The sequence below is a fragment of the Rana temporaria genome, chromosome 7 (assembly GCF_905171775.1).
Source record: "Rana temporaria chromosome 7, aRanTem1.1, whole genome shotgun sequence".
NCBI classification, from domain to species: domain Eukaryota; kingdom Metazoa; phylum Chordata; class Amphibia; order Anura; family Ranidae; genus Rana; species Rana temporaria.
Window position 1 is genome coordinate 29393554 of NC_053495.1, and position 1145592 is coordinate 30539145.

Below are 1145592 nucleotides of genomic sequence, written 5' to 3' on the forward strand. Positions count from 1 at the left end.
TCAATCTTTTGTTGGGGGAAATTCCGACAGCAAAAGTCTGATAAAGCATACACACGGTCAGAATTTCGGACCAAAAGCTCACATCAGGCTTTTCTTGTTGGAATTTCCGATTGTGTGTACGCGGCATTATAGCTTGTTTTCTGTATTAGCCTGGTCTCCATGCTAACATACTGCAATGAAGGACCATTGCTCTTTGTTTAGAACAGTTATCTCTATAGAGGTCTGACACATCCTCTACTGAATCAAACTTATAGCTCAGTAATCAGCAAAGCTAATGCTTCCTGCTGCTTGGAGAGCAAGAATCCTTCTCAAGAGCATGTTGGGTATTGGCTTTTCAAAACAAATGCAACAGCAAGACTTTACAGACCTTTTACTTAATGCAACTGGTATGTATTAAATTAAAAGTTCAACTGGGCTTTAAAGATATGTCTGTATGGGAAAGGGGGGGGGGGGGAGATATTATAATAGTAACCTTTTGTGTCAGACTTTTACTTCCAATGAACTTGGATGATTGTCATCTGACTAAGACATTTTACGAATGTTTGGCAAACATCAGAAAGCGTTTTCCACACATATTATATAGTAAATAGAATATGTTCTGGTTGGGTTTCCTGAAGACGTCCGTGTATAGGTGAAATGTTTTGAGGCAGAACTTCATCAGCCATCACATCACTTCAAAGTATGTCACATCCCTCTGGAATGCAGGCTGGTTCCGGTCAATTGGAACAGAGGCAGTGGTGGGTGTTATTGCTGGATACACTGAGGCCTCGTACACACAATAGGTTAACCAGAGGACAACGGTCTGACGGACCGTTTTCATCGGTCAAAACCGATTGTGTGTGGGCCCCATAGGTTATTTAAACTTCGATTAAAAAAAAGAAAACTTGCTTTAAAATTTAACCGATTGATTGCTAACCGATAGGTCAAAACCGATCGTTAGTATGCAAAACCATTGGTTAAAAACCGGCGCATGCTCAGAATCAAGTCAACGCATGCTTGGAAGCATTGAACTTAGTTTTTTTCAGCACGTCGTTGTGTTTTATGTCACCGCATTCTGACACGATCGGTTATTTAACCTATGGTGTGTAGGTGTGACGGACCATCAGTCAGCTTCATCGGTTAACCTAAGACAACGGTCCTTCAGACCGTTGTCCTCTGGTTAACCTATCGTGTGTACGAGGCCTTAGTGTCAGCAGGCACTAAAATATGTACGCGCATTTAGTTTATTTTTGCTGATTTTATCAATAATAAAAAGTGGTGTGCAATAATTTTTGTGTTGCGTCTCTTACTGGTGCGGTCAGCTGGGATTGGCTTCTGGTGGACTGGAGGAGTGGAGGAGTCTGTTCATTTTGCTGGCGCTTTTTTGACCCATTAAAATAAGAGGGTCAAAAGCTTTTGGTGATTCTACATTGTTGTCTTATCAATTATAGTGACATTTTGGTTGAACCATGGACACCAGCTCTGTATATGGAACTTTTTTTATTGAAGAACTTTGAGCACTTAAATAATTTGGTGGTTACTAAGGGTGTCTATGATCACTATTTGGCACTATTGCTGCTTATTTAATTATACCCCTGATATATACACGCATTATTTTTTTATGCTTACTTTTTTTTAATGCATCAACTTATGGTTTATGTATTAGCGCTATTCAGACTATTTAAAAGGGACTTACTTCTACTAGAAGTGAACATTTCTGGTTGAATATTGCAGGGAGCAATATAGGTAAGAGGCTCACATACAACCAGAAATAGTTCCAAAAGAGACATGGGTAGACAGTAGGAGGCAATGCCTCCTAAAATCAGTGCAGTCCCTTCACAACATTGTCAACAGTTTTCAATTTTGCAACTAGTGAGTGGCCATAAAATGTTACAATAGGGAAATACATAACAGATTCAATTATAAAACTTTCCAAAAAGAAGGTTTTCAAGGTCAATGTGGTGACTACATGAGAATTGGATCTGGTGCTGGTAATATAATCTATGGGATGCTCCAGGTAATGGCAGAACAGCGGAGTAGGGGAAGAACCCACAACGAATTATGTACTTTGGAGAGCAGTGAAGAAATGAGTAGAAAGGTATTAGTTGTAAGTAAATAAGTTGTAAAAGTGTAACACAGGAACCAAGAAATATACAATATAAATAGGGTGAGGGGCAAGGAGCTCAAGGGAGGTCAGACACTGGAAGAATGTAGGAAGGCTGTGCGCACTTAGTGACCAGGGTATTCTTTGTGGTGCGGTTCTATATTGTAAGAGAGGTTAAGTCAAAGCTAGGGGGGGATAATTTTCCATCAATGAAGTCCAGGTCTGTATGGGTTTACAGTATCTATGGTGCCTTATTGCAGTGCTTTTTGAGTTTTAAAGATCAGATTTTGTTAGACTCTGTGCTTGAACTCTTGGAAGGACAAGCATTTTATGTTATTCTATAGTAAATGTGATCACCCATGAAAAATACTAAAGTCCGTGTCTGCAGGGGACTCTGATTCCAACATGCCAAACATGGAAATTCTAAGATGGTTTGGTCTTGGCAAGCCATGTAAATTGAAATGTTTTTTATATTTTCACAGACATCTTCTTTTCTGGTTCTGTGTGCTGACAAGAGGCTTTAACACAACATTGATTTTTTAGCAAATTCTACTGTAATTTTGCTAGCATAGCTTAGGATGTCAGTGATCTGCAGTCTTATTCATACAACGCAAAGAAAAATCAACTTTACCGACAGACGAAATTGCAGCTGCAGAACAGATGGACGGAATCTCCTGAGTGACAATTTAAGGGTGTCCCATGTGTAATGTCTGTATGCCGCGATAATGTGCAAAAGAAATGAAAAATACTTTAATATTTCCCTCTGCTCTAAATATGATTTATTACGTTAGAGGACATGAAAGTGGCACTTCGATGATGGGAGAGAGGCTTCGATCCTCTGGAATGAAGTCTATTGGGAGATATCCATTATATTACCAGAAGTACCAGAGACCACTTTAGGGTACATACTGATGTTTACATTAACACTTGAAGATTTACAAAATAATATTTTGACAGTTTAAATCCCTGTGCTGAAACTGGAGAACTCTCGGTGGTATGGTGGTTCAGCAAACCTTTGCCAAGCTCTAGTACTTGATTTATCTGTTCTGAAAAAATATTTCATTGGTGGAGTTTAATAGTCCATCAATATCTTGGAAGATATGGCCACTTAAAATAAATACATTTCCAGTTATATAAATACATATAGGTAGGTCAATAACTTTGTTTAACCTGTGATTATAACCCCCGGTTCTTGAAAGCATCACCAAGACGTGCAACACAAACTTTTCGACGATAATGAAAGTGTTGTCACCTCAATGGTTCTCCATAAATGGTCATGCAGCTGAGAGCTTAATTTCAGGCCAGATACCAATAAACAACCATACTTAAAATGTTTTGATAGTGAAACTTTATTAAGACATCAGTGAACAGTGACAAGAGTTGTGTGAAAAATTTGGATCAATAATGGTTTGACGTCTAACTATTTCAATGTTCTTGAAGGGTTCTGACAATGTGGTATTTATCTGAATGAAAATAAGAACCCCCCATTTATTGCTGCAAGCATTCTCCTACCCAGATGGTCCACATATCTTGTAAGATGTGTGTAATTGTCTTCATAGATGAAAAACTAAATACACTACTAGTATTTTGGAATAAAGCTGACATTTCATATAATTTTTATGGTTTAACCTGTCTCTGTTCTTATCTATTGTGTGGTCATGAGCTGTGAGTAAAGACCTAAATGATAAATTAGTAAGTAAAATTTCTTAATGAATAAAGTCGAGTGATGCAGCATGACCTACTGATGTGACATATTACCACATGGGAGGTTCTAGTGAATGTTGTCAGATGTGCCCAGCTGGAAGATGTTTTGGATGAAAACATAGAGCATATTAGGAGGAGCCTATTTCCCAGCTTCTGAGAAAGCTTTGAAATCTCCCTTGAAGATCTTGAGTCAGTGCTTAGGCAAAAGGCGACCTACTCAGCCTGGGACTTTTCTTAAAACCTCCAACATTATAGGAAAAATGAGTAGGATTATGGTACTTAAGTACATTTGCATAATTTATCAACAATTCAGCCATTTTTGTTTTTAAGCAGAATTACAGCCAAAGCATATTTTTTTTTAATCTCAATCTGGTTTTTAATGCTTTATGTATTCCAGTTGGGTGGAGGTTTTAAGAGGTGACATTTTCCATGGTCTGCTAGTGTTGATCTCTCTATTAGTACATGACATTAAAATCTTGTTTTGGGGAAAGGATATTTAAAGCAGTAAAGGAATTATAAAAAGCAGAATGAGAAGACTATAGGTTAACCAGAAAGTGATTTTCACTTGCATATTTAAATTCAATTGTTGATCACAGTGATAAATATTGTAAAACATAATGACATTTCAGAGAAAAGTCTTCCCTTAATAAAATCTAATCCCATTTATAGTTCTTTCATGGCTTAGGAATAGCCATTTCATTCAAAGTCAACATTATGGAATTGTAGGGCAAATAACAAATGTAAACAGAGAAATGCAATGCCAAAATGTAATAAAGAAATACACTCTCACAGAATGCCACTTTTCATCAATTTTCTCTGTAGTGGGCATCACGCGTTATTCCTGTTAGCAAATTTTAGCCCTGTCTCGAAAATAATAGTTTTGGCCGTCCAGCTTATAATGCTTTTATGCAGCCTTCAAAACAATGTCACGAAGCAATCAAAATCTTATTTTGTGTTACTGCCATAGACTTAATCTTCTTAAGTGTTTCTTTATTCTCCAATATTTGCCGTGTGCATGTATTAATGGTAATCTTTTGATCTGCATATTAGCTACTGCCCGCAACTAATTTGTTTTTCTTGTTGTGTTTGACTCACACTACATATGTATTATGGATGGATAGATAGATCAATATTTTATATACATATATATATATTATATAGTCAGATTCCTTCAACCGAGACAGATATGGAACCACGTAAAGACACCACAAGACTCTTGTGAGCACACTACCACAACCAATTAGGGAAGACAAGACACTATATCCAATAGAAAAAATATGCAGCATGGACAAGCCCCTGATACACGGTATATCAAAGGTATACGGGATACTAACAGAACTCGAGACCCAAGAAGCATTGCCCTTTTTGGAAAAATGGGAAAGCGACATTGGTAAAAAAATTGATAAAACACAAATGATAGGTGCAGTATATAACCATGCCGCGGACATCACCACCATAGAAGCAAATTATAAATGTATGGTGCGATGGCACATGACCCCATCAAGAATGAATAAGATCCACCCTAGAAATTCAGAGTTATGTTGGAGAAACTGTAAACAAAAAGGAACAACACTACATATATGGTGGGACTGCCCGAGAATGCAGGAATATTGGAAAGAAATCTTGAAATATATCGCAGAAATAACAGGAGAGACGATTCTATGTAGCCCGCTGACCTGTTTGTTTCACGGAACTGAAAAAACAAAAAAACAATATGGAACAACTCTGGTCCCAGTGTTGTTAAACGCAGCTAAGGCTCTGATCCCCAAAAATTGGTTACACCCAAAGAGGCCATCAATTAAAGAGTGGATAGAAAGGGTGGAATATATAGAAGAGATGGAGTATCTTGCCTGCAGAGAGTTAGGAGAAGAGGACAGAAACAGGATGGTTTGGGAAAAGTGGAAAGTGTTCAAATCCACAGAAAAGTTCGTCCAGGGAACGACAGAAGCAGAAAGATGAAAAACCATAAAAGAAGATTGCATGGCACACAGATCCGGGGGGGGGGGGGGAAATGGGGGGAGGAAAAGGGGGGGGGGGGGAAAAAAGGGGAAGAAAAAAAAAAAAAAAAGGGGGGAATAATAACGATATGCTAATGTAGTTAGATTCGTCAAGCGGGAAAACACCAACTTAACAGTTTAAAAATGTTAAATCAGTAATATCAAAAAAAAAAAACAACACAAAAAAAAAAAAAATATAAACAAAAACCCACGAATGATGCGAAGCCGCAAGAGAGATGCTAAGGGCGGGCGAACCGTGAGCTAGCCTCTCGGCCATATGTGAGCAGAGTCTGACGTGAAGGAAAAAAAAAAAAAAAAAGGAAAAAAAAAAAAAAAAAAAAAAAAAAAAAAAAAAAGACACCACAAGACTCATAACACAGACCTGAGGTGTACCCTGGTCAGCTGGTCAGTACGCCAGAAAAAGGGGCATACCAAAGGTAAGTAATGATTGTAAATGAGGGATGCGCCAGAAGGTGTCCTGAAAAGGGAAATAGGTGGGAAGGTATAGCGCACTGGAACTGACAAGCAGTAAAGGTGAGTGGGCTGCTTATCTACCCCTGGACTTCTCCCATAAATTCAGGCCATCGTACTGGCCTTCATATATATATATGTGTCTACGCGTAAAGGGGCTGCTGAGAATGTACCCAGGTCTCCCACAATCGTGCCAATCACAAGCACAGTTCAATGCAACGACAATTAAGATTCACTTTAGAGACTGTATTTTTAGTGATAAGTTACTTTAACAGAAGTGGGGTTTAGGGTCACAGGATACTCCAAATGGTTAATAGCAATCAATGGGAGGGCAAACTTCCTAGTAGAAAGCATCCACATCTAGATCCTCTGTGAGGGAGATTAAAAATCCTTCTCCAGACCAGGGCCTCAGGAGAGCACACTCAAGCACAAATTCCATTACAGTGGATCAACACCAGCAGATGACATGGCCCCTAAAACATTACTGCCTGTGAAAACTTCACAATGGACCCCATGCTACTTGGATTCTGTGCCCCTGCACTCTTCCTCCAGACTCTGGGACCTTGATTTCCAAATGAAATGCTAAATTTTCCACAGTACATGATAATTTGTGAAGCTATGTCATCTGCTGGTGTTGGTCCACTGTGTTTTATCATGTCCAAAGTCAGTGCAGCCCTCTATCAGGAAATTCTAGAGCACTTCAGGCTTCCCTCTGCTGACCAACATTATGGAGAGGCTGATTTCGTTTTCCAGCAGGACTTGGCACCTCTCCACAATGCAAATTGTATCAATACCTGGTTTAATGATCATGGTATCACTGTGTTTGATAGCCCAGCAAACTCGCCTGACCTAACCCCCATAAAGAATCTGTGGAGTATTATCAAAAGGAAGAAATGAGACACCAGACCCAACAATGCAGATGAGCTGAAGCCCATTATCAAAGCAACCTGGGTTTCCATAACACCTCAGCAGTGCCACAGGCTGATCGCCTCCAGGCCATGTCGCACTGATGCAGTAATTCATGCAAAACGAGCCCAAACCAAGTATTAAGTGCATACTATACTGTACATGGACATACTTTTCAGTCAACCAACATTTCTGTATTAAAAATCCTTTTTCTTTTGGTCTTATGTAATATTCAAATTTTCCGAGATACTGAATTTTGGGTTTTCAGTAGCTGTAAGCCATAATCATCAAAATGAAAAGAAAGACATGTTTAAAAATATATCACTCTGTGTGTAAAGCAGTTTCCCTTTTTAAATAGAATTACTGAAATAAATCAACTTTTTGATGATACTCAATTTTTTTTCTAGATGCACCTGTATATATACTGTATATAACAACATGTTTTGTATTGAAAGCGGAAGTGTCAAAGCCTCACTTTCGTCATTCACTACATGCGCTGCTAGTAATACGGAGTCATGTCAGAGCTTACTGAGTTTTAAAGGGGGCAAATTGTAGGTTCTTACTTATCTGGTGCCTCTGTGACTGAAGCTGTCAATTTTGCGGTGTCTCGAGGTACAGTATCAAAGGTTATAATCGCATATATAGTTTCAGGGAAAACATTGTCTGATAAGCATAAACTAACATGGTCAACTGATCAAGAGAGACAAAATGACATTGCGAAGGATTGTGACCTGGATTTTTGCATGAAGGTTGGTATCAGATTCCATTATCCACCATCCGAGACTTATATTTGTCAATTCCCAGGAGAATTTAGGCCGTGTTGGATGCAAAAGGTGATTCAACACCATATTAGGTAACAATTTTGTTATTTCCATAGTGTTGTCCAACCTCTGTATCTATCTATCTATCTATCTATCTATCTATCTATCTATCTATCTATCTATCTATCTATCTATCTATCTATCTATCTATCTATCTATCTATCTATCTATCTATCTATCTGAGTTTGCACTTTTACCTTTCAGCCTTACATTATCTTTATGGGTATCCTGAAAACTCCCCAGGTTTTCCATGGTTTTCTGTTAGCCCACCTAACTAATTTGTTGGGATAGTTATAAAGCATATATTCAGATTGTACATTTCAATTTGTCATTTTTATTTTTTGCAAACATTTTTACAAATCCGGATAGAATGAGATTTTGGTGCCATTCTATTGGACGGTACCCTTCTGACCATGCGCAGCACCACCTCCCTATCCTTGTAATTCAAACGTCTGGCTAGGATCCATCGTGGGAGGTTACCAGGCTCGAGGGGTCGCTGGGGTACCCTGTGGGCCCTTTCCACAGTGTAGATAGGGAAGAAGGCCTCTTTGGGGAAAACCTCCTGCAGCCATCCTTCAACAAATGTCACGGGGTCCCGGCGCGCTACTGTTTCGCGGAGGCCCACTATGTGCACAGTATTGTGTCTCAGGCGGTTGTCGATGTCGTCTGTTTTGTTAAGGGCTTGGAATGCATTTTGAGTGGTCATTCTAACATCCCTGTGAAGGTGGGGCAATTGGTCCTCCACGTCGCTCACCCTTCCCTCCACTGCTGTGGTTCTCTCCCTGATCTTTTGGATGTCCTGCCATATGAGAGACACCATTTCCCTCAGCCCTCCAAACTTCTCCTTTAGGTCCTCCACAGAGGCAGTGCACTTGTGTAGGGGAGTCAAGCAGATCAGACAGGGGATCATTCTGAATGTCTAATGGCACTGTGTCATCCAGCATTCTCGTGTCCTGCTATCAGGCTCAGGGGAGCATACAGGCTGTTGTGAGGCAGGCAGGGGGGAGTCAGAAGGCCCAGCTAGCTTTTGGGCATAGTACAGCATGTCCCTGGGCTGCTCTTTGGACTTCAGGGACTTGATTAACTTACTCCCCTGCTCAGAGGTCTTCTCTAGGCCACACTGTGCTTTGGGAGGCTGAGACCGCCCAGTGCCATCTTGGCCAGCTTGGGGCTCCACGGCCGCAGCTTCTCCACGGTTCGCCTGGGTCATCATCGGCTCGGTTCGGGTATGCAGCAGTACCGGACGACTCAGGGTGGCAGCAGGCAGCACTACCGGGTGGAATCGGGCAGAATCATGTGTGAGGACAGGGTAGCAAGCAGGATCATTAGCGGGAGCTCCCTGCAGCAGGTCTGCTCACATGCCTTGTCAGGCCACACCCCCATTTTTACATGTTTAATATCATATATACTCATTCTTTAAACCATTGTGAAACCATGCTGTATTAAAAGACCCAGGTCTTTAGCTTTAAAGGAAATTTTGTTACCTTCTAAACCTGCTAAAAGAGATTGTCTTAAACCTTACAGGATTAGTGTATATTTTCAGCTACTTTAGGTTCCTAGAAAAAAAAAATGTGTTGCATTTAATTGATGGTAAATACAATTGTGTGCATTTTTTTTTACCTGTTACATACTGATTACAGCATATTCTTATCTTTTTATTTTATAATAACATTTGGGTAAATACAATTGTTGCAGGTACTTTAGGATTGATTTACTAAACTTGGAGAGTGCAAAATCTGGTGCATGATAGCCAATCAGCTTCTAACTATAGCTTGTTAAACTTCCAATAAAACCTGGAAGCTGATTGGTTTCTATGCAGAGCTGCACCAGATTTTGTACAGTTTTAGTAAGTCAGTCTCTTTCTGTCCACATGCATGTACTCCATTGAGGCTGCATGGGATTTCCCAGGGTGGAATTTTCTTGATGTAAACAACATTGAATTATACCTACATAATATATGCTGAAACAGGCACCTGTAGTCTCCATCATAGGCTCATGTGACAAGGTGACATTGGGAGACAGGAACAGAGTGTTGTCATACTATATCAAGAAATGTCAGAACAAGAATTCTTCATGACAGGATCAATAGGTATTATTTTAATAAAACAACATACCAGAAAAAGAAGGACTTTGAAGGTTGCCATTAGCCCAGATAAAGAATGTGAGTACTCAAGGGAATTTATAAAAAAATACAAAAGTTTATTCACAATACAATTTTAATAACATTGGTTTAAAAAAACACTAGTTGTATATGTGACCTGGTATTCCCAATGAAAGTGGAGTATAATTGACCCAAGGAGATCCAGCCTGTATAAGATATGAATATATATTAAGACAAACAAATAGTAACAACAATTTTCATAGCTGTAATAGGCTGGATCATAGAAAGTGCTGATCTTGATCTCTAACCTCCATATGTGTTTCGCCAACCATTGGCTTCTTCAGGAGAACATACCAACAGAGGCACAAAAATGCTTAGTCCAATTGGTCAGGTCCAGGTCAACCCGACGGATGGGGAGGGCAGCACACCAGGGAAAATACAGCTGATAGGGAAGTCTATAGCTTGAAAAAAATAATTGGAATTGGATGATCCAGATAAGTTTGTTAAATAAGGACATTTTTATTCATGTTGTGAGGAAACTTAGATGATCTAGTATGACCTATTTAGCATGTCCTGGTGTGAGTTTCCATGGCCCCCCATCAAAAAAAAAAGAAAAAAAGACGGGTGCAAGAGAGCCTGACAAATTGTATTTTAATAAAATCTGAAGAATTAAAAATACTGAAAAGGGTTTTTGAAAAGACATTAAAATGTTAGGGCCAGATTCACAAAAGAGATACGACGGCGTATCTCCTGATACGCCATCGTATCCCTGTGATCCGCCCGTCCTAACTATGCGGCTGATTCATAGAATCAGTTAGGCATAGATAGCCCTAAGATCCGACAGGTGTAATTGACTTACACCGTCGGATCTTAGGATGCAATTCTAGGCCGGCCGCTAGGTGGCGAGGCCATTGCGGTCGGCATAGAATATGCAAATGACTAGTTACGGCGATTCACAAACGTCCGCGATGCCCGTCGATCTAAATTTACGTTGTTTCCGTCGAGATACGCGTCGTAAAATTAGGGCTACTTCCTAGGTGTTCTAAGCAATGTTAAGTATGGCCATCGTTCCTGCGTCGAAATTTTAAATTTCACGTCGTTTGCGTAAGTCATCCGTGAATGGCGCTGGACGCCATTTACGTTAACGCCGAAACCAATGACGTCCTTGCGACGTCATTTAGCGCAATGCACGTCGGGTAATTTACCCGACGGAGCATGCGCAGTACGCTCGGCGCGGGAACGCGCCTAATTTAAATGGTGCCCGTCCCATTTGAATTAGGCGGGCTTGCGCTGAGAGGATTTACGTTACACTGCCGCAAGTTTACAGGTAAGAGCTTTGTGAATCAGGCACTTACGCTGTAAACCTAACGTAAATGGGATACGTTACGCCGCCAAGGAGTAACGTAATTGTACCTGAATCTGGCCCCTAGTGCTCATGTTTATTTCACATGGTTGATGCAGTTTTAAATTTGTCTTCGTACTGACTAGTCGGTAAGTACAGTATGTTGAAAATGTTTGTATTATATTCCTCAGTAGACTGTCCTGCGTAAGTATTTTTTGCTGGATAAAAATTGATCTAAGTGGTTGCTAATGCCATTTGTACAGTACTTTAACAAAAGCTGTAGATTTAAAAAATATTGAAAATGACATTAACATGTTAAGGTTGGCATGAGATTTTAGAGATTGAGTTTACATATACTTTTAATGTTCTTCTTTAATATTCTTCTCCCTCCCTGCCACAAATTGTCCTATATTTTCCCTTTAAATTCCCGTGATACAGGCTATTGCTGTGCCATAAAAGTGCATTTTGACCCACTTGTTGGTAATCACAGCCTTATGCCGCGTACACACGATCGATTCATCTGATGAAAACAGTCCGATGGACCGTTTTCATTGGACGAAAACCGAACGTGTGTGGGCCCCATTGTTTTTTTTCCCATCGGTGAAAAAACTTAGAACCTGTTTTAAAATTATCTGATGGTTAAAAAAACGATAGAAAAAAAAGGTCGTCTGTGGGGAAATCCATCGGTCAAAAATCCACGCATGCTCAGAATCAAGTCGACGCATGCATTGAACTTAATTTTTCTCTGCACGTCGTTGTGTTTTACGTCACCGCGTTCTGACACAAAAGTTTTTTTAACTGATTGTGTGTAGGCAAGACTGATGAAAGTCAGCTTCATCGGATATCTGAAAAAAAATCCATCGGTCCGTTTTCATCGGAAGAACCGATCGTGTGTACAGGGCTTTAGAGTATTTTTGGAGGTTTGCCATTATTTATAAGTTGTTTTGCCAAGCATACATAGTAATCAGTTTCAAGTTAATCAGATAACTGACAAAATGTCTCGTTAACATCGCTTTTATTTTGAATTGCCAGGTCACACTGCCTGCTTGGAGATGGTTGAAGTGGATTCCCAGGGACTCTTGGAAAAATTCACAGATACTCTTTGACGGGCAGTGCTTTTTTTAGTGCTTCTTTCTAGCACAACTGAGCTTTCTTTGTAGCCTTGAATCATGTTGGCTCTTAGTACCAGTTAATCATACCAATTAATGCAATCGCCACATACGCCAGGCTATGTCTAATTAAACGAAACAAAAGGATCTTGCAAATACATCAACACTTGGCCAAGCCTGTTGCCATGATTCAAATCTGGGTCTCGTGAATTTAAGTGTTTCGAAATAAAAACACTAAAAATAATAAGTTGTTATGAAAACCTTCCTCAGCAAAATAATTTGGTTTCACCAGGTATAATGTGTAGATTACATCAGAAGTATTGGAGGAGTACTATGTCTGATATATAAGACTTTGGGCTCAACATGAATACACGGTCAGCTATTCATCCACCAGAATACAAGACCTCATGTTGAATGCATTTATAGAGGCTCGTTTAAAGTGTATGTCAAGGTATCTGTGTACAGGGTGATTGCCGCTTTATTCTTTGGGGGGGAGGGGGGAGCAGCAAGATCACTTTAATGATAGCAGCAAGAGGGTTTGGGGTGGATTTACAAAAAGAGATTAGACGGTGCACTTTGTAAAAGTGCAGTTGCTCCAGAGTTTAGTAAATGAGCAGATGCTCTGCTGACTTCCATCATCCAATAATGTGCAAGCAAAAATGCTGTTTCTGCACTTTGGGAACTGCACAGTCTATTCACCTTTAGTAAATCAACCTTAGCATTCAAACTACTACCAAATTAACTATCTACTTATGAGTTAATGACTTCTGCTAAAGTCTGTTAAACTTCTGTTAAAATTAAAATCCCTTTCAGTTTTTGAAGGAGGAAGTGAAAATAGATTTTTATAAAAAGTACAACTACTTCACTAAAGTGGAACTAAACCCTCCTGTCCTTTTTAGCCAGGGAGGCTTTCATTTTAGCTTCTGTTTGATCTGTATGGTGCTGCACATGTGATCAGTTATGACACCATGGGGGAGATTTACTAAAAGTGGTGCACTCAGAATCTGGTGCAGCTGTGCATGATAGCCAATCAGCTTCGAACTTCAGCTTGTTTAATTAAGCTTTGACAATAAAACTTGGAAGCTGAATGGTTACTATGCAGAACTGCACCAGATTTTGCATGCCCTCTTTTTAGTAAATCCACTCCCTATGATCCTAATATGTATGGAGGAAAGCAAACAAGTGAACACCTGAAAAGATAGATGCATAGCTATCGTAAAACAGTGCCATCTGCTGAGCAGGAGATAACTTGAATTTACTATGTCTCACCTTTCTCCTGAGTATGTCTAATGTCTTTATAAGGTAGATTTAGGTTCAACACGGTTCTCACCTTTTCCAATGTCGGTTTTGGCTCCTGCTGAGATGTCTCTGCACTCAGTAACAGGTTTAGTTTGTTTGTCAGTCTGTAGGTGCCACTTTTAAGCAGTCTGTCATCAGTCTCACAGTCAGTATGTATGTATCAAAGTTGTTGGCATCAATTTGTCTGTCAGAGTTAGTTTATCAATGTAAGACAGTCCCTGGCAATGGCAGAAATATTGTCAAATAACTAGAACAATGACAAAGAAGCATGGTCCCTGCTGAATGACTTTGACACTGTTCTGAGTTGGTCAGTATGATGCTGTAGAAGCCTGTCAGTGTCACTCTATTTATGAGATGATATTTATGAAATGTCAGCATCTATCTATCTACTTTCGATCTTTTGAGATCCATTATATTGTAGACAGTTAATGCCCTAGCCCAGCCTTTCTTAACCTGTTTACCTAGAGGAACCCTTGATGTAATGTAATAATTATCAGGTCTCAGGGAACCCCTGTAAAAAAATATTTTATCCACAACACATGAAACATGCATGATCAGTCAGATATAGACATAATTAAAAAAAAGAATAAGGAAAGTGACATACCTAGTGCATAAAACAAGGCTCTTATAGCAAAAATTGTAATTCCTTTTTTTTTATTTGTGGCTAGTGGGACACATGTACATTGGTGGTCAGTGGAAACGTTTTCCCAAACATTAATGGTTAGTAGGGATGAGCTTAAGGTTTGGTCTGTTCAGAGGGAACTTTGACTGTTTGGGCCTTCCCCCAAACACCAGAAGTTTTGCTTTTTCCGTTGGAGTTAAATGTCTATAGCTTCTGTTTATGACAGTTTCACTTTTTTCAGGGGTTGTTGAGAAAGCAGCGGGTGCCAGCACCTGCCATGTCCTTAGTAACCAGCTCTGTTATTTAAAGTGTTATTAAACCCACAACAGTAAAATCAGTCTGTATATGCAGTAAAGCATGTTTGTTATACTTACTGTGGAACCTAAGGGGTTAATCCTCTGCATTGTGTTTCAGCATTGGGTTTCTAAGCATACACACGAACGTGTTTCTCATCGTAAACCAGCCAGACAAGAAACATGACAAGGAAATTGAGACCCCCGATGAGAAAAAAGAGAGCATGTTCTCTTTTTTTCTAGTCGAGATCCACAACAGTTTTCTCGACGAAAAACATACACACAACCGTTTTTCTCTGCAAAAATGCTCTGCCAACATTTTTCTTGATGGATTTTGCAGAGGAAAACGGTGTACGAGGCCAGATTAGTGATTAATGGGAGAAGGACACCAGTACACAGGTAAAATAATGCCCTGCTACATTGGTGATCAGTATAGTTCCAACTTAAGTCAATGTACAATGTACAAAGAAAGCCCCATTAGACTGAGGCTCCGTGGGAAGAATGTCCAGTTACATTAGGGGCATAGTAGGTATAGTAGGGGTCACCGGTAAGAATAACCAATAACATTGAGGACAGTGGGAAGAATGCCTTGTTATATTGGGGGTGAATGGGAATAATGTCTAATTTATAGAAATGTAGGAAGACAATTGCTGTCAGTGAATACTCATGAATGAATGAATGAAAAACGTATAAAGCGTGGCGCATGCGAACTGAATCACTTCTGGGCGCTAGTTGTTCGTGTCTCATGACATCAAAAGAGCAGAGTTTTGATCTGTCTTCTGAAAGTCAGGTGGTTTTCCTCCAACCGAATGCTGGTTGGTAAAGCGTTCCATAGTCTAGGACCCTGAAAAGCAAACCTTCTTTCTCCTTTGGACTTGTATTTGGTTTTTGGTACCCTGACCAGATTTTGGTCGGTGGATCGCAGAACGCGATTCAAATTGTGAGGTTCTATCTTGTCGAAAAGATATTGCGGAGCCTTCCCATGGATGCACTTATGTGTCAGGCAGAGTGCTTTAAATGCAATTCTGTCTTTTACTGGCAGCCAGTGAAGGGTTCTCAACGAAGGTGAGATTGATTCCCATTTTTTTTTCCCAGTCACCAGTCTGGCGGCCGTATTCTGAACGACTTGCAGACGGGAGATTTGGTACTTTGGGAGTCCGAGGTACAGGGCGTTAGCATAGTCCAGTCTGGAATTCACGATTGTTCCCACCATGACTGCTACGTCTTCTTTGGGGATAAATGGAATAAGTCTGCGTAGTAGGCGCAACAGATGGTGCGCTCCGCTGACTACTGACCCTATTTGTGCGTCCATTGTCATGAAGGTGTCGAAGATGACCCCGAGACTTTTGACTTTGGAGCTAGGGGTGATGATTTGGCCCAGAGTGGGCGGGGGTGTCCAGGTTGTTGCCAGTTGACTCTTTCGGCTGGCGTGAAACATAAGGAGTTCTGTTTACAAGAACAAGAAAAGGGGCTCCATGGGTCCCACACTGCAGTCTCTTCAAATTGACATTGGTGTAAAAACGATACAGGCATGGTCAGGAAGGGGATAAATCTGCCATTGCTGGGACGTTTTTAATTATTATCTGCAACTGTCTCTATCTGGCATAACTATGCTTTCTGAATCATGTCTCAATGTGAATTCTGGGTGCCTACTTAAAATGGACCTGTAGTGTTCCCATTCAGGACAGAATTGTTGTATAGGCAGCTACATCTGCTGCTGATACTTACCCTAAGGGTGGCAACCACCCTGTTTGCTCACTGGAGCAACAAGAAAAGCCTAATGCTTTAGACCCCATGTTATGCAGGGGTGGGGGGATCTCTGCAAGCAAATTAAAAGCAACAGATGTGGTTATGTAAATCTCTTTGTTTAATAGTAACATGCAGCTTTGCAATTTTAGGTCCATTTGTTTATTAATTAATTCATCACTCTCAATATGCTAGGATCATAGATAGGTATATACTCTTGGGCCTAAATACACAGGCTCCACATTTATATTTACCATTCACAGGCCCATGTTTGCTTCTGATACATTATCATTATCATCTTATCTGAAGTTGAATTTAATCATCATAACCCCCCTAAGGAGATTTCATCAGATATCTATATAAAAAGTGTAAGTTGATATTAGAATAGATATTCCATGTTGAATGGTAATCAATAACATTCAGTGTACTTGGTTCAGGACAAAGAAAGGTTCTTTACAAAAGAATGTAACTTTATTTTACACATAGAACTCTCCAAAGAAAGGTAAAATATTTAGATTGTGTGTAATAATAAAGGAAATCAGTGCTTCAAATCATAAAAAAAAGAGTAAACAATTGCATTCACATTGTAAAGGGCCTAGACCTGGCACCAATGATGATCCCCATAACTAAGCTTTGGGGCAGAGTGAAACGTGTTGGAGGCATGGCCTGGCAGGAGCCCAGGCTGAGGTTGTCTCTCTTTTACCACCATAGAACTCCAGGGATCTTTCTTCTCTTCCACCCAGAATGATTAGCTCAGATGGTGCTGTAGGGAGAGGGCCACTGCTCTGTAAACTCAAAAAGACTCCTGACGATACATGGGGTTAAGTAGACACCTGATGCACGATTTTTAAACCCCTCTGCTGGGTTAACTAGCCTCCCTTTATCTGATAGTGAATGACTATCAGGTGTTAGTTAAGTCTCCCTATTTTTTCTTTTTACACATTACGGGTTAGGATTGCGACTGGCTTTGCTTTCACTATTTACGATACTCATGACCCTTCTTGTGATACCTCTTTGGCTATACTATTTGGCTAAACTGTCTTTGGGTTTGTTCACACGTGTTGTGTTGTGGAATTATCTACTACTCTGCTAGCAGGAAGAGCATTTGTTTGGGCTGTATTGTAATCACAAAAGTAACGACTGTTGATTGTCTATATATTCTGTTTTATTCTTTTAATAAAAACAAAGTGAAAGAAGAAGCCACCTGATTGATGCAAAGAAGGGGCAGAGTTTTGATCTGATAATTGAGGTGCTCATGGACCCTTTTCTTTTAAAGAAGTTAATACCTTGGTAAGAAAGCCATTTAGAGGGGCACTGGAGCACAAGGGTGGTGGCTTTACAGTTCATTTGAAATACTTGGATTTGTAGACTTCACGTGACTAACAGTGCCTTGAAAAAGTATTCATACCTCTTGAAATGTTCCACATTTTGTCTTATTACAACCAAAAACATGAATGTATTTTCTTGAGATTTTATGTGATAGACCAACACAAAGTGGTGCATAATTGTGAAGTAGAAGGAAAATAATAAATTGTTTACACAGTTTTTATAAATTAATATGTGAAAAGTGTGGCGTGCATTTGTATTCAGCCCCCCTAAATCAATACCTTGTAGAACAACCCCCTTTCACTGCAATTACAGCTTCCAGTCTTTTTGGTGATGTCTCTATCAGCTTTGCACATCTAGAGAGTGAAAGTTTTGCCCATTCTTCTTTGCAAAATAACTCAAGCTCTGTCAGTTTGAATGGAGAGTGTCTGTGAACAGCAACTTTCAAGTCTTGCAACAGATTCTCAATTGGGTTTAGGTCTGGACTTTGACTGGCCCATTCTAACACATTACTATGCTTTGATCTAAATAATTCCATTGTAGCCCTGGTTGTATGTTTAGGGTCGTTGTCCTGCTGGAAGGTGAACCTCCACCCCAGTCTCAAGTCTTTTGCAGACTCTAACAGGATTTATTCTAAGATTGCCCTGTATTTGGCTGTAAACAGCAAAAGGGACTTCGTATGTTTTTTTTTCAAAAATTACTTTTTTCTTGCCACTTTCCATAAAGGCCAGTTTGTGGAGAGCACAACTAATAGTTGTCCTGATGGACAGATTCTCCCACCTGAGCTGTGGATCTCTGCAGCTCCTCCAGAGTTACCATGGGCCTCTTGGCTGCTTCTCTGATTAATGCTCTTCTTGCCCGGCCTGTCAGTTTAGGTGGATGGCCATGTCTTGGTAGGTTTGAAGTTGTGCCATACACTTTCCATTTTCGGATGATGGATTGAACAGAGCTCCGTGGGATGTTCGAAGCTTGGGATATTTTTTTTATAACCTAACCCTGCTTTAAACTTCTCCACAACTTTATCCCCGACCTGTCTGGTGTGTTGCTTGATACTGTTTGTTCACTAAGGTTCTCTAACAAACCTTTGAGTGCTTCATAGAACAGCTGTATTTATACTGAGATTAAATTACACACAGGTGGACTCTATTTACTAATAAGGTGAATTCTGAAGGCAATTAGTTCCACTAGATTTTAGTTAGGGGTATCAGAGTAAAGGGGGCTGAATACAAATGCACGCCATAATTTACATATTTCACATATTTATTTATAAAACATTTTGAAAACCATTTATCATTTTTTTTCCACTTCAAGATTATGTGCCACTTTGTGTTGATCTATCATGTGAATGGGGGCTTGGGATGCTCTGCAAGGTATGCACACGTGTACGTAGGTGCCTGATTTCAACAGATGCTGCTGATTTAGCTTTCTACAGCCAAATTGAAGTCACAGAATTTATTTATGCAGTCAGACAGACATTACAGTTGATTTAATGGAGTATCTGCTGTTACATTTTCTTTGCAAAGTGAATTACAGCACATAAAGTGAACCTGTGTTCATGGTGAATACCAAATCATGTGCTAGGGAAATTTAAGAAACAGGATTTTTGCTAGCACACAATTGGTTGACTTGATAAAAAAAACACATCTTTATCCTATTTAATAAGCTCAACCAATGTTCACCTGGCAAAGTGAATATTACCAATTCATTAAGTAATGAACCCCGTTGTACTTGCAGTTTCCATGTTTATCTTCTTACCTTCAATATCCAGTAACATGGCTGTGTAGTCTAATAGGCACCAGAAAAGATCTAGCTAATAGAAATACGTGCTCTGTATTCCAATGCTAGCACTACAGTGCATCTCCCCCAATACTACACTCAAAAGTCCGTGTGACAAAAAATATTAATGCAAAATGAGAGATGTCCCTTGTGTCTTCTTCCTTATTTGTGCTTATTGTGTGTCTCCTCCTTAGTGCTTATCACACCACCAAGTGTGTAAAACAGACCCCCTAAATTAGTAAGTGGGTCCATTAGCGCTCTCTTTGGTAAATGGGAATTCCTCTTTCTCCACCTCCTTCTCTCCCACAGACCAGTTAGGGGTGTCAAACTCAATTTCATCGTGGGCCACATCAGCATTATGGTTTCCCTCAAAGGGCTGGTTGTATCTGTAAGACTAGATGTCCGGAGCAAGCCCCCCACCACCAGACATCAAGAGCCCCCCATCCTCTCTTACATCACAATGCACACCCCTTACCTTGTTCTGCTGTGAGGAAGTAGCTGGGGTGGAGCTGGGAAACAGAAAGTGCAGGGTCTAGAGGAGGACCTGAGGATGCCAGGAGTCAGCTGCAGAAATGTGCTGAATGCGGAGCCTGGGGAGGTGGAGACGAGGTGGTGCTTCGGCTGCACAGAAATGTGCAGGATCTATAGAAGGAGTCATGTCCTTCTCTCTGCTGACGGCTGAAATGGGGGGGGGCTGAGATGAGCCTCTCCGCAGCTGCAGGGAGAAGCGCAGGATCTGTAGGGGGGAGTCATGTCCTCCTCTCTGCCGACTGTTGAGATGGGGGGCGGGCAGAGACAAGCTTCTCTGTGGCTGCAGGGAGAAGCGCGGGATCTGGCATAGAAGATTTTAAAGGGATTGTAAAGGTTCGTTTTTTTCACCTTAATGCATAGGATGCATTAAGGTGAAAAAAACGAACCTTTACAACCCCTTTAAAATCTTCAAAAGGTTAAGATATCCCTGCTTTAATGCTTACTGAAAGCAATACAGCCAAGGTAAAAAGAGCCTTGTTTTAATAAAAAAATGAGAAAAATTGTGTAACTGATCATCATTTGTTACACTTCTACTTTATTTTGTTTTTATATGCAGTTATAAACCATCGGAAAAAGGCACTGATATTAGGAACATTTCACAAATACCATCTTTAGCTTCAATCTTTCAAACCCTCCCCAAGAAAAAAACATCACTCTTAGGACATCTGAATAGTTATTTATTGAGAAGCCACAGTCCTTACACTTTTACAACTGTAGGCTCTTGTAAGGCAAAAGCAAGATGGATCCACTATTTTACACAGATAAAAAGCTTCTTGAGGGACCCTGTTGACATGCAGTTACTGGTCAAAATGCAATGTACATGGCAGATATAAAAACAATTGTGAAACACAAAATAATGTAAATTAAGGTTACAATCTACGGAAATAAGTATTGTATAGTCTTATAAACACAGTTTATAGTCTAAGTCTGTTATTAAAGTTGTCTTTTTTTTGTGTTTTTTTACATACACTTTTATTAAAACCTAAACAAAATGTAACATTTAAAGTGAAGACATAAACATAAAACTGTTTTATATATTTTTTTTCAACAGTAGCTTGTTCAGTTTTCGGATGTCTCATATCTACGACAAGTAGAACAGTTGTAGTTTTTTTTTGGAATACTAATCCGCTGATATGTAACCTCTAGTTAACTAACAGGATGTTCAAGTAAAAGAGTATAACTTAGATTTCGGGATGAGCTGAATTCGGTATTGAATGGATTGCCATAGTTAAACCTCGTTGGGTGTAGCCTCTTCTTTGAAAACAAAGCCTTTAGATTTTGTTTTGTTTATGATGAGCAGGTGGCATCCACGCAACAAAAATGACATAACTACTCACTCATAGGCACAACAATTTTACCATCAACATATATACATTACAGGAATGAAGCATTGGATATTTTTGCTGAGAACAGGGACATATTTAGCATGTTTCCTATATAGATCAATTAACAGTATTAAACAATGGTGCTCTATATTGCTCATGAACCTATAGATTTGAAGATAGGAAACCTATGAACCAAATGTAGTGCGTTCAGGTATTCTTTTTTTTAAATTACACAGCTAGAATGACAATCGTATTGGTAGAGTTTTTATGGGCAGTTGGAGCAGACAGAAAATTCCCTAATGTGGCTAACAGACATGCACTGGGGACCTGGGGTGGCTACATCCCATTGAGCCTCTATTTTCATATATTTAATCATCCTCTTCATCTTCTTCGTCACTGTCCTTCATTGTAATTCCTTGAAGCCCGCCTCCTTCGCTAACGGAAGCCGTTGCTTCCTCCACTGTTAACCGATTCCTAATGGTATCATACGTCTTGCTGTTTAATGTGGAGTCCAAGACACCTTGCAATCGGAAATCGCGATATGTTTTCTAAACAGCATACAAAAATAGATTAAAAAAATTATTCTGAGATACAACAAAATAACAAAATACTTAGAATGGATATATATGTTCTTGCAGTATTAAATTGACATTGACATAAAGATCATTGGATTACTTACTTCCTAGCTCGTTTTAAAGCACAATTAGAAGCTAATGATATTGGCTGGGGCTAAATTAGGTGAAAATTAACATGATACATTGATAGTATAGGAGATGTTTTAAAATCCTCTCTTCACACCAATTTCCCTGTAACTGTAAATTTTATTTGCAGCTTTCCACATGGCACCACTATAACCTATTTACGTTCCCGACAGGCATAACTTATTACTGACTTGTTTAATTAGGTGACAATTCTGTGACATTAACCCTTGAAAGCCTTAAAATACTGGCATCAACTGCTTTTGTTAGTTGAGAATTCCAAGGAATTCAAACCTTTACAGGAAAGAAAAAAAGTCACTTCATACATGGTATGTCAAGACCTTCATGCTAAGCACATTTTCAGTACTCTTAGCTATAGGTGGATGACTTTTTTGAGCCAAAAAGATAAAGATTGTATTATTTCTTTATATTTACTAGAAAATTATTACAGAGTCTTAAAGCTATATTATATTTTTGAAAAAGATTACAAAAATATTTGTTACCTCATAATAAAAGATAATGAATTTATTACTTTAATAAAAATAATGAATACCTTTGAAGATGGCAAAGTCATTACATAAATAGGTGTGTTTGTCGCTATGTCACTTCAGTAACTGACTTTCTAAATAAGTTCTAAACTATGTGCTGGAAACATTATATAAGCTGGCTCCCAGGAGCTTTAAAAACATGGGTTACACTGGCATTTACATGATTAAGCTGAAAAAGGATTTGTATATTGAGTTCAACCAAAAAATAAATACATTTATTTAATTAAAAACCTGCATCCTCAGAATCCTAAACATGTAGTTGATCCAGTGAAAGGCAAACAAAACCCTTATAAAATATGGTCCAATCTTCTCCAGTGGGGTTTAAAAATTCCTTCCTGATACCATGGAATCGGATTTGCCCTGGATCAAGAATCTAAAATGTTATTACCTAGACAAAAAATAAATTCCAACTAGCAACTGTAGCTGAGAGCATTCCCCCCCCCCCCCATTCACACCTTTACAATTGGCCGGTGTAGTTGTCTAATATAAAGATGGACTGGTATTGAGGCAAAGAAAAAGGGTGGGGAAACATACAGACTCTGGACCATAGGAGCTTGATGAAACTTGCATACCAGAATGGCCCAGCTGTCAGAAAGATCAGCCAGTCTGTAAAGCTGTGACCTAGCTTGAACATCTGCACATGCATGTGTTCATGGTTGTGTAAGTAAAATGGGGTTGTGGCTGTGTGCCTTTGCACAGGCACATGCATTTTAGTGAGCACGTGCAGGGCACGCATGCATGCATATTGCTCACAGTGGTGCCAAGCCATAAGCCCCATACACACTATCAGTTTTCCTGCAGGTTTTTCTCTTCAGGTTTACCAAAACCATCTAATATGAAGTCAAACCTCAAGAGTTTCAATTTGTATGCAACCAGGCAGGCCCTTGCACTACATGGTTTTGGTAAACCTTAAGAGAAAAACCTGCAGGAAAAATGATAGTGTGTATGGCGCTTAAGTGTTGAACGGTCTTCAGCAGTACTTCTGTGGCCTCTTATCTTGCATTCTGACTATCCTGATTCCTTTTACTGCCCTTTTCCTTGACCAGTCTGCAACTTCTTCTCCGGGCAACTGTTCCTATATTGATCTTTATTGACTACAATTATTGCTGAACTCACTAGTACTTTGTTGTTAGCAAGTTACTCACTAGGCCAATCTCTGACTCTGTCTCTGCCCAATGATATGGCACTGCACTGCCTGCCTATTGCCGACCTTGGCTTGTTTTTGACCCTGTCTCAACAGTGAAAAACATCTCCTCCATGTCTCTATATCCAGGAGTGTTTGGACTGAAGCAGTATGGTAGTCTGCCCTTGTGTTCTCATGCACTCCTTCCAGGTACATGAAACCAACCTTTGGGGCTCCCTGAACAAAAGCGGCACCAATGTTTGGAGGTGTTGGCTACAGCATGCCATTGGCCCTGTATTAGCTTTTATTTTACCACAAATAAAGCATGTCTTAATAAAACCTGAAGTCTGTCATTGCTGACCTCTTGGTGACAATTGTAATTGTAATAAAGTCAATGTAATAAATAAAATACTTAATTGTTGCTATTTTCTGTAACACCTCTATGAAATGTGTTTGTGTGAACATAATTGATTGTTTAAAATCATTTTTGGTTTGAATGCAAATTTTAGAAAATAAACAGTTATTCTGTATGGTGGATACAAGTGTCTGTCAAAGTATATACAAGTACTAAACCCATGTAAGCAACAGAGATGGCCCAAAGTGAAGTCAAAAGAGACTGGTAAGCTCATACCCTCTCTTCAAACAGTTATAATTCAGTGAAGTATTAAGGTAAGAATTTACTAATGAAAGTTTGCATTTCCCAAATTGCTCCTTAGCCAACAACAAAGGGGGTGTTCATTTGCCACACAGGGTCTTGAAATTTTACTACTTTCACAGGTATGGCTCTCCCATGTTTGTTGCCGCTACATAGGCTTTAAGAATTTGCATATGAAGAGTGAATACAGATTTAGTAAAGGAGTAGAGAATGCTCACTTTGCAAAGTAAAAATTCACTTAGCTAAGTGAATGAGGTGAAGATGCACAGACATAAATTATCCAATTATGTACAAACAAAAATCATCTTGTTTTTTTAATTATTCTTGCACATGATTAAGTATTCTTTGCAAAGTGAATTTATCTTCTGCTTTGCCCCATTCACTAAGCTAAATGAAAATTCACTTTGAAAAGTCAATATATTCTGCTCTTTTAGTAAATCAACCCCAATGACCGAGCAGAATTGTCCTTTCAAAGAGAATTGTCCTTTTAAATAGAATTTGTCACAAAACAATATACCTCTAAGAAGCCTCTAATGAAAGCATCCCTTCTCTAGTCCCATAAAAGAGTAGTAAGAGCAAACAAGCACTTAAACTTCAGGAGTGAAGAAAAGCCAGTCAGAGACATAGAATTCTTTGTTCTATTTACAAGCTTTCAGAAATAATACCAAGCCCAAAGTTTTGTGTTTTATCTGTAAGCTTGTAAGTAAAAAAGCTGAAACAAAACTGTCCCCAAAGGATTATCCTTACTTCTAAAGCCATATATGAATTGAAATTTGGCGGGTTCAGGAGGGACTGGCCAAATTTCCATCCATGTAGTATATGGGGACAAAGGTTAGAATTGGTAACTGGACTTCTGTATAACTGCCCTGTATACATGCCATTTTCCTATTAGACTTTTGAATTATTACTATATGCCTAGATTTCTGTTTACAATTGAAAAACTCAGCTCTTCTTCCTTATTTTTTGCACTTCTCCAAATCCCAGGTGGTATTCCATTTTTTTAGTTCTAGCTCAGAAGAACCTCGTCATCTTATGCAGCCCAGAAGCAGGAAAATCAAAGACAAGAAGCACCCACCAATAGTTGTGAGCAATATTTTTAGATATGAATTAAAACATAGAATGTAAATACATTTGAGAAGTCAGACTTCAACAGCTAATTTAGGAATGAAATCTCAAAATGCTTTGACTTGTTTCTTTTCGAACAAACAATGATGATGAAATATTTGGACTCTCGACCATTGGTGTGGTGTTTCTACTCTACTCTAAATAATTAAAAACTTGAATGAGAATTAGCCCTCAAGGACAGAAGAAATATAGAACTGACAAAAATTAAATAACAACTGCTACAGTAAAAACCCAATAAAACACCCCTACAAAATAATAATTAGTCTGCACCCAACGTATTCATTAATTTGGTATTATTCAGTAACCTAAAGTGGAAAAATAGTTATTCTATATTTTAAAACAAAAACTAAGTTCCAAAAATCCTTAACTTCATTATGAAGAAATAATTTATAGTTTCTAAATGGTTATGCATAAATGTCATAGTTGATAGGATAAACTAAACTTAAAGCAGTCAACCTTTCAAAGGAAAACAAAGTAAGCTGCTGGGCAAAAAATGGTTAAATTGCCTTTCTTTAAATGGTAACAATTTCAGTTGTTAAATGGAGCTTATGTATATGTGACACTTGTCACTACCTATCTAGGTGTTAGTTGTTGTCAGCATATCACCCCCATATGCATGCATCTTTAGACACCTATGGAAGCTGCAAGACACGTGGTTGATGTTTTGCCAAATAAGCAAACGTAAGTCTCCTGACATCTGGATAAGTAACTAGATAAAGGTGTGTATCCTTATTCAAGCCTTTAACTGTTTAGCATTTCCATTGCACAGAGTTACAAGGGTGACCTGCGTTAGCACACAGTGGGGCATTCTTTAGCTTGATGAAAATATCTATATTTTATTCAGTGTTCTAATGATTTACGGTAGTTTTAAATATTTAATAAGCTATTTCTGGTCAAACAAAATCTTATTGAAGTAAGGGGCCTCTATTTTATTTTAACCACTTCAATTCAGGGCACTTATACCCCCTTCCTGCCCAGGCCAATTTTCAGCTTTCAGCGATGTTGCACTTTGAATTTGAAAAACTAAATTTTTATCATTGTGTTCGCACAAATGGAGCCTTCTCTTGGTGGTATTTCATCCCCAATCGTTTTTTTATTTTTTGCTAAATAAATAAAGGCCAACAATTTTCAAAATGAAAAACGTTATTCTTTGTTTCTGTTAAAAACATTTAGCAAATAAATAATCTTTCTTCATGTATATAAGCCAGAATGTACTCTGCTACATTTCTTTGATGAAAATAACCAATCAGTGTATATTATTTAGTCTGTAGGAATGTTATAGAGTCCACAAATTATGGTATACATCTAAAAAATGTATCAATCCTGATGTACCGATGGCCTATCTCATTTTTTGATGCCCAAAAATGCCAGGGCAGGGCAGTAGAAATCTCCCCCAAAAGACCCCTTTTTTGGAAAGTAGACAGCCCAGTAGACAGTCCAATGTATTTAGTAAGAGGCTTGGTGAGTTTTCTGAAGTTGTAAGTTTTTTGAAAATTATGAAATTAAAACTTTTTTTAACATACTGTCACCAGTGCAGTACAGCATCATCATACAACTGGCGTGGTGGTGATCAGGGACACTGATTGATGACAGTTTATTTTTGTAAACATTTTTATCATATATTTTTTTTGTCCGATTTTTTTATTACACTTTGACAAGAGCAATATAATGTTACCACAATAACACTGTACTACTCTGGGGAAGTAATCAGTATTTTTTTTTATTTTTTTTTACACATTATGTTTGCATATAGAAGTCCATTATGTAAGCATTTTACTGAATTAAATCAATTCATTTGGTTTCTTTTGTTGTGATTAGCTGTGATTTGTAAGAGCTAATCACATGGTACAGATGGGCTGTGATTGGCCCAGTCTTTACCATGTAATCACACTTACCAATCACAGCTAGCAACACAATTGTATACAATGGATGGCTTAAAACGAAGCCATCCATTGTTTACAACTGTCAAGTGAACTGCTGTGTTTGATTACAGAAGTCACATGATACTGGCAGTGGGCCGGTGCAGTGATCAGTTAGCGGCTGTGTCCGGTGGATGCAGCAGGCGTCAGATCGTGCCACCGCACGGCACGTGCGATCCGCTGAGGACGTCCGCCCATGTCAATATGCCATAGGCTGGGCTGGAATTGGTTAATCTCTAGCATTCTTGTCGAAGTCTTTTTAGTTTCTTTCCAATTTCCTCAATATAACCAGAAGGGTTATCCTGCTTCACCCAAAAAGAAAAAAACACTGCTCGATACACCCATTGTGACCAGAAATAAGACCATCAGCTTCTACTCGGTCACCTAATGAGGATCTTCAATTTCCCCACCAACATTGATTATTTTTAATCCTCATGCTGCTAGCATTAGTAAATAGATAGGAGATCATATCTTACTTGCTTGTTTTAAACTTTTTTTTTTATATTTCTTCAGTTCCTTCCTGGTATCTTGCCTAGGCAAATTATGTCATACATCCCAGGAGTCTTCAGGAGGGGAGGAGAGGAGAGGAGGAGGGGTTTTCTCAGCTAAGCACATCCTCCTGCATGCATGGTTGAGCTAAGGGCAGATGGATTCTAGGAAGTAAATGCTACATGAATCACTTGTCCTTACTCAAGATGCTACAGGGGTTGTTTTTCAAAGTGATTTCTCACTTTTCTCACTAACTCTAATAAAACATAGAGACATGGATGGATGGGGGAATAATTAAAATGAATTAAATAGTGTTTTTGTTTTGTTGTGTGCTCAGATGCAGTGAAAATCTGTTTAGCACTGTGCTATACACTATAAACTGCCTAACACAAATCATCAAATTAATAGATAGGACTTTAAACTTCATCTCCCTTCAATGAGTAGACACAAATATACAGATGTGCCAGTACATGTCATTTTTAGTGAAATATTTTAGGTTCCTTTTGATGACTTCAATTGGATCTTCACTGCATCTGAGCACCACAAACCACAAATCATATTTAATACATTTTTAAAATTCAAATAAAACTCCCCCATCCATCCATGTCTCAATGCTTTATTTTGTTGAGAAATCACTTTGAAAAACAATCCCCTAGCATTTCTGCCCATATAAGGGCAAATGATTTATGTAGAATTGATGGCTTACCTTTGCTGAACAGGAGGTCTGTTTTCTGATCTACTGCCAGCAGTCTCCTAGATCTGAGTACATTTTGTGCTGTGTTGTGAATAATTTTCTCAAGTGAGACAGGTTGCTCATTCAGTTCAATACAGAGAAAGTCAGCAGCTGGTTTAGGCTGCTAAACCAGCTGCTGACAAGATTTGCGCAGATCCTCACAGCTGTGGAAATACCACCCAAGTTCCAGTTAATTATCAATCCTATATATTGTCTTTTACCTTGATGAAGGGGGTGTTTTTGGACCCCTGAACCCTGAAACATGTTGGCTACCCTTTTGATTATTTGTCTGAACTTTATTGAATAAAAATGTATCTAGACTATTGAACATGGTGTGGCCCTTCAATTCATATTTATACTCTAATATATTACAAACCAAAGCAACTGTGTGATCCTCTGTGGTGTAGTAACCAGATAACCTACAACATCATTAAAATACTGTTGGATAGCAACACCAATAGGATAACCTCATGTCAAAGCCTAATTTATTCTAAAAGGTTGAACTTGGGTTTTGTGGCCTAAAACAGCAAATAATATTTTCCTGTCGGATAATGACTAATTCTCACCAAGAAGAGACTCTTGTCTCCGGTAAACCCTGTGGGCAGCAAGAGGGCTAAGCAGTGAGGAGATTGTCTCCAACTGACAACAATCTGCCACAAATACTTGACAGTAACTGTGAAGGAAAAATGTGGGTTCTCTTGACCTTGGAAGCCATATCTCAATCCTAGTGCCAAGAAGGTTTGGATTTAGGACAAAGTCATAAGACTTGGCATAATCACCTTGAGGGGTAGTCCAGTGTTTCCTTTGTTCTCTAAGCATGGCCTTCTTTCAGAGATGACTGGGTATTCAAAAATATTAAACAACCAACAACTTTTTTTTTTTTGTTTGGTAGCGTTGCAACAGGACTTAGAGCTCTTTCACACAGGCTGTCTGATCAGGTCTATTGAAAAATAGAAAAATGGAGCAAAGGGATGCCCCAGGAAAACCCTTGGAGAATCAACCACGGTGTATCCCAAATAATAATAAACGTTATTACTGTATCAAAAAAGGTGCGTTTAAAAATCCATTAAATGTCAAAAATTACAGATAAAGAATACATCCCCATCATACCTGACAATAAAAATACATACTTACAAACAAGACATGACAAAGTTGTCACACTAAGGCGCCAGACCAAAGGGCCCCACTCATACACATCCCCATATACGCCCAGCTCAAGAGAAGCTAAATGGAGCTGCTATATAGATAGTATGGTAATATTTCCCCAGGATTGGACTACTACAAAGAGGATTTATTGGGTAAAATTATTTGGCTAAATGTCCATAAGGAACTAATTGCTGTTGCTAGTGTGCATTAGAGAAAATTTCCAAGTAGGTACATTTATAGGTAGATACTGAGTGTTGCCTGTGCTAAACAAATATTAGTATCCAAACAGAGATGCTGCAAATGTCAAAAAATACTTTTCATGAGGGTACTGAATGTAATAACCTTGTATAAACACAAGACATATGTTGAAAGTCCCTTGTTTTCTCCCATGCGTTATAAATTCTGCTGGGGCATGCACTGTTCGTGGAAACGCATCATGTAATCACTACAAGTATGGAGGAAGAGTAAAGAAGGAGAGAAGTAATATATTCAATTGGTAGCCCGAAGGCTCTCACTACTCCACAGTAAGTACTTGGGTCTCCGTAATGTCCCAACTTTTTGATTCCTCCGGTAGTGGTGATGCTGCTGACAGATTAATCAAATCAGATTGTCCGTCTGTGTGAAGCCTTTGATTAAGTCTCGGCTGGGTATAGAGATGTCTGGTCAGCTGTTTGAGTTTGTTTGGCTACGGTGGCTCAAAAGGCTCAACGGTCTCTACAGGGCATGCTTATCCAGATAGAACGACAGGAGATGGAAGTGCAGAAGTGTCACGCACATTTAGCTGGAGTGCATAGTGTATTGTGGGGCTGGTCAGAAGCTCCCTGCGTCAATGCATTTCGCACACGTGACCATGCGCTTCTTCAGGACCTGTTTGTATGTATGTTTTTTTATTGTCGGGTATGATGGGGATGTATTCCTTATCTGTAATTTTTGAAATGTAATGGATTTTTGAACGCACCTTTTTTGATACAGTAATACAATAAGTTTGTTATTATTTGGGGTACACAGTGGTTGATTCGCTAAGGGTTTTCCAGGGGCATCCCTTTGCTCCATTTTTCTATTTTTCAATAGTCCCCCTTTTTGCTCTGGAGGCATCCCATCTAAAATATATCAGTAACCTCCTAGCAAATTGGATTCATATTTGTTTTTTATTTCTTACCTGTCTGATCGGGTCCACCTGTCAGTTTTTCAGGTAGACCTGATTGGACCCTCCAGTCGCCACCATCCGATCCTGTTCACCAAAAACAGGATGGTGGTCTTATTTTCCATCCGTCTGGCAAGACTGATCAGATGGAAACAGACAAGCAGTCTGTTTCCATCCAATTTCCTCATAGAGTTCAGCGGGACTGTGTCATCCATCTGCTCAGCAGGGACCAGCGGAGCAATCACCGCTGAGAAAATTGATTTTATTAAGCGGAGATGCACGTGAGAAAGGGGCCTTATACACTAAACTGTGTATTCCCCCTAATGTGTTCCACATTCCACATATCGAGTTTGCACATGCTACTTAAACTCTATAACGGGTTATACTAAATTGAGTTCAAAAGGTTAGAGTAAATAATGCACTGGTGTACATAAACCTTTTTAAGGAACCCCTGTATTATAATTATTGTTTCTCAAGGTCATTCCAGTTATCTTCTGCCAATATTAGAATGGGCAGCCTTGACTTTGAATGACACTTTTGGCACACATGCGCTCAGACACTTAGGGCCAGATTCACAAAAGAGATACGACGGCGTATCTCCTGATACGCCGTCGTATCTCTGTTTCTATCTATGCGACTGATTCATAGAATCAGTTACGCATAGATATCCATAAGATCCGACAGGTGTAATTGTTTTACACTGTCGGATCTTAGGATGCAGTACCGCGGCCGCCGCTGGGGGGAGTTTGCATCGTAAACCAGCGTCGGGTATGCAAATTAGGAGTTACGGCGATCCACGATGGATTTTCGCGTTCGCTACGTCGCCGCTAGTCTAGTTTCCCGTCGCAAAGTTAGTCGTCGTTTTAGGTGCCCTAACTTTACACAGCAATCGTATTGCTGTATAAAGTATGGCCGTCGTTCCCGCGTCGAAATTTAAAAATGAACGTCGTTTGCGTAAGCCGTCCGGGAATACTTAATTACGATACGCGCGTCGCCGTTTGAAAAAATGACGTCACTGCGCGCAAAGCACAACGGGAATTGCGAAACGGAGCATGCGCAGTAGGTCCGGCGCAGGAGCGTGCCTAATTTAAATGGCACACGCCCATTTGAATTGGCCCGCCTTGTGCCGGACGTCTTTACGATACACCGCCGCAAGTTTCCAGGTAAGTGCTTTGTGGATCGGGCACTAAAACTGGAAACTTGCGGCGGTGTATCGTAAACGGGTTACGTTACACCGGCGCTATTGTACGTGAATCTGGCCCTAAATACCTATTATGGAAAATGATATTGCACATGGGCCAAATTGGACATGCATGTACAGTACTTCTCACAGTATACTATCCATTATTGGTTTTCAACATCCAGTCTATAAATCCACCTATCTGTGCATCGCAAAAGTTACTGCACTCGAGATAGGGAAGTGTAAATTAGCCTACTCTGCTCACGTAAGGAAAACTTTAGACTTGGTGTAAAAGCGTATTATTATTGTCTACTTAAGGCATTTAATTGAACCGAGTCTTTTTGAAATAAAAAGGTTATACTCGTACACCATAAAAACATATTTACTTCCGGCAAATGTGAAAGATTTTAATATAAAAATGAATAGCCATCTTTATCAAACTTAATGTATACTAACCTTACAGCCTTAAATACATAGCAAAGTCTGCATATTTGGAAACCAGTTTAGTAAAAGGTTGGGTACTTTAACCCGGTTCAGTAAGCCTTAATCTGCATCTTATAATGTCATTGTAATGTTACAATGTATAGGTGGATTCCACACTACATGCTTGTTGCACAGGTTTACATAAACTTATTGAAGATGCCAGCTTTCACTTAGAAGCAACAAATATGTATGCATTCAAATATTTTTTAGGATATATAAATATACTGCACAGCAAACAAAATTGCCTTTAACAATATCAAATACCTTACTTAAAAATAAATATAGATTGCAGGCTCTTTCTTAAACTAACATTACAGAAGATTGTGAATTCTACTAACAATTTGTAATTAAAAAGTAATAAAAACAATAGTAAAATCCTAAATTGAGTAAAATGCTAAAACAGGTGACATTTATGCAGCTCAGAAAGATACTACACTTCTTTTTGTAGAATCCACTACATTAGATGAATAATAAAGGCCCATGGGAAAAAGCTAATTTTAACTAAGGACTTATGTTTCATCAAGTAAAAAAAAATGTAATCTCATGCGATCTAAGTTTACCAAACAAGGTGTCTTTATTATTAATAAATACTGTATATTTCAAAACCCTTGCATAAGAAGATATTTCAATGACTGCTTCAAATTGGCTACTCACTTCCAAGCTAAAAAGGGTCCATGCATTTATTTAAAAAAAGTAAAAAAATATATAGAATTATAATTGCCTTGAAAAGTCTGCTTTAAATTAAGCATAAACACAATGCTGCATGTTTTTTTATTTGTTTCAAGATAAAAATATTTTGTACATGTTAAGTTCTTAAAATAGGTCTGAGAGTAAAAAAAACACACAAAAAACAACAAAAAAAACAACAATGAATTATATTAAATTAACCTAAGCTCCCCTCAATCTTATTTCATGGTAAGCCACTGTGATTTCACACTGAAATAATTATCATTAGTCCAAGACACACATACACAGGAATAAAAATATACTTTCCGGGTATGTGATCTCACCTTAGTGATCTCTTATTGTTCAGTATAAACACCCATTGTAAGAGAAACTACTTCAGTTAATTATGAGAACAATATCAATTTGCATTTTGTTTAATGATCCCAGAATACATTAAAACACGCTGCGAAGATATATTTGCATCACTAAAAGATACGGAAGCATTTTAGATGTGATTGAAGACTGCATCACCAACTATTTAAAACTGCAATAAAATGAAATGCAAAACTTAAAAACTAGCTGATGGAATTTAAATATTTTCATGCAATATATTAGGACATCTCCCATATTTATTTCTGCAATGTATTTTTTAAATCAAATATTAAATTAATGAACATGAAAACATTTGAATTTACAAAATTTTAACCTTTTTTTTTACCATGACATTTGTTTATCCTTGTTAACACCCATGCCTTTGATGCTAACCATCACCTTTATATTAACAATTTAAAGGTCTCCAAATAATAGACATTTGGAAATTAATAAGAAAGCTATTAATACGGAAGCAGGGTTCCATTAAAAATCCAGTATTTTTTCTAAACCTGTAATATTTTAAACTTGAGTACATTTAGAAAAATCAGAGGTGCCAAAAAATACACATACCTTGACCATCCTAATGAGGGTTTTCAGCTGATAAATATGAAGCTGTAGATCCATACGGTCAGTAAGCCAGGTGCAAACAACATTCATTGAACTGGTGTACCATTGCTGAAAAACAGATAAAAATTCTCCAGACACGCAGTAAGAGAAGCAGCAAGAGCTTGATATTATAAGTAAAAAGGACAACTGTATCTACAATTCTTAGATGGATTTATTAATTAAATATATATATATATATATATATATATATATATATATATATATATATATATATATATATATATATATATATATATATATATATATATATATATATATATATTAAAATTAAGTAATAGAAGATAAAATAATATAGTAATAAAAAATAAAAAGATATTCTTTATAGAAAAAAAAATCAGTGATTGTCCAAGGAAAAAATATTCAGTCATTAAAAATGTCATGTGCCATTTGAATTAAGTCCACTTACCTCATTTAAAAAATAATGACATTAAAATACAATTGTCTAATCAGAAGCCACCAGTCTTTAGTATATCCTAAAAATATATATATGTTGAAATTTAGAAGCTATGTGTTTTCTTATTTTGGTGTGCAAGGTAAAATCTGTGATAGAATAAGTGTGGTTTGCATATCTAATGTGTTATCAATTTGCTTTAAATGACAAGAATATTAACAGAACACATACACATACAAATGAGCTTTGATCAAGCTGTCGAAATATTTTTTTTTCCCCTCTAAGAGGGTTAATTTTGCTTCTTGCCTGTGAAAACTGCTTGAAGCTGTGTCATTGCAGACTGCCACCCCTGCAGAGCAAGATGTCTCCAGAGCAATACACTTCTAAAATACTGCTTACAGATTCATATTTTCTTTCCACTTAGCAACATTCACAACAGCCATATAGTTCATCATTATGCATACGTTCATATCTATTACACATTGATAACATACCTCCATTATTTTGGCTGATATAAAAATTCTACCCTTGCTGATAAACACACTGAAGAAAAAGCCCAAGTGAACATACAATGAATTAATTTCCATTGTGATTATTATTTAGCTAAATGTTGTAGGTTTAATACACAGCTACATGACGAACTAGATCTTCAGATCATGAGCTAAAAAAAATTGGAACATAACAGCTAAAGTTAAAGGTAACTTTGGGATTTTATTCCTTAAGGAGCCCATAAGATATTAGTCGTCTAATCAAGACATTCTTGGGCAGATTGGATGGGGATCTCATGTTTATGTATACAAGCCTGTCTATCAAGTTGTCAATCTCAAAGTGAAATAACTAATGGACAGGTTAAAGAGCCTTGTACAGCTGCCCAGGACCAGCAATGTCCTTTCTATGCCTTACCCACCTTTCTCGATTTGTTGGCAGCTGTCAAAAATATATGGACAGCTGTAGAAGTGTAGACAAAATAATTTTTTTCAATACAGAAAAAATAACATAAACAACTGAAAAATAATTTTTATGGTAGTTATTCATGAAATAATTCATTTTTCAGTTCATGTCCCTACCATATTCCTATTGATGAGGGAAAGATAAGTGTACAAGTTCAGGAAGCATTTTTTTTTCACTCTAAAAAATGTTCAAACCTGAGAGTCATTAAATCATGCTTGTGCACCCTACAAAGCCTATGGGTATTTTTAAGCTACACATGATCACTGTAAGTTCTTATAATTATGGATTCTTTAATTAGACATACTCTACAAGATATAAATAGTCAGATACTCTGACTTTTAGGGCTTATAAAGCATTTCCTTAAAAAGGAACTCCAGGCAGTTGCTAAGAAGCTAAGGACACTTGCCAATTCTTCAATGGGCTTCGGGTGCAGGCACCGGTATCTCAAGTAAGGGAAACAGGCAGTGAAGCCTTGCAGCTTCACAGCTGGTTTCCTACTGCCCTACTGTTCTGTAGTCTTCTGGGAGCAGCGATTTGTCCCAGAAGACTGTGGGGGAAGGAGGGGGGGGCGAACCTCCGGCTCAGATCACCGTGGCACATCTGACTGGAAGTGGGAGTGGGTACCTGTTAAAATCAGGTATCCGCTCCCCCCTCCCACCCAAAAAGTCCCAAATAGTGGAGGGGGGATGCAAATGGAACTTCCCTTTCTAGGTGAAGTTCCGTTTAAGTGCCAAGTGACTAATTAGACTTTAATGTTAAAAGTCCTTTTCAATCCATTCAAATCTAAAGTTTACATTAAAATAATGCCTGATAATGCAGTAAGGAAAGTCCTTGTTTAGCCACTATCTGTTATGAAGTGACAACGCCCTGTCCCGTTTTTCCAACTGTTCTCCTGTGATGTCACACTGTGCATTAATTTCCCGAGAAGATGAAAAGCAGCCATACTGATGGCCACTGTGCAAGCATGTTCACAATCATTAATCTTGTCTCGAGTTAACACATTCAGTTGCTGCTGGAGCGAGTGCATGTAGACAAGAAGTGTCAGCAGTACTGACATGCAAAAAAAATAAAAAAAAAAGACTGAAAAAAGTACACAACATTTGTTTGGGACGCACAGTGCTTTAACAAATTAAATGCCATCCCATTTAGGGATTTAGGGTGTACAGCTTATTTAGGATGCATAGTATTATTCAGCTTATGGTTGAGGTCATGTTTAAGGTTCTGCAAACAATTATTCCAGAAATATCCAAATTCATCAAGATGTCTATCATCCAAGCAGACACCTTTGTTGCCAATATCATTCATTATCATTTTACAGCTACTTTAGGATGCAGAGCATTCTGTATTTTATTGAAGAGGTCATGTTTAAGGTTCTGAAGACAATTATTCCATAAATATATGACCATTTAGGCATTAAGTCATGTCTATCCTCTAAGCAGATACCCAAATTGCCAATCTTGCCTTCGGGAAAGAGTAGAGAATGCCAGGGAAAATTACTTCTGAAAAAGCAGATTTTGTACTGGGAAAGATGAACAGTCCCCACAGAAATACATTGTGTTCAGCTCCTGATCATCCACCAATGACTAAAATATTGGTTCTGACAAGGCTAACACTTTAAAGTAGAACTTTATTCTCTCCATCAACATAACCAATTTTTAATCCATATTTTACTAAACTTTGCAAATAGATAGGAGCCTATATTTTGTTGCTGATGTAAAGTTTTTGTTGACATTTTAGAAGTTACTTCCACCTTCCAAATGATGTCACCCAGTCCATCCTGCAGACTTCTGGGATATCATATCCCAGGAGTCTTTACGAACATTTTTTTCTCACAAGGCAACTTAACATACTGAAGGAGGTGCTTTTTCAGTTTCAGTATGCCCCCCAGCCTGCACATCTGACCCTTGGCAAAGATATCGTCCAGCCAGTGCAAATTGGAACACCCAGCAGCCACAGGTAGATCACCAAGCACCGGTTAGTATATCAGCCGGCAGGGTAAACTGGATCATCCGTCTGTCTGCAGCCATCACAGTAATAGTGACTGGTGGATTCAAGGAAAAGAATGCTAGAAGAATCATAGGCCCTTATTCAATTTTTCCATGGTGAAAAACTCTGGGGGTGTGTTAACAAAAGTAATTTCTGTACATTATAAAGCATTCAGTGATGAATGGATTGTTGAGTTGAATTTGCATATAAAAAAAATATTAAATGGTGTTTTTAGTTTGTGCTTTTCAGATAGAGTTTAGTTTTGCTTTAAGTTTAGCATGTTTGAGAATAAGAAGTCTGCAAGGTTTCTCTGAGATCAGTTCACTTAAGCCGATGACAGGATCCTTCTATCAAATTGAAGTGTCCCCCTTCAGGGCTGAGTTAGTAAGGTGTAAGGGAGGGAATAAGGCCTTACCACATAATTTTTTTCTTACCAAGTAGTAACTATGAAAAGGGTCATAATATAATCTGACATTTGTTATGTAGTAGTGAAGTATTTAGCCATTAGTCAAAGTGATCCTCTGTCAATGCTTCTAGACTGGAGCAGGTGTTTAACTACAAGCATAAATCCTCCATTTATATCTTTGGTAATTGCTTCTGGCATCCATTAACAAATTATGTTGATCACAGTAAGACTGTGATAATATAAATTTTATTCTCTTAACATTCTTAATATGCATTCCTCCCCACTGCTAACTTTGGCCACACCATAAGATGGTGTGAAACATCTTCAATTCTTACTATTCTTAATATTAAATAGATATAAAACTATGTGCACATTACATAGCCATTATATGAAGTTGGTGCCCTGATCTTAGCTCAGCATTCGTTGTTTGTTATCCATTCCAATTTACTCAAGAAAAGCCAAACCGGGGTATTGAATTTTACAAAACAATTTTTAACTTCAATTCAGATCTACAGTCTTGGGACTTCGTAGGATTGTCAACACACGTCATGAAAGCAAATGCTTTTTTATATTTGAAAAAAACATTACAAAAACCCTATAATTAGAATATTTCTTACTGAATAAAAAACATCTATACATCTAGATCCTTGAATATAACACATTCATTAAAATGGCATGTGTCATACTTAGTCAAAGTCAAAGTACTCTACTCCTGAAATTCCCTTTAATGTCGAACTTTAAGTACATGTGTACTATACAAGTAATGTGTAAGTGTAACACTTACAGGCATTTATTATCTCTCATAGAGATCACAGTAATCACCACCCCCCTCTAATTAATCACCAGAATTTTTTTTAAAAGCCCAAAATATTTTGCAAAGTCCATGATCATGTGACACCAAGGGTCTCAACCATCTTACTTCCTTATTGGAGATTGGGAAGGTCTTTTTTAGGTGCCCACTTCGCTGCTTGTGGGACATGGACATTTTCTAATGGCTGTACAGCAGTGTGGTCATCTAAGATTCCAGCAGACAGTGGAACAGATGACATCACAATGAGAGGGCCAGTTGGTGCAGGCACAGACTGACACACTGGATCATCGGACTTCACAACCAAATTAGGTACTGGCAAGGGATACAGAGGACAAACTGGTTGAGCAAAAGTCTGCTTTAGACGTAAGTCCATGAATGGCTGGGGGTTATTGCCCCAGAAGTGGGCTTTAAGCATCATTCTAATGGGCCCATTTATGGAGTAAAGTAGTAAATGTTATAATTTACTCATTATCTGACAATGTTTATTCACTAAACAGTTTTTTGCGCTATTTATATTCAACCTCGGTTCACATTCAAATAAATGTAATTTACAGACATCCATTGCTGCTCATACCCGAAGTGATTTGTAGTTTGGTATTTATGTTTGGTGCTAAAATATTTTCACCAGTTATAATCAGGATTTGCCTAGTTCAGATAATCTAATGTACATTTTCCACCCTTTTCCAAACTACATGTTACTTCCATTGGTTAGTATTTATTGGCCTTCATACAACACTTGTGAAGTTCACATTTGTCAAATTTATTAGAATGTTCCTGACGTAAATCAAGGGGGTTGATTTACTAAAGGCAAATAGACTGTGCGCTTTGCAAGTGAAGTTGCGCCAGTGCTTAGTACATGAGGTGAAGTTTCACATGCACGGAAAAAATAAAAATGTTTTGCAGAGCTTTCCTTCATTTGCTGAGTTCTAGCGCAACTACATTTGCAAGGTGAACATTCTATTTGCTTTTAGTAAATCAACCCCAATAAACGTGCAGTGGAACTAGAGAGAGCCATGCAGAAAAGTGTTTCCTGAAGATGATGACATTTTCTAAAGAGACACCTATGTTTTCTTTTAGGCAAGGTTGTATTTAAAATTCTATATGTTCTATAAACTTAAGCAAAAAATGTACAATACCTGTCACCGAGAATGTGTTTCCAGCACGACGGCATCGCGCTGATTCTCGGCGACATGGTGCCGACATCTCTCTGGAATAGAAAAAGCACATTCCAGCGAGCGCGTCATAGAAGCGACGGTGATCCGACTTGGATTCCCGCCAATTCCAGCCACGGCGTTTGGTATGAATCATGAGGGGGAAACGCCAAATTTAAATAAAAAAACGGCATGGGCCCCCCCCCAAGGGGCATACCAGGCCCTTAGGTCTGGTATGGATTGTAAGGAGAACCCCCTATGCTGAAAAAACGGCGTGGGGGCCCCACAATCCATACCAGACCCGTATTCATGCACGCCATGCCCTCAACATGGGGGGGTACAAAGTACTCTGTCCCCATGTTAATAAAGACAGGGCCTCTTCCTGACAACCCTGGCCGTTGGTTGTCAGGGTCTGCGGGCGGGGGGCTTATCGGAATCTGGGAGCCCCCTTTAATAAGGGGGCCCCCAGATACTGGCCCCCCACCCTAAGTGAATGAATATGGGGTACATCGTACCCCTACCCATTCACCTGGAGGAAAAGTGTAAAAGAAAATAAACACACAACACAGGGTTTTAAAATAATTTATTAGTCAGCTCCGAGGGGTCTTCTCCGCTCTCCGGGGGGTCTTCTCCACTCTCCGGGGGGTCTTCTTCGGCGCTCCCCGGGTTCTTCTCGGGCACATGATGGGACTGTGACGCCATAAGAGGCATATATAAATCGGTGCGAGCCGCGCACCCGACATTACAGCGGGAAGAAGCGTTGCGTCAATATCAGAAGAAAGGAAGAAGGCAGAAGACGGCAAAGAAGAGCGTGCTGCACCGCCGCTAGTAATAGAGCTAAAAAGAAGATAGCGGCGGCCAGCCCCGAAGAAGGCACCAGAGAGCGAGCAGGAGAAGAACCGGGGAGCGCCGAGATGACAGCGGAGATGATGGAAGAAGACCCCCAGGAGAGTGGAGAAGACCCCCCGGAGAGCGGAGAAGACCCCCCGGAGCTGACTAATAAATTATTTTAAAACCCTGTGTAGTGTGTTTATTTTCTTTTACACTTTTCCTCCAGGTGAATGGGTAGGGGTAGTTTTGCAGCAGCTGGAGGGTCGCCAGTTTTAGACCCCTGATTTACATACTAAAAAAAAAAAAAAATTCACCCAGAATTTAAGGAGAACTTAAATTGCAAAAACTATGACACGGATAACTTCAACGTTTCCCCATACATCTGTTATCTAATATAGAATTAGGAACTACTACATTTTTTTCTGCATTTTTACAAACCATTTTTACAAACCATAATAAGCAGGGGGAAAACATACTAGAAGAGACCTGGGGAAATTAAAGCCAAAATAGTGCAGTAAAATGCAAGGTCTTTTTATTAGATCCATGCCCTCTTCCCTGTAAAAATCGCTAATAGCACTTCAAAAATGTACCTGTAAAGAATAAAGTTAAATTACTTCATACTTACCTTACCCCTTTCTTCCTCATTGCAGGCTGTGACATCACTAGCATTTGGGTAAGATATCTGGGCAATCTTGTACAAATTTAAAAAGCAAGATCAACTCAAGGTGCTGGACATGATTAAAGGCTTTCATCATCTGTTGGTTGATAGTAGCTTTTGTTTGTTTAACTTCAGCTGCTCAAGAACACAAAGTGGGGGGACAACTCCACCGAGTGGGTGCCACCTGACGTGAGAGCAAAAATAGGTGGAACACCACATTATCATATCAACTGTCCATTTGGATTTATACTTAACTATGAATTAAAGGTAGGTAGACAAGCAGTAGCCAATGACCAGATAATCCAACTTCTTCAGAGCTTGGGGTAGGTATCTAGAGCTCCATCATAGACTATGGGGACAGATCTCCATAGAAGAGATAAGCACAGTGGCACAAAGGCTAATTACCAGTCGCATATATACCTTTCAAGAGATTTGCCCAGATCTTGTCAGAAGGAACAAATTGGGGGATGTACTAAAACTGCAGTGTGCAAAATCTGGTACAGCTCTGCAGAGAAACCAATCAGCTTCCATTTTTTTTTCAAGAAAGCTTAATTGAACATACTAAAGTTGGAAACTGACTGACTATTTTGACAGATGTTGCACTCTCCAGTTCTAGGACTGGTTCACACTATTGCGAGTGGTTGCAGGAGTGGAAAAAGCAGTGATTCCCTCACACACAGTCAAAACACGATGCTTTTTAAAAATGTGCAGGGCTGCCATTCATTCTCAATGGCGCCCTCATGCATCTCAAACCACAGCATGTTTTTGGGTGCGGGAACCACAGGGAAATCGCATGGTGCAAAAGCGGCTGCTGCATTTCTAAAATTATGCATGAACTTTTTTTTGTGGGGAAACAAAAGCACGGGAGCCCATTGAAATGAATGGGCTGCCGTGCCCGTGCAAACACGGGCCACAAACCCATAATAGTGTGAACCAGGCCTTAGTAAATCAACCCCCATGTCTCTTTCACCACATCACTCAGGCAGAAGAAGGGGGTAAGGTCAGTATATAATAATTTTTTTTTTGTTACAGCTACATTTGTGAAGTACTATGAGACAATGGGGTTGATTTACTAAAGGCAAATAGACACGTTGCAAGTGCAGTTGCTCCAGAGCTTAGTAAATGAGCAGAAACTCTGACTTCCATCATCCAATCATGTGCAAGCAAAAATGCTGTTGTTTTAGTTTCCTTGCACATGATTGGGTATTATTTGCAAAGTAAAGCTTTACCTAATTTACTAAGCTTTGGAGCAACTGCCCTTTCCAAAGTGCAATCTATTTGCCTTTAGTAAATCAACCCCTATGCTTTCCACTGAGACTGGACATTAAAACTAGCATTTTGCTGCAAGACCTGCTTTAAAATGTAATGTTTCAAAGAAGGAAATGAATGGGACTACATAATTGAAATCTCTAAATAAATTAAGGGTACGAATAAGGTTCAGTAAGTCAGTATGTTCAATATAAAGTCAAACTCAAAAACATGGGGATCTGAAACTAGCATAAGTTCTCGAGGAATATTAGAGAGTATTATTTTACTAAAACAAAGTGGATGCTTACTTGAGATAATCATAAGTCTATTCTCAGTCCAAAAGAATAAAAGTAAAAAAAAATAACAAAAACCAAAAGTTCATATTTGATGGACCACTTGCTTTCATCTGGCATCACTCTTTCACGTTTCTAACACTGGCTAATGCAGGTTTCCCACCATAATGTAAGAGGTTAAATAACTACAGATTAACAAAAAAAAAAAGTACATCTACTGAATTGTTCCGTTTTCAGGTCGCTACCGGATATTCATTACCAGCAGGAGAAGAGCGTGCTATGATACATAACACACATAACATACTTGTCTCTGAATATATAAATTACAAATATTGATATGAATAAATCTTCGAGTAGCATGCTGACTGTGGCACATTTTTGTATTATCCGCACTGAGAACCTTTACTCCTAAGGAGGTGGTGTCATTACACATACCCACATAACATCTGCAAAACCCCCTTCACTTCATTTTGTTAGGTCTCAATCGAAACATGACCTCCTTGCTCTTTGCCATGAACCCGCGGTTCACACTCGTATTTTGCAGGAAGCAGCAGCTTACCCCAGGGGTGCTGCAAACAAAATCGTGCAAACCAGATGCAGCGTTGAGGCTTAATGCACCTGAAGCAGTTGTATTTTTTTTTTCATTCAGGAGCTTATATACTTGTAGATTAAGGTCCCTTCAGCTTTTCTAAAGGGGTGGACAAAACCAGGAATGCTCATAGGGCTGGGTTATCAGCAGGGAAGCAGAGGGATTACAAGAAACCTAGGACTCTGCCTCTTTCTGCCTTTGCTGGTAGTTTTTTTTTCTTTTTTTTTGTATGTGAACAAGTGCTACACAACAGATTGAAGCTTGTATAAAGGCCTGAGACTGTGCAAGAGCGTCCTGCTGAGCCTCAGCTGTGCTTGCAATTAGCAATAAGCATGAAATCATTATTGTTGTAGGAGCTGATGGCAATCTGAAGTGACAAGTTTTACAAGGGAAGTTCTGATGGGGATGTCTGAGGAAGTATTTTTCTTATTATTCTAAAACCTCCTACACAACGGCGGGGTCCGTGTTAATATTTTTTTTTCTAAACAAAAGGATGCATTTTTTTTTTTTGGTTTAACGATGCGATGTTTGTTTACTTTTAGACTGTTAAATCTCCTACTTTATTTATTAGTGAAAATACACATTGGCCTCAAATTAGCAAACAGCGCCTTGTTAAGGGCAGGAGATTAAGCCTTGAAAATGGCTCAGCAGGTGACTGCAGGGTGGATCTAGGGGTTGAGAAGTCTTTAAAACTGACGACAAGACATTTTATACTTCTGACAAAAGGACAAAGTAATCCTACCTGCTTGCTTTAACCACTCTTGTTTGTCTATTATTATGTGCTTTAATGCTCATGAGAACACAACTATTGGTGACACTACTCAATTTCCATAGTAACTCACACGAGTGACCTCTGCTAGCAGCCCTGGCTTCACTGCTCCAGCCAATCCAAGCATTTCAAATCTATTTAAAACTGAGACAGATAATAGCAGGGAAAACTTCTCATGGCCAAACTCTTTGTAGCTGAGAAATATGGGGTTGTTTTCAAATATTTAAGGGATAAGCTGTAACTTTTTTTTCTTTCTGCCAAAAAATTTAAATTAAAAAAAAGTTATTTTTACAGCCTGACTTCATAAATATGAGAATTTTACTTTGTTTTTGCAAGTTTGTGCTGCACCTATGAAAAGCATCTACACAATCACTTCCAAAAACTTGGATCACAGTGGCAACAACTGCCTAATAAGTAACTATTAAACAATAAAATAAATAAAAATTATATATATATATATATATATATATATTTATACACACTGCATATATAAATATACATAAACTATATATATATATATATATATATATATATATATATATAAATATATTTTTTTTCTTTTGTAAGACCCTTCATTCTCTGTTTTATTGACCATAAAACTACTACAAAATGTTAGACACTTATAGATGATAATTTACTATATATATAGATAGATATCTATATCTATCTATCTATCTATCTATCTATCTATCTATCTATCTATCTATCTATCTATCTATCTATATATATATATATATATATATACACACACACACTGTATATATAAATATATTTAATGGTTTTTATTGAAGGTTTTGTCATAACAAAATGCCAGAAGACAATGGCACATAACAGTACATAGCTTAAGTTATAACAGAGATCTGTAGGTATTCGTCTATAAACAAGGCAAACATATCCTATCCTCTCAGCCCGACTCTAGTGTCCGTGGTTGAGCTGTCGGCCTCGTGTCTGCCCGTAAGGCAGCCAGGTTTGTATACTACCGCTGCGCGGGTCCCGTGACACTCATCTCCCCGGGCGCCCCTCTCGGGTTCACACTGCGCCCTGGGAGCCAAGGCCCCGGAATCCCACGCCGCCCCATATAGTAGCGAACGGCCTATGTGATTCAAGGCATCTGCCTGCAACTGCGCAGGCAGTCAAACTGGGTAGCTAACACTTAATGACTAAATGCGCCGCTAGCTGAACCGCACACCAAGAGAGGTGCGGAAGTAGGGAGAGAGAGAGCAAGACACGTGGGATGAAGATGAAAGGTGAAAAAAAGGAAGAGGAAAGAGAAGAAAGACAGAGGAAGAGGGACAGAGAGATGTCTTTATGTGTGGAGTGGAGTGCTCCCACCCCCAGGCTGTATCCCTGGTAAAAGGGACACCCCGCAGTATGTCGCCCAAGGCTCCCACACAGACCTGAATTTCTCCGATTGGTCCGCACATTTCGCTACTATCTGCTCCTGTGACATTATCCAGGAGACTTTTCTCTTAAATGCCAGGAAGGAGACTGTGGGCTTCTTCCATGCCTTAGCTATGGTCATTTTGGCCCCCAACAGTATAAAAAATGCTAGGCTCTGGGATAGTTTAGGTAGACCAGGGATACACTGGTTCAACAGTGCAACATTAGGCTGCGGTGAAATCACTGTTCCCAGCAGGGCTCCGGTGGCACGGAAAACCTTTTTCCAGAAGGCTCTAATGCGAGGGCAGGACCACCACGTGTGAAGCATGGAGCCCCTCAATTCACAGCCCCTAAAACATTGTGGAGAGGTTCCTGGGAACATTCTTGCCAGCCTGGAGGGGACGTAATACCACCGCACCAAGAGTTTTAGGCTTGCCTCTATGAGGCCCACATTCATAATACCTTTGTACGCCCTTGTGGAGGCGCGATACCATACCGCAGTGCTCCAAGCATTGTTCAAGTCCTCCTCCCAGGCCCGTGCATACGATGGTTTCTCCGTCTTAGACATCAATGCTATGTAAATCAGGGATATTCCACCCCTCTGATCCATTGTGTTTGTACACCAGTGCTCATAGGGGGTTATGGAGGGGGGGACCGACTTCTCCGTCCACATAGAGTGGAGAAAATGGGAGATTTGTGTAAACCGAAAGAGCTCGCTGTCGGGCATATCTAGTTTTTTCCTACAGTGTGGTAGGGAAAGCGGTCCCGCTGGGGAGAGATAGTGTCCTATCCTGTATAAGCCTTTGTCTGTCCACCACCGGAATGCCCTAATATCCAACCCTGGTGGGAAGTCGGGATTATGAAACAAATGTCTCAGTGGTTTCAGGGGGGAAATCAGGGAGTGAAGGGAGTAGAGTCTGGAGCAGAGGGCAACCGAGTGGGACAGTGTTGGGGCTAGAATGGCTGGTCTGCGTCTGGGGTCGCCCCCTAAAATGAAATCAATGGTGTGTAATGGGATGGCTTGTCGTTCCATGGCTATCCAGTCGGGTTTTGGTCCGTTCGAGAATACTGCCGATATTTGTGCCAGTTGGGCTGCCCTATAGTACTCCCAAAGGTTGGGAAGCCCAATTCCCCCCTCCGTCCGAAGCCGATAGAGTATGCCCGAGGGACATCTATACCCCTTTTTCCCCCAGACGAATCGGACAATCTCTGATTGAAATTTGCTAAGGAACTGTTTCTTCACCGGGATTGGTAGGGCCCGGAAAAGGTACAGAAGACGTGGGAGCAGGGTCATTTTGACCGCGTTCACTCTGCCCAGCCATGACAGCCCACCTTTAGCCCAACGCGTGATATCCCCTTTACATCGGAGGATCATAGGGGGGTAGTTGGCCTTGAAAAGGTTGTTGATGTCGGGCGTCAATTTGATACCCAAATATGGGATGTGTGTGGAGGTCCAGGTGAAGGTAAAATTACTAGAAATCTGTTTGAGTAGATCGGGGGGGACAGAGATATTCATCGCTAGGGATTTCCCCAGATTCACTTGCAGACCCGAGATCTCACTGAAAACCCGTAGTGTTTTAAGAATGATTGGCGTGGACAGCAGGGGCGATGTGACGAAGAGTAGGAGGTCGTCCGCGTATAGGGCGCATTTGTGTTCCCTTGTACCACATGTAACCCCCTTGACGTCCGGGTTTGCTCTCAGGGCTACTGCCAGAGTCTCTATGGCCACCGCAAAAAGAAGCGGGGAGAGCGGACACCCCTGTCTGGTTCCCCTGCCTATGGCGAATGTCTCCGAGTATCTGCCCATGAGGCGTACCTGTGCAGAGGGGCGTGAGTAAAGTGACTGTATGAGGCTAAGGAAGCTAGGGCCAAAACCCCATCTACCCAGCATTCCGTTTAAGTATTCCCAGTCTATGGAGTCGAAGGCCTTGTGGAGGTCTATGGACAGCAGGAAACCCTTTTGGGGTGCCCCTCCGTCCCATTGTGATTTAAGTAGGGAGATTACATCAATGGCGCGTCTGATCTGATCCGTTCCCTGTCTCCCAGGGATGAAGCCCACCTGATCCTTGTGTATATAAGATGCTATGAAACTCGATAGTCTGTTTGCTAAGATTTTTGTCATAATTTTAATGTCGTTATTAATCAAAGATATGGGGCGGTAATTACACACTTCGCTAGGGTCCTTGTCTGGTTTCGGTATGACCGAAATGTAAGCCGAGTTTAAATCAGCTCCCAGCCGGGCTCCATCCCTGAGAGAGTTGAACAGTCGCGTCAAGTGGGGTGCCAAACATGTGCCGAATTTCCTATAGTACCCCGTGGAGAAGCCATCCGGCCCCGGGGAGGAGCCTAACTTCAGGGACTTAATGGTCGCTAATACTTCCTCCTGCGTGAACGGGGAATCCAAAAGGTCCCTATGCTCCTCCGTAAGAGAAGGCAGGGGTAGTTCCGCCAGAAGCTCTTTCCCTGCCGGGCTAAGGGGAGAACCGGCCGGTTTATAAAGGTCCGAGTAGAACCGTAGGAAGCTGTCCATAATTTTGGTCGGGTTCTGTGTCAAGTCACCCGTGGCCGTTTTGATTTTAGGGAAGGCTAATGATCGCTGTTTGGGGCTCAATTTAGTGGCCAGCCGGGAGCCCGTCCTGTCAGTTTGGGAATAAAATTTCGCCCCGGTCCACCGCAGGTGTTGTTCGGCCGCCGTCGTTAGGGAGAGGTTAAGTAGGGCCCGTGCCTTGTCCAGTCGGGAGAGCAGTTCAGTCGTGGGGTGGCGTTTGTGGTTCTTTTTTAACGTGCGGAATTCCTCCTCAAGTTTAAGCGTGTCCGCCCTATGTTCCGCTCTAAGCTTCGCTGCTAGCTGAATCAATTTCCCCCTGACCACCGTCTTGTGCGCCGCCCAGACCGTGGACGCAGAAACCTCCCCTGTCGCGTTAATAAGAAAGTATTCTTTGATGTCCCCCTCCAGCAAGGAGCACTGAATTGGGTCGCTCAACAGCGATTCCCTCAGGCGCCATCGAGGTGGGTTCCTAGCTCCTGTGGGCCTCTGGGTTGTCACCGTCACCATAGAGTGGTCTGAAAGGGGGGAGTCTACTATCCGGGCGTTACGTATCAGTGGTATAGTCGTGGCGTGGGTAAAAATGTGGTCAATCCTGGCGTAAGAGTTGTGTGGTGCCGAAAAGTGCGTGTAGTCCTTTGTCCGTGGGTTGGCTTCCCGCCAGACGTCTATCAACCCTGCTGAGTGAAGGAGTTTAGCTATTTTAGAGCTCTGTTTGGAAGGGCGTTTAGGTTTGGGTTTCCCGTCCACAGATTTATCTAGTGAGAAGTCAAAAGCTGTGTTAGAGTCCCCTCCCATGAAGACTGTGCCCTTAAGGTGCGGTTGTAGCTTCCGAAGCAAGGAGTCAAAAAAGGATTTTTGGCCCTTATTTGGGGTATAATACGACACGAATGTATAAAGTTCCCCATCTATGTGTCCTGATACCAGGAGATAGCGACCCAGCGGATCGACAATCGATTCCACCAGGGAGAGGTTGATGTGTCTAGCGAAACAGATGGCTACCCCTTTTGTTTTGTTGTCCGCTGATGAAAGAAAAAATTGGGGGTAACGCTGATGTAGGAACGTGGGTTTGTAAGAAGATGGGAAGTGGGTCTCCTGAATCATAAGGATATCTGCGTGCATAGAGTGGTAGAGTTGGAGGAGCTTCCTGCGTTTAACGGGTGAATTTAGTCCCTGCGCATTATGGGAGATGAGTTTGAGGGTAGGTGGGGGGGGTTGTGTGTCAGTCATGGATCAGAGGTGCAGAAACTATACCAGCCACACGCAGCCTACCTTGAGCCCGCAGCGAGAGCTTCCAGTTGAGAACGGACCATCGGTGCACACTGGTCTTGAGACCCGGGACGAAGGACCGGAACCTGCCGTGGGACCTAAGAGCACTCCAGGGATTATGAAAGGGAAGGAGAGAAGAAAGAGGTGAAATGGAGAGGAAAGAGAGAAGAGACAATATTATGCATGTATGTCTGCATCGATGCATACCTGCAAAAATCAGTGTTAAACAGTGCATAACTTGAACCTGGGGGTCCCCGACCCCTCCCCACCCCGGGGTGAAGTGGGCACGCCCGCCTCTACCCCTGCCCTATTAGGGAACTGAAGCTTCCCTAATGCCGGAAAACCGGATATGGATTCGATTGCACCCATGGCGCTCTCGATCCAACGGAGGTGCACTGGGTCCACCACGGCCCCACCACCACTAACCGATAACTGAGGGCTAACCAGGCGCCCGTGATGCCCAATAACTAAGCGCCCCCCCTGCGCGGGGGTGTTCCCCCGGGAGCTAGGATGCCCATCCAAAGCGCAAACCGGTACATATACTGTGAGGGATGCTACCTCCCCGGGGTTGGCACCCCCCCCCCCCACCAAGTGATCCTATGTTAACGTAATGCCAATATTGTAACCGTTGAGTAGCATGTCTATACCTGCTATGAACTCTATTCCCTGTGTAACTTTGCAAAAATGCATCCCCCAGGAGCCCTGTGGCTCCGAACCAATCCCCCTCCTCCCCCGAGTCCAGGTTAACCCCCCCAGTTCCGGTGGAGGGGGAAGTAACACTCCCAAAAACTTAGCAAGAGAACTAATAAAAGAAAAAAAAAAAACATAAACATTGTGTAAAACTTATACGGTGTTAGGTCCCTGCACCCCGGGTACCTCCCCCCTCCGAGCTGTCCCTTGGGGAAAAAACAAGGAAACCGCGGAGGGTCCCCAAGTCCCCTTTAAGAAGGGGAGACCCTCTCGAGTCAGGGTCCCTAAATGACAAAGAGGGACATCAGAGCCCGATCCTCAGGTACGGAAGTTCTCCTTGGAACGCTTGTGGGTCTGTTTCATCCAGGTCTGCTGCAGCGGGCTGCCAGGCGAAGGCCTTTTCGTTGAAGCCGAGGGTCCTCTGTTGTTCTGTGAGCTCGGGGGTTCCAGGGCGATCAGTCCAAGTTGAACCAGCAGGTGCTCCCCCTCCGCGAAAGTTGAAAAGCCATAGCTTTTATTTCTGTAGGTGAAGTTTACCCGGATCGGGAAAGACCATCTGTATGTGACCTCCTTTTCCATAAGGACCTGCAGCAACGGTTTCAGAGCTCGCCGCTTTTGTACTGTATAGGGGGACAGGTCTGCAAAGATTTGAATCTTGTGACCGTTCAACATGAGATTGTCCGAACGCCTTGCCCTTTTCATCACCTCCTCTTTAACCGCATAAAAGTGTGGTTTCACAATGATGTCTCTGGGTAATCCATCCGATCGGGGGGCTTGCAATGCTCTGTGAGCTCTATCCAGCTCCAGACGGTGCTCAGCAATGTCAGGGATGAGGTTTTTAATGAGGGTTTTCACTGCGACCTGTACCTCCTTATCGGTTTCGGGGAGCCCCCTCACCCTAAAATTATAGCGTCTCGAACGGTTCTCGAGGTCGTCTATTTTTGCAAATGCTGTTTCCAATTGCTCCTGCACGTCTTGTAATCTGGCAGAGTTCTGATTAATCCTTGCTACTGCCTGATCAGCTTTCTGCTCAATAGTGTCCATCCTCATCCCCAACTGCAGTAAATCAGCATGAATGGATGATGTGATTTGTGCTGCGTTTACAGCTAGGCTTTTGGATAGCATTAGGGAGAAGGCAGACATCATAGAAGGAAAGTCTGTGGGGATGGGGGCCTCCTCCTGTACCTCATATACTGAGAGCAGCATCCCTGTATGGGGGTCCATCATGGGGGTAGTGGGGAATCCAGCTCCCACTCTCTCCAGCAGTGACTCGGTGGATGCTGGGGATGCAGCTGCTGCCAGGGGGGGGAATTCTGTCCCCGGGGACTGCGGGGGGTGCAGATCCTGGTCCGCTATGGAGTCCTCCTGCAGCGCCGTTTCAGGCAGGCCTCGTGTCGCCGCCATCTTGGCATAACTGAGGGGGCCCGGAGACGCCGCCATCTGACCTGTCAGATCCCTCCGGACGGACGGCGCGGACATCTGCGGGCTCAGGGGAGCTTCCCCTACACGGTGATCCCGGTGGTACGGCTGCGGGGGCGCTCAGACTGCTCCGGTGGGACTCGTTAGGCCGTGGTGGAGCGGAGCTCTAGATGACGGCGGCCATCTTGGGAGCTGCCGCGCATGCGCCTCTGTATATATAAATATACATAAACTATATATCTATATCTATAGTAAATTATCATCTATAAGTGTCTAAAATGTTGTAGTACTTTTATGGTCAATAAAACAGAGAATGAAAGATCTTACAAAAGAAAAAAATATTCAGATTAAACTGATGGAGTAGTATTTTATTTATATTTCAGTATTAAATTATGTATACATATACATATATGGAAGATCTAAATGTGGTACTAAACCCAGGACCCTGCATTCACTATATCTTGTCTCCCACAGTACACATAACATAGAAACACAATTATTTTTTGTAAATATAAACTGCTAAATGCCTTTTCTCATCAGCAGTATATAGCAGTCTTATGACTTCTATCAGTGTCCGGCCGAGCACTGGTTAAAGCTTGTAGGTAAAGTCTTCATTCTCCCCTGACTGTCCTATGAGGCTGCAGGACCCCTTACCCTCTGTCTGGACAATGCTGATTGGCCCTGTGCTGATCACATGCACCCTCTCAAGAAAAAAAAACTCTCTAGTAATACACACCAAACTGAGCATGTGCAGAATGCCCCCAAGGCTCTGTTCTATCACGAGATGGGTTGGGGACTGTGAAAGAAGGGGACGATCAGAAGAGACAGAATCAAACAGCCTTTTTACACAATGCAGAGAATTAACCACTTTGGTTCCATAGTGAGCATTAGCATTATTTCTGTATAAACACTCTACAAAGTGTATAGAGTTTGCAAACTCTGAATGGTATAGGGTTCCACTTTCAAGTTGTGGTAATGTCTGTTTCAGAAATGCATGATAACATATACACCATGCATTTTGAAAGGCACCCACACAAACTAAGGCAATACACCTGTACTGCATGTTGCCGCAACATATGAAAGCCATCTATACTTAACCTGCCTGGCGGTGTTCCCGAGTCTGACTCAGGGTTAGATTTTCCTGCTGCGAGCGGTAACCCCGAGTCAGATCCACAGGCAAAGTTACTTACCTTGTCCCTGGATCCAGCGATGCCACCGCGCTGTGTGAGCGAGCGGGACCTCGCTCAATTCACACAGTGCCTCCGTGTGACGCCGATCTCCGTTCCCTGCGACGTTACGACGCACGGGGACGGACAACGGCGCCAAATTCAAAAAAGTAAACAAACACATTACATACAGTATACTGTAATCTTATAGATTACAGTACTGTATGTACAAAAAACACACCCCCCTTGTCCCTAGTGGTCTGTCCTGTGTCATGCATGTCATTTTATATAATAAAAACATTTCTTTCTCCCTGCAAACTGTAGATTGTCCATAGCAACCAAAAGTGTCCCTTTATGTCAAAAATAGTTTTAGATCAGCTAAAAAACAGCGATAATAAATTATAATCACTTGCAGAATTGTGCGATAGCGATTTGTGGGGAAATTCGTCATAAAAAAAAAAATAATGACAGCAACAATTCTGCAACTGAGCAAATTTCAGTGATTTTGATTTGATTACATTATTGAATAATTTTTATTATAATTATATTATTATTTGTTATAATTATTTATTATATTATAATTTATAATTTTGTTTTTAAAAAAATGTCATACCCGGGATGCCTATTAGAAGCTTGTTTGGTCAGATTTAAGTGAGTTATTTCTAAAAATTACAGACCTACAATATAAAACGCCAAATTTCCTTGCAAATAATGGTACCGCTTTCAGCATGTTTTTTCTGAAAGAATCATACCGCCAGGGAGGTTAAACAATACAATCAACTCCAAAAAATGTGGTCAAAGTGGACTGCCTAATAAATAACCATTAAAAATAAAAATATTTGCAGCTAGATTCAGGCCAGACATGTGACTCCTGGCTGTTCTGATACTCCAATCCAGGGCTACAGCAGGAGGGGCTGAGTGCCACCTTATGTCAGAGGGAGATCTCGGCCCCTCCCACTGTAGCCCTGGATCGGAGTGTTAGAGCAGCAAGGAGTCACGTGACCAGCCTGAACGTCACTGTAAAAAAGGTATTTAGAGGCTTTGTTTATAACAAAAAACACTTATACAGTGCATTATCCCTGGATAAAATAGAGGGGCTGCCAGTGAAAGGGGTTTTAAAGGTAACAACTACTTTAAGACTTTAGAACCACTTTAAAGAGTTTCTATGGGCTTAGTCACATTTCCACATTGCAGTAACGCCTGTGTTCCTGCAATGTGCGATAACGTGTACTGTTCATTTTGAATAGCACCCAAACACACTAAAGCGTGCCACAATGCATGGCAACACACATTGGCACAGTGGTGCATTGTGTTAGAAAAAAATGGTCATGTGCATTTTGTTTAGGCAGCCCATTTATTATGAATGGGCTGCCATAACGCAACACGTTAATGTGCGTTAACATTACACATAAACATGTCGCAAAGATCTAAATTGGCCCTAATGACAAAATGTACCGGTAATTTGGAATATAAAAGGGTTACAATCTTTGTGAGATTTAATTTTTTTTAATAGTTGTATAATACATTTAATGGAAAGCAAATGAATATAAATTACATGTAGACACAGTAATCAGTAACAGAACAAGGAAGGGTTTACAAATATACCGATAGAAAATGTATAACAGTGACTAGATGTAGAATATCACAGTACATTTCTGTAATGTTAATCCTTTATTACTGGAATGCAGATTCTACACAATGTCATAAAGGCTTCCTTTTGTATAGATGTGTTTGTAAATCCTTCCTTGTCCTTCCATTTAAAAACTCCATTACTTATTACAGCGTCCACACGCCATCCTATTTATTTTCTTTCAATATAAACTATTGAACAACAATAATAAAAAAAAAAAACTCAAAGAGTCTGCAATTCTTCCACAAAATGTTTTCTTTAGGCCCCATTTACTTCTTTGCTGTAAGTTAACAATAATGCATTTGGTTCCTAGAGCCAAAATTTTGTATGGAAAAAAGGGTGTGAAAGGGTTATAACCTATGAGTTTTTTTTTTTAAATGGTTGTTTAATAGCTTTATTAAAAGCAAATGAATACAATAGTATGAAGACACAGTAATTAGTAACAGAATTTTCACAGTTTGTTGATAAATGGAAGAACAAGGAAGGATTTACTACTATAATCATACAAAAGTCAAAGGGGTAGATTCACGTAGAATGGCGTATTTTTGTGCGGGCGTAACGTATCCTATTTACGTTACGCCTCCGCAACTTTTACAGGCAAGTGCCGTATTCTCTAAAGAAAGTTGCAGCAGCGTAGCGTAAATAGGCCGGCGTAAGCCCGCCTAATTCAAATTGTGAAGAGGTGGGCGTGTGTTATGTAAATTAACCATGACCCGACGTGATTGACGTTTTTCACGAACGGCGCATGCGCCATCCGTGGAATTTCCCAGTGTGCATTGCTCCAAAGTACGCCGCAAGGACGTATTGGTTTCGACGTGAACGTAAATGACGTCCAGCCCCATTCACGGACGACTTACGCAAACAACGTAAATTTTTCAAATTTCGACACGGGAACGACGTCCATACTTAACATTGGTATGCCGCATGTACGCCACCATATAGCAGGGGAAAAGCCTAACGTAAGCGGCGTATCTGTACTGCGTAGGCCGGGCATACGTTCGTGAATTTGCGTATCTAGCTGATTTACAAATTTCTAGGCGTAAATCAGAGTACACGCCCCTAGCGGCCAGCGTAAATATGCAGTTAAGATCCGACGGCGTAAGAGACTTACGCCGGTCGGATCTAATAGAAATCTATGCATAACTGATTCTATGAATCAGGCGCATAGATACGACGGAGCAGACTCAGAGATACGACGGCGTATCTGGAGATACGCCGTCGTATTTCCTTTGTGAATCTGGGCCAAAATGTATAACAGTTAGTAGAAGAGGAATTTCACTGTGTTTTTCTGCAATGTTAATCCGTCCTTACTGGAGTGTAGAATGGGTGAAGCTGTGGATATAGTGATTTTGAGCCATTGCAGTAATGGATGTTATGTGTTCTTTTTCTGAAGATGGTGGAAGCAGGTATAATGAAAAACGCAGATAAAAACCTACATAGGCCTATTCATGGTTCATGGATATATCTTCAAGAAAAGGTGAGTGTGGAGAAGTAGCTTAAAGCATAAATAGATTGAAACATTTCTTATAGAGATGTTTGACGATCAGCATTCGTTAAAACTGAATTCCAGGTATTGGTATTTTTCTCTAGTTACATTGGTCCAGCTTGGATTAATGTAAGTATGCATATTCCACACCTGGCCTATCCCTGTGGAAGCAGAGAATCACTGTAGTGACCGCCACTACTACAGTGATCTTCGCAGACTGCTGGATCCCATGTCCAGCATGGTTGCCATTCAAAGAATGTCTGGTATTTTTCATCCAATCAGAGAAGGCTTTGCATCCAATAGTGAAAATGCAAAGCATTCTGTGAATCCCACCCATACTCAGTAAGTGACTCCCTGTGGTTACTACGCAGCAGGGCAGATGCTCAGCACGGGACCTGTAAGATATTAAGGATTACTTTAGTAACAGAGGTTACTACAGGGATATTGGTTAGCAAGGTAAAATTATTAGGATTTTATTAAAAATGTGTACACAAAATTGTATGTGTGCTTATTTTGATAGGGAGGGACTTAAAGATTCCAAAATAACAAACAGGGGGAAAGGATATTCTATTCCCTCTATCTGGGATACCACTTCCAGAAATTGGTAGCCTATTATAGTTCCTAGTATTTAGCAGTGCAACACTCTTTTCTGTTATATATAGCCTGCTATATTGCAAATGTCAGGAGAAATTATATATATATATATATATCATGTTTCCCTGCAAATAAGCCCAGGTCTTATATTCATTTTTAGCAACCAAAAACACAGTAGGGCTTATTTTCGGGGTAAGGCTTGCCATGCAATGTGCTATCTTCTCCCCCCCCCCTCTCCCTCCCTGCCTGTAAGGAATCCCCAGTGTGAACATAGAAAGGTGGTTGCAATGCAAAAGGCGTGTGCCCCTGCAATACAACTGTGCAATATAAGCCCTACCCATATTTTTGGGGTAGGGCTTATATTGAAGCCCCACCGAAAATCACAGTAGGTCTTATTATCGGGGTAGGTCTTTTTTTTGGGGAAACACTGTATATATATATATATATATATATATATATACATACACACATACACACACACACTGAGATCCCCCAACTGCAGACAACTCAAGAGGAATTCTTAACACTCTGTAGTATAGGATCTTTAGAAGAGGATCCAGAAACGTATGTCCTCACACATCCAGTTTTAGGTGTAAATGTTAGTCATATGTAAGTTCAGTAGTATACAGGGGAAGTAGTGTTTTCTCAAATCTTAAGAAACCCCCTGCGTGCCAAATTTACTGCACCAAAAATCATCAGTTATCATAATTATGGGTTCAGTGGTTTTAAGGGAAATAACTTATAATCTGCCTACACACTGTCCGTACTCCATCAATGAATCTGGACTGCGCAAAAGGCCACTTTAATACAATCAACAAATGGAGTCACTCAGCCCACCCCAATAAAAGCCATGAGTGCACCATAATTACACAGTGCTCCCAAAAACACCCAATATGTTTCACCCCAAAAAGAGCTTTGTTAGGGGCGCTAAATAGAATAAATAAAAAATAAGTAAAGCAACAAAAATACATGCAACAGTGCAGCCTATCACCACATGGCCAAACTTGTTAGCAATTAGATTACACAAGGAAGACTAAATTTCACAGCACAGTTCTTTGCTCCTTGCATATCACAGCTCTCTCCTTTTCAGGGCATGTTTTATCACTGTTTTTGCTGGCCCAACTACTCTGCCTCTTGCCTTACTTCCCTACATAACCTTTTATGTAGCTGCTGGGGGAGCAGTGAAGGGGAATATTACAGAACAGGGCCACTGGTTGGGCACCCCTGCTATAGAGTGTCACTTGAGTGACAATTTCGAGTCTGCTGGGGTTGCTGACATCACATTCAACATGGCAGTGCCCAGCATCAATCTCAGGTCTTTTGGACGTCTACACAAGAGAGGCTTTTGCAGGTATATAACACGCAAATATCTGTTTTTTTGCATGCAAAGATTGTTAAGGAAAGGAATGCTATGGTGATGGGGTTTGTTTAAGGCAACTCCCAGTTATAATCAGTAAAATACTTCTATGCATGTGACAATGCCTAGTTACCCTCTGTTCTTCTAGCCTCATTGGAGCCTAATATGAGTTTTACATCATCAGAGGAATATTCCATCCACTTCAATAATAAATTATTAAACAGGTTCTCTCCTTACTTAAACAAAAAGTGGGAAACCCCTTCAGTTGTGGAGCAATGCCTTGTGCTGGGTCTTTGGAACACCTGAATTATTTTGTTTGGGAAAGTGCAAGTAAAGACTTTATCCATAGTAGATTTTCTCATTCTCTACTTCTCGTTTCCTAGGATCCTAAAGTGCTTTACAGAACTCAGACAGTACACAAATAACAGCAGGCACTCAGCAATACAAAGTCTTCTTTGCATTCTAGAAACAGTTCATTGGTTCACCACTATACTTTCCATATCACTCACTTACATCCTAAAGCCTGGTACACAAAAAAAAGCGCCGTCATTCGGCCCATGTGTATGCCACCCTGCCTTTTGGCCAGCTTCTGTCAGAGGAGCATACTGGAAAAACTGCAGCCGACCGTCTCCAAATTAGCACAGAGTGTTGATTGGATTGTTCTGGCCAGAGGGCCGTACCCTTGTCAGAACATCTCAGCAGGGGAGATCGCTATACTAACTTTGCATAGTTAGTACAGCGGCTCCGACTTAGGCCTTACAGACTTTAAGCTCTTGTAAACATGACAGTTGTGTTCCTATTATCTGTATGTGTATCTTATTGTTATACCTTAATATTTACGCACTTGTTGCAAGTGTTCCAATGGCAATTCTTTCTGGACAAAAATTATTTTATTAGGAATTATGTCTAAATATTTTTACCTTTAAATGATATCACCAATAAATTGGGTGTATCAGCATTTCAACATCTATGTTATTTATAAAGATTTGTTTTTTTCTAAACCAAATGAGAAGATGTCAAATGCAGTAAGGGCCAGTGTTGACCCATACAAATCAATAGGAATGCAAAAGCAGCTTGAGAAACATTGATGCAGCTTAGAGGAGGTCAAATACAGGTCAGAAGGAGGTCAAATCTAGGTCTAATGGACTTGAGAATGAACTGTGAATGAGCTCCGAAGCATCTAAAGCTGCATTTACCCATCAATACTAGCTCTACATAGCTACTTATTTTGATAGCCAAAACTTTTTAGTTCCATGTTATTTTTGAATGGCCCACATATCTGTTCTAACAGCATATTTTCCTATATAGTAAATGTTAAAATTTAAGGTTCGTTTTATCTCCCTGCGGTGCCTCCTTTATAGCCATTGGATACTGTCCTGAACTGATGACATATAAGAGTTGACAGTAACTGCTGCTACTGAGAAAAGTTGTACCGCTTGTCCACTCCTCTCCGTCATTCATACTGCTTACATTACTTCTCTCACACAATACACCACATAATGTGAATGGGCAGTGGAGGTCCTGTCATTCAACTGCTCCTCCTTCATTCAGAGAATGTAATTTATTGTGTGATAGTATTAAGAGCAATATGAATTTTAAAGAGATCAGAAGAGGGCATTTAAGTGTTGCAACTTTCCTCAGTAGCAGCACTGAACAGCTTTTCAGGTTGGTATCTAGTTGCTATAAAGGAGGCATTGCAAGGATGATTTTACCAAAAGCAGCTGCCTGCAAGTGGTGGGATACGTACTATTACACATAAATAATATGTTGGTGCTGTGTTCCAAAATAAACTTCAGCTTTGAAGCCTATCTGGAAAGCACAAGTGTTAAAATGATTGTTTGGTTTGTCTTGGGATACTTGGCCTTGTATATTGCAAACTTTTATGAAAGCTTATCATTCTCGTTCACCAGCTTTCCCATGTTCTCTAAATCTACATTAACAATATAATATTTATATGATAGAAAAGAAAGGTTTCCGGGACTTTAAATGAGGCTAGAACCAAACTGCCTCCATCCCTATTATCATTTGTTAAAAAGGGGGAGATTGGGTAGTGGGACTTTAAATGAAGCACACGGCAGTAAAATATAAAAATATGAAGTCAAGCGACTGGGAAAATCATGTTTATTTATATTTTTTTAACTCATATAACATTTTATGGACATAAAACCTCTAAACATTAGCCTTGGAGTCATTTAGGTACAAAATGCTTCATTTAAAGTCCCGCTACCCGTTCTCCCCCTTTTTAACAAATTATATTTATATGGTTTGGTCAAGGTGGTCAGCTTAGCAGTCGAGAAAGTCAGATCTCTGACAGTTTTATTGTAATAACAAATTTGTAAGATCTACAAACTTAGCTCTCAAAAGTATGTTGATGTCTTCTAAGACAAAATGGAGAAACCTTAACATTTCTGATAAGTTGTTATTACTGTCTTTGAGCACATTAAGGAGACTTTCCCTCACTCCTTAACGCAAAAAAAAAAGAAAGAAAAAAAAAGTGTTGTTGTCCCTATATAAGAGATTTTTCCCAACAGAGACACAAATAACAATGAAAAAACTGACAGGTGCTTTCTAACATTTACCTGTTCTATCAGAAACAAAATAAAAGTTTTACTGGATTTGATATTTTAAAGGTGAATCTTAGAGACAAATAATCTTTACCCCTGCAGCAAGTTCCCCTCCCTAGTGCTGATTTTGATTAGGGAAGAATGAATAAGATCATATACCAACTTTATTCTTTACTTCTTCTCTTCATATGACTGGTCCATTGAAGCAACATTTCTTTGGTGACCCAACTCGATACATTGTGTGGGAAGACACCAGAGGCCTGCCGACAACCTGGGAGCATAGGACAGCAAGGGAAAGTTCTGGCTTCTGGGGAACTGAGATTTTTTTTTATACATTACCTTTCCCATCCTCTCAAATAACAGTACACCCTTGAGGAGAGGGACCCACTGCAACAGTAAGGACCTTTCATCCCAGTGGCTTAGCCTTAAATTCCTCAGTCTCCTCCTACAGCAACATTGCTATAGAAGCTGACCAGGTGGGAAGAAGATGCAACAGAGGGAGCACATTTTCTTACAGTATAAACCAATGCAAGAGTGCTTTAGGAGTGATTTTCCTATTAGTTTATTGCGTACTATGAAATTGACATATTTCATAAAAAATGTTTTTAAAAATTCTTAAGTCAATAATAAGAGATCATGAACGAATGGTATTCCCTATTTTCTTGAACAGATGTGGCTCCATGATGCTATAGGGACTGGGTGACATACTCTGACTGAGGGAAGACAATTTGTTGTATACAAAGTACAGCTAGAACTCCACAGTGTTTATGAGTGGAGGGGCACTTGTGCAGAGACTGGCTCATAACAAAGGTCTTATGCAGAATGTTATGAGAACTCTGCAAATTAGCATTGCCTGGATTCATTCCTATGTAATTAAATCCCATTTAATACCTACTTTTCGCTGAACGAGTCTGCAACACATTGCACTCAGCATCCCCTTCGCATTGAACCATTTAAAAAACTGATGGCAATTTAATTGCCTGTTGCACTACATGGGAAACTGTGGCTCAAAGAGACTTCTAGATGTTTGTTTCTCGAGATGGAATCAGAGGCTGCACTTCTAAAGAAAAGATTAAGTTCGCCAATTTAGGAAGGTCGGTCTGTAAGCAGCAGGATTGTGATACAGGTTCTCTGTTTGCTAACAGGAGCCACTATTCTTTTATGAATGGGAATAAATAGAAAATATTGGGGACCATTCTGAAAGCTCAACTAGGTTGAATAATGAAGGGGAATGGTTGGAAATGACTAATATCAAACATAAACACGTAAATGTGCTCATAGTGGGGAAGTTAAGTTTAAACATCATTTAAATAAGATAAATAAAAAATGTAAATGGCCTTTGGTTTTCAAAGGTTATGCTGATCTCCTATTATAACTGTGTTAAGAGTTGACCTTTACCCAAGACCCTTTTCAGCCATGTTCACTAAGAAGCATAAGAGGATGGTTTATAGCAAATAGAAAGAAAAAAATAAATAAAGCACTTTAAAGTGCCATGAACATTAAAAAAAAATAAAAAAATAACAAAGTACTTAAGCCATGCCATGAACATTCATACATTTATATACTCTTAACAATCAATAAATGTGTTCTGAAACAAGCCCACAATGACCTCTATCGCTGCAAACATTGCTGAGAAATTCATTCTCACATGTTTGCAGCAGAAACTGAGCAGAAAATTGTCCAAGTTGTACTGATAGCAGCTCAACTTATGCTGCGCCCCTTCCAAATAGTGACTCAGCAGCTCAGCCTACCCATCTCTTTTAACAGCCTTACAGGATTCTGATCTCTTACATACATGTAACAATGGTGATTTGGGGTGGGGAAATAGGATGAACTGAGCTGTTGAGAGATGGACTTGAGCAATTTCAGTGCTTTTGCAGTGAAATTTGAGGATGTATTTCCCCACAATGTCTGCAGTGTTGCCAGGCTGGCCAAGGCACTGTCCCACAGCTATCATTATTTAAAATTTGTCACTACTCTCCATACAGGTTTGCATTAAATTCTTTATAGATAGTATGTGTATGGTTGTATGGTTTTAAAAAAACGTGAGATACTGTGCTATTCAGTAAAAAAAAAAAAAAAAAAACATATACTATAAATACCAATGTTCAAAAACATTTTAAAACTGTATGTCCTATGTATAACAGAATGGTAATTTAATTAAGGAATTAATTTACCCAGGGACTAGGACTTTTAAGGTGACTTAATTCTGCATATACTGTGCATGGATTAAACAGAGCCACTTTAACTGGAGTGGGGAACAGATAGAACAGCTGCCCGAATGAAATTTTGAAGACTGAAATGAAGCAGGTGTATTATTACAGGTGTATTATTAAGTTGAGTGCAGTTTCTAACATAAAGAAAATCCCCACAGGGATGGAGAAAGCATAATTCTGCACTGTGCTGAAATGGAGGTGCTCCTCGTAGGCTGGTTTCTGGAGGTAAACAGGAAAAGCTTTTGTCTATCTGTCCTTGTGGCTAACCCTACCCACCCCTACTCTGTGTTCATATCTGTCCCTTGTATACTCCCTAGAGTCTGCCTGCTCCTCTGTTCCTACTGTTTCCTCTAGGGTCTACCCTACTTGCCCATTTACCCTTATATGTCTTCTACTGTCCTTACTTGTGTCTGTTTATCCTTACAGTATCTCTGCTCCTATCTTCCTTTGTCTGCCTTTCTCTTGCTTTGTCCTTGCCTAATTTTATTTGTCCCTATCACTGTCTGTATATACATTTTGTGTTCTGTGTTTTGTGTTTCATCTACCTGTGCCTATCCCAAAGTATGTCCTTTGCTAAATCTTTCTGAATCAGTCTACATCACTTTTGTCTTTACCAGTGTGCATACCCTGCCTTTTTCTTCACATGGGTCTTTCTGCACATATTTCTGCCACTTCAATTCAACCTGGGTCTTTCTTTATCTATTTATATTACTACTCTATCTCACCCTGCATTTTTATCTGTACAATATCTGTGTTCATCTGCCCCATTCTGTATTTCCAAATATTTCTCTTGTTCTGTTCTAACTCACGTCTGCCCCTAGCATTTGCTAAATTATATTTATATAAATTATATTTAAAGAGTTGTGCTCTTTAGACAAAATTTCAGTGCTCGATTGCACTCATGCTCAAGGTGCCCAACATAGATGTGCACCCATTTGTTTGACCACCTATTCCTAGTGTGGTCCACTGCGCTCTGTGGGGTAATCCCGTGGATAATCACTGGCACTTGCAGGACACCACAATCTCTAATCCTCAGGCAGTGTCTCAGAAAGAGGAATAACAGAGTGAGGGCTCATAGCGTAAAAAAACTGTTACTGTTTATTTAAAATTAGAGGGTGAAATTAAACTCACATGCAGATGTTCCTGATTATACCTGGCACCTGGCGTGTACAGCTGGTGATTATCTAGGGGATTACCCCACAAAGTGCAGTAGACCACACTAGAGATAGGTGGTCAAACAATTGTGGTGAGTGTATATCTATGTGGGGCACCTTGTGCACGAGTGGAATAGAGCACTGGAATTTTGTCTAAAGAGCACAGCACTGGTAAGAAAGATCATTAAGGGATCTGTTATACTTGTTTGACAAATGTTTTGTAGCTACGGACTGGTTTACGCTGCACTGTTAAGTTTGCAATATTGTTGATATTAGCAATCTGTTTGTTGGTTTGTGTATTCATATGACACAAACGCACTGAAGCACTGTGGTTTTCTTTATATTTAAAGAGACACTGTAATTAGTTGTGCCATTCTCATGTGAACCTGCAACTAGTAATGGAGCAGGGATGGGACTGAAGTCAGTGGAGGAGCTAATGGTAAGTATCATACATTTTGTAAAGCAGTTATACCATTAGCTCTGTGTAACTAATTACAGTGTCTCTTTAAACAACTCTTTTTCATTAGTGATACATTTTGCTATTGGCATTCACATAGTTCAGTGTGTTGAAGATAAAATACACCTTTAGGATACGCGGTCCCTCCAACTGATAGAGAGACACTCAGGTATGTCATTTAATACTATGTTATATCAATTTTGTCTATTATACTTTGCAATGCTACTATTGTCATTTATTCTTATCGAAAATGAATAAAAAGAAGATAAAATACACCAAATTAAATTATTTTAAATAGAAAAAAAAAGCTACTAAAATACCCAGTGAGGTTTTATTTTAGCATGTCAGTATTAAACATACTTGAAAAGTTTTTAAACATGATAAAAAGCATTGGCTGTGTATTAATCCACCAGTCTAGTGATACAGAATAATTGCTTAATTAAATTAGAGTTACGGCTTATGTGATCTTATTGATGTTTTACAGCTCACAAAACAATTTGATTTTTGACTTAAAAGTAAGAAGTGTGTACAAAAAAGACCCACTCCTATCTATGCCTTTACAGTGCCTAAAAACAGCTTCAAGTAACATCAACACAACACTATATATATATATATATATATATATATATATATATATATATATATATATATATATATATATATATATATATATATGTAATCCAAGATTTGATGGAGACCTGTTGCTCTGACAAATCTCTTAACATTCAATAGACTGAGCAGTTATTTAACAATGAGTTAATATTGTGAGTGTTGATCAGCTAGACTTACAATTAATTCATGAAAAAAACAACTCTTTTATCTGTCAGAGTTAAAAAAAAGAAATTAAACACTTGTAGGTTCATTCAAAAGACTGAATAACATTGAATAAGCCGTCTAATACTTGAGATTCTCGGTGGGAGCTTGAATAGAGCAAACCTGTGAGGATGAATGGACGGCCTTTTGGGACCAATTTGTCTCCTTGCATTGCCTATTCTTCCCTTTCTGTTGACAGATGTACTAAGGCGGAACTAGACTGTGAGGCTTATCTACATGCATCCACAGCAGCTGTCACTTTTTGTCAAGCAAGTTAATCAGGCAAATGCCACCATATCTTTTTTCTACAAGGAACAACATGTTATGGGCTGCGCTCTCCATTCAAACAGATGACATTCTAACATGCACAAGGCCGAAATGTTTATTTCTTTCTTAAACGGCGCAAGGCAACACATCGGGTTTTTTTTCTCTCCACCAAAACCGCTAATTATGTCAATATATTTAAAAACATGCAATACTGTACAGAGCTGTCCTCTTTTAATTAGAGAATTTGGATACAGAAAGCAAACAAAACTAGTGATTTTCCATCAACGCCAAATTGACACAGCCCGTTGGAGCCCAAGTGCCATCAGCTGGGAGTGAAACTCAACAAACATCCATTGATATAATATGTTTATGTGCCAGTTTAATGTTTTGTACTCTCAGCCTGGCCATATACATATTATGACAGGCTGGTTATGTGCACAAGGTATGAGTCCTATTTTTTTTTTTAAGGAGGAGTGGGAATGTGCATATTTATGTTGTGTTGCCAAGTTTACATGGCTTGTTAATACCATGAGTATATACTTCCAGAGAGTAATCCCAGAGAGATCATAGCAATTAATCAAAAAGCCAAATCCAGAATATTGACTTTTCCCAATGTATACTGGGAAGGATGTGCCTGCAAGAGTTGTATAGTGGCCAAAAATAGAAAGATTGTTGCCAGTCTATATTGATTGTACTGGATCACAATCATCTAGTCTTTCTGGGTAAACAAATTATTGTGTTTGCGTAACTGGCAACAAATGTCCTATAGGTTTCTATGTTATTCAACAGGGGAAGATCATCTCTATTGGGCTTCTTGCAACCAGGACACCATTTTGAGCAGAACTCATGTTCTTTCTGTGCAATGTAAATCATTAAATGACCAACACCCAAAGTAGTCAATCTAAAGCTGGCCATATAATGATCAAAATTCTGTCAATTCAATAGGAACCAGATGAGTTTTGATCAGTGTGTGGCAGAAGTTGATCGTTTTAGTGACTCAGGCTGCAGCCCCTAATCAGTGTATTCTGACAGCAGTGGGATCCACTTTGAAAATACAATGACTTGGTGAGGAAAATTCCTTTATGGAAGAGGAATCTGTTTGTTTTCTTGTGTTCACTGTATGGCCAGATTTAGATTGGAAGGGGGTGTGGCTTTTCAACCCCTCAGTTTGCTGTAACGCTGTTAAGTGTTAAACAATCAGTACACATTCAAAAACTGTGCCCTATACCTCTCCCAATAATGTCTTTGTACTGTGAGAAATATAAACAAAGCCTTGGATAATATAACTGTGCTTAGGAAATTGAGGTACAATGGTAGAAAGAACTTTATATTAAAGTGTGCTTTGACTGCCACAGACATGTACCACAGCCTATCTATATGTTTGTTCATTCACCTACAGTAACATCAAGAAATGGGATGATTAAATAAAAACATGGAATGTCAGTTTATTCATAAACACACTGGCCCGGATTCAGAAAGAAGTTACACTGGCGTATCTATTGATACGCCGCGTAACTTCTAGGATGCGCCGGCGTATCTTTTTTCTGTATTCAGAAAACAAGATACACCGGAATTTTGCTAAGATCCGACTGGCGTAAGCCTCTTACGCCGTCGTATCTTAGTTGCATATTTACGCTGGACGCTAGGTGGCGCTTCCGTATATTTACGCATAGAATATGTAAATTAGGTAGATACGCCGATTCAGAAACGTACGTCCGCCTGGCGCATTTTTTTACGTCGTCTACGTAAGGCTTTTTCCGGCGTAAAGTTACCCCTCATAAAGCAGGGGTAAGTCATGTTAGGTATGGTCGTTTGCGTAAGTCGTTCGCGAATAGGGCTGTACGTAAGTTACGTTCACCTCGAAAGCATTGACAGTTTGCGGCGTAATTTGGAGCATGCACACTTGGAAACGTTCACGGACGGCACATGCGCCGTTCGTAAGAAACGTCAATTACATGGGGTCACAAGTAATTTAAATAAAACACGCCCACATCATCCACATTTGAATTAGGCGGGCTTACGCCCGCCCATATACACTACGCCGCCGTAACTTAGGGCGCAAGTTCTTTCTGAATACGGAACTTGCGCCCTAAGTTACGGCGGTGTAGTGTATCTGAGATACGCTACGCCCGCCGAAAGGTACGCAAATGTATCTGAATCCAGGCCACTAACTTTTTCACTGGCTAACTTGCCAATGCTGCTACAGACAAAAGTACAGCATACAGGAGGCACTTTGGAAAAGGGAGGGGTTAGCATGACATTTCCAAAATTGGTAAATTTTTTGGGGGGCGATTTAAATTAACATGATGTTTAAGGCTAATTTTTTTTCGTTAAATAAAAAACAAGTTATACTTACTTGCTCTGTGCAACAATATTGCACAGAGAGGCCCCTTACCTCTGTTTTGGCAGTCCCCTGCCAGTGCTGCCTGCCCCTCCTTCTTGCATGTGCCCCCTCAGAAATTCATGTACTAAGGGGGCATCTGTATGCATGCTCTCCTGAGCCGGGCTGTGCGCGTCGATAGACACACACACACATACCCTCCTGTTTCTCAGCCATACCCTCCTGTTCTCTTCTCACAGGATTTGACTGATGGCAGCAAGAGCCTATGGCTCCTGCTGTTCTTAGTGTCTCCTGTGACGCCAGGAAGAGGGTGCAGCAGTGCTGCAGATGGGATTTTCATGGATTGGTGGAGGAGTCAAGTAAGTGTTTAGAGAGGAGGGGCATAACAAGTAGTGAGATGCAGGGAATGCATTAAGGTAAAAAAAAAAATCTGACTTTAGAACCACTTTAAGTTTGATATTTTTGGGCAGAGCAATTTTCGATGTAAACAAAATGTGGATCCCTAAAAAAGCTTATTAGAGGCACATTTTAAAATCTAAATACGTACTAAAAAATAAACAAGTTACATTGCCCTCAACCTAATTTTTAAACTCCTAAATGTAACAATTAAACCCAACTTAGATCCCAATCTTATCCTAACCCCTGACTTACGCTAAACCAGAGGTTGTCAAACTTTTTTAGCCTTGAAATAAAAATATACCTTGTTCCTCCCTGGAAATCTACCTTCTTGAAGCAAACAAACAGAAAGATGCAGTCACAAATTTGTTCTCTTTTAAGTATCTATATTTCTACGCTCATTTATGTTTAGGGGAAAGATGGAAGGAGTTTTACTTACCGGATCCTCCGCTCCTCTCCCCAAAAGACTTGTCCCTGCAGCTCCTGCACCCCAGCACTCTATCAGTCTTGAGTCTTGATGTCATCAAGCCCGGTGCAGCATCCACAGTCTGGACATGAGGAAATCAGGAACAGTCCACCACTGAATTGTGGAGGAGCACCATTTGCCGACGGAGTGGAAGTTCAGGTAAGTATAAAGGTTTCTCCTCTCCCCTAGACAAAACAAGGTCTTTTTTTTCTGCCCGAAGTTGGGCTTTGAGACCTATTGACGGACTTGACCACTGATCATTCATAACTTGCATTTTGTGTTTATTGGAAACTTTAGTAATCATTACGACAATGACATAAATCAAACAAATGGTGTAGTATACGGTGTATATGGTGTAGTGCTTTTACATAAACACTTTACCTATTTACATATACCACCGTGCTTATTAGAGTGTGCCACATTCGATAATAATAAATGTGAAGCATATGCTTCAGTGTAATTTTCCCTGCTTGTTTAATGCTGTGTGTGTGTGTTAGAGGGATGGTGATTCCAGGTGTGACTCACTCCTCTGCTTACAGGCTGATTGAAATGTTAATGACCCTTCCTCAGCCAGTCCTATTTCAAAGGGTAATTGATCTAGTGTGTTGTGTGAAGGAGACCTGTGTTTACTGTTTACTATGATTAGAAGGTGCTCATGTTAATTATTCTGATTGCTTCATTGTGGTAATTATCTCTTCTATATGCGGGGCCAGGCTGTCTAGATAACGTATTCTGTACAACTAGTAATTACCTTCACTGATGTCATTATCTAAAGAAATGTGTCTTCAGGGTCGACTCCGAAGTGTCTGCCTATAATCTGTATGGGAGCCCCCACTGTGTGAGGGGGCGGAGATTGTCATTGTAACAGTTTTGTAAATTACATATAAGCTGTGTGTTGTACCATTAAAGTCTGTCTTGTTCTAGCAGTAAGCGTGACCCATGTGTGGCTTATTGGGCGATTCCAGCAATATCCCTCCTCGTGGAATATTGGGGTGATTTGCTTTTATGGGAAGAAGGGAATGCTTGACGGGGATATCATTCTAATACCGTCACAATAAATATTTGGAAGAAGGTGAATAATAGGTGTTAATAGATAGTAATTGACTACATTGATAAACAATTAAACATTTCTTGAAATACATAGTTTAAAAAAAACATATATAAGAAAACAGCTAAACTGTTAAGTAGTGTCTTTCTCTTGTATGTGGCTCAGTGGAAAGGAAAAAAGTAGTGAAAGCCAGAGTTGGGACATAGTATCTTAAAGGGGAAGCGCCCGAGAAATAGGCGGAGTGTTTTGAAACTTATTTTAACCCACAAATGAGATGTCCAACCTGGAAAAGATTGATAGAGGTCACACATAACATACAAATAGCCCAATTAAAGAGGACGCAAGCCTGATTAGCCCTGACATTTTTATGAAAGTCATAAGTCCCATGTGAGAGCACATCGGGTGGAAGAGGAGGCAGTGTGGAAAAGTGGTGTTATGCACTATTTGGTGAAAAAAAAAGAAGCACAGCAAGTTCTTTTCAGAGAGGCTTTATTATTCTTGAATATGGGACACTCTAATATGCATGGTGGTGTATGTAAATAGATACAGTGTTTATGTAAAAGTGTTACACCATATGTTTGATTTATGTTACATTTGAGACACATGAGAATGTTGGTTGGTGGGAGTAGCTGACAATTTGTTTGGTCACAAGTTACAGTATATACACATATAGGGCCAGATCCACGTACCTCAGCGCATCTTTCCGTCCGGCGTAGCGTATCTCTGATACACTACGTCGCCGTAACTTACAGCGTATTTTCTGTACCCTCAAAGAATTTGCGCCGTAACTTATGGCGGCGTAGTGTAACTGTGTCGGCGTAAGGGCGCAAAATGGAAATGGATGAGATGGTGGCGTGTTTTATGTAAATACGTCTTGTCCCAACGTAAATGGCGTTTTTTTTGAACGGCGCACGGGGGAACGACGTCCATACTTAACATAGGATACTGTCAGGGAACTCCTGTAAGACGCTTTGCACATAGACGTGCGCAAGCGCATAGCCTTTGCCATAGAATGGCTCACAGGCTCGCACATGCGCGCCAGAGCTCGCAATTGCGGGCACGCATGCGCACAGATACGGGCACGTGCGCACACGTACGAGCCTAATTCAGTTTGGCGCCAGACAGCCTATTTAAAGGGAGTCTGGGCTCTTATGCCTTGCTGACTGATCTTCAGCTGTGTTCCTGAACCTTGCTCTGATCCTGTGTGTTTTCCTAGTATTTGACCCGGCTTGCTCTTGACCTTGGCTCTGTGTCCTGTTCCTGTACTTATGTCCATCCCTGACCCGGCTCCGTTCCTGACTCTTGCTCTGTCTATGATTTGGTACCTCTCTGCCCGCTTGCTGACGAACCTGGCTATCCCTGAGACCTCGCTCCTGTCTATGTTCCTGGTTGCTGTTAACCCTCAGTTACCTGCCTGGCTGTTACCTGTTCCTGCTAAGCTCATTACAGTCTGTTCCAGGCTGCTGAACCCTGCCAAGCTGTTCCCTAGGGACCCCCGGCTCCAGGCACTCGTGTCCCTCTTGTCCTTCGTCTTCCTCTGTTTCACCTTCAGCGGAGCCAGGACAGGAGATATAAGAGAGGTCGACCTCATCAAATCAGTCTCCCATCCGATCCCTGACAGATACGCCTCATATAGCAGGGGTAACTTTACGCCGGAAAAAGCCTTACGGAAACGACGTAAAAAAATGCGCCGGCTGGACGTACGTTTGTGGATTGGCGTATCTAGCTAATTTGCATACTCAACGCGGAAATCGACGGAAGCCCACCTAGCGGCCAGCGTAAATATGCACCTTAGATCCGACGGCGTACTAAGACGTACGCCAGTCGGATCTAGCCCAGCTTCAGGCGTATCTTGTTTTGTGGATACAAAACAAAGATACGCCGGAGCAAACTAGAAGTTACGCGGCGTATCAATAGATACGCCGTCGTAACTTCTTTGTGAATCTGGCCCATAATCTCTACAAATTTAAAGTGGATGTAAACCCAATTTTTTTTTTGATGTCACAATGTAGAGCATACAATTTCCTATCATCTGTGCCCAGTCTTGCCACAAATAGTTAATCCAGCTCTGAGCAATCCTCTTTTCTTTTTTCAGTAAAAAAAACGGACAAACAGGAGAAAACTTTTGTCCGTTCCTCCCCCTTGCTGTGAATGACAGGTTATTTACATATCTCATGCACTAGCCTGAGACAGACATTATTTTTTAATTGCCCACCCCCACTCCTTTTCTGAAGTCATGTGGTTACTTTTCTGGATTTTGATTGGATGTTAGTGATCATAGCATACGTTTAGTGTAAGGAATACATGGGACAAAATGCATGTTGACAAGGGGCGTGTAGAGGAGGGTGGGGAGTCTACTGACATCACGACTCCACCCACCAAGCTCCAGACAACAGATCCACCCACAGAATCTGCAGTTTTTCAGTTCTTATAACAGACAGAGGGGAGACATTTGACAGGTAAGGATACATGCAGGAGGCATTTATATCCTTATAGATCAGCACTATGACAGTAGTTTAGAAAGGTTGAGAGTGGCTTTACATCCACTTTAACTCTGTTTCACAACAGATGAAAAGTGTACAAATAATTTATCTTCTCTTTTTTTTTTGTTTCCACCACCACATTATTTTTATTTATTGCCCTTCAATTTCACTCGAGGCTACTACTGCCCACCTGGATCATTCTACTCCCGCCCAGGGGGGAGATATTGTTTACTTTGGGAAGCCTAAACTTAACCTAGCCGTTGAATTTAAACCTAATGCCGCATACACATGACCGCTTTTCATGTCATGGAAAAAAACAACGTTTTTCTTGTGATTCTTGTCAAGCCTGCCTTGCATACACACGATCGTGAAAAAAAATGCTTGAGCAAAGCGCGGTGACGTACAACACGTACAACGGCACTATAAAGGGTAAGTTCCATTCGTATGGTGCCACCCTTTGGGCTGCTTTTGCTGATTTCGTGTTAGTAAAAGTTTAGTGAGAGACGATTTGCGCTTTTCAGTCTGTTACAGCGTGACAAATGTGCTATCTCCATTACAAAACGCTAGTTTTACCAGAACGAGTGCTCCCGTCTCATAACTTGCTTCTGAGCATGCACGTTGTTTTTCCTGTCGTTAAAGCCTACACACGACTGTTTTTCACGATGTGAAAAACGATGACGTGAAAGACGAAAAGAGAAAAAATAGAGCATGTTCTACATTTTTAATGCCCATTTTTCATGTAGAAAAAAATGCTCTGGAGCCTACACACGATCGTTTTTAATGACCAATTTAAAAAATGCCATTTTTCTCGTCATGAAAAACGGTCGTGTGTACACGGCATAAGTCTTAATCCTTAAGATGAACCTGCCACAAAATCTAACCTTGACAATAAACTCGAGCTAATCTCTAAACTCAATCCTTACGACCAATTCATATATCTGTGTTGTGGTAAAATCCATAACCTGTGCACTGATGCATACTATTACGGCAGTGGTCAAAGCACCCACAATTCAGCACCATGCTACATTTAGAAAAAGTGGTCAGATTAATTTTTTTGTGTGTTGTGGTGTTTTGCCAGCCATCCAAAACCTTAAGGCATGAGAAAACATAGTATTAACATGCATGCATTAAAGCAATTAAAGCAATGCAGAGAGCAAATGGGCCCTTAAAGTCAACTTAAATGCAGAAGCCCTAAAATAATCTTGACAACCAGAATTATAATAAAACTGCTATTACTATGTTCCAAAATGAAAAGGAAGGTTTGTAATTTATAGAGCAAGCACAGTATTTGCCTCCCTCCCCACAGAATCCTGTTTGTGACTACAGTACAGTACAGGTGCACTTTAATTTAGTCAGTAAACTGACATGTTTTATGCTCTCTTTTGCCTCTTTGAAAGCTTAGCCATTCCTCACGCCAGTTCCTGCTGAAGTTTCCATCACTCCCCGCTTGCAGTTAATCTTTTTGCTGTTTAATACCAGCGAGCAGGATGTCAGGCAGATCAGTTTCGTAAAACTGAGGTGACCTTAGCATTTTCAGAGCAATCACTGTGGCTTCTCGGAATGATTAAGAAACAATCTTCTCAGAGAAGGATACAAAACAAATTAACTGTCTTCAGCAAATATCTCTCACTGAATGCAAAGCTGCCTACAAAACTCCACAGAAATCCTCTAAAGAGCTAAAACTGGGAATATTAAACATTTTGCTATTAGAAGAGTTAAATATGAAATACTGTGCAAATCTCCAGGTTTTAATAGAAAATGCACAGCCTAGATAAGGGCTCATGTTAATGTATGCCAATGACATAACAATGAATGAAAGAAGAATGATCCATGATTTTTTTCCAGAACCAAAAAGGTCATTGGAATACATACCTAGTTTAGGAATACATATTGGTTTAAATCAGTGGTTCTCAACCTCAGTCCTCAATTACCCCCAACAGGCCATGTTTTGGAAAAAACTAAAAACTGCGCTAATTACAAATGTAAATAAAATAAAATAAAAATACAAGGCAGCAGCTTGCGTGCGATACACAAAGCCAGAAGTAGAAAGAGAGATAAAGCTGCGCCAAAAAACAAAAACATAAAAAACAAATAATATTGTCCACTTAGGCTCAAATATATGTATATAAAAGTCCCAATATACACTTGGTGTGCATAAACGTAATCGATCCTGAGGACAACACCACCGTGATATCTTAAATGTTTCCACACTGAAGTGAAGACCCACCACCAAGTTTTAAAGCCGCTTACCAGAGGGCAAGCTTGATTTGCAATCGGCTATAGCCCAGCCGCGGCCTTTACTTTAGTGGACTCACAGGGATACAGATTCCAGCGCAATCACAGGCTCATCCAGATAACATGGGTAGAGAAAGGGTGCACCATAGCGTAATTCCGTAAAACGTATCTTATTTTAAGAGATTAAAAAGTACTTACAAAATGCAGGTAAAAACTTTGCAACATAGAAAACAGGTGGCGGCCGGCAACAAGCGGAGCCCTTCCTCCTTAGCTTGGTGACATCACTGCGCGTCCTCCCAGACGTGTTTCATCATTAGTCAGACGTTTTCAATGGGATAGGGCGCGGCAGTGACTCACCTCATATTTATACCCAAGCCTCGTTGTAAAATCCAGATCAATAGCAGTGCAGGCGTCATTTTTGCTAAGGGAAAAGCTGCCAGCACCCTATGCTGAAATAAACAATGCATTGTGCACTCGCAGTCAAATAAACAAAACTTTATTACAACACCTCCATAGCTCAGGCAATCACTCCCCCTCGTGGTGGCCCATTGTTCAAACCAAGACGTGCTTAGCCTGATCAGTTGCAACAATTTTAAGGTCGCAACCATACCCTGGGGTGTCGGATTATTGAAAAATAGATAATAATAGTAGTAACTTATTAAAAATTATTAAAAATGAACACCCTCCCACCCACCTAAAATGCCGGGGGAAGAGAAACGGTAATTGATACCAATCAAAACAAACCTATTAAACAAAACGTAACCTTATTGTGGAAACCAGATCCCTAGTACAGGACGATTATTTCCCAATCTCTTGCGGAATCGGTCAAAATGTCTGTAGATGTATAAACCCCATTCACAGGGTTAAACCCCACTCCCTATTTAGGGATATAGTGCATATTTATGCAACTTATAAAAACAAAAAACCCAAAAAACGTATACGTGTATACCCTCCGTCTCCGGGGCAAAAAACACTAATTTCTATGTGATATTATGCATAAGTGCATATCTTACTAGAAACTTAAATTAACGCAAGAGACCTTTCTTATTACAAAGAGAATAGTCCCTAACCATTATGTTTTGGAAGTTTCCCTTAGATAAAATAGCTGTCCGAAATTCCCAGACATTGACTCTGAATTAAAGCACCTGTGCAGGATAAAGGAAAACCTGCAAACATGGCCTGTTGGGGGTACTTGAGGACTGAGGTTGAGAACCACTGGTTTAAATCACTTAAACAAAGTAGTCAAGATGAATCACTGCCCAAAAGTTTTGGTCATGTAATCACCTCCTTCTCTCCTGGAAAAGAAAGGGTTGCTTTTCTTTTAAGTTACCTTCTTCTAGATGGTGGGTTCCCTGTCTTTCTCATGTGACATCATCAAAAGGGCTGCCAAAGTCTTTGATGTCTGAAGCCAAAATACATCATTCTGCCCTGCATCAGGTGCAGAGAGTCCTCTTGGCTTACGCATATGATGCTGACTTGCATGAGGTTGTGAGAGGGTTATCAGCAGGGTCAACATCGATGACCCTATTCCTCAAAGTATGTAGAGATGCAGCAATGTACAATTGCCAGAGGGTTAGAGTGCTCCAGAGTATTCCCTGCAGTATTGTCACCCTTCTGGAGCCAAACTGGAGGGACAGTAGAATCACATTTTTTTTTAGATGAAAGAAACGGAATTTGGGAAGTCATATTTTGCACTTATATGTATTAGTTTTCTAGGAATCCATTGTTCAGTTAATGGTATAATTGTATTTAGAATGTGTATCTTTTTCTTAGCCGTCTCACATGATTCTGTTAAGTTGTTATAACAGCGTTTATGTCTTCATAGCAACAAGGAGACAATCTGGCATGTAGCCAAGATTTATTGGAAGATTATAAAAGGTTATTTCTTTAATTCCCTCTCTTTGTTTTCTCTCTTCTCTTCCATCTCAAAAAAGTTTTAAAAATATAACACTTGATCCCACCAGAGGATATGCGCACATATCCATAGTTTTGTATGCTTATGGCTTGGCTATTGTAATAACTGAGAGACTCCAAAGCAAATACCAACTTTCTGAAATTGGTATTTGTGTAGGACTGGATATGCCCCTTACTGTCCACATGTGACAGTGTTTAGATGCGACAATTTGAATCTAAGGGAGGCAGGTAGAAGTGTACAATTCAGTTTATACCCAGAGGAAACATTTTTGTACAGGGCTCACAGGGTGGACGGAAGTGCTGAAAATGTTAGAAGACTCTCAGTGTCATCTTTATTTACATGTTACTCTTGGGGAAGTGTTGAGTGCTCCTCCTCTTCTTCATGTGTCCCCCTAGCAAGCCGTTTGCTATGGAAGCACACAGTGCCCGCTCGCTCATGAGCTGTGTGTCTATGGAACCGTGCTCCATAGACACACACAGCAGGGCTTAACCCAGTCCTCAATTCTTCCTCACTGCATTTGATTGACTGCAGCAGGAGCTGCATGAAGAGGAAGAGAGGGGAGAAGAGGTACAGCCATGCACAGCACTGGATCTATTCTCCCCTCTCTTCCCCTTCACACAGGGAAGGGGGAAAACAGAGAAATATAAAATGTTTTTACCTAAGGTAAAAGATGTTTTTAGCTTTAGTATCACTTTACCTTATTTATTTTCTAGTTTGTCTAAAACTACACCAATGTTATTCTCAATTCGCTTTTGAAAACCAGTTGAACATTTTTCTAGCGTGCTACCCTGTAGATCAGGTAAAGACGTCACCGCAAAGCAAGAAGTTGTAAAACTGAGCCAGTTTCACACCCCAGAATCTTTGATACAGTACCTTGAAAAAGTTACACACACCTTGAAATTTTCCAAATTTTGTCATGTTACAACCAAAAGCATTAATGTATTTTATTGGGATTTTATGTGATAGACCAACACAAAGCGGTACATAATTGTGAAATGGAAGGAAAATCATAAATGTTTTTTATTATTTTTTTTACAAATAAAAATCTGACAAGTGTGGCGTGCATTTGTATCCAGCCCCCTTTACTCTGATAACCCTAACTAAAATTTAGTGGAACCAATTGCTTTCAGAAGTCAACTAGTTAGTAAATAGACTCCACCTGTTATTAAAGCTCAGTATAAGTACAGCTGTTCTTTAAAGACCTCAGAGGTTTGTTAGAGAACCTTAGTGAACAAACTGCATCAAGAACACACCAGACAGATTAGGGACAAAGTTGTGGAGAAGTTTAAAGCACGGTTAGGTTATAAAAAAAATCACAAGCTTTGAACATCTCACGGTGCATTGTTCAATCCATCATCCAAAAATGGAAAGAGTATGGCACAACTGCAAACCTACCAAGACATGGCCGTCCACCTAAACTGACAGGCCGGGCAAGGAGAGCATTAATCAGAGAAGCAGCCAAGATGCCCATGGTAACTCTGGAGGAGCTGCAGAAATCCACAGCTCAGGTGGGAGAATCTGTCCACAGGACAACTATTAGTCGTGTACTCCACAAATCTGACCTTTATGGAAGAGTGACAAGAAGAAAGCCATTGTTGAAAGAAAGCCATAAGAAGTCCAGTTTTCAGTTTGGAGAAGCCTTGTGGGGGACCCAGTAAACATGTGGAATTAGGTGCTTTGGTCAGATGAGACCAAAACTTAACTTTTTGGTCTAAAAGCAAAACACTATGTGTGGCGGAAAACTAACACTGCACATCACCCTGGACACACCATCCCCACTGTGAAACATGATGGTGGCAGCATCATGTTGCAGGGATTATTTTTTTCAGCAGGAGCAGAGAAGCTGGTCAGAGTTGATGGAAAGATGGGTTGGAGCCAAATATAGGGCACTCTCAGAAGAAAACCTGTTAGAGTCTGTAAAAGACTTGAGACTGGGGTGGAGGTTCACCTCCCAGCAGGAAAAAAACAATAAACATAAAGCCAGAGCTACAATGGAATGGTTTTGATCAAAGCATATTCATGTGTTAGAATTGCCCAGTCAAAATCCAGACCTAAATCCAATTGAGATTCTGTGGCAAGACTTGAAAATTGCTGTTTACAGACACTATCCATCCAATCTGACAGAGCTTGAGGTATTTTGCAAAGAATGGGCAAAAATATCACTCTCTAGATGTGCAAAGCTGGTAGAGACATCCCCAAAAAGACTTGCAACTGTAATTGCAGCAAAATGTGGCTCTACAAAGTATTGACTCAGAGGCGCTGGGCTGAATTCAAATGCATATCACACATTTCAGATATCTATTTGTAACACATTTTGAAAAACACTTATCATTTCCCTTCCACTTCACAATTATGTGCCACTTTGTGTTGGCCTTTCACTAAAATCCCAATAAAATATATTTACGTTTTTGGTTGTAACATGACAACATTTGGAAATTCTTAAGGGGTATGAATACTTTTTCAAGGCACTGTATGCATTCCTTTTTTATTTTTTTTATTTCATTAAATGAACATCTGAAATTCCAGATACCTATAAACAAAGGAAACATGATGACTTTTTGATTAAAAGACTTGGGACAGACAAATGGTATATGAGCAACCCTTCAAAAGCAAAGCACCAGTTGCTATACTTCAGCTCATCTTCATCCGGCCCATATCACTACATGATTAAGTTCTTACTAGACTTTGCAGTAAGCACAACCAGTTTGATCTGATAACTGCCAAGGACAAGCCAAATGCTTAGAGGCAATCTATAACTGTTTAATCCCTACCAGACAGATTAAGGGTATAATTGACCTATATAATCCTTGTATCAACTCCAGTCAAATGTTTTTTCTGTCTGATTTGCCTTCACGAGGACTCTGAAAGAAAGCTATCAGATGCATGGCATTATTATTGGAATAGTGTTTTTCATTAAACTTGGAGATGGCTTTTTAATCACTGATCTTGGGGACTGCTAGACTTAAGCAGATGAGCCGTCACTAAGCACATCTGTTGTAATCCTTATATTTTCCTTGGGCTGAATCTTGGAGACAAAATAATATATATATATATATATATATATTTTTATTAAACAGCATCTTCTTAGTTCATATATCAGTTATATTAATACTGTAAATCAATTTTCTTCAAAACCAAGTTGCAAAAGCTGAAAAACATAGTTAAAATGAACAATGCTTTGGCAGCCAGAAGTGGGTCAAGATAAACCATGGAGATTGTATTCTACACTAGAAAATCTAGCTTCTTGCAAATCACCCTCCTCGGTTTTTGGGTAGATTAAGGTTAAGTAAGGCCAATATTTTGCATGGCACTCTGTCATGATAGAAATACAAGGCCTGCAATTCCTGACCTCCATCTGAAAATACTAGATAAAAGGTTGCTATCCTGACCCACTGCCTTTAATGCTTTCCAAGGCTCTGACCCAGAAAAATTATGTAGTTAAGGATAGTCAGAGAAATCCCTTATCTGTATATTTCTTCTGAAACAGCTTTCAAAGTGTTGTGACAAGGGGGTCAGGATGATAGCCAAAGGAGAGCCCAGTTATTGCAACTTTCACATATAGGTTTTCTTTAAAAGCGTACTTGTCAAATGGTTTAGTGGAGATGGATACACTGAGGCTCACAGATTTCCATGCCCCTGTTCTAGAACATCTGTAAACATGACTGATAATTATGCAATCAGGTTCACCTCCTCATTTCATAACTCTTCACACAAAATGTTTAAAGATAAACTCCAAGTAAATGTAAAAGACACAAATTAATGCAGCTTTGTATATACTGTATTTTTCGGACCATAAGACGCACCTAGGTTTTAGAGGAGGAAAATGGGAAAAAAAATATTCTGACCCAAATGGTGTACTGAATGGTGCACACTTTGTATATCATAAGCATCTGATAAAATATGTGCATTGTTTTGTATAGCGTCTAATAAAACATGTGGATTGGTTTGTTTAATGTGCATTACTTGGTGTACCGTGCATTGCTTTGTATGCTTTATTTTGATTTTTTTAGGTGACAGGAGCAGTGCAGCGGCGAGTGTTGTTAATGTACCTCTATTTACCAGTATTTACAGTAATGTATTCAGGGGATAGCGTGTTAAAGAAAGGCCGTGCAGGCGCAGTGTGAAGTAAGACGACAATCTGAAAATATGACAGAACACAGGCCGAGTGCTCGGAGCAACACGTAGTGACGTGTGTGGGCGTGCCTTCGCGCACTGGAGCTGCTGCAAAGCTTCCTGGGCTAATTCTACAAGGGCAGCCCCCGTCCCTGCTGTGTGATATGTGCAGGAGTGCTGCTGGGAAAAAGATGGACCAGTCTGACCCCCCCCCCCCGTGAGCTCAAGCTGATGGCGCCAGCTGCCTGCCCTATGCGGACGTGCTCTCTGACCACTGGCCCGGTATGTTAAATGGCGGAGATGGGGGGTGGCCTTTGAGTATTTGGACCATAAGACACAGAGACATAAGACACAGCGTCTTATGGTCCGAAAAATACGGTATATATACATATATATATATGTCTTTAAAATATTTTTTCCAGTGTGTGTGTGCCTATATACAATTAGAACGCTGTTGTAAACAAAATGGGTGTGTTAGATGGCGAATCATATGAATTTACTAAGTTTACTTTCAAAGCAACAAATTCAAGAAGTCTTTTACCTTGTAAATATGTTTTTTTAACCTGTGAGACATTGTCAGTAAACTAAAAGAATTAAGATATGTAAATATTCAGCTATAGTTAAAAAATAGTGTTTTTTGTCTCTGAAGGTTTTTAAAAAAGGGCCACTCATATAAGCAGCCAGTTTCGTGACCCAGATCATGTTAATCAAACCCTTGAACATAAAATAATTTATGGTAGCGGATTAAATGAACATCTTGAAGATCAACTTGTATTATTTTCAGCACCTGGGCAAATCTTGAATAAAAAATGAAACAAAGTACTGTAACCCCTAATGTAAAAGAAAAAAACTAAACTTAATAAAAACAAATTAATATTCCATTTCTTCTCAGCAAAAGACAAAGGTCACAGAAATTTTCCAGAGTGCTGTTAAGAACGATATGAAATAATAGTACTGGGTGAACAATATGATCATGCTAAATATGAGTTGTGGCAAAACAAAATGGGGAAAAAAAATAACACTTTAGATGATTTAAAAAAAATTACCTCAAAAATTCTCAGGCACATGACAGAACAATTATCATCCAGCCTTTTCTAAAAGGGGAAAACAAAAGGGGTAAATAAAAGGGTAACGTAAAACAAAAAATTTGGGAAAGATTAAAAAAAAAAAATAATCACTGAAAAAAAAAAACAAGGATACAACAAAACATTCTGATATGGGAGGTGCTTAAAAAGGAAGGAAACAAAAACATAAAATATGAGGACTATAAACCTACTGTTATCTACTGTTACTAAAGCTATTATTGCACTTTTGTTAGCTATTAATACAGAACACTTACTATCCTGGAAATGTATATTTATATTTATCCAAATAAACATAATTACTTGGCATTAGGCAGTCATCTTAATTCAATGAGATTAGGAAGGCCGGAATAAAATAAGGCAACAAAATATTTGTAATCACATTTTGTACATTCAACTTAATGACTAATCTTTACAAAACCTCTCAATTTTGAAATTGTCTGAATAAGACCCTGTGGGAGTTTGGTTGTTTATGTGCTGGGGTATACTGTACAAACTGTAAGCCAATAATAAAGCTTATTTACATTATAGGCAGTACTATCATTCAAGCACACACTATTTTTTACAATATAGTATGCTTCTAGTATATTGAGAAATCCATTTTTAAAACTAATTATTATGATTATGATATTAAAATTACATTATTGTAACTCTCAAATGAGATCCAACAAGCATGGAAAACTTGTGGATGGCCAGTAAATTCACTCTCTAATGGGTACTGAAAATATACATATGGAGTGCTCTATATTTTAACACTGTTTCAAGTGCACAATACAGTCTTTGCCTTCACTAATCACTAGAGACAACACAAAGGGGTGCAAAAAAAAAAAGTGGGGATAAAAGGGGTGAGGCTAGAAAAGGCAGTGTAGCCATCAAAAGAACAACCCACAGACAATTTAGACATGATAACGTTGTCCAGATTTTGCACAACATTTTTTTTCCCCCTGTGAGTTAAGTCCTACTTTGATGCCTACTGGATGTGTATAATAAGTTTAGTTCTCAGGCTTCTAGAGTTGTAAATCTCAATGGGCACGCATGCATAGAGCGAGGACTACCACTCCATGTGCTGTATGCATGTAGCAGGCATTCTCAGTGGATGTGGGTCATGCTAGTAGATGTACACAGGAAGATTATTTGACTCCAAATCATGCCACTTGACATAATGTGAAAAAACTGTTGACATGAGAGATAAGTTCCATTTCAATTAGAAGGATGTCAGCGAGAGAGTGAAAAAAATTATAAAGGAAACAATAATTTAAGGGGGGAAGGGATACGCAAGAAGGGAAACCAAAGATCACGCAGAAAAGAGTTTTGAAAAAGTTGGCAGCACAGCGTGAAAGCAAGTAAAAAAGCAGAGTAAGCACACAGTGCATGGCATGAACATAATGGATGCACATGACAAATCTGATAAATAGTCCACAGTTAGAGACACATGCTATGCACAGGACCCAGTTAAAAACAGACAGGTTTTGTGGTCCTGGCCTTGGCCGCACATTGTCACAAACAGGAATACAGCATGTGTTATACACTGAAGGTGACAGAAACATTAACACAAATTTTCTGACTTCTAACGTTCTACCTAATGAGACATGTCCCATATGGGACTGTTTCTACCACTCTCACCACCAAAGGCAGCAAGGGTAATTCACCCTTGATCAAGCTAAACTTGCACAACCTTCTCTTTCACTTCCTGTTACAAATTACAAGAAGGAGTTTCTTTCTCCAAACTGTAAAGGCAGAAAGTGAGGCAGGGCCAATGGGGGAAAAAGCATGGAGGCAGAAATGTGTTCAGTAGTGAAAGGCCAGGACTTTATCCTGGCCTCTTTAGAAAGGAGCTGGATAACAGTTTGTACTACACCAAAGTATACATACTCCTATGGACACCAAGAGGCTGATTTACTAACAGAGGCTGAGAATCTTCACACCATAAATTGTGTGAATATTCACACCAATGTTCCCTTGATACATAGATTATAACATAGAAGTAAGCAAACTTTGAGTCTTTAAAATTTAACTGTCCCTAATGTACTAAACCTTTTTGCTCTGGGCACAAAAACAGCTATTCTGATTAAACTCTTATTGGGACTGGATGTGCAATTTTCTGCTGATTGCATGGCTAAAAAGGTTGAATTAAATGGCCAAAGACCCAGATTGCAACATGCATTTTAAACTCAAAAATGTTAACAAACTAGTATAAGTTTCTGTACTGCAATCTAATTTAAGCACAAATAAAAAATAAAAAAATGAGAATTTTTTGTGGAAAAGTGAAATTAGCATTTCTTTATAATGAACCATGCAGGTCAATTGTGTTAAGAAGCTCAATTTTAACATAGTTTTTTTTTCATGATACTGTTGTATTGACCTGTATTGTTTTAAGATTATATACTGTATTTACATTTTAATATTTTTGTCTAAAAATATTTTATCTAAATAAAGTCTTAGGGTTTAACCTAATAACTGTTTTTGAATCATAAATCAGCTGGGCAAGAAAGGTCCCCCCACTTACTCCCTCCAATGCCAAATTGCTACCAAAAACTGAAGAGAAAAAAAGTTAATAAATATACCTTTCCACCAGCTTCTGTACCGAAGGAGTGACATCATGCTGCTCCTGATTCTGGGGAATGCTGAGTAGACCAAATCTCTAATACAATGCAGAAGTGCGTGTTATCGTGAGATCTGAGCTTTTCAGAATTCCCCAGGACCTTGTCCGAAGAAGCATGATGTCACCCTTGCTTAGGTTCTGTGGGTGGAAGCTTAGGGAAGGGCAAGTATATATAAGACAATTTTTTTAACTTTTTTTTTGCAGCATTTGGCATACAAGGAAGCACAGTAGAAAGGTGGACCATGCATTTTTGGTGCAAATTTTACACTATTCTGAATGAAAACTTGAAGTCAATATCAAAAGTAAAAAAAATATATACTTTTAATGTAAAAAGTCTGCTAATCTGCTTTACATCTCAGAACGATAAAGATATAATTCCGTAAGTGGAACAAAGCATCTGATATGGGCAAATTCCAATTACTATTATGCTACTGTTAAATTATTTTATAATACAATAATATCTAATATAGTTAGCAATTTTTGAAACATCCTTTTTGACAAACAATCTGAGGTAGGTAAAGGATTTAACTTAGGTGTATGGTAAACTCACAGCTGTCATGCTGTAGTAAGCATAGAAAACATAGAAAAGAAAACACAAAGGAGTTGTAGATATTACATACACAACATACAGTAAGCTGCTTCTTGTTTTCACAAATGTCCAATCAGAGATTAGTATCAGACGCAGACCAAGACAAAAGTACAAAAGTAGAGATTTAAAGCAGAAAAGAGCAAATCAGAGGGGAAAGAAAGGTTTGTGAGAAGATTACTTTTTTTTTTTTCAAAATGTGACTTATCCCCCTGCCTTTTATTTTGTCACATTTTGGGGCATCTCCATCTTGCTGACCAAGGAGGAGAAGGCATTTACTTACATCAAATAACCTTTCTATATATATCTCCTCATTGACCTTGTCACGAAGGACATCCTGAGAGTGACGCACAAATGTAACATAGGCATCGGCGACGTCCATTCCAGGTTTCTGTGGAGTAAAAACAAAACACAATTAGAGGAGGTCCATAATTATTGCTCTCATTATTTCAATGAATATTTAGTTTATCATTATTGACAAGGCAGCAGTATAACAAAGTGACCATGTTGTCAGACCATTTTTCTTCCTATAAGATAGTATGTGCATTTAAATTATTTTCATGTTATTGACCTGTACAATCCTGTCCTTTGTAGACATCCTGAGAATGCTGCTGGATGCCACCATCTTGAATGTGATGTCAGCAGCCCCAGCTGATTCAGTGCTGGCACTCCTTTGCAGCTATGTAAATGTTTATGCAGGAAGTGAACCAGACAAAAAAAATAGATGCTCCTAGAAGAGGAAAGAACTATGACAAGGCAAGAGGGGGGAAGAACTGTGGCTATGCTAGGGAATCTATTCTTCTTGAAGTGATTGCATTTTCTAGCAATTTCCAAAAGGCACATCGCCAAGTTAATTAAAAAAAGTATTTATGGTAAGAATACAAAATGCAGTTATAGTGCTCAAGGCCACTTGGGAAACGTACATTCTAGAGTTGTTTGGGTCTGCCCTGGGACCTGCTCACAGTCAAGGACAAATATTTAAATGTACCAGTTTATACAGACTTTAAAGTCAGACATTTTTTCACCATGCCTCAATCTGTTACTAGCCATTATTATACAAGCAAACTTAATGTTATATATATATTTTTTTATTATTTACCGTATATGTAAAAAGTGGTACATTTATTTGATGGGGTACCCCTTTATAAATCTGCACCAAATAAATATATTGCATAGAATAGTCCCTAGGGCACATCTTTAGCCATCTGAACTGATCCGAAAAACGTTAGTATTAGCCTGTAATACACCTTCATTACTAGGCCATTTAAATTTTTAAGTGATGTGATTGACAAGTACTCAGCCATGCAACACTGTACCCAAATATAATATTTTTGAAACAGATTTGGTTGTATTTAATAACATCTGTGTTTTTACAATATAAAAATGGCAGGTCAGTACAAAAATCCTAAATGATCCCTTTGTGGAAGGGGTCCTGCATAGTCCAAAAACATTGCACTCTTTTGCTGTGATAGGATCACTTTAAATAAAATGTTTGGATATTAGATCCAGGTGTAATGGTAATATGTACTTTGATCTATGATGGTACCAGTTTCCAGCTGATAGTTTCTGCAGCACCTACCCACTTCTTAGCCTACTGCAGGAACCTGTGAGATGGGAATATTTTATGTTGCATTTTGGAAAGTAGACACCCAAGGAAATCTCATTTTTTGACACCATTTTTGGAAATGAAAAAACATGTTTGTATTGAAGACGCTAAAATATGGATTGTGGTAATGGTGCACTAAATATAATACATCTACATGTCATACATGGAAGGAGGAGGAGATGAAGGGGTTAATGTACAGGTTACATAGAGTGGAAGGATGCAGATGAAGGGGTTACTGTACACATGTGCAAGAAAAGGGAGGTGCTTGGGGTTATACAAAAGGGGAGGGTGTAAAAGGGTTAAAAGCAATGTCACAACCTTGAGATCTGCTGGCCTAAAACTAATAGTTAGCCTATTCATTAGGTTAATTTTTCTCCCCTTCCTCTGTTGTAAGAGGGGGTCTCTCCAATATAAACACCACACTGTTTACATGTGCTGTCTCTGTGACTGGTTATCACAGTGATCACACAGAATAGAACAGCTCAGATAAGCTCTGTATACTGTATCTGTGGTGGCTCAGTTCACAGACAATAATGGGTGTACTGATTCCCCAAGATTCCCCGGCACTGCAGAAATAAATAAGCATCTACCACTTAAAATGTATGGCAGAACATAAGTGGTTAAATTATTTATTTATTTTTGCCTGCCTGATTTCTTGACTGATTATGTGTTACCTATGCGTGAAATATTTGAAATTGTTGTTTTTAAACCTAACCTTCAATTAAATTGTGATGCACAAATTCTGTAATAGCTTTCTATGTGTTACATTTTTTGTCTTTTTTAATTCCTATGGTTATGTTGTGCATTGTTTTTTATTTGGCTTTTCCTACTCATTCCTAAAATAGTAATGGGGTATTAGTTACCCAAAAAGTTCAACATTCCTATTCAAGGTAAATTTTAAGATCTTTGGTAAGACCTTTAAGACATTATTCATAACAAGGCATAAAGTAGACCCAACATACTATGCCTCTTTTGGATTAAGACTCAACAATATGGGGAAGGAAATATTAGCATATTATTTGTAATGGAACAAGATGGTTTGATCAATATTCCATAGCTTAAACAATGAGATTTTTACTCTGGCTACTTACCATATGGAGTCTGGCAACCACATAGAACAGAGGGATTTTCATTAGAGCCAGTTGACTAATGTTTAATAAACCCTCTAATCAAATTTCTTGATTAACATGGTAACTTGGGCAAGCTGTTGTCTATATAGGAGTACATGTTTCTTTTGTACTGGATTTCATCATTTCCTGACTTACCCTAAGTAGGGTAGGCTGTTTCTGGAACACTGCATTGGAGTGCAATACAGTATTACTATTTATGCTGCTTGCTGTTGTGTGACAAAAGCAGCAAGTTGCAAAGTCAGCAGCCTTACTTATTTATTTAGACACAATTTTGATTTGGGTAGACAACATTTGTCAGGTAGGAGATCATATACATCCTATACTGTATTCATATACAGCAGTGGTCTCTAAACTGCAGCCTGGGGGCCAGATATGTCCCTTTGTTTGCCTTTATCTGACCCTTAAAAAAGAGGTCCAGCCCCCCATGAAAAATTCAAAGTAACATTGTAACATTAGGACATTACCTGTCCTGGAATCCAGCGAAGTCCGCACCCCAGCTGATGTTTCCATTGGCTCTCAGACTGCTGCTGCAATTGCCTGTAAGAGAAACTGGCAGTGAAACCTTGCGGCTTCACAGCTGGTTCCCTACTGCGCAATGCGTGAAGCACGCTGCACTTTGTGAATGATCCGTCATCAGGGGAAGGGGGGCCGAACTTCCGGGAAGGCTTGTCACAGCCAGGTCTCCCAGTAGTGGGGACGGGTACCTGTCAAAACCAGGTAACTGTTCCCTCCTCTCCCAAAAGGTGCCAAATGTGGCATGGGAGTGTGGAGGAAGCAGATGAACGGGGCTTCCCCTTTAGGGTGGCGCTCCGCTAAAGGCACTATTCTCCCAACTGACACGAATGATGGAACACCATTTCCCCTACTCACACCATTCATGGGGCACTATTCTTCTCATTGATATCACTAATGGGGGGCTATTCCTCCCATTGAAACCAATGATGGGGCACTGATGCCTGGGCATTTTCTACTCCCAAGGGCCCCCTAAAGCCTGAAGGTCAGTAAACTGGCCCTTTGCTTAGAAATTGTGGAGACCCCAGTATATAATGCATATTTTATACATGATCTACTACCCATATAAATAGGCTTGATTTTGTACCTTGATCTTTGGTACAACTATGCATATATTGCTCGAACAACTATAAGTGTTTGTACATTACTATACGGAGAAATATAGTTATTGTAAGACTGTAATTATAGCGGCTGCTCTTTATATCCATTCTTTGTAACTGGGTATTTTATTGATTTATATCAAAACCAGAATGTGTAAGCCCTGGTGGAACTAAAGCAGATGCATGGGTTGCTTGAACTTTGGCCTGCAAGGTTTTACATAACTCTTTTTGACAAAGGATATGATGTCCTTTGTGCAATGCACATTATTGGAGACATTATTGAAAAACATTTTAAAAACAGAGCATAATCTCTATACACTGCCTAGGGGAGTGATTTGACTGATAAAACTAGCAGTGCTTGCTTATGCTTTCAGCTCTAGAACCTCAACATCCTTGAGGCACATCTAGGATGGAAACCCATGCAGCAAATATATTACCTATATTACATGAAAGTAAAAAAAAAATATTCTTAACCTTTTGCTACCCATGTAACACAATACGGCAGCAAAAGGAGTGGGCTTTAATGCCCATATGCCAGACATATGCATCTATGGATGGCCAAAGTCTTTGCACAGTAAGTTTTTTTTAAAAGCCAGCAGCTACAAATACAGCAGCTACTGACTATAAAAAAATGGACACTTACCTGTCCAGGTCGCCTGCGACGTCGGCAGCCGAAGCCGAGCGGTAGCTCGACTCTCGGCTTCCCCCGCCGCCATCCTCAGTGAGGGAATCGGGTAGTGAATCACTGCGGCTTCACTGCCCGGTTTCCTACTGCGTATGCGCGAGTCGTGCTGCGCCATTATCACCGGTCTCCGTTGTGTTTCCCAAATGGATGATGGATGACGTGGATGGGCTGGACTCTATACCAGGAAGTGGTGCAAATACCTGTTTTATACAGGTATCTGCACCGCCTGAAAGGTGTCAAATATGACACCGGAGGGGGGAGGGTTCCGAAAAGCGGAGGTTAGCTTTTAGGTGAACCTTCGCTTTAAAGACAGGACTTGGTCTCTAGTCATGATCAGGAGCTGGCGGGATGGGCTACCAATCATGTGACATTTGTGACAGCCAATCAAATTGGTCACATGATCTGCAAGTTTATCCCACCCCGGGGGATTAAAGTCACATTTAAGGGGATGCCGGGGCTGGGCAGGAAGGGGTTAAAGTATCAAATACAAAAAAAGATTCTGCATCTGAACTATAAGGACCCTTAAAGGTGTATATATTCTTTTTGTTGTACTACCATACAGTGGTTGAAAATTCCATAAACTGCATCCTTTACAACTCGTTATGGAGATAGGAATTCTCTGTATGTAAGATTCCATGCTTTCTAGTGTGGACCATTTTGTCAGTTAGGAAACTGGCTATAGGTATATGGTGGAAGGAGAGAAGACTGGGGTAAATATTCACATCAATTATCCAAACATATAAAAAGCATCTGCACATGAGTTGGCATTTCAAGTGAACAAGACATGACTGGAATGTTGAAGTGAATGTTCATCCAATTTTTGCGTGAAGATTCTCAACTGCCTTAGTAAATAAGCCTCATCATCTCCAAATATACTGCATCACTCCCTAAATGTCTACATGTGAAATAAACAGTACAGAACAATGTGTTCACTGTAGGAGTACATGATTCTTTTTTATAATTTTTTGCACCAAAGCACGGGCCTCTCATGCTATTTTGCTAGCACCAAGCTACAGACTGCAAATTGCTCATCGTATATGTCATGAACAACAGCTAGCAACTCAGAGTCCGTGAAGAAAAAACTCTAGTTAAAAGGACTGCTTTTCAGTAGAAACTCATTAAAATTTCCTGACATTACTCATTATATAAACTGCGGTAAATACCTTTTCATTCCTGAGATAAAGTATGTTTGCAAACAAATAATAGATCTCTTCAGAACTGTTTTTTTTACCTTTGATCTCAAGCCATCACATTTCTGTAATATGAGTTTGTCAGACCCTGTAAATTGAAGTTAGTTAACACTCTAGTGTAATTTCCAGGGTGAAAATTAAGAGCGTTTGGGGAGCAATAGGACTGTAATTTAACTTTTTTTTTTAACACAAAGCAAACAATTATCAGGCGAAAGAGGGCAACGTGTGGCCCCTGAGAATGTGGCAACATCTCCTAAAACTTGCTGAAGCATTGACAAGGTATTAATTAAAAACAACAAAAACAAAACAATGCTATTATTATAGCAATGTAATAATTGATGTAATATTTGTAACAATTTGTAAACATTTAGGGAGAAATATATATCTATATCTCTCTATCTCTCTATCTATCTATCTATCTATCTATCTATCTATCTATCTATCTATCTATCTATCTATCTATTTATCATATATTTATTTAGTGCTCATTGCAATATTAAAAGAAAAAGAAAAGAGAAGCTCACTGTGATTGTTTACTGCTAACAAGTCTAAGAACTTCAAAATAAAGCCATAACGGCTGAATTTAATAGGCCAGAACGTCTCACGGCAGCAGCCACACCACGATTTATAAATAAAGCTTTGTGTGCCTTTAGAGTTATTGTCTATAATAGTTTCCACCTCAGTTCCCCAGTATTATCCAACTGTTATGTTATACACCTACAAGTGATTTTTTTTTTCAAGTTAAAAGGCAGCTTCATGGCAGTAATTATTTTGGAACAAACAAGGGTAATTGACAGTTCCCTTTAATAGATAGTCTTTCCCCTTTTTATGTCAGGTTCTCAGAATTTCTAAGATTTCAAAAACCAAATTCTGCAAAACAATAGACTGGTAAATTACAGTGTTTTATATCAGCTTTGCTAATTAAGGAAAATACCTTCGAAATTCAATCTAGGTGACTGTGATTCAGTCTGTCATATATCCTATTCTATTAACTCATTGATACCCAAAGATCTAAACTTTGTGGCTCAACTGTAGTGTGGCAGTTCTGTTAACCAGCAAAAACAAAAACAAAAAAAGTAAAGTCTTTAGAAAATAATAATGATTAAACTGCTGCAAAATGTAAAATCAATTATGAAACAATTTAGAAAATTATTATTTTGGGGTTTATGGAGAATACACAATTTATGCAGCAATGCACAACTCTGTAAACACAGTTAGACCGTAGTAGTACTTCACTGGGTTTACCATTACATTGCATATATATATATATATATAATTAAAATTCATGTGCTTTTTCTGATCATTTGTTGGGTCTTTTTTGTAATTCATGGAACTGTAAAAACGACTGAGCATATAAACTGTAAAACATTTTAAGATTCTTCATAAATGTATTAGTTAAAAGTTAATTCCTAAGCTGGCGGTGTAAAAACAAAACAAAAAAACAAGCTGATTTTTAAATCATACAAAATATACATAACTTATCATGCACCTAAACTGATTCTATCATACACAGCAATGTTAAAATTCAGCTGTAATACTATTTTTGAATAAGTAGCAAATAAAAACTCTAAATTATATTAGTTGTCAATTGACATGAAAGTAATGATTAAATACTAAAATTCTGTTTGTGAGACTAGGAAACATTACTGTACTTTATTTCGTTTTTAAATGATTGCTTACAAATGTTTAATAATTAAACAGGTATGACATGCATTCACGTAACCATTATTAATAATGTACATTGAATAGACATTTTTCTACAATATTTAACATATTAGTAATTACGGTAAATGTCACTCCTGTACATTGAGGTTACAGGATTCACTATCAGTTACTTACAATAATTACTGAGCATCGCTGCACTTACAAAATAGGTCTGCTGATAAAACTAGCAAGCATGTTTAAATAACCTATTATCTATAGCCATACATATGTTTTATGCACATGCAAATGCTGTGGCAATTGTATTGACCAAAAGAGTATTTTTTTTTAAGGCTTTGCAAAATAATTGTCATACTCTAACATGCTCTAGATAGGAGGATTTAGCAGGATCTTTAGACAAGTACCTAATTGTTCAAGCTAGAAGTCATTCCAGGAGTACAGCAGTTTAAATAATGAATTTTCTTTAAGTGTTGTACTTTTCTGAAAGCTAACCATGAAATTTAAATCTTACAGTCAATATTCATGTGCTTAACCTCAATTTAAATGCAAATTTCTCACCAAGTTTAAGTGTCTTATTTATAAACTGTGAGAGCCTATTTCATTAATAAGCCATGTAGCACTAATACTGGTATAAGAATTTACGGATCTAATGTCATTTTTTTTGTAAAACATTTTTTTTTCAATTATTTAATTCATATACCTAACTGCACTGTTCTCCTATAACAGAAATCTCTTAAAATGTTACATATAGACTGAACGTGTCACACATTTCTTCACGGTTATCCAATATGTATTCTAAGAACAGCAATGAAAAACCATACTAGAAAAAAACATATAGCTGAAGTACGAAAATACTGAATTCTACAGCATGTAACACATAACTTGAAACGGAAAAAAAAAAAAAAAAATTGTGAAATAAATCGAAGGCCCTCCATGGCAGAAAGTATCATCACATGTAAAATATTAACATTAAATTTTACTTACTGGAACATCCACATACTTGGAAGCTGCTTTGACCTTAAAGGAATAAAGACATTTAAGTTTTTTTTTTAAATCCATCTCTAAAAATCTGAGCAAGAGATGCACTAACAAGGCAATATGAATGTACACCTTTTGCAACAAAAAGTTACATATATAAATAGAAAAATAAATAAATTCATAACAATAAAAGTCTGCCTTCAACAAATTCATAGTTTTGCTTCTGAAGGTGAGACCTTCTAAAGGGATGGCTGAATATATGGCTTCCAATGAGTTGCTTTCTATTGATGAAGTTCAAAAACAAATTAGCTATTGTTTCAGTAAACTGTATGAGAGAAACTGTATTTTGTTACACACCATTATCCAAGAATAAATGCTCTACCGTGAAAAATACCTACATTTTCTACAACTAAAATATACAATGTACAGATTTGGACAAAGACATTTGCTGTACATTGCATATTAGGCAAAAGACATTGGAGTCAGTACTTTGTAGATTTTAATTCATTTTTAACTTACTTTGATATAATTTGTTTCAAAGCTTTAAATAAAAAGATAGGCAACACAATATTACTATGCCATGCGCAAGATAGCAACAGAAAAACATATTGACCAGATTAACTTACAGTAAATGATAAAAATGAAGAAAATAAGGTTCCTTCATCATATCTGGAAAGTTTGGACAGTACTCCTTCTAAAATAGTCACAAACTAATGGGGACAAAAAAATACATGTGTTAACTTGATTACAATTACAGCCATAGTATCCAACAACTGGTTATGCAACATTATGGTTAAATGATAAGCAAAATTGCTATGCAGCACTAGAGTCCTGGGTTCCCTAGCCACCAATGGCAAAAACTGCATGGATTTTATTTTTACCACCTGTGTGTATGGATGTACTTTATGTACTCTGATTATTTTCACAATCCAAGAACATTCTGATGGCTTAATTGGGCCTAGTGTGTTAGGTGAAGGAGTCACAGCATACACCTAAATATCCTTAGTGTTCCTTATATCAATAGATTATTCTATATTATTAAATATTTACTAACACTGATGTTTTACTGTGTGTCAAGACAGACAGATAGAATTCAACATTACATGAAAACGAGGCCCAAATATAATTAAATATTCAAATTGTGTATTTAGGTAATTTTTGTTGTTGCATCCGTTATTCAACATTTATCAGAACTTTTAATGGCTACTAGAATATTGTAAAGTGGCCTATTAGTACAGTATACTAAAGCCATAATCTAATATATAACTGTTGTTGTATAAATTATGAGAATCAGTAGAAAAGGTTGCAAACTTTTAATTATAATGGGTATAATGTAACTGAAGCATGTTCCTCCTTATAGGAAGCAAAGGGGGGCACAAGTGCATATACTGTTAATGGTAGTATGACCCTCAATAGCTACATACAGAGACTGAATCATAATATTACTTATAATGTCTGGAATTTGTGCATTGCTAATCTGAAGTATACAGGTTTTGTAGTATTCAACATTTTGGGAAAAAACTTCCCTCCTGAAATGAAAATTCAAAGCCCACTGCAACTTTCTGATCTCCTAGTGGGCTGTACTAAAAAATAAATAAAAAAAAAGCTTACCGCTGTACCTTAAACAGAGTACAGCAAGGTGTAGTAGACATTTTCCTAATTGTCTTATCAAGTTTATGCATCATATTACCTCTACACAAGATAAAACAGATACATAATAAAACATAATATATAGTCACAGAATACAAAAATGAAACTCCCTGTATAGGTATTTTAAGACAAAAAGACATATATTGCCCTTTTGTGGTATAACATTTTTGATTCAGATTAAAGATTGTTGCTGATTTACTAAAGGAGTTGCAAATCTTCAGTCAGTACATTTAGAGAATATTCACTTCAGTTATCTAATCATGTGACAAGCAAATTTATGTTTAGTTAATTAATCTGCCCGTGATTGGATATTCAAAGTGAACATAAATTTGCTTATCACATGACTGGATAAATAATGTGAAGATTTACTCAAGTTTCCCAACTCTTTTAGTAAATCTTTTAGTAAAACCATTTTTGTCTTTGTAGTACACCCGTTAAAATGATATGTATATATAACCTATATACAGCAGCCCAATTATATGCAATTAAATAATATATTTTTTTCTCAAAAACACGTTTTTTTTTTCTTTTCTACTGCTAGGCCAATAGGAAGTACACAAAATTATTCAGTGGCGCATACATAAATGTTTAACACAGTTTGTAGTACCTGAAATAAAACTTACCTTTGCAACTAAAAGTGTTATCATTTCTTTAACTGTTTCTTCAATTAGCTCATCAATTTTTGAATGGTACTGGTGCTAAAAAGGGAGACAGTAAAAAGGCAAAATATTAAAACACTGAATAAACAATGACACCGGAATAATCAGTCTTTTTTGGGTCTACAAATTCCTATCTTACTTTTTAATTTTAAAAGTATCAGCTGTGAAAATAAACTGTTAATTAACCAGACTATCCTTTTTTGTAAACCTCATACATAGTAACATTGAATAATAACTTATTCAAAGAAAAAAAAGGAAAAACATGTTATGAATTTTTATAAGTCAAGTTTTTTTGCATAACATTTTTTCCTTTTATGCTGTGCACTAAAAAAATTACAATATTTAAAGGAAGAAGTAATTAAAATATATCTGAACATTCATTTTCACTTGTTTGCATTAATGTCTGTTTAAAATGCTAATTAAGTCAAAACAAAGCGGATGTTGACAGAAGGGATGAAAAAAACTAAAATAAATGCTAATTATACATTAGGGAGCGAGGGGGTGACATTTCAGTTGAAAATGTTAGACACACTTACCCACTGTTTAGCAAACTTTCGGATGGATGGGAACAGAAATAATGAGAAAGGTGCAGGAGACATGAAACAGAAATCAATGAAGGTAAAACAAAAATGATTGAAGAAATGAAAACATAACGGGAGGGGAAATAAATAGAAATGCAGATTTGGGTGAGGACATTTTTGAGGCCATAAATCCAGAGAGGATTTTTTTTTCATCTGGCCCTCAAAAAAGTATTGGCTTCAGACATGCTATCTGGATTGGGGAATCTATTTTTTTTTTAAACTTCCTTAAAGCTAATTGGACATTTCAAAATTTCACATGTTTCTATTAAGTGGTATAAAAATTTCAGTTGTTTATCATTTTCACAATCCTATGATTTGATTATCATACTAGAAGGAAATATTTTGTACAGTTGAGTGTGTGCGTAAATTAACAAGGCAACAGAAATGCCTAGAAAACTTTTGGTCATGTTTTTACCACAGACACAAAGGGTGTGGTTTACTAAAGGTAGATAGGTAATTTACTTTGCAGGGGAATTTTCAATTAGCTTAGTGTATGTGGTGAAAATTCACTTTGAAAATATATGCAAAAATATACAAGGATAGTTAAAACAGTATTTTTGCTTGCACGTGATTGGATGGTGGAAGTCAGCAGAAGTTCACAACTGATTACTTAACTGATGCCTTGTACACACAGTCAGACTTTTGGCCGTGCAAAAGTCCGCGGTGAGTCCGTCCGAAAGAAAGAGAGCAGGTTCTCTATCTAAGGCCTGTCGGACTTCCGACAAAAAAGACAGATGGAGGCTACACACAGCCGGACTTTCGAAGAAAAAAAGCCCGTCTGACTTTTTTTCTCGGAAAGTCCGGCCATGTGTACAAGGCATAAGGGAAAACTTTTTTACAAAGTAAAAAAATTCCTTTGCAAATTGAGCAGCATATTTGCGTTTAGTAAATGAACCACTAAATATCTGTTTGAATTGTGTGCGGCTTACATTAGCAGAATGTCATAATAAACAATAGTATCATTGTCAAAAAGTTGGCCTGTTGTTTTCAGTTGTTTTTAAAATATATATAAAGCAAACATCTTTATTTTTTGATTTTGGATTTTGGTTGTGGTTGGGATCCATGTCAACTTTTTGTCATCTGTGACTCACTGGGGAGATTGCCCTTAAAGAGAAACTTCAGTTTTAAAAAAATATAATATATGTTGACTTTTAATTAAAAAACACTTATCAGCTCAAAAATTCAGCACTGCTCTCAGCCAGGTTGGTTCTTCACCAGTCTTTGGGTCCCCAGCACCGCCATGTTAACTGTTGAAGCCAGCTGTGACTCCCTCCGGCTTTATAGCCAATTACCCACTGTACATGTGAGAGCCACACTGTACTCTGTGAATGGTTCCGCAGCCTCCTGAAAACTGTAACATATCCCAGGAGATTGCGGGCAGTGAGAGGGTTAGAGCAAATGTCTGCTTGGATCACCTAGGCCAGTGATGTCAAACCTTGGCACACCAGATGTTTTGAAACTACATTTTCCATGATGCTCAAGCATTCTGCAGTGTAGTTGAGCATCATGGGAAATGTAGTTCCAAAACAATGGGGTGCCACGGTTCACCATTACTGACCTAGGAGATCCGAGAGAAAGTGGGAACGGGTACCTGTCATAACTACGGTAGGTACCCACTCCCAGAAAAAAAGTTACCATTAATGGCAGAGGAGGGGGGAAGGAGGAGGAAGAGAGAAGCATTGTGTAGTAAGTGAAGTTCCATTTTAATTTCTTTCCCTACAGACAGAACAGGAAGTGAGGGAAAAAATTCTTAGAGAGTTGTCGGCAGAACACCAGAGCAGAACATGTCCCCATTGGAAGATTTTACCTATATTTCTGATCCTGCTGACATCTTAGAATTGTGAGTTTGACCTCATTTACAACCCTAGTGGCAACTATGAAAGAGAAAGTGAATTCAAGGAAGGAGACAGGCAGTAATAAACTCTGACAAGGTTCTGATATCCAAAATTAAAAAAATGGCTTTATATACAATTTAAGTTTTTGACAAAATTAAGTTCCAGCTATGTTTGTAGCACAGTGCCACATATGAGTTTAATGATATACTGTAGGGCTGCAATTGATCCCAAACGATAATGGATTAATCCGTATTACAATCAAAACTGATAGCAGGAAATAAAGCTGTGAATTAAACTTACCATCATTTCTCAAACACAGGTATCTGCTGCTGTAAAGTTCAACTCCTGGCAATATGCATCTATTACTTAAGAGTTGTTCAGCATATTGAATTCGTTTACCCTATGGAAATCTATGGGAATGTTCTGCTGAACAAAGTGGGACAAAATGCCACTGAAACAAGCTGGGGGCCTAATCTTACAGTATGAGATCACTGGATGGTAAGGCAAGTGTAATTCACAGATTTATACTTATGAATCCAGAAAAAAAAATAATATGCCACTGTGATTTGGGCATACCCATCTAAAATAACTATCAACATTTATATTTTAGTTTATTTTGGTTTAAAAGATAAAACATTTGGACCAAAACTGTCTGATTGGTGTATATTAGGCCTCCGTAATAATATGTAAAAATAATGAGGTTTAGCACTTTGCCACCTATTAGTGATCTATTTGTCCTACATACAAAAAGGCCCATGGGCCCCCTTTATTAAGAATAGTCAATAATTTGCCTGGCATGAACAAAGTGACAGTGTCTTATAAATGTTTTGACCGTCATTGAAAATGTTAGAATATGACTGAATGCATATGATTAGCTATATAAATATATCTGCATTTGCCTTTAACCACTTGAGATCCGCGGTATGGTCGAAAGACGTCCACAGCGCGGCTCTCAAGTGCCGGGTGGACGTCCATAGATGTCCTGCTGTTGTTGTTCCCTGTGCGCGCCGCTGGGGGCCCGGCGCATCGCTCGGGAGCCGATGCGAGTGCCTGTCGGCCGCGATGTCCGCCAGACACTCGCGATCGTCGGGAACACAGCCGGTAACACAGCAGGACGTGGAGCTCTCTGTGTAAACACAGAGCTCCACGTGCTGTCAGGGAGAGCGGAGACCGATCTGTGTCCCTTTACATAGGGACACAGCATCGGTCACCTCCCCCAGTCACCCCCCTCCCCCCACACAGTAAGAACACTATGTAGGGAATACATTTAACCCCTTCCTCACCCCCTAGTGTTAAACCCTTCACTGCCAGTCACATTTATACAGTAATTAGTGCATTTTTATAGCACTGATCGCTGTATAAATGTGAATGGTTCCAAAATTGTGTCAAAAGTGTCCGATACGTTCATCGCAATATCGCAGCCCTGACAAAAAAATTGCAAATCGCCGCCATTACTAGTAAAAAAAAACAAAAAAAAAACATAAATCTATCCCCCATTTCGTAGGCACTATAACTTTTGCGCAAACCAGTCGCTTATTGCGATTTTTTTTTTTTTTACAAAAATACGTCGAAAAATACGTATCGGCCTTAACTGAGAAAAAAAATATTTTTTTAAAAAAAAAATTGGTAAAAAGTAAAAAAAATATATATATTTTTTTAAATTGTCGCTCTTTTTTTGTTTATAGCACAAAAAATAAAAACCGCAGAGGTGATCAAATACCACCAAAATAAAGCTCTATTTGTGGGGAAAAAAGGACGTCAATTTTGTTCGGGAGCCACGTCGCACGATCGCGCAATTGTCAGTTAAAGCGACGCAGTGCCGGAAGCTGAAATTTCGCCTGGGAACGAAGGGGGTTTATGTGCCCAGTAAGCAAGTGGTTAAACTATTGGTATCTTCTAATGTTTTGCGAAGAGACAGGTCCACAATTTATTCAACACACAAATGGACTGCTTCCAAATGAATAGATAGGTGCTAAAATGCAAAGCTCGTCCAGCTTATTCTGTATCACTTTGAGTCTGGAAACATTATAACGCTCTAGGAAATATACATTTTATCTATGCATTTCCTCCTAATGCATGCAAGTAAGGGAAATGTTAATGCAACCTTCCTTTAAGAAAGTGGCAAGCAATGCTAGTATTTTTTTTGCTTGATGGTTGACACACACACACAAGTCTGGTTTCCATACAACATTTATGTCTTGGTCTGCTAACAACTTTGGGCCAAGATCTGATTTTCACAGGCCGGACATGTAATACATTTGCCAGATGGCAACTCAAGCATTTTATTGACTCATACTTCATTAACTATTGCGATATAGAGATTGCAAGAGAAACGGAATACAGATTCATATAATAGAGAGAGATAAAACAAAATAATTCTGTACGGGTGGCAAGTGGCTGACCGACACAAGGCATTAATTAACTAGTAATGCATAATTCTCACTTCCTATGATATGTACATATGAAAAGTTTATTTTTATTTTCCATCAAACAACCTGTCATGGATAATTGTGGTGTAAAAAATGGCAATAATATATTCATGAAAAACACAATAATTAGGAAATTCAGATTTGAAATAATTATAATAATGCAAACAACAGGTGGTATTACAGTGTGTTTGTTACTGGCTGCTTGGACGCCATATGAACCAAGGCAAAAAGAGACATTTAGAGGGAGTTTAATTTCGACAAAGAACAGAGTCGCAAAATAGATCCTACAGAGAATTCCAAAGCTCCAGGCAGATATCTCAGAACTGTCTACAGTTCACTACCGTCTAAAACCGCAGGTCTAACAGTGAGCTCGGCTGTTAACTTATAGTTGATAAATTATGGGTTTTAGCAAAATGATAATGACTAGATTTGTGCAAAATAATACAGTGTGAAATGTATTGACAGGCATATCATGCAGATGATTTTCAATTAAAACCTTTCTCCAAGAATTTGTTTGCGTGCTATAAAAAAAAAATGCAGCAGACATTTATTTCTGTCTCAAAGGCAAACTGACTTGGCTAGAATTTTAACGTGGTAAGAGGAAATGAATTGATCTTTGCTTGTTTGTGTAATTATGTATCTGTTATTATTGTTATGACCAGAAACGCAAAATGTTCCATCTACACAACAGAGCACAAACAGAAAGCATCAATGGATTTCTTCGGACGGAAAGCGTTTGTGATAAGAGCTTGAATCCAACTCAACTGCTTTAAATTGATCTAAAAAGGACAATGATGATTAAAATAAATTAAGCAATGAATTATTGTTTTTCATTGGTGTATTTAAATTGAATTATTGTAGAACAGTTGAGTATTTCAGTGTATCTACAGTTTTAGAAATAGCCTTCATTTAACTAATTATATACTGTATATTAGCCAAAGCTTTTCTTAAATTGAAATGTAATAAGTAAATATTGTAAAAAAATTATTGTGGAATGCCTATAGGTATTAATTTCCAATTTTTTGGAAGTTTTATGCTGTATGAAAGAAAAAAAAACATAGCATTCTAATGTGAATTAACCTATGAATTATGGGCACAAATGGCAATATGCTACTCTAAGCAGAATACGTCATCAGATAATTCTGAGTTTTGATCTTGTGCTGTAAAGATTGGTCATAAAACAAAAGTCATGTTTTGTATACCAATTCTGCACCAGTTAGCTTATAAAGGAGAGTTTTGCCTTTCAAATGTGGCAAGAGTGTTGATTAGTGTAAAGCAATCAGAAACAATTTTCTTGAATTATTTAATAAATCTATCTCTCTACTCCTCACCTCATTCCTTCAGTCGCCTCGAGCATCACTAATTTACTAACAGACATCTCAGTATGAATGTCACACCACTTCCTAAAAATAAATTTTTCTAAATCTGAGCTCATAACATTTCTTCCCTCAATACCCTCCACCCTGTCTTTTCTGTCAAGGTCAATAATACAACAGTATCTAGGTATAAGCCTGTACTCTGACCTCTCCTTTCAGCCCCAAATCAAATCAGTGTCTAAATCTTGCCGTCTTTACCTCCATTACATTTCCAGTTACTTCTTAACCAATAACACCACCTTACTCTCTCTTGCTTCAACTATTGAAACTCCCTCTCCATTGGCCTACTTCTAAAACTTCTCAACCTCAGAGACACCAGTAATTTTATCCAAAACCCTCCATGATGATGGTCATGATCATTGGGTGGATCATGATTGACATTTTATAGATACCACTAAACCTTTCCTACTCTATAAATAGCAAACAAAAAAAGTCTTAACATAAGAAGCTACAGAGCTGTCCATTACAACTGAAGAAAATTAAAATAGCAAACAATTGTAGTTGTAGCCCAGAGCAACCAACTGAATTGTTGTTTAATGTTCCCCCAGAAAAAAAACAACTGTAAAACTGAATGGTTACTATTAGCTACAACTCCAGTTCTCTGCTTATTCTAATTTTTTGATTGTTAATTTTTAAAATGTTAAGTCCCAGGAGCAGTGACTTGCCATATGAATGCACATACCAATCAGAATGGATACAAATATGTAACAAGCTATTTCAAACTGGGTTTTAATGGAGAGTGATCACTGGGACAATACTGAGCCTGCCAGACAGCAGAAGGAAACAGACATCAGCAGCATATACACTGAGATATGCACTCCTGTGCACTTTCACTTGCCCCTCTATTGAAAGTTGCAAGGCTCCTTCCAGCCAGCTCTGGCTGCAGCTCTGTAATAGTAGAACCTATTGTTCCTTGCTTGAACTGTGAGGGACTCATGGCTCCCAGAGCTGGCCAGATGGACTCCTGCATCTCCATTACCATTCCAGGAGCCAGAACTCCCCACAACCCAATCTGCTCCAACAGCTAATGCCTAGCTGTCAGAGTGAGACAGGAAACCAAGGCACATAAGGGGAAAGGCTGTGGCCTGGTACTGGGCCATGACCTGATGGTTAAGGACCACTATTTGAAATATCATATCCTCTATTCACTTAATATTGCTGCTGCCAAACTCATCCACCGTACCAACTACTCAGTGTCCGCAAACTTTCTCTGTAATCCCTCCACCGACTTCCATTTGCCCTATGAATGAAATTCAAAAACCTAATAACAACTTAAACCATCAACAACTCTACCCCAAGCTGCTTTGCCAACCTAGTTTTGAAATTGCAGCCAAACCATCCTGCTTGCTCCTCCAAGGACCTCTTGCTCTTTCCTTTCCACTCATCTCTTTCCATGCTTGGCCCTTAGGAATTTTCCAAAGCATCTCACATGCTCTGAAAGCCTGTGGCTACTCTGGCTATCTCTTAATCTGTCCATCTCTGAAAACTCATCTCTTAAGGGAAGCCTATCTTGTCCCTACCTAGCAACTGAACTTTTACTCCTCCTAACCTTTTTACCTTCAATTGTATCATAACTATACTCCCTTTCATAAAAGTACTGTCCACTATCAGGAAAAAGAGATGCATGGTTACATGACAAAACTTTGTAACCTTGTAGAAAAGGTAAGAACGATCATTTCTGAAACTAAGCAAAAGCAGTTATTCTGCTTGCATAGTTATAACTGTATTAGAAAGTGTCTGGAACATGATACATTCATAACAGAATTCCCAAAGTTCAGCGAATTTTGGGACATAGTTGAATATACAGTTAAAGTTTGAACGAGTGTGCCTCTTTGGGGGAATCCGATGGCATGTCTGCTCCCTGATACACCTTTATCTAATAAAAGATACAGCAATTCCCTGTTGAAAAATCTCCTAAAGTCTACAAAGGCTTTTATACCAGCACTTGGGAAGAGCACAGTCCCCCCAAATTAATCTTGCTGTCTGGCTAGAATCACAGAAATTCAAGAACCTTACAATGTTAATGAAGGAACAGAGTGAGGAATAGTGGAAGATTTGGACCCCTTATTTTTTCTATAAAGATCAGTCCTTTCCAGCTTCACATGGGTAATTTTCTGCCCCTACCTCTTTGTCTTGCCACTTGGAACCTCTGGTTGTTGGTCAGGCAAAGAGGGTCATCCGACTTCCTTTCCCTTTCTATGCCCAGGTACCTCTCCCTCCCCCCTTGATCCTCGATTCTCTTTTCTGTTACCCCCTCCCCCACCTTTGCACCCTTCCCTGTCTTTTCATTCTTTAAAGGCATCTGCCTCTACTCCTGTAAAAGCTTAAGACAATTCAGGGAACTGCTAGCAGTATACTGCATAAAATGGCTTCATAAATCCTGATTTTTACATCTGGTGTAATTGTGATGTACACATGTGATATGTTCACATCTTTCACTATGTTGAATACCACTGTATGCACACATTCTTGATTCTGTAATCTCTTGGAGACATGGCAATGTTTCCTCCCCATATAAAAAAAGAAAAAAAAATGGCTGGCTTTTATAAATTTTGAAGATAGATTACTCCATAGTGTCTACAGTGGAGCCAGAAAGGTCAGTAATGACTTATTGCAAAGCTATTTCACTACTTGTTATAAATATATGCAAAGTGTAATGTCTATAGTCTAGCCACATATTTACTTTAAGGTGTTAATTTACTGAAGAAAGGACATTACGTTTCTGCCTCATTCAGCTGGCAGGTCATGAAAATGTACCATTCCCTTGCTGGATCATTAGAAAACAATCCCTAAATTGGATGCTCGATATGTGCATCTTTAAAATATGTATACTTACACCAAGTAGAGCTTAATAATTTAAAGTAACTTAGTTACTAAAAGTTTTCTATTTTTCATTGAGCAACCAGACATTCCAATCATAAGATATAATAAGATGCAAATTATATTCCCACAAATGCAAAATAAATTTCCCGTCTTGTAGGTGGTATTAAACAATCTGTTGTCATCATTTAAATTACAGTACGCTAACAAAAGTAATTTTGTAAGAGTTATATTCACATGTTTTAATTCATACGAATAAAACAAATGCTTATGCACTTGATAACTATGATAATTTTACAAAATGTGTCTTTAGTCTAGCTGTGTAAACACAGAAGCCTTCTTAATAGAGTGGAACTTTTTTTTTTTACAGTAAAAACAGAGTGAAACTTTACTCTTTTACTCAACACTAACTGTTTTTGAACCTTATGCTGCTAGCATTAGTGAATATATAGGAAAATATATCATACTTGCTTGTTTAAACCCTTTTTCACATTTCTTCAGCTACATCCAGTTTTCCATGCCTAGGCAAATGATGTCAAACATCAAAGGAGTCTTCATGGGGGAGGAGGGGTTATCTCAGCTAAGCACACCCTCCTGCCTGCCTGCACCAAGGGCAGATGAATTCTAGGAAGTAAATGCTAAATGAATCATCTGCCCTTACTCAAGATGGCCACAGCCATAAATGCTAGGCGGTGTTTTTTCAAAATGATTTTTTAGCAAAATAAAGCATGGAGACATGGATGGATGTGTGTTTGCTTTAAATAATTGAAATAAATAATAATAATAATAATAATAATAAATACAAATGAATTAAATAGTCTTTCTGGTTTGTGGTGCTTAGATGCAGTGTAGTTCCACTTTAAAGTGATACAATTATAAAAGGGGACTAGTTATGGAAAACTAAACTAATGGAGAAGCGCTGACAAGTTTTAGTGGCTGTCATGAATGAAGTATGGAGGCTGACCTCTCCCTCTTGAAGTGTCAATAGCCTGATTCACATGCTGATGAATAAAAAATTATACTGGCTCACATCATCTCCTCTGCTAAAGTATTATTAAACACATATCTTGGCCAAACATTAGGAGTAGCTTACCTGTTTCAGTCTAAAGGGCCTTAGTCACATCTTCAGGTGCATTCAGATTGGCAGTTTAACCGTGACTGGTTCAACCACTTGGTCTGATTTTTTTCTGCAGTGTGAGTGCTCTGAACTGTGCCTGGGTATGGTTAAGCATACCGTGCCTTGAACCATGACACATAGTTCTGGGCATGGTTCACTTGTGGTCCAGAATAGTTTGCTTCTGTGTCAATGCAAACCGTCAGCTCACCCCCCCACAGCAGGGGTCGACAATATCCGGGTGCCAGGTCGCAATTGCGACAAGAAATTGCGCCCTGGCGCCCGCCGGTAATTGAGGCCGTGGCTTTGTGGCCTACAAGGCGGGGGAGGTGGGGGCGCACGAAGGCGCACGAAGGCACAGGATCCTGTGTCTCCGTTGCGCCCCCGCCGCGCGATCGCGGCAGGCCCGAGACGGCTTGTAATTTAGGCTGCGGCTTTGCATCCTTGTGAAGGCCCAAGGTTGCTTCTGTGACCTGGCACCATCTGGTGGTGGACGTTGGCATCACAAAAAAGACTGCTTGTATTGGATGACACTTTGGGTGTGCAATGCATTTACAGAATAGCTGTTAGGATACTTGGATTGTATTATATAGTATTGGCTCACAGACTTTAGTAGTTTACAGCACTAGAATACAGCAAAAAAAAATTGTCATGACAAATTTTTTAAACAAACAGTTTAAAAAATAGTTTTTGAGTAAAGAAAATAATTAACAACGCACAAATGCTGAAAAAAAATAAAACAAAAAAAGAAACAATTAAAATCTCCATAGGTGACGTTTAAAAAATTCTACAGGTTGCATGTTTGAGTTACAGAGGAGGTGACGTTTAAAAAAATCTACAGGTTGCATGTTTGAGTTACAGAGGAGGTCTAGGGCTAGAATTATTGCTCTCGCTCTAACGATCGCAGCGATATCTCACATGTGTGGTTTGAACACTGTTTACATATGTGGGCGCTACTCACTTATGCGTTCACTTCTGCACGCAAGCTCGGCGGGACGGGCGCGTTTTCTGGCTCCTAACTTTTTTAGCTGGCTCCTAGATTCCAAGCAAATTTGTTAAACCCTGCCCCACAGTTATTACCTTTTGTTTCACTTGATCCTCCCCTCTAGATTGTAAGCTCTAATGAGCAGGGCCCTCTGATTTCTCCTGTATTGAATTGTATTGTAACTGCACTGTCTGCCCTGATATTGTAAAGCACTGCGCAAACTGTTGGCGCTATATAAATCCTGTATAATAATAATAATATTTCCCTTAAAGTGGAACTAAACTCTCCTATCCTTTTCAGCCAATGGGGCCTATATTTGATCTGTAACTGTCATGGTGCTACACATGTGATTAGTTTTGACTCCAGCCATCTGATAGCTTGACAGTTTGGTTGAAAGCAAATGTGACAGTTATATTACTGGCATGACGGGAATGTAACTTTTTTTAAAACCATAAAATTGATGAGTTTAGTTCCGCTTTAGGGTTTGAATGGCTATTCGCTCTGCACCTGTAATATGAGAATTACCAGTAATCAACTTATTTTTCAGCTGCACTTTCTACTGTGTGCTGGAATGTACCAATTACTATGCTTCTTGACTCAACATGACAAAAAAACTGTCACATTAGGTAACAGACTTTGAAGGCAGCTGACCAAAGCACAGAGCCCACATTTTACCCCTTTTACTATCACTGATATAACTGCATGTAAGCACACTCATGGGCACAATAGCAATTGTGGTTATAGTTTTTAGGAAGAGTACAGGCTATGTTGTAGTAACGAAGTTGGTTCTACAGTATATTTTTCTGTGCCAAAAGACACTGAAAAAAGACACATCAGGGACTGAAAAAAGACACATCAGGGACTGAAAAAAGACACATCAGGATAGTAAGTGGGGAGAGATGTAATTTCATGGCTAGGAAAGCTGGATTAGATAGAGGACACTGTTTCCTTATTTAGCCTGAGTGCCCTGATTGCAGAGGAGGCACTAGGGGCCCAAAATACCCCTGAAGTTTCCATAAGGAGTACCTATCATTTAAAAAAGTTATATCAATAAAGTTAAAAGGAGAAGTATGGCCAAAGCTTTTTTTGCCATACTTCTATGGATCAGTTTGTTCTGCACTCTAACCAGTTTTCAGCTGACAGCAGGGTAAATCCACTGTGGGCTGACGCCACTCAGCCAGTCCAGGCTCAGGAAAGTTCCTAGATGTCTCTGGGCCAGCACTTGTCTCAGCCTCTCAGCGATCCACAGAGAGTCTGAGCCAGCCCCTTTCTCCTCCTCTACAGCCCATTCAATGAGTGCTGGAGGGGAGAGCAGAGAGCCGCTGACTGACAGTCCTGGCTCTCTGTTCAGTGCAGAGGGGAGAACTGAGCGATCAGCTGTGTTTGATTGCTCAGTTCTCACTGCAGAGCCGGCAGGGATGAACTTCTTTTTTAAAGTATAACTAAGTATAACTAAAGGCAGATTTTTTTTCTAGTTTGGGATAGAGTGGAGAGAGAATAAAACACCTGTCAGCTTTTATTGCTGTCTGTGCTCTCGTTAGGGAGATGAACCCTCTCCATTTGTGTTTACTATTATCATTAAAAAAGAAAGAAAATCCCAAATTTTGGGTTGTTCCAAGAAAAGTATTAGTGGGGAAATCTTCCAATGGAACACAAGTTCTAGTAACCTGGGGGTCCCAAGAGATTCCCTTAATTTTCAGGGATTTCCTCTAACTTCCTGTTTTGGCTATGGGACAAGAAGTGGAAGTAAATCTCCACAATGGCACACAAATGCAAAAAAAAAAAACCTTACCGGGGTTATAACCCTACCTTAATTTATTCAAAATGAATAGCTTTTGCCTGTAGTTCTTTTGTAAGTGAAAAAAAAGTAAAACAGTGCAAAAAAAACAAGAAAAGTAAAAATATTTTTTAAAGCCCCTGCCCCTTCACATATGAGTATGTGTGTACGCCCCATGTGTGTACATGAACAACAATTGTGCAATACATCTTGGGTGTCACCACGCACAACTCAATGAGATACAAAATGTATTTCTGGGTAAATCTAAGTTAATGACTATTGAAAGCTTTTAGCCCCCGTTCAAACCAGTGCGACTTGTCATGCGATTTGACAGGTCAAAATGACAAGTCGCACCCTATTATCAATCCTCCCCTCAAAGGTTAATCGTGGGGATAACAAACATGGCTCGTTCTAAACAAATGGAAGAGGGAAAAGGAGAAGTTTTCCAAAGGTTGTTTGTACGTTCAGGAGTTTAAGGAGGGAGTTTCAAGGAGGCAGTTATCCGATGAAGCTGACTGATGCCTACACACCATCAGTTAAAAAAACGATCGTGTCAGAACGCGGTCACGTAAACCACGTACGACGACACAATAAAGGGGAAGTTCAAATCCAATGGCGCCACCCTTGGGGCTGCTTTAGCTGATTTTGTGTTAGTAAAAGACGATTTGCGCTTTTCTGTCTGTTACAGCGTGATGAATGTGCTATCTCCATAATGAACGCTAGTTTTACCAGAACGAGCGCTCCCGTCCCCTAATTTAGTCTGAGCATGCGTGGATTTTTAACCGATGGACGTGACCACAGACGATCGTTTTTTTCCTATCAGTTAGTTACCCATCAGATAATTTTAAAACAAGTTCCTAGTTTTTTAACCGATGGATAAAAAACCGATGGGGCCACACATGGGGCCAACCGATGGGGCCAACCATCTGACCGTTTTCATCAGACAAACCGATCGCGTGTACGCGGCATAAGAGACAATTTCAAGAAAAATGGATTACAGGGTCATTAAGTAGTGGAAGCGTTTGGATTAATTTTGGAGAATAAGAATATTGTTTAGTGTCACTTTAATTAAAACTCACAATGCGATGCAAATATATGGTTTGGTTTAGATTCAAGGTTTTCCCTAATGTCTCAGTGGGTCAGAACATCAGATTTATTTAAAAAAAAAAATGGAAACATAAAGTTGCTTCAAAACATAGTTCAGTGTGAGACAATAACTTATGCACTGCTATATTCCATGTGTTTCATGTGTCTATCAATTCAGCTTTTCTTTAAAAATACCATACCACAGCAACTGTCACTTTCCATAGCACTTATGCTACATTACCTCAGAGCTGCTTCTCATAACACATTCATTAGGCTTATTCCCTGTTAATTTGAGTGACAATTTCTTGAAGTATGTGTACTCTTTGTAGACTGCTGCAATAGAATGGACATATGGGCGACATTGTATTCAAATATTTTAGAATGTGCTGTCCAGTTAAAGGATATGTAAACCCAAGAAGAAAAATAAATATATTACAGCTTACCAGTCCAGAGATGGGGTAACTGCATTTTTTTCTAGGCTAAGTACATCTTCTTCAAGTACAGAAAATATCTGCTGATCTTACCAGAATTTCTGTCCTTGTAAATTCTTTGCACTGAATTGATATCTCAATAATTTATGCTTTCCGAGCTACCATCTTCTTTGCAGTACTCTCATATGATGGAGATGAGGAGAGGAGGGGATGTATGTAGTCAAGTCAGAGGAGCAACAGGGGTAACAATGCTGCACCTCCAAAGATACAGTGACGTGAAGGTTGTCACTCTACAACAGGAAGTGAGTTAGAGTCCTTAACCACTTCCCTACCGCTTCATAGTCATGTGACGGCGGCAGGAACCCTTTGTCACTCCAGGGGTGCCATCATATGATGTCTTTGGCTTCCCGAGCCTCTAGGGGTGTGCACCCGCCGTGTCACTCGGGAGCCGATGCGCATGCCCGTCGGCCGCAATGTCTGCCAGGCAATCATGCCTGTCACACAGCAGGACTGTGGATCTGTGTGTGTAAACATGTGTGTTCCCAGTACAGAAGAACACCGATCGGTCTCCTCCCCTTGTGAGTCCCCTCTCCCAACAGTTAGAATCACTTCCTAGGATACACATTTAACACCTTGATCGCCCCCTAGTGTTAACCCCTTCCCTGCTAGTCACATTTATACAGTAATCAGTGCATTTTTATAGCTCTGATCGCTGTGTAAATGTGAATGGTCCCAAAATAGTGTCAAAAGTGTCCGATGTGTACGCCACAATGTCACAGTCATGATAAAAATCGCAGATCGCCGCCATTACTAGTAAAAAAAAATTAACAATAAAAATGCCATAAATGTATTCCCTATTTTGTAGGCGCTATAACTTTTGCGCAAACCAATCAATACATGCTTATTGCGTTTTTTTTTTACCAAGAATATGTAGAAGAAGACATATCGGCCTAAAGTGAGAACATTTTTTTTATATTTTTTAGGGATTTTTATTATAGTAAAAAGTAAAAAATATTGCTGAAAATGGAAAGAGTATGGCACAACTGAAAACCTATCAAGACATAACCGTCCACCTAAACTGAGAGCCTGGGCAAGGATAGCAATAATCAGAGAAGCAGCAAAAAGGCCCATGGTAACTCTGGAGGAGCTGCAGAGATCCACAGCTCAGGTGGGAGAACCAGTCCACAGGACAACTATTAGTTGTGCTCTCCACAAACTGGCCTTTAAGGAAGAGTGGCAAGAAGAGAGCCTTTGTTGAAAGAAAGCCATAAGAAGTCCTGTTTGCAGTTTGTGAGAAACCATGTGGGGGACACAGCAAACATGTGGAAGAAGATGCTCCAGTCAGATGAGACCCAAATTTAACTTTTTGGCCTAAAAGCAAAACGCAATGTCTGGCGAAAAACTAATATTGCACATCACCCTGAACACACCATCCCCACCGTGAAACACGGTGGTGGCAGAATCATGTTGTGGGGATGCACACAGCTATCACAAAAAAAAAAACTGTACAATATTTAATTGAACCATGTGCTGAGAACTGTACATGCAGGTATTCTTGTATAGACAATATTATATAAGAATTCAAAAGAGGAAGCTATGGCAGCCTCAGTGGAAGTGCATGCATTAGCTGGGGATGGACTGAGGACAGACACTGATATAGACAAGCTGAATGAACCTTTTAAAGCTTAATTCTACCAAAAATACAGATATGGGAGCTGTCTTCCAAAAAAATTGCAATTCTGTCCAACCAGTTCTGAGATTTACCTAGATGTACCAAACACAGCCAAGATGATGACCCAGCCAAGATTTTTTTCTAACATCCTAGAGAATAAAATGGCGGTTGTTGCAATACTTTCTGCCACACCGTATTTGCGCAGCGGTCTGACAAGCACACTTTTCTGGGAAAAAATACACTTTTTTAAATTTAAAAATAAGACAACAGTAATTTGTTATTGTGTGAAAGATAATGTTACGGTGAGTAAATTGATACCCAACAAGTGACGCTTCAAAATTGTGCCTGCTTGTGGAATGGCGACAAACTTTTACCCTTAAAAATCTCTATAGGAGATGTTTAAACATTTTTACAGGTAACCAGTTTTAAATTACAGAGGAGGTCTAGGGCTAAAATGATTGCTCTTGCCCGATTGCAGCGATATCTCACATGTGTGGTTTGAACACCGTTTTCATATGTGGGCGCTACTCACGTATGCGTTCGCTTCTGCGTGCGAGCTCGTTGGGACGGGGCGCTTTATAATTTTTTTTTCTTATTTATTTTACTTTTTATTTTGACAAAAAACAATTGGGTCACTTTTATTCCTATTACAAGGAATGTAAACATCCCTTATAATAGAAAAAAAGCATGACAGGACCTCTTAAATATGAAATCTGGGGTCAAAAAGACCTCAGATCTAATTTACACAAAAATGCAATAAAATGCAAAAAAAAAAAAAAAATCACTTAAAAAAGATATATAAAAAAATCTTCTTTAACAGCTGTGGCGGAAAGGTATTTAGCGTCAAAGTACCAGCATACGCGTACGGCGATTTGCATGAAGTGGTTATCTGTAGGGAATACTTAGGAGTCCATGTATTACAATGGTTCTTAGTACTTACTATGTGCAATTATAACATCATGATATAAAAATCACCCACTTGATTTGTAAGGTCCCTTGTACATTCTTGTGCACCGTGTTGTTGCATTAGGCAGCCCATTCAGTGCACTTTCATGCCAGCTGTGTCCACTGTGAAGCATGGCAAATAAGCATGCCGCCTTTTTATTATTTATTTACTTTTTATAGGGCAGTGCATTCATTTGAATAGGCTGTTCAATACATCACAACATACCAAGAATAGCGGATGTAGCATATTTGGCACTGCATCACATAGCATGTGGATTAGTGTGTACACTATTGCAATGCTCATCAACTAAAAGGGGTGAACAGGCCCTAAATGTCTGTATAATCAAGTTTCCATTGGTTTCCAGAGACCCATAATAATCTACCACCGTCTGCTGGTACGATTTTAAGAAAATTTAAATTATAGTATCTAGCAGTATTTAAAAAAATGATCTTCACAGTGTTCTTACAACTATTTATTTCCTAAATCCTTAAAATAGAAAAATGATCAATTGGTGTACTCATAACAAATCTTTTTTTATTTTTTTATTTATCCAAAGTGAGACAAGGGAGATCCAATGTCAGTCAGGACAAGTACAACAATTGTTCTGGAAAAAATATACTACCCCTAATGACAGAATTCATTTTAACTCATTTCTCACCATAAATCCCACTGGCACCTGCTACAATAAAAACGTTAGCCAGACTGGAGGAAGGAATTAGAAAGCCAGGAATGTGATATTGTGTGTATTGTACATAATTACAGCCCTTTAGAAAGTGTCATATTACTATACAAATGGATCACACAGCCGTAAACACTAACAATTTACTGTACAGCAGCGTCAGTGTATAGCAATAATACCGTCTCCAAAAGTCACAAGGTATGACATGTCTGTGAGCCACGTAGAAGCCAGACAATCGGGCTTCAGTAATCTAGGAAACTCATTGTCTGTGGAGTCATGGGGATGTAAAGGAGAGACGTTGAGACGCAACTTGTGAAAGACAGAAACAAATGAAATGGACGAAAGTGTGATACATGGGGTGATAATTAAAGATCAATAAGACTAGAAAACCAGGAATCCACAACCTTTCCTTGCCTCAAACAGACAAAAGAAATATTGTCTAATTATGCTATTAAAGGCCAACCACTTTGTTTGACAGGCCTACATTTTTCTATTTGTTAGTACTCCAGTAAATAATGTATTCCTTTTTATAGCAATAACTAACTCAAAATCACTGTTACATTCATTAAAATGCAAGGTCTGCTCATCTGATGGACTCCTACTGCCTTATATAAAAAAAAGCACAGTTTAAAAAAAAAATAAGTTACAGTCACTCACCTTACACACTAGTAAGTTAGGATGATATCACTGAGCCTGAGCCCTGGTTCACACTGGGCTGCGGGAGTGAAGCCGTGCAAGTTCAGCTGAACTCGCACGATTTCACTCCCGCTGGCAGTCCCAATTTCGGCCGCGATTTAAGAGACATCTGTGCAGGTTTCTTGTTGGATCCAGAGTCTCACACTTTCAGAAATAATAACCTAACAGAGGCTCCCCTCTTTACCACTTTGGTTTTGTTGCTGTCTGTGTCATTCTTGGATAGATGTTCACTCCCCTCAAGTAAAGGTTGATCTATCCAGCAAGTGCACTGACAGAAACAGAACCTCAACAGAGATTCTAACCCTTCCCTAATCTTTCCAACCTGAGAAAAAAATTGGTCTAGATTTCCATCAATAATGTAGATAAACAGTAAACTTATCAAACTCTTGGGTTAATACTGAGAGTATATATGCAGTAGATAGGTATACATTCTAATCCCAATACATTCATTATGTCAGAATTAGCATTTCTGTGAAAAACACACATTTTTGGTTAAGGTAACTTTAGAAAATAAAGATTAGTACATAATATTTAAGTACAAAGTCAAATTTTACCTCTTGTCCCATTTCCATACTACAAAGTTTTGTTGATTGCGCTTTTGCATCAACCATAACATTAAACATGGTACAGATAGACTGCGGCACCCGGAAGTCTGTCGATCGGCTGGTTTTCTGTAACTTCACCTCAAATGCAATTCTAGTCCTGTTCAAAAATGAAAAAGATGACAATATTAAAACACTGCCAGAAAACACATTGTAACAAGTTCTACTTTCTATTACATTTACATATTTTCTGCATGTGAGTGGTCAGGTGAAACAATCACAGCAGCACATGTTCTGTATCCATTCCAAATCCATTCTTAAGCCTTGTACACACGGTCGGACATCGGACAAACTTTCCCATTGATTTTTGTCCGAAGTGATTTGTCCGGTCACACCCATAGCATACACACGCTCGGACTTTTCTGCAAACTTTTCTAAAACTTTCCCAACACCACGTGGTTTTTCTGCTCTTTATCGCCACCCTTTGGTTAATTTCTGCTATTGTTGGTTGATTTTAACATTGGTTCTGGGCATGCGTGTTTGTACTTCGGACAAAAGTCAGATGGCTTGCTGTACACACGGTCGGACTAGGAACCATCGGACATTTGTTGTCGTAAAGTTTGTCCGTTTGCAGACCGAACTTTTTGTCCGATGAAACCCGAAAAAGTTAATCCTTTGGAGCGTACACACGATCGGACAAATGTGAAAACTTGTTGATTTTGAAGTTTGTTGGCCGAAAGTCCGACCGTGTGTACGGGCCTTTAGGCCTTATGCAAACACCCCTTCATATTATCCTATGTGTGCATGCATACATACAGTAGGAGTTTTAATTTGTTCAGAGGTAGGGGTGCTTAGAGTCAGAAAAAAACCCTCCAAAAACTCTAAATGCATGTACACACGTTTAAACATGCTAAAACATTAGCGCTTGAGAATTTTTTTATTTCAATGGCCAGAATAATTTAATATTCTGGACAATTAAATGAATTCACACCCTGGTGCTTGGTGCACCTAAACGTTTACAAAAACTCAAGTTATGCCGCATACACACGATCGGATTTTCCGTCGGAAAAACATTGGATGGTTTTTCTGACGGAATTCCGCTCAAGCTTGGCTTGCATACACACAGTCACACAAAAGTTCTCTAAACTTTTGACCGTCAAGAACGCGATGACGTACAACACTACGGGCAGCCGAGAAAATGAAGTTCAATGCTTTCGAGCGTCGAATTGTTTCCGAGCATATGTCGGAATTTTGCGCGTTGGAATTTCTACAGACAATTGGTCACCGAATCCTGGGCTGTTCCTGAAGTCCACTCCTCTCTCCCATCCTTTTTGCTGCCACCCAGCAGAGCTGTGCCTGGAGCCGGTGGCTGTTTCTAGAGGCCGCGGCCACCCACTTAGCCTCTTCACAACCACCCATTCAGTTCATGGCAAGGCTGGGGGACAAAGACTGACTGGTGAGGAATGTGAAGTGGGAGGGGCTGGAGGAGACCCTATCTCTTGATTTCAGCATAGGTGTCACTGCTACGAGACGCCACAAAGTCGAAGACACAGTTAGTAACACTACCGGTGATTATAGTTGCCATTAAATATCCCCACTACAGTTCTCAGATCAGCAGATGACCTTGATCAAGAGCATCTAAGTTGGCTGATCAGAACTCCCCCTACACTGCCACTGATCCCCCCCACCAGCAATGCTACTCATCCCATTCGCCCCCCCCCCCCACCAAGGAGTAAGAGAAGGAATACAAATAGAGAATACATGGAAAACATGGAAGGTAGAGAAAAAGAGCGGAAGGAACAAAGAAAAAGGGACAGAAAAAATAAGAGAGAGAACAAGAAAGACGGCTAGAAAGAGGAATAGAGGAAAAAAACCAAGAAAGTAGGATAGAGAGAGAGATAAAAGGGAAAGAAAAGAGAACAAAGAGAAAGAGTGGTACATCCTAAAATGTACCATAAGGGGTTTCCATAGAGTGGAAGGGACTCAGGGAGCACTAAATGTCCATGGGTTAGGGGCGCAAATTACTTGTCTTGCCTTGGGTGCCGACAACCCACGCTACAAAAATAATTTTACTGTTAGGGATCCCCACAACTTGGGAAATTTTATCAAGGGCTCACGGCACTAGAAAGGTTGAGAACCACTGCACTAGAGGAAAATAGTAAACAGGAACAACTGATAATGGAAGTTTTGGCAGTGTTTTGCACTGGAGTCTCCGTCTCATCAATAAAGCTGAACTTCAGAAGTCACTACAAAAATGACCTTTTTTAATCTGGGACTGGACATGGCTGTGGCATACGTTTTGTTAGATTTGCTCTCTGGTGGCCTATAATTCTTAATCTTCTGCTGTTTATACCACCCATGCCTAGAGCCAACAGCTTAGAAGTTACTTGCCCCTCTGCCTCCCAGGATGCAAAACTGTCCCAAGAAATCCATGCATACATTCAAATTGTTGAATTGACAAATCATGATATCACAGTGTGGGGGGGGGGGGGGGGGGGGTTACTAAAACGGGTGCACACAAAATCTGGTGCAGCTGTGCATAGTAACCAATTAGCCTCTAAGTTTTATTGGTAACGCTTAACTGAACAAGCTGAAGTTAGAAGCTGATTGGTTACTATGCACAGCTGCACCAGATTATGTGTGCACCAGTTATAGTAAATCAACCCCAGTGAGATGATGTATGCACAAGCCAGTAGAGTAAGTTTGGCAGGGCATGTGCTCATTACCATTACAAAGAATTGATTTACTTTATTACATTATGTCTCACCCAGCAGAAAGAAATTAGTAAAACTGCACCTATAACTTACAGTGCCTGGAAAAAGTATTAATAACCCTTGAAATGTTCCACATTTTGTCATGTTACAACCAAAAATGTAAATGTATTTTATTAGTATTGTATGTGGTAGACTGACACAAAGTGGCACACAATTGTGACGTGGAAAGAAATTCTAAATGGTTTTAATTTTTTTTTACAAATAAATATCTGAAAAGTGTTGCGTGCATTTGTATTCAACCCCCCCCCCCTCCTAGGTCAATGCTTTGTAGAACCTCCTTTTGTTGCAATTACAGCTACAAGTGTTTTGGATAGGTCTCTACAAACACATTTGCACATCTAGAGCAGTCATGGCAAACCTTGGCACCCCAGGTGTTTTGGAACTACATTTCCCATGATGCTCTTGCACTCTGCAGTGTAGTTGAGCATCATGGGTAATATAGTTCCAAAACATCTGGAGTGCCAAGGTTCACCATCACTGATCTAGAGAGTGAAATTGTTGCCCATTCTTCTTTTCAAAATAGCCCAAGCTCTGTCAGATTGGATGGAGAGCGTCTGTGAACAGCAATTTTCAAGTCTTGCCACAGATTCTCAATTGGATTTAGGTCTGGACTTTGACTGGGCCATTTTAACACATAAATATGGTTAGATCTAAACCATTCCATTGTAGCTCTGGCTGTATGTTTAAGGTCATTTTCCTGCTGAAAGGTGAACCTTTGCCCCAGTATCAAGTCTTTTGCAGACTCTAACAGGTTTTCTTCAAAGATTACCCTGTATTTGTCTTCATCCATCTTTTAATCAACTCTGACCAGCTTTCCTTTACCTGCTGAAGAAAAGCATCCCCACAACATGATGGTACCACCACCATGTTTCACGGTGGGGATGGTGTGTTTAGGGTGATGTGCAGTGTTCGTTTTCCACCCCACATAGCATTTTGCGTTTAGGCCAAAAAGTTAGATTTTGCTCTCATCTGACCAGAGAACCTTCTTCAACCTGTTTGCTGCGTCCCCCATATGGCTTCTCGCAAACTGGACTTCTTTTTGCTTTCTTTCAACAATAGCTTTCTTCTTGCCACTCTTCCATAAATGTCAGATTTGTGGAGAGCATGACTAATAGTTGTCCTGTGGACAGATTCTCCCACCTGAACCGTGGATCTCTGCAGCTCCTCCAGAGTTACCATGGACCTCTTGGCTGCTTCTCTAATTAATGTTCTCCTTGCCCGGCCTGTCAGTTTAGGTGGATGGCCATGTCTTGGTAGGTTTGCCATACTCTTTACATTTTTGGATTATGGATTAAACAGTGCTCTGTGAGCTGTTCAAAGCTTGGGATATTTTTTATATCCTAACCCTGCTTTAAAATGTATACCTGACCTGTATGGTGTGTTCCTTGGCCTTCATGATGCTGTTTGTTCACTTACGTTCTCTAAACAAGTTTTATTACATTTTTATTATTTTTTTTTTTACTACTAATGGTGGCGATCAGCGATTTTTTTCGTGACCGCGACATTATGGCGGACACATCGGACAATTTTGACACATTTTTGGAACAATTGTCATTTTCACAGCAAAAAATGCTATAAAAATGCATTGTTTACTGTGAAAATGACAATTGCAGTTTGGGAGTTAACCATTAGGGGGCGCTGAAGGGGTTAAGTGTGACCTCATATGTGTTTCTAACTGTAGGGGGGTGGGACTGGACAAGTGACATCATTGATCGTGTTTCCCTATATCAGGGAACACACGATCAATGACAGCGCCAGAGTGAAGAACAGGGAAGCTGTGTTTACACACAGCTCTCCTCGTTCTTCAGCTCCGGGGACCGATCGCGGGACTTCAGCGGCGATCGGGTCCTCAGGTCCCGCGCTCACGGAGCTTCGGTCCCGCGACCCACGGCTGGGCACTTAAAGCGGGAGTTCCCCCAAAAACTCAATATTTAACATTAGATTGATGCTCGTTTTGTGAAGGGGAATCGGGTGTGTTTTTTTAAATCGAAGCAGTACTTACCGTTTTAGAGATAGATCTTCCCCGCCGCTTCCGGGTATGGGCTGCGGGACTGGGCGTTCCTATTTGATTGACAGGCTTCCGACGGTCGCATACAGCGCGTCCCGATTTTCCGAAAGTAGCCGAACGTCGGTGCGCAGGCGCCGTATAGAGCCGCATCGACGTTCGGCTTCTTTCGGCTACTCGTGACGCGATGTATGCGACCGTTGGAAGCCTGTCGGAAGCCTGTCAATCAAATAGGAACGCCCAGTCTCGAAGACCATACCCGGAAGCGGCGGAGAAGATCGCTCTCTAAAACGGTAAGTACTGCTTCGATTTAAAAAAAAAACACCCGATTCCCCTTCACAAAACGAGCGTCAATCTAATGTTAGAAAGTGTTTTTCGGGTGAACTCCCGCTTTAAAGAGGAGGTACAGGTACGTGCTTGTGCCCAGCCGTGCCATTCTGCCGACGTATATGTGCAGGAGGCAGTCCTTAAGTGGTTAAAATGTGCCCTATGATATGAAAAGTAAAAAATAAATAAAAGTCACACTTACAACAAGATTTTTTTTTTCTCAGCAGAAATATGTTGCCCCTAGGCATGTCAGAATGGAAGGCAGCCAAACAGAGGGCACATTAAATATACAACAGAGGAGAGGAAGCACTTTGCTGTAACAGTGTCAAAGAGAAAACCAACTCCTATTTTTGAAAACTATGTACAAACACATAGAAATATAAAACAGGTGTGTAGGAGTTCCATGCCTTGTCATCCGGGAGAATTGTTTCCTTTGAAAAATAAGCTATATACTAAAAAAGGAAAATGATACTATAAATCACACTCTTATATAAACAGCAACAGGATCTCTTGAATCACTAAGTACTCTTTAACCACTTCCCGACCGCCGCATGTAGATATAGGTCGGCAGAATGGCACGGACAGGCACATCAACGTACCTGTACGTGCCTGCCTAGACGTGGGTCGGGGGTCCGATCGGGACCCCCCCGCTACACGCGGCGGTCGGGTTCCCTCGGGGAGCGATCCGGGACGACGGCGCGGCTATTTGTTAATAGCCGCTCCGTCGCGAACGCTCCCCGGAGCTGAAGAACGGGGAGAGCCGTATGTAAACACGGCTTCCCCGTGCTTCACTATGGCGCTGCATCGATCGAGTGATCCCTTTTATAGGGGAGACTCGATCGATGACGTCATTCCTACAGCCACACTCCCCTACAGTTGTAAACACACACTAAGTGTACCCTAACTCCTACAGCGCCCCCTGTGGTTAACTCCCAAACTGCAACTGTCATTTTCACAATAAAGAATGCAATTTAAATGCATTTTTTGCTGTGAAAATGACAATGGTCCCAAAAATGTGTCAAAATTGTCCGAAGTGTCCGCCATAATGTCGCAGTCACGAAAAAAATCGCTGATCGCCGCCATTAGTAGTAAAAAAACATTTTTTTATAAAAATGCAATAAAACTATCCCCTATTTTGTAAACGCTATAAATTTTGCGCAAACCAATCGATAAACGCTTATTGCGATTTTTTAAATAGGTAGAAGAATACGTATCGGCCTAAACTGAGGAAACATTTTTTTTTATATATGTTTTTGGGGGATATTTATTATAGCAAAAAGTAAAAAATATTGCATTTTTTTCAAAATTGTCGCTCTATTTTTGTTTACAGCGCAAAAAATAAAAACCGCAGAGGTGATCAAATACCACCAAAAGAAAGCTCTATTTGTGGGGAAAAAAGGACGCCAATTTTGTTTGGGAGCCACGTCGCAGGACCGCGCAATTGTCTGTTAAAGCGACGCAGTCCCGAACTGTAAAAACACCTTGGGTCTTTAGGCAGCATATTGGTCCGGGGCTTAATTGGTTAAAATGTCCCAAATACAGTAATAATTCAAAAATCAAGATGAAAATGTCAACAGTAACATTTTAAAGGATTAATCTATTTTTTTAATACACTAAAAAAATGGTATATATTGCAAAGACATATTTTCAATGTTCAGCACTTTTAATGTCTAATGAATACTTAGCTTGAAAGTTCCCTTCTGTTTAAAACAACTAAGATTATGTGGATTTACGGGAGTCAATGTCCTAACACCTTACTGGGAAATACTTGGGTAAGCAACATCCACAGAATGCTGGGAGTGTCGGTGTCTCAGTGTGTGCCTCCAGTCTGCTGACAGAGGTGCTACCTAGAAAGTGCTTTACTAATTCTGGGCACACACAAGCCTTGAGAGCAGCTGGTGGTTTTTGCTTCCTGTGGTGCTCTAATTGCCTCAATGAAGGCTCCATCTGCTCCCTGCGACTTCAAAGGAAAGTCAGGGTGCAAATGGAATCGATCAAGTGCAAACTGGGCTTTAAGCTTCAGCATGCAGAGAGGATAGGTGTGCCTGAGACTAAAGCCGCTGTAGGGAAGAGGAGGGGGGGGGGGTTCCCTCTATGAATATAAAGAAGGAGAAGTATAGGACCCAGATCTGACAGATTTCAGTGTCCTTGTATGCAAGAGAACAATATGTTCACAGCACTGACAACCACATCACAGAAGGGATCAATGAAACTCTATATCCCTTGTATGGTAATACACTGTATTATCCTTGTAGACTTTTAGATCAGAACTGCAATTAACATGATTTTTTTTTTTGTAAGTTGCAGCAGTAGCTAAAGTAAGTGCATTGACCACCACATATGGATAACTAAACCTATACAGTACCTCACAACTTTTGAAATTGTCAAACAGGAATAATTCTTTAACCACTTAACGACCGCCGCATGTACATATACGTCCACAGAATGGCACGTACAGGCAGATGAGCGTACCCGTACGGCCCTGCCTAGACGTGGCTTGGGGGTCCGATCGGGACCCCCCCGGTACATGCGGCGGTCGGAAATCGTCTGGGAGCGATCCGGGATGAGGGGGCGGCTATTACTTTCTAGCCACCCCCTCGCGATCGCTCCCCGGAGCTGAAGAACGTGGGAGAGCCGTATGTAAACACGGCTTCCCCGTTCTTCACTGTGGCGCTGACATCGATCGTGTCATCCCTTTTATAGGGGGACACAATCGATGACGTCACACCTACAGCCACACCCCCCTACAGTTGTAAACACACTTCAGGGAACACATAACCCCATCAGCGCCCCCTGTGCTTAACTCCCAAACTGCAACTGTCATTTTCACAATAGACAATGCAATTTAAATGCATTTTTTGCTGTGAAAATGACAATGGTCCCAAAAATGTGTCAAAATTGTCCGAAGTGTCCGCCATAATGTCGCAGTCATGAAAAAAATCGCTGATCGCCGCCATTAGTAGTAAAAAAATAATAATGAATAAAAATGCAATAAAACTATCCCCTATTTTGTAAACGCTATAAATTTTGCGCAAAACAACCGATAAACGCTTATTGTGATTTTTTTTACCAAAAATATGTAGAAGAATACGTATCGGCCTAAACTGAGGAAAAAAATGTTTTTTTATATATTTTTTGGGGATATTTATTATAGAAAAAAAGTAAAAAATATTGCATTTTTTTCAAAACTGTCGCTCTATTTTTGTTTATAGCGCAAAAAATAAAAACCGCAGAGGTGATCAAATACCACCAAAAGAAAGCTCTATTTGTGGGAAAAAAAGGGACGTCAATTTTGTTTGGGAGCCATGTCGCACGACCGCGCAATTGTCTGTTAAAGCGACGCAGTGCCGAATCGCAAAACTTGGCCTGGGCCTTTAGCTGCATTTTGGTCAGGGGCTTAAGTGGTTAAAGTGCAAAATTTAGCGCATGTGTCCCCCATCACAGATTCTCCCCACAGCCCTAACCACCCTCCCAGCCAAATCTCTGTACAACCCCCCCCCCCACACACACACACACAGCACAGACTCCCCCTTCCAGACCCTTCTCAGTACAGTGTAAAGGGGCAGAGCCGTTGTGGTACACAAGACAGGGTCAGAATGTAGGACAGTCCCGGATAATCTGGGACTGTTGGGAGGTATGTTAAACCCTACAACAAAAATGTGATATATTGCAACTTATCAGTCTTTAGATTGGATAGATGTGGTGGCTGCATTTGTTTTGTTTTTTTCATTTTCAACAAGTACAGAAAATACATGTAGATCTTGCCAGAAATGCAGTATCCTTGTATCCCTGTCACTTCCTGTAAGCTGGACTAAAATAAAATAAAAAGCTAGATTTTTTTTTCTGTAAACGACTTATCTTCCCACCTCCAATGAAATAAAGATGAACAAAGGCAGACCTGTTTGTAGTCCACTCTAAAGCCTCGTACACATGATCGTACTTCCATCTGACTTTTCCATGGATTTTTCTTCGAAGGGGCGTTGGCCGTAAACTTATTATGCATTCACCAAACCACGTGTGTTTTTTTCAGCTCTTTCCCGCCACCCTTTGGGCAACTTCTGCTATTGTTGTCTGATGTTTAGCATTGGTTCGGAGCATGCTCATTTGAACTTTGGATTTTAGTCCGATGGACTTGTGTACACACGGATCGGATTATCCTCCATCAGACATTTGTTGTCGGAAAGTTTGAGAGCATTCACAGTGAACATTTGTCCATTGAAAAACTGAAAACAATTGCCCGATGGAGCATACACACAGTCGGATTGTCCGATAAAACACAATCGGTGGAGCGTTGTTGTCATAAAGTCTGATCGTGTGTATGGGCATTTAGTGACAATTATGGCTCCCTCTTTAGATACAGTAGTGGAGTGAGCTTAGCCTCCCAGGGAAAGAGTCATTTACAGAATTACTTCAAAATAACTGGAATAAACAGGAAAAAAAGCAAATGCAGCCACCATATCTAAGGACTGGTAAGCTGCAATATATTATATTTTTTTCTTTTTTTTTTATCTTATAATTTGACAACCTTGATGAGCACCCTCATATACACTTGAAGGGGGAAGAAGGTTGTGGGCCTAGCCAGGTTGGTTAGATAGCGTTGCTCAAAACTGCAGTGTTTTACACAATCATTTTTAACCTCTTCCTGCCAAGTCCCAGCATGCCTGTAACAGGATCTTTACACCCTGGAAGTGGGAAGGTCAGGCTGGTCACAAGATTACTGTGATTGGGTATCACAGTGGTCACATGATCAGGAGCCGGTCCAGCCATGTCCAGATCATTAGTAGAGACCAAAATATGTCTTTGTGCTGGGAACATATGGCGAGCGCACTTTTAGCACAGAATGTTCTGCCACCTATGGACGCATACGTGTGTTGTGTAGTCCACCCTCTTTGCTACTGCACATATGCGTTACCTAGAAAGCAAGAGGTTAGGATGTCTACGTATTATACAATCTTTAGATCTACCATGAACTATGTAGTGAAGGTCCTGCTTATGTTGGAATGTATTGAATGGACTGTTCAGGTTCATCCTCATTACATCAGTACATAGTTCTGGTACATTGAAAAAAGACTTACAGAGATTGCACAATCGAATTGTACAGTGTATGTCCAGATTACTACACACTAAGCAACATATTTTACAGGAAAGTGGAAGGAAGACAACGCAAATGGAGGTTGATAGATCAAGGTCTATCTGGCTGTTTCTTTGACTTCAGAGGGGCTTTAAAGGCTAATGCCGCGTACACACCATCACTTTATGTGATGAAAAAAACGTCATTTTATGTGAAGTAAAAAACAACGTTTTTGAAACTTCAATTTTCAAAAACGATGTTGCCTACACACCATCGTTTTTTTCACAATGCTCTAGCAAAGCGAGGTTACGTTCACCACATTTTTCCATTGAAGCTCGCTTCATAACTAGCTTCTGAGCATGCGCGGGTGTAAAAACGTTGTTTTAAACATTGTTTTTTGCTACACACGGTCAATTTCTGTGAAGTAAAAAACGACGTTTTGAAAAATGGCACATAAAATTGAAGCATGCTTCAATTTTTTTTTGTCGTTTTTCACAAAACATAAAACAACGTTTTCCCCCATTTAAAGTGACGTTTTTAAAAACGTCATTTTTTTTCATCACATAAAGTGATGGTGTGTACGCGGCATGAGTTCAGCTTTGCTCATCTTTTTAATTTTTTTTCTAAATTACAGCTCCTCTATGTACCAGTATAGCATTAATGATCTCATTAGAACACACCCTGCATCATCTACCCTCAGCTGGACAATTCTTTCCTGTGTCATGACCTAAAATCTTTCAGGAAGTAAGGCAGAAGTAATGGAGCAGGGTTTTTAAACATCCATGAAGAGAGTGAGGTATGCGTGTGTAAATAAATGGAAAGATGTTTTATTTTTGCAAAAGAAGTACATTATTGCTATATTGGTACATATGGGAGCTGGAATTTAGAAAGAAAAGGTGACAAATGTGAACTTAGCATTTAACCCTTTTGCCGCTAGGTCCGTACATTGTATGGACCTGACAACAGGGGGTATTACACACAATCAGTATTGTGTGTGAAACTGACAGGAAGACCCCTGCCTGTAAGGTGAGAGCATTCGTGCGGCAGCGCTGCAGCCGATTGCTCTCACACACCCCCGGTACAGGCGCCACCTCTGGCAGCTGCGCCCCGCCATGCTTACCGGGCTCTGCTTGCTCCATCGGCAGGCCCGGGAGCTCCATGTCTGCTCTCCTTCCCTTCTTCTTGTGACCCGAAAAGCAAAGTCTCTGACATCACTTCCGGGTCAAGCTCTCGGTGTCCCCGGCTAGCTCAGCCAGAAAATAATAATTTAGTGGATGGCAGGGGAGACATGCAGGGTCTTTTAGACATCTCAATAAAGAGAACCTGTCACCAAAAAAAACATCACAGGAGCTGCGGTGGCTCAACACGATTGGCACTGCGCTGACAAGCCATTCACCTCTGCAGCTAGGGGTTCGGATCCCGGTCTCGGCTACATGTGAATTGAGTTTGGTGGTCTCAGCCCGGCTCCCGGTGGGTGTGCTATGCGAGGTAAGCCTGCGCTTAGTACGCCCACCCCCCTCCCACAAAAACCACCACACTTACACGCACTCGAAATTGGGTTAACATGCACGCACTTTGACCACGCGGTCTCTAAAAAAGAGAGGCGAAGGACTAACAGGGCTGGTTGAGCGGGCTAGATCCTCTCACTCCCTTATAGGGAGTCCCTCTGCCCCGTTGGGCTTCAAAGCGGAGCAGGTAGGGCGGGCTGTGTGGGAGAACCCCCTCACACACCCGCCATTGCCACCCGGGGCATGGAGAAAGGTGGCAGATTGCCTCTGGGGGAGGCCTGCCTACTTCCAAATCCTGCAGTCCGGCTCCTCTCTCGAGTACACGCACAAAATACACTTTAAAAAAAAAACAAAAAAACATTTGCAATAAAAAAAAAAAACATCACATAGGGGACTTTTTTAAAATTGGAACTGTCGCTATTTTATTCTCTAGGGTAACTGCTTTAAAAGTGTATATAATGTTTGTGGGTTTTGTGTAATCTTCAGGCCTAAAATGATTTAAAAAAATGTGTAGAAATAGTGCAAAAACGTCCCTGGCAGCAAAAGGGTTAAAGCAAGAAACAACATAATGTTTTGGATATCAGTTTAGAAGATCCTCTATCTTACATGTAGGTTATATTTATATTGATTAGAAACAATAAACCAGAGTTTTACTATTGACAGGTTTTCATCAATACACAATTTAAGTTTAGCACTACTGAGTACATATGGAACCTATACTATGTGTGGCTAGTCTGCAGAAGGGAAAAATAATAGTTTTATAATTATAGTATACCAATACCATGAAGTAAAAAGTACCACTTTTTTTTACTTTTTAAATAATTATACTAATTTTGTCTGTTTCATCCAAGGCTATTAATTACAGCAAGAAGATCACAGACACCATCTGTATACTAAGGTGTAAATTTCCCAACTGTCTGTGATCCATTCACAAATGCTTCTTTACTCTGGCTTACGAAAACAAAATAAGCATTATGTGACATCCTTGTGAACGCTTTTCTCTTACTAATGTTCTCATAACAGGAGTTTCATACATTGGAGTATAGTATAAGGAAAGCTGGACCACGATAGACTAACCAATTTAAAGACACGATGAAGCAGATTTTTTTATTTTTTTATTCTTTATTTAAAGTGATACTAAAGTCTCAGTTTTTTTCTTTAAAAATAACAAACTTATACTTACCTTCTCTGTGCAGTGGTTTTGCACAGAGCAGCCCAGATCCTCCTCTTCTCGGGTCCCTCTTCTGTACTCCTGGCCCCTCTCTCCTTCTGAGTGCCCCCACACCAATCAGCTTGGTATGGGGGCACCTGAGCCAAGCCGCTGCTCTGTGTGTCCATTCAGACCTCACTGAATTTGATTGAAAGCATCTCGGACAATGAGAAGGGGGAGTCCCGAGCAGCCGAGACTCTCCTGCAACATCACTGAATCAAGGTGGGCTCAGGTAAGTGTTTGGGGGGCTGAGTGGGTGCTGCTGCACACAGAAGGTTTTTCATCATAATGCATAGAATGCATTAAGATTAAAAAAAAAAACCTTCTGACTTTACAACCACTTTAAAGAGGAAGTAAACTGCTGCCTCTTTTTTTTCTGTTGTCTGACCAGCAAAGTAAATTCATAATGTGCTAGTATGCATTGCATACTAGCACATTTTGTGACACTTACCTGCAAACGAAGCAAACGGCTGTGTGACTGGCTGGAGCCACGTGACATCGGTCATGGCACAGGGCTTTGAAGAAACAGCATGGGTGCCCGTTCCTTCAGAGCGCAGGTGCTGATGACGTCATCGGCTGCATATACAGTATATATTTCCTAAATGGTGCACGTTTAGGATATATTTACAGTACCTATAGGTAAGCCTTATTATAGGCTTACCTACTGTATAGTGTACAGGATGCCAGGGTTGGGTCCTGGACGGGCGCTATGTTGCACCAATATTTGGAGTGTGGTCCCTTTAAGGCAATAGTATAGTGTTTAGGAGGTCACCCAGAGGGGGTGAGGAATTCCGGGCAATAAAAGTTGATCCAGAGAGGACGGGCCTACAGTCCTCTCTGTCCTTGTTAGAGTGTCATTTGGGGCCCGGAATTTCGGAGGCTCTAAAGTGACGCTCGGAGGGAAAGAGCCTCCTCTCCTGACCACTGGCAGTCAAGCACACAGGGGGTTAAGAACTTCCAGGAAAACAGCTTAAAAGACAGAAAGTGCTGATAGAGGGTGTGGAGGAGTATGTGAGGGCACCTGTCTGAAGAAGCTGTGTACCTCTGAGAAGCTGATAAAGGGTCAGCAAGGACTGGAAGTTCTGGGGGGTGAAGACCTGCCTAAAACCGTATGCGCCTTTGCTTTAATTCATTGCTGTGCTGAAGAAAAACAGACTTTTTGTGTTTATGCTGGAGACAAGCAGACTTTTACTTTAATATTTTTCCCTGTGTGCTGAATAAAGCTGAATAAAGCGTTGTTTTTGGTTTGGTCACAAATAAAAACCCTTTTTGGTTCAACGGTTTACGCACTTAATCCCGTAGAGCTAAACAACCCCCAAAGTTCACAATAGGTACAAACAATCAATGGAAGTTTACTTCCACTTTAATGAAAGACAAGGGATTACAAACTGTGTATTTGTTGTGATCACAGTAGTAAGGTAGCTCAGACTAAACTGAGGACTCAGTACATATTAAGAGTCCAAGGAGACTTCCCTAATATTGTAAAGGATAACTCGGCAGCAGCAGGTAGACCGATATTAATCAAGGGTTTTTATATTATGTACACTAGAGGACAAACAAAAAGCGAGAGAAGAAGAAAGAAGAAAAAAAGTGGGGTGTTGCACCATGAAGGGGAGGAACCCGAAATGAGTTATTGAATCGATAGTTGCAGAGGGTATAATTAATATGCGTTCTCCCCAGCAAAGAAAACAAGGTGCTTCATTAACAGGAGTTGGAATTTATTCAATAGTTTCTTTGGGGTGAAATAGCACGTGGGAACCTTTAGTAACCAATCACAGATTACCCGTTACTAGACTAAATACATAAACTGTTGAAAGGTAATATCTAAGGCCTCGTACACACGATAGGTTAACCGATGAAGCTGATTGATGATTCGTCACGCCTACACACCATAGGTTAAATAACCGATTGTGTCAGAAAGCGGTGACGTAAAACACAACGACGTGCTGAAAAAAACGTTCAATGCTTCCAAGCATGCGTCGACTTGATTCTGAGCATGCGCGGGTTTTTAGCCGATGGTTTTGCATACTAACGATCGGTTTTGACCTATCGGTTAGCAATCCATCGGTTAAATTTTAAAGCAAGTTTGCTTTTTTTAACCGAAGGTTTAATAACCTATTGGGCCCACACACGATCGGTTTTGACCGATGAAAACGGTCCATCAGACCGTTGTCCTCTGGTTAAAGGGTCACTAAAGGAAATTTTTTTTTTTGCTGAAATGACTGTTTACAGGGTATAGAGACATAAAAGTTAACTGATTCCTTTTAAAAATGATGAAAAATACATTAAATTATATCATATAATGTGCCTCTAGTTTCACTTTCGCTTTTAAACTGATTTCATGTTTATGTGAAGTAAAGAGACACACAGAACAAAAACAAACAAATCCAGGGCAGTGTTTTGTTTTTAAAATGAATCTGAGTTTCGACCACAGTTAGAAGCTCCCATGAGAAATTTACTATGGAGCCAGAGAACCAGGAAGTGAGGATTTCAGCAAAGGATTACAGCTGCTTCAAAGCAAAAACGGACAATGAGGACATGAAATCAAGACTGCTATAAGGTAAAGCAAGCTATTTAGCCCAACAAAATTTTTTTGTTTAGTGATCCTTTAACCTATCGTGTGTACGAGGCCTAACAGGTTGTTGAACTTTAAAGGGACCCTTTAGCTACAGTAGAAGAAAAAAAAAGGTAGGAACAGCCTAAGATTTTTATATTTACCTTTCCAAAAGGTCATGAACTTTATTTTCTGAACAGCTATGGGCACTGCTTGTATCTAACACTTCTAGGGTGCTGTCATTTCTACAGGCAGGCATTAGGTGGACAGAAAAGTAACAGCGCTTGGCTGGAAGAATAACAGTGCCTATTGAGGTACTGGAGATATGACAAACCCAGAAGCATTGTACCTCAAGACTGCAAAAACTTGACTGCCACTCAGAAAGGCAAATTGTAACCCTTTTGTTGCTGACACACTATGTCATGCGTCAACAGCAGTACCAGCATGGACAACAATTGCTCAGACAACTGTCGGCATTCTTATAGAAGTGATTCACTTTACAGCTGCCTATTCACTTTAACATATTCAGTAACATTGCTCAAACAAGAATTTCCTAGGATCTAGGGACACCAGACCTCATAGTGGAGAAAAGGATGTAAGAAACATTATATATTTTGTAGCTGAACATTTATTGTAAAGATATATAGGTTGATTAACTAAAGGACTGGAGACTGTTCACAATGTGAGATAAGAAAGTTTCCTACAGCCCAATTCCAGTAAACTTAAAAATGATCTCTTAAAATGGGGTTCTACACACACTTCAAGGGTTTATGTTCATTTATCTCTTGAGGACATAAAAAAGAAAATCTACTTACTCTATCTACTAGACCAGTCACTGGGGCATCCTTTCCCACATGCTCTGGTGGTCTAAGGTCCTGACGTCATCAAGACCAATGCACGGTCCATAGCCTTGCCTTGGATATGATGACATTCAGTCCACCACTGAAGTGCCATCTGCCAGGGGAGCGGAGGATCAGGTAAGTTAAAATGCTTCTTCTCTCTGCTTTAAAAAACAAACAGTAAACCCTTGCAGCGTGGGTGCAGCCCCACTGCAAAGGATATTTTTTTAATTTCCTGGAGTTCGGCTTAAACTTTGTAAATAGGATTAAGCTGGCTTTTTTTTTCTACTTTCCTTTGTACGTAATTTGGCATTTAAATTGAACTAAGGATACTCTTTTTTACTAAAACAATTTTTTAAGTATATGGTATGGCCTCCAGTACTGTAGTGAATCAACTTCAATCAGTGGTGTGCCTGCCTTTGGGGGGGGGGGGGGTCACATTGCCTTCATGATGGTCTCCACCTGGGTGCTAGTTCTGTAGTGTTGGAATTCCTTGGTCAGGTTGAAAGTACTATGGAAAGACTTTAGTCATTCATACAGTGTTGTGTTAATATCAACTTTACTGTTATTATAGTGCTCTGAATCTCTAATGCTTCTGAGGAAGTGGAAATAAGAAATCTGGGAAACGTATTGAGCTTCAGCACAATCTATCACCACTGCAATAAAAAGAGATGAAGTATATGAGGTTACCCATTGTGTATTGATTTAAGTGTACCCTTAGTAGGGGATAAAGCTTGGATCAGGATCAGGGCCTGCATGTTTTGATTTTAATGTGTTTTTGTCTTGGGTTTTGTATAAATAAAGTTTATTTATGATCTCAAAAGTCTTACCACCATCTGTGCAAATCCAATCAGTCCAATAAGTTTAATGCATCAGTTTATAAATAGAAAACTGTGTGAGAAGTGTTTATACCGAATACAATAAATTCCAACTGACAGTGAAAAAAATAATATTTACTCCACCCCTGCACATATGTAAATAGCTATTTATGTTATTGACTATAAATTCAGGCATATCATAATATGTATGTAAGTGTCAAGATCATGTTAAATGATTTCTTATATTTGGCAACATATTTACAATTGGGCATTTCTTTTCCACTGGCCAGTGATCAATACAGCACATTCTGTGCCAACAGCAAGGACAGCCCCTACATTGCTGTGAAATCTTTTTGACCACTAGATTATAATGCACTGACAACAACTCTGTTGCCAAAAAAGATAACAAAAAAGCCAACCCGTAAAAGAATGAGAATAATACCTACAAGTCTCAACTCTGATGACTCTAATCTTCACTTTATTGCACAACTACATCAGCAGAAAAGTCTTCAGCATCTGAAACTTTGGGTGTGCTGGATGATTACCTCTCCTGCTGAGCGCTGTGGTTCCACCTGCTTGCTACGACATCACTAGTGTGCCCTTTCAGATCTGTACTAACATAACAGCTGGTTGGTGGAGCTGCAGTGCATAGTGGGGGAAGCAGGCATCTGACACACCCAGAAGTGTCCGATGTTAAATATTTTTTTGTTTGGTATAGCTCTGCAAGGCAGTGAAGTCTAGAGTCACTGGTGGTTTCCTCTTTTTTGGTGTGACCTTTTTTTCCAGCTTCTTTAAGCATCCAAGTCACTTTATTATTTTAAAAAGCTGCTTAGATACTACACTACAGCTCAAATCACCCCTCTAGCATTCATACAAACAATCTGTAAACTCTCGACCCACCTTAATATAGTGGAAGGTACACTAATCCCAATCTTTAACCTTCAGTGGATATTTAGTCAAAACAGATCCAAAATGAGACATTCTACTATACTACAATGCCTAAGGCAATTAATGAGAATCTGTTGCATATTAAAATTCCACGGAAAACTATACAGAAAGTAGTGAGCTAAATATAGACCAGAGTTACGCAAATGTAAAGGGAAGTGAATTGAAACTTTATTAGCTTTGAACATTTTATTATGTGAAGAACCTCTTTCCACTGCACATGATTGGATGTTTAAAATGAACATCACCACTCCTCTTCCCACTTCAGTCATTTCATTCACCACATATGAACTCATTTAAACTCACTTCGCACTTTATTAAATTTAGTCCAATCTATCCTAATTTATAAAGCTCAGAAGATGAAAATAAAATCTGTAAATTAAGTTTCCTGTATGACATTATGATCAATTTAAAATGTCATTGTGTCTTAATGATGGCAGCTTGAAACATTAAAATGATGAGGTCATAGTATATCTGTTTAAAGTAAAATGCTTTATATTTTTCTTTAACAACATTTTAAATTTTCAAGATGAATTGTATAAACAATTATTAACGACTTAATAATTATCACCACTACTCCTGATGTATACTTGTATTATTATCGTTAGTTATTAATAACTGCATTGAAATTTGATTGGAAAAAAGCTTCATTTTATTTTATATGTCTGTAGAAAGAAAACATGCAAATAAATATCATTCTTAATCATTATTTGTTGTACTATCTTGGTTTTAACATTTTATTTCAAAATAAAAATGTAACAATTACAATTTAAGCTTCTGCTGCTACAAAACTGCCCAACATGATTAAATTCAATTAGGTTCCAAGTGGCTAGATTGCCGTCTTGTTCTTAGATGCCAATAATAATCATGTAAGTCTTCAGATATTCTTAACAAATCAAATTCATAATATGCCCCAAGAAACAAATGGAAATTTGTGACGGCGGAAAAAAAGCCCGTAGTCTATGCATACTTTTGCATATTTACAATAAATTAGATAATTGTCTTTTAAAAAGATCTATGATAATGTGGCAAATTCTGTATTTTAATATTCTCTGCCCAAATAAATTATCATAAAATGTGACAGCACCAAGCAGATCACTTACTTAATGACAGAAAGTACAACATTTTTGTGTTGTTTGTGTACCATAAATATAATTATAAACTCTCAAGGTCTATTTTTCTGTACTGGAAACTGCCTGTTAGCTATTAAAGGGGCCGTGCCTTTCCCTTAGCCACTTAGTGATAAATGATGGATTAAATATTTCTGCTTTGGGCCATTCAAAATATGGGAACACTAATTACTAAACATTATCTGTAAAAAAAGCATTCAGTGCTGTAGGGGGGTGGATTAAACAAATAAATAGCAATCTATCTTAAGAGGTCAAAAAAGGCATGATCAGAAACTTTAGAAAAGAAAACAAACACATGAAATTGGCAGTTTACTGTTGGCCTTTTTACGACACTGGTAGTTTGTGCCATTTGAATGCTTAGTGCATTTTAATATCATCATGAATAATAACCACATTGACAATATTTATAAGAAAAATATCTCCACAAATATGGCTTTATGGTGACTTTTTAGCTGGGATTGTAGCTTTCTATGCACAACCAGTTTTTGTTCCAAACTCACCATTATAATCCTTGGAACCTGACAAGGTTGACTTTATTTTAGTCTACAAACTTTCAGACGGAAAAAATTCCATTTGGAAATTCCGATCATCTGTAGCAATTCCGACGTGCAAAATTCCGACGCATGATTGGAAACAATTTGACGCATTCTTGCTCGGAAGCATTGAACTTAATTTTCTCGGCTCATCGTAGTGCTGTACGTCACCGCGTTCTTGACGGTCCAAAGTTCAGAGAACTTTTGTGTGACCATGTGTATGCAAGCCAAGCTTGAATGGAATTTCGTCGGAAAACCCATCCAAGGTTTTTCCGACGGATCATGTGTACGTGGCATTAGAGTTCCTTGCTGCTGTGATTAAAATTAATCTTTGAATCCGAGGCCACAAATTCGAATACACACCACATGATCATGTTATAAGCTGAAAATATCCTTCTGAAAGTTACTTCTCCCCACATCACCCTGCCCAACTTATTTAGTATTGGTGACCATCTTGGAACTCCTGGTCAATAAGGCCAAGTCAAAAGCGCTAAGTATATTCCTCAATCTCCAACTCCTTCAAGCAAAATATAATTTCACTTGGTCTACAACACTGCCTTATTGAACTATTCATATCACTCCTTCTTTTGACTCACTATAAAAAAACAAACTACCCTTACCTCTCCAGGAAACTCAACCTCTTGGCATTCTATACACGTATCATGGTTTGGCAGAATACATATTTTCCAAATTTCTCACCTTCCAAAACTGCTTATTATTTTAGGGTCCTACCAATTCCCAAACACACAGACAAAATCTGGAATGCCATAGCAAAATGTTCAACCAACATTTTGGCTTAAGGAAATGCATATAAAGTGCTTTTTCAGAGAAGATTCTTGACTACATAGACAAATATGCCCCCAGCACATCACAATTATGTTTTTGGGGTTGTAGGGAATACAGCAAGCTCTACCACATATGTTTCCAGTGTCCAAAGGCACAAATACTCTGGATATGGGTAAATAACATAATCAGCTTCATTTGAATCAAAAATTGTCCCACAATCCTTGGGTAAGCGTTAATAAATAGACCAACCTCTGCCTTTACAAGCACAAATTAAAACTAGTAACTTTAATATTTTTAGCCACCAGGAAAACTATCACTAAAGACTGGAAGCAGTCAACCCCCCCCCCCCCCATACAAAACACTGGTTTGGCCTCATCTTGAATATGCAGTTTAGTTTTGGTCACCAATTCTTAGAAAACATTTTGTTAAATCAAAAAAGGCCAACAATGTTAAAAGGGAGATGCAGGACCTCAGACATGAAGACTTATTACATAGAATACAGTTGTTAACTCTGGGAATACGATTACAATGTACACATATATGTGGCTCCAGTAACCATAATAAACTGTTTACACTAAGGTCCCCAAAGAAGACACACAGCCATGTTTTGAGGTAAGAAGAAAGAAAGTTTAACCTTATGCCGCGTACACACGATCAGTTTTCTCGTCTGGAAAACTGTCATGTTTTCTCTTGGATGAGAAAATCGTCCGTGTGTAGGCTCTCCAGCAGTTTTCCCATCAAGAAAACCGCTGAGAATCACAACGGGAAAATTTAGAACATGTTCTAAATTTTCTCTTTGCGAATCGCAACGTTTTTTCTCTCGCCAGTTTTCCCATAGGGAAACACTGCTAGGGAGCCTACACATGGCCGGTTTTCTCGACCAAGAGAAAACCTGTTGGGAAAACCGGCCACGTGTACACGGATAAAAGGGACCAAGCCGGTGCTCAGTTTTCCAGTCGAGTTTCTCTGCGGTGTTTTCACTGCTGAGAAACCCGATCGTTTGTACGCGGCATTAGACTGTGAAATTGCTATTACAGCAGTAAAAATGCTGAACTCGCTCCCCCAGGAGGTGGTACTAGTTAAGAGTGTTGACAACTTAAAAAAATGTAGATGGCTTCCTCAGGAAGCAGAATATAGAGGGAAATGGGAATTGTTAGAGAATAAAAATCACACATAGGCCCCATACACACCATAGAATCTATCCGCAGATAAATCCCATCAAATGGGTTTCTGCGGATAGATTCTATGGTGTGTACACTCCGTCGGATATTTATCCGAGGATAAATCTCCCCTGGGATGGATTTCCAGCAGATGGATATTTGCTGACATGCTCAACAAATCCATCTGCTGGAATCCATTCCAACGGATGGATCCGCTCGTCTGTACAGACTTACCGGATCCATCCGTCCAAAGGGATTCCCCGCACGCGTCGTAATGATTTGACGCATGCGTGGAATTCCTTATATGACAGCGTCGAGCCCGTCGCCGCGTCATAATAGCGGCGACGGCGCGACACGTCATCGCCAGAGGATTTCAGCGCGGATTTCAATGCGATGGTGTGTACACGCCATCGCATAGAAATCTTCTGAAATCCTCGAGAGGATTTATCCGCGGATACGGTCCGCTGGACCGTATCTGCGGATAAATCCTCTCGTGTGTATGGGGCCTTACACACACACACACACGTGTTGAACTGAATGAACCAGTGTTTTTTCAACCTTATACACTATGTAATTATGTAACTTTTATCTTCAGCAGAAAATAATGAGCACTATGACACACATAGGGCCATTCTGAGCAATAAACATTCTAAATTCCTTAAAACATGGTCTCCATACCGTGCACTGACAGAGTATAGAATCAGGTACCCAAGCCATGTTCCACATTCTGCCTTTCCATACCCTCCACTTTTGTCCATCTCACCTGTCCTTCTATCTTAGTCTGATCCACTGTCTGTCTACCCCCTTATTCTTCTTTTTGGCACAGGGCTGTTGGTAACAATTATCATTTCTTGCATAATCTCCACCATGCTCAGCCCATTCTCAAGCAGTGATGCACTGGTCAACATTACTTGGAATTTCACATAGGATCATATTCCTGACCACAAACTGGCATTGCTCTCCACTTAAAACACTGCCACTGCTAGCTGCAAATGTGCCCTTAATTGCTTGTATCTTTGTCACTGTTACTGTTCATTCACCTTCAGTGGAGTTGCCTTTTTCCTCAGCCGACCACAATGCCTAGCACTTTAGGATTTGGTGGAGCATGTGACTTCTTACCCTCGGGCAGTGTTGGATCTAGTGGCCAAACACTAGGCCAAAGCACTGCATAACCAGGAGAGTGATGTCACTTCTACCTGGCTAGCAGACACCCATACTTCTATACAAATCTGGCTGGGGAGGTAGAAGGAGCAATGATATCACTGGTCAACTGAGTTTAATCTACTTAAATGTAGCCTTCCTTGGTGCAATGCAGGCAAGACATAGATGGCAGGAGGGGCTGGCAGGGTGATGTACATATTTTGCTGAAATCGTCATAGCACACTTCATTAGTACTTCTTTTAAGATCCCCAACACCTGATACAAGCAGTGGACTGGTGGCTCTTAGGATTCAAGCAAATATTACAATTTCTTAAAGGATAGATGTCAGTCTGGAGAAGTAGACATTCTTAAGGCCCATACAAACGATCAGACTTTTTGACAACAAAGGACCGACGGACGTGTTTTAACAGACAATCTGACCGTCTGTATACTCCATCGGACAATTGTCGCAATTTCCAAAGACAAAAGTTTGCTGTGCATCCTCTCAAACTTTCTGACAAGAAATGTGTTACGTCGGATCATCCAATCGTGTGTATACAAGTCCATCGGACTAAAATCCAAAATACAAACACATGCCCAGAACCAATGCTAAACATTAGACAACAATAGCAGAAGTTGCCCATGCAGTTGCCCATGAATGCTCTCAAACTTTCTGACAACAAATGTCCGATGGAGGATAATCCGATCGTGTGTACACAAGTCCATTGGACTAAAATCCAAAGTTCAAATGAGCATGCTCAGAACCAATGCTAAACATCAGACAACAGTAGCAGAAGTTACCCAAAGGGTGGCGGTAAAGAGCTGAAAAAACACGTTATTTGGTGAATGTTGGCTGAAAATGTTCTGCGGTCTGTATGCATACCAAGTTCACGACCAACGCCCCTTCGGTCAAAAATTCACAGAAAAGTCAGATGGAAGTCCGATCGTGTGTATGAGGCTTTAGATGAGGCTGCATTTAAGTAATGCTCACATATGACTCCATGACTGAAAAAAAATGTAAATTTAATTTAAATGGAAGAGGCTCAGGAGAAAACGGCTAAAACATGCAGGAGATCCTCCAGCCAGGAAATGAGGTAGGCATTTTAGTTGGTTTGCTGCAGCTTCTAATCCACACCATGAAAAGCTCACAGTGTACAGTGAAATCAGAGTAAGCTATTTCAGCACAGGAGAGGAACATGTACAACTGTGCAAAGTAAACCTGGAGTTCAGCTTTAATAATTAAAAGCCTGTATCAGTAGTAAATGTAATAAGTAGTAATTTTTTTTCTGCTTTTGAAGAATCTAGATTTTAATGTGTAGATTGCACATGTTAATTAACAAGAAAGAGTTTCTTATTTTTTGTGGTTATATAGTGCCATAAGAATAAACATACTAACCCAAACTGAGGTAGGAACAACAGATTGTACATGTTGCCCTGTGATGGAATGGACTAATAATAGTACAACTGCATCTGGGGAAGTCTGATTAACAACACAATTTTTTGGATGATTTCCAGTTTCTCGCAGAACAAAAATCATACAATACTTAAGGAAAAATGCATTTTTAAGGTGCCAGACAGTTACAATATACCACATAATACATTTAAATCCGCAGCAATTTTATTAAATATATTTCAACACTTTAAAACAATTGTCATAAAAAAGGTTTGAATATAGATCACATGCGATCCAGGTATACAGTACAGTGGTTTCAGCTCAACATGTTTCAACAAGAGATGGCTTCTTCAGGAGACTTTTGAATTACTGTTCAAAGTACTTGTACAGTAATTCAAGAGCCTCCTGAAGAATCCATATCTTGGTGAAACATGTTGAGCAGAAAATGCTGCACTGTATACCTAGATTGCATGTGATCTATATTCAAACATTTTTTATGACACATTTTTTAAATTGTTGAAATATATTTATATAAATTGGTATGGATTTAAAAGTATGATGTAGTATATTGTATCTGTCTGGCACCTTAAAAATCTCTTTGCATTTTTCCATAAGTACAGGATGTGGTGCCTGTGCTCTCCAGACCTTTTAAAAAATCAACCAATATTGCACAGTGCTACCAGAATACAAGTACACTGAGGATGGTTTGGGGACCTTATTGTTTTGTTCTGAATATTCAAATATATACACACTAAGGCCGGGTACAGACGAGCAAACATGTACGATGAAACCGGTCCGTCGGACCGTTTTCACCGTACATGTCTGCCCGGGGATTTCTGTATGGTGGCTGTACTCACCATCATACAGAAATCTGCGCGTAAACAATACACAGGGCGTGTCCGCGCCGTCGCCGCGACGATGACGCGGCAACGTGGGTGGCCCTGACAGTTCAATGCTTCCACGCATGCGTCAAAGTCATTCAACGCATGCGAGGGATGGCGGGCGCTCGGACATGTACGGTAGGTCTGTACAGACGACCGAACATGTCCGAGCGGGCAGGATTTCAGCGGGCTGTTTTAAAACAAGTCCAGAAATATTTGCCCGCTGGAAAAAGGCCCGGCGGGCAAATGTTTGCTGGAATCCTGCCCGCTCGTGCCTACACACGACCGAACATGTCTGCTGAAACTGGTCCGCGGACCAGTTTCAGCAGACATGTTCAGTCGTGTGTACAGCCCATAAGAAGGTTAAAGATCAGTGTTTTTGTCTAGAAAATTGGAAACATTTTGCTACCATGTTAGTATTAAAATATACAAAAATGAATGCAATCAAAGGTATACAGAGACTCAAAGGCTCAGAGGGTTTTAGTTATGAAAAGTGTGCCAACAAATCATTCAGTCTACATTACATTTTCAACTCTGCACTATGGAATAGACAGTTGGTAGCAATTTTTCATTTTTTATTGTCAAAAATAAACTTTTCAGATTAGCCCACACTTCATGCAAACACCCAGAAAAAGTATTCTTACCTTTTGACACATGACTCAATCATGTCACTTGCCATCAGTTTAAGGCGCTGTTCCAAGTGCTTCCCAAACTCTTCCTCAGGCCAGTGGAGGTCACGAATAAACGTTTGTAGGGCATCAAGTTTCCAAAATAAGTCTTCTGATGTGGCTGATCCATTACTGATAGGGTAACAGGAGAAAACATTATTAGATGGATGATTAACACACAGCCCGATGTGGAGAGAATTTTCTGTGGAGTCTGTCCTGTTATCCTTTACTATGGCACTTAAATTAACTACCATCTCCAACATCGGGGCTGCAATTTTTTTTGTTTCTACTTCTATTCTAAATTTTGTTTGGAGCAAAACACAACAAAATTAGACAAAACTGGATAGTTTGTAAGCAATTCTCGTCCTTAATTAATAATCACATCACTGTATGTAGTTATTAAAATTAAGGATACAAACTGGGGAAGACAATCCTTGATTGTTGACCACCACGTTAAAGTAAGCAGTTGTCAACAATCAGGGTTCCATGCATGTCTGTAAGAATACTGTTAAAAAGGATTCAAACTAGGTAAAAGGTTGTGCTAACTAGTGGTGAGCGAGGTCATCATTTTAATTGCAAAAAAAAAAAAACACCTTAACTTCTAAGATGAAAAAATAAAATAAAAACATGTATAAAGACATTTTGACTTTGGAATTGCAATAAACCAATTATTAATATTGTTATTATTATTATTATTATGGTGTTTTGTAGTTACCTCCTAAGCATACTATTAATAAATACAATGATTTTATGAAAATGTTTTAGCATATGCAGAAACTCATGTTCATTAGCCTATTTCCAACATTTTTTTTCTCTGCAATTATACTTTCAAAGTGAATTCCCTCCTCGCAAACCACTAGCGCTAACACAGCAATTTATCAGATGTTATACACACCATGCAGTACCACTTGTACTGACATCCTCTATAGAAACAGATTAAAGTAGGCGTTTCTATTATGACAGATGCCAGCTGCATTGAGTTAATGCTGCAGAGCAATACATAGCTAAATGCACATGTAGCTATTGCAGGGCGGAAAAATAAAATCATACTCCCAACATGCCAAGGATCTTGAGGTCCTGCTTCAACAAAAGTTATGATTTAGGAATAAGTCATATTACTACTCAAAGAGGTATCTGATAAATGGAAAAAATAAATTGTGCCTTGACAGTGAAGGTAATTTAGGAAAACAGGCGCGTCAAAAGATATTCAACCAGGTAGTTTGGCTCTATGATGGTAAATATTTTGCTATGTAGGTGTCTCAGTTCTACAAGTGCATCCTGCGAACAGTTCTCTTCCAAATGAACGCTTGGAAAAATGTATATTTTTGAAATCTAAATTGAGTTTTGGAACGATAAAGGTTTATGTTTTAAATCACAGAATACACACAAATGTAATAATTGGTGTCTATTGCTACAACATTTTGACACCCATCTGCCTTCAGAATTATTTCAAATTTCTTGTCGTTTTTTCCTCTTCTTTATGTTTTTCTAATGTCACAATTGAAATGATTCCCATGCCTAATTTGGATTTCATTGATTTATTAAAGCCATCATATGCTCAGTTTACTGGTTTATATCTTTTCCAAAAAAACAGTGTCACACACCATGCACAGAGAGGGGAAAAAGCCTCAGTTACCGATACCTAATCTACCTTTCTCCAATATAGTAATCATAGCATGAACATGACATTTATTTCTTTGTCTTGTAATAATCACAATAGAATAAATTAAATATATAGAGATTTTGCCACAAGATGGGATGTGTAGCTGATGCCATGTGCCAATCTGTTTAATAAACATTCATGTGATGCTAGTTAGTTTACAATTATTAGAATAATAATTTTATCACCATCATTAATTGTTTATTATAGTTTAAATCTAGTGATATCATTTTAGCATTAAGATAAAGGCCAAAAATAAAGGACATTTTAAAATGTAAATGAATGCACTAATGTTGGCATTTGTAGTTATTATGTTTATTTTCTTTTTTTATTAGGGAGGGGGCAGATTATGTTCTAAAATTATCATTGCAGGGATTTTTTTCTAGAAATTAGCATTAACTCAGAAAATGTGAATTATTTTTTAACAGCCAATTAGATTAAGTTGGGTCATTTTTAAAGGAATAATTTTTTTTTTAAATAAAGGTAAAAGCTTATTAAAGGTATAGAGGGTTACAAATATTTTTCAGGTCTATCAAAGCATCAAACAATGAATATTGTGCAACAGGGCCAGAGAACCTCATCTCAGGGTTCAGTAAAGTAAAAAAAAAAAAAAAAATATTAACAAATAACACACCATGAAGCAACAAATTGTTGGAGTGACATAGAAAAAATTAAAAATGTACTCAAAATCTCATCATTGAACTAGATAAGAGTTTTCCTTCAGTGTATGCAAATCATTGTAAGGCAAAAGTACAATTGTAACGAGGCTCTAGGCCAGCAAGCTCAATCGACTATTTGAACCATACAATAATTGAGCCTACATTTGCAATAATCTATCTAGGATGAGCTGCGGAGGGGCTAATCCAGGAACATTGAGCCAACACTGCCATATGGACAGAAATGTCTTAGATTAATTTATATGTAGATAAGTGGTTTGTCCCTAATAAGAATGTTATTTACCTGCTCAAACCATTGTGTATGGCTTGGAAGGAGAGAGGAGAGCCAGAAATGTGCTATAAGTTTCCTTGCTAAATATAAGAGACGGGTAAGATCTACAGTATGTAAGTAGACGGGAGTGTAATGTTCAGCCTCCAATGCCCCCAGGAGGCAAATTAGTGGATTCATAGGGAGTTGTACATCATATGTCTGAATAATAACCGTAATGACCTCTCCCTAATAGCAAACAAGTTTTCAGATAATATGAATAAAATACCCAGTATGGGCTTTGCATTTAGGACAACTAGGGGAGTCCCTTCTTTCCCAGGTAAACAACTGTTTTGGTGTATGCAGTTGAGGATGAATAACTGAAGCAACTTCTGTACAGCTGACACCGACACCAATGCCGCCTCCCAGCTCTCTATCTATGGGACCTATATCAGCCTCCCATTTCCCCCAACATGGCAGTGAAGCCTGATACGGTTTTAAAGGAATAATTTTATGCTGGCCCAAAAAAAGGGTATTTGTTTCAGACAAGTGTCTGCAGAGTACTAATAGCAAAACTTTGGTCATGCTGCATAGCCAGGCACATTACCTCACCTTTCTCTAGTACTGATAAACAATAAAGCTTGGTATGCTAACTGCCTCCAGCCTGATGATTGGAGCATGAAGGCGCAGCAGGACATTGGCAGGGTCATCCCTCTGCTCTCCCCTCCTGTAAAGAAGTTCCTGTGTTTGACTGACAGCACTCAGCAATGCAACAGAGCTCTAACCGATACATTTGTCTGTCCATCCCTGTCTTAAGCTAAGTTCTGGAGTACAGGGAATTATGGGATGGGATTTGTGGCTGCCAATCTGAAAGTGGCATATTACATTTTCTATGTTTTTCATTCTGCAATGGTTGATTTGCGTCAATCCAGTTTGTTTTTAATGAAATACGCAAATCACATTGTATAATACTATGCTTTATAATTGGAATGTGGTTATGAGGTCTCCTGTCTCAAAAATAATTTGTAGATCTCAAGAATCTCAAAAATTTTATCTAGTTCATATACCTCTCCCAAAAAGCATAGTGAAGTGCCTATGAAAGATTTTAGGTACTTATACCAACAGTATGCTAGTACTGTTAAGTACAAAACTAGATTAAAATTTGCATTTTTTATTTATTTGGCGTTAAGTTTAAAAAAATACTAGAAATTCAATTACATGTGGTGTAAAGGAAGTTTTTTTGGACCAGCAAAAAATAAAGGGGTTGATTTACTAAAGGAAAATTGACTGTGCGCTTTGGAAAGTGCATTTAAACATTTAAACACTGCAAGTGCAGTTACTCTAGAGCGTAGTAAATGAGGTACAGCTTCACTTTGCAAAGAATGCCCAATCACCTGCAAGAAAAATTAAAGAAAAAAACAGCATTTTTTCTTGCACATGATTTGATGATGGAAGCCAGCAGAGCTTCTGCTCATTTACTATGCTCTGGCGCAACTGCACTTGCAGAGCGATTGGAGTGATTATCTTTAGTAGGTAGACTTTAGTTTAGTCTTTATTAGTTTGCACACAAAAATAGATTAAAAATATAGGGCCAGATTCGCATAGCCCGGGCGCAGCATAACGTAACTGGTTTAAGTTACACCGCCGCAATTTTTCCAAGTTAGTGCCCGATCCACAAAGCACTTACCTGGAAATTTGCGGCGGTGTATCGTAAACCCGTCCGGCGCAAGTCGTGCCCAATCGAATGGGGCAAATCTCATTTAAATTAGGCGCGCTCCCGCGCCGGACGTACTGCGCATGCTCCCGTCACAAATTTCCCGACGTGCTTTGCGCGAAGTTACGTCGCGCTGACGTTTTGTGAATCACGACGGGTAAAAAAGACTTGCGCCGGGAAAAAAAAAATATTAAAGAAAAATGTAAAAGCGACGCGGGAAAGACAGGTATACTTTTACATGGTGTACTAAGTTTACACTTTGTAAAAGCAGCCCTATCTTTGCGACGGCAAACTAACACTTGCGGCGACGTAACGACGGGAACATTTTTTGTGGATCGGCATAACTGCTAATTCGTATTCCCTGATGCTGGTTTACGACGCGAAATCCCCCCAGCGGCGGCCGCGGTACTGCATCCTAAGATCCAACAGTGTAAAACTATTACACCTGTCGGATCTTAGGGATATCTATGCGTAACTGATTCTATGAATCAGTCACATAGATAGAAACAGGGATACGACGGCGTATCAGCAGATACGCCGTCGTATCCCTTTTGTGAATCTGGCCCATAGTACCTTCCTCCTAAAAGAGCCACGGGCTCTTTATTCAGTCAAGCTCTTAGAAAATTACTCTGTAAAGCATTCTTTTGTAAGCTCTACTAAACAGGGCAATGTTCTGTCTATCTTATTTTTGGCTTTAATGTTCTGTAAAGTTTGTGGACACAATAAAAATTGCACAGTGCTAATACTTATATTTTTTGTTTACTGTTTTACCTGCAAAAGAATTTATAATTTTGTTCAGCCAGTCAGTGAAGACTCTGCAATGTCTTCACTGGTTCAGCTTACTACATTACCATTTTGTTATTTGGACAAAAATACTGGAATTGTAATGATTCATTGCCCAGTGTATCGGGCAGAGATGGAGAGGTGACAGAGGAACCTGCATTGTTGAACCAGGAAATACGTATCACCTTCCTGGCAAATGTATTAAATCAAGTGGCCAGTAAACAGAAATATATATCCTTTAGCAGACAAAACAGTTGACATGTACTGATCAGTAACAACTTTATGACCACCAAGCCTAATTTTGTGTAGGTCCCTCTTTTGCCACCAAAAAAAACCTAACACCCCTGACCTGTCGCAGCATTGACGCCACTAGACCTCTAAAGGTATCCTGTGGTATCTGGCACCAAGCCATCAGTAGCAGATCCTTTAAGTCCTGTAAGTAGTGAGGTGGGGCCTCTATGGATCAGACTTGTTTTTCCAGCACATCCCACAGATGCTACCTTGAACCCATTGTGTTCCTCAAATCATTCTTGAACAATATTTGCAGCGTAGCAGTGCTCATTATCCTGCTGAAAGAGGTCACTGCCATCAGGAATCAATTTTTCCATGAAGGGGTGTACTTGCCCAGAAATAATGTTTAGGTGGGTGATATGTGTCAAGTACCATCCACACGAGTGGCAGGGCCAAAGTTTCCCAGTAGAACATTGTCCAAAGCATCACATAGTTCATCCTGGTGCCATCTCTTTCGCAGGTAAGTGACACACATGCACTCGACCATCGAAACACAATGTAAAAGAAAACATGATTCATCAGACCAGGCCATCTTCTTACATTGCTTCGTTCTGATGTTCACATGCCAATTGTAGGCACTTTAGGCTGTAGACAAGCCAGCATGGGCATCATGACCAGTCTGCAGCTAAGCAGACCGATACACAACAAACTGTTTTGCCCTTTTTTTCTGCTTTCCACATATCAATTTCATGGACAACATGTTTACTTGCTGCCTAAAATATCCCACCGATTTTCAGATGCCATTGTAATGAGATAATCAATGGTATTAACTTTACCTGTCAGTGAGCTTAATGTTATGACTGATTGGTGTATAAACGATGTATTATTCTGGACCAGTCAGCATTTAGTAATCTCCCTATAAGTTTACCAGGGCCAAATAATATCACTTACTTGATGTCCAATGTCAAACACTGAAGTGTCTATAATATACATTACTAACTTCCCCAAGAATTAATATTTATAACTAATTCTACAGCCCAGAATACAGTCCTTCTCTAAAGGTGGCACCACACATGCTGGGATGCCATTTTGAATGGCCACAAACCCAGCTAGTACACCCCGCTGCATGTGCATGGCAGTGCACAACAATGCACAGATGGATGGAAACCATCTGTGCATTGTGTTGGAGTTAAAAAAACTCAGTTTTTTGCATGTTCTGTGTTGGCAGCCCAATCAAAATGAATGGTGTGACTTCACTCAACACATGTCAACATGCGAAATACTACATGTTAAAATGTATGTAGTAATGTACTGCAATGCACCAGAGCAGTATTAATGGGGTCTCATTTTTAAACTACTTTTAGCCTTAAGCTGTTCAAAATAGGTGGTCGTACAGGCGTTATAAGACTATACACAAGGCAAACTCTTAATATAGTACGTTCAACATAGGGGTCCTATAAACGTGAAATGATGGCCTGGCAACTCTAAGATGTATTTTTTTAATAGAGAAGTGGCAGAGTGAGAAGCAGGAGTCTGGTACCAGGTTATTAGAGGGGAGCAGGGATTGGTACATGTTTCCCAACCCGTTCATTTAGTAGTTCCTCTACACAGTGGATGGCAAAGTGAAATGACCAAAATGTCACCAAATTACATCATCATGCTTGAGATACCACAACCCCACATCTATGGGTACCTAAGGACAACATTGGCTTTACTGGTTGATCCTGAACCTTGATTGTGTCTTACGTGTATCTGTATCAGATCATTATAGAAGCATGAGTTGATGGTACTTTTACACAATTATTTTCATAAGAGAAATGCAAGCACTCCTAGGCTCCTTCTAAAAATATTAGGTGCTTGGATGTTGCGCTGACCATCTTCCTTTAACACCATTTGATTACTGACCCAGAAAAAGCATGCAGATCATGAAAATCAGAAATGTTGAAAGTCCTTATCTGTATGTTTGTTTTGGGTGAGTGGCTTTAAATAACACCAGAGGATCTCCAGGAAAAAAAGTTGCATTTTTAGAACTCAAGATCAGTAATGGCATTTTCCGCTTATCTGTCATGAAAGGTCTACCAATAAAGTGACTCTTTAATAAAAAAACTATAGGGCTTCCGTTGCTTTGGTGTGTCTGGCTTTAATATTTTTCAGTCACAGAACCAGCATGCTGTAAATGAATGATAGAATAAATTTGTCTCTATACTACTTCCAGGTTAGAGACTCAGAAAGCACCGAAGCCAAAACAACACCACGACTGCCTAAAAATGGACATTCTCAAAAGAGTGGTCAACAATAGCAGCCCCAATAATTTTCTAATGACAAAGTCACTTTATGGCCTTATATTTTACAAAAGTCTGCAAATAATTTAAAAGAACATATTTAATTTTTGATTATGATAAACACTTAACAGATGGTGAAAGTTTACAATAAAGTCTTCTAAATCTTTTCCATCTACATACACAGACATATGTTAAGATTTTGATGGGTAATGCAACACTTTTAGATATGTACATCATTAAACAATATTACTTTTTTCTTTTTTTATATAGCATGTGATTTTATGCTGGGACATGAATGGGCAAACCCATTTATACGGTGCATATCTATCATTTTTTATATGAAATTACATTTTTTTAAATATATCATTTGAATTTTAAGTTTTCATTTTGTTAAAATGTATTTTTCAATTAAGGATGTTATGTGCTTAATTGTATTAACTATATAATTTTAGTTTGTTTAAATACCATTATTTGTATTGCTATTAACATTTTGAATTGAATCTTTATGATTTAAAAATTGTGTTAAAGATGTGAAGAGTTAAAAAAAAAATTGCTACAATTGAAGTCTTGTTAGAAATAATTAATACACATTCATGCTAAGACTGCTGAACATATAAATGAGGTCTAATGTGAAGTGAATACACACTCAGAATCATAAATTGCAGCCATCCATGACGGTGCAGAAAAGCTAGGCATTTGTGGGAGGTTAACTGGTAGGGCTACAGGTACTTTAGGGAGATTCACATTTGGAAGATTCACATTGGGCAGATTACTTGTTAAACTCCTGTGGAAGAAACAGACAGAAAGAAAAAGATACTATAACATGACAATGCGGATGTAGCAAAAGCACAGAGACACTCAGAAAGAACTCAGAAAGAAACACAAAAGAAAGATCAAGTGTGTGAAAAGATAACAAAAAAATTAGAATGCGACAGTTCAAAAAGAAGCATGAAGAATGGAATAATATCTGCTTTCTAGAATAAACAAACACATACAATGCACAATTCACAAAAAAAAAGCCACAAAATGCCACAATTACAAAGTTTAATATGCATCGCAAAAACAAGCTGCAAACCTCATCTGTAAGTAATGAAATAAAATGATCTCAGTGTGACCACACGGGTGATTTTAGCAAACATCAATTACAAAAAGTGTGGTGGAAAAGTATGAATAAGACATGCTTAATATTTTTGAATGTATACTAAAGAAAATGTTCATAGAGAAGTCTGTATAGCTGATTTTACTACTGTTTACCATTATCGTGGCTGAAAAAAAAAATGTTCATACATTTTTCATAATTTACAATTAGTGAAGGCAGCCATTTTGTGTGCTGAACCTTTTTTTAAAAAAAATTATCACTTAAATTTAAACGAGTGGATGCCTGAAAATTTATTAAAATTAACTGAAAATTCAATATAGAAGCTTATATGGGAACCTGCCCCACCTAAACAAAAAACAATTAATATAGACTAAAATAAATAAAATATTAGAAGAAGATAGGAAAAAAACTCTCACTTCAGACCTCAACTTTTTTGCTACTTTCCGAAAGTGTCAGTGACATTGCTGTGTCTCCCTGCTGCTCACTGGAAAATCCAAGTTAAATCTGCCCCAGGAGGCAGCAGTAAGGCACAGTGATGTCACCACTGCCTTTAGGAAGCGTCCTAAAGCGTGGTGACATTCTCTTCTAATAATTTTTTTAAGCCTTTTATAGGTGTTCTTTATTGGTGGGGACACTCCCTGAGATAAGTGGACCTTGAAGTTGCATACAGGGTCTCCACAGGTTGACTATTACTCAATAGATCACCCATAAAAGACGCATAGACATACTTATTTTTTTATTTTTTTTGTAACCCATGCATTTAAAAGCCACCAATACTCTGAACTGCAAGTATTCTACACTTCTGAGTGTGTAAAATACTTGCTCCCCCACCAGCCACAGTAGTACTTCCCGACAGCACATATGTCACTAAAGCATGGAACCATGGTAGGCTGCCGGGGAAAGAAAGTATTCATCAGATGGTGGAATACTTGCATTGGCTAAGTAGTGAAGATGCAGATGGTTTTTAATACATGGACTGCCAAAAACTAAGTATATTAATCCTTCTTTCACAGGTGAGCTATTGAGTAAAAGTGTCCCTGTGTGGAGACAGGATAATTTAAGGCACAATAGCGACATAATTGAAACATGTGACATGATAAATGGTAATACCCACAAAATGGCTCTCTCCATAATGCTTATAGTAAACTCCTGTTAAGAAAGATGTTCAAACTGACATAAAAAAAATCACATTAGTACAGCTGAGTTTAGATTCCTGCCCCGCTACAACCCTCCCCCGCAAAAGGAAAAAACACTACTAACATACAGTATGTGATAAGTATGTGTTATATGTTACAGTCCCTGTACCTGGGAATGTGTGTTTTCATTTGGCATTTTAGAAGACCTGTTTTCAGTCAATGATTACACCCAGGGGGTGATTTAACGAAAGAGAAACTCAAAATCGTTCCTTTAAATGTACTAGGGAGCTGTTCCTGATCACTAGCTGATCTCACTGTACTCTCCTGTCAGAACAGGGGTCTGCTTTGTTTACATAGGCAGATCCCCATTCTGCCTCTCTGAGGAGAGATCGTGGGTGGCGGGCAGACATCGCAGCCGCTGGACACGCGCATTCGAGTACATTGTTTAGAGCAATAAGGCCACCCTGCTGCAGTATATATGCGGTGGGCGGTCCTTAAGTGGTTAAACACTTAAAAAACGGAAAAACAGCTGCGGCTAACTAACCCATCTAACCCAGTGTCTGAAGTTGTCCCCAGAGACACACCGATTCTGCCCCACTCCTTTTCTGAGTTGAGTGATACCCAGCATTATTCAACCTACTTCCTGTGATCCGAGGGTGTCAGTGGGCTTGCCCCTACCTTTGGTCCCCAGAAGAATTCTGCAGGGAGTGGTGCCTTGTAATGACATGTTGCTCCTCTGTCTGGTTTGTATACAGATATATTTAGGGGTTGCAGGTGCTCCTATACAGAGGAGTGGATAAAATGGGGGGAAGGGGTGACTGGCAAGTCCTGAATTAGAATGGTTATGCTTGGAAAGAATGTGAGAATACTTATTGTTTTTTCAGATCATTTAACATAACACTAGTCACATATTTTAATGCCCCAATAAATAGCCAAGATGTGACTAGAAGAACTCTATATGGCCAGCTTTATAATCCTCCATGTAACAACTTTTAAAATGCACAAATACTTTCTTTGATGTCAATAGTTACTCCTTTGTCTTTAAAAAAATGTTTTTAGAGGGGACACATACGAGTGTGGTTTAAAACAAATAAGCGAACTTGTCATTAGGAGACGCATAAGCTCATGAATACATCCCATATGTCCCCTCATTGTTTGGAGGCTCAAGACATGTTGTAATAAATATGCTTTATGATCTCCAGAATTTCTAAAACACAACACAGAAAGAGTTGGATTTCCCCTCTATTGCCTTATTAAGTGTTTGCTAAACAAATTAATAAAAAAATCCATAAGTACATTTCTAACATTCACTGAAATAAATTCAGAAAAAAAATAAAAATAGAAAATGTTTAAAGAAATAGCTAAATCTATCTATCTATCTATCTATCTATCTATCTATCTATCTATCTATCTATCTATCTATCTATCTATCTATCTATCTATCTATCTATCATTATATTTATAAACGTATAAAAAGCCAACAATCCTATATTATTATGTAATTAAAAGACAATTCAAATAATAATAAATCATTTAGGTTTAAGTTCACATCATGTAGGGTATCAGGCATTATAGTAGATATTTAAACCAGACTTCCCAGGTTTCACAATGGCCATTTCAAGAGGGTCTAAATCTACCTACAAACATAACAAGATCTTTACCTGAACCAGATAAAGTTTGGATTGGCAAATGACAATTCATCTAGAAGTAGTCTATGGCTTCTGCAGGCAACCCTTGGTTGAATGACTTTTCAGAAAAAAAAATCTATTGTATAGATTTTTCTAGTTAATTGTTATTGTCCCTCTTTAGGTAACAAGTGGTGGTTAGATCTTGATTTTGAATATGCCCCTTTTGCCTGATATATTTCTATTTATTTTGTCAACAACGTTGGAGTGGGGATGAGGGAGTACAGCTAGGAACTGGCTAGTGATGCTCCAGGTAGATAGAAGAAACATTAGTGTTTATTGGACTTTGTCTTAAGACTATCACAGAATATCTTCATGGGTAGGTCAAAATTTCCTTGCTAAAGGTTACATTTCTAAGGGATGTGTATCCTGGTCCTGTTATATTTCCCCAAGCGTTCTATCCTGGGGATAACATTGTCACTAGGACATGTAGTAAGGTAAAATCACCCACATGGGACCACAGATAAATCTCCCTTTTTACTTTATACAAAACTAGAAAAAATAAGTCTGGTTTAGATGTACATTTTACTTGGTTGTCTGGGCTTATATTTTTGGCAAACATTGGCAACTATTGCTTTTGCATAATCAATAACTGTACTAAATTTCTGCAAGCATTAATAATGTATTGTCATGTACAAAAGATTCAATATTGCTAAATTACTGCATCAGTGAAGACCAATGTATGAAGAAAATGTCAAGAGCAACCCATAAAGTTAAGGCTAACCTCCTTTCAAAACTCTTTTTGTCAGGGATAGAACAGGGAATGATTAGAACCTCAGTGAGGTTTTTATTGCAGCCTGTGTCCTCTTAGTGACAGAACATCTGAAGTGAATGAAGACATAGCAAGTTTATACAATGGGGACAGAGAAAGCAACAAAAGACATTTTGGTTAGAAGCTTGGTCAGGGTTTTTAATGCTGATTGTTCTTTATTTTATTGGGGGTCACCATTCCCCTCACTTCATCTCCTGGAGTCAATGGGTTGTCAATAGCACTCACAGTGAGGGAAAATCTATCCAGGAGAGTCACAGACATCAATAAATCTAATAGGGCTTCTTAACCTTTCCTGCACTTTATTCTGCTATGTGTTAATAGGTGGAAAACTGTTTAACCCAATGAGATAACTGATATGGCTAAAAAGAGGTTAGCCTTAAAGAGGAAGTAAACCCTTCCATTTAAAAAAAAACCCTGCAAGAGAAAGGCATAATGAGCTTGTATGCACAGCATACTAGCTCATTATGTGTCACTTACCTGCGATCGAAGTCCCCAAAGTCCTCCTCCGTCCCGTCCACCGCCGCCATCAAGTCCCCTTGTCGCTGCTTCCTGTTATCGCCGCTCCAGCGCTGTGATTGGTCGGAGCGGCGATGACGTCACTCCCATGCATGCGTGCGGGACCGGCAGGTCCCCGCGCATGCGCGGAAATATGGCATTAACCCCGTTAATGCCATTAAGAAAAACGGCACGCTCAGTGCGCCTGCACCGTTGTCTACGGTGCGAATGCGTCGTAGACATCGGCGCTCGTCTCAATTGTAAATATCTCTTAAACCATACAGGTTTAGGAGATATTTCTTGCACCTACAGATAAGCCTTAATCTAGGCTTACCTGTAGGTACAAGGTGTGTGGTTGGGTTTACAACCACTTTAACTTTATGGGTTCCTTCTGACATTTTCCCTAAAAATTGGTCTTCACTGATGCAGTAATTTTGCAGTATTGCATTTTTTGTAATGTACATGCAAGTTGAAAAAATACTAGTAGGCTAACTAACATTGGCTAAAGTAAACGGGATATTAATTACTATATCTTTATTAAAATTATTTGGAGCTCCTTTCGGGAGAAGAGAACATATGGTGTGATTTAAAGCAGTCAACCCTGTCCTCAGGGCCCGCTAACAGGCCAGGTTTTATGTATTACCTTGGGGAGATGCAGACTAGAATACTGCAATCACTGAGCAGCAAATGGTATCACCTGTGATGTATTTAAATTATCTTGCAAACCTGACCTTTTAGTGGGCCCTGAGGACAGGAGTTGATGATCACTGATTTAAAGGGTTAATTTACTAAACCCAGAGAGTGCAAAATCTGGTGCAGCTGTGCAAAGAAACCAATCAGGTTCAAAGTTTTGAACAAGCTGAAGTTGGAAGCTGATTGGCTATCATGCACAGCTGCACCAGATTTTGCACCAGTTTTCGTAAATCAACCTCACTGTGTGGTACTTCATGTCTATGCTATATATATATATAAATAATGGTATTTGGGGGTGTAGAATAGAGGACAGTGTAAAACCTTCTCATTAAAGTAGGTTTTGTTTACCACATTTAAAAGTTTATAGGTCTGAACATACCTGTAGCTCACCCTGAAATTTAGTTTGCCAATTCTTAAAGTGTACATCTGGGCAAAATAATAATAAAGAGAAACATGCACCAGACATCTCTGTAATGCATGTGCATTTCTGCATGTCTGGTCTCTTTAAAAATGCTGCAAATACCAAAGTATCTGCCATTGCCAATTTATCCTAAAATCCTGTTTGGGCTGACAACCCTGCCACTGCTGCACTGAGAGTGGTATTAGCCCTGCTCTCCCCCTCCGCATAACATGATGGTGGGGTGTATTCTACACTACAATGGGGGAAAACTCAGGCAAGGCTGACTCACCACTTTCAATGCAACAGTGAGGAGTGAGGAGCACACTGAATATCTGCCAAGAAAAAAGGGTATTTTTGCACTTGCAGTATTTTTATTGGGACAAAACATTAGGAAATATGCATATACAGTATTTCAGGGATATATTGAATACGTTTTTTTTTTTTTTTCTTCGAACCTAACCTTGAAAGAAACTGAAGTCCTGGCATGATAGGAACTGGTTTTTCATTCTGCGACACCTGACTTCTTTTAAAATGAACTGCCACTGAGAGTTGACTACAACAATGGTCAAATGAAGACTGACATATTTACATTCTAAGCACCTAAGAAATTGCTTGTATACCATATAATTTTCAGTAATCAAGAAGAACAAACTAACGTGTAGCTCTTATCATGATCAAGTTTTAAAAAAAACTCATACTTTATCATTCATTTCAGATGTTATCCCCAATAGATTTACATAAAAATACAGATTATGCCAAACAACCCCTAATTTTTTAGCATTGATTTTGATTAGCACATTAAAACGTGGCACAAAAATGCTGGCAGACGATTTAGGTCTGGTGAGAATATAGAATGAATATTTCCATTTGAGTAAGAACCTCCATCCATCTGCTACAAAACTCCGATTGTATCAAAGGGTTCCTTACTTTACTGGCTCCCACGATTCACGCTCAAAGCCCCTGTGAATTGATTGTGCAATTGAGGATTCCATGAGGTCGACATATCTGACAACAAGTGGAGCAAACAGGTCTTGGAGATGTTTGTGGAATTTTCCATTGCATAAATTATCTAGAATTATAAGCATATCAGAATGCTGTTAATTGAAAAGCATGCTTAATTCACAAAACAGTACAGAATATGGGCACTGCAAAGAAACGGATTTAGCAAGTTTTGTTTTTTTTTTAAACATAAAATTACATTCTGGCACATTGTAAATTAGAAAATACATACAACAAATTCAATCTTCTTTTGCAAAAGCAAACCTGTATTTTGATTCAATGCCAACAGAGGGACTGAATATTTAGAGGGTATACTTTTGCTGAGAAAAAAAATATGCATTACCGAGATTTTAACTAACTTGAAACTAAACTTCTGGCAGATATAAAATACACAAAGTAGTGCAGCTTTGTATAAATAATGAAAAGCTTTTTTTTTAATGCCACTAATGTACTAAGAACTTGAATTGATACTAGCCTCTCACAATCTTCTATACAGCAGCGCTTGGACTGGGAGAGGAAAAAGCAGTCTGGGAGCCAATCAGTTATGCTGTGTGCAAGTGTGCTGACAACAAACACGTGGATAGGAGGAGAGCAGAATGAACAAAGTAATGACCTTATTGGTCTGCTGCTGTTCATTCACTGTCTAGTAGGCAGGCTGAGGGTGGACAGAGGATACTAGTTCATCCCCTATGCAGTTCATAACTTGAACAGAGAAAGTGATATCATCCCCCTTGCTGTAGGTATTGCAGAACTGAATTGATAGAAACCTTTAGCAGGCAAATAGCTCCCATATATGTTTTTCATGTGTGTATCTCATTGCCAAGAGTTCAGTATCATTTGCAGAATTGCAATTCCTGGTGAAGCAGACAGATTAATTCCAAACGCTTTCACCTTCTGGGTGCTACGTGGGGGGGGGGGGGGGGGGATTCTCTCAGTGTCTTCCTAAGGGAACATACCTGGGAGGAGACTAAACTAATTGCATTTCACATTGGTGTCATACCGGTAGTTAATCACATCTGGCTACAGAATAAAACAGAATGGCCATTTTTAAAGTAGACCTATAGGCAAAACTTTTTTTTTTCATTTTGGATAGAGTAAGGGAGGGTTACAACCCCTGACAGTTTTTTATGCCATCTGTGTCCCATTGGAGAGATTTACCTTCACTTCCTGTCCCATAGCCAAAACAGGAAGTGAAAGGAAATCCACTCTAATTACTGTTCTAGTGTAAACAGGACAAATAGAGATGGTGAATCTCCCTAACAGGGGCAGAGGTAGCAACAGGTGTTCTTATTCATCTCCACTCTGTCCAAAACTAATTAAAAAAACATTTTTGCCTTTAGTTATACTTTAATTTACAAAATAAACAAATGATGTAACAATACACATTATTGTACATTATTTAATTTATTTTAAAATGTTGTATGCTCATACAGTTCAAGGTGATCTAAAGCAAAGTAGCCATAATCAAACATTTACACTAAATGATGATACAAGACTTGTTATATTTGTAGTACAACATTTACATTTGTTTTTGTTTATATTACACTATGCAGTACGGTGGCCAACCTGTATTACACACTAATGCTTTGGAGTGTCTAAGGTCCTATAGAAGAAAAACCCACAGCAACATAAGAAATGATTCCTTTCTCCTTTCAGTTGTTTTATCACAAAGTTTATGTAAGATGAATTGCAAGGTTGTTTTCTATTATTGTGGTTGTGACATATGTGTGGCATATGTGTAGCGGCAAAGAGGGTGGGCTTTAACACTCACATTCCGCCCATATGCATCCATGCACAGTCAAGGTTTCTGTATTGAGAGTGCACTTCCAGCACAGTGACTGGTTCTAGTAATGATCTAGTGGGACCACCAGCAGGAATGAGCTGGTGGGGCCAATTATATGAAAACCAATCAGAGTACTCACATGGTCAGGCAATCCTTCCCAACCCAGAAAAACACATTTCTAAAAAGTTATAAACTGATTTGCATGTTAATGAGTGAAATAAGTATTTGCAAAACATGACTTGGTGGCAAAATTCTTGTTCAGACATTTCTTGTAGTTGGCCACCAGGTTTGCACACATTTCAGGAGGGATTTAGTCCCACTCCTCTTTGCAGATCCTCCCCCAGTCTTTCAAGGCTGACGTTTGGTAACTCAACCCTTTAGCTGCCTCCACATATTGGGATTAAGGTCTGTAAACTGGCTAGGCCACTCCAAGACCTTAATGTGCTTCTTCTAGAGCCTTTCCTTTGTTGCCTTGGCTGTGTGTTTTGGGTCATTGTCATGCTGGAATACCCATCCACGACCTGTTTTCAATGCCCTGGCTGAGGGAGGGAGGTTCTGCCCCAAGATTTGAAGGTACATGGCCCCGTCCATTATCCCTTTGATGTGGTGGAATTGTCCTGTCCCCCAGAAAAACACCCCAAAGGATAATGATTCCACCTCCATGTTTGACGGTGGGAATGGTTTTCTTGTGGTTATAGGCAGTATTCCTCCTCCTCCTCCAAATACGGCATCATGAGTTGATGCCAAAGAGCTTGACTTTGGTCTCATCTGACCACAACACTTTCACTCAGTTCTCCTCTGAATCATTCTATCATGTTCATTAGCAAACCTCACACTGGCCTGTACATGTGCTTTCTTGAGCAGGTGGACCTTGTGGGTGCTGCAGGATTTCAGTCCTTTATGGTGTAGTGTGTTAACATTTGTTTTCTTGGTGACTATGGTCCCAGCTGCTATGAGATCATTGACAAGATTCTTCTGTGTAGTTCTGGGCTGATTCCTCACCGTTCTCATAATCATTGAGATCTTGAGGTCATGGAGCCCCAGACTGAAAGAGATTGACAGTTATTTTGTGTTTCTTCCATTTGCGAATAATTGCACCAACTGTTGTTACCTTCTCATCAAGCTGCTTGGTGATGGTCTTGTAGCCCATTCCAGCCTTGTGTTGGTCTACAATCTTGTCCCTGACATCCTTGGACAGCTCTTTCGTCTTGGCCATGGTGGAGAGATGGGAATTTCATTGATTGATTGCTTCTGTGGACGGCTATCTTTTATACAGGTAACAAGCTGAGAATAGGCGCACTCCCTTTAAAGCGGTGGTTCACCCTAAAAACCAAGTTTCTACCATCAAATCCAGCATAGTAGCGTGAGCTACAGTATGCCTTTATTTTATTTTTTTGCGCCGTACTCAGTTTACTGCCGTAGTGAAGTTTGGTAATGGGCGTCCCTATGCAGAGGATAGATGATTGACGGCCGGCTTTGGCACGTCACGCTTCCCGAAAATAGCCGAAATAGGACTTGGCTCTTCACGGCGCCTGCGCAGTCAGCTCCGATGTCTGTGCGCAGGCGCCGTATAGCGCCGAGTCCTACTCCGGCTATTTTCGGTAAGCGTGACGCACCATAGCCGGCCGTCAATCATCTTCCCTCTGCATAGGAACGCCCATTCCCCGCGGGGAGTCTGAAACTTCACTACGGCAGTAAACTGAGTACGGCGCCAAAAAATAAAATAAAGGCGTACTGTAGATCACGCTAGTATGCTTGATGGCATGCTAGAAATTTTTTTTTTTTAGGGTGAACCCCCACTTTAATCTCAGCGTCTTACCTGTATAGAAGACACCTGGGAGCCAGAAATCTTGCTGATTGATATGGGATCAAATACTTAATTCACTCATTAAAATGCTAATCAATTTAGAACTTTTTTGAAATGTGTTTCCTGGCTATTTTTGTTATTCTGTCTCTCACTGTTAAAATAAACCTACCAGATTTATAATTTCTTTGTCAGTGGGAAAATGTACACAATCAGCAGGGGATCAAATACTTTTCTACCTCACTGTACCATGGGGTTTGGTGAAAAATATAGAATTACTTTTTGCTTTGACTTTGGAGACATTAATGAACATGAGGGTCAGCAGGAGGAACCAGCACTAGGAGTGACAATCGTGGAAGAGTAAATTTTTAGGGGATCATCTCTACTGAACACAGTGGTGTACAGCAGGAATAATTCCAGGAAAGTTAAAATGTATAGTCTTTATTGGTTGTATTTTAATTAGTAGATTACATAAATAAAGGGCAGTGGGTGAGCAGAGGCACCATTATACATGTGCTTAAATATATTAAACATTAATAAACTCAGCTTTTTTATATTCCATTTTATTAAATGTGCAGTATGGGCTTTCTTATCTTTAGGGTGCACTAGAGGATGATCCAAACCCAATTACTAAATTCTTATTAAAACATGTTAATATAATTTAAACATGTGTTATCTAAGCTTATTAAATCTTCAGATTTCATTTAAAGATCATTTTCTATAAAGGTCTTTGTTCAGGAACTGCATGTTATGGGATGAAAACTGAAACTGTCTCCCAATTGCGCCCTCCTTCTCAATCTGTTACAGGCACCCCCGGTAAGGCTGGATTCACACCTATGCATTTTTAGTGCTTTTTGCATTTTGCAGATTTGCACTACATAACGTGTTCCATAGGAAACCATGTTAAATGGACTGTAGTGCAAATTTGCAAAATGCAAAAAGCACTAAAAATGCATAGGTGTGAATCCAGCCTTATGCCCCGCACACACGATTGGAATTTCCGATGGCCTAGAATCCGATGGAATTTTTAGTCGGAATTACGTTCATGCTGTCTTGCATACACATTGTCAGACCAAATTCTGACCATCCAAAACTTGGTGACGTAAAACACTACGACAAGCCAAGAAAAATGAAGCTCAATGCTTCCGAGCATGCGTCGACTTGATTCTTAACATGCGTGGGTTTTTTCTCTGTCGGAGTTGCACACAGACGATAGAAAAAAGTGAAATCGTACTGTTTTCATCGAAAATTTCGATTCTGTGTACGCGGCATAAGACTACAAGTAGCTGAGTTGGCACAGGCATAGTCCGTTTGCTAATATCAGTAAACCGATATGAGGCATGATTTGCAGTCACAGCTGGAGCGAGTGCAAGTAGACAGAAAGTAGGCAAAGAGGGGAAAAAAAGGGCTGGAGGAAATCAGCAGCACTAAGATGGGAAGAAGGGTAAAAACAGTGGGCCAGATCCACAAAGGAGTTACGCTGGCGTATCTATTGATACGCCGCGTAACTTCTAGTTTGCTCCGGCGTGTCTTTGTTTTGTATCCACAAAACAAGATACGCCTGAAGCTGGGCTAGATCCGACTGGCGTAGGTCTTAGTATGCCGTCAGATCTAAGGTGCATATTTACGCTGGCCGCTAGGTGGCGTTTCCGTCGATTTCCGCGTTGAGTATGCAAATTAGCTAGATACGGCGATCCACGAACGTACGTCCGGCTGGCGATTTTTTTTACGTTGTTTCTGTAAGGCTTTTTTCAGCGTATAGTTACCCCTGCTATATGAGGCGTATCCTATGTTAAGTATGGACGTTGTTATACCCGCGTCGAATTTTGAAAATTTTACGTTGTTTGCGTAAGTCGTTCGCGAATAGGGCTTTGCGTAGAATGACGTTCACGTCGTAAGCATTGGCTTGTTTCGGGTTAATTTCGAGCATGAGCACTGGGATACCCCGACGGACGGCGCATGCGCCGTTCACAAAAAATGTCATTTACGTCGGGTCAAGTAAAATTAACATAAAACACGCCCACATCTTTAACATTTAAATTCCGCGCCCTTACGCCGGCAGATTTACGCTACGCCGCCGTAACTTTAGAGGCAAGTGCTTTGTGAATACAGCACTTACCTCTCAAAGTTGCGGCGGCGCAGCGTTAATACGATACGCTATGTCGGAATAAAATTACGATCCGCTACGTGGATCTGACCCAGTGAGTTTAGATCTTCATTAAAAAATGCATTGACTTTGCACTGGTTACGTCTGAACTACTTTCTTTGGCATTTTAAATGATTGGAGGCTCTCCATTTAGTCTTAGGATTTACCAGCAATGGTGTGACAATACTTTCTTAATCGCAGAAACCATAGTTAGGACTGTCCCTTGGCTTGATCTACTAGCAGGGCATTTCATTCTTTTAAGGTGGATTTTTGAGTATTTATCTGTGACGATAACACAATTACATGCTATCATTTTGTAATGATTTATTTCTTACCTAGAAAAACTATTTACATAATAAGCAATAAAAGTGAAATGTTAAGTAAATCAGGGTACCGAAAACCCCCCCAAAACTAAAGCCACAGATGTGTTTTACTGTTAAATCGTTTTTTTTTCCTTTCCAGTATGTAATACAAGGCATAATTTAACAAATCATTTAAATTAGACATATTTCAGGGGAAAAAAGCAATGGTTTTGAAAATTGGCTTCTGATACTTTCAAGACAGCAGGCAAAAGGCAGCAAATTATCTTTAGATTAGCAGATGGCTTACTTCTTAGTGCAGCAAATACTACCCTTTCCTTTCAGTCTAGCAGATGGAGTTGCTTAGGAGAGAGGAGGATTCTTTATATCGAATCCAATAATTTGAGGTCGCTGTTAGAGGCCATCGCACACACACGCATAATTGGACAGTTTACAGTTTTCTCTATTTACTGCACAGTTGAAAAAAACGATTCAGACTAGTGATATTAACATGTATTTAGAAACTTGAAATGCACTCAAACCAAATTATCTGTAACCTTACTGGCTAAAATGTGAAAAAAAAAACAGCAGCTAACAAAACATGTTCTCTATTTATCTTGATCTCTCTTTTATTTAATTAAATTGTAATGTACAATTGTAGAACAGTAATAGATTTGATAAATAATATTAATGGCTTGTATAGCCTCATAAATAACCGTATGACCAAATTTTGGTAATTTTCATGGTAATTATAAATAGTTGTATGCAACTGTATATAACTATATATGATATTTTGGCTTAAACATATAATTCTACTGTTTTTGCAGTTTCCATGCAGCAATAAGTAATATTCAACCTGTGCACAGTAAATAAAGTCTAAACAAGTACAAAGAATAGCATGTTGCCCTACCACGTGTATAAGTGAGACCTTTTGCATACTTAGGGTTAGCCTATCTCAAACTGATATTTTAGCTATGCTAAGAGGGTTGAATATTACATTACATTTATTACATTTCTTTCAGGGACTAAAATGATGAAATCTTTGTTTTTGACATTTCTGGATCCTTCTACTGCAGCCAAGGACTTTAAAGTATTTGTGAACAGATCACTGCAGCACAGATCTGCTTTTATAATGAAACCGAGGGGAACCGGCAGGATCACCAGGTACAGTGGGTATAGAAAATAATTACCCCCCTTTAAAATAACCAAATTGTGTTGCTTTGCAGCCTGAAGTGAAGACAGACACAGTTTTTGCTTTATCCAGCTGTATTTACTAGTGCAACTAACATCCAAGTGAAGATATAACACCAACATGTCAGGTCAGACAAAATAAAAAAACAGAATCACTGAGTTGGAAAAAGGATCACCCCTCTTATATCAGTATTTTGTTGGACAACATTTTGCTTTAATTACAGCCTTTAGTCTGTTGGGATATGTCTCTACTAACTTTTTCAATATTTGCGGAACTGCTGAACTTCAGTTAAATTTGATGGTGACTGTTTGTGGATTACAAGTTTCTAGTCATTCCACAGATTTTCAATGGGGTTTAAGTCTGGGTTCGGACTAGACCTTGCCAGGACATTCACTGTCATGTTGAAAGGTAAACTCATTGACAACTTTCTGGCAGAGGGCAGCAGATTTTCCCCATAATTTGATGGTATTTTGCCCCATCAATTTTTCTTCTATCCTGACAAGTGCTCCAGTACCTGCTGCAGAGAAACACCCCCATAATAGGATATAACTCCATGCTTTACTGCAGGAATGGTGTTATTTGGATGGTAAGCTAATTGGATTTCCGCCAGACATATCGTTTGGTTTTAGAGACCAAAAAATTAAATTTTTGTCTCATCTGACCACCTTAAACTCACTTTGAAGATTCTGAGGCCATGTGGAAAATGGTGTTAATTACACGGCCTCAACACCAAATTATATGTCTGGTGGAAATCCAATACAGCTCACCATCCAAACAACACCATTCCTACAGTAAAGCTTGGAGGTGGTAATATCCTGTTATGGGGGTGCTTCTCTGCATCAGGGACTGGAGCACTTGTCAGGATGGAAAAAAAAATGGATGATGCAAAATACAGTCAAATTCATGAAGCAAAAGGTGGTTCAACAAAATACTGACATAACTCCAAACTCCGAAACTTGTATTTATTTTTCTGACAAGTTGGTGTTATATTTTTCACTTGGATGTTATAAGTTGCACAAACTAGTAAATGCAGCAGGATAAAATTAAAATGGTGTCTGACTTAATTTCAGGCTGCAAAGCAACAAAATGTGATTATTTTAATGGGGGATGATTTTTTTCTATACCCACTGAATATAGCAACAAATAAGTCAATACATTTTTAATTTTGGGGTAGCATACGCTTTAATCTCCAAGCTGTATCCCAAGTAATTTTAAATGTAAATGTAGGCAAACTGCTAAATGCTTGACAAAATATTTGTAATGCCAGTTTTCTAGTAAATATACCAATTTTAGAAACTATACAATAAACTTTTCAGATTTTTTTCCTGAACAAAATCTCACTGATAAAGTCAGCTTTTCTTCTTTAGTCTGCGAGATCCATTATACAGAATATCAGAATGGTGCAATAAATAACTAAAAGGGCTTACAGTTCTGCCACTTTCTTTCCTATCCTATATGCAACTATTAAGCATGAGCTCCAGCGTGTTCGCATGGTACACGTGCAGAGTCTGCCAGGAAGTCGGCACCGCGCTGCGCTAATCACAGCCAGGGAGACATTTCCCGATCTCTGCAGCCGGGCATCGGGACAATGTCTCCCGACTTCCTGGCGGACTCTGCACGTGTACCATGCGAACACACTGGAGCTCATCCTTAGCAGCTATGCAGAGGGTTACAATAGACCAGTGCAAAGATAGCTTAAGGAACTATTTAATACATTTAGGTGTTTTACTGTACACATAATCTGATTAATAAATAAGATGAATTTATATATACAAACACTTACATTTTAAATAAATTAAATCCTCAGTGGGGAGAGTAGAAATGTCTTATAAATAGATTTATTAAGAGGTAGAACATTTTGCTGGGTGATTCAACTAGAATTAGCTGCTGAAGCTTATTTAAATTATATTATCTCCACATGCTTATTCAGTACATTTTAACCTTTTTTGAGTCTGTCACCTTCTCCACTCCAGGCTTTTTATAATAAACACTGATGAAGGGGGGGGGTGGTTCCCTTTTAGCCCCTGAAACATTGGCTGGTTTTCTGTCTAATATACATTGTCCTAATGAAATAATGAATTTGGGCCCTGAACATTTGGTGCAGCACTCTGTTATTCTCCAGCGGAGTGATTCAATTCGGCAGCATCAATCCAGAACTAAAATATCAGTTTTGAAAATAAAGATCCATTCACCTTTGCAAATTTTTTTCTTCTAAATTCAGCTCCCCTATGCGCCAATATAGCATTCATGTTATTTTTTTTAAAATATCAAAGCTTTCCATTAAATTCACTTGCTTTTCTTGTTCTAATACGTGCTTCCAGACATTTTTATTTGTGATGTCTTTCTCCCTGATCAGACTTTAGGTCATGACACAGGAAACAGTTTACCAGCTGATCTCATTAGCACACACCCTGCATCATCCACCCACCCATTCCCAGGTGCATGTTTTTTAAATGAAATGCAATCAATCAGTGATCACACTTGTCACTTTATACACAATCAGATTACATAGTGTATGGCTATCTTTATACAAATACATATGAGGGAGTGTACAGAAACACTCAGCTGTCAAGCCCCATTCACAACTCTGTATACCAGAAACTTGCATTCCCACATGCGTTTTTTTTTAGCGAGGGAGGGAGGCACGTTGGAGCATTTTCACTCATCCCACATAGGGCAGCCCATGACCTGTGTCATGACCTAAAGGCTGATCAGGAATGGAAACATCTGGAAACATGGATTAGGACAAGAAAAGTAAGTGAATGTAGATTTAATGGAAAGCTTTGATATTTTTGAAAAAATATATATATGAATGCTATATTGGTGCATAGGGGAGCTGGAATTTAGAAGAAAAAAAGTGTACAAAGGTAAACTTACCCTTCAATAATAAAACAGTTGTGATTCAGAATCTGTGAATACTAAACTCTAAACATTTTTTAAAAGCATATGAATTTAATTCAAATCAATGATAAATTCAAGAAAAAAAAACATCACAACATCACCTAGCAAGGAAGAGTTAAAAAATAGAAATAATAGGGTACATACAGTCAGCGCGAAGGAAATCGTTTATAAGCTGGAACAAAGGAAAGCTGTCCCAGGTGTCTGGCGGCTGCACCTCCAACGCTGCATCCATGTCCACCGCAAAGAGCGAGAGGAATGTCTCTGCATGTTCTACCATAAGGTCTGACCACCAAGCAAATGCCTTTAGATTTGGTAGAGGGAAAGTGAAGAAGAAAATCAGTGAAACTAAACAAACTTTAAGTAGTTTTTTTTTCTACCCAGGGCTCTCACAATGCAAAATAATCTGAATTCATAAGAAAATGTCATTGTAAAGAGGACAGTAAGGGAAAACCAGGCTATGGCAGAAAAGTAAAAAAAAAAGAAGAAAAGAAAACCTCTTCCCTTTACAATGACACTAGGGTTGCCTGAGGTCATGCTCAGAGTTCAAGGTTCAATCATATCATTCTGTAGTCTAGAAATTTAGGAGTTTAACTTGAGTTTCTTCACTGAATTGCCTTTTTATCCTTTTCTTTCCCTCCACAAATTCTGAAGATGACTAGTAGTCCCTGATTGCATTACATATTTGGAAACCCATTAAAATATTTGGACTAGCTAGTTGAAAACCGTCATTTTAAGATAACATCAGAGATATTTTTGTTTACATTTCAAATGCAAAAACTGAACATTTCATTTTGTAGAAATGAACATACTCCAGTGAAGTAACTCAATACCATGCTCATGGGAAGTTCAACTAAAAAAATATAGGTTGTTTGTACCAGAGTGCCATTCACATCATACAGTGCAGAGATGTGAATGTGTTGGAGACGCATGCGTGTTTTGTCATTGTAACTGAGTATGGCATGCAGAATGAGTGATAGGTCTTCTTGATTCATAATCATTTGTCTGGCAGCCAGACTTTGTAAAGGTGTTAAGGAATAGCATATCCTTGAAATTCTGATAGGACCAGAAAATTATTCAGCACAGCACTTCATCTTTGGCTTCACACTACTGTAGCAGGCCCGAGCCATAACTTGTGTAACTTGATAGCCAAAGTCAAAAAAAGAAGAAAAGCAGAGAAAAAAAAAACTAAACTTTTTAGCAGGGTGAAGTCTGTCTATAAGACATCTTTAAAAATGTTTGATATACATTTAATATAAACATTTATGTTTTTACCTGAATAATGGCAAGAAAAAATGGTTAAAAATTATAACCTATATGTAGCTTGTGATTACTTACCTTATAAAAAATATCTACTATTGTCTATCTATTCATTAATTATATCATAGAGTATGTCACAGAAGTTGCAGTAGTCAAAGGCAAATATACTACCCACTGGTCTAATGTCACCTAAAGTGGACCTGAACTTAACGAGTGAAGTCTTTTTCTTTGAACATCCATAAATGCTAAATAGTACCCTGAAAAACATTTGTTTTGAATTTCTTCTTCTTCAAAAAAAAAGCACTGCACATCTTGTGTGTGAGCACTCCTGTGCCTTGAGCTATATCTATAATGTGAGATCCTCTAAGCACTGCTGCCTCTAACTGCTGCTCTTCGGAGATTTAAAGTGTGATTTGGTAATGTTGGTACTGTGCCGTTCACAGTTCTCCTTTCTAGAGAGAAAGACTTTGTTTTTCTGCTGTTATTTGAATACTACCACACCAGTCATCAGATCACCAAGGGGACAGAACAAACACGAGGAAGCAAAGCCCTGTTCCACTACCAAGATGACCACCTACACACAGAGACACTGTGTTAAACAAGGCATGGTAAGTAATTCAAAGGAAAATATTAAGCTATAGAGAGTCTATAGGCTATATCGGTGACTAGTTCTGTGCCTACTACCTGCTTTTTTGGACACATCTTCCATATTTCAGGTCCACTTTAGGTGGCTATACCAATATGTGTCTGAAATTCTCCAATATGTTCCCCTGCCTCCAGCATTTACCGACAAACTATGTCGCCAAAAGTATTAGGTCGTCTGCCTTTACACGCACATGAACTTTAATGGCATCCCAGTCTTAGTCCGTAGGGTTCAATATAGAGTTGACCCACCCTTTGCAGCTATAACAGCTTCAACTCTTCTGGGAAGGCTGTCTACAAGGTTTAGGAGTGTGTCTATGGGAATGTTTGACCATTCTTTCAGAAGTGCATTTGTGGGGTCAGGCACTGATGTTGGACAAGAAGGCCTGGCTTGCAGTCTCAGCTGTAATTCATCCCAAAGGTATTCTATTGGGTTGAAGTCGGGTCTCTGTGCAGGCCAGTCAAGTTCCTCCATCCCAAACTCTCAATACTTTTGGCAATAAAGTGTATATTCTTTTCAGCTTAAAGACACAAATAGGGCTGTGTATTTCTCCCTTAGGTGTCAATTATAGGGGGAGAGGCATATGGAAAAGGTACTGGACAGCTCTTACCCTGGAGGAAAGAAGATACATTATAGCAGTTAAACTATCAAGGTGCCCCGTTTTTATGGTAAAGAGGCTTAAAATATTGATAAGAGAAAAACCTAAGGGAAGCCAAAAGCAACCCTTGAATTAGAGCCAATGAAATAGTGTTGTGAATCTGCTATTCTCTATAAAATGTGTACTCATACATTTCTTAATTTCTATGCACCCATTTTACATCCAAAGTTTTATATCATATCTAATATCTAGAAAATTAGCTATTTTATTCTACATACAGTACATTTTTAAAGTGTATCTAAAGCCGCAATTGGGTCAGGGAAAAAATATTTTTCCGCTGGGTCAGGAATAAAGGAAAAACCTCTCAATGGGGACATATGTTCCATGACAAGAGAGGATCTCCATTACTTTGGAGAGATCTACACTTACTTCCGGTTGTGTCTTGAAACAGGAAGCAAAACAAAAGGAAAGTAACATAGAAAGTAAAAAAAAAAATGTAATTGGTCTTACCCATACCCTATTCTGTAAAAAAAAAAGAGAAGACTTTGGCTTCATACATACTTTCATTTTTAAAACTATCTATGCTGTACCTGTTAGAACATATCTATCCATTTTGAATAAAATATTATAAGTAAATGGTTCACAGTTCACAAACATGCTTTCTCATTTTAAGGCATTGAATTCAAACTGGTGGCCCTTCAGCATAACTACAAGTCCCATCATGCCTCTGCCTGTGGGAGTCATACTTGTAACTCTCATGCCTCGTACACACAATCCCGACGGGAAAACTGCCATGTTTGCTTTTGGACGGGAAAACTGGCCGTGTATGCTCCATAACAGTTTTCCCGACAGGAAAACTGCAAGCAAAAAACTTGTTCTCTTTTATCCCACCGCGATTCTCTGTGTTTTTTTGCTCGGCAGTTTTCCTGTGGGAAACACTGCAGTGGAGCATACACACAGCCGGTTTTCCCGACCAAAGCTGTCATGGTAGTTTTCCTGTCTGGAAAACCGGCCGTGTGTAGAGGGGAAAAGCAACTGAGCAGGTTCTCATTTTTTCCCTCGGTTTTCACGGTGGACTTTTAACCGCCGGGAGAGCCGATCCTGTGTACGAGGCCTCAGCTTTGCAATGCCTCATGGGATTTGTAGTTCTGCAACAGCTGGAGAGCCGCCAGTTTGACACCTGTGTTTTAAGGCCTATGTCTAAAGCAGCAAACAGAATAAAAGAAAAGCTGTACTTTATCAGCCATGGGAAACCATTGTGTTTAGGCCTATCAATAGCTAGAAATATCAGTGACAGCTTGGCAAATAAAGATTGTGAAATTCTTATAATGCACATGCATTCTGGACTGGTGCTATGGTGCTTTAGCAATTAGCAAGCTTGATTGTTATGCTAAAGCTAATCATATAGCAATTCCTAACTAAGGATGTATTTTACATCAGTTTCCTTTTTTTTATTTATTTATACTTAGAATTAAAAAGTAAAGACAAAAAATATATTATTTTTATATTTAGTATTGATAAGCAGCAGGCAGAGCTCTAGACACATTTACCAGGCTAACACTAACTGCTCTGATTTAAAAAAAAATCCTTGTTTATAGAGCTGAATAACTGAAACTCAAACTGCAAACATAGTTGAGTAGGTCACCTCAGGTGACTCAATGAGAAGTGACTCATCTCTTCCCCTCCCTGCTCTGCTCAGCTTCATATAGTGTTAAAGAAATTGTAGTTCACTTTTTAAAGAACAATGCTACTGCTGTTTTGTCTATTTAAAACCCAAAATACCCCAACAATTTCTTCTGGTCACCCGGTTTTAAAAATGTATTTTATAAAGTAAATATTTCATATACAAGATTAAAAAGACAAAATATAAGTTTTGACCTAACTAATTAAAAAAACAAATGGCCCAAAGCCATTGTAGTTTTATATTCCATATTTAATAGCTTGTTCTGTTCTAGCTTATGTTCTAGAAAGCTAAGCTCTATAGCTGGAGTTTATGGCATGTTTAAATCCTTGTCAGGGCAGCCATAGGGGGGGGCGACGACAGACTGCTGAATATATGGAAATGTCTCTGCTGGATTGAGTCATCTCTTTGCTGGATTAGGGTGTCTCTTTTCTGAATATATGGGTTTGTCTCTTTTCTGAATATATGAGGATGTCTCTTTGCTGGATTGGAATGTCTCTTTGCTGAATATATGGGAATGTCTCCACTGGATTGGGATTGCCTCTTTGCTTTATAGGGATGTCACTGTTGAATTGGGATGTCTCTTTGCTGAATATACTGCATTTGTTTTTTGTTTTGGAGTTTTTTATTTTCTTATATCTGCTAGGTGAGGATAGATTTGGGGGGGGGGGGCATTGAAAAGGTTAGTGTTAGTGTAGGGTCCTGCTTAAAAGAGTCTACCTTGTTGTGGTGGCAGGCTTCATATTTTTTGCCAAAATATAATTCCTGACTGTTAAATCTTAAAAGCACTGAGGCCCCGTACACACGACCAGTTTCCTCGGCAGAATTCAGCTTCCGACCGAGTTTCTGGCTGAATTCTGCCGAGAAACCCGGCCGTGTGTACACTTTCGGCCGAGGAAGCCGACGAGAAGCTCGGCGAGGAAATAGAGAACATGTTCTCTATTTCCTCGTTGTTCTATGGGAGCTCTCGGCCCGCCGAGCTCCTCGGCGGCTTCAGGGCTGAACTGGCCGAGGAACTCGATGTGTTTGGCACGTCGAGTTCCTCGGCCGTGTGTACGGGGCCTGAGTCTTGGAATACACTTTTAATTTTCATATATGAAGTTTTGTTAAGTGTTAAAAAAAATTGGGTGCACTGAAAGACTTGGTGGGATGGCCAGTGGGCAGATTGGGGGAAACGGACAGGGGGAGGACCCTGGGGAATGTTAGTGGTCAGGCCCAGGCCTAAAGCTGTGTAAGGGCCCCCAAAATGTCTAATGGCTACCCTGGTTCTTGCCATGCTGTTGGTAGCAAAGAAGCAACCAGTTAGCATGCCCAACAATGCAATCCTCTAAAGAAACACACATGGCACAAGGCATTTAGAATTCTATTTGCCATAAGGGTACGTGTGGGCCAGTGTCTTAGACAGCAGGATGACAGCACAACACCAAAGCCCTCCAATTTACAATTTACTATTTTTTGGCCCCTTTGGATAGTTGTTGGAAAGCCCAGCAGAATAACTGAAAAAGGGGACTGCTCATAATGACACAGCTCTATAGCATCACATAACATTGTATACAACATGTAAAAATAACTTTAAATCCACCCCATTAACTCTTTTTTATCTTCATTTATAAAATTCTTGACAATGAAATAGCACAGAATATCTCCAAAACAAATATTTGAAAAAATTACTCTGATGTTTAAGTTAGTACTCTTCTTAACAAGAATTAAAATCCATGGGCATTTCAATGTCATGCCCAATTGAATAACTGCATTCTGTTTACATTCACAGACAGTGATACATTTACCTAATGAGAGAATAGGGGTGGTCACATGCTCTCCTATACCTTGAAGGTCTACTCCATTACATTGACAGAGCTAGAGCTTCGATGGAGAAGAGAGACAGCGAGGGAGTGCAGTTTGATAAGTATACCTTGCTGCGGGTCTGGGCTATGACAAGGTACTGTCCCTTTTTTTAAGTAAATTCCAAAATTCTAATAAATCCTTCCCTGTACAGCAATGTGCTGGTGATGGGACCAGAAACAGGTACTGATATAGGTACAAAGGCACTATATTCCAGCAATGCTAGATCTGAAAGTGACTGTAGAGGATTTTTTTTCTATGGTATACTTATCTGCTCTGTGCAATGGAACGGCACACAGCGGCCATCCAACCTTATCTTCTCAGGTCCCCTGGTGGTGCTCCTGGCTCCTCCTCTTCTTGGTGTGCCATATTAGGAGGCCACTTCCTATAGTGGCACACCTGTGGGTTCGGCCCTGTTCCCCCCCCTCATCACAGGATATGACTGACAGTAGCAGTAGCCAGTGGCAGCAAAGCCTGTGGGAGTGGGGAGAGAGGACAGAGCCGAAGCAGATGGGCACAGCGCTGGATTGAGTAAGGTATAAGGGCGGGTGAGATGCCGATACCTAAACATTTTTTAACCTAATGCAAGCATTAAGGTAAAAAATGTTTATGCTTTAGTACCACTTTAAATCTTGTGCAGCTCCATTATCCTGTTGGTGTATCAGACTACACCGTTTATTGAATGAGCTTTGCAGAATACCCAATTCAGCACAATGTAGCAAAGAGGTATTGTTATCAAAGCATCCTATATCCCTGCTTCTGTTTTTCATCCCCCTTCTAACACTGTTCTTGTGAGTATGCCTGCAATAAAATCAATACAAGTTAACATTATTAAAAAGCATAAAGCCCTTTAAAAAAAGCTGAGCACAGAGAAAGATGTGGGTTGCCATTGCAAATACTAATTGCCTGGCAGGCTGTCGTTTGAATATATTCAAAGACATTAAACTTGAACAAGTCAAGTCAAAACTTCTGATCTGCTAAAAAAAATTCTAGATCAGCGACTCATGGGTGTTGGTTTACTACAATGAGTTGGGATTGTAAATTTCATAGAATTGAGTAAGTAATGTGTAATTTCAATTACTTTCAATGCCCAATTATATACAAGGAAAAAAAAAAGGATATCTGATTGCACATGATTGGATGATGAAAGTAAACAAATTAATATTCCCTTTTCTAAGTAGACAGTCATTTCCACTTTAGTAAATCAACCACAATATATTAATTTTGTAATAATCAGTGTGGCAGCCAGGTGATTGGAACTTTCACTTGAAAATTCCCAAGGAGGTCAACAATGACAGCCTATATTTGCTCTTTGCAAAGGATGCCTTACACTGTAAACTATAGCTGTAAGTACATAAATAACAAAAAAAACTACAACTCTGTAATTGTAAGTGTACAGCTGGTCCTGAATTTATATAGAAATGATTCATGTATTCTTGGTAAGAGGTAATGATTGGTAAAATCTGAACTATACATTTTTACAGCTAAGTATAAGTTTTTATTTCTAGAGTTAAAAATAATGGCACTTCAGGCAATTTATTTCCCTTTCAGATTGCTGAATTTTTTCTTATTTTTGTAAGCTAAAAACATTTCTGAATAAAAAGCGAATTTGCCACTAATGAACAGAATGACATTTCCATTCTCGGGAAATATACTCTGTTTGGTAACATGATTAATTTAGTCCTAATATGTTTTACATTTACTTTTCAGCTATGTCACACATTTGTCATAATATGGCATTGCAAGCACATTGAGCAATATTTGAAAATGATTCTTAATAATCACTTAGTTGCTTTCCTGCGCACATGATTAAACCGAGCATTGAGATTACCCACTGTTAAACATTTTTCTCTATACGCAGACATTTTTTAGCATGATATGCTCACTTAATTATGAAACTCTACCTGAAAGGTCAACATAAATGCTCTTTCTGCCCCCCCCCCCTGAAAAAATCCACAATGTAATTAAGTACAAAGTAGTTTAAAATACCGAAGGGCTTAAACTGTAAGGAGATACATAAAAAAATGGCAATAACACATAAATCCGGAAAGAAAAATTAATGTATACAACAATCCATATTGTCAAATAAACATGTTTTTAGATAATCCATATGTTTTTATCATCTAAAAATATGAATATACTAGTTTCAATATAATACATGTTTTAAGTGTTTCATATTGATAATAGCTTTATTTCCAAAATATTTATGGACAGCAACATACAAATAATACCAGAGTGATTAATTTTGTTTTTATCTCTGGACAAAAGAAGTTGCTTTGCTAAAGATGTAAATTATTATGCTGGTTTTACTTTAAACACTTCATCAATTGCAAGAGTTTTATTTTCAAACTCTTCTACAAATGGTTAGAGATTTGAAGCAAAACATTATCATCAGGCCAAAAGAATAATAAAAAAAAATAAGTAAATCAACATTAAATTAGTAATGAAAAAAAAACCACTGTAGTCAAAGTGCACCTTATGAAAATTAATTTCAAAACCATTTCGTAGCCTTTTTATTGCAAGCTTGGCCCAACACATTTGTCTTCTTTGTTGCATTATGCATACAAACTAACATGGGTGAAACAGAAGGATTAGGAGGGATTAAGGAAGGTTGGGATGTGCTAGGAAACAGCTGCAATGCTTGTATAATACATCCATTGCTGCATGCACAGACTGGATTACCACTGCACACTTAAGTTGTGTGGGGCAACTAAGTTCCACAGGCAGTCTAAATTATTTGGCTGCTATACTACTTAAATTACAACTACAAAGGAAGCAAAAAAGGATAAAATCCTATCAGAAACATGAAGGACATGCACAAGATATGAGAGCAGGTGACTCAATTTGCTGAGTTTAACCACATACCTCTTTCCCCTGCCAGGACCATCCAAGATAGAAAGAACAGTGGAAAAATAGGGAGGAAATTTAAATATGCAGATCAAGCATTAGTTGGGTCTTTTTGGACTTTTAGAACTGTGAATTGGCTGATGGCAGTGAATCGTGATTGAAAAAACACTGGTTGGCTTCTAACATTATAAATGCTATCCAATTGACCAAAAAATGTCATAACAATTTAACAAAAAAATAATTATATTGAATACATAATGTGTAAATACTTTTATCATTTAAAAAACTGAACTTAAAATTTATGACACATAACTGATTAAAAAAATTGGCAAGTGGTGGTGATATATATATATATATATATATATATATATATATATATATATATATATATATATATATATATATATATATATATATATAGGTTTCAAGGAAATAAAAAAGTGCAGAAAAAAATTATTTTGGATTGCATTTTTCAGTAAAAGTGCTGATCAGTCATCACTGTGACTATACCAAAGTAGAACATGTATTAACATCAAAATGTATATTCGACTTGGCTACCACTATGGTATATAGTTATCATTATAATTAATACAAACTAGCAGAAGCCCTGAACAGTTCCCATACAGCTGCCTAGAAAACTTTTTGTGCACTTCTGTTTTTTTTTTTTTTTTTACCTTCAAGGTGGAAAACAAGTAAAACATTTGAGTTATTTTTAAATTCTAGTACTTTTAATTGTATATATACAAACATCCTGTTGAACACTTTCTCCCCACTGCTAATAATAAAAAAAAAATGGCAAGTCTAAATATTCTAGAGGCTGCTCTAGAACATACACGTGGAACAAATTCTAGAACAATTCAATTCTCACCTCTGCATGGTGTTCTTCATTTTGCTGGAGAACTTCGATGACCAATTCTGCAAGTCGTATTGTGTCTTCAAGTTTTTTGGCAGGAGTTACTAACCGACCTACATTTTCTGAAGTAGAAGAAGATGAATTAGAACATGCCTGGATGGGTTCAATGTAGGTAGAATTTCCAATGGTTAGTTAAAATCCAGGATATTCCAAAACTGTATAAATCCATGCATGTTTTGTTAAAAAAAAAAGCTCAATAATTAATATTTAAAAAAATAAATAAAAAATCACAGTCTTTTGTTGAGATACAAAAACAATGCTCCAGCTTTAAATGTAAAATATACTCTGAATGGTTAATAATAATTTGTCAGCATAAATTTATTTAATGAACAATTATTGCTTCAGTTATAGCTGTTCATAGTTTCTGTGATTTCACTAACCTGTACTATATTTGTTTTGGATCTAAAACCTAACTAAGTAAACATGGCAACTTTTAAGATAGTGATAAAAGTAATGTCCATTGTATTATCAGAGCACAAAGAGAACTATGAAAGACTATAATTTTTCTGGTGAGTGATGAAGGTTATTGCGTAGTTTATTTCACACTGGTACCCATTTTGCTCACAAGAAATTTACAAAAATGTATGTTTGGTACATGCTTTACTCAAAACAAAACTATGCAAAAATTAATAACTTAGCTACTGTACCTTGCACAATGTAAGGAACAGTTAGGAAAAGAGACAATAACATTTTTGCTATAACATAAATATTGCATTGGTCTGGACCCTGGTCAAGTAACCATGGTCCAAGCAGAAAGGGAAGATTTTAAGTGGCTGACATTAGAAGCTTTGTCAGTGGGAGGTGCAGACCCCTAATATTAGTCCCTCAAGATCTGCTCATGTATGCTCTGCAATAGAAAATTGGGGGACTCAAAAGAATCATAAATACCTTGACACAGGTCATGTGACCAAGATGGTGGGCCAATGCAGAATATCACAGAAAAAAAGAAAGCCTCTTTCATGTTTCAGTAACTTTTTTTTTCTATACTTAATAATTGGCCTTTATTGTTTCATTTTTAATGCACACTTGCAATTCAATTTTAAAAATATTCATGGCAACCTATGTTAATATCCATGTATATATTTTTCCTAATACGCCGTATTCAGGTCACCTATGGAAATTACAGTATATTTCCATGTTACTAATTGTGTTTCTTTTTTCTCTTCTGCAAATTTCTACATATTTTTATGATGAAACCTTTAATAAAAAATATATTAAACAAAAAAGGATGTAGAAGATGTGTATTACTTGACAAACTTTATGCCAGTTAAAACTATTCATATACTTGATTGTTTTGACTATTTATCTGGACCTGATGTTTAGTGTATGTATATCTTTTTGATTGTCCATTTTTTTTTATTTCTATTGTTTTAACAATTCTTTGTATATCACAGAGCCCAGAAGTTATAACTGAATCTAAAATAAATGATTGACATTAGAAATGTTGGGTTAACAGCTGGAGCACTGACACATAAAAAAATAAACAGTATATTGATAAAATAAAAAAACTGTTTAGACATTATTTAAAACTCATAAATATTAACATCATGCAGAATGTTATGTAACAACAATGTTATTTTGTGCTGACATTCATATTGGAAAATGTTGCTGGTGCCGGACAGATCTACACAGGAATGGACATATCGAGAAGAAGTGCTTGAAGGCCGATGTTCAAACTACACTATATTAACTCCTAGAGTGCCGGGAGTAGCCAGCAATGCATTGATGTGTACTGCAATGCATTGTGGGTCCTTACAGCACTGAAGGGTTAGGGGAGGAGGGGAAAGAGACTAGGCTAAACAAATCAAATGAAAAAAGCCGATACAGTACTTGGTATTGGTTTAGGCATGCCTTTCAGCCTTTGATTTAACATGTTAGCTTGGGTTTGAATGGATGGAGGCACAGGTGATGGCTTTGGTTTAGGCCGATGAACTGGGCATGCATGACAGAGAAAAGAGTCAAAAGTAAGGCAGCGTGAGTATATACACAAATATGACAGGACTTAGCATTTTAAACAAAAAGACAACGAAGATGACAAAAATAATGAAACATTGGATTTTGTGATCTCTAGTTGCTGAACATACCAAATTACTATATTGGAACAAACTACAGCTAGTAATACCCAAACAAAACAAGAACATACAGAAGGACATTCATGAAACAAGTGCAAAGGTATCACAGACAGCAGCCAATCAGAATCTAGGGTTTGTTATATTCCATAAAAACGGAGAAGGTGAAAGGTAAAAGATGTTACAAATCAAAAGCCGTCACATTTTAACTTGCATTTTCTAATGCGCAATGGACAAAATTGGGTTGCTTAGCCATAACTCCTCCACTTTTCAGTTCCTCCACTTTTATAGAAATGTTTCTAATCGTAAAATACCTAAGATTTCCAGTCCTTGCCTTTACATTGGAAGTGTTTTCACTAGATGTACTCATTAATTTGGGTATGCAGGAATAAGGATAGCATTGTAAATGTAATTTAAAAAAAGCTGCCTACCATGCTATGACAAGAGCTAAAAACTAGATATAAACTATTTACTTAGAGCCTGTGAATATTAAAGAACAACTCTTGGCAAAATGTAAAGTTAATCAGTGAAATGTTAATGCTATGCAGAAAACAATGCCAATTTCATAACGTTCACTGAGTTTATTCTTATTCTGAATTTTATATAGTCTTGCATAATCATCCAATATTATATATACATAGCTTCTTTTTTTCACTGTCTATGAGAATAAAAGTGAGAATAAAAGTGAGAACTTTTGGAGCAGGGATAAAGGGGGAACTCTTTCAATGATGAAAGGTGCTCCTATGGCAACTGTCTAAAATAGAGTTTTTGGACAGAGTTTCTATTAATTCCATTTGTGGCCCAAATGAGACACAGACAGCAGAAAGACCCAATAGGGCTTTTAAACTTTCCATTCTCCAAAATAAATTGGCTAAAGATAAACTTTAGGAAAGCTACTGGCATTTGTTTCTAAGTAGGGAAAGCTTAAAATTACATGATTGCTGTGTAACCTCCTTGCCGTGCACCAAGCTATGTGTGAGGCTTGAGTAGGTTCAGAGAAAAGACAGCACATGAACATAAGATACACTAAAGCCTTGTACACATGGGCTAAACATCGGGCAGCATCGATCGGTTCAATAGAAACCACCCGAAATTCGCCCAAATGTGTACTGGAATCGGTTCCAACAGAAGACAGCCATTCGGATGGCTTCTGTCGAAAGGGCATGGCCAAAAAAAAGGTCTGCTGTATTAAAATCGGATAGTTAGTACAGCAGCTAAGCTGTCTGTTATTTTTTTTATTCAGCCCTGAATTAAAAAAGAAGGAATGCAATCCAGGAAGCCAAGAATCTTGACTTTGCTTCATTTTTTTCTTTCCCCGTTGCTATCCCCTACAATCCAGCATTGGACTATCAACAAGCAACTGACAGGAGTTCTGATGGGTTGTGAGATAACAGGGAAGAGAAGGGTGAGCCACAGCTTTCAGTTATAGGATTCCTGGAAGAGTTTGCCTGGGTGTGGGGCTCTCCAGATGCACAGTAAATGTTGTATTTACAATTTAGGTACTAACAGGGAACCTGCTACTTTATTATTGCTTTTGCTGATGCAGGTTCACTCTAAAGCCAACTTGCTTTTACTGTAGTGCGCCTACAATATAGAAAGACAAAAATAAAAGTAATCTAAAGAAAATTTCAACTGATTGCATACTTTGAAGAATGCCCTAGAGCCGTGGAAACTCATAAGCAACCCTCACTTTCTGATATTGTGACTGATGCCACCCTCTCCCACACCTCACTACTGGTTTGTTACTATTGGGGGGGGGGGTCCAACCTCCCTGACCAATGGTGAAAAGTATGGCCAACAAGTTCAGTAGCTATTTGCTTAATTCAGGACATAGGTTTAGGCACCTTCAGTTGGTGGCATTACTTTTGCCTGCAGGCAATGTGTTTTAAAGAAAAATAGGTTCAGTTTATATGCTAGGGGAATGTGGCTGCTACTAGTTTCATGGCATGCATACACACTTTTTCCTGTTCCTTATCTAAAAAAAACAAAAAGAAAAATTCTGATTGGCTGCTCCAGGTTATTGCAATGTGTCTGTGTTTTTACTTTTGAACCTGTTCTTGTAAATGTCCATCTACATGACCTCTAATGGCATGACACTCAAACTAGACAAGAAGATATAGTTATCAATTGGCATGACACTATATCTTTATAAAAATTATATTGTGAATTATGACAATTGTGCCATTCACAATAAACCAATACGTCGCAGACAAACAAGAATTCAGATGGAGTCGTTTACTAAGACATCTGGGACAAAGTCATCAGTAGCAATAGATCTGAAGGACAGAGCAGCGGGTTCACTTAGCACAAGGACTTGGCTGCAGGGGCATTTCTGCTAGCCAGCTTCTGGTTGCTAAACTAGAAACCCTCTTAATGTGACTGTGCTTTCAGAATTCTCACACAACTCCCACGCCAGGCTTGGCACACGTCACTGAGTTGGGTTTGTGATGTTTCTGTTCATTATCTTGCTGACAAAGCCAGTAACCAATTCGTTGCGATTAGCAGTACATGTTAATGTACTGAACTGAAGAAGAACTCTACACTGGATAAAAATCACCACCAATTTGTTTATAATACTTACATTAATTTACGTGCCCCAGTGGTTTTGTTATGTGGAGTGCGAGCTGCAGCAATGTCGGAATGGATGCTGCAAATACAGTGTGCAGAGAAGCAGGCATACAAAAAACAAGGCACCATACCACAAGCCTGGGGGCCTCTAGTGAAATTTAAAGTGTATACTCTATTTTTATGTTTTAGATACAATTATTATTTTATGCAGTCTATGTCCCAATTGGGGAGGTTTCCTTTCCAGTTCTGCCTGAGATGCAACAGAAAGTGAGAGGAAATCTCTAAGTAAGAAAAACTCATCTCTTAGACAGCTATCACCTGAACAGGTTTCCTTATAAGAGGATTTATGTTTGCTCTGGTAACAACTTTACAATGTTGGATCACCTATTCACTTTCTGTCCCAGTGACAATGGTCCCCAGGACAAATAAACAAGGTAAATATACCTAGAAGGGACAAAGACTGCAATGAAAATTTGACATGGATACTAATCCTTTCCTGCGCTACTTAATATACACAAAAAAGTTTTAGTTACATACACCTAAATTTACTTAGTCTGCCAATAATTAGACAACTCTATACATGCCTATGGAAATTATTCTCTAGTGGTCTCCACTGGTCTGAACTTCCTACGTTGCAGCTGTTGTAAATTCTGAAATCTTTAGGCTGGTTCAATGAAAATTCTCGTAGATGCCTGCTCTCTAAATGATGGTAGAACTCTATATTACACCTGTCAACCATGTTAATTTTCATAAAACATGCTTAGTGTTTCACTGTTGCCTATCCTAATTATTGGCTACAATGTTAGATTTCAGTTCCAGCCCCTAGATTATCATGATCATCAATCTTTGTGGCTACAGTGATTTAAAAATTGTATACATAGAACATTATCACTCAAAATAAATATAGTTGATTTTACTGAAATAGTTTAATTCGCTGAATTTAACAAATGTTGCATTTGTTTTCCTCTAGGACAGACAAGGATTTTTTGACAGCAGACTGGAATAAATATATACTTAAAAGTGTTAATTAACTGGAAATGTGGAAAGAGGAAGAAACAAAAATAATTTTTTTTTACCCTAAATCTGCCTAACAGATATATATAATTTAAAAAAGACTATTAGTTCTTTTGATAGCAAATTTATACCGGTAAGTCACATAACTCGATATAACAATTATTTCAAGGAAAAAATAAATATTTTTCAGAAAGGAATTGCTTTAGCTAGGGATTGTGATCAGAGAGGTATAATCTGCATACAAAAATAATTCTTGTTAGTGGCAAAAAACCCAGTCAAGTTTGACCAAATCCTTGGTCCAGTTCCTTTGGTATGTCAAACACGTTTTTTCATTTATTGTTACATACAGGGCCAGAATTAAAAGACCAATGCAGTTTATTGTTGAAAATAAGATGCAATGCATCCCCTAAAAAAAAACGGGGGAAACCTTTAGTTGCTATACATAAAACCTTCATGCTAGCTAGCTGTAGACAGCTAGCACAAAATTCACACCAGCTCTGCCCTTCCAACATATCTTGAAGGGACAGTCACATAAGTAGGGAAGGAGGAGGGGAGGTAAAGTTTGCAACAGGATGGTTCGTAGTAAGAAATGGCCACCTTTGCATAGACCCCATTCCACCTTTATCATTATACAGGTGCCTACAGCTAATGCAAAGTCTTTTAAAATCCTTTGCAGGGCTTGTTTTTGGATCACATTGGTCTACTACAGCCTTGATTTTTAGCATTGAATTATAGCTAAAGCCAAAACATATTTATTTTATTTTTGGACAAAGTGGGGAATAGATAACACCCCCTTTATTTTGCCAAATTAGTTTTCAATGTATATTATGTATCCATGCACACCAGCGTTTTTCAAAAGCTCAAAAAAAGTTAGAAAAATAAAATAAAAAATGCTGATAATAGCATTTTGTGCTAGCTTCTAGTAGCATTTAGTAGCTGTTTGTAACATTTAGAAGCAAATAGGAGCATTTAGAAGAATTCAGATTTTTTTCTGCTAAAAAAATGCTCCAAAAAACTCAAAACAAAATATTTTTTTCTGCTTCTAGACGCTGAAGCTCAAAAAATCTTAATAGCCTAAAGTAGTGTGCATGAACTGATAGGATAGCATTATTTAGCTTCTAGAAGCAGAAAAATGCTAATCACAGCTTTTAGGAGCTTAAAAAAGCACTAGTGTGCTTTCAAATAAATTAATTGAGTAAACCTTTACAATTTTTTTTTTTTTACTTTTTATATAATTGGAAAGTAAATTCTTCTTTACCTCCTCTATCTATCTATCTATCTATCTATCTATCTATCTATCTATCTATCTATCTATCTATCTATCTATCTATTGAAAAGTATAATTTTCCTTTTTTTATTTCTATCCTATACATAATAGACAATAAAACTATTGATTTGGGTAACGTGTTGTCACACCAAGTGAATTTTATGAGCACGTGGAGTAAATATTTTTTTTACCACAAAGCTACATCTTATTTTTCAAGACTTTCCATATTGCCGTACAAATTACACGCTAAAACTACAGCAGTTGCTAACGTGACCCGTTAAATTGTCTTATATCCCTTTGTCTAATTTAAACATGTATAACATCTGTCACTATTCAAAATGTGTGCTTTCTAATTGTTTCCTGCTTCTTTAATTATTTTCAATGTGAAATACTAGTGGTTCTCATATTGTGGCTTGAATCAAACAGCATCGAAGCATGCCAGCTTCACCAAATATGTTCTCTGCTCTCCCAAATGTTAGAACGCAGCGATCAGTGTGACCCATCTGTCATACAGTTTGTAATATCAGCAAAGCAAAAAGATTTAGAGATGAAAATAGTATTCTTCGTAGAATGTGAACACAAAACAAGCACCCTGATCTGTCAGTCTGAGGGGTGTATGTAATCTTGGTGACTAGCGCAAATACACTTAATGGGGATGTCTGTTTGTTTGTACTTACATCCACAGTATAGGCACAAATTATTGTGACTGTAAGCTCTTATGGGCAGATATTGCCATGTTAAACCTTTTTATTACACTATATATATTTATTTCTTTTTGATTTCTTGTAATGTGTGAAATATGCTAAAGCCATATAAAAAAAGAGGCCAAAGCCACATAAAAAAGAGGCCAAAGCCACATAAAAAAGAAACTAAGATTTTTGAACAATAATAGCAACAATATTAAAGCAACTCTTTTTTCATTGAAAACCGCGCCACTTGCAAAAGAAGAGCCTTGGAGGGGTCCCCTCATTCATTCCTCTCCTTCTTGCAGAGGAATTGCCTGCTTACATCTAATGCACTATTGCCAACGCACACGTTCCTGTAGAAAAGGCTGTGCATATATGTGGGCACTGAAGCGACCACCGGCTGGAACCATGTCAAGTCAGAGCAAAAGAATGTCACCAGCACACCAAGAATCTCCGAAATGGGTCCTAAGCTTAAATCAGTGATCACATCTTTACAGCAGATTGCAAAGTTTCAGAGCCACACAGGACCCCTTCATCAGGCATGTGACCGATTGTCACATGCCTGATGAAGGGGTCCTGCGTGGCTCCGGAATATTGCAATCTGCTGTAACGATGTGATCGCTGATTAAAGCTTAGGACCCATTTCAGAGATTCTTGGTGTGCTGGTGACATTCTTTTGCTCAGCCTGCTAACATCTGACACGTGTCTGAAAGTGTTCCTCGTAGCATGTTGTAGTTCCTCCTGTCAGTCCCTACACCTTACTACAGGACACAATGACACAGTGTTAAAAGAAGGAACCAAAACTTGAAGCAGGGAAAAAAAGCCCCCCGCACTACAAGAAATGTGAAATGAGAGAAATGTCTACTGACATTTTTGTAAAGAAGCAACAGAGTAATTTCAAAATAAATTTTCAGCCAACACTTTTAGACTAAAGTGGAAAAAGTATAAAACTCCTTCTCAGGGCTGCATTAAGGAGCAGCCCATACATACTTGACCTGATTTCCCATATCCACACACTCGAGCCGCATGCAGGAATCACTTCCACTGGGCTATTGTATTCTGATAGCGGGAAGACTTCCCTATACTGATCAGTCCTACTGACTATAGCCAGCGGCACTGATAGATCGGGAAAAACCCAACAGGTTGTACAGAAGTTGATCGGTGGATTGAAATTCGTCCAATTCCTGCTGAACTGGCTGAATTGTGATCCTTGTATGGCCGGCTTTCATATCACAATCACAAAGGACACAGACAGCAATAATAAGCTGACAAAGGCTATAGCCTAAAACTGTGAGAGTGACCAGCTGGTCACTCTCCATTCTAGCTGTCACTGATAGCTATGGCAGCTACAGTCCCCTCTAATGTTTGGGAACCAATCAGAGAGGTACAAAATCATGTAATCTGTATGTCATCTATGACACATACAGGCTGAAAGTTATGTTTACAAAATAAGCCTTGAGCCTACAGATGACACTACAGATGCCACTGCAGCCTGTTCATTTGTATAATACTGTAAACGTTAGATACAACTACAGCATAATTTTTTTAAATCTTTTTTTTTTTTTTTTTTACATTTATGTGCTTTTGTCAGCAGGGTTTTATTTAATCTCTTCAAGTCGACCACACACATATATGCGGACGCTTGCGGTGGGCCTTAACGCTAAGTGGCCACATATATGCAGCTCTGTTAAAACAACTTACCCTGCTGAGAGCGTGCTCAGAGCAAAGTAGCCAACGGGTACCGGTAACCTCCTGATGCATATGAGCAATCGGGAGCTTTCCGATCATGTGACAGCCAATAGCAGCGGTCACATGATCAGAAACCCTGCTCCACCTGAAACCTAAGGCATCTGAACCTTCTTAAAGGGCTCGGGGGCACTGGCATAAAGGGGTTAAACACTGTACCAAATAAAAGCCTTATATGTCCATATATATATATATATATATATATATATATATATATATATAGGATTTAAGTGGGTATGCATTTTGGTCGTACTTATTATCAGGTTAGCCAGTGCTGCTAAATTTGGACTGGGCATCTAAGCATCAATGGCCTATGGTCTCAAAAAGGTTAAAGAAGGCTTACAGGGGCCAGTTGGCATTAATTACAAACTGCATGTTTACTGCGCCTTTTTGCAAGTGCATATGCATAGATATGCATTTTTTACAAGCATTTGCTATGCATTTTTTCTAAGCTTGCATTTCCTTTAAAGTTGTTTCCAACTTCCTTATTTTTTGGGCTTTTATGTGCACTTCACTGTGTTGGAATGCATTTGTGCATATTTATGTGCAATTGCAGTTCAACAAAATGCAGCTAGCTGTAATATTTTTTTAACTGCACTGCACTAGTGTGAATTAGGCCCATAGGATATCCTGAATATTGGATACATTGCAGTTGGAGTGCTGGTGCTAGAGACTCCACCAGCCCAACTGCAATATATACAGTTGGAGTGCAGTCAAAAAATGCATCCCACTGCAATCTGGTGTAAATAGGCCCTTAGGGGGTAATCCACAAAGATCCGGCGTAACTTAATTTTTTCCATTTACGTTACACTGCCTTAAAATTTCTACCTAAGTGCCCGATCCACAAAGCACTTACCTAGAAATTTTTGGCTGTGTAACTTAAATTCTGCCGGCGCAAGGCGTTCCTATTTTCATGGGGGCGATTCCCATTTAAATTAGGCACGCTCCCGCGCCGGCCGAACTGCGCATGCCCGTGACGTCATTTTCCCGACGTGCATAGTGCGAAATTACGTTACGCCAAGCTTTGTGGATTGCGACGGGTCAATAAAGTTGCGTCGAAAAAAAAAAAAGATACGGCGCGAAAAAAAAAAATCAAAACAAAAAAAAATCGCGTCGCTGGACAGAAGGGTCTTCTTTTACAAGGTGTAAACAGTTTACACTTTGTAAAAGCAGCCCTAATTTTGCGTTTGCAAACTAAAACTTACGGAGAAAAAACGAAGCTGAAAAGCTTTGTGGATCTCCGTAAGTGCTAATTTGCATACCCGAGGCGGCATTTCGACACGAAATGCCCCCAGCGGCGGCTGCGGTACTGCATCCTAAGATCCGGCAGTGTAAGTCCCTTACACATGCCGGATCTTCTGCCTAACTATGGAAAACTGATTCTGTGGATCAGTTCCATAGTTAGAAACAGGGATACGACGACGTAACAGCAGTTACGCCGGCGTATCCCTTTTGAGGATCTGGCCCATAGTCTGCAAATATTGTTAGTGAAAGTTTTTTTTTTTACTTTTGGATATGGCATAATACACAGGTTGAATTTTTTTTTCTCTTTCATTGTATTTTTTTTTTAAATCATAAACATTTTTGTAGAGTTAAAAATATATATTTGTTCTTCTTTATAATAAAGATTGTTTAAAAAAAAACAAAAAAAAAACATTACTTCCCCCACCAGTAACTTCCTACTCCTGAAATGTGTACACCAATAAATGTTATTTAACTATTTTAGGTAACCAAGCTTTCACACTATCTATTTTAATGGTCCTTTTTAATGAATGTTTGTTTTTTCAGTAGAAAATCAAACTGATAAACTCCTGAGCAAATAAACCGGCACTTGCTAGGCTAAAGGTTTTGCTTACTTATCATTGTTAAAGAATTTGCATGTTCAGTTAAGTGGCCTAATTAAAAAACTGTAAGAAAATAATCCTTCTAAATAAATTAATACATTATGGTTGATTATTGCGATGAAAATTAAATTATAAAAAAAGATCTAGAAACAACATTTTTGTTTGTTGTGCAAACTTAGTGTTTTCCAACATCTCAGAAACACTTTATATTAATCAGCTCACACCTATGCCCGTTCTTTTCCACTTGCAATGCTAGAATCACCTAGTTTGCTGAAAACATGCTTGACATGGCATATCAACTTAGCAGATACATTTTCGTATGGATAGAAGCACCGATAACGACTGAAATATTAGTTTGCTAGAAAATCTTCTTCTCTTTCCAAGTCAAAGCTCATGCGCATTTGTTTTTCAATTATATTTCTCGCACGATTCTCCCATCATTATTAGAAATTTGTTTTTCAAAAAATTTCCAACATGCCCGATCACTCAAACTTGACCATTGCTTTGGCCCACTAATGGTTCCGAAATTCAAACAAAAATTGGTAGTTATGATTTTCAAAAGAAAATTATTTCGGAATTCGATTCCATGTATGGCCGGCTTAACCATACCCAATGTGTGTGCAAAATCTGGGTCTATGAGAAGGTGGAGCTTTTTACAAGGGTGGGGATTAACACAGGCAGTGGTTGTGGCATCTTAGTGATGTCTGGGGTGAATCCGTAAGTATAAATATATGGACGTATATGGTGAGCTCACTACCTTAGCCAGATTTTTTTGCAATCATAGCAAAGTCAATTGAAAGCCTTTTCCCAACCGAGATACTCAAAAAAGCATTATATGGTCTCTGTCCAGCCCTTGGGTTTGTTTTATGATTGCTGTAGATCTAATAGTTACACCAACTAAAGTCATCAACAAAAGTGAAATTGGTATAGTGCATAGATTAATATTCTGTCCTATCTGCTTTAAAATATCGGTATTATACAAAAGTGGTTTGAATATTTAAATCAGTGGTTCTTAACTCCCAGTAAAGTTACACAATAGAAGAATGCAGATGAATGGGCAATTTACTACAGTTACCCAATCACGCCTTGAATCCAAAAAAAAAAAAATCTATATTACAAACATTAGTAATATTCTCAAGATTTTATTTTGACACAACCCTATGTTGTATTTCAAATTTTACCTGTACTCTGCATTCTTAAAAGAAAAAAGGATACCTATTGGAAGGTTGGTCATTAGTACCCTACTTCAAACTATCTTTTAAAAAGAGAACCACTTGTTTAAATAATAAAACACCTTTATAAAATGACCAGAAAAAGCACATCACATATTTGTGATAAAGGAATTGATATTCTATTGCACTATGTAGGATGAGAGTTAGAGAGTTTTATATGCTTCTCTGTAAGTTATCATTTGAAACAAGCGCAAGTCATTCCTACATGAGTTTCAGTAATGCAACCTGACAGACTACCTCTACAATATTGCGAATAGCAGCCCGTGAACTGAAGTAGATAATGACAAAGCAGTACAGAGCAATTGAGCACTGACAAATTCACTCTGGAATATGTTAGGCCGTCTTGAATTAGTGGCACTTATTTCAAGGGACAACTCAACTGAAACAAGAGAAACCTACAAAAGCCCTTAAAAACAAGCATATCCGCTTTTGACATCACTATATTAGGAATTCTACGAGCCATGCAGTAAGCCATATTTAAAAATATTCTAGAGAAAATAAAATAAATGCAAAATGCCTACAGAAGAAAAAAAAAGTGAAATTTTCCAGGTTACTCTGGGATGGCCATTTGGTTGGATTAAAACAGGCAAAACGTTTTTGGAGAAAAATGCAAATCTCCAACTGTGAAGAATTCTTGGTGTGTATTTTCACAGTTAAAAGATGTTTTGTGCTGCAAAGGGCAGGACTGTTAAATAGTTGGAGCCATGTATAACATGTCATTATCTTACAAACATAGAGGACGCAAAACACAAGGAGTTTTTTTTCTGACTGTGCTGTTAGTACACATGTACAGAAAACACAAACAGTTTAAAAGGCTTTAACACAAATATGAGAAGGGAGGTGGAGAGTAATTTTTTTTTCCCCAATATTTTTATTTTAAATAGTCAGATACTAAATTGGCTCTGTTATTGACAGAAAGGATTTTCAGTGGGGTTTTTTTTTGTTTTGTTTTTGAGACAGCACAAATTAACTCCTTAAGTGGCAGTGTGATTCCTGTACAGACCGCAGGATCACATGACTTAAGGAGCTATAAAAAGAAAACAAAGGAAAAAAAATTAAAAAACAGAAAATATTACAATCCTATTATTTTGTAAGGCATATACAGTTGTTCACCTGCATCCTTTTGATTCTCTATTTGTAAGAGAAAGCGAGGAGGAAAGAAGAGAAAGAACATAATATGCACAATTAATGAGCAAGTGGACCAATCCGTTACCCCCATTCACTTCTGGTATATGACATTTGATCAAAAAAAATAAGAAAAAAAGTGCTATACACCCAAAATAATTAACATAGATATTTCATTATCAAACAGGAAGTGGAGGCTGCTCCCGATTAGAGGTAAAAAATAAATAAAAAATCTGTGAATTTTATACAAAGCTTTTAGACATGAATTATATTTTTCAATAAGAGATTAATCAAGTGTTCTTTTTGAGTCCGCTGCAAAATTGATAATAAAAAAATTAAATGGGTTAAGACAACTGGTGAGTATTGTACGTTCCTCAACTGTTAAGGTATCATTTCGTACACATGGTCGTTACAAACGCAACCTCTAGCTCTATCACATGTCCCCTGATGTAGAGGTACCCTTGAAAACTGGTTGCAAGCATTTTAACAAATTGGCGATACACAGAAGCAAAAGTAAAAATGCATTCAGGTCACAGACATAAACTTACAGACAGGTGCCAGTTTAAACAGACAAATGACTTAGTTGTTTTAACCTCTTTTAGGCTGATAAAAAGTGACTGGACTTTCACACTGGGTTTCACAGACAGAAGCAACAGACAGGGAGAATGCTCATAGACTTAAAGCAAGGAAAGTGATTTGGTTTGGATCTGAAGGTTTTCGAGGTAATGGCAACAGAGTGGAGACAGCATGGAGAGGAGGTGGTGGTAAGTACTCACGAATGGTTAAATCCATCACTTGGGAGGCCAAGCAGAAGACAGGGTGTTCATACATTTCTCTCTTTTTCCCTATAAAAGAGGATTTGGGCATGCAAGAGGCTTAGGTCAGAGAGGTAAAGAGGTCAAAGGTTAGAGGAAAATGTTACATCAGGTTAAAAGGAGAAAAGATTTAAAGTATTTTGGGACACACTGAGAAGGGTGTTTTGTTTTTTTAATTCGAATTTTGCTGGATTAACCATTCAGCATGCCCATATGTCACAGATTGGGACTGTGATTTTGTACAGTTTATTTGCGCTTTTTAGGGATTTTTGTACTCTTTGCAAGACTCAAATGATCCAAACATAAAAGGAAAGAAAACTGACAAAATTTGGCTTAAGATACTAAGCATTCAAGCCTTAAGTATCCAAGGCACGTAAACGTTTTCCTCACAAGCATAGTCTCTGAAAATGTACCACTACCACCTGAATGTGTTACTTTTATTTATATTGGTAATTTTTTTTTTTCAATTACTCCATTGTTGGGAGTTGAGATTTTGAACTTGAATAGAAATGGGCGGTAGCCTTTGAGGTAGAAGTAAAATAACCTTACTATGCCTGTGAGAGAAAACCAGACTCATGCAACTGGTGGATGTTGGGTTGTTAAGAGTTAACAATCCCAGCATGCTCTTTTATTGGCATAGCAACCACTTTCAGAAAGGCAGAGGGAAAATGGCTGTGCCAATAACGAGTAAGGAGGGAAAGAAGCGGAGAGCAGGTAGTGTGGGATGAGGAACTTCTCTAAACAGAGAGCTGGAAAAGAGAAGGATTGTTGCTTCAAAGTATTCCCAGACCTAAAAGTCACAGTGCAGAAAAAAAGGGCAAAGTATTCACACAACTGAGAAAAACTGCGGCACAAAAGAAGAGCTATAGTGTTCTACGTTGGAAATGAATGCATTTTTACTTACAGATTTTTTTTTTAAAGATTTGTTTTGCATTGACTTATCTGAAACAAGAGAGCATATCTTACCAACGAGTTAGCACTTACTAAAGAAAGAACAGCTCTGACAAAGCAAAGTTTGTGATGGAGGAAAGTTATCCCGGAAACATACTCCTCCCACGTCCAATCAGCCATGGTTTTATATTTTATATAACAAGGGAATTGACGTCTTTGTTTTGCCAACCAAAGAGCCTTTAATTCATCATCCAAATCCACAACAACAACAAAACCTGCATACTTTTATTTGTATCAGTCATCTCTAAGACAAGATCTATTCAAGAGAAAAATCTCTTTAGTGCCCAATTCTTAAGTGTTTCTCACTGGGCAAAGTTTAATAACTTCTCTTTCAGCCATTCCCTCAGCATTGTCAGGTGGGCAAAGTTAAGACCCACTTGACCTACAAAGGACTTGGACAAAGAAATCCTTTCAATGTATAAAGGATTGCAAAAACCAACAACACATTTTACCAAACAATTTATAAGCTATAAATATTTGTTAAAATGTACATTTGCAGAGCTATGCCACAAAGCTAAATAAAGCACTTTATTTTTTAGATCTACAAATTTACAAAGTTCAAAACAAACAAAACAATTTATAGCAACATATGTTCACTGCAAACCAATACTTTTTGGTTGACCAAACAGCAAAACACTAAAATCTTCAAATTTCCAAAAAAGCAAAGTACAGAAATACACATTGACAGGCGGTATTCCAAGACAAAACATAGACAAATATTAAAACCAAAGTACAATGTTTCAATTGCCAACATTTTAAAAAACATGTATTAAAAAGACCTTGCACATGAATCAACCAGTAATCTTTCTGTGCTTTCCAAGTAAACGTTTGAATCAATCAATGAACCAAGTACACCAGTGAGCTTCCTGCAAAGTTATAAAATAAGTCTCTTACCTTCAATTTTGGCATATTCTGATAGTCTTGTGTAGTTGACTAAAGCAGCTTGCTCCAGGCATTTCCGGATAACATTTTTCACATCCTCTTGAGGAACTGGAGTAACTATATCTTTCATTAAAACCTTAATAACAGGAGATCAGTAGAACAGGAGGTGAAACGTACAGGTCTTTTTAAAGGCAAAAGGACAAACTTCTAGTAATTTTAGGAGTTAAAAAAAAAAAAATTTGCTTTTAGAATGTAAGTCACTATAGTTAGGAACAATAGAAGCTGCGTTAGCTCAACTAAGTATTATCCTTGTTTATTTTTCCCTCCTAATAAACAATTACCATGTGCTCCAAACACTTTCATGGTCATCAGAGTGGTTGATCAAAGGGTATGACCATAATAAGTTTATTGGTGCAAGAGGGGGAAGTATTACACCTCTGTAAGGAGAAATGACTGCTTACCCTCTCCAACAAGGATAAAGTTGCTTTTAATGCTCCTTCTGGTCGGCCAAATGGAAAGCAATACCTACAAATAAAGGAATATACAAATGTCCTCTGTGTAAATCCTATTCCCGGGGAGTGAGCTAATTAAGTTACATGTTTTTTTTTTTCACTTCTTAAGAAATGCTTTACCTAAAATGTGTGATTTGATTTTCCAGCAACAAGCGAAGTCTTTCCTTGATTTCTTCAAATCGCTCTTTTTCTTCAACTGTAACCGTTCCGATGCCATCAGGCCTGGAGGACAAGAGGAGGAAATGAGTGACTTGGTTGGTTCACCTACTGACACAAGAAGCAGCATACAGTGCACAGTCAGAGTGGATGAGACTGTGCAGTAAACCTGTCTGTGTGAGTCATGCTACATGACAGAGCATCAAAATGTATAGGAATATATATTCGGACAATTAAAAGAGAAAAACTATGTTTATTACTATACTACAAAATGAATCCTACAAATTTCACTATATGGTACTTAGATCATGAGCAGTAAATTGTTACAACACCTATCATGATTAGTATTTAATCATTATTAATAATATTACTACTAATCTAATTGCATGCATGACTTGCTGTACAGCTTCTAATGCTTGCTGTATAGTCATTGCTGCCTATACAAAAAAAAGCCAGCATCCTGCTATTCAGAAACCTTGATCCAACATAACCACTCATGGGCATCGTTCCCACCAAATAGTACGCAGCCACAGCCCTGATGAAGGGGGTGTCAATTCCAACGGAACACGTTGTCTTGATATACATGTTACTCATTTTTAATAAAGATCTATGGGCCATATTTTAGAAGTAACATTTATCTGGACACTGGGCGCTGATTTCTTTTTTTCTGAGTCTACAATCTGTAAACTGAGGGAAGAGAGATCTTACTAACAAGTGCAAACGTAAAGGAGGTAGTTAACTTAAAGTGTAAGTCAAGCCAAAACATTTTTAGTTTTAGTTTTTTGTCGAATGTGGAAGGGTTACTTTTGCCTGATTTCTAATAGCACATACATCAGGTCTCCATAAAGTATGGCTTCACCTGATTCTGTAGAAAAAAAATAGGTGAGAAGATATCATCCACTGGGTATTCCTGTCCTGGTGAGAACTGTTTAGGATGGGCTATCTCCTTGCTTTGATGATTTTGCCTCTAAAGCCTAGTACACACAGGCCGAATGTCGGGCAGCATCAACTGGTTCAATAGACATTCGGCCCGTGTGTACTGCAGCGGGTCTGACAGAAGCCGGCTTCTGTCAAATGGGCACGACCAAAAGAGGTCTGCCGACCAGCCCGGATCAACGCTCTTAACCAATGTCTGAGAGTGCTGACCAGAGTGTTCTGGGGAGGGGGGCACCCCCTTTCAGAACTAAATAGAGCAGCAGGGGAGATCGCTCTACTAACATTGCATAGTTAATACAGCATCTCCGACCTGCGCTGTCAGTTTTTCCATTCAGCACGCTGGGTTGAATGAAAAAAAAAGCTAGTAGTGGGTACAAGGCTTTACTTTCAGATGTGTCTCTAGGGTTCCCGCTGCTGTCTCAGCCAATATGGATGGAGAGTCCCCATCCAGCCAAGGTCACTGTGAACATCGCTGGATCGAAGGGGGCTCAGGTAAGGTCTGGGGGGGGGGAGCAGCACACAGATGTTTTTACCTTCATGTATAGAATGCATTAAGGTAAAAAACATTCAGCCTTTAGAACCACTTTAATGTGGCCACACACAGATTGATATGATCATACAATGGATTATTCAGTATAAAATGATTATTTAGTACAGGGGTGCCAAACCAGTGGCCCGCGGAGCCCTCTGATGTGGCCCGCGACCTTCTGCTCTGGAATGGAATGGAATACTGTTATTAAAGGTCAGTTTATTACTAAAATCAGTGTATATATGGGCATATCTGTTCTGCAGGGGTTACTGGGCAGCTTTCAAACTAATCCGCAGATGCAGAGTAGCGCACCTGCGGGTTACCTGCACTGAGCCATAGACTTCTGCTATTACCTGCAAGTTTGGTGAGCTTTCTGAAAGTGCACCAAACCTGCAGAATATAAAGAAGTCTATTGCAAAGTGCAGAAAAGCCAAAGGCACACTGCGTTGCACCCGTGGTGTGGGTAAACCGCAGCACATCAGTGTGAAAGCAGCCATGGGCCCCTTTCACACAGTCAGTCTGACTCAATTGGACCCTCAATTCACTATCAAGGAATGGCAGATGTAAACCGACTTGTGTCCTACCTCCAATCTGATCCGATCTGCATATGCAGAGCGGACATGGATCTGCCACTTGCCCCCTCCGCTGATTGTGGCCCACGACCAGTTACCAAGTTACTTAAGTGGCCCTCGTGCTTCAAAAGGTTGGGCACCCCTGATTTAGTATATAATGAGCTTTTTTTTTATTTTAGTCAGCCAAGATGATCCGCTGTGGTAGAATATAATTGATCACATCTAATTAATCAAACAAATATCTTCTTGTGTCAGGAGAACCTATTGTAATTCAGATTGATTGAGTGATATTTTTTAATAGATTGTTCACATTTATAGCTGATAGATTGTATTTTTGATCTATATAATCAATAGATCACAGAGTGGGAAACAATGTGGTATGTGTTACAATGTTTGAAACTTTAATCATTGATGAGTTTTTTGTTTGCTTTCACTTATGTGTAAATTGATCATAAATCACATGTATGACCACCAGTTTTGGCTTCACATACACTTTATACCACGTGTACTGTCCAAAACGTTTTAATTAAAAAAGGCCATAATCAGCAGCCCACTGACACTCTTATGTAAATACTCATAGCCAGATTCAAGTAGGGCGCCGCATCTTTAAGGCAGCGTAGCGTATCGTATTTACGCTACGCCGCCTTAAGTCAGAGAGGCAAGTACCGTATTCACAAAGTACTTGCCTCCTAACTTACGGCGGCGTAGCGTAAATGGGGCCGGCGTAAGCGCGCCTAATTCAAATGAGGGGGTGTGTTTTATGCTAATGGAGGGTGACCTGACGTGATTGAGTTTTTTTACGAACGGCGCATGCGCCATCCGTGTACATATCCCAGTGTGCATTGCTTCAAAGTACGCCGCAAGGACGTATTGGTTTCGACGTGAATGTAAATTACGTCCAGCCCTATTCACGGACGACTTACGCAAACGACGTAAAATTTTCAAATTTCGACGCGGGAACGACAGCCATACTTAACATTGACTAGGCCAGCTATTTGATGGAATAACTTTACGCCGGAAAACGCCTTACGTAAACGGCGTATCTTTACTGCGACAGACGCACGTACGTTCGTGAATCGGCGTATCTAGGCATTTACATATTCTACGCTGAACTCAACGGAAGCGCCACCTAGCGGCCAGCCTAAATATTGCACCCTAAGATACGACAGCGCAGGCTGTCGTATCTTAGCTAGGTTTAAGTGTATCTCAGTTTGAGAATGCACTTAAACTTACAACGGCGCAGATTCAGAGTTACGTCGGCGTAAATCTTTCTGAATCTAGCTATAACTTTCTAAAAGACTGTGTTTGCATAGGTTTAGAAAGCCCCCCAACACATGATAGTGCATACATCTTTGGTAAGGACTTGGCTAATGATATTGCAGAGTTCCAGATGAGCTGTGAGTATTATGGCTGTGAGGACAATCTTGTGCTTTATGGTAGGAAAACTGCAGCTGAAATATTTGTTTTTCCACTTTAATCTCAGGTGCTTTTTTAAAACGGCACAGGAAGAGCAGCTGTGTCCCAGCACTGTTTTAAATGGCACCTAGACATGCGATGCTCTTGGATCCAAGAAGCTTCTTTGCAGCTGGAGTCCAGAACTAAACCGGGGAGCCAAAATGATTAGCTCCTGGGCTTTGAATCTTGCTAAATAGTGCTCCATAGGAGAACTTGTAGCAGAGTGCTGTAAACACAATGCAGATTGTATTTACATTGGAAAGATGTGATGTCACTAGTAGAGAAAAAAAAGTTACAAATCACAAAAAAATGACGTATAATAATATATAAAGAAAAAGACCAAATATTTTTTTCTATTTGTTTCTGTCAGTAACTCTTGTAAATAAGTAATTGTTTTTCTTCACTGATGGGCACTGACGAGGTGGCACTTCTGGGCACTGATGAGGAGGCACTTATGGGCACTGATTAGATGGCACTGATGAGGAGGCTCTAATATGCCGCACTTATGGGCACTGATAGGTGGCACTGGTGGGCAGCACTGATGGGTGGCAATGGTGGGCACTGATAAGCAGCACTGGCGGGCACAGATAGGTGGCACTGGTGGGCACATATAGGCAGCACTGATGGGCATTGATGGGTGGCATTGATGGGCAACAGTGATGGGCATTGATGAGCAGCACTGATAGCCAGCACCGACTGGCATCACTAATGGCCATTGATTGCTGGCACTTGTAAGCACTGATTTCTGGCATTTGTGGGCACTGATTTTTGGCACTTAAGGGCACTGATTGCTGGCACTCCAAACTTCTAATCAGTGTTTCCGCTTCACAGAAACATAGGATCCAAGACTTCTGTACTTACAGAATGACAGTCTGCCTTGTTTTTCTTAGACAGGCTGTCATTCTGTCAGAGTAACGATCAGCAGGTCCTGGCGGACATCAGGTCTGTGGGTCCTGCTGCGTAAAAATGCAGTGGGAGGGACCCGCCGACGGCGAGTGCTTGCACCCAAAGCCCGGAAGTGCAGAATCATATATATATATATATATATATATATATATATATATATATGTGTGTGATTCTTCAGAGCGGCCGCCCTGTGACAGTAAATCTGGGGCTGTCGTGAAGCAGTTAAAGTATCTGCTACCAATGGCTTGGTGCCAGATACCCCAGTAAACCTTCATTTTTTTTTTTTAAATGCATTTAAGTGTAAATGTGAGATGTGATATCTCACATTAAAGAGGTCCTGTCATGCTTTTTTTCTATTATAAGGAATGTTTAGATTCCTTGTAATAGGAATAAAAAGTGACCCAATATATTTTTAAAAGACAGTGTAAAAATAGAAAATAAGAAAATAAATAAGAAAAACAAAAATGTAAAAATTGGGCTAACTTTACTGTTGTCTTATTTTTTATTTAAAAAAGTGTATTTTTTCCCAAAAAAATGTGCTTGCAAGACTGCTGCTCAAATACGGTGTGACATAAAGTATTGCAACGGCCGCCATTTTATTCTCAAGGGTGTCTGAAAAAAATATATAATGTTTGGGGTGTTCTAAGTAAATTTCTAGCAAAAAAAATGATTTTAAATTATAAACAACAAGTTTGAAAAATAGGCCTTAAGTGGTTAAAACAGTGCTCTATGCAATGTGTATAGATGAATCCATACATCTAAGAATGAAATAGAATGAAGAAACTGTGAGCTGCTAAACGAAAGGCGTATAAGGTAACAGAGTACAAGTATACACTTCCTCTTGCTTTTATCCCCAGGCGGCTACATAATATAGATAGCCCTCGAATATTTACACCGCACCATAATCCATATGAATGGGACAAGGGACAAGTCTAATCCATTCACTAAAGAAATCAGCAGCCCAGACAACCATCGTTATTACTCGCTATTGTTGTCGCGCAAAGAGCGCGGATCCAATGATTACCTACGTCGTTCTATGTCAGCACAGTCTGCTTCTGGTAATATAAGTCTTGTGAAAACTGCACAAATGTTCGAAGTCGAGGCCTCCTCCAGTGAAGGGACTAAGCTTTGCAAATCCTCAGCACTAGTCTAGTTTAGTTACACAAAAGACTTGGCAAAGGATTACAAACCTTTAATGAACCTCCTGTCAGGGGTTAATTGGTTAGCTTTACTTCCCTTTCTTAAACAAATCAAAAGACCTTAAATTCCAAAAATTGCAATCTGTACTGTAATGTTTGAACGGCCTCTTAACAAGAGAGGCCTTTCACAAGAGAATATGGTTTCTTTGTACCTTCCACCGATCTTGCTACTGATAATGTGTGACATTTGCGGCAGGCACTTGGGAATACCAAAATATTCACATTTCAAAAAGAAACCACTAATACGCTTCAGCTACAAATCCGTCTTATAATATACAGGAATAATATGGATAACTCATAAAAAAAAAAAAAACTCCCAAGTTTAGAAAACAACAGTCGTACAGACAAAGCTACTCTATAAGGAACTTTCTTAATAGTGGGAAAAAAAGTTTTAAAGGACGCCTAAACTCAGGAAAAAAAGTCTGAGGCCTCGTACACACGATCGAGTTTCTCGGCAAAAAACAGCAAGAAACTTGCTGGGAGATATTTTTTTGCCGAAGAAACCGGTCGTGTGTACATTTTCGTCGAGGAAACTGTCAAGAAACTCGACGAGCCAAAAAGAGAGCAATTTCTCTATTTCCTCGCACGGGAGTCTCAAATTGGCTCGTCGAGTTCCTGGTCGGGCTGGTTTCCGACGAGAAACTCGAGCGTGTGTATGCTAAGAAACCCGCGCTTGCTCAGAATAACATATGAGACGGGAGTAAAAGTAGCATTTGTAATGGAGATAACACATTTTTCAAGCTGTAACAGACTGAAAAGTGCAAATAGTCTCTTAACAAACTTTTACTTAACACGCAAACACATGAGATTAGCAAAAGCAGCCCCAAGAGTTTAGCCAGTGGAATCGAACTTCCCCTGCCGTTGTATGTGTTGTAGGTCACCGCGTTTGAGAACGAGGAGATTTGGTCTTGACAGTGTGTACGCAAAGCAAGCTTGTCGAGTTCCTCGGCAAGCCTAACAAGGAACTCGACGAGGAAAACGATATGTTTCGTCCGTCGAGTTCCTCGGTCGTGTGTACGAGGCCTCACATATTGCAGTCTACCAGTCCTTATATATGGTGATTGCATTCGTTTTCAATAACTAATGCCGCATAGACACGATTGGAATTTACGACAAGAATTGTTCGATGTGAGCTTTCGGTCAGAAATTGGCCCCATCGGACATTTTCTGTCGGCATTTCCGACAAAGAAAATTCAGGAGCTGGTTCTCAAATTTTTCGACTGCAAAAGTTTCAATTGTCTGTATGCAATTCCGACTTACAAAAATCCTAGGCATGCTCGGAATCATTGAACTTAATTTTTCTCGGCTCGTCGTGGTGTTGTACGTGACGTTCAGAATTTCCGACAATATTTGTGTGACCGTGTGTATGCAACACAAGTTTGAGCCAAAACATTTTGTTGTCAGAAATTACGATCGTGTGTACGCGGCATAAGTGCAGAAAAAAAATACGATTGATCCTGCAAGAAACCCAGTGCTCATGTAACTTCCCGTGTACTGAACTGAAATAACAAACAATGTTGTTATTAGCTTTCCCTGCTTTTTTTCTGTGAACTATGAAACGACATATCATGATGAGGAGTGTTCTGTAGTCCATATGAAGTGGGGGTGTTCTGTAGTCCAAGTCAGAAGAACAGCCTGGAGTAGTGGTGATGTTTTTTTTTTATAGATAAACTGTTACTGACAGGACTGGTAAGCTAAAATAAATTACATTTACTGGTTTGGGGTTTAGATATGCTTTAATCACTTCAATATGGGGCACTCACCCCCACCCCCCCTTCCTGTTCAGGCCAATTTTCAGCTTTTAGCGCTGTTGCATTTTGAATGACAATTGTGCAGTTTTTGCCACAAATAGAGATTGTTTTGGTAGTATCACCACTGGGATTTTCTTTTTATGCGTTACAAATAAAAAAATATCGAAACTTTTGAAGAAAAAAAAGAGTTTTCCTTAATTTCTGTCATATAACTTTGTAAATAAGTAAGTTTTCTCCTTCAATGATGGGCACTGATGAAGCGGCACTGATGATGAGGCACTTATACACAGCACTGATGGGCACTGATAGGTGGCATTGATAAGCAGAACTGATAGGTGGCACTGATATACAGCACTGGCAGGTGGCACTGATGTGCACTCATAGGCAGCACTAATGGGCACTCATAGGTGGCACTGATGGGCGCTGATAGGTGGCACTGGTGGGCACTGATAGGCAGCACTGGTGGGCACTGATAGGCAGCACTGGTGGGCATAGATTCATGGCACTGATAGATGCTATGATAGGCAGCACTGAATATGAGGTACTGACAGGGAATCACTGATGGGCACAGATTGACATTTAATGGGAATTAGCCTTCCTGTGGGCTCTAGTGGGCATCCTTGGTGGTCTCTAGTTGGAATCCCTAGTGGGATCTAGTGTGCACCCTCGATAGGTCTGAACTGATGATCAATGCGCTGATTATCATCTCAGACCCTCCCTGTCAGGAGAACAGCCAATTGGCTATCCTCTTCCTAGTTACCATGTGATCAGCTGTGATTGGACACAGCTGATCACATGGTAAAGAGTCTACATCAGTCTCTTTACAGGAATAGGAGATGTGGTGTGTCAGACTGACACACTGCACCACCGATTGCGGCTCACTCGGCTTATCCTGTTGGATGACATATGTCGCCCAGTCATGATAATACAACCACTTTCTGGCCGTCATTCTGCTATATGACAGGCGGGAAGTGGTTAAAATTATATTAACCACTAACCTCCCAAGCTCATTCTTGCAATTCTCTCCTACATGAAAAAATCATGATTTTATGCTGAAATACTACTTAGAACTCTCAAACATTATATATTTATATATATATATATATATATATATATATATATATATATATATATATATATTTTTTTAAGCAGAGACCCCTCCCTTCTCTAAGCCGACAGGGAGACTGTAGAATGCGCTTTCCATTGCTAACTCTTTCCTGTGGAAAGTTCAGGGAAACCTATGCACTTATGCAATCCAAAGTGAAAATAATCTGCTCAGAGATACTTTAAAACATAACTTCAGGCAACAAATACCTATATATATATATATATAACTGCACTCCTGTGACCCATATTCAGCCGACAGCAGACTAAGGTCGGCTGCCCGGATAGCAAGCAATTGTGCTGGAAGTTTGAAAGCTTGAAAATGACTTGCTAAGCTATTTATTGCTAGACTTGCCAATAGAATTAAACCTTGCAACAAGCACATCCCTGCCTCAACACCTGGTACCTAGAAATACTGAGGGAAATTTACAAATGGGGTTGAGAAGTATTTTTTAAGTATTGTAGAGACCCACCAATAAAGTATGGGCCAGTTCTGGATAAAGTGGAGAGGTATTAGAACACCTGTCAGGTTTTCATTGGTGTCTGTGCCCCTGTCAGGGAGATGCACCCTCCTAAATTGTCCTGTTTCCTATTATCACTTAAAGTGAAAGAAAATCCCAAATGTTGAGATGTCCCCAGAACAGGAATGTATTTCATGCACAGGGTCTGGGGAGCGCTGCTGCCGACTCGCAGTTCGGCTAGTTTCGGAAACTCATGACACTCCTTATCCGCCGGGGGGGGTGGGGGGGTTTTGACAGGAACGTCAATCATCTGGGCGAAGTCCCAGATGACATTGCGCCACTGCATAGGAACGCCTACTTCCGCGGGAGCGAGTACCCAGAAGACAGGTGAAAAATAGCGATAATACCGTATGTACACCCCCCCAAAAATCAAACAAACAGCATACTGTACATGTTTGAGGTATACAGAATGTAATATTATATACTTGTTTTTTGAGGTGAACCTCCGCTTTAAGGGAAATATCTGTTATCCGAAACTGTTAACCTTGAAATACCATGTAATCTTGATGTATTTTTAATTTGTTCATTAAATTTTTTTTTCCGCAGCAATCCCATCTCCATTTTATATATATATATATATATATATATATATATATATATATATATATATATAATTATTTTACAGCGCACCTGTCATTGCTGCAGGAATTATGTTTGCACCCATTTAAAATTATCTCTATAAATATCATGTATACATTATCGTCATATATGTCTATCTATCCACAGGTCAGCTCCTGCCACACTTAAAAGTTGGAAGTCTCATGGATGTCTCGAAGGGCCTGCCAAGCAAGAGCCATCAAGAGTACAAGGACTTCCTGTCTCAAACAGCTGTGGATTAGATCACATCTGACATGACAAGCATCTCTTGGATCTACCTTTCAAATTTTTGGCAAACCATTTTCTCACTGTCTTTCACAAAGTTGACATTTTCGGCAGCACTATAGGAAAGATGTCATGTTGCCTGCTTTTCAAGTTGTTGTCACAGTGCATAGCACCAGTTCTGTCATCTTTACTCGCCTCACAATCTCCCATCTTGAGCCGTGTCACAAATAATAATGCTTTCAGTGGTTTTGTCAAATTTCAGATACTATCAGCCGGCTACATATCTATCGAGTCTCTAGTTATGATCATGTTTAGCTGCTCAACTGCATTTCCTTAATATGAATTCTTTACACACGTAATCATCACTTATTAATTCCAGAATTTGATTTAAAAAAAGATACCACTTCGGGGTTTAAAAAAATAAATACAATGAATTAATAAACTATGTTTGTTTATTTATTTTTTTTAGTATATCTTCACATTACTTAATTAAGAAACCCACAAACAGTTCAAAACGATAAAAACAAGTGCTTGTAGAATAATAAAACAGAGCAATTCCTTGCTATTATTCTAACCACTCAGTTTTAATATGTAGGGCAAACACTAATAAATTCATAATAAATAAAATTGATTTACCAAGGCAGAAATCCTAATGCCGCATACACACAACATAAAAAAACAAAGTTTTTTTTTTAAAACGATCGTGTGTGGGCTTCAGAGCATTTTTCAGGTTCTGAAAAACTGGCAATTTTTTTTTCGAACATGCTCTATTTTTTTAACGTTGTCGTTTTTCGGGTTGTAAAAAATGGTCGTGTGTGGGCTTTAACGACGTGAAAAATCCGTGCATGCTCAGAAGCAAGTTATGAGACGGGAGCGCTCGTTCTGGTAAAACTAGCGTTTGTAATGGAGTAAGCACATTCATCACATTGTAACAGACAGAAAAGCGCAAATCGTCTTTTACTAACACAAAATCAGCTAAAGCAGCCCCAAGGGTGGCGTCATCCGCATGGAACTTCCCCTTTATAGTGCCGTCGTATGTGCTTTTACGTCACCGCGCTTTGCTAGAGCATTTTTTTTACGATCGTGTGTAGGCAAGGCCGTTTTAATGATCAAGTTGAAAAAAAACGTCGTTTTTTCTAGAGCCTGAAAAACTTTGTTTTTTACAACCCGTAAAATGATTGTGTGTACGCGGCATACGGCTGGCCCAGTAAATCTATGATTGAAATGCAGAGCGAGATGTGATACTAAATTAAATATATTGGAGTTGATTTACTAAGGGGTACAGAATGAACACTTAACAAAATGAATGTGTACTTAGCTTAGTAAATAAAGTGAAGCTGGGTTAGTTCAATCATTAAAAAAATGTGACTGGCAAATGCCAGTAAATGCCAAAATTCAGGCTGGCAAGTGTGCCTATATTGAATGAGGATAACTAAGTGATTTACCCGCAGGAGTCAAATTCAAGAACCAGGATGTAGATGGACTTCAATCAGATAAGGTTTTATTGTGCACAGAAATAACGCGCGGGGAGTCAGGTGGTAGATATTTAGCTGTGCCAATTTAAATGCTCACATTGTCTTCATTTTTATTTTATTTTTTATTGGAAATTCTGTTCAGTTTGTCTAGTGATCCAGACAGTGCAAGGAGTTCCTGGACCTCTCAGCAGACTAGACATCAGCTAAGATGGAATAAAAATAAAAATAAATGGTCCAGGACTTAAAATAAATGATGATGAAATAGCAACTGCACACAAATGAGACCATCCATGTTCCTGCCTTTGTAAGCATATTTCAAACAGTGCTGTACAAAGTAACTGAGTTCTGATTGGCTTAGAGCAGTGGTCATTAACCCTGTCCTCAGGGCCCACTAACAGGCCCACTAACAGGCCAGGTTTGCAAGATAACTAAAATACATCACAGGTGATATCATTTGCTGCTCAGTAAAATGCAGTATTCTAGTCTGCATCTCCCCAAGGTAATACATAAAATCTGACCCGTTAGTGGGCCCTGAGGACAGGGTTGATGACCACAGAGTGCTGTTTTTCCTTTTTTTGCTTTAAGCAGTGCTGTGCAGGGGAAGAGCCTGATGTCAACACAGACTGAGGGGTAGATCCTCGTAGAATTGCATGGGCGCAGCGTATGGGAGATACGCTACGCCGCTGTAACTTACTTTGTGAAGCTTCGAATCCACAAAGAATTTGCGTGCGTAAGTTACGGCGGCCTAGTCTATCTCTCGCGGCGTAATGGCGCGCAATTCAAATGCGGCGAGTAGGGGGCGTGTTTCATTTAAATGAAGCGTGTCCCCACGCCGAACGAACTGCGCATGCGCCGTCCTTAAATTTCCCGCCGTGCATTGCGCTAAATGACATCGCAAGGACGTCATTGTTTTGACGTGGACGTAAATTACGTCCAGCCCGATTCACGGACCACTTACGCAAACGAAAAAAAATATGTAAAATTATACACGGGAACGACGGCCATACTTAACATTGCGTACACCACCAGATAGCAGCTTTAACTATACGCCGAAAAAAGCCGACTGGAGACGACGTAAAAGAATGCGACGGCCGCTCGTACGTTCGTTGGGACACGTACGTTAATTTGCATACTCGACGCGGAAAACGACGGGAACGCCACCCAGCGGACGCCGAAGAATTGTATCTAAGATCCGAAGGCGTAAGAAGACGTACGCCTGTCGGATCTAACCCAGATGCCGTTGTATCTTGTTTTGAGGATTCAACGTGGAAAATTTGAAAGTACGCCGGCGTATCAGTAGATACGCCGGCGTACTCTCTTTGTCGATCTGCCCCTGAGTACTTATGTCAGTTCTATGTATAATATATTTAATAATATTATAATGTACCCAACTGGATTATATAGAGCAGTGGTCTCCAAACTGCGGCCCGAGGGCCGTATGTGGCCCTTTGCTTGCCTTTGTCGGGCCCTTAAGGCACTATTCCCCCTACTGACACCAATGATAGGGCCATATTTCTCCAACTGATAACAATGATGGGGCACAATTACTCCCACTGACACCAATGATGGGGAACTATTCCCCCCACTGACACCAATGATAGATCCCTATTCCTCCCACTGACACCAATGATGGGGAACTATTCCCCCCACTGACACCAATGATAGATCCCTATTCCTCCCACTGACACCAATGATGGTGCACTATTCCTTCCACTGACACCAATGATGGTGCACTAGTTCTCCCACTGATACCAATGATGGGACATTATTCCCCCTACTGACCACATATCTTAAATCACACCAAACACCAAGCCTGAGACATTGTGGACTCCCATCGACACTGGGGCTTTTTTTTTACTCTCATTGGCCACAGTCCGGCCCTTCTAAAGTCTGAAAGGCAGGAAACTGGCCCTTTGTTTATGAAGTTTGGAGACCACTGATATAGAGTTTTAATTTCTGCTTGGAAGACAACTTTTAAAGACAATCATAACATGACAATAAAACTATACACTTATGATATAAAATACTGATGATACAAAATAAAGAAAATCTATACTATTGCAAATTTTGCATTGGACCATTTTCTATAAACAAACCTTGACTCAACAGTCACTGTTATAATGTAAAGGTGAAGCTCCATTTGTTCGCACTCTCCCTCCCTCTACTGCCACATTTGGCACTTTTTTGGGGGGAGCGGGTACCTGGTTTTGACAGCTACCTGCTCCCACACTCGCCTTTGCCGATCTATGAAATTTATAGCCCCTTCTTCTTTCTCCCACTGCCTTCTGGGACACACACAGGTCCCAGAAGACGGCAGGACCATTCAGAAAGTGTAGCGCAACTCACACATGAGCAGTACAAAATCCATCTGTGAAGCCGGAAAGGCTTAACTGCCGATTTCCCTTACTTACAATGCTGACGCCTGTACCCAAAGCGGATTGACGAATCGGCTTGGGGTGCCAACATCGCGGGATCCCTGGACAGGTAAGTGTCCTTATATTAAAAGTCAGCAGCTACAGTATTTTTAGCTAAAGACTTAAAAAAAATTACAGACCGGAGCTCCTCTTTAACGCAAGGGATAGTCTGGTGAAAAAAAAACAAGTCTTATTACATTATGAAAAATTGTTCTTGTGTCAGGCTTACATTAACATTAGTTTTCAATGAAGATTTTCTCTAGTTTATTGTAAATGGGCTATAGTATTACAAACTACATTTTCAGACAGAGATGTTTAATCTATAAGCCACACCCTACAACACTGTTTTTACTGTTCCTTTTCCCCTTAAGGCTCTTCATGCTGTTCAAGCAAATATATCAACATCACACCGTTTTCCAATGAAATGTAGAAAAATAGCATGAAATAAATAGAAATGGAGGTGCATAGTATGCTCGTTGTCTGTGATTTTATATGATACAATTGGAGCATACATACAGGGGCGGACTGACCATTCGAGCACTCGGGCACTGCCCGAGGGCCCCATGCCACTAGGGGGCCCCATCAGGGTGTATGTGTATACTTTGTGTGTATATTGTGTGTGTATACTGTGTGTCTATACTGTGTGTCTGTGTGTGTATACTTTGTGTCTGTGTGTATACTGTGTATGTATACTGTATGTGTGTGTGTATACTGTGTATGTATACTGTATGTGTGTGTGTATACTGTGTTGCCCCATAATCTATTGCCTGGGGGCCCCATAATCTCCTATTGCCCGGGGGCCCCATGAGGTGTCAGTCCGCCCCTGCATACATACAGTATCTCACAAAAGTGAGTACACCCCTCACATTTTTGTAAATATTTTATTATATCTTTTCATGTGACAGCACTAAAGAAATTACACTTTGCTACAATGTGAAGTAGTGATTGTACAGCTTGTATAACAGTATCAATTTTCTGTCCCCTCAAAATAACTCATCACACAGCCATTAATGTCTTAACCGCTGGTAACAAAAGTGAGAACACCCCTAAGTGAAAATGTCCAAATTGGGCCCTATTCTCTCCCCGGTGTCATGTGACAGGTCTCAGGTTTGAATGGGGAGCAGTTGTGTTAAATTTGGTGTTATCGCTCTCACTCTCTCATACTGGTCACTGGAAGTTCAACATGGCACCTCATGGCAAAGAACTCTCTGAGGATCTGAAAAAAGGAATTTCTGCTCTACATAAAGATGGCTTAAGCTATGGGAAGATTGCCAAGACCCTGAAACTGAGCTGCAGCATGGTGGCCAAGACCATACAGCAGTTTAACAGGATAGGAAGTTGAGTGCACATGCTCAGCGTCATATCCAGAGGTTGTCTTTGGGAAATAGACGAATGAGTGCTGCCAGCATTGCTGCAGAGGTTGAAGAGGTGGGGGGGTAAGCCTGTCAGTGCTCAGACCACATGCCGCACACTGCACCAAATTGGTCTGCATGGCTGTCATCCCAGAAGGAAGCCTCTTCTACAGATGATGCACAAGAAAGCCCTCAAACAGTTTACTGAAGACAAGCAGACTAAGGACATGGATTACTAGAACCATGTCATGTGGTCTGATGAGACCAAGATAAACTTATTTGGTTCAGATGGTGTCAAGTGTGTGTGGTGGCAACCAGGTGAGGAGTACAAAGACAAGTGTGTCTTGCCTACAGTCAAGAATGGTGGTTGGAGTGTCATGGTCTGGGGCAGCATGAGTGCTGTCGGCACTGGGGAGCTACAGTTCATTGAAGAACCATGAATGCCAACATGTACTGTGACATACTGAAGCAGAGCATGATCCCTTCTTTCAGAGACTGGGACGCAGGGCAGTATTCCAACATGATAATGATCCCAAACACACCTCCAAGATGACCACTGCCTTGCTAAAGAAGCTGAGGGTAAAGGTGATGAACTGTGGGGCATTTTCAAACAGAAGGTGGAGGAGCGCAAGATCTCTAACATCCACCAGCTCTGTGATGTCGTCATGAAGGAGTGGAAAAGGACTCCAGTGGCAACCTGTGAAGCTCTGGAGAACTCTATGCCTAAGAGGGTTAAGGCCGTGCTGGAAAATAATGGTGGTCACACAAACTATTGCCATTTGGGCTCAATTTGGACATTTTCACTTAGGGGTGTACTCAATTTTGTTGCCAGCAGTTTAGACATTAATAGCTGTGTGTTGAGTTATTTTGAGGGGAAAGCAAATTTACACTGTTATACAAGTTGTACACTCACTACTTTACATTGTAGTAACGTGTAATTTCTTCAGTGTTGTCACATGAAAAGATATAATAAAATATTTACAAAAATGTGAGGGGTGTACTCACTTTTGTGAGATACTGTATCTTACACTATATGGCATCTTGTCGTCTATGTGTTTTTACCAGTTCCACTGTTGTAAGTATCCAATTTTTATTTAATTTATTTGCTCAGGTTATTTTTTTGCGGTAATACACTAGGTGCATGTGCCTTCCTGTCTACTTTTTTTTTGAAGGCACTTACAGAACTAGATGTAGGTATTGAGTAGGACCATGGTCAGGCTGTGGCCACTTATTTAATTAACCTTTCCTTTACAGCCTGAGTGTATCTAGCTGAAAGCTGTGCATACACTAGTAGTATTTAACCACTTAAGCCCCGGACCAATATGCTGCTAAATGCCCAGAGGCGTTTTTACAATTCGGCACTGCGTCGCTTTAACAGACAATTGCGCGGTCGTGCGACGTGGCTCCCAAAAAAATTTCCCACAAATAGAGCTTTTTTTTATGGTATTTGATTGCCTCTGCGATTTTTATTTTTTGCGATATAAACAAAAATAGAGCGACATTTTTGAAAAAAAATCAATATTTTTTAATTTGTTATAAGAAAAATTGAATAAACTAAATTTTAGTCAAACATTTAGGCCAAAATTTATTTAGCCACATGTCTTTAGTAAAAAAAAATCCCAATAAAAAAAAAATTAGCTTCCTAGCGGCAACAGTGACACTAATACAGCGATCAGAAAAATGATCGCTTAGTGACACTGGCAATAGGGAGTGAAAGGGTTAACTAGGGCGGTGATCAAGGGGTTAAAACTTTATTAGGGGGGGGTACGGGGCTACCCTGGACCTAACACTAACTGCCTGTCACACTAACTGTCACACTGACACTAAATGCAGTGATCAGTACATATATGATCACTGCATTCAGTGACAGTGTGACAGGGGGGTGGGGAGGGTGATCGGAAGGGGTTAAGTGTGCCTATGTTTACTGGTGTCAGTGTAATGTTAGTGCGACTTACTGTGTGAGTCTTCTCTCATCTCGGCGGTTTGAAAATCCCACCAAGATGAGAGCTGCATCACTTCCTCTGCCTATGTTTACATTTTACAGGCAGAGGAAGTGACACGGCAGAGGCTCGCGGGATTGGCTGGAAGCGATCACGAGGGGGCAGACAGAAATGAACAGCCTCCCCCTCGAGTCGGATCGCTCCCGCAGGTAAGCCGCCTGCCGCACACAGCGGAGGGGGTCCCGATCGGACCCCCGACCCGCTAGAAGGCAAGGACGTATATATATACGCCCTTCTGCCTGTACGTGCCATTCTGTGGACGTAAATAGTCGTGCGGCGGGCGTTAAGCGGTTAATAGTATTTTAAAAATGTTTGCCTTTAGCATTAGATTTTTACAGTGAATGGACATTCTCAAAGGAAATTAGAAATTTGTTGGAGAGATTTTTTCCATTCTGTTCCTTTAAATTTTCTTGTTGCTACTGTTGAAAACAAACGTCGATTTGACCCCAATAATGTTTGGAAAATTGAAGGAACGTTCTTAAAAATAAAAAAAAATTCACAAATGAAAAGTGAAACCTTGCCTGCAATGTGTAGCTGCTCTTTTTTTTTTGTTCCAGTGCCTATTGAGTTAGCCCCTGTGTATTGACAAAGCAGATGTCAAGATAACATCTATTAGCTTGATCACCTAGATACACTATTTGATTTAACATTCCACAAAGGTCACAGCAAGGCCAAGGGTCAGCCAGGACACGGCCCTTTTCTTCGCAAGTGCTGATCGAAGATGCAGTGCCAAGGCTGTGCACAGAACAGCACCCTGGACAGCAGCAATCCAGCCGCCTGCCTATGATGACATGTCATGCTGTCAGTCCTCTCCTTCAGGCTGTCCCACAACATCTGAATCGCATCCTCTCCGCACTTTCTCACTGACTGCAAGCTACTTATGTCTAACCGCCTGACCTTCCATATACACGATCCAAACAGACAACCCACCTCAACTCCACCATCAATGTCTCTTTCAAATAAGAGAGATTGATAGCCATGTGGATTTCTCGTTGTGCTTGACCTTCATTACCGGAGTGGCAGATTCTGACTGACAGCCAGCCTCATTTCACGGAAAACTAAACTACTAGTTCTTTTATGGCCATGTAAAAGTGAATCAGCATCTAGTGTTAAAAACAGAATGAAAAGACAGCCATGCATATGGAAATGAAGTCTTGTGAGTAAATTGGCCAACTTTAAGCTGCCTGGAACCATCAGTTTTCAGGACTATCAAACGAATGCACCGGAAACATTGTTTAGGCAGATTAAAAATAAACAGAAGTCCACATGAAATTTAAATCTGATTGCATGCATGGAATTATATATTAGTTGTGTGATTAAAGTACAGAGTAGTGTACACTATTTACATGGTATAAATCTGTTATCTGTCATTTCAGGCTGAGAACAGTCTGAGGAGACACAGATTAAGCAGTCTAGAAGTGACACATTCACTACTTATAGAAGTTGTAAAGGCTTTTTTTTCCCCTTTTTTGTAAAATAACAAACAGGTATATACTTACCCACTCTGTGCAATAGGAGGAGTAGGTAACTATATACCTGTTTGTTATTTTACAGAAGAGGAGGTTTTAGGTTGCTCTGTGCAATAGTATTGCGCAGAGCAACCTAAAACCTCCTCTTCTGGCGTTCTCTACTGCCGATCTTGGCTTCTCCTTTTTCTATGTGCACCACCATAGCAAGCTGCCTCCTATGGTGAAATATCTGCAGGCTCCCTCCTGAACCGGGCTGCATGTGTCCCCCACTCCCTCCTTACAGGTTTTGATTGACTCTGTGTTCTGTGGGTAGAGAGAGACCAGCAGACAGGCACAGCACTGGATCAAGAGAGGACTTAGGTAAGTAAGGGGGGTGAGGTGGCGATACAATCACTGGAACATTGCTTTACCTTAAAGCGGAGTTCCACCCTAAAGTGGAACTTCCGCCCCTCTGATTCCCCCCCTCCGGTGCCACAATTGGCACCTTTCTGGGGGGGGGACAGGATACCTGTTTTGACAGGTATCCTTTCCCACTTCCGGGAGTCCAGGCCGCAGGTAGGGATGTCACTGCGGGGCTCCCTCCCCCGGCCACCTGGCCAATAGGAGAGAGGAGCAGGGCCTTGTGCATGCGCAGTAATGTTCCTGGCGTGAAGCTGAAAGGCTACACTGCTGCGTTCCCTTACCTGCAATGGCGGCGGCAGCACCCGATTCCATCAGCTGCGGTGCCAACATCCAGGGACTCCAGGACAGGTAAGTGTCCTATTATTAAAAGCCAGCAGCTGCAGTATGTGTAGCAACTGGCTTTTAGTTATTTTCTTTTGGCCGGAACACCGCTTTTAATGCAGGGAATAAAATAAGGGTGTCCAACCCGCATGTGGGCCAAGATTGTTGAGCAAGTGGCCTTGGGAAAGTTTGTCGGAATGCCGTGCTAGTATAGTACAGCAGCCACGGTACACGACACAGACAAGCTAGGCCCATTCCTGTCTGAAGGGATGGCGTGGATGCCGTGTCTGCAAAAGCAGCCGCGGCAACAGCCACTGCTCTATGAAGTGTTATTGTAGGAGTCACCAGATGTGAGGACCCTTGGTGTGGGTGGTGAGCTTATGTCACACATTTTGCCAAAAAGACAGACTAATCACAAACTATTTTTTGTAATTTATTATGGTGATGTTAGTAATGCAAGGGTTACCTGGGTGTGGTCTGGGACTGAGCACAGGAAAAGCATAGAAACATAATTTTTTTTGTAACTGGTTATATAAAGTCCATTGAATAGTAAACTCTATGATTAGTGATGGAGAAGTGGGCGATAAAATGTGGGGAAAGGGATTCACTTATTATCTAGATTAGGAACTTTGGGTAGGAAAGGATTAAGTGTTGGGATGTAGTACTGCCTATTCTAGGGTAGCTCACTGTATTGTGACTGTGGGGGAACAGCATTGTCACCTTAGGAGATGAAGTGCGTTAGGACTACATAACATCTCCCTCTCCCCTCATCTCCATAACATGGGGTGGGGGATTCTGTAGAGTGAATTGGGAACAATGCTAACTGATAACAGGGCAGCATGTGCAGAAAACACAGGGAGTGCTCATTAGATTTCTGGCAGAATCAACAGTTTTTTTTTATTTTTTTGCACATAATAAACATTTTAACAAAATGCTTTCAATAGTATATTTAACAGGCCAAAAGGGAGCAAATAAAAGATGTTAATTCTTATGCCGCGTACACACAACCGTTATTCATGTCATGGAAAAAAACAAAGTTTTTCTCGACATGATTCCTCTCAAGCCTGCCTTGCATACACACGATCATGAAAAAAAAATGCTTGAGCAAAGCGCGGTGCCGTACAACACGTACGACAACACGTACGACCGCACTATAAAGTGGAAGTTTCACTCGAATGGCGCCACCCTTGGGGCTGCTTTTGCTGATTTTGTGTTACCGCGTGTTAGTAAACGTTTGGTGAGAGACGATTCGCGCTTCTCAGTCTTCGTGTTTTTCAGTGTGTTACAGCGTGACGAATGTGCTATCTCCATTACGAACGCTACTTTTACCAGAACGAGCGCTCCTTTCTCATAACTTGCTTCTTTTTTTTTTTATCATTGTTTTTTTTATTAGTTTTTTCCAGCATTACGCACAAATAAATACACATTGTTTAAAATGACAAACATAACATTATACAAACACACATACACGGTCTCAGTATAACCCCTTAGTAAAATTTAACTTAGGTTTATATTGACTGTTGTTATTGTAATAACATATCCCTTTATCTCCTTCATATCATCCTCAGTCCTATTCCTTCCGTCTTCTCCATCTAAATTAGACCCAATGTCGGGAAATAGTAGGCTAAAGAGAAACATGGAAAAACAAGGGAGGGGTGGGGCAGGGTCAAAGAAAAATAATGTACAGAGAGAGGAAGGAAAGGGAGGGACAGAGAGATACCGGGGCGAGAAACCCTATCCCCCTCTTCAAAGAAAAAAAATATATATATATCTAAATAGGTGTCTTACTTTGGGATGCCTATATATGTATTTATATGAGGGATTCAATTGAAAATTAAAAATAAAAAAAGGGGGGAAGGGGGTAAACCCCTGGATAGATTAATGACATTAGTGAACACTTTTATGTGTAGTGGAGGAGAGGAAATAAAAAATAAATAAAAAAAGAAGATAAAAGGGTGGGCCCCAAAAGAGTGATATCTAAATAAGTGAATATTACTTTGGGAAAGCTTAACCGCCCAATCCTATATGAGTATAAAAAAAAAAAAGGAAGTTTCAGTAAAAGTGAAGGGGGGGGGGGAGGCAAAAGGGGAATAGTGGGAAGACATACACTCCACCAAAATGTAGTGCCTATTAGGTGTTTATTACTTTAAGAAGGTCTTCCCATACACGCCTATATATATGTTGAAAAAAAAAAAAGGGTATTATCTAAATAAGCGTGTTTTACTTTCGGAGGGCTTTCCGTCCATACCTATATACGGTATATATATATATATATATATATATATATATACACACACACATGTACACAAACACAGACATATACATATATATAATGAACATCCATTGTGCAAGTGAAGGGAAAGGAAGAAAATATAAGGAAATTGAGGGGAACATATGCCCCTCCGGGGGAAAAAGAGAAAAAAATAAAAAGGGGGTGGAGAAACCTAACAGAGTGGAGATACAAAGGGGAACATGCCCACCCTACCTCTCCCCTCCCTACCATAACTTGCTTCTGAGCATGCGTGTTTTTCCCCCCCTCGTTAAACCGTATACACGGCATGAAAAACCACAAGAAAAAATAGAGCAGGTTCTACATTTTTAATGCCCATTTTTCTCATAGAGAAAAATGTTCTGGAGCATACACACGATCGTTTTTCACGAACAATTAAAAAAAATTAAATTTTTCTCATCCTGAAAAACGGTCGTGTGTACGCGGCATTAGGGTTTACATACACCTTAATTCTTAAGGCCAGTAACCCATAGCAGTCAATCAAAACCATCTTACTAATAATTATTAAACCATCGTATGCATAATTACATGTATACTGTACATAATTAATGCAAAGTGTTCTTTGAATGGACGGGGTGGAAATTGTGATATCAGAGCCTCGTCTTTCCACCTCATCCAATCAAAGAACACCTAATTGAGAAAATACAAACCAAACGTTCTCTAAATGGCACCCGCCCTGAGAAATCAACCTCCTCTATTCAGTAAGTAAAAGGCCCACAGGACCCAGAAGCTAGCAGAGATCTGTGTAGCAGTGGTGAATACTACAGTGATTTCCAGCTACCAGGGGGAACAGCCATGGTATTTACATACACTATATTACCCAAATTATTGGGACGCCTGCCTTTACATGCACATGAACTTTAATGGCATCCCAGTCTTAGTCCGTAGGGTTCAATATTGAGTTGGCCCATTTTTTTCAGTTATAACAGCTTCAACTCTTCTATGAAGGCTGTCCACAAGGTTTAGGAGTGTGTCTATGGAAATGCACAAAGAGTCCTGACCTCAACCCAATAGAACACCTTTGGGATGAATTAGAGCAAAGACTGTGAGCCAGGTCTTCTCGTCCAACATCAGTGCCTGACCTCACAAATGCACATCTGGAAGAATGGTCAAACATTCCCATAGACACACTCCTTAACTTTGTGGACAGCCTTCCCAGAAGAGTTGAAGCTGTTATAGCTACAAAGGGTGGGCCAACTCAATATTTAACCCTACGGACTAAGACTGGGATGCCATTAAAGTTCATGTGTGTGTAAAGGCAGATGTTCCAATACTTTTGGCAATATAGTGTAGTTACACTGGTCCGAGCAAAATTCATTCTAATAGATTTCGTATTCATGAGTTACCATTTAGGAATCAAGAACTTTTTATGGAATAAGGTCTTATAAATACAATATGAGGTATGAGGGGGCATCTACAACTAGTAACAAAGACAGGAAGCACATCAAGATATCAAGGATGATAGTTTTAAACTACTGGGTGGATTTGGGGATCACAGTTTTCCACTATAAACCTTACCTTTTAGGTTCAGGATTCGGCTGAGATTTGGAATCTTTTCGTTTTTTAGAATCCCTTTTAGAATCTCTCTTAATCTCTGGTTCAATCCCAGAAGGGCTAGGCACTTTGCCTCCCTCACTCTCAGCATTTTGCTGTGAGCCACCAAGTAATTCTGCCATTAGTGGGCTGTGGTGAATGAGTTGTGTGGAGTATACATGCAATGGAAAAGCGCCAGCACATATAAAGTTAATAAAATGAGAGAGATTAGAAAAGCATGCAAGTAGAACATAACAAGAAAGCATAAAGAAAAATAATGACAAATAAAAGAATAATCAGGGCAAAGAAAAGAAAATCATAATTTAGCAACACAAGACATAAATAAAAAGAAACATGAAGCAGTGGTAGAAAAGAATATTATCACCATGCAAGACCGTAAAGGAAAATGAAACTCTAGATAAAAAAATCTGCATTCGTTTTCTTTTTTCAATAAGAAAATTTTCAGCAAATATAGAAACTAGCTATTGATATTGCCAAACATGTCAGGTCCTTGTCCTGTGAGCTACACCAAAGAATGTCTGTCTTCCTAGTTATCTCCTGTAATCTGGCCCATGGAGATGAAGAAGTATGGACACGTTTGTAGTTCATATCAGGAGAGCAGCCAAGGCTGACAGCCATGGCTTTCAGTAATATAAGTGGAGGACTGACTTAGCAACCTATGACCAGGAAGAGTGCCAGAGGGAGGCTAATCACCCCAGTACCGTTTTTAAGAGCGGACTTGGCTTTCTTGTAATACCGATATGGCTAATCAGCCGCTCGGCTGTAATTACAAGCAGTGGGAGGGGACACCCCGCCCTTCGGGCCTCCTTCTGCGGCTTGCCCAGGCTCTCCCATCCCACCGGGCCACCAGCCGGAACATCCGCTGGAGACCGGAACAAAGCTGGAATCCGACTTTGATCAGGTTTCGGATCTAGTAACTTAGAAGCAATATCAAGACAGTATGACAGTAAAATGACAGTATTCAAAACAGCCAAACTGGACGTTTTGAATGCTTTTAAGTGCAAAGGAGGGATTTGGGATCTTATAGACCCCAGATCCCTTCATAAAGAGTACCTGTGACTGTCTATGACTGTCACATGGGATGTTTACATTCCTTGTGACAGCAATAAAAGTGATCAAAAATAAAACATTTAAAGGGACAGTGTAAAAATAAATAAAAAACATTTAAAGCACCTCATCGCTCCGTTCTAGCGCACAGAAGCGCATTAATAAACCGCAAATGTAAACAGTGTTCAAACCACACATCTGGTTAGAGAGAGAGTAATGATTCTAGCACAAGACCTCCTCTGTAACTCTAAACAGGTAAACGAAAACAGGTGTATAGGTGCTGCCACCTTCCTACATAAAAGCTCCGCCCGGTGCTCAGACCTTGAGGCTGCTGACACCTCCAACATACCAGAATAAGGAAAGGGATGGTCGTCACTCAGGACGACATCCAAAATGGTATTTCTTTATTAAATACATGTACAAAGCTGTAAAACAACCTACGCGTTTCGGACGTTAGTCCTTAGTCATGAGCCACAAAGGACTAACGTCTGAAACGCGTAGACTATTTTACAGCTTTGTACATGTATTTAATAAAGAAATACCATTTTGGATGTCAGTCTGAGTGCGGACCATCCCTTTCCTAACTCTAAACAGGTAATCTTTAGAAGTTTTTAAAACGTTGTCTATGGAGATTTTAAAGTACCATAGTTTGTCAACGTTCCACGAGTGTGCATAATTTTAAAGCATGTCATATTAGATATCTATTTACTCAGCGTAACATCATCTTTCACATTATACAAACAAATTGGGCTAACTTCACTATTTTGTATTTATTTTTTAATTCAAGAAAGTGTATTTCTTTAAAAAAAAAATGTGTTTGAAAGACCAATGCGCAAATACAGCGTGACATAAAATATTGCAACGATTGCCATTTTATTCTCTAGGGTTTCTGCTAAAAACAATTTTATATATATATATATATATATATATATATATATATATATATATATATATATATATATATATATATATATAAAATGTTTGGGGGTTCTGAGTAATTTTCTAGCAAAAAATATTGATTTTAACTTGTAAGCAACAGGTGTCAGAAAAAGGCTTACGCAATGTTCTTATGATGGATAGACTTTGTGGAAACAGTGGGATTGATTTACTAAAGACAAAAGACGGTGCAAGAACAGTTGTTCCAGAGCTTAGTAAATGAGCAGAAGCTCTGCTGACTTCGATCATCCAATCATGTGCAAGCAAAAATGTGGTTTTGTTCATTTTCCTTGCATGTGATTGGGTATTCCTTGCAAAGTGAAGCTTTACCTCATTTACTAAGCTCTGGAGCAACTGCTTACAGAGTGCAACTGCACAGTCTATTTGCCTTTAGTGTGTTCTGGGGAATGATCTTGATTTTTTTTTTGTTAAAGGTCCCTCAAATGCATCAACAGCATAGTGCTACACATGGACAGCAATGTCATCTTTCTAATACCTTTGAGGTGTAGATGAGTAATATTACAACCATCTATTACACACTAATGGGAACTTTGGACAGAGAAGGATCCCTGCTGTTCAAGCAGTTGGGCAAAAGAAGGATTATGTTTAAAATGAAAAACAAAAAGAAAACCCAGTGGAAGTGAACAACTCCTTAGGCTTTTCCACTAGATTACTTTCATTTACCGGTTTGCAATGTGCCTCCAGCCATTTTGAAGGGTATGCACGCAAGAGTGGTTTGCAAAGACATACAAATTTAAAAAGTGATCTAATGAAAAAGCACAAGATTATTATTATTATTATTTTTTTTAATAAAGAGCAATGAAAGAGCCTTTTTTTTTTTAATGAAGAGCAATGAAAGAGCCTTTTTTTTTTTAATGAAGAGCAATGAAGGAGCACGAGATTATTATATTATTTTTTAAATGAAGAGCAATGAAAGAGAACAAGATTTTTATTGTTTTTATTTCTTTTTTAAATTAAGAGCTGCAGAAATTTCTATTTAGAAATGAACTATTTTACCTGTTTTCTTTACAATGGAAAGGCAACTAATGTGCCGGCCTAAAAAGTGAAATATACTGTAAAAAGTCAAAAACTTTTTATAGTTTTGAATCAAGAGTGGAAGGGTTAAAAAAAAACTGTCTGTGTCCCGCTGGGGGGATTCACCCTCTTTATTTGTCTATTGATGGGACAGCTTGGACCACTGGTCTTTACAATCTGAACATGCAATTGTGAAGGGCACAACAGCAAACGCAGGTAAGTAAAAGGCTGGTTTAACTATAATTCATTATTTTTTTAGTCTGTGAATAGGTGGGAGAGGTTTTTTAGTTGTCCAAAAATACATTTCACTTAACCATTTGACCTCCGGAAGATTTACACACTTCATGACCAGGACATTTTTTGCGATACGGCACTGCATTACTTTTACTGACAATTGCGCGGTCATACCCAATGACAATGTACCCAAATATAATGTATGTCTTTTTCCTCCCCCCACAAAAAGAGCCTTCCTTTGGTGATATTTGATCACCTCTGCACTTTTTATTTTTTGGGCTATAGACAAAAAAAGACTGACAATTTTGAAAAAAAAGCAACAATATTTTTTACCAATATCCAATAATTTTTTTTTTTAAATATCGAATTTCTTTATAAATTTAGGTCAATATGTATTATGGTACCTGGTAAACAAACAAAAAGCATATATTGATTGGTTTGCGTGAAATATAGCATCTAAAAACCCTGGGATACTTTTATTTATCTATTTTTTATACAGTTTTTTACTAGTAATGGCGGCAATCAGCAACTTTTAGCGGGACTGCTATATTGTGGACAAATCAGACACCTGCCTAACTGACACTTTTTTGGGGACCAGTGACACTGAAGCCTCGTACACACGACCGAGGAACTCGACGGGCGAAACACATCATTTTCCTCGTTGCGTTCCTTGTTAGGCTGTCAAGGAACTCGACAAGGCAAGTTTCTCCATTTCCGTCGAGGAAATAGAGAACTTGCTCTCTTTTTGGCTCGTCGAGTTTCTCGACAGTTTCCTCAACGAAAATGTACACACGTCCGGTTTCCTCGGCAAATAAATATCTCCAAGCAAGTTTCTTGCTGGTTTTTGCAGAGAAACTCGGTCGTGTGTACGAGGCCTGACAGTCATGGCTGAAATTGTTGGCACCCCAGAAATTTTTCCAGAAAATCAAGTATTTATCACAGAAAAGTATTGTAGTAACACATGTTTTGCTATGTTTATTCCCTTTGTGTGTATTGGAACAAAACAAAAAAAGGGAAGAAAAAAATCAAATTGGACATAACGTCACACAAAACTCCAAAAATGGGCTGGTCAAAATTCTTGGCACCCTTAACTTAATATTTGGTTGCACACCCTTTGGAAAAAATAACTGAAATCAGTCGCTTCCTATAACCATCAATAAGATTCTTACACCTCTCACCCGGAATTTTGGACCACTCTTTGCAAACTGCTCCAGGTCTCTCTTATTGGAAGGGCGCCTTTTTCCAACAGCAATTTTAAGATCTCTCCACAGGTGTTCAATGGGATTTAGATCTGGACTCATTGCTGGCCACTTTAGAACTCTCCGGCGCTTTGTTGCCATTTCTGGGTGCTTTTTGACGTATGTTTGGGGTCATTGTCCTGCTGGAAGACCCAAGATCTTGGACGCTAACCCAGCTTTCTGACACTGGGCTCTACAGTGCGACCCAAAATCCTTTGGTAATCCTCAGATTTCATGATACCTTGCACACATTCAAGGCACCCGGTGCCAGAGGCAGCAAAACAACGCAAAATATAATTGAACCTCCACCATATTTCACTGTAGGTACTGTGTTCTTTTCTTTGTAGGCCACATTCTGTTTTCGGTAAACAGTAGAATGATGTGCTTTACCAAAAAGCTCTATCTTGGTCTTATCTGTCCACAAGATGTTTTCCCAGATGGATTTTGGCTTACTCAAGTACATTTTGGCAAACTGTAGTCTTGCTTTTTTATGTCTCTGTGTCAGCAGTGGGGTCCTCCTGGGTCTCCTGCCATAGCGTTTCATTTCATTTAAATGTTGACGGATAGTTGGCGCTGACACTGATGCTCCCTGAGCCTGCAGGACAGCTTGAATTTCTTTGGAACTTGTTTGGGGCTGCTTATCCACCATCCGGACTATCCTGCGTTGCAACCTTTCATACATTTTTCTCTTCCGTCCACACACAGAGAGTTTAGCTACAGTGCCATGGGTTGCAAACTTCTTAATAATGTTGCGCACTCTGGACAAAGGCAAATCCAGATCTCTGGAGATGGACTTGTAACCTTGAGATTGTTGATATTTTTCCACAATTTTGGTTCTCAAGTCCTCAGACAGATCTCTTCTCCTCTTTCTGTTGTCCATGCTTAGTGTGGCACACACAGACACACAATGCAAATACTAAGTGAACTTCTCTCCTTTTTATCTGCTTTCAGGCGTGATTTTTATATTGCCCACACCTGTTACTTGCCCCAGGTGAGTTTAAAGGAGCATCACATGCTTGAAAAAATCTTATTTATCAACAAGTTTAAAAGGGTGCCAAGAATTTTGACCAGCCCATTTTTGGAGGTTTGTGTGACATTATGTCCAATTTTCTTTTTTTCCTCCCTTTTTCTGTTTTGTTCCAATACACACAAATGGACTAAACAGGTGTATAGAAAAACATGTGTTACTGCAATACTTTTTTGTGAGAAATACTTGATTTTCTGGAAACATTTCTGGGGTGCCACCAATTTGGCCATGACTGTATACAGTGATCAGAGCTAAAAATATGCAAACTATAGGATATTTTTTTTAAAAAAAAACTTTTTTTACTACTAATGGCGGCGAGCAGCGACCTATAGTAAGACTGCGATATTGTGGCAGACATTCAGACACTAACTGACACTTTTTGGGGACCAGTGGCACTAATACAGTAATCAAGCGTGCTAAAAAATATGAACTATCACTGTACTAATGACACTGGCTGGGAAGGGAATAACATTGAGGCGATCAAAAGGTTAACCATGTGCCTAGCTGGTGTTTTTCTACAGTGCGGGATGTGGTTTTTTTAGGGGAAGACAGGATCTATGCCTTCCCTACTGACAGAATGGCAACCTGCCTTGTTTACATAGACAGACCACTGTTCTGCCTCTCTGCTGGATCATTGGTGGACATCGAGTCTGCTGTACCCTCCGATCGTCTTCCACTGTGTGTGATCATAGTGGGAAAAATCGAGCAGCTATGGGCACTCCCTACCCGGAAGAGCCAGATCACGTATATATACGTGATCCGGCGCAGTGGTGCCGCCCTGTAGCAGTAAAAAAGAGAAGTATGTTTTATTTATTTTTTATTCATACTTACCTAGGTGGATGCAGCATCGGTCTGATGCTCCATCTGTGCCCCAGCTCCTCTAACACTGAGAACCGAGTGATCAAACACTGCTGATCGCTCAGTTCTCACAGCTCCCCAAACAGAGAGCTGTTGACTTTCAGTCACATCTCTCTGCTCTGTCCCCTCCTCGCTCACGGGAGGGGGGCGTGAACGGCTCGCTGAGAGGCTGAACTGGGTGTCGGTCCAGAAATCTGGGTGGATCCCAACTCTATGGTTGTGATGATGCTGTGCCTGGACTGACTTTGTGACATCAGCAGAGAGTGGACTTCAGCACCACTCTTTGCTGAAAACGGGTCACAGGAGTGCAAAATGAACTGCACGCCTGTGATCCATAGGAGAAGTACAGCCAAACAAGCTTTGGCTGTACTTCTCCTTTAAGTGGTTAAATACATTTCAATCAAAGCCCATATCTGGGCAAACACAAAAACCCTTCCCTAATGTACAGAAAGTCCATTATGAAAAAGTGTGTATTTTTAGTGTATCTCTCACAGTAAGGATTTTATCATAAAAATCTGCCAGGCTTATTTTAGCTGGCCATTTTAAATACAAAATAGCGCTTAATGGAATTTTACTGGTAAGGCCTCATGTACACTGCTGCTGGTAAATGGACGTTTAGGAGCAGTTGGGCATTTTTTCCATGCGGCTAAATGGAAGATTTTAGATGCCAGTTACTAGCTGTCATGTTAAATTGTTCAGGAGAGGTTAACTGCTTGCCGACCGCTCGCCATCGATTGATGCCACTCCTGCTCGAATCGCCGTAGCTTTATGGCGGGCGCTTTAAGGAGTATAGGGCGCGCACGGTGTAATGTAGGAGCTTGTGCGCGTGTCCCAATGGCCGCCGTCTACTCGCGATTGCTCCTGAGAAGGAGAGAACGGAGATCTGTCAATGTAAGCAGACAGATCTTCGTTCTGTCAGGAGTGAGGAGAACGATCTGTTGTCCCTAATGCTTAGGAACAACGATCGCTCTCCTCACCCAGGCAGTCCCATCCCCCGCAGTTAGAATCACCACCTAGGTAACACAATTAACCCCTTGATGGTCCCCTAGTGTTAACCCCTTCCCTGACAATGACATTTACACAGTAATCCGTGGCTATTTATAGCACTGATCGCTGTATAAATGTCAATGGTCCCAAAATAGTGTCAAAAGTGTCCGATGTGTCCACCGTAATGTCGCAGTCCTGATAAAAATTGCAGATAGCTGCCATTACTAGTAAAAAATCAATAATAGTAATAATAATAAAGATGGCATTCATTTGTATATCATGCCCCTCTGCAGTGAAGAGATGATGTGCTGTAACCTCTAGCAACCAATCAGTGAGAAGTATTACTGTACAGTAATCTCTAACAACTAATCAACAAGAAGAAATCATGTGCTGTAACCTCTAGCAACTAATCAGTGAGCCGTAATGTGTGCTGTAACCTCTAGCAACCAGTCAGTAAGTGGTAATGATATGCAACCAATCGCAATCACTGCCTGATCTGATACAGTAAACTGATTTTAAGTCTAGCTGATATCTATTGTATGTCTCAGAGCAGGTGTAGAGCAAAATTGTATGGGGGGCCCCAAGACAATTTTTGCCCAGGGTCCAATCAACATTAAAGACAGCCCTGATCCCCAATTTTGTAGACGCTACAACTTTTTGCGCAAACCAATCAATATATGCTTATTGCAATTTTTTTTTACCAAAAATATGTAGAAGAATAGATGTTGGCCTAAACTGAGGAAGAAATTAGTTTTTTTATATATTTTTGGGGGATATTTATTATAGAAAAAAGTAAAAAATATTGCTTTTTTTTTAAATGGTAATTTTTTTTGTTTATAGCGATACAAATAAAAACCACAGAGGTGATCAAATACCACCAAAAGAAAGCTCTATTTGTGGGGAAAAAAGGATGTCTATTTTGTTTAGGAACAACGTTGCGCAATTGTCAGTTAAAACGACGCAGTGTCGTATTGCAAAAAAAGGCCCAGTCAGTAAGGGGGTAAATTCTTCCAGGGCTGAAATAGTTAAACAAAGTCCCATGTACTTGAAGCGTAAATTAATACAAGGTAGAAAGTGATTGCATATTCATGTTTGTTATGGGGGGGGGAATAAGATAATTATTCTGTTGCACCAAGTCCTAAAGCCTGACCGCCATCCAAAATCCATTGCCAGCTTAGACCAGGCTAAAGAAATTGCAACTATGTTTGTAGAAGGGTTCTCTTTGTGTTGTGTATTCCAAGTAAGAGGTTCAGCCTGAGTCCTATTGTAGTAACTGAGATGAGGTCTATTTATTGGCTAAGCCCCCAGGCACCAGACATTGGAAGTTCATTGTGCCTGTTAATTAAAGAAAGTAATTTACTTACCTTAAGGGCAAGGAAAGTCTACGTGTGTACATTATGTGAACTGTGTTATTGCTTCAACAACCTTACAAATCTCTAGTTGTGTGCCATAGGGCTCAGTGACTTTACTGCTACTTAACCCCTTGCAGGAGTTAAAGGGCTTTTGTTAAGCTAGCAGGGAGTACACAGCAGAGCTGTTGGTTTGTTTTATTATAACTTATAACTTTCAGTTATAGTACAGTATGTATAGTATATTATAATATAAACAGTGAGAACAACTCTGAACCCATTCCGGAGCATTTAAAGAGGCCCTGTCACCAACATTTTTTATTGATTTACGGAATGCTTCTGAGCTTGTTTGAAAACCGAAGAGTCAATTCCCTAGCAGAGCCCCCTTCCCCCTTGGACATTTTAGCCCTTTCCTCCTCTGGGAGTGTCTAATTATTGTGTGCTGGCCCAGCTACACCGCCCTTATCTCCACCTTGCTACCTAATCTTTATGGGCCAGATTCATAGCCGAGATACGACGGAGTATAGAATCAGTTACGCATAGATATCCCTAAGATCCGACAGGTGTAATTGTTATACACTGTCGGATCTTAGGATGCAGTACCGCGGCCTCCGCTGGAGGGAGTTTGCGTCGTAAACCAGCGTCGGGTATGCAAATTAGGAGTTACGGCGATCCATGACGGTTTTTCGTGTTCGCTACGTCGCCGCTAGTCTAGTTTCCCGTCGCAAAGTTAGTCGTCGTTTTGGGTGCCTTAACTTTACACAGCACACGTATGTGCTGTATAAAGTATGGCCGTCATTCCCACGTCGAAATTTAAAAATTCACGTCGTTTGCATAAGACGTCTGGGAATACGGAAGTACGCTACGCACGTCGCCGTTCGAAAAAATGACGTCACTTCTCGCAAAGCATGGCGGGAATTTCAAAACGGAGCATGCGCAGTAGGTCCGGCGCGGGAGCGCGCCTAATTTAAATGGCACACGCCCATTTAAAGTACGCGGGCTTACGCCGAAGGCCGCCGGCGTAGGTTTTCATTGCAAGTACTCTGTGAAACAGGCACTTGCGATGAAAACTTGCGGCGGTGTAACGTATCTACGATACGTTACGCCGCCGCACTTCTACCTGAATCTGGCCCTATGTATCTGCCCGAGAAGGAGCAAGCGGAATACTACAAAGCATCACTTGAGTGACACCTCTGAATTTGCTGGGGCTGTGGCCAGGGCTGTTGCTGGGGCTGTTGCTGGGGCTGTTGGCCTCACATCCAAGATGGCAGCATGCAGCAGCAGTCTCAGGGTTTTTGGAAGTCCACACAAGGAAGGCTTTTACAGGTAAAAATATGAATAAAATACATTAAATGCTCATATAATCTTACGAGAAGAGTGTTGTAGAAATTAATGATCTGATGACAGGGTCTCTTTTAAGTATTAAAACAAACATACTAACATGCCATTCTAAAGAAACTGTAATCCGCTTGATACATTTCAGGGAATGACTAATGAAGTATAATTTTTGAGTTACTGTGTTTTTCTCAGTTTTCTTTGGGGGAAGACATAGGCCTCGTACACACGACCGAGAATCTCGTCGTAAAAGAATTGTTGTTTTCCTCAACGAGGTTCTTGTCAAGCTTTCCTTGCATACACACTGTCAAGACAAAATCTCGGTGTTGTCAAACGCGGTGACGTACAACACGTACGCATGGGAAAATGCAAAACGTGGTAAAAATCGTGCCACGATTTTTTGTGCGTTTTGTGGCCAGCGATCAAAACGTTCCTATTTTGAACATAATTCTTCCACGTTCAGGAGAGGGAGGTTAAAGGACGTTGAAACTCCCCTAACTGCAGCAGCTCCTAAACTCAGGTAAAAGGCTATGTGTACATGGGCACATAGGGCCAGATTCACAAAAGAGATACGACGGTGTATCTCCTGATACGCCGTTGTATCTCTGTTTTAGGGCCGTTCTAACTATGCGACTGATTCATAGAATCAGTTACGCATAGCTAGCCCTAAGATCCGACAGGTGTAATTGAATTACACCATCGGATCCTAGGATGCAATACTTCGGCCGCCGCTGGGGGGAGTTTGCGTCGTAAACCAGCGTTGGGTATGCAAATTAGCAGTTACGGCGATCCACAAAGGTTTTTCCCGTCGTTACGTCGGCGCAAGTCTTAGTTTCCCGTCGCAAAGTTAGGGGTACTTTAACATGGTGTAAAATTACTCCACCATGTCAAAGTATGCCCATCTTTCCCGCGTCACTTTTGATTTTTTTTGTTTTCCCGGCGTAAGTACGTTACGCACGCCGCGATTCTCAACACAGCGCGTCGTAATTTTGCGCAAAGCACGTCGGGAAATTTGCTAACGCAGCATGCGCAGTACGTCTGGCGGGGGAGCGCGCCTAATTTAAATGGTACCCGCCCCATTTGAATTGGGCCGCCTTGCGCCGGACGTGTTTATGATACAAGTTTACAGGTAAGTGCTTTGTGGATCGGGCACTTAGACTGAAAACTTGCGGCGGTGTAACATAAACAGGTTACGTTACGCTGCGCCGCAGGTACGAGAATCTGGCCCATAGACTTTTGTGGAGTTGAGTTTAGGAGCTTCAGCAAAAACACACCAAAAGCTCCTAAACTCAAGTTTAGGGCCATTATCTGTGGTTAACTATAAAGTGATGACCTGTAGGTACTTTTAAAGTGTTGCCTCTGGAAAATTTAGGGTACCAAACTTCATAGTTTTGTGGGTGCATACAATTTTAAAGCTTGGCATGTTGGGTATCTATTAGCTGGGCACAACCTTGTTTATATTTTACCAAAAATAGTGAGGTAATATGTTGTATTTGGACAAAAAGTTTGTCTATTTCTTTACAAAAAATTGGGCATAAAAACGGTTGCGCAAATATTGGGGGTTTTAACTGATCTTTCGGCCTAAAATTTGTTTTTAAACGTGTGCAAAAAAAAATGAAAAAACAGCACTGGCAGTGAAAGGGTTAATGTATTTAATCTAAATATTTTGTATTCTCATCCATGTATCCAATGTTAGAGACGACATGGATCAGTTGTAATATATAAAATCTTCTATAATCAAGCAGCATAATAAACTGGACTAATAATTTCTGTAGCCCTGAAGAAAGAAGTTTAAAATGCCAACATTTGTCAAAAATATCAATCTAAACAAAATGAATATTTAATTTACCTATTGCCATGTACATGTGATGCACAGAAGGCGAAGCTATAATGGAGTAAAGTTGGGTCAACCATGGCTCCATTTTCTGCTCTCTCCAGTAAATCACTTAGATAACAAAGGTGTCGATGGCAGCCTCTTACTCCATAGCGCGCGCAGTATTCATCGAGGACAAACACCTGACCAGGACTGAACCAACCCTAAAACAAGACAGATTAACAAAATTATTACTGATAGGCAAACATAAAACATTTCTTGTGAATTAACCAAAATGTTTCATAATGACATCCAAAAACAAAGCAAGATGAATGCTGAACAGTGACCCCCAACAGCAACAAATCATAATCATTGATTCCTTTCTTACTGCACATTTAATACATAAATTCCCTTGTACTATTGATCTCTGCCATGAACATTGTTTATTGGCTATCCCCACATCCCAGCAATCATGGGTACTGCCTACCAGTGTATATAAAGATACAACTTCTCTTGTTGTTGTCCATCACTGCCATTTTCTCATATTCATTTTGCGAGTGCGGTGAAAACAGTTGTGAAAATGTGATTTCCAAAACGTGCTTCAAAGTAAACAATGGTGACTGTAGTGAGAATAACTTCTTGTGATCAGTAAGATCAGTGACCCACAGGGAAAGAAGATCCTCCACCAGAGACTAAGGATGGCCTCTCACCTCAGCTATTCGACCTGTGGCTAGGTCAAATAGCATGTAATAATCCTCCAAGGTACAGATGGATTCAGCAACCAATCAACCAGCTATGAGTTTCTCCAGACACAACCAGCAAAGGGGCTCAGCAATCCATGGACCGGTAAGTATTAAATGACAAAAGAGAAGGGATAGTGCTCTCTGTATGCAACAAGTTTATTAAAACAGAACAGATAAAACCACTCACATTTGCTGACACTCTCAGCCGAGTGTGTAGCGAACAGCGTGTCTCAGAGCTCAGGGCATCCGAAAAAAACAGCCGGCGTGTAGGTCAAGATGTGAGGCAGACGAACGCGGGTGACGTCCCCGCCCCACGCTGAAGAAGTCCCGCCTACTTGGGACGTAACGCGTACGAGGGGGAGGAGTCACGTCGACGTCACCCGCGTTCGGCCCTGTCCCCTCTCTCTCCTGATTGGCTAACTGATTTTTTTGCCAGCAGCGGGAGCCAATGGCGCCACTGCTGTGTCTTAGCCAATCAGGAGGGAGAGTCTCGAATGGCCGAGACACTCGGGGACATAAATGAGGCTACGGTAAATATTAGGGAGGGCGAAAGGGGCTGCTGCACACAGAAGGCTTTTTATCCTAATGCATAGAATGCATTAGGATAAAAAAATAACCTTATGACTTTACAACCACTTTAAAGTAGAATGAAAGGCAAAACATTTTTGCCATTTCAGTTAAAACTCACGTCAAGTTTGTTTTGCCACCGGTGTCTCATTAGGGAGATTTCCCTTCACTTCCTGTTTTACAGCAAACACAGGAAGTGAGAGGAAATCTCTTCAAATTGAGGGAATCCCTGGTTCTCAGTAGGGTCACCCAAACTAGTGTCCCCATTGGAACATTTTCCCTTATTTTCCACTCTGGTGAAAAACTGTTATGTTCTTTCATTTTCACTTTTGATAACGGTTGACAGGACAAAATAAAGAGGGAAAATCTCCCTAACTGGGGCACAGACAGCAATAAAAACCTGAAAGGTGTTCTAATCCCTCCTATTAAACAAAAAAACTTGCCTCTAGATATACTTTAAAGCAAATCTGTGCATTGCCAATATATTGTTTTGCCCCATGTGAATCACAATGTAACGTTACAATGGAAGAAAAAACATCTTAAAAACTCAGAGATAAACTGTGCATTTGGGTTAGACTTTGCACGTTTGTGTGGTATCTTTGCCTTCTAAACACTTTGAGGATTATATTTTAGGGTAAACATCTGGCGTAATGATAAATCTTCTAGCAAATGAAAACCACTAGAAAAACAGTTACAATATGTTGAGATAAGCATTATAAACAAGATAAAAAGATTAAATTCAATGGCCCCTTCTTGAAAATGAAATAAACAAACAAACATTTTGGTCTTAAAATGGAGAAAATATTGTTATCTTTAGTGGCTAAGAACCTTTGAAAAAAAGGCCCACTGTGATGATAGCATTTGGTTGTCTGCATCATCAATGCATTGGCTCAGGTATGCTTTACTAAATCAGAACTAATGGGGTGGATTTCCTATAGAAGAAGAAACCATTTACTTATCAAAGTTATTGTTCATTAACCTTACTAAATACTCTGGGCCAGATTCAGAAAGAATAGCCTATCTTTAGGCGAGCGTAGCGTATCTCAGATACACTACGCCGCTGTAATTTAGAGCGGCAGGTCCCGTATTCAGAAAGAACTTGCGCTCTAAGTTACAGCGGCGTAGTGTAAATGGGCCGGCGTAAGCCCACCTAATTCAAACTAGGCTGGTAGTGGGCGTGTTGTATGTAAATGATTCGTGACCCCACGTAAATGACGGCGCATGCTCAGTATCACGTTGAATTTTCTCTGTAAATTACGCCCGCTCAATGCTTAGTCGACGTGAACCTACGCCCCGCCCCATTCACGGACAACTTACGTAAAACGTGTAAAATTCTACGCTGTTCCGACGTCCATACTTAACATTGGCTGCGCCTCATATAGCAGGGGTAACTTTACGTCGGTCAGACGCCTAACGTAAACGACGTATATTGATACGCCGGGCGCAACTACGTTCGTGAATCGGCGTATCTTACTCATTTCCATATTTTTTAATGGGAACGCCATGTTTTCAGGCGTATCTAGCTTTGTGAATCGGCGTAAAGATGCGACGGCCCACATTTGAAATTACGGCGGCGTATCTGGAGATACGCCACCGTATCTCCTTTCTGAATCTGGCCCTCTGTGTTCACTTTCAATACGTGATCTTGTGCAAGGAAAAAATAAATAAAAATTCTTGCACATATGATTGAAAATACTGAAAAACATAAACAAAGTCCCAATATGTTGGGATGAGCAATAAAATGAAAAGTTTGGATGTAAGTGCCACAACTTAAAAATGAAAAAAAAAAGTGGTTCCTTTAAAGGAGAAAGGATTGTTATTCTTCAGTGGTTAAGAACCTATCATAAAAAAGTGCCCACTGTGAGAATACAATGTGGTTGTTATGCGATCAATACGTGACACACATAAACGTTAATGTTCATTAAAGTGAATGTAAATTGAGCTTCGTAAATAAGTTGCAATAACTTTGAATAAGTGGAAACTAAATAACGGAAACTAAAAAAACAACAAAGGAAAAACAGAACTTTTTACTAACATTTTGCTTTCACTTGATTTGCCTGTCAGTATATGACTTGACAGATGGCTGCTATGGGAATTCTGGACATTGGCACTCTGCAACAGAGCTTGATTTAATTATATCATTATAGATTTCCATTACAAACTGCAGTTATGGTCTTAACTTACGTTTAACCTATCCATAATTGATAGCTATTGCTCTTAGTATTGATTACAAATGGTCAGTACGCAAAGTATATACCACCAGAGGCAAATTAAAGGGTAGAGTTAAAAAGGTGTCTTGAATAATAGCCATGCTTACATACCCACCCAACATTGAGCTCTCACTATAATCTCTAGTTATTGTGTGGACAAATCCCCTTAAGAAGGATTTAGTATTTTTCCAAATCCTTCATAGTAAAATGTAGGTTTGTATTTAATTATTCAATAACAGGTCAGGACCTTGGTAAACAGACTGGCATCTTGGGAATTAAAACTGTTTTTACGGGAAAGCTTAAAGAAATGACCACCGAGTGTATTTGTAAAAATAAGGAATTCTGTACAGTGAAATGTTTTATGGAGGAGCATTTTTGATTGCTCTCGTTTAAAGTGTAACTAAACCCTAAACCAAATCTTTATTAAGTTTCAGCTTACAAGTCCTTAGATGTGGTGACTTCATTAGTTTCATATTTTAGTCTTTTTGTCTCGAGTGGCCAAGGCTTACTCTCTTGAGGGTGTTATCACCCTATGTTGCTCTCCTAATTTAGAGTAGAAACACCTACCCCTCTCCTCAACTCCATTACATACAGTGAGGGTAAAAAGTAGTTGATCCCCTGCTGATTTTGTATGTTTTCCCACTGACAAAGAAATGATCAGTCTATAATTTTAATGGTAGGTTTATTTTAACGGCAAGACAGAACAACAACAAAAATATCCAGGAAAACGCATAATAAAAAAGTTATAAATTGATTTGCATTTTCATGAGTGAAATAAGTATTTGATCCCCTATCAATCAGCAAGATTTCTGGCTCCCGTGTGTCTTCTATACTGCTAACGAGCTGAGATTAGGAGCACTCTTTTAAAGGGAGTGCTCCTAATCTCAGCTTGTTACCTATATAAAAGACACCTGTCCACAGAAGCAATCAATCAGATTCCAATATCTCCACCATGGCCAAGACCAATTAGCTGTCCAAGGATGTTAGAGACAAGATTGTAGACCTACACAAGGCTGGAATGGGCTACAAGACCATCGGCAAGCAGCTTGGTGAGAGGGTGACAACAGGAAGAAACACAAAATAACTGTCAATCTCCCTCGGCCAGGGGCTCCATACAAGATCTCACCTTGTGGAGTTTCAATGATCGTGAGAACAGTGAGGAATCATCCCAGAACTACAGGGGAGAATCTTGTCAATGTTCTCTAGACAGTGGGGACCATAGTCACCAAGAAAACAATTGAATGATTTAGAGGAGAAGTGGGTGTAAGTGTTGTGGTCAGATGAGACCAAAATCAAGCTCTTTGGCATCAACTCAACTCACCGTGTTTGGAGGAGGAAGAATGCTGCATTTGACCTTAAGAACACCATCCCCACCATTAAACACGGAGGTGGAAACATCATGCTTTGGGGTTTTTTTCTGCTAAGGGCACAGGACAACTTCACTGCATCAAAGGATGAGGGATGGGGCCATGTACCATCAAATCTTGGGTGATAACCTCCTTCCCACTGCCAAGTCATTGAAAATGGGTCGTGGATGGGTATTCCAACATGACAGGTCTAGCCATTCTCCAGACCTTAATCCCATAGAAAATATGGGAAGGGAGCTAAAGGTTCGAGTGACCAAAAATTCAGCCTCGAAACCTTAATGCTTTGGAGAGGATCTGCAAAGAGGAGTGGGACGAAATCCCTCCTGAGATGTGTGCAAACTTGGTGGCCAACTACAAGAAACATCTGACCTCTGTGATTGCCAACAAGGGTTTTGCCACCAAGCACTAAGTCATGTTTTGCGAAGGGATCAAATACCACTCATTAAAATGCTAATTAACATAACTTATTTGACATGCGTTTTTCTGGATTTTGTTGTTGTTATTCTGTCTCTCACTGTTAAAATAAACCTACTATTAAAATTATAGACTGATCATTTCTTTGTCAGTGGGCAAACAAAGTTACAAGGTTTTGAATTTCTATCAGAATCAACAACCTACAAAGCCATCCCCAAATATGCCCCCAGCTACATCACTAACCTTGTCACAAAATACCAACCACATTTGTTATCTTTGTTCTTCCCAAGCTCTCTAGCTCCCTCATAACCACATGCCATGCTCTCCATAAGAACTTCTTCAAAGCCTGTCCCGTCCTCTGGAACTCCTTACCCCAATCTGTCTGACTGTCTCCTAGTCTATCCACCTTTAGGCGATCCATGAAAAGCCATCTCTTTAGAGAAGCCTATACTGCCTCAACCTAAAAACTAACCAAATCAGGCTGTCTCATTCCTGGATTGCATTGTAACTGTACTGTGTGCCTTCATTTTGTAAAATGAGCAAACTGTTGGTGATTTATGAATCCTGCATAATAATCATAATCGATGCATATTCTTCTGAACTTGCAAAAAAATTTACTTAGACTGAAAAAAAAAAAAAATGGATCCATCATACCTAAGGACTGTTAAGCAGCAATATATCACATTTTGTTTTGAGTTTAGATACACCTAAGTTATACTAAAATGATTCTTATTCTCATTCTCAGAAATGTGGGATACGGTCATCATATCAACAGACAGTAATTCATTATCAAATGTGAAATCCCTTCTGCAGTGCACTAAAAATGTGTTTTTGCCTATGTCCTGGTTGCAGAGCTCCCCAATATGGCAGACAGTAATACAAACCTTATAGACACACTAACCCTCGCCTGCTCTATCGAAAAGAAAACTGGACTTTTGTTACTTTTGAGTTCATTGACAGACACCGCTCTTCTTAATCTTGACCATAGGGTTTATAGTGCCACCTTAAGGAGTGGGACACTAGACAGAAATAGAACTCAACACTCCCTATGGGAAGTCCTAGCTGGTATAAACCCCATCCATCCTACAGTATAGGCAGCTCAGTCATTCACAAAGAAGTAAAATCTGTCCAATTTTACTCCCCTAATCTTAAAACATACTGGCATATCAATGGGTAAATACTAATACTAAGTGGCTAATACTAAAGCCTCGTACACACGACCGAGGAACTCGACGGGCGAAACACATCGTTTTCCTCGTCGAGTTCCTTGTCAGGCTGTCGAGGAACTCGACAAGGCAAGTTTCTCCATTCCCGTCGAGGAAATAGAGAACTTGCTCTCTTTTTGGCTCGTCGAGTTTCTTGACAGTTTCCTCGATGAAAATGTACACACGACCGGTTTCCTCGGCAAAAAAATATCTCCCAGCAAGTTTCTTGCTGGTTTTTGCCGAGAAACTGCCGGTCGTGTGTACAAGGCTTAATACTAAGTACTACGGAATGTATTGATGCTATATAAACACTAAAACACACAGTCAGAGGGGCTCATAATCCTCAGTATGGGGGTTAGGTTCTAGAATTTTTACCAAAATGTCATAGGAAGTATGTATCCAGACAAAACCAGGTCTTATGCCGCGTACACACAATCATTTTTCAGCATGAAATAAAAACGTTGTTTTTCAGCATATCCAAAAAACAACGTTTTCCCAACTTCATCATTAAAACGACGTTGCCTACACACCATCATTTTAAAAAAATGATCTAGCAAAGCGCGGTGACGTACAACACGTACAACGGCACTATAAAGGGAAAGTTCCATTCGCCTTTGGGCTGCTTTAGCTGATTCCGTGTTAGTAAAAGACGTTTCGCGCTTTTCTGTCTGTTACAGCGTGATGAATGTGCTTACTCCATTATGAACGGTAGTTTTACCAGAACGAGCGCACCTGTCTCATAACTTGCTTCTGAGCATGCGCAGGTTTTTTTACGTCATTTTAGCCCACACACAATCATTTTTTTACAACCCGAAAAACAAAATCGTTTAAAACGATGTTAAAAAATGCAGCATGTTCGAATTTTTTTTGTCGTTTTTCAGAACCTGAAAAATGATGTGAAGCCCACACACGATCATTTCAAATGACGTTTTTGAAAAACGTTTTTTTTCATGCCGAAAAATGATCGTGTGTACGCGCCATAACTTATTGCCAATGGTATATGCTTTAACTATGAATGCTTTAAGATGAGTCTGGCCTGTGAAATGGTCCCAATTTTGACTGTTCAAAAAGGCAGAAACAATAGGATTAATTTACTCAAGGAGCAGAGACTGTTCATTTCTGAGTGCTGAATGTTCAGAAAGCCACAGACTGATTTGATGAAGCTCACACAGAACTCAGGGCTTCTTCCACAGTGCCATATGACAGAGCTGGGTAAATCAGGAGGAATCACGTGGGAGAAGCTGAGCAAGTGACATGCTCACCTATACCCAGAATGTTAGGTATTTCACCTGGTGGCCAAATAGTGGAAGGAGAAGAAACAAGTATATGCTGTTGGTTGGGGGTGGGAGTTAAGTGACCTTCACAGGCAAAGAAAAAAACTGAACCTTATTTACTAAGCATAACAAAATGTATTTCAATTATATTTACAAAAAACATACATTGCTACAAAATACTCAAGCGACAGCTTACCAAGCAGGAATATGAGTCACTAAGTCTGTGGTCCAGTGTAAGTCGCTGAAGCATCTCAAACAGGGTGGCGTGGTCAAAGTTGCACGGGTTTGAGGAGATAAATTCATCCATGCCATGTTTTTGGGCTCTGTCAGCATCTGTTTGTTTCCATGTGTGGAAAAAAATAAAGTTTAGAAAAACAGAAACAATTTCTCTCTCTTGTTTTTTTTTAATCCAATGAGACCTGATAAAAAAAAAATACAAATATATCTACGTATAAAGTACAAAAACATGTGTCTCTAGCTCTTTTAACTAGATTATCTAACATGAAATCATTAGCATCATATAAGGAAACACGTTATTATTTATTTATGAACTTTTTAGGTAAATATGGTAATTATTATTCCTTTTTAATTTACAGTAGAGCACAGAACTATATACTCTTTTTAAGTAAGTTATATTAAAACATTTTTATTTGTTTTAGTTAGAGCAAAGGATTGGAGCCTATGTCAGGTTTTTATTGCTTTCTGTGTACCTGTTGGAGAGATTTATCTTAATTTCCTGTTGGGAACAGGAAGACAGACAAACAAGAAACACATTTTTGGATGCATCAAAGGGTTAGTACTTGCTGCTTAAGCTTTTCTGTCTCATTAACAACCGCTCCCTTAATTTCTTCTATGGGTGTCACACGGACAGAAAGAGGGGGAGACATCATTTACACAATAGGCTCACAGACAGGAGGAAAAAAACTCACAATATTTGAACCCCTGCCCCCACCCAAACTTTATCCAAAATCAAAAAAATGTGGGCTTTACAATGGCTTTAAGTGGATCACAAATGTGATGTTCAGTGCTGAACATATGCCAGGATGGTGAAAGATTTACCAATCTGTTACTTTGTCATTAAAACAACAGCAAAGATATATTCTGGTTGGAGACTGCAGCTTCCATCTTAACTGCTGGACTATCATTCCCTCTCTGCCATTTCCATTTCAAATGGAAACAAGACAGTAATAGTCCCCACATAATAGCATTAAAAATAGGGAGAAAGTAATTTTGAAAACATACCTTTGTGCATAAATTCTAATAATTTTCAGAAGTGTGCAAACTACTAATGAATAGGAATGGATTTGGGTGTGTTCAGATCCTCCTTCCAACCAACCTGAGCAATCCCACCAGGAAGCCATCACTGCACATCGCCAATCATGAGCAGCCTAGTCAGGGCGCGTGTATGTGCCGATACAGGTCGGGAAATGCCTTACTTCCTATGATTGGCAATGGGCAGTGACGGCTTCCTGGCGGGATTGCTCAGGTGGGTTCGTACTAGGATCGAAACACACCTGAGCCCATCCCTAGTGGTGAAAATAGTCTGCAAAGACTTTGGTTTAGATTATTTTGGTCACCCTTTGTTCTCCAGCTGTTCTTTGATTAACATGATTAAGTTTATTAAATTTATATTTCTTTCTCTCTATAGAATGCATTATTATATTGTATGAATCACACTGCTCTGAAGAAGCCAAAGATTTGGCGAAACATGTCGGGAAATTGTGCTACATTCATCCTTTAAAGGGTCACTAAAGGAAAAAATTTTTTTAGCTGAAATGACTGTTTACAGGGTATAGAGACATAATAGTTAACTGATTCCTTTTAAAAACGATTAAAAATAGATAAAAATCAATTATATAATGTACCTCCTAGTTTCAGTTTCGTATCTAGCTTAGTTTTTGCATGTTATTTGATGCCTTTGTGCTGGACAGACCCATAGAGCAGTATTGGTTTGGAAAACGAAACTAGAATCTCCCAGTACTGTGTTGATCAGGAAACAGACAACCAGGAAGTGTCCAGAACAGAGCAGAATTACAGCAACATCAGAGCAAAAACGAACAATGAGGACATGAAACCAGGACTGCAGTAAGGTAAAGGAAGCTATTTAGCTAAAAAAAATATTTCCTTTAGTGACCCTTTAATGTTTATTCCTTATCATGTTTTGTTATCTATCTTGATTGATTGCAATTAATAAATTATTGTCTTCTTTTAATATTGTCTCTATATTGTTCTGTATTTTGCTTGGCACCGATATAATCCCCTCAAACTTTCCCTACTTTGCAATTACTGTCCGGGAGGAGGTGCCGTATTCAATCGAGGACACACCAAACACTTCCACCAAAGACCCTTTGTAAGGCTGGGTTCACACTACGGTTTTCCCGTCCGTCAGCCGCATACGATTTCAGTATTGAAAATGTACGGGCACGGACGGGAAAACGTAGAGATAGAGAATGCATTTCAAATCGTATGCACTCGGATGCATCCGGGTGCGTACGATTTGCTGGCAAAACGTTTTTTAAACGTACGCAAAACCGTGTTCAACCACGGTTTTGCGGTCGTTTTTAAAACAGTATGGCAACCGCATACGTTTTCCTTTAACATTAATGTTAATGGAAAACGCACATATGTGCGGTGCCATACGTTCCCGTCCGTTTCAGCCGCATACGTTTTTTCATATAAATCGTATGCGGCTGACGGACGGGAAAACCGTAGTGTGAACCCAGCCTAATAAAGATTTTCAAATAAAGTATATCTAAAGCCAACACTTTTTTTTGTTTAAAGTCCCATACACACTATAGCCCCATACACACTATCAGTTTTCCTGCAGGTTTTCTCTTCAGGTTTACCAAAACCATCTAATATGAGGTCCAACCTCAAGAGTTTCAATTTATATGCAATCAGGCAGGCCCTTGCACTACATGGTTTTGGTAAACCTGAAGAGAAAAACCTGCAGGAAAACTGATAGTGTGTATGGGGCTTATCAGTTTTCCTGCAGGTTTTTCTCTTCAGGTTTACCAAAACCATCTAATATGAGGACAAACCTTAAGAGTTTCAATTTGTATGCAATCAGGTAGGCCCTTGCACTACATGGTTTTGGTAAACCTGAAGAGAAAAACCTGCAGGAAAACTGATAGTGTGTATGGGGCTTATCAGTTTTCCTGCAGGTTTTTCTCTTCAGGTTTACCAAAACCATCTAATATGAGGACAAACCTTGAGGCCCCGTACACACGACCAGTTTCCTCGGCAGAATTCAGCTTCCGACCGAGTTTCTGGCTGAATTCTGCCGAGAAACCCGGCCGTGTGTACACTTTCGGCCGAGGAAGCCGACGAGGACCTCGGCGAGGAAATAGAGAACATGTTCTCTATTTCCTCGTTGTTCTATGGGAGAACTCGGCCCGCCGAGGTCCTCGGCGGCTCCAGGACTGAACTGGCCGAGGAAATCGATGTGTTTGGCACGTCGAGTTCCTCGGCCGTGTGTACGGGGCCTAAGAGTTTCAATTTGTATGCAATCAGGTAGGCCCTTGCACTACATGGTTTTGGTAAACCTGAAGAGAAAACCTGCAGGAAAACTGATAGTGTGTATGGGGCTTCAGATATGATTAATGCTCCTGTCAAGTTTTTTTTCTTCAATTCATCTTTGAAGGCACAACAGGAAATGAAAAAAGATCTCTTCAAAGAAGGGGAAGTCCTCTCTTGGCCAGCTGGCACTGGAACAAGGGTCCTCAGTGAAGATTTCCAGTCTGTTCCTGTTCCAGTCATAAGTCAAACTGTAAAATTTTCGCCCACTTTCAATCCCAGTGACAATCTTAATCAGGACAAATGAAGAGGGTGAATCTCCCCAACAAGGACACATGCAGCAAAAAAAAACCCTGTTCTAACCCTTCAACGCTATCCACTAAAAAAAAGCCCTGCACTATGATGACATGATATAAACGATTTCATGATTAATTCATTCTAATCACACCGTTCTCAATAACCCTTGATATCACTGATGTTTACTGCCTAATTGGAAATCTTCTATTATTTGTCATCAATCATAGCCTGGTCGTCTTAGAATGATAACCTTGTTAGAAATGTGTTTTCCATTTTGTTCTACAATAAATTTAAATGTAACATAAGCAACACAAATATTCAGTATACACTGGTTCCAAAAATAATATGCTTGCTTTCTTATGAAAGATACACATCTATGATCAGAAATTTAAAAAATGGGTCAAGTTTTTTTGGCTAAATAGTTGAGCCAATTCTGAAAATAATTCAAGGAGTACCCATTTAAAAGTGTATTCCTGATTATTTTTTTTGATGTATACAAATGCATATTAAGCAATAATTTTGCTTATATATATTAAGTGCATTTTAAATGTTGCTCCTTTTAAACTAATGTTACAATTACATTAACATTTGTATTAAATTAAGAATGTTGTTGTTCAACTATCTGCCTAACAATAAAAAACACTAAAAAGAATATTTAAATGGGACATTCACCAAACATTCACTGCAGGTAAATCTTCCTGCTTTAAATTACAATTATTTAACTGCACTGAATGTTTGATGAATGTCACATTCACTGCTTTTTTATGCCTTGTAAATATATCAAAAAAATATTTTTTCTTGGATAAAGTATGGAAAGTTAAAAACCCTGTCAGGTTCCTCTTGTCCTTTGTGTCCCATTGGGAAGATTTTCCCCCACTTTCTGTTATAAAGACAGAACAGAAAATTAGAAGAAATCTTACCCAACTGAGCAACATTCCCAAATGTTATCTTACACAGATGTCACTGGAACAAGTGTTCCCATTAGGAAGATTTCCCCTTTAAAGGATACTTTGCATGACCTCTTTATTCTGTTCTGGTGACCACTAAAAATGTTGGACTGTTCTTCAATTTCATTCCAGGTGACAGCAGTTACCAGGAGGAACAAAGAGAACAAGACCCCTTTCACACCAGCGTGGCTTTGAAATTGCTCTGCTTCAGCAAGATTTCAAATCCGCACATCAGTGCAATTTGCACAGCCAATTTCTTTTAACAAAAGTCTATGCAAGTTGCAATGAAATCAGTAAAACTTAGTAGTGCAGGAACCTTTCTCATAATCCCTGTGACACGAGTCGCGGCGATATGAACGGTTCCATTGCTGGCAATGGGGTGTGACTTTTCATGCGATTTGGAAATGTCAATAAAGTGGCTGTCAACAACTGGTAAAAAACAGTTTTGGCTTTAGATACACATTTACAAATAATATAAAGATGCTGGTTTTGTAAAAGTGAAACAATGCCATTAAAACAAAGTGCATGTAAATTTAGATTTATTGAAGCTGTTGTTATTTTTTACCAATTTTGTAAACATTTATTTTATTGATGATTCACCAAAAAAAGGTTTATTTATTTAAGATCAGTGATTAAGCACCTGTGCACTACTTGCATCCTCTAGCGGTCTCCAAACTATGCCCTGTGGGCCGAATGCGGCCCTTTACTTGCATTTATCTGGCCCTCGGGGCACCATTCCTCCCACTGACACCAATAAGGGGGAACCATTCCTTCCACTGACACCAATGGTGGGGAACCAGTGCTTCTACTGACACCAACAGTGGGGAACCATTCCTCTTACTGACACCAACAGAGGAGAACCATTCCTCTCACTGGCACCAACAATATGGCATTTTTTCCTCCCACTGACACCAGTGATGGGGCACTATTCCTCCCACTGACACCAGTAATGGGATACTATTCCTCCCACCGACACCAGCATTGGGGCACTATTCCTCCCACTAATATCAATCATGGGGCACTATTCCTCCTTCTATTGACTACAGGCACTATATAATTGTTTTTACTCCCACTGACGCTGGAGCATTTTCTGCTTCCACTGGCCACTCCGGCCCCCTTAAAGTTTAAAGGACAGGAAACTGGCTCTTTATTTAGAAAGTTTGGAGACTCTTGCTCTAGGACATTGTAATACAAAATATATCCTTATAAAAAAACGTAAACGTAAAAAAAGTTTTGGATAGCGTTGGGAAGGTTTAGAGTCTTTGTCAAGTTGTATTGCTATCTGTGTCCCCCACTGTGCAAATTCACCTTTCTAAAGCTGGATACACACTGCATTTTTCTTTTCTTTTCCTTTTTCCTTTAGAACCATATAATATGGGGTCAAACCTAAACACTTTCAATTTGTATGAAATCAGGCAGGCCCTTGTACTACATAGTTGAAGGTAAATCTAAAGGAAATCAAACAACAAAAGTTGTAAAGTGTGTGTCCAGCTTTAGTGTCATGGCGATCCACAACACTGAGACAGAAAGGAAGTGGAAATCCTACATTTTAGAATTGTCATGAGTGCATGAGGTAGGGGGAAATCTTTCAGTGGGAACCAATGTTCTGTTGTCAACTATCTTATGCCGCATATACGATCGGTTTTCAGGTCAGAAAAAGTAAGATGTGAGCTTTTGGACGGGAACTCCGACCGTGTGTATGCTTCATCCGACTTTTTCTGTCGGAATTTTCGCCAGCAAAAGTTTGAGAGCTGGTTCTCTATTTTCCAGATAGAAAAAATTCCTATCGGAAAAACTGTTTGTCTGTAAGGATTTCCGATGCGCAAAAAAACACGCATGCTCAGAATCAAGCAGAAGAACCCAACTGCCTATTGAACTTCATTGATCTCGGTTCGTCGTACGTGTTGTAAGTCACTGCATTCTTGACGGGCGGAATTTGGTGTGACTGTGTATGCAAGACAAGCTTGAGGGCAATTCCGTCGGAAAAACCATCCAAGGTTTTTCCGACGGGCAAACCGATCGTGTGTACGCGGCATAAGATGTGAATTCAACTTACTTTAGGGGGATTTCCTCTCACTTCCCTTTTGCGTTTCTAAGACAGGGTGTAAAGAAAAGTTGCCCCAGAATGACACAGACATCACAAAAGAGCATGATAGGGTTTCAACATTCTGTACTTCATCCATAAAAAAAAATAATGACTGCATACACTTTTAAAACAGAATACAAATGAAGATCACCTATTAACTAGCTAAGATGTTGTAATAAAACTGGAATTCAAGGGGTTGATTTACTAAAACTGGAGATTGCACAATCTGGTGCGGCTGTGCATGGTAACCAATCAGCTTCTGAACTTCAGCTTGTTCAATTACACTTTGATAATATAACCTGGAAGCTGATTGGTTTCTATGCAGAGCTGCACCATATTTTGTACCTCCCGTTTTAGTAGATCAGCCCCATGTGTTTGAAATAACTCAAATGTCTTTGCTGACCTCGTTAGCTTATATGACTAAGGAGGAAAATAGGTCTATTACGGTACATAATATTCATGAAAAATTACAAATAATTTCTGTGGTTTAAAAAAAGTTATTGCTATCCCGTAAACATAAACTTATATTTATTTATTTAGTAGACTTTATTGGTGAATGCAATGAAGCATGAAGAGAGAACACTGAAATAAAGGGAAGCTATACTATTGAAAATTCCTGGTTAACTTTGTGAACAGACATAAAAAAGACTCCTATTCACCACTGAGAAACCCTCAATCCCCCACTGTGCCTGCTGTTAGAATTGTATAGCTTGAGTACCTAATCTTTTAATATATTTGAATTTAAAATGCAGTGCTCACATAAAACAAGTGCATATATCAGCAACAATGCCTTACTAAAAATCCATAATACTCATTAAAATAAGCCAAAATCAAAACCTTTGCATAAGATTAAATGAAGATACAGCCACTGCAATTTTACAATTTAAAAAAGGCTCAGTAAAAAGTGTTTTAGTGAACTGTGAGTTTACAAAAAAATTCAAGTCTTAGTTTGCAACTGTGCAAAAGCAAAATCTTACCAAAACTTTTAATGAGAAGAATTAAAAAATAAGAATTTTGAGAAAAAAATGGTGGTTGGTTTATTTCTTTAAAAAATATATTTAAAACCAAAAATATTTTCTGTTTTCAAGAAAATACAAAATGGTAACCGCCCCCCCAGCTAGAGGTGCTACACCAATCAATGTACACAAAGCTGGTAAGCATATATATAGCTCAAGGGTTCTAATCATGGCCCCAACGCCAAACAAGTACAAGACTATATGCTCTTCAGCATTGGGTGGGGGTGCAGTTGTTTTAAGGGATGACCGAAAATATTAGGATCTCTCATACTAAACACTAGCCGGAGAGGCGCAGGACTCATTTTGGATCCAGTTATCATTAATAATTGTAAATAAGAAAAATTCGAAATACCATTAACTAAAGACATCAAGAGGTTTTGCTCCACAAACAAATTCTCAAGATAATTTACTGATGAGATTTGTACTGTATCGTATTGGATTTTTTAATACATTGATTAGTGGAATTTTGTGGAAAACCACAAACAGTTTATTCTAGAAAAAATATTCACATTGGGTAGATCTGGCGTAAAAAAAAATAACTTTTTACATTTCACTGGGGCGTGGGTTGCAGTTAATTGAGTAGGGGAGGGGTGATTACCTAAACATAAATTACCTCAAGGCCTACATCCTTTCCTAGGTCACTGTGAATGCAGAAGAACCTGATACCTATCCGGTCCTCATCATTTTTGACACCCTTTTTAAAGCATAGACACAATGCTCAAGGACAAATGACATGGTATTAGCCCAGTGAGGGACCTACACAGTCACAGCCTTCCAGCTACAGGGAGACCAGCACATACACTTTGTGCTTTGAGATGGCATCTCAGTGGTAGAAAAACATTTAAATCAGGGGTCTTCTTCACTCTCCCCGGTTCTTCTCCTGCTCTCCAGTGCCTTCTTCGGGGCTGGCCGTGACGACACCACCCAGAGCATGCTGGGGCTGTGACGTCATAAGAGGCCTATATAAATCATCGCGCACCGCACACCTGGCATTACAGCGGGAGGGAGCGTTGTGGCAACATCGGAAGAAAAAGGCAGAAGGCAGAAGGCGACGAGGAAGACCGGAGCGGGCTGGCAGCTGCTAGTAAAAGAGCTGCAAGAAGATCGCAGCGGCCAGCCTCGAAGAAGGCACCGGAGAGCGGGAGAAGAACCGGGGAGAGCGGATAAGATCCCCGAAGGCAGAAGACCCCCGGAGCTGGCTAATAAATTATTTTAAAAACCTATGTTGTGTTTTTATTTTATTGACACTTTTCCTCCCGGTGAATGGGTAGGGGTACGATGTACCCCATACTCATTCACGTAGGGTGGGGGGGCCGGGATCTGGGGGCCCCCTTATTAAAGGGGTTCCCAGATTCTGATAAGCCCCCCGCCCGCAGACCCCGACAACCAACGGCCAGGGTTGTCGGGAAGAGACCCTTGTCCCCATCAACATGGGGACAAGGTGCTTTGGGGTGGGGGATGCAGTGCAAGCACCCACCCCCCCATGTTGAGGGCATGTGGCCTGGTACGGCTCAGGAGGGGGGGCGCTCACTCGTCCCCACCCCCATTCCTGAACGGCCGGGCAGCATGCTCGGATAAGGGTCTGGTATGGATTTTGGGGGAACCCCGCACCATTTTTTCGGCGTAGGTGTTCCCCTTAAAAATCCATACCAGACTGAAGGGTATCATCCTGGGGGGAAACCTCACGCAATATTTTTTTAATTTGCGCGGTGCTCTCCTTCAAGATTCTCTGCACACCAGTCGCCCCGCAAGTAGGATCATCTTGATCCGACTTCTGGTGCGACCTCTATTCAAATCAATGGGCTCCCATAGGGAACCATTGATTTTGAATAGAAACAGAAAAACGCGGTTGAAAACTAGCGTGGCAAAACGTGCCTGGAATTCAATGCAAAACGCGGAAAAAATTGCGTTTAAAACACAGCTTTTTTCTGGCGTCTGTACTAGCTTTACAGCCCGTTTTTTAAAACATCCATGGAAATGAAGCCTTAAGGTTATTTTTTTTATAGGAGTAGAGATTGTTTACTTTGCAAAGTAAATGTTTACTTTATAAGGTGATTATTCACTCAAGCCGGCCATAGATGGAGCGATTTTCTTTCCTGCAACCACGGTCACGGTTCCCCCATCAACACAGTCAGTGTAAAATGGGGGAATCCCTTCCACTGTGTTCTCTAGGTGGGGCAGGGGAGGGGGGAGCGGTCCCCGCTGAGTGAACACAGTACTTACTGCTAGCGGCTATAATGTAAAATCTGACAAGCTGGATGTTTCCACTTGAGTACATTTAGCCAGTCCATACATGGTTAAAATCTCAGCCGGTCCCTGCTGAAGTGGCCCTGATTTGAACCTTCCATGGCTGGCTTTAGTGTATTAAGGTGAATTACTGCCCAACTAGATCATTCCAATGTGTGCAAGTAAAACCGTTTCCTTAAGTCAAACACATCCATATCCCAAGCTACAGGATATACTGCTAATTTTGTCTAGGGGGAATTACTTCCCCCTAGACAAATACATTACAGAAAATTACAGAAAAATATGTATCTTATTCCTTGGTCTTTTGGCAGTTGGTGCTCCGATCTTCCCCTCTACCGGTGGCTCCTGCACTGTATGAGATACCCTTGTCAATGGGGCAGCAACATGACCTGAGAAAGGGAGCGGCTTCAGGGGACAGGGCCCACTGGATAGAAATCACAATGGATCATAGATTAAGGTGGCACTCTCTATTAGAGACCCCCTAGACTAAATTTTAATTATATACTATATAAATGGAAGGGGCCTGTCAATATTTATTTTGTGGACCACCAAAAGTTTCACTTTAAAATCCCTTGCACATGACTTCACTAAGATAAAGTAAATATTCACTTTACTTTGATAAGTCCATGATCCTCTAGTAAATTAGCTCTTCGGGTTGTCTTGTGATGGTCAATTGCAGTGTTAGTTTTGGAGTCAAATTTGAATTAGTTTTAGTCACAGTCTTTTGACTAAAATTACATTTTACTTTAATTCATATTTTAGTCATCTGAATTTTTTTAGTTTTAGTCATATTTTAGTAGACTAAAATAGTGTTAATTTAGTAGACGAGTAAGAGAATGTTTATATTAAAATGCTACACATGCTGTTAACACGAATGTCATTCTTTCTCAAAATTATATAAAAATATCTTAAGGGGGAAATAGTATTGGGCAGAAAAGAGCATCATTATTTATTTTTTTAGTTACTTGTTTATTTCTCATATAAAACAGCTGAAAAAATATACAATTAAGAAAAAATCTAACACACTGGCCTAATATATCAAATACATTGAATTGAAAATAAAATAAAAACAGGGAAACAAAGGATCTACACACAAAGACACCAAATAAGTTTGCCAACCTGAATATTAGGTGAGGTCATGTGATGTTTGCTTTTAATATTTCCTTCAAAGTAACTATAAATTCATTTAAAGAAAATCTAAACCCCAAAACTTATATATTTCAGTTTACCAGTTCTTAAATAGGGTGTCTGAATTAATTTCCTTTTTTCATGGCTTTTTTCTTTTATTTTCACCTGCGTTCCTGCCAGTAACACACTTTCTTTCCTAGGGTGACAAGACTCACCCACCACACTGTATCTATAGAGGAACCGCTTTGTCACCCTAGACCAGTGATGGCAAACCTTGGCACCCCAGATGTTTTGGAACTACATTTCCCATGATGCTCATGCACTAGTTGAGCATCATGAGAAATGTAGTTCCAAATCATTTGGGTTGCCAATGTTTGCCATCATTGGCTCTGATTTAGAGTACAGATCAGAGTCTCTGATTTAGAGTACACATGCTTTTCCCCCTTCTCAAGTCAATGACATGGGGTGGGGGAAGTGATAACTCGGAAGTTTAGTGGGCAGAATCAAAAGGCTTAGTAGGCAGGATCTTTGTTTGCAGAAAATGTACTTAGCTTAAAAACACAAAAAATGAATTCAGCCACCACAACTAGGGACTGTCTGGTAGGCTGCAATATATACATTTTTTTCTCTTGGGTTTAAATATGCTTTAATTCATTTATTGAGAACATCATTACTAGTTTCTGATAATACATATCTTTCATTAGAAATATTACAATATATTTTTTGGTTCAAAAAACTAAATGTGCAATAAAGGAATAATCCTTTAGTAAGAAATACTTAAGGGTCTAAACCTGGGTTTCTGCTTATACAATAAATGTTAACTCTGAAACTATTATGTTTTAAATACATTTTAACAAAATGTTCATACAAATATAACATCCAAAGCTATGTTTGAGAATGAGAAACATTTGCGCTAGAAGCACTCATAGATATGAGGTAACCGTTGCCTGATCAAAACATTTCAGCTGAATAAGGATTTGATGCTCACATCTATAGCCACCAGCAAACTGTCACAGATATCTGTGGCTAACTGATTAGAATAAGCTGCCATTCAGCCATGTTGGATATTATTTAGCTGAATTTTTGATTTTTCTATTTCAAAATTCTATCAATGGAAGGCTCACATCAGGTTTCGTAATTTAATTGTAGATCATGCTTAAGGGGGAATGTACTAAAGGGCACGTTTTATGCCATATTAGCAAACGTGATTGCTTGAAACACCAAAAGGCGTTAAAGAAAACTTTGTTACCACTTAAAGTGAATCTCCAGCCTCTCCACCCTATTTTGTTTGAGCCCAGATACTCAACTACCAAGCAGATCCAGCAGTGTCCTGCAGAATCCTCTCAGAATTCTGCCCCCACTTACTCCCTTGCCGCCCATCTTTTTATGCTATGTCATCGAGAGGCCTGCCGGCTTTTACGGGTTCAGCCGCCGGGCCTCTCAATGATGTAATCTTGGGCCCAACCCCTCCCTCTTTCTCAATGAAGGACTATGGCAGGGGGCATAGTAGGCATGATGCACGTCATTTGTCTAGGCAAGTGCTGTGCATGGAGGACAGGCCCTAGGTTTTTTTTTCACAAAACAAGGTAAAAAAGTGCACTTTTTATGAAGAGGATGGGAGTAGGGGCAGAGAGGAGGCAACTTGTATGTGAGGGTGAAGATCGGCTTTAAGTTAATGCCCAACTTCAGTGAAAACTTTTTTTGATTCTGTAATAGAATGCTTGGGAGCCATACTCTCAGATTTTTATTTCCATCTCACTGGGAAATGTACCCCTCTTTCCTGTCCCTGTGACATTCAGACAAGAAATGGGGGCCAGCACAGAAACCTCAGACTATAGAGAAAACATTGTCAGAAATTCAATTCTGCCTCACTGTACTAAAAAAATGATTTTGTTCTATTCAATGTTCCTGCAAAAAAAATAAAAAAATCCCTTGCTGTCCTGGCTGGAACTGAGGAAAATCTGACCAAAGGTTATATAAACCACATTAAAATCTGAAAGACATCCCAAAGCTGCCCTACACCTTTTTATTAGAATTGTCTATTTAAATTCCTCTTTGATTAGGTCTTCAAAGCAATCCCACTGTAACCAAAATGTCAAAACAAATATATATTTCACTTTAGCTGAAATCGAATAAAGAGTACAACTTCGAGACCTTAAAATAAAATTGATATCATTTTGGAGGTCAAGTATTCTGCATTACAACTTCAACATGTTCAAATATATATCACCTTAGCACACACACGTGCACATACACGCGTTTTTCACAATTTTTTATTTGTTTTCAATGTGGTGAAAAGCTAAGCCTAGTTACATGTAATATAATGCAATAATAATAATGGATTCTACACCTAATAATTTAATGGTCCCGTTTATATTTTGCTAACTTCAATAAATGTATCTTAATCAAACAAATCCTGGTAGAGTTTTTGTTGATCCATCAAAGAATAGTTTTTATACAGTCTGATGAAGTACTAGAACTAAACCCTAAAATAGCTAACAATTAATCTATATTATGAAGTATTGCAGGAAACTGCAAAGTAACACAAGTGATATGGGTTAACCTGTATATATCATACAAGATATTTCATGAGCGACCAGTAATTCATAAACACAGTTCATAAGAACATATGTAAAAAAATTGCATGCTTTCTTGTGACTTGCGCACACTTTTGTTCATGCTATTAATGTGGAATGTTAAAATTAGGTTTCATGCGTTTTGGCGCTTGAAGGCAAGCCAGTTAGAGGATGGGTTATAGCAGGCCTACCAAATGCCGAAAAGCTTGAAACATCAATAGTGGATGTAGCAGATACGAGTTGATCATACAATAAAACATAGCAGTGAACTGAATGGAGTGTTAAAAAAATTATGTCAAGCAGAACAAACAATCGTCAAGATCTCACAAGATAGCGAATGGTGCAAGTACTGAGATTTCAATCCAAGAAGTCCATTCATTCGTTCTCTCATTCATCCTTTCCCTTTTAACTTGTGTAGATATTTGTAGATATTTTTAATAAAAAAAATAGCAAACTCCAGCATGGTATCATATTGCAGCATTGCTTGCTGGAGTCCTATTCAGACACTCAAAAAAAGAATATTGTTTCTGCTTGAAGAAGTGGAGATTAAATTCTGCCTGCTATCCAAGGGGAATGTAAGCAAAATAAAGGAGAGAAAGAAAGAAGGAAGGAAAAGGAGTATTGTATTCATGGTCAGGAGGGAAGACATCACCTGCTCCTTCTCATATTGCATTCAAAATACTCCAAATACATATTTGCCAACTCTCATGGCCAGTAGATTGTATGCCTTCTTAAGTATTTCAAAAGAAAAACTAATATTAAAACAAAAATGTAAAATAAATAGGTAGTTATAGTTGAATAAACTAAATGCCAACAGAGGAACAACAGAACTATGACAGAAAACAAAGACAAAATGCATTTTTTTTCAATTCTCTCTTTAAAGGCACCTTTACCTCAATTTTGTTGCTGTAATTTGGACAGCATAGCAGCTATTATTTTTTATATAGGCAACAATGTCTGAATATATCATTGTTAATGTCAAATCTGAAAATAATTATTAATGTAGCTGTCTTTCTTTGAACTGTAATCTGTTGGGATCCATATAAATAAACAACACAGTTCTAAAAATAAACTGTTATTTGGATCTCTTAAGTGAAAAATACAGCCAATTTCATTTGCGAAGATTACAATATTTAATTGTTTATGTTCAATACAAAAATTCCTGATATGAATTGAAATTAGAGTGCCTTCAAATTTTCTAAATATAACAATAATACTATAAAAGGTTACATGCAAAATTAAAACACATAAACTAAAAATTGGCCCACTGTATTCTCAAAATCAGACAATGTAATGTATTAATATGCTAGATCAGTGTTACAGTTTCTCTTTTTCTTTTTCTTTTTTTTTGAAGCAGCAATATAATATAAAAAGTTGGAATAAAATTTTTGGAAAACTGAGATCTATGACTCTTTGGAAAAAATTACAGAAATTGGTATCCTGTCGACAACATGGTTTTGGCAATCTCAATATACCTAAACAAATCTTTAAATGACTGAGAAGTTGATTTACAAACTATTCTAAAGCATAACCGGGATGGAGAAAATTTTTATTATTGAAAAATGTTACACTTTATATACCATGAAGATTATTACGCCTTGTATGCACAAAAGACAAATTCAGTTTTAGGCACGCTAACATAAAAATCAATTATTATTTCTTAGGGAATTATATTTATTTTTTCACAATATATTTATTGTATTGTATTTATAATGCTAGTGTTTTCACATTACTTTTATTTCAGGCTACTTGCAGGCTTAGAGGGTGATCAATTAAAGATCATCAGGCTCGGTGCAGTATAGAGTAACCATTCACAGGTGCCCAACATTGCCAGTAAAGCAGAGCATGCAAAAGTAGTGCTGTGTGAGATCAAGCATGTTCCAGCTCAAATTTGGAAAACACATGAAAAGGTCAAATAATTTTCTTGATATACAAGTGGTCTTGGATAAGAAGATATTCTTAATGTCTCTTCCCATCTCACATACTAAAAGTGAACCTTGTGTACCACCAGGCACCCCAAGTAGAGTTTTTTCTCAGGTTAATGTTAGGTGAACAATTTTCCTGCGGTAAGGTTGACTTTCTAGGTGTGTCCGCTTGGCAGATGTCTATGTACCCATCTTCCTCTAAAAACTATTATTTGTTGGAAAAATTATTCATGCACTTTAGACCAACATACTATGTCTATGGTCATTATGGAAATTAAAGGCTCATCCAAAATGAATGTCTTATCAAAAAATGTTAAAATATACCTAACAAGCAGCAAATAGGCTATGGCAATCCCTAGCTGCAGGCACTGCGGAGCAAGTAATCCTCAAGGTTTACAGCATAAAGCTCAATGTGTACAGCATACTTTCAGTTTTATTTCAGCAGCTCTGTCCAGCGGTGAGTTGGAAGCCTGCCAGCATTAATCTCTAATGTAAAGACACAGAAAGTGTGCACAGGGTGAGGGGAGAGCAGAGTGCATGACATGAAAAGCTTAAAGTGCCCCCCACTTCATTAAAAGTCATGTCAGCATGTAGCTCTGTATGTTGATATTAAATCATCTTACACTGGTTAGTTAAAGCAGTGTTAAACCCAAAAGCAAACACTTACTAAACCGCCCCTGCCATTGAAATCAATGGGCAGCGCTGCCAAAGCGCCTGTAAAGCACTTCAGTGTCGCTTTTTGGGTGCTTTTAACCCTTTCATCAGCCACTAGGGGGGGGTAAAAGTTCCTCGCTAGTGGCCGGTAGCTGCTAAAACTAGCGCCACTTTACCACTAACATGCTACTGCCCCAGTGTAAAAGTAGCTTGACTTACATTATAATTGGTTAAATGTTCTGTCTTCTAACACTCATCGCCTGCGAGCGAATCGCTACTTTGTTCTATTAGGACATCTGTCAGTGACCAAGGAGAGACTCAGTTTTGTTTTACCTACTCCCTGGAACTATGTACCCTTTCACTCTGGAAAATCAAGTATATTTAAAAAAAAAGAAATAAGAAAATTATCAGCTTATACTTATTCATGTAAAGTCTTTATCATGAAAGAAAAAAAAAACATGTTATCTGTAACTGATTATAAAGAGCTGGAGTTCAGCCTCAATTTGTTAGTGCACTGTATTTAAATCTGCAATTACATCTAATGTACACACGATCGGATTTCCGATTAAATAAAATCAGATGGAATTTTCCATCGGAATTCCGATGAAGCCTTGCCTACACACTATCAGACTAAATTCTGACCGTCCTAAACGCGGTGACGTAAAACACTACGACGAGCCGAGAAAAATGAAGTTCAATGCTTCCGAGCATGCGTCGACTTGATATTGAGCATGAAAGAAAGAAAGTTACCGCTCCAGGTGGATTGTGTTAGGATGATCAGTGTAGTCTCCGGAGATCAAGGGTGCTGGCAATGCACAAGGCTACAAATAGAAAAAGAAAATATGGACAGCCGCACTCCAAAAAACCTTGATGGTTGTCTTTATTTAAAAAAGGAAAAATGCACTGCAAGTCACAGCACACTACACAGGAGTAAAACATCTGACGCGTTTTGCACTATAAATTAGTGCTTAATCATAGCAGCTATGATTAAGCACCAATTTATAGTGCGAAACGCCTCAGTGGTTTTACGACGGTGTAGTGTGCGGTGACTTGTAGTGCATTTTTACTTTTTAAAATAAAGACAACCATCAAGGTTTTTTGGAGTGTGGCTGTCCATATTTTCTTTTTCTATTTGTAGCCTTGTGCATTGCCAGCACCCTTGATCTCCAGTGCAGACGATCAGAATTTCCTATCGGTTTTTTTCCCATTGGAAAAATTTAAAACAAGTTCTATTTCTTTACACCGATGGAAAAAAGTGTGATGGTGCCCACACACAATTGTTTTTTCCGATGAAAAAAGTCCATCGAGCATTTTTTCGAGTTTGCTTTTACCAACAATTATTGGTTTTCTCCTTCCTAATTTCTTGATGTCGTGGCGATTTAACCTTGGCACCCACGTAGATTTTTAGAGAATGCTATATCACCAGTGCCTTCCCCTTTAGATGATGTAGTTTGTTACATGTTCCAAGAGTCAGACCCAGAGTTCCAGGAAATAAAGGGAGATCGATTTATGTGCTCTAAGGCCTGGTTCACACCTATGCATTTTTTAGTGCATTTTCAGTTTTGCAGAAACACACTACAGTCCATTTAACATGGTTTCCTACATGTCACGTTTACATTTGCGCATTTTATGGAAAGGGCCAGAGACTTTTTTCTGGTTCCATTGACTTCAATGGATCAAAAATGGTGTATTGAAAAATGCAAACTGCAACATGCATAGGTGTGAACCAGGCCTTAGTAAAAATGGGCATTGTAAGAACAATGGGGGGGGGGATAAGGTATGCAAAGAATAAAAAGCCTTCAATTATCTACATACTGTATATGAGTGCCTGTTTTTACACTGCCATTACTAAAATATTTGTTGTGGTTGTTAAGAATGAAGTTTGTTTTTAACTGCTATTACTAAATATTTGTTGTGGTTGTTAAGATTGAAGTTTGTTTTTAACTGCTTCTCTTTTGAACTTTGAGGAAGAATTGCTCCACAGTGCTTGTAACTATACAGGTCAGTCAGAGGACAGTGGTCAATGAGGGCTTGATTTAGCATTTGTGAAAAAAATACAAATAATTAAATGTCCATAGCTTTCTAATGTCCATAGCCTGGCCACAATTCTACTTTAAGGCCTCTATTATACAGGTGCCTGTACAGCTGTTTGTTTATGATGCTGGAGTGTCAGGAGCTGTATGCAGGCAGCATATGTAACCCCATGGGGATGCAGTAACTGTACAGATAGTGAAGCCTGTCCTAAGTTAACAGATGTGCAGGAGCAATGAGCACCCCCGAACACAGACAGTGTGCATTGGCAGCTGTGTCCTGGTAGAGCTGCATAGGCTGCATGCACACAGCTCCAGCCACATCAATAAATGCCAGTTTTACACAGTGCCCATGCTATTGAGACCTGATAGCTATACCTGTACCCAAATGTTAATATAGGAGAACAGGGTTTTATTTTGCTTTGTACACTTGAAAAACATGATCATAGTTGGTCAAGACTGATGGAAGGGTTTTAGGAGTTAGAAAAGATTCCTGTGAGGTCAAACTTTTATGTTAATAAATCATAAACTGTGTAGCTAAATAATATTTCTTATCAGTAATTTTTACATTTTTATTGTTCATTTGTTTAACCAAAATATAGGGTTAGTATGCCTTTAATGTTTTCCAACTTGCTGCTGCACATTACAGGGGTTTGGGTCAACTCATCCATGCAACATACTAAAACAACCGATGAGTATTACAAAACAAAATAATCAAATGCAAATGCCTGGAGCTGTGCAAGATGATCTGTCTGCAAGCATTACACAATCCATGTGATGTACATTTGTGAATAAAATAATAAAAACTGCAAAATGAGGTCTTAACTGATAATAGGTCTTGAAGAACGCAAAATACAAAAGTAAAAAAAATATATATAAAAACCAAACAAATCTGGATTAAGCAGCATCATATGATGCTGAAGTACAAGCCAATGAGAGAAGGCAATTATGCAAACATCACATGCATTTAAAATTCAGTATGGAAACTTACAATTCAAACCTAAATTTAGGAAAACATGAATAGTTTTGACTACAACTCTAAACATGAGATAGATTTAAAAGAGAAAAAAAAGCACATTGCATATGTCAGATAATCTGGTCAGATTATCTGAACTGTGCCATCTATAGGGAGCACTTACCCTTCGGTCCAGCTAGAAGTTAGCAGGGTAAGAAGAAACAAACCAGAACAACATAAAGACTTAGGAAAGCAGACAGGGGCCCCAGTTTAGCAAGCTAAAATGTAACTGTCCCCTACACGCCAAGGAGGCAGTCACTTTAAGAGCTGATTGAATATTCAATCAATTCTCCAGGAACTAATGGTATCACCGAAACCTTCAACATTCAGTGCCTTGAGCTCTGGTGATGTCATGTGCTCCTTGAGAAGAGATAGGCTGAAGTACTTAAAGCTGCAATGATGACACCTACTTCTGGCAACTGAGAAGCCAAAGTGTCCAAATCTGCAGCGGTCACTAGTCTCTAAGAAACATTATTTTAGATATTCAGCAGGCCCACAAAATGACTGCCTCCGCTGCATGCAGATGAAAGAAACACTTTAAATACTAGGCAAAGAATGAAAAAGAAAACTGTCAGAAGTTTTTTTTTTTTTTTGTAATTTTTTTTTCTGTTTTTAAACAACATGAAAATATGTCTATGGTAAAAATGATTTATCTTGTGATAGAAGTGCCTGATCAATAAATATATGTAAAAAAAATGGCAGTAAAATTCAAAAGGTTCAAACATAAATGCAGAAAAAAATCAACTTATTGAGCATTTTTTGATTTAACAAAAATAGAAATTGGATTTTTTAATGATATTTCTGGGTAGGTGTTTGATTGAATGTTCTACTGCGACAGACAAGACAGACAAAAGGTGCTTGTGGATAGGTGGTCACTTTTATATAGCTTATGCAATTCAATAGTTTGGTGTGTTTTCTCAATGACAGACCGTATCATTACAATATATGTATATATATATATATATATATATATATATATATATATATATATATATATATATATATATGTTTTTTTTTTTTACTCGGTACTGGGAAAGATAAAACACAAGACATAGAATAGAAACAAACGAAAAAAAAAACATAGGGAAGGCACTGGACCTTTTCCCAGTTAGCCAAATAAAAGTGATTGTGGAGTCACACAAATGAATGAATAGCAGGATCTGATTTCAAGTTTTTTAACGCAAATAATGGAATCCATCCTTAGTTTCAGAGCTGTGTTACCTCCAAAAATAAATTTCTTTGTTTGAACTCAAAGTTAGAATTTTCTAACTGATTTGAAAAAGTGTAATTTTGCATGAAAAACTATCAAAACGTTTTTATTTTTTTGTTTTGTTTTTAAAAAGCCGACACAGACAGCTCTGAAAGGAAGAGTGAACGGTTTAGTCTTCTGCAATATAACACATGTTGAAATGCTTAGGAACTGGATTCTAGGTGGAGTAAGCTCATCTACGGTTCTACATTAGTCTGAACACAAAATTACAATTCTAAATATATTAAACAGCAAAAGGACAGGGAAAATTAAGTACCACTAATTTAACAGACAGGAACAACAACACTGCCTTACCTTTTTGGAAAAAAAGAAAGAATTAAAGCTTTTAAAATGCAATACTGGATTATGTACATGGAGCCAGAGGTACCGGTATATACCATTTGTAAAAACACTGACACTTAATAAAAACCTTAAAATAACTCATCTCTAACAATAAACTTCTCTTCAAAGGTCCCATTTGGTCTCCTAAATATATAATTGAAAGTGTTTTGTTTAAAATTTGCAAAAAAACACCTGTTGATATTTTCAGAAATCTTGACAGCTGATAAATTCTTGTGCTCTCTGCCCGTGCTGCATTCTTATCATTTTAAATTGTTCCAGTTATCTCTGAAGATTATACAACCCCATCCAACCATGTTATAAGGGAAGAGAGTACACAAGATTACATAGTTGGAAAGGTGGAATAAGGACACCAGTCCATCCAGTTCAACCTGAGAGATTGAAAATGGTTGGACTGAGGTTTCTTTAGTCCTGTTGTCCTTCAATATATTATTATTATTATTATTATTATTATTTTGCTTTAGGTATCCCTTGAGGGTAGGACAAGGCGCTGAAGGTTTTACAGAAGCTATAATTAAATTGTAGATGCCTTTTATTGTTTAACCATCTGCCGACCGCCAACTGCAGATGTACTGGGGCAGGTCAGCTCTATTGCGCGAAATGACGTACCTGTATGTCGTTTCGTGCAACAGCCACTGGGAAGCGCACGTCGCCGGAGGCATGATCGCAGGCTGATTGGAAGCAGGGGATGCCAATCAGTGGGTCCGGTGGACCTGATGCCTGCCAGCCACCCAGGATCATTCCCGGGAGAGGCAGAACAAGGCAGATTGCCGTTCTGACAGGGGAGAAGATGGAGATCTTGTGTTCCTGCTAAGGAGGAACACCAATCTCTGTCGCCACCAAGTCAAAGAAACCCCCACACAGTTAGCAATCACTCCTAGGGACACATTTAACCCTTTGATCACCCCTGATGTTAACCCATGTTCATGCCAATGTCATTACAATGACAGTGCAAATTTTTAGCACTGACCACTGTATTAGTGTCACTGGACCCCAAAAAAGTCAGTTAGGTATCAGATTTGTCCGACGCAATAAAATTATGGTTTTAGGATAATTCACTAGGTTGGTGCGCCCTTTCTTTCTTTTTCTTGTGGTTTTTAGAATACCAGACTACCCGAGTCTTTAGGGGGCAGCAAGACGTGGCTTATCCTTGTTGAACCAAGATGGAGATTTTGTATATTCTTCGTGAGCAGGCTCACTCCCACGCGCAGGGTAATTTGAGTTTGTGACTATTAGCTTCTCAAACTGTAGACACTTAAAAACCCCTTCAGTTGGGTTGATTTAATAAGGTAGTTGAGACTGTCCACTTAGCTTAGCAAATATTGTAAAGCCATGTACATTTTAAATACCCATCACGAGTAAGGGAAAAAAAAACATTTGTGCATTAATATTATTGGATGAGCAATGTTAACACAGCTTTATCCTATTCAGATAGTTTAGTGAGCTTTTAATTTGCAAAGATAACATCGTCTACTCTAGACAGATAGGTAGATTCAGGAAGAATGCCGCAACTTTGCGGCGGCGTAGCTTAAGGAATTTAAGCTACGCCGCCGTAAGTTAGCTAGGCAAGTACATGATTCACAATGTACTTGCCTGCTAAGTTACGACGGCGTAGCCTAAATCGGCGGGCGTAAGGGCGCCTAATTCAAATGTGTTGGAGGGGGGCGTGTTTTATGTTAATGAGGCTTGACCTCACGTTTTTACGTTTTTTTTTAACTGCGCATGCGCCGGGCGCCTACATTTCCCAGTGTGCATTGCGGCTAACTACGCCACACGGGCCTATTGATTTCGACGTGGACGTAAACAACGTAAATCCCGATTTGCGGACGACTTACGCAATCGACGTAAAAAATTCGAATCTCGCGGCGGGAACGACGGCCATACTTAACATTGGCTGCGCCATCTAGGTCCTAGCTCTAACTTTATGCGGCCTATCTCTTACGTAAACGGCGTAAAAGTACTGCGGCCGGGCGTACGTTCGTGAATCGGCGTATCTCCTAATTTGCATAATCTACGCCGACCGCAATGGAAGCGCCACCTAGCGGCCATCCGAAATATTGCAATCTAAGATAGGACGGCGCAAGCCGTCGTATCTTAGATATGTTTAAGCGTATCTCTGTTTGAGCATACGCTTAAACATAGGTCGGCGTAGATTCTGAGTTAGGTCAACTTATCTACTGATAAGTCGGCCTAACTCTTACTGAATCTACCTAAACTTGTCTAATTTAACCGCAATATCTCTAGGATTAGAAGTACTTATTATAATGAAAAAGAGCCAAAATGCCATGGGGATATGGGTGACTAACAGCAAATAAGGGTGACTATAGCAATAGGTTATGCCCCTTTCCCCATTCTTTGGAGGTCCTTCTTGTGTTTTTATATGCATATATTTTTTCAGATGTTATCAAGTCAGTCAATTGCAGGGTTCTTCTCAGATCTGGGATTTTCATTCTGGTGGTGGGCAGTCCTCAATGATGCAAAAAAGTGACTGCTACATTCATTGTAGGTGAGGCAAGTTTTCTAGAGAAGCTGATCTATGAGGCCCTGCAATCACAGGATTTCGTCAGTCTTCTAGGTTGGGTAACATTAAAGAATATGTTACCCCAACATTTCAAAGGTAAGTGTGTATTGCTGAAAAGTGACCCTTTTACTTTGAGTTAAATGACCCTTTTACTTTGCTTAACATGGGAGTTATTTTAGGTGGAAGTGTTCTGGACAATTATTAAAAAAAAGTGCACATAACTAGCTATTAAGTAACTTTACTGGTAACATCTTCCTGAATAAAGATTTGCTTTAGGTTAAAATCCCTTTGACCAAGTCTAAATAAATATTACGTGATCTACACTTTTTAACACAAATACAACAATGAAGGCTGGGTGTTTGTATAAAAAAAAAAAAAAAAAAGAAGAAGCACTGTCACCTAGCGTGCCTAATTGGAAGTAAGGTCATAGGAGCAGCTAGTGTTCAGAAGTAAGGGCGTGAGAAGGAGAAGTCTATAGGCTGGTGTGTGGGCCTGCACATCACAGAGCTACGTTAACTCTCTGCCAGACAAATGTCACTAAGCTAGTACCATTATCAGTACTAAACCTGCACCAAACCAGTAATGCTGACCAACAAGAATAGAATCGAAAGCTTCTAATTAAATAGAAATAAGCTATGAAAAACACGAGAAAATTCAAACGGACATTATAAATAGTTTTGTTAATCAATAAATTATAAGTATTTATAATATATATAATATTTTTCAAGCTCTAAATTAAGTCACCTTTGTAGTGTTTGTAAATGTCTTTAAAACATTGCAAGGGTATCCACTGCACTAATAATTTATTCTGGTCAACCCCCCCTCCGCTGTTTGCCTGTCAGTTCGTCCGCTTACCCCATCATGACGGGTGGCAGGCAGCGTGGTGCAGCGGCTCGGCTCTGAGTGTCCTCTCCTCCATGGCGGCTTCCAGCTCCTCCCCTCCTCCTCCCAGGCATCTAATAAGATCCCCTGTCCTTCCAGCCAATCAGGTGATCGGTATCAAAACCCATTTCCTGATTGGCTGGGAGGAGGATCAGTGTTACAATAGCGAATATTGATGGTTGTTGTGACACACCTGGATGGGCTAGGAGCGCACTTTCTGTGACCAGAGCACATCCTATATTGAAGCCTATTAGAGCCTCCGGCTCTAGATGATGCTTCACAAAAACAGCCCCTCCGCATTGGAATAGGAGAGGCAACGAAGGACAGGAGGGTTGTTGCCCTTAATGGACAGGCCACACCTGCTAGCACTTAGGTTTGTTTACACACGTTTAGGCACGTCACACTTTTTTTTTCTGCCAAAACTCTGCTGCTCTTGGATACAATGGCTGTGGGATTGTTTTCTGCATCTAAATGCTCCATGCCTCTAAATGTCTCTAAACGCCTATGTGTGCATAAAAACATAGGCTAAAATGCAGGGGAGTTCAGAGGCAGGGGGGAAAAAATGCCAAATGACTCTAGAAGCAGCAGAAAAAAAACTGTGTAACAATGACCCTGTTGATCTTGTCAGAGCTGTCTAAAGTGCAGTAGCTCCAGAGCTGAGTAAATGAGTAGAAGCTCTGCTGACTTCCAGCATCTAAACATGTGCAAGCAAAAATTCATTTTTTTTATTTTTTTTCCTTGCACGTGATTGGGTTTTCTATGCAAAGTGAAGCTTTACCTCATTTACTTAGCTATGGAGCAATTGCACTTGCAGAGTGCAACTGCATTTTGCAAAATGCACAGTCAATTTGCCTTTAGTAAATCAACCCCTTTGTGTTATCTCAAATATACCTTTCAGTTCTCCCAGGTTTTTTTAATCGAAAGATTACAAAGTCAATTAGTGGCTAAGCTTTGGAGATGGAGACAGTGGGAGGAGTTGAGTAGTTAAAAAAAAAACTGGGCAGGGTTGACTCCACTAGGTTAAAAAAAAAAAAAGAAGTGTGTTGTCAGCCGACAACAGAACTTAGAAGCTAAGTGCATTTCTGTTAGACCGACAGGTATTTTTCTCTACCTGCAGGGTTCTAAAGGGATAAATATGCATCTATTGTAGAAATGTGATGCATTTTTTTGTGCTAACATATGCTTAGAACATATGACATAAGATTGTGCACGCCCGCCCTTTTTCGAAACCTTTGGCAGTCTCACACTTTCTCCCCCTCCCCCAAATGGATGCCTTCTTAACAAGTAACACATTCAGACATTTCTGCTTATTTAGAGGTAAACAGAGGTGCGTTTTTATGCTTTACCTGCAAAAAAAAGCAAGAGTTTAAAGCAGTGTGTGTGTGGTAAACTCCACTGTCAGGGGTGCCAGCGTGAAAACGTCTACTTAACATGTCTTCATATTTGAGAACGACTGACTTTTGAACTTGATAACAATGTGCTGTGATAAGGGAGAGACAAACCACCTGGGCTTCACACTTCCTTCCCTCGCTCCTGCGGCACCGTGGCAGTAATCTACTGTGAGAATAACACAGCCCGGCAGTCTACAGCATGGAACTATCAATGCAGCACGTCATTAGAACAATAAAAAAATGTATATGAAATTAGTTTTAATGAAGAGCTTATGGGACCACCTCTGATTATCGTGTAAATCCAGTATTGCACTTTCAGATGAACAACATAGTACACTTTCACATATCATTTTACTTTTGCTAGTGTTGAAATGAATTAAAATCACATTTTCATATGTTTTTGCCTGGGAAAATAACCCAAATTATAGTTATAAATTCATAATTTTACTTATGCTCGTGGGGGGCTGTGTAGAACAGAAGCCTCATAAATGTACACGTAGGCATCAGAAAATGGTGCCAGGCACACTTCCTGATGTCTGATGTACAAAGACAAACAGCTCAATTTACAAAGGCATTAAAATGAATATGAACTGCAGAGTCTGGAACAGTTAACTCCGTTCAGTCCTACCACCAAGGAAGGCACTGAATTCTGTTACTGAAACAGATTTTGCATCCAATGCCTTTGTGTACATAGCCTAGCTCCTTTGATTTTGAATAACATGATCTTAAAACCTATATGGAGGTCAGTTATGCATTGCACATCAATATGTACTCACAATTAAAAACCCCAAACTTATGTTACCATTTTAATTTGATAAATATGTTGCCTATGTAGGCCTATTGCTTAAAACTTGTCTTGCTAAGGTACCTTAAAAAAAAAAAAAAAGAGAAATCACCTGAAAATGATTAAAACATGTATTTCCTAGCCATGGATATGTATCCATGGCTAGGAAATTATTTTTTTAATCATTTTCAGGTGATTTCTTTTTTTTTAAGCCAACACCTTCATAGCCATAAATTACCATTAGCACTTATGCCTGCAGCTGTGATCCTTATTACAACCCCATCAAACAGCCCTGCATGTCTGATAATAATGCAAACATGCACACCTACATTGATCTACAATATACAGTGCTTGGCAGCTGAGCCACTGATCACTATACTCATGTGCTGCAACATAGGTGACAGAAGGGGTGAGCCTAATGGTATGCAAATACAGATTTCCAGAAAAGTGGGTATAGTTCTTATACACTATATTACCAAAATTATTGGCCCTTCTGGCCAGATTTGATACACTGGGAATCCTGGCAGCTGCTTGCAGTCAGCCAACTTGTGCTTTCCAGGGACACCCAGGTTTCTCAGCAATAACTTGTCACCTGGTTGTAAGTCCTACACTCTGAGGTCAAAATGTATTTTGTTTCTCTGTCCTCTGGCATCTGAGGCAGCTTGGGCCTTGTCATAGGTGGTCTTCAGACTTTTTCATAAGCGGTCCACATACCCTCTGTGGGAGGTTGGAGTTCGGGTCTAAGGACGTGCCAAAGGTCAAGTCTACTGGCAGCCGTGCCTCCCGTCCGAACATCAGAAAATAGGGAGAGTATCTTGTGGCATCATTTGCGGTGCTGTTATAAGCATGCACAATAGTGACTATATGCTTGCTTCAGTGCTGTTTTTGTTCTGAAGTTCTGAAGTCAGAGTCCCAAGCATATCTAGGAGGGTTCGGTTGAACCTCTCTGGCTGAGGATCCCCTTGAGGATGGTACGGGGTGGTTCTGAACCTCTGAGGCCGCGCACACACGATTGGTCAAAACCGATGAAACCGGACTGAAGGACCGTTTCATCGGTCCAAACCGATCATGTGTGGGCCCCATCGGTCAGTTATCCTTCGGTCAAAAAAAAAGAGAACTTGCTTTAAAATTGAACCGATGGACGCCTAACCGATAGGTCAAAACCGATCGTTAGTATGCAAAAGCATCGGTTAAAAACCCACTCATGCTCAGAATCAAGTCGACGCATGCTTGGAAGCATTGAACTTCGGACCTTCGGACCGTTCTCATCGGATGGACTGATCGTGTGTACGCGGCCTTAATGTCCAACAGGTTTTAAAGTTTCTTGAAGAGGCTGCTCTTGAAGTCTCTCCCTTGATCCGAGTGGATGCATTGGGGCAGGCTATAGTCTACAAAGAACTTCTACACTAAGATCTTGGCCACCGTGGACGCCTGTTCATCCTTTGTGGGAAATGCCTGGGCATACCGAGTGAAGTGGTCAGTCACTACTATCTGCCCACTCAGATCAGGGTCCAAGCACAGAAAGTCAATGCACACCAGCTCCATGGGTCCTTGACTGTGAAGATGGCCCATTGGGGCAGCTTGGTGAGGCAAAGTCTTTCTTTGGATACATCTAATGAAGGAGTGGCAATAGCCCTCAACTTCAGCTCGCATGCAGGGCCAGTAGAGCAGGTCCCTCACCAGGTGAAAAGTCCTTTCAGGCCCTAGGTGGCCATGGTTGTAGTGTAGGGCAGTTAATACTGTCTCCCTATTTTTTTCGGTAAATAACTGCCATTTTTCTTCAGGATCATCAGAGGGGTTCTTTAGTAGACCACCTCCTGGTGCAGTTGCAACCGATCCCATTCGGGGGCCTTCTTGGCAAAGCATCTGTGTCTTTGTTCCTGACCCCCCATCCATACTTCAGACAATGATGTCATCTAGATACACCAACACCTCTATCAGGTTCATATTACCCACTGCCTTCCCCATAAGAACCCCAAAAAACTGTCCCAGCCCCTCTGACACACCTAGCAAACAGTGTACTTGCAAACACAAACATAGTGAACAGGAAGTTTGTTTACTGGGAGACTTTCCACAATCAAACAAACAGTGATCTGGTTACTCAGTAGTCAAAAATGGCAAAGTGTGATCTTTAATGGTGTAAAACAAAACCAAATGCAGACTTCAAAATAACAGTCAAACAACTTAAATAGATCTAGAGTGGCCTATGCACTCCGGCATAAAAGGGAACAGATCTGGCTTAACAACGGTCAGTCTGTTTCCCTCAAATCCTGAAATCAGAGACCCAGGCAATGAATGTGAGGCAATAGGCCACAGAATGGAAATTATTACCTTAACAATTAACGTGAGAGTTCCCCTTTAAAGGGTAGTCACTGGAACCACTGAATTACTGATACCGAAGAAGTAATAGAAAGGGTCCTCACAATGGAGATATCCAGGATCCAGGATTTTCGGCTAGCCTGGCGTTGGTGTACTGTTGAGTGGGACAAACCAAGTATACGTGAAAGTATCCTGGTAATGCAAAGTGGAATGTAGGATGCTAGCAGTATCCTGGTAGGCAAAGTGGAACATAGTGACTGTTAAAAGGTGTAAGTGTTCCTACAAATGTGGGCACTGTTAAGGCAATGCTGCCTGACTACAGTGTCTTTAATATGGGCAACGCCCACTCACCCGTCCTGAGACTAAAGTGACAGGTTCCCCAAAAGGCACGACTAGCCACCATGTAACCAGATCGGCCCACGTCCTTAGGAACGCCTAGAGATGCAACCGGGATCCCTCTCGGATGGGATGTTTGTCACCATCCGACTCCTGGAACTGTGGCAGGATCAGCACACTAACCTCTGGAGCTGTGGCAGGATCAACATACCGACCTCTGTAACTGTGACTGGATAGATCCCTCTCTGTGTTTTTTTCTCTGCCTCATGGAGCACGCCTAAGCCTTTCAAAATGGAGTCCTTAGCCAGCTGTTCGCTTTTGCAGAGCCCTCTGGGATTTGTAGTCCCACCCCTTTAAGAGTCAGGTTGCTTTGTGCTGGGACTTCATGTCCCATGATTCTCTGCTGCTGCCTCTCATTGGCTCCCTCTCCCTGCCAATGGGGTCACAGGGGAGAGAGCAGAGCAGGCAGATGTCTGTGAGTGTGAGAGAGGGGGGAATTCCACCGCAGATGCACCGCAGTTTTCTGTCTTTCTTCTTGTGTGTGTTCCATTCGGCAGTGGCCATCTTGGCAAGGTACCCACTACACACACATATATATATATATATATATATATATATATATATATATAGTATGTTGATAGTATATATAATATCTTTGTTTTAATAAACATTTAATAAATCACAAAGGAATCCCAGAGCTGTATGGGTTAGTTAGAGACAGCATAGCAGAACTGCCTGCTTTGAGGCATAATTTGTCTATCTGAAACTTTGGACTGAGCTGTCTGATATGGGAAGAGTCACTGACAAGTCACTTGCAATAAGCTATGTAAACAGCTGGCTTCTTCCATGAAAGGAGCAAACTGAGAGCCTTTGGGACATTAAAAAGGGCATATAACTCAACCTTATGGCTCAAAACCAGAAAGCAAAATAATATGCTGCATTGCTTTCTATTTAGTTATTGTGTAAAAAAATATGGTTTGTTCTGACAGTTTTTGTTTTAACTGACTTACCTCTATAAAAAAAAAAGCAATGCATTACTGACCTCCAGGGTATATATCATTTCTGCTTCAATTTTTTTTATCTCATCAGAGTTTTTGATCAATGTCAACATGTCTCCAGTGAGATATAATAGGAGCATGCTATATACTTAAGTTAAATATATATGGAGCTCACAGGAATACCACAGTTCCTAGGCCTGTAGAATTACTTACAGAACTGAGATATAGGTGCATCGAGCTGTGGTACATTTCCTCCTTTTGCGTTAAGTTTTTGAACCTGAGTCGGCGGCACAGGTTTGTGTGACTGGCCAGTGGCTCGGTACATTGCTTGGACCCACAAAATTCTGTCTTGCTCATCATCACTTGCAAAGATCACTGTATCACCTTCCTTCACTGCATTGAAGAATGAGCGGCCTCCTTCCAAGCCTGTCAAAATATTTGTTAGGTTATTAAAGGGTTTTATACTTTACAAGGCAGATTGGTTTTATAAATCACATGCGTTACTAAAGTATGACAATTCAGTTTTTGAAACATGCTGGACAGCTTTTATTATTTTATGATCCAGCATCTGTTTTTGGATTACAGGGTCTGCAAATCTACTGTGACCATTAGAAGGGGTTCCCACTCTCCTTGTTGCATTTGGTTTATACTACCGGTCAAAAGTTTTAAAACACTTTTAATTTTTAACAGTTCACGTCCAATGAATAACCTGACATAGTACAAAGGTAAACAGAATGTGTTAATATACCCTCTCTTAGCCCCCATTCACACCTAGGCGTTTTGTCGCCTGTAGTGTGACGCCGCAGCAGCCCCGAGACGCTGGAGGGATGAAAACACATTGCCCTCTATGGAGATGGTTCACATCTCCACGCCGAACGCCGTACGCCTGCCGCCTGAAAAAAAGTCCCGGACCTTTTTTTCAGTCGGCTTTCGGCGTTCGGCATAGGAGATGTGAACCATCTCCATAGAGGGGGTGAGGCTGCATTCACAATCGTGGCGTTTTGTCGCCACAAATCGCGGTACAAAACGCTGCAATTTGTCGCCGCAATTCGCGGGACAAAACGCAGCGATTTTTTACGCCTAGGTGTGAATGCAGCCTTAGAGTCAACAGCTTGACAGGCAGCTCACAAGACACAGCTTAACACTGATCAAAGTAAGCAAGTCTCAGTTTCAAACTGTGAAGAGAAGCCTTCGGGCTGCAGGTTTGACAGGTCGAGTGGCTGTAAGAAAGTCATTGCTAAGATGACAAAATCAGAAAAAGAGGCTTGCCTGGGCCATGAAGCACCACCAGTGGACTACTGAAGAATGGAAGAAGGTCTTATGAAACGCTGAATTAAAATTTGAGATCTTCAGTTCATCACTCAGGGTTTTTGTACGCCACAGAAAAGGTGAAAGGATGGTTCCTCAATGTGAGACGTCAACTGTCAAACATGAAGGAGGAAGTATGATGGTCTGGGGTTGCTTTTGCTGGATCCAGGGTTGGCGACTACCTACCACAGCATTTTGCAGTGCTGTGCAAAACCCACTACACTAGTTGGTCAGGGGTTCCTCCTTTAGCAAGATAATGACCCAAAACTTACCTCCAGGCTCTGTCAGAACTACCTTAGAAGAAAAGATAAAGACGGTAGGCTTCAAATAATGGAATGGCCAGCACGGTCTGCAGACTTAAATCCAATTTACCATATTTATCGGTGTATAACACGCACATGCATATAACACGCACCCTAACTTTAAGAGGGAAGTTTCAGGAAAAAATGTTCCACAGCCCCCTGCGTATAACACGCAGGCACAGTTTACCCTCTATTTTTAGTGTAAAAAAGTGAGTGTTATACGCCAATAAATACAGTAGTTGGTTTGGGATGATCTGGACTGAAGGGTGAAAGCAAAGCAACCAACAAATGCAAAACATTTGTGGGAACTTCTGCAACAGTGTTGGGAAGAACTTTCTGAACAATATTTGATTTTCATTGTAGAAAGTATGCCACAAGTGTGTTTAGCTGTTATATCTAAATAAAGGTGACTATTTTGATGAGTCAAAAATGTAGGTTACATTATGTTTAAGAAAACGATTCCATGATTTATTTTTTATGTACAATTGTTTATTTGTTCTATGCTTTATTTTCAGAGTACATTGAGACAATAAAGGGTAAAAGATTCTATAGAAACTGGAAAAATTTAGGTGTTCTAAAACTTTTGACCAGTAGTATATGTTATACTATCTAGATTGCAACAGGAAACAGAATATACTGCAAAAAAAAGCATTTGTTCAAGTCATTAGCCTACCCCCTGAACGTGACAACTTATTTTAACCCCATTGTTAAATAAGAAAAAAAGCAGTAACTTTATTACTTTTTAGGCAAATTGTGTAGTGACTAAAGTTGAACTCCCACTTCTACTTATTTTAGCACTAAATGTAATGAAATTGGCTTAGGATCTCGGACGGGTTATTACTGTTTTCTGTGTCTTCATTGGGCAGATTTCTTCTTATTTCCTGTCCCACATACACATCAGCTGCTGCTGCGAACACAGCGATCATTCAGCGACTCTGATTCTGATATCACAAACCCACCATATGGGATTTTCTCTGCTCACCATCTACAAACAATAGCAGTTTTTTCTTTTCCCACAAAACGCATTGGCTTAACCATGTTCTGAACTTTCATTAAACGATCACAAAATATACTCTCCATGCATTTTATTGAATATTGGGCACTCCCTCCTCTCCTAACCCCACATACACAACAGGAAGTAAGCAAAAACCTCCCCAAATTCATAACAAATTCAACCTTTAACCATTGTCATTGAAAAAATTGAAATATGTCATAAACAATAAACATTCCCTATAAAATAACGTGTCACTCATTTACTTACCTGGCTGTGGATCTGTGTAATCCACTGTGTAGCCATCAAGTTGTAGAAGTTCCTGTGGTTCTGCTTTTTTCTCTCTGTAACTGCACATAGCGAATGTGTACTGGCTAACCTGAAAATCACAGAGACACATAAACATGATATATACATACATACACATAGTACAAATACAGACACGTCTATTAATTTTAATCAGTCCCACTCCCCTTCATCATTCAGTTTTATTAGGAACATTTTTCAAATCCAAGAAAAGTCTTCAAAAGTCTCTACAAAGTTTGTTACCATTTTGTAGTGTTGACAATAGACTAAGTACAGGATTCACACAGCATTAAAGAGATGGCATATTAAAGCTGTATTTATTTACACATTACTGTGTGTGTGTGTTTTCATGCTTTTTTGTGTGCTTTATTAATGTACTTTGACACACATTTGTAAAGTGCATTGACATGTGCTGCCATTGTGATCAATATACCCTTTACCAGGCATTGATGCATCAAAAAGTGTCTCAAACAACACATGGCACAAAGAACTGGGACCATTTAAGACAATGGCTAACCTGGGAACATGCATTAAAGTGTGTAGAATGCTTGCGCAAAGGGCTTAGGTACATGGACCTCCCTGCTTTCCATTCTGAAAAGTCAGGCAGGGGGGGCTTTTTCCTGAAGAAGCAGATCCACCTGTTAGTAGAAAACTAGACTAGAAGATATTTACAGCCAATATTTTATACTAAAGCATAATTAAAATGCAATTCCAATTTGGAAAGAGTCGATTTCCTTTTACTTCCAGTCCCACAGCTAAAACAGGAATTGAGAGAGAACATCCCTCTAAAGTGAGTTTATCCCTGGTTGTCACCAGAACTAGTGTCCTCATTGGAAGATATCTCCACTATTCCTGTTTTGGGGACAAGATGAAGAGGTGATACCGCTCTGAAAAAGCTGCTGATCCCTTGAGTGGCTCCCGCCCTACTGTGGCCGAGAAATGCTGGCTCTGCAAAAATGCATGGGATTGGAAAGAAATCCTGGACTGACGCACTCCGTTAAACAACGTCTTTATTGGATAAAATCAAATCAAAACATGATCCAAAAATAGTGCAGTCACACTAGGACAAAAAAATGGCTAACATGTTTCACATCGTGAGATGCTTACTCATAGCTGTTTTGGGGACAACCCAAAAGTTGGAATTTTCTTTTACTTTCTTTTTTGGTGATAATAGTAAATAAAAGCAATAGAGAGGGCGAATCTCCCTAACGGGGACACAGACAACAACAACAACAAAAACATGATAGATGTTCTAATCTTCAATCTGTCCAATACTAAAAGACGATTTGCCTTTAGTTATACAACTACTTTAACCTTACTAAAAAATAAAAAAAATAAAAAAGCAAAAAAAAAATGTTTTTGTTTTTTTTTATAAATACAGTTTTAGTCCTAACCAAAAAAATTAAATAAAATATAGTACAACCAGTGCACATTTTATATAAATGGTAAGTGTAGATGCATACAGCACTAAGCAGAGCACTTGTCCAATTAGGATGAGTTTTAAAAGATGACAAAGACAGAAGAAAGGTTATTTTAAACAAAGTACAACGTTTTAATGGTAGGAACCCAAGCAAACAGAAATCATCTTTCGGTGATCTAATTTCAATGAACCAGAATCTGATTTTCTCTTGGAGATTACTGCACTCAGCATATCAATACACATTTGTGCCCAGTTCTAATATAAAATTGGCTCCTGTATGGCAGTCTAAATAAATACCAAATCCAATTACTGTGTTGCTTGGAATGCACCCTTCCAAATGTGCCAAATCCTCCTTCATTTTATTTGTCTCATATGCTCCCCCTCTCAGACACTGCAGCTCACGGTGGGAGGGTTTCGGCAACAGAGACAGTCCTGTTAAACCATAAAGCAGTGGGCGGGCTTAGGTGTGGCCAGGTGCTGATTGACAAACTACAAACTTGTAAATCACAATGCCAAAGCTGATAGCCCCGCCTTTGCAACATTTTTTTTTAACCTACTATAGTGCAGGCAGGCACAGCCTATCTCAGAGTGGACTTCGTACAGATGCAACTATAAAAGTGGTGCAGCACATATGTTTATGGAAGACCATTGTTGCACTTAAAGCAATATTAATACCTTGTTTTTTTTTAAATAACAAACATGTTATACGTACTTTCTCTGTGCAATGGTTTTGCACAGAGCAGCCCCAATCTCCCTCTTCTCGGGTCCCACGCTGGTGCTCCTGGCTCCTCCCTTCTGCAGGGTGCCCCCAGAACAAACAGCTTGCTGTGGGGGCACCCAAGCTGGCGCACTCCCGAGCAGCGTCTCTGTGTGTCCATTCACACACAGGACCGTGGTTCGGCCCTGTCCCCTCTGTCCCCTGATTGGCTCACTGGCTTTGATTGACAGCAGCAGGAGCCAATGGCTCCACCTGCTGCCAAAATCCAATCAGGAGTGTGATTTCAGAAGCTTTTTTTACCTGCATGCAAAGAATGCATGCAGGTAAAAAAAAAAAAAAACGTGTGCCTTTACAACCACTTTAAATCAAGCCAATGTAAAACCGATACTCAAAATTTGAAAGAATTGAAGAATAGTTGTCGATGATAAACCGTGGCCAGTTTACAGGGCGGAGGGCAAAACCAGACAGGATCAGCCAGGCATTTTAGGTGATAGAAAGGGACAAATTACACAGCAAAATCACAGTGCTGTTATGCATGTTGTGCATGTTATGCTGACACACCGCAACACCAATCTCAGTAAAGAGCCTCTGACGGAGGTTTTTTACCATGTGATCAGCCATGTCCAATCTCCGCTGATCACAGTGTAAACAGGAAGAGCTGTTTATTGGCTTTCCCTTACTCGTGTGTAGAGGAGAGTCGACTGGCCGCTCTCCAGCCGGCAGAGGATGTGCTGATTGTTTATCAGTGCAGCCCCCCCCCGGATGCCCACCCAGGACCACCAGGGATGCCGCCAGGACCACCAGGGATGCCCACAAAGGATGCCCACCAGGTATGCCACCCTGGACCACCAGGGATATGCCAACCAGTGCCCAGGCAGATGCTAATCAGTGCCCATCATCAATGCCTGCCAGTGATAGTGGCATCAGTGATGTCTATCAGTGCCATCTATCAGTGCCACCCCTCAGTGCCCATCAGTGCCACCCATAAGTGCCCATAAGTGCAGTCATTCGGTGTCCATCAGTGTCGCCTTTCAATGCCCATCAGTGCTGCATATCGGTGCCACCCATCAATGCCCATCAGTGGTGCATATCAGTGCCCATCAGTACTATCAGTGCCGCCTCATTGGAGCCACCTCATCGGTGGCTGTCAGTGCAGCCTCATTAGTGCCCTTCAGTGAAAACGTACTTATTTAAAAATCTGTCTTTTTTTTATTCGTTTAGCAAAAATAAAATAAAAAAACCAGAGGTGATCAAATACAACCAAAAGAAAGCTTTATTTGTGGGAACAAAATGATAAAAATGTCATATGGGTACAGTGTAGCATGACCGCGCTATTGTCATTTAAATAGTGACAGAGCTGAAAGCTGAAAATTGGCCTGGGCATGAAGGGAGTAAGTGTCTGGTATTGAAGTGGTTAAAGGAACAGGATCCCTTTTATCTTATTTTAGGGTAACATACGCTTTATTGTTTAGTGTCTGCAAAAGTAACTGAAGGGAAATAACCACAATGGGACACAGACAATTAGAACAATTTAAACTGATTGGGGGATGGGGGGGGGGATATCCAAAACAATAAAAAGATAAATGTGCCCATGAATCTTTAATTACCCTCTATCCAGAAATGTGCAGGTTTCAGAATCTGTTCCACCAACAAACACAGATCTGTCATAGCAAACTTTCAAAGTCAACTTTTTACTATCTGTGTCTTGGAACCCCATCAAGACAATTTTTTTCCTTAATGGCAGTCGGAATTAAATTGAAGTGATGAAAAATACTGTGTTATTTTACTATGCAAAAAACAGGTGCTGCTCTGCAAGTATAAATAAAACTGGTATATTTTTTATTTTATTTTGGTCGCATACAGGCTTCTTTCAAAGTGCATGCTCTCTCACCCTAACAGATGCAAGTTTCTTATGTGTTAATACGAATCAGAGTATCTCGCATTGCACAAAAACATATTTTTTATTCATACATGCAAAGTAACACATGGTTTTGCAAAGTAAAGTACCACTGATTTATATTAACACTTAGGGTGCTTGCATCTCTAAATGTAAAAAAAAAGTTCCATAGGAAATAAAGCTTATACAATAGAACCAAACTAACCAGCAGACATAATCAAAGGTCCATGTGATAAATCTAAACTTCAAGGGCCAGATTCACAGAGGTTAGCGGATCTTTAGATCCGCGTAACCTATGTGATTTAAGATCCGCCGCCGCAAGTTTTTGAGGCAAGTGGGTAATTCACAAAGCACTTACCTTAAAACTTGCGGTGGCGTAACGTAAATCCCCCGGCGGAATTCAAATTCCACGGCTAGGGGGAGTGTAGTATTTAAATCAGGCGCGTCCCCGCGCCGATTTAACTGCACATGTGCCGTCTGCGAATTTTCCCGGCGTGCATTGCTCTCAATGACGTCGCTAGGACTTCATTGGTTTCGGCGTGAGCGTAACTTGCGTCCAGCGCTTTTGTGAATCGACTTACGCAAATGACGTAAAATTTCAAAATTCGACGCGGGAACGACGGCCATACTTAACATTGGCTGTGCCTCATAGACCCAGGGGTAACTATACGCCGGAAAAAGCCGAACGCAAACGACGTAAAAAAAAAGCGCCGGGCTGTCGTTCGTTTCGGAATCGGCGTAACTGCTCATTAGCATAATTGTCGCGTAAAAGATAGGGAAGCGCCACCTAGCGGCCGGCCTGGAATTGCAGCCTAAGATCCGACGGTGTAACACAGTTACACCTGTCGGATCTTAGGGATATCTATGCGTAACTGATTCTATGAATCAGTCGCATAGATACGACCGGCACAACTCAGAGATACGACGGTGTATCAGGAGATACACCGTCATATCTCTATGTGAATCTGGCCCCAAGTATTTTAAAGTAGACACATCATAAAGGAATACAAGGACTGACTCTCTGCATGTTCTTCTAATTATTGATCCAAATAAAATAAAAAAGGTGCAGATCAGGAGTTGTGACTTGATTTTATTTGTTTGGAGCTTGAACTGGGTCAGCGACTCTAAAAGACTTTAAAAGTACTGAAGACACAGACAGTTAGCATTCTGAGAAATTGGGAATTTTATGCACTTTTTTTTCCTAAAATTTACCTAAACTTAAAAATAAAGACTTGTTATGTTATAGGCATCATTCAGAAATTAGATTTATCTAAGCAGCACAATGAAAAATGTTGTCTTGAATTTGCCCTAAATCAGGCATGTCCAAAGTCCGGCCCGCGGGCCAATCACGGCCCGTGTTCCGGTTTTCAGCGACCGTCTGGTTATTTGGACATATATATCTTTTGTGGTCCCCGACGGTCTCCCAGCGCCTGGGCCACAATAGATGTATATGTGGGCTGCCTTGGATGGACAGGGAGGAGACGGGACGAGTGCCTTACACACACAGGAGAATTTCCTGTTTACGGGTGGCCTCTGTAATAGGAAGTCCAGTTTCCAGCGCTGCCATTGGACGACTGTTTTGTCCATCAAATGAGGTGGGATTTTCTATTAAAGAGGCCGCCGTGTAAACAGGAGATTGCATTCCTGGCAATGGTGGGTGCATTCCTGGGAATGGTGGGCACATTCATTCCTGGCAATGGTGGGTGCTGCATTCATGGCAATGGTGGGTGCTGTATTCATGGCAATGGTGGGTCTGCAGATGAGCACTTGTGAGGCTGCAGATGGGCACTGACCCTTATTTTGCTTCACAGTTCTTTATTTAAAATTATAATTTTTTTCCTAAAACTTCGCTCTTAAAGTGAAGGTGCGTGTTATACGCCAATAAATACGGTATATCCAAATAACACACCCAAGCTCATCTCTTCACCACACACAGCCACAAGGGCAAGATCATTCTTGTTGGGCAGTGTATAAGTGCTCGAACAAACAAACTTAGACCGAATTTTAATGGTTCAAAGAATGTCAGGCAAAATGGTCGACCCTCACGCATGTTCACTTCATCAAATCTAGCTCTCTTTGAAAAAAGTTTGGACACCCCTGCCCTAAATAATGTGCTTCCTGTGCCTAGGCACTTCTGTTCTGAGGCAATAAAGCTGTATAATATTTCTGCAGTGTAAGATCATCTAAGGCACTGCTGCCTCTGATTGCTAGTCTCAAATGGTTGTTACTCATCAGGGGGGCAGCTCTGATGTAAGGGAGCAAAGCTACACCTCTACACAGTGTGGAATACACCATGATATGTCAGTAAAGATCAGTGGGGAAAAAAATCAGCTGCATCAGACCTACAGGAAATACTAAAGACTTCTGGACATAGCTTCCCATTCAGGGAAAAGTAACAACTGAAATAACAACCTCCATAAGACCCTTTCACACCAGCGGACCAATCGGGTCACCCTGTCTATTTCTTTAAGGCAGACCCGATCAGACCACCCATTGTACTCTATAGGGCGGTGGATGTCCACTGACACCCGCTGGGCATCCATACCCGCCGGGCATCCAAAACAGACATATGGCGATACGTTCACCACCGTCTTGTGGATCGGATCGGACACAGACACAGCCTGCTTTCCTCTACGGGAGGTCAGATGGAAACATACTGCATATATATATATATATATATATATATATTTTTTTTTTATATATATGTATGTACATAGATAGATAGATAGATAGATAGATAGATAGACAGACAGACAGACAGATAGATAGATAGATAGATAGATAGATAGATAGATAGATAGATAGAGATATCTATCTATCTACGGTATCTATCTATATATCTATAAACCTAGCAAAAAAAATTCTCATATAAACCATAACATGTTAATGCAATTTCAAAATACATTTTCAATATTTTGAAATCTGCAGCTTTCTTTCACATAATTCCTGGTAATCCTACCATGAAGGTTCTTGTTCAGGCACTTCATGCTATAGGGTGACAACATATTGTGATTCTGCAGTGTCACATTCAAAGTAACGAACATATTCGCCAGCACAACATGGATCGTAGATTACGTCCAAAAATTTAATGCAAAACAAACATCACAATAGTGCAAGTTTTGAGGTCACACAGGACCTCTTCGTCAGGCGAGACTACAAGTGTCTGTTTGAACATCCATTACCTAGGCACACGCACTGTTGTAAACGACAAAAGCAAAGAAAGAAAGGCGCACCAGCCTAGTGTGTTACCGTTGACAGGTTTAATCAAATAAAATGATAGTAGAAAACTACTTACAAGAAGACTGACATGGAAAGCTTTATCAGCAACGTTAAAATGGATACCCCTCGAACCACACTCCAAAAATAGGGGGGGGGGGGTGTAGAGGTGTGTCACAAGTTTTTTCTTGTTTTGTACATGCACTGTTGTCACCATAAGGAAACCAAACCTAAAAAATTTCATTGTGGCATTGCTAGAATGCATGTAGATTGAAAGTAGATTCAAAGAGGCTGCAAGGAATCAGCAGCACTGAGAGGCAACAAAAGATAAAAAAAAAGATGAAAACAGTATTTTATTAAAAATAAAGGTGATTGTTTGTAATGCGCAGTACTTTAGCAAAATAAAAGTAATTCTGTTAGGGTTTGCATCTCCTTAAATGTAGAACAAGGCAGCAGCTATTTTCTAAACATCAATATATGTTTTTTGCTTCGCCATGTTAAGACAAGAATGCTCATCATTCATAGGAGACAAGCACAAGAATGACACCCTGTCACAAACAATGCCAGTTTAACTACTAGGTACCAGTCATATCAAGGCAAATCTGGCTGATCTCCGTCGCTGTTGTCATGGGTGCTGTAAATGGCAGCTTTCACTCCTGTGTGCTGCCATTGGCCTGACACGTTACATTTCATGTCAGGGAGATGACGGCTGCCCTGTCGGCTCCGGGGTGGTTGCGTCAGGCTCAGGAATGGCCTGCAGGAAGGCGGCAGGCCGCATCAAACCACGGCTTGAATTTAGCATTTTAAAATCTGGAAGGAGACTGTTAGAAAGCAAAGGATTCTCCAGGCTGCAGGCTAGGAACTTACAGGGAAATTTACTGTCAAATGATTTCAAATGACTTTGTTAAGGTTGTGTCACATCCCAGGATCTGTACTGGGCCTTATTGGTTTGGACATTTTTTTGACCTCTGGAAGAAACTTTGCTGTTTGGGTATTTGTGGAAAATACTAAGGCCAATGTGTCTTATGAGGTCTTTTTGGAAATGAAATGCAAATTTGTATCTTAAGAGAAATTAAGGATATTGCCTGAGACATAATGGACAGGATAACACCAGTGTCTGGTAATTAATGAACGCCGTTATTTAAACGCGATGTGGATATAACTTACTATAGATAGCAGGGACTTTGTTGAGCTGGTGGAATGCTCCCCCTAGTGTTATAAGTAGTGTTTAGGAGGCAGCCACTGAGTGCAGAGTACAGATCCAGCTGGGATGCACCACATAGCTCCCAAAGTTGCAAGCTGTTCTTAATTTTCTAGGATAATCCCTAAAATCCCAACTCTGGTCCTGTGTGCTGTAAAATGGAAGAGGGTCCAGATCCTGGTGGGGGATGGAGAATTAGAGAGACTTACACCCACTAGGAGAAGGATGCTCTGCCTGACACAGTTGCCAGAGTCTGAATAACCTGTGTCCTGCCAAAGCTGGAGCTGAATTCCACATATAGACTCAGCTAACATTGGGCTTTGCTTAAACAGGTATGCTGGGGCAGCCACAGACCTGTGGTTTAGGAACTAGGAATGTTAGGGAATGTTTTCTCATGATCCTGGACTGTCAATTGTCGTGGTCAATCGTGTTAAATTATTCCTCGGGTGGAATATTTGAGACTTTGCCTGGTCTGGCATTGCTAGGGGGGTGGGGTGTAGGTGACCAGCATGTGTATTCTGCAGTTTGGGTCGGTGGGCACATTGGGATATGAAGACATCAATATAGGGAGTTCATACAGTGTGAAGATATGGTGGTTGCCAAGGGTGATGGGGGATTCTCTGGCGGCCTTCCGTAAGGTGTGTGCATGTGGCAGGTGAGGTGGCCTCTTTCAGAGAGGGAGATGTTGTTGGCACTCCTTTGGCCATGGTCCGTCTCCATTGGTGGGAAGGGTGGGTCTGCACCATAGGGCCCACTTCATGTACACAGATATGGAAGAGAAAGTTAAGCAAAGTGCGGGCATGGAGTCCACGCTAGGTGCAAGGCGGGACCCCATACCATTACTAGGAGTGAGGTAGCAGTGATACGCTGGGCAGATGAAGAAGACAAGGATTCTGTGCGTCTATTCTAAATGCACAAGTGACTGTGTCAGCTAATCACAATAGTAAACACTGAATGAATAGTTTTCATTCAGAAAAAAATTTGCACTGTCCTGATTTTTTCCGGCCTTAAGAATCTAGACAGTTCATCAGTACATCAGGCTTGATTAATTTTCAGATATATACCATAGTTTGTGAACCCTACAACTTTACTACAGACTAAATATACAATCAGTTGGGTCATTATGTTACAACAAGGACAAAGTATTTTTTTCCCCCAAAATTTTTGGTCTTTTTTCATATATTTAGCAAAAAATAAAAAACCCAGCAGTGATTAAATACCACCAAAAGAAAGCTTTATTTTGTGAAAAACAGGCTAAAAATGTCATACGAGTACAGTGTTGCATAACCGCACAATTACCATTCAAGGCACTGAAAGCTGAAAATTGGCATGGACAGGAAGGAGGTAAAATTGTGAAGTATTGAAGGGAAACTATAATGGTTCTGGGTAATTTTTTATTTTTGATGTTATTTTTTTATTTATTTTTTATGTTTTAGAGTAGATGTTAACCCTAACTGATTATTTGCTAAAGCAATGTATATACTTGTTTTACCTTATTAATCACTTAATACAGCTGTTAGCTTGAAGTGATATTAAACTCTATTTAAAGTGGTTGTAAACCTAGTTACACCACTTATACCTACAGGTAAGCCTATAATAATGCTTACTTCTAGGTACTGGAAAAATCTCCTAAACCTGCATTGTTTAGGAGATATTTACCATATACGCTTGCACCAAAGTCATTGGTGCATACGCACTGAACAAAGGGCACGATGGTGCCGTTTCTAAGGGGCTCGTGCCGTGACCGGCGGCTCCCACACGCTAGACCATGCCTGCGTAATGGGTGTTTAAATAACTAGTAAAAATGTAAATAAATAGATTGTCTCCATTGGAATCCTATGTAAAAGGGTGAGACAGTCGAAAAATTAAAAGACAAGGGACAGAGCAGAGTAACCCTATAACGGGAAGTAAATGAAAAAATGATCCGCACTCCAGTCGCTGCTCTTTGACAAGCCACAGTAGACAAACGCAAATAGGATCGGTTAACGGGAAGTGCCTGAACTAGAACCTTCATGGCAGAATTACCAGCTCTTGCCAAGGACGACATCAGATGTGAGGAAATGCTTGTGATGTCATCACGCATCTCGATTCCAGGAAGCGGCCCGTTTGAGTCCCTGGACCAGCTTTTCTTTGTTAATACTTATGCATTTTAACACTGTGAGTAATTAGTGCATTTTTATTAAAAAACATATTGCGGTTTTACACTAGGTGGCTCTTTTGGCTCTCTCTTTGCTTCATACTCGAGCACTACAAGTTGAAAGATGAGGCTTACATGAGGGTATAATCAGACTCAGAGAAGGTGTGCATTATCCCAGATGGGGACCATATGGATACATAAGCAAATTTTTACTCTTTTCTCTGGTAGAAAGAGCCCGTTTACTTTGGTGAATACATGTATTGAATATAAAATGGTGGATCAGTGTGGTGTTACTATTTCTAAAAAGCTATCTGATGAAGGGTGGATTAAGATTTATCACCTTGGGACTGTCATCTGTTTCTGCACATGCCTATTTTGACTTATGTATGATTTATGTTAATTGTTAATTATTGCAGGATTAGTGCTGCACTTTTGTTCCAATAGATACATTATATATATATATATATATATATATATATACCGTATTTATTGGGGTATAGCGCGCTCCCGCGTATAGCGCGCACCCCTAAAGTTGCCCGAAATTCCTGTGGAAAAAAGATTTTTTGTACTTACAGTTTTGGTGTCTTGCGCGGCGTCCATCGGCGGCCTCGTCGGGTGCGGCTTCGGGTGTCCTCTTCGTCGGGTCTGGCATCTTCTGCGGTTTTGGGTGTCCTCTTCATCGGGTCCGGCGTCCTTCTGCGACTTCGGGTGTCCTCTTTGTCGGGTCCGGCGTCCTTCTGCGGCGTCCTCCCCGCTCGTTTCCCGCGCCAAATTTGAATACAGAGCGCAGTACACTCGTGTATGGTGGGGCAGGCTCGGCTACTCTCGCGCTGACGTCCTGTACGTCCAGGACGTCAGCGCGAGAGGAGCCGAGACTGGCCGACTATACACGAGTGTACTGCGCTCGGTATATGTCGGCGCAGTATTCAAACTCGGCGCGGGAAAGCGGGTATCGGCGTACATCGCGCACCCACGATTTTGCCCTGATTTTCAGGGCAAAAAAGTGAGCGGTATACGCCGATAAATACAGTATATATTTATTTATATACATACATACATACATACACTATATTACCAAAAGTATTGGGACACCTGCCTTTACAAGCACATGACATTTAATGCTGTCCCAGTCTTAGTCCATAGGGTTCAATATTAAAGCGGTAGTTCACCCCCCCCCCCCGACACATTTTACCATCGAGACAGGCATTGTAGCGCGAGCTACAGTATGCCTGTCCCGATTTTTTTAACCCCGTACTCACCTTGTAGTCGTCCATCGTAGATTCCGGCTCCCGCGGGGAATGGGCGTGCCTATGGAGAGGGAGGATGATTGACGGCCGGCCCTGGCACGTCACTCTCCCCGAAGACAGCCGGAGTAGGTCTCGGCTCTTCACGGCGCCTGCGCACAGGCTATGCGCACGCGTCGTGAAGACCAAGCCTATTTCGGCTATTTCCGGAGAAGCGTGACGCGCCAGAGCCGGCCGTCAATCATCCTCCGTCTCCATAGGCACGCCCATTCCCCGGAATCTTCGATGGACGACTACAAGGTGAGTACGGCGGTAAAAAATTCGGGACAGGCATACTGTAGCTCGCGCTACAATGCCTGATTTTAAGGTAAAATAAAAAAAAAATATTTTTTTCCCGTCGATAGGGTGAACCCCCGCTTTAAGTTGACCAACTCTTTGCAGCTATAACAGCTTCAACTCTTCTGGGAAGAATGTGCACAATGTTTAGGAGAGTGTCTATGGGAATGTCAGTACCTGAGAGGTATGGTAAGACACGTCTACTGCCCATCAAATCACCAGATCACCCTTCCTTTGTCCAGTTTAGTGGTATGCTGAACAGACCACACTGGCACAAACAATTAGACTTATGCTAGTTGCAAAATGCAACTGAAATTGTAACATAAAGTACAAATATATATACATGCGGCTGTCACCCATTATGTTTATTCCCTTGCTTATTTCATAGATCTCTACAATCGTTGTCAGCATCTCTTCAGACGTTGGTATAGCCTGTCAAATGGTCCTTAGTGATTCTTAAACAGTGCAGAATTTTCCAGGGATCTTGCCCAGTCTTGTATTTGCACTGTTTTGTAATAATACTTGATATTCCAGTCTTTTGTTTTCCTCATTTGATGTTGCACCTTCACACATGTCAGCTCAGGGTGATGAACTGTTGTCAGGAGATATATCAACAGAGCCAGTAACACTTGTCACTTTCTGATGATGAAGTTCCACTCTTCTGCTGAGGGAGGGTGTGCGGTGCATCTACTTTGTGCCTTTTCTGCTGAAAGGCAGGTATGTGTGAGATTGTTTCATTCTCATACTGGCATTGAAGCACCGTATTTCGCGTGGCCCCAATCTTCTCAGTATTGTGCAGTCTTTGTGGGAGCAGCCATGTCTTTGTTGGAGTCTTTGAGATACCTCCAGGTCCAATTACCTTGGCCTCCTCATTTCTATTTGGCACCAATAAAACACCAAATTCTACAGCTTCTCAATCGCTAAAGCTGATTTTGATTATTCCTATTTAAAGTTATATGTTGAGCAAACCTCTCTAAATGTATAATTTCTTAACATTTGTACAGTATCTTCAACTTTATGGTATAGCAGGTATTTGCTGTCAGTGTGGGGTACTTCCTTGCTGCACTCCACTATATAGCCTCTTTCTGGGCTCCACTTACTGTGCCCTACCTCTTGATGGACATCCCCTTTCTGCATCTTCTACTCTCGATGGCTATCCTATTAGTGCCTACCCATTTTACCACTACTCCCTTTAATGCCCCCTATACACTTATGGACCACAATGAACTCACAATAAGGCAAGCATTATGGGCAGAGCTGTGCAGAGAAGGTGCAAAGAAAATGATCCTTCCTTATGCACCCCAAAAGCTTGGTAAGGTCACAAAAGATCACATGACCAGGCACAGAGGATGTTCATGGAAGCACCATTGTGCACTGTACCATTTATCAATGTACCCTTCTTGTACATTTCTACCAGTGATAATGTTCTCAGAGCAGCTTTCAAATCAGCACACTCAGTCCTTGTATAAGTTCAGAGCGCAACACTATAGGGGCCGCTGCATTGTAGGAAATGGCCTGCCCTCCCTATGGCAGGGTCTTGGTCCCAATTGTGACTACTGAGTCTCTGCCCTCTATGGTAGTCAATACTACTGAAGATGTACGTGAGGAATAACTGGTGCTGTTTGAGTTTTTATATACAGTGGTTTTCATCTGCACTGTTCCATTTACTGTTTCGATTTTTTGTGGACCAATTCCATAAGTGCCTGCATCATCAACAGTGCTTGTGCTTCCCCGCTATCCTCACTTCTGGTTGTGGTACAAGGGGCTAGTCCATATCTATTGCTTCAAGATAGCCATAGACTGTCAACAAAGAGTCCTTTACCTCCATCTATTAGTGTGGTGTTAGTACAGTATTCGAGCCAATGTGGGCTGGGCTATACTCTACTCTTTTGATACCGAGGTACTGCAGCATGCTGTTGTTTTCTCACCTTCAGCACAATCTTAATGCTTGTCCACAAGTTGAAGCTCAGACTCTTCTGTCTTAACTTTTACACCTTTGCACTGTGCATTGAAAAAAGTCCTGCATGCTATAATTTTGAACCCTCCGTTAAAATGCATGTTCTATAAAGTTCAATGGTAATGCGTCTAAAACACAACGTACCAAAAACGCACTGCACAGATGAGACCTGGCCATCAAGTACCCCCAACATGTCATATTTTGGAAATTTCCCTTAGATAAAATAGCCATCATAAATATTCAGCCATTTACACTGATTTAAAGCACCTCTGCAAGGTGAAAGAAATTCTAAAAACATGACCTGTTGGGGGTGTTTGAGGATTTAGGTTGGGCCTAAGATTTCTTCCCTATTGACACAAACTAATCTTAGAGTATCTGCCATGATTTCAAATCCCTGGCTCTTTCCTAATTCTATTTTCCACTTGGTCCCATTACAATCAAAAAGAACTGTACGAGAGATCTCCCCTTCTGCTGGCTTCTGGTAACAAATTTTCATCACTAGTTGGTGTCCCTTCTCCAAGTAGGCTTTTCAAGAAAAAAACATCATTAATTGTTGTATATTCTCCTGGAAGCAGTAACATGCCCCCCTAAGATTCACCCTTGTGATATTTCATAGCTAGATTTGCAAGAAGAAGCTGGCATATTTTATAAAGCCTAGAGACACATTTTCAAAAGCGTCACCCAATGATAATATGTCATATAAGTGGCGGAACTACCGGGGGGCCGCAAAGGTCGCACTTGTGACAGAAAACAAAGGTGTAAGGAAGAGAGCACACTTATGTAAAGAGGGGGGACACTTATGTAAGGGGGGCACATTGATGTAAGAAGGGAGGCACACTGATGTAATATAGGGGGCACACTGATATAAGGAGGGGGGCACACTGATATAAGGAGGGACACAGGCACATTGATGTAAGGGGGGTACACTTATCTAGGAATGGCCTTGTTTACATATGCAGATCGCTGTTCTAAATCTCCTGTGAATGATCGTAGTCCGTGACCGGACCCGCTGATATGCTCCCGCTGCCCCCAGAGCCGATCACACGAATCACAGACAGGAACGTGATTTTGCACTTAAGAAGCATAACTAGAACCCACTGATCACAGGGCACATCCTTAGATAAGTGTACCCCCTTACATTAATGTGCCTGTGCTCCTCCTTACATTTTGCCAGAGAGGAAAATGGAGATCTTGTGTTTCTGCTAAGGGATCTCTGTTTTCCTTTTCAAAGCACATCCCCCACAGTTAGAAAGCACTCATAGGGAATACATTTAACCCGTTGATTGCCCCTTCCCTGCCAGTGTCATTTATACAGTGACAGTGCGTTTTTTTTTTAGCGCTGATCACTGTATTGGTTGTCACTGGTCCCAAAAAGTGTCACTTAGTGTCAGATGTGTCCGCTGCAATGTCACAGTCCTGCTGATCGCTGCCATTACTAGTAAAAAATATAAAAATAAAAAAAGTCCCTAAATCTATCCCATAGTTTGTAGATGATTTAACTTTTGCGCAAACCAATCAATTTACGCTTATTGGGATTTTTTTTACCAAAAATATGTAGCAGAATACCTATTGGCCTAAATTAATAAAGATTTTTTTATTGGATATGTTTAATAGCAGAAAGTAAAAAATATAGTTGTTTTTTTTTTTTATTATCTGTCTTTTTTTGTTTATAGCACAAAAAATAAAAAGCACAAAGGTGATCAAATACTACCAAAAGAAAGCTCTATTTGTGGGGGGAAAAAGGACATTGATTTTATTTGACTGCACAACTGTCAGTTAAAGAGGAAATAAACCCTGATGGGTTTTACTTCCTCTTCATTTCCCTGCAAAGGTCAAGCATAATGGGCTACTATGCATCTCATTGTAGCCCATTATGTGTCACTTACCTGAAACCGAAGCCTGCAATGTCGCTGCTGTCTCCACTGGCTGGAAACATCCATTTTCACCCCTCTTGAATGAATGAATGAATGAAAAACTTATATAGCGCGGCACATGCGAACTGAATCGCCTCTGGGCGCTGGTTGTTTGTGTCTCATGCCATCAGAAAAGCAGGGTTTTGATCTGCCTTCTGAAAGACAGGTGGTTTTGCTCCAACCGAATGCTGGTTGGTAAAGCATTCCAAAGCCTGGGGCCCTGGAAAGCAAACCTTCTTTCTCCTTTGGACTTGTATTTGGTTTTTGGAACCTTGACCAGATTTTGGTCGGTGGATCGCAGAATGCGGTTGCAATTGTGCGGTTTGATCTTGTCGCATAGATATCTTGGAGCCTCTTCCTTCCGGGGCCGCGAATTCCGGCTCTGTGACTGGTCAGAGTCGCTTGACATCACTCCCGCGCATGCACGCGGGAGCCGGCAGTCACAGAATGACCCCATTAGAACGTGCCCTTCCTAAAGTGCGCATGTGTCGAAGACATTGGTGCACGGCTTTATTGTAAATATCTTCTAAACCGTGGAGGTTTAGGAGATCTTTCCAGCACCTACAGGTAAAAGTGGTTGTACAGAGTTTACAACCACTTTAAAATAATGCAGTGCTGTATCACAAAAAATGGCCTGGTCAGCAAGGGGGTAAAACCTTCTGGAGCTGAAGTGGTTAAATTTGCAAAAAGCCCTCATACAGCAGCCCAGAGGTGTTACTGCATAATAGAGAAACAAAAAGGTTAGAGCAGAAGATAGACGATAAGCAGGCACTGTTTGCTGACATATATCTAAATCTATACTATATACAGTATATACACCAGGAAACACATATTTGTTCTAAAACAGACGTGCAAATATGTAAACGTTGCCTTTTTACTTTTTTTTCTGGCAATTGAGTGTCTACAATGCAATTTTTTTTATATTTTGTGGCTCCTGTAATTTTGAAATGCACATTTTAAATTCAATTTAAAAGCCTTTTTTGAAGAAGGACTTTAATAGAAAGGTGCTTTTTAGTATAAGTACAGGATTATGGAAAGAAGGGTTCCAATGTATGACAAATATAATAAACTTGGCTAAACATCAGACAGATCAGCTTCCGCTTAGAAGGGACAACTTCAAAATCAGTGTGTTGCTGCTGTCACCTGCTGGACAAATGCTTTACTACAAAACAATTGGAATTTATAGGAATGTGGTGGCATGCACTATGTGTACATTACAGTCCATTCTGCGCTCAGATGTAACATTAATGACATGTATTTAGGATTAAATGTGCTCATTTTTCCATGTGTTCCTTTATACCTTGATCCTAAAACATGGAGCAATATATAAAGGAACACATGTGTAGGCAGGTTGCCTACTGTGTTCATTCTAACCAGACTACTGTGGCTGTCCAGGTTTAGGGGGAAGGGGTTGATTCTGCTTTCAGGGCTGTCTTTTCCATTGGGCACGCTGGGAAGTTGCCTGGGGGCCCCCCTTGCCTGGGGGGCCCCCATCGGCTGCCCAGCAACCCCAGTAAAAAAAATGGTGGAGAACAGCGGGTCAGAACTGTAGAACTGTATCGTGTCTACAGTCTCTGAGGAAGAGTCTGAATAGGAGTCAAGAGTGGGAGCGCCTCCGGGATGGGGGTCACGGAAGAAGTCAGACATGAGGAGACAGTAGGATAAAACCAGAGCAGCCAAGCTGGAGCTAAAAGGTAGTCTCTGGTCACCAGAGTCCCCCTCCACATCAGAGTTCCCCCTTACATCATGATCTGCAGCGTTCCCCTTTACATAAGAGTTCCCTTTCACTGTAAGGGGGAATCCTGCAGACTCTGATGTAAGAGGAAACTCTGAGAAGGCTGGGTTATAGTAACCTAACCTTCATGTCAATGAAGAAATTAGTAAAACTGTAATTTTAGGTACTTTTTTTTGCAGTGCCAGTAAAATAAATGTGGTTTTGCCAGTAAATTACATATTTTTGTCAGTAAATTCTCGTGCACGATTGTGTAGACAGGGCCCCAGTGCACTGTATTGCCCGGGGGCCTATAATTCTCTTAAGATGCCACTGTTTGCTTTGCATTCCCTGCTCATGTTTGTTGGCCTTTTTGGGGTCCAGCCTCCTTTCCTGTGACATATACATACCTCCCAACTGTCCCTGATTTTGAGGGACTGTCCCTGATTTGGAGCAATGTCCCTCTGTCCCTCATTTGTCCCTCGTTTTGGTCTGATCTATACAGATGTATATAAAATGCACTTTTTATCTATCAAAAAGTGTTTCCCAGTGCTAAACCTTTCATCCAATTTCTAAATTGCTGCATTTGTAAATTCCAAAAGCCAATATAAAGAAATAGTAGTGGTAAAAAAAGCACTTGTGGGTTTAACCAATCTTATTTTTTTGTACAATTCTCCTTTAAGGCGGCGTGGCAAGGGGTGTGTCCTATGCCTGCATACTTGCTGATAGGTGTCCCTCATTCCCCTCTCAGAAAGTTGGGAGGTATGCATATATAAGGCAGAGGTTCAGGTCTCAAGAGACCTTGCAGGATTTGCCTAAAGTTTTAGTTTCTGCCTTATATATGCATACCTCCCAACTTTCTGAGATGGGAATGAGGGACACCTATCAGCTCAAAAATCAATCAAAAAAATCAATCAATTGCAAGGCCTTCTTGTCCAACATCAGTGCCTGACCTCACAAATGCACTTCTGGAAGAATGGTCAAACATTCCCATAGACACACTCCTAAACCTTGTGGACAGCCTTCCCAGAAGAGTTAAAGCCGTTATAGCTGCAAAGGGTGAACCAACTCAATATTGAACCCTACAGACTAAGACTGGGATGCCATTAAAGTTCATGTGCGTGCAAAGACAGGTGTCCCAATACTTTTGACAATCTAGTGTATCTACAGTAGCAAGCCAACTGCACAAGATGGAAGCCAGGGTGAGTATATCAAATCAGTCTGTAAGTTGCAGCCTCTGAGTCAGTCTGAATCGCAATCGTCATGAGTGAATATTTAAATAAATCCATTTGTCTCTGGGCTTATAGAATGCTGCACTGTCACATCTAAGAGAACACTTTTTAAGAGTTGTAACATCAAATAAATGTCCGTTTTCAACACATCTCATACATTTTTGTATTTTAATGTGCGATGGTGGTCACGTGACCTCGGCGTGGACAGAAGCAGAGTGCTATGAGGGCCCCTCTAAGAAAGGCCATTACATTACAGATGTATGGATACGCTGGCAGACGGCCGCCAGTGGCAAGTGTCAATGATAGAACTCAGGTGTCTCAAAGTGACCCCCACACCCACAGAAGCGCATAAAAAAAACAAACAGTTATATTTTTGGCACTAGAAAGCTGACAGCCTCAGCAACAGTGGGCTCTAGGCCCTGCCTGTCATAACAAGGCCTCCTTGTGACAGCGATATGTCAGAAATACTGGCAGATTGAATGATTTATGTTAGCGAGGTCACTGATACAAAAAGAGAAGCGTTATTTTTACTTCATCTGATGTATCTACAGCTGCACAGTTGTGTGGTGGCAGGCATTTCATTCTGATAGAGAACACTCGATTCTGCTCTTTTTTACAGCCTTTTCTATACAACCACTGGGGGGATACAGACTGCCAATAGCCTGTGCACAGGAGAATAGTCGGGGCCTTCTTTTCTACATGCCTGACTTGAAGCCTGACACGTTTACATGCCCTCTCGCTGAGGGGCTAGCCGATGTTTACATCTCACATACGGTGCAGCCAGCTATTGTGTCATATTTTCAATGTCTGTGAATAGCAGAGAACTTTGAGTGGGCCACAAAAAAACGGGCCAGATTCACGTAGAATCGCGGCGGCGTAACGTATCGTAGATACGTTACACCGCCGCAAGTTTTCATCGCAAGTGCCTGATTCACAAAGCACTTGCGATGAAAACTACGCCGGCGGCCTCCGGCGCAAGGCGGGCCAATTCAAAGGGGCGTGTGCCATTTAAATTAGGCGCGCTCCCGCGCCGGACCTACTGCGCATGCTCCGTTTCGCAATTCTCGTTGTGCTTTGCGCGCCCTGACGTCATTTTTTCGAACGGCGACGCGCGTAGCGTACTTCCGTATTCCCGGACGTGTTACGCAAACGACGTTAAATTTTAAATTTCGACGCGGGAACGACGGCCATACTTTAGACAGCAATTGGATTGCTGACTAAAGTTAGGGCACCCAAAACGACGACTAAATTTGCGACGGGAAACTAGACTAGCGGCGACGTAGCGAACACGAAAATCCGTTGTGGATCGCCGTAACTCCTAATTTGCATACCCGACGCTGGTTTACGACGCGAACTCCCCCCAGCGGCGGCCGCGGTACTGCATCCCAAGATCCGACAGTGTAAAACAATTACACCTGTCGGATCTTATGGATATCTATGCGTAACTGATTCTATGAATCAGTCGCATAGATAGAAACAGAGATACGACGGCGTATCAGGAGATACGCCGTCATATCCCCTTTGTGAATCTGGCCCAACATTTCTTACAAAATTTGTCTAATAAGAAAAAAAGTAAATCTGCTTTTCAAAATACCAGTTTCCTGGCTGTCATGCTGATCTAACCTGCTTATCTGACCTAATGCTGCACCTATTTATCGAACCATGCTGATCTAATGCAGTGTTAATTTCGTCGACTAAAACATTTTAGTCGACTAACTTAATACCATTTTTTTTTTAACAGAGAAAACTTAATACCATTTTAGTCGACTAAAATATGACTAAAACGAAAACAATTGAGATGACTAAAATACAACTAAAATGGCATTTTAGTCAAACGACTAAAATGGGACTAAAACGAAAATGCCATTTTAGTCAATAGACTAAAACTAAATCGAAATTTGATGTCCAAATTAATACTGGCCTGTAGAGCATGTTCATACCTCAATAACATAAATAATAACATATTTGATTTTTCGCTCCAGCAGTAAATAGTGGGCTGAATTCAGAAAGATATATGCATCTTTCTGCGGTCGTAACGCATCTCCGATATGTTACACCGCTGTAACTTTGGGCGCAAGTTCCGTATGCAGAAAGAACTTGCACCCTTAGTTACGGCGGCGTAACGTATGTGTTGCGGCGTAAGCCAGCCTAATTCAAATAGGGAAGTTGGGGGCGTGTTGTATTTAAATTTTACTTGACCCCGCGTTTTTGATGTTTTTTTCTAACGGCGCATGCGCCATCCGTAAAATATCCCAGTGTGCATTGCGCCAAAGTACGCCACAAGGACGTATTGGATTCGACGTGAACGTAAATGACGTCCAGCCCTATTCGCGAACGACTTACGCAAACAATGTAAAAAATTCAAAACTCGGCGCGGGAACGACGGCCATACTTAACATTAGCTACGCCTCATATAGCAGGGGTAACTATACGCTGAAAAAAGCCTAACGTCAACGACGTAAAAAAATGCGCCAGCGGGACGTACGTTTCTGAATCGGCGTAAATACCAAATTAGCATATTCCTTGCATAACTATACGGAAGCACCACCTAGTGGCCAGCGTGATTATGCAGCCTAAGACACTTACACCTGTCGGATCTTAGGGATATCTATGCGTAACTGATTCTATGAATCAGGCGCATAGATACGACGGCCCGCACTCAGAGATACGACGACGTATCAGGAGATACGCCGTCGTATCTCCTATCTGAATCCAGCCCAATGAGTTTGGAAATTGTAGAGAAATGCTTAAATAATGCATTACAATTTAACTATACCTATTAGATTTTAGATGACTAAAATTATTTTAGTTGAATAAAATGTACTGGAGATTTGGTCGACTAAATACGACTAAAACTAAAAACAATTGCAGAAGACTAAAATGGGACTAAAACTAAAATGCCATTTTAGTCTTAAGACTAAAACCAAATCGAAATTTGCTGCCAAAATTAACACTGATCTAATGGCTTCAATGATTTCTGATTTACTGACTCAAAAACGCTATGCATAATTCTGAGCAATAAGGCATTTTTGTTTTTTATTCCATTTTTATTGGAAGAAGTTCAAACGAACGTAACGCGTAAGGGGAAGGAGCCACGTATGATGACGTCCCCGCTACTATCCTTCGTAACCAGACAACACACGCTTGTGTTATATAGATAGGAGAGACTGCCGCTCCAGGTGAGCACACCTACGGCAATCAATGTCCACTCAAGAACCAACGGGTGCTGGCAATGCACGGAGCATGCAAAGAGAGAGAACGTATATGGACAGCCGCATTCCAATAAGTCTGAAAAAGACGTGCCCTTTATTGGGTAAAAAGAAATGCACTACAAAAAAAACAGCATACAGTGGGAAATAAACAGCTGACGTGTTTCACATTGAACTTCAATGCTTAGTCATAGCTTTCCATCTCAGCTCTTGAATTGTTCGGCCGGCCTGCATCTCTCATCGCTCTATTTCAGACTCATAGCTAAATTGTAAGCATGGGTGGATATTTTCCATACTTTTGTTTTTTTCTCCCCCTTCCCTGCTCTCCTACATTACCGATTATTAATGTGTACAACTTATTTATTTTACCTATATATCAAGCATCTGCTCCTGAAGAGTGGGGGTCATCCACGAAATGCGTCAAGCTACGTTGATGCCACCATCATGTTTACAGTCAGGATCATTCCGTCAATTTTATTCTGTTTTATTGCAATATGTTGTAACAATCATGCACTTTTAAATATGTATTGTGTGATACATGGGTTACAGATTTTGTACTCTCCAGTTTTAGTTAATCAACCCCATGAGAAACGAGTTACAAAGTGTTTTCTTAGCCATTTCCAACTCATCCAACACAGTGCTCTTGTTTGAAGATTTCTGTGTCTGAACTAATGGAATAAGCATTGATATTCCTCTATAGGTTAGAATTACTTTATCTATTTTGTGATTACAGTCCTTGAGCAGTTTAATGGTATGTAGTTGACACATATGGTATAGGTAACTTTTAATCTTTTTTTTTTTTTTGCATTGATAAGATATCCTTACGCCAAAGATAATTTTTTTCATGTATGTGACATATATCAGTCACACATTATAATAACACATACATTTCAGTAGCTGTAAAAGTATTTTAAAATATTTAAAATGCGTATATTACCTGGACCAAGACAAAAAAGCGTTTTTTCCATCTTTTCCACACATTTTTCCCAATTGCCCATAAATACCTAGGGAACAATTGAGAGATAACACATTAACAAGTGCAAATTAATTGCTGGAAGGTGTCTGATGATTACCTGTAATAAGACCAACAGAGAATTTTTACAGAGCTTATCAGGAATGAGAAAAAGTCATTAGCCGTTTCCAGGTTTTGTAAAACACAAAACAATAATAATAAAGAGCTAAAGCTGTTACGGCATTGGCGCAACCTAAAAGGCTACAATACCCACTGAATCGGGAACATTTATCAAGGTGGGTTTTATGTCTTCACGCCACCGTTTGAGCCCCTTTGCCACTTTAATGACTTAAAGAGGACCTGTAGGAGACCCAAATAAAATTGTAATACTGGTAAGCCGAAAATCCTTTATTCACAGCAAATTTAAATATTGACGTCAGTTGCTGGGTACAGCTAACTTATACATATTGCAGTATCTATACTTTTTAATATATCTATTTTGTTTATAATCTTCAATTTTGGTTTGTCTGGAAATAGTTTGATTGATTTAATAATATCATTTCCTATGAAGGACATGAGGACAGAGTCTCATCTGTTTAGATACATGATGCCCATTGCTCCTCGAGAGATGCCTACAGACTGGTCCATTTCATGTCTGATAAATGATCCCACAGAACAGCAAAGAATGAACTCAGTGCTGAGCTCAGGGATGACTTTTCTGCAGGCTCTACAGTAACTAAAATGGGAACACTGTACAAACTGAGCTGGACACATTTTATATCAAGCAAACCACAGTATGACATCATATCTGACATTATTGAGTGTTGTAATATTAACACCTGAGAGTTTTAAAAAGCTTAGAGCAATGTAAGTGTGCATCTCCCATACCTGACTGATCTCTATAGTAGTCGCCACTACTAGTGTCTTCTGGGTCTGGGATTGCTTGCTTGGCACTTCCACCATTCAGAAAAAGCTTTGTTTTTTAATGAATACTAGGGGCCAGATTCAGCAACGAGATATGAGAGCGTATCTCCAGATACACCGTCGCATCTCTGAGTGTGCGGCGTCGAATCTATGCGCCTGATTTTTAGAATCAGTTACGCATAGATTTCCCTAAGATCCGACTGGTGTAAGTATCTTACGCCGTCGTATCTTAGTTGCATATTTACGCTGGCCGCTAGGTGGCGCTTCCGTAGATTTACGCATTGAATATGTAAATTAAGTAGATACGCCGATTCAGAAACATACGCATGCCCGGCGCATTTTTATACGTCGTTTACGTAAGGCTTTTTCCGCCGTAAAGTTACCCCTGCTATATGAGGCGTGGCCAATGTTAAGTATGGACGTGGGGCCAGCGTCAAATTTTCCGTCGATTACGTCGTTTGCGTAAGTCGTTCGCGAATAGGGCTGTGCGTAAGTTACATTCACGTCGAAAGCATTGACTATTTTCGGCGTAATTTGGAGCATGCGCACTGGGATACGTTCACGGACGGCGCAAGCGCTGTTCGCAAAAAGCGTCATTTACGTGGGGTCACGATGATTTTACATAAAACACGCCCACATCTTACACATTTGAATTAGGCGGGCTTACGCCGGCCAATTTACGCTACACCGCCGCAACTTACGGAGCAAGTGCTTTGTGAATACTGCACTTGCCTGTCAAAGTTGCGGAGGCATAGCGTAAATAGGATACGCTACGCACGCACAGAGTTACGCGCTCCCTACCTGAATCTAGCCCCATGTGTTCTCCAACTGGATGAGGTGGAGATCATGGCTTCATTGCCTGTCGTTCCAACGCATTCAATCAGAAAACCTCATGTATTCAATGAAAAAAAGGCCTTTTCTTAAAGTGGTTGTAACCCTCATGGGCCGTACACACGACCGAACATGTCTGCTGAAACTGGTCCGCGGACCAGTTTCAGCAGACATGTTCAGTCGTGTGTAGGCCCCAGCGGGCAGGATTCCAGCAAACATTTGCCCGCCGGGCCTTTTTCCAGCGGGAAAATATTTCTGGACTTGTTTTAAAACAGCCCGCTGAAATCCTGCCCGCTCGGACATGTTCGGTCGTCTGTACAGACCTACCGTACATGACTTCGACGCATGCGTGGAAGCATTGAACTGGCAGGGCCGCCCACGTCGCCGCGTCATCGTCGCGGCGACGGCGCGGACACGCCCCGCGTATTGTTTACGCGCGGATTTCTGTATGATGGTGTGTACAGCCACCATACAGAAATCCCCGGGCAGACATGTACGGTGAAAACGGTCCGACGGACCGGTTTCATTGTACATGTTTGCTCGTCTGTACCCGGCCTTAAAGGGGTTGTAAATCTTCCTGTTTTTTCACCTTAATGCATGCTATGCAATAAGGTGAAAAAACATATGACTATTACTGGCCCCCCAGCTCCCCCTCCCATTTTACTTACCTGAGCCCTGGAAAGTTCTGCGTTGAAAACGTGCTGGATCTTTGCCCGGGGGTTCCTGGCTCTTCATTGGATAGATTGATAGTAGCGCAGCCTTTGGCTCCCGCTGCTGTCAATCAAATCCAATGACGCGGGCGCGCACGGGGGGAGGGGGTGATTCCTGCATTCAGCAGCTATGGACGCCAAATGCAGGACTCGGGAGCACACCCGCAAGGTAACCCCCTTGGGAGAGTGCTTCCCAGAGGGGGTTATCTGATGTGGACGGAGCCAAGAGAGCCACCAGGGGACCCCAGAAAAAGGCGTTCAGGCCACTATGTGCAAAACGAGCTGCACAGTGGAGGTAAGTATGACATGTTTGTTATTTAAAAAAAAATAAAAACTAACTCATAGTGTCACTTTAAAAAAATGTAATAAAATCCTGTTCCTTTAAGGCATTGGTTTGGATACGGCATTTGTTATTTCGGATAATTCATAACTTTGGATAAATTCATATTCGTTACGTTCGCTAACAGACAAATTTGAAAGGAAATTCTATTACCTATAATTTAATAGTTAGTAATAGTTAAGTTATTATTAGTTATCGTTTCAGATTTTCTAATTTTCGGGTTTTCGAATTTTCTAATTTCCATATTTCTGACTTTTTTCATTTCTGAATGTTCGGAATTACGAATTTTCGAATATTTGAATTTATGAATATTCAGAAAAATTCGTTAAAAGGGTTATCATTTGGATATTTCCAAATTAACGAATTTGTTGAAATTTGTTAAAAAACTAATTTGGAACAAAACAAATTGCACGTCTACTTTTTTTTAAGGCCAAAATTAGAAACAAAATATCTGATGAGCACCTTGAGAACTAATACTACATCCATTCAACCAGATACTGATGCATTCATTTATGAAAAAACTTGGTTTATGTTGCCGTCTTTTACTTTTATACAAACAAATTAAGTTTTATTATTATATTATCTATATCAATGATCATTAACTTGTGGTCTGCCCGTCTTTTTCTGCCCATCAGCGATCCTTGTTGTTAGTGTCTTTAATGTGTGGCCCAAGACAATTCCTCTTCTTCCAATGTGGCTGAGGAAGGTGAAAAGGTTGGACAACCCTGTTCTAGACCCAAAATGTCATACACAGGAAGAAACACAAAGAGCAGTGTTTTAAAGGGGTTGTAAAGGTAAAAAATGTTTTCCCTAAATAGCTTCCTTTACCTTAGTGCAGTCCTCCTTCACTTACCTCATCCTTAGATTTTGCTTTTAAATGTCTTTATTTCTTCTGAGAAATCCTCACTTCCTGTTGTTCTATCTGTAACTACACACAGTAATACAAGGCTTTCTCCCTGGTGTGGAGAAAGCCTCTTGAGGAGGGAGGAGGCGAGCAGGCAAGTCAGGACACTCTCTACTTTGCAGATAGAGAAAGGAGCTGTGTGTTAGTGGGCGTCCTGACACTCCTGCTCGCCCCCTCCCCCCTCAAGAGGCTTTCTCCACACCAGGGAGAAAGCCTCACATTACGATGTGTAGTTACAGACAGAAGAACAGGAAGTGAGGATTTCTCAGAAGAAATAAGGACATTTAAAAGCAAAATCGAAGGATGAGGTAAGTGAAGGAGGACTGCACTAACGTAAAGGAAGCTATTTAGGGAATTTTTTTTTTACCTTTACAACCCCTTTAAATATGAGTAATAATACCAAAACATGAATACAGTAGTAGTTGGTATTATTTATAAGAGCAGAATGAATAATTCTACAAGTAAAGCAAAAATAATTTTTATGGTCTACTACTGTCTGCATGGAATCAACAACTACAGAGCAGATAATATAGAATCAAGGTAAATGGATGCCTGTAAAGTAGATGAAAAGACACAAGAGACATGATTTATTGAGTAAATTCTCACAATTTGTTGAGTACTTACCCACAATGTTTCATGTTTTGAGGTTTATCCATTCGGACTGCTAACTTTATTTTAAGATCATGATCAGGGCAGTTTTTGGACACTGACATTTTGTGCAACTCTGATTGTTTGGGACTGTTGGGTGTTGGGTGTAAAACGACCTAAAATATACACAGAAACAGAAAAAAACAACAGTCAGACAATAAAGAGCGGGTGAGTCTACAGGAATGAGAAAAACAAAAAAGAAGCAATGCATGCCCTTCATGGATGGCACTGAGGTTTAGACTTCAATTAACAATAAGGGCGCTGCCTGCATACAACTCATAAATGACCAGGGTAATATAGATAGCTGGTCTCCCTTCTGCTCGGACCATCATTCCCCTCTTACAGTAACCACACAACAACAAGTTGGAGTTAAAAGTTATAGCAGCATTATTAAAGGGGTTGTAAAGGCATGAAGATTTTTTATCTTAATGCATTCTATGCATTAAGATAAAAAAGCCTTCTGTGTGCAGCAACCCCCCTCAGTCCCCGTAAAACTTACCTAAGGTTCCTCTCTGTCCAGCGATGGCCACGAATTTCTCATCCTCCCGTGATTCTCCTTCCTGATTGGCTGAGACACAGTAGTGGCACTACTGGCTCCCGCTGCTGTCAATCAAAGTCAGCTAGCCAATCAGGGGAGAGAGGAGGCACGGCAGGGTCGGGGTTCCGTGTCTGAATGGACACAGGGAGCTGTCACTCGGGTACCCCCATAGCAAGCTGCTTGCTGTGGGGACACAGAACAGGAGGGAGGAGCCAGGATCACAGAAGAGGGACCCGAGAAGAGGAGGATGCTGGATGCTCTGTGCAAATCCACTGCAACAGAGGAGGTAAGTATAAAATATTTTTTATTTTTATAGGAAAAAAGTAGCCCTTACAATCACTTTAACAAACTGTAAAGGCCTCCAGCTGCAACAACCACTGACTCGGAGACAACAAATGCAGACACAACCATATCAGCTACTGGAAGATGTTCCTTTGGATGGGTTCCTATACTGTACATTTGTGCCCCATACTAATCTTCAAGGACCTTGTACCCCGCTAGTCACCATGACTCTGCCACACTAACCACAAAATAGCTCACGAGGAACAATGAGACAAGCTAGCAGGAACAAAGGATGGGAAATTTTACCCAACTCAGCTCCCTTTTGACTGAGGATATCCTGGGACCCCCTGACTGACCACCCCTCGCAGCTCCACCCATTCCTATTTGGTCCACTAATCGAGTTATGCTGCGTACACAAAACCGTTTTTCATGATGAGAAAAATTAATTTGTTTTTAATTGGTCATTAAAAACGATCGTGTGTATGCTCCAGAGCATTTTTCTCGACGTGAAAAATGGGCATTAAAAATATAGAACATGCTCTAATTTTTCTCGTTGTTTTTCTTGTCGTGAAAAACCGTAGTGTGTAGGCTTTAACGACGGTAAAAAAAACCTGCATGCTCAGGAGCAAGTTGAGACGGGAGCACTCGTTCTGGTAAAACTAGCGTTCGTAATGGAGATAGCACATTCGTCACGCTGTAACAGACTGAAAAGCACGAAGACTGAAAAGCGTGAATCATCTCTCACCAAACTTTTACTAACATGAAATCAGCAATAGCAGCCCAAAGGGTGGCGCCATCCGAATGGAACTTCCCCTTTATAGTGCCGTCGTACGTGTTGTACATCACCGCGCTTTTCTCGAGCATTTTTTTTTTTCACGATCTTGTGTATGCAAGGCAGGCTTGACAAGAATCACGTCGAGAAAAACTTTGTTTTTTCCATGACATTAAAAACGGTCGTGTGTACGTGGCATAAGTCTTTACAACAATTTTTTCTTTAAAACTCAAGAAATACCCCTCCTAGACCCAAGTCCCTTTAACCCCTGTCACGTCCTCCGTCCATGTCTTTTCTTTTTCTTACTCCAGGCCTAACCTTTTCTGCATGACTGTGTGAATGTAATACAAGACCTTCACCTTCCTTTTATAACTCTAAAAGCTACAGGTAAGGTTATCTGGCTTCTGACAAATTGGTCCTAGTTGGTTCTCATGTGTTGGGATTTTGCCCACATTCTTGCAGCCAGTATACAGTAAATAATAATGTGGGTGATGCTGTTTACAATGGTTTTGGATTAAGAAACCAAAAACACATTCTACCACTGATGAGTTGCCCATATTTCCGTGGGAAGCTGATAGAAGGAGGAGCTAGGGCATGTCAAGGGTATGTCTTTTGGCTAAATATCTTATTGCTAAAATGTATAACTATTTCCTATCTTAGACATTTGGGTGTAACATTGTTACGTTGATATATTCCTTACCCGTCCAAGTTCCTTATCCTCCAGTGCCAGCACTCCAGTGCTCTCTGTAAAAAGCTTGACCTTGACAGCAGGCAGCGCATGTGTGGTGCTAAAGTCCCCTTGTGTCCCCCAGCTGCAAAACAACAAATAAACAATAGTCAACTTGCAACTTTATGCTATGCAAATCAGACAATGGGTTAAATAAAAAACGACAATATAGCACAAAAATGTGCTACAACTCAGTGACAAGAAATGTGTTAATTGTCTCTCTAGTTAATGTGAGACAGATGTCTGGGATGGTAGTTTGCTTCTAAGATCTTGTAGGTGCAAGATGTTGCAGATCAGCAGTAGCACAACTCTTATTCTTTATTAACCAATTTCTAGTTACTAGTATTTATGGTGGTATTCAAAGCTTCCTTTACAGTGGCTGAAAACACTGAATATAATTTAGGCTGGGGGGGTCTTAGTGACTAATCCTTCTATAATGTGGGAGAAAGGGTGGTAAGTCACATGCTCCCACCCATCATGGGCAAAGCACAGGTTCTCTTTAAACTTTAGGTGCCCTCTAACAATTTCCAGAGGTGGAATTAAAGCAGGATTCCTTAATAAAATCTATTATGGAAACCCTTCTCCCTTAAACTATTGTTAAAAAATCTATAACAAAGGCTTTTCATTGTAGAAGAGACATACTGGGGGTATTCATACAAATAGTTGTTGGAATTCCCTTGCACCTCCACACCAATATTGTTGGTGTTGAAAACAAATTCATGTATTTGTTGGAAACAGGTACATAAATCTATCTTAGAAGGTGGCGGCACTGAAACTGGAGTGTGCATACCAAACACTCTGGGCCAGATTCAGAAAAGAGATACGACGGCGTATCTCCTGATACGCCGTTGTATCTCTGAGTGCGGTCGGACGTATCTATGCGCCTGATTCAGAGAATCAGTTACGCATAGATATCCCTAAGATCCGACAGGTGTAAGTGTCTTATCTTAGGCTGCAATTTCAGGCTGCCCGCTAGGTGGCGCTTCCGTATGTTTACGTGAGGAATATGCTAATTAGGTAGATACGGCGATTCAGAAACGTACGTCCCGCCGGCGCATTTTTTTACGTCGTTTACGTTCGGCTTTTTTTGGCGTATAGTTACCCCTGCTATATGAGGCGTAGCTAATGTTAAGTATGGCCGTCGTTCCCGCGCCGAGTTTTGAAATTTTTACGTTGTTTGCGTAAGTCATTCGCGAATACGGCTTTACGTAATTTACGTTCACGTCGATTACAATACGTCCTTGCGGCGTACTTTGGCGCAAAGCACACTGGGATATTTTACGGACGGCGCATGTGCCGTTCACAAAAAACTTAAAAAACGCGGGGTCAAGGCAAATTTGAATACAACACGCCCCCAACATCCCCATTTGAATTACGCGGCCTTACGCCGCAACACATACGTTACGCCGCCGTAAATAAGGGCGCAAGTTCTTTCTGAATACAGAACTTGCGCCCAAATATACAGCGGCGTAACGTATCATTGTCTTTAATGCAGCTTAGCATTACTGAGCTCCTTACCCTGGCAGTACAGACAGGCACATGGCCAAGGAGTTTTGTAATGTAGTGGGTGTTCTTGGTATTCTTTATATATATATACAGCATATATATATATATATATATATATATATATACACACACACATACATATACAGTTGAACCTCGGATTACGAGCATAATCCGTTCCAGGAGTATGCTCGTAGTCCAAAGTACTCGCATATCAAAGCGAGTTTTCCCATTGAAGTCAATGGAAACTAAAATAATTTGTTCCGCATTGACTTCAATGGGATGTAATAACAAATGCGGCCAGAGGTGGGGGGGCGCCTGAGAGTGCCGAAAACGGACGAAAAGGCCCGAGGACAATTCGGCTTGTTTCCTGCGCCCCCGTACCTCAGGCCAAATTAGGTACTGCAGGCCAATGTTCGGCTCTGCTTGGCTTCTGCGCCCCCGTACCTCAGGCCAAATTAGGTACTGCAGGCCGATTTAGCTATTTTGAATTCTGCTTGTCTTGCGAGTCAACTTTTGCAAACCGGGTCAGAATTTTATAAAAAAAGTTGCTCGCAAATCAAAACGCTCTCAAACCAAGTTACTCTTAAACCAAGGTTCCACTGTATATAGATTATTATTTTTCTCTTTGACAAAGCACATGTTACAGTTAACATTCCCACAGCAGTAAGTCTACTGGTATCCAGACAGACACCAACCACACTGTTCTATCTGACAAAATGTTCAACATTGTGACAGTTTATAAACAAAATCAAAGCAAAAGTGGATTTTTTTCAGCACTAAATTTTATTTCTTCATACTGCATTAAAAAAACATCAGGCTGGAAACTTGACAGTCATTTTTGATGTCTTTAAAGAAGATGAAAATCCTATATGAATGACATTTAGTTTGTTGTATATCACAAACAATCGCCTTTTTTAATATAATACTTTTATTACCATTGTTTTCATCTTTTGTTGCATCTTGGTTCTTCTGATCTCCTGCATTATTTTACTATCTACAAGCACTTCAGCAATAGCTGTATAGGATTTCTCAGGCTGGGTTTGCTGATTGACACAAATCGGCCATGATGTGTAATGTGTATTGAAACAGTCACTTTAGTCACAGTAGTTTTTACTGGAAGTCCATGTCATAAGGTGACAATGCAAGGAGCATAACTGGGGAGAGACAGAACATTGTCCCCCTATAGCACAAAGTGCCTGAAAAGGGACCTCCAATGCCACCAGGTAAAAGTTTATAGAATCTTAATTTTAAAATATTGAAAATTACATCTAAAATATATACACATTAAGGGCCAGATCCACAGTGAGAGTACGCCGACGTATCTACTGATACGCCGGCGTACTTTCAAATTTCCCACGTCGTATCTTTAGTTTGAATCCTCAAACCAAGATACGACGGCATCTGGGTTTGATCCGACAGGCGTACGGCTTCGTACGCCTTCGGATCGTAGATGCAATACTTCGGCGTCCGCTGGGTGGAGTTTGCGTCGTTTTCCGCGTCGGGTATGCAAAGTAGCTATTTCCGACGATCCACGAACGTACGCGCGGCCGTCGCATTCTCTTACGTCGTCTCTAGTGATTTGATAAAAAAAAAAAAACGTGCACAAAGACACATGTAACCAATGGTAAAAGGAATCATGGATCCAAATGGCTGAATAATATTTGGTAAAATAACGCTTTGAATCAATATTAAATCAAAGAGTAAGTCAGAGTGCTTTAGTGGCTACCATTACTATCTAAATTAGGGGGGGGGGGGGTGGTCTTGTTTCTTGGATGTCAGGGGATGCTCTTATGCCGCGTACACACGATCGGTCAAACCGATGAGAGCGGTCTGCTGGACCGTTTTCATCGGACCAAACCGACCGTGTGTAGGCCCCATCGGTTATTTATCCATAGGTTAAAAAAAGCAATCTTGTTTTAAATGTAACCGATGGATTCCTAACCGATGGGAAAAAAACGATCGTTTGTAGGCACGTCCATCGGTTAAAAATCCACGCATGCTCAGAATCAAGTCGACGCATGCTAGGAAGCATTGAACTTCGTTTTTTTCAGCACGTCGTTGTGTTTTACGTCACCGTGTTCTGTCACAATCGTTTTTTTAACCGATGGTGTATAGGCATCAGTCAGCTTCATCCGTTAACTGATGAAAACGGTCCATCAGACCATTTTCATCAGATGGACCGATTGTGTGTACAGGGCATTATTGTTCTGAAAACCTGTAACATGATCTTCTCTCTGTATGAAGGTGTAAAGTTATCTGTTCCGTATAGGAAAAGCCCTTTGAGTATAACCTTTATCTCCTCCTCTTCTATACTCCTCTACTGCCCTGGGACTGACGTGATTGGCAGATCTTATAAATACATGTAACTGAGCATCATTTGGATTGTGAAATTAAGAGGCCAGGATACAGGGGATTTTGTTCTAGAATCTAGACTGTATGCTTTTGAGAAGGCACAAAGTCTGGATAGAGTTCAACAGCTGGTGCCTGCCAGCAAATGCATTTCATCAGCAGTAGATCGGTGCAGACAGATGCGTTTTGCCCAGGACGACAGCTGTGAACTTTACAACAAACGAGGATGCCCCGAGCATGCAGGTAGCGGCACATTCAGCTTCTTCTGTGTAAAATAAATGCTGAGATTTTTTCAAAGCTGAAAGGTGGGATGTACACGAAATGAACCCTATATAATGACAAAAGATTTCTAGGCCAGGGCACAAGGAGGAAATACTGAACTAGTAAATCATAACTCAAATCCTGATCCAAGCCAAATTCCTATAAGCCCATGTTCACACTGGTGTGTTTTGACATGCAATTTGACATGTCAATTTGCATGTCAAATCAGCGGCATTTTCCGGCAATTGCCAGCAATGGTACTGTCCCAATCAGTGGGCATCTGCGGTGCTGCACCGATTTCAAAAAGTAGTTTCTGAACTACTTTTTGCGATTTCAGGCCGCGATTTACATTGACATCTGTGCAGAAACCTGCACAGATGTCTCTGAAATCACGGCCGAAATTGTGCGAGTTCAGCTGAACTTGCACGGCTTCATTCCCGCAGCCCAGTGTGATCCTGGGCTTAAAGAGGTATTAAACCCAATACGAAAATGGCAATATATTGCAGCTTACCAATCATTAGATGTGGTGGCTGCATTAGTTTTGTCATCTCAGGTTTTTTTTCATTCTGTTTTCACCTGGTGATCTGGCTAGTAACATGCCCGTTGTATTAGAGAGCCCCCACTCTGGATTAAGGAGCATAGGGGGCACCTTTGGACAACAGCATTGTCAGTCGGGGGGGGGGGGGTGTTAGATATACTAACAGATTTCAAGATTTAGGTCAAACTCCAGCTCACACTTTATAAGCAGTTGCAGCAAACTTTTTTTTTTTTTTACCTTTTGGGATAAAGGTTTTACATAAATAAATAAAAGCTGATCATTTTAAGCACCCCTCAAGTTGAGGTTAGTCGTTTGGATCCAGGAGCAGCTGTTTAGATCAGGGTGGTCAATACAAGCCTTTGGTGACTTGGGCGGTGTATACCTTCCCTAGTCCTTTATATTTGGTAAGCCCCCTTTTCTACCATTGGTGGTGGCACTTCTGTCAAGCTCTTCCATCTTCAAGATCTCCTTATGGTGAAGCCATCTTTATCCACATTAATTTGGACTCTAATTGACTCTAGTCACTTCATGCACTTTCCTGTGGTGAAGTCACGCTCATTTCCATTTGTTTGGATTCCAGTCACTTTATACACTTTTTTAATTCATAGTTATTATTTGCAAGCCTTTACTATATGTTGGCACACTAATATGTTTAGTAAGGTCACGTGGTTACACTTTAAGATTTAATCATGTATTAAAGCGGGATTCCACCCACAAATTTTTATTTTTTAAAAGTCAGCAGCTACTAACAGTGTTAATAGGGACATTTACCTGTCCTACTCGCTGGCGCTGATGGCCCCCCGATGCCGATCCCTCAATCGGTGCAGGTCCCACGCCACCATTTACACTAAGGGAAACAGGCAGTGAAGCCTTACGGCTTCACTGCCCATTTCCTACTGTGCATGCGCGAGTCTCGTGCCGACTTGTGAATGGGCGGCTGCTCTCTGGGAACACACACAGTTCCCAGAAAGCAGCACGCCCCATTCACTAGGAGAAGATGAAGAAGAAGACGGACCACGGCTACGGAAGAGGCAGATTACGGACATCCACATAGCAACAGGTATTTCGGGTGAGTATAAAATTATTATTTTTTTTTATTTTTTTTCCATTTGTTTTAGGATTTTTGGGCTAAACATTTTTTTCCTGGGTGGAACTCTAATATATGTAGATTTGGTTTGTTATTTTTAGATGTGGGTTCTTTCCATAGCTTTACACAGGTATTAGCGCTACATTGTTCCAATTTACCTTAAGGAGTATTCTTCCCACTGACCATCACACCATGAGTTGTAGATATAGTCATTTTTAGCAGTTCCCTGAGCAAGTTATTTCAAGGCTTCCTCTGTGTTGAGAAGATTGAGCTGGGCTAGAGAATGGAATGTATTGTGGGCTGCCTCCTACCTGCCCCCCCCCCCCATGCTTTTAGAGACATCCCAGCAACACAGAGGCCACCAGGTACAGTGGGGCCTACATCTCTCACTCATTTGCCTTTATATATCTATCTACCTCTATCTAGCCTACAGGAGCGGCCATCAGGGGACAGACTACTGACTAGAGTCCATCCAATGGCCATCCGTGTGCTAAGAGGCCACCGTGTGCATTGAACTTGACTGTTGCCTGTGGAAAGTTGTTGCTGTCACCAGAGCTCTATTTAGTAGGATTGTATCGCTCTTTCACAATTTGGAGTTTTCGGAAACACTTTAGACTTTGTACATGTTACTCCACTGGCCAGTGGCTAGATAGTGCCTAAGAATAGTAGAGTCACTCTGTTCATTGAAATGTGCTTTCCTTAAGGCCCCTTTCACACTGGGGCGGGAGGTGCGCTAACGCTATAGCGGCGCTATACCGTCAGAATTTCCGCGGAATTGCCGCAGTATTCGGCCGCTAGCAGTGCGGTTTTAACCCCTGCTAGTGGCCGAAAAAGGGTTAATACTGCTGGCAATGCGCCACTGTCTTTCACACTGAGACTGCAGGGCAGGAGCTTTTCAGGCGGTATTTAGGTGCTAAAACGCCTGAAAAACTCCTCAGTGTTAAAGGGGTCTTAGGGATGTTTACTGCTGTGGTTGTTTCTTTTCTATTAAAGCAGAACTATGTCCGTCATCTGTGTCCCTTTACAGAGATTTCCCTTCACTTCCTGTCTCATAGCCAAGCAGGAAGTGAGAGGAAATCCCTGCAAATTAAGGAAATTCCTTATGCACTGTACACACAATCGGTTCGTCTGATGAAAACGGCCGATGGACCGTTTTCATCGGACGAACCGATCGTGTGTGGGCCCCATCGATTTTTTTCCCATCGGTGAAAAAAAATAGAACCTGTTTTAACATTTTCTGATGGTTAAAAAACCGATAGAAAAAAACGATCAATGTGGGGAAATCCCTTGGTCAAAAATCCATGCATGCTCAGAATCAAGTCGACGCATGCTCGGAAGCATTGAACTTAATTTTTCTCTGCACGTCGCTGTGTTTTACGTCACCGCGTTGGACACGATCAGATTTTTAACTGATGGTGTGTAGGCAAGACTGATGAAAGTCAGCTTCATCGGATATCTGATGAAAAAATCCATTGGTCCATTTTCATCGGATGAACCGATCGTGTGTACGTGGCATTAAGGACCCCCAGGTAACCAGTCACCAGAACTAGTGTCCCCATTGGAAGATTTCCTTTCCATTACTTTTCCTGGAACAACCCAAAATTTGGGATTTTCTTTAACTGTCACTTTTGATGATAAACTCTGTACTACTACTTGTACCTACAGATAAGCCTATAATAAGGCTTACCTGTAGGTACTGTGAATATTCAGAGTTTATGCAGCCAATGACATCATCAGCGCATGCGCTCTGAAGGTCCAGCTTACAGTGACCACATTGCAGTTCCAGCCAATCACATAGCCGGAGCTCTCAAAGCCGAAAGACAGACAGAGGGAACCTGTCAACCTTCTCAGCAGTGACTCTACAGCACTGAAGGGTTTCGTTCCAAGGTGGGTATTTAAAGGGGTTGTAAAGCCTTATGTTTTTCACCTTAATGCATCCTATCCGACATATTTAATGTGAGATTCTCCTGTGACAAAGGAACTACGAGATATATTTGGCCCTTCTTCAAATCCAGGAACGTTCACCTATATTAGCATATATTAGATTCCGGTTGCCACTGAAGCAAACAATTAGTCAACATGTTGCAACACCTAAAATTCAATGTTCAGAGACCATATTAAGATCTGCTTTCTCATCTCTAATTAATTTTCATCTTCCCTTTTCCCAGGAATGGAAAATGTCAAGGAAGTGATAGATATTCTTTGCAGAGCGTGAAGGAAATGCTCCATGCACTGCATGACAGCATCTGCCTTTGAACCGACACTCCTGTTTACTATTAAAAGCTTCATATTTGCCGAGCATTCTCAGACCATATGTTATCGACAAATGTTACTAAGGAAAAAACAAACAATCGTTTTCATCAGGTTTTTTCACAAGATGTGGAAATTGTCACACAGGGACTAAACCCTAAACAAGGAAGGCCTGCAATAAAGACCATGTTTGTAGATGGCTCTAAGTACTCTTGGAACGCTAATTGATAAGAGACAGTAAACATTCCGTTAATTTCCTACAGCCAAATTGAAAAAGAAGAAAGGCTGATCTGAGATCATAGCAGTCAGGTAGTATTAAATGTACATTCCAGTCAAAGCTTTTGACTCTTCCCGAAACAACAACTGTTTTGACAACTGTACTCTTTTGAAGCCTAAGCGATGGAAGCAAAAACTAAATCAGCACAAGGGACATTACTTACATTTAATCCCAAATGTTCATTATGCTGGTGCCTACTGTCATGGAGGAAATCTGAAGTCCTCTGTCCCCTCCAGTGCCGGACCTGTGATAGACTCTCATCAGTAGTGCCGACCATACCCGCCCTTTCGGCCCCCCTCCTCAGTACACACAAACAGTACTATAGCTTCTATCAATGAAAAGTGATCTATGAATGGAGAAGTTGGACCTTTCATTCATCCGCCCATCCTCCATTCATAGATTACTTTTCATTCATGAAAGCTATACTGATATAATTTTCTAAACTTAGGCTTTAAAGTTATCAATTCAGTTGCCCATGCTTGGCAAATGAAAAAGGCTGCCTAACTCCACCCTCCCCAACACCATGAATTCACCCTTCCTTATTTCTGTGCTACTCCATTGAGCATCTAAAACCAGGGAAAGGAAGCCTTGTGGAAGCTCACAAGAATCCTGAGATTTACCGGGATGGAGAATGCTGAGTAATGTCATCCTTGCCTAGACAAACAAGCCAAAAGTCAGAGTCTACGGAAATATTACGGCAATTTTTGGGGTATTTATCTTTTTAACTTAGGCCTTGTGATTTCGATCAGGGGTGAGATTCTATGGTGTTGATATACTAATGGCAAATAGACTAGGCAAGAGCAATTGCTCCAGATTTTATTAAATGAGCAGAAGCTCTGCTTACTTCTATCATCCAATCATGTGTAAGCAAAAAAATGTTTTTTTCCTTGCACGTGATTGGGTATTCTTTGTAAAGTGAAGCTTAACCTCATTTACTAAGCTCTGGAGCAACTGTCTTTGCCTTTAGTAAATCAACCCCTGTATATTGTGGGGCCCAGTTGTTACAGACATCAATGCCCGCTTTAATGACATTGGCTGAGGTTACGTTCTTGGTTTGCCACACTGCACAAGGAATGGTCATTGCTACGCTGCCATTAAGCACTTTACATCCACACAGCATCAATCACAGGACGTGCACTTCAGTAGCTCATTAAACTATTGTGAAGTGATTGCGCTATGAGTGGAAAAAAAAAATTTGTGCTATTCATAAATCTCCTAAGTCAAACCCTTCCCGATGTGAGACAATGATGCCAAACAAAAAGCTGAAGGAGACTGCAATTAATGAGAGTTAATTTGTCTTTCACAGCAGCGGATCCTAATTGTTCATACATATGGCAGTCCTTTAAGGAACAATTAGCTCTTCTAGATATTCCACTATCATTTCTGTTGGGGGTATAGGAAATTCTGATATCGGGAATGATACTGTAGTATTTCCTTGGCAGGGGGAGATTGTAGCACCCTGGTCCTAAACAGGGCTGCTAATAAATCTAATTGTGCTAGGTGGTAACTAGCCTGGCTAATTGGTAGTCTTAGATCTACTGATTTCTGTCTGAGTTCAATTTCTATTCTCTCACTTCTGTTAATAGTAGACACTGTTGCTTTTGGCATTAGGATAATGGATTACAGTAAATTCAGGTGATGAGTAAATAAGTTGTCTCAGTCAATTAGCAGAAGTTTCTTTCGGCCGCTTTGCATGCTGGGATAGGCTATTTATGTGGGAGGAGTCAGGTGATTGGGGTTCTTTCCGCCTAGGGCTGCAGCCTGGCTTGATGTGTGTCAAACAGATCCTGGCTGCTAGGCCTGAAGCCTGAGGCCTATCCATGAACCCTACTGGCTGCTAGGTCTACATGAGACCTATCCAGTAATTCAAGGGTCCGCAAAGGAGGAGCAGCAGAGGTTAAGCCCAAAGCCTGGGGCAGAACCATGTCCGTTAGAGGCTCAGCCTGAGGGGAGCATGTTTATTGCTGTTTATAAAGACTTATCCAGGAATACAGCGGGCAGCTGCAAGTAAAGATTGAAGGATTACTGAGGGTAGCTATAAGTAAAGCTTGAAGATAAGTAGAGCGGTTAGCTGTGGGTGAAGCTCAAGCAATACAGCAGGTAGCTGAGAGTCCAAGAAGTCTAGCGAGAGACATCGAGCTGAGCTTGAGGATCTACAGTGGGATACTGTGACTTAAACATCTACAGTGGGATTACTGTGAGAGAAGTTGTTGTTATAGGACACGCCAGTTGCTACAAGATACAGATCGATGCATTCAGCTAAAAGGGCCCTTTTTCTGTATTGCTGTCAGCCTAGTTCTATTTTTGTGTGCAGAGTTTGCCTAGTTGCAAAAAAAAGGTGGCCTGTGCCCTAACCCTCACTCCCACCATTTCTGTTAAGAGAAATAAAATCCCTTTGTTCATGATTACAAAAAGTGACTGGCGCCCAATCTTTCCACCTTGCACCCCACCCACTATCCCTAGTAACCTGCACCCTGAGGGGGAATGCCAGTTCTTCCTGGCTATGGGGGTCACCATCAGGCCCTTGGAAGTTGGGGAGACCGCTGCAGTTCTGGTGTAGGCTAAAGTGCTAATTCACCTCTATAACAATTTATATCTATAATATAAAGGTTATTTGTTCGTCATTTTCTTGGGTATATTAGAAGCTGAATTTCAGCCAACAACTGAATACACAGTTGGAATATTTTACTTGTCAAAGAAATTAAAAATTTGTTAAGACAATTTTATGATCCAGACACCCCTACCAGGCACTATAGCCAAAAGCTTGATCCAAGCGGCGAATGATCATTTCCTACTTCATGACATGACTGCAGGATTCACCCTAACCTGATTATTATTGCCCAAAACACACAGTATGTATTGCATAGTCTACCACAGTACAAGTCATATACATTTCCAAAGAGAACCTCTCTAACCAAGACTTTTTCTTTATTTGGATAGAGTGAGTGAAGAAAGTCAGGATTGTATTGCTGTTCTCGCTAAACATTTCCATCTCTGTCCCGGTGAGCACTGTTTTTGCAAAAAGTAATCGGTAACTTAACAGCTTCCCGACTGCCCCATAGCAGATTTACTGCTGCAGGGCAGTCATTCTGTGCAGAACCACGTATATATACACATGATTCTGCGCTTCTGCCTAGGGGGCATGCACGTGCTGCCGCCGCACTGCTTTTGCAGTGATTAGTCACAGCAGATGCCAATCAGCAGGTGCCGGCCAATAGATGTTCACAGGCGAACAGAAACACAAGACAGAGCTCTGCCTATGTAAACAAGGCAGAGATATGAATTGTCAGCATGGAAACAAAATCAATCAATCCCTTAGTAAAAGCAGCACACATACTACACACAAATGCTGGCTAGACACACATTTAACCCTTTGATTGCCATAGATGTTTAACCCCTTCCAGTGTCATTAGTACAGTGACAGTGCATATGTTTATCACTGATCACTGTATTAGTGTCACTGGTTCCCACAAAGTGTAAACCATGTCAGTTAGTGTCAGATTGGATTTGTTTTATAGCAGAAAGTAAAAGGTGGTGAGGTGAAAAAGGAGGTGATCAAATACCACCAATAGAAAGCTCTATTTGTGGGGGAAAACAAAATGGTACAAATCTCATTTATGTACAGCGTAATTGTCAGTTAAAATAACCGTAGTGCAAAAAATGTCTGGTTATGAAGGGGGGGGGGGGGAAATCTTCCAGAGGTTAAGTGGATAATATTTTAAGGTTGTCATCGTAACAAAAGGCGAGGAGAAATCTTCCCATGGGGACACTTCCCTAAGTGGTCAGATGAGTGATCTGTCACTGCTGGGTGAAAATCGTGCAAATCGTGAAAGCAGATGAGTATTTAATCCATGTAGCGATCCTGAATCGGGATCACTAGAGTGCCATGGCCTTAAGGCCCCTTTCACACGGGGCGGATCCACTCAGCGGACTCTGCTAGCTCAGCGGGGGATCGCTCCATTGATCCCCACTAAGCAGGCAGTTGTCAGGTCCGTCTCTGCTCACTGTGCAGGGATGGACCTGTCATAGCTCCGCTGTTCTCTATGGGAAGATCGGATAAAAATGGACAGCATGTCTATTTTCATCTGGTCCGATCCGCTGGAGAGATGGCGAACGTATCGCCATCCGCCTGTTTTCAGCAGATCTTGTCGGATCGGCAGGCGGGTGTCAGCGGACACATCTCCGCTGACATCTACCTGTCTAAACAAGTCAATGGGTGGTCCACTCAGACCCACCTGAAAAAAGGACAGGCGGATCTTTGCGAGCCGATCATGTGAAAGGGACCTAAGAGAGGATTTACCCTTGCTTTGAGAGATTTCCACTCTCTTGTTTATACACTTTAAAGTGGAGTATCATGTTAGCCAACAAAATGCAGAAAGTTAGGGGTTAGCCAATAAAGGGCATCACTTAAACTCCAAAGTTTTTGCAAGTATATATAGATAGATAGATAGATAGATAGATAGATAGATAGATAGATAGATAGATAAGGATCACTTTACCTATTGAGCTCTGCTCACATGACAATTGGATAACAAATGCTAATTATCTAAGCATATTGCTCCCTTTAAGATTCCTACTGATCACTGAGGCCAACTGCTAAGGACCAATAGAAAGTCTTTGTAAGGAAAGGAGATGAGGCAGGGTCAAGACACCACATGGGAATTGGAGATTAGTATATACCTAATATTTCGATGTGGTTTTCAGTGTCCTGGTCATGCATTTTTATAACTATAGGTTCAGTTTGCATTGCCGAGGTTTACTGTTTAATACAATTTGGCAACCTGATTGCTGGGCCCATTGGACAGCAAGGGAACTGAAAGGGTAGAGTTTTCAGTCTTGAAAGACTTACTATACAGTTTAGTGAAAATTCTTGCAAAACGTAATTATCCCCAGGAAGCCATATGGATCAAGAGGACGTAAACCTCTCAGCATGGGTAGACCGTGATCAAAGATGAGATTAAAGCTTTAGAAATCTAATAAAGAAGGAAAACGTATGGACCTCCGAAGGCATTTTGAAAATGTGAATTTTAAAATAGTTTTTCCTATCGACCATATGGCCAATGCAACAATGAAAATTCCGCGAAAACATAATTTTTAAAATATCATTTAACTTTAAGAGCACCTCTCATCATAACTTATTTTATATGAAGGTATATTGCCCACCACATGCTTATAATACGTTATGTGCATCAAGCCAGTGGTGTGGTTGGTGCCCCCTGTGGTACAAGCCTGGTTTACCCTTGGTTTGAGACTGATTATTCTATGAGGGTCTAGTAGTCATACATTTATGTCTGAGACTGAAACTGTAGCATGTTACTTCACATTTTTATGTGTGTCAAGCAGACACCATATTTGTATCAAACCTTTTTATTGCTTTAAAGCTGAATTCCAAGAATTCAAACACTTTGTAAAAAAATAAAGGCACACTATAAGTTAGGTCCATGGAGTTGCATGACATCTCCTGGGCTTATCATCATTATTTATATCTGACAGGTTTATTGCTCTGCTGGGGAATACACTCCAGATACTGAGAGAGGATAAAGTCACAAAGAGCAGCTATTCCCGCCCCTCCCCGCTGCTGCCCATTCAGAGAAGCCTTTGTATTTTGTGAATGTGTTCACCCAACACAAAGGCTTCTTTGAATGGACAGGCGGAGGAATGGGGCAGGCATAGCAGCTGCAATGACTCTCTGGTTCAAGATGCATAGCTCAGAAGGATCAGCGTCGCTCTTCCAGAGCTACAGCGATATCTGTCTTCTGGGACTACTATACAGCTGTCAGATATAAATAACAGAGCTAAACCCAGGAGGTGTCATGCACCTCGCTGGACTTAACTCATTGTCTGCCTTCATTTTTTACAAAGGAGTCTGATATGATTTGTGACTGAGCTGTGCCTTAAAATACCCTTTTCTGCGTTCTGTGCTCACACTGAGAGAGCTGAGTAACAACCACACCTCTCACCATAAGTGGTCTCACAAAGGCCTGTATTGCAAAGAAGGGGGGGGGGGGAATCTGACCTGTTCTGTTACTGAGTGCACTAGGTGTAGCTTTGGTACCTACTGGACTACACAGTCATATACACACACCCTGTACAATTGCTGTAACTGGAATATGGAGGTATATAGTACAGGATGATCGCATATTTATTTCTGTGAATTGAATTGGAATTTCACTGTTACCATACGTAGAAGACCGGACAATATTTCAATTAGCTTTCAATCACAGAAATGTCCAGAAGACTTTAACTTATCACTGTGTAACGTCACACCAATAACTTTCCACTAAGTACAACTATAGTTGCTTCTTTCCCAGTCAACTCTCTTCCTTCTTTCTGAATAGCCTCTCACTTCCTGCAGCCTTGCTCCCCACGGTGGTTGCGGAGGTCGCCACCAAGTGGTACTTCCTGGTTCGCTCCTGTGCGGCCTATTTAAACTCCCAGCACTGACAGGATGGGGTTCCTCTATTGCTGACAGTACGCCACTGTCAGCTGGGCTTCCAGACTCACCTCTACTAAGCTCCAGCTTCCTGAACTGGACCACCAGGACTCCACGCACGGCACAGCCCTCTCAGCAACCAGGTCCAGGCTCCCAGGACGCTCATCCATGCCCAGCTATCTGCAACCGCAAGTACTCTGCTATAGAAACCAATTACGAAACGCTGATCTCCATACTTGCCGCTTGCTTCCAAGTTATGTTCTTTGCTATGCTAATCTTATCAAGTACTATGGAGTTTCACTAAAGTCTCAACTACAGCTTTCATGTTAAAGTTCATTGCTATAGATATCAATTACTATGCTCTGCTCTCCATGCTTATTGCTTTGCTTTTAAGCCTGTGTTCATTACTGACCGCTAGTGTGCAGTCCCAGTACTGCGGCTACACTTATTCCTATACCTGTGCTATACCATTAATACCAAGATTTACTTTAATGTTGCTTATGCTGGAATAAGCACTATTTACTTTACTGAGGCTGTGATGATAGAACCCAAACTCTTAACTGAGTTAAGAGTGAAACCTGGGTTCGAACCTGAGAAGTCTCCGCAGTTGCGATCCATAAACCTGAATCTAGTTTGGCGTATTGTTACACACTGACGAGGGTGCATCATCTTTGAAGAAGGCGATACGCCCCTAAACCAAGTCAGCTTGGCTATGCAGTGGGATACAATTGGAGCACACATATCTTATACTATATGGCATCTTGTGGTCCATGTCTTTTTATTGTATTTGCTCAAAAATATATATTGTGTTAATGCACTAGGTGCTTGTGCCTTCCTGTCTCCTTGTTTTTGTAGTTACAATTTGGATTCCCCTATCCATGGAAGGCTGCACCTGCCTAACATTTGAAATTGTTGCATAGTCTTGATCAACAGTGGAGGACCTCTGAGCACTGGAAGTGATTGTTTTGTACTGCAAGGGTGCATCCCTGTATCTATAGAGACTGTTGGTGTTAGGTTTTCTTCAATCAAAAGTTGGTTCCAAGTGGTTTGAATTGTCTAAAAATTACCATGTGTATGGACAGCATATGAGGCCCAACCTTACTGAAGGATATTTCAACTCTCTACACAAATATTGCATCCAACATCACTACTTCTTTGTAGAAAATAGTAGACTGAGAATACAATTCGGTGTCATCCTTCCCTAGGCACCGTCAGCTAATTTTCAGCGATTGATGCGTTTTACAGAAAAAAGGATTACCACTCTGCTGGGTGCCTATTCTCTGCAAGAAATGTAAGTATTTTATCAGTAAGCAGCACATTGGCCTTTCTTAAATAGCTCTGCAGTCTCTCAACAAAGTCTATAATGTGTAAAGTGAGTAGTCTGTGCCAGTCTCCCAAAGGGCTTGTGTAGGTGGGCACGTGGAACATGTTTTAAGATGAATTCAGCATCCATTTGACACATATTTGAAATTCTTCTACGTTCCTTCTGACCTGCTTCTGAGCTGCTTTAGCATTCCCAATGACTTACGTGAGATCAAAAGCAGTTCTAATGCCGCGTACACACGATAATTTTTCAGCATGAAAAAAAAAACGTAGTTTTTCAGCATGTTGAAAAAACAACGTTTTTCCAACTTCATCATTAAAACGACGTTGCCCACACACCATCGTTTTTAAAAAATGATCTAGCAAAGCGTGGTGACGTACAACACGTACAACGGCACTATAAAGGGGAAGTTCCATTTGCCTTTGGGCTGCTTTAGCTGATTTCGTGTTAGTAAAAGATTTGCGCTTTTCTGTCTGTTACAGCGTGATGAATGTGCTTACTCCATTATGAACGGTAGTTTTAGCAGAACGAGCGCTCCCGTCTCATAACTTGCTTCTGAGGATGCGCGGGTTTTTAACATCGTTTTAGACCACACACGATCATTTTTTACAACCCGAAAAATGACATCGTTTAAAACGACGTTAAAAAATGCAGCATGTTCGGAAAAAAAAATGGCGTTTTTCAGAACCTGAAAAATGATGTGAAGCCCACACATTTAAAATGACATTTTTTAATACCAAAGTTTTTTTCATGCCGAAAAATTATTGTGTGTAAGCGGCATCACACATGCGTGCTTTCCCAAACTCTACCATGTGAGGTTTCTATAGCATGGATAATCTCTCCAAACTGTACAATATATGGAAATGGCTCTAAAATGGATAAAGGTAGAAAATAAATACTCTCTACACAACTTTCAATCTTATGCCGCATACACACGATCGGACATTCCAACAACAAAACCGTGGATACATTTCCAACGGATGTTGGCTCAAACTTGTCTTGCATACACACGGTCACACAATTGTTGTCGGAAATTCCAAACGTCAAGAACGCGGTGACGTACAACACTACGACGAGCCGAGAAAAATTAAGTTTAATGATTCCGAACATGCATCGAATTGATTCCGAGCATGCGTAGAGATTTTGTGCGTTGAATTGTGTACACACGGTCGGAATTTTGTCGAAAAATTTGAGAACCAGCACTCAAATTTTTGTTGTCGGAAATTCCGACAGCAAATGTCCGATGGAGCATATGCACGGTCAGAATTTTCCGACAACAAGCTCCCATCGAACATTTGTTGTCGGAAATTTCCGACCGTGTGTGCGCGGCACTAGAGTGTTAAATATCAGTCTGTTTGCAGAGATATAGGCATTTGCTTACCCTTTTCTCTAAGGCGGCGTACACACAGTCGAACATGTCCGCTGAAACTGGTCCGCGGACCAGTTTCCGCGGACATGTCCGACCGTGTGTACGGCCTAGCGGACAGGTTTCCAGCGGACAAAAGTTTCTTAGCATGCTAAGAAACTTGTCCGCTGGAAACATGTCCGTCGGACATGTCCGATGGTTATGACGTGTAACCAGCGTCCCAAAATCCTGCGCATGTGTCAAATTGATTCGACGCATGCGTTGAAGCATTGCACTTCCGTGTTTGAGAATGTCGGTGTCTTCTACGTCTCCGCGTTCTCTGTCCGCATTACTGTGTGGAGTTACAGACAGAAAAACAGGAAGTGAGGATTTCTCAGAAGAAATAAGGACATTTAAAAGCAAAATGGAAGGATGAGGTAAGTGAAGGGGACTGCACTAAGGTAAAGGAAGCTATTTAGGGATTTTTTTTTTACCTTTACAACCCCTTTATTAAATGAGTGCTCTCTGAAAATGAACAATAGGATAAATATACACCCTATGTTATGCAATCCAGCACTTCTGCAACAATGGATAAAACACCATCTACATAAAAATACATTTACAACCTATTTACAATAACAAAGCAATAAAATCCTTTTAGCTCTATTACCATTCTGATCACGTAAAGGTCTCAGTGTGAAGGACTATAGCAAAATTCTCCTCTTCAGAATGAAAATTGTTGTTTGGATTACAACCGCACAATAACTTGCCAAGAAATCAGGCAACAAATGTACCTAGACTGCCTAAGGTACTAATTAAACTACATTCTCTGCAATGAAATTGGTTCATTAGAGTTTATGTTCAGCTATGCGATGCAAACTAAGAAAGGCAATTGTACAATTCTGCCACAAGGTGGCAGCACAACACCACAGACACCATAAATAACCGCGTTTGCTGGTTTTGGTACCTCTTATAAGATTGAAGTCAGTGCTGAGAGGTTTGCGGTTGCTATTTTGATGAGTGTGTAGCACCTGGGTTAGCCCAAATGTTAGCAGAAAGAGCGACTGCTACTTTACAGCTTTACAGGAGATAATAACGCTATAAAAATCATTAGACTAAAGCGGCACTCGGGCTGCCAGCTCATTCCTTTAGAACATATGAATTACACAGGTTCAGTGGCTTGTTAAAATACTAATTAGATTCACTCAGTGCTTTACATGCATTTAATTAGTAACAGAGCCCGTGAAATTTATATGTGTTCATTTTTAAATGAATTGAGTTGACAACCTTGACTGTAGTAAAGAGTTAGGGCTCCATCATATCAATTGCATTCAACTCCATCGATCGGCACAGATCGGGACTGACACAACGCTAGGGCAGAAAGAAAACAATTGATTTCTATGTGGCCCGTTCAAACCATAGCAGCTGCCGTGCATAGACTTGAATGAAGAAAAAAAATAATAATAATAAAATAAAAAGAAAAAAGAAAGAAAAATGAAACAATGCATCACAATGGGGGTTATTTACGAAAGGCAAATCCACTTTGCACTACAAGTGCAAAACTACAAATGCAAACTTGGAAGTGCAGTCGCTGTAAATCTGAGGGGTAGATCTCAAATGAGGGGAAGCTCTGCTGATTTTATTATCCAATCATGTGCAAGCTAAAATGCTGTTTTTTATTTTCCTTGCATGTCCCCCTCGGATCTACAGCGACTGCACCTCCAAGTGCATTTTCAGTGCAATTTCAAGTGCACTTTACACTTGTAGTGCAAAGTGGATCTGCCTTTAGTAAATAACCCCCAGCAGACACCAGCCTGCAGCTTTTTAGTGTACAGAATGGTGTGAATGAGCCCTTAAAGGAACACTGAAGGCAGAATTTTTTTTTTTAAATAACAAACATGTTATACTTACCTCCACTGTGCAGTTCGTTTTGCACAGAGTGTCCCCTAACCTGGTCTTCTGGGGTCCCTCGGCGGCTGTCTTGGCTCCTCCTCGCAAAAGTTTTCCACCTTCATGCGAGCGAGCGAGCATGGTGGAAAGCTTTTGCAAGCGTGCTCCCGTGATACAGCGGCGGGCATAGCCACCGACTGTATCACTCGGCCACGCCCCCGGCGCACCGCATCATCCGCTGTGATTGACAGCAGCGCCAGCCAATGCCAATCCCAATCCCAGTGCGCATGCTCGAAATTACGCTGCAAATCGTCAATGCTTTCGACGTGAACGTAATTTACGTACAGCCCTATTCGCGAACGACTTACGCAAACGACGTAAAATTTTCAAAATTCGAAGCGGGAACGACGTCCATACTTAACATAGGATACGCCTCATATAGCAGGGGTAGCTTTACGCCGGAAAAAGCCTAATGTAAACGACGTAAAAAAATCCGCCGGGCGTACGTACGTTTGTGAATCGGCGTATCTACATCATTTGCATATTTCTCGCGTAAATATGCGGAAGCGCCACCTAGCGGCCAGCGTAAATATGCAGCCTAAGATACGAACGCCGGTCGGATCCTAGGGAAATCTATGCGTAACTGATTCTATCAATCAGTCGCATAGATACGACCCCGCAACTCAGAGTTACGACAGCGTATCCGGAGAATTTAATGTTTGGTGCATCTAGGGGGTGGCAGAAGAGGCTCTATTACTTGCCTGACACCCTGCTGCGGCTCTCTCCTCCTCTCCCCAAAGCTCCGGTCTGTGGGTGGAGCCTCAACATCATCACTGCATTGTAATGATAAGCAGGAGTGATGCCGCGTACACACGCCCGCTTTTCATGACGAGAAACATGACATTTTTTAAATTGGTCATTAAAAACTATTGTGTGGGCTCCAGAGCTTTTTTCTCGTCGTGAAAAATGGGCATTAAAAATGTAGAACATGCTCAAATTTTTCTGATAGTTTTTCACGTCGTGAAAAACGGTCGTATGTAGGCTTTAACGACGGGAAAAAAATGTGCATGCTCAGAAGCAAGTTATGAGATGGGAGCACTCATTCTGGTAAAACTAGTGTTTGTAATGGAGATAGCACATTCGTCACGCTGTAACCGACTGAAAAGCACAAAGACTGAAAAGCGCAAATCGTCTCTCACCAAACTTTTACTAAAACGAAATCAGCAAAAGCAGCCAAAAGGGTGGCGCCATCCGAATGGAACTTCCCATTTATAGTGCCGTCGTACGTGTTGTACGTCACCACGCTTTGCTCAAATATTTTTTATCACGATCGTGTGTAGGCAAGGTAGGCTTGACAAGAATCACGTCGAGAAAAACTTTGTTTTTTCCATGACATTAAAAACGGTCGTGTGTATGCGGCATAAGACTGCCGCTAGGAGCAGCTTACAGAGAAGAGGATGGTAGATTCTAAATCTCTCAGATGTAAACAGGGCCTGAATGGGCCTACCTATATGCATTTGTCCCACCAAAGAAGCTCAACTACCAGATTTTAGCACAGAGCCAGGCGCGTTTTTTCATGCACGTATTTGCTGTGGTTTTCAAGCATTATGTTACGCAGAAATTGCCGCAAAATCGCAGTAAAACTCCATGAATGAGCAGCGGCTTTACCATATCCCACACCTCTCCCTGTTTTATTGCAGAGGCAGCAGCCTGGGGATTTACACATGCCATTGGCTGTGATGCTTCACTTCATGGCCACAGCAGGAATTCTACCCCCTGTCACTTTTGGCAACCATTACCGCCTGCCAGTCGCAACCCAATCAAGTGAATGGGGTCGCTCTGCAAATGCCCCTCATCCATGCAAACTTCACATGGTTGCGTCGCTCTAGTAGTGGGCCTGAGGGATTAGAGCAGGCGGTACAACACGTTCTCACTGCCTGTCAATTGCTCTCTAAAGAGTGATCCGAATACAAATTGCTCTTCAGAGACCAAAACACAAGTGGAACGAGTCCTAAGGGTAAATGTATACAAAAAAAAAGACTCATATGCATATCCAGCAAACGGTGACCCTGGTAACCAGTCTGGGGTGTGTTTCAGATGCACTAATTCCGCATTCCTATTTGTGTGCATGACAAAGGCAAAAAAAAAAAAAAAGTATGATCCAACTAAAAATATTACATCCAAATGTATTTCACAAACGCAAATCAGAAACTCAAGTGGCATTAATGATATCCTTTTTCCCTAAAAACAACCCATACGCATCCTGTATGTCAGGGGTAGGCAACCTCGGCCCTCCAGCTGTTTTGAAACTACAAGTCCCATGAGACATTGCACGACCCTGACAATCACAGGCATGACTCCTAGGGGCAGAGGCATGATGGGATTTGTAGTTTCACCACATCTGGAGTGCCGATGTTGCCTACCCCTGTAATGGCCCTGATATCTATTTTTAATAAAATTGTTTCTTACTGTGTTTTTCTGCCTCCTATTGACATCTTTCATGAGCTCCTGAACCCCTCATTTTCCCTTTCACTTCCACTTGTTTGAAATGAGCAGAGCATGTTCGCTGAGGTCACGTGCACTGTTCTATGCACACTACAAATCCCATAGTCCATCTCAGGAGGGAACAAGAGAGGCTGGCTACGTTCCTACATACAGTGCGACCACAGAGAACGAATATAGTCACCCTCTAAAAGGAAGTTGGATTACAGCAGCAAAAAGAAAAAAAAAAGAAAGGAATTTGAAGATTTGGAAGATGCTGACAAAAAAAATAAAAGGAAATAGAAGGTACATTTAGGAGTTAAGAATACATACTTGAATACAATTTTTTTATACCAGAGTTTAATGTCACATTAAATGCCTGTGCGCACCAGCCATGAAGAAACAATAGGGGGTTATTTACAAAAGGCAAATCCACTTTTCACTACAAGTGCAAACTACAAGTACAAAGTGCACTGAAAGTGAAGTCCCTGTAAATCTGAGGGGTAGATCTGAAATGAGGGGAAGCTCTGCTGATTTTATCATCCAATCATGTACAGTGGAACCTCGGATTACGAGCATAATTCATTCCAGGAGTATGCTCGTAATCCAAAGTACTCGCATATCAAACCGAGTTTCCCCATTAAAGTCAATGGAAACTAAAATAATTTGTTCCGCATTGACTTCAATGGCATGCATTACCGCATGTGGCTAGAGGTGGGAGGGGGGCGCCGAAGAGCCTCGGAAACACACGGAAAGGCCAGAGGACAGCTTTGCTAAGCTATGAGTAAACACTAAGTTAGTGTGAAACGCGTCAGCTGTCCTAGGTTTCGTTGCTGTGACTTGTAGTGCATGCTTCCAGTATTTTACAATAAAGCCACGTTGGATTGGAGTTCGGCTGTCCTAATCATCTTTTGTTCTTGACAGCTTGGCTGAACTTGGAAAACCTTGGAAAGGCTCGGGAACGAAGTATTTCCGAGTCTTTCTAAGCATTTCCGAAAGGCTCAGAGCGGCGCCAATCGCCGTTCGGCTCTGGCACCCCCACACCTCAGGCCAAATGCGGTACTGCACACCACTCTGGCTTGAATCCTGCTAGTTTTGCAAGACAACACTCGCAAACCAAGTCAGGATTTTTAAAAATACAGCGCTCGTATTGCGATACGCTCATTAATCCGCGTTACTCGCAATCTGAGGTTCCACTGTACAAGCAAAAATGCTGTTTTTTATTTTCCTTGCATGTCCCCTTCGGATCTACAGCAACTGCACTTCTAAGTGCACTTTCAGTGCAATTTCAAGTCCACTTTGCACTTGTAGTGCAAAGTGGATTTGCCTTTAGTAAATAACATCCAATGTTTTTACTTTGAGGTTACACTCAGGGGGGTAGATTCAGAGAACAATTACGCCGGCGTATCCATAGATACGCCGCGTAATTGATAAGCTGTGCCGGCGTATCTACTTTCTGTATTCAGAAAGCTAGATACGCCGACATTAGCCTAAGATCCGACTGGCATAAGTCTCTTACGCCGTCGTATCTTAGGGTGCAAATAAATGAATATGGTACTACAGCGCTACTAATACTAATTAATCAAAGAAAAAATAGAAATAAAAAACTAAATAATACCGCTGCAGACACAAAAAGGGTGTACAAAACCAATAATAGTGAGAAAATAGGTGTGTTGCGCTGATAATAACTTATTTCTGCGTACAAAATTATATAAGAAAGGAGACCCCCTAGTAAACTTAATACAAAAGGGATCACAAGTGCAAAATAGACAATATTAAATCATCCAGTGAAGTGCCAGTGAAGTGCTAGGAATGAATCCCTATTAAGATCAGCATGCAATCTTCATGGGCAACTGCAGCAAGTCAGTACAACCTCTGTCGCATGGGAAAAAAAAAGAGAGAGAGAGACACCACAGTCCAATATTCATGGGATAGTTCAAAGTATACAGACTTCACTCCCCTGTAACTTTTCACTTCAAGACAGTGCCGCTCATGTAAAAAAGAGAAAACACAGATATGGTGCAAATAACGTATAAATAGGAAGAAAAACCAATGCAATACAGCGATTGCACTCACGGAAGCCTCGATCACATTAGGCTCTGCTGTAAAGTATAACGAACGCCGCTCAGTGCTTAGACGATCTCCTCAGGTGGATGGTCGCGTCACTCGGCTCCTCCCCCACGCGTATCGTCACTAGACACGCGACTTATTCATGGGTTGCCATGTGACCATGTCAGCTGCCTTTTTATGCAGACTGATCATGGAGGCAAGAGCGGAGGATAATCTTTCACATCATTGTCGGCTTACTTGTACAGCTTTGACAAAATAACAATGTGAACATCACAAGTCTTTAATATAGACATACAGCATTTAGAACTTTTAAAATACTAAAAAAATATATAATTAATCGATCGCCGATATAACAACAATCATTATTATCTCTAGTGTTCTGCCTCCAGTGGCCAAAAAACCAAAAGACAGGCAGATACCCATTTGTGCTTATAACAATGGGATAGAAATAGTATAGAAACAAAACCTTCACCCCCCCTAGTGGGCAATGGTAAATTTACATAAAATTACATAATAACAGTATATAAATATAATTAAATTATATAAAATTATTAAAAAGATTAAAATGTATAAATATTGGAACATAATCCGCTGCATGCCACCAATAACGGTCATTCTAATCTTAATCAATCCCCATATACAATATGAATAAATTACATTTCATAAACAGACAATAAATTAATAAGCCCAAAAATTAAAAATCTGCAATTTAGTAAGTGTGAATCTCGGTGGATACACGAGATGGTCACTCTGGCCCCTAATGGCCTTAACATTGAGTTTGATCTCAATTGTTTTATTGCAGATTTTTAATTTTTGGGCTTATTAATTTATTGTCTGTTTATGAAATGTAATTTATTCATATTGTATATGGGGATTGATTAAGATTAGAATGACCGTTATTGGTGGCATGCAGCGGATTATGTTCCAATATTTATACATTTTAATCTTTTTAATAATTTTATATAATTTAATTATATTTATATACTGTTATTATGTAATTTTATGTAAATTTACCATTGCCCACTAGGGGGGTGAAGGTTTTGTTTCTATACTATTTCTATCCCATTGTTATAAGCACAAATGGGTATCTGCCTGTCTTTTGGTTTTTTGGCCACTGGAGGCAGAACACTAGAGATAATAATGATTGTTGTTATATCGGCGATCGATTAATTATATATTTTTTTAGTATTTTAAAAGTTCTAAATGCTGTATGTCTATATTAAAGACTTGTGATGTTCACATTGTTATTTTGTCAAAGCTGTACAAGTAAGCCGACAATGATGTGAAAGATTATCCTCCGCTCTTGCCTCCATGATCAGTCTGCATAAAAAGGCAGCTGACATGGTCACATGGCAACCCATGAATAAGTCGCGTGTCTAGTGACGATACGCGTGGGGGAGGAGCCGAGTGACGCGACCATCCACCTGAGGAGATCGTCTAAGCACTGAGCGGCGTTCGTTATACTTTACAGCAGAGCCTAATGTGATCGAGGCTTCCGTGAGTGCAATCGCTGTATTGCATTGGTTTTTCTTCCTATTTATACGTTATTTGCACCATATCTGTGTTTTCTCTTTTTTACATGAGCGGCACTGTCTTGAAGTGAAAAGTTACAGGGGAGTGAAGTCTGTATACTTTGAACTATCCCATGAATATTGGACTGTGGTGTCTCTCTCTCTCTTTTTTTCCCATGCGACAGAGGTTGTACTGACTTGCTGCAGTTGCCCATGAAGATTGCATGCTGATCTTAATAGGGATTCATTCCTAGCACTTCACTGGCACTTCACTGGATGATTTAATATTGTCTATTTTGCACTTGTGATCCCTTTTGTATTAAGTTTACTAGGGGGTCTCCTTTCTTGTATCTTAGGGTGCATTCTCACGCTGGCCGCTAGATGGCGCTCCCGTCGTTTTCAGCGTAGAGTATGCAAATTACCTACTTACGCCGATTCACAAACGTACGTGCGCCTGGCGTTCGTTTTTTACGTCGTTTGCGTTAAGGCTTTTTCGGCGTAACGTTGCTCCTGCTATTAGGAGGCGCAGCCAATGTTAAGTATGGACGTCGTTCCCGCTTCGAAATTTGAATTTTTTACGTCGTTTGCGTAAGTCGTTCGCGAATAGGGCTGGATGTAATTTACGTTCACGTCGAAACCAATACGTCGTTACGCCGTACTTGGAAGCAATGCACATTGGGATATGTACACGGACGGCGCATGCGCCATTCGTAAATCACGTCAATCACATCAGGTCATCACATATTACCATAAAACACGCCCCCCTTCCCCATTTGAATTACGCGCGCTTCCGCCGGCCCCATTTACACTACGCCGCCGCGACTTACGGAGCAAGTGCTTTGTGAATACTGCACTTGCTCCTGTAAGTTGCGGAGACGTAGCGTAAATACACTACGCTGCGCCGCCGTAACTTATAGCGCAGCTACCTGAATCTACCCCAGGGATCCTACATCATCCTTATTATCTAACTAATAGCCTTATTGAGTAAAGAGTTTTTTTTTTATTTTTTTTTATTTCAAAGTGCTAATCCTTAAGTGCAATAACTCATAGCAGTCAATCCATCTTGCACTAGTCTGACTTCAGCTGATTGGTTTCTAAAGGTTACGGAATTGAATTATAAAAATTGCTGAAAAAGACATTATGTACAGTATACTACACTAAATGTAGCTGTTGACATACACATGGGAACATGTTAAAAAAAAAATGTATACCAAGTGCTCATATAATTATTGTCTCTTTGTCAGTGTCTTTCTCTAACAGCTATAAATAAACCTCCTTGGATCTCAATGTCATTGTCAATGCCACACAGGATGCAGGTGCTACATAGAGGTAGAAGGTCATATCTTTAATGGAAGAAATGCATTCTCAATATGCGGAATATACCCACATCTCACACGTCTATATAATTAACCCATTGTAACCCAGACATTACTGCTATATATATATATATATATATATATATATATATATATATACACACACAAACACTCAGTCTATATAAATATATATATATATAGGCTATATTTTTGCTTACTTTTTTTGTCTTAGCTAATGTGATCTTTTTAGTCATCTCTAGTTCATAAGGACTGCTTGAAGAAGACAGGTGGATTTTGTGACCATACCATGCTACACATGCAATATCTAAAACTACCACTAGATGGCGGATGGTTTCCTATTTTTGTTATGCAGAGTACATTCACAAGGGCACAATTATTTATATGTAGTACAATTATCATTATACAGGATTTACATTGCGCTAACCGCTTGCACAGCAATTTAGAAAAATAAAGGGAGGCAATACAGTTACAAAACAATTCAAGACAAGAAGGTTAGGAAGGCACTGCTCATGAGAGATTACAATAAGAAGTTGTGCACATAAGTGCTTGAGATCTGTATTTCAAATGTGTTAGGAAAGCGTTTTGTAAAAAGATACTGTAATGTCCTCGTCATCTGCCCCATTGTAATATCCACAGACATCTCCCTCAGTGTAATGTCCACATCTCCCCTCATCTCCCCCACTGTAATGTCCACGTCATCTCCCCCACTGTAATGTCCACGTCATCTCCCCCACTGTAATGTCCACAGACCTCTCCCCCACTGTAATGTCCTCATCTCCCCCACTGTAATGTCCACAGACCTCTCCCCCACTGTAATGTCCTCATCTCCCCCACTGTAATGTCCACATCTCCCCCACTGTAATGTCCTCATCTCCCCCACTGTAATGTCCACATCTCCCCCACTGTAATGTCCTCATCTCCCCCACTGTAATGTCCACGTCATCTCCTCCACAGTAATGTCCACGTCATCTCCCCCACTGTAATATCAACGTCATCTCCCCCACTGTAATGTCCACATCTCCCTTCATCTCCCCCACTGTAATGTCCACATCTCCCCCCATCTCCCCCACTGTAATGTCCACATCTCCCCCCATCTCCCCCACTGTAATGTCCACATCTCCCCCCATCTCCCCCACTGTAATGTCCACATCTCCCCCCATCTCCCCCACTGTAATGTCCACGTCATCTCCTCCACTGTAATGTCCACGTCATCTCCCCCACTGTAATGTCCACGTCATCTCCTCCACTGAAATGTCCACGTCATCTCCCCCACTGTAATGTCCACATTATCTCCCCCACAGTAATGTCCCCATCTCCCCCACTGTAATGTCCACGTCATCTCCCCCACTGTAATGTCCACGTCATCTCCCCCACTGTAATGTCCACATCTCCCCTCATCTCCCCCACTGTAATGTCCTCATCTCCCCCACTGTAATGTCCTCATCTCCCCCCATCTCCCCCACTGTAATGTCCTCATCTCCCCCCATCTCCCCCACTGTAATGTCCACATCTCCCCCCATCTCCCCCACTGTAATGTCCTCATCTCCCCCACTGTAATGTCCACATCTTCCCCACTGTAATGTCCATGTCATCTCCCCCACTGTAATGTCCACATCTCCCCTCATCTCCCCCACTGTAATGTCCACATCTCCCCTCATCTCCCCCACTGTAATGTCCTCATCTCCCCCACTGTAATGTCCACATCTTCCCCACTGTAATGTCCATGTCATCTCCCCCACTGTAATGTCCACATCTCCCCTCATCTCCCCCACTGTAATGTCCACATCTCCCCTCATCTCCCCCACTGTAATGTCCACATTTCCCCCCCATCTCCCCCACTGTAATGTCCACATCTCCCCCACTGTAATGTCCATGTCATCTCCTCCACTGTAATGTCCACATCATCTCCCCCACTGTAATGTCCACATCTCCCCCCATCTCCCCCACTGTAATGTCCACATCTTCCCCACTGTAATGTCCATGTCATCTCCCCCACTGTAATGTCCACATCTCCCCTCATCTCCCCCACTGTAATGTCCACATCTACCCTCATCTCCCCCACTGTAATGTCCACATTTCCCCCCCCCCCATCTCCCCCACTGTAATGTCCACATCTCCCCCACTGTAATGTCCATGTCATCTCCCCCACTGTAATGTCCACATCTCCCCTCATCTCCCCCACTGTAATGTCCTCATCTCCCCCACTGTAATGTCCACGTCATCTCCCCCACTGTAATGTCCACATCTCCCCTCATCTCCCCCACTGTAATGTCCACATCTCCCCCCATCTCCCCCACTGTAATGTCCTCATCTCCCCCACTGTAATGTCCACATCTTCCCCACTGTAATGTCCATGTCATCTCCCCCACTGTAATGTCCACATCTCCCCTCATCTCCCCCACTGTAATGTCCACATCTCCCCTCATCTCCCCCACTGTAATGTCCTCATCTCCCCCACTGTAATGTCCACATCTTCCCCACTGTAATGTCCACATCTTCCCCACTGTAATGTCCACATCTCCCCTCATCTCCCCCACTGTAATGTCCACATCTCCCCTCATCTCCCCCACTGTAATGTCCACATTTCCCCCCCATCTCCCCCACTGTAATGTCCACATCTCCCCCACTGTAATGTCCATGTCATCTCCTCCACTGTAATGTCCACATCATCTCCCCCACTGTAATGTCCACATCTCCCCCCATCTCCCCCACTGTAATGTCCATGTCATCTCCCCCACTGTAATGTCCACATCTCCCCTCATCTCCCCCACTGTAATGTCCACATCTACCCTCATCTCCCCCACTGTAATGTCCACATCCCCCCCCCCATCTCCCCCACTGTAATGTCCACATCTCCCCCACTGTAATGTCCATGTCATCTCCCCCACTGTAATGTCCACATCTCCCCTCATCTCCCCCACTGTAATGTCCTCATCTCCCCCACTGTAATGTCCACGTCATCTTCCCCACTGTAATGTCCACATCTCCCCTCATCTCCCCCACTGTAATGTCCACATCTCCCCCCATCTCCCCCACTGTAATGTCCACATCTCCCCAGTCAGCGCTGCTCTGGGAAGCTCACCTAGGCCTGCCGCCGGGTGTACCAAGATGGCCGCCGCTCTGGAGCCAGGCTGAAGGAGCCAACCTTTCCTATGGGCTCAATCCGCGGATTGCGTGGTGTGCCGATCCGCGGACGTTGACCCGTTCGGATCACGGATCAATGACGATCCACTGCACCCCTAGTGGCCATGCCAAGTGAATGACCCCCTCTGTTCACTATGCAGCAGTGCAGGCGCTCAGCACAGAACCTGGAAGCTAGCAGCAATCGCTGTACTAGTGGAAGCTAATACTGTGATTTCCAGTTTCCCCAGGCGTGGATCCCACAGGTATGGAATATTATATATACAGTATATATACAAAAAGGCCATACCAAAAAAGAAGAAGTTTGAGTTAATTAAAAAAAAATATCAGTGTGATGCTGCAACTGTCTCACTGGCCAGAGACAGCTGGCCAGAGACAGTTTGAATCTTGGCCAGTTCAGCAGGAACCAGCTGAGATTCAAACCATGTATGGGCAGGCTGAATGTACCCAAGTTGATTGATCGATCAACTTGGGTAAAACCAGCGTGCTGGATTTTACATGTAATAATTGCTAGCGTCGGTTATAGCTTCTAGTGATAATCACTGTGTTCAATAATCACTGCATGGCTCCGCAGGACACTGTGGTTGGCATAACACAGAGAACTGAGCGATCACATGACCGCTGATGGCTCAGCTCTCGGTCTGCTAAAAGCGGAGAGCATTGACTGTCAGTCACCACTCTCTGCTCTGATCCTCCAGTGCGCACTGGAGGGTTGGGCTGCAAAGGGGCAGTTACAGCTGGCTTTAGATCTCAGTCATGTAATGAGAGGGTGAGCCAGCTGCCAATCAAGCAGCCTGGTGTATCCTGACAATATTGTCAGGATCCGTCCAGAGACTGGAGCATCAGCTGATAGTAGGCAATAGCTCACTTTGGGTCCCCAGAGAGCAAAATATAAGTGTATTCTTGTGACCCACAAGAGAGGTATAGCCAAAAAAAGTTGTGTCCATACATTTCTTCAAATTTCATCTTTTAAGTGCAATGGTTAAAACACAAATTGAAAGGTAAAGTTCAGAGTTTTTAACATCTATTGTATGATGAATTCTATTGCAATTTTCTAGATGTGTCCTCTTCTGTTCACTTTTCATTTTTTTGTATTGCTGTCAATAGGAACACATTACACATTCATAAGAGGTGGAGGTTCTCCTACCACAATGACCTTGTAAAAAATCTAAATCAAATCAAATGTAATTTTTTACTTCACAGAAAATAAATGCCCTTTAAAAGAATGATTCAAAGAGCCGAAATCTTCTAGTTTTCCGGCTGCATGACTTTTACAAAATGTCTACCCTTGTCAGTGACTTTGATATGAGAGCCTCTGGTGTTCCTGGCATTTCACATCCCCCATTAAACATCTGCACCGTTCCCAAAGTTGCCATGTTTGATCTGCCGTTACGGGGCACTAGAAATAAAAGTACTTCTTCATTCGCCGCGGCTTCTTATAGAAAACGACTGTAAGAATCTCTGGGAATTAGCCTGAGGCTTTATCAGTTCGATTGCTTCATCAGGGAAAAATGGAGGTTGTGCCTCTGGCTCTGGAGAAAGTCCCTGACTAATCTTTCATTATTAATCCTATGTCTGTCTTTTACCAGAAAGTTTGCATTACAAAGAGATATCTGTGATCTAAACCTGCCCTTTCTCCTCGCAGCGTGTGGTGAGGACAAAAACCAGGGGGTTGGATTTAGGGCCGGGACATATACAGTAATGGGAGATTTACTAAAACTGGAGCACTCAGAATCTGGTGCAGCTGTGCATGGTAGCCAATCAGCTTCTAACTTCAGCTTGTTAAAAAAAAACACTTGCAGACCAGCCGCCGTCATTATACTGCCGCAGGTCGGCACGATCCTGCAAACCGTCGTAGTTGAACGTTGGCTCCTTTATGCGGCATAGCAGGCGCACGCGCTGCACTGCGGGGGGTGCCGATGCGTGTGGCCGGCGGTCGCGATGACCGCCGGCCACGCGCCACCGCGAGAGCCAACACAGGGACATGTGTGTGTGTAAACACATAAATCCCTGTTCTGTGAGAAGAGGAGAGACAGATTGTGAGTTTCTACTAGCTAGGAATACCAATCTGTCATCTCCTCTAGTCAGTCTCATCCCCCCACAGTTAGAACACACACTAGGGAACACAGGTAACCCCTTGATCGCCCCCTAGTATTAACCCCTTACCTGCCTATGACATTTACACAGTAATCAGTGCATTTTTATAGCACTGTTCGCTGTATACAGGCATACCCCACTTTTTTTATTTTTTATCTCTTTATTGATTTTTAATTTTTTAGATTAGATTAGTCTCATTGGGAAAATGCCCCTTACATTGGTGGTGGTAAGTGTGAAGAAGCCTTCCCTTACAGGGGTAGCCAGAATAACATCCTTGAAGTCATGTCGCTGGCTCTGCCAACTGGTCTTGGACATGGAACTATGCAGGCACCATTCGATGGGAGATCAGTTAGCCACAGCTCAAGGAACCCCTAGCTATCCCTGGAGGAACCCTAGGGTTCCACAGAACCCTGGTTGAGAATGGTTGTTCTAGAGTGTGGTGGTTTCATGTGTCTTGGGGAGCCTCCAGTGCAGACGTTTTCCTATCATGCCAAATACAACGGAACCCCTAGTTATCCCTGGAGGAACCCTAGGTTTCCACAGAACCCTGGCTGAGAATGATTGTTCTAGAGTGTGGTGGTTTCCTATGTCTTGGGGAGCCTCCAGTGCAGACGTTTCCCTATCATGCCAAATACAATGGAACCCCTAGCTATCCTTGGAGGAACCCTGGTTGAGTATGGGTTTTCTACAGTGTGGTGGCTTTCTATGTTTTGGGGGGTCTCCAGTTAAGGTTTCCCTGCCATGGCAACAACAGTGATATTCCTGTTTTTCCACTTCTATTGCATTGTACTGTATATAATTAAAATTCAACAAGAAGAATGGGACTTTGTCCTTTTTGCCACAATTGGCCTGGAACACAAACTTAACACAGAGCCTCAATGAGACAATGAGGAATTGGCAGATGACTGACCTCACTACTAACCACCAAAAAGTCAAATACCTGCTACAGGTGGAATGACCCTTACTAAAAAATAAATGATAACCCTTTATTCATATCAACGTCTTATGTTTGTGTTATTTTCAGCATCTAACTGGATTAGCTGCTGCATTCTAGGTTGTATCTATCTTCAGGGTTACGATGGAAAGCAATAAAATGTGAAGTTATACTGGCAATTATCTTGATTGCAGTAATTATAGCAAAGATAACCTTTGGGAAAAGCAAACATTATGTCACTATTAAAGACACAGCTAATTGTTTTAGCAGGTTTTATTTGCGCACGTGTATATTAGAAAATATGGGCTGAAATAGCTTCTGGATTATATTTATTCCAGCGAAATGTCAGATGGAACATTTATAGGATAGTGCAGCTGGTTCTGAGTTTGTCACTGGTGGGCGGACAATGCAGGTTAGGTTTTTGCCAGATTTTGATTGATCTCCAGAGAGGCTCTTCAGAGAATCCACTGTTAATTATGAATTATTTAAGAACAATGTTATTATATTTAACACATCTTATCATGTGTATTTATCCAGGTAACTCAAGCAAGTTTGTAAGCATAAGTCTTTACTTTTTGTGTTTGCCCCTGCTACCTGAAGAGTTGTCTTCAACTTCAAAAATTGTTCTGACACTGGGAGTTCATTCCATGTTCCCCTCCTTGTTGCCACCAAGTGTGAGTCACATAGGAGGCCTACCCTGGGGTGGGTTTTTTGGGCTATACCAAGAGTAATACCTTGCCTGAAGGGATGCTTATGAATGCCTGGGACCAGGCATGTGAAAAGCCAAACATTAAGGCAGTTCCCCAACACAGAGATGAGCCTCATGTATATAATTGTGTATGTGGAGTTCCTCCAGAAAATGTTGTCCCTCGTCTTACACACTTGTACTGATGTATGTGTTGCATGAGTAGAGACATGCAGAGCCTATGCCCACTCCACCAGTCAGCGTACCTCATGCCTGCTCTCACTTAACTCTTGCCTTTCCGTACCTAGCGGTTAGGCCATAGATCTCCGTAACTTTAATTCTATCCTGATGACCAGCGGAGACAGACAGCTAGGAACCAGAACACTGAGCCCCCCCGCACTACCGAAGGACCTGTCACCTAACAAGGTACCATGCCATGGACTGGTTGCTGTTCTTTGTTCCAGTTACCCATAGCAATTTCCTTCTCTTCTTAGCTTTACAGGTTAACCTTTTGTGCTAGTGATGTTACATGTACCCCCACACGCACCCCTTAAGTAACTTCAGACCAGGCTTTAAACAGTTGAAACAACTTTGTTGATCTTTTGGCAAAACATGCATAAAATGTGGTAACACATTTTCCCCAACTAAACCTAACTATGGCTGCCCCGGATTACCTGCCCAAGAGAAGACCATGTTGCAGGTTTCTTCTGATGAATCGTAGTTTCTGAGTGAACCATAGGTCCCAGCGAGTCTTTAGCGTAGGTCCCCCATGCATTTCCCAAGTGTTCCCCGTGGGACTCCCAGGCCTCCTGAGACACTCGGCACTCCCGGGCCTCCTGGGATGCTCACAGCACTCCCAGGCCCCCTGGGATCCAGATCTCGTCCCTTTTATATAACACAAGAGGGGAGCTGAACCCCACTGAAAGCCCTCAAACACACTGGGGAAAAGGCAGCACAACACAATAACCATTTCCCCCTGAACTGTCAAGTCAGGTGCTAACTAAATTCACATAGTAGGCAACCTGCCTACAAGCAGCACTACACCACCTTAGCTTTAGATTGAAAGTTCTTATGAGCCGGGCCCTCTTAACTTGTATAGGATTGCATTGTAACTCTATCATCTACCCTTATTTTGTGAAGCACTGCACAACCTGTTGGCACTATATAAATCCTGTATAATAATAATTTGCATCGAAGCATCCTCATCCTCCTGCCACCTCTGATCTAGTTGCTACTGTGGTTTCAATAGTCACTTTTCATATTACTCATTGTTAGCACTATAGTGTTTGTGACTTTCCTGCAACTTCACATCGCATGAGGTCTTTTGTATACACTCACTGTGTGTTCATGTTTATGTTGTACCTCTCTATTAGGGGAGATCTCTGTAAGCTTTATTCGATCCCGATGACCAGCGGAGAAAAATACGGAGGTATTTTTTCACTATATTGATTGTTTTTACCATCTAGCCTTTAAGGTTTGGTTCGATTCACCCACCTAGCACATTCTCAGCGCTACACTTTTAATTCACATATTTGTTCACAATTAGTCTCATTGTTGTGTTGGCTGTTCACATTTGGGGTTGGCGCAGTATTTTACCATACCTTTTCCATTCTTTTACATAGAGCTGTATTATTGCAAGGAACAGTATGGAACTTACGTTGGTTTAGAAGCTTCTGCCTGGTCAGTCTGCAGCTTTTCACCTCCTTCCACTTCCATTGTACAATACACAATGCGGTTTGGTGCTAGAGACTTCAACCCTTGGACCTCCATTATTACAACCTGTGGGCAAATACATTGGAAAGGGTCACTTGAGAAAATGATGAGCATATATATCTCCTTTTAAAACTTTTAGAACATCACATTTTTTAATTTAAACTAAGTCCAGTGTATTCCTACAGGTTTTATGTGACTGCTGCCTTTTTATTAATCTCGTGAGATTTGGTGATCTCACAGTAACGCGGTTCATTGTTCTTCTGGCTGGAGAGGAAAGTGTACCTGAGGACCTGCAGTACAAGGATTTCCCTGCTTCTACTTCATTCATTGTGTGGATTGGTGATTTCTACATTTCTTTTGCTGCTTCTTGATCATTAATACTACCACATACTAGTACCCGATACTAGTAGGGTGTACCAAATAAAGTGGCCGGTGAGTGTATATACCCATATACAGGCTAGTTTTAGGCCACATTAGGTTGTGTTGGGCACAGTTTGCAGTAGACTCTGCAGTCCACTTAGATATTATTTGAAAAGAACATGGAGAATTGTTGGATGATCACTGTTTGTGAGTACAATTGGTCACTTTGTGATTTTCCCTTTGTCCTTCGATGACTTGGATGTCCAAAATGGTTGTCAAAATGTCCAGTTACGGTATGTAAAATGAAGCAACAGAGATAGACCGCCATATCTTTTAGAAAAGGAGGTCCATCCTCAAGCCTTAGTCAAGTGGCCCTATCCCAATGTGCATGACTGGCTTTACCCAACCTCAGATTTTGGAATATTTTTTTTTTCTTTTCAAAGAGCTTTGCCATTTACTAAAACATTATATTTGTTATTTTGTGTAAAAACTATCTGATGACACATTATTAGCAGAAATATAATCGAAACAAAAGAGTGTATAGTTCCCCCCCCCTCCCCTCCCATTTAAATGGAGACTGTTCAACTGTGCTTAGCTTGATAAACATTTTGATTAAACTAATGTATAGAAGTTACAAAAGCTGTCAACAGAACTGAGCGTAACTTGCAGCCAAACGTTCAATATGTGAATTAACATTTCCTGCTGACTGTGCGCTCAGCCAGAAGTCATTTCATTGCACAAAGCAAAAGAGCAAGAACTTTGCCAACTGGATGGTTTGGAAATAATGGGTATGAGGAATCATTTAATAAACCAAACAGTCCTTATGTAAGGAGTGATTATTTTTACAGCAATTACTCCATCTGCATAGTTTGGAGTCTGCATGGTTGGTGTTTAAGTTTCCTTGTGTGACCTTCATCTATCCCCTGGATTTCACATATTCTACAATACAGAGGTCATTGAAGAATCCAAGGAAATGGCACAAAAGCTAATGCAGAATTGGTGGATTCTCAGTTCTGTCACTGCTCTAGGTACCCCAGGAACGGTGTTAAAGAGAATGTTACCCCAACATTTCATATTCATGATATGTGTCTGCTGTATCATGTACTTGTATGAAAATTATCCTCTTAAAAAGTATCTCTTTGAATTGCTTCCTTTTTGTGAAAACCCTGGTGTCCCTGACAGTCCCTCTGCTTTCCTATTAAAAACCGACCACACTAAGCAGAAGAACAAGAACACACTGTGATCGGTTTTATAGCTATGCTGGGAACTCAGCCTGTTCTCCTCCAATGATCAGACTTGTCCTGACACCCCCCCCCCCCCCCCATGCACAGCCTTTCACTGGGAAGACCAGCGTTCTGCTGTTTCTCCTCCTCATTTGAGAACAGAGGGAATGTGAGCACTTATAAGTGAAAGTGTGCTGTGCAGTGAAAGGGGGCGGTGTACTGTGCAGGGAAAGGGGGCTGTGTACTGTGCAGGGAAAGGGGGCTGTGTACTGTGCAGTGAAAGGGGGCTGTGTACTGTGCAGTGAAAGGGGGCTGTGTACTGTGCAGGGAAAGGGGGCTGTGTTCTGTTCAGGGAAAGGGAGCTGTGTACTGTGCAGGGAAAGGGGGCTGTGTACTGTTCAGGGAAAAGGGGCTGTGTACTGTGCAGGGAAAGGGGGGCTGTGTACTGTGCAGGCAAAGGGGCTGTGTACTGTGCAGGAAATGAGGTACGTGTACTGGTGCAGGGAAAGAGGGCTGTGTACTGTGTAGGGAAAAGGGTCTGTGTACTGTGCAGGGAAAGGGGGCTGTGTACTGTGAAGGGAAAAGAGTATGTGTACTGTGCAGGGGGCTCTGGAAATTTTTTTTCCTAAAAACTTCCCTCTTATAGGTAGATTCAGGTAGGGGCGCGCAAATCTAAGGCGGCGTAGCCTAGCGTGTTTACACTACGCCGCCTTAAGTAAGAGAGGCAAGTACTGTATTCTCAAAGTACTTGCCTCCTTACTTAGGGTGGCGTAGCGTAAATGCGGCGGGCGTAAGTGCGCCTAATTCAAATGTGTTGGAGGGGGGCGTGTTTTATGGTAATGTGGCTTGACCTCACGCTTTTGACGTTTTTATCTTACTGCGCATGCGCCGGGCGCCTACATTTCCCAGTGTGCATTGCGGCTACGTACACCGCACGGGCCTATTGATTTCGACGTGGACGTAAACAACGTAAATCCTGATTCGCGGACGACTTACGCAAACGACGTAAAAAATTAGAATCTCGCGGTGGGAACGGCGGCCATACTTTAACATTGTTATTCCACCTAATAGATGGAATAACTTTAGGCCTGCTAATGCCTTACGGAAATGGCGTAAATCGACTGCGGCGGCCGGGCGTACGTTCGTGAATCGGCGTATCAACTCATTTACATATTATACGCCGACCGCAATGGAAGCGCCACCTAGCGGCCATCCGAAAAATTGCAATCTGTCCTATCTTAGATATGTTTAAGCGTATCTCTGTTTGAGCATAGGCTTAAACATAGGTTGGCGTAGATTCTGAGTTAGGTCGGCTTATCTACTGATAAGCCGGCCTAACTCTACCTGAATCTACCTATTAAAGTTAGGGTGGGTGTTATACGCCTAAAGCGTGTTATACGCCAATAAATACAGTAATTTTAGTAAATGTTTAAGATTATCTCATAGCATCTCAGTAGTGAACTTTAGGTTCAAGTTACAGTGCTCTCACGCTCACACGTTAGCTATGTCTACATGTTTATAAGTGCTTGGATTTGAGATCCATTCACTGCATAGATTTATAGACTATGGAGCGTCAATGTAATGGTTGTTTTTGGTAAAAATGCTTATCTGCAAGATGCAACTGTGTCTGATGTTCAACAGTCCTGCTTTGTTTTTGGACTGGTTTATATTAAATTATTAATATATTTTTTAGGAACATTGCAAAAAAAAGAACAGACCTGCAACAGAACTATGCAAGTCATTGATTTGAGAACGTCAGATTGGGAAGATGTTTTTATGCTGCATTGTTGACCTGTGAATCTCAATCTGCTGTTATTATTACAACAAGAAGCGGCTCAGTCTGGCAACACACTGATCATTAGTCCGTTTTTTTTTTTAATCACGGTAATGGACTGCGCACACAGCCAGACTTTAGCACTTACCTCTAAGCTGAAAGAGAGGACCACGTCGGACTTGGAGAGCTGGTTTTCATTCTCTTCCCCCATGTCAATGATGGATGTGTTGTGGCTGCGTTTCAGCTTCTGGAGCTTGAATTCAGAGCCGCCTTTTGACACTGGCATGCTCTCCAAATTCGCCATTAGCAGATTAACCGAAGATTTAAGCTCCTCAATGTACATGTTTTCCATTTCTTTGGACACAAATTTTGGAAATTTGCGCTCCTGCAGGCAAAAAAAGTAATGTAAGGTCAGGTGTCATGAGACTAGGATATATTAAATACAAACAACCTTAGAGAAAATATACTCAAGTAAGATATACAGGACTCATGACTACATTTATCATCGCATGGACATATCATTTAAAGGATAAGTTCACTTTTATAGAAAAAATAATAAATGGACATATTTTTGCAGAACAAAAGGTGCATTTAATATTTTTTCCTGCAGAAGCCTGGCAACCATTGCACCCGCAATTAGTAAATCACAGGTGCAATGTCAGGTATCTGCAGACAAGTCCACCAGCTTTCAGCCCAAACCTCTATTAACCACTTAAGGACCGGACCAATATGCTGCTAAATGACCCAAGGGGTTTTTACAATTCGGCACTGCGTCGCTTTAACAGACAATTGCGCGGTCGTGCAATGTGGCTCCCAAACAAAATTGGCGTCCTTTTTTTCCCACAAATAGAGCTTTCTTTTGGTGGTATTTGATCACCTCTGCGTTTTTTATTTTTTGCGCTATAAACAAAAATAGAGCGACAATTTTTAAAAAAATGCAATATTTTTTATTTTTGCTATAATAAATATCCCCCAAAAATATATAAAAAAAACATTTTTTTTTCCTCAGTTTAGGTCGATACGTATTCTTCTACCTATTTTTGGTAAAAAAAAAACGCAATAAGCGTTTATCGGTTGGTTTGCGCAAAATTGTTTTATTGCATTTTTATAATTTTTTTTTTTTTACTACTTATGGCGGCGATCAGCGGTTTTTTTCGTGACTGCGACATTATGGCGGACACTTCGGACAATTTTGACACATTTTTGGGACCATTGTCATTTTCACAGCAAAAAATGCATTTAAATTGCATTGTTTATTGTGAAAATGACAATTGTCGTTTGGGAGTTAACCACAGGGGGCGCTGTTGGGGTTATGTGTTCCCTAAAGTGTGTTTACAACTGTAGAGGGGTGTGGCTGTAGGTGTGACGTCATCGATTGTGTCCCCCTATAAACAGGGATGACACGATCGATGCAGACGCCACAGTGAAGAACGGGGAAGCCGTGTTTACACACGGCTCTCCCCGTTCTTGAGCTCGGGGGACCGATCGCCGCACAGCAGCGGCGATTGGGTCCGCGGTACCCGCGGTCCCGGAGCTTCGGACCGGGTTAAATGTCCTTATTTCTTCTGAGAAATCCTCACTTCCTGTTCTGTCTGTAACTACACACAGTAATGCAAGGCTTTCTCCCTGGTGTGGAGTGTCGTGCTCGCCCCCTCCCTTGGACTACAAGAGAGTCAGAACTCCCGCTAACACACAGCTCCTTTCTCTATATGAAACGTAGAGAGCGTCCTGACTCTCCCGTAGTCCAAGGGAGGGGGCGAGCATGACAAAAAATTGTACCTTTACAACCCCTTTAAGGCTGTCAGTTTACAAGCTGTAGGGCTTGTGAATGTACTACAAGGGCACTTATCAGCGCCCTCACAGTTCATTCAGAACTACAAGCTGTCTGTCATGATGGCTGATGGTACCTGTAGTTCATTCATTCACAGGAAACTGTGAATAAATGATGCTACTGTGTGAGCAGCAGAGCCCTGCATCGCCGCGCGATTTTCAAAAAGTGACAGTGCCTTGGGGAGAAGAACCCCACCCACTGTCTCAGGAACAGGGGGAAGAGGCAGAAGGAGGTGAAACATGTTATATATTCTACCTAAAATACAGCTGGAACATGTAACATGTTCCAAAAGTGAACTTATCCTCTAAATAGGTAAAGATCATTTTAAAATACTCCATTCAACCCTTTTATGCATTTATTATGTATTTTTTAATAGTACATCGGTCTGCAGCTGCCTTCATTTTCGCAGAGCAGGAATCACACAGGAATAGGAAGAGGCAATCTTGTAGGTCAATCACTCTTTACTCAACAGTGTTGCTTTTTCACTATGCAAACCAATCACAGGCTGGAATGTTTTATTGGTTTCACTGCATTATGGAAACGTGAGGTCAGATCCTGGTTTTGCAATCTGGCATTAGAAAAGTAGCTGAATAAAATTATACATTTTTTGGCATGTAAGAAAGGCTAAACAAAAGGCTGTTTGCCTTCACTTTGGAAACATAATCTTCTTTATATTAACATTGATTTATTCTGTGGTTTCCAGAAACCTTTAGATGCTATGAGAACAAATCCATAAAGAATTGGTGCTTAAACTGAGCCCTTCCACAATCAAGAAAAATACAAACTTTCTGGAATGGATCTACTGTAGATAGCCATTGTTTGCATCTCAAATGAAGATATGGAAGACCTCCATGGAAGGATTCCTGCAATTTACACATTTCTCCATATTTCCCAATGTTGGTGCTACCATCCTTCAGAGTAGGACTTCTAATGCCTCGTACACACGGTCAGACTTCTGACCGTGCAAAAGTCCGCCGTGACCCCGTCGGACAAGAAGAGAACAGGTTCTCTATCTCAGGCCCCGTACACACGTCCGAGGAACTCGGCGGGCAAAACTCATCGTTTTGCTCGTCAAGTTCTGTGTGAAGCCGCCGAGGATCTCAGCGAACCAAGTTTCCTCATTGAACGAGGAAATAGAGAACATGTTCTCTATTTGGCTCGACGAGGAACTCGTCGGCTTCCTCGGCCGAAAGTGTACACACGCCGGGTTTCTCGGCAGAATAGGGCTCCGATCGAGTTTCTGGCTGAATTCTGCCGAGAAACTCGGTCGTGTGTACGGGGCCTAAGGTCCATCGGACTTCCGACAAAAAAAGTCTGATGGAGGCTACACACGGCCGGACTTTCCGAGAAAAAAAGCCTGTCCGGCCGTGTGTACGAGGCATAAAGGTACCTTGATGACGGGTGTTAGCCACCTAACATAAATATTTTATCACAGAATGTTAGCAATGAACCATGAAGGCTAAGTAATGAAAAAATAAATAAAAAACCTTACTCTTGCAATTTGATCTGCCATTTGTAGACGACCATCTAATTCACGTCTTATCTGGGCAGCTTGTTCATCTGGATTGTCCAACTGTGGAAGGAACAAAAAAAAGTATAAGAAATCGAAAACCAGTTTTACAGTTTAGATCAATGAGGCATAGTAGATCAGAAATGTCTGTAATACAATTGGTTAAGATTGTCATGATATAATACAGAACAAATATCCAATATATACTGTATTTGTTTACCAGGGAAGTCTTTATTTAGTAGGGACGTGCAAGTTTTTAAAAATGGAATCACAGTTTGTATGGGAATTTCATTTCATCACAATCCTTGTACTTCTTAATATGACCCAACATTGAAATTTTGGACTTAGACACTAGGACTGTCCCGATACTGATACTAGTATCGGTGCCAAAACCGAGCATTTGCAGGAGTTCTTGCCCCCGATGCCTAGTTTGATACCTGGACACTCAGGGATGAGCAGTGCGGTGGTAGGGGACGTTAATAACACAGAACTCCCTGTGTGTCTTTCAATAAAAGCAGCTGTCAACCATTTCTCTTCCTCTCCCCTCCGTGGTTTTCAGTTGCTTTATTGAAAGCCACACAGGGAGATCTGTGATTATAACTTCCCCCGTCGCCACACCAATCATCCTTGAGACCCCTGTATCCTCCTCCGGCTCCCCTCTGTATCCTCCTCTGGTACCCCCCTCCTTCTCCGCTTCCCCTCCGTGTGCGCCTCCTGTCTCCCCTCCCCTCCTCCTCCGCTCCCCCTTTGTGTGCTCCTCCTGTCCTCCTCCGCTCCCCCTCTGTGTGCTCCTCCGGTCCCCCACACCCTCCTCTGCTCCTTCTCCATGGGCTCCTCTGGTCCCCCGATCCTCCCTCCGCTCCCCCTCCGTGTGCTCCTCCAGTCACCCCGTTCTCTACCTCTGTCTGTTGGTCACCCAATTGGATGTCACAGCTCTAAAACACTATTGTGTCAGTATATATATATATATATATACACACAAGGGAAGCATTTACGTCACAAAATCAGAGGTGAAAGAAATCATTCGAAAATGAATTTCTTCAAAGGAAAAGTCAACTTTGAAAAAAAAATGAGCACAAGGCATTCTGTAATTTATTGTTATTAAAATGTATCTTTCTATTTCAATCTGCAGTTGTTACAATTTTGTAAAGCTGTCAATAAATCCAATGCAATATGGCAATCTGGAAGTGTGCTGTACATCAGTGGAAATGTAATTTCCTGCTTGTGTGATTGGCTCATTGGCTTTCTCATAAGTATGCACTGAGATACAAGGCAAGCAATTCCAATTTCAGTGAGATGATTCCTTTATACTTGTGGCTGGAGGGGGGGGGGGGGGTGATGAAGATACACAGCTGACCCACATTTTTTACTGGCCCCCCCTTAAGCTGCAAAGACAGCCAGATAGGGTGAGCGACAGTTAACATTGGCTACGCCACCTAGGGGGCAGGTTTATCTAATCATTTACATATTCTACGGAAATCAACGGAAGCGCCACCTAGCGGCCAGCGGGAAAATTGCACCCTAAGATACGACGGCGCAGGCCATCGTATCTTAGCTAGGTTTAAGTGTATCTCAGTTTGAGCATACACTTAAACTTACGACGGGCTTAGATTCCGAGTTACGTCGGCGTATCTACTGATACACCGGCGTAACTCTTTGTGAATCTGGGCCAGTGTGTTAAAGTGAGTGAGTAACTTGTATAGTGCTACAAATGCGAACTAAATTGCCTCATGGAGCTTTTTGCATCCAGTGTCGTCCTGTGACTTCAGAAGAGGTGGGCCTTAAGTTTTTTTCTGAAGGCCCAATGGTTTTCTTACATGCGGATGTCCGTGGGTAGAGAGTTCCATAGCCGTGGTGCTTGGACTGCAAATCTCTGTTCTCCTTTAGATTTGTAGTGGGTCTTGGGGATGTGAAGGAGGTTTTGATTAGTTGACCGGAGGGCGCGACTAGGGGTGTAGTGTTTTATTTTCTCGCATAGGTATTGAGGAGCGTTTCCTTGTGTACATTTGTGAGTGAGGCAGAGGGTCTTGAATGTAACCCGATCCTTCATGGCTAGCCAATGGAGGGTCATCAGGGACGGGGTGATGGATTCCCAGTTTTTTTTTCCCCGTTACCAGTCTGGCTGCTGTGTTCTGGACGACTTGTAGACGTGAAAGTGAAAAACAAAACAAAATGCAAAACGCATCAAAAACGTGGTGTGGTTCTATTGAAGTTTGTCAGGCCTCGTACACACGAAGAAACTTGCTGGGAGATATTTTTTTGCTGAGGAAACCGGTCGTGTGTACATTTTCGTCGAGGAAACTGTCGAGAAACTCGACAAGCCAAAAAGAGAGCAAGTTCTCTATTTCCTTGACGGGAATGGAGAAAATTGGCTTGTCGAGTTCCTCGACAGCCTAACAGGGAACTCAACGAGGAAAACGATGTGTTTCGCCCGTCGAGTTCCTCGGTCGTGTGTACGAGGCTTCACACGCAAAACGCAATCAGCTGTGGGAAAAAAAATCCCTTGACCCTTTCCAAAAACATATTGGCAGAAAAATGCATAAATGTGAATGTGTACTGTAGAAAACCATGTTATATGGACTGTAGTACGTTTCTGCAAACGTAAAAACGCACAAAAAAAAACGCATATGTGTGAACGTAGGGTTAAATTGCATTAAGTGCAGGAAAACTGCGCCCTAATTCTCGTGTTATATGATCACGGTGGTTTTCTTGTTCTTTAATTTTTTTAGATTTTATAACTAAAGACAGACAACATTTAGTAATCCTGTATTTACTTGGGATGAAACCAAAGGTCACTGTATTATTATATTTATTATAATTACGACTCGCAAACATTTCTGATTATTTTATTGAAGCGCACTTTCTGGAAGATAAGCACCCAGCCACAAGCTGCTCCTGCTATAAAGGACAGTTTATTAAAGTCTGTTTGCAGCCATATTGGCTCTGGATAAATGAATTCTATTTTAATAGAGTAACATTTGGGTCCTGTGGGGTTAGTCCCTTCCCAATCAGAAGAGTATGGCAATTATTTCATGAGATGTTTAATCCTTATCACGGTTGTCTATCTTAGCCCTCAAGGGTCACTGGCTTGACACTAATTTGGAAATTTCCTAATTAATGGGCAATCAATCAATTAGTGCTTTAATGTACATCACTCAGCCAAAGTCCTTGGTGGCATTGCTCTGATCACATGACTACATCACTCGTCATCATATAGAAAACATCGATATTCATAAAACTCATTATATATATATATAAATAAATAAAAGTGTTCTGGACCTTACATAATATGCATTTAGTCCACACATTTTTTATTTATCTTTTTATTTTTTACAACATGCTAATATACGTATTTATCGGTGTACAACGCGCACTTTTTCCCCCATAAAATCAGAGGGAAATCGTGGGAGCGTGTTATACGCCGATAGCATACCTCGGAGGGGAAGGATGGGGACGAGCGCTCCCGCCAGAAATCACCGAGCCATCATCTCCTCTCGGCTCTCACGTCACACACACGCACAGTCCCGCCTCCGACCATCGGCATTGGACCATCTCCTGTGAAGGAGGGGGACGAGCACCCGCCGGAAATCACCGAGCCGTCATCTCCTCTCGGCTGTCACCTCACACACGCACAGTCCCGCCTTGGCCACCAGCATTGGACCAGTGTTCTGTCTATCACAGGAGATGGTCCAATGCCGATGGCGGAGGCGGGACTGTGCGTGTGTGACGTGACAGCCGAGTGAAAGCCGAGTGGAGAGGAGATGACGGCTTGGTGATTTCCGGTGGGCGCTCGTCCCCCTCCTTCCCCTCCGAGGTATGTGTGAGAGGTAAGTGTACTTCGTACACTAAGTTTTACTAGGTGGACGGCCAATCCTTGCCACTGTGATCAAAACCTGCATCTGCAGAGAAGTGCCAGTAGAAATCTAGTCTCATTATTTGGGGACATCCCAGGCTCTATGATTACTTTGCCTGTGTCCTGTACTTTATGATTAAAAGGTTTCTAAAGCTTCAAGGATTTTTAACTTTAATGCATTCTATGCATTAAAGTAAAAAAAAAACTTCTGTGTTACAGACCTGTCCCCTCACCCCCTCACTAACATCCAGTCAAAATCCAGAAAAGTAACCACATGACTTCAGAAAAGGAGTGGGGGTGGGAATTAAAAAATAATGCCTGTCTCCAGGCTAGTGCATGAGATATGTAAATAACCTGTCAATCACAGCAAGGGGGCGGAACGGACTAAGGTTTTTCTCTGTAAGTCTGTTTTATTTCACTGAACAATAAAAGAGGATTGCTCAGAGCAGGATTAACTCTGTGTGGCAAAACTGGGCACAGATGATAGGAAATCGTTTATTCTACATTGTGAAAGCAAAAAAAAAAAAAAAGGGTTTACATCCACTTTAAAGCATGGGCTTTTATATTTACATATACCTGGAGATGCAACCTGGAAATGAGAGAAAGACTCTTCAAATGAATGAATTTCCAAATTACTGTCATAGAACAGGTGTCCTCTATGGGAGATTATCCTCACCTCTTGCTCAGGCGAAAACTCCTGAGGAATTCTCTTAATTTGCAGGGATTTTCTCTCACTTCCTATTTAGCTATGGGACAGGAAGTGAAGGGAAATCGCCGCAATGGGGCACAGATCGCCAAAAAACTAACATGGGTTATAACCCTCCCTTGCTCTATCCAAAATAATTAAAAAAAAACGTTTTGCCTATAGTTCTACTTTTAGAATTTATGGTAATCCCTAGTCTCTCTCTAAACATGAAATTAGATAACTGGACCTCTTAGCACCTGTATATTTTTATCAATAGACCCCATTATGCCATAAATTACTCAAGTACTATCATAACTTTTGTCAGTAATAAACAGTGCCATCTTGTGCAAACTTAGCAAATTGCGATTTGCATCATATTACTGCCATGTTCTAAAGTGCCCTATTGCAATGTAAACCATAATTATTATGTTATGCATTATTTTAAAAACAACAGATAAGTAGGAATAAAAAATATGACAATAACAAAAAATACAGATAACTATAAAATATGTATGGTTGAATAAAAAAAATAAGGCTGGTCAATCAAATAATTAGAAATAAAACAAATAATATCAATGTCTATATTAAATCCCTCAGGTGTCAGTGTACCCTTTTCGTAGATTCAGCACGTCTTATTTTTTTATATCTGTACACCTCCAATATTCCTCTTTTTTACCAATCCCCTAGAAAGATAGTTCCTATTATCTGAAATGCTGTGTTTGCAAAGCCTCTTTTTATATTATTTACATGTTCCCCTATCCATACCCCTAATTTTCTCATTGTTCTACCCACATACTGGAGCCCACATGGGCATTCCAGCAGGTCGTTAATGTGGGTACTATCACAGGATATGAGATTTTTAGTTTTGTAATATTTGGTTCGAAAGTGTGTACTTTTCCTTTCTGTATGATTAATTGTTCTACAGGGGATACATCCTTTTTGATTCAGGAAGGTAACAATTTTTCTTTGGGGGATCAGTGTGAATCTCCCCAGCAGGGACACATTAAGACATTAAGATGGCATGGTCAAGAGTTTTTTAAAGTATTTTTTGTTTTAAAGGTTGTGGTATTAAGAGAAACTTCTGCCTGTATTTAATGAAAATGTATTAAATATTGAAACTGTCTAAAAGAAAAAATGTAATGTATTTTTTGATAAAGTAAGTAACGGTCACCACCATTTACGATATTCCCATTCCATCAACCACGACAGCTTATCTGACACTCCACAATCTAGCAGACACGATCCATCCCATTTCCCAGAATAACGAGACATACGCTCTGTTACTGGTTTCGAAATGTATGAACACTTTTAATGGTAACTTAGCTTTGTTATATACAGTTTTAGAAACCAAGTGAACAATGAATCAACTCCACCCACACGGCACTTCAATACACACTCTCTTAGACAATGACATTCAGTTAAGTTGATTATTAGTCATCCCCCAGACGTCCTGTCTCCGCAATAATAAGCTATTCACACCTGATCATCAATAGGCTTCTCACACCAACAGTGTCATTAGCATCACACAATGCAATGTCTAGGAGCAGACGCAATTAACACCTCAAAAGCATGTGTCCCCCCATTGAATGAAAACACTCCATTTGGAGTCAGACTTTAACAACTTGTAATATTCCAAGATCCTGCAACATGAATTATCAGTAATGTCCCATCTCATGTAATTTATAATTACTATTTCCCAGTCACCCTATGCCCAAAAGGGGCACGGGATGACCCTAGACCCAAGAGTCATTAGTGACGCTGGCACAGGAGTACCCCTTATCCTTCAAAAGTCTCTGGGTGTCATGGGTCATTCTGTTACCGTAAGGAAGAGTTATAAACATGGTCAGCTTATTTTTGCCATCTGTGTATCATTGTGGAGTGTTCCCTTCACTGTCTGCCCCATATTATTATTAATATTACTAATGACTGGTAGAGTCAAAGCTGAATTCCAGCCCACCTGAACTTACGTTTTCCAGCTCGGGTTGGTGTGTTTTTGAGGAATCCCAAGGTATATGTCCCTCTTTCTGCAGAAAAGCCCTGAGCTTTGCATTGTTTCTTCACAAAATCACTACAATATGCAACATCTACAAGATAAAAGACGTGCTGTTTCTACCGGCTTACGTCTAACAATGTTCTTAGTTTGCTTTGATGCAGGGATTCAAAAAGACCTTTAGCAAGTAGGAGTTTGATTTTGTTCTGTTCAACAAGAACAATATTTAAATATTCATAAACGTCTTACCATAAATAATTAATCTAAAGGTCAGTGGGTGGTGGTAATTAATGCTTGGTGAAAAAATCAGGGACGTCACATCAGAAAAGTGGCAACTATAAATCCACTATTTCTACACATTTGGAAATAAAATACAGACCCACATACCTGCTAGCTATCAGAGAGAGGACACTGTGAGCCAATTGTAAAAAAAGCAATACTGGCAAAAGAAAACTGTGCCGAAGCCACACCCAATCGTAATCTATCTGTCATTATTCTACTGCAGAGTATAAAATAAAAGCAAACACTTCAATAGTTGAAACAAGAAAAGACTTCCTTCCTGCTGGTTTTGGCTAGCAAAGCTTCATTATCCATAGGTCTACCATACTCTTGTATGCATGCTATACAAAAAGAAACGTGAGGCAAGGTTTAGGAGGGTTTGAGTAGATCAAGCATGTTGCTTAAAGAATATTCTGGTGTTTCAAAGAGTGTTGATATTTTAGGAAGGTTCAGTCGTTTTCTCCACTGCAGGTGGCGTTCAAGCGTAGTAGCATTGCAGGGGGGAGAGGAAGTTCCTCTGTGGTTTCCTGGGTCACTGGGGAAGCTTTCCAATTGGATGTTGCCACCCCATGTGACTCTGATGGCCATCTTGGGTCAGGCAGAGACAATTTAAGGCCCTGGCAACCAGGCTTGGAGCGCATTTTGCATGTGGGTATTGTAGGGACCGGTCACCCATCTGACAAGGACAGAGATTAGCGGGAGGGAGAGGCTCCAGTTGAGTAGGGAAAGGATAGGGACATGCAATCCTTCTGGTGACTTCCCCATTTGGGTTCGGACTGGCCAGGCTACAACCCACCCCTCAAGACAGATGCTGTTGGTACATATAGACCTCCTCTGATAAACATTGCTGATATTGTCATGAGTGTTCCCGGTCGGGTGCCTTCCTGCCCGGGTTTTTGTAAATGACTGGATTTGTTATTAATACAAGTTATGTTCTTTGCAATCGGACTCTGTGTGTTTACTGCCACAACACCATGCAGCACTCCCCAAACCATATGGCTACACACATTATAACCTAAACAATATAGAAACACATATATCTCATGTGTACCAAGCCATGTTCCTAACGGTATAACAGATACTTCTACAAATATATTTTCCAGCCATCCCCCAACCCAAAGTGTATATTGTCCATGCTCAGAGTTAGGCCTTGTACACACGACCGAGTTTCTCGGCAAAAATCATCAAGAAACTTGCTGGGAGATATTTTTTTGCAGAGGAAACCGGTCGTGTGTACATTTTCGTTGAGGAAACTGTCAAGAAACTCGACGAGCCAAAAAGAGAGCATGTTCTCTATTTCCTTGACGGGAATGGAGAAAATTGCCTTGTCGAGTTCCTCGACAGCCTATGGCCCTGTACACACGACCGAGTTTCTCGGCAGAATTCAGCCAGAAACTCGGTTCAGAGCTGAATTCTGCCGAGAAACCCGGCCGTGTGTACACTTTCGGCCGAGGAAGCCGACGAGGACCTCGGCGAGGAAATAGAGAACATGTTCTCTATTTCCTCGTTGTTCAATGGCAAAAGTCGGCCCGCCGAGTTCCTCGGCGGCTTCCACACTGAACTCGACGAGGAACTCGATGTGTTTGGCACGTCGAGTTCCTCGGTCGTGTGTATGGGGCCTAACAAGGAACTCGACGAGGAAAGCGATGTGTTTCGCCCGTCGAGTTCCTCGGCCGTGTGTACGAGGCTTAAGTCTTGTAATCTTTCATTTATGCGACTTAACTGCCCTTATTTCAAGTATCATTTGCAGTTATCTGGCTTTTTAACACAGTTGTAAACATTTGATATCAAACAATGAGAAATTCCAACTTTTTGTGAAATATCTCTACAAGCAGGTTCTGATCCATTACTCTCCTACCATTAACAGTGAAGGATTCGAAGCACAGCAAGTGTTCCATTATCCTACATGGAAAGTATTGGATTACGGTTGTGGCCTTTTAAGTGCATGACAATGCACAAACTCCTATTGTAGATCTATGAGTCATTCTCAGGCTGATCATATAAAGACGGTGGACAATTTTAATCTCTTTAAAGTGTCATCAAACCCACATCGTTAAAAACTATCAATAAATGCTGTACTACATGCTGTTCATACTCACTCATGGAATGTCATCATGGAATTAATTTTCTGTATTCTGCAAAAAATCTGGCTGATCTCTTTTCCCACTTTCTGTCCATGTCCCCATTGCAGTTGGGGATTTTGCAGAGCAGTGTTGGCAAATGCTCAGTTTTCAGTGTATTTTTACCCTGAGCATTTCCTCCCTATCACATCTGAGCAGCTCATGCGACTATAGAGTCACACATGTGGGCGTATACACAATGGTAAATGACACCCCACTCCCTCCCCCCTTCTCCATGTCCACAAACCAGCTAAACACAATGGGGGTGGGATATTACATCTTGATTGATGGAGGCTTCACCTTCCTGTTATTCTAAGACACAGGCTGGAGGGGGCGTGACACAGCGTGTGACTGACAGAAGTCTGCCTACACCATGTTATTGCCAAAAATATTAAAGATTGTAGTTCAAATATATTTTGTATGCCATTTTGAAACAGTTTATTGATATCAATTATTTATTGTTACTTTGTATCCCAAAGGCTTACATATATATTTTTTTCTTTTGTTTTGAACATTTGACCAGCAGTAGAGGACTAGAAGCTTCTCCTGCCATTGTTTTCCTACAGGCAGGCTGGGAAAGAGCATGTGACAGCTATATATTGTTTAGGAAAAAAGGTACGTAGATACTTTTTTATTATTATTATTAAAATAATTACAGTGTCATCACACACATACAGAAACAAATCATCAAAACATGCAACCTATAGAATTTTTTAAACGTCGCCTATGGAGATTTTTAAGGGTAAAAGTTTGTCGCCATTCCACAAGCGGGCGCAATTTTTAAGCGTGACATGTTGGGTATCAATTTACTCGGCATAACATTATCTTTCACAATATAAAAAAAATTGGGCTAACTTTACTGTTGTCTTATTTTTTTATTAAAAAAGTGTATTTTTTCCCCAAAAAAGTGCGCTTGTAAGACCGCTGAGCAAATATGGTGTGCTAAAAAGTATTACAATGACCGCCATTTTATTCTCTATGGTGTTAGAAAGAAAAATGTATACTGTTTGGGGGTTCTGAGTCATTTTCTAGCAAAAAAAAATGTTTTTAACACCACATCTAATAAAGAGGCTCAGCCCTTAAGTGGTTAACCGTTTGTCGACCAGCCGCCGCAGTTATACGGCGTCAGGTCGGCTCTGCTGGGCGAATGCATGTAGCTATACGTCACCTCGCCCAGCAGCCAATGTATGACCAGAAGATCAGTCATTTCCCCATGTCAGTCCACTCCCCCCTACAGTTAGAACACACCCAGGGAACATACTTAAAGCGGTGGTTCACCCTTAGAGGGCACTTTTTCCCCTTAGATTCCTGCTCGTTTTCTCTAGGGGAATCGGCAATTTGTTTTAAAATATGTGCAGTACTTACCCGTTTACGAGATGCATCCTCTCCGTCGCTTCCGGGTATGGGCTGCGGGAATGGGCGTTCCTTCTTGATTGACAGTCTTCCGAGAGGCTTCCGACGGTCGCATCCATCGCGTCACGATTTTCCGAAAGAAGCCGAACGTCGGTGCGCAGGCGCAGTATACAGCCGCACCGACGTTCGGCTTCTTTCGGCTACGAGTGACGCGATGGATGCGACCGTCGGAAGCCTCTCGGAAGACTGTCAATCAAGAAGGAACGCCCGCTCCCGAAGACCTATACCCGGAAGCGACGGAGAAGATGCATCTCGAAAACGGTAAGTACTGCTCATATTTTAAAACAAATAGCCGATTCCCCTAGACCAAACGAGCAGGAATCTAAGGGGAAAAAAACAAATTTTTAATAAATGGGTGAACTCCCGCTTTAACCATGCACTGTAAAAAAAATATATTTTTAAGGGGGCACAATGTGTGTAAAGGGGAACTCTGATGCAAGGGGGTTTCTGCTCACCAAACCCCCCACTTACTTCAGAGTTCCAAGAATACCTCCTTAAATCAGGGTTCCCAAAGCCCCCCTTACATCAGAGTCCACAGGGCACCCCTTACATACCCCTTCCCTTAGTGTACTCACTCGCTTGGAGACAGGAGAGAGAAGGGAGGGAGACTTTAGTCACATACATTGGATGGTGAGCTCACTCACCCAAGGATGGAGGCTCAGGCATCAACACCTTTCCTCCATGATGTATCTGAAGGTTTCTGAGCTTCAAACTTCAAGCCCGCATCCCTTTCCTGAGACCCAGAATGCCGGGCATTGGAGTGTAGGTGGGCAGACAGAGGGCTAAGGGCAGGATGGGAAGGAGCAGATCAAGACCTCTTTCCTCTCCTGCCCATGTATGTGTGCACACCTATGAACGCGGCGGTTGTGGTACTTGGTTACTTGGGGAGCCAAAAAAAAAGTTTGCAAGCAGCCAGGGGAGGACTAGAAGACTTTATAAATCAAGGCTGATTCTCTATCTCCATCCGGTCTTGGTGCACAGCTTGCTGTTAGTGCCTCTTACAACCATCAAGCTGCAGAGGCAGCTATAAATAGTCAAAGACCTAATCTGGAAACAGGGACTTCAGTTCCCCTTTACAGAACATCTGATATAAGGAGAGGAATCAGGCCAAACTGCCGTTCAGCCTGGGTCATTATATATCTCTTTCCAGCTTCCCAGACAACAGAAGGCTTTTATCAGAGATAAACTGTCACTTTTTCATTATAAGCTGCAAACCGTTTTCTTTAACTTTTTTGCCCTCTGTTATGTGTGGAAGTCACAGGTGATAACAGTAATTCAGCCTGCAATAACAGATGACAAATAAGCAATATCCTGTAATTGTGTTAGAAAATATAACTCTTCATCTATCCAGGTTGGATTCTTTTTTTGGATCTTGTTGGCGTCATTTTACCGATACACCAGATCCTGTAAAAACTGCTTGGGATTTGGGCAGAACGTTACTTATGGTCTTGTGTATGCAGAGCATGATATGTACATTTTTGCTTATAGCCACCAACACTTTTTTAATGGTCCTTTCTGCACTTTAACCACTTAACCCCCTGGACCATATTGCTGGTCAAAGACCAGAGCGCTTTTTGCGATTCGGCACTGCGTCGCTTTAACTGACAATTGCGCGGTCGTGCGACATGGCTCCCAAACAAAATTGGCAAGCCTCTCGGAAGACTGTCAATCAAGAAGGAGCGCCCATTCTCGCAGCCCATACCCGGAAGCGACGGAGAAGATGCATCTCGTAAACGGGTAAGTACTGCTCATATTTTAAAACAAATAGCCGATTCCCCTAGAGAAAACGAGCAGGAAGCTAAGGGGAAAAAGTGCTATCTAAGGGTGAACCACCGCTTTAAAGTGTTCGGGTTTGGCTATTAAGAAAAGGTGACAACCCTAGGCGCAATGCTCAGTTTGGTGTGCATTGCTAAAGACCTTTTTGGGAGGGTGCATTTACAAATAAATATCTGAAAAGTGTGGGGAGCATTTGTAGTCAGCCCCCTTTACTATGATGCCCCTAACTAACATTTTTGTGGAATCAGTTGCCCTCAGAAGTCACCTAATTAGTAAATAGAGTCCACCTGTCTGTAATTTAATCTCAGTATAAATATAGCTGTTCTGTGAAGCCCTCAGAGGTTTGTTACAGAACATTAGTAAACAAACTGCATCATGAAGGCCAAGGAACACACCAGACAGGTCAGGGATAAAGTTGTGGAGAAGTTTAAAGCAGGGTTGGGTTATAAAAAAAATATCCCAAGCTTTGAACATCTCACAGAGCATTGCTCAATCCATCATCCGAAAATGGAAAGAGTATGGCACAACTGCAAACCCACCAAGACAATCATGGCCGTCCACCTAAACTGACCGGCCGGGCAAGGAGAGCATTCATCAGAGAAGCAGCCAAGAGGCCCATGGTAACTGGGGTCTCTTGGCAAAAAAAAAAAATTACATAACTCTATCCCCTATTTTGTAGACGCTATAACTTTTGCGCAAACCAATCAATATACGCTTATTGCGATTTTTTTACCAAAAATATGTCGAAGAATACAGAATTTCCAAAACTGATGAAAAAATTATTTTTTTGGTAATTTTTATAGCGAAAAGTACAAAATATAGGCCCGGATTCAGAAAGAACTTACGCCGACGTATCTACTGATACGCCGCGTAAGTCCACGGATGCGCCGTCGTATCTATGTGCCTTATTCAGAAAATAAGATACGCCTGAATTTTGGCTTCATACGACCGACGTATAAGTCTCCTACGCCGTCGTATCTTGGGCGCATATTTACGCTGGCCGCAAGGGGCACTTCCATTGATTTACGCGTCGAATTAGTAAATGACCTAGATACGCCGATTCACAAACGTACTTACCCCCTTTGCAGTAGTCTACGCCGTTTACGTAAGGCGTACGTCCGGCGTAAAGTTATTCCACATAAAGCAGGGGTAAGTCATGTTAGGGTATGGACCAGGCAAAAGCCGTTGTATTTTACGTTGTTTACGTAAGTCGTGCGTGAATGGGGCTGGGCGTAGGTTACGTTTACGTCGTAGGCATTGAGCCGTCGTATCTTAGGGAATATATGCAACGTGAATCTGAATCTGAGCATTTGCGCGCATGCGCCGTTCGTTCGGACCTTCATTTACATGGGGTCACGCGTCATTTAAATAGATCACGCCCACTACCTTCCTACTTTGAATTAGGCAGGCTTACGCCGGCCAATTTACGTTACGCCGGCGCAGCGTTGAGGGCGAGTGCTTTGTGAATACGGTTTTTGCCTCTCTATGTTACATCGGCGTAGCGCATATCAGATGCGCTACGCCCGCACAAATATACGCCGCTCTACCTGAATCCGGGCCATAGTGTTTTTTTCAAAATTGACAGCTTTTGTTTATAGCGCAAAAAATAAAAACCGCAGAGGTGATCAAATACCACCAAAGAAAGCTCTATTTGTGGGGAAAAAAGGACATACATTGTGTTGCAGGTACAACGTCGCACAACCGCGCAATTGTTAATTAAATCGGCACAGTGCCGTATCGCAAAAAAATGGCCTGGTCAAGAAGGGGGAAAATCCTTCCGGGGCTGACTTGTGTTTAGAAATAAAAACCCAACAGGAGTTCTAATCCTTCCCCACACCATCCAGATTTTTTTTTGCTTGGCTTCATTGCTGACATTGCAGTGACACTTAACATATGGCTCACATTTAATAGTGGATGATCAGCAATGTTTGGCACCAAGAACTATGAATTTCTGTATCACTCCTATCTATCTATATTCTACGATAAAATAGTTCAGAGAAGATAGTTTATCGAAGTAGGAGAAAAATTGCACCTATTGCACACAGTGACAAATCAAATTCCCAGAAAATAAATTGTGTATCCTGATTGGCTGTAGTTTGCAACAGTCTCACTTTTGCTCTGGTTTTGATAAATACGTCTTTGCCAGATTTTTGCTTCAGGTTCATAAATCAATTCCATTACTAAGCTGTTTCATCTTCATTTTCTCTATAAATAACTTAGACCCATAGTGAGTATTATACCGCAGCAATTACCCATCTAGTCACCGACTATGGCTGGAACATTACACAAGGGGTACATTACCCTATATATCAGCGTTAACACAAATCCTTAGCCAAACGCATCCTCTGCGGAGAAAGCAGAATGTATGAATCAAACACATGCATTCTAAGCATGAGCTGCTTTATACTAGACCTAAAATCACAGTCCACCTTTTGGAAAAATGTAATAAATGCACCTACATTAAGAAAATACAAATAGCCAGATTCAGGTAGACGTGCCTAACTTTAGGCAGGCGTAGCGTATCTCATATACGCTACGCCGCCGTAAGTTAGAGATCAAGTACAGTATTCACAAACAACTTGCGTCCTAAGTTACGGCGGCTTAGTGTAAATGTGCCGGCGTAAGCGCGCCTAATTCAAATGTGGAAGAGGTGGGCGTGTTTTATGTAAATTAAGCAATGACGTTTTGAACGAACGGCGTATGCGCCGTCCGTGGACGTAACCCAGTGTGCATGCTCCAAATTACGCCGCAAAGACTCATTGGTTTTGACGTGAACGTAAATTACGGCCAGCCCCATTCACGGACGACTTACGCAAACGACGTAAAACGTGAAAAATTAGACGCGGTTCCGACGTGCATACTTAACATTGGCTGCGCCACCTTTTTGGTGGTTTATCCTTACGTAAATGGCGTATCTTTACTGCAACCGGCAAGCGTACGTTCGTGAATAGGTGTATCTCGCTGATTTACGTATTCTAGGCGTAAATCAGCGTACACGCCCCTAGTGGCCAGCGTAAATAGACAGCTAAGATACGACGGCGCCGGCGGTTGTATCTTAGCAACATTTAAGTGTATCTCAATTTGAGAATACGCTTAAATATACGACAGCGCAGATTCGGAGTTACGACGGCTGATACGCCGTCATATCTCTACCTGAATCTGGCTAAAAATGTGCATTTATTAAATTTTTGCATCCAAACCTGCAGAGCACTGCAGCTAAGATCAGTGCATCATGGGTAGAGTGCCCATGCTCTTACATTGTTACCCCCCCCCCCCCCCAAGTCCATACAGAGGTAGTGACCTTCTGTTATGGGGCTTGATGAAGTAAACAATGGATTAATATACCGTATATACTTGAGTATAAGCCACGTTTGTAACCTTTTTGCGCCTGATCTCTCGGATTTTGTGCACCCGGTACCGGCCGGCCGTAGGTCCCCTGGACCCCAAACTTGGCACACACATAGTCCCACTCTACAAGTGTGAAAAGTTTGTTGTTCGGGGGACCTATGGGCACCGATTTTTCTAAGCCGGGCACCCCTTCTATAGACTCCCAGGTTAAACGGTAATTTCTCCGGTAATTCTGGGGACCTGGTACTGGCCGGCCGAAGGTCCCCTGGACCCGAAAATTGGCACACATGTAGCCCAAGTTCTCCGCTACAAGTGTGCAAAGTTTGCTGTCTGGGGAACCTAGGGCCGGGGAGCACCGATTTTTCAAAGACGGGAACACCTTCTATATACTTCCATGTTAAACGTCAGTCTAGTCATGGGCACAGTGAGGCATGCACATGGACACAGTGAGGCAAAGTGAGGCATAGGCACAGTGAGGCATGGGCACAGTGAGGCACAGTGAGGCATGCAGATGGACACCCTAGGCTTATACTCAAGTCAATAAGTTTTCCCATTTTTTTGTGGTACAATTAGGTGCCTCAGCCTATATTCGGGTCGGCTTATACTCGAGTATATACGGTAATACATTTTTGGTTTGGGGTTTAACTACTTGCCTACAGGGCACTTTTACCCCCTTCCTGCCCAGGCCAAACTTCAGCTTTCAGCGCTGTCACACTTAAAAATAACAATTGTGCATTCATGCAGCACTGTGCCTATATGACATTTTTATAATTTTTTTCACATATATAAAGCTTTTTTTTTGGTGGTATTTAATCACCACTGGGTTTTAATTTTTTTCTAAACAAACAAAAAAAAGAACAAAAAAAAAATCATAGTTTGTTATAAAAGTTACAGGTAACTTTTCTCCTTCACCGATGAGGCTGTATTAATGGGCACTGATAGGCTCCACTGATGGCCACTGATGAGGCTGCACTGATGGGTAGCGCTGATGGGCACTGATGGGTGACACTGATGAGGAAGCACTGATTGGCAGCACTGGTGGGCACTGTTGGCTGTGAATACTTTCTGGATTAACTGTAGATCTGTTTTAATTTGTGTTATTATTATACTGTATAGTATGTAGCTGGAATCAATACATGGTTCCCTAAGGGCCCTTTCACACGGACATGTCCGTGTGTGGGCTCCGCTTTGCTCAGCAGGGAACGCTCCGCTGATCCCGGCTGAGCAGGCAGATGACGGGTCTGTCTATGCACACTTTGCAGGGACCGACCTGTCAGAGCGCTGCTCTCCTCTATGGGGGATCGGATGAAGATGGACCGTAAAGTCCGTTTTCATATGATCCAATAGACGGATGGAAAATAGGGTTTCCATACGTCAGACTTTAGTGGATCGGAGCGGGTTGGTTGTCAGCGGACATGTCACCGCTGACATCCGTCGCTCCATAGATCTGTATGGAGTGTCCGTTCAGGTCCGCCTAAAAAACTGACAGGTGGACCATGTGAAAGGGGCCTTAAAGGGGTTGTAAAGGTTCAAATACTTTTTTTTAAAATAACAAACATGTCATACTTACCTCCACTGTGCAGCTCGTTTTGCACAGAGTGGCCCCGATCCTGGTCTTCTGGGGTCCCTCGCCGGCTGTCTCGGCTCCTCCCCGCAAGAGATAACCCCCTTTATGGGAAGCTCTCTGCCAAGTTGGTTAGCTTGAGTGTGCTCTCCTATGATACAGCCGGCGGCTATACCCGCTGACTGTATCACTCTGCCCCGCCCCCCCGTGCACCACGTCATTGGATGTGATTGACAGCAGCGCAAGCCAATGGCTGTGCTGCTATCAATCTATCCAATCTAGCCAATCAATGGCCAGACTCTGTGAAGAAGAGGACGTCGGGGGATGCGCACAACAGGTGAACGGGATTAGGTAAGTAAACAGGGGGGCTGGGGGGGCCGTCATTGCCAGGTGTTTTTTCACTTTAATGCATAGGATAGATTAAGGTGAAAAAACACGAACCTTTACAACCCCTTTAAATCGCAGGTTTCACAATGAGGAAACATAAAGCCTTGTACACACAACCGAGAAACTCGACAGGCGAAACACATCGTTTTGCTCGTCGAGTTCCTTGTTAGGCTGTCGAGGATCTCGGCGAGCCAAATTTCTCCATTCCCGTCGAGGAAAAAGAAGACATGCTCTCTTTTTGGCTCGACGGGATCCTCGACAGTTTCCTCGTCGAAAATGTACACACGACCGGTTTTCTTCGGCAAAAAAAAAAGCAAGTTTCTTGCTGTTTTTTGCCGAGAAACTCGGTCGTGTGTACGAGGCCTAAGAGGTGATTTCACAACAAGCTTATAGTAGATACGAATCATCAACAGTGTAATTGGATTATATTTTATGGTTTCTAAACAATCCTTTTACATGAATCAAGAGATCCCTGGAAGTAATAATCTAGTGATTCATAAAACTGAAAAAACTTTAAACCCATTCTTTAATGTGAGAATAAGGATATTGTTTAGTGTTGTTTTAAGCCTTGATAACGATAGATATATTATAACTATTTACAATAACCATTACTATTTAAGTATGTCAAGCACGTCTCTTGCCGGTATAAACCAGAAAATATGTCAGGTTTTCAGTTTGGCAAACAGTCCTTACAGTAGGCCGACCTTCATTCCTGTCAAGCTGACCTTGAGAAAATAGATGTCGATATCCTAGCTTATTTTTTCTTCTTTTCATCAAGCCTGTAACCTCCAAATCAATGTCATCAGTCCAAAAGGTAAATGACATTTAGGCAGGACTGCACAGGACATAAGCACAAAACAAGCGTGAAAAAATCCTACTTAACAGTAAATACGGCTCTGGTAAAGGATATGCAATTTTTTTTCGGCCCTAAATTATAAGAAAATATCTGTGTGCCACTTAAAGTGATATTTAAAAAAACAAAAATAAACATGTTACACTTACCTGTTCTGTGTAGTGGTTTTGCACAGAGCAGCCCAGGTCCTCTTCTCGGGGGTCCCCGCCAGCGCTACTGTCCCTTCCCTCCAGTTGAGTGCCCCCACAGCAGGCAGCTTGCTTTGGGGGCACCCAAGCAGCTGTTCTGTGTGTCCATTCAGACACAGTCTTGTGGCTCTGCCCCACCTCCTCTCTCTCCTCATTGGCTCACTGGCTGTGATAGATAGCCATTGGCTCCCGCTGCTGTCTCCGCCATTGAGGAGGGAGAGTCTCCGGAGAGTCAATGCTCTCATGCATATCACTGGATTGAGAGGGAGCCCAGGTAAGTATTGGGGACGGCTGCTGCACACAGAAGGATTTTCACCTTCATGTATAGAATGCATTAAGGAAAAATAACTACTTACCTTATCAGGCAGAAGACACATGTCGAGACTGTGATCCAAGCCTCAGCATAAGTTCTGCTACAGGGACAGCTAGGCACAATTGGGTTGATTTGCCGTATATACTCGAGTATAAGCCGAGTTTTTCAATACATTTTTTGCTGAAAATGCCCCCCTCGGCTTATACTCGAGTCACCTTTCTGCGCCTGATCTCCCAGACTTTGGGTACCCATAACAGGGTACACATGTAGCCCCACTCTTCCTCTACAAGTGTGCAAAGTTTTTTGTCCGGGGGACCTAGGGCCGGGGAACACCAATTTTTCAAAGCCGGGCACCCCTTCCATAGACTCCCATGTTAAACAGTAATTTCTCCGGTGACTTTGGGGACCCGGTACGGTACCGGCCGGTCGTAGGTCCCCTGGACCCGGAACTTAGCACACATGTAGCCCCATTTCTCCTCTACAAGTCTGCAAAGTTTGCTGTCTGGGGGACCTACGGCTGGGGAGCACCGATTTTTCAAATCCAGGCACCCCTTCCATAGAATCCAATGTTAAACGTCAGTCTAGTCATGGGCACAGTGAGGCATGGGCACAGTGAGGCATGGACACAGTGAGGCATGGACACAGTGAGGCAAAATGAGGCACAGTGAGGCATGCAGATGGACACCCTAGGCTTATACTCGAGTCAATAAGTTTTCCCAGTTTTTTGGGTAAAATTAGGTGCCTCGGCTTATATTCGGGTCAGCTTATACTCGAGTATTTACTTTCCTCACTTTAATTATTATTAGGATTAGTAAGCGCCACATTCCCTATATTTACCATTTCGCTTTGTGTGAGAACACCTTTGCTTTGTTAGTTTTAGCTACTTTTTTCACCCCTGTGGTTCACATATTAGTGATCCCCCCCCCCCCCCCTTTATACATAAAAAACATCATTGATTTCAGTGGTAGTCATCTGAGTGGCAGAACTTGCACGCTCAAGAAACCCCAGGTTTAGACACTAATATTGAAATTGCTGACCTCTTGCCTTCTCTCAAGACTACTAGAGAACACCACCGCACTTGTGACACCCTCCTGGAGATCTCCACTTGAGATAAGCCCAGTCAAGTACCTCTCTCTCTTTTCAATTCAGCTTCCACTGCAAGACTAATTTAAAAATTCATGAGGTGTGTGGAAGTGCATATGAAGACATTGGACCAGATTCAGGTAGGGCCGCTTAATGTGGAGGCGGCGTAGCATATCGTCTTTACGCTACGCCGCCGTAAGTCAGAGAGGCAAGTGCCATATTCACAAAGCACTTGCCTCCTAAGTTACGGCGGCGTAGCGTAAATGGGCCGGCCTAAGCGCGCCTAATTCAAATGTGGAACAGGGGGGAGTGTTTTCTGTAAATGTTTCGTGACCTGACGTGATTGATGATTTTTACGAACGGCGCATGCGCCGTCCGCGGACATATCCCAGTGTGCATTGCTCCAAAGTATGCCGCAAGGACGTATTGGTTTCGATGTGAACGTAAATTACGTCCAGCCCCATTCACGGACGACTTACGCAAACAACGTAAAATTTTCAAATTTCGACGCGGGAACGACGGCCATACTTAACATTGGCTAGGCCAGCTATTTGTTCGACTAACTTTACGCCGGAAAAGGCCTTACGTAAACGGCGTATCTTTACTGCGACGGGCAAGCGTACGTTCGTGAATCGGTGTATCTCGCTGATTTACGCATTCTAGGCGTAAATCAGTGTTCACGCCCCTAGCGGCCGGCGGAAATAGACAGCTAAGATACGACAGCGCAGTAACTCAATTTGAGAATACACTTAAATGTACGACGGCTTAGATTCCGAGTTACGACGGCGTATCTACTGATACGCCGGTGTAACTCTTTGTAAATCTAGCTAATTGTTCAGATAAATAAAATATTTTGAGGCTTTGAAGAAATGCATGTGCAACTAAAGCGTGTTTTCTTCTACTGGCTTGGAGTCATCCTTTAAGAATAGTTCAACTGCTTGCTATGGCAACATAGACACTTTCTGAAACTTTTCAGACACTTGTACACAGTGGCCCGGATTCAAGTAGCAATTGCGCCTGTGTAACCATAGGTTACACAGCGCAATTGCTTACTTGCCCCGGCGTTACGAATGCTCCTGATTCAGGAACATCGTAACGCCGACTGCAGCCTAAAATCTGCGTGGCATAAGGCTCTTATGCCACGCATTTTTTAGGCTGCATTCTTGCGATGACCGCTAGGGGGCGCTCCCATTGTGCTCAGTGTATAGTATGCAAATTGCATACTAACACCGATTCACAATGTTGCGCGAGCCCTGCGTACGCAAGTTACGTAGTTTCCGTACGGCGTGTTTAGCGTAAGGCTGCCCCTTCTAATAGTAGGGGCAGCCAATGCTAAAGGATACCCGTCGTTCCCGCGTTGCAATATTTGAAATCTACGTCGTTTGCGTAAGTGATTCGTGAATGGCGCTGGACGCCATTCACGTTCACTTTGAAGCAAATGACATCCTTGCGACGTCATTTGCCGCAATGCACGTCGGGAAAGTTTCCCGACGGAGCATGCGCTCTACGCTCGGCGCGGGAGCGCGCCTAATTTAAATGATTCCCGCCCCCTACGGGATCATTTACATTAGGCGCCCTTACGCAGGGCAAGTTTACACAGCGCACACGCAATTTACGGAGCTACTACTCCGTGAATCGCGGATAGCGCAGTAAATTTGCGGGGGCGCAGGGAAAAAACGCTGCCCTGCGCCTCCGCAAATAAGGGGCAAATCTACCTGAATCCGGGCCAATACATATCCCAAAGTGATTGTGATAATCTTGGAAGGACAGCTAGCACAGATCCAATGACATGGAGTAACTTCAGTCCTAATTATAATGTCGCTGGAACAAAACCGACCAACTTTGATATTGGAATGGAAATGGCTTCTCTTCTGTCCGGCTGATCTTGTTATTATTGAAGGGGAGCTGGAAAATGATTAAAGCCTTGATTTCCGCCACTGAAAGACATGGCGTTCCGTGAGCTCAGATCAGTCGAAGCAAAGCAGCTGTTACACAATCAGGTATTTTTAAACCCCGCTGGGTCCCTCTTGGTGCCTGTGTGTAGCTTGTGTTCTCATTCATCAGTGCAAAGTCTCGTTTCAAGGAGATCCTCACCCTTGCTTTGTATGACAAACCACAGGGGACGTTTCAAACATTCTTTTATATGGAGCGTCGTTACAGAAAGCTTGGTCAGCTTTCCCGGCACTTTGGACAAATATGAATCTGGCGGACAGGAAAATATTAACTCCTGACGGGCCTGGAGGAATCGAGCCGTTATCGGGCAAAAATGATCAACAAGTAAAGAAATAAGTCGGAAAATAAAATTATAGGGCCAGATTCACAGTCAGCGGCGTATGTTTGAGCGGGCGTAGCGCATCTCATATGCGATATGCCAACGTAACATAGAGAGGCAAGAGCAGTATTCACAAAGCACTTGCTCCCTAAGTTACGGTGGCGTAGCGTAAATGGCCCGGCGTAAGCCCGCCTAATTCAAATTTGGAAGGTAGTGGGCGTGTTGTATTATAATTAACCGTGACCCCATGTAAATGAATGGCCGAACGAACGGCGCATGCTCAGAATCACGTCGCATATACTCCCTAAGAAACGACGGCTCAATGCGTAAGTGAACGTAACCTACGCCCAGCCCCATTCACGTACGACTTACGTAAACAACGTAAAATACGACGCTGTTCCCGCGCCCATACCTTAACATGACTTACCCCTGCTTTAGGTGGGATAACTTTACGACGGACGTACGCCTTACGTAAACGACGTAGCTTACTGCGACGGGCGCAAGTACGTTCGTGAATCGGCGTATCTATCTCATTTACATATTCGACACGTAAATCAACGGAAGCGCCCCCTAGCGGCCAGCGTATATATGCACCCAAGATACGACGGCGTAAGGAGACTTACGTCGGTCGGATCATGCAGAAAATCAGGCGTATCTGGTTTCCTGAATACAGCGCATAGATACGACGGCGAATACTACAACAGATACGTCGGCGTAAGTTGTCTGTGAATCCGGCCCATAATACCTAAGGCCCATGAGGCAGGAGGGCAGGTTTTAAACTCCAATACACCTGGGCCTGAAATGAGAGGTACAGTATATTCTTAATAACAGACGAGAGCTGCCCCCCCCCCCCTCATAAGCAAAGGAAAGCAGCTAGGGAATTTGCCCCATAGCTTAGTGGGACACATACTTTGTCCCGCTGAAAATAACATTTAAAAAAAGTGATATTGCTTCTTTAACCACTTCAATACCAGACACTTATACACCTTCCTGCCCAGGCCAGTTTTCAGCTTTCAACGATCTCGCAATTTGAAATTGCGCGGTCATGCTACACTGTACCCAAACAAATAGAGCTTTATTTTGGTGGTACTTGATCACCTCTGCGATTTTTATTTTTTGTGCGACAAATAAAAAAAGACAGAAAATTTAGAAAAGAAAATGTTTTTCTTTGTTTCTGTTAATTTGTTTTGTAAATAAGTATGTTTTCTTCTTCAATGATGGGCACTGATATGGCTGCACTGACGGGTGCCGATGAGGTGGTACCAATGAGGTGGCACTGATGGGCACTGATAGGTGGCACTGGTATGTGGCACTGATGGGCACTCATAGGCGGCACTGATGGGCACTTTTAGGTCGCACTGATGGGCACCTTTTAGGTGGCCCTAATAAGTACTTGTGGGTGGCACTGATAGGTGGCACAGATGGGCACTGATAGGTGGCACTGATGACACTGGTGGGTGGCATTGCTTGGCATCACTGGTTTCATTTGTTTTATAATGGTGCCAGTCAGTGATTGGCACATATTGGGCATGTATAGGATTATGTGGATGGCTGTGGGGGATGTACCTGGCTATCCACATGTTATGGACTTCCCTGTTGGTCCTGGCGGATTCCCTGGTGGTCCTGGGCAGGCATCCGAGGGGGGGCTGCGCTGATAAACAATTGACGCAGACCTGTTAGGAGAGCTGCCGATCAGCTCTCCTCTACTCACGCAAGTGAGGAAAAGCCGATCAATGGCTCTTTCTATGTACATCCTGATCAGTCATGATTGGACACGGCTGATCACAGGGTAAAGAGCCTCCGTTACACCAAGATCGGTGTAGCGGTGTATCAGACAGCACCATATGACGTCCAGTCAGGATAACGCAGCTACCTCCAGCCGTCATTTTGCTATTGGCCGAGCGGTAAGTGGTTAAGAACCAGTTGGTGGTTGGTGCTTGTATTTCATCACCTTCAGTGACAGTTATGGATGATGTCATGGAGCGCATGGAAAATGAGTCCTGTGACATCATCACTCTTACTGTACACTTGATGACATTATGGTTCACAAATTACAAGTATTATTATTTCAGGAGAATGACATCACGGCTTTCCAGATATGGGGACAGAATGTATGGGTTTTATTTCTCAGAGTGTCTGTACAAACTTTGCAAATACTGAATATGTTTTTCATTTTATTTTCAATCACCCTAACCTACCCACGGGGCTTGAAATGACGAATATATATTTGAAGTCCAATTTGATTTTTCCATTAAGCAGTCATACATCATTGCATTTTTTCCTATTCTCTAGACACACTGCATGATAACTTACAGAACATATCCATTAAGAACTAAAACATTATCTATCTATCTATCTATCTATCTATCTATCTATCTATCTATCTATCTATCTATCTATCTACTGTATCTATATAAATATCCTATATCTATAAGACCTATTTACAGTCTTAATCTTATACAATAAAATGCAAAGCTATTTGATTATTTGCTGCCACTCAAAGCACAGATCAAAAAACTATTTTACCACTTCAGTACCGCACGCCGTCATATGACGTCCACAAAGGGGATCTCTTATCCCGGGTGGACGTCATATGACGTCCTGTACTTTGTGCTGTGATATCTGAATGATGCCTGCACCTAGAGGCATCATTCAGATATAATTTTCTTCCGGCGGCGATCCTGCACACAATAAGAACGTTCCGCCGCTTGATCATTCTTATAGGCGGCGGGAGGGGACATCCCCCCTCCCGCCGCCATCCGGTGCTTCTCCGGGCTCCCCCGTGCCATTGGGGCCCAGAGAGATGATCACCGTCTGCCGGATGTGAAGCATAGAGATGACTGCTGACCAGATGGTCACCAGTCATCTCTATGACCGTCGGAGGCCCGGGCGCGATGTGATGACGTCACGCCTGGGTACCCGTAAGTAAACAAACCCCAATTGCGGCTAGTAAGAATGAGATCTGTGATTTTTTTTTCACAATCTCATTCTTTTCAGCCTGGAGGAGAGATGTGGGGTCTTATTGACCCTGCATCTCTCCTTAAAGAGGACCTGTCACACACTATTCCTATTACAAGGGATGTTTACATTCCTTGCAATAGGAATAAAAACGATCGTTTTTTTTTTTTTTTAAGTGTAAAAAATAAATAAATACGTAAAATAAAAAAAAAAAATAAAAAAAACCCGCCCCTGTCCCCGGTAGTTCGCGCTCAGAAGAGAATGCACACGTAAGTCCCGTCCACGTATGTAAACGTCGTTCAAACCACACCTGTGAGGTGTCGCCGCGTGCGTTAGAGCCTGTGCAACAATTCTAGCAGTAGACCTCCTCTGTAACTCTAAACTGGTAACCTGTAAAAAAATTAAAGCGTCGCCTATGGAGATTTTTAAGTAACGAAGTTTGGCGCCATTCCATAAGTGTGCGCAATTTTAAAGCATGACACGTTAGGTATCTATTTACTCGGCGTAACATCATCTTTCATATTTTACAAAAAAATTTAGCTAACTTTACTGTTTTGTTATTTTTTAATTCATGAAACCATTTTTTTTTCAAAAAAAAAAAGGCGTTTGAAAAATTATTACGCAAATACCGTGCAAGATAAAAAGTTGCAATAACCGCCATTTTATTCCCTAGGGTGTCTGCTAAAAAACATATATAATGTTTGGAGGTTCTGAGTAAATTTCTAGCAAAAGAATGATGATTTGTACATGTAGGAGAGATGTGCCAGAATAGGCCCGGTACGGAGGTGGGTTTTAAAGCCCGGTATTGAAGTGGTTAAAGGGGAGTTCCAGGCATTTTTAATGTTTATTAAAAGTCAGCAGCTACACTTTTTGGCTTTTAATAAACATGCACTCATCTGCTCCACGTTCCAGCGATGCGCTGGCCGGAGCTCCGCTCCTCTCCCCCCCTCTCCGGCCGGCGTCCTCATTGTTACTGTGGGCACCCGGCCGTGACCGCGTTCAGCTTCACGGCCGGGCACTCACTGCGCATGCACGAGCGGCGCTGCGCTATCTGATTGGACAGGCGATCGCCTGGGACCTGTCACATGGCTACTACAGGCTCTGGCTCCACACTAACGCGTTGTGCCGCGTGCCGTCATTAGAGGTACCTCCACCCTAAAAACTGTACAGTGAGTAAGCCACCTTAGAAAAGAAAGTGTGTTACTGTCCGGAAGTGAAAAAAAAAGCTTAAAAAGTTTAACCAAAAAATACGTAGCCACCACATCTAAAGAGAAACAGGAAAAGAAGTAAAAGATATAAAAACTTAAAAAAAGAAAGACGCTCTCTTCTCCCAGCAATCGCCCCCACACTTCGTCAGACCTTCACAGCACCAGCTAATCGTTTTCTGTTTTGACTGGAGCTTTCTCAAGGTCAAGGATACAGTGACAATAAATACAAGTGCGCACATCACTGTTTTACAATACAAAGAAGGGCCATGTCAGTTCTCTGTAAGCCTGTGTTTTACAGGCAGCAAAACTTAATGAGCTGTAGTTAAATATCTCCTGTAATTCCTACGGATAAATCGTTAATGACGAGGGCCTAGTCCGGGGCTTGTTCTATTTATATCTTTGCTCTAATGCTGAATTAGTCTTGCAAAAGCCTCGTAATGATGTACCATAATTAAATGATGAAAATATTTTAATGGCATGTAAATAGGAAGCCATTCTAAATATTTTCTGAATTATCCACATTACATTAATTTAATAACATTTCCACGGCATTTACATGGATCAGGCCATCATTATACTGTGTTCGCAAAGTCCCTCCCATCATCTGTGTGGGCGCACACATCTGGATTGTTTTTGCAAATTGCAGGGTCCGTGTATTCAGGAAAAATAAATAAAAAAGAAAGGCTTATGTCCTTGGTTCCTCTTATCATCCTGCAGGAAAGTCATTGCTAGAATGCTCCCTGTTAAAGTAACCCAGACACGTGGAAGCTGCCATTAAGGATTTAAAAAGCCCAATAAAACATGAAATAAAATTTGCAGTAATATTCATATTCATTCTGCATCTCTTCCCAGAAGTGTTTATTTTCCGCCCCAAGATGTTCCCAGGTTGAGTGATGGCCAGCACTGGCCCTTTGCTTGCCTTCATCTGGCCCCCGGGGCACTATTCCACCAATTTTCACCAATAATGAGGCATTATTCTCTCTACTGACACCATCAGTGGGGCACTATTCCACCAAATGACACTAATGATGGAGCACCATTCTCTCTACTGATACCATCAATGGGGCACTATTCCATCTACTATCACCATCAGTGGGTCACTATTCCACCAACTGACACTAATGATGGAGCATCATTCCCAGGTTGAGTGATGGCCAGCACTAGCCCTTTGCTTGCCTTCATCTGGCCCCCGGGGCACTATTCCACCAATTTTCACCAATAATGAGGCATTATTCTCTCTACTGACACCATCAGTGGGGCACTATTCCACCAAATGACACTAATGATGGCCGGCTTCAATGACAGTGGACTGCTGCCCCCCTCCGCTCCTCTGTCTCTCCCTGCAGCGCTCATCTGGGGGTAACAAAGAAGCAGGGGGAGGACCAGAGGAGCAGGGGGGACGACAGAGGAGCATGGGGGGAGGGGACAGACAGCTGACTCAACAGCTATGGCCTGGGAGTTTCTCACTTCTGCCTAATCTTGTACCATAAGGGGGGCACCGAACTGATTCGGGTGAAATAAGGTCTAGCTTCCCCACTGGTACTGCCTATAAGAGTACCAGTACCAGCCGTTCTACTGTAATAAAGTAGAATGGCTAGTGGCTAGTGAAGGGGGGAGGGGGCTTGGGTGGCCGGGGGGGGGAGAGACCTGTCAAAGTGGGCCAGTCTGAATGAAGTCCAGGGCCAAATTTCTGTCCCAGTCCATCCCTGGTGAAAAGCCACATTTGTCTGCATGTATTGGGGGTGTAGGCCCCTTTTATGGAAGGCTGTCTTGATAATGTTACTAGCATCCTGGCTATCATTTTGGTTTCCCGGGAATATTTAATGCTGCAACGGGAGGGGGTTGTGGTTGGTTGTTAGGGAGTGAAGAAGGCCTTGTGTTAAGAAGTAGGACCTGTTTCGCTGGTTGGGCACTTTAGCTTTTGGGTAAATATTGGGGTTCTCCACTGCTGAATGGATTCAGAACTGTACACTTATTTTGTATGTCAGGGGCTTTGGATATCTTTTGCATGTTTCTTAATGGAACTGTGAAGAGTTCCATTTTGTGAAATTTGTGAACAAAAGAAAAACTGCATACAGCTACTTTGTTAGGAATATTATTTTGCAGGATTTGTAACCACATTTCTGGTCTTGACATTCCTGGTATAAAGAACATCTTCCCATTCAAGAACCTGCAAGAGGTGGAAAATGAGATTATTGTTATGAAGTGGGCTTGGAATGGAGGTGTAAAATTAGTCTGACTTTGTCATGCTGAAGCTCTTCATGTACCTCTAATGCAGGGGTCTCCAAACTTTTCAAACGAAGGGCCAGTTTATTGTCTTTCAGACATTAGAAGGGCCAGACTGTGGCCAGCGGGGGCAGAAAATGTCCTGGGCTTGGCATCAGAGAGAATAAATATGGCCTCAGGTTTGGTGGTCAGTAGGAGGAGGAGTAGTGCCCCTATTAGTAGGAGGAATGGAATCCCATCATTGGTATCAGTGGAAGAAATAGTGCCTAATTGTTGGTGTCAGTGGAAGGAATAGTACCTCATATCAGTGAGAGGGATAGGGCCGGATAAAGGCTAGCAAGGGCCACATCTGGCCCTCGGGCCGCAGTTTGGAGACCCCTGCTCTAGTGTGAGAGAATGGGCCACTATATTAGTGGACACTGTGATGACCCTGAGTATTTGAGATATCTTATCTCAGGTGTGGGACATAGAAGGCTCCAGCTAGACTGGCTGGGAGGCCCCTTTGGGCCCTGGAGTTTGAGCTCACCCACAGGAGCAGAATCATGCTTAGACCCCGATTTCAAGGAAATCATTTTGGATAGCTCTAAACTTATGTATGCAGGTACACCATGTAATATCTGCTCTGCAGAAGTTGGTTCATGTGAAGGCCACGCTACATGCAGCTCTATCATTGCATTGGGTGGGATATATCTGCAGCTTCACTTAAACTGCTATGATATTTATATGACAGACAGATCCTCAGATTAAAAGATTTTCAAATCCTCAAAGGGACTGGTTGTTACATCAATCATGAAATGGTCTTCCTAGGATGATCCGAATAAGGATTTCCATCCACTTGATTGACTCATTTGATGTGTTTTTACTTTTAATCTGACAAGTTGAGTTCAGTTCTAAAATCACTCCTGAAGAAGCTCTCACGAGCGAAACATGTTGAGAGAACTGCAACAAGTTGTTATATGGAACTGAAGTTTCTATGTTATACACTTCAGCTGGTCTTGTAATTATTTATATATATATTTCTGTACTATAAAATGTATTCAAAATCTTTTCTGTTTTTCTAAAACCATTGTGTCTCGCACAATTTATCTGCACCGTATAATAGTCCCAGGGTCCTCAGGTACCCAATTCCCCTCTATCTATATACATGATTAAACTGCTATGGTTTAATGCAAAAAAAGCAAGAAAATGTATTCTAGGAAACTATGCTGTATTACGTTAATAAGGAAAATGGAATGAAAGCAGTAGCACAGCTTATCCAGTTGAGTTAAATTCTGTAAGGAAATACATTTCCATCAGCCTTGGCACAGATAGACAAACAATGACAGCGGGATAGGACCGTGTCAAAGTGTTTTAATAATTGTTTAGTTCCTGTGGATCTGATTCACTCATCTGGGACAGCTGCCGTACTGAGCGTTTAGTCATATTGCCTACTGCATCAATGACCTTCTGGAGGTCGTGTCAAGGGTACACGTCTGTTAATAAATTTTAATAGTAAACACCTCTGAAGTGCCAAGAAGTCTCCACAGTCTTCATTTGTGGAACCTGTGGAAAGCATGGGACCTGTAATTGGGCTCATCCTGTGAAACGGTTCGATGTGTGATATGCTTGATTTGCTGCCGTGTTCGTGAACCATATTAATGTTGCTTATAATAGTACAGAGAATGTGACAAGCTGGAGATTTTATAGGGACAAAAATAACTTCAAAATCTGTGGGCTTAGCATACATAAGCCCTTCTATAAAAGCGTTTTTTTTTTTGTATATTTGATTCATACTAATGCAGTGGTGTAGCTACATACGTCGCTGTGCAAGCTTTGGACGAGGGCTCCACAGACTGCAAAAAACCCTCATTTTATGCTTCCCCTTTACTAAACTGCAGGTTATAAATCCTTAATATGCAGAGTACACAAGTGAAAAGTTGCTGAAATAATTAGATTGTGTACAGAGCAGTGATGTACCCTCTGAAATTGGTCATGTGTCACAACAGACCTACAGCAAGACAATTGGTCCATTTCCATGGTACGTGGCCCTTCCAGCTAAGAACAGGTTGCTGTTCTTCACGGCTCCTGGATTGGGCTACCTGCTGACCTAAGGTAGGTACAGGGGGACAGAGGTAGAGGGGGAGCGTGGTCAATTTGGGTTAATTTTTTCTTTTGAAATAACAACTACCCTTTCAATTGTCTGGGGATTACATCACGGAGTGCCACCATTACTATCCCTCTTGCTACCCTCCTAGTGGTTTTGGGTGTCCCTTCCCACCTTTGAGCTGTTTCTATTCTATTCCTTATTCAATAAATACCATACAATGCAGCAGGCACAGTGGGTACCCTTTCAATGGCTGAGACAGGTGTACAGACCTTGGCACGGCTGGACTGGGACAAAAATATGGCCCTGGACTTCATCCAGACCGGCCCAGGGCACAACACATCAGGGTACAGTGCACATCAGGGCACAGTGCACATCAGGGCACAGTGCAGAGCTCAGCACATCGGGGTACAGGGCAGAGCACATCAGGGCACGGGGCACATCAGGGCACAACACGTACAGGACACATCACATCAGGGCCCATCACAGCACATCAGGGCACACCACATTGAGGCACAGCACATCGGGGCATGGGCACATCAGGGCACAGGGCACATAGCACATCAGGGCATGGGGCACATCAGGGCACGGGGCACATCAGGGCACAGGGCGCATCAGGGCACAGGGCGCATCAGGGCACATCAGGGCACAGGGCGCATCAGGGCACGGGGCGCATCAGGGACTGGGGCACAGCAGGGCACGTGGCACATAGCACATCAGGGCACAGGGCATATCAGGACACGGAACACAGGGCACATCAGGGCACATCAGGACATGCGGCACAGGGCACATCAGGACACGGGGCACAGGGCACATCAGGACACAGGGCACATAGCATATCAGAGCACAGGACACATTATGGTGCACATCGTTTACCAGCCAGCATGCAGAGTAGCGCAGGAAGCGTGTGTAATATGTTCTCTCTCCTGTCACAGCACTCACTCGGCTCCCCGGCGGCCCCTCCTCTCTTCTCGTCCATCCCAGATGATGTCACAAGCAAATGGGGATGGACGAGAAGAGAGGAGGGGCTGCCGGGGAGCAGCGTGAGTGCTGTGACAGCAGAGAGAACATATTACACACGCTTCCTGCGCTACTCGCTAAATCTCGATCTACCCGTCAGGCGCCAGCTGTCGGCGATTGACGGGTAGATCGCCGTGGACCTCCGACCGGCCCACTGAGCCAACGACCCACCGGGAATCTCCCGGTAGTCCCGAAGGCCAGTCCATCCCTGGAAATAGGAACTACACCAAAGGCCCCAGAAGATAATTTTGTAATTTTTTAGTAGGGTGCACTAATTTTAGGAAGAATTTTTGTTTTTTTTAAAAAGAGAGACTAGCAGCAGTAGTCACTATGGGGTTGAGTTACTAAAGACAAATAGACTGTGCACTTTTCCAGTTCAGCTTCTCCAGAGCTTGGTAAAAGAGTAAAAGCTCTGATGACTTCTACCATCCAATTAGGTGCAAGCAAAACTGTTGTTTTTATTTTCCTTGCACGTGATTGGGTATTCTTTGCAAAGTGAAGCTTTACCTCATTTACTAAGCTCTTGAGCAATTGCACTTGCAGAGTACACAGTCTATTTGCCTTTAGTAAATCAAACTGACACTCTATCTTTAATTGACCTCCACTGTGCAGCTCGCTTTGCACAGAGTGGCCCCGAACTGCGTTTCTGGGGTCCCCCGGGGGCTCTGTCGGCTCCTCCTCACCTCAGATAACCCCCTCTGGGAAGCGCTCTCCCAAGGTGGTTACCTTGCGGGTGTGCTCCCGAGTACTGTATTCGGCGTCCATAGCCACTGAGTACAGGACTGGGCCCCGCCCCCCGGCGCCCGTGTCATTGGATTTGATTGATAGCAGCGCAAGCCAATGGCTGCGCTGCTATCAATCTATCCAATGAAGAGCCGGGAAGCCTGAGCAAAGAAATAGCGTCTTCACGACGTAGGACTTTCCAGGGCTCAGGTAAGTAAAACAGGGGGGCTGGGGGGCCGGTAATCGTCAGATGTTTTTTCACCTTAATGCATGGGATGCATTAAGGTGAAAAAACGTGAACCTTTACAACCCCTTCAAAGTGAGGCTACTAACCAAGAAAAATGGAACCTACTGTTCTATATGCTAGCTGATAATGCCAAATATGAAATATTCATAGTTAATAGTTCATATTCAATTGACTAAAAATATAAATAAAAAAATACCACAGAAAAAAAAAACACAGACAGCTACTATATTTTAGGACATCTACATTTGTCCTTGTCACACAAACATCTATTTCTGAAGAATTAGTCAATGTATGCAAGGTACTTTCATAAGAATTTAGCACATATTCTGCTCCCTGGAAATATAGAGTATGCATATGAGTTCCATATCTATCAAAAGACCAACTTATCTCCAAGCCAAGGAATTCTCAAACTATTTCTGCATTTGCATAAGGAAGGGTAAATGAAAAAAAAAATCAAAGTTATTTTACCGGATTAAGGTCAGGTTGCTTTATTAAGACACCAAACGCTGAGTCGGCGGTTCTGTCCACTTCTTCCTTATAGGCAGAATGGGAACAATGAACTAAAAAAGGCATAGAAGAAATATTTTTTCTCCTGTGTTTTTATCTATAATTTAGCAGGACAGGGGGCTTGATATCTTTTATTAATGCCATGACAGAGACATTTGTTGCTTTACTCAGGTTTCTGAGAAAATACATTAAAATAAGGTCAACATGCTTTTGACCCAAAATTGGAAAAATAATCCTAGCATGCTTTGTCATGATTTACGGTATCTCAGAAATATGGGGTGGAGCAGGTTTCAACCCGACATTACGTGCAGCATGGCACGGTTCAATAGTCTCTGGTTCTTTATTGTTGAAGGAAAGATTCCCCAAGCCTCCCAGCAGGGCTCTGATATACCCTCTGATAGCTGATATGGGTATACCCTCTGATATACCCTCTGAAATCTGATATGGGTATACCCTCTGATATCTGATATGGGTATACCCTCTGATATCCGATATGGGTATACCCTCTGATATCCGATATGGATATACCCTCTGATATCTGATATGGATATACCCTCTGATATCTGATATGGGTATACCCTCTGATATCTGATATGGGTACACCCTCTGATATCTGATATGGGTATACCCTCTGATATCTGATATGGGTATACCCTCTGATATCTGATATGGGTATACCCTCTGATATCTGATATGGGTATACCCTCTGATATCTGATATGGATATACCCTCTGATATCTGATATGGGTATACCCTTTGATATCTGATATGGGTATACCCTCTGATATCTGATATGGGTATACCCTCTGATATATGATATGGGTATACCCTCTGATATGGATATACCCTCTGATATCTCATATGGGTATACCCTCTGATATCTCATATGGGTAAACTCTCTGATATACCCAAGATAAAGCTGAACTGCTAACAGCAGCTTCCATTGGCAAGCATTTAAATTTCTGCATGGACATATTGGATTCCTGTTCATATGGTCCTGGAATTTTCGCAGCCATGACAGAAGGCCAAGCCTAATTAATGGCCTGACTTTTTCTACTACTGCTAAGCAATACAGCTTGGTCCCCTCCCTGCTCCCAAGCTGTGATTAGACCATTAAAGAACAGCAGTAGACTGAGGCGCTCATCCCTCCGCTCACTACTATGATCACTCCTAGCTGTACCTAATTGGCTCTAGCATCACCCCAATCTCTTCTTTGTGCCATATCTGATCACTCAGGTAGTGTGCACTCTATTCTGGAGATCCGGTTCTATGCCCCACATATGCTAAGTGTCAGCAAACTAAGGGGCAGATCCACAAAGATCTGCCCCGGCGCAGCGTATCTGAGATACGCTATGCCGCCGTAACTTACTTTTGTTTGCTTCGAATCCAGAAAGAATTTGCGCCGTAAGTTACGGCGGCGTAGTCTATCTCTCGCGGCGTAATGACGCGTAATTCAAAAGACGTACGCCTGTCGGATCTAACCCAGATGCCGCCGTATCTTGTTTTGAGGATTCAAAACAAAGATATGACGCGGGAAATTTGGAAGTACGCCGGCGTATCAGTAGATACGCCGGCGTACTCTCTTTGTGGATCTGCCCCTAAATATCCAGTGAGCAAAATAGCGGGGTCCAATGGATTACCTCCTTTTAGTGATGGCAGCACACCGTGATGTAGGGTAAGATTCCCACATCCCCACATTGTAGATGGTCTACTAGTAACCAACAGGTACCTGGGTACTATGATTCAAATTCAAAATACTAACAAAAACTTACAGAGCCACCCACAACTCGGCCCCCAGCTACATCACTAACTTGGTCACAAAATATCAACCAAATTGTTCTCTTCATTCCTCCCATAACCTCTTTTCTCTAGCTCCCTTATCACCTCCACCCATGCTCGCTTTCAGGACTTTTTCAGAGGCTCTTCCATCCAATGGAACTCCCTACCCCAATCTGTTCAGTTATCTCCTACTCAGTGGACTTTTATGCAATCGTTAAAAACCCTTCTCTTCAGAGAAGCATATCGTGCCACCACCTAACAACTGTATTTCCTCTTCATCAGCTCATCCCACAGTTATTGTCTTTTGTATAATTTGACGCTACCTTTTTGATTGGAAGCTTTAATAAGCAGGGCCCTCTGATTCCTCCTGTATTGAATTGTATTGTAACTGTACTGTCTGCCCTCATATTAGCACTTTTTTAAATCCTGAATAATAATAAAAAAAAATCAGCCACTGTGAAATCTGTTTTAAGCTCCTTTCACACTAATGCAGCGTACAGACGATAGGAAATTCCGACAACAAAACCGTGGATTTTTTTCCGACGGATGTTGGCTCAAACTTGTCTTGCATACACACAGTCGCACAAATGTTGTCGGAAATTCCAAACGCCAAGAACATGGTGACGTACAACGGCAGTATTAAAGGGAAGTTCAATACCAGTTGTGTTAGTAGAAGTTTGGTGAGAGACGATTCGCGCTTTTCAGCCTTGTGCTTTTCAGTCCATTACAGCGTGACAAATTTGCTATCTCCATTACGAACGCTAGTTTTACCAGACTGTGCGCTTCCGTCTCGTACTTGATTCAGAGCATGCGTGGAATTTTGTGCGTCAGAATTGTCCACACGCGATCGGAATTTACGAGAATGGATTATGTTGTTGTTGTAGCTCTCAAATTTTTGTTGTCGGAAATTCCGACAGCAAACGTCCGATGGAGCCAACACACGGTCGGAATTTCCGACAACAAGCTCTCATCGAACATTTGTTGTCGGAAATTCCGACTGTGTGTACGCGGCATTAGGATCCAACTTGTGAGACTGAATGTCCTGAGAATGATAAGGTCAGGGGGCCCCAACATTAGTACCTGGCAATTCTGCAAGTAATAGGGTATATCCAGATTTACCTTTCACCAACGAAAGAAGCAGGTCACCAAAAGACAGAATAAAAACACAAGTCCACCTTTTTGATAAACGTAATACTGTAAACCAAGGCAATTAAAAAATCAGCTTCATGAACAGCATTTTCTACTTATCCTACTTTTTTTTTATCACAAAACAAACTGTCATATATTCACTCATCCCAATGGGAAACATTTACATTTTCCTTGTTGCCACAGGGGTCTATAGAGACCCAGTATGCTGTTTCTATGTGAGCATTCAGTAGACAACTGTAGATAAATCCATACAGACCCAGCAGAGCAATGAGCAAAATCTGAAAATATCTCATGTAACGTAGTGGATTTCTTACATAGACGCTCAATCTGCTTCTGTATAAGCAATAATGTTCAAGTATCCTAAAAAAAAAAAACTGTCAAATAGTCCATATACTAATTATTAAAAGGATTCTTCCATTTCAATTTGTGACTATCCCAGATTTAAATTTTCAACAATTTTTATTGAAAAGTATTTTTACAAGGGAAAGGTATAAATCACATTATATGATAACATTGGGGTAACGTCAAGTGATACATCTCCATAAGCTTACAAAAATAAAGATAAATAACATCACATATGGTATGGAAATCAGGACCCACTGCAAAAGCATGGTTGTGGTGAGCCTATCTTCATACACATAGATAACAAAATTCTACAGATTACCTTCAGTAAATAGACCAAAAACCAAATTTGAACACATTTTAATAGATGAACAAAAATCAACTAAAAAAATATCCAAGATATACAGTTTATTACTCCCTTCTGGACCCCTTAGAGAATTAAGAGGAATGAAAAAATGGGAAAAGGAAATAGGGAGATCAATATCAGAGATAGAATGGGAGAAAATATTTTTAATAATTCATAAAACATCCTTAGCGACCAAATACCAAGAAAGAAACTACAAAATAGCAATGAGATGGTATTGGAGCCCAGTAGTGTTAAATAGAATAAATAGAGGACAAGCAGATATCTGTTGGAGATGTAAGGTCGAAAGGTATAGATGACACTTAGTGAGAAGTTTCTGGGAAAAGGTTCATAAGATATAATGGAAAGTGTCGGGAGTAGAGAGGAATTTAAATATAGATATTTCCTTGCTATCTTTAATTCCAGACACTATAAAGAGCATTAAGAAAGATATTTTTCATCATATGACAACAGCAGCTAGAACAATAATAGCCCGCAACTAGAGAGATAATGAAAGCCCAAATATAGTAGAGTGGATATGTGAAATGAACGAAATACAATATATGGAAAGACAGATAAGAGAAGAAGGATATATAAATAGTCAAATGCCAGCAATATGGCAAAAATGGGATGAATTTCGTCCCTCAAAAGGAATGAAACAATATATATATAAAGGGAAAATAAGGAGAAACACTTAGGGAAAGTTAAAAGAAGTGGAAGATGGTAGAGAAATGAGGGGGAAGAGGGGGGGGGGGGTTATGAATGGCCATGAAGATGAGTGTGTGTGGAGGATGGTGGGAATGGGTGCGGATGAATGTTGAAGGGTATTTTGTTTAAATGATAAAGTAACTCGTACTCCTCAAGATTCGGCATATTGAATAATTTATGGGAACAATGTATATTGTAAGTGAATCTTGTATAAATGTAAAAGTTTTATATTTGAGGAAAAAAAAGTTTAATAAAAAGAAATTGAAAACAAAATTCTACCACCATGGTATGGTGCTGGGCAACTTAAACAAGCCCAAGGTCAAGTTAGCCACTTTATCTTGACAATAAACCCCCAGAGGTACAATGTGACCTTCCCAACTAAGTCTCAACAGGAGACATCTATCTCATTAGCTGAATACACACTCCATAATATTGTGCACTGGCATAATTTGTGGCTCCTGGCCTCCTCCAATTGGAGGGGATGACGTTGCAACCTGAAAAAATAGTCCACATCCCACACAATCAGTATTGGGACCTCGACTTCCAGAATAAAGAAGACAGACAAAAAGGACTAGAAAGAATACAAAAGAAAAAGAAGGGAAGAAAGGATGTGCCAACTCCTCCAACCCAGGTCGCTATTTAAACCAAGTGAGCCCGGGTGTCTCCCGATAGATATCTATTCCAGGGGGCCCAGGTTTTCTTGAACAGCTTGAGTTTATAATTTAGAATTGCAGTTCATTCACCATAATCCAGGACAGTTTAGCCCGCACCACATCTATAAGAATCACTGCAGACTTCCATGACCTATCAGGGCTGACTACCATGACCTGGCTAGGGCTATCTTTGCTGCCACAAAGATAAAAGAGATCAACCTGCATGCATGTCTCGGGGCATTCCCCACAGGGCCGCATAACAATGCCTGTATAGGAGACTTCTTTATATTTATGAGTGCGAGAATAAATGAAGTTATTGATTCTGATCCAGAATGTATTGCCACCATATATGGAAAGCAGGCCCCTCCTGACCACATCCTCGGAAACTGAGCGTAGAAGCCCCCGAGACATAAGCAGTGATCCTAGGCAGCGGCATATACTATCACAGGATTTCATTTGTAATTGTCTTCAACTATAGAAGTGTTGATGAGAGACCTAGATGCGGCTTGAGTCAGCTTATACCAATCATATAATTCCAAAACTTCACCTGTATCCTTCTCCCATTGATGCATATAAAACTGTTTCACATTAATAGGGGTCAGTATGAAATATTCTTTTGCTATACCTGATTTTCAATAACCATCAAAAAATGTAAGATCTATGGAAATCATTTTTACTTTTTAATTAGGTTCTAATTCTCTCCCCTTTCCTGTTCATTGGCTCCCTTATCTTCCCAGGTCTGCACAAAGCTTAAATTTATTCTGCATCAATATATATACACTATATTGTCAAAAGTATTGGGACATTTGCTGTGATAAACTCTCAACAGTACTATGTCCGCCGTCAATGCTTCCTTTGTGCAGAACCAGCACTATCCAAGACTCTTTAGCACCCCCAGTCACCAGCCGTACTTCAGTATAGGGTAAAAACCAGCAGACTACTTTATTCAAGCACATGTTACACAGATATCCAACTTCGAGACACTTCCCCCCACCCTTGGAAACAGGGCAGGTTAAACTGTCCAATGACAATAGACACACAGGTCAGGTGTGTTCAAACTTCTCATCAGTAAACACACTTACACATCCCATAATATTTGAGGCAGATAACCACAATAGAATAGAATACAATCACACCCCAAATGATCACAGCAAAGAGTCCACAACAGCATGAGACAACACACAATAATTACAACATTGAGTCTGATTAGTAGAGATCAGACTGGATTTTGCCCCTATTAGAGACAAAGGGTGATTTACACATAATAGGGTCTGGGGAAGCTGGACCAAGGGCGGATCCAGAGTCTAGTCTCGGGAGGGGCACTGCCAGAAAATAAGGTGTTGCTTACAGAACTCAATTAGGTGTCCGATGTGTCCGCTGCAATGTTGCAGTACCGCTAAAAAATCAATGATCGCCGCCATTACTAGTAAAAAATATTTAAATATAAATGCCATAAATCTATCCCATAGTTTGTAGACGATTGTCAGGGACTGCAGACATGGTACAAGAGATGGTACACTGCTGTCCACAAGGTTTTGGAGTGTGTCTATGGGAGGGTTTGGCCATTCTTCCAGAAGGGCATTTTTAGGTCAGGCAATGATGTTGATGAGAAGGCCTGGCTCGCAGTCTCCGCTCTCAAAGGTGTTCTATCAGGTTGAGGTCCGGACTCTGTCCAGGACAGTCAATTTGCTCCACTCCAAACTCACTTATCCATGTCTTTATGGACCTTGCTTTGTGCACTGATGAACAGTCATGTGGGAACAGGAAGGAGCCATCCCCAAACTGTTCCTAACAAAGTTTGAAGCATAATATTATCCAAAATGTATTATAAGGCTGCCGCCTTAAGAGTTTTCTTCAATGGAACTAAGGAGCAAAGCCCAACCCCTAAAAAACAACCCCACACCATAACCCCCCCTTCACCATATGATCTGGACCAGTGCACAAAGCAAGGTCCATAAAGACATGGATGAGCGAGTTTGGGGTGGAGGAGCTTGACTGGCCTGCCGAAATTCCAATTGGATCTGGCAAATACAGGGCAAAAGTGAAAACACACTGTAGTGACGTAAACAAGAGGTAGCACGTGTTAAAAATATGCTTCATGCACAGATTTCTCAGTTATTACAAAGACGAGGGATAAAGATCAGGTGACCGACCAACAAAGATAGGAAAATAAGGTATTTATATTGATTTTCACAAAGCGAGATAAGTATCATCACTTTAATTATAGCAAACACCACTTAGATCATGATGACTATGTCCATATGGGTTTAAATACACTTTAATGCATCATTGCAAATAGAGGTTAAACCTCTTATTTAGATTCACAAATTTTTATAATAGATTTCAAAACGATTCAAATATAATACATTTTCCTAGATAATATATATATTAATAATGACTTTACAAAGTTAGAGCAAGGTGTAATTAACTCCTTCCAGGTGTTGAAAGCTCCTTTCCTTTAATGGGGTTACTCTATGCGGCAATTTTCAGATAATAAATTATGCTTGGTGGAGTGGAACTATCAGAGTCTGTTAATCAAACTCATTAGTTTGTTATCCGAAGATGTTCATCAAAAAGATCTTCAATCTGAAGGTAGACTATTTCTGAGACAAGGTTACATGATGGAACCAAATTAGCAGTTTAAAAGGCAAATATGGATATAGAGCTGAAAGTCAAAGGAGGTCTTAATGATGCCTGTATCCTCCTAAAACCTCAGGGTAATCTCTTCCTATTGTTCAGCTCAATGCTAACATCTGGAGCCGAATTTCCCGTTCCGTGCAAAAAACAAACAGCAACACAGCAGGGAAGTCTGTTCAGATTATCTGTGCTTGAATGTGCACTGGATATAGCCGCATCAGGTTCTTAATGTAGCATTTATCTGTCTTTTATTGAACCGAGAGGAATGGAAGGCACAGATAAGGCCAAGTAGATAAACCCCTACAATATACCACCATCATATGCAAATTCTATCTGACATCATAATGTGTTGTATACAATTACTAAACACATTTACTTGGATATCCAATCACTAAATGTCCCACCTATGATGACCAAAGCCCTGTCCATCGCAACATAAAAACTCTCTCTTTCAACCTGGCCTTTTTTTCTAATCAGTGTCACAATCCATGGCCATGACCTTTTCTTACTGACAGTGGACGGCCGTACACCGTTGAAGGCATCTTTATTGATATTTTGTGTAGCAGATGAAATCAAATACAGTCAATTCATGTTACAGAAAACAGGAAAACCTGTTGACGCGTTTCACACTGTATGAAGGTGCTTAATCATAGCTATGATTAAGCACCTTCATTCTGTGTGAAACGCATCAGCAGCTTTTCCTGTTTTCTGTAACATGAAGTGACTGTATTGGATTTCATTTGCTACACAAGATATCAATAAAGATGCCTTCAACGGTGTGCGGCCGTCCAGGATTTTTTTTTCCTTCCTAGTTCGTTTCAGAGCCAGCACCTGTAAGTTCCTAAAAGGGCGTGTGCTTTAGAGGACTGGGGCTTAAGGCTCATACACACGGTCCGACATCCAACAAAATTTCCCTTGGATTTTTGTCCTAATTGATTTGTCTGATCACACCCATAGCATACACACGCTCTGACTTTTTCGGCAACCGACACAAACATAGTGACGTTTCAACGTACTGACGAGCGTTTAAAAGAGGAAGTTGAATTCTCCGACGTCACCCATTGCGTTCCTTCAGCTACTCTATAGTTAGTTGACGTTTCGTGTGAGTGCTTTCTAGATTTCGAAACTTGCCGCGTCACGAATGTGCTTTTTCAAATACGAATGCTAGTTTTACTAGACAGAAGGCTTCCGGCTGCTCTTTACTTCTGAGCATGCGCATTTGTACTTTGTCCAAAACTCTGATTGTTTGTTGTACACACGGTCGGACTTTGCACCATCGGACTTTTGTTGGCGTAAAGTCGGTCCGTTTGCAGACCCAACTTTTTGTCCAATGAAAGCCAAAAAAGTTGGTCCGATGGAACGTACACACGGTCGGACAAATGCGAAAAGTTGCGGATTTTGAAGTTGGTTGGCCAAAAGTCCGACCGTGTGTATGGGGCTTAAGAGCGGCAATCCTTCTCTATTGACATCTGGTAGTTCATGGATACGCACTTCCATCTGATGTTTCAGAGACATGAACACTTTTCTTTAGCCCAGAAAAATACTAAACACTGAATCATACAATGGTTGGCCATTTCTGAAAGCAGATAGTGAACAACCTGCATTCAGATAAGCAGGGGTTGCACAGAGCTATGGCTATTTCTAATTTGAAGAGAAGACTCATTAGCAAGGAAAAGGGTGGGCTGCTGAGAAAGTAAAAATATGTTGTTAGCTGGTCTGAAGCAAGAAAGTCACTAGATGTCTATGTACCGCTGATCAGTGCAGCAGAGACTACTACTGGTAGTCCTGGATATCATCATAGGCATTCTGCTCCAACCTACTTAAATCTTTGCAGTACCTTTGACCCTCCTGATCTCACCCCCTTCACCCCTTACTCGTGTTGCTTTTATGCTCTTAGCACCTCTTGCCCCCTTTCTGACTATTTATCTGCTTGCTACCCAAAGTATGTTCAGCAACATACTGAGTTCAGGTGTTTCCAGTGAAGGGTGCTGTTAATGTTACAGTATACAAAACCATATTGGACAATTGTATGCTTTCAACCTTGTGGCATTAGTTTGGGTAAATACTTTTTTCTGTTCCAGTATGACTTTGCCCTGTGCAGTCAACTCCATTAAAGACATAAAAATAGAAGTGAAATGTCAAATAGCCCCATAAACAGGGTGTAATAGCTCAATCTAGACACATAAGCTTCTGTCTACGTGTTTCACAGAGCCTCCGCTTCCTCAGGACATTCAGTGAAGCTATTTTCATGTCAGAATTGTAAAAGGACAATATTCCATCTTAATAAAATAATATGATGACAGACACGATCACATATACCAGCAGAGGTGATAATTGTGCTCCCACCAGGTTTCCCCCACCTGGCCTGTGGAAGGGTATACAGGATCAAAAGGGGAGATCCAGAAGATAGCACCAGGGCAAAAAAAAAACACATTTCTTTTTGAATAATATAGGATGTGGTCAAATGCTAGAATGCCAAAAATTTTTTTACTGGACACAAGAACCACCCTGGGCCAGATTCAGATACCTTTAGGCGGGCGTAGCGTATCTCCTATACGCTACGCCGCCATAACTTTGACAGGCAAGTCCCGTATTCAGAAACAATTTACGCCCGAAGTTACGGCGGCGTAGCATATACGGGCCGGCGTAAGCCCGCCATATTCAAAACTGGCTGGTAGGGGGCGTGTTGTATGCTAACTAATCGTGACCCCACGTCTTTGACGGTTTTAACAAACAGCGCATGTGCGGTCCGTGAAAGTATCCCAGTGCGCATGCTCCAAATTATGCCGCAAATAGTCAATGCTTTCGACGTGAACGTAACTTACGCAAAACCCTATTCGCGAACGACTTGCGCAAACAACGTAAAAAATTTGACGCTGGCCCGACGTCCATACTTAACATTGCGTACGCCTCATAGAGCAGGGGTAACTATACGCCGGAAAAAGCCTTACGCAAACGACGTAAAAAAATGCGCCGGGCGCTTCTGAATCGGCTTATCTACCCAATTTGCATATTTGACGCGTAAATCTCCGGAAACGCCACCTAAATATGCAACTAAGATACGACGGTGTAAGAGACTTACGGCGGCCGTATCTTAGTACAATTCTGGCGTATCTTGCTTTCTGAATACAGAAAGACGATACGCCGGCGCTTCCTAGAACTTACGTGGCATTTTAATAGATACGCCAACGTAAATTCTATCTGAATCTGGCCCCCTATCTTTAAGGATTAGTCACTGGGACTACAGCATAAAGCCCTCAAATTATGCTCCTACCAATGGAACCATATGCTGCCGGTGATCTGCCATGAGGCCACGAAAAAAAAAAAAACTTTATAGTCACGATGGAGGCGGCCAACATAATAAGGCCCATGCTTTTGGAATGGAATTACCATCAAACCAATGAGACTGTGATGGCCAGGTGAGATGGGCAAACGTTTGGCCATATACCATACAGTTGTATTTAGATTGCATTATTGCTGAAAACCTACTCAAATGCAAAGAAGACTGTGAGCTTCAAATTAACACATAACAACCATCTTTCTGGCCAGTGTTCTGCCTGGACGATACAGTATAAAGGTTATATCTTATGGGTTACTATTAATAAATGCCCCCCTGAACACCTCATCTCTACATGCACTGCCATAGTAAGTGAGAGTAACTGGGTTTGCATTGTTGCTTAGAGCTGGATCACACTCTAGGGCATTATTCATGATGCGGAGGTGGTATGTTCTTCTTTTGGTTATGTGGTTTTCCTCTGGGTGGTTAAGTTTCCTCGGGCAATGGGAAAAACACACTACCTGAGTAATTGGCTTTTAACTAAATGGGCTCTGGTTTGTGTTTCTGTGTGTGTGCCTGGAGCGAGCTAATTAGATTGTAAGCTCCCTTGGGTCAATGGCTAATGTGCCTGACTACAATGATATAAAAACAACAACATTTATCTATTTTTTATCTAATCTATCTTATCTATTTGCATGGTGAAATAAAAAAGACTTTAATGCTGGAATTCAGGCAAACCGCTAAATGCACTATTTTACTTGTCAAATTCACTAAATATTTTTAGCCACTGTTGTGATTCACAAACCTCCGCCACATTGATTTTTTCTCTTTTTCAGTTAAAGTGTTACTAAACCCACAACAGTAAAATCAGTCTGTATATGCTGTAAAATATGCTTGTTATACTCACTGTGAAACCTAAGGGGCTAATCCTGTGCATTGTGTAAACAGGCTGTTTGATCCTGTCTTCTCTGATCCTCCCCCTTACTGTTCCCAATCCATCTACTGATAGTACAGAGCCTTGGGGGCACTCTGCACATTCTCAGTTTGGTGTGGATTGCTAGAGAGTTTTTTTGGGGGGAAAGTGTGTGTGATCAGCACAGGGCCAACTAGCACTGTCCAGACAGAGGCTCAGGAGTCAGGCAGTCTCATCGGATAATCAGAGTAGAATGAATCCTCCAACTAGCTTTAACCACTTAGGACCCGGACCATTATGCAGGTAAAGGATCTGACCCCTTTTTGCGATTCGGCACTGCGTCGCTTTAACTGACAATTGCGCGGTCATGCGATGTGGCTCCCAAACAAAATTGGCGTCCTTTTTTTCCCACAAATAGAGCTTTCTTTTGGTGGTATTTGATCACCTCTCCGGTTTGTATTTTTTGCGCTATAAACAAAAATAGAGCGACAATTTTGAAAAAAATTCAATATTTTTTACACTTTGCTATAATAAATAACCCCCAAAAAAATATAAAAAAACATTTATTTTCCTCAGTTTAGGCCGATACGTATTCTTCTACATATTTTTGGTAAAAAAAAAAAAAAAAAACGCAATAAGCGTTTATTGATTGGTTTGCACAAAAGTTATAGCGTTTACAAAATATGTGATTTTTATGGCATTTTTATAAATATATTTTTTTTAACTAGTAATGGCGGCGATCAGCGTTTTTTTCCATGACTGCGACAATATGGCGGACACATCAGATACTTTTGACACATTTTTGGGACCATTGTCATTTTCACAGCGAGAAGTGCTATAAAATACACCGATTACTGTGAAAATGACAATGGGAGTGAAGGGGTTAACCACTAGGGGGCGTTAATGGGGTTAAGTGTGCCCTAAGAGAGTGATTCTTACTGTAGGGGGGCGTGGCTGGATGTGTGACGTCACTGATCGTCGTTTCCTATAACAGGGAACTGACGATCAGTGACAAGCCACAGAGAAGCACGGGGAAGGTTTGTTTACACTCACCTCTCCCCGTTCTTCAGCTCCTGTGACCCGATCGCGGGACACCGGTGGCGATCGGGTCCCAAGGGCGCAGTCACGGAGCTTCGGACCGGGGTCACGAGTGCGCCGGCACGTGCACAACCCACGACTGGGCACTTAAAGGGCAACGTACCTGTACGTGCCTGTGCCCAGCCGTGCCATTCTACCTGACGTATATCGGCGTTAGGCGGTCCTCAAGTGGTTAACCAGACACTGATAGAAGTGACAAGACTGCTATATACTGCTAATAAGAAAAGGTATTTAGCAGTTTATACTTGCAAAAAAAAATGCATTTCCATCTTCGGTGTACTGTGGAAGACCAGATATAGTGAATGCAGGGTCCTGGGTTTAGTAAAACTTTAAAGTGGATGTAAACCCGATTCGTGAAATCTGACCTGGGCACATATATCTGTAGTGTTTACTTCTCTTTCTCCAAAGTCCTGTGTCTTTCTGCTGTTTTGTTCCTCTGTTATCAGTATGATAACTTCTGACAGGTACCGCGCACTTTTTTCCCCTTAAAATCAGGGGAAAATCGTGGGTGCGCGATATACGCCGATCCCCGCTTCCCGCGCTGTGTTTAATTGCCGCCGCCGACATATACCGAGCGCAGTACACTCGGGTACACTCGGCCAGGCTCGGCTCCCCTCGTGGTCACGCCCTGTTCCGCCTCCTAGCCTTTATGCGAGAGGAGCCGAGCATGGCCGAGCGTGCCCGAGTGTACTGCGCTCAGTATATGTCGGCGGAAGCGGGAATCGACTCAAAAACAACGCAGGAGAAGCGGGGAGGACACCACTGAGGCCGCAGATGGACGCCGGACCGGACAAGGCCGCCGATGGACGCCGGGCAAGACACCGACGAGGGGCATTCAAACTAAGTATTTTCTTTTTTTTCGGAAATTTCCCTTCCAGGTTGGGTGTGCGCGCTATGCGGAGATAAATACGGTAGTTACATACTTAAACCAGCTATATTTAGCAGATACATATATAGATTAAATTCTGTATATTTGTGCAGAGTTCAGCCTTAATTTCTCTTCCATATATGCATTATGCAGAGTCACACCACAGTGCGCTGAATGTAGAACGTGACAAGGTGGAATCAATTATGGGTTACATTATGAACGAGTGATTACATCACATCTAATCTGTGTCTGCGGGCTCCATGGCACACCAAGCTATTTTTAGACTTCCTAGCATGTCATATCCTGTCATGGAGAGAAAACCGGTGCCCGAGGGCAAGCTGGTGGCTTTATTTTCTGACAGCAGGCAAACAACAGTGGCCCAGATATTGGGCCATTGGTAATCCTTGTGTGTATAAATAGCATGAATAAAACATACAGCGGATGATACATAACCTTAGTATCCATATGTTTTTCTGCCCTACAGCAGTGACAGCCGTGAAACATGTGAAAACTTTTCATAAAATGATGACTGACAGATCGACTTCCCGGGAAGGGTAACATTAACTATACATCCAAACATTCTAACCTTGGCCTAATGTTTGCCAAAAATCCCAGTAAAACATGAAAAAATAACATATATAAACACTTCTCTCGTTTCCTCCCTTTTGGTCAGTTAAATATTCCTTAGCAACATTTATATATTTTGCAAAAAATAAATGTCGATCCTGACAGAAATCAAGTTCTATCATTTTGAAATTATGTGTAAACCTTGCGCTATAGATATAGTAAAAAATAGTGAATAATATAAGCTGTTCTCAAAGTGTAGACAATGCTAAATTATTTTTACCAATGGTAGGGGGCGCTAGAGTGCTAGAAACTGCTCAGTGAAATATCACAAACTTTTCATTTCCAGCTTGATATGCATAATAAAGTTTACCGTGCTTAGTAAGTGAATATACAGTTGATATAATAAAATAATAAAATAAAATCCTTCAAAAGTCCATAAATTCTTCTGTGATATATTGCTATCACCATAGACAGTAATCTTTGCACCCGATGTGTGTGGATGAGATTTCCTACTCACCAGAAAGACATGACCTCTTTAACTAAACGAAGGTCGGAATAGGCTTGGTTTGTGGGTCTTTGAACTTGCTTGAGTGTCAACTGGAGATTTACCAAGATAGCCTTCCATACAACAACTTCCTCTCTACCATGTTATTAAAAATAGAATAAAAAAATTTAGTCTTACGTCATCAGGAAGTGATGATCATCGCTTCCTGATGACGTTGTAAGACAAAACGTACGTGTGGTTGCATTCCGGTCACGTCACTTCAGGGTCCCATTTTTAGGCTTTTCGTAATATGGCGGTGGAACGCACGCCGACCAATGAGCTCAGGCTGGGCGACTGACGATCCCTGCATAGTAATACATGCGCAAATCCTCCGTGCCAGGAGAAGGCACGTTTAAATGTAAGCAGTCATTTGACATTTGTATATGTGTTTTAAACAATATTACGCTATGGCACCTTTTTATTCTATTTTAAATGGGATTACATGGTGGAGAGGGGGTTGTTGTATGGAAGGCTATATTGGTTCATCTCCAGTTGACACTCAAGCAAGTTCAAAGACCCACAAACCAAGCATATTCCGACCTTCTTTTTAGTTAAAAAGGTCACGTCTTTCTAGTGAGTAGGAAATCTCAACCACACACATCGGGTGCTAGCATTCTAGCGTCCCCTACAATTGTTAAAAGTTCTATAATTTGCTCTATGCAGTCTGCAGGGTTATCAACCCCTGTCCAATACACCTCTGCGAACTACATCACACCTTCCTACTAAGGTAAGAGCTAAGGGTAAATGAGTGTGAGAGGGGTAGCCAGTTAAATGAAAGCCTTACACACTTCTTGTCCTAAGGTGACACCATTGCTTCTCCATAGATACACTGCAGTGAGTGAGCGTTGTCACCCTACAACAGTGGTCTCCAAATTGTGGCCCGGGGGCAAGATGTGGCCCCTTTCTTGCTTTTATCTGGCCCTTGGAACACCATGTGTCTACTGATACCAACAGTGGGGCACAATTGCCACCAATGACACCAATAAAGGGGCACAATCCCTTCCAATGACACCAATTTTGGGGCCCAATTTCTCCCAATACTTGCAACGCACTAATCCCAATGCACACGGTCCTGTAGAAATTGCTGTGCATATAAGTGGGTGCTGAAGCAACTGCCGGATGGAACCGTGTCAAGTCAGATCAAAAGAATGTCACCAGCACACCAAGAATCTCCAGAGTGGGTCCAGAGCTTTTAAGCAGCAATCACATCGTAACAGCAACGTTTCAGAGCCATGCATGACCCCTTCATCAGGCATGTGACTAGTGTGGTGGTGACATTCTTTTACAATTTCTCCCAATGAACACCAACAATGAAGCCAAATAATACCAATGATGGGGCACTATTCCTCCCAATGACACCAATGATGGGGACCAATTCCTCCCAATGACACCAACAAGGGGGCCCAATTCCTCCCAATGGCACTAACAATCTGGCCCAATGACACCAATGATGGGATACTAATCCTCCCAATGACACCAACAATGTGGCACAATTTCTCCCACTGACACCAAAGACAGGGCATTGTTTTCTCCCACTGACATTGTGATCTTTTCTACGTCCGATGGCCAAGGTCCGGACCCCTGATGTCTGAAGGACCGTAAACTGGCCCTTTGTTTTGAAAGTTTGGAGACCCCTGTCCTAGATCATAAAGTGTGTTATTGGAGCCACCACATGTAAGAACTGGTAAGCCGCAATGTATTAAACTGTTGTTCTTAAAACTGAACTCCAGGTGAGCACCTTAATACTGGATTATAAGCTTTCAGCAATCCTATATGAATTGCTTGCACTTCAAAGCATAGTAAAGTAGCCCCATTTTTATAATAATATACCTTCCTTCTCCGTGTCAAACAACTCTAATTGGCTCTGAGGTAGAAGGTCTATCTTTCGAAACGCATCAGATTTTTGAGATCACAAGGTTCTCCTGGGCTTTGGAGGTTGCAGAGTCGCATGGACCTTTTAGCTATAGATGAGTAGCTTTATAAGGCTGGTGCACCCTCTGTTGTGTGTGTTTTATAGGGAGTAGTGGTTCCATTATACTGAGGCTTAAGCCTCGTACACACGATAGGTTAACCAGAGGACAACGGTCTGAAGGACCGTTGTCCAAGGTTAACCGATGAAGCTGACTGATGGTCCGTCACGCCTACACACCATAGGTTAAATAACCGATCGTGTCAGAATGCGGTGACGTAAAACACAACGACGTGCTGAAAAAAACGAAGTTCAATGCTTCCAAGCATACGTCGACTTGATTCTGAGCATGGGTGGATTTTTAACCGATGCTTTTGCATACTAACGATCGGTTTTGACCTATCGGTTAGGCGTCCATCGGTTAAATTTTAAAGCAAGTTCCTATTTTTTTAACCGAAGGTTAAATAACCTATGGGGCCCACACACGATCGGTTTTGACCGATGAAAACAGTCCTTCAGACCGTTGTCCCCTGGCTATTCTATCGTGTGTACGAGGCCTTAGAGTCAGGAGGTAGGGTTAAATATTAATGCTGGTAAGGGTTGATGCTGGTTAAAGTAAACATTTTCCCTATTTAACAACATGCGTGTTCTTTTTTTAAATTTCCTTTATTATCTACATAATTTTCTTGTGGAATACATAGGTGCTGAAACCTTCGCACATAAAAGCTCCACCCGGTGCTCAGATCTTGAGGCTGCTGACACCTCCAAAGTACCAGAATAAAGGAAAGGGATGGTCGGCACTTAGGATAACATCCAAAATAGTATTTCTTTATTAAATGCATGTACAAAGCTGTAAAACAGCCTACGCGTTTTAGCCGCTAAAGCCATGACTAAGGACTAACGTCCATAATGTGTAGGATGTTTTACAGCTTTGTGCATTTAATAAAGAAATACTATTTTGGATGTCATCCTGAGAGCCGACCATCCCTTTCCTTTATACTTTTCTTGTGTCCACTTCCCAGAAAGCAAGCAATTGAGCTGCAAGTTTGAAAATGACTTGCTAAGCTATTGCTAGACTTGACAAGCTTCACAAGTTTGTTACACAATTGCAGCAATTCTGCATTGCATGACTCCAGATAAACTTTCTGTGCAAAAATTCTGCAAGTCTGCTGCAAGTTCTGGTTTATTTATGTTGTGCAATAGTCCTCCCACCACAGGGGGTCCCTGTAGCTGAATTTCCATGCTGAAGACTTGCAGAGCTCTTGCTGTAGACTCACCACTGCAACTTTGCTCTTGCTAGAGATTTGACATGCAACTTTACTACAAATTGGAAAAGCGTCAACTAGAACTTGTGCTTCAAGTTCTCTGCAAGTGTACAACTTGCCAGTGAAAATGTGCAGCAAGTTACCAGACTTACAATTGAACACTGCCACAAATTTGTGGACTGTTATCCTTGCTATCTGGGTTCCTGGTTTCCCTCAAGGCACTAATAAGGCAGCCCCAGCCACACTGATGCCCCCTGGGAAGGCAAAGTCATCAGTGCCATTAGGGAGGTCTTGTACCCAATCTGTGAAATCACGTGAGATTTTGTGCTATCTCACAGTAACATACCTCCCAACTTTTCAACTTCAGAATGAGGGACAATTGTTGTCGAGCAGGGGTGGGGGGGGGCGTGCCGATCGAAGTTGTTGAGCGGGGGGGGGGGCGGATCAGAGGTGTTGAGCGGGGGGGTTCGTGGATCTGAGTTGTCGAGTGGGGGGGGGTTCGTGGATCTGAGTTGTCGAGTGGGGGGGGGTCCGTGGATCAGAGTTGTTGAGCGGGGGGGGGGGTTTTGCCGCGAGTAGGGGGAATCGTGGGACCGCAGGGGGGAGGGAATCGCGGGACTGTAGCCATGATCATGGGACCGCGGGATTAAACGCGAAATCCGGGATGGTTGGGAGGTATAAATGTAATCTAGTACTGCGCATGCAAGAGATGAACGCATAATATGCAATGATTCATTCATTAGTTTTAAGAATGTATTCTCCTGAGTTGTAAAGGCTTTTTAAAAATAAAAAAATCTCAAACTGCACAGGGTTTTCTATATATTAAAGTATTCAGATAATGGCACTATCTGTATTTAAAAATGCAAAGAACAGTTTTAAATAAATATATATCAAACTAAAATGATGCTTTTAATAAATTTGGTGTTCAGCTTTCGAATACTCAAATAGTTACAGTCTTCAAACCAACAAGACAGAACAATTCAGTTGGAGTTGCTGTATACGATTAAGACATGAAATCAATCCTCTTAGAAAAGCTCCATAATTGTACATGAGCTTAACAGGTCATGTGACCCTTATCACAATAAGACCAGAGTGCATAAGCCATGAAGCTGGCACGGAGCATCTCGACCTTTAGACCACCTCTGGCCTCAAATTGTGAACAGAATGTTCAATGATATTATAACCAAATCCAGACGGCAACAAAGGGGTTGATTTACTAAAACCAGAGCTTTCAGGTTTTTTTGTCAAAGCTTAATTGAACAAGCTGAGGTTAGAAGCTGATTGGCTACCATGCACAGCTGTACCAGATTTTGTACTCTCCAGTTTAGTAATTCAGGCCGGATTCACACTTGTACGACAAACGCTCCGACATTGGAAGCTCATGTCGCATGACGCATGAAAATCAATGTTTCCCCAAGAGAGTCGTCTTAAAGCGGGAGTTCACCCGAAATTAGATTGATGCTCATTTTGTCTAGGGGAATCGGGTAGTTTTTTTAAAATCGAAGCAGTACTTACCGTTTTAGAGAGCGATCTTCTCCGCCGCTTCCGGGTATGGTCTTCGGGACTGGGCGTTCCTATTTGATTGACAGGCTTCCGACGGTCGCATACATTGCGTCACGAGTAGCCGAAAGAAGCCGAACGTCGGTGCGGCTCTGTTCGGCGCCTGAACACCGACGTTCGGCTACATTCGGATACTCGTGACGCGATGTATGCGACCGTCGGAAGCCTGTCAATCAAATAGGAACGCCCAGTCCCGCAGCCCATACCCGGAAGCGGCGGAGAAGATCGCTCTCTAAAACGGTAAGTACTGCTTCGATTTAAAAAAAACTACCCGATTCCCCTTGACAAAATGAGCATCAATCTTATGTTAAAAATTAACTTTTCGGGTGAACCTCCACTTTAACTGGTCCAACACAAAAGTCGTCGGACTTTGAAAATGCTCCCTGTACTACTTTGGTCCGACTTTGGTCCTACGTCAGCCCATTGAATATCACTGAAGTCGGATCAAAGTAGGATCGCCATCTTGCATGATCCGACTTTGGCATGTGACTTGTGCTCTGATGATCTTGAAGGGGAACTCCACGCTACATTTAAAAAAAAAAAAAACTGGCATGGGTTCCCCCTCCAAGAGCATACCTGTCCAACATCAGTGCCTGACCTCACAAATGCACTTCTCGAAGAATAGTCAAACATTCCTATACACACCCTCCTAAACCTTGTAGACAGCCTTCACTGAAGAGTTGAAGCTGTTATAGCTGCATAAGGTGGGGCAACTCAATATTGAACCTTATTGACGAATAATTGGGATGCCATTAAAGTTCATGTTCATGTAAAGGCAGGCGTCCCAATACATTTGGCAAGATAGTGTATTTATAACGGATTCAATGTGACATTTTATGGACATTCCCCCAACTTTGGGATGGAAAATAAGACCACCATCCATCTGGATTTTGCAGGCAGGATCGGATTGGATAATAGCAAATGTCAGTGGACTCTATAGGGGAAAGAGTACAAGGGCTGATCAGGTCTGCCTGAAAAATATTGCTTTTTTTTTTCTAAATTGTCGCTCTATTTTTGTTTATAGCGCAAAAAATAAAAACCACAGAGGTGATCAAATACCACCAAAAGAAAGCTCTACTTGTGGGGAAAAAAGCACGTCAATTTTGTTTGGGAACCACGTCGCACGACCGCGCAATTGTCAGTTAAAACGACGCTGTGCCGAATCGCAAAAAGTGCTCTGGTCTTTGGCCAGCCAAGTGGTCCAGGGCTTAAAGTGGAGGTTCACCCAAAAACTAAATTTTTAACATTAGATTGAGGCTCGTTTTGTGAAGGGGAATCGGGTGTTTTTTTTAAATCGAAGCAGTACTTACCGTTTTAGAGATAGATCTTCTCCGCCGCTTCCGGGTATGGGCTGCGGGACTGGGCGTTCCTATTTGATTGACTGGCTTCCGACAGGCTTCCGACGGTCGCATACAGCGCGTCACGATTTTCCGAAAGTAGCCGAACGTCGGTGCGCAGGCGCCGTATAGAGCCGCACCGACGTTCGGCTTCTTTCGGCTACTCGTGACGCGATGTATGCGACCGTCGGAAGCCTGTCAATCAAATAGGAACGCCCAGTCCCGAAGACCATACCCGGAAGCGGCGGAGAAGATCTATCTCTAAAAACGGTAAGTACTGCTTCGATTTAAAAAAAAAACACCCGATTCCCCGTCACAAAACAAGCCTCAATCTAATGTTAAAAATTGTTTTTCGGGTGAACTCCCGCTTTAAGTATTTAATAGTAATCAAGCAGTACGGTAATTAACAAAAATATTTGTCCTCCCAACTATGTAAAGACATTTGTTATTCTTATCAAATGTTAAAAAAAAACGAGTGCACTAAGCCCAACCCACAATTTATCCAAGTCCCCCAAATTGACTACAACTACAGACAAGCCCGGTAAAACTGGGACGGTTGGGTATTCTGCCCTTTGTCACAATAGGGGTTAATATGGATAGCGTACACTTTGTCTCCATCATCTTTTATCTATCCCAGGCAGAATAACAAACATAACAGTGTAATTATTGACAAAAGCTGTGTGCTAAGCTGCTTAATGTTTTTTTTTCTTTGGTTCCAAGCATATCTCTGGCTAGGAAAGCCAAGAGCGTGCAACCCAGCTGATGGATGCACTGGTCTGCCGGAGTTCTGATCTGACATAAAAGATTTAAGAGACCCAAAGGAACAGAGCTATCTCCATAAATCATACATGGCCTCTTACCTGGCATGCATTGTAGAGCAGCTGATGTTCAAACTTCTTGATCCCCAGAATCTGCTGGAACATTTCGTATAGCTGTTCCTTGCTGAGGATAAGTTCCGATGCGGCGCTGGCGGTCATCCTGGCTTGCTGTTTCCGGGGGTCTTCTTCTCCTCGGTAGATGGCGTCAAATTTAGCGATCCAGGAGCTCAGAACAGTCTCCTTGCTGAGGCCGTCGATCTCCGGGAGACTCCTTACCCTTTTTTCTATGTGTTTTTTGAAGACCTCACGGGAGTCATTGGCGGAGCAGCCCCCGCTTTGCACCATTCTTGCCACGCGGTCACTCTTCAGAAAAACCTGCAATTTCAGATACAGATGTTACTGGATAAACTGGCTTTTAATAGGACTGTCAATAAATTAAATAGACCCGATGAATGAATATAATAGCAAATTTCAATTACTATTTATGGTTTAAATCATGGGTGCTCAACCTGCGGCCCTCCAGCTGTTTTGGAACTATAAGTCCCATCGTGCCTCTGCCTTTAGGAGTCATGCTTGTAACTATCAGCCTTGCAAGGCCTCGTGGGACTTGTAGTTCTGCAACAGCTGTAGGGCCACAGGTTGAGCATCCATGGTTTAAATTGACAGGCGACTGGTTTTAAGTATTTTCCTTAAAGTGTTACTAAACCCACAACAGTAATATCAGTCTGTATATACAGTAAAGCATGCTTGTTATACTCATTGTGGAACCTAAAGGGTTAATCCTCTCCAGTGTTATAAAAAAGGCTGTTTGATCATGTTTCCTCTGATCCTCCCCTTCTTCCTCTGCCCCCAATCCATCTCCTGATAGTACTGAGCCTTGGGGGGTACTCTGCACATGCTCAGTTTGGTGTGTATTGCTAGACATTTTCTTTTCTTGGGGTGCATGTGATCAGGAGGGCCAGGTGAATCACTTGGAGGAAGCACTGACATATGGGAACATGCTTACAGTGTTTCTGGGTCGGCTTAAATGTTCTGACACTGTTCTGGAAAGTCTATAAGTGATCTGCGATGGTATCTAGGACCCCTAACCCTAACACCCTGTGGGTTGTGAAAGGGGTGCTACATTAATAAAAAAAAAGTCCTTTACGGCCGCTTTAAGTGCTTTTTCTTGCTTAAAAATCCTTACAGGCTCTCCCTGATTCGTAATGTTTGTAAGGGGACTGTGGATTAATAATGTTTATTATAATAAATTGTCTCTTCTGTGTTTGCAGTTCTTCATTATTAGCTGTATACTAGATTTGAACCCTTTTTGTTCTAAAAGGGTTGCAGATTTAGAAAGTGCCCTCCTGCATTGTAAGTCCCCGACTTACGAACGAGTTGGCCCGTTGGGGACTTTCCTGTTTGTAATCTGGAAATGTTCGGGCAGTGCATGTGCAGAACGGCAATTACGGACATTTCCGATGTTCCGTCGAATGCCGTTCTGCGCATGTGCGGCCAATTACGGACATTTCCGTCATTTTCCGAGGCTCCGTCTGGCCGCGCATGCGCAGAATGGCAGATGGTCTCCGCAGCGTCCCGTTTGTAAGTAGGTGTAGTTCGTAAGTCGGGGACCCCCTGTATAGCTCAGTCTGTGTGGGGAGACTGTGATTATCTAGAAATTCTTAGGCTCCATGCACACTGAAGCTGATAAAAGCTATAAAAAAAGGCCAGTAGCTTTGCAGGGAGCCTTTCAACGTTTTCGCTAGGGTTGTCCCGATACCACTTTTTTATCCCGCAAATACTCGGTATCGGTACCGATACCGATACTGGTATCGGTATCTGGACAACCCTAGTTTTCGCAATAGCTTTAATCAGCGTTTTTCAGTGTAGCTTTTTTTTTTTTTTTTACTTTTTTTTTTTTCAATGGACTAAAACACGCAAAAAAACGCTGGTACCAGCGTTTTTGAGCGTTTTCCCCCCCGCCAAAAAACGGCACTTTGAAAGCAAATTTCGGGCGTTCAGAAAAAAGCCAATAAACTCCAGAGCTCATTAACACTAAAAAACGCCCAGGTGTGCATGGGCACATAGGCTAACATATAGCTGGATTCACAAAGAGTTACGCCGGCGTATCAGTAGATACGCCGTCATAACTCAGAATCTAAGCCGTCGTAAGTTTAAGTGTATGCTCAAACTGAGATACACTTAAACCTAACTAAGATACGACGGCCTGCGCCGTCGTATCTTAGGGTGCAATATTTCCGCTGGCCGCTAGGTGGCGCTTCCGTTGAGTTCGGCGTAGAATATGCAAATGACTAGATACGGCGATTCACAAACGTACGCTTGCCCGTCGCAGTAAAGATTCGCCGTTTCCGTAAGAGGTACGCCGGCGTAAAGATAAAGCTGCCCCCTAGGTGGCCTAGCCAATGTTAGGTATGGCCGTCGTTCCCGCATCGAAATATCAAAATTTTACTTTGTTTGCGTAAGTCGTCCGTGAATGGGGCTGGACGTAATTTACGATCACGTCAAAACCAATACGTCCTTGCGGCGTACTTTGGAGCAATGCACACTGGGATATGTACACGGACGGCGCATGCGCCTTTCGTAAAAAACATCAATCACGTCGGGTCACTAGTCATTTACATAAAACACACCCCCCTGTTACTAATTTGAATTAGGCGCACTTACGCCGGCCCATTTACGCTATGCCGCCGTAACTTAGGAGGCAAGTGCTTTGTGAATACAGCACTTGCCTCTCTGACTTAAGGCGGCGTAGCGTAAATACGATACGCTACGCCGCCTGAAAGTTACGCTGCCCTACCTGAATCCAGCTAATAGAGTTCAGTTTATGGGCTTTAAAAAAAAAAAAGCCAAAACGCCAATAAACTGCAGTTTATCAGCTTCAGTGTGCATGGAGCCTTACAATCACCTTACACCTTTTCTTTAGAAACATCTAAAAAGGTAAGAATTTTTATTTTTATATGCTGTGTGAATGGAAACAAAAGTAAACATGTTTTTTTTTTTTTTTCAAAGTGTGACTGCAAAAGTGGAAAAACACTTTGAGCTATGTGTAAAATAAAGTTTTTAAAAACAGATTCTGTTGAGGGGTTCAAGAAAGGCAGGGGGTTCGCCTATATAAATGACAGACTTAATTACAGCACTTATTTTAATTCCTATTTTACTACGATATAGTTTGAAAATCACAATAAATTATATTATAAATGTTTTGCATTAGACGATAACTTTATATCCAACAAAGCCACAAACGTCAGGCCCTTTTTACTGTATATTTTGCAGGATATTAATTTACCTTGTAATTAGTAACCCGCCGTTCCTATTATATGAGAATCTACAGGTCGTCATGTTGTGCTATAAGCATCCATCGAGCATGTTGGAGAGTATAAAAATCAGCGCAGGAGAGATGAACGGCAGGGGACGCGCAACATAAAACATCTAAGAACAGTTTCCTGGCAATATCGGGACCATTTACTGTCACTACAGCATGCAGATAACCTTTACAATATCACATACCCTTACTGGATTATTAATGTATAAGAAGATTACCAAAGCAGATTTAAGATTTATAGTGAATGATAAGGACATCGCCATAGAAGTTTCCTGCAGTTACCGACATCCATTCAAAAGTTTAGTTCTGTAAACATCTGTGCGTTAAAATAATGTATGTACACTGTTCCCGGGCCTGGTCATATTTCACATTTTGTGACGTTTGAACAAAACAATGAAAAATTAAGTATATTATTTGAGTAAATAAAAGTAAATTTGGCACCAACCTAGACGCAATGGGGGTTGATTTACTAAAAGCAAATCCACTTTGCACTACAAGGGCACTGCATTGCACTTGAAAGTGCACTTGGAAGTGCAGTCGCTGTATATTTGAGGGGAAGATCTGAAATGAGGGGAAGCTCTGCAGATTTTATCATCCAATCATGTGTAAGCTAAAATGCTGTTTTTTATTTTCCTTGCATGTCCCCCTCGGATCTACAGCTACTGCACTTCCAAGTGCAATTTCAGTGCAATTTCAAGTGCACTTGCAGTGCAAAGTGGCTTTGCCTTTCAATAAATAACCCCCAAGGACTCAAAAAATCTAAATGTGCAGCTGCCCCTATAAGTGGATGAACCACTTCAGCGTGAAAAAAGTGTAAATAAAAGTAAGGCGCTCTCACACAACCTTAGAATCAAAAAACATCAATAACATGTCAAGTCATTTGACTAAACACAGTCCAAATAATGTAAAAAATCCTAAAATAAAATAAAAATATGAAAAAGTCCACATAAAACAGTCTTATAAAACTCCAACCACTGTGTCTCTTAAGCCTCGTACACACGATCAGTCCATCCGATGAAAACGGTCTGAAGGACCGTTGTCCTAGGGTAACCGATGAAGCTGACTGATGGTCCGTCGTGCCTACACACCATCAGTTAAAAAAACGATCGTGTCAGAACACGGTGACGTAAAACACAACGGCGTGCTGAAAAAAACAAAGTTCAATGCTTCCAAGCATGCCTCGACTTGATTCTGAGCATGCGTGGATTTTTAACCGATACTAAGAATCGGTTTTGACCTATCGGTTAGCAATCCATCAGTTAAATTTTAAAGCAAGTTGGCTTTTTTTTTTAACAGAAGGTTAAATAACCTATGGCGCCCACACACGATCAGTTTGGACCGATGAAAATGGTCCAGCAGACCATTTTCATCGGTTTAACCTATCGTGTGTACAAGGCTTTAATGGAAAAGTGCTCAAAACCTTGTTTCTATTCGTGCTCCACCACTGTGTAAACAAGATAGACTCTTACAGCAATACGCCAGTGATAACTTGGGGTATCACCCGTTTTCTAATAGCAGTAGATGGGATCCACACACATAGTGCTTTATGGAAGTGAACCAGCAACTGATCTCTCAGTCACCTTCTCTCTTTCCCCCGCAGCCCAGACACAAAAAAAAATGCATGTGGGGGAACCATAGGGGATAGGGGGGGTGAAGTTCCTTCTTAAAGTGCACAATATTTCCAGACAAAAATCTTTCCTCAGTTGTGGATAGAGTGGGGCATAGTTAGAACCCTTTCCAGGTTTTTATTGCCGTGTTTTCCTCACTTCCTGTTTTTCTGACATTTTACCAGACAGGAAGTGAGGGGATCTTTCCAACAGCAAAACAGTAGACAAGGTAAAATCCCCTGTCAGATTTTTATGCCTTTCTACGTCCCTGTTTTTTCCCCCGTCTTTTGAAAATGTTGTACAGGGGGACAATGTTTTGCTTTTCTTTGTCCAAGCACATTCTTTTTTTCTTTTTTTTTAACTGTTGCATCAGAAATGTCATCAAGCTGTATGTGCTCCTGGTGTGACATACTCTTAAATTTACAGATCCTGGTCCCTTAAAGCAGATTAAACAGCACAGTGATTGTGTTGTGCAATCAGCCCCCCTCTAAACTGTAAAAGAAAAACTGTCTGAACCTGAGACTTCCTGTATCCCCTGATGCGTACTGACCACAATAACAAGGACTGCTGAGCCCTGACCACCGTGGTCAGTTTACATCCCTCTGTGTCCTCTGCAGCCCTGCTCTCTGCTATCCTCTCTCTCCCCTCCCCCCTCCTTCCTGCCTGTCAGCTCCATTTTGTGTGTCTATGTCACCGCCCCCCCCACACCCCTGCCGCTATAAGTAGAAATCAAAAACTTACAATGGTCACAGCCTGCCCCTCTAATATATTTAGGCATAGCACACTGTATAAGTAGTTTACCAAAACAAGTGCTGTGAATACAGTTTTAGCGTGATCTTCAGACCGGTCACGTGACTCTCGGCCGGTTTCTAGAGGGAGATCTCGGCCCCTCCTGCAGTAGACATTTATCGGATGTATACAGAGGCCGCGAGTCATGTGACCGGCCTGAAGTTTGTCCTAAATAGGTATTTACAATGCTTGTGTTTATAAAAGACTGAGGCCTCGTACACACGACTGTTTTCCTCGATAGAATCCATCAAGAAACTTGGTGGCAGAGCTTTTTTGCCGAGGAAAACAGTTGTGTGTACGTTTTTCATCGAGGAAACTGTCGAGGAACTCGACAAGGAAAAAAGACAAGTTCTCTTTTTCCTCGACGGGAGTCTCAATTTCCTCATCGTGTTTCTCGTCGGGCTGGTTTTCGACGAGAAACGCGAGCATGTGTATGCTAAGAAACCCGCGCATGCTCAGAATAAAGTATGAGACAGGAGCGTACCTTCGGTAAAAGTATCGTTTATAATGGAGATAACACATTTTTCACGCTGTAACAGGCTGAAAAGTGCAAATCGTCTCCTACCAAACTTTTACTTAACACGCAGTAACATGAGATTAGCAAAAGCAGCCCCAAGGGTTGTGCCAGTGGAATCTAACTTCCCCTGCCATTGTATGTGTTGTACGTCACCGCGTTTGAGAACGAGGAGATTTTGTCTTGACAGTGTGTACGCAAAGCAAGCTTGTCGAGTTCCTCGACAAGCCTAACAAGGAACTCGTCGAGGAAAACAATGTGTCTTTTCCGACGAGTTCCTCGGTCGTGTGTACGAGGCCTCATAGAGTGTGCTATGTCTGGCTCTAATAGAGGGGCTGGCAGTGATTTTCATATGTGGGTTAACACATTTTTTAAAGATGTTAGCAAATGATATGAGTTTGCAGACAGGAGTGAAAGTAAATTTATTTCTAAACCCCAGAATTCCAATTGAACCTGGGGTTATTCTGTAATAACTCCATAACATATCTTACATGTACTGTATACAGTTGCTTTGGCAGTCCTACAAACTATCCAAATTTAGTAGGTTGACTGATAAAAAAAATCATCTGAAAAGACACAGGTGTAACATTTAAATAATGTTCATGTGACCTCTTACCTCATAGTAACTCTGTACTGCATTCATAAAGGCCTCATCAGCCACAATCTGTGTTTCTCCATTGAAGAAGGCTTGGAAACGATCCTTAACAGTCTGCAGTTGCTGCTTACTAATCTGTAAGAGAGAAGACATGGAATATTAAGCATGATTCTATGGTGGAGCTACCAGCATGTCCTTACAGGCCATTCAAAGCAAATGAATTATTAAAGTAATGAATTATTAAAGCCCTACTGAACCCTCCTAATTTATTACTGTAATGCAGCCAGGCTATACCATTTATATAGTAATAAAATGTCTATTTTTTTCTTTTCTATCAGCTAACTTTTACAACCGTGTGCTACCAGCACATATGAGAGTCAGAACACGGCTGGACACGGATGGAAAAGCAACGACTCTCCTATGGGGAACAGGTCCCCACTGAATACTGTTCTAATCAACATCATTTTAACTTTCTGAGTAGAAATGTTGATTAGATCAGTGTTTATGGGGGCATTTAGGATAGCTTGGTTTTAGCTTGTGTGTGAGAGCAGCAGTCCGGCTCATCTAGTGCCGCCAACTAAAGAATTTTCCATCCCATTGACAACGTCCAATGACGAAACGCGTCTGGAAGGACTTTCGATCACACTGAGTCCGGGTGCTATGGCGCAGTTCTAAACCCCCCTTTTTTTTCCCTAAAGAATTTTACCACTCAACAGAAAAAGTACAATTACAGTACTGAACTAAGAGGGTAAATAATGTTTTAAATTTGAACCTCAGGCATAAAAAAATGCATTTAAATATTATAATAAGAAAGAAAAATATATCTATCTATCTATCTATATATACATATATATCTATATATATATATAGACAGTTCTATATATAGATCTGTCTATTTTTTTTCCTTCTTCTTCTTTAATAGCCACAAAGGATTTGAATCCCCTTTGGTGTGCATCAATACTATAGCCTGTGCAGAGAACAGAGCTGTGGGAAAAACCCAACAGTTCCTCCTACTACAGGCTGCCTGCAGAAAACGACAGGAGGGAGCAGATACAAGACCAGTGACCCTGTAAAGAGAGAGATCATTAGTGACCGGTCTTACTACACTTCAGAAGCTCCTCCTGCACAGAGGCAGTTTCATACTAGATCAGATCTGCCAGATATACCCAAAACACACCAAAATCCAAATAAGAATTCCCATTCTTCTTGCATATATCCAATGTTTGCAAATCCTGGAATTCAGCATTAAAGGGATTGTAAAGGTTCATGTTTTTTCACCTAATGTATCCTATGCAGGCCCCCCAGCCCCGTTTACTTACCTGAGCCCTCGAAAGTCCCACGTCAAGAACACGCTTGATGTTGGGCCAGTCTTCTCGGCAGTTCTCGGCTCTTTGTTGGATAGATTGATATAAGCGCAGCCATTGGCTCGCGCTGCTGTCAATCAACTCCAATGACGCGAGGGCCGGGGCAGAGTCCTGTAGTTGGCGGCTTATGGACGCTCGATACAGGACTCGGGAGTGCACCCGTAAGCTAACCCCCTTGGGAGAGCGCTTCCCAGAGGGGGTTAGCTGATGTGGGGAGGAGACAGCCGCCGAGGGACCCCAGAAGACGTGGATAGGGACCACTCTGTGCAAAACGAGCTGCACAGTGGAGGTAAGTATAACATGATTGTTATTGAAAAAAAATAAGCCTTACAACCACTTTAAGGCATGACATAGAAGAAAACTAAAATGTATTTTACAGCATATATTTTAGACAGAATGTTAAAACAATATTTTCAATTTACTGGATATATACTTTAAATGCAGCCAGATATGCCTAGGAATTGATAATAGATTACGAAGATCACAATATTCAGTAAACAATCCCAAATGTTAATTATTATGCAACCTAGACAATATGAAGGCAAGATTTAGACATACAATGCCTAAGCTTTAAAATATTTATACAGCATCTATGTTAAAAAAGTGAAATTTAGCAAAGTGCCATGAATATTTGGTCAATCCACAGAGGAGTTCATAAAATATTCAACCTGATGTTCTGTGCATTGATCCAATATTCATTAGAGAGTTCAGGAAGCACTTTGTAAACATAATGCTTTGTACTTATGATCGTATATAAATTTCCACACACTTTCACAGCTGTGTGCCTCTCAATCCAGCTGTGAGTGAAGTCTGAGCTACATATTAATCTGAAGAAGTGATCATTGATCATGAAATGTGTTATTAAATATCCAAAAGGCTCAAGCTTATTAGATCAGCGTTCACTTTATCCTCAATCCAATGACCTGGGACCTTAGAAATTAACAAGCACCTTTGCAACACTGATGATACACAGGATTTTGTACGCCTAATTCTTCAAACATGGAACTTGAAATGGGCTTCCTCAAGCATCAACAGTGGCCATGGACTAAAACATGAAACTATGTGGAGACAGACGTATTCTCCACAACCTCCAAATCCAGTTATGCCGCGTACACATGATCGGAAATTCCGACAACAAATGTTCGATGTGAGCTTTTTGTTGGAAATTCCGACCGCGTGTAGGCTCCATCGGATATTTGTTATCGGTATTCCTGACAAGAAAAATTTGAGAGCTGGTTCTCAATTTTTCCGACAGCAAAAGTTCTTGTTCGGAAATTCCGATCGTCTGTATGCAATTTCAAAACGCAAAAATCCTAAGCATGCTCGGAATCAATGAACTTAATTTTTCTCGGCTCATCGTAGTGTTGTACGTCACCACATTCTAGATCAATGGTTCTCAACCTTTCTAGTGCCGTGACCCCTTGATAAAATATCTCAAGGTGTGGGGACCCCTAACAGTAAAAAAAAAAAAATGGTAGCGTGGGTTGTCAGCACCCAAGGCAAGACAAATAATTTGCGCCCCTAACCCAATGCTGGGGTAAGTTCTGATCAGCCAAATTAGGTGCTCTTGATCAAGGTCATCTGCTGATCTGAGAACTGTAGTGGGGACTTTTAATGGCAACTCCTCCAGCCCCTCCCACTTCACATTCCTCACCAGTCAGCTGACCTCTAGTCTCTGCCCCCCAGCCATGTCATGAACTGAATGGGCGGCTGCGAAGAGGCTGAGTTTGCAGCCACAGGCTCCAGGGACAGCCCTACCAGGTGGTCACAAAAGGGCTGGCAGAGTGGTTCGGGCTTCAGGAACAGCCCAGGATTCGGTGACCCCTGGCAAATCATCATTTGACCCCCGAGGGGGTCCCGACCCCCAGGTTGAGAACCACTGTTCTAGACGTTTGGAATTTCCGACAACATTTGTGTTTGACCGTGTGTATGCAACAAGTTTGAGCCAAAATTCAGTCGGAAAAAAAAATCCACGGTTTTGTTGTCAGAATTTCTGATCGTGTGTACGTGGCATTATGGTCCACAACTGAACATTTCATTAGAATTAACTGAATGGCAGGAAATCACTAACGATCTATCCAAAATATCAGTCAATACATCATTGATAGAATCTAACTATAAGACGCTACCAAGATGGCATCTCGTGCCCATGAGAATTGTGAAAATGCCCCTGACTGCCTCACCTAACTGTTTTAGGCAATGTGGCCAACTTGTGACCATGTACCACATCTGGTGGCAATGCCCTAAAGTACTCAAATCTTTGGCCCCATCCATTCAGTCACATGGGTACATATTCATAGATCACCTCTATTGGCATTATTCCAGAAATTTCCAGAGGTCCCAAAGAACTCTAGGTGGTTGATTCTGTATATGACTTTAGCAGCTAGGATAACGATAGCGAAACACTCGAAGCAGCTTGTGGTACCGCTTGAATGCGTCAATCGGAAGTTTAATCGGATTATGGTTAATGATAGGCTCACCTGTACCCTCCATAACACCACCGTGAAATTTGACAAGACTGGGATCTATGGATCAGATACACATCTATTGACTAGCGAGTTCTGAGGCAGTCCTCTTCACCTTTTCTGCCAATAAAGGCAATACTTTTTCTTTCTCTTTGCTCATCTCTAAAACATTGTTAGGCAAATCCTCCTCTATTTTAATCAGTATGATGGTTGTTGCCCCTTGTGTCTCTCATGCCGCGTATAATTTCTACAACAGAGAGAGGCATGTCTGGTGGACAATTTTAGGTAGATTCAGGTACGGCCGTGCAATTTTAAGATGGCGTAGCCTAGCGTGTTTACACTACGCTGCCTTAAGTAAGAGAGGCAAGTACATGATTCTCAAGGCACTTACCTCCTTACTTAGGGCGGTATAGTGTAAACGCGGCGGGCGTAAGGGCGCCTAATTCAAATGGGTTGGAGGGGGGCATGTTGTATGGTAATGAGGCTTGACCTCACGTTTTTGACGTTTTTTGTTACTGCGCAAGCCGTCCTATCTTAGATATGTTTAAGCGTATCTCTGTTTGAGCATACGCTTAAACATACGGCGGCGTAGATTCAGAGTTAGGTCAGCTTATCTACTGATAAGCCGGCCTAACTCTTTCTGAATCTGCCTATTTGTTTTTATGGTGTCATAACCTTGTTGGCTTAAAGCAGAGTTCCACCCTAAAAATTGAATTTCCGCTTTTTGGAACCCTCCCCCCCTCCGGTGGCACATCTGACACCTTTCAGGGGGGAGCAGATACCTGTGTAATAATAAAAAAATAAACAGCAAAGCTAGCCCAATTTTTTTGTATAATGTGAAAGATGTTAAACCGCGAGAATCGCGAGAGAATCATGATCTTTATTCTAAGCAAAAAAATTGTGATTCTCATTTTAGTAAGAATCGTGCAGCTCTATCATACAGCATAACTCAGTGTCTGATTTACTGACGGTTATTTTTTTTTTTTATGCATTTAGATGACAGAATTCTTTACAAAAATGAAGTATTCATAAGCTTCTTTGGTGCTTGCATTCTGGATATTTTGTATATGTAGATTAACTCTCTTTATTTCCAGCACCTGGCACCTTCTTTTATGCAGCAAAGGATCAGTGACCACACAAAAAGATCTAAAGCAAGCTCTCTGCTGCTGGATTTCACAATTCCCTATTACAAGCATAAAAATTCTAGCGAGTCTGCAATCCAACTGTAAATATGAATTTGTTTCCTGCACTTCGGCTGGCATCGGGAGCTTAGACTGTGTATCTTAAGTGCTCAGGAGATTTGTGTTTACTGAATTACACATTTCAAGTGGAAAATAGAGAACCAAAAAAATGTTCTGAAAGGCAGGGGTTTATTTTACCTTGCTCTACTGTTTTCTGTTAAAAAAAAAAAAAATACATATATATATATATATATATATATACTGTGGATATAAAAAAAATTAAATGTCAGGTTCCTGTGATGTAAAAAAATGAGACAAAGATAAATCATTTCATAAATTTGTCCACCTTTAATGTGACCTATAAACTGTACAACTCAATTAAAAACAAACCAAAAAATAAAAATAAAATAATGTGGTTTCATAAGTGTGCACACCCTCTTATAACTGGGGATGTAGCTGTGTTCAGAATCAAGCATTCACATTCAAACTTGTGTTAAACAGGAGTCAGTACACACCTTCCATCATTTAAACTGCCTCTGATTAACCCCAAATAAAGTTCAGCTGTCCAAGTAGGTCTTTCCTAACATTTTCTTAGTCGTATCCTACAGCAAAAGCCATGGTCCGCAGAGGGATCCAAAGCCAAAGCATCAGAGGGATCTCATTGTTAAAAGGTATCAGTCAGAAGAAGGGTACAAAATAATTTCCAAGGCACACAGTGAAGACAGTCATCATAAAGTTGAGAAATATGGCACAACAGTGATATTACCAATAACCGAACGTTCCTCTAAAATTGATGAAAACTGGTCAGGAAGGCTGCCAATGGGCCTACAGCAACAATGAAGGAGCTGCAGGAATATCTGGCAAGTACTGGCTGTGTGGTACATGTGACAACAATCTCCCGTATTCTTCATATGTCTGAACTATGGGGTAGAGTGGCAAGACGGAAGCCTTTTCTTACTAAGAAAAACATCCAGGCTAAATTTTGCAAAAACACACCTGAAGTCTCCCAAAAGCATGTGGGATAATGTGTTATGGTCTGATGAAACCAAGGTTGAACTTTTTGGCTATAATTCCAAAAGATATGTTTGTTGCAAAAACAACACTGCACATCACCAAAAGAACACCACACCCACTGTGAAGCATGGGGTTGGCAGCATCATGCTTTGGGGCTGTTTTTCTTCAGCTGGAACATGGGCCTTAGTCAAAGTAGAGGGAATTATGAACAGTTCCAAATACCAGTAAACATTGGCACAAAACCTTCAGGCTTCTGCTAGAAAGCTGAACATGAAGAAGAACTTCATCTTCCAGCATGGCAATGACCCAAAAATATACATCCAAATCAACAAAGGAATGACTTCACCAGAAGAAGATTAAAGTTTTGGAATGACCCAGCCAGAGCACAGACCTGAATCCGATTGGAAATCTGTGGGTTGATCTGAAGAGGGCTGTACACAGGAGATGCCCTCACAATCTGATAGATTTGGGATTATTTTTGCAAAGAAGATTGGGCAAATATTGCCAAGTCAAGATGTGCCATGCTGATAGACTCATACCCAAAAAGACTGAGTGCTGTAATAAAATCAAAAGGTGCTTCAACAAAGTATTAGTTTAAGGGTGTGCACACTTATGCAACCATATTAAATTTGTTTTTTTAGTTTTACTTCCCTCCACCTAAAAAGATTTCAGTTTGACGTTCAACTGAGTTGTACAGTTTATAGGTCACATCAAATGTTCTGAAATAATTTATCTTTGTCTAATTTTTTTACATCACAGAAACCTGACATTTTAACAGGGGTATGTAGACTTTTTATATCCACTGTGTGTGTGTATGTATATATATATATATATATATATATATATATATATATATACGCATGGAAGTTGATTGGTTTTGATGCAGAGTTGCACAAGATGTTGCACTCTCTTTAGTAAATCAACCCCATTGTGTAGCACTGACATGTGTCCAGCTCATTCTAGAGGTTTAAAGCCCATCTTTGGGCACATTTTATATTCTGATTAATAATTCCATTTCTATAAGTGGTATCATCCACCTGATTGTTATGTGACAAAGCTTTTGAAATCCCAGGATAGGATGGACAGATATGCAATTCCTTTGGCAGGTAAAACAGCTTCTTTATATATATTTATTCTTTCTTCTTGGCTTTTAAAGTGGCAACAATTTATACAGCATTTTAGATATTGTACAGTCACACCACTAACTGCTCGCAAGGAGCTTACAATCTAAGGTTTAAGGCCTCGTACACACGACCATTTTCCTCAACAGAATCCATCAAGAAACTTGGTGGCAGAGCTTTTTTGCCGAGGAAAACGGTCGTTTGTATGTTTTTCGTCGAGAAAACTGTCGAGGAACTCAACGAGTATGAGTTGGGAGCGCACCTTTGGTAAAAGTAGCGTTTGTAATGGAGATAGCACATTCGTCACGCTGTAACAGTCTGAAAAGTGCAAATAGTCTCTTACCAAACTTTTACTTAACACGCAGAAACATGAGATTAGCAAAAGCAGCCCCAAGGGTTGTGCCAGTGGAATCAAACTTCCCCTGCCATTGTATGTGTTGTACGTCACCGCGTTTGAGAACGAGGAGATTTGGTCTTGACAGTGTGTACGCAAAGAAAGCTTGTCAAGTTTCTCCACAAGCCTGACAAGGAACTCGTCGAGGAAAACGATTTTTCATTTACGACGAGTTCCTTGGTCGTGTGTACGAGGCCCAAGTGTTTGCATGAAATTCAGCATAAAATAATTTTCTATTGTTAAGATTGAAAACAATTTCTTGGCTACAACAAGAGACCGCTGCCTATCTCATTGTTGTTCAGTCGTTTAGTCGTGTCCGACTCCTTGTGACCTCATGGACCACTTTTGTGGTCTGACTTTTGTACTTCACATAAATTTGCTCGCTTATGTTTTAGATTTAAATTGAAAAACTTTGAACCTTTCCTATCAACAAAGCTATTTTTCTACAATTTCATCTCAGATATTATTTTCTGCAGCTTTATTTTTCATTGCCAAAAATCATCACTTTCCACTGCAGAATTTTCCTTCTTTCCATAATTTGTCTTGTAGCAGCCATCAGCTTTTCTCATTTCCATTTTACGAACACTTACAATTAAACTCTTATTGCTTTATTTGAAAACTGTTAATCAAATATATTAAATCTAATGAGGTGGTTGTTGAAGGTTCCCTATTTAATTTCCATGTAATAGATTAAAGCATTTGCCAAAAGTTTGTTTAGGGAATATGTCAAATAATGGAACACTAAAATATATTTTTTTCTCTGTTTTTTTTTTCCTGCCTTTTTGTAAATAATATTTTAAATCTTTCTTGAAGTCTCATCTTTTTTGTCTCTCTATAGACCCGTCATACAGAATTTCATGATTTATGATTGATTTTGCTAGCAAATGCCTTAAAATAGCTTTTTTTTCTGAATTTAGGACCACCTTAGAATGTAAGACAACAACCTTTTTCACAGCTTTGGAGAGTGTCTAGAACCTCTGTAGGGTTTTAATTGCTGTCTCAGTCACTGTGTAAATTCAACCCTACTACTTGAGTCTATTGTCTTTGGTACAGGAAGGGATGGAAATGCTAACAGGTTTGAGCTTTCATAGAAACAGGAGGTGAGAGGAAATCTAATATTTGGATACCCTGTTCTGTGACAACTGCACCTGGCCTTTAGCTGCATCTGAAGGGTACAACTCAGGTCTCGTACACACGATAGGTTAAACAGAGGACAACGGTCTGATGGACCGTTTTCATCGGTCAAAACCAATCGTGTGTGGGCCCCATAGGTTATTTAACCATCGGTTAAAAAAAGCCAACTTGCTTTAAATTTAACCGATGGATTCCTAACCGATAGGTCAAAACCGACCGTTAGTAGGCACGACCATTGGTTAAAAATCCACGCATGCTCAGAATCAAGTCGACGCATGCTTGGAAGCATTGAACTTCATTTTTTTTAGCACGTCGTTGTGTTTTACGTCACCGCATTCTGACACAATCGTTTTATTAACCGATGGTGTGTGGGCACGACGGACCATCAGTCAGCTTCATCGGTTAACCGATGACAACTGTCCTTCAGACTGTTCTCATCCTGCCGGCCTCCTCTTTGAAGCGCTGTAGGAGCGGTGAATACACCGCTCCTAAAGCACCCCTGCCCATTGAAATCAATGGGCAGCGCCTCCAAACCCCCTGCAAAGCGCCACTGAAGCAACGCTTTGCAGGCAGTTTTAACCCTTTGTCGACTGCTAGCGGGGGTTAAAAGCGCACCGATATCGGCCGAAAAGCGCCGCAAAAACGGCAGTAAAGCACCCCTAAAAATAGCATAATTTTACCGCCAACACCCGTGATGCCCCAGTGTGAAAGTAGCCTAAGTTTTTGCCCTGGTACCAGTCAGGAAAAAAATCCCCAAAAAAATGCTTTTCTGCCCAAAGCAGCAAATTAGTAAGTCGTTACATCCAGCCAATTAGCATTTTTAGAATGAGAGGTCAGCAATGATTACTTCCACGTTCTTTTCATGACAGTTTTACATTAAACAAACCCAATAGTTTTAACTAGATATGTAATGTTTAATTTTGTAAGGTGTGATATAGACGCCTCTACCTCTTTGACCATCACTGTTTCTCTACCACCGCTGGATTTATATTACAGATATGACCCGATATATCCATCTTGTACACAGCTGTTTGATCTTACTAGATCTCATCAGAGCAATATATGAAAGCAGCTCATTCTCCTAGGTCCAGGGAAGGATTAATCATAGCTCTCTCTGAACTGGCACCCTGCCGCTAGCAGCATTATAGCCAATATACCTTCACCTGTACTTACTGCTAAATCACTATTAGAGAGAAAATAAAGAAAAAATTAGTTTGTACATCCTATACTCAGAGTAATAGAAGATATTGTTTTTTGATGCTACCAATAAACAGATAATTAGACTTGCAAGAATTAACCATCTTGAACTAGAGCAGCAACAAGAAAAGTATCCTTAAGCCCTGGTTCACACTGGTGCGTTTTGACATGTTAAATCGCATGCCAAATCGGTGACATATGCCGGTGTAGTGTCACATTGTGCTCCCCATCACAGATTGCTCCGGAAGTGACGTTCCGTCGCCGCCATCTTGCTACACCCCACACTCCTGCACAGTAATGATGGGGGTGAGAAGGGGGCAAGCGGACATCTTGTTACACCCATCGGAGTTTTAGATTTCAACACAAAACGGAGCTTATTCTTATATACAGTATTTTGAAATCCGACGGACTGTTTACATGTTAAATGTGAAAATCAGAGGTGTTTTGTCACATTAGCAACCATGTAAGGTCAGCAGGTTTGCTGCTGCTTTTAAAATTTAACATTTAAACAGTCCGTCGGATTTCCAAATACTGTATTTAAAGCGGGGGTTCACCCTTAGAGGACACTTTTTCCCCTTAGATTCCTGCTCGTTTTCTCTAGGGGAATCGGCTATTTGTTTCAAAATATGTGCAGTACTTACCCGTTTACGAGACGCATCCTCTCCGTCGCTTCCGGGTATGGGCTGCGGGAATGGGCGTTCCTTCTTGATTGACAGTCTTCCGATGGTCGCATCCATCGCGTCATGATTTTCCGAAAGAAGCCGAACGTCGGTGCGCAGGCGCAGTATAGAGCCGCACCGACGTTCGGCTTCTTTCGGCTACGAGTGACGCGATGGATGCGACCGTTGGAAGCCTCTCGGAAGACTGTCAATCAAGAAGGAACGCCCGCTCCCGAAGACCCATACCCGGAAGCGACGGAAGAAGATGCATCTCGAAAACGGGTAAGTACTGCTCATATTTTAATACAAATAGCCGATTCCCCTAGACAAAACGAGCAGGAATCTAAGGGGAGAAAAAAAAAAAATAATAAATGGGTGAACTCCCGCTTTAAGCACATAAGCTCCGTTTTGTGTTGAAAATAACTGTGAAATCTAAAACTCCGGTGGGTATAACAAGATGTCCGCTTGCCCCCTTCTCACTCTATCATTACTGTGCAGGAGTGTGGGATGTAGCAAGATGGCGGCGACAAAACGTCACTTCCGGAGCATTCTGTGAGAGGGAGCCGAATGTGACACTACACCCGAAATTACACTGTCCTAATCGGTGTGACGCCGCACCTGCGGCGCTGCACCGATTTAAAAAAGTACTTTCTGTACTACTTTACGGGATTTCGGGCTAAGATTTACATTGACATCTGTGCAGAAACCTGCACAGATGTCTCTGAAATCACGGACTGACATGCGGGAGTGAAATCATGCGAGTTCAGCTGACCTTGTACGGCTTCTTTCATATAATTGAAAATTTTTAATTTTCCTTCCACTTCACAATTATGTGCCACTTTGTGTTTGGTCAATCACATGAAATCCCAATAAATTACATTTACTCTTTTGGTTGTAACAAAGTAATTTGCTTGATTTACACTTAAAAATTCAACACAGCATGAAATGATCAGCCCCTGATATTTACTGGCAGTTGTAAAAAAAATCACAGATTTTTACAAACTGACAGTAAAATTTACTGGCGGTTGGTAACCCTGGGTGGAGGTTGGGAAGGGGGGCGCGAAAATAAGGGACGTCCCTCAACCTCAAATCAGTTCCTAATGATAAATAGAACTCCAGTTCCTACATGACAATTTTCCTGTCTGCGCTCCCTCACAGAACATATTTGTGAGAACGACTGCGGCAGACAACGAGTACGAGGAACGTCCTTCACATAATCTCCCTGATAAATGCCTGAATAACAATTCATTCTTTCCTTGGTAGTTCAGTAATTTAGAAAGTGTTATGCAAGACATTTTATTTATAACTTGAGGACAACAGCTTTGAAGGAAATCTGCATAATTATACAGAAAAACAAACTGCATAACATCAAATCCGATAATAAAAAGGCAGAATTCAATCAAATAACGGCACAGACAGAAGAGGAAAAAAACAGGAAAAAGCATTACTGTGATCCCGAGTGCCATTTTGTTCCAGAAAAGGCCTGACTGGAAAATAAATACAGTGGAGGACCTGTTGCTCATGTTACCCTCTGCATATTCCCATTGGCTGGAGGCTAGCATATTAAAGTATGTCTGAACTCAGAAATAATATATATTCCAGTTTACCAGTCCTTAGGGCACCTATTAATTTTAACATTAACATGCTGTTTTCTCTGGTTGTTATGGTGCTAGCATTGGATGCAGATGAAGAGGTTGTGATTAAAACAAAAAAAAATTTCATACATTTTTCTGCAAGTACAGAAACATACCTATTGATCCTTCCAAAAATGTTGTGCTTGTAAGCACCTGAGCACTGAACTGAAAACTATATGGAAAAATTTGTAGTAAGGCCTAGTGCACTGAACTGAGAACTATAAGGCCTAGTTTACAGTACAGGCAGTCCCAGAGTTACGAAGTGGTTAGGGACTGTAGGTTTGTTCTTAACCTCCCTGGCGGTATGATTCTGTCTGGAATTACGTACCAAAAGCGGTACAATTATTTTGCAAGGAAATTTGGCGTTTTATATTGTAGGCCTGCAATTCTTAGGAATAACTCATTTGAATCTAACCAAACAAAAGTCTAGAAGGCATTCCGGGTATGAATTTTTTTTAAAAACAAAATTATAAATGATAACATAATAAATAATTATAAATAATTATAACAAATAATAATATAATTATAATAAAAATTATTCAATAATGTAATCAACTCAAAATCACTGAAATTTGCTCAGTTCCAGAATTGTCACTGTCATTGCTTTTATTTTTTTATGACGAATTTACCCACAAATCACTATCGCACAATTCTGCAAGTGATTATAATTTATTATCTCTGTTTTCTAGCTGCTCTAAAACCATTTTTGACATAAAGGGACACTTTTGGTTGCTATGGACAATCCACAGTTTGCAGTCAGAAAGAACAGTTTTTATTATATAAAGGAACATGTAGGACACTGGGCAGACCACTAGGGACAAGGGGGGTGTGTATTTTTTACATACAGTACTGTAATCTATAAGATTACAGTATACTGTATGTAATGTGTTTGTTTTACGTGGCTGAATTTGGCGCCATTCTCCGCCCCTGTGCATCGTCACGTCGCAGGGAGCGGAGATCGGAGGCACACGGGGACACTGTGAATCGAGCGAGGACCCGCTCGCTCACACAGCGGGGATGCATCGCAGGATTCAGGGCCAAGGTAAGTAACTTTGTCTGTGGATGCTGCGAAAGGTAAGCCGCGCCGCTGCACGCTCTGCACATCTACCCCGAGCGTGACTCGGGGATACCAAACCTAGCATGGAAAAACCACCCCGATTCACGCTCGGGGATACCGCTAAGGAGGTTAAGTCGAATATGCACACGCAGAATGGCAGATATGTCGTTTTCCGATGTTCCGTCGAATAAGCCCGCCATCGAAAAGTGGCCACGCATGCATAGAACAGCAGATGCGTTGTTTCCAATGTTTCGTCGAATGTGCCCGCCGTCGAAAAGGTCCCGTAGAATGTGCTCGCCGCCGAAAAGGTCCCGTTGAATGTGCCTGCCGTCGAAAAGGTTCCGTCGTATGTGCCCACTGTCAAAAAGTGGCCAGGCAGCCTCCCGTTCGTAAGTACGAGTTGGTCGCAAGTCGGATGTTCATAACTCGGGGACTCCCTGTAACGCCTAGTACACTAAACAGAGAATAAGGCCTTGTTTACATTAAGGCCTAGTACACTGAACAGAGAATAAGGCCATGTATCTCTATGGCCGGGTACAGACGAGCAAACATGTATGATTTCACCGTACATGTCTGCCCGGGGATTTCTGTATGGTGGCTGTACTCACCATCATACAGAAATCTGCGCGTAAACAATACGCGGGGCGTGTCCGCGCCGTCGCTGCGACGATGACGCGGCGACGTGGGCGGCCCTGCCAGTTCAATGCTTCCAAGCATGCGTCAAAGTCATTCGACGCATGCAAGGGATGGCGGGCGCTCGGACATGTACGGTAGGTCTGTACAGACGACCGAACATGTCCGAGCGGGCAGGATTTCAGCGGGCTGTTTTAAAACAAGTCCAGAAATATTTGCCCACTGGAAAAAGGCCCGGCGGGCAAATGTTTGCTGGAATCCTGCCCGCTTGGGCCTACACACGACCGAACATGTCTGCTGAAACTGGTCCGCGGACCAGTTTCAGCAGACATGTTCGGTCGTGTGTACGGCCCATAAGAGAGTCATTCCAATTGACCCTACTGACCACTACTTTGATGCAACTTTGATACGGCTTCAGAGAATGCAAAAGTCGTAATAAAGTCACAAAGTCGTATAAAAGTTGTATTCCAAGTGAGTTGTTCACATGTGGTACAATATGATTGCACTGGGTGTGGCCTCAAAAAGTTAACAATGTGAATCTCCAAGGCATCATGTTTATACAAATCCCTTCTGGCTCATTAAAAACACTACTGAATTTTCTTGGCTTGGTCTCTTATGGGAAATCTAGCTCATATGGGAGAACCGCTGTCTGATGTTTTATAGTCCCCTGATTTCCCTATGGTATATTGTTTATGTGAATCCCCTTTGAAACAATGCAATACAAATATGAGTTTGCATGATTCATCAACTATAGGTGTTCACTCTACTGCTTGCACAGGGGATCGCTTATCAGAGGGCGTTTTACAGGTGGTGAGGAAGCAGGATGGTGCTTCCCCTCGCCTGCTTTATTTAAAAAATGGCAACTTACCATGCCACAACTGTGTGGATTGCACACGGTTGGTGGCCAACATGTACAAAGGGAAAATAATCCGCTACTCCAGGTGTATGGAATAAGCCCAGATGGAACCTCACTACGAGAGCTAGCCCCGGCCCGCCTCCATAGAATCCTGAAGAAAAGCAAACGTTAGCTCCAGAGGTTCTAATTTACTTTTATTAATCACGTGATAACACCAAGGACACCAGCATATAGTCACGTAGTCGCGTTTCACACATACATCTTGTGCTTAATCATTACCATTACATAAGATGTATGTGTGAACCACGTCTACGTGACTATATGCTGGGGTCCTTGGTGTTATCACAGTGATTAATAAAAGACAATTGGAACCTCTGGATTTTATGTGACCAACACAAAGTGGCACATAATTGTGAAGTTGAAGGACAATTATAAATCAGATCTCCGCTCTCCTCTATGGGGGGATCGGATGAACACGGACCGTCTGTCCATGTTCACCTGATCCACTCTGCAGACAGATGGAAAAATAGGATTTTCTTCCATCTGCAGAATCAGACCATAGCGGGTACCGATGAGATCGGGTGTCAGCAAATGTTCGCTATCCCATAGGGAAAAATGTATGTCCGTATTTCATCCAAAAACAGATGGATGAAATACAGACATTTAGTCTGACAGTATGTATGCAAGACAGCTTGAATGGAATTCCGATGAAAAAAATCCATCAGATTTTAGACCATCGAATACTCCAATCGTGTGTATGCGGTATTAGTCATGCACTCCACAAATCTGGCCTTTATGGAAGAGAGGCAAGAAGAAAGCCATAGTTGAAAGAAAGCCATAAGAAGTCTTGTTTGCAGTCTGCAAAAAGCCATGTGGGGGACACAGCAAACATGTGGAAGAAGGTGCTCTGGTCAGATGAGACCAAAATGTAACTTTTTGGCCTAAAAGCGACATGCTATGTTTTGCAGAAAACCAATACTGCACATCACCCTGAACACACCATCCCCACTGTGAAGCATGGTGGTTCACACAAACCAATCAATATACACTTATTGTTTTGTTTTTTTTATCTTTTATTTAATTTTTTTACCAAAGACATGTAGCAGAATAAATTTTGGCCTAAATTCATGAAGAAATGTTTTATTTATTTAATTGGATATGTTTTATAGCAAAAAAATTAAAAACACACATACTGTATATATATGTATATATATATATGTGTGTTTTTTTACTTTATATCATCCTTATATCATCTTTTTTCACACAAATAGAGCTTTCTATTTTTCATTATAGAAATGAAATAATGTTGATGCAAAAACAAATATATATATATATATATATATATATATATATATTTTTTTTTTTGCATCAAAATGTTTTCATTTATTTCATTTCTATAATGAAAAATAAACAATGGTAAACAAATACTACCAAAAGAAAGCTCTATTTGTGTGAAAAAAAGATGATATAAATTTTGTTTAGGTACAGTATTGCATGACCGTGCAATTACCAGTTAAAATAGCGCAGTTTTGATGTAATCCCAATTTTGTCGACAAAATAAAATGCTAAAGAATATATACATTTCATTACTGCTGAGTGTTTCTATCACTTGTATTATTTCTCCAGTGTTGTAACTTCCAGCGTCTCTTAATGTCTGCAGATGAGACAAAACTTAGCAGGTCTCACATAAGTCACACTGCCGCTTGCAGTAAATATTTCACCCGTTTTCCTTCTTTGTATTCTGAATGAACAGCGAGTATCAGGAGAGGCTTTGAATACAGATCATCTCATTTATGGTATCTTCAAAGCTTCCTTTTTTTTCATTATTTTCAGGAACATAAGAATAGCAAACACTATAAGAGCCTGAGGTGGCTGTCCTTTTATCGGTGACTCTCCAAGTTGCGTCCGTTCCTCCTCGGCACACAGAGCAGTCTTTCAGCTCTGGACCCTTTGTGACATTGTCAGGGGTCTGTCTATGGCTCTTTTCCTGCCTGTCATTCTTCTTCTGCCATTGTTAACAGGATGAATAAAATATGGCAGCCTGCTGTCCTCTGTCTTGTACATCACCAAGAAAAGCTCTAAATTTCCTTCGAATAGATCTAAACACTAAGGGCCAGATTCTCATCCAGCGGCGTATCTCTGCGGCGGCGTAACGTATCCGATTTACGTTACGCCGCCGCAACTTAGACGGACAAGTGCTGTATTCTCAAAGCACTTGCTCCGTAAGTTGCGGCGGCGTATCGTAAATCAACCGGCATAAGCCCGCCTAATTCAAATTTGGATCAGGGGTTGCGTGTTTTATGTAAATCTTCTGTGACCCAACGTGATTGACGTTTTTCCCGAACGGCGCATGCGCCGTCCATGGAATTTCCCAGTGTGCATTGCTCCAAAGCACGCCGCAAGGACGTCATTGGTTTCGACGTGAACGTAAATGACGTCCAGCCCCATTCACGGACGACTTACGCAAACGACGTAACTTTTTCAAATTTCGACGCGGGAATGATGGCCATACTTAACATTGTTACGCCGTACTTACGCCACCATATAGCAGGGGTAACTATATGCCGGGAAAGGCCTAACGTAAACGGCGTAACTTTACTGCGTCGGCCGGGCGTACGTTCGGGAATTCGCGTATCTAGCTCATTTACATATTTTGACGCGTAAATCAGCGTACACGCCCCTAGCGGCCAGCGTAAAAATGCAGTTACGATCCAACGGCGTAAGAGACTTACGCCTGTCAGATCTAACAGATATCTATGCGTAACTGATTCTATAATTCAGGCGCATAGATACGACCGGCCGGACGCAGAGATACGACGGCGTATCTGGAGATACGCCGTCGTATCTACTCTAAGAATCTGGGCCTAACTTTGACAATGCTCGGTGTATCATACATAACTGCTGTTTTATTTTTTTAAATAAGTTACGTGTTTTCATGATTTTTTATTTTGTTTATACATCTCTGTGCTACTGATCTCCGGCGGGCTCTTTGCAGCCACGTCCTGTCTACAGGTACTTCAGTAATGGCTCCATGGCCTTCCACAAGGTGGGTTTTCTGATGGCAACAACACTATCATAGCTATATATGAGAACAAGGTTTATGGAACTTTTAAGGGAAAACCCAGGATATATATAAATGTGAGGTTCCATTGGGATTACCTTTTTTCTGGTTGTTTTCTCTCCACCTTCCTCCGACAGGAGTGGAATTTTTCTGTAGCCTTAATATTCACTGTTGGCCAAACAAGTATCTGAGCCCTATTAGATGAGATACGGTGCACTCTCATATCATGCATTATCTCTCTCTATGGTACTACCAGTTGATCCAATTGTATCCATCCCTATCTTGGTGTTTACCTATCTACTGAATACACAGGTCAGAGTCTGAACTAATGCATTGTCTCTGTGTCTTCTTCCCAATCTGGAAGATTATTATTTTGTATTTTGTTTTCTACATATGTATTCTTTCTTGTTTGTTCTTTGTTTCTAAATATGTACTATTTCATTGTAGTGATTATATACATTGTGCCTGCTATCAAAGTTCTCCTGAAGAAGCCATCTAAATGGTGAAACATGTCGTTTCGCATCCTTGTTTGTATATTAATGATCCATTTTTGAATATCATCTTATGTATTTATTGTAAATCAATTTTAAGGAACCTATTTTGAAAATAAAAAACAATCCTTTACAAACCCTTTAAGAAGACTCTCACTACTGTACAGTGTTTCCGGAGTGTCCCACAGCTTCCTGCACCCTATCCAAGTTAATTTAGCAATAAGGCATCACAAAAGACACCCCTAGACTTTTTACTGAGCCAGAAAGAGTGAGGCCCCGTACACACGACCGAGTTTCTCGGCAGAATTCAGCCAGAAACTCGATAGGAGCCGTATTCTGCCGAGGAAACCGGACGCGTGTACACTTTTGGCCGAGGAAACCGACGAGGAACTCGTCGAGCCAAATAGAGAACATGTTCTCTATTTCCTCGTTAGTCAATGGGGAAACTTGGCTCGCCGAGATCCTCGGCCGCTTCACAAGGAACTTGACGAGCAAAACGATGTGTTTTGCTCGTCGAGTTTCTCGGACGTGTGTACGGGGCCTGACTGTTGCTGTGTGCTTGGCTGCCTCTGCACTGATCTGGGAATAAAAGAACCTGTGACAATCAGCAGTTCCTTAGGAGATTTACACCATATGTACATGAGCTAACTCACTGCAATAGTGTCAATGGGCCTTTACTCTAGTCACTGAAACACAAAGTGGGCTCTCTTTGGACAAATGCGCTAACCAGCTATGATTAAGCACCTTTCAATGGTGTGAAACGCGTCAGTTGTTTTGTTTCTGTACCCCTGTGATCTATGGTTTGACAGTTTGAATTTTATTGATTCTGCACAAGTGTTGCATCAGAGAGTGGCCGTCCAACATTTTCTTGATTGCCAACCAGATTGCCAACAATCGTGTTGCCCACAGCAGCCTGCAAAAGTCATGGTTCAATTTCAACTTCCGATTGCACAGATCTATTACATTAGTTCCAGTTATAAAAACCTTTCTTGTCTTTGTCTTATTCTTACGTTCTTTGCACTGCCATATTGATTAAGCCCTTCAATGTAAAAGCTTCATGCCTTAATCCAAATACTGTTAAATAACTTTTGCTGCTAACCCGGTAAGGTTTACAGAAGCAGAAAAAACCCGCCGTTGCATGAGCACAATACAATTAAATATTGAATCATCCCCAAGCACAGGCTATAACAATCTCCTCTTATTGAGGCTGGATAATATATCCAGAAAAAAGGATTTCTAATAACAATCAAGTGTTTGCAATCTGTTTCACTCTGCTCCTCTTTTATTAATTGTTTCTCATCTGAGAGTTTTATAAGCTGCCAATATACTCACTGAGCGCCCGATCAATATGATTCTTTAATAGTTCTTCTGAACTTGTGTGCCTGGAAATGAATCTTCTGCATTACATGCTAATGCATCAGCCTGCTCTACGGTCTGGAGTCATGTGTAAGTAAATGAGAGTGCAAAGTAGTAAATATATAATTTTGATAGAATACGCTCTCTGTTGTAGCAAATACTAAGCAGGGGTGGGGTTTTTGACAACGCATGAGGCAAAGGGGCCTCTAATCTGTGTGCAGTACCCCTTACACCAATAAAGCTTTTGAAAGTCAACCTACTGAATTGGCAACTGAATTGGCTACTGAATTGGCAATTACCTTATCAAATATTTGCCAAGGTGGCGCTGCCATTTGCAATTGCATTTCTGGCACAATATGGTAGACATACCCCAGAGGCGTAACTAGAACCTTCAGGGCTCCAGTGCATAACACCATGAAGGCCCCCCCAACTTCAAGCCTGGGGCCCTTTTCACTGATCCCAGGGCCCTTTACTCTCATGACATGTTGCCAACCCCAGAAGACTTTATGGAGCACATAGTGGCAGAATGGGTGGCAGCAGCAGGCCCCTCAGAAGCAGAATGGGGGGCAGCGGTGGGCCCCTCAGTGGCAGAATGGCATGCAACAGGGGGCCCCTCAGTGGCAGAATGGGCAGCAGTGGCGAGCCCCTCAGTGGCAGAATGGGCAGCAGTGGCGGGCCCCTCAGTAGTAGAGCGGGCAGCAGTGGCGAGCCCCTCAGTGGTAGAATGGGCAACGGGCCCACCACAGTGGCGGAACACCTGGGGCTGGTCACAAGTGCGACTGCTGCGGCCCTGGTAGTTTCACCACTGACGTACCATCTAATCTATTAAAACAGAACTACACTGCACTTGAGCATCACAAACCAAATATGCTATTTAATTTATTTTTAATACTTAGAGCAAAGTCCCCCATCTATCAATCAAAGTACTTCTGGCGGTGGCCATTTTGATTAAATCCATCTGCCCTTAGCTCGGGCATGCAGACAGGAGGGTGTGCTTAGCAAAGAAAACCCCTCCTCCCCTCCTGGGGATATACTTAACTATCCATTCATTAAATTAGCAGCATAAGGATTACAAATAGTCAATGTTGACTGCGGGAGTGGAGCTCCGCTTTAAGATGAAAAAAATAAATACACTTTAGCACAGAAAATTTGGGCAAAGGACGTACTGTACCTTTGTCACTGATCACACTGACCATGGCAAAGTGCAAGAACAATAAACCCAGAGGGGACATTTTCCTGTATAATACTATCAAGACTTGCCAATGCACTAATACTGAAGAACAGTTGAGAAGTTTAGTGCAATATGAAGAATGTTGACAGTTAATAACATTTTTGATACCGGTCTCCCCAACAAAGCTAAAAGAGGAATAAAGGTGGGACAAACGGATTTAGTTCCAAAAGAGAGAAAGGCCATGATGGTAAATTCTGCTCCCTGTCTGATTGAGCTGTCAGACAGAGGGGCTGAACCTACAGTGCACCTCTTCACTAGACAGGATGTGCTGGTCAACTGCCCTGGAGGAAACTTTAAGGGGTGGATTAACTAAAGGCAAACAGTTGCACTCTGCTAGAACAGTTGCTCCAAAAAGTAATAAATGAAGTAAGGATTCACTTTGAAAAGAATACCCAATAACGTGCAAGGAAAAAAAAAAAGCATTTTTGCTTACACAAGATTGGATGGTGGAAATCAGTGGAGCTTCTACTCAATTTACTAAGCTCTAGAACAACTGCAAAGTGCACAGTTCATTTGCCTTTAGTAAATCAACCCCTTAGACCCCTTTCACACTGCCGACGCCCATAGCGTCAGCGGTAAAATAGCGGTAAAACGCTGCTATTTTACCGTCGGATTTGCAGCGCATTTCGGCCGCTAGCAGGGCGCTTTTACACACACAGATCCACGTCCCTGCTCTGTGACGAGCAATCGCGGGTGTCTGGTAGACATCGTGGCGAGTGCGTGCTCTCCACACTGCAGGGAATCCCAGGACCTCATATGACGGCCGAAGGGTTCCTGCGGCTGTCATATGCCTATACGCCGGTGGGGAAGTGGTTAAAAGTGATGCTCCTACTGGTTGATCTGAAAAGAAAAGGGCCTTGCGGTACAATGCCAGGTCCTTGTATGCTGTCTGACCCCCCTCCGCCTGTTATTGGGTGCCCCTGAGGTGCAGGTGCACCATACATCCTTCTACCAGCAGCCAGTAAATATCAACAGGCTGAAATACATAATGGCTGTACACTATTTCAAGAAGTACTCCCGTACAGGGCCAAAGGTGTACAGAAAAGTATGTCTTGAACATGGACTTTCTGTGGTCAGGGCATGTGTCCCTGTACGCATATGGCCCCTTATGAGGTTACCACTTACAACAGCATGGAGCTGCACACAGCCTCAGCTTATTGATGACTTCTTGCAGTGCTGTATGCTGCACCTGTGCTCCCGGGGGTATCCAAAATCACCCATTTTTTGTGCTGTACAGGCCAATCTGCCTGTGTGAATAAGGCCTTCTTGGGTAACTTTTGGACCTGGGCTTATGCAGGGTGAGGGGCCTAGATAGTATAGCCGACCCTGCATTGCACTGAAAGGTCCTCTTTAAATGCTATTGAATGATTCATTATGAAGTAGTATTAAGGAATCCAATGTTGATTTCAATGCAACCTGCCATTTTTGCCGTCCTCGCTTGAGCAGCCCTGACTTGTGGTGCGCTGTTGCCAATGTGAGACAAAGCGAATGATCTGCACACGGGAGGTAATTTTCACTTGTCATTCCACAGGGAGATGTTTTGTAGCACTAACATTCTCGAGGGATGCGAGAGGTCACCTGATGACAGACAGGGGGTGTGCACGCCATGATTACAATGTCTGCGGTTTACAAACTGTTCTAGAAAACAGCCCATGAGGTAATGCAGACACTCTCAGTTGCTATGGGAGTCAGGAGGGACGTTCTCGCCTGCCACCTGTATAATGCAGTCCCAGTGGAACCTCTGCGGGAGAGTGCTGAATACAGGGATACGGCTCCTGCGAGAGATACTGGCTCCTTAGTAACATCTATTTGTGTACCCTAGAAGCTCACACTCTGCATCAATTACTTCATTCCAGCAAAACAAGCACAAGCATAGACCATATGTTCTAAAGAAGAACTCCTGACTAATTGTAGTATATGTCTGTTCTCTTAACCCTATAAAGTAAATTAAAAATCCATCAATTAGAGTGGCAGCCCCTTGTAATCAGGGTGGTCGTTAATAATCATTGGACCCTGGGCAATTTTTGCCCCCTATTCTGATACATAAATCAGTTTACTGCAGCAGATCAGGCAGTGATTTCGATATGTTGCTAGAGGTTACAGCACATTATTACTGTTCACTGGCTGGTTGCTAGAGGTTACAGCATATTATTACCATTCACTGATTGGTTGCTTGAGGTTACTTCATATATTTAGCTTCCCTTCATTCTTCGCTGCTTCATACTGCTGCCTGAGAGCAAAGATAGAAAGGTGCGTGTAAGCTCCAGGTTACGACTTGGAGCTTACACAGAGCTAAGAACTCTCTCTTTGACCATACATCACAATGCTTGGTATCTTAGAAGGCAATTACCAAGCATCAGTGCTATCACATGGGAGCAAGGCAAGGGAGTCATGTGCTCCTCCATATCTAAAGTATTTGGCATCGTTGAAGGGAAGCATGTACTGCTAGAAGGGTTGCCATGAACTGGTTGCTTTGACCTTCATGACCACAAGTTCACTCTAAAGGAGGTGCCAGCACTAGTAAAATCTTTATATGACAGCCTCACTTTAAGCACCCATACAGTATATGAACAATTGGAAATATGGAAATGTCACCATTGGGGCAGAGACAAAAAAAAATGGTGTTCCGATTTAAACTGTGTAAACTTGAAGAAGCCCAGATGCAGGAAAATTATGTTAAATGGCATCAAGCCTGAGCCTAGTAGGCTGAATAGACTCCACATCTGATAATTTTTTTTTGTATTAAGAACAAATTATATTTATTTTTATTATATAAAATATGATTTGAAAGATTATAAAGGATGGCTCTGTTAATAAGGAACAGTTGGTGTGCATGTCTCCTGTACGTTGGCTCTGCACTGCAAGACTCCCTTTTCACTTCATTTAACTATATTGATGATGAAGGATATGAAACTTCATATAATAAAGCTGTGTTTACTTGTTGTATGACAGTAATTTCCTGTACTACTCTGTGATCGATGCCAAGTCCGTCCGAGTCTAGGAACAGGTCTGATACTGCCAAACAAGCTAATAAGGAACACGGTTGTCTGAAAGCAAACACAACTCAGATAAAAACGTATAGATCGCTACAAGACACTGGGTGCCATAACTAGGGATGCACTGATACCAGTTTTTAGTACAAGTGACGATACTTTTTCTCAAGTACTCGCCAATACCAATTACCACCAGTACCTATTTTTAGTGTCACATGGCACATTATTAAATGAGTTAATATATTAAACTAATATTAAAGGGGTTGTAAAGGTACAATTTTTTTTCCTAAATAGCTTCCTTTACCTTAGTACAGTCCTCCTTCACTTACCTCGTTCTTCGATTTTGCTTTTAAATGTCCTTATTTCTTCAGAGAAATCCTCACTTCCTGTTTTTCTGTCTAACTCCACACAGTAATGCAAGGCTTTCTCCCTGGTGTGGAGTGTTGTGCTCGCCCCCCGAAGCCGATCAATCGCTCGGCTCTCGGCTGCCCCCGCCGCCATCCTCGGTGAGGGAATCAGGAAGTGAAGCGTTGCGGCTTCACTTCCTGGTTCCCTACTGTGCAAACGCGAGTCACACTGCGTGTCCTCACTGGTCCCTGCTGTTTTCTGGGACCTGTGTGTTTCCCAGAAGACAGGGGGGAGAAGTGGCGTGACCCCAGGGGGGTCTATGCCTGGAAGTGGGTGCAAATACCTGTATTATACCTGTATATCTGCACCCCCCTCCCCCCTGAAAGGTGCCAAATATGACACCAGAGGGGGGGGGAGGGTTCGGAAAAGCGGAGGTTCCATTTTTGTGTGGACCTCCGCTTTAAGTGTATTTGTGTTTTCATTAGTTATGAATGCTGACCAATGCACATACACAACACATTATAAGGTTAGTGAGAAGTTGCTGTGTACTGCAGTGAAACGGAAAACCTGCAGAAGCTATTTTCCTGCATTGAGGTCCATGCTAAATTAATAGGTGGTGGGTATGCAGTGCATCTTAGCACACTGTAAAACAAGTTGCGGCATATGTGTTACTATAGCATGACATGGTGTTAATGGGAATGTAGGCCTCATTTACACTGGGCATCAAAAATACCACTTTTAAGGTATTTTTATTTCTGCCCCCCAATGGAATGAACTAATGCCCAAATGCTTGTTGTGCCTATACGCATTTTCAAAAGGTAGCTTTAAGAAAAAAAATGTATGCTGCTTTTTTCTTGCCAGGAGAAAAGGCATTCAGAAGTGCTGGACAAACACCCAATATGCATGAGACCTTATTGTAGACCATTTAGGTTTAGTAGGCAAGGCAATAGACATTACACTTTTCTCATCAGGAAAATTACTATTTACAAACAACATCAGCAGAGCGTATCTGATGTGTAGAACAAGTGTCCTCTTTTGTTAAAGAAACAAAGTGCGGTGCTACAAGCCATATCCATTATATAGAAGGAAAATTAAATGCTTGTGCCAGGACACACGCTATATATACTGTCCAATATCTGAAGAAAGATAAAGGTCTGGCACTGAAATAAAATCACATGGATTTATTATTATTCCATCAAGACATAAAATAATCAATTCCTACAGCAGGACTGATGCGTTTCAGCCATTGACTTACATCTAAATGCCACACTGTTCAGGTGACTAGGGATGAGCTTCGTATTCGAGTCGAACACATACATCTAAATGCCACACTGTTCAGGTGACTAGGGATGAGCTTCGTATTCGACATCGAAATACGAACAAAACGGGTAGTTCGCGCCAAATTCGAGTTACGTTTCACAGACCATAATTCACTGCGGCATCGCTGGCTGATGATTGGCCAAGCATGCACTATGATCCGCATGCTTGGCCAATCACAGCGCGCAAAAAACGGAGAGCCATAATTGGCCAAAGCCAATATATATATGGCTCAGGGGGTTTAGTACACGCCCCACACTATAAAAGGCCGCCTGCAGGGCGGCCTTGTGTAGTGTGTTGCGGCAGTTAACAGAGAACATAGAGAGACAGAGAGAGAGTCATTTTTTGCAGGTAGATAGAGCAGGCAGGCTAGTCAGTTAATGTTACAGTGTGTAGAGGATATATATACATCCCAGGTGTTGTACATATATTTATACACTGTATAGTTTAGCTAGATCAGTTCTTCCTAATTTACTGGCAGGCAGGTGATTGTGCTATTTAAAGATGTTATTACAGGCCTACTATAGACACCCAGCTAGTCCCATAGACGTCAATGGGGTTCTAAATGTTCGCGCAAACGTTCGGTCCGTTCGAAGGTTCTGGTGCGAACCGAACGGGGGGGTGTTCGGCTCATCCCTACAGGTGACACAACCACAACTGCTACAGCTATAGCATTTACTAGAGTTGCAAGAACATGTCTCAAACCTTACAGAACTGGTGGCTCATTCAGCCTACCTGAAGCAAGCAATGTGGCACCACTACAACCTTGGGCCATGCACATACTAAACAGGCACCATGTTCAGCAACAGTTTTTTATTACCCCTGTATTCACTCTAAACAAAATTCCAGTAACATTTCCAAAGTATGGGATGGAAGCAGCTCATATTTGGAAGAAAGTTAACATCTTTATTTTTGTAATCGGGATATTGCCAGCTGTAGGCTTCCTTTACCTGTAAGACTGGGCTCTATTTCTTTCTACATTCTACCTGGAACATTTTGTAAATACCCGTTGATCCTGCCAGAAGAACCCTTAGGCAGGTAGGATGACAATGCTCCTTTTTCTGTAGACAAATCACTATAGCATTGTCACCCCTGCTGCTTCTGAAACTTCTTATATAATGGCACCAATTAAAACCCTATCAGTGGAAAGCCACGTCTTGTTCTGCGCATTGACAGCGCATTGCTCAATCTGCAGGATTTTTGGGCAGCGATGTGTAGGCCCTGCTCAGTTCCTCCCTCCACCTCCAGCCTTGTCTATCAGGGTGCAGGAAATATCTATCTTCCCAGCTGCATTTAACATGAAAAAAAAAGGCAAATTACATTTCTTTTCAGGCTTTTAACTTGACAATTTGCATTGAAAGTGCCTACTTATTACACTTACAAGTGTACACTTACAAGAGAAAATAAAACAAGATGCTTTAGATTGACTTTATACACAGAATTCTTCTCATTCCTTTCTGTAGAGTGGCCATAAATGTGCTGATGTATAAATGAGAATATTGGGCAGGCAGAAACCTTTTTGTTCTTAAAGTGGAATTCCAGGCTAAAACTATCTCATCTTAAATCTGCTCCCATTCAACTTTTAACTCCTATTCTAATTACAATGTAGAAGGAAGATATTGATACTTGCTTATGCTCAGGGTGCTTCAGTCCAATCACATGATCATCTATCAGCGGTGGCTTTAGGGAAGAGGAGGGACAGCTGACAGCAGATGCCCTATAATAAGCCTATCAGTGATGTCACCATCTAGACATTCCATAAATTGACAGCGCTCTATCTGCTCCCACTCAACTTTTAGCTCCTATTCAAATTACCTTGTAGAAGAAAGAAATTTATACTTACCTATGCTCAGGGTGCTCCAGTCCAGTCACATGATCAGCTATCAGCGGCGGCTTCAGGGAAGAGGAGGGGCAGCTGACAGCAGATGCCCTACAATAAGCCTATCAGTGACGTCACCATCCAGACATTCCATCAGTTGACAGAGCTCTCTCCTCTCCCCCAAAGCCAGCTGCTGTGATCATGTGATTGGACCGAAGCACCCTTAGAATAGGTAAGTACAAGCATCTTCCTTCTACAGGGTAGTTAGATTAGGAGTTAGAAGGGGAGTGCGAGCAGATTTGGGAATAGATGGAATTCCACTTTAATTGAACTGGTACTGGTGGCAATGTGTTACGCTATCTGGCCAACATATAGAAGGGATATGTGTGCTATGAACTCTTGGCTTACCCTAACTCAACCTTTACTTTTCCAACCAGAAAGTCTTCTGGGTTCTTCAGGGGTGCCTTGACAAAATAAAAAATAAAAATTCCCAAATTGCCCAAACATTTTTAACGAGCCAGCAGGTGTATCAAATCTACCTTTTTATTGTGCAGCAATACAACCTTGGACACTGTGACAAAATCCACTGTCACTGTGTGTTTTGGAGGGGGCTGTAGGCTGGTCTCCTACCCAAAGATGTTTGCCCAGACGAGACTGAGAAACTTGGGGACAAAATGGCATTGAGATAATGAACAAAGTGCAAGTATGGCCTCAATTAAAAAAAATTAATAATGAAGGGGTTAAAACGTACCATCATCCCGGTTTGAAATGGAAAAAAGGGGAGGGTGGGGACAGCGGAATAGTTGCTGAGACTAAGCCTGAGACTGCCCACCCAGTTGAATAAAGGGACTATCTCGGTACTGATAGAACACAATAAACATAAATGTATTAAAAAGATTTATTAAAAATAAAATGGACCCCACTGCTGTGGTATGTTTGTATCCCCAATTGACCATTTTCAATTGGCCTCTCCTTTCTCTTCCCCTTTCCCTTCACCTCTCCCCCCCCTCTTTACCCCACTTTTTTGTTTTTGTTTCTTTGTCTTCCTTTTCTTTGGCTCTTCTCCTTTTCTGTACTATGTGGCTCACTCCACTCTCCTTCCTTTTCCCTTTCTTTCCCAAACCCCCTCCCTCTCCTCCCTCTTTCCTCCCAACCCACCCCCCTCTTTTCCTCCCCCCCCCCTTCTGCCATGGTATGGGTCTCATGGGGTTTATACATCCTATATCTATTTTCACAGTTCCACGACCAAAACACCCCCTTTTCCGCCGCGGGGGGAACCAATAAGGCCGCCCCGGCTCCGCGCCTTAGCAATTTGCTCATTGGGTAAGCTTACTGCTCTTATGCTCTATATACCCTGTTGCTGAATCATATTACAATGTTCTTATTGTATTATTCAATTTTTTTAGTTTTCCTGATGAAGCGGTAATCCGCAAAACTAGTCGATACTTGGACCAATCGTTGATGTGTAATTTTAATACATTTTTTTAATAAATCTTTTTAATACATGTATGTTTATTGTGTTCTATCAGTACCGAGATAGTCCCTTTATTCAACTGGGTGGGCAGTCTCAGGCTTAGTCTCAGCAACTATTCCCCTGTCCCCACCCACCCTTTTTTCCATTTTTGGCATTGAGATTATGTAATGTAATGTAATGCTACATCCCTTCTTCCCCCTCCCCTCCTCTTGTTTCTGTGTTTAATTATGTTGGGTCATGGCATGAAGACAAAGGTCTGGAGACACCTCCCAGCAGGGCATGTGTAAGGAGGGACTGCCTGCTTATTATAATCCCTTGGTGTGTTTTAACTGTAGTTGTTTGAACATACAAGTGTTGAATTTCCATTGGTTCATCCTTGTCCCCTACCCCCTCTATGACAAGGCTAAGGGGAGTGTCCCTAACTGTGTTCAAAAGTGTATGTTTGGTACTTAATAAAGAGTTGAAGGTCTGCATGTTTAACCCTCAACACTTGTGTGGCCTGTCTCGTGATTGAGGGGTTAAAGCCTGTTTATGGCGAGTCTGCAGGCTGCAGGTGCGTTTGGAGGACAGGAGACACAGGTCTAGCGGAGGTTCCCATATGGGGTATCCAAGATCCGTCACAGACACCATGCAGGCTAACTGTCAGTGTCCTAACAAACAATGACATCATAGGGTGATAAATAGGTCTTTGGGTGTTGGAGGACATTCTTGTTTGCCCCTCTCCATCAGTACTGGGGTCATGTTGGCTGGATGAGGGAGAGAAATTGAGGAAGAAGAAAATTGCTGGAATACTAAATCAGTACCGTTGTGCAAAAGTGTATTTGCTTCGTAAAACCAAACCACCTATAAAGTTGGGTGCCCTACATTTGTGGATGCCGCTGCATTGTGCAAACCTATTCGATTTGTTTATTTACATTTTAGATTGTACATACCGTAATTTATAAAGGGTACATTAACTGGAAAAAAGGTTGAGAACCACGGCCCAACTCAATAAAAAGAGATAAGAATTAACACAGTTCTACAGAAATATTTCTAACAAATGGAAAAATCAATAGAAGGGCTCATTATAGTCCCCTATGGGTTGCCTCAAATGTTTTGATCTTTACCCGAGCACCACACCAATCCATCAAATCAGGGACAGGATTTGGGCATTTACAAGCACCGTTTTTTCAGAAGCAGATGGGATTTACAACATTCATTAGAACTGTAACTCAGAAGCCAAGAAAACTGTTCTAGGAACAACCCGAGATTATGAATGTTTACTCCTGAATGGGGGTCCTTTAAAGACGGCAGAGACAAACGGGACCCATAAACCTTCTGCTATACATTTATTAGCCTCATTTATTACTTCTAATCCCTAATGGCAATGTTCCTTGCTTCCTCCTTGAAAAAAGCACTGACGTCAGTTTGGCTGCAAGGTCTGTCATATATTTTTAGTGGAAAGTTCCGTGATATACTATGTTTATAGGGAAGATACCCTTGAGTTAAAAGCATTTTTTCTCAAATTAAATTATTTCCTGTAAATATCACACTCATGCTACTGAAGTAGACCTTTCACCAAAATGTAAGCCTGGAACTGGTTTTTAAGGAAACCTTAAAGTTTTGAGGGAAAACCAGCAAATGTGCACCCGGTTGGGCAGAAAAGGGTGCACCACGATAAATTCAATCTGCTGCCTGGTAGGCTGGGTAGCCACAAAAGACGTGTGGCACAGTATATTATGTACTGGAGTATATACAATTGATTAGCATGGAGTACATACAGTATAATGTGTATGGACAGAAACTGTGCAGTATAGGACAGTGTAGTGGTATTCAGTATAAAATGTACAGCACAGTGTACAAAGTTAGGTGGTATACAGTACAGAATGTACTGTCACCGCGTTCTTTCCTTCAAGAGAACCGCGGTTCTTTTGAAATGAAAGTCAGTACACTCCGGCGGCAAGAGTTTCTTGCCAAGAATCTCGTCACGGAAAACGACAGGTTTTTCCTGACGAGATTCTCGGATGTGTGTACGAGGCCTTAGAGTCAGGTGTATGATTGACCAATTATACCAAGCAGGTGCTAATGATCATCAATTTCATATGTAAGTCATTAACAGAGGCAGGAATAGCTGTGTAGGGGGAGGCTTAAAACTGGGTGAGGAACAGTCAAACTCTGCTACTAAGATGCTAAGGTGAGGTTGTGGAATGAATATTCATGTCACAGGTCATACACTTTGGTAAGACTGAGCACAGCAACAAGACACAAGGTAGCACAGTGGCGTAGTGGTTAGCACTTTTGCCTAGCAGTAAAAATGGTCGCTGGTTCGAATCCCAACCACGGCACTACCTGCCTGGAGTTTGCATGTTCTCCCTATGCCTGTGTGGGTTTCCTCCGGGTACTCTGGTTTCCTCTTACACTCCAAAAACATGCTGGTAGGTTAATTGGCTTCTGTCTAAATTGGCCCATATATGTATATCCTTGAGGGTAGGGACCGATGTGAATGTACACTGTATATGTAAAGCGCTGTGTAACTTGACAGTGCTATATAAGTACCTGAAATAATAATATATATACATAGTGAAACCTCAGATTGCGATTAACGTGTTTTTTTTTAAATCCTGACTCAGTTTGTAAATGTTGTCTTTTGAAACAAGCAGGATTCAAGCCACAGTGGTGTGCTACCACGTTTGGCCTGAGGTGGAGGGGTGCCGAAGCCGATCAGAGCCATTCGGAAATGCTTGGAAATACAAGGTTTTGCGAGTTCAGCCGAGCTGTCCTCGGGCCATTCCAAAGTGTTTCCAAGGCTCTCCGGCGCCCTCCCCCACCTCTGGCCACATGCGGTATTGCATGCCATTGAAGTCAATGCGGAACAAATTATCTTAGTTTCCATTGACTTCTATGGGGAAACTCACTTTGATATGCAGAAAGGGGAGAACTGCCACTCCAGGTGAGTGTACTAAGCAATCAATGTCCTCTCAGAACCAGATGGGTGCCGGCAATGCACGAAGCAAAAACTTTGCAAGGAAGATATGGTCAGCCACACACCAAAAAACCTTAAAAAAGGTAGCCTTTTACTGGTAAAGGAAAGAAGGCACTACAAAAAACAGCAAGCAGTGGGGTATGTAGCTGATGCGTTTCGCACTGGGGTTCAGTGCTTAGTCATAGCCCTTTTAAGGCTACCTTTTTAATTTTTTTTGGTGTGAGGCTGTCCATATCTTCCTTTCAAAGTTTTCGCTTTGATATGCAAGTGCTTTGGATTACGAGCATTCTCCTGGAATGGATTATGCTCGTAATCCAAGGTTCCACTGTATGTATATATATATATATATATATATATATATATATATATATATAATATAAAACCTAAAAACAAAAGATAACCGTTACCTAAAACATTATAGTTTCCCTTTAATGTGGAGTTTCTGATGACTCCAGTGATTATATATTCCATTTATTTTTTATAAGATATTAGGAAGTATGCACGTTTTGATGACTTGACAGGCAGAATATTGATCTGCCCACCATTGTGACAGGTGGGGTAAAACCCACCTATGACAATCCTTTAATATCTGGACTTTGAAGTAATATAATCCTTGTTTGTCAGGATCCTTACATGTCAAGCCTCCTTTGAAGCCATCATTTGAAACCTCTACTTCATATATTGAGCCCTCCACTGCCCCCCTCCTTTAGCAAACAGCTCCGCTAAATTACTCTGGAAAAAAAATAGAGGATTTAAAAGAGTGATTAGCATCCTCCCACACAAATCCACTGCATAATGACCTGGCGTTCACGGAGATATGTTTAGACGACAGTCTTACGCGTCTCTTCAAACAGCGAGGATCCAGACTTTTAATAAAATCCCTCTTATGCAAATTGGTGTTTTTGTTTTCTATGTGCAAATGTGCCCCATGCGCAATCATGAAATTAAATGAGCAAAATAGTAATGAGGGCCATATTTCTACTGACTGCCCACTTGGAATGATATTCTTCTCTGTATGCAAACATTAATCAACAAAAGCTTCCACCGCTCATTATGCCTTTGAAGTTAAGTGTCAGGTCGTGTTAAGGTGAAGGTCCGCCGAAAACAAAAAATATTAAAAGTCAGCAGCTACAAATGCTGCAGCTGCTGACTTTTAATATAAGGACACTTACCTGTCCTGGGCGCCCGCGATGTCGACACCCGAAGCCGATCTGTCCCTCGGCTCTCGGGTGGTGGAGGCGCCGCCATCTTCGGTAAGCGGCTTCACTTCCTGGTTCCCTACTGCGCATGCGCAAGTTGCGCTGCGCAATCCCACTTGTCCCTGCTGTCTTCTGGGACCTGTGTGTCTCCCAGAAGACACTGGGGGGGGGGGAGTAGGTGCTGGTCGTGGCGTAGGTCACCGTGGTGATCTATGCCCAGAAGTGGGAGCAAATCCCTGGATTATACAGGTATCCGCATGCTCAGAATCAAGTCGACGCATGCTTGGAAGCATTGAAGTTAATTTTTTTCAGCACTCCGTTGTGTTTTACGTCACCGCGTTCTGACACGATCGTTTATTTTTTAACTGATGGTGTGTAGGCACATCAGACCATCAGTCAGCTTCATCAGTTAACCGATGAAACGGTCCTTCAGTCCGTTCTCATCGGATGGACCGATCGTGTGTACAAGGCCTAAAAGAAAGCAAATATATAAATAAAAACATATAACATGAAAAGCCTAAAAAAGAAAACAAATGCAGCCACCACATCCAAGAATTGGTAAGCTCCAATATAAATGTTGATTGTTGAATTATATATAAATGTTTGCTTTTGGGTTTAATACTACTTTAACCACTTGAGACCAGTGCTATTGACAAAAGACGTCAACAGCGCGGCTCTCAAGTGCCAACTGGACGTCTTTGGACGTCATTTAAAAGCATTACGGGTAAGCACTGATCGCTGTATAAATGTGAACGGCGCCAAATTTGTGTCAAAAGTGTCCGATGTGTCCGCCATAACGTCGCAGTCCCAATAAAAATCGCAGATCGCCGCCATTACTAGTAAAAAAAAATAATAAAAAAAAACATAATTCTGTCCCCTATTTTGTAGGCGCTATAACTTTTGCGCAAACCAGTCGCTTATTGCGATTTTTATTTATTTTTTTTACAAAAATACGTTGAAAAATACGTATAGGCCTTAACTGAGAAAAAAAATATTTTTTTTTTAAAAAAAATTGGTATTTTTATTATAGCAACAAGTAAAAAAAATATATATTTTTTTAAAATTGTCGCTCTTTTTTTGTTTATAGCGCAAAAAATAAAAACCGCAGAGGTGATCAAATACCACCAAAATAAAGCTCTATGTGTGGGGAAAAAAGGACGTCAATTTTGTTTGGGAGCCACGTCGCACGACCGCGCAAATGTCAGTTAAAGCGACGCAGTGCCGTAAGCTGAAATTTTGCCTGGGAACGAAGGGGGTTTATGTGCCCAGTAAGCAAGTGGTTAATTTAAGTGATTATCTTATCACTGTGCTGCTTTCTTTCACTGTCAATTCACAGGCTGGGGGTGGGTGCACGACAGCCTGGCTTCCAAGCAAGTGGGCTGAATGATGCTGGCCGTCATTCAACCCGGAATAATGGGTACATCTACTGGTGGGAAAAAAAAGGACTGTGGGGGACATTTCCAGATATTTTTTATTCAGTTTTAAACAAAAATTCTAGAAATAAACGTCATTCCATGTTTAATTTGAACACCACAGCTTTCATACAAACAATAGCAGGACCACTGTGCAGATGTTTTTTTTCTAGTTGTTGGGCGTCCAATCATAGCATGGGAAAAAATATCTTCAATTACTATTGCTGGAAGTGGTTAAAGCGGAGTTCCACCCAAAAATTGAACTTCTGCTTTTCGGAATCCTCCCCTGCTTCGGTGTCACATTTGGCACCTTTCAGGGGGGAGGGGGTGAAGATACCTGTATAATACAGGTATTTGCACCCACTTCCGAGGAGAGACTCCCTGGGGGGTCACGCCCCTTCCCACCCCCCACCCCCCCTACAGGTAAGTGTCCATTTATTAAAAGTCAGCAGCTGCAGTATTTTTTCTTTAGAGGCTAAAGTTTAGTAGACACAACTAGTTTTATTTTTGTTAAACCCAGTAGGTTGAACGAAAAAAAACTCACGGTTCAGTCAGAGCCACCGTACTAACAATCCAATGTTAGTACAGCAATCTCACCTGCTGTGTTATTGTGTTCTAAGAGGGGCCAGAACACTCCAGTCAGCGTTCTCAGCCATTGGCTGAGCTGATCGGGAGCTGGTCGTCAAGCCGTTTTCAAAAAAGACCCTTCGAAAATCCTTCTGTCAGACCGGCTGCCATACACATGGGCAGAATGTCAGCCAGCTTCTATTGAACCGGCCGATGCCGCTTGACATTCGACCCGTGTGTACTAGGCTTTAGCAATACCAGTTTTTACCTTCATGTACAAATGCAAACAAAAAAATTCCCAGGTGAGGAAAAAGCCAACCAGATTTCCATCTTCTTTGTAGCGCCCCTTTAATTGTATCTTAGATATATTTAACATCAGAGCAGCAGAGGAGCAAGGTAAGACAGCAATAAAGAATCCAGGACTAAATAAGATACACTATTGACCGAATACAGAATGCAGAGGACATGATGTAGGAAAATCTATACTCGCATTGCTTTCTTGGCTTGAACTTGGAATCCTTTATTGTCTCTGTATCACTCAGGGATATAAAAATAACCTTGATCGCACAACTAGTCTACCAGCCAGCTTCCAATAATCATCAATAAAAAAGGGACAATGGTGTACAGTAAGGGAAAGTCAAATAAATAAAATTTCCAAAAATAGATCAGGATATGTAACTTCAATGTCGTTGAATCAAAACAAGATAGGAATAAATCCTTTGAGGTGTCCATGATTTAATATGCCGAATTTTGGCTTCAGCTTGCTTTTAACGTTTTATGTTCTAGATGACCTGCAATATGTTCATGTGTCATGAGTTGAGCTTGATCTCTTAGTGTCACTGGTGGTAGACACCTGAGTTAAGCTTGATCTCTTGGTGTCACTGGTGGTAGACACCTAAATTGAGCTTGATCTCTTGGTGTTACTGGTGGTAGACACCTGAGTTAAGCTTGATCTCTTGGTGTCACTGGTGGTAGACACCTAAATTGAGCTTGATCTCTTGGTATTACTGGTGGTAGACACCTGAGTTAAGCTTGATCTCTTGGTGTCACTGGTGGTAGACACCTAAATTGAGCTTAATCTCTTGGTGTCATTGGTGGTAGACACCTAAATTGAGCTTGATCTCTTGGTGTCACTGGTGGTAGACACCTAAATTGAGCTTGATCTCTTGGTGTCACTGGTGGTAGACACCTAAATTGAGCTTGATCTCTTGGTGTCACTGGTGGTAGACACCTGAGTTAAGCTTGATCTCTTGGTGTCACTGATGGTAGACACCTGAGTTAAGCTTGATCTCTTGGTGTTACTGGTGGTAGACACCTGAATTAAGCTTGATCTCTTGGTGTCACTGGTGGTAGACACCTGAGTTAAGCTTGATCTCTTGGTGTCACTGGTGGTAGACACCTGAGTTAAGCTTGATCTTTTAGTGTCACTGGTGGTAAACACCTACATTGAGCTTGATCTCTTGGTGTTACTGGTGGTAGACATCTGAGTTAAGCTTGATCTCTTGGTGTCACTGGTGGCAGAAACCTGAGTTGAGCTTGATCTCTTGGTGTCACTGGTGGTAGACACCTAAGAACAGACTCTGAAAAGCATCCAAGCTCACAACCACAAGGAACCTTCTGCAGAACTAATATTTGGTGCCATCAGAAGAACACTTGATTTGAAACTAAAGGTGCTAGAGGGCACTGGTCAATACTGAGTGCTGAGGCAAAAGTTGAAGGATGCCAGTAGAGGCAGACAATGTTCATCACAAAGGATGTTTGGATGCCAAGAAGATGTTTATGAGAGCCCTTTATACACAACAACAGACATATAGATATTAATTTACCAAAGGAAATAAGGCTGTTCACTTTTTAAAGTAAATTTTCCCTGGATATGGGTATCCAATAGTTAAGATGGTGGAATAGGTACTTCCGGTCCCGCAGCTAAATGATTGGCCAAAAAATTAACATTTTGGGCATAAATACCACAACAAACATGGCGACAGTAGCTTCCTGAAGACGCAAGACTGATTGCGAAATGCGTAGGAGATTCTGGGTAACACTGACATCACTTCCTGCCAATACCCACACGATAGCGAGGCTTGGACCGCACACCATCCACAGGGGAACACATGCTGATATATCAGCCCCATAAGCACTGCTGGAAAGTCTCTGTGCCGTCTTCCAGTGATCATTTTTTACCTTATTTTACAAATAAATTGCAAATATATTGCGCAATGATGGCTATTTATTTTTATATGAGATCCTGAGGTAAGCCAGTACGGATGTTTAAGAAGTGAATATTGAAAAATGTAAGTTTTATTACTCTGATAGGTACATTATCTAAATCTAAATCGTCAATCGTTAATTTTTGATCTGCCCAACTTTTTCTGCTCATCAGCTACTCTTATTGTTAGTGTATGTGTGGCCCAAGACAATTCCTCTTATTTTAATGTAACCCAGGCAGTGATCATTTTGGCGGCAAATTTCGATCTAGTTTTAGTCTTAAGCCCCGTACACACGATCGGACCTTTGTCCAATCAAAATCACATTGGAATTCCAACGGAATTCCATTGGAGTAAAAGAGAACATCTTCTCTATCTAAACGCCAATGGAATTCATCGGATTTTCCGATGGGGCATAGACACGGTCGGAATTTCCGATGGAAATAGTCTGTCTGACTTTTTCCATCGGAAATTCCGATCGTGTGTACGGGGCTTTAGTCCTAGGACTATAATGGCAGTAGTGTTTCGTTGACTAAGATGTCATACGTTTTTGTCAACTAAAATCTCCAGAAATAATGTAATTAAAGTGTAATTAAATTGTAATGCATTAGTTAACATTTCTCTACAATTTCCAAACTCATTATATATTGCTGGAGTGAAAATTCTAATGCAATTATTTATGATATTGAGGTATGAACATGCACTACAGACCAGTGTTCATTTTGAAGTCAAATTTCAATTTAGTTTTAGTCTTATGCCGCATACACACGATCATTTTTCGGCTTGTAAAAAATTAAGTTTTTCAGCCTCTAGAAAAAACAAGTTTTTTTCCAACTTCATCATTAAAACGACGTTGCCCACACACGATCGTTCTGTCTGTTACAGCGTGATGAATGTGCTTACTCCATTCCGAACGGTAGTTTTACAAGAACGAGCACTCCCGTCTCATAACTTGCTCCTGAGCATGCGCGGGTTTTTCACGTCGTTTTAGCCCACACACGATCATTTTTTACAACCCGAAAAACGACATAGTTTAAAAGGTTGTTAAAAAATGCAGCATGTTAGAATTTTTTTTTTTTTTACGTTTTTCAGAGCCCGAAAAATGATGTGAAGCCCACACACGATCATTTTAAATGACATTTTTAAAAAATTTCCTTTTTTACAAGCCGAAAAATGATCGTGTGTACGCGGCATTAGTCTTTTGACTAAAATGGCATTTTAGTTTTAGTCGTATTTTAGTCATCTCAGTTGTTTTAGTTTTAGGCATATTTTAGTTGACCAAAATACTATTCATTTAGTCAACTAAAATATTTTAGTTGTTTTAGTCAACAAAATTAACACTGGGACCAGGAAGGTCAAAAGTTTGGAAATCCCTGTTTTAGCACATACTCTGTTTCTAGAATGATTATTTACGTATGAGGCTGGTTGAGAACAATTCTTTTGATCAGAATCACTTAAATAGGTTCCTAAAATCTTGTGTGCATCATCACATTTCAACAATAAAATGATATTCTGACTTTCATTCAATTTCTATGGGTACGTTAGGAGACTGCAAGACTGATTGGGGTATCTATAGTTATAGCCCAATCTGCACGCTCAAGAGCTAGATGATAAAGAATGGCTACATTGCTACCCTTTACTTTATATGTGAAGCGCAGCCCCATTATTTACTGCCTCCTTCCTTCCTCATCTTCATCCTTTCGGAACAAAGCGGAGGTCAACCGGAGGAACCAGAGAAAGCTGCGGGGAACCCAGAACATCAGCACTGACAGTTTTGTGATGATTTCCCCATAGACTTCAGTAGAAGGTTGCACAGGATCGAATCAGCGGGCAGAAAAGGTAAGCAGGTAAGCCTTTGCACTGTTCCTTCACAGATATGTCTTATTTTTAAAAGCGTACCATTGCTTTAAAACATAAAACAAAATCTAACAAAATTGACCCCAAGCCACTATAAAGTCACAAGTGGTTTAAACCCAAAAACAAACATTAATTATATTGCAGCTTACCAATTCCTAGAATGAATAGTAAAAACTATTTATGAAAAAGTCTTAGCTGGAGTTCCGTTTTAAGGCTCACACTATTGCGTGTGGTTGTGGGTATCGCACCTGTTCCCATACCCGCAACCACCCACCTTTAAAAACGTGTGGGGCTGCCATTCATTCTTGATGGCACCCCCAGGCATCCAAAAATGCAGCCTGTTTGTGGGTGGCTGAAACTGCAGGGAAATCACCATTCCCAGCTGCTGCATATTCGAAATGCTGCAGGAACCTTTTTCCTGCATGAATTGCAGGCACAGCAGCACATTTAAATTAATGGGCTGCCATGCCTGCACAAACGTGGCTGACGATGCTGCAATAGTGTGAACCTAGTCTAATTTGTTAGTCAAGTCCATCTAAATCTACAACTGTATCTAACGCTAACTTCTCCCCAACTTGGCTGCTGTCCAAGGGTGGATCCTTTGCTCCTCTGTTCAGATTGGAGACATAGGTGTGTGCAACCTATCGCATTTGGGTGGGTATCCCAAAACGCAAATGCACATACATATTATATATATATATATATATATATATATATATATATATATATATATATATATATATATATATATATATATATATATATATATATATATATATATATGCACTATATTACCAAAAGTATTAGGACATCTGCCTTTACAAGCACATGAACTTTAATGGCATCCCAGTCTTATTCCGCAGGGTGCAATATTGAGTTGGCCCATCCTTTGCAGCTATAACAGCTTCAGCTCTTCTAGGAAGGCTGTCCACAAAATTTAGGAGTGTGTCTATGGGAATGTTTGACCATTCTTCCAGAAGCGCATTTGTGAGGTCAGGCACTGATGTGGAAGAGAAGGCCTGGCTCGCAGCCTCTGCTCAAATTTATCCCAAAGGTGTTCTATTGGGTTGAGATCAGGACTCTGGGTAGGCCAGTTAGGTTCCTCCACCCCAAACTCGCTCATCCACACTAAATTGCCCAAAGTATTGGGCCACCCCTCCAAGTCATTTGGTGGAGGAGGGATTATGGGGTGAGGTTGTGTTTCAGGGAGTGGGCCCCTTAGTTCCAGTGAAAGGAACTTTTAAGGCATCGGCATACCAAGACATTTTGGAGAATTTCATGCTCCCAACTTTGTGGGAACAGTTTGGGGATGGGCCCCTTCCTGTTCCAACATGACTGCGCACCAGTGCACAAAGCAAGGTCCATAAAGACATGGATGAGCGAGTTTGGGGTGGAGGAACTTAACTGGCCTGCACAGATAGAACACTTTTGGAATGAATTAGAGTGGAGACTGTGAGCCAGTCGATCTCATCCACATCAGTGGAAAAATGGTCAAACATTTCCAAAGACACACTCCAAAACCTTGTGGACAGCCTTCCCAGAAGAGTTGAAGCTGTTATAGCTGCAAAGGGTGGGCCAAGTTAATATTGAACCCTATGGACTAAGACTGGAATGCCATTAAAGTCATGTGCGTGTAAAGGCAGGTGTCCCAATACTTTTGGTAATATAGGGCCAGATTCACATAGGTTAGCGGATCTTTAGATCCGCCGCCGCAAGTTTTTGAGGCAAGGGGTTAATTCACAAAGCACTTACCTCAAAACTTGCGGCGGTGTATCGTAAATCCCCCGGCGGAATTTAAATTCTGCGGCTAGGGGGAGTGTACTATTCAAATCAGGCGCGTCCCCGCGCCGATCGAACAGCGCATGCGCTGTTTTCCCAGTGTGCATTGCTCCAAATGACGTCGCAAGGACGTCTTTGGTTTCGACGTTTACGTAAATTACGTCCATCTGTATTCGCGAACGACTTACGCAAACGACGTAAAAAATTAAAATTTTGTCGCGGGAACGACGGCCATACTTAACATTGTGTAAAAAGGTACTACAGCGCTATTACTAAAACCATATAAAATACTAAAGATAAGCTGCAGACACGTGAGGTGCACAAAACCAAAGTGAATAAATAAGAAAATATTGTGTTGCGCTGATAATCAAGTAAAAAATTGCATACATATATATATACCATATACATAAATAAGAACCCATGAATAAGTCAAGTGGCTATTGACGATACGCGTGGGGGAGAAGCCGAGTGACGCGATCAACGGTCGACGGTCGAATCCGTCCTTCTGAGGAGATCGTAGCACTGAGCGGCGTTCAATGACTGATTGCAGTTGAGCCTTTTTACCATCGAGGTTCCGTGAGTGCAATCATTGTATTGCAGGGTTAATTTCCCATTTTATTACGTTATTTGCACCATATATCTTTCTTTTCTCCTTATGAGCGGCTGATATCCTGTGTTTAATCGGGGAGTCCAGAAGGGAAAGGTTTTTTTGCTATAATGACAGCTGCACACCAGAGGACTGTGGATCTCACACCTGTCTCCTATTAGCCTATGTACTGAACTGTGTTTTTTCCATGAACTATTTTTGCTGGTTCTATTAGAACTTTTTCACATTATAGCTTTTTAGTGGTTTTTGTTTATCTTTTGCACATATACCTCCCTGATTTGAGGTGTAGGGGGTTCTTATTTATGTATATGGTATATATATATATGCATACTTAACATTGGCTGCGCCTCATAGACCCAGGGGTAACTATACGCCGGAAAAAGCAGAACGCAAACAACATAAAAAAAAAAGCGCCGGGTGGTCGGTTGTTCGTTTCAGAATCGGCGTAAATGCTCATTAGCATATTCGATGCGTAAAAGACATGGAAGCACCACCTAGCGGCCGGCCTGGAATTGCAGCCTAAGATGTGACGGTGTAAGTCACTTACACCTGGCGGATCTTAGGCATATCTACGCGTAACTGATTCTATGAATCAGTCGCATAGATACGACCGACGAAACTCAGAGATACGACGGCGTATCAGGAGATACACCGTCGTATCTCTTTGTGAATCTGGCCCATAGTGTTTATATAGTATGTATGTATGTATGTATGTGTACATATAGTTTTATATATATATATATTGCACACACACATTTACCGATCCACTGTATTTACCTCATCCAGCCGTTGAATGCCGGCAGGAGGAAGAGGAGGAGAAGCAGACTTTGAGGCGGCTGCAGGAGGACAATTAAGATCAGAGCCAGTAAATGCCTCCCCTCCTGTCCATGTTTCGGAAATTGGCAAAGAAGGATTATGGTCTATCCATCATATGCCCACAATCGACAGGTAGACCGTGATTGACAGGTTGCCGAACCCTAGATTAGGGTGTGCCCAGGCACACCCCCTGTGCATGCCTATGGGAGACACCATAACACAGGAAGTGTGTTATTGATCAGATAACCAGGTGAAAATAAGAGAAAAAAGCCTAAAAAAGAAAACGAATGCAACCACCAAATTTAAAAATTAGTAAGCTAAAAATGTATTACATTTTTGTTTTAGGATTTACCATCGCTTTAAGGCATTAGCATCTAGTGTTTCTGTATAATAACGTTCACATTTGAATACGTGAAAATTAACACCTATAAACCAGTTTTGATTATCTATATTGAATCTATCCAATTGTAGTGCAAATTCCATTATGACAAAATATAAATCACAGCCAGGATCCTCTTAGCAAATGTGTCACTTTCCCTCTCCCTGTCTGTACACATCAAAGCTTCATGGAAGTAACTGCACTTTATCTTAGTTAAAGGTGTTATGTGGGAGGGAATGTGGAGCGCTCAAAGACGGAGAATGCATCAGGACAAGTTCTCCATCAATAACACATCCTCCTTATCAATTTCCCATTATTGTCATTCACCTTTCTCGTTTGTCCTTAAAAACTGAGAGATTATAAACCACCGCGCTCTAAAGGACCCTAAGTGATTCCGAGGCTTTCCAACACGACTAAACACCGTGGCCCGGATTCACGTAGAGCGGCGTACCTTTGAGCGGGCGTAACGTATCCTATTTATTCGCGTATCCTCTTTTTATTGTTCAGTGAAATACAACAGACTTCCAGATAAAAACCTTGCTTCTGAAAAAAAGTGCACAATTCACATCCCCTCCCCTGTGTTTAGATTAAATGTTTTCAAAATATGGGGTGAGTCACAGTTCAGTTCCATGAGAAAATGCAACAGCCATCAGAATATACATAGAGCTGGAGGGAAGAGGGGGATGTGAATTGAGCACTTTTTACAGAAGCTGTGCATGTCTGCAAGCTAGTGCATGAGATATGTAAATAACCTGTCACTCAAGCAAGGACTTTGGTTTTTATCTGGAAGCCTGTTTTATTTCCCTGAACAATAAAAAGAGGATTGCTCAGAGCTGGATTAACTCTGTGTGGTAAGACTGGGCACAGATGATAGAAAATCTTATTCTCTACATTGTGACATTTAAAAAAAAAAAGGTTTTAATCATTCCCCACCTTATCAAAAACTAATACAAATTTGTCTTTAGCAATATTTTAACCACTTGACCTCGGGAAGGTTTTACTACCTACATGACCAGACAATTTTTTGCAATTTAGCCCTGCACTACTTTAACTGGTAATTGCTCCACCATGCAACACTCTACGCAAATTTATATAATTTATTTGACACAAAAAGATCTTTCTTTAGGCGCTACTTGATCACCAGCGGGTTTTTTAATTTTTATCTTATATTAACACGCACTGAAAATGTTATTTACATCCAGCAGACCAATTTTATGTGGATGACAAGAGTAGTTTGGTGCTCCTTCCTATAATCCATGACTGTTCTTGAATGGTACAGACATTGGGCTGCTTCCCTTTAATTTGTTACTGTATTTGAACTCGACATACAATGTGAAACAAAGATAAATTGTGCAGCTAAACAGAAAGCCCTTTGCCGGTTAATTCTAAACTGCAAAACAGATAGCAATTAGGCGATAATTATATTCAGTACAATTATAAAAAGAATGTAACTGATAAGTTGTGTGTTCTGCATCTCATTACTTGATCGGTAAGTGTCGGTGTGCTTCCCTCTGATCATCTTGTCGCCTTCCCTCTCAGAATGAACAACAGAATGTAAATAGAAGTATAAAATGCAATGCAAAAGAAAAGCGGTTGCTAGGCCCCTCGCTGTCTATGCAATGTATTTTATTTATTCATTGATATATTGCCTACATTTTCCAAGAACACTAAATAGAAAATTAATCCCCGCCCCCGAGGGAGCTAAAAATGCATGTACAGCCAAACCATTTGTTGGTTGTTTTGGATGAAGTACGAAGGTGTTAAACCCCTTGATGTCTGTTTAACTGCTGGGGGAGAATAACCCTCCACATTCATCCTGGTGACCATTGTGTCCTGTACAGAAAGTGATGGGAAATACAACATTTTGGAGTTGGAACAGAAGGTAAGGAGAAATCATTTGATGGGAACACCTTTCCTGGTGACAGTGATCCAAGGCCCCGTGCACACTGGATGTTTAGCTCTGGTGCATGGGACTCTGGCATTTAGCTGCGGGTAGATAACACAGGTACACCCTCCGGCCAAGGCATTCTTATAGGACTGAGCAGTGCTCACATAATGACGATGATGTGAGTGCCATTCTGCCAAAAAAAGATTGCCAAAGGTGGAGGAGGAAGCCAGGGACAGCATTGGAAAGAGGGTAAGTAGAAAGTAATTAGAAAAGTATTGTTTCTTAATGCAGGAGGGAAGGAATGAAAAAACAATAGAATAATACTTTCAAGATGGGCTCTATCCCCTTACACCCACATGACAGAGTTGGTGTGTGATGATTGGCATATCAGCCACCGAGCACTGTCAGTTGGGGGTACAAACTTGACAGTTTTGCCTACAGTCCTCTGTAAGCTCCAACACGTTTTTGGAGCTTACAGTCCTCTCTAAGCTCCAAAATGTGCCTTAAACCTCATACAGAGCTTATTCCTGGTGGCCAACAGAGTGGCAGGAAAGTAAGTATAAACTGGTGCCATGGCCACCTTTAAAGCAGTTGTATTCCCACCAAAAAAAAAAAAAAGAAAAAGTAAGGCAAAGGCATAATGAGCTAGTATGCACTGCACTGCAATGCCCCGGCATTGTGATTGACCGAAGCCGCAATGACGTCACGTGCTGGAGTGCTCCATTCCGGCAAGTTCCGGCATGATACTTTGGACCTTCACTGCATGCAGGGTGAATATCTCCTAAAGCATGTAGGTTTAGGAGATATTAATTTTACCTACAGGTAAGCCTTATTATAGGCTTACCTGTAGGTAAAAATGTAAAAAAGGGGTATACAACCGCTTTAAGTGGGAAGCTTTAAGTGGGAAGCTTCGTTTTTTTTTTTTTTTTCCCTACAGGTGTAGGTTAAACAAGAACAAATAAATATATATGTGAGTAACAATACATCTGTGCTTCAGATTCTGAAAAAAAAAAAAAACGAAGTAAAATAAAATGTGAAAAAATCTCCCCCAAAAAAATTATTGCTGCTACTTTAACCCCCCTTTAAACAAATATCATAAGGTAATCAAACAATATAGTGTTCAAATCACTAGTAGCGCTGTTAAAAGATATAAACAAATAAACAATATATATGTATGTATACAGGGCTTTTTTTCAGGGGGAACTTGGGGGAACTCGGTTCCACCACCTCTGGCTCAGACCCTTTGGTGCCTTCTGGTTTCTGTGTTTACAAGTGACAGCTTTGTAACCCCCTGAACTCTGCACTCTGTATGTAATGCAATTCTGGTATTTAATGCCCCTTTAAGACCCTTCTACTGTTTGTAAAATCTGAACGGGTCGTGGTTGAGTTCCTGCACTTATTTTCTGAGAAAAAAAAGCTCTGTATGTATATATATATATATATATATATATATATATATATATATATATATATACACAAAAAATAAAGTTCACTGTGCTCAAAGTGAAAAAAAGAAATGCTTAAACAGAGTCCAGTGGGAATAGTCCCGAGAAACTTTGAAGAAAAGCTTCTTCTCTTGGAAGAAGTCGACAAAGACGAAACATGTTGGGATGTGGATGGGCATAAACAGGGATTGAGTTTACTGATTCAATGTACATACAGCGGTCATATGAATGATGCCATATGTGATATGCTGAGTTTCACGGATTTGTCTGGTCTCATTTTATATGGAATAAAATATAGACTTTGGGATTTTATTATACTATTGGAAGAGTTTTTTTTTCCCTTGCATGTCAAGAGCCTATTATCACACTGAAAATAAATTTCAGCAGGAGAGGTGTTTGTTAAGGAGAAGTAAAACTGGTCGGGATGCTGTTCTAAAGTGCTTTTGCCTATCTGAAATATGCGAGACAACATGATCTGGTGAGTTACACTAGATTGGGGTGATTGGTGGTAGTCACTAAAGGCGCTATTAGTATGTATAGTATATATATATATATATATATATATATATATATATATATATATATATATATATATATATGTATGTGTGTGTATAAATTGAATGTGGAAAGCTAATATAAAAGACAGATTTCTGGTATATATATATATATATATATATATATATATATATATATATATATATATATATATATATATATATGTTTAAAGTAGAAAGAAGACACAGGACTTGACTTGTGTTTATAAAATTACTTCAAAGTTTTTTGGGACTGAATGCACTGTGGACTAATTTTTCACATACATATATATATATTTTTTTTTTATATGTTTTTCACAACGCTACTAGTGTTTCGAGCACTATATTGTTCACTTACTTTATTATTAAATATAAACATTTAATTAGAAATGTTCTAGTAGAAGTACCAGAAATCTGTCTTTTATATCAGCTTTCCGCATTCAATTTTCCTGCGTGTTAGGACTCAAGGCTGGGGTCAGCACTGCAAAACAATTAGGACCCTACATCAATGCTGTCAGTAACACTGGAAACTTACTTAGGGGAGAGCACAGGGATGATCTTATCAGTATGCTTCTGCTCCCTTATTGTCCAATCAGCACGCTCAGGTTAGGGAAGTGACCAAGGAAGCAGGACTTTAACAGGGAAAAGCTGTTAAACTGTGCAAATAACAGAAACCAGCAGGTATAATGATAAAATAGAGCAAATAGTTGAGTCTTTTTCTCTTATTATGAAGGTTATTCAACTAAGAAGCCAATAGCATAAAAAACACACAATCTGGGCCGGACTTACCATTGGGCTTGACTGGGCTCAAGCTCATGGGCCTCGCCCAATAGGGGGCCCCGCCCGTTTACGTTTAATTTTTTTCAATAATATGCCATTCATTTAATTTTTCATTTAAAGTGTGTTGATTGGTCTAGCATTTTTACCTGTTCTAGGGACATTGATCATTTTTGTCCTCCGTCCAAGTAGACGAACTGTCTTTCTTTTATTATTACCATTGTGAAGCTATTTTTGCAATATTATGCCCGGTGTCTGTCCTTTTGCTGGATGTGGCATGTTATTTTGGCTCCAATTACTGGATTTGCCCTTTGAATACTTTTTTGTGCCCATGCGCAGTATACATCATGTCCTTCGGGACAACGCTATGTTTACTATAGATGACTACGCGTCATCATTATGCGACGTGTCCCGATGACGTCATTACGCCCGGTCATTCTTCTGCGCATGTGCGGGCATCTGAATGACACTATTTAAAGCTGCGGCAACTACCGATGGACAGACGTGACGGCTCGTATGGCGGAATTATATGATCCCCCTCCATCTGAGAGGTACAGCGGAAGCTCTTTCCTTGCCAGGCTCTTTGTGGTGATATTGGGTTATTTATCCCCATACAAACATTAATTTTATGCTGTTTTGCTTCCCTAGGCATACCCCTTTGAAGTGGGAGAATACATATCTTGTGTATGTATCATTTTGTTCCATTTCAATTAATGTATAGAAGGTAGGGCCCGAAAGTGACTCAATCCCAGGGGGCCCCACCACCCCAAGTCATGCCCTGCACACAACAATATGATTTACTAATTGTCATCACTGGGTGTGTTTGGCATAAGAACAGATTAAAGGCGCTTACTTCTTCTTGCGTTATTTTCCTTGAGAAACCAGAAAATCGCTTAGCAAGCTCAGTCTTAATAATTTTCTGACTCTGCATCCCCGAAGGTTTCAAATCACTTTAGGCATCATATGCGCAGACACTTCTTAATGTCTAAAGTGCTTGGATAATTGCGTGTCTACTTTAAGCCATTCCCTACTAAGTACGAAAATCAGTTAATGGATAAATGGATGGCTAGCAGAGGTAAAGCTTAAGTAATCTGTAGAGAGCCAGAATGTGACTGTGACAGCTGAGTACAACTAGCCATAGATGAGCACACATCTCTCTTTAAGCAGACCTAAAGTAAGCAATGCACAATCCCATGGGTGGCTCCACAGCATGCCATGGCTCTATGCCAAAACACAATACACTGTGGAAAAAAACAAAAACCTTGTGATGATAGGAGATGAATGAACTTCTGAAAATTTCAATGGCTTGAAAAAACTTTTTAAAAGCTTAATGTCCCATACACACAATCGGACCTTTGTCCGACCAAATTCACATCGGAATTTCATCGGAGGAAAAGAGAACATGTTCTCTATGAAATTCATCGGAATTTCCAATGGAATTACTTCGATGGGGCATACACACGGTCAGAATTTCCGTCTGACTTTTTCCATCGGAAATTCCAATCATGTGTATGAGGCATTAGAGTCCCCAAAATTCTGAATTTTCAAGCTGGAAGCCCAACTGAAGTCAACTGGATTCAGAACCAGGCTCCTAAAAAGGTCTACTACAACTAGATGCAAAATTATGCAGATGGCAAGGCCAACAAATGCAACATCAAAGAACACAGTTGGAGGAAATAAAAAAAAAACAGCAGCAGTCCTGAAAGCCCTTACATGTTGACCCTTTTGAAAAAGTAGAACTATAAGCAAATGGAGAGTTATAACTCCTCACCGTTTTTTTTCCCCCATCCATGTCCCATTATAGAGATTTTAGTTCACTTCCTGTCCCAGAGCCACAAAGAAAGTGAGAGGAAATCCATGCAAATTGATGGCATTTCTTGGGGACCCCCAGGTCGCCAGAACTAGTGTCCTCATTCAAAGATTTTCCCTTTATTACTTTTCTGGAGAAACCCAAAAAGTTGGTATTTTCTTTTACTTTCACTTTCAATGCCAATGGTAAACGGGAAAAAATAGAGAGGGAGACTCATTAACAGAGACACAGAAAGCAATAAAAATGGACAAGCATGTTATTACTACGAATTTGGGCCTGGAAGGTGACACAACCCCTGGAGTGAAAAGGTAACTACAGCAGTAGCATACTTACCAACATTATGGACCTGGTTCCTGGGCCCACTGGAGTGAAAGTGCCCAAATCACACTGACTTTACAGGTTGGTTCAACCCAGGCCCTGCCTCTACATGGAAGGTGCACTAGCCTTGCGGATTACCTTTATAAATCATTTTAGAAGAAAATCATTGAAAAATAAATAATTGAAGAAATAAAACAGAAGTGTAATCACGAACAGCATATGATATCAAGTTCATCAATATCCACAATGTCCTGCATCGTCTGTCAACTGCATAAGTCCCAATGTGCGGAAGACACTCCAATTGGCTTACGCGTTTCAAGGATAGATACCCTCTACTTTAACGCCAAAAGCTGTGAAGAAGAGGGTACCTATTCTTGAAACGTGTCACCATTTGGAGTTTCTTCCCCATGTTGGGACTTGCGCAGTTGACAGACGATGCAGGACATTACGGGTATTGATGAGCTTAATATCATATGCTGTTTATGAGTACACATTTGTTTTACTTCTTCAAAAAAAAAAAAAACATTAATACAAGGAATGTGCACAAAGATACACCCTCTGTTTTTGTTGCTGATGATCAAAGGCTCTTTATTGCTGGAACAATGAGGTTGTTAATTTTGTTTGTATACCTGCCTTTACTTCTGCAGAGGCAGCCCATCATGTCCACTTACGAATTGGTTCTGCCCAGACCTCACCTCTAAATAGTTGGGGACCACCTACACATGGCCACTTTACCTGCAAGTAATGCCTCTAAGTAACCATGCATGTGCAGTAACTCAAAAAAGGTTGATACTGTGATTCCAGGACACAGACTGGGACACGACATTGGCAGGACAAAGAGAAAATATACAGGACTGTGACATTTGGCATCTATGAAGCAGGCATAAGTATGCAAACAGCATGAGTCACTAATTAAAAAAGTGTACCAGGGATAGCAAGGCTTCCGTTGGCCTATCGATAAATCAAACTGCCAAAAATATCACTGACATTCAGATATCTAATATTTATAAATTTTGACTTCAACTATTGAATGTTAAAGTTAACCAGGCCCACTAGATGCATCTTTGGCGGCTGGTTCAACCAGGCACACCGTCCGGTTAATTGGTGCAGTTTGCAGTAGAGAAAGGTTCTAAATGCCCTCCAGTACTGGACAAATGTCTGAAGGCCTAGGCACCTGGCTTCAACTCTATTGAAGATAAATGTTAAAAATGTAGATCCTCAAGACTCATTACGTGCATGTATTTTGAATGCTGGGGCGATCTGTTGAAGGAATGGCACCTTTTAATTGTAGTAATTGACATGTGTAATATGTGATGGCATTGGTTGCTATGTAAACTGTCTGAATATTTCTTTGAGCTGATATCTGAACTGTTGGAATAATTGTGTGTCCTATATGTGAGCTGTGGACTAGCTGTGAATTTATTTTCTGTTCATTTTTGTCTCAATAAACATCTTTGATTTAAAAAAAAAAATGTAGATCCTCAACACTTTCTGATCACAAGTTGACCATGCCTACTAGATGCATCTTGGGAGGTTGTTGTAACCTGGCACCCTCCCATTTATTGGTGCAGCTTTACTAGACAAACAGCTGTTCCAAACACTCTCCAATGTTGGCCAAATGTCTGAATGCCTAGGTACCTGGGCACATAATTTCAGCTGAAAGGTAGGATAAGCCAATATAAATTGTGATTCTCCTCTTCAAAAAAAATACTTGTCTTCACAAATATGGCCAACCTAAAGCAGCATTTACCCCAGGAATAAGTAGTATTTCAGCCTAAATAGTGCTCGTTATCTACCCATGCCAGGAAGACTGTTAACAAAACTGTGGAGTAAAAGTCCAATCTGACATTCAAGAAAAATAGAATCCCCGGGTTTTATATTTTAATAGCTCAACAAGAAAGGAGAGCGTAAGTGCCTTCACAAGGTAATAATCATCAACAAACTGGTGAATCAGTGTCTTACTTAACCCTCAAGTTTTCCAGTAATAAAATTAGCTTCATGGAGAAGCAGGAGCCTAGATGCATCTGAACGGCATCATTATTTTTCTACCTTTACAGTGCAAGCCGAGGTGGGTAATCAGGCCTTTGGCAGAGGTTAATGCTGTGCCATTCCCTCTAAGAATCTAGCCCGACATGTAGATCTCAGCCCCTATCACTGCCGTGTGTTTATCAGAACTACAGAGAGGGAGGGGGAGAAAAAAGAAGCAAATTGTACAATCTGTTTGGCAGGCACTTTGCAGGATAGCTTTTGAGGTTAATAGATATTGAACCCATCATGATGCCTAATGAAGCAGCAATTTCATTCAGGGGAAAAGAAGCTAAATTGGTAACATACATTTTAGAAGAACTGTGGGGAATACTATGTATGACCCGCATTATACTGATATTGTCTGATTTACATTTGTACATTTTTATAGACAAGGACAACGTGCGAAGGAAGACGGCAGAGATGAGCCGTGATGTTTAGAGATGGAGAAAATAAGGCAGCAGACGTGTGTCATCCTGACACTGGTGCAATAAGCCACATAAACAATCCATAGATAAACAAATGGTAGTTAGTACAAATGAGCACTAGATGGAGCCCACAAATGAAGGCAGCTTCTAAAGTCAGCCCTCGGATGGGAATATTGGCATGGATTGTTCCTTACTTTTCCCTTCTCTAAAAGCCCCTTTGAAATAATCAAGTTGATTTGAACACTGCTTGGGTCCATGTGATGTGTGGTCACTCATTGTGGAGGGATTGAAGATACTGGGTGTGTATAGGACTTTCCTGTGACATGGTGATCTGCATACAGTGACTGGGGTCACAGTTCTTCCCTGCCTATTAAAAAGTCTTCTAAAGCCTCGTACACACGATAGGTTAAACAGAGGACAACGGTCTGATGGACCGTTTTCATCGGTCAAAACCAATCGTGTGTGGGCCCCATAGGTTATTTAACCATCGGTTAAAAAAAAGCCAACTTGCTTTAAATTTAACCAATGGATTCCTAACCGATGGGAAAAAAACGATCGTTAGTAGGCACAACCATCGGTTAAAAATCCACGCATGCTCAGAATCAAGTCGACGCATGCTTGGAAGCATTGCACTTAGTTTTTTTCAGCACGTCGTTGTGTTTTACGTCACCGCGTTCTGACACGATTGTTTTTTTAACCAATGGTGTTTAGGCGCGACGGACCATCAGTCAGCTTCATCGGTTAACCGATGAAAACAGTCCATCGGTCCGTTCTCATCGGATGGACTGATCGTGTGTACGCGGCATTACTCTGTACACCTGCTGGGGACCATTGAGTGTCCACTGAGCTGATGGACAGGGTTGGGAGAATTATCCTGTCTAGTGTGGAAACTATTGTTGAAGGAGTGTTTAAAGAGATAAGGGATGATTTATTTGAGATCTGTGAGTACATAATTTAAAGGGAGTGGGACCCATGAAGTGTGGTGATGGTGGTATTGGATTTAGAACACCAGAGCAGGACCCTAATGCCATGTACACACGATTGGAAATTCCGACAAGAAAAGTCCGATGTGAGCTTTTTCCGACCGTGTTTAGGCTCCATCGGATTTTTTTTTGTCTGAATTTTCGCCAAGAAAAATTTGAGAGCAGGTTCTGAAATTTTACGACAAGAAAAGTTCTTGGAGGAAATTCCATTCGCCTGTATGCAATTCAGACGCACCAAAAACCATGCATGCTCGGAATCAAGTTGACGCATGCTTGGAAGCATTGAACTTAATTTTTCTCGGCTCGTCGTAGTGTTGTACGTCACCGCGTTCTTGCCGGTCGGAATTTGGTGGGACCGTGTGTATGCAAGACAAGATTCCGTCGGAAAAAAATTCACGGTTTTCTTGTCGGATTTTCCGATTGTGTGTACGCGGCATAAGGACCAGATTCGTCTAGAAACCTATTTCACTCACAACTGTGGACTGCATGTGAACTATCCCTCACAGAAACATTGACTACACACATACACAGGTTTGCTTACACTCGAGGAGCACTGCTAATGTTTTAAGGATTTTCTTATGAAACCTATGCTTTGAAGTGATGAACAGATTTGATAGCAGCAACCATTGTATTATGAGACTGTTTTTTTTTTTCAGTTAAATTGCTTATACATGTGCACTTTAGCAAGTGGCATTTATCCAATTTTTTATGGATTTAAAGTTCAATATTTAACCTTGCTTTAAAACCCAATAAATCAGCATCATACCAGTTTGCACTGTAAAAAGGGCAAAAGAACAGCAGAAAGATCGAATGTGATACAAGAAAAAAAATCATTTCACTGAAAAATTAATAGACACCTGGAACCAGTTCTCGGCAGATGTAGTGAGAAATCAACAATACATGAATATAAACATGTCCTGCGGCTAGCAATTAATAAATAATATGAACAGGCTAGACATGTTCATCTGTATTGGCTATCAATTATTTCCATACTAACCGTACAAACTCACTAATAAATGGTAGCAATAACATAGAAGAGAGAGCTTAGGGTAATATTGTCCCCATGAAAAAGACTCTTATTCTGCGTACACACGGTCGGAATTTCCGACAATAAATGTTAGATGTGAGCTTGTTGTCGAAAAGTCCGGCCGTGTGTATGCTCCATCGGAGATTAGCTTTAACAAATGTTTTAGAGCTGGTTCTCAATTTTTCCGACAACAAAAGTTCTTGTCGGAAATTACAATCGTCTGTAGACCATTCTGATGCACAAAAATCCTACGCATGCTCGGAATAAATTTGACGCATGCTCGGAGTCACTGAACTTAATTTTGCTTGGTTTGTCGCAGTGTTGTACATGACCACGTTCGGAATTTCCGACGACATTTGTGTGACCGTGTGTATGCAAGACAAGTTTGAGCCAACATTCCGTCGGAAAAAATTCCACGGTTTTGTTGTCGGAATGTCCGATCGTGTGTACATGGCATTAGACCATAGAATTTCACAAGCTAAAGAAATGGAAATGTTTTCAAGTGCCTGGATTCATTTAAAGTGTACCGAAATCCAAGAACAAAAATTTATTATGACAGCGTAATAAAGAGAATGTCACCTGTCTCCAAACTATCAGACTGTGTCCCTGCTCAAAAGTAATCACAGTCAGTATAAGAAAAAAAAAAGATCTACGGGTTCATTTACATTGTAGAGCAGTGGTGTCAAACTCAATTTCTTCATGGGCTACATCAGAAGTATGGTTGCCCTCAAAGGCGGTTGTATCTGGGATGCGCTCTGTACAGAGTGCAGAGTTCAGAATTACGCTACGTACAGAGTTCAGGATTACGCCACGTACAGAGTGTAGAGTTCAGGATTACACTACATACAGAGTGTAGAGTTCAGGATTACGCTATGTACAGAGTGTAGAGTTCAGGATTACGCTACGTACAGAGTAGGGTTGTCCCGATACCGATACTAGTATCGGTATCGGGACCGATTCCGAGTATTTGCGGGAGTACTCGTACTCCCGCAAATACCCCCGATACCAAAATAGAATACCCCCCGCCACCATTACGCCGCATCCCGCCGCTGTTACGCCGCATCCCCGCTACCGCCGACTGTGTAATACGCGCCGGGAACATTACAGCTTTGAATAGCTGTAATGATTCGCGCCGCGCATAGACACTCCCCCTTGCTCGGGTGAACTGTCCAATCCCAAGCGAGGGATGTCCAATCATTACAGCTATTCAAAGCTGTAATGTTCCCGGCGCGTATTACACAGTCGGCGGTAGCGGGGATGCAGGTAAGCGGGACATGGCTGAAATTGGGGGGGGAGACATGGCTGCATGGGGGGAGACATGGCTACATGGGGGGAAGACATGGCTGAATGGGGGGGAGACATGGCTGGATGGGGGGGAGACATGGCTACATGGGGGGGAGACATGGCTGGATGGGGGGGAGACATGGCTACATGGGGGGGAGACATGGCTGGATGGGGGGGGAGACATGGCTACATGGGGGGAGACATGGCTGGATGGGGGGGAGACATGGCTGCATGGGGGGAGAACATGGCTGGATGGGGGGAAGACATGGCTGGATGGGGGGAGACATGGCTGCATATGGGGGGGACATGGCTGCATATGGGGGGGACATGGCTGGATATGGGGGGACATAGCTGCATATGGGGGGGACATGGCTGCATATGGGGGGGACATGGCTGCATATGGGGGGGGGACATGGCTGCATATGGGGGGGGGGCATGGCTGCATATGGGGGGGGGACATGGCTGGATATGGGGGGACATGGCTGCATCTGGGGGGGACATGGCTGCATCTGGGGGGGACATGGCTGCATCTGTGGGGGGACATGGCTGCATTTGGGGACACATTTAAAAAAAGTATCGGTATTCGGTATCGGCGAGTACTTGAAAAAAAGTATCGGTACTTGTACTCGGTCCTAAAAAAGTGGTATCGGGACAACCCTAGTACAGAGTTCAGGATTATGCCACGTACAGAGTGTAGAGTTCAGGATTACGCCACATACAGAGTGTAGAGTTCAGGATTACGCTACGTACAGAGTTCAGGATTACACTATGTTAGAGCTGCATAAAATGAGAATCACAATTTTTTTGCTTAGAATAAATTTAACGATTCTCTCACAATTCTTGCGGCGTAACATCATCTTTCACATTATACAAAAAAAGATTGGCTAACTTTACTGTTTATTTTATTTATTTTTTAATTGAAGTGTATTTTCTCCCTAAAAATTGCGTTTGAAAGACCACTGCGCAAATGCAGTGTGACATAAAATATTGCAACAACCGCCATTTTAAAATATTTATAATGTTTGGGGATTCTAAGTAATTTTCTAGCAAAAAAAAATTGATTTTAACTTGTCGGCAACTAGTGTCAAAAAATGTTTAGTCTTTAAAGCGGAGTTTCACCCAAAAGTGGAACTTTCGCTCATTTGTCTCCTCCTCCCCTGCAACAGCCGCGGTGGTTGACATCACTGCTCGGCTTCTTCCTCCTTCCCTGCCGCCGGGCCAGTAGGAGAGAGGAGCCTTGTGCATGAGCAGTAAGGTTCCCAGCGTGAATAGCAGGGGCAGCTACGGTGCCGACATCGCTGGACTTCAGGACAGGAAAGTGTTCTATTATTAAAAAACAGCAGCTGCAGTATATGTAGCTGCTGGCTTTTAATTTTTACAGCGGTGGGCGGACCTCCGCTTTAAATGGTTAAACTGACTTCATTTACAGACCGGAGTTCTTCCCTTTGATCGCTAAAAGAACAAAACGATACAATATATCTCTTCTCTATCTCTCAGCGCTGAGGAATGTTGATATACATTAGTTGGCTTTTTTTCTTTCTTTTTTTTGACAGTTTACATGGAATAGCAGAAATTGCAGGTTTGAATCGAGATTGTGATTTTTTAACAATTAATTGTGCAGAGTTCAGGAGTGTACTATGTACAGAATGTAGGATTTAGGGTGCACTGTGTAAAGAATGCTGGGTATAGGTGTGTGCTGTGTACAGAGTTCAGGGGCGCGCTATGTACAGAATGCCGTGTTTAGTGGTGCACTATGGAGATTAATTCTGTAGACAAAATTAGCAGTATTTTAGTCTACTACAATACGTCTGGCATTTTAGTCAAAAGACTAACTAAAACTAAACCGAAATTTGATATCAAAAGTAACACTGGTTATATATCACAATTGCTAAATCTGTGTCTGTAGTGCATATTCAAATCTTAATACCATAAAAAACATCATATTATTCACAGAATGGAGTTCCGCCACATTTTGGCTGCAAAATTGAGTGTGAGGGCCACATTGCAAGGCCTGGTGGGTCAGGTTCTAACTCGCAGACCTTGCGTTTGACATACTTTATATGTTGTAGAGCGTCAATCCCACGGGAATAATAAAGAATAAAAGTCCAACTTTAATAAAACTTTTCAAAAGGATCTCTACACATTTCAAACATCGCTCCCTCTTCAGAAGTTCCATTATCCAGAAGATGCCTTGACAACAAACGTATAAGGGTGAATTTATTTATGATCAGGACTGGAAGAGATTTTTTTTAGAAGCCAATTCACTGTAATTGCACATATGTGTTCTCATGACCACATGAGAAGGTAGGCATTGATCACTCTGGATATTAACATTTTGATTAAACTGATACTCTGATGCCCCGTACACACGTGTGGGATTTCCGACGGGAAAAGTTCCTGTTGGAAATCCCGAAGGGAAAGCCGAGAACCTGCTTGGTCAGACTTTCCCCCTACATATGGCCGGTTTTCCCGACAGGAAAACTGCGATGGAGCTTTGGTTCAGGAATCCCGGGCGTGTGTATGCTCCATCGCAGTTTTTCCCATAGAAAACTGACAAAAAACGCCAGGCAAAAGTCCGCCGGTTTTCCTGGTGGGAAAAAAAAGAGCTGGTTCTCTTTTTTGTCCGGCAGTTTTTGGGCAGTTTACCCTTCGGAAAAACTGCGAGGAGCATACACACGGCCGGGATTCCTGGCCAAAAGCTATCCTCGCAGTTTTCCTGTCTGGAAAACCGTCCGTGTGTACGAGGCTTTAGAGGTGCCCCTGTCTTTTTCCCCAATGGGACAATGCATCAGCTACCTTGGTGGCTTACTACTGTAAATTACAGACCTCAGACTGAATTACCATGGGTTATGATTTCATGGCCATTTGACAATCACAAGGAATTAGTTATCTTTGGCAGACAGGTGCAGAAGATGAATGCTAGGATATAGACTGGAACCAGTCAATAGGTTGCCTGTGCCCCCTGGTTCCATCTAGCTGCAATGAATTTCATGTTTGACTGAAGTCTATCTTTAATGTTAGATCTCATGTTGTTCCTCTAAAGCAAATTAATTGCCGTAATCAAAGACTCATGTTCTGAATTTAAACCCCCGGCTGCTATCCTTCAAAGTGTTTGATGTTTCCTGTTCTATTGTCTACAGGTGGTAAAGTCTCAGTTCAAGGAAAGTGAAAAAAACATTAGGGGAATTATAGGTTGTCTTGTTGGACCCACTGTAAAGAAAAGATTTGTAAAGAGGAATTAGTTGTGTTCCAAAATATTAGCTCATGCCTTGTTTCTTCTTTGCCTAATGCGCCAACAGTTCCTATTCACAAAGCTCTTTGTCTCTTCTTTTTGGCTTTCTTTGCTTTCAAACAACATTTATAGATGTTTATCTTAAGTAGAAGTATTCAAAGCAAACAGGCTTTCCAGAGCCTTCATGGTTTCCCTCGGTGCCATGCTTTGTCTTATCTGCTGGTGGTAACTGCGAAACACCAGGACTTACTTTTCACGGGACTCAAGAACAGTTGATCAAAGCTCTGATTTCTACATAGGAATACATGGGAAAATCTTCAGAATGGACATGAGGAATTCACTGGCTCATCAACAAAGAAATGAGATGGAATGGTGCACAATAGGTGAGGACAGGTGCCTGAAGAAGGGGCACTGGAAAATCTGTATTAAGGATGTAAAATGTAGCTTTGCTTATGTAGCTGTAGATTTCAATGACTCAACTACAACAGCACTCGTAGGACCACAGCAGTGTTGCCAACCATCAGTATTTTTACTGGCTGCCAGTAAAAAACTGTCATTTTCCCTCCCACTGATACCAATGATGAGGCACTATTGCTTCCATTGAAACCAATGGTGGGGCACTATTGCTTCCACTGAAACCAATGATGGGACACTATTCCTCCCATGGATACCAAGGATGGGGCACTATTACTCCCCCTAATACCTATCATGGGGCATTATTTACTCCCTCTGATGGCAGGACATTTTCTACTCCCACTGGCCACAGTGTGCCCCCTTTTTAACTTTGAAAGGCAGTAAACTGGCCCTTTGTTTAGAAAGCTTGGAGACCTTGCCTTGGAGTATCAGAATCTTGAGCTTGAGCTGCACCAAGGACTCTCATCTGCATAGAATTTTCCCATTCCCCTGTAAAACCAGCTAAATACATTCCAGGCACCATTAAACAAAAGGTGTACATAGTCTAATGCCGCGTACACACAGTCTGACAAGAAAAGTTTGATGTGAGCTTTTGGTCGGAAATTCCGACCGTGTGTGGGCTCCATTGGATTTTTTCAGTCGGAATTTCCGACAAGAAAAATTTGAGAGCTGGTTCTCAAATTTTCCGACAAGAAAAGTTCTCGGAGGAATCAAGTCGACGCATGCTCAGAAGCATTAAACGTAATTTTTCTTGGCTCGTCGTAGTGTTGTACATTACCACGTTCTTGACGGTCAAAATTTGGTGTGTATGCAACACAAGTTTGAGGCAAGATTTCGTCATAAAAAATCCATGGTTTTCTTGTCGGAATTTCCGATCGTGTGTACGTGGCATTACAGCTGTTTTGAAAGCAGCCACAGCCAGACTAAAAAAGACCTGTCCCCTGCCAGCACGCTACAGAGAGAGCTCTAGCTGATTTGAGAGCTGTAGCTCCGACTCAGCAGGGAACATGCCTAACCTCTGCGGAAAGACCACTGCATCCACGCAGAGAGCAAAGGTCCTTCTCTACTCACGTTTTGGTTGTTTTCTAAAGAAAATTTACGGTAAGACTTTGAAGACATTCATTTTGATGCATCTAAAGTGTTCTAATTCGATTTCAAATCAGAGTTCGGCTTTAATTGGATCTAGAGCAATGTTAAACCAAAACTCCAGGATTCTTGTCAATAAATTGTTTGCTTGAGCCAGCTTGGCAGATTGCAGTAGCTTGTGCTACATAAATTTAGCACTGTTGTCTTCCTGCATGGGTACCATGGACTTGCTGCCGGAAAGAGAGCGTGTCGCATGTAGGGCATCTCAGCAGGCGGGAAGTCCAGTCTGTCCAGGAAGATGACAGCACTTACTATATATAACACAAGCTACTACAGTCTGTTATCCACAGCATTCAGACTGTTCTGCCATGAAAAGAAGTAGTTAAAGCCAAGCTGGCCCAACAAACTATTTGGCATTCTGCTTTATGTGTATGCATGCAAAATAAGATATAAGTATAATACACACGATCTGAATTTCCGACAACAAAACCGTGGATTTTTTTCCGACTGAATTTTGGCTCAAACTTGTGTTGCATACACACGGTCACACAAATGTTGTCGCAAATTCCGAACGTCAAGAACACGGTGACGTACAACACTACGACAGGCCGAGAAAAATGAAGTTCAATGATTCTGAGCATGCGTAGGATTTTTGTGCGTCGAAATTGCACACAGACGATTGGAATTTCCGACAATAACTTTTCCCGTCGAAAAATCTGAGAACCAGCTGTCAAATTTTTGCTGTCGGAAATTCCGACAGAAAATGTCCGATGGGGACTACACATGGTCGGAATTTCCGACCAAAAGCTCACATCGAACATTTCTTGTCGGAAATTCTGACCGTGTGTATGCGGCATAACACCTAAAAGGGGACTCCACTTTCGTAGAAAAAAAAAAACACAAGTAAATTAAAAAAAGTTGATATAGCATATACAATTGCTACAGAAGTCATATTGTAATAATTTTTTTTAATAGTTACCTTTTCTTTTCAATATGTAGCTCTGTAATTTTCTGTAAAATGCAATGCAATATGACTTCCTGGAGGTGTTCTGTACAGAAAATCCCCCAGAAATGTCATTTCCTGCTTGTGTGATTGGTTTTCTGATTCTCCCAGAAGTCTGCTCTAAGGCCTCGTACAGACGATAGGATAGCCAGAGGACAACGGTCTGAAGGACCGTTTACATCGGTCCAAACCGATCGTGTGTGGGCCCCATAGGTTATTTAACCTTCGATTAAAAAAATAGGAGCTTTACAATTTAACCGATGGACGCCTAACCGATGGGTCAAAACCAATCGTTAGTAGGCACGACCATCGGTTAAAAATCCACGCATGCTCAGAATCAAGTCGACGCATGCTTGGAAGCATTGAACTTCGTTTTTTTCAGCACGTTGTTGTGTTTTACGTCACCGCGTTCTGACACGATCGGTTATTTAACCTTTGGTGTGTAGGCGTGACGGACCATCAGTCAGCTTCATCGGTTAACCTAAGACAACTGGCCTTCAGACTGTTGTCCTCTGGCTATCCTATCGTGTGTACGAGGCCTTAGATTTCGTGCATCCTTGGCAAACAAAAATTTCATTTTTGGCGAGATATTTCCAAAGTAAATTCACATCTAAATAGGTTGAGACCCTTTACTCATTAGAGCCCTACAAGTGCAGCTGCTGATTGGTAATTATAAAGCCACTTCCTTTCGCTTTCACTTTGCACATGGACAGAGGCAAAAAGTTATTTTTTCAGAATAAAAAAAAGTAGGAATCTGCATACAAAGTTTGTTAAAATCATTTTAAAGTACGTAGATGACCCAGATTGCTGGGGAAAAGAAGACCGAAGAAACGCTTCATTCTCCCTGCAGCAGACTGATAACATTGTCTCAGCCTAGACAAAGTCATCGGACTGGAGCGCAAGGACTGCTTTTTTCCTGATAAAAGTATTTTTTTGAGAAATTATACTATTGCTGTATATTGTGAATTGTTGACGTGAAGACCTAGATAAGCTTTTATTTGATTATTATCGTATAATTAACAGGTACAATTTTTATCATATTTTAGTAGATACATTTTTATCTCTGGGGTATGCACCTTTATGAAGAAGAACTTGCAAAGCGTTATTACTGCTATTCTGCCTTTTTAACCTAAATGTGGTCAGAATGGTTTTGTCTTCTATCTGTTTTCCGTGTCACTGCTCTAAAGGAGACAGACATTAGGGAATTCTCTAAGCTAAGAAAAAGGTAGCAGAAGGTTACAGGCTAGGTTTTTTTTTCTTAAAGGCAAGTTTTAGCAAATGAAATCTTTTTCCAGCTTAATGCAGTCTATGCAATAATTAGTGCAGCCTGTGGTTTCCTTCTTTAGAGCTTTGTGCCGATGTTCCATCAGATTAGGTGACCTGTCAGTAGTGACGTTGCCAGAAAAAAGTGCTTACTGCGCATGCGCAATGCATTCCAGCATGGCCGCTATGCGGTCCAATAGGTTTCCTATTGTGATAGAACATGAAGGCGGCAGCGGACAGATTTACAATACTGTATTCAACTATATACTGTAAACTGACTTTACTGCTAAAACAAGTGTAAAATGAAACAAGATCTGGTGTAACAAGATGTCCGCTGCCGCCTTCTTGTTCTGTCACAATAGGAAACATATAGTGGCCATGCTGGAACACACTGCACATGTGCAGTAAGCCATTTTTTCACACTTGTTTTAGCAGTAAAGTCAGCGTATATAGTCGGTTACAGTATTGTAAATCTGTGATAGTGTTTTCATGTTAAATTTGAAAACCAGAGGCAAGGCTGCAGTCAGAAAGTGCCGACGGCCATCTTGGTACACCCCACAATACTCACTGCCAAACTGATAGTCATAAGGGCCTGAGGACATTTTTGGACACCCTCAGTCCGTTGATATACTGTATTTGACTATATGTAAGCTCTGTTTACTGCTAAAATAAGTGTGATAAATCAAGAGATGTCCGCTGCCACCTTAATAAACCTATTGGAATGCATAGCGGCCATGCTGCAATGCATTGTGCATGCATAGTAAGCAGATTTTGTTTGTAACGTCACTTCCGTTACCAGATGTGACTGGTCGCCTAATCTGATGGAATACCGAGGGCACCTATGCGCACATGCAGAAGCGACGTCATCACGCCTCCGGCCACCTACATAGCCGGAGCGGATAGACATAGCTGGAGAAGAAAGACAGGGGGAACATGTCAACCCTCTCAGCAGTGACATTACAGCGCTGAAGTGCTTCGTTCCAAGGTGCATATTTTTTTATGTGCCAATTTGCGATGCATACTAGCACATTATGCCATTGCCTTTTAGGTTTTTCTTTTGCAACATCTGCGGTTTACAACCACTTTAATGTTCTTCTAAAATACTGTAATGAGGGGTTGGCAGGGGGAGAGCACTTATGGTGGCCCAGAAGGTTGTTTATCTGACACACCTCGAAGTGTCAAATTTACATTTGTCACAAATACTGTATATCTATGCTATATAGAATGACTTTGGTTGCCACAGACAGGGCGTTCGTAAGTTCTCCTTAAGCCTCATACAAACGATCGGACTTCAAACAAACTTTTTCGTGGATTTTTGTTTGAAGGGCATTGGCCGTGAACTTGGTATGCATACACACGGCAGGGCTTTTTCAGCGAACTTTCCCAAAATCACGTGGTTTTTCAGCTCTTTTCTGCTCTTTCCCGCCACCCTTTGGTCAACTTCTGCTATTGTTGGTTGATTTTAACATTGGTTCTGAGCATACGTGTTTGTACTTTGGACAAAAGTCCGATGGACTTCTGTACACACAATAGGACTTTGCACCGTAGGTCTTTTTTTGCAGAAAAGTTTGTCCGTTTGCAGAGCGACCTTTTGTCTGATGAAAACCGAAAAAGTTTGTCCGATGGAGCGTACACACGGTCGGATTTTTTGGAAAACTTGCTCATTTTGAAGTTTGTTGTCAAAAAGTCTGACCGTGTGTTCGGGGTTTAACACAGATTTTCTGACTGCCTTTAATTTGCAGAGTAGCAGGTAATGACAGGGTCTCTTTAAAAATATTCAGAAACAGGCTTATTATATTTACCCAGAAATTCTCCTTATACGATCTAACCTGACATTAGTAAAAACTCAAAGATTTACGTTGCTCAGTTTTCTGATACCTATATTCTCATTTTCAAGATACAATCACAGTATGCTCTAGCTTTTCTCAAGTAACTTGATACTCCGACATTACAATTTTAACTATATGTGACTGCTAATTTGCATCAACAGGTTACCTTTCTGATATCAAGTTTGCTCCCTGTAACAGCAGGCTCTAGGAGGAACCAGCTGCTTCATTGTGAAAGCAGAATGTGTTATGCTAAGCCATACAATGATGTAGACAGATTGCACTTAAGATAGATCTTGATAAGCGAAGGAAACTATTTCCGGAGCCCGATGTTACATCATTATTATTTTTGTAATCAAAATTGGTATAGCCCAAAAAAAGAAAAACAATAAAAAAAAAAGCACTCACCGCCTCCCCAATTCCTTTTTTTAGTTGTCACCAAACCATTCCTGTGAGTCAAGGGTGTCCCAGACACACCCAGTTGATGTCACATGATCATCAGTTCCCCATGTATTCAGAAATGAAACAGTGCCACCTGTAGGCAGTGTGCAACAACACTTCTTCCCAAGTGCACACAGCTTGTGGCATGGATCTTTCAAAAGTGCTGGCCTTTTGAGGTCCATCATGGACACACACCTGGGGGGCCGAAGGGGGCTCACAGTAGCCCTAGACAGCATACATCATTATACAAGTTCTGAGTTGTCTGGGTGTAAGGACTGCCCACCAGTGCCAAAGTTACTGTAAAATGTGTGGATGGGGGTGCTTCAAGAAGGGTGGTGGTTGGGAGGGTTACACTAAAAGGGCATTAACTTTTGCAAACTGATCATTAGCTAACAACTCGTGTTATTCATCAAATCAAACACCATGGCACCCAATAGCGATTGTCAGTATAGGTGGAATTTGGTGGTTTGAGTCAACATTTGACATCTTATATTTCTTGGGGCCTCCAGTAGAGAGTTCTACTTGCCATAATTCCAGGCTCTATTCTCTCCAACCTGGGTATACTGGGTAGTCTTGCCCACCCTTGGGCGTCTTACCCCTCTGCTTGCAATCTCAATTTAAAACTTAAATATTCATCCACCCACCCAGTAATGATTGTCACTATAGGTGGAATTTGGTGGCCTGAGTCAAGCTCCGACATCTTATATCTCTTGGGGCCTGCAGCAGAGAGTTCTACCTGCCATAATTCTGGACCCTATTGTCTCCCGCCTAGGAATATTGGGTATTCTTACCCAACTTTGGGCATCTTACTGCTCTGCTTGCATGCTCATACTGTAGTTACGTAGTTAGTCAAATTGAAAAAAACAGTCCAATTATTCAACCAATAAAAAAAAAAAAATCAAACCCTCAATTTAAAATTAAAATATCCACCCTGACTTCCATCTAATAAGATTACAGTTAGTACTGTAAAAAGGAAAGTTTTAACATATGCTAAAGCCCAACTCCAGACAAAAAAGCTTTTCTATGGTTTTGGATAGAATGGGGAAGAGTTAGAACCCCTGCCAGGTCCCTACAGGGGAGATTTCACCTTTTATGGTCATGCAGAGAATACTGCAAAAGAACTGAACATAAAGGAAAATCTCTCCAAAGATGACAAAGAAAGCAACAAAAACACTTTTTCCAGTAGCATGGAGAATGTTAGAGAGGGTTTTTATTGCAATCTTTGTCTTCCTGTGACACCATTATTGTTTGTCCCGGTGCCAGGAAATCTCAAAATGCCCTCACCAGCAAAAATAAGCATGTGCAGGTTCTAATGCCGCGTACACACGATCATTTTTCGGCATGAAAAAAACGTTGTTTTTCAAAAACGTCATTTAAAATGATCGTGTGTGGGCTTCACATCATTTTTCAGGTTCTGAAAAAAGACAAAAAAAAATTCTAACATGCTGCATTTTTTAACGTCGTTTTAAACAATGTCGTTTTTCGGGTTGTAAAAAATGATTGTGTGTGGGCTAAAACGGCGTAAAAAACCTGTGCATGCTCAGAAGCAAGTTATGAGACGGGAGCGCTCGCTCTGGTAAAACTACCGTTCATAATGGAGTAAGCACATTCATCACGCTGTAACAGACAAAATTGACAGCGCGAATTGTCTTTTACTAACAAGGAATCAGCTAAAGCAGCCCAAAGGCGAATGGAACTTCCCCTTTGTGCCGTTGTACGTGTTGTACGTCACCACGCTTTGCTAGATCATTTTTTAAAAACGATGGTGTGTAGGCAACATCGTTTTAATGATGAAGTTGGGAAAACGTTGTTTTTTCGACATGCTGTAAAACTACGTTTTTTTTTTTCATGCCCGAAAAATGATCGTGTGTACGCGGCATCATACTTCTCTGTTGTGTTCAAAACTAAAAAAAAATCCTTTGAGTTGGGCTTTAAATCACCTAAAGTAGAATGATAGGTAAGACTTTTTTATTTTGGACTGTTCCGTTAGTCATTTTTTCATCTGTGTCCAATTGAGAAGATTTAAATTCGCACAGTTAAAACAGGAAGTGAGAGGAAATCCCTGAAAATTAAAGGAATCCGTTGGAGCTCTTCAGGTCAAAAGTTTTGCCTTTAGGGCCCTTTCACATGGGACAGATCCTTGATGATCCGCCCTGTGAACCTTCGCTTGCTCAGCAGGGATCACGCCGCTGAGCCGGCGGATGACAGGGCGGTCCCCGCACACTGATCTCTGCTCTCCCCTATAGGGGGATCGGATGAACACGGACCGTCTGCCCGTGTTCACCCGATCCGCAGACGGATGGAAAAATAGGACCATCCCCACTCCCCAGTCCTGCTGCACTTACCGCTATGGGTGTTGAGCTATCAGTGCCCATGCAGCCAGTCCAATGGTCTGGGGATTTGAAATCCCCACTCTTCCAGGGTGGATCAGAACTGTTCTTATTGGTTAGCGCCAGCATGTAAACCCTATTGACCAATTGGAATTACTCTAATCTCTCTCGAATGGTCTATAGAAAAAGGGGGCGGAGAGCTCAAACGTTTCCACTGACAGCTCATTACCCACAAAGGTAACTAGAGCAAGAAACGGTGGCGAGATTGTGTACAGTGTTAGTTCATCTTTTAATTTTTTTTTGAAAAGGTGAACTTACACGTTAAAATCCAGCTGGAGTCCCACACATTTTTTAGACCAGTTACCCTGAATGTGTACGATTTGTTATTGATTTTGCGAGAAAACGCTTTAAATGCTGCTTTCTAATGTCATGGTGCAGTGCCCTGTGCTGGCAGAGCTGAGTAAAATCCACACCCCTTAGCACATATGTTCCCCAGGGCTTTTTATCAGCAGGAATGCAGTTCCGGCACCTCCAGCTCTGAATGTATGTAATGGTGTTCGGAGGTGGGTAGGGGGTGGAACCAAGGAACGGTGCTCAGAGGTGGGTAAGGGTTGGAACCAAGGAATGGTGCTCAGAAGTGGGTAGGGGGTGAAACCAATCAATGGTGCTTGGAGAGGTGTATAGGGGGTGGAACCAAGGAATAATGCTTGGAGATGGGTAGGGGTGGAACAAAGGAATGGTGCTCGAAGGTGGGGAGGGGGTGGAACCAAAGAATGGTGCTCAGAGGTGGGTAGGGGGGTGAAACCAATGAATGGTGCTTGGAGGTGGATAGGGGGTGGACACAAGAGGTGACTCAGAAGGAGAGAGTTCCTGCACCTATTCTCTAAGAAAAAAAGCCCTGATGTTACCTCATGCAGACTTGTATTGCAGAGAAAAAGAGGGGGCGTGTCTGACCAGGTTTATTAAACTTTGGTTGGTCTAACTTATATCTATTGGACATCCTATGACAGGAAAGCAGAGGTAAGACTATGAAAATGGAGATTGTTAGTACAAAGTCTACCTGACTCCATGTCTATTTCCTTGACTTTAATCAGGCTTTAACATTTGTAGTGCCCATCAGAATTAAGTTGGCCTGCTGTTTCACCTTTATCAGGTTTGTCATCCTTACTTTGTCGTAACATAGTTTCCAAGTGTACGCTGCACTTCCTATTACTTGCTGCGATTTAAGTAGTACAGTCACAGCGTTCAATCGAGCGGACAGATTTGCCTATTACTTTATCTGAACATGGAGTTATTGGTTTCCGCCATGCCTGGCTTCCTCTCCTACCACTTGGAGCTCTCTGATTCTAATCAAACTTGATGGATGACTCACTTAATATTTAGCTTCATCTAACTCAACTCTTTCTCATGAATAGCAAATAATAACATTTCACGGAATATCAGATGATTTCTCCAGAACATTTTAGCCCTCTAACAAAGGTTGAAATTTGATTTCCTTAAAAAAAGAAAAGTGGAATAGTGAACTTTAAGAAATACTGGTTTAATGATCAATGTGATATTTAGAATAACCTCGAATGTAAAATGTAATAATTAAGATGTACATCATGACAAAATAAAAAAACATATTTGGTACAATTCTACAATACATGCATATTTCTTATTCTAAGACATATAAGAACATAACTATAACATAAGGTGAGGTATTATGTAGTCCAGCAGGTGGCGCTCCAAGCTCCTTTCTACATTATCAGCATGATTACCTTTCAGCTGTGCTGAAAGATGTTTATTGTTTACAGAACTTAAATGATTCATCACTGCATGCATTTATACTTTATCACATGGCTCGTGGGAGGTTTCAATCAGAGGAAGGAAGCCTCAAAGCAAGGTTCTGTGTTGTCTCTATAGACAGCACATAGTGGTCAGGGAATCTTTTGCCATGTGTTAAAACCCAAACCCAACCCCCTCCCCCTTTTTCCAAAGCCATAACTATTTTTCAGGCTTGCCTATGAAAGATTTGCATAATGCTCTTATTTAGTGCTACCTTCCTGGTCTAAAAGTAGAACTAAACCGCAGGGGTCTAAATATGCACATCTTTGCATACGCCCAATCATGATGGGTTCACTTTAAAGTGGTTGTATACCTACACTATGAGCAAGGCATGTCTTTCTATAGTATGTACTGGTGTCAGTTAAAAGCACCAAGTTTCATTTCTGTCAGCCGCTTAATTTCTTTGCTATCAGCATGAATCACTTCCTGACAGGTTTTCCTGACACCAGGAGAAAAAAGATGACAGGGGAGGGATCTTCAGCTGATTGACAGCTTCAGCTCTTTTCCTGTGTGCTGTGTGAAGGGGATGTGTCCCTTTCCTCCAATCAGCTCTCAGTTCTCTCCTCACTGAGCTCTGCAGAGTGTATTATCAGGTCACTGCCCCTTTTTTCTAACTGGCCAAAAAAGCTTTATAAATTCTAGACTTTAAAGCGGGGGTTCACCCTAAAAAAATTCTAATAATTACATCCAGCATACTAAGGACATTTACTGTATGCAGGTCTTTTTTTTTTTTATCCGTACATACCGTTATATTGTCATTTTGTCCAGGGCTTCCGGGTTCCGGTGACTGCGGGACTGGGTGTTCCTATCCTTCGGTTAGATGATTGACGGCTTGTGAAACAGTTCCCCTGTCGCACAACGCGCGTCACCAGATTTCCGGAAATAGCTGAGCTGCGAGTCGGCACTATACGGCGCCTGCGCAGTCAGCTCTACATGGCGGGCGCAGGCGCCTTATAGTGCCGACTCAAAGCTCAGCTATTTCCTGAAATCTGGTGACGCGCGTTGTGCGACAGGGGAACTGTTTCACAAGCAGTCAATCATCTAACCGAAGGTTAGGAACGTCCAGTCCCGCAGTCATCAGAACCCTGAGGCAGGGATAGGAACGCCCAGTCCCGCAGTCATCAGAACGCGGAAGCCCTGGACAAAATCAGAATATAACGGTATGTACGGATAAAAAAAAAAAAAAAAGACCTGCATACAGTAAATGTCCTAAGAGTGCTGGCTCTAATGTTAGAAATTTGTTTTAGGGTGAACCCCAACTTTAAATGTATGTAGAGAAAACTGCAGATAGGTACAACTTATGTAGGAGGATCCGTTTCATCTCTGTGTATCACCTGAAGTCTGTCACTTCACTTCATATGTAAGGGTTTACAACCACTTAAAGTTAATAATACTAGTTGTGCAGCAGTTATAGCTGAACTTCAGACAGATATAGAAGACTCAAAGATATGTATTTAGTGAGCTTATCATTAAATATATTTTTTAATTCAATCACTAAATTTAACTTGGTATCTGCCTTTTGCTAAACATTATACAGCTAAGCTCAGACTTATGCCGCGTACACACGATCAGGCTTTTGCCCGGCCAAATCACATCGAAATTCCAACGTAATTCCAACGTAATTCCATCCAAAAAATATAGAACATGTTCTATATCTAAATGAGAAAGTATAGTGAGCAGAAAGATGTGCTTATCAATCTTCTGCTGCTTTTTCACTGTCCAGTCAGGCCTCGTACACACGATAGGTTAACCAGAGGACAACGGTCTGATGGACCGTTTTCATCGGTCAAAACCGATCGTGTGTGGGCCCCATAGGTTATTTAACCACAGGTTAAAAAAAAGCCAACTTGCTTTACATTTAACCTATGGATTCCTAACCGATAGGTGAAAAACGATCGTTAGTAGGCACGACCGTCGGTTAAAAATCCACACATGCTCAGAATCAAGTCTACGCATGCTTGGAAGCATTGAACTTCGTTTTTTTCAGCACGTCGTTGTGTTTTGCGTCACCGCGTTCTGACACAATCGGTTATTTAACCTATGGTGTGTAGGCATGACGGACCATCAGTCAGCTTCATCGGTCCTTCAGACCGTTCTCATCAGATGGACTGATCGTGTGTAAGAGGCTTCAGAAGTCTGGGGGTGTAGAGAAGACAACACTGTACCCCATAATTATTATTGGTATGATCCACTTGGTTGTAATGTCTGTGTAAATTTCACTGGATTGACTTTAGCTGTTTGCCTGGAGTTTAGCTTTAAAGGATTGGCATTATTTTCTTTTACATTTTTGGGTTCGAATTATGTGTATCACCATCACAACATTCACGCAGAATTCAGTAGTCCCAAGTCTTGTTAAATTCATGTGGTCAGTGAATAGGATAATATGGCACAAACTGGCATCCTGTGGTGTCACACCGATTTAATGTCATTTGCAATTTTTTACAACTGTGCAGGCCATCTGCCGCAGCTCTCGGAAATGGCAAACAAAAGTATCGCCTAGCTTTTTTTTTCTTACCTAAATTGTAAACTGTAACTTAACACTGTTATTGGGCTCAATTAGGTCCTGAAAACCACATATTTCAGTCTAAATATAAGTCAACTCACAGCGAACCAGTGTTTACACCTTGCATAAATGACTCACTTGTTTTAAATTATACATACAGAGGGTCACTTGCAAGCCGTAAATATTGTGGGGGCCGTGCAGTTTATACACGCCGTGCTGAATTAATCCACCTCGCTAACAAGCAGGTGCAGGTCTACAGTTTGTGAACTGTCTTCATTTAAATGAGGGCATGTTTATGCCTGTTGATGCAGATTTAAAGTAGTTTTAAAGACTCAAGGTGTTTTACCTTCATGCATTAAATGCATTAAGTGTAAAAAACCTTCAGTACAGTATGCAGCCCCCCCCCCCATACTTACCTGAGCCCGACATAGATTCAGTACTGTACACAAGAGCAGCTGCTGTCCTGGCTCTCTGCCATTGGCTCCCGCTCCTGTCAATCACAGCCAGTGAGGAGATAGCTGGGGGGCGGGACCAAGATACTCTCTGTGTGTCTTAGGCCTCGTACACACGACCGAACATGTCTGCTGAAACTGGTCTGCGGACCAGTTTCCACGGACATGTTCGGTCGTCTGTACGGCCGACCGGACCGGATTCCCGGCCTAGCGGACAGGTTTCCAGAGGACAAATGTTTCTTAGCATGCTAAGAAACATGTCCGCTGGAAGCCTGTCCGTCAGACATGTTCGGTCGTCTGTATGACTCACCGGACATGTCCGCTCGGCCGAAAGCCCTCGCATGCGTCAAAGTGATTCGACGCATGCGTGGAAGCATTGACCTTCCAGGGTCGCGCACGTCGCCGCGTCATCGTCGCAGCCACGTCACCGCGTATCCTGTCCGCGGGAAATTTGGTCTGATGGTGTGTACAGCCATCAGACCAAATGATCCCAGCGGACATGTCCGATGAAAACGGTCCGCGGACCGTTTTCATCGGACAGATCCGGTCGTGTGTACAAGGCCTGATGGAAACACAGAGTTGGGCTCGGGAGCGAGCACGCAGGGCTTACTATGGGAGTCACTTAAAAGCGCCAGTGGGGGACCCAAGAAGAGGAGGACCAGGGCTGCTTTTGTATTTTAATTTGAGTCTTTAGTATCACTTTAAGGCTGAACTCCAGGTACAAAAATGTGTAATCCTCATTACCTGCAAAAGATATAAATGCACTTTGCCTGCACCAAACACCTTTGCAAAACTCAATTATTGCCTTGTAAAAATATAAATTACATCATGCCTGTGCTGTACACGGCCTAGGCAGAAGGCAGAGATGTGGGAGTGGCCGAAAAGGGCCCATTTACAGGCTGCCTGGAGAAAACTACAGGAGGGGTCGGAGATAAGACCAGTCATCCTGTACAAGGAGAGAGGCAGCAGTGACTGGTCTTTATTACAGGAAGCTCCTACATAGAGGTAAAATGTCATGCTGCACAGATCTGGAAGAAATACACAAAGCACACCAAGATAAAAAAAAAAGAACACGTGCCTCTGGTATTTAGACATTGATTATTCCGACGTTCAGCCTAAAAGGAATCTGTTGGATCTTCCTTGTGCAACAAATACCAAGAGACTATATATATATATATATATATCTGTCACGATGGTACCGGACTCCTTCTGTCCTAGCGTCCATGTTCCCTGGACACAGCCCTTCTTGTTGGAGATTCGGAACCCAGGTCGGTACTATAGTTCATATCTTTTGGGATTTCTCCCTTGTTGACAACCCTGCTGCAGTACTTCTCAACCTACAGTAACCCTTAGGCTGCATTCACACCTCCGCGACAAGTAACGCCGCGTACGCGGCATATTTTGCCGCGATTCGTGTAACTTTTTTTTTTTTTTTAACAAATCTTTCCCATTGCTTTCTATGGCCGAACGCCAATGCCGCCTGAAAAAAAGGGTCCGGGACTTGTTTTCAGGCGGCAGGCGTACAGCGTCTATGAGATGTGAACCATCTCATAGACAGCAATGGGAATTCTCCCCTCAAGCGTCACGAGCGTTTTGTCGCCAAGGTGTGAATGGAGCCTTATGTCCAGTAAGAGATACCATAAGTCACTATTAAAGTTTTTTACTGAATGCTGCCAGGGCCTGCATTCCCAGTATGTGGAAAAACCAATCTCCACCTACCATCTCTCAATGGTTCACCAGAGTGAAGGATATCAAACACATGGAGCACTTGACCGCCTCTCTTAGAAACAAACTAAGAGGAGCACCACATGTGATGGCTTCACTGGGACTTATTTTACTATTCAGATGAATACCTATCGCTATCCTAACCTGCAATCATTTCTTGGCATTGGATGCGACTTGAGGTACAGTCACCCTCACTGTAGACCTCTGCCTCTCTCATTCGCCCTCTTACTCCGCTTCTTCCTTTCCCTTCCTTTTCCTCTTTTTTCACACCTTCCCTTATCCCTTAGACACCCAATGGTGTCACTCTCCAAATTGTAAAAACATTTTCTAAAATCTTTTCTGGTGTGCGTTGACACCTTGGATATGACTGCTGGCAGGCCTGGTGTACAGGTTCTGAACTTAGTATTCCGGAATTTTTTCTTCAGTAGTTACTATTTTGAGGTGTATGTACATGGGATTTATTTAGGTCTAACACCTTTTATCTCCATGGAAGTTTTGACTTACTTTTATAGTGCTAGTGACTCATTTTTACTGCAGTGCAATTTTCTGTACACTCTTTTATGGTTTTCTAAAAATGTGTTGATGATGTATGTTCCTTATGACCTATTTGTACCCATTCATACTGTCTTGTTATGTTGTAATTTTCTAACGCATACCAATAAAGAATAAAGAAAAAAAAAAGGAACCTGTTGGGATGGAAATATAAAATGGCCATTGCATATTCCTTTTCCAAAGGGTTAAATGTGTGCCTAGCCAGTGTTTGTGTTTACGATGTGTGTTGCTTTTACTAGGGGATCACCTATGGAAAATATAGGGGGGCAGATCCACAAAGATCTGCCCCGGCGCAGCGTATCAGAGATACGCTACGCCGCCATAACTTACTTGTGTTATCTTCGAATCCTTAAAGATTTTGCGCCATAAGTTACGGCGGCGTAGTCTATCTCTGGCGGCGGAATTCAAATCGCCGATTAGGGGGCGGGTTTCATTTAAATGAAGCGCGTCCCCGCGCCGAATGAACTGCGCATGCGCCGTCCCTAAATTTCCCGCCGTGCATTGCGCTAAATGATGTCGCTAGGACGTCATTTTTTTTAACATAGACGTGAATTCCGTCCATCCTGATTCACGGACGACTTATGCAAAAAAAAAAAAAATTCAAATTAAACGAGGGAACGACGGCCATACTTAACATGGCAAGTCTAACTATACGCCGCAAAACACCAGCTTTAACTATACACCGGAAAAAGCCGACTAAAGACGACGTAAAAGAATGCGACGGCCGCGCGTACGTTCGTGGATCGTCGGAAATAGCTCATTTGCATACCCGACGCGGAAAACGACGCAAACTCCACCCAGCGGACGCCGAAGTATTGCATCTAAGATCCGAAGGCGTACGAAGCCGTACGCCTGTCGGATCTAACCCAGATGCCGTCATATCTTGGTTTGAGGATTCAAACTAAAGATACGACGCGGGAAATTTGAAAGTACCCCGGCGTATCAGTAGATATGCTGGCGTACTCTCTCTGTGGATCTGCCACCGGGTGTGTAAGTTTGTTGGCTTTTCAAGGGTGCAGGTAATTTTAAGGCTTGACATACTGAGCATCCGCTTACTGGGCACAACCTCATCTTTTACCCAAAATTGCATAATATATTGCGTTTATGTGTCCTTAAATGAACTGTTTTTTTTTGGTTACCGAAATGTTGTGTTTTAGAAACTGTTGCGCTTATATCGTATGATGTAAAAAATTGGAATCAGCTTTCAGAAAATATATGTTTTGGTGGTTTTTACTTAATCTTCAGGACAATAAAAGCGTGTGCAAAAAAAAAAAAAATGGCTAAAAGGGGCAAAAAGTAATGATATGCATGGCCCCGCCCACTTACCCATAAGCAAAGACTGAGCTCCTTGTTTTTGGGGTTTATCACTGGAAAGGACGACGTGTTAATACCTTCCGTTTATAAAAATGCAATGCTGGATATTATGATGAATAATAGAATACAAGCTTATGGAACTTTTGACTGTATAGAAATAAAACTGAGCTTGCTAAATATGCAAAAAATCATTTCTGCAAGCGCAGAGCATTTAAATATCTGCAGACTTTCAAGGCTCCAAAATCTGATTTGCTTTTAAATGCACACACAATAACATCTGTTGCTCAGTGGTGTACACGCCGCTATAGATGACTAAACGGGGGAGATGACACTTAATCAGTGCTGGCAGCCATTTATAATGCCAGGCTGCCGCGAGAGGCAAAATTAATAAGATTACATTTTTAAAATATCCATTATCGTGTATGACAAAAAAAAAGAAGAAGAGCGTTCGCCTGCCTGGTGGAAAGTGTCTGATAATGCAGGCTGATGCTTTTCATTTTCTATTGGAATAAGAGAACTCTGCAGCATCAGCTACAAATATGAAGCCTAGACCAGCACATGAAATGGCCCCATACAACCTTGGGGGGCAACAAATGGAAATCCATGGGCTTCAAGTGCTTTTCTCCTTTATAACTTAAGAGACTGCTGCCCTTGCAATATGCACCTTCTAGTTCTCTATAACATCTGAGAAAAAAACTTTTAGTGGAACTAAACCCGCCTCAATTTTACAGCCAAGCAAGCCGCCATCTTGGCCTCTGTTGGATCTGTAATCAGTTATAACGCCAGCCATTTGTTGGCTTGACAGCGCTCCGAGTCCCCCCCTTCCGGCCGTGAGTGGAGTGACGTCACGCCACTGGAAGGGACCAAGAGACTCCTTCATAGGGGGAGTAAACAGGCTGCAGCAGACAGGAAAGGGAGCCGGGAGGTGACAGAGGGCACACAATTTGTACAGTGCCGCTGGCCGCGCTGGCGGCCGTGGCAGAGCTTCAACTGCGGCTGCGCTCCCCTCCTATATGAAATGGTATCGCCCAGGGCACCCGTCCGCCCCTGCCTTGTACCGGCGGCCCTGTGTGACCTCCGCCAAACCCCCGAGACTCACTCACTGAACCCCTGGGGTTCGATGGAACCCAGGTTAAGAACCACTGCTCTATAGTGTGTGTTTGTCTCAATTCAGAGAATTTCTGTCCACTGCCTCCTTTCTCTGCTAAAAGCACGAGTCACTTCTGACAGGTTTTTCTGACGCCAAAAAAAAATGGGAGGGACCTCCAGCTGATTGACAGTTTTAGCTCTCTTCATGTGTGCTGTGTGAAGGGGGGCATGTTCCTTTCCATACAATCACCTCTCCTTACTGATGTAACGCGCCCCTTGCTTTTCAGAGCTGAAAGATCCTGTGTAAATTCTGCACTTTAAATGACTGTAGGTAGGTGATAGAAAGCTGTAGATAAACAGGTACAACTTATGTAGGAGGATTTGTTTAATCTCTGTGTATCACCTGACTGGGTATATGTAAGGGTTTACGACCACTTTAATGTAAAAAGTTATTTTTTATTTTTTTTACCACTCTTCAAAATAACCAATCATAATCTAGCGTTCGGATAAAAGGTTTAAAATAGTAAAACGCTTGTACTTATTTATTTTTTTAATAAAGGTCTAACCTTCAGACCAAAAGTAGGACAAATACGGAAGAGGCTCACTGGTTTTAATTTACTTAGGACCCTACCTGAGTACAAAATACACGATCATTAGATAAATGTATTTTTATGCTTTAATATTCCACATTTTATGTGCAGATAAAAGGATTTGAATATTTTAAACTTAAATAAGTAGAATTTCTATTTTTATGGTTTTAAAGCTTTTTATGGCTACATTACATGATATTTATGAACAGAGTGAATGATATAACACAATCATTTAGCAGCTGCACATGCAATAATTCTACTACGTACTAATTCCCATTTTTCCTACTGTACTTTTATTACTATTGAAAAAAAACATTTTATATATATATATATATATATATATATATATATATATATATATATATATATATATATATATATATATATTTATTTATATTATATATATATATATATATATATATACACACACACACATCGTGTGTATACATACATACATACATATATATATATATATATATATATATATATATATATATATGTGTATATATATTTTTTCGATCGTTTGGGAGAGAAGGAGATGGGAGACGAAATACTTATTGGATCGGAGAAAATGAAATGAGTTTTCTCAATGAAATAATTCTGACACTGATAAATCAGGCAGCCTGCAGGTACCTGATCTGAAGGGAAATTGCCTTCCAGTGAAATAACAAATCAGAATCACTTGACAGATCTATATCATGCTGTACTGTGCTTGTGACAATGTTCCAGTGGAAAAAAAATAATATTAGATCATTCAACCAAGCTTCAAAAATTGAACATTTTAGGGAATAAGAAAATGAGAAAAGTTCTGAACGAGTCTACATGTAAACCGCTTAAAAGTCTTGGTGGAATAATCAGCGCTTTCCAACTCCAGAAATACAGCAAATACAATTAAAGTAATTGTAAAGCTTGTTGTGTTTTTTTTTTTAAATAATTTAGTCTGCCCCCAGGCTTGATCCTGAGCTGGGCTGTATGCGTCTATAGACAAACAGTGCAGCTCAGCCCCTGCTCCCCACTCAGGATATGATTGACAGCAGCAAGAGCCAATGGCACCAGCTGCTGCAGAATCTCCTGTAAGAAGAGAGAGGAAAAAGCTGCTATTTAAAGGGAGGGGCACAGACACATCAATTAATTTTTTATCCTAATGCAGAGAATGCTATAATAAATATCCAATTTTTTTTTAAAAAAACATTTTTTTTCTCAGTTTAGGCCGATATGTATTCTACATATTTTTGGTAAAAAAAAAAAATCGCAATAAGCGTATAGTGATTGGTTTAAAAGTTATAGGGCTAGATTCACACAGATCAGCAGATCTTTAGATCCGCGTAACCTATGTGATTTAAGATCCGCCGCCACAAGTTTGAGAGGCAAGTGGGTAATTCACAAAACACTTACCTCCAAACTTGCGGCGGCGGATCGTAAATCCCCTGGCGGAATTCAAATTCCGCGGCTAGGGGGAGTGTACTATTTAAATCAGGCGCGTCCCCGCGCCGATTTAAATGTGCATGCGCCGTCCGCGAACAGTTACACCTGTCAGATCTTAGGCATATCTATGTGTGATTGATTCTATGAATCAGTCGCATAGATACGACCGGCCTAACTCAGAGATACGACGGTGTATCAGGAGATACACCGTCGTATCTCTTTGTGAATCTAGCCCACAGTGGCTACAAAATAGGGGATAGAATTCTGACATTTTTTTATTATTATTTTTTTTTACTAGTAATACGGCGATCTTCGAATTTTGTCAGGACTGCGATATTGCGGCGGACACATTTTTGGGACCATTCACATTAATACAGCGAACAGTGCTATAAAAATGCATTGATTACTGTATAAATGTGACTGGCATGGAAGGGGTTAACACTAGGGGGCGAGGAAGGGGTTAAATGTGTATCCTGGGTGTGATTCTTACTGTGGGGGGAGGGGACTGACTGGGGGAGGTGACCGATGCTGTGTCCCTATGTATAAGGGACACAGCATTGGTCTCCTCTCCCTGACAGGACGTGGAGCTCTGTGTTTACACAAAGAGCTCCACGTCCCTGCTCTGTCATTGCCGATTGCGGGTACCTGGCGGACATCGCGGACGGCAGGCACGCGTATCGGCATCTCGGGGATGTGTCGGGTGCGCGCGCGCCCCCCAGTGGCCGGAGGACGCAAAAAGACGGCCTCCCGGATATGTCAGTAGGGCAGAGGTTGGTGTCAGTAGGGCAGTGGACAGTGTAAGTCATTTTTTTTTTATTATTTTACTTTTTTTTTTAGGAGCCCCATTGGGGGGCTTTGGTGAAATTGCGGCAGGAGGAATCTGCACCGCACAGGCTGATTAGGGTGTGCCCAGGCACACCCCTATGATCTATATATGCCTGTGAAGGGGGGGGGGGATACACTACTTATGTTTACCATAAACAGCATCCTGTAATCACCTTATGGGGGCAACCAGAAAAACACAGCTTCCCCCCCTCTACATTATTAATTTCTCTGCAAAATTTCAGGTTGTTAGACCAGCACTGTGACATTACTGTGTGACCTGTTGAGGTCAGAGGCTTGTTAATACTTAGATTCCGGCAGCACATGACAAATTAGCTGTCACTGCTCGTCAGCTACGCCACAAAAGACAAATGGACTAAAATATACCAGGAGGAGATACATGCATATTAATCGGTGTAGGTTTTGGGAAAAACTAACAATGTCACGGCCTTACACACTGAGATTTATGGTTGACTGAAACATAATAACAAAACAACTGCCTTCGTCTATGAGCAGCAAAACTAATCGGTGATAAATCAAAGACAAAGTCAATTTTAACATATTGAAGGGATTAAAGAAGTACTTTGGTAAAATCGAAAAGCGGGGCATTGTTCTCAAGAGCAATTCACGGCAACAAGTAAGGTAATTAGTCAACCGCTAAGGCTATCCAGAAAACACCGCTCTCCATCCCAGCTTAAAGGGTTAGTTCACCTTTACTGACTTTTGCCAAAAAAATCTCCAAGCATTACAGCGTCCTCTGTACATTATTATGCGCTTCTCCATTTTGTAAAAGAATGCTTACTTTTTAAGCTGCATATTCCATTGCCCTCCCCTCTGTGTCCTGCAGATGGCAGAAGGTACTGAACATTGACTACGCAGCCCTAGATGAGCACTCTGCATTGTTCCCTACCCACGCATGCGCAATCCCTTCTCTTTCACACTTCCAGCACTCGCTCTCTCTTTTACTCTAGAATGCTTACTTTTTAAGCTGTCTATTCCATAGCCCTCCCCTCTCCGTCCTGCAGATAGCATGATATACCAAAACACTGGATCATGGAAAAATGGCAGTAATTTCAAAAGAACGTCTGTATATCCACTTGCTGACTGCAATACATATATATACATCGTGGCTTGCAATTGTTTTATCAGGGGTTATAGCTGAAGCTATCAGCCATAATCTCTGTATTTTTTTTTATTTTTTTAACACTGATAATCGGCTTTCTCATTAAAGTGGTCTGAGCGGCAAATTAGCTGCTCAATATCTTTCAGAATCAGCGGGGCACTCTTCATCCCAATGACATCAATGAAGAGGGCACTCTTCTTTCCAATGACATTGATGAAGGGGGCACTCTTCATCCCAATGACATCAATCAAGGGACACGCTTAATCCCAATGACATCAATGATGGGGGGCACCCTTCATCCCAATGACATCAATCACAGAGGCACTCTTCATCCCAATGACATCAATGAAGAGGGCACTCTTGGTCCCAATGACATCAATGAAGGGGGCACTCTTGGTCCCAATGACATCAATGAAGGGGGCACTCTTGGTCCCAATGACATCAATTAAGGGGGCACTCTTGGTCCCAATGACATCAATTAAGGGGGCACTCTTGGTCCCAATGACATCAATTAAGGGGGCACTCTTGGTCCCAATGACATCAATTTAGGGGGCACTCTTGGTCCCAATGACATCAATTAAGGGGGCACGCTTCATCCCAATGACATCAATCAAGGGGCATGCTTCATCCCAATGACATCAATGATAACATCAATGAAGGGGGCAGTCTTGGTCCCAATGACATTAATGAAGGGGCACTCTTAATCCCAATGACATCAATGAAGGGGGCACTCTTCATCCCAATGACATCAATGAAGGGGGCACTCTTCTTTCCAATGACATCAATCAAGGGGCACGCTTTATCCCAATGACATCAATGATGGGGGGCACCCTTCATCTAAATTACATCAATGACAGGGGCACTCTTCATCCCAGTGACATCAATGAAGGGGGCAATCTTTGTCCCAATGACATCAATGAAGGGGGCACTCTTGGTCCCAGTGACATCAATGAAGGGGGCACTCTTGGTCCCAGTGTCATCAATGAAGGGGCACGCTTCATCCCAATGACATCAATGACGGGGGGCACCCTTCATCTAAATGACATCAATGACAGGGGCACTCTTCATCCCGGTGACATCAATGAAGGGGGCACTCTTGGTCCCAATGGCATCAATGAAGGGGGCACTCTTGGTCCCAAAGACATCAATTACATTCATGAAGGGGGCACTTTTGATACCAATGACATCAATGAAGGAGGCGCTTTTCTTCCCAATGACATCAATGAAGGGGGCAATTTGCTGATGCAAATAATTTGGTAGAAAAACACCCCCCACATATGCACCTCATCAATGTATGCAGATGTTTGACTGGAGTTTTGCTTTAAAGTAGTACTGAAATTAACAAATAAAAATAGAAAAATGAATAGCCTAATTAAAGATAAACTAACAAAACCAGCTTTTCCCCCTGCAGTACTTGTTTAAAGATAACCAGCATTATTCAAACCATTTCTTTTGAGCATAGATTGTCCTGGACGGACCTGCTCCAGTCTGTGACTGGACAGTGAAAGAAGAAACAGCAAAGTGATGATCCATGATCTCTCTGTCAGTCTGCATGCTCCTTGTCAGCACATGAACTGACTGGCTCCTGCTGCTGCTTCTGCCTCTTCCACTCATGCCCTGCTGTACAGGGACTACAAGAGACTGATACCAGCACCTAATTAGGTTATCACCCTGCCTTTATTTAAAAAGACATTTATTGATGTTTTATTGATTACGAATCTGCATTCATTTGAGTCTTTTTATAGCTGTCTAGAGTCCAATATTTAAATGTTTTTTATAATAAAAGACAGGAAGCAAGCAACAAAGAGGCTGCGTGGAGCACTGTCAATGCTGAAATTGCTTTTAGAGCTCCAAAGCACCGCAAGTCTCACCAACCTTAGAGTTTGCCTTCTCCCTAAAGGGAGATAATGGGAAAAAAGAATGTAAGTGGAGCAGCCTTTACGACTTTGGTATAATTGCGGTGTGTACTGGATAGCAGATACTGTCTACTAATTGAATTTATTGTTGCCTTGAGTTGTTCTAAAAAACATAATATTACTTCCAGAAACAAAAAAAACATTTTGAGTCACAGAGCACAATTAGCAGAGTGTGTTCCCTTCACAATAAGATGTTAATAAGTAAGCTGGCAGACAGCAGAGGCTCAATGTGACAAGCACAGACTATATTTATTCTGGTACGTTTCAGGGGGAGCGCTAATCTGTGTAATCGCCTCAGCGGAGAATCTCCTTCAGTGACGAATAGCAATTACCATTTCATTTGCAAACGGTTCCCTTCATTTACCAGCAATTTTGCGCTGTCAGCCCGCGCCCCCCCACGGAAGGCAGAGAGCCGTGTGTATCTGCGCACAGTGTCAGGAGGAGAATCTCCATTTCTTAGTCCGGTATTCTCAATCTCATGTCCTAAAGACAAGTCATCTCACTCCGATGTTACGCAATGTCTAATCTCGGATTAGAGGGATTGTAACCTAGAGCCACAGACGCAAAAACATTGCGCATCGACAGTTAATGGACATCACCTCGCACCCTCCGAGCGACAATGGCTATGCTGGTGATTTCTGCATGGGGGGTATTAAAAGACAGCTCCGGTGTCAAAGTGTCAACAGGTTGCAATGGCAGAGCTTTTTAGATCACTAACTATAAACCATTAAATCTGAATTTCAGGCAAACAGCTAAATGCAAGGTTGATAAACATTCAAGGGAACTGCTTTACCTACCAAAACATTTGTATTTCTGTCTATCCTGTCCTGGTAGTTGCACAGCTCTGCCCCACAATACTGCCCCCTCCGGTATGGTAGGACACCTGATTATTCTCCACTGCAGTTCATTAAGACCCCTTTCACACGTTTTTGGGCTAAAAATAGCACCTGTAAAGCGCTTGAAAAACGACTCCCCTGCAGCCTAAGTGTCAGGCCGCGTACACACGGTCGGTCAAAACCGATGGAAACGGACTGAAGGACCGTTTCATCGGTCCAAACCGATGGTGTGTGGGCCCCATCGGTCAGTTATCCTTCGATCAACAATTTTAGAACTTGCTTTAAAATTGAACCGATGGACGCCTAACCAATAGGTCAAAACCGACGGTTAGTATGCAAAAGCATTGGTTAAAAACCCGCGCATGCTCAGAATCAAGTCGACGCATGCTTGGAAGCATTGAACTTCATTTTTCTCAGCAGGTCGTTGTGTTTGGACTCGATCGTTTTTTTAACTGATGGTGTGTAGGCACATCAGACCATCAGTCGGCTTCATCTGTTAACCGATGAGAATGGTCCTTCGGACCGTTCTCATCGGATGGACCGATCGTGTGTACACAGCCTCAGAGCCCAAGGGCTTTAACACTGAGGCGGTGCGCTTGCAGGACGTTAGAAAGAGTCCTGCAAGGAGCATCTTTGGGGCGGTGGAGGAGTGGTGTACACACCGCTAGGGCCGAAACAACTAATCGATTAATCGACAACTAATCGATTATGAAATTAATCGATTACAATTTTCATAATCGATTAATCGGCCAGTAACATAATGGGGTTAAAAAAACTAAAATTAGCCCTTTATAGTACAAAAAAGCAAATCGCTACTGTAAATATCACTTTCACTGTCCCACAGTAAAAAAAATTAACCCCTTACAGTAGCGATTATTTGCTCTTTTTGTACTTAGTTTTGTTTTTTTAACCCCCATTATGTTACTAAACATCTCAGGCCTGGGTCACACCTCTGTTTTTTGGTGCTTTTTGCAGAAACACACTACAGTTCATTTACATGTTTTCCTATGGGACACATTCACATCCATGATTTTTTTTCAGCTGCTGCGTATTTGGAAAGGGCGAGGAGTTTTTAACGCAAAACGGTGCTATTTTGTTTTTTTTGGTTCACTACTGTATACTTCCATGGAGAAGCTGCAGAAAAGCATGTAATGTGTTTTTGTGGCAATTTGTGTTTTGTAATCTGCCCAACAACAAATTGGCCGATTTTTTTTTAAATATGCTTATTTTTTTTATTTTTTAAGACTATTATCCGATTAATCGAAACAATAATCGGCCAACTAATCGATTATGAAAATAATCGTTAGTTGCAGCCCTACACACCGCCCCTGCCCATTGGAATGAATAGACAGCACTGCCGAAGCGCCTGCAAAGCGCTTCGGCAGCGATGCTTTTCAGGCGCTATTAACCATTTTTTCGTCTGCTAAAACAACGGTAAAGCGCTGCTAAAACTAGCAGCGATTTACTGCTAACGCAGCCCGTTGTCAGCATGAAAGGGGTCTTAGGCTACTTTTACACTGAGGCGCTTTGCAGGCGCCTTAGAGCTAAAAAAAAGCCGGTAGCGGGGGTTAAAAGTTCCCCGCTAGCGGCTGAATAGCGCTGCAAAAACAACGGTAAAGCGCCGCTAACGCGCAACACCCCAGTGTGAAAGTAGTCTAAAACATAACTTCACTTTTAAAAAAATAAAATAAATGCACATTTTTTTGCAGATAAAAAAATTGCATTTATTATTTTTTGTTGCAGGAGCCTGTAAAGCATTGCACCAGCAATCAGAAGATCTCTGATGCCATGCCTGTCTCCTGCAGAGCTGTCAGTGTATCGGCTTGCTCATACCTCATACAAGGAAGCTGATACATTCTGACAGGAAGACTCAATGAAGCTTGCAGCGCCGTGGTAATTCATTGAAAACTACAAGCCGACAGCCCAAAAGGCTGCTAGACTTCGTAGTTTTCCATTTACAGAGGACTGTGAATAAGAGACGTGGGCGGAGCCCAGTACGACCGTGTCTTTTTTTTAATTGTGGCAGCGGACACGGGGCGAAAATCCTGTCACAATGAGGATGGGGGAGTGCGCAGGGGCCGGTGCTATCATAACATGGTATGAAAGGTGAACTAATCCTTTAAGCTCAAATTTACACATATTTGGTGTGGGAAACACCGCAATCCTTGCGCATTTCCTGCACCACATTTGAATCACACTGTGTTCGCACCCCAAAAGGATCGCAAATGCAGTGTGGTTTGCCTGCACCAGATTGCAAGGTACAAAATGACCATGCGGTTACGGTGCTACTCCAAAAAAGGTGCCTGCACTTTTTTAATGCGATTTGAGCCTCTTCAAAATGAATGGGCTCAAATCGCACCACACTAAATCCCATGTTAATTGCACAAGTTGGTTCACCTTTACCAAAAAACTGCCTGGGCAGATAAGGGTTGTCTGTAGGTTAAAACAAACTGCGTAGCTTTGACTAAAGATAAATAATATAATTTCTATAGGTGTAGGCCATTTACATACCTCCTGAAGCCTGACTGGAATACTCCCAGTACATTGAAAGGACATTGCTAGGTGAGGCCTAGTCCTTATTTCTCACCCTCACCATCACAGGAGCCGTCTCACACACTGAGCTCAAAGCTACTGTGTCAGGGGGAGAAAAGGCATGGGAGGGGGTTTGAATCAAAGAAGAAAGTGATGGTGGAGGTGAGCAGTCATGACTAGGCCTCATCTAGCAACCTCCGAGTATTCCAGTCAGGCTTTGGAAGGAATGTAAATTGCCTACACCTAAAGCAAATGTATTATTCATCTTTAGTCAGAGCCGCACAGTTTGGCCCAAGTTCAGAAAGACTTACGACGGGCGTATCAGTAGATACGCCGTCGTAAGTCCGAATCCGCGCCGTCGCAACTTTAAGCGTATGCTCAAACTGAGATATGCTTAAATGTTGCTAAGATACGACCGGCGTAAGTCTCCTACGCCGTCGTATCTTAACTGTATATTTACGTTGGCCGCTAGGGGCGTGTACGCTGATTTACGCCTAGAATATGTAAATCAGCTAGATACGCCTATTCACGAACGTACGCCCGGCCGTCGCAGTACAGATATGTCGTTTACGTAAGGCTTTTTCCAGCGTAAAGTTACACCTGCTATATGAGGCGCAGCCATTGTTAAGTATGGACGTCGGGCCAGCGTCGAATTTTCCGTCGATTACGTCGTTTGCGTAAGTCGTTCGCGAATAGGGCTGTGCGTAATTTACGTTCACATCGAAAGCATTGACTTTTTGCGGGTTAATTTGGAGCATGTGCACTGGGATACATTCACGGACAGCGCATGCGCCATTCGTAAAAAGCGTCATTTACATGGGGTCACGATGATTTTACATAAAACACGCCCACATCTTACACATTTGAATTAGGCGGGCTTACGGCGGGCAAATTTACGCTAGGCCGCCGCAACTTACGGAGCAAGTGCTTTGTGAATAATGCACTTGCCTGTCGAAGTTACAGAGGTGTAGCGTAAATAGGATACGCTACGCCCGCACACAAATACGCGCTCCCTACCTGAATCTAGCCCTTTGTTTTTATCTACAGACACCTATTATCTGCATAGGCAGTTTTTTGTTAAGGCGAATTAACCCTTTAAGCTGACCATACACTGGGATTTGAACAAAAAACAAACAAACAGATACAGCGCAGGAGAAACAAATCTGAAGCGGCCGACTCCTGTATCTGATTGGATCCAACTGTTTTTCGGCCAAAATTTTAGAGCCAATTTTTCAATTGAAGGGTGGCGGGAGGCAGGGTGCCAACAGGGTCACCCACAAAGTTCCATCAGAAATTTGCTAAAATTTACTCAGCGTATTGGCCAACTTTACACTCTCTTACCTTCCTCTCAAAGCCATGTCAACAAATAAAGAAACTCTAATGCCGCGTACACACGATCGGAAATTCTGACAAGAAAAGTCCGATGTGAGCTTTTAGTCGGAAATTCTGACCGTGTGTATGCTCCGTCGGACTTTTGCTGTCGGAATTTCTGCCAACAAAAGATTGAGAGCAGGTTCTCTATTTTTCCGACAAAAAAAGTTCCTATCGGAAATTCCGCTGATCTGTATACAATTCCAAAGCACAAAATAACACGCATGCTCAGAATCAAGCAGAAGAGCCGAACCGCTTATTGAACTTCATTGATCTCGGCTCGTCGTACGTCTTGTAAGTCACCGCGTTCTTGACGGTCGGAATTTTCGACAAGATTTGTGTAACCGTGTGTATGCAACACAAGTTTGAGCCAACATGTCATCAGAAAAAATCCACGTTTTCTTGTCGGAATTTCCGATCGCGTGTACGTGGTATTAGGCCACAAGCACTAGCGCATAAGGCTGTGTGCGTCACATCCCTGCTTTTTTTTAGGTGCCCTGATAGTACAGGTGCAGCGTCCAGCATCACTGTCAGCAGCCTGTAAAAACCTAAAATATTTCAGCTAGATGTTGTAAAGAGTGGTACGTGCGCTTAGGGGTTATATGTGGGCAGGGACGTATGCTCAAAATGCAGAATTCTGCAATCCAGGCATACACCCATGAAGACATATGGTCCCAAATGTGAGTACCACTTAGTACAGCGTCCAGCCACTGCGTATTTCAGCCTATCATAGATTTTGACAGGTTGCTGGCAGCGGTGCTTGGCACTGCACCTGTGTCTCCAAGTCAAGCATGTTTCACACCCAGGCCTAAGCACCTCTGTGCATGTGGCCTTAAGGCCCGTACACACGGTCTGACTTTTTGCCAACAAACTTCAAAATGAGCAAGTTTGTCAAAAAATCCTACCGTGTGTACGCTCCATCGGACAAACTTTTTCGGTTTTCATCGGACAAAAGTTTGCTCTGCAAACGGACAAACTTTTCGGCAACAAAAGTCCGATGGTGCCTAGTCCGACCGTGTGTACAGTAAGCCATCGGACTTTTGTGCAAAGTGCAAATACGCATGCCCAGAACCAATGTTAAAATCAACCAACAATAGCAGAAGTTGACCAAAGGGTGGCAGTAAAGAGCAGAAAAGAGCTGAAAAACCACGTGATGTTGGGAAAGTTTTAGCAAAGTTTGCAGAAAAGTCCGAGAGTGTTTATGCTATGGGTGTGCCCGGCCAACTCCCTTCAAACAAAAATCCAAGGAAAAGTTTGTCTGAAGTCCGATCATGTGTATGAGGCTTAACAGTGTTAAGCCTCATACACACTATCGAATTATCCGATGGGAATTGTGTGATGACAGGCTGTTGTCGGAAAATCCGACTGTTTGTATGTTCCATCGGACAATTGTTGTCAGATTTTCCGCCAACAAATGTGGGATAGCATGCTTTAACATTGTCCATCAACAAATGGGTCTTGTTGGATTATCCAATCGTGTGTACACAAGTCAAATCGGACAAAACACTGCATGTTTAGAAGCAATGCTAACCATAACACAACATTAGCAGAAGTTGCCCAAAGGGTGGCGCTAAAGAGCTGAAAAAAAATATTTGGTGTTTGTTGGCCAACAATGCTTTTCTGTTTGTATGCAATACAAGTTCCTGGCCAATGCCCTACGGACAATAGCCCTACGCTTTGTTTGCAGAAAAAACGATCGTGTGTATGAGGCTTAAAACTTTTTTAAAACAGTTTATTGGATTTTATAATCCGCTCCAGCTTTAAACACATGCATAGTCCCACCCCCGGAAACCTTATCAAGTCAGTTGATGATGATGATGTGCGTCGGGAGGCGGAGCTACATTGCGCACATGATTTGATTGCTCATTCCCAAGAGTGAGTCTTCCTGCTTCGGCTAGTGGGATCTGATAATGTATACTCCCTTAAAGCTGGTGCGGTTTTAGTTTGGATGTGGTTTTTAATGTTTAATAAGTCATTTTTAAAAGGTTTTACACTATTAGAGTTTCTTTATTTGTTGACATGGCATAGGAAGGAAGATAAGATCATGTAAGATCGGAGCTGAACAGGAGAACAAACAAGCGCTGTCTGACCTTTACTATAATAAAGAGGTCAGCATGTTCCGGTGAATTCTCTGTTTGCATAGGGTGTGGAATGTTCATATATACCGTATATAATGATCTGAACTGCACCGTAGGGAAGAAGCATATTGCTGACAACTATATACCAATACAAATATACTTAAAATGACACTAAACTCCAGTTAAAAAAAAGGAGTCTTCACTTAGCCTAATGTATATGGTAAAAATGTACTTTGCAAACAATACCCACTCACATTGCAATGAAAATGAAAAAGACAGGAATTTTTCTTGCACATGATTGAAATCAGCAATATACCTTATCTGAATAAAGTGAATTCTTGCGCATAATCTAAAAAACACTAATTAATCAAAAAGGTGCATATATAGTTATGAGTAGTGAAAAAGATAATAATAATAACCCAAGGTGCAAAAATTACCAACATTAAATAGATATAAATGATAGTCCATGTGCAAAGTGGCAGTCAATACTGCTAAAGGTGGAGAACTGAATGTCCACAAATCCCAGAGAGGAAAGATATTGTATCAAAAACTTCTGTCTGGTCTCCCAGAACTCTCACCTCACTAACGAATAAAGCCAGCAATATGAAATAGCCTTAGCCTTTAGCATTCCACACGAACCGTCCACTGGTGCCTCTCCGTCCAGATAGCCCAAAGCCTTATCTAGTCTCCTCTCTCAATACCTGTGAAATCTCCATCCAGGGAAACAAGATGGAGATGATCGTCAGCTCCATCTAGAGGCCATGATGCAATATTTTCCTGAAAATACTTAAATTTGGACAATACCGCATTATTGCCACTAGATGAAGCTAACAATCATAGGAAACAGACATTATAGACACATTACGGGGATTATGTGTGACTGTTGTATGAATGCTGAGACATTTTTAATAAATATACTTCACAGTAGGGGGTAAACTGTTCTCTACCATGTTAAGCCCTGTACAGTAATCAAATCGCTGAAGAGTTGTAGCCAGTGACAAGGTCACTAGTGTAACACAGTCCTAACTGGAATGATCTGGTGAAACTATGTAAGTTGGTTTGTTTTGGGGTTGCAATCATGATCAGTAAAGATCTGCCAAACCACTTTTCAACACAATGGGCCAGATCCACATAGAAATGGATCGGCGCAGCGTATCAGAGATACGCTACGCCGCCGTATCTTACCTGGCTTTAAGTCGAATCCAGGAAGATTTCCCGCCATAAGTTACGGCGGCGTAGTGTATTTCTGGCGGCGGAATTCAAATTGTCGATTAGGGGGCGTGATTCATTAAAATGAAGCGCGTCCCCGCGCCGATTGAACTGCGCATGCTCCGTTTCGAAATTTCCCGCTGTTCTTTGCCCGAAATGACGTCGCAACGACGTAATTTTTTGAACTTAGACGTGACTTACGTCCATCCCTATTCACGGACGACTAACGCAAAAAAAAAAATTCAAATTTCCACGCGGGAACGACGGCCATACTTTAACATGGCAAGTCTATCTATACGCTGCAAAATAGCAGCTTTAACTATACGCCGGAAAAAGCCGACTAGAGGCGGCGTAAGAGAATGCAACGGCCGCGCGTACGTTCATGGATCGTCGGAAAATACTCATTTGCATACCTGACGCGGAAAACGACGCAAACTCCACCCAGCGGACGCCAAAGTATTGCATCTACGATCCGAAGGCGTACGCCTGTCGGATCGAACCCAGATGCCGTCTTTTCTTGGTTTGAGGATTCAAACTAAAGATACGACGCGGGTAATTTGAAAGTACGCCGGCGTATCAGTAGATACGCCGGCGTACTCTCTCTCTCTGGATCTGGCCCAATGACTTGAGTCTCTATAGTCCTCCAGTCCATGCATGGCCTGGCGAGGCACAAGCATGATATTTGTGGTAGAAGGATGGCCCCCTTGCCCTCAGGCCCCTAAGTCGCCACAGTAGACCTGTGTGGTAATGTTGCCCTCATAGGCCAATGCAGATGCCATCTATTCCTGGAGTCACTAACAAACTGGCAGAGCTTCAGCACATCACATATTCTGTTTCTCTCTTTTTCCGCTCTGGTTTCAGCTGCAGACTTTACGTTAGGCTTGGCACATTATTCGCTATGAAACAGGAGGCCACAAATCATCCAGTGGTAATTTAGCTGGGAAAAGGGCAGATTAGTTAAACTGGGTCCATCTGAAATTAAAATCTACGCCTCAAATTTATGTTTAACGGATGAGCAGCTTTCCTCTCAGTATTTCTGACCAACTGTTAAAATCTGTAATTATTCCAAGCAAGTGGTCATGTGTAGCACAATGATTTGTTTCATTACAAGGAGCAGTTCATAAAAATTGCTGCTCTTGTGTTTCCTGCCTGTCAAGTCTCTTACCTCTCCTCTTCAACCGCAAATATTAAATTGAAAGAATATGACATGCAAAATGCAAAAAACTCTTTCCAGGACCAATTTATCATAAGGGTACAAAGAAAAAGCATTGTGTTGCCCATAGCAAGAGTGCATAGGGGGGAACTCACACTAGAAGTTTTAACCATACCCAGGCATGGTTTACCCCCTTGTACCAGTTTGTTTATGCAGCGTGTTTGTTCCAAACCATGCCTGGGAATGGTTAAGCATACCATGCCCATGACCGTTTGGAAGAGATGGACCTGGGTACGGTTCACTTGTGACCTGGTACAGTTTGCTTCAGTATAATCCCTCTACAGATCACCAGGGATCACTGTGGTCCAGATGGCAGAGGTGATAATGTAATATTGCCCAACGACGGTTCCTTTAAAGCACAGTGTGAGTGCAAACCAGTAGGGTATATTCACACTAGGCAATCCGTACTGTGCACGAGCATGTTTGATCCCCAAGCCCAGTTCAGTTGACTGATGTAATTTCTCCTTACTGTGTTAGGGCAAGGTTCATTGTACTGTGCCCTGGTCTACTCGAAGAGGTAGGCTTGAGCATGTTTCAGTAGGACTCAGGCATGATATGCATCTGTGTTATCGATGACCATGCCCGAGAACGGAACACTCATGGAGCACAGAAGCAAGGATCACTATGCTGTGGCTGGCAGAGGTGATGACATAAGTGACCTCAGGCCTGGCACAGTGTGAGCAAAGGCCAACACGGGAGGAGGGACACTGAAACTCAGGCCAGGTACAAGGCAACCATGCTAGGGTGAATAAGCTCTAATACAAAATTTCCAGACCCAATGCGGAATTTGGTGATTGGACCAACACTGTCCAATAGGTGCAGAAAGTTTATCAACCCTTTGTAAGGTCTATCTTAAAGTAGGTGTGTGTTTTTTTTTTACCTTCAGGCATTATGCATTAAAGTAAAAAAAAAATTCTGTGTGCTGCTCCCTCCACAGTCTCTCACAGGCAGTGAGCCAATGAGGATAGAGTGGGGGGAGCGGGGCCGAGCCGTGGTTCTATGTGTCTTATGGATGCATTGAGCAGGGATTAATAACGGATTGCTATTGGGGGCACTGGCGAAAGGGGAGGAGCCAGGATCACTGGAGGGGGGACCCGAGAAGAAGAGGATCAGGGCTACTCTCTGCTAAAATGATTACACAGGGCAGGTAAGTATGACATGTTTGCTTTTTTTTTTTTAAAAGCCGAACCTTTTTATACCACTTTAAGTAAACACAGGGCTGTTTTTCCTTACTCCCTAAAGCTGAATAGAATAGTGACTGAGGGGAAGGAATGTAAGAATACGCTCTCTGGGGAGAGGGACCTTACAGTAAAACTACAAGATCCCATCAAATTGCCCAGGTGCCCTCCCTTTTACAAAACACCTTAAATTAGGTAAAAAATTTACCCTTTTAAAACGTTCAAATTAGAGGTGCACCGAAATTTCGGCCACTGAAACATATCGGTCGAAAACTGTTTTTTCATCATTCAGCCGAAAGAAGAAAAGGTGCCAATAATGGCACCGAAAAGGGGGTGGGGTCCGCCCCGGGTGTGCACATTGCAGGGGTGTCATCCATCCTCCTCACTACCCTCCTTCTTACACAGAGCGGCAATCTCCCTGTGTCACAGAGCTAAATTGTCCAGGCACCCGCAGTAACAATATCCCGCCTCCTGTGATAGACGGCAAACTGATCCAATGCCGGGACATTGAATCAGTGTGACGCATAACAGGAGGCGGGACATTGTTACTGCGGCCGCCTGGCCTGGGAAATTCAAATCCAGCTCCGTGACACAGCAGGAGATCGCTGCTCTGATCTGGGCACTGGTGAGGCTGCATCTTACAGGCACTGGTGATGTTGCATCTGACAGGCAGGATGCATCTGACAGGCACTGGTAGGCTGCATCTGATAGCACTGGTGAGACTGCATCTGACAAGCAGGCTGCATCTGACAGGCACTGGTAGGCTGCACCTGACAGGCACTGGTGAGGCTGCACCTGACAGGCACTGGTGAGGCTGCACCTGACAGGCACTGGTGAGGCTGCATCTGGCAGGCACTGGTGAGGCTGCATCTGGCAGGCACTGGTGAGGCTGCATCTGACAGGCGCTGACAGGCACTTTTGTTACCCCCCATAAAGCAGTGAGTTTGAAGCCTGACAGTCTTCTAATCTATGATGAAGATGGAGGGAGCAAAATGCCCAATTAGAACAACTTCACTGCTTCTCTTGTGAACTTTGAGGAGGAATTGCTCCACATTGCCTGCAGCTAAAGAGGTCTGCAAGGTCTTGTTTTAGAGGTTTAAAACATATTTACTGCTTGTTAAACATATATAAAAAGTTAAATGTCCATTGCCTGGCCACATTTCTACTTTAAGTCTATGTTAACAACCTCCATGGAATGAAGAAATAAATGGCAACAGCCAAGATAACTTTTTTGGAGGAAATGCTTCTCTAGTTTCCCTTTGACACTGCTCATATAACCAAAAGCCTAGACATGGGATTAAAATTGTGGTTGGCTGATCCTGTCTCCAGCAGGGATCAGATGATCAATTGCCAGGATGGAGTTGGCTGCTTTAGGCTTCCTGCCAAATTTCATTTTCAGTTGGAACATATGCAAACAGTTATATGCTTCCTTATCCTTATATACTCCAGAACTCTCCATTATGTCCAAAAGGAAATATACAAGTTTTGCCCACTGCTAAGGGAATACCAGAGGCACAATTAATTCAACTGAAAATGATGGTGATGCCCCCCCTGAGAATAAGCAATTGCAGTGGGTCAAAGTTACCCCATACCAACCAATCAGATTTTCCCATTCACTTTAAAACCTTGCTGCACAAACTGGCAGTTGCCACAGACGAAGATTGTATTCTGTGTTAGAATTGAATGTCTTTATTTTGGAGTTCTTCAAAGAAAGCAGACCTCTAACTGCGCTACAGTAAAATGACTCCGCTTTGTGCTGCATGACTTCATTTCTCCCCACGTGGCTCCCTTCAGCCCTAATGCCTGATGTTACATATCAATAGTATTGTACCGTCAGCACTTTGTTAGTCAGCCGAGCAGACTCTGTCTTCCTGCAGAGACTAAAATACGAAGAAAAAAAATAATAAAGCTTACTTTTTTCAAAATCCTGCTTTTGAAGAAAATGGATCACAACACCTGCTTTGAGAGCACGGCAAACTCTTCTTCTGCAAAGCAGTTTTTCATCTTATTTCTGATTAATAGCTGGCAAAAATAACTTCTTCTGCGGTCATCAAAATGTGACATTGTGCACAAGAAAAATGACCTTCGTGCTGTAATACAGTCCCTCCTGTTATGTTCTGCAATGAATATGCAGACTAGTCTTTCATGTATATCCACTACGGGAGAGATCAATGGCAAATCATTGTTGCTTTATTACCGGCCGACTCTAGGAAAATACACTGATGAAATATGCTGCATACTTTATCTGAGATATTTGTAAAAAGAATATACAAAAATGTGTCCATCCATGGCTGCATCAGTGGTGGAAAATATCACCAAAAGGGCCCTGTGCAAGAACAATATTTGGACCCCATTAAACTACTGCCCTTGTTTGCTGTGTACTGGATAGAGATAGAGATACAGAGCTAGAGATAGAGCGATAGATAGAGATAGAGATACAGAGCTAGAGATAGAGCGATAGATAGAGATAGAGAGAGAGAGATAGATAGATAGAGAAAGAGATAGAGCGATAGAGATAGAGAGAGAGAGAGATAGATAGATAGAGAAAGAGATAGAGCGATAGATAGAGAGATAGAGCGATAGATAGAGATAGAAAGATAGAACGATAGATAGAGATAGAGAGATATAGCGATAGATAGAGGTAGAGCGATAGATAGAGGTAGAGATAGGGAGATAGAGCGATAGATCAAGATAGAGTGATAGATAGAGAGATAGATAGAGATAGAGAGATATAGCGATAGATAGAGATAGCGAGATAGAGAGATAGATAGAGATAGAGAGATAGAGTGATAGATAGAGATAGATAGAGCGATAGATAGAGATAGAGAGATAGAGCGATAGATAAAGATAGAGATAGAGAGATAGAGCGATAGAGAGATAGAGCGATAGAGAGATAGAGCGATAGATAGAGATAGAGAGATAGAACGATAGATAGAGATAGAGCGATAGATAGAGAGATAGAGATAGAGCGATAGATAGAGAGAGAGAGAGAGAGATAGAGATAGAGAGATATAGCGATAGATAGAGATAGAGCGATAGATAGAGCGATAGATAGAGATAGAGAGATCGAGATAGAGCGATAGATAAAGATAGAGAGATAGATAGAGATAGAGCGATAGAGAGATAGAGCAATAGAAAGAGATAGAGCGATAGAGATAGAGATATAGATAGAGAGATAGATAGAGATAGAGATAGAGATAGAGAGATAGATAGAGATAGAGCGATAGATAGAGATAGAGATATAGATAGAGATATAGGGAGATAGAGCGATAGATAGAGATATAGATAGAGATATAGGGAGATAGAGCGATAGATTGAGATAGAGATAGATAGATATTTAGCCCTTGTATTGATGGATGTTAGAAGTCCAAATGGTCCAATAACAAAAGGTCTATGAAATATAAAGGTGGTTTTCGGTGACCACCAGCCTAAATGGGCCCTTGTGGAGTTACAAGGTCTGCACAAACAATTTAGTAGGGTTGGCATTGCAGTTCTGCCAGGTTTTCCCAGTACCACACCTCCTGTCAGCAATTTGGACCACAAGTGAGCATCATTAAAATGGTGGAGCCCACCTTCAGTTTTATCTCAAATGCTTGCATGTCTGCTCAAAGTTGAACTGTAGTGGTCATTTAAAACGAATAAGGTGGCGCTAAAGAACCAATCCTGAAGAGCCTATACGCTGATATCATCTTGAGCCCATATCGCCCAGCTATGCAAACACTGATTTCATCTGGGTCTGGGTGCTATAACTACAACCATGCACTAGCAAGGGGATCAATAATAAATGAGACTTGGCTTATGGCGCTTGTCTCGAGCTCCATGAACTTGCCCAAGACAAGTGCGGTCACTGGAAACATAGGGGGAGGAGCCGTGTCAGCTACACACTTCACAACAGAGGTGCTACACAGGGGGTGGTGGCAACTGAGCATGGCCATTGTTATATTAAATTGGTTCTAAAGCCTTAAAGTGGAAGTAAACCCTCCTATTGTTTTCAGCCAAGGAAGCTGCCATCTTGGCCTCTGTTTAATCAGCAACTGCCATGATGCTGCACATGTGATCAGTTATGAAACCAGCCATTGGATGGTTTGACAGTTTGGTTGAGAGCACAAGCAAATGTGACATCTAGCATTTTCGGCATGCCGGGAATGTTAACTGTTTTTTTAAACTATCAAATAGATGGGTTTACTTCCACTTTAAGGCAGGGGTGTCAAACTTACAGTCCTCCAGCTGTTGCAGAACCACAAGTCCCATCGTGCCTCTGCCTGTGGGAGTCGTGCTTGTAACTGTCAGCCTTCCAATGCATCATGGGACTTGTAGTTTCGCAACAGCTGGAGGGCCGCCAGTTTGAGACCCCTGCCTTAGAATTTTCAGTGTCTGTATGCAGGCAACTCACAGGTTATTGAAGCCAGCACCACGATGGTGGCCCCAAGCCTGCACCTTTTTTAAGTCGGCAATGGTAGCAGAAAGTGTTTTCCACAAGCATCACTCGTTAATAATGTTCCAGCTCAGCAAACAAGGAGTGACACCCCTCTTTATTACACATGATGTAAAAAAACAAATCACCCCCTAAAGTCCGCCTGCATGTTTTATGTATGATTTGGAGGAAATGTACTGCAATAGCTCAAGGTGACCAAGGCTTCGGAAGATTGATAAGTTGTTCCTTGCATCCTTCATAGATGGCTCTGCACAGAGAGGCAAGTGTAAATAATACAGGCCAAACAGCCCAGGGACATCGAACAGAAATTCAATTGCTGCTTATGATCTATCTCCTATAATGGTGGAAATTCACGAGTCTAGAAGTCCAAACACAGCGAAGACTGCTGCTGACTTTAAACAATGCATATCCTTCCCTATTCAAAGATTGGTCAATGGAAAGCTATTAATACAAAACCAATGCCTGTCACCCTACAAGAAATTTATGAACGAGGCTCAATTTACCAACCTAAGTAAGAACACCGACTTCAAAGGGAGGTTCTACCTTTAAATCACTACTTGTCAATCATTTCCATACTCCTAGGTATGCTATTTACCATTATGTTGATTGCCTATTGCCTTTATGTCCAGGCTAAAAAAATGCCTGCCTGTGCTGCCTGTTCTCAGTAACATTGGGCCAGATTCAGGTACAATTGCGCCCGTGTAACGTAAGCCGTTTACGTTACACCGCCGCAAGTTTTCAGTTTTAGTGCCCGATCCACAAAGCACTTACCTGGAAACTTGCGGCGGTGTATCGTAAATACGTCCGGCGCAAGGCGGTCCAAATCGAATGGGCGGGTACAATTTAAATTAGGCGCGCTCCCGCGCCGGACCTACTGCGCATGCTCACTTACGCCGGTCTGGTCTTAGGGAAATCTATGCGTAACTGATTCTATGAATCAGGCGCATAGATACGACCCCGCACACTCAGAGATACGACGGCGTATCTGGAGATACGCCGTCGTATCTTCTATGTGAATCTACCCTTATGTCTATATCTATACACACACACACATAAATATATATATATATTAGTGCTGTCAGTTAAACGCGTTATTAACGGCGTTAACACAAACCCATTTTAACGCCGTCAATTTTTTTATCGCGCGATTAACGAGGCTCACCCTTTTAAACATTTTTTTTTTGTCAGCACGTACCTCTTAACCCTTTCACGCCGACGGGACGCATATATGCGTCCTCGGAGTTCGGGGGTTATACCGGGATGATGCCTGCAGCCGCAGGCATCATCCCGGTACTGTTGTTTAGAGCGGGCGATCGGCTATCCAAACATAACAACCGATGCGGCTAAAAGCCGCTCGGTTGTTATGCCGGAGGAGCGGGAGGGGACATCCCCCCCCCTCCCGCCGCCTTTCGCCGCTCTGACCGGGCCTCCTGTCCCACCGGGAGACCCGATCCTCCATCCGCCGCGTTCTGTGTTCAGGCGGAGACTGACACTAAGCCGCAAGCGGCTTTGATTCAGTCTCTGCATTGAAACCACGGAAGCGGCGTCATGACGTCACTTTCCGGGTTTCTCGGCTGCCAATGGCGCCGGATTTAAAAAAGTACACAGTATTCAGAATCGCCGTTTTCGGCGATCTGAATACTTTGAAGTGCAAAGGAGGGCTCGGAGGTCTTTTAGACCCCGATCCCTCCATAAAGAGTACCTGTCACCACCTATTGCTGTCACAAGGGATGTTTACATTCCTTGTGACAACAATAAAAGTGATCAAAATGTAAAAAAATAAAAAAACACAATTTAATATTATAAAAAAATAAAAAATAAATAAGAAAACAAAAAAAAAAATGTTTCAAAGGGTGAACCTCCTTAATCGCGCGATTAATCGTGAGTTAACTATGACATTAATGCGATTAATCGCGATTAGAAATTTTAATCGCTTGACAGCACTAATATATATATATGTGTGTGTGTATACAGTATATATCAATATCTAATATATGAACATTTTTCCTTTCATCTCTAGTATGAGATGAATAGGTTTAGAAGATGAAGGTTCACAAATACTCTAACCATGAACCTAACAAATGACAATGCCGCCAACATAACATTTAGAGTATCCTAGCTATCACACCAATAGATATTGTCACACTAAAGATGAAATGTGACATAACAGATCTAGTAGAGGGACATTTTGGCTCCTGTATATCAAATATTTGAAATGACTGTCTCCAAGACACATGTGTTGGGATTCTGCCCTTGTTTCAAATGGTTGAGCATCACTAGAATATCATAGGGGAGCCCTTGTAAATGGTAATGAGCACATATGATTACCAGAAGTGTTCCAAATCTCTTGCTGAAGAGCAATTGTTCTCTTTTCCATGTACACAATTATTTTTTTCTGTGTGTGTCCCTCATTTGAGTTTTACCTACAAGCAAAGCAAAAATTATTATTATTATTATTAAAATTATTATTAATTACTTGCTGTCTTGGGATTTTTTTTTTAACTTATCACACATTTTAAAATTGTTTTTTTTTTCTAGAACATTATTCAGAACCCCCAAAACAGCATATATTTTCTGAAAGCAGAGGTCCCTGGAGAATAAAATGGTGGCTATTGCAATTTTTTTTGGCGTTCACAGCACTTTTGCGATCGCTGCCTGAAAAAATAATAATACCAAGATCATGGCTGCAGCTGCAGCAATGGTCCTGTAATAATCACTTGCTGATAGGACGTTTTTATACGTATGAGGCCTCGTACACACGACCGAGGAACTCGTCGGGCAAAACACAATGGCCCATATTCTCTCTAAAAATCTGCGGGCTGCGCTTAAGGCACTTACACTCCGCTGTCCCAACTTACAGGAGCAAGTGTTGTATTCCCCAAACACTTGCTCCATAAGTTGGGACGGCGGAGTGTAAATGCCCCGGCGTAGCCTGGCGGATCTCCAAGGGGACGGCTTGTATTCAAATTAAGCGCGCCCCCGATTCTAATGAACTGCGCATGCGCCGGGCTTCAAAAAGCCCAGTGCGCATGCTCCAGTTCTCGGCGGAAAACGTCAATGACGCCGACGTGTGCGTCATTGACGTAAAGTCGTATTCAAGAACGACTTACGGAAACGACGTACCCGACGAAAAAACACGACGCGGACCCGACGCCATCCGTAACATGGCCTACGTGGGACTTGCGGAAACTTACTCCTCATATAGCAGGAGTAAGTTTCCGCTTACGCAAACGACGTTAGCGACGGTTACGCGACGCAAACTCGTTCGGGAATCGGCGTAGAAGGATCATTTGCATACGCAAATGAGTCCTTCACGTAAATGCCATCTAGCGGCGGCCGGCGTCATTACATTTAAGATCTGCCAGTGTAAGTGACTTACAGATGGCGGATCTTTTTTTTTTACTTATCTTTTATTTATGTTTTTTTCCAACAAACAGTCACAAATACTACAACTGACAAGATGTAATTACAACTTCAATACATTCTCCTTCAGTTTTTTTTTCTTTAACAGTCATCATTCCTATTACCACTCTTATTTAATACCCCCAAACAACCAACCTCCTCCCCCCCTCCCCCAAAAAAAAAAAAAAAAAAAAAAAAAAACCCCATAGAAACCCCCCCCCCCTCCCCCCCTCTCTCCTCTCCCGAGACGTAGGACTAATTCTTTCAAATTCCTTCCCCTCTCCCCTGCCTTTACTCTAATAACTTCTTCCCTTCCTCCGATCTTATAAATGCGTTCCATCCTGACCATGCTTCTTCATACTGTGTCCTCCTGTTCTGCGCTGAATGCACCAAATCTTCCATTGCACCAACCTCTTGAATCCTTTTAAGCCAACCTGCAATAGAGGGGGGGCGTGAATCCCTCCACCTCAACGTTATTCCTGCCCTTGCTGCATTAACCATATGAGGCACTACGGACCTCCTATACTTCTGCACCGGTATCTGTGAGCTATGTAGCAGAAAAAATGCGGGATCATCTGGGATCACCTCTTCCTCAAATTTTTGTAAAATTCTTCTCACCTCCTCCCAATACTGTCTGATTTTTTGGCAGGACCAAAAAATATGGATCAAAGTTCCTTGTTCTCTATCACACCTCCAGCACCTTTCATCTGCTTCTTCATCAAATTGATGTAATCTTTCTGGGGTGTAATACCATTGTATAAGGAGTTTATAGTTAGCTTCTTGTGTCTTTGAGCATACCGAAGAATTGAATGCTAGGTAAATTATTTGTTTATGCTGACTTGGGGTAAAGGTTCTCCCCAAGTCCCTCTCCCATTTCCGCATTCCGGGCATCACAAATTCTTCCGGTGGCATGTTCAAAAACCCATACATTTTAGATAAAACTCTTGATATTGGTTCCACCCCATTACAATAAATTTCCATTGTTGTCAGCTGCCTTTGAAATTCAGTTACCGAGCCCAGAGATCTTACAAAATGACTTACTTGAAGCGCCTGCCACGTTGAGAGTTCAAATAAACCTCCCGCCTCCGTCAGATCTCCGATCGATGGCCAGGCATTTGGCTTTAAAAAATCCGAGACCTGTCGGAGGTTCTTTCCTTTAAACTTTTCAACTATATCCTTCTCCATCCCTGGGATAAAATTAGGATTACCAATTATGGGTAACAGTGGTGATTTACTTGGTGTATATTTCTTATCTCCACATACTTTTGCTGAAATTAACAGTGTGGGGCCTATTATAGGGTGTCTCTTAAGTTGTCTAGGAAGAGCCGCGTAGCACCAGGGTGCTCTACACAAAGGTATCTGACTTATGTACTGCTCTATACTTACCCAACGTTTACACTCCCCATGTCTACACCAGTCTACCAACCTGGTCAAATGTGTTGCTCTATAATATTTTATTATATTTGGGACTGCCATCCCTCCTGCACTTTTAGGCATTCTCAGCAGATCTCTTTTAATTCTGGCTTTTTTCCCTGCCCAAATAAATTTCATAAACAGGGTATTCACCTGTCTAAGAAAGGTCATTGGTATAGAGATTGGCAGTGCCTGAAATAAATACAGAACCTTTGGCAAAATGCACATTTTAACTATACTTCCTCTCCCGAACCACGAATGCATTCCATTTCTCCATTTATCTAACAAAATTCGTATTGCATTGTATAGTGGGGGAAAATTCAATGCATATATATTTTTGATCTCTGATGATATATATGTACCTAAATATTTTAATACCTTCCCCCATTTCAATTTAAAATTCTGTTTTATTATGTCGCCTATAGGTTCTGGGATTGCCACCTTCATTGCCTCAGATTTTGTTTTATTTATTTTCAGGTTCGATATCCTCCCATATTTCTCTATTTCTCTTACCAGGTTGGGGAGTGATACATGAGGGTTGGTCACTGAAAAGAGCAGGTCGTCCGCGTATGCAGCTACTTTATGTACCTGGTCTCCCATCTGGATTCCCTGGATATTCGCATTTTGTCGTATTCTATTTAACAGGGGCTCTAATGTAAGAGCGAACAACAGGGGCGACAGGGGGCATCCCTGTCTTGTTCCGTTCGTAATTCCAAAAGGGGGTGATATTACTCCATTAACCCTTACTGAGGCACGTGGGCTTGTGTACATACTCATGATCCATCTGACCATCCGCTCCCCCAAGCCCACTTGTCTCAGCACTTGCTCCAAAAAACGCCAACTCACTCTGTCAAACGCTTTTTCTGCGTCAGTGTTCAAAAATACACAGGGAATTTTTTTCTTTCCAACATAATGCACCAGATTAAGGATTTTAATCGTATTGTCTTTTGCTTCCCTCCCTGGCACAAAACCCACCTGGTCCATGTCCACTAAATCTGCTATCAATGGTTGCAGTCTAGACGCTATTATTTTAGAGAAGAGTTTTAGATCAGCGTTTAACAATGATATAGGCCTATAACTACTACACTCTGCCGGATCCTTCCCCTCTTTAGGGATCACCGTAATATGGGCCAGCAGTGCCTCTGGGGGAAAAACCGCCGTTCCCCCCACTGCATTAAAGAATTTTGTCATCTGCTCGTTTAGTATTCTGGAAAATTCCCTGTAATAACTTACCGAAAATCCATCGGGACCTGGAGATTTCCCAACTTTGACTTTCTTTAAATTTTCCTCTACTTCTTCAGTAGTTATAGGGCTCTCTAATTTCTTCCGAACCGGTGATGGCACTCTAGTTAATCCTGCCGCGGAAAGATACTCCTCCGTCTCCAACTTTGTATCTGCTTCTGATGGTAAGTTATATAACCCTGAGTAAAATTCCCCAAATGTTTGGGCTATCTCTCTAGGTTTTTTTATAAGCTGTCCCTCTTTACCTTTAATCTGCGGAACATATATCGACCTGCTCTTTTCCTTGAGTTTCCCTGCCAATAATTTACTACATTTATCTCCTAACTCATAATTGACCTTCTTTCCTCTTTGTATGATCGCTTTGGCTTTAAACCGCATAATCTCTGAAATCTGCCTCCTTAATTGTCCTAGCTCTCTCCCCACCTCGGGTGATTGTTTTTTTTTGTGTTGAAGTTCTAATTCCTGGATTTCCTCTAATATCTCCCTGATCTGTTTTTCTCGTTTTTTCTTTAAGTACGATCCATGTTTTATCAGAATTCCCCTGATTACTGTTTTATGAGCTTCCCACACCATACTAGGGTTACTCCCTGGCGTATCATTGACCTGAAAGTATGCCTCAATCTCCCTAGCGACATCCTCTCTTACTTCTGAATTTTGCAACAAACTCTCGTTTAATCGCCATGTTCTGTCTTGAGCAAATACATCCGCCGAAAGGGAGAGGCCTAGGCTAATCGGTGCATGGTCTGACCATGTTATGTTCCCAATAGTTGTCTCCGTTACTGAGGTAATCAGATAATGAGGGATAAGAAACATATCTACCCGAGTATATACTTGATGTGGATTAGAAAAAAAGGTATAGTCCTTTTCATCTACATGTAGGATCCTCCATACATCCACTAATTGTACCTCGTGTAGTTTCCTTATTATCCCCCTTCTGATACTCCCTGACACCGATGAGGTCCCTGAAGATGCATCTATTCCTGGGTCGAGCGTGATGTTGAAATCCCCTCCCAAAATTAATTTACCCTCTGAAAATTCATCCAATTCTGTAAGAGCTTTTTTAATAAATATGTCTTGTTTCGTATTTGGTGCATACAGCGAAGCCAGAGTCACCTTAACCCCTCCTATGCTACCTTTCAGGAAAAGGAACCTGCCACTAGAGTCCAGGCGTTTATCTTGTAAAGTCCAAGCGACTCGATTTGAAATCAGGATTGATACTCCCTTTGTTTTCGCCTCCTGGTTCATTGCGTGGTACACGCATGGAAAAAATCTATTCTGGAGAAATGGCAGGCTCCCTCCCCTGAAATGAGTTTCCTGTACAAAGGCCACATCCGTCCCCCAATTCCTTAAGTCTTTCAAAAGCATTTTTCGTTTTTCTGGAATATTCAGTCCTCTAGCATTCAGTGAGGTTACTTTTATAGTCCCCATCTCGAAAATCAGAGAGAGGAGAGAGAGAAAAAAAAAAAAAAAAAAAAAAAAAAAAAACCCAACCTACCCCCCTCCCTCCCTTAAATCAACCCCAGTCCCTCTTCTCTAGCCCTAAGGAAAAATACCACCCAAGACTGGATCCTTCTCCAGTAGTCACCGTGGGTGTGTACCTACTCTGGGGGAAATAACGGAGCGGTCAAGTAGCACCGTCCAGCCCCACTCCACTCCACTCCTCTCCTCCCCCGACCCTCTTCCCATCCTACTTCCCCATCTTCCCCTCCTCTCAATCCCCCTATCTCCCGCTCTCTTACGTCCCTTCCCCCCCCCCTTCCCCTTCCCTCTCCTCATCCCCCCTCCACTATTCTATGCTTCCCTTCCTAGTTTCTTTCTACTGCTTTTCTCATTCCTCTTACTTATCTCAACTCCCCACCAGAAAACCAGGAAACAGGTTAAACTCACTCTCAGTAATCCTCTAACATTATAGAAATACCCTCATCATCTCTAACAGAGGGGGGGAGAGAAGAGAGAAAAAAAAAAAAAGGGAAAAACCCCAAGAGAAAAGGGGGGGGGAAGAGAAAGAAAAAAAAACATAGGGGAGCTAAATCAGATGGCGGATCTTAAGTGTATCTATGCGAAAATGATTCTAAGAATCAGGAGCATAGATACACGGGTCAAAAAAGGGAGTTACGATGGAGTATCCTGAGGTACTCCATCGTAACTTCTATGAGAATATGGCCCATTGTTTTCCTCGTCGAGTTCCTTGTTAGGCTGTCGAGGAACTCGACAAGGCAAGTTTCTCCATTCCCGTCGAGGAAATAGAGAACTTGTTTTTTTTTTGGCTCGTCGAGTTTCTCGACAGTTTTCTCGACGAAAATGTACACACGACCGGTTTCCTCGGCAAAAAAAATATCTTCCGAGAAACTCGGTCGTGTGTACAAGGCCTAATGCCGCGTACACACCATCACTTTATGTGATGAAAAAAAATGACGTTTTTAAAAACGTCACTTTAATTGACCGTGTGTGGGGGAAAACGTCGTTTTATGTCTTGTAAAAAACGACCAAAAAAAATTGAAGCATGCTTCAATTTTATGTGTCGTTTTTCAAAAGTGCACTTTTTACTTCACAGAAATTGACCGTGTGTAGCAAAAAACGTCGTTTTGTAAGACGTTTTTTCATCCACGCATGCCCAGAAGCTACTTCAATGGTAAAACGTGGTGGAACGTAACCTCACTTTGCAAGAACATTGTGAGAATAACGATGGTGTGTAGGCAACTTCGTCTTTGAAAATTGAAGTTTCAAAAACGTCATTTTTTACTTCACAGAAAGTGTCGTTTTTTTTCATCACATAAAGTGATGGTGTGTATGCGGCATTAGGCTTGTCGAGAATCTTGTCAAGCTTTCTTTGCGTACACACTGTCAAGACAAAATCTCGTTGTTTTCAAACGCGGTGACGTACAACACGTACTACGGCACTATAAAGGGGAAGTTCGATTCCACCGGCGTCACCCCTGGGGCTGCTTTTACTAATCTCATGTTACTGCGTGTTAAGTAAAATTTTGGTAAGAGACGATTTGCACTTTTCAGTCTGTTACAGCGTGACGAATGTGCTATCTCCATTACAAACGCTACTTTTACCGAAGGCACGCTCCCGTCTCATACTTTATTCTGAGCATGCGCGGGTTTCTAAGCATACACACGAACGTGTTTCTCGTCGTAAACCAGCCCGACGAGAAACACGACGAGGAAATTGAGACTCCCGACGAGGAAAAAGAAAACTTCTCTTTTTTTCTCGTTGAGTTCCATGACAGTTTTCTCGATGAAAAACATGACAAGGTGGAAGACAGGATAGAGCCGTGTCTATGTAAACAACACAGAGCTCTGTCCTGTCAGTTGGGATGTGATGGATTTTGTTTCCCTGCAAAGCAGGGGATGAAAAACAGCGCATCCCTTAGTGGAAGGACTACATAGAAAAACACATAAACACAGTTAACCCTTTGATTGCCCTGGATGTTTAACTCCTTCCCAGTCAGTGTCATTAGTATAGTGACAGCACATATTTTTAGCACTGATCACTATATTAGTGTCACTGGTTCCCACAAAGTGTCAGTTAGTGTTAGCTTGCCCACCATACTATTGAAGTCGCTAATTGCCGCCATTAGTAGCATAAAAAAAAATTCATAGAAATTCCAGTATATACACCATAGTTTGTAGACACTATGGGCCAGATTCACGTAGATCAGCGGATCTATAGATCCGCTCGATCTACGTGATTTAATATCCGCTCCCGCAAGTTTGAGAGGCAAGTGGCTAATTCACAAAACACTTACCTCCAAACTTGCGGCGGCGGATCCTAAATCCCCCGGCGGAATTCAAATTCCACGGCTAGGGGGAGTGTACTATTTAAATCAGGCGCGTTCCCGCGCCGATTTAAATGCGCATGCGCCGTCCGGGGAATTTCCCGGCGTGCATTGCTCCCACTGACGTCGCTAGGACGTCAGTGGTTTCGACGCTTACGTAAACGACGTCCATCCGTATTCTAGAACGACTTACGCAAACGACGTTAAAAAATTCAAATTCGACGCAGGAACGCCGGCTATACTTAACATTGGCTGCGCCTGATAAAAGCAGGGGTAAGTATACGACGGGTACGCCGCTACGGAAACGTCGTAAGAAGACTGCGTCGGGTCCGCGTACGTTCGTGAATTTGCGTATCTCGCTGATTTACATATTATTCAGTGTAAATCAGCGGGAACGCCCCCGGCGCCATTTTTAAATTGAAAAAAAGATCCGACAGTGTAACACAGTTACACCTGTCAGATCTTAGCCCTATCTATGCGTATCTGATTCTATGAATCAGGCGCATAGATAGGACCAGTGTAAGTCAGAGATACGATGGTGTATCTGTAGATACACCGTTGTATCTCTTTGTGAATCTGGCCCTGTAACTTCTGTGCAAACCAATCAATATCCGCTTATTGAATTTGTTTACCAAAAATATGTAGCCGAATACATATTGGCCTAAATTTATGATGAATTTTTTTTTCTATTGGATATGTTTTAAAGCAGGAAGTAAAAAATATTTTTTTTTCCGATCCTTTTGCATTTATAGCACAAAAAATAAAAAACACAGTGGTGATCAAATCCAAAATCAAAACCAAAAGAAAGCTCTACTCGTGGAAAAGAAAGTTATATACATTTCATTTGTGTACAGTGTTCCATGACTGCGCAATTTCCAGAGCCGTCTCGAGCCTTTGTTATCTGAACTCATCTCTATATGAACTTTTAATCCAGTTAGCTGCGGGGCAGGGGAACAGCAGACACACACACACAAAGGAGACGGGAAGCTAAAGATGTCAGTGTCCTTATATAGACTCATTCACATATTTACTACATGACATTCTGAATAAGGGAATGACTTTATTAGCATCCTGCTCCTTTGTTCATGTGTGCCGTGGGGAAGCTCATCCCAACAAAGCTCCTGCATCCAAAACACTCATACCAATTTTCCAACAATGACTGTACTGCTCAAATGAATTGCACCACTTTTTGGGCCTTGTACGATCTTCCTAAGTGCCATTCAGATGAGCGATCCTACTACTGGTGACAATGCATCAGCAACAGCATTGCTAACTCACCATTTACCTTTTGCTATAGAGTTGATCTCCAGCTGGAACAGCAAGATGTTGTTGTCTTGCTGCTCTCTCGATATTCTACAGCAACCATTCTCAACTAGGAACCCAAGAGTTTCCCCAAAGGTGTCCAGGGGTTCCTTTAGCCAACTGACCTGCAACATGATAGAGCTGCATAATAAATCATTAATAAATTGTGATCTCGATTCAACCTTCCATGACGATCTCCAATGCAGAGTTTGCAGATTCTTTAATATAAGAAGTGGAGAGACTTATTTGCTCTCTCAGCTGTCAAAAGAAAATATCCGGGCAGTCTGCCAAGTTTTTAACAAGAAACATTGTAACTACCGTATTTTCCGGCGTATAAGACGACTTTCTAACCCCTTAAAATCTTCTTAAAAGTCGGGGGTCGTCTTATAGGCCGGTAACCTAACATCCTTACCTTACCTTAAGACATGTAGAATCGCGGCCGTACGTTTTTTCAAAAGCCGCGCCTCCTACGTCTTCTGTTCCGTGATAGGCGGAACACTCAGCTTCCCAGGAGACACTGTGTTTAGTGTCCGCCTATCACGGAGGCCCTCTCGTCCTGTGTTTAGTGTCTGCCTATCACTGAGGCCCTCTCGTCCTCGGACGAGAGGGCCTCCGTGATAGGCGAACACTGAACACAGTGCCTCCTGGGAAGCTGACTGTTCCGGCTATCACGGAACAGAAGACGTAGGAGGCGCGGCTTTTGAAAAAACTTACAGTACGGCCGCGATTCTGCATGTCTTAGGATAAGGTAAGGGCACAGCGAGTCTGGCATGTAATGGGGCACAGTCTGGCATGTAATGGGGCACAGTCTGGCATGTAATGGGGCAGTCTGGCATGTAATGGGGCACAGTCTGGCATGTAGTGGCACAGTCGGGCATGTAATGGTGGCACCGTGAGGCGATGCATGACTAGCAGGAAGGGGGTAGTCTTATACGGCGAGTATATCCCAAAACCAACATTTTGGCTGGAAAATTAGGGGGTCGTCTTATACACCCAGTCGTCTTATACGCCGGCAAATACGGTAATGCTTCCATCTTAAAGCGGGGGTTACGGGCATAATTTTTTTTTGCAAGCTAAAATTAATCACATTAAATAGTCCCTAAAACATATTAATAGCTCCCCAATTGTTCTAGAAATTATTGCAAACACTTGCTTTATATCCTCCAGCTCATGTTGTGGCCGTATCCATCATATGTGTGGGCATGTGAAGCCCAGTTCCTTTTTCTTCCTGGTATTCAGGGAGAGGTGCATGCTGGGCAATTTTTAGGCACAGTAATGCCCAGAGACTCCTGGGAAATGAGTGTCATCATTTTCCATGAGGGAATGGGGTCTTAGGACAGGATGTTGAACCACCTAGGACCAGGAAATAGGCAGATTACGAAATGTGCCTAGTTTTTTGTTTTACATTAAAGGCAAGCTGTTAATAGAAAGTTAATTTTTAGGGTGAAACTCCACTTTAAATCAAAGGGATAAATTCTGTGTGTGTGTAAAGAAAAAATCTGGGCAGTCTGAAAGGTTTGTAACAACATGAAACATTGTAAGTAACTTCCTTCTGAGAGCAAACTTCTGTGTGTAAAGAAAAAAAATCGGGCAGTCTGCCAAGTTTGTAACAACATGAAACATTGTAACTAACTTCCTTCTTAGAGCAAACTTCTGTGTGTAAATGCAGGAAGTTTAACCACATAAAGGAGTTGTAAAGGATTTTTTTTATTTATTTTTTGCTGAAATGACTGTTTACAGGGTATAGAGACATAATAGTTAACTGAAAAAAAATAGATAAAAATCAATCATATAATATACCTGTAGTTTCAGTTTAGTTTTTCATCAAGTTTCATGCTTCTGTGAAGGACAGAGACAAAGAGCCAATACAGGGCAGTGTTTGTTTTTAAAATGAAACTGATTGGTTCTGAGGGGTTTTAGACACACAGTAATCACACTTTCTTGATTAGGGACCACAGAGAGAAGCTTCCAGTACTTTTTTCATAAGGAAACAGACAACCAGGAAGTGTGCAGAACAGAGAAGGATTACAGCAAAAACGAACAATGAGGACATGAAACCAGGACTGCATTAGGGTAAAGGAAGCTATTTAGCTAAAAAAAAAAAAAAATTCCTTTAGTGACCCTTTAAGTCCAAATTTTTTTCCGACACATGTTTCATAAGTTAAAATCAATATTTTTTGCTAGAAAATTACTTGGAACCCCCAAATATTATATATATTTTAGCAGAGACCCTAAGGAATAAAATAGCAAATTGCTGCAATATTTTATTTTACACTGTATTTGCCCAGCGGTCTTTCAAATGCAATTTTTTGGGAAAAAATACACTTCAATGAAAAATAATAATAATAATAATAATAAAAAAAACAGTAAAGTTAGCCCAATTTTTTTTTGTTTTAATGTGAAAGATGATGTTACACCGCAAGAATCACGAGAGAATCTTCTAAGCAAAAAAATTGTGATTCTCATTTTAGCCAGAATCGTGCACCTCTACAACATGATGGTGCCTGCCATATTCCAGGTCCAACACCACTTGGCAGGGTCAGAAGCATGTAAGAGTGGCATCCTGACCACCACCGTCAGAGGAGCATTCTTCTCACGACCACCACCAATGTAAGGCCCCGTACACACGTCCGAGAAATTCGACGGGCAAAACACATCGTTTTGCTCGTCGAGTTCCTTGTGAAGCCGCATAGGATCTCGGCGAGCCAAGTTTCCTCATTGACTAACGAGGAAATAGAGAACATGTTCTCTATTTGGCCCGACGAGATCCTCGTCGGTTTCCTCGGGCCAAAAGTGTACACACGACCGGGTTTCTCGGCAGAATACGGCTCCGATCGAGTTTCTGGCTGAATTCTGCCAAGAAACTCGGTCGTGTGTACGGGGCCTAAGGGTCATTTTCCCAATAGACTAATCTTAGAAGGGGTTCCCCAAGGCCTAAACATGATTACAAGAGTTCCTTTGGGGTGAAAAGTTTGAGTAATGCCTTGTACACATGATCGGAATTTCCGATGGAAAAAGTCTGACTGACTTTTTCCATCGGATATTCCGATCGTGGGTAGCCCCATCTGAGTTTTTTATCAGAAATTCTGATGAATTCCATCAGAAGTTTAGATATAGAACATGTTCTATTTTTATCCGATGGAAATCCTTCGGAAATCTGATGAGATTTGGCCCGATTGTGTGTACGCCCTACGCGGCATAAGGCTGTTCTATGGTGTCCCAGAAGAGCATGGGGCCAATTTCCATGAAAAGAACGGACTCCCTGGCTTGGGTAGTTCCACCATTGGCCATTGTTGTCAGCGGCTGAATCACCCATCTGACACCACGTTTAGCTACAGTAAAATTTGGTTGGAAAACCTTCCTCCTCAGTCTTGCCTCTGATTATTCAAAGATAATTAAGCTAATTAGTGATGCATTTATAAAACAAAAATGATCCATGGTGAGGTATTTATAGCTATTCCTTTCCTGATTCTGTTATTTTTTTTCCCCTAAGCACCTGGAAAACCGACTTTTCTAAGGATTCCTTTAACTATACTTCTCTTCCAGAGAACAGTAAATAATCTGGCAGCCCCTAAACCTTTCCGTCTAAGATCTTATTGAAAAAGCAATGCATTGAAATGAGAATCACATTCTGCTTTTATAGTTTGGTATTTTTCGCTTTGGCACACTGCAGTAAACTTAATCTGAGGACACATTAAGATTCACGACTGCTGAAAGTGCATATATGATAAAGAGAATATCTAATAAATATTATGAATTTAACAAAACTGTGCTGGATGGAGAAAATCTTATTCCATCACAGCAATCTATTAGAATGATATATGGTTTAAAGGGACACTGTCACCTTGCCAATCCAGAGTGGGCGCCTGCTTTATACCCACATCTTTAGACCTCCCCCACCACTCCATTGGTGGTCGACACTGAAAAATCCCCCACCCATGATGCAGTGCTCAAGCCTAGTGCCCAATTGCAAGGCCCAAGCACTATCACATGACTTCATTAGTTGTGGACCCGTAGTTCATTTTTTTATGATTAGCGCTGGACCCGTAGGGTTTTCTTACTGGTATTGTTAAGGGTATTCATGTTGCTGTAAATGATTAAATTCTTGGGCAAGCAGAGGCGTATCTAGTGAAAATGGCGCCTATGGCAAGCACTGAAACTGCGCCCCTGTCAAAACATTTGAAACCTTTCAGATAACCAAGGATAGGGAGGGACGCAGTGCGATGAGGACAGAGAGGGACACTGGGGACCACTGGCATCTGGTGCTTACATTTTTTTGGGGGGGCGCAAACAAACTGAAAGAAAAATCAATTACAGCCACTGTGCCCATCAAAAGCAGCCACTGTGCCATCAATGGCCAGTCATCGGCCTTCATGGGGGCACCTGTCACTCCCCTCCCCAGGCCAAGCTGCAATATTAGCAATTGCTGTGCCGGCACTGCGCTTCAACAGACCGGCTGCAACGCATGGGAGCTACATTAGTGCGGGAGGCGGCCGCAGGAGGACGGGTGGGGATTTTTTCGTGCGGGGGGTAGCTTTTTGCCACCCCCCTCCCTATGGCACTTGCCATGGCTGCCATACCCTAGATACGCCACTGTGGGCAAGTGGCATCTACACCCCAGAGAATCTTCACGGTCTCCTTGGCTTGCAGTGTAATGTAATAGAAATTGAACTGCTACGAGGTTCAGATACAACATTATTCCATTAAAATTCAGAGGTACAATCCAAAAAAGTAGCCAAAGTGTTTCGGAAGTCTATGCGCCCCCCCTTTATCAGGGTTTTCCAGTGTGAATTACAAGCACAGACCTTCTCAGCAGCTTGTTTGGATTTCATCGCTGACTAAAGTTGTATCTGGACCCCTTAGCAGTGGTGTGGCGCTTCAATATCAATTTTCGTTACATGAGTTCATCGCCCCTGGGAGTTCCATCACCAACATTTTTGTTTTTTTGGTGGCTTCGATAGAGAAAAAAGTGGCATGGAAGCTCTGGAGAGGTGCAACATGAACCGAGAAAAATTTCCCCCAATGAGACAAGGCGGTGACCTGAGAAGTCATTGGACAGCTCGAATGACAATCATAATGTACAGAGGCAATCAGAGTGTCTCTGTACCTTGTGCTCTCTGTGAACCAATCACAGCCACCACAAGTGTAAAGATTAGAAGCATTTACAACACCCATTCTCATGCCCATTCATAACAGAGGACGCACCCCTTCTTCCATTCTGAATGGGTGGATTGTTTGTGAACACAGAACTACTAGCTAGAAACTGGTAACATCACAACCAAGAGTATATATCTCCAGCACACCATGGATATTGAGAAAGTTGTCCAAATGTTTATTCCAGCGATCACATCACAGCAGTAGAGTGCAACGTTTCAGAGCCATGCATGACCTCTTCATGTGATGATCACATGCCTGATGAAGGGGTACAGGGTGGCTCTGAAACGTTGCACTCTACTGCTTTGACGTTATCGATGGAATAACTGTGTGGGCAACTTTCTCAAGATCCATGGTGTGCTGACAATATATACTCTCATGCCTCGTATGATCGATTTTCCCGCTGGAAAAAATCTGATGAGAGCTTTTGGTCGGGAATCCCGACCATGTGTATGCTCCATCAGACTTTTTCCAACGGAAAAACTGCTGGAAAAAAGATAGATAGCAGGTTCTCTTTTTTACCGCCAGGAAAAAATCTGATTGGAATTTCCTATCGTGTGTACAAATTCTGACATGCAAAATTCCGATGCATGCTCGGAAACAAATCGACGCATGCTCAGAAGCATAGAACTTAATTTTCTCGGCTTGTCGTAGTCTTTTACGTCACCACGTTCTTGGCAGTCAAAAGGTCACCGAACTTTTGTGTGACGTGTGTATGCAAGGCAGGCTTGAGCGGAATTCTGTCGGAGAAACCATCTGTTTTTTTCCCGACGGGAAAATCGCTCGTTTGTACGGGGCATTACAGGTCTCTTAAGCTGGGTAGAACCCTTGGGAACGTCTGTGCATGTGGCAACACCGGTGGGGGTGGTTGGTCTGGAGCCGGTCCAGCAATACAGGGACTGAAGTTCCGATTTAAGAAATAATAAATAAGTCTGCCTGAAGTTCTATTTTAAATTATTGAGTGGCTTGTATATCAAACGTAACCCAATTTTTCTTTACCCTAAGCACAGGGTGCTCAATAGAGCTCGATGTTTGTGCCAAGGAAGCCTTACGTTATTATGTTATTTTACATTATCTTTATGTGGTGTTATAGTATACAACGTCATATATGGCCGTATCTACCGACCGCTCTCGCTGCCAGTGCTGTAATAATCACGCTGTGCTGTGTAACCTTTTACAATCACGCCGTTATTCTGCTCCCTCGCTGCGTTCCGCGTGTCGCTGTGTAGATGAAATATTTTTCCTATCAACAAATACATGCACCTTGTAATCATGAATTATGCAAACCTACATTACTCTCCTTATTATACCAGGCGCCAGCTGCTGAGAGAGCTCAAAGGACCCGACCGGTTACGAAGAGGTGCGGAAAGAGATGTCACATAGAGCCAGAATGCGTTTGCTCCTCGCTCTAAAGGCTTTCTATGGATCTCACAACCCAACTCAACACTCCCAGTCTCTAACCCTTATATTGGTATTCAGTAAAACTGACAAATACTTTATTGGTGCACACTTATAGGTAGATTCAGAGAGAAGTGCCTAAACTTGCGGCGGCGTAGCTTAGCGTGTTTAGGCTACGCCGCTGTAAGTTAGCTAGGCAAGTACATGATTCTCAATGTACTTGCCTGCTAATATACGGCGGCGTAGCCTAAAGCGGGCGGGCGTAAGGGCACCGAATTCAAATGTCTTGGAGGGGGGCGTGTTTGATGGTAATGAGGCTTGACCTCACGTTTTTTACGTTTTCTTTTAACTACGCCGCACGGGCCTATTGATTTCGACGTGGATGTAAACGACGTAAATCCCGATTCGCGGACGACTTACGCAAACGACGTAAAAAAATTGATTCTCGCGGCAGGGAACGGCGGCCATACTTTAACATTGTTATTCCACCTAATAGATGGAATAACTTTAGGCCTGCTAATGCCTTACGGAAACGGCGTAAATCGACTGCGGCGGCCGGGCGTATGTTCGTGAATCGGCGTATCAACTCATTTACATATTCTACGCCGACCGCAATGGAAGCGCCACCCAGCGGCCGTCCTATCTTAGATATGTTTAAGCGTATCTCTGTTTGAGCATATGCTTAAACATAAGTCGGCGTAGATTCTGAGTTAGGTCGACTTATCTACTGATAAGTCGGCCTAACTCCACCTGAATCTACCTATTAGTCTAGTACTTTAGTTTTGCCATAATTAAGCCTCGTACACACGACCGAGGAACTCGACGGGCGAAACACATCGTTTTCCTCGTCGAGTTCCTTGTTAGGCTGTCGAGGAACTCGACAAGGCAAGTTTCTCCATTCCCGTCGAGGAAAAATAAGACATGCTCTCTTTTTGGCTCGACGGGATCCTCGACTGTTTCCTCGTCGAGAAATGTACACACGACCGGTTTCCTCGACAAAAAAAAAAATCCCAGCAAGTTTCTTGCTGGTTTTTGCCGAGAAACTCGGTCGTGTGTACGGGGCCTCAGCTAGGCTGTTCACAGGGTTCAAGAAACTGGTTCTGCTGTCCGGATCACAAGATTGGCCGCAAGCAAAACAAATCCCATCTATGTATTCCAACTGTATTTACGGTAACTGCTTGTCCCAAGTTCTGCCTCCAAAAGTGGAAACCCCAGAGCCAAATAGCCGACTACCCGTACCAGTGTTATTTATATACATCCTAAAATGTAAAACACATAAAAACCCACCTACCTCGCACACAACCATGTGACGGAGCGAACTGACAGCCCCTAGTCCATACTGTGGTTGCCATAGAGACAGGGATTTCATATATCTGCACCTGCTAGACCAGGACATGTAACGGCAACGTACAGCAAAGGATGCAATTAATTATTCTTTGGAAGCAAAATGCCTGGTGCATTTTTGTTCTCATTTGTAAAACACTTCTAGAGACACTAATTATAAGAAACTATTAATGAGCCGCTCTTTAATTCATTCAGTGCTTATGAGGCTGCGCCCTGCAAGCTCCCAGCAATATGTCACATCTTCTCCCACTGTACAATGCATTGCATCACATATATTGATTTTCACGTGACTTTCATACACTGGCGGAAGGTGATACCACATGCCAAGTCAGCCATGTCAATGGGAAACTGGAGAAAAGCTCAACCGCACCTCTCATGAATTTGACTCTTTAAAAAATTTGAAATATGTGGTTGAACTTACTGAGACAAATGGAAAGTAAACCTGGTTCATTTCACAAAACAACCATTTTTTTCTCTTTAACCTAAAGGGAAACTCCCTCATGACATACAGTATTTTAAAAACATTTGCTGTGTTTTGTAAAAAATAAAATAAAAAAATGCATCCTCATTGAAAAAAGTGCATTTATTCATTTGTTGCATTGGAGTCTGCAAAGCACAGCAACTGTGATTAAAGCACTATGGGTGCAATCCTCCAGCGTCAGGTCCATACCTCAGTATGAGTCTTGAGGAAGTAATTAATGGACTACAACCGTCGTCACCTCTCTTGTACCCCACAGCAGGGCCATCTTTAAGGCAGGGCAAAAGGGTCAGCTTCCCTGGGCCCTGTCATTGTTGTGGGGCCCAAAGCAGCTGCCTCATACTTGCAAACTATCCCAGTTTAAATTCCCTTGTCCCTTGAAGTTGTAGTCCTTTGCTGTGTCCTGATATCTCAGTGTGAAGTGCTGCTACTAATGCTGCCCAGCTCTGCCCTATTGTTGTGTACAGATGACTCACCTGCTGACCCTGTGTTTACATGTAAATAACCAGCATTCATATGTAAATAATGGAAGCATTCATATGTAAATAGTGGCAGCATTCATATGTAAATAATGGAAGCATTCATATGTAAAAAGTGGCAGCATTCATATGTAAATAGCTGAGGCCGGCGGGATTCATATGTAAATAAAGGCGGCATTCAGATGTATATCATGCCCATCTACAGTGAAGAGATGAAGTGCTGTAACCTCTAGCATCAGTGAGCAGTATTACTGTACAGTAATCTCTAGCAAACAATCAACAAGAAGAAATCATGTGCTGTAACCTCTAGCGACTAATCGGTGAGCCGTAAAGTATGCTGTAACCTCTAGCAACTAGTCAGTAAGTGGTAATGATATGCTGTAACCTCTGGCAACCAATCGCAATCAATGCCTGATCTGATACAGTAAACTGATTTTAAGTCTAGCTCATATTTATTGTATGTCTCAGAGCAGGTGCAGAGCAAAATTGCATGGGGGTCCAATCAACATTAAAGGGGTTGTAAAGGTACAATTTTTTTTCCTAAATAGCTTCCTTTACCTTAGTGCAGTCCTCCTTTACTTACCTCATCCTTCCATTTTGCTTTTAAATGTCTTAATTTCTTCTGCGAAATCCTCACTTCCTGTTCTTCTGTCTGTAACTCCACACAGTAATGCAAGACTTTCTCCCTGGTGTGGAGTGTCGTGCTCGCCCCCTCCCTTGAACTACAGGAGAGTCAGGACGCCCACTAACACACAGCTCCTTTCTCTATCTGCAACGTAGAGAGCGTCCCGACTCTCTAGTAGTCCAAGGGAGGGGGCGAGCACGACACTGGTGCAGTTCCACCCGTTTTTTAGTTCATTAAAAGTCGGCAGCTACAAAAAGCATAGCTGCTGACTTTAAATAAACCGACACTTACCTGCCCCATGGTCCAGCAATGAGCTTTCCTATTGGCCATTATCCTTCAATGGTGCCCCAAACGTGATGAGATTCTGCCGTGATTGTCACAAGGAATTGTGCAGCAACCGGGGCAAACCGTGCTTTCACAAATCACGGAAAGCTTGTCCTCCTTGCTCCTGTTCCTTTTCAGGCAAAAAACATGCATAGTGAATGGGCCGCCCTATGCGACACACAGAATCACCTGAAAATCATATGTAAAAATCACTATAATGTGAATGGGGCATTGGTCTGTAAGATTTTCGTGTGACGTATCGAATGAACATGATAAAAAAACATGAGTACTTTAAGTGGCCTCTGAGTATTACAGACATTACCAATCTGAGCAATTATAATCAGTTCCAGTAGTGCAAATCACAAAGGCCTATTATGCAGCACTGCAACAATAGGAAGCTACTCAAGCCCATGAACAGATTTGTCTCTGAGAGTGAATCATAACTATCTAACATTACTTTCAGGTAGTCAAAATGTAAAACTAAAGGCTCCTGCATGACAGTCTAAATAAGTACGAAATCCAAGTACTATGTAATGCACAAGCCTCATAAAGTAAGCAAAAAATCTTCCTTTTCTTTCGCTGACTTAGCCAAACCTTCCTTTATGTCTCCCATGCACCCCCTTCCAGGCACTGCAGCTCACAGTGGGAGGGTTTCAAGAATAGTGCTCTGTAAACCCACAAAGCAATGGGTAGGACTAGGTATGACCAGGCACTCATTGACATGTACAGTACGGTCCGGTCCTAGCTGCAAAACTGAAATTAGGCTTACATTAGGCATGCTGTATGGCATGGGAGGTATGTACAGTAGGTGACCTTGTTTGATGGAGAGAAATAAAGTTGGTTTCACTAATTTGGTGATACTAAAATCAATAGCTAAAGAGATTTGTATTTATGTCCTTTCAGTCCTGATCTACTGTCACACAGTACAGCCAGGCTGGTGACCTGATTTGTATCTGCTGCAGTTAAGCAAGGCATATAGGTTACCATCCTAGGTTGTGATTGGACAATGAAGGAGCAGAAATATACTGTTAAGATCACCCCTCTGTTTACTTCGATCTCCCCTCCTGTAAGATATCCTTTGCATATAGGGACATGGCAGAGCGTGGTTGGCTCTCTGTGCTAACCCACCTTCCCCTAGTCTGAGTGCATTCACTAATTCAATAAATACATGCCCACAATTTTTATAGCTTCCTGTAGTTCACCTCCAGTAGTCTGCAGAACCGCTTTTCTCAACAAGGGTTCTTTGGTAGCCCAGGGTTCCTCTAGAGCACAGGTGTCAAATACAAGACCCGCGGGCCAAATCCGGCCCTCCAGGCCATTTCATGTGGCCCCCGCACCTCTCCTGCAGCTGCAGGAGAGAGCCAGCCCTCCTCTGGTCCTACTCCAGACCCTTTACTTTCTGCTTTCAAGCAATGCATCCAGCTTCTTCCCAGCAGCAGCATAAGGAAAGGGGGGTGCACTGTGATGTAAGGGAGAGTGGGGGGCTCAACTTCTGATGGTGGGGTGGCTCTTGACATCTAATGTAAAGGGGAGGGGATGCGCTGCACATCTAATCTTACAGATACAAGCGGCCTTTTTGAGGGCAATCATAATGCTGATGCGGCCCACAATGAAATTGAGTTTGACACCCCTGGTCTAGAGGTTCCTAGGATTTCCTTGAGAAATTTCTGCCTCTCAGATAAGTACCCACTGAAACTAATGATCTTTTTAGCCATCTTTAAAGGGGGAGGGGGCATTCTTCCCATTGACCATAAGGAGCGTGCCTCCTGCTTACCACCACGCTAATGTACCATGAGTTGAAGATAGAATAATTATTAACAGGGGTTTCTTGAGACCAAAAGTTATTTCAACGGTTCCGCCATGTTAAAAAGTTTGAGAAAGGCTGATCTAGAGCAGTGGCCTTCAAACTGCAACCCTTTGTGTGGCTTTATTCGGCCCTTGGGGCGTTATTCCTCCCTGATGTGAAACCCTATTTCTCTCTGTGACCCTAATGATGGGGAAATATTCCTCCCCCTAATACCAAATGTAGTACTACCACCGAAGGAGCTGCTGGTTTGTTTTGGGTGGCATGGTACCTCTATTTCCTCGCCGTCTAGGGTACCAGATGAGAGCTGAAAGTTCAATGTCCACACTTTAGACTTCTTTTTCTTTGCTTTATTTACCAAACGTGGTAGAAGAATAAGAGTAGTAGTTGAAGAGGTGGAAGGGTAATAGGTTCAGGTGTATAACTTTTGTTCGGAAACACTCCTGCTTCCAGCAACGTAGCTTTCGTCGCCACTCTAGCCAGAGTGGGTACTGTGCACCCAGACAGGCCACTCTCACTAACCTATCAGCCAGGATGTCACACGGAAACTTGGTAAAGTCTCTGCCACAGACCTTCCCAAAGATGGAGGTATATTCGGTCCAAAATCCTCTCAGCACAGGATTCAGCACCCAGATTTCTCCCAAATAACTTCTTGTGAACTTGAAACTGACAGGCGACCATTATTCAACCTTTCAGTAATGGTGCGTCCTTCGATGAAGTTCAAGGCCTCTCCTGAGATACCAGCCTCTTGCTCGGTGCTCTCCAAGACAGGTTCTTCTTCGAGTGGCTTCCTCCCTCGGGACGGACAGCACAGGACCACTCTGCAAGCGAGGACCCAGTCCAACTACCGGGCCTACTTAGTAGATCACAACCCCGGACCAACGTGGTCCCGGAAGCCAGGAACACTTGAACATGCACCCACGGCCAGGAGGGCCACACACGGGACGACAGACCAGGATCGGCAACGACGACCCTGAACTAATGACGTCTGTCCCTTAAGTACTCCTCCCCAGCATGCACATCAGGACGATCACTCCCTCTGATTGGCTGCTGAAGGGGAAACACACAAAACGCCTTGACCTGACTGCTGCCACCCTCGGCTTGGGATGATAACAACAGCCCAGACAACAATAGTGGTCACTCACAGTACAGCCATGGCTGGAACAGAGGCCCAAATTTAGTGAAAAATCATACAGTCTGAGTCAACTAACTCTCAGACTACCCTCTAAATTTAAAGCAGCGCCGGCTAGAAAATAGCAGGCCGCTACACAAAGATAAGGCACTATTACTCTCACCGACACCGACACCAACAATGGGGCACTATTCCATCCCCTAGTATCAAAGATGGGGCACTATTCCTCACACTGATGCCAAGACTATTTCTACTCTCACTGGCCACAGTTTGGCCCCCTCTAAAGTTTGAAGGACAGTAAACTGGCCCTTTGTGTAGAAAGTTTGGGGGCCCCATGATCGATAGAGGAGGTGGGCAGAGGCAAATAATGTCATAATGTGGCTTTTTGTCGCATAGTAAGGGCGGGTTACAGAAGTCTATACATTGCTCTTTAAATCTTTTCACGGGTGAGGCCCCGTACACACGACCGAGTTTCTCTGCAGAATTCAGCCAGAAACTCGATTGGAGCTGTATTCTGCAGAGAAACCCGGCCGTGTGTACACTTTCGGCCGAGGAAACCGACGAGGATCTCGTCGGGCCAAATAGAGAACATGTTCTCTATTTCCTTGTTAGTCAACGGGGAAACTTGGCTCGCCGAGATCCTCGGCGGCTTCACAAGGAACTCGACGAGCAAAACGATGTGTTGTGCTCGTCGAGTTTCTCGGCCGTGTGTACGGGGCCTAACAGATGTGTTTGGTATGAAGTTGTCCTCTGAGGCCTCGTACACACGACCGAGGAACTCGACGGGCGAAACACATCGTTTTGCTCGTCGAGTTCCTTGTTAGGCAGTCGAGGAACTCGACAAGCCAATTTTCTCCATTCCCGTCAAGGAAATAGAGAACATGCTCTCTTTTTGGCTCGTTGAGTTTCTCAACAGTTTCCTCGACGAAAATGTACACACGACCGGTTTCCTCGGCAAAAAAATATCTCCCAGCAAGTTTCTTGCTGGTTTTTGCCGAGAAGCTCGGTCGTGTGTGAGAGGCCTAAGGTCCGATTCACACCCCAGTGGCTTGTAATTCGTAGTTCCAAAATTCTCAACATCCAAAATCCCGTTGTTTTCCAATGGTTCACACGTTAAAGTACATAGGCTACTTTTGAGCCACAAGCTTGAAGCTTCAAGTCTATTTGGCCCCAATAGGCTTTAATTGAAGCCACACATATCATGTACTTCATTGGCTAAAAATAATTAAAAAGAAACGCTAAAGCCTCATACACCCACAAACACGAGCTCAAGTGTGAATCCAGCATAACACTGCTAAATTCATGGTCACCTTGTCCTTGACTATCACAAGGTTTTTTACGCTTTTCTACAACCATTTTTATAGGTGAAACGCTTCTCGGGAAAAAAGATAATGCTGAAATCATTTAGTGTTTGTTTCCTTTTTAATAACTGGAGTTTCGGTCTTATGCTCTCTTTTCTAATCAGATAAGCTCAGTATTAAATATATTCATGTATTCATGCTTCCTGAGCAAATAGTAGATCAGAGATTTCATTCCGTTTACAAGAGGAAAATCAAGCACATAATGAGTTATTTGTTCACCTTTTCCGAGTCTTTAATAATGCAAAATCTACAAATGTTTCTTGTAATATTCCTGGTAAAAGAACGTGTCCTGTACAAAATGTATGTCTTAAAGGTAATCAAATACTCTATTTTTATTTTACCAATATTTATATCTGTTTTATTTATAAAGAGAATCTTTCAGATAGGTAAATCATTTAGAAGTAAAAAGTTCCACCTAAGACGAGGCATCCCAAGGTCCTTTTTTTTACCTACTGTAGGTATACCAATTAGGGTGACCACGTCCCCCGGATTGCCCGGGACAGTCCCACATTTTGCAGGTCTGTCCCGGGCACCTTCATTCCAGGACAATACAGTGTCCCGGAATGAAACTGACACAGCCACCCCCCAATCCAAACGAATGCCCCCAAAAAAAGCCGCCACATCACTGCTTTACTCACTGACAGTACTTGCCCTGGCCGGGAATGCCTGGAGGAGCACAGTCCCCACCCCCTGCTTGTGATTGGAGAAATCATAAATCCCGCCTCTTGTGTCCAATCACTGTGCTGTGATTCGTTACAGCACAAGCAGATTTTTGGGAAGTGGGGTGTCCCTGAATGGTAGTTTGGAAATGTGGTCACCCTAATACCAATCTGCCTAGACTTTTCCAATCTGCTGTCATTACTAAGCACTGCAGCTCACGTCTCTGCTGCGCACACCTGACCATCCTTGGTGTTCTTTATAATGATACCAGAACTTTAGGTCTGCACAGGAGAACAAGTTCGTACATTTGCTCCCAGTTGTTGTTGGAAGTGCAAAAACATGTACTACATGCCTGTATGCACTCCGAACTATAGATGGCGCTGTAGTGATATACAGTAAAACCTTGAATTGCGCGCATAATTCGTTCCAGAAACATGCTTGTAATCCAAAGCACTTGTATATCAAAGCAAAGTTGTACCTTCATTAAATTTAACCATATTGCTCTCTTCTCTTTTATACTCAGTTGTGACGCTACTCTTATATCAAGACATCGCTTGTATATCAAGTCAAAATTTATTAAAATGTGTTGCTTGTCTTGCAAAACGCTCTAAAACCAAGTTACTCTCAAACCAAGGTTTAACTGTACTAGCTATTGTGTGTTTATATATATGCTTGTATATACACTTGCCGACCTGCCACAATATATGGGTAGCAGGTGCAGGCACTATAACATACATACAAAGGAAAACATGGGAAGAGCCACCATCTAAGTGTAGATTATAAGTGAAAAAACAAGTGAAATATATAAAATTGCACTCACATTTATTAAAAGGATCAAGGTATAAAAAACATGCACTATGGAAAATTGCAGAGTTTGGCAGGGTCGTGGCTGGGATGGCTGTGTTGCACATTTCCAGTCGTGACCCTGACAAGCTCTGCAGTCTTTCAATGTAGAGGTTTTTATGCCTTGATCCTTTTAATAAATGTGAGTGTCATTTTATATATTTCGCTTGATTTCTTTTCACTTATAATCTACACTTAGACCGTGGCACTTCCCATGTTTTGCTTTTTTTTTATAGATCAAAGAGTGCTATCCAATCCTCTCAAGGAGAAGCTGCAGCCAAGTCTAAGTGATTAATGGATCTAAAATTGTGTTACGCTATCAATTTAAAGTGCATAAAGTCATAATAACAATCATCCAATCAAGTAAAAAATGTCATTGACATTATATATATATATAGATAGATAGATAGAAAAAAAAATAATAATATATATTATATATATATATATATATATATATATAACGGCGCAGGCGCACTGAGAATGCCATTTTTCTGAATAGATAATGCCGGCTTTGACGGCTCCCGTGCGCATGCACAGAGTGACGTCATCGCCGCTCCGGCCAATCAGAGCGCTGACACCCAGAAGTAACCTCCGGGAGAGATGTCTGTGGCCGGAGGGGGAGACGAAGATGGCTTCGATCTAAGGTAAGTAATGAATAATGATCTAGTATGCTAGTACTACTAGCTCTTTATGCCTTTGTCTTGCAGGTTTTTATTTTTTTTTAAAACATTTTTTGGGTTTACAACCACTTTAAAGGCAAATAGACTGTACACTTTGCAAAGTGCAATTGCACTCTGCAAGAGCAGTTGCTCCAGAGCTTAGAAAATAAGGAGAAGAAGCCCTGCTGACTTCTATCATCCAATCACATGCAAGCAAAAATGCGGTTTTATTTTTATTTTCCTTACATGTGATTGAGTATTCTTTGCAAAGTGAAGCTTTACCTCATTTACTAAGCTCTGGAGCAAAGTGCACAGTCTATTTGCCTTTAGTAAATAAACCCCATAGTGTAGTAATTAAAGGACCAAGCTTTTATTGAAGCTTAAAACTACTTACAAACAGGCAGGAGTAAGTTCACATATAGTACAATCATATACGTGAAACACCCTAGCGGGCGTGATGACATCACCACTGTAGCTCGCTGACGCATTTCATTCAAAAGAACATTAAAGAAAAGAAGCCCCGTATATCAGTTGAGACTCTGACCAGACAGGAGGGAGGACTAATTTTAAAAGATACTATGAGGCAGCCGTATTAAAGAGGATAACTGACTGGTTGCAGGGGGGTGGACTGAAAAAAAAAATGTGTAGGAGTAGAAGAGAGCCCGAGTAAAAAGGAATTGGGAAAGATAATATGGATCCCAAAACAATATAGAGGTTTTAGGCCTCGTACACACGACCGAGGAACTCGTTGGGCGAAACACATCGCTTTCCTCGACGAGTTCCTTGTTAGGTTTGTCGAGGAACTCGACAAGCTTGCTTTGCGTACACATGGTCAAGACAAAATCTCCTTGTTCTCAAACGCGGTGACGTACAACAAATACAACGGCAGGGGAAGTTTGATTCCACTGGCACAACTCTTGGGGCTGCTTTTGCTAATCTCATGTGTTTGCGTGTTAAGTAAAAGTTTGGTAAGAGACGATTTGCACTTTACAGTCTGTTACAGCTTGAAAAATGTGTTATCTCCATTACAAATGTCTCATACTTTATTCTGAGCGGGTTTCTTAGCATACACACGCTCGAGTATCTCGTTGAAAACCAGCCCGACGAGGAACACGACGAGGAAGTTGAGACTCCCGTCGAGGAAAGAGAGAACTTGTTCTCTTTTTTCTCGTTGAGTTCCTCGACAGTTTCCTCGATGAAAAACATACACACGACCGGTTTCCTCGGCAAAAAAGCTCTGCCACCAAGTTTGATGCATTCTGTCGAGTTTCTCGGTCGTGTGTACGAGGCCTCACTCATGAGATACCTTCAATAACAATAGAAACCTTTAGAATATGGGATAGAGTGTGTACAATAAAGAAGTGCTATTATACCAGTCCACTGTTGCCCCTCACGGGTACGGACTACTTCCCATCATGAAGGGTAGGGGGATCGTACCTGAGATGGGCAACCATGGAAACACTAAAATTAAAAGATGTACTGAAAGGGAAAACTTTGTGTCCAATTTTAGAATTACAAGAAAGACATGGATCCACCTTAGGGGATTTTTGGAGGTATAGACTGGTCCAACATTTTGTAAATACTTTACCAAAACCCCTGCGAGCTATGAGTGAGTTGAACTTATGGGAAAAACTTGCAGAGCGGGGTGGAATAGGAAGACAGGGGATAGCAAATATATATAGGATATTGTCTCCCTCAAGGGGACCGGAGATATTGAAAATACTAGAAAGTTGTGAATTAGAATTAAGTCAAAACATATCAGAGGAAAAGAAGAGACAAGTCTTATGCCACGTACACACGATCGGTTCATCCGATGAAAACGGACCGATGGATTTTTTCATCAGATATCCGATGAAGCTGACTTTCATCAGTCTTGCCTACACACCATCAGTTAAAAATCCGTTTGTGTCAGAACGCGGTGACGTAAAACACTACGACGTGCTGAGAAAAATTAAGTTCAATGCTTCCGAACATGCGTCGACTTGATTCTGAGCATGCGTGGATTTTTAACCGATGGACTTGCCCACAGACGATCGTTTTTGTCTATTGGTTTTTTAACCATCAGATAATTTTAAAACGGGTTCTAAGTTTTTTTTAGATTATGTCTATTCTACATCAACAGATGCAAAAGTAAAAGAGATGAACTATAAGCTCCTAACTAAATGGTATTATGTTCCATTGAAACTCTATAGGATAAATAAGGAGATATCACCTTTATGTTGGAGAGGTTGTGGGATGGAGGGGACACATGCCCATATATGGTGGCAATGTCCCCTGATACAGGTATACTGGAGAGAGATATTAATTATGATAAAGAAGATTAGCAGAATGGAGGTGAAGCAAACCCCTGGTATTTCATAATACGGGGATAACAAGGAAAAAATATAGAATGACCTTGGTCCCACACCTATTGAACGGAGCTAAAGCTTTAACCTCCCTGGCGGTATGATTATTTCAGAAAAAAGGTGCTGAAAGCGGTACCATTACTTGCAAGGAAATTTGGCCTTTTATATTGTAGACCTGTAATTCTTAGGAATAACTCACTTAAATCTGACCAAACAAGAGTCTAGGAGGCATCCCGGGTATGACATTTTTTTAAAAACAAAATTATAAATTATAACAAATAATAATATAATTATAATAAAAATTATTCAATAATGTAATCAACTCAAAATCACTGAAATTTGCTCAGTTGCAGAATTGTCGCTGTCATTACTTTTATTTTTTATGACGAATTTCCCCACAAATCGCTATCGCACAATTCTGCAAGTGATTATAATTTATTATCGCTGTTTTCTAGCTGCTCTAAAACCATTTTTGACATAAAGGGACACTTTTGGTTGCTATGGACAATCTCCAGTTTGCAGGCAGAAAGAACAGTTTTTATTATATAAAAGAACATGTAGGGCACGGGGCAGACCACTAGGGACAAGGGGGGTGTGTATTTTTTACATACAGTACTGTAATCTATATGATTACAGTATACTGTATGTAAGGTGTTTGTTTACCTTTTTGAATTTGGCGCCGTTCTCCGCCCCCGTGCGTCGTAACGTCGCAGGGAACGGAGATCGCGGCACACAGAGGCACTGTGTGAATCGAGCGAGGTCCCGCTCGCTCACACAGCGCGGTGGCATCGCTAGATCCAGGGACAAGGTAAGTAAACACTGCCTGTGGATTCAGCGAGGCGAGCCCGAGTCTGACTCGGGGTTACCGATCGTAGCCAAAAAATCTCACCCCGAGTCAGACTCGGGAATACCGACAGGGGGGTTAATAACAAGGAATTGGAAAGAAAAAAAAGCTCCATCAATAGGAGAATGGCTGAGAGAGATCAACAGAATTGAATGAGAATTCTTTTACTACTATTATTATAAGTAATATTGTCATACAATATAGACACGGGTCACTACGCACTTACATATTAGAGGGTATTGATTCTAGAATTCTAGATCTTAAACACATATTTTTTATATTTCTTTTTTCCTTTCTTTCCCTTTGGTGTCCCCCCCCCCTTTTTTTCTCCCTCTCTCTCCTTCTCTGCCCTATCTCTTGATCTCTTTTGTCTCTCTCCTCTCAATGTCTTTCCCTCCTCTTTCCCATTTCGTTGATTTCCTCAGTTAGTGGTTATAGATTACGGGGGCCAAAAGGTGGGTATTTGTTTACATAGGAGGAGTAGATCTCTCAGATAACTACTATCAATAATGTTAGTTATTTTAAATGTAGGAGGTATAAAGAGACTGTATATGGGTGTTTTATGTATATGTGTTTTAAGTATTTTTGTATTTGAAATGTATGCAATGCAATGTGAAAAAGATGAATAAAAAAAATTAAATACAAAAGAACATCAAATGGTGCCCCTAGATGACGTTCTTTTGAACGAAACATGTTCTGTGAACACAACGGATTGCGGATCTCGGTGCTCGGTGATCATGCGATCGCTATGTAATCACACTGTCAATAAAACTGTTATGAATGTGACATAAATCTGGAATGCCCACTATTTTATGCTTTAAAAATGTATAGTGTTTGGTAATTTATGTAATCTTTAAGCCTAAAATGCATTTTAGCCCAGGTTCACACTGGGCTGCGGGAGTGAAGCTCCCGCTGGCAGTCCCGATTTCGCCCGCGATTTCAGAGACATCTGTGCAGGTTTCTGCACAGTAGTCAATGTAAATCGCGGCCCGAAATCGCAAAAAGTGCAGATGCGGCGTCGCACCGATTAGGACGGTGCCATTGCCGCCGATTTGAGATGCGATTTGACATCTCAAATTGCATCTCAAATCGTAGCAGTGTGAACCAGGCCTTAAACATGTCTGCAAAAAATGGAAACAAAAAGCCTTTGGCATAGAAATGGTTAGAGAAGAAAAAAGGGCAGAAATCAAGACATTTTTGAGTAGCAGCACTGAGGCCTCGTACACACGACCGAGGAACTCGTCGCAAAAGACACATCGCTTTCCTCGACGAGTTCCTTGTTAGGCTTGTCGAGGAACTCGAGAAGCTTGCTTTGCGTACACACTATCAAGACAAATACTCCTCGTTCTCAAACGCCGTGACATACAACACAGGTGAAGTTTGATTCCACTGGCACAACCCTTGGGGCTGCTTTTGCTAATCTCATGTTACTGCGTGTTAAATAAAAGTTTAAGAGACGATTTGCACTTTTCAGTCTGTTACAGCGTGAATAATGTGTTATCTCCATTACAAATGCTACTTTTACTCCCGTCTCTTACTTTATTCTGAGCATGCGCGGGTTTCTTAGCATATACACGCTCGAGTTTCTCGTCAAAAACCAGCCCGACGAGGAACACGACAAGGAAATTGAGACTCCCATCGAGGAAATAGAGAACTTGTTCTCTTTTTTTCTCGTCGAGTTCCTCGTCAGTTTCCTCGATGAAAAACGTACACACGACCGTTTTCCTCTGCAAAAAAGCTCTGCCACCAAGTTTCTTGATGGATTCTGTCGAGCTTCTCGGTCGTGTGTATGAGGCCGAACACCGGAGGCTATAAACTGGAGATGTATCCAAGGTCCATAAGTCTAGAGATGCTCACAGAATTCAAAGTTCCTGATTTGTAGTAGTTCTCCCCAGCTGCACCACCTCATGCATTTCCTTCAGCCTGTACATTCAGAGGCACTTTCAGGATTTGAGTATTTGTCTAACTCACCAAACCATTATTCCGGTACACAAAGCATTTTCTCCATTCCAAAGAGCTGTAACTCTTGAAATAAGGGAGAGCAAATCGCTCTGCCCTTTTCTCTAATTCCATTAAGTTAAAGTGGTTTAAATAATTACTCATGGGTACAAGGTGAGGGAATTATAATGGTGCCATTGATGGGAATTGTAGGGCTCTCATTTTTACAGCTTAGCCGCAGTATGTCAGCAATTGCCTCTTTTCCTGGTATTATTGAACCAGACTCAGGAACTTTGAAACTCTGAGATATATTTAACAAGAGACACAACTATGATCCATCAAATCTGTTCCTTCAAGACACTGGAGATTTCTGAAAAACAATACTGGTTCAAGGAAAGGGAGCAAAAAACAAATTGCTTAAGCATTAGCCTAATTATACATGTACACGAAACTAAACAAATTTAGCATTTTCTTTCTGGATGAATGGCATATAAATCATAAGGAACTAATTTTCTACCACTTGTCACCCCTTTAAAAAAAGCTAAAGCATATGGTGCCCCCTCAAAATTATTGAATTTGGGTGTATTCAGTAAGAGGTACTATAAATGCTATAGCATACAAAAGATATTCTAGACAGCTGTGTGCATCCAACCTTGTGGCAGCCCTACTAAACATTAGTGGGTAGCTCCATTAAAACATGATTTGATAAGTCAATAAATAAAAACCAATAAATTGCTCCTTTGGAAAAAGTAACAGGAAGTGACGAAACATGTCAGGACGGAGCTTAGTGATGTCATCACGTCACCAGGAAGGAGCTGTTTGGATACAAGTGTCTGGTGATACTGTATCCTGTTAGACAGGATAATATGGTTCATGTAAAAAGAGCAGTGCAGCGCTCAAAAAATAAATAAATGCAATAAAAATAAATGAAATATATCAGTCCAAAGCAGAGCTTTGGACTGATATATTTCATTTATTTTTATTGCATTTATTTATTTTTTTGAGCGCTGCACTGCTCTTTTTACATGTACTCTATATTTAAAGCGGGAGTTCACCCTAAAAATAATTTTTACCTGTAGATTGATGCTCATTTTGTCTAGGGGAATCGGCAAGTTGTTTTAAAATCCGAGCAGTACTTACCGTTGTAGAGAGCGATCTTTATATATATATATATATTTCATTTATTTTTATTGCATTTATTTATTTTTTGAGCGCTGCACTGCTCTTTTTACATGAACCATATTATCCTGTCTAACAGGTTACAGTATCACCAGACACTTGTATCCAAACAGCTCCTTCCTGGTGACGTGATGACATCACTAAGCTCCGTCCTGACATGTTTTTCGTCACTTCCTTTCCAAGTATGGGTCTTCGGGAGCGGGCGTTCCTTCTTGATTGACAGTCTTCCGAGAGGCTTCCGACAGTCGCATCCATCGCATCACGAGTAGACGAAAGAAGCCGAACGTCGGTGCGGCTCTATACTGCGCCTGCGCACCGACGTTCGGCTTCTTTCGGACAATCGTGACGCGATGGATGCGACCATCGGAAGCCTCTCGGAAGACTGTCAATCAAAATAGGAACGCCCAGTCCCGCAGCCCATACCCGGAAGTGGCAGAGAAGATGCATCTCGAAAACGGTAAGTACAGCTTTGATTAAAAAAAAAATAGCCGATTCCCCTAGACAAAATGAGCATGAATCTAAGGGTAAAAAGTTGTATGTCCGGGTGAACCCCCGCTTTAAGGACAATATTGACCTTCAGTGTTCAGCTGCTGTTATTTTGTTTTTAGTTTTTGCGCGTCTTTATTTTCACATTATTAGGATAATATGGTTGTTTGCAGGCTGGCTGGTGAGTTGAGCTGGGAAGTTTCTTTGGTTTTGTTTGACATGAGTCGCCCTTCCATGTACTCCTTGCTGCGAAGGCCAGTTTTAGGTGGTTGCAGAGGCCATTTGTTTGTACTGTTAGAATACAGGTGAGGGGACGCACTGGACACCTTTGCTGCCATTATGACTTATGCTGGGTGTCCAGTGCGCCCCTGTGCCTTTAAGAAGGGGTGGGCTCCATCCAGGCTTACCTGCCCTCTGCCCATCTATTATGAGGCATGTGCTTCCACTGTGGAGGCTCTCAAAAATGTATATAGTTAGGACTGCAGATAATACTGGGGTGCCATGTAGCGGCTCTGCAGCTTACGCATGTATGTGCAAATGTGTGCAATTATCGGTGTGCGCAGCCTATTGCATTAGGAGGAGCGCAGAGCTCAAACACACAAGCAGGGGTGTATTTAGGTTTTGTGCTGCCCTAGGCCTGACTAAACTCGTGCACCCCCTAATTTAAATATGACCCACCCCTTCCTGTCAAGACCACACCCCTTGTGGTTTAAGACCCACCCTGAAATTTTCAAGTGGGGACACTAGTTCTGATGGCCTGGGGGGGGGGCAATGGATTCCCTTAATTTGCATATATTTCCTCTCAATTCCTGTTTGGCTACGGGACAGGAAGTGAAGGGAAATCTCTGCAATGGGGCAGGTATGGTAAAAAATTTGAAGCGACGCCCCCCCCCCCCCCCCCACAGTTGCAGAATGCCAACCGCCCACATACTGGAAGCAGTGCAGCCGATTTATGGGGGCGCTAAACTAATTTGCCCAACAGTGTAGTGCAAGCTGGCGGGGATACTGTCTGTGCTGCCCCCCTGCAAAGTGCTGTCCTAGGCCTGGGCCTTGTTGGCCTAGGCCAGGATACAGCATTGCACACAAGCATGTGTGTATATTGTCAGTATGGCAATTGACAGTGTCAGTATTTTTTTTTATAATTGTTGTACAATTTTTTTAAGGAGCCCTGTTGGGGGGCTTTGAGGAAATATCAGGGGTCTAAACAGACTTTTGAGACAAATAAACGGGCTAAGGACAGAGATTCCTCAGTTCCTTTTCTCTGCAGCCTCAGCTGTACTGGACAGTGAATGAATGGGAAATGCTCTGTGCTGAGTGGCAAATTGAAGCATAGTAAACACAGCAGCCAGTAGGAGAGGATGGAAACCACAGTGCTGCAGGGGGGCACAGGGGAGGCTGGGCAGTAGGGGGAATCGGCGCTGCACGTGGTGATTAAGGTGTGCCTAGGCACAATTGTGTTTTTATACTTGCATTTTGGTGAAATATTGCAATTTGATTCATTATATTAATAGCGACTCTTTCATTATGTTTATTTGTTTGGTTTTGCCTGGTTTACATAAATGTTGTGGTTTTTGGATTTTTGTTCATAAATGGAAAGGTTCAGTAAGTGATCCATATTAAAGATTTTTTTTTTTATATCCCCTCAGTTGAGAGGCAACGTTCCAGTACACTTGCTGCAATCTTTCAAAGCATGTGCTAGGAGAGCGGCTTGGCTTCTACTATAATTACATGATCAATAAGTCTCTGACATTTCTTCACATTGGCAAGTCTCTCGTGTTAGATTAGTTTCTGTCATAAGGACAAGACCAGGGGTGCCATTTTTACAAGCAGCTCACTGCCTGTAAGTTGACTGCAAGTTCTGTGCACATGAATTCAAGCCTCCCAGGATCATAGAGATGGCCAGGAAACAATCCAGTTCAGGGGCAGTTCTTTGGTAATCTGGTGGCACCAGCAGACCAGTTCCGGGGGTTTTATGATCACACTGGAGAGCCCTGAGAGGCACTGGTGTGCGGCTGCCTCTAAAAGCAATCCAGCAGCTAATCAGACGCTAGGATGGCTTTTACACTGAAGGGAATCGCATTGAAGAGAAGATACCAGGATGATCTCTGTAGCTGCAGGCATCATCCTTATGGTCAGTGCCGATCCTGACCTCCCTGGGGCCCTAAGCAAAATGACATGTCACATTAAAGTTGAGAAGTGGGGGTGGGCACTACCGACAGTGACATGTCACATTAAATATTAAAGTTGGGAAGCAGGGGGTGTTCTGCTATCGGAACTGACATCTTACATTAAAGTGACTGACCTCTTATCTCTTCAGCTGAGACTGACAGCCTCAGCTGGGCATATTTCCCTATGAGACTGTCCATTTCCTCCACTCAGGTCTCAGATTACACTAGATCTATGCTGTGCAGTGTGTGACATCAGATCTCTGCCCCCCTGCCTGCTAAAATTCACAAAGCACTTGCCTCCTAAGTTACGGTGGCGTAGTGTAAATGGGGCCGGCGTAAGCGCGCCTAATTCAAATGAGGAGGCGTGTTTTATGTTAATATTGGTGACCCGACATGATTGACGTTTTTCCCGAACGGCGCATGCGCCGTCCGTGGAATTTCCCAGTGTGCATTGCTCCAAAGTACGCCGCAAGGACGTCATTGGTTTCGACGTGAACGTTAATTCCGTCCAGCCCCATTCACAGACGAGTTATGCAAACGATGTAAAATTTTCACATTTCGACGCGGGAACGACGGCCATACTTAACATTGGCTACGCCAACCTAGGGGGCAGCTTTATCTTTACGCGGCGTATATCTCTTACAGAAACGGCGTATCTTTACTGCGACGGGCAAGCGTACATTCGTGAATCGGCGTATCTAGTAATTTCGAAAACAACGGAAGCGCCACCTAGCGGCCAGTGGAAAAATTACACCCTAAGATGTGCAGGCCGTTGTATCTTAGCTAGGTTTAAGTGTATCTCAGTTTGAGCATACACTTAGATTCCGAGTTACGTCGGCGTATCTACTGATACGCCGGCGTAACTCTTTATGAATCCGGCCCCTTGTTTCATCTCTGTGCATCACCTGAGGCTAGTCACTTCACTGGGTATATGTGACGATGTACAACCATTTTAAGTTTACATATTTAGTGCATGTGCTTTTATATTTCATTTCATGTACCGATCTATAAATGAGCCATCTAGTGATCTTCTATATTCCAGGCAATGTGATTAGCGCCCCTGCTTTGTGACTGCTTACATAAGCTTCTTTTGCCTGTTAGAGAGTATCTCTTTACTTATAAACTTGCAATGATAGCGAGGAACAGTGACGTACAGTCACCATGCAGGAAGCACAGTGTGCATATATAATCAGCAAATACAGCTGTCCCTATCTACATATATATTCACAAAACTGTACACAGAAACAAGCAACAAAACAAACACACTCACATTGATAAGATTATTTGCATCGAGCTCTGTGGTTTCTGGGAACTCAAGCCTTTGTAAACCCTCACCTATACCCAGTAAAGTGACTGGATTTTGGTGATACACAGAGGAGAAAAACAAATCTCCTTACAGGGCAAGTTCGATTCCACTTGCACAACTCTACATGCTACTTTTACTCCCATCTCATACTTTATTCTGAGCAAACGCGGGTTCCTTAGCATACACACACTCGAGTTTCTCGTCGGAAACCAGCCCGACAAGGAACACGACGAGCCAATTTGACTCCCGTCGAGGAAAAAGAGAACCTCACATGTGTGGTTTGACTGACGTTTACATACGTGGGCGGGACTTACGTGTGCGTTCGCTTCTGAGCGCGAGCTACCGGGGACAGGGGCGTTTTTTTTATTTTTTATTTTTTTTATTATTATTTATTTATTTATTTTTTACACTTTTTTTTTTTCGATCGCTTTTATTCCTATTACAAGGAATGTAAACATTCCTTGTAATAGGAATAGTGTGTGACAGGTCCTCTTTAAAGCGGGGGTTCTCCCTAAAAAAAAAAAATGTTTTTCTAGTATGCCATTCAGCATACTAGCGCGAGCTACAGTATGCCTTTATATATTTTTTTGGCGCCGTACTCACAGTTTAATCACGTAGTAAAGTTTCAGACTCCCCGCGGGGAATGGGCGTTCCTATGCAGAGGAAACGTGATTGACCGCCGGCTATGGCGCGTCACGCTTCCCGAAAATAGCCGGAGTAGGTCTCGGCTCTTCACGGCGCTATACGGCGCCTGCACACAGACATCGGAGCTGACTGCGCAGGCGCCGTGAAGAGCAAACTCCTATTTCGGCTATTTTCGTGAAGCGTGACGCGCCATAGCCGGCCGTCAATCACGTTCCCTCTGCATAGGAACGGGGAGTCTGAAACTTTACTACGTGATTAAACTGTGAGTACGGCGCCAAAAAAATATATAAAGGCATACTGTAGCTCGCGCTAGTATGCTGAATGGCATACTAGAAAAACATTTTTTTTTTTTAGGGAGAACCCCCACTTTAAAGAGGACCTGTCACACACTATTCCTATTACAAGGAATGTTTACATTCCTTGTAATAGGAATAAAAGCGATCGAAAAAAAAAAAGTGTAAAAAATAAATAAATAAATAATAATAAAAAAAATAAAAAATAAAAAAAACGCCCCTGTCCCCGGTAGCTCGCGCTCAGAAGCGAACGCACACGTAAGTCCCGCCCACGTATGTAAACGTCAGTCAAACCACACATGTGAGGTGTCGCCGCATGCGTTAGAGCGTGTGCAACAATTCTAGCACTAGACCTCCTCTGTAACTCTAAACTGGTAACCTGTAAAAAATTTAAAGCGTCGCCTATGGAGATTTTTAAGTAAACGAAGTTTGGCGCCATTCCATGAGTGTGCGCAATTTTAAAGCATAACATGTTAGGTATCTATTTATTTGGCTTAACATTATCTTTCAAAAAATTGGGCTAACTTTACTGTTTTGTTATTTTTTAATTCATGAAACCATTTTTTTTTACAAAAAAAAAGGCGTTTGAAAAATGATTACGCAAATACCGTGCAAGATAAAAAGTTGCAATGGCCGCCATTTTATTCCATAGGTTGTCTGCTAAAAAAATATATAATGTTTGGGGGTTCTGAGTAATTTTCTAGCAAAAGGATGATGATTTGTACATGTAGGAGAGAAGTGCCATAATAGGCCCGGTATGGAGGTGGGTATTAAAGCCCGGTATTGAGGTGGTTAAATGCAGGGCTGGCCCTATGATGGGACCGGGTGGTACCATGGGTACCAGGCAGCACTTTTGGGGGGGCAGCATACTGATGCCCACCAGCCCGTTCCGCCAGCTCTGCTACCCAAATAAAATAGATGTCCTTTTTCCCCCCCACAAATAGAGCTTTCTTTTGGTGATATTTGATCACCTCTGCGGTTTTTATTTTTTGTGCTATAAATATATATATTTTTTACATTTTTGCTATAATAAATATCCCCAAAATTTAGAAAAATAAACTATTTTCTTCAGTTAAGGCCAATATGTATTCTTCTACATATTTTTGGTACCAAAAAAACCCCACAATTAGCGTACATTGATTAGTTTGCGCAAAAGACATTGTGGCCACCGGCAATTCACAGGTCCCTTTATACTCCTGGATACATGTATAGAGCCATGGCAGGTCCTTTTATACACCTATATGCATGTATAGAGCCATGACAGGCCCTCTTTATACATCTATAGTGCCATGACAGGCCCTCGTTATATTCCTTTATACATGTATAGAGCCATAACAGGTCCTCTATATTCTCCTACATACCTGTATAGAGCCACGACAGGTCCTCTTTATACTCCTATATACATTTATAGAGCCATGGCAGGTCCTCTTTATATTCCTTTACATGTAAAGAGTCTCGACAGGTCCTCTATATACATGTATAGAGCCATGACAGGTCCTCTTTATACTTCTTTATACATGGAAGCCCCGTACACACGACCAGTTTCCTCGGCAGAATTCAGCTTCCGACCGAGTTTCTGGCTGAATTCTGCCGAGAAACCCGGCCGTGTGTACAATTTCGCCGAGGAAGCCGACGAGGACCTCGGCGAGGAAATAGAGAACATGTTCTCTATTTCCTCGTTGTTCTATGGGAGCTCTCGGCCCGCCGAGCTCCTCGGCGGCTTCAGGGCTGAACTGGCCGAGGAACTCGATGTGTTTGGCACGTCGAGTTCCTCGGCCGTGTGTACGGGGCCTAAAGCCATGACAGGTTTTCTTTATACATCTATAGAGCCATGACAGACCCTCGTTATACTCCTTTATACATGTATAGAGCCATGTCAAGTACTCTTTATAGTCCTATATACTATAGAGCCATGACAGGTCCTCTTGATATTCCTTTACATGTAAAGAGTAATGACAGGCCCTCTTTATACATGTATAGAGCCATGACAGGTCCTCTTTATACTCCTATACATGTATAGAGCAATGACAGGTCCTCTTTATACCCCTTTATACATGTATGGAGCCATGTGGGTTCCCCTTTAGTTATCATGATATAAAATAATGAATGTGGGGGCCTTTTGGTTGGTGTGATTTTTTTTTTCTGGGGGGGGGGGGGGAATAAAATTCTTGGTCCCAGGCAGCACAATGTCTTGGGCCGGCACTGGTTAAATGAATACCCTGCTGTTTAATTATACCAGAGTTCTGCAAATCCTCCCAATCATCTTAGTTCTTTATATTAAAGACCTTGATAGTTGACCCGGCACCCCTGATTCTTTTGTACTGATTACTCTCCCAGTAGCTCTCTGATTTCCCTTTACTAAACGAGTTTTTGCTCTCTCTTGTAATGCTATCTCAATCCATCTGTGCTCTTTAGAGACATCTGTTTCATTTCCTTGTAGCTATAAGGGAACGGTAACATTAAAGAGCAAGGAGTTACAAAAGTGCTTTGGAGTGCAGAACGAATAGCTTACTCGCCAAGCCGAGCTGAACGGCAGGGCTGCGATCGCACGCTGTTAAATCCGGAAGCGTAAAATGTTTCTATGGCATTGAGCGCTCGGAACGGCGGTGATATTATGCTCCGCATACAGGTTTCTACAGTGAGCAGTCTGGTCACATAGTGGAGAATCTTATAATCATTCCGTCGGCTTGTCTGAAATAAAATAGATCATTATGGATTTTCTCTGAGGAATGATCTGTCTGCAAAGTAGTAGGAATTCATTTTCTCCAAAAAGAATCAATATTCATAATAACGTTTTGCAAATGGCTAATCATTTAACCAGATAGCGAGGGGGGGGGGGGGGGGTCTGTTCAGAGGAGGCCTGAGAAATATTATCTGCAGCCGCGTCTGTTCACAGGGAGGCTGAATGTGCTGGAAGTGCAATAGAACTTCCCCTTTAGAGTGCCGTCGTACGTGTTGTACGTCACCGCGCTTTGTTCATAATTTTTTTTAAACTATGGTGTGTGTGCAACGTCGTTTTTAATGATGAAGTTGGAAAAACTTAGTTTTTTGGACATGCTGAAAAACTACGTTTTCGTTCATGCCGAAAAATGATCGTGTGTACGCGCCATAATAGTGGCGATCTGTGATTTTTATCGTGACTGCGACATTGCGGCGGACAGATCGGACACTTTTGACACTATTTTGCCACCAAAGAGGGTTGTTTGATGCCCTCTCAAACCATAAAAACCCAACTGGACTTTCAGCTTAAAGTGGATGTAAACCTGAAAAATTATATTTTTTTTTTTGCTGGCACAATGTATAGTATGGGATTTCAGATCATATGTGCCCAGTCTTGCCACAAAGAGTTAATCCAGCTCTGAGCAATCCTCTTATCTTTTTTCAGTGAGATAAAACAGACAAACAGAGAAAACCCAGTCTGTTCTTCCCCCCTGCTGTGAATGACAGGTGATTTACATATCTCACGCAGAAGCCTTTTAATTCCCACCCCTACTCCTTTTCTGAAGTAGTTACTTTTCTGGGTTTTGACTGGATGTTAGTGATCATAGCAGAATTTTGTGTAGGAAATACACAGGAGAAAATGCATGTTGACAAGGGGGGTGTAGAGGTGGGCGGGGAGTCTACTGAAATCACAACTCCACCCACCGAGCTTTGAATTCTCAATATGTGCACACTAAGGATATGTTACTGACCCTGGATGCAGGCTGGATAGAATCTTGTTGTGGGCAGTATCTGGTCCGGGGGCCATAGTTTGGAGACCCCAGTACTAGAGGGAGGAATGAAAGTTCATACATGACCCAGAATGTGATTTGTCCCTAATGGCATACAGTATATCCTACTACATATACCATGTTACAGTCCGAGTGAATGCTAATGACGGGTCAGCTTTAAATTGCTTTGCACATTAGCCTCTTTATTATTCATCTAGTAAAACATGCTAAAATGGAAATTGCACTTACAGAATGCAAAGCAGTGTTGTCACAGCGATCTATCACATCTAACTTATCGATATTACCAACCACCAATATCAGATTGGCCATGGCAGCATGAAAATTAGTACTGTTTTAAATTGTAGATTTTCTGCCTTCTGCAGCTGCCTCGATCGATGGGGTCACCTCTTTTAATTACTAATTAAGTGTCACCACAGCACCATGGCCTGTGTCTGGAAACGAACAGGAAATGCAGCCATGAAAAGCAGGTGGACAGTTCAGGACATATACTTTTCTTTCAATGCTTTTCTGCTATCATTCTTGTATTGCAAAAGAAGCACATCTTCTGGGTTAAAGGGGAGTTCCACCCACAATTTCACTTTTTAAATATAAATACCCCTGTAATACACAAGCTTAATGTATTCTAGTAAAGTTAGTCTGTAAACTAAGGTCCGTTTTGTTAGGTTGTTACAGCATTTAGATAGTTTATAATCTAGAAATAGACCGTGGCCATCTTAAGTGTGGGCATCATGAAACCAGACTGTATGACTTCCTGGATTTCAGCTTTGCATATCTCGCACATGCTCAGTGCACAAGCAATGTAATAGGTTTCAGTCAGGTTTGCAAGGACTACTGGGAAACATGATGCCTATCCCAGAAACCCTTGCAAATAGCCTAGGCAAATAAGGAGGAGGAAGTAATGGAGGACTACAAAATAAAGGTATCTACAAGCAACAAATTAAATAAAAATTGTCCATTCTGAACACTATGAGATTAGAGCATGCAGCACAGACAAACATAAAAAAATGGGTGGAACTCCACTTTAAGTCTCGGAGATATTTGCAATTTCCCTGAGTGACGCCTTCTTCTGCGCATGCGCTGTCTTGAAAGGGCACGCTGTATCGTTTCAAGCCAGGGTCATGCTGTTAAAGGCGGCTCCCGTGCGCATGCGGTGACGTCACGCGACTCCGGCCAGTCACAGAGCTGGAGTTCGCGGCCCCTGGAAGAAGAGGGGTGAAGATGGACACTCGCTGCCAAGGAGGAAGACGGCGACATCGCGGGCTTCTACTGCAGGTAAGTGTCACACAATGGGCTACTATGCGATGCATTGTAGCCCATTATGCTTTACCTTTGCAGGGAGAAATAGAGGAAGTAAACCCCATCAGGGTTTACTTCCTCTTTAAGGCCACGTAGAATGAACAGAGAAGCCATAAGTAATGTTCTCATCTGCAATTGTTCCCACTCACAACAGACCCTGAAGTGAGAACTGACTGCAGGGAAACATGGATGGGAAATGTGGGTGGAGAAGAGGGCCTCTGTAATAACCATCTGCCGCATGTAAACACATGAACTAGGATATCATCCATAACACTATAGCTAAGTACTTATAGAAATTTCTATACATTTATTTAAAGTGGAGGTTCCATTAAAAAAAACTATTTTGCTTTAAACCAGGGATATGCAATTAGCGGACCTCCAGCTGTTACAAAACTACAAGTCCCATCATGCCTCTGACTCTGGGTGTTATGCATGTGGCTGTCAGAGTCTTGCTATGCCTCATGGGAATCGTAGTTCTGAAACAGCTGGAGGTCCACTAATTGCATATCACCGCTTTAAAGTGTAGCTTACGACTAAAAAAGAAAACATTTTTTTTTGTTTTTTTACTCATCTGGAAATGCCTGTTGCTATGCGGTCCCACAAAATCTGCCTTTGAAACCACCTAGGATTCTGACATCATCTCCCTCTAATGCTCCTGGGAAATGTGTGTCATCATTTCCCAGGATGCAGTGCGCTGTCCAATTATCACTCCCCATCCAAGACTTCCAGGAAGTAAGTGCCTGTAGGCTTCACAATGCCCACAAGCAAATTGGCAACGGTGTAGATATCATTTTATAAACTATCTTTTTTGAATATCTATGCGGATCGGCGGCGGATTGTAAAATAGTAAGTGACCGGATTTATATTATAAAAACACAGGATGAAAGGACATACATTTAAAAAATGCTAATTGTGGTTGGAACTCCGCTTAAAAAAAAAAAGTGTCAATGAAGCTCGGTATATAATTAATTAATTACTGCTGCATAAGAAGTCTTCTATAACTGGGTTCACATAAGTGTGAATTGGAGGCGTTTAAAAAAATACATACATACACATACAGTAAAACCTTGGATTGTGAGCATAATTCGTTCCAGAAACATGCTTGTAATCCAAAACCCTTGTTAATCGAAGCAAATTTCCTCATAAGAAATAATGGAAACTCAGATGATTTGTTCCACAACCATTTATTCATAGGTCCTTCAGTTTATAGTCCATATACAAAGATTATAGCAATGTGACAGGTTGTGTAACCATAAAATGTCCATCCACAAATGGAAGCCTCCACAAAAGGATTAGAAGCAAAATCCAGCAGGAGCTACAGAGTATAAAAGAGAAGAGAGGCGCCTCCAAGTGTAGCAATATGTTAATAAATGTTGTACTTTCATTAAATGTAACCATATTGCTACACTTAGAGGCGCCTCTCTAATCTCTTATATTCAGTTGTGACATGACGCTACTTGTATATCAAGACATTGTTTGTATATCAAGTCAAAATTTTGCTTGTCTTGCAAAATGCTCTCAAACCAAGTAACTCTCAAACCAAGGTTTTACTGTGTGTGTATATATATATATATATATATATATATATATATATACACACACACACACACACACACATATATACCCAGTCAAACAGTGGACCACTGTATGTAGTTTACAGAGGAGTGGAAAAATCTCTGCTGCCTATTATAATGACTGAAGAACTGTTACTTTGAACCATAACAGGCTTGGCAAAGATGGCACTGGAAAGCACCATGACTTCATGCGAGGGCCCGTAACCCATATCGACCAATCACATTCAAATTTTAGGAAGTGAAAATAAGTTTGGATTGGTTGCTTTGTGTTACTAAGGCCCCGTACACACGGCCGAGAAACTCGACGAGCAAAACACATCGTTTTGCTCGTCGAGTTCCTTGTGAAGCCGCCGAGGATCTCGGCGAGCCAAGTTTCCTCATAGAGTAACAAGGAAATAGAGAACATGTTCTCTATTTGGCCCGATGAGATCCTCGTCGGTTTCCTCGGCCGAAAGTGTACACACCACCGGGTTTCTCGGCAGAATACGGCTCCGATCGAGTTTCTGGCTGAATTCTGCCGAGAAACTCGGTCGTGTGTATGGGGCCTTACTAAGCTTTACAGAAAGCCATTATGCACAGCATTCCTTTCTAAACAATCCTGTAAGAAATATGAGCAGTACACAAGAGAAGGACAAGGGTGACCTTGACAGCTGGTTGAAACATGATCCTATCCGTAATTGGAATATTATTAGAGTAAGGAGACAGATTATTGTAGACTGTACTTGCTGGTTAAAAAATAAATAAAAAATAGAAAAAAAATTCTATGTGGAATTCTTTCTGTAGCTGAAATACTATCAGTGCTGGAAGTGCAGCCATTTCTGTACTTGGCATACCTCAGTGACCAGGTTAATAAGTTGGGGCGTTTGTATGTGTGCCCCAAGCTGGTTGAAAATTCTGATGATTGCCACTACAAGGATTCAGAATCCTAGACAGAGAAACCAATGTAGAGTCTTCAGATTCTACAAAAATAGTAGAAACCTGTCATACCTACTAATATGACTATCATTACATGGTAAGAGCAGCACAACACTGTGCCTGCAGGTACCTTTGGGATTTGTGTAATCTTTTTCTTTTTTTTTAAAAAGTGTATTTTGTGCGTGTACTCGAGAGAGGAGCCGGACTGCAGGAGTTGGGAGTAGGCAGGCCATCCCCCAGAGGCAATCTGCCACCTTTCTCCATGCCCCGGGTGGCAATGGCGGGTGTGTGAGGGGGTCCTCCCACACAGCCTGCCCTACATGTGAATTGAGTTTGGTGGTCTCAGCCCGGCTCCCGGTGGGTGTGCTATGCGAGGTAAGCCTGCGCTTAGTACGCCCACCCCCCTCCCACAAAAACCACCACACTTACACGCACTCGAAATTGGGTTAACATGCACGCACTTTGACCACGCGGTCTCTAAAAAAGAGAGGCAAAGGACTAACGGGGCTGGTTGAGCGGGCAAATCCTCTCACTCCCTTATAGGGAGTCCCTCTGCCCCGTTGGGCTTCAAAGCGGAGCAGGTAGGGCGGGCTGTGTGGGAGGACCCCCTCACACACCCGCCACTGCCACCCGGGGCATGGAGAAAGGTGGCAGATTGCCTCTGGGGGAGGCCTGCCTACTCCCAACTCCTGCAGTCCGGCTCCTCTCTCGAGTACACGCACAAAATACACTTTGAAAAAATAAATAAAAAAAAAAAACGGTACAATATACCAGTCCAGAGTAAAAAGGTTTACAGATGATGGGCAGCAATATATTACTTCCCAACATACATTTAATGAAAGAAAGTAATTTTTATTATTATCTATATTTTAATATTGTTTCTCTTTAATTATTTTATGTAATTTGATATTATTTTTGTATAGAGGGGCCCCTTCTGTCAGGAGGCCCAGGGCAGTTACCCCCTTGTGCCCCCTTATAAATCCGGCACTGGCTCCACCCAAACATCTAAAGCACAAAAGAGGGGTAGCAATGTAGACTCCTATGACAAGAGGCCATAGTCCCTCTCATAAGCAAACATCAAATGACTCTAGCTTTAGATCAACATATAACATTGGGTTAAATGTAATCCAGATATTTTCCTATACCTGTATATCAGTCCCAGAATGGCCATAGCAGCTCACTGAATGATTCTACATATTGGCTTCTCTTTAAATCATGTCACCCTCGTTACATTAGAAGAAATCATTATCTTCCTCTCCTGACAATTTATTTTCATCATTAGAACAATGACATTATTACACTTTGCTTAATATACAATGTAGCTAATTACAAAGCATTTCCCTTAAAATTGTGGTTTGCAGGTAAACAGCACTCTGGGCAATCAGTTTGTTTTTCTGTTTCCAACATGACAATGCCAATAAAACACTGTATTTTATGGTTTTCCTCTTGTAGTAAAGCTTTCCATATGATGAAGTTTGCAATTATATTGCTTCCAGCCTCCCTCGATAAATCTTCCAGTGATTCAGTTTCTTGTGAGTTGCAAACAATGGTTGATTTTTGTATCGCTCCTTGACTAAGTGACTACAAATCTTTAGTCGGCAGACAAACTACTGATTACTGCAAAGAGGACTAAGGGCTCTTTCACACGGAGCGGACCGTTTCTCGGTCCGCTCCGTGTGTCCGCCAAGGCTCAGCGGGGATCGCCGCTGAGCTGTCGGCGGATAGGGCGGTCCCCGCACACAGTGCAGGGACCGCCCTGTCTCTGCTCCGCTCTCCCCTATGGGGGACCGGATGCAGACGGTCCGTCTGCATCTGTTCCGTTCCGCCGAACGGAAGAAAAATAGGGTTTCTTGCGTTCGGAAAAGCGGAACCCGACTGACGCGGATGCTCCATCCGCTAACGGACGCGTCCCCATAGGGATTCATTACAAGTCCGTTAACGGACTTGTAATGAACGGACAGACGGAGCGGACGTCTGAAAGGGGCCTTACAGTTGTGGTGTTGGAGCACCTCGTTTAGGAAAAATACTCTGCCCTACCAATCCTGCTTTTTCAGTGCAAGAGTTGGTTTCAAAGGGTCAGGCCTCGTACACACGACAGAGTTTCTCGGCAAAAACCAGCAAGAAACTTGCTGGGATTTTTTTTTTACCGAGGAAACCGCTCGTGTGTACATTTTTCGACGAGGAAACTGTCGAGGATCTCGTCGAGCCAAAAAGAGAGCATGTCTTCTTTTTCCTCGATGGGAATGGAGAAACTTGCCTTGTCGAGTTCCTCGACAGCCTAATAAGGAACTCGACGAGGAAAACGATGTGTTTTGCCCGTCAAATTCCTCGGTCGTGTGTACAAGGCTTTAGTCCTTCTAAAGTAAAACTTTGGATATGGGTAGAGCATGGTGGGCTGATCCAGCCCCTGGTTCATTATATTGTCTTTCTTTATTGAGGGATAATCCTCCCAAAATTTAACACCTGTCCAACTCCAGGCAAAACTTTACATTTAGTTGTGGATACAGTAGGGAAGGGTTAAAGCATGGGTGCCCAACCTGTGGCCCTCCAGCTGTTGCGTAACTACAAGTCCCATCATGCCTCTGCCTTTGGTAGTCATGCTTGTAACTGTCAGCAGCTTGCAATGCCTCATGGGACTTGTAGTTCCACAACAGTTGGAGGGCCACGGGTTAAGCACCCATGGGTTAGAGCAGGGGTCCCCAAACATTCTAAACAAAGGGCCGGTTTATTGTCCTTCAGACTCTTGGAGGGCAGGACTTTGACCAGCGGGAGTAGAAATTTTCCTGGCATCATTGCTAGTGAACATCTGGTATTAGGCGGGAGGAACCATTGCTGGTTTTTATAGGGAGTAATAGTGCTCTATTAGTTGTGTCAGTAGGAGAAATGGTGCTCCATTGTCGGTGTCAGATGGCAGAATAGTGTCTCGTATCAGTGGGAGGGATAGTGCCCCAAGGGCTGGATAAAGGCAAGCAAAAGGCCGCGTCCAGCCCCCGGCCTGCAGTTTGGAGACCACTGGGTTAGAGCAACCAGGGTTCCTCCAGGCGTTGTTAGGGGTTTCCTAAAGCTGTGGCTAACTAGCATCCCATCTGATGGTGTCTGCATAGTTCCAGGCCCACCGCCACTGGGCAGAACCAGCTGCATGACTGCAAGGGTGTCATTCTGACCACCCAGGAGCATTCTTCCCACTCACCTCCACCAATGTAAGGACTGCCCAATGACCCCTGTTGCATTAATGTTACCAGGAGTTTCCTGAGATCTGAAAACCATTTCAAAGTTTCCTCTGAGGTAAAAAGATAGAGAAAGGTTGAGTAAGAGCTTCTGCCAGGTATAAAATGGATATCTGCATACCCTTTGCTGACAAACAAGCTGCCAATAAGGCGTGTGCTTGTAATGCACGCTGGAAAAAAAGTTTCAAGGTCCAGTTCACTTCCAGGTCCAGTTCACTTCCAGGTCCAGTCCAGTTCACTTCTGATTTGTTCACATTGTTGCCAGTCAAGCCCTGTTGAAGGGAGTGCTTGGACCCCTAAAATGCGTTGGGTATTTTTTCGGATTGTACCCCTGACTTTTAAAGAATAAAATTGTATCTGGAACTCTTAGCAGTGGTATGGCGCTTCAATTTAAATTCTTGTTACCCCTGTAAGAGGGCCATTCTTCCCCCTTACCGCCACCAATGTAAGGGCCAACCAATGACCCCTATTGAACTAATGAACACATTTTACTAGGGATTCACTGAGACCTGAAAATGATTTGAAGGTTTCTTGTAGGGTAAAATGGTTGAGAAAGGCTAGGTAAGAGTCTCTGCCAGGTTTTAACTGCTATCTGCATACCCTATTCAGGAAGTGATGGGTATTCTTTCCAAAGGGGACTCAGGCCTCGTACACACGACCGAGTTTCTCGGCAAAAACCATCAAGAAGCTTGCTGTTTTGTTTTTTTTTGCCAAGGAAACTGGTCGTGTGTACACTTTTCGACGAGGAAACTGTCGAGGATCTCGTCGAGCCAAAAAGAGCATGCCGAGATCCTCGACAGCCTAACAAGGAACTCGACGAGGAAAACGATGTGTTTTGCCCGTCGAGTTCCTCGGTCGTATGTACGAGGCTTCAGACATTTTTAGCAAAATGAGAGAGGGTTAGCATTCTAATGAACTGAATAGGGCTGCGCTGCAACCACGTGCAATGAATGCAGTTGCGGTAAAGTGGTGCAAGTTTTTAGGAATTATAAAAGCGTGTGACATAACACCTCCTCATCACCTGCCAAATGCCTTTTGAAGTGTGATCCAACACGGATCATTTTTTGGTAGGCAACATGGATGTAAACGACCTTAAATATGTGCTTTCAATTGGTGTTGAACCCCTCGTTTCATGTACAGGCATCACAAGGACAGAAAGTGGTCCAAGTTTCACCAACAGTATCATTGAACCCTACACAATTGGAACCGAAACAAAAAAAAAAAATTTAGGCTTAAAAATTTAAAGGGAATTATGTAGAATGTTTTGTACAGTATAAAATGTATTATCATAAATAAGCATACAAAAATGGTTCTACATTAGTTAGTTATGAAAAACAGGAAATTGATATTTCGTATTTAGAATATGCAGCAGGCAATAGGTGAACTCAGCGGGAATTTTCCAACATAGTTTAATTAATGTCAATGTTTCACGAGGGCACAGCCCCCTTTCTCAAGACGAGGTTAAGGGCGGGATTGAGCTAGGAAAAGGGGGGAGTTAGGTGGGACTTGGAATCACAAGGTGGGGTGAAAGCCTAGGAGTGCGGGGGGGGGGGGTGACTGGGGTGAGATGGCTGGGGGAGGTGGTTAGGAAAAGAGTTATCCTCTAGGGTTATTTTGGCCTTTTGTACTGAATTTTATTATTATACTATATACTGTATGTCCATTAATAATACAATACTTTTTGATAGCTTGAGAAGGTTGTTGCATATGTATTTTTGGAGGCGCCTCCCCTAATAATTGGATAATAGCACCATTTTGATATGTCACTACCAGGATCTAACAACTTTTGGGGGGCTTTTCTCAAATGGTGGGCTGTTCCCCGCAGAAATATTGACATTGATTAAACTATGTTAGAAAATCCCTTCTGTTTCAAGTCCTGTTGAGTGCACCTACTGCATATTCTACATACTTTTTTTTTTATGGATTGACCCTGGGCCAATACCCCTACAAGCATGTATGGTGGCTCATTTCCACACTACCTGGAATTTCATATTTATAACTTTTTCTGATATGGAAGTCTAGTCTGATTTTTTTGTGTTTAAAAGGCTAATCATAACTTTTAGTATACATAACTCAATAGCTGAAGCTCAAATTACACACTTAGCTAAATAAGCCATAGGAGTGAATCTACTTCCCAGCCCTGCTCTTTACAGCTCCCTGTAGAGTTTCAGTTAGAGAGAGGTAGCCTGAAAGAAAGCCGTGGATTGATTAGAGGTGACATGTTTTCATTTTTACTGCAAACCCCTCCCAAAGAACTGCTTCTCTCTTCATGCAATGCAAAAGCAGAATGGTGCAGCTTAGAAGGAGGTCAATACAGGTCAAGTAACCTTGTCAATCAATTCTAAATGATCTCAGTACAGTCTAAAACGGATGACAAATACCAACAAGGTGCCCCTGAAAGCGAGCTGCAGTCTCCTATTGACAAAGCTCATACAGGCCCTAAAATAGTCAGAAAAACTGTCCCTTCGAAGTAGAAAAACACCTTTAAATATGGGTTGTTACCCAAAGGCAGATGCAAATGCACATGTGCGATCCTGCAAGTGTCCATCGCGCCAGGCACACAAATATTTGTGCACGTGCCAATGCGCGACAATAACGTTGACGCCAAATGCCATATATAAGTGCAGTAGGTTCACTAGTACTTTGCTGTCTGATCTGCAGCTGCACCTGTGTTCCTGAAACCTGATCCTGCTGATTCCTGTATTTGACCCAGCTTGCCTCTGACTCTGTTGTACCTCTCTTATCCTGACCTTGACCTGTATCTGGACTTTTGCCTTTTGTCTCTTGCTTATCTGCCTGAACTAACGTTGTTGATCTATGCCTGTACCTTGACCATTCTTTGCCTGCCATCTATGCCTGCATCTGACCGTCTTGTCTGACCAGGTATCTGTTGTCTCCTCAGCCTGGCATACTCCTGCCAGTTTCCAGCTACCTGCTGCCACCAGCCCAGAGTCTGCTAATCTATCAACATCTGCTGTCTGTCTTTCTGGTCCACCCTGGTGATGCACCCTGCACACGGAAGAAGGTTTAGGCACCCTTCCACCACCATGCTCTTGAGGCCACTGATACAACATCGGTGGTCCCTGAGCCGGAGTTGTACGAGAGACCTTCCGGCCTCGTACACACGACCGAGTTTCTCGGCAAAAACCAGCAAGAACCTTTTTTTTTGCCGAGGAAACCGGTCGTGTGTAAATTTTTCGACGAGGAAACTGTCGAGGAAATCGATGAGCCAAAAAGAGAGCATGTTCTCTTTTTCCTCGACGGGAATGGAGAAAATTGGCACGTCGAGTTCCTTGACAGCCTAACAAGGAACTCGACGAGCAAAACGATGTGTTTCGCCCGTCGAGTTCCTCGGTCGTGTGTACGAGGCCTCCTCTGCACTTCAGGTTCAGCCATCAAAGTACGTGACAGGTGGGATCTAGCTACATAATAACATTACTATGAGCACCTATGCTTCAATGTAGAGACATGCTTCAATGTCCTCAGACATCGGAGAGCAGCCACCTGCTCGGGATCTTGCATTTGTCTAAGTTGTAATGGGAAGTCATTCTACTGAAATATTGACAAATTTAATTTACCTTCATGCTCTACATAAACAAACTCCACTTTTTGGCTGCTGTTGATTTATTAATAACATTTGTGGTGACAGCGCTGTCTGGTCCATGCACTGGAGCTCCAGAATAAATCTGGCTGTACAAACAATCTATGTTGTTATAGAGAGTTGGCAGGTATTTGCTGCAGAGGCTCGTCGCTGAACGCCACGTCTTTATATTGTGGTCTTGTTTCACCTCTAGAACTGGAAAATATAAACTCTGACGTTTCTTGCCAAGCTATGGGGAAAACATAAAAACTTTCCAAATGTTAAAGCAGAACTAAACTGCATCTGAGCACTACAAACTGAAAATGCTATTTCATTTGTTTTTAACCACTTAAGGACCGCCTAACGCGATATACGTCGGCAGAATGGCACGGCTGGGCACAATCACGTACCTGTACATGATTGTTAAATGCCCAGCCGTGGGTCGTGGGCGCGCGCCTGCCTGCAGCGTGCGCCCACGACTCGGTCCGAAGCTCCGTGACCACAGCACCCGCGATCGGTCCCTGGACCTGAAGAACGGGGAGAGCTGTGTGTAAACACACCTTCCCCGTTCTTCACTGTGGTGCTGTCATTGATCGTCTGTTCCCTTATATAGGGAAAGGCGATCAATGACGTCACACGTCCAGCCCCGCCCCCCTACAGTTAGAAACACATATGAGGTCACACTTAACCCCCCCTAGTGGATAACTCCCAAACTGCAATTGTCATTATCACAGTAAACAATGCATTTTTATAGCACTTTTTGCTGTGAAATTGGTCCCAAAAATGTGTCAAAATTGTCCGATGTGTCCGCCATAATGTCGCAGTCACGAAAAAAAAAACGCTGATCGCAGCCATTAGTAGTAAAAAATAATTAAGAAAAATGCAATAAAACTATCCCCTATTTTATAAACACTATAAATTTTGCGAAAACCAATCTATAAACGCTTATTGCGTTTTTTTTTACCAAAAATAGGTAGAAGAATACGTATCGGCCTAAACTGAGGGAAAAAAACCGTTTATGTATTTTTGGGGGATATTTATTATAGCAAAAAGTAAAAAAAATATTGAATTTTTTTCAAAATTGACGCTGTATTTTTGTTTATAGCGCAAAAAATAAAAACCGCAGAGGTGATCAAATACCACCAAAAGAAAGCTCTATTTGTGGGAAAAAAAGAACGGCAATTTTGTTTGGGAGCCACGTCGCACGACCGCGCAATTGTCAGTTAAAGCGACGCAGTGCCGAATCGCGAAAAGGGGCCTGGTCCTTTACCTGCATATTGGTCCGGGTCTTAAGTGGTTAATATTCATAGCAATCTCACCCATTCATCCATGTCTCCATGCTTTATTTTGTTAAAATCACTTTGAAAAACACAAAATTAAGCCTAACCAGAATTAACCCTTAACATACTCTATAAAGTTTAACACATAATTCTATGTCGTTACCTTATTAGCATCAAATCGGTCCTGCATTGAGATCCACCAAGGTTGAAATAGTGCCACCCAAGACTAATGATCCATATTGAAGACTAGAGGGAGAATGCTAAAAGTACACTAAACTATCAAGTTGAAGTATATTACGTTTTTAATGAGGAACTAAGGAGAATAATATGCAGATATATGTACTAATTACTGCATACATGCACCAATTACTCATTACTTGGATATTGGTGTTCTGTCTATGTTAAATGAATATTTTATATGCAAATTAACACAGAATTACAAAGAAGATCACAACATGCACAAAAACTGTCTGGAGACTGTAGAAATATGCCTGGGAAGTGGATGGAAGTCATTAAAAATTACGAAAGAAAAACTCCAATCCAAAGAAAACCTTTATTTTTTATTTTTTAGAATTCCTAATGCTAAATCGAATTCAAAGTTATTCAAAAGCCACAGTATGTCCATAACAGTTTATAATAAAGATGGCTACACATTTTACAAACTGCGAACTACAATTGCTGTTCTATTTTAGAGTTCGTTCACATGTGCGCCAGGGACTGAAAATCGATTCACACTCCCGATTACTTTTCAGAGGTGTTTGACAGGTGGTGAGTAGGCATTATATTGCCTCCTCACCACTTGATTTAAAGCGGTGGTTCACCCTAAAAAACAAGTTTCTACCATGAAATTCAGCATACTAGCGCGAGCTACAGTATGCCTTTATTTTATTTTTTTGGGCTGTACTCACAGTTTAATCCCTTAGTTACGTTTCAGACTCCCCGCGGGGAATGGGCGTTCCTATGCAGAGGGAACATGATTGACGGCCGGCTATGGCGCGTCGCGCTTCCCGAAAATAGCCGGAGTAGGACTCGGCTCTTCACGGCGCTATACGGCGCCTGCGCACAGACTAGGAGCTGACTGCGCAGGCGCCGTGAAGAGCCAAGTCCTATTTCGGCTATTTTCGGGAAGCGTGACGCGCCATAGCTGGCCGTCAATCATGTTCCCCTCTGCCTCGGAACGCCTACTGTCTGAAACTTAAGTCTGAAACTTAACTAAGGGATTAAACTGTGAGTACGGCGCAAAAAAAAAAGGCATACTGTAGCTTGCGCTAGTATGCTGGATGGCATGGTTTTTAGGGTGAACCCCCGCTTTAACCTCTTGGACCCACCACGACATCAGAGGTCATAATACAACAGCTGTCAGGAGACAATCATCAATCCGCTTTGTACAGCGTGGATGGAGGAATCTGTAAGATTTTTATTTATTTCAGCCCTATGTGCCGCGCTGTATCCTGGCCTAGGCCAACAAGGCCCAGGCCTAGGGCAGCACGTTGCAGGGGGGGCAGCACGGAAAGAGTCCCTGCCGGCTTGCGCTACACTTTTAGTGTTGCGCCAGTCTTATGGGGTGGACTGGGCAGAGAGTCCTGGGCAAATTAGTCTAGTGCCCCCATAAAGCGGACGCACTGCTTCCAGTATGCGGGCAGCCAGCATTCTGCAACTGTAGGGGGGGTGGCGGAGCTTCTAATTTTGACTGTCCTATCATCCTGGACCACAAACCTTCCTCACTGTGCTATATGTTTTCTGCTGCACCATTGGCATGGTTATATCTTCTTAGTCCTCTCCATAAAATTATCAGAAATATGTGCCTAAAGTAGAACTATAAGAACACTTTTTTTTTTCATTTTGGATAGAGTAAGGGAAGGGCGGGTCTTAAATAGCAAGGGGTGTGGCCTTGACAGGAAGGGGTGGGTCATATTTAAATTAGGGGGTGCACAAGCTTAGTCAGGCCATCTGTTCCCCCGAGAGAAAATGGTAAAAGCTCAATCAGTTTATTACTAGAGGGACTTGCATGTGGGAGGAGAAATAGACACAATAAAAGCATGAAAAACAAAGCCTCCAGCACTAGCTTGATTTTCAGAAAAAAAAGGAACATTTGATAGCCCATACATAACATTTTAGAGCAGCCTTTGTCAACCAGGGTTCCCCTACATCAGCCTTAACAACCAGGATTCCCCTAGATCAGCCTTTGTCAACCAGGGTTCCTCCAGATCAGCCTTTGTCAATCAGGGTTCCTCTACATCAGCCTTTGTCAACCAGTGTTCACCTACATCAGCCTTAACAACCAGGGTTCACCTAGATCAGCCTTTGTCAACCAGGGTTCCTCCAGATCAGCCTTAACAACCAGGGTTCACCTAGATCCGCCTTTGTCAACCAGGGTTCCTCCAGATCAGCCTTTGTCAACCAGGGTTCCTCCAGATCAGTCTTTGTCAACCAGGGTTCCTCCAGATCCGCCTTTGTCAACCAGGGTTCCCCTAGATCAGCCTTAACAACCAGGGTTCCCCTAGATCAGCCTTAACAACCAGGGTTCCCCTAGATCAGCCTTAACAACCAGGGTTCCCCTAGATCAGCCTTAACAACCAGGGTTCACCTAGATCAGCCTTTGTCAACCAGGGTTCCTCCAGATCAGCCTTTGTCAACCAGGGTTCCTCCAGATCAGTCTTTGTCAACCAGGGTTCCTCCAGATCGGCCTTTGTCAACCAGGGTTCACCTAGATTAGTCTTTGTCAATCAGGGTTCCTCTAGATCAGTCTTAACAACCAGGGTTCCTTCAGATCAGCCTTTGTAAACCAGGGTTCCCCTACATCAGCCTTAACAACCAGGGTTCACCTAGATCAGCCTTTGTCAACCAGGGTTCCTCTAGATCAGCCTTTGTCAATCAGGGTTCCTCTACATCAGCCTTTGTCAACCAGGGTTCCCCTACATCAGCCGTAACAACCAGGGTTCCTCCAGATCAGCCTTAACAACCAGGGTTCACCTAGATCCGCCTTTGTCAACCAGGGTTCCTCCAGATCAGCCTTTGTCAACCAGGGTTCCTCCAGATCAGTCTTTGTCAACCAGGGTTCCTCCAGATCCGCCTTTGTCAACCAGGGTTCACCTAGATCAGCCTTTGTCAACCAGGGTTCCCCTACATCAGCCTTAACAACCAGGGTTCACCTAGATCAGCCTTTGTCAACAAGGGTTCCTCCAGAAGTTGCCAGGGGTTCCTTGAGCAAGAGGCAATTCCTGCATCTCAGATGAGTAACCACAGACACCAATGATCTTTTTAGCCATCTTTAATGGGAGCTTTCTTACCAGTGACCATCACTCTGTAGACCTTAAACTGTATATAGTATAATAATATAATATAGTAATATAAGCAGGGGTTTCCTGAGTCTGGAAAGTGTTTTTAAGGATTCCTCCATGTTATAAAGGGTTGAGAAAGGCCAGTAAAGAGGGCACCTAATTGACCATCGATGAAGGGGACACTTTTCTGCATTTCCTATCTGGCTATTATTGTTATCTGTATGCTTTCATTACTATTACAGAAAATATTCCTATTACAGAACAATTCTATTATTACCTTAGTTATATATTAAGGTAAAAAAAACTCTCTCTACCCATTTGCAGCCCCCGCCCCCTCGAAATTTTTATCTAAGTTCTGTATCACTCCAGAGCTGTACACATATGCACTAGCGCTGGTCCAGTCTGGTCTCACAGGCCAGACTGATAGCAGCAGGAGACATTGGTGCCTGCTACTATCGGTCAAACACGGTGAGGAGGTTAAAGGGGCGGGGCCAATCCACGCTGTGTGTGTCTATGAACCCATGAAGCCTGGCTTGGGAGCAAACCCACGCATCTGCCCCAAGGTATTCAGCTTGGTAAGGGGGCAGACACAAAAGAGGAGCAGGGGACCCCAGAAAAGGAAGAGGTTTGGGGCTACTCTGAGCAATACAAGTGCACAGAGCAGTTAAAGGAGAAGTCCAGCATGAGCTTTTTAGGCTGGACTACTCCTATGGGTCACAGGAGTGCAATACATTTTGCACTCCTGTGACCTGTTTTCAGCGGAGAGCGGTCTGAAGTCCGCTCTCCGCTGACATCACTGCCATCAGTCGGGGCAGCGGGTCGTCCTGACTTCCAAGTCTGGACCTGCCAGCTGCACTGATTTATGGGAGTTTCAGAGTCTCAGCGAGCCACTGAGATGGCCGCTCCCCGCCCCTCCACTGCTCAGTGCTCCAATGAGCGTTGAGAAGTAGAGCAGAAGCGATGCTGACTGACGGTCAGCATTGCTCTGCTCGGGGAGAAGTGATGCTGCATCTATCTCCCGGCGTCTCTGCACTGAGAACCGAGCCACCAAACACCGCTAATGGCTCGGTTCTCAGTGCAGAGACGCCGGGAGACAGATGCAGCATCAGTCTGATGCTCCATCCACCGAGGTAAGTATGAATAGGGAAAAAAACAAAAACCTTTACTTCTCTTTTAACTCTAAACCTCTTTTTTTATTTTAGGACAAAAAAAAAAGAAAAAGACAAAAAAAGAAAGAGGCTTTAGAACCATTTTAAATCTCAAGTGCTGAGATCAATAACCTTTAGAACTGCCCACCATTCCCCAAATTTTCCAGAACAAAGCAAACGTTGGAAGGCCACAAGAAGCTGCAGGTGAGTCATTGACGACAGAAGCCAATTGCATCTTGTTTTTTTTTGGCATTTGACTAAAAGCATCTTTCGCCTGTTGAGTCACAGGCCTGATCTGATGCTTTTAGATATACTACCGCAGCTACATAAATTGCTTACACAGAAATAATGACACCACCTCCTCAGTCATCCATATCCCAAGACGACAGTGAGCGTCTGACTTTTATCATACAGTGCAAAGAAGATATAAGCTACTTTCCTGAATTAACCCAAAATCAGTCATGTATATAAGACACATATTTTTTAATAAAGCATAAAAACATAATAAGATTGATGGATTTTCACCCTTTTTTTTGCATGCTTTTGCCAAAAAGGTATATTCAAATAAAAATATCAGTCAAACCACACTGAAAACAGACTAATAACGATATCCTTACTCCTTCAAGCACCTATATCAGGCAGACTGAAATACCGAAACACAGTGGGATATCCATCTCAAAATCTTGAATCTCTCATACATGGATAGTAAAAATGCTCAAAGCTTTTATATATATCTAGATATATATATATATATATATTTATAATTATAAATACCGTATTTATCGGCGTATAACATGCACCCTAACTTTAAGAGGGAAGTTTCAGGAAAAAACGTTTAACAGCCCCCTGCGTATAACACGCAGGCAAAGTTTAACCTCTATTTTCAGCGTAAAAAAAGTGAGTGTTATACGCCAATAAATACAGGTATATATAAATATAGATAGATCTATCTATATATATATATATATATATATATATATATATATATATAAAAAGAGATATCTATATATCCTATCTATCTATCTATCTATATACCGTATTTATCGGCGTATATCGCGCACTACCCGCGCTCAGTTTGAAATCCTGCGCCGACATATACCGATTGCAGTACACTCGGGTACATTCGGCTAGTCTCGGCTTCGCTCGTGCTCACGCATAAACATCACAGAGCGTGAGCGCGAGTGAAGCCGAGCCTTGCCGAATGTACCCGAGTGTACTGCACTCGGTATATGTCGGCGGAGGCGTTCGAACTGAGCGCGGGAATCGGGGATTCAACTTGAGGCGCGCGCTGGAGAAGCCGGGAGGACACCATCGAGGCCGCAGACGGACGCCGGACCGGACGATGGACGCTGGGAAGACACCAAAACTGTAAGTAATAAAATCATATAACATTTTTTTTTACAGGAATTTCGGGGGCAACTTTAGGGGTGCACGGTATACGCGGGAGCGCGTTATACCGCGATAAATACGGTATATATTACCAAAAGTATTGGAACACCTGCCTTTACCCGCACATGAACTTTAATGGCATCCCAGTCTTTGTCTGTAGGGTTCAATATTGAGTTGGCCCACCCTTTACAGCTATAACAGCTTCAACTCTTCTGGAAAGGCCGTCCACAAGGTTTAGGAGTGTGTCTTTGGGAATGTTTGACCATTCTTCCAGAAGCGCATTTGTGAGGTCAGGCACTGATGTGGACAAGAAGGCCTGGCTCGCAGTCCCCGCTCTAATTCATCCCAAAGGTGCTCTATGGGGTTGAGATCAGGACTCTGTGCAGGCCAGTCAAGTTCCTCCGCCCCAAAATCACTCATCCATGCCTTTATGGACCTTGCCTTGTGCACTGGTGTGCAGTCATGTTGGAACAGGAAGGGGCCATCCCCAAACTGTTCCCACAAAGTTGGGAGCATGAAATTGTCCAAAATATCTTGGTATGCTGACGCCTTAAAGCGTTGAAAAAAAAAATATTAAAAGTCAGCAGCTACGATTACTGCAGCTGCTGATTTTTAATATATGGACACTTACCTGTGATGCCGCGATGTCGGCACCCGAAGCCGATCTTTCCCTCAGCTTTCGGGTGGAGGCGCCGCCATCTTCAGTAAGGGAATCAGGAAGTGAAGCCTTACTGTGCATGCGCGAGTCACGCTGCGCAAACCCACTGGTCCCTGTTGTCTTCTGGGACCTGTGTGTCTCCCAGAAGACAACGGGGGGGGGGGGGAGTAGGCGCCAGACGTGGCATATGTCACTGCGGTGATCTATGCCCGGAAGTGGAAGCAAATACCTGGATTACTCAGGTATCTGCTCCCTCCTCCGGTGTCACATTTGGCACCTTTCAGGGGGGAGGAGGGAGCAGATACCTGAGTAATCCAGGTATTTGCTTCCACTCTCGGGCATAGATCACCGCAGTGACCTACACCATGTCTGGTGACTACTCAAGGGGGGAGGCTTCCAAAAAGCGGAAGTTCCATTTTTGTGTGGAACTCCCCTTTAAGGGTTCCCTTCACTGGAATTAAGGGGCCAAGCCCAACCCCTGAAAAACAACCCACACCATAATCCCCCCTCCACCAAATAATTTGGACCAGTGCACAAAGCAAGGCCTATAAAACACATGGATGAGAGAGTCACATCAATCCCTGACCTCAAGGAGCTTACAATCTATGGTCCCCATGCCACAAGCATACACACACATACTAAGGGCCAATTTAGACAGAGGGAAATGAACCTACCAATGTGGTTTTGGAGTGTGGGAGGAAACTGGAGTACCCAGAGGAAACCCTATGCAAGCACAGGGAGAACATGCGAACTCCAAGCAGACAGTGTTGTGATTGTGATTCAAACCGATGGCCCCAATGCTACAAGGTAGAAGTGATAATCACTAACTACTTTCTCATATTTATTGTTTTATGGCAGAAACAAGATTCTTAGAAAAAAGAGCTTTATTTGCTTTAGTGAATTGTATATTCTTAACCCTCCTGGCGGTAACCCCGAGCGTGACTCGGGGTGGATTTTTTCTGCTGCGATCGGTATCCCCAAGTCATGCTCGGGGTAAGCTTTGCAGAGCCTGCAGCGTGCGCTGGCTTACCTTGTCCTGCATCCAGCGAGGTCACCGCGCTGTGTGAGCGAGCGGGACCTCGCTCGATTCACACAGCGTCCTCCTGTGCCGCCGATCTCCGTTCCCTGCGACGTTACGACGCACGGGAGCGGAGATCGGCGCCAAATTCAAAAAAGTAAACAAACACCTTACATACAGTATACTGTAATCTTATAGATTACAGTACTGTATGTAAAAAATACACACCCCCCTTGTCCCTAGTGGTCTGCCCAGTGTCCTACATGTTCTTTTATATAATAAAAACTGTTCTTTCTCCCTGCAAACTGTATATTGTCCATAGCAACCAAAAGTGTCCCTTTATGTCAAAAATGGTTTTAGATCAGCTAGAAAACAGCGATAATAAATTATAATCACTTGCAGAATTGTGCGATAGCGATTTGTGGGGAAATTCGTCATAAAAAAAAAAAAATAATGACAGCGACAATTCTGCAACTGAGCAAATTTCAGTGATTTTGAGTTGATTACATTATTGAATAATTTTTATTAGAATTATATTATTATTTGTTATAATTATTTATAATTATTTATTATATTATAATTTATCATTTTGTTTTTAAAAAAATGTCATACCCGGGATGCCTATTAGATTCTTGTTTGGTCAGATTTAAGTGAGTTATTCCTAAAAATTACAGGCCTACAGTATAAAACGCCAAATTTCCTTGCAAAATAATTGTACCGCTTTTGGTACGTAATTCCAGACAGAATCATACCGCCAGGGAGGTGAAAAGTATGTCCCCCCGAAAATGAGCCTCTTATTTTAAGCCAAACGCATATTGGATCTTTCACAGCATTTGCCACTTACCCGTTACAGATCAAGTTACTTTAGCTGCCGTTACCGGCACATCAGAATTTGGAATGAGATCTCCAGCCGTATTTATAATATGTGACAGTTCTATCCGCTGGGCCTGGGCTATTTTGGACAGGATTGCATTGGATTGATCTTATCAACGATCTGCCATTGACTGCTGTGGATGAACTGCCACGCTCAATACCACTTGGTCATTGATGTCCTCCAAATGTACTGAAGAACATAATGTGCCCAGATTCAGTATATACCTGTATATATATATATATATATATATATAGATATAGATATAGATATAGATATAGATATAGATATAGATATAGATATAGATAGATAGATAGATAGATAGATAGATATATATATATATATATATATATATATATATATATATACACTGCAATGTTTCCTATGCATTTTAATCACACAGGTTTGAAACTAGAGAACTGCGTTTGGATCACGCCATGCAATTTTCTTTTTGAATACATTTTTATTGAAGTCTACAATACAAAAGATATAATATGCAAAGAATACTCATTCAGGTACAAAGAAAAAAAATATTTGGGTTGATTTACTAAAACTGGAGAGTGCAAAATCTGGTGTCACTGTGCATGGTAGCCAATCAGCTTCTAACTCCAGCTTATTCAATTAAGCTTTGATAAAAAAACGAAACGCTGATTGGTTTCTGTGCAGAGCTGCACCAGATTTAGCACTCTCTAGTTAAAGTAAATTAACCCCTAAAGTAGGGTGGCCACATTTCCAAACTGCCATTCAGGGACACCCCCCTCCTTTGCCAAAATTAAAGTTTTTCAGGAGCAGTGATTCTAATTATGCTTAAAGTGCAACAATAAAAATGAACAATTCCTCTAAATATAGTGCCTGGGGGTCCCCTTAGTCTGCCTGTAAAGTGGGGTATGTGTACCATGTATAGAACATGCTGCAGCAAAAATTACATTTCTAAATTGACTCACGGTTGCAATTGCTGGCACCCGGCTATTGAAGAAAATAAAAAGCAAAAAAAAAAATCCCTTTATTGCCTTCACACCAGGCATGTAGAATACAGGATCCAACAATTGTCTGGGAAAATGTGTAGCTAAGAAGATACAGACACCACCAGGGCAGGATCATCAAATAATCAATATAGAATGGAATGGAAAGCAATCTCAGATATCTAACACAAGGGGGGATTTACTAAAACTGGAGAGTGCAAAATCTTGTCCAGCTCTGCATAGAAACCAATCAGCTTCCAGGTTTTATTGCCAAAGCTTAATTTGACAAGCTTAAGTTAAAAGCTGATTGGATACATGTTTAAATTCTTTAACAGTAGGTCATCCCTTCTTCTGAATAATTAGAAAAACAGACACTGCGGAAGGATCTGCATACATAGCATTGTATTGTATAGTATATAAAAGTAGACCATCACACAACAGGAATCGTTCAGACAATAACCACATTTTCTTTTGCTGGAAAATCATTGAGGATTATTGAATGAGATGAGGGATAGTGTGCCTTGTACAGTAGCCAACAGTAACCAATCAGCAAGTACGCAAATTGATTGGCTGCTCTGGTTTACTGCACACTCTCAGGCCTCGTACACACGACCGAGGAACTCGACGGGCGAAACGCATCGTTTTCCTCGTCGAGTTCCTTGTCAGGCTGTCGAGGAACTCGACAAGGCAAGTTTCTCCATTCCCGTCGAGGAAATCGAGAACTTGCTCTATTTTTGGCTCGTCGAGTTTCTCGTCAGTTTCATAGACGAAAATGTACACACGACCGGTTTCCTCGGCAAAAAAATATCTCCCAGCAAGTTTCTCGGTCGTGTGTACGAGGCTTCATTGCTTAGTTCACGGTTTTCAAAAAGTAAGGCCTCGTACACACAACCGTTTTCCTCGACAGAATCCATCAAGAAACTTGGTGGCAGAGCTTTTTTGCCGAGGAAAACGGTCGTGTGTATGTTTTTCATCGAAGAAAACTGTCGAGGAACTCAACGAGGAAAAAAGAGAACAAGTTGTCTTTTTTCCTCGTCGGGAGTCTCAATTTCCTCGTCGTGTTCCTCGTCGGGCTGGTTTTCGACGAGAAACACGTTCGTGTGTATGCTTAGAAACCCGCGCATGCTCAGAATAAAGTATGAGACGGGAGCGCACCTTCGGTAAATGTAGTGTTTGTAATGGAGATAGCACATTTATCACGCTGTAACAGACTGAAAAGCGCGAATCGTCTCTCACCAAACTTTTACTTAACACGCAGTAACATGAGATTAGCAAAAGCAGCCCCAAGGGTGGCGCCAGTGGAATCGAACTTCCCCTTTATAGTGCCGTCGTACGTGTTGTACGTCACCGCGTTTGAGAACGACGAGATTTTGTCTCGACAGTGTGTACGCAAAGAAAGCTTGTCAAGAATCTGATTGGTTGCTAGGGCCAACAATATAATTCCTGTTAGTAAATAAGGTTGTCCTGATTCAATGGATGCTATGTACCATATGATTCCCAATAACAAACCAAATAAAACAGCAATGGAATGAGATGAAATGGCCGCCCCTGTGGTTTAATCCCTGGGTACATCTTTTATCCACAAGTGAACTCCATGGTTGTCTATCTGCAAGGGGTCTGCCAGGGCTTCCTTTAATGTCAAAGAATCAAAGGCAGCGCCGCAAAGGCTGGGGGTGCGCCAATCCCAGGCTGAGGCCTTTGATGTATTGTTGCGTCGTGTATTGAGGTCTGCCAGTTTCCATTAGAACACACACACAGGCACCTCCACCGGCTCTGAGGCTCTGCCAGAGAAGCTTTTCTGCCGTGGCGATGTAGGACCACCAAGTTATGACCACCAAAGAATCAATGTAATCTATGCTATGCAAAACAGGCTTCTTTTATTATCAATACACAACAATGTCTCAATGTATATAGGGGTGGATTTACTAACGTCAGACAGTCTGTGCACTTTGCAAGTGCAGCTGCTCCAGAGCTTAGCAAATGAGATGAAGCTTCACTTTGCAAAGAGTACCCAATCACATGCAAGGGAATGGAAAAAAACAAACCAAAAAAAAACAGCATTTTTGCTTGCACATGATTGGAAAATAGATAGGTGGTCAGCAGAGCTTCCCTTCATTTACTAAGCTCTAGAGCAGTGGTCTCCAAACTGCGGCCCGGGGGCCAGATGTGTCCCTTTTCTTGATTTTATACGGCCCTTGGGGTGCTTTTTTAATCATTGGCACCAATGATGGGGCAGAATTCCTCCCAATGACACCACTGATGGGGCAGAATTCCTCCCAATGACACCAATGATGGGGCAGAATTCCTCCCAATGACACCAATGACAGGGCAGAATTCCTCCAAATGACAGGGCAGAATTCCTCCAAATGACAGGGCAGAATTCCTCCCAATGACACCAATGATGGGGCAGAATTCCTCCCAATGATAGGGCAGAATTCCTCCCAATGACACCAATGATGGGGCAGAATTCCTCCCAATGACACCAATGTTGGGGCAGAATTCCTCCCAATGATGGGGCAGAATTCCTTCCAATGACACCAATGATGGGGATGAATTCCTCCCAATGACGGGACAGAATTCCTCCCAATGATGGGGCAAAATTTCTCCTAATGACACCAATGATGGGGTCCAATGGCACCAATGATGAGGGATTTTGTACTCCTCATGGCCACAGTCCGGCCCCCTTAAAGTCTGGAGGACAGTAATCCGGACCTTTGTTTAGAAAGTTTGGAGATCCCTAATCTAGAGCAACTGCACTTTCAAAATACACAGACTATTTGCCTTTAGTAAATCCATCCCAGTGTGTCTTCAAAACGATTAGATATAGGCTTTATGTACGCGGGACGCTGTTCAACCTCTCCTGAATGACCGAACGACCTCACAATTGTCATTCAAAATGTTACAGCGCTGAAAGCTGAAAATTGGCCTGGGCAGGAAGGGGGTGAGAATACTAGGGCCGAAACAACTAATCGATTATGAAATTAATCGATTACAATTTTCATAATCGATGAATCGGCCAGTAACATAATGGGGTTAAAAAAACTAAAATTAGCCCTTATAGTACAAAAAAGCAAATCGCTACTGTAAATATTACTTTCACTGTCCCACAGTAAAAAAATGAACCCCTTACAGTAGCGATTATTTGCTATTTTTTTACTTATTTTTGTTTTTTTAACCCCATTATGTTACTAAACCTCTCAGGCCTGGGTTCGCGCCTCCTGTTTTTTGGTGCTTTTTGCAGAAACACACTACAGTTCATTGACATGTTTTCCTATGGGACACGTTCACATCCATGATTTTTTTTCAGCTGCTGCGTATTTGGAAAGGGCAAGGTGTTTTTAACGCAAAACGTTGCTCTTTTTTTTTTTTTTTTGGTTCAATATACTTCAATGGAGAAGCTGCAGAAAAGCATGTAATGTGTTTTTGTGGTCATTTGTGTTTTGTAATCTGCCCAACAACAAATTGGCCCAAAAAATTTTAAAAATGCTTTTTTTTTTCTTTTTTTTTTTAAGGCTATTATCCGATTAATTGATTAATCGAAACAATAATCGGCCAACTAATCGATTATGAAAATAATCGTTAGTTGCAGCCCTAGAAAATACCCCGTTACACTTTTAACAACTGCTACCTTACAACAAGCATTCACACAAAACAGTGATTACGTGGGATTTTACAAAACAATAAAAACCATCCTTTGTTGCATCATAACACTTATTATATAAATCCCTGTAATTATAATTATTATTCCTGTTTATATAAAATCAAGTGTCCAATATATTTGAAAAGTGCCTTTATAAATATGAAGGGAAAGGTTTGCACGGCTTTGGGGAAATGTGGGTAGGTGTTATTACGTGTAATAAAAAGAGGTTTTAATTTTTTGAAAAATCTTGTTTGTAGTGAATACATAATGTTATCACTGTTTTCCTGGTCTACATACAAGCTGGGATGTAGCAATTATTAACCAGTTCAGCTCCGGAAGGTTTACCCCCCCCCCCCAACCTGACCAGGCCAAATACCACCAAAAGAAAGCTCTATTTGTGGTGGAAAAAAAGATTTTGGGTACAGTGTTGCACAACTGTACGATTGTCAGTGCCGTTTCGCAAACAACGGCCTGGTCATTAACCACTTGTCCACCGGGCCTATTTTGGCACTTCTCTCCTTCATTTAAAAAATCTAAATTTTTTTGCTAGAAAATTAATCAGAACCCCCAAACATTATATATATTTTTTTAGCAGACCCCCTTGGGAATGAAATGGCGGTTATTGCAACTTTTTTTTCTCGCACGGTATTTGCGCAATCATGAATTAAAAAATAACAAAACAGTAAAGTTAGCCCAATTTTTTTGTATAATGTGAAAGATGATGTTACGCCGAGTAAATAGATACCTAACATGTCACGCTTTAAAATTGCGCACACTCATGGAATGGTGCCAAACTTCGGTACTTAAAAATCTCCATAGGTGACACTTTAAATTTTTTTACAGGTTACTATTTTCGAGTTACAGAGGAGGTCTAGTGCTAGAATTGTTGCGCACGCTCTAACGCACGCGACAATACCTCACATGTGGGGTTTGAACGGCGTTTACATATGTGGGCGGGACTTGCATGCGTGTTCGCTTCTGCGCGCGAGATAACGGGGACAGGGGCGTTTTGAAAAAAAAAAGCTTAATTTTATTTTTATTTTACTTAATTTTTTTTTATTTTTACACTTTTTTTTTATCACTTTTATTCCTATTACATGGAATTTAAACATCCCTTGTAATAGGAATCAGTGTGACAGGTCCTCTTTATGGAGAGATGTGGGGTCAATAAGACCCCACATCTCTCCTACAGGCTGGAAAGAATGAAATCGGTGAAAAAAAACAAAAACACTGATCACATGCCGACAGCCGCGATTGCGGCTTTGTTTACTTCCTGGTACCGGGCGTGACGTTATAACGTCGCGCCCGGTCCTCCGACGGTAATAGAGATGACTGTGACCGTCTGGTCACCAGTCATCTCTATGGTTCTGCAGCGGACGCCGATCGATTCGCTCTCCGGGCCCCCGATGGCACAGGAGAGCCCGGAGAAGCACCGGTTGGCGGCGGGAGGGGGGGATGTCCCCTCCCGCTGCCTATAAGAACGATCAAGCGGCGGAACCGCTGCTTTGATCGTTCTTATCATGCACAGAATCAGCGGCTGAAGACCGCGATATCTCCTCTTTATAGAGAGATGTGGGGTCAATAAGACCCCACATCTCTCCTCCAGGCTTACAAGAATGAAATCGGTGAAAAAAAAAAAAATCACTGATCTCATGCCGACAGCCGCAATTGCGGCTTTGTTTACTTCCAGGTACCAGGTGTGATGTCATAACATCGCGCCCGGGCCTCCGACGGTGACTGGTGACCATCTGGTCACCAGTCATCTCTATGCTTTCCAGACAGCGCCGACCGATTCGCTCTCCGGGCCCCCTATGGCACGGGAGAGCCCGGAGAAGCACCGGATGGCGGCGGGAGGGGGGGATGTCCCCTCCCGCTGCCTATAAGAAAGATCAAGCGGCGGAACCGCCGATTTGATCACTTTTATAGTGCACAGAATCAGCGGCTAAAGACGGCGATATCTGAATGATGCCTGTAGCTGCACCCATCATTCAGATATCACCGCACAAAGTCGAGGACGTCATATGACGTCCTCTGATGGACAGGTGCTTAAGGGGGTAAATCCTTCGGGGGCTGAAGTGGTTTCCAGCTGTCAAGTGTCCAATGTTCAGAAAAAGGTTTTCAACTGCCCTGTGTGTAGGTTCTGGGCAAACAGCCAGCGTTCATGAGGCCTAAGGTGACAAAGTATATTTTATGGTGAATAAATTGTAACAATACACTTTGTACTCGCAAAAAAATGTAAAATAAAACTCAGTTTTCCTAGAAGGTTACAAAGTGTTGGCTTTTCCTTCAATAATTATAAGCTACACTTTTTTTCTAGCACAAGGCATAGACATCTCTGAATGTTTTGACACATTCAGGCCCCGGTTCACACTGCTGCGTGGTACAAAATCGCACGTGATGTCCGTGCGATGCGATCTCAGCTATACAGATAGTATGGCTATAATCGCATCACATTCGCACTAAACTCGCACAGGACCCTTTTTTTTTGGTCCGCACCAGAATCAGATCGCATAGGTGTTCACGTCGTTCTCCCCACGGCTTCTCGGCTCTTCATAGATAGATTGAAAGCAGCACAGCCATTGTCTCCCACTGCTGTCAATCAAATCCAATGATGCGGCAGGGACAAGTCATACACTCGGCGTCTATGACACGGGAGCACGCCCACAAGGTAACCCCCTCAGGAGAGAGCTTCCCAGAGGGGGTTAGCTATTGCGGGGAGGAGCCGAGAGCTGCCGTGGGACCCAAGAGGACGGTCGGGGCCACTCTGTGCAAAATGAACTACACAGTGAAGGTAAGTATGACATGCTTGTTATTTTTTTAAACGTGAACCTACCACTTTAATTGGAACCTGTTAAAATGTAATATTAATATTATACACATATGGGGTTGATTTACTTTAAGTGGTAGTAAACTCTGTACTACTACTTTAACCTACAAGTATGCCTATAATAAGGCTTACCTGTAGGTATAAAGAATATCTCCTAAACCTGTAAGGTTTAGGAGATATTCCCCCCACAATGCGCCGCTGACTGCAGCGGGGATCCTCGGCTAAAGGGCCGGCAGCCGCCGGACCTTGCCGGAGAGAAGTCTCCTGCGCGCATGCACGGGAGTGACTACATCGCCGCTCCAGCCAATCACAGCGCTGGAGCGTCGATACCCGGAAGACACGCCGAGGAAAGATGACATCTCCCTCGGCGTGGACCAGGTAAGTTCCTCTCACCTCGTTCCAAGGTAAGTATTTCATAATCGGCTAGTATGCGGTGCTGATTATGGCTTTTGCTTTTCAGGTTTAAAAAAAAAAAAAATGACAGCGGGTATACAAAGTTTAGTAAATGCAGTGACGTTTCACTTTGCAAAGAATATCTGATGACGTGCAAGAAAAAAAAACAGCATTTTGCTCACACATGATTGGATTATGAAATTCAACAGAGCCTTGCCTCATTTACTAAGCTCTGGGGCAAATTCCCTTGCAAAGTGCATATTCCTATGCAAAGTAAGGAACTGGTTTGCCTTTAGAAACATAAGCCCATAGGGAGATTAGATTTTAAGCTCCTTGAGGGCAGTTTATGATTATGAGTGCACAACATGTAAGGTGCTATATAAATCTTCATAATGAATGAACATTCACCCCCCATGCAGGATATGTCCTGATTGGGGTACAGACTGTAGGCCCCCAGAACTGCAAGGCAAAGATGCCATTAAAACCTGTGACATTCCAAATGAGTATCTGGTGACATCATAATAGCTTCTGCAGCAATGCAGGTAACTGGATGAAATGCATTTGTTTCATCCAATATGGCAATATGCCACCCACCATTCTGGGCTAGACCATAGTGAGCCCCCTTTACTGCTGGGCCCTAGAGCAGCCATGTAGTCTATAATGACTACAGTTATGCCCTTGGTGCCGGTCACCAGAACGCCCAGACAGGCCACCTAAATGCCATGCTGATTCCATAACCCTAATGCAGGGGAGGCAGCCATCTCGGGCACACATCACTGAACCTACCAGAATGTCTTTGGCATGTGAGAGGACAAGCACAAGGTGTATGTACAAACTCCATGCAGATAGTGTCCAGGCTGGGATCCAAGAACCCCGCTGCTGCATGGCAGAAGTGCTAACCACTACGCCACTGTGCTGGGATGTTAAAGGAGTTGTAAAGGGAAAAAAAATTGACTAAAATTAATGTCTGCAAGGTAAACAGACAGAATAGTGTAATGATTCTGTAAAAAAAAAAAAAAGAGTAAATACCTATTAAATTCCTTCATCTATATCACGTCCGGCATTCTAGTTTCTGTTCTCTCATTCACTCCCTGGTTTGCAGCGCTCGTTCATGTAAGAACTACATTTCCCAGTATGCATTGCGGCACGCCCAGTAATTCACACCTCCTTGAAGTCTCTAACACGTAGAGAGCTTCCTGCCGCTCAGATGTAGTTCCCAGGAGGGGGCGAGCACGTCACTGACCACCGCAGTAAAGCCTCCCATCACGGTGGTCAGTAAAATCAGACAAGCAGGAAGTGAACAGAACAGAGAAGAAATAGAGCAACTTCTGAGCAAAAACGAAAAATGAGGAAGTGAAAAGAGGAATGTCTGCAGGTAAAGGATGCTTATTATGAAAAAAAAATGTTTTCCTTTACAACCCTTTAAAGTGACACTAAACTCTGGATTAAAAAACAAAACAAAAACGGTATGATATTTAAACTCAGAAAATCCCCTTGTATTGCTCTCAGCCCCCTCCAAATCCCCCCTCGTTTTTTTTCTGTTGTGATTTGACTTCCTGTTCGAGGGTGGCTACATTTGTTCTCTGTGGACCCCACTGTATGTAGGATGTAGCCACCCTCTCTTGATTGCTTCCGAGATAGACTATGGCAGGGGGTCTCCAAACGTTTTAAACAAAGCGCCACCCTAATGTCCTTCAGGCTTTAGGAGGGCTGCACTGTGGCCAGTGGGAGTAGAAGTTGTAGGAAGATAAAGTTACCGCTCCAGATTATACCAATCAGTGTCCTCTCAGAAAATGCCAGGTGCCGGTGATCTGACGATATGGTTCTGGCTATCCAGATGGTTCCTGTAAAGACTGCGCAGTCACAATCCTTGCCGACGGAAATCTCCGAACCTCGGCCGGCATCCAGGGCGACGTGGAATTTGAGGAAAGTGGCCAGTCGGCCTCATGTCCTCGCCTTCGCTCGGACGGCTCGCTCCGCTCGCTCGGCCTCCTGGCTCTTTTTTTAACATCCTCCAATCCACAGGGATGTTAAGGATTGAGCCTGGATGCCGGCCGAGGTTCGGAGATTTCTGTCGGCAAGGATTGCGCCTGCGCAGTCCTTACAGGAACCATCTCGATAGGGAAACCTTAACGGCAAGTCACCGGCAATGCACAAGGCAAAAAAATAGGAAGATATTTGGACAGCCGCACTCCAGAAAAAAAACATTTTTGGTTGCCTTTATTAGTAAATATTGTTAAAACACTGCAATACACAGCAAAATAAGGGATAACTGCAGCTGACGCGTTTCACACTATTGGCTAGTGCTTAGTCATAGCTAGCATATATAAAAATGCACTTAAAATATATAGTATCATACAAAAGCCATGTGATCAACAATGACCAATAGGGAATTGTTATCATTCAATAAAATCCCTTATTTTGCTATGACTTGTAGTGTTTTAACAATTTTTACTAATAAAGGCAACCGAAAAGGTTTTTTTCTGGAGTGTGGCTGTCCAAATTCTCTTACTATTATTTTGGAGTAGAAGTTGTCCTGGTGTTAGAGGTGGCAAACAGTACCCCATCTTTTGTATTGTTGGAGTAATAGAGCCCCATTGTTGGTGTCAATGGCAGGAATAGTGCCCCTGAGGGACAGATAAAAGCAAGCAAAGGGCCGCATCTGGCCCCCAGGACATAGTTTGGAGACCCATGGACTATGAGATTTGTAATATGTAGAGCAGGGGGTCTCAAACTAACCAGTCTCAAACTGGACGGTTTAGGAGATATTTACCATATACGCTTGCGCCAAAGTCATCAGTGCTTGCGCACTGTTGAAACGGCTCACTCGTGCCATTTCTTCAGCAGTGTGCCATGACCGGCGGCTGACGTCATTGCGGCTCCGGAGCCGGGGAAACCGGAAATAACTCTGGGAGACATGTCGCCGGTCACAGTCATGTACGGGGGCCGCAACAACAGCTTCGATCTAAGGTAAGTATTTCCTTGTCTTACAGGGTTTGTTTGTTTTTTTAATGGGGTTTTTTTCAGGTTTGCAACCACTTTAAGGAAACAATTCGGGACTTTTTTTAAAGCAATCTACTGAGCTGGCCAGATTCAGCTCTTGAGGGAGTCTATTCCACATTTTGACAGCTCTTAAATTAAATTAAATCTCTTTTCATCTAGACGTAAAGAGTGCCCCCTTGTCCTCTTTGATGACCTTAAAGTGAATAACTCAACACCAAGTTCACTATATGGACTACTTATGTATTTGTACATGGAGATCATATCCCCCCTTATTCTCCTCTTCCCAAGAGAGAAAAAAATTCAGTTCCTCTAACCCAAAGTCCATAACCCTAAAGACGATAGTCCATACCCCATAACCCATAGTCCATAACCCATCGTCCATAACCCACCGTCCATAGCCCATACCCTAAAGACTATAGTCAATACCCCATAACCTATAGTTCATAACCCACAGTCCATAATCCATCGTCCATAACTCACCGTCCATAGCCCATACCCTAAAGACTATAGTCCATACCCCATAACCTATAGTTCATAGCCCATAACCCATCGTCTATAGCCCATACCCTAAAGTCTATAGTCCATATCCCATAACCTATAGTTCATAACCCATAGTCCATACCCCATAACCTATAGTTCATAGTCCATAACCCATCGTCTATAGCCCATACCCTAAAGACGATAGTCCATACCCCATAACCTATAGTTCATAGCCCATAGTTCATAACCCATCGTCCATAACCCATCGTCCATAACCCACCGTCCATAACCCATACCCTAAAGTCTATAGTCCATACCCCATAACCTATAGTTCATAGTCCATAACCCATCATCCATACCCTAAAGTCTATAGTCCATACCCTATAGTCCATAGCCCATAACCCATCGTCTATAGCCCATACCCTAAAGTCTATAGTCCATAGCCCAAAGTCTATATTCCATAGTCTATAACCCATACCCTAAAGTCTATAGTCCATACCCCATAACCCATAGTCTGTAGCCCATACACTAAAGTCTATAGTCCATACCCCATACCCTATATTCCATAGTCCATAATCCATACCCTAAAGTCTATAGTCCATACCCCATAGTTCATACCCCATAGCCCATACACTGAAGTCTATAGTCCATACCCCATAGTATGACTACATTCCTACATACAGTGGGACCATAAAGAACAAACGTAGACACCCTCTAACAGGTTGTCGGATCACAGGAGCAAAAACAAACACAATTTGAAGATTTAAAGGAATCTGAGAGCAACAGGAAATACTTTTTTGAGTTCAGAATACAAACTAGAATATTGTTTTTCCTTTTTAAAACCAGAGTTGAGTGTCACTTTCCGTAGTGGATGTGTACGGATGATTTTTTGGGAAACAACGATATCGAAAAACCTCAACGACCAACCTCCAACCTGCTCTCCGCTCTTTGCACGCCTTTGTTGTTTTCACCCAACCTTACGCTATCACCCCCCAGGGAAAAAGCCCACCGTGATTTACTGATGCTGCAATCATTCCAGCATGCTGCACAGAGGTGTATCGATTACCCCCGGCCAGCTCTTTAGACTGGAGCGCACACCGCAGCAGCGAACCTGACTGCGCGGCTCAGAGGAGGGTATCAGCCCAGGTGGAGGGGGGGGGCTGTTTTCTATGAATGGAAGTTTTTTTTTTTGCTGGATGGCAGATAAACAAATGATCCTGGAGCAAAGCTGTCAGTAAGCCTTCCCTCCCTTCCCTGTGAGGCCTGTAGGTGTCGCTGTTGCAGGGAGCCGGGTGCTGGTGACGCCTATGGAGGAGATGCTGCTGCTGCTGGGTTATGGGAGGGCGCTGCTGTGATTCTGGAGCTCCCATTGATTGACTCTCCTAACCTCAGAGCCCCAAAGAGGGTGCAAAATAGAGAATGCAAAAAAGAGACAGCAAAAGGAAAAAAAAGGGTGCAAAAAAAGAGAATGCAAAATAGAAAACGCAAAAAGAAATAAATAGAAATAAATGGTTGCAATGTATTGGTGGTCCAGATCCCAGGCCCCACTCCTGCTGCAGAACCTCTTATGGATGTGATCAGGTGACCCCCCCCCCCCCCTTCCCCCGGTACCCACCTTCTGCTGCCTCCTGGCCATGTCGGTAGGTTGCTTGGCATTGAAGGGATAGGCGATACATCTCATTACAAACACATAGAGCTGCAGCTTCCTCTTCCTCTCTTCTTCCTCCTTCTGCAGCCTCTCCAGCTCTTCCTTCTCCTTCTCACTGACCACGGACGGGCTGGGGCTGGACGGCCGCACACTGCTGCTCCGGCTGCTGGGCTGCAGACCCCCTCCTCCTCCGCCTCCTCCTCCACCCCCGGAGCTCTCGCTGGTCCGGCTGGGGGAGAGCCGGGCCCCGGTACTGGGAGCCAGAACCTCCTTACATTCTTCTTCTACAATCTCATCCGATTCCTCCTCGCTGGAAGACGGGTCCAGCATGGTGTCCTCTCCGCCGGGGGGTGTGCGAGGGGTGACTAGATCCGACCGACCGACAGACCGAGGACGAGGGGGGACAGAGATCCGGATCAGGCAGGAGGACCTGGCGGTGGTGCAGCCAAGTGCAGACTAGGAGGCATCGGCGGTGCTGCTTACGTGTTTAACTCTCTCCTCCCCTGTAATGTGACTGGAGAAAGGAGAGCGGAGAGAGACAAAATAGTGCCGGGGAGGAGGGAGGGGGAGAGCCGGGGAGGGGGGGGGGGATCATTGATCAGCTGTGCCTGGAATCTGCCGCGGCAGATGGTGCCTGGCCTCTTTGTCCGCCGGCCAATCAATCCTCAGAGCGCAGGAGAGGAGGGGGGGAAGTGACCTGTCCGGGGGGGTCACTGGGTGATGAGGGGGGGGGGGATGGAAGAGTAGGGGGTGCAGGGGGGGATGAGAAGATAGAGAGGGGATAGGAATAAGAGAGAATGGGGTGTAGGGGATGTCAAAGAAGGGATGCATTGTTTGTCAGAGAAGGGGGTGTAGGGGAAGTCAGAAAAGGGGGTGTAGGGGATATCAGAAAAAAGGCATTAGGGGATGTCAGAAAAGGGGGGTGCAGGAGGTGTCAGAGAAGGAGATGTTAGAGAAGTGGGTTAGGAGATTTCAGTGAAGGCGGTGTAAGGGATGTCAGAGAAGGGTGTGTAGGAGGTGTTAGAGAAGGGGTGTAGGAGATGTCAGAAAGGGGGGTGCAAGAGTTGAGAGAAGGGGGGTGTAAAGGATATCAGAAAAAAGGCAGTAGGGAATGTCAGAGAAGGGGGTGTAAGGGGTGTTAATGAAGGGGGTGTAAGGGATGTTAGAGAAGGGGGTGTAGGAGATGTCAGAGAATGGGGTGTAAGGGATGTCAGAGAAGGGGGTGTAGGAGATGTCAGAGAATGGGGTGTAAGGGTTGTCAGAGAAGGGGGTGTAGGAGATGTCAGAGAATGGGGTGTAAGGGATGTCAGAGAAGGGGGTGTAGGAGATGTCAGAGAATGGGGTGTAAGGGATGTCAGAGAAGGGGGTGTAAGGGATGTCAGGGAATGGGGTGTAAGGGATGTTAGAGAAGGGGGTGTAGGAGATGTCAGGGAATGGGGTGTAAGGGATGTTAGAGAAGGGGGTGTAGGAGATGTCAGGGAATGGGGTGTAAGGGATGTTAGAGAAGGGGGTGTAGGAGATGTCAGAGAATGGGGTGTAAGGGTTATTAGAGAAGGGGGTGTAGGAGATGTCAGAGAATGGGGTGTAAGGGATGTCAGAGAAGGGGGTGTAAGGGATGTCAGGGAATGGGGTGTAAGGGATGTTAGGGAAGGGGGTGCAGGGGATGTCAGATAAAGGGGGTGTAAGGGTTGTTAGAGAAGGGGGTGTAGGAGATGTCAGAGAATGGGGTGTAAGGGATGTTAGAGAAGGGGGTGTAGGAGATGTCAAGGAATGGGGTGTAAGGGATGTTAGAGAAGGGGGTGTAGGAGATGTCAGAGAATGGGGTGTAAGGGATGTTAGGGAAGGGGGTGCAGGGGATGGGGTGTAGGAGATGTCAGAGAAGAGGGTGTAAGGGATGTTAGAGAAGGGGGTGCAGGGGATGTCAGAGAAGGGGGTGTAAGGGATGTTAGAGAAGGGAATGTAAGGGATATCAGAGCAGAGGATGTAGGGGATGTCACAGAAGGGGGTGTAAGGGATGTTAGAGAATGGGGTGTAGGGTACTGTTAGATAAGTGGGGCCAGGGGGTGCAGGGAATAATACAGAAGAAGGTGGATATGGGGATTGATGGAGAAGTGGATGTAGGGTATAACAGAATTATAACTTGATTAGAGGGGTTGTCATAGAAATAAAAGGGTATAGAGTTTGTTACAGAAGAAAGGGGGTGTCAGAAAAGGGGGTGTCAAAGAGAGAAGGGAAGGCGTGGGGTTCTCAGAGAAGATGGTGCAGTGGGTGTCAGAGAAGAAAGTGAGGACAAGGGGTTGTCACAAACAGAGGGGGTAAGGGGTGTCAGAGAAGGGGGTGCAGGGGATGTGAAATAAGTATGTGCAGGGGATGTAGGGCATATCAGATAAGGAGGACATGGGGGTTATGAGAGAAGTGGATATAACAGAATGGTGCCTTGATGTAGGGTTGTCATTGAGGATGATGACTGCAGTGTAAGTTATCTATCCCAGTAAGAAGCATCAGATTGAAGCTGTCTGGGATATCAGAGAAGGTCGCTGTGGCTGCAGGGCTTGCTGGATTCTAGTGGTGATCATAGAGAATACACAGAGCGATCACCATTGAGCTCCAATGACATCACAGTGAAGAGGACCTGTCCAGGTCACAGTTCTGAATGCAGAGGGAGCTGTCCAGCAGCTGCAGTATGGAGAAGTGCTGTGTGTCTCCCAGTATGGAGAAGTGCTGTGTGTCTCCCAGTATGGAGAAGTGCTGTGTGTCCTCCAGTATGGAGAAGTGCTGTGTGTCTCCCAGTATGGAGAAGTGCTGTGTGTCTCCCAGTATGGAGAAGTGCTGTGTGTCCTCCAGTATGGAGAAGTGCTGTGTGTCCTCCAGTATGGAGAAGTGCTGTGTCTCCCAGTATGGAGAAGTGCTGTGTGTTCTCCAGTATGGAGAAGTGCTGTGTATCAGCCTTGTAGGGGGAGAGGAAAGGAGACAATCAGAGGATCATAAAGGAATCCAAATAATAAAGATCACATATTACTGGAGAGAAGAGGATCTGGACAGAAATGCGGTTGGGACTGGAGCTGTTCAGCAAATAGCTGCAGCATTGTCATTCCCTGCTGACATAATCAGAAGCACTGCCCCCTGCTGATCACATCTCAGATGTGGTGGCTGCATGCGTTTTCATTTTTCAGCCTTATAACATTTTCAGTGAGTACAATACCTGTTGGAATGGTGACCTGAGAAGCTAAATGGTGACAGGGATTTAATGATTGATACACAAAGCAGCGATCTCTATACAATTGTACAGGAAGGAATTGTCAGGGATTAGGTTGAAGGAAACAGGAGCTGTCAAGGGGGGCAAGCCGCATAGTGTATCATCAGACCAATCACCTGCACAGACATCACTGATAGCGATCGGTGATTGTATAGCAGTGCACATGCAGTGATGGCAGTCGGTGATTTATAGCAGCGCGCAGGGAGTGATGGAAGTCGGTGATTGTATAGCAGCGCGCAGGGAGTGATGGAAGTCGGTGATTGTATAGCAGTGCGCAGGGAGTGATGGCAGTAGGTGATTGTATAGCAGTGCACAGGCAGTGATGGAAGTCGGTGATTGTATAGCAGCGCGCAGGGAGTGATGGAAGTCGGTGATTGTATAGCAGTGTGCAGGGAGTGATGGCAGTCGGTGATTGTATAGCAGTGCACAGGCAGTGATGGCAGTCGGTGATTGTATAGCAGTGCACAGGGAGTGATGGCAGTCGGTGATTGTATAGCAGTGCACAGGGAGTGATGGCAGTCAGTGATTGTATAGCAGTGCACAGGCAGTGATGGCAGTCGGTGATTGTATAGCAGTGCACAGGGAGTGATGGCAGTCAGTGATTGTATAGTAGTGCACAGGGAGTGATGGCAGTCGGTGATTGTATGGCAGTCGGTGATTGTATAGCAGTGCACAGGGAGTGATGGCAGTCGGTGATTGTATAGCAGTGGAACAGGCTGTGATGGCAGTGAGTGATTGTATAGCAGTGCACAGGGAGTGATGGCAGTCGGTGATTGTATAGCAGTGCGCAGGGAGTGATGGCAGTCGGTGATTGTATAGCAGTGCACAGGGAGTGATAGCAGTCTGTGATTGTATAGCAGTGCACAGGGAGTGATGGCAGTCGGTGATTGTATAGCAGTGCACAGGGAGTGATGGCAGTCAGTGATTGTATAGCAGTGCACAGGAAGTGATAGCAGTCTGTGATTGTATAGTAGTGCACAGGGAGTGATGGCAGTCGGTGATTGTATAGCAGTGCACAGGGAGTGATGGCAGTCGGTGATTGTATAGCAGTGCGCAGGGAGTGATGGCAGTCGGTGATTGTATAGCAGTGCACAGGGAGTGATAGCAGTCAGTGATTGTATAGCAGTGCACAGGCAGTGATAGCAGTCAGTGATTGTATAGCAGTGCGCAGGCAGTGATGGCAGTCGGTGATTGTATAGCAGTGCACAGGCAGTGATGGCAGTCGGTGATTGTATAGCAGTGCACAGGGAGTGATGGCAGTCGGTGATTGTATAGCAGTGCACAGGGAGTGATGGCAGTCGGTGATTGTATAGCAGCGCACAGGGAGTGATGGCAGTCTGTGATTGTATAGCAGCGCACATGGAGTGATGGCAGTCAGTGATTGTATAGCAGTGCACAGGGAGTGATGGCAGTCGGTGATTGTATAGCAGTGCACAGGCAGTGATGGCAGTCGGTGATTGTATAGCAGTGCACAGGCAGTGATGGCAGTCGGTGATTGTATAGCAGTGCACAGGCAGTGATGGCAGTCGGTGATTGTATTGCAGTGCGCAGGGAGTGATGGCAGTCAGTGATTGTATAGCAGTGCACAGGGAGTGATGGCAGTCGGTGATTGTATAGCAGTGCGCAGGCAGTGATGGCAGTCGGTGATTGTATAGCAGTGCGCAGGCAGTGATGGCAGTCGGTGATTGTATAGCAGTGCGCAGGGAGTGATGGCAGTCGGTGATTGTATAGCAGGGAGTGATCGCAGTCGGTGATTGTATAGCAGCGCACAGGGAGTGATGGCAGTCGGTGATTGTATAGCAGTGCGCAGGCAGTGATAGCAGTCTGTGATTGTATAGCAGTGCACAGGCAGTGATGGCAGTCAGTGATTGTATAGCAGTGCACAGGGAGTGATGGCAGTCGGTGATTGTATAGCAGTGCACAGGCAGTGATAGCAGTCGGTGATTGTATAGCAGTGCACAGGCAGTGATGGCAGTCGGTGATTGTATAGCAGTGCACAGGCAGTGATGGCAGTCGGTGATTGTATTGCAGTGCGCAGGGAGTGATGGCAGTCAGTGATTGTATAGCAGTGCACAGGGAGTGATGGCAGTCGGTGATTGTATAGCAGTGCGCAGGCAGTGATGGCAGTCGGTGATTGTATAGCAGTGCGCAGGCAGTGATGGCAGTCGGTGATTGTATAGCAGCGCACAGGGAGTGATGGCAGTCGGTGATTGTATAGCAGTGCACAGGGAGTGATGGCAGTCGGCGATTGTATAGCAGTGCACAGGGAGTGATGGCAGTCGGTGATTGTATAGCAGTGCACAGGGAGTGATGGCAGTCGGTGATTGTATAGCAGTGCACAGGGAGTGATGGCAGTCGGTGATTGTATAGCAGCGCGCAGAGAGTGATGGCAGTCGGTGATTGTATAGCAGTGCACAGGCAGTGATGGCAGTCGGTGATTGTATAGCAGTGCACAGGGAGTGATGGCAGTCGGTGATTGTATAGCAGTGCACAGGCAGTGATGGCAGTCGGTGATTGTATAGCAGTGCGCAGGGAGTGATGGCAGTCGGTGATTGTATAGCAGTGCACAGGCAGTGATGGCAGTCGGTGATTGTATAGCAGTGCACAGGCAGTGATGGCAGTCGGTGATTGTATAGCAGTGCACAGGGAGTGATGGCAGTCAGTGATTGTATAGCAGTGCGCAGGGAGTGATGGCAGTCGGTGATTGTATAGCAGTGCAAAGGGAGTGATGGCAGTCGGTGATTGTATAGCAGTGCGCAGGCAGTGATGGCAGTCGGTGATTGTATAGCAGTGCACAGGGAGTGATGGCAGTCAGTGATTGTATAGTAGTGCACAGGCAGTGATGGCAGTCGGTGATTGTATAGCAGTGCGCAGGGAGTGATGGCAGTCGGTGATTGTATAGCAGTGCACAGGGAGTGATGGCAGTCAGTGATTGTATAGTAGTGCACAGGCAGTGATGGCAGTCGGTGATTGTATAGCAGTGCACAGGCAGTGATGGCAGTCGGTGATTGTATAGCAGTGCACAGGGAGTGATGGCAGTCAGTGATTGTATAGTAGTGCACAGGCAGTGATGGCAGTCGGTGATTGTATAGCAGTGCGCAGGGAGTGATGGCAGTCGGTGATTGTATAGCAGCGCACAGGTACTGGGGTTGATTTACTAAAGACAAATAGATGCCCTTTGCAAGTGCAGTTGCCCCAGAGCTTAGTAAATAATGACGGGGGTTCACTTTGCAAAGAATACCCAATTATGTGCAATGAAATAAAAAAAAATAGCATTTTTGTTTGCACATGATTGGATGATGGAAGTCAGCAGAGCTCATTTCCTAAGCTCTGGAGCAACTGCCCATGCAAAGTGAAACTGCCTTTATAGTAAATCTACCCCACTGGTGGCAGAGTGCGGAGATATCACCGAGGCGGAGGTGGTGATCAGCGCTGAGCGGAGCTGTCCAGCAGCACAAGGACTGCATAGAGAAGTACAGGGAGCTGTCCAGGGTGCTGAAACTGAGCCCAGGCTGCAGAAGACATCAGCATCTCTCATACCCAATCATGTGCCAGGAAATTTAAAACATATAGGGGGTTATTTACTAAACCTGGAGCATACAGAATCTGGTGCAGCTGTGCATAGTAACCAATCAGCTTCTAACTTCTAGCTAGTTCAATTAACCACTTCAGCTGCAGAGGATTTGGCTGCCCAATGACCGGGCCATTTTTTGCGTCACTTTAACTGAGAATTGTGTGGTTGTGCGACGTGGCTTCCAAACATATTTGACGTAATTTTTTTCCCCACAAATACAGCTTTCTTTTGTTGTATATGATCACCTCTGTGGTTTTTATTTTTTGCGCTATAAACAAAAAAAGAGCGTCAATTTACAAAAAAAAAGCAATATTTTTTTACTTTTTGCTATAATAAATATCCCCAAATGTTTTTTTTTTCTCAGTTTAGGCCAATATGTAATCTTCTACATATTTTTGGTAATCATAATAAGTGTATATTGATTGGTTTGGACAAAAGTTATAGCGTCTACAATATAGGGGATAGTTTTATGGCATTTTTATTCTTATTTTTTTTTATTGGTAATGGTGGGGATTAGCGTTTTTTTATCGTGACTGCGACATTATGGCGGACACATTGGACACTTTTGACACTATTTTGGAAAAAATGCACTGATTACTGTGTAAATGACACTGGCAGGGAAGGGGGTTAACCATTAGTGGGTGGGGAAAGGGTTAAGTGTGTCCTAGGGAGTGATTCTAATTGTGTGGAGGCTGGGCTACATGTGACACAAAACTGATCGCTGCTCCCGACGACAGGGAGCAGGCAATCAGTGTCCTGTCACTAGGCAAAACAGCCTTTTTTACATAGGCATCCCCCTGTTCTGCCGCTCTGTGACACAATCGCGGGCACCCGGCGGACACCGAGTGCGCAGGACCCGCGGTCACACTCAAGGGCGTTTTTGCAGTGCCTCAGTGTGAAAGGGCAAGGTGTTTTTACATCGCTTTCAATTCATTTCAATGGAGAGGGGTGTTTTTGGAGAGTTTTTTTCAGCGCCCAAAAGCTGCTCCAAAGATGCTTTTTGCAGGGCCTTTCTCAACGCCCCGCCAGTGCAATGCCTTAGTGTGAAAGGGCAAGGCGTTATTACAGCGCTTTCAATTCATTTCAATAGAGAGGGGCGTTTTTACAGCGTTTTTTTCAGCACCCAAAAGCTGCTCCAAAGATGCTGCTTGCAGGACTTTTCTCAACGCCCCGCCAGTGCAACGCCTCAGTGTGAAAGGGCAAGGCGTTTTTACAGCGCTTTCAATTCATTTCAATGGAGAGGGGCGTTTTTGGAGTGTTTTTTCAGCGCCCAAAGGCTGCTCCAAAGACGCTGCTTGCAGGACTCAGTGTGAAAGGGTCCATTAAGATGCATGGAAAACGTTTTATGGGCGTTTTAATAGCGCTATTTTTGACGCTAAAACGCTGTAAAAACGTTTTAGTGTGAAAGGGGTCTTAGTAAATCAACCCCACGGAGTGCGGGGATATCACAGAGGCGGAGGTGGTGATCAGCACTGAGCGGAGCTGTCCAGCAGCACAAGGACTGCATAGAGAAGTACAGGGAGCTGTTCAGGGTGCTGAATCAGAGCCCAGGCTGCAGAAGTCATCAGCATCTCTGAGCACACACAGACCTCATGTTCACACACCGTTCATAGAAGGATGAACGCGCACAATGCAACCAATTGAATACAGTACTCAGCTTGTGGAACTACATGTCCCAGCCTGCCCTAGCATCTTTAAAACTGGACTGTGAAAGAACAGTATTTATAATATAAAAGTGCATGCAGGACACTGGATAGACCACTGATGTGATACAGTAATGGAATCTTCAGATTACAGAGTATTATGTGTGTTATGTGTTTTGTACTTTATTTAATCTGCCACCGGGCTCCGCCCCCATACGTCACGACGCTCGCAGGGAACAGAGCCCAGAACAGTAATACATCGGGCTGATGATCCTGCCAAGGGCACAACGGGGGGACATCACAGGATCCTGGGAAAAGGTAAGTAACCTGTACCAGGATACTGCGATACATTCCCAAGTGTGGCTTGGGGTTACCGCTTTTGGCAATGAAAACTCACCCTGAACCACACTCGGGAATACCACTAGGGAGGTTAACCCTTTGATCGCCCCTGATGATAACCCCTTCCCAACCAGTGTCATTAGTACAGTGACAGTGCATATTTTTAGCACTGATCACTGTATTAGTCTCACTGGTTCCCAAAAAAGTGTCTGCCACAATATATCGCAGTCCTGCTATCAGTTGCTGATCATTACTAGTAAAAAATAAATAAACATTCCATAAAAATATTCCATAGTTTGTAGACGCTAAAACTTTTGCGCAAACCAATCAATATACGCCTATTGTGATTTTTTTTTACCAAAAATATGTAGCAGAATATATATTGGTCTAAGCCAGTGGTCTCCAAACTGCGGGATGTGGCCCTTTGCTCGCCTTTATCCGGCCCTTAAGGCAATATTCCTGCAACTGTCACCAACAACGGGGCTCTATTCCTTCCACAGACACCAATGATGGGGCATAATTTCTGCCACAGACACCAACAATAGGGGACTATTTCTTCTACTGACACCAACGATTGGGCATAATTCCTTCCACTGACATAAAAAAAGGGGGCACTATTCCTCCCAACAACACCAGATTGGTTCACTCCCACTGGGCACAATTCGGCCCCTTTAAAGTCTGAAGGACAGTAAACAGGCCCTTTCTTTAGAAGGTTTGGAGACCCCTGGTCTAAACTAAAGAAATTAAAATTTTTACAATTTCCTACTGGAAATGTTTTATAATAGAAAGGAAAAAATATTGTTTTGTTTTTTCAGAATTGTTGCTTTTATTTGTTTGTTTATAGCGCAAAAAATAAAAACCGCAGAGGTGATCAAATACCAACAAAAGAAAGCTCTATTTGTGGGGAAAAAAGGTACAGCGTCGCACGACCGCGCAATTGTCAGTTGGAATAGTAGTAGCAGTGCCGAATTGCAAAAAAATGGCCTGGTCCTGAAGGGGGGTAAATCACATTAGAGTTGTACAAAGCAGTCAATGTGTTTTGTGGGGTCTGGACATCCCCCTTCATCAGGGCTTTAGTCCAGGGCCGTCTTTACCGCAGGGAAAACGGGGAAGCTGCCCAGGGCCCTGTCACTGTTAGGGGCCCAAAGCAGAGCCGCCCCGTTAAGCCCGCGTGCTGCCCGCAAATCGGCGCTGAAAATCCCCAAACAGACAGACAGTGTCTGTCACTGTCATCAGCGGCGTGCCGCGCACAGCCAGTGTCAGTGCTGCATTTTTTTTAGATCGAGGAGCCGGATCGGGCCGGGCAGCGGGTGGACGGGGCCTTAAGTTCCACTGACGCTCTGGCCCTGCCCCTTGCTATGCGTGCAGCGTGCGCAGTGTTCAGTGACCAGTGTACCTGACCGGAGGAGTGGGGGAGGAGGAGTGAAAGATCAGAGTGAGACCGCGGAGTGGAGTGCAGCTGCCTGGTGGTTCCTGCTTGCTATGCTTAGTTAAGTGAAAAACTACTAGACTAGCACTAGCAGTGTGTGTCAGACTGTCACTGTGGACGGTGGAGAATTGATCGGAGGCTGGAGCTGAGTTTGCCAAGACAGGACAAGGTAAGGTCTTCTTTCTCCTCCCCTGGCTCCCTATCCCCATGCCATGCCATGTGTAAATTAGAAGAACTTTTTAAAACACTGACCAGACCTGCAATGCATACCATGTGACATGGCATGCATTGCAGGTGCAGGTCTGGTCAGTGTTTTAAAAAGTTCTTCTATTTTACACATGGCATGCGGTCTGGTCAGTGTTTTAAAAAGTTCTTCTATTTTACACATGGCATGGCATGGGGGCAAAGAGCAAAATTGCATTGGGGGGGGGGCCCAAAAAAAATGTTTGCCCAGGGCCCAAATCATATTAAAGACGGCCCTGCTTTAGTCTTTCATCCTTTTTTAGGCTCAGCTCATCTTCTCCAGATTCTGTGAGTCCCTTCAATGTCAGGGCACAGTGGGCTCTAAATTACTCCTGATGCCCTGTACACACGATCGGTTCATCTGATGAAAATGGTCTGATGGATTTTTTCATCAGATATCGCCATTCGTTCGGCCCTTCATTTGCATGGGGTCACGCTTCATTTAAATGGATCACGCCCACCTCCTTCCCACTTTGAATTACGTTGGCTTACGCCATCTAATTTAAGTTACGCTGGCTTATCACAGCGCGCATTTTCTTGCTAAATAGGCTGCTTGCCTCTCTAAGTTTCGATGGCGTAGTGCATCTGCGATGTGCTACGCCCGCCTAAAGATGCGCCAAGGTACGTGAATCTAGCCCTGGATGGGAAAAGTTAGTTCAGACATATCCCAACAGACTAAGGCTGGCCATACATGGTCGAATTTAAAAAGAATTTTCTCTTGAAAATGTGTGCGTTTTGTGATCCAATGGTGCCACCGATGATTTCAAAATTCGACCAACCAAGCCTTCAATTTCACCTCATGTTGGTACAGAAAAGCATTTTCGTGGCTGGGAATCTTCTTTTCTTTCCGGGAATTTTCTTTTCTTGCACATGTGCATTTGCATTTCTCGCACAATTCTCCCATCATTGATTCGAAAATTTCCAATAGTCAGTGCCAATCAATACAGCCTGATTAGTCCCCATCTGCAGCCTCAATGTAGCCTGATGCCCATCTGCAGACTCAATACAGCCTCTGTGCCCATCTGCAGCCTGATCTGCACCAACCCAATGAAGCCTGATGCCCATCTGCAGCCTCAATGCAGCCTCTGTGCCCATTTGCAGCCTGATCTGCACCCATCCAATGCAGCCTGATGCCTATCTGCAGCCTCACCATCTCTCATGCAGTGCAGGAAATCAGGAGGGGGACGAGCGCCGCCACAATCAGCGAGCCGCCATCTTCTGTTTACAATACTCGGCTCTCAGTCGGCAGTCACATACACAGTCCCACCTCCGCCATCGCCATTGTACAAGCTCCTGTGATTGACAGAACACTGGTCCAATGCTGGTGGCGGAGGCGGGACATGTGTGTGACATTAGAGCCCAGTTAACAGGACATGGCGGCTCGGTTATTCCGGTGGCGCTTGTCCCCCTCCGAGGTATGCTATCGGCGTATAACACGCACCCGTGATTTTCAGGGGGAAAAAGTGTGTGTTATACCCCGATAAATATGTTTTTTACTAAAAATAGTCAATGTTGATTGAGAGAGTGAAGTTCTGCTTTAAACCCTTCCATACAGGGCATTTTCACCCCCTTCCTGCCCAAACCAATTTTTAGTTTTCAGCGCTGTTGCGCTTTGAATGACAATTGCGTGGTCATGCAACACTGTACCCAAACTAAATCTTTATGTTTTTTTCCCCCCACAAATAGAGCTTTCGTTTGGTGGTATTTGATCATCTCTGCGGTTTTTATTTTTTGCGCTATAAACAAAAGAAGTGTGACAATTTAAAAAAAAAAACACAATATTTTTTACTTTTTTATTTAACCAGTTCCCGACCACCGCATGTACATATACGTCCACAATATGGCACGTACAGGCACATGGGCGTATAGGTACGTCCCCGCCTTACCTCGGTTCGGGGGTCCGATCGGGACCCCCTCCGGTACATGCGGCGGCCGGGAACGGTGTACGGGAGGTCCGGGAGGAGGGGGCGGCTATTGGTTTCCAGCCGTCCCCTCTCGATCTCCCTCGGCGAATCGGATTGCAGCAGAGCCCTCCCTGCCTGTGTAACTGTAAACACAGGCAGGGAGGAAGTGACGTTTTCTCCCCTCTGGCGGTCTTTTCGTTTGATTCCAGAGGAGAGAAGACGTCAGTACTGTGAGTTGCACCAACAGCACACTGACACAGCACACATAGGCACATAACCCCCCCCCGATCACCCCCCCAGCACCCCCAGATCACCCCCTGTCACAGTGTCACTGATTGCAGTGATCATTTATTTTCTGATCACTGCTTTTAGTGTCAGTGTGACAGAAAAAAGTGTCAGGGCAGTTAGGTTTAGGCCCCTTTAGGTCCAGGGTAGCCCCCTACCCCCCCCCCCAATAAAGGTTTAACCCCTGATTGCCCCTAAAGTTAACCCTTTCACCCCTATTGCCAGTGTCACTAAGCGATCGGTTTCTGATCGCTGTATTAGTGTCACTGTTGCCGCTAGGCAGTTAGTTTTTTTTGAGGTTCGCCGCCAGGTTTATATAGCGTTAGGTACCCCCATAAATAAAGGTTTTAACCCCTGATTGCCCCTAGAGTTAACCCTTTCACCCCTATTGCCAGTGTCACTAAGCGATCGGTTTCTGATCGCTGTATTAGTGTCACTGTTGCCGCTAGGCAGTTAGTTTTTTTTGAGGTTCGCCGCCAGGTTTATATAGCGTTAGGTACCCCCATAAATAAAGGTTTTAACCCCTGATTGCCCCTAGAGTTAACCCTTTCACCCCTATTGCCAGTGTCACTAAGCGATCGGTTTCTGATCGCTGTATTAGTGTCACTGTTGCCGCTAGGCAGTTAGTTTTTTTTGAGGTTCGCCGCCAGGTTTATATAGCGTTAGGTACCCCCATAAATAAAGGTTTTAACCCCTGATTGCCCCTAGAGTTAACCCTTTCACCACTGATCACTGTATAAGTGTCACTGGTGACGTGGTTAGCCAGTTAGTTATTTAGTTATTTTAGGTTCGCCACCAGGTTTTTAGAAAGCGTTAGGTACCCCCATATATTACCGAATAAAGGTTTTAACCCCCTGATTGCCCCCTAGTTAACCCTTTCACCAGTGATCACCGTATAAGTGTTACGGTTGACGCTGGTTGGTTAGTTTGCTGTTTATAGCATCAGAGCACCCGCCGTATATAACCCAATAGGTTTAACCCCCTGATCACCCGGCGGGTGATATAAATTTAATTTTAGCGCCAGTCAGGGTCTGCGTCACCCCAGGCAGCGTTAGGTTAGAGCCAGTACCGCTTACACCCACTCGCTAAGCATACACCCCCCTTAGTGGTATAGGATCTGAACGGATCGATACCTGATCTGATCAGATCTATACTAGCGTACCCAGCAGTTTAGGGTACCCAAAAACGCATTGTTAGCGGAATCAGCCCAGATACCCGCTAGCACCTGCGTTTTCCCCCTCTGCCCAGCCCAACCCACCCAAGTGCAGTATCGATCGATCACTGTCACTTACAAAACACAAGACACATAACTGCAGCGTTCACAGAGACAGGCCTGATCCCTGCGATCGCTTACAGTTTTTTTTGAAGCGTTTTCTACATTTGCTTTTCTATAGTCAGGTGCTTTTTTTACCTGTGAATCCTTACCATTGTACCACTAAATTTAGAGTCCAAAATGGCAAACCGAAGGTACAATGATAAGCAGGCCTTGGAGTTCATGTGCATGTCAGATAGTGAAGAGGAGGAGGTCACGCATCTGACAGATTCTGGCTCAGAATATGAACCCATTTACGACAGCGGCTCCATGTCAGATAGCTCGCACGACGAAGTTGAGGTCCCTGCTAAGGCCAGGCGTACCCGATCCCATTCTGATGTTGTTGAGCAGCAAGAACCGCAGGACCCTCGTATGGAGCAGAGATCCAGTACTAGCGCCGCTATTCCTTCTGGTGAATTGGCAAGCACCAGCGGCCTAGTACACCCTGGTCGTTTATCCAGCACTGCAGTAACACTTGGTGACGTGGCGAGTCCCATAAGTGCAGTTGAAGCTGGCGATGTGGCAAGCACAAGTAGTGTCCCGCTGCCACCAAGAAAAAGACAGAGACAGGCCCGTCGTGCCCATAGTGCCCTTCCTGTAGAATTTGCCTATCCTGATTGGGTCCCCACCACTTCTACAGCACCTGTACTTCCCCCATTCACTGGCCAACCCGGTATTCAGGTGGATACAGCGAACTTTATGTCACTTGATTTTTATTCGCTGTATTTCACGGAAGATCTCTATAGATCTATTGTGGACCAGACTAATTTATATGCTGGTACTTACATCGCCGCTAACCCCCAGTCTCGCCTTGCCAAAGAATGGAAACCTCTCGAGGTTTCCGAATTTAAGACCTTTCTGGGCCTTACCCTCAACATGGGCATACACAAATTTCCGTCATTGCGGATGTATTGGTCCACACATCCCATTGACCATATGTACATTTTCTCTGCTCACATGGCCAGGAGACGATACGAGGCGATCCTGCGGTTCCTGCATTTCAGTGACAATGCACTTTGTCGTCCACGTGGAGACCCTGAATTTGACCGGCTCTACAAAATTCGGCCCCTCGTAAACCATTTCAACGAACGTTTTGCAGCCTTGTTTAATCCCCAGCAGGTTGTATGCGTTGATGAGTCCCTGATTAAATTTGCTGGCCGCTTGTCTTTCAAACAGTTCCTTCCCAGCAAGCGTGCCAGATACGGGGTCAAGCTCTATAAGCTCTGTGACAGGGCCACAGGCTACACATGGAGCTTTAGGGTTTACGAGGGAAAAGATAGTCAGGTAGAGCCGGAAGGATGCCCAGATTACATGGGGAGCGCTGGCAAGATTGTTTGGGACTTGGTGTCACCCTTATTCGGAAAGGGGTACCATTTGTATGTGGACAATTTTTACAGCAGCGTGCCACTTTTTAGCCACTTATTTGATCAACAGATTGGAGCATGTGGCACCGTGCGACCTAATCGCCGGGGCTTCCCCCAGCGGCTTGTAGATGCCCGTGTTAGGCCGGGGGCGAGAGCCTGCTGCAGATGTAAAAATTTGCTCGCTGTGAAGTGGCGGGACAATAGGAATGTTTTCGTTCTTACCACCCTTCACGCAGACACGACAGTCCAAATTCGTACGGCGACTGGTGTTGTGGAGAAACCCCTCTGTGTCCACGAATATAACCTTAATATGGGAGGGGTGGACCTCAACGACCAGTTGATGGCGCCGTATCATATTGCCCGTAAGACGAGACGCTGGTACAAAAAAGTGTCTCTACATTTATTTCAATTGGCTCTACTGAATGCTCATGTCGTATACAGAGCTTCAGGACGGAATGAATCCTTCCTTCAATTCCAGAGGGATATCATCACAGAACTCCTGTATCCAGGCGGTATTGTACCTCACCATCTCCTACCAAATGCAGTAAGCCGACTGCATGAGAGGCATTTTTCTTATGTCCTCCCGAGTACCCCTACCCAACGAGCCCCCCAAAGAAAATGTCGTGTCTGTACCAAGCGCGGATTTAGGCGTGACACCCGTTATTTTTGTCCCAAATGTCCTGGCAATCCTGGTCTTTGTATTGGTGAATGTTTTGAACGCTTCCACACACACGTTAATTATTAGTGTAGGGTGAAACATTTCACAGGCTAGGCACACTCACACAGGGTCTCCCAAGATGCCATCGCATTTTGAGAGACCCAAACCTGGAACCGAAAAGTTGAAGTTACAGTTCACAGTTACAAAAAAAAGTGTTAAAAAAAAAAAAAAAAAAAAGTAAAAAATAAAAACACACAAAAAAATATAAAATAAAAAAAACAAAAATAGTTGTCGTTTTATTGTTCTCTCCCTCTCTATTCTCTCTCTATTGTTCTGCTCTTTTTTACTGTATTCTATTCTGCAAAGTTTTATTGTTGTTATGTTTTTTCATGCTTGCTTTTCAGGTATGTAATTTATTTTACTGTTTTCAGGTACGCCATTCAGCTGTTGCGCGGACTTATTTATCTTGACAGCAACAGCGTTTGCTCCCACGATATATAAAGCCGCGACTCCAGTGCTGTAGGAGGTGATTTCACCACCACAGTTAAAAAAAAGAGCATATATGCCGAAGCATGCGGGCAGCAGGGGCGGAGGAGCGATTTTGCTCCTAATGCCGCGTACATACGGTTGACATTCCTACGGAGGCTTTCCCGTGGAAAAGTCTGACCATGTGTACACGGCATAGAAAAGTCCGACCGTGTGTACGCGGCATAGAAAAGTCCGACCGTACGCGGCATAACTTTTTTGCGGGAGGATGCCCCCATGCTTTGGCATATATATATATTTTAGGCACAGGTTGCGTTAAAAAATGTTTTATTTTTTACTATGTTTTTTTATAGGTATTTGCTTTGCAGGTATGGTATGATCTTACTGTTATACTGGAATGTTACTTTGTTTTAATGTTAACCATCATTTGCTTAGCAGGTACGCCATTCAGTTGCAGTGCGGATTTATTTAGCGTGACAGCAACAGCGTTTGCTCCCACGATATATAAAGCCGCGACTCCAATGCTGTAGGAGGTGATTTCACCACTACAGTTCAAAAAAGAGCATATATGCCGGAGCATGGGGGCATTAGGGGCGGAGGAGCGATTTTGCTCCTAATGCCGCGTACATACGGTTGACATTCCTACGGAGGCTTTCCTGTGGAAAAGTCTGACCATGTGTACACGGCATAGAAAAGTCCGACCGTGTGTACGCGGCATAGAAAAGTCCGACCGTACGCGGCATAACTTTTTTGCGGGAGGATGCCCCCATGCTTCGGCATATATAAATGGTGCATGTATGCCCATCATTAGAAGTGGGTGGATGAAGGGAGGTATTCTAATGGTGGGCATACCCACCGATCAATCTTTTTTTTGTTCAGCCAACAGACTGCATGAAAAAAAAAAAGATTACAATACATGTCCAACAAGAACCATCAACGTACTGGTATGTTGCAGGACTTTGAATGGTTATACCAGAATGATGCCTGCGGGTTTAGGCATCATCTTGGTATCATTCTTTTCAGCCAGCGGTCGGCTTTCATGTAAAAGCAGTCCTAGCGGCTAATTAGCCTCTAGACTGCTTTTACATTCAGTGGGAGGGAATGTCCCCCCCCCCAGATATAAACGGCGCCATTGAGAATATGGGAAAGCATTTTATCACACCGATCTTGGTGTGGTCAGATGCTTTGAGGGCAGAGGAAAGATCTAGGGTCTAATAGACCCCATTTAAAAAAAAAAAAGAGTACCTGTCACTAACTATTGCTATCATAAGGGATATTTACATTCCCTGAGATAACAATAAAAATGGTAAAAAAATAAATAAATGGAAGGAACAGTTAACAAATAAAATAAAAAAAGCGAAATAAATATATAAAAAAATAAAAAAATAAAAAAAAGCATCCCTGTCCCCCCCTGCTCTTGCGCAAAGACGAACGCAAGCGTCGGTCTGGAGTCATATGTAAACAGCAATTGCACCATGCATGTGAGGTATCACCGCGAAGGGCAGATCGAGGGCAGTCATTTTAGCAGTAGACCTACTCTGTAAATCTAATGTGGTAACCTGTAAAGGCTTTTAAAGGCTTTTAAAAATGTATGTAGTTTGTCGCCACTGCGCGTTTGTGCGCAATTTTAAAGTATGTCGTGTTTGGTATCCATGTACTCGGCCTAAGATCATAATTTTTATTTCATCAATAATTTGGGCAATATAGTGTGTTTTAGTGCTTTAAAATAAAAAAAAGTGTATTTTTTCCCCAAAAAATGCGTTTGAAAAAACGCTGCGCAAATACTGTGTGGAAATTTTTTTTGCAACACCTACCATTTTAATCTGTAGGGCCTTTGCTTTAAAAAAATATATAATGTTTGGGGGTTCAACTTTACTTTCTTGCAAAAAAATAATATGTTTTTATGTAAACAAACAGTGTCAGAAAGGGCTTTTTCTTCAAGTGGTTAGAAGAGTGGGTGATGTGTGACATAAGCTTCTAATTGTTGTGCATAAAATGCCAGGACAATTGAAAACCCCCCCAAATGACCCCATTTTGGAAAGTAGACACCCCAAGCTATTTGCTGAGAGGCATCTTAAGTCCATGGAATATTTTAGATTTTGACCCAAGTTGCGGGAAATATAAATATATATATATATATATATATTTTTTTTTGCGCAAAGTTGTCACTAAATGATATATTGCTCAAACATGCCATGGGCATATGTGGAATTACACCCCAAAATGCATTCTGCTGCTTCTCCTGAGTACGGGGATACCACATGTGTGAGACTTTTTGGGAGCCTAGCCGCGTACGGGACCCCAAAAACCAATCACCGCCTTCAGGCTTTCTAAGGGTGTAAATTTTTGATTTCACTCCTCACTACCTATCACAGTTTCGAAGGCCATAAAATGCCAAAATAGCACAAAAAAAACCCAAATGACCCCATTTTGGAAAGAAGACACCCCAAGGAAACTGCTGAGAGGCATGTTGAGTCCATTGATTTTTTTTTTTTTGTCCAAAGTGATTGAATAATGAGAAAAAAAAAAAAAAAAAGAAAAATGTGTCACTAAATGATATATTGCTCACACATGCCATGGTTATATGTGGAGTTGCACCCTAAAATACATTCTGCTGCTTCTCCTGAGTACGGGGATACCACATGTTTGGGACTTTTTGGGAGCCTAGCCGCGTACGGGACCCCGAAAACCAAGCACCGCCTTCAGCATTTCTAAGGGCGCAAATTTTTGATTTCACTCCTCACTACCTATCACAGTTTCGAAGGCCATAAAATGCCAAAATAGCACAAAAAACCCCCAAATGACCCCATTTTGGAAAGTAGACACCCCAAGCTATTTGCTGAGAGGCATGTTGAGTCCATGGAATATTTAATTTTTTTGCCCCAAGTGATTGAATCATGACCAAAAAAAATTAAAATAAAAAAATGTACAAAACATTGTCACTAAATGATATATTTCTCACACATGCCATGGTTATATGTGGAATTGCACCCCAAAATACATTCTGCTACTTCTCCTGAGTACGGGGATACCACATGTGTGGGACTTTTTGGGAGCCTAGCCGCGTATGAGACCCCGAAAACCAAGCACCGCCTTCAAGATTTCTAAGGACATAAATTTTTGATTTCACTCACACAAATCTTGAAGGCAGTGCTTGGTTTTCGGGGCCCCGTACGCGGCTAGGCTCCCAAAAAGTCCCACACATGTGGTATCCCCGTACTCAGGAGAAGCAGCAGAATGTATTTTGGGGTGCAATTCCACATATAACCGTGGCATGTGTGAGAAATATATCATTTAGTGACAACGTTTTGTATTTTTTTTTTTTTGGTCATTATTCAGTGACTTGGGGCAAAAAAATTAAATATTCCATGGACTCAACATGCCTCTCAGCAAATAGCTTGGGGTGTCTACTTTCCAAAATGGGGTCATTTGGGGGGGTTTTGTGCTGTTTTGGCATTTTATTGCCTTCGAAACTGTGATAGGTAGTGAGGAGTGAAATCAAAAATTTATGCCCTTAGAAATCCTGAAGGCGGTGATTGGTTTTCGGGGTCCCGTACGCGGCTAGGCTCCCAAAAAGTCCCACACATGTGGTATCCCCGTACTCAGGAGAAGCAGCAGAATGTATTTTGGGGTGCAATTCCACATATAACCGTGGCATGTGTGAGAAATATATCATTTAGTGACAACGTTTTGTATTTTTTTTTTTTTGGTCATTATTCAGTGACTTGGGGCAAAAAAATTAAATATTCCATGGACTCAACATGCCTCTCAGCAAATAGCTTGGGGTGTCTACTTTCCAAAATGGGGTCATTTGGGGGGGTTTTGTGCTGTTTTGGCATTTTATTGCCTTCGAAACTGTGATAGGTAGTGAGGAGTGAAATCAAAAATTTATGCCCTTAGAAATCCTGAAGGCGGTGATTGGTTTTCGGGGTCCCGTACGCGGCTAGGCTCCCAAAAAGTCCCACACATGTGGTATCCCCGTACTCAGGAGAAGCAGCAGAATGTCTTTTGGGGTGCAATTCCACATATAACTATGGCATGTGTGAGCAATATATCATTTAGTGACAACTTTGTGCAAAAAAAAATCAGTTTGTCATATTCCCGCAACTTGTGTCAAAATATAAAATATTCCATGGACTCGACATGCCTCTCAGCAAATAGCTTAGGGTGTCTACTTTCCAAAATGGGGTCATTTGGTTTTTTTTTTTGCTATTTTGGCATTTTATGGCCTTCGAAACCTTGATAGGTAGTGAGGAGTGAAATCAAAAATTTGTGCCCTTAGAAATGCTGAAGGCGGTGCTTGGGTTTTGGGGCCCCGTATGCGGCTAGGCTCCCAAAAAGTCCCACACATGTGGTATCCCCGTACTCAGGAGAAGCAGCAGAATGTATTTTGGGGTGCAATTCCACATATAACCATGGCATGTGTGAGAAATATATCATTTAGTGACAACTTTTTGTAAACATTTTTTTTTTTTTTTTTTTTCGTCATTATTCAATCACTTGGGACAAAAAAATTAAATATTCAATGGACTCAACATGCCTCTCAGCAGTTTCCTTGGGGTGTCTACTTTCCAAAATGGGGTCATTTGGGGGGGTTTTGTACTGCCTTGCCATTTTAGCACCTCAAGAAATGAGATAGGCAGTCATAAAATAAAAGCTGTGTAAATTCCAGAAAATGTACCCTAGTTTGTAGACGCTATAACTTTTGCGAAAACCAATAAATATACGCTTATTGCGATTTTTTTTACTAAAGACATGTGGCTGAATACATTTTGGCCTAAATGTTTGACTAAAATTTAGTTTATTCGATTTTTTTTACTTTTTGTTATAAGAAAAATCATTTTTTTTCAAAATTTACGGTCTTTTTGCGTTTATATCGCAAAAAATAAAAATCGCAGAGGCGATCAAATACCATCAAAATAAAGCTCTATTTGTGGGAAGAAAAGGACGCAAGTTTCGTTTCGGTACAACATTGCATGACCGCGCAATTACCAGTTAAAGCAGCGCATTGCCAAATTGTAAAAACACCTCTGGTCTTTAGACAGCGTATTGGTCCGGAGCTTAAGTGGTTAATAAATATCACAATTTAAAAAAAAAAAAAAAATTCCTCAGTTTAGGCCGATACGTATTCTTCTACATATTTTTGGTAAAAAAAAAAACGCAATAATCGTATACTGATTGGTTTGCACAAAAGTTATAGCGTCTACAAAATAGGTGATAGATTTATGGCATTTTTATTTTATTAATTTTTTTACTAGTATTGGCGGCGATTTGTGATTTTTTACTGTGACCGTGACATTGCGGCGAACACATCGGACACTTTTGACACGTTTTTGGGACCATTCACATTTATACAGCGATTAATGCTATAAATATGCATTGATTACTGTGTAAATGTGACTGGCAGGGAAGGGGTTAACCACTAGGGGGCGTTGAAGGGGTTAATATGTTCCCTAAGGTGTGTTCTAACTGTAGGGGGGAGGGGACTCTCAAGGGGAGGAGACCGATGTGTGTTCCTCTGTACTGGGAACACACATCGGTCTCCCCACCGCTGACAGGAGGTGGATCTGTGTGTTTACACACACAGATCCACACTCCTGCTGTGATTACCGGCAATCGCGGGCACCCGGCGGCAATCGCGGCCGCCGGGCACCCGCGCCGGGTCACGAGCGCTGCCGCGGGCGCGCGCCCTTGATCACTGGGAACACAGGACGTCATATGACGTCCACCCGGATCGGCGAGGGGTTCCTGCCCTATGACGCGGTATGGAAGTGGTTAAATATTAGAGATGTATAGATTGCCTATGAACACCTATAGACAAAGATAATGATGATTATCTGTTCAGTCGTGTCTGACACTCTATGATTTTATGGGCTAACTGCCCACATTTTTCAATCTTCTAAATAATAGAAAATAGACCATTTTTGTTCTAGATATCAGATAATTGCCAGATGTTTTGTAAGCTCCCGAACCACAGCAGATATATTTTAGGGATCTTGAATGTGGCTTAAAGAAACACCGTGTGAAATACATCTTAATGCCCAGTGTGTTTCAAGTTACAATTTCACATTTTATGGGTTTAGTTGTGCTTTCGGACAATATACTTAGATTTCCCTTGGATAAGATGAAAGCTGGAGGTGTCTATTAAATGCATTGGTATGTTTACAGTGTAAAAAGTCATTTTTATCTTTCTTTCAAAAGCATGTCCTCCTCCAGATATTAGAGCACCAAATGGATTTTACGCCTGAAAAACCATAACTGCATTATCTATTGCATTTCCAAGCAGGTACATTTCTACCTGCCTTAGTAAATGAGAGCGTACATTTTGCTACACTTCATGATGTCCTGTTGGGAAGGTCACAAGTCCTGTCCAGCGACTATACTTTCAAAGACTTAATAACATTTAAAGTTTTTCTATAAAAAAAAAAAAAAATCTGCAGCTAAGATCAGCAGACACCTAAATCAGGTACAGTCTTGATGATTTCTGCCACAGGAGAAAATGCTAATATCCCTCATTTTCTATCTGTCTCATGAAATCATTTTCACCAAAAACACACAGTCGCCTAGTCATTCTGTTATTGCTTTATTATAATTTAAAAGGAAAGAACACTCTTGCAGTGTTCCACCATCTCGGATATGGGAGCAGTTTTAATGAACCAAGTGATGTGTGCGGTTGCCTTATGGCTTTTGTCTTTTGTTTTTGTAAATAGCGTGATCCGTTCAATAGAATATTTGACCTTAGATATCATTTAATTCTGAAAAGTACAGACAATCCAATGCCATAGAGAGAGTTACAAAGCTTTGATCGCAAGCATTTGTAGTAAATGTTACAATGTATGCTAAATTAAAGTTTCCTTTATCATGGAACCAGCATAACAGGTCCATATTAATGTAGACCTTCTCAGACTTTCACTTGCTCAGGTAAAAAGTGAAATCACTAGAGCAGCCTTTCTACTATAGTGGAATCCTTAAAATAATTTTGTGAGCTTATGGAACCCCCGCTAAACTTGGTTAAATCTACAATTTAGGCCTCGTACACACGACCGTTTTCCTCGATAGAATCCACCAAGAGACTTGGTGGCAGAGCTTTTTTGCCGAGGAAACCGGTCGTGTGTACGTTTTTCATCGAGAAAACTTTTGTGGAACTCGATGAGAAAAAAAGAGAACAAGTTCTCTTTTTCCTCAACGGGAGTTTCAATTTCCTCGTCGTGTTCCTCGTCGGGCTGGTTTTCGATGAGAAACACGATCCTGTGCATGCTTAGAAACCCGCGCATGCTCAGAATAAAGTATGAGACAGGAGCCCACCTTCGGTAAAAGTAGCGTTTGTAAGGGAGATAACACATTTTTCAAGCTGTAACAGACTGAAAAGTGCAAATCGTCTCTTACCAAACTTTTACTTAACACGCAGTAACATGAGATTAGCAAAAGCAGCCCCCAGGGTTGTGCCAGTGGAATCGAACTCCCCCTGCCATTGTATGTGTTGTACGTCACCGCGTTTAAAAACGAGGAGATTTTGTCTTGACCGTGTGTACGCAAAGCAAGATTGTCGAGTTCCTCGACAAGCCTAACAGGGAACTCGTCGGGGAAAACGATGTGTCTTTTCCGACGAGTTTCTCGGTCATGTGTACGAGGCCTAAGACAGGAAGTGAAGCGAAATCTCCTCAATGATGTTATTAATGGCTTGAAATTTATTTTTCTTGGAAAGTAGAATGTTTAACTTTTGAATTTTGGCTTAAGTTCTTATGCTGGGCAGATGGTTAAATTATTTGATTTATAGATTTTATTTCTAGTATTTCTAGGACTTCCTAAGACAATTGCAAATTTTTCTTGTTTGCAGCAATCTTTTAAAAAAGGTGAAAGTCAACCTTTTCCTAGAGCATATGACGGGGCTACTTCTTTGTTATCTTTCTGTCAATCTTCCTCTTTGGGTTTAGCGCTCAATGTATGTACCTTTCACCTAACACAAGAGAGACAGCCCATTTCTGGATGATGAATATTCATGGATGTAAAGCCTGTCAATTTACGGGGAACCTGTGATTCACAAACATAAGCCATGTAAATGTTGATGTTGCGTTGTCTTAGTAATGTTGACTTTTAGAGAATGGATAATCATATAGGTTTCTCTGTGTGTAGGTAATAGGTACGGTAAAAGATTAAATGACAGCATTTATCACAAATGATGATGAAGTTGTTGTTAAAGGTATCCCTTGAGGGAAGAATATTGTGACTGACTTACATCCAATTGCATTTTATTAAGGAGCTCCAGTAACATCCTACTGGACCTCATGAAGTCATTTTATTGGAAACATGTTAAAGTTGTTCAGGGTTACATTTTGAAATTGTAAGAGCTTTTAAGGTATCACCTGAGCAGTACTTGAAATTTAAAGATCCTTAATGTTTTTTCAGGACATCTGTGAGGTTATTTAAAACAAAACTGTTAACACAAAAAAAGAAATATCCTGTTTCTAGTACTACCTAGACCTCCTGCTGGGTATTCATTTTAGAGACTGTTTTTATTTATCTTTACTTCACATCTCTTCAGAAAATGTAACACTAATGTCACTAGAAGGTGAATGGAAATTTTATTCAAAAAGTAAAGTTCTATTTTTTCCCTCCTTTCCTTACCCCTCATCTCTACTACTCCCACATCTTCTACTTTCCCTTTTACGCTTCCATTTTTCTCCTTTTTTTTAGTTTTCATGTCATCTTTTGAGGTGTCTTTCTATAAACCATTCTATTATTTTCTCCCCTTTAGTGTCCTTTTATTTCCTATACTGTTAAGTTGTTTTTTCTGCTATTATTTCTTCTATAGTCCTTTCTTCTTCTGATCCCTTTTTGTCTATTCAGCTGTCTTTTCTTTTCTTCTCCACTCCTATCCTACTGTCCTCTACTATACCATGAACTCTCCACCCCTGCTATCCCCTTCTATATCCTCCCATCTTTTGATATCACCTTCTATACTGTCCTTTCTATATCTTTGCTATATCCTCAGATACCACCTGCTAACCCCTTTTATAATGCTCTCTCCTCTCTTCTTCTATCCTCTCCTATAATGTCTCCTCTACACCTCTGTTATTGTTCTCTCAACACCTCTTCTTTCTTCTTTTCCCCCTCATATATTATCCTCTCCACTCATCTCCTAACCCCTCCTATAATGCCCTCTCCACTTTTCTGCTATCCCCTCCTATAATGTCCCCTCCACTCCGCTTCTGTCTCCTCCTATAATGTCCCCTCCACTCCTATTCTGTTCCCTCCTATAATGCTCCTTCCACTCCACTACTCTTCTGTCTCCTCCTATAATGTTCCCTCCAGTCCTCTTCTGTCCCTTTTCCTATAATGTCCCTTTCACTCCTCTTCTGTCTCCTCCTATACTCTCCCCTCCACTCCTCTTCTGTCCCCTCCACTCCTCTTCTGTTTCCTCCAATAATGTCCCCTCACTTCCTCTTCTGTTCCCTCCCACAATGTCCCCTCCACCCTTCTTCTTTCCACTCCTTTTCTGTCCCATTGTCATGTACCTGGTCGGAGACCAAAGTGCTGAGAGGGCTTCCCTTGTGGCTAAGTGCAGAGCGCCCCTGAGTACTTTGCTCAGAGAAGCAGGGGTTGCCAGCTACGACAGGCTGAAGTGATGAAGAGATGTCTGCTGGGTGGTGGCTGATGAGCAGGATGCACTGCTAGGCAGGAGTCCCTCAGGAGCATCAGGTGAGGCTTGAAAGCAGGGAGAGTCAAGAGCAGAGTCAGGAGCCAGGCTAGAAGTCATGCATGGAAGGTCAGCCAGGAGTGAAGCAGCAAGCAGGGTCACAAGTCAGCCGGGGTCATACAATGGTAATCACGCAGCAGCGGAGTCATAAAAGCAAGCCAGGGGTCAAACACGGATCAGCGAGCACAAGCGGGGTCACTGGAACAAGCCAAGTGTCAAAGCCATAAATGGAGAAAAGACAGGTTAAAGGCAAGCCAGGTCGATAACAGAAAATCCAATGATAACAAGAATAGGAGCACACAGAGGGAAGCTGAAGATCATCCAGCAACTAATGGCTCATACTGCTGGTTTTAAATAGTCCACTGGGTGCAACAGAATCTGTTGTGCATTGCGTGCGCTTTGGCACATGGATCCTCGTGGTCGTCTGAGCCTGTGCGCATTCACATTGGTGTATTTCTATGTGCCATTGGTGAATTTCTATGTGCCAATCTTCGATTTTGCTGGACATTTGCAGGTGTGCCAATCCTTCTAAAAAACGTTCTTTGACACCCCTCCTATAATGTCCCCTCTACTCCTCCTCTGTCTCTTCCTATAATGTCCCCTCCACTCTTCTTCTGTCTCTTCTTATACGGTCCCCTCCACTCCTCTTCTGTCCCCTGCACTCCTCTTTTGTCTCCTATAATTTCCCCTCCTCTTCTGTCCTCCTCTATAATGTCCCCTCAACTCTTCTTCTGCCCCCTCCTATAATGTCCCCTCCACTCTTCTTCTGTCTCTTCCTATACTGTCACCTCCACTCCTCTTCTTCTTGTTTTGTTAGTAATCCATCCCGTTTTGTTTAATGACGTCACCGGCGCATGCTCTTGCCTTCCCTTAATTCACGTTCAGCTCTGTGTGCTGTCCATCTATTGAAAGGATGCCGTGAATGAGATTTCCGCTCCCTGCGGGACAGCTCTTACAGCTTGTGAGACTTCAGAGTGTTTCCTAGCTTCCTTGTACACCCCATGTTACCATGTAACGTCACATGGGGAGTAAACCTGGGCAATCATCATGAATCCTAGAGCGGCGAACAGCCGCAGCATGATCAGAAGATTGATAGGCACACATACCCAGAATGGCTAGAAAATTGTAAAGCATGATTATGTAATTCATGTGGAGCTCGGTTGCCGTAGTAACGTCGGATTGATAACGAGGCATGGCTAATACATAATTGCACATGCGCGAGATTGCGGCAAAGGAAACTTGAAAGGGCGTAATGCCTCGTACACACGGGCGGTTTTCCCAACGGGAAAACTGCGATGAAAGCTTTTGGCCGGGAATCCCGGCCGTGTGTATGCTCCTCACAGTTTTTCTGACAGGAAAACTGCCCAAAAACCACAGGACAAAAAAGAGAACCAGCTCTATTTTTTCCCCACCGGGAAAACCGGCGGACTTTTGCCTGGCGGTTTTTGGCAGTTTTCCAATAGGAAAAACTACGATGGAGCATACACAGAGCTCCATCAAAGTTTTCCTGTCGGGAAAACCGCCCGTGTGTAGGGGAAAGACTGACCAAGCAGGTTCTCAGCTTTCTCCTTGGGATTTCTGTCGGGAAAGTTTCCCGTCGGAAATCCAGCACATGTGTACGGGGCATAAGTGATATTCAAAGCGGACGCAGAAAACCATTCTGAAGATGGCGCAGCAATATCATGGAAGACCAAATTTTTCTAAATTAAAAAAAAGTAACTAATAAGCGATAGTGCATGGATTACACATGGATTACAAGTGATTTTAACAAACTAGATGAAAAGCACCATAGTGATTGCTAAGTTTACTACCGCTTTAAGATGTTTGGCGGGATTTGGTATCTGCTTATGTCATTTTCCTTGTAATTGAAGAATCACTGAATTCACAGGGCCAAATTCTCAAAAGAGATACGCAGACTTAACTGCTGTTCAGCCTGCGTATCTCTGTGCCTAACTTTGGAAACGATTCTCAAAAGGCTTTTTCCAAAGTTAGGCAGAAAATCTGACATGTGTAAGACACTTACACGGTCAGATTTTAGGATGCAGTACCGCATCCGCCACTGGGGGCATTTCTCATTGAAATCCAGCTTTGCGTATGCAAATGAGGACTTAAGTAGATTTTCAAAGCATTTCAGCACTTTGATTTCTGCCTAAGTTCCGAATTTGCCGGCGCAAAATTAGGGCTGGTTTTACAATGTGGAAAGTTAGCCAAACCTTGTAAAGGCCCATTCCAGCGACGGCATTTGGTATGCATTCCTGAGGGAGAACTCCACGGCAATTTTTAAATTCAAAACCGGCATGGGTTCCCCCCCAGGAGCATACCAGGCCCTTAGGTCTGGTATGGGTTGTAAGGAGACCCCCCCCTCCGCCGAAAAATCGACGTAGGGGGTCCCCCTACAATCCATACCAGACCCGTATCCAAAGCACGCTACCCGGCCGGCCAGGAATGGGAGTGGGGACGAGCGAGCGTCCCCCCCCCTCCTGAGCCGTGCCAGGCCGCATGCCCTCAACATGGGGGGGGTTGGGTGCTCTGGGGCAGGGGGGCGCACTGCGGGCCCCCCCACCCCAGAGCACCCTGTCCCCATGTCGATGAGGACAGGACCTCTTCCCGACAACCCTTGCCATTGGTTGTCGGGGTCTGCGGGCGGAGGCTTATCGGAATCTGGGAGTCCCCTCAAATAAGGGGGCCCCCAGATACCGGCCCCCCACCCTAAGTGAATGGATATGGGGTACATCGTACCCCTATCCATTCACCTGGAGGCAAAAAGTAAAATGTAGTAAACACACAACACAAGGCTTTTTAAAATATTTTATTATTCTGCTCCGGAGGCACCCCCCTGTCTTCGTTATTAGCTCAATTACCAGGGGGGGCTTCTTCTTCCGCTCTCCGGGGGTCTTCCGCTCTCCGGGGGTCTTCTCCGCTCTCCGGGGGTCTTCTCCGCTCTCCGGGGGGGCTTCTCCGGACTCCGGGGGGCTTCTTCCATCTTCTCCCCTCTTCCGCTGTTGACTCGGCGAACCCTGGTTCTTCTGCAGCTCTCCGGTGCCTTCTTCTTCAGCGCTGGCTGCCTGCTATGTTTGTGTGTTAGCTCGATTTCAAACAGGCAGCCGGCGCGGTCTTCTGTGACGCCAGGGTCTTCTGGTCTTCTGTTCTTCCGATGTTGCCTCGTCGCCTGTTGTCGCTGTAATGATGGAAGCGCGCCTTGCATCACATTTATATAGGCATCACCGTCCCATCATGCTCCGGTAGGTACCCACGTGGTGGGTGCCTACCCACGTGCACCCACCACGTGGGTACCTACCGGAGCATGATGGGACGGTGATGCCTATATAAATGTGATGCAAGGCGCGCTTCCATCATTACAGCGACAACAGGCGACGAGGCAACATCGGAAGAACAGAAGACCAGAAGACCCTGGCGTCACAGAAGACCGCGCCGGCTGCCTGTTTGAAATCGAGCTAACACACAAACATAGCAGGCAGCCAGCGCTGAAGAAGAAGGCACCGGATAGCTGCAGAAGAACCGGGGTTCGCCGAGTCAACAGCGGAAGAGGGGAGAAGATGGAAGAAGCCCCCCGGAGTCCGGAGAAGCCCCCCCGGAGAGCGGAGAAGACCCCCGGAGAGCAGAGAAGACCCCCGGAGAGCGGAAGAAGAAGCCCCCCCTGGTAATTGAGCTAATAACGAAGACAGGGGGGTGCCTCCGGAGCAGAATAATAAAATATTTTAAAAAGCCTTGTGTTGTGTGTTTACTACATTTTACTTTTTGCCTCCAGGTGAATGGATAGGGGTACGATGTACCCCATATCCATTCACTTAGGGTGGGGGGCCGGTATCTGGGGGCCCCCTTATTTGAGGGGACTCCCAGATTCCGATAAGCCTCCGCCCGCAGACCCCGACAACCAATGGCAAGGGTTGTCGGGAAGAGGTCCTGTCCTCATCGACATGGGGACAGGGTGCTCTGGGGTGGGGGGGCCCGCAGTGCGCCCCCCTGCCCCAGAGCACCCAACCCCCCCATGTTGAGGGCATGCGGCCTGGCATGGCTCAGGAGGGGGGGGGCGCTCGCTCGTCCCCACTCCCATTCCTGGCCGGCCGGGTAGCGTGCTTTGGATACGGGTCTGGTATGGATTGTAGGGGGACCCCCTACGTCAATTTTTCGGCGTGGGGGGGTCTCCTTACAACCCATACCAGACCTAAGGGCCTGGTATGCTCCTGGGGGGGGAACCCATGCCGTTTTTTTCTTTGAAAATTGGCATGGAGTTCTCCCTCTCAGGAATGCATGCTGAGCGACGCTGTCATTTTTTTTTATAATTATTTGTTTTCCCGGCGCGTCTTTTTTTTTCACCCGTCGCAACTTTTTTTTTTTTTTTTTTTTTTTTTGATTTAAACCTTTTTTTATTTGAATACAAAATAATAATACATTATACAATTGTAGTAGTGCTTAATACTGTTATGATACACAACTCAAATAAATCCACTAATCATGCAAATGCATGCCGTCATATGTCCCCTCTAACCTGTGGGTACCTATGGGTACCATCCAAAACACTACTACAAAACTGGGAGAGGAAAAAGTAAATAAATAAATAAATAAGTAAATAAATAAAATAATATAAACATAAAAAAAAAAAAAAAAAGAAAAGGGGGGAAAATCCGCCTACACTCTCTCCATTGTCCCGCATTCCCACTCTCCCCCCTCCCTGTTCAAATTACCATCTGTAATATCAATCCTTACCCCCCTCCCTAGAATCCAAAAAGGATTTCCAGGAGGTCCAGATTCTTAAATATCTTTCCTTTTGGTGTTGTGCTGTCTGTACTAGTTCTTCTAATTTACTGATTTCTTTTACTTTGTTTATCCACATCTCTATTGTGGGTGGGGATGGTGACTTCCACTTCTTTGTTATGCACGCTTTTGCGGCATCTAATAGATGACCTAAGCTTGTCTCCCTATACGCTTTCTCTTGGATTTGATTCACGTGTAAAAGGTAAAATTCTGGGTCTTCCGGTATCTCATATTCTGAACAGGTCTGAAGTACCCTTTTAATCTCCAGCCAAAAGCTCCTTAACGGGACAGTCCCAAAATATGTGTAACATCGTCCCTTTACTGCCTTGACACCTCCAACATTTGTCTGACACCTCTGGGAAGATTTTGTTTAATCTCTCCGGTGTCCTATACCACCTTGCAAAAATCTTATAATTTGTCTCTTGTGTCTTTGCACATATTGATGTTTTATGCGTTCGTTTGTATATACGTTGTCGCTGTTCCATGCTAAATACCCTTTTTAATTCCTGTTCCCAATCCTGGACACACTTCAAAGGGTGGTTCCCTGACTGTGCAAGTAGTTCATAGCTTATTGAGAGAGTATGTTTTAATATTCCCCTCTCGCTACACATTTTCTCAAATCTCATGAGTGGTCTTTCGAAAACCCCCGGATTTGGTAGTGTGTTCAGGAAGTGGACCATCTGGAGTGCATTCCAAAACTTTAGACGGAATCCGCCCTCTTGTTCCATCAGCACCCGTCGCAACTTTAGTGTCCCGTCGAAATTCTCAAAGCCGGCCGGCGTTAATTACGTTCGCGCGCTGCACGTCGGGAAAATGACGTCACACGCATGCGCAGTACGGCCGGCGCGGGAGCGCGCCTCATTTAAATTTTAAACGCCCCCAGGAGAGGAGGACCGCCTTACGACGGCGGCACTTAAGTTACACAGCGTGTAATTTCTACCTAAGTGCTTTGACGATCAGGCACTTAGGTAGAAATTTTAAGTCAGTGTAACTTAACTGCTGAAATTTAAGTTACGCAGAGTTTTTGAGAATTTGGCCCACAGTTTTTGACTTCACATTTGGATTTCTTTGTTTTATTTTTTCAATTTTCCTTGACACATAATAATTTGATATACACTATATTACCAGAAATGGGACACCTGCCTTTACACGTATATGAACTTTAATGGCATCCCAGTCTTAGTCCGTAGGGTTCAATATTGAGTTGGCCCGCCCTCTGCAGCTATAACAGCTTACATTTTTCTGGGAACACCTTTGGGATGAATTAGAGCAGAGACTGCGAGCCAGGCCGTCTCCTCCACATCAGTGCCTGACCTCACAAATGCACTTCTGGAAGAATGGCCAAACATTTCCATAGACACACTCCTAAACCTTGTGGACAGCCTTCCCGGGAGAGTTGAAGCTGTTATAACTGCAAAGGGTGGGCCAACGCAATATTGAACCCTAGGCAATAAGACTGAGATACCATTAAAGTTCATGTGCATGTAAAGGTAGGTGTCCCAATACTTTTGGTAATGTAGTATATATGCATTGCACTTACATTATAATTTATCTTAGCGCTGAGTAAGTGAATAACCTGTATAATGCGAACTGAATCGCCTCAAGGTCCTTTTTTCCATCCAGTGTCGTCCTGATCCTTCTGAAGAGGTGAGTCTTCAGTTTTTTCCTGGAAGCCCAACGGTTTTCTTCCATGCGGATGTTGGACTGCAAATCTTCATTCTCCCTTCGATTTGTAGCGGGACTTGGGGAGATTGTGATGTTTATTATGCAATGTATTATGGTATTGTGCTAGCTTCTATGTTTTTAATATCCAATAGAGCCCTAGGTCAGTTTTTTAGTTCTTATTTATTATATATTTATTTTAGTCTGCTTTTTTCCCATCTGCTGTTCAACGCCCCCCTGAAGACGTTGTACCTGACGAAACGTACATCGGAGGCGGACCCGATCACGTGACGTGCCTCCCTGCCCGTACTAGCTGACAGCTGGGACGCCGAGCCATGCTACGGAGTCAGCACCGGACTAGACGACCCTGTTACGTACCGCACCGCAAGGTAGCGGTGACACGCCTGCAGCCCCAGTGCCGGGTAGGCACTTTTAAAGTAAGAGGCCACCTTGGCCATATGCACCTTGTTTTTTCTATATATTTTTTAATACATTAAATTTTTAGCAATATTACACTATTGGCATCTCCATTGCCTTTTTGTTTGTTTCATATCCTATCTGGAATCCCTGGTACCGAGGTTCAAAATTGGTTTTCCTGTCCGATGTGCATGCAGGCACAATCCTGCATAAGTCTAGCAGACTATTGTTTAATTATAATAGTCCATTAATTCCGGTAAGCGCATCTGTTTGCTTCAACACCAATAGAGGGTGATTAAGAAGATTGGATTTGTTGGTGATGGCTTTCCTCTCCTTTTTCACATAAAGAAAACTCAAGAAAGAAGATTTGTTTATTTATATGTGATGCATTGATTGAACACTTATTGGGACTATTTATATATCAAAAAGTTTTTTTTGACACAGAGACACTTTTGTATTTCAAAAATATTTTTATTATATATTTTTTTAAATACTTACATATTTATAACAATTTTTTCACAGGATCACTTTGGTTTAATATTTAGTTTCACTGAGTGGTCTAGCGCCCTCTATATATTTTTTCTTTAATACGACCGCTCCTCTATTTTACTTTAATCACCTCCTTTTAAGTTGTTCTCTTCATGGTCTTCTCTTAGCATTTTTAAAACAAATTCTTCAAGCTGAACGACTGAACCATTATTTGTATTTATTAATGGCGAGTTAGATAAAGTGGATTATCACCTTTTATGAGAAGATCAGTAAAAGCCCAGTTGGCATCTTTATCTTATTTTAAGAATGTGGTGCACTAAAATACAGATGAGCCATATACAATACATATAAATATCAGGTTCTTAATACACTGAAAATCACATCAGTGCCTTGTTTCCCATTACCTTAAAATGAAAATAATAATATATTATTGGGAAAATGCTCAGGTGGGAAGAACCCTGTCAATGATGCAGTTTTCAGTCCCTTGCTATTCTATCCTTTTTGTTTCAGGCCCCGTACACACGTCCGAGGAACTCGACGTGCCAAACACATCGAGTTCCTCGTCGAGTTCAGTGTTGAAGCCGCCGAGGATCTCGGCGGGCCGACTTTCCTCATTGAACAACGAGGAAATAGAGAACATGTTCTCTATTTGGCCCGGCGAGTTCCTCGTCGGCTTCCTCGCTGAAAAGTGTACACACGACCGAGTTTCTCGGCAGAATCCAGCTCCGATCGAGTTTCTGGCTGAATTCTGCCGAGAAACTCGGTCGTGTGTACGGGGCCTAACAGTTTATTGTATTTTATTGTCATCATACACAGTTGTTGTGTGTGTCTCCATTATCATGGCAGCTACTGAGCAAGCATCAAATGATGAGAATAATGCCTAAAATGAAAGAAAACCCAGCCTCATATTTTCTAATATTGTCAGCTTTATATATTTTGTCAGTCTGCTTATTACCAGATTTTGTTAAATTATTTGTAAACCCTTAAACTGGCCACACATTATTCAATTTACTTTAGATTTACCTTCAACTATGAAGTGCAAGGGCTTGACTGATTGCATACAAATTTAAATTGTCTAGGTTTGACCTCAGAATATATGATTTTGGTAAAACTAAAGGAAAATTGTACAAGAAAATTATATAAATCCATTTCCTTTTCTGGAACTTTGTGTTCCGCAAGTTTAAATAACTACCGTATTTATCGGCGTAAAACACACAGGCGTATAACATGCACCTTCAAATTAAGAGGGAAGTTTAAGGATTTTTTTTAAATAAACCACTTTGAAGCAAAATAATGGTCAGTGTCCTATAGGAAAAGACAGAAAAAATACCCTATTGGGAAATCTGGGACTTTCAAGGTGCTGTGTACCAGTGAAACCATATCACAAGTCTTATATTATAAAAATGTCTTTTACTATTACACAGAGAAAAAAAGAGAAAAAGTATACAGTACTGTTGTATCTAGAGAAAGAAGTACATTTTCTCTATAGCTGTTCCACACTTAGAGACACACTGGGCACCCCTGTTGATGTCTTTCTCAGACGAAACGCGTCGGGTTACTCGCTAACTCCAGCTGTCCACACCATGCTCTTGGACTGTTTGTTTTGGATTTGTATTAGATTTTTAACATCTTTTGAATTGTGGAGCTTTTTAAGATTTTAATAAATTCCGTTTTTTTGGATTTACACTATGTGGAGGATCTCCCTTCTTTTTACATATGTGTGACATCTGAAAAGTTCTTTTGGTTTGGATATTTTATCCTGCCACATTGGGTCCCTGCTTTGGAGTCACCAATTTTGGTGGAGGTGCCGTGGATAAGAGAGGAGACGACCTGCAGTTGCGGTTCCCTCGAGTCCCCGACTTGGATATAAGCGCAAGTGATCCACCACTGTAGGGTGAGTTGGATCCATATTGGAGGGTAAGAGTATTTATTTCTCCCCCCTAACCCAAAGGTGAAGGCACTCCCTGGTGACGTTTCTGAATAGCATACCACTCCTGCTCATATAGAGACCAGTTGATGTTTCTGATCATCTCTTCACACCGATTTGTGATATCCCACTTACTGAGGATCCTATGGTGTTGGATGTCATGAAATTCACTTTGGACTTTGTCTATATTATATTATATTTTTGACTTTTTGATTCACTTCTTCATTGCAGTGTTTTTTTATGTCATTTTCGTCATCTACACTGATTTCTTATGCTGTTCACCATCACGATCAGCAGTGTTTTATGAATTTATGTTGTACACATACACATGATATTCTTTGTATGGGTTTAGTGTTTATACACAATTAGCACTTTTTCGCTATAGAGGGAGGTCATCTCATCTCTTCTTACACTCAGCGCTACACTTTATTATTCCTGCACTGTTACAATGTTTGTCTTTTTATTGTGTTAGCAGCTTTTTATCATCATTTATTATCTTTTGGCGCAATATTTTATATATATTTTTGGTTCCACACTTATGTTCTACATGTTTCGCCTTGCGGTTTCCTCAGGAATATGCGTGGATATTCTTCTCAAATAAATAAATGTAAATAGTAGGGCTGTTACTGATCAAAATTTTTCTGTTCGATTAATCTTTTTTTTTTATTTATCGATTAATCGACTAATTTCGATTAATTATAACGCACATACAGATCCAACTACTTTTAGCTTATCTCCTTGCAGGCTGATTCCCAGAGCAGCTACCAACCACTGGAAAAATGGATAGTAGGATACAAAAAACACACAAAGGCGGCGCTTGATGGGAATAGCATTAAAACTTTTATAGTCTTCAAGTAGGTAACCAAATAAATATTGCACTGGAGATAAAATCGATGTAGCTACATAAACTGTAAAAATGGTGCGAGAAATACCAAACGGTACCAAAAGCAGTCATAAAAACATGTAGCTAAGTATGATACTGGTATAAAAATGTGTACAACTATACCACTGCTGAATCCAGATGAGGAGAGGTTAACATAAGTCCGTCGGCATGTAGATGTCCCGTGAAGGGAACTATCACAACTCCCAGTGGATGGTTGTAGAATCCCAGGTTGATAGAGGGAAGTGATAGAGGGAAGTGTAACAGCCCTTGCGTGTGGCAGATAGTAAGGTCCCGCCGGCATGCAGATATGAAGGCACAGCAAAGGAGCCCTTCAGATAGACATGGCAAGCCCCACCAGTGTCCGTGACGTTACTGGATCTCTGACGGAACTCCCTGAAGGCCCAGAAGCCAGCGGAGAGGTGAGTACCAATCAAAATAATTGTAATCGATCAAAAAGATTTTGATCGATCAAAAAAATTTAAGATTAATCGATTAATTAAAAGTTAATTTGCACAGCCCTAGTAAATAGAGATACAAATTCATATCAATGCAGATTACAAATAAGGTGCATTTGCCTGCATCGGATCGCATAGTACCACATTACTGTGTAATCTGATTAAAGTACGTTTTGAAAAGTAGTGCATGCGCTGTTTTTGGTGCGATCCAGTGCAACTTCAGCCCATCAAACAAATGGGCTAAAAATTGCACTGCAATGAATCACACAGGAAACGCACAAGAATCGCACAGGAATGTGGACCGTGATTCAGGTTTAAACCAGCCCTAAATGTCGCCATTTGTATCCATGGAAAACAAGAGGTACTTTTTTTTTTTTACTTAAAATAATAATGTGATTTGGTAATGCTGACATGTACCCTATTGATTCGAATGAAGTGTGAATTTTAATGACAGGTCCACTTAAAGTCACTCTAATCCGGTCTGTTTTGAGATAAAAATCAACTCGGGGCAGGGATGGGATTGAACCATGTACCGTATTGACTAGTAAGGGATTTTTACACTGACCAACACTATTCAGAGATAACAAGGCGCTTCCAAGGTCACAGCAACTTTGCATTCATATTGAATTAGAATCTCTGTACACTGTAAAAATGAAATGACAGCAGTTTTTTCCCAGGTTTGACATTGTGTACTGACTCCACAGGACTGCATCAGACACACTGAAAATACAAAATGAAGGGAGATCCCAATGAAATTATAAAACCCCTATAACAAATGTTTTTTTCCTATCAACACTGATGCACTTTTTCTGCGCTTTAGTGGAACTTAACCACTTAAGGACCGTGCCTGTTTTTCAGACTCATAGCTGGATTCAGGTAGGGCGGCTTACTTTTGAGGCGGCGTAGCGTATCACATATACGCTACGCCGCCGTAAGTTAGAGAGGCAAGTGCTGTATTCACAAAGCACTTGCCTCCTAAGTTACGACGGCGCAGCGTAAATGGGCTGGCGTAAGCGCGCCTAATTCAAATGAGGATGAGGGGGCGTGTTTTATGTAAATTACTCGCGACCCGACGTGATTGACGTTTTTTTACGAACGGCGCATGCGCCGTCCGTGGACATATCCCAGTGTGCATTGCTCCAAAGTACGCAGCAAGGACGTATTGGTTTCGACGTGAACGTAAATTACGTCCAGCCCCATTCACGGACGACTTACGCAAACAACGTAAATTTTTCAAATTTTGACGCGGGAACGACGGCCATACTTAACATTGACTAGGCCAGCTATTTGTTCGACTAACTTTACGCCGGGAATCTCCTTACGTAAACGGCGTATCTTTACTGCGACGGGCAAGCGTACTTTCGTGAATCGGCGTATCTCGCTGATTTACGCATTCTAGGCGTAAATCAGCGTTCACACCCCTAGCGGCCGGCGGAACTAGACAGCTAAGATACGACGGCGCAGGTCGGCGTATCTTAGCTAGGTTTAAGTGTATCTCAGTTTGAGAATACACTTAAACATACAACGACTTAGAATCCGAGTTACGACGGCGTATCTACTGATACGCCGGCGTAACTCTTTGTGAATCTAGCTATCAGTGTTTACAAGTTAAAACAAAATTTTTTTGCTACAAAATTACTTAGAACCCCCAAACATTATACATTTTTCTAACACCCTAGAGAATAAAATGGCCACCATTGCAATACTTTTTGTCACACCGTATTTGCGCAGCTGTCTTACAAGCACACTTTTTTTGAAAAAAAAAAACACTTTTTTAAATTAAAAAATAAGACAACAGTAACATTTTTTTTATTTGTGAAAGATAGGGTAGGGATTGGTGGCAGAATCAAGGGACACTAGGAATTTGAGTTGAAAGAGTTGGGTCCCCATGAATGGAAGTAGCGGAGCCGACCCATTTTTTTTTATAAACATAGTAAGCCCGCCTAATTCAAATTTGGATCAGGGGGGCATGTTTTATGTAAATGTCCTGTGACCCGACGTGATTGATGTTTTTCCCGAACGGCGCATGCGCCGTCCGTGTAATTTCCCAGTGTGCATTGCTCCAAAGTACGCCGCAAGGACGTCATTGGTTTCGACGTGCGTACGTTCGGGAATTCGCGTATCTAGCTAATTTGCATACTCGACGCGGAATTCGTCGGAAGCGCCACCTAGCGGCCAGCCTAAATATGCAGTTACGATCCGACGGTGTAACACAGTTACGCCAGTCGGATCTACGGGAAATCTATGCGTAACTGATTCTAAGAATCAGGCGCATAGATACGACCGCGCAACGCAGAGATACGACAACGTATCTGGAGATACGCCGTCGTATATCTTCTGAGAATCTGGGCCAAGGTATGTGCAAAAGGGGGGGAGGGGTTGTTCTCTTCTTTTTGCATTTTTTTTCTCTACCTAAGTTGGGTGTGTCACTCATATAAGTTTTTGGAATAGAATATTTTGGAATGTTTTATATTTATGTAGTTTCCTTTATGATACTATGGAATAATGGAATATAAGGTTGTATAACAATGGCTTGATAGGTTGAACTTTAACCGCTTGAGGACCGCCACACGACGATATACGTCGACAAAATGGCACAGCTGGGCACAAGGGCATACGTGTACGTCCCCTTTAAGATCCCAGCCATGGGTCGCGAGCACGCCGCCGGCGGCACGCTCACGACCCGGTCCTCTTCTCCGTGACCGTCCCTGCGGGAACAGCGGACCCGATCGCCGCCGGTGTCCCGCGATCGCGTCACAGAGAGGAAGAACGGGGGAGGTAAGTGTAAACAAACCTCTCCCGTGCTTCCTGGTGAGCCTGTCACTGATCGTCTGTTCCCTGTCATTGGGAACGATGATCAGTGACGTCACACGCCCAGCCACGCCCCCCCACAGTAAGAATCCCACATTAGGTCACACTTAACCCCTACAGCGCCCCCTCCTGGTTAACCCCTTCACTGCCAGTGTCATTTTTACAGTAACCAATGCATTTTTATAGCTCTGTTCGCTGTAAAAATTACAATGGTCCCAAAATAATGTCAAAAGTGTCCGATGTGTCCGCCATAATGTCGCAGTCACGATAAAAATCGTTGATCACCGCCATTACTAGAAAGAAAAATGAAAATGCAATAAAACTATCCCCTATTTGGTAGACGCTATACATTTTGCGCACACCAATCAATAAAAGTTTATTGCATTTTTTTTTACCAAAAATATGTAGAAGAATACGTATCGGCCTAAACTGAGGAAATTTTTTTTTTTTTTTATATATATTTTTGGGGGATATTTATTATAGCAAAAAGTAAAAAATATTGAATTTTTTTCAAAATTGTCGCTCTATTTTTGTTTATAGCGCAAAAAATAAAAACCGCATAGGTGATCAAATACCACCAAAAGAAAGCTCTATTTGTGGAAAAAAAAGGATGCCAATTTTGTTTAGGAGCCACGTTGTCAGTGCCGAATCGCAAAAAGTGGCCTGGTCTTTAAGCTGCATAATGGTCCGGGGCTTAAGTGGTTAATAAAATACAAATTTGATAATAAAAAAAACTCATCCCCCCCACAATTGTTACCGTTTGCATCCCTTGCCCCCTGCCTACTAGATTATAATCTCCCTCCGAATGCTCTTGTACTGAATTGTATTGTGCCATCTCCGTTTATAATGTAAAGAGCTGCACAAACTGTTGGCACTTTGTAAATCTTGTATAATGAGAAGAATATTAATACACAGATATAAATGTACTTTTTATTGCAGTCTATGTACTTGTTGTTGTCGTCTTTTTCCCTCACTTTCTCTTTGGAAACAATACATTTTGAAGAAGTCTCCCAAAATTTGCTCAAGACGGCAGTAAACACAAGACAAGTGTTCTAATCCTTTCCCACTCTAATAACTAATATTTAAAAAAAACAGTCTTACACTTTAAATAACTGGCCTATTTTAAAACAGCATAATAATATTACTGCAACTGCCAATGGATTAATCCCAAATCCTTCCTGTTGTTCTTGCTCGGCAGTGTGGATGGGGAGCATGCCTGGGGCTCCAATGATTCTGTTTTCCCAAGACAGTTCTGCACTTTGCCTGGGGGAACTTTTACATTAACATGCTTATTTTATTAAACTTTATAGAACATCTCTTAATAGATCAGCTGCTTGGAGCTGCAGCAGACAGGAGACCATGTTCAAAATAAGGAGGCTTTTGATGGACCTTTCATACAATTTACTGATCTCTATCTGTTCATATAATTTAATTTTGCAGTGTGAACCAGTTTGTCTGACTGGCAGTTGATCTTACACAAGTCCTAGCCTTACAGTGGATATGAAAAGTCTACACACCCCTAATGTTAATGTTAATGTTAAAATGTCAGGTTTCTGTGATGTAAAAAAAATGAGTCAAAGAAAAATCTCAGAACTTTTTCCACCTTTAACCTGCCTGGCGGTATTCCCGAGTCTGACTCGGGGTTAGATTTTCCTGCTGCGAGCGGTAACCCCGAGTCAGACTCGGGCTTGCCTCGCTAGATCCACAGGCTTGGTTTACTTACCTTGTCCCTGGATCCAGCGATGCCACCGCGCTGTGTGAGCGAGCGGGACCTCGCTCGATTCACACAGTGCCTCTGTGTGACGCCGATCTCCGTTCCCTGCGACGTTACGACGCACGGGGACGGAGAACGGCGCCAAATTCAAAAAAGTAAACAAACACTTTACATACAGTATACTGTAATCTTATAGATTACAGTACTGTATGTAAAAAAAACACACCCCCCTTGTCCCTAGTGGTCTGCCCAGTGTCCTGCATGTCATTTTATAAAATACAAACGTTTCTTTCTCCCTGCAAACTGTAGATTGTCCATAGCAACCAAAAGTGTCCCTTTATGTCAAAAATAGTTTTAGATCTGCTAAAAAACAGCGATAATAAATTATAATCACTTGCAGAATTGTGCGATAGCGATTTGTGGGGAAATTCGTCATAAAAAAAAAAAATAATGACAGCGACAATTCTGCAACTGAGCAAATTTCAGTGATTTTGATTTGATTACATTATTGAATCATTTTTATTATAATTATATTATTATTTGTTATAATTATTTATAATAATTAATATATTATAATTTATAATTTTGTTTTTAAAAAAATGTCATACCCGGGATGCCTATTAGAATCTTGTTTGGTCAGATTTAAGTGAGTTATTTCTAAAAATTACAGACCTATAATATATAAAACGCCAAATTTCCTTGCAAATAATGGTACCGCTTTCAGCATGTTTTTTCTGAAAGAATCATACCGCCAGGGAGGTTAATGTGACCTATAAACTGTACAACTCGGTCGAACAACAAACTGAAATCTTTTAGGTGAAGGGAAGTAAAAATAACTAGCTCTTATACTAAGCCCCAAAAAGGGTAAAATGTGTCTCAGGAGTTCTCTACAGGTGGAGAACAGGAGCTGAAGCCATCTTTTAAACATCTCATTTACATTTATGCAACAGGAAATATCTTTCTGAGTGCAGACGACCGCCATTTTGTTCTGATCCTGTCTGTCTTGCACCATTCTATCCACAGGCTGTTCCGACTGATATAGACTTGGGGGCATTTGAGAGGTACTATTTTCATTATTTTGGACCACATATGTTTTTTAATTCAATAAAAAATTTGCCTTTAGAACACCTTTAACCGATTTTCGACCGTATATTGTAAATATACGGAGACAAGGCAACTCCCCTGAGCAGGATCACGTACCTGTACATGATCCTGCACCACCGGTGACCTGCTCTTGCTGATTGGACACAGCAGGAACCAATCAGCGTGTCTGGCAGACGCAATGTCCACCGGGACCCGCTGATCATTCCGGACACAGTCAGAATGGCGGTCTGCCTATGTAAACAAGGCAGGTTGCCGTTCTGTGAGGAGGGAAGGTTGTGATCCTGTGTTACTACAAAGCAAGCACTCCCTAGGCACACATTTACCCCTTTGATTGCCCCTGATGTTAACCCCTTCCAGGGGCGGACTGACCACTCGGGCACTGCCCGAGGGCCCCATGCCATCAGGGTTGCCAGCCTCTGTAAAACCAGAGACAGTATGTAAAAATCTGTGTTTTTTACATCTGTCCCTGAAATGTCCCTTACCGACATCTTTTTGGTCTAAAAATCCCAAGATTATAGCTGCTCTACAGTACCTTCTGTGTGTGTGTGTGTGTGTGTGTGTACAGTATACTGTGTGTGTATACTTTGTATGTATACTGTATGTGTGTGTGTATATAGTACTGTGTGGCCCCATAATCTCCTATTGCCTGGTGGCCCCATAATCTCCTATAGCCCGGGGGCCCCGTGAGTTGTCAGTCCGCCCCTGACCCCTTCCCTGCCAGTGTCATCGGTACAGCAACAGTGCATATTTTTAGCACTGATCACTGTATTAGTGTCACTAGTCCCCAAAAATTGTCACTTGGTGTCCAGTTTGTAATGTCACAGTCCCACTATAAGTTGCTGATCGCCACCATTACTAGTAAAAAAAATACATAAATCTATCCCATAGTTTGTAGACCCTATAACTTCTGTGCAAGCTAATCAATATACGCTTATTGGATTTTTTTTTACCAAAAATAATTAGCAGAATACATATTGCCCTAAAATAATGAAGACAATTTTTTTTTTCCATTTTTTTTATTGGGTGAGTTTTATAGCAGAAGGTAAGAAATCTTTATTTTTTTTTCAAAATTGTCTGTTTTTTTTTAAACTGCAGAAGTGATCAAATACCACCAAAAAAAAAACTCTGTGGGAAAAACATACATTTTATTTGGGTACAGCATTGCACGACCGCACAATTGTCAGTTAAAGTAACACAGTGCCGTATCGCAAAAAATGGCCTGGTCATGTGGGGGGGGGGGGGGACCTCCTGGAGGGCAAGTGGTTAACATAATTTAGTTAGGGTTTACATGTACCCCAAATACAGTGGGTATAGGAAAGAATAACTTCCCCCTTTAAAATAATCATGTTGGCCCGGATTCACATACATTGGCGCATATTTATGCTGGCGTAGCGTATCGAATATACGCTACGCCGTCGCAGCGCACAGAGGCAAGCACAGTATTCACAAAGCACTCGCCCCCAGTCGCTCTCAAATCTACGCTTCCTCAGCGTAAGCCAGTGTAGGTGGAAGTGGGCGTGAGCCATGCTAATGAGGCGTGACCCCATGTAAATGAAGGACTGAGCGTCATAAAGTTACGAATAACGTACAGTGCATGCGCCGTCCCGTGGACGCATCCCAGTGCGCATGCTCAGAATCACGTCGAAACAACTGCCTAAGATACGTTGAATCACTGCTTACGACGTGAACGTAACCTACGCCTAGCCCTATTCACGTACTACGTAAACGACGTAAAATACGACGGCTGCGTTCCCTGGTCCCTACCTTTGCATGACTTGCGGCTCCTATATGGGGAATAACTTTACGCCGGACGTAGGACTTACGTTCGTGAATTGGCGTATCTCCCTCATTTGCATAGGTGCATAGGAAATCAATGGAAGTACCACTTGCGACCAGCGTAAATATGCGCCAACGATACGCCGGCGTAGGAAAGTTACGTCGGTCGGATGAAGCCTATTTTCAGGCATATCTCAACTTGTGGGCACAGCGCATAGATACGACTGCGCATAGTTATACTTACGCGGCGTATCTCGAGATACGTCGGCGTGAGTGTTTTGTGAATCCGGGCCATTGTGTTGCTTTGCAGCCTGAAATAGGGACAGACACAGGGTGCAGTAATAACAAGTCTTTCACATCTCAACAGGCTCGCTCCTCTCAGTTCCTGTACTCGGACCAACCGGAGGCAGAATTTCCCTGATTTTTATGTCCTCCACAAGGGGGCAGATCCATGAACATCAGGGAGAGCGCAAGCCCACACAATGACCTCCCTCTTGACCAGAAATGACAAAAAGCCTCATACACATGGGGGTTGATTTACTAAAGGCAAAACAGGTGTGCACTTTGCAAGTGCAATTGCTCCAGAGCTTAGTAAATGAGGTAAAGTTTCACTTTTCAAAAAACACCCAATCAGGAGCAAGGAAGAAAAAAAACACTGCATTTTTGCTTGCACGTGATTGGACGATGGAAGTCAGCAGAGCTTCTGCTCATTTACTAACCTCTGGAGCAACTGCTCTTGCAGAGTGCAACTGCAGTTGTTTTGCCTTTAGTAAATCCAACCCATAGCTCATTATGGAACAGTGCAAACAAAGCATATAGAAAACATCACATGTTCCGTACTGTAGGCACATATATCCTCTAACTATTGGTGATCAGGGAGCTTCACTTGGGTGGCAGAAGACAATGAATCCATAAAACCCACCAACCCTCAGCTCTGTGCTAGTAGATGACCTCTGAGGTTTTATTTCGGCTTGTGGGTTACTGACCACCCTTTTCTAATCTAAATTATACCACAATACATGCAGGTCATGGCACTTGATATACAAATAAAGCATAAATGTTAATCTTTAGAATTTGGCACTGCAGTGGGCACATTAGAGTATCAGGTCCATCCGTTTTGCAGTCAGGATGATGATCACAGTGCATTTGTGTGCAGGATACTGGGATCCCGGCCAAGGTGCTTACTAACTTTAGTATGTTAAGCAAAATGTAACATAATGGATTGCCACTGACATAAGAAACCAGTTTGGCATGATCGAACGTTTTTTCTTATAAACTGAATTCTAGTGCACAGAAAACCCAATAAGGTATTAGTTCAAGGACAGATTAAAGGGCAAGGAATGTATTAGTCTTGTTATCGATATTTTACTTCAATAGCCCTATCAGCAAATTAATGCAATGTAAAAATATACATATATATAATTTCTATTTTAACTTTAGAACTTACATAACTCAAAGTTTAACTCCAGTTCCTCACTTCTTCTTGCAGCCTCCCTGGCGACCCCACCTAACCGCTTGAGATTTAAAAAAAAAGCTTCTGGCTGGTCACATAACATTTCAGGTTCCTCTTGTCTCTGCATTAGTGATGGACAGTCCTCTATGCTGCAAGGAATGCCATTTGCATAGTTAAACACATGTTGCTCTCTGCAGCATTGTCCTATGAGTCGAAGCTTGCCTAATGATGTACTCCCAGGGATGTGTTAATACAGCCCTGGGCTCATGAGGTAGTGACTTGAAAGATGCGGGACACAACACAGTTAGCACGAGGACCGTAACTGGGCCACAGAGGGGGGGTACAGGAGCATGAGGAAGGTAAGTAGGGCTTTGCAACCTTTTTTTATTTGGATGAAGATGGGATGTACATCATGGTGTACATCTGTGCCGAAACGACGTCACATGTGATGAAACACGTAGGGCGGAGCGATGTGCTGACACAGGAAGCAGAGGATGCTTCTGTGCTTCAGCCGGCCGGCTACTTTTACTAATGCGAGTGATGCTTTTTTAATATGTAAGTGAAATTTTTTTTTTTATATATTGATCATTGCGATATTACACTATGTGGAGCTTCATTCCACATGTTGGTTGCAGTCCCATTGGATCTTTATCATGATAATAAGCACAGTCTAAACTTCTGATCCAAAGTGGTCAGAGAGTCCTGTGATTACCCTGGACAGGGTATTTGGTCACAAGCGCAATTGACCTCTCTTAGAGGGTCAACAGCTTTTTGTAAGCTAACATCCATACTAAGGTGGTGGTGTTACACTTTGGAGATCTACTGGTGATTGGATGTTCAAGAACCTTTGTTCAAATATTTATGAATGGGATCTTTAAATTCATATGAACTTTATGAATCTATGTCTGAGAATCATGTCACTATACCAGGGGTAGTGAATTAAAATTCACGGGGGTCCGGTCGGAAAAAAATTCTTCCAGCGGAGGTCCGAATGTCATATTGGTGCTATGACGCCACATGATATCCTCCACTTCACAGCGCCCCCCCCCCCCACCACACACATGCACACACCTCTAAGACCCACACACCATCGAAATCGACATAAAAATCTCAAAATACATTTCTTTCATTTTTAGGCAGCACAGATCAGTTGCGGTGCATAGAAACAGAATGCATTTTGCACCACACTGCTCAGCACGCAGGGGCGCTGTTTCAATGTGAACAGGACACATAGAAAACAGAGACTTGTGTTTTGCCAGTGCAGAAATCATAGAACCCCTTTTACATCAGTGTCCTCAGCCCCCCCCCCTTACATCACATCCCCCTGCCTCATCACAAACCCCCCATTACAGACTGACCCCCCCCAAATCACAGATCCCCCATCCCAGACTGACCCCCCAAATCACAGACCCCCATCACATACCGATCCCCCCCAATCACAGATGGACACCCCCAGCACAGACTGATTCCCCACAATCACAGATGGACCCCCCAATCACAGACTGAACCCCCACAATCACAGATCCCCCTATCACAGGCTGACCCCCCCAAATCAGATCCCCCAAATCACAGACCCCCTATTACAGACTGATCCCCCAATCACAGATGGACCCCCCACAATCACAGACCACCCCATCACAGACTGAACCCCTCCACAATCACAACCCCCCCCCAAATCAGACCCCACATCAGACTGATCCCCCCCAATTACAAACTGAACCCCCCACAATCACAGAACACCCCATCACAGACTGAACCCCCCACAAACACAGATCCCCCCATCACAGACTGACCCCCCAAATCAGACCCCCTATAACAGACTGACCCACCAATCACAGACTGACCCCCCAAATTCACAGACCACCCAATCACAGACTGAACCCCCCCCAATCACAGACCCCACTATCATAGACTGATCCCCCCCACAATCACAGACTGACCCCCCCCCCCACAATCACAGACCTCCCCAATTACAGACCACCCCATCACAGACTGAACCCCCCCCCCACAATCACAGATCCCCCCCATCACAGACTGACCCACCAATCAGACTGACCCCCCAAATCACAGACCTCCTATCACAGACTGACCCCCCAAATCAGACTTAAACCCCCCCAATTACAAACTGAACCCCCCCCACCCACAATCACAGAACACCCCATCTTAGACTGAACCCCCCACAATCAGATCTCCCTATCACAGACTGACCCCCCCAAATCAGACCCCCTATCACAGACTGACCCACCAATCAGATGGACCCCCCCATCACAGACTGAACAACCCCCTCCCTACAATAACAGACCCTCCCCCCCCATCGCAGACTGACTCCCCCCCATCACAATCCTCTCAATAGCAAACCCCTGTTTTTTCCTGCACAGCACAACACTCCCCCTCCCCACAGAAAACCTACCTTATTCACACAGGACATGGAGCGTGGCCGCTCTGGACAATGGGCGGGACCTTTCCCATTAAAAGCGAGTGATTTGTTGCTGGGACCGACCCGCTGCCTAGCAACCAATCACCCACTTTTTAACTTAAAAAGTCCCGCCCATTGTCCAGCGCGGTCGTGATTCAAGTTTGTGTGAATAAGGTAGACAGGCAGTGTGGGGAGGGGGGAGTGCAGAGACGGCACAGACCTGCTGCGCCTGCCATGCTGTGTAAATAGCGGCATCAGCAGGCGGGCGAGCCGGCCACAGAGACACACAGGCGAGGCTGCGGTCCGGATAGAATGGCCACTGGGGCCGGAACCGGACCGCGGTCCGCCATTTAGTGACGCCCGCACTATACTAATGTGCTGGTGCATTTGGTTGATGATTTTCTTATATGTGGGCGTTTTATAATCACTTATAACACGTTGACACTTTAAAATTAGTCATATCACAATTGTTGATATTTGTGTCATATGCAACCTTATTAAGGTATGAGTTCAATATTGTTTGTAGCGCGGATCTTTTTATTTATGTTTTTCCTGGAGAGAAGGAGAAAAAGCAAGTTGTGTCATCCATTCCCTAATTGTACATACAAGCAAAAATAGCAGAGGTTCTGGGACTTTAACCACTTCCCCCTTGGCCTATAGCAGACTGACGGCCCGGTGGTTCTGTTATGCTGACTGGACGTCCAGCAGAATAACATGCCGGCATGCAGCATGGCAATTGGAGGTGCTGTGTGTCAGTCTGACACACTGCATCTCTGATCTTGGTATGGAGTCTGTGATGGAGTCTCCTTACCACGTGATTAGCTGTGACCAATCACAGCTGATCATCGCGTGAGACAGGAAGTGCCGGTAAAGGAGCATTCCTTGGCTTGCGCTGACAGGGAGAGCCGATCGGCGGCTCTCCCTTTCAGAGGGGAGTCTGTGCTGATAATCAGCACATTGATTATCAGCACAGCCCCATCAGATGTGCCACCACAGCAGCCAAATAGGTGCCCATCAGCTGCCAGTCAGTGCCCCATCAGAAACGGTTGTAGGTACCCATCACAGTGCCCATCAGCGCCCGTATCAGTGCCAATCAGTGCCCTACAGTAACACCTGTCAGTACCTCATTATCAGCACTGCCCATTAGTGCCACCTGTCAGTGCCAATCAGTACCGCCTATCAGTGCCAATCAGTGGTGCCACCTGTCAGTGCCCATCACAGTCGCCTGTCAATGCCCATCACAGCTGCCTGTCAGTACCCATCAGTACCGCCTGTCAGTGACCATCAGTGCCACCTATCAGTGCCCATCAGTGCTGCATATCAGTGCCGCCTATTCGTGCCCATAAGTGCTGTGTATCATTGCCGCCTATCAGTGCCCATCAATAGTACATATCAGAAAGCTTGATTTGTGGGAAGAAAATGATAAACATTTTGTTTGGGTACAGTGTTGCATGACCGCGCAATTGTCATTCAAAGTGTGACAGCACTGAAAGCTGAAAATTGTCCTGGGCAGGTAGGGGGGAAAGTGCCCGGTAATGAGGCATGTCACTTTAATCAATAATGTGCATCTGCAGGCACAGTTATATGTCACTCAGAGATACAGGATACAAATATATAGTATTGTTTGGACAGCAACATAAGAAACATAGAAAGAGGGGGAAGAGGAAAAGGAACGTCCTTCAAGCACTCAATGTCGCAATGCAACATCATAAGGAAGAAAAGAAAAATATATAAAATAAAATGAATAATAAATCAAAGAATTGAACAAACAACCTCTATTGAGGAGCCTATATCCAGATGAATGGCGGCTTGCTAAAAAAGATAACAAAAATATGTATAAAAATATATATAGAAATGATACAAACTATTGAAATTTGGATTATTATAAAAAGAATCATCTGATCATTCATCATAACATTCTGGAGTATTTGAAAATTGCCATTATAAAAACTGAGGGCCAGATTCTCGTACAGCGGCGTAATTTTGTGCGGGCGTAACATATCCGCTTTACGTTACGCCTCCGCAACTTAGACGGGCAAGTGCTGTATTCTCAAAGCACTTGCTCCGTAAGTTGCGGCGGCGTAGCGTAAATCGGCCGGCGTAAGCCCGCCTAATTCAAATTTGGATCAGGGGGGCGTGTTTTATGTAAATGTACTGTGACCCGACGTGATTGACGTTTTTCCCGAACGGCGCATGCGCCGTCCGTGGAATTTCCCAGTGTGCATTGCTCCAAAGTACGCCGCAAGGACGTCATTGGTTTCGACGTGAACGTAAATGATGTCCAGCCCCATTCACGGATGACTTACGCAAACGACGTAACTTTTTCAAATTTCGACGCGGGAACGACGGCCATACTCAACATTGGTACGCCGCAGTTATGCCTCATATAGCAGGGGCAACATTACGCCGGGAAAAGCCTAACGTAAACAGCGTATCTTTTCTGCGTCGGCCGCGTGTATGTTTGAGAATTTGCGAATCTATCTAATTTACATATTTTGACGCGTAAATCAGCTTACACGCCCCTAGCGGCCAGCGTAAAAATGCAGTTAGGCTCCGACGGCGTAAGAGACTTACGCCAGTCGAATGTAATAGAAATCTATGCGTAAGAATCAGGCGCATAGATACGACGGCTCGGATTCGGACTTACGACGGCGTACATGGCGCTACGCCGTCGTAAGTCCTCTGAGAATCCAGGCCTGAGGCAGCAGGTTTTGTGAAAATTAATGTTTGTGTCATTTTCAAAACTTTTGGCCACGGCTGTATACTATTTGCCCTGTTTTTGTTGCCTCTCTTTTACTCCTATTTTGGAAACTTCTCTTTCCAGATCCAGCTCAGATTTTTTTTTTATATAATGAGGTAGGAGAATGGCATTTCCAATGTCCCTTGAAGGTACCAGCTGCAGTGTTTTATATTCCAAGCAGATACACCGCACACAGAGGAGATATATATCACAATGATATTATCTCACATCAGACAATTTAACGACATGATATTTTAATTTGTAGATTATTTGTCGGGTAGTTAACTATTTTACACTCCATTTTCGTTCATCGCAGCTCGATAACAAGCCATTGTCTGAGTTATTTGGGTTCCGGATTAAATAAATTGGGCTACCCTCTGACAGGAGCAACATTTCAATGGAAGAAAAATACCACTTTCACAACATGGCGCTCAGTCTTTTAAATAATAAGGAGAGAATGTTCATATTGAACTAATCACATAAAGTCGTCGGATAATCACATTTTCAAGTGCTGGAACCTTTGCAGAAATAATAGCACCATAGAGAATGTAGTGTTTACTTACAGCCCTGAAAAATGAAAGGAACATCTTTTTTACCTTGTGTGGAGAGGACCCAAGGCCTCGGGCCTAGAAAAGCAAAAGCGAAATGAAATTATTGTTCGATGCGCAATTGTTTCATGTGGCCTTTTTGTCATTGCTATTAAGTTAAAATATATTTTTATAGTTAGTGCCACACAGTTTGGTCCTTTATCTTTAACCACTTAACGACCACCGTGTGTACATATAAATCCACAGAATGGCACGTTAAGGCAGATGGGCGTACCCATACGTCCCTGCCTAGACGTGGGTCGGTGGGTCCGATCAGGAACCCCCCCGGTACATGCGGCGGTCGGTAAGCCTCAGGGAGCGATCCGGGATGAGGGGGCGGCTATTCGTTTCTAGCCCCCCCCTCGCGATCGCTCCCCGGATCTGAAGAACGGGGAGAGCCGTATGTAAACACGGCTTCCCCGTGCTTCACTGTGGCGGCTGCATCAAATGTGTCATCCCTTTTATAGGGAGACACAATCGATGACGTCACACCTACAGCCACACCCCCCTACAGTTGTAAACACACACTAGGTGAAACATAACTCTTTCAGCGCCCCCTGTGGTTAACTCCCAAACTGCAACTGTCATTTTCACAATAAACAATGCAATTTAAATGCATTTTTTGCTGGTCCCAAAAATGTGTCAAAATTGTCCGGAGTGTCCGCCATAATGTCGCAGTCACGAAAAAAATCGCTGATTAATAAAAATGCAATAAAACTATCCCCTATTTTGTAAACGCTATAAATTTTGCACAAACCAACCGATAAACGCTTATTGCGATTTTTTTTACCAAAAATATGAAGAAGAATACGTATCGGCCTAAACTGAGGAAAAAAAATGTTTTTTTTATATTTGTGGGGGATATTTATTATAGAAAAAGGTAAAAAAAATTGCATTTTTTTCAAAACTGTCGCTATATTTTTGTTTATAGCGCAAAAAATAAAAACCGCAGAGGTGATAAAATACCACCAAAAGAAAGCTCTATTTGTGGGAAAAAAAGGACGTCAATTTTATTTGGGAGTCACTTCGCACGACCGCGCAATTGTCTGTTAAAGCGACGCAGTGCCAAATCGCAAAACCTGGCCTGGGCCTTTAGCTGCATTTTGGTCCGGGGCTTAAGTGGTTAAAGGGGTTGTAAAGGTACAATTTTCCTAAATAGCTTCCTTTACCTTAGTGCAGTCCTCCTTCCATTTTGCTTTTAAATGTCCTTATTTCTTCTGAGAAATCCTCACTTCCTGTTCTTCTGTCTGTAACTACACACAGTAAACTTCATCATTAAAACGACGTTGCCCATGCTCTAGCAAAGCGCGGTGAGATACAACACGTACGACGGCACTATAAAGAGGAAGTTCCATGCGCATGACGCCACCCTTGGGGCTGCTTTTGCTGATTTTGTGTTAGTAAAAGTTTGGTGAGAGATGATTTGCACTTTTCTGTCTGTTACAGTGTGATGAATGTGCTATCTCCATTACGAACAAGCGCTCTAGTCTCATAACTTGCTTCTGAGCATGCGCGGGTTTTTCACGTCGTTAAAGCCCACACACGATCATTTTTTACACCCCAAAAAACGACAACGTTTAAAACGTCGTGAAAAAATAGAGCATTTTCGAATTTTTTTTGGTCGTTTTTCAGAACCCGAAAAATTCTGTGAAGCCCACACACGATCGTTTTAAATGACATTTTTAAAAAACGTTGTTTCTTTACAAGCCGGAAAATGATCGTGTGTACGCGGCATAAAAACTGGTAATCTGCAATATATTCCATTTTTTGTTTTTGGGATTAGATATTCTTTATGTTTAGATACGGCTGTCTAAAACCAAGGTCACCAGCACATCTGTGTGCTGTACAGGGTGAAATCAATTCTTTTCGGATTTATTTCCCACAATCTATATTTATTTTAGGCCTTGTGTTGTGTTATTGTTGCTTGTAACGCCGTTTTCAAAGAACATCCAGATAGGAATACAACAATGTGCTGAAACTTTTAAATAATTCCCCATACCCTGTCCTATCTTTCATTTTTTTTTCACCAGCTGTTTTACAGACGGGCAACAAGTGTGCAAACCGCTTAGCTCAATAAATATTTTTTGCAAAGCGACCCAATTCTCTGTGATTTCTGGGCTAATTACATGTAAATCTGCCCCATAAATATGTATTACAGAGAGAGATGGAAAGGCAGCATGTCTTCCATTCCCTGAGGCTCAAGCATGGTGAGTCCCTAGAATAGCCATTTCCATAGAAACACTAGAACGCTTTTTTTTTCCCCCAAGCACAAATACCTTTTGAATTATGTACCAAATAGTTCACCTTTATCCCCTGTTTAGGAGAAGTTTGCAAATCTTCAGCATATGCAGCCACATAGGGAATACTTCTAATTGCATGGAACAATAATTCTGCACCCAAAATGAGAAAGCAATATTTGATTTGTGACCGGTCAGACAACATTTTTTTACAAATAAAAACCTTTCTCCTAGTATCCCATACGTTTATAAGATTTTTCTACATATCTGGTTTAAAGTTGAACTCCAACTAGATGGCTAAATACACAATTTATAGAATATTGGAAGAATTGGGAGTGCCACAAAGTTTGAAAAAAAAAAATTAAGAATGTTATCTGTCCAGAGACATAAACAGAAATTCAACGCAGGGCCTCCTTAATAGCATCATGGGCCCCTGGGCAAAGTAATGCACTGGGACCCCTACCAGCTTGCCCCAATTTAAATTTGCCGCGTCGTATCTTTAGTTTGAATTCTCAAACCAAGATACGACGGCTTCTGCCTTCGATCCGACAGGCGTGCGGCTTCGTACGACTTTGGATCGTAGGTGTAATACTTCGGCGCCCGCTGGGTGGAGTTTGCGTCGTTTTCCGCGTCGGGTATGCTAATTAGGTGTTTACGCCGATCCACGAAGGTACGCGCGGTCGTCGCATTCTCTTACGTCGTCGTTTTCCCGGCGTATAGTTACAGCTGCTATTTCTTGGCTTATATTTAGACTTGCCATGTTAAAGTATGGCCGTCGTTCCTGCGTCGAATTTAATTTTTTTTTTCGTAAGTCGTCCGTGAAAAGGAAAGAACGTAACGCACGTCGCCGTTCAAAAAATTACGTCGGTGCGATGTCATTTCGCGCAAAGCACGGCGGGAAATTTAAAAACGGAGCATGCGCAGTACGTTCGGCGCGGGAACGCGCCTAATTTAAATGAGACACGCCCCATTTGAATTAGGCAGGCTTGCGCCGGACGGATTTACGCTACGCCGCCGCAAGTTTACAGGCAAGTGCTTTGTGAATCAAGCACTTGCCCGTAAAACTTGCGGCGGTGTAACGTAAATGCTATACGTTACGCCGCCGCAATTGTACATGAATCTGGCCCTATGTGTCTTGATTATTAAAATTCTTACTGAACTTGTTCAAAACTTGTGGTACTCTCAACATTTCAATATTCTACAGACTACTTTCTAAATGTATTCTTTGTAATACTTTGGCTGAAAGACACCTGCCTTTAAAAGCTAGACTCTGACCCCCTCTTCCATTACACTTTAGAGTCTGGTGCTCCATCAGCAAATAAATACACAATTTAAACATATATAGGCAGATTCACAAAGACTTACAACGGCGTATCAGTGGGTACGCCGTCGTAAGTCCGAATCCGCGCCGTCGTATCTTTAAGCGTATGCTCAAATTGAGATACGCTTCTCTGTTGCTAAGATACGACCGGCGTAAGTCTCCTACGCCGCCGTATCTTAGCTGCATGTTTACGCTGGCCGCTAGGGGCGTGTACGTCGATTTACGCCGAGAATATATAAATGAGCAAGATACGCCTATTCACAAACGTACGTAAGTACGTCGCAGTAAGCTACGCCGTTTACGTAAGGCGTTTTTCAGGCGTAAAGATAAACCACCAAAAAGATGGCGCAGCCAATGTTAAGTATGGACGTCGGAACAGCCGTCGAATTTCACGTCGTTTACGTAGTTTGCGTAAGCTGATTCAGAACGGGGCTGGGCGTAGGTTACGTTCACGTCGAAAGCATTGACTATTTGCGACATGATTTTGAGCATGCGCACTGGGATACGTCCATGGACGGCACATGCGCCGTTCGTTAGGCACGTCATTTACGTGGGGTCACGAGGCATTACCATACAACACTCCCACTACAGCCTACTTTGAATTACGCGCGCTTACGCCGGCCCATTTACACTACGCCGCGGTAACTGACGGAAGTTCTTTGTGAATACTGTACTTGCCTCTCTAACTTACAGCGGCGTAGCGTATATGAGATGCGCTACGCCCGCCTAAAGTTAGGCACATCTACCTGAATCTGGCTAATACTTTATAGCTGTTTTACATGCCAGACAATTTTGAATTTTGCCCATCCAGTCCTGAGAATGTATCTCTTTCAGACAATAGAATCAGATTGATGACCTGACTTTTCTATAAGAAGACAGCCACCTTGATTGAGGCAGGGCTTTGCTTACGTATCTCAGGGCTGCACCCTTGATGTCTGATTTTTGGTGGAGAATTTTTTAAGAGGCAGCTAATGGATGTGGGGTCAGAGTCTACATGAAGCAGAAGCAGTGAGGTTTTTGCATCACAGCTTTCTTTCTAGCAAAGGGGAACAGTTAGCAGCACAGTGACAGTAGTGTCTCTCCCAAATCTCACTTTAAATCTTTTGAGACTAGCAGGTGCAGCCTAAAGGACAGAGTAGTGCCTAGATGCAATTGTAAGCAGGTGGTAGTATCCCTTTTAAGCCTGGTATACATGCCCCCTGCCAGAACACTCTGGTCAGAGCTCTCAGCCATTAGATAAGAGTGCAGATCAGAATCTGGTTGGCTGCTGGTTTGTCTGGCTTCTGCATTTCATACACGCGGGCTGAATATCGGCCTGTTTTTAATGAACCGGCCGACATTCGGCCTTTGTGTACTACTAGGCTTTAAAGAGACTACTATTCTGATGATATCACTGGGTGCAGTATAGTGCCCTTTATGTACTGGTGTGGGTAGGGCCCTGGGCAGACGGTGGATGGGACTTGGCTACCCCTGTCTTACAGCATGTAGGTTTGTAGCCTTGAAGAATGGTAGGCATGTTGGGTTTAAGCGAAGAGAATTTGGGAAGATGGCTGGACTTGAGTTGGGTTGGTGGCACTGAAGTGTTCTACTGTGGAATTGGGAGGTTGGGAAGCTGTGTGCCAATGTATTATCTTGAAGTTCTTTAGTAAATAATTGAAGCAGCACTCTGTCTTGACATTTTTTATTTGAGAAGGTGGGCCTTGTTCTGGAAAACTGTAAGTAATGTGACGGCAGTGGGTCATTACTTAGGCAAGTAAATAACTGAGACATAAAATAGCGGAGAACATCTCCCAAACAAATATGTGCATATCCACATTGAAGAAGAAGCTGGATGGAGCCTTTGGCCAGCTTGGCGGGAACTGGCAGCGAATCCAGCTTGCCAAAACACTCATGCCAGGAAGTGCACTGCTGTTTTGTAGAAGCAATTGAAGACAAAAAGTAGATATTTTTCAAGGTACTACTTAGGAACAATTAACATTGCTATTAAATTCTCATATAACATTTCTAGATATTCTCTATTAGAACAAATCTTCACTCGCTAAGTACAGGTCCACTTTAATATCAATCTGACTCTAGGGAAAAAAAAACATCCTCTGCATTATCACCCAATACAAGACACAATACAAGGATGATTCATAATACTCTTCAGTGCAGACAATAAACTATTGTAAAGGAAAATGAGAAATGCATTAGTAAGTCTAAAGCTTTGTATGCTGCGGGGAGGACAAGAAGGGGAACTAAAACATTTTCATTCTTGGCCCTCCTCCGAATAATGTTTCGCGCGAAGGAAATGTTTGTTACCTAAATATAGAACGGGAGAAGAATGACTCCAGAAAAGCTCTGTCTTCGTTGACCTATTTTGCATTGACTACAGTTCTTTTTTTCAACTTTGCCACAAGAATGAACACTTTCAAAAGGTTATTTCATGTTCATCTTAACTATCGTTGACTGAGCAATATTAATAACACACTTGTAACTTTCTGGCATTTCCACCTATTATCTTTCTTTATCACTGATGAGGTTTTTCACGCCTGACCAGAACTTGGCCTGAAATGAAAAGAAATATTGAAATGCTAAACTGAAATCTCCAATGATGAAGATAAAGCCCATGCCACGAAAAAGTCTTGGGGGACTTTGTTAGCTTCGGCCAGGCAGACAAGCAAAATCTATTCCACAATGCAGATTTTTGGACCTTACGTAGAACAGTTTACAGAATAACAAATACAGTGCCTTGAAAAAAATATTCATACCCCAATTTTTTACATTTTGTCATGTTACAACCAAAAATGTAAATGTATTTTATTGGGATTTTATGTGATAGACCAACACAAAGTGGGACATACTGTAATTGTGAAGTGGAAGGAAAAACGTTTACACATAAATATGTGGAAAGTGTGGCATGCATCTGTGTTCAGCCCCCCTAAATCAATACTTGGTAGAACCACCTTTCTCTGCAATTACAGCTGCACGTCTTTTTGGGGATGTCTCTACCAGCTTTGCACATCTAGAGAGTGAGAGTAGCAGCTGTGAAAGTTATTATTCACAGCATGCCTTGAATGTAACTTTTCTGGGAAACAGTTAAAGGAGAAGTATGGCCAAAGCTTTTCTGTGTGTCACAGGAGTGCAGTTAGTTCTACATTCCTGTTGCCCGCTAAAGCCCGCTGGGGCAGATCCACAGAGCAAGTACGCCGGCGTATCTACTGATACGCCGGCGTACTTTCAAATTTCCTGCGTCGTATCTTTAGTTTGAATCCTCAAACCAAGATACGACGGCATCTGGGTTCGATCCGGCAGGCGTATGGCTTCGTACGCCTTTGGATCGCAGATGCAATACTTCTGCGTCCGCTGGGTGGAGTTCGCGTCGTTTTCCGCGTCGAGTATGCAAATGAGCTATCTCCGACGATCCACGAACGTATGCGCGGCCGTCGCATTCTCTTACGTCGTCTCTAGTCGGCTTTTTCCGGCGTATAGTTAAAGCTGCTATTTTGCGGCGTATAGATAGACTTGCCATGTTAAAATATGGGCGTCGTTCCCGCGTCTAAATATGAATTTTTTTTTGCGTAAGTCGTCCGTGAATAGGGATGGACGTAAGTCACGTCTAAGTTCAAAAAATGACGTAGTTGCGACGTCATTTAGCGCAATGCACGGCGGGAAATTTAGGAACGACGCATGCGCATTTCATTCGGTGTGGGGACGCGCTTCATTTAAATGAAACCCGCCCCCAACCCGCCCAATTTAAAATACGGCGCCAGAAATACACTACGCCACCGTAACTTATGGCGCGAACTCGCTGAGGATTCGAAAATGTGCCAGGTAAGGTACGGCGGCGTAGTGTATCTCTGATACACTGCGCCAATGTATTTCTTTCTGGATCTGCCCCCGCTCTCAGCTAATGTCACAGACCAGTCCAGGCTCTGAAAAGATCCTGACCATATGGTCAGGATCCCCCCAGAAGCCTGGACCGACAGCTGGCTCAGCTCTCAGAGCAAGCCGCTGACAGGCGAAGCCAGCTGCTCCCACCCCTTCCACAACCCAGCATTCTGGTGAGCACTGGAGGGGCAGAGCAGAGAGCCAGTGACTTACAGTCACCGGCTCTCTGCAGGCTGAGGACCAAGAGCTGAGCGATCAATGGTGATTGCCCAGTTCTCTGTCTTAGAGGACAGATGCAGATGGTATCGGTACTGCAGCCATCTAGTTGAGTTTTTTGCGATTCCCAAACTTATTTTTTAACTAGATGGCTTTAGTTCCGGGAAATGAACTCTCCTATTTTCAGCCAAGAAAGCTGCCATCTTGACCCCTGTTTGATCTTCAACTGCCATGATGCTGCACATGTGATCATTTATGACCTCAACCATTTGATGGTTTGACATTTTGGTTGCAATTACATTGCTGGGAATTTAACTGTTTTTGGAACTGTTAAATTGATGGGTTTAGTTCCACTTTAAGCTGACTATAGACTAGAGAAATTTTGTTAGAAAGTTTTAATAGTATTTGCTTTTATATTCATTGTTGGGGTCAAATCAACATTCGTATTGACAGAAAAATTTGGTTTTTGTTTTTGGAATTACTTTCATTCCAAAATTGGATGTTAAAGGCAAACTAGGCAAGTCATTGAATTTACTCATAATGTTCGGGCAAATGTTCATATGTTCGTTGCCAGCATAAGTCAGACTCTTCAGCATTTGACACATCTGGCAGGACAAGGTGTCGGCTATGTTCAGAAGTGTAGGATGCTAAAGTCTGACTGAGGGGTAGATCCACAGAGCGAGCACGCCGGTGTATCTACTGATACGCCGGCGTACTTTCAAATTTCCTGCGTCGTATCGTTGTTTTGAATCCTCAAAACAAGATATGACGGCTTCTGGGTTAGATCCGACAGGTGTACGTCTTCGTACGCCTTCGAATCTAAGATGCAATTCTTCGGCGTCCGCTGGGTGGCGTTCACGTAGTTTTCCGCGTCGGGTATGCAAATTAGCTATTTCCGACGATCCACGAACGTACGCGCGGCCGTCGCATTCTCTTACGTCGTCTCTAGTCGGCTTTTTCCGGCGTATAGTTAAAGCTGCTATTTTGCGGCGTATAGATAGACTTGCCATGTTAAAGTTTGGCCGTCGTTCCCGCGTCGAAATTTGAATTTTTTTTTTGCATAAGTCGTCCGTGAATCGGGATGGACGTAATTCACGTCTAAGTTAAAAAAATTACGTCGTTGCAACGTCATTTAGCGCAATGCACAGCGGGAAATTTAGAAACGGAGCATGCGCAGTTCATTCGGCGCGGGGACACGCTTCATTTAAATGAAACACGCCCCCTAATCGTCGATTTGAATTCTGCGCCGTTACGCCGCTTGAGATACACTACACCGCCGTAACTTACGGCGCAAATTCTTTGGGGATTCAAACCAAAAAAAGTAAGTTACGGCGGCGTAGGTGTATCTCAGATACGCTGCGCCGGGGCAGATCTTTGTGGATCTGCCCCTGAGGCTGAAGATTTTGAATGGAGGAAACCTAGGAGACACAAGCCGCCAAAGAGGTGAGCTTTTCTATTACAGGGACCTGTCAGTTCTTTCTGATGACTTGTAGGGTCAAGCCAGTTGAGTTAGCTGAGGTTTGCACACATGTTGCTTTGGTGGATACTGCATGGGGTCTATCAGCAAAGTATGAGATTTGATAGAAATACGGTTATATATTATAACAATGAAGGAAATACTGGTTCTTTAATTCTCATCAGATCATCTATAAGAAAGAGGTGTAATGTTGTATCAGGCTGGGAACCTCTGATGAGATCCAGATTGAGCATTTTAATTAAAATGGCAAGATGAGTCAGTGTGAAACGTCAAGATAAGAAGCTGGGATTAGTCACTGTGTGTCCTGCACGGGTCGGCCATTTTATTGTTCAATTCTTTAGGAGTTCAGGTCTATCTCTGGCAAATTCAATTTGCAATGCCATTTTCTCACCTTAGTTAAATGCCGCGTACACACGATCGGAAATTCCAACCAGAAAAGTCCGATCTGAGCTTTTGTTCGGAAATTCGTGTATTTGAAAGGGTTCAGAATTAGATGTCTTTTTTTATATATATGCATACAAAGCAATACCATTTACATTCAATGTATTGTATGATTTATTATTTTATTGATTATTGAATTTTGTCTCTTGGTTAAGTATGCGTATCTATAGTGGTCTTCAAATCCCCCAAAGAAGCTCTAGGTGGCGAAACATGTTGGAAATATGTACCCCAAAATGTATGTCTATGTAACTACATCAATGATCATAGTACAAAGAATAGTGCAGCGCTAATTATCACAAAATCATGGAATTTCAGTCTTCATTGATGCACATTGTTACTTTATTTGGAATCCTGATTTTATATTTTCATGAACTTCTTATGAACTTTAAAAAAAAAAAAAAAAAAATTCTCCCAATGAATATATTATTTATTTTATCAGATGCCAAGCTGAATCATTTGTGATAATTAGTGCTGCACTATTCTTTGTAATTTAATTACCTGGGATTATTTTGTAAATTAGCCTGGAGTATTCAGCAGCTGTTAGATTTTATTATTTTTTTACACTGGTATAATTTTATTACATCATTGATCATGCAACAGATACGTGTTGGATTTTAATCTGTTTTATTTTAATCATGTACCAATAAAGTGCTTTATAATTGTAATATATGCCAAAGGATTCCTAGAGCAGATTGGGTTAGCTAAAGTGACAGCCTAGGAAAAGCTAACTTTCACAATATTTCTCATTCAAATTTTAGCGTGGCCGTATAACAAAAAACGAGGCAGTCCTTTGACTCATCCATTGGCGTGTGCAAATTTCAGCTTGAGCTTTTTTTTTATAACCTTGGTGAAGAATGAAGAATAGCCAAATGAAAAAGTGTGAATAAGATTCAAAAGTTTCATCTGCTTGATGGATAAAAGACAACATAATATTGATATGGTGAGAAGACACAAAAAAGCAACATAATAACAATAATAATAATAATAATAACAATAAAATAATTTTTCATATCACAGAATGCTTTGTGCATGCTTCATTTTGAATCAAAATTTCTTGTTGACAATGCAAAATTTATTTTGGTTTTACAAAGCAATTTTTTTGGAACGTGGATTTAATCATCACAAAAATAATTAACATAAATTAATACAAACAAACCCCGCAAACAAACACTGTTTGCAGAGTTTGCATATACATACATTGTAACAATATAACAAATAGTTTCTTCATGTGCAGATCAAAAGAATTTAATTTCTGCACATAGGAAGTTAAAGCAACCTGGCAAGTTAAGATTTTTTTTAATTTAAAAATAAAATGTTACCTATTTAACCCTTTGTTAACACTAAGGTAACCTTAGTCATCCTTAAAGGGGTTGTAAAGGAATTTTTTTTTTTCATAATAAGCATCCTTTACCTGCAGACATTCCTCTTTTCACTTCCTCATTGTTCGTTTTTGCTCAGAAGTTGCTCTATTTCTTCTCTGGTCTGTTCACTTCCTGCTTGTCTGATTGTTACTCACCACCGTGACGGGAGGCTTTACTGCGGTGGTCAGTAACGTGCTCACCCCCTCCTGGGAACTACATCTGTGTGGCAGGACGCTCTCTACGTGTTAGAGACTTCAAGGAGGTGTGAATTACTGGGCGTGCCGCAATGCATACTGGGAAATGTAGTTCTTACATGAACGAGCGATGCAAACCAGGAAGTGAATGAGAGAACAGAAACTAGAATGCCGGAGGTGATATAGATGAAGGAATTTAATAGGTATTTACTAGTTTTTTAACAGAATTATTACACTATTCTGTCTGTCTACCTTGCAGACATTAATTTTAGGCAAAAAATGTTTTTCCTTTACAACTCCTTTAATAAACTTCTTCCTCCCTTCTCCCTATAGCTTTTATTTTCCTGCACTTCCTAATTTTATTTGTTTATTTCTATCAATTATATTTACACTTTTTTAGTTTTAGCCTATTTTGTTTTCTCGTTTGTGTAGCAGCAAATTAATACCATACAGTTATTTTTTTTTTTAAAAGCTTTTATTTTACTGGTAATGGGTGTGTTGCAAACAGGGAAATGCATGGATAAAATACATGTATGGAAGCTGTTTTACCTGCCAAAGGATTTGTTTTTCTGTCTATCCAGTCCTGAGAGTTGAGCCTTGTACACACAATCAGATTATCCAATGGGAATTGTGTGATGACAGGCTGTTGTCTGAAAACCGACCGTTTGTATACTCCATCGGACAATTGTTGTCGGATTTTCCGCCAACAAATGTTGGATAGCATGCTTCAAAAATATCCGCCAGCAAATGTGTGTTGTCCATGCAAAGGACAAACACACATGCTCAGAAGCAATGCTAACCATAACACAACATTAGCAGAAGTTGCCCAAAGGGTGGTGCTAAAGAGCTGAACCACATAACGACCAGCGCACACACTTTTACATCTATACAATGGCACTTTAAATTTGTCGCCCAGCGGGCACGCACGTGCCCGCCGCATGCCTCGTGAGTGTGCTCGCGGGTCCCGGGAACTCGATGTTCCCAGGTGGCCCGCGATTGCGGTCAGCAAAGGCAGAACAGGGGGATGCCTTTGTAAACTAGGCATTCCCCAGTTCAGCCTAGTGACATTTCACTGATCGAATGTTCCCTGTGATCCGGAAAAGTGATCAGTGACTTGTCACTGGTAGCTCCACCCCCTAACAGTTAGAATCACTCCCTAGGACACACTTAACCCCTAGTGGTTAACCCCTTCACTGCCAGTGCCATTTTCACAGTAATCAGTGCATTATTATAGCACTAATCGCTGAAAAATTGTCAGTGGTCCAAAAAATGTTTTAAAAGTGTCCGATGTGTCTGCCATAAAATCACAGTCATGATAAAAATCGCTGATCACCGACATTACTAGTAACAAAAAAAAGAATAATAAAAATGTCATAAAACTATCCCCTATTTTTTAGACACTATAACTTTTGCGCAAACCAATCAAAAAACGCTTATTGCGATTTTGTTTACCAAAAATATGTAGAAGAATACGTATCGGCCTAAACTGAGAAAAAAATTGCTTTTTAAAAAAAAATAAATTGGGGATATATATTATATGGAAAAAATGGAAAGAAACTGCACTACAATAACAAAAGAAATGAAAGAGAGAAAAAGACTTGCAACATAGTCACAGTCTATTCACTCAGAGAGCTGCGATTACCATGTAAACAATAAGTACAAGAAAAAAATGTGAGAAAAATATATAAAAAAAATATATAAACCGCACTACCTCTAAACACCATACTTGGCAAACACAAAATTAAAACATGGCAAGTGAGTAATATATGGTGATATATATGAAGCTCACTGCTATATCAGAACCTTGGAGTTACTAGAGTGCACTATGCAGCCATCTAAACACCCCTCAGTAATAATGAAAAATGATATAATAGTGATAAATACAAAAAGAAACCAAATTACATTTTGGTCAAGAAACATATGAAAAATAAACTTATTGGTTTCAAAGAGATATAAATAAAATTAGAGATTGTGACAATAAAAGTCCATAAGTATATAGCAGATGAGATATCAGACACCCGTGTATTTGTGCCACATTTCAAATCAGTTGAAAAAACGTGTCAAAAAAAGGTGATGAATCCTCCACCAGACTATGGATTGGCTCCTTACCAGATTTCCACGATCCCTTATGACAGAGGATCATGAACAGCATGTAGCAGGAAGTCACTCCCAATCTCGCAGTTCAGACATATGTGGTCCTAATGGGTCTCATTCATGAGCAATTTCACCTTTATCGATGCCCATCATGTAAAAAAAAACAATAACATAGTGTATTAAATGGGTAAAAATAATTTATTAAAAAGTAAAATCGCACTTACAATCATGCAGTTAAAAAACGCCTTGAATCTGATGTGCCGGCCGGTACACAAACTCTCAGGCACCCGTCCACTGGGGAAACTATTGGAGCTAGTTAGGTGACGACAGCGTGTCGCTCCGCCCTACGTCCGTTTCGTAAAAAATTACTTCTTCCCGTGGCGGCACAATATATATTATAGCAAAAAGTACAAGATATTGCATTTTTGTCAAAATTTACGCTCTATTTTTTGTTTATAGCGCAAAAAGAATCGCAGAGGTGATCAAATACCACCAAAAGAAAGCTCTATTTGTGGGGAAAAAAAGGACGCCAATTTTGTTTGGGAGCCATTTTGCACGGCCGCGGAATTGTCAGTTAAAGCGACGCAGTGCCAAATCTCAAAAGGTGCTCTGGTCTTTGGCCAGCCAAATGTTCTGGAGCTTAAGTGGTTAAAAAACATGTCGTTTTGTGTTTGTTGGCCGACAATTCTTTGCCGTTTGTATGCAATACAAGGTCCTGGCCAACGCCCCTTCGGACAAAAGTCCTACGCTTTGTCCGCAGAAAATCAGATCGTGTGTACGAGGCTTAACCATGGGCTTAGCACAACTTTGCCACACAGAACAGACTTGTCTGGCAGGGCAGGAAACCTGATTTTTGAAGCATAAAGCCCCTTTCACACTGAGGCAGTTTGCAGGCGCTATTGTGCTAAAAATAGCGCCTGCAAACCGACCTGAAACAGCGGCTGCTGTTTCTCCAGTGTGATAGCCCCGAGGGCTTTCACACTGGAGCGGTGCGCTATCAGGACCGCTCCAAAAGTCCTGCTAGCAGCATCATTGAAGCGGTGAAGGAGCGGTGTGTTTACCGCTCCTCCACAGCTCCTTCCCATTGAAAGCAATGGGAAACTGTGGAGGCGCGTTGCTGGTGGTATTAATCCTTTTTCCGCCGCTAGCGGGGGGGTAAAACCGCACTGCTAGTGGCCGAATACCGCCGCAAATTGCGACGGTATAGCGCCGCTACGTCACCTCCCACCCCAGTGTGATTATTACCACTCAAATCTTCGACAGAAAGTTGCAGCAGAGGTTTCTCCGGGGGATCACCTGGCTGTCTCTGTGGAATAGACTCTCAACACCTTTCAGGCATCTCTCCACCGATACAAATGGCTCCTGCATCACAGCTGTGCTCCATAATTGATCCTGGCACCGCCACACACAAAGCCATTAGTAGATTCATTTTGAATTATGATGCAGCTGTGTCAATAACCTTGAGACTCGTACTTCCAAAATTCCTATAATGAGGAGCTGACCATCTGACACAAGCAACATCATCACTGAACTCAAAATAACAAGGAGGTCTCGTTGCTTGCATTAGCAGGGCGATATGTAAACCTCCAGCCAAGGGGCAAGCTTGATGAATGTGTAGGACTGTAGGACATGGTGCCCTGTACATTACCATGGTAGGCCGATCATATAAAAGTGCATACCCATGCCAACCTACCCCTAACACCTAACCACCCTCTCCTACTTTTACCCTAACACTGAAAATGAACACTTAACCATTAAAATGCATGTCTTAAAGCTGAAATATAGGCAGATATAAATGCAACACAAACTAGTGCAGTTGTATAAACTATATTGTCAAAAGTATTGAGACGCCTGCAGGGCCGTTTGAAAGAATTTGGGGGCCCCAAGCGAGAAGCGGGGGACGGGGTGTTTCAAGTTGAGAGGAGGGGGGGTTGGGCGCTGTGCAAGCTGTGGAAGCATTTTGTTTTTTCAATTTGATAAGTGTAAAAAATGCCCATTGATTCTGCTACAAACCGGGTAGTACTTCTGATAGGCGGGGGGGGGGGTGCTGCTGCTGCCGCCGAACGGGTAGTACTTCCTCCTCTGATAAGCGTAGAGTAGTACTTCTTCTGACTGCCTCCCCCCCATGTTCTGTTTACCCCCCTCCCTACCGCATACCGCGCGGCAGGAGATTCAGTTTGCTGTCCCTGGCCGGACTGAAAGGAAGTGAGCACTGAGTGTGTGCACTTCCTGTCAGTCCGGCCGGGAATACCAAACTGAATCTCCTGTACCGCGCGGTTAGGGTACCTGGCCAGACTGTAGGAGGAACTAGGAAGAGGAGCTCGACCATGCTACAGGCTGCAGCATTTATAGGAAGCGGCGGCGCGGCAAAGGCCCGCCCTGCTGGGGCCCCAGGCCAGCTCGGGGCCCCAAGCAGTTTCTTGTTTTGCCTGTCTTGTTCCGACGGTTCTGGACGCCTGACTTTACACGCACATAAACTTTAATGGCATCCCAGTCTTAGTCTGTAGGGTTCAATATTGAGTTGGCCCACCCATTACAGCTATAACAGCTTCAAATCTTCTGGGAAGGCTGTCCACAAGGTTTAGGAGTGTGTCTATGGGAATGTTTGACCATTCTTCCAGAAGTGCATTTGTGAGGTCAGGCACTGATGTTGGATGAGGACTGGCTCATTATCATAACTCGCCTGAATGTAATGTTAAAAAAAAAAATTTTGTTGGTGAACCCCCGCTTTAAGTACACCCAAAAGCTGGGAGACAGTGGGGTGGTTGATTTACTAAAGGAGTAGTGCATGTTCACTTTGCAAAGGAGTTTCCACTTCTGCTGATTTCTCTCACCCAATCATGTACCATATTCCATAAGCTGGGTGAAATTTCCCTTGCAAAGTGAACAAGCCTTACACCTTAATTCAATCTCAGTGTGTGAAGACAAACAGTTGACAAAGCTCTCACTGTCAGATTTCATGTGACCTTTGACTCTTCTGCTTGAATATTCAGATTCTTCATGAAAGCCTAAAGGGACTGGTTCTCTTTAAGACCCGGGATCCTTAGCTTGAGCCATCATCTGTCATCTTTATTTGCATCTGGCTTTTTAATGATTTTTCTATTGATTAGACATTTCTATTTCACCTAACCCTTTGATAATTAAGGTTTGGTGTCAGCGCGGTGAATCATAGCACGGTGCACTTTGAGGTCTTTATTTCTACATTTCTCTGATCTGTGTATGAGATGAATATATATATGACACGTATAAAGTTCAGCAGAAGGAAAAATATTTTCATCTAGTACAAAATGTCCTCTTCGCCTCCCTAACTTCAGCTTGAATTCATGATACTGTCATTCTGCGTAAGGAAGCTATTTCATAATGTGATGGAATGTGCAGGAGGCTGAGATACATGACAGCGAATATACAAGTAACAGAGATGTATAAATGCCGGCAAAATCTCCTGCCATTTGCACAGCCAATTTAAGCTGTAAATCTCTGCGGTGGTCGGTGCTAATGACTTGAAGAAATAGGAAGAAATAGGGTACTTGGTTTGCTTCCCAATCAGAACTTTACCTACAAGGAGTTTGTGTCACGTACCTGGATTGTGAGCCTGACGTGTGGAGGAGAGCCTCTCTTGCCGCACCGGCTGAGGTTGAGACAGTAGCCACAGAAGCACGGTGACCCAGGAGTACCTAGGATCAGTTCAGTATTTGGTATGGCTGGATGTTTGTGGCTGGTGATGCAACAGGCAGACCGGCAGGGCTGGGTAGACCAGAGCTGTGGAAGGCTGGACCGCAGAAGAGACAGGAACGGGTGCGATTTGCAGAGCAGAACTGCAGCAGACAGAGAAGCAGATGCAGAGTCAGGCAGGCCAGGTCGGTAGCGTTCAGGTGGATCAGGCAGAGCAGTAGGCATAAGAGAAATCCAAAACAAGCCAAAGTCAGGGTATCAAGCAGACAAGGTTAGTGAGAGCAAGCCGGGTTCAAGATCAGAAGTCAGCACAGGTAACAGGTTTCAGACACACAGAAGCTGCAGACCAAACAGCAAAGAGTCTTTGGTGCACTCACTTTAAATAGCCACTTTGGCGCCAATGTTGGTGACAGGCGTGCACGTGCACGCGCTGACGTGCCCGTGAATGCGCAAGTCTGGCGTGCAATTCCTGCTGGACGGCTATGCCTTTCCGTTTGTGTGGGCTGCCTTCCTTCCATCTACAGCTCATACCGTAGCTAGGGTTGTATTTATTAAAAGATTTAGGCACTCATGTACCTTTGACTAGGACAGCGGGTCCATGGTTAGCATATTCGAGACGCAAGTGGTGAAAATTTAGTTTTGCAATGTTTCCAGCAAAAGGATGAGGAGCCCAGAAAAAGATGGCCCCTACCAGGTGGTCCCTTTTTAGATCTGAAACCTTTTGTATTTATTACTTTATTGCTCCAAGTCTGTATTTACATTAATTAATATACACCTCTTTTAGTTTTACTTGCTTTGTGCTGCAACAAGGGTTACATAATCCTGTGATGGTAACTAGAAATGAGCTTATGTTTGGCCTAACCCCAGCTAGGCCAATGAGCTCTTGGCAGGAGATTCGCTGCTCAGTAGCTGCATGTATATAAAGGGGCAGGGATGCTTGTGAGATTGTTTACCTCTTGACTACGCCACGTGGCCAAACACCCTGCATGTGGGAGTAACTTTTCGCAGTGCACGCGCTCATCAATTCCCTGGACAAGGCAGGGATAGCAGTCATGTGAAAGTCTAACTTTCTAAGGGGGCTTTCAGACTCCGATAAGCTCTCCACCCACAGACCATGACATCCAATGGCCAGGGTTGTTGGGAAGAGGCCCTTGTCCTCATCAACATGGGGACAAGGTGCTTTGGGGTGGGGGGAGCACCTAGAAACATATGATTTTACAAGAGAGGGATAAAAAAATCTTTATAAAGTAATTCACATGTCATCTGCCAGCCTCTGTGTCCCATCCCATGGTATTGTGAAATAAATAATGGGGCACTAGCTACAGGTATACATGGTTTCCCCTATTTGCAGATAAGCCCCGACTGCAATAGTCCATTGTTTTATGTCAGTTTCAGTGGCATATGTTTGTAAGTCTGAGAGTGTTTGGTCAGTCAAAGGAATTTCAGGGGCTAGAGAAGGCATCTGGATAGTGGCCGTTTGTTTGGAAGCTGCTTGTGCAGATTGAAATGGGACTGGGACAAACAATGTCAGGGAGATGGACCACAGCATATCCAGCATGATAAGTGTGGTCATTTGGTCTTAAAGCAAGACCCATCTACAAATACCTCCTTTTGAGCTCCCGGAATTGCACTTGAGCACATATCTTCCCTGGGTGAGGTGTCCTGCTGTACATCTTCAATACATTCATGTTGCAGGGCTACCTCATCCTCATTTTTATGTCCTAAGAGAGAATTCAGGATTAGGGCTGGGCCTGAGGTGGGGGGGGGCATATTTTATTTCCAAATTAGGGTTTGAGAGCAAAATTACCTCATACCCACTCAGCCGCTGTGCAGACATATGTTGGATGTGGATATTCTTTAGCAGGATGGACACATAATGGGTGGTGTGGAGGGTAGTTGGATGACCTAAACTGAAAGATGTGGCCATTTCCACAACCATAGCACAGGATGCAAGAGCTCTTAGACACGCCGGCATACCCTGAACCGGCATAGGCATCACTCTTGAGAAAAAAGTGATAGGGCGCAGTTTGCCCCTGTGTTCTTGCGCTAGGACTTCCGCCATGGTTTTACAGTTGTCCCTAGCAAATAGGTGAAACCCTTTGCTATACTCAGGGAGGCCAAGACCAGGAGCTGTTATCATACATGTTTTGAGGTATACAAAAGCATTATACATTTCATCATTCCATTTTATACAATCTGGCATGTCAGTACCTGTGGTTTGTTGCTGACCAAGTACACCCCTTCATGGTAACAGTATTCCCTGATGGCAGTAGACTTATTTAGCAGGATAAATCACCCTGCAATGAGTTTGAGATGTTGACTAGGTTCTCCAGATTGAGCATCTGTGAGATGTTATGAAAAAACAAGACCACTCCATGGAGACCCCACTTTGCAACTAATAGGTTAAAGAATATGCTACTGATGGTTTTGTGCCAGTTACCACAGCATACTATCAGAGGTCTAGTGGAGTCCATGCCCCGATGGATCAGAGCTGTTTTAGCGGCAAAAGGGGGGCACACTCAATATTATTTGCGTGGTCATAAAATTATGGCTGATGGTAGATAGATAGATAGCAGTGGCGGCTGGTGGGTTCTTCTTTTGGGGGGCTGGCAAACAAACAACACCCCCTTCCATGGCACGACAGCAATAAAACAGAACCCCTCCGCGGGCGGTCGGCACTTATCCGCTCGTGTGGCGTGGGTGTGGTGTCCTTTCCTCCTGGAGTGCGGACAGCGGCCATGGCGACTCTGGTGTCCGCTCTTCCAGCTTCCTCTGCCGCTTCCTCTGCCGCTGCGTGTCTCCTCTTCCGATAAAGTACTAGGAATCTAATAGGATCACCCAACGTTTTGGGTAAGAGGTCTCACAGACCTGCCTCCTGATTGGCTGGAGGAACTTTAGTGTGAAAATTTATTTGCTATGGTCACACAACTGGGTGGGCTCAGAGTGCAATGCTCTGCGCTCCGAGCTGACCATTTTTTGAAGCCTGTTAGAGCCACTGGCTCTAATCAGGTGCTTAAAAAAAACACCCCGTGGTATTGGAATCCATGGTCCGGCGCAATTGATATGTAGATCGGGGGGCCGAATGCATGGATAGAGAAGGCGACGCCTGTGTGCCCTCTATGGATGGGCCTCCACTGATAGATAGATAGATAGATAGATAGATAGATAGATAGATAGATAGATAGATAGATAGATAGATAGATAGACACTAGAATTATATTTACATTTTCCTTTGTTCAGTCTTGTGCTACAGCAGCATCTGTCCTGCTGATTCCTAATGAAGCATTTTTGGAGCTGCATTCTGTAGCTGGATGGATACGTTTTCTGCCACAGATAGACGTCAGCTTATGCTGCAGACTCAACACTTAAACAAAAAGAAAAAAAAACAGAGAGAGAGATGCCAACAGCATTTCATTTTCCATATTTATTACTGAGTTTTCTGTCCTGCCTGCAAGATAAACTTTCAAAAAAATAAGCAGTCTGCTATTGCTGACCTTCAAAATGCTAATTTGTAAAATACAAAATGACTGCTTTGGGGGTGAATATAAAAGCAATCATAAGTCATTTTAAATCTGTATACAGTACTTACATTGTAACTTTATGTTTTGTAATGTTTGAAGTAAGCATTTGGATAGAGTAAAGCAGGGAAAGGAGACATTTCTGTCAGCTGGAGAACCTGTCGTGGTCGGAGGTAGAAGGAAAGCTTTTGCCACAAAGGGACCAATCGCCTTTACCAGGGACCACAATGAGTAACTGAAGCAAGTACCAGAGCAGTATTCTCACCGAATGGGCACGGTGGAAAATTGGGAAACTTCAGGCGGGGATCAAGTCAGGGGCCCAACCAGCGGAGGCGAGTTGTGAGTCAAGCCAGGGACCGAGCCGGTCAGCAAGGGTGAAGCTTGAAGGTATCCCGAGTGCCAAGCTAGGGAGTCGTGACCCAGCAGGGAAGCGGTGGTGACACTTGAGAGAGATTATACCACCGCAATTTCCAAATTTCTGAATTTTGTAATGTAGAATTTAGTAATTTTCGAATTTTCAAATTTGCAGATGGGCACTGATTAAAAAAAAATCAGTGCACTGACCCTTATTTTGCTTCACAGTTCTTTATTTAAAATGTAATAGGCGGATTCATAGAGACTTACGACGGCGTATCAGTAGATACGCCGTAGTAAGTCCGAATGAGCGCCGTCGTATCTTTAAGCGTATTCTCAAACTGAGATACACTTCACAGTTGCTAAGATACGACCGACGTGAGGCTGCTGGGCGGTATTTAGACTTGTTAGTTACGGGGGGGTGGGACCGGAGGGCATGCTACTGGGTACGATCACTACCTGTTAGGTTCTTAACGGAGAGGTTCATGGCTAGTGTATTCTGCATATTATGTATGATATGTCATATTGTTTTTCCCTGTATGTTTGGTGAGCAATAAAAACTTTTTTGATTTAAAAAAAAAAAAAGATACGACCGATGTAATTCTCCTACTACGTCATATCTTATGTGCATATTAACGCTGGCTGCTAGGGGCGTGTACGTGAATTTACGCGTCGAATATGTAAATGAGCAAGATACGCCGATTCACAAACGTACGTACGCCCGTCGCAGTAAGATACGCCGTTTACGTAAGACATACGCCGGCGTAAAGATAAACCACCAAAAAGATGGCGCAGCCCATGCAAGGTATGGACGACGGAACAGCCGTCGTATTTTACGTAGTTTGAGTAAGCGTACGTGAATGGGGCTGGGCGTAGGTGATGTTCACGTCGAAAGCAATGAGTATTTGCGACACAGTCACAAAGGCAAGGGAATTCTTGTTAATCAGTGTATTAGTGCTTGGACAAACACACAAACAGTCTCTCTCTATACGGCGGAAGTACCGGATTGTGGACCGGGTCTCCCGCTGGGAGGGGAGGCCCGGGAAGAGCAGCGTAAGGCGGCGGGAGAGGGGGACGTCCCCTCCCGTCCCATTGTGAAAACAGCCAAACAGCTTTTAGCCGCATCAGTTGCTATCCGTAAAGAGCTGACCGCCCCCTCTAAAAAACGGTACCGGGTGCAGGCATCACCCCGGTATAACCCCTGAAAGCCGTTAACGCAAATGTGAATACCTTTTTTCATCAGCAGTGTAAAGCACTCTTGTGCCTTTTATCATTGCCGGGTATAGCTTGTAGGAAGAGTTTTCATTTTGCTCTGACTGTCCTATGAAGCTGCATGACTCCTGACCCTCTGTCTGGACAGTGCTGATTGACCCTATGCTGATCACATGCACTCCCCCAAGAAAAAAAAAACTCTCTAGCAATACACAAAAAAATGAGCATGTGCAGAGTGTCCCCAAGGCTCTATTCTATCAGAAGATGGATTGGGGACTGGGGAAGAAGGGGAGGCTCAGTGAAGACAGGATCAAACAGCCTTTTTACACAATGCAGAGGAGTAACCCCTTAGGTTCCACAGTGAGTATAACAAGCCTGCTTCACTGCATATACAGACACGATTTTACTGTTGTGGGTTTAGTAACACTTTAATTTAATATAATCGTCATAAATAAAACAACGCAATAGGACATAGAAAAAAATAGAGGCGCCAAGTTGAGTTGTGAGGGTGAGGAAGGGGTATGACCTCAAAATGTTGTAACCAGCACATTACTAGCAAGAATCAAAGGAAAAGTGAAGGTGGAGATTCTGATGATTCGTATGCTAGCAGAAAGGTCCCACAGCATGCCCGCTTCACATCCTGGCCAGAGGATTTATCACTGTACAATGGCCATATGGTGGAATCCTGCAGTCATATAAATATACTATAAAAGTTTAAAACGTGAGTAAAATTTTTATTTAACATTACAAGAAAATGTGAGTGGAATTTGACATTGTGTTTGTCATATAAAAAGAAGCCTTTCTCAACAGTTTTGCTACGTTTCGCTACGTTTCGCTCCAGAAGAGTCCTTGATATATATATTTTTTTTTATCATTAAAGTTGATATCATTTTTAGGTCTATGGGAACTGCGGTTAAAAATGTAGTTGATGGTCTGTAGGAAGAATGGATATCAGTCCCTACAGATAGCTACTAAAACTGGTGTCTAGCCTCCGGCTCTTCCAAGTGGCATTGGGTCCAGCACTATTCAGGCATCTTCAGATAGTTTGTCACTCAGCCACAGCTTACAGAACCCCGAGCAACCTCTGGAGGAACCCTGGCTACCCTAGCAAACTCTGGAGGAACCCTGGCTCCCCTAGCAACCTTTGAAGGAACCCTGGCTACCCTAGCAACCTCTGGAGGAATCCTGGCTCCCCTAGCAACCTCTGGAGGAACCCTGGCTCCCCTAGCAACCTCTGAAGGAACCCTGGCTACCCTAGCAACCTCTAGAAGAACCCTGGCTACCCTAGCAACCTCTGGAGGAACCCTGGCTCCCCTAGCAACCTCTGGAGGAACCCTGGCTCCCCTAGCAACCTCTGAAGGAACCCTGGCTACCCTAGCAACCTCTAGAAGAACCCTGGCTCCCCTAGCAACCTCTGGAGGAACCCTGGCTCCCCTAGCAACCTCTCGAGGAACCCTGGCTCCAGGGCAGGGATTTATCCACTCTTCCACACTATGCCAGTGCCCAGTCTTCTTCACTTTGAATATGAGAGTTGTCTGACTGTTATTCCATACTACTGGCTTCAATATTTTCTGAGTCACTGACCCAGATCAAGTATGTAAACAGATCTGCTAAGTCAAAGTCATGCATGTACTGTACATGCTTGTTCCAAGTCAGTGACTTATAGTATTGAAGAGAAATGGTATAAAGAGAAGAATAACCAATGCTTTTTTTGGCCATGCTTCTCTTGTGGGTCACAGGAGTGCATAAACTTTTGCTCTTTTGTGACCCAGAGTCAGAAGATAGGGGACTATTGCCTACTCTAGACTCTGGAAGGATCCCAACAATATTGTCAGGATCCATCTGGCTGCCTTATTGACAGCTGGCTCCGCTTCTCAGAATGTGGATGAGAGTCGGAGCAAGCTGCTCCTGCTCCTTCCCCAATCTGATGCCCCAGCGGGCACTGGAAAAGCAGAATGGAGAGCAATGACTGGCAGTTTTTTTTTTTCATAACCCCATACTTCTCCTTTTACATGACAGCTAAGCAACTAGCATTTACATAAATGATAGTCTTCGGGCCAGATTCACAGACAGCGGCGTATGTTTGAGCGAGCGTAGCGCAGCTCATATGCGATACGCCAACGTAAAATAGAGAGGCAAGACTAGTATTCACAAAGCACTTGCTCCCTAAGTTACAGCGGCGTAGCGTAAATGGGCCGGCGTAAGCCCGCCTAATTCAAATTTGGAAGGTAGTGGGCGTGTTGTATTATAATTAACCGTGACCCCATGTAAATAAATGGCCGAACGAACAGCGCATGCGTGCCCATGCTCAGAATCACGTTGCATATACTCCCTAAGATACGACGGCTCAATGCGTACGACGTAAACGTAACCTATGCCCAGCCCCATTCACGTACGACTTACGTAAACGACGTAAAATACGACGACTGTTCCGACGTTTCCGACATCCATACCCTAACTTGACTTACCCCTGCTTTATGAGGGATAACTTTATGCCGGACGTATGCTTTACGCAAACGGCGTAGCTTACTGCGACGGGCGCGACGTCCATACCCTAACATGACTTACCCCTGCTTTATGAGGGATAACTTTACGCCGGACGTACGCTTTACGTAAACGGCGTAGCTTACTGCGACGGGCGCAAGTACGTTCGTGAATCGGCGTATCTAGGTCATTTACATATTTGACGCGTAAATCAATGGAAGTGCCCCTAGCGGCCAGCGTAAATATGCACCCAAGATATGACGGCGTAGGAGACTTACGTCGGTCAGATGGAGCCAGAATTCAGGCGTATCTGGTTTTAAGAATACGGCACATAGATACGACGGCGCATCCTAAAACGTACGCGTCGTATAAGAAGATACGTCGGCGTAAGTCGTTCGTGGATCTGGCCCTTCATGTTTCTCTCGTGACATGTTTCCTTTAAATATTCCCTGTTTGTAAATTCACATCATTAGGTGGCAGATTTCATTCTCTGTAGCTTGTAAAAATCTGGAGTCTTTCCCTCTAACTCATTAGTCGCCCCTCTTCAGATATTGCCCATAAAGAACGATTACTGCTGTAGACTGTACTTGAGGGCTATAAAGAGAATTGCAACATAATTCCAAAGAGAGAACAAAATGATAAAAAGTAGTTTATGGCTGGATATTTCCACTTCTAAATTGTTGGCTATAATCCTCCTCCACTCACATACTGCTGAAATCTTAGCTAGAGGTGAGCAAATCGTTAAAAACTTGCAGTAGATTATACTAAAATATATGGTTAAAATTATTTTGGGAGTTTATCAGACCTGGAAATCCAGGAGATAAAAGTTGTAATTGTAGACATATATTTTAATGAACACACTTGACTGTTTGGTATGTTCAATAGACACTCGTCGGACTCTTTGCCATTTATGTAAATGCCTAATAAGATCAGGCAATGGGTTCCACAGCTAATCAGAAAATGTAAAGGGTTAAAGATAGACAGCTGCTAGACCATCCATTTCAACAGTGATCTCCCCATACATTATTTGTATATTTAATGTATTTTATGCCTGTTATTTACCCTTAAAAGAGACCCATGTGTAGACATCCAGAAGGCCTGAGACTGCTGCTAGGTGCCGCCATCTTGGATATGACGCAGCAGGCAGAGAAGACTCAGAGCTATCACTCAGATGACCCAGCTTCTCCACAACACACACCCCGGGAGGGTCAAACCAGAGGACCCACTGGGGCCAAAAAACGGGGAAAGGGACCCTGTAAATATGTAATAAAAAAACATAAATGTATGGGGCCGTATAATCTTTTTAGAGTTTATGCACCAAATAAATATATTTAAAGAGTATATTTAAAGAATAACATTTATAAAGTTTAATATATATATCTTAATTGCTTGTATTGTATTATGCATATATATCTATTGTGACAATGCGAGGCCCTGCCACTGTGGAAATGTAGGAGAAAATGACATAGGATTAAAATTATGGCTTAATGTGAAGTTCCAGACCCGGGGTAGGCAACCTCGGGCCTCCAGCTGTGGTAAAACTACAAGTCCCATGAGACATTGCAAGACCCTGACAATCTTGGGGATCAAATACTTATCTAAGACCCCTTTCACACTGGGGCGGTTTGCAGGCGCTATTGTGCTAAAAATAGCGCCTGTAAACTGACCCTAAACAGCAGCTGCTGTTTCTCCAGTGTGAAAGCCTGAGGGCTTTCACACTGGAGCGGTGTGCTAGCAGGACCGCTCCAAAAGTCCTGCTAGCAGCATCTTTGGAAATGTGAGAGGAGCGGTGTGTTTACTGCTCCTTCCCATTGAAAGTAATGGGAAACCGCGGTAATACCGCCGGCAATGCGCCTCTGCAGAAACGCATTGCGGGCGGTATTAACCCTTTTTCGCCTGCTAGTGGGGGTTAAAAACACACCACTAACGGCCAAATACCACCGCAATTCCGACGGTATAGCGCCGCTAAAAATAGCAGCGCTATACCGCCACTGCACCTCCCGCCCCAGTGTGAAAGGGGCCTTACTCACTGAACTGCAACTAAATTTATAATATTTGTATCATGTGTTCTGGATTTTTGGTTGACATTCTGGTTCAGGTAGGGGCGCGCATTGTTACGGCGGCGCAGCGTATTGTATTTACGCTACGCCGCTGTAAGTCAGAGAGGCAAGTGCTGTATTCACAAAGCACTTGCCTCCTAAGTTACAGCGGCGTAGCGTAAATGGGGCCAGCGTAAGCGTGCGTAATTCAAATGAGGATGAGGGGCGTGTTTTATGTTAATTCCACGCCGTCCGTGGAATTTCCCAGTGTGCATTGCTCCAAAGTACGCCGCAAGGACGTCATTGGTTTTGACGTGAACGTAAATTACGTCCAGCCCCATTCACGGACGAGTTACGCAAACAACGTAAAATTTTCAAATTTTGACGTGGGAACGACGGCCATACTTAACATTGGCTACGCCACCTAGGGGGCATGTTTATCTTTACGCGGCGTATCTCTTACGGAAACGGCGTATCTTTACTGCGACGGGCAAGCATACGTTCGTGAATCGGCGTATCTAGCAATTTACATATTCTACGCCGAGAACAACGGAAGCGCCACCTAGCGGCCAGCGGAAAAATTGCACCCTAAGATACGACGGCGCAGGCCGTCGTATCTTAGCTAGGTTTAAGTGTATCTCAGTTTGAGCATATACTTAAACTTACGATGGGCTTAGATTCCGAGTTACGTCGGCGTATCTACTGATACGCCGGCGTAACTCTTTGTGAAACCGGCCCTCTGTCTCTATCATTTAAAATACACCTATGATAAAAAAATTACAGACCTTTCATTTCTTTGTCGGCAAACTTACAAAATCTTCAGGGAATTTATTAATTATTTTCCCCGCTGTATAGAGATAAAATGTCATACTGGCAGAACTCCTTATCTTCACACCCAACCCAGGTCAGTACCGAAGCAGCCAATAGCCAGGCAACTAGCATTTTCAGCAGTGACAGCCCTTGTATTTCTCTCATGAATGGTTTTCCTTTTGGCAGCTCATTAAAATGCAAAAAAAGGTGACTTTTCCAGCTGTCCAATCAACAAAATAAATACAGGAGACACATCAGATTAGATTTTGTGTGATACATTACGATCCAGGCATTTCTAGAACAGTCCAGATTTCTAATTTGCAATGAAATTGCTTCATATCTGGGTCAAATATCATGGGGATTGAATGTAAATTAAGAAATTTATGATTGCACTTCAGAAACAAAATATAATTTTTTTCCCCAGAAAAAAAATTATGCTTGGCTTCAAAATAGACAAGTTGATGGATTTGACTTTTACAGAAAAAGTAATATCATCTTCGCATTTAAAATAAATAACCGAACAGAGATGAGGAAATGGTTTGCCCGTTCCCCGGCGATGGGACATTCAAAAAGCGGGTCACTAATTCTACACTGGGAGACCCCATCTGATCTGTGAACTGGTAAAGGGGCCTTTCCCTTTACACACAACTCATTTTGATTCATCATGGTGGCCCATAGAGGTCAGATTTTCCCATAGCTACAGTTACCCTTTAAATCGATGGCAGGTTTACTTAAAGTGGAATGGAACTCTAATTTTAACCCCTTTGCGCCTAAGGGTAAAATGAATCTAATAGCTAGATTCACAAAGAGTTATGCCGGCGTATCAGTATATACGCCGTCGTAACTCGGAATCTAAGCCGTCTATGTTTAAGTGTATTCTCAAACTGAGATACACTTAAACCTAGCTAAGATCCGTCGTATCTTAGCTGTCTAGTTCCGCCGGCCGCTAGGGGCGTGAACGCTGATTTACGCCTAGAATGCGTAAATCAGCAAGATACGCCGATTCACGAACGTACGCTTGCCCGTCGCAGTAAAGATACGCCGTTTACGTAAGGCGATTCCCGGCGTAAAGTTAGTCGAACAAATAGCTGGACTAGTCAATGTTAAGTATGGCCGTCGTTCCCGCGTCGAAATTTGAAAAATTTACGTAGTTTGCGTAAGTCGTCCGTGAATGGGGCTGGACGTAATTTACGTTCACGTCGAAACCAATACGTCCTTGTGGCGTACTTTGGAGCAATGCACACTGGGATATGTCCACGGACGGCGCATGCGTCGTTCGTAAAAAACGTCAATCACGTCGGGTCACGGGTAATTTACATAAAACACGCCCCCTCATCCTCATTTGAATTAGGCGCGCTTACGCCGGCCCATTCACACTACGCTGCCGTAACTTAGGAGGCAAGTGCTTTGTGAATACAGCACTTGCCTCTCTGACTTACGGCGGCGTAGCGTAAATATGATACGCTACGCTTCCTCAAAGATGCGCCCAACTTTGCAATTTTACCATGTTTTCGTTAAAACCGTAAATATCATCACAACTACTTTGTGCCTCCAGGTGGATTATACCTTGGGCATTTATTTGGTGGTAAATGGTAATGGATATCTCCTGATTTTTTTTTTTTATTATTATTATTATCAAAGAAAAACTGCCCCACATTTTTTTTTTAAATGTAACTGTATGCTCCTTGCTACTACAATAACCATCCACCAAAGAAGAAACCAAAATAAATTCCCCTGCTCCTGATGATCGCAGCAACACTACATATGTGTATGTTAGTGGTTGTAGGTACCGTAGTACAGTAATACTAATATTCATTTTCTTTTTATCCTGCCTAAAACACACCAACACTGACACTGATACTAATAAAAATAAAAATCATGTCCAAAAAAATACTGACCCTGACCATTAACCTGACCTTGACCTTTGACCCTGACCTTGGCACAAACACTAACCCTGGGGCTGACCTAGAGCAAACCTTGATCTAGGTATTTTTTTATCATTATTATTATTTTAATTTATTTTCTACACACACTTTTTTTTGCAAGGACAGAGAAAGGTACAGTGTAGCTGTCTCGTCCATTGACAGAGACAGAAAACACGGGGGGTGGGCTTCACAGTGACTGATCACTGTTACAGCCAATCAGAGGTTATCACAGCGATCAGGTTACCCATATTCAGACGTTCCAGGTCCTGATCTTTAGATCATGAGACCCTGATCTCTGTGCTGGGAGCACGCCATGTAGCGCGTTCCCAGCACAAAGGGGTCCACCCACGATAAAAAGCCCAGAACAGTGGGGCCACATATTTGCGTACAGTCAACGTGAAGGGGTTAAAATTTGCCCTACAGGTAAGCTTATTATAAGGTACCAGGCAAATGGTCATACCTATAATTAATTTTTAAAGTTATCCTGTGCTTTGGCCCCATAGCCCAGTCCCCCTCCTGCAAATGTTCACCTTACCTTTTCTCTTCAGCCACACAGGCACCAGTGATGACACATTGAGGGAGGGGGAGGAGTCCTAATGCCTAGTACACACGATCAGCAAAATCAGATGACAAAAAAACCTTTTAGAGTGATTGCACTAAGTATTTTTTGCTAGAAAATTACTAAGAACCCCCACACATATATTTTTTTTAGCAGAGACCCTAGAGAATAAAACTGCAATTGTTGAAATATTTATGTCACAGAGTATTTGAGCAAAGGTCTTTGGGCTAGATTCATAAAGACTTAGGACGGAGTATCAGTAGATACGCCGTCGTAAGTTTGAATCCGCGCCGTCGTATCTGTAAGCGGTATGCTCAAATTGAGATACGCTTCTCTGTTGCTAAGATACGACCGGCGTAAGTCTCCTACGCTGTCGTATCTTAGCTGCATATTTACGCTGGCCGCTAGGGGCGTGTACGTCGATTTACGCCGAGAATATGTAAATGATCAAGATACGCCTATTCACGAACGTACGCACGGCCGTCGCATGTAAGATACGCCGTTTACGCAAGGCGTTTTCAGGCGTAAAGATAAACCACCAAAAAGATGGCGCAACCAATGTTAAGTATGGACGTCGGACAGCCGTCGAATTTCACGTCGTTTACGTTGTTTGCGTAAGCCGAATTCAGAATGGGGCTGGGCGTAGGTTACGTTCACGTCAAAAGCAAGGAGTATTTGCGATGTGATACTGAGCATGTGCGCGCATACGCCATACGATCGGCGCTTCATTTACATGTATGGTAATTAATCGTGAATTCATTACCATACAACACGCCCCCTACCAGCCTATTTTGAATTAGGCGGGCTTACGCCGGGCCATTTGCGCTACGCTGACGTAACTTAGGAGGCAAGTGCTTTGTGAATACAGTACTTGCCTCACTATGTTACATTGGCGTAGTGCAAATGGGATGCGCTACGCCGACCTAAAGATAGGCGGCTGTACGTGAATCTAGCTGATTGTTTTTTGAACAAAATACACTTTATGGAATTAAAAAAGCACAATAGTTACCCCAATTTTGTTGTATAATGTAAAAGATGATGTTACGCAGAGTAAATAGATACCTAGTATGTCATGCTTTAAAAGTGTGCACGCTTGTAGAATGGCAACAAACTACGGTACATAAAAATCTCCATAGGCGACACTTAACATTTTTACAGATTACCTTTTAAGAGTTACAGAGGAGGTCTTGTGCTGGAATTATTGCTCTCGCTGTAATGATCGTGGCAATAGTTTGAACACTGTTTACAGATGCTTGAGCGATTTATTTTACTTTTTGTTTTTTCATTGTCCCTTTATTTATGAAATTTTTGATCACTTTTTATTCCTATTATAAGGAATAATCCCTTAGCGTTTGGCTGAAGCTATTTATTATCAAAAACTGTGTTTACTCTTTTTAAATTATAATGGCAACAGAAACTACGCAAATGATCCTGCTCAGAAGTTTACATACCCTGGTGATTTTGGCCTGATAACATGCACACAAGTTGACACAAAGGGGTTTGAATGGCTATTAAAGGTAACCATTCTCATCTGTGATCTGTTTGTTTGTAATTAGTGTGTGTATAAAAGGTCAATAAGTTTCTGGACTCCTGACAGATCCTTGCATCTTTCATCCAGTGCTGCACTAATGCTTCTGGATTCTTAGTCATGGGGAAAGCAAAAGAATTGTTAAAGTATCTGTGGAAAAAGTTACTGTAGTTGAACTGTATAAAACAGGAAAGGGATATAAAAAGATATCAGAGGAATTGAGAATGCCAATCAGTGTTCAAACTCTAATCAAGAAGTGGAAAATGAGGGGTTCTGTTGAAACCAAACCACGGTCAGGTAGACCAACTAAAATTTCAGCCACAACTGCCAGGAAAATTGTTCGGGATGCAAAGAAAAACCCACAAATAACTTCAGGTGAAATACAGGACTCTCTGAAAACATGTGGTGTGGCTGTTTCAAGATGCACAATAAGGAGGCACTTGAAGAAAGATGGGCTGGATGTCACAAAGTATCCCGCTTACCTACCCAAACAACACAGAGACAAGCCTCAAACTTTTTGAAATGATGAGACCAAAATTTAGCTTTTTGGCCACAACCATAAACGCTACATTTGGAGAGGAGTCAACAAGGCCTATGATGAAAGGTACGGAGGTGGTTCGCTGATGTTTTGGGGATGTGTGAGCTACAAAGGCACAGGAAATTTGGTCAAAACTGTTGGCAAGACGAATGCAGTATGTTATCAAAAAATACTGGAGGAACATTTGCATTCATCAGCCAGGAAGCTGTGAATGGGACGTACTTGGAAATTCCAATATGACAATGATTCAAAACACAAGGCCAAGTTGACCTGTCATTGGCTACAGCAGAATAAAGTGAAGGTTCTGGAGTGGCCATCTTTGTCTCCTGACCTCAATATCATTGAGCCACTCTGGGAAGATCTCAAATGTGCAGTTCATGCAAGACAGCCCAAGAATTTACAGGAACTGGAGGCTCTTTGCCAAGAGGAATGGGCAGCTTTACCATCTGATGCCTCGTACACACGACCAGTTTTCCTGTCGGGAAAACTGCCGTGACAGCTTTTGGCCAGGAGAACTGGTCGTGTGTATGCTCCATGGCAGTTTTCCCAGGGCCAGGTGTGTATCCGGCCCTGGGACACGCTTGCCAGTATACCAACTACAAGCAGTCTATAACTAATTTACCCTCACTGCTGGTACCCTTCAATTGGTCCTCCCCAGTGTTGTTTCTGGCGGTTCCTTCTCGGTCCCTGACCATTACCAGTTAGGTCTTAGGGCCATAAACTTTTGTATATTTTACACAGTCACCACAGATCCTCACCTTGTTGGGGCATCCTTACCACCTCACACTCCGTGTGAGACTTTCTCTCCACGCTGGGCTTGTGCTCCCCAAGTGAGTGAATTTGTGTGCACAGACTAATATCTCCTGACGAAGCTACCACAAGCAGCAAAACTAGTAGAGATCGTGATCTATATGACCCCCTCCGCTTCATCTCTGCCCGCAAACTAGGACTGTATACCATCTCTATGATGTGTTGGCTGGTCGTATGATCTAACTGTTTTACATTACTACTGTTGTAATTTTAAAATACTGTGTACTCCTCAATTCCCTTATGTTACTTTTAATAAATTGAAACTTTTTTTACCTTTACTATATTCTTCTGCATAATTGATTTACCTAGTACCGATATAGTCCACCAGCCCCCATTTACCCCCCTTGGCTTCCTTGGGCCTCTGGGGTCCCAACGAACCCTATCTCTATTCAAAATTACGTTAGGATGATGGGGCCAAATCCACAAAAGAGATACGCAGGCGGAACTGCTGTTCCGCCTGCGTATCTCTGTGCCTAACTTTGGGAGCGATCCTCAAAAGGATTTTTCCCAAGTTAGGCAGAAGATCCGACATCCGTAATTTAGTTACGCTGTTGAATCTTCGGATGCAGTACCGCATCCGCCGCTGGGGGCATTTCGAGTCGAAATCCCTCCTTGCGTATGCAAATTAGTACTTACGGAGATCCACAAAGCTTTAGGCATTGTGTGATTTGCGTAAGTTACGAATTTGCTTGCGCAAAACTAAGGTTGGTTTTATATGGACTAACTTTAGTAGACCATGCAAAACCATACCTTTTTTTCGATCGCCGCGTTTTTTTTTTTAAATTTGATTTTTTTTTCCCGTCGCGTAACTTTTTTTTTCCCCGTCGCAACTTTACGAACCCGTCGCTATCCACAAAGCCCGACGTAAACTACGTATGCGCGATGCACGTCGGGAAAAATGACGTCACACGCATGCGCAGTCCGTCCGGCGCGGGAGCGCGCCCTAATTTAAATGGGAATCGCCCATTTTAATTAGGGATCGCTTAAGATGCAAGGAGATCAGCTACACTGGCGCAATTTTAGAGGTAAGTGCTCTGTGGATCGCTACCTAAAATACTAAAATTGCGCCAGTGTAACTTTTCTGCCTAAAACTAAGATCCGCAATTTCTTTGTGGATTTGGCCCATGGTACTTTAATCTTATGTTATCTTTTCTACTGAGAGGTCTCCATATAAATCACAGTTGATTGATAGTAAATAGCTTCAGCCAAACGCTAATCATGAGTGAAAAAAGGTTTTCTGTTATCATTCATATTCTCAGAAAAATGGCCAACAAATCATAAATTATGAAAGGGTATGTAAACTTATGAGCGCAACTGTATGTATTTTTGTGGATTACAGAACAGATTAATTAAAGAAAGGTCCACTTTACCACTATATATCAATGTACAAGGTGGAATTCTCCTTTAAAGGTTGATAGGCTTAACCATTTTCTCGTCTTCGCCTCATTCATTGAAGGGAATTGATCTTGTCATAAGGAGAGCTTCTTTTTTCCAGTGGGAAGACTTAGACGTTTCCAGCGAGTAGCTTGCAGGGGGTTTGAAAGTTGCCTCTTCTCCGTTGCGGAGTCTGACTTCTGCTGTACTTAACATTCTCTGCTCATTTAAAACGTCCGTAGGGGGAAATCATCAAGCCGATGGCTTAAAGTCTAGTTCTGCCCCAACACATTATCTGTACTACATTCTTGACACCTGGAAATAAATACGGACCCGCAGGAAAAGGCTGCTGAACATATTGACAAAATGCATTTTGAAGATGTCCTTGAAGTGCCCATTAAACATGCACGTAAATCTGCATGTATTTGAGGAAACAACCCTGGGAGCAGACCGAGTTCTGCTCTTAAAGGAAAAAAGAGAAAGGCTTGTGAAGATTAGAATTAAGATATCAAAAAAGATATATAAAGGCCCATACACATGGTCGGACTTTTTGCCAACAAAACTTCAAAATGAGCAAGTTTTCAAATTAGTATGATCGTGTGTACGCTCCATCGGACAAACTTTTTCGGGTATTTTGGTTATATGAATCAAACATATTTCGATATTTTTTGGTGGGTCATGTTAGCACAACCCCATTGCGCAACATGTCTGCTTGACGAACGGACGTTCAGAAACAAACAAAATTGCACGAAACTAAAAATCGCGAATGCACACAGACGAAACCTCTACTAACTCTCGATTAGCAGAAGGAGCCCAAAGGGTAACGCCAGAGAATTGAACTTCCTCTTTTAAACTCTCGTCAGTAGTTTGAAGCTTCACTACGTTCGTGTTTGTTGCCGAAAAAGTCAGAGCGTGTGTATGCTATGGATGTGACCGGACAACTCCCTTTGGACAAAAATCCAAGGGAAAGTTTGTTTGATGTCCGATCGTGTGTACGAGGCTTTAGACATACTTTCAAAAATTTGGGCTGCACACCCAACTTAAATTTTTGGATGTTGTCACTGAAAAATTTGTAAGATTCAAAGAAAATGATGGTGTCGTTTTTAGCAACTACAAATTATTTTTTTAAATGTTTATCCTAAAGTTTTTTTTTATGCAACCTTCACATTTTCACATGCCCCCTTGGATGGACCGACCGTGTGTACGCGACCTTAGAGTCTGCAAAAGACCTGAGACTGGGCAGAGGTTCACCAGCAGGACAACGACTCCAAACATACAGCAAGAGCTACAATAGAATGGTTAAGATCAAAGCATATTTATGTGTTTGAATGACCATTTTTTTCCCACATATGGAGCTTTCTTTTGGTGATATTGATTGGTTTGCGCAAAAGTTATAGCTTCTACAAAATAGGGGACTGTTTTATGGCATTTTTTATAAATATATATTTTTTTTACTATATTATGGCGGCGATCAGCAATTTTTATCGTGACTGCGACATTATGGGGGACACATCGGACACTTTTGACACCATTTGACACTGGCAGTGAAGGGGTTAACCACTAGGTGGCACTGCAGGGTTAAGTGTTCCCTACTGTTAGGGGGCGTGGCTACACGTGACACGTCACTGATGACCGTTCCCGATCACGGGGAACGGTCATCAGTGACAGTGTCACTAGGCAAAATAGGGGAATTCCTTGTTTACAAAGGCATTCCCCCGTTCTGCTCTTGCCGACCGCAATCGTGGGACTCCCGGGAACATCTAGTTCCCGGGACCCACGGCCGCACTCGGAAGATTCAAATGGACGTACCTGTATGCCAATCTGCCTGCCCGTGCCATTCTGTCGACATAAAAAGGCGTGCGGCGGTCGGCAAGTGGTTAAACAAAAAAAGAGCGACAATTTTGAAAAAAAGCTATATTTTTTACTTTTTGCTATAATAAATATCCCCCAAAGATATATAAAAATATTATTTTTTCCACAGTTTAGGCTGATATGTATTAGTTTACATTATTTTGGTAAAAAACAACGCAATAAGCGTATATTGATTGGTTTGCGCAAAAGTTATAGCGTCTACAAAATAGGGGGTAGTTTTTTTTACTAGTAATGACGGCGATCTGCAATTTTTATCTTAACTACGACATTATGGTGGACACATCAGATACTTTTGATGTAAATAGGATACGTTACGCCCTCACAAAGATACGGGTGTCTACGTGAATCCGGGTCCATGTGTTTACTGCCCACCACACCACGCTTCACCTTACAAAACAAATAGGTGGTGAGACTGACATTCATGTGAGCCTGTTTCTTGGTCTGCAAAAGTAAAGCACATGTTGACTTGAAGAATAAACAGACACAATCTACAATTTTGCTCTGTGCTCAGCTGACCTCATTTGACTCTGTTGGAGGATAGCTTCATGCACATACCAAGCATACATTATTTATTAATTAGGTGAAGAAGCACATAACAGCGTGTTAAACAGAGATAGCAAATTCTTCAACAAATAATGATCTAAACAATGTGATACAAGAGAACTTGTCATCATCTGCGAAGAGGTTAAAAAAACTGCAGGACTTTTCCAGAACTTGTCAAGGTGAAGCCTCTGACAAAGCTCATAGAATTGTCAGCAACAGGGCCGTCTTAATAGCATCATGGGCCCCTGGGCAAAGTAATGCACTGGGGCCCCCTACGAGCTTACCCCAATTTACACACCAAAGTATAAATAGTTAATAGAATTAAGCATATATTTATTAGTAATTTCAATAAAATCGATTTTAAACAATAAAAAAAATGCCATAAATCAAAGACTAGACAACGCAAACAACACAGTATGGGAGAGACAGGAGAGCACGGTACAGGTTCTGGGACACTGTCTGGGAAACAGTCATCCCAGGCTTAGTAAGTGTGACTGTACCAGCAAATCCAGGACAGTTGGCAAGTATGATGTAATGCAAGATTATCATGGGGCCCCCATGCACCTGGGGCCCCTAAGCAGTGCCCAGGGGTGCCCATGCATTAAGACAGCCCTAGTCAGCAATTCATATTCTATGTAGCATTTTCCAGACCCTTCTCTGCTGTCTATCATCACGCTTCCCACAATAATTAATCAGAGTTCTTAAAGGACGGTTGGAATTCCCTCTGTGGAATCTGAACGCACAGAGACTTTGGTGCCCAAAGCAACATTGCTCTCCTAGGGTCATCTCTTCTATACATTTTTCTTTACCGGTCATACCCTATGTCATGGAGTACAGTGGCAGCAGCCAACAACAGACAAGATCAGTGTAATGCCTCGTACACACGATCGGATATTCCGACAAGAAAACCGTGGCATTTTTTCGATCGGAATTTCCGCCAAGAACTGTTCCCGTCGGAAAATTTGAGAACCAGCTCTCAAATTTTTGCTGTCGGAAATTCCGACAGAAAAAGTCAGATGGAGCCTACACACGGTCGGAATTTCCGACCAAAAGCTCACATTAAACTTTTCTTGTCGGAATTTCCGATCGTGTGTACGCGGCATTAGAATACTACAAGCTCTCAAAGGGGCAAAGTAACAGAAAACAACAAGGTACAGTTCCAAGTTACAAAAAAAAGATGCTGTCGATAATAGTACCACATCCTATGACATCTATGAAAAGAAAAAGAGGCAGACTTTACTGGTACAAGGAAAGACTACAATAGATAAAATACAAATACTTTATTGAATGATATAAAATTCACAAGATAAAAAATACCAAGGGATGACATATCCCTAGTAGGAGGTCACATCTTCTGTGATTACTGTATATGATATGTATTTCTCAACACATCATTTAATAATATGACAGTCCAAAAAGGATAAACGTGTTTCGCATGAATGCTTCCTCAGGGCCTTTTCCATATGATCATGAGAGGATGACCTAACTTAAAAAGATACATGTTAGATATACATTACATAAATGTATATACTTACAGTATATGAACAATAATAATATGTAACAGACAAAATTGGTATTAGAGCAATGAAAGCTCTCAGATGGGGAAAGCAACAGCAGACAACACGGTACAGTACCAAATTTAAAAAAAGATGTTGCCAATAATAGTACCACATCCTATGACATCTACAAAAATAAAAATAAAATAAGGCGAACTGTACTGGTACCAGGGAAGACTACAATAGATACAATACAAATACTTTATAGAATGATATAAAAATCACAGGATGAAAAATGCAAAGGTATGATATATCCCTAGTATGAGGTCACATCTTCCATGATTTCAGTATATAATATGAATTTCTCAACACAACATTTCATTATATGACAGTCCAAAAAAGGTCAACGTGTTTCGCATTAATGCTTCCTCAGGACCTTTTCCATATGTTCACGAGAGGATGACCTATCTTAAAAAGATACATGTCACATAAATTTACAATAATAAAATCCAACAAAAGCAAAAATGTATAAGAAAGAACCAGGATGGCCGCACTCCAAAAATAAAAATTTGTTCCTTTTAATAAAAACTGGTCACAACATGGATGTCACAGCAAAAAAACAGGAAAAAGGGCTAACGCGTTTCACACTCTCATACAGTGCTTATTCCGGAATTGCATACAGACAATTGGAATTTCCGACAAGAACTTTTCTCGTCAGAAAATTTGAGAACCAGCTCTCAAGATTTTGCTGTCAGAAATTCAGACAGAAAATGTCCGATGGAACCTACACACGGTCGGAATTTCCGACCAAAAGCTTACATAGAACTTTTCTTGTCCGAAATTCCGATCGTGTGTATTTGGCATTAGGCACTTGCTGTTACGGGCAGTGTTTAAATTTTTCACACACATGGTAAAATCAGCATTTTTTGCTAGAAGATTTCTTAGAACCCCAAACATATATTTTCTGAAAACAGATGACGAGGAGAATAAAAGGTGGCTGTTATAATTTTTCTAATTCAAACGATATTCACACAGCTGTCTATCAAACTCACATTTTAAGGAAAAAATACGTGCAAACACAATATAATACCCATTTTGTGCTAGAATATAATAGATAATGTTGCGTTGAGTAAATAGATACCAAACATTCAAGACTCAAAATTTCACACTTCCGAGAAATAGCGACAAACTACAGTACCTAAAATTTTGCATTAGTGGTCATTGTAGAGCTAATCATGAATGATGGCCTTAGAATTATTGCTCTTCCTCTGACATTCGCAGTAATACCTCACATATGGTGCAATCGCTGATTACATGCACGCGTGCATTTTCATGTATGTGTGTGGAAGGGGGTGAAGGTGCTTTTGTTTATTTTTTTATTATTTGTATTTGTTTTCCTAAAGTGGGTTTTCTTACACATTTTTTTTTATTTAACTTTATTGATATCACAAGGTGGTTATCAAGCCCCTAATTGATAGCACAGGCAGGTGACAAGTAGTCTTTAGGGAGACATCAGGGGTCCCCCAACAGTCGCAGCACCTTTAGCTGTCTCGAATACACAAACAGCCACTGAATCTAATTGGCTGATAAGTTTCCACCCAACTCAAACGATTTTTAAGTTAACTTTTTTAAAGTTGAGTGGTGCCAAGAGGGCAACCCAAAGCTCAAATTTTGGCTGAAAATTCAAGTCAAGTATGGTCAGCTTAACTGCTTCCCATCCGGGCAATTGTAAAATGACACCCAAGCAGGAGCCCTATTGCTCTGGGTGGATGTCATATGATGTCCTCCCCAGAACACGCCTCATGCAGGCCTGACAAGCCATGCTCTGCTGCGATCTGTCACCTGCTGTGTCTACCGGACACAATGGATGACTGATCAGTGTACAGGCCCACTGCTGGTACCATTTGATTACTGTGACCCACTACAGCAGATCACATGACAATTGTAAACAATGGATGGCTTAGATTCATGACAGGGCCAATCTATACCATGTTGTTAGCTGTGGCCTATCAAAGCTAATCACAACAATACACAATGAATTTATCTATTTCATTCAGTAAAAATGCTTGCTTATAACAGTGAAATTCACTGCTATAACCAATAATAATCATATAGCCAGATTCACGTAGCTGTGCCTAACTTTAGGCGGGCGTAGAGCATCTCATATACGCTACGCCGCCGTAAGTTAGAGAGGCAAGTACAGTATTCACAAAGAACTTGCGTCCTAAGTTACGGCGGCGTAGTGTAAATGGGCCGGCGTAAGCGCACGTAATTCAAAGTAGGCTGTAGTGGGCGTGTTGTATGGTAATGAATTGTGACCTCACGTAAATGACGCGCCGAACGAATGGCGCATGCGCCGTTCGTGAACGTATCACAGTGTGCATGCTCAAAATCAAGTCGCAAATAGTCAATGCTTTCGACGTGAACGTAACTTACGCCCAGCCCCATTCACGGACGAGTTACGCAAACGATGTAAAACGTGAAAAATTTTACGCTGTTCCGACGTCCATACTTAACATTGTTGTGCCATCTTTTTGGTGGTTTATCTTGGATTACGCCTGAAAACGTAAACGGCGTATCTTTACTGAGACGGGCGTGCGTACGTTCGTGAATAGGCGTATCTTGCTGATTTACATATTTTAGGCGTAAATCAGCGTACACGCCCCTAGCGGCCAGCGTAAATAGACAGCTAAGATACGACGGCATAGGAGACTTACGCCGGTCGTATCTTAGCAACATTTAAGCGTATCTCAGTTTGAGCATACGCTTAAATATACGATGGCGGGGATTCGGAGGTACGACGGCGTATCTACTGATATAGTGTTTAAAAAAAATCTTGATCGCCTTCTCAGAGTAGTTCAGTGTTACTATGGTAACGCTGTATTGCTCTGGTCACAGTATGTAAAAAAAAAATATAAAAAGAAAACAAAATATTCAAAGTATTAAAAAATAAAATAAAAATTGTATTTATTTTTTACATGCTGTCACCAGTCAGTGTCCCTGATCACTGCCACACCAGTTATAGGATGATTCTGTACTGCACTGGTGACAGTATGTAAAAATTTAAAAAGAAAAGAGAATTCTTTATTTTCAGTTCTTCATTTTTCAAAAAATTGTGAGAACAAAACTTAAAAAAAAAAGGCGCCATGCCTCTTACTTAATACATTGGACTGTCTACTTCCAAAAAAGTGATTATTTGGGGGATATTTGTACTGTTCTGGTATTTTCGGGCCTCAAGAAGAGGCCGTCAGTACATCAGTATTGATCGATTTTCAGATATACTGTATACCATAGTTTGTGGAGTCTACAACTTTCATACAGACTAAATAATATACACTGATTTGGGTTCTTTTCTCCAAAGAAATGTATGGGCATAAATGTATGAAGAAAAATTATTTATTTGCAAAATGTTATAACAGAAACAAAGATTTTTTTTTTTTTCAAACTTTTTGGCCTTTCTTCATTTACTGTATTTATTGGCGTATAACACTCACTTTTTTACCCTGAAAATGGAGGGTAAACTGTGCCTGCGTGTTATTCGCAGGGGGCTGTGGAAAGTTTTTTTCCTGAAACTTCCCTCTTAGGCCCTGTACACACGGTCGGACAAAACCGATGAAAACGGACTGAAGTTCAGTTTCATCGGTCCAAACCGATCGTGTGTGGGCCCCATCGGTCCGTTATCCTTCGGTCGCAAAATTTAGAACTTGCTTTAAAGTTGAACCGATGGACGCCTAACCGATCGGTCAAAACCGATAGTTAGTACTCAAAAGCATCGATTCCAAACCCGGGCATGCTCAGAATCAAGTCGATGCATGCTTGGAAGCATTGAACTTCATTTTTCTTAGCACGTCATTGTGTTTTACGTCACCACGTTGGACTCGATCGGTTTTTGAACTGATGGTGTGTAGGCACGACTGATCATCAGTCAGCTTCATCGGTTAACCGATGAAACTGAACTTCAGTCCGTTTTCATCAGTTTGGACTGGTCGTGTGTACAGGGCCCTAAAGTTAGGGTGCGTGTTATACGCTGATAAATATGGTATTTTGCAAAAAATAATAACCCAGTGGTGATTAAATACTACCAAAAGAATTATAAACATTTTTGGGGGTACAGGGTTGTATGACCGCACACTCAAAATGTGACAGCGCCAAAAGCTGAAAAGTGGCCTGGGCTAGAAGGGGGTAAAATTGTCCGGTATTGAAGTGGTTAATATTGTGAGAGTTTGGATTGGAGGAGAGAGTAGATTGGGCAGAGTGACGACCTTATCAGGCCCCTTTCATTGTCAGAATATTTGTTTTTCACATTCAAATCTGGACGACAAAAATAACAGTTGGAAGCAGATTGGTTGCTGCAGGCGCACTTTAATACATAAGCCCCTTGTGTGCAGTGATCACTGTTATGTTTAGAATAATCTACACATGGCTAAGATTTAGGGGGATTAGGCGCTAGTGTTAATATCTCTCACATTCAAGATTAGTTAGGGGATGGGTGAAGCACTTTAAGTATGAGCTAATTACATACAGCAATCTGTCCTCATTAAAACTCTTAACTAAACCAGTAAATATAATAATCCTTTTCTACAACTTCCCAGTTACAGGCTAAGGCGTTCTTTCTCAGTGCACAGGGCACTGGGAATTTGTGACCAGTGTTTCTACTAATGGGTTCTGTGTGTACAATTCTGTAGAACAAGAGTACAAGAACGCTCTTAACCATTAGCCTACTGGGCTCTTTTACCCCCTTCCTGCCCAGGACAATTTTTAGCTTTAAGTGCTGTCGCACTTTCAATGGCAATTGCGACACTGTACCCATATGACATTTTTATCATTTTTTACACACAAATAGAGCTTTCTTTTGGATGTATTTAATCACCACCGGGTTTTTCATTTTCTGCTAAACAAACAGGAAGTGCAACAAACCCACCCCAAACACAATAGAGTCCTCGTGAGGGACAAAGAGGCACTTCCACATCAAATGCCAATACCCACATCCCACATCTAATTTAATTTGAAATTTACATATTACCAAATCAAATGGGCTGCAAGTATGAATGTTCAGCTGTATCCTTGGATGCAATGTATTAAAAGATAAGTTGTAACAAAAAAAAAGCAACGTTATTCTGGCTCTCATTGTTTGCAGGTTTATCAGCCAACAACACATCCCTATCCATATTTCTGACAAGATGTAATGTGGAATCCAAAGAGGAGGGATCATCCCTTCTCCTTGAATCAGAACTTGAGATTGGATATCAAAATCAACTATATTAGAACAATTCTGTCTAATGCAGAGAAGTTGTCCATTGGGGACCCCATTCAACCATGGCTGATGGTGGCAGCTGTCTTTAGAAATGAATACATTACGATCAGTACTCTTGAAAAAGGTGGATGTATTGAGACTCCCTCCTTCCGCTCTGATTAAACGTGGATTGGGATGTAAATAGTTTTATAGACAATTTTGGATTTTATTTGGTTCTAGGTTTTTATTTAGTTTTATTTATAATTTATTTTTAAATAAATGCTGTTTATAATATTTTAATATATTCCATCTAAGGATACAGCTGAACATTCATACTTGCAGCCCATTTGATTTGGTAATATGTAAATTACAAATTAAATTAGATGTGGGATGTGGGTATTGGCATTTGATGTGGAAGTGTCTCGCGAGGACTCTCTATTGTGATTGGGGCGTGTTTCTCGCATTTCACGTCTCTATCTGTTTGTTTTAGACTCATGCCCCGTATACACGATCAGGCTTTTGCCTGGCCAAAAGCACATCGGAATTCAGACAAAATTCCATCGGAGTAAAACATGTTCTATATTTAAACTCCAATGAAATTCATCGGCATTTCTCCAATGGGGCACACACATGGTAGGAATTTCCGATGGAAAAATTCCGATCGTGTGTACAAGGCATTAGAAGTAAGTGTGAGAATGTGAGAACGATGTTTGGTTGCCGTCATCCTTTTTTCCATTCAAGCTGCAGAGATGAAAGTGAGGATTGAATCGCTTGGCTGCTTTCTTAGTACGATGGCAGGAAATAACACGAATGCCCCAGAAGAAGTCCTTTTGCTGACGAAACCGGTTGGGCAGAGCTGCCTGTTCATGCTATCGCGCATTTGTATTCATATCCGGATGTTTTGTGGCGGCCGCCTTTTTATATGATACAAAGCTGATTTTAACTTGTAAGTGCAATACTTTTAATAAATTCGATCCCTAAGAGGTTTTACACTTTGACTGATCCTGATGCTGTTCCTTTCCTACCCCTTGTCGGTGGTCTCTACTGTGATTAGTGCATCAAGCCTGTTTGACCCTTCATAATGAGGTGTCCATGCTCTCTGGTAAAAGTCCAACTTTTTGTGGTGGTGGTGGTGTATACACCTGGTGGAGGGATTTGAATCTATTTCCCACACCCAAACCGCAGAGTTCGTTAATGTGATAAACACGTTCCTTTGAGAGACTGATTTTTTGGACTATTTCACATTTATAATTTTTTTTATTTATTTAGCACAACACTTTTTTTTATAGTAAAACACTTGTCAGGCACACAGTTTAATCGCCCCTGATGTTAACCCCTTCCCTACCAGTGTCGTTAGTACAGTGGCAGTGCATATTTTTAGCACTGATTACTGTATTAGTGTCACTGGTCCCCAAAAAGTGTCAGTGTCAGAATGTCCTGCTATAAGTTGTTGATTGCCGCCATTACTAGTTAAAAAAAATAAAAAAACTTTCCCATAGTTTGTAGACAATATAACTTTGCACAAACCAATCAATATACACTTATTGGGATTTTTTTCCCCCAAAAATATGTAGCAGAATACATACTGGCCTAAATTTATGAAGAAATAAAACATTTTTTATTGGGTATGTTTTATAGCATAAAGTAAACAATATTGTTTATTTTTTTTCCAAATTGTCTTTTTTTTTTTTATTTATAGCGCATAAAATAAAAACCACAGAGGTGATCAAATACCACAAAAAAGCACTATTTATTGGGAAAAAATACATGACTTTTATTTGGGTACAACGTCGCACGACCACGCAATTGTCAGTTACAGTAATGCAGTGCCGTATCGCAAAAACCATCAGGAGGTCAAGTGGTTAACCACTTCAGCCCCAGAAGAATTTACCCACTTTCTGACCAGAGCACTTTTTGTGATTCGGCACTGCGTCGCTTTAACTGACAATTGCGTGATCATGCGACATTGATTGGTTTGCGCAAAAGTTATAGCGCCTACAAAATAGGGTATAGAGTTATTGCATTTTTATTAATATTTTTTTTTACAAGTAATGGCGGCGATTTTTATCGTGACTGCGACATTATGGCAGACACATCGGACACTTTTGACACTATTTTGCAACCATTGTCATTTATACAGCGATCAGTGCTATAAAAATGCACTGATTACTGTGTACATGACACTGGCAGGAAAGGGTTAAACACTAGGGTGCGATCAAGGGGTTAAGTGTGTCTTAGGGAGTGATTCTAACTGTGGGGGGATGTGCTACCACTGACATGACAGCAATCACTGCTCCCGATGAGGGAGCAGTAGATCCCTGTTGTAACGGGAGTCACTTTAGGGGCACAGGGTGAATGAGAACCCCACTATGGTCTGTGCTAGTCACATTTAATGTGGTCAGATATTGTATATATATTGTGCTTGCTGTGATGAAAGGGGTGGGGTTTGATTGCATCCTATTGTCTATTGTGGTAATTAAGTCTGCTACTATGGTGATGTGGATTGGAGCTTGGTAGACAGTCTGGATACCTATTATGGGATGTTTAAGTCTCTTGCTGTGAGGAAAGGGGGGGGGATCACTCCAGCAACCCCCCCTGCAAAGACTGTTTACTGAAGGAGAAGTTTGAACACACCTGACCTGTATCACCATTGTCATTGGACAATTTAACCCACCCTGTTTGCCAAGGGTGGGAGGGATGTATTTTGAAGAGAAATGTGTTACCATGTGTTTGCAATAAAGATTCATTCCCTGTTTTGAACCTCAAACAGAGCTGTGTGTCTCGTTTCTGGGGGAATTCTTATGGGTCGTGTTCGCTTGCCTGATTGTGGAGTGTCGATATGCTGTCTTGGGTGGAATGGAATATCGTAAACGGATTTAACCCCTGTCCCATTTGGGGTTCCATTACACCTGTCATGTCACTAGTCAGAACAGGGAAATACCTTGTTTACATAGGCATCTCCCCATTCTGCCTCTCCTCACAGCAATCGTGGGCCACCGGTGAACATCGAGTTCGCGGGACCCCTCCCGAGGCAGGTGTGCGCGCCCACTCCCGAGGCGGGTGTTGGTTAGCGCGCACGTGCCCGCTAGGTGGCAAATTCAAAAGGAATTTACCTGCCTGTGCCATTCTGCTGACATATATCGGAGTGCAGCGGCCGGGAAGCGGTTAAGGTAACAGGATACAGAGCAGTAGTAGCTTAGTGGTTGGCACTCCTGCCTTACAGCACTAGGGTCCTCAGTTCAAAACCTGACACTACCCACATGAAGTTATAAAAACCTGTTTTGTTAACTCAAGCACCATCTCTCCCAGTGTCACTTATCGCAGTGACAGACATAGTTTCCTTCTCAGTACTCCACTGCTGCATGGGGTGCAATTAGCATGTAGAACCCATTAAGAACTGTTGCAGATATGTTGTTCTTGCTCGGTGGGCTTGCATATACTGTACATCCCTCTATATATGAACACAGATCACACAGCTGGCACTTCATTTAATTAGTAATGTTTTCTCTTTCATTTACATTTTATTGATAGTAAACAGGAATAAACATGTTTCCTTAAAATGCTTATTTTGCTGATGTAATCACGCCGACAGATGTTCCATTTCATACATGAGCCAAATCAATATAGAAGGAAAGAGGCTTTGATTAGTAGAGCGAGAACCCCGATTCATATTTATAGATGATTGAAGGAAGACAAACTATGGCCATTATGGTGGTGGCTTCTGCAATATGAAAGACATCAGAGATGTCCCTAGCCAGAAAGTACTGATTTGCCTATTAAAACATGAATCCTGCTCTTTAAATTTGTAGCTAATGAATCCCCTGCAATTCACCAGATATTCATATATAATAATAATAATAAAAAAGACGAACTGACACTTATTAAGAAAATTACATCGTCCCCTTAGTGCTCTGATAAAGTCTATATGATGAAATGTGTAGAAAGCCAGTAAATTTGGCTAGGAGAAAACATGCACTAATGGAAAGTGTGCCAGGCCAAAGGATAAAAGAGTCCAAATTAATTTATTATTTTATACTAAAAAACATCCAATGCGTTTCAGCGGTCAGAAAACTCCTTCATCGGGGCTTCAGTTACATAGATTCACACAGAAAAACTCTGTTTTGAGTCATTTATTTTAACTAAAGCTGTTAGGCAATTCCTGTGCACAGTAAATATTGGTGCCAGACGGACTATTTAATTACTTGCCAAACAGCCGCCATTGTTATACAGCGGCAGGTCGACGCGATCCTGCGAATTGTCGTAGCTGTATACGTCGGTCCCTTTAAGTGGGATAACAGGTGCACGCTGGGGGTGCCAATGCTCGTGACCGGTGGTCACGATGACCGCCGGCTGCGAGCGATGAGTGTAAACACCCACATCCTTGTTCTGTTCTGTGAGGAAAGACAGATCGTGAGTTCCTATTAGCTAGGAACCATGATCTGTCATTTCCTCTAGGTCATTCCCCTCCCCCTACAGTTAGAAACACACCTAGGGAATACAATTAACTCCTTGATCGCCCCCTAGTGTTACCCCCCCTAATGAAATTTTTACAGTAATCAGTGAATTTTTATAGCACTAATCGCTGTATAAATGCCAATGGTCCCAAAGAAGTCTCAAAAGTGTCCGATGTATCCGCCATAATGTCGCAGTCCCGATAAAAATCGCACATCGCCGCCATTACTAGTAAAAAAAAAAAATACAAATGCTATAAATCTATCCCCTATTTTGTAGATGTTATAACTTTTGCGCAAACCAATCAATATACGCTTATTGCAATTTTTATTACCCAAAAAATATGTAGAAGAATATATATCGACCTAAACTGAGAAATAAAAATTGAGGATATTTATTATAGCAAAAAGCACAAAATATTGTGCTTTTTTCAAAATTGACACTCGTTTTTTGTTTATAGCGCAAAAACTTGAAATCACATAGATGATCAAATACCACCAAAAGAAAGCTCTATTTGTGGGGAAAAAAAGGACGTCAATTTTGTTTGGGTACAGCTTCGCACGACCCTGCAATTGTCAGTTAAAACGATGCAGTGCCGATGCACTGCATCGGCAGTCCCCTTCTTGCTCACCTGGCTTGCTCCTGACCTGATCTTGGATTCTGCTCTTGACTTCCTGACCCGGCTTTCATTCCTGTCTTCAGTCTCTGCTCATGATTTTGTACCTCACTACCTCACTGCTTGCCTGTTGATGACCCTAGCAAATCCTGTGACCACACTTCTGTCTCTGATCTTGACTTCCCGACCTGTTTGAGTGCCTGCCTGGCTGTCTGCTGTTGAAGCTCTGCTCACCGCCTCAAGTCTGCTGAGAGCTCCGACAAGCCACATCTCCTGGGCCTGCAGCACATGTGGAGTGTCCCTTTAACCAATGCTGTATCCTGGCCTAGGCCAACAAGGCCCAGGCCTAGGGCAGCACTTTACGGGACGGGACGGGACGGGGGCAGCACAGGAAGAGTCCCCGCCGGCTTTTGCTACACTGTTAGTGCAACGCAAGCTGCTTCTAATTTTGACTGTCCTATCAGCCTCGAACACAAACATTCCTTACTGTGATATATGTTTCTGCTGCACCATTGGCATGGTTATATCTTCTTAGTCCTCTCCATAAAATTATCAGAAATTTGTGCTTAAAGAACTATAGGCAACACTTTTTTTTTTGATAGAGTAAGGGAGGGTTATAGCCCCTGTCAGTTTATTTTTTACCATCCCTGTCCCATTGCAGAAATTTCCCCTCACTTCCTGCCCCATAGCCAAACAGGAAGTGAGAGGACATCAATGCAAAGGCCCCCCAGGCCCTCAGAACTAGTGTCCCCACTTGAAAATTTCAGGGTGGGTCTTAAACAGAAAGGGGTGTGACCTTGACAGGAAGGGTGGGTCATATTTAAATTAGGGGGTGCACGAGTTTTGTCAGGCCTAGGGCAGCATAAAACCTAAATACTCTACTGCCTTTAACCCTGTTATAGCTGCAAAAGGGTGGGCCAACTCAATATTGAACCCTGCGGACAAAAACTGGGATGCCATTAAAGTTCATGTGTGTGTAAAGGCAGGCTTCTCAATACTTTTGGAAATATAGTGTATATGTTGCAATGCTGTTTTGCACTCTTTCATTGGAGCTGTCCTTTATATCTGCATTTATATATATGTAAACGGTGATATTTGGTGTCCAGAGAAGGAGGTGTGCATGGTTTGAGGAACACATTCCTGGCATAGAGCTTTTGCTGTCTTAAATAAAATGTAATATGGATTTTTCTGATGTGATCGAAATAGGTGATTAGACATATTGCACCGGTAACTGACCTCCTAATGATGAGATATATGATCCACTTTGATCTTTGCTAAGCTCTGCTTTTTTCCTCTCTCTCTCTCACTCGCCAGCCTGCTTAATACATTATGGCATTCATTAGGTAAATACACATTTTACAGGCAGTCACTGACTGCAGTCTTAGAATAAGCTCTGGGAAAGCTTAACATTAATCTGAGATAAAACTCTGCTTTTAGGGGTCATGCTTATAAGTCGACTGCATAGATTAGTGAGCTTCAATTAAGTTTTCATTTCATAATTATAGGATATCACCTAGAAATATTTCATACAGTGGAAGCCTCTACTCAACACACATTGAATCAATATGAGCCAGGATATGATTTGTGCATAAAAGAAAACAAAAGGAAAACATGGGATAAAGTCAGACTGTCAAAAGTACATTCATTAAAGTATAACCCACTATTAATAAAAGTTATATGTGTAAAAAGTACATCAGAGCTGCTCTCCGGCAAAAAATAATAGCCTACCTTTAAAGCGGAACATTACCCATAACAATTTGATAAAAATGTTCTTTAGCAAGGAACAAACATTAAACATTAATAATGATGCTACCAAAATGAATGTGTACTGTGTTTGTGCAGCATTGTTCCTGTTCCATTTTGCTAAAGCCTAGAGCCCCTGAACAGCAGTAAATCTTTAGGCTGTCAGCAGATTGACCTCTAGTGGCTCTGGTTTTCAGCACAATGCCAAAAAAAAATGCAGAGCAAATGAGCATGTGCAGAGACAGTGTATTACTGAATTTTAAACAGCAAACACTTATTTTTAACGTTTTCCATAGCTATATCAGCAAAAGGTAGCCTGAAGTTATCTAGTAGGACTTAATTTTCTGACTAAAGTTTCACTTTAACTAATATAAAGTTTATTTTTAATCTACCTAAAAGCCCCATTTTTTACTTGAATTTGCAGCCACATAATGTGTTTGGTTCTTGGTTTTCTTTCTTCTGGACTGCAGAGTGATCGAGTTCTTCTGCAGGATCCACACAGGTCCCTGGTGATATGAGCACTTTCCATTGGCTATTCTTAGGTGGGGTCCTCAGCGGGTCCAGCGGCATGATGATATTATAATAAGGGGTAAAACCAGGACTTTTGTTCAGCAGGAACGCAGGGGAACGCAGTTCCGGCACCTCCAGCTCTGAATGTATGTAATGGCAAGGGGTGCTGGGGTATACTGGAGGGTCTATTAATACTGGCTGCTGGGGGATCTATTGTTGCTGGGGAGGTCTATTGTGGCTGAGGAGGTCAGTTGTTGCTGGTAGAGGATCTATTGTTGTTGGAGGGCTCTTATGCTACTGGGAGACAATCGTTGCTGGGAGACATCAACTGTTGAAGGAGGGGTCTTTTGTTGTTAGCTGGTCAGAGTCTATTGTTGCTGGCTACAGGTGATCTTTTTTACTTCCTATCATATACAAATTACTTAGTACCACAACTTGATACTTGGTTCTGAATCCATTACTGAAAGGTGGGTAGGGGGTGGAACCAGGGAATGGTGCTCAGAGGTTGGTAGGGAGTGGAACCAAGGAATGGTTCTCATAGGTGGGTAGGGAGTGGAACCAGAGACTGGTGCTCAGAGGTGGGTAGGGGGTGGAACCAAGGAATGGTGCTCAGAGGTTGGTAGGGAGTGGAACCAAGGAATGGTTCTCATAGGTGGGTAGGGAGTGGAACCAGAGACTGGTGCTCAGAGGTGGGTAGGGGGTGGAACCAAGGAATAGTGCTCGGAAGTTGGTAGGGAGTGGAACCAAAGAATGGTGCTTGGAGGTAGGTAAGGGGTGAAACCAACGAATGGTGCTCAGAGGTAAGTAGAGGGTTGGAACCAAGGTATGGTGCTTGGAGGTGGGTAGGGGGTGCACACAACAGGTGACTCGGAAGTAGGAAGTTCCTGCACCTATTCTCTGAGAAAAAAAGCCCTGGGTAAAACTAAGTCCCAACTGCAGCAGTGGATCACCAGTCTTTTTATGGTACTGTGGAGAGTCACGTGATGGCCAATTCCATAAGTACAAATCAGGTGCTAGGTTTTAGTGTATAAGTATAGTCGATAGGCAGGTGGGTTGATGAGGATTAAGGGGTAGGGGGAGTTGCTTTGCCTGCACATGAACTTTTAACTTTTACATTAATCAGGTAGTTCATGAACTTAACTCAGGCTTTTTGCTGAGTCCTGGTAGGTCCAGTAAGAAAGATACGTCCCCCCTACACACGATCGGGAATTCCACCAGCAAAAGTCCGATGTGAGCTTTTGAACGGAAATTACGTGTGTATGCTCCATGGACTTTTGCTGGCGGAATTTCCGCTAGCAAAAGATTGAGAGCTGATACTCAATGTACGGAATGTAGCAATTCCAACGCATGTTCGGAAACAATTAGACGCATGCTCGGAAGCATTGAACTTAATTTTTTCGGCTCGTTGTAGTGTTGTACATCACCTCGTTCTTGACGGTCGAAAGTTCAGAGAACTTTTGTGTGACCATGTGTATGCAAGCCAAGCTTGAGCGAAATTCCGTCGGAAAAAACATCCAAGGTTTTTCCGATGGAAAATACGGTCGTGTGTACGCGGCATAAGAAGTAAAATGTACCTCCCAAAGTGTGCCATAGTCCTGAAATAATTGAAGGTCATGATGAATGATTGATGTTCCCAATGAACATAATTTATTTCTATCACACCCTTTCATATTTTCCAGCATCAGCTTCCTTTGCAGCTATAGGCATTTGATCAAATGAGATCTTAGAGCCACAAAGGAAGTTCCTGCTGAAAGATTACCCTCTGCTAGGATCTCTGGCTGCAGATTTGAATGGGGAGCAGGTAGCCTCACAATGCCCAATGTGTGTCACCAGCTACAGATTCCAAACTAATTAATGTTTGAATGGAGAATGGTCTGAATGGCCCACTAAGGAGCACCAGCCTAATATATCTTATTAGTACTGGCCCATGGGGTAGATACCTCCTTGTCCCCCATGTCAGTCCACCCTTGACTATTGGTGTCTAGGTAAATACAGCAACATAGGGAAACTATTATCTGGTGTATGAGACCCTCTTTGCACATTGTTCATGCTTCAGGCTGCAGTCACACCTGAGCGTTTTGTCGCCTGAAGCGCAACGCTCCAAAACGCTAGAGGGGAAAAAATACATTATTCTCAATAGAGATAGTTCACATCTCTACTCCAAAACGCCTGACGCCGAACGCCTGAAGCTCAAACAAGTTCCGGACCCTTTTTTGTCACACGAATCGGGCGGTTTGGGCGTTTTTGAGCATTTGTATTTCCCATAGAAAGTAATGGAAACGCTCGATTCAAGCGACTAGCGCGACAACGTGCGTTTGCTACGGGCGTTTTGTCGCTTTAATCAATAGAAGATTTCACCCAGGCAGAAGATAAATAAAATCTACCAACATAGCAACAAGTGATGAAAAGATGATCATTTTTCCTATTGGCTAAAATAAAAAAACGTCGAAGTACAAAAACGTTGGACGACGCTGTATGCAAACGTGCAAATACACATGAATACGCGCGACAAAACGCCGGAAAAAAAACGCCCGAAAAAACGACCAAACAAGCTACGCTCAGGTGTGAATGCAGCCTCAGGGTCAGGAAGGAAGTAGATCAGAAGCTTCCTGCATGACTCAAGATCCTAAATAGCACACAGTGAGACACCCTGCAGTACACAAGAGCTCCCCCTTAGATCTGAGAGAGCAAGGATAGAGGGGAAAAAATGAAGCCTGTGATTGATTCAATCTGCCTGCATGCACCCAAGGTTGACTGCATAGACCACATGTGTCAAACACAAGACCCTCCAGGCCATTTTATATGGCCCTCGCACCTCTCCTGCAGCTGCAGGAGAGCTCCAGCCCTCCTCTGGTCCCCTTTCGGACCCTTACTTTCTACTTTAAAGCAATGCATCCATCTTCTTTCCAGCAGCAGCATAAAGTAAGGGGGGTGCACTGTGATGTAAGGGAAAGTGGGGGACTCAACTTTTGATGGTGGGGTGGCTCTTGCCATCTAATGTTACAGATACAACCGGCCCTTTTGAGGGCAATCGTAATGCTGATGCGGCCCACAATGAAATTGAGTTTGACACCCTTGGCATAAACCATTGAAGAGGAAATAGACACCACACAGAATGCACATGTTCTCTTTATCTAGTAATTAAGAATTGCAGTTATTTGGCTGCAGGCCATCCACTCAAGAAAAAAATAAAATATTCTTTGCTATATTTAGTCCACCTGCAAAAAAAAGCTATTAATGTAACAAATCGATGTTACGTTCAAGCGGCCAGCTCTCCAGAATCAAGGACAAAAGCGAGCAGCTTACACAGCACCAGTCTTCACAAAAGGAACAATCAGACAAAAGGTTGACAATCTACATTTGGAAACTAAGGCTGCAAAATGATTCAGCCAGTCAAAGAAAGAAGGAACAGGTGCAAGTGTGGGTGGGGAACCCAGCAGATTGTCCGTCAAACCCAAATATCAGAATAGTAAGCCTGACTTCCTGTAGTGAGAGGCTACATTTACAGGAAAGTTAAGGTACAACCATTTGGCTGACACATTCAGCGGAAGTGTGTTACCAAGGCATTTGCTGAATGTCCTGGCCTTCCTTCATTGATGGAACATTCACTTTAAAGACACTCGGTAACCGCAGTATACATTGTAGAAAAACAAACACACCTGCCAGGGGTCAAGTCCTGGGGAAAAAAGTGTGGGAACTCCCACCCAAGATCCACTCCCCCACCAAAAAATAGATAAAAATGATACGCAGGTCTGCCACGAGTTATCGCGGCATTTAGAAAGAACTTTAAGCAAGTTCTTTCCAAATCCTGCGATAACTCGCGGCAGATCTCCGCAATGTCTCCTGGGAACAATGACAAAAGCTCCCAGGAGACATTGCGGCATCGAGGAATCCATATACAGGAAGCGGCCAGTAACATAAAGGATTACTAAGGTTCGCCTGCCCCTGACAGTGACTCGAGCTGGGCATCGCCACTTAGTGAAGGATTGGCTCGGGCGGCTCGGCTGCTCTCATCCTGCAAAGGGAACTGCGTTCCTGCTGTGAAAAAAGTGCAGGAACTCCGTTAACATGCATTCCCGCAGGACTTGAGCCCTGACACCTGCACACAAGTGAGTTACCAGGTGGACTAGAGTTCATAGTGGATAATGCCACAGGCCTTGCTGCCCTCAAGGATAGGGGTATCCTAGCAATCAAGAGAGAAAAAGAAAAGAGGGCGCACCAACCTTGTGCATTATCCTTAGGTATATTTTATAAAAAGGAAAGTTGAAAACTACTCACAAACAGATGGAAAAAACTTGCGATACAAATGATCTCCAGATGACAGCAATTGGTCTAAGGTCAACAGACTCCAGATGGTAACAGAGGGGATTTCAAAGGCCACTGCCAGCTGACGCGTTTCTAAGGAATGCCTTCTTCCTCAGAGCCCAGAAGGTATTCCTTCGAAACGCGTCAATACTTTTCTTTTTCTCTTTTTTTCCTCAGTATACATTGTAACCTGAGCATAAGTATTAAAAGTAGGCATATGGCACTTACTGTACCATTAGTATCAATTTATTTTCCAGTAATCCCATACTCAGTGCTTAGTACTGCATCATAGAATTCTAAACAATCTAATTGTATGTAGTTTGGCCATTATATGAATGGATTGTTTCCAGTCCTAACATGCAGTACTGGAGCTGAAAAATAGTAAATTGAAGTCTTGGTGCTCTCCTAACAGTTCCTGTGACGCTTTCTGTCAGGGAGGGCAAGTGCACGCCCATGGCCGGAGATCTACATATGGGAAAATTACAATTCGTGGCCTGCTGCATAGGGTCATGGCTGCATGTACATCCGAGCGTGTTGGTGTATGTGCTAATGCCTGTGCTCAAACCCTATTTAAAGCACAGCTAGGGAGAGTTGCTGAGTGGTCGTCAGCTCCTGTGACCTGTAACCTGATGTTCTGCTACTCAATGTATGACCCTGATGTCCTCCTGATTCTGCTGCATACAGCTCGCCTGTTGCTGACCTGGCTTGTGTTCTGAGTACCAGGTGCCTTCTGCCTGCTGTTTTTGTACCCCTGCTTCCCATTACTTATTGACCCTGGCCTTTGAACTTGCTCCTGCTCTTGAATTCGTACCTCTGCTGCCCGACAGTTGCTGATACTGATTGTTCTGACTACGACTCTTCTCCTTGCACCTGCAAGTTCCTGTGCCCAACCTGTAATTGCAAAGACCTGGTCTGAGAGTCTCCAGCAATACACCAACTCCCAGACTGTTTTCCGTTCTTCTACTGTGTCTGGACACACTGCGAGCGAGCCTGCTCCTCCTCACTTCTGCCTCCAACTCCAGCAGACATTGGGCATAAGGTGTAAGGAAAGATCTCTAGTCAACTCAGCCTCTCTCAGGTATGGACACTTCCCTTTCAACTGCCAAAGCCCTGGTTTTAGAGGATTTTTAAGACGACACGACAAAAAAAGAGAATTTATTTTGGGTTGTTCTTTGGTGGAAGGTTATGATAGTAGCAAGAAATATACATCTACATTTAAAAATAAATATTTATTTTACTATTTTGGGCCAGTTTTCCTTTAACCACTTCAGCCCCAGAAGAATTTACCCCCTTCCTGACCAGAGCACTTTTTGCGATAAAGCATTGCGTCGCTTTAACTGACAATTGCGCAGTCCTGCGCCGTTGCACCCAAACAAAATTGACGTTCTTTTTTCTCACAAATAGAGCTTTCTTTTGGTGGTATTTGATCACCTCTGCAGTTTGAATTTTTTGTGCTATAAACAAAAAAGAGCGTAAATAAAAAAAAAAAATGCGATATTTTTTACTTTTTGGTATAATAAATATCCCCAAAAACGAATTTCTTTCCCAGTTTAGGCCGCTATGTATTCTTCTATATATTTTTGGTAAAAAATCGCAATAAGCGTATATTGATTGGTTTGCGCAAAAGTTATAGCGTTTACAAAATAGGGGATAGATTTATGGCATTTTTTTAAAAAAAAATGTTTTATGAATAATGGCAGCGATCTAAGATTGTTATCATGACTGCGACATTATGGCGGACACATCGGACACTTTTGACACTATTCTGGGACCATTGTCATTTATACAGCGATCAGTGCTATAAAAATGCACTGATTACTGTGTAAATGGCACTGGCAGTGAAGGGGTTAACCACTAGGGGGCGATCAAGGAGTTCAGTGTGTCCCAGGGAGTGATTCTAGCTGTGGGGGGGGGGGGTGAGGTACCACTGACATGATGACAGGGAGCAGTAGTCAATAGGCAGAACAGGGAAATGCCTTGTTTACATAGGCATCTCCCCGTTCTGTAGCTCCATGACACGATCGTGGGACGCCGGTGGACTAAGCCGTGATTTAAAGGGGATGTACCTATACGCTCATTTGAGCAGCTGTGCCATTGTGCCGACGTATATCGTTGTGCGCTGGTCGGCAAGCGGTTAATAATAAAAATTTAAGGAGATATCCATTACCATTTACCAACAAAGAAGGACCAATTTGTCCTGGAAAAAAACACAGTATAATCCACCTGGATGCACAAAGTAGTTGATGATGGCCCAGATTCACAGAGGAGATACGACGGCGTATCTCCAGATACGCCGTCGTATCTCTGAGTTGTGCCGTCGTATCTATGCGCCTGATTCTTAGAATCAGTTACGCATAGATTTCTATTAGATCCAAACGGCGTAAGTCTCTTACGCCGTCGGATCGTAACTGCATATTTACAAAGGGGCATGTACGCTGATTTACGCCTAGAAATATGTAAATCAGCTAGATACGCGAATTCACGAACGTACGTCCGGCCGACGCAGTACAGATACGCCGTTTACGTTAGGCTTTTCCCGGCGTAAAGTTGCCCCTGCTATATGGTGGCGTACATGCGGCGTACCAATGTTAAGTATGGACGTCGTTCCCGCGTCAAATTTTTAATATTTTACGTAGTTTGCGTAAGTCGTCCGTGAATGGGGCTGGACGTAATTTACGTTCACGTCAAAACCAATATGTCCTTGCGGCGTATTTGGAGCAATGCACACTGGGATATGTCCACGGACGGCGCATGCGCCTTTCGTGAAAAACTTCAATCACGTCCGGTCATGGTTATTTTACATAACACACGCCCCCCTGTTCCAAATTTGAATTAGGCGGGCTTACGCTGGCCTATTTACGCTACGCCGCCGCAACTTACGGAGCAAGTGCTTTGAGAATACAGCACTTGCCCGTCTAAGTTGCGGAGGCGTAACGTAAATCGGATACGTTACGCCCGCGCAAAGATACACGGATGTATGAGAATCTGGTCCGATATGTATAGTTTTACTCACACATGTTAAAGTTTCAAAATTGTGCTTAGGCATGTAGATTTGTTTTACGCTACAAAAGGCGTTACTACCATGAAAATTGACACATCTGTAGATTGTGTTAACCTGCAGATATGTAGTGGGATGTAAAGGTGCATTACAAGATGTTAAAGTATGTTAAGTCGTATATTTCAATGAAATAGATAACACTGTAATTAGATAACCAAGTCTCATTAAAAATGCAAAAAACACGATTTATTTTCTGTAATAATCTTGCCCAAGACTTAGCTGTTTCTTTTCACCTTGTTGTTATTTGCATATTGGTATTCATTATGTAGCAAGCACTAACAAGTATTGACCATAGGCCTCTTGAGAGAATTGTTTGCAAATTGTTATATCACCAGAAACAAACTGAGCACATGGCAAGCCTGGGATCAATATGACTTACAATCACATCATGTGGTTGACACATTGCGTCTACGCACGCCAATTCAAAGGTGTTTTTTTCCCCTAGGAATAACAGCAACTCTACATTCGTGACAATGCAGCCCTTGACTTGCCAGGCTGAAATGTGAACAGGAGAAAAAAAAGCATGTCGGCCATAGAATTCTTTGTTATTTCAGCCATCATTTTGTATTGCACTTTGAAAAACAACACTGCAGTTGATTGGTTGGTTTCCTTTTGTCCTTACTATCATTTTAATATGTGATCAAAGCAGGGCCGTCTTTTTTTTTGGAAAATTATTTTTATTACATTTTTGCAACACATATACAATACAAGGCCGCAACATGCGACCGACAATTACTGGTCAAAACACAGAAACCGGTTTGAAAGGGGGAAAAAAAAAATAAAAAGGAAGGAGGGGGGACAGTAAGGCCTCGTACACACGACAGAGATTCTCGGCAGAATTCGCCGAGAAACTCGGTCAAAACCCGGATTCTGCCGAGAATCTCTGTCGTCTGTACAGTTTTGGCTCGATGGAGCCGCCGAGGAACTCGACGAGAAAATAGAGAACATGTTCTCTATTTTCTCGTTCTCCTCGTTCTTCTATGGGAGAAGCCGGCCCGCCGAGCTCCTCGGCGGCTTCATCCCAAAACTCGACGAGGAACTCGACGTGCCAAGCACGTCGAGTTCCTTTGTCGTGTGTACGGGGCCTAACAGTATACATCAAATTTACATATCCCAAATCAAAAGCAGTGAAATCTGGGTAAGTCAGATCAAAGTGAGACGCAACTCATAACCCCCCCCCAGGACAAGGAAAACCTTTTGCCCAAGTGTAGTCTCAATGTTGATAGGGTATAACATGCAAATTTCTTTCTTAGAAAGAGCAGGAATGAGATACATCTCTCTTTCAGAGTACACAATTGTTCTAGAATAAAAAGGTCCGTAGCCCGCCCCCACCTGACCATAGCATACCTACATTCAAGGTCTCTACTGAACCCCGCTCAATCCGACACCGTATCCACCGAGGCCATCCAACCTCCCCATACCTTATCAAATTTTTTCAAGGCCCCCCTACTCAGGTAGGTAGCCTTGTAAAATGGAATGGCCTTATTGACCAGCATCTTCCAGGCCTCCACCGTTGGGGCCGAGGAGCTCTTCCAAGAAAGGATAATCCGCTTTTTAGGGCCATCTTTAATATTGATTGGACCCTTGGCAAAAAAAATCTTGCCCCCCCCCATGCAATTTTGCTCTCCACGTGCTCTGAGGCCGCGTACACGCGGTCGAACATGTCCGCTGAAACTGGTCCGCGGACCAGTCTCCGCGGACATGTCCGACCGTGTGTACGGCCTAGCGGACATGTTTCCAACGGACAAAAGTTTCTTAGCAAGCTGAGAAACTTGTCCGCTGGAAACATGTCCGTCGGACATGTCCGATGGTTAGTACACCTAATCGGACATGTCCGCTGGTTATGACGTGTAACCAGCGTCCCGAAATCCCACGCATGCGTCGAATTGAGTCGACGCATGCGTGGAAGCATTGCACTTCCTTGTTTGAGAACGTCTGTGTCTTCTACGTCACCGCGTTCTCTGTCCGCGGGGATTTTGGTCTGATGGCGTGTACACACATCAGACCAAAAGCTCCCAGGAGATATGTCCGATGAAAACGGTCCGCGGACTGTTTTCATCGGACATGTCTCCTCGTGTGTACGGGGCCTGAGACATACAATAAATATCAGCTAGACTTAAGCTCTATTTACTGTATCAGATCAGGCAGCGATTGCGATTGGTTGCCAGAGGTTACAGCATATCATTACCACATACTGACTGGTTGCTAGAGGTTACAGCACACATTACGGCTCACTGATTAGTTGCTAGAGGTTACAGCCCATGAATCTCTGAGTTGCTAGAGATTACTGTACAGTAATACTGCTCACTGATTGGTTGCTAGAGGTTACAGCACATCTCCCCACTGCAGAGGGCCATGATATACATAGGAATGCCGCTTATTTTTACATATCAATGCCGCCGGCCACCGCTATTTACATATGAAATGCTCCCGTTATTTGCATATGAATGACAGTTATTTACATGTAAACACAGGGTCTGCAGGTGATTCATCTGTACACAACAATAGGGCAGAGCTGGGCAGCATTAGTAGCAGCACTTCACACTGAGATATCAGGACACAGCAAAGGACTAAAACTTCAAGGGAAAGGGAATTTAAACTGGGATAGTTGGCAAGTATGATGCAGCTGCTTTGGGCCCCACAACAATGACAGGGCCCATGGCAGCTGCCCCTTTTGTCCTGCCTTAAAGACGGCCCTGGATCAAAGTAATTTGTAATACTGAGATGTGTAATGAGTGGTGATAACTGCTTGGAAGAGGGTCTTCGTGGTTGGCTGCGTTTGACTCCAAGAGCACAAGTCCTCTCCCCCATCCTGCTAAAACATTGCCCCTTCTGCTATAGCCAAACCCTCCTCCATCTTTTGCCTCATTCCATGCCTGAGGCCTCCACATGAAATTCCCAGCCATTGACCTTTACATCCCCAAAGGAAGGAATGTCCACACATTAGGAAGTTTTCTGCAAGGGGAGGAAAGAAGGAAGGAAGGATGAAAGAAAGAAATGAAGGAATGACAAAAGAAAGGAAGAAAGGAAGGAAAAAAGAAAGGAAGGAAGGATGAAAGAAAGAAAGAAAGAAAGAAAGAAAGAAAGAAAGAAAGAAAGAAAGAAAGAAAGAAAGAAAGAAAGGAAGGAAGGAAGGAAGGAAGGAAGGAAGGAAGGATGAAAGAAATAAAGAAAGGAAGGATGAAAGAAAGAAATAAAGGAAGGAAGGATGAAAGAAAGAAATAAAGGAAGGAAGGAAGGAGGAAAGAAATGAAGGAAGGAAGGAAGGAAGGAAGAAAGAAAGAACGAAAGAAAGAAAGAAAGAAAGAAAGAAAGAAAGAAAGAAAGGAAGGAAGGAAGGAAGGAAGGAAGGAAGGAAGGAAGGAAGGAAAGGAAGGAAGGAAAGGAAGGAGGAAAGAAAGGAAGGAGGGATGAAAGAAATAAAGAAAGGAAGGATGAAAATAATAAAGAAAGGAAGGAAAGAAAGAAAGGAAGAAAAAAAGAAAGGAAGGAAGGAAGAAAGGAGGGAAGGACGAAAGAAATGAAGGGAGGAAGGTAGGAAGGAAGGAAAGAAGTTGGAGGAGAGTAAATGAATAAGGGAGGGAGGAAAGTTTGGAGGAGGGAGTAAAGAAGGAAGGACAAAAGGAAGGAAGGGAGGGAAGAATATAAAATGCATTCCATTAGGACAATCCACAAATTGTCTATGTGTTTAGTTCTTTTATAGATAGAAATATTCACAGCCGACCCAGAATGCCCATACCGCTATTCATTTTTGTCAGCTTCATTTATCGTGCTATACTTCCACTTTCTTATTAGTGGATAACTGTCAGCTTTGAAAATGTCACATCAAGCCACTAGAATTGAAGAAAACATAGACGTTCCTGAAAAACAAACATCACTCGCTCACAAAGTGCTGCTGCTCAGTGACCTAGAATTAAAATATTTGCTGCTCTACCTTGTAAGGTGGAGATGCTCGGGCATTGATGAGTCGTTTGAACAGCAGACTGTTTGGCTAACGCATTTAAATTACCTCTAGCCTTTTCAGAAAATGTTAGGACCAGAATAATAATTAATGAGTGAGAAAAAAGCAACTGATTTAGCATGAAATAATAATAAAAATAAAAAGTTATTCAAGCATGGTATGTTCAGTAAACAAAAGATTTTGATTAAGTAAAAAAAATCTCCACAGTGCCTGTCCTCCCCTGTCGGTAGGCAGAGAAAAACTGAGGCTGCTAGAGCAGTGCGGGAGTTATACCCAGGGGGCCACGCCCCCTGGGAGGAGCTGCACTAAGGAAAGTGTTGTTAACACTTAAAGTGCCTTTTTTCTGCCTAAACTCTCCTGAAGGAAGCGGATATAACCCTAAGGTCAAAGGCTGCTGTGTCCGTCCATGAACGGAAGAGAAAAAGTCTAATTTCACAAATAAAGCTTGCTGTGAAGAAACTACATATCCCACAATCCCTGGGTCTCTCAGTCAAGTGCTGGTGAAAAACAGTAATTAGAAATGAAGTGGGTGTGACCTTGACAGGAATGGGTGGGGTTTATTTATATTAGAGGGTGCACGAGTTTAGTCAGGCCTAGGGCAGCACAAAACCTAAATACACCACTGCACATGACATTAGACACAACTAAAAAGTAAACATTTTCGAGCAGGCAGGCTTTAGTATAGAGTAACTGCCCATGTGCAGATCAGTGTACACTATTGGCACGTCTTGATCATCCTTGCTTGTGCCAATCAAGACATCAAAGGCCCCACACATGGAAGAAGCCAAGGAGAAGATATTATAATGCAGCCAAATTCCACTTACCTATTGTAACTAATCCTTCAATAGACTGTAGACTTACTTTGTAAAAAATTAATGGATACCTTAGGGTTTAATTTTTATAATTGCCATACGTCCTGAAAGTTCTCAGCTTGTACTTCACTAGTAGTACTGTAGATAAATCAACAATAATCTTTTAATAACTAGCTCAGAATATTATTATATAAAACTGCAATGCTAAGAATTAGGCTGCTTTCACATTGATCCATTCCAGCCCCCCCAATTTTTGCGTTAAAAAAGCATAGAAAAAAACAATGACCATTAAATCATCATTCACCAATAATCATCATTAAAAAAAAAAACACACCAAAAATGCACCTCCCGATTTAAATGAATGGAAAACGCATCAAAAACACACTTGTGGTTGAGTTTTTGGTGTTTTTTTTTTACATGTGCATAATGCACTGCAAACATGGCAAAATGCAATAAAAACGTGGCACAAACACATATGCGTTTTTATCACATTTTTAAAAGGGAGCAGTGTGAAAGTAGACTTACACACAGGTTTACCTTCGGCTCCCCCCAAAATCAACAATCAACAACCTTGTAAAATGCTGTCACCTAGGACAGCTAATAGCCATATACAGCTTGATAGCAGCCAACAAAACAATTGTCAGATTTTGACCATCACTTTCACTAATTGAGTCCTTTGGGCTCAATGAAAGTTTTCAATTAGAAAACCTATTTATTTCTAATTTATTTCCCTTTGATAACGTCATGTATGACGAAACATGTCAGGGTGGAGCCACGCACTGACGTCACCGCGTTAACGTGACCCAGGAAGCACGGGTGTACATTTGTTTTTTATGTTAGCTTCTGCCAGCAATTTTAAACGTTCTAGTTTATATGTCTCGAGCCCTCGTTTTGTTTCTCCTTGTGATTCCTTTGTGGGATACGGAGTTCTAGAGTGGAGCGCTTTTGAGGAGACAGCCACCTGCATGAACCTGGTGAGGACCAGCTGGAAGTCGAGGAGCCCATAATTCCTGCGATCTCCCATCACCGGATCGGGTGGATTTATATGCCTTCTTGACCCCATATACGCGTATCGTCACTAGACACGTGACTTAAAACCCATGAATAAGTCACGTGTCTAGTGACGATACGCGTGGGGGAGGAGCCGAGTGACGCGATCGACGGGAGATCCGTCCACCTGAGAAGATCGCTGATGCAATGAGCGGCGTTCTATGACTGTTACAGCTGAGCCTGATTTTATCAAGGTTTCCGTGAGTGCAATCATTGGATTGCAGCCTTCTTTATTTATTTACCAAACGGTTTTTGCACCATATCTGTTTTCTCTCTTTTTATGAGCTGCATTGCCCTGAAAAGGATTAGGCAACCTAGGGGGTGAAGTCTCCACGTAGTGAACACTATACCAATCCAGGACTGTGTTTTTTGCTTTGCTTCCTGACGGGTTGTGCACTGGATGCTGTTTTTTTCCCATGAAGATTACATGCTGGCTTTAAATAGGACTTGTCAACCTTTTTTTTTGATTCACAGCACTTTATGGTTCTTTTTTTGGCTTGTTGTTTCTTTGCACATGTGATACCCCTTATGAGTTGTAAGGGGTTCTCCTATATATATGCAATTATTGTACTTAGGAATTAAGTTAATATTAGCGCAACACACATATTTTTATTATCTCACTTTGGTTTTGTACACCCTTTGTGTCTGCAGCTGTATTATTTAGTATTTTATTTTCTAAAGTTTATCCTACTAAATTGGAAGTAGTAGCGCTGTAGTACCATTTTACCATCAACATCCAACATTTGTTGTCGGAAATTCCGACAACAACTGTCTGATGGAGCGTACAGACGGTCGGATTATCCAACAAAACACGTCCATCGGACAATTGTTGTCGGAATCTCCGATCGTGTGTACAGGTCTTAAGAGGGGAATTTACCTAATTTTGAAGAGATTTCCTCTCACTTCCTGTTGTGTCTTAGGAACAGGAAGTCAAAGGAAATCTCTACGACAAGACAAACAGCAAAAAAAAAAACTTGCGTGAAAATATCAGCATTCCCTACTCTAAGCAAACCTGGCTTTTCATTTACTTTAATAAAATAATAAAAGTAAAACATTTTTTTTATACAACCTTCTGTTGGGCAAATGGATTGACAGTCTTACCCAGCGTTCATCTTTAATCCCTTAGAGGTGGCATGCAAACAGAGCAAGACACATGTCCTAGACATTTTTCCAGTGACGCCCACGTCTAACATCACACATTCATGTAACACCGCACATAAGAAGTGACACAGGATTACAAAATAATGGGGGAGCGTGAACCAGCTCGTAGAGGTTTTATATATAGAGCAAAAGGAAATGATTTACATGGGAGACACAGCAGGGAACACTGGGCTTTCAGCCACCAAGCACAATGCAAAATATAGCCTTGACATGGAAACCAGGCCCAAATGTTTCTCACAAATAGATAATCACAATAATTAGAACCATGGCTAAAAATACCAACAAGCCCTCCATTAAATGAACAGAGGAAAATCTGCAATTTAAGCAAAAGCTGAACTTTTTTCTCCTAGTCAGATGATTTCTATGATTAGTGTTTATTATTGTGTTACTGTATCATTGAACATCTTCTTTTCCATACTTTTTTTTATCATGTCACTATAGTATTTCTAATGTAGACAACGATTAGTGGGTTGTGATCTACAATATCACATGCTAAAGTTGGTAAATTAAACAGCAATATCACCAGGGCTGTCTTAATGAGAGGGCACACCTGGGCACAGCCCAGGGGCCCCAACTGCATGGGGGGCCCCTGCCTTTTCCCCAAAGCAGCTGTCCTTGAGCCCGGGCTGCCCTGAAATTTGGGCAGCCTGGGCTGCCCCTCTACATCCCAGATATCCCCCCAGCACTCTGACCCCTCTACACCCTAGATATCCCCTACCTCCTACCTACTTGATTTCTGCTTACCTGCACGGTCTCCATTGTAGGGGCCCCAGAGCATTACTTTGCCCAGGGGCCCATGATGCTATTAAGATGGCCCTGAATATCACATGTGATAATATATATCTAGATTTGTTAAAGGACACATTTCTTGATAGAATTTTCCAAAAGAAAATGGCCAGAGAAGCTGCCAAAGAAAGAACATTAAAGTCAGTGGTGGCTGGTGCTCAAAATTGTTGGGGGGGCGCAAACAAACAAAAAAAAACATCAATTGCAGCCACTGTGCCCATCAAACGCAGCCACTGTGCCAATCAAACGCAGCCACTGTACCCATAAATTGCCATCACTGTGCCCACCAAACGATGCCACTGTGCCCATCGATTGCTGCCACTCTGCCCATTAATTTCTGCCACTCTGCCCATCAATTGCTGCCACTCTGCCCATCAATTGCTGCCACTCTGCCTATCAATTTCTGCCACTCTGCCCATCAATTTCTGCCAGTGTGCCTATTAATTGCTGCCACTCTGCCCATCAATTGCTGCCAGTGTGCCCATCAATTGCCAATACTGTGCCCATGAAATGCTGCCAGTGTGCATCCCCGCCCGGCAATTACCCTGTCTCGGTGGGGCAGCGGGTCACGGCGGCGGTGTTCTCCACACTCCTCAATGTCTTCTCCTGTTCTCTCATCCTGTCCTCTGCTATGATTGGACGCTTGATAGGCATTTAATCACAGCACCAGTTGTTTCAGTCAATCAGGTGACAGGTAACAGACTCAAGCACCTGATTGGCGGAGAGGCGGTTCAGTGTTTTAGGAAAGTGACTATTAATTTGCTTTCCTAACACACAGCTGAGTGATCTGCGAGCGCCCAACATGGCGCTCGCGGTTCACATTTTTGGACGCCTATTAGAGCATACAGCTCTATTCAGGTGCTTCAAATAAAAATACCGCCCCCCCCCCCACTGTAATTTAGGCTCCGAAAAGGGGCTGGGCGCATGAATAGATAAGTTTGCCACATGCCCCACCAGCTCTCCCAGGCTTGGCTGCTCCATATCTCAGCATGATTGGGTATGCTGATGTCACGTGATGCCTTTTCTGAGTTTTGACTGGATGTTACTCATCATAGGGCATGATCAGCGTGACTGAGGAGGGTATTCATGGTGCAGTCAGCTCTCAGAGCCAGCAGAAAGAGTAGGAGAGTATAGAGGTGAGCGGGGAGTCTTGTGACATCATGACTCCACCCGCCAAGCTCTGGCAAAGAGACCCACCCACCAATTTCAGAGTTTTGCGGGGCACCTACTGCTGGAGGGGTGACATTTGCAAGGTAGGGATACATGCAGGCGTGCATGTATATACAGTATACATTATTGCTGTGCCATTAGTTTATACTGGGTGAGTGGTGGGTTTACATCCACTTTAACTAATTGAGCTCTTTAGATGTACTATGTGGCCCGGATTCACAAAGCACTTATGCCGACGTATCTACAGATATGCCGCATAAGTGTAAATGTGCGCCGTCGTATCTATGCGCCGTGCCCACAGAACTAGATACGCCTGAAAATAGGCTTCATCCGACAGACGTAACTTTCCTACGCCGGTGTATCGTGGGCGCATATTTACGCTGGCCGCCTCATGGCAAATATGCAAATGAGGGAGATACGTTAATTCACGAACGTAGTTGCGCCCGGCGCATAATATACGCGGTTTGCGCAAGGCTTATGTCCGACATATTTTACGTCGTTTACGTAGTAGTACGTGAATAGGGCTGGGCGTAGGTTACGTTCACGTCGTAGGCAGTGATTCGACGTATCTTGGGGAGTAGTTTCGACGTGATTCTGAGCATGCGCATTGGGTTGCGTCCACGGGACGGCGCATGCGCCGTTCATTTTAAGTACTTGTCTGTCACTCGGCCCATCATTAGCATGGGGTCACACCTCATTAGCATGGCTCACGCCCACTTCCACCTACGCTGGCTTACGCTGAGGAAACCCAGCATAGATTTGACAGCGAGTGGGAGGCAAGTGCTGCGCCGCTGTAGCCTAAAAAAGATACGCTACGCCAGCATAAATATGCGCCGATGTTTGTGAATCCGGGCCTGTATGTTCAAAGAGTGCCTGCCCTCCTCCAGTGGTTCCTGGGCTGTTTACTGAAACAGCTGATTACACAATCCACAGGAAGTGACATGGGTTGCACATTCTGCCAGGTTCTAAATTTTGTCCAAAAACCGGCTGTGGGAGAGATATTGCAGTGAGATCGAGACAAATCCTTGCATCGATCTCACTTGCAAACAGTGGAACCGCATGTGATGTCACTTACGGTTTCAGATGCACCCTTTCCTGGCCAGTACAGCCAGGAGACACATCTAAACAAGCCAATCTGTGCTTGGTCAGATGGTGTGAAGGGCGGGAAGATATTGGGGTCTCCATAAAGAGTACCTGTCACCTGCCTAATGCTATCACAAAGTGGTTTAATAACCTATTGTGATAGCAATCAAGTAAAAAAAAAAAGAATATAATGAAATATATTAAAATAAAATAAAAAAATTGATGAAAAGTCCTGTGTGCACGCGCACAAACTGTGGTCGCACCACACATGTGACATATCACCGTGAACGTCAGAGTGAGAACAATAATTCTAGCACAAGAGCTACTAGCTAACCCTAAACCAATGAGCTGTAAAGGCTTTTAAAAGGTCACCTATGGGGATTTTTGGGACGCACGCAATTTTAAGACATGGAATGTGTGGTATCTATTTACTCGATGCAACCTCATCTTTTATATATTAAAGCGGTTCTCCACCCTAAAGTGGAGTCCCGCTGATCGTAACCCTCCCCCCCTCCGGTGTCACATTTGACACCTTTCAGGGGGGAGGGGGGTGCAGATACCTGTCTAAAGACAGGTATTTGCACCCACTTCCGGCCACACGCTACGGGCAAAAGACGGGTTTTTCTGACTTCCCGTCTGTCGCCCGTTGTGTGCTGGGAACACTCGGCTCCCAGCACACAGCGTGTGAGCCAATCGGCGGGCGCAGCGCGACTCGCGCATGCGCCGTAGGGAACCGGGCAGTAAAGGCGCAGTGCTTCACTTCCTGGTTCCCTTAGCGTGGATGGCGGGGGGAGCAGCAGAGAGACGAGCGATCGATTGTGCTCTGCTGCGATCAGCGCTGGACTCCAGGACAGGTAAGTGTCCTAATATTAAAAGTCAGCAGCTGCAGTATTTGTAGCTGCTGGCTTTTAATATTTTTTCCCCATGGCACATCCGCTTTAACAAAAATGGGTTTCATATGGTATGATTTTGCACTAAAATAAATGTTATTATATTTTTTCCTGAAAATTTGAGTTTTAATAAACAGTTGCGCAAATATCATGTGAAAAAAAATTATCAAATTACCTTATTATTCTATAGGGCCTCTGCTTTCAGAAAATATATAATGTTCTGGGGTTTAATACATTTTATTTCACAAACAAATAAGATTTTTACATGCAAAAATTTAAAAATATTGCTCTGGAGCCGAACTGGATATAGGGCTGCAAGAAACCCCCCTCTACCTGTAACAACGGCACAGTGCCTCCTACAGGCTGGAGGAATGCCTGCATCTGCCTACACTCACACAGCCGTATGCTATAGTTCATTTGTACAGATGACCTGTGGCTCCTGGGCATCAAATTTTGTTTTATATACCCCAATACGCCCATGTACATAAGCCCTAACACAGGCAAGAAGCCAGACTCAATTTTTGCTTTTATTTTGAACGTCTTGTTCTTAACAAGCCTTCCGTTAATGAGGTCCTATTGTGTTCCTCGGTTGCCAAGACTTTATCTAATGTCAATGTTGGCAGCAGTTGCTCTGCAGACATAATGCACGATAACAGATTATCATTCTGCCTCATGTGAAGGCAACCTAAAAATACAGCTTGCAGAATCACACTGCAATGTTATCTGCGAAGATTATTGTGAGGTGTGACTCAGATTCCCATCTTTATCTGTTTGACAATGTTTTTATAATAGCCATATGTTGTCAGCCATTTTGTTCTACAACTGAAGCAAACTGCGGCAAAAGACAGGCTAAAGAGGTCCTCCGCTCTTAACATTAATAAAAAAAAAAAATTCTGTCCACTAGGGGTGGCTCCAAGCTATTTTTTGGAGTTTTGTGGTTTTGGGGAATCAGAGCTCCTATCCTAAATCATGTTTTAAAGTAAAAGCAGCTATACCATATTAGAAATTGCTTAGTCAGAAAACTAAAAATTGTACATAATATACTAAGCAATCACAGTGTAATAATAACACAATTCCGATTGGTACGTGTCTCTATGTCATGTAACTGGATGGATGTATTTCCACAAATATCATGATGGTTGGTTGAATTTCGGGCACTAAATAATATATAGCAGCTGGTCATATTGATTGGAGGTGCATTTGCACCATTAAAGAATATATATGGAGATCTCTTATTCTGAAATTGTAGGTGACTATCGGGAGATGTTTGCTTCCTCCCCTTTTCTCCCCTCTCCTTGGTTACGGTCCAATGTCCACCAGACCAGATCAATAGCTCTGACACTACTGATCACTCGTCGGATGGCGGTTTGATTCTTTCAGTGATGCTGCAAGCCACAGACAGTCAAATTTAGGTAAATTAGTGAGCACTTCGTTTAATGACAGTATATTGTATTGGGTGAACTAATTGGAATAAATTTGAGAAATTGCACATATTATGTTGTTAATAAATATAATGATGTTTTTTGTAATTTGATTGACAAATTTAGAGTTGCCCAGAGTTTGGCTCTGCGAAACACGTCGGAATACTCTGTGCACCAGCATCTTTAATAACCTTTTAAAGGCTTTAAGTATCGTAATTGGCTTTTGCCACACGTGTTTTGTCAATTTTATTTTATTTACGTAAATAAAAAGAAGGAAACTGCCCTGAGAAATTACTAATAAGCTGCAACACCATGTGGGATAACACAAAAGCAAAAATAAAAAAATGTAGGGTCGCGCTCCAATGATTAAATATATACAGGTCAACGCAACCAATGAGAATGGTTACATATAAAATGAGTGAATAATAGGTTGGTTACATGTAATCAATATAAATGGTTGCATAAAAAGTGAATGGATAAATTGAATTATATTGAGACCAATTGGAAATAGACCAATAAAAAATAACCTAAAAATAAGATTTTTAAGTGTAGTAAATAGGTCCTACAAACCTGTGAAAAAAATGTGTAAACAAATGTGTCTAATGCCGCGTACACACGATTGTTTTTCGGCATTAAAAAAAAAACAACGTTTATCTGCATGTAGAAATAACAAAGTTTTTCCAACTTCATCATTAAAACAATGTTGCCCACACACCATCGTTTTAAAAAAATTCTCTAGCAAAGCACGGTGACGTACAACACGTATGACGGCACTATAAAGGGGAAGTTTCATTCGGATGGCGCCACCCTTGGGGCTGCTTTAGCTGATTCCGTGTTAGTAAAAGACGATTCGCGCTTTTCCCTCTGTTACAGCGTGATGAATGTGCTTACTCCATTACGAAGTTTTACCAGAACGAGCGCTCCCGTCTCATAACTTGCTTCTGAGCATGCGTGGGTTTTAAACGTCGTTTTAGCCCACACACGATCATTTTTTACAACCCGAAAAACGACAACGTTTAAAACGTCGTTAAAAAATGCAGCATGTTCGGAAAAAAAGTTTGTCGTTTTTCAGAACCCGAAAAATTATGTGAAGCCCACACACGATCATTTTAAATGACATTTTTTAAAAACTACGTTTTTTTCATGCCGAAAAATGATCGCGTGTATGCGGCATTATATTTGATATTGTCTACGCATCAATTAATCTGTGAAACAATAATAAGGTTTTTGCCTTCACAGGATTTTAGTTCATTCATTGATTTTTTATGTTTACATACTGCTGATTATTGTTTCACGGATTTAATGATGTGTAGAGATTATCACATATTAGACACATTTGTTTATATATTTTTTCACAGGTTTGTAGGACCTATTTACTACACTTAAAAATCTTATTTTTAGGTCTATTTCCAATTGGTCTCAATATAATTCAATTTATCTATTCACTTTTTATGCAAACATTTATATTGATTACATGTGACCAACCTATTATTCACTCATTTTATATGTAACCATTTTCATTGGTTGCATTGACCTTTATATATTTAATCATTGGAGTGCGACCCTACATTTTTTTATTTTATTTACGTACCTTGTAATAAACTGAATTTTTATCATCATATTGTTGTGTGCTTACCTCAGTGACAGTCACACTTTCCTCAAAAGTCCCATCACTATATGGGAGAGTGGTGATTTTTCAACCCCCCCTTCTTTCTTAATACTGCTTCAAATTCTACTTTTAATATGTTTTCTGGTAACAGGTTCCCAAAACATTATCATTTACCATAACATTTACAAAATGGCTGCCTAGCAATTACCGTATTTATTGGCGTATAATGCGCACTTTTTTCCCCTGAAAATAGGGGAAAAATCAGAGGTGCGCGTTATTATCCGATCCCTGCCGTCTCCGAGGGAAGAGAAGGGACGAGTGCCGCTGAATTACAGAGCCGCGATCTGCTGTGTGCCGGGCGCTCCGTCACTCACAGCCACGCCTCCTGGCCCCGCATTGGGCAACTGTCTATCATATGAGCGGGGCTGGGACGTGGCTGTGGGTGATGGAGCGCCCAGTACACAGGGGATCGCGGCTCTGTAATTCAGCGGCACGGAGCGCCCGGTACACAGAAGATCGCGGCTCTGTGGTTCAGCGGCACTCGTTCCTCTTCTTCCCTCAGAGACAGCAGGGATCTGACACTGGCGAGGCTGCAATGATGGCAATGTTTCCAAGGTCAGTGTTTCCGGAGCAGTGAGGGGGGTTATATATGACTTGTGGTCTAATTCAGCGGCACTCGTTCCTCCTCTTCCCTCAGAGAGAGCAGGGATCTGACACTGGCGAGGCTGCAATGATGGGGGTTTCAAAGTTCAAAGTTCTTAATTTAAAATGTTTTTTTCTTGAAACTTCCCTCCTAAAATTGGAGTGCGCGTTATACGCCGGTGCGCCTTATACGCCGATAAATACGATGTATATATTATATCATTTAAAAAAAAAATCAAGTTTCCTTATAAAAATCTGCATTTTATTTTTTTCTCACAAACTGTGTTTGCTTAGAATTAGCCTGAAAGATATTTTGCATAAAGTAAACAGTGTAGAATTCCCTTGCCAAATACATTCTGTAGATTTTTTTCTCCATCCATTAAAGTAAACATGGAGTCTTTACCGGGATCCCCCAACACGGCATCTTCTGATCTTCCTGCTTCACTGCCTTCTCGTCAACTAAACACACATCCCAGAATAATATGACACGAGACATTTCTGCTGAGCTGACATGTTGCTCGGATGCACATTTGCTCGATAAAATAAAGAAACATTTGGAGAATATTCTGTGTTGATCAGAAATCTCACTAATTATTCTCATACTTATACAGGGTATAGAAGGTCAGGATTTATACATTTATTTTGTAACTGTCAGCCTTGCAATGCCTCATGGGACTTGTAGTTTCGCAACAGCTGGAGGGCCGCCAGTTTGAGACCCCTGGTTTATGGTGTCAAGGGAATGGAGCTTCACAAAAGGCGTGGAGGTGAATCCATTTGTTTCTTTCTTAACTTCTTAATCACAAATCCAACTGGAGTGACTCTACTTGGCGCTATGTCATTGGTAGATGGTCTCTTGCTTCTACACCTTATGTCGTCCCTTTTTCTCTTTGTTTTACAGCCACCAATCTATCTCTGAAATGTGCTCCAGGGCTTTCACAAGGCCCAAGAGGACCTTGCTCTTCTACATGTCTATAAGTATTATATTGTACAATATCTACAGACGAAAGTAAAGTGTTCATAGCTTGGGAACAGTAATGAGGACCCTTTAAAGTGGTATTAAACCCCACCCCATGAATAAAAAACAATATATATATATATATATATACAGTGGAACCTCGGATTGCGAGTAAAGCGGTTAATGAGCGTTTCGCAATAAGAGCACTGTATTATAAAAAATCCTAACTCGGTTTGCGAGTGTTGTCTCGCAAAACAAGGATTCAGGCCAAAGCGGTGTGCAGTATCGCTTTTGGCTGGAGGTGGGGGGGCGCCGGAGCCGAGCAGAGCCGAACTTCGTCGATCACAGCTGATCGGCGCCATTTGGAAATGCACGGAAAGGCCCGAGGACAGCATGGCTGACCATGGCAAATCTTGGGTAGAAAGTCTTTCAGAGGTTTGCCGAAGTGTCCTCAGGCCTTTTAGGTCGTTTCCGAGCGCCCCGGGCCCCCCTTCCTCTGGCCGCATGCGGTATTGCATCCCATTGAAGTCAATGCGGAACAAATTATTTTCGTTTCCATTGACTTCAATGGGGAAATTCGCTTTGATATGCGAGTACTTTGGATTACGAGCATACTCCTGAAACGGACTATGCTCGTAATCCGAGGTTCTACTGTGTGTGTGTGTGTGTATATATATATATATATATATATATATATATATATATATATATAGTATACAGCGGATATATTCATTTATTATTCCAACTTACCAATCCTTAAAGGGTTGAGACAAACCCTTTACAACTGACAAGTGTGCTTACAATGGGCAGCTTTTATTTGTAATAAAAGTGTTGCTGTAACTGTTTAAAAAGTGTTAGTTGGAATTTGGCTTTCTAAATCCTAAATCCATCTAAATTTGTTAGTCCATCTGATCCTATCCTCTCTCCTGGCTGATAATGTTGCTTCCAAGGGTGGTTCTATTGCTCCTCTATCCAGGAGGAGCCACACTAGGACAGAAAGTGGTTACTGGTCAGATAACCGGGGAAAAGAAAGGAAAAAAGCCTTAAAAAAAGAAAACAAATGCAGCCACTATATATAAGGGTCAGTAGATTTCAATATATTTTCTTTGGGGGATTTAATACTGCTTTAATCTCTCTGTTAGCACCTTAAGCTGGTTGCATGCAGCAAATCTCAGACATATTCACTCACCAATGGCATGCTAAGGACATCCCTGAGATTGGGATTACCTGGAGGCATCAAGTTCAACTGAAAATCTGTTATCCCCTTTGGTAACCCAGTTTAGCCCACCAGTGTCCATATACAAGGATTCTTCAAAAAGTTCCTGCACTTTTTGCACAGTTATTTTATTAAAAATTTCAAAACCAAATAACTTTGCGATGCATTTTTCACAGCGTTTTCCCCAAAATATAAAAGTGCGGCCATTTTTTGAAGACCCCTCATATAACCAAAGTTTTAACCTATGGTTGGAATTTTCTTTTAATACAGTAGGTCTCTGACATTCGGAATAAATTGTGCGGTGCTGCTTTATAAAGGCTACAGAGGAAGAAACTGATCCATTAGCCAATCTGATTATTTCCGTCATCTTGTAACCTTGGCATTTCTAACAGAACAATAACAGCTCTAATCTGATTGGCTGCTTTTCTCCATCTTATTTTCCTTTTCCTTTGTATAGATCCATTCAATGTCAATTTTCCAGCCAGGGCATTGAAGCCATTCCTCCGATCCTTCTGCACTGTAATAACCTAATTCTCAGCAGTGTCCCAATAAATCAATTGTTTATTGAATACACGAGTAGCGTCAGGGAAAAGGTTGCTTCAATAGCCAAATTAAGGGAGATCTATTATCTGATATTACCCTGACGCTCTGTGTGTTTCCAGTTTGTCATACTGCTCAGTACAACAAATGTAATGAATGGAGCTTGTGACTCTAAGCCCTGTCCGGTCCATCTCTGCTTGATGGAAGTATACTGTAGCTACGCTTCCAGCCTGCAGGGAAACAAAATCGTATTATATGGTTCTGATTTATTGATCTACATCTTCTGTTAAAGGAAAACTTCACTTTCATTAAAAATTGATATAGCATAACACTTATAATTGCTACACAAACCATTTTGTAATTTAAAACTCTACTCAAGGCAAATAAAAAAAAAAAAAAAATGAATGCAGCTGCATAGAATGTATTTTTTAATACAAGTAGTGTAAGTACCTGAATTTTTCCTGATGTCATCATCTCATGGTTCCTGTACAGCAGAGCTTGAGCATGGGAGGAGGAAGAAGTACAAGCAGCCCATCAGTTCATGTACAGACAAGAAACATGCTCATAGTCAGTAGTGTATTTAGGTTTTGTGCTGCCCTAGGCCTGACTAAACTTGTGCACCCCCTAATTTAAATATGCCTCACCCCTTCCTGTTGAGGCCATGCCCATTTCTGTTTAAGAAATTTTCGAGTGGGGACACTAGTTCTGAGGGCCAGGGGGGGGGGGGGGGCAATGGATTCCCTTAATTTGCATAGACTTCCTCTCACTTCCTGTTTGGCAAAATTAGTCAAAATTAGAAGCAACTTGCGTTACACTAAGGTCGCGTACACACGGTCGGACAAAACCGATGAGAATGGACCGAGGTTCAGTTTCATCGGTCCAAACCGACCGTGTATATAGCCCATCGGTCTGTTGTCCTTGGGTCCAAAATTTTAAAACATGCTTTAAAATCGAACCGATGGCCCGCTGACCGATGGTTAGTACAGAAAGCATCGGTTCAAAACCCGCGCATGCTCAGAATCAAGTCGACGCATGCTTGGAAGCATTGAACTTCGTTTTATTCAGCACGTCGTGTGTTTGACATCATCGCGTTCTGACCAGATCGGTTTTTGGAATGATGGTGTGTATGCACATCAGACCATCAGGCCACTTCAGCGGTGAACCGATGGAAATGGCCCGTCGGACCATTGTCATCGGTTTGGAACGATCGTGTGTACGCGGCCTAACAGTGTAGCACAAGCCGGCGGGGACTCGCCGTTTGTTTAGAAAGGCATTCCCCTGTTCTGCAGCTTCGTGACACGATTGCGGGACACCAGCGGACATCGAATCTGCGGGTTCCATGGGCACGGTCACGGAGCTCGCGGCAGCACAGGGTGAAATTCATAAAGAAAAATTGTGTAATTGCGCTAAAATCAACCCATATATTCATAAAACCAGCGTGAAATTCAAATCAATGTATATATACGTTGCTTTGTGCAGCCGTGCCATTCTGCCGACGTAAATGTTCGTGAGCTGGTCAGCAAGCGGTTAAAGATGAATTAGGGTGCAATTTGGACCACAATTTGTCCAAAGCATTCCCCACCCCACAGCTCCACATGCATGGGACTGGAATATTCATGACAATGTTAACCTAATATGGTCACGTGGCCATATTAGATCAATGATGTCCCATGCATTTATGGCCTTTTGTGTACTTGCTGCTGTGGTATGGTAAATGCCTAGACCTCAATGAATTGGCTGGCACTGACAGCTTCCTTCAGATCATTCCCAAGCTCATCCCCGCTAGCTTTTAGACTGAAGACATCAAGCGGCAGAAAAAAGTACTACGGGAAAATATCCTAATTTATGGTAAATATTGTGGAAAGTGTGAGTTTTGTCATTATATACTTTAATGGGCTATCCATTCTTATTTTGCTATGTTCGGCTGGAGTTCCCCTTGAAGGTTATTAAAAGTGATATTTCAACTTTTCAATTGCAAATATAGTTTTCTGAAGCTGAAAAAAAAATTCAAAGCTCACTTACTTGTAGCCATGGCAACAGACTTCGGGGAGTGCTCTGTGTAGTATGTGTATAGAATGTCCCCAGTTGTTTAATTTTCTGCTCTTGTGAGTGGCTTGCTATTTTTCCATATGCAAAATGTGTCTAATCAAATTGGAATGTTTTTTTTTTTCTCTCAACAGGAGATGGATCGAAACACTAATGCCTTGTACACACAATCGAAATTTCCGATTGAAAAAGTGACTTTTTTTTTCAAAATATATATTTTATTAGACACCAAAAAAGGGGGGAGGAGACCCCCACATTACAATAAGAATGCGAACATTGGCAAAATTACATTGTCCATGTACCATGTCTAAAGCAGTTACATACATACATTACAGTGTACGCGTTAGCATAAGACGGTGAACCCAGTGTTTGTCCCTAGAAAAAGCATCCTTCAATATCAACAAATTCTGTGGAGGCATCAGAAGAAAAGGGGCTCCCTCCCCCTACTATTTTCACCTTTTCTTGAACTCAAAACAAAAATACTGAATGGTATACGGGGGAGGGGATGGGTCAACTGGGGGGGACGAAAGAGTGGAGGGGGAGAGCATGGGGGAAAGACATGACGGCGACTCTAAGACATGAACTCAAGGCTTGGGGAGCCAAAGGAAAGGTAAGGACAAACTATGAACTCAGAAGGCGTTGCCTTTCGTTTGAGAAAATAAAGACATTCCATATATCCCAGGTCTGTGTGTATTGCTCCCTTCTGTGTTGTGCGGTGAGGATCAAATCCTCCATCTTCCTCACGTCCTCTACCTTCCTTAGCCAATGTGCAATGGTCGGGGGGGACTGTTGCTTCCAATAAAGGGGAACACAAGCCCTTGCAGTATTTAGCAGGTGGCGTAACAGGGACTTCTTGTATATTTTGGTTGGGATCTTTGAATGGTGCAAAAGAAAGAACGCGGGATCATCTGGGATACGATATTCTGTAAATTCTTGTGTGATGCGACGGACCTCTCCCCAGAAATCTCTTAACCCGATCGTGTGTAAGCGGCATAAAAGTTTAGTTTTTTTTTTTGGTCAATAAAAGAATTCCCTTCACTTTCTATCGCAGAGCCACAACTGGAAGCGAGACAAAATCTCAATAAAATGAGGAGAAATCTATTTGTCACCAAAACAGGTGTCCCCATTAAACATTTTACTGTTAATTTGTGTTCTGTTAATAACCTCTAAATTGGGATTTCCCACCACTTTCTGCCTCAGTGACAATGATCTCCAGGACAAATAGAGAGGATGATTCTACCTAGCTAGGATACAGATACCAATAAAATCTTGTTTTTGAAGAAAAAAGCACCACACCAGGCTTAAAGAATTAACGTGATATAGTCCAGGCTTAGCAAAATGAAAACAAGCCAAAGCATTTTGGGGGCTCCTGGGGTTCCCGTTCATCAGGGCTATATGCACGGAATGATTTTGATCTCTAAAATTCTGGAATGCTGCTCGAGAATATTTGTGTGAAGTGCTTCAAATCAAGCAAACTTCAGCATCTGATGCTAAAACATCCCTATTGACTCATAACGATAATAGGCCGCCTGAAGTAGCTTGCAATAATATACAATCTAATATAACTTGCCTATCCCAATAAATTGGCTAGTCTAAAGAGTCGGATAAGCACAATGATATAACAAACACATCTGCTTAGTAAACAATGTTACATTTATTTCCCAAGAAAATAGGAATATACTAAACAGCAGATATCTACAACATATAACAACAATCATCAAAGATACTAATCACATCCTCTAGAATATACTTATTGGCCAGTCTCCAGATGTTAAAAAGAGAGAGAGAGCTCTTGTCCGCATGGCTTAGGCCCAAGCCAGCATTCAGCGCAAGGTCTCAAGATGGCAGAGCATACAGGCCCAGGCAAAGGCCTGCTGCGAAAGAGAGAGAGAGAGATAGAGAGCTCTTTGGTTGCAACAGTCCTTTTTACAAACCTCAGTCACACCTCATACAACCCCCCCCCCCATTGCCAGCCCCACTCGGTTTTGTTTTGGAAGAATCAGAGTTTTCACAGGGCAGTCTTCCTCGACAGATTATTTTTTCTGACCGTCTTGCCATATTGGTCTCTAGGAGGCAGTATTGCCCATATCATCTCCAGGAGCCATTGTGGCAGCATGGTAAAATGGGCCATTGACCATTGTCATGAGAAAAAATTATGATAGACAATGCAAAACTTTATGATTTTGACAACATAGTAAAATTGATCATTGACCAGTGTCACCAGGACAGATTGTGATAGATTATCCAAAACCTTATTGTTGCGGCAAAATGGTAAGATTGATCATTGTCACCAGGACATACAGTATTGTGATAGATATTTCAAATCTTTATGGCTGTCACCAGAACAGGAGTTGAGGGGAAATCTTCCAGTGGGACATATTTTCCAGTGACAACTGTCTAACGATGCACTCACACTGGCAGTTGTAATGCAGCCTGGGAAAAATTCACCCCCTTGGTCCCGTTAATTTGTTTAGTGTAACTGCTCCAAAACTGCACCACAGAAGAGTTAAGTGTACTATGCCCTTGACCACTTGGGCACAATTCACTAGTGGTCCAGTACAGTTCACTTCAGCGGGAGTGCAAACCGTGCCTGAGCACAGAAGTCTTCATAGATAGCTAAGGACAGAAGCAGCAATTGCTGTGTGCTGTGGTCTGTTTAACAGAAGTGTGTCATATGTGTGCCCTGATAAACTTGCCTACAGCCTAGTGTGGGGAACAGGGACGATGGACAATAGAAATTGGGCGTGGTTTAATTCAACCATGCCCAGTGTGAAGGGCACAAGAGGAGATCTCGCTTCAGTATGGAGAGATTTCCTCTTACCTTCAGTTCTGTTTCTGGGACAGTAAATTTCTACAAAAGAACATTTTGACCAAACATATCCTATTTTAACGACATCTTTTTTAACAATTAGATCTTATTCATACTCAAAAAAACATCATAAAAAAATATTAACTTTGCAGAACTTAAAAAAAATCACTTGGATTCGTTAAGCTGAGTGTGGTGCGCTTTTCTTCCCAATATTCAAAATTCATGTAATATTCAAAAAAACTTTTAAAATCTTTAGATGGTCATCAGTGGCAAACTACGTTTTTCCTCAGCCGTAATGGTATTCCAGTTAGTGTGATAACTTGCAATTCTCCGAGTGATTCAGCAAACTACTTCTATTTTTAATGTAAGTGCATCCTCTGTGAAGGAATAATATGTTTCCTTAATTAGGATTTGAACTGTTGACCTATAAGTGTTTTTTGTTTATATTGTACATCCTGGTAATTGGTCAGTGGACGAGCGCCCATTGTCTGCTTTAATACCACCGATAAATCATGCCAAGCAGTTTCGGATTGCGGCAGCTTAGGATGCAAAACTCTATGCCAGCTTGTAGGGGCCGGATGTAACAATTTCTCCATTAAATGGAACATACTGCACCCAATATATTAAAGCAGAACTCCAACATACAGTGAAATACCCAAGTAAGATATAAATATATATATATACAGTTGTGCTCATAAGTTTACATACCCTGGAAAATGTATGATTTCTTGGTCTATTTTTCAGAGAATATGAATGATAACACAAAAACGTTTCTTTAACTCATGGTTAGTGTTTTGCTGAATCCATTTATCGAGTCCGCGGGACCCACTGTCACACTCACGGAGCTCACGATGGGCGTGCCAGCAATGCCGCAATTTAAAGGGGGCATACAAGTACATCCATATGCGCAGCCAGGCCTGGACTGGCCATAGGGCATAACGGGCATATGCCCGGTGGGCCGCGGCGGCCCGCGGTGGCCCGTGGGCTGCAGGTCACATCTCTGTAATGTAGGGGGGTCTGTATGGGCTGTATTGTAGAGGGGGGCTGTAATGTAGGGGGGTCTGTATTGTAGAGGGAGTCTTTAATGTAGGGGGGGGTCTGTATTGTAGAGGGGGTCTGTAATGTAGGCGGGTCTGTATTGTAGAGGGGGTCTGTAATGTAGGAGGGTCTGTACTGTAGGGGGGTCTGTACTGTAGGGAGGGTGTGTGATAGATTTCTGTAATAATGCCTATTTGATAAGCTGTGCTAATCTTTATATTAGAATTATTAATAATGTTTAGTATTATTCTTCATATTATTTTTGATACCTTTTTATATATAAGTATATTTATGCATGTGTGAAATATATGTATCACAATAAGTGTTTATTTTCCTTGATAAGTTCTATCAGAGATTGTTTTAAAGGGATTTGATGTTTTGTGAAAAGCAGAACTGTTTTCCAAATTAAGAAGCAGAGGACTTTTCAAATGAAGCTTCCCCATCCCCCATTGTAATTCACTCTTCCCTGCATTCCTGATCATTTCAAGAGGAAATTGTGACTTTGCTACATCCTGCCTTTTGGAGATGGAAAAGGAATTTGTAGCCTGGACTGTTTTTCCCTTAAAAGGCAACGTGCTGGTTTCCTGTGTATGGATTTGTAAATGGGCGATTTGCTGGAACTATTTCCCAACGAATATCCTTCCTCCTGCCCTGGACATGCCCCTTTCCAGCCCACCTCACTACATCCTTGCAGTTCTGATCGAGAGACCCCTATCACTTATGATAAAACAAAGACTTTGCCATGTGGATTAACAGAATGGGAGGGTAACTGGGTGGAGTAAAGGGTTATTGGGAGGGATTGATGGGTGTGTATTCTGTGACGACATAAGGAGAATAAAGCTAAGAATGAGAAGATTGCCATCAGCATTCTGCTCACATTTTACCCCCTGCATCTCTGTGCATCTGTCTGTTCTTCTCTTCTCTCATCTTCCTGCTGTGCACTTCAGCTCCAGACCACAAGAAGCTGTGTATGTGTGTGTGTGTGTGTGTGTGTGTGTGTGTCTCTGTTTGTTTCTGCTTATTTTAACAGATTATAGCAGTGAATCATGGCAAATCCAAATCAGGTGTCTGTACTGTAGGGAGGTCTGTGTAACATGCAGGGGGTCCAGAACTGTTAGGGGGGTGTCTGTGTAACAAACTGTGGTGGGCTGTGTAATGTAAAGGGCAGGGCCGATCCGCACTATAGGATCACTATGCAAGCCGCAAAGCTACGGAGGGCCCCACAAATTACTAGAGGCCCCGCCTGGTGATAAGTAATTTTTGGCCCTGCACCTCGCTTCTCAACTCGCTGGCTGCATGGGAGAAGAAGTAAGAAGTCAGCACCCCCCGCTTCTCACTTTAATGTAAGATGTCATTTCCAACAGCAGAACACCCCCCCGCGGGCTTCTCAACTTTAATGTGACATGTCATTTTCAGCAGCTGAGGGCCCCAGGGAGGTCAGGATCGGCACTGGTAAAGGGGTCCAGAGGTGTGGTGCTATCTAATGTGCGCAGCCATGCCATTCTGCCGACGTAAACAGTTGTGCAGCGGTCGGCAAGCTGTTAACACAAGATAATCTTTTTAAAATGTATATCTAGAATATTAATTATGCAGCTATACATCTTTTTCAATAAAGTAAGTTAGTAAATTTGTCATTGGGCTGTAGCGAATTCTTTGTACCCTTGCTTGGAGGTCTCCTCTGAGCGCTGTGTATAGTGAATGGGTTTTTGGTAGGAGTAGAAGACAAAGCAACCTGGGAGATAATACAAGAGTGGTTGGGAATACAAGCTGGGACTAAACAACCTGCAAAAATAGTACTGAATAAATTCTGTACAGCAGTAGACTCTCCAACCCGCAGTAATAACTTCAAGCTGCCTGCGGTAGGTCAAGATTCTTTGAATTAGCTCGTAATTGTACATTGAGAATACTGACATTGATGAACGACCCTGTGAGGAAAGACTGAAGGAGTTTATTGCTACGGAAAATTAAAAATACATTTTTAAACAGTTTTAATGAAATGGACAAGAGGTGACTTGATACAAGAGGGAAATAAAAAAGTGGATTCTCATTTGTTTAATAAAACCAGCCAAAGCCTCAGAGAATAAGGTTGTGCACAGGGCACGCCATTAGCAATATATAGATATATTTGATTAATTATAAGTAATTAATACTGTAGAGGAAAAAAAAAATCCATTGGAAAAAAACACTTTTTTTTTTAAACGTTAGCTATTTAGTAAAGAATGCACAGTGCTGGTGAAAACATTAAAACATCTTTCAATGCTTTTCGCGCACAATCCCGAAGCTCAGACTCAAAGAAAGATGCCAAGGATTTGCTCCTGTTTATCTCCAGTTAAACTCTCCAAATATTTCTGATTTATGGAGAGGATTTTGCGACTTTCTGCTAAGAACTATTTTCTGTGCAACAGTTCAAGTACTTTCATTTAGTCTTCACTGACAAAACCCGGAATGTGCTGATGTTTTATGATCTTTGTGCTCCGGAACTGGCTTATAACAGGAAAAAAAAAAAAACACATAATCCAGTATAAATCACATTAGTAATAGGAAGAAGAATAAAAGAACCAAACATTAAAAAGGAAATGCACATATTCCTATACACACACACACACACACACACACTAGTCGTTAGCTATGTAATAGAAGTCATCCAATAAACCAATAATCAGGGAAACTATTTAGGTCTAAATTAGATGTCAACCCAATCAACAAAATCTCATATAAATGTAAATGTTTTAAGAGTTTTAATGTAATGTCACAAATCATTTTCATTAATATTAAATTTGCAGCTTTCATTAAAGCGTAACTTTAAAGGGGTTGTAAAGGTTAGTTTTTTATTCTCTAAATGGGTTCCTTTAAGCTAGTGCATTGTTGGTTCACTTACCTTTTCCTTCAATTCCCCTTCTAAATGTTTTTTTCCTTTGTCTGAATTTCTCACTTCCTGTTTCTCCTCAGTAAGCTTGCCCCCATCATCCAAGCGGTTAGTCAGCCAGAACAGCTTACTTAAAGCGGGAGTTCACCCAAAAAAAATGTTTTAACATTAGATTGAGGCTCATTTTGTGAAGGGGAATCGGGTTTTTTTTTTAAAATCGAAGCAGTACTTACCGTTTTAGAGATAGATCTTCTCCGCCGCTTCCGGGTATGGTCTTCGGGACTGGGCATTCCTATTTGATTGACAGGCTTCCGACGGTCGCATACATCGCGTCACGAGTAGCCGAAAGAAGCCGAACGTCGGTGCGGCTCTATACGCGCCTGCGCACCGACGTTCGTCTACTTTCGGAAAATTGTGACGCGATGTATGCGAAGCCTGTCAATCAAATAGGAACGCCCAGTCCCGCAGCCCATACCCGGAAGCAGCGGAGAAGATCGCTCTCTAAAACGGTAAGTACAGCTTCGATTTAAAAAAAAACACCCGATTCCCCTTGACAAAACGAGCATCAATCTAATGTTAAAAATTAACTTTTTGGGTGAACCTCCACTTTAACAACTTACTGAGGAGGAACAGGACGTGAGAAATTCAGACAAAGAAAACAAAGAAAAAAAAACATTTAGAAGGGAAATAGAAGGAAAAGGTAAGTAAACCAACAATGCACTAGCTTAAAGGAACCCATTAGAGAATAAAAAACTAACCTTTACAACCCCTTTAAAGTTACGCTTTAATGAAAGCTGCAAATGTAATATTATTGAAAATGACCCTATAGGAACCTATTTAGAAAATAAAAACAAAACTTTACAACCCCTTTAAAAGTCAATTGAGCAATCAACTTTTGTTGATCCACGAGGACCACCCACTGTTAGAATTTTAGCCATTTCAGAGGAATCAGATGACATTCTAACAGTGTATGGCTAGGTTAGAGGGTGTTTTCCCCAGGGACAGGAAGTGAAGAGAACCCCTTACCCCCCAAACCCCTGAAAGGGATGGTGACAGAGGTTTTAATCCTTCCCTACTCTATCCAAATGAACAACAGGCAGAGAGCTGAGTGTAATTTGAGACCTGAGTGGAGGACACACCCCTCTACGCAGTCTGATATGAAAACATGCAAAACTGAGGCTGCCAATCACCTGCTGTGTGCTAGGGTGGGGGGCATAGCTTTTCCCTAGGAACCCTTGAGAATGTCAGATGTGATTCATGCAGATAGCAAAGAAATCATACTGGGTGCTTTGGATTGAGGCAAGTGCACAATAAAGAAGAATAAGCTTTGTTCACTTAATTTGGTGGAGGTTTCCACTTACTTTAAGCAGGGAGTGCCAAACAAATCCTCTACCATAATGATAACCACTAAAGGGGACATATCCAAATTAGCAATAAGACATGCAACAATCAAAATACGGAACAAGCAAGTAAAATTGAAAACTGAAAAAAGTGACTTCAATGTAAAAGTTACAAAAGTGGCTCCAAATATCCAAATATGTAATTCCTACAATTATGATATACTGTATTTATTGGTGTATAACACTCACTTTTTTTACCCTGAAAATAGAGGGTAAACTGTGCCCGCGTGTTATACGCAGGGGGCTGTAGAAACTTTTTTTCTTGAAACTTCTCTCTTAAAGTTAGGGTGCGTGTTATACGCCAATAATTACGGTATATTAAACCTTCCTCTTTGTGTGGAGGCTGGCATTTTCTTACAGTGCACTAGGGATTTAGTGTCTTTATGAAGAAATAATTGCCTTTGTGCCTAACGTGTTTACATTTTGAGTTAACATGAAGCCCGAGTATGATAATTAGCATGGCTCCTTGGTGAGGATTTGTTACATAAACACTGCATGATCAGGTACACAAAATTCACAGCCACTCGTGAGCCTGAGCAAAGTGTTATTTTATAGCTAATAATAGTCTATGTGCCCGAGTTCATCTGCCTCATCACACTGAAATTTACTGGGGATGGTATGCTGATATTTCTCAGAGATCTAGAAAGGACAGAGCTGCATTATGTCTAATTTCTTTAACTGGTTGCCGACCAGCCACCGTCGTTTTACTGCGGCAGGTCAGCTCCCCTGCACGAGAGAACGTAGTATAATGTCGGCTCTCGCGCAGGCCACGGGCGCGATCGCGGCCGAGCACCCGCGATTGCTCGTTACAGAGCGGGGACCGGGAGCTGTGTGTGTAAAAACACAGCTCCCGGTCCTGTCAGGGGGAGAAATGCTGATCTTCTGTTCATACAATGTATGAACAGAAGATCAGTCATTTTCCCATGTCAGTCCACCCCCCTACAGTTAGAACACACCCAGGGAACATACTTAACCCCTTCCCCGCTCCCTAGTGTTAACCCCTTCACTGCCAGTGGCATTTTTATAGCAATCCAATGCATTTTTATAGCACTGATCGCTATAAAAATGCCAATGGTCCCAAAAATGTGTCAAAGGTGTCCGAAGTGTCCGCCATAATGTCGCAGTACCGAAAAAAAAATCGCTGATCGCCGCCATTACTAGTAAAAAAAAAATATGAATAAAAATGCCATAAAAATACCCCCTATTTTGTAAACGCTATAACTTTTGCGCAAACCAATCAATAAACGCTTATTGCGATTTTTTTTTTAGAAAAATAGGTAGAAGAATACGTATCAGCCTAAACTGAGGAAAACAATGTTTTTTTATATATTTTTGGGGGATATTTATTATAGCAAAAAGTAAAAAATATTCATTTTTTTCAAAATTGTCGCTCTATTTTTGTTTATAGCGCAAAAACTAAAAACCCCAGAGGTGATCAAATACCACCAAAATAAAGCTCTATTTGGGGGGAAAAAAGGACGCTAATTTTGTTTGGGAGCCACGTCGCACGATCGCGCAATTGTCAGTTAAAGAGACGCAGTGCCGTATCGCAAAAAGTGCTCTGGTCTTTGACCAGCAATATGGTCCGGGGGTTAAGTGGTTAACATCCGTTTACATCCATAAATGTACCCGTTTACATCTGTTTTTGCATGTTTCGATCCATTTACAGCAGTTTCTGTGGCTTTGATGACATTACCCAGAAAGCATTGCTCCTCCCATGCTGTATTGCAGTTTTCAGTGAGTGACTTGTCCTTCCTGTGTCCTTCCTTTGTCCTTGTGTGTGCTATCTGTGTTGTGCGATGGATTCCAACAATTTTTGGGACAGCGTGACATTGTTTGTCATATTTGCCTATATGTGGAGAAAGGAGAGCAAGAAAAAGCAGCTTGTGACTAGGAGCTGCTCCTGGGAGACATCTCTGGCTATGGTTCTCCTTGGGGATGTACTTCCAATGTACTTCCTATTGTACAACTACTGCCTGGGTCATAGGTTGAGTAAACAGATAAACAATTATTTCTTCAAAACGGATCTTAACTGATTGGACGTTGACGGACATTGTCAGTTAACGTCAGTTAATATACGTTCTCATGGATCTCGACGTAGCCTTGTATGTTAAAAAAAAAATGGTAAAATCAGAAGCAGAGGTTAACGGATGGTAACAGGTGGTCATCCGTTTGCCCATAGGAATGCATTGCTGTCTGTTGACGGATGGAAGAACAACGGATAGATTGTTTTCATGTGAAAGAAAGGCCTGGATACTTTCCTAAGGCCTCATTCACACTTAGGGCCGTTCGGGTCCGTCTGTCACGGACCTGAACGGCCGCTCCATGCATCGCTATGGAGCATCGGATGTCAGCGGAGACATGTCTGCTGACATCTGACCCGATCCGACCCGCTAAAAACAGACGTATGGGGGCCACGTCCCCATCCGTCCATGCGGATCGGATCGGGTAAGATCTGATGAAAACGGACATGCTGTCCTTTTTCATCAGATCGCTCCATAGGACACAGCGGTGCCCGACAAGCCCCTCCCCACTCAGTGAGCAGAGAAGCTTGTCATCCGTCGGCTAAGCGGAGATCTGTGGACTGATCTCCCGCTGAGCCGTCGGGAGCAGGCGGACTCCGTAGCAACGGAGTCCGCCAAGTGTGAATGAGGCCTAAATGTACATAATATAACTGGATATTAACATTTAGGGCCCATTCACACTAGCGGACGTATGTCTGTATTTCATTTATCCGTTTTTGGATGAAATACGGACATACATTAATCCCTATGGGATAGCGGGTGTCAGCGGATGAACATCTGCTGACACCCGATCTCATCGGTCCCCGCTATGATCCGATTCTGCAGACGGAGGAAAATCCTATTTTTCCATCTGTCTGCAGAGCGGATCGGTGAACATGGACAGACGGTCTGTGTTCATCCGATCCCCCCATAGGGGAGAGCGGCGATTTGACAGAGCGGTTCCCTGCACAGTGCAGGGCAGGGACCACCCTATTCGAATCGAATTCGAAAACAATTTGATTCGAAAACATATTTGAATGAAAATTGAAAGCAAATTTGAATCAAAATCTAAAAAATATAAATCGATTTCTAAAAAAGAATACAATAAAATAGAATATAAAATAATAAAACAATAGAATGAAAATCAAAGAATAGTAAAGAACAGAATGGAATTTAATAGAATGTAATCAAATACAATAGAATATGACCTGGCTTCTTCTATCTATCTTCTATCTATCTTCCATTTTCTGAAATTCGAAATTCATATAGAATGAACTCAAATTCGAATAGAAAAATATTAGAAGAGTAGAATAATAAAATATATATATATATATATATATATATATATATATATATATATATATATATATATATAAATATATTTTATTCTGCTCTATTCTAATATGTTTCTATTCAAATTTGAGTTCATTCTATATGAATTTCGAATTTCAGAAGATGGTTATATATATAAATGTAATTTATTTTATTTATATATATATTTTATTATTCTACTCTTCTAATATTTTTCTATTCGAATTTGAGTTCATTCTATCTGAATTTCGAATTTCAGAAGATGGAAGATAGATAGAAGAAGCCAGGTCATATTCTATTGTATTTGATTACATTCTAATAAATTCCATTCTGTTCTTTACTATTCTTTGATTTTCATTCTATTGTTTTATTATTTTATATTCTATTTTATTGTATTATTTTTTAGAAATCAATTTATATTTTTTAGATTTTGATTCAAATTTGCTTTCAATCTTCATTCGAATTTGTTTTCGAATCGAATTGTTTTCGAATTCGATTTGAATAGAATTTGTTTTCGAATCCGATTGAAATATTATTGAATCTGGTCGAAATATTTTTGAATTCGACCAGATTTTTCAAATTCGGTCGAAAACGAACGAATTCCGAAAACGAATTTAACACATGTAACGAATCTAACTTAACCAAATTAATTAAATAACGAATTAAAATGAAACAAAACAAAACAAATTTTTCCCTTTTGCACATGCCTAATTGTGACAGACCTACTGTTCTGCCTAAATGAATTTTGCCAGCAGGAAGGAATATTGTTTCGTATGGTAAATCCAACGCCAGTAATGTCAAATTTAAAGTGGATGGAAATGTCAGTGAATTAGCCAGCTGAATGGTTTTCTACAGTCGCAAGAATGAATCAATATATAAATTGTAATTTCTTTAAAAGAGAAAAGACCATTACATGTTGGGGTTTTTGCACTTCAAATGAAAAGTGGATCATTGCTTCAACAATAGGATGTCCCCTCCCCTGAAATTCTCCGGTCTCAGAAAGACCCTCTTCTCGGGTCACAGAATACTATTAAATTGTAATAAAAAGAAAACGGAAAAGTGTGCTGGTTTTAAATGACTGCTGCTGCAAAATAAGAAGAGAGTCCCTTCCTTTAGCTACAGGAAACAGTTTCAGACATCCACAAAGGTCTTTTTGGAATTTTATGTGTCAATGTTGTCCGCCAAGAGCCAAATACATTAGGTCTCGGCTCATAACTCACATCCATTTCCTGGCAGATATATTTTTGCTTCGCCTTAGGGGTGGGAGATTCCTCCATTTTTTATATAAACTGCGTGTGCTGCCATAAAATGTTTGTTCCTTCTCAATATAATTGTTTTAGGATTATAGTGATTGTAAAGGCAGAAGATTTTTTTTATCTTAATGCATTCTATGGCCCCCCTCAGCCTCCCTAAAACTTACCTGCGCCCCATCTAGATCCAGCAATGTTGTAGGATTGTCTTGGCTACCAGGGTCTTGGCTGAGACAGCAGCAAGGGGGTGGGAGATAAAGGGGGTGGGGCCACAGGGATCTGTGGCTCGGCTCGGGTGCCCCCATAGCAAGCTGCTTGCTGTGGGGGCACTCAACAACAAGGAGGGGCTAGGAGCCCCAAAGAGGGACCCAAGAATAGGAGGATCTGGGCAAATCGACTGCACAGGGCAGGTAAGTATAACATATTTGTTATTTTTAACAAAAAATAAAAAAGAGACTTTACAATCACTTTAAAGTTTATGTAAAACACCCAAAACATTATATATTTTCTGAAAGCAGACACCTTGAAATATGAAATATATATTAGCACAATTTTATCAGTCATTACATGTCAGTAAAAAATACACCAACATTCATTTTAGGGTTAATTTTACACCATTTCCATACCGGGCCTTTTCTGAAACTTTTTGTTTACAAGTTTAAATTAGTATTTTTTGCTAGAAAATTACTCCAAATTCCCAAACATTCTATTTGTTTTTTTTTAGCAGAGGCTCGAGGAAATAAAATGTCACACGGTATTTGCGCAGCAATTTTTTAAACTCGTTTTTTTTTTTATGAATTAAAAAAAATAAACATTTAAGTTAGCCCAATTTTTTTGTATAATGTGAAAGATGATACCTAACTTGTCACGCTTTAACGCTTTAAAATTCAGCACGCTTGTGGAATGGCGCCAAACTTTGGTACTTAAAAATCTACATAGGCGACGCTTTACATTTTTTACAGGTTACCAGTTTAGAGTTACAGAGGATGTCCTGGGCTAGAAATAAAAAAAGTCATAAGATCAGGCTCATGGAGTATATTCTGGACAATAGTTCAGGTAAAACATGCAGCAGTAGCTGCTGGAGTGGATATAATAGCACTGTGGGGCTGCTATCCTCAGATTTGAACCAGCTCTGTAGATAAACACAAGAAGGAAGGAAGGGGGCAGCGTCACCTAAGTGAAGTATCACAATGGTTAAAAACACTTAAAACAAGTAAGATAAGGAAAGGCTTATAGTGAACTGGCTAGTCTGCCAGAAGGTCCTGAGTCCTTGCTGAGTTCCATATGTCTAAAGAACTTGCAAATACCAATACAGTAAAACCTTGGTTTGCGAGCATAATTCATTCCAGAAACATGCTTGTAATCCGAAGCACTTGTATATCAAAGCATTTTTTTTACAGGGTATAAAAGAGAAGAGAGGCACCTCTAAGTGTAGCAATAAGTTGCTTAATGTTGTACCTTCATTAAATGTAACCATATTGCTACACTTAGTGGCTCCTCTCTTCTTTTTTATACTCAGTTGTGACATGACACTACTCTTATATCAAGACATCGCCTGTATATCAAGGCAACATTTTTTAAAACATTTTGCTTGTCTTGCAAAATGCTCTCAAACCAAGTTACTCTCAGACCAAGGTTTCACTGTAAAATGTAATTACTTTTAATTTCAATTTGTTTTTTTTGTTTTTTTTTAAAACATAAATACAATTTACCTTACATTATCAATAAGCATACAAAAAAATTCCACAGTTAAAATAGATTCAACATTTCATACATATACATCACAACAATAAACAATTACACATAACACAACAGTATGGGACCATCCTACCTCCTCCTAATCCTTTATTTTCTCCTCCCCCCTAGCCCCCCTTTTAAAGTGCTCAGTGCCCAATTCTTAAACTGTTAATACCTGTGCCCTCCATATTCTGTTCTTATGAGGGGACAAGAGTGAGCTCTCGTACCCCATTACCTATATGCCTCTCTCAAAAATAATGAGGGAGGGAGTGGGGAAAAAAAAAAATAATAAATTAATTTCCCTTAACCCACCCAGACTATTATATTTAAGTACAATTTGTGCTTCTCACTCTTTAATTTAAGTGACTTCCCCCTTTTCTCCCTCCCTTCCCCCCTCCCTCAAACCAGAGAGAGAGGGAAAGAGAAAGTCGGGGGGGGGGGCAGAGAAAAAAAAAGGAAATGACTTTAAACATATGAAAGTTGTCATATTTATTATGATGTACCCTTAAAGTCCCGTTGACAATATTGGTATGTTTATTGCATATGTAGAGATGTTGGTACATCCATCCATGTATGAAACCACAACTAAATATTTATTTCCTAGATGCAAACCTTAAAGCGGGAGTTCACCCATTTAAAAAAAAAAAAAAAATCTCCCCTTAGATTCCTGCTCGTTCGGTCTAGGGGAATCGGCTATTTATATTAAAATATGAGCAGTACTTACCCGTTTTCGAGCTGCATCTTCTTCCGTCGCTTCCGGGTATGGGTCTTCGGGAGCGGGCGTTCCTTCTTGATTGACATTCTTCCGAGAGGCTTCCGACGGTCGCATCCATCGCGTCACTCGTAGCCGAAAGAAGCCGAACGTCGGTGCGGCTCTATACTGCGCCTGCGCACCGACGTTCGGCTTCTTTCGGAAAATCGTGACGCGATGGATGCGACCGTCGGAAGCCTCTCGGAAACCTGTCAATCAAGAAGGAACGCCCATTCCCGAAGCCCATACCCGGAAGCGACGGAGAGGATGCGTCTCGTAAACGGGTAAGTACTGCACATATTTTAAAATAAATAGCCGATTCCCCTAGTAATAACGAGCAGGAATCTAAGGGGGAAAAGTGCCCTCTAAGGGTGAACCCCCGCTTTAACATCTCCAAAATATAAAATCTTAAAACATTTTAATGTGATTCTAAAAGTTGTTTGAAATATTTAAAAATTTGGTGGAGCCAGCAACCTATGTACTAGAGCAGAGGTCTCCAAACTTTCTAATCAAAGGGTCAGTTTAGAACTTCGGGGGGCCGGTCTGTGGCCATCGGTAGTAGAAATTGTCCTGGCATCAATGGGAGTAAAAAATGCCCCATATTTGGTGTGGGTGAGAGGAATTGTGCCCCACCATTGGTGTCATTGGGAGGAATTGTGCCCCATTGTTGGTGTAATTAAAGCGGAGTTCCGGCCACAATTTCACTTTTTAAATATAAATACCCCTGTAATACACAAGCTTAATGTATTCTAGAAAAGTTAGTCTGTAAACTAAGGTCTGTTTTGTTAGGTTGTTACAGCATTTAGACACTTTATAAAATAGAAATTGACTGGGGCCATCTTAAGTGTGGGCATCATGAAGCCAGACTGTATGACTTCCTGGATTTCAGCCTTGCAGATCTCGCACATGCTCAGTGCTGCACAAGCAGTGTCAGATCAGGTTTCAGCACCTGTGCTGTCCAAGTCACATGATTCTTTGAGACTGGGGAGTGCACAGACTCCTGGAAAGTTACACCCACTACATTCCCAGGAGTCTGTGCGGTGTAGGTTAGGAAGCATTAAGCACCTAGGTGCAGGAAGTGGGAAGATTAACTATTCTGCCTAGCAACAACACTTTGAAGGCATCTAAAAAAAAAAAAAAATTTGTAAAGGACTAATGATTTTTTTTTAAAACTACTGATGTAATGTTATATTTATGGGTGGAACTCCACTTTAAGAGAGTCTTCACCCATTTGTTGGTGTCATTGGGGGGAATTATGCCCCACTGTTGGTGTCAGTGGATGAAATATGGCACCCAAGGGCAGGATAAAAGCATGCAAAGGGTCGCATTTGGCCCACAGGCTGCAGTTTGTAGATCACTGTACTAGAGAATCAAGACTTGCTTTGTTAATTTAAGGCTTTAGTGAGTGTACAGTCATTAGTGGACAGGGCTAGGAACCCCTACATTGCAGAAAAACAGCCTGGAAATGAAGGGCCAGATTCATAAAGACTTACGACGGGCGTATCAGTAGATACGCCATCGTAAGTCCGAATCCGCGCCGTCGCAACTTTAAGCGTATGCTCAAACTGAGATACGCTTAAATGTTGCTAAGATACGACCGGCGTAAGTCTCCTACGCCGTCGTATCTTAGGGTGCATATTTACGCTGGCCGCTAGGTGGCGCTTTCGTTGATTTCCGTGTAGAATATGCAAATGAGCTAGATACGCCGATTCAGAAACGTACGTGCGCCCGGCGGATTTTTTTACGTCGTTTACTTAAGGCTTTTTCCGGCGTAAAGTTACCCCTGCTATATGAGGCGTAGCCAATGTTAAGTATGGACGTCGGGACAGCGTCAAATTTTCTGTTGTTTACGTCGTTTACGTAAGTCGTTCACAAATAGGGCTTTGCGTAAGTTACATTCACGTCGAAAGCATTGACTATTTGCGGCGTAATTAGGAGCATGCACACTGGGATACGTTCACGGACGGCGCATGCACCGCTCGTAAAAAGCGTCATTTACGTGGGGTCACAATGATTTTACATAAAACACGCCCACATCTTACACATTTGAATTAGGCGGGCCAATTTAAGCTACGCCGCCGCAACTTACGGAGCAAGTGCTTTGTGAATACTGCACTTGCCTGTCAAAGTTGAGGAGGCGTAGCGTAAATAGGATACGCTACGCCCGCACAGAGTTACGCGCTCCCTACCTGAATCTAGCCCTAAGTGTTCAGAGGACACACGCTAACAGCAGAGAGAGCAGCCTACTGTATAAAAACAAAATGGAAAACAACAGCACCGGACAGGTAGGCGGTGCCAGATAGATGGCTCTGCATAGTAAATTGTAATGTTTGACTGGTGTGTACCTTTAAAAATATTGGAAATTTGGCTTCAATAAGGACAGCAATTTGCTACATATCAGCTAAATGTGTTCATATTAATTGTGCTCATTAGTCATTGCTCTCCGGGTCTGTTCCTTTTAATAATTATGGTAAAATCTGCTGATGTTACTTTGCTGCTGCCAGAGAACAGCTACGATCTAGTCTAGAAATTCCGGGATTCAGATTATGGAAACAGATTTTGAGCAGTGACTCATCAGCTCGTATTATGTATCTCATGTCAATTATTGCTTAACTAGAGTGTCCATTATCCAACTGCGGATGATTCATTTCATGTTTTTGGATTCCCTGATGCTTTTATTTGACAAGAGGCACACACGGCCCTCTCAGTCTCCATTAAGAGACATATCACTATATCAGTCCGTGCCTCATTGTTCTGACATCTTGCTCATTGCAACTAGAAAGGTCCTTACCGTTCTGTGCAAGCTGGTTAAGTCAAGAACAAACACAATTTTCCTTTGGAGAAAATATGTTGCCAAGAATCAGCGGAAAAAAAAATTATTGGCATATTTATCAAACTGTTGGAGAATCCCAAAGAATGTGGAAGTGCACACCGAGAAACCACTCAGCCTATAGAGTACCCGATCAGCTTCAGTTTGTATCCTCCCCAGCCAAGCCTCTCTAATGCGTTTCACCCACTCACAGGCTTAGTTTTAGAGGCAGTCTGTCTCTAGATTTTATGCATCATCAGCCGCTGAACTAGATCGGACCCAGCTGAATAAATTTCACTAATGCCGCATACACACAGTCGGAATCTCCGACAACAAATGTTTGATGGGAGCTTTTTGTCGGAAATTCCGACCGTGTGTAGGCTCCATCGGACATTTGCTGTCGGAAATTCCCACAACAAAAATTTGAGACCTGGTTCTCAAATTTTCCAACAACAAAATCTGTTTTCGTAAATTCCGATCGTGTGTGGACAATTTTGACGCATAAAATTCCATGCTCTGCTCCGAATCAAGTACGAGACGGAGGCGCTCGGTCTGGTAAAACTAGCGTTCGTAATGGGGATAGCACATTCGTCACACTGTTACGGACTGAAAAGCACGACTTGTCTCTCATTAAACTTCAACTAACACGACTGATATTGAACTTCCCTTTAACAGTGCCGTTGTACGTGTTGTACGTGACCGCGTTCTTGGCGTTTGGAATTTCGGGCAACATTTGTGCGACTGTGTTTATGCAAGACAAGTTTGGGCCAACATCCGTTGGAAATAAAACCACGGTTTGGTTGTCGGAATTTCCGATCGTCTGTACGCGGCATAAGAATTGAGCAAACCACCTCTATTACATGCAAAGCACTGCTTCTCAGATACACATACTGTGCTGGAGCTTAATTTATTTTAATAAGAATAAATAATAATACAATAAAAAAATCTAATGTATTTGTGGATTTTTTACTTATTTTGTTTATGTTGACTTCCTCCCATTCAATTGAGCGCTATTCTTCATCTGATTCAAAACTCCAAAACATTATGTGTATCTATGAAGCAGTGGTTTGCATTTAATGTATTGCTCCAATATTTTTACCCAAAATGAGTCTGATCTAGTTCAACAGCTGATGATGCTTAACATTTAGAGACAGACTGTCACTCCCACCTCTAGGACTAAGCCCGCGAGCAGGTCGAAATGCGTTAGACGGGGTGTGGCTAGATAGGGGACAAAATAATGTTGATCTTTGGTTATAATGCTGTAGCAGGCAGGACAGACCCTCTGGATGCTAGTATAGTAGTGTTTCAGAGTACAGATGCGCACTTGGAGCGATGATTTTCTGTTTACATGGCTCACAGTTTTGGAGAATCCCAACACATTTGTCAATTCTCTGGACTTTACTTCATATTAATAGGGGGTGTGATGAGAGGAGCCCACAAAATGTCTCACTCCTTCCAGCTCCGAATTTGCCCAGTGAAAGAATAGCTAACTTTTCGAAAGAGAGAGATCCTATTGAAGAACTGTTGCTATTCCAGCCCAGAAGCAGGAGTTGTTATCCATGTTTTCCTATGGTAATTATTTACTATTGTTGCCCAGTGCTTCTGGGTGTATATATGCATATATTTAAGTTGTATGTTCTTTTTTGTACAAAAAAATTAATAAAATATAAATGAACGTTTATGGCAGGTTAGAAAATGTACATTTCTTTTTTCTTGAGAGAATCATCAGATTGCGGGTGCAATGTCAGTACCCGCTACGACTGTGAGATACATGTATTCCATTGTCTTACATACTTGTTACCAGATAGTTTGGTCTGTGACATAGTGTGCATGTGTAGTGATCATCTAGCTGTATGTTAGTAGGTAAAACAACTTATTATTGCAATATAATTTATATGCAGCTCCTTATGGTCTGTAATTCTATGGCTAGTTTTATCTCAGGGCTAAATAACCAACATAGGCTAGAGCCATGTTAGGCATCCAACAGTCACTCCTGGCTGTCTGGTTGCAAAACAGATTAGACGCTACTAGGAACTAATCGTAGAGTAGATAGGCTAAGTCTAAGTTCCAGTGTCACACTACAGTTGGTGAAATGCTGTATTCCAAGCTGATTAGACAACAGCTGGAGGGTCTACTCATGACTGCAGATCTAGTCTCAGTCTGGGTTCACACTAGTGCAATTCGCAATAGCAGGAGTCATTTAGGGGGCCAAGGACAGGAATCTGGAGGAGGGGAGTGATATAAAAGGTGGGGGGTGCTGAGGACAGGAATGTAAAGGGTGAGGGAGTAAGGAGAGGATTGTGAAGGGGGGTAAAGGACAGGAATGCAAAGGGATGGGGGAGAGTTGGGGATAGGAATGTAAAGGGGGGGTGTGAAGACAGGAATGTGGGGGGGGGGCTGAGGACAGGAATCTAAAGATGTAGTAGGAATGAGGACAGGAATGTAAAGGGGTAGTGGAGGCAAGGACAGGAATGTGAAGGGGGGAGGGGAGGACAGGAATGTAAAGGGGTAGAGGGGGTGAAGACAGGAATGTAAAGGGGGAGGGGGATGAGGACAGGAATGTATAGGGGGAGGGGGTGAGGATATGCATGTAAAGGGGTTGAGGTGAGATGACAGGAATGAAACGGGGTAGAGGGGATGAGGACAGGAATGTAAATGGAGAGGTGGGGGGGGGGGTAGGAATGCAAAGGGGGAGGTAGGGTTGATAGGAATGTGAAGGGGTGGGGGGGGTGACGACAGGAGTATAAAGGGGTAAGGGAGGGGAGATGTACCAGAATGTAAAGGTGTAGTGGGGGTGAAGACAGGAATGTAAAGGGGTAGAGGGGGTGAAGACAGGAATGTAAATGGGAAGGTGGGGGGGATAGGAATGTAAAGGTGGAGGTGGGGGTGATAGGAATGTAAAGGGTGTGGGGGTGTGACTACAGGAATGTAAAGGGGTAGGGGAGGGGAGGTGAGGACCACAATGTAAAAGGTGTAGTGGGGGGTGAGGACAGGAATGTAAAGGGGTAGTGGGGGTGATGACAGGAATGTAAAGGGGGAGGGAGGGTAAGGATAAGAATGTAAGGATTTGAGGCTAGGTTTATAACATCGCTACCTGTGTTCTGCATGTAGGCAGCCTATCAATTTCAATGGGCTGTCTTATATGCAAAAGCACAAGAAAAGTAATCCTGACCTTTTTAAATTACGCTGCACCAAGCAGGTTTGGCGCTCACAAAAAACGTGCAGCTTTTGTCAATGCTTCAAGGTGCCATTAAGAATCAAATGTACGATCCAGACCCCTGCTGAAAGAAAACTTTAGTGACTGGACCTCCGTGAATTTTTATTCAATACCCCTGGTCTAGAAAATATCTTCCTTACTAACCCCCCTTCCGAAAGATGACTACAAGTGTAAAATTGGCCAGCAGCAGGACAATTTAAATGAGGGATAATAGATCTAACCAGTGTATGCCTAACTTCTATTACTTTTATTTTATCTATGGGCATAGGAGGGTGCGGTCAATGTTATAATGTGAGGAGGTATAGGTGAAAACTGTTCTTACACACAGTTTCCGTAAAACACCTTCCCTTAAACAAAAGACCACTTTCACATGAGGTCATATGACATCCTGGGCTTTGAGTGGGGATATCTGAATGATGCCTGCAGCTGCAGACATCATTTTTTCTGCCAACAGTTCCATCCGAAGACCTCTTCCTCTTCACATTATACCAAAAAATTTGGCTAACTTTAGTGTTTTTAATTTCTTTTTGGTGAATTTAAACAAAACAACTTTCTAACACCCAAAAAAACTTTGCTTCCAGAAATTGACAGTTAAAATGAATGCTCCAACCTTGTACCATAAAGGCTAAAATATCACAATCTACAATATTAGTTCTCAAATTTACTCCATAATAGCTTGCATCAACCTTTGGCCAGATAACAATGCAGCTTGCATGCTGACAAAAACTCCTTAGAAATAGGAGTGAAAGCCCATTTGAGATTAATTACAAAATAAGCTGTAATTACAATATTGCATTAGTCATTGCGGCTGTCACTGGAATATAAAGATTACTTCAGGTTGGGATGTGTAAAATACAAAAGAAAAAACACAGATAATGTTTAGAAAAATATATGTGTGAAGGGTTTAATAGATGGAGAAAGGATGTACATTATGAACTTAAATTAGCTTTAAATAGATAGAATACTGTGATCATTTAAAAAAAATAGAGAACATCACAGGATGCTACTAAGTGATGCAATTAGTAAGTATTAGTAAGAAATAAAAAACAAAACAGTACTATTTTTTTTTTAAATCAGCAGCTACAAAAACTGTAGCTGCTGACTTTTAATATAAGGACACTTACCTGTCCATGGATCCAGTGATGTCAGCACCCCAAGCCAATTCTTCAATTGGTGCAGGCGCCAGCATCTCCACTAAGGGAAGCACGCGAGTCGCGCTGCGCTTTTTGAATGGTTCCTCTGTCTTCTGGGACCTGTGTGTGTCCTAGAAGGCAGGAGGGGCCAGACATACTTTGAGATCACTGCAGCGATCTTACACAGAAGTGGGTTTTATCAGGTACCCGCTCCCCCCCCCCAAAAACTGCTAAATGTGGCAGTGGAGGCCCCCCTCTGGAGGGTGCGAACATGCAGAGCTACGCTTTCAATCGGTTGTATACCCGGAAACAAAAACAACAACCTATAAGGCAAAGGCATAATAAGCTAGTATGCATCGCGCATTACAAAACACTTACCTTAGAACAAGGCCCCCGCATTGTCTTCGGTCACCATTGAGGGAGCTGACATGTTCCCCCAGCGTTTCTTCTGGGTTTGCGGCTTCGGCGCTGTGAGTGGCCGGAGCTGTAATGACGTTACGCAAGGAGCTCCGGCAGCGTCCGCTGGACTTTCAGAGCACATGTGCCGCTGATGTCATCGGCTGCATGCAAAGTGAATATCTCCTAAACCGTACAGTGTGGGCTGACAGTACCTCATGGGGATCCATGGTCGCAGTGGAGATCGTCAGGACAAAGAAGAGTGCAGTCACCTTGTTCTAATTACCTTAGAACGAGGCCCCCACATCGCCTTCGGTCACCGAAGAGGGAGCTGACATGTTCCCCCAGCGTTTCTTCCGGGTTCGCGGCTCCGGCGCAGGGAGTGGCCAGAGTAGTGATGACGTCACACAAGGAGCTCCGATTTTCTGGCAGCGCCCGCTGGACCTACAGAGCGCATGCACCGCTGATGTCATCGGGTGCATGCAAAGTGAATATCTCCTAAACTGTACAGTGTGGGCTGACATGGGGGGATCCATGGTCGCAGTGGAGATCGTCAGGACAAAGCAGGGTGCCGTCAATCCAGTCCTCTTTCTCAGTTTTGTTGCTCCATTCAAAGAGATAGAGGATTGAGGTAAAGGCATCCATTGGCAAAAGGGCTCCAGACTCCACCAGCCGTCTCCTCTACCCAAGGGGTGCCAGGATCCTATGAAGGTGAACACCAATTTCCCTCCAGCAGGAATTCCACTCTGGCTGTTTTACTTTGAAAGCTGTATCCTCCTCGACCAGACAGCTTGAGGTATCTTGAGATAGGCCTCAACCAGACTCTGGCCTACTCAGCACAAACTGTTACACACACCCACCCCAAGCCACAACCAGGCCACTTACTTCCCAAGCTTTTCTATCCTCCCCCAGCTGGCAAAACCACTAGCTTGAACCCCATGAGAGGTTGCCAGAGGGGACATAAATGCTCAATAACACAAGATTGTCACTGTCCTCATAACTATTTCCCCGAGGGGCCAGTGACCCAGTGGCGGCATCAGGGAACTGCAGCAATCCTAAATCTAGGAGAGAAACCAAGTGATAAAAACTATAAATTGGCCTATCAAATAAACTATCCGGAAAAGATAACATTTTCTAGACACCTCTAGCGACAGGGTGGCTACACTTGCCTCAAGAACACCAGTTCCATACAACCAGCCCTGACGAAGGGACTCTGCATTTGCCCTGAAACACATTGGTAATACAGCTCATGAACATGCATGAACAATAAACACATCCATGATTAACAACAATGCCCCTGATGATGCATTTTTCATGACGAAACGTTGGGTGGAGCTAGGGACGTGTGACGTAGGATGTGGGCAGAGACGTGGCTGCCATCTTGCTTGTTAGAAACGCTGGTCATTTCTTTTATGTCTGCTATTGTTGTACTAAATGTTGTACTAAGTGTGAGTGCACATATATTATTCCTTTATTTAAATACATTGTTTTCCCCCAGACGCCTGCGCAATGAGCGTTCCTTCCTTTCTTTACTTTTATGTGGATACCGGAGTCCTTTTTATTATAAGTCCTTACCAGTGGAGGTGATGCCTTGTACACCCTTTTGGGCTTATGGGAAGAGGATCTGTCTAATCGAACGTGGAGTGGATCTGGTTGTGCAGGAGGAATTGGTGGTGTTGCTATCTAATACTTTAATGTGTATACCCTATACACCAGGGGGTGCCCAACCAGTGGCCCGCGGAGCCCTCTGATGTGGCCCGGCGACCTCCTGCTCTGGGATGGAATAGAATAGTGTTATTAAAGGTCAGTTTATAACTAAAATCAGTGTATATATGGGCATATCTTTTCTGCAGTGGTTACTGGGCTGCTTTAAAACTGATGCACAGTTGCAGATTAGTTTACCTGCACTGAGCCATAGACTTCTGTTATTACCTGCGAGTTTGGTGAGCTTTCTGAGCAGAATATAATAGAAGTCTATTGCAAAGTGCAGGAAAGCCAAAAGGTACACTGCGTTGCACCCGTGGTGTGGGTAAACCGCAGCACATCAGTGTGAAAGCAGCCTTGGGCCCCTTTTACATGGTCAGTTCGACAGTCCGACCAATTCACCTCTAAGGCCCCGTACATACGACCGAGTTTCTCGGCAGAATTCAGCCAGAAACTCGGTCGGAGCTGTATTCTGCCGAGAAACCCGGCCGTGTGTACACTTTCGGCCGAGGAAACCGACGAGAATCTCGTCGGGCCAAATAGAGAACATGTTCTCTATTTCCTCGTTACTCAATGAGGAAATTTGGCTTGCCGAGATCCTCGGCGGCTTCACAAGATGTGTTTTGCTCGTCGAGTTTCTCGAGCCGTGTGTACGGGGCCTAAGTAGTGGAAGACATAAACAAACTTGTGTCCTACCTCCAATACAATCCGCTAAAAAGTATAGTGGGTTGTGTCAGTGTCCACTCTGCATATGCAGAGCGGACACGAACATGCCATCCACCCGCTCCGCTCATTGTGGCCCACGACCATTTCCAAGTCGCTTAAGTGGCCCTCGCTCTTCAAAAGGTTGGGCACCCCTGCTCTACGTGATCTCAGCATCTTAATTCCCAGATCTGACCACCTCCTATGATAATGACGAGAGAGCCTAATTTTATTTTTATTTTTTATTGTTCCTTTATTGTACATTGAGAGGATATGCCAGGAGCACTGAGGCTCTTCCTGCAGCAGCAAAAGGGCTGAGATCCCATTTGATGGTAGTGCAGAAAAGAGTAATCTGGCAGACAGTTTTCTTCGCTCCTCGAGTCCTCGAGAGATGAAAGGTGCTAATGGGTGATGGAGTCTACTAACTTTCACCCGTAGCTGACCCTTTTAAAGGAACCTGTATAAATAGGGATATGACATTTGCTATTGCTGACCTGGGTTTTAGAGATACATGTTTTGAGGCTATCATCTTTACAAAGAACATTATTGACCCGAAACAAGCACACACGATATGAGTTTAGTCATTTCAGTCTCCACTGGCTCCTTGTTTGTGACTCAGTAGCTAGTAGTGAAGGACACCCCGAGGACTTTTAGCTTTATAATCAAGCCAGCCTTGGCAGCTCCAATATTTCTACCCAAACCAATTCACTTAAGTTATATAGTCATTACAATACAGACTGTTCTCTAGCATTTTCTTCTTTTTTCGATTTGTGTTCTCTTCTGTATATTTTTATGTGCTCTGCAAACCCAGCAGGCTCCATTTCTTCTCCTAATGAATTATGAAGGCCCTTGCAGACATCCATGAGTTATGCTCCTCTGTAGTCCGCTTACAAAATGCTTCATGTTTCTGCTCACCACTTATGAATTTTTTTGCCTTGAAAGGCATTGTTTTTTCATACAACACCATTTTACAGTATATGTTATTATGGAGAGTGCCCTTGGCTTGGTTTAATTTACAACTAGTAAATGGAAAAATACCTTGCAAATACCGCTCTCTTCCCTGTTAAGAACCACATTTACATATCACCAACATTTTCTATACTTCTTTACAGAATTAGTTCCTACCCTTTCTAACAGCCCTTTCCATAAAGAAGCCTTTATTTAGTCATTCTTATCACAGTCAGGCCCGTCGCTACAAGGCAGGCAAACCAAGCAATTGCTTGGGGCCCCGAGCTAGCCTGGGGCCCCAAGCAGGGCCCTTGCCGTGCTAAGCTTCCTATATGCTGCAGCCGCCTGAGCGCTCTATAGAGAGCCTGCAGCACTGCTGCCTCGAGTCGTCACTTCCCCTTCTCTGTAGCATTGCTGAGCTCTTCTTCCTTTCTCCTGTCAGTCCGGACTCCGGCCGGGTACCGCGCTGTAAAGGAGATTCAGTTTCCTTTTCCCGGCCGGACTGACAGGAAGTGCACACTGAGTGCTCACTTCCTGTCAGTCCGGCCGGGAACAGAAAATGTAATCTCCTGCCGCGTGGTACGGACCCGGTATGGAGGGGGGGCTCGGAGGGAGTAAAACGAACATAGGGAGGGAAGGGGGGGAGTAAGAAAAACATGGGGAGGGGGGCTTTGCGTGTCTGCGTGCGGGGGGGTTGGGGGGCCTCCATATCCATTTTGCTTGGGGCCCCCAAATTCCTTCAAACGGCCCTGATCACAGTCACAGGTTCATTTTGACTGTGGGAAAACTGTACGTCAAAGTATTTCCTGACAGCCAATGTGTACAAAAAAAATAGGCACGATGGGAGAATTAGTGGTCATATAGGTCCAGGGTTCAGTTACCACTAGTGACTCTTTCGGCATGACATTTGTAAGTTCTCCCCGTGTTTGTGTGAGGTTTCTTTGTGTGCACAATTTTTTTCTCACTCTTTTGCAGAAATAAAGCAAAAAATAACACGTGAAAAATGAATAGCCCAGTGTTTCTCAACTCCAGTCCTCAAGGCGCCCCAACAGGTCATGTTTTCAGGATTTCCCTCAGTTGAAACAGCTGTGGTAATTACGAAGGCAGTGAAACTGATCAAATCACTGATGCAAAATAATGGGAAGCCTGAAAACATGACCTGTTGGGGCGCCTTGAGGACTGGAGTTGAGAAACCCTGGAATAGCCTATTAAACTAAAAAATAATAATACGTTTTTGCTGCAATATAAACCACTTCCATACCGGGCCTTTTCACCCCCTTCCTGCCCAGGCCAATTTTCAGCTTTCAGTGCTGTCACACTTTGAACAAGAATTGTGCGGTTGATCACCTTTTCCCCCCACAAATAGAGCTTTCCTTTGGTGGTATTTGATCACCTCTGTGGTTTTTATTTTTTGCGCTATAAACAAAAAAAAGAGCGACAATTTTGAAGAGAAAAAAAAAATATTTTTCACTTTTTGCTATAATAAATATCCCAATTTTTCTTTTTTTAAACAATCTTTTTCCTCAGATTAGGCCGATACGTATTCTTCTACATATTTTTGATAAAAAAATCACAATAAGCGTATATTGATTGGTTTGCGCAAAAGTTATAGCGTCTACAAAATAGGGGATAGTTTTATGTCATTTTTATTATTTTTTTATTTACTACTAATTGCGCCAATATGCGATTTTTATCTTGACTGTGAAATTGTGGCGGACATATCGGACCCTTTTGAGTCTATTTTGGGACCATTCACAACTATACAGCGATCAGTGCTATAAAAATGTATTGATTACTGTATAAATGTGACTGGCAGGGAAGGGGTTAACACTAGGGGGTGATCAAGGGGTTAATTGGGTGTCCTAGGGAGTGCTTCTAACTGTAGGGGCAGGGGACTGATGGGGAGGAGACTAATCATTGTTCCTATATACAAGGAACATTCGATCAGTTCTTTTCTCCCCTGACAGGACGTGGAGCTGTGTGTTTACATTGTGGCCGCTGGGCACGCGCATTGAGTACACTGGGATGCGGCGAGTACGCCCGCGCACCTCAGGCAGCGCGTGCACGCTCGCTAGAACTCTGGGAAAACAAGGACGTCATACGTCCCGGAGGGAGGGTGCCTGCCGCCGTAATTGTACTATATGGCGGTAGGCAAGTGGTTAACCTTCAATTCAGAGTTCTCTCCCGCAGACGTTTCTATTCCACCCCAGGAGGTTCTCAGGCTGATGGCCATTATTTTTAACCAACTTGCTCTGAACACAGGTTGGCCTGTGATTGGACAATAAAAGGAGAAGTGCAGTGATTAGCGAATTTTGCCTAAAAGTTACACATCGCAGCAAAACTCTTTAGAGAAGGTGTTTGACAGCTTCAGTCTGAGCTCCAAACCAGGCCACGCCCCCACATATTTTACCCCACCCCCTGGAGTAAACCGTGTTGGGGCGTGCCTGGTTGAAGCTCCTCGCAGGGTTTTGCTGTGTTGTGCAACTTTTAGGACTTCCTTTCCCTACTGGATGTTTTGGGCTGGGATGAGCTCTGCCCTTGTCGGCACTCCTAGCGGTAAGAGGACCTGGTGGAGCCTTGAGTGACACCTGTCATTTTTGTTGAAGCTCATTTCCCTGTCACCATGATTACATATACCATTAGCAGGGCTCAAAATTTCAAGTCCTGAGCTACTAGCCAGGCCTCAAGAGTTACTCGCCACCAGTTGCCCCACCTAATTCGTACACTGCCATGCGCCTAATTGCACCCGTAAACACGCCCTCGTAGATTATCTCATGGAATGACAATGTTTTATGCAGAATCAAGTTACAAAATTAAATATTACCAACAACAACTTTAACAAAATGGGACAGGGCACTGGGGGCAGACCAGAGGGACAGGGCACTGGGGGCAGACCAGAGGGACAGGGCACTGGGGGCAGACCAGAGGGACAGGGCACTGGGGGCAGACCAGGGGGACAGGGCACTGGGGGCAGACCAGAGGGACAGGGCACTGGGGGCAGACCAGAGGGACAGGGCACTAGAACTGGGTCTCTTCCCCATTCTCTTGCTGTCTCCTCTGCAACTCCCATCCATCCTCTCTCTCTCCCATTCATCTCATCATCAGGAGCCTGTGTGTGCGGCTCCACGCTTGCATTTCCCCACTTCCCCCTTTTATTCAGGCTGGCAGTGAGGAGCTGCAGCACAGCGGGAGGGAGTACAATCCAGCGCTGAGATCCACACAACTGCACAGCCATTGACACCATAGCACAGCGCACACTGACAGCGCAGAGCACACATTGAGACCAGTCCGTTCACAGTGCTCAGGCTAAACTGTTGGACACTTACATAGAGCACAAGGAGAAGAAAACTGCACAAACTAGAAGGCTGCCGCTCTCATGTCAGGGCAACTTTCAGTGAGCGCTGCACCGGAGTGGTAATTTTGGCAATCCTCCACCTCACTCATTACTTTCTGCTCTCCAGCTACATTGGTCGGGGCCCGGGGGAGGGGGGCAGGCTCAGAGAGGTCATACTGTTAGGTCCCATGGCTTAATACGAATTGTAAGGAGAGCACCTGTGTACTGCTCTGCCTGTGCGCGGCTCACCAGACTACTTTTCCCGAGCATGCACCTTTCCTCTTCGGCCGCCAATCACATCGGGCCTCTAAGTGTAGGCACAGATTGGAGGGAGATTGGTCATGTAGCCCTGTCATCACTCGCCCCCAGCTTAAATCCACTCGCCAAATGCTAGTAGGCGAGTGGAAATTTTGAGGGCTGCCATTAGCATGCTTCTTGTCAGCTTGTACTACTTCTTCCTTCACATTCCAGCCCTGCTGTGCAGGAAATGCAAGTAGAGATTAGGTTTGGTTCACAACTGCCATGGGTTCAAGAAGAATCCAGTTGGTTTGAGATTCACAGTCCCTGGAGATTTTATGTGCAGATTTGTCTGAGACAAAGTGCAGACCAAGTGAAGCTTTATCTCATTTACTAAGCATTTACTAAGCTCTGGAGCAACTACTCTTTGCAAAGGGCACAGTCTTTTTGCCTTTAGTAAATTAACCCCATAGTGTTAGTGAATTGTAAACTACTGGTGATAAGGAAAACTGCATAGGGAGATATTGGGGTCAGTTAAAAAACAGTTTTTTTAATTTTGATTGCTAGCTCTTTGGGCAAAATAATGAATTTGCTGCTTTTTTTCATTATTATTATTGAGGGCTATTTTTGTCTTCACGTTTATTTTGCCATGGATTTGGAGGTCAGTTGTGACTTATTGCTTTTGTCCCATCAACAGCAAACTTTTTGTTTTACTGCAAGGTTTCTCTTTAAAAAAAAGAGGACTTTTTGTTTTAAGGGTTGGCATTTTTGGGGTCTTCATTCTTTGGGGGGGGGGATATATTGTCTCCTGTGTGTCTCTAGATGTGACGGAGGGCATGTGGGGGCGTGAACCAGGGCGGAGCATGGGCGGCGGTAGCAGTGAGCGTGTGGGGGCGTGAACCAGGGCAAAGCATGGGCGGCGGTGGCAGTGAGCGTGTGGGGGCGTGAACCAAGGCGGGACAAGAGCGGCACTAGCATATATGTTTAACATATGGAGAGGAAGACTAGAACGTTACGTGCAAGCAGAGCATCTTCATGGCAGTCAGGGCAGTCAGACAATTTGAATTTTCAGAGGGAAGATGACCCCCAGTTGCAGCCTTCATCATTTTCTCATGGGAGATGTACTTTAAGTTACTTTCCATAAAACAAGCTAGAGATATGACACACAGACAATTGATAGCAATATGCAAGTCAAAAAAATAAGACAGTAGGAGAACATAGCCTTCCAATCACAGGATACCCAACCATCTACAAAACAAGAAATGCCCGGAAACTAACAAAATATGTTCATTTTAGGACTGGACATGGAAAGCAAAAGGTAAAACCATTTATCCAAAGCAATGAGTCACAGCAAGCAAGCTGCCAACTACATAATCATCTAGAATTGCCACTGACTTGCCATTTCAGTGATGTATAAATAAGGGAATGACATGTCTGCCATCCATTCATTCTCTGTCCTCCGCACAACTGCTCTGTACCCAATAATTGGCTGCAATGCACTGCAGAATCTTCAGCCATCAGAGTCAAGCGGGGACTGAAAATCGTCACTCATTTATGTTAAGAACATATACTCAGAAAAAGGAAGAACACTGACTCCCGCTGGCATTTAGCACACTTATTACAAGTAGTCTTTAAAAGACTAAACTGCCATTTTACCATGTATGCAGAGAAAAGGGAATCTGTTTATTGAACAAAGTACTAGCTCTCTAAATACTGAGCAAGATGGAACGCGTTCAAAATGAGAAGATGTTCTGTAATTTCTCTTGTTGTTCCAGGAAGGTTCATTTGTTCCTGAAGAGTTATAGTCTGTAAGAAGTGCAAATGTAACTATATTTTTTAATGCTTTTGACCATCTGGGTGTACCTTATCTATTATCAGTGAAGTCTTGTTCTAAATTATTATTGTAAACTTAAAAAAGATAAAAATAATAAATTGTGAGATAACACACCAAGTCAGATATCAAACAACGTAGGAGTTCAAATCCATCTTTGCCTCTTGAGGTGGTTGTCATAACGGGGCGGAGAGCATGTAGGTAGGGTGACCACATTTCCAAACTACCAATCAGGGACACCCCCCCTTCCCAAAAATCAGCTTGTGGTGTAACGAATTACATAACAGTGATTGGACACAAGAGGCGGGATTTATGATTTCTCCAATCACAAGCAGGGGGCGGGATTGTGCTCCTCCAGGCAATCCCGGCCAGGACAAGTACTGTTAGTAAGTAAATCAGTGATGTGGCGGCATTTTTGGGGGCATCAGATTGGCCCAGGGGGTGGCTGTGTCAGTTTCATTACGGGACACTGTACTGTCCTGGAATAAATGTGCCCGGGACAGACCTGCAAAATGCGGGACTGTCCCGGGCAATTCGGGATACATGGTCACCCTACATGTAGGGTGTGTTATTTTTCCTTTGCTGTTATTGATTGTTTTGTTTTGCCTTGTTCTAGGTTAGCTTTGATATAAGGTTTAGTTTCTTGGTTGCTTGTTTTGTTTTTGTTGTTTTTTTTTTGTTTGTTTTATTTTGATTTTGTCATCGGCATGGCTGTCATGGGATGCTTGGCTGCTCACCTATTTATAATGATATATTTAGGGGTATTTCATCATAGGTACATATCTGGAGATGATGTGGCTGTCTTGTGTGTGCTGGGAGGTTTTGGAGGAAAGAAGTAGGGGAGAGCTGTGGGAGAGGGGGAAGAGAAAAGAAAATTGGGATGTTGCGGGATAGATCCATATTGTTGTAAATGTGATATTTTGTCTTATTTTAATTGACGTGATTGTAGCCGTATTAGTGCAATTGTGATAGAGAAAAATTGAGAACTGTCCGTGATACTTTTTTTATTTGCACTAACATACAATTTTTCAGGACAAGCTTTCGGGGTGTTACCCCTTCTTCAAAGGTATCAGTACTGCTTGGACCTTGAAGAAGGGGTAACACCCCAAAAGCTTGTCCTGAAAAATTGTATGTTAGTGCAAATAAAAAAAGTATCACGGACAGTTCTCAATTTTCTCTTATTTTAATGTAATGCATGCTTATTGGTAATGATATGAAAGCTATATGTGTGTATAAAAAACTGAATAAAATAAATTTAAAAAGAACTCACACATACAGTAGCATATGAGACATCTGAGAATTTTTTTGTATATTTAGATAATATATCCGATTATTATATCTCTAAAATTAAAAAATCTGAATTCTGAAATATTAGATCTTAGGTCCACAAAAAGGCAGAGTTCTAAGATATCTCAGACCTCTGAGAAAAATTTGAGTTCTGGGACAACATATCCACCTCTGACTTTAAAAAGTTAAAAGAATTCTGAGATATTATGTCAGAGCTCTGAAACCAAAAGTCAAAATTCTGAAAGATAGAGCTCTGCAAAAAAAGTCAGAATTCTGAAATAATAAATCTAAACTCCATTATAAGGCAGAGTTCTGAGATATTTCAGACCTCTGAGAAAAAGTTTAGATTCTGGGACTAGATATACACCTCTGAGGTTTAAAGTTAAAATAATTCTGAGATGTTATGTCAGAGCTCTGAAACCAAAAGTCTAAATTCTGAAAGATATCAGAGCTCTGCAAAGAAAAGTCTGAATTCTTAAATGATAAATCTAAACTCCATTATAAGGCAGAGTTCTGAGATATTCCAGACCTCTGAGAAAAAGTTGAGATTCTGGGACAACATATCCACCTCTGAGGTTTAAAGTTATAAGAATTCTGAAGCCTCATACACACGACCGAGGAACTCGATGGGCGAAACACATCGTTTTGCTCGTCGAGTTCCTTGTTAGGCTGTCGAGGAACTCGACAAGCCAATTTTCTCCATTCCCGTCAAGGAAATAGAGAACTTGCTCTCTTTTTGCCTCGTCGAGTTTCTCAACAGTTTCCTCAACGAAAATGTACACACGACCGGTTTCCTCTGCAAAAAAATATCTCCCAGCAAGTTTCTTGCTGGTTTTTGCAGAGAAACTCGGTCGTGTGTACGAGGCCTTAGATATTATGTCAGAGCTCTGAAACCAAAAGTCTAAATACTGAAAGATAGAGCTCTGAAAAGAAAAGTCAGAATTCTGAAATAATAAATCTAAACTCCATTATAAGGCAGAGATATTTCAGACCTCTGAGAAAAAGTGAGCCAGATTTTGCGCTTTCCAGCTTTAGTAAATATACCACATTGTGTACTTAAAAGTGGGGTATGTCTGTAATCATCTGAGTTTCCATTATTTCTTATGGGGAAATTTGCTTTGATATAAGAGTGCTTTGAATTAAAAGCATGTTTCTGTAACGAATTATGCTCGCAATCCAAGGTTTTACTTTAATGATGATATGTACAGATATACTAACACAGGGCCGACCCTACCATGGGACCTGACTGTACCTCGGTCCCAGGCGGCACTTTCAGGGGGCGGCAAATCGCTGCCTGCCAGCCCGCTCTGCTGCACATGTGCCTGGGTTTCCACCCCCCGGAAACCCAGGCACACATACCTGTTTTATGGCACCCGAATCCCTGGCTGCTAGAGGGGTGCACGATCATACCGTGCCTGCTATGTTCACACTACTACTGCCTAAAAACACCGGTGCGCTCTGTGTTTGAGCTGAGCTGAGCTCAGCAATTGGCAGCGGTGGGTGTCCTGTGATTGGCTGAGCAGGTCATATGTAGGACGGACGGCGGACATGAGGCTCTGTGATTCGCCTGGAGAAGCTGGACAGTGACACATGTGGATGCAGGGCTTAACTGTATCTGTGAGCAATCGCGCCTGCCCTGTACTAACACATGTCAAAATTGCAAAATTGTGCTTAGGCTTTTAGATTTGTTTTACTCTTAGGCGTGAAGGGGTTAATATAAGCATAAGTGAATATTAGCATAATTTAAAAACAAATGGATACTTCAAGAGCCTATGAAACAAGTCAACAAACAAGGTAAAAACACTGATTGCAAAGTTGCCATTTTTAATGGCTCAATTTACACAACCAGAAAAGCCTAAAACGTGAGACTTGGCTGTAAAACATTCACCAATAGCGCCTAATCTGACTAATCTATTGTGACTCCAGCAGGAACAAGTGGCGCTATTATCAGGAGTCTCATGAATTTTACTGTTACAGGCATTCGCAACAGGCATTTGCCTCGGTAACAGTCAACACAAGTAAGTTTTAAAGTTAGAAAAATTGATTTGGAGTCCTTTGATGGCTCTTTCAGAGAAGAAAGAAGAGTAATTGGTTTCTCCGTGTGATGTGCGTTTTGCTTTATTTGATCAATAATTCCCGATAAGTTATCGCTAGCGAACTGTGGCACAACTGACCTTTTATTAATTATGTGATGACTCAGTGAGTATTACGGAGCTGACTTGGTTTGAAGAAAACCGTAAATATACAGTTTGGTGCTATTTCTGCAGCCTTTATCCTTTATTCCTTTCCCAAGTTGTATATTTCTGGGGAAAAAAGTAGAACTGTGTTTGTGAAGTTTTATATTCCAATGAATTAGGAGATATATAGATCAGGACTTCCATATTTTGTTTGCAAACATTAAAGTGAACGCAGAGGTAAGTTAAAATAGTTGGGGTTAGCTTCTGTCATTGAATGAAATAAAAAATCTGTCCAGACAAAAGGACTACGATTGCATGCATATATGAAAATTGAACAAAGAAATTAATATAAATTATAAAAAATGTGTCCTTCCCCAAATTGCATAATGAGACACTTTCACTAGATCTGTCAAACTTTTTTTTTGGGAGGGGGGGGGAGGGGCAGGGTTGCACACACACATTCAATTTTTAGTTTTATTTTAGGCCTGAAGATTAGTTTGACTACTTGCCTGCTGGGCACTTTTACCCCACAGGACTGTGATGTCCTATGGGGCGGGGTCACCAAAATCCAAAATGTCCAAAATCCAATTGAGAATCTGTGGCGAGATTTGAAAATTGCTCTTCACAGATGTTCTCCATTCAATCTGACAGAGCTTAAACTATTTTGCAAAGAATGGTCAAAAATATAACTCTTTAGATGCAAAACTGGTAGAGACATCCCCAAAAAGACTTACGGCTATAATTGCAGTGAAAGGTGGTTCTATAAAGTATTGGCTCAGGGGGGCTGAATACAAATGCACCCCACACTTTTCACATATTTATTTGTAAAAAAAAAAATTAAAACCATTTTTAATTTTCCTTCCACTTCACAATTATGTGCCACTTTGTGCTGATTTATCACATACAATCTCAATAAAATACATTTCCGTTTTTGGTTGTAACATGACAAAATGTGGAACATTTCAAGGGGTATGAATACTTTTGCAAGGCACTGTACTGTTGTATTTTTGCTGCCTGTCACATTTTTGTTCCATCCTTACATGGATTTATTGTTTAATAAAGTCTATTTAAGCCTCAGGTATGTGGGTGGGAGTGGGCTCAGCCAGGGTGGGTCATCATTCGATTCATGTATGGGTACCCTGGTTGAACAGATATTGTTGACTTACCAATCAACTTCTGTAAAACCAGCCTGTTGGGTTTGGGCTGCCCTACACTTAGGGCTAGATTCAGAAAGAATTTACGCCGGCGTATCTATTGATACGCGGCGTAAATTCAAAGCTGCGCCGGCGTATCTTCTTTCTGTATTTAGAAAGCAAGATACGCCGAAATTAGGCTAAGATCCGACTGGCGTAAGTCTCTTACGCCGTCGTATCGTAGGGTGCATATTTACGCTGGCCGCTAGGTGGCGCTGCCGTCGATTTCAGAGTAGAATATGCAAATGAACTGGATACGCCGATTCAGAAACGTACGTGCGCCCGGCGGATTTTATTACGTAGTTTGTGTAAGGCTTTTTCCGGCGTAACGTTACTCCTGCTATATGAGGTATAGCCAATGTTAAGTATGGACGTCATTCACGCGTCGAATTTTGAAAATTTTACCTCGTTTGCGTAAGTCGTTCGCGAATAGGGCTTTGCGTAAATTACGTTCACGTCGAAAGCATTGACTATTTGCAATGTGATTAGGAGCATGCGCACTGGGATACGTTCACGACAGGCGCATGCGCCGTTCGTGAGAAACGTCATTTACGTGGGGTCATGTTTTATTTACATAAAACACGCCCACCTCTTGACAATTTGAATTTGGCACGCTTACGCCGACAGATGTACTCTACGCCGCCGTAACTTAGGGCGCAGGTTCTTTGTGAATCCAGCCCCAGCCTCTCTAAGTTACGGCGGCGTAGCGTATCTGAGATACGCTACGCCCGCACAAACTTACGGCTGGCTTTCTGAATCTAGCCCTTAAAGTTTATTGAGCATCCTTAAAGTTCATTTTGATTCCAGAAGCAAAGCAGAGTTTGAGTGATGAGCAAAAAATAATGAACAGGAAAATCCTACCGGTAAATAATCAGGAATTTGAGTGTGATCTATGTGGTTCAGATCCTGGATAAAGCTCTATCTCGGCCACAAATCACAAGCTTGTTTTGTCTGAGATCGCAAAACATTGACACAATGTGCCTGGCTGGGAGCACAGTAAAAACCCTTTGGGGATTCTCTTAAGAGATTAGCATTAGTCTTGATTATTCATATCCTGAATTGCTTCCAGCACTTTGTTCTACAAACAAATATGGATTTAAGAGGATGGGAGTGAAGGAGACTATGGGAAGGATTAAAGGCACAACAGCAGCAAAAATACTGTATACACTGTATAATGAGTTGGAAATAATGATGGAACAATCAACTTGCAGAATGGTAAGTTGATTTATTGACAGCAGTTGAATTTGATATAATAGTGTAAAGTTCCAGTGAGCAATAATTTGTCTGCGCCACTATGTAGTACCAAGAAACATAATATATATCTTGTGCAGAAAGCAATCACTTTAAGTACTGCAGATCAAGCCCAGAACATCTTACTAGCATGGGCCTGCTTCCCTATTTGACTGAAATACAGGGGTGGACTGACAACTCATGGGGCCCCCGGGCAATAGAAGATTATAGGGCCCCCAGGCTTACAGATGGCCACCACGCCAGGAGGCAGTGCAGAGGCAGGGCAGCTAAAATCTCAGGATTTTCACATCAAAAGCATGTCGGTTTCAGACATATCAAGGACAGATGTAAAAAAAACACAGATTTTTACATACTGTCCCTGGTTTTATTGAGCCTGGCAACCCTGATCGGGCCCCCTAGTGGCATGGGGTCCTCGGGCAGTGCCCGAGAGTCCCAATGGTCAGTCCACCCCTGCTGAAATAGCACATCCTTGGATTCAATTGAATAATTTGTTAATACACACTGCATTGTAGACAGTGATGCTCGATGGCATACATATAACAGATCATGCAACTACTATGGGGCCCAAACACATGTACACACATACATACATACACACACTCGCTCGTCCCCCTCCTTTCCTAGACTGCAAGCTCGGATAAGGATCTGGTATGGATTTTGGGGGGCCCCACGCCATTTAAAAAAAAAATATTGGAATGGGTTTCCCCTTAAAATCCATACCAGACCCAAAGGTATATGGACGGGAAAGACTCCCACACCGTGTTTTTTCAAATGTTTCTATTGCCGGCAATGTATTTTTTATTCAGCTGTCAGCGGGAAAGCCCGCTGACAGCTGATGACTTATCCGTTGTTAAGACTTCTTAACAACCAGCAGCTATTCACTGTGCACTCAGCGTGAACATTCCGCTGAGCACCCCTAACGTTTTGGGGTTCTGCAAACACCTTAACGGGTGCTGAACAGGCTCAAACCGATGCTTGGCCCGAACAGTTTGCCTCTATTCTCTAACAAATTTTGGGTCATTTAGGAATATTATATGTGTCCCTATTTCAAAGATCTCCCCAAAGTTTATGCTTGCCTTGCCATGCTCCTGCCAGATTTAAGCTGTTTAATCCACAGAAAGCCATACAGCTACCATTATAAATGTTCCCAGATAGCTCCCGGTTCTTCTGTGCATGTGCAGAAAAAAACATTTGTTCCTATGGAGAGGATGTCTTTCATTAGGATGCATAATAGATGGCCTCTCCTTAGGAGTTAATGACATTTACAGTAGTTTTTTGTGTCTGTATGAAAAACAAGCAAGGGACCGATTTGGAGATTGTGCAGTGACACCTATGCAGCTCCCTATGGGTTGTACGGATCTATATTGTATAGATCTGGCTGGAAAATAGACAGGTAAGTATGAAGCCTCATACACACGACCGAGGAACTCGACGGGCGAAACACATAGTTTTCCTCGTCGAGTTCCTTATTAGGCTGTCGAGGAACTCGACAAGGCAAGTTTCTCCATTCCTGTCGAGGAAATAGAGAACTTGCTCTCTTTTTGGCTCGTCGAGTTTCTCGACAGTTTCCTCGACGAAAATGTACACCTGACCGGTTTCCTCGGCAAAAAAATATCTCCCAGCAAGTTTCTTGCTGTGTTTTGCAGAGAAACTCGGTTGTGTGTACGAGGCCTGAGACATTTGGGAGGTACTGGGAGAGGGATGGTAACTAAAGGATAATTTTGCTTTAATGTAAAGGAAAGACAATATTGAGGCCACAACCAGGGTCAACTATGTGTGACAGTGGCCGATATCAGAGCCACTAAGAGGCCACTCCTCTTTGATGGGTTCCTCTACTGACACAGAATATTATTCACTTTCACTGAACAACATAATACAGGTTTCCTAACTATATTTACACAATAATTTTATCCAAGTGGCTTGACAAAGGTGGCAGAGTCCCTGAAATGTGTAGTGGACCTGCCAAATCCCCAACAGGGTGGATCTAACATCTGGCTCCCCATGCATCATGGCTGTACACGCCACCGGCTTGCCCCCTAATCTCTGGCTGTGTTGGACACTCACATTGCATACACTGCTGCATGTTAAGCATTCCTCTTTCTTCTGATGAGTTCTATGGTTATAGCCTATCGTAAGCAGGGGTTAGCAACACTTTTAAAGAGATACGGAAAGGTTTTTTCACAGTAAGAGCTGTGAAAATGTGGAACAGACTCCCTCCAGAGGTGGTTCTGGCCAGCTCAGTAGATTGCTTTAAGAAAGGCCTGGATTCTTTCCTAAAAGTACAGAATATAACTGAGTACTAAGATTTGTAGGTAAAGTTGATCCAGGGTAAATCCGATTGCCTCTCGGGGGATCAGGAAGGAATTTTTTCCCCTGCTTTAGCAAATTGGATCATGCTCTGCTGGGGTTTTTTGCCTTCCTCTGGATCAACTGTGGGTATGGAGTTGGGTGTATAGGATTTTACTGTGTTTTTTATTTTGTTTTTTTTATTTTTTGTGGTTGAACTGGATGGACTTGTGTCTTTTTTCAACCTGACTAACTATGTAACTATGTAACTATACCCATATTGTGGATGGGGCTAGATTAGTCCCTTATATTCCAGAGCCAGAAGAGCTTTGGGCAGAGGTTGATGGGAAGAGGCCACCCCTAGTATACTACTATGTAAGCTTGCCGTTTTTAGAAGTGAACCCTTCAGGGTAGGCCTGGTTCAAGCTCTGTTGGAGAACCCGCCTAAGGGGACCTACAATGAGGAACTAGAAGTGCTGATTGGCAACGTTGTGGAATAACGGGGACGGAGTGGGTGGATTCTATAAGGGGTGGGGCTTGTGAGAAGTGGGAGGGGTCAAAAAGGAATAGCGGGGTCTGGAGCCTCCCCATCCTAAAACTTCACCAGCCGCCACTGATGATTAATCTCTAATATCAGGTTTACAGATTTTAGAAAAACCCTTGGGGAATCAAACCCAGGTAGATTACATCACTATTAAGAATAACTATATTTTCTAGTACTTTTCAGTACATTTATCCTGTAAATTGTATTATTTATTTATATTTAATAAAATAACATTTTATTTAATAAGAACATTTTGGTTGAAATAAAATTTCAGAGCAATAATGATATTACAATGTATCTGTTTTTTTTTCAGGTTCCAAACCTGATGAAAATGTCAAAGAAGGCGCTCACTCAAAGAGAAATGCTGTAAATATCCTGCCGAAGACATGATAATAATGGAATGCTTACATCAAAGGAATCATGAAAATGGCATCCTTGTTATAGGAATACACAAGCAGAAGCACAGCCAACGACAAAGAGATACGTTCAAACTCTTGTTTCAGTCGGCATGTTCTCAGCCAGGGGTTTTATATCGCTCTGTTGTGGCCTGATTATGGCTTGTTCTTTTCCATGCTGTATTTATTAAGAAGAACAGAAGCATAAATAGGAGTTTAATAGGCTGCACAAACACATTAGACTGGTGTGTGTTTTTATGATATATGTACAGCGCGTGCTGGGATTTTAGAAAACAAAAGGGAATTAGAATCAAGTAAAACAAAAGGAGAGAACCAATAAGGGGTCATTTAAGAGCTACAAAAATGTACAGCATACAATACGTCTTTTTTATTAGGTATAGTCTCAAAACTGAAATGCACGTAAACTACTGCTGTGAAACAACAGCCAACTAAAGTCTGGGTGAGCCCCCCCTCCCACCTCCACCACCACCAAATGCCAATTCCTAGTAGTTGCACGGTATAGAAACATAAAGTTGCAAAAAATAGTAAGCAAATCTATGGAACATTCGTTTTCTTTTAAAAGGTGTATCAAAAACAATTAGAGAGGAGTAGAGATTTTTAGTTTGCATATTTACAACTGAAATGAGTGTAGTGGTTCTTCTTTAACCTGTGCATTTAAATGTTACCTAAAAATGTAGTGAATTCCAGCCGGAGGTTGATAGTAGCACTGAAGAGCAAGTGCCTAATCATACAAACAGAATGAATACTACTCCTGACCTCTCTTACATTTATTATATCTCCAGGCTGGAACTGTTAAATGAGTCTGAATGCAATCTGGGATGATGCTGGAGGGTCCAGCAGATAACCTATGCATAATGCATACATCTACTGTGGACCAGAAAAGTCAGGCCTGCAAGTAATGTTAAAACATCTTCAACTGGCTTCAAAATAATGAACAAGAAGCATAAAGTGATAAAGAGATTTTACCAGTAATGGTGGTTTTCTTGTCCATCTATTCCGTTAAAGAACACTGGACATAGCGGTATTTCAAGCTGCTAATTAGCGTTTAGCTCAGCAAACCCACATCTTACAGGAGCCATATGCCATTGGTGAACGAGGAATTCAATCAAAACTAAAAAAAATAAAAAAAATCTTAAAAAAATAAAATCTTTTCAAGATTCTATTCAATCCAGCAGCATACTAGGGGCCGGATTCACGTACAGCCGCGTATCTTTGTGCGGGCGTAACGTATCCTATTTACGTTACGCCTCAGCAACTTAGACGGGCAAGTGCTGTATTCTCAAAGCACTTGCTCCGTAAGTTGTGGCGGCGTATCGTAAATAGGCCGGAGTAAGCCCGCCTAATTCAAATATGGGACAGGGGGGCGTGTTTTATGTTAATGTTATGTGACCCGACGTGATTGACGTTTTTCACGAACGGCTCATGCGCCGTTCGTGGACATATCCCAGTGTGCATTGCTCCAAATACGCCGCAAGGACATATTGGTTTCGACATGAACGTAAATTACGTCCAGCCCCATTCATGGACGACTTCCGCAAACGACGAAAATTTTTCACATTTCGACACAGGAACGACGGCCATACTTAACATTGGTACGCCGCATATACGCCTCATCTAGCAGGGGTAACTTTACACCAGGAAAAGCCTAAAGTAAATGGCGTAACTGTACTGCGTCGGCCGGGCGTACGTTCGTGAATTCGCGTATCTAGCTAATTTACATATTTCTAGGCGTAAATCAGCGTACACGCCCCTAGCGGCCAGCGTAAATATGCAGATACGATCCGACGGCGTAAGAGACTTATGCCTGTCGGATCTAATAGGAATCTATGCGTAACTGATTCTAAGAATCAGGCGCATAGATACGACGGCACAACTCAGAGATATGACGGCGTATCTGGAGATACACCGTCGTATCTCCTTTGTGAATCTGGGCCTAAGAGTTTGATAGATTGTTCACTTTGCAAGTGTAGTAGCACTCTCCAAGGGCAGTTGCTCCAGAGTTAAGTAAATGAGGGGAGGCAACGCTGACTTCCATTATCCAATCATATGCAAGTGTAGCGATGTGGACTACAGTCATAACATGGTACAATTCCCCATCATTCTTTACCTATAGACATATCCCTCTAGCGCTGGGCGCCAGTGACAGACATTCAGACACAATTGATGCAGTGTGCGGCGTATGGTTTGAGCACTGACATGCTGACCCCCCCACCGCTTCAAACTCTGCAGAAATGCTGGCAGCACTCATACTTCTATTTCCCTGAGACAACCTTGATCCACCATAGAGGCCTGAGTTTTTTGCCATGAGGTGCCATGTTGAACTTCCAGTGACCAGTATGAGAGAGTGAGAGCGATAACACCAAATTTAACACACCTGCTCCCCATTCACACCTGGAACCTTGTAATACTAATGAGTCACGTGACACTGGGAGGTAAAATAATTCATTGGGCCAAATTTGGATATTTTCACTTAGGGTTGTACTCACTTTAGTTGCCAGCGGTTTAGACATTAATGGCTGTGTGTTGAGTTATTTTGAGGGGACAGCAAATTTACACTGTTATACAAGCTGTACACTCACTACTTTACATTGTAGCAAAGTGCAATTCTTTCAGTGTTGTCACATGAAAAGATATAATAAAATATTTACAAAAATGTGAGGGTGTGTACTCACTTTTGTGAGATACTGTATTACATTTGGGTTCTTCTCTTCTACATACACTTTAAATGAAATATGCGTATTTGGAGGAAAATATTACTGTACCCCTACATGGCCTTGATTGCCCAAAACGATATTTGAGTACTGTATTTATCGGGGTATTGCGTGCTCCGGCGTATAGCGCGCACCCCTAAAGTGGACCCGCATTCCTGTGGAAAAAAGATTTTAGTACTTACAATTTTGGTGTCTTGCGCGACGTCCATCTGCGGCCTCGTCGGGTCCGGCGTCCATCTGCGGCTTCGGTGGTGTCCTCCTTGTCGGGTCCGGCGTCCTTCTGCGGTGTCCTCCCCGCTCGATCTCCGCTTCCCGCGCTGAGTTTGAACTACTGCGCCGGCATATACCGAGCGCAGTACACTCGTGTATAGTCGGGCAGGCTCGTCTCCTCTCGCGGTCACGTCCTGTGCGTCCTGTACGTCCAGGACGTGACTGCGAGAGGAGCCGAGCCTGCCCGACTATACACGAGTGTACTGCGCTCGGTATATGCCGGCGCAGTAGTTCAAACTCGGCGCGGGAAGCGGGTATCGGTGTATATCGCGCACCCACGATTTTACCCTGAATTTCAGGGCAAAAAAGTGCGCGGTATACGCCGATAAATACGGTAAGTCTCGTTTCCTGATAATATCATGCTACTTTTGGGGAGGATTATTTTTAATTCAACTCCTGCTAGAATTGCTACTTCATTTCTTAATTTTAGAGAAGCAAATTAACAGCAGCATTGGCGTGGTCTTGCAAATTAAATTGTGCACGAAAACACCGAGATGTTGGGAAAAAACAACTGGGAAAAAAGAACAGTACATTGCAAAGATGTCCATTAAAGTAATTAAAATCAAAGAGCTGAAAATGTTGATTACTTTCCATGATTGCTGCTGGTAATTAAGTTATTTCTGCAAACCCCAAAAAAATCCAGTAAACTGGAAATCCATCATTCTGAGACTTGGAGTTTATTGCGGCATGCTCAGCATGACGGTGATCTTAATAAGGGGTATAGCATTCATTCCAATGAAGAAATGTAGCTTGAAGGTTAACCAGGCGAAATTATACATAAACATCAGAAAATAAATACTCTGGGAATTATACATTTTTGTTTCTATCCTATCCTAAGAAAAAACAGCATCTGGAGTTGTGGTGATTTTTACTAATAATTTTTACTGAAGTCCAGTAATTGTTGTTCACTTCAGTAGGCACTGAATACAAACTGGACGTGAACAATGGTGTACCCTCCTCTTTTGTCTATATCACCTCATTGCGATAAGCTGAGCAATTTCCAAAAAACAAAACACTTCAGCTCTCTCTGCATACACCAGTGGCATGATATGGCAATAGTAAACATGACCATTGTATTACCTGTTACCACCTACCGGCTCCTGGATGGCCTCCTGCATCAAACAACAAAGGTCCGCCATCCATAAAAGAGTGGATACACCGAGTTGATTATATAGCAGAAATTGAATATTTGGGGCGAGGAGAACTGGGAGGAAAGGCTAGATGTAGAACAATCTGGGAGAAATGGAGAGCTTTCAAAACATCAGAAAAATTCGTGCAGGCAATGATAGAAACAGACAGGTGAGACATAGTTACAAATAAAGAAGTTAAACCTAAATGGTGACCGACAGAACCAAAGGGAGGTGGGGGGGGAATAAATGGAAGAAAGAAGGGTAGCACTTTAGGGGTGGGATCTCTTCGACGTAATGATAGTTATAATTAATAATGTTTATTTATTTAAAAAATTACTTTTTTTGTTATATACAAGAAAGAAAAGAAATATAGAATAGAATACAAAGGAAAAAAAAACAAAGGGGGGAAAAAAAAAAAGAAAGAAAAAAAAAAAAAAAGAGGATAAACCACAAGTGATGCGAAGCCACAGAGGAGACGCGATGGGCAGAGTAACCTTGAGCGTGTCTCGCTGTCCTTTATTTTCTGGTTGAGTCTGATGTGGGAAAAAAAACAAAACAAAAAAACAACAAAGGTCCAAGGGTTATGGTTACCACCCCTACTTTTAACTACATCTACAAAACCATACCCTCATTTGTAGCCACATTCACAAAATCACCCCAATATAATTTTTTAGTGTTTATTATTTGTAGTATTTCTTTTTTTGTATTTATTAGTGTTAAGCCCCATACACACTATTAGATTTTCGGCAGATTTTTGTCTTCAGATTTACCAAAGCCATATAATATGAGGTCAGACCTTGAAGCCCTGTACACACGATCGGTTCGTCTGATGAAAACGGACGGATGGACCATTTTTTTATCCATCGGTGAAAAAAAAATAGAACCTGTTTTAAATTTTTCTTATGGTTAAAAAAACGATCGTCTGTGGGGAAATCCATCGGTCAAAAATCCACGCATTCTCAGAATCAAGTCAACGCATGCTCGGAAGCATTGAACTTCATTTTTCTGAGCACGTCGTAGTGCTTTACGTCACCGCGTTGGACACGATCAGATTTTTAACCGATGGTGTGTAGGCAAGACTGAAAAAAGCCAGCTTCATCGGATATGCAATGAAAAAACCCATTGGATTAGATTCCATCAGATATCCGATCGTGTGTACAGGGCTTTAATGTTTCAGTTTGTATGCAATCAGGCAGGCCCCTTGCACTACATGGTTTTGGTAAATCTGAAGACAAAAATCTGCAGAAAATCTAATAATATGTATGGGGCATAAAGGCGGAGTGGCGCTATTTTATTAAAGACAATAAATGCCTATGGTGTTCTTAACAAAACTATTCCTTAAAGTGCGGTAATGAAAATGGTTATAAATAAATATTAGAAAAATGTGTTGCTAAAATAGTATAATATTAATAAAGTGTATCCTTGCCTGTGCAATATTATGTAATGTTCATAGTTGCAAATCCTAAAACAAAAAACCTTGTGATCCAATATGTGCAGACTGGGAAAACGTGCAAAAATCCTATGAGAATAAATAGATATGAAACCAATACATGATGACTGACAGAATATAATGTCCACAATGAATAAAATAAATCAAACAATGTGTGCAATGTTCAAGGTTCCATCGTGGAAAAAATGTATGATTTCAAGTGCTGAATAATCAGAATCGTGCATGGTGCCAGGTGAGAAGTGATCACAGCAGTCCGTGCTCTTATAAAGCCCGCACTCACCAGATAATCCACCCCCTCTTAGGCCCCGTACACACGACCGAGTTTCTCGGCAGAATTCAGGCAGAAACTCGGTCGGAGCTGTATTCTGGCGAGAAACTCGGTCGTGTGTACACTTTTCAGCGAGGAAGCCGACGAGGGTCGGGCCGAAAAGAGAACATGTTCTCTATTTTCTCGTTAGTCAATGGGAAAAGTCGGCCCGCTGAGTTCCTCGGCGGCTTCCACACTGAACTCGACGAGGAAATCGATGTGTTTGGCACGTCGAGTTCCTCGGTCGTGTGTACGGGGCCTGAGGGTAAGAGGCATTCATAGCATTCACAGAGTAAGCCACTGTGTAGCACTCTGGCGGTATCTCGTCCTCCCTGTGCTGCTGGTGGTACTTCAGATGTTGCCCACATGCAGGAGAAAAGGAGCCCCAGATAGTGTTTTATCGTTTAAAAACTTTTATTATTTAAAACCTTCAAATTAAGTACTCACATTTGAGCAGATCAAAAAAAGTGTGTAATGCTGACACTGAATGTCTGCCAACCTGAAGTGGTGTGATGTTCTGCTAGCTCTACCAGTTTTGTCTGCCTGACGTCATCTTCTCCAATTACGAACTTTCGTCAGACAAAAACTGGATGTGCAGGCTTGAAAATTTTTGTCTGATGTGATGACAACGTCCGATTTTCTTTTCATTAGTACGGTTTTCTGCCCAAAAAAATCTGAAGAGCAAGACTAGGCATACTCAGAAAGGAAAGAACACATACAAAACAATTCAACACATTACGTCACTTCTGACGTCGAATTCTGTCATCCGAAATCTTTCTGATGGTGAGTACTTTCGATCTGAGACTAGCATCCAACAAAAAACTGATGAAATTTCGTCCAATAATCTGACCATGTGTACAAGGCTTAAGAATCCTAAATGAGATTTTATTCCAAACATCAAATAGGTGCTACTGCCAGTGCTTTTCAGGGGCCACACATGGCCCCCTTTATTAGATTAAAATAAAGTGTCCGTTGGTAAGCACTCAATATTATTTAAACTCTTGGTTCAGAATATTGAGCAGTGTTCAGCACTTTGGTTTGGCTCTTCGATTTTCAGACTCATATACTACTTCTACAGTCCAAGACGACTGGTCCAGTTCCTTGGGTCACAACACCAGCCCACTTATCACCTAGACATCCCACCCAATTATATCTACTATCTACCTAAGCCTCCAGCAGCTTCAACCTACCTCTTCAAACAATACAAAGCTGGCAGGGGTTCTAGCCTTCCATACACCACTGAAAGAAAGCTATGATGCTGTTGTAGATTCTCCTTTACCTCCCATCTGTTCAAACCATTGTCACTGGGACAATAAGAAAAGGGAAATCTCTGTAATAGAGTCCTGCAGTAAAAATATTAGGGCTGTTACTAATCAAAAATTTTGTGTTTGATTAATCGATTTTTTTTAATCGAGTAATCGAATAATTTCGATTAATTATAACCCACATACAGATCCAACTACTTTTAGCTGATCTCCTGGCAGGCTGATTCCCAGTGCAGCTACCAACCACTGAAAAATGGATAGCAGGATACAAAAAACACACAAAGGCAGCGCTCGATGCGAATAGCATTAAAACTTTTATAGTCTTCAAGTTGGTAACAAAATAAATATTGCACTGGAGATAAAATCGATGTAGCTACATAAACTGTAAAAATGGTGCAAGTAATACCAAAGGGTACCAAAAGCAGTCATAAAAACATATAGCTAAGTATGATACTGGTATAAAAATGTGTACAACGATACCACTGCTGAATCCAGATGAGGAGAGGTTAACATCAGTCCGTCGGCATGTAGATGTCCCGTGAAGGGAACTATCACAACTCCCAGTGGATGGCTGTAGAATCCCAGGTTGATAGAGGGAAGTGATAGAGGGAAGTGTAACAGCCCTTGCGTGTGGCTGATAGTAAGGTCCCGCCGGCATGCAGATATAAAGGCACAGCAAAGGACCCCTTCAAGCCCCGTCGGTGTCCGTGACGTCACCGGAACTCCCTAAAGGCCCGGAAGTCGGCGGAGAGGTGAGTACCAATCAAAATAATTTTGATTGATCAAAAAAAAATTGATCGATCAAAAAAAATTTGATCGATCAAAAAAAATTTGATCGATCAAAAAAATTAAAGATTAATCGATGAATTAATAGTTAATTTCCACAGCCCTAAAAAATATGATTGGTAGCTGTGAGAAATTTCTTAGCACTGACAATTTTTTGTGATGCACCAAGGAAGGAGTTCCAGCATTAGAAGCAAGCGTGTTGCAGGATCACCAGATTACCGTCAAAACATATCAGGGCGGACTGGAGCACTAAAGCAATGCCCAGATAAATAGAAAGTTGTACTAAGCAGGCAGCCTGTGCTCACTTTAAACTTTTTAAGTCTTGTTTTAAATTTTAACCGGGGTGTAAAGCAAATGAGTAGGGCACGTAATTAGACACAAATGCATTAGAAGGCAGATGGTGATTACATCTTTCTCTCCCAGCACAATTATATCAGTGCACTTGAGCTGTCAGCACTGCAGTAAAGCAGCACATGATTACTGAGATCAATGGAATTGCAGCCAAATATTTTCACGCTGAAAGATCAAAATTTTAATCTGAAGGTTGTATCCCAAGAATGCCATTGTATGCAGATTAACTGGTGTCTGTGTTTCTCCATTCTGTGGTGGTTATCAATACAGGGACATCGCAACACCTCTCTTTTTGGTCTAACCTCTTTTTTTCGTATAAATGGGAGAAAGAGATTGTGTGTTGATGGATTACCTTGTACAGATATGTACAGGAATCAAGGTCAATGCAAATCATTTTCAAAGGAACCCTTCATTCCAAAAGCACGAGAGATGATACAAGGCCGTTCCTTGAGATTAGAAAAAAAAGGTGACTTTCATCGTGAACAAAGAACAGCTTCTTTTCAGGTTGATCAAAAAGCAGGGTCCTTTGTGAATCAGGAAATAAATTGGGGAGAAATATAAAACAAAATGAAAAATATTACTGTACATCAAGAATCAAAAGGGCTACTTGACAGTATTAGGAAATGGGAAGGCGACCAAAACGTATTTCTTCAAATTGCCATGTTTTGAATGTTAAACCAAAAATATATATATCATTTTAGAAACATTGCTAGCGCGTATGTTTTCTGCCATAAAAAGTTCCTGCTAGCATTGTCTTGTCTTTGTACACAGAGAAAGACATTGTACAGCACAGGTGTCAAACACAAGGTCCGCGGGCCGAATCCAGCCCATTTTTTATGTGGCCCTCGCACCTCTCCTGCAGCTGCAGGAGAGCTCCAACCCTCCTCTGGTCCTACTCCAGACCCTTTACTTGCTACTTTCCAGCAATGTATCCAGCTTCTTCCCAGCAGCAGCATAAGGAGAAGGAGGTGCACTGTGATGTAAGGGAGAGTGGAGGACACAACTTCTGATGGTGGGGTGGCTCTTGACATCTAATGTAAGGGGATGCGCTGGACATCTAATCTTACAGATACAACTGGTCCTTTTGAGGGCAATCATAATGCTGATGCGGCCCACGATGACATTGAGTTTGACACCCCTGTTGTACAGTCTTGGGATGCAAGTATTTTATATGCATATGTAAGGCAACTAAAGACTCCAGGAAGGAAAGGAAAGAGCTAAGAAAAGGAAAGGAAAGGAAAGGAAAGAAAAAAGAGAAGAAAAAGAAAGGAAAGGGACAAGAAATTGAAATTATAAGAATAGAAAGGAAAGGAAATGAAAGGAATAGAAAGGAAAGGGACAAGGAAAGGAAATGAAAGGAATAGAAAGGAAAGGGACAGGGAAAGGAATAGAAAGGTAAGGGAAAAAGAAATAAAAGAAAGGAGAAGGAAAGCAACGAGAGAAGAAAAGGAAAGGAAAGAGAGAAGAAAAGGAAAGGAAAGAGAGAAGAAAAGGAAAGGAAAGGAAAGAAAGAAAGAAAGAAAGAAGAAAATAAAAGGAAAGGAAAGGGAAGAGAGAAGAAAAGGAAATGAAATGAAAGGAAAGGAAATTAAATGAAAGGGAAGGGAAGGGAAGGAAAGGAAAGGAAAGGAAAGGAAAGGGAGAAGGAAAAAGCACTTGGTGTAACCCATCATTGCAATGGGCTACCAGCAGCTGGTAACCAGCTTAAATGGAATCTGGTAGGGTGTTAATCACTCGGTGACCACAATGTATAAATAACATTCTTAGGCACAGTTAATTTTGCTGAGAAAACAATAGTCAATGATTCACCTGGGATTAGTAGCATATACAAATTTTCCTTTGGAATGACTCATGATTGTAAAGCATATGCAGAAGTAGATGCTGGACCCAACAATATGGACTTTCTCATAGGAATGTGTGGAATGTGTGGAGACTATGGCACCCATGCATGGAAAGACCCAGACCGCACAATAAATATTAAAATTAAATAAGCTATGAGAAGGTGCATGGCAAAAATCTCGACACAGAAGTGACAGCTGATTATGGCTTCAAAGGCAGTTGGGTAAAGGTTTTGGAACCAAACAAGTTTAAGTGCATGCACTTCTATTTTTATGTATTGATCTGCAGTTATATACAGAGCTGGGATTGTATGCCCTAATTTTCAGTGAATGTTTGAATCTAATTGGTTGCTTTTGAAGTGTACAGGCATTTTGGATCCATCAATTAAATCCATGGCATGCTTTATTAGGCAAAGTGCTGGTGCACATACAGTATGCCTAGGATAACATTATTATTTTTACCTTGAAGAGAGAGCTGATGAAGAGACAATTTAGAAGCTTACTCTATTATTCTGCTTCCAAATGTTTTTTTGCATTCCGCCGACCTTTCCTCTATTCTCCCTGGTGTGCGGAAAGCCGTCTGCTGTGGCCACCTGGTCAGTGTTTTAAATAGCCGCTGCTCTGTGACTTGTGTAAGGAGCTTACCATGCCTGAACTGCTGCTTAGAGAACCGGCAGCCTTTGATCACTCGGCTTGTAAAGCAGAAGCTGAATTCTGATATCTTATTCTTTATACACAAGCTATCTATTATATTGTATCACTCAGTCTGTGCTACAACAGGCTGTATGTATGTTTTGAAGTCAATGGACGTAGCTACAATGAACAAAACCAGACATAGAAGAACATTTTACATTGAAATTGGCAGTGCATCCATTAGGTTATAGGGTGGTGGGTGTAAAATGGAATCAATAAGTCCTGTAAAAGAAAACAAATCTGAAAAGGACAGTTTTTCTTTCTTAAAACACAAGGTATTCCCACATTCCTTAAAGAGGACCTGTACTATTAAAGCTTTGCCCAGGCAGGCAGGGGGCGAAGGACTAGTCACCAGTCTTGCCTGTAGCTGATCTATTAAACATTACTAATTTACTTTACCTTGTTCTCCCTTGTGGAGATGGACATCTTGGCAGAGGCATGGCTTTGACCACCTGATTACTGGTAATCTGACAAATGGTAACTTCCAAACATAGCAGATGGGGTGAAGGAAGCCCAGATCAACAAAATAGATGAAGCAGGAAGATTATTGTACTGCAGCTCCTCAGGTACAGCTTTCACTCCAGCAAGGAAAACAATAAGCAGCACAGCAGAGACATCACTAAATCTCACTCCAAATCTCCTGAGACTAACAGTCAAATGGAATAACCAGGGCCTGACATTTACATTTTAGAAATAATCTGTCCAAGTTTATCAAATTCATTAAAAGATTCACCAAACTCATACTATATTGTAAACAACTATGGTCAGTTGTAACATTTTAGGGGGCTGCTAAGTAAGATTTTGTCACTTAATGGCATGGAAAACTATTACCAAAACCCACATTACAGAAGGCACAGACAACTAAGGAGGTTAGGGAGATAAAGGAATTGGCCTTATAGTGTGATAGAATCTCAGACAGTCCAGAAGCTCAGACAGAGAGGGGTGTGGTCAACTTCAAGGATGTGAGCAACGGTTCTTCAGAGCTCCATCACAATCTCCATATCCTTTAGTAAACCTGCTGTTTTGACAGATCCTTTTGCCCTGCACACTTGCTTCTCCTGTCTGGGGGACATCGAAGGGGCTGCCGACATGGATAAAATAATCCAGCCTTGACAACACTATACTGACAAGCCCCCTCGTCTTCCCTAGGATGGGTTCCAAGATGGCGCTGGCTCACCACATGGCTTCCGACACAGACAGTGAGCCGCCTATTCATACAGCACCTGCACGAACTGTGCCTTTACTTCACGGGCAGAATGAGTCCTTGTCAGGAAAGGTGCATTCCTATGCATAAAAAAATTGTTTGTGGGCGTGGCCAAATTACAGGTGCCCATACACGGCTAAACGCATGTGTGCATGCACTTGCGTGAACAGGTACTTTGCCAGGGACTCCGGAACCAGGGGTGTAAGAGAGGCCTACCTTAAAGCTTCAGACTTCCCCACCAGGTATGTTACAGTCCTCCTCTCCCCCAACATATTCTACACTGAGTCCTAAATTCTCTGATCCCCCGGAGGTTGCTGCTGTGCCCTCTCCTGCTGGGATTAAACCTTGAGCTGCTGGTGCAGAGCCCACCTTATCTCAGGTTATGGAGGCAATCCAGCACTACCAGTCATTCCTTTACAGCTCAAATTTACTCAGTTAAGATGTATCAATGACTTGAAAGATACAATGCAGCTGCTTTATATCCAGGTAATAGAGCTAAAAAAAATGCTATGGAGAAACTCAATTATTTGGAGGATCGCCTGCAGCATAATAACCAACGGCTGTTGGGCTTTCCTGAGGGCTCAGAGGGCAAACATCTGAAATCCTTCATAGAAAAATGGCTCACTGATACATTTGGGACCCCAAGCTTTTCACCTTTATTTGTCATTTAACATGCCCACAGGGTGCCATTGTGTCCATTGCTCTTGGGTGCACCTCCTCAACCACTCTTGATCAAGCTGGCGAATGATGACAATTACATCATCATTTTTCCTGATTTCTTGGCTGCCACGCAAAAACAATTTGCTGGCTTCCATAAATCCAAGATAAGCAAAATATCTATGGTATGGTCTATCCGACTAGCCTACAGGTTATCCACAAGGGCAAGATGCACTTTTTCACTGATCCTAAACATACCATGCACTGCGTGGACACCTTGAGCCATATGTTTTCGTGCCACTTCGATACAGGCACTGCACCTTGAATTTGCTATAAGTATTTGGTTGTTTTTATGGTGCTTTACAGTACTTTGTTTTGTTTGGCACTCCTTATTGTCTTTGTAGCCTCACGATGTCCTTGTTGTTTCTGTTGATTCAGCTGTTTCATGCAGATTTTGTCGCTGAATCCTGTCAGTGTGTATTTATGCCTTTAATATGCACACAACAAAAAATATTTAGCCCACGGGACTTTTAAAAAGTCAAACCTCAAACAAGGTATATAAAAAATATGAAAAATGTATTCACATACATTTAAAAACCACATACAATATAACAATTTGTTAATGAAGATCAATGCATAAATAGTGTATCACATTAAAAATACTTTTTTATAGGACCTACAAATGCCATAAAGATACCACCATCAATCTGCAACTAATCTCAATGCGTTCCGCGAGACAACTCTCGATTCTTCAGGAGGGGCACAGGGGATTATGGTTAATTGCAAGATTGCCAACTCACACCATGGTGGTCAGACTGATTTCTTAATCAGACCAATCCAAACATAATATAATTCCCTGATACACACCACCAATAGGCTCCCTGAGCGAATTGCGTCAGATTGGCAATGGGATGTGCCCGTTCTCATGGAGGAGGTGTGACAAGAAACTTTATTCTTACAACCCCCCTATGGTTATCTCTGCAGGAGATAGAGTACTGCAAACAAAGTTTCTCCATCACAACCCCTGGCAAAAACTAATTACAGACATGCCTCAAAACTAATTTCATTGAACATTCCAACCTTCTGGCTTAAAGAAACTCTTAAAAAAAAAGAAAACTGTAGTCAATTGCAACTGTTTTTGCAGATCAAGCAGGAAACAAATATAGAATTCTGAGGAAAATTGTCATGGACGACCTTCCGTTGTCAGGAGAATCCGTTCCCGGCGTGTGCGCATTGGTGCGCGCTTGCACGCGCATGCGCGCGTTGGAGCGTACGGGTGCGCGCGCACGTTGACAGTGTTTGGCGCCAAGGATTCCCTATATAAACAACCTAATCCCTCACCAACTTGCTGTCCTGTCTACAGCGTTTCCCTGGATAATCTGCACCTGTGTATTTGCTGTTCCTGATTACCTGACCCGGCTTCCTCTGACCTCTCTTGTTTTGCAACCTGCCTCTGACCCCGGCTACGTCTGACCTCCGCACCTGCCTAACCCCTGGCTCTGTCTTTGCCCGCCTGTTATACCGACCCGGCCTGAACCTTGACTACCCCTTTTGGACTTTGCTTTGGCTCTGATCTGCTCATCTGTGTTGACCCGGCTTGCCTGACCTGTTGCTTCCTGCTCCACAAGTGCCTCCGTTGCTTCCAGCTTGCTGCCAGCTTCCTGCCAGGACCTCAGTGCTTCATCCTGCTTCTGCTTCCAGCAAACTACCCAGCCTACTACCAGGCACTTGTGCCCCTCTGTACACTTGATCCCCTGTCCACTCTATCAGGGGCTCCTGAGTCGGAGGCTTACGAGAGGCCGCTCCCTGCACATCGGGCTCCCATCACCAGGTACGTGACAAAAATATTATGGAATCACCATGTACTTTGCAGTTCTAAAACAAACATCTGCATCAGATTACATCTCCTAATTAGTCTGCAGTTAAAAAAGAGTGCTTGCACACCTTGGTGAGCTGTTGCAACAACCTAAGATGTTAGTTGTTTCTAGTCAGCTGTGTCTAAAATCTGGACCAAGTACAAATCAAATAGGAAGATTGTTAAAGGGAAGCATACTGATAGACATCAAAGCGTCAAGACAGAAAACTTAAAGCAATATGCCTTGAAAACAGAAAATGCACAACAAAACAAATGAGGAACAAATGGTCAGAAACTAGAGTCAATGTCTGTGACCGAACTGTCAGGCCTCGTACACACGACCGAACATGTCCGCTGAAACTGGTCCGCGGACCAGTTTCCGCGGACATGTTCGGTCGTGTGTAGGGCCGACCGGACAATTTTCCAGCCTAGCGGACAGGTTTCCAGCAGACAAAAGTTTCTTAGCATGCTAATAAACTTTTCCGCTGGAAGCCTGTCCGTCGGACATGTCCGATGGTCAGTACGACTCATTGGACATGTCCGCTGGCCCGAGAACCCGCGCATGGCGTCGAAGTGATTCAACGCATGCGTGGAAGCATTGAACTTCCGGGTTTGCGGACGTGGTGGCGTCAACGTCACCGCCACGTCACCGCGCTGTCTGTCCATGGGGATTTTGGTTTGATGGTGTGTACAACCATCAGACCAAAATCTCCGAGCGGACATGTCCGATGAAAACGGTCCGTGGACCATTTTCATCGGACATGTTCGATCGTCTGTACAAGGCCTAAGACATCGCCTAAAGGAAATGGGACTTACATACAGACGAGCCAAACAAAAACCATCATTAATATACATAAACAGAAAACAACAAGGTTACAGTTGGCTAAAGAAAAACAATCATGGACTGTGGATGAAAGTGATATTCAGTGATAAATCACAAATCTGCATTGAGCAGGGTGATGATGCTAGAGTTTTGGTTGGTGCCGTTCCATTGAAATGTATGACGAAAACATGCAAATTTACACAATTATTGATCAAATGGGGTTGCATTTCAGGTAAAGGTGTGGGGGAGATGATAATCAATAAATATTCAATAAATACAGTTATAGTAGATAACTGACCGATGGCGCCCACACACAGTCGGTTTGGACTGATGAAACGGACCTTCAGTCCGTTTTCATCAGTTTAGACTGATCGTGTGTACAAGGCCTTAAGTGTTTTTTTTTTTAAGATTCCCTAATATTTTCCTTCAGAAATTAGTGATTGCATATTTTTTTTTCCTCTGCTGGATCTGCAAAAACAATTGCAATTGACTACAGTTGTCTTTCTTTTTAATTTTTTTAAGTTTTTCTTAAAGTGAGGAAGGTTGGAATGTACAATGAAAATAGTTTTGAGGCATGTCTGTAATTAGTTATTTTTTTACACAACTAAACAATTGAATGAAGTGGTAATTCCATACTTTTTGCCAGGGGTTTTATATCCCCCTATATTCTCTTTTGTCCAGGTTTTCATCTCCCAACTGCACTAAATGTACTAGGGATTTAGGCCTATTTCACCATATGGTTCGGGAATGCCCTTCTATTCAAGCTTATTGGTTTGAGGTCACTAACTTTACTGTCACATGTCTTCAAATCCCTAATATTTGTAATTTTTTATGCTGTTTACTGGAGTATCTTGAGAAGGTTACTCTTCCTACAGGGATGAAAATACTTTTACGTTTATTGTTTTTTAAAGTAAAGCTTCACTTAATTTAATAAGCTCTGGAGCAAAGGCCCTTGAAGGGTACGACTACACTTGCAAAGTGCACAATCTATTTGTTTTTAGTAAATAAATCCCTATAAATCATCTCAGACCCTTTAATAATAGGGTTATCCTGGTTATCCTGCTCCTATATATGTAAGGTTGCTGACCAGGGTTAAGGGCTGTGAAGATCATTATGGGTGAGAGCTCAAATTCTCCAACCATGAGTTGTGTGATAGCCCATCATAAGCCGCTTGAATTGTGCAAAACAAAAGAGCCTAACATTACCTGTTTATAGTGCACAAATCTATATAAACGAATAAAAGAGCGCTGCAAATATTTCTTACCCTGCTCAAAGATATAGTTTGCTACAGGTACATAGGCTGCATTTTATGTGCCCAAACATCACACTGGAAAATTTCCATCATTTCACGTGAAGCTCATCAGCCAGAGGAGTTTTAGAAAAGTCTGAGCTAAGATCTTGTTTCTAGGCTTGTGATAAACAGGTAGATAGAGCAGTGTGGCATGCTGTAGTCCCTAGCTGCCTCACATGCTATTATTCCATTAGACACAGCCATCAATCACAGACTTTGCTCAGCCCCAGGACTGCTGACTGAGAAGTCTCAGTATGTCCAACTAATATTTTCTGTCCTGCCAGCTGCCTCTAGGATAAGCTGACAGACTTGCAAGCCATTCTATGCCAGTCTGCCCTGTTTATCTTCCCTGCAGCCAAGATTCAGAGCTCGAAGTAACTGAAAGAAGCTTTTAATACATAGAGAAGACAGCTGTAGTTTAGCATTGATCCCCGTCCCTTTGACTATTTTATTATTTGGATTTATTTTAATGTTTTCTCTGTGTATTTAATTTTTACTTTATACCCCCAATCCACAATGGATTTTACGGTCTTGGATTTCAGGACATCTGTGTGTGGTCCCAGGACTTGTAAATCTCACACAAATATCACTATAAAAAGAGTTTGTATCTTGCCAGAAAGTCAGCAAGAGACCATGATGCACTGCAGGAGCAGCTATTAGGCAGGCAAAATAAGTGACTTATATTAAGATGTATGATTGCTTGTCTTTTGCAAGTGTTTCCGTTCTAAAAATGAACTTGCCCAGAATAATCTGATATTGTTTATTTAGGAATGATAAAAGGAGGAAAGAAAGCTTTTGTGGGCTGAATGGTAGTCAATAAATCTCTGGCATTAAAGCGGACCTAAATTCAAGCAACCATATCCTTCAGCAGTGGAAGAAAAGTCAGTTGTCAATGCCTGTGAAGGTATTTATCCAGACCAAGGTAGCTAGTAGCAGTTACTCACTTTCAACTGGTCCTATTCTGTAATGTTGAAGATATTGTATAGCTTATTCAAGCCTTCCGTTCCAATGAATGTCAGGAACATACCCAAGTATTTATATCCATATAGGTAGTACAAACACCCTAATCCAATCTCCATGCAATGTGTCAAGGCAGAACAGGACGAAAGGTGAGAAAGTTGTGTCACCACCCTGCTCTAGTTACATAATCCCATCCTTGACTGTCAATTTAACAGAGTAGAGATGTTAAAACTTGTATAAAACTCAAATAACCACGTTATTGAATCAGGTACTGTATGTGGATGACATGCGGGTCAAGATTAGAAAATTGCATAAGTGCCCCTAAGTGGAAGATTGCAGAGCCAGTTCCAGCGCTGGTGCCCACAGTAATTTAGGTGATGAAAGGTCTTAAACCTTAGCCCTATCGCTCTGGCTTTACACTTTTTAGCCTATGGGCCAATCAGGAACCACAGACTCAGGCCTCGTACACATGACCGAGAAACTCGATGGGCGAAACACATCGTTTTGCTCGTCAAGTTCCTTGTGAAGCCGTCGAGAAACTCGACAAGCCAATTTTCTCCATTCCCGTCAAGGAAATAGAGAACATGCTTTCTTTTTGGCTCGTCGAGTATCTCGACAGTTTCTTCAACGAAAATGTACACACGACCGGTTTCCTCGGCAAAAAATATCTCCCAGCAAGTTTCTTGCTGTTTTTTGCCGAGAAACTCGGTCGTGTGTACAAGGCCTCACTTGTTTATGAGGGGCCCTTCAGATTCCCATGGTTAAAGGCCTTGTCTGTTGACAGTCATGCTGAACACGTGGACCCAAAAATTACTGGGGCTGCAGGTTACAAGGCACCAAAATTCGCTACAGCTTCCGAGATACTCACCAAGGCCTCCACCTCATGTCATCTTCTGATACGCTACGCACACCTGTCTTTAGGAGAAACTCTGACATATTTTATTACACATGATCCAAGGCTTAGGCCCACCATGTTGAATAGAGAATGTCTATACAGAATGCCTTTCCAACAGTTTACTGTAAAGTAACAGGATAACCGTCTGTACAGCCATTTTGTCAAAGTCACACTTTAGACCTCTAGTACAGTCTTCACCCATAGCCTCTTATCAGTCCAGCCCAGAAGCTCTTTCTGTCCTGCCCAGGTCACAAACCTACATAATGTAAGTCAGGTGTTGTCTGTTCCCATACTCCTATCTGATTAGTGCTCCACCTACTACAGTTTATAAAAGGTGTGCCGACTCCACCCACCAACCATCTAGCGGAAGGGCTTTACTAAAAGGGAAACTAACCACTGCTTACAATCTCACTATCTCCAGATCAGCTGAAATGCCTTTAACAGGCCACCACCTGTTTCTCAACCAGGCCAGTCTATGTCTTTTGTCCAAATCCTCCCTTTTTTCTTCTTTAGTGTATAGAAACATTCCCCCCCCCTTTAAGTTAATGTTTCTGTTATTATGGTTTGGGGTTGTAAGTCTAAATTACCTTACAACTAGGGGGACTACTGCCTACAATTTTGACAAAGGGAAAGGCCACATGATGTCACTTATTTATGGCCCTAACTGTCGCACAAGGGCCCAGATCAGACCTCTTCTCTTCTCTCCAAGCTACTCTTAACCACTACCTACTCTCTCCACCCTGAACCCACGAGCATTGATTCCACCCTAGCTACTGTACACACTCATGCTTTTTAACTTGGATGGAACCTGACCCTCACTAACAGGTTCTACAATCAGAAATACCAGCAGTTAGTGAATACATCAACATAGTTGACAAAAACTTCAAGTGTATACAGGAAGAAGTACTGAATAACAAATTAACCTTTTTGGACTGTGTGTTACATGTTAAAGTGTGGGGTGACTTGGACATTGAGGTTTACAGGAGACCTACCCACGCAGACCAGTATATACTTTTTGACATTTACCTCCTGCTCGAACACAAACTGGGGGTTACTGCAACTCTACAACAATGGGCCAAGATGATAAAAGTAAACACAGACAAAGAACAAAGACATGTTAGAAATGCTTTTGGGAGTTTGTGGCTACACAGATTGGGCTTTTTTAAAAGAATCACAAGGTCAAGAAAAAACAAAGACCTTCAAATAGAGGGGAGAAGCAGAGCACGTGGACTAAATTAGACATCTCGTAACTGGAGTATCAGGAGCTGGAGTGTCAGAAAAACTCAGGGCCAGATCCTCAAAAGAGATACGACGGAGTAACTGCTGTTACTCCGTCGTATCCCTGGTCCTAACTATGGAACTGATCCACAGAATCAGTTTTCCATAGTTAGGGAGAAGATCCGGCATGTGTAATTGAATTACACTGCCGGATCTTAGGATGCAGTACCGCATCCGCCGCTGGGGGCATTTTGTGTCGAAATGCCGCCTCGGGTATGCAAATTAGCACGTAAGTATTAAGTTGCATACGCAAAATTAGGGCTGCTTTTACATGGTGTAAAGTTAGTACACCATGTAAAAGCAGACCCTTCTGTCTAGCGACGTGTTTTTTTTCCGAATTTGAATTTTTTTTTTCACGCCGTATCTTTTTTTTTTTTTCGACGCAACTTTATTGACCCGTCGCAATCCACAAAGCCCGGCGTAACGTAATTTTGCGCTATGCACGTCGGGAAAATGACGTCACGAGCATGCGCAGTACGGCCGGCGCGGGAGCGCGCCCCATTTAAATGGGAATCGCCCCCATGAAATGAGGAACGCCTTGCGCTGGCGGAATTTAAGTTACACGGCCAGAAATTTCTAGGTAAGTGCTTTGTGGATCGGGCACTTAGGTAGAAATTTTAAGGCAGTATAACTTAAATTAGAATTTCGCCGTTACGCCGGGTCTTTGTGGATTTGGCCCTCAGATCTTTAGCAAACATCACATCCTTGTGGTTTTCAAGTCCAACAATACACTGAGAAAGAGGCTTGTACATCCAAAGGGAACAACACCCGTCTATTGAGGAATGCAATGACATGTACGTGGCAAAAAAAACCCTTACAATATATATGTACTAAAATGCAGTTAATTTGAAGCCTTAATAAAGTGCAAGTGCAAGCGTTATTCACCCAGTCACCAGAGATAGTAGACAGAGACATCTGTGTACAGCAGCCCTTCTCAATCTACTTTCTGATACCTCGGCGGGCCCGTGGAGCACAAGCGTCACTTCCAGTTAACCAATGAGATCACGACCTTGATGCGTTTCATCACTTCCTGACTTCATCTCAAAAATAACACTTGCACTTGCACTTTATTAAGGCTTCAAATGAATTGCATTTTAGTATGTATATATTGTAAGTTTTTTTTTTGGGCGCTATTAAAACTTTTTGAAACAGTATCACGCTATGTGGACAATTCATTTTTTTCACATGAGTTTACTGGACCCTTAACAAACCTGACTGAAGTTTGGTGGAAGGTCAGCTGGAGCGGTGGAGGATCAGGCTTGGTTTTGAGGTGTATTATACTCATAATTGTGGTGAGTGCATCCCCAAAGGGGAGTCTTTCTTCCACGTGGTGAAGTGCTTGGTGAATGGTGGTCTACTTAAAATCAATCACTACACAAAGCTACAATTGAACTCCTACGCAATATATTTTTTTCCTTTATGAACTACATAAGGAAGCTTATCAATTTGGTTATTTTGACAAGAGCCCTGCTACAATACTTATGAGGACATTTTATCAAGGAGTGTTTTTTTTAATATTGTTTTACCAATATATGATTTTCTTTACAGCGGCTGCTATTTTAGGTGATTTTATGATGAGTATTGTATTTTAATATTTATTTATGGCACATCACTTTGCATAGAGATTCTGATTGCTTATTCCTGAGCGCTGAGTGGTGCTTATATCGGAGGGTCGTTTAAGCATTTTTTTTTACATATTAAAAAACACACTCAATGGTATTTTTCACAAACCAGAACAAAAAAAATAAAAGAGTGCTGTTACCTTTCCATAGAGAAGTGCTTGGTATGTCATGTGCTTGTACGTGCTGATGTTAGCTACCAAGAAACTATGGCCTATTTAGGAAGCCAGGCTCAAAAATGAAATTGGTTTTGAAAGTAGACCAACTCACGATCTGCATTATAGCCGCTGAACAGTTCCCTAGGAAAGGAAAGTTGCCAGATCTTAACAATACTCTCTGTAAGTTGCAGCAATTTAGTCTTTAAATGCAAAACGGATATTATTTCTTTGCTTTATTCTCAACACTTGAGAGCTTGAGACATTATGCTAAAAAGAGAAGAAAAAAAAAACTTGATGTGTTTTCTACTTGTAATTGTGAGACATTGGAACAATTCTATTGTATACCAAGCTGTTCAGCCAGTGTTTTAATGCACTCTCTGCTATAATGCACTAAAGTGGAGAGTAACTTTATGTGGCAGGGTGATTGAAACCTCCATGCAGGTTTATGCTAATTGGACTATTTCGGAATGTAGTAAAAAGAGATAAAAACTGCATTTTCTCCACTACTGCTGTGCAGATCCAATAAGTTACTTGTTCTGGCTGAATATCTGCCTAAAATGAAAAAGAAATTCAAGTTTTTTTTTTTTTTCCAGCAAAAAGCCTCAAAACACAGTTGAAATCTAGAAACTGTAGCATTCGATTGGTGAAAACCAGAAGAAAACTAAAGTAAAAGTCACTGAAAGCTTCTATGTTCGCCATGTGGACCATCACCAGTAGTTAGATGGACTCTTACCAGAATCTATAGACTCTATTATGGAGTCAGAGAGGCCTGCAAAAAATATCTTAGACCCCTTTCACACTGAGGAGTTTTTCAGGTGGTTTAGCGCTAAAAATAGCGCCTAAATATCGCCTGAAGAACTCCTGCTTTCACACTGAGTCGATGCGCTGGCGGGACCGCTCCAAAAGTCCTGCCAGCAGCATCTTTGGAGCGGTGAGAGGAGTGGTGTGTTTACCGCTCCTTCCCATTGAAAATAATGGGACACCACAGCTATACCGCCGGCAATGCGCCTCTGCAGGGGCACATTGCGGACCGTATTAACCCTTTTTCGGAATAAAATTTGATTGAAAATGAAAAGAAGAGATTCTGTTTTGCTCCATCTTTCTTTATTCCATTCTCTGCAATCAGTTCCATAAGCAAAACCTCTATTGGTAAATTGTACCTATAGGCTTACCTATAGGTACTGTAAATATCTCCTAAACATGCGCCATTTAAGAGATATTTGCTGTACACTGCGCCGATGATGTCATTGGCGCATGCGCTATGAAGAAAAGGCCCTCTGTGCCGTTTCTTTACTAGTGACTGCCGTAATTAGCGGTTCCTGCGGGAGTGACGTCACGTAACAGGGGCCAATCACAGAGCTGGAGTCCGTGGCCCCGGAAGGAAGAAGGGCGAACATGGATGTGGCCTGCAGTAGGGACAGCGCAGGCTTTGTTTGCAGGTAAGTGTCACATAATGTGCTAATATGCATACTAGCACATTATTCTTTTCGTTTGCAGGGGGGGAAAAAGGAAGTGAAACCCATCAGGGGTTACTTCCTCTTTAATGATGGCCAGTGCTTTATGATGGGCAGTGTTTTTTTGAAAGGGGCGGATGCTTTTCTCAAATGCTCGGATCTCAATACAGTAAGAGGCGGATGCTTTTCTCAATACAGACCGGTGTCCTGGCGAAAAAGTTCCCCCGGTGTATAAGGACCCCCCTGTACAGTGCAGGCACTGTACCTCAATGGAGCCGCAAAAAATATCCGAAGATGTAGAGACGAGAGTCAGCTCTACATGGCGCCTGCGCAATGACTGTGACACATGCCGCACGCTCCCAATGCTAGTGCTACTCTGCAAGGGGCGGGGGTGATTTTAGCAATAAAGTACACGTCTTAGTGGGGCGTGTTAAAACAAATGAAGGGCGGGATGGGTGGGTTTTGCAATGTTGATGGGCGGATTTGCATGAATTCACAAAAGAGGCGGCATTTTAAAATGATTTATTATTATTATGCTTAAGACTTGTCAGAGAACCAACCATGGAAGAATTAACAGACCTGTCCTGCACAGACCAACAAGCACAATGCGCATGCGCGCGCACACACACGCGCAAGTACGTGCATTAGCGCGCACACGAGCAACAACTCTGTGAATTCAGTATTCTTCACTGCGCATACGTGCGCACCAGTACGCACGCAATGCGGGCGGGACTTCTGGCGTCAGTGCCCTATTTAAGGCTTTCTGCAGCAGTGACCAACTGCTGCATGATCTTCAGCCTTTGTGTGATCCTGAGCTCTTGTTCCTGTTTTCCTGTGTACCTATTGACGACCCGGCTTGCCCCTTGGCTTCTCCGTGCATGACCCCCGGCTTGTCCCTTGGCTTATCCTTTGTCCTGTTCCTGCCTGCTTGTTCCAGTGTATGACCTCGGCTTGCCTTCTGACCTGCTCCAGTTACTTCCTGCTTCCTGTGTATGACTACCGGCTCGTCTCCGGACTCCGCCCCAGGGTTTTCCTGCCAGTCCACCTCATCTGGTACTTCCGTGGTACCCCTGCCTGACTATGTATCCTGGTCTACAGCTGATCTCCAACATCTACTCAGCAAGTCGCAGCTGGCAACCCCTGCATCTCTGGGCATAGCACCCCCTGTGTCACCTCCAGGGGGTGTTCTGCACTTAGTCGCAAGGGAAGCCCTCTCAGCACTTTGGCCTCTGGTAAGGTACGTGACAAGACTTAACCCAAAACTCGCCCATCAACATTGCAAAATCCGCCCCTCAACATTGCAAAACCCGCCCATCAACAGTGCAAAATCCGCCCCTCAACAGTGCAAAACCCACCCTTCATTTGTTATAACACGCCCCGCTAAGACGTGCACTTTATTGCTAAAATCACCCCCGCCCCTTGCAGAGTAGCACTAGCATCGGCAGCGTGCGGGATGTGTCATAGTCATTGCGCAGGCGCCGTGTAGAGCTCACTCTCAGCTCTACATCTTTGGCTATTTTCGGCGTTTCCTTTCAGTACAGGGGGTCCTTATCCGCCAGGGGGTCCTTCATCGGCAGAACACCGGCCGGGACGACAGGATTTTTTTACCCCCCTGTTGCGGCAGCACCGCTCATGCACCCACTGCCGTCCCAAGGCCTGGCCTCTGTGGCCTTGTCAGGAATCCTGCCCTACTTACGGGGTACGCTACAGTAGGCTAAGTTGGGACTAATGGAAAAATAAAGGCTGAATTCTCAGTCTATATCAGCCTTTCTCAACCAGGGTTTTGTGGAACCCTAGTGTTCCTTCAGAAGTTACTAGTGGTTCCTTGAGTGGTTCTATGATTGACCTCCCATCTTATGGTGCCTGCATAGTTCCGAGGCCAACATTACTTGGCAGAACCAGCAGCATGATATCAATCTTTTTAGCTGTCTGTAAGGGTAGGATTCTGACCGCCATTGAAAGGGAGGCGTTCTTCATACTGACTACCAATGTAAGTAGTATTTTTTCCCATAGATCTCCTATAAATTGGTTTTAGCAGAGGTTTCCTGAGACCTGCTATTTCAAGGGTTCCTCTCGGGTTACAAGGTTGAAAAAAGGCTGGTCAATATAATAAAGCAAGCTCTACTACATTGGATGGAGATAATGTTCAATCAAAGGCAAGTTTCATCGAAAACTTGTAAATTCTTTAAATTAAGTTTTATTTTTTGAGTGATATGCCTCTTTAATGCTCAAGGATTTAAAATAACTTTTCTTTAGAGGACCTCGGTTTCAGGAAATTATCGATCTCTTGACACCTTGTGCCTTCATTTGTAAAAGATCTCAGGGGCAGTCTGTTCTGAATGTTCACATCTGTGCTCCTTTCACTTAATCTAGGTTAACAGCAGGGTATAAAACTAGCAGAAAATAGTTTATTTTTTTTATTTTTTTGTAAACATATTAGATTTGTACATAATTTGTCTCATAAATCAAGGGAGTTCTACCATACGACATATATATGTATAAATATATATTATTCTAAATAATGTAATATTATCAGCTGGCAGTGATCTTGCTATTTTATTGCTCCCTGTTGATGTCGTTTGTAGATTTCTTTACCACTTGTGTTATGGTCATTCTGGGTCTCATAAATGTAAATGGAGATTGTTCTGCTCACAGTAGCCAATCAAATGCAAGCTTTCACTGTTCAATGGAGCCAGATTGGTTGCAATGAGAAACAGAAAGCATCTCATTGCCTGTATTTTTTTTACATGAAACCTCTTATTTTACACACTAATAACAGCTTAAGGCCATTCGATGAGCCTTTGTTAATTGCCTGACTAAATAAGTAGTCGTTTCAAACTATTCAGTGATTCTGAAGACCTTGCTGTGGTTTTATAGAAATCCCTTTAACACGCATCACTGATTACTGATTGGCTCTAAGCGGTCACGCACAGTTTATATCCACCTATGGTATTTTATACTCATAGGCCCGGATTCAGAAAGAGTTTACAGTAGACAGTGACAGGTACTCTTTATGGAGGGATCTGGAGTCTAAAAGACCACAAACCCCTCCTCTGCACTTCAAAGTATTCAAAACTTCAAAATCTGCATTTTTGAATACTTTGAATTTTTTTAAACCATTGGCTGCCGAGAACCTCACCTGCCATGAGCATAAAAAAAAAAAAACAACAAGAATTTTTTTTTTTTGGAAAGAAACTGTTTCATTAATATATATATATATATATATATATATATATATATATATATATATATATATATATATATATAAATAAAACTACAGTTAGCAAGATTTTTTAGTATACTATGAAAGATGATGTTACGCCAAGTAAATAGATACCTAACATGTCACGCTTTAACATTGCACACACTTGTGGAATGGTGACAAACTTCAGTACTTAAAAATCTCCATAGGCAACGCTTTAAACATTTTTACAGGTTACATGTTTAGTGTTACAGAGGAGGTCTAGGGCTAGAATTATTGCTCTCATTCTAACGATCGCGGCGTATGTAACCTGTGTGTATCTGGCTCTGATACTAGCCAATGACCTCACCATCCACTTACCTCGCCGCACGTCCATTAATCGCACATAGATTTGGGGCTATAAAAAGACATGTACAGGCCCCATTTGTACTTCTCCTGGAAGAAAAATTTAATTATTGTGTTCAAACCGCTCTAAGGCCCCATACACACGATAGAATCCATCCGCTGAAATTTATCCGCGGATCGGTTTCAGCGGATCGACGGATTTATCTGTTGATCCGCTGGAACGTACACACTAGCGCCCAAAAATCTCCGCGAACCAGAACGTATGCAACGTAAACCACGTAAAACGTCACTATAAAGGGGAAGACCAAAGTCAACGGTGCCGCCCTCTGTTCCGCTTTTGCTAGTTCCGTGTGACCGCGTGCTAGTGAAGGTTTGGTTAGAGCCGATTCGTGCTTTTCATTCTCCGCGTTTTGACAGTAGGTATTCTCGGGTTCAGTGCGTTTGCTTGCGGGTTTGCAGTTGGCATTCGGGCACAGGCTTTCAGCACGTTTCCGCGTACTGTGCGCTCGTATCTGTGTGTCGTGCGGGCTTAGCAGGTTGTGCTGGATTTGCGAGTGCTTTCTGTTGGAGTGTGTTCTTGACTGACCAGCCGGCCGGTTTGAATCCATGATGGAGCAGCAGCGTCGATTCTCGCGAATTGGTGCTGGTTATGGGATTGCTAATGGACAGGCTCAGCGAATCAGTTGTTTGGCCAGGAACAGTGGGAGGAGGCGTTTCTGGGCCAAGAATTGGTTGCGCCAGCGTGACCATTTTTCTCATATGCCTCTGCTTAGGGAACTCCAGGAGAATAATCCGGATGATTTTCGGAATTTTCTCCGCATGACGGACCCCGTATTCAACCGTCTGCTGGAACTTCTGTCCCCCTATATCACGAGGCAGGACACTGTGATGCGCGATGCCATCACGGCCGAGCAGAGGCTTATTGCCACGTTGCGGTACCTGGCGACTGGGAGGAGCCTGCAGGACCTCAAGTTCTCGACAGGCATCTCTCCCCAGTCACTTGGGGTCATCATACCGGAGACGTGTACTGCCATCATACATGTTCTGCAGGAGGAGTATCTTAAGGTAAGTTCCCTAATTTGAACAACACAATTTTGTTTTTTTAAATGTGTGAGAAAGTATTTTTTTTTTTCTTCCCTAATAACCATGAGATTGTAATCTGCTGTGTGTGGGATGTTCCCTTTTCTCCCCAGGCATGTTGTTAACCTTTACATGTTTGTTTTGGGCCTAGCTGCATATTTTGTCCTTACCCACCATAAACCTGTCCAGCATGCTTTCCTAGGCCCAAACCCACCTAGCCTAAATTCTCGGTTATTTTTAGGATAATCAATTGTAGCTCTGCCCCTCCCCCCCCCCAAAATAGTTTCTTGCTCTATCATCAGAGGGATGTGGAGTCTGATAATTAAGTGGGTCTATATTTTTTCAAAAAAATAAAAAATTCACAATGCTTGTGTGAAATGTGAATCCTGTTGTTGATGTTGCACAATGATGGTTTTTCGATTATGTTTGCAATGTTTATGTGCCAAAGTAGTAAATCTCATTTTTTGTTTGTCCCCACAGCTACCCTCCACCCCACAGGAATGGCAGTCTGTGGCTTCCCAATTTGCCCAGCGGTGGGATTTTCCTAACTGCGGTGGAGCAATAGATGGGAAACACGTCCGCATTGTGCCCCCACGCCACTCGGGGTCCTACTATTTTAACTACAAGGGTTATCATAGTATTGTGTTGATGGCGGTGGTGTCGGCACAGTATGAGTTTCTATATGTGGACGTGGGGAAGAATGGCCGGATGTCAGATGGGGGAGTGTTCTCACGGACTGAATTCTACGATCGTCTCCAAACTGGTGATCTGGCACTGCCACCAGATGAAGACAATGTGGAAGGACTTCCGTTTGTGTTCCTAGCGGACGAGGCTTTCGGGCTTGGACCTCACCTAATGCGGCCTTTTCCCCAGAGGACCCTCACCTCAGAGAGGAGTGTGTTCAATTTTCGGTTGTCCAGGGCTCGGAGGGTAGTCGAGAATGCCTTTGGGATCCTCAGCAACCGGTTCCGCCTGTTCCTGACATCGATACATTTGGCGGAATATAAATTGAACACCGTTGTATTTGCCTGCTGCATTTTGCACAACTTTTTACGCAGGCATTCCCAGACGTACCTATCAGACAGCGTTTCTGAGGCAAGACTACTCTCAGATCCTCTCCCTGGGCTGGTCACTGGTCGCGCTGGCACTGGCACCCAATCTGCTCGTGAGGTACGCGACAAATATGTTGAGTACTTCATGGGTCGGGGGGCCATTGCTATGCCAGATCATATTTCTTTCTAATTTGGCCCCCCAAAGAAAGGAATATTCACAGAAATAATAAATAATTAGACCATTGGACTTTATACAGTTGTTTGTCATTCCTGCTTTTAGTATTTTTTTCTCTCTTCATGGTTAGCCCAAAAAATAGTGCACTTCTAGTGCCAAATGTAGGGTTCAGGTTTTAGTAAATAAACACAATTGCACATTATTCACTCATCTCCAAACTGGGTATTCAGCATCTTAAATAATCAAGCCACTCCTTGTAATGTTTTAAAACCAACTTTTTTTATTGTCAGTTTTTTTCTGTTTTTTTGCCAAAAGGTTTTTTTTTGGCTCTTAAACATGCCAACATTTTTACGTTTCACGTTGATTATTTATTTTTAGTTTTTTTATTAAGTATCCTTTTTTTTATTTTTTGGGTTCCAAACAATTTCTTCAATATTTTTTCTCGTAATTGTGTCTAAAAATATATTCAAAATTTTTTTAACATATTTGTTCACCAAATAATCGTTTTTTTTTTTTTTTTGGGAAATATTTTATAACAATATTTTTTTTTGTTTTTTTTTGGGTGTTGTTTTTTTTGGAAATCAATTAAAAATATTGATCATATTTTTGGGATCGATGTGTTAACCAATCTTTTTTTTAAATTTTTGGTTTAATTTTTTTGTTTTTTTTACATTTTTTTTTTAATTTTTGTTTACTTTTTCTGTTTTGTATGGCTTGTTGAATGGAAGCCATTTTTAAACTATACAATAGAAAACATGTCCCAAAAAATACAAACCCAAATGTGTCACTTTAGCATTCCCAAAAACAGTCATGGTGTGAGGTCACACCGGAACACGCCAAAATTTCAAGATGCACACATTCAGTGCTTTTCGCCAAATGTCAGTTCTACCACAACAAAAGACTTTAAAAAGGCGACATGTGCTATCTGCCATCATGGGTGAACAATGTCTGGGTTTTGTGGGAGCAAACCTTTCCTCGAAAATTATTTAATAATCGAGGAGGGGGTTGTACCCACAAAGCACAGATATTCTATATTCTGTGATGGCAGATAGCACATGTTGACACACTGTGTGTGCATCTTAAAATTTTGGCGTGTTGCTGAGTCAGACATAAAAACAGGTTGGGGGATGGGCGGGGGGGGTTGGTTTAGTCTTTCACACGGCCCATCATGTCAATGATGTTCTTATAGTTTTGCTCTATAACCACCATTCGTTGCCGCATAGTGTCCAGCTCGGCACAGCAGTCGACTATTATATTGCGCACATTCTGTTCCATCTGAACCATCTGTTGCCGCATATTTTCCATTTCGCTGCTGCACTCCATTACTTGCTGGATTATAATTCCCGCACTTGCCCGAGAAAAATGGGGAACAGCATCTTCATCCCCTACAAAATTAGTAAAAAATATAAAATTAGACATTTGACCGGCCGAGATACATCTAGGGTTGCCAGCTCATCACTTTAAACCAGAACACAGATTAATTACACAGGTTCTGTGGCTGATTAAAAGGTGGTAATTTTACTCACCTGGTGCCATATCAGCATTACATTAGCCACAGAACATGTGTAATCCATATGTGTTCTGGATTAAAGGGATGAGGTGGCAACCCTATCTACATCTGTTTTGCCCTATCAAGCTGGGATGACACTGACCTGATGTCGTGTTGATTTCCTCCTCCTCCACCACTTCTCCATCTTCAATAACTCCTCCTTCTTCTTCTTCCACCAATCCACCATCTTCAAAATCTGCTAAATCTTCTTCTTCAATTTCATCTTCCTCCTCAACAACTACCAGATCTAAAATTACGCCATCATCCTCTCTTCCTTCCTCCTCCTCCTCCACATCCTCCTCTCTTCCTTCCACCTCCTCCTCAACATCCTCATCTCTTCCTTCCACCTCCTCCTCAACATCCTCATCTCTTCCTTCCACCTCCTCCTCAACATCCTCCTCTATTCCTTCCTCCTCCTCCACATGGCCAGATGGCAGATCCCGGGCATGTCTGGCCCTCTCTGCCTCCTCAAATTGCTGGCGTCTTCTTTCCCCTAGAAAAAAAAAAAAAAAGATATTGTAGAGCATAAATCGCACACATTGCATAGAGGTTTAGAGGCTTTTTTGAAAAATATTTAGTTGTCTTATGAACACAAACCTATATTTTAGGATGACTTCTAGGCCAAGCTCTGATTAATTCCATTTTTAGCAAAGTGACACACATGGATGTCCCCCCCTTATAATTTAGAGCAGAGACCATCCAAATTTTCTGGTAAGATTTTGAGGGAGACACAGGTGCTATGGATTACAGATATGGAAACACCTGCTTAGTAGCACTGTTTGCATTTCCCATTCTTGGATTTAATTGTTCAATTAAAAAATTTGACCACAATGTTTACAAACAATGTTTTTGGCAAGAGAGGCATGTCCAGGTGTGTTGTTCCTGGGCCAACATCGTATTTTTGCGAAGCAACCTGATGTGAACAAGGTTTCCTATTAACAGTCGTTGGCCAAGCAAATGAGATTTTGAGAAATACAATTATTTAAACATATTTTCAGAAGTACAACCAGGCCAAGGATACAGATGTAGAAATGTACCTGACCAAACATTCAAATAATAAAATTGTCCCCACCCCTCAAAACAAAAAATAACTTACGTTTTTTGAGTATTTTTTTTATTTTCTTTAGTTGATGTGGCTCACGAAGCTTTAAGTCGGACCACCGCTTCCGTAGCTGCTCCTTGGACCTTGCGATGCCAAACATCCTCTGCATTTTACGTGCCACCTTCTCCATAATTTTCCCCTTCCTGCGGTTGGGGGTCTTGTATGGGCCATATTGCCCATCATAGTCCTTCCTCCGCATAATGTCTACCAGCTCCACCATTTCGTCAAAGGACATATTAGTTGCCTTATAACGTTTAGGCCGGGATCGGGACGTTCCTGCCTCTGTCCCCTCACTTCTGGCCTGAGAGCTCCGTGCATGCTCGCCTGTCATCGCCATCTTTCATCCCCACAGAGATTAGGGGCGTGGAAATCTGGAAATGTCCCGTCATGGGCGGGGACCAGGGCGGCGGGTACTACATACGCGGAGTCTAGAGAATGAATAAGACGTGATTACGTAGGTTACGCGGAGATAATGCGCCCGTTTCTGCTCAGTTGCTTACGCGGAGATTAGTAAAACATTTGACTGCAAGTAACACAGTTAACGCCAGATTTACATAATTAACATTGAGTAGGGGGCAAGACGAGGTGTCACGCACACGCAGAGTCTATAAAAGGGAACCGACGTGATTACGTAGCTTACGCGGAGATTTGTAGAACATTTGACAGCAGTAACACAGTTAACGCCAGATGTTAAAAATTAACATTGATTAGGGGGCATGGCAATGGTGACGATGTGTCACGCACACGCGGAGTCTTTTAAAGGGAACCTACGTGATTACGTTGCTTACGCGGAGATTTGTAGAACATTTGACAGCAGTAACACAGTTAACGCCAGATTTTGAGAATTAACATTGATTAGGGGGCATGGCAATGGTGACGATGTGTCACGCACACGCGGAGTCTTTTAAAGGGAACCTACGTGATTACGTTGCTTACGCGGAGATTTGTAGAACATTTGACAGCAGTAACACAGTTAACGCCAGATTTTGAGAATTAACATTGATTAGGGGGCATGGCAATGGTGACGATGTGTCACGCACACGCGGAGTCTATAAAAGGGAACCGATGTGATTACGTTGCTTACGCGGAGATTATTTCATTGAGCTGCACGAGGAGCTAGAGATAAGGTACAAACTAGAAACATGGGATCAGCAGAGGCCTAGAAACTTGAGAGCCATGGGATTGTGGTTTTGTCTGTTGTTTGCAGCCTTTTAACGCAAATTAGTATGTTTATTGTGTCCCCACAAACTGAATTAAATTCTCACAATGCTTTTACACATCACTTAAATCTAGATGTGAAGAATGCTCTACCTAGTTTTACTTTTTGCCAGGTGTATTGTGATCATGCAAGTATTGTTCTGTGTTGGTTGGCCAAAGTTTATTAGGAAGTGTATTTAGATTTCAGGAATGATGAGTGGCAGGCTAAGTACACATTAAATACTGCCTTCATGAAAGGTCTCAATCTGTAAATTTGGGGATGGGTCTAGATTACACGTATTTAGCAAAATGATTTTAAAAAGGGTCTGCATGTGAACTAATTTTGGGTCACAACAATGGGGCGGAGCTGGCCAGCATTTTGGCTGCAGGAGACACTGTGTTTGCATAGTACAAGATCAATCTGGGGCCACATATGAATACAATGTGAATGATGGGCATTTTCTAATTTTTAAAATTTTTGGTTTAACAGTGTTCATCAGAAATTTACCTTCGAAAACTCACAAATGGAAAATATCGTGGGAAAGGAGATAATTTCTAGGCTAATAGAGAAGTTTAGGGAAATGCCCCTACTTTGGGATTCAAAACATCCTCATTATTCAAACCGGGACCAACGAAAGGCAGCACTTGCTGAAATAGCTAGATATCTGCAGACATGGGTTCCCGGCTGCACAGGCAACATGGTGAAGAACAAAATGAATAACCTGAGGGCCGCATACAGAGCAAAAAGAAGAGAACTTCGGGAGCAAAGATCAGGAGCAGCAGCAAGAGAGTCCACGTTGCCAAGTCTGTGGTACTACCAGGAGATGGAGTTTTTGGGGGATCAAATAGAGGGCCGGCAATCAATGTCAAGCCTTCCACCCAGACAGCAGGGCAGCAGACCTTCCACAGATCACCCCAGCCAGGAGGAGGACGATGAGGGGCTGGCTGGCAGGCCGGAAAATCTGCGACTCTCCACTTCTGATGAGGTAGAGTATTTTAAAAAATGTTTTTGGCCTGCTAATTCTTGTTTGTTTATTGAGTTGATATTGTAATCCCAAACAAAAAAATGGACTTGAAAAGTCATGGTCATAAAAATAGGGGTGATGGATGCCAAGTACAGGGATCAGAAGGAGAGTCTATTCAAGTTTAAAGTAAGATAAAACAAACCAGTCTAGAGCATGAAAATGTGTGTGATTTGCTTGTGCCAAATTTTTAAACATGTCACTTTTTTTTACACAGGAAGAAGGGAGCAACCAGGAAAGATTGGCTCATGATGCTGAGCTGCCTGCCAGCCAGGAGGAAGGGGTCATTGTCAGCCAGGAGGAGGAGGCCGGGCCCAGCACCAGCCAGGAGGGCCCCAGGCCCACGGTCAGCCCCACCAGGCAACTCCCTCCCCCCAGGGTCAGGCAAACTGGCCTAATGAGGCGCAGGAGGCAGGTGGAGGATGAGAGCCTCCGAATGATTAGGGAAGCTAGCGCCTTAATGAGGGCCCCCCTCAACCCCACTGAGGCCTACAGTGCCTATGTGGCCCATGAATTGTCCCAAGCGGGGGAGGACGGTCAGAGGCGTGCCAGGAACCTCATGAACCAGGTGCTTTTATGGCTGCACCAGGGCTGGCTGACCGATGACACTGAGCTGAGTGACCCGGCCTATCCTGCACAACACCTGCTAACTCCTCCTGCTGCCACATCATCCCGACCTGCAAGGGGCCGTGGACGGGTCCGTGGAAGATCTGCTGCAAGGAGTGTTCCAAGGAACAGGAGACGATGATTGCCGGCCTTCTATTTGATCCCCCAAAAACTTCATGTTTTTTGGAGTACCACAGCCTGGGCTCCATTGGCTCACTTGCTGCTGCTCCTGGTTTTTGTTTTTGTTGTTCTTTTTTTGTTCTCGGTATGCGGTCCTCAAGGTTATTCATTTTGTCCTTGACTATGTTGCCTGTGCAGTCTGGAACACAAGTCTGCATGTATGTTGCTATCTCAGCAAGTGCTGCCCTTCTTGGTAATTTAATTTTGTTTATGTACCAAATAAATGGTTATTTGATTTACTGAAAGACCTTGTCTATTGTGTTTTAATACTGTGGTGATTAGGCATGAAACATTTTAGCAAATAATATGTGTCATTTAGAAAGGACACCAACTCCTTGGGGGGGGGGGGGTGGAATTTGGCGTACCAACTTGGGAAAACAAAAGAGGAAAAACACACGCCTACATAAAATGGTGACATAACTTTACCAAAACAAAACCAAAAAAAAAGGGTAAAAAAATGGCCAAGAAAAAAGAATGGGGACATAATTAGCTAAACATAAAAAAAAGGGTAAAAAAATGGCCAAGAAAAAAGAATGGGGACATAATTAGCTAAACATAAAAAAAAGGGTAAAAAAATGGCCAAGGGAAAAGAATGGGGACATAATTAGCTAAACATAAAAAAAAGGGTAAAAAAATGGCCAAGAAAAAAGAATGGGGACATAATTAGCTAAACATAAAAAAAAGGGTAAAAAAATGGCCAAGAAAAAAGAATGGGGACATAATTAGCTAAACATAAAAAAAGGGTAAAAAAATGGCCAAGAAAAAAGAATGGGGACATAATTAGCTAAACCAAAAAAAAAGGGTAAAAAAATGGCCAAGAAAAAAGAATGGGGACATAATTAGCTAAACATAAAAAAAAGGGTAAAAAAATGGCCAAGGGAAAAGAATGGGGAAAATAATTTACTAAACATAAAAAAAAGGGTAAAAAATGGGCAAGGAAAAAGAATGGGGACATAAATTGGAAAAGAAAAACAAAGACATTCACATGTGGATGCAAAAAATAAAGTTCAAACATCTGGATAGATGGCATCAGCGAGAGAACGGGTTTATTCTAGCAAGAGAACGCGGAAAAAACAAGAGGAAATAAACGACACACTATATAGTTAAAATGACGAATGTGCCATATCACAAACAAACGAGAGTTTTACCTGAACGAGTGCTCCCATCCCCTTATTTTGTCTGAGCATGCGCGTGGTTCTTATCCGCGGATAATGTGTACTAACCAACGGATCTATCCGTCGGATAGATTCGCAGCGGATAGATTTGTTCAACATCTCAACAAATATTCGATCTGCTGAAAAGCCATTCGACGGAGAAATATCCGCGGAAACAGATCCGCTGGAGTGTACACACCATAGAATATATCCGCTGAAACCCATTTGCGCGGATTTATCCGCGGATGGATTCTATCGTGTGTATGGGGCCTAAGGAATAAATCATGATCCAATGTTAGGGTAGCATTACAGGACATCAATCATCTGAACAGCAGAAATAAAAGTCCTCCTATAATAATAGCATTGCCTTGAAGGTTTTGGAACTCTTCTATTAGAACAATGAAAACATATAAGATATTTGCCAAACTAGTGCAATAATACTGCAGCTGTGCAATAAACACAAAGACACTCAAAAGTGCCAGAGGAAGGAAAGCCTATTAACCACTTCAGCCCCGGAGGATTTGGCTGCCCAATGACCGGGCCATTCTTTGCGATTCGGCACTGCGTCGCTTTAACTGACAATTGCACGGCCGTCCGACGTGGCACCCAAACAAAATTAAAGTCCCTTTTTCCCACAAATAGAGCTTTCTTTTGGTGGTATTTGATCACCTCTGCGGTTTTAATTTTTTGCGCTATAAACAAAAAAATAGCGACAATTTAAAAAAAAGCAATATTTTTACTTTTTGCTATAATAAATATCCCCAAAAAATATATATATAAAAAAAAAATGTCCTCAGTTTAGGCCGATATGTATTCTTCTACATATTTTTGGTTAAAAAAAATGCAATAATCGTATATTGATTGGTTTGCGCAAAAGTTATAGCGTCTACAAAATAGGGGATAGTTTTATGGCATTTTTATTATTATTATTTTTCTACTAGTAATGGTGGCGATCAGTGATTTTTATCATGACTGCGATATTGCAGCGGACACATCGGACACTTTTGAAACTATTTTGGGACCGCTGTCATTTATAAAGCGATCAGTTTATGTGTAAATGACACTGGCAGTGAAGGGGTTAACCAGTAGGGGCGAGGAAGGGGTTAAGTGTGTCCTAGTGAGTGATTCAACACCGTAAATACCATATGTGCCACATCCTAGTAGTAAGTGAATTGAGTATATAAAGAAAAAATTTACTTTGTGGGCACATATAGAAAAATATAACAATCATTTTTAATGTTTTACAATTGTGATATGATATTAAACAACTGTACCTAAAAATAGAATACAAATATGTATAAAAAATACAATACAATAAATTGGTCGCGTGGTACGTCCCAGGGAGACAATTTCAATATAGATACGGTCAACTTGCTGCGATGGTGTCTATAAAATAGATGTCCACTCTGTTTACATAGGCATCTCCCCGTTCTGCCTCTCCGTGACACGATCGGGGGACACCAGTGGACTTTGAGCTTGCGGCAGGCGTGCACGCCCCCCCAGGGCCGGATTCCAGACAAGGCCAACAAGGGCAGGCCTCGGGGCGGCAGTGGGTGCAGGGGCGGCACTGCGGCTGAGAGGAGAGAACACTTTTACTTTCATATCGGGAGTTCCCCCCTGTCATGCGGATGGTGAGAGGAGAAAAAACAGGGAAGGGAAGGGGATGTGAGATAGTTCTTGGCAGCAGCAACCCCCCCCCCTGTTTCTCAATGTCATGTTGTCATTTTCAGCAGCAGCACCCCCCAATGCTCAATGTCACTCACTTTTGTCAGCAACACCCCCCCCCCCCGCTTCTTAGTGTCCTGCCGAAAAAGTCCCCCCGGCGGATAATGTCCCCCCTGTACTGCGGGGGCGGCAAAGGGAGTAATTAAAGGACCTGGCCTTGGGGCGGCAAAGGGAGTAAATCTGGGCCTGCGCCCCCCGCTAGGTGCCAGATTCAAATCAACGTACCTGTACATTGCTTTGCCTGCCCATGCCATTCTGCCAATGTATATGTATGTGAGGCAGTCGGCAAGTGGTTAACTTATCAATAGACGCGTGGCTGCTAATAGGCTTACCTACCAGAGATGCTTGTGGGTACAATTCCTGTCGTATTTTTTTTTTTTTTCTATTTTAAGTAATTGATTCAGCTAACAATTAGCAATCTGCAACATTAGGCAAATAAGACTAACATGCACTTACAATCACATAGCAACAGAAATCTAACATGTGATCCATTGAGCAAGTAAAGACCCAGTCGGTCAGTTATTAAATCTACCAATTAATCAAGCAGTCAATCGTGTATTAGACGGCGGTTGTTGGTCTTTTACTTTATTCCATGGCAGACAGGAAGGTGCCTCTGTCAACAAGATTGTTTTGTGGGGTTTGAGCAGAAGATGAAATATCATCTGGGAGGTCATTTATAAGAAGCCTAGTTAGATACCATTGAGTATTGTGAAAGCAATGCACTATCAATCGTTGGGTGTCAATGGCTAGGGTTTCGATAAATGACTCCCAAATGTCAAAGAGTTTTTCAACATGAGATTCTTTATTTAGAGAGACCTCCATCCATAGGTTTGTACAGCTTATTGCATTAGGGTCTGCAACCCAAAGCTCAAACACATATGTGTGTGTGTGTGTGTGTGTGTGTGTGTGTGTGTGTGTGTGTGTGTGTGTGTGTGTGTGTGTATGTATGTATGTATGTATGTATGTATGTATGTATATATATATATATATATATATATATATATATATATATATATATATATATATATATACATATACAGGGCTGCTGTTCGAAAGCACAGGGCCCCATACAGGCTACATACAGGCTACTTGTGTGAATTAGCACTTTTTTTAAAAGTTTTTTACATTCTGTAAACTGTTTATTTTATAAAAAAAATGTAATGTTTACATTTTTTTTTCATTATTTTATTTTACAATTTAAAAAAATGTATTTTTTTTTACAATTTGTTACGGGACAGGGAAGCTGTCAGCATTGCGGGGGCAGCAGTACAGTGACAGGGAGCCACACAGGGGAGATCAAAAGCAGGCAAAACAGGGAGGGGGATCAGTGTGGGGGACGAAATTACAGGAATAATGCCCTGTGTCTGTGTCTCTCCTTGTAGCAGCTGAAAGCTGGCAGGAGGGAGAGAAGCTGGCTTTCAGCTGCTGCAGAGAGCCGCACAGGGCATCCTTCTGTAATTGCCCCTCTGTCCGACCCAACCAATTTCCTCTGCTATCCAGGGCCCCTGTGTGCCCGGGGCCACCTACTGGAGGACTGGTGGTCCCCCCCCTATCAGCGGCCCTGTATATATATATATATATATATATATATATATATATACATACATACGCACAGATACACACACTCCTATAAATATATTAAATTAATTAAATACATAAATAAAACATGTACCGTAAATAGTAGCGCTAAAGGTTATACCAAGTGATATAAACACTGTTTATATAAATGAAATAAAGAAATATATGATGGACATATGTCTAACAATACATATATATTCTAAATAAAGAAAAAAGTCTCTATTGTGACATGTGATATAATATAATATGTGACAGTCCAAAAAAAACAGAAGTGATGTTGCTCCCCCAATCCAATCTTGACAAACGATGTGAAGAAAAAAAGAAGCCGCCACCTCCTGGAGAGAGGCTTACCGGAGTTATTGAACCCTGAAGAACATACGTTCAAAAAGGGTCAATTAAGCATAATGGAAATCCTGTAGGACCAGATCATCAGCCACAGCTCTCATACGACATCCAACGCACCAATGCGCCAAGCCCAAGGTAGATGGATTATAGATGCTTGTGGGGAATGACCCACCTGAGGTCAAGCAACAGAGCAAAAAAAAGAAAGACCACATAGCGTAATAATGTAGATATAGGGTCTTTAATCTAGGTAAGAACACTTACATTTAGGTGATAAAAACAGCGCTGATTAGATAAAAGCGGCAACAGTTGAGACTCCCGATGCATTTCGCAACCTAGTGCATCCCCAGACGATGCACTAGGTTGCGAAATGCATCTAGAGTGAGGCTTGGAATGCAAGCCACGACACCATTTTGTTTAAACCAGGATTTTCAGTGTCCACATGCAGGAAGCATCAATTATGATCACAGGTTGGTCATTTTACGATTGGGCCTTAAGATATATAAACGCAGTGACTAGGGCAGGCTCACACCCCTCCTGATGGCCCCTTAGACAAAACACGTCGGGACGAGCCCTGCTGATGTCATTGCATTACCCACAAACTTCAATTTTAAGTGCTTGATCCACTTTCTAAATGTGAGTGTTTCCAATTTTCTTTTAATGAATTTTCCGTTTATACGGATTCACGCTAAATGGGTTATTTTCTTTTTTGGTCATGCTATTTTGAACACTTGAGCGGATTCGGTTTAACAAGTTGGCTGCTTCTGAAGACCATTTGTTGGTGACATCTCTTGACCAATTGGATCGCCTTACAACTTGATCTGGAACCCAGATGTGGAGGTCCCATATTTTGGTGGTTGCACCATAAGCCTTGTTGACTCACTGAGCATATGCCCATTTGAGTCCTCTCACTCCAGTAAGCCTCCTCACTAACCGGTGGTGGTTCTATTGTCTGGAAATAAAAAACAATTACCAATCTGTTTACATCACGTGACCAGCTGTCAGACAATCTCATAGACTCAGTGATCACTGAGAGCGCTGCACGTGTCCCACAGGGGACGCACAGACAGCTCATGCATGGGAGAATGTCATATGACGGCCTCCCGGAAATTAAGGCCCGCACTGTAGCCATCATTTGGCTATAGCGCGGGCGGGAGGAGGTTAATCAGCAGTCATCTATTCTTGACCATACTTCTATCTAGTATCCAATGCAGCCTTTTAAACCTTTTTACCCTGGAGGAACCCTTAAAATATGTATCAGGTCTCAGGGAACCTCTTGCTATTATTAATTATACCTACAGTTAGTAGTGCATTAGCATGATCAGTATGTTATAGAACATTTTTAAATATAAGAACAAATAATATGGCACACCTAGTTTATTTTATACCCAGGGTAGATCATTTTACACCATCCTGTGCTATACAACAAAAGTTTCAGTAAAAATCTTGACATTTTTATTATTATTATTATTAACAGGAAAAAAGTGCAGACCGTAAAAATTTAATCACCCCTAAAATTCGCAGTCAGTTAAGACATGCCCCTTGCATTGGTGGTTGGTGTAGATGGGAGAACAATTTGCCATTGCCTAAAGAGCTCTTGGCACCCTCAGCAAGAAGCTTAGGTTCCATTGATCTACTAATTTAACCAGTTAAAGAATTTAGGTTCCCTTTCATTCTTTTGTTTTTCATTAATGGCTGCATTAGCCAAGTTGGCCGGCCATTCCGCCATCGGCTTGTGCCTTCCTATATATTATTTAGATTCCACAAACACCTTATTTTCCTCTGCTTCCTCTTCTCTTTCAGCACAGTGATGTCCTGACACATCCTGCATCTCAGGGATGGAACAATGCTGAATAAAATGATGTTCACTTAAAATCAGTTTTTGGACTTGTCAGCGGAACATGTTTTATTAGAGAAGGAGTGTAGAACTCCATGTCATGTGGCTCCGGGATAGTTATATAACGAGCCGCCAGCAATGTGCACTGGAGAGGAAATAGACTGAAGTCCGTTATCAGACCTGTCACATTGCACAACACTTGCAGGAGATAGCTGAAGAGATCAATGTAACGTGCGTTGTCACGATGGATCTGCAGGTCTGTGCTGAACCCCACTATCATTTGTGAATATTCTAACTTTATAGAAGAGCCCTGAACTAATAAAACATTGGAAAGATAAACTCTAGTTTTCATTAGTAGTGAAATCACATAAAAAATAATAAAAGTGTAACTAAAATATTTTCTTTTTAGTTTTGAACAGTGGTGAGGGATTGCAACCTTTGTTAGATCCCTTTTCGAGAGATTCACTTTCTCTGATCACCAATGACACCAGAAATAAGGGTGCTTTTGCATTAGTGGACCAATAAGATCCGCCTGTGATTTTTTTTTTGCTCTCTTTGGGCCAGATTCAGGTACATTTGCGTATCTTTGTGCCGGCGTAGCGCATCTCATATGAAGGTGGGTGCTACACCCGGAACAAGACTCCCGCCTAATGGCGTCTGCTCCAGAAGTACCCTCCCCCAGCATGCCCCGTGAGGGAAAACCTCTCCTGATTGGCCGCTGGCAGGAGGCACCCTAGCCTGGACTCCACCGGCGCCACCTGTCCCTCCGGGGTGGTATAACACCCCAGCAACGACAGAATGGACCCACAGTACAGCCCAGCCAAAGCAGAGGCCCAATTTAGCCAAATCAACTGGATGAGAGCTAACTAACTCTCTCATCCCCCTTTAAATTTAAAATAGCACCTGTACAGAAAGTACACAGGCGCTACATTTTGTTTGTTTATTTTTTTTATGGTTGAACTGGATGGACTTTTTTCAACCTGACTAACTATATGTAACTATATGTAACTATAACTACAGTACAGGCCAAAAGTTTGGACACACCTTCTCATGAGTCAAGATACCTTTTGACCATAGCTCAAAGACCTGGTGAGTTGTCAAGCTCTGAATCATGGGAGGAATACCTGAAGGTATTGGGCAAGGAAGAAGTATGTGTGGGATGGGGGTTTTTAAACAAGTGACCCTGTCACTTTGTCACAAATAGGCAAAGTGCCAGAATTTCAATAACGTGTATATATAGTACAGACCAAAAGTTTGGACACACCTTCTCATTCAAAGAGTTTTCTTTATTTTCATGACTATGAAAATTGTAGATTCACACTGAAGGCATCAAAACTATGAATTAACACATGTGGAATTATACATAACAAAAAACTGTGAAACAACTGAAAATATATTTCATATTCTAGGTTCTTCAAAGTAGCCACCTTTTGTAGCAGAGACATCTCTAGAACTGTTAAGAGGAGACTGTGTGAATCAGGCCTTCATGGTAGAATATCTGCTAGGAAACCACTGCTAAAGAAAGGCAACAAGCAGAAGACACTTGTTTGGGCTAAAGAACACAAGGAATGGACATTAGACCAGTGGAAATCTGTGCTTTGGTCTGATGAGTCCAAACTTGAGATCTTTGGTTCCAACCCCAGTGTCTTTGTGCGACGCAGAAAAGGTGAACGGATGGACTCTACATGCTTGGTTCCCACCGTGAAGCATGGAGGAGGAGGTGTGATGGTGTGGGGGTGCTTTGCTGGTGACACTGTTGGGGATTTATTCAAGATTGAAGGCATACTGAACCAGCATGGCTACCACAGCATCTTGCAGCGGCATGCTATTCCATCCGGTTTGCGTTTAGTTGGACCATCATTTATTTTTCAACAGGACAATGACCCCAAACACATCTCCAGGCTGTGTAAGGGCTATTTGACCAAGAAGGAGAGTGATGGGGTGCTGCGCCAGGTGACTACCTCTTGAAGCTCATCAAGAGAATGCCAAGAGTGTGCCAAGCAGTAATCAAAGCAAAAGGTGGCTACTTTGAAGAACCTAGAATATGAAATATATTTTCAGTTGTTTCACACTTTTTTGTTATGTATAATTCCACATGTGTTAATTTATAGTTTTGATGCCTTCAGTGTGAATCTACAATTTTCATAGTCATGAAAATAAAGAAAACTCTTTGAATGAGAAGGTGTGTCCAAACTTTTGGTCTGTACTGTATATAGACAGATTGCCCCTCTTTTTTACATGCTCAATTGTATTTTGGATTATGTGAGTACCCCTGTCTATTTTCTTTGAGAATTAAAATTTTTAAAACGGTATCACACCATCGATGCTTTATTTCTTTGGGGCGAGAAACTGACCAATCTGGGACGAGAACCCCAAGGAGGACCTGCCGTTGTTGGATCAGAGCCCATCGAGTGAACCATCTAATGTGGTTGGATCTATATGCTGTTACCTTACAGCAGTAAGGTAAGGGGACATCCTTACTTACCCTAAAAGGATCACTGGATACCCATTTTCCTCTCACTCCATATTGCGGACCTACACTTGCACTTTTGCTTTCTTGGACTTTTGAAATTTTACTTATATTTTTTGCTAATATTTTTCAAACTCTGTTGATGGACTGTTTATCACCAATATAGGAGTGTCACTTAGCACAATTACCTGAAAAAAAAAAAAAAAAAAAATTTTTGCACCATTACTTATAGTGTATTTCATCACATTAAGAGGAACCTGTGTAGTTATATGATTTGCACCATTACTGTTATTGTTCACTGATCATTTATATTTATTTTTATGCTGATGCCATTTGGGCTATATTGCTCCTCATTTCAATTACACCTACTTTCATTCCCCTCCCCCACCTGTTTATTCACTTATCCATTCACCACTGATTAGCGCAGCACTACCCTCCCCATTTTCAATTGCTTATGGTTTGATACACCTTCCAGTGCCGCAGCTGTACCTCCACTTCTCATCACTTTCATTTCCCCTCCCCCTTTCTTCCCCTCTCTGTTTCCCCTCCTTTGATAAGCGCGGTAATATCCATTTTTCTACTGTATATACACGTTATTGAAATTCTGGCACTTTGCCTATTTGTGACAAAATGACAGGGTCACTTGTTTAAAAAACCCCATCCCACACATACTTACCTCTTACTTGCCCAGTACCTTCAGGTATTCCTCCCATGATTCAGAGCTTGACAACTCACCAGGTCTTTGAGCTATGGTCAAAGGGTATCTTGACTCGTGGAGGTATGGTATATGGTCAGGAGGTGCTGACCAATGCTAAGTGAGTTGACAAGGAAAAACAGTATTACTGGCCAGCTTAAAAAAAAACATTACTACCAGTTTTACTAAATCTATCCACTCCACCTCCCCTAAACTAAATTTTGGACAAAAATCTCATGTCAATAGTAGAGGCAGACATTATTGAAGAGATTTTTGTCTGATAGAAGGTGGCCACAGCACTGAAACTTAGGTAAGCAGAAAGCAACAGGGTAGGGAAAGGATTATCACAGTATATCCTATGGGAGGTGAGGGAAAGTTTTAGTAAAGGTATATCTGATCTGTATTTAAGTGGATTCAAAGGAAGATCACACTGATCTGAAGTTTTCTTCTAGCTGCTTGACCAATGATTAATTGGTGTTTTGCAATGCTCTGTGTAACTTTAGTGTAAAAGAATGGACTTTTCATAATCATGAGGCTGTAAACCCCTGAAATTAAAAATGAAAAAAAGCATACACGTATGCTTCTTCTATAGTGTGTACTAGCCTCAATACAACACCTACTGTAATATCTAGTCAATGGGTGCTCCACCTGTGGCCCTCCAGTTGTTGCATAACCACACGTCCCATGAGGCATTGCAAGGCTGACAGTTACAAGCACGACACCCAAAGGCAGAGGCCTGATGGGACATGTAGTTCAGTGACAGATGGAGGGCCACAGGTTGAGCACCCATGTTCTAGTCTCTTTCTCTCCTATCTGCATGAGTCACTTGTTACAGGTTATACTGACACCACAGAATCTCAGGGGATGGCCCCAATCCCTCCTCCAGCAAACAAGATATAATTGACAGCCTCAGCTGTTCATGTTTTCTGATTAGACTGTGTAGAGGGGAGTGTGTCCATTTCCTCCACTCAGGTCTCAGATTACACTAGGCTCCCTGCTCTATGCTGTGCAGTGTGTGACATCAGATCCTGTCCCCTGTCTTCTAGAGCTGAGAAAAAGCCTTGAATGGCTGTAGAGAAGCAGATGCAACTTTATAGGAGGATTTGTTTCACCTCTGTGTGCCACATGAGGCTAGTCACTTCACTGGGTATGTGTTAGGGTTTAAAACTGCTTTCATGAAGATCAGTACAAATATCACTACACAGCTAAACATCTGAGCACAAACATTTTCTGGGGTTAAAGTGAAGGAAGCATTTTGTGCTTAAATCGATATACACAAGTGTGGCTGAGCATCCATTGCTGAAATGCAGTGGTAAGAGGCAAAGCTTTGTCCATTAGGGTAACAGCGGATACACCCATAGGATAGGTAATGTTTTCTACTACTTATAACTACATCATTACCTTACATAGTACACTGCATGTATGCTGTAGTCCTACCAGGTAAAACACATTATAAAATTAGAACAATTACTGTTAACGAGAACTCAAGTCGAGAGAGACTGAAAAACTGAACAAAATAAGCTGCAAAGCTTTGAGCATACAAATTACTTTTGTCAGTAATACTCTGTAGTATGGATATAAAAAAAAAAGTCAAAGCTTCAATCTGTTAACATTGGTATGGCTATTTGGTAGATCTTGGGGCGCCCCCTACTGATCACATTTAGAACTTAACACAGTGGCAGTGACAGAAAGGTGACACAAAGCAAGATATAGACTCACAGCGCCAGACACAGAAATAGAATGTTTAAGACGGTGATTTGCATGAAAAGCATGAAGGAAATGGAATACCTAATTAAATATTTGGTCATTTTCCAGCACAGTCACACATATTCATTAACGATGCTTGAAATAAAGCTGTCATGGGTTTGCTAAAGCATATTAACTGCAAATATGCTGCTTCTCTCATTTAAAAAAAAAAAAGTTTAAACCGGCAGATGGACAAATGTCAGTCTAATGCCGCGTACACACGATCAGAAATTCCGACATGAAAACCGTGTTTTTTTTTCGACGGAATGTTGGCTTAAACTTGTCTTACATACACACGGTCACACAAATGTTGTCGGAAATTCCAACCGTCAAGAACGCGGTGACGTACAACACGTACGACGGCACTATTAAAGGGAAGTTCAATACCAGTCGTGTTAGTATAAGTTTGGTGAGAGACGATTGGCATATGTTTGCGATAAGGCACTGTGTCGATTTAACTGACAATTGCGTAGTCGTGTGACGTTGAACCCAAACAAAATGTATGTCTTTTTTTCTTCACAAATAGAGCTGTTGTTTGATGGTATTTGATCACCTCTGCGGTTTTTATTGTTTGCGCTATATACAAAAAAGTTGCAACAATTTTGAAAAAAAAACACTATTTTGTACTATATAATAAATATCCACAAAAAAAAAAAATGTCTTCATCAGTTTATGCCGATATGTATTCTTCTAAATGTTTTTGGTGAAAAAAATTGCAATAAGCGCATTTTTATTGGTTTGCACAAAAGTTATAGCGTCTACAAAATAGGGGATATATTAATGGCATTTTTATCATTTTTAATTTTTTTGCTAGTAATGAGCGATTTTTATTGGGACTGAGACATTATGGCGGACAGATCGGACATTTTTGACACTTTTTTAGGACCATTGGGACATTTATACAACATTCAGAGCTAAAAATAGTCACGATTACTGTATGAATGTCACTGGCAGGGAAGGGGTTAACACTAGGGGCGATCAAGGGGTTAACTGTGTGTTCCCTCAGTGTGTTCTAACTGTGGGGGGATGGGACTGACTGGGGGAGGTGACATATCGCTGTTCCTACTTAGTAGGAACACACAATCTGTCTCTACTCCCCTGGCAGAACCGGGATTTGTGTGTTTACACACATAGAACCATGTTCTGGCTCTATCAGGAGTGATCGTTGGTGCCAGATCCCAGGATGGATTACTCCTAGCAACCAATGGCGTTATTTGCCCCATATTCTTATGGTGGCCATACACACTTCAATAAATGATCAGTTTCTTTTAAAACCTATCTCTTCTAATCGGAATAATCAATCTATAGTTGTCAAACCAAACCATTGATATTCCACACATAGGGAAGCAGATTGCAATTGATAGTTAAGACTTGATCGCAACTTAAAGAAGGAGTTCCAGCTTGGGGAAAAAAAATTAAAGTCAGAAGCTAAAAATACTGTAGCTGCTGAAATATATTGACACTTACCTGTCCAGGGAGCCCCCCGATGTCGGCACCCCAGTTGATCTTTGGATCGGCTGTCAGGTGTGTCCACCGCCATCATGACTAAGGGAAACCAGCAGTGAAGCCTTATGATTTCACAGGCGGTTCCCCACTGTGCATGTGAGAAGCACGCTGAGCTTTCTAATTTACCCTTTAATAGTGGCCAGCCTAAGGCCCCGTACACACGACCGAACATGTCTGCTGAAACTGGTCCGCGGACCAGTTTCAGCAGGCATGTTCGGTCGTGTGTAGGCCCGAGCGGACAGGATTCCAGCGTACATTTGCCCGCCGGGAATCCTGTCCGCTCGGACATGTTCGGTCGTCTGTACAGACCTACCGTACATGTCCGAGCGCCCGCCATCCCTCGCATGCGTCGAATGACTTCGACGCATGCGTGGAAGCATTGAACTGGCAGGGCCACCCACGTCGCCGCGTCGTCGCGGCGACGTCGCGGCCACGCCCCGCGTATTGTTAACGCACGGATTTCTGTATGATGGTGAGTACAGCCACCATACAGAAATCCCCGGGCAGACATGTACGGTAAAAAAAACGGTCGGCGGACCGGTTTCATCGTACATGTTTGCTCGTCTGTACGAGGTATAAGGCACACCTCTGCAATAATCATGCTGTCTAATCAGCATCTTGATATGCCACACCTGTGAGGTGGAAGAATTATCTGCTCACTAACACAGATTTATTGCCAGATTCAGAAAGAGTTAAGCCGGCGTATCAGTAGATACGCCGTCATAACTCTGAATCTAAGCCGTCGTACATTTAAGTGTATTCTCAAATTGAGATACACTTAAATGTAGCTAAGAAACGACTGCCTGCGCTGTCATATCTTAGCTGTCTAGTTCCGTCGGCCACTAGGGGCGTGATCGCTGATTTACGCCTAGAATGCGTAAATCAGCGAGATACGCCTATTCACGAACGTACGCTTGCCCGTCGCAGTAAAGATAGGCCTAAAGTTAGTCGAACAAAAAGCTGGCCTAGCCAATGTTAAGTATGGACGTCGGTCGAATTTTGAAAATTTTACGTTGTTTGTGTAAGACGTCCGTGAATGGGGCTGGATGTAATTTACGTTCACGTCAAAACCAATACGTCCTTGCGGCGTACTTTGGAGCAATGCACACTGGGATATGTCCACGGATGGCGCATGCGCCATTCGTTAAAAACGTCAATCACGTCGGGTCACGAATCATTAACATAAAACACGACCCCCTGTTCCTCATTTGAATTAGGCGCGCTTAGGCCTGCCCATTTACGATACGCCACCGTAACTTAGGAGGCAAGTGCTTTGTGAATACAGCACTTGCCTTTCTGACTTACAGCGGCGTAGCGTAAATACGATACGCTACGCCGGCTGAAACATACGCCGCCCTAAGTGAATCCAGCTAACAGACAGATTTGTGAACAATATATGCGAGAAATAGGCCTTTTGTGTACATAGGAAAAGCCGTAGATCTTTGAGTTCAGCTCATGTTAAACTGGAGACAAACACCAGTGTTGCATTTATAACTTTGCTCAGTGTATATTCAATCTCTTCCATGTTGTTCAGGTAGATTGTCGCCTCTCCAGGGTTCCCTACCCCTGCTGTATATAAGTAGCAATTGATCGTCTCTATCCAATATTTGCATTTCATTAAAAGCAACTCGGAGTGAGCAGAGTAAGCCTCAAAAATCATATTCCACAAAATATCTGCATTCCGACAGAAAATGCCGCCAACAGTTTCCTGGCCTAAATATTGTGCTTGCCTGCCGCTGTAGAGCACTCGAGTTGACATCCAAGGCTGCACACCAGAAATGATCGTTAGCAATACACATACAGACAACAGTTCCAAACCAGAGAGGCATTTTTCCTTCTGTGAACTATGAAGGAGTTGCAGGGTCAGCTTGTACCTTCAATAAATCAGACTAAGAGCCGTTCAACAGACCAGACCATCAAGATAAATTGTGAGAAGGGCTGATATCCTTTATCCTAAGAACAGCCATCTTTTTCTTCATCGTATTAGCTTGGATGGTATCTCTATGGTGGAATACAAAGCAATAGCTCCATTTGAACTATTGCCATGTTAATTTAATCCTGTAAGGCATGGAAGTGCAGAACACTCCAGGTTTCTAGAAGTGGATTTTTATGTGTATTTCACCATCCCTGCATGTGATTAATCATTTAAAGGCTTAGCAACTGAATCTCTGAAATAATTACACTTCCAGATATCCTTCAGAACAAAATGGCCACTGCCTGGTATCACAGTACACGAGGCTCAGTTAATGGAACCCAGGGGACATTAGACATGACCCCATTACTCATAGCACTCATATGTTTCTTACATTTCCAATGCCTTCATTTTTCCTTGTCAAGTTCCCCTTTTGCTTGGCTCTCTTTTCTGAGAGAACGTTGGGGTCAACGCCAAACCTATATACAGTACTTTTCATGGCATGTACCTTGAAGAAACAATATGGAAATTTCTACTCCTGGAAATAAAACTATCCTCCAATTTTCTGCTGAACGAGCTTTAAGTTCTAACTGTTGTCAAGGCCTAGATTGGATGAAAGGTTGAAAGCCTCCTGTAGAACACCTACAGTAGAGATAGAAAATATTGTCTGGATAGGGACCTATAAAGTTTACAATAACAGTACTCCTCATATAATGAACCTTGAAGGGAAAATTTTAATTTCTACTCCTGGAAACACAACAGTCCCCCAATTTTATGATGAACCTGCCTACTGGAGGTAGGGTGTATTGTTTGGATAGAGATACAATTTCCCGGCAGGAGAGGAGATTCATCTACCTCGTTTGTGTGAAGAGAGGAATCTATTGTTTTTTTTAATTCAGCCCATGGATTGTTGTTCAAAGGGCACCCCAACTGTAAGCAAACCTTAACAATTATGCATGGCCAGCTCGTAAGTCCAAAGCTAACATTTCAATTACCTACAGCACGACTTCAAGTTCATTGGGCCTAGAGAAATAAGGGTCTATTCACACTTCCACATTCTGGTGCATCTGAATTGGCTGCTAATTTACACAAATGAACAAAAAAAGTACCAGTACTATATTTCGAAAAACAGCGCACAATTGTGTGTGGTAGTGTGCCATCATGTTCTGAAATGCAGTTGCATTGTAGGAGGCGCGTTATGTGCCATAAAAAACAATGACAATGCACCAAAAGCATAATGCAAATTACCACAACTTAATGGGATGGTCCCTTTGCAAGGATTACAGCCTGTCCTTTCTTAAAGCTGAACTCCAGCCTTACCTTCAATATTTAACAGTTGTACAGGCTCCTCTCCTGGACTGAAATTATTTCTCTAATCTCACGGCACACTGTGAGCTTCTCATATACTGTATTGTTTAATGTTTTCACATATGAACATTAACAATTTCATGTGTAACATTGTGCAATGTTACTGATATGCAGAACTATTTTTGGCCTCAAGATGGCATAGTTCTGCAACTTAGTTATCACACAACTCGTACAGAAATGCTGGTTACTCTGGGATTTATATGCTGTAAACAGGATTCTTTCATCCAGATTAGCTGAAACTCAACTACACCACCCAAGAGGACTGGCAAATGGATGGTAGCATTTAAAAGGGGAAAAACCCAGGAACACAAAGGAAATGGGAGAGACTGTGTTGGAGGCCTGTGGGCCCAGGGGATCAGAGGTTGCAGAGCTGTCAGAGAGGAGCTGATCATTGAGGAGGCATTTCAGAGGATCATGTGGGCAGGTGGACCATACAGTACAGGCCTATATCTTTTCTGGTACAATAATTTTTATTGTAAAAAGAATAACATCTTGACAAACAATCACCCGGGCAGGAGTATAGTGCAGTAATGTATTAGTGGTATTAGCTATCCACTGGGCGACCGCATGGGATAACCCAAGGGTCCATTTAAATTCCTGAGCATGAAGGCCAACTTACTGGGGCCCTATATGTAGGTGCACAGGGTATCAGCAGAGGGAGTGGCATGTACTGGTCTCTTGGACACAACTGAAACAGGTCGCGTCGGGAAGAACATTCAATAGAGGGATACAGAACATTTGCGATGAAGCAGCTATGGCCGCTTGTCAACTGAAGGTAGTCCTAAATACGAGGATCCAGGGTCACCTTAAGTCAAGTGCAGGCCTATATCTTTAGGTTCAAATGTTTTAACCCATCTAGTACTGCAGTCGAATCTCCTTAATGCCTTTATCAACACTTCCCACAGAATACCATGATTCCTGCTAGGCAGGAATTCTACACACACCCCACTTCAGACTTGCGCTATCGGCAAGTAAGAAATTAGCTTTTTACATGCTGGCTTCCATTTAAAGGGACATACTTCAGCCAAAATCTGTTTTCCCCTTTTCCTTTCAAAGCAATCTCTGTTAACATCTTACATCTGTAATGTGACTCTTTACTCTACCAGTGTTTATTAAAGGGGAACTCCGTTAGCTATTATACCATCCTTTGGACAACTCTGTTTCCCTCAAGGAGACTATATTTCTATTGTGCACCAACATCAGGGTCCCAACTAGCTGGCAGAAAAGTTCATGTGCTTTGGGTATGTAATGAAAATTCACTTGCCTAAATTCCAGAGAGTTAAACCCTGACTTTTCTCACTGAGAACCCGCAAATCTTTTCTTCTCATCTCATTCCCTTACTTGGGGAAAATTTCTCAGTTTGGGAGCTCACGTTAAAATCTTCAGTCCTACAGAACGGGTGGGAGTGGCTTAACGTGGCACTGCATTGTGTTATATTGCCCTTTCTTGTTGGTGGTTTGCCATTTGGAAGACTTAGTCAATTGTTTTCTTTTGCCTGTTTTGCCATTTCCGTGACATAAATACAAGTTAAACATTTATCTCATCAGTGTGTATGTATTTATTCTTTGCGTGACAGCCAGGGAGTCACCTGGCCAAGGTATTTCAGTGGTGTCAGCAGGAGCAACACTCTGCTCAGAGCTCAGTAATAGACAGGGTACCCAGAATACTCACCAGCTCCTGAGGGGGTAGCGCTACACATGTATGGCCTTTGTTTTATATGCTTTTGACCTCACTGTCAGCAGTCTTTTCTTCTTGGATTATCACAACTGGAAGTCCAGTTTACTTGTTGGTTTCTCATAGTCGTGCTGTCGAGAGCAGGAGTGTACAGGACAACGTACCAATATATGACGTCCTGTACATTCTGGTAGTCTGCCTTTGATTACATAGGATGCCATGCCTCCTAGATTTCCTATAGCTGTTAAAATGGAGCAAAATATGTCCTAGGACATATGATACAAAGTGCTAAGTTCCAATTTGAGACTCCTGACATTTTTACTTTTACATACTGGATGTGTTTAGGCAATGGGGCAATATACTGTTAGTGTAAAGTCATGGGCGTAGCATAAGGTGTTGCAGGGGTCACAATCACATCCCTGCCCCTAGCTCCAGGGGGCCCCTGAAGCCTCCCGGGCCTTATTATCATATCCTTCACAAAGTCCAGCTCCGATCTGCCCCAAGGGCCCCACAACCACACAGTACTGGGCTTCCACTTTGCCTTCCACAGTCCACACCCCTCCGTTCTCATTGGCTGGGGAGAAGCTGTGAGACATTTTCTGAATGGAGAGGAGCATGGGCTGAGATGGGCTGAGAACAGCCCAGGATGGGGAAGTGTCTGTGCTGTGTGCATGGAATAGTAACTCAACTCAGCGAGATAAGAGGAGGAGAGTGCCGTCCTGTAGCCACGATGGGACCGATGTCACTGGTGAGGTAAGACACTGCTCAGTGTCTCCTAGTCATTAGCTAGGATTCTCTGTACCCCCCCCACCCAGGGATATACACTTACCCCACTTCCCTGATAACTGGGGAAAAGACACACACCTCTGGGAGGTGATCTTCCCCCAACACTTGCCAACACTGACAGAGAAACCTTCAGAAATTGCTAAAACAAATCCCTTAACACCTCCTGAGGGGCTGCAAGCTCAAGATTTTGTGTCACATGGCTTTCCCCCCAGATCTAAGTTGTGCCCCCCCACAAAGCCTCCTGATCACCCCCTCCGCCATGGATGCTATTTCCCATTACAGCACTCTATACTGCTCCTTCTCTTCAGTGCTGAAATCAAATTCCTTTACAACAAAGCCAGTCAGCCACGATCTGCACAGGGTGTATCTGCCTACTGCAACTACACTGCTGTTCCGACCAGAGAATTTCACAGGTCAAAACAGCAACATAAAGGTCAGATACACCCTGTGAAGGCTGACAGAGTGTGTGTAAAGAAATGTGATTTCAGGACTGTGTGGTGTGGTTGGGAGGAGCTGTATACAATGCTGGGATGGGAAAGAAGCTCTGCCAAGTGACCTGCTAGGGGTCCCTGTCCTCTGATTCTCCAGTGGTGATCCTTATCTTCTGATGTAAGGAGTAACTCTGGGAACACAAAACTCTTAAGTACTTTGAGTATCTTGGCGTGCGGTGGCTGTATCTGCACGCACGGTAGAAGTGGTGGGAGGTAGTGTGGGGGCCCAGGTCAACTTTTGCATCAGGGCCCACAAGCTTCAAGCTACGCCTCTGTGTAGAGTGTCATGCTCAGGAAGCAGGTCCATGAAACCCACCCAACACTCACAGCCTTTCCTTAGTCTTCTGGGTTGAGTAACGCTTAGCATCATTCAACACAGAAAACTGAGGACATCTTGTGGCAAATAGGAGGTACTGCAGGAGAGGAGGCAGCAGTAGATTAAAGGTAATTATTGCAGCCATTTTTTTGCCTTTGAACATAGAACTGCATGTCCCATCATCCTTTATAGCTCTTAGGTTGTCAAGTGCAAGTTAAGGACCCTGCATAATGATTATGTAGGAATCCACAAAACCTACTCTCCTCTGCAGTACAGAGTTTGTCAACCAAGGAAGCAAACTACCTACATGTATGAAGACCAATTTTATAGCCCAGGCGGTGGAGACATACACCATATTATCAATAGTATTGGGACGCCTGCCCTTACACGCACATGAACTTTAATGCATCCCAGTCTTAGCCCATAGGGTTCAATATTAAGTTGGCCCACCCTTTGCAACTATAAAAGCTTCAACTATTGGAAGAATGGTAAAACACTCCCATAGACACACTTCTAAACCTTGCGGATAGCCTTCCCAGAGGAGTTGAAGCTGTTATAGCTGCATAGGGTGGGCCAACTCAATATTGAACTCTACAGACTAAGACTGGGATGCCATGCCATGAAAGTTCATGTGCGTGCAAAGACATGTGTCACAATACTCTTAACAATATAGTGTAGTTTGACTGGAATATAGATATCAGTATGGCAAAGGGAATGCAGTAATCCTGCCTTTGAGCATACAACTATATGTTCTATCATGCTTTAGGCTTCATGTACACAGGACGCTGAGGCAAAGTCCTCTGAACAATTTTTTTGACAGCTTGAAACCGGCGTTTAAAAACGCCCGTTTAGCCGCGTTTAGCAATGTTTTACCGCGTTTGCATCTAGAATCGTTTAGTTAAGATAACATCATAAGACCCTGCCCAAGCTCAAAAAACTGTATTATTTAACTATTTAAGCCATTTTGTGAGACCAGAGTGAGTAGCAGCAGCAGAGAGAGCAGCAGTGTACTTGCATTTACCTACATTTCTGTGCTTTTTTTTTACTATGGATCTCATAATGAGCCTATGTGAGGAAATGCTCCCGACGTTGCTCTTGATGAGGCTAAAACGACGTCGAAAATTGCGTGGGAGGACCTGAGTTTGTCGCTCCTGGACCCATCCGTTGATTGCGCAGCGCATGTCTTTAGGATATTTTTCCAACATGTACGTACAGCTGCGTACTTTCCCCGATATTTATTTTACACGCCTGTAAACTTGCTTCTGAGCATGCGCTTTTTTTCCCGTCGTTAAAGCCTACACACGACCGTTTTTCACGACGTGAAAAACAACAAGAAAATTCAGAGCATGTTCTAAATTTTTAATGGGCATTTTTCACGTCGAGAAAAATGCTCTGGAGCCTACACACGATCGTTTTACTTGACCAATTTAAAAAATTGCATTTTTCACGTCATGAAAAACGGTCGTGTGTACGTGGCATTAATGATCTCAGGCTGTTAGGTTAAATTTGATGATCCTGCAATAATAATCATGCGGGAATCTATGTAGTCAACTCTCCTCAAAAGCCACGTACACACGGCGGGTTTTGGCCGGGAATCCCAGCCATGTGTATGCTCCCTCGCAGATTTTCAGATGGGAAAACTGCCAAAAACCGGCAGACAAAAAAAGAGAACCTGCTCTCTTTTTTCCCACCGGGATTCCCGGGGGAAATTTTTCCTGGCAGTTTTTGGCAGTTTTCCTATAAGAAAAACTGCGATGGAGCTTACACACAGCCGGGATTCCTGACCAAAGCTCTCATCAGAGTTTTCCCGATTGGGGAAAACCAGTTGTGTGTAGGGGGAAAAGTTACAGAGCAGGTTCTCGGCTTTCCCTTCGGGATTTCGGGACAACTTTTCCCGTTGGAAATCCGGCACGTATGTACTAGTTTGCAGTGCTGGGCTTGTCAACCAAGGTGGCAAACCATCTACATGTAAGATGACTCACCTGTCTAAAGCAGGTCATGGAGACATCACCCCACTGTTTGACTGGTAAAAAAGATATCAATATGGCAACTAAAAGCTATTAAAATCTACTACTATATAAGATTTAGAGAGAAATATAGAGACCACCCATGAGATATGAAAATGCAGCCAGCATATTTAGCCATTTATTCATATTGCAATTGCAAAACTATGTTTTTTTTTTATTATCAGAAATGGTGGGAAACCAGATTAGATTTCAATTTTCACCTGAGTAATTTTCGCAGACAAAGGAAGTGTACCCAACCCGTGTGACGTGCTGCATTAATCTGCAGGAATGGTGACTGCGCTATGCGGGAGATTTCCACCAGAACTATATTCATGATGAGATGAGATGACAAGATGATAATTTAAACCTTCAGTTAAAATGAATGAGTGCCTCAACCTCTTTGTACATTAAGGAGCCGGAGATCTTCTGATACACTGTGCTTTTTAGTGTCCCTGACAATCTTTCTTTATTATCTTCTCATGCATTAACTTAAGCTGCTTCCTGTTGCAATTATCCATATTTCAAACTCTTCTCGGTATAAATGACTTTCATTCTGGTTGTTTTTCTTGAATGCAGAATGTGTAAAGTGCATTTGTAATCTTTGATACACCCTGTAATCTCTACAACCAGCATTGACCGGTCCATTAGTTTTCAGCCAAATATTACTGATTAAATACAAATGAATAAAAGATGAAATCAATTTAAAAAACACATTGAAACAAATGTGTAGTAATCAGGGCTTTTTGTCTCTATGGCCATGCATAGGTACAGGCACTCTCTCCCCGCCCGCGGCTCACCCTTGTCTCCACCCCCTATCAGCAAAAGTACGCAGGCATGGGACACACCCCTTGCTACGCCCCCTTAAAGGAGAATTGTACAAAAAACAAGATTGGTTAGAGTTTAGAGCCACACATTGTCCATTGTTCACAGTGCCACCTGTGTCCAGTCCTAAGCACACCTCCCCTGTCATCTCCAATCTCCCCCTCCTCCCGGCATCTTCATGCTCCTCCAATCACTCGCTGCACACACACAGTAAGGAGAGCCAGGCACATGTGGTGGGTGAGGAGTGGGATGTCAGCAGCGCCTTTATTGGATACAGGGAACAGGGCTGCAGAGCCCTGTTGGAATGTAACCTCTGATTGACAGAGTGTGTGGTGAATGGGGAAGTGTGTTTAAGCAGCCTAGCAGTGCACAGTGAGTGAAAGAGGAGCCTGTAGGAAGGCAGCTCTTGTCAGGACATGCGGCCCCGTGGCCCCTGGCGTGCCCTACAGCCAGTCTGACCCAGGGACACCAACCAGGGGACATTCCCTTCCACTCCCACACACACAGTAGGGAAATTAGGCAGCCACGAGGCCCCTATAAGCACAAAGCCTTAGGCAACCGCCTAATTTGCCTAATTAGAGAGCCGCCTCTGAGCCCCTGCTGACCCAGCTAATTCCCGAAGCATCAATACATTTACACCCTTGAACTGGGCCAGAGGTGCCAGAACAGAATGCCAGCATGCTCTGGCTGAAAAAAAAACCTGGTAGTAGTAAATTTCAGCATTAAAAGCTTCTGCTTAGTGGTGCCAACATACACCTTTAGTTCAAACCATTCTGGGAACCTGAAACTTGGAGTGCTCGTCAAGCAACCAAGCAAAATTTGGTTTACAGGAAATTCCATGAACCTAGCAGTGCTCGTCAAGCAACCGAGTAAAGTTTGGTTTACAGGAAATTCCACGAACCTAGTAGTAAGTCTGCAAACCAAGAATATATTGTCAAACCTTTTTTAAATCGATTAAATTGAAATTTGGCATTTCTCAAAACGTATTTGTACGCTCTGTTTAAAAAAAGTACATGGGTAGTTGGACACTGTTATAGGGCATGTACTAATGCCAAATTTTAAACAAAAATTTATTTGAGGGAGAACATCTTTTAAGGTGGTTTAAATGACAAGATTGAAAATGCACAAATTCTATAAAATTAAATTAACGGCGTCAACATAAGACAAAACGCGTAAGTTGGAGCGACGCTCTGTAACGTCACCGTTACTCTTGTCTTGAGTGTATTGTGTATGTGTGCCGACCTACACATACAAATTAAGGTGCTTTCTTTGCATCTACATTGTAAGTGCAACCTTTATATTTATGTACAATAGATTTAGCGATTTTACACTATGTGGAGCCTTTTTTTTTAACCAAAGTATTAAAAAGATTTAAGTCAATTACTGTATCCTTATATCCTAGCCCCATGGTTAAAACCTTTAAAACCCATTAACATGTGAACTGCCATAGTCACTGGGAGGAACCAATAGAAAGTGATGTAATTGCTATAACACTAAGTGGTCAATCAAATTCAATAAAGCTCATTAAGCGAGTTCATAATGACACCAATATAATTAGTCTAAAGAGTTGAAATCATAGGGTCTCAAGACCAAGTAGATCAATACTTATCTATGTAGGGACAAATGAAAATGATCTCATAGCTTATCAACACTTGTTATTGGTTCCTTCAGATTGATCTTAAAGGCCAGACCAGCTGAGACCCCCGAGGTAGTGCAGCACAGACCACAGTGATTGCATCTGAACCATTGCCCCAGGGAGACCATAGAATCCCCTCTACTTCCCGCTGCTGAATCTTCTGAAGCATTCTGTGGAGGGACTGAGGGCCCCATCCCCTTTGTCAGAGAGAGTTTAGAGCCACACCACAGGGACTGGTGAGAGCACATTGTCCATTGTTCACAGTGCTAGCAGGGACTGATGTCCTGGTGGCAGAACATTCAGTACAACACATCTTTACTGCACCTGTACTACATTCTGGTCTACTAAAACTGTCATTAAGTGCACCAACACTTCCTAAAGAGCCCCAACAATAGTCGGCAGAAGAACAGCAAAGGACTGCCCCCTCTTGCAAGTCCCCTTTGTTCCCTTCTCCCATTTCCTTCATTTCTATGGACAGTGAACAGTGACACTAGCATAGACGCCATCAATGCACTTTGGCCGCAAGGTTTCTGTATTCAAGCTTTATTACTGCCCACTGCTGCACTTTAAGTGACCTTGTTTCTGTTTATACTGATCTAGAGGCCAAGCATCATCTTATGCCTAGCCCTTATTAATAATCACCCTGTGAATTGCTAAATTGTGTTATTACCATTGGCAATCCATTTCTAGTATGCTTACTTTGTTACCAACCATATCAGGTGACAATGTATTAAGTTTGCTAACTGGTTCAGTTCCTCTTTTCTTCGATATAGTACTACTACTGGGTACTAAGTATTACTTTCTGTGATTTTCTGTGATATTGCATGCTTTGTACACTCAACATTGTGTGTCAGGGGGGCTAAAGTTCCTAAAGAGTTTCAGGGAAAGAACAGAGGACCCATCCCAACCAGCGGCTCCTACAGGGCAGCGTTACACCTGATTTTCCTTACTGCAATAAGGGCTTGTTTAAACTAGAGTTGCCCTCTGAGTAACAATACGTGTTGGATTGCTCTACAAAGGGCATTTGACAATGCATTATGTTAACTCCTTACCACCTTCTCCACCGATTTTACCCCTTAAACCCTGCACCACTGCTCCGTAACTATTTGCATTCAAAACAGCCACGGCTCAAACCAGTCAGCTGAAGCGTGGTGACGTCAAGATCTGTAGCTTCCCCATACAAGGCATCGACTGGGAACGGAGGCTATACTGTTCAGTATAAGTGCATGAAAATCACAGCACAAGCAATTAGCTACTTGTGCTGTTTCCCCATCTCCCAGTCTGAGCTTTGCTATACAAAGGGATTTCACAAGGCTAATCCAGGGTCAAGGACAGAGATTTTACTGTTGTATTTAATAATACATTTAAAGGAGTTTTAAAGGCAGAAGTTTTTTTTATCTTAATGCATTCTATGCATTAAGATAAAAAACCCTTTGTGTGTAGCATCCTCCCCAGCACCCCCCAATTACTTTCCTGAGCCCCACCTCTCTCCAATGATGTCCACGAATGTCTAAGCCACTCAGGACATGCCTCCTGATTGGCTGATACACAGCAGCAGTGCCATTGGCCCCCACAGCTGTCAATCAAAGTCAGTCAGCCAATTAGGGGAAAGAGGGGCTGGGGCCTGGTTGGAGCCAGGATTAGGCTCTGTGTTTGAATGGACACACGGAGTTGTGACTCAGCTCCAGTGCCCCCATAGGAAGGTGCTGACTGTGGGGGCACTCGATAGGAGGGAGGGGCCAGGAGAGCTGAAGAGGGACCAAAAAAGAGGAGGATCCGGGCTGCTCTGTGCAAAACCAACTGCACAGAGGAAGTAAGTATAACGTGTTTGTTATTTATTTTATTTTTTAAATGAGACTTTACAATCACTTTAATGATGTATCATTTAATACAGGGCTGCATTTATTTGTGCCTTTTATGTGTGACAGGAGCTCCACTTTTTACCGCTTAAAGGCCACCCCTATTCAATGGCCGGCCCCCTGGTGTGCGCCGACCATCTGAATAACGGCAGCTGGTTGGCTGTGGAAGTGCCTATCAGAGCCAGCGGCCCTTAGGCTGTAATCGGTTTCCAAATACTTATCCAAGGGACGCACGGGGGGTGCGTTCCTTGCATAAGACTGACAGGTGTCTCAGCCAATCAGGTTCACCGGTTCTGGTTACCAGTAACCTGATTGGCTGAAGTGTCATCGAGGGCAGGAGAAGACATCGAGGGATCATGGAAGGAGGATGGCCGACCCCAGAAAGGTAAGTGCCGTGCCGGGCGGGGGGGGCAGCATTTTACAGGGCACAGTGGCGATAATTACTGGGGCACAGTGGCGATAATTGGCACAGAGGTGATAATTGGCAACAATTAAAGGGCACAGTGGCGATAATTAAAGGGCACAGTGGCGACAATTGATGGGCACAGTGGCTGCGTTTGATGGCATGGCACAGTGGCTGCGTTTGATGGCATGGCACAGTGGCTGCGTTTGATGGCATGGCACAGTGATGACAATTGATGGCACAGTGGCTGCGTTTGATGGCATGGCACAGTGGCTGCGTTTGATGGCATGGCACAGTGGTGACAATTGATGGCACAGTGGCTGTGTTTGATGGCATGGCACAGTGGCTGCGTTTGATGGGCCCAGTGGCTGCATTTGATGGGCACAGTGGCTGCATTTAATGGGCACAGTGAGGCTGCAATTGTTTTTTTTTTGGTTTGTTTTTTCGTTTGTTTGCGCCCCCCCAAAAATTTTGAGCACCAGCCGCCACTGGGTTAAAGAGTACAATGCCTGCCTTAGCCTATTTAGTTTGTTTCTGTTATCTTGAACTTATCCCTTGAACACAAGTATGATAAACTACCCAGGTTGCCTATGTCCTGTACAAATCTTTTCTCCCAGCCTGTCATGGCTGCCATCAAGTAAGATATTTTAAGGTCTCTGAAGTTCTTCTGTCGTGTTCAAGATCACCTCCAACTGACTAAAAAGAATATCGAGCGTGCTGAGAAAATATCGTCCTAACTGTAATTACTTATAGTCCGCCTACATTCCATAATGGTCATTAACGCTTCATCCTTATTCACTAATTTGCGTAATCCTCGGCAGGAAAAGCATTTCTTTTTAGCCTTCCCATTTTATTTGTGTTGTAGTGAAGCAAATGATTTTCAGAGATTTATCGATGTTGCAGGCACCTTTGGTTTGGCTGATAATTTGTTACTCCACCATAGACCCTGAGAAACAGATCAGTGATCACAGGATGAGATATTTCAGCAAGACGGATGTTTGTGCTATAGAACAATGGGAAGCAGTAACCTCACAGAGGAGAGGTTCAGCCCATCTCCCGCTATCCTCCTAGCTGGAGTCTAATGGAAATTGCGCACTACTGCCGTTGTCCTTGAGACTTTCCCTTATATTGTGTTATTTTGTGATTCCTCCACTCTCAGCTATTTTGAATCGGCTGCAGACAAAGGGACTGGGATGAATTCCGATGAGCCGTTTTATTAAAAATCGTGCCCTCCAAGTTTCGGCTGTTCTGCAAAGTTTGCTTTAAAAAAAAAAAGTGAGGAAAAGCATTGATTGGGAAATAAAGTGCGCATTTTTCTTATTCTGCAATTCTGTCTTTTTATAGGTTTAACCACTTAAGGACCGCCGCACGACGATATATATGTCGACAGAATGGCACGGCTGGGCACAAGGACGTGCCCCCATGACCACGCCCGCGGGACCCGATCGCCGCTGGTGTCCCACGATCGGGTCACAGGAGCTGAAGAACGGAAAGAGGTGAGTGTAAACAAACCTTCCACGTTCTTCTCTGTGGCTTGTCACTGATCGTCTGTTCCCTGTCATAGGGAATGACGATCAGTGACATCACATGTCCAGCCACGCCCCCCTACAGTCAGAAACACACAATAGGACACACTTAATCCCTTTAGCGCCCCCCACTGCCATTGTCACAGTAATCAGTGCATTTTTATAGCACTTTTCGCTGTGAAAATGACAATGGTCCCAAAAATGTGTCAAAAGTGTCCGATGTGTCCGCCATAATGTCGAAGTCATGAAAAAAATCGCTGATCGCCGCCATTAGTATAAAAAAAAATGTTAATAAAAATGCCATACAACTATCCCCTATTTTGTAAACGCTATAACTTTTGCGCAAACCAAACGATAAACCCTTATTGCGATTTTTTTTTACCAAAAATATGTAGAAGAATACGTATCGGCCTAAACTGAGGAAAAAAAATATTTTTTATATATTTTTTGGGATATTTATTATAGCAAAAAGTAAAAAATATTGGGTTTTTTTCAAAATTGTCGCTCTATTTTTGTTTATAGCGCAAAAAATAAAAACCGCAGAGGTGATCAAATACCACCAAAATAAAGCTCTATTTGTGGGGAAAAAAGGACACTAATTTTGTTTAGGAGCCACGTCGCACGACAGTGCAATTGTCCGTTAAAGCGACGCAGTGCCGAATCGCAAAAAGGGACCAGGTCCTTTACCTGCATAATGGTCCGGGTCTTAAGCGGTTAAAGCCCAACTCCAGAAAAGAATGCTGTAGAACACAGTAGTGCTGTATTTGCATTGACAGGGTTAACTGCTCTTAGTGGTCTAGGGGAGAGTAAAGAGTTTTTACTGACCTGATCCTCTGCTCTACCAGAAGATGGCGTACCTTCATGCTCCAGCGGTAAACGTCCCTCGGTATACTCATGTCCAATGCAGGATCTTGATGATGTCAGGACCTTAGAGCACTGGAGTATTGGCAGTAAAGATGCTGCAGGGACCAATCTAGCAGTTTGGAGGAACAGAGGATCAGGTAAGTAAATCTCCTTTTATATGCCCCCTGGACCTAAAGGAGCAGTTCCCTTTAATTAGGCTTTAGTATAATTAAAGCCAAAACTTTTTTTGATTTTAGAATGCTAGGTAAATTTAGACGTCAACCTATGACGAAACACGTAGGGTGAGCGACGTCCTGGCGTCACTGCGATCGTGTAATCCCGAAAGGACGGGTTGCTGTGTATGTCCTGGCTGGCGCTTTTGTTTTTAAGGCAATTCATATTCAATGTAAGTGTAAACTTTAATGACTTTTATAATAAAGTGATAATGTTTTTACGCTATTTGGATAATTTTTTGTTATGGGATACCGCTATGTTATCGTTGCAAGGAAGATTGATGTGCGTAGGAGGACCCTTATATGCTGTAAAGGCCCTGGCTAGGTATGAATCCATAAGTGTGATTGACCTCCTGTAATAAGAGGTCAATATGAGCTGGTAAGCAAGCATTTTCTGCTTTTGGTGGTGGCGGTGTCACTGAGCATTTGACTTTCAGTGAAGGATCTTATTATTGTTATTATTTTATCACATGTGAACTTTGATGAATTTTATTTTTGCTTTGTTCATTTCATTTTTTGATATGTATTTGATTCATCATGGGCACTAATCATTGTTAGCTCAGCTCAGTAATGATTATTTTTTTATTTTTTTTGATAATGATTATTAAATTTCATTTTTGGCTCATTCTGTAGTCAAGTGGTTGAGCAGTGGTTAATTGCTCTGGTCTGTTTTCAGGGTTTCACAGGCTGGGAGTTTGACATTTTCCGCCTGCCTCTGGAGGGAGTTTCCAGAATATGGGTTTGGGAGAGTCAAATTACCAGATTTAATGTTTATCATGTCTCAACAAATCCCTAAAGGGGAGTGTCCAGAAGGTGGCTGGGGGAGAGATAAATAGTCTGGAGCCCTGGAGAAATCATTCTTTCCTCATCAGGGCTCCATTGCCACAGGGGCTGCTGCCATCTGAGGCAGCCTGTGGACTGAGTTAGACAGGTGCAATTAATTTTGGTCCGAATACAAATTTGGAAAATTTTTCTTTATTCTGAGATTCAGATGTATCTGAATCTCCGAATGAAATAGTAATGAATTTAGTTGAAATTCGATAAAATGTGTTTAATTTATTCTTTTTTAACTAATTCCAAATTTTCACCATCCTCTTATGTATGGTTATGTGCATCCGCTGTATATACATTTGCATTATGCTATGTTAGTATATATATTTTTTTTAATTTTTCAATGAGTTTTTTACTTTGTTCATGTTTTACAGGAGCATTATGGGGATGTGTGCGCTCGCTGGTCAGCGCTTCACACTTCCCAGTGCGCTTCCTGTAGTTCTCTCCTTTTTGTTGAGTTGTGTCATTTCCAGGTGTCCTCCAGCGGACCGTGCCAGGACTTTTGTGCGGACGGTAGAGGCTTGTGTGTGGCCTCCGGGTGTCCCCATGCTGTCATATACATGGATATGGTGTCTGTGGATATGGTGTCTGTGAACACCAGTTGTTCCGTCTTTCTCCTGCAGATTGCCAGATATGACCCAGTCACCAGAACGGACTTTGTGGGCCACAAGGCCAGTGTTCTGTCAATTTCTCTCGGAGAGACTCAGAAATACGCGGAGACTGCTTAGATGCACCCCACTGCTTGCTGTGCTTTCTAGTGCCTGTCTTCCTTTTACCATTAAAGGCCACCTTTTTAAAAAAAAAATTGGTGTGCGACTGTCCATATCTTCTCCTCAAAGTTTTGCTTTGTGCATTGCCGGCACCCATCTGGTTCTGAGAGGACACTGATTGCTTAGTACACTCACCTGGAGCGGCAGTTTTTCCCCCTTTTAGGAACGGAGTGTTTGAGTATTTACAAGTATTTCCGAGCAGCTCCAAATGGCTCTGAGTGTCACAGGCGCCCCCGCACCTCTGGCCAAATGCGGTACTGCACTCTAAATTTGTTTTGTGAGACAACACGTACAAACCGAGTCAGGATTTATTAAAAATTATTGCTCGTATTGCGAAATCGTTAACCGCGTTACTCGCAATCCGAGGTTCCACTGGACTAGAAGAAAGCAAGGAGGAGGCAGGGTCCATCATAGGGATGTTCCTGTAGTCTTCCTAAGAGCCAGAAAACTGCTGGAAGAGGAGGTGGAGGGAGGAGATTCATGTCATTTAAGACAGTTGGCAACTATGGGTGATTAGAGTGTGCTTAAGCACACCTGGCACACCCTGTGTGCACACCAGGGATCAAGTCCTGGGGAAAAAAGTGTGGGAACTCCCACCCAAGATCCACTCCCCCACCAAAAAAAAATGATACGCTCATATGCATAATTACTGAACCGCATGTTTTTTTGTACCTTAGTAATATGTTACTGGCCGCTTCCTGTATATGGATTCATCAGGTAGTGTGCGGTAGTATTCCGTCACTTCCTCAATGCCGCAATGTCTCCTGGGAGCTTTTGTTATTGTTCCCAAGAGACATTGCGGAGGTCTGCCTTTAAGCAAGTTCTTTCTAAATCGTGCGATAACTCACGGCAGACCTCCGCAATGTCTCCTGGGGACAATGACAAAAGCTCCCAGGAGACATTGCGGCATCGAGGAAGTGACGGAATACCCGCACACTACCCGATGAATCCATATACAGGAAGCGGCCAGTAACATAAAGGATTGCAAAGGTTCGCCTGCCCCTGACAGTGACTCGAGCTGGGCATCGCCGCTTAGTGAAGGATTGGCTCGGGCGGCTCGGCTGCTCTCGTCCTGCAAAGGGAACTGCGTTCCTGCTGTGAAAAAAGTGCAGGGACTCCGTTCCCACGCGTTCCCGCAGGACTTGAGCCCTGGTGCACACCTATGCATGCAGCCTCATCGCCCATCCATGACAACATAAGGCGCAGTGGTTCAAACTCAGGGCAAAAAAGTGTGCGGTATACGCAGATAAATACAGTAATAACAGGTGGCATACAATACATTACAAGGTTATATCAGATGTCTTCAAGACACTAGTACAGCACCCAATACCTGATTCCATTCACACTACAATTACACCGAGGGCCATGAGTATTGGGAAAACATACCAGGCTCTGCCTAATTAACATTATTAGTGCCAGAGACAGAAAACAGAACATGAATGATTATTTTAATCAGAAAAAATGGTCTGATATACTTCACCTCTTTCCAGACACACGTCTTCATTACGTGGAAATACAGTAGAATAATGTGTCTGCATCATGACTCATTCTCTGGAATAACTAATGATTATTTCATATTTCCTTTTAATATTTCATACTTCTGCTCAGACCTCAGATTTTTTATTTGAACATTTGATCTGTATTGGAAAGAGGGCCTGTCTTTTACAATCTTATATTAGCCCTTTCTAGGTGATAGACCAAGATTTATATGGCTAAGAACACCTAAGAACACCTATTGGCCAGTTGTGGCACATGGTTTGTAACGAAATGACCCGGGACAAACAGAGACTTTGTAAGGATGAGGTGTACTCCTGTGCCAGCGTCATTAATAACTCTTATGTCTAGGGTCACCTTATGTCCGATAGGGCCATAGGGTGACTGAGAAACTATATACTAAATTACAGGACAGGGGACATTACTGATAGCTCATATTGCAATTGGAGATATTACAAGTTGTTGGTTAATGTTGACCCAAACCAGGTCAATAGACTCCTAAGATATTCCATTGTCCATTGTGTCAGGCTGTAGAGGTGTTAATTCAGGTCTGCTCCTAAGACCTTTCCAGGTGTGAATACCCTTTGTCGGAGACAGAAAGTCTGTGTAAGATATGGTTTGAGGGGAATGCATTGTGTGATGGTGTTTTGGTTGAATTCTGTTAATGAAGGAATGTGCAGTGATTAGGTCATGATAATTATAGCCTGGTGCCGAGATGTCTAGAATGTTTAGCAATTAGCCATCTGAAGGTGTATTGAAGCCCCCCCAGGGTGGGGGTGGACAGTCTGATTATTCCTGTAATTTCTGTCACATGCTTGTACTGCATAAAAAGCTGAGAAGAAACCATTAAAGCATTCATTCATTTTGGAACAAGTACAGAGCTGCGTGTCTCGTCTTGATTCTGGGGAAATGGGATGGATCGGGTCCTGTTGGTTGGAGTGTCGATAAGCTGTCTTGGATGGGATGGAAGGTCGTAAACGGTGGTGACCGTTACATGGTTATATATACACTCACTGACCACTTTATTAGATACACCTTGCTAGTAACGGTTTGAACCCCCTTTTGCCTTCAGAACTGCCTGAATTCTTTAATTGAATAGATTCAACAAGGTGTTGAGATTTTGGTCCATATTGACATAACAGCATCCCAAAGGTGCTCTATTGGATTGAGATCTGATGACTGTAGAGGCCATTGGAGTACAGTGATCTCATTGTCATGTTCAAGGAACCAGTGGTGAGATGATTGAAGCTTTGTGACATGGTGCATTATCCTGCTGGAAGGAGCCATGAGAAGATGGGTACACTGTAGTCATAAAGGGATGGACGTGGTGTTTAAACAATGCTCAGTTGGTACTAAGGGGCCCAAAGTGTGCCAAGAATATATCCCTCACCATTACACCACCAGCCTGAACCGTTGATACAAAGCAGGATGGATCAACGCTTTCATGTTGTTTACACCAAATTCTGACCCTACCATCTGAATATCGCAGCTGAAATTGAGACCCATCAGACCAGGCAACATTTTTCCAATCTTCTATTGTCCAATCTTGGTGAGCTTGTGCGAATTGTAAACTCAGTTTCCTGTTCTTAGCTAACCGGAGTGGCATTGGTGTAGTCTTCTGCTGACGTATCCCATCTGCTGCACCGTTCAATGTGTTGTGCTTTCAGAGATGGTATTTTGTATACCTTGGTTGTAACGAGTGGCTATTTGACATCAACAAGGCATTGTCGTCCACACAACTGCCGCTCACTGGATATTTTCTCCTTTTCGGACCATTCTCTGTAAACCCGAGAGATGGTTGTGCATATAAATCCCAGTAGATCAGCAGTTTTTGAAATACTCAGACCAGCCTGTCCGGCGCCAACAACTCTGTCATGCTGAAACTTACTTAAATCCCCCAGTGAGTGTATGTCACACTGCATTTTTTGTAGTACACAGGGTTACATTTTTCAACCACTTCAATACAATGCATGTTCACCCCCTTCCTGCTCAGACCAATTTTTAGTTTTCAGCGTGCGCCCCCTAGACCACCAGAAAGCCGAGGATGTCATATGACGCCCGCCCAGGATGGGAGATTCCACCTGCGGACGTCATATCACTATGGGCGGGATGGGAAGTGGTTAAAGTTTATCTAAAGTCAAATTTGTTTTTTATTTTTTTGTAGAAAGAGCCATGAGGGCCTAGAACCTCTGTCAGGTTGTTATTGCTGTCTATGTCTCTACTTGGGAGATTCACCTTCTTTATTTGTCCTGCTACTAAAAGTGAAGGAATTTTCAGTTGTTTTTCAGGAATTATAGGAAACCCCCTGTCCACACCTCCAATTACATGTAAAACATGATTTGTTAAACCCCAAGAAATGTTCTTTCTTTTCAGTTTCAATATTACTTTTAGGCCGCGTACACACGATCGGTCAAAACCGATGAAAACGGACTAAAGGACCTTTTCATCGGTCCAAACCGATCGTGTGTGGGCCGCATCGGTCAGTTAACCTTCGGTCAAAAAATTTAGAACTTGCTTTAAAATTGAACCGATGAACGCCTAACCGATAGGTCAAAACCGATGGTTAGTATGCAAAAGCATTGGTCAAAAATCCACGCATGCTCAGAATCAAGTCGACACATGCTTGGAAGCATTGAACTTCGTTTTTTCAGCACGTCGTTGTGTTTTACGTCACCGCGTTCTGACACGATCGGTTTTTAACCTATGGTGTGTAGGCACATCAGACCATCAGTCAGCTTCATTGGTTAACCGTAGTATGACATGTTTGTTATTTTAAAAAAAAACATTTCCTTTAGTAACGCTTTAAAGCATAAGTTCACCTTTGTTCACTAATGAACTTATTTTACAAAAATATCAAAGCTTTCCATTAACTCTACAGACACTTACTTCACTTGTCCTCGTCAATGTTTCCGAACGTATCCATTACTTCTGCCTTACTTCCTGGTCAGACTAGAGGTCATGACACAGGAAGGAGTTGACCAACTGACCTCATTAGCACACACCCTCCATCATCCACCCTCCTAAATACCCACCCATTCCCAGCTGCATGTTTTCTAAATTAAATGCAATCAAAAACTTTAGATGCCTGGAGGTAATCGCGATTGAACCTATTCCCAAAGGTATCCTTACCGACAATGAAAGGATTTCTCTCCTGTGCAGGCAAGACATTTTTTGGATCTATCATTTTGGTTCGTTGTCACCCAATGGGTTGAATGAGGACCTAGAAGTACATAATGTCGTCTGATTTTTTTATATACTGTATACACTTACAGTGTATATCTTTCTCTTTATAGATCACATCTGACCTTTTTAATTTTAACTTTAGTATTGTTTTCTATATACGGTATATATTTTTGTATTGCACCCATTTTTTATTATTATTATTTTTTATTAATAGTATCGTTGTTATTGTATCTTGATTTTTCTATTTATTTTTAATTGTATTTTTCTTTGTAATCTTATTTTTTATTTATTTTTTGTAAATAATTAACATTAAACATTAAATATTTCATATACATACAGTAGCACTCTCATATAAATATATAGATATATAGTTTCTAATTTAATACAACATAGATTGTTTGAGACTGTTTGTATATTGATACATGGTTATGTGTTTGTATGTGTGTACATACAGTAAATATTTATAGGTTTTTAATCTTCATGATTTCTGATGTAAGTGATACTCAACAGTTATACGTTTTTAATGGGTAGGGACATTGATGGGTTAACTGGTTCAGATGCTCTCACAATCTCTGCCCAGTCCCACCACCACAAGGGGTTTAGACTGTGAAGTCATTAACCGCTTGCCGACCGCCTCACGTATATATACGGCGGCAGAATGGCACGGGCAGGCAAAGCAACGTATATATACGTTACTTTAAACCTGCCCCCTAGCACCCACCGCGGTCTCCATGACTGTGCCCATGGGAACTGCGGACTCGATGTCCACCAGTGTCCCGCAATCGGGTCACGGAACGGCAGAACGGGGTGATGTCTTTGCAAACAAGACATCTCCCTATTCTGCCTAGTGACACAGCACTGATCGTCTGCTCCCTCTCATCGGGAGCAGCGAACAGTGACGTGTCACAGTAAGCCACATCCCCTAACAGTCAGAATCACTCTCTAGGACACACTTAACCCTTTCAGCGCCCCCTACTGGTTAACCCCTTCACTGCCAGTCACATTTAAACAGTAATCAGTGCATTTTTATAGCATCGGTCACTGTATAAATGTGAATGGTCCCAAAATAGCGCCAAAAGTGTCCGATGTGTCCGCCATAATGTCGCAGTGCTGATAAAAATAAGATTTCCACCATAACAAGTAAAAAAATTGGTGATATTTATTATAGCAAAAAGTAAAAAATATTGCTTTTTTTCAAAATTGTCGTTCTTTTGTTTATAGCGCAAAAAATAAAAAATCGCAGAGGTGATCAAATACCACCAAAAGAAAGCTCTATTTGTGGAAAAAAAAGGACGTCAATTTTGTTTGAATGCCACGTCACACGACTGCGCAATTGTCATTGTCAGTTAAAGCGACGCAGTGCCGAATAGCAAAAAGTGGCCCGGTCATTTGACAGCCAAATGGTCCGGGGCTGAAGTGGTTAAAGTTCATGTGCGTGTAAAGGCATACTTTTGGTAATATAGTGTATTTATATTATAGAGCTCTATGCATAAGTCAAAAAATATGGACAGCTAAGGATGAACAGATTAGGTTCCAAAATAGGGACATTCCCTCTAAGTAACGCACTGTTGGAAGCTGTTAGAACAGGTTTATGATGCCTAAAATTCAATCTCTGTACATGTTGTCAGGAAACAACCATACATTTTGGACAAAACAGAAGACAGAACATGCTTTTATTATATGATAAGATATGATATATGATATGATATGAGATACAATATGATATAATATGATATAATATGATATGATATGATATAATATGATATGATATGATATGAGATACGATATGATATAATATGATATAATATGATATGATATACGATATGATATAATATGATATAATATGATATGATATGATATTGAAGCTATAGCTTCCTCTTGTTCTACACAAAAGAAAACTCTACAAGTCAAAATGAATTCTGCAGTTCCAAATCGGTTTCTCTTACCAGTTTAAAAAATGACTTAATGAGTGTCTATAATTGTTCTAATTTGTTACAACGAGCTCCTGGCTAGACTATTACACTTGAGGACCTTATTACAATAATACTAATGGATCTCTACTAATGACGGGATGTTGTCAGAGAACATAAAATTCTGTGTTATGTATAATTATCGGTTATACTTTATTTCCAAGTTCCCATCAACCTCGACATTTAAAGTGGAACGATACTCACCTTCCTTCCAGCAAAGTGAGGTCTCCGAGCACCCTTGTTGGTGCTGACATCTTTGCTGGGTCCTATACTGGGTTTGGGATCTTTGGCCATTTTGACTGGCCATGCTGAGGTGATGTAACTTTCATGCATGTTGCTGCTGTCCTGGAGTATGAGAGAAAGAGGGGAGCTTTGGGCATGTCAAGTATTTGTACAGATATAGGTGAGCCAAGTGAACCACCCATGAACCGCTATTTTGGGCCACATAGCCATTCACAACCAGGAAGGACTCGGAAGTCAAAATATGACGTCAAGAAAATGGAATCCTATATTGCAGAAAAGACATGAGATGCTTTTTCTGCATTAAAAAGCCTGCATGTCATTAGAGTTCTTCTTTAGTGTAAAATAATCCAGCAGGCTGACAATACCAATGAATACACTAGCAGCAGGCATTAAAGAAAAATGGGGTATATCAAAGTGTTTACTACCCTGTAACGGAATGGCCCGTGACACCCAGAGACCCTTGAAGGATGTGGGGTACTCCTGTGCCAGCGTCACTAATGACTCTTGGGTCTAGGGTCACCCTGTGCCCCTTTTGGGCATAGGGTGACTGAGAAACGATAATTCATGTTTTGCAGGATATCTTGGAATATTACAGTTTGGTTAATGCTGTCCACAACAGGTCAATAGGATGTCTCCTTCAATGTTTAACCTAGACTGTTGAGATGCTAATTAAGTCTGTAAAGGTCAGATGTCCATTGTGTGATGCTAATACTGTTTTGTGTCCATTGTGCTAATTAGGTCTGCTCCTAAGACCTGTTCATTGTGTATGCTAATGACACTGTTAAGATGTGGAATGTACTTGTCAAATGTAGTAATTAGGTCATGTTAATTATGTCAGACCGGTGCCAAAACGTCTGACATAGGAATGTGTATTATGCAGGTGAATCGCTTATTGGCAGAGTCAGAACGTCTGGTGGATAATTAACTCCTCTGAATGTCATTATCTAAAAGAATGTGATTGAAGCCCCATTGTGTGATGTGTGGGTGGAGTGTGTCTTTGTTCCTTTGATTACTGTAACATGCTTGTGCAGTATATAAAGAGCTGAGTTTACCATTAAAGCGTTCATTCATTTTGGAACCAGTACCAGAGCTTGTGTTGTCTCGGTTATTCTGGGAAATGGAATGGGTTGTGTCTGTTGTCTGTCGGACTGTCGGATAAGCTGTCATGGGGCGAAGGAATGGAATATCGTAAATGGTGGTGACCGTTACATACCCCTATCCATCCTGGAAACTATGGTCCTGCTGATAAAGCAAAATTTCTGGGGACTAATGGACCCCATGGTTGCCTATGGAATTCCACAAAAGTCCTGCATGTGTGCAAGGTGCAGCATGGGGTGGCAGGCAGTAAACACACCAAGTCAGGCAGTAATGATATAGTAGAAAAGGTTTAAAACACAACTTATTCAGGTCCATTGGGTAGGCACACCTTACGAACAGTGACAGTGGTCTAAAGACAGGAAGATGTGTCTCTGGTGTTCCGTCACCGTGGGGGGAACCCAAGACGGCAGGAAGGTGGCCTTCTGTGCGACCGTAAAAAAGGGTCACACAATGGGAGTAAAGGGCCCCTGGAAACAGTGGGAAGGGTCCCGGTTCGGGGGGCCAGGAGGGCCCTTCTTTATTTCTTGCACCAGGGCCCTAAAGGTTCTAGTTACCCCTCTCGTAACCACTAAGCCACTATGCCAACCAGACAGGTAAGTAAAGATAAAGAAAGAGAGAAAGGGCTTCAATGCATGCCCTTGTGTCACATCCATACCGCCAGCCTTTTTAAGATGGGAACGAAGGGATACCTATCAGCAAAAGTATGTAGGCATTGGACACACCCCCAGTCACACTCCCTTAAAGGAGAATTATATGAAAAAAATATTAGTTAAACCCACAAGTTTTTTTTTTTTTTTTACTACTACTATTCCCTTATACTGGATTTGGAAAATTTCAAAGACAGCAATTTAGAAATTGGATACAATGTTTAGCACTGGGAAACTTTTTTTGAAAGATAGAAAGTGCATTTTATATACAACTTTATGGATCAGACCAAAATGAGGGACAAATGAGTAGGAATGAGGGACTTTGTTCCAAATCAGGGGCAGTCCCTCGAAATCAGGGACAGTTGGGACTTATGCCATATCAGTTATGAGAAAGCCTGGGAACTTGGGGATCTGATCTAAAAATCGAATTGCCCCCCCTTCAGCAGAGATCCTGTGAGTGCCGAGGTCTTCCGTCATGTGGGCAGCACTGAAGGGAGGCTAAAGCAACATTTTCTTCAGGAAAGATAAGCACTTCAGCCTTTGTATTATTCTGTATTTATTCATCTTGGCAAGACTTTTGACATAGCTTTATGTAGTACAGGTTCACCTCAAGGATCTTTGGATAAAGACGAGTCTATTTAAAAATAGGTTCTCCTTTTTTGCACTGAATTGGCTCCCCACCATTACAATAGCAATGCATGTCTAGATATGATGGAAACCATTGATCTGGCTTTGAACTGCAGCCTAGAGCAGACAGTCTATTCAGTGGCTACACCGGGAGAGATAGAGATTACTCCCTGAAGACTGATTCTGTCAGCAGCTTTGTAGCAAATCACCTCGGTCACCTTGACCTAGACTATAGTACTTCTGCTTCCCTCACACAAATAAGAATCCTTATCTCTAATAAATGTTAATTTACACCGCTCACAAAATACATTCAGCGGCAGTAAACAGGAACATGGGCGAACATGATCTTGTATCAAATCTGGATTTAATTTGGTTACGGCCTTAGTTAATCTTAGTAAATAACGAGCCCAAATTCTACATGCAAAGTATCCAAAAGCATATGCAGAAGCTAGCAGCCAACCAAAAGAATGGATTTCAAGGAGATTTTTACTAAGACATTTGTTAATGTAACCAGTATAATATTTAAAAAGTTGCATATTCATGTTTTTATTTATTGTTATACTTAACCACTTGACCTCTGAAAGGTTTTACCCTCTTCGTGACCAGGTCATTTTTTGCTTTTCGGAGCAGATAGGTGGCAATGATGGGCACTGATAGGCAGCATTGATGGGCAATGATAGGTGGCACTGATAGGTGGAATTGATGGGCACTGATGGGTGGCATTGATGAGCACTGATGGGCAGCATTGATGGGCATTGAGCACTGGTAGGCAGTACTGATAGGTGGCACTGATAGACACCATTGAGGTGGCACCGATGGGCACTGATAGGCAGCATTGATGAGCGATAATAGGTGGCACTAATAGACAGGGTCACTGTTAGAAATCCCAGGGCCCAGTACAGCCTACCTCGTGGGGCCCCTGTGCAAACATTTCCAAACAAAAATCCCCCCTCCTAGCATAACCCCCTCTAAATTATCCTCCTGCTGATGGGCCCCCCTGTGTGCCCGGGCCCCCTACAGGAGGGCTGCTGGTCCCCCCCTATCAGTGGCCCTGCTAATAGGCAGAATTGATGGGCACTGATGGGTGGCATCGATGAGCACTGATAGGCATTGTAAAGGTTTTTTTTTTAAATAACAAACATTTCATACTTACCTGCTAAGTTACCTGAGAGTTTTGCACAGAGCAGCCCTGATTCTCATTTTCTGGTGTGCCCCGCGGCACTCCTGGCTCCTGCTCTTCATCTGGTGCCCCTACAGAGAGCCACTCTCCATGGGGGCACCCACTCGGGAGCGCTCTCGAATCCTGCTGCTGCGTTCATTGACACAGACAGGAGGACTCAGCCCCGCCCCAGCTCCTGTGTCACTGGATTTTATTGACAGCAGCAGGAACCAATGGCCTGCTGCTATCAGTCTATCCAATGAGGGTCAGAGACAGCGGCGGGAGCCGCTGGGCTTGTGCTTGCCGCTGGAAAGATTGGGTTCAGGTAGGAAAAAGGAGGGTGTTTGGGGGGCAGTTGATGCACAGAAGGTTTTTCATCTTAATGCATAGGATGCATTAAGGTGCAAAACCTCAAGAATTTACAACCCCTTTAATACTCTTCATATCTGCAACTTTCTATGTTTTCTTATGTGCACCTTCATGAATAAACCTGTGTGCTATCGTGCATTAATTTTACCATTTGTGTTGTTCATGTAAGTCAACTAAAATCAAACTTTTTGATGACCACATCCCCCATGTGAAATCCCCAATCGAAAAATTGTAATCAGTTCTTAGGAAACTAGTATGTTTTGGGTCACTGAACTGGAACACATATAAGAATCAGGGTTTGACTTTCCGGTGCCTTCACTAGCTGGGTACTTATCGCAGGTCAGTCACCCAGTAACTATTCATAAGTGACAGCAAAATCTAAGTTTAAACTGCAAACCACACGTCCACAGGAGTTGTCAGATTTTTTACCTTATAGCAACATTCTCCCATTTGTTCCTTCAGTGACCTGAACTTAACAGTACCGAGTGATCCATCTTATTATACAGTATTCCTATAACTGACCTCAGGTCATGGTGCATTGAAAGTAGATGACCCTACATGACTTTGTCTATTGCCTTGGGATTAGGGAGAACTCAGATCCTTTTACTTCATATCTGTCACGGGGTAGAATGTCAGCTATTCCCTGCAGAAAAAGCATGTTATATTTTCATTTTGTCATATAAGCAAAAAACACTAATAGGTAGATTCAGGTAGAGTCAGGCCGGCTTATCAGTAGATAAGCCGGCCTAACTCAGAATCTACGCCGACGTATGTTTAAGCGTATGCTCAAACAGAGATACGCTTAAACATATCTAAGATACGACGACTTGCGCCGTCCTATCTTAGATTGCAATTTTTCGGATGGCCGCTAGGTGGCGCTTCCATTGCGGCCGGCGTAGATTATGTAAATGAGTTTGTACGCCGATTCACGAACGTAAGCCCGGCCGCCACAGTCGATTTACGCTGTTTCCGTAAGGCCTTTACAGGCCTAAAGTTATTCCACCTATTAGGTGGAATAACAATGTTAAAGTATGGCCGTCGTTTCCCCCGCGAGATTCACATTTTTTACGTTGTTTGCGTAAGTCGTCCGCGAATCGGGAGTTACGTCGTTTACTTCCACGTCGAAATCAATAGGCCCGTACGGCGTACTTAGCCGCAATGCGCACTGGGAAATGTAGGCGCCCGGCGCATGCGCAGTAGCCAAAAAACGTAAAAAAAACGTGAGGTCAAGCCTCATTACCATTAAACACGCCCCCCTCCAACACATTTGAATTAGGCGCCCTTACGCCCGCCGCATTTACACTACGCCGCTTTAAGTAAGGAGGTAAGTGCTTTGAGAATACAGTACTTGCCTCTCTTACTTTAGGCGGCGTAGTGTAAACACGCTAGGCTATGTCGCCGCAAATTTGCGCGCCCCTACCTGAATCTACCCATAAGAGACAAACCATCCGATACTAAAGGGCAACTAACCATTGAATGAATATATATAGAGATCATAAAACAAAAAAAGAAAGAACCAAAGTCTGATTGATAAAACAGCGCTAGTTATTGGATGAAGTCCAACTCCTTAAAAAGTCCAGAAAAACAGGTATAGTTCTACGGTGATGTGTGCTTCTAGGATAGGTTTTTTAGTGCACCCTACACCAATTCCCAGTCTTCACCTCAAAAGTGGGTCACACTCCCCCTCTGGGGTTTAAACTCACCAGAAGGTATATAGATTAGAGCCTTGTATACCAATTTCTCTTAATCAGACTTCCATCATCTCTCCAGGATCAACAGGGGTTAATTTCAGTTTTGGTCAGTGACACAGGGAGAAAGTCGGGGGTATGTGTCACCCTCTGCGATGTTCTCAGGAGATCAGCTGATCCTGGAGAGATGATGGAAGTCTGAAATTGGTATACAAGGCTCTAATCTATATACCTTCTGGTGAGTTTAAACCCCAGAGGGGGAGTGTGACCCACTTTTGAGGTGAAGACTGGGAATTGGTGTAGGGTGCACTAAAAAACCTATCCTAGAAGCACACATCACCGTAGAACTATACCTGTTTTTCTGGACTTTTTAAGGAGTTGGACTTCATCCAATAACTAGCGCTGTTTTATCAATCGGACTTTGGTTCTTTTAGCTTGATACTTTGTTTTATGATTTAGAAATGTCTTTTAATTTATTTTAAACAGCTGCTGCTATAGATAAATTCACTTTATTTTCAGGATTTATCTATTGAGTGTTCAATCAATTTTTGTATTATTTAAACTACTGTGAGATATATTCTTTTCCTACTAGCTGTCACTCTTAAAGAGTTGATACAATTTTTCTTGGCGCCGGGAAGTGCACTGTGGGCCCCTATTTGTGCACCTTTGTTTGATATATAGAGATCAACCATAACTTTATGACCACCCATCTAATAATGAGTAGGTTCCCCTTTTGCTGCCAAAACAGCCCTGACTTTTTGTGGGATGGACTCCTCTAGACCTCTGGAGGTAAGCTGTGGTATCTGGCATCAAGCCGTCAGTACCAGATCATTTAAGACCTTTTGAGCTGTTTTACCAGAACACCCCACAGATGCTGAAGGCCAAGCCAACACCACTGACTTGTTGTTTTGTTTCTCAAACTATTCTTGAACCTTGAAGGGATGTACTTGGTAAGCAACAATGTTTAGGAACAGTAACATACAGTAGGAACAGTAAACATAAATAACAATGAACATGTAAACAGCATGATGCAAGGTTGGTCCTAAAATTTAAACATATTGGGCCAGATTCTCGTATCCTGGCGTAAAACTATGCGGGCGTAACGTATCTTGTTTACGCTACGCGGCCGCAAGTTTTACGGGCAAGTGCTTGATTCACAAAGCACTTGCCTGTAAAGTTGCGGCGGCGTAGCGTAAATCCTCCGGCGCAAGCCCGCCTAATTCAAATGATCCAGGTAGGGGGCGTGGATCATTTAAATTAGGCGCGTTCCCGCACCGATCGTACTGCGCATGCACCGTCCCTAAAATTTCCCGACGTGCATTGCGCTAAATGACATCGCAAGGACGTCATTGGTTTCAACGTTAACGTAAATGGCGTCCAGCGCCATTTCTCGGACGACTTACGCAAACGACGTACATTTTTACATTTCGACGCGGGAACGACGGCCATACTTAACATTGGTTGCCCCTCATATAGCAGGGGCAACTTTAGGTATCGCAAATGCTACGGAAACGTTGTAAATTCACTGCCTCGACCGCGCGTACGTTCGGGAATCTTGCGTAAATAGCTAATTTGCATAGACGACGGGGAAAACGACGTCGGCGACACCTAGCGGCGGGAAAAAAAATTGCATATAAGATCTGACAGCGTAAGAGCCTTACGCCTGTCAGATCTAATGGATATCTATGCGTAACTGATTCTAAGAATCAGTCGCATAGATACGCCGGGCCAGATTAGGACTTACAGCGGCACAAATGGCGTTGCGCCGTCGTAAGCCCTTTGAGAATCTGGCCCATAGCCCGGCGCGTTTCATGGAGATGCTCTCAGGTGCCTTCCCATTCACCCATCAGTCTGGGTGCGAGGAGGTGGGCCGGGCCTTTCCTCAGCGCATCAGCGCCACACGCCCGCCCTGTATGTCCGACACCTGGAGGTGCCAGTATGCCGGGAGGAGTCATGTCATCTTGGCTGACCAATGGGAAGCTCCTCCCGGTTTCAAATGGGCGCCGGAAGCCACCGTGATCCGGACATCTCCCTTCCTAAGGAAATTTACCTTGCAAAATTAAAATTTCCTTGCAAAGTAAACAGCCTATTTGCCTTTCGAAAATCAACCCCTAAGTGCCACTGTCCATAGTCATGACGATCATTGCTTAACTGGTTGAAAATTAGGAAGATTTAAATTTTTTTATTATTCGTGCAGATTTAATAGGCTGGAAGGACCCTGAAATGCCATTACCATGAATATATACAGCGTGTGCATGTGTGTGTGTATATATATATATATATATATATAATATATATATATATATCATTGATTTAACCCTATGAACACCTTGACACCAGTTATCCTTGTACATATACACTCTGGGGCAGATTAACGTACAGCCGCGCAAAATTGTGCGGGCGTAACGTATCTCATTTACGTTACGCCTCCGCAACTTACACGGGCAAGTGCTGTATTCTCAAAGCACTTGCTCCATAAGTTGCGGCGGCGTAGCGTAAATCACCCGGCGGAATTCAAATTTGTCGGGTAGGGGGCGTGTATCATTTAAATGAAGCGCGTCCCCGCGCCGAACGAACTGCGCATGCGCCATCCGTAAAATATCCCAGTGTGCATTGCTCCTAATGACGTGGCAAGGACGTCAGTGGTTTCGACGCTTACGTAAACGACGTCCGTCCGTATTCGAGAACGACTTACGCAAACGACGTTAAAAAATTCAAATTCGACGCGGGAACGCCGGCTATACTTAACATTGGCTGCGCCTCATCGAAGCAGGGGTAAGTATACGACGGGAAAGCCGCTACGAAAACGACGTAAGAACACTGCGTCGGGTCCGCGTACGTTCGTGAATTTGCGTATCTTGCTGATTTACATATTATTCAACGTAAATCAGCGGGAACGCCATTTTCAAATTGAAAATAAGATCCGACAGTGTAACACAGTGTAACACTGTCGGATCTTAGCCATATCTATGCGTAACTGATTCTATGAATCAGACGCATAGATAGGACCAATGTAAGTCAGAGATACGATGGTGTATCTGGAGGTACGCCGTCGTATCTCCGTTGTGAATCTGGGCCTAAATGAACAAGTGAACTGAGACTCGCTACTATAGGGTTATATAATGGAATAAAACCTGGGTATATAACTTATTCAAGTCAGCAGAAATGTCGGCGTCTTTCCACTGCATTCTACTGAATTGTAACTAATAACATATTTACTCAACCTACATGACCCCAATTCACAGCTTCTGGTGTGCGAGAGAACCAGACGTTCGTTCCCTTTACCGCCACATATGGATGTCATTACTAAGAAGCACCACACAGCGGAAGGACAAGGGAAAAAAATTTGAATTAAACTGTAGGGCAAATCATCTAACCTTTGTATATGTCATGCATGCAAACATTAAATATGTCTTCAACACAGACCATTTACAGATTTCCAGAAATGTCATCTCTGCACGCCTTCACAGATGAGAGAAAACGCACACTGCGATATTTGTACAGTGCTAATACAGTAAAATAAATGAGTTTAAAGAGGGCTGTTTTTTTTTTTTAAATGTAATGTATAGTATCTACCGGTAATTATTTTTTTCAGATAAACATGTAAATGAGATCAGCCAGATGTATACTACCTATCATTAATAAGTGTATTTATAAACAAGATCCGAGCTGTAAACTGGATGACTCTATAATCAGTAGTTGATGTACTTGACGTATGTTGTACAAAATGTGTACTGTGTTGTATCCTTGTATGATACTGTTAATATGTACAATAAAATTTACCCTTTAAAAAAAAAAGTGTATTTATAAAAATCTAATTTCATAGCAATTCGCCCAGTGAAAGTGCATGTACATTTGTTCTCAGCAAAATTTTATTATGCTATTTCTTCTGCTGTTTGAATGTTTTTATTTTTTTATTGATTAAAAAGGAAAATACCCTGTTTCCCCAAAAATAAGACCTACCCTGAAAATAAGACCTAGCGTGATTTTCCAGGAGGGCTGCAATATAAGCCCTACCCAGAAAATAAGCCCTAGTTACAAAAATGTTTGTAAAATCCTATAATCCACTCTATTACAGTATTATATAATGTACAATGTGTGTTTCTGTAATATAATTGCGGGGAAGAGAGCTCCGGCGGAAAACAGAAGTGCAGAGCGGCTCTATAACAAATGTATTTGACACAATTATATTACAGAAATGCACACATTGTAAATTATATACTACTGTAATAGAGTGGATTATAGGATTTTACAAGCATTTTAACTCGGTTTACACTGGGGATTCCTGACAGGCAGGGAGGGAGAGGGGGAGAGAAGACCGCACATTACATGGCAAGACCTACCCCGAAAATAAGCCCTACTGTGTCTTTTGTTGGCATAATTAATATAAGACCCGGGCTTATTTTCGGGGAAACACGGTAGTGAATTTGGCCACTAGATGGTGCTAAGCATCATAGGAATTTTCTATGATACTGATCGACATCAAATGAGCCCACTATAAAGAGGCCTCAAACTACTTGTTGGATATTTTATTTATTGCATTAGAAGTATCTGAAAGATTCAAAGATGGATGGGAACACTGGCCCAGATTCAGGTAGCCTTGCGCTTTTTTTACGTAGGCGCAGGGCACCGTTTTTGCCCTGCGCCCCCGCAAATTTTCTGCGCTACCCGCGATTCACGGAGCAGTAGCTCCGTAAATTGCGTGTGCGCTCCGGCAAAATGCCCGGCGTAAGCGCGCGCAATTTAAATGATCCCGTAGGGGGCGGGAATCATTTAAATTAGGCGCGTTCCCGCGCCGAGCGTAGGGCGCATGCTCCGTCGGGAAACTTTCCCGACGTGCATTGCGGTAAATGACGTCGCAAGGACGTCATTTGCTTCAAAGTGAACGTGAATGGCGTCCAGCGACATTCACGATTCACTTACGCAAACGACGTAAATTTCAAATTTCGCGACGCGGGAACGACGGGTATACTTTAGCATTGGCTGCCCCTGCTATTAGAAGGGGCAGCCTTACGCAAAAACCGACGTACGCAAACGACGTAAACTGCGTACGCAGGGCTCGCGTAGGGTAGTGAATCGGCGTTAGTATGCAATTTGCATACTATACGCTGACCACTACCGGAACGCCCCCTAGCGGCCATCGCAAGAATGCAGCCTAAGATATGCGGGCATAAGAGCCTTATGCCACGCATATCTTAGGCTGCAGTCGGCGTAACGAGCTTTCTGAATACAGAACACTCGTTACGCCCGGGCAAGTAAGCAATTGCGCTGCGTAACTATGGTTACGCAGGCACAATTGCTCTTTGAATCTGGGCCACTGAAAACTCCCAGGTAGACAGGACAAAATTGTCTACCTAGCAGTGCTGCCTATGAGTGTAACCTACCAGTGCTGATTAGTGCCCATTATTGCCACCCATCAGTGCCCATCACTGCCACCTATCTGTGCCCATCACTGCCACCTATCAATGACAATCACTGCCACCTATCAGTGCCACCTATCAATGCCACCTAATAGTGTCACTTCTCAGTGCCCACCAGTGCCACCAATCAATGCCCTTCAGTGCCACCCATCAGTGCCACCTCTCAGTGTCACCTCTCAGTGCCGCCTATCAGTGCCCACCAGTGCAGCCCATCAATGCAGCCCATCGGTGCCCATCAGCGCAGCCTCATCAGCGTACATCAATGAAGGAGAAAAATTACCGTTTGCAAAATTGTGTAACAAAATATTAAAAAATATATATATATTTTTTTATTTGGTTTAAAAAAAAAAATTTAACAAAAAATAATAACCGCAGAGGTGATCAAATACCACCAAAAGAAAGCTCTATTTGTGGGGGGAAAAAAACGATAAATTTGGATAAAGAGTTGTATGACCGCGCAATTGTCATTCAAAGTGCATCAGCACTGAAAGCTGAAAATTGGTCTGGGCAGCAGGGGGGTTTAAGTGGCCAGTAAGCAAGTGGTTAAATAAACTATACTTTACATACAATTATGCCTCCTCTTTACTTTGAAGTTAAACCAACCGTGGAATAATTTTAAGGCGCAGATTAGATCCGATGACCAGAATGGATGATTCAAGTCATCACACTGATGAATGTTTTTATTCTGGAAGAGGAAAATGCGTCCCTAGCCTCTTGATTGATGGGGTTTATACATTGCACAATACATCACATAAATAAATAACCTTCATGCAATGTATTATACACTGGGGCTGAACCAATCTGTATTCTGGATTATATAATATTAGCAGTACAATGAGCAAAGGAAAGCGCAGTAACCCAAAGGAAAATAAAACAAAAATCAGCTTTCAATCTATTGGAGTCATATCCTCGAAACTGAGACCTCTGATTGGTTCCTCTGGGTTGTTCTTCTTCATATGTAAAGTCTTTGCCTCATATGCAAAGCTGGATGGAAATTCTAAACTTTTTCTCAGTTTTCACCATCTTCTAATGAGGACGCCTGTTTCAGTGGCAACACAATTGGGATTTCCCACAATCTTGGGGAGGTTACTTCTCATTTCATGTTCTGTCTGCAAGATAGGAAGTGACAGTAAATCTCCATAATCGGGACCAGGGCTGGTGCAAGGATTTTTGACACCCTAGACAAAACCTAATTTTGCCGCCCTGCCCCCCTTGGCCCCACCCCTGACCCTGCCCCTTTTCTAATAAAGCACCCATTAAATGCAGCCTACCAGAGCCCATCAATGTAGTGTCACCAGCGCCCATCAATGCAGTCTCACCAGCGCCCATCAAATGTAGCCTCACCAGTGCCCATCAATTCAGCCTACCAGCGCCCATCAATGCAGCCTACCAGCACCCATCAATGCAGCCTACTAGCACCCATCAATGCAGCCTCACCAGCGTCCATCAAATGTATCCTACCAGCGCCCATTAAATGTAGCCTCGCCGGAGCTGCGGTGGCTCAACGCGATTGGCACTGCGCTGACAAGCCGTTCACCTCTGCAGCTAGGGGTTCGGATCCCGGTCTCGGCTACATGTGAATTGAGTTTGGTGGTCTCAGCCCGGCTCCCGGTGGGTGTGCTATGCGAGGTAAGCCTGCGATTAGTACGCCCACCCCCCTCCCACAAAACCACCACACTTACACGCACTCGAAATTGGGTTAACATGCACGCACTTTGACCACGCGGTCTCTAAAAAGAGAGGCGAAGGACTAACGGGGCTGGTTGAGCGGGCTAGATCCTCTCACTCCCTTATAGGGAGTCCCTCTGCCCCGTTGGGCTTCAAAGCGGAGCAGGTAGGGCGGGCTGTGTGGGAGGACCCCCTCACGCACCCGCCATTGCCACTTGGGGCATGGAGAAAGGTGGCAGATTGCTTCTGGGGGAGGCCTGCCTACTCCCAACTCCTGCAGTCCGGCTCCTCTCTCGAGTACACGCACGAAATACACTTTAAAAAAATGAAATAAATGTAGCCTCACCAGCACCCATCAAATGAAGCCTCACCAGCGCCCATCAATGAATGTTTGCTTGCTTCCATTAATTCGGGTGTCAGGACACAGACACTGTCCTCTGCCGTCGATGCGCCTCTGACACTATGTGCGAACAGAGCTGAGGCTGCCTGCTGATGCTGAGACTTCGTTGCTTGCTGCAGAGAGAAGAGAGTAGGAACACCAGTGCCCTGGCGCTTTAGGCAGCAGGGCGCCCTAGGCGGCTGCCTAGTTTTCCTAGTGGCAGCACTGGCCCTGATCGGGACACAGACACTAGATTTAAAAACTGACAGCAATGGCAACTGCAGAGCTAAGAACATTTCCCTTGGCTGTAAGGGATAGGATGGTTTAGTTCCAATTTAAATCAGCTAAATACCCTCCAGGAGCATCAAAACAAAATGTTGCGATATATGTAAAACACATCCTGGGTCAACTAGATCACCAATCTGTGACCCAGTAGTGATCTCCACATAAAAAAAACACCAAAAAACAGAGGCGGGGTTAGGACACGTGGTGTCAAACACCCACGTGTCCGCCCATCCTGTATCATTGGTAGGATTCCTGCGACTTAAAATGGCCAATGAGAACTCATATTACAGTCCTCCTAACCTACACCATTGGAGATCACTACTGGGTCACAGATTGGTGATCTAGTTGACCCAGGATGTGTTTCACATCTATCGCAACGTGATTAGTCTGTGCTTGGAGGTCGTGAGTTTTATATGTCATGTGACTGACTCTCCCCCAATCACAGACACATACTGTGCAACGTGCCTGATTGGTTTGTTCCCTAGTTCAATCAGGAGTATTTTACTATATATGTATGGCAATATGGGGGAGCAGGTAGATGCCCCAGTTGAAGTCCCGTAGGACGAAATGCGTAGGGCTTGGTACGCTTACTCCTCATATTGCTTTTATTCTCTTTTATATTTTTGTGATCACTTTTATGTCAGCATTTTGTTTGGTTTTATTACAATAACACCTTATCTTTTTGATCTGCACCATCTGGAGCATTGTTTTTGTTTTTCCTTGCATGATCTGCTGGACTAAGTTTTAAGCTTCACTATCGTGCCTTTTCATCCTTTTGTGGAGTATTTCCTCCCACCACGCAACATCTACTTGAAGTAGGGGGTCCTTCTTCCCTCCTTCCTTGGCTTCATCTGTTTGATCCAGAGTGATTCATTTCCATCGAGAGGTTCCGGTCAAGGTCGGGCCACATCCAGGTTTACGTGTGGCTTTATCATCTAGCCTTTGGACAAGTCAAGTCGAACCTCCTCGGGATAATCTACGCTTTCACGATCTGCTGTCGCAGACAGGCAGATCCTTGGGATCCGGTAAGAGTATTTCATCTATCTCGTATAGCTGGGAGGAATGTCCTGTCCATGCTGATCGATGTGGCCACGTGTTTTTCACCTCTTCATATATTTACTGATGGACATTTATTTGCACATTAATTGATGTTTTTCCCATTTCCCATTTATGTGTACAACACTCATTTGAGTCTTTAGTCACTTCAGGTGACCTTCAAAGTTTTTTCACTAATATTAGCGCTACATTTTTTCCTTAGCACTTGTTTAATTGTTGTCACATTGTTGTGCAGCTGCTTATTATTCACTTGTTTTGATTAGCGCAATTCTTTTTTCTTTTTCATATAAAAAAAAATATCCCAAGCTTTGAACATCTCACAGAGCTCTGTTCAACTCATCATCTGAAAATAGGAAGAGTATGGCACAACTGCAAACCTACCAAGACATGGCCGTCCACCTAAACAGACAGGCCAGGCAAGGAGAGCATTCATCAGAGAAGCAGCCAAGAGGCCCATGGTAACTCTGGAGGAGCTGCAGAGATCCACAGCTCAGGTGGGAGAATCTGTCCATCAGGACAACTATTAGTGGTGCTCTCCACAAATCTGGCCTTTATGGAAGAGTCGCAAGAAGAAAGCCATTGTAAGAAAACCATAAGTAGTCCTGTTTGCAGTTTGCTAGAAGAAGGTGCTCTGGTCAGATGAGACCAAAATTCCACTTTTTGGACTAAAAGCAAAACGCTATGTGTGGCGGAAAACTAACACTGCACATCACCCTGAACACACCATCCCCACTGTGAAACATGGTGGGGGCAGTATCATGCTGTGGGGATGCTTTTCTTCAGCAGGGACAGGGAAGCTCATCAGAGTTGATGGCAAGATGGATGGAGCCAAATGCAGGGCAATCTTACAAGAAAAATGTTAGAGTCTGCAAAAGCCTTGAGACTGGAGGTTCACCTTCCAGCAGGACAACGACCCTAATCATACAGCTAGTGCTACAATGGAATGGTTCAGATCAAAGCATATCCATGTGTTAGAATGGCCCAGTCAAAGTCCAGACCTATATCCAAATGAGAATCTGTGGCAAGACTTGAAAATTGCTGCTCACAGATGCTCTCCATCCAATCTGACAGAGCTTGAGCTATTGTGCAAAGAAGAATGGCCAAAAATGTCCCTCTCTAGATGTGCAAAGCTGGTAGAGACATCCCCAAAAAGACTTGCAGCTGTAATTGCAGCTAAAGGAGGTTCTATAAAGTATTGATTCAGGGGGGCTGAATACAAATGCACGCCACACTTTTCACATATTTATTTGTAAACAATTTTGAAAACCATTTATCATTTTCTTTCCACTTCACAATTATGTGCCACTTTGTGTTGGTCTATCACATAAAAATCCTAATAAAATACATTTACGTTTTTGGTTGTATCATGACAAAATGTGGAAAATTTCAAGGGGTGTGAATACTTTTTCAAGGCACTGTACATGATCCTGCACAGCAGAGTTGACTTGCCGCCGTATATATTCATTTTACAATCAGCAGAAGGTTAAAGTGGATGTAAAGCCACTCTCATCCTTTCTAAACTACTGCCATAGTGCTGATCTATAAGGATATAGATGCCTCCTGTATGTATCCTTACCTGTCAAATGTCTCCCCTCTGTCTGTTATTAGAACTGAAAAACTGCAGATTCTGTGGGTGGGTCTGTTGTCTGGAGCTCGGTGGGTGGAGTCGTGATGTCAGTAGACTCCCCGCCCTCCTCTACACTCCCCTTGTCAGCATGCATTTTCTCCTGTGTATTTCTTACTCTAAATTCTGCTATGATCACTAACATCCAGTCAAATCCCAGAAAAGTTTTTTATATTTTTATAAATCCCAGAAAAGTAACCACATGACTTCAGAAAAGGAGTGGGGGTGGGAATTAAAAAATAATGCCTGTCTCAGGCCTCGTACACACGACCGAACATGTCTGCTGAAACTGGTCCGTCGGACCAGTTTCCGCAGACATGTTCGGTCGTCTGTACGGCCTACCGGACAATTTTCCGGCGGATCGGACAGGTTTCCAGCGGACAAATGTTTCTCAGCATGCTAAGAAACATGTCCACTGGAAGCCTGTCCGTCGGACATGTTCGATCGTCTGTACGACTCACCGGACATGTCCGCTCGGCCGAAAGCCCTTGCACGCGGACCGTTTTCATCGGACATGTCCCGTCGTGTGTACGAGGCCTCAGGCTCCTGCATGAGATATGTAAATCACCTGTCACTCACAGCAGGGGGGAAGAACAGACAAGGTTTTCTCAGTTTGTCTGTTTTATCTTACTAAAAAAAAGATAAGAGTATTGCTCAGAGCTGGATTAATTCTTTGTGGCAAGACTGGGCACAGATGATAGGAAATCTAATACTCTACATTGTGACAGCAAAAAAAATAAAACATTTTTTTTCGGGTTTACATCCACTTTAAGGGTAGAGTAGCAGGGGGTGTGTCCTATGCCTACATACCGTTCTAACTGGTGTTGTTCCTCATTCCCAGTTGGTAGGTATGGTGACACTTTTAAGAAACATGTAACTATGACGTAATCAGGGACACAACCGAGAAACACCAACAGCAGAGACAAAAAGGGAGCCTGGGAGTGCGAAAGGTAAGTGACAACTTCCAGTCCGGGTTCTGCTGTACAGGGACTGCCAGAGGCTGATATGAGGTCAAATTCAGGTACTTACAGTGCTTGTATTTGAAAAATCCATCTAATGATGTATTGATCAATACAGAGCTGCATTAATGTGTATCTGGAGTACAGCTTTAATGATAAGCACAGTGATTGCATTGTTTTTACAATGCAGACGGAATGCAAAGTAGAAGACGAGATCTATAAGGTCTTATGGCACCTTGGAGGAATGCTGCATTATGCAGTGCTGTGGTTTGTTCCATGGCCCTGTCACATGGACTGGATGTATACTTATTCATTATATCTGCCAGGGCCGGATAGCTCACACTTGCAACAGACTGTGTGATTTTGTAATTATCGGAAAGTGCTCCTCTGACACCTCCCTTACTGGAATTCTCCAAAGTGTCAGTGGCTACTTAACATCCCATTAATGGATTGCAAACTTTTTAAAATGATTCTGATAGAGTTTAATGGAAACACCGCATGATTAGACCCAGAGCTTGTTGTTCTCAGAAACAGTAGAAGGGTCTTAAAGGGGCATTAAATACCAGGGGCCAGATTCAGGTAGAATAGCGGCGGCGTAACGTATCGGCGTAACGTACAGATTTCAAAAACAGTAGAAGGGTCTTAAAGGGGCATTAAATACCAGGGGCCAGATTCAGGTAGAATAGCGGCGGCGTAACGTATCGCATTTACGTTACACTGCCGCAAGTTTTATGGGCAAGTGCTTGATTCACAAAGCACTTGCCTGTAAAGTTGCAGCGGCGTAGCGTATATCCCTCTGGCACAAGCCCGCCTAATTCAAATGGGGCGTGGATCATTTAAATTAGGCGCGTTCCCGCCGAACGTACTGCGCATGCTCCGTTTTGAAATTTCCCACCGTGCTTTGCGCGAAATGACGTCGCACCAACGTAATTTTTTGAACGTCGACGCGAGTTACGTCCTTTCCTATTCACGGACGACTTACGCAAAAAAATAAAAAATGTAAATTCGACGCGGGAACGACGGCCATACTTTAACATGGCAAGTCTAAATATAGGCCACAAAATATCTGCTCTAACTATACGCCGGGAAAAGCCGACTAGCGACGACGTTAGAGAATGGGACGGCCGCGCGTACCTTCGTGAATCGCCGTAAAAAGGTAATTAGCATACCCGACGTGGAAAAAGACGCGAACTCCACCCAGCGGGTGCCGAAGTATTACACATACGATCCGAAGGCGTACGCCTGTCGGATCGAAGCCAAAAGCCGTTGTATCTTGGTTTGAGGATTCAAACTAAAGATACGACGCGGCAAATTTGAAAATACGCCGGAGTATCAGTAGTCAGCTCCACCCAGCTTCCGGTGCTCAGAGAGATCCGGGCCTGATGGGACAGCACTGCAGCAGTGACTGGGCAAGTGAGCTGTTCCCAGGTGCTGGGTCCTCCCCTGTTAAGCCTGGTGTGCGGGTCACCAGCAGTGGGCACAAGAGCATGCAGCATCTTTCCAAGCCCCAGTCGCTGGAGAGGACTCTGTTACAGTCCATTTGGGGAAGCTGTCCATTAAGTGGGTTGGCCCTATCTGCAGCCACCAGAACCTCCTGACCGAAGCAAGTAGTGCCAGTGTGAAGTCTGTGCCAGCAGGAGGTCCACTCAACTCACAGTCTGCTGAATAAACCATTACTATCTTGGACACGTGAGATTCTTTAGCCCTCTATTCTATCTGTAGATTGAACTCTGAACACGCTGCTGCCACCTGGTGGACATTAGTAGAACTGCAGTATAGTTGTTATATCCTTTCCCTATGGTTCATATTAATGTTTTATACTGTATACCTGTGTTCACATGATCTCCTGAACAATTTGTGTTGAATTTCATTGTTAAGTAAAGTAGAAATTGCATATCACCACTGGTCTGGTCATTTGGCTGAAACCGTTACTCAACACTGCTTCCTTTGTGTGAAATCTCTGGTGATCCTGCCAATCCCTCTGCTTTCCTATGTAGCAGACCCCACATAGGAGCTGCATATGAAAGGGATCTCCCACTCCTGCACAGCCAGGCACACCGAATGCTCACAGAGTCCCCCAGAGTCAGAGATCATTAAGGGGTATAATAATTTGGATTGGGATGGCATTGGCACCTGGTGCTTAATATTTTTTAAGGGGAGCAAACTAACACCACCCCCGCAATATATAGATGGACAGAAAGGTGACAACCCCCCCCCCCCTTTCCTCTCCACGCGGGAGACAGACAGGAGGCCGCGTTCAGAGGCCTTACCTTAAGCAGGAGGAAGGAAGAGACAGGGCAGTTGCTTCTCCTCGCGGGCCAAACAGGAAGTGGGTCCTGAGACCTGATTGGCCATGGATTCCTAAGACTGTGGCAATCAAGTCTCATGACCCGCTTCCTGATTGTACATTCCGGGACATTGTATTGTCCCGGAATGAACGTGCCCGGGACCCAGGACAGACATGTCAATTGCAGGACAGTCATGTGGGCACCCTACGTGCACAGCAATGGGGTAGATTCAGGTAGGGCTGCGCACTGTTACGGCGGCGCAGCGTATCGTTTTTACGCTACGCCTCCGTAAATTACTGGAGCTACGCTGCATTCACAAAGCATTTGCTCCATAAAAGGGGCCGGCGTATCGTAAAAGGGGCCGGCGTAAGCGCGCGTAATTTAAATGATCCCGTAGGGGGCGTGGATCATTTAAATTAGGCGCGTTCCTGCGCCGAACGTACTGCGCATGCACTGTCGGGAAAATTTCCCGACGTGCATTGCGGTAAATGACGTCGCAAGGACGTCATTTGCTTCGACGTGAAAGTAAATGGCGTCCAGCGCCATTCACGATCCACTTACACAAAGGACGTAAATTTCGAAAATCTCTACGCGGGAACGACGTCCATACTTACCATTGGCTGCGCCTCCTAATAGCAGGAGCAGCCTTGCGACGAACGCAAACGACGTAAAACACGACCGCCGGGCGCGCGTACGTTCGTTAATCGGCGTAAGTGTGCAATTTGTATACTCTATGCTGACAACTACGGGAACGCCACCTAGCGGCCAGCGTCAGAATGCACCCTAAGATACGACGGCATAAGAGACTTATGCCAGTTGTATCTTAGGCTACAGTCGGCGTATCTAGCTTTCTGAATACAGAAAATAGATACGCCGGCATAGCGTTTGAATTACGCAGCGTATCTATGGATCTAATTCTTTACTGAATCTACCCCAATGTGTTTATGAAATGCTTTGCAGTGCTTTCTTCTTTTCCCTTTTTAACTCTTACATAATTCTGCGAGTTGCAGCACATTGTTACACATTGACGCATGCTGTATTGCGTGGCTGCGAAGCACGTCTACATTTTCCCAAGTGTACAACAACGACAACAATGCTCTGATGTGAATTTATAGACAATAGCGTTAGCATTGGCTTGCATATGCGATGTGTTGATTAACGCAGACGTGAACAAGCTGAACCTGACTGTTCCAATACTTTTGTTTATGCTACAAATTTGTTTCTGCTCATCCGGGTAGAATTCTATATTTCCTGGTACAGTACATTGTAAATGTGAAATGAGAACATGAAGGACATAAAAACTGAGAACATTTATTCCAGTCTGCACAAGCAATAATTTTTTAAGTTAGAGATTGAGCGCCCTCTTGTGGCGGAATTCATGCATTACAATTAGCTGTTATCTGAATAAATTAGCCTGGGCTAAGCCTGCAAATTAGAAAGTCAGAAGGAAGTCCGGCTCATCTAAATTGCATATCATTCTAGGTAAGCAACGCTAAAAAATACTGAAGCAATTGGATCAGCATAACAGCCAGGGAACCAGTATTTTAACCTTGTCCCACTGATGTAACAATGTCTTGGCACTGACAGCATGGGGTTGATTTATTAAAGAAAGGCAAATAGATTGCTCCAGAGCTTAGTAAATGAGCAGAAGCTCTGCTGACCTCCATCATCCAATTATGTGCAAGCAAAAATTCATTTTTTTTTTCTCTGGCACGTGATTGGGTATTCTTTGCAAAGTGGAGCTTTATATAATTTACAAAATTCTGGAGCAACTGCACTTGCAGAGTGCACAGTCTATTTGGCTGTAGTAAATCAACCCCTATGTGTTTGAGGGGGTCCAAGGTTGTGTGTGCCCCCCAGCACACTGTCTGAACCAACAGCTTTTGAAGCCAGCTGGGAGATTTCCTAATCATGCGACCGGACTGGTGTGGGATGCAATCATAGAGATCATGTGATAGGGATACCGCCTGCGCCTTTCGGTGTTAAGACCCACTTAACCACTTCAGCCCCAGAAGAATTGACCCCCTTCCTGAACAGAGCACTTTTTGTGATTCGGCACTGCGTCGCTTTAACTGACATTTGCTTCGTCGTGCGACGTGGCTCCCAAATAAATCTGCCGTCCTTTTTTTCCCACAAATAGAGCTTTCTTTTGGTGGTATTTGATCACCTCTGCGGTTTTTATTTTTTTAAGGGGAGGCTCTGTGTGGACTCTGATGTAAGGGGGGCTCTGTGTGGACTCTGATGTAAGGGGGGCTCTGTGTGGACTCTGATGTAAGGGAAGGCTATGTGTGGACTCTGATGTAAGGGGGGGCTCTGTGTGGACTCTGATGTAAGGGGGGCTCTGTGCGGACTCTGATGTAAGGGAAGGCTATGTGTGGACTCTGATGTAAGGGGGGTTCTGTGTGGACTCTGATGTAAGGGGGGCTCTGTGTGGACTCTGATGTAAGGGAAGGCTATGTGTGGACTCTGATGTAAGGGGGGGTTCTGTGTGGACTCTGATGTAAGGGGGGGCTCTGTGTGGACTCTGATGTAAGGAAAGGCTATGTGTGGACTCTGATGTAAGGGGGGGCTCTGTGTGGACTCTGATGTAAGGGGGGCTCTGTGCGGACTCTGATGTAAGGGAAGGCTATGTGTGAACTCTGATGTAAGGGGGGGTTCTGTGTGGACTCTGATGTAAGGGGGGGCTCTGTGTGGACTCTGATGTAAGGGGGGGCTCTGTGTGGACTCTGATGTAAGGGGGGGCTCTGTGCGGACTCTAATGTAAGGGGGGGCTCTGTGCGGACTCTAATGTAAGGGGGGCTCTGTGCTTACTCTGATGTAAGGGAGGCCTCTGTGGGGACTCTGATGTAAGGGGGGGCATGAGTGTGCGCAATATTAAAGCGTGACAAGTTAGGTTTCTATTTACTCGGTGTAACATCATCTTTCACATTATCACAACAAATTGGGCTAACTTTACTGTTTTGTTATTTTTTAACCACTTGAGCCCCAGACCATATTGCTGGACAATGACCGGGCCAGTTTTTGCAATTCGACACTGCGTCGCTTTAACTGACAATTGCGCGGTCATGCGACGTGGCTCCCAAACAAAATTGGCGACCTTTTTTTCCCCACAAAGAGAGCTTTCTTTTGGTGGTATTTGATCACCTCTGCGGGTTTTTTTTGTTTTTTTTGGAGCTATAAACAAAAATAGAGCGACAATTTTAAAAAATAAAGAATATTTTTGACTTTTTGCTATAATAAATATCCCCAAAAATATATATATATAAAAAAACGTTTTTTTCCCTCAGTTTTTGGTTCCAAAAAATCGTAATAAGCGTTTATTGATAGGTTTGCGCAAAAGTTATAGCGTCTACAAAATAGGGGTTATTTTTATGGCATTTTTATTAATATTTTTTTTTTACTAGTAATGGCGGCGATCAGCGATTTTTATCGGTACTGCGACATTATGGCGGACACATCTGACACTTTTTTGGGACCATTGGCATTTTTATAGCGTTCAGTGCTATAAAAATGCATTGCTTACCATAAAAATGCCACTGGCAGGGAAGGGGTTAATTATGTTCCCTGGGTGTGTTCTAACTGAAGGGGGGTGGGACTGACATGGGTAAATGACAGATCGCTGTTCATGAAGGGGACGGTGAGCATGAAGGGGAACTCCAGACGAAAAAAAAAAAAACGTGGGTTCCCCTCCAGGTGCATACCAGGCTCTTAGGCTTGGTCTGGAACGTAAGGGGTTAAACCCACGCCGAAAACCAGCGTGGGGTTCCCCCCCGATCAAGACCAAGCCCTTATCCCAAGCATGCAGTCTGGCCGGACAGGAATGGGGGTGGGGACGAGCGAGCGCCCCCCCTCCTGAGCCGTACCAGACCGCATGCCCTCAACATAGGGGAGTGTGTGATTTTGGGGAGTGGGGCACTGCCCCCCCACCCCAAAGCACTCTTGTCCCCATGTCGATAGGGACAAGAGCCTCTTCCCGACAACCCTAGCCGTTGGTTTCGGGGTATGCGGGCGGGGGCTTATCGAAATCTGAGAGACCCCTTTAATAAGGTGGCCCCCAGATGCCGGCCCCCCACCCTATGTGAATGAGTGATGGGGTACATCGTACCTCTACCCATTCACCTGGGGGGAAAATGTAAAGTAAAACAAACACCACACAGATTTTTAAAATGTATTAGTCAGCTCCGGGCCCCCCCCCCCTTTCTTCTTTAAGCTCTTTTAGAAGGGGGTGTCTTCTCTCCCGGTCTTCTCTCTTCCGCCAGGGCCCTGGCCTTCGCCGATTTCTGCCGGGGGAGGGCGCCATCCCCCGGTCTTCTCCGGTGCCTTCCGCCGGGGCCCCCCAACCCCCGCGTCGAAATTCGTTTTTTTTTTTTTTTTTGCGTAAGTCGTCCGTGAATAGTAAAGGACGTAGCTCACGTCTAAGTTAAAAAAATGACGTCGTTGCAACGTCATTTCGCGCAAAGCACGGCGGGAATTTTCGAAACGGAGCATGCGCAGTTCAATCGGCGTGGGGACGCACTTCATTTAAATGAATCACGCCCCCTACCCGCCGATTTCAATTCCGCCGCCAGAAATACACTACGCCGCCGTAACTTACGGCGCAAAATCTTTGAGGATTTCAAAATACGCCAGGTAAGGTACGGCGGCGTAGCATATCTCCATCCGACTGGAGTCGGACCACTTGGCCTTCAGGAGAAAGATTAAAACCCATCTCTTCTGAGGTCAAGGGGTTCCTTACCCATGAAATGGATACAGCGCCCAGAGGCGATTCAGTTCGCATGTGTTGCGCTTTACAAGTCTCTCTCTCTCTCTCTCTCTCTCTCTCTCTCTCTCTCTCTCTGCAATTCTATGTGAATCTGGCCCAAAATATATATTTTTTCATTTGTAAAGAGGGGTGAGAACACCTGTCAGTTTGTATTGCTGTCTGTGCCCCTATTCGGGAGATTCACCTTCCTGTTTACAGTTATCATCAAAAGTGAAAGTAAAAGAAAATCTAAAATGTGAGGTTGTCCCCAAAACAGTAATAGAGGGGAAATCTTCCAACGGGGACACTAATTCTGATGATCCTGGTGACAACCTCACTTTGGATCGATTTCTTCTCACTTCCTGTTTTGGTTATGAGACAGAAAGTGAAGAGAAATCCCCCCAATGTGATGGAAAAAAAAAGTTACTCTATCCAAAATAAAAATAAAACGTTTGCCTTTAGTTCTTCTTAATAAATGCAAGCTGTGGATGTAAGAATATTGAAGTGGGATTAGTGTTTGGATTTTCTTGGGTTTGGATAGTTATTTTTATTATTCTGTTTATGTTTCATCTGCAGTGTAGCAAGCCATGTCCATCCAGGTGGGAGGAGTTTGACTATATGGGGGGGGGGGGGGGGGCTTACATTCATTGGGATTTTATACACTGCATTATGACATTGGAATGTTCTGCTTATATGAATATAACATATAGAATACATAATAATAATAATAATAATAATAATAATAATAGCAGTTTTGCAGGCTGACTGAGTTACTTTGACTCATAAAACATCTCCAGCAGAGCCTGAGATACGGAATGAGAAGTAGAGCATGAAAATTATCTCCTTCATATCATTGCTAGATTTTCGTTTCTTCTCCTCCGCTCTTCCTGCGAGGCAAATCTTCGAGGTCTTGCTGAATATTTTGCTGTATTTTCAGGATGAATGTGGAGCAGTTAGCTGCAGACAGTAGGTCACTATTAAAGGGAAACTTCAGTTTTGCTCAGAAAAATTAACCTTCGAGGCGGCTACATTTATGGCAAAGGTTTTATTACAAGTTTTACCGCAGATCTTAAATGCCCAAAGGGTTCATCCACACTGTTATTGCTGCCCCTTGAAAAGTGATCTGTGGTGGATTGCTTTTTAGAGGGGGTTTGACAGGCAGCGAGGAGACGATATGTCACCTGCTGACTGCTTGTTTCAACCCTCAGAATGCCCTCCAGCTGTGCATTGTACACAGTGAAAAAAACGCAAACAGGAGGGCGCAAACGCCTAGTGCAAGACTTATTAAAAAATTAACAGAAAAGACAAATCCATCTTCGCAAAGGAGAGAAAGATGTAAGAATTGTATCACACTGATAACAGATCAGTGATGGTGTCACTCCATCCAATGCACCACAATGCCAGGAAACTAATGCGTTTTGGAGGACGCACCCCCTTCCAAGCTAAACCCAGCATAAACGCACATCCTCATATTTAGAGTGTAAAACTTGAAACATTATATATGATATACTGCAGGGCTCGACAAATCCCGGTCGCCAGGTCGCCATGGCGACTAGAAATAGGGTCCTTTTTTTGTGAGCTGGCGCCATCTGGTGGTGGCCGTTGGTATTACAAGTTAAGCATTACAAGTTAAGCAGCAATTCTAATGTAATTTTTCACTATTTTCACTGCCATCTTCTTCCCTCTAATTAGAACCCCCAAACATTATATATATTTTTTATCCTAACACCCTAGAGAACAAAATGGCGATCGTTGCAATACTTTCTGTCACGCCGTATTTGCGCAGCGGTCTTACAAGCGCACTTTTTTGGGAAAAAAATTACACTTTTTTTAATTAAAAAATACGACAACAGTAAAGTTATCCCCATTTTTTTTTAATATTATAAAAGATAATGTTATGCCGAGTAAATTGATACCCAACATGTCACGCTTCAAAATTACGTCCGCTCGTGGAATGGCGACAAACTTTTACCCTTTAAAATCTCCATAGGCGACGTTTAAAAAATTCTACAGGTTGCATGTTTTGAGTTACAGAGGGGATTTAGGGCTAGAATTATTGCTCTCGCTCTACCAATCGCGGCGATACCTCACATGTGTGGTTTGAACGCCGTTTACATATGTGGGCGCTGCTCACCTATGTGTTCAATTCTGCGCGCAAGCTCGTCGGGACGGGGCGCGTTTTCTGGCTCTTAACTTTTTTAGCTGGCTCCTAGATTCCAAGCAAATTTGTCAAACCCTGATATACCGTATATACTCGACTATAAGCCGACCCAAAAATAAGCCGAGGCACCTAATTTTACCACAAAAAACTGGGAAAACTTATTGACTCGAGTATAAGCCTAGGGTGTCCATCTGCATGCCTCACTGTGCCTCACTTTGCCCATGCCTCACTGTGCCCATGCCTCACTGTGCCCATGCCTCACTGTGCCCATGCCTCACTGTGCCCATGCCTTACTGTGTCCATGCCTCACTGTGCCCATGCCTCACTGTGCCCATGCCTCCCTGTGCCTCACTTTGTCCATGCCTCACTGTGTCCATGACTAGACTTACGTTTACCATGGGAGTCTATGGTAGGGGCGCCCGGCTTTGCAAAATGGGTTCCCCCCCGGCCATAGAGGGAATTAGGTGAGTAAAACGGGAGGCTGGGGGGGCCTGTATTCATCAGATGTTTTTCACCTTAATGCATAGGATGCATTAAGGTGAAAAAACAGGAACCTTTACAACCCCCTTAAGCCTCGTACACATGATCGAATTTCCATCGGACAAATCGTAGGACTTTTGTCCAAAGGGCGTCGGCCGTGAACTTGTATTGCATACAAACGGCAAAGAATTGTTGGCAAACAAACATGAAACTACGTGGTTTTTCAGCTCTTTAGCGCCACCCTTTGGGCAACCTCTGCTAATGTGTTATGGTGAGCATTGATTCTGAGCATGCGTGTTTGCACTTTTGATTTTTGATGTTCCTTCTTCTTCTGTTGATCTGCCGCTGTCTGCTTCACCTACGCAGCTTTAATTCACTATATAAGGGCTAGCTTGTGCCCTATTAGCATGTGACTAGCTTTTTAGCCAATAATATTTAAAAAAATTTATTCAAAACTTTCAAACATAACTGTCATTTAACCTGTAGTCTGCCCCGTCCCCATAGGTGGGCGGAGCAAATTCTTTTGCTCCTCCCCATTCCTTCTGTACACACGATTGGATAATCTAACAACACACATTTGTTGTCGGAAAATTTTAAAGCATGCTATCCCACATTTATTGGTGGAAAGTCCACAACAATTGTCCGATGGAGTGTACAAACGGTCGGATTTTCCGACAACAGCCTGCCATCACACAATTCCCGTCTGAAAATCCGATCGTGTGTATGGCCTTTAGAGTGAGAGCAATAATTCTAGTGCTAAACCTCCACTGTAACTCTAAACAGGTAACCTGTAAAAAAATGTAAGCGTTTCCTATAGGGATTTTTAAGTCTCGAAGCTTGGCGCCATTCCAAGTGTGCGCAATTTCTAAGAGTGACATGTTAGGTATCTATTTACTCAGCGTAACATCATCTTTCACAAAAAACTGAGCTATGATTGCGATAGGGCTGTTTGTAGTTGTGCCTCTGCTCAAAGATGGAACACGTGCCATAAATGTTCCAATATTTGTTCACAAGCCATGGCTTCCATGTTCACCGCCACTGATTACAATAACATAGATTCATGCATTGCATGAATCTATGTTATTGTTGCCGCTGCCACCGACTATTCAGATGGCCCGGATGGTGAGCGCCGGCCACCTGAATAACGGCAGCTGGTTGGCTGTGTGGAAGTGCCTATCAGAGCCAGCGGCTTTCCGAGTACAGCCCTCAGGCTGTATTCGGCTTCCGGAAACTTAACTAAGGGACGTACAGGGGGGTGCGTTCCTTGGATAAGACTGACAGGCGTCTCAGCCAATCAGGTTCACCGGTTCTGGTTACCGGTAACCTAATTGGCTGAAGCGTCATCGAGGGCGGGAGAAAACATCGAGGAACGTGGAAGGAGGATGGCTGACCCCCAGAAAGATAAGTGTCGGGCAGGGGGAAGGGGCATTTTACAAGGCACAGCGGCGACAATGGGCACAGTGGCGTCAATGGGCACAGTGGCGACAATGGGCACAGTGGCATCAATGGGCACAGTGGCGACAATGGGCACAGTGGCGACAATTAAAGGGCACAGTGGCGACAATTGGCACAGTGGCGACAGTTGATGGGCACAGTGGCTGCATTTGATGGCAAGGCACAGTGGCGACAGTTGATGGGCACAGTGGCTGCGTTTGATGGCATGGCACAGTGATGAAAATTGATGGCACAGTGGCTGCGTTTGATGGCATGGCACAGTGGTGACAATTGATGGCACAGTGGCTGTGTTTGGTGGCATGGCACAGTGGTGACAATTGATGGCACAGTGGCTGCGTTTGATGGCATGGCACAGTGGTGACAATTGATGGCACAGTGGCTGTGTTTGGTGGCATGGCACAGTGGTGACAATTGATGGCACAGTGGCTGCGTTTGATGGCATGGCACAGTGGTGACAATTGATGGCACAGTGGCTGCATTTGATGGCATGGCACAGTGGTGGCAATTGATGGCACAGTGGCTGCGTTTTATGGCATGGCACAGTGGCTGCATTTGATGGCATGGCACAGTGGTGACAATTGATGGCACAGTGGCTGCATTTGATGGGTAAAGTGAGGCTGCAATTGTTTTTTTTTTTTTTTTTTTCGTTTGCGCCCTCCCAAAAATTTTGAGCACCAGCCGCCACTGATGAAGACACGCCGCATTTCACTCTCATCGTGCCATTGTTTAGCGTTCATTTTAAAGTGCTTTTCTCTATAAAGTGCTCTTATGTGACAATGCGCAGATTACCATGTTTATGTCAAGATTTCTTTCCCTCTCTGTACATTAAACTTGAGTTCTCCGAATGTTTTTGTTGCTCTGTAATGAAAGCCTGGCCTGTGTCATTTTAAGGCAATATGCTTTTGCAGCTTGAGTGTGCTGTAAAGGAGCAATGCACTGCGGCCCTCACACTGGGGTGAACCGAGACGATTTTACATAATTGCACATTCCATATGTGCTCAGTTATACTTATTGCACGCTGAGAATGGTCCCGCTCGCCGACATACACAAACCTGAAATGATACGAATAGAAGCTCACAAGTGACGTCTAGTGTTCACAAATAGAATGCAAACTGTTTTGCAACAACAACATGAAAGCCAGATTTCCTTTTAAATGAAATTGACATGTGGAAGCTCAAAGAAGACAGTAGGGCGCTGGATTGTTTGTTCTAGTTACTGTTCCAGGTAAGTCTTGGGTCTGGTATAGGTAGAATTTTCTTCTAAAGGCCCGTACACACGATCAGATTTTCCGACGGGAATTGTGTGATGGCAGGCTGTTGTCGGAAAATCCGACTGTTTGTCCATTGGACAATTGTTGTCGGATTTTCTGCCAACAAATGTTGGATAGCATGCTTTAAAATTTTTGACAACAAATGTGCGTTGTCGGATTATCCAATCGTGTGCACAGAAGTCCTTCGTAAAAAAATCCAAAGTACAAACACTCATGCTCAGAAGCGATGCTAACCATAACACAACATTATCAGTAATTGCCCGAAGGGTGGCGCTAAAGAGCTGAAAAAACACATTGGCCCAGATTCACGTCCAGCGGCGTATCTCTGCGGCGGCATAACGTATCCGATTTACGTTACGCCGCCGCAACTTAGACGGGCAAGTGCTGTATTCTCAAAGCACTTGCTCCGTAAGTTGCGGCGGCGTAGCGTAAATCGGCCGGCGTAAGCCCGCCTAATTCGAATTTGTATCAGGGGGGCGTGTTTTATGTAAAACTACTGTGACCCGACGTGATTGACGTTTTTGCGGAACGGCGCATGCGCCGTCCGTGGAATTTCCCAGTGTGCATTGCTCCAAAGTACGCCGCAAGGACGTCATTGGTTTTGACATAAATGACGTCCAGCCTCATTCACGGATGACTTACGCAAACGACGTAACTTTTTCAAATTTCGACGCGGGAACGACGGGCATACTTAACATTGGCTGCGCCTCATATAGCAGGGGCAACTTTACGCCGGGAAAAGCCTAACGTAACTGTCGTAACTTTACTGCTTTGGCCGCGCGTACGTTCGGGAATTTGCGTATCTAGCTAATTTGCATACTCAACGCGGAATTCGACGGAAGCGCCACCTAGCAGTCAAAAAAAAATGCAGTTAAGATCCGACGGCGTAAGAGACTTACGCCTGTCGGATCTAATGGATATCTATGCGTAACTGATTCTAAGAATCAGGCGCATTGATACGACGGGTCGGATTCGGACTTACGACGGCGTACATGGCGCTACGCCGTCGTAAGTCCTCTGAGAATCCGGGCCATTGTCACGTGTTTGTTGGCCGACAATTCTTTGCCGTTTGTATGCAAGACAAGTTCCTAGCCAACGCCGTTCGGACAAAAGTCCTACGCTTTCTCCATGGAAAATCTGATTGTACCTGGCTTTAGGCAGCTGTGCAGGGAGTAATGATCGTAGCTCAGTCCATAATTCACATAGACTGGCTTTGGGGCATTGTGCAAAGTTCAAACGCTTTAATTAAATAAGGGCCTATTTTAAAAGAAGTCACACAGCCAGCTCTCCTCCAACCACTGAGGTCTTTCTTCTGCAATAAGCAGAAAAAAATCTGTGGACTACCCTAATGCAACTGACATTTTGTGAATGGGCCATAAAATGTGGCCCACATTGGTTATAAATGGAATTCTGTAGAGAACGTGTCCCCAAACTCTATAAACAAGGGGTCAGTTCAATGTCTTTCAGACTTTAGATGAGCAAGAATGTGGCTAGTGTGTGTAGGAAATGTGCCGTTGGCAGTGGCCATTGGGAGTAAACAACGTCCTAGGGTTTGTGGCCAGTGGGAGTAAAAAATGCCCAAGGGTTGTTGGTCAGTAGATGTACAAAAAAAATGACCAGATGACTGTTCTTAGTGTGAATATGCACCATTGTTGGAGTGAGTGAGAGTAATAATGCCCATTGTTGTGTCAGCGTGAGAAATGGTGCCCGATGTTGGTTTTATGGGGATGAATTGTAGCCAATGTTGGTGACAGTGGGTGAAATTTTACGAATTGTTGATTCAGTTGGAGGGATTTTGCCTTATTTTTGGTGTCAGCAGGAGAAATTATGCCCCATCTTTGGTGTCAGTGGGGGGAATTATGCCACATTGATGTCAGTGGGAGGAGTTGTATCAATCCTTGGTGCCAGTAGGAGGAATTGTGCCCCATCAATGGTGTAAGTGGGAGGAATAGTGCCCAACATTGTGCCTGTGTGAGAAATGGTGCCTATTGTTGGCATCAATTTGATGAATTATAAATGCTGTGTCAGTAGGAGGGATTATGTCCCATCTTTGATATTGGGGTTAAGATTTTGATGTCAGTGGGAGGAGTTGTATCAATCTTTGATGCCAGTGGGAGGAATTGTGCCCTATCAAAGATGTCAGTAGGAGTTGTACCCATTGTTGGTTTAAGTGGAATGAATTGTACCCATCATTGGTGTCAGTTGGAAGAAGACGGATACCATCATGTTCTAGCAATGGAGGACCACCTTGCAGTAACAGTAATGACCTGCATCCAGTCCACCAAGACCACCACCCAGATGGAGTGGAAGCACTTTTGCCTTCCTTATGGCTGTCAGCAGAACATAGTTTCTGACTAGGGAAAAAGTAAGTCCTTCCAGGAATGGTGTCCCGCACTAGGCATCAGGAAGTCACACACTACCCCATACCAACCACAAGGCCATGGGACGTGAGAGGTTCAATCGCACTCTACTACAACTCATAAGGCATAACTCATGAGAAACAATTGAAATAGACCCATTACTTATGTGATGGAGGTAAATAAAATGATTATTTTTGTGTTTGTTACTTTTTCCTTAACCACTCAATTGTGGCTTTTCTTTCTTATATTGTTTTATTTCTTTTATTTCTTGATAAGTATATATGTGTGTGGGTATATACTACAATATTACTTTCCTTAAATGAAGTGACAGAGTATAGAGTTAAAAAACCTTCAGGAAGTGAGTAAGTGAAGACAGATGTTACTCACTCCTTTTGACCCCCTCGATCGAATGAAGCCCCTATGAGTCTGAGTGGAGGACCCCGTGCGTCTGAGTGTGCCTCATGGCAAGAATAAACGTCACACGAAGGAAAGCCATATATGGACTGACCAATCAGATGTGCTCATGTGAATGATGTCATTCTGTCTATAAAGCTGTGATAATAAAAGGGTTCGGTCTCTTTTGACGGTTGGACACACAGAAGCAAGCAGACTGTCCCTCGCTTTCTGCATGTTTTCACAATTTGGATCAGAGGCATAATGGGTTATGCCCTGAGGTTGTGTCAGGGGTTATCAATCCTTATCACTTAGACAAGTGGTCTGGAGATACAAACAATAAATACAATCCTCGAAAGGGCCACCTACCCTACCATGTTATATTTGGCCATACTCTCGGGAGGGACACAGACCAATGGTTGGCCACAAAAAATCTTGAACACACTCTGACTTTGTGGATTTAGGAGTAGAAATTACGCCTGCCTGAAGTCAAACAGTTTATAATGACTGGAGAAAGAAGAGTTGGAGACGTCAGACTTTACTGAGGATATGGTCTTACCTCCTTGCAGGCTTCTCATCACTGACCTGTGCTGGCAGCCATCTTGCTTCATGGGGTTCTTGTAACCTGCCTCACACTGCGGCTCCTCCTTCCCACTGGGAGGAGCTGGCTGCTCAGCGTATATATATGACGGCAGCTGCAGCATTTCCTCGCTTGGTCCTCTCGTCTGATACCTCTTCTGTGTTTGTGCTGCTTGCTCCTGGTTACCGACCCGGCTACGGACGTTCCCTCTGGTTCCTGATCCCCAGCTTCGTCTCACCTCGTCTCTGGCTACAGACTCCGGCTTGGCTGACACTCATCCCTGGCTATCGACCCTGGCTCTGTTGGACGACTCTTCTGGCGGTTTCGATCGTCAGCGTGGACTTTGACCTTGCTGTTTGGTTACCAATAAAATCTTCTTATTCATTTATCTGTTTGTACGTCTGATTCATGCTTCCATGACACCTGCTCTGTGATGTAAATCTCAGAACTGAACAAACTGAAATATAAATCCTTTGCCGGTAAAACAGTTCTCATATATGTATTTCATTTGTGTATTTAGCTGTTGGCCTGAAGTTCAGCTTTAACCACTTCCCGCCCGCCGTATGTAGAATGACAGCCGGGAAGTGGTTCTGTTATCCTGACTGGGCGTCATATGATCGTGAGTGTGGCGTGTCACGCTGCATCTCCGATCGTGATAAGAAGCCTCTGATCAGCTGTGACCAATCACTGCTGATCATCTCGTGAACCAGGAAGTGTCGGTAAACAGCATTCGGTTCACGCTGACAGGGAGAGCCGATCAGCGTCTCTCCCTGTCAGGGGGGGGGGGTCTGTGCTGTTAATCAGCACATTGATTATCAGCACAGCCCCCATCAAATGTACTAATAAGCTGGTCTTTTTTATTTTTTTTAGCAAAAAATAAAAACCTCAGAGGTGATCAAATACAGTGGAACCTCGGTTTAAGAGTAACTTGGTTTGAGAGCATTTGATTTGCGAGCAACTTTTTTTTTTTCTAATTCTGACCCGGTTTGCGAGTATTGACTCGCAAGACAAGCAGAATTCAAGCTAAATAGGCCTGCAGTACCTCGTTTGGATTGACGTACGGGGGCGCAGAAGCCGAGCAGAGCTGAAAATAGGCCTGCAGTACCTCATTTGGCCTGAGGTACGTGGGGCTCAGAAGCCGAGCAAAGCCGAAAATAGGCCTGCAGTACCTGATTTGGCCTGAGATATGGGGCGCAGGAAACGAGCCGAAGTGTCCACGGGCCTTTTTGTCCGCTTTGGCGCTCTCTGGCGCCCCCCCCACCTCTGTCCGCATTCGGTATTGCATTCCATTGAAGTCAATGTGGAACAAATTATTTTAGTTTTCATTGACTTCAATGGGAAAACTCGCTTTGATATGCGAGTACTTTGGATTACGAGCATACTCCTGGAACAGATTATGCTTGTAATCCAAGGTTCAACTGTACCACAAAAAGAAAGCTCAATTTGTGGGAAGGAAATTATAAAAATTTAGTTTGAGTACAGTGTTGCATGACCGGCGCAATTGTCATTCAAAGTGTGACAGCGCTGAAAGCTGAATATTGTCCGGGGCAGGAAGGGGCGAAAGTGCCCGGTATTGAAGCGGTTAATGCAACCCAGTCCACTTTTTTTTTTTCAGCCCTATTCATCCGGACCTAACAAAATATTTGTTATTTGAAATAATGGTTTGGAATCTATAGTCTGCAGGCTGATTACCGGTGCTGGCTGTGATGCAGATCCTTGGCACATAGCAGTAACACTTTATCATCGCTCTAATTTTTACCTCTCTGTAGTGATTAGAGGCGGCCCGTTACTGGGAATAACAGCTTTGGAGCGTTCCGCAAGACGCACAGTCACGCTGCACGACCTTGCCAAGAGGAAGGACACTCCATATAATCCACACTGACCCATTTTCACAAGCGGTCTTTTCCTTCCTTTGCTCTTCCTAATGTACATTTAGCTTTGCGCTCGTCTCCTGAGTTGATATGGTAAAATGTCAGTGATTTGATTAGCGCTCTTTCGGTATGGGGGAGCGGCGCGGCCGGCTTCTTCATGACTCTTTGCACATTTAAGCAGTTTGCTATCTTTTGCTTTCATAATTAGAGCATCTTGAATATTCATTAAGTACCGTCTTGATTAAATGCAGATACTGGATGATTAAGCACCAGTGGATAATTTTGGGAAACAACTACTTGGCAGGATTTTTTTTTTTTTATTCTTTCAGATGTTATGTGTACAATTAAGAGGCAGAAATTAATAAAATAAATACATAGACGTATGATTAGCACGCAAGAATTCAGCAGATAAATGTGGGGCACTTCAGTTCTTATATTTGCTGTAGTAAAACCTATTTATTTCCAAGAGCTGTGTATTCGCAAAGCAGATTTGGGGATCAGCTTTATAAATTGAACTGTACATATCGGGGTCAGTTCACTAAGCTGGGTACAGCCCCTGCCCTCCAATCACCTTGCCCCTGGAGACCCTCAAGCAGTATATTTTAGCTTTTTTTTTTTTTTATATTTGCCCTTTTCTTCAGGCAGGTCACGTGAAAGACAGGGGGCTAGATTCAGATAGCCTGGCGTATTTTTCTGCTGGCGTAACGTATCTCAGATACGTTACGCCGCCATAACTTAGGGCGCAAGTTCCGTATTCATAAAGAACTTGCGCCCTGAGTTACTGCGGCGTAGCATATAAGGTCCGGCGTAAGCCCGCCTAATTCAAATGTGGATGATGTTGGCGTGTTTTATTCAAATTTAGTGTGACCCCACGCATGCGCCGTTCGTGAAAGAATCCCAGTGCGCATGCTCGAAATTACACCACAAATCGTCAATGCTTTAGACGTGAACGTAACTTACGTACAGCCCTATTCGCAAACGACTTACGCAAAATTTTCAAAATTCGAAGCGGGAACGACGTCCATACTTAACATTGCGTACGCCTCATAGACCCAGGGGTAACTTCACGCCGGAAAAAGCCTAACATAAACAACGTAAAAAAATGCGCCGGGCGGACGTACGTTTCTGAATCGGCGTATCTACCTAATTAGCATATTCCTCGCGTAAATCGACGGAAGCGGCCAGCGTAAATATGCAACTAAGATACGACGGCGTAAGAGACTTACGCCAGTCGGATCTTAGCCTAATTTCGGCGTATCTTGCTTTCTGAATACAGAAAGAAGATACGCCGGCGCAGCTTTGAATTTACGCGGCGTATCAATAGATACGCTGACGTAAATTCTTTCTGAATCTAGCCCAGGGTCTTTTTTTTTTTTTGCACTAATATGGTCACCTTAGAAAAGCTCTCTGCATCATTACACTGAGTGCAGGGTGCTGTGGTGATGCCCCTCAGGGTGTGTCTGTGGTGTCCTGCACACATATTGGGGTTGATTTACTAAAGGAAAATAGACTGAGCACTTTGCAAAGTGCAATTTCACTATGCAAGTGCAGTTGCTCTAGAGCTTAGTAAATGAGTCGAAGTTTTCATCATCCAATCATGTGCAAGCAAAAATGCAGTTTTAACCACTTGGGACCATTGTCGAATGATGGCCACAAGGTGGCTCTACAGGGCCGGGAGGCCGTCATATGACGTCCTCGGGCTTCCGGCCGATGGAAGGCACGTGCGCCACCGGCGGCACGCGCATGTCCGCCACGTCACTCAGGTGCCGATGCACTTGCCTGGCGGTCGCGATGTCCGCCTGGTACCCGCGATCGGTAGTCACAGAGCCAGGGACGGGGATCTCTGTGTGTAAACACAGAGATCCACGTCCTGTCAGGGAGAGGAGACCGATGGTGTGTCCCTTGTACACAGGGACACCGATCAGTCACCCCCCCCAGTCACTCCCCACCCCCTACAGTAAGAATTACCTAGCAGGGCACACATTTAACCCCTTGATCGCCCCCTAGTCTTAACCCCTTCCCTGCCAGTCACATTTAGACAGTAATCAGTGCAGTTTTATAGTACTGTTCGCTGTGAATGGTTCCAAAAATTTGTCAAAAGTGTCCGATGTGTCCACCATAATATCGCAGTCCTGACAAAAATAGATAACCGCCATTACTAGTAAAAAAAATATATTAAAAAAATGTCATAATTCTATCCCGCTCTAACTTTTGCGCAAACCAATCAATATACGCTTTTTTTTTTCAAAAATATGTAGAAGAATACGTATCGGCCTAAACTGAGGACATTTTGTTTTTTAAATGGACCTTGATTAAATATGCATCATCACAGGGTGACTGATTGCTGTGAATGCATCAGTATAAATGTGCCAACGTCCCAGTATAATGGAAAGTGGAAACTAATAAAGACTAGAATTTTTTTTTCTTTTTTTTTTTTTAAAAATGGGATATTTATTGTAGTAAAAAGTAAAAAATATTGTGTATTTTCAAAATTGTCGCTCTTTCTTTGTTTAAAGTGCAAAAAATAAAAACCGCAGAGACGATTAAATACCACCAAAAGAAAGCTCCATTTGTGGGGAAGAAAAGCATGTAAATTTTGTATGTGAGCCACATCGCACGACCGCGCAATTTTCATTCAAAGCGTGACAGTGCTAAAAGCTGAAATTTCGCCTGGGCAGGAAGGGGGTATATGTGCCCAGTAAGCAAGTGGTTAAAAAAAATCCTTGCATGTGATTGGGTATTCTTTGCAGAGTAAAGTCTTACCTCGTTTACTAAGCTCTGGAGCAACTGCACTTTGCAGAGGGCAACTGCACAGTCTATTTGCATTTAGTAAGTCGTCCCCAATGTGTCCTCTGGGTGTCATTCAGCCTGGAAGACTGAGGACATCTTGTGGCAAAAAGGAATGACTGCAGGGGATTTTAAAGTTGAGGAGGTGAGTATTTGCTGTCAGAGGTGCTTTTTATTTTTTCCCCAGCTGAGGCACCATTTTTTTTACTATTTATTATAGCGTAGGGTTTGAACTGTGCTTGATATTTTATCACATAGTTGTTTTTTTCATTTGCAATTTGCATGCACAAATGTCAAATAGATGTGAAATCCTTATCTTTTTGCATGAAACAGCTGCAGGGACTTATTTCTCATGAATCATTATTTTCTCACATGAACAATTTGTCTTTCCTGTACAAATGGAATGCATGAAGGTAAAAAAAAAACTTCAGCCTTTACAACCACTTTAACCACTTAAGCCCCGGGCCATTTTGTTGCTAAATGCCCAGGCCAGGTTTTGCGATTCAGCACTGCGTCGCTTTAACAGACAATTGCGCGGTCGTGCGACGTGGCTCCCAAACAAAATTGGCGTCCTTTTTCCCCCACAAATAGAGCTTTCTTTTGGTGGTATTTGATAACCTCTGCGGTTTTTATTTTTTGCGCTATAAACAAAAATAGAGCGACAATTTTGAAAAAAATGCAATATTTTTTACTTTTTGCTATAATAAATATCCCCCAAAAACATATATAACATTTTTTTTCCTCAGTTTAGGCCGATACGTATTCTTCTACCTATTTTTGGTTAAAAAAAATCGCAATAAGTGTTTATCGATTGGTTTGCGCAAAATTTATAGCGTTTACAAAATAGGGGATAGTTTTATTGCATTTTTATAAAAAAAAATGTTTTACTACTATTGGCGGCGATCAGCGATTTTTTTTCGTGACTGTGACATTATGGCGGACACTTCAGACAATTTTGACACATTTTTGGGACCATTGTCATTTTCACAGCAAAAAATGCATTTAAATTGCATTGTTTATTGTGAAAATGACAGTTGCAGTTTGGGAGTTAACCACAGGGGGCGCTGTAGGAGTTAGGGTTCACCTAGTGTGTGTTTACAACTGTAGGGGGGTGTGGCTGTAGGTCTGACGTCATCGATCGAGTCTCCCTATAAAAGGGATCACTCGATCGATGCAGCCGCCACAGTGAAGCACGGGGAAGCCGTGTTTACATACAGCTCTCCCCGTTCTTCAGCTCCGGGGAGCGATCGCGTCGGGGACGGCTATAAACGAATAGCCGCACCGTCGTCCCGGATCGCTCCCCGAGGTAAGCCCCCCGCCGCACGCAGCGGAGGGGGTCCCGATTGGACCCCCGACCCGCTAGAAGGCAGGGACATATATATACGCCCATCTGCATGTACGTGCCATTCTGTGGACGTAAATAGGCGTGCGGCGGGCGTTAAGTGGTTAATGAGTGAAGGAAGATCTTCCAATGGGGACACTTGTTCCAGTGACAACTGTTAAGGATGGAAATTCTGCTCATTTCCTGTTGCATTTCCAAGACAAAAATGAAAGGGGAATCTCTCTAGAGGGACCTAGTCAGCATAAAATAACCTGGAAGGGAAAGGGCACTTATTCGCGAACGCCAAACCACATGGTGCCACAGCGCGATTAAAAAAAAAAGGGTCAAGGACTTATTTTCCAAAGCTTTCAGTGGGTAGTGCAGCCCATTGAAATGAATGGGCTGCTCTACCTGTGGCGTGATCACACAAAACACGCACGCACATATGTGAACCATGCCTAATACTACTATAAACCTAAATTCCAGGCATACATAAAAAAATATTAGTGGGCTGCTCTAAATGCAACGCGCAAAAAAGCACACACACTCGTTCGCACCTCCTGGTGTAAACTGAGTTGTAGAGTTGTCTTGAGAATAAAAGTAAAGGATGATCTTGTTCCCGTGGAAATTCTCCTCATTTTGGGGATATTTCTTCTAACGTCCTGTTGCATTTACAAAACTGGAAATAAAGGGAAATCTCTCCAGCAGGACCCAGAAAGCATAAAATAACCTGACAGGGATTTTAAAGTGGTTGTAAAGGCACATCTATGTATTCTATGCATGAAGGTATAAAATCTTCTGTGTGCAGCAGCACCCCTAATACTTTCCTGAGCCCCCTCTAGATCCAGCGATGTCAACGAGAGCCTTGCCTCTCTCCAGGGACTTGCACTTCTGATTGGCTTTTGGCAGCAGCGGGAACCTTTGGGTCCCGCTGCTGTCAATCACATAAAGTGAGCCAATCAGGAGATGGAGGGGCAGGGTTAATCCGCAGTGTGAATGGACACACAGAGCAGCGGCTCGGCTCGGGTTCCCCCATAGCCAGCTGTTTGCTAAAGGGGCACCCAACAGCAGCCAGAAGCGCTGGGACCCGAAAAGAGGAGAATCCGGGCCACTCTGTGCAAAACCACTGCAAACAGCAGGTAAGTATAACATTTTTATTATTTTAATGAAAAAATGTAAAGCTTTTCAATCACTTTAACTCTTCCCTACTGTGTCCAATAACTATATATACATTTATTCCGATCTTCACCAAACCAAGCTGCAACCAATTCTCAACTTTTCTTCAAGTCTGGAAGCAATGGCACATTCCCGGGTATCTCCATATCCAATGGGAGCCTCAAGATATAAGTAAGCAGATTTGAAGTTCTGATTTCACACTGACTTCTCTTGCTGCGTACTTTTACAGGGTCAGGAACTCTTTATATTAGAGCCAGGGGACTTTCATGAAATGTAGAAAGCTAGGATTTTCAAATATAGACCATCAATGGCAGCACACATATTTCTCACATGACAGGTTCCCTTTAGGTGATCTCACCCCGTTTACCCCATTCTAGTCAGCCTATGTTTTAAAGCTTGCCTCAAAAATGGGGATTACTATAAACAGCTACAATATAGCACAAAGAAGCGAAACATGCATTGAGCAGTAAATCGCTGAAGAGCGCTATGGACGTTAACCCTCTCTACAGGAGCGAGAGCCAACAACTGAGCCACGGGGACTCCACCTTTCTATAGGAAGGGAACACTTCATTAGCTTTTCCTTCTGCCTGATATCTGCTCACGCTAATTACACTGCCCCAGAGAGACATGATGATTCTGCTATCTCAACCTCACAGATGGCACATTAGAATGGGTCTAGTCATTTCATTTTGATGGAAATGAATGGACGAAATAAATTGCAGCCTTATGTCCTAAATTACTGTATGGAGCCTGGAAATATACTGTACGAGGAACGTCCATTGCGACACTTAAAACACTTTTGCCAGATTTGAGTTGGCAGCCATTTTAAGAGGTAAACCAATGTTCACAGCCATGCAGACTATCGTTTTAAAAGCATTTAAACCACCCACTTTTTTTAGTGGTGGTTTATGCCATAATGTACTAGTATACACTGCACATTATGACAGACTTACCTGTCAAATGAAGCACTCCAACGCTGATCTGTCACCACTCTTTGCACTTTGCTCGGTTCTTCTTCTGGGTTTGCGTTCTCTGGCTGGTTGAATGGCCGGTGTTCTGACGAGAAAGGCCCCCTGTCGAAAAAATGCCCGCCCGGTACTGCGCGTCACTGCGCATCACTAACAAAAAAGACCAATATCACGGACTAGAAAAATGCCTCACATTGATAGATAATTGGATGACAGAGAGCTCCCTCAAACCCAATGGATCCAAAACAGAACTTCTCTTTCTTCACGCAAACCGAAAGACAAACTGTAGGACGACTTTGACACCATGCAATATTCTTGGACAAACCATCACCTCAAGCACCAAAGTCAAAAGTTATCTTTGACTCAGACATGACTATGGATGCACCAACAGGATCAGTAGTCGGCGGATCTCACCATCTTCTCCGCTTGCTGCATAGACTCATCCCCTTCATCCTGAAAGAGGACACAGCAGCAGTAGTTGGAACAATCATCAATTTCCGACTTGACTACGCAAACTCCCTCTACCTAGGTCTACCCAAATACCAGATTTTTCGTCTACAAGTCATCCAGAAAACAGAAAAAAAAACATGGGAATCAATCACCCTGGCCTTGAGGACTCTCCATTGGCTACATTCAAGACCCTCTGTCTCACCCACAAACGCACACAAAGAAACGCGCCTCAATATTTATGGGAGAAAATAAAACACTACACCCCTAATCGGGCCCTCCGATCAACTAACCAAAATCTCCTCCACGTCCCGCTACAAATCTAAAGGAGAACGAAGATTTGCAGTCCAAGGACCACGGCTATGGAACACTCTAACCATGAACATCCGCATGGAAGAAAACCATCGGGCCCTCAGGAAAAAACTTAAGACCCACCTCTTCTGAAGGACCTAGTTGAAATTGGACAGAAAGCGCCTTGAGGCGATTCAGTTCGCTTTTGTTAGTGCTATACAAGTTACTTGCTCACTCCGCATGCACAGCGCTTGCGCAGTACGGAGCCGCCGAAAGCCTCTGAACATCGGAATTTACGATCAGCTGTAGATGCCACCTGCACACAATAGCCGACATTGTGCCACATGCTCCCGATGCTCTTGCAAGTCCGCAAGGGACGGATTTCTTTATGATGGGTGCGCGTGAGGGGCAGATGCCTACAGAAGGGGGCGTATTTTGTAATGACGGGCAGTGCTGTTAAGAAGGGAGCGGAATTTTTTAAGAAACTCAAACACATCTCCTAAACAAATATATCTCTGCTATTCTTCCTACACATGTTTGCGGGGCATGTAGGAAGAATAGCAGAGATATATTTGTTAAAAATTCCCCTAGCTAACACAAGCAATAGCAAAGGCCATCATTACAAAATACGCCCCCTTCTGTACGCGGCACGCGCGTGTCCGCCATGTCACTCAGGTGTCGATGCACGTGCCTGGCGGTCGCGATGTCCGCCAGGTACCCGCGATCGGCAGTCACAGAGCCAGGGACGGGATCTCTGTGTGTAAACACAGAAATCCACGTCCTGTCAGGGAGAGGAGACCGATGGTGTGTCCCTTGTACATAGGGACACCGATCAGTCACCTCCCCCAGTCAGTCCGTATCGTGTGTACGTGGCATAAGACTTGATAGGCTGTGAGGCAGGCGGCAACGGGCAGAGAGTCGCTGATTGTTGCCATTACTAGTAAAGAAAAAATATGTCCCTGGATCTCATTTTAAAAATCTGGTCACCTTAGTATACAAGGTGGGTGACTTATTATAATTTCCACATGTAGAAGGTCTTCAAAAGTCAGTTCAGACAGCACTGCAAAGTACAGATGGATAGAATAAATACTGCGCTCCTCAAAGAGTGTGTGTCTGGCTGGCAACACAACAAAAGGATAAATGCAACAAAATATAAAGAAAAGTGTTGCGCCACTGCAGAAAAAAATGAAAATTGCCTAAGTGATAGGAACTTCCTATGGCGTGAAAATATCTCTCAATAAACGTCAGACCTTAAAATTGATACATAGTATCGGTAAGAATGAAAACAAGCATCTTACAAAGCGAAACATACTGTATTTATTGGCGTATAACACTCACTTTTTTATCCTGAAAATAGAGGGTAAACTGTGCCTGCGTGTTATACGCAGGGGGCTTTGGAATGATTTTTTCCTGAAACTTCCCTCTAAGGCCGCATAAATGGACAGAAGGACCTTTTCATCGGTCCAAACCGATCGTGTGTGAGCCCCATCGGTCAGTTAACCTTCAGTCAAAAAAATGAGAACTTGCTTTAAAATTTAACCGATGGACGCCTAACCGATAGGTCAAAACCGATCGTTAGTATGCAAAAGCATCGGTTAAAAACCCGCGCATGCTCAGAATCAAGTCGACGCATGCATGGAAGCATTGAACTTTGTTTATTTCAGCACGTCGTTGTGTTTTACGTCACCGCGTTCTGACACAATCGTTTTTTTAACCGTTCTCATCGGATGGACTGATCGTGTGTACGCGGCCTTAACCACTTAAAGACCTCAGGTGTTTTTCAGATTTGGTGTTTGCAAGACTAAAACATTTTTTTCTGCTAGAAAATTACTTAAAACCCCCAAACATTATATATTTTTTTTTTCTAACACCCTAGAGAATAAAATGGCGGTCATTGCAATACTTTTTGTCACACCGTATTTGCGCAGCAGTCTTACAAGCGCACTTTTTTTGGAAAAAATTCACTTTTTTGAATTAAAAAATAAGACAACAATAAATTTGGCCCAATTTTTTTATATATTGTGAAAGATAATGTTACGCCGAGTAAAATGATACCCAACATGTCACGCTTTAAAATTGCGCCCGCTCGTGGCATGGCGTCAAACTTTTACCCTTAAAAATCTAGATAGGCGACGTTTAAAAAATTCTATAAGTTGCATTTTTTGAGCTACAGAGTAGCTCTAGGGCTATAATTATTGCTCTCGCTCTAACGATCGCGGCGATACCTCACTTGTGTGATTTGAACACCGTTTTCATATGCGGGCGCTACTCACGTATGCGTTCGCTTCTGCGCGCGAGCTCGTCAGGACGGGGCGCTTTAAAAAAAATTTTTTTTTGTTTTCTTATTTAATTTTATTGATTTTATTATTTTTTACACTAAAATATATAAAAAAAAAAAAATGATCACTTTTATTCCTATTACAAGGAATGTAAACATCCCTTGTAATAGAAAAAAGCATGACAGGTCCTCTTAAATATGAGATCTGGGGTCAAAAAGACCTCAGATCTCATATTTAGGCTTAAATGCAAAAAAAAAAAAAAAAAAAGGAAAATGTGTCATTTAAAAAAATGACAGAAAAAAAATTGTCTCTTTAAGAGGCTGGGCGGGACTGACGTTTTGACGTCACTTCCGCCCAGCAGAGCTATGAGGACGGGTGGGGGCCATCTTGCCCTCACTCAAGTCCTCACTCTCCTGGCGGCAGCATCGGATCTCCTCCGCCGCTACCGACGGCTCCGGTAAGCGGCGGAGGGCGCGGAAAAGCGGCGGGAGGGGGGGGCCCCTCTCCCGCCACCGATAACGGCGATCTCGTGGCGAATCCGCCGCGGAGACCGCCGTTATCGTTTACACGGCCGCCAGCTGAAAACATGGATATCTCAGTTGTGGCAGCAGCTGCTGCCGTTACTGAGATATCCATGTTTAAAAAGAGGACGTATATATACAGTGGGGGGTCCGTAAGTGGTTAAAGTTAGGGTGCGTGTTATATGCCTGTGCGTGTTATACGCCGATAAATACGGTAATTAATATGTGATTGTGTATCAACAATTAAAATGTGTAATTGTCCATAAGTGGAAAATCAAAACAATTGTCCATAGAAGTGATGATCTAATAACATCGCACTTAGCATGGAAAATGCATGGATGATATATATGATGATTTCCTCAATATGTTGTGACCATAACGTGAATAGATAACACCCAGGAGTGCCTTCACCATCTGTTTAAAGGGAAAAAGGGGTACTCTTACCTGATTAGATGGATCCAACTCACCATACGGCGGTGGATCTATTCAGCATAGAAAGCCAAAAAAGGCTAATCTGGTAGAATCTGCTGTCAGGTTCTTCATTTTTCAACCAGGTGAAGATCTTTATAGTGAATGGTTATGGTAAATTAACGTCCAGTGCATGTAACCGACGCGTTTCGTCTACTCCCACTCGTCTTACTTCCACTGGGGCATACACTTACCTCCACTCAACTGCGCTTAAATAGTAAAGTAAAATGGTACTTCTGTGTGACCCCCGTTCGACCACACCACCGGACTTCCGCGTGCTTTCCAAAACATTCAAGGGAACTACGTGTTTCACGTCATTACGTTACTACATGCATTCCAAGACTCGTCCCGGAACGTACAATGAATGGAGTCAAAGCATATAAATAAGCGGTGGCCAAATTGTCAACTTCCAGCTTTCATATTATTACTGCCCTATTATTTGGATAGCAATGTAGACTAAGCCTGCCTGCTACCTCTATGCTTCCTTTAGCTGGTAGACATTTATGACAAGTACATCAGCCATTTTCTGCAGATTAAATTATAAGATGAAGATGTTGATCTGAAGCTACACTTGGGTATTGCCCTCTAGCTCAGGGACCACACAAACATTGCAGCAACAGCATGAGGATTAGAAGGAACCAACACATTGGTGAACATTTCTCATTGAGCTTTACTGTATGTTGATGATGAATGCCAAAAAACACATTCTCGTTGATGAAAGAAACAATTTGACCTTTCTGCGGTCTTCAAAAGATCATATCTGTCTGATGCATTCCACAGCTTTAATCGTCGTACTCCATGTTCTAGTGCCGGGATAGAAAGCTTTGCTAATCCACATCTCGGAGATGCTCAACCTTTTATCATATTCCTGCAGGCTGCACAAAGTGGATACTTATCACATAAAAAGTTTAATTATAGGCGCTCACGTCTTCCTTTTCTGCAGTCAAGGTCCTCATCCTGCTGTTGACAAAGAAAGAACTGCGTTGTCATTTATAAGCACTTCAGCTGCTGCCTATATCCCCTCAGTCTATCCTATTTTTTAAAGTACAAGCTAATTGCCTGGAGATTAAGCAGTGTTTATACTATGTAAGAAGTACATCCACATTGAAGTTTTTCAGCTTAATGTTGAAAGACATTGGCACATAAAGGATATCTAATTTTTAGAGTATTAGAGACTGTGCATGAAGGATTGTACAGGGTATGCCTTCATTCTAAACCTATTAGAGAGTCACTAAAGTTCCACTTGAAAGGGCTACTAACCTCTAAGTACACATAGCAACAAGATGATTGTCTTCAGCTATAGTCAATTTTGGTCAGTTGGACTAACTGATCTAAAGGTGGGTACACTAGGGTGCCCACGTGTCTTCATTCTGGGACAATACAATGTCCCGGAATGAAATAGAGCACACAGCCACCCTCTACTTACTAATGACTAGAACTGGTTGATAAGGCCAGCACTGCCTGGCATCTTGCAACCAATGACAATTTACTCTCAGACAGTGAGACAGGGAGCAAGGCCTGCGCCTAGTGCAGCACTGCTGTCCCCACCCACCTCGGCACCTCCTCCTTCTCCGGCACCCAGCAGCAATCAGCAGGGACTGGTATAATCTTCACTCTCCAGATAGTTGTGGCAGGTGCAACACTATAAAGTGCCTCATGCACTGTGGCATTAGAAGAATTGTGATATCTCTGACTTTTCAGTCCAACAAGACTGTCTGTTATTCTGAAATTCCTCAATTTTCGTTCTATGGAAGCAGTAAGGTTTAAAGAGCACACCAAATGCTTAAAATAACTTCTTTATTAACTTCACTTTTCTTCATAGATAACACTGCTGCTTTGCAGCAGACAGTCCATGTACAAACAGGTGTTGAATAAGGATCACAAAATGGCGGTTCAAATATTCAATCTTGTCATTCAACATAAAATGGTGGATATATTTCTTCTTCAGTATTTATACTCTCTCTCTCTCTCTCTCTCTGTAAGTTATCAAAGCATTCTCGGATTTCTCTGAAAGGTATAACTGTGGTTTGCAACTTGGTTTGCAGGGTTGCTTTAGTTCGGTTAGCTTGTTAACTTAGTTTGGTGGAACTACAGTTAGGGCGGTTAGATGACTTTGTTTTGGTGGAACTACAAGTAAACACACAACTAGATCAGTATTCAGTTCTGATCACACTATGTACAATAAGAACATATATATATATAACTTGTGTAACGTACCTATTTAGGCCCTTGCTTCCATAAAACTGAACTCTGTATGTCTGCTCTGCTCTCTGTCCTCATGTGGAATGAATTTGCAGCACAAGTACAGTATTAGGAACCTCCCAGACAGAATGGATGCAAAGGTAGCTGTCTGTCTATGCTTTTTGGTATGAATTCTACTGTGTAATTTGAGCTTACCTTCACTGTCATATAAACGATTCTTAAAGGCATATTTTTTCTTTTGCTTCTGTGAACACAACATACAGCTGTTATATGACATTCAAGCATAAAATCACAGTGAATAACTTTGCTTTTGTCTCTCACATATAAACATGTGCACTACATTTAGGTTCTTAGCAGGTTTAGCTGTATATACATGTAGGTTATATTAGCTACCTAGGACAGGTTCTAGCTGGCCAGCTACAATAGTGACGCCACTCCTTTCCTTCTACACATGTGGCTAAGGGTGTGGCAGCAGCACTACATCTGGTGGCAGGCTATGGGTGGCAAGCAGCACTGCATCGGGTGGCAAGTGGCAAATTCAGCTGACACTGCATCAACCCCGAGACTACATTAATCTCCCGCCCCCCCCCTAATCTTTTTGTTGGGGTAGTTGAGAGAGGGGGTGTGTCCCTGAATGGCAGGTTGGAAATGTGGTCACCCTAGAGTACACACAAAAAGAAAATTGGGCAAACGATCGTCCGGTTTTCCCAGATGTATTAGAGCAAGTCGGAAATGAGGATGGAAATGTACAAAAATTCTCGTCTGCTTACCTTTGCGGCAATAACTTCTCCGCAGAATGTGGAAACCTCGCAAAAAGATCTGAACAAATCAATGGGGTCGGCAACTACATGGCAAATGAGGTTTAATGTAGAAAAATGTAAAATAATGCATTTGGGGGGAAAAAATATGAATGCAATTTATACACTGGGGGGAGAACCTCTGGGGGAATCTAGGATGGAAAAGGACCTGGGGGTCCTAGTAGATGACAGGCTCAGCAATGCCAAGCTACTGCTAACAAAGCAAACAGAAAATTGGCATGCATTAAAAAAGGGAGCAACTCTGGGGATAAAGCGATAATTCTTCCACTGTACAAGACTCTGGTCCGGCCGCACCTAAAGTATGCTGTCCAGTTCTGGGCTCCAGTCCTCAGGAAATATGCACTGGAAATGGAGCGAGTACAAAGAAGGGCAACAAAACTAATAAAGGGTCTGGAGGATATTAGTTATGAGGAAAAATTGCGAGCACTGAACTTATTCTCTCTGGAGAAGAGACGCTCGAGAGGGGTTATGATTTCAATTTACAAATAGAGTACTGGTGACCCCACAGTAGGGATAAAACTTTTTGCGGAAGGGAGTTTAACAAGAAACGTGGCCACTCATTAAAATTAGAAGAAAAGAGGTTTAACCTTAAACTATGTAGAGGGTTCTTTACTGTAAGAGCGGCAAGGATGTGGAATTCCCTTCCACAGGCGGTGGTCTCAGCGGGGAGCATCGATAGTTTCAAAAAACTATTAGATAAGCACCTGAATGACCACAACATACAGGGATATACAATGTAATACTGACATATAATCACACAGGTTGGACTTGTATCTTTTTTCAACCTCACCTACTATGTAACTACAGTATGTATGACAAAGGCTTTATTTTTTTATTGTTTCTGATTGTGCGCAGTCTTTAAAATCTGATCTTGTACGAAAACATTACAGATTAAACAAAAATCGTTAATTCTGTTCACGTACAAGAAAAAATAATGGAATTTGTCCCTTTGCAAATTTTAGTTTGAAAAGTCTAATTTGGATATCGAAAGTTGTGTACACATTATACAAAAATCAAACAAAATCAAACAATCATGCCTTGTACAGAATTTTTCTGCCGATTTTCTCATAGTGTGTACCCAGCAGTGGTGGCCCGTTGTAATTATTTTTTGGGGGGCAGTCAGTGGCAGCGTCGACTTTTGATTGGCCAGATTGAGGATCAGTGTTTCAATAATTCCGGCATCCTGAAAGGGCTGTGGATAGAGCATGGGGGTAGCCTGATCCATGAGTATTTATAAGGTACCCACCCCCTGCCAGCCCATTTACTGGGGATTGGCTCAGGCCTTCATCAATACTCCAGGCAACTCCTCCTAAATTCCACCCTCTACTTCTGGAAGCTTCTCCAAGGTTTCAAAGAGCAGGGGGAGTCTGCTGAGTCATCCAGCCTTCCTGAGTCACTCAGCCCTGACCCAGATTCAACCCAGGTCTGGCTCTCAGCCAAGACCAAATTTCCTACACTAACATCTAACCTATTCTAAACTAGAGGGTGCTACAGGTCAATTCCAGGGTCAGCCACCCTCCCTCCAAGAGAAAACCCCATGACTGCCCCCCAGCAATATTCTGTGCTAGTTTGTTTTTAAATACATAGCTCTTTTTTGAAGTCTTCGAGATGTCTGACACGTTGGGACCTTTTTGGTCTTTTCCTATCAGTGGGTGGTTGTGCCAACATACATTATGTTCTTCCAGGTTGAGTGACATAAGGCATCATTCAGTCTGGAAGAATGCGGACATGTTATGGTCAAATGAGTGTACTGTGGGGGCAGCTCCAGATTGAGGGTCCATGCACACTGGGCTTAAAAAACGCTACTGTGTGGGCACATAAGATAACATTGAGCTACTTCTACAGGCAAAACACAAAACTCCTGTAGAAGTAGCTCAATGTTATCTTATGTGTCCACACACTATGAAGTTTAGAGGCATTGTAACGGAATGACCCGTGACACCCAAAGACTTTGTGAGGATGGAGGATACTCCTGTGTCAGCGATCACTGATAACTCTTGGGTCTGAGTCCACTCTGTGCCCTTTGGGCATGGAGTGGCAAGTGAATCATAATTCATGTATTACATGAGATTTGACATCACGGATAGTTCGTATTGCAGGATTTTGAGATACTGCAAGATGTTGGATTGTTTTGGCGTGGATAGTGATTTACAGTATATTCCTTAAATGCCTGCAAAGAATATTCTATGACTCATTTCTAGTGACATGCTAATTGAATCAGGGCTTGGAAGACATTCCATTGTCCTTGTGTAAAGGTGTTGTAACGGACAGGTGTTAATCCCAGGTCTGCTCCCAGACCTATAATTATGCATGCTAAAAATGCTGTTTATGTGTGATAACACTGGCCCAGATTCAGGTAGATTTGCCCATTACTTACACATGAGCTGCTCAGCTGAATTTCTCTGCGCTGGGGCAATTTTGCCAAATTGCCACCTGATTCAGGAATCGTTTGTTCATTTAATTTGCTCCTGTTTAAGGCAAAGCTGAGGGCGCAAGGCCACGCAAGTCAAAGTGGGTGTGCCCCTATGTAAATGAGGATTTTTCGGCTCAGCAGAGGTTTGCGCCGGGCGCGCGCATGCGCAGTTAGAGCGCTGCCGTCTGCGCATGCGTCAAACTGCGCCTAGCATACTTTCAGGGCAAATCCTGCTCAGCTGCTTGCACTGAGCAAATAAATAGGAGCAGACTTGCGCAGGTTCTTTGCTGAATTTCATCCTGCTTTTTCCAACCCCCCCTGAGCAAGGAAATTCAGCCCATTTTGAAGAGATGGCACCTCCCAAAGGAACTAAAAAAAGAAAGGCAAACTTCGTGGCTGCGGAGATGGACATCCTAATTGCTGCACTCCAGCAACATAAAGAACTCCTATATGGTGCCCAGCGGGCAAACACCACCGTTGCCCAAAGGAGGGCTATCTTTGAAGCCATAGCCCTGGACATCAATGCCCTGGGTAATGAAGATCGTTCCTGGGATGACATTAAAAAAAAACTGAATGATATGAGGCGCAGGGTCCGGGATAAACTGGCTCTTATCCGAAAACATACCGGTGGCACGGGAGGTGGACCGCGATGTAAGATCCGCCTAAATAATGAGGAGGAGCTTATTGCCCAAACTTTTGTGCAGGAGCAGGTGGAGGGACTTGCAGGGTACGACTCCACTGTTGGGAACTTGGGGACTGGTAAGTTATTTTTGTTTCATATCTGCTGTGCATCATGGGAGGGGGTAGAAGTGAACATATTTGTGGGTAGAAGTGAAGATGGAACTATTATTTTTGTTTCATATCTGCTGTGCATCATGGGAGGGGGTAGAAGTGAACATGTGAGCAGTGTGTTGCACCAGCAAAATATTTTGTTTTGGTGTCATCCACAGGTGGTGATGAGGATGATGAAGCTGGGCCGTCTTCGGCTGCGGGGCGACCCACGCCATCCATACCTGAGCCAGGGGTCCAGTCAGGCCCCATGGACATTATGGCAATGCTGGTCCAGGAGGAGATCCTACCGGGGCCAAGTATGGTGGAGGAAGTTGTTTTGGAGGAGGATTCCTTTTTCCTCAACCAGGAGGACTCTGGCTCCCTCCAGGAGGATACCACCATCCCTGATCAACCCACCACCCCCCCGCCCAGCACGTCATCCCCCTCCAGGGCAAGCCCCTCCAGGGCAAGCCCCTCCATTGTGGACCCCTCCCCTTCTCCCTCTGTCCGTGCCCGAGCCTCTCCTCCCAGGAAGGCTCTGTCCAAAACAAGGCATATATCCTCCAGCCTCCGTGACGGTCTGCTGGAGGAGCAGGCCCTGCAGACCCGCCATATAGGGGCCATGGTGGGAGATGTTCGACGTCTGGCGGACAGCATGGCATCCACCTCCACCTCTGTGCAGCATGCCCTCACCCTGCATGCAGACCGGGACAAACATGTCTCACAGAGCCTGGCGGAAATAAGTGGCAACTCCAAGGCCATAGTCACCTGCTTGGTGGCTCAGGAGAACGCCCCCGCTTTATTAAGCAGGATGGCAGCTGCGGTGGAGGCCAACACCGCTGCTGTGCAGGCCAACACCGCTGCAGTGCGGGAGGAGGGGAGAGTTACCCGCCGTCATCAGCGGGACACCACCACCCGCCAAATGCGGATGTTGGCCCAGACCAACACCATCCTCGCCCGCCTGGCCAACGCCATGGAGGGCATGCAGCCACCACCTGCGAGGAGTCTGGAAGTAGGGGTTGATGCTCCTCCCCCCCTCCATCCCCACCCCATGCCTCCTCCGCACCACGGAGATTGAGGAGCCAGAGCCGGGGCACCCTTGGCCCAAAGAAGAAATCAAAAAAATGATATAATTTGAACAATTATGATATGCTCAGAATATGAGTTTTATTTTTTTTATATATGCTCAGAATATGAGTTTTATTTTTTTTATATATGCTCAGAATATGAGTTTTATTTTTTTTATATATGCTCAGAATATGAGTTTTATTTTTTTTATATATGCTCAGAATATGAGCTTTTATATTTATTTGTAGTCCCTACACACGGTGAGGAGTGTATACTACAGTGTGACTGGTGTGTGAATGGGGGGGGGGTGGCACTCCTGCTGGAAAAGGGGTGTCACCCTCTGCCATGTGAAAGGTGTATGGACAGCAACATAATTGGAGCCTTGACGCGGCGTTGCTGCTCCCTAATACCATGGGGTATTGTTGGGTCTAATCCAATTTGGGGTGCATGTGTCGTGTGTGTGCTAGGGACTACAGTGGTGTGCATACATGCATTATACTTGTGACAAGATCAGGGTGTGTTTAATGTGCAAAGAGACGTTCCACAAGACCATTCCGGATTGCTCTTCCCTCAGAAGATCCGGTAGTGTTTCTTGGGGGGGGGGGGGGGTTGCGTGGTTCGGGGGTAAGGTCATTGCGTAGCTCAATGTGCATGCCCCTTCTCTCAGCAAAATTGTGGAGAATACAACATGCCCCGATGATTTGGCACACAAAGTTGGGTGAATACAACAGGGTCCCCCCTGATTTATCCAGACATCTGAATCGAGATTTAAGGATGCCAAATGTGCGCTCCACCACCGCACGGGTACGTGCATGGGCTTCGTTAAATCTTTCCTCTCCTGGTGTTTGAGGGTTACGAAATGGGGTCATCATGTGAGGTCCCAGGGCATATGCAGAGTCACCTGGAAGGGAAAAGACAGGAGGATGTTAGTCGTGCATGTGCCCCTTGTGATGTCTGCATCATGGGGGGGGGGCAGTCATACCTGACACCCATGTCACTCACCAATCAGCCAGCTGTCTCCATACATGTTCTGGTCAAACTCGGTTGGGATGGGGCTGTGTCGGTAAATCAAACTGTCATAGCTTGACCCTGGGTGTTTGGCACGGACATGCCATATGAGGCCATGTGCATCCACAATCACCTGCACATTTATCGAATGCCAATGCTTCCTGTTGCAGTAGATATGCTCGAGGAGGCGGGGGGGCGTAGTGCCACATGGGTACAATCTATTGCACCCACAGTGCGTGGGAATCTGGCTATTTCATAAAAATCACTGATTGCCTTCTGCCGCAGGTCAGCCGTGGTTGGTTTGATAAATTGTGTGCCCATGCGTCTGAGTATTGCAGGGATCACTTGGTGCACACACCTGCTCATGCTGGATTGGGACATCCCCGCCACCATTCCACCTGTGCGCTGAAATGAGCCACTTGCCAAAAAATGAAGGGTTGCCACTACCTTCACCAGTGGCTGCACTGCCTGTCCCCGATGGGTCGGGCTGCTGATGTCATCCTGCAGGATTGTTACCAACTCAAGGATGACTTCAGGGCTGAAGCGAAACATGCGATACACCTCATTATCACTCATCTCAAAAAGGTTGTAGCGCCCTCTGTAAATCCTCTCCCGTGCCCTCCTACGAGTCGGCTCAGTCAATAGAATATCAAGAACCATAGCTGCCCCTGGCATGTTGGTGCACAGATGTGAGGTCCCGAAAATGTGGGTGCTCTGCTTGTTCAGCTCGTCTGTCTAGGTGCTGCTGAAGTTGCGCGCTCCTGCAGATGACATTTGGCCATCTTTTGCTAACTTGCCCCTGCTTTTAGCAGGAGCAAGTTTGCCCGGGGAAAAAAGCTTGCGCGCTTCCAGCGCAAGATGCGCATCACACGCGCATGTTTCTGAATCATCGGCAGTACCTAATTTGCATATTCGCTGAGGGAATTCCATGAAGGCGCAACTTACACCCCGCGCAAAATTGCGCTATAATTGCGCCGGAGCAGCGAGGCTGCGTGCGCGGGAAAATGGCCGCATTTCAGGCTTAACTGGTTTACAGAATCAGCCGCAAATTTGCCTGGGAGCAAATCAGTACTTGCGCGGCGCAAATCACACTTGCTCCCGCGCAAGTGCTTCTTGAATCTGGGCCACTGTCTACAACCTATTGATGCTCAGAGGTGTCAAGCTGTATGCGGAGACAAAATGTCTGCCTAGGAGACGGAGTGGGTGAAGGTGTTTTGTTGTTGATTAAGGAATGTTAAGTAATTACCCTTAGTGTGTGATTAGGGGGGTGGAGATCTCATTGTCCCTTTGAATACTGTCACATGCTTGTACTGTATAAAAAGCTGAGAAGAAACCATTAAAGTTATCATTACATTTGGAACAAGCACAGAGCTGCGTGTCTCGTCTTGATTTTGGGCAAATGAAATGGGATCGGGTCCTGTCGGTTGGAGTGTCGGATAAGCTGTTGTGACTGGGATGGAAGGTCGTAAACGGTGGTGACCGTTACAGGCATATTTTAACAACTTCCTTACGGGTCAATTGTGACACTTCTCACATACATGTGTAGCACTACCCCCCAAGGAGCTGCTGGTTTGTTTTGGATGGCATGTTACCTCTGTATATCCGCCGTCTAGGGTACTTGATGAGAGTTGTAGTAAATGGAATGTCCACTCAGACAGGTGTCTTTTCTGTGCTTTTATTACCCAGCCGGGTAAAAACTGTTAAACAATTAAAAGGTGAAGGGATAGCAGAAATAATGAACAGCATATTCAGGTGTATGTAGATAGGAAACAGTCCTGCTTCCAACGACACTTTACTTCGCCACTCCAGCTGGAATGGGTATAGCGCACCTGGACAGGCCTTGCAGCCAGAATGTCACTTGGAACTTGGGGCAAAGTCTCTGCCACAGACTCTCCCAATGGTTGAAGAAACAAAGTGGTGCAAAATCCTCTCTGAAAGCCCCCAAAGGACCCAAAGGGTCTGAAATGGACTAGGGGAGGGGGACCCCACGCCGCGTTTTTCTTTTTTTTTTTACTGGCAGCTTTATTAATTATTTAGCTGTCAGTGGGAAAGCCCATTGACAGATGAAAACTCATCAGTTGTTAGGGACACTGGCTTCTCAGCCCTGCTCTCTCATCGGGTGGCTGTGTCAGTTTCATTCCGGGACACTGTATTGTCCTGGAATGAAGGTGCCCGGGACAGAATTGCAAAATGCGGGTGCAGTCTCATTGTTTTGTGTTTGGAGGACTGGTGGCAGCCCGTTTTTGCTGGGACTTGTAGTGCCCCGTTTTTGCTGGGACTTGTAGTGCCTCGTTTTTGCTGGGACTTGTAGTGCACTGTGGGGACTGAAATATGGCAGCCTCGTTTTTGCTGGGACTTGGAGTGCCTCATTTTTGCTGGGACTTGTAGTGCACTGTGGGGGCTGAGATATGGCAGCTCCGTTTTTGGCTGGGACTTGTAGTGCACCCTGGGGGCTGAAATATGTCAGCCCAGTTTTTGCTGGGACTTGTAGTGCACTGTGGGGGCTGAGATATGGCAGCCCTGTTTTGCTGGGACTTGTAGTGCACTGTGGGGGCTGAGATATGGCAGCCTCCTATGCTGGGACTTGTAGTGGACTCTGGGGGGCTGAGATATGGCAGCCTCCTATGCTGGCACTTGTAGTGCCCTAGACTACAGGGCATGGAAGAATGGCAGCTCACTCTGCTGGGACTTCAGTGGCGGAATGAGTATTCCTCAGTCCCCCCACAGTCTAAGGCACTACAAGTCCCAGCATAGGAGACTGCCATATGTCAGCCCCCCCCCCCCCCCAGAGTGCACTGCAGGTCCCAGCATAGAAGGCTGCCAGTGCTCAAAGGGGAAATTTAAGTAGTAGAGGATTTGTGCTCAAAGGGGATATTTAAGGGGTAGTTGTGCTAGGGAGGGGAAGTTTTTTTCCTGGGGGGGGGGGGGGGGGTTATGCTGGGAGCATTTTTTCAATGAGAGAATTTGAGCTAAGCATGCAGATTAGCGCTCTGTTTCTTAAAGGGGATTTTGGCTGACACATAATTCTCATACATCTTGGGGCAATTTGGCATGTTTGCCCTGGGCTTTTGATGACTTTGTCCCGACACTGGCATGGTTAGTGTGTTGGGTTGCACAATGCAGCAAACTGGAGAGGTGTAAATGGGCCCAGAATCCTTTGTGTCAGTATGACAGCCAGACAACTATTATTGAAAGGTTAAGCAATAGCGCCCCCTATGCTCTCAGTACATGTTTTCTTGAAGGGGAAGCTGTCAGACTAGAAATATAGAATTTGCCATTTGCTGACTGTTTTTGTAAGGTGCATGCTGCAAGACTACCGTCCTGAACATTCCTTCTGTACTTAGTCAAGGACATGAAAAATTGGCATATCAAACACTCAATATGCTTGTGCCAGGTCTGTGACACACCAGGCAGTTAGGCAATGGTCTGGCCTTGGCACCCACAAAACAAGTCGGCAATGGCAAGTCCTTTTTTAGTCTTCCATTTTTCTTCTCAGCTGAGCCATTCCCTAGTACTTGATTATGTGACTAAATAGCCTTGTTCTTTCTGAAGAGAAAGCTTTGCCCGTGAAATTCTCAGTCCGATTCCCCTTCCTCACTGCTCATTTCTAAGCTTCTACTTGGCACTAAAACCAGCAGCTTGCTGCTACTGGTCTGGGATAAGCTGATTTTGTGGCAACCGGCACAGAGACAAAGCACATTTTTCAAAATAGTTCTATAAAGAGGAAGAATTAACCAAACAAAGCAAATACAGTGATGAAAATAAGTATTTGAACACCCTGCTATTTTGCAAGTTCTCCCACTTGGAAATCATGGAGGGGTCTGAAATTGTCATCGTAGGTGCATGTCCACTGTGAGAGACATAATCAAAAAAAAAAAAAAAACCCGGAAATCACAATGTATGATTTTTTTAACTATTTATTTGTATGATACAGCTGCAAATAAGTATTTGAACACCTGAGAAAATCAATGTTAATATTTGGTACAGTAGCCTTTGTTTGCAATTACAGAGGTCAAACGTTTCTTGTAGTTTTTCACCAGGTTTGCACACACTGGAGGAGGGATTTTGGCCCACTCCTCCACACAGATCTTCTCTAGATCAGTCAGGTTTCTGGGCTGTCGCTGAGAAACACGGAGTTTGAGCTCCCTCCAAAGATTCTCTATTGGGTTTAGGTCTGGAGACTGGCTAGGCCACGCCAGAACCTTGATATGCTTCTTACAGAGCCACTCCTTGGTTATCCTGGCTGTGTGCTTCGGGTCATTGTCATGTTGGAAGACCCAGCCTCGACCCATCTTCAAAGCTCTAACTGAGGGAAGGAGGTTGTTGCCCAAAATCTCGCAATACATGGCCCCGGTCATCCTCTCCTTAATACAGTGCAGTCGCCCTGTCCCATGTGCAGAAAAACACCCCCAAAGCATGATGCTACCACCCCCATGCTTCACAGTAGGGATGGTGTTCTTGGGATGGTACTCATCATTCTTCTTCCTCCAAACACGGTTAGTGGAATTATGACCAAAAAGTTCTATTTTGGTCTCATCTGACCACATGACTTTCTCCCATGACTCCTCTGGATCATCCAAATGGTCATTGGCAAACTTAAGACGGGCCTTGACATGTGCTGGTTTAAGCAGGGGAACCTTCCGTGACATGCATGATTTCAAACCATGACGTCTTAGGCCCCGTACACACGACCAAACATGTATGCTGAAACTGGTCCGCGGGCCAGTTTCAGCACACATGTTTGGTCGTGTGTAGGCGCGAGCGGGCCGAATTCCAGCAAACATTTGCCCGCCGGGCCTTTTCCCAGCGGGCAAATGTTCGTGGACGTGTTTTAAAACCGTCCGCTGGAATCCTGCCCGCTCGGACATGTACGGTCGTCAGTACAGACCTACCGTACATGTCCAGGCGCCCGCCGTCCCTCGCATGCGTCAAATGACTTTGACGCATGCGTGGAAGCCTTTAAATGGCAGGCCCGCCCACGTCTCCGCGTCATCGCCGCGTCATCGTCGCGGCGACGACGCGGACACGCCCCGCGTATTGTTTACGCGTGGACTTCTGTACGATGGTGTGTACAACCATCGTACAGAAGCCCTCTGGCAGGCATGTACGGTGAAAACGGTCCGACGGACCGGTTTCACCGTACATGTTTGTTCGTGTGTATCCGGCCTTAGTGTATTACCAACAGTAACCTTGGAAACGGTGGTCCCAGCTCTTTTCAGGTCATTAACCAGCTCCTCCCGTGTAGTCCTGGGCTGATTTCTCACCTTTCTTAGGATCATTGAGACCCCACGAGGTGAGATTTTGCATGGAGCCCCAGTCCGAGGGAGATTGACAGTCATGTTTAGCTTCTTCCATTTTCTAATGATTGCTCCAACAGTGGACCTTTTTTCACCAAGCTGCTTGGCAATTTCCCCGTAGCCCTTTCCAGCCTTGTGGAGGTGTACAATTTTGTCTCTAGTGTCTTTGGACAGCTCTTTGGTCTTGGCCATGTTTGTAGTTGGATTCTTACTGATTGTATGGGGTGGACAGGTGTCTTTATGCAGCTAATGACCTCAAACAGGTGCATCTAATTTAGGATAATAAATGGAGTGGAGGTGGACATTTTAAAGGCAGACTAACAGGTATTTGAGGGTCAGAATTCTAGGTGATAGACAGGTGTTCAAATACTTATTTGAAGCTGTATCATACAAATAAATAGTTAAAAAATCATAAATTGTGATTTCTGGATTTTTTTTCACAGTGGACATGCACCTACGATGACAATTTCAGACCCCTCCATGATTTCCAACTGGGAGAACTTGCAAAATAGCAGGGTGTTCAAATACTTATTTTCCTCACTGTATGTTATATATGGAGATTAAACAAAGCCTTCCCAAAAATACAGGAGGAAGTTTAGATTGGGATCAAAGAGCATGGATGGTGATGGGAGCTCAGCAACACATTGGAGACAGTCATGGAAGAGCAATGATTGTGTTGTCTCTGTGTTTAGCAATTCAGCCTTGCAGTATTGGGCTCCTCTACTGTACTGCAGAGTGTAAATTAAGAATGTTCTTCCAGAGTAAGGGCCCTTTCACACGGGGCGGATCAGTAATCCGCCTCCGTGTGTCTGTAAGCTCAGCGGGGATCGCTCCGTATATCCCCGCTGAGCCGGCGGCTGACAGGGCGGTCCCCGCACACTGTCTTTTCTCCGCATAAAAAAATATTTCAAGGGGTTTTCCTTGATAAAAACGGTCAAGAAAGGCTTCCCCAGGCTGACCTTGGCTGTGTAAAAGCATTAGCCTACAAGCTGTAGTGGGTGTGAATATTGTAGCTTTTTCTTTACAACGTTGCAGAGCTACATGTAGAGGAACCATTTCCCATCCTTCACAAAGCAGCATGTCACTTCCTTCATGTCTACGTCAATGTGAATCTGTCACACGGGATGCAGGATCCTAGCGTCAGGTAAAAACAATTTAGAAACTGCTTTTTTTTTTTTTTCTTTTTTTTTTTCCTGTGTCAAGTTAAAATCACTGGGCCAGATTCTCAGTGGAGATACGACGGCGTATCTCCAGATACTCCGTCGTATCTCTGCGTTGTGCCATCGTATCTATGCGCCTGATTCTTAGAATCAGTTACGCATAGATATCTATTAGATCCGACAGGCGTAAGTCTCTTACGCCGTCGGATCGTAACTGCAATTTTACGCTGGCCGCTAGGGGCGTGTACGCTGATTTACGCGTCGAAATATGTAAATCAGCTAGATACGCGAATTCACGAACGTACGCCCCGGCCGACGCAGTAAAGTTACGCCATTTACGTTAGGCTTTTCCCGGCGTATAGTTACCCCTGCTATATGGTGGCATAAGTGCGGCGTACCAATGTTAAGTATGGCCGTCGTTCCCGCGTCGAAATTTGAAAAAGTTACGTCGTTTGCGTAAGTCGTCCGTGAATGGGGCTGGACGTCATTTATGTTCACGTCGAAACCAATGACGTCCTTGCGGCGTACTTTGGAGCAATGCACACTGGGAAATTCCACGGACAGCGCATGCGCCGTTCAGGAAAAGCGTCAATCACGTCGGGTCACAGTACATTTACATAAAACACGCCCCCCTGATCCAAATTTAAATTAGGCGGGCTTTCGCCGGCCGATTTACGCTACGCCGCCGCAACTTATGGAGCAAGTGCTTTGAGAATACAGCACTTGCCCGTTGCGGAGGCGTAACGTAAATCGGATACGTTACGCCCGGGCAAAGTTACGCGGATCTACCTGAATCTGGCCCATTATTTTTTTTTTAAAAGAAAATTACTTAAAACCCCCAAATATTATATAATTTTTTAGTAGAGACCCTAGAGAATAAAATGGTTGTTGCAATATTTTATGTTGCACTATATTTCCTCTTTCTTCGTATATTTGTGCAGCAGTCTTTTTAACTGCAATTTTTTTGGAAAAAATTACTTTAATGAATATTAAAGTTAGCCCATTATTTTTTTTTATTTTTTTTGTATAAATGTAAAAGATTTTACGCCATGAGAATCGTGAGAGAATCGTGATTCTCATGTTAAGCAAAAAAATCGTGATTCTCATTTTGGCCAGATTCGTGCCGCTCTAAAACACGCTGTAACTATCATAGAGGCTTTTAGTTGCCATTGGAAATTAATTACACCTGAACAAGCGTGGTGCGATTTTGTCAGTTTTGCAGAGCGTTTTTCGGATCGCAAACACCCAGGTATGAGCGGAGATATTTTCTAAATAGTTTTTCACGTGTTTTTGGTGCGTCATTGTTGCGTTAAATAATGCTTTTCAGACGCCACCTCTGTGCTGGCTTTCTAAACGCATCTCAAACTCGCTGTAAACACCATAGAGGTGTTTTAGGTGCCATTGAAAATGAATAGCACCTGTACAAGCGTGGTGCGATTTGTCAGTTTTTACAGAGTGTTTTTGGAGCGCAAACGCCCAGGTGTAAACAGATATTTGTTGTTGGAGGCGAAAACCGAAACGGAAAATCAAATTTTTAAAAATATATATATATTTTTTTATATATAATTTATTATATTCGACTTTTTAATTAATATCATGAATTTCAATGAGTTTGAATTTATTATCGGCCATTATTGGCACCTTTAGTGCAAGAAAAGCTCAGGAAAAAGGCATCCCTTTAACCACTTGCCAGCCGCCGCACAAACATTTACGTCGGCAGAATGGCACAGATAGGCAAATGGACGTATATATACATTCCTTTAAATTTGCTGCCGCCGGCGGCGCACGTAATCTCCGTGAGTGTGCCCGCGGACTCGATGTCCGCCGGTGTCCCACGATCATGTGTCACGGAGCTGCAGAACGGGGGATGCCTATGTAAACAAGCATCTCCCCGTTCTGCCTAGTGAAACTACATTGATCGTCTGCTCCCTCTCATCGGGAGCAGCAATCAGTGTTGTCTCACATTAAGCCACGCCCCCACACAGTTAGAAAACATCCCTAGGACACACTTAAAGCGGGGTTCCAACCACAATTAGCATTTTTTAAATGTATGTCCTTTCATCATGCGTTTTTATCATATAAATCCGATCACTTACTATTTTACAATCCGCCGCCGCTCCGCATAGTTATTCAAAAAAGATAGTTTATAAAACTTTGTCCACACTGTTGTCATTTTGCTTGTGGGCATTGTGAAGGCCACAAACACTTACTTCCTGGAAGTCTTGGATGGGGAGTGATAATTGGACAGCGCACTGCATCCTGGGAAATGATGACACATATTTCCCAGGAGCATTAGAGGGAGATGATGTCAGAATCCTAGGTGATTCCAAAGGCAGATTTTGTGGGACCGCATAGCAACAGGCATTTCCAGATGAGTAAAACATTTTTTATTTTTTTTTTATTTTTTTTTTAGGTCTAATGAGCACAATAATGAAAACACAAATTTGGGATGGAAACTCCACTTTAACCCCTTCATCGCCCCCTAGTGGTTAACCCCAGCACTGCCAGTCACATTTACACAGTAATCAGTGCATTTTTATAGCCATAACGTTGCAATTACAATAAAAATCGCTGATCGCCGCCATTACTAGTAGAAAAAAAATATATTAATAAAAATGCCATAAAACGACCCCCTATTTTGTAGATGCTATAACTTTTGCGCAAACCAATCAATTTTTTTTACCAAAAATATGTAGAAGAATACGTATCGGCCTAAACTGAGAAAAAAATATATATATATATTTTTTGGGGATATTTATTATAGCAAAAAGTACCCAAAAAGTACCCAAAGGACCCAATCGCCGCTGGAGTCCCGCGATCGGTCCCCGGAGCTGAAGAACGGGGAGAGCTCTGTGTAGACACAGCTTCCCCGTGTTTCACTGTGGCGCTGTCATTGATCGTGTGTTCCCTGATATAGGGAAGCACGATCAATGATGTCACACGTCCAGCCCCGCCCCCCTACAGTTAGAAACACATAGAAACACAGTTAGGTCACACTTAACCCCTTCAGCGCCCCCTTGTGGTTAGCTCCGAAACTGCAATTGTAATTTTCACAGTAAACAATGCATTTTTATAGCATTTTTTGCTGTGAAAATGAAAATTTACCCAAAAATGTGTCAAAATTGTCCGATGTGTCCGCCATAATGTCACGGTCACGAAAAAAATCGCTGATCGCCGCCATTAGTAGTAAAAAAAATGTTTTCAATAAAAATGCAATAAAACTATCCCCTATTTTGTAAACACTATAAATTTTGCGCAAACCTATCGATAAACGCTTAGTGCGATTTTTTTTACCAAAAATAGGTAGAAGAATACGTATCGGCCTAAACTGAGGGGAAAAAAAAGGATTTTTTATATATTTTTGTTTATAGCGCAAAAAATAAAAAACGCAGAGGTAATCAAATACCACCAAAAGAAAGCTCTATTTGTGGGGAAAAAAAGGACGCCAATTTTGTTTGGGAGCCACGTCGCACGACCGCGCAATTGTCAGTTAAAGCGACGCAGTGCCAAATCGCAAAAACTGAAGAGGTTAAATTCTATGTATGTCTTCACACTGGTCTGTTGTGCTTCCGTTGTGGTGTTAAAAATCCGTCTTGCTGCATTTTTGGTTTGTTTAAAAAAAAAAAAAACGCACCTCCCCGCTGAAATGCATTGAAAATGCAGCAAGAACACATCAACAACTTATGTTATGTTTTTGATGCGTTTTTTGAGTCACATGACCTATAGAAAAAACACAATAAGCGCAGTAAAATCTTGGTCAAATTGCGGTAAAATCTCTGCAAAATTGCATGCGTTTTCGGCACCATTATCGCCACCTTTTTCTCTAATCGGCAAAATGCCAACACCATTTCAGCTGATATGTTTCCATCGCGTCTCTATTTGTTATTGCTTTGTTTTTTTCAGCGTCGTGTTAAATATCACTTTCCAGACGCGTCTTTGCTTTCTAAACGCATCGCAAACGCGCTGTCGAAAAAGCCATAGAGGTGTTTGTGGCACGTTCGCTACACGTTTACATTGACATGAATGGAGGTGTTTGGGGAGCAGTAGAGCCAACCAAATGCTACATGCCGGATACATTTTGGCGTGATGCGAACACGATTGTGTGAACAACACTCTCCATTGAATTAAAGCGCTGACCGGCGTTCCCGAGGCTCCACTTAGGCTGCATTCACATCTGAGCGTCAGTCGTTCGGTCATTTTTTCTGGCATTTTTTCCGGCGTTTTGTCGCGCATATTCATGCTTATTTGCGCGTTTGCATACAGCGTCGTCCGACGTTTTTGTACTTCGACGTTTTTTATTTTAGCCAATAGGAAAAATTATCATATTTTCATCACTTGTTGCTAGGTTGGTAGAATTTTTTAATCTTCTGCCTGGGTGAAAAGTTCTATTGATTAAAGCGCCGAAACGCCCGTAGCAAACGCTCGTTGTCACGCAAGTCGCTTGAATCGAGCGTTTCCATTACTTTCTATGGGAAATGGAAACGCTGAAATACGGCCAAACCGCCCGATACGCGCGACAAAAAAGGGTCCGGAACTTGTTTGAGCTTCAGTCGTTCGGCGTCAGGTGTATCGGCGTGCAGATGTGAACCATCTCCATAGGGTATAATGTATTTTTTCCCCTCTAGCGTATTTGAGCGTCGCGCTTCAGGCGACAAAACGCTCAGGTGTGAAGGCAGCCTTAGCCGGTGAGCGTCTTTCAACGACTCAATTATTTGTGGCCCAGCCAATTGTTTTTTCTTTTTTTTTCCGGGAACGCTGAGCTGGGGCGACGTGCAGCTCCTGTAAGCTCTGCGTCTGACACCGCTTCCTCTAGGACCCAGAGGGATGTTGGACTTTCTCCGTTCGTTCGCTCTGGCTGTCTTGCTGGCTGTGTTGGAATAAAAGTGTACTATCAGCGCAGCCTTTCCTTGAGTGTATTGTTGAAGCAACTGAGTGGGTGCCTTTGTATTAGGAACATTGAAACTTATTTGCCGGGAGTTTGGCGAGAATGGACATCTTCGATCAGGTAAGCGTTCGTTCGTTCCTTCCTTTTGAATCCGTTGTGTCTTTTTTTTTTTTTTGGAACCTGTAATGTGTGTTTAGATGTCAACAAATGGTGTCTGTTTTTGTCCCCTTATTTCCCTAGCTTGTAGCATCTGGCTCTTTTCGGATAATTAAAGAACCCCTGACTTTCCTTCGGATCTTGGAATGGGTGAGTTACCGGTTAAACCCCCCCCCCCCTCTTTTTAAAAAATTGCAGCTCGTTGAATGCCTGGGGTGATATTTGGTAGCTCCTGCTGTCATCATTGAATGTGTTCCTCTCCGTTGAAGAAGGTGATGTAGATGATGACATCTCACATACATCTAGGCTGTAGACCATGATGGACCATCCTGTTGACCATCCATGGTGAAGGTATATAGGTTGTGTTGTGTATATCTTACTATGAGCCCCACCAGAGTTGACCATCTATGGTGAAGGTATATAGGTTGTGTTGTAAACATCTTACTATGAGCCCCACCAGAGTTGACCATCCATGGTGGAGGTATATAGGTTGTGTTGTGTACATCTTATTATGAGCCCCACCAGCGTTGATCATCCATGGTGGAGGTATATAGGTTGTGTTGTGTACATCTTACTATGAGCCCTACCAGCGTTGACCATCCATGATGGAGGTACATAGGTTTTGTTGTGTACATCTTATTATGAGCCCCACCAGTGTTGATCATCCATGGTGGAGGTATATAGGTTGTGTTGTGTACATCTTACTATGAGCCCTACCAATGTTGACCATCCATGGTGGAGGTATATACTTTGTGTTGTGTACATCTTACTATGAACCCCACCAGCATTGACCATCCATGGTGGAGGTATATAGGTTGTGCTGTGTATATCTTACTATGAGCCCCACCAGAGTTGACCATCCATGGTGGAAGTACATAGGTTGTGTTGTAAACATCTTACTATGAGCCCCACTAGCGTTGACCATCCATGGTGGAGGTATATAGGTTGTGTTGTGTACATCTTACTATGAGCCCCACCAGAGTTGACCATCCATGGTGGAGGACGTATATAGGTTGTGTTGTGTACATCTTATTATGAGCCCCACCAGTGTTGACCGTCCATGGTGGAGGTATATAGGTTGTGTTGTGTACACCTTACTATGAGCCCCACCATCATTGACCATCCATGGTGGAGGTATATAGGTTGTGCTGTGTACATCTTATTATGAGCCCCACCAGTGTTGATCATCCATGGTGGAGGTATATAGGTTGTGTTGTGTACATCTTACTATGAGCCCCACCAGTGTTGACCATCCATGGTGGAGGTATATACTTTGTGTTGTGTACATCTTACTATGAGCCCCACCAGAGTTGACCATCCATGGTGAAGGTATATAGGTTGTGTTCATCTTATTATGAGCCTCACCAGTGTTGACCATCCATGGTGGAGGTATATAGGTTGTGTTATGTACATCTTACTATGAGCCCTACCAGCGTTGACCATCCATGGTGGAGGTATATAGGTTGTGTTGTGTACATCGTATTATGAGCCCCACCAGCGTTGATCATCCATGGTGGAGGTATATAGGTTGTGTTGTGTACATCTTACTATGAGCCCCACCAGAGTTGACCATCCATGGTGGAGATAAATAAGTTGTGTTGTGTACATCTTACTATGAGCCCCTGCTTGTTAGCATGTGTACCCACTTCTCAGTAGCTTTTGTTGAACATCAAAGCCCCCCCCCGATCCATCACGTACATTATGGTACACATAGATAGCTTCAGCTACTTTTATCTCTAGCCAAGCAGGCATGTTCTGCTGGAAATAGGTTAGGAGAACATAAAGAATCTGAGAGATGTTCAATGGTTCACTATATACATTCCCATGACGTCATCCCAGCTGAGCTTCGGCAGCACAGATAGGTGTCGTTGGGGGGTATAGGGAACGCTAACAGAGCAAGAGGCTGTGTCTGTGAAGAGTGCAGATGCTGCAGAACCTCTTTGAAGGCTGTTGGCACCGGATAACGGTCATATAATAGGAAATGATCAGCTAGTCGCTGAGTGATGTTCTCCTACCTCTGATATACACATGTGCAATGTATAGTAAAGTAGGGAATGATATGAAAAAAATCACACAGTCTTGAATTTGTAAATTTTTGTTAAACCGATTACAGTGAGCCCCGCTTCACACAGGTGCGGTGCAAATTGGGTGCGAATTTAAAGCGGTAGATCGCAATGTGAATTCTACTTAGTATGTGCGGTTTCAATGCAAACGTAGTGCGAATTTGTGAGGGGAGTGGTCACATCTGCAATTTTATTTTCTACAAAATCTAGGCAAAAAAATAAAAACTATTCGCAATGCTGTGAACACTGGACTGCGATTTTTAACCCCCGGTCCCATAGAAGTCTATGGAGCTGAAATCCGCACTAAACTCACACAGGATGTTGAACCGGATCAAATTTGCCTTGCATATATGTGAACAGCCTTCATTGGAAATAATGCTTTTCTGTAGGTTGGGTTCACACTATATTTGCATGCGGCTTACAGTAGGGGTCCGGTGTGTCCCCGTTTAGCTTTTTGGGTCCAATTTCAGCCTGAATTTTTGGCTGAATCTGGATCTGAAACGGACCAAAACGCACAGGATCCTTGTCATAGGCATACGCAAGGGAGCGCCAGGTGTGCCTGGGCACACCCTAGTCCTGGGATTGGCAACCTGTCAGTAGTGAGCAGGTGACAGGTAAACTGCAATCCTTCTTTGCCGACCCTCAGAACCTGGACAGGAGAAGTGGCGGGGGTGGAATTTAGTGGAACCGATCTGTATTTTCCTCCTGCAGCAGCTGAAAGTAGGCTTCTCCTCCTCCTCCCTTTTGTCAACATTCAGCTGCTACAGGAGGAAAATATAGGGGATCGGTACTAATATATGCCACCCCTCCTTTCCCTGTTACTCTTCCTTCTGTTGCCCGGGTCCCCCATGTGTTCCCTTTGCACCCCCTTCATCCCATTGTTTCAGGATGGAGAGCGGTGAAAAGGCCAGTATATATTTCAAATGCGTGTGTACGGCCGACCGGACAATTGTCCGGCGGATCGGACAGTTTCCAGCGGACAAATGTTTCTTAGCATGCTAAGAAACATGTCCGCTGGAAGCCTGTCCGTCGGACATGTTCGGTCGTCTGTACAGACTCACCGGACATGTCCGATCGGCCGACCTTCCAGGGCCGCGCACGTCGCCACGACAGCGCGGCCACGTCACCGCGTATTGTGTCCGCGCGTATTTCTGTCTGATGGTGTGTACAACCATCAGACAGAAATCCGGCAGCGGACAGATCCGCTGGTGTGTACGAGGCCTTAGAGCTTTGGGGTGCACACCCTAATGCAATAGGCTGCGCACACCTATAATCCTTGTGCAAATTCGCATCGGAGCTGCAGCGGAGATATGTGAACCGGCTCATTGGAGAGCCAATCAAAATCTCCTGCTATTGCGAATTGGATGCGGGGACCCTGCATTCCAATTCACAATAGTGTGAATCCAGCCTAAATGACAAATGTGAATTTATGCTTTTCAGAACGCATCTAATCCGCATAGAATTTGACTGAGCACACCCTAATCACCCTGTATTGCGCAGATTCCCCCTGTTTAGACCCCTGATATTTCACCAAAGCCCCCTAAGAGGGCTCCTAAAAAAATTGTAAAAAAATTTAAAATTTTAAAAAAATTGCGAAAAAAATTAACAAAAACTACTAACACCATCGACTGCTCTACTGACACCAATCTCTGCCCTACTGACACCATCAGTATATAGACACATGCATACACAAGTATATGTGTTTGAGCTTTGGGGTGCACACCCTAATGCAATAGGCTGCGCACACCTATGGAAATCATGTGAACCAGAGCTGAATCTACACAGGCAGATGTATCATCTAAAACTGCTGGCGGGAAGATCTGTATCACACATAGGGGGGATTTACTAAAGGTGGAGCACACTGAATCTGGTGCAGCTGTGCATGGTAGCCAATCGGCTTCTAACTTCAGCTTGTTTGGTTAAGCTTTGAGAATAAGCCCACGTTCACATTGGGTCGACTTGGCATGCGATTTGACATGTCAAACCGCACGCCAAATCGGCAGCTTTTGCCGGCAAAACTGGAAGATAGGTGATAGATACCATAGATAGATTCGATATATAGATATGAGATAAATATTGAGAGAGCGCTGATAGATAGATAGATAGATAGATAGATAGATAGATAGATACGATAGATAGATAGATAGATAGATAGATAGATAGATAGATAGATAGATAGATAGATAGATAGATAGATAGATACCATAGATAGATACCATAGATAGATACCATAGATACCATAGCTAGATAGATACGATAGATAGATAGATAGATAGATAGATAGATAGATAGATAGATAGATAGATAGATAGATAGATAGATAGATAGATAGATAGATAGATATGATAGATAGATAGATATGATAGATATGATAGATAGATAGATAGATAGATAGATAGATAGATAGATAGATAGATACCATAGATAGATACCATAGATAGATACGATAGATAGATAGATAGATAGATAGATAGATAGATAGATAGATAGATAGATAGATATGATAGATAGATAGATAGATAGATAGATAGATAGATAGATAGATAGATAGATAGATAGATAGACAGATAGATAGATACCATAGATAGATACCATAGATAGATACGATAGATAGATAGATAGATACCATAGATAGATACCATAGATAGATACGATAGATAGATAGATAGATAGATAGATAGATAGATAGATAGATACCATAGATAGATACCATAGATAGATACCATAGATACCATAGCTAGATAGATACGATAGATAGATAGATAGATAGATAGATAGATAGATAGATAGATAGATAGATAGATAGATAGATAGATATGATAGATAGATAGATAGATAGATAGATAGATAGATAGATAGATAGATAGATAGATAGATAGATAGATAGATAGATAGATATGATAGATAGATAGATAGATAGATAGATAGATAGATAGATAGATAGATAGATAGATAGATAGATAGATAGATATGATAGATAGATAAGATAGATAGATAGATAGATAGATAGATAGATATGATAGATAGATAGATAGATAGATAGATAGATAGATATGATAGATAGATAGATAGATAGATAGATAGATAGATAGATAGATAGATAGATAGATAGATAAGATAGATAGATAGATAAGATAGATAGATAGATAGATAGATAGATAGATAGATAGATAGATAGATAGATAGATAGATAAATAGATAGATAGATATGTGGGAAGACCTTCCTATAATTATGATGGTGTGGTGCGCGTGCGTCTATTAGGGCAGAACAATGAAGAAGAGATGTGATTGGCTGGCTGAACAATGTCACGGTTTATTTCTCTGATCTTTATCTGTGGTGATATCTGCAGGTCACATGACTTCCATCGCCAGTAGGGCTGAAGTCCCGCAGAATGCAGCTGAACGGAAAGTTCAGAGCACGTCATTTGGCATTAATCAGACTTTCTTAGCTAGGGACATGCTGGATATCTACAGGGGGGATTGTGGAAATAGAGCAAAGCTGTGTATAGCAGCAAAGTGGCTTTATATTTTTATTGTATTAGAGACTGAACATCACATATATTGTAATATTAGACTTTATTCTTCTTTTAATTATTATTTTTATATTAGTGTTATTATGTATTGAAGTTGTGCCTTATATTTTGGGCTTTTATTTTAGGGGGTGCTCAGACAGTAATCGCTTGTTCATACATGCAGTTGGGGGATGGTATAAGGAGGTGGCTGAGCCACAGTTTTACCACCCCCAACCGCCTGCCTAAGAAATACAGCCATCTAATGTGGCTCATTCAAGTGAATGGGGCCGCGCTGCAACTGCCCAGCAACCATGCACATGGTTACAGCGTGGTGGGTCAATATTTTGGGGGTTGAAGCAGGCATTGAGGGGCCCCTGCGATAAATGCTTAGGGCCCCAGCTCAGTCTAACAAGGTCTGATGAATTGAATGCTGCTTACTAGTGCAGAGAAGTTTGTCCAGACCCAGTGGCGGCTGGTGCTCAACATTTTTGGGGGGGCGCAAACAAACTAAAAAAAAAAAAAAACATAAATTGCCACCACTGTGCCCATCAAACGCCACCAGTTTCCCCTCAAATGTAGCTGGGTTGTCCCCCCAATTGCAGCCGGTTTAACCTTAAACTGTGTTAGGGATTTTTCACTGTCAGGGCAATAAGGATGTGGAACTCTCTTCCACAATCGGTGGTGGCAGCGGGGAGTATTAATATTTTTAAAACACTATTGGATGTGCATTTTACCCACCTCAATACAGGGCACTGCCTGCCCAGGCCATTTTTCATCTTTCAGAGCTGTCGTACTTTGAATGACAATTGAGCGGTCATGCTACACTGTAACCATGTGAGATTTTTATCATTTTCCTCACACAAATAGAGCTTTCTTTTGGTGGTATTTAATCACTTCTGGGCTTTTTATTAAAAAAAAAGAAAATTGACCAAAAAGTTTGAAAAAAAAAAAAGTTTTTCTTAGTTTTTGTTATTAAATTTGGTGAATGAGTAATTTTTCTCCTTAAAGGGGTGGTTCCCCCTAAAAAAAAATTCTAACAATACATTTGGAAGACTGGTTACACTGCGGGTAGGCTGGGTTTTTTTTTGTACATACCTCGATCTCGCCGTTTCATCCCTCGGCTTCCGGGTCTAGGCGTTCCTAGTTGATTGACGTTCCTCCGACTGACGCATACTTGACGTCACGACTTTCCGAAAGAAGCTGAACGTCGCTGCGCAGGCGCCGTATAGAGCCGACTCTATACGGTGCCTGCGCAATGACGTTCGGCTTCTGTCGGAAAGTCGTGACGCGCAGTATGCGCCGGTCGGAGGAACGTCAATCAACTAGGAACGCCCAGCCCCACAAGAATCATACCCGGAAGCCGAGGGATGAAACGGCGAGATCGAGGTATGTACAAAAAAAAAAAAAAACAGCATACCCGCAGTGTAATCAGTCTTCCGAATGTATTGTTAGAATTTTTTTTTAGGGGGAACCACCCCTTTAACTGATGGGCACTGATGAGGCGGCACTGATGGGCACTGATAGGCTGCACTGATGAGGCAGCACTTATGGGCACTGATTAGGTGGCACTGATGAGGAGGCACGAATATATGCCGCACTTATGGGCACTGATATGTGGCACTAACAAGCACTGATAGGCGGCACTGGGGGGGACACTGGTGGGCACAGATAGATGGCACTGGTGGGCATTGATGGACAGCACTAATAGCCAGTACTGATTGACATCACTAATGGCCACTGATTTCTGGCACTTGTGGGCACTGATTGCTGACACTGGTGGGCACTGATTGCTGGCAGTGGTGGGCACTGATTGCTGGCAGTAGTGGGCACTGATTTCTGGCACTTGTGGGCACTGATTTCTGGCACTTGTGGGCACTGATTTCTGGCACTGGTGGGCACTGATTGCTGACACTGGTGGGCACTGATTTCTGGCAGTGGTGGGCACTGATTGCTGGCAGTGGTGGGCACTGATTTCTGGCACTGGTGGGCACTGTGGGTTCTTTATTGTAATCAGGGCACTGATGATCAGTGCCCTGATTACATTCCTAGATGTCCTCTACGAGGAGATGCCTCTGACCATCTCTCCTCTCCTCACACTCTGTCAGTGTGAGGCGAGGAGCGCCGATTGCCGATGTTTACATGTGATCGGCTGTGATTGGACACAGCCGATCACATGTTTAAAGAGGCGTGGCCACGGCTCTTTACAGAGATCGGGGTCGCGCCGTGTCCTAGCGGGCGCGCATGAGCTGCTGTTCTGGGAAGCAGTCATATGACGTCCACCCAGAACGAGAGCCGCACCGCCCGCTGCCATTTGATGGTGGGCGGGCGGCAAGTGGTTAAAGAACACAACGTACAGGGATATGGCAATAATTATAGACGCTGACACACCTACACAGGTTCAACTGGATGGACTTTTACTATGTAAAATGTAATGCATTGCCGCAGTGCTATAGCGTGAATGTGCCCTAAGTGAAGTCTCTGTTCCTTTAGGAAATCAAGCTTAGGCGGTGATGACATCAGTGTATTCACCTTACCCACCTGGCGCGGTGTCTGTTTAGGTTTCATCGTTGGGTTTTGTGGCCGCTGTAACATTTGTCTTCCTAATATAAAAGCTGCATCATCTGCATGACTCCTGTAACCGTCTCCTCTCTAAGTCATTCATGTGTGAGTGTGTTGCTGCACATAGATCGTCGCCTATGATGAGTCAGTGGGAATTCTGTCTGTTCAGGGCAGCACTGAGGTGTGATGTGTGCGAATATCAACAGCTCGGTGATTCAAGCGGCGGTAACCTCAGATACTTCCTTTACTGAATTCATTCCAGCAGAGGGAACACATTTCTGTAGAGTTGTGAGCAAATTAACTTCTTGAGACCCGGGCCATTGTAAAAAAGACGGCCACAAGGTGGCTCTATAGGTCCGGGAGGCCGTCTTTTTACAGCCTCGGCCCTTGGGGGCGCGCGTCACTGAGATGCCGATGCGCGTGCCTGGTGGCCGCGATGTCCGCCAGGTACCCGTGATCGGCCGTTACACAGCGAAGGACGTGGATCTCTGTGTGTAAACACAGAGATCCACGTCCTGTCAGGGAGAGGAGACCGATGGTGTGTCCCTTGTACATAGGGACACAGATCGGTCACCTCCCCCAGTCAGTCCCCTCCCCCCACAGTAAGAATCACTCCCAGGGAACACATTTAACCCCTTCCTCGCCCCTGGTGTTAACCCCTTCCCTGCCAGTCACATTTATACAGTAATCAGTGCATATTTTTAGCATTGTTCGCTGTATAAAAGTGAATGGTCCTAAAAATGTGTCAAAAGTGTCCGATGTGTCCGCCATAAAGTCGCAGTCCTGACAAAAATTGCAGATAACCGCCATTACTAGTAAAAAAAATTATAATAATAAAAAAATGTCATAATTCTATCCCCTAGTTTGTAGCTGCTATAACTTTTGCGCAAACCAATCACTATACGCTTATTGCGATTTTTTTTTTTTTACCAAAAATATGTAGAATACGTATCGTAATTTGCGTGTGCGCTCCCTAAAACTGCCCGGCGTAAGGGCGCGTAATTTAAATGATCCCGTAGGGGGCGTGGATCATTTAAATTAGGCACGTTCCCGCGCCGAACGTAGTGCACATGCTTTCCCGACATGCATTGCGGCAAATGACGTCGCAAGGACGTCATTTGCTTCAACGTGAACGTAAATGGCGTCCAGCGCCATTCACGATTCACTTACGCAAACAACGTAATTTTCAAACATCGCGACGCGGGAACGAAGCATTGGCTGCCCCTGCTAATAGCAAGGGCAGCCTTACGTAGAAACCGACTAACGCAAACGATGTAAAATGCGTACGCCGGGCGCGGCTACGGTTGTGAATCGGCGTGAGTATGCAATTTGCATACTCTACGCTGACCACTATGGGAACGCCACCTAGCGCCCATCGTAAGAATGCAGCCTACGATACGACGGCATAAGAGCCTTATGCCAGTCATATCTTAGGCTGCAGTCGGCGTAACAAGCTTTCTGAATACAGAAAAGTTGTTACGCCGGCGCAACTAAGCAATTGCGCTGCGTAACTATGGTTACGCAGACGCAATTGCTTACTGAATCTACCCCACTGTGTTTTTTTCAAAATTGTCGCTCTTTTTTTGTTTAAAGCGGAGAAAATAAAAACCCCAGAGGTGATCAAATACCACCAAAAGAAAGCTCTATTTGTGGGAAAAAAAGGACGCCAATTTTGTTTGGGAGCTACGTCGCACGACCACGCAATTTTCATTCAAAGAGTGACAGTGCCGAAAGCTGAAATCTCGCCTGGGCAGGAAGGGGGTATATGTGCCCAGTAAGCAAGTGGTTAAAGGGTCATTCCACCCAATGATTTTTTTTATTGGCAGATGCTTGAACCCTAGCTTCAGCCAAAATGTTTTTTTTTTTGGTTTGGATAGATTTTTAATTTTTTTCTGCAGTTCCATTGGGGAGATTTTCTCTTACTTCCTGCACCAGGACAAGAAATTAAAACATTTTCAGAAGTTTTAACTCGGCTCCACGTTACTTATGTAGACCCCCCGCATTGTGTGCTACTAGTAGTGAAAGTAAGAAAAACATAGCTGGCTCTGGCTTAGACTCGAGTCATTAAATCTTGGTCAGGGTCACTAGAGGCCAGGGCTGGATGACTCATCCTTGCAGCTCTCTGGTGCCTCCCCTTGGTATCTGGAAAATTGGAGAATGTTCTGGAACTAGTAGGCGTAGGTAAGGAGGAGCTACTCAGCATATTTATGCGCCCTTAGCCAATCCCCAGGAGTGGGCCTAGTAGGGAACTAAAGTAGGCCACAAAAATAGACATAAGCCATGCCAGCAGGGCAGTCGGATGGAAGATGGAGAAGAAGTGATGAGCAGAGGCTGACGGTGGCCCTTGAGAGACCCTTGCCCTTGGGCGGGGTTTTACCTCGTGCTGGAGCTCGGGAGGCTGGCCTGGAAGGATCTCACTACAGGAGGCAGTGGGAGGAATTCATGCCGGAGAGGCAGCGGGAGAGATCAAAGAGAGATCAAAGAGAGACCAGCGCATATTTGCGCTGGTCGCTAGGTGGCGCTTCCGTATATTTACGCGAGGGATATGCAAATTAGGTAGATACGCCGATTCAGAAACGTACGTCCGCCCGGCGCATTTTTTTACATCGTTTACGTTAGGCTTTTTCCAGCGTAAAGTTACCCCTGCTATATGAGGGGTATCCTATGTTAAGTATGGACGTTGTTCCCGCGTCAAATTTTGAAAATTTTTACGTTGTTTGCATAAGTTGTTTGCGAATAGGGCTGTACGTAAGTTACGTTCACGTCTAAAGCATTGACAAAATGCGGCGTAATTTCGAGCATGCGCACTGGAATTCTTTCACGAACGGCGCATACACCGTTCGTAAAAATTGTAAAATACGTGGGGTCAAGAACTTTTCCCGTTGAAAATTTGAGAACCAGCTTTCAAATTTTTGCTGTCGGAAATTCCGACAGAAAAAGTCCGATGGGGCCTACACACAGTCGGAATTTCCGGCCAAAAGCTCACATTAAATTTTTCTTGTCGGAAAATTCCGATCGTGTGTACGCGCCATTCAGTGGCGGAACTACCGCCATAGCGACCCACGCGGGCGCTATGGGGCCCGCAGCCGAGGGGGGCCCGGCAGTGTTGCCAACAGGAAGCCTGCAGGACTCGGCAAAGATCGTACAAACTCGGCTGGGCGGCTCATGCGCAGTAGCGAAATGTCGCCATCTGGCGCCATTTTTGAATGGGCAGTGGCGCGTCTCGGCAGTATATCAGTGGAGCGGGCTTTGGAGTCTGGCAAGGCGGTGCAAACTATTCCTGCCCTATGAGTGCGGATGAGCGCCGGTGGATGGATTCCCCTCCCAGCACCTTCTGCAGCCTGCCCAGTGAGTATGGGATTGCCCGGCCGTGCCGCCCTCCTGCTGTGTGCCTGGATGGGAGCTCCGGTGGATGGATCACATCCCGGCGCCTGCTGCAGCCTGACCGACCCCCCCATAAAGAAAGTGAGTCCCCGGCCGTGCCGCCCCCCTGTGTGCCTGGATAGGAGGAGCGGCGGGGACAGCTGCACATGGAGGAATTGATCTTTCCATATTCCTCCTGCAGCCGCTGAATGACCGCTTCTTCTGCGGGCGTTCATTGGCTGCAGGAGGAATATGGAAAGATCAATTCCTCCATGTGCAGCTGTCCCCGCCGCTCCTCCTATCCAGGCACACAGGGGGGCGGCACGGCCGGGGACTCACTTTCTTTATGGGGGGGTCGGTCAGGCTGCAGCAGGCGCCGGGATGTGATCCATCCACCGGAGCTCCTCCTATCCAACTTTTTACTGCCAACGTGCTCCCTAGTTCCTCCCAGTTCTCCCTGCATACCTCCTCTGCTCCCTGGCTCCTCCCCAGTGCTTTCTGGCCCCCGTGCTCCCTGGCTCCCCCACTGTGCTGCCCTGTCCCCCCCCCCTGTGCTCTCCCCCCCCCCCACAGTACTTTCTGTGCTCCCCCATGCTACCCCCAGTGTGCTGCCCTGTCCCCCCCCCTGTGCTCTCCCCCCCCCCCACAGTACTTTCTGTGCTCCCCCATGCTACCCCCACTGTGCTGTCCAGTCCCCCCCCCCCACTGCTCCTTCGCTCCCCCGCAGTGCTCTCTGGTCCCCTCTGTGCTCCCTGGCTCTCCCCCCTCACTGTGCTGTCCAGTCGTCGTCCCCCCCCCCCAATAGCTCTTCACCTCCCCTCCAGTGCTCTGTGCTCCCTTGTTCCCCCACACTGATATCCCCACCACAGTGATTTCTGGTCCTCCCTGTCTCCTCCCCCCCCCCCCCCTACTCCCTCCCAGTGCTCTCCAACCCCCTGCTCCCTGGATCCCCCAACATTGCTCTCCAGCCCCCTAGAGCTCTCTGCTCCCCACGTACTCCCTACAGGAGGGGCTGCAGACATGGACGGGGCTAGAGATCCCTCTCTCCCCTCCCCCTCTTGTTCCTGAGCCAGGAAGAGTGGGCTGCTGGGGACCAAGCCTGCCTTGAGACTGTAACTTTAATGGAGGTCATCTGTGTTGCACTGCTGAAGTGCTGTCAGAGTCAGTAATTTTCATATGTGCCCATATCTTGTCTTCCCCGAGCCGTAAAGGGGTAGCAGTCTGTTTTCTGGGCACTTCAGTCTGAGGCTCTTTTGCTGTTGGGGGCAAAGGCTGCATCTCTCTGTGGGGGGGGGGGGGCAGAGGCTGCGTCTCTCTGTGGGGGGGGGCAGAGGCGGCGTCTCTCTGGGGGGGGGGGCAGAGGCTGCGTCTCTCTGTGGGGGGGCAGAGGCTGCGTCTCTCTGTGGGGGGGGGGCAGAGGCTGCGTCTCTCTGTGGGGGGGGCAGAGGCTGCGTCTCTCTGTGGGGGGGCAGAGGCTGCGTCTATCTGTGGGGGGGGGCAAAATCAGTCTCTCTCTCTCTTATAATAACCTGCCTTGCTATATATATATATATATATATATATATATATATATATATATATATATATATATATATATATATATATATATATATAAAATTAGTAATGTCTTGTTCAATGGCATTAGTTCATTTTTTTTTGGAGGGGGGGGGGGCCCATACAACATTTTGCTATGGGGCCCTGTGATTTCTAGTTACGCCCCTGGCGCCATTACTTTTTCATTCTTCTGTCCTCCCTCATCTGTCTATCTCTGAGTGACGTGATAACAGAATGCCCAGATCACTCATGTTCCAGGACGGCTCTGATCTAAACGCAAAAAGCCAAGAAAAATATCAACAGACTAATTATTGCGTCTAAATGTACGAAAATTAGTGAATGTACCGGGTTTCTCCAGGGAGGATTAATCTATGTATGCTCTATTTCAGAAGACTTCTGCAAAAAAAATGAAAAGCTTATCACCTTGGAAACATATGGCTCTGGCACACGCCGGCTTTATTGTAAAGGCAAAAACTTGCACTGGATCTCTAGACTGTTTTCTGTGCCCAGGAAAAGTGTGTTTACCAGTAGCTGAGTCTTTGGAAAAACACAATTTATACCAAGAAGCAACCGAAGGATACAGTCCTGTGCTGTTATTAAAAGGAGACTACACTGTGTTTTTTTCTTATTATTACTATTACTAGTTATTTTAACCACTTCAGCCCTGGACCATTTGACTGCCCAAAGACCAGAGCACTTTTTGCTATTCGGCACTGCATCGCTTTAACTGACAATTGCGCGGTTGTGCACCGTGGCTCCCAAACAAAATTGATGTCTTTTTTCCCCCAGAAATAGAGCTTTCTTTTGGTGGTATTTGATCACCTCTGCGGTTTTTATTTTTTGCACTATAAACAAAAAAAGAGCGACAATTTTGAAGAAAAAAAAGCAATATTTTTTACTTTTTGCTATACTGTAATAAATATCCCCCAAAAATATATAAAAAATATTTTTTTTTCCTCAGTTTAGGCCGATACGTATTCTTCTACAGTAGGTGACCGCGATATTGTGTCAATCTCGCTCCCTTTCTCGGCGAGATTGACCACCTACGAGCCCCATCGCGGGAGCAAGCGCCGAGCTGGCTTGCCGCGATGGAGACAAAGCCATCATAGAAGCGACGGGACATCCGACTTGGATTCCCGCCAATTCTAGCTGCGGCATTTGGTATGCATCCTGAGAGGTAGAACTCCACGACAAATTTTAAATAAAAAACCGACAAGGGTTCCCCCCCCCCCCCAGGAGCATACCAGGCCCTTAGGTCTGGTAATGGGTTGTAAGGAGACCCCCTACGCCGAAAAAACGACGTAGGGGGTCCCCCTACAATCCATACCAGACCCATATCCAAAGCACGCTACCCGTGCCAGGAAAGGAGTGGGGACGAGCGAGCGCCCCCCCTCCTGAGCTGTACCAGACCGCATGCCCTCAACATGGGGGGTTGGGTGCTCTGGGGCAGGGGGGCGCACTGCGGGGCCCCCCCACCCCAGAGCACCCTGTCCCCATGTTGATAAGGACAGGGCCTCTTCCCGACAACCCTGGCCGTTGGTTGTCGAGGTCTGAGGGCTTATCAGAATCTGGGAGCCCCCTCAAATAAGGGGGCCCCCAGATACCGGCCCCCCACCCTAAGTGAATGAATATGGGGTACATCGTACCCTGACCCATTCACCTGGAGGCAAAGTGTAAAAGTAAATAAACACACGACACAGGGTTTTTAAAATAATTTATTAGTCTGCTCCGGGGGCCCCCCCTGTCTTCTTTAGCTCTTTTACCAGGGGGGATTCTTCTTCACCGCAGTCTGGTTCTCTTCTGCTCTCCGGGGGGTCTTCTCCGCTCTCCGGGGGGTCTTCTCCGCTCTCGGGGGGGTCTTCTTCTATCTTCTCTGCTCTCCGCTGTTGACTCGGCGCACTCCGGTTCTTCTCCCACTCTCCGGTGCCTTCTCCTTCAGGGCTGGCCGCCGCTATCTTTGTGTGTTAGCTCAATTACTAGCAGCGGCCAGCCCGCTCTTCTGTGACGTCTTCTTCTTCTCTCCTCTTCTTCTCGTTTCTCCCGATGTTGACACGACGCCTCTTCTCGCTGCAATGACGGGTGCGCGGTTTGCATCCCATTTATATAGGCCTCTCTTATGATGTCACAGTCCCATCATGCTCCGGTACCTACCCACTATTTGTGGTAAGGGAAACTGTCAGTGAAGCCTTTCAGGTTCACAGCTGGTTCCCTACTGCACATGCATGAAGCGTTCTGCACTTTCTGAATAGGGGGAAGGAGGTGGGGGCAGAACTTCCGAGTTATCTCGCTGATGCGAGATCTCTCGGAAATGGGGACAGATACCTGTCACCCAAAAGGTGCCAAATGTGGCAGCAAAGGGGGGGGGGAGGCAGATAAGCAGAGCTTTTCACGTTTGGATGGAAGTCTGCTTCAATATAATCAGCTCAAAACAACCTGATGCTGGTGTCCTGCTAAAATCTGTTTACTAAGATGTCTTTCCCCCATGGTATAATTTTCCCATTGTGTGCCTCCTAGGCATGAATTCTAATTGTTAATTGAGGCACCTATTGTTTCTGTCTGTCTGCTAATCTTTTAGAGCAGGGGTCTCCAAACTACAGCCCTCCAGTTGTTCAGGAACTACAATTCTTATCGTGCCTAGTCATGTCTGTGAATGTCTTACAATGTCTTTACAATGCCTCATAGGACATGTAGTTCTGCAACAGCTGGATGGCCGTGGTTTGGAGACCCCTGCTTTAAAAGATTAACAGACAGACAGAAGCAATAGGTTCCTCAATTAACATTTAGAATTCATGCCTAGGAGGCACACAATGGGGAAATTATACCATGATTATACAGCTCGAGATGGACAGCCCAAGGTCATCTTACCGGGAAATTGGTGACAAATGGTCTGGGTGGGCACTGAGTCACCTAGGCTTGTCTAAGTGACTAGTTAGCTTACTGTTTAATTAGCTATGTTAATTATCTTACTGTTTGCCTATTGCAATCAAGCTCTTATCTGATTTTGTGTGGTGTATATATTCTGTGTGAGTTTACAATAAAGTGAGTTCCAGTTTACACCTAAGCTAGTGTCGTTTAGTCCTTGGGTGCTCGGTTCTAATACCTGGTTCCTGACTGATGGACACACCCAAGTCGGGTACTGAATGGTCCTTCACAGGCACCAAAGAAGGAACCTCCCAATTTGCAATCAAGGACAAGGGCTAATGGAATACATTATGGAATCCAAATGCATGTGTAATACGCAGCTTTTAGTGCATTTTTTAGCACCATTTTCCTGTTCGGAGTTCTGGCATTCAGAGGAGCTTTTACAGATGCCCCATGATGCATGAGGCCTAACTGTAAATGTGTTTTTTGTTTTGGAAAACTACATCTTGTATTCCAATGGGTCTGGATGAAATGTTAAGGGCTCCGAAACAAAATTAGTTAACTCAATAGTGGCAAGAAAGAACATCTAAGAATGTTCTGATGAGAATTTTCATAAGAATGTTCTAGTTTTCCTAAAAAAAAAATCCTAGTGTATGACCAGCTTTAGGCAGCCCACAGATGAGTCCATTTTTTTCGTTCAACCAGCGTGTTGAACACAAAAAACTGACCCAATTCCCTCATCCACACATTTGAGGTGGATAAGGGAATCCTCCCTGGTATGTCTTTGTAAGCTAACAGCAGGGAGACATCCCCGATGTCAGAATACACTGATCAGTGCTGCAGGCTAGAGCCTGCCATGCTGATTGAGCAGCTAAAATCCGACAAGGTTGTTGAACAGAAGTCAGTCAGTAGCAGGGGCGGACTGACAACTCATGGGGCCCCCGGGCAATAGAAGACTATGGGGCCCCCGGGCTTACAGATGGCCACCATGCTAGGAGGCAGTGCAGAGGCAGGGCAGTTAAAATCTCTGGATTTTCACATCAAAAGCATGTCGGTTTCAGACATATCAGGGACAGATGTAAAAAAGAAAACAGATTTTTACATACTGTCCCTGGTTTTATTAAGCCTGGCAACCCTCATGGGGCCCCCTAGTGGTATTGGGCCCTCGGGCAGTGCCCGAGAGCCCCAATGGTCAGTCCGCCCCTGGTCAGTAGATCGACTTCTGTTCAACCACAGTGGCCATGAATAGATCGGCTGCAGAACTGGCTGGATTTCGATCCACAGATGGCCAGCTTAAGTGGACCTCCCAAAATGGGAGTGGCCACCATGGGGCCACTTGTATCTGCTCACTCCCAAGGCAGTGCTGTGTGTCCACTGACAAGTTACAAGTTATTTCTGAAAACATTATAACATTTAACAGATACATTTATTAACATCAATAGAGGGGTATAAATACGGCATACATTTTTGAGTTAAAATAACTTATGCAGTATTTATCTCAGTTGATGAACAAATGCTTCAATATTTATGTTTTGCGATATTTAGCACCTAAAATTTGTGTTATTTTTCATGTTGTTTATTTCACCATTTTTTTTTACATGCTAACGCTGCACCAGATGATAATTTTGTAAATAAATGCACACAGAAATATTGTGAAACTGTGAAAATATTCTAGAATGCTTTCATTCCTGAGCTCAGGGTAGAACATTTCCATACTGATACATTGTATACTTTTAGCCCTGGTTCACATCATTGCGACTTGTCATGCGATTTGACATTTCAAAATCACATGACAAGTTGTACCCCAATGCCAGCAATGAAATTGTTTAAATTGTTGGGACTCAAGTTGCAGCAACTTTTGAATGCAATAAAGTCTGGCGGCTTACCTGTTACCTGTGTCCATTAGAGGCCTGACCCTCTTTCTGGCTGTCTTTTATCACCTTCCTCCCTGTATGGCCCCACCCAGGCCATCCCAGGAAGTCTAGATTAACTGTTGCACTACAGGTCTGCAGTGCTGTTCAACCTTTGTTTGTAGCTTGTTCCTGTCTGCAGTGTGTTAAATTTACCTTCCTGTGTACCGACCTTGGCTCGTCTCTGACTTCTCCTGTTTGCCTGTTTCCTGGACCCTTGGCCTGTTCCTTGTTTACCCTTGTCTGCCTGTTGCCCCGCCCTCGGCTTACCCATCACTATCGCTTGTCCTGGTTGCTGCTTCCCCCCTCTCCCTGCGGAGCGTGACCTTGGGGACCCCAGGGGTCGCGACCTGGATCCAGCTGCGGCGAAGGCCATCCTCACCACCAGAGGCTCTGGTGAACACAAAGCTGGGTCTTAGACTCCGCGCCCTGGTGAATCTTGGACTCACGTTTCCTCTCTGATCGCAGCAGTCGGCCATAGGGTTCACTACCCTGTGGTGCATCCCTGACCCCAATGGGGTGCACTTGTCACCTGGCCACAGGTGACCTGACAGTTTGAACAGCCATTAATGCGGCCGACGTGCCGCTCCCCGCAGACGATCCATTACAGAGCATTGTTCGCAGACTCGAGACGCATGAAGCTAATCAGACTCAGGTGGTGCGTTTCCTACAGGATCTGGCTTCCCGCTTTGATCAGCTTCAGACCTTGTTGGGAACCCCGAATCCGCAACCCCAAGTACAACCAGTGGCTGTGCCTGTCGCATCAGTCGCAGAGTCGCATTCACTGAAACTACCACCTCCAATCCGTTTTTCTGGAGACTCCAAGGCCTGCAGGGGGTTCCTTAGCCAATGCATTATTCCTTTTGAGCTCCTGCCCCAACACTTTCTGTCTGATCGGGCTAAGATAGCCTATATAATTTCCCTCCTCTCCGGTGAAGCCTTAGCCTGGGCTGCCCCTCTGTGGGAATTGAATGATCCAGTGGTTTCTAGCCTGTCTGTTTTCTTGAAACTTTTTCGTAATATCTTCGAAGAACCGGCTCTTGTCTCTTCAGCGGCCAGCGCCCTTTTACGTCTCCGCCAAGAATCCCGTTCAGTGGGACAATATGCTCTTCAGTTCCGTATCCTCTCTGATCGCAGCAGTCGGCCATAGGGTTCACTACCCTGTTGTGCATCCCTGACCCCAACGGGGTGCACTTGTCACCTGGCCACAGGTGACCTGACACTGATACTGGGGTCTTCTGCTATGGGTTTTTGCCCCATTGTGTGCCTTCTAGGTGTGAATTCCCATTGTTAAGTGAGTCACTCATTACTTCTGTCTATCTGCTCATCTCTTGGAGATGTGATTATTATTGTGCCCACTTTATCTTGTTATCGAACCATTGTGGGGTGTTATGTGTTTGTTTATGGTAATGTAATTTGTGCTCCTCAGAGCTAGCCTGGGATTGTATGGGTCATGGAGGGTTTCTTTTTGTGAGTTCCTTCTTTTTATTGATTTTATCTTTTATTAAATGCACTAGGTGCACATAACACATGTGGTAAAGCTGTGTGAATTGACCCCATTTTATTACATGGTGGCACTCGTAATGGGCCCAATTCATAGAAATCTAAATATTATATTACATTATTCATTTCCCAGGTTTTGTTGCCGTTTGTCCCTCGCAGAGATGAGTTTGTTTTATCTTGGTTTATTATTTTATTTGGTTCGAACTGTATAAACGGAATCGTTGCTGTCACATTTGTTTAAGCTTAAATGGAAAAGCCTTAGAGAAAAATGCATTAATAGGGCATTGAAACAGAGGGATCCGACAGCCCCGCTGCAGATGCTGTGTGTAGTGTAATACAAAACAGAATCACCTTAGTGTTTGAACTATGACTGATTCCAACACTGTCTGTTAGTTAATTACTTTTGTGAAGGCATGTCAGCTCACATTAGCAATGTTTATCCAATCAAACATTACAGGACAGCAGCCTTCACTCCCATGCAGATGTGACTGTGCAATGAGAGGTTGGGTTTATTTTGTTGATTTTGTTGAAATTTATCAAGCTCCTTTAGTGGACATAACATCAGATATATTTTTTAAAACTAAGTGTATGTATGCTAAATAATGTCCAAGGGGTCGATTTATAGAAAATCTCAAGCATTCACACAGGTATCACAAATTTTCCCTGTAATTTGCTTTATATGTTTATTCATGTGATCACCAGCTCCATCTAGTGGCCATAATGCTGTATTTTCCTGATTGAGTTATTTCAAGAAAATACTGCATTAGGGCCAGTAGATGGAACTGACGATCAGCTCTCTCTAGTAGCCAAAAAAACATTACAGCAGCCTTCACTACCATACAGGTGTGACTGCGCAAAGTAGATCAGGTTTATTTTGTTGGTGACATTTATCTAGCATCAGATATATTTTTTGAGGCTGAGTGTATGCATGCTATGTAATATCCAAGAAATCTATTTATAAAAAATGTCCCAAGCATTCACACAGTCATCATGAGCAATCCCTGTAATTTGCTTTATATGTTTATTCCTATGATCATCAGCTCCATCGAGTGGCCTTAGTGATGTATTTTCCTGATTGAGTTATTTCAGGAAAATGCTGCATTAGGGCCACTAGATGGAGTATACGATCAGATTCCTCTAATGGTACAGGATAGCAGCCTTCAGTACCATGCAGATTTGACTGCGCGATGAGCACATGTGCAGTCGCTCATTTAGGAGAAAGTTGACATCCAAAAACGAGTTGTATACACTTCTCAGTAATTATACCAGTCAAGCCACGGTTTCCAAGTTTTGTCAAAGGCTGATAATGCACCGGAGTGCATAGCCAGTGCCCTCTTATAATGGGAGAAATCGTACCCAACCGTTGGTATTAATGGGAAGAAAAGTGCCCCATTGTCAGTGTCAGTGACAGAAACTATGCTCCACTGTTGCTGACAGTAGGGAGAATAATGCCCCAAGGGCCAGATAAAAGCGAGCAAAGGGTCACGTCCAGCCCCAAAGCCGCATTTTGATGACCACTGTCCTAGGCTGACAACACTCCATAGATACAGTACAGATAGCGAGTGTTGTCACCCAAGGAAATGTGTCAATAACAGACTTTATTGTTCTTTATTGTAACTGTAGTTGGGGGTTCAAGAATAGTGCAGCAAACGTGCCCAGATCATTACAAGTGAAGCTCAAATCATTCACATTGCTTCTTATGCCCTGTACACACGATCAGAGTTTCTGTCGGAATAAACTCAGACGGGTTTTTCCAATGGAATTCCGTTCAAGCTGTCTTGCATACACACGGTAACACCAAATTCCGACCGTCAAAAACGCGGTCACGTACAATACTTCGACGTGCCTTGAAAAATTAAGTTCAATGCTTCCGAGCATGCGTTGAATTGTTTCCGAGCATGCATGTTTTTTTCTCCATCGGAGTTCCATACAAACGAAAGGAATTTCCAATTGAATTTTTTTTCTCTTTCTAACTATCAGAAACCATGAATCAGACCGAGACAGAAGTACAATTTAATCATATTTGTTTAATAATAAAAATAAAAAGGTAAACAGAGTAAGCGTAGTCAAAACATAGCCAGAGTTCAGTAACCGGATCGGGTAGTAGGCCAAGCCAATGTCCAAGAGCCAGCGATAAAGGTAGACATACAACAAGCAGGATCAGTAGCCACAGGGAACGTAGGTCAAGCAGGTCTTCAACAGGAATTCAGGAGAAAGTCTCTTATGATGTTAACACAGGTGAAGGCAAAGAGCAAATGAACTGGAAGGCTTTAAGTAGGCAGAGCTGATGAGCAGGATCATCAACAGGTGGATCACTGTGGAGAGATGGGAGCTGGCAATTAGCTGACAGCTAAGCTGCCAGCACAGAGAAGGAAGGGCTGAGCCCAGTCCTGACACTAAGGACCCTTTCACACATGCGGAACGTATGTTCGCTTTATCATCCATCCGTTTACGGATGAAAAAGGGACATACATTGATCCCTATGAGATTGTGGGTGTCAGCGGATGAACATCCGCTGACACCCGATCCGCAATCCTCCGATTCTGCAGACGGAGGAAAAACCTATTTTTCCATCCGTCTGCAGATCGGATCAGGTGAACATGAACAGACAGTCCGTGTTCATCCGATCCCCCCATAGGGGAGAGCGGAGATCTGACAGGGTGGTCCCTGCAGTGTGCGGGGATCGCCATGTCATCCGCCGGCTCAGTGGGGATCAATGGAGCGATCCCTGCTGAGCAAGCGGAGGTTCACGGGGCGGATCATCATGGATCTGTCCCATGTGAAAGAGCCCTTAGGCTGGATTCACACCTAAGCATTTTTAGTACTTTTTGCATTTTGCAGATTTGCACTACAGAACGTGTTCCATAGGAAACCATGGTAAATGGAATGCAGTGCAAATCTGCAAAATGCAAAAAGGACTAAAAATGCCTAGGTGTGAATCCAGCCTGACTCCGATGGGGCATACACATGATCGGAATATCCGATGAAAAAATTCCGTCTGACTTTTTCCATCGGAAATTCCAATCATGTGTACGAGGCATTAAAGTCCACCGATATAAAGACAACATACAACATCCTATATTATAAAAAAAATTACTATTAATATGTAAGAACGTTTCTTATATATTTTCCTAAAGCTATACAGAACATAATTTCTCCATACAGCAGTGAAAATGAAGTTTGTAAGTGGAATATGAATTATTTGTCACCCAGTTAGGATGGTAGCTGGCATTGCACAATGACTTACAATAAGCCGTACAGAATTCCAGGTGAAAATGATCTCCGTAGGATACAAAAGGAGGAGATTGAAAGATGTCTGGAAGAATTAGCTGCAAACTGAAACAAAAGGGAAACTGATAGGGAGAAAAGTAAAGTGAATATATGATGCCGGATGGCCGGTCATGTAGAAAGTGGCCATAGTGGAACGGCAGTATGATATGTGCATAGTCAGTAACTATGTCTAGGGAGATCAGGAAGTAATAGATGGATACATTACAGCTGGATATAGGTGTTCTTCTCACACTAGGCCTCTTGATCAAATTGCCCGAGGAAAGAACTCTTCTTATGGTCACAGAAACCAATTAGGCGATCATATTCAAGTTTCTAATGCACCATGGTGATGGTAAAGCAGCCATTCTCAACAAGGGTTACGTGGCGGTGGAACCCTAGGATTCCCTCAGAGGTCACTAGAGTTTCCTTGAGCTGTGACTGATTGATCTCTCTCCTCTGATGGTGCATGACACCAATGATCTTTTTTGCTGTACATCTGGGGAATTTTTGAAATTTTAGATACGCCGTCGTAACTCTGAATCTACGGCGTTAATTTAAGCGTATTCTGGAAACCAGATACGCTTAAATTAGACTAAGATACGAGCGGCGTAAGTCTCCTACGCCGTCGTATCTTAAAGTGTGATTTTTAGGCTGGCCGCTAGGTGGCGCTTCCGTTGAGTTCGGCGTAGAATATGTAAATGACTAGATACGCCGATTCACGAACATACGTGCGCCCCTTGCAGTAAAGATACGCCTTTTCCGTAAGAGATACGCCACGTAAAGATAAAGCTGCCCCCTAGGAGGCGTAGTCAATGTTAAGTATGGCCGTCGTTCCCGCGTCGAAATTTGAAAATTTTACGTTGTTTGCGTAAGTCTTCCGTGAATAGGGCTGGACGTAATTTACGTTCACGTCGAAACCAATACGTCCTTGTGGCATACTTTGGAGCAATGCACACTGGGATATGTACACGGCGCCGTTCGTAAAAACCGTCAATCACGTCGGGTCACCCCCATTAACATAAAACACGCCCCCTCATCCTCATTTGAATTAGGCGCGCTTACGCCGGCCCCATTTACGCTACGCCGCCGTAAGTTAGGAGGCAAGTACTTTGTGAATACAGTACTTGCCTCTCTGACTTAAGGCGGCGTAGCGTAAATACGATACGCTGCGCTGCCTTAAAGATACGCGCCCTACCTGAATCCGGCTAAAAATCTGCTTTTCTTTTTTTTTTTTTTGCTAATTTTCAGGAAAAAAACACACTTCAATTAATTTCAGTGCACACAAACACAATATATTATCCAATGTTTTAGTGAAATAAAAGAGATGATGTTCCAACAAGCGAATAGATACCAAACATTTTTGTCTATATGCCTGGGTCACTAGGCTCATCTGTGGCGGGTGCTGTAGCGACTACCAGCTGGACATTGGATATCACAGATCAATGCACATATTTGCCAGCACACTATGGATTTTCAAATGCAGTCCAAAGCGTTTTTTGCAGAAAGATCACATCACAAAGGAACAAGTTTCAGAGCCATGTAGGACCCCTTTGTCAGGCATGTCATGGAATTGCTACACCTTTTCTCTTCTGTCACTAGGTGGCACTGTGGTTGGTGACATAAGAATGACAGGGGCTTAGCAAGGTCAGATCATGAATGGATGGGGTGTCTCAGCAAATTGGCAGGGGTTTCTTTAGTCCCTTGGCCTGCTGGGAGAGCCTATTTATCTGTGTGTAGTCAGGTGATCAGGGTTCTGTCTGGGTGGACGTGTGTTATGTCGCCCCAGGTTGCTAGGCCGGAAGCCTGAGGCCTATCCTGGGGACTCCTGGCTGCTAGGCTGCCTGAGGCCTATCCAGGAGTAGGAGAAGCAGCGTAGGGTTGGGACTGCAGGTATGGAGTCCAACCAAGTTGAGAAGGTTCAGCCGGACGAGGAACCAGTTGTGGTTGGAGGCAGAGGGGAAGCTGTCACCACTAAGGAACCATCCACCTTGTTACCGGAGACTACTAAGAGTAAGCTGAAGCAAGTACCTGAGCAGTCTTCTCACCAGCCAGGGACGGAGAAGAAGTGGGAAAGCTTCATTAAGTGCTAAGCCAGGGACCCAGCAGGATAGCGGGGGTGACGCTTGAGGAGTATACAGTGGGATAGCTGTGGAAGAGCTCAGGGGATCCAGTGATGACTGAGATCAGGAAGTCTAGCGAGAGACTGGGAGTTCAGGGAGTGAAGATCTACAGTGGGATACTGTGAGATAAGTAAAGGACTGTTCTGTGTTATGTACAACTACCTTTAGAGACTGTTGCAAGATTAGTTGCCATAGGAGACAGCGGGCCTACCTATACAGAAGTGTTATCCGGCTGGAGGCCTTCCACTCTATAGCTGTCTACCTATAGAAGTCTCGGAGTATACCAATTATCATTGCATCTACTTATGGGTGTCTTGGCCCTAACCCCCTCTCTGTTAAGAGGCAATAAATCTCTTGTTCGCATCCAAAAGTGACTGCCACCTATCATTTCATCTTGCACTACACCCACCATGCCTGGTAACCCACTCTACAAGGAAGGATGTTAGCTTTCCCTGACTCTGGAGGTCATCATTAGGCCTCCGGGGCCCTGGGAACTTGCTACATTTACTTTATAGGCCACATAGGTTGCTCATACTTACTGTAATCCATTACGTTTGTTACTGTAGCTCAGGGCTCAAAATTTCAAGTCTTGAGCTACTAGCCAGGCCTCAAGAGTTACTCGCCACCAGTTGCCCCACCTAATTCATATACTGCCCTGCGCCTAATTGCACCCGTAAACACGCCCTTGTAGATTATCTCATGGAATGACAATGTTTTATGCAGAATCAAGTTACAAAATTAAATATTACCAACAACAACTTTAACAAAATGGGACAGGGCACTGGGGGCAGACCAGAGGGACAGGGCACTGGGGGCAGACCAGAGGGACAGGGCACTAGAACTGGGTCTCTTCCCCATTCTCTTGCTGTCTCCTCTGCAACTCCCATCCATCCTCTCTCTCTCTCTCCCATTCATCTCATCATCAGGAGCCTGTGTGTGCGGCTCCAAGCTTGCATGTCCCACTTCCCCCTTTTATTCACGCTGGCAGAGAGGAGAGGAGCTGCAGCACAGCGGTAGGGAGTACAATCCAGCGCTGAGATCCACACAACTGCACAGCCATTGACACCATAGCACAGCGCACACTGACAGCGCACAGCACACATTGAGACCAGTCTGTTCACAGTGCTCAGGCTAAACTTACATAGAGCACAAGGAGAAGAAAACTGCACAAACTAGAAGGCTGCCGCTCTCATGTCAGGGCAACTTTCAGTGAGCACTGCACCGGAGTGGTAATTTTTGCAATCCTTTACCTCACTCATTACTTTCTGCCCCTCAGCTACATTGGTCGGGGCCCGGGGGGAGGGGGGCAGGCTCAGAGAGGTCATGCTGTTAGGTCCCATGGCTTAATGAGAATTGTAAGGAGAGCACCTGTGTACTGCTCTGCCTGTGTGCGGCTCACCAGACTACTTTTCCCGAGCATGCACCCTTCCTCTTCGGCCGCCAATCTCATCGGGACTCTAAGTGTAGGCACAGATTGGAGGGAGATTGGTCATGCAGCCCTGTCATCACTCGCCCCCAGCTTAAATCCACTTGCCAAATGCTAGTAGGTGAGTGGAAATTTTGAGGGCTGCTGTAGCTTATAGATTTTTCTTTCTGCACGGGATATTGCTGTATGAATATGGTCTTACGCTTAATGTGCAAGCGATGTCTTGATATAAGAGTAGCATCATGTCACAACTGAGTATAAAAAAAGAAGAGAGCAGCCTCTAACGCCGTGTACACACGGTCGGTCAAAACCGATGAGAATGGACCGAAGTTCAGTTTCATCAGTCCAAACCGACCGTGTGTACGACCCATCGGTCTTTGGTCCTTCGGACCAAAATTTTAAAACTTGCTTTAAAATCAAACCGACGGACCGCTGACCGATCGGTCCAAACCGATGGTTAGTACACAAAAGCATTGGTTCAAAACCAGCGCATGCACAGAATCAAGTCGACGCATGCTTGGAAGCATTGAACTTCGTTTTTTTCAGCACGTCGTGTGTTTTACGTCACCGCGTTCTGACCCGATCGGATTTAGAACTGATGGTGTGTACGTATCATCAGACCATCAGGCCACTTCAGCGATGAACCGATGAAAACGGTCTGTCGGACCATTCTCATCGGATGAACCGGTCGTGTGTACGCAGCCTAAGTGTAGCAATATGGTTACATTTAATGAAGGTACAACATTTAGCAACTTATTGCTACACTTAGAGGTGCCTCTATTCTCTTTTATACCCTGTAAAAAAATGCTTTGATGTACAAGTGCTTTGGATTACAAGCATGTTTCTGGAATGAATTATGCTCGCAAACCAAGGTTTAACTGTGTATTTAAAAATTATTATTACTAGTCAACCAACATTCAAATTCTTCTATAGCCCATGGGCCAAGCATTTGACAGTAAATATACGATTGCAGTGTCGTAAAGTTTAGCTGCTTGTTTAATTTTCTTAGAACTTTCGACAGACACCATGGGCCAGATTCACGTAGAATCGCGGCGGCGTAACGTATCCTAGATATGTTACACCGCCGCAATTTTTCATCGCAAGTGCCTGATTCACCAAGCACTTGCGATGAAAACCTACGCCGGCGGCCTCCGGAGCAAGGCAGGCCAATTCAAATGGGCGTGTGCCATTTAAATTAGGTGCGCTCCCGCGCCGGACCTACCGCGCATGCTCCGTTTCCGAACTCCCGCCGCGCTTTGCGCGAAGTGACGTTATTTTTTTGACCGGCGACGCGCGTATCGTAATTCCGTAATCCCGGACGGCTTACGCAAACGACGTTATTTTTTAAATTTCGACGCGGGAAAGACGGCCATACTTTACACAGCAATACGTGTGCTGTGTAAAGTTAAGGCACCAAAAAAAACGACTAACTTTGCGACGGGAAACTAGACTAGCGGCGACGTAGCGAACGCGAAAAACCGTCGGGGATCGCCGTAACTCCTAATTTGCATATCCGACGCTGGTTTACGATGCAAACTCCCCCCAGCGGCGGCCGCGGTATTGCATCTTAAGATCCGACAGTGTAAAACAATTACACCTGTCGGATCTTATGGCTAAATCTGAATCTGGCCCCATAAGCCTTCAATGACAGGTTCAACGTTTGTATGTTTTTCGCTGCTTCGTCAAATCTTCATCGTTCATGTCGAATGGTCTACCCCAACACTGTCTCTATAATGTTGAATCTTTTCTCTCTATGTCGAATCTTTCCGAATCTTTTAGGATGGCCGTGCATTACATGCTGAGTAGTTAGGATGGCCGTGCATTATATGCTGAGTAGTTAGGATGGCCGTGCATTACATGCTGAGTAGTTAGGATGGCCGTGCATTATATGCTGAGTAGTTAGGATGGCCGTGCATTATATGCTGAGTAGTTAGGATGGCCGTGCATTATATGCTGAGTAGTTAGGATGGCCGTGCATTATATGCTGAGTAGTTAGGATGGCCGTGCATTATATTCTGAGTAGTTAGGATGGCCGTGCATTATATGCTGAGTAGTTAGGATGGCCGTGCATTATATGCTGAGTAGTTAGGATGGCCGTGCATTATATGCTGAGTAGTTAGGATGGCCGTGCATTATATGCTGAGTAGTTAGGATGGCCGTGCATTATATGCTGAGTAGTTAGGAAGGCTGTGCATTATTTTCTGCAGATACAGTATATCAAACTACAGTTTTCTTCAAAGTAAGGCACATTTTCCAGTATGGTGTATCTACTGACAGCAGGAGTTTTGCCATGTTACTTAATTACACACTGAAGATGATTATTAATGGAATTAGCATAAGGCATGTAGCTACATAAAACGAGACTGATAGGCCTCATCTGATAACAAATATTTATTGCCTACTTCAAAGGAATCCAGGAAATCAGATCAGGATTGCAATTAACTTCTCTCGCATAATAATTTTACACTGAAGTTGGTCTGAAATGTTAACTGCTGAAGAAGAGTGATACTTGATACAAACCGATTTTCTCCAATGGTCTGAAAACACAACGTATGGCTACTGGAACATAGGGACACAATTACGCCATTCTTCTAGACATATGTTAGTGAGCAGTGCTGCCTACCACCCTGAAAAGTAATGTATGTGTATTGGGTGCTACAGGCAGGATACAAATGGGCAAAATAAAAAAGCTCAACTCCAAGCATCATTTTAATATCTTAAAGTGGAACTTCACCCTAAAAGGGAAATTCAAATTTAACAACACCCCCCCCCCCCCCCCCCAAAACAATAATTTTTATTGGGTGAAACGTTAAAATCTGACGGACTGTTTACATGTTAAAGTTTAAACGCCGCAGCAAACCTGCTGACCTTACATGCTTGCTAATGTGAAAGAACAGCTCTGATTTTCACATTTAACCAGTGGCAGTGCGTCCATAGGGACGCAGGAGCGCCGCCCCCTCTGGCTCGCTCACAGCCAGTAAAATATACAGATTCATACACTGTATGAATCTGTATATTTTCGCCGCTGCCGTCCACTATTCAGCTGGCCGGAAGTTGAGCGCCGGTCAGCTGAATAGCGGCAGCTGACTGGCTGTGTGGAAGTGCCTAGGCTGTAGTCGGCTTCCTGAAGCTCATCCTCGGGGCGTACCGGCCGTACGTCCGAGGACAAGACTGACAGGCGTCTCAGCCAATCAGGTAACCTGATTGGCTGAAGCGTCATCGAGGGCGGGACGAGGGACATCGAGGGACATCGAGGGACGTAGAAGCCATAAAGGTAAGTGCCGGGGGGGGGGGGGGGTACTGGGCACAGTGGCTACAAGTGGGGGCACAGTGGCTACAAGTGGGGGCACAGTGGCTACAATTGGGGGCACAGTGGCTACAATTGGGGGCACAGTGGTGACAATTGGGGGCACAGTGGTGACAATTGGGGGCACAGTGGCGACAATTGGGGGCACAGTGGCGACAATTGGGGGCACAGTGGCGACAATTGGGGGCTGTGTTTGATGGCATAGTGGTGACAATTGATGGCACAGTAGCTGCGTTTGATGGTATGGCACAGTGGCTGTGTTTTGATGGCATGGCACGGTGGCTGCGTTTTGATGGCATGGCACAGTGGCTGCGTTTTGATGGCACGGTGGCTGCGTTTTGATGGCATGGCACAGTGGTTACGTTTTGATGGCATGGCACAGTGGCTGCATTTTGATGGCACGGTGGTTGCGTTTTGATGGCATGGCACGGTGGTTGCGTTTTGATGGCATGGCATAGTGGTTGCGTTTTGATGGCATGGCACAGTGGCTGCGTTTTGATGGCACGGTGGCTGCGTTTTGATGGCATGGCACAGTGGCTGCGTTTTGATGGCACAGTGGTTGTGTTTTGATGGCACAGTGACTGCATTTGATGGCATGGTACAGTGGTGACAATTGATAGGTACAGTGAGGCTGCAATTGTTTTTTTTTTTTTTTTTTCGTTTGCGCCCCCCCAAAAATTTTGAGCACCAGCCGCCACTGCATTTAACTAAATGTGAAAATCAGAGGTGCTCTGTCACATTAGCAAGCATGTAAGGTTTGCTGCTGCTTTTAAAATTTAACATGTAAACAGTCTGTCAGATTTACATATACTGGCCCGGATTCAAGTAGACACGTGTATCTTTGTGCGGGCCTAACGTATCCTATTTACGTTACGCCTCCGCAACTTTGACAGGCAAGTGCCGTATTCTCAAACCAAAGTTGCGGCGGCGTAGTGTAAATAGGCCGGCGTAAGCCCGCCTAATTCAAATGTGGAAGATGTGGGCGTGTGTTATGTAAATTACATGTGACCCCGCGTATGCGCCGTTCGTTAAAGAATCCCAGTGCGCATGCTCGAAATTACGCCGCAAATCGTCTATGCTTTAGACGTGAACGTAACTTACGTACAGCCCTATTCGTGAACGACTTACGCAAACAACGTAAAATTTTCAAAATTCGACGCGGGAACGACGTCCATACTTAACATTGGTACGCCGCATGTACGCCTCATATAGCAGGGGTAACTTTACGCCGGGAAAAACCTAGCGTAAACGGCGTATCTGTACTGCGTCGGCCGGGCGTACGTTTGTGAATTTGCCTATCTAGCTGATTTACATATTCTAGGCGTAAATCAGCGTACACGCCCCTAGTGGCCAGCGTAAATATGCAGTTAAGATACGACGGCGTAAGAGACTTACGCCGGTCGGATCTGATACAAATCTATGCGTAACTGATTCTAAGAATCAGACGCATTGATACGACGGCTCGGACTCAGAGTTACAACGGCGTATCTGGAGATAATCCGGCGTAACTCGTACGTGAATCCGGGCCACTGTATTTAACCACATAAGCTTCGTTTTGTGTTGAAAATAACTGTTGGGTGTAACAAGATGTCCGCTTGCCCCCTTCTCACTATCATTACTGTGCAGGAGTGTGGGGTGGAGCAAGATGGTGGCGCCGAAATGTCACTTCCTACGAGACAGCCACCGTCGGGTGTACCAAGATGGCCGCCGCTCCGGAGCTAGGCCAAAGCCGGGGGCCTTTCCTATGGCCGCACCCGAAAATTGCGGGACCATCTGTCATGGAGATCGGGGGGGGGGGGGTGAATCGAGATCGCGATTTTCTTACGATTAATCGTGCAGCTCTAGCAGACACCAATAGGCACTTTATATCTATCTCTGTACACAGTCTCTTTAATTTGATGATATGATTGCTTTTGCAATTGAAATCTAGCTGCAAGTGGTGGAAATGCTATAAAAATTCTTGTGTAAGGTATGAGCATCATTAGGGACCTCATAAGGAGTCTGTCCGATCTCCTCCTGCAAGTCAAGAAAAATGTATATATCTTCCCTTTAGAAGGCTGCTGTTCTGTGTTCGGGAGTCGGGACCCACATTTCTTTCAGCTAACGTCTCTCCAAAGGAGCAGTCAGATCTTTTGCAGCAGTTTCCTGCTTTCTGGCCTGTTTTAGCTCCCAGCAGGTGCATTGTTTTAACCACACAGAGATGTGCAATTATCACTCAATTATCCCACGATGATGGAGCCACTTGCTCGAGAGCCAAATCAGAGGAAACCATTAGGAAGGCCGATGCCTACTAATTACGTCTTCTGCTGTTAAAAATAACTATTGATCCCTTGGATGTGTTCATATGTTGGCAGAGATTTAAAGGGAAACTGGGATGTGTTTTTATTACACATTTGAGTTGTTCAAATGTTCAACCTATCCGAAATGTATTTGTCTACTGCACTGGTTTCCAACCTGATCCTTCAAATACCCCCAGCAGGTTATGTTTTCAGGATTTCCTTTACCCTGCATCTTTACTGCTTCCTTCCCACAGGACGACTATAAACGTCCTGTTTTTCAAGAGGAATACCGTTGTGAGGCCGCGTACACACGACCGGTTTCCTCGACAGAATCCATCAAGAAACTTGGTGGCAGAGCTTTTTTGCCGAGGAAACCGGTCGTGTGTATGCTTTTCATCGAGAAAACTGTCGAGGAACTCGACGAGGAAAAAAGAGAGCAAGTTCTCTTTTTCCTCGACGGGAGTCTCAATTTCTTTGTCGGGCTGGTTTTCGACGAGAAACACGATGGTGTGTATGCTTAGAAATGCTTAGAAACCCGCGCATGCTCAGAATAAAGTATGAGACGGGAGCGCACCTTCGGTAAAAGTAGCGTTTGTAATGGAGATAACACATTTTTCACGCTGTAACAGACTGAAAAGTGCAAATTGTCTCTTACCAAACGTTTACTTAACACGCAGTAACATGAGATTAGCAAAAGCAGCCCCACGGGTTGTGCCAAGTGGAATCGAACTTCCCCTGTCATTGTATGTGTTGTACGTCACCGCATTTGAGAACGAGAAGATTTTGTCTTGACGTGTGTACGCAAAGCAAGCTCATCGAACTCATCGAGGAAAACGATGTGTTTTTTCCGACGAGTTCCTCGGTCGTGTGTACGAGGCCTTATGGTAGCAGCTAGCTACCATAGCCCCGGTATCCTCTTCAAGAGCCGGCGGTTCTCTTTCAGATAAAAGTGGTCTCTGAGATGGATTCGCTGCAAGATCACTTTTCCGGTGGCAGGAGAGGGCCCGGCTTCAACTCTTCTGGGAAGGCTGCCCACAAGGATTAGGAATGTGTCTGTGGGAATATTTGACCATTCTTCCAGAAGCTCGTTTGTGAAGTCAGGCACTGATGTTGAACATGTAGACCTGGCTCGCAGTCTCCACTCGAATTCATCCCAAAGGTGTTCTGTCGTGTTGAGTTCACAAGTCTGTGCAGGTCAGTCAAGTTTCTCCACCCCAAACACGCTCATCCATGTAAAAATAGGTAACTAGTGGTCGGTAGTCCTAATAGAGATACGGCACCTCATCCCTTGATTAAATTGTAAAAGAGGAATGGAGGGGTGTGGGATTATTACGGTGCCAGCAAATAGAAACACAGGGCCAGATTCACGTACAATTGCGCCTGGGAAACTTAAGCCATTTAAGTTACACCGCCGTAAGTTTTCAGATTTAGTGCTCGATCCACAAAGCACTTACCTGGAAACTTGCAGCGGTGTATCGTAAATGCGTCCGGTGCAAGGCAGGCCAAATCGAATGGGCGGCTAACATTTAAATTAGGCGCACGCCCGCGCCGGACCTACTGCGCATGCTCCGTTTCCTAACTCCCGCAGTGCTTTGCGCGAAGTGACGTCATTTTTTCAAACGGCGACGCGCGTAGCGTACTTCCATATTCCCGGACGGCTTACGCAAACGACGTTAAATTTTGAATTTCGACGCGGGAACGACGGCCATACTTTAGACAGCAATACGCTTGCTGACTAAAGTTAGGGCACCAAAAACGACGACTAACTTTGCGACGGGAAACTATACTAGCGGCAACGTAGCGAACGCGGAAAACCGTCGTGGATCACCGTAACTGCTAATTTGCATACCCGATGCTGGTTTACGACGCGAACTCCCCCCAGCGGCGGCCGCGGTACTGCATCCTAAGATCCGACAGTGTAAAACAATTACACCTGTCGGATCTTAGGGATATCTATGCGTAACTGATTCTATGAATCAGTCGCATAGATAGAAACAGAGATACGACGGCGTATCAGGAGATACGCCGTCGTATCTCTTTTGTGAATCTGGCCCCAAAAACACAAGACATATATAAAAAAATAGAAAATTGTTTTATTAGATTACAAAGAGATAAAAAGTTGGTTCAAGCATATAAGCAGCACAGTGGAAACGTGGGAGCAAAACATCAAAGTACATGTCATTGGTCAGGTCTTCCCAAATGTTTTTGGTTTCTATTTGCTGGCACCGTAATAATCCCACACCCCTCCATTCTTCTTTTGCGCTCATCCATGTCTTTATGGAACTTTCTTTGTGCACTGGTCCAAATCATTTGGTGGAGGGGGGTTATGGTATGGAGATGTTTTTCTGGGGTTTGGCTTGACCCCCTTAGTTCCAGTGAAGGGAACACTTAAAGCCGCGTACACACGGTCAGTCCATCCGATGAGAATGGTCCAACGGACCGTTTTCATCGGTTCACCACTGAAGCAGACTGATGGTCTGATGTGCGTACACACCATCGTTTCAAAAACCGATCGGGTCAGAAAGCGGTGACGTAAAACACACGACGTGCTGAAAAAAACGAAGTTCAATGCTTCCAAGCATGCGTCAACTGGATTCTGAACCGATGCTTTTGTGTACTAACCATCGGTTTGGACCTATTGGTCAGCCGTCCATCGGTTCGATTTTGAAGCAAGTTCTCTAAACTTCAGACCGGTTTCATTGGTTTGAACCGATGGTGTGTACGCGGCCTAAGGCGTCAGCATGCCAAGACATTTTGAACAATTTCATGCTCCCAACTTTGTGGAATAGTTTGGGGATGGGCCCTTCGTGTTCCAACATGACTGCGCACCAGTGCACAAAGCAAGGTTCATAAATACATGGATGAGCGAGTTTGGGGTGGAGGAACTTGACTGGCCTGCATAGAGTCCTGACCTCAACCAGATAGAACACCTTTGGGATAAATTCAAGTGAGTATCTGACCTCAAAAATGCACTTCTGGAAGAACGGTCAAACATTCCCATAGACGCACTCCTAAACCTTGTGCACAGCCTGCCCAGAAGAGTTGAAGTTGTTATAGCTACAAAGGGTGGGCCAACTCAATATTGAATCCTACGGACTAAAGCTGGCCATACATTATACCATTTTCATATTCAATTTCCTTTTGATTTACCTTCAACTATGTAGTGCAAGGTCCTGCCTGCTTGCATACAAACTGAAAGTGTTTAGATGTGATCTCATATTATATGGTTTTGGTAAATCTAAAGGAAAATTGTATAATGTATGGCTAGCCTAAGGCTGGGGTGGATGGTAATGTAGCGCTACGTGTGAGCCAAAAGGCAATGGCTGTGTACACCTAATGGGGTGTGACCATATATTGTGACACAAAGGATGTAATGGCAAAAATTGCACCACAACAAAATGTGAAATTCAAATCAATAAAGTGAACAATATAAACAAAAATGTAATGTAGTGTCCATAAAAAAAAAAAAGATGAAGATGTCATGAGATGGTGAGGAACTTCCCAAAAGAAATCTTCAAATATGAGGTGAAATACATATGCGCTTACCGCAACCGTTGTACCCAAATGTCGTACGACAGTCGATCGATTGAGCTTGGAATGTCCCACAGAGATGTCACCGGAAGTCCAGAAGGAAATGGAGTCTGCCTCCTAGGCAGTTAGATGTTGTCAACCCAGGAAAGGGCAGGAAGACCAGATGTTCATCGGCCACCGACTACTTCAATACTGAAGATCCTAGTAAACCGTGGGTATGGCAATCATAAAAGATCCTCCAAGCATCCAAACACGATCTGGTTCAGGTAAGTGAGAACCCTGGCATGGGTACTGGAAACCAACTGGAGAGGGCTCAAAAAAACGTTATCTTCCACGAATTCATGTAAAAATAAGAAAAAAATGGGGGCTCAATGGTGTAGGTCATAAAGAGGTTTTAATGAAAAAAACAATATACATAATAAAATATAAAAAAGGTGATCGCAATTCATAAATATTAAAAGCAATATGGGGAGCAAAAATGTATGGACCGACGCGTTTCGATCCAATAGGACGTCTACAGGGCAAGTTCCTCACCATCTCATGACATCTTCATCGTTTTATTTATTATGGACACTATATCACATTTTATATTTATATTGTTCACTTTATTGATTTGAATTTCACCTTTTGTTGTGGTGCAGATCACCGCCATTACCAGTAAAAAAAAATAATAATAAAAAAAATGCAATAAATCTATCCCCTATTTTGTGGACGTTATGGCCCGGATTCACAAAGCACTTACGCCGACGTATCTCGAGATACGCCGCGTAAGTGTAAATATGCGCCGTCGTATCTATGCGCCGTGCCCACAAACTGAGATACGCTTAAAAATAGGCTTCAACCGACCGACGTAACTTGCCTACGCCGGCGTATCGTAGGCGCATAATTACGCTGGGCGCATTTGCCGCTCCCATGGATTTTCTATGCACATATGCAAATGAGGGAGATACGCCGATTCACAAACGTACTTGCGCCCGGCGCATAATATACGCGGTTTGCGTAAGTCCTACTTCCGGCGTAAAGTTATTCCCCATATATGAGGCGCAACCCATGCAAAGGTATTGACCAGGGAACTCAAGCTGTCGTATTTTACGTTGTTTACGTTGTACATGAATATGGCTGGGCGTAGGTTACGTTCACGCCGTAGGCAGTGATCCGTTGTATCTTAGGCATTCGTTCCGACGTGATTCTGAGCATGCACACTGGGATGCGTCCACGGGACGGCGCATGCGCCGTTCGTTATTCGTATCTATCTGCCGCTCGGCCCATCATTTGCATGGGGTCACGCCTCATTAGCATGGCTCTCGTCCACTTCCACTTACGACGACTTACGCCTAAGAAACCCAGCGCAGATTTGGCAGCACTGGCTTCCTGAATTCCATGCTTGCCTCTCTGCGCTGCGTCGGCGTAGCGTAAAGAAGATACGCTACGGCGGCATAAATATGCGCCGATGTATGTGAACCCGGGCCTTGAACTTTTGCTAGAACTTTTGCGCAAACCGATCAATATACACTTATTACGATTTATTTTTTTTAACCAAAAATATGTAGAAGAATGCATATCGGCATAAACTAAACTTTTTTTTTTAAATTGTGATTTTTATTAAATCAAAAAGTAAAAAATATTGTGTTTTTTTTTTTTTCAAAATTGTCACTCTTCTTTTGTTTATAGCGCAAAAAATAAAAACCGCAGAGGTGATCAAATACTATACTCTCTATTTGTGGGAAAAAAAGAACGTCAATTTTGTTTGGGAGCCACGTCGCACGACCGCGCAAGTGTCAAACAAAATGCGACATCGCTGAAAACGAAAAATTGGTCTGGGCAGGAAGGTGGAGTATTGAAGTGGTTAAAGGCAGGCGTCTCAATACTTTTGGTAATATAGTGTATATGCAAATTATACTCATAAACAAGGTTTAAAACATTAGCACGACCTGATATTATCATTTAGATCAAGCTGATCTCCTTTACATGTATCTCTAAAAAAACATTTAAAAAAACAACGTATTCCCCTTTAATAACATACATCTGGAATAGGATTACATCATTTTTTCGAACCCTGAAATAGCATTGTTTGTCTTGCGCTGATGGTTTCCAAGTCTCCCTGTCACAAGCGCTGAGATCATTCTGGAGAAGACCTGCAATAATTGTGCCCTATGAAGTGCCTGGCGGCTGCAGGCTGTGATTCAGATTACAGATTCATGAAAAGTTTCTCCTGTTGCTAAGTACAATTGACTCTTTCAAGGGCTGCTTCAGCTTTAATGGAAAATGTCTGCTTCACTATGTTATTTTCCAGCTTCCTCACAATACAAAAAAAAAAGACCGTGCTAAATTAAAAAGAGCATCTCTCACTGCAATACTCACCTCCTCTCTGGCACTGTCACCTGCAGACCTACCACCATGATGTAAGCCGCGCTTTTGCATTAATTCACAGTAAGTGCAGGGTGCCGTGGTGACGCCCTCTCAAGTGTAGGGTCCATAATGCGACGTTGGGATTACAGCAGGGGACAGCTCTGGATAGGAAGTGAGTGTGGCAGCCAGAGCTAGGGGACCTTTCAGAGAAAAAAAATAATAATAAATAAAATAGCCCAAAGTTGGGAATCAAACCACCACAATACATATATATACGTTGCGGTTTGCAAGTGGTTTACCTGGATTATGGCTGAAGCTATCAGCCATAACCCTGCTATAGTTTTTTACAGTTGGCGGCTGGCTCTCTTGTGAAAGCGTTCCAAGCAGCTCATGAGCCGCCACTTGCCAGTGTTTCTCGAGCTTAGCGCTTCTGCTGGTTCACCCAAGAAACGATCAGCAATTACAGGCGATCAAAGAGTACATCTGCTTTGATCGCCTCTATGGCCTTGGAGGACTGCAGTCTTCATTAGAGTTTCGCTTACATCAAATTACATCAAATTCCCCCCGTTACATGGGTGGGGGGAAGAAGACCATAGGCAGCCTATGCCTACCTTAATCCTCCATCTGTGTGATAGGCCCCTTTCACACTGGGGCGGGAGGCGCGGTGGCGGTATACCGTCGGATTTGCCGCGGGATTCGGCCGCTAGCCGTGCAGTATTAACCCCCGCTAGAGGCCGATAAAGGGTTAATACCGCCCGCAATGCGCCTCTGCAGAGGCGCATTGCGGGCAGTGTTGCCGCGGTTTACCATTGTTTTAAATGGGAAGGAGCGGTATACACGCCGCTCCTCTCACCGCTCCAAAGATGCTGCTGGCAGGAGATTTTTTTTCTCTCCCGCCAGCGCATCGCCTCAGTGTGAAAGCCCTCAGTGTGTCCCACAATCGGGTAACAGAGCTGCAGAACGGGGAGAGGCCAGTGTAAACAAGGCATCTCCCCATTCTGCCTAGTAAAACAACACTGATCGTCTGCTCCCTCTCATCGGGAGCAGCGATCAGTGATGTGTCACAGTAAGCAATGCCCCCTAACAGTTAGAATCACTCCCTGGGACACACCTAACCCCTTCCTAGCCCTCTAGTGTTTAACATCTTCACCACCAGTCACATTTATACAGTGAGGCCCCGTACACACGACCAAGTTTCTTGGCAGAATTCAGCCAGAAACTCGATGGGAGCCGTATTCTGCCAAGGAAACCGGTCGTGTGTACACTTTTGGCCGAGGAAACCGACGAGGAACTCGTCGAGCCAAATAGAGAACGTGTTCTCTATTTCCTCGTTGTCAATGGGGAAACTTGGCTCGCGGAGATCCTCGGCGGCTTCACAAGGAACTCGACGAGCAAAATTATGTGTTTTGCTCGTCGAGTTTCTTGGACGTGTGTACGGGGCCTGTCAGTGCATTTTTATAGCACTGATCGCTGTATAAATGTGAATGGTCCCAAAATAACATCAAAAGTGTCCCATGTGTCTGCCATAATGTTGCAGTCACGATAAAAATCGCTGATCGCCCCCATTACTAGTAAAAAAAAAGTATTAATAAAAATGCCATAAAACTATCCCCTATATTGTAGACGCTATAAATTTTGCGAAAACCAATCAATATACAGTACGCTTATTGCGATTTTTTTTTTTACCAAAAATATGTAGAAGAATACATATCGGCCTAAACTGAGAAAAATAAATTATTTTTATAATAGATTTTTGGGGGATATTTATTATAGCAAAAAGTTAAAAAATTTTGTTTTTTTTTGCTTATAGTGCAAAAAATAAAAACCGCAGAGGTGATCAAATACCACCAAAAGAAAACTCTATTTGTGGGAAAAAAAGGACATTAATTTTGTTTGGGAGCCACATCGCACGACCGCGCAATTGTTAGTTAAAGCGACGTAGTGCCGAATCACAAAAAGTGGCCTGGTCTTTGGGCAGCCAAATGCTGAAGTGATTAACCAGTTCTGGAATGAACCAGCCCCCCAAAAATACCCAAACTTGTGTTTGTAAATGCTGATTCCTGCAATCTGATTGGCTGTTTTAACAAAGAAATAATGTGATCTGGTAATGCTGAAGTTTGTGAGGATTTTAGTTTTAGATCATTTTGACTTCCTCTTACACAGCATTGCTAGCAAAATGGATACTAACTGCCATTTTTTTTGCTACTATATTGCAGCTGTTTTCTGGGCTGCCTCTCTGAGACCCTCTCCATTCACTGATGTGCAGTCATTGCCTCTCAGCAAGCGTCTCTCTGTGTATTCCACAAGAAGCTGGTCGCCATTTGCTGCGGATCAAACTGTCGGAGAGCACCATGTGTCTGCCTTCAGCACTTCTGTGAAACAATTCCCCTAATTGCATTTAGTGTATTTTTTTGTTACAGTTGCAGATGTTCATATTGAAAGAAGTATCAAACTATCAATTTATTCTAGATTGGCACAAGATGTTGACAGAGGCTGCATTTATTTTTTCTTTAATCTGTGATTTTAAAGAAACAGAATATCCGTTCCATGGATTCTAGAAAAGTAGTTGTAAAGGCTGAAGGTTTTTTAGCTTCATGCATTCTATGTATGAAGCTAAAAAACCTTCAGTATGCAGCCCCCCCTTATACTTACCTGAGCCCGATCTCAATCCAGCAATGTGCACAAGAGCAGCTACTGTCCCAGCTCTCTGCCTCCTCATTGGCTCAGAGACAGCGGCTCCTGCTCCGGTCAATCAAGCAAGTGAGGGGGGAGCAGGGGGGCAAGACCGAGCCCCGTTCTGTGTCTTAAGGCTTACTATGGGGTCGCTCAGCAGTGGGAAGGAGCCAGCAGCACTGGAGGGGGACCCAAGAAGAGGGAAATCAGGGCTGCTCTGTGCAAAACCACTGCACAGAGCAGGTAAGTATAACATGTTTGTTATCTTTTTTTTTTTTTAATGCGCTGTTCCGAAGCCAGTCTGGCTTAGGGAAGCTTGGCCAAGATTAGCTCAGCTGTGTTTGCAGTGGCGTGCACCTTTTATGAACAGCAGCCAGGGCAGGACTGGAGGGGGAGGAGCCAGGACTCAGGAGAGGCGGGAAACATCTGGGCTGGCTGTGTGTCAGGGCTGGACTCAGCCCTTCCTTCTCTGTGCTGGCCGCTCAGTTGTCGGCTAATTGCCAGCTCCTATCTCTCCACAGTGACTCACCTGTTGATGATCCGGCTTGTCAATCCTGCCTGCTTAAGCCTTCCAGTTCACTTGCTCTCTGCCTTCACCTTGGTCAACATCGCGGAGACTTTGTCCTGCTTGCCTGTTGAAGTATATGCTTGGCTGACATCCCTTCTGGCTTCTGTTCCTGCTTTCTGTTCTTCTACGTTCATCTCTGGCTCTCTGACATTTGACTTGGCTGATTATCCGATCTGGTTCCTGAACTCTAGATTTGTTTTGACTATGCTTACTCTGTTTATCTTTTTATCGTTAAACAAGTGTGATTTAACTGTACTTCTGTCTCGGTCAGATTGGCCAGGGGGGTGGCTGTGTCAGCTTCATTCTGGGACACTGAATTGTCCTGGAATGAATGTGCTTGGGACAGACCTGCAAAATGCGGGACTGTCCCTGGCAATCCGGGACATGTGGTCACCCTAATGGGCACAGTGAGGCATGGGCACAGTGAGGCATGGACACAGTGAGGCATGCAGATGGACACCCTAGGCTTATATTCGAGTCAATACGTTTTCTCAGTTTTTTGTGGTAAAATTAGGTGCCTCGGCTTATATTCGGGTCGGCTTATACTCGAGTACATACGGTACTTTATTAGATAGTAAAGCACTGCAGTCTTCTGCCAGCTCTGAGAACCAATCCATACAGCAGCTGATAACAAATCACATGACTCATTTAAACCATGCTTCTGGATATTTTCCAGCTGCTGCATATCAGCAGTTAATTGAAGGAAGACACATTTCACACACTTTAATAAATCATTTCTAAAAACTTGCCTTCTCTATTCCTCATCTGAGAAGTTTAGCTTTCAGCCCTGGTAATGTCCTACAGATTGTTGGTGCGGCACATCTTTTCTTTAGACCGCTGTCGTTTCGCCTTTTGACATTCCGTGTGAAAGGTGCTCATTACCCAGAGACTGTGTTTGTCTGGGGCAATGCATTAAACTTTCCTGTTATTGTGAGTTCTCCCAGGCTCTTTGGTATCCATTAGGAGCTAGCACTATGGCACCAATAATTCTGTCACTTGTGTCACCTCTTTTAAAAGCTTTCCATTAGTAGCTCAATAAGTGCAGCCTCCTGTCTGCCCCCCATTCCTGGTAAATTCAATAGCTGCATGGAGCACCAAAGCTGATCTTATTATATGTTTTTTATTTTTTATTAAGGCTTGTTGTAAATCTGCGTGTAAATATGACCAGCTTTATAACCATATTAATATCAATGTAGCACTCTGGTCCTAAACAGTGCTGCTAATAAATCTAGTTGTGCTAGGTGGTAACTAGCCTGGCTAATTGGTAGGTCGATCCACTGATCCCTGTCCTAGGCCTTTTCTTTTTGGGTAGTCTCTCTCTTCTGTCAGTAGGTGGCACTGTTGCTTTTGGCATTAGAGTGAAGGATTACCATAAATTCAGGTAATGGTTAACTAGGTTGTCTCAACCAATCAGTAGGAGTTTCTTTGACCGCTGTATATGCTGGGATGGGCTATTTATTTGGCAGGAGTCATGTAATTGGGGTTCTTCCCGGCCAAGGCTGCGGCCTGGGTGTGTGTGTTGAGAAGCTCCTGGTTGCTAGGCCTGAAGCCAGAGGCCTATCTAGGAGGCATGCCGGCTGCTAGGTGCACTCAAGGCCTATTCAGCAGTTCAGAGTTCCACAAAAGAGGAGAAGCCAAGGTTAAGCCCGGAGCTTGGAGTGGAACTGCGTGTGTTAGAGGCTCAGCCTGAGTGGAGCCTGATCATTGCCAGAGGCAAAATAGAAGCAGTTGCCACAAAGGGACGACCACACAGCCATAATCTTCCAGTGCCCTGTGGATTAATGCGAGCCAAGGGGCTACTCAAGTTGCCCCTTGGTTGCAGCTATGCTCAACCCCCCCCCCCCCCCCCTCCATTCACAGAAACCATACTATAGCTTCCATCAATGAAACCGATCCATGAATGGAGGGGGCGGACCTTTCATTCATCCATTCATAGAGCACTTTTCAATTAAAGAGTAAGTTAAAATGCGCCCAGCGTAAATATGCGCCCACGATACGACGGCGTAGGCAAGTTACTTCGGTCGTAGGAAGCCTATTTTTAGGCGTATCTCAGATTGTGGTCACGGCGCACAGATCTCGAGATACGTCGGCGTAAGTGCTTTGTGAATCCGGGCCATGATGTTTATTCACTTGTAATGTGCCTTTGAACTTGCTTGAAAGTGAGGCACAGCCACAATTCTTCCTCTGCCCTTCCTATGTCATAGCCATCTCTTCTTCGGGGAGTGTCTAACTACTGTCTGTGCTGGCACAGCTGCTCCCGATGAGAGGGTGCCAGTGACAGTGTCACTAGGCAGAATGGGGAGATGCTTGTTTACACTTGCCTCTCCCCGTTCTGCAGCTCTGTGACCCGATCGCTGGACACCGGCGGACATCGAGTCCGTGGGTCCCGCGGGCACGCTCACGGAGCCCGCGGCAGGATTTTAAAGTGTCGTAAATATACGTTACTCTGCCCAGCCATGCCATTCTGCGACGTATATGCACAGGAGCATGTCATTGTTTTTGTAAATAGGGTGTAACAAGGGTGTGTGCTTTGCTTCCGTACTCTGTGCTACAAGGGGTACTACACCTTACCCCCATGGACCCCATGGTACAACTGTAACCACCGTTCATGCCCCATTGGAGTATTTGACTACCATTATCCCCAACGTTGTCCCAATAACTTGCATCTAACTAAAACAAAAGACAAGAATGACTTCACATCTCAGTGTTGACTTGCTGTATATCTGCATATTTTTTGACATTGTCATAATAAAATCATCTCTCGTGATGTACAATGTGCTGCTGTGATTACTGCAATCAGTGCAAGCAAGTTTAATTGTTGCATGAGCATCCACAAACGTCACATTCTTTTTAGCGGAGACATATTAGCTATTGTTTAAAATAAATTCCATGGATAACTCTCTAGCTAAAGTGTACAGGCACATTTCTCATAATTTATTTACTGTCTATGGCACCCACTGATTCTGTAGCACTGTACAGGATACGTAAACCATTTACTGCAGACCATGTCTCGCCTTCTGTGTCCACTAACTTTTGACATTTTCTGGCAGTGAAATAGAAAATAATGCTGTTTTATAATTGAAAAGAATTATAATTATATACACATATATATATATATATATTGTGAGGGGTTAGCTCGGTAGCGGGGCGTGTTGGGTTCACTACACACTGAATTTATACAGACTGGCAGTCGAAGACGGTTGAAAATCAACGTTTTTGGTATATTTTGCTGGAAAACAATTACAAGCATCCAAACAGCATAAACAAAATCAAACATAAAATAAATCCTCGCCACTTTGGGCGTCTACCTTCCACACAGGAACCTATCTATGAAGTCTAACACAGCCTACTGCTGGGTAGACAGTGCTGGTCATACAGCACAAAACAATAGTCTTTTGATTTTTATCACACAGAAAAATCAATCCTCTCCTCACCTCCACAGAAAACCTTCTGGCACTGCTCTCCTACTCACACAGCCTTAGGAGTGACGCAGCCAATTAGTGGTAATCCTTTTGACTTCTTATAGAGGCCTTTAATTGCCTCACTCTGAACAGCTGGAGTCTTCCAACGCCCTTAGACCTTGTCTGGCTATTTCTCGCAGCCGACGCCTAATAATGATTAGTGTATTGTCTAAGCAAGGCAGAAATGTATGTCCCGTTTGTGACAACACCCACAGATTTACCTGACTTCCTGTCACAATATATATATATATATATATATATATATATATATGTGTATATATATATATATATATATATATATATATATATATATACATACATATAGTGGAACCTTGGATTACGAATATAATCCGTTCCAGGAGAATGCTCGTAATCCTAAGTACTCGTATATCAAAGCGAGCTTCCCCACAGAAGTTAATAATTTGTTCCGCATTGACTTCAATGGCATGCAATACAGCATGCAGCCAGAGGTGGGGGGGCACCAGAGAGCCTCGCAAACAGCCAGAAAGGCCCGAGGACAGCTCGACTGACCTCAGCAAACCTCGGAAAGGCTCAGGAACTAAGTATTTCCATGTCTTTCTGAGTATTTCCGAACAGCGCCGATTGGCTACGATCGGCGCCGCTCGGCTCCGGCGCCCCCTCACCTCAGGCCAAACGCGGTAATGCACACCGTTTTGGCCTGAATCCTGCTTGTTTTGTGAGACAACACTCGCAAACCGAGTTAGGATTTTTTATAATACAGTGCTCATATTGCGAAACACTCGTTAACCGCATTACTCGAAATCCAAGGTTCCACTGTATATATATATCTATTTAGATATATACATATCGTGAACAGGTGCATGAGCGCAAAGCCCAATTGCATCGCTTTATTGCCATATATGTACTTGGATATACAAGTAAATAGAGCATTCCCTAAATCTGTACTCTTAGGCCCCGTACACACGAGGAGACATGTCCGATGAAAACGGTCCGTGGACCGTTTTCATCGAACATGTCTCCTGGGAGCTTTTGGTCTGATGTGTGTACACACCATCAGACCAAAATCCCCGCGGACAGAGAACGCGGTGACGTAGAAGACACCGACGTTCTCAAACACGGAAGTGCAATGCTTCCACGCATGCGTCGAATCAATTTGACGCATGCGCGGGATTTCGGGACGCTGGTTACACGTCATAACCAGCGGACATGTCCGATTAGGTGTACTAACCATCGGACATGTCCGACGGACATGTTTTCAGCGGACAAGTTTCTTAGCATGCTAAGAAACTTTTGTCCGCTGGAAACCTGTCCGCTAGGCCGTACTCACGACCGTGTGTACGCCACCTCAGGGGCTGATTTACTAAAGGTTACCCAATCACCGGCAAGGAAGAAAAAAAAACAGCATTTTTGCTTGCACGTGATTGGATGATGGAAGTCAACAGAGCTTCTGCTCATTTACTAAGCTCTGGATCAACTGCTCTTGCAAAGTGCACCGTCTATTTACTTTTAGTAAATCAACCCATGTTTCTCTTGATTGATTATATGGAAGCAGATTGATTATAATGGAGCCTGCTTGATTAGGAAGTCCAATTCTGTTACTGAAACTACACTTTTTGTTTTTAATATACAGATTTTATGTGTATCTAAGTGCCGGTTCTCACGACCGCGACTTGGGATCCGACTTGTGTTGTCCCGAGTCGCCCGACATGAGAAATTACATTAAAGTGAATGAGAGCCGTCTTAATGTAGCTCCAACTTCAGAAAAGGTTCCTGTACTACTTTAAGGCGACTTCTAGGTGACTTGTACTCATAGATTTCAATGTAAGTTGCCTCCAAAGTCGTATCGTGTCTTTACTGAAGCAACTTTACAGGAAGAGAAAATTGTTTTCTCAGGCAAACCCCTCCCTCCCACAGAGCCGATTATTGTTTGATTGGCCACAGCCAAAGTCACCTGTCCTGGAGGCGACTTGAAGTTGCCTTAAAGTTGCCTCGCAAAGTCGTGCCGACCTTCATGTCGCTGTAGTGTGAACCGGCACTTAAAGCGGTTCTCCACCCTAAAGTGATGTCGCGCTGATCGTCACCCTCCCCCCCTCCGGTGTCACATTTGACACCTTTCAGGGGGAGGGGGGTGCAGATACCTGTCTAAAGACAGGTATTTGCACCCACTTCCAGCCCGGCATTCACGGGCAAAAGACGGGCATTGCGTCACATCCTGTCGCCCCCCCCCCGTTGTGTGCTGGGAACACTCGGCTCCCAGCACACAGCGGGAGCCATTCGGCGGACGCAGCACGACTCGCGCATGCGCCGTAGGGAACCGGGCAGTGAAGCCAGAGCGCTTCACTTCCTGGTTCCCTCAGCGTGGATGGAGGAGGGAGCAGCAGGGTGACAAACGATCGCTCGTCCTCTGCTGCAGACGCCGCTGGACTCCAGGACAGGTAAGTGTCCTAATATTAAAAGTCAGCAGCTGCAGTATTTGTAGCTGCTGGCTTTTAATATTTTTTTTTGGCAGAACATCCGCTTTAATAAACAGAGAGACATTTATTATCTCAATATTTAAAAAAAATCCAATTTTTCATACTACTTTAGGCCTGGTTCACACCTATGCATTTTTTTTGTGCATTTTCAGTTTTGCAGAAACACACTACAGTCCATATAACATGGTTTCCTATGTAATTCACATCTGTGCATTTTATGGAAAGGGCCAGGGACTTTTTTTTTTGGTTCCATATAGCTAGATTCAGGTATAGTTACGCCGGCGTATCAGTAGATACACCGGTGTAACTCTGAATCCGCGCCGTCCTACATTTAAGCGTATGCTCAAACTGAGATACGCTTAAATGTTGCTAAGATACGAGCAGCGTAAGTCTTCCTACGCCGTCGTATCTTAGCTGTCTATTTACGCTGGCCGCTAGGGGCGTGTACGCTGATTTACGCTTAGAATATGTAAATCAGCGAGATACGCCTATTCACGAACGTACGCTCGCCCGTCGCAGTAAAGATACGCCGTTTACGTAAGGCGTTTTCAGGCGTAAAGATAAACCACCAAAAAGATGGTGCAGCCAATGTAAAGTATGGACGTCGGAACCGCCGTCGAATTTCACGTCGTTTGCGTAAGTCGATTCAGAATAGGGCTGGGCGTAGGTTACGTTCACGTTGAAAGCATTGACTATTTGAGACGTGATTAGGAGTATGCGCACTGGGATACGTCCACGGACGGCGCATGCGCCGTTCGTTCAAGACGTAATTTACGTGGGGTCATGCTTTATTTGCATAAAACACGCCCACCTCTTCACAATTTGAATTAGGCACGCTTACGCCGGCACATTTACGCTACGCCGCCGTAACTTAGGACGCAAGTGCTTTGTGAATACAGCACTTGCCTCTCTAACTTGCGGCGGCGCAACGTAAATTACATACGCTACGCCCGCACAACTTTAAGCCGCCGTATGTGAATCTGGCCAATAGACTTTAATCAAAAGCATGTATTAAAAAACGCAAAATGCACCTGGAATATGCAAACTGCAGGTGCGAACCAGGCCTAAAGCGGTACAGTTTGGGCCAGGCCACTCCCCCAAACTGCTCATTGGTCAACAGAAGATCAGCAGTATACTGCTGAGGTTCACTCTTTGCTCTCTTTTTTTTCCCCGTTAACTCCCAGCGTGTCAGCTGAGTCTGATTGGCTGCCAAGGCTTGACCTTTCCCCCCCGTCTGGTGTTTAGGGAAGTACAGCTAGTACAAAGCGGATTCAGTTACGTGTTGTATTTAAAAAAATGAATTTCATGAGTACATATTTGCTTTTTTATTATTATTATTTTTACTGTACAACAGCCTTGTAGGTTGGAAGTGCTCAGTCTAGAGTTTAATACCTATCCCACCCCTCCCCCCATCATTCTGCTCACTACATGGATTGCAATAAACTGGCAGGTGAGGATTTTTCCTTATCACATTGTGGGGAACAAATATTCTCATAACACAGTGGGAGGGGATTACTGACCTCAGGACAAGACGGGACATGTTACATTAATCCACTTGGTCTGCTTGTTAGTGTTGTCCAATGACATTCTGAATACATATTTTGTAAGTACAATGCATGTCTGTTCTGTAACACAGCAGAAGAAAACCGTAAACATTAACCCTTTCGTTGCCGAAGCCTTTTTTGCATATTTTTGTGCACATTTAAAAAATAATTTTAGGTCTAAAGTTTACGTAAAACTCCCCAAAAAGATATATTATCTCAAAGCAGACTCCCTGGAGAATAAAATAGTGGTGGTTTCATTTTTTTTATGTCACATGATATTAGTGCAACAGTTTATGAAATGTAAAATTTCAGTAAAAAATGTGAATTTTAGGGCATATAAACGCAGCACAGTACCCCAGATGTCTCACCTGTCCTCCAATGAATCTAATGCAGTGCAGATCGCACTGCATTGGTTTCCTCCTTAGCTATATTGGCTCGGGAAAGTGACACGGGGACCCAGAAGTGACATTTTACACTCATTCCAAGCCTGCCGATTGGGCGTGTGGAACCTGGGAAATATGGCGGGGCGATGGGTTAGTGTTTAGTGCATATTAGTTTAGTATTTGTAGTCCTCGTCCTTGTCTGCGTCCTTCAGTCTAAAAAAAAAAAAAAAAAAAAAACCCCAAAAAGTTTTAGCTGTAGTATTTTAGTTCCTGTTTAGTAGCTGTCCATGTCGTAGTCTACGTCTTTGTCCGTGTAAAAAAAAAAAAAAAAAACTTTTAGGTGTAGTAGTTTTATTCTAGTTTAGTAGCTGTCTGCGTCTTTGTCTGCGTCGTTGTCTGCGTCTTTGTCTGCGTGCCTGTCTTGCTAAAAAAACAAAAAACACTCCTTTCTCACATTTCCCCCCCCAATAAAGTTTACCCCCCCCCCACATCAGCAAGCTGTCCAGGCATGCTGGGAGTTGTAGTTTTGCAACAGCTGGAGACACACTGTTTGGGAAATACTAATATCTGATCTTATATCCTAACGTTTTTTTTTACCAACATATGTAGGGGAATACATATCGGCCTAAACTGATGAAGAAATTTAGATATTTTTTTTTGGACAATTATTACAGCAAAAAGTAAAAAATATTTAAATTTTTTCAAAATTGTCTCTCTTTTTGGTTTATAAAAAAAAATAAAAAACGCAGAGGTGATCAAATACCACCAAAAGAAAGCTCTATTTGTGGGGAAAAAAAGAACGTCAATTTTGTTTGGGTGCAATGTCGCACGACCGCGCAATTGTCAGTTAAAGCGACATAGCACCGTATCGCAAAAAATGGCCTGGTCATTAAGGGGGTAAATCCTTCCAGGGCTAAAGTGGTTAAGGTTTTCCTTGCGTGGGAAACTTTTAAATCAAAATATCAGTTTGTGATTGCCAAGAAGATAATGAACACCTCTCTGCACCATCAGATATACACAAGCGATTTGTTTTTTTATTATTTTATTATAAATGTGTTTTGTATTTTGTTAAAAAATATGAATTATTATGTTTTTATTGTTACTTTACCTTGTATTCTGTAACAGTTTGCATGGATAGAGAAATAAATGCTTGCTAGCTGCAGTTGTGATTATGTCCAGCAGATGTCAGTAATGTCTTAGAAATGTTCAGATAGTCCTCTGTGAAGTCTTCTGATGGTACATTTAGTATCAGACAGGAAGATGAGTGTGACATGTTTGTGACATCAAATTGGAAAAGTTTAAAGCGTTATTAAACCAAAAACCAAACATGTAATATATTGCAGCTTACCAGTCATTAGATGTAGTGGCTGCATTGAACACTCCCCTCCCCCCCAGACAGACAATGCTGCTGTCCGAAGGTCCCCCCTGTGCTCCTTCATCCAGAGTGGGGGTCACACAGTAGGTGTGCTACTGGCCAGATCACCAGATGAAAACAGAGGGGAAACAAGCGTAAAAAAGAAAAGAAAACGAATGCAGCCACCACATCTAATGATTGGTAAGCTGCAATATATTACATTTTAGGTTTGCAGGTTTTTAATATCGCTTTAAAGCTTTGTGGTGCAGGCCTTGTATTAAGGGAATTAGACTGTAAGCTTCTTTGACGCATTTTGTGTGCATTCATGAAAAGCTCAGGTGTGCATGCATCCTAACAAGGAACGTCTATTATTTTCTTATATCTGTAAAAAATAAGTGCAATAAAAACTGTTGATCCTGCCATAAATCTAGTGAGCCGATAACTTCCTGTGCTCTCTGCCTGAGCTGCACTCTTATGAGTTACATTGTTCCCAGCTATCTCTGTGGAATACATACCCCCCCCCCCCCAGAGAAGAGGAGCGAGGGAGGGGTTTTGTAGTCCTAAAACATTTCCTAGGGTGACAATGCTGCTTCCCCATAGGCTAAGGTAATTGATCATTGTCACCCTAGGACTAGACATGTGCGGTTCGTATCGTTACGAATTAATATTCGGACACGATTTTCGTTATTCGGGGATTTGGATATATCCGAATCCTTAAATCACACAAAAAAATAATTTTACCGAATGCTCTAAATGAACTAAATGAAATTCGTCCGAATTCTAACTGTAAACATATTTCTGAAATCAAAGACTGTGTGTTATTAGAGTACAATTTCAAAATAATGCTGTTTTTCTTAAGCCAAAGGTAATTTAACCACTTCCATACCAGGTACTTACGCAGCTTCCCGCCCAAGCCAATTTTCAGCTTTCAGCACTGTCGCACTTTGAATGGCAATTGCGCGGTCATGCTACACTGTACCCAAACAAAATTGGCGTCCTTTTTTCCCCACAAATAGAGCTTTCTTTTGGTGGTATTCGATCACCTCTGCGATTTTTTTTTTTTGCGCAACAACTAAAAAAAGGCTGAAAATTTGGAAAAAAAATTACGTTTTTATTTTTTTCTGTTAATTTTTTTGTAAATAAGTTTTCTCTTTCAATTACGGGCACTGATATGGCGGCACTAATGGGCACCGATGAGATGGCACTGATGGACATCGATGAGGTAGTACTGACGGGCACAGATGAGGTGGCACTGATTGGCGGCGCTGGTATGCGACACTGATGGGCACACATAGGCGGCACTGATGGGCACACATAGGCGGCACTGATGGGCACACATAGGCGGCACTGATGGGCACACATAGGCGGCACTGATGGGCACACATAGGCGGCACTGATGGGCACTCATGGGCGGCACTGGGCACTCATAGGCGGCACAGATGGGCACTCATGGGCGGCACTGATGGATACTTATGGGTGGCACAGATGGGCACTGATAGGTGGGCACTGGGCATGGATGGGCACTGTGGGGTGGCACTGGGGTGGCACTGATGGACACTGGGGTGGCGCTGATGGACACTGGGGTGGCGCTGATGGACACTGGGGTGGCAGCACTGATTTTTGCCAGGTTGCCAGTCAGTGCCCATTTGTGGGCACTGACTGGCATCTTTTTTTTTTCTTTATGCTTTTTTTTTTTTTTTTTTTCTGTCATTTTTTTTTTTTCTGTCATTTTTTTTTTTTTTGCCCACCCTGGTGCTCCAGGGTGGGCATCCCTGGTGGTCCAGTGTGGCGATCCGAGGGGGGGCTGCGCTGATAAACAATCAGCGCTAACCCCCCCTGTCAGGAGAGCCGCCGATCGGCTATCCTCTACTCGCGTCTGTCAGACGCGAGTGAGGAAGAGCCATCGGCGGCTCTTCCTGTTTACATCGTGATCAGCCGTGGTTGGACACGGCTGATCACGTGGTAAAGAGTCTCCGCCGGAGGCTCTTTACCGAGATCGGAGATGCAGGGTGTCAGACTGACACCCCGCATCACCGATCGCCGCGATGCGCGCCCCCACGGGCGCGCGCGGCATGAAATCCTGCAGGACGTTCTAGAACGTCCTGTCAGGATTTCATAACCACTTCCCGGACGTAAATCGGCCATAGGCCGGGCGGGAAGTGGTTAAAGAGTCATTGTAATCCTTTGATGAAGATTTTTCTTTTGTTTGTTCAAAACCAAAAGCTAAAGTTTTGAATTTGACCAATTCAAAATGTATCGTTTTGAATCGAAAAAAAAAATCTGTAAATTGCTGACCCCATCCCCTGCCCCACTGACCACATGCTCTGTCCTACTGATCCCTGTCCTATACCCTGCTGACCCCATCCTATGTCCTGCTTGCACCATCCCCTTTCCCACTGACCCCATGCTCTACCCTACTGACCCCTGTCCTATACCCTGCTGTCCCATCCCCTGCCTACTGACCCCATGCTCTAAACTACTGACCCCTGTCCTATAACCTGCTGACCCCATCCTCTGCCCTGCTGACCCCATCACCTGTCCCACTGACCCCATGATCTGCCCTATTGACCCCTTTCCTATAACCTGCTGACCCCATCCTCTGCCCTGCTGACCCCATCACCTGCCCCACTAACCCCTGTCCTATACCCTGCTGACCCCATCCTCTGTCCCTCTGACCCCATCACCTGTCCCACTGACCCCATGCTCTGTCCTATACCCTGCTGACCCCATTCTCTGCCCTGCTGACCCCATCCCCTGCCCCACTGACCCCATTCTCTGCCCTACTGACCCCTGTCCTATACCCTGCTGACCAGGGGTCAAGTCCTGGGGAAAAAAGTGTGGGAACTCCCACCCAAGATACACTCCCCCACCAAAAAAAAAGAAAAATTATCCGCTCATATGCATAATTACTAAACCGCAAATTCTTTTTAAATTCCGCAAAAACTTGCGGCAGACCTCCGCAATGTCCCCTGGGAACAATGACAAAAGCTCCCAGGAGACATTGCGGCATTGAGAAAGTGACGTAATACCCGCACACTACCCAATGAATCCATATACAGGAAGCGGCCAGTAACATAAAGGATTACTAAGGTTCGCCTGCCCCTGACAGTGACTCGAGCTGGGCATCGCCGCTTAGTGAAGGATTGGCTCGGCCGCTCTAGTCCTGCGAAGGGAACTGCGTTCCTGCTGTGAAAAAAACCTGTCCCACTGACCCCATGCTTTGCCCAACTGACCCCTGTACTATACCCTGATGACCCCATTCTCTGCTCCGTTGACCACATGTGTGGCACTTGGATGAATCATGTCTAAAGGTCTGATGAGGAAGCCTCTGCTGTTTACTGTGAATAGCTGCGGCTTCCTCATCAGATCTGAGACAAGAACAGTTCACCATGGCTGAGGTAGGACAAATTTAGATGGGGGCACCCGGTTTTAGTGTTGCCCAGGGCAGCATAAAACCAAAACACACTGCCTTACATATGTGTTATAAAAGAAAATTGTCAGCCGTGCATTAGATAGTCAGCTTATAAAATTCTATTACACTGGAAACATGGACTCAAGATACATGATCTTAATAATTCTTTAGTAATTTGCATTACTGTGACTTTGCAGGGGTGTTGTGCACAACTTCACCACAAGAGGGCAGTGAAGAGCTGTAATTGTGCCCTCATAGGTTATCACTGTGGCTGTTTCAGTTCAGCATAACTTCATCTAATTGGCACATTTTGCAAATAAAATGGGAAAAATATAAAATACCACGAACAGAATGCCATTTAGAAAAAGAGCAAGTTACAGTATTAAGCCATTTTTTTTCTAAGTATATTTATTATTTATTTTAGGAATGTCAAACTTCTAAGATGCAGAGTGCCAGATGGGATAATAGTCATGCCCAAGGAAATTCAATAGTTTCACTGGAAGCTGAACCTACTAGGGGCACCACCATCCGCTTTCTAACTGGGCGGTCCTGTTTACCAAACAATTCAGGACAAATGCAAAATCCACTGCAATTCGGCAATTGAATTCATTTTGTGGTGAAATCAATTTTTCCAAATTTATTCCCTATTTAAAAAAAAAGAATGACGGCTTGTGTAGCTATGAAGCTTTGAAAATTTGATGCTGTTTGGCTGACTAGACTAGAGCTCAGTAGGTCACTGTATATAAGGTCAGACGGTTGTTATGCAGTTGTACTGCCCCCTACTGCTGAGTTGCAAGTTAACATAGCTGGTGGTCATTTTAATACACATTGCCGTGGTTGCGGTGCAGTGTGGCTTAATTTATGCAATGGCTCTCAATCGGGAGGCAGTACCACTGCCAAACATGACCCATTCAAATGAATGGAGCCACGCAGCAACCATGCTGCAACTGTGTGTAATGCATAGGGTTGCAGTGTCGCAGACTTTCAATGCTTAAAGGAGTTGTAAAGGAAAAAAAAAATTGTTTGTTAGGCATTTACGTGGGGTCACATAGTTACATAGTTACATAGTTAGTCAGGTTGAAAAAAGACACAAGTCCATCCAGTTCAACCACAAAAAAATAAACAAACAAAATAAAAAACACAATACAATCCCATACACCCAACTCCATACCCACAGTTGATCCAGAGGAAGGCAAAAAACCCCAGGAGAGCATGATCCAATTTGCTACAGCAGGGAAAAAAATTCCCTCCTGATCCCCGAGAGGCAATCGGATTTACCCTGGATCAACTTTACCTACAAATCTTAGTACTCAGTTATTTTATGTACATTTAGGAAAGAATCCAGGCCTTTCTTAAAGCAATCTACTGAGCTGGCCAGAACCACCTCTGGAGGGAGTCTGTTCCACATTTTCACAGCTCTTACTGTGAAAAAACCTTTCCGTATTTGGAGGTGAAATCTCTTTTCCTCTAGACGTAAAGAGTGCCCCCTTGTCCTCACGATTCATTTCCATACAACACGCCCCCTACCAGCCTACTTTGAATTACGCGGGCTTACGCCGGCCCATATACGCTAGGCTGCCATAACTTTGGGCGCAAGTTCTTTCTGAATACAGTACTCGCCTCTCAAAGTTACGGCGGCGTAGCGTATATGAGATACGCTACGCCCGCATATAGTTACGCCATTCTATCTGAACCCGGGCCGATGACTGTTTAGTTGAAACGCACTGAACTATACTGCAGTAAACCTGCCCTGACAAAATAAACTGACACTTATGTGAAAATGAATGATCACTACACTCACACTGACTGAACTATCCCTAGATTCACACTAAACTGATATTCTACACTGACGATAGAATCAGAATAGCACACTAACTGTCTAACAGCACTGAACAGAGCCCTGTTCTATCTCTCTCCACGTTAATATCACCCTAAAAATGGCCGCTATTGAAAGAATACTTTTATAGTGTGGGGAGGAACTAAGTGCAATGAGCCATGATTGGCTAGAGTCATCATGACAGCGTCCAATCATGGCTCTGACGGTGCCCTGATTGGACAAAGCTTTCATTGCTTCAGGCTATCAGGCAGGGGCGGACTGACCAATGGGACTCTCGGGCACTGCCCGAGGGCCCCATGCCACTAGGGGGCCCCATCAGGGTTGCCAGGCTCAATAAAACCAGGGACAGTATGTAAAAATCTGTGTTTTTTTTTACATCTGTCCCTTATATTTCCGAAACCGACATGCTTTTGATGTGAAAATCCTGAGATTTTAGCTGCCCTGCCTCTGCACTGCCTCCTGGCGTGGTGGGCACCTGTAAGCCCGGGGGCTCCATAACCTTCTATTGCCCAGGGGCCCCATGAGTTGTCAGTCCACCCCTGCTATCAGGGATTCCAATGCACTGTGCGGCGGTGGTCATTTAGCTGGCTAAACAAAAAAACAGCCAATGTTTGGCCTGAACTCAAGCTCAAGCCGAACCGTTTTCCCGTCCCTACACAGCACATTCCTACCTGGCAGGATGGGGACCTGATCTTTTTCTGTTGCTTTTTCACTTTCACTTAAAGGTCTCTCCTGTGATTGGACAATGAAAGGGAAGCAGCACCCCGCTTTCTTTTCCTGTCCGAATGTTTCTTTTTGACTAGCAATATCTGTTGTGGTTCATGAAGGCAGGTAATTTGCTACGGCTGGAGTAATTAAAAGAGCTGCTTTTGATCTTCCCAGCAAATGTAGGTCATGTTTTCTGTCATGTCGGAGATGTAAGCAGATCTCCGGTTATATATAATTTAACAGGTAGATGTTGATAACACCAAACAGGAGATCTTGTAATGCCTTGTTTGTGCATGTTTTGAATGGGGACGCTCTGTATGTGTCCAGATCACTCAGATTACCTCCCTAATACCAGGCTGGATAAAGTTGCCAATGGCATTGCAAGTTTGTACAGAGCTTGTTTTGCTGCTTTGATTTAGTTCATAGCACGCCACAACCAGTCCATTGACATTGATTTATTGGTAGGCTCTTGGTAGGTTTTACATCTAGGTAGGACACCATCCAAAGAAACACAATGCAATGGATGCCAATATGCATTTATTGTGCAGTTCATGTTAGTGTATAAGGTGAAGCTGCGTTCACTTCTATTACCTAATCATCATAGGCTTGCGCATTGGGTGTACTGGATGTGCCTGGGCAAACCCTAATCACCCCGTGCGGTGCAGATTACCCCTGCTGATGTTTCACCAAAGCCCCCCAGTTCATAGAAAAAAAATGCAAACATAATAAAATATATAAATTGTAAAAAAAAAAAAACGACTGACTTATTGACACCAATCTCTGCCCTAATGACACTATATTTTATATATATATATATATATATATATATATATATATATATACAGTACAGACCAAAAGTTTGGACACACCTTCTCATTCAAAGAGTTTTCTTTATTTTCATGACTATGAAAATTGTAGATTCACACTGAAGGCATCAAAACTATGAATGAACACATGTGGAATTATACATAACACAAAAGTGTGAAACAACTGAAAATATATTTCATATTCTAGGTTCTTCAAAGTAGCCACCTTTTGCTTTGATTACTGCTTGGCACACTCTTGGCATTCTCTTGATGAGCTTCAAGAGGTAGTCACCTGGCACAGCACCCATCACTCTCCTTCTTGGTCAAATAGCCCTTACACAGCCTGGAGGTGTGTTTGGGGTCATTGTCCTGTTGAAAAATAAATGATGGTCCAACTAAACACAAACCGGATGGAATAGCATGCCGCTGCAAGATGCTGTGGTAGCCATGCTGGTTCAGTATGCCTTCAATTTTGAATAAATCCCCAACAGTGTCACCAGCAAAGCACCCCCACACCATCACACCTCCTCCTCCATGCTTCACGGTGGGAACCAGGCATGTAGAGTCCATCCGTTCACCTTTTCTGCGTCGCACAAAGACACGGGGGTTGGAACCAAAGATCTCAAGTTTGGACTCATCAGACCAAAGCACAGATTTCCACTGGTCTAATGTCCTTTCCTTGTGTTCTTTAGCCCAAACAAGTGTCTTCTGCTTGTTGCCTTTCTTTAGCAGTGGTTTCCTAGCAGATATTCTACCATGAAGGCCTGATTCACACAGTCTCCTCTTACCAGTTCTAGAGATGTGTCTGCTGCAAAAGGTGGAAGAACCTAGAATATGAAATATATTTTCAGTTGTTTCACACTTTTTTGTTATGTATAATTCCACATGGGTTCATTCATAGTTTTGATGCCTTCAGTGTGAATCTACAATTTTCATAGTCATGAAAATAAAGAAAACTCTTTGAATGAGAAGGTGTGTCCAAACTTTTGGTCTGTACTGTATATATATATATATATATGCTGTATATATACACACACACCTGTGTGTGTTTGAGCTTTGGGGTGCACTAGATATGCTGCGCACCCCTATGCCAATCATGTATAGGAAAAATGTAAAAAAACAAAAACAAAGGATTTTTTCTAGCATTATTTAAAGTGAACTCAACGTCATCTTATCCACTAACATTTACTTTGCATATTGAACACAATACTGGTTTAGTAAATCCCCCCAATGTGTCTAAAGGAAGAACTGTGTAATTGTCCTTTTTCGGCAATCGTTCAGTTTTGTCTGTTAAAGCGGAGTTCCACCCATTTAAAAGTCAAAAAGTGTAGCTGCTAACTTTTAATAATTGGACAGTCACCTGTCGCATGGTCCAGCGATGCGGGCGCACAAAGCCCCGCTCCTCTCCTCCTTTTCTCTGCCGGTATTCTAACTGTTGGTGGCTTTCTGTGGCTTCACAGCCGGGCGTGCACTGCGCATGCACGAGCCATGCTGCGCGCTGTGAATGGCCGGGCAATCTTCTGGGACCTGTGATGTGTTCCAGAAGATTGGGGGAGGGAGGGGGAAGATCGCGGCTCTGTAATTCAGCGGCACGGAGCGCCCGGTACACAGAAGATCGTGGCTCTGTAATTCAGCGGCATGGAGCGCCCGGTACACAGAAGATCGCGGCTCTGTAATTCAGCGGCATGGAGCGCCCGGTACACAGAAGATCGTGGCTCTGTAATTCAGCGGCATGGAGCGCCCAGTACACAGAAGATCGCGGCTCTGTAATTCAGCGGCACGGAGCGCCCGGTACACAGAAGATCACGGCTCTGTAATTCAGCGGCATGGAGCGCCCGGTACACAGAAGATCGCGGCTCTGTAATTCAGTGGCACGGAGTGCCCGATACACAGAAGATCGCGGCTCTGTAATTCAGCGGCACGGAGCGCCCGGTACACAGAAGATCGCGGCTCTGTAATTCAGTGGCACGGAGCGCCCGGTACACAGAAGATCGCGGCTCTGTAATTCAGCGGCACGGAGCGCCCGGTACACAGAAGATCGCGGCTCTGTAATTCAGCGGCACGGAGCGCCCGGTACACAGAAGATCGCGGCTCTGTAATTCAGCGGCATGCAGCGCCCGGTACACAGAAGATCGCGGCTCTGTAATTCAGCGGCATGGAGCACCCGGTACACAGAAGATCGCGGCTCTGTAATTCAGCGGCACAGAGCGCCCGGTACACAGAAGATCGCGGCTCTGTAATTCAGTGGCATGGAGCGCCCGGTACACAGAAGATCGCGGCTCTGTAATTCAGTGGCACAGAGCGCCCGGTGCACAGTAGATCGCGGCTTTGTAATTCAGCGGCATTCCTCCTCTTCCCTCGGCGAGAGCAGGGATCTGACACTGGCGAGGCTGCAATGATGGGGGTTTCAAAGTTCAAAGTTCTTAATTTAAAATGTTTTTTTCCTTAAACTTCCCTCCTAAAATTGGGGTGCGCGTTATACACCGATAAATACGGTATGTATCTAGGGATGTGGTGCTATTTTTGATTTTCAGCTGCCTAGCTTAAATCTTTTCTCCTTGTGATATTTTTTATTTGGCACTGTTTAGGTAATGTTTGATAGGAGCCTCAGACAAGTACATATGATAAATAAGAATGATGTTGCTATCCTATTGTTCTCTAAGCTGCTGTATATGAGATATATACACAGTACATAGGACAATTAGGTAGCATAGCCCCCAGCTCGGTACAAAGGATTTTATCCCCCTCTTGTGCATTTTATAGGAAGTTGCTCATCGCTCATTATCACTGCTAGGCTGATTCACCATAATTCAAAGTGAAAACCTATTATGTGCCACAGATCACTTAGCTATAAAAAGGTAGACTTTATAACTGCAATTATCAGTATTAAGTGAAGCTGACAGCTTAGAAAGGACTGCGAGCATTAAAACATCTCAGAGCACCATCAGACCTTTTAAATAATCACATATTAAACTTCATCCTCTTAAAATACAATGATTCTCTGATCCATTAAAACGTAAAATAAAAAAAACAGACTTGTTTAGTACGTGTAACAGAATAAAATGTATAGATCACTCAAAATAATGCAGTTTTAATTTCTTATAAGTTTACGGGGTTATCTATGCAGGTTTTCTATTTTTTCTATTATGACTCCAGGCTCTGGGAGGCAGAGGTGCGCAGTGATGTGTGAAATATAAAAGTATCGCTCTGCCAGATGTTTGACTCCATGCTGATTACTGATTATACTCACCATATCACATAACAGAGCCCTTTAATTAAAGACCATCTCAAGATTCTTTTTTTTATTTTCTTTTGTCTCCTCCACCACTGGTTACCATCCTTATTCTGGTTTGAATGACACTGAGCATTGTTCAACCACTTCCTGTGAGCCCATGCTGTCATGGACACACCCCCTGGGGTCTATTATCACGCAGCCTGGGCTAATGCAGAAAAATGCTGCATAGAATGGCGCTCATACATCACAAGGCTAAAGGTAAAGAGGAAGTCTCTTGATGGCTAGAAGACATCCATGGGTAGATTCACGTAGGGGCGCCTAAAATTAGAACGGCCTAGCCTACTCTTTTTAGGCTACACCGCCGTAAATTATTTAGGTTAGAAGTGATTCTCAAACCACTTAACTTAAAATTTTCGTCGGCGTAGCCTAAAACGAGCGGGGGCGTGTAGTATTGAAATGAGGCTTGACCTCACGTTTTTTGACGTTTTTTACACTGCGCATGGGCCGGGCGACTACATTTCCCAGTGCGCATTGTGGCTAAGTAGGCCATACGGGCCTATTGATTTCGACGCGTACGTAAATCCCGATTCGCGGACGACTTGCACAAACAACGTAAAAAATTCGAACCTCGCAGCGGGAACGGCGGCCATACTTAACATTGTTATTCCACCTCATAGGTGGAATAACTTTAGGCGGCCTATCGCGTACGGAAACGACGTAACTCGACGGTGTAGGCCCGGCGTACGCTCGTAAATCGTCGGGAATCGGCGTATCCCCTCATTTACATAATCTAGGCCGGCCGCAATGGAAGCGCCATCTAGCGGCCAAAAGAAACATTGCAACCTAAGATAGAATGGCGCAAGCCAGCCTATCTTAGATATGTTTAAGTGTATCTCTGTTTGAGAATACACTTAAACATAGGCCGGCTTAGATTCAGAGTTAGGTCGGCTTATCTGTAGATAAGCCGGCCTAACTCTTTGTGAATCTACCTACAAGAATTTAAGAGTGTAATGCCGCATACACACGATCGGAAATTTCGACAAGAAAACCGTGGATTTTTTTTTTTCGACTGAATTTTCACCCAAACTTGTGTTGCATACACACGGTCACGCCAACTTCAGACCGTCAAGAACACAGTGACGTACAACACTAGATTGTTGAATTGTTGATTTTGAGATCATTGTTGTATGTCCTAGTCCTGAGGAAGTGGCAAGCCTATGAAACGCGCCAACAAAGTTGAATGCATATTTGTATACAGTCCACAGAACATTGGGCCTGATCCACAAAACTGATATGCCGTCGTATCCCTGTTTCTATCTATGCGACTGATCCACAGAATCAGTTTCTCATAGATAGGCAGAATATCCGACATGTGTAAGGGACTTACGGCAGAATTCACCGAGAAACTCGGTCAAAACCCGGATTCTGCCGAGAAACTCTGTCGTCTGTACAGTTTTGGCTCGATGGAGCCGCCGAGGAGCTCGACGAGAAAATAGAGAACATGTTCTCTATTTTCTCGTTGTTCTATGGGAGAAGGCGGCCCGCCGAGCTCCTCGGCGGCTTCATCCCAGAACTCGACGAGGAACTCGACGTGCTTGGCACGTCGAGTTCCTCGGCCGTGTGTACGGGGCCTCACACTGTCGGATCTTAGGATGCAGTACCGCAGCCGCCGCTGGGGGCATTTCTCGTCGAAATGCCGCGTCGGGTATGCAAATTAGCACTTACGGAGATCCACGAAGCTTTTACGCTTCGTTTTTTCTCCGTAAGTATTAGTTTGCCGTCGCAAAATTAGGGCTGCTTTTACAAGGTGTAAACTGTTTACACCTTGTAAAAGTATACCCTTCTATCCCGCGTCGCTGTCATTTATTTATTTTTTTTCCCGCCGCAACTCTTTTTTTTTTTTTTTTTACACCCGTCGCGATTCTCAAAACCCGGCGCAACGTAAAACCGCGCAAAGCACATCGGGAAAATAACGTCGGGAGCATGCGCAGTACGTCCGGCGTGGGAGCGCGCCTAATTTAAATGGGACTCGCCCCATTAGATTAGGAACGCCTTGCGCCAGACGGATTTAAGTTACACCGCTCAAAATTTCTAGGTAAGTGCTTTGTGGATCGGGCACTTAGGTAGAGATTTTGTGGTGGTGTAACTTAAACGGGAAAAATTAAGTTACGCCAGGTTTTTGTGGATCAGGCCCATTGTTCATAGACATGTCTGACATCTATATGTTTTATGTGTGCAGGGTCTTGTCTTTGGCCATTTTTGTTATTTAATAAAAATTAGATTTTACGTAGGAAATATTTTTGGGGAGTTCTTTGGATTTTCTTGGGAGTGCATATAAAGTCCTAATGCTTTATTGGTTGAACTGGATTGACTAGTCCTTTTTTTTATCAACAAGACTGACTATGTAACTATGTAAAGTTAAAAAAACATAGGCTTAAAACTGGACTCCATTCAGAAAAAAAAACGTGTTCTTTGTACTGAATGCAAGACCTTCTATGATTGTTCATTCATGCTCTCCTCCTCCCATCACAGAAAGCCATGCATTAAGTAAAAAGAACACACAACTTTTTCTGAATGGAAGAGGTGTACAACAAATTACCTGCTATGATCAGTCTATTGCAGCTGGTATTCTGTCGAGAAGTGCCACTCCCCATCAAATAGTTCCCAGGACGAACTGCGCATGTGCAGCACACCAGCTGAGTTTACGATCAGCTGTTGTGACAGCGAGACGGCGCCTGCACAGCACAATAGCAGAGGGAAGAGTTTTTTCTGTTAGATTGTGCCCAGTGCTGCCTTCTGTGTCCCTTCTGGGGAGAGTGTCCCTGCTGCATTTGGCTGCATTTGTTGGGCACAGTGGCTGCATATTATGGGCAGTGGCACAGAGGCTGCAATCGATGGGGCCCAGTTGGTTGCATTTGCTGGGCACAGTGGCTGCATATTATGGGCACAGAAGCTGCAATTGATGGTAACAGTAGCTGCATATGATGGGCACAGTGGCTGCATATGATGGGCAGAGTTGGTTGCATATGATGGGTAGAGTTGGCTGCATTTGCTGGGCACAGAGGCTGCATATGATGGGCAAAGTGGCTGCATATGATGGGCAACGTGGCTGCATATGATGTGCAAAGTGGCTGCATATGATGGGCACAGTTGGCAGCATATGATGGGCAGAGAAGCTACATATGATGGGCAGAGTGGCTGCATTTGCTGGGCACAGTTGGCTGCATTTGCTGGGCACAGAGGCTGCATATGATGGGCAAAGTGGCTGCATATGATGGGCAAAGTGGCTGCATATGATGGGCAAAGTGGCTGCATATGATGTGCAAAGTGGCTGCATATGATGGGCACAGTTGGCAGCATATGATGGGCACAGTTGGCAGCATATGATGGGCAGAGTAGCTACATATGATGGGCAGAGTGGCTGCATTTGCTGGGCACAGTTGGCTGCATATGATGGGCATAGTGGCTGCATATGATAGGCACAGTGGCTGAATTTGATGGCACAGTAATTGATGGCACAGTGGCCTGCATCCTACAATTTTCCACACAATTCTGTAAAATATTTAGTGCCTTTTACCATGTGTCTCTAGTGTTGGGGTCTGCAAAGTGTCACTGACAGCCAGTGAATAATGGCGCTATACTTTCTTCCCCACTATACTTTATATCACAGGAATCCACCCATATCCCCCTTGCCCTACTGACACTATCCATTGCTCTACTGACACTATCCACTGCCCTACTGACACTGTCCTCTGCCCCACTGACACAATCCACTGCCCTACTGACACAGTCCTCTGCCCCACTGACACTATCCACTGCCCTACTAGCTTAGGGGGGTGTATTTTTTTCCATTATCTGTTCCCCTTTCTGATGATCATGTGCTGGTCGGAGCGGAGGGAATATTTCTTCAGTTTCGGGTGCCCATTCAGCTACGCTCGCTGTTCTTCTCCCCGCCAGCCGCCTGCCTGCTTATCTCCGTGCCTTCCCTGGTGGAGTGATCTTCCTCCACCCCACACCCAGTAGTAGCCGGGGCCCGGAGAGTAAAGCCCTGTACACACGATCGGACAGCAATTGTGTGATTGACGTGTTTTGTCGGATAATCGGAATAGTCAGAATTTCCGACAACAAATGTAGGATAGCATGATCTCAAATTTTCTGACAACAAATGTGTTCTGTCGGATTATCCAATCGTGTGTACACATGTCCGTCGGAACTAAAATCCAAAGTACAAACACGCATGCTCCGAACCAATGCTAACTATAGCACAACATTAGCAGAAGCTGCCCAAAGGGTGGCGCTAAAGAGCAGAAAAAAAAACATAGTTTCGTGAATGTTGCCTGAAAAAGTCTGATGGAAATCTGATAGTGTGTACGAGGCTTAAGACTTGACAGGCTGTGAGGCGGGTGGCGATGGGCAGAAAGTCGCTGATTGCCACCATTACTAGTAAAAAAAACATATATATATATTACAGTACAGACCAAAAGTTTGGACACACCTTCTCATTCAAAGAGTTTTCTTTATTTTCATGACTATGAAAATTGTAGATTCACACTGAAGGCATCAAAACTATGAATTAACACATGTGGAATTATACATAACAAAAAAGTGTGAAACAACTGAAAATATATTTCATATTCTAGGTTCTTCAAAGTAGCCACCTTTTGCAGCAGACACATCTCTAGAACTGGTAAGAGGAGACTGTGTGAATCAGGCCTTCATGGTAGAATATCTGCTAGGAAACCACTGCTAAAGAAAGGCAACAAGCAGAAGAGACTTGTTTGGGCTAAAGAACACAAGGAATGGACATTAGACCTGTGGAAATCTGTGCTTTGGTCTGATGAGTCCAAACTTGAGATCTTTGGTTCCAACCCCCGTGTCTTTGTGCGACGCAGAAAAGGTGAACGGATGGACGCTACATGCCTGGTTCCCACTGTGAAGCATGGAGGAGGAGGTGTGATGGTGTGGGGGTGCTTTACTGGTAACACTGTTGGGGATTTATTCAAAATTGAAGGCATACTGAACCAGCATGGCTACCACAGCATCTTGCAGCGACATGCTATTCCATCCGGTTTGCATTTAGTTGGACCATCATTTATTTTTCAACAGGACAATGACCTCAAACACACCTCCAGGCTGTGTAAGGGCTATTTGACCAAGAAGGAGAGTGATGGGGTGCCGCGCCAGGTGACTACCTCTTGAAGCTCATCAAGAGAATGCCAAGAGTGTGCCAAGCAGTAATCAAAGCAAAAGGTGGCTACTTTAAAGAACCTAGAATATGAAATATATTTTCAGTTGTTTCACACTTTTTTGTTATGTATAATTCCACATGTGTTAATTCATAGTTTTGATGCCTTCAGTGTGAATCTACAATTTTCATAGTCATGAAAATAAAGAAAACTCTTTGAATGAGAAGGTGTGTCCAAACTTTTGGTCTGTACTGTATATATATATATATATATATATATATATATATATATATATATATATATATATATATATAAGTGCTGTCAAGCAATTAAAATTTCTAATCGCGATTAATCGCATTAATGTCATAGTTAACTCACGATTATTCGCGCGATTAAGGAGGTTTACCCTTTAAAACATTTTTTTTTTTGTTTTCTTATTTATTTATTTATTTTTTATAATATTAAATTGTGTTTGTTTATTTTTTTACATTTTGATCACTTTTATTGCTGTCACAAGGAATGTAAACATCCCTTGTAACAGCAATAGGTGGTGACAGGTACTCTTTATGGAGGGATCGGGGGTCTAAAAGACCTCCGAGCCCTCCTTTGCACTTCAAAGTATTCAGATCGCCGAAAACGGCGATTCTGAATACTGTGTACTTTTTTAAATCCGGCGCTATTGGCAGCTGAGAAACCCGGAAGTGACGTCATGACGCCGCTTCCGTGGTTTCAATGCGGAGACTGAATCAAAGCCGTTTACGGCTTAGTGTCAGTCTCCGCCTGAACACAGAAGGCGCCGGATGGAGGATCGGGTCTCCCGGTGGGACGGGAGGCCCGGTCAGAGCGGCGAAAGGCGGCGGGAGGGGGGGGGGTGTCCCCTCCCGCTCCTCCGGCATAACAACCGAGCGGCTTTTAGCCGCATCGGTTGTTATGTTTGGATAGCCGATCGCCCGCTCTAAACAACGGTACCGTATAACCCCCGAACGTTAATCGCGCGATAAAAAAATTGACGGCGTTAACATGGGTTTGTGTTAACGCCGTTAATAACGCGTTTAACTGACAGCACTAAAATATATATATATATATATGTCGCCGGATTTCATTTTAAAAAAATTGCAGCCTCACTGTGCCCATCAAATGCAGCCACTGTGCCATCAATTGTCACCACTGTGCCATGCCATCAAATGCAGTCACTACAATGCCATCAAACGCAGCCACTGTGCCATCAATTGTCACCACTGTTCCATGCCATCAAACGCAGCCACTGTGCCATGCCATCAAACGCAGCCACTGTGCCATGCCATCAAACGCAGCCACTGTGCCATCAATTCACACCACTGTGCCATGCCATCAATCGCAGTCACTGTGCCATGCCATCAATCGCAGTCACTGTGCCATGCCATCAAACGCAGTCACTGTGCCATGCCATAAAACGCAAGCCACTGTGCCATCAATTGTCACCACTGTGTCATGCCATCAAATACGCAGCCATCAATTCGCACCACTGTGCCATGTCATCAAACGCAGTCACTGTGCCATCAAACGCAGTCACTTTGCAGTCACTTTGCCATGCCATCAATTCGCACCACTGTGCCATGCCATCAATCGCAGTCACTGTGCCATCAATCGCAGTCACTGTGCCATGCCATCAAACGCAGTCACTGTGCCATGCCATAAAACGCAAGCCACTGTGCCATCAATTGTCACCACTGTGTCATGCCATCAAATACGCAGCCATCAATTCGCACCACTGTGCCATGTCATCAAACGCAATGCCATGCCATCAAACTGTGCCATCAATTCGCACCACTGTGCCATGCCATCAATCGCAGTCACTGTGCCATGCCATCAATCGCAGTCACTGTGCCATGCCATCAAACGCAGTCACTGTGCCATGCCATAAAACGCAAGCCACTGTGCCATCAATTGTCACCACTGTGTCATGCCATCAAATACGCAGCCATCAATTCGCACCACTGTGCCATGTCATCAAACGCAGTCACTGTGCCATCAAACGCAGTCACTTTGCCATGCCATCAAACGCAGTCACTGTGCCATGCCATCAAACGCAGCCACTGTGCCATCAATTGTCACCACTGTGCCATGCCATCAAACGCAGCCACTTGTGCCATCAATTGTCGCCACTGTGCCAATTGTCAGCACTGTGCCCTTTAATTGTCACCACTGTGCCCATTGTCGCCACTGTGCCCTTTAATTGTCGCCACTGTGCCCATTCATGCCGCTGTGCCCATTGTTCCCACTGTGCCCATTGTCCCCACTGTGCCTATTGTCGCCACTGTGCCCATTAATGTCACTGTGCCCTTCGTCGCCCTTCGGCACTTACCTTTACTGGAGTCAGCCATCCACGTCCCTCGATGTCTTCTCCTGCCCTCGATGACGCTTCAGCCAATCAGGTTACCGGTAGACAGAACCGGTCAACCTGATTGGCTGAGACGCCTGTCAGTCTTATCCAAGGAACGCACCCCCGTACGTTCCCTGGATAAGCTTCCGGAAGGCTGAGGGCTGTACTCGGAAAGCCTATCAGAGCCGCTGGCTCTAATAGGCACTTCCGTACAGCCAACCAGCTGCCATTATTCAGGTGGTCGGCGCTCAAGGTCCGGCCATCTGAATAGGATTAGGGTGTTGAACATTTTGAACACCCTGAATGGTGAGGCCTCATTATGGTCCAGAATCTGGTTTTTAATGTATTCCTTCCTTTTCAGTGGGCCAAGGAGGGGAGAGGCACATGGGAACTGAGCGTTGTCATGTAGACTGTTCTTATTTACAGCTGGAACTCTCTGGACAGCTCCAGACTGATAGAATGTCAGGCGGTTCACCAATCTGTCTCAATTTGATCAATTTTCTTACCTCCACCGAGGAAACCTCGCCTATCTCCTCCCAGCATAGAACTGAACCAGCCATGCAGAAAGAGTGGGACTAAAATGTCATTCAGTGTCAGCAATCATTTTAAGCAGAATTATACTTCAATAACCATCCAAGACAAAGCTGACACTTTGCCAGCACTCAGTCAGCTGTATGTACATCGAATAGTGAGAAAAGCGCGCGTCTTCCAGTAAAATAATTGATCCCCTACTGCCGAGGGCAAAGCTGGAGGGCAAGTGGCCTTTTGAGGCCGACGTTTTATCATTTGATTGTGTGATATTAATATTAAACTCCCACTCCAGAGGAAACTTTTTTTTTTGGATAGAATGGAGATGAATATGGCACACAGGTGGATTTTATGTACTAATTAGGTAACTTCTGAAGGCAATTGTGTTCACTAGATTGTAGTTAGGGGTATCAGAGGGGGCTGAATACAAATGCACATATTTATTTGTAAAAAAAAAAAAAGAATTGAAAACAATTTATCATTTTTCTTCCACTTGACAATTATGTGCCAGCGTGTGTATGCCCCATCTGAGAAATTCCATTGGAAATTGCGATGAATTCCATCAGAGATTACATAGAGAACATGTTCTCTTTTCCAGCTTTGCTTTGCTTTGAGTCCTGCCCCCTAGCGGGTGCGCGCTGGCCCGCCACGGTCTCCGTGGGATCCGCGAACTCAATTGTCCGCCGGTGTCCCGCGATAGGGTCACGGAACGACAGAACAGGGGGATGCCTTTGTAAACAAGACATCTCCCTGTTTTGCCTGGTGACACAGCACTGATCGTCTGCTCCCTTTCATCGGGAGAAGCGAACAGTGATGTGTCACAGTAAGCCACGCCCCCTAACAGTTAGAATCACTCCCTAGGACACACTTAACCCCTTCCAGCCCCCTAGTGGTTAACCCCTTTACTGCCAGTCCCATTTACACAGTAATCAGTGCATTTTTATAGCACTGATCGCTGTATAAATGTGGTTCCAAAATAGTGTCAAAAGTGTCCGATGTGTCCGCCATAATGTTGCAGTCATGAAAAAAATCGCAGATCGCCACCATAACAAGTAAAAAAATAATAATAATAAAAATGCCATAAAACGACCCCTTATTTTGTAGACGCTATAACTTTTGCGCAAACCAATCAATATATGCTTATTGCAATTTTATTAGCTTTTTTTTTTTTTTTTTCAAATATATATTTTATTAAGAAAGCACACATGGAGAAATTCCAACATTACAACAGGGACATACATGTCCATAAAAAATAAGTACAGAGGGGTTATGTATACATTTCAATCAGCATTGCAGAGTGACACTGTACCTAGACACACTTAAAGATGAGTCATATCGACATGCATGTTGCGAACTATATCAATATGAATAACATCAAAGAGCCAGAACCTCCCCGTGCTCAATTTTATCTTAGATAGAAGTAAAGGTGAGATCTAGTGTAGCAGAGAGAAAAGGAAGAGGAGGGAGAGGAGAAAAAAGGGGGGGGGAGGATGGAATGGGGGATACAAACAGGGCGAGGGTAGGGAGTAGACGACACCACTTCTGACCAACGCAAAATCAGGACCCGAGTAGGGATGCTCCCTCGTCTGAGAAAATAAAAACATTCCAGATACCCCAGACCTCAGTAAAGGCCTCATGTTTATGTTGCACAGTCAGAATCAAATCCTCCATCTGTTTTGTTTCCTCCACCTTTTTTTTTTTTTTTTTTTAATTGGGGATATTTATTAAAGCAAAAAGTATTGCTTGTTTTTTCGAAATTGTCGCTTTATTTTTGTTTATAGCGCAAAAAATAAAGACCACAGAGGTGATCAAATACCACCAAAAGAAAGCTCTATTTGTGGGGAAAAAAGGACGTAAATTTTATTTGGAAGCCACTTTGCACAACCGCGCAATTGTCAGTAAAAGCGACGCAGTGCCGAATCACAAAAAGTGGCCCGGTCATTGGACAGCCAAATGGTCCAGGGCTAAAGTGGTTAAATACCACCAAAAGAAAGCTCTATTTGTGTGAAGAAAATGATTACAATTTCACATAGTAACAGTGTAGCATGACCGCGCAATTGTCATTCAAATTGTGACAGCGCTGAAAGCTGAAAGATGGCCTGGGCAGGAAGGGGTAGAAAGTATATTGAGGTGGTTAAGCACAATCGCAATCGCCAGTCAGTGGCTTTGGAATTACCAACCAGGGTACTTTGTCACCATTTGGTCCATGGTTGAGAATGACTGGTCCATGGTTGAGAATGACTGGTCCATGGTTGAGAATGACTGGTCCATGGTTGAGAATGGCTGGTCCATGGTTGAGAATGGCTGTGCCATGGTTGAGAATGACTGGTCCATGGTTGAGAATGGCTGTGCCATGGTTGAGAATGACTGGTCCATGGTTGAGAATGACTGGTCCATGGTTGAGAATGACTGGTCCATGGTTGAGAATGACTGGTCCATGGTTGAGAATGACTGGTCCATGGTTTAGAATGACTGGTCCATGGTTGAGAATGGCTGGTCCATGGTTCAGAATGACTGGTCCATGGTGGAGAATGACTTGTCCATGGTTTAGAATGACTGGTTCATGGCAGGGTTCCATGGAATGGCTGGTTCATGGATCAGAATGGCTGGTCCATGGTTGAGAATGACTGGTCCATGGTTGAGAATGACTGGTCCATGGTTGAGAATGACTGGTCCATGGTTGAGAATGGCTGGTCCATGGTTGAGATTGACTGGTCCATGGTTAAGAATGACTGGTCCATGGTTGAGAATGACTTATCCATGGTTGAGAATGACTGGTCCATGGTTGAGAATGACTGGTCCATGGTTGAGAATGACAGGTCCATGGTTGAGAGCGACTGGCCCATGGTTGAGAGCGACTGGTCCATGGTTGAGAGCGACTGGTCCATGGTTGAGAGCGACTGGTCCATGGTTGAGAATGACTGGTCCATGGTTGAGAATGACTGGTCCATGGTTGAGAATGGCTGGTCCATGGTTCAGAATGACTGGTCCATGGTTCAGAATGACTGGTCCATGGTGGAGAATGACTTGTCCATGGTTTAGAATGGCTGGTCCATGGTTGAGAATGGCTGGTCCATGGTTGAGAATGGCTGGTCCATGGTTGAGAATGGCTGGTCCATGGTTGAGAATGGCTGGTCCATGGTTGAGAATTGCTGGTCCATGGTTGAGAATGGCTGGTCCATGGTTGAGAATGGCTGGTCCATGGTTGAGAATGGCTGGTCCATGGTTGAGAATGGCTGGTCCGTGGTTCAGAATGACTGGTCCATGGTGGAGAATGACTTGTCCATGGTTTAGAATGGCTGGTCCATGGTTGAGAATGGCTGGTCCATGGTTGAGAATGGCTGGTCCATGGTTGAGAATGACTGGTCCATGGTTGGGAATGGCTGGTCCATGGTTGGGAATGGCTGGTCCATGGTTGAGAATGGCTGGTCCATGGTTGAGAATTGCTGGTCCATGGTTGAGAATGACTGGTCCATGGTTGAGAATGGCTGGTCCATGGTTGAGAATGGCTGGTCCATGGTTCAGAATTGCTGGTCCATGGTTGAGAATGGCTGGTCCGTGGTTCAGAATGACTGGTCTAGTGTGACTAAGGTGGGGTGGTCAAATTAACATCTCCATCCAGGAAGTCTGTTCAGGCAAAACTACTGATTGGTTGGCTCTTCCTAGCCAGCCAATAAGTGGCTTTGCCTGAACTCACCTTATGGATTGTAATGTAAACCTGTGGCTAAAGCCAACATTTACCTCCTCATTGGAAGATTTCCGGCTGTTCCTGTTATTTTTGCATTTTTCATCATGTTTTTTCTTGGTGACAATGGACTCCAATACAAATAGAGAAGATAAATCTGCCCAGTGAAAACACAGACAGCAACAAAAAAAAAAAGAAAACTTGCAAAGGTTCTAATCCTTTCCTAATTTATCGAACACTAAAAACAAAATGTGGCTTTAATTACACTTTAATACTGCCAAAATACAAGATAATTTCCCCTTAAATAACATTAAAATCCAGCCTGCAAAGTTCACCCGTAACGCTGTCACTGTGAAAACGAGCAACACGGTGCATTAGCTTTATAGCGAAATACTGGAGGTTTCTTCAGCTGAAGTTGCTGCGGGAAGGAAGCTGAATGTTAATTAGATGTCAACAGTAATTACAGTGATTATGTCGTTGGGAATAGCTTGTGAATGACATGGTAATAGTGTTATAAAGCAGAAGAATGGTCTGTCTGAGAAAATTATAGTGAGGATATAGAACAATGTGAGGGCTTTCGTAACAAAAGAAGAGACAAAATCACTACATATGTTATAGAAGTCCACTCTTCTCTGTGATACAAAAATGTCATCAGCATGGGCAAATGAACTCAGCCATCTAAATATTGGTATTATGTCACCGAGTGACGGCTGCAGAGGAATTTGTGTTGCACTCCTCAACCCTTGATTCATAACGGCAGAAGGCATCTATCCCACAGTATTAGTCATTTCGGAAGCCACCAGCTGCTTTAAAGGCATATGAGGACAACTTTTACAATTTTTTATGGGGGCAAAACAGGGGACTGGTCCCTTACTTAGGGCCTTTTTACACCATACTGTATGTATTGATACGCCGCCATACGTGAATCTGACTATATATTACTAAAAGTATTGGGACACCTGCCTTTACATGCACATGAACTTTAACCCCTTAACGCCCGCCGCACGACTATTTACGTCCGCAGAATGGCACGGACAGGCAGAAGGACGTATATATACGTCCTTGCCTTCTAGCGGGTGGGGGGTCCGTGCGGCGGTCGGGTTCCCTCGGGGAGCGATCCGGGACGACGGCGCGGCTATTCGTTTATAGCCGCTCCGTCGCGATCGCTCCCCGGAGCTGAAGAACGGGGAGAGCCGTGTGTAAACACGGCTTCCCCGTGCTTCACTGTGGCGGCGTATCGATCGAGTGATCCCTTTTATAAGGGAGACTCGATCGATGACGTCAGTCCTACAGCCACACCCCCCTACAGTTGTAAACACACACTAAGTGAACACTAACTCCTACAGCGCCCCCTGTGGTTAACTCCCAAACTGCAACTGTCATTTTCACAATAAACAATGCAATTTAAATGCATTTTTTGCTGTAAATGGTCCCAAAAATGTGTCAAAATTGTCCGAAGTGTCCGCCATAATGTCGCAGTCACGAAAAAAATCGCTGATCGCCGCCAATAGTAGTAAAAAAAAAAAAATTAATAAAAATGCAATAAAACTATCCCCTATTTTGTAAATGCTATAAATTTTGCGCAAACCAATCGATAAACGCTTATTGCGATTTTTTTTTTACCAAAAATAGGTAGAAGAATACGTATCGGCCTAAACTGAGGGAAAAAAAAATGTTGTATATGTTTTTGGGGGATATTTATTATAGCAAAAAGTAAAAAATATAGAATTTTTTTCAAAATTGTCGCTCTATTTTTGTTTATAGCGCAAAAAATAAAAGCCGCAGAGGTGATCAAATACCACCAAAAGAAAGCTCTATTTGTGGGGAAAAAAGGACGCCAATTTTGTTTGGGAGCCACGTCGCACGACCGCGCAATTGTCTGTAAAGCGACGCAGTGCCGAATCGCAAAACCTGGCCTGGGCATTTAGCTGCAAAATGGTCCGGGGCTTAAGTGGTTAATGGCATCCCAGTCACATAGGTAGATTCAGGTAGATAGGAGCAAAGTTACGGAGGCGTAGCTTAGCGTGTTTAGGCTACGCCGCCGTAAGTTAGCTAGGCAAGTACATGATTCTCAATGTACTTGCCTGCTAATATACGGCGGCGTAGCCTAAAGCGGGCGGGCGTAAGGGCGCCAATTTCAAATGACTTGGAGGGGGGCGTGTTTGATGGTAATGAGGCTTGACCTCACGTTTTTGACGTTTTTTTTTCACTGCGCATGCGACTACATTTCCCAGTGTGCATTGCGGTTAAGTACGCCGCACGGGCCTATTGATTTCGACGTGGACGTAAACTACGTAAATCCCGATTTGCGGACGACTTACGCAAACGGCGTAAAAAATTTGAATCTCGCGGCGGGAACGGCGGCCATACTTTAACATTGTTATTCCACCTAATAGATGGAATAACTTTAGGCCTGCTAATGCCTTACGGTAACGGCGTAAATCGACTGCGACGGCCGGGCGTACGTTCGTGAATCGGCGTAACAACTCATTTACATATTCTACGCTGACCGCAATGGAAGCGCCACCTAGCGGCCATCCAAAATATTGCAATCTAAGACAGGACGGCGCAAGCCGTCGTATCTTAGATATGTTTAAGCGTATCTCTGTTTGAGAATACGCTTAAACATACGTCAGGCGTAGATTCTGAGTTAGGTCGACTTATCTACTGATCTACTGATAAGCCGGGATAACTCTACCTGAATCTACCTATTAGTCTGTATGGTTCAATATTGAGTTGGCCCTCCATTTGCAGCTATAACAGCTTCAATTCTTCTGGGAAGGCTGTCCACAAGGTTTAGGAGTGTGTCTATGGGAATGTTTGACCATTCTTCCAGAAGTGCATTCGTGAGGTCAGGCACTGGTCTTGGACGAAAGGGCCTGGCTCGCAGTCTCCGCTCGAATTCATCCCAAAGTTATTTTATCGGGTTGAGATCAGGACTCTGTGCAGGCCAGTCAAGTTCCTTCACCCCAAACTCCCTCATCCATGTCTTTATGGACCTTGTTTGTGCACTGGTATGCAGTCATGTTGGTACAGGAAGGGGCCGTCCCTAAACACACAGCTCCCGGTCCCCGCTCTGTAACGAGTGATCACGTGTGCCCGGCGGCGATCGGGCACGCGCACGGGAGTCGGGGGCGAGCGGGGGGTGCACACGCACCCCTAGTGCCCTGCGCGAGAGCCGACATATAGCTACGGGCTCTCACGCAGGGGTCCTGACCTGCCGCCGTAAAATGACGGCGGCTGGTCGGCAAGTAGTTAATTGTGTAAGTGGGAAAAATGTTGTTCCATTGTCGGTGTCAGATGGCAGAATAGTGCCATGTATCAGTGGGAGGAATAGTGCCCCAAGGGCCGGATAAAGGCAAGCAAAGGGCCGCATCCGGCCCTCGGGCTGCAGTTTGGAGACCACTGCCTTAGTGCCCATTCACACCAGCGGCTGTGCTAGAATGTAGGCACAGGAGTGCGTTAGGATGACAGAGATGCTGATGCGCCATTTGCACAGCGCGAAGTGTCATCTCAATAAGTTCTATTGGCCACAATGTGCTTCGAGGCAGTGGATTGCGTCGCACTGCGCTGTGCTGAAAAAAGCACTGCACGCCGTATGTTTTTTCAGTGCACACCTCTGCAACAAAGTGGTGTGAACTGGCCTTTTAGAAGACAAAACATTTTACCTTGTCTTGCGGTGGGCCAGCGCAGTCCTACCGCACCTGGTGTGAATAGGCCCTAAGAGGTATTTAACCATTGGGGAGCATCTCCACCAAACTGAAATTCCCATTGCAGAGAATGCCTAAAACCTGACTTGTATCTTAGCACAGACTTCTGGGAAGATCAGTGAGCCAATCACACAAGCAGGAAATGACATATCTAAAGCTGTTCTTTGCACCATCTGTGTGGAGAACACCTCCAGGTTGCCATATTGCATTTAATTTTACAGAAAATTACTGCAGCTGCAGATTGAAACGGAAAGGTCATTTTTTTAAAACAATAAAATATGGACGAGGGCACAAAGCAAGGTCAATAAAGACATGGATGAATATGCTTGTCTAAAAAGTGTTAATGCTGTATTGATTTTTTATTTGCTATATTTTTTTCCACTAAAGTGAGGTTACCCTATTAACCACTTAAGGACCCCTTCACGCCGATATACGTTGACAGAATGGCACAGCTGGGCACATCAACGTACCTGTACGTCACCCTTTAAGCCTAGCCGTGGGGTCGCGCGTCGCGTGCACGCGACCCGGTCCGAAGCTCCGTGGCCGCGATCGGTCCCCGGAGCTGAAGAACAGGGAGAGCTGTGTGTAAACACAGTTTCCCCGTTCTTCGCTGTGGCACTGTCATCGATCGTGTGTTCCCATATATAGGGAATCACAATCGATGACGTCACACCTACAGCCACACCCCCCTACAGTTAGAAACACAGATGAGGTCACACATAACCCCATCAGCGCCCCCTTGTGGTTAAGTCCCAAACTGCAATTGTCATTTTCACAGTAAACAATGCATTTTAAATGCATTTTTTGCTGTGAAAATGACAATGGTCCCAAAAATGTGTCAAAATTGTCCGAAGTGTCCACCATAATGTCGCAGTCACGAAAAAAAACACTGATCGCCGCCATTACTAGTAAAAAAAAAAAAATTGATAAAAATGCAATAAAACTATCCCCTATTTTGTAAACGCTATACATTTTGTGCAAACCAACCGATAAACGCTTATTGCGATTTTTTTTTTACCAAAAATAGGTAGAAGAATACGTATCTGCCTAAATTGAGGGGAAAAAAATGTTTTATAATTTTTTTGGGATATTTATTACAGCAAAAAGTAAAAATATTGCATTTTTTTCAAAATTGTTGCTCTATTTTTGTTTATAGCGCAAAAAATTTAAACCGCAGAGGTGATCAAATACCACCAAAAGAAAGCTCTATTTGTGGGAAAAAAAGGACGCCAATTTTGTTTTGGAGCCACTTCGCACGACCGCGCAAGTTAAGTTAAGTCAGTTAAAGTGACGCAGTGCCGAATCGCAAAAACTGGCCGGGTCCTTTAGCTGCCTAAAGGTCCGGGTCTTAAGTCGTTAATAAATACGGAGTTTCAGTAATTTGTGTCTTATATATCTGCCTAGAGCTTAGCTTTAAGCAGTATTTTTTTTATTTAATTTTTTTATTTTATTATTGATTTTTTTTATATTTGCCTGGGGTTTTGTTTTCAAACAAGGGGCTACGTGCGAATCTGACTTCCAATCCTGTTATAGGTTTATTAAGGCCAAACGGGGCCTGGGGTGGGAAGGGGAGACATAATTGAGTTGGCCTAAATTTATACATTTTTTCTCTGTTTGCAACGGGAAGGAAGGTGCTGAGAAACTTTTCCCTGAAATAAATGATATTAAAGTGAGTCTGAGCAATCCTCATCGGCTGTCAGGCGGGGTATGTGCGGGGAATGTTCTTGTGATTGACATGCTTTCTTTAGAAGCCAATAATGTGCGTGTAAAATAATGATTTTCATGTGGGAGGCAGGATGGAGAATGCATTATTCACTTATTCCTAACAACTTTCTGAAGGCCAGTTATCTGCACAGGTTTAAACACCGGTGACAGTAATTAGGCTTTCTGAGCCCCGGCAAAGGTTGCAAACAAATGCTCATAATTAGTCTCTTGCCGAGTGCGTGTTTACCTACGAATTGGAAATGGGAAAACTGTGTTGGATCTTTTTGAAGTACTTACAATACCAGCATATTTATTAACTTATTATTATACAGGATTTATATTATAGTGCCAACAGTTTGGGCAACATTTTACAATATAAAGGTAGGGTGACCAGACATCCACGGTTTCAGGGGACAGTCCCCGGATTGAGGACACTGTCCCGGACCAAGTCTGTCCCCAGTTTTGTCCCCAGATTGGATTTGGGGGGCTGGGGTAATTTCAAAGACAGTCAGTGCAAAATTAATAAAAAAAATCTGAATTACACACCCCCCCTCCGCCGCTCCTACTAGCTTAGGGGGGGCGGGTCTATTTTTTTTCCATTATCTGTGCCCCTTTTTGATGATCATGTGCTGGTCGGAGCGGAGGGAAAATTCTTCAGTTTCGGGTGCATGCCCATTCAGCTCCGCTCTCATGTTCTTCTGCCTTGGCTCAAGTCCCAGCCAGTTGCCTGCCTGCTTATCTCCTTGCCTTCCCTGGCAGAGTGATCTTCCTCTGCTCCCCACCGAGTAGTAGCCGGGGCCAGGAGAGTGAGACTTGAGAGGCTCTGAGGCGAGCGGTGGTGACAGGCAGAGAGTCACTGATTGCCGCCATTACTAGTAAAAAAAAGTATGTCCCTGTTTTTTATATTATAAATCTGGTCACCTTATTATAAAGGGAGACAGTACAGTTACAATACAATAATATGTGTAGAACCCTCTACCTTTAGGTAGGTAGGTGCTAGAGTAGTGGGTTTGTTTTGTACTGTCAGCGCAGGTCAATTTAGACAGGCATATGCTGTGAGCTAGGCCTGTTTGTTTTGATCTGGGGGCAGGGGCGTGGTTTAGTGTAGCAGCAGGTGACTGACATGTGCTTTAGCTCTTGGGTGCCACCTCTGGTTTTCAGAATGTTCTCAAATTGTCTCACCCGGGGTTGAGGCAGGGTATCACCCGCCCCCCCGAAAATTCAGAGAGAGGGTCAAGGCACACAACAGCCATGGATCAACCGAGATACTCACACCTCCTGTCCAATAAGTGTTGTGTGTTCACATATTTGACCCTGCCTCAACCCCGGGTGAGACAATTTGTTCCAGACCATCATGAAATACCACTGCGGGAAGTGGCCATAATTTACGGGTTACTCTGTGAGTATTTCTCAGTTAGTAGTTATTTCTGATATTTCCTTTCCATTGCAAGGTTCCATTTATTAATATATACCGTATTTACTTGACTGTCTAGTAAATACGATCATCCTACCCCTGATTACTGGCAAGAAGGCAAGAAACGCATTGGGTTTCAACTAAGGGTGCCTACCCAAGCTTGTTTTAAGACCCCTTTCACACTGAGGGCATTTTGCAGGCGCTATAGCGTTAAAAATAGCGCCTGCAATCCGCCTTTAAACAGCTGCTCTATTCATTCCAGTGTGAAAGCCGAGGGCTTTCACACTGGAGCGGTGCGCTGGCAGGGCGTCAGAAAAAGTCCTGCCAGCAGCTTCTCTGGTGCACATTAGGAGCAGTGAACTCACCGCTCCTAAAGCACTCCTGCCCATTGAAATCAATGCGCAGCGGTGCATTGTGGGCGGTTTTAAGCCTTTCTCGGCCACTAGCGGGGGTTAAAAGTGCCCTGCTATCCGCCCGAAATTCGCCGCAAATCCGACGGTAAAATAGAGGCGTTTTACCGCTATTTTACCACCAACGCTATAGGCGGCACCAGTGTGAAAGGTGTCTAATTATGAATTCCAACAAAATTATTTTTCCCCTATCTGTACTTGCATCATGTGATCATTGTATTTTTGATTTGTAAATTTATTGATTTATCTACTTCTTTGTAAGAATTGTAGTAATCATGTCCACTGATTTGTTTGCATTAAATTTATTTTTATTATTATCAAAATTATATTAATCATTTATGATTGTATCTGGACTAAACATATTATTATATTGTTATATTATTTTTCCTAAAAAAACATTATCTTGGACTACCATCATGGGTCCATGACAGAAAATCAATTTAAAATGTATTTAATTTATTCCTACATAGTATTCCTACCTACAACGACATGTTTCATTTAAAGTCCCATTTCTATTTCCTATTTCTTTATAAAATAATTAGGGATGGAAGCATGTCATTGTCATACTAAGGTTGTGAAATGATTTGAGCTTTGTGACATGGTGCATTATCCTGCTGTGATGGATACACTGTAGTTGTAAACAAATAGACATGGTCAGCAACAAAACTCAGGTAGGCCGAGGAGTTTAAATTAGGGTTGTCCCGATACCACTTTTTTAGGACTGAGTACAAGTACCGATACTTTTTTTCAAGTACTCGCCGATACCGAATACCGATACTTTTTTTTAAATGTGTCCCCAAATGCAGCCATGTCCCCCCACAAATGCAGCCATGTCCCCCACATATGCAGCCATGTCCCCCACATATGCAGCCATGTCCCCCCACATATGCAGCCATGTCCCCCCACATATGCAGCAATGTCCCCCCCACATATGCAGCCATGTCCCCCACATATGCAGCCATGTCCCCCCACATATGCAGCCATGTCCCCCCACATATGTAGCCATGTCCCCCACATATGCAGCCATGTCCCCCCACATATGCAGCAATGTCCCCCCCACATATGCAGCCATGTCCCCCACATATGCAGCCATCTCCCCCCACATATGCAGCCATGTCCCCCCACATATGCAGCCATGTCCCCCCACATATGTAGCCATGTCCCCCACATATGCAGCCATGTCCCCCCACATATGCAGCCATGTCCCCCCACATATGCAGCCATGTCCCCCCACATATGTAGCCATGTCCCCCACATATGCAGCCATGTCCCCCCACATATGTAGCCATGTCCGTCACATATGCAGCCATGTCCCCCCACATATGCAGCCATGTCCCCCACATATGCAGCCATGTCCCCCCACATATGCAGCAATGTCCCCCCACATATGCAGCCATGTCCCCCACATATGCAGCCATGTCCCCCAACATATGCAGCCATGTCCCCCCACATATGTAGCCATGTCCCCCACATATGCAGCCATGTCCCCCCACATATGCAGCCATGTCCCCCACATATGCAGCCATGTCCCCCCCACATATGCAGCCATGTCCCCCACATATGCAGCCATGTCCCCCCACATATGCAGCCATGTCCCCCCACATATGCAGCCATGTCCCCCCACATATGCAGCCATGTCCCCCCACATATGCAGCAATGTCCCCCCACATATGCAGCCATGTCCCCCACATATCCAGCCATGTCCCCCATATATCCAGCCATGTCCCCCCACATATGCAGCCATGTCCCCCATATATGCATGGGGGGGGGCGAGTATCGGATGAGGCATCGGGGGCATTTGCGGGAGTACAAGTACTCCCGCAAATACTCGGTATCGGTCCCGATACCGATACCGGTATCGGGACAACTCTAGTTTAAATGATTCTTAATTGGTACTAAGGGGACCAAAGTGTGCTGAGAAAATATCCCCCACACCATTGCACCACCACCAACAGCCTGAACCATTCATACAAGGCAGGATGGATCCACGCTTTCATGTTGTTTACCCCAAATTCTGATCCTACCATCTGAATGCTGCAGCTGAAATCGAGACTTATCAGACCAGGCAACGTTTTTCCAATCTTCTATTGTCCAATTTTGGTGAGCCTGTGCGAATTGTAAACTCAGTTTCCTGTTCTTAGCTGACAGTAATGGCACCCGGTGTGGTCTTCTGCTGCTGTAGCCCATTTGATTCAAGGTTCAATGTGTTGTGTGTTCAGAGATGGTATTCTGCATACCTTGGTTGTAACAAGTGGTTATTTGAGTTACTGTTACCTTTCTATCATCTCTGCCCATTCTCCTCTGACCTCTGACATCAACAAGGCATTTTTGTCCACACAACTGCCACTAACGGGATATTTTTGGACCATTCCCTGTGAACCCGAGAGATGATTGTGTGTGAAAATCCCAGTAGATCAGCCGTTTTTGAAATACAGACCAGCCATCTGGCACCAACAACCATGACACGTTCAAAGTCACTTAACCCCCCTGGCGGTATTCCCGAGTCTGACTCGGAGTTACATTTTTGTGCTACGAGCGGTAACCCCGAGTCAGACTCGGGCTCGCCTCGCTGCAGCCACAGGCTTGGTTTACTTACCTTGTCCCTGGATCCAGCGATGCCACCGCGCTGTGTGAGCGAGCGGGTGCTCGCTCGATTCACACAGTGCCTCTGTGTGCCGCCGATCTCCGTTCCCTGCGACGTTACGACGCACGGGGGCGGAGAACGGCGCCAAATTCAAAAAGGTAAACAAACACATTACATACAGTATACTGTAATCTTATAGAATACAGTACTGTATGTAAAAAATACACACCCCCCCTTGTCCCTAGTGGTCTGTCCAGTGCCCTACATGTTCTTTTATATAATAAAAACTGTTCTTTCTGCATGGAAACTGTAGATTGTCCATAGCAACCAAAAGTGATAATAAATTAGAATCACTTGCAGAATTGTGCGATAGCGATTTGTGGGGAAATTCGTCAGAAAAAAAAAAAGTAATGACAGCGACAATTCTGCAACTGAGCAAATTTCAGTGATTTTGAGTTGATTACATTATTGAATAATTTTTATTATAATTATATTATTATTTGTTATAATTATTTATAATTATTTTTTATATTATAATTTATAATTTTGTTTTAAAAAAAAATTCATACCCGGGATGCCTACTAGACTCTTGTTTGGTCAGATTTAAGTGAGTTATTCCTAAAAATTACAGGTAAATCTGTGGGTGTTGTCACAAACGGGACATACATTTCTGCCTTGTTTAGACGATACACAGATGGTTATCGGGCGTCGGCTACAAATGTGGCCAGGAAGGCTAAGGGCCGTTGGAAGACTCCAGCTGTTCAGAGTGAGGCAATTAAAGGCCTCTATAAAGTAGGCCAGAGGATTACCACTAATTGACTGCATCACTCCTAAGGCTGTGTGAGTAGGAGAGCAGTGCCAGAAAGTCTCCTGATGAGGTGAGGAGACCATTGACTTTTTCCTGTGTTACAAATATCAAAAGACTACGGTTTGTGCTGTATGACCAGCATTGTCTACCCAGCAGTAGGCTGTGTTAGACTTCATAGATAGGTTCCTGTGTGGAAGGTAGACGCCCAAAGTGGCTAGGATTTATTTTATGTTTGATTTTGTTTATGCTGTTTGGATGCTTGCAATTGTTTTCCAGCAAGATGGAAAAATAAACCAGAAACTTTGTTTTCAACCGTCTTCGACTGCCAGTCTGTAGAAATTCAGTGTGTGGTGAACCCATCCAAGGGGTCACACACCCCGCTACCGAGCTAACCCCTCACAAGGCCTACAATGTAAAACACCAAATTTCCTTGAAAAATAATGGTACCGCTTTCAGCACTTTTTTTCTGAAATAATCATACCGCCAGGGAGGTTAAATCCTTTTTCTTCCCCATTCCAATGCTTGGTTTGAACTTCAGCAAGTCGTCTTCACCATGTTTAGATGCCTAAATGCATTGAGTTGCTGCTATGTGATTGGCTGATTAGCAATGTGTGTTACCAAGCAATTGAACAGGTATACCCTTTAAAGTGGCCGGTAAGTGTACATCCTTATAGGTAGTAAACTTCACAATATAACACATTTTCCTAACACATAATGACCCTATTGATAATATAATATCATGAACCTCTGGCCATGAAAGGGTTAACCAGAGTACTCACAAATGATAATGTCTGTGAGTATTGATGGCTCTCAGGCCAAGTGGAGAAATCTTTTGCTCACTGAGGAATGACCAAAGAAGTGCATTGGTCCAAAAAGTGATAATCGATGAGGGCAACCACATATGGTCATGAATAGAAGCTAATCCATTTTATGGCCCATACCGTGATTGCCTTTGATGCGCTTTATAGACCCCATTATGCAGCACAAACGAAACCTGCAACCTTACCAGATGTCACAAACCGTAAAGCCTTTTGTAGAACGCCGAATGTAACTTCTTTTGATTTACCGAGAGGGCAAGCAACCTAACAAGTCAAATGATATAACTTCAACTGATGAATACCAAGAGGACAAGGAACCTGAAGAGTCAAAATAAATGTATCCCAACTTTCATCACTCACGCTAGGCATTGGCCAAAGGGATAGCGCCAGGGACAGAATCACGGATGCTGATTCCAAGACCTCAATCTCTGCTATTTATGGTACATTGTGGATTGACCATTGACGTTGAATAGTTATAAGGTGGACCACTCATCTAACAGGCTGTGCATGGTACACAACTGGCCTTATTTATTTAACCAGTTGATATCCACATTTGCTGTGCACACAGAAATAAATAATATTACTTTGTCACCAAAAATAAATAAAAAAATGTCCTATGCTATGACAAGGGATGTTGTTCACCCCTTGTCATAGCAATAAAAGTGATAAAAAAAATGTACAGTTTGAAAATAATTAAATAACATATTATTAGAAAAAAATTAACCACTTAACCCCCGGACCATATTGCTGGTCAAAGACCAGAGCACTTTTTGCGATTTGGCACTGCGTCGCTTTAACTGACAATTGCGCGGTCGTGCGACATGGACAGTGTAGTGGTCATTGTAGTGTAGTGGACAGTGTAGGAATCAGGTAGTGTAGTGGACAGGTAGGTCAGTGTAGTGGTGGCAAGTATAGGAAGCAGGTAGGTTAGTGTAGTGGTCAGGTAGGTAGGTTAGTGCAGTGGTCAGTGTGGGAATCAGGCTGGTTTGTACTATTGTAGGAAGTGAAGGGACTTGGGGGGTGCTAAAAGTCCACAGGTTAGGGGGGCGCAAATTACTTGCCTTGCCCCGGGCGCTGACAAACCATACGCTACTGATGCTCATTGTGGCCCGCGACCGATTACCAAGTCGATAAAGTGGCCCTCGCTCCTCAAAAGGTTGGGCCCCCCTGGGTTAAACCAATGAGAGCGGTCTGTTTTCATCGGTCCAAACCGATCGTGTGTGGGCGCCATCGGTTATTTATCCATCAGTTAAAAAAAAGCAATCTGGTTTTAAATTTAACTGCATGCTCAGAATCAAGTCGACGCATGCTTGGAAGCATTGAACTTCGTTTTTTTTAAGAACGTCGTTGTGTTTTACGTCACCGCGTTCTGACACGATCGGTTATTTAATCGATGGTGTGTAGGCACGACTGACCATCAGTCAGCTTCATCGGTTAACCAATGAAAACGGTCCATCAGACCAATCTCATCGGATGGACCGATCGTGTATACAGGGCTTTAGTCTAGATTGTTAAGACATCTGCATGTTTATAACTTTCAGTCTTGTAGGTTGGCAACACTGGACCGATGCATCGCTGTAAGGTAAGGTAAGTATTTCTGGAGGTTTAGTCCCACTTTAAGTAATCGCTGTTATCAGTTGTTAATAAAGATCAGCCCCCATTTTGCCCAAATCCTGTGTACTACAAAACTACAGTATAAAAAGTCTTAAGCCCTGTACACACGGCCGAGAATCCTGTCGTAAAAATAGTTTTTCCTTTTTCTCGATGGGATTCTTGTCTAGCTCTCTTTGCATACACACTGTCAAGCCAAAATCTCGTTGTTCTCAAAGGCGGTGACGTACAACACGTACGACGGCGCTATAAAGGGGAAGTTCGATTCTACTGGCGCCACCCTTGGGGCTGATTTTGCTAATCTCGTGTTACCGCGTGTTAGTAAAAGTTTGGTGAGAGACGATTCGCGCTTTTCAGTCTGTTACAGCGTGACAAATGTGCTATCTCCATTGCAAACGCTGGGCCAAATTCTCAAAACCATGTGTAAATTTAGGATTATCTAACTTATGTCATTTAAGTTACGGCGCCCTAAGTTGGTGTCGTAACTACCGTATTCTCAGTGCATTTGCGCACAAAACTGCGCCATCCTTAACTTAAGTTTCAATGCCTAAGGCGTGGTTATGGCAAGTGGGAATGAAGTGGGCGTGCTTCATTGTAATGAGCCGTGACCCCATGCAAATGAAGTGCCGGCCGTACTGCGCATGCGCGCACGAATCTGGACCTCAATGCGCATGTGCAGAACTTTGGTCAGCGCAATCAGTGAGATAGGTAAAAGGCCAAGCGTACTTAGTTTGAAGATCGCCCTGTGTCTAAATAGCCCCAGTCAAACACACTTCAATTGCAAAAGTATTTCCCTGTGTTCCCTTCCTAAAGCAAGTTGCTTCTGCTTTGAACGTTTGTCAGTGTTTGTTGGTAAGATTGTTTTGTGAGAAAAGTGTTTGTGGAGTTGGAGGGTATAGTTGGTGTTTGTTTTTGCTAATTTGTTTTTTGTTTTGATTGTTTGCCTGTTTGTTTTTCCTAATAGTATTTTTTGGGTTTTGTTTATATTTTTTGTTTTCCTTTTTTGCCTGTTTGTTTTCGAATTAATAGTAGCTGTCTGTCTATTTTTTATTTTGGCTTGTTTGTATTTTCTTTGGTGTGTGTGTGTATTGTTGTTTGTTTGTTGGCTGAGTTCCCTGTTGCTGGGTGTTGTCTGTCATGGCTCCCAAGCGCAGGAAGCTAAATTTTTCACCGGCAGAGAAGCATATACTTGCTCAGGGCGTCATTAAATTTGGGCGATTTCTCCATGGCCCTGAGAGCCACACCACCACCCCGGCCAGGAGGAAGGAGATCCTACAAAAGATCACCGATCGGATCAATGCGGCGGGGGGGGGGGAGACCAGGACCATCGCTGGAGTTCAAAAAAAAATAAATGACTTGAGGAGCGTGTCCCGGAACAAGCTGGCAACGCTGCATGCCCATACCAGGGGCACTGGAGGAGGGGGACCCTGCCCAGTCAGGATGAGTGAGGAGGAATGGGCAGTGGCCCAGTGTTTCCACCCACAGCAGGTGGTGGGCCTGCCTGGCTTTGACAATGATCCTCTTATGAGGACAGGTAATTTTTTGGAATTTCTATCTGGTGATTAGCATGTGTGGGTGGGGGAAGGGAAGATGTGCCAAGTGTATGGATCCAACAACCTGTGATTGTTTTGTGTCCTCCCCAGATGGCCAGGAGGTGGCAGCCCCATCAGCCCAGGAGGTGGCAGCCCCATCAGCCCAGGAGGTGGCAGCCCCATCAGCCCAGGAGGTGGCAGCCCCATCAGGTCAGGAGGTTGCAGGCCCATCAGCCCAGGAGGTGGCAGCCCCATCAGGTCAGGAGGTTGCAGGCCCATCAGCCCAGGAGGTGGCAGCCCCATCAGGTCAGGAGGTTGCAGGCCCATCAGGGCAGGCTGCTGCACCACCCCCAAGACAGGCTCATGCAGAGTCCCAAGAAGGGCAGGATTCGCCATGGGAGGGGAGTGCCCACAACTCCCCTAATTTGGATGTTGAGTGGGAGGAGGATGAGGGGGAGGAAGATGACAATATTCTGATTGGGCAGGAAATAATGATGGGCCAAGATATGACTTTTGAATCATCCCCTGAGGGAACCCCACAGGCGCCCAGAAGTCAGGCCACCATCATGGGTCGCCCCTTCCAACCCTCCTCCAACATGCAGCAGCACCCATGGCTCACTCCAACTCCTCCTCCAAGGCCACAAGCCTCAGGGGCAAGTAGGATGCCGACCCCTGAAACCAGGGGGGGGTTGGTGCGTCTGCCGGTCAGTCTGTTGAGGGACAATGTCCGGCAGACCCGCAGTCTGTCTGCAATACAAAAAACTATCAGCAAGGTGGAGCGCAGCCTGGGTGCAATGAGGGAGTCACTGGGTGACGTGGCCACCAACTCCGTGGGGGTCATCACCTGTTTGTGGGACCTGAGGAACGCCACAACAGGTGTGGCCCAGGAGGTGACTGCCCTCACCCAGGCTGTGCAGGCCAATACCCGGGCTGTGCAGGCCAATACGGCTGCCATAACTTCCTGTCTGACAAGGATAGCCGTTGCCTTGGAGGGAAGGCCAGCAGGAGGACAGACACCAGGGGAGGCTGCTTCCTCCCCTGTACAGTCCCCCCGCCCTCAAAATACTCCCTCCCCTGCACAGTCCCCCCCCCCTGAAAATACTCCCTCCCCTGCACAGTCCCCCCCCCTGAAAATACTCCCTCCCCTGCACAGACCCCCCCCCGTGAAGATCCCCCAGTTGGCCGTGGCCGTCCCCGTGGCCGTCCCCGTGGCCGTCCCCGTGACCGTGCCCGTGGGCAGCCCAGAAGGAGCACTCGGCAACATCCCTAATTTGCAGGGGTACTTTTTTTTTTTTTTTTTTTTTTACACTGTACTTATGATTTGGTATATGTGTGTGAATGATGTGTGAATGTGGGGGGATGGCATTCCTGAAAACATAAGGGTGTCACCCTCAGTTTTGGTGGAGTAGGGATCCCCAGGACCAGGGAGAAGTCATCCTAGGTTCCTGAATGGTGTATGAATGCACAGTGACATAATTGGAGCCGTGGCGGGGCGTTACTGCTCCCAAGTACCAAAGGGGGGGGGGGTACTTGGATCTAATCCAATTCTATGTGCATGTGATGTGTCTGTGCTAGGGACCACAGTGACGTGCATTCATGCATTCTCATTGTGAGATAATTAATGTGCGTTTTGTAAATCAAAATAAACATTCTGTTTGGCATATAAGTAATGTGCATTTATTTAGCAAAATAAAGATTTAAAGGTCACATAATCTCTGTGATTTGGTCTTGGCAAATCAAAAACAAAAATTGTATTAGGATGCATTTACTGGGCAAAGATGCCTTCAGACAGTTGTCTCCTGATTGCCTGGCCCTCAGCAGACCGGGTAGAGGGGTTTGGGGGGGGGGTTGCCTGGGTGGGGGGTTAGGTCAGGAGATATCTCCACATGCATGCCCCTTCTTAATGCAAAATTGTGCAGTATGCAACATGCACCAATAATTTTGCATACAAAGTCTGGGGAATACAATAGTGTACCCCCAGTCTTGTCCAGGCATCTGAATCGTGACTTTAGCATGCCAAAAGTCCGCTCAACTATAGCCCGGGTCTGGACGTGCACCTCATTGTATTTTCGTTCTCCGGGTGTTTGGGGGTTCCGAAAGGGGGTCATCAGGTGGGGTCCCAATGCATATCCTGAGTCACCTGTAAGGGAAAAGACAGGAGAATATTAGTCATGCATGTGCCCCTTGTGATGTCTCCATCATGGGGGGGGCATACCTGACACCAATGTCACTCACCAATCAGCCAGCTGTCTCCATACACGTTCATCTCCAAGTCTCTGTAGATCTTGGTCTGCCTTAGTATGAAACTATCATGGCACGAGCCGGGAAACTTGGCACAAACGTGCCAGATGAGGCCATGTGCATCTACGATCATCTGGACATTGATTGAATGCCAGCCTTTCCTGTTTCTGAACAGGTGTTCAGTATCATGGGGGGGCTGGAGTGCCACATGGGTGCAGTCAATCGCCCCGATGATCTTAGGAAAGCCAGCAATATTGTAAAAGTCTGTCATTGCTTGCACACGCTGGTCCTCCTGGGTGGGCATGACAAACTGATGGCTCATGCGCCGCAGTATGGCAGGGACCACCTGATGTAGGCATTTACTCATGGTTGACTGCACCATCCCAGCCACACCTCCAGATGCTCGCTGGAAGGAGCCACTCGCTAGAAAATGCAGTGTTGCCATAACTTTTTCAAGAGGTGTCAGGGCATGGGAACGTAGGGTTGGGGCGATTAGATCCTCATGAAAGAGTTGTGTAATCTCCAGGATGGCCTCCCTATCAAATCGGTAGTTGCCAATGACCTCATAAACTGGCATTTGCCAAATATCACGGCGTGGCCGATAAACACGCGCCTGTGCCCTCATCCTCCTCCTCTGTGCCCTCCTCCTCCTTTGTGCCTGTAAGGCAGCAAGTGCCGTCAAAATCATTGCTGGTCCTGGCATTTTTCAACAACAAACTTCACAACTAGAGCTGTAACTCCCTTCTGCAAACCCTTCCACAGCATGTGTAAAATTAGGGCTGGTTTTATAATGTGGAAATTTAGTCAGAAAAACTAACAGGTGCGCACAGGGCGGAAAATACGGCACACACACTTAATTCTGAGAATCGCCCTAACTCCCTCATTTGCATCTTTGCCTATCAAAAACAGCGGCGAGCCTAGCGTAATTTGCGCCCGGGAATGCGCAGGTGTAACTACTTTAAGTACGGCTGAAAATACGGAAATCTTTGCTTAAGTCATTTTGACGATCGCGCGCAAATATACGCGCCGTGTAAAATTAGAAAAATGGAGTTAAGTCTGCGTATCTCTTTTGAGAATTTGGCCCGCTACTTTTACCGAAAGTGCGCTCCCGTCTCATACTTTATTCTGACAATGCACTGTTTTTTAAGACTCGGGAAAGCATACACACGAATGTTTTCTCGTTGTAAACCAGCCCAACGAGAAACACGACGAGAAAATTGAGACTCCCGATGAGAAAATATATAGCAGGTTCTTTTTTTTCTCGTCAAGATTCACAACAGTTTTCTCGACGAGAAACCATACACACGAATGGTTTTCTCTGCAAAAAGCTCTGCCAGCAATTTCCTTGCCGTGAAAAACAAGCGTGTGTACAAGGCTGTATTTAGCACATCTTACCTTATTAATAATATGGCAGCATTTCTTTTTTTTAATTTGTTGCAACTATAAAGACACAGGGTCAGATTCACAGTTGAAATACGCCGGCGTATCTACTTATACGCCTGCGTATTTTCAAATTTGCCGCGTCGTAGCGTTGTTTTGAATCCTCAAAACAAGTTACGACGGCTTCGTACGCCTTCGGATCGTAGGTGTAATTCTCCGGCACCCGCTGGGTGGAGTTTGCGTCGTTTTCCTGCGTCGGGTATGCAAATTAGATGTTTACGGCGATCTACGAAGGTACGCGCGTTCATTGCATTCGCTTACGTCGTCGCTAGTCGGCTTTTCCCGTCAGAAAGTTACGATTCCTCTTTAGGTGGTGTAAAATTACACCATCCATGTTAAAGTATGGCCGTCGTTCCCGCGTCAAATTTTAATATTTTTTTTTTGCGTAAGACGTCCGGGAATACGAAACGACGTAACGCACGTCGCCGTTCAAAAAATACGTCGGGGCGCCGTAATTTCACGCAAAGCACGGCGGGAAATTTCCTAACGGAGCATGCGCAGAACGTTCGGCGCGGGAGCGCGCCTAATTTAAATGGTACACACCCCATTTGAATTAGGCGGGCTTGCGCCGGACGGCTTTACGCTACGCCGCCGCAAGTTTACACGCAAGTGCTTTGTGAATCAAGCACTTATGCTGAAAATTTGTGGCGGTGTAACTTAAATCAGTTATGTTACGCCAGAGCGCAGGTATCTGAATCTGGCCCACAAATGTTAAACCATCACACTTAAAGCGGAGGTTCACCCAAAAAATTTATTTTTAACATTACATTCAGCCGAGTTGTCCTAATTTACAATCGGCTGTTTTTTTAGTTTTTTTTCCCGTACATACCGTATTTTCACCGCCGCTTCCGGGTATGACTCAGCGTTCCTATCTGATTGACAGGCTTCCGACCGTCGCATACTGCGCGTCGAAAGAAGCCGAACGTCGGTGCGCAGGCGCTGTATAGAGCCGCACCGATGTTCGGCTTCTTTCGGCAACTCGTGACGCGCTGTATGCGACGGTCGGAAGCCTGTCAATCAATTAGGAACGCCCAGTCCCGCAGAAGACATACCCGGAAGCGGCGGTGAAAATACTGTATGTATGAAAAAAAAAAACAGCCGATTGTCATTAGGACAACTCGGCTGAATGTAATGTTAAAAATGTATTTTTGGGTGAACCTCCACTTTGAGAACAACCTAAATTTGTTGAACGTGACAGAAGCAGCAACGGAACTGTCGAAATTTGGCGTGGGACTTTGTAATAAGGCCATACCACCAGAAACTTTGCAACTTTTTCATTGAACTGTCCTGGCAGTGTTTTAACAAACTAAACATTGTTTACTGAAGGTTTACATCTATTTCAAGCAAATGAATAAAAGGTACAGCATGTTGATATCAATGCCCCCCTTAACTGCACAGAACATTCTTTTCAAAGCTTACAAGACTTGTCAGTTCAGCATGCAAATTATGAATGTGTTCAAAGGCTTTGATTGGCACCTCTGAAGTCTCAGATCCCAGATGTACATAAGGGTCTAGCTTGGGAAATATCCAGTAAACTCAATCATGCAGATCCTAAATTACACATATTAGCGACGTGTAAGAGAAATCTGGCATCACACAATAATAGGAAATCACTGCATGACGTTTACTGTGTGCTGGAGAGTGAATTTATTTCACCCACAGTTTACATTTATTCTGATCATTCTATCAAAATCTTGTCGTTAAAGTTTATTTAAACCCAGAAAATGTTATACTGTATATTGCAACTTAACAGTTCTTAGATGTGGTAGCTGCATTTGTTTTCTTTTAAGACTTTTTCCCCCCTTTATTTTCACCTGTGGTCTAGCTAGTAAATCTGTTGGTTTTTAACTTCCTTTAACCACTTAAGACCCGGACCTAAAGGACCTGGCCAGTTTTTGCGAGTCGCTTTAACTGACAATTGCGCGACGTGGCTTCCAAACAAAATTGGCGTCCTTTTTCCCCCACAAATAGAGCTTTCTTTTGGTGGTATTTGATCACCTCTGCGGTTTTTAGTTTTTGCGCTATAAACAAAAATAGAGCGACAATTTTGAAAAAAAATAATATTTTTAACTTTTTGCTATAATAAATATCCCCCAAAAATATATAAAAAAACATTTTTGTTCCTCAGTTTAGGCCGATACGTAATAATCGTTTATTGATTGGTTTGCGCAAAAGTTATAGCGTTTACAAAATAGGGGGTATTTTTATGGCATTTTTATTAATATTTTTGCTATAAAAATGCCACTGACAGTGAAGGGGTTAACACTAGGGGGCGGGGAAGGGGTTAAGTATGTTCCCTGGGTGTGTTCTAACTGTAGGGGGGGTGGACTGACATGGGGAAATGACTGATCTTCTGTTCATACATTGGTGGCCTGCGCAAGAGCCAACGTTATAGTACGGGCTCTCGCGCAGGGGAGCCGACCTGCCGCCGTAAAACAACGACGGCTGGTCGGCAACTAGTTAAAGTGTTTATTAAGGCACAAGTATAAGTCTATGCCAGCCCCTCTATGATACTCAGGCATAGCACGCTGTATATGGGTTTTCTAAAAAGAAGCTTGTAAATACCTATTTGGAGCTATTTTCAGGCCAGTCACATGACTCACGGACGCTTTTCAGCTCCGATATATGGATTCTGCAGGAGGAGCTCTAACTTTTACACAAACCAATCAATATACGCTTTTTGGGATATTTTTATCTTTTTATAGCAGAAAGTAAAAAATATTGGCCCGGATTCACAAAGCACTTACGCCGACGTATCTCGAGATACGCCACGTAAGTGTAACTATGCGCCGTCGTATCTGTGCGCCGTGCCCACAGAACTAGATACGCCTGAAAATAGGCTTCATCCGACTGACGTAACTTTCCTACGCTGGCGTATCGTGGGCGCATATTTACGCTGGCCGCCTCATTGCAAATATGCAAATGAGGGAGATACGTCGATTCACGAACGTAGTTGCGCCCGGCGCATAATATACGCGGCTTGCGTGAGACTTACGTCCGGCGTATAGTTATTCCCCATCTATGAGGCGCAACTCATGCAAAGGTATGGACCAGGGAACAGCCGTCGTATTTGACGTTGTTTACGTAGTAGTACGTGAATAGGGCTGGGCGTAGGTTACGTTCACGTCGCAGGCAGTGATCCGTCGTATCTTAGGGAGCAGTTTCGACATGATTCTGAGCATGCGCACTGGGATACGTCCACGGGATGGCGCATGCACCGTTCGTTTTAAGTACTTCTATGACGCTTGGCCCATCATTTGCATGGGGTCACGCCTCAATAGCATGGCTCACGCCCACTACCTCCTACTCTGGCATACGCCGAGGAAACCCAGCGTATCTTTAACAGCGAGTGCTTTGTGAATCCAGTGCTTGCCGCTCTGCGCTACGCAGGCGTAGCCTAAAAAAGATACGCTACACTGGCATAACTATGCGTCGATGTATGTGAATCCCGGCCATTGTGTTTTTTTGTCTAAATTGTTGGTCTTTTTTTGTTTATTAGCACAAAAAAATAAAAACAGCAGAGGAGATCAAGTGCCACCAAAAGAAAGCTTCATTTGTGTTAAAAAAGAACATACATTGGGCCAGATCCACATAGATCGGCACCGGCGCAGCGTATCAGAGATACGCTACGCCGCCGTAACTTACTTGGCGTTCTTTCAAATCCACAACAAATTCACGCCGTAAGTTACGGCGGCATAGTGTATTTCTGGCGGCAGAATTCAAATCGGCGGGTAGGGGGCGTGATTCATTTAAATGAAGCGCGTCCCCGTGCCGAATGAACTGCGCATGCTCCGTTTCGAAATTTCCCACCGTGCATTGCGCGAAATGACGTCATTTTTTTTTTAACTTAGATGTGAATTACGTCCATCCCTATTCACGGACGACTTGCGCAATTTTTTTTTTGAAATTTCGACGCGGGAACGACAGCCATACTTAACATGACAAGTCTATCTATACGCCGCGAAATACCAGCTTTAACTATACGCCGGAAAAAGCCGACTAGAGACGACGTAAGAGAATGGGACGGCCACGCGTACGTTCGTGGATCGTCGGAAAAAGCTAATTTGCATACCCGACACGGAAAACGACGCAAACTCCATCCAGCGGACTCCGAAGTATTGCACCTACGATCCGAAGGCGTAGGAAGCTTTACGCCTGTCGGATCGAACCCAGATGCCGTCATATCTTGGTTTGAGGATTCAAACGAAAGATACGACGCGGGAAATTTGAAAGTACGCCGGCGTATCAGTAGATACGTCGGAGTACTCTCTCTCTGGATCTGGCCCATTATATTTAGGTACAGTGTTGCATGACCACGCAATTGTCAGTTGAAATAACGCAATGCTGTATTGAAAAAAATGGCCTGGTCATGAAGGGGGTAAATCTGAAAGGCAACCCAGATAGGAAGGATAACTGTGTTGAATTGTAAGTCTGTTACCTTGCTGCACATTTTCACTGGCAAGTTGTACACTCGCAGAGCACTTGAAGCACAAGTTCTAGTAGATACTTTTCCAATTTGTAGCAATTTTCCTTGCCAAGTCTCTAGCAAGAGCAAAATTGTAGTGGTGAGTCTACAGCAAGAGTGCTGCAAGTCTACAGCATGACAATTCAGTCACAGTGACCCCTGTGGTGGGATGACTATTGCACAACATAACTGAGAACTTGCAGAATGTTTGCAAAAAAAGTTGATCTGGAGTCATGCAATGCGAATCGGGTTGCCACCTTTTCTATAAGTCAAACCTGGACACGTTAGCGCCACACAGCAATTTTGTTTTATACATATATTTTGCTAATACATAACATTTCTAATCATATAAAGTTAATAACACGATTCCTCCTTTACATCAGAGTCCACAGAGTCCCCCTTTTACATCTGAATCCGCAGAGTTCCCTTTTACTGTAAGGGGGGACTCTGCAGACTCTAATGTAGGGAGAACTCTGGGGACTCTAACATAAGGGATGCTATGTGAACCCCGATTTAAGGAGGGGGAACACTGAGAACTCTGATGTATGGAGAGGACTCTGATGTAAGGGGGAACACTGTGGCTTCTGGTGTAAAGGGGAACTCTGATGTAAGGGGTGCTCTGAGAACCCTGATTTACCTTAGTGTACTCACTCAGAGGCAGGAGAGAGAAGGGGAGAGACTTCAGTCACAGACAGGGATGGATGGTGAGCTCACTCACCCCTTGGCAGTCAGCACCTCTCATCCAGATGTATCTGAAGCTGCTGGACTTCAAATTTCTGGCCCCCACTTTAATTTCCTGAGACACATCCCTGGGGATTGGAGTGTGGGAAGACACAGAGGGGAAGGGATAGGAGGAAGAGGTGCAGATCGAGCCCTATCTCCTCTCCCATCTGTGTGTGTGTGGGGGGAGGGATTGTTAGTGCTGGCTTTGGGCACCATGAAAGAGAGTGTAACCATAGCTTCCAACTGTCCCTGATTTGGAGCAATGTCCCCCTGTCCTTCTTTCCTCCCCACGTGTCCCTCATTTTGGTATGATCTATATATATATACTGTATATGTATATAAAATGCACGTTTTATCTATCAAAAAGTTTTTTTTTTTTTATCTTTATTTAACCACTTCCATACAGGGCACTTACGTACCTTCCCGCCCAAGCCAATTTTCAGCTTTCAGCACTGTCGCAATTTGAATGGCAATTGCGCGGTCATGCTACACTGTACCCAAACAAAATTGGCGTCCTTTTTTACCCACAAATAGAGCTTTCTTTTGGTGGTATTTGATCACCTCTGCGAGTTTTTTTTTGCGCAACAACTAAAAAAAGACCGAAAATTTTGAAAAAAATTACGTTTTTAGTTTTTTCTGTAATTTTTTTGTAAATAAGTACGTTTTCTCTTTCAATTACGGGCACTGATATGGTGGCACTGATGGGCACAGATGAGATGGCACTGATGGACATCGACAAGGTAGTACTGACGGGCACAGATGAGGTGGCACTGATTGGCGGCGCTGGTATGCGGCACTGATGGGCACACATAGGCGGCACTCATGGACACACATAGGCGGCACTGATGGGCACTCATGGGCGGCACTGATGGGCACTCATGGGCGGCACTGATGGGCACTCATGGGCGGCACTGGGCACTCATAGGTGGCACTCATGGGCGGCACAGATGGGCACTCATGGGCGGCACAGATGGGCACTGTGGGGTGGCACAGATGGGCACTGTGGGGTGGCACTGATGGGCACTGTAGGGTGGCACTGATGGACACTGTGGGGCGTCACTGATGGACACTGTGGGGCGGCACTGATTTACTTGTTGCCAGTCAGTGCCCATTTGTGGGCACTGATTGGCATCTTTTTTTTTTGCATCTTTTTTTTCCCATTTTTTTTTTTTTCAGACTTTTTTTTTTTTTTTTTTGACTTTTTTTTTCCATTTTTTTTTTGTTTTGCCCTTCCCTGGTGGGCATCCCTGGTGGTCCATGTGGCGATCCGAGGGGGGGCTGCGCTGATAAACAATCAGCGCGAACCCCCCCTGTCAGGAGAGCCGCCGATCGGCTCTCCTCTACTCGCGTCTGTCAGACGCGAGTGAGGAAGAGCCATCGACGGCTCTTCCTGTTTACATCGTGATCAGCCGTGGTTGGACACGGCTGATCACGTGGTAAAGAGTCTCCGTGAGAGACTCTTTACCGAGATCGGTGTTGCGGGGTGTCAGACTGACACCCCGCAACAACGATCGCTGCGATGCGCGCCCCCGGGGGCGCGCAGCGGCTGAGAATCCTGAGGACATCATATGACGTCCAGTCAGGATTCTACAACCACTTTGCCGCCGTCAATTTGTCATTGGTGGGCGGCAAGTGGTTAAGGTAAGCAGAGCGTACAAAATACAGGGTGGGCCATTTATATGGATACACCTTAATAAAATGGGAATGGTTGGTGATATTAACTTCCTGTTTGTGGCACATTAGTATATGTGAGGGGGGAAACTTTTCAAGATGAGTGGTGACCATGACGGCCTTTTTGAATTCGGCCATTTTGAATCCAACTTTTGTTTTTCCAATAGGAAGAGGGTCATGTGACACATTAAACTTATTAGGAATTTCACAAGAAAAACAATGGTGTGCTTGGTTTTAACGTAACTTTATTCTTTCATGAGTTATTTACAAGTTTCTGGCCACTTATAAAATGTGTTCAATGTGCCCTCCAGTAACATGCGGCGAGTGCTACGCTGTGGGCTCTTGCTGAATGAAGCTAGGACAGCCACTGATGTTTCTTCATTAGACCCCTTTCACACTGGATACACCTATAGCGGAGCGTTAAAGTCGCGGTAAAATAGCAGTGTTTTACCGCGATTTTAACGCTCGTTTCCCAGGAGCGGTACCAAAAGATTATGCAAACCGAAGGAATTTTATCTAAAAAAGGGTAAGGAATGGGCAACACCGAAGGTGTCGGAAAGGGATAGAGGGGTAAAAGGATGAGGGGGGGGACAATCAAAAAGTGTTTCCCAGCGCTAAACCTTTCACCCGATTTCTAAATGGCTTCATTTGTAAATTCCAAAAGCCAATATACAGGAATAGTAGTGGTAAAAAAAACACTTGTGGGTTTAACCAATTTTGTTTTTTGTACAATTCTCCTTTAAGGGGGTGTGGCAAGAGGTGTGTCCTATCCCTGCATACTTTTGCTAATAGGTGTCCCCAGGGCCGCCATCAGGGGGGTACAGGCAGTACACCTGTAAGGGGCCCCATTTTCTTTATATTTTTATTTAAATTTTTTATGTTCGTCAGCAACCAAAGTCCCCCCCCCTGACTTGTAAGGGGCCCCAAATGGCATCCCCCATTTTTTTCAGTCAGCACCCAAAGCCCCCCCCCCGCTTCTGAATTCACGGCGCCCCCCGCTTCTCAATTCGCGGTGGCACCCCCTCCGCTTCTCAACTTACAGCAGCTGTGTAAGGAGCCCCAAAATTCTTGATGGCGACCCTGGGTGTCCCTCATTCCCATCTCAAAAAGTTGCGAGGTATGGTGTAACAGACACTCTCTCAGCTTAGCCAACTGCAGCCAGCAACCCTGCTGGGAAGCCATAGTCCAGTTTGAATAATGTGCCGGGTTTCAGGCAGTCTGAAACCCGGATGCATGATTCCAAATTCGAACTGTCCGGGGGAATACCGGACAGGTGGCAACCCTAAATGCGGACTTGCTGCAATTGTGCAACAAGCTTGTGAAGCCTGGCAAGTCTAGCAATAGCTTAGCAAGTCATTTTCACATTGGCAGCACAAGTGCTTGCCACCTAAAGCCTCGTACACACGACCGAGAAACTCGACGGGCGAAACACATCGTTTTGCTCGTCGAGTTCCTTGTTAGGCTGTCGAGGATCTCGGCGAGCCAAATTTCTCCATTGCCGTCGAGGAAAAAGAAGACATGCTCTCTTTTTGGCTCGACGAGATCCTCGACAGTTTCCTCGTCGAAAAGTGTACACACGACCGGTTTCCTCTGCAAAAAAAAAAAAAAACAGCAAGTTTCTTTCTGGTTTTTGCCGAGAAACTTGGTCGTGTGTACGAGGCCTGAGAAGTAGTTAAACCCCCCCACACTTTGTAGGGGCATTGAAATACACCTCTGCCGGGTTAGCCCCCCCATATAAAAAAATGTGACTTTTTTTTATGCAGTTTGTTAGATCTTTGTTAGATCAGGTTAGATCAATCATTGTTTGCGTTAGATCACACACAGAAGAAGCAATATTAACAGTTATTTGCTGGGGGGGGCTAACCCATCATCAGCCCCCCCTTATCAATTTTTTGGGCCAAAAATCATTCAGGCTAATCGATATTCGTTAGATCCGGTAAGATCAACTGGTTTTAACGTTAGATCTCACATAATTAGAGACTTATTAAGTGATTAATGAGGGGGGCTGCCCCCCTTTAAAAAAAATTTTGGCCAAAAATCATTTAGGCTAATAGATATTCGTTAGATCCGGTAAGATCAACTGGTTTTAATGTTAGATCTCACATAATTAGGGACTTTTTAAGTGATTAAGGAAAATTAAACTTTTTAAGTGATTAATGAAAATGAAATGATTAATCACTTAATAAGGCCCCATACACACGATAGAATTTATCCGCAGATACGGTTCAGCGGACCGTATCCGCGGATAAATCCTCTCTAAGATTTCAGAGGATTTCAATGCGATGGCGTGTACACACCATCGCATTGAAATCCGCGCTGAAATCCTCTGCCGATGACGTGTCGCGCCGTCGCCGCTATTATGACGCGGCGACGGGCGCGACGCTGTCATATAAGGAATTCCACGCATGCGTCTATTCATTACGGCGCGTGCGGGGAATCCCTTTGGACGGATGGATCCGGTAAGTCTGTACAGACGAGCGGATCCATCCGTTGGAATGGATTCCAGCAGATAGATATTCTGTGCATGTCGACAAATATTTATCTGCTGGAAATCCATTCCAGGGGAGATTTATCTGCGGATAAATATCCGTTGGCGTGTACACACCATAGGATCTATCCGCAGAAACCCATTTGATGGGATTTATCTGCGGATAGATTCTATGGTGTGTATGGGGCCTAAGTGTCTAATTTTGTGAGATCTAACATTAAAACCAGTTGATCTTACCGGATCTAACGAATATCTATTAGCCTGAATGATTTTTGGCCAAAAAAATTGATAAGGGGGGGCTAGCCCCCCCTCATTAATCACTTAATAAGTCTCTAATTATGTGAGATCTAACGTTAAAACCACTTTATCTTACCGGATCTAACGAATATCTATTAGCCTGAATGATTTTTGGCCCAAAATATTGATAAGGGGGGCTGGCCCCCCCTTATCAATTTGTTGGGCCAAAAATCATTCAGGCTAATAGATATTCGTTAGATCCGGTAAGAAAAAGTGGTTTTAATGTTAGATCTCACATAATTAGAGACTCCCTAATACCCCCTAATTAATCACTTAATAAGTCTCTAATTATGTGAGATCTAACGTTAAAACCAGTTGATCTTACCGGATCTAACGAATATCTATTAGCCTGAATGATTTTTGGCCAGAAAATTTGATAAGGGGGGGCTGGTGACGGGTTAGCCCCCCCAGCAAATAACTGTTAATATTGCTTCTTCTGTGTGTGATCTAACGCAAACAATGATTGATCTAACCTGATCTAACAAACTGCATAAGTCAAAAAATTTTATATGGGGGGGCTAACCCGGCAGAGGTTGAAATACACGATTGTGTACAGAAAAATGCCTGCTAGCGGTGAAGAGCAGTGCAGCAGATAGCGCCCATATTTCACGATGACTATGTGAGAGACGTAATTCAGCATATTACAACAACATTACCATCATTTAAAGTCGATTTTATTTTAATCATTTCATAAACTGTAACTAGAAAAACCAATCTAGCTCATTGGAAGAAAAGTTCTTTCTTTCCAGGATGATGCTGAAGCCACCCAGTAAATGTCTCCTCCTCTTCGGATGTATTTGTGAATCTATACAGAGAGAATTCAGTTCTTGGCTTGTGCTATGAACCTGGAGTACAGCTAAGCTTGCAAAGGCACAAGAGGTTTTCTGCAGCAACTTTAAGTATCTCCCAGATCTCCCAGCCTTACAGAGGGCTTTGCACAGTAATCTCCAATGTTATGACAATTCTTGCCAAGAGGAGAGCGGGGATTTTTTTTTCTTGGTTGGTCTAACGTCTCACTTTCTCGGCATCAATTACACTCTGCTTCCCTTGATTTACTGTACTTTATGCAAAGGACAGGCAAGCGCATCTTTCTGCAAGAGAGCTTTTTGGAAACATTGCTCGTTTTAGCATGCAACAACCTTTGCCTAATTTCCAGAGGAAAGAGTCGGAATATCAATTTCTTTGTAAATGTGTATGGTGATATTTGCTCCGGTAAGTGATATAACTGTCTTTGCTTTTATAAACTATTATGCTTTATATTAGAATTATGCTTCTTTTGCATTGCACAGTTTTTATTTTTTTTAGCAATTTTTATATATATATTATAATTTTTTATATACAGTAAAACGTTGTTTTTCCGAGCATAATTCGTTCCAGAAACATGCTTGTAATCCAAAGCACTTGTATATCAAAGCCACAGTTTTTATTTTTTTAACAATTTCTATATATATTAGAATTTTTTATATACAGTAAAACGTTGTTTTTCTGAGCATAATTCGTTCCAGAAACATGCTTGTAATCCAAAGCACTTGTATAGCAAAGCATTTTTTTTGACAGAGTATAAAAGAGAAGTGTAGCAATAAGTTGCTAAATGTTGTACCTTCATTAAATGTAACCATATTGCTACACTTAGAGGCTTCTCTCTTCTCTTTTATACTCAGTTGTGACATGACGCTACTCTTATATCAAGACATTGCTTGTATATCAAGGCAAAATTTATTAAAACATTTTGCTTGTCTTGCAAAACGCTCTCAAACCAAGGTAAATTATAGTTCTTACGTACATTGTAAACATATTTTGAAAAGTGATATATTATGTATCATAATATATAAAATATTATATTGTATATTATGAAAAAATACAAATATGTGCTATGATATTAAAGGTGTCTATTGCTGAAGAATGGTTTGCAGATTTCTGTATCAAAAATCATCCAAATAACTCAAGTCGATGATTTTTTTATTAGACAAAAAAAAGGAAAAAGCAACAAGTGCCAAATTGCAACCAATTGGAATCCTTCTTTCACCAATTAGAACATCAAGACACTTGACTATTGATTGGCTGCTGTGGGTTTTTGCACTCTGCTTGAATTTTTACATTAGTAACTTGCATGTAATATTTACCCAACATTTATTATATTTATTTACCCAATATTTATTTACCAAAATTAAAATAAATAAAAAATAAATATGTATTTACCAAAATAAAAATAAAATAAATAAAAAATAAATATTTATTTACCAAAATAAAAATAAAATAAATAAACAATAAATATTTATTTACCAAAATAAAATAAATAAAAAATTAATATTTATTTACCAAAATAGAAATAAAATAAAATAAATAAAAAATCAATATTTATTTACCAAAATAAAAATAAAATAAATAAAAAATAAATATTTATTTACCAAAATGAAATAAATAAAAAATAAATATTTAGGGCCAGATTCTCGTACCTGCGGCGCAGCGTAACGTAACCCGTTTACGTTACACCGCCACATGTTTTCAGTCTAAGTGCCTGATCCACAAAGCACTTACCTGTAAACTAGTGTATTGTAAACACGTCCGGCGCAAGGCGGCCCAATTCAAATGGGGCAGGTACCATTTAAATTAGGCGCGCTCCCGCGCCGGACATACTGCGCATGCTCCGTTCGCAAATTTCCCGACGTGCTTTGCGCGAAATTACGACGCGCCGATGTGTTGAGAATCGCAATGTGCGTAACGTACTTACGCCGGGAAAACAAAAAAATTCAAAAGCGACGCGGGAAAGACGGGCATACTTTAACATGGTGGAGTAATTTTACACCATGTTAAAGTACCCCTAACTTTGCGACGGGAAACTAAGACTTGCGCCGACGTAACGACGGGAAAAACCTTTGTGGATCGCCGTAACTGCTAATTTGCATACCTGACGCTGGTTTACGACGCAAACTCCCCCCAGCGGCGACCAAAGTATTGCATCCTAGGATCCGACGGTGTAATTCAATCTTATGCCGCGTACACACCATCACTTTATGTGATGAAAAAAAACGACACTTTCTGTGAAGTAAAAAATGACGTTTTTGAAACTTCAATTTTCAAAGACGAAGTTGCCTACACACCATCGTTTTCTCACAATCTTCTTGCAAAGTGAGGTTACGTTCCACCACGTTTTACCATTGAAGCTTGCTTCATAAGTAGCTTCTGGGCATGCGTGGATGAAAAAACGTCTTAGAAAACGACGTTTTTTGCTACACACGGTCAATTTCTGTGAAGTAAAAAGTGCACTTTTGAAAAACGACACATAAAATTGAAGCATGCTTCAATTTTTTTTGGTCGTTTTTTACAAGACATAAAACGACGTTTTCCCCCACACACAGTCAATTAAAGTGACGTTTTTAAAAACGTCATTTTTTTTCATCACATAAAGTGATGGTGTGTACGCGGCATTAGGGCTAGCTATGCATAACTGATTCTATGAATCAGTCGCATAGTTAGAACGGCCCTAAAACAGAGATACGACGGCGTATCAGGAGATACGCCGTCGTATCTCTTTTGTGAATCTGGCCCTTATTCACCAAAATAGAAATAAAATAAAAAAAATAAAAAAGAAATATTTATTTACCTAAATAGAAATAAATATAAAATAAATAAAAAAGAAATATTTATTTACCAAAATAGAAATAAAATAAAAAATAAATCGTTATTTATCAAAATAGAAATAAAATAAAATAAATAAAAAATAAATATTTATTTACCCAAATTACTTTGTATTTTCGGTGTTATACAATTAGTATAAAGTACAATGATACAAATCAACCAAGCACATTGATCTTTCAATGGCTCAGAACAACCAGAGCAATGAAAGACAATTGCTGATTGGTGGCAAAGGAATACAACTTTTTTTTGCTCCTTGTCTTAGGTAAACCTGAAAATGTAATTATGGATCGGTAGCCCAATTGGATAGTTATTAAAATCAGGATTACAAAAGAAGATTCAATAGTAGTTGTATATTTTTCATACGTCTGCTATATTTAATTAGTGTTCAATTTCTTCATTTCTGCCTTATAGTTTATAACTAGAACATGTCGAGTTGAATTTCCTTGGACTGTGGGGATTCCTTCAGAGATTGCTTTGAAGCTTTTGTCTAAAAATAATCTAATTCTTTAATCCTTTGTGACAAAATGAGAGTAAACCCTTGTGCTTTGTATAAGATTCTTGGACATTTATTATATGGAATAAATAAGTCACTGAAATCATAATTCTGTCTTATTGTCATAGGGGCAGATCCACAAAGCGAGTACGCCGGCGTATCTACTGATACGCCGGCGTACGTATAAATTTCCTGCGTCGTATCTTTGTTTTGAATCCTCAAAACAAGATACAACGGCATCTGAGTTAGATCCGAAAGGCGTACGCCTTAGGATCTAAGATTCAATTCTTCGGCGTCCGCTGGGTGGCGTTCCCGTCGTAATCCACGTCGAGTATGCAAATTAGCTATTTCCGACGATCCACGAACGTACGAGCGGCCGTCGCATTCTTTTACGTCGTCTCTAGTCGGCTTTTTCCGGCGTATAGTTAAAGCTGCTGTTTTGTGGCGTATAGTTAAACCTGCTATGTTAAGTATGGCCGTCGTTCCCGCGTTTAATTTGATATTTTTTTTTTCCGTTTGCGTAAGTCGTCTGTGAATCGGGATGGATGTAATTTACGTCCACGTCAAAACAATGACGTCCTTGCGACGTCATTTAGCGCAATGCACGGCGGGAAATTTAGGGACGGCGCATGCGCAGTTCGTTCGGCGCGGGGACGCTCTTCATTTAAATGAAACACGCCAACCTACTCGCCGATTTGAATTAGGCGCTGTTACGCCGCGAGAGATACACTACGCCGCCGTAACTTACAGCGTGAATTCTTCCAGGATTCAAAACAAAAAAAGTAAGTTACGGCGGCGTAGCGTATCTCAGATACGCTGCGCCGGGGCAGATCTTTGTGGCCCATAGCCTTTTAGTTCTGATCTCATGAATTATTTATAAATGATATTGATTGGAATAATATATTAACAAATTCTAGACCTGTTCTGCTAGGATTTGTTTAAAGCTATTTTATTCATGGAGATCCTAAACTTAGAGACTGATGTTAAAGGCACCATCCATTCAAAAATGAAGCTGTGGGGTTAATCAGTACACTTCAGGTGGCACTTTCCCATTAGCCTTGTGAGGTGCTCTGTGGATCCTTGCTGCATGGGATTAAAGGGATTACATATTAAGACAAACTGAATGGACAGTCTGATTTTTAGCACCTCCTTATGTTGATACTGCTATCACTGCACAAACTGTAGTTGAAAATTAGTGATTCTGGCAATCCTCTGTGTAAATCTCTGATTGTACCAAGGAGAGATCCAACGTCTTTTATGTATGCTCATGCACTGAAAATAATATTTCAGAATTGTGATGCCTACACTAAATTCATTGTTGCATTGTAGCATTAATCTGGGTACTAACAGACAAAATTGGTGATGCTACATGTCATACCTTTTGTTTGTAGGGGGCAAATTCCTTTTGCAATGTCTTGGAGAGATCAGTAATGTGTAGTACTGTATAAAATGACCCCACAAGCTGCCTTTAATTAGTTAAAGGTAATGTTTCTGGAGGGAAACATGGATATGTATACTCAATTAGGCAGATTCACAAAGACTTACGACGGCGTATCAGTAGATACGCCGTCGTAAGTCCGAATCTGCGCCGTTGTATCTTAAAGCGTATGCTCAAATAGAGATACGCTTCTCTGTTGCTAAGATACGACCGGCGTAAGTCTCCTACGCCGTCGTATCTTAGTTGCATATTTACGCTGGCCGCTAGGGGCGTGTACGTCGATTTACGCTGAGAATATGCAAATGATCAAGATACGCCTATTCACGAATGTACGCACGCTCGTCGCATGTAAGATACGCCGTTTGCGTAAGGCGTTTTCAGGTGTAAAGATAAACCACCAAAAAGATGGCGCAGACAATGTTAAGTATGGACGTCGGATCAGCGTAGAATATTACACGTTTTACGTCGTTTGCGTAAGTCGTCCGTGAATAGGGCTGGGCGTAAGTTACGTTCACATCGAAAGGATTGAGTATTTGCGACGTAAGTTTGAGCATGCGCACTGGGATACGTCCACGGATGACGCATGCGCCGTTCGTTTGGCGCCTCATTTACGTGAGGTCACAATTCATTAGCATACAACACGCCCACTACAGCCTACTTTGAATTACGCGCGCTTACACCGGCCCATTTACACTACGCTGCCGTAACTTAGGACGCAAGTTCTTTGTGAATACTGTACTTGCCTCTCTAACTTACGGCGGGGTAGCGTATATGAGATGCGCTACGCCCGCCTAAAGATAGGCACGTCTACCTGAATCTGGCTAAGAACGTATATTGAGTGAGCAACAAGATAAAATTAGGTGCACACCAAAATTCACCTTTGTTGACTAAACCCTAACGGCATAGGCGTGCGCACAGGGTGTGCCAGGTGTGCCCAGGCACACCCTAATCACCCTTTACAGCACAGATTCCCCCTTATTCCCTGGCTCCCTCCTACCAGCTTCCCTCCTCTCCCGCCAGCTGTTGCTGCAAGGATGTTTTAGGATGAGTGGAGGAAGGGGCTGGTAAATATGTAATTGACCATCCCCTTCCCTTTCTGAATGAACATCGTGAGTGATCAGTAGTGTGTGTTTGAGCATTGGGGTGCACACCCTAAGGCATTAGATTGCGCACACCTATGCCTAGCGAAGTGTGAAAGGTGTCAGCAGGAGAGCAGATTCAACAGGGATACCATGGAGTTGATTTACCTTATACTGGAGGGTGAAAAAACTGGTGCAGCTGTGCATGGTAGCCAATCAGCTTCTAACTTCAGCTTGTTCAATTAAAGTGATATTAAAGTCTTATTTTTTTGTTTGTTTAAAAATAACAAACTTGTCATACGTATCTGCTCTGTGCAGTGGTTTTGCACAGAGTAGCCCAGATCCTCCTCTTCTCGGATCCCTCCCTCCTGGAACCTCCCTCATGCAGAGTGCCCCAAAGCAAGCAGCTTGCTATGGGGGCACCTGAGCCCAGCCACTGCTCTGTGTGTCCATTCAGACACAGAGCCGTGGCTCGCCCCCCCCCCTCTCTCTCCTTATTTGCTCACTGACTTTGTTCGACAGCAGTGGGATCCAATGACGCCCGCTGCTGTGTCTCAGCCAATCAGAAGGGAGAGTCCCAACAGCCGAGGCTCTAGTGAAGGGGTCTCAAACTGGCGGCCCTCCAGCTGTTACGAATCTCCAAGTCCCATCATGCCTCTGCCTGTGGGAGTCATGCTTGTAACTGTCAACCTTGCAATGCCTCATGGGTTGTAGTTTCAAAACAGCTGGATGCCCACCAGTTTGAGACTCCTGCTCTAGTTCAACATCCTGATGACGTCTAATTGAGAGACGAAACCCGCACGAGTAGGGGCAAGTGGTTCTTTTGGCTGTATGAGTCCATACACAGATAGCATCGGCTTTCGCCTTAAGAGAGGAAGCCAGGGACAGTTATAATTACAGGCAGATGATCCCTGGGTGACAGGGTTACACTTAACAATGTGAGTAGCTTTTTATGTGTTGATGTGTTTTAATAAAGAAGTTTTTGCACAATGATATCCCTCTCTGCTTTATACACATGTTGAGCTCCAACTGGTCTGTGTAAAAAGAATCAGCATTAACCACTTAAAGCGGAGGTTCACCCTCAAAATGAACTTTCCAGCATCCTTAAAGCGGAAGTAAACCCATCAATTTAACAGTTTGAAAAAGCAGTTACATTCCTGGCATGCCGGGTATGCTAACTGTCACATTGGTTGTGCTCTCAACCAAACTGTCAAACCATCCAATGGCTGGTGTCATAACTGATCACATGTGCAGCATCATGGCAGTTGAAGATTAAACAGAGGCCAAGACGCACCTTAGCAGTCGTCAATCAACTCCTCTTCGCTTAGAAACGCCCTTTCCCCACAGGATTCCCCGCTCGGAGTCGGAAAACAAGGGCTCATATAACGATAAGTACAAGTAAAAAAAAAAAAAAAAAACAGCATACTGCAGATGTTAGCAGTATGCTACAGCTAATGTCAAAAAGTGGATTTTTGGGTGAACCTCCGCTTTAAAGCGGGGTTTCACCCGAAAAATTATGAAAAGCTGGATATTTTCCTATGAAAATATAAAACTTATAAAAGTTCAGTGAAGAGACACTGTCAAATATTATTTTGGTTGCATGTGCTTGCTAAGTGTTAACACATTTTTACAAATAATTTAAAAATAATCAACGTCTGTAAGTACAATTTTGTGTTGGGACACATTTATAGCCGTATTGGCCCGCAGGTTGGACACCCCTGCTCTAGTTGTAGAAGATACCATGAACTGCATTTCCTTTAGAGGCCTGCACTGTTTTGTCTTAAAGTTTTATCACTGTTCAGCTACTCAAGGCTATCAAGGTCCAAGCAGTACTGCTTGGACCTTGAAGAAGGGGTAACACCCTGAAAGCTTGTCCTGAAAAATTGTATGTTAGTGCAAATAAAAAAAGTATCACAGACAGTACTCAATTTTCTCTATCACAATTGCACTAATACGGCTACAATCACGTCAAGTATTTTCTTTATATAATATACATTGTATATGTGATTTTGTTTTCTTATTCTGGTCAAGGTCCCAGAACCTAGAGACTTTGTAGAGCTTTGGATGTGATAAAATCTCCATTCATAGACCTACATCTTAACTGTTAGCCAGTCCTCATTAACTAGGCCCAACCTTCCACTGGCATGTTTATATGTGAGCTGACTGATGCCTGGGGGCTCTTTTTCTTTCACTCTTTCTGCTTTGAGAGCTTGCTGCTGGCTGAAAAGACTGACTGCTGACAGAAGACTAAAAAGACACGTGTTGTCTATTTGTTTTGGGAAACTCAATAGAGGGCATCCTGTTAGGAACTAATCTAGGTTTAAGGCCCCTTTCACATGTCCGTTCCGCCTGTCCGTTCATTACAAGTCCGTTAACGGACTTGTAATGAATCCCTATGGGAACGCGTCCGTTAGCAGATGGAGCATCCGCTAGCGTCCGCGTCCGTCGGGATCCGGTTTTCGGACGGAAGAAAACCCTATTTTTCTTCCGTCCGGCGGAACGGAACTGATGCAGACGGACACACGGTCCGTCTGCATCCGGTTCCCCATAGGGGACAGCGGAACAGAGACAGGGCGGTCCCTGCACTGTGTGCGGGGACCGCCCTATCCGCCGAGAGCTCAGCGGGAATCCCCGCTGAGCCGACGGAGCGGACTGAAAAACTGAAAGGACGTCTGAAAGGACCCTTATTCATGGCTTCTCATATGAGCAGATGTTTTGTTTGTTTTTATGCTATGGACTTGCTGTACAAAGCCCTCCTGCTCTGAACCTGTGTTTGTTTCTGCATGGTTAACCACTAATGCTACCAGTTTAGCCTGTCCTCCCTATAGCCTATGGGCCGAGCATTTGCCCGGAAATGTACGATTGCGGAGTCGTACAGTTTAGCTGCTTGTTGAATCTTCTTAGAACTTTCGACAGACACCATAAGCCTTCAATGACAGATTCGACGTTTGTATGTTTTTCGCTGCTTCGTCGAATCTTTGTCGTTCATGCCGAATGGTCTACTCCAACACTGTCTCTATAATGTCGAATCTTTCCTCTGTATGTAGAATAATCTTGGACTAATAGAGTTAAGGTTAGGCACATTCGACCGCAGATTCGATAGACACAGATCGCTATTGTCAGCGTCATGTCGAATCTCCTATCTATATCGAACTGTTGTCGCAACGAAAACAAAAATTAAGCATTTTTTTATGTCGGATCTTTCGGATTTCGGATTCTGCGCATTCGTTTTCCTTTGTTAAAATGATAACGAAAATACCCGAAAATCGGACGAAAACTAATGCACATGTCTACCCATTAGCATTATTGCTCTGTGTGTCAGCAGGAAAATGAGGAAGATCTCCCTTTTACTGGCTCTGTCATAAGAGAAGTGTTTACGCACTTCTTTCACTTATGACGGCAGGGAAACCAGCGTGCCGGGGTCATATATATGTAGACACACCTACACATATGTGTTTGAGCTTTGGGGCGCACCTATGATTCTAACACAGTCCCTGAAACAGCTAGTATTGTCATTTTTTAGGCTTTATTATCTCTTCATCATAGTCATTGCAAATATTTATCTAATTCGACTGACAAGAGAAACATTTATGGTTCAGTGATCTTTTATTCTGCAAGAGGGCAAATCTTAAATAATGCTGTTTTGCCTAAATGCGCCCAGCCGTTTCTTTTCCTTCAAGTACTATGGCTGGAGGAAAAAAAAACCTAAACATCTGTCTTCAAATATGCTCAGTGTGCAATAAAATGAGTGAAGATCGGCCTTATTTTGGCTTGCTTAATAAGGCAGAGCAAAGAGCAATGAACCCCCAAAGCCCAGTGCGACTCTTCCTGTGAAAATGATATATTATATTATATTATGATATATTAGACCACCAGACTCATATATGTGAATTAAATTTTCTTCTCAGTGAGAAGAAAATTCCCCCATTGTTGGTGTTGGTGTCAGTGGCAGGAATTATGCCTGACTGTTGGTGTCAGTAGGAGGAATGGTGCCTATTATCAGTGGGAGGAATAGTGCCCCATCATTGGTACTAGTGGGAGGAATAGTGCCCCGTCATTGGTATCAGTGGGAGGAATAGTGCCCCATCATTGGTACTAGTGGGAGGAATAGTGCCCCGTCATAGGCAGCAGTGTGTTGCAGCGTGCAGGGGGGGGGGGGTGGTTGGGCAGAAAGCAGGAGCATTGTGTGTATAATAGGGTGACCAGACATCCCCAGTTTCAGGGGACAGTCCCCTGATTGAGGACACTGTCCCCGGACCAAGTCTGTCCCTGGTTTTGTCCCCAGATTGGATTTAATAGGGGGCAGGAGCAAATTTCAAAGAAAGTCAGTGCAGAATTAAAATAAAAAAATTAGAATTACACCCCCCCGCGCTCCGCCGTGCCTACTAGCATAGGGCGGTTGTATTTTTTCCATTATCTGTGCCCCTTTCTGGTGATCATGTGCTGGTCGGAGCGGAGGGAATATTTCTTCAGTTTCGGGTGCATGCCCATTCAGCTCCACTCGCATGTTCTTCTGCCTTGACTCAAATCCTGGCCAGCCACCTGCCTATCTCCTTGCCTTCCCTGGCGGAGTGATCTTCCTCCGCTCCCCATCCAGTAGTATCCGGGGCCCGAAGAGTAAGACTTGACTGGCTGTGAGGCGGGCGGAGGTGACGGGCAGAGAGTCGCTGATTGTTGCCATTACTAGTAAAGAAAAAATATGTCCCCGGATTTCATTTTAAAAATCTGGTCAGCTTAGTGAATAAGGCATGTAAAGTTCATGTTAGTTGGTTCAAAACTGTAACTTTAATAGTCCCGTGAGGTGCGAGATGTTGGCCACCAATGCTTTAATCCATACTTTGCAGAGTTGCTTGTGAACAGTTGAGGTGTAAAGTAGTTGATGCCCAATTTTCTCTTTAAATTTCCTTTTTGCCTGGAGCTTTAAATGGCTAAAGGCTCTTTGTCATTTAAATTCTTTACTGAGTAAGAGTCACAATCAATAGCAAACAGAAAAGTGAAATATGAATTCTGATCAGCTGTTATAGATCCTGCGCTTTGTACATTGAGTTCCACCAACTAATGAACAATCCTAGAGTGAGATTTAGTGGGATAAGACAGTTGAGCCTACATTGCCGTTGGTGGTAATGCAAATAATCATTCCCTCGCCCGGCTAAGTGCCTTTGGTCTGTCAATGATCTCAGGTTTATTTATGGATCTGGTCAAGTCCTTCGGCAAACGCATTGTTGTTTTATTAAAAAAGCTTTCAAGAAGGACATGAATAAGATATTTTTTAAACATGAATTTGATTAAATCAATAAATATAATCCATTAACATTTAAACAAAGTTCCCTTACACCGGGAGGGTAACTGTTTAGCTTTGCATCTAACATTAAAAAAAATGTTGTGCCTGCCCTATTACTATGTCCTGTTCCTCAGGAAACGTCATACATAAAGGTACCAAGAGACACGGGACAACATGTTTGGCTGGATCAAGCAATTATCTTAACCACTTGAGACCCGCGCTATTGACAAAAGACGTCAACAGCGCGTCTCTCAGGTGCCAACTGGACGTCTTTGGACGTCATTTCAAGTGCATTACCCACGTGCGCCTCTGGGGGGCGCGCAGCGGGTAAACACTGTCCCGGCGCATCGCTGGGAAGCCAATGCGTGTACCTGGCGGCCGCGATGTCCGCCGGGTACACGCGATCGTCGGTAACTGAGCAGGGACGTGGAGCTCTGTGTGTTAACCACTTGCCGCCCGCCAATGACAAATTGACGTCGGCAAAGTGGTTGTAGAATCCTGACTGGACGTCATATGACGTCCTCAGGATTCTAAGCCGCTGCGCGCCCCCGGGGGCGCGCATCGCGGCGATCGTTGTTGCGGGGTGTCAGTCTGACACCCCGCAACACCGATCTCGGTAAAGAGTCTCTCACGGAGACTCTTTACCACGTGATCAGCCGTGTCCAACCACGGCTGATCACGATGTAAACAGGAAGAGCCGTCGACGGCTCTTCCTCACTCGCGTCTGACAGACGCGAGTAGAGGAGAGCCGATCGGCGGCTCTCCTGACAGGGGGGGTTCGCGCTGATTGTTTATCAGTGCAGCCCCCCCTCGGATCACCACATGGACCACCAGGGAAGCCCACCCTGGACCACCAGGGAAGGGCAAAAAAAAAAAAAAAAGTCTCAAAAAAAAAAAAGTAAAAAAAAAAAACCCATTAAAATAAAAATAAAAAAAAGATGCCAATCAGTGCCCACAAATGGGCACTGACTGGCAACATAGGAAAAATAAGTGCCGCCCCACAGTGTCCATCAGTGCCACCCCACAGTGTTCATCAGTGCCACCCACAGTGTCCATCAGTGCCACCCCACAGTGCCCATCCATGCCCAGTGCCCACCTATCAGTGCCCATCTGTGCCAACCATAAGTATCCATCAGTGCCACCCATAAGTGCCACCCATGAGTGCCCATCTGTGCCGCCTATGTGTGCCCATCAGTGCCGCCCATGAGTGCCCATCAGTGCCGCCTATGTGCCCATCAGTGCCGCCTATGTGCCCATCAGTGCCGCCTATGTGTGCCCATCAGTGCCGCCTATGTGTGCCCATCAGTGCCGCATACCAGCGCCGCCAATCAGTGCCACCTTATCTGTGCCCGTCAGTGCTACCTCATCGATGTCCATCAGTGCCATCTCATCAGTGCCGCCATATCAGTGCCCGTAATTGAAAGAGAAAACGTACTTATTTACAAAAAAATTAACAGAAAAAAATGAAAACGTAATTTTTTTTCTAAATATTCAGTCTTTTTTAAGTTGTTGCGCAAAAAAAAAAAAAATCGCAGAGGTGATCAAATACCACCAAAAGAAAGCTCTATTTGTGGGGAAAAAAGGACGCCAATTTTGTTTGGGTACAGTGTAGCATGACCGCGCAATTGTCATTCAAAGTGCGACAGTGCTGAAAGCTGAAAATTGGCTTGGGCGGGAAGGTGTATACGTGCCCTGTATGGAAGGGGTTAACACAGAGCTCCACGTCCTGTCAGGGAGAGAGGAGACCGATCTGTGTCTCTTGTACATAGAGACACAGCATCGGTCACCTCCCCCAGTCACCCCCCTCCCCCCACACAGTTAGAACACACCCAGGATACACATTTAACCCCCTTCCTCACCCCCTAGTGTTAACCCCTTCACTGCCAGTCACATTTATACAGTAATTAGTGCATTTTTATAGCACTGATCGCTGTATAAATGTGAATGGTCCCAAATTTGTGTTAAAAGTGTCCGATACGTCCGCGGCAATATCGCAGTCCCAATAAAAATCGCAGATCGCCGCCATTACTAGTAAAAAAAAAAATAATAAAAAAAAATCATAATTCTGTTCCCCATTTTGTTGGCGCTATAACTTTTGCGCAAACCAGTCGCTTATTGCGATTTTTTTTTTTTTACAAAAATACGTCGAAAAATACGTATCGGCCTTAACTGAGAAAAAAAATATTTTTTTTAAAAAAATTGGGATATTTATTATAGCAACAAGTAAAAAATATATATTTTTTTTAAATTGTCGCTCTTTTTTTGTTTATAGCGCAAAAAATAAAAACCGCAGAGGTGATCAAATACCACCAAAATAAAGCTCTATTTGTGGGGAAAAAAGGACGTCAATTTTGTTTGGGAACCACGTCGCAAATGTCAGTTAAAGCGACGCAGTGCCGGAAGCTGAAATTTCGCCTGGGAACGAAGGGGGTTTATGTGCCCAGTAAGCAAGTGGTTAAAGAGGAACTGCAGTCTGCTCACATCATTTGTAATAAAAAATGTTTTACTAGCCTAAGTTAAAGGGGTTGTAAAGGTTCGTGTTTTTTCAGGTGAAAAAACACTTGGCAATCACCGGTCCCCCCATTTTACTTACCTGAGCCCGTTCACCTGCTCGGCTATTCCCTGGCGTCCTCTTCTCCACGGAGTCCTGGCGTTGATCGGATAGATTGATAGCAGCGCAGCCATTGGCTTCAGCTGCTGTCAATCAAATCCAATGATGCGGGGGGCGGGGCCGAGTCATACACTCAGCGTCTATGGACACCAAGTGTATGACTCCGGAGCGCGCCTGCAAGGTAACCCCCCTTGGGAGAGAGTTTCCCAGAGCGGGTTATCTAATGCGGGGAGGAGCCGAGACAGCCGCCGTGGGACACCAGAAGAGGACGATTGGGGCCACTCTGTGCAAAACGAGCTGCACAGTGGAGGTTAGTATGACATGTTTGTTATTTAAAAAAAAAAGAAAAAGGGAACCTTTAGTGTCCCTTTAAAATAACAAAGGCAGAAGAGCCCTCTAGCTTGAAATGCTAGAAATGCTGATACTATCCAGGTAAAAAGACCAAATAAAAAAAAAAAAAACGTTTTATATTTTGTTATAAAATTTTGCAAGGCTGCACTGATTGGCTGCACTGATGGACACAGATAAGGAGGCACTGGTGGGCACTGAGAGGTGACACTGAGAGGTAGCACTGATGGGTGGCACTGAAAGGCATTGATAGTTGGAACTGATAATTGGCACTAATAGGTGGCAATGATAGTTGGCAGTGATGGGCACTAATAGTTGGCAGTGATGGGCACTGATAGGTGGCAGTGATGGGCACTGATGGGTGGCAGTGATGGGCGCTGATCAACACTGGTAGATGAGACTGATAGGCAGCACTGCTAGGTGGCACTGATGAGGTACTGATTGGCACCACTGATGGGCATTGATAGGTGGCACTCATAGGCATTGATAGGTGGCACTGTTTTGCACTTGTGGTCACTGTGGGCACTGGCAGGTGGCACTGCCAGGCGGTACTGGTGGGCACAGATGAGGCGGATGTGCCTCTTCCACTGGGGACCGATGTCCCTTGCGATAACCGAGCTTTGTTTACATCACGTGATCAGCTGTCATTGGCTGGATCTGTGACTCGGATCTGTGATCACCCGAGTCTCAGTGGGGCACGCGGGGCGCGTGCAAAGGGGAGGATGTCTATTGACGGCCTCCTGGAAATTCAGGTCCATGCTGTAGCCGTCATTAGCGCAAAAACATAAAAACTGTAGAGGTGATCAAATACCACCAAAAGAAAGCTCTATTTGTGGGAAAAAAAGGAAGTCAATTTTGTTAGGCAGCCACATCGCACGACCGCGCAATTGTCAGTTAAAGCGACGCAGTGCCGAATAGCAAAAAGGGGCCTGCTCCTTTAGCTGCATAATGGTCCGGGGCTTAAGTGGTTTATTTATCTTTTCTTTTTTGACGAACCTGTCTTTTCAGTTTCTGCTTTCTTTTGTTGGATATTTACTTCAACCTCAGTGAAAGTTTGGGTGGGATTGGATTAACCCTTTGCTAAGAAAATAAGAAAATCTAAATTTGATCTAATCTATTATTTACAGCCCCTGAAAAGCCAGCCATTTCCTTGGTTTTCCACTCGTATTTTTAAATGTTTAAGTGCTCAGTGTTACACTGAATATTTATACCCAGAGAGCTGTATTCTTCATCCATAATTGATAACAGTGCTGAAGTGTTGTTAAATCACTCAGAGATAAATGGCTGGACCATTACTAGGTATTGTTCAGCATCTGCCGCGTGTCTGAGGCTCGCTCACTGACACACAGAGGAAGCCGAGCGCACAATTACCCAGAAAGTGTAACCTGGGCTAATTAACCCACAGAATGTTTGTTTGTGGTGTGTGCACAGAAAAAATATTAATTGTTCACTGGAGAACTATGAGAATGCTATGAGTTTTCTTATTAAAGCTTATTATGCATTAAATTAGAATACTAGCCGAAGTGTGAAGAAACAAGCAACTGCACAGCCATAAAGATTTGGGGAGATAAGAAATGTTTAGTAAAAAGTGTCTCAGGCATGTCTAATTTCAAGTCTCCCCTGATAGCGCCAGCATATACCAAACTTCTTCACAGAGAACCTTTGCATCAGTCTGTGGCCCTGGAGCTTACATTCTAATTCCACTACAATGGTGACATGGTCATGCACAACACATGCTAAAGTCACTTAAAGGGGTTGTAAATGTATCGCTCACCCCCGCAGCAGCCGCTGGTTAGATTAACCACTTGGGATCCGCGCTATGGACAAAAGACGTCCACAGCGCGGCTCTCAAGTGGTGGGTGGACGTCCTGTTGTTGTTGTTCCCCGTGCGCGCCGCTGGGGGCGCGCAGCGGGGAAACAACGTGCCCGGCGCATCGCTCGGAGGCCAATGCGAGTGCCTGGCGGGCGCGATGTCCGCCAGACACCCGCGATCGTCAGTGACACAGCAGGACGTGGAGCTCTGTGTGTAAACACAGAGCTCCACGTGCTGTCAGGGGAGAGAGGAGACAGATCTGTGTCCCTTTACATAGGGACACAGCATCGGTCACCTCCCCCAGTCAGTCCCCTCCCCCCACACAGTAAGAACACAATGAGGGAATACATTTAACCCCTTCCTTACCCCCTAGTGTTAACCCCTTCACTGCCAGTCACATTTATACAGTAATTAGTGCATTTTTATAGCACTGATCGCTGTATAAATGTGAATGGTCCCAAAATTGTGTCAAAAGTGTTCGATACGTCCGCCGCAATATCGCAGGCCTGACAAAAAAATCGCAAATCGCCGCCATTACTAGTAAAAAAATTTTTTTTTAAAAAAAATCATAAATCTATCCCCTATTTTGTAGGCGCTATAACTTTTGCGCAAACCAATCAATATACGCTTATTGTGATTTTTTTTAACAAAAATATGTAGAAGAATACGTATCGGCCTAAACCGAGGGAAATTTTTTTTCTTTTTTTTTTTAAAATGGGATATTATTATAACAAAAAGTAAAAAATATTGGCCCAGATTCAAGAAGCACTTGCGCCCGCGCAACCATAGGTTACGCAGCGCAAGTGCTTACTTGCTCCGGTGTAACGAGTGCTCCTGATTCAGGAACCTCGTTACACCGACTGCAGGCTAAAATCTGCGCGGCATAAGGCTCTTATGCCTCGCAGATTTTAGGCTGCATTCTTGCGGGGGCCGCTAGGGGGCGCTCCCATTGTGTATCAGCGTGTAGTATGCAAATTGCATACTACCACTGATTCACAAGCTTGCGCGGGCCCTGCGCAAGCCAGGTACGGAGTTTCTGTACGGCTACTTTTAGCGCAAGGCTGCCCCTTCTAATAGTAGGGGCAGCCAATGCTAAAGTATAGCCGACCTTCCCGCGCCGTGTACGCTGGACGCCATTCACATTCACTTAGAAGCAAATGACGTCCTTGCGACGTCATTTGCCGCAATGCACGTCGGGAAAGTTTCCCGACGGAGCATGCGCTGTACGCTCGGCGCGGGAGCGCGCCTAATTTAAATGATTCCCGCCCCCGGCGGGATCATTTAACTTGCGCGCGCTTAAGCCGGGCAAATTTGCCGGCGCGCCCTCGCAATTCACGGAGCTACTGCTCCGTGAATCGAGGGCAGCGCAAAATATTTGCGGGGGCGCAGGGCAAAATCGTTGCCCTGCTCCCCCGCAAATATCGCGCAATTCTACTTGAATCTGGGCCCTTGTGTTTTTTTTCTAAATTTTCTGTCTTTTTTTGTTTATAGCGCAAAAAAAAAAAATCGCAGAGGTGATCAAATACCACCAAAAGAAAGCTCTATTTGTGGGGAAAAAATTATAAAAATATAATTTGGGTACAGTGTTGTATGACCGCGCAATAGTCATTCAAAATGCGTCAGCGCAAAAAGCTGAAAATTGGTCTGGGCACGAAGGGGGTTTAAGTGCCCAGTAATGAAGTGGTTAAGGATGGCGTATTACCTCTGTGAGCGTCTAGGGGTAATGATGATGATGAGATGATGAGAGCAATAACGGAATGTCCAAGCAGCAGGTGTCTTTTCTTGTAGCTTTATTTCACCCAACACGGCAAACAATAAACTTGAGGTAGATAGGAAAAAGATGGGTGAAGAGGAGAATTGCAGATTCAGGCTTGAACGACATGGAAGCAATCCTGCTTCTAGGGGCACTTTTATTTCGTCGCCACTCCAGCCGGAGTGGGTATAGTGTATCTGGACAGGCCTCTCACACCGACCTGGCAGCCAGAGTATCACTGAGGAAACTTGAGGAGAAATAAGTCTCTGCAACAGACTTAGCAGAAATAAAGGTCAGAACGGGACCTCTGCCACAGGCCCCTTCTCCAGAATGTAGATCGTGAGGAAAATCCTCCTTATTAGAATCTCCCTCAGGTAGCTCTCAAATGGTCACCGACTGACAGGTTGGCAACAGACTACCTCTCAATGTCCGGTCACCTTGATCCCCGGTGGATTGTCGAGGCCCTGTTGGATCGCCTGCCTCCGGGCTCTCCTCGGACTGACTCCCCACCAAACAGCACAACTCACTTGGGATCTTCCTCAGAAATTTGGGGGACCCAGTAGATCACTGGGGCCCCGCCATAGCTTCAGTTGCTCCGGGCCAGCATGGTCCCGGAACCAAGAACACCGCGTAGCACATGCACCCCGGCCTGGAAGGCCATATCGCCGGGGGGGCCGTGATGTGCGCACTCCCTGACGGTGGGTTCCGCACCCGGAACAAGAACCCCGCCCTGAGGCGTCTGCTCAAGAAATATCCTCCCCCAGCATGCCCCGCGAGGGAAAAACCCCTCCGATTGGCTGCTGGAGAAAAGCACCTCTGCCTGGACCCCACTGGCGCCATCTGTCACCCCGAGGTGGAAAAGCACCTCCGGAACACAGAATGAAACCACAGCGCAGCCCAGCCTGGCAGAGACCCAATTTACACAAATTTACAGGATGAGAGCCAAGTAACTCTCTCATCCCCCTCTAAATTTAAAATAGCACCTGGACTGAAAGTACACAGGCGCTACATAAAGGTAAACATTTTTTTTCCTAAATAGCTTTCTTTACCTTAGTGCAGTCCTCGTTCACTTACCTCTTTCTTCGATTTTGCTTTTAAATGTCCTTATTTCTTCTGAGAAATCCTCACTTCCTGTTCTTCTGTCTGTAACTCCACACCGTAATGCAAGGCTTTTCCCTGGTGTGGAGTGTCGTGCTCGCCTCCTCCCTTGGACTACTGGAGAGTCAGGACGCCCACTTACACACAGCTCCTTGCTCTATCTGCAACATAGAGAGCGTCCTGACTCTCCCGTAGTCCAAGGGAGGGGGCGAGCACGACATTTTAGATAATGACAGAAAGAACTTTACTATGAGTAAATATAATAGTGTGAAACTAGCAGAGAAAAAATGGAGCTGTCTTTAATTTGAATCTCTTCTTCTGAAATGTTTAGTGTTTTGCTGATCCAATGGTTTCAATCAATAGTATATTCAAATATGGTGTATAACAAATAAAAATCTGAGGCTTCAAATTGCTATTGTGAAAAATATATTTTGATAACCACATGTGGGTAATCCTAGTAATGATATTATTTAGTATATATATCGTTTTTATTACACAGGCCTTTGTTTTTACGGTTTTCTCTACATTTGCATGCAGACCCGGCTGTCCAGCAGCATTGATAAGGATGGGACAAACTATAATACTGACAGCAGTGCTTACAATGATTATTTTTTATATTTGTGGTTTAACCTTTTTTTCCTTTAAAAATAAAAAATGGTTGCAATTGCTTGTAGATGTGGAGAACATTTTAATAAAGCAATGCAAAATAAAAGCAATTCATATGCTGAATACAATTGTAGGGTAGGGCACCCTTCAAAGCACCCTCCCCATGTTGCGGGCATGTATCTTGGTACGGTTCAGGAGGGGGGGCGCTCTCTTGTCCCCCCCTTTTCCTGCGGCCTGCCAGGTTGCATGCTCGAATTTTGAGGGGGGACCCCCACGCCTTTTTTTTTATTATTTTGCCGTGGGGTTCCCCTTAACCACTTAAGGACCGCCTAACGCCGATATACGTCGGCAGAATGTCACGGCTGGGCACAATCACGTACCTGTACGTGATTGTTAAATGTCCAGCCGCGGGTCGTGGGCCTGATCGCCGCCGGAGTCCCGCAGTCGGCCCCCGGAGCTGAAGAACGGGGAGAGCTGTGTGTAAACACACCTTCCCCGTTCTTCACTGTGGCGCTGTCATTGATCGTCTGTTCCCTGATATAGGGAAAGGCGATCATTGACGTCACACATCCAGCCCCGCCCCCTACAGTTAGAAACACATATGAGGTCACACTTAACCCCTTCAGCGCCCCCTTGTGGTTAACTCCTAAACTGCAATTGTCATTTTCACAGTAAACAATGCATTTTTATAGCATTTTTTGCTGTGAAAATGACAATGGTTCCAAAAATGTGTCAAAATTGTCCGATGTGTCCGCCATAATGTCGCAGTCATGAAAAAAATCGCTGATCGCCGCCATTAGTAGTAAAACATTTTTTTTTTATAAAAATGCAATAAAACTATCCCCTATTTTGTAAACGCTATAAATTTTGCGCAAACCAATCGATAAACACCTATTGCGATTTTTTTTTTTTTTTACCAAAAATATGTAGAAGAATATGTATCGACCTAAACTGAGGAAAAAAAGTTTTTTTTATATATTTTTGGGGGATATTTATTATTATTATTATTATTATTATTATTATTATTATTATTTCAAAATTGTTGCTCTATTTTTGTTTATAGCGCAAAAAATAAAAACCGCAGAGGTGATCAAATACCACCAAAAGAAAGCTCTATTTGTAGGAAAAAAAGGACGCCAATTTTGTTTGGGAGCCAAATTGTCAGTTAAAGCGACGCAGTGCCGAATCGCAAAAACTGGCCGGGTCCTTTACCTGCATTTTGGTCCGCGTCTTAAAGTGGAGGTTCACCCGGAAAACGTTTTTTTTTTTTACATTAGAGCCAGCATAGTAAGGACATTTCATTTCGGCATGTTTTTTTTTTTTTTTTTCTCTGCACTTACCTTTATATCCTGATTTTGTCCAGGGCTTCCGCGTTGTGATTTCTCAGAGACTGGGCGTTCCTATCCCAGCCTCAGGGTTCCGATGCTTGCAGGACTGGGCGTTCCTATCCTTTCGTTGGATGATTGACGGCTTGTGAAACAGGTGACCTGTCGCACAACGCGTGTCACCAGATTTCCGTAAATACCCGAGCTAAGAGTCGGCACTATACGGCCGTGTAGAGCTCACTGCGCAGGTGCCGTATAGTGCCGACTCGCAGCTCTGGTATTTCCTGACATCTGGTGACGCTCGTTGTGCGACAGGTCACCTGTTTCACAAGCCGTCAATCATCCAACGGAAGCATAGGAACGCCCAGCCCTGCAGTCATCGGAACCTGGAAGCCCTGGAGAAAAACAGAATCTAAAGGTATGTACAGAGGAAAAAAAAAAAAAGAAAAAATGCTGAATTTAAATGCCCTTACTATGCTGGATCTAATGTGTGTAAAATGAAAATTTTTTTTTTTGGGTGAACCCCCGCTTTAAGTGGTTAATGAGTGGAAGAGGAGGAACCAGGGAATGCAAAATCTAAACTTCAGCTTAATTAAATGTAGCGCTACCCCCGAAGGAGCCGTTGTTTGATTTGGGATCGGCCTATTTAAGTTACCCTGGCGTTGTCTAAGGGTGCAATTGTAGAGACAAACAGTGAGCGAAGGTCCAGACAGTGAATAAAGGGGTTTTCCAATGCTTTATTTTCCAGGCCAACACGGCCAACATCAACATCGATTGGGAAGGACAGAGTTGATGAGTAGATATAGAGGAAGAACCTTGCAGTATCAGGCCTGGATATTAGATAGAGCAGTCGGTACTGCTCTGCATAGTACCAATTTGTAACTCGTCGCCACTCCAACTGAGTGGGTAAAGTGCCCCCGGACCGACCCCTTTCTACAGGCCTGGCAGCCGAGATGTCACTTAGGATTTCAGGGAGGAACAGGCCTCTGCCACAGGCCAATTACAGTATCTGAGCTAGATAGATAAATGGAGCGAATCCTCCCAGTAGACTTCTGCATTGGTCACCAGATGACAGCAAACATACCTGTCAGTACTCTGGTCACCGGATCCCCAATTGGTTTGTTCAGGCTCTGTTGGACGACCTGCCTCCGGGTCCCCCTCAAACCGACTGCCCAATCGAACGGCACCCAGCCTGGGATCCTTTCAGTGGAATCGGGAACCCAGCAAGTCACTGGGGTCCCCTGGTACCTCCGGATGAGGTCCCAAGTAGCCTGCAATCATGGCCAGGCGGACCACGCTGGCGGGGTCCATGCATGTGCGCACCCTGAAGGTGGATGCCACACCTGGAACCGGGACCCCGCGAAGATTTTAGAACACATGACACAGATATACTCCTCTCCAGCACGCCCCCCGAGGGAAAAAGCTCCTCTAATTGGCTGCTGGAGAAACTTACTCTGCCAGAATCCCTCTGATGCCAACTGCTGGCCAGGGATGGTATTGCATCCCTGGACCACAGACTGACCCAGTGGACATTTCTGGAATGACAGAAGTCCCAAATTTCAAACAAATTACGAATGGGAGCAAAGTAACTCTCCCATTCTCCACTAACTTTAGCATAGTGCCCATACTGAAAGTAAGGGGGCGCTACATAAACTATACCAACCATATAAATTTATTTTTCTCAGTTCACAAACAGGAGTGTAATACTGTACACCTATGAAACAAAAAGCATGCTATTCTTCTTTTTTAGATAAGTTTCATCACAGAATATCATTTATTGAAATAAATGCAGCTAGTGAAATACATCAATAGTCCATTAGTGGTAATGCAGTTAGTGGTCGCTTCGGGAGAGGCCCTTAAAAAAGCTCAGAAATGTTTCATGTATTTTTAATAGGTAATCTGGAATCTTTCTTACAAAGGGCTGGAGGCTGGATGGATATTATAGAATATTGTTTCTCCAGGTAAAAGATTCCGTGTAGAAATGAGTAAATCACATATTTGTCATGTAGTAATATACATAATACCATGAAATGCGATGGAGGACGTTTCTGACTCCAATATTAAAGGTTTCTGTGTATTTTTTTAAATGTCATGTTTAAAGGGGTTGTAAAGGATTTTTTTTTTTCCCTAAATAGCTTCCTTTACCTTAGTGCAGTCCTCCTTCACTTACCTCATCCTTCCATTTTGCTTTTAAATGTCCTTATTTCTTCTGAGAAATCCTCACTTCCTGTTCTTCTGTCTGTAACTACACACCGTAATGCGAGGCTTTCTCCCTGGTGTGGAGAAAGCCTCTTGAGGGGGCGAGCAGGAGTGTCAGGACACTATCTACTTTGCAGATAGAGAAAGGAGCTGTGTGTTAGTGCACGTCCTGACACTCCTGCTCGCCCCCTCAAGAGGCTTTCTCCACCCCAGGGAGAAAGCCTTGCATTACTGTGTGGAGTTACAGACAGAAGAACAGGAAGTGAGGATTTCTCAGAAGAAATAAGGACATTTAAAAGCAAAATGGAAGGATGAGGTAAGTGAAGGAGGACTGCAAATATTTTTTTAGAAGTTCCTCATTCAATGGCTGTATGAATTTACTATGAAACGAACCCCTGATCAGGGACTCTAAACCCTTCCAACAGCTCTGAAAAGCAAAGCGTTTTTCATTTTATTTCAACTCATTTTCTAATGCCGCGTACACATGATCGGAAATTCCGACAAGAAAACCGTGAACTTGTGTTGCATACCCACGGTCACACAAAATTCCGACCGTCAAGAACGCGGAGACGTGCAACACTACAACGAGCCGAGAAAAATGAAGTACAATGATACCGAGCATGCGTGTTTTTTTGTGCGTCGAATTGCATACAGACAATCAGAATTTCTTGTTGGAAAAATTGAGAACCAGCTCTCAAATTTTTGCTCTCAGAAATTCCGACAGAAAAAGTCAGATGGAGCCTACACACGGTCGAAATTTCTTACCAAAATTTTGCTCTCAGAAATTCCGACAGAAAAAGTCAGATGGAGCCTACACACGGTCGAAATTTCTTACCAAAATCTCACATCAAACATTTCTTGTCAGGAATTTGCGATCGTGTGTACGCGGCATAAGATTGTAGGCAGGAGCCATTACTGACATTTGTATTTTTATTTCAAGCTCATGTGTGGTTAACTTACGATGGTGGCCTTCTGAGGTTCCTGTAGCTGGGGCTTTTAAGCGGGGTGGAGAAAGGCGGAGTCAGTCTTTGAAGAGTTAGAAGTTGGAGACTGGTCATGGGTCAGAGAAGGACCGTACATAGGCAGATGTAATGTTTTTTCGGGATAGGGTCATACCATGATGGGACCCTGAAGTAGGACCATTAGCAAGCCATTTATCTTTATTTGTGATCTATTATAAGCTAAAGGTATGAGACACCACAGCATAGCCCAACAAAATCTTACAAAAGTTAGATGAGCGATATCGCTTTGAGACTTGCGTTGCCATGTTTTACTGGCAAGTGAAAATCCCACAGTGTATGGGAATAAAGAACAAAGTTTATGCCTAAATGGTAACTTTCTCAGTAAGGCAGAGAGAGACGAGTAAAAGAAGAAGCAGCCAGTTTGGGCAAGGAGGAAGGGGGACCACAGCAATGGAGGTTCTTTTAGGCCTCGTACACACAATAGGTTAACCAGAGGACAACAGTCTGAAGGACCGTTATCATCGGTCAAAACCGATCGTGTGTGGGCCCCATAGGTTATTTAACCATAGGTTAAAAAAAAGACAACTTGCTTTAAAATTTAACCTACGGATTGGTAACCGATAGGTCAAAACCGATCGTTAGTAGGCACAACCATCGGTTAAAAATCCATGCAAGCTCAGAATCAAGTCGACGCATGCTTGGAAGCATTGAACTTAGTTTTTTTCAGCACGTCGTTGTGTTTTACGTCACCGCGTTCTGACACGATCGGTTATTTAACCTATGGTGTGTAGGCGCGATGGACCATCAGTCAGCTTCATCGGTTAACCTAGGACAACGGTCCTTCAGACCGTTGTCCTCTGGTTAAAGCGGAGGTTCACCGGTAAAAACCTGTTTTTACCCTTAGTCTGATGCTCATTTAGTCTAGGGGAATCGGCTAGTTGTTTTAAATCCGAGCAGTACTTACCATTGTAGAGGGCGATCTTCTCCGCCACTTCCGGGTATGGGTCTTCGGGACTGGGCATTCCTTCTTGATTGACAGTCTTCCGACAGGCTTCCGACGGTCGCATCCATCGCGTCACGGTTTTCCGAAAGTAGCCAAACGTCGGTGCGCAGGCGCATTATAGAGCCGCACCGACGTTCGGCTTCTTTCGGCTACTCGTGACGCGATGGATGCGACTGTCGGAAGCCTTTCGGAAGACTGTCAATTAGGAAGGAACGCCCGCTCCCAAAGACCCATACCCGGAAGTGGCGGAGAAGATCGCCCTCTACAACGGTAAGTAATGCTCGGATTTTAAAACAACTAGCCGATTCCCCTAGACTAAATTAGCATCAGACTAAGGGTAAAAGAGTAAAAAACAGCATTTATCGGTGAACTCCCGCTTTACCTATCGTGTGTAAGAGGCTTCAGAGGGGTGGATTGGTGGACTATATGGTCTAACCTTCTCAGCGGCAGCGGCAGGAACCCTATGTTAGGGCCCTCTGCGTAGTACAACTCTCCTATAGACTGGAACTGGACCATGAGTCTGCGAGGCCTCAAAAAGTATACAGCTGTTTTCTCTCAATGCCTTCTGATGAAGCAAGTAAAGTGTAATGTGTAATAAGAACTGGTGGAGGAAAATATCAGTGTTTTACGCTACTTTTCTCAAAATAGCTTTGTAGTCAGTGCCGCGACAAATATCACTGGCAGGTGAAAAGTCGTTATCCTGGTGTGGGGCCCACTGTAACAGGATGACCTATGGCTATGGGAGGGCGTTAAAGCTGGTCATACATTGCTCAAAACTGAACCCATTCCCCCAAGCACTCTTTTGAGATGGATGGAGGAATCATCCCTACTCTACTATTGTATTATGACAGCGGAGGGAGTCCTCAGACTCCTGCAGCTATTGACTGCAGCTGCTGATTGAGCAGTTTTTTCCCACAAAGTTCATTCAACAGAAGTCAAAAGAAAAAATGACTTCTGTTGAGTGGCAGGGGCCACACATGGATCGAAATTTGTCCGATCCCTGCTGAACCGGTTGAATTTAGATCCATCTATGGCCACCTTAACACATCAAGTAGTACCATCATGAAAGCATTTAAACAATTATTGACCAAAAATTTCTGTTGAAAGTGAAAATGCTCTAATGCACACGACCGTTTTTCATGACGAGAAAAATTCTATTTTTTTTATTGGTCGTGAAAATTGGTCATGTGTAGGCGCCAGAGCATTTTTCTCGTCAAGAAAAATGGGCTAAAATTTTTTAGAACCCGCTCTATTTTTTCTCGTCGTTTTTCACATCGTTCTTTTTCACACTGTAAAAATGTTTGTGTGTACGCTTTTACGAGGGGGAAAAAACGCACATGCTCAGAAGCAAGTTATGAGACGGGGAAATTAGCAAAAGCAGCCCCAAGGGTAGCGCCATTCGAATGAAACTTCCCCTTTATAGTGCTGTCGCACGTGTTGTACGCCACCGCGCTTTGCTCAAGCATTTTTTTTCACAAACGTCTGTATGCAAGGCAGGCTTGAGAGGAATCACAACAAATCACGTCGAGAAAAACGTTGTTTTTTTGCATGACATGAATAACGGTCGTGTGTACGCGGCATAATCGTTTGGTAAATCAGAGTTAATGACCTTGATTTTGAAAATGAGCAGAGAAAGTTAATAAGGTGAAATAAAATAAATATTCACTTTTCAAAGAATACATAATCATGTTTATAAGAAAATAATGAACATACAACACTACCCCAATGTATTACCCAAATCTCTTTATATAATCACAGATGCATTACATTTTCAGTGATCACTGGAAAATTGAATTGATAGTGGTCACTGAAAATGAAAACGATTAAGCCTGATTGCTGGGCGAAACATGTCAGTGGGGGAGAATCCAGAAAACATTTTGTTTGCATGTTCATTATTTTTTTATTATTATACAGGTTTTATATAGCGCCAACAGTTTGCGCAGCGCTTAACAAAATAAAGGCAGACATTACAGTGTACAATTTGGTACAAGAGGAATCAGAGGGCCCTGCTCAATAGAGCTTACAATCTAAAAAGGGAGGGTCAATTGATACAAAAGGTAATAGCTGTGGGGGATGAACTGATGGAGGAAGTAAAACAGTGTATTAGTTAGAAGCAGGATAAGGTTTCTTTAACCACTTCAGCCCTGGACCATTTAGCTGGCCAAAGACCAGGCCACTTTTTGCGATTCGGCACTGCGTCGCTTTAACTGACAATTGCGCCGTGGCTCCCAAAAAATTTGACGTCGTTTTTTTTCCCACAAATAGAGCTTTCTTTTGGTGGTATTTTATCACTTCTGTGGTTTTTATTTTTTGCGCTATAAACAAAAAAAAATAAAAATTCAATATTTTTAACTTTTTGCTATAATAAATATCCCCAAAAAATATATATATTTAAAAAAAATTCTCCTCAGTTTAGACCGATATGTATTCTTCTACATATCTTTGGTAAAGAAAATCGCAATAAGCCTTTATTGGTTGGTTTGTGCAAAAGTTATAGCGTCTACAAAATAGGGGATAGTTTTATGGCCTTTTTATTAATATTTTTTTTTTTACTAGTAATTTTTATCGTGACTGGAACATTATAGCGGACACATCAAACACTTTTGACACCATTTTGGGGCCACTGTCATTTTTACAGCGATCAGTGCTAAAAAAAAATGCACTGATACTGTAAAAATTACACTGGCAGTGAAGGGGTTAACCTGTAGGGGGCGCTGAAGGGGTTAAGTGTGACCTAGGGAGTGCTTCTAACTGTTAGGGGGCGTGGCTACGAGTGACATGTCACTGATCGCTGTTCCCGATGACAGGGAACAGACGATCAGTGACATGTCCTGTTTTTTTTTTTTTTTGCATTATACCTGTAAGGGGCCCGATGGTCCACAGGGCACCCCTTACAGGCCCGGCTGGCCTCCCTCCCATTTTTTTTTTTGCATTACACCTGTAAGGGGCCCGATGGTCCCAAGGGCCCCTTATAGGCCCGACCGGCTCCGCTCCCGTTTAAAAAAAATATATATATATTTCTTTATTTTTTGCATTACACCTGTAAGGGGCCCGATGGTCCCCAACCCCCCCCCCCTCGCTTATTATACTGAACAGTAATTATAGAACATCAATGGAGGATGTATGTTTGTCTTCAGCCATGGGACAGTATTACTGCTTTAATTCTCCCAGTGACAAGAGTTCAATGACTGTAGATTTATTGCTGTAACTAAATGTATACATTGAGCCTATTATATGCTTCGAAACATACATCAGAATCAGATTTACTACCTAATAAATCCCATAGCTGTGTCCTGCAATTAAAGAGTGAATATTACGTCTAGCCCCGTATAAAGATCTCTTCCATCCCATGGCAAGGAGACGTGTGTGACATCTCTGGTAATATCACCCATTCTGGATATTGATATTGTCATTGATGTTTTTGTCACTAAGATCATGAAAAGGAAGTGTATTGGCAGCTTATGTTACACAAGCTGAGAAACACTTTTACCGGAGCGTGAAGAGAGAAATGACCCGGAATCATACCTACAATTAGACAGAGTAAACTGTGGTCAGCAACATTGATGGGTAAAAATGGATTAGAGATATTTTCTCTGCTAGTGGCCTGTTTGTATTCATGTATTTTCATAATGTGTGTAAATATAGAAACATAGGGGCAGATCCACGGACATCGGCGCATATATAGACCGGCGTAGCGCATCTCATTTCCGTTACGCCAGCTCAACTTAGAGAGGCAAGTACCGTATCCTCATAGTATTTGCGCACAACGTTGCGCCGGCGCAACGTAAATTCCGAGGCGTAATTGAAAGTGGGAAGGAAGTGGGCGTGTTCCATTGAAATGAGCCGAGACCCCATGCAAATAAAGGGCCGAACGGACGACGCATGCGCAGTGACGCTGACTATGTTCAGCGCCTCTCTGCGCATGCGCAGAACTCGGCCAGGCGTTATCAGAGAGATACGAACTAGGCCAGGGGTAATTAGGGAGATAAGCTCAGGGAATAAATACGCCCAAACATGCGCCCGTCCAGTGCAAAAGTACATCCATTTGTCCCCCCCCCCCCGAAGCAAGGTGCTTTTGTTCCGTTGTTTGTTGGTGTTTGTAGGTTTTTGTCGGTGTGTGTTTTTTGGAGCCATGTCGGCGAAGAAGAGGAAGCTGAATTACTCCCCACAGGAGAGGGCCATCATTGTCAGGGCCATGACCCTGTATGATAGGTACCTCCGTGGGCCTGAGAGTGTCAATACCACCAAGGCCAGGAGGAAGGAGATCCTGCAAAAATGCATTGGATTACTATAAAAATGCTTCTGGCAGTGAAGAGGTTAACACTAGGGGACGGGGAAGGGGTTAAGTATGTTCCCTGGGTGTGTTCTAACTGTAGGGGGGGTGGCCTCACTAGGGGAAATTACTGATCTTCTGTTCATACGTTGTATGAACAGAAGATCAGCATTTCTCTCCCTGACTGACAGGACCGGGAGCTCTGTGTGATAGTTTTATAAAGCTGTAAATGTGTCACATGCAACAGGAAGATTCCCCTGAAGTGAATATTTGATGATTGTCACAATTATTGCTTTATGAATATCCCCCTTTAAATCTAGGGAGTCATTGAATATTATACTGAACTATATGTGTTAGTGCTCAGTGGCGGCCCGTCCATAGAGGGCGCCCGGGCGCCGCCCCCCTCCCCCAGTCAGTAAAAGAAAAAAAAATTATAAAAAAAATAAATAAAAATGTTTTTTTTTTTTTTTTTTAAACATGTCCCTTTAAAGCGGGAGTTCACCCATTTCTAAAAAAAAATTTTTTCTTCCCCTAGATTCCTGCTCGTTCGGTCTAGGGGAATCGGCTATTTGTATTAAAATAGGTGCAGTACTTACCCGTTTTCGAGCTGCATCTTCTTCCGTCGCTTCCGGGTATGGTCTTCGGGAGCGGGCGTTCCTTCTTGATTGACATTCTTCCGAGAGGCTTCTGACGGTCGCATCCATCGCGTCACTCGTAGCCGAAAGAAGCCGAACGTCGGTGCGGCTCTATACTGCGCCTGCGCACCGACGTTCGGCTTCTTTCGGAAAATCGTGACGCGATGGATGCGACCGTCGGAAGCCTCTCGGAAACCTGTCAATCAAGAAGGAACGCCCATTCCCGAAGCCCATACCCGGAAGCGACGGAGAGGATGCGTCTCGTAAACGGGTAAGTACTGCACATATTTTTAAATAAATAGCCGATTCCCCTAGTAATAACGAGCAGGAATCTAAGGGGGAAAAGTGCCCTCTAAGGGTGAACCCCCGCTTTAAGAAAAAAACGAAAAAAAATATGGTCCTTATGTGCACTGTGCCGGGCGCCGGGCACAGTAAAGTGCGGTAGCGCCACGTCTGTGCAATCACAAGATTGCAGGCGAGGCGCTACATTGGAAGGCAAAAAATGCCTTTGTGGCGTTCTCCATCGCGCCACAATTTCCGGCGCGATGGACTTTATTATTATGGCCGAGCGGGTGCACGCGCTATTGATCCAAGTCCGACGTCACTCGAGGTACAGGAAGTGACGTCGGCACACTCTGCAGCTCAGCGCCCGTGTGGTCCAGACTCCCGGGACATTAAGGTATGCAGCAGCATCCCCCTCCACCTCTTATCTTTACTCCCCCCTCGGGACTAATTACATTACTGAGTCCCGAAAAAGTAGCTGCCAGTGCCACGATCCCCCTGCCCCCCCCGTCCTCGTTATTGCCTGTTTGTTCTTCAGTACATTCCTCTCTGCTCCTCTGCTCACTAATCCTATGTGATGCCGAAATAGCGTCCGTCACCCCCCCCCCCCCCCCCCGCTTATTAACTAAATGTCTTTTACAGTAAAATACATTTAGTTAATAAGCGGGAGGGGGGGGGGGTGAGGGGGGTGATGGACGCTATTTCGGCATCACATAGGATTAGTGAGCAGAGGAGCAGAGAGGAATGTACTGAAGAACAAACAGGCAATAACGAGGAGGAGAAGCAGAGGGGAATGTACATGTTACATGTACATGCTCCTCTGCTCATTAATTGTATGTGCTGCCGAAATAGCATCCGTCACCCCCCCCGACTGTCTTTTACTGTAAAAGACATTTAGTTAATAAGGGGGGGGGGGTGACGGATGCTATTTCGGCAGCACATACGATTAATGAGCAGAGGAGCATGTACATGTAACATGTACATTCCCCTCTGCTCTTCTGCTCATTATTCTAATGTGCCGCCGAAATAGCGTCCGTCACCCACTCCCCCACCTACCCCCCCCCCCCCCTTATTAACTAAATGTCTTTTATTTTAAATGTGCATGTCTTCCAAAATTATAGCCGTCACTACCATTCCCCCTCCCCCCCCTTTATTAAACAAATGTCATTTATTTTAAATGTACATTTCTGCCAAAATTATAGCCATCACTACCATCCCCCCAACCCCCCCCCCCCCCCCCGGCGCTTATTAACCAAATGTCATTTATTTTAAATGTACATTTCTGCCAAAATAGCGGCCATTTTTACCCACCCCCCCAACCCCCCACGCTTATTTACCGGATTTTATTTACATTTCTGCCAAAATAGCAGCCTTCAGTCCCCCCCCATGCCCACTTATTTACAAAATTTATTTTACATGTACATTTCTGCAAAAATACCAACCTTCACCCCCTACACAAAGTCTTTCATTAGGGCCACAATTCACAGAATTATGGGTTCTCTAATGCAGTATGTCCGCAGTCTCTGATAATCTTGTGCAGTATGTCCGCAGTCTCTGATAATCTTGTGCAGTATGTCCGCAGTATCTGGTAATCTAATGCAGTATGTCCGCAGTCTCTGGTAATCTAATGCAGTATGTCCGCAGTCTCTGGTAATCTAATGCAGTATGTCCGCAGTCTCTGGTAATCTAATGCAGTATGTCCGCAGTCTCTGGTAATATTGTGCAGTATCTCTGCAGTCTATGGTAATCTAGTGCAGTATGTTCGCAGTCTCTGGTAATCTTGTGCATTATCTCCGCAGTATCTGGTAATCTTGTGCAGTATATCCGCAGTCTCTGGTAATCTTGTGCAGTATGTCCGCAGTCTCTGGTAATCTTGTGCCGTATATCCGCAGTATCTGGTAATCTTGTGCAGTATGTCCGCAGTCTCTGGTAATCTTGTGCAGTATATCCACAGTCCCTGGTAATCTCCTGCAGTATGTCCGCAGTCCCTGGTAATCTCCTGCAGTATGTCTGCAGTTTCTGGTAATCTAATGCAGTATGTCGCAGTCTCTGGTAATCTCCTGCAGTATGTCGCAGTCTCTGGTAATCTCCTGCAGTATGTCCGCAGTCTCTGGTAATCTCCTGCAGTATGTCCGCAGTCTCTGGTAATCTAATGCAGTATGTCCGCAGTCTCTGGTAATCTAATGCAGTATGTCCGCAGTCTCTGGTAATCTCCTGCCTATTTAGAGTCCTTCATTACTAACAGTGTCATTTTTTAATTTGTTTGCGCCAATCTGTAAGGCTGCGCTATATACCATGATTTGTGATGCTGGGGCTATATACTCTGTCCTGTGATGCTGAGCTGTATACTCCTGACACTATGAGTGGAAGCAAGTGGAATACAGGGGACGGAGTGGGTGGATTCTATAAGGGGTGTGGCTTATTAGAAGTGGGAGGGACCAACGTGGAGGGGCGGAGTCTTGCGCCCCCCCATCCAAAAACTTCACCAGCCGCCACTGTTAGTGCTACAGAATTGAGAAGGTGCTGCCTGTAATTGTGAAGGGTTCCCCCTTTTCCTTACATTTCTGGGAGGACCCCCCTCTTTAGGACCACTATCATTAAGTTCATCCAAGGTTCTTTTAACAAGTATGATTAATTAAATTGTCCCTTCTTTCCTCAGCTTTTTGCAATCTTTGCATTTAGAAGTGGGAGGGACCAACGTGGAGGGGCGGAGTCTTGCGCCCCCCCATCCAAAAACTTCACCAGCCGCCACTGTTAGTGCTACAGAATTGAGAAGGTGCTGCCTGTAATTGTGAAGGGTTCCCCCTTTTCCTTACATTTCTGGGAGGACCCCCCTCTTTAGGACCACTATCATTAAGTTCATCCAAGGTTCTTTTAACAAGTATGATTAATTAAATTGTCCCTTCTTTCCTCAGCTTTTTGCAATCTTTGCATTTGCAACATGTGGTGGTTACTCCGGAGAACTAAGAGTCAGCGTGGACTGCGCCAACAGAACCCAGAGCGACCGCCGCATTGACATCCAAGTGGCCTACCCATTCAGGTAACACTTTCCACACTTTCCAGCCATTCATTATTCACAGTGGGCATTTGGCGCCTAACTAAGCTCAATAATCAAGCAATCAACCAATCAATCAATCAATCAATAAATAGATGGCCTGTAAGCCCATTGCTGAAGGTAAACTCAATGAGGCCAAAGACAATGGAGAACTTTGCAAAAACAAATGAAAATCTAAATTTCTTATTGTGCCTTACTAACATAATATATACGTAAAGATTGTGTTTTAGGCAGGTGTATGGCTAGAAATCAGAGTATTACAATAGTTTTAAGTCTCCCTATCTTTATCTATTTTTTTTTAACATTAAAGACTTTATTTTTTAGTCTCCCTATCTCTATTTCAAAAAAATATTGGGACGCCTGCCTTTACACGCACATGAACTTTAATGATATCCTAGTCTTAGTCCGTAGGGTTCAATATTGAGGTGGCCCTCCCTTTGCAGCTATAACAGCTTTAACTCTTCTGGGAAGGTCGTCCACAAGGTTTAGGAGTGTGTCTATGGGAATGTTTGACCATTCTTCCAGAAGCGCATTTGTGAGGTAGGGGCAATAATGTTGGACGGGAAGGCCTGGCTCGCAGTCTCCACTCTAATTCATCCTAAAGGTGTTCAATCGGGTTAAGGTCAGGACTCTGTGCAGGCCAGTCAAGTTCCTCCACTCCAAACTCGCTCATCCATGTCTTTATGGACCTTGCTTTGTGCACTGGTGTGCAGTCATGTTGCAACATCCCCAAACTGTTCCCACAAAGTTGGGAGCATGAAATTGTCCAAAATGTGTGCCAAGTTTGGGGTCCAGGGGGCCGTAGGTGCTGGAGGTGTAGAGACGTTTCTGCTGAAAAATGGTGAGGGGCAGGATGACATCATCATACTGTGCTGGAAATGCCATCAGGAGCCTCCATATGCAATTACCGTATTTGCCGGCGTATAAAACGACATTTTATACTTAAAAATTTGGCTCAAAAATCGGGGGTCGTCTTATACGCCGGATGCAGACTGCGGGCGTCCCTTTTTTAAAAGCCGCGCCTCCTCCTCGTGCTGTTCCTGCAATAAATGATTTAAAAAATAAAATGTAAATAATAATAAAAAATAAAAAAACACACTGACAATCCACTACCCCCCCCTCTTAATAAATAAATAAATATCACTGTAAAAAAAAAAATTTTTTAAAAAAGTATCGGTATTCGGTATCGGCGAGTACTTGAAAAAAAGTATTGGTACTTGTACTCGGTCTCAAAAAAGTGAAAAACTATCTCCCACTTTTTAATTAGAATGTTGTTCTTTAGGAGGTCAGTGATGTATTCATGTCCCTTAAACACTTCCTAACCTCTGCTAACCATGAGTCCTGAACTCTCGCCATTTGATGAATGGCTCACATTAGAGTCCTGCGGTGATTAAGCTTGGGCTATAATTAATATCTCCACAACAGGTTGGAACGGACTTGCAGGACTCTGATCAGCTCATATTATTTCTGAAGGATCTCAGCGAGGACTGTGAGATCAGTTTATCTTGTGTCCTCGGCTAATTGTGATGTGTATTGGTGACTGATGATAGGGGAGATCACAGCCATCTGCAGCTGAAAACTCTGCAATACACAGAGCATTGGTTGTGTATAGGCAGAAATTAAAGCTGCAGTGATGTGTTCAAAAAGTTTATGGATTTTAATTAAACTTTGTGAAATAATTATCTTTGTAATGTAAATTGGACGCTCGTGAGAGCAAAAGAAATTGCTTCCAAATTAGAAAATAACTCCAGTAGTCAATGGGGAGCATAAGTAGCCAATAGGAAGGATTCTCTTCACTTTATGTGTGGTCACCAAGGGGTGGGGAACTTCTTTTTATTGCTCAAAGTAGAAGAGGAACGGGATTTTGTAAAGCAGAAGGTGTTCTCCAGGGCCCAGATTCACAAAGACTTACGACGGCGTATCTCCAGATACGCCGTCGTAAGTCCGAATGAGCGCCGTCGTATGTATGCACCTGATTCATAGAATCAGTTACGCATACATTCTGCCAAGATACGAGCGGCGTAAGTCTCCTACGCCGTCGTATCTTGGGTGCATATTTACGCTGGCCGCTAGGTGGCGCTTCCGTTGATTTCCACATCGAATATGCAAATAAGCTAGATACGCCGATTCACGAACGTATGTGCACCCGTCGCATTTAGCTACGCCGTTTACGTAAGACATACGCCTGGGTAAAGATAAAGCAGGTCTCTAGGTGGTGCAGCCCATGCAAAGTATGGACGTCAGAACAAGCGTATCTTTTTACGTTGTTTGTGTAGGGCTGTGCGTAAGTTACGTTCACGTCATAAGCAGTGTTCGACGTATCTTAGGCATTCTATCCGACGCATGCGCACTGGGATACATCCACGGACGGCGCATGCGCCGTTCGTTCAAAACGTCAATCACGTCGGGTCACGATTCATTAGCATAAAACACGCCCACCTCTTCACAATTTTAATTAGGCGCGCTTACGCCGGCACATTTACGCTACGCCACCGTAACTTAGGACGCAAGTACTTTGTGAATACAGCACTTGCCTCTCTAAGTTGCGGTGGCGTAGCGTAAAAACGATACGCTACGCCCGCCCACACTTACACCGCCCTACGTGAATCTAGGCCCAGGTCTTTAGCATTGTAGACGGTATAATTATCCTAAAAGCCCCATAACCACGAACGGATTTCCAATGGACAAATCCGTGGATTTTTGTCCAAAGGCCGTTGGCCGTGAACTTGATCTGCATACAGAACTTTTTCAGCTAACATTCATGAAACCACATGGTTTTTCTGCTCTTTAGCGCCACCCTTTGGGCAACTTCTGCTAATGTTGTCTTATCCCGCGTACACAAGATCGGTCAAACCGATGAGAACAGTCTGATAGACCGTTTTCATCGGACCAAACCGATCGTGTGGGGGCTCCATCGGTTTTTTATCCATAGGTTAAAAAATGTTTTAAATGTTTTAAATTTAACCGATGGATACCTAACCGATAGAAAAAAACTGATCATTTGTAGGCACGTTCATCGGTTAAAAATCCACGCATGCTCAGAATCAAGTCGACGCATGCTTGGAAGCATTGAACTTAGTTTTTTTCAGCACGTCGTTGTGTTTTACGTCACCGCGTTCTGACACGATCGTTTTTTTAACCGATGGTGTGTAGGCACGACTGACCATCAGTCAGCTTCATCGGTCCATCAGACCGTTCTCAGCGGTTTGACCGATCGTGTGTACGCGGCATTATTGTTAGCATTGGCAATTGGCAACTAATTTGCTATCAATACGTGGATGTTCTCTTGCAGTAACAGCTTTCCCAATCACAGTCCAAGTGTGCTAATCCATTGACAAATCAGCAACCATGGCCTAAGGCTGGGTTCACACTAATGCAAATTGGATGCGGGGTTAATGTGCAGCCTACCAGGGAGGGGAGGGGACCCCTTGGTACACACAATTCAGAGTGATTGGCAGATCATTATACACCAGGGGTGCCCAAACTTTTGAAGGCAGAGGGCCACTTGTGGGCCACAATGAGCTGAGTGGGCAGATGACAGGTCTGTGTCCAGTCTGCATATGCAAAACAGACAGCCCAATCTACTCTATGGGCCCTCTGATCCAATCAGAAGGAAGTGGAGGGATCCACTTCTTTTTTTTTTTTTTTTTACAGATCGGATTGGAGGTAGACAAAAGTCTGTTTACATCTGCCGCTCCATAGAGGTGAATAGAGGGTCCAATTGGGTTGGACAGATTGTGTGAAAGGAGCCTAAAGCTGCTTTTACACTGATGGTCTGTGGTCTTCCCACAATGTGAACCGCGTCAAATTTTGAAATTTTTACGATGTTTGCGTAAGTCGTCCGTGAATGGGGCTGGCCGTAATTTACGTTCACGTCGAAACCAATGAGTCTTTGCGGCGTAATATGGAGAATGCGCACTAGGTTACGTCCACGGACAGCGCATGCTCCATATGTTCAAAACGTCAATTACGTGGGGTCATACCTTATTAACATAAAACACGCCCACCTCTTCCCAATTTGAATTAGGCGCGCTTACGCTGGCACATTTACGCTACGCCGGAGTAACTTAGGACGCAAGTGCTTTGTGAATACAGCACTTGCCTCTCTAACTTGCGGTGGCGTAGCGTAAATGTGATACGCTACGCCGGCTCAAACATACGCCGCCCTACGTGAATCTAGGTAATTGTTTGCATTACAAAAATACATTTAATGATGTATTACTGAATACAGAGCTGCATGAATTTGTATTTTATATCGTCCCAGAGTTCAGCTTTAAACAATTTGTCACAATAATATTTCAGCGCAGGGGTGTTCTCTTCTACTAGAATGACATTTCTAGATTTGCATTTTAGCAGCATTGTTAGTTTAGTTTGTTTTTAATCCTAATTACAAAATGACAAAAAAAACGCACATATTGCAAATATGCAGTACACCTGAAGATGCATTGAACGCAAAGCACCTTCCTCATGATGTATTTCTGCAATAAGTGATGTTTTAACCTCATAAGCTATATTTTTTACAGGCAAACCAATTGCCTCTCCTAGTGCTCACCGTTTTGCCCACAATAAAAGTAATTTGCCTAAAAGCGATGCACAAATTGCGCATTGTTCTCCTTGTCAGCCTTCCCAACGCAGGCAAGATATATGGTGATGAGGTGACATATTACAGGCTTTTATTTCCTGAATACTGAGCAGGGCCATACATCTTAAATCACTATAAAGAGAAAAGATCTATTCTAGCTTGGCAAATGAGTCCAGGAATAGGAGCGCAGAATTTGCAGTGTTTTCTGTTGTTCGGTAAATGAGCTCAGGTTGTCGTGTTCTGTCACAACAAGAGAATTATTTATCATACTTTTCCAGCTATAACGAAAGGCCACAACCTCAGTAAAAATAGCAATAGATTTATGAGGCACAATTATAGTACGAGTCGGAGATCTCATTGCATTTGGTGGGCAATTCTCTCACATTTAGAGATGACATACAGTGGGGATCGAAAGTTTGGGCACCCCAGGTAAAAATTTGTATTAATGTGCATAACGAAGCCAAGGAAAGATGGAAAAATCTCCAAAAGGCATCAAATTACAGATTAGACATTCTTATAATATGTCAAAAAAAGTTAGATTTTATTTCCATCATTTACACTTTCAAAATTACAGAAAACAAAAAATGCTGTCTGCAAAAGTTTGGGCACCCTGCAGAGTTAATATCTTGTACTGCCCCCTTTGGCAAGTATCACAGCTTGTAAACGCTTTTTGTAGCCAGCCAAGAGTCTTTCAATTCTTATTTGAGGTATCTTTGCCCATTCTTCCTTACAAAAGTCTTCTGCCGCGTACACACCATCACTTTATGTGATAAAAAAAAACAACGTTTTTAAAAACGTCACTTTAATTGACCGTGTGTGGGGGAAAACGTCATTTTATGTCTTGTAAAAAACGACCAAAAAAAATTGAAGCATGCTTCAATTTTATGTGTCGTTTTTCAAAACGTCATTTTTTACTTCACAGAAATTGACCGTGTGTAGCAAAAAACTTTGTTTAAAACAACGTTTTTCACCCGCGCATGCCCAGAAGCTACTTATGAAGCAAGCTTCAATGGAAAAACGTGGTGAACGTAACCTCGCTTTGCTAGAGCATTGTGAGAAAAACGATGGTGTGTAGGCAACTTCGTCTTTGAAAATTGAAGTTTCAAAAACGTCATTTTTTACTTCACAGAAAATTTCGTTTTTTTTCATCACATAAAGTGATGGTGTGTATGCGGCATTCCAGTTCTTTGAGATTTCTGGGCTGTCTGTCACGCACTGCTCTTTTATAGGCATGTGCATTTCGTTTTGTTCCGAATCGAAATTCGGACAAATTGTTCATTATTTGGACATTCGGATGCATACGAATTCCCGAATTGTAATATAACGAATTTAACCGAATCCGAGCGAACGTTTTTGAATCGAAAACCTGTAGACGAAATTCGAAAACAAATTCTATTCGAATCGAATTCGAAAGCAATTCGATTCGAAAACAAATTCGAATGAAAATTGAAATTGAAAGCAAATTTGAATCAAAATCTAAAAAATATAAATCGATTTCTAAAAAAGAATACAATAAAATAGAATATAAAATAATAAAACAATAGAATGAAATCAAAGAATAGTAAAGAACAGAATGGAATTTAATAGAATATAATCAAATACAATAGAATATGACCTGGCTTCTTCTATCCATCTTCTATCTATCTTCCATTTTCTGAAATTCGAAATTCATAAAGAATGAACTCAAATTCGAATAGAAAAATATTAGAAGAGTAGAATAATATATATATATATATATATATATATATATATATATATATATATATATATATATATATATATATATTTTTCTGCTCTATTCTAATATTTTTCTATTCGAATTTAAGTTCATTCTATATGAATTTCGAATTTCAGAAGATGGTTATATATATAAATGTAATATAACCATCTTCTGAAATTTGAAATTCATATAGAATGAACTCAAATTTGAATAGAAAATGTTTTCGAATCCAATTGAAATATTATCGAATCCGGTCGAAATATTTTCGAATTCGACCGGATACGAAATTAATTAAATAACGAATTAAAACAAAACAAAACAATGCCTACTCTTTTAAGGTCTATTCATAGATTTTCACTTATGTTGCGGTCAGGAGATTGTGAAGGCCATGGCAAAACCTTCAGTTTACGCCTCTTGATGTAATCCCCCGTGAATTTTGAGGTGTGTTTAGGATCATTATCCATTTGTAGAAGCCATCCTCTCTTTAACTACAGCTTTTTCACAGATGGCATCAAGTTACCATCCAAAATTTGCTAAAATTTTATTGAATCCATTTTTCCTTCTACTCTGGCTGCAATACAACCCCAAAGCATGATTGATCCACCCCATGCTTAACAGTTGGACAGAGGTTATTTTCATTAAATTCTGTGCCCTTTCTTCTCCAAACGTACCTTTGTTTATTCCGGCCAAAAAGTTCTATTTTAACTTCATCGGTCCACAGAACTTGTTTCCAAAATGCATCAGGCTTGTCTATATGTTCATTTGCAAAGTTCAAACGCAGATTTTTGTGGTGAGGATGTAGAAGAGGTTTTCTTCTGATGACTCTTCCATGAAGACCATATTTGTACAAGTATCTCTTTATAGTGGAATAGTGTACCACAACTCCAGTGTCTGCCAGATCTTTCTGGAGGGATCGTGCAGTCAAACGTGGGTTTTGAATTGCTTTTCTCACAATCCTGCGAGCTGTTCTGTCTGATATGTTTCTTGGTCTTCCAGATCTTGCTTTAACTTCCACTGTTCCTGATGACTGCCATTTCTTAATTACATTCCGAACAGAGGATATTGACATCTGAAAACGCTTTGCTATCTTCTTATAGCCTTCTCCAGCTTTGTGAGCGTCAACTATTTTCAGTTTCAGTTTTCTAGACAACTGCTTAGAAGAACCCATGGTGCTGATTGTTGGGGCAAGGTCAGATGAGTCTGGGCATTTAAAACCTTTGAGATTGACATCACCTGGTCTTCCCAGACGATGATTGAGAACAATCCATGACACTGGCAGGTCTCAGCTCTGCAAAGGGGGCAGTGCATGCTATAAATTCTGCAGGGTGCCAAAACTTTTGCAGACGCCATTTTTTTGTTTTCTGTAATTTTGAAAGTGTAAATGATGGAACTAAAATCTAACTTTTTTTTACATGTTATAAGAATGTCTAATCTGTAATTTGATGCCTTTTGGAGATTTTTCCATCTTTCCTTGGTTTGCCCAAACTTTCAATCCCCACTGTTCCTCTACTCGTCTAATAATCTGCCCCATTGTGTCAACCGTTGCTTGCTATTCTGTCTCTGAATGACAGGGGTTCTAAACCTGCTTTAGGCCTCGTACACACGATAGGTTAACCAGAGGACAATGGTCTGATGGACCGTTTTCATCGGTCAAAACTGATCGTGTGTGAGCCCCTTAGGTTATTTAACCATCGGTTAAAAAAAAGCCAATTTGCTTTACATTTTAACCGATGGATTCCTAACCGATAGGTCAAAACCGATCGTTAGTAGGCACAACCATCGGTTAAAAATCCACGCATGCTCAGAATCAAGTCGACGCATGCTTGGAAGCATTGAACTTTGTTTTTTTCAGCACGCCGGTTTTTTTTACGTCACCGCGTTCTGACACGATCGCTTTTTTAACCAATGGTGTGTAAGCGCGACGGACCATCAGTCAGCTTCATCGGTTAACCGATGACAACAGTCCTTCAGACCGTTCTCATCGGATGGACTGATCGTTTGTACGAGGCTTTGCTCAATCCAAAACCCAAAAATTATTATTTTAGGTTTTTACTTCTCAGTACAGAATATCTTAAACTGCCAGCTAATATATTTTACATCTTCTTTAAAACTGATTTTACTTTTATGACTATTCTTCTTAAATACAGATCCCCTTTTTTTATACTGAAAAAAAAAGTAGTTCAAAAAGTAGAACTCTGCTTATCCAGTAATAATGCTGGATAAGCAGAATTCTACTTTTTGAACTACTTTTTTTTTCGGTATAAAAAAAGTGGATCTGTATTTAAGAAGAATAGTCATAAAAGTAAAATACTGGGCTGAAAAAAGTGGATTTATCTTTGAGTTAAATATTCGCATCAACATTAGCATTTCATTCTGATGTTTTCGCACTTAATCTGCATTTCTGGTATGTTTTGTGCAAACTTCTGAAATCCTATTTATTATTTAAACATCATGCTCAAGCAGGCTCCATGTGCAATTTACATAACATTTATAAAATCCAATAGCATTTTCGAGCCGATTCATATATTTCATTAAATAAACATGAATTGTAGCATTTAAATAAACACACTGAAAAAAGATTATATATGAGCAGCTCTGGTAGAAGTCTCAGCTATACGTGTTGTGCTGCTAGAGGCTTAAACTACAAGTCTCAGGAGGTGTAGTAGTTGAGACTGTAGCAGGTTTTGGTAGACGGGGTGGAGGGAAGAAATTGTAGTGTTAAGGTTTTCACAGTACGGAGCTTTCCTAAACTGACTCATGCCCCGTACACACGTCCGAGGAACTCGACGGGCAAAACACATCGTTTTGCTCGTCGAGTTCCTTGTGAAACCGTCGCGGATCTCGGCGAGCCAAGTTTCCCCGTTGACTAACGAGGAAATAGAGAACATGTTCTCTATTTGGCCCGACGAGATCCTCGTCGGCTTCCTCGGCCAAAAGTGTACACACGACCGGGTTTCTCGGCAGAATGCGGCTCCGATCGAGTTTCTGGCTGAATTCTGCCGAGAAACTCTGTCGTGTGTACGGGGCCTCAGAGACACAACTTACTTGCTGATTAATATCAAGGAATGTATTTTTATAAATTATCTGCTATGTTTGCATTGTTCATTTCGTCAACTAAAACCGACTAAAACATTTTAGTCAACTAACTTAATACCATTTTAGTCGACTAAAATATGAGTAAACTAAAACAATTGAGATGACTAAAATATGACTAAAACAAATGGCATTTTAATCAAACGACTAAAATGGGACTAAAACTAAAATGTCATTTTAGTCAAAAGACTAATGCCGCGTGCACACAACCGTTTTTCATGACGAGAAAAATGCAATTTTTTTAATTGGTCATGAAAAACGGTCGTGTGTAGGCTCCAGAGCATTTTTTGCGACGAGAAAAATGGGCATTAAAAATTTAGAACCTGCTTTATTTTTTCTCGTTGTTTTTCACGTCGTCGTATTTCTCGGCGTGAAAAACGGTAGTGTGTAGGCTTTAACGACGGGGAAAAAAACATGCATGCTCAGAAACAAGTTATGAGAAGGGAAATTTACATAATCAGCCCAAAGTGTGGCGCCATTCGAATGGAACTTCCCCTTTATAGTGCCGTCGTATGTGTTGTACGTCACCGTGCTTTGCTCAAGTATTTTTTATCACGATCGTGTGTGTGCAAGGCAGGCTTGACAAGAATCACATTGAGAAAAACGTTTTTTTCCATGATATGAATAACGGTCGTGTGTACGCGTCATAAGATTAAAACTAAATTGGAATGTTACGTCAAAATTCACACTGGTTGTAGTGCATGTTCGCACCTCAATACCATAGATAATAACACATTCAATGTTTTATTCCAGCAGTATATAACGAGTTTGTAAATTGTAAAGGAGTGCTAAACCTCCCTGGCGGTATGATTATTTCAGATTTTAGGTGCTGAAAGCGGTACCATTATTTTGCATGGAAATTTGGTGTTTTATATTGTAGGCCTGTAGGGCCAGATTCACGTAGAAGTGCGGCGGCGTAACGTATCGTAGATACGTTACACCGCCTAAGTTTTCATCGCAAGTGCCTGATTCACAAAGCACTTGCAATGAAAACCTACGCTGACGGCCTCCGGCGTAAGCCCGCGTAATTCAAAGGGGCGTGTGCCATTTAAATTAGGCGCGCTCCCGCGCCGGACCTACTGCGCATGCTCCGTTCTGAAATTCCCGCCGTGCTTTGCGCGAACTGACGTCATTGTTTCGAACGGCGACGTGCGTAGCGTACTTCTGTATTCCCGAACGTCTTACGCAAACGACGTGAATTTTTAAATTTCGACGCAGGAACGACGGCCATACTTTATACAGCACATACGTGTGCTGTGTAAAGTTAGGGCGCCCAAAACGACGACTAAATTTGCGACGGGAAACTAGACTAGCAGCGACGTAGCGAACGCGAAAAACCGCTGTGGATCGCCGTAACTCCTAATTTGCATACCCGACGCTGGTTTACGACGCAAACTCCCCCCAGCGGCGGCCGCGGTACTGCATCCTAAGATCCGACAGTGTAAAATAATTACACCTGTCGGATCTTAGGGATATCTATGCGTAACTGATTCTATGAATCAGTCGCATAGATACTCTGAGAGATATGACGGCGTATCTGAGATACTCCGTCGTATCTCCTTTGTGAATCTGGGCCAATATTCTTAGGAATAACTCACTTAAATCTGTCCAAACCATCTAGGAGACATCCCAGGCATGATAAAGTTTGAAAAAGAAAATCATAAATTATAATATAATAAATAACTATAAATAATTATACAAATAATAATATAATTATAATAAAAATTATTCAATAATGTAATCAAATCAAAAACACTGAAATGTGCTCAGTTGCAGAATTGTCGCTGTCATTACTTTTATTGTTCAATTCTGCAAGTCATTCTAATTTATTATGGCTGTTTTCTAGCTGGTCTAAAAGCACTTTTGATGTGAAGGGACACTTTTTGGTTGCTATGAACAATCTCCAGTTTTCAGGCAGAAAGAACAGTTTTTATTATATAAAAGTGCATGTAGGACACTGGGCAGACCACTAGGGACAAGGGGGGTGTGTAATTATTTCATACAGTACTGTAATCTATAAGATTACAGTATACTTTATGTATTGTATGTATTTACTTTTTTGAATCTGGCGCCGATCTCTGACCCTGTGCGTCATAACGTCGCAGGGAACAGGGCTCGGCGGCACGCAGGCACTGTGTTAATCGAGCGAGGAGACAAGGGACAAGGTAAGTAATTCCATGCCTGTGGACACTGCGAGGCGATCCCGAGTCTGGCTCGGGGTTACCGCTTTTGGTTCTAAAATTCCACCCCGAGCCAGACTTGGGAATACCGCTAAGGGGGTTAAATACTGCATTACAATTTAACAACACCCATTCGATTTTAGATGACTAAAATTTGTTTTAGTCGACTAAAATGATTTTAGTTGACTAAAATGTACTGGAGATTTAGTCGCCTAAATGCGACTAAAACAATTGCAGAAGACTAAAAGGAGACTAAAACTAAAATGCCATTTTAGTCCTAAGACTAAAACTAAATCGAAATTTGCTGCTAAAATTAACACTGTATGTTTGGACTTAAATGGTTAAATTATTTTATTTCCTTTTAATCTGGTAATTTTTAAATCTGGTATATGATTTTTTAATATTCACCAAATTAGGTGGCGAGTAGTTATTAGCTTTCTGAGGTCTCAAATGACAACTTTTGCTGGGAAAAATACCTGGAAAATCAGATTGCACACCTTGCAGAATTGGGGGGGGGGAGCATTATGACCAACCTACCTCGTAGTTTGCTTTCCTCTGGTGCTGACAGCTGCAGGCTCCATACCATGTTGTACTTAACTTCTCCTGCGCCAACTCTTCTCGCTTCAGCAGCTGATTATGTAACACCTGCACATGTGTGATGATCCCAGCACCCAACTCCATTCTCTGCATGAAAAAGAGAAATCACGCTCTAGGATACTAATCAGAAAGTCTCCTCACCTGATCCAAAGCCACGGGTGCTGGCAATCCATGGAATGATGCAAAATGAAGGAAAAACGTTCTGGACAGCCGCACTCCAAAAATAAATTGCTTTTATTTTAAAATAAAAAAACACACAAAAAGCATGCCACAGCAGACGGGGTAAAAAGCTGCCGCGTTTCACACCAAACTTTAGCGCTTATTCATAGCTTACCTTACTTTTTTATTTTTTAGAAATGTTTATTTAAATTTTTTTTTATATATTTTTTTTATTTATTTTTTATTTAAGGGCCCAGAGGTTTCTTTTTTATTTTTATTAACCACTTCCATACCAGGCACTTACGCACCTTCCCGCCCAAGCCAATTTTCAGCTTTCAGCACTGTCGCACTTGGCAATTGCGCGGTCATGGTACACTGTACCCAAACAAAATTGGCGTCCTTTTTTCCCCACAAATAGAGCTTTCTTTTGGTGGTATTTGATCACCTCTGCGATTTTTTTTTTTTGCGCAACAACTAAAAAAAGACTGAAAATTTTGAAAAAAAATTACGTTTTCATTTTTTTCTGTTAATTTTTTTGTAAATAAGTAAGTTTTCTCTTTCAATTACGGGCACTGATATGGCGGCACTGATGGACATCGATGAGGTAGTTCTGATGAGCACAGATGAGGTGGCACTGATTGGCGGCGCTGATATGCGGCACTGATGGGCACTCATGGGCGGCACTGATGGGCACTCATAGGCGGCACTGATGGGCACTCATAGGCGGCACTGATGGGCACTCATGGGCGGCACTGATGGGCACTCATGGGCGGCACTGGGCACTCATAGGCGGCACAGATGGGCACTCATGGGCGGCACTTATGGGTGGCACTGATGGATACTTATGGGTGGCACAGATGGGCACTGATAGGTCGGCATTGGGCATGGATGGGCACTGTGGGGTGGCACTGATGGACACTGTGGGGTGGCACTGATGGACACTGTGGGGTGGCACTGATGGACACTGTGGGGCAGCACTGATTTATCCATGTTGCCAGTCAGTGCCCATTTGTGGGCACTGATTGGCATCTTTTTTATTTTTTACTGCTTTCTTTTTTTTTTTTTTCACTGACTTTTATTTATTTATTTTTGCCCCCTTTTTTTTTTTTGACCTTCCCTGGTGGTCCAGTGTGGACTTCCCTGGTGGTCCAGTGTGGCGATCCGAGGGGGGGCTGCGCTGATAAACAATCAGCGCGAACCCCCCCTGTCAGGAGAGCCGCCGATCGGCTCTCCTCTACTCGCGTCTGTCAGACGCGAGTGAGGAAGAGCCATCAACGGCTCTTCCTGTTTACATTGTGATCAGCCGTGATTGGACATGGCTGATCACGTGGTAAAGAGCCTCCGCTGGAGGCTCTTTACCGAGATCGGAGATGCAGGGGGCACACGCGGGCACGCGCGGCATGAAATCCTGCAGGACGTCCATGGACGTCCAGTCAGGATTTCAGAACCACTTCCCGGACGTAAATCCGGGCGGAAAGTGGTTAAAGGGCCCCTTTTTTGTAATTTTTTTTTTATAAAAAAAAATTGTTAAAGGGCCCAGATGTCCCCAGGGCCCCAGATGGCAACCCCCCTTTTTAAATATATATATTTTTTATTAAAGGGCCCAGAGGTCTCCAGGCCCCCGGCTACTCACCTTTTTTTATATATAATTTTCTTTATTTCTTCATTTTTTTGTAAAGGGCCCCCCCGCTTCTCAATTCCAGGCGGCAGCACCCCCCCCCCCCCCCCCGGCTCCAGGGGGCCCATGCCTTAAGCTGTGTAAGGGGCCCCATAATTCCTGATGGCGGCCCTGATTGGGGCTAAAAGGGATATAAATGATCAGTATGCAAATAATAACAGATGCAATCAAATGTAAAAAATAGAAAATGTAAATCTGGGAGTACTGTAGATTTGGATGATATCAAAATACAAAAAAAACTATAATAAATGTATTAATTTCCCATTAAAATCTATATTTTAAAACATCAGTTTAGTGCAATAAAAGCTGTAATTAAAAAAAAAAACTGTTGCACTGAATGTCAGTGATAAAGTGCAAGTAAGTAAAAAAAAAGAATTGTTTGCTGCGTGTTATTACAACAGGTACAGAATATTGATGTGTGACTACTTAGACATATGTAACAATATTCTACTGATATATCGTGAACAGGAGGGATTTTGTGAACATATTGATATAGTAAAACACTGTATTAGGCAGCTGGTGTCCTTATAAATCAGTGTACCAGTGGAAACAAAGCTAAAAACTTGGAAACGGCATGAAATATAGCTAATCTGTATTCCACCGTTGTTATTGATGTGTTTGAAACAGAGAAGTAAAGGTAATGTGTCAGACATTAGAACAATAAAACACAGATGAGTTCCGACTGCACACTACTTTTACTTCTCTTTTTCAAACACATCAATAACTACTGTGGAATACAGATTAGCTATATATCATGCAGCTTAGTTCAGTTCCTGGTTTCAACTTTGTGTTTGCTTATTCATTTGTAGCACTACCGCCATAGGTGCCACTAAGATGGGTAATCTGTTGCTGGCCTCGACCTCGGCCTCGTACACACGACCAAGAATCTCGTCGTAAATGAAACATCGTTTTCCTCGACGAGGTTCTTGTCAGGCTTGTCGAGAATCTTGACAAGCTTTCTTTGCATACACACTGTCAAGACAAAATCTCCTCGTTCTCAAACGCGGTGACGTACAACACGAACAACGGCACTATAAAGGGGAAGTTCGATTTCACTGGCGCCACCCTTGGGACTGCTTTTGCTAATCTCATGTTACTGCGTGTTAAGTAAAAGTTTGGTGAGAGACGATTCGCGCTTTTCAGTCTGTTACAGCGTGACGAATGTGCTATCTCCATTACGAACACTGCTTTTAACGAAGATGCGCTCCCGCTTCTTACTTTTTTCTTATTCTGAGCATGCGCGGGTTTCTAAGCATACACATGAACGTGTTTCTCGTCGTAAACCAGCCCGACGAGGAACACGACGAGGAAATTGAGACTCCCAACGACGAAAAAGAGAACTTGTTCTCTTTTATTTTCGTCGAGTTCCACGACAGTTTTCTCGACGAAAAACATACACACGACCGTTTTTCTTGGCAAAAATGCTCTGCCAGCAAATTTCTTGATGGATTTTGCCAAGGAAAACTGTCATGTGTACGAGGCCTATAAGACCTGAGCCCCTCTTACACATCAGGCTGAGTACTTAAACACAAAGGGCCAGATCCACATACATTTAGATCGGCGTAGCGTATCAGAGATACACTACGCCGCCATACCTTACCTGGCGTATATTCGAATCCTCATTGAGTTCGCGCCGTAAGTTACTGCGGCGTAGTGTATTTCTGGCGGCGGATTTCAAATTGGGCGGGTTGGGGGCTTCATCTGTGGATCTGGCCCAAAATTTCACAAACAAAATTACTGGCAGTTACATAGTACTCAGCTAATATGCCATTTTAAAGAACGCACGCATCGTGCCGATTAGTAATGCCCCGTACACACAATGTTTTTTTCCGTTGGCATAAACTCCAACAGGTTTTTCCGACGGAATTCCGCTCAAGCCGTCTTGTATACACATGAACGCACCAAATTCCGACTGTCCAAAACACGGTGACGTACAACACTATGATGAGCCTAGAAAAATTAAGTTCAATGCTTCCGAGCATGCGTCGACTTGTTTCCAAGCATGCGTGTTTTTTTCTCCGTCGGAGTTCCATACAGACGAACGGAATTTCCGAGAACATGTTCTCTTTCTAATTCCGTCGGAATTTCCAAGGAGAAAAATCCAATGGGGCATACACATGGTCGGAATATCCGGTGAAAAAATTCCGTCTGACTTTTTTCATCGGAAATTCCGATCGTGTGTACGAGGCATAAGACAAACTTAATATAAATACTTATATAATAAAATAAAGTGAGTAAAGGCAAGAATAAAAGCAGTGGCGGCTGTTGTTTTTTTTATTTGGGGGGAGGGCAAACAACCCCCCCCCCCCGGGCCACTACTGGCGGGCAAAGCTGCTCCGGTGACGGGTGTCCTCTCCTGGAGCAACTTCTGTGGTGTTTCCTCTCTCCTCCTCTCGGTGCTAGGCATCCAATAGAATCGTCTGATGTTTTGGCCAATCGGGAAACAGTTTCATACCTGCTTCCCGATTGGCCAGGAGGAGGATCAGTGTTGCAACTGCAAATTTTCATTCGCTATTGCAACACACCTGGGTGGGCTCCAGACACAATGCTCTGCATCCGGAGTCCATCCTATTTTGAAGCATATTAGAGCCTATGGCTCTAATCAGGTTCTTCATAAAAAAAAACAACCGCTCTACTTCATATACCCATGGCCCGAAAGGGGCTGGACACATGAATAGGGGGAAGCAGCCGCGGCCGTAATTAGATTCATGCTATGCATGAATCCATCCACCTCATATAGGGGGTGCAGCACCTGGGCATCCCTAATGGACAGGCCACCACTGAATAAAGGGTGTAATGAAAAACAATGTTAATGATACACATAAAAATGCAGGATGATTACGAGTAACTGGGCCCAGGTTTTACCAATCAGCCTAAATTGTAACAGTCACCTAGAGTATCATAAGGGCAACCAGAAATGTAACTTCAAAAGTATGGTAGTGTCTATGGAATGGGATGGCAAACTGTTAGATAGAGTCTTGCTTGGTTTTCTATTTCAATGTCTTTATTAAGGTTTTATCAAAAAAGGGAGAGTATACGACTCATACACAAACAATAGTATCAAAATAGAGATAAGATATGGTCCTATAGTGCATGTGAGTGATTTCAACATTTCAATGTCAGGCATAACCAGCAAAATAGCGTATCGAAATATCAACTTCAATCAGTAGTTAAAAACAAAAACTTGTTTGTCACACTTATACCACCCTATCAGAGCACTGCTTGGTTTTGGGGTACAAAGTGTTTGGTGGATTGGCAACACTCTCATCAATTCTGAGCTTCAGCTGTAGGTACCAATGGCGGAGGGGCTCCTCATGGATCAGAGTGCTTTAACCCACTCTTTATGGCTACAACCGCTGATAATGACCATCAAACCTGCTATGAGTGCAGGCAAGTAGGCTGCACTAGTGGGTGAGGGCCCTAGGGCTCAACACTCTCCCTGGAGGTCTGCTTTTTCTGGCACCAAGTCTCAAAGTTTTCCTGGGCAGACTGTAAAGATAACCCCCTCATCTCCTCCTTGAGTCCCAACTGGGACTACTGGGAACTCTAGTTCTGCAGCCATCCCACACAGAGTAGTAGTATCTCCAAGGGACTATGTGTCCCAGCATGCTTTGCAGCAGTCCTGTATTCTCCTTCTCCTCCTAAGGCCCCGTACAAAACCGATGAGAATGGTCCGACGGACCGTATTCATCGGTTCACCGCTGAAGTGGCCTGATGGTCTGATGTGTGTACACACCATCAGTTCAAAAACCGATCTGGTCAGAACGCGGCGACGTAAAACACACAACGTGCTGAAAAAAACAAAGTTCATAGCTTCCAAGCATGCGTCGACTTGATTCTGAGCATGCGCAGGTTTTGAACCAATGCTTTTCTGTACTAACCATCAGTTTGGACCGATCGGGCAGCGGTCCATCGGTTCGGTTTTGAAGCATGTTTTAAAATTTTGGACCGAAGGAAAACAGACCGATGAGCTATACACACGGTCGGTTTGGACCGATGAAACTATATATATATATATATATATATATATAAATAACCATGCACAAGATAGGGAAATCTACAGTCCAAGCAGGGAACAGAAACAGAAACAAAAAACAGGCGCCACTTAGAAAGACTGTAAACTTTAATGTAAAAATAGCATCAAAGCACTCACATTGAAATAACTGTGTACAGGCATGTAGAGGGGGTCCAGATGACAGTCTATCCTCAGCCGAGATGTGTGGTCCCTTGTCGCTGTAGGACCTGTTCGCTGCGCTGGTGCTGCTTGTGAAGGAGCCAGTGCGTTGTTCAACGAAGGGCGATTTCCGGGTAGGCTCTGCGGCTACCAGACCGAGGGCTGGAGCGCAAACGATGGGTCTTTGCTGGGACGCAACGGCGTGAGGGGGAATGACGGCACACCTGAGGACAGTCCAAGCAAGTTTGTCCTGCACTTTTATTGAGCAAGGTAGCAAACATAGTTTCAGTGCAGGTGGTCATACAACAAACAAATCATCTGCTCATCCAAACCACTAACTAAACTCAGCTAAGTTCCTGAATAACAAGGTGCCCTGTACCTTTTTAGTCAGCAGTCAGCCTTTTCACCCAGCAGAAGGCTCCCACAGCTAAAGCCTCGTACACACGACCGAGGAACTCGACGGGCGAAACACATCGTTTTCCTCGTCGAGTTCCTTGTTAGGCTGTCGAGGAACTCGACAAGGCACGTTTCTCCATTCCCGTCGAGGAAATAGAGAACTTGCTCTCTTTTTGGCTCGTCGAGTTTCTTGACAGTTTCCTCGACGAAAAATGTACACACGACCGGTTTCCTCGGCAAAAAAATATCTCCCAGCAAGTTTCTTGCTGGTTTTTGCCGAGAAACTCGATCGTGTGTACGAGGCTTTACAGAGTGAGACAGAAAACCCTAAGCTTTAGTCAGATCACATATATAAAGGCCAGTGGACAGCCAAGATTAATAATGAGGTCGCCTCTGGGCGCTTGGTATCCATTCCCTGGGCCCTCAGAAGAGATGGGTCTTGATCTTTCTCCTGAAGGCCAGGTGGTTTACCTCCAATCGGATGGTGGTTGGTCTCTGTCTTGAGAAAGGAATCCTGCAAGGTTCCTAAATGTCGGCTTGACATGTGCCGTGTGATATTTCTTTTATTAAGGCGGGGCCATCCGTGACGTGGACGAATGACTCCGCCCCGTTCTGACATAACTGGGTTTCCCAGTGGTGTCACGGGGGACCCCTCTCCCCTCTGGCACGTCACGGGGGTCACTCGTCCACGTCACGGGTGGCCCCACCCTCAAACTTTCGTACTGGAGACAATAGAGCAGCTGTTTGAGGGTGGATTGCAGGCGATATTTTTAACGCTATAGCACCTGCAATACTCCCTCAGTGTGAAAGGGGTCTTAACTTCTGCACTATACAAATGTGTCTGATGCTTTGCTCTTTAAGAGCTGTCTACAAAAGGAAAACCCATTACTTCTACCACAACATATATTTGTGACATATATGACATATATGTGACAATATTTTACTACACATCTTAAAAGTTGGGTAAGTAAACCAATACTGAGAAGGGGTTTATTTTAAAGTCCACGCAAAAAAAAAAAAAAAACATTAATTTCACAAGACCAGTTTATTTATCTTTACATCTTATATCTTTTGTGTTTATTCTAGGTTGTATCAGGTGAATTTTGATGCACCCACATGCGAGGGGAAACGAAGGGAAAATCTCTCGCTGAGCGGAGACTTTTCATCTTCTGCTGAGTTCTTTGTCACAATTGCTGTGTTTGCCTTCCTCTACTCTCTGGCCGCCACAGTAGTCTACATCTTCTTCCAGAACAAGTATCGGGAGAACAACAGGGGGCCTCTAATTGTAAGTCTTGCAGTCACTTTATTGGTTATTAACACGGTATAATGTGTGTGTAAATGCCACTCTATTGTTCCCAAAATAGTAAAGCAATGCCATGAAATGCTGTATACAGCAGTGTACAACATCCTCAATGAAAACTCTACTTATGCTTAAAGAAAGCTTGTATTGCTACACTATCTTCATTGCAATTTAATATTATTAAAATGACATTTCCATGTCAGTCTTACCACAGCTGTAACTTACAACTGCCCAAAAAAATATGTTTTTTGTTCTGTTGAAACCATGACAGTAATAGTAGAATTCTGTGCAAAGTTTCTGTACAGAGTGTTCATAGAATTGCTATTATAATTGGCTCCTTATTTTCCACAAAAGTGTGCACAAAGCTTGTGGTAAAAGTTCAGGCATCCCCTGCACTGTTCCAAGGTTTGCCGCAGAATTACTTTCATCACTGGTGATAATTTAGTTACTATATATACTCGAGTATAATCTGACCCGAATATAAGCCGAGGCATTTAATTTTACCACAAAAAACTGGGAAAACGTATTGACTCGAGTGCTTGGGTGTCCATCTGCATGCCTCACCGTGCCTCACTTTGCTTCACTGTGTCCATGTGCATGCCTCACTGTGCCTCACTTTGCCTCACTGTGTCCATGTGCATGCCTCACTGTGTCCATGCCTCTCTGTGCCCATGCCTCACTGTGTCCATGACTAGACTGACGTTTAACATGAGAGTCTATGGAAGGGGTGCCTGGTTTCGAAAAATCAGTGCTCCCCAGCCGTACGTCCCCCAGACAACAAACTTTGCACACTTGTAGAGGAGAAATGGGGCTATATGTGTGCCAAGTTCCGCGTCCATGGGACCTACGACCGGCCGGTCCCGGGTCCCCAAATTCACCAGAGAAATTACCGTTTAACATGGGAGTCAATGGAAGGGATGCCCGGCTTTGAAAAATCGGTGCTCCCCGGCCGTAGGTCCCCCAGACAACAAACTTTGCACATTTGTAGAGGAAGAGTGGGGCTACATGAGTGCCAAGTTTTGCCAGCCGGTACCGGGTCCCCAAAGTCCGGGAGATCAGGCGCAAAAAGGTGACTTGAGCATAAGACGAGGGGGGACATTTTCAGCACAAAAAAATTTGCTGGAAAAACTCGGCTTATACTCGAGTATATACAGTCAGAGCTTTTTTTCTCCTAAAATAGGTGCAGGAACTCAACCACGTTCAGATTTCACAAACAGTAGAAGGGTCTTAAAGGGGCATTAAATACCAGGATTGCATTACATACAGAGTGCAGAGTTCAGGGGGTTACACACAGAGTGCAGAGCTGTCACTTGTAAACACAGGAACCAGACTTCTGTGTTTACAAGTGATTGTGGTGAGCAGGCACCAAAGGGTCTGAGCCAAAGGTGGTGGAACTGAGTTCCCCCAAGTTCCCCCTGAAAAAAAGCCCTGTATACAGTATATAATGACAGGGGTTCTTTGGATGCAGTGTCTCTCTTATTATGGTTATGGGAATTGAGCAAACAGATGATCCCTCTTCAGTCTGAGGAAGTTGGTCTTTTTCAGTATCTGCAGAACAGAAGCAGATAAGAATCTGTAATCAGTTTTGATATAAATCCTTCCAAATTATATAATCAGGCTGATGTGGTTTGTTGTTGTTTTTTCCACGGGAAAGTTGCAGAGAAAACTATTTTTAATTCCTGGAAAGTTGCTTCAGTTAAAGCGGATGTGCCATGGGAACAAAATATTAAAAGTCAGCAGCTACAAATACTGCAGCTGCTGACTTTTAATAATAGGACACTTACCTGTCCTGGAGTCCAGCGCCGATCGCAGCAGAGCACGAGCGATCGCTCGTCACTCTGCTGCTCCCCCCGCCATCCACGCTGAGGGAACCAGGAAGTGAAGCGCTGCGGCTTCACTGCCCGGTTCCCTACGGCGCATGCGCGAGTCGCGCTGCGCCCGCCGATTGGCTCACACGCTGTGTGCTGGGAGCCGAGTGTTCCCAGCACACAACGGGCGACAGACGGGATGTGACGGAATGCCCGTCTTTCGCCCGTATCGTGTGGCCGGAAGTGGGTGCAAATACCTGTCTTTAGACAGGTGTCTGCACCCCCCTCCCCCCTGAAAGGTGTCAAAAGTGACACCGGAGGGGGGGAGGGTTCCGATCAGCGGGACTCCACTTTAGGGTGGAGGACCGCTTTAAGACAGGGGATCCGACTCGGAGGCGACTTCCATTGAAATCAATGGGTACAAGTCGCCTAGAAGTCGGATTGAAGTAGTACAGGAACCTTTTCTGAAGTCGGAGCGACTTCAGTAGTGTACATTAAGATGGCTCCCATTCACATGTAATTTGACATGTCCCGCAACTTGGGGCGACTTCAAGTCGGATCCCAGGTCGCCCCTGTGTAAACCGGCTCTCATAAGTCATAAATTCCTCCTTTTTGTTTTGTTTTTTGTTTTTTAAGTAGCACTTGTAACTAAATGAAACCTGACCCTGACATATTTTAACTATCGGTTTATTTCCTTTCTTATTAAAGTTTTTTTTTGCATAAACATGCCAGTTGTGTCTGCAATTATTGTTACTTGAGACATAACATCATGATAGTGATGAGCTTGGGTTTGGCTTGACCCATAAGTAAGCTGTCATTCCTGGGCCAATCACACGCATCTGGCATGTTTCCCGACCTTGCGGATGCATGTAAACAAGGGGGCAGGGATAATTATGGCATCTTCTACCTAATATGGCCACATGTCCATATTAAGTCAAGGATGTCAAAAGCATCTTAGCCCCTTTGTGTATATGCAGCTGCAGGGTGGAGAATGTCCTGGCTGCAGCTGGCTGGCTTACTTATTTCCAGGTTCCAGGTTTTACAAACCCAAGTTTATCACTAAACATGATAATTAAAATGTTTACACTGTGAAAGATAGGGAGAAACTGAGAGTCTAGGCTTCTCTGCTTGAGCTGCCCACTCACCAACATTAAAGCAGAGTTCCACCCAAAAAGGAACTTCCGCTTTTCTGATTCCTCCCCCCCTCCGGTGTCGCATTTGGCACCTTTCAGGGGGAGGGGGAGCAGATACCTGTGTAATCCTGGTATTTACTCCCACTTACGGGCATAGATCGATGCAGTATCTGCGGCGATCTACGCCATGACCTGCCCCTCCCCTGCCCCCTCCCCTCCTGCTGTCTTCTGGGAGACACACAGGTCCCAGAAAACATCAGGGACCAGTGAGATCGCCCAGCGCAACTCGCGCATGCACAGTAGGGAACCAGGAAGTGAAGCCGCAATGCTTGACTTTCTGATTCCCTTACCGAAGATGACGGTGCCTCCACCCAGGAGCCAAAAGACAGATAGGCTTTGGGTGCTGTGGGTAAGTGTCCATATATTAAAAGTCAGCAACTGCAGTATTTGTAGCTGCTGACTTTTAATTTTTTTTTTCAACGGAACTCCGAATTTAAAGGAGAAGTCCAGCCTAACAGCTATAGACATCCATGATCTAACACTAACTAATCTAGCCCTGTAAAGAAGAAATCAGTATACATACCTTTTTTGAAGCCGATCCAGTCCGGTCTCCAGCGGCAGAAGCTACGCAGAGGACACAGCCGTTAACAGCTGTGAAATGAATAGGAAGGGACGTCACCCAGAGAGTTACTATGGAGCTTGCGTTGTCGGCTGTGTCTTTTGCACCGCTTCCACAGGGTTAGATAGGTTAATGTTATATTGTGGAAGTCTATAGTTGTAATGATTTTAGTGTTAGGCTGAACTCCATAAAAAAAATCCAAACACTTGGGAGGGGGGTACCCAGTTACAACTTTTTGCCTAGAATAACCATATGGACAAGGGACGGTGCTCAGAGGTGGGTAAGGGGTGAAGACAAGGGACGGTGCTCAGAGGTGGGTAGGGGGTGGAGACAACGGACAGTGCTCAGAGGTGGGTAGGGGGTGGAGACAACGGACAGTGCTCAGAGGTGGGTAGGGGGTGGAACCAAGGGACGGTGCTCAGAGGTGGGTAGGGGGTGGAGACAAGGGTTGACTCAGAAAAGGGGAGTTCTTGCACATATTCTCTGATAAAAAAGCTCTGCCTGTAAAAAATAAATAATAAGGGCAAAGCAGAGGGAGCCTGTCAATGATCAGAATACCGCAGAGTGTGAAGTTGCACTTTGCATGTAGCTGTTTACTGCTTACAAGGCAGCCCGAGCCCAGGGCAGTCTGAGGCTGAAGTAGGGTTCCTCATCATTTTGTACAGTATACTTTAAGAAGGATGGGAGGGTTGATGACACAATCATACAGAAATAATCCTACAATTCAATCTTCTCTTTTGTTGAGGCGACAATGTAAGAGCCACCAGCAGACAGTGGAAATGTCATTATGTTTCAAGCTTGCCTGTGCGATGATCACTTAATATTTGATGTTTCATCAAGTTCAGGGCACAGAGCACTTCTCCGAACAGTCGGTGACAAGGATTATGGACAGGATTAAAAGGTTTGGACAAGAGGAGCCTTTGGGCAACACGGAAAGCAAGTTGCCAAGGAAACTGGCAGCTGAAGAAGCTTTTTGGAAAAATTTCCTCATCAGAAGTAACCTTTTCAAACATACCTCTTCCTGCGCTCGATCTTTAGTCGTAGAACACAACAGAAAGGAGATGATAGAAGTCATTTTCTGAGAAAGGCAAATGAGACATATAGCTAGATTCACGTAGGGCAGCGTATGTTTGAGCCGGCGTAGCGTATCATATTTACGCTACGCCGCCGTAAGTTAGAGAGGCAAGTGCTGTATTCACAAAGCACTTGCGTCCTAAGTTATGGCGGCGTAGCGTAAATGTGCTGGCCTAAGCGCGCCTAATTCACATTGTGAAGAGGTGGGCGTGTTTTATGCAAATTAATCGTGACCCGACGTGATTGATGTTTTTTACGCCGTCCGTGGACATATCCCAGTGCGCATGCTCCAAATTACGCTGCAAGGAGTTATTGGTTTCGACGTGAACGTAAATTACGCCCAGCCCCATTCACGGACGACTTACGCAACTGACGTAACAATTTAAAAATTCGACGCGGGACCGAAGTCCATACTTAACATTGGCTAGGCCAGCTTTTTGTTGGACTAACTTTACGCCTGAAAACGCCTTTCGTAAATGGCGTATCTTTACTGCGACAGGCAAGCGTACGTTCGTGAATAGGCATATCTCGATGATGATTTTCAGTCTTCGTGCTTTTCAGTCTGTTACAGCGTGACGAATGTGCTATCTCCATTACGAATGCTAGTTTGACCAGAACGAGCGCTCCCGTCTCATAATTGATTCTGAGCATGCGCGTTTTTCCCCCCTCGGAAAAGCATACACATGACCGGTTTCCCAACGAGAAAGAAGAAACATGTTCTCTTTTTTTCCCCCGCAGTTTTCCTGTCAGGAAAACTTTGATGGAGGATACACATGCATTAGAAATAAACAAGGCCAGTACCCAAATTATGCCCACCCACTTATTATTAAAGCGGTTGTACCCTAAATTTAAAAAATCCTGTTCCTTTAAAGCTTGAATAACAGCATAGTGTTTGTGCAGTTTGATTTGTCCCTTTCTATGCTGTAAAATACCTGGTTGATTCTGCCTGTTCCTTTGTCCCCCTGTGTGTGCTGACCACAGTAATCATGGCTGCTGATCCATGATACCTCCACATCTGGTTGAGTTGTCCAATAGCTCAATCATTCTGGACCAAAAAATTTCAAATCATCTCTACTCTGCCAGGTGTGCCTCTCCAGCCTGATCTTTCTACTGCCCTGCTTAACATGAAGCCACCCGAGGTATCCCGCCTTCAGTTCTTGCAGGTTACCACTGCTGCTAAGCAAATGAATGCTAAGGCCTGGAAAACCCCCAGTCTGCATACCCTTGAATTCAAACATAGAATCACCAGGGCAATGATTCAGGCCAAGGTTGAAGCTGTTGTCTTGATAGAGTCTCCAAATATGAGCTACTCTGGCAACCCTGGGTGGACCATTTCCTTACACCTACTGATTTTGACAGTACCCTCCTCCTCCCTTAACTCACCTCCCTTTAGACCTTGATTGTCTATTGACACCAGACTCCACCTAGTTCTCCGAATCCCCCCCCCCCCAACGACCCCTCCCTTTTCTCCTACTCTCTCTCCCTTTATCTCTCTTCTCCTTTCTCCTTACTATTTCTGGTCACTTCCTTTCATTCTCTCTTTCTGATGATACTTTGGCCTCTTCCTTCATCCACGGGATTTGCCCCCTGGACCAGCCCATCCAAATTATATTGATATGTTCAGCCTCCCGAAGCTGGGTGCAGCCTGCCCCACTAGGCATCCCACCCACCACAGTTGTTCCTATGTTTAAACCCTATTCCAGGGAAATATACTTGGGTGCACACACGCTCTTTCTTTGTTAAGATCTACAGTACTTTGGAAACATGCTCTTATTTGCACCTCATATTGTTACATTTTAGATCTATTGTTGCTTCACAAACTCAGCACTGAGCATGCTCGCCATTTTCTGTCATTGTTATTGACATATTACTTGTAATCCTCCTCATTGCTCCATGGGGCTATTCCCCTCCTTTTTTTATGCTATGTCATTTGAACTTTGTGCAATTCTTGTATTTTAAATAAAATATTTGAACAAGGAAAAAAAAAGCAAAACGCATAAAAAATGTGCAAAAAAAAAGTGTGCAAAAATTAAGGGGTAGATTCACGTAGATCGGCGTTTCTTTGTGCGGGCGTAACGTATCCTATTTACGTTACGCCTCCGCAACTTTTACAGGCAAGTGCCGTATTCTTAAAAGAAAGTTTCGGCGGCGTAGCGTAAATAGGCTGGCGTAAGCCCGCCTAATTCAAATTTTGAAGAGGTGGGCGTGTGTTATGTAAATCAGGCTTGACCCGACGTGATTGACGTTTTTCCCGAACGCCCCTAGCGGCCAGCGTAAATATGCAGTTAAGATCCGATGGCGTAAGAGACTTACGCCGGTCGGATCTAATAGAAATCTATGCGTAACTGATTCTATGAATCAGGCGCATAGATACGACCGGCCGGACTCAGAGATATGACGGCGTATCTGGAGATACGCCGTCGTATCTTGTCTGTGAATATGGCCCTAAGTGCACAAAGTACTTAAGAAATGGATCGAAAGCAAAGTGCATAGGTGTGAACCAAGCCTGAGAGAGGTTTTGAAGCTTTGTCTAGATTTTATTGTTATCTGTGTGCCCATAAGAAGTATTTCACTTTTGGTATAACAGGAAGTGAAGAGAAATTGATTCTATAAAGACATGGGCAGCAATAAAAAAAAAAGCTAAAAGAGGTTAAAGGGGTTGTAAAGGTTCGTTTTTTATTTTCTAAATAGGTTACTTTAAGCTAGTGCATTGTTGGTTCACTTACCTTTTCCTTCCATTTCCCTTCTAAAAAAGTTTTCTTTGTCTGAATTTTTCACTTCCTGTTCCTCCTCAGTAAGGTGTTCAGTAAGCTGTTCTAAATGACTTTCCACCGCTCGGATGATGGTGGAAAGCTTACTGAGGAGGAACAGGAAGAGAGAAATTCAAACAGAGAAAAAAATTTTTTAGAAGGGAAATGGAAGGAAAAGGTAGGCGAACCAACAATGCACTAGCTTAAAGGAACCAATTTAGAAAATAAAAAACGAACCTTTACAACCCCTTTAAATCCCTTGTGTACATATCTAAAAAAACTTTTGACTGGAGTTTTAAACAAAGTTTCTGCTTTGTTGTTTAAATGGCTTTCTGCAGTGTGACATCCGTGCATGCACTCATCTTATTGTGTAAACTGTAATTATCTTTCCCTATTATCTAGTAAAATGCGAGCAAACTGTCCCTATACAAGCAAAAAATGGTGCTAAGGATATATTAAATGTTCAAAGGGAAGTTCTATTTTAGTATTTTGAAGCAAAGCCTTTAATTACTAGTGAGAAGTCCTGGAATAACTGCGGTTTGTTTTTAGCGTTGTTTTCTATTGTCTGTTACTTTCAGACACAGTTGCTAACTGCAATCATAATTCTTATGTTGCAGATGTTATAGCATTTTATTAATGAGCCATCATGTGTCATTACAGGATACTACTTTGTAGTCACAATGTATCATTCTCAGTTTGTACTGAAATCTCCCCTGTGTCATCGGGGAAAATTGCAAAGAGTGAGGCCTCGTACACACGACCGAGGAACTCGTCGTAAATGAAACATCGTTTTCCTCGACGAGTTCCTTGTCAGGCTTGTCGAGAAACTTGACAAGCTTTCTTTGCATACACACTGTCAAGACCAAATCTCCTCGTTCTCAAACGCGGTGACGTACAATATATACAATGGCAGGGAAAGTTCGATTCCACTGGCACTGCTAATCTCATGTTACTGCGTGTTAAGTAAAAGTTTGGTAAGAGACGATTTGCACTTTTCAGACTGTTACAGCGTGACAAATGTGCTATCTCCATTACAAGCGCTACTTTTACCGAAGATGCGCTCCTGTCTCATACTTTATTCTGAGCATGCGCGAGTTTCTTAGCATACACACAATCGTGTTTCTCGTCGTAAACCAGCCCGACGAGAAACACGACGAGGAAATTGAGACTCCCGTCGAGGAAAAAGAGAACTTGTTCTCTTTTTTTCTCGTCGAGTTCCACAACAGTTTTCTCGATGAAAAACATACACACGACCGCTTTCCTTGACAAAAAAGCTCTGCCACCAAGTTTCTTGATGGATTCTGTCGAGGAAAACGGTCGTGTGTACGAGGTCTGAGGGTCTATTGCAATTAAAGGAAAAGGAAACCCTCACCTAGTAAGACAACAAATTTTGTTTAAAATAAGAATAAAAGGCAAAACGTTTGTGTGTGTGTATATGTGTGTATATATATATCCCTGTGGGGATAAGAACATATAGAAAACAGCTAACCCTTTAAAAGTGAACAAATCACTTAACTGTGTAAAATATTGAATTAAAGGATAAGACGCTATGCATGTTCCAAAAAACGTATCACAAAGAATATATGTACAATAACATCAAATATAAATGTGTACACTGGTAAAATAAATTGTCATAATAGCAACCAAAAAGTCCATGAGTGATAAATCCAAACACCAAATTGAAGTGCTCTGAGATAAAACTTCTAGTTCTTCCACCACGAGTGCTCAGTATAAAGGTGGCCAATCACCAGAGATGTTTGACCTCTTTTTACAGGACGGTCAAAAAGCGCTTTTGGAATACCAGATTGATTCCACTAATTCCACAATTCCACTCCACTGGCCGCTCACAATGGAATTAGGATGTAAAAAATTACTCCACAGGAGACAGGGATAAAGGCCTCATAGTGTAGTCATTTTAAATAAAAACAGAAGCATTAATAGCAGTTACACTCACATGTTGAAATGCCTGGCACTAGGTGTAATCAGCATCTGTGAGTTGGCTAATCCCTTGGGGATGGCGTGCGTTCCACGTCTCGCTCTGGAGGGCAAAGCCTAGTATGGGATATCAAATTAGGACCCGGAAGTGGTGGACCCTCCTCTCCGACATGTTTTGCCATGATTGGCGTCTTCAGGAAGTCTTCCTTTATCACTTATGGACTTTTTGCTTGCTTGCTATTATGACAATTTATTTTACCAGTGAACACATTTATGTTATTGTACATATATTCTTTGTGATACGTTTTTTTCAACATGTCTAGCGCCTTGTAGTCACACAGGAAGGGGCGAGCACACTGATTAACCCCCAGCCAGAACAGTTTGGATGATTTGGGGCAAGCTTACTGAGGAGAAACAGAAGGGAAATCGAAGGAAAAGATAAGTGAACCAACAATGCACTAAACTTAAAGGAACCTATTTAGAAAATAAAAAATTACCCTTTACAACCCCTTTAATGGCATTCCAGTCTGTCCATAGGGTTCAATATTCAGTTGGCTCACCTTTGCAGCTATAACAGCTTCAACTCTTCCGGGAAAGCTGTCCACAAGGTGTAGGAGTGTGTCTATTGGAATGTTTGACCATTCTTCCAGAAGAGCATTTGTGAGGTCAGGCACTGATGTTTGATAAGAAAGGCCTTGCTGGCAGTCTCCACTCCAATTCATCCCAAAGGTTTTCTATCGGTTGAGGTCAGGACTCTATACAGGCCAGTCAAGTTCCTTCACTCAAAACTCACTAATCTATGTTTTTATGGACCTTGCTTAATACATTGGAGAAAAGCTATTAGGGACTACCTGGAGGTCTAAAAATATGGAACCCGAGCCACATCCCACAATGGAAGAGAGATTTGGAAAGAATGCCCCAGGGATTGTATGGACAAGGGTTGACTAATGACTATAGTAGTAGTAAGCAGTTATGGAAAATGATTTACCTACTTACTACTACTTTACTCATTAGTCAACCCTTGCCCATACAATCCCTGGATATAGATTGAATTATAGGTTTATTCATGGGCTTGCGCTGTCTCTCAGGTCTATCCCTTTATCAATAGGGACACCTTCCACCAATAGAGGGCGCTTGCATCCAGTTTATGGTTCTGTTGCGATCGCTGTTCTCTGTGACCTCACCCCACTAATATCAGGTAGGAGCGGCTCTATAGTCCACAATCATTATAAGGTTTTCAATGTTCAATATACTGCAGCCCAATGTGGCTACCATAACCTTTATGTATACAACATAGCATACTTACTCTGATTGTATATTTATCATTATTATTTTATTCTGTAATAGATTCATGCTATTCTACTTTGATTAATTTTCTCAATTATATTGTAATATGTTATCTAATTATTATAGACTATCACCCTCCACGGGTTCCTGACAAAGCCTTATCGGCGAAACTAGTTGAACCTCTCTACGTGGGGTCTGAAGAAGACTATGTGCAGTCATCTGCACTACTAGTACTTTTTCCATTTCATGTCTGAACATTTTTAACTTATGTTAAATTTTTCCAATTTTCTATTTTTTGTAATAAATCTTTTATATTTAATCAATTGTTTGCTTGTATGATCCATTTGTTTGGGGTTTGATCAGGCTTATCCATATTTTTGTTACATATATCCATTTTTGCATCATTTAAAATTCCACACTCCATCCTGTTACAGGAACCTTTTCTAAATCATACAATCCCTGGGGCATTCTTTCCAATTCTTGCTTAATGCACTGGTGTGCAGTCATGTTGGAACAGGAATAGGCCATCCCCAAACTGTTCCCACAAAGTTGGGAGCATGAAATTGTCCAAAATGTCTCGGTATTCTGACGCCTTAAGAGTTCCCTTCACTGGAACTAAGGGGCCAAGCCCAACCCCTGAAAATCAATGCCACACCATAATCCCCCCTCCACCTAACGATTTGGACCAGTGCACAAAGCTATAAAGACATAGATGAGCGAGTTTGGGGTGGAGGAACTTGACTGGCCTGACCTCAACTCAATAGAACACCCTTGGGATGAATTAGAGCGGAGACTACGAGCCAGGCTTTCTTGTCCAACATCCGTGCCTGACCTCACAAATGTGATTCAGGAAGAATGGTCAAACATTCCCATAGACACACTCCTAAACCTTGTGGACAGCCTTCCCAGAAGAGCTGAAGCTGTTATAGCTCCAAAGTGTGCTCCAACTCAATATTGAACCCTATGGACTAAGACTGTAATGCCATTAAAGTTCATGTGCGTTTAAAGGCAGGCATCCCAAAACATTTGACATTATAGTGTGTGTGTGTGTGTGTGTGTATATAAACTGTATATACTGTGTGTATATATATATATATAACTCCCAAGATTTCAAACCGGCAATACAGTCCGACTACAGGGGCGATTTGATAGACATCTGTTTGGGTTTCTGCACAGATGTCTATACAAATCGCCCCCCCCCCCCCCCCAAAGTCGCCAAAAGTAGTACAGGAACTACTTTTGGGAATCGTGTGGCGCTGCAAAGTCGGCACCGCACCGATTTAGACGGTGTCATTGGTGGCAATAGACATGTCAAATCGCGTTCCAAAAGGGACCATTGTGAATGTGGGCTAACTGTCCTTCTGCATCACTGACTATAAGCCGGGTTGAGACATATTGCACAGGTATTGTCCACCGTTGTCACTATAAGGAATCCAGAACACTGATGTGCAGTCAACACTGAAGCAAGTGCTTCGAAACAGGAGGACTGGAGGATATCAGCAGTACCTAGATGCAAAAAAGGATATAAAAAATTGAAAACAGTATAGACATAGTGATTTAGCAATCTAAATGTCATCTAGTTAGGGTTTAGATTTACTTCAGTAAAAATAGAAAAAGCCAACAAAAATTCTACATCTTAAAATTCAGTTGACATTTTCCTCCGTTATTTCGGAGTTAAGAAACATCTACTTTAAAAGATGGAATGCTAAAAAGAAAAAAAACAATGCGGACTAGGAATACACAACACTGTTTGCTCTAAAGACTGTTGTTTTGCACCAGAGCCCACGCTGCAAAAATGTTATGCTGAAATAATCAGTGGAATATCTTTAAGTATTAAGCTTTATTTCATATCTTATCTCAGTCCCAGCAGAGCTGCAGTACAGAATTCATTAATTCATTAATGGTAGCTTCACGCTGTATTCCAAAGAGTCTGATTTCATTCTGATGTCAGAGGATTGGAATAAGCCCAGCACCGTAATTAAAGTCCTCCGTCGGTGGTGTGAACAACAGCGAATGCTCGCACACGTGAATAAATATTTAATTTGTTTTATCAGGTTAAGGGACTGATAGGGAAGTGGAGGAGCAAAACATCTATGCTAATAACGGGAGAAGAAGAATACAAGAACTAAAGTGATACCTTTATTGGATAATTGAACAGGCTTATGTTCCACGCTTTCAAGTGGCGGAGGAAGCGTCAGGCTTTGGGTGCTCCCATCAGTATATTCGGTTCTATGACTTAATTTTAAATCTAATGTACAAAAAAAAGTCCGTAAATAGGGCAGAATACCCAGAGATATTTAGTAATTTCCCAATCAAGTGTGAGTGTCTGGATAAGGCAACAATTTCCTTGTGTCTATGGGTAATAGTACACCTTGCATCAAAATGCAAGACCCACATATTAGTTAGACCAGTGGTTGTCAACTTATGATCTAAAGGGGCCCCAAATGTGGCCCCTGACATTAACAAGGGGCCACGCATAATGTTCAATACATGTAATGCTTGAGATGACGCAGATCTAACAGAGGAAATGAGAGTCAGAGAGTGTGGATATGCTACATTTTTGTCTGGAGATACACTACAGAAGACAATAAGATGCTAAAAACATGTTACACTGGGCTAGTAGTGATAAATGCTATTACCCCAAGCAATGTTCCCACTACAAATTGCTGAGGTCTGAGGGCCGCACATCATATACCAAAGGGCTGCATGCAGCCTACGGCTCCAGGTTGGGCACCAGAGAGTTAGACTCTCCCATGTAAAAACATGTGAATACAGCACTTGCCTCTCTAAGTTGCGGCAGCGTAGCATAAATACGATACGCTACGCCCGCCCACACTACGTGAATCTAGGCCTTAGACTTTTTTTTTTTTTTTTGAGACATCGCAGTCCCTCCTCTCTGCCTTGGTCCAATCAAAGAAGGCCTTTTTCACAAAAAAATAAATAAAAGGCATTCTATGAATGGCGGCAGTGCCAAGTAAACAATCCCCTGTGGTCAGCGTGCATAGGGGGGGCTGCTAGTGCAGAACCCCAGCAGGACCCAGAAGATAGCACCCACTACTACAGTGATTTTCAGCTTTTTTTAGCAGCCCATTACATATGCTATATGCAGCCCACCATGTATAAAATATGCATACGATGCTGCAAGCTAAACCAATGTAAGTATGCAATACAGATAATTCCGGGAGATCAGCTTTAATAGGGAAAAATAGAGACTCAAGGCATTCTCTGGCATCACTACCTTGCCTTTCCAGCTCATTCAATATAGGTACTCGTGGAAATGAACCGATACTAAAACCCAAAACCTTAAGGTTTAGTTCTTTCAGCTGTCAGGGGGATTCCCCCACTAACAGGCAAAATGTAAACAAAAGAATGGTGGCAATTATTAGTTATTAGGGACTGAGACCACTGCGTCCTTAACAACAAATTACGTATTCGGCTGTCAACTGTGTGCCCCTGCTGACAGCTGAAGTTGAAACAAAACAAGGCATGGACTGACCATTCGGGCACTCGGGCATTGCTCAAGGGCCTGAGGCCAGTAGGGAAATCAATGATAGAAAATGTCAGTGCCCATGGATGCAGCGGCTGAGGTGTGGTATGACAGATCCCTCCCCCTACCCTGGTCCGTGTAGATCCTGGGGCTCCCCCTAACCTGCACTGACATCTCAGTGAGTGATCGGCTCTCCTCCTCCCTACTGAGAGCCGGAAGAAAACAAGGCCAATCCCCAGCCATTGCAGCCACCTACCTCCAGTCTCCTGGGATGTGAGCAGTCAGGTGGTAGCAGTGCTCAGGGGGAGAAGAAGGGGAGGAGGAGCAGGCTTGCACATTGAACACTGTGATGTCGTCCTGATGCAGGTGAGGCTCTGTAGATAACCATGATTGGTGCTAGGTTGAGAGGCCGGAGGCGAGAGGCATCAATTAACACACAAAGGAAAATGGTGGGGATGACAGCATGGTCCTCCTAGCTGTGGGGCTGGCAGTGCTGAGTGTTGGGAGTGCTGTGTTTATTCACCACTTGGTCTCAGCCAAATGGTAAAATTACACAGCACACTGATAGATGATGGAGACCCCCTTCCTGCTCCACCTCTTCATCTTCATCTTGAGCTCTTTAACTGACGGCAGTAGGTATCGGTAATTGGTATTGGCGAGTACTTAAAAATAAATATTGGTAGGATGTAGAGGGGGGTAGATACTGTAAACTATGCCTGACATTCACATTATACTATGCTAGACGTGAGATCATGTTAAGGTGGAAATCGGAGGATCCCCCACGCATGACTCCTGGCAGCGGTCAGTGACCTCGGTGTTGCCTCTATACCGGCTGACCTACGAAAGTAGACAGTGTCTGGGAAAGTATGATAAGATATGGTCTGCATGGACAGATGCTTGTGATGTTCCAATCTTGACCCTCTACCTGCATGAACGCCGATAGGGTCGTTTATGGGTGTGGTCTCCCCTCCTCCCCACCCTCCACAGCTCCCTCCCTTCCTTTTAGCTCTTCTTTATACATTCTGGCCCAGATCCACGAAGAAGTTACATCGGCGTATCTATTTGTATCCACAAAAGAAGATACGCCTGAAGCTGGGCTAGATTCGACTGACGTACATCTTAGTACGCCGTCGGATCTAAGGTGCATATTTACGCTGGCCGCTAGGTGCCGCTTCCGTTGATTTCCGCGTCGAGTATGCAAATTAGCTACATACGCCAATCCACAAACGTACGTCCATCTGGCGCCGTAAGGATTTTTTCGGCGTAACGTTACCCCTGCTCTATGAGGCGTACGCAATGTTAAGTATGGACGTCGGGCCAGCGTCAAATTTTCCATCGTGTACGTCGTTTGCGTAAAACGTTCGCGAATAGGGCTTTGCGTAAATTACATTCACGTCAAAAGCATTGACTATTTGCGGCGGGATTTCGAGCATGCGCACTGGGATACCCCCACGGACGGCGCATGCGCCATTCAAAAAATACGTCATTTACGTGGGGTCAAGTAGAATTAACATAAAACTCGCCTACATCTTTATCATTTGAATTCCGCGCCCTTACGCCGGCAGATTTACGCTACGCCACCGTAACTTTAGAGGCAAGTGCTTTGTGAATACAGCACTTGCCTCACAAAATTGCGCCCACGTAGCGTTACTATGATACGCTACGCCCATTTAAAGTTACGCCGATCTACGTGGATCTTGCCCTCTATATTTGTAATGTAAGATGTTATGAACTGTTGTGTTAAACTGGATTTTAGCTAAAGTTTGTATCTCCTTACTAGTGAATAGGTGGGAATTCCACGTATGATCACGGACAATCTGCTGACTGAACCTCTATGTCATTGTGTTTCTGTAAACTGATTGAACTGTAATGCTGACTTGTCTAATAAACCTTTTTTCTGTTAAAAAAAAGAAAAAAAAATATTGGTACTCGTACTCGGCAAAAAAAAAGTGTTATCGGTCGGATCATGCCTAGTTATAAATAATCCCTGATGAAAACAGGAGAAATCTGTGGGTGACCATGTTAATAAATTTAACAGCATTACAGAAAAGCTGGTTTCATACAGATTTTTCCTTCTAGTTAGTGTTTGGCACTTTTGAGATTCAAGTTGCCATACCTTTATATCTATAGTGACATCTGCAAACCTAAAAATAGTCACGTCTCCGGGTTTTTCACCGCTGTCCAGCTGTGCCAGGAAAGTAAATGGGAACCCCCCAGCACAGATAACGAACATCAGACACGGCAAGAAGACAGCACAAGACATCTATCAGTGAAGCTTGCAAAGTGCTGGAGGCTTCACACAACATCATTACGCCAAGTGGCTTTGCATGTGTTCATCTGGCACTCTGTGTAGCACTGACTGGTTGTCATCACTGGTAGGAACTGCTGAGAATATAAATACTACGGGATCTACTTTTATATGTTTTCACACAAGATTCACACATTTTTCTAAATGGATTACATTAGATAAATGTGTGAATCCTAGGTAAAAAGTTGCATGGATCTTTTGTGATAATTTATAAATAGACCGCTAAGGCAGAATTGGAAAAAAGCACGTGATATACTTGGCAACCAATGACGTTCATTTTTTTATTTTTATTTATTTTTATTCTTTAACACCTTCCCCACCAAGCCATAGTAAAATGACGTTGGTGAGGACCTTTCGTCCTTCAGACTGGACGTCATATGACGTCCTGTCTTTTCCGGCCGCTAGTCCTCTGTACTGGGAACACACATCGGTCTCCTCACTGCTGACAGGACATGGATCTGTGTGTTTACACAGATCCATGGTCCTGCCGTGATTGCGGGTAATCGCGGGTGCCCGGCGGACATCGCGGCCGCCGGGCACGCGCACCGGGTCCCGAGTAATGCGGCGGGCGCGCGCTTGCCCGGCGGCCGCGATGTCCGCCGGGCACCTGCGATTACCCGCAATCACGGCAGGACCATGGATCTGTGTGTGTAAACACACAGATCCATGTCCTGTCAGCAGTGAGGAGACCGATGTATGTTCCCAGTACAGAGGAACACACATCGATCTCCTCCCCTTGTGAGTCCCCTCCCCCTACAGTTAGAACACACTTTAGGGAACATATTTAACCCCTTCAGCGCCCCCTAGTGTTAACCCCTTCTCTGCCAGTCACATTTACACAGTAATCAGTGCATTTTATAGCACTAATCGCTGTGTAAATGTGAATGGCCCCAAAAATGTGTCAAAAGTGTCTGATATGTCCGCCGCAATGTCACGGTCACAATAAAAAAAAAAAAAAAAATCGCAGATCGCCACCATTACTAGTAAAAAAAAAAAAAAAAATTAAAATGCCATAATTCTATTTCCTATTTTGTAGACGCTAGAACTTTTGCGCAAACCGATCAAATACGCTTATTGCGGGTTTTTTTTAAACAAAAATATGTAGAATACGTATCGGTCTAAACTAAGGGAAAAAAAAGTTTTTTAAAAAAAATTATGATATTTATTAAATCAAAAAGCTAAAGATATTGTGTTTTTTTTTTAAATTGTCGCTCTTCTTTTGTATATAGCGCAAAAAATAAAAACCGCAGAGGTGATCAAATACCACCAAAAGAAAGCTCTATTTGTGGGGAAAAAAGAGTGAGAATTTTGTTTGGGAGCCATGTCGCACGACCGCGCAATTGTCAATCAAATTGCGACAGCGCTGAAAACTAAAAATTGGTCTGGGCAGGAAATGGGGTGAAAATGCCCTGTATGGAAGTGGTTATTAAACCCATTTAAAGTGGTTGTTAAGCCACGTGTATAAAAAGCTCCCATCTCCTCTGTATTAGAACATTAAGTTCCTCTTGAATGTGAGCATTTGCCCACTCAAGTAGGTTATTACGACAACGAACTGCAGTCAGGTCAAGGCCCCGATGAGGACGATGAGCATGCAGATGAGCTTCCCTGAGACGGTTTCTGATAGTTTGTGCAGAAATTCTTTGGTTCTGCAAACCTATTGTTGTAGCAGCTGTCCGGGTGGCTCGTCTCAGATGATCTTAAAAGTGAAGATGCTGGATGTGGAGGTCCTGGGCTGGTGTGGTTACACATTGGGGCAGATTCACGTACAGCCGCGCAAAATTGTGCCGGCGTAACGTATCTGATTTACGTTACGCCTCCGCAACTTACACGGGCAAGTGCTGTATTCTCAAAGCACTTGCTCCGTAAGTTGCGGCGGCGTAAATCAGAATTCGGTGGGTAGGGGGCGTGTATCATTTAAATCAAGCACGTCCCTGCGCCAAACGAACTGCGCATGCGCCGTCCGTAAAATATCCCAGTGTGCATTGCTCCAAATGACGTTGCAAGGACGTCATTGGTTTCAATGTGAACGTAAATGATGTCCAGCCCCATTCACGGACGACTTACGCAAACGACGTAACTTTTTAACATTTTGACGCGGGAACGACGGCCATACTTAACATTGTTGCGCCGCACTTATGCCACCATATAGCAGGGGCAACATTACGCCGGGAAAAGCCTAACGTAAATGTCGTAACTTTACTGCGTCGGCCGCGCGTACGTTCAGGAATTCGCGTATCTAGCTAATTTGCATACTCGACGCGGAATTCGACGGAAACGCCACCTAGCGATGAAAAAAAAAATTGCAGTAAAGATTCGACGGCGTAAGAGATTTACGCCTGTCGGATCTAATGGATATCTATGCGTAACTGATTCTGAGAATCAGTCGCATAGATACGACGGGTCAGATTAGGACTTACGACGGCGTACATGGCGCTGCGCCGTCGTAAGTCCTTTGAGAATCTGGGCCACTGTCTGCGGTTGTAAGGCCGGTTGGATGTATTGCCAAATTCTCTAAAAACACCTTTGGAAATGGCTTATGGTAGAAAAATTAACATTCAATTCAAGGGCAACAGCTCTGGTGGACATTCCTGCAGTCAGCATGCCACTTGCACGCTCCCTCAAAACTTGCGACATCTGTGGCATTGTGCTGTGTGATAAAACTGCACATTTTAGAGTGGCCTTTTATAGGCACACCTGTGCAATAATCATGCTGTCTAATCAGCATCTTGATATGCCACACCTGTGAGGTGGATGGATTATCTCGGCAAAGGAGAAGTGCTCACTAACACAGATTCAGCCCTGGTTCACATTGCTGCTACTTTTTTTTTTTGACAGTAAAAACATTGCTGCTACTATGAAATTGCCCTACTTCACTTGAAGTAGCATGATTTCAAAGTAGCAAGGTCATCGCAATTTCAGGTGCTACTTGATAGACATCTGTGTGTCTATCTGTCGGTAGGGAAAGGACGTGACGTCACCCGCAGCCGTCCACACATGTTTTCGCTGTACTCCCTGGCACTGGTCTAGTGCCTATGATTGTGAGTTTTATATATATTTTTTTCATTAAACTGCCATTTTATTACGGAGAGCACTATAGTATGTCCGGCGCGGAATTCAAATTGGGCGGGTAGGGGGCGTGTTTCATTTAAATGAAGCGCGTCCCCGCGCCGGACGAACTGCGCATGCGCTGTCCCTAAATTTCCCGCCGTGCATTGCGCGAAATGCCGTCGCAAGGACGTCATTGGTTTTGACCTGGACGTAAATTACGTCCATCCCGATTCACGAAACGACTTACGCAAAAAAATTAAAAATTTGAAATTATACGCGGGAACGACGGCCATACTTAACATTGAGTACGCCACGAAATAGCAGCTTTAACTATACGCCGAAAAAAGCCGACTAGAGACGACGAAAAAGGAATGCGCCGGCCGCTCGTACGTTCGTGGATCGTCGGAAATAACTAATTTGCATACTCGACACGGAAAACGAAGGGAGCGCCACCCAGCGGACGCCAAAGAATTGCATCTTAGATCTGAAGGCGTACGCCTGTCAGATCTAACCCAGATGCCGTCGTATCTTGTTTTGAGGATTCAAAACAACGATACGACGCGGGAAATTTGAAAGTACGCCGGCGTATCAGTAGATACGCCGGCGTACTCTCTCTGTGGATCTGCCCCCATATCTATGCCTCTATCTTTTTTTCTAAAATAGGACAAAAAACGTATTATGCACCATAATATTTTCTTTCTGCAGTTTTTGAAGTCGTGTTTCTTTTGTTGTGTCTTTTTTTTTCAGTTACATGGAGTACCTTGAACATAGTTTTATATATAAATCTTTTTTTTTTTTTTTTGTCCTAGGATTTTATCGTAACCGTGGTCTTTTCCTTCATGTGGCTTGTAAGCTCATCGTCCTGGGCTAAAGGACTTTCTGATGTAAAGGTGGCCACAGATCCCGATGAAGTCCTGTTACTGATCTCAGCTTGTAAACAGCCGTCGAACAAGTGTGCGTCAGTGCGGAGTCCTGTCATGTCAAGCCTGAATACTTCAGTGGTAAGTTGGTTTCCGATGACAGGAGGGTGGAGGGGGAAGACTGTCAGCGTTGTATTACCACCTTGTCGTGCCATGACTCATGGATTTTAAAGGTCAAGTTGGCTTATAACTAAACATAGATAAAGTTAGCTGCAAAGAATAGAGTTTTATAGCTAGGTTCAGGTAGAGGCGCGCATCTTTAAGACGGCGTAGCGTAGCGTATTTACGCTACGCCGCCTTAAGTCAGAGAGGCAAGTACTGTATTCACAAAGCACTTGCCTCCTAACTTACGGCGGCGTAGCGTAAATGGGGCCGGCGTAAGCGCGCCTAATTCAAATGAGGATGGGGGGGCGTGTTTTATGTTAATGTTTGGTGACCCGACGTGATTGACGTTTTTTACGAATGGCGCATGCGCCGTCCGTGTACATATCCCAGTGTGCATTGCTCCAAAGTACACCGCAAGGACGTATTGGTTTCGATGTGAACATAAATTACGTCCAGCCCTATTCACGGACGACTTACGCAAACAATGTAAATTTTTCAAATTTTGACGCGGGAACGACTGCCATACTTAACATTGACTAGGCCAGCTATTTGTTCGACTACCTTTATGCCGGGAATTGCTTTACGTAAACGACGTAGATTAGATGCAAGAACTCCCCCCTTCTGAGTCACTCCTTGCCTCCGCCCCTACCCACCCCTGAGCCCCGTCCCTTGGTTTCACACCTACCCACCTCCCAGTACCGGCCCTTTTAGACAATACAGAATCAAGTATTATTTTGTGGTGCTAAGTAATTTGAATGGTGTTTGTTAATAATAGCAAGAAAATCAGTAAACAAGATCCTCTGCAGCAAGCAACACTAGACCCACCCCAGCAACACTAGACCCACCACAGCAACAATAGATCTCCTAGAAATAATAGACACCCTAGCAACAAAGATCCACCACAGCAACAATAGATCCCCCAGCAACAATAGACCCCACCCCAGAAACAATAAATCTTCCCAGCAACAATAGATCCCCCCAGCAATAATAAATACCTCCAGCAACACTAGAAGCACCACAGCAACAATAAAACAATTATACCTCTCTGACCCAGCAACAATAGACGGCCCGTTACAAAATACCACCCCAACGACAATAGCTCCAGCCCAGCAACCATAGATCCACCCCTGCAACAATAGACCCCCAGGAACAACAACAAGTTTCCCAGCAGCCAGCATCAATAGAGCAGCCAGCAACCATAGACCTCTCCTTCAACAATTACCCTCCCAGCAACAATAGACCCCCACACAAAAATAGATTCCTGCCAGCATACCCCAGTACCCATTGCCATTACATACATTCAGTGCTAGAGGTGGCGGAACTGCATTCCCCCGCATTCCCGCTGAAAAAAAGCCCTGCGTGTGCCAATAGACTGTTCTGCAAACTATCTCATAGTCCCCAGTTGTGAGCGATAGACTGTGTCCTCTATTAACTGTGCTCAAACGTTATGGAGACATCCCCTAGATTATTGAAACCACTGAATAGGTGAAGTGAATAGACTGTTGCTTGTGTGACTTGTGGCTTCTTCACCGTCTGGGAAAGAACCAGTAAAAATTGGGCTTATATGGGCGTCAGCACTATTAGCTAGATTCAGGTAGGGTGGCGCATCTTTCAGGCGGCGTAGCGTATTGTATTTACGCTACGCCGCCATAAGTCAGAGAGGCAAGTGCTGTATTCACAAAGCACTTGCCTCCTAAGTTACGGCGGCGTAGCGTAAATGGGGCCGGCGTAAGCGCGCCTAATTCAAATGAGGGGGCGTGTTTTATGTAAATAGGTGGTGACCCAACATGATTGACGATTTTTACGAATGGCGCATGCGCCGTCCGTGCACATATCCCAGTGTGCATTGCTCCAAAGTACGCCGCAAGGACGTATTGGTTTCGACGTGAACGTAAATTACGTCCAGCCCTATTCACGGACGACTTACGCAAACAATGTGAAATTTTCAAACTTCGACGCGGGAATGACAGCCATACTTAACATTGGCTAGGCCACCTAGGGGGCAGCTCTATCTTTACGCCGGCGTACCTCTTACGGAAACGGCGTATCTTTACTGCGACGGGTGCACGTACGTTTGTGAATCGGCGTATCTAGTAATTTGCATATAATATACGCCGAACTCAACGAAAGCGCCACCTAGTGGCCAGCGTAAATATGCACTCTAAGATACGTCGGCGTAGGAGACTTACGCAGCTCGTATCTTAGCCTAATTTAAGCGTATCTGGTTTCCAGAATACGCTTAAATTTGCGACGGCATAGATTCAGAGTTACGACGGCGTATCTACTGATATGCCGGCGTAACTTTCTGTGAATCTACCTACTTATGTGTAAATCCCAGGACTGTATGGATAGAAATACAAAGTCTTTGGTAGGTAAAACATCCCCTTAGGCCACATTCACACTGGGCGTTTAGCTCCTGTGCGCCAAATCACAGCTTTATGCACCCGGGAGACACAGGTGCAGCATCCAACCCCTGCTGCCTGCAGCCTGTCAAAGTCTATGCTGCATTGAGTGGTGCCCATGCTTAGGGCCATATGTGATCCAGGAACTGTGCCCAGAATGCAGATTACCTGTGTTCCTGGCATACGTCCCTGACTACATATGGCCCTAAAAGCCGCATCCAGTCGCAGCGTATTTCATCATGTCATAGACTTTGACAGGCAGTGGAGCTAAACGCTCAGAAAAGCATTTTAGACGTTTGCCAGGAATTTATTTACCGAGTTATTTGGTTCTTGTCCCAAACATCATTACTACACAAATATTTCAGCGCCTTTAAACAAAATATTTTACCCAGATATTGGAACGTTTAACACTTCTGGAGTCGCTAAATTGGGTTAGACACAATAAATCACGCGGTGTCAAGGTTAACTAATTAGAATCCCCCCTAGAACACATACAGTCTAGAAATTTAATCTAAAAAGCATTTAAGATTACATTTTCCTGTGACACTCAATAATTTGAATATAAATGCCAGGCGTGTGACAGATGTACCAGGGAGATGAATAATAGATGAGGGAGTCACTCACATCTTCATTCATCACCAAATTCAATTTGAACTTGAAAGGTGACACTATACACCATCTCCGCAGGACAGCACAAAGCCGATAAACGCTTTATTTTATTGGGGTGCTCTCTGGCGGAGATAAAACATCCTTTCTCTGTAGGAGCGCCGATTCCAGCGCCAACCAGGCGTTCTCTGTATAGGTTTATTATTATTATTTATTTAAGGGTCATTAAGGAGCATCTGCTATGACCTTAAAATCCTTTAGAATTAGTAGAAGAATGAAGGGCCAGATTCAGGTACAATTGCGGCGGCGCATCGTAACCCGTTTACGTTACACCGCCGCAAGTTTTCAGTGTTAGTGCCTGATCCACAAAGCACTTACCTGTAAACTTGCGGCGGTGTATCATAAACACGTCCGGCGCAAGCCCGCCCAATTCAAATGGGGCGTGTACCATTTAAATTAGGCGCGCTCCCGCGCCGGACGTTCTGCGCATGCCCCCTTTCGCAATTTTCCCGACGTGCTTTGCGCGAAATTACGGTGGCGCGACGTGTTTGTGAATTGCGACGTGCGTAACGTACTTACGCCGGAAAAAAAATAATTCAAAATCGACGCGGGAACGACGGTGTAACGGAATGACCCGGGACATCCAGAGACTTTGTGAGGATGGGGGATACTCCTATGTCAGCGTCACTGATAACTCTTGGGTCTGAGTCCACCCTGTGCCTTTTGGGCATGGGGTGGCAAGGGAATCATAATTCATGTATTACATGAGATAGGACATCAATAATAATTCATATTGCAGGATCTTGAGAGATTGCAAGATGTGGGCCCAACCAGTCAATAGTGACTCATTTCTAGTGACATGCTAATTGCATCAGGGCTTGGAAGACATTCCATTGTCCTTGTGTAAAGGTGTTGTAACAAACAGGTGTTAATCCCAGGTCTGCTCCCAGAACTCTAATTATGCATACTAAATACTGCTTACGTGTGATAAAACTGTCTAGAGCCTAGCCTATTGATGCTCAGAGGTGTCAAGCTGTATGCGGAGACGGAGTGGGTGAAGGTGTTTTGTTGTTGATTAAGGAATGTTAAGTAATTACCCTTAGTGTGTGATTAGGGGGGTGGAGATCTCATTGTCCCTTTGAATACTGTCACATGGTTGTACTGTATAAAAAGCTGAGAAGAAACCATTAAAGTTGTCATTACATTTGGAACAAGCACAGAGCTGTGTCTCGTCTTGATTCTGGGCAAATGAAATGGGATCGGGTCCTGTCGGTTGGAGTGTCGATAAGCTGTCGTGACTGGGATGGAAGGTCGTAAACGGTGGTGACCGTTACAGACGGCCATACTTTAACATGGTGGAGTAATTTTACACCATGTTAATAGCACACTTAACTTTGCGACGGGAAAAAAAGACTTGCGCCGACGTAACGAATGCGAAAACCTTTGTGGATCGACGTAACTGCTAATTTGCATACCCGACGCTGGAAAACTACGCAAACGCCACCCAGTGGTGGCAGAGGTACTGCATCCTAAGATCCGACGGTGTAAGTCAATTACACCTGTCGGATCTTAGGGCTATCTATGCGTAACTGATTCTATGAATCAGTCGCATAGATACTCTGAGAGATACGACGGTGTATCAGAGATACGCCGTCGTATCTCTTCTGTGAATCTGGCCCGAAGTGCCCATCTTGGCAACCAATCAGATTCCAGTTTTTCTTGAAACACCATAATAAAAATGACAGATTTTGTGTGTGGTTGCTACGTCATCATTTTTATAAAGCTGCCCAATAATTTAGAAAGGGTAGAAGAAGTTAGGCTGTTCCTTTACAAACCTTCTGTACATTTATATTATACTATATTTAGTTTATGATATTCAGTAAAACCTTGGTTTGAGAGTAACTTGGTTTGAGAGCGTTTTGCAACACAAGCTATTTTTTTTTATAAATTTTGACTTGATATACAAGCGATGTCTTGATATACAAGTAGCGTCATGTCACAACTGAGTATAAAAGAGAAGAGAGGTGCCTCTAAGTGTAGCAATATGGTTACATTTATTGAAGGTACAACATTTAGCAACATACTGCTACACTTATGCCTCGTACACACCACTGGTTTTCCCAACGAGAAAACTGCAATTTTTTAGATTGATCGGGAAAACCGGTCGTGTGTATGCTCCATAGCAGTTTTCCCGACGAGAAAACTGCCCGCAAAAAAATTCGAACCTATTCTATTTTTTCCAGTCGTGTTTCCCGTCAGTCTTTTTCTCGTTGCGAAAACCGCTCATGTGTATGCTTTTCTGCGGGGATAAAAAACACGCATGCTCAGAATCAAGTATGAGACGGGAGCGCTCGTTCTGGTAAAACTAGCATTCGTAATGGAGATAGAACATTTGTCACGCTGTAACGGACTGAAAAGCACGAAGACTGAAAAGCGTGTATAGTCTCTCACGAAACTTTTACTAACACGAGGATCAGCAAAAGCTCTAATTAGAAGAATGCATCAGCTCACTAATGGGAATTATTCTGACTGCCGTTGACGGAGTTAAGGAACGTTTTTCCCTCTGGGAGGATAAACTCAGCAAAAGCAGCCCAAAAGGTGGCGCCATTTGAATGGAACGTCCACTTTAGAGTGCCGTCGTACGTGTTGGACGCCACCGCGCTTTGGTCAATCGTTTTTTTACTGAACGTGTGTATGCAAGGCTTGAGAGGAATCACGTCAGGAAAAATGTTGGGTTTTGGCATGTCAGGAAAACCGGTCGTGTGTACAGGGCATCAGAGGCGCCTCTCTTCTCTTTTATACTCTGTAGCTCCTGCTGGATTTTGCTTCTAATCCCCTTGTGGAGACTTCTATTTGTGGATGGACATTTTATGGTTACACAACCTGTCACATTGCTATAATCTTTTTATATGGACAGTAAACTGAAGGACTTATGAATAAATAATTGTGGAACGAATCATCTGCGTTTCCATTATTTCTTATGGGGAAATTTGCTTTGATATACGAGTGCTTTGGATTACAAGCATGTTTCCGCAACGAATTATGCTCACAATCCAAGGTTTTACTGTAATAAAATAGTTAACGCTTCATAAAGTCTTATGTGTCTGATAATGTTGATCCAGAAATAAGGAAAATCTAAAAACGACATCGCTGCTGACAGTTTAACATCCCAGAGGGAAAAACGTTCCTTAACTCCGTCAACGGCAGTCAGAATAATTCCCATTAATGAGCTGATGCATTCTTCTAATTAGAGCTGGAAATGCTGTTAGTTGTAAGAGAAAGGATTCCAGTCCAATTTAAAGAATCCCTGCCACAAACCAAGCCAAACATTTGATGAGTAGAGGTTACCTTTTAGGGCTCGCTGGCACTGGGGGCAAAGAAACAGTAATAATAGGTGATTGATCTTCAATTTCCTGCCCCCTGACCACCTACCTACAATCATGCATTGTCTAAGCTTGCTCAGGTACGCACACATTGTCGCAGCTGAATTGTAGTTCGGCAAATTTTATACAGCTTGTTGCATTTGGCATGTGGGGCTGCTTGCCATGCGTGTGAATTGAAGTCAATGGGACCCTTCTGTAACAGCTTGTCAAATTCTTGGCATTTCCATGTGGTATTTCAATGTAAACTCCCCCCTTCTTTTGAGAGGTATTTAGAATAATAACTGTAGATCCTACATATCCACTTCATTACTGGGCACTTAAACCCCCTTCGTGCCCAGACCAATTTTCAGCTTTCAGCGCTGACGCATTTTGAATGACAATTGCGCGGTCATACAACACTGTACCCAAATTATATTTTTATCATTTTTTTCCCACAAATAGAGCTTTCTTTTGGTGGTATTTGATCACCTCTGCGATTTTTATTTTTTGCGCTATAAACTTAAAAAAAAAGACATTTTTAAAAAAAAACACAATATTTTTTACTTTTTGTTATAATAATATCCCAATTTTTTTTAAAAAAAATCAAAATTTCCCTCGGTTTAGGCCGATACGTATTCTACATATTTTTGTTAAAAAAATCGCAATAAGCGTATATTAATTGGTTTGCGCAAAAGTTATAGTAATGGCTGCGATTTGCAATTTTTTTTGTCAGGCCTGCGATATTGCGGCGGACGTATCGGACACTTTTGACACAATTTTGGGACCATTCACATTTATACAGCGATCAGTGCTATAAAAATGCACGAATTACTGTATAAATGTGACTGGCAATGAAGGGGTTAACACTAGGGGGGAGGAATGGGTTAAATGTATTCCCTCATTGTGTTCTTACTGTGTGGGGGGAGGGGACTGACTGGGGGAGGTGACCGATGCTGTGTCCCTATGTAAAGGGACACAGATCGGTCTCCTCTCTCTGCTATGCATACTAGCTGATTATACCTTTGCCTTGCAGGGTTTTTTGTCCTTTTCGGTTTCTTCCGGAGGGTTTACTTCCTCTTTAATGGCCATGGATTTGGACTGAGATATTCAACAAGCTCCTATAGATTATGATGAGAGTTGTCCAAAAATATCTGTCCATATATGCTACAAGTTAGTTCACTACTTTTTTACCCAGTAGAGGTTTACTTTAAAGGCAATCTGCCATTTTGCCCTTTCATACATAACAAAAGGATTTCTAGAGTACTATGGGTTAGTTAAGGACACATAATAGCAGAACCTGCCTGATTTGAGACTTAAGTTAGTCTGAAACTTTTACAAAATACAGTGCTTCAGTGAGTCATTTACATAAGGATGTGACCAGCTTAAACAAAATGCTTCACATCAAAGAAGCATAAGAGATTGGAAAATGTGTTACGCAGCCTAAAGCTCCACCTGCTGGTGCAAAAGCAGAATGCAAAATACTTTGTTTACAATCTTTTATTAAAGAAATAAAAAGGTGGTAAAGAAATATAACATATTGCAATATCAACATGAAATCTAAGAGCACAGGTTACCGAGATTGAACCTAGGTTCACACTGCTGCGAAATTCAAAATCGTTTGCGGCCGCGATTTTGCCGCGATTTCGGCCGCAATTTAATGTAAATCGCGGCCGAAATCGCAAAAAGTAGTACAGGAACTACTTTTTGAAATCGCAGATGCGGCGTCGCACTGATTAGGACAGTGCCATTGCCGCCGATTTGAGATGCGATTTGACATGTCAAATCGCATCTCAAATCGTTCCAAATCGTACCCAGTGTGAACCAGGGCTCAATGTACAGAAAAATAACTGTATAGAAAAAAAATTCTTGACACAATTAGTAAAACCAGTATTAAAGAGAGTGGCAATGACAAGGACGGCCATAGCATAGATTTAACATTGGATAAATAAAATAAATAAAAAATAAACCCTGCCTAGCATTATCAATATAAAAAGGGGCATATAATGCTTATTAACTTATGGGGAGCAATCAGACATTGTGGAATGTTCAGACCAAGGGGACCATTTTTCTCATAGTGAGAAACATAGGGTGTGAAATATCTTTTCAACTCTATTTATGGAGTCAATGCAGAGTTTAACTTGTGACAGAGGTACATATTGGGCTAGATTCAGGTAGGAGATACGACGACGTATCTCCAGATACACCGTTGTATCTCTGAGTTGCGGCGTCGTATCTATGCACCTGAATCAGTTACGCATAGATTTGACTAAGATCCGACCGGCGTAAGTCTCTTACGCCGTCGTATCTTAGTTGCAATTTTACGATGGCCGCTAGGTGGCGCTTCCGTCGATTTACGCAAGGAATATGCTAATTAGGTAGATACGCCGATTCACAAACGTATGTATGCCCGGCGCATTTTTTTAAGTCGTTTACGTTAGGCTTTTTCCGGCGTAAGGTTGCTCCTGGGTCTATGAGGCGTACGCAATTGTTAAGTATGGACATCGTTCCCGCGCCAAATTTTGAAATTTTTACGTCGTTTGTACGTAAGTTATGTTCACGTCTAAAGCATTGACGATTTGCGGCGGAATTTCGAGCTTGCGCACTGGGATTCTTTTACGAACGGCGCATGCGCCGTTCGTAAAGAACTTCAAATACTTGGGGTCACACTAAATTTAAATAAGCCACGCCCACATCATCCAAATTTGAATTAGGCGGGCTTACGCCGGAGCACATACGTTACGCCACCGTAACTTAGGGCGCAAGTTCTTTCAGAATACGGAACTTGCGCCCTAATTTATGGCGGCGTAACGTATCGGAGATACGTTACGCCCGCACAAGATTACGCAGGGCTACCTGAATTTAGCCCATTGAGTTTTCCGATGAAGAGCGATCACCCAGTGGATGGCAACACAGACTGTATAATTTGGTTTTAATTGTAGAGTGGTAATTTCTGGGATTGGAGCGAATAATAAACATTGAGATGGGGTAGGGGAAAGTTGACCATCTGTTATTTTAGAGGCAAGTGAGTTGAGCTTTCTCCAAATTGGAGCAAGAATGCAAAATATTAACGTGATATGTCATTATTACCTAACTAAAAATAAAAAAATATATTTTTTTGTACGGACAGTAAATAAAAAACTAAATACAATACTAGTATACATTCAATTTAAACTCGCAAAAATTTCACTAAGGAATATCAACTGGTCATTATGGAGATTTTCAACAAACTTTATTGTATCTTTAATTTCTTTACAATAGTAAAAATCCTGGCAATATCATTAAAAAATATGAGATGCTTTTAAATAATAATCATGGTTCTGACTTTCTTGTTCAATTCAGGCATATATATGTATACATTGTCATATTTACATATTTTTTTTTTTCTTTTAGGTTTTTGGATTCCTGAATTTTATTCTGTGGGCTGGAAACATATGGTTTGTCTTTAAGGAGACAGGCTGGCACGCTTCTGGGAATAGATATCCCCAAGAGCCAGTGGAGAAACAGTCTGGTAGCCAATCTTTAAACCAGGGTGGATACAATCAAGACCCCTATGGGCCAACTCCACCATATAATCAACCACAAGGAGGCTTCGGCCAGCAGCCAAGTTTTGGACAGCCCGCTGGAATTGGACAACAAAACTTTAACCAGTCACGGTATAACCAAACTGGTCCAACATCTTTTGCCAACCAGATTTAATGTGTTCCTCTGTGCCGACCACAGACACCTTGACAAGGTCTAATTCCGGGAGGAATGATACAGTGTTTTTCAAATTTGGTGCAGTTTCTTGAACCTGCCACAGTACAAATGGTGAATCATGGTATTCTAGTACGTATAGGAAACGGTGCAGATCAGTAATGTATAAAATACCAGTTCATTGTATTTTACGTAGACATCCTAATATGTGACAAAAAATGCAAATTTTATTGTTCTAATAATAGTACCTTTCCCTTGACTCCTGCATGCTACATTATTCTCAGAAGTTGCGTGTTTGATGTTACTCCTATTTTGCCTGTATTTTGTTTTTCCGCATGATCCTGTACAGTATGGTTGGACACTGTTACTATTGCGCCATACTATAACTTTTTAACAGTTAAATGAAACAGATGCTGTACTGTAACCATATATGCTGTATCATTGTGCAGAGTTGAACTATTCGTTGTAGTTTTGGGTATTTCTATATGCGAAACTCACAATGTTTTTCACCCAGCGTAAATGGGGACCTGTGTATATGGAACTACTTACCTTGGGACATTTGAGAGCCTTTCCAGACTCCAGTCCACCGAACTGAAATTTGTGCATGTGAACCCAATAACATCCATGTCAGTATGAATCTTTTTTCTGGTAGGTTAGGAACACTTGTGAAGTTTTTGTAATTTTACCAATCCTTCAGGAGCAGACATCAGCATCGCCCAATGTATATCTGATGAGTTGTGATTTCCACTGTACGTGTGAATTGAGGACCAAGTTACTGTGGTATATGTTTACAGTCTATGGTATACTGTAGCTACTCTCCAGGGAATATAAATATATGTATACAATAAGAGCACAAAAAATATTTATGTGTATAACTAAAGCACAATAAAAGTGCAACACCTAAGCCGAGGAGGAAGAAGAAAAGCCAATGTTCATGGTAGAGCGTGCGGCTTATTTATGAGGCCTGGGAATCAGAGATTAAATAGGACTTGGACTTTCTGATTTTGATTTATGTGCCTATAAACAGGCCCAGGTATATCACTGATACCTAAGGAGAACATGCCATTGGCGCAAACAAGGAAGCCCTGGGAAGTAGGGGTCTGTTTATAATAGATGTGGTCCAGGTGGGTGCTTGGTTATGAGTAGTGTTCTGTCTGACCCCAGCTAGAGAATTCAGGAAATCAAAAAGGCTGCTCTTTACCTGCATGTGTGTATAAGTGAATACACACATGTGTTTGCACTTGGGCAAAAGTTTAATGGGGGGGCAAAAATGTTACATGCACAGGGGGCCTTTGATGACTATGAACACCACTGTTGGCATCTGTACACTATGATATGTTAAAGTGGGCCTATTCTTAAAACTCACATTAAACATGAATCTGTAAGGCACATGTCAACATTACCAAATGACAATATCATTCATAGGTGTTTGCACAGGGTGTGCCGTTTGTGCCTGGGCACACCCTAAAAACCTAGTGCGCATTAGCATTATCACTCTGTGTAGCAGTGGGGAGATGGGAAAGATCTCCCTCTTACCGACTCTACCATAAGAGAACTGCTTACACACGCCTCTTTCACTGTGCCGGCAGGGAGAGCAATGTGCCAGGGCCATATATATAGACACACACGCATGTGTGTTTGAGCTTTGGCGTGAAAATCCAAATGCAATAGGCTGTGCACCCCTATGATATCATTATTATGCCAAGTAGGCAAATTATTTTGTACATGAGTAGAAAAAACTGTTGCTCTAGAGCTACTGCAATTAAAAGAAAGTCAAGGCAAATGGTCTCTGGTTACCAAGGTGGTAGTCAAAACATCTGTTATAAGTGTAAAACAAGACATTTATTTCCTAATATAATGAATTCCAGTGTGCTTCAGGAGTCTATAAATGCCCCTCTCATCTGGGCTAAAACTACAATAATGCCACGTACACACGATCGGAAATTCTGACAACAAAACCGTGGATTTTTTTCTGGCAGAATGTTGGCTCAAACTTGTATTGCATACACACGGTCACACAAATGTTGTCGGAAATTCCGAACGTCAAGAACGCGGTCACTAACAACACTACGACGAGCCGAGAAAATTAAGTTCAATGATTTCCAGCGTGCGTCAAATTGATTCCGAGCATGCGTAGGACTTTTGTTGTCGGAGAACCAGCTTTCAAATTATTGTTGTCGGAAATTCCGACAGCAAATGTCCGATGGAGCCTACACATGGTCGAATTTTCGGAGAAAAAGCTCACATCGAACATTTGTTGTCGGAATTTCCGATAGTGTGTACGCGGCATAATGGTTAATAGTTTATTATTGTTTTAGCCCTGATGAAGGGGGCATTTGTAGGCCCATGAAAGGTGTGGGCATACAATAAATGATGTATTTTATTGTCCATACATTTTTCCTTTACTGAAGACTCAGCAAAAAGTGTAACATGCTCAATGAGCTTGAACAATAATTCCGCGTACACACGACCATTTTTAATGGTCTAGAAAAAACAACATTTTTCAACCCGATTCTTGTTAAGCCTGCCTTGCCTACACACGATGGTGAAAAAAAAATGCTCGAGCAAAGCGCGGTGACGTACAACACATACGACGGCACTATAAAGGGGAAGTTCCATTCGGGTGGCGCCACCCTTGGGGCTAGTTTTACCAGAACGAGTGCTCTCATAACTTGCTTCTGAGCATGCGTGTGTCTTTTCACGTCGTTAAAGCCTACACACGACTGTTTTTCACAACGCGAAAAAATAGAGCATGTTCTAAATTTTTAATGCCCATTTTTCACATCATGAAAAATGCTCTGGAGCCCACACACGATCGTTTTTAATGACAAACGGCCGTGTGTACGCGGCATAAGTGTCCTTATTGGCAGGAAGAGCCATTCTGAGATAGAGATTGGCTGATTTAGTATTCACAGAGCAGGCCTGGTTAAGTTTGGTGTGAGGTGAACTAAACCTGTTTAAACTTCAAACATCTATTGGAAAGAAGCTAAATTTTTTATATTCCTCTGCACATGATTGGATGTTTGAGTGCAAACAGGTTCACTTGACCTCCATACTGTGGTAAATCAGACGTAGGTTCATTTAATTTCATCTTATCTTATATCACCTGAACTTTTACAAAGTCAAGCCCCAACATAATATAACATAACCGACCAAGTAATAAATGGGCATCCACCTTACACTTGGGCCCAATGCCTCATAATTCCTTGGACAGTTGGACCCCTCTTTATTCTCAGTGGTTACAATTTCATCTAAGAACTATTGTCCTATATCTTCAACAATGTCGATGATTTAGGGAATCCCTGTGTCCTTCCCTTCTATTTTGTCCCTATATTTCAGTTTTTGTCATTGTTATAAATAGTTTTTTTACCGCAAAGGAACCCTTTAATTTCAGTTTTTTCTGGGATCTCTTGAAAAAACTATTTATTGGTGGATACCCTCTACCCTGCCCTCTACAAAGATGGTCAGAATGCCACAGACAGTTAAAAAGCTCATGCATCTGGCTCTGCCAAGTGGCACTGATTCTGGAATTATGCCGACACCATCAGATGGGAGGACAATCGGCGTCCGCTCAAGGAATCCCTGCCAACCTCTGGAGGAAAAATAGGGTTCAATGGAACCCTGTTTGACAATGGCTGATCTAATTGGTCTCAAATAAACATCAGTATAGGTGAAACAATTCATCAGTGGGTTTGGAGCTAAGCTCCAGTCAAACAGCTAAATGCAGATTAAACACATGTATGTAAGCTGTTTTGATTTGTATTTTTGTCGATCCAGTCTTGTGAGCTTTTTTTGTACAGTGAATTGCAAAAAAGGGATACCAAGTTGATTTTAGATAATTACTCTGCTTGCATTCAAAAATACATTTCATGATATAGTAACAACCAGCATCATTTAACCCATTTTGTGGGCCCAACCCATCATGAACATCACCCTGGCCTGGGTTCAAAGTGCTCTAGGACAGCACAGTGCTCACATGTCCGTATGCAAGAGCCGCACTGTACAGGAGTGAGGAACACCCAACCACCATTAGAGGAACCTGTGAATAACACCAAAATACTGCAAGATTTAAAATGTATGTATAAAGTGTATAATGCTTCGAGGGGGTGGGGCTTAGGAAACATGCATTTGGGCTTTAACCAATCTCTTTTTTGCATTTGAATTCCCATTGAGTGTGCTTTTCCTCTATGAAGTTTGAACAAGAAGCTGTGTGTCTCTAACCCTTTTAAGAAGGTTGGGAGGTTTGTTCTTGCAGCTGTCCCTAGTAAATGAATCTGTCGCATTCTTTCAACTTTTTAGTCAGCTTCCAAAATGGCTGCCTTTGCTGTTTAACTTCTTCATCTTTTGAACTGTGCTCCCATTAAACATTAGCTGTCTTTTTTTACTGTAATCTGGTGCAATACAAACTTATTGCCGTATCTTGGAACTGGGTCTTTTAGTGTCTGGATCACAGAATAATTAAATTGTCATGTCCAGAGACCATGTGAGGTATTTATACAGAAATAAAGAGGTTCTGTTGTATTTTCATCAACAATGTGGTTTTTAATCTGGCCTTGTGGCGACTGGCTGCCATTGTTTTGGTGGTCCATGTTTTAGATTTTTTTAATAAAAACATATCAATAATGAAGAATTTATAAGTAAGTAATGAATCTACTTGTTCTTAATACTATCCCAGGGCATCATAGAAGATGTGATCTACCTAGTCCATTGATTTGTTGTACATTTTGCTGTACTTTTGGCTAAATCCGAGCACAAATGGTGTAATTACTATTAAATGCATATTATGTTAACAATGTATTGATCTAAGTGGACAATCTATATTGTAATTGCATTATGACCCAAATAAAGTTGTTGCATAAAATGTACACAAAAGGTTTACTTTGTGTGTTTATTGAAAAAGGCCTGGGCTGAACCCCAATGAATGGTGGGGTAATATTCAAGAAGCAATAGGATTGGAGTATAAAGCACAGATCCACAGAAAGGATAAAGAAGCAGGGAGATTCTTGCACTGAAGGTCCAAGGTACAGCTGCCTCTCCAGCAAGGAGAACAGTGAACACAGCGGACTGGGCTGAGAGGCAAATTAGTCTAGTCTAGCGCCCCCAACAAATCGCCCACGCTGCTTCCGATATGCAGACAGCCGGCATTCTGCAACTGTGGGGGGGGGGGGGGGTGGCGCTGCTTCTAATTTTGACTGTCCTATCATCCTGGCCCACAAACCTTCTCATTGTGCTATATGTTTCTGCTGCCTGGTTATATAAATCTTCTTAGTCCTCTCTATAAAATTATCAGAAATGTGTGCTTAAAGTAGAACCATAGGCAGCACTTTTTTTTCCCATTTTGGATAGAATAAGGGAGGGTTATAGCCCCTGTCGGTTTATTTTTTACCATCCCTGTCCCATTGCAGAGATTTCCCTTCACTTCCTGCCTCATAGCCAAACAGGAAGTGAGAGGAAATCTATGCAAATTAAGGGAATTCATCCCCCCCCCCCAGGCCCTCAGAACTAATGTCCCTACTCAAAAATTTCAGGGCTGGTCTTAAAAAGCAAGGGGTGTGGCCTTGACAGGAAGGGGTGGGTCATATTTAAATTTGGGGGTGCACGAGTTTAGTCAGGCCTAGGGCAGCACAAAAGCTAAATACACTAATGAACTAAGCCACGGTCATTTGCCACAACCTGTGCAGTGAGAGTACTTTAGTGGCCATTGAGGCCACAATTCTAGTGTACAAGGTAAACATATGTAATCATATCATAGCCAAGAATGTCCATTCTAGAAATATAAAATGACAAATATAAGAGGGTTTTCTGGCAAATAAAAATACCTGAAAGAACTTTGAGGTTGGTGTACTGAGTGAGGACCTTTACAACTTGGAAGTAGCTGAGGGACGAGTAGTGAAACATCTTCAACTTTACAGAACAGGTCCAGTTGAACATGACCGAGTCAAAAATGTTTTTGTAGTTTTGAATAGAGAATGATTAACACCTTTATTGGCTTTGTTTTTCTTCCTCCTGTGTCCCTTACTTCAGTTCCTATTCCAGAGACCGGGCAGAAAATAAAAGATCTCTTCAAAGTAAGGTGATATCTACTGGTTGTTAACAGAACTGGATTCCCTATTGGAACAGTTCCTTCACCTCCTTGTTTGTTTGATAACTAAAACATTTTAGATTAATCTTATTTTCTGTACGGGAGACAATGGTGACCAAGACCAATAAAGGCCACAGACATAAAAAAAAAAACCTTATTAAAATTCTAACCCTACTGCATTCTAAATTCTTTTTTTCTTAAATGGTTTATATACATGGTTAGAAAAGTTTCCACAGTGTGTAGGACTTACATACTCTTTAAACCCGGAAAAAAAACACATGGAGTTAAGAAAGCCGCACACCCCAAATTGTATTGCAAAGGAAGAGGGGGAAGAGAGAGAGAAAGGGATGTGAAAGAGAGAGAGGGGGAGGTGAGAGAGATGGAGAGGGGGGTGTAAGAGAGGGGGGATGAGAGATAGGGGCATGAGAGTGAGGGGATGAGAGAGGGAGAGGGTGGGTGAGTGCAAGAGAGAGAGGGTGTGGGTGAAAGAGAGAGAGGAATAGAGATAGAGGGGATGAGAGAGAGACAGGGGTGAGATAGAGAGGGTAAGAGAGAAGTGGTTAGGTAGAGAGAAAGAGGGGAATGAGAGAGAGAAGGGGTGAGTGAGGGGGTGAGAGAGAGGGGGAGGGATGAGAGAGGGTAAGAGAGGGACAAGGGGGGTGAGAGAGAGATGGGTGATAGAGAGAGAAGGGTGGGTGTAAGAGAGAGGGGGTGGGTGAGAGAGAGAGGGGGGAGAGAGAGAGAGGGGATGAGAGAGATAAAGAGGGGTATGAGATAGAGAGGGGGAGTGTGAGAGAGAATGGTAAAAGAGAGGGGATGAGAAAGAGGGGGTGCGTAAAAGAGAGAGGGGGTGAGAGAGAGAGGGCTGAGAGAGAGGGGTGAGAGAAGGAGGATGAGAGAGAGGGAGGGGACTGGGGAAGAGAGGGGGATGAGAGAGGGATGAAAGAGAGAGGGGTGTGAGAGCGAGGGGGTGAGAGAGAGAAAAGATGGGTGGGTGGGTGAAACAGAGAAGGGGTGGGTGAAAGAGAGAGAGGGTTAGAGACAGGTAGGTGTCTGAGAGAGAGAAAGGTGTGAGAGCCAGGGGGTGAGAGAAAGAGGGTGGGTGAAAGAGAGAGAGAGGGGGTGGGTGAGAGAAAGGGTTAGAGATAGAGGGGTAAGAGAGAGAGAGAGAGAGAGGGGGGTGAGAGAGAGGGGGTGAGAGAAAAGGAGCAGCAATGGGGTGACACCTCTCTGGTTTGACCTGGAAGGGAAACACAAGGTAAGTGTTCTATTTTTTAGAGATTCTGACCCTATCATTGGTGCTGCCAATGATAGGATTGTCAGGCCCCGTACACACGTCCGAGGAACTCGACGTGCCAAACACATCGAGTTCCTCGTCGAGTTCAGTGTTGAAGCCGCCGAAGATCTCGGTGGGCCGACTTTCCTCATTGAACAACGAGGAAATAGAGAGCATGTTCTCTATTCGGCCCGACGAGTTCCTCGTCGGCTTCCTCGCTGAAAAGTGTACACACGACAGAGTTTCTCGGCAGAATCCAGCTCCGACCGAGTTTCTGGCTGAATTCTGCCGAGAAACTTGGTCGTGTGTACGGGGCCTCAGAGTGACATAAGCCTAAAGCTCTCCACACACTTTACAATCTGGTTGTTCAAACTTCTTTAGTTTTACCAAGAAGCATGTAATGCATGGGCATGCCTGATTGGATAACATTTGTTTAGCTAGGCGCTTGTAGGTGGTAAATCTAGAGTAGATTGTACAGAGGTTGTATGACCAGCTTGTAATGTGTATGATGACCCCAATGGTGGCCATACATGCTTTGATTTTAATATTCAATCAAAAAGAATTGAATCTACAAAATCTACCCTTTCTGATTGATTTTGATTAGGTCAGATTGGATCAAACTGAGCCCATCGGCGAGGATGGAAAATTATTGGTGGTTTTGTATTGATAAACCGCACTGAGATACTGGGGGTTGATTTACTAAAACTGGAGAGTGCAAAATCTGGTGCAGCTCTGCAAAGAAACCAATCAGCTTCCAGGATTTTTTGTTAAAGCTTAATTGAACAAGCTGAAGTTAGAAGCCGATTGGCTACCATGCATAGGTGCACCAAATTTTGCACTCTCAAGTTTTAGTAAATCAACCCCACTGTGTACAGTCGTATTTCAGTAGATTATGAGATCACACAATGGAAACAGATAATACGTTTTGACTTTATCTTAACTATTCGTCAAAATTCAATTACCCGTGTTTGGTGAATTAGTTCAGATAAATGTATTTTAACCAGGGGCGGACTGACCATTCAGGCAGATCGGGCATTGCCCGAGGGCCCGGGGCCACTAGGGGGCCCATCACTGACTGCGTTGCCAAACATTTGGCGTGGACACATGGAGAGAGAGCTCTGCTGGCCGATCTGCAGGTTTCCCGGGAGCTGCACACTGCTGACTCTCCTCTCTCTCCCACATTCCTTTTGACATACAGGGCCAGATTCTCATAGAATCGGCGGCAGCGTAGTGTAAGCCTTTTACACCACGCCACCGCAACTTACTGGAGCAAGTGCTGTATTCTCCAAGCACTTGCTCCGTAATTTGCGGTGGCGTAGTGTAAATGGCCCGGCGTATGGCCGCGTAATTCAAAGGGGGCGGCTTGTATTCAAATTATGCTCGCCCCCGCGCCGATCGAACTGCGCATGCGCCGGGCGGAAAAATAGCCCAGTGCGCATGCTCCAGCTCACGAAGGAAAACGTCAATGACGCCGACGTGAGCGTCATTGACGTAAAGTCGTATTCGCGAACGACTTAGTAAAACGACGTAACCGACGGAAAAAGACGACGCTGTCCCGAGGCCATACTTAACATGGCATACGACGGACCTTCGTAAACTTACCCCTCATATAGCAGGGGTAAGTTTACGCTTACGGAAACGTCGTAAATTCACTGCGTCGACCGTGCGTACGTTCGGGAATCTCGCGTAAATAGCTAATTTGCATAGACGACGGGGAAAACGACGAGGCGACACCTAGCGGCGGGAAAAAAAATTGCATTTAAGATCTGACAGCGTAAGAGCCTTACGCCTGTCAGATCTAATGGATATCTATGCGTAACTGATTCTAAGAATCAGTCGCATAGATACGACGGCCCAGATTAGGACTTACGACGGCGCAAATGGCATTGCGCCGTCGTAAGCCCTTTGAGAATCTGGGCCATAATAACTACAATTAGAAATGCCGTGAGTACACCTGATATCACACCGACCCGACCCAGCCTGTCACCCAGCCGCAGAACAGATGCCTCTGTGATCCTTCCTGCGCGCTCCCCCTCCTCTCCTTGTGCTTGATAAATAGAGGTGAAGTCTGCTTCAGCCAGATACTGTCTCTGCTGGTCTTCCAGCCACTGCACTGTGCCTCTCTGATCCTTCCCCTGCTCTCTCCCTCCTCTGCTCGGGATTGATAACAGAGGTCACTGCACTCATGCACTGGCCTTTTTTCAGCCTCACATCCTACACACCTCTGTCCCTGCATTCTCTGCATGCCTGGTGCTGTGAATCTCCCAGAGCTCCCTCAAACACCACAATAGGAGATGGGGGAAAATTAACCACTCACCGTTCTGACAGGGGAGTTCAGAGCGATCGTCTGTTCCTAGTGATTAGGAACAACGATCTCTCTGTACTTCCAGCTAGTCCCACCCCCCCCCCCACAGTTAGAAACACCTCCCAGGTAACACATTTAACCCCTTTATCACCCCCTAGTGTTAACCCCTTTCCTGCCAGTGACATTTACACAGTAATCAGTGCATTTTTATAGCACTCATCACCTCCTCCTTGACCTAGCCCCCTGACCCCACCCTCCCAAGGGACGAGAAGCAGCGGGCGCGGCATCTACAGTGAATCCAAATCACCAGTGCTGCAAAAACACACAATTTTGCACATATATTAATAAATAAAAGAAAAGTGAATACCCTGCGCTGCCTATAGTGTGATAATGGTAGCTGCTAACACAGCTTATTCAAAAAAGCAAAAGTGACAAAAAGATATGTAAGTGTAGCGCTCAGAGTGATACGTTAAATATCAAAATACCATATATGTAAAAATTACACAAAAGATAAATGAATGTGAAACAAAGATAAACAGTCTGTGCAACCCTTTGGGAAAAGGGTAAAACCAATGGATGGATAATATGATAAACTTGATATGATATCCAGTGAAAAACCAAAGTCCAACAAAACTTGATATTCAAAGTAATTAATATTGTTGAAGTTCATTATCTCCACATTTCATTCAGGTGAGTGAGAAAAAAATAAAGAAGATGCGTGACTTCAAAAACGATAAAATCCCACCACCGATAAAAGTGCAGGCTTACCAGAACTTATTGACCTCTCTTGGCATATGCCAAGAGAGGTCAATCAAGGCTTATTGTGACGGATGTCAGAAAACGATCCTTAGCCAGGAATTGTAGACCCAATTGGATGATGTATCCGTGGATGGAATGGGTCCCCAGAGACAGACGGGAAACTGTACTGGTGTAAGAATGCCGCTCAGCTGTTCTTCACGTGAAGAACAGCTGAGCGGCATTCTTACACCAGTACAGTTTCCCGTCTGTCTCTGGGGACCCATTCCATCCACGGATACATCATCCAATTGGGTCTACAATTCCTGGCTAAGGATCGTTTTCTGACATCCGTCACAATAAGCCTTGATTGACCTCTCTTGGCATATGCCACTAGCGGTCAATAAGTTCTGGTAAGCCTGCACTTTTATCGGTGGTGGGATTTTATCGTTTTTGAAGTCACGCATCTTCTTTATTTTTTTCTCACTCACCTGAATGAAATGTGGAGATAATGAACTTCAACAATATTAATTACTTTGAATATCAAGTTTTGTTGGACTTTGGTTTTTCACTGGATATCATATCAAGTTTATCATATTATCCATCCATTGGTTTTACCCTTTTCCCAAAGGGTTGCACAGACTGTTTATCTTTGTTTCACATTCATTTATCTTTTGTGTAATTTTTACATATATGGTATTTTGATATTTAACGTATCACTCTGAGCGCTACACTTACATATCTTTATATTAATAAATAAACTCATTTTAGATAATAATCAACACAAAGTTCATCCATAGGTATACAGTTCCTTCATAGCCATGTTTTTTGGATGATTTTTATTGATTGTTATATGAAATTAGTTTGTTTATTTATATATTTGCACAATTGTGGGTTCTTGCAGCACTGGTGATTGTGGTTCACTACCCAGTAGGGCTATCTTAGAATTATATATATATAAAATATGTATAGAAATAATTTAAAAAGGTTAAATACAAAACCATACTAGGTATTGACCCCAACTTCCCAATTATGGTATTGACCCCAACTTCACAGTGTTGCAACAAGTATTATAGTGTGAATATGACATATGTACCTCCCATTAACTGAAATATTATAAAATCCCCCCCCCCCCCCCCATGCCCATGATGGCTAACCTGTGTAGAAAAGATGTAAACACCAATTTTCAGGCTGTCCAGTCATGTTATCCCCTGTGTGAGCCAGTGGTGAATGCAGGAGGGGAGAAGAGGGAGCGCCAACAACAGATGGGACATAGGAACCTATGCATGATGTCACCACTCCAGGCTTTACCAGTCATTGTCAAGCACGCTCTCCTCACTTTTACAGCTACCGCTGTCTCACACAGGGGATCATGTGACCAGACTGGAGCTAGCTGAAAATAGGTAAGCCTGCGGATCAGGGGGGCGCAAATTACCTGCCTCGGGCACTGACAACCCACGCTACGCCTCTGCTGAAAAATCCCCTCCCCCCCCCCCCCCCAAACAGCACGGTGAAAAGAATTTAAAATTATATTATATTAAAATGAAAAAAAAATACAATTATAGAAAAGAAAAATAATAAAAATCAGACTACCATTCTTTAATAGATTAAATTAGAGTTGCCCCACTCTGGATGAAGGAGAACAGGGGGCACCTTTGGACAGCTCAGTTGGGAGGGCAGGGGGTATTAGATGTACTAGTACATTTAAACATCTACCCCACAACCCTGGCCAGTGGTTGTGGGAGTCTGCAGGCATGAGACTTATCGGAATCTGAAAGCCCTCTTTAAAAAAGCGGAGCCCAGATCCAGCCCCCCCCCCCCATGGGGATGAGTTTTTGACAATTCCTTTATTAAAAAAGCAAAAACAATGTCCCCTGGCCTAGTATAGATCCATCATCAATCGCAACATCTGCCGCCACTGCTGACCACCCCAAAAAAAAGCTCAGCTTGCACTGAAGGCTCCAACCGTCTGCTTGCTCCACCGTCTGATATTTCTTAAATAGTGTGGCGGAAACGCTTGGCCCCCTGATTAGGTGCTTCCTTCTGCCAAACAGTGCCTCCTGCCCTCCAAACCATTCTGAGCAGACCGAGAGCTAATACCAGCCCTTTTTACCCCAAGCATTGTACACAGACAAATGTCAGGATAGAACCAAAGGAATAACTTTTTATTAAAACTCAGACACATACTTTATACCCCACAGGAGGACACTCCCCCTCTTTAGGATATTAGCATGACAATGTAACTTCAAACAAAAATCCAATTAACATCTAACAACTAACAGTGATCTTATTTAACCAATAATCTAATTAACAAACATATAATATCCCACAATAGGTTGCTAACAAGGTGGAGTGGACACAATACTATCGGACAGACAGAAACAATAGGTGACCCAACTAACAATTGGAGAGACATAAACTTGTGTATTTTGTCCACTAGAAAAGTCATCAGAAGACAAACAATGTCCAAGCAGTCTGATTCAGTAGAATTCATTTATCTTCATAGATCTCTTGAGGATTATGGTTGATAAATATTTCTGTCTCAAGTCTCTCCAACCCAGTCTGCAGGAGGGCAACCATATTCCCTCTGACCATTAGCTTTCCACTCCAGATGAGAAGCTTTATTGTCCTTATTCAGAGAATCAATCCAGGCCTTGCTCTTAGCGTCCATTACATTGGTGTCCATCATTGGAGAATGCTCTGCTCTCTCCATGGGCCATAATTAGTGGGTAGGAGGCTTGCCCCTAGTCCACTCCAAAACCCCCTGTCCTTGTGGGGTCTGTCACAAAAAACTAAGGGGCAGGGCCACCCGGCGATGTCATCACTTTAGGTTACATCCACCTTACGAGAACATTTAGCAGTTGAAGCAGAGTTCAACCCAATAATGTAACTTCCGCTCTTGGGAACCCTCTCCCCCTCCGGTGTCACGTTTGGCACCTTTCAGGAGGCAGGGGGAAGCAGATACCTGTGTAATACATGTATTTGCTCCCACTTCCGGGGATAGATACCCGAGCCACCTGCGGGTATCTACGCCACTTCCTTCATTCCTTCATCCCCCCTTCATCATGTCCCAGAAGACAGCAGGGACCAGTGAAATCACGCAGCACAAGTCGCGCATGCGCAGTATGGAACCAGGAAGTGAACTTCCTGATTCTCTTACCGAAGATGGCAGCGGCAGCACACGAGAGCCGATCGATAGATCGGCTTTGGGTGCCGACATCGCGGGCGCCCTGGACAGGTAAGTGTCCTTATTTTAAAAGTCAACAGCTGCAGTATTTGTAGCTGCTGACTTTTAAAATGAAATAATTTGGAGGACCTCCGCTTTAAGTAATTTACAATGTCTCCAGCTGTGTGTTACTTCCAAGTGTTGTTAGAGTACTTGGGCCAGATTCAGAAAGAGATACAACGGCGTATCTCCTGATACGCCGTTGTATCTCTGAGTTCCGATGGTCGTATCTATGCGCCTGATTCATAGAATCAGGTTACGCATAGATATCCCTAAGATCCGACAGGTGTAAGTGTCTTACACCGTCGGATCTTAGGCTGCAATTTCAGGCTGCCCGCTAGGTGGCGCTTCCGTATGTTTACGCAAGGAATATGCAAATGAGGATTTACGCCGATTCAGAAACGAACGAACGCCCGGCGCTTTTTTTTTACGTCGTTTGCGTTCGGCTTTTTCCGGCGTATAGCTACCCCTGCTATATGAGGGGTAGCTAATGTTAAGTATGGCCATCGTTCCCGCGCCGAGTTTTGAAATTTTACGTTGTTTGCGTAAGTCGTTCGCGAATAAGGCTGGACGTAATTTACGTTCACATCGAAACCAATGACGTCCTTGCGACGTCATTTAGAGCAATGCACACTGGGATATTTTACAGACGGCGCATGCGCCGTTCAAGTAAAACGTAAAAAACGCGGGGTCAACCAAAATTTTAATAAAACACGCCCCCTACATCCCCATTTGAATTACGCGGCCTTACGCCGCAACACATACGCTACTCCGCTCTAACTAAGGGCGCAAGTTCTTTGTGAATAAAGAACTCGCGCCCAAAGTTAGAGCGGCGTAACGTATCGGAGATACGTTACGCGGGCCGGACAGATACGCCATTGTATCTGAATCCTGCCCAGTTCCTCTAAGGATCCAAAACTTACACCTTGCCTTATGATTGCCCTGATGTAAAATCTGACTACTAAATACACGTTAGCCCATAAGCCCGTTAGCACCAACTATTTTCCATCTTGCCTGTCCGTAGCATTATCCTGACCACTCTACAGGCTGGGTGTGAAACAGATGCAGAAAATATTCCTAAAGGAAAACAATTTATTTTGTCCTGTCAGATGAGTGCTTAAGAAAATAACAATGCTTTGTTTCATCCGTAATTAAGGTCTTCCTTCTGATGGACACCAGTAATATGTACGTGTTTGTCTTGTCTCTAAAATAGCATGTAATTTAGCATTCTGCTGAAGCAAGAACGGGAAATGTACAGTTTAAACATCGAGTAATGCTTCTCAATTATCCGGGTAATGACACTGTCAGATGGCAAATTAAAGGAGAAGATGTGAGAAGGTAATCCTCCCTGTTCATTAATACCCACCAGTGCCAGCCAGCTTCATTCTGCAAACATTTAGACCTGCCAACCATCTGTTTACAGTTCATTGTTGTAGAACAGAAAAAGAGATTACCTAATAAAAGAACCATATACCAGCTTATTCTTTATGACAAAGTTTTGATGAACTGCCACTTAAAGAAGGACCCTCATAAAAATCTTTAAGCATTTTTTTCATACCCCAGGGGACCAAGCGCTTGGTCCTGTTGTAATTAGTAGTCCTATTGCAGATAAAAAGCACATTAACTACACCCCATTCTGAAGCCCAATTTATGGGTGTTCCTGTGAGGGGAGGTACAGCCAGCACCGAGCCCCCGCCCTATCTCTAAGTTGACTGTTCTTTTCCTTTAATGAATGAGCAATCAGTGCTGCCCTGACAGTGATAATTGTTTATTCAAAATGAAGAAAGATCACTCAGGGCCTGTGGTGCAGGTGGACACACAGGGGTTGATTTACTAGAGGCAAATAGACTGTGCACTGCAGTTGCACTCTGAAAATGCAGTTGCTCCAGGACTTGGTAAATGAGAAAAGCTTCGCTTTGAAAAGAATACCCAATCACGTTCAATGTAAGTTAAAAAAAAAACAGCCTGCACATGATTGGATGATTGAAGTCAGCAGAGCTTCTGCTCATTTGCAAAGCTCTGGAGTAACTGCTCTTGCGGAGAGAAACTGCACTTTGCAAAGTGCACAGTCAATTTGCATTTAGTAAATCAACCCCACAGTTCTGTGGTGAATGACAATGCTGGTCTCCAGAGTGGCCCCTGCTGCCAGAGACCAGAGCTGTCACTCCTTGATAGCAGTGCTGTTGAAAAGTGGGGGGCAAACTGTCAGGCCAGACTACTCTGTTTAAAAGCCAATCTCTGCCCTACTGACAAAGTCCACTGCTCTACTGACACATCCACTGCTCTACTGATGCCAACCTCTGCCCTACTGACCCATCCACTGCTCTACTGACACCAATCGCTGCCCTACTGAAAAAAAACACCACTCTACTGATGCTAACCTCTGCCCTACTGACAAAGTCCACTGTTCTACTGATGCCAACCTTTGCCCTACTGACCCATCCACTGCTCTACTGACACCAATCGCTGCCCTACTGACAAAGTTCACTGCTCTACTGACACCAACCTCTGCCCTGCTGACACATCCACTGCTCTACTGATGCCAACCTCTGCCCTACTGACCCATCCACTGCTCTACTGACACCAATCGCTGCCCTACTGACAAAGTCCACCACTCTACTGACACTAACCTCTGCCCTACTGACAAAGTCCACTGTTCTACTGATGCCAACCTCTACCCTACTGACCCATCCACTGCTCTACTGACACCAATCGCTGCCCTACTGACAAAGTCCATTGCTCTACTGACACCAACCTCTGCCCTGCTGACACATCCACTGATCTACTGACTGACCCCATCCACTGTCCTATTGACACATCCACTAACCTACTGACACTGTCCACTGCCAGAGACCAGAGCTGTCACTCACAATTCCATCTCGTTAATAGCAGTGCTGTTGGACTGTGGGGGGCAAACTGTCAGGCCAGACTACTCTGTTTAAGAGCCAATCTCTGCCCTGCTGACAAAGTCCACTGCTCTATTGATGCCAATATCTGTCCTACTGACCCATCCACTGCTCTACTGACACCAATCGCTGCCCTACTGACAAAGTCCACCACTCTACTGATGCTAACCTCTGCCCTACTGACAAAGTTCACTGTTCTACTGATGCCAACCTCTGCCCTACTGACCCATCCACTGCTCTACTGACACCAATCGCTGCCCTACTGACAAAGTCCACTGCTCTACTGACACCAACCTCTGCCCTACTGACACATCCACTGCTCTACTAACTGACCCCATCCACTCTCCTACTGACACATCCACTGACCTACTGACACTGTCCACTGCCCTAGTGATACCATCCACTGCTCTACTGTCACCGTCCATGTTTAAATACTTTTTTAAATTTTTGTTTAAAATTATTTTAAGGGTGTGTGTATATATATATATATATATATATATATATATATATATATATATATATATAGCCTGTGCTCACCTATGCCAAGTCCTACAGAATAATGGTAATGCTTGTACCTAACAACCTACCGGGATGGATGTTGATCTTCTAAAGCCAACTTTGTAATTAGATGGTCTTCAAACCACTACCTAGTAGATCAAATTAATATAAACTAAATAGATGGCTTACATTTTCTTGTCTTTATGAGGGCCCTTTCACACTGGGGTGGGGGCATCAGTTTAAAAGCATCACTATTTTTTTTTATATTATATTATTTATATTATATATTATATTTTTACTAATAGCGCCCACAACTAAGTTCTAGTTGAAACTTTTCCAATTTGTAGCAAATTTGTGTGACAATTCTCTAGCAAGATCAAAGTTGCAGTGGTAAGTTTACAGCAAGAGCTCTGCAAGTCTGTACCATGAGGATTCAGCCACAGTGACCCCCTGTGGTGGGATGACTATTACACAACATAAATTAACCAGAACTTGCAGCAGACTTGCAGAATTTTTGCAAAGAAACTTGATCTGGAGTCATGCAATGCGAACTTGCTACAATTGTGCAACAAACTTGTGAAGTCTGGCAAGTCTAGAAATAGCTTAGCAAGTAATATACAAACTTGCAGCACAATCGCTTGCTATCTGGGCAGTAGATGTAGTTGCGTCTTGTCCTGAACGGCATCTATTACTACTGAAGTGTCCTCCTCCAGGAGCAATAATATTTGATAACTGCAAACCTGTGCTTTTTCAAGTAGAGTACATTTAAACACTGTCAGTTAGTAACTGTTGAGGAAGAACACGTGTTCTTTATACTGTATATGTAATACATATTACATAGATGGAGATGTTCAAATTGTGGATCAATACCTTTGATTAAAAATGCAGTTTGAATTATCTTCCCAGTTTGTGTTTTGGACAGTGTTATCCAAGGATATATTGAACCCATGTTATCTTGAGTTATTCACTGTGAAGCAACAGTTCCTATCTCTGCTGGAATTTGGTAGATTGTGTCTTGCAAATTAAGGTTGGGTTTGACAACCAATGGTGAGAGATTTTTAATCTGGATTTTTTTTAAATAAGATTTTCTAAGAAATCCATGATGAGCTTGTGTTATAGCCCGGTATGTCTAATGCCGCGTACACACAACCATTGTTTCCGTCGGAATAAACTCAGACTGTTTTTTCCGATGGAATTCCACTCAAGCTGTCTTGCATACACACGGACACACCAAATTCCGAACGTCAAAAACGTGGTGATGTACAACACTACGACGAGCCTAGAAAAATGAAGTTCACTGCTTCCGAGCATGAGTCGAATTGTTTCCGAGCAAGTGTGTTCTTTTTCTCCGTCGGAATTCCATACAGAATTTCTGTCTGAAAAAAAAGAGAACATGTTCTCTTTCTAAGTCTGTCGGAGTTTCTGGCGGAAAAAGTCCGATGGGGCATACACACGGTCTGAATATCCGATGAATAAATTCCATCTGACTTTTTCCATTGGAAATTCCGACCGTGTGTACGTGGCATAAGTCTCTTTTTGGTTGTCCTATCTGCTCTCGTAAAACACTTTGCAGTTTCCCACCATATGTTCAATGTCTCTAGACATATAATTTCAGCACATTACAATTCACACACATGCTTTGGAGTGCTGAATGCTTTGATGAGCTGTGTGTATCATCTTTAGCATTTCAGATCTTCATCCTTTTGGGATTACAGTTCTATCCCTTGACACAAGTGGGTTATTAGTAATTGAGACTGAATGATGCAGAGGCCAAATTTCCTATCAGTTGACTGGTACTTGTTTTCTTCCATGTAGGCAATCATTTCTAATCCTTTATAATTCAGCTCCTTATCTGCTTTCAGAATGACATCATTCTCAGTTTTTTCTTTTAGACGTTTATAACACAGGACATTTTGATTCCAGCCTTTGCTTAGAGTAAACCACCATTTCTTTGAAACTACCCTTCTCCCATGTCGATTCTTTTTTCCACCAAATCCACAATTTTGTAAGTTCTGTAATGTGCTTTGCAGTGCTGTAGAGTAGATGTTTGAACAACAGTTTTTTGTGTTTTGTGTTTTTTTGATTTTGTGTTTTGTTAATGCACTTATACAGCTTGAACTGACCAGTTAAGCACTACAAAGATTCGCTGTATCTTGCACAGAGCCATCATCAGGAATTTTGGGGCCCCTTACATGGCTTCAGGCATGGGCCAAATTAACAGAAATGTGATGGAGGACACCTCTAAATGTTCTATCTCTTCAGGGTGCGCCACCCTCTTGTATCTTGTCTCTGGTGAAATACAACTCAGGGGACTCCTTTTTGAGAAGGTATAACCTGAGTCAGGAACAGAAGTGAGCTCTCCCAAACATGACAAGGACAGTCTCTAGGATCTTTAAGGCCTCGTACACACAATAGGTTAACCAGAGGACAACGGTCTGATGGACCATTTTCATCGGTCAAAACCGATCGTGTGTGGGCCCCATAGGTTATTTAGCCAACTTGCTTTAAATTTAACCGATGGATTCCTAACTGATAGGTCAAAACCGATCGTTAGTAGGCACAACCATCAGTTAAAAATCCACGCATGCTCAGAATCAAGTCGACGCATGCTTGGAAGCATTGAACTTCATTTTTTTCAGCACGTCGTTGTGTTTTACGTCACCGCGTTCTGACACGATCGGTGTGTGGGCGCGACGGACCATCAGTCAGCTTCATCGGTTAACCGATGACAACGGTCCTTTAGACCATTCTCATTGGATGGACTGATCGTGTGTACGAGGCTTAGGGCTTTTACCCAGTGTGCCCTGGGTACTTTAATTCTCTCTTATAGTACCAGCCAACCTCTATACTGGATGCCTCCAAGTCAGATCATCTGTGGACTTCCTGCACTGCTTTTAGAGACTCCAGACGCGGGTTCCCGAGCTATAGCTGGAGCTGGGACCCAAATGGATTTATTCTAATCTGCAGCTAGCAGCCCAGAGGGCCTCAGACCTCAGGTTGGGCCTTCTACCATAGAAATAAGGTCCTGCATTTCTAGACCCGATACTATGCATACACACCTTTGCCCCTTGCCAGTCACCTCCTCCACCAGGTACTGGCTGAGGCTGCATGAATATTTATCCTAGGGTCTGCTTCTCCCACCCACTATGTTCCAGAGCATACTGGAATGCAGGAGGAAGTAGTTGAACCTGCACCAGCAGAACCTAGAACAGTCAAAAGCAACTGAACTCTGCTCCACTTTTACAGAGGAGCCAAAAAATCTATTTGCCTCAACTATACTGTAGCAACCTAGCTAGGAGGGTGCAACACTACATCGGATAAACGTATTCTATCCAATCTTGTATGAAGGTAAAAAGCAGTGTACAATGGGCAACAGTTGGAGTTATGTAATGTATAGCACAGCATACAGGATCTGGGCTATGAAACATATATCACAAAATTAAGAGTGCAAAAATCCAGAGTATGAAATGTACAGTAGAGTGTATGAATATCAGATTTTTAGTGTAATGTGCAAAAAAATGTACAGCAGTCTGCAGTACATACTAGGTATAGAATGGACATGCATGCTCAACTCCTCTATGTTACAACCAACAGGTCATAGGGGTGTATGGTCTGATCATCCACCGGAGGCTCCTGGATTGAAAAGGCCCTGGCTGGGTATTAGACACAAGCTTCAAAGCTTGTGCAGCTGGTAAGCATGCACTCTCTGTGGTGGTGGATTCACATTGTCTGTTCTATAGTCACCAGAGACAGTTACCATATTGTGTCGTTTGCTTATGTATTTACTTTGAGCTGCAGCTTTAGTTGTAGGTTCCTAACAGCGCATTTTTTTTCTTCACATAATCTAAAAATACAATTAGAGAATGGCTGTATGCTTGAATACCATCTATCATCTCTTAAGCCTCGTACACACAACCGTTTTCCTCAACAAAATCCATCAAGAAAATTGGTGGCAGAGCTTTTTTGCAGAGGAAAACAGTCGTGTGTATGTTTTTCGTGGAACTCGACGAGAAAAAAAAAGAAAATGTTCTCCTTTTTCTTGTCAGAATAAAGTATGAGACGGGAGCGCACCTTTCGGTAAAAGTAGCGTTTGTAATGGAGATAGCACATTCGTCACGCTGTAACAGACTGAAAAGCGCGAATCATCTCTCACCAAACTTTTACTTAACACGCAGTAACATGAGATTAGCAAAAGCAGCCCCAAGGGTGGCGCCGGTGGAATCGAACTTTCCCTTTATAGTGCCGTTGTACGTGTTGTACGTCACCGCGTTTGAGAACAACAAGATTTTGTCTTGACAGTGTGTACGCAAAGGAAGCTTGACAAGATTCTCGACAAGCCTGACAAGAAATTCGTCGAGGAAAACGATGTTTCATTTACGACGAGATTCTCGGTCGTGTGCACGAGGCCTCACTATTATGGTAGCCAGAAAACTACATCTCACTTACCATTCACAAAGCTAAAGCTGTTCCATCAATTCATATTTATATTAACAATAGCATGTTTCCATTGATAGTTTATTAACTAAAATATAATCTACTTGAAGCTAACCTTAGCTAATCCATAGATCTCCAACTTGACTTAAACTGTATTTAATGTATTTATTCCTATTTGTTAATAACAAGGCATTCTTCAGCAGTTACCCAGCAGTCAGACAAAAGACTATTACCACACCTTTAGCTGGCTCTGACCATCAACATTGTATACCATTGGCAGCTTTTCTTCTTAGACAAAGCTAAATAAACCTTGGACACGTTCAGTAAATATAATTAATGCGCTGTGTACACTTTGCTCAGTCCGTGTTTTCTGAAGCAGCAGTTGCTTAGCAAAATTACCAAGTCAACAAAAAATCAGGCAGAGGGAAAAAAAAAAAACAAGACGTAATTATGATTTATCCTGCTGCAGTGTAGAAGAATTTCCATCAGATCCCAAAGAACGCACCAACTCAGAAACATGCCAAAGAGGTAATGTAGGGGTTAATTCTTCATTACTGGGAGGGTGGCTTATACACTACCACAAAGGATATTTTCATAATTATATTTTATATATTTGGAGGTGTACCACTAGCTAATCTGATCTTAGAGTCCCAATAGGCATCCCTTGAGCGACAGGCATAGGTTACTTATTCGAGTTAGCTATTCATGGCTTGAGAAACATATGATTAACTTCCAGAGAAAAATCTGTGTATTTTCTTGAAATACATTTATAGCCAATTTGTGTATAAAATAAATACTGTGTGTGTGTATATATACATATACATATATATATATATATATATATATATATATATATATATATATATATATATATATATATATATAATACTGTAGATGCTTATATGTGGATGTATGAGCGGTACTCGCAGGTCTTGAGAGGTGAATTCAAAGGCGAAGATTTTAGTTTGACAAGGCACAAGCTTGTCTGCCTCGTCAAAACATCAAAATAAAATCTTCACTGTGCATTCATCTCTCAAGACCTGTGATTGTCACACTCTCTTTTCCACTGTATGTACTAAAGGCTTGTACTGTATGTATGAATTCAAATAGAAAAAAAAAAATATATATATATATATATATATATATATATATATATATATATACCGTATTTATCGGCGTATAACACGCACAGGCGTATAACACGCACCCTAACTTTAAGAGGGAAGTTTCAGGAAAAAACCTTTCCACAGCCCCCTGCGTATAACACGCAGGCACAGTTTACCCTCTATTTTCAGGGTAAAAAAGTGAGTGTTATACGCCAATAAATACAGTATATATATATATATATATATATATATATATTTATTTATATATTTATATATAGTAAAACCATTGAGAGCATAATTTGTTCCAGAAACATGCATGTAAGCCAAAGCACTTGTATATCAAAGCGAATTTCCCCATAAGAAATAATTGAAACTCAAATGATTCGTTCCACAACCATTTGTTCATAGGTCCTTCAGTTTATAGTCCATGAAAAAAGATTATAGCAATGTGACAGGTTGTGTAACCATAAAATGTCCATCCACAAATGGAAGCCTCCACAAGGGCATTAGAAGCAAAATTCGGCAGGAGCTACAGAGTATAAAAGAGAAAAAGTCACGTGCCAAGTGACGCAACGCATAGTGACAAGACCCAGGAGACTGAGGAGCACAATATCGTATCTAAACGTATTATGCGCTATTGTGACTGACTGCATGTGAGTTGTATATACACTGTAGAGTTTAGAAACTAGCATCAGCATATTGCGCTATGTTTATTCTTTCTGATGCTGCATTAGAGGCTTATACTCAAGTCAATAAGTTTTCCCATTTTTTTGTGGTAAAATCAGGTGCCTTGGCTTACTGTATATTCGGGTCGGCTTATATTTGAGTATATACGGTACATTACCATGTTAACATGTGCATGAGAATTTAGTCTTTACTTTACTACTTTATTACAATAATGAATTAAAAGCCAGTACAGTAAAACGTGGTTTGAGAGCATTTTGCAAGACAAGCAAAATGTTTTAATAAATTTTGCCTTGATATACAAGCGATGTCTTGATATAAGAGTAGCTTCATGTCACAACTGAGTATAAAAAAGAAGAGAGGAGCCTCTAAGTGTAGCAATATTGTTAGTTTAATGAAGGTACAACATTTAGCAACTTATTGCTACACTTAGAGGTGCCTCTCTTCTCTTTAAGGGCCCTTTCACATGGGAGGTTCAGTAATGATCCGCTCCGTGTGTCCGCAAAAGCTCAGCGGGGATCCTCTGTAAAATCCCTGCTGATCTGGCAGCTGACAGGGCGGTCCCCGAACACTGTGCAGGGACTGCCCTGTCTTTCCTCCGCTCTCCCCTATGGGGGATCGGATGAACACAGACCGTATGTCCGTGTTCATCCAATCCAGACGGAAGAAAAATAGGATTTTCTTCCGTCCGAAAAATCGGATCTTTGCGGAGGCGGACGATTACAGGTGTCAGCGGATGGTCATCCGCAATCACATAGGGACCAATGTATGTCCCGTTTTCATCCGCAACGGATGGATGAAAATGCGGACGTACGGTCCGCACGTCTGAAAGGGCCCTTATACCCTGTAAAAAAATGCTTTGATATACAAGTGCTTTGGATTACAAGCATGTTTCTGGAACAAATTATGCTCGCAAAGCAAGGTTTTACTGTATCTTAAATATAATGTGTGCTTGTATTGAGCCAACTTGGGATAAGTTATAGATGTTATGATATATTGTATGTGGTTGGCCTATACACCATTCATTTAAAAGGGACAATTACAAACCCACCCCTTGAATGTGAAACTTTGCAGTATTGATGACAAATATATGATTAGTTCCCCTTTAAAATACAGATGAATGTACAGAATAACTTTTCAAGGATGTCTAGTTTCAAACAAAAGAAAATTGAAAAGTAATGTTTAATTCCCACACAGCAATTTATGAGCAATAAATTGTATGACAAGATATAATATCATCTAAAAATACACAAGTTTAAATCTAACGATATGTTCTTCAGACATGGGGTTTGATGCCTGTCATGTCTCAATTTCTTCTCATATATCACGGCAGAAGATAAAAAGATTCATGAATTTAAATGAACACCAATATTCGTATTTTCCTATTTCACTTTGATGTCTTTCTTTTCTCTTTCATTTAATGCAGCAACACAATCCCGATCGCCAAACAGCTGGCCTCTATCAAAGGTGGGTCTGATCCTCAAACAGCTCATGGAACGTATGCTACGCATTTAAAGGAAACCTGTAGTGAGGCAGCGTTACTGACCACTGATCTCTGCTTCTGATCATGCTAGTTGTTCGGTTGTCATAATTCAGTACTTTCTTAAGCCTCGTGCACACGATACGATTGTTGGCAGGGGATTGTCCAACTTTCGGCCAACAAATGTTGGATGACAAGCTAGTAAATTTTCGGCGGACAACGGTTTGACGTCTGATTTTCGTATGGTCAGTACACAAATCCGTCACACAAAAGTCAAAATTACAAACACGCATGCTCGAAATCAAAGCTCACCAAACACGAAATTAGCAGAAGGGGCCCAAAGGGTGGCGCTCAAGAGCTGAAATTCCTCTTAGTACGTCACTACGTTCGTGTTTGTGGCACCACAATTGTGTAACGTTAGTATGTGGACCATTCTCATCGGATGGACTGATCGTGTTTACAGGGGTTAATGGTGTTCATGTGTTCAAACAATTTTTTTGCCAGTTCTGGTACAAATCTAACTGAATATATAAAAAATAATTTTCTTGTACAATTTTCCCTTCCTAATAATACAATGGTAGCATCGGGGTTTTTTTAAATTGGTTGTATATGGTAGTAAGTAAGTGGTACTTGTCCCAGAGCCAATGTAAGTTGCGGCTGGGGGCCTTTCATTGGTGACAGATACAACCGGTTGGTAAAAAGAAAATAGGCCTTCAAATATCTTTAGACTGGGTAGGATTAGGCTAAGGTTTTTATTAATGGGTTATGTATTGTATGCATTTATGCATTTCGACTGTTTATGGAATTTTTGTATTTAAATTTTTTGAAAGAATAAGTCTGCTATGGCCATTCAACTCCAAAAATGACTGTGTCGTCTGGTCAATTTGGGAGGGGAAGGAAGAGGTCAATTGTTTAATGTTATTTAGTCAGAGCCCCGTCAATCTGCACATCCATCCATCATGCACCCTAATCTAACCAAACAGGAATTTTAGTTTAGGAAGAAAGCGCTGTTTAATGCCATTCAATATATAAAACATAATTTTCTTGTACAATATTTCGAGTTTAACAAAATTAAGTAATAAATGAGATTACTTAATGCAAGAACTTTTAATATAATTTCTGTTACCAAGTTCTTTTGTTACTGACAACTTTCTGGCAGATTTTATGCAATAATTTTAGGCTGAAAATAAGAATGCTATAAACCAACAGTTCCACTCAATCTCTCCTCTCTTGTCTTCTATCTAGCTCTGGGGAAAGGCTCGGAGCTGGAGAAATCCGTAGCCACCATGGTGCTTGTTTATAATTCATACGCAGACAACGATGGGAAAATAAGTAAAGCGTGTGCTAAGGATTTACTGCACACACAGTTCCAGCACTTCATACAGGTAATACAATATGCACCTGCCAACTTGTTCCCAACATTTAAAATTACCTATATGGAGCTTTTCTGTTTAATTAATTTAACAGCGGTCCTCATAACAAATAAATTAAGACTTTTTTATTAAATTAGAATTTATCAAATAATAAAACTGAACTCCAAACAGATATTAAAGACTGTTATTTAATACAATTAAAACTTCCTTAAATTTAAATAATTTAAAAATGTTATCAAATCTTAAAGTGCAACTATGAACAAATTTAAAATTAAATATATATAATGTGGTTAGTCAGTAATATTAACACAGCAGTTTTTCTTCTGAGTCTCCCCTGAAACTTAGTTTTAAGGCCTGTTCTTTCAGTTAATCCATTATTTTTCCACATCAGATGTGGGGATAGATTTATGGCATTTTTATTATTATTTTTTTTACTGGTAAAGGTGGTGGTCAGCAATTTTTAGCAGGACTGTGCCAATGCGGTGGACAGATCGGAAACCTTTTTGGGACCAGTGACATTTATACAGCGAACAGTGCTATAAAAATGCACTGATTACTGTATAAATTACACTGGCAGGGAATCAGTTAATACCAGGGGCGATCAAGGGGTTAAGTGTGTCCTAGGGAGGTGCTTACTAACTTTGGGGGAGGGGGGTGGACTGACTGGGAGTACAGAGAGATCGCTGTTCCTAATCACTAGCAACAGACGATTTTAGTCCCATTTTAGTCTTTTGACTAAAATGCCATTCTAGTTTTAGTCATATTTTCATATTCTCAATTGTTTTAGTTGTATTTTAGTAGACTAAAATAGTATTCATTTAGTCGACTAAAATGTTTTAGTCTATGAAATTAACACTGCCTACAAAGTACAGGTCCATTTAATCAATACAGGACTGCCCTATTTGCAATTTTCCTCCCTTTAGGACCTTATTTTTATGATACAGAAGACCTAAACTGTAAAGCATAGGTCCGCTTTAATATGAGTATAAGGATAGTTTCTGTAATTTTAAATAGCAACACTACAGCCAATTAACTATTTTTTTCTCATTTTCTAAAACTGGGATTTACATATAAGTGAATTTGTTTTTAATTAATAAATCAAGACACAGGCACTCCATCTGGAATGTTAACAATTTACTAATATAAAATCAATCTCCAACATTTTTTTTCATAGATAACACTATTATTTGATGGCAGGTTGGAAATTGAGCCCCGCAGTCAGGTCTTCTATAGATCTAAATGTGTTTATGACACAGACACTTTGACAGTAGGGAGTGACAATGATATATTATTTATCAAAGTATTTAACCCCATATCCTCCCGCTGTCTGTTACTAGGAAACAGTAGGGAAGACCAGAAGAGACAATAGTTAACTTGAGAGGGACCAGAGTTAGTATAATGCCACGTACACACGATCGGATATTCCAACAACAAAACCGTGGATTTTTTTTCCGACGGATGTTGGCTTAAACTTGTCTTGCATTCACACGGTCGCACGAATGTTGTCGGAAATTTCCGATCAGGGCTTAAGTCTTGCGGGAACACGTGGGAACGGAGTTCCTGAACTTTTTTCACAGCAGGAACGCAGTTCCCTTTGCAGGACTAGAGCAGCCGAGAGCGGCCGAGCCGCCCGAGCCAATCCTTCACTAAGCGGCGATGCCCAGCTCGAGTCACTCTAAGGGGAGGTCTGCCGCGAGTTATCGCGGGATTCAGAAAGAACTTGCTTAACTTGCGGCAGACCTCCACAATGTCTCCTGGGAACAATGACAAAAGCTCCCAGAAGACATTGCGGCATCGAGGAAGTGACGGAATACCTGCACACTACCCGATGAATCCATATACAGGAAGTGGCCAGTAACATAAAGGATTACTAAGGTACAGTGGATCGGAAAAAAAAAAAACCATGCGGTTTAGTAATTATGCATATGAGCGTATAATTTTTATTTTTTTTGGGTGGGGGAGTGGAACTTGGGTGGGAGTTCCCACACTTTTTCCCCCAGGACTTGACCCCTGATTCCGATCGCCAAGATTGCAGTCACGTACAACACATACGATGGCACTATAAAACGAAAGTTCAAAACCAAGTGCGCCACCCTTTGGGCTTCTTCTGCTAATCTCGTGTTAGTAGAAGTTTGGTGAGAGATGATTCGCGCTTTTCAGCCTCAAAAATACAATGTCAAATTAACAAGGGACACCAACCAACATCCTTTAGGTTAAAAAATACAAGATAATAATGTTGTTGTGGTAGCTTGACACACAAAACGAAAAAATATATATATATATTATGGAGATCACTAGAAAAAATAAAAATAAAAAAACAGGAGATCTTGATTAAAAAAGAAGAAAAAAGGTCACTTTAAAAATAAATTCTAAACATTATTATGGAGATCTGGCTTAAAAAAATAAAAAGATTATTCAGGAGATCATGAGAAATAATAAAGAAATCAGTTTGTCAGAACAACTTCATTATTCTAGCATTATAAAGAAGAAGCGAATGCGCTGTATTAAAAGATTCAAAAATTTGCAGCGTGACGAATGTGCTCCATTACGAACGCTAGTTTTACCAGACCGTCTCATACTTCATTCAGAGCATGTGTGGAATATTGTGCGTCGGAATTGTCTAAACACGATTGGAATTTACGAGAACGGATTTTGTTGTCAGAAAATTTGAGATCCAGCTCTCAAATTTTTGTTGTCGGAAATTCCGACAGCAAATATCAGATGGAGCCTACACACGGTCGGAATTTACGACAACAAGCTCTCATCGAATTTTTGTTGTCAGAAATTCCGTGTGTATGAGACATTAGAGTTACATGGAAGGTAATGTTATGGCTAGGATTACATGAATGATTAGTGTGAGGGATGCTTTAGAGTAGGGCATCCCTCTCTTAGCCAGGGGCTCTGTGCCAAAATATACCAGTACTGGGCACTGAAAACAAACATACTGCCAATTGAGAGCCATGTTCAGCGGTTATTATAGGGGTTGCTAAGTGTTGTGTTTGTCTTATTTACTATGTACTCTTATTTTACTCCAATTTGGTGGGTGTGATCTCCATCACACCTGCAGTTGCACATGAGCGTAAAGACCCATTTTTGGAACTACCATTCAGATGAAACTTGCACCTTCGAGACAGTATTAGGGTACACTAGGGATATTACAAGCATCCGTATTTGTTATGTATAGTTATACACACAGTTATGCACACCTATTGTCCATCTCTATAGAGACTAGTTTTATTGTATTGTCAAACTCTTTTTGTAATAAAATTCATGTTTTTACTATTTTGGTGTTTTTGTCACCTTCAAAGTCCCATCCCTCATATTATTATTATTATTATACAGGATTTATATAGCGCCAACAGTTTGCGCAGAGCTTTACATCAGGGAAGACAGTACAGTCACAATACAAATCAATTCTTGGAAAACCTTGTATAGACTTTAAAATCTGTAATCTTTTTTCTTCCACCGTTAAACTTTTAGACGTTTCTCAGGAGAAGGTGTCATGGCTGACTGCTAATTTTTTTGAACAATGTCATTTTTTAAACATAATAGCTGCTCTGTTTTCATTGCAGGGTCAAGATACAAAGCCAAAGTACAAAGAACTAATGGAAGACTTGGAAAAAGACAGCGAAGGACTTATGAGCTTTGAAGACTTTATGGTGTTGCTGTTGAGTGTATTGTTGATGTCTGACCTCTTCCTGGAAATCAGACAAACTAAGAACACAAAATAAAATGTATTCGTCTATGGCTTATATCGTACTATTAACTGTATAGTGAAATCCCTTTGCCTAGGTTCATTTTCATTCTCATATCCTGGAAAGATCCATTTATTCCACACATCATTTTTTCCCCCCAGAACTTGAATCCCTGAGAAGAATCCTGGTTAAAAACAAAATACTTTTAGGAGTTCATAATCTTAAGTCTGGTTGAGATATCATACAAAGTAAACCCAACCTGAGTTTTAAATCTTTCAAAACAAATACCCTGCAGAAGAATGCTATGAATACTTACCTTCCCTGTAATAATGGCTCCCCCACTGGGAAACTGGCTAGTCATTGATTAACAATTTCCTTGGATCTCCACACCTCTCATTGGTTTCTTCTGCTAATTCCTCTTATTTAGTGATAACTTCAGTGAAAGCTTCCTGGGACCAAGAAAACCAACACTTCATTTCCCAGTTGGTTTTGGTGGACAGTTCCCGCTGGAGTAGAGTGACATTTGGCAGTGTGGGTCAGTGGGGTATTTAAAGGGGAGTTCCACCCACAATTTCTCTTTTTAAATATAAATACCCCTGTAATATACAAGCTTAATGTAGTCTAGTAAAGTTAGTCTGTAAACGTAAGATCTGTTTTGTTAGGTTGTTAGAGCATTTAGTTAGTTTATAATCTAGAAATAGACTGTGGCCATCTTAAGTGTGGGCATCATGAAGCCAGACTGTATGACTTCCTGGATTTCAGCCTTGCAGATCTTGCACATGCTCAGTGCTGCACAAGCGATGTGATAGGTTTCAGTCAGGTTTCCATAGCAACGGGAGTGTCAGAGGAAGTTGCCGCCCCTTCTCTATGCAAATAGGCTATTTGCAAGGACTACTGGGATACATGATGCCTATCCCAGAAACCCTTGCAAATAGCCTTGTGACTTAATAGCCTAGGCTAATAAGGAGGAGGAAGTAATGAAGGACTACAAAATAAAGGTATTTACAAGCAACAAAATAAATAAAAATTGTCCATTCTGAACACTATGAGATTAGGGCATGCAGCACAGACAAACATAAAAAAATGGGTGTAACTCCACTTTAAGTTTTGTGCTATCCTAGGCCTGACTAAATGTGTGCACCCCCTAATTTAAATATGACCCACCCCTTCCTGTCAAGGCCACACCTTTCTGTTTAAGACATTTTTGATTGGGGACACTAGTTCTTGGGGCCTGGGGGGGCATTGGATTCCCTTAATTTGCATATATTTCCTCTCACTTCCTGTTTGGCTATGGGGCAGGAAGTGAAGTGAAATCTCTGCAATGGGACAGGGATGGTAAAAAATAAATTGACAGGGGCTATAACCCTCCCTTACTCTATCCAAAATAAAAAATAAAGTGTTGCCTATAGTTCTACTTTAAGCATACATTTCTGATAATTTTATGGAGAGGACTAAGATGATATAACCATGCCAATGGTGCAGCAGAAAACATATAGCACAGTGAGGAAGGTTTGTGGTCCAGGATGATATGACAGTCAAAATTAGAAGCAGCTTGCATTACATTAGCAGTGTAGCGCAAGCCGGCGGTGACTTTTTCCGTGCTGCCCCCCTACAAAGTGCTGCCCTAGGCCTGGGCCAGGATACAGCGTTGGTGTGGGTACCATAAAAGGTGAGTATTTACACCCTTCTTTTGCAGGGTATATATTTTTGAAGATTTAACTGGTTTGCTTTAAAGGAAATCTAAAATGCAGTTTTAGTAATTTACGGATTTGGAATAAATTATACTTGGAAGTAATTTTTAATGCATATAAACGCATTTTACACATGTTTTATACTGTACTATAGTTGTAGGTGCCAATGTCTAGATCAGGCATTATTATCCAGAGGCAGCAATACCACTTGGGGGGTATGGGAATCAAATGATGGAATTATAGGTTTGGATCTCTGAATAATTTAAACAAATTGAATCAGGATTCCCTGCATTATTGATGGCATGTGAGTAAAATTGTGAGTAATTGACCTCCATTCCATATATTGATGGCAAAAAAACAACTGCAAAAATCTCATCAGTTGTAGATAGCTTGGGGATTTTTTATTTGTAATTTTTATATAAATAAATTCTTATGATTCTTTTGGTGATGATGATAATTTTGACAGTCTGAGGAAGGGGGTACGGTCACATATTTATTGGGAAATCGATTGGGGGGTGTCAGTAATTGTAAAAAGGTTAGGAGCCCCTGTTCTAGGGGCTGTTACATTTTCTAACAGCACAGTCCTCAACCTTCCTAATTGATAACCCATGTTTGGATAATTATTATGGATATAAATTAGGCTGATTCCTGTTAAAAAAGAGAGTTAGGCCCCTTTCACACTCGTGCAACCTGAAAGTCACGCGATTTTGATGCGACTTTGCCCTGCGATTTTGACACGACTTGAAGCAATACCCGTGTAATCTTGAGGTCTATGGACCTCAAGTCGCATCAAAGTCGGACCAAAGTAGTGCAGGGACTACTTTGAAGACGAAAAAAAACAACAGTCACTGCCCCTACCTATAACTGGTCTTCACAGCAAGGAGCACTGGAAGGGGCGAACGCATGTCAAAAAAACACACAGAATTTCCAAGCTCAACTTACCAGCCAATCAGCAACCAACCAAATTCACCTGTCTAAGCTGCATGCCCTGTCAAGGCTCCCTGTGTACTGCAGACCCTAACTCTAAAATGTAAAGAGTAGTGCAGGGACTACTTTGAAGTCGCACAGATATAAACAGTACTCATTGAAAATCATGGAGTACGACTTGTCATGTGAGTTTTGCAGTTCCAAGTCGTGGGACAAGTCGCACAAGTGTGAAAGGGGCCTTAATACTTATCAGTTCAATCGCCCATCCTTCAAATCTTCACCACCTTGTCCAGCAGGGGTGGGCGGAGGGAGGCACAACACAAAATGGGGGGTCAAGCATCCAACACTAGTGGAAGTAAGACGAATGTTAAAGACTCTTAAAATGGTGCTAATTAAAATGTTTTTAACCCTAACGCCTTAAGTACATTGCCTACATTGAATTGTATTGTAATTGTACCTTCTGCCCTCACGTTGTAAAGTGCTGCACAAACTGTTGGCGTTATATAAATCCTGTATAAAAATAATTATATTAATAATGCATTCTCTGCATTAAGTTAAAAACCTTTCAATAGCAGCTCCTCCAGCCCCCCTTAAACACTTAACCATTCTCCATCCAGCACTGTGCTGTCTGCAACAGCTCTTTTAACCCCTTCCTGTATTCACTGGAGACCCTGATGCCAATGGGAGCCAGGGATGTAGTCCCAAGGGAGAGGGCGAGCGCGCTGAATAACTCCCAGCCAGAACGGCTCGGATGATGGGGGCAAGCAGGGCCACTGTTAGAAATCATGGGGCTCCGTACAGCCTACCCGACGGGGCCCCCTTTAACCCAGCCCTCGACCCCACCCCAGGCTCCTCCCCTGACCCAACCTCTGCAGATTTGTCACCGTTTACATATGCATGCATACTGTGTTTTCCGGGAACTAGATGTTGCTGGTCACATCTTTAATGGGACCCTCATTACATGGGAGAGCTCAGTAAAGGTGATGGAGGGACAGTGGTGGAACTTCCTTCTACTGCCTGTAAAAGTAATCCAAGGGCTTCTTAACCACAAGGATTACTTTTTCTTTGTGCAGACTCATTGGGGCTAAAAAATTATATCTTGATCATCATTGCTGCAGCGATGACCAAGATATCACCCTTCCAATCCAGAAATGTATCAGTACGTTGCTGGACAGGAAGCGGTAAAAGGGGGTGGTTGGGGGGCACATGTTTACTGCCCCCCCCTCCCTCCCAAACAGCAATAGGACACACTGTAACAGATCCATGACAGGACACATGCTGACTGTGCTGCCTGCATGAGTATCATGCTAATAATCATAACCTGCTATGCTGTGTGTAAGCCTAAGTAAGACACAGTAAAGGATTCTATCTTCTGTGCTCCACTCACTGTGTGCAGTACATGTGCAGCCACGCATCGCTGTCCTCCAGGTTCTTGCTCCCTCTCATCCATTGAGCACACTGTCTCTTCGCCTGAGTCTCGGCAGTCGGCACCCGATCACAGGAGGCGGGAGCTAAGCGAAGCCTCGTAGTATTACTCCGCCAGTGAAGGCAATGGGCAGCGGCAGCTGTAACTAATTAAATAGCAGAGCAATGTGCGGGATGGCTTTATGTACATGGGCCCGAAAAAGGAAAAATAGTCCGAACGCTGCGCTCATCTCCTGGGCCCCTCTGTAGACCAGATTGGGCCTGGGAAAATGTAATTACAACCCCCCTTCTCTAAGTGTTAAACGGGGGTATGGTTTTGAAATTTTAATATGCATAAATTAACTGTAAAGTTGCCCGGGCCCGGTACAACAGGATTGGCTGTGCTGCCCTATCAGTGGGGGCAAGCTTACTAAGGAGGAACAGGAAGTGAGAAATTCAGACAAAGAAAAATTCAAAGGGAAATCAAAGGAAAGGGTAAGTGAACCATCAATGCACTAGCGTAAAGGAACCTATTTCGAAAATAAAAAACAAACCTTGAACTTTGACAAAAATACCTGGAAACTGATTGGTTTCTAATGCAGAGCTGCACCAGATTTTGCACTCTCTCTCAGTAAGTCAAGAAGCTGTGATTTTTTCAAAATGGTTCAGGGCCAAGTCAGTAAAGCCATGGCACTGGTCACATGGGCCCGGATTCAGATAGAGATACGACGGCGTATCTCCTGATACGCCGTCGTATCTCGGAGTTCCGTCCGTCGTATCTATGCGCCTGATTCATAGAATCAGGTTCCGCATAGATCTCCCTAAGATCCGACAGGTGTAAGTGACTTACGCCGTCGTATCTTAGTTGCATATTTACGCTGGACACTAGGTGGCGCTTCCGTATATTTACGCGTAGAATATGTAAATTAGGTAGATACGCCGATTCAGAAACGTACGTCCGCCCGGCGCATTTTTTTACGTTGTTTACGTAAGGATTTTTCCGGCGTAAAGTTACCCCTCATAAAGCAGGGGTAAGTCATGTTAGGTATGGACGTCGGAAACATACGAACAGCGTCGTATTTTACGTTGTTTGCGTAAGTCGTTCGCGAATAGGGCTGTACTTAAGTTACGTTCACGTCAAAAGCATTGACAGTTTGCAGCGTAATTTGGAGCTTGCGCCCTAAGTAATTTGGAACTTGCGCCCTAAGTTACGGCGGCGTAGTGTATCTGAGATATGCTACGCCCGCCAATGGATACGATAATGTATCTGAATCCGGGCCAGGGATGGACTGGCCATTGGGACTACAGGTTTCCCGGTGGGCCGATGGCTCAGTGGGCCGGCTTCAGTGACAGCGGACGGCCGCCCCCCTCCTCTCTTCTGCCTCTCCCTTCCCGCAGCGCTCACCTCCTCTCCCTGCCCACAGCGCTCACCTGGGGGGAACAAAGAAGCAGGGGGAGAACCAGAGGAGCAGGGGGAGGGGACAGACAGCTGACTCAACAGCTATGGCCTGGGAATTTCTCACTTCTACCTAATCTTGTCCCATAAGGGGGGACACCGAACTGATTCTTTGCCCCGGGTGAAATAATGTCTAGCTTCCCCACTGGTACTGCCTATAAGAGTACCAGTACCAGCCGTTCTACTCTAATAAAGTAGAACGGCTAGTGGCTAGTGAAGGGGGAGAGGGGGCTTGGGTGGCCAGGGGGGTGCGGGAGTTGTCCGGCCGCTGTGTGAGAGACCTGTCAAAGTGGGCCAGTCTGGATGAAGTCCAGGGCCAAATTTTTGTCCCAGTCCAGCCCTGATCCGGCCATGGTCTTTACAGAAGCAGAGGATCCATGTTCAGACAGAAACACTGATTGGCCAGCTCTGTGTTATCATCAGTCCCCAATGCTCCCATAGCAGATACCACATGACCAGTTCTACAGCATTTACCTGATAGTAGAACTATCAATATCCTTAGACAAAGGTATGTTTTCATACTCTTGGAATACCTTTGCTCTCTGACCTACATTTCTTATAGTGTTATTATCTAATGTCGTTTTGAAACTTGAGGCCCACAGTCAGTTCTTTTGTAGTACTGCAGGCAGTGTCACATATACATTAACAATCAAGTCATTTAATATTATAGCCTCCAGCTGTCTACTTGTTATAAGGTGACAATAGGCGTGACCAGAAGACACATTCGTTGTGATAGCTATTGGTGTCCATCAAGCTACTTGATTATATAGACATTCAGATAAGGGCGATGAATTTAGTTTGAACCATGGCAGCGGTGGAATCTGCAGTCTACAATCTCCTGGGTGTTTTTCACAAACACTCAGCCGAGGAGGGAGACAACTTAAAACTGAATCGGTCAGAACTGTCTACGTTACTTGCCAGTGAACTGCCTTGTTGTTATCGGGTGAGTATTGCTGTCCTCACATGCGATGTAGCCTTTATGAATTATAGAATTTCAATCATTGCTCTCCAAGCTGAGCCCCAGTTTAGACACAGAAGATATTACATTGTGGTTGGATGTCAAACACTGAAGGAAAGTGTGGACCACTTTCGAACAGAAAACTGGACCAAATGTACTAATGTACTAAAAAAAATGTGAGAGTGCAAAAAAGTGGGACTTTTTGGGGGTAGGCAGTGCACTTTGCAAAGTGCAGTTGCTCCAGAGTTTAGCAAATGAGGGAAGCTTTATTTTGCAAAGAATACCCAACCACATGCAAGGAAAATAAAAAAGAATGCATTTTTGCTTGCACATGATTGGATGATGGAAGTCATCAGAACTTCTGCTCACTTACTAAGCTCTGAAGCAACTGCACTTGCAGATTGCAACTACACTTTTCAAAGTGCACCGTCTATTTACTAAAGGCATTATTAAATCAATGCCTTTGTGAATACCTCCATAGGGTATGATACAGACAGACAATAAAATGATATAAAATATATTTACACTTTATTACGGCAGGTATTTTTTTTATTAATATTTTATATAATTCAATTGTCTGTCTGTATCTGTGGAGGTATTCACAAAGTCCTACTTTTTTTACACCCTCTGTATATACTATGAAATGTATGATATCTCCAAAGGGCTAAAATTGCCTTAAACACCACACCCCTACACACAATATATAAAAAAAATAACTTTTCTTATCCATTGTTTCCTTAAGAACTATTTGCCAGGTGGTTACTGCTTCCAACTGTAGATATAATAATCGCAGCCTGATCTGACCAGCAATCACCGTATGTCTATAGACGCCTTCAGACGTGGTGCACAAGAACGTGTTGTAGGTTATCTGCTCTAAGGCTGCATTCACACCTGAGCGTTTTGTCGCCTGAAGCGCGACGCTCAAAAACGCTAGAGGGGAAAAAATACATTATTCCATATGGAGATGGTTCACATCTCCACTGCAAAATGCACAACGCCGAACGCCTGAAGCTCAAACAAGTTTCGAGACCCTTTTTTGTTGCGCGTATCGGGCGGTTTGGGCGTTTTTGAGCGTTTCCATTACCCATAGAAAGTAATGGAAACGCTCGATTCAAGCGACTAGCACGACATCGAGCGTTTGCTACGGGCGTTTCGTCGCTTTGATCAATAGAACATTTCACCCAGGCAGAAGATAAAAAAAATCTACCAACATAGCAACAAGTGATGTAAAGATGATCATTTTTCCTATTGGCTAAAATAAAAAACTTCGAAGTACAAAAACGTCGGACGACGCTGTATGCAAACGCACAAATAAGCATGAAAACGCCGGAAAAAAACGCCCGTAAAAAGACCGAACGACCTACGCTCAGGTGTGAATGCAACCTAAAGAATAATCGAAACATGTGGGGCTCCCCCGGCTTTTGACTCTCTCAGATGAAAAATATGAACATTTAAGGGACATATTAATGCATGTATGCAACTCTCAAATAATTGCTACAACTTATATTCATATGGATGACCCAACTGATCTACCCAAAAACAACATTTTTATATATTGTAGCTTACTAGTCCTTAGATGGGGTGGCTGACATTTTCATTAAGTACAGAAAATAACTGTTGGTCTTGCCAATAATGCAGTGTCCTTGTCACTTTCTGTGAGTCTAAAAGAAAGCATCATTGTCTTATTCACCTTGTAATATATATATTGCATCTCAGTCCTGCTGATCTCCAGTAGTCTATTTGCAGAACATGCCTGTGCAATGAGCATTGCTATGACCTCCACTGGAAGGACATGCAATAAAAAAAAATTCAGCTAAAGTAGGGAAGAGAACTCTTATCAAGTTATTTTTGCTGCTTGTGTTCCACTGGGAAGATTTTTCTTCGCTTCCTATCCTGGAAAAAAAAACAGGAAACGAGAAAAAATATTTTCCAAAGAGAACATAATTCCTTATGAGCATCTTAGAGAACTATCATTAGAACAGGTGTCCCAATTGGAGAACTTTTTCTTCATTTTTTACTCTGGTGAAATTTTTAAAAAGTTAGATGTATTCTCGCATTTTGATCAAAAGAATGAATACAGGGCCGAATCTCCCCAGTGGAAACACAAACAGAAATAAAAACCCCGGGAATTGGTGTGGTGGAGCACTGGACTCGGAGCTTGCTGGTAGTTTTGTCTATGATCTCTAATTGGGTTCTTTGGAGAGTCAACCTGTATGGAGGGAAAGGATAGGAGCACCAAGCCATAGCGATTGGTCCAGATAAAATGTTGTATCTGGACCAATCCTTACAGCTTGGTGTCCTCATACTTTCTCTCAATTCAAGCAATAACACACCTGACAGCATAGGCGTGCGCAAGGGGTGTGCCAGGTGTGCCTGGGCACACCCTAATCCTGGTGTTAGCAACCTGTCAATGGTGGGCAGGTGCCAGGTAAACCACAATCCTTCCTTGCTGACCCTCAGAAGCTGGGCAGGAGGGGTGGTGGGTGTGTAATTTAGTGGAACCGATCTGTATTTTCCTCCTGCAGCAGCTGAAAGTAGGCTTCAGGATGGAAATATAGGGGATTGGTGCCAATATATGCCACCCTGCCACCCCTCCTTTCCTTGTTCCTCTTCCTTCTGTTGCACGGGTCACCCCTTCCTCCCATTGTTTCTGGATAGGGAGCGTATGTGTTGAAGCCTTGGGGTGCACACCCTAATGCAATAGGCTGTGAACACCTATGCCTGACAGGAGGGCAATCCTTTCCCCAATTTTATCAAAAACTTGCCCAAACTAGATTTTTGTATACTTTAACTACTGTAAAAGTTTTATTTTTTGGTAGATCTCCTTTGCATGTTTGAAAATGACAGCAAACCAGTATACTGAGTACAGAACTCCACGAAGGAAGCATTCAGCAAGGGAAAGAACAAAGTATGTCACACTAAGCTATCTTTGCATCTTTTAAACGTTTACAGTAGTGTACAAAAATCTAGTTTGTGGATGTTTTTGATGAATTTGGGGAAAGGATACTGGCTACTAGGACAGTACTTTCAATAGCAAAACTTTAGGCATGTCATCTACTTCAGGATCCTTTACAACAGAAGAAGGGCACATATGTATCTTTACTGTAATCTGTCTAGGACAGTGGTTCTCAACCTTCTAGTGCCGTGACCCCTTGATAAAATTTCTCAAGTTGTGGGGACCCCTAACAGTAACATTTTCGTAGCGTGGGTTGTCGGCACCCAAGGCAAGACAAGTAATTTGCACACCTAACCCACAGACATTTAGCGCTCCCTGAGTCCCTTCCACTCGTACAGTATTAAAACCCCTTATGGTACATTTTAGGATATACCACTTTCTTTTTGTTCTCCTTTCTTTTCCTTTTATCTCTCTCTATCCTAATTTCTTGTCCCCCATCCCTCTCTCTAGATGCCTTTCTTGTTCTTTCTCTTATTCTTTCTCTCCCTTTTTCATCCCAGGATTCGGTGACCCCTGGCAAATCATCATTTGACCCCCCGAGGGGGTCCCGACCCCCAGGTTGAGAACCACTGGTCTAGGACCTTTGCTTTCCTTGTTTATATTCATTTAATATCATAATTTCAGTATGACCTCTCTTTATGATATGAATGAGACATTTTATCATTTCACATGTTTCCTTTTAGGATGATGCAATGGCAATGTTGGATTTGGATGGTGATGGACAGGTTGACTTCACAGAGTTCATTGAATTCATAACGGACATCACCACTGAGCTCCAGGACATGTACCTGAATAATATCCGGAAATACAAAAGGTAAATTGCTGAAAAAGAGAAGCGAAAGTGTTATAAATGAGAGCATATAGGAAAACAAAAGCAGCAAACACAGGTTACAATAATTTTGTGACAGAAAAGGAAGGCAGTTTAGGGTACACTTTAGGATAGAAAGAAAAGGGGTTGTTAAAAGTCTGCTGTTAACCAATCAATAATACAACTGGACACAAAAGGATAACACTTCTAAGAATTAAATATATTTACAGTTCAGTCCTAAACTAAATAATTTTTTTACTGACTCTAATTTTTAAGCAGAAAACACCCAATTAAAAGAAACACCCTAGGCTAGGTTCTGCTGTTTAGCAGGCATACATGGGTGCCATTAATGCTTAAAGGCACCTCCATGCATCATAAAAACACCAGCACCGTGTGCTGCACTGGGGTCAGGAACTTCTTTCTCCATGTTTCTTGCAGGGACAAAGTTCATTCTAATGAAGGGGCCCCTGTACACCCCGAAGGGTGCATACAAATTCTCCACACAAACGTAAACCTAGGGTTATTGGCATTAACAAGGACAGCAATTCTTTAAAGAATATCTTAACCAAATAATAAACATTTTATATTTTGCAGCCTACTAGACCTGCAAAATGACTGTTGATCTTGCAAGAAGGGCGGTGTCATTGTAACTTCCTGTGAGCTGAACTAAAATCACAAACAATGTTATCTTCCTTCTGCAAACCCACATAAAGGAGATGAAGAGAAAAATACATATTTTAAATTCATCCTGCATTACATACATATATAAAAAGATCATGTTTAGCCACTCTAGGACAGGCTGTCATATTTACAAGATTACCAGGAGAACACAAAAGAAAGGAAGAACATAAAAGAAATGAAGCCTGAAAAAAGAAAAATAATCTCCCGAAGATCCTATATTTTTTTTGGACCCTGCCTGTTCGAATCCCGGCATTCTACCTGCGTCTCCTCCAGAACAGACTCCTTTCTTTCATTTGAACCCACAAGCGTCCCAGGGTCTCCCGCTTTACTATATACGTCCATAGACTGTGAGGCGGACTGGGCATTCCAAATATTGCAAAATACTATCAAGCGGCACAAATCTCTCAACTTACCATGCTCCGCGTCTCATCTGCTTCTCTATCCTATGTGCTTAAGTGGGAGTGAGATCTCTCCCGATTGACCTTGCAGATTTGAGCAAGACCTGGTCTTGCATAGCGAAGTGCTCCTTCAATATGGATACGCTGGAGGCAGCCTATAAGGTCCTCCTTCGATGGTATTGGGTCTTGGCCCGCATTGCCAAGTCGAATCCGTCTTATAGTGATAGATTCTTCTGTGGCTGCGGTCAGTGAGGAGACAAAACCATATTTGGTGGCTCTGTCTCTGCTTGGTTGGACTCTGGTTAAGGGTTTTCGGGCTTCTGTTCACCCTTTTTCATGTACCCATATGCAAGGATGCCAAACTAGCATTGCTCCATTCTCCGATCCCGGTCCCCTTTTCCTACCAGCAGAAATTGGCCACCTACCTATTTATCGCTGCTAAACGTACAAAATCAAAAGCCCGGAAAAAAGCGTCTGTCTCATTAGCAGAGGTGAAGAGCACCTTGATGACCCTCGTGATCCATGAAAAAATGTCAAGTATCCTCAATGATACTCATGCTTAATTCCATAAAGTGTGGACTCCATGGTGGTCTTACACCCTCTTTCAACCCTGCGCCCAACCGGCCTAGGCCTCCCAAACTAATCCTCCTCAACCCCTAGCCTGGGGGAACTCCACTCCCCTTTGTCTGCTCCTCTCCTTTTCTCTACCATCTCTCACTACTCCCCTTCTCTACTCTGGACTCCCAGTCTACCACTCTGTTCATCTTTCCCTCTTCTTGCCTTCTGCTTTAATTAGCAACCCCCCCCCCCATTTTTTTGGTTTCGTCCTGTCCTTCTGGGTTTTTTTTGGTTACGGGTCAGGCACTATGCATTGGTCCCAGACTTGTGTCGGTGGATCATTGTTAGTTAATAGTCTGTACTCTATGACACATCTTTTTCTGTGTTTTTAAGAAATTCTGCACTGTGTCCAATGTTTATATCCCCTGCGTGGGAATTTGATATCTGTTCTTTCTTTATATGCCAATAAAAATCATTGTACTAGGAAAAATATAAATAATGCAGCCACCTTATCTAAGGACTGCTAAACTGCAATATATTGCATTTTTATGTTTGGGTTTACATATGCTTTATTTTCCCCTAGCAACTTCTAATTTGAAAGTATTGCAAAGTAAAGCCTTTTGAGGTCTGCTTGTCTCATTCCATAACAAATCCTAAAAATAAGGGACCTGATTGAAGGACTCATGCATCCCAAGCTGCATATAACAGTTTTATGCTTGTAGTCATAATCAGTAAAGAACATGGAAAAATAGCTTTTATAGAGTAGAGCTTGAAAACCAAGTAGAAAGCAAACATAAGTGGGTCAATAGAAACCAAGCCTTCCACTAAGCAAGCACAATTAAGCCTTCTAAAGCTAGCAATACATAGTTCGGAACTGGCTAAATGAAAATATAAAAAAAACAGGTTCCTCCATCCACACAAATGAGATACTGTAAATGAAGCAATTTCCCCAGGGGATGCTGATTAAGAAAACATTTCCAAAGTCCCTTTGACAAAAGTTGATCAACTTCTGTTCGAGATCTACTTAGAGAGGCTCATACAGACAATTTGATGACAAGTGCTTTTGGCCCACAGTTAACAGTCTCCTGACATGAATTTGACTTCCTTATAAGTTGCATATAATTCTGCTTTAAGCTGCATTTTGGCAGGTGTACGGAGAGATGCAGATCTGACAAGAACAAAAGCCCTTTGGCACAGGCTCTTAATTTTTTTTAAATTATAGCTTCTGGGATCACTGGATAGATAGATGCTCTACTGCCTCCTGATCCCTAAGCAGGGATCTATGGATAGTCCTGGCATTTTAAAGTTCATTGAGATTGCATGGACCCAGTCAACATTCATTAGCAAGACCTACCATCATGAACATTTGGAAATCACTTCTCCATCGAGCAATCTACCCTATTAGCTGCCAAATAGATGAACCAGCATCACTCCTCTTCTTCCAAGCAAACCGAAAAAAAAAAACCCTAGCACGACACCAACACCACCCACCATCCTCAGACAAACCATCACCCCCAGCATTAAAGTCAAAAGCCTCGGAGTCATCTTTGACTCAGACATGACAATGGATGCACAAATAGGATCAGTAGTCATTCAGCAGATCTCACCACCTTCTTCGCCTGTTGCGTAGACTCATCCCCTTCATCTTGGAAGGAGCCACGGCAGCAGTAGTTGGAACAATCATCAATTCCCGACTCAACTATGCAAACTACCTCTACCTAGGTCTTCCTAAATACCAAATTTCACGTCCACAAGTTGTCCAGAACACAGCAGCCAGACTGGTAACTGGAAAAAATCCTGGGAATCAATCACCCCGTTCCTGAGGACCCTCTATTGGCTAGCCGTGAAGGATCGGGTTACATTTAAGACCCTCTGCCTCACTCATAAATGTACACAAGAAAAAACCCCGCAATACCTTTTGTGACAAAATAAAGCACTACACCCCAGGTCACCCCCTCCAGTCAACTAACCAAAATCTCCTCCACATCCCCAAGACCCATTACAAATCAAAAGGCGAACAAAGGTTTGCAGTCCAAGGACCCCGGCTATGGAATGCTCTACCCATGGATATCCGCTCGGAAGAAAACCATCTGGCCTTCAGAAAGAAGTTTAAGACCCACCTATTCTGAAGACACAGGCGGACACTGGCTGCAAAAGTGCCTTGAGGTGATTTAGTTCGCATTTGTAGCGCTATACAAGTTACTCATTCATTCACTCACAGTAGAAAATCACGAGTCACTTTCCCACAGACATGCTCACCTTACTTCTGCCCCAAGAAAAAAGTAAACACCTTCCTTGGGTCCACCAAAAATCAAAAAAGAGGACATATTACTGCATTGTAACATGAGTCCTTAGCATTGGTAGCTGCCAGTCCACGTTTAAAAACTGTCATCACCTTATATATTTTAAGGTCATAATTATAGTCAAATGTTTCCAAAAACATTTTCTAGGTCATGTTAGGCCCTATTAAAAGTGGTAAATGGGAAAGTCCCCATCTGCTTGGGGATTGTCTATAAACGAATACAGAGGATTCCCTCTCCCTACAGTTCTAAGATTGTATGAGAGCCTGAAGCTTTTCAAAGGTGGTATAATGGGAAATTCCCTATCTGCTTGCCCCTTTCCCACTTTATACGAGGAGCCTTCAAAATGTTTCTGCACTTTTTTATTTTCGTTGGAAATGGTTAGGGCAGGAGGTGTACTAATTGGTCACATCTAAAGCCTCGTACACACGGCCGAGGAACTCGACGTGCTAAACACATCGAGTTCCTCGGGCCAGTTCAGCACTGAAGCCGCCGAGGAGCTCGGCGGGACGAGAGCTCCCATAGAACAACGAGGAAATAGAGAACATGTTCTCTATTTCCTCGCCGAGCTCCTCGTCGGCTTCCTCGGCCGAAAGTGTACACACGGCCGGGTTTCTCGGCAGAATTCAGCCAGAAACTCGGTCGGAAGCTGAATTCTGCCGAGGAAACTGGTCGTGTGTACGAGGCCTGAGAGTGTTTTGAGACTAGTCTGTCTGGCAAGCAGACTGAACTTGCAGTTTAGTATAATGCCGCGTACACATGATCATTTTTCGGCATGGAAAAAACATTGTTTTTAAAAAATGTAATTAAAAATGATCATGTGTGGGCTTCACATCATTTTTCGGATTCTGAAAAACTAAACAATTTTTTTTCGAACATGCTGCATTTTTTAACAACGTCGTTTTAACAATGTCGTTTTTCCGGTTGTAAAAAAATGATCGTGTGTGGGTTAAAACGATGTTAAAAACCCGCGCATGCTCAGAAGCAAGTTATGAGACGGGAGCGCTCGTTCTGGTAAAACTACCGTTCATAATGGAGTAAGCACATTCATCACGCTGTAACAGACAGAAAAGCGCGAATCGTCTTTTACTAATAGTGTTGAGCGGAATACGCCATATTCGATTTCGCGATATATCACGAATATATAGCCGAATATTCGAGAAATATTCGCTAAAATCGAATATTCGTGATATTTTATCGAAATTAAATTTTTGCGAAATTTCGCTATTGCGAATGCGAAAATAATTGCGAAATTTCGACAACTGCGGTAGGAGCACTCTGATTGGCTCATTCTGAAATCGAATATTCGTGATATTTTATCGAAATTTCACAAAATGCGAATGCGAAATTGATTGCGGAATTTCGACAACTGCTGTAGGAGCACTCTGATTGGCTCATTCTGAAATCGAATATTCCTGATATTTTATCGAAATTTCGCAAAATGCGAATGCGAAATTGATTGCGGAATTTCAACAACTGCTGTAGGAGAACTCTGATTGGCTCTGATGCAAAAGAAGGGCGGAGAAAATAATCGCGCAATATTCCTATTGCCGAATATTCGCATTGCGAATATTCGGCAATATAAAATTTCGACAACTGCGGTAGGAGCACTCTGATTGGCTCATTCTGAAATCGAATATTCCTGATATTTTATCGAAATTTCGCAAAATGCGAATGCGATATTGATTGCGGAATTTCGACAACTGCTGTAGGAGAACTTTGATTGGCTCTGATGCAAAAGAAGGGTGGAGAAAATAATCGCGCAATATTCCTATTGCCGAATATTCGCATTGCGAATATTCGGCAATATAAAATGATCGCTTCAGCTACTCGGCCCAGTGTCTCTCTCTAATCATACCAGCAATGCTTTTAGACGTCGATGGAGATCACTAGGATGTGATCTGTTTTAAAAATAAAATTGAAAAAATGTGAATATTCGGAATAGCGAATATTGGCCGCGAAATTCGATATATTCGCGAATGCTCGAATATGCCATATTCGAGCCGAATATTCGCAATACGAATATTCGTGAGCAACACTATTTACTAACACGGAATCAGCTAAAGCTGCCCCAAGGGTAATGTCATCCGCAGGGAACTTCCCCTTTATAGTGCCGTCGTACGTGTTGTACGTCACCGCGTTTGCTCGAGCATTTTTTAGTTTCAATCGTTTTTATTACATTTTTAAAACAGGTAACAAAGACACAATTTGTGGTCACAAAATTAAGTTACATCCTAATATACCTATGGAGTACCACTATAACATATATTCGTTTAGAAAAAGGAAAAGAAGAAGGGGGGGGGAGTGAACAAACCACTATTTACAGTATTTAGACACAAACCTCCTCACATGACTATGTATTTTAGTATCAATAATTTGTATTAAGTTTAATATCTTAAGAGAGCGATGTCTCGCCGAAGGTGAGAAGACAGATGGCCAAACCAAACTAAAAATAGTTGAAGGGAAAGAAGTAGGCTTAATGGAAGAGTATGTTAGCTAGAGCAGTGGTCATCAACCCTGTCCTGCAGGGCCCACTAACAGGCCAGGTTTTATGTATTACCTTGGGGAGATGCAGTCTAGAATACTGCAGTCACTGAGGAGCAAATTATATCAGCTGTGATGTATTTCAGTTATCTTGCAAACCTGGCCTGTTAGTGGGCCCTGCAGGGCAGGGTTGATGACCACTGAGCTAGAGGGGGGGGGGGGGGGGGAGAGGAGGGGATTGTAGCTCCGTGCTCGAGAGCTAGAGCATTTTTTAAACACGATGGTGTGTGGGCAACATTGTTTTAATGATGAAGTTGGAAAAACTTCGTTTTTTCTACATGCTGAAAACGTTGTTATTTTTTCATGGCGAAAAATGATCGTGTACGCGGTATCAGAGTTGTCACGCCGTGGTGAAGATGGCTGTGAAACTTAGAAAAAAAGAGTTGAAAGTTTTTAAAGAACCCTTGTACTAATGCAGAGGGTTCCCAATTTCCTCAGCTCTTAGATTGTATGAAAGTCTTAAGCCTCGTACACACGATCAGTATTCCCATGAGGAAAATTGCCAGGAGAGCTTTTGGCCGGGAAAACCGGACGTGTGTATGCTTCCTTCCAGTTTTCCTGTCAGGAAAACAGCCGGGAATCCCGTCGGGAAAATTGAGAACCTGCTCTCTATTTTCCCGTCGGGATTCCGGCATTTTTTTCCCGCCAGATCTACTACTTTCCTATGGGAAACACTGCAAGGCAGTGCCGATGGAGCATACACACGGTTGGGATTCCTGGCCAAAGCTCCATGGAAGTTTTCCTGCCAGGTTCTTGACTTTCCCCTCGGTTTTCTCTGCAGACTTTTTACCGCCGAGAAAACTGAGTGTGTGTACAGGGCCAGGGCCAATCCTGTGCGGGTGCACGGGGTGCACTGCACTCCAGCGCCACAGAGCGGGGGGCGCCAAAGTGCTAGGGTATCTTCAGTCCCGGGTCTACTGCCTCATGCCCGCGGCAGTGTGCATATTCACTATCCCCCGTCGCGCCCGTGGCAGTGTGTATAAGGCAGCATATTTCCCGCCCCCATCATTGTGCATATTACCACCCCTCGGCGCGCCCATGGCAGTGTGTAAGCCTGAGCCTCATATTCCTGCCCTCCGGCATTGTGCATATTCACCGCCCCCCCCCCCCCCGGTGTGCCCACGGCAGTGTGTAAACCTCTATTCCCGCCCTCCAGCAATGTGCATGTTTCCTCGCCCACTGTATAGTTAGTACGAGGCGAGGAGGAGGTAGGCTAGATCTGCCACACCTCCTCCCCATGTCCACCCTGTGCCCACCCACAACCCCTTCATGCAGCCAATCTGTGCCTGGGAAGGGAGTGTGGGCGGGAGATTTCAAGCCAGCCAGCGATCCTGCCTGATGTTGCCTTCCATGTGTCTTCCAGCCTTCCATGTGTCAGTCTTCCAGCCTTTCATGTCCCATAGCCTTCCAGCCTTCCATGTGTCAGTCTTCCAGTCTTCCATACACCATAGTCTTCCAGTCTTACATGTACCAAAGAGATCCTTCCTGCCTCTAGCCTTTCATGTGCCATAGTCTCCCGGCCTTCCATGAGCCATAGTCTTCCATGTGCCAGTCTTCCAGCCTTCCGTGTCCCATAGCCTTCCAGCCTTCCATATGTCAGTCTTCCAGCCTTACATGTACCAAAGACATCCTTCCTGCCTTCCATGTGCCATAGTGATCCCTCTTTCCTGCCTGCCATGTACCATAGTAATCCTTCCTGCCTTCCAGGTGTCATAGTAATCCTTTCTGCCTTCCAGGTGTCATAGTGATCCTTCCATGTACCATCATGATCCTTCCTGCCTTCCATGTACCATAGTGATCCTTCCTTCTTGCCTTCCTTCCATATACCATAGTGTTCCCCTTCCTTTCTTCCATATACCATAGTGATCCCTATTTCCTTCCATGTACCATAGTGATCCCACCTTCCATGTATCATAGTGATCCCTCCTTCCTTTCTTCCATGTACCATAGTGATCCCTCCTTCCTGCCTTCCATGTACCATAGTGATTCCTCCTTCCTGCCTTCCATGTACCATAGTGACCCCACCTTCCATGTACCATAGTGATCCCTCCTTCGTTTCTTCCATGTACCATAGTGATCCTTTCTTCCGGCCTTCCATGTACCATAGTGATCCCTCCTTTCTGCCTTCCATGTACCATAGTGATCCTTTCTTCCATGTAAGATAGTGATCCCACCTTCCATGTACCATAGTGATCCCTCCTTCCTGTCTTCCATGTACCATAGTGATCCCTCCTTCCTGCCTTCCATGTACCATAGTGATCCCTTCTTCCTGCCTTCCATGTACCATAGTGATCCCTGCTTCCTGCCTTCCATGTACCATAGTGATCAGTGATCTGTATTATGTCTGGGGGTCTTTCTAACAGACTCTCTAACAGAGGCCCTCTCTGTGTACATTAGAGAGACCCCCCCCTCCAGGTCCCATTAGAGTACTCTTCTTCTCTTTCTGTATTTTGTTTATTGGTAAGAGATCATGGGAGGATCCCAGGGTAACAAAGATTCATTAGGGCAGAATCTCTGTGTTTGAGTCGTTGCCATCAAAACATTTGTAATGGGGAGGAGTTAGTAAGATAACCACGCCCATGTGGGGGCGCCAGAAATATTTCTGCACCCAGGCGTCTGTGACCCGAGGATCGGCCCTGTACAGGGCTTAAAGATTTTTAAAGGTGGTATAATGGGAAATTCCCCATCTGTTGAAGCTCCTCCTTATACTAATTGTTCCATGTTCCTTCAGATCTAATATTGCATGGAGCTTTATGTTCACTCAATATTGCTAATTGGTGTCCCTTTTTAAGTAAGCCCAGAAGTGTTGTATTTTGATATCCACTAGGAATAGAAGACTTGGCATGCCACAGCTTGGCTGTCAAGTACAAAAGAAAAGTCATTATAGGTCTATTATCAAGTCTCACGGTTGCTGTGGTGCTAAATCTTTCAGCCTGTAAATCTTTAAGACATACTTATGTTTCCCATCCGGCTATAAATGATTCAGGGGAACATGAACTAGAATCAGACAGCACATTTGTGACACAGGTTCTGCGGTCATACAATTATGACTGAAATTTGTGCAGACATCTACTGATACGCCGGCCTAACTCTTTCTGAATCCACCTATTAAAGTTCATTAGTAAAGTGGTATCTATCAGCAGGGCCGTTTGAAGACATTTGGGGGCCCCAGGCACAAAAAAAAAGTGACATTTCAGTTTTTCAGTTGAGAAGTGGGGGGGTTTTGGCGGCTTGCCTCTATCCTCACACGCACACGCCGCCAGATGTGTTGGTGTCCACACAGGGGCCCCAGCAGGGAGGGCCCTTGCCGCATCGCTGCGTCCTCCTGCAGTCCGGTCGGCCGTGTACTTTCTGTCAGTCCGGCCGGGAACAGGAACCTGATTCTCCTGTACCGCGCGGTTATGGTACACCGCCGACCGGACTGCAGGAGGACGCAGCGGTGCGGCAAGGGCCCTCCCTGCTGGGGCCCCTGGCCAGCTCGGGGCCCCAGGCAAATGCTTGCTTTGCCTGTCGGGTTCCGACGGGCCTGTCTATCAGAGATAAGCAATGATACTGTTATAGGAGCCAGCTTTTTCATTGATGTTTTAATTTATGTATACATAAAATTTGTAATATTTATGGGAGATATGTATGTGTTCTTTGATATACTGCCTAGTGCCTTAAAGTCAGAGATACCCTTGATATACTCTACTGATATGATTCCTAGGGATGTTGGCACTTGCACAGTCCTAAGTCACACCTCATTAGTTTAGACACAAGCCAGCTTTTCATATTTTCTCATTACCTGACACTGTAACTCATTGCAAAGCAGAACAGGTGCATTACTTTTTAAAAACCAGTATGCACCCCGGTTGATGGGCAAATCCTGCTGTTAAAGTAGAATATTAGAATCTCATCTACTGTAGGTGTGAAGTCTCCTAACACATTCCTATTACAAGGCCAAGGATATTTAAAATTGAAATAACTATAATAATATTTCTTTAGATAGTATTACCACACATAGGCAACGTGATTAGTTAGTGATTATCACTGTAGCCTTGTGGGGGGGTTCAGATTCCACAAAGGAAAAATTCTCAGTGGAGATTGTATGTTCTGCCTGTGATTGTGTTGGTTTTCTTCTGTTACCCCACCTTGCGTCTGAAACCCAAATGCATGCTCATAGTTTCATTTAATCCAACTAGACATTAAAGTGGATGTAAACCCAAATTTTTAGTATAAGATTTCCTATCATCTGTGCCCAGTCTTGCCACAAAGAGTTAATCCAGCTCTGAGCAATCCTCTTTTCTTTTTTCAGTGAGATAAACGGACAAACAGGAGAAAACTTTTGTCCGTTCTTCCCCCTTGCTGTGAATGACAGGTTATTTACATATCTCACTAGCTTGAGACAGGCATTCTTTTTTAATTCCCACCCCCACTCCTTTTCTGAAGTCATGTGGTTACTTTTCTGGATTTTGACTGGATGTTAGTGATCATAGCAGAATTTAGTGTAAGGAGTACACTGGAGAAAATGCATGTTGACAAAGGGAGTGTAGAGGTAGGCGGGGAGTCTACTGACATCACAACTCCACCCACCGAGCTCCAGACAACAGATCCACCCACAGAATCTGCAGTTTTTCAGTTCTTATAACAGACAGAGGGGAGACATTTGACAGGTAAGGATACATGCAGGAGGCATCTATATCCTTATACATCAGCACTATGGCAGTAGTTTAGAAAGGATGAGAGTGGGTTTTCATCCACTTTAATCCTAGTGTGTATCTCTGTGTGATCTAGAAACACTTGACTTTAAGCTCCTTCATAGGAAAGAACTGATGAACATTTCTATAATCTCTTTTAAACGTTGTAGAATTCTCAGCACTGTATAAATGAATAAGATAAAATAAAAAGTTTCAGGGCTATAGAAAAGCATGTCTCAGACTTGGCATCCTTTAAAGTTCTCATCACATTCACCAGGGTTTTGGTGACATTTGAAACTCAGTGGCTCAGCTATTCCCTTCTAATTGTATTTGATGGAATGCTGCTCCCTATTAATCTGAAAACTCATTTGCAGTCCTTGAACTCATTTCAATAAAGTGTCTGCTCAGTGGATAATTGACTTGTCATGAAGAATACGCTTCCATTGCAGAAAGCAAGTCTGTCGCTAACACACAATAGAGAGCATAAACCTATGCCTGATCTATAATAATGAAGATATTTCACTACTTGTCCAAGTGGCTTCCTCGGATCAAATGAGTGCCAGGAACATACCCCAGCATGTAAAACCAGATGGGCACTCTTAAAGGGTTTGTAAAGGTACATGTTTTTCCACCTTAATGCATCCCTGTTTACTTACCTGAGCCCTCAAAAGTCCAGCGTCGTGAACGTGCTGGCTTCTCGGCCGGGCTTCTCGGCTCTTCTCGGCTCATTCATTGAATGATTGATAGCAGCGCAGCCATTGGCTCCCGCTGCTGTCAATCAAATCAATGATGCGGCGCGCCAGGGGGCGGGGAGGAGTGATACAGTCGGCAGCTATGGCCACCAACTGTATCACGGGAGCGCGCCCACAAGCTAACCCCTTTGGGAGAGTGTTTCCCAGAAGGGGGTTTGCTCTTGCGGGGAGGAGCCCAGACAGCTGCCGAGGGACCCCACAAGATGAGGATCGGAGCCACTCTGTGCAAAACGAGCTGCACAGTGGAGGTAAGTATGATATGTTTGTTATTTTAAAAAAAAAAGGAACCTTTACAACCCCTTTAAAACTCATACACACGATCGGACTTCCATCTGACTTTTCCGTGGATTTTGATCCGAAGGGGCGTTGGCCGTGAACTTGGTATGCATACACGCGGCAGAACCAAATCACGTGGTTTTTCAGCTCTTTACCGCCACCCTTTGGGCAACTTCTGCTACTGTTGTCTAATGTCCTTGACTTTAGTCCGATGGACTTGTGCACACACATAGCAGAAGTCTTCCATCTCGCCCTTTCTCACCACCCACCCGCGACCAGTTACTGATTGAGTCAGTCCAATGTTGTCTCCAACCCTAGCAAGCTAATTATTAGAACTGAGGAAGCCTTGAGTGTCAGCATTAAAAAAAAAAACAATTCTAGTTAAATGTTACTTACTACTACCTGGATAAATGAGAACCTTCACAACATATATCTGAATAGATGAAGCACACAAATCCATTGACCAATGTACTCAAAGTTGTTATACATGGCCTAATCTTGAAAAGAAATGCAAGTTATGTTTTCAGTTGTTGGACAAGAATCAAGCCATAAGGGTTTCCCTTACATTCTTTCCAGTTGTGTGAACCACTCATAAGCCCACAAAGAGACTTTACAATATATTGGAATGTGATTTTTTCTTTGGAGAAAGAAAAATATCCCACCCATATGTGCAACATTAACATCCGGACCGGGGAGAGTATTGCAGTATGTACCAGTGGTGTACCAATAAAAGAGACAATTGGAATTGCCCTAACTTTTCATTGCTACACAAAGTATATTGTAAAAATGGTAATACTGCAGCAATTTATGAATGGAGCAAGTTGCAGACTTAATTTGTGTAGGAGTCACAGCAGGTGCTCCTGGCACGGAGTGGGACCCATAGTACAGTTCTGCAATTACACCATGGGGAATGGCGCATGGGGGGTGGCTTGGTAAGTTTTTGGGTATGAAGCGACATTTGACTCCATATGACAGAGATGGACCAGACACCAAGCCCCTGAGGACAGTCTATAGCCTTGCATAAGCTTGGATCTAAGCAACTCAGAGTTTTCATGCTGTTCCTAACAACACAGTGGGGAAGAAAAGTGGGGATTAAAGTAAACCTGTTGCAGTTCGTTGACATTGCAACAGGTTTACTTTAAGGATTTGCTAACACAGAAACCAAACACATAGCACTGACATATATTTGGCTGGATTATAAAAGCTGTGCAGTCATTATTCTGCTTTTCAAGGCTCCAACTTTTCTTTGAAACTGAATTTTTTTCAGCTAGAGTCAAGGCGGAGGAGTTCAGTAGGGGAGCGGCCTCCTATCTCTTCTGTAATTACTGGTCATGAGGTTAATGTAGATCATAATGATCAGTACTTACAAATTGCAATGAAATATTCTTAACAGATGAGGGTTTTTTTATAGAATCACTACAGGGAGAAACTCCAGATGTGAGCCTCGAAATCTGCAGAAGTTTCACACCATCTAATTAGGGATCTATAAATTCTGCATTTCCGCAGAGCAGAGCCTACAGCCTCAAGGTTGAATTTGGAAATTAGTCAATCAAGCCAAAACTTATGAAAGATCTCAACTGTTGCTTGACCTGAGTGACTAACCATCAAAAGTAACGGGATAAAGACTAACAGCAGACTCAGCCAAGCAACAATGGCTACCCTACTTCTTCTTTAATGAAAGAGTCATATCAAGAATTTACATCATTTTTAAAAGTTCCTGGGGGATACAGGCGCTGCTTTTAGCTATCCTAGATGTGGAAAAATATAATAAAATATTCCTGTGCTACAAATGAATGGCTATTTATATAGGCCCGGATTCAGATACAAGATACGACGGCGTATCTCCTGATATGCCGTCATATCTCTGAGTCCGGTCGTCGTATCTATGCGCCTGATTCATAGAATCAGGTTACGCATAGATATCCCTAAGATCCGACAGGTGTAAGTGTCTTACACCGTCATATCTTAGGCTGCAATTTCACGCTGGCCGCTAGGTGGCACTTCCGTTTGTTTATGCGAGGAATATGTAAATTAGTATTTACGTCGATTCAGAAACGAACGACCGCCCGGCGCTTTTTTTTTACGTCGTTTGCATAAGTCGTTCACGAATACGGCTGGACGTAATTTACGTTCACGTCGAAAGCATGACGATTTGCCGACGTCATTTGAAGCATGCGCACTGGGATTCAGTCGCGGCCGGCGCATGCGCAGTTCGTTCGGCGCGGGGACGCGCATCATTTAAATGATACACGCCCCCTACCTGCCGAATTTGAATTCCGACGGGGGATTTACGCTACGCCGGCGCAACTTTACAGGCAAGGGCTTTGTGTATAAAGCACTTGCCTAAAAAACTTGCGGCGGCGTAACGTAAATGAGTTACGTTACGCCAGCAGAAAGATCCGCTGAACTTTCTGAATCTGGCCCATAGACTGTATGCCTAGCTTTTGATTACCAAACTATCCTGGACCTGTTTTTGTGCCCAAAAATGCACCTCATTAGCTTCAGTGGGAAAAGGTAAAATAAAAACAATTAAGGCAACAGGATATTAAAGTGTTACTAAACCCAGGACCCTGCATTCCCTATATATTGTCTCCCACAGTACACAGAACATGGAAATGATAATATTTCTTGAGTTAAGTTACAAGATCATTAATTTCTGGCATGATCATCAGATATATTTTCTTTGCACAAACAGATATAACAAAATACTGTATTTTTTGGCGTAAAAAAAACCACTCACTTTGTTACCCTGAAAATAGAAGGTAAACTGTGCCTGTGTGTTATACGCAGGGGGCTGTGGAAAGTTTATTTCCTGAAACTTCCCTCTTAAAGTTAGGGTGTATTTTATACGCCTGTGCGTGTTATACGCCGATAAATACGGTACTTTCAATGGTATATTTAACAAACCAAAGGAGGGCATGCTGTAAGGGTTACTTACACTTTAACCAGTGATAACAACTTTGAACAATCCAACATGCCCGCCAGTCGCTTCATAAAACCAGCCTTAGTCACGCTTCGTCTAGGCCATGCCCCTTAAAGATCTTCATGACAAAGCCCTGTGGGTGGGGCGAAACATGTCAGGGACATAGCCTGGGCATGGCTGAGCTAAGGCAGCTTTTACTCAAGTGACTGTCGGGCAGGTTGGTGTGCAGCATTCGGGACATTTTTGTTGCTGGATTCAGTGCACTGAGCTGGGACAGGCTCTTCACAGCCAGTACCCACAATGCGATGCACCGGATTGGGACGAAGGATCCTGGAGTGGCACCTCTAGTTTTCTGAAGCACTTTAAAAATTGTTCCACTGGCAGGTTTGTGATTGTTTTAGGTTATGAAGGTTGTGAAGGCTCTGTCAGGAACCATAAATCAGACAAAAAAAATGAAGCTAAAATCACACCTTTAATAAACTAGTAAAAAATAACACAGTTCAAGAACATAATCAAAAACTGAAGCCAGGGTTTGGATGCTAGAGCGACTAATCAGAAGAGAAGGGGTCAGGAAGCCAGAAGTTAGCGTAGTAAGGAGCAAATACAGGAACAGGTATCAGAAGAGAAGTCAGCCAGGCCAAGTCATACACAGGAACGCACAGGAGATCATAGACCATGCAAGGGCACAGAGGAAATGAGCATAGCCAAAAGGGGCTGGCTGTATGAGGCAGGTAATGGTACCAAGGTGAGTTACTGTGAAAACAACTGTGGCTGGCAAATTAACCGGCAGCAGAGCAGCCTCTGTGCACTGAAATAAAAGAGCTGCTCGTACATAGCAGGAGCTCAGCCCTGACAGGCTCACCACCATGATCTCTCAGCTATCACCTCCACATACTGAACACACCTTTACCCTAAAGCTTATTTTTTTTAAATAGTGAATAGAGTGAAGAAGGGTTAGAACCTATGACATGTTTTTTTGCCATGTGTCAACACTTCCTGCCTTTTTGGTGTGCGTCAGACAGCTCAGGAAGTGAGGGGAACAAACACATTGATAAAAACTGATGGTTCAAATCTTTCACAACGCTATCCAAAGTTTGTCAAAAGTTTTGGCTAGAGTTAAAGTTAAGGTATTACTGAAACTTATGTATTTATTTGTATTAGGTCAATGCAGACCCTGGCTGGAAAAAGCGCCCAGAGGTGATTCAGTTCGCATGAGTAGCGCTATACAAGTCATTCATTCATTCAATGAGAGCGCCATACAATGAATCCTTGAGAGTCTGAAATCTTTAATTGTTTAAATGTTCAACTGGTTACACCAAGAAGAGCAAATAACAGCCAACTCATTTCATGGGTCAACATTTTCCCCATGACCCTTTACATTTGGATTTATCAATTCAGGTGAACCTCCTCTTCTGGGGGGGGTCCCCATTTGTGGTAAGCTGATGAACACAAGCCACCACGATCAAGTGATGATTTAATCTGCCTTTTGATAACCTGTAGAAATTTGTTTACAGCTCCCCAACACCCATCATACTTGGACAATATATTTAACTGTCTCTGTCTTCGTTTTTAGTGTTACTCCTATAAGTTTATGTTAATCTTTTCATTTTCCTCTTTATTAAAATAGTTTTTGAGTTTCAGTTTTTTTTTCCAGACCTCCCAAGTTTGGGGCCCAAACCCGGTCAGAGAAAGCAATTGTTACCCTGATTAAGGTCTTCTATAAGTATGCGGGTAAGGGAGGTAATCGCCTCTCCCTGGAAACAAAGGAGCTGCGACAGCTACTAAGGAAAGAGATGCCAACACTATATCCTGTAAGATTGTTATGCTTATATTACTATGACATATAATGCTACCACTGCTTGGTGTTTAGCAACAGAAACCAGACTTGTTTTTTTTTGCCTGCAATAGCCTTAGGCCTCATTCACACTTGGCGGACTCCGTTGCTACGGAGTCCGCCTGCTCCCGTCGGCTCAGTGGGAGATCAGTCCGCAGATCTCCGCTGCGCCGACGGATGACAAGCTCCTCTCTGCTCACTGAGCGGGGAGGGGCTTGTCCGGCACCGCTGTCTCCCTATGGAGCGATCTGACAAAAACGGACAGCATGTCCGTTTTCATCAGATCTTACCCGATCCGATCCGCATGGACGGATGGGGACGTGGCCCCCATACGTCTGTTTTTAGCAGGTCGGATCGGGTCGGATGTCAGCGGACATGTCTCCGCTGACATCCGACACTCCATAACGATGCATGGAGCGGCCGCTCAGGTCTGTGACAGACGGACCCGTACGGCCAAGTGTGAATGAGGCCTTATAGCCGCAATATATTTTGGTTATATTTTACCTTACATGAACCCCCCTCTCTCATCAATATGTTATTGAAATGGTAACATAAAACCTTCCTGTTTTCATTATATACCTCTTTTAGACCTAGTGACAGCATCGCTAGGTGTCTGTGCTTCTCTGTGCAATGCAGACAAATCGTGGCTGGTGGAAGGGCTGTCAGAGTGCTGTACATAGCTTCCTGAACATATCACAGCACCCTGCCTCAGTATTTCTTATGCAAGCAGTGGGCTGCCTCTGCTGAAAAATTATTCACACATCAAAATGCCTTTAGGCACAGGAGAGGAGCCTGTACAACTATACAGAGCTCAGACTTGAAACTAAGACTGGCCATACATCAAAGGCATAACTAGAACCTTCAAAGGGCTCCTGTGCAATAAAACTTGAAGGACCCCCCTGGCCCCCGACAGGGGCTATTTCCACTGATCCTGGGCACTTTACTCCCATCGTGGTACATGTTATAACGGTCCCACAGCAGGCTACCTTCCTGCTGTCTTGGGGTCCCCCACGGCGGCAGAAAGCCAGAGCCCAGTCCCAAGTGTGACCCTGGTAGTTCCATCACTGGTTTTATTCAATTATATATTTTTTCATTATTTTTTACCATTTACCTGCTTAGCAACCCCTCGTACATATACTGCAGAAAGGCAGCCACTCTGTGCCAGATCATGTACCTAGTACATGATCTGATACTTCCAGGTCTGCGGCATGCATGTGCACCGCCGGCAACCCATTCCCTCTGTAATTATACACAGCGGGAGCCCAGCGGCGAGTACCGACAGTAGAGAGGCAGACCAACAATCTGCCAATGGGGGGGGGGCACTGGGGCCCTTTGAAGGTTCTAGCCTATGTAAACAAGGCAGATAGTCGTTCTGTCAGAAGGGAAGGGACCGATCCTGTGTTTATGCTAAGCAGGAACATGTATATTTTCCTTCCCCAGTTAAAGAACCTCCCCCACAGTTAGTAAGCACAACCTAGACAGAGATTTTACCCTTTGAATGCCCCTGATGTTAACACCTTCCCAGCCAGTGTCATTAGTACAGCGACAGTGCATATTTCTTAGCACTGATCACTGTATTACTGTCACTGGTCCCCAAAAAGTGTCAAAAATGTCAGGTACTGTAGGTGTCTGGCCTGTCCACCGCAACATCACAGTGACGCAGATCGCCACCATTACTAGTGGAAAATAAATAAATAAATAAAAATATCACATAGTTTGTAGATGATATAACTTTTTCGCAAACCAATCAATGTACGTTTATTTGGAATTTTTTACCAAAAATATGTAGCAGAATACATAGTGGCCTAAATTGATGAAGAAATTGGATTTTGTAAAAAAATTTGAACATCTCTGTACAGAGCTTCCCATTCATTCATAAACTGTGGCATAGTAAACACCAGTGGGGGCCCGTCCATTAGGGGCGCACGGGTGCCGCCCCCCATCTGTGCGTCGGATGGAGTGGGAGCGAGGGGGGTTTGGGGTGCCACCGGCCGACCGGAGGGGGGTGGTTGTTTACTGCCCCCCCCCCAAAAAAAAACACCAGCCGCCACTGGTAAACACAGAATCAGTGATCGGTTGATCATTAAAACAAGAAAGGGTCGGTAAATTACACATTTACTGGCTCCTTGCCCACTCTCTATCCTGACAGATCCCCCACAGTAACCAGCAGGAGGTCAGAGGGTGAAAACCAGCAGTAAGACAGGGATAGGGAGGTGGCGGCAGAAGCATGTGGAAATGCCGATGCCCTCCATTTCCTTCTGCAGCTGCTGAATGACCACAGAAGAGGGAGGAGGGTTTAACGGCTGCATAGAGAGATCAGTTTCTCTACATGCCGCCCGCCCCCACTACCCTCCTATACAGGCATGTGGTGACCCCTGCGACCCCTGTATGTACTCCCTTGCCATACATTATAGAATTTTCTTATACAATGTTACATTAGATTTACTAAAACCATATAATATGAAGTCAAACCTAAACAACATTTACAATTTGTATGCCACCTGGCAGGCCATTGTACTACATAGTTGAAGGCAAACGTAAAGGAAATTGTATAAGAAAAAAATATATTGCATGACCAGTTAAGTCCCCTATTTTTCAAAGCAATTCAATACAAATATAGCTTTTAGAAATTCATGAAAATAATTCAATATATGGAGAAATTGTCCTATAACCGTTTTGTCAGGCAAGTTTCCTTTTATAAAAAGTCAGCAGCTACAGTATTTGTAACTGCTGACTTTTATTTTTTTTCCAACCAGGCTGCAGATCCTCTTTAATTTGTACATAAAAATATGTCAAGTAAACATATTTCAGTCCATTCCTGGAAAGTATTATTAAATGAGCCAATGTCCAGTATATTCAAAAACTATATTTTGTGCTGTGTCTTCAAGAAACAAACAACATTTTCTATTGAACATTGCAAACGATATACTAGATGGAATTAATCTGAAGATCTTCTGTTATTTATGGAACAAATTTAAGAACTAAGGGCCAAATTCTCAAAACCATGTGTAAATTTAGGATTATCTAACTTATGTCATTTAAGTTACGGCGCCCTAAGTTGGTGTCGTAACTACCGTATTCTCAGTGCATTTGCGCACAAAACTGCGCCATCCTTAACTTAAGTTTCAATGCCTAAGGCGTGGTTATGGCAAGTGGGAATGAAGTGGGCGTGCTTCATTGTAATGAGCCGTGACCCCATGCAAATGAAGTGCCGGCCGTACTGCGCATGCGCGCACGAATCTGGACCTCAATGCGCATGTGCAGAACTTTGGTCAGCGCAATCAGTGAGATAGGTAAAAGGCCAAGCGTACTTAGTTTGAAGATCGCCCTGTGTCTAAATAGCCCCAGTCAAACACACTTCAATTGCAAAAGTATTTCCCTGTGTTCCCTTCCTAAAGCAAGTTGCTTCTGCTTTGAACGTTTGTCAGTGTTTGTTGGTAAGATTGTTTTGTGAGAAAAGTGTTTGTGGAGTTGGAGGGTATAGTTGGTGTTTGTTTTTGCTAATTTGTTTTTTGTTTTGATTGTTTGCCTGTTTGTTTTTCCTAATAGTATTTTTTGGGTTTTGTTTATATTTTTTGTTTTCCTTTTTTGCCTGTTTGTTTTCGAATTAATAGTAGCTGTCTGTCTATTTTTTATTTTGGCTTGTTTGTATTTTCTTTGGTGTGTGTGTGTATTGTTGTTTGTTTGTTGGCTGAGTTCCCTGTTGCTGGGTGTTGTCTGTCATGGCTCCCAAGCGCAGGAAGCTAAATTTTTCACCGGCAGAGAAGCATATACTTGCTCAGGGCGTCATTAAATTTGGGCGATTTCTCCATGGCCCTGAGAGCCACACCACCACCCCGGCCAGGAGGAAGGAGATCCTTCAAAAGATCACCAATCGGATCAATGCGGCGGGGGGGGGGGGAGACCAGGACCATCGCTGGAGTTAAAAAAAAAATAAATGACTTGAGGAGCGTGTCCCGGAACAAGCTGGCAACGCTGCATGCCCATACCAGGGGCACTGGAGGAGGGGGACCCTGCCCAGTCAGGATGAGTGAGGAGGAATGGGCAGTGGCCCAGTGTTTCCACCCACAGCAGGTGGTGGGCCTGCCTGGCTTTGACAATGATCCTCTTATGAGGACAGGTAATTTTTTGGAATTTCTATCTGGTGATTAGCATGTGTGGGTGGGGGAAGGGAAGATGTGCCAAGTGTATGGATCCAACAACCTGTGATTGTTTTGTGTCCTCCCCAGATGGCCAGGAGGTGGCAGCCCCATCAGCCCAGGAGGTGGCAGCCCCATCAGCCCAGGAGGTGGCAGCCCCATCAGGTCAGGAGGTTGCAGGCCCATCAGCCCAGGAGGTGGCAGCCCCATCAGGTCAGGAGGTTGCAGGCCCATCAGCCCAGGAGGTGGCAGCCCCATCAGGTCAGGAGGTTGCAGGCCCATCAGGGCAGGCTGCTGCACCACCCCCAAGACAGGCTCATGCAGAGTCCCAAGAAGGGCAGGATTCGCCATGGGAGGGGAGTGCCCACAACTCCCCTAATTTGGATGTTGAGTGGGAGGAGGATGAGGGGGAGGAAGATGACAATATTCTGATTGGGCAGGAAATAATGATGGGCCAAGATATGACTTTTGAATCATCCCCTGAGGGAACCCCACAGGCGCCCAGAAGTCAGGCCACCATCATGGGTCGCCCCTTCCAACCCTCCTCCAACATGCAGCAGCACCCATGGCTCACTCCAACTCCTCCTCCAAGGCCACAAGCCTCAGGGGCAAGTAGGATGCCGACCCCTGAAAACAGGGGGGGGTTGGTGCGTCTGCCGGTCAGTCTGTTGAGGGACAATGTCCGGCAGACCCGCAGTCTGTCTGCAATACAAAAAACTATCAGCAAGGTGGAGCGCAGCCTGGGTGCAATGAGGGAGTCACTGGGTGACGTGGCCACCAACTCCGTGGGGGTCATCACCTGTTTGTGGGACCTGAGGAACGCCACAACAGGTGTGGCCCAGGAGGTGACTGCCCTCACCCAGGCTGTGCAGGCCAATACCCGGGCTGTGCAGGCCAATACGGCTGCCATAACTTCCTGTCTGACAAGGATAGCCGTTGCCTTGGAGGGAAGGCCAGCAGGAGGACAGACACCAGGGGAGGCTGCTTCCTCCCCTGTACAGTCCCCCCGCCCTCAAAATACTCCCTCCCCTGCACAGTCCCCCCCCCCTGAAAATACTCCCTCCCCTGCACAGTCCCCCCCCCTGAAAATACTCCCTCCCCTGCACAGTCCCCCCCCCCCTGAAAATACTCCCTCCCCTGCACAGTCCCCCCCCCCTGAAAATACTCCCTCCCCTGCACAGTCCCCCCCCCCTGAAAATACTCCCTCCCCTGCACAGACCCCCCCCCGTGAAGATCCCCCAGTTGGCCGTGGCCGTCCCCGTGCCCGTCCCCGTGACCGTGCCCGTGGGCAGCCCAGAAGGAGCACTCGGCAACATCCCTAATTTGCAGGGGTACTTTTTTTTTTTTTTTTTTTTTACACTGTACTTATGATTTGGTATATGTGTGTGAATGATGTGTGAATGTGGGGGGATGGCATTCCTGAAAACATAAGGGTGTCACCCTCAGTTTTGGTGGAGTAGGGATCCCCAGGACCAGGGAGAAGTCATCCTAGGTTCCTGAATGGTGTATGAATGCACAGTGACATAATTGGAGCCGTGGCGGGGCGTTACTGCTCCCAAGTACCAAAGGGGGGGGGGGTACTTGGATCTAATCCAATTCTATGTGCATGTGATGTGTCTGTGCTAGGGACCACAGTGACGTGCATTCATGCATTCTCATTGTGAGATAATTAATGTGCGTTTTGTAAATCAAAATAAACATTCTGTTTGGCATATAAGTAATGTGCATTTATTTAGCAAAATAAAGATTTAAAGGTCACATAATCTCTGTGATTTGGTCTTGGCAAATCAAAAACAAAAATTGTATTAGGATGCATTTACTGGGCAAAGATGCCTTCAGACAGTTGTCTCCTGATTGCCTGGCCCTCAGCAGACCGGGTAGAGGGGTTTGGGGGGGGGGGGTTGCCTGGGTGGGGGGTTAGGTCAGGAGATATCTCCACATGCATGCCCCTTCTTAATGCAAAATTGTGCAGTATGCAACATGCACCAATAATTTTGCACACAAAGTCTGGGGAATACAATAGTGTACCCCCAGTCTTGTCCAGGCATCTGAATCGTGACTTTAGCATGCCAAAAGTCCGCTCAACTATAGCCCGGGTCTGGACGTGCACCTCATTGTATTTTCGTTCTCCGGGTGTTTGGGGGTTCCGAAAGGGGGTCATCAGGTGGGGTCCCAATGCATATCCTGAGTCACCTGTAAGGGAAAAGACAGGAGAATATTAGTCATGCATGTGCCCCTTGTGATGTCTCCATCATGGGGGGGGCATACCTGACACCAATGTCACTCACCAATCAGCCAGCTGTCTCCATACACGTTCATCTCCAAGTCTCTGTAGATCTTGGTCTGCCTTAGTATGAAACTATCATGGCACGAGCCGGGAAACTTGGCACAAACGTGCCAGATGAGGCCATGTGCATCGACGATCATCTGGACATTGATTGAATGCCAGCCTTTCCTGTTTCTGAACAGGTGTTCAGTATCATGGGGGGGCTGGAGTGCCACATGGGTGCAGTCAATCGCCCCGATGATCTTAGGAAAGCCAGCAATATTATAAAAGTCTGTCATTGCTTGCACACGCTGGTCCTCCTGGGTGGGCATGACAAACTGATGGCTCATGCGCCGCAGTATGGCAGGGACCACCTGATGTAGGCATTTACTCATGGTTGACTGCACCATCCCAGCCACACCTCCAGATGCTCGCTGGAAGGAGCCACTCGCTAGAAAATGCAGTGTTGCCATAACTTTTTCAAGAGGTGTCAGGGCATGGGAACGTAGGGTTGGGGCGATTAGATCCTCATGAAGGAGTTGGGTAATCTCCAGGATGGCCTCCCTATCAAATCGGTAGTTGCCAATGACCTCATAAACTGGCATTTGCCAAATATCACGGCGTGGCCGATAAACACGCGCCTGTGCCCTCATCCTCCTCCTCTGTGCCCTCCTCCTCCTTTGTGCCTGTAAGGCAGCAAGTGCCGTCAAAATCATTGCTGGTCCTGGCATTTTTCAACAACAAACTTCACAACTAGAGCTGTAACTCCCTTCTGCAAACCCTTCCACAGCATGTGAAAAATTAGGGCTGGTTTTATAATGTGGAAATTTAGTCAGAAAAACTAACAGGTGCGCACAGGGCGGAAAATACGGCACACACACTTAATTCTGAGAATCGCCCTAACTCCCTCATTTGCATCTTTGCCTATCAAAAACAGCGGCGAGCCTAGCGTAATTTGCGCCCGGGAATGCGCAGGTGTAACTACTTTAAGTACGGCTGAAAATACGGAAATCTTTGCTTAAGTCATTTTGACGATCGCGCGCAAATATACGCGCCGTGTAAAATTAGAAAAATGGAGTTAAGTCTGCGTATCTCTTTTGAGAATTTGGCCCTAAGTAATTAATCTGCCAAGAAATAAAAGTTAATTTTATTTTGAAAAATATAAATGACCGATGGCTTTGCCACAGCTTTAATTTAATTGGTCAATGACAAATTCTATAAATTCAATAATCATTTTACCATACTCCCCAAACAGATTTTCTGTTTATGGAAATTAAAGGGACAGGGTCTCATTACCTACTTCAGTACAGACATGTATTACCCCTTCGTTACCAGGCAGATTGAGCTTTCTTTTGGTGGCATTTAGTAACTACAGTTTTTTTTTTATTGTTTTTTTTAATCTATTATACTTGCTTTCTGTTTTAAAATTAAAATGCCGTGTGAGATGGGCCTTTTTTTGAAAAGTAGACACCCCAAGGGAATAAAAAAAAAAAATTATATATTTTTTTACAAATATAGAAATTGTGGCATTGAGGCAGTTAAAACATGGAGATTGGTAATGGTAAACTAAAGCCTCATACACACGATCAGTCCATCAGATGAGAACGGTCTGATGGACCGTTGTCATCGGTTAACCGATGAAGCTGACTGATGGTTCGTCGTGCCTACACACCATCGGTTAAATAACCGATCGTGTCAGAACGCGGTGACGTAAACACAACGACGTGCTGAAAAAAATGAAGTTCAATGCTTCCAAGCATGCGTCGACTTGATTCTGAGCATGCGTGGATTTTTAAACGATGGTTGTGCCTACTAACGATCGGTTTTGACCTATCGGTTAGGAATCCTACTCGTGTCTGTCAGACGCGAGTGAGGAAAAGCCGATCAGCGGCTCTTCCTGTTTACATTGTGATCAGCCGTGATTGGACACGGCTGATCACGTGGTAAAGAGCCTCTGCCGGAGGCTCTTTACCAAGATCAGTGTAGCGGTGTGTCAGACTGACACATCGCACCACTGATCGCCGCAATGCGCCCCCCCCCCCCCCCCAGGCGCACGGCGGCTGTTATCCTGCAGGACGTCAATAGACGTCCAGTCAGGAAAACGAAACCACTTGCCGGAAGTCAATTTACTATTGACCGGACGGGAAGTGGTTAAAGGGGTTGTAAAGGTTGGTTTTATTTTCTAAATAGGTTCCTTTAAGCTAGTGCATTGTTGGTTCACTTACCTTTTCCTCCGATTTCCTTCTAAATGTTTTTTTTCTTTGTCTGAATTTCTCACTTCCTGTTTCTCCTCAGTAAGCTTGCCCCATCATCCGAGCCGTTGTGGCTGGGGGTTAGTCAGCGTGCTCGACCCCTCCCTGGGGACTACATCCCTGCGGGGAGAGGGATGTAGTGGGGCCAGCTTACTGAGGAGGAACAGGAAGTGAGAAATTCAGACAAAGGAAAAAAAACATTAATAGGTAGATTCAGGTAGGGGCACGCAAATTTGCGGCGGCGTAGCCTAGCGTGTTTACACTATGCCGCCTTAAGTAAGAGAGGCAAGTACTGTATTCTCAGAGTACTTGCCTCCTTACTTAGGGCGGCGTAGTGTAAATGCGGCGGGCGTAAGGGCGCCTAATTCAAATGGGTTGGGGGGGGCGTGATTAATGGTAATGAGGCTTGACCTCACGTTTTTGATGTTTTTTTTTCACTGCGCATGCGCCGGGCGACTACATTTCCCAGTGTGCATTGCGGTTACGTACGCCGCACGGGACTATTGATTTTGACGTGGACGTAAACAATGTAAATCCCGATTCGCAGACGACTTACGCAAACGACGTTAAAATTTTGAATCTCGCGGCGGAAACGGCGGCCATACTTTAACATTGTTATTCCACTAATATTTCTAATAGGTGGAATAACTTTAGGCCTCCTAAGGCCTTACGGAAACGGCGTAAATCGACTGCGGCGGACGGGCGTACGTTCGTAACAACTCATTTACATAATCTACGCCGACCGCAATGTAAGCGCCACCTAGCGGCCATCTGAAAAATTGCAATCTAAGATAGGATGGCGCAAGCCGTCCTATCTTAGATATGTTTAAGCGTATCTCTGTTTGAGCATACGCTTAAAGGGTCACTAAAGGAAAACATTTTTTTAGCTGAAATGACTGTTTACAGGACATAGAGACATAATAGTTAACTGATTCCTTTTAAAAATGATTAAAAATAGATAAAAAAACAATCATATAATGTGCCTGCAGTGTAGTTTCGTTTTTGCTGTTGTTTGCTGGTTCTCTGATGTACAGAGAGCCACTAGAGGGCAGTCAGCCAATAGAGAGCAGTGATACTTTGTCTAAAACTCCTCAGCACCAATCCAGTTTCGTTTTACACACAGCTCCTTGATTAGTGACCACCGTGAGAAATCTCCCAGTACTGTGGTTATCAGGAAACAGGCAACCAGGAAGTGTCCAGAACAGAGAGAGATTTACAGCAACATGAAAGCAAAAACGAACAATGAGGACATGAAACCAGGACTGCAGTAAGGTAAAGGAAGCTATTTAGCAAAAAAAAAAAATTCCTTTAGTGACCCTTTAAACATACGTCGGCGTAGATTCTGAGTTAGGCCGGCTTATCTACTGATAAGTCGGCCTAACTCTTACTGAATCTACCTATAAGAAGGAAAATCGGAGGAAAAGGTAAGTGAACCAACAACGCACTAGCTTAAAGGAACCTATTTAGAAAATAAAAAACAAACTTTTACAACCCCATTCAAATACATATATTATATATGGTGGTACTTTTTATCAAGACTTGTGATTGCGTTGACCCAATCTTGTGATTCTCAGAGGCTAGCCGGGTGCCACTGTTATTTTCTGTGGTGTTTCTGTTTACATGCCTTAGTTCTCAGTTATCTTACCATTTTTATTCTTTTTCTTCCAAAGTGTTTAGAAGGCAACAGTCAATTCAAAGAAATCCTTCAAAACATGGACAGGAAACACCCTGGTCAAGTTGACTTCAAAGAGTTCATGTCCTTGGTGGGAAACTTTGCCGTAGCCGTCGAGTCTTCCTTTCTTAACGAGCTTGATTCGGATGATGAAGAATTTGACGAATATTAAATGTGTGTTTTCTGCCTTAGCACATTCAGTCTGTTCTACTAAAGTGTGAAGTGCACTATAAGTGTATCTAAACCCAAAAACAAAAAAAATATAATGTTTCAGCTCAACAGTCCTTAGATAAGGTGGCATAAGGTGTTTTCCTTTTTCCTTTATTTTTACCTGGTGCCAGTATTTTAGTTTTCTTTTACCTGGTGCTGCCAGTAATACACTTCCAGTCTAAAGATGACAACACTCAGCATACTGTATCTGGACAACAGAAACAGGATAGGACTACAGGACTCCCATTCACTTCTTCATAACATGAAGGGGCTTAGTTCTGCAGTTCCTTAAAGTGGTTGTAAAGGCTTAAGTTTTTTACTGTAATGCATTCTCTGCATTGTGGAAGTAAACCTGATTCATGAAATTTGAGCTGGGCACATATATCTGCAGTGTTTTCTTATCTCTCTCCAAAGCCCTGAGTCCTGTGGCTTTCTCCTGCTCCATCCTTCTGTTATCAGCATGATAACTTCTGACAAGTTCTCTGACACATGTGATAAAACCAGGCTGAAATTTGTGTCAGGGCGGGTGCTAGCAAAAGATTAGCAGACAGCTGGTCAATTCACAACACAGCTCTGCAAGTCTCTGCCTATGTGGAGGGAGGGTGTGTGTCTTTCCTCCAATCAGCTGTCTCAGTGTATGACAAGACTCCACTCCCCCTTCTGGAACAGGAAGAGAAAAATCTAACAGGGCGTGCACATTCTAAACAGTATATAAAGCTGAAGACTGCAGACATACATGTAAAATGTATGTAGGGAGATTTGTTTCATCCCTGTGCATCTGAGGCTGTTCACTTCACTGGGTATACGTAAGGGTTTACATCCACTTTAAGGTAAAAACCTTACCCTGCTGCCACGCCTAAATACTTACGTGAGCAGATCTCAATTCAGTGCTTTGCCGCTCTCTCCCTCCTCAATAAATTCAGTGACAGCAGTGGGGGTCATTGGTTCCTGCTACTGTCAATCAAATTCTGTGAGAAGGGAGCAGGGGGCGGGGCCGAGCAGCACTTTGTGTGTCAATGGACGCACACAGTGCAGCTCGGGATCAAGCGTGCACAAGTACCCCCACATTGCAAGTGGCTTGCTATTTGGCCACTCAAAAGGCAGGAGGAGCCAAGAATGCGAGAAGATGACCCCAAGAAAGGAGAAATGGGTCTGCTCTGTGCAAAACCTTTGCACAGAGCCGGTAAGTATAACATGTTTGTAATTTTTAAAGAAAAAAATTTACAATTACTTAAGGGGCCAGTTTGCGTGGGCACGAGAGCCCATTCATTTGAATGGGCTGCTCTGCCCCATGGCATGCGTTAAGGAAATGCCTGCACTATTTTTGAAATCGCAGCCCGCACAGAAACCTTGGTTCCTAGTACGGTTGTGATTTCCAATGTGGGCGCCATGCCATTAGCATTAATGGCACCCACCCGTGGGTCCCGCGTTTCTCTGTGTGAGTGATTGCGGGTGCCGGTATTTGTGCGAGTCCCACAGTGTCCCCACCTGCACAGATGTGAACCTAGCTTTACGTTACAATGGTGTCTGATAACAATCAGAAAAAGCCGAAATTATCATCATTATTATTATTATTATTATATTTATCGGGGTATTGCGCGCTCCGGGGTATAGCGCGCACTCCTAAAGTGGACCCGCATTCCTGTAAAAAAAATAATTTAGTACTTACAGTTTTGGTGTCTTGCGCGGCATCCATAGGCTGCCTCGTCGGGTCCGGCGTCCGTCTGCGGCTTCGGTGTTGTCCTCCTCGCTCGATCTCCGCTTCCCGCACTGAGTTTGAACCACTGCGCCGGCATATACCGAGCGCAGTACACTCGGGTATAGTCGGGCAGGCTCGGCTCCTCTCGTGGTCACGTCCTGTGCGTCCTGTACATCCAGGACGTGACCGCGAGAGGAGCCGAGCCTGCCCGACTATACCCGAGTGTACTGCGCTTGGTATATGCCATCACAGTGGTTCAAACTCGGCGCGGGAAGTGGGTTTTTTGGCGTATATCGCGCACCCACGATTTTGGCAAAAAAGTGCGCGGTATAAGCCGATTAATACGGTATAACAGTCAGTAAAGGCAGCAGTTATTAGTTCACAAGAGTTCTGGCAAGATCCACAGGTATTTTTGGTACTTATCCGATATAATAAAATACTTTCAATTGTAAATTTAACGAACCTAAAGAAGGCATAAAGGGGAAGGTAGAATGGCCATACACGCTTACCCCCTTGTCGTTGTGGGCTGAACAACAGTAGTTCACTGGTTAGCTCATCTGTTGGTTGAACAGTGGCTTCATCATATTATACAGCACAAGGTCAGTGCCTATGGCAGCACATTTATTATTGCAGCACTAACACTGGCCATACATTGTAAGATTTCTCTCTTTCAGCCCCCAACTGCACTATACAGCATAGATGGAGGAGGCTCCCCTCCCGGTTTTTGTATTCTGACAGCTGGCACCCACAGCTGTCAGAATACTTGAACATTGGCTGCATCTGAATGGATGCAGCCACTGTTTGGCCTACAATTATCCTCCTGGTTCCTCCAGACTTTCAGATTAAAGGATGTTGAGCAGAAGGATGTCAACAGGGCAGGGCTGGACTGGGACAAAAATTTGGCCCTGGACTTCATCCAGACTGGCCCGCTTTGACAGGTCTCTACCATGGCGGCCGGACAACTCTCGCACCCCCCCCCCCCCCGGCCACCCAAGCCCCCTCTCCTCCTTCACTAGCCACTAGCCGTTCTACTTTATTAGAGTAGAACGGCTGGTACTGGTACTCTTATAGGCAGTACCAGTGGGGAAGCTAGACATTATTTCACCCGGGGCAAAGAATCAGTTTGGTGCCCCCCCCCCCCCTTATGGGACAAGATTAGGCAGAAGTGAGAAACTCCCAGGCCATAGCTGTTGAGTCAGCTGTATGTCCCCTCCCCCATGCTCCTCTGTCGTCGTCCCTGCTCCTCTGGTCCTCCCCCTGCTTCTTTGTTCCCCCCAGGTGAGCGATGCGGAGAGGGAGAGGAGGTGAGCGCTGCGGGAAGGGAGAGACAGAGGAGCGAAGGGGCGGCGGTCCGCTGTCACTGAAGCCGGTCCACTGAGCCATCGGCCCACCGGGAAACTCCCTCTAGTCCCAATGGCCAGTCCATCCTTGCGAAAGGGTCACCCATAGCTTGAATTTTGCCTAGTTACTATGGCCAGTTGTAGACTCAAAATGTACAATTTGTTTTAACATTTTCTTATTTTGTTCTATCTTTTGCACTCCCCTGGGAATAAATACAGCAATTGTAGGGACAAAGGGGGGCTGCAGGAGATGTTAAAAGGAATCAGAAGACTCTTTAACGTTTGGTAAAATAAAAACATGTCTCCTTTCTCTTGTTTGCTAGCTTCCAGTGTATGAAGCATTACTCCATGCTGCCTCCAATAGTTCTTCCAAGCAGGGGCGGACTGACCATTGGGGCTCTCGAGGGCCCCCTGCCACTAGGGGGCCTCACCAGGCTCAATAAAACCAGGGACAGTATGTAAAAATCTGTGTTTTTCTGTCCCTGATATGTCTGAAACTGACATGCTTTTGATGTGAAAATCCTGAGATTTTAGCTGCCCTGCCTCTGCACTGCCTCCTGGCGTGGTGGCCATCTGTAAACCCGGGGGCCTCATAATCTTCTATTGCCCGGGGGCCCCGTGAGTTGTCAGTCCACCCCTGCTTCCAAGAAGTGGATTATAGTTAAAGGGGTTGTAAAGGATTTTTTTTTCCCCCTAAATAGCTTCCTTTACCTTAGTGCAGTCCTCCTTTACATACCTCATCCTTCCATTTTGCTTTTAAATGTCCTTATTTCTTCTGAGAAATCCTCACTTCCTGTTCTTCTGTCTGTAACTCACCACAGTAATGCAAGGCTTTCTTCCTGGTGTGGAGAAAGCCTCTTGAGGGGGGAGGGGGCGAGCAGAAGTGTCAGGACGCCCACTAACACACAGCTCCTTTCTCTATCTGCAAAGTAGAGAGTGTCCTGACTTGCCTGCTCGCCCCCACCTCTGTCAAGAGGCTTTCTCCACACCAGGGAGAAAGCCTTGCATTATGGTGTGTAGTTACAGACAGAAGAACAGGAAGTGAGGATTTCTCAGAAGAAATAAGGACATTTAAAACAAAATGGAAGGATGAGGTAAGTGAAGGAGGACTGCACTAAGGTAAAGGAAGATATTTAGGGAAAACATTTTTTCCTTTACAACCTCTTTAAAGTAATAACATGAAAGAAGGGATGGAGCTTGTAGAACACGACATCATCATTCTGGAGTGCTCAAGAAGCGCGGTGTCTACATACAGCCTACATAGGACTGCATGTCTGAAGTGCACTTCACTTTCCACTTTAGTAAATCAGATTCTTCATGTGAATTGAAGAAAGAGTGAAACTATTCTGACTTCAATGTGCAATGTTTAAAATCATTTTATTTTTTTGCGAGAAAGGGAATTTTACTAAATCTGTGTATGTATATAGTTTATTACTCAAATATTATCTGTATACATATCAGTGTAATGTTGGCACAAAGGATTATATCTGGTTAATTTTAAAGAGGAATAATATTAAAATATATCATACCAAGCAGACACTGCTTTCTATAAAATCTATATTTTTTCTGTGTAAATGGTCTATTATTCTTTCTTATGGCTGTTTTATTCTGATGTGTGTGACCACATTTTCTGAGAATGTATTTTATTTTTCTCTGTGGTCCTAGCCACAGCCTTATATCTGGTGTGCTGGTAACCACCACCTACCCACCCAATGTATAAAGCAAGCAGTGGCTGTGTCCAGGGCTGGACTGGGACAAAAATTTGGCCCTGGACTTCATCCAGACTGGCCCACTTTAACAGGTCTCTCCCATGCCGTTCTAATTTATTAGAGTAGAACGGCTGGTACTGGTACGCTTATAGGCAGTACCAGTGGGGAAGCTATACATTATTTCACCTCTGGCAAAGAATCAGTTTGGTGCCCCCCCTTATGGGACAAGTTTAGGCAGAAGTGAGAAACTCCCAGGCCATAGCTGTTGAGTCAGCTGTCTGTCCCCTCCCCCATGCTCCTCTGTCATCCCCCCTGCTCCTCTACTCCTCCCCCTGCTTCTTTGTCCCCCCCAGGTGAGCGCTGCAGGGAGGGAGAGGAGGTGAGCGCTGCAGGAAGGGAGAGACAGAGGAGCGGAGGGGGGCGGCGGACCGCTGTCACTGAAGTGGGCCCACTGAGCCATCGGCCCACCGGGAAACTCCCTGTAGTCCCAATGGCCAGTCCATCCCTGGCTGTGTCTGATACAATGCAATCACTGTTTGACGGATTGTTTTCCACCCAGCTCAGTCCATTTTTAAATTGACATTTTTCAAGCCAGTTGGTGTTGACAGGGCCACTCCCAACTCAAATGGCGGTAAATTCAGCAGAAATCAGACAAAATGTGAGCTGTCTATGGCAACGATGTATCCTGGCCTAGGCCAACAAGGACAAGGCCTAGGGCAGCACATTGCAGGGAGGCAACATGGAAAGAGTCCCCGCCGGCTTGTGCTTCACTGTTAGTGTAGCTGCTCCTAACTTTGACTGTCCTATCATCCTGGACCACAAACCTTCCTCACTGTAATATATGTTTTCTGCTGTACCATTGGTATGGTTATATCTTCTTAGTCCTCTCCATAAAATTATCAGAAATTTGTGCTTAACCACTTAAGCCCTGGACCTTTAGGCAGCTAAATGCCCAGGCCAGGTTTTGCGATTCGGCACTGCGTCGCTTTAACTGACAATTGCGCGGTCGTGCGACGTGGCTCCCAAACAAAATTGACATCCTTTTTTCCCCACAAATAGAGCTTTCTTTTGGTGGTATTTAGTATCTGCAGTCTTTAGTTTTTGCGCTATAAACAAAAGTAGAGCGACAATTTTGAAAAAAAATAATATTTTTTACTTTTTGCTATAATAAATATCCCCCAAAAATATATAAAAAAATAATTTTTTCCTCAGTTTAGGCCGATACGTATTCTTCTACATTTTTTTCGTAAAACAAAATCGCAATAAGCGTTTATTGATTGGTTTGCGCAAAAGTTATAGCGTTTACAAAATAGGGGATAGTTTTATGGCATTTTTATTAATATTTTTTTTTTACTAGTAATGGCAGCGATCAACTATTTTTTTCGGTACTGCGACATTATGGCGGACACTTCGGACACTTTTGACACATTTTTGGGACCATTGGCATTTTTATAGCGATCCGTGCTAAAAAAATGCATTGGATTACTATAAAAATGCCACTGGCAGTGAAGGGGTTAACACTAGGGGGCGGGGAAGGGGTTAAGTATGTTCCCTGGGTGTGTTCTAACTGTAGGGGGGGTGGACTGACATGAAGAAATGACTGATCTTGTATAGGAGACATTGTATAAACAGAAGATCAGCATTTCTCTCCCTGACAGGACCAAGAGCTGTGTGTTTACACACACAGCTCCCGGTCCTCGCTCTGTAACGAGCGATCGCGTGTGCCCGGCGGCGATCGCACCCGCTGGGCACGCGCACGGGAGTCGGGGGCGCGCGCGACCCTATTGGCTGCTGGGCGAGGTGACGTATAGCTACGTGCTCTCGCCCAGCAGAGCCGACCTGCCGCCGTATAACTGCGGCGGCTGTTCGGCAAGCAGTTAAAGTGCAACTGCAGCCAAAACTTTTTTCTAGTTTTTAGAGAGGACACCTGCCTGGTTACTTTTGCTGTGTGTCGCCATTAGGGAGATTCACCACCTCTATTTATCCTGGTGATCATCATAAAAAGTGAAAAAGGGGCCTACATTTTTAATGGTCACCAGAAAGCAGGGGTAGGCAACCATTTTTCTTCCTAACGAGTTCCCTTTATATACTGTATATTCACCACTTTTCTATACAGTCAGAAAATATAATTAGTGCAACTAATGCTACAGCTACCAATTAAAAAGGATGAAAGGGTAAAAAAAAGCTACAAGTTTGTCACACTTTATAATTTTTTACATGGCTTTAAAATTAAAAATTTTCAGAAAGATTTCACTAAAAGAAAGTTTAACAAACCTGCTTAAAAAAAAAAAAAAAGTATCCAGAACCAGATAAATTTTGCTCTTAATGATAAAGCCGCGCACGCGTTACAGACGGTACTTTTCTGATGAAAGCACTTCAAAGGCCTTTCGAGGATAATAACGATTGTAATATTTTATATCTATATTTATAGGCTGTTTCAGGCTTTTATGATGTACGGCTGAAGCTTTTGAAAACAAACCATTACTTTGTGTTATGAAGCAATCTCAGAAAAAGACTTCAATGGTCTAAAATTAATGTAGCATGCTGAAAATCCTGTAATATGCAACAGTGCCATAACTGTGCCAGCATATCCCCAATGCCTTGTTTTTTAATGTACCTACAATGTATTTTATTTTTAACTAGCAAGCTTTGGAAATTTTCTACATTATGGGTAATAATTTGGTCAATCAACATGAGTTATTCAAAGTCCACTAAGTACTATGGGGCAGATCCACAAAGCGATTACGCCGGCGTATCTACTGATACGCCGACGTACTTTCAAATTACCCGCGTCGTATCTTTAGTTTGAATCCTTAAACCAAGATACGACGGCATCTGGGTTAGATCCGACAGGCGTACGGCTTCGTACGCCTTCGGATCGTAGATGCAATACTTCGGCGTCCGCTGGGTGGAGTTCTCGTCGTTTTCTGCGTTGGGTATGCAAATTTGCTTTTTCCGTCGATCCACAAACGTACGCGCGGCCGTCGCATTCTCTTACGTCGTCTCTAGTCGGCTTTTTCCGGAGTATAGTTAAAGCTGGTATTTTGCGACGTATATGGTTAGACTTGCCATGTTAAGTATAGCCGTCGTTCCCGCGTCGAAATTTGAATTTTTTTTCTTTTTTGCGTAAGTCGTCCGTGAATCGGGATGGACGTAACTCACATCTAAGTTAACAAAATGACGTCCTAGCGACGTCATTTAGCGCAATGCACGGCGGGAAATTTCGGGACGACGCATGCGCAGTTCATTCGGTGCGGGGACGCGCTTCATTTAAATGAAACCCGCCCCCTAATCGCCGATTTGAATTCCGCCGCCAGAAATACACTACGCCGCCGTAACTTACGGCGCAAAATCTTTGAGGATTCGAAAGAACGCCAGGTAAGGTACGGCGGCGTAGCGTATCTCTGATACGCTGGGCGGATCTAATTCTCTGTGGATCTGCCCCTATGAGACCAACTCAAGCCAAAATGTTGTAACTTGCTTAGGACAGAGCAAGGGAAAGGTTAAAGTGGATGTAAACCCACTCTCATCCTTTCTAAACTCCTGCCATAGTGCTGATCTATAATGATATAGATGCCTCCTGCATGTATCCTCACCTGTCAAATGTCTCCCCTCTGTCTGTTATAAGAACTGAAAAACTGCATATTCTGTGGGTGGATCTGTTGTCTGGAGCTCTGTGGGTGGAGTCGTGATGTCAGTAGACTCTCCGCCCACCTCTACACTCCCCTTACACTAAATTCTGCTATGATCACTAACATCCAGTCAAAATCCAGAAAAGTAACCACATGACTTCAGAAAAGGTGTGGGGGTGGGAATGCTAGTGCATGAGATATGTAAATGACCTGTCATTCACAGCAAGGGGGAAGAGCGGACAAAAGTTGTCTCCTATTTGTCCGTTTATCTCACTAAAAAAAGAAAAGAGGATTGCTCAGAGCTGGATTAACTCTTTGTGGAAAGACTGGGCACAGATTATAGGAAATCTTATACTCTACATTGTGACAGCAAAAAAAAGAAAACATCGGGTTTACATCCAAAATATTGCGCTGGTAGAACAAACAAGCTGCTGGCAACAACACAATAGGATACATTTCTGATTGGTAAGTATAAGATAAAAGGTTTTCTTGCGCTAAAAAAAATGGATAGTATGATAAAAAAATTAGTAGTGTGATCGAAAACAAGTGGCAAAAACAAATCCTATGCAACAAAATAGTTCATTAAAGTATCCCTTGCAGGAGATCAGAAAGTGCAGTTTCCAATAATTGAAAACTCTTATATTGTACATGCCATATGAGTGTGGATAACAAATCAATCAGTGAGTCACCCGAGTGCACCTCCACCAAAAGTAAAAATTGCCTAATACGAAAGACTGCATCATGGTGTACATAAAGGATAAATGGAAAATGGCCACATAGCGTAAAACAGTATAGCGTATTCGTTAAAATAACATAATTAGAGTTGAGCGAACCCGAACTGTAAAGTTCGGGTTCGGTACGGACTTTGGGGTTTTCCCGAACCCGGACCCGAACCCGAATAATTGGAAAAAGTTCGGGTCCGGGATCGGAGTTCAGGGGAAAACCCTTTAGGTCTGGTATGGATATTAAGGGGAACCCCGCCGTCAATTTAAAAAAAAAAAAAACATACACCCAGTGAAGTGAACAGCCCCAGATGATACACAGGGATGAAACAAATCTCCCTACATAGGTTTTACAGGTATATCTGCTGTCTTCACATTTCTATACTGTTTGGAAAGTTCAGGTCCTGTTAGGAAATGTTATTTTCCTGGTTAACACAGAGTGTGATGTCTGGGCATACAGCCAAGATAACTAGCATTGCTGATTGGAGGAAAGGCACACCCCCCCCTCATAGGCAGAGACTCTCAGGCCTCGTACAGACGAGGGGTTATCCGCTGGAAATGGTCCGCCGGACCGTTTCCAGTGGACATTCCTCCTCCGGATTTTGATCCGATGGCTTGTACACACCATCGGATCAAAATCCACGGGGAAAACATCCGCGGCCACGTGTCGCGCCGTCGCCGCGACGATGACGCGACGCTGGAAGGTAAACACTTCCACGCATGCGTCGAATCATTACGACGCATGCGAGGGATGGGAGCAGACGGACTCATCCGGTGAGTCTGTACAGACGACCGGATCAGTCCGCTGGACTGGATCCCAGCGGATAGATTTTGTAGCATGCTACAAAAATTTTATCCGCTGGGAATCCGTCGGCTGGATTTTTATCCGCCGAAAATTGTCCGCTCGGGCCAACACACGACCAGATCTATCCGCTGGAACTGATCCGCGGATCAATCCCAGCGGATAGATCCTCTCGTCTGTACGGGGCCTCAGAGGTGTTTTGTAATAGGACCTGCTCTCCGCTAATCTATTTTAGCAACCTCCCTGGACAGAAGATTCAGGCTGCTTTTGCCTAAAATGTCTGAGAATTTGTCAGGAGTTATCAGGGTGATAACAGAGGAACAGTTCAGGAGAGAGCTATGGGACTTAGCTCATTGAAGAGAGATAAAAAAATACTGCAGATATATGCGCCCAGCTCAAATTTCTTGAATCGGGTTTACATCCACTTTAAAGGCCTCTCTTGCTAACGCAGTATACGCAGTTGCCAACCGCTTTTTTTCCCCTATACTTACCAGATGTCTTAAGGCCAGTCATGTGATGAGCTCCTCAATGATGCATCTAGCAGTGCAGACATAATGATGTTGTCAGCACTCCACTCTGCATGATAGTGTAGGGCAGGGATCTCCAAACTACGATCCTCCAGCTGTTGCGGAACTACATGTCCCATGAGGCATTGTACAACTCTGAAATTAACAGACATTACTGGGCATGATGGGAATTGTAGTTCCTAAACAACTGGAGGGCCATAGTTTGGAGACATCTGGTGTAGGGCACCATGTTGATGCTCCCCCTGGAGATGGGTTCATGACACCCTTCACTCACATGATGTTCTCAGCCTTCCAAGTTGAATCACCCTCTGTGTCTCCATTGGGTGGTTTTCCCTTGATGAGAAATCTCTCCAATAGAACAAAAAGAGAGCAACAAAGGCCATTTTTTTAGAATATAGAAAGGGGCAGATCCTCAAAGAAATTACGTGGCGTATCTCTTGATACGCCGCATAATTTCAAGTTTTGCGCGTCGTATCTTTGTTTTGGTATCCCCAAAAACAAGATACAACGGCATCTGTGTTAGATCCGACAGGCGTACGTCTTCGTATGCCGCCGGATCTTAGATGCAATTTTTCGGCGTCCGCTAGGTGGCGCTCACGTCGTAATCCGCGTTGAGTATGCAAATTAGCTATTTCCGACGATCCACGAACGTACGAGCGGCCGTCGCATTTTTTTACATCGTTTCCGTTCGGCTTTTTCCGGCGTATAGTTAAAGCTGCTATCTGGTGGCGTACTCAATGTTAAGTATGGCCGTCGTTCCGCGTCTAATTTTTAAAGTTTTACGTCGTTTGCGCAAGTCGTCCGTGAATGGGGCTGGACGCCATTTACGTTCACGTTAAAAACAATGACGTCCTTGCGACATTTAGCGCAATGCACGGCGGGAAATTTTAGGGACGGTGCATGCTCACTTCGTTCGGCGCAGGGACGCGCTTCATTTAAATGAAACACGCCCCCTACCCGCCCAATTCGAAATCCGCCGCAAGAGATACACTACGCCGCCGTAACTTACGGCGCAAATTCATTGAGGATTTAAACCAAAGCCAGGTAAGTTACAGCGGCGTAGCGTATCTCACATCTGCGCCGGGCGCAGCGGAGGTACGTGGATCTACAAATTCAGAAAGAGATACGACGGTGTATCTCCTGATACGCCGTCGTATCTCTGAGTGCGCTCGGTCGTATCTATGCGACTGATTCATAGAATCAATTACGCATAGATATCCCTAAGATCCGACAGGTGTAAGTGTCTTACACCGTTGGATTTTAGGCTACATATTTACGCTGGCTGCTAAGTGGCGCTTCCGTTTGTTTACGCGAGGATTATGCAAATTACTATTTACGTCAATTCAGAAACGAACGACCGCCTGGCGCTTTTTTTTTACGTCGTTTGCGTTCGGCTTTTTCCGGCATAAAGTTACCCCTGCTATACGAGGGGTATGTGCGGCGTATTCTATGTTAAGTATGGCCGTCGTTCCCGCGCCGAGTTTTGAATTTTTTACGTTGTTTGCGTAAGCCGTTCGCGAATACGGCTGGACGTAATTTACGTTCTCGTCGAAAGCAATGACGTTTTGCGTCGGATTTTCGAGCATGCGCACTGGGATGTTTTCACGAACGGCACATGCGCCCTTCAAAAAAAAACATAAAATATGCGGGGTCAAGCCAAATTTAGATAAAACACGCCCCCCAACATTCCCATTTGAATTACGCGGCCTTACGCCGCAACACATACGTTACGCCGCCGTAAATAAGGGTGCAAGTTCTTTCTGAATACAGAACTTGCGCCCAAAGTTACAGCAGGGTAACGTATCTAAGATACGTTACGCCGGCCGGACAGATACGCTCAGGTATCTGAATCCGGCCCCCAGTGATCTCCATTGCCCTCATTTCTCAGCGTCATGTAAATAAAATGTGAGAGGCCGTCTTCCCAGTGGAGTCACATACAGTCATAAAAAACCGACAAAAATTTGAATCTCTCCTCATGCTAGCTAAAAAAAAAAAAAATTTGGACTTGAACTGAGCTGCAAAAATGTTGTTCATTGCTGAAACTCATTAATATATGTTTGCCCTTTATGCAGGCCTTAAAAAGTGTATATATTCTCAGTGCATCTATGGTTACTCTGACCAATCCAATGCATACAAACAAGCCAAATTAATATTATTTTATTCAAATTAAAAATCAAAGTCTGTTGTAATTGATCATTAAATATTTAAAATCAGTGCAATTACCAAAAGTCACATCATTTATGCTTTTTGGCTCCAGAGCTTTTACAATACGTTCTTTAAATATTAAAGTAGGGAAAAAGTAATTAAAGCAGTGTTGTTTTTAACCAGCGATTAGTGGAATTTACATTTTTAATGAGTAACTTATGGGTAATAATTTTGACCATTCCTAAGGCTACTTAAGATTTTTGCCTTTTATGCAGAGTGTATATATTCTCAGTGGTCCGGATTCACATAGCACTTACGCCGACGTATCTCGAGATACACAGCGTAATTATAAATGTGCGCCGTCGTATCTGTGCGCCGTGCCCACAGAACTAGATACGCCTGAAAATAGGCTTCTTACGACCGACGTAAGTTTCCTACGCCGTCGTATCGTGGGCGCATATTTACGCTGGCCGCAAGGGGCGCTTCCATTGATTTACGAATCGAATATGCAAATGAGGGAGATACGCCGATTCACGAACGTACTTGCGCCCGGCGCATTCACATACGCGGTTTACGTAAGTCGTACGTCCGGCGTAAAGTTATGCCTCATAAAGCAGGGGTAAGTCATGTTAAGGTATGGACCAGGGAACAGCCGTCGTATTTTACGTTGTTTACGTAGTAGTACGTGAATAGGGCTGGGCGTAGGTTACGTCACGTCGTAGGCAGTGATTCGACGTATCTTATGGAGTATTTTCGACGTGATTCTGGGCATGCGCACTGGGATGAGTCCACGGGACGGCGCATGCGTCGTTCGTTCGGCCCATCATTTGCATGGGGTCATGTTCATTTAAATGGATCACGCCCACCTTCCACCTACTTTGAATAAGGCGGGCTTACGCCGACTAATTTACATTACGCCGGCGCAACGTTGGGAGCATTTGCATTGTAAATTCGGTGCTTGGCTCTCTGCTTTACGTCGGCGTAGCGCATATGAGATGGCTACGCCCGCCTAAATAGGCGCCGATGTCTGTGAATCTGGGCCAGTGTGTCTATATTTATTCTGACCAATCTAATGCACACAAATGCGAAAAATTAATATTATTATTTTATTCAAATTAAAAATCAAATTAGGTCAATTGTAAGTTATGAATAAATATCTAAAACAGTGCGGTTACAAAAAATTCACATCACTTATACAGTTTAAATATAGAGCGTTAAAAATAATACCTTTAAATATTAAGGTAAAAAAAATAATTAGAACTGGTTTTTTTAGCCGTTAATTAGCGGAATTGACACAGTTAATGAATAACTTGAGGGTAATATACTTCTCCACCTCTATAGTCTCCTTGGACAGACCTCATTCATAAAGATGGATCGTGGTTATATATCAAAGGGAAAGTATTGCTTAGAAGATGAATATATTATTGGGCTCTATCAGAGATTTGTGAATTATTTACAACAGTGCGTTCTCATCCCTAGCAGAGAGCGTATGTGATGATCTATTACAGGCATCAAACCGATCATCATATTAAAAAAAAGAAGAAATGAAAAGATAAAATTAAAGGCTCAGTTCATCTAAAACTAATATTTCAGCTATATTCTTATCTCTCTTGGGGACTCCTGTAGCTACAGTAGATCTATTTGTTGAGCTCTGGAAACAGCTAATCCTGAGTCAGAGATTTCCAGCAACATCCATCAGAGTTTCAGCATGGAAACAGTCATTTTCAAAGCAGAAACCAGATTGCATGCTAAGGGCTCCCTTTAGGGGTTTAAAAGTGTATATTGAGTTAAAAACTTTTTTTTTAGTTCTAGATAAAGCCAAAAGTATTAGAACTCCTGTTGCTTTTTTACTGTGATGCAGAGCTCCGTTAGAGAGATTTTTTCTCACTTCCTGTCCTGATGACAACAAAGGGAAACTCTGTGACAGGGACACAGATCGGAAGAAAAATCCAATAGGAGCTCTTACAATCCCCATTCTATCCAAGACTAAAGCTTGTCGGGCGGCATTGACCAGTTCAATAGAAACCGGCTGACATTTGGCCCGGGTGTACTGCAGCCGGCTGGCTTCTGTCAATGGGGCATGACCAAAAAATGACTGCTGATCGGCTCCCGATCAGTGCTTTCAGCCAATTGCTGAGAGCATTGGCCGTAATGTTCAGGCAGGGGGCCGTCCCCCTGTCAGAACACAATAGCACAGCAGGGGCCAATCAATAATAGCACAGCCCCCTGGGCCCATTACTG

At 42.5% G+C, this 1145592-nt stretch overlaps 3 protein-coding genes across 44 annotated transcripts; 2 read left to right on the forward strand and 1 right to left on the reverse strand.

Moving 5' to 3' along the window:
• Positions 1-20783: 20783 nt before the first annotated feature.
• On the reverse strand, positions 20784-574020 carry CADPS (calcium dependent secretion activator). 41 transcript variants are annotated; one of them, XM_040359123.1, is made up of 36 exons: positions 573460-574019; positions 401100-401213; positions 394294-394626; positions 339371-339451; positions 336196-336432; positions 332635-332756; positions 297435-297546; positions 295119-295258; positions 290771-290837; positions 267607-267715; positions 264949-265161; positions 254020-254031; positions 234655-234791; positions 226715-226902; positions 214784-214948; positions 191712-191813; positions 191541-191604; positions 191092-191215; positions 189208-189276; positions 188420-188437; positions 176711-176812; positions 174836-174942; positions 173986-173994; positions 165244-165400; positions 154903-155044; positions 148342-148479; positions 140078-140233; positions 114372-114519; positions 95927-95941; positions 95355-95429; positions 93708-93791; positions 93088-93120; positions 85002-85109; positions 81495-81542; positions 34304-34408; positions 20784-22000 (listed from the first exon to the last, which is right to left on the reverse strand). In XM_040359123.1, exons 1-36 carry the CDS (start codon positions 573820-573822, stop codon positions 21821-21823), a joined length of 4377 nt encoding a protein of 1458 aa, XP_040215057.1. In that variant the 5' UTR covers positions 573823-574019; the 3' UTR covers positions 20784-21820. The 41 variants fall into 41 exon arrangements, with proteins under 41 accessions (XP_040215057.1, XP_040215069.1, XP_040215059.1 ...); XM_040359135.1 differs by lacking the exon at positions 148342-148479 and having other exon boundaries at positions 573460-574020; XM_040359125.1 differs by lacking the exon at positions 254020-254031.
• Positions 574021-879066: 305046 nt separating this feature from the next.
• Positions 879067-1065122, forward strand: SYNPR (synaptoporin). 2 transcript variants are annotated; one of them, XM_040359167.1, is made up of 6 exons: positions 879067-879227; positions 879348-879413; positions 1012739-1012863; positions 1032544-1032742; positions 1053016-1053207; positions 1062992-1065122. In XM_040359167.1, exons 1-6 carry the CDS (start codon positions 879210-879212, stop codon positions 1063295-1063297), a joined length of 906 nt encoding a protein of 301 aa, XP_040215101.1. In that variant the 5' UTR covers positions 879067-879209; the 3' UTR covers positions 1063298-1065122. The 2 variants fall into 2 exon arrangements, with proteins under 2 accessions (XP_040215101.1, XP_040215102.1); XM_040359168.1 differs by lacking the exons at positions 879067-879227; positions 879348-879413 and adding an exon at positions 979649-980197.
• A 20024-nt stretch (positions 1065123-1085146) lies between these two features.
• Positions 1085147-1093151, forward strand: SNTN (sentan, cilia apical structure protein). Its single transcript, XM_040358602.1, has 4 exons — positions 1085147-1085284; positions 1087973-1088013; positions 1089272-1089411; positions 1092972-1093151. The coding sequence occupies exons 1-4, from the start codon at positions 1085274-1085276 to the stop codon at positions 1093128-1093130; spliced, it is 351 nt and encodes a 116-aa protein (XP_040214536.1). The 5' UTR covers positions 1085147-1085273; the 3' UTR covers positions 1093131-1093151.
• The last annotated feature ends 52441 nt before the right edge of the window (positions 1093152-1145592 follow it).

Excerpts from the sequence above, each read along its gene's own strand:
- CADPS (XM_040359123.1), bottom strand. The coding sequence starts at position 573,822 with ATGCTGGACCCGTCTTCCAGCGAGGAGGAATCGGATGAGATTGTAGAA. Across the intron at positions 189,277-191,091 it reads AGAATATGCCAAAATTGAAG|GGAAAAAGAGAGAAATGTAT; the intron begins GTAAGAGACTTA and ends CCTCTTTTATAG. Across the intron at positions 34,409-81,494 it reads TGTGCCTGAGAATTTTTGAG|CAATGGTACACCAGTTCAAT; the intron begins GTAATTTTTTTT and ends TCTGTTTTTCAG.
- SYNPR (XM_040359167.1), top strand. Across the intron at positions 879,414-1,012,738 it reads TCCTTCGGATCTTGGAATGG|CTTTTTGCAATCTTTGCATT; the intron begins GTGAGTTACCGG and ends TTCTTTCCTCAG. Across the intron at positions 1,012,864-1,032,543 it reads CAAGTGGCCTACCCATTCAG|GTTGTATCAGGTGAATTTTG; the intron begins GTAACACTTTCC and ends TGTTTATTCTAG.
- SNTN (XM_040358602.1), top strand. Across the intron at positions 1,088,014-1,089,271 it reads ACAGCTGGCCTCTATCAAAG|CTCTGGGGAAAGGCTCGGAG; the intron begins GTGGGTCTGATC and ends TCTTCTATCTAG. Across the intron at positions 1,089,412-1,092,971 it reads AGTTCCAGCACTTCATACAG|GGTCAAGATACAAAGCCAAA; the intron begins GTAATACAATAT and ends TTTTCATTGCAG.